The sequence below is a fragment of the Elgaria multicarinata genome, chromosome 17, assembly GCF_023053635.1.
Source record: "Elgaria multicarinata webbii isolate HBS135686 ecotype San Diego chromosome 17, rElgMul1.1.pri, whole genome shotgun sequence".
Classification (NCBI taxonomy): domain Eukaryota; kingdom Metazoa; phylum Chordata; class Lepidosauria; order Squamata; family Anguidae; genus Elgaria; species Elgaria multicarinata.
Window position 1 is genome coordinate 833,500 of NC_086187.1, and position 1,153,433 is coordinate 1,986,932.

At 42.8% G+C, this 1,153,433-nt stretch overlaps 9 protein-coding genes across 11 annotated transcripts; 2 read left to right on the forward strand and 7 right to left on the reverse strand.

Moving 5' to 3' along the window:
- Positions 1 to 389,322: 389,322 nt before the first annotated feature.
- GNPTG (N-acetylglucosamine-1-phosphate transferase subunit gamma) lies at positions 389,323 to 470,866 on the reverse strand. The gene is made up of 12 exons (XM_063143333.1): positions 470,757 to 470,866; positions 469,726 to 469,777; positions 447,902 to 447,969; positions 447,630 to 447,684; positions 447,464 to 447,547; positions 426,020 to 426,113; positions 425,047 to 425,161; positions 404,460 to 404,542; positions 397,605 to 397,730; positions 395,958 to 396,039; positions 389,532 to 389,685; positions 389,323 to 389,446 (listed from the first exon to the last, which is right to left on the reverse strand). The coding sequence occupies exons 1-11, from the start codon at positions 470,848 to 470,850 to the stop codon at positions 389,564 to 389,566; spliced, it is 975 nt and encodes a 324-aa protein (XP_062999403.1). The 5' UTR covers positions 470,851 to 470,866; the 3' UTR covers positions 389,323 to 389,446; positions 389,532 to 389,563.
- A 40-nt stretch (positions 470,867 to 470,906) lies between these two features.
- Positions 470,907 to 474,704, forward strand: TSR3 (TSR3 ribosome maturation factor). Its single transcript, XM_063143334.1, has 6 exons — positions 470,907 to 471,019; positions 471,112 to 471,364; positions 471,501 to 471,694; positions 472,486 to 472,656; positions 474,032 to 474,095; positions 474,232 to 474,704. The coding sequence occupies exons 1-6, from the start codon at positions 470,938 to 470,940 to the stop codon at positions 474,344 to 474,346; spliced, it is 879 nt and encodes a 292-aa protein (XP_062999404.1). The 5' UTR covers positions 470,907 to 470,937; the 3' UTR covers positions 474,347 to 474,704.
- An 8,146-nt stretch (positions 474,705 to 482,850) lies between these two features.
- Positions 482,851 to 494,875, reverse strand: UBE2I (ubiquitin conjugating enzyme E2 I). 2 transcript variants are annotated; one of them, XM_063143336.1, is made up of 7 exons: positions 494,622 to 494,875; positions 493,918 to 493,998; positions 491,617 to 491,700; positions 490,855 to 490,927; positions 489,842 to 489,951; positions 488,737 to 488,816; positions 482,851 to 483,483 (listed from the first exon to the last, which is right to left on the reverse strand). In XM_063143336.1, exons 2-7 carry the CDS (start codon positions 493,981 to 493,983, stop codon positions 483,420 to 483,422), a joined length of 477 nt encoding a protein of 158 aa, XP_062999406.1. In that variant the 5' UTR covers positions 493,984 to 493,998; positions 494,622 to 494,875; the 3' UTR covers positions 482,851 to 483,419. The 2 variants fall into 2 exon arrangements, with proteins under 2 accessions (XP_062999406.1, XP_062999405.1); XM_063143335.1 differs by having other exon boundaries at positions 493,918 to 494,013.
- A 10,624-nt stretch (positions 494,876 to 505,499) lies between these two features.
- Positions 505,500 to 594,939, reverse strand: LOC134410239 (BTB/POZ domain-containing protein KCTD5-like). Its single transcript, XM_063143410.1, has 7 exons — positions 594,640 to 594,939; positions 569,472 to 569,580; positions 568,820 to 568,911; positions 561,570 to 561,665; positions 558,396 to 558,521; positions 540,033 to 540,091; positions 505,500 to 507,936 (listed from the first exon to the last, which is right to left on the reverse strand). The coding sequence occupies exons 1-6, from the start codon at positions 594,937 to 594,939 to the stop codon at positions 540,047 to 540,049; spliced, it is 768 nt and encodes a 255-aa protein (XP_062999480.1). The 3' UTR covers positions 505,500 to 507,936; positions 540,033 to 540,046.
- On the reverse strand, positions 541,033 to 943,406 carry KDM8 (lysine demethylase 8). Its single transcript, XM_063143412.1, has 8 exons — positions 942,885 to 943,406; positions 942,498 to 942,664; positions 941,281 to 941,413; positions 940,835 to 940,882; positions 935,045 to 935,194; positions 934,432 to 934,524; positions 931,019 to 932,130; positions 541,033 to 541,116 (listed from the first exon to the last, which is right to left on the reverse strand). The coding sequence occupies exons 1-7, from the start codon at positions 943,404 to 943,406 to the stop codon at positions 931,966 to 931,968; spliced, it is 1,278 nt and encodes a 425-aa protein (XP_062999482.1). The 3' UTR covers positions 541,033 to 541,116; positions 931,019 to 931,965.
- On the reverse strand, positions 625,653 to 677,819 carry PDPK1 (3-phosphoinositide dependent protein kinase 1). Its single transcript, XM_063143122.1, has 14 exons — positions 677,725 to 677,819; positions 657,986 to 658,240; positions 657,773 to 657,815; positions 657,401 to 657,538; positions 656,951 to 657,095; positions 653,859 to 653,956; positions 645,799 to 645,874; positions 643,191 to 643,259; positions 633,759 to 633,855; positions 632,802 to 632,975; positions 632,045 to 632,262; positions 628,907 to 628,964; positions 627,422 to 627,574; positions 625,653 to 626,921 (listed from the first exon to the last, which is right to left on the reverse strand). Exons 1-14 carry the CDS (start codon positions 677,746 to 677,748, stop codon positions 626,814 to 626,816), a joined length of 1,656 nt encoding a protein of 551 aa, XP_062999192.1. The 5' UTR covers positions 677,749 to 677,819; the 3' UTR covers positions 625,653 to 626,813.
- On the reverse strand, positions 769,168 to 823,144 carry IL21R (interleukin 21 receptor). Its single transcript, XM_063143121.1, has 9 exons — positions 820,029 to 823,144; positions 809,319 to 809,497; positions 806,038 to 806,143; positions 804,529 to 804,722; positions 781,953 to 782,107; positions 773,156 to 773,333; positions 772,328 to 772,421; positions 771,827 to 771,911; positions 769,168 to 770,532 (listed from the first exon to the last, which is right to left on the reverse strand). Exons 2-9 carry the CDS (start codon positions 809,359 to 809,361, stop codon positions 769,675 to 769,677), a joined length of 1,713 nt encoding a protein of 570 aa, XP_062999191.1. The 5' UTR covers positions 809,362 to 809,497; positions 820,029 to 823,144; the 3' UTR covers positions 769,168 to 769,674.
- Positions 823,223 to 891,668, reverse strand: IL4R (interleukin 4 receptor). Its single transcript, XM_063143411.1, has 10 exons — positions 891,486 to 891,668; positions 890,306 to 891,005; positions 883,254 to 883,386; positions 882,167 to 882,360; positions 868,410 to 868,567; positions 834,817 to 834,967; positions 832,672 to 832,771; positions 825,858 to 825,936; positions 825,702 to 825,757; positions 823,223 to 825,392 (listed from the first exon to the last, which is right to left on the reverse strand). Exons 1-10 carry the CDS (start codon positions 891,666 to 891,668, stop codon positions 824,351 to 824,353), a joined length of 2,796 nt encoding a protein of 931 aa, XP_062999481.1. The 3' UTR covers positions 823,223 to 824,350.
- Positions 890,724 to 909,574, forward strand: NSMCE1 (NSE1 homolog, SMC5-SMC6 complex component). 2 transcript variants are annotated; one of them, XM_063143123.1, is made up of 8 exons: positions 890,724 to 890,994; positions 891,783 to 891,949; positions 899,760 to 899,881; positions 900,180 to 900,257; positions 908,291 to 908,437; positions 908,565 to 908,681; positions 909,004 to 909,124; positions 909,334 to 909,574. In XM_063143123.1, exons 2-8 carry the CDS (start codon positions 891,817 to 891,819, stop codon positions 909,417 to 909,419), a joined length of 804 nt encoding a protein of 267 aa, XP_062999193.1. In that variant the 5' UTR covers positions 890,724 to 890,994; positions 891,783 to 891,816; the 3' UTR covers positions 909,420 to 909,574. The 2 variants fall into 2 exon arrangements, with proteins under 2 accessions (XP_062999193.1, XP_062999194.1); XM_063143124.1 differs by having other exon boundaries at positions 890,724 to 890,987.
- Positions 943,407 to 1,153,433: the final 210,027 nt, after the last annotated feature.

The following is a 1,153,433-nucleotide window of genomic DNA, read 5'->3' on the forward strand; positions in this document are numbered from 1 at the left end:
GAATCCCTATGGGCAAGTATGGTTTCTCTATGGAGAATTCTTTCCTATGTTTCTCAATGGACAAGCGATTTGCAATGAATCCCTATGGGCAAGTATGGTTTCTCTATGGAGAATTCTGTCCTATGTTTCTCTATGGACAAGCGATTTGCAATGAATTTCTATGGGCAAGTACGTTTTTTTTATGGAGAATTCTTTCCTATGTTTCTCTATGTGCAAGGGATTCGCAATGAATCCTTATGGGCAAGTATGTTTTTTCTATGGAGAATGCTTTCCTATGTTTCTCTATGGACAAGCGATTTCCAAAGAATCCTTATGGGCAAGTATAGTTTCTCTATCTTCAAAAAGGGCAAAAAGGAGGAACCTGGGAACTACAGACCAGTCAGCCTGACATCCATCCCTGGGAAAATTCTGGAGCAGATTATAAAGAAGTCAATCTGTAAACACCTTGAAATCAATGCAGTGATTACTAGAAGCCAACATGGATTTGTCAGGAACAAATCCTGTCAGACTAATTTGATCTCATTTTTTGATAGGATAACCTCCCTTGTGGACTGTGGGAATGCTGTGGATGTCATATATCTTGACTTCAGCAAAGCTTTTGACAAAGTACCACATGACATTCTGATTAACAAACTAGCTAAAAGTGGGCTAGATGGAACAACTATTAGGTGGATCCACAGTTGGCTACAGAATCGGACTCAAAGAGTACTTATCAATGGAACCTTCTCAAACTGGGGAGAGGCAACGAGTGGGGTGCCGCAGGGCTCAGTCCTGGGCCCAGTGCTCTTCAACATTTTTATTAATGATTTGGACGAGGAGGTGCAGGGAACGCTGATCAAATTTGCAGATGACACCAAATTGGGTGGGATAGCTAATACCCTGGAAGACAGAAACAAACTTCAAAGTGATCTTGATAGGCTGGAGTGCTGGGCTGAAAACAACAGAATGAAATTTAATAGGGATAAATGCCAAGTTCTACATTTAGGGAATAGAAACCAAATGCACAGTTACAAGATGGGGGACACTTGGCTCAGCAATACTACAAATGAGAAAGATCTTGGAATTGTTGTAGATCACAAGCTGAATATGAGCCAACAGTGCGATATGGCTGCAAGAAAGGCAAATGCTATTTTGGGCTGCATTAATAGAAGTATAGCTTCCAAATCACGTGAGGTACTGGTTCCTCTCTATTCGGCCCTGGTTAGGCCTCATCTAGAGTATTGCGTCCAGTTCTGGGCTCCACAATTCAAGAAGGATGCAGACAAGCTGGAGCGTGTTCAGAAGAGGGCAACGAGGATGATCAGAGGTCTAGAAACAAAGCCCTATGAAGAGAGACTGAAAGAACTGGGCATGTTTAGCCTGGAGAAGAGAAGATTGAGGAGAGACATGATAGCACTCTTCAAATACTTAAAAGGTTGTCACACAGAGGAGGGCCAGGATCTCTTCTCGATTCTCCCAGAGTGCAGGACACGGAATAACGGGCTCAAGTTAAAGGAATCCAGATTCCGGCTGGACATCAGGAAAAACTTCCTGACTGTTAGAGCAGTGCGACAGTGGAATCAGCTACCTAGGGAGGTTGTGGGCTCTCCCACACTAGAGGCATTCAAGAGGCAGCTGGACAACCATCTGTCAGGGATGCTTTAGGGTGGATTCCTGCATTGAGCAGGGGGTTGGACTCGATGGCCTTGTAGACCCCTTCCAACTCTGCTATTCTATGATTCTATGATTCTATGATTCTATGGACAAGCGATTTGCAATGAATCCTTATGGGCAAGTATGGTTTCTCTATGGAGAATTCTTTCCTATATTTCTCTATGGACAAGCGATTTGCAATGATTCCCTATGGGCAAGTATGGTTTTTCTATGGAGAATTCTGTCCTATGTTTCTCTATGGGCAAGCGATTTGCAAAGAATCCCTATGGGCAAGTATGCTTTTTCTATTGAGAATTCTTTCCTATTATTATTACTATTATTTATTTATTCATTTATTTATAGAGCACCATCAATGTACATGGTGCTGTACAGAGTAAAACATGAATCCCTATGTCTAAGTATGGTTTCTCTATGGCTAATTCTGTCCCATTGTTTTCTACGTGCAAGCGATTTGCAATGAATCCCTATGGGCAAGTATCGTTTCTCCATTGCTAATTCTGTCCTATGTTTCTCTATGGACAAGCGATTTGCAATGAATCCCTATGGGCAAGTAATGGTTTCTCTATGGAGAATTCTGTCCTATGTTTCTCTACGGACAAACGATTTGAAATGAATCCCTATGGGCACGTATGGTTTCTCTATGGGGAATTCTGTCCTATGTTTCTCTATGGACAAGGGATTTGCAATGAATTCCTATGGGCAAGTATGGTTTCTCTATGGAGAATTATTTCCTATGTTTCTCTATGGACAAGCGATTTGCAATGAATCCCGATGGGCAAGTATGGTTGCTCTATGGAGAATACTGTCCTATGTTTCTCTATGGACAAGCGATTTGCAATGAACCACTATGGGCAAGTAGGGTTTCTTTATGGAGAATTCTGTCCCGTGTTTCTCTATGGACAAGCGATTTGCAATGAATCCCTATGGGCAAGTATGGTTTCTCTATGTAGAATTTTGTCCAATGGATCCCTATGGGCAAGGGATTTGCAATGAATCCCTATGGGCAAGTATGGTTTCTCTATCGAAAATTCTTTCCTATGTTTCTCTTTGGACAAGTGATTTGCAATGAATCCCTATGGGCAAGTATGGTTTCTCTATGGGGAATTCTGTCCTATGTTTCCCTATGGACATGCGATTTGCAATGAATCCCTATGGGCAAGTATGGTTTCTCTATGGAGAATTCTTTCCTATGTTTCTCTATGGACAAGCGATTTGCAATGAATTCCTATGGGCAAGTATGGTTTCTCTATGACTAATTCTGCGCCATTGTTTTCTATGGGGATGCGGTTTGCATTGGATCCCTATGGGCAAGTATGGTTTTTCTGTGGTGAATTCTGTCCAATGGATCCTTATGGGCAAGGGATTTGCAATGAATCCCTAGGGGGAAGTATGTTTTTTCTATGTAGAATTCTTTCCTATGTTTCTCTATGGACAAGCGATTTGCAATGAATCCTTATGGGCAAGTATGGTTTCTCTATGGAGAATTCTGTCCAATGGATCCCTATGGGCAAGGGATTTGCAATGAATCCCTATGGGCAAGTATGGTTTCTCTATCGAAAATTCTGTCCTATGTTTCTCTATGGACAAGTGATTTGCAATGAATCCCTATGGGCAAGTATGGTTTCTCTATGGGGAATTCTGTCCTATGTTTCCCTATGGACATGCGATTTGCAATAAATCCCTATGGGCAAGTATGGTTTTTCTATGGAGAATTCTTTCCTATGTTTCTCTATGGACAAGCGATTTGCAATGAATTCCTATGGGCAAGTATGGTTTCTCTATGGCTCATTCTGCGCCATTGTTTTCTATGGGGATGCGGTTTGCATTGGATCCCTATGGGCAAGTATGGTTTTTCTGTGGTGAATTCTTTCCTATGTTTCTCTATGGACAAGCGATTTGCAATGAATCCCTATGGGCAAGTTTGGTTTCTCTATGGGGAATTCTGTCCTATGTTTCTCTATGGACAAGTGATCTGCAATGAATCCCTATGGGCAAGTAATGGTTTCTCTATGTAGAATTCTGTCCTATGTTTCTCTATGGACAAGCGGTTTGCAATGAATCCCTATGGGCAAGTATGGTTTCTCTATCGAAAATTCTGTCCTATGTTTCTCTATGGACAAGCGATTTGCAATGAATCCCTATGGGCAAGTAATGGTTTCTCTATGGAGAATTCTGTCCTATGTTTCTCTACGGACAAACGATTTGAAATGAATCCCTATGGGCACGTATGGTTTCTCTATGGGGAATTCTGTCCTATGTTTCTCTATGGACAAGGGATTTGCAATGAATTCCTATGGGCAAGTATGGTTTCTCTATGGAGAATTATTTCCTATGTTTCTCTATGGACAAGCGATTTGCAATGAATCCCGATGGGCAAGTATGGTTGCTCTATGGAGAATTCTGTCCTATGTTTCTCTATGGACAAGCGATTTGCAATGAACCCCTATGGGCAAGTAGGGTTTCTTTATGGAGAATTCTGTCCCGTGTTTCTCTATGGACAAGTGATCTGCAATGAATCCCTACGGGCAAGTAATGGTTTCTCTATGTAGAATTCTGTCCTATGTTTCTCTATGGACAAGCGGTTTGCAATGAATCCCTATGGGCAAGTATGGTTTCTATATCGAAAATTCTGTCCTATGTTTCTCTATGGACAAGCGATTTGCAATGAATCCCTATGGGCAAGTAATGGTTTCTCTATGGAGAATTCTGTCCTATGTTTCTCTACGGACAAGCGATTTGAAATGAATCCCTATGGGCACGTATGGTTTCTCTATGGGGAATTCTGTCCTATGTTTCTCTATGGACAAGGGATTTGCAATGAATCCCGATGGGCAAGTATGGTTGCTCTATGGAGAATTCTGTCCTATGTTTCTCTATGGACAAGCGATTTGCAATGAACCCCTATGGGCAAGTAGGGTTTCTTTATGGAGAATTCTGTCCCGTGTTTCTCAGTGGACAAGCGATTTGCAATGAATCCCTAGGGACAAGTATGGTTTCTCTATGTAGAATTCTGTCCAATGGATCCCTATGGGCAAGGGATTTGCAATGAATCTCTATGGGCAAGTATGGTTTCTCTATGGAGAATTCTGTCCTATTTTTCTCTATGGACAAGCGATTTGCAATGAATCCCTATGGGCAAGTATGGTTTCTCTATGGGGAATTCTGTCCTATGTTTCCCTATGGACATGCGATTTGCAATGAATCCCTATGGGCAAGTATGGTTTTTCTATGGAGAATTCTTTCCTATGTTTCTCTATGGACAAGCGATTTGAAATAAATTCCTATGGGCAAGTATGGTTTCTCTATGACTAATTCTGCGCCATTGTTTTCTATGGGGATGCGGTTTGCATTGGATCCCTATGGGCTAGTATGGTTTTTCTGTGGTGAATTCTGTCCAATGGATCCTTATGGGCAAGGGATTTGCAATGAATCCCTAGGGGGAAGTATGTTTTTTCTATGTAGAATTCTTTCCTATGTTTCTCTATGGACAAGCGATTTGCAATGAATCCTTATGGGCAAGTATGGTTTCTCTATGGAGAATTCTGTCCAATGGATCCCTATGGGCAAGGGATTTGCAATGAATCCCTATGGGCAAGTATGGTTTCTCTATCGAAAATTCTGTCCTATGTTTCTCTATGGACAAGTGATTTGCAATGAATCCCTATGGGCAAGTATGGTTTCTCTATGGGGAATTCTGTCCTATGTTTCCCTATGGACATGCGATTTGCAATAAATCCCTATGGGCAAGTATGGTTTTTCTATGGAGAATTCTTTCCTATGTTTCTCTATGGACAAGCGATTTGCAATGAATTCCTATGGGCAAGTATGGTTTCTCTATGGCTAATTCTGCGCCATTGTTTTCTATGGGGATGCGGTTTGCATTGGATCCCTATGGGCAAGTATGGTTTTTCTGTGGTGAATTCTTTCCTATGTTTCTCTATGGACAAGCGATTTGCAATGAATCCCTATGGGCAAGTTTGGTTTCTCTATGGGGAATTCTGTCCTATGTTTCTCTATGGACAAGTGATCTGCAATGAATCCCTATGGGCAAGTAATGGTTTCTCTATGTAGAATTCTGTCCTATGTTTCTCTATGGACAAGCGGTTTGCAATGAATCCCTATGGGCAAGTATGGTTTCTCTATCGAAAATTCTGTCCTATGTTTCTCTATGGACAAGCGATTTGCAATGAATCCCTATGGGCAAGTAATGGTTTCTCTATGGAGAATTCTGTCCTATGTTTCTCTACGGACAAACGATTTGAAATGAATCCCTATGGGCACGTATGGTTTCTCTATGGGGAATTCTGTCCTATGTTTCTCTATGGACAAGGGATTTGCAATGAATTCCTATGGGCAAGTATGGTTTCTCTATGGAGAATTATTTCCTATGTTTCTCTATGGACAAGCGATTTGCAATGAATCCCGATGGGCAAGTATGGTTGCTCTATGGAGAATTCTGTCCTATGTTTCTCTATGGACAAGCGATTTGCAATGAACCCCTATGGGCAAGTAGGGTTTCTTTATGGAGAATTCTGTCCCGTGTTTCTCTATGGACAAGTGATCTGCAATGAATCCCTACGGGCAAGTAATGGTTTCTCTATGTAGAATTCTGTCCTATGTTTCTCTATGGACAAGCGGTTTGCAATGAATCCCTATGGGCAAGTATGGTTTCTATATCGAAAATTCTGTCCTATGTTTCTCTATGGACAAGCGATTTGCAATGAATCCCTATGGGCAAGTAATGGTTTCTCTATGGAGAATTCTGTCCTATGTTTCTCTACGGACAAGCGATTTGAAATGAATCCCTATGGGCACGTATGGTTTCTCTATGGGGAATTCTGTCCTATGTTTCTCTATGGACAAGGGATTTGCAATGAATCCCGATGGGCAAGTATGGTTGCTCTATGGAGAATTCTGTCCTATGTTTCTCTATGGACAAGCGATTTGCAATGAACCCCTATGGGCAAGTAGGGTTTCTTTATGGAGAATTCTGTCCCGTGTTTCTCAGTGGACAAGCGATTTGCAATGAATCCCTAGGGACAAGTATGGTTTCTCTATGTAGAATTCTGTCCAATGGATCCCTATGGGCAAGGGATTTGCAATGAATCTCTATGGGCAAGTATGGTTTCTCTATGGAGAATTCTGTCCTATTTTTCTCTATGGACAAGCGATTTGCAATGAATCCCTATGGGCAAGTATGGTTTCTCTATCGAAAATTCTGTCCTATGTTTCTCTATGGACAAGTGATTTGCAATAAATCCCTATGGGCAAGTATGGTTTCTCTATGGGGAATTCTGTCCTATGTTTCCCTATGGACATGCGATTTGCAATGAATCCCTATGGGCAAGTATGGTTTTTCTATGGAGAATTCTTTCCTATGTTTCCCTATGGACATGCGATTTGCAATGAATCCCTATGGGCAAGTATGGTTTTTCTATGGAGAATTCTTTCCTATGTTTCTCTATGGACAAGCGATTTGCAATGAATCCCTATGGGCAAGTATGGTTTCTCTATGGCTAATTCTGCGCCATTGTTTTCTATTGGGATGCGGTTTGCATTGGATCCCTATGGGCAAGTATGGTTTTTCTATGGAGAATTCTTTCCTATGTTTCACTATGGACAAGTGATTTGCAATGAATCCCTATGGGCAAGTATGTTTTCTTATGGACAATTCTGTCCTATGTTTCTCTACGGACAAGCGATTTGCAATGAATCCCTATTGGCAAGTATGGTTTCTCTATGGGGAATTCTGTCCTATGTTTCTCTATGGACAAGCGATTTGCAATGAATCCCTATGGGCAAGTGATGGTTTCTCTATGGAGAATTCTGTCCTATGTTTCTCTACGGACAAGCAATTTGAAATGAATCCCTATGGGCACGTATGGTTTCTCTATGGGGAATTCTGTCCTATGTTTCTCTATGGACAAGGGATTTGCAATGAATCCCGATGGGCAAGTATGGTTGCTCTATGGAGAATTCTGTCCTATGTTTCTCTATGGACAAGCGATTTGCAATGAACCCCTATGGGCAAGTAGGGTTTCTTTATGGAGAATTCTGTCCCGTGTTTCTCAGTGGACAAGCGATTTGCAATGAATCCCTAGGGACAAGTATGGTTTCTCTATGTAGAATTCTGTCCAATGGATCCCTATGGGCAAGGGATTTGCAATGAATCTCTATGGGCAAGTATGGTTTTTCTATGGAGAATTCTTTCCTATGTTTCTCTATGGACAAGCGATTTGCAATGAATTCCTATGGGCAAGTATGGTTTCTCTATGACTAATTCTGCGCCATTGTTTTCTATGGGGATGCGGTTTGCATTGGATCCCTATGGGCAAGTATGGTTTTTCTGTGGTGAATTCTGTCCAATGGATCCTTATGGGCAAGGGATTTGCAATGAATCCCTAGGGGGAAGTATGTTTTTTCTATGTAGAATTCTTTCCTATGTTTCTCAATGGACAAGCGATTTGCAATGAATCCTTATGGGCAAGTATGGTTTCTCTATGGAGAATTCTGTCCAATGGATCCCTATGGGCAAGGGATTTGCAATGAATCCCTATGGGCAAGTATGGTTTCTCTATCGAAAATTCTGTCCTATGTTTCTCTATGGACAAGTGATTTGCAATGAATCCCTATGGGCAAGTATGGTTTCTCTATGGGGAATTCTGTCCTATGTTTCCCTATGGACATGCGATTTGCAATAAATCCCTATGGGCAAGTATGGTTTTTCTATGGAGAATTCTTTCCTATGTTTCTCTATGGACAAGCGATTTGCAATGAATTCCTATGGGCAAGTATGGTTTCTCTATGGCTAATTCTGCGCCATTGTTTTCTATGGGGATGCGGTTTGCATTGGATCCCTATGGGCAAGTATGGTTTCTCTATCGAAAATTCTGTCCTATGTTTCTCTATGGACAAGCGATTTGCAATGAATCCCTATGGGCAAGTAATGGTTTCTCTATGGAGAATTCTGTCCTATGTTTCTCTACGGACAAACGATTTGAAATGAATCCCTATGGGCACGTATGGTTTCTCTATGGGGAATTCTGTCCTATGTTTCTCTATGGACAAGGGATTTGCAATGAATTCCTATGGGCAAGTATGGTTTCTCTATGGAGAATTATTTCCTATGTTTCTCTATGGACAAGCGATTTGCAATGAATCCCGATGGGCAAGTATGGTTGCTCTATGGAGAATTCTGTCCTATGTTTCTCTATTGACAAGCGATTTGCAATGAACCCCTATGGGCAAGTAGGGTTTCTTTATGGAGAATTCTGTCCCGTGTTTCTCTATGGACAAGTGATCTGCAATGAATCCCTACGGGCAAGTAATGGTTTCTCTATGTAGAATTCTGTCCTATGTTTCTCTATGGACAAGCGGTTTGCAATGAATCCCTATGGGCAAGTATGGTTTCTATATCGAAAATTCTGTCCTATGTTTCTCTATGGACAAGCGATTTGCAATGAATCCCTATGGGCAAGTAATGGTTTCTCTATGGAGAATTCTGTCCTATGTTTCTCTACGGACAAGCGATTTGAAATGAATCCCTATGGGCACGTATGGTTTCTCTATGGGGAATTATGTCCTATGTTTCTCTATGGACAAGGGATTTGCAATGAATCCCGATGGGCAAGTATGGTTGCTCTATGGAGAATTCTGTCCTATGTTTCTCTATGGACAAGCGATTTGCAGTGAACCCCTATGGGCAAGTAGGGTTTCTTTATGGAGAATTCTGTCCCGTGTTTCTCAGTGGACAAGCGATTTGCAATGAATCCCTAGGGACAAGTATGGTTTCTCTATGTAGAATTCTGTCCAATGGATCCCTATGGGCAAGGGATTTGCAATGAATCTCTATGGGCAAGTATGGTTTCTCTATGGAGAATTATGTCCTATTTTTCTCTATGGACAAGCGATTTGCAATGAATCCCTATGGGCAAGTATGGTTTCTCTATCGAAAATTCTGTCCTATGTTTCTCTATGGACAAGTGATTTGCAATAAATCCCTATGGGCAAGTATGGTTTCTCTATGGGGAATTCTGTCCTATGTTTCCCTATGGACATGCGATTTGCAATGAATCCCTATGGGCAAGTATGGTTTTTCTATGGAGAATTCTTTCCTATGTTTCCCTATGGACATGCGATTTGCAATGAATCCCTATGGGCAAGTATGGTTTTTCTATGGAGAATTCTTTCCTATGTTTCTCTATGGACAAGCGATTTGCAATGAATCCCTATGGGCAAGTATGGTTTCTCTATGGCTAATTCTGCGCCATTGTTTTCTATGGGGATGCGGTTTGCATTGGATCCCTATGGGCAAGTATGGTTTTTCTGTGGTGAATTCTTTCCTATGTTTCTCTATGGACAAGCGATTTGCAATGAATCCCTATGGGCAAGTTTGGTTTCTCTATGGGGAATTCTGTCCTATGTTTCTCTATGGACAAGTGATCTGCAATGAATCCCTATGGGCAAGTAATGGTTTCTCTATGTAGAATTCTGTCCTATGTTTCTCTATGGACAAGCGATTTGCAATGAATCCCGATGGGCAAGTATGGTTGCTCTATGGAGAATACTGTCCTATGTTTCTCTATGGACAAGCGATTTGCAATGAACCACTATGGGCAAGTAGGGTTTCTTTATGGAGAATTCTGTCCCGTGTTTCTCTATGGACAAGCGATTTGCAATGAATCCCTATGGGCAATTATGGTTTCTCTATGTAGAATTTTGTCCAATGGATCCCTATGGGCAAGGGATTTGCAATGAATCCCTATGGGCAAGTATGGTTTCTCTATCGAAAATTCTTTCCTATGTTTCTCTTTGGACAAGTGATTTGCAATGAATCCCTATGGGCAAGTATGGTTTCTCTATGGGGAATTCTGTCCTATGTTTCCCTATGGACATGCGATTTGCAATGAATCCCTATGGGCAAGTATGGTTTCTCTATGGAGAATTCTTTCCTATGTTTCTCTATGGACAAGCGATTTGCAATGAATTCCTATGGGCAAGTATGGTTTCTCTATGACTAATTCTGCGCCATTGTTTTCTATGGGGATGCGGTTTGCATTGGATCCCTATGGGCAAGTATGGTTTTTCTGTGGTGAATTCTGTCCAATGGATCCTTATGGGCAAGGGATTTGCAATGAATCCCTAGGGGGAAGTATGTTTTTTCTATGTAGAATTCTTTCCTATGTTTCTCTATGGACAAGCGATTTGCAATGAATCCTTATGGGCAAGTATGGTTTCTCTATGGAGAATTCTGTCCAATGGATCCCTATGGGCAAGGGATTTGCAATGAATCCCTATGGGCAAGTATGGTTTCTCTATCGAAAATTCTGTCCTATGTTTCTCTATGGACAAGTGATTTGCAATGAATCCCTATGGGCAAGTATGGTTTCTCTATGGGGAATTCTGTCCTATGTTTCCCTATGGACATGCGATTTGCAATAAATCCCTATGGGCAAGTATGGTTTTTCTATGGAGAATTCTTTCCTATGTTTCTCTATGGACAAGCGATTTGCAATGAATTCCTATGGGCAAGTATGGTTTCTCTATGGCTCATTCTGCGCCATTGTTTTCTATGGGGATGCGGTTTGCATTGGATCCCTATGGGCAAGTATGGTTTTTCTGTGGTGAATTCTTTCCTATGTTTCTCTATGGACAAGCGATTTGCAATGAATCCCTATGGGCAAGTTTGGTTTCTCTATGGGGAATTCTGTCCTATGTTTCTCTATGGACAAGTGATCTGCAATGAATCCCTATGGGCAAGTAATGGTTTCTCTATGTAGAATTCTGTCCTATGTTTCTCTATGGACAAGCGGTTTGCAATGAATCCCTATGGGCAAGTATGGTTTCTCTATCGAAAATTCTGTCCTATGTTTCTCTATGGACAAGCGATTTGCAATGAATCCCTATGGGCAAGTAATGGTTTCTCTATGGAGAATTCTGTCCTATGTTTCTCTACGGACAAACGATTTGAAATGAATCCCTATGGGCACGTATGGTTTCTCTATGGGGAATTCTGTCCTATGTTTCTCTATGGACAAGGGATTTGCAATGAATTCCTATGGGCAAGTATGGTTTCTCTATGGAGAATTATTTCCTATGTTTCTCTATGGACAAGCGATTTGCAATGAATCCCGATGGGCAAGTATGGTTGCTCTATGGAGAATTCTGTCCTATGTTTCTCTATGGACAAGCGATTTGCAATGAACCCCTATGGGCAAGTAGGGTTTCTTTATGGAGAATTCTGTCCCGTGTTTCTCTATGGACAAGTGATCTGCAATGAATCCCTACGGGCAAGTAATGGTTTCTCTATGTAGAATTCTGTCCTATGTTTCTCTATGGACAAGCGGTTTGCAATGAATCCCTATGGGCAAGTATGGTTTCTATATCGAAAATTCTGTCCTATGTTTCTCTATGGACAAGCGATTTGCAATGAATCCCTATGGGCAAGTAATGGTTTCTCTATGGAGAATTCTGTCCTATGTTTCTCTACGGACAAGCGATTTGAAATGAATCCCTATGGGCACGTATGGTTTCTCTATGGGGAATTCTGTCCTATGTTTCTCTATGGACAAGGGATTTGCAATGAATCCCGATGGGCAAGTATGGTTGCTCTATGGAGAATTCTGTCCTATGTTTCTCTATGGACAAGCGATTTGCAATGAACCCCTATGGGCAAGTAGGGTTTCTTTATGGAGAATTCTGTCCCGTGTTTCTCAGTGGACAAGCGATTTGCAATGAATCCCTAGGGACAAGTATGGTTTCTCTATGTAGAATTCTGTCCAATGGATCCCTATGGGCAAGGGATTTGCAATGAATCTCTATGGGCAAGTATGGTTTCTCTATGGAGAATTCTGTCCTATTTTTCTCTATGGACAAGCGATTTGCAATGAATCCCTATGGGCAAGTATGGTTTCTCTATGGGGAATTCTGTCCTATGTTTCCCTATGGACATGCGATTTGCAATGAATCCCTATGGGCAAGTATGGTTTTTCTATGGAGAATTCTTTCCTATGTTTCTCTATGGACAAGCGATTTGAAATAAATTCCTATGGGCAAGTATGGTTTCTCTATGACTAATTCTGCGCCATTGTTTTCTATGGGGATGCGGTTTGCATTGGATCCCTATGGGCTAGTATGGTTTTTCTGTGGTGAATTCTGTCCAATGGATCCTTATGGGCAAGGGATTTGCAATGAATCCCTAGGGGGAAGTATGTTTTTTCTATGTAGAATTCTTTCCTATGTTTCTCTATGGACAAGCGATTTGCAATGAATCCTTATGGGCAAGTATGGTTTCTCTATGGAGAATTCTGTCCAATGGATCCCTATGGGCAAGGGATTTGCAATGAATCCCTATGGGCAAGTATGGTTTCTCTATCGAAAATTCTGTCCTATGTTTCTCTATGGACAAGTGATTTGCAATGAATCCCTATGGGCAAGTATGGTTTCTCTATGGGGAATTCTGTCCTATGTTTCCCTATGGACATGCGATTTGCAATAAATCCCTATGGGCAAGTATGGTTTTTCTATGGAGAATTCTTTCCTATGTTTCTCTATGGACAAGCGATTTGCAATGAATTCCTATGGGCAAGTATGGTTTCTCTATGGCTAATTCTGCGCCATTGTTTTCTATGGGGATGCGGTTTGCATTGGATCCCTATGGGCAAGTATGGTTTTTCTGTGGTGAATTCTTTCCTATGTTTCTCTATGGACAAGCGATTTGCAATGAATCCCTATGGGCAAGTTTGGTTTCTCTATGGGGAATTCTGTCCTATGTTTCTCTATGGACAAGTGATCTGCAATGAATCCCTATGGGCAAGTAATGGTTTCTCTATGTAGAATTCTGTCCTATGTTTCTCTATGGACAAGCGGTTTGCAATGAATCCCTATGGGCAAGTATGGTTTCTCTATCGAAAATTCTGTCCTATGTTTCTCTATGGACAAGCGATTTGCAATGAATCCCTATGGGCAAGTAATGGTTTCTCTATGGAGAATTCTGTCCTATGTTTCTCTACGGACAAACGATTTGAAATGAATCCCTATGGGCACGTATGGTTTCTCTATGGGGAATTCTGTCCTATGTTTCTCTATGGACAAGGGATTTGCAATGAATTCCTATGGGCAAGTATGGTTTCTCTATGGAGAATTATTTCCTATGTTTCTCTATGGACAAGCGATTTGCAATGAATCCCGATGGGCAAGTATGGTTGCTCTATGGAGAATTCTGTCCTATGTTTCTCTATGGACAAGCGATTTGCAATGAACCCCTATGGGCAAGTAGGGTTTCTTTATGGAGAATTCTGTCCCGTGTTTCTCTATGGACAAGTGATCTGCAATGAATCCCTACGGGCAAGTAATGGTTTCTCTATGTAGAATTCTGTCCTATGTTTCTCTATGGACAAGCGGTTTGCAATGAATCCCTATGGGCAAGTATGGTTTCTATATCGAAAATTCTGTCCTATGTTTCTCTATGGACAAGCGATTTGCAATGAATCCCTATGGGCAAGTAATGGTTTCTCTATGGAGAATTCTGTCCTATGTTTCTCTACGGACAAGCGATTTGAAATGAATCCCTATGGGCACGTATGGTTTCTCTATGGGGAATTCTGTCCTATGTTTCTCTATGGACAAGGGATTTGCAATGAATCCCGATGGGCAAGTATGGTTGCTCTATGGAGAATTCTGTCCTATGTTTCTCTATGGACAAGCGATTTGCAATGAACCCCTATGGGCAAGTAGGGTTTCTTTATGGAGAATTCTGTCCCGTGTTTCTCAGTGGACAAGCGATTTGCAATGAATCCCTAGGGACAAGTATGGTTTCTCTATGTAGAATTCTGTCCAATGGATCCCTATGGGCAAGGGATTTGCAATGAATCTCTATGGGCAAGTATGGTTTCTCTATGGAGAATTCTGTCCTATTTTTCTCTATGGACAAGCGATTTGCAATGAATCCCTATGGGCAAGTATGGTTTCTCTATCGAAAATTCTGTCCTATGTTTCTCTATGGACAAGTGATTTGCAATAAATCCCTATGGGCAAGTATGGTTTCTCTATGGGGAATTCTGTCCTATGTTTCCCTATGGACATGCGATTTGCAATGAATCCCTATGGGCAAGTATGGTTTTTCTATGGAGAATTCTTTCCTATGTTTCCCTATGGACATGCGATTTGCAATGAATCCCTATGGGCAAGTATGGTTTTTCTATGGAGAATTCTTTCCTATGTTTCTCTATGGACAAGCGATTTGCAATGAATCCCTATGGGCAAGTATGGTTTCTCTATGGCTAATTCTGCGCCATTGTTTTCTATTGGGATGCGGTTTGCATTGGATCCCTATGGGCAAGTATGGTTTTTCTATGGAGAATTCTTTCCTATGTTTCACTATGGACAAGTGATTTGCAATGAATCCCTATGGGCAAGTATGTTTTCTTATGGACAATTCTGTCCTATGTTTCTCTACGGACAAGCGATTTGCAATGAATCCCTATTGGCAAGTATGGTTTCTCTATGGGGAATTCTGTCCTATGTTTCTCTATGGACAAGCGATTTGCAATGAATCCCTATGGGCAAGTGATGGTTTCTCTATGGAGAATTCTGTCCTATGTTTCTCTACGGACAAGCAATTTGAAATGAATCCCTATGGGCACGTATGGTTTCTCTATGGGGAATTCTGTCCTATGTTTCTCTATGGACAAGGGATTTGCAATGAATCCCGATGGGCAAGTATGGTTGCTCTATGGAGAATTCTGTCCTATGTTTCTCTATGGACAAGCGATTTGCAATGAACCCCTATGGGCAAGTAGGGTTTCTTTATGGAGAATTCTGTCCCGTGTTTCTCAGTGGACAAGCGATTTGCAATGAATCCCTAGGGACAAGTATGGTTTCTCTATGTAGAATTCTGTCCAATGGATCCCTATGGGCAAGGGATTTGCAATGAATCTCTATGGGCAAGTATGGTTTTTCTATGGAGAATTCTTTCCTATGTTTCTCTATGGACAAGCGATTTGCAATGAATTCCTATGGGCAAGTATGGTTTCTCTATGACTAATTCTGCGCCATTGTTTTCTATGGGGATGCGGTTTGCATTGGATCCCTATGGGCAAGTATGGTTTTTCTGTGGTGAATTCTGTCCAATGGATCCTTATGGGCAAGGGATTTGCAATGAATCCCTAGGGGGAAGTATGTTTTTTCTATGTAGAATTCTTTCCTATGTTTCTCAATGGACAAGCGATTTGCAATGAATCCTTATGGGCAAGTATGGTTTCTCTATGGAGAATTCTGTCCAATGGATCCCTATGGGCAAGGGATTTGCAATGAATCCCTATGGGCAAGTATGGTTTCTCTATCGAAAATTCTGTCCTATGTTTCTCTATGGACAAGTGATTTGCAATGAATCCCTATGGGCAAGTATGGTTTCTCTATGGGGAATTCTGTCCTATGTTTCCCTATGGACATGCGATTTGCAATAAATCCCTATGGGCAAGTATGGTTTTTCTATGGAGAATTCTTTCCTATGTTTCTCTATGGACAAGCGATTTGCAATGAATTCCTATGGGCAAGTATGGTTTCTCTATGGCTAATTCTGCGCCATTGTTTTCTATGGGGATGCGGTTTGCATTGGATCCCTATGGGCAAGTATGGTTTCTCTATCGAAAATTCTGTCCTATGTTTCTCTATGGACAAGCGATTTGCAATGAATCCCTATGGGCAAGTAATGGTTTCTCTATGGAGAATTCTGTCCTATGTTTCTCTACGGACAAACGATTTGAAATGAATCCCTATGGGCACGTATGGTTTCTCTATGGGGAATTCTGTCCTATGTTTCTCTATGGACAAGGGATTTGCAATGAATTCCTATGGGCAAGTATGGTTTCTCTATGGAGAATTATTTCCTATGTTTCTCTATGGACAAGCGATTTGCAATGAATCCCGATGGGCAAGTATGGTTGCTCTATGGAGAATTCTGTCCTATGTTTCTCTATTGACAAGCGATTTGCAATGAACCCCTATGGGCAAGTAGGGTTTCTTTATGGAGAATTCTGTCCCGTGTTTCTCTATGGACAAGTGATCTGCAATGAATCCCTACGGGCAAGTAATGGTTTCTCTATGTAGAATTCTGTCCTATGTTTCTCTATGGACAAGCGGTTTGCAATGAATCCCTATGGGCAAGTATGGTTTCTATATCGAAAATTCTGTCCTATGTTTCTCTATGGACAAGCGATTTGCAATGAATCCCTATGGGCAAGTAATGGTTTCTCTATGGAGAATTCTGTCCTATGTTTCTCTACGGACAAGCGATTTGAAATGAATCCCTATGGGCACGTATGGTTTCTCTATGGGGAATTATGTCCTATGTTTCTCTATGGACAAGGGATTTGCAATGAATCCCGATGGGCAAGTATGGTTGCTCTATGGAGAATTCTGTCCTATGTTTCTCTATGGACAAGCGATTTGCAGTGAACCCCTATGGGCAAGTAGGGTTTCTTTATGGAGAATTCTGTCCCGTGTTTCTCAGTGGACAAGCGATTTGCAATGAATCCCTAGGGACAAGTATGGTTTCTCTATGTAGAATTCTGTCCAATGGATCCCTATGGGCAAGGGATTTGCAATGAATCTCTATGGGCAAGTATGGTTTCTCTATGGAGAATTATGTCCTATTTTTCTCTATGGACAAGCGATTTGCAATGAATCCCTATGGGCAAGTATGGTTTCTCTATCGAAAATTCTGTCCTATGTTTCTCTATGGACAAGTGATTTGCAATAAATCCCTATGGGCAAGTATGGTTTCTCTATGGGGAATTCTGTCCTATGTTTCCCTATGGACATGCGATTTGCAATGAATCCCTATGGGCAAGTATGGTTTTTCTATGGAGAATTCTTTCCTATGTTTCCCTATGGACATGCGATTTGCAATGAATCCCTATGGGCAAGTATGGTTTTTCTATGGAGAATTCTTTCCTATGTTTCTCTATGGACAAGCGATTTGCAATGAATCCCTATGGGCAAGTATGGTTTCTCTATGGCTAATTCTGCGCCATTGTTTTCTATGGGGATGCGGTTTGCATTGGATCCCTATGGGCAAGTATGGTTTTTCTGTGGTGAATTCTTTCCTATGTTTCTCTATGGACAAGCGATTTGCAATGAATCCCTATGGGCAAGTTTGGTTTCTCTATGGGGAATTCTGTCCTATGTTTCTCTATGGACAAGTGATCTGCAATGAATCCCTATGGGCAAGTAATGGTTTCTCTATGTAGAATTCTGTCCTATGTTTCTCTATGGACAAGCGGTTTGCAATGAATCCCTATGGGCAAGTATGGTTTCTCTATCGAAAATTCTGTCCTATGTTTCTCTATGGACAAGCGATTTGCAATGAATCCCTATGGGCAAGTAATGGTTTCTCTATGGAGAATTCTGTCCTATGTTTCTCTACGGACAAACGATTTGAAATGAATCCCTATGGGCACGTATGGTTTCTCTATGGGGAATTCTGTCCTATGTTTCTCTATGGACAAGGGATTTGCAATGAATTCCTATGGGCAAGTATGGTTTCTCTATGGAGAATTATTTCCTATGTTTCTCTATGGACAAGCGATTTGCAATGAATCCCGATGGGCAAGTATGGTTGCTCTATGGAGAATTCTGTCCTATGTTTCTCTATGGACAAGCGATTTGCAATGAACCCCTATGGGCAAGTAGGGTTTCTTTATGGAGAATTCTGTCCCGTGTTTCTCTATGGACAAGTGATCTGCAATGAATCCCTACGGGCAAGTAATGGTTTCTCTATGTAGAATTCTGTCCTATGTTTCTCTATGGACAAGCGGTTTGCAATGAATCCCTATGGGCAAGTATGGTTTCTATATCGAAAATTCTGTCCTATGTTTCTCTATGGACAAGCGGTTTGCAATGAATCCCTATGGGCAAGTAATGGTTTCTCTATGGAGAATTCTGTCCTATGTTTCTCTACGGACAAGCGATTTGAAATGAATCCCTATGGGCACGTATGGTTTCTCTATGGGGAATTCTGTCCTATGTTTCTCTATGGACAAGGGATTTGCAATGAATCCCGATGGGCAAGTATGGTTGCTCTATGGAGAATTCTGTCCTATGTTTCTCTATGGACAAGCGATTTGCAATGAACCCCTATGGGCAAGTAGGGTTTCTTTATGGAGAATTCTGTCCCGTGTTTCTCAGTGGACAAGCGATTTGCAATGAATCCCTAGGGACAAGTATGGTTTCTCTATGTAGAATTCTGTCCAATGGATCCCTATGGGCAAGGGATTTGCAATGAATCTCTATGGGCAAGTATGGTTTCTCTATGGAGAATTCTGTCCTATTTTTCTCTATGGACAAGCGATTTGCAATGAATCCCTATGGGCAAGTATGGTTTCTCTATCGAAAATTCTGTCCTATGTTTCTCTATGGACAAGTGATTTGCAATAAATCCCTATGGGCAAGTATGGTTTCTCTATGGGGAATTCTGTCCTATGTTTCCCTATGGTCATGCGATTTGCAATGAATCCCTATGGGCAAGTATGGTTTTTCTATGGAGAATTCTTTCCTATGTTTCCCTATGGACATGCGATTTGCAATGAATCCCTATGGGCAAGTATGGTTTTTCTATGGAGAATTCTTTCCTATGTTTCTCTATGGACAAGCGATTTGCAATGAATCCCTATGGGCAAGTATGGTTTCTCTATGGCTAATTCTGCGCCATTGTTTTCTATTGGGATGCGGTTTGCATTGGATCCCTATGGGCAAGTATGGTTTTTCTATGGAGAATTCTTTCCTATGTTTCACTATGGACAAGTGATTTGCAATGAATCCCTATGGGCAAGTATGTTTTCTTATGGACAATTCTGTCCTATGTTTCTCTACGGACAAGCGATTTGCAATGAATCCCTATTGGCAAGTATGGTTTCTCTATGGGGAATTCTGTCCTATGTTTCTCTATGGACAAGCGATTTGCAATGAATTCTTATGGGCAAGTATGGTTTCTCTATTGAGAATTCTGTGCTATGTTACTCTATGGGCAAGCAATTTGCAATGAATCCCTATGGGCATGTATGGTTTTTCTATGGAGAATTCTGTCCAATGGATCCTTATGGGCAAGGGATTTGCAATGAATCCCTAGGGTGAAGTATGTTTTTTCTACGGAGAATTCTTTCCTATGTTTCTCTATGGACATGCGATTTGCAATGAATCCTTATGGGCAATATGGTTTTTCTATGGCGAATTCTTTCCAATGGATCCCTTTGGGCAAGGGATTTGCAATGAATCCTTATGGGCAAGTATGGTTTCTCTATGGAGAATTCTTTCCTATGTTTCTCTATGGACAAGCGATTTGCAATGAATCCGTATCGGCAAGTACTGTTTTTCTATGGAGAATTCTTTCCTATGTTTCTCTATGGACAAGCGATTTGCAATGAATCCCTATGGGCAAGTATTGCTTTCTATGGAGAATTCTTTCCTATGTTTCACTAAGGACAAGCGATTTGCAATGAATCCCTATGGGCAAGTATGGTTTTTCTATTGAGAATTCTGTCCAATGGATCCCTATGGGCAAGGGCTTTGCAATGTATCCCTATGGGCAAGTATGTTTTTTCTATGGAGAATTCTTTCCTATGTTTCTCTATGGACAAGCGATTTGCAATGAATCCTTATGGGCAAGTATGGTTTCTCTATGGAGAATTCTTTCCTATGTTTCTCAATGGACAAGCGATTTGCAATGAATCCCTATGGGCAAGTATGGTTTCTCTATTGAGAATTCTGTCCTATGTTTCTCTATGGACAAGCGATTTGCAATGAATTTCTATGGGCAAGTACGTTTTTTCTATGGAGAATTCTTTCCTATGTTTCTCTATGTGCAAGGGATTCGCAATGAATCCTTATGGGCAAGTATGTTTTTTCTATGGAGAATGCTTTCCTATGTTTCTCTATGGACAAGCGATTTCCAAAGAATCCTTATGGGCAAGTATAGTTTCTCTATCTTCAAAAAGGGCAAAAAGGAGGAACCTGGGAACTACAGACCAGTCAGCCTGACATCCATCCCTGGGAAAATTCTGGAGCAGATTATAAAGAAGTCAATCTGTAAACACCTTGAAATCAATGCAGTGATTACTAGAAGCCAACATGGATTTGTCAGGAACAAATCCTGTCAGACTAATTTGATCTCATTTTTTGATAGGATAACCTCCCTTGTGGACTGTGGGAATGCTGTGGATGTCATATATCTTGACTTCAGCAAAGCTTTTGACAAAGTACCACATGACATTCTGATTAACAAACTAGCTAAAAGTGGGCTAGATGGAACAACTATTAGGTGGATCCACAGTTGGCTACAGAATCGGACTCAAAGAGTACTTATCAATGGAACCTTCTCAAACTGGGGAGAGGCAACGAGTGGGGTGCCGCAGGGCTCAGTCCTGGGCCCAGTGCTCTTCAACATTTTTATTAATGATTTGGACGAGGAGGTGCAGGGAACGCTGATCAAATTTGCAGATGACACCAAATTGGGTGGGATAGCTAATACCCTGGAAGACAGAAACAAACTTCAAAGTGATCTTGATAGGCTGGAGTGCTGGGCTGAAAACAACAGAATGAAATTTAATAGGGATAAATGCCAAGTTCTACATTTAGGGAATAGAAACCAAATGCACAGTTACAAGATGGGGGAACACTTGGCTCAGCAATACTACAAATGAGAAAGATCTTGGAATTGTTGTAGATCACAAGCTGAATATGAGCCAACAGTGCGATATGGCTGCAAGAAAGGCAAATGCTATTTTGGGCTGCATTAATAGAAGTATAGCTTCCAAATCACGTGAGGTACTGGTTCCTCTCTATTCGGCCCTGGTTAGGCCTCATCTAGAGTATTGCGTCCAGTTCTGGGCTCCACAATTCAAGAAGGACGCAGACAAGCTGGAGCGTGTTCAGAAGAGGGCAACGAGGATGATCAGAGGTCTAGAAACAAAGCCCTATGAAGAGAGACTGAAAGAACTGGGCATGTTTAGCCTGGAGAAGAGAAGATTGAGGGGAGACATGATAGCACTCTTCAAATACTTAAAAGGTTGTCACACAGAGGAGGGCCAGGATCTCTTCTCGATTCTCCCAGAGTGCAGGACACGGAATAACGGGCTCAAGTTAAAGGAATCCAGATTCCGGCTGGAAATCAGGAAAAACTTCCTGACTGTTGGAGCAGTGCGACAGTGGAATCAGCTACCTAGGGAGGTTGTGGGCTCTCCCACACTAGAGGCATTCAAGAGGCAGCTGGACAACCATCTGTCAGGGATGCTTTAGGGTGGATTCCTGCATTGAGCAGGGGGTTGGACTCGATGGCCTTGTAGGCCCCTTCCAACTCTGCTATTCTATGATTCTATGATTCTATGATTCTATGGACAAGCGATTTGCAATGAATCCTTATGGGCAAGTATGGTTTCTCTATGGAGAATTCTTTCCTATGTTTCTCTATGGACAAGCGATTTGCAATGATTCCCTATGGGCAAGTATGGTTTTTCTATGGAGAATTCTGTCCTATGTTTCTCTATGGGCAAGCGATTTGCAAAGAATCCCTATGGGCAAGTATGCTTTTTCTATTGAGAATTCTTTCCTATTATTATTACTATTATTTATTTATTCATTTATTTATATAGCACCATCAATGTACATGGTGCTGTACAGAGTAAAACATGAATCCCTATGTCTAAGTATGGTTTCTCTATGGCTAATTCTGTCCCATTGTTTTCTACGTGCAAGCGATTTGCAATGAATCCCTATGGGCAAGTATCGTTTCTCCATTGCTAATTCTGTCCTATGTTTCTCTACGGGCAAGCGATTTACAATGAATCCCTTTGGGCAAGTATGGTTTCTCTATGGAGAATCCTTTCCTATATTTCTCTATGGGCAAGGGCTTTGCAATGTATCCCTATGGGCAAGTATGTTTTTTCTGTGGAGAATTCTTTCCTATGTTTCTCTATGGACAAGCGATTTGCAATGAATCCTTATAGGCAAGTATTTTTTCTCTATGGAGAATTCTCTATGGAGAATTCTCTATGGAGATTTGCAATGAATGCCTATGGGCAAGTATGGTTTCTCTATGGGGAATTCTGTCTTATGTTTCTCTATGGACAATCGATTTGCAATGAATCCCTATGGGCAAGTATGGTTTCTCTATGGGGAATTCTGTCCTATGTTTCTCTATGGACAAGTGATCTGCAATGAATCCCTTTGGGCAAGTAATGGTTTCTCTATGGAGAATTCTGTCCTATGTTTCTCTATGGACAAGCGATTTGCAATGAATCCCTATGGGCAAGTATGGTTCCTCTATGGAGATTTCTGTCCCGTGTTTCTCTATGGACAAGCGATTTGCAATGAATCCCTATGGGCAAGTATGGTTTCTCTATGAAGAATTCTGTCTAATGGATCCCTATGGGCAAGGGCTTTGCAATGTATCCCTATGGGCAAGTATGTTTTTTCTTTTTCTTTTTTTATAATAATTTTTATTCATTTTCAACACTATATAAACATAGATAAACATTTCCAAAATATAACTGAAACTAACACAATAAGAAAAAAAATACATCAAATATCTGCTGCATACATATTGAATAATTGTTGAGTACAAATATCAAAAACTATTACATATGCCTTATCACACTACAACATCTTCATTCTTAACATAAATGTGCACCCCCCACCTCGGGATCATTCTTGAGTCCAAAATCTAATCATTTCTTCTGCTGGTGGTTTCCCACTTCCCTTAGTAAACACAAACACTAGGAACTGTTTCCAGATTCCTTCGAACTCATTTATTTTAGTTACGCCTTTTCTCCACTTAATATTGCATGTCAGTTTATCATTAATGGCTATGTCCCATACTACTTTATACCATTCCTCAATAGAATATTCCCCTTGGATCTTCCAGTTCCTAGCTATCATCAATCGTGCTGCAACCAACAAACTCGATATCAGCTCTATAGTTCCTTTTCCACACTTTATATCTTCAAATAGTGACAGCAGTGCTATTTTTGGTGTTTGTTCTATTTTCATTCCCACTATTTCTTCAATTTCTGAAAACACCATCTTCCATAATCTTTGTACATATTTGCATTGCCACCACATATGTAAATACGTTCCTTTTTCCCCACATCCTCTCCAACAATTTGCTGAATGTTGATCACTTATCTTATTCAATCTAACCGGGGTTAGGTACCACCTCCATAAAATTTTAAAATAATTCTCCTTTATTCTTACTGATAAACTTCTCAACACTCTTTGTTTCCATAGTCCCTCCCAGCTCTGTCGCCCTATTTGTATCTTCAAATCTGATTCCCAAATCATTTTCTCTGTATTCTCTCTAAACTCCTTCTCTAACAATATTTTATATATTTCACTCATTAATCCTTTTGAAACTATACTACTTCCTTTTCCTTTCTCCTTACTTACTACTAATTCTTCAAACCTCGTCATCTTTCTGCACATTCTATTATCTTTAATCCACTTTTTATTCCATTGTTCTAATTGACCATATTCTAGCCAAGATAGCTTCTTCTCCTTTAACAAATTTTCCATATCTTCTCTTGTTTTAATATCTCTTACCCAATCCTTTAATTTTATTTTATTTTTCTCTTTTAATATTTTACATAATCTACCCTTTAGATCCTCTGGGAAATTCTTTAACATTATTATCGGTGCTAAGGGAGAGTTGCTCGGAAGCAGCTTCCCTTTAAATTTACTCCAAATTTCCCATTGAGTCCTCAGGAGTGGATTATCTATACTTCCAACCCACTTTCTTCCTCCATCTTTAAAAAAAACATTCTCCAGATTCATCTCTACCTTACTTATGATTTTTTCTTCCATCCAATATAAATCTCCTACTCCCATAATTGCTTCTACAACATGTCTTAATCTATTTGCTACGTAGTATAATTTTATGTTTGGGAGACCCATTCCCCCCTTTTTTTGGCTTAGGTACCAATTATTTTTATTCACTCTTGCTCTCTTTTCTCCATTACAATATTTATTAATAATATTTTGCCAACTTTTTATCTCGGTTTCTGATATTTTTATAGGTAACATCCTAAATACAAAATTAATTTTAGCTAATATCTTCATTTTTATCAAAGCTATTCTCCCAAACCAAGATAAATTTAATCTTTTATATTTTTCCAATTTCTCTAGTACCTCCTTCTTTAACCTCGTTAAATTTTCCCTTTCTAAATTCTCTAGATTTTTTGTAATTTTAATTCCCAAATATTTAATCTCGTTCTTAACTTTCAATTCCATTCCCTTAAATTCCCAATCCTTTTCTTCCTTCTTAGTATAGTTAAACAACATCATCTCTGATTTAGACCAATTTATTTTTAACCCTGTAATTTCCTCAAATTCCCTCAACTGATATTTAATTCTTTCTAATTTTCTTAATGGATTCTTAATGGTCAATAAAGTATCATCCGCAAACATGTTTAGCTTTATTTCCCTTACCTCTCCAATTCCTTCTAATTCTTTATCCTCCCTTAGTGCCTTCGCCAAAACTTCCATAACCATTACAAAAAGGACCGGCGAGAGCGGACATCCTTGTCTTGTTCCTCTGGCTAGTCGTATCTTTTCAGTAAGTCCGTCATTTACCACCACTACCGCCGTATTTTGGGAATATAGCTGTTCTATTACATTTTTAAATTTATTTCCAAATCCCAATTTATCTATAATACTCTTTAGTGCCTGCCAGCTCACACAATCAAAAGCTTTAAAAATATCTAATGCCATAATACCTGCCTTAATATTTGCTTTTTTTATTACATTTATTACATTTAAAACTCTACCCACTAAATTATGCATATGTCTTCCTACCACAAACCCACATTGATCTGCTCCTATATATTCTGCCAAAAATTTATTTAGTCGTTTGGCCATAATAGATGTAAAAATTTTAGCATCCTGATTTATTAAAGAAATAGGTCTATAAGAATCGGGATTAGTCAAATCTTTATCTGGTTTTGGGATCAGAATTATCACTGAATGTTCCCATGATTCGGGTATCTTCTCTCCTGATAATATCCTATTATAAAGTTCCATTAATTTTTGAACTAAACAATCTTTGAAGACCTTATAATATTCTGGACCCAAACCATCTGCTCCTGGTGATTTACCCACTTTTAACTTATCAATAACCTCTTCAACTTCTCTTTGAGTTATTACTGACTCCATTAACTCCTTATATTCTGATTTTATTTCCTTCTTTATAAACCTTCCAATATACTCCTCCACCTTTTCTTGTTGAATTTCTTTACCCTTGTACAATTCCTGATAAAATTCCTGAAAAATTTTTATTTTAGCTTTCATTGCATGACAATAATTCCCTCGGCTATCTTTCAACGTTTCTATCCCATTCCTCCCTTTTTCTTTTTGTTTTCTTTTTGTAGGTTTCTCAATGGACAAGCGATTTGCAATGAATCCCTATGGGCAAGTATGGTTTCTCTATGGAGAATTCTGTCCTATGTTTCTCTATTGACAAGCGATTTGCAATGAATTTCTATGGGCAAGTACGTTTTTTCTATGGAGAATTCTTTCCTATGTTTCTCTATGTGCAAGGGATTCGCAATGAATCCCTATGGGCAAGTATGTTTTTTCTATGGAGAATGCTTTCCTATGTTTCTCTATGGACAAGCGATTTCGAAAGAATCCTTATGGGCAAGTATGGTTTCTCTATGGAGAATTCTTTCCTATGTTTCTCCATGGACAAATGAGTTGCAATGAATCCCTATGGGCAAGTATGGTTTCTCTATGGAAAATTCTGTCCTATGTTTCTCTATGGACAAGCGATTTGCAATGAATCCTTATGGGCAAGTATGGTTTCTCTATGGAGAATTCTTTCCTATGTTTCTCTATGGACAAGCGATTTGCAATGAATCCCTATGGGCAAATATGGTTTTTCTATGGAGAATTCTGTCCTATGTTTCTCTATGGACAAGCGATTTGTCATGAATCCCTATGGGTAAGTATGGTTTTTCTATGGAGAATTCTGTCCTATGTTTCTCTATGGGCAAGCAATTTGCAAAGAATCCCTATGGGCAAGTATGCTTTTTCTATTGAGAATTCTTTCCTATTATTATTACTATTATTTATTTATTCATTTATTTATATAGCACCATCAATGTACATGGTGCTGTACAGAGAAAAACATGAATCCCTATGTCTAAGTATGGTTTCTCTATGGCTAATTCTGTACCATTGTTTTCTACGTGCAAGCGATTTACAATGATTCCCTATGGGCAAGTATGCTTTCTCTATGGAGAATCCTTTCCTATATTTCTCTATGGGCAAGGGCTTTGCAATGTATCCCTATGGGCAAGTATGTTTTTTCTATGGAGAATTCTTTCCTATGTTTCTCTATGGACAAGCGATTTGCAATGAATACTTACAGGCAAGTATTTTTTCTCTATGGAGATTTCTTTCCTATGTTTCTTAATGGACAAGCGATTTGCAATGAATCCCTATGGGCAAGTATGGTTTCTCTATGGAGAATTCTGTCCTATGTTTCTCTATGGACAAGCGATTTGCAATGAATCTCTTTGGGCAAGTATGGTTCTTCTATGGAGAATTCTGTCCCGTGTTTCTCTATGGACAAGCGATTTACAATGAATCCCTATGGGCAAGTATGGTTTCTCTATGGGGAATTCTGTCCTATTTTTATCTATGGACAAGTGATCTGCAATGAATCCCTTTGGGCAAGTAATGGTTTCTCTATGGAGAATTCTGTCCTATGTTTCTCTATGGACAAGCGATTTGCAATGAATCCTTATGGGCAAGTATGGTTCCTCTATGGAGAAGTCTGTCCCGTGTTTCTCTATGGACAAGCGATTTGCAATGAATCCCTATGGGAAAGTATGGTTTCTCTATGTAGAATTCTGTCTAATGGATCCCTATGGGCAAGGGATTTGCAATGAATCCCTATGGGCAGTATGGTTTCTCTATGGAAAATTCTGTCCAATAGATCCCTATGGGCAAGGGATTTGCAATGAATCCCTATGGGCAAGTATGGTTTCTCTATCGAAAATTCTGTCCTATGTTTCTCTATGGACAAGCGATTTGCAATGAATCCCTATGGGCAAGTATGGTTTCTCTATGGAGAATTCTTTCCTATGTTTCTCTAGTGACAAGCGGTTTGCAATGAATCCCTAAGGGCAAGTATGGTTTCTCTATGGAGAATTCTGTCCAAAGGATCCCTATGGGCAAGGGATTTGCAATGAATCCCTATGGGCACGTATGGTTTTTCTATGGAGAATTCTGTCCTATCTTTCTCTATGAACAAGCGATTTGCAATAAATCCCTATGGGCAAGTATGGTTTTTCTATGGAGTATTCTGTCCAATGGATCCCTACGGACAAGCGATTTGCAATTAATCCCTATGGGCAAGTATGTTTTTTCTATGGAGAATTCTGTCCTATGTTTCCCTAAGGAAGGGAATGCCTATGGGCAAGTATGGTTTCTCTATGGGGAATTCTGTCCTATGTTTCTCTATGGACAAGTGATCTGCAATGAAACCCTTTGGGCAAGTAATGGTTTCTCTATGGAGAATTCTGTCCTATGTTTCTCTATGGACAAGCGATTTGCAATGAATCCCTATGGGCAAGTATGGTTCCTTTATGGAGAATTCTGTCCCGTGTTTCTCTATGGACAAGCGATTTGCAATGAATCCCTATGGGCAAGTATGGTTTCTCTATGTAGAATCCTGTCTAATAGATCCCTATGGGCAAGGAATTTGCAATGAATCCCTATGGGCAAGTATGGTGTCTCTATCGAAAATTCTGTCCTATGTTTCTCTATGGACAAGCGATTTGCAATGAATCCCTATGGGCAAGTATGGTTTCTCAATGGAGAATTCTTTCCTATGTTTCTCTAGTGACAAGCGGTTTGCAATGAATCCCTAAGGGCAAGTTTGGTTTCTCTATGGAGAATTCTGTCCAAAGGATCCCTATGGGCAAGGGATTTGCAATGAATCCCTATGGGCACGTATGGTTTTTCTATGGAGAATTCTGTCCTATGTTTCTCTATGAACAAGCGATTTGCAATGAATCCCTATGGGCAAGTATGGTTTTTCTTTGGAGTATTCTGTCCAATGGATCCCTACGGACAAGCGATTTGCAATTAATCCCTATGGGCAAGTATGTTTTTTCTATGGAGAATTCTGTCCTATGTTTCCCTAAGGAAGGGAATGCCTATGGGCAAGTATGGTTTCTCTATGGGGAATTCTGTCCTATGTTTCTCTATGGACAAGTGATCTGCAATGAATCCCTTTGGGCAAGTAATGGTTTCTCTATGGAGAATTCTGTCCTATGTTTCTCTATGGACAAGCGATTTGCAATGAATCCCTATGGGCAAGTATGGTTCCTCTATGGAGAATTCTGTCCCGTGTTTCTCTATGGACAAGCGATTTTCAATGAATCCCTATGGGCAAGTATGGTTCCTTTATGGAGGATTCTGTCCCGTGTTTCTCTATGGACAAGCGATTTGCAATGAATCCCTATGGGCAAGTATGGTTTCTCTATGTAGAATCCTGTCTAATGGATCCCTATGGGCAAGGGATTTGCAATGAATCCCTATGGGCAAGTATGGTTTCTCTATGGCTAATTCTGCGCCATTGTTTTCTATGGGAATGTGGTTTGCATTGGATCCCTATGGGCAAGTATGGTTTATCTATGGGGAATTCTGTCCTATGTTTCTCTATGGACAAGTGATCTGCAATGAATCCCTTTGGGCAAGTATCGTTTCTCCATTGCTAATTCTGTCCTATGTTTCTCCATGGGCAAGCGATTTGCAATGAAGCCCTATGGGCAAGTAATGGTTTCTCTATGGAGAATTCTGTCCTATGTTTCTCTACGGACTAGCGATTTGAAATGAATCCCTATGGGCAAGTATGGTTTCTCTATGGGGAATTCTGTCCTATGTTTCCCTATGGACAAGCGATTTGCAATGAATCCCTATGGGCAAGTATGGTTTTTCTATGGAGAATTCTTTCCTATGTTTCTCTATGGACAAGCGATTTGCAATGAATTCCTATGGGCAAGTATGGTTTCTCTATGGCTGATTCTGCGCCATTGTTTTCTATGGGGATGCGGTTTGCATTGGATCCCTATGGGCAAGTATGGTTTTTCTGTGGTGAATTCTTTCCTATGTTTCTCTATGGACAAGCGATTTGCAATGAATCCCTAAGGGCAAGTTTGGTTTCTCTATGGGGAATTCTGTCCTATGTTTCTCTTTGGACAAGTGATCTGCAATCAATCCCTATGGGCAAGTATGGTTTCTCTAAGTAGAATTCTGTCCTATGTTTCTCTATGGACAAGCGGTTTGCAATGAATCCCTATGGGCAGTATGGTTTCTCTATGGAAAATTCTGCCCAATAGATCCCTATTGGCAAGGGATTTGCAATGAATCCCTATGGGCAAGTATGGTTTCTCTATCGAAAATTCTGTCCTATGTTTCTCTATAGACAAGCGATTTGCAATGAATCCCTATGGGCAAGTATGGTTTCTCTATGGAGAATTCTTTCCTATGTTTCTCTAGTGACAAGTGGTTTGCAATGAATCCCTAAGGGCAAGTATGGTTTCTCTATGGAGAATTCTGTCCAATGGATCCCTATGGGCAAGGGATTTGCAATGAATCCCTATGGGCACGTAATGTTTTTCTATGGAGAATTCTGTCCTACGTTTCTCTATGAACAAGCGATTTGAAATGAATCCCTATGGGCAAGTATGGTTTTTCTATGGGGAATTCTGTCCTATGTTTCCCTATGGACAAGCGGTTTGCAATGAATCCCTATGGGCAAGTATGGTTCCTCTATGGAGAATTCTGTCCCGTGTTTCTCTATGGACAAGCGATTTGCAATGAATCCCTATGGGCAAGTATGGTTTCTCTATGTAGAATTCTGTCCAATGGATCCCTATGGGCAAGGGATTTGCAATGAATCCCTAAGGGCAAGTTTGGTTTCTCTATGGAGAATTCTGTCCAAAGGATCCCTATGGGCAAGGGATTTGCAATGAATCCCTATGGGCACGTATGGTTTTTCTATGGAGAATTCTGTCCTATGTTTCTCTATGAACAAGCGATTTGCAATGAATCCCTATGGGCAAGTATGGTTTTTCTTTGGAGTATTCTGTCCAATGGATCCCTACGGACAAGCGATTTGCAATTAATCCCTATGGGCAAGTATGTTTTTTCTATGGAGAATTCTGTCCTATGTTTCCCTAAGGAAGGGAATGCCTATGGGCAAGTATGGTTTCTCTATGGGGAATTCTGTCCTATGTTTCTCTATGGACAAGTGATCTGCAATGAATCCCTTTGGGCAAGTAATGGTTTCTCTATGGAGAATTCTGTCCTATGTTTCTCTATGGACAAGCGATTTGCAATGAATCCCTATGGGCAAGTATGGTTCCTCTATGGAGAATTCTGTCCCGTGTTTCTCTATGGACAAGCGATTTTCAATGAATCCCTATGGGCAAGTATGGTTCCTTTATGGAGGATTCTGTCCCGTGTTTCTCTATGGACAAGCGATTTGCAATGAATCCCTATGGGCAAGTATGGTTTCTCTATGTAGAATCCTGTCTAATGGATCCCTATGGGCAAGGGATTTGCAATGAATCCCTATGGGCAAGTATGGTTTCTCTATGGCTAATTCTGCGCCATTGTTTTCTATGGGAATGTGGTTTGCATTGGATCCCTATGGGCAAGTATGGTTTATCTATGGGGAATTCTGTCCTATGTTTCTCTATGGACAAGTGATCTGCAATGAATCCCTTTGGGCAAGTATCGTTTCTCCATTGCTAATTCTGTCCTATGTTTCTCCATGGGCAAGCGATTTGCAATGAAGCCCTATGGGCAAGTAATGGTTTCTCTATGGAGAATTCTGTCCTATGTTTCTCTACGGACTAGCGATTTGAAATGAATCCCTATGGGCAAGTATGGTTTCTCTATGGGGAATTCTGTCCTATGTTTCCCTATGGACAAGCGATTTGCAATGAATCCCTATGGGCAAGTATGGTTTTTCTATGGAGAATTCTTTCCTATGTTTCTATATGGACAAGCGATTTGCAATGAATTCCTATGGGCAAGTATGGTTTCTCTATGGCTGATTCTGCGCCATTGTTTTCTATGGGGATGCGGTTTGCATTGGATCCCTATGGGCAAGTATGGTTTTTCTGTGGTGAATTCTTTCCTATGTTTCTCTATGGACAAGCGATTTGCAATGAATCCCTAAGGGCAAGTTTGGTTTCTCTATGGGGAATTCTGTCCTATGTTTCTCTATGGACAAGTGATCTACAATCAATCCCTATGGGCAAGTATGGTTTCTCTATGTAGAATTCTGTCCTATGTTTCTCTATGGACAAGCGGTTTGCAATGAATCCCTATGGGCAGTATGGTTTCTCTATGGAAAATTCTGCCCAATAGATCCCTATGGACAAGCGATTTGCAATGAATCCCTATGGGCAAGTATGGTTTCTCTATCGAAAATTCTGTCCTATGTTTCTCTATGGACAAGCGATTTGCAATGAATCCCTATGGGCAAGTATGGTTTCTCTATGGAGAATTCTATCCTACGTTTCTCTATGAACAAGCGATTTGAAATGAATCCCTATGGGCAAGTATGGTTTTTCTATGGAGTATTCTGTCCAATGGATCCCTACGGACAAGCGATTTGCAATGAATCCCTATGGGCAAGTATGGTTTTTCTATGGAGAATTCTTTCCTATGTTTCTCTATGGACAAGCGATTTGCAATGAATTCCTAAGGGCAAGTATGGTTTCTCTATGGCTAATTCTGCGCCATTGTTTTCTATGGGGATGCGGTTTGCATTGGATCCCTATGGGCAAGTATGGTTTTTCTGTGGTGAATTCTTTCCTATGTTTCTCTATGGACAAGCGATTTGCAATGAATCCCTATGGACAAGTTTGGTTTCTCTATGGGGAATTCTGTCCTATGTTTCTCTATGGACAAGTGATCTGCAATGAATCCCTATGGGCAAGTAATGGTTTCTCTATGTAGAATTCTGTCCTATGTTTCTCTATGGACAAGCGGTTTGCAATGAATCCCTATGGGCAAGTATGGTTTCTCTATCGAAAATTCTGTCCTATGTTTCTCTATGGACAAGCGATTTGCAATGAATCCCTATGGGCAAGTAATGGTTTCTCTATGGAGAATTCTGTCCTATGTTTCTCTACGGACAAACGATTTGAAATGAATCCCTATGGGCACGTATGGTTTCTCTATGGGGAATTCTGTCCTATGTTTCTCTATGGACAAGGGATTTGCAATGAATTCCTATGGGCAAGTATGGTTTCTCTATGGAGAATTATTTCCTATGTTTCTCTATGGACAAGCGATTTGCAATGAATCCCGATGGGCAAGTATGGTTGCTCTATGGAGAATTCTGTCCTATGTTTCTCTATGGACAAGCGATTTGCAATGAACCCCTATGGGCAAGTAGGGTTTCTTTATGGAGAATTCTGTCCCGTGTTTCTCTATGGACAAGTGATCTGCAATGAATCCCTACGGGCAAGTAATGGTTTCTCTATGTAGAATTCTGTCCTATGTTTCTCTATGGACAAGCGATTTGCAATGAATCCCTATGGGCAAGTATGGTTTCTCTATCGAAAATTCTGTCCTATGTTTCTCTATGGACAAGTGATTTGCAATAAATCCCTATGGGCAAGTATGGTTTCTCTATGGGGAATTCTGTCCTATGTTTCCCTATGGACATGCGATTTGCAATGAATCCCTATGGGCAAGTATGGTTTTTCTATGGAGAATTCTTTCCTATGTTTCCCTATGGACATGCGATTTGCAATGAATCCCTATGGGCAAGTATGGTTTTTCTATGGAGAATTCTTTCCTATGTTTCTCTATGGACAAGCGATTTGCAATGAATCCCTATGGGCAAGTATGGTTTCTCTATGGCTAATTCTGCGCCATTGTTTTCTATTGGGATGCGGTTTGCATTGGATCCCTATGGGCAAGTATGGTTTTTCTATGGAGAATTCTTTCCTATGTTTCACTATGGACAAGTGATTTGCAATGAATCCCTATGGGCAAGTATGTTTTCTTATGGACAATTCTGTCCTATGTTTCTCTACGGACAAGCGATTTGCAATGAATCCCTATTGGCAAGTATGGTTTCTCTATGGGGAATTCTGTCCTATGTTTCTCTATGGACAAGCGATTTGCAATGAATCCCTATGGGCAAGTGATGGTTTCTCTATGGAGAATTCTGTCCTATGTTTCTCTACGGACAAGCAATTTGAAATGAATCCCTATGGGCACGTATGGTTTCTCTATGGGGAATTCTGTCCTATGTTTCTCTATGGACAAGGGATTTGCAATGAATCCCGATGGGCAAGTATGGTTGCTCTATGGAGAATTCTGTCCTATGTTTCTCTATGGACAAGCGATTTGCAATGAACCCCTATGGGCAAGTAGGGTTTCTTTATGGAGAATTCTGTCCCGTGTTTCTCAGTGGACAAGCGATTTGCAATGAATCCCTAGGGACAAGTATGGTTTCTCTATGTAGAATTCTGTCCAATGGATCCCTATGGGCAAGGGATTTGCAATGAATCTCTATGGGCAAGTATGGTTTTTCTATGGAGAATTCTTTCCTATGTTTCTCTATGGACAAGCGATTTGCAATGAATTCCTATGGGCAAGTATGGTTTCTCTATGACTAATTCTGCGCCATTGTTTTCTATGGGGATGCGGTTTGCATTGGATCCCTATGGGCAAGTATGGTTTTTCTGTGGTGAATTCTGTCCAATGGATCCTTATGGGCAAGGGATTTGCAATGAATCCCTAGGGGGAAGTATGTTTTTTCTATGTAGAATTCTTTCCTATGTTTCTCAATGGACAAGCGATTTGCAATGAATCCTTATGGGCAAGTATGGTTTCTCTATGGAGAATTCTGTCCAATGGATCCCTATGGGCAAGGGATTTGCAATGAATCCCTATGGGCAAGTATGGTTTCTCTATCGAAAATTCTGTCCTATGTTTCTCTATGGACAAGTGATTTGCAATGAATCCCTATGGGCAAGTATGGTTTCTCTATGGGGAATTCTGTCCTATGTTTCCCTATGGACATGCGATTTGCAATAAATCCCTATGGGCAAGTATGGTTTTTCTATGGAGAATTCTTTCCTATGTTTCTCTATGGACAAGCGATTTGCAATGAATTCCTATGGGCAAGTATGGTTTCTCTATGGCTAATTCTGCGCCATTGTTTTCTATGGGGATGCGGTTTGCATTGGATCCCTATGGGCAAGTATGGTTTCTCTATCGAAAATTCTGTCCTATGTTTCTCTATGGACAAGCGATTTGCAATGAATCCCTATGGGCAAGTAATGGTTTCTCTATGGAGAATTCTGTCCTATGTTTCTCTACGGACAAACGATTTGAAATGAATCCCTATGGGCACGTATGGTTTCTCTATGGGGAATTCTGTCCTATGTTTCTCTATGGACAAGGGATTTGCAATGAATTCCTATGGGCAAGTATGGTTTCTCTATGGAGAATTATTTCCTATGTTTCTCTATGGACAAGCGATTTGCAATGAATCCCGATGGGCAAGTATGGTTGCTCTATGGAGAATTCTGTCCTATGTTTCTCTATTGACAAGCGATTTGCAATGAACCCCTATGGGCAAGTAGGGTTTCTTTATGGAGAATTCTGTCCCGTGTTTCTCTATGGACAAGTGATCTGCAATGAATCCCTACGGGCAAGTAATGGTTTCTCTATGTAGAATTCTGTCCTATGTTTCTCTATGGACAAGCGGTTTGCAATGAATCCCTATGGGCAAGTATGGTTTCTATATCGAAAATTCTGTCCTATGTTTCTCTATGGACAAGCGATTTGCAATGAATCCCTATGGGCAAGTAATGGTTTCTCTATGGAGAATTCTGTCCTATGTTTCTCTACGGACAAGCGATTTGAAATGAATCCCTATGGGCACGTATGGTTTCTCTATGGGGAATTATGTCCTATGTTTCTCTATGGACAAGGGATTTGCAATGAATCCCGATGGGCAAGTATGGTTGCTCTATGGAGAATTCTGTCCTATGTTTCTCTATGGACAAGCGATTTGCAGTGAACCCCTATGGGCAAGTAGGGTTTCTTTATGGAGAATTCTGTCCCGTGTTTCTCAGTGGACAAGCGATTTGCAATGAATCCCTAGGGACAAGTATGGTTTCTCTATGTAGAATTCTGTCCAATGGATCCCTATGGGCAAGGGATTTGCAATGAATCTCTATGGGCAAGTATGGTTTCTCTATGGAGAATTATGTCCTATTTTTCTCTATGGACAAGCGATTTGCAATGAATCCCTATGGGCAAGTATGGTTTCTCTATCGAAAATTCTGTCCTATGTTTCTCTATGGACAAGTGATTTGCAATAAATCCCTATGGGCAAGTATGGTTTCTCTATGGGGAATTCTGTCCTATGTTTCCCTATGGACATGCGATTTGCAATGAATCCCTATGGGCAAGTATGGTTTTTCTATGGAGAATTCTTTCCTATGTTTCCCTATGGACATGCGATTTGCAATGAATCCCTATGGGCAAGTATGGTTTTTCTATGGAGAATTCTTTCCTATGTTTCTCTATGGACAAGCGATTTGCAATGAATCCCTATGGGCAAGTATGGTTTCTCTATGGCTAATTCTGCGCCATTGTTTTCTATGGGGATGCGGTTTGCATTGGATCCCTATGGGCAAGTATGGTTTTTCTGTGGTGAATTCTTTCCTATGTTTCTCTATGGACAAGCGATTTGCAATGAATCCCTATGGGCAAGTTTGGTTTCTCTATGGGGAATTCTGTCCTATGTTTCTCTATGGACAAGTGATCTGCAATGAATCCCTATGGGCAAGTAATGGTTTCTCTATGTAGAATTCTGTCCTATGTTTCTCTATGGACAAGCGGTTTGCAATGAATCCCTATGGGCAAGTATGGTTTCTCTATCGAAAATTCTGTCCTATGTTTCTCTATGGACAAGCGATTTGCAATGAATCCCTATGGGCAAGTAATGGTTTCTCTATGGAGAATTCTGTCCTATGTTTCTCTACGGACAAACGATTTGAAATGAATCCCTATGGGCACGTATGGTTTCTCTATGGGGAATTCTGTCCTATGTTTCTCTATGGACAAGGGATTTGCAATGAATTCCTATGGGCAAGTATGGTTTCTCTATGGAGAATTATTTCCTATGTTTCTCTATGGACAAGCGATTTGCAATGAATCCCGATGGGCAAGTATGGTTGCTCTATGGAGAATTCTGTCCTATGTTTCTCTATGGACAAGCGATTTGCAATGAACCCCTATGGGCAAGTAGGGTTTCTTTATGGAGAATTCTGTCCCGTGTTTCTCTATGGACAAGTGATCTGCAATGAATCCCTACGGGCAAGTAATGGTTTCTCTATGTAGAATTCTGTCCTATGTTTCTCTATGGACAAGCGGTTTGCAATGAATCCCTATGGGCAAGTATGGTTTCTATATCGAAAATTCTGTCCTATGTTTCTCTATGGACAAGCGGTTTGCAATGAATCCCTATGGGCAAGTAATGGTTTCTCTATGGAGAATTCTGTCCTATGTTTCTCTACGGACAAGCGATTTGAAATGAATCCCTATGGGCACGTATGGTTTCTCTATGGGGAATTCTGTCCTATGTTTCTCTATGGACAAGGGATTTGCAATGAATCCCGATGGGCAAGTATGGTTGCTCTATGGAGAATTCTGTCCTATGTTTCTCTATGGACAAGCGATTTGCAATGAACCCCTATGGGCAAGTAGGGTTTCTTTATGGAGAATTCTGTCCCGTGTTTCTCAGTGGACAAGCGATTTGCAATGAATCCCTAGGGACAAGTATGGTTTCTCTATGTAGAATTCTGTCCAATGGATCCCTATGGGCAAGGGATTTGCAATGAATCTCTATGGGCAAGTATGGTTTCTCTATGGAGAATTCTGTCCTATTTTTCTCTATGGACAAGCGATTTGCAATGAATCCCTATGGGCAAGTATGGTTTCTCTATCGAAAATTCTGTCCTATGTTTCTCTATGGACAAGTGATTTGCAATAAATCCCTATGGGCAAGTATGGTTTCTCTATGGGGAATTCTGTCCTATGTTTCCCTATGGTCATGCGATTTGCAATGAATCCCTATGGGCAAGTATGGTTTTTCTATGGAGAATTCTTTCCTATGTTTCCCTATGGACATGCGATTTGCAATGAATCCCTATGGGCAAGTATGGTTTTTCTATGGAGAATTCTTTCCTATGTTTCTCTATGGACAAGCGATTTGCAATGAATCCCTATGGGCAAGTATGGTTTCTCTATGGCTAATTCTGCGCCATTGTTTTCTATTGGGATGCGGTTTGCATTGGATCCCTATGGGCAAGTATGGTTTTTCTATGGAGAATTCTTTCCTATGTTTCACTATGGACAAGTGATTTGCAATGAATCCCTATGGGCAAGTATGTTTTCTTATGGACAATTCTGTCCTATGTTTCTCTACGGACAAGCGATTTGCAATGAATCCCTATTGGCAAGTATGGTTTCTCTATGGGGAATTCTGTCCTATGTTTCTCTATGGACAAGCGATTTGCAATGAATTCTTATGGGCAAGTATGGTTTCTCTATTGAGAATTCTGTGCTATGTTACTCTATGGGCAAGCAATTTGCAATGAATCCCTATGGGCATGTATGGTTTTTCTATGGAGAATTCTGTCCAATGGATCCTTATGGGCAAGGGATTTGCAATGAATCCCTAGGGTGAAGTATGTTTTTTCTACGGAGAATTCTTTCCTATGTTTCTCTATGGACATGCGATTTGCAATGAATCCTTATGGGCAATATGGTTTTTCTATGGCGAATTCTTTCCAATGGATCCCTTTGGGCAAGGGATTTGCAATGAATCCTTATGGGCAAGTATGGTTTCTCTATGGAGAATTCTTTCCTATGTTTCTCTATGGACAAGCGATTTGCAATGAATCCGTATCGGCAAGTACTGTTTTTCTATGGAGAATTCTTTCCTATGTTTCTCTATGGACAAGCGATTTGCAATGAATCCCTATGGGCAAGTATTGCTTTCTATGGAGAATTCTTTCCTATGTTTCACTAAGGACAAGCGATTTGCAATGAATCCCTATGGGCAAGTATGGTTTTTCTATTGAGAATTCTGTCCAATGGATCCCTATGGGCAAGGGCTTTGCAATGTATCCCTATGGGCAAGTATGTTTTTTCTATGGAGAATTCTTTCCTATGTTTCTCTATGGACAAGCGATTTGCAATGAATCCTTATGGGCAAGTATGGTTTCTCTATGGAGAATTCTTTCCTATGTTTCTCAATGGACAAGCGATTTGCAATGAATCCCTATGGGCAAGTATGGTTTCTCTATTGAGAATTCTGTCCTATGTTTCTCTATGGACAAGCGATTTGCAATGAATTTCTATGGGCAAGTACGTTTTTTCTATGGAGAATTCTTTCCTATGTTTCTCTATGTGCAAGGGATTCGCAATGAATCCTTATGGGCAAGTATGTTTTTTCTATGGAGAATGCTTTCCTATGTTTCTCTATGGACAAGCGATTTCCAAAGAATCCTTATGGGCAAGTATAGTTTCTCTATCTTCAAAAAGGGCAAAAAGGAGGAACCTGGGAACTACAGACCAGTCAGCCTGACATCCATCCCTGGGAAAATTCTGGAGCAGATTATAAAGAAGTCAATCTGTAAACACCTTGAAATCAATGCAGTGATTACTAGAAGCCAACATGGATTTGTCAGGAACAAATCCTGTCAGACTAATTTGATCTCATTTTTTGATAGGATAACCTCCCTTGTGGACTGTGGGAATGCTGTGGATGTCATATATCTTGACTTCAGCAAAGCTTTTGACAAAGTACCACATGACATTCTGATTAACAAACTAGCTAAAAGTGGGCTAGATGGAACAACTATTAGGTGGATCCACAGTTGGCTACAGAATCGGACTCAAAGAGTACTTATCAATGGAACCTTCTCAAACTGGGGAGAGGCAACGAGTGGGGTGCCGCAGGGCTCAGTCCTGGGCCCAGTGCTCTTCAACATTTTTATTAATGATTTGGACGAGGAGGTGCAGGGAACGCTGATCAAATTTGCAGATGACACCAAATTGGGTGGGATAGCTAATACCCTGGAAGACAGAAACAAACTTCAAAGTGATCTTGATAGGCTGGAGTGCTGGGCTGAAAACAACAGAATGAAATTTAATAGGGATAAATGCCAAGTTCTACATTTAGGGAATAGAAACCAAATGCACAGTTACAAGATGGGGGAACACTTGGCTCAGCAATACTACAAATGAGAAAGATCTTGGAATTGTTGTAGATCACAAGCTGAATATGAGCCAACAGTGCGATATGGCTGCAAGAAAGGCAAATGCTATTTTGGGCTGCATTAATAGAAGTATAGCTTCCAAATCACGTGAGGTACTGGTTCCTCTCTATTCGGCCCTGGTTAGGCCTCATCTAGAGTATTGCGTCCAGTTCTGGGCTCCACAATTCAAGAAGGACGCAGACAAGCTGGAGCGTGTTCAGAAGAGGGCAACGAGGATGATCAGAGGTCTAGAAACAAAGCCCTATGAAGAGAGACTGAAAGAACTGGGCATGTTTAGCCTGGAGAAGAGAAGATTGAGGGGAGACATGATAGCACTCTTCAAATACTTAAAAGGTTGTCACACAGAGGAGGGCCAGGATCTCTTCTCGATTCTCCCAGAGTGCAGGACACGGAATAACGGGCTCAAGTTAAAGGAATCCAGATTCCGGCTGGAAATCAGGAAAAACTTCCTGACTGTTGGAGCAGTGCGACAGTGGAATCAGCTACCTAGGGAGGTTGTGGGCTCTCCCACACTAGAGGCATTCAAGAGGCAGCTGGACAACCATCTGTCAGGGATGCTTTAGGGTGGATTCCTGCATTGAGCAGGGGGTTGGACTCGATGGCCTTGTAGGCCCCTTCCAACTCTGCTATTCTATGATTCTATGATTCTATGATTCTATGGACAAGCGATTTGCAATGAATCCTTATGGGCAAGTATGGTTTCTCTATGGAGAATTCTTTCCTATGTTTCTCTATGGACAAGCGATTTGCAATGATTCCCTATGGGCAAGTATGGTTTTTCTATGGAGAATTCTGTCCTATGTTTCTCTATGGGCAAGCGATTTGCAAAGAATCCCTATGGGCAAGTATGCTTTTTCTATTGAGAATTCTTTCCTATTATTATTACTATTATTTATTTATTCATTTATTTATATAGCACCATCAATGTACATGGTGCTGTACAGAGTAAAACATGAATCCCTATGTCTAAGTATGGTTTCTCTATGGCTAATTCTGTCCCATTGTTTTCTACGTGCAAGCGATTTGCAATGAATCCCTATGGGCAAGTATCGTTTCTCCATTGCTAATTCTGTCCTATGTTTCTCTACGGGCAAGCGATTTACAATGAATCCCTTTGGGCAAGTATGGTTTCTCTATGGAGAATCCTTTCCTATATTTCTCTATGGGCAAGGGCTTTGCAATGTATCCCTATGGGCAAGTATGTTTTTTCTGTGGAGAATTCTTTCCTATGTTTCTCTATGGACAAGCGATTTGCAATGAATCCTTATAGGCAAGTATTTTTTCTCTATGGAGAATTCTCTATGGAGAATTCTCTATGGAGATTTGCAATGAATGCCTATGGGCAAGTATGGTTTCTCTATGGGGAATTCTGTCTTATGTTTCTCTATGGACAATCGATTTGCAATGAATCCCTATGGGCAAGTATGGTTTCTCTATGGGGAATTCTGTCCTATGTTTCTCTATGGACAAGTGATCTGCAATGAATCCCTTTGGGCAAGTAATGGTTTCTCTATGGAGAATTCTGTCCTATGTTTCTCTATGGACAAGCGATTTGCAATGAATCCCTATGGGCAAGTATGGTTCCTCTATGGAGATTTCTGTCCCGTGTTTCTCTATGGACAAGCGATTTGCAATGAATCCCTATGGGCAAGTATGGTTTCTCTATGAAGAATTCTGTCTAATGGATCCCTATGGGCAAGGGCTTTGCAATGTATCCCTATGGGCAAGTATGTTTTTTCTTTTTCTTTTTTTATAATAATTTTTATTCATTTTCAACACTATATAAACATAGATAAACATTTCCAAAATATAACTGAAACTAACACAATAAGAAAAAAAATACATCAAATATCTGCTGCATACATATTGAATAATTGTTGAGTACAAATATCAAAAACTATTACATATGCCTTATCACACTACAACATCTTCATTCTTAACATAAATGTGCACCCCCCACCTCGGGATCATTCTTGAGTCCAAAATCTAATCATTTCTTCTGCTGGTGGTTTCCCACTTCCCTTAGTAAACACAAACACTAGGAACTGTTTCCAGATTCCTTCGAACTCATTTATTTTAGTTACGCCTTTTCTCCACTTAATATTGCATGTCAGTTTATCATTAATGGCTATGTCCCATACTACTTTATACCATTCCTCAATAGAATATTCCCCTTGGATCTTCCAGTTCCTAGCTATCATCAATCGTGCTGCAACCAACAAACTCGATATCAGCTCTATAGTTCCTTTTCCACACTTTATATCTTCAAATAGTGACAGCAGTGCTATTTTTGGTGTTTGTTCTATTTTCATTCCCACTATTTCTTCAATTTCTGAAAACACCATCTTCCATAATCTTTGTACATATTTGCATTGCCACCACATATGTAAATACGTTCCTTTTTCCCCACATCCTCTCCAACAATTTGCTGAATGTTGATCACTTATCTTATTCAATCTAACCGGGGTTAGGTACCACCTCCATAAAATTTTAAAATAATTCTCCTTTATTCTTACTGATAAACTTCTCAACACTCTTTGTTTCCATAGTCCCTCCCAGCTCTGTCGCCCTATTTGTATCTTCAAATCTGATTCCCAAATCATTTTCTCTGTATTCTCTCTAAACTCCTTCTCTAACAATATTTTATATATTTCACTCATTAATCCTTTTGAAACTATACTACTTCCTTTTCCTTTCTCCTTACTTACTACTAATTCTTCAAACCTCGTCATCTTTCTGCACATTCTATTATCTTTAATCCACTTTTTATTCCATTGTTCTAATTGACCATATTCTAGCCAAGATAGCTTCTTCTCCTTTAACAAATTTTCCATATCTTCTCTTGTTTTAATATCTCTTACCCAATCCTTTAATTTTATTTTATTTTTCTCTTTTAATATTTTACATAATCTACCCTTTAGATCCTCTGGGAAATTCTTTAACATTATTATCGGTGCTAAGGGAGAGTTGCTCGGAAGCAGCTTCCCTTTAAATTTACTCCAAATTTCCCATTGAGTCCTCAGGAGTGGATTATCTATACTTCCAACCCACTTTCTTCCTCCATCTTTAAAAAAAACATTCTCCAGATTCATCTCTACCTTACTTATGATTTTTTCTTCCATCCAATATAAATCTCCTACTCCCATAATTGCTTCTACAACATGTCTTAATCTATTTGCTACGTAGTATAATTTTATGTTTGGGAGACCCATTCCCCCCTTTTTTTGGCTTAGGTACCAATTATTTTTATTCACTCTTGCTCTCTTTTCTCCATTACAATATTTATTAATAATATTTTGCCAACTTTTTATCTCGGTTTCTGATATTTTTATAGGTAACATCCTAAATACAAAATTAATTTTAGCTAATATCTTCATTTTTATCAAAGCTATTCTCCCAAACCAAGATAAATTTAATCTTTTATATTTTTCCAATTTCTCTAGTACCTCCTTCTTTAACCTCGTTAAATTTTCCCTTTCTAAATTCTCTAGATTTTTTGTAATTTTAATTCCCAAATATTTAATCTCGTTCTTAACTTTCAATTCCATTCCCTTAAATTCCCAATCCTTTTCTTCCTTCTTAGTATAGTTAAACAACATCATCTCTGATTTAGACCAATTTATTTTTAACCCTGTAATTTCCTCAAATTCCCTCAACTGATATTTAATTCTTTCTAATTTTCTTAATGGATTCTTAATGGTCAATAAAGTATCATCCGCAAACATGTTTAGCTTTATTTCCCTTACCTCTCCAATTCCTTCTAATTCTTTATCCTCCCTTAGTGCCTTCGCCAAAACTTCCATAACCATTACAAAAAGGACCGGCGAGAGCGGACATCCTTGTCTTGTTCCTCTGGCTAGTCGTATCTTTTCAGTAAGTCCGTCATTTACCACCACTACCGCCGTATTTTGGGAATATAGCTGTTCTATTACATTTTTAAATTTATTTCCAAATCCCAATTTATCTATAATACTCTTTAGTGCCTGCCAGCTCACACAATCAAAAGCTTTAAAAATATCTAATGCCATAATACCTGCCTTAATATTTGCTTTTTTTATTACATTTATTACATTTAAAACTCTACCCACTAAATTATGCATATGTCTTCCTACCACAAACCCACATTGATCTGCTCCTATATATTCTGCCAAAAATTTATTTAGTCGTTTGGCCATAATAGATGTAAAAATTTTAGCATCCTGATTTATTAAAGAAATAGGTCTATAAGAATCGGGATTAGTCAAATCTTTATCTGGTTTTGGGATCAGAATTATCACTGAATGTTCCCATGATTCGGGTATCTTCTCTCCTGATAATATCCTATTATAAAGTTCCATTAATTTTTGAACTAAACAATCTTTGAAGACCTTATAATATTCTGGACCCAAACCATCTGCTCCTGGTGATTTACCCACTTTTAACTTATCAATAACCTCTTCAACTTCTCTTTGAGTTATTACTGACTCCATTAACTCCTTATATTCTGATTTTATTTCCTTCTTTATAAACCTTCCAATATACTCCTCCACCTTTTCTTGTTGAATTTCTTTACCCTTGTACAATTCCTGATAAAATTCCTGAAAAATTTTTATTTTAGCTTTCATTGCATGACAATAATTCCCTCGGCTATCTTTCAACGTTTCTATCCCATTCCTCCCTTTTTCTTTTTGTTTTCTTTTTGTAGGTTTCTCAATGGACAAGCGATTTGCAATGAATCCCTATGGGCAAGTATGGTTTCTCTATGGAGAATTCTGTCCTATGTTTCTCTATTGACAAGCGATTTGCAATGAATTTCTATGGGCAAGTACGTTTTTTCTATGGAGAATTCTTTCCTATGTTTCTCTATGTGCAAGGGATTCGCAATGAATCCCTATGGGCAAGTATGTTTTTTCTATGGAGAATGCTTTCCTATGTTTCTCTATGGACAAGCGATTTCGAAAGAATCCTTATGGGCAAGTATGGTTTCTCTATGGAGAATTCTTTCCTATGTTTCTCCATGGACAAATGAGTTGCAATGAATCCCTATGGGCAAGTATGGTTTCTCTATGGAAAATTCTGTCCTATGTTTCTCTATGGACAAGCGATTTGCAATGAATCCTTATGGGCAAGTATGGTTTCTCTATGGAGAATTCTTTCCTATGTTTCTCTATGGACAAGCGATTTGCAATGAATCCCTATGGGCAAATATGGTTTTTCTATGGAGAATTCTGTCCTATGTTTCTCTATGGACAAGCGATTTGTCATGAATCCCTATGGGTAAGTATGGTTTTTCTATGGAGAATTCTGTCCTATGTTTCTCTATGGGCAAGCAATTTGCAAAGAATCCCTATGGGCAAGTATGCTTTTTCTATTGAGAATTCTTTCCTATTATTATTACTATTATTTATTTATTCATTTATTTATATAGCACCATCAATGTACATGGTGCTGTACAGAGAAAAACATGAATCCCTATGTCTAAGTATGGTTTCTCTATGGCTAATTCTGTACCATTGTTTTCTACGTGCAAGCGATTTACAATGATTCCCTATGGGCAAGTATGCTTTCTCTATGGAGAATCCTTTCCTATATTTCTCTATGGGCAAGGGCTTTGCAATGTATCCCTATGGGCAAGTATGTTTTTTCTATGGAGAATTCTTTCCTATGTTTCTCTATGGACAAGCGATTTGCAATGAATACTTACAGGCAAGTATTTTTTCTCTATGGAGATTTCTTTCCTATGTTTCTTAATGGACAAGCGATTTGCAATGAATCCCTATGGGCAAGTATGGTTTCTCTATGGAGAATTCTGTCCTATGTTTCTCTATGGACAAGCGATTTGCAATGAATCTCTTTGGGCAAGTATGGTTCTTCTATGGAGAATTCTGTCCCGTGTTTCTCTATGGACAAGCGATTTACAATGAATCCCTATGGGCAAGTATGGTTTCTCTATGGGGAATTCTGTCCTATTTTTATCTATGGACAAGTGATCTGCAATGAATCCCTTTGGGCAAGTAATGGTTTCTCTATGGAGAATTCTGTCCTATGTTTCTCTATGGACAAGCGATTTGCAATGAATCCTTATGGGCAAGTATGGTTCCTCTATGGAGAAGTCTGTCCCGTGTTTCTCTATGGACAAGCGATTTGCAATGAATCCCTATGGGAAAGTATGGTTTCTCTATGTAGAATTCTGTCTAATGGATCCCTATGGGCAAGGGATTTGCAATGAATCCCTATGGGCAGTATGGTTTCTCTATGGAAAATTCTGTCCAATAGATCCCTATGGGCAAGGGATTTGCAATGAATCCCTATGGGCAAGTATGGTTTCTCTATCGAAAATTCTGTCCTATGTTTCTCTATGGACAAGCGATTTGCAATGAATCCCTATGGGCAAGTATGGTTTCTCTATGGAGAATTCTTTCCTATGTTTCTCTAGTGACAAGCGGTTTGCAATGAATCCCTAAGGGCAAGTATGGTTTCTCTATGGAGAATTCTGTCCAAAGGATCCCTATGGGCAAGGGATTTGCAATGAATCCCTATGGGCACGTATGGTTTTTCTATGGAGAATTCTGTCCTATCTTTCTCTATGAACAAGCGATTTGCAATAAATCCCTATGGGCAAGTATGGTTTTTCTATGGAGTATTCTGTCCAATGGATCCCTACGGACAAGCGATTTGCAATTAATCCCTATGGGCAAGTATGTTTTTTCTATGGAGAATTCTGTCCTATGTTTCCCTAAGGAAGGGAATGCCTATGGGCAAGTATGGTTTCTCTATGGGGAATTCTGTCCTATGTTTCTCTATGGACAAGTGATCTGCAATGAAACCCTTTGGGCAAGTAATGGTTTCTCTATGGAGAATTCTGTCCTATGTTTCTCTATGGACAAGCGATTTGCAATGAATCCCTATGGGCAAGTATGGTTCCTTTATGGAGAATTCTGTCCCGTGTTTCTCTATGGACAAGCGATTTGCAATGAATCCCTATGGGCAAGTATGGTTTCTCTATGTAGAATCCTGTCTAATAGATCCCTATGGGCAAGGAATTTGCAATGAATCCCTATGGGCAAGTATGGTGTCTCTATCGAAAATTCTGTCCTATGTTTCTCTATGGACAAGCGATTTGCAATGAATCCCTATGGGCAAGTATGGTTTCTCAATGGAGAATTCTTTCCTATGTTTCTCTAGTGACAAGCGGTTTGCAATGAATCCCTAAGGGCAAGTTTGGTTTCTCTATGGAGAATTCTGTCCAAAGGATCCCTATGGGCAAGGGATTTGCAATGAATCCCTATGGGCACGTATGGTTTTTCTATGGAGAATTCTGTCCTATGTTTCTCTATGAACAAGCGATTTGCAATGAATCCCTATGGGCAAGTATGGTTTTTCTTTGGAGTATTCTGTCCAATGGATCCCTACGGACAAGCGATTTGCAATTAATCCCTATGGGCAAGTATGTTTTTTCTATGGAGAATTCTGTCCTATGTTTCCCTAAGGAAGGGAATGCCTATGGGCAAGTATGGTTTCTCTATGGGGAATTCTGTCCTATGTTTCTCTATGGACAAGTGATCTGCAATGAATCCCTTTGGGCAAGTAATGGTTTCTCTATGGAGAATTCTGTCCTATGTTTCTCTATGGACAAGCGATTTGCAATGAATCCCTATGGGCAAGTATGGTTCCTCTATGGAGAATTCTGTCCCGTGTTTCTCTATGGACAAGCGATTTTCAATGAATCCCTATGGGCAAGTATGGTTCCTTTATGGAGGATTCTGTCCCGTGTTTCTCTATGGACAAGCGATTTGCAATGAATCCCTATGGGCAAGTATGGTTTCTCTATGTAGAATCCTGTCTAATGGATCCCTATGGGCAAGGGATTTGCAATGAATCCCTATGGGCAAGTATGGTTTCTCTATGGCTAATTCTGCGCCATTGTTTTCTATGGGAATGTGGTTTGCATTGGATCCCTATGGGCAAGTATGGTTTATCTATGGGGAATTCTGTCCTATGTTTCTCTATGGACAAGTGATCTGCAATGAATCCCTTTGGGCAAGTATCGTTTCTCCATTGCTAATTCTGTCCTATGTTTCTCCATGGGCAAGCGATTTGCAATGAAGCCCTATGGGCAAGTAATGGTTTCTCTATGGAGAATTCTGTCCTATGTTTCTCTACGGACTAGCGATTTGAAATGAATCCCTATGGGCAAGTATGGTTTCTCTATGGGGAATTCTGTCCTATGTTTCCCTATGGACAAGCGATTTGCAATGAATCCCTATGGGCAAGTATGGTTTTTCTATGGAGAATTCTTTCCTATGTTTCTCTATGGACAAGCGATTTGCAATGAATTCCTATGGGCAAGTATGGTTTCTCTATGGCTGATTCTGCGCCATTGTTTTCTATGGGGATGCGGTTTGCATTGGATCCCTATGGGCAAGTATGGTTTTTCTGTGGTGAATTCTTTCCTATGTTTCTCTATGGACAAGCGATTTGCAATGAATCCCTAAGGGCAAGTTTGGTTTCTCTATGGGGAATTCTGTCCTATGTTTCTCTTTGGACAAGTGATCTGCAATCAATCCCTATGGGCAAGTATGGTTTCTCTAAGTAGAATTCTGTCCTATGTTTCTCTATGGACAAGCGGTTTGCAATGAATCCCTATGGGCAGTATGGTTTCTCTATGGAAAATTCTGCCCAATAGATCCCTATTGGCAAGGGATTTGCAATGAATCCCTATGGGCAAGTATGGTTTCTCTATCGAAAATTCTGTCCTATGTTTCTCTATAGACAAGCGATTTGCAATGAATCCCTATGGGCAAGTATGGTTTCTCTATGGAGAATTCTTTCCTATGTTTCTCTAGTGACAAGTGGTTTGCAATGAATCCCTAAGGGCAAGTATGGTTTCTCTATGGAGAATTCTGTCCAATGGATCCCTATGGGCAAGGGATTTGCAATGAATCCCTATGGGCACGTAATGTTTTTCTATGGAGAATTCTGTCCTACGTTTCTCTATGAACAAGCGATTTGAAATGAATCCCTATGGGCAAGTATGGTTTTTCTATGGGGAATTCTGTCCTATGTTTCCCTATGGACAAGCGGTTTGCAATGAATCCCTATGGGCAAGTATGGTTCCTCTATGGAGAATTCTGTCCCGTGTTTCTCTATGGACAAGCGATTTGCAATGAATCCCTATGGGCAAGTATGGTTTCTCTATGTAGAATTCTGTCCAATGGATCCCTATGGGCAAGGGATTTGCAATGAATCCCTAAGGGCAAGTTTGGTTTCTCTATGGAGAATTCTGTCCAAAGGATCCCTATGGGCAAGGGATTTGCAATGAATCCCTATGGGCACGTATGGTTTTTCTATGGAGAATTCTGTCCTATGTTTCTCTATGAACAAGCGATTTGCAATGAATCCCTATGGGCAAGTATGGTTTTTCTTTGGAGTATTCTGTCCAATGGATCCCTACGGACAAGCGATTTGCAATTAATCCCTATGGGCAAGTATGTTTTTTCTATGGAGAATTCTGTCCTATGTTTCCCTAAGGAAGGGAATGCCTATGGGCAAGTATGGTTTCTCTATGGGGAATTCTGTCCTATGTTTCTCTATGGACAAGTGATCTGCAATGAATCCCTTTGGGCAAGTAATGGTTTCTCTATGGAGAATTCTGTCCTATGTTTCTCTATGGACAAGCGATTTGCAATGAATCCCTATGGGCAAGTATGGTTCCTCTATGGAGAATTCTGTCCCGTGTTTCTCTATGGACAAGCGATTTTCAATGAATCCCTATGGGCAAGTATGGTTCCTTTATGGAGGATTCTGTCCCGTGTTTCTCTATGGACAAGCGATTTGCAATGAATCCCTATGGGCAAGTATGGTTTCTCTATGTAGAATCCTGTCTAATGGATCCCTATGGGCAAGGGATTTGCAATGAATCCCTATGGGCAAGTATGGTTTCTCTATGGCTAATTCTGCGCCATTGTTTTCTATGGGAATGTGGTTTGCATTGGATCCCTATGGGCAAGTATGGTTTATCTATGGGGAATTCTGTCCTATGTTTCTCTATGGACAAGTGATCTGCAATGAATCCCTTTGGGCAAGTATCGTTTCTCCATTGCTAATTCTGTCCTATGTTTCTCCATGGGCAAGCGATTTGCAATGAAGCCCTATGGGCAAGTAATGGTTTCTCTATGGAGAATTCTGTCCTATGTTTCTCTACGGACTAGCGATTTGAAATGAATCCCTATGGGCAAGTATGGTTTCTCTATGGGGAATTCTGTCCTATGTTTCCCTATGGACAAGCGATTTGCAATGAATCCCTATGGGCAAGTATGGTTTTTCTATGGAGAATTCTTTCCTATGTTTCTATATGGACAAGCGATTTGCAATGAATTCCTATGGGCAAGTATGGTTTCTCTATGGCTGATTCTGCGCCATTGTTTTCTATGGGGATGCGGTTTGCATTGGATCCCTATGGGCAAGTATGGTTTTTCTGTGGTGAATTCTTTCCTATGTTTCTCTATGGACAAGCGATTTGCAATGAATCCCTAAGGGCAAGTTTGGTTTCTCTATGGGGAATTCTGTCCTATGTTTCTCTATGGACAAGTGATCTACAATCAATCCCTATGGGCAAGTATGGTTTCTCTATGTAGAATTCTGTCCTATGTTTCTCTATGGACAAGCGGTTTGCAATGAATCCCTATGGGCAGTATGGTTTCTCTATGGAAAATTCTGCCCAATAGATCCCTATGGACAAGCGATTTGCAATGAATCCCTATGGGCAAGTATGGTTTCTCTATCGAAAATTCTGTCCTATGTTTCTCTATGGACAAGCGATTTGCAATGAATCCCTATGGGCAAGTATGGTTTCTCTATGGAGAATTCTATCCTACGTTTCTCTATGAACAAGCGATTTGAAATGAATCCCTATGGGCAAGTATGGTTTTTCTATGGAGTATTCTGTCCAATGGATCCCTACGGACAAGCGATTTGCAATGAATCCCTATGGGCAAGTATGGTTTTTCTATGGAGAATTCTTTCCTATGTTTCTCTATGGACAAGCGATTTGCAATGAATTCCTAAGGGCAAGTATGGTTTCTCTATGGCTAATTCTGCGCCATTGTTTTCTATGGGGATGCGGTTTGCATTGGATCCCTATGGGCAAGTATGGTTTTTCTGTGGTGAATTCTTTCCTATGTTTCTCTATGGACAAGCGATTTGCAATGAATCCCTATGGACAAGTTTGGTTTCTCTATGGGGAATTCTGTCCTATGTTTCTCTATGGACAAGTGATCTGCAATGAATCCCTATGGGCAAGTAATGGTTTCTCTATGTAGAATTCTGTCCTATGTTTCTCTATGGACAAGCGGTTTGCAATGAATCCCTATGGGCAAGTATGGTTCCTCTATGGAGAATTCTGTCCCGTGTTTCTCTATGGACAAGCGATTTGCAATGAATCCCTATGGGCAAGTATGGTTTCTCTATGTAGAATTCTGTCCAATGGATCCCTATGGGCAAGGGATTTGCAATGAATCCCTATGGGCAAGTATGGTTTCTCTATCGAAAATTCTGTCCTATGTTTCTCTATGGACAAGCGATTTGCAATGAATCCCTATGGGCAAGTATGGTTTCTCTATGTAGAATTCTGTCCTATGTTTGTCTATGGACAAGCGATTTGCAATGAATCCCTATGGGCAGTATGGTTTCTCTATGGAAAATTCTGCCCAATAGATCCCTATTGGCAAGGGATTTGCAATGAATCCCTATGGGCAAGTATGGTTTCTCTATCGAAAATTCTGTCCTATGTTTCTCTATGGACAAGCGATTTGCAATGAATCCCTATGGGCAAGTATGGTTTCTCTATGGAGAATTCTTTCCTATGTTTCTCTAGTGACAAGCGGTTTGCAATGAATCCCTAAGGGCAAGTATGGTTTCTCTATGGAGAATTCTGTCCAATGGATCCCTATGGGCAAGGGATTTGCAATGAATCCCTATGCGCACGTAATGTTTTTCTATGGAGAATTCTGTCCTACGTTTCTCTATGAACAAGCGATTTGCAATGAATCCCTATGGGCAAGTATGGTTTTTCTATGGAGTATTCTGTCCAATGGATCCCTACGGACAAGCGATTTGCAATGAATCCCTATGGGCAAGTATGGTTTTTCTATGGAGAATTCTTTCCTATGTTTCTCTATAGACAAGCGATTTGCAATGAATTCCTAAGGGCAAGTATGGTTTCTCTATGGCTAATTCTGCGCCATTGTTTTCTATGGGGATGCGGTTTGCATTGGATCCCTATGGGCAAGTATGGTTTTTCTGTGGTGAATTCTTTCCTATGTTTCTCTATGGACAAGCGATTTGCAATGAATCCCTATGGACAAGTTTGGTTTCTCTATGGGGAATTCTGTCCTATGTTTCTCTATGGACAAGTGATCTGCAATGAATCCCTACGGGCAAGTAATGGTTTCTCTATGTAGAATTCTGTCCTATGTTTCTCTATGGACAAGCAGTTTGCAATGAATCCCTATGGGCAAGTATGGTTCCTCTATGGAGAATTCTGTCCCGTGTTTCTCTATGAACAAGCGATTTGCAATGAATCCCTATGGGCAAGTATGGTTTCTCTATGTAGAATTCTGTCCAATGGATCCCTATGGGCAAGGGATTTGCAATGAATCTCTATGGGCAAGTATGGTTGCTCTATGGAGAATTCTGTCCTATTTTTCTCTATGGACAAGCGATTTGCAATGAATCCCTATGGGCAAGTATGGTTTCTCTATCGAAAATTCTGTCCTATGTTTCTCTATGGACAAGCGATTTGCAATGAATCCCTATGGGCAAGTAACGGTTTCTCTATGGAGAATTCTGTCCTATGTTTCTCTACGGACAAGCGATTTGAAATGAATCCCTATGGGCACGTATGGTTTCTCTATGGGGAATTCTGTCCTATGTTTCTCTATGGACAAGGGATTTGCAATGAATTCCAATGGGCAAGTATGGTTTCTCTATGGAGAATTATTTCCTATGTTTCTCTATGGACAAGCGATTTGCAATGAATCCTGATGGGCAAGTATGGTTGCTCTATGGAGAATTCTGTCCTATGTTTCTCTATGGATAAGCGATTTGCAATGAACCCCTATGGGCAAGTAGGGTTTCTTTATGGAGAATTCTGTCCCGTGTTTCTCTATGGACAAGCGATTTGCAATGAATCCCTATGGGCAAGTATGGTTTCTCTATGTAGAATTCTGTCCAATGGATCCCTATGGGCAAGGGATTTGCAATGAATCTCTATGGGCAAGTATGGTTTCTCTATGGAGAATTCTGTCCTATTTTTCTCAATGGACAAGCGATTTGCAATGAATCCCTATGGGCAAGTATGGTTTCTCTATCGAAAATTCTGTCCTATGTTTCTCTATGGACAAGTGATTTGCAATGAATCCCTATGGGCAAGTATGGTTTCTCTATGGAGAATTCTGTCCAATGGATCCTTATGGGCAAGGGATTTGCAATGAATCCCTAGGGGGAAGTATGTTTATTCTATATAGAATTCTTTCCTATGTTTCTCTATGGACAAGCGATTTGCAATGAATCCTTATGGGCAAGTATGGTTTTTCTATGGAGTATTCAGTCCAATGGATCCCTACGGACAAGCGATTTGCAATGAATCCCTATGGGCAAGTATGTTTTTTCTATGGAGAATTCTGTCCTATGTTTCCCTAAGGAAGGGAATGCCTATGGGCACGTTTGGTTTCTCTATGTGGAATTCTGTCTTATGTTTCTCTATGGACAATCGATTTGTAAATAAATCCCTATGGGCAAGTATGGTTTTTCTTCGGAGAATTCTGTCCAATGGATCCCTATGGGTAAGGGATTTGCAATGAATCCCTATGGGCAAGTATGGTTTCTCTATGGCTAATTCTGCGTCATTGTTTTCTATGGGAATTCGGTTTGCATTGGATCCCTATGGGCAAGTATGGTTTTTCTATGGAGAATTCTGTCCTATGTTTCTCTATGGACAAGCGATTTGCAATGAATCCCTATGGGCAAGTATGGTTCCTCTATGGAGAATTCTGTCCCGTGTTTCTCTATGGACAAGCGATTTGCAATGAATCCCTATGGGCAAGTATGGTTGCTCTATCGAAAATTCTGTCCTATGTTTCTCTATGGACAAGCGATTTGCAATGAATCCCTATGGGCAAGTATGGTTCCTCTATGGAGAATTCTGTCCCGTGTTTCTCTATGGACAAGCGATTTGCAATTAATCCCTATGGGCAAGTATGGTTTCTCTATCGAAAATTCTGTCCTATGTTTCTCTATGGACAAGCGATTTGCAATGAATCCCTATGGGCAAGTAATGGTTTCTCTATGGAGAATTCTGTCTTATGTTTCTCTACGGACTAGCGATTTGAAATGAATCCCTATGGGCAAGTATGGTTTCTCTATGGGGAATTCTGTCCTATGTTTCCCTATGGACAAGCGATTTGCAATGAATCCCTATGGGCAAGTATGGTTTTTCTATGGAGAATTCTTTCCTATGTTTCTCTATGGACAAGCGATTTGCAATGAATTCCTAAGGGCAAGTATGGTTTCTCTATGGCTAATTCTGCGCCATTGTTTTCTATGGGGATGCGGTTTGCATTGGATCCCTATGGGCAAGTATGGTTTTTCTGTGGTGAATTCTTTCCTATGTTTCTCTATGGACAAGCGATTTGCAATGAATCCCTATGGGCAAGTTTGGTTTCTCTATGGGGAATTCTGTCCTATGTTTCTCTATGGACAAGTGATCTGCAATGAATCCCTATGGGCAAGTAATGGTTTCTCTATGTAGAATTCTGTCCTATGTTTCTCTATGGACAAGCGGTTTGCTATGAATCCCTATGGGCAAGTATGGTTCCTCTATGGAGAATTCTGTCCCGTGTTTCTATATGGACAAGCGATTTGAAATGAATCCCTATGGGCAAGTATGGTTTCTCTATGTAGAATTCTTTCCAATGGATCCCTATGGGCAAGGGATTTGCAATGAATCTCTATGGGCAAGTATGGTTGCTCTATGGAGAATTCTGTCCTATTTTTCTCTATGGACAAGCGATTTGCAATGAATCCCTATGGGCAAGTATGGTTTCTCTATCGAAAATTCTGTCCTATGTTTCTCTATGGACAAGCGATTTGCAATGAATCCCTATGGGCAAGTAATGGTTTCTCTATGGAGAATTCTGTCCTATGTTTCTCTACGGACAAGCGATTTGAAATGAATCCCTATGGGCACGTATGGTTTCTCTATGGGGAATTCTGTCCTATGTTTCTCTATGGACAAGGGATTTGCAATGAATTCCTATGGGCAAGTATGGTTTCTCTATGGAGAATTCTTTCCTATGTTTTTCTATGGACAAGCGATTTGCAATGAATCCTGATGGGCAAGTATGGTTGCTCTATGGAGAATTCTGTCCTATGTTTCTCTATGGATAAGCGATTTGCAATGAACCCCTATGGGCAAGTAGGGTTTCTTTATGGAGAATTCTGTCCCGTGTTTCTCTATGGACAAGCGATTTGCAATGAATCCCTATGGGCAAGTATGGTTTCTCTATGTAGAATTCTGTCCAATGGATCCCTATGGGCAAGGGATTTGCAATGAATCTCTATGGGCAAGTATGGTTTCTCTATGGAGAATTCTGTCGTATTTTTCTCAATGGACAAGCGATTTGCAATGAATCCCTATGGGCAAGTATGGTTTCTCTATCGAAAATTCTGTCCTATGTTTCTCTATGGACAAGTGATTTGCAATGAATCCCTATGGGCAAGTATGGTTTCTCTATGGAGAATTCTGTCCAATGGATCCTTATGGGCAAGGGATTTGCAATGAATCCCTAGGGGGAAGTATGTTTATTCTATATAGAATTCTTTCCTATGTTTCTCTATGGACAAGCGATTTGCAATGAATCCTTATGGGCAAGTATGGTTTTTCTATGGAGTATTCTGTCCAATGGATCCCTACGGACAAGCGATTTGCAATGAATCCCTATGGGCAAGTATGTTTTTTCTATGGAGAATTCTGTCCTATGTTTCCCTAAGGAAGGGAATGCCTATGGGCACGTTTGGTTTCTCTATGTGGAATTCTGTCTTATGTTTCTCTATGGACAATCGATTTGTAAATAAATCCCTATGGGCAAGTACGGTTTTTCTTCGGAGAATTCTGTCGAATGGCTCCCTATGGGTAAGGGATTTGCAATGAATCCCTATGGGCAAGTATGGTTTCTCTATGGCTAATTCTGCGTCATTGTTTTCTATGGGAATTCGGTTTGCATTGGATCCCTATGGGCAAGTATGGTTTTTCTATGGAGAATTCTGTCCTATGTTTCTCTATGGACAAGCGATTTGCAATGAATCCCTATGGGCAAGTATGGTTCCTCTATAGAGAATTCTGTCCCGTGTTTCTCTATGGACAAGCGATTTGCAATGAATCCCTATGGGCAAGTATGGTTTCTCTATCGAAAATTCTGTCCTATGTTTCTCTATGGACAAGCGATTTGCCATGAATCCCTATGGGCAAGTATGGTTCCTCTATGGAGAACTCTGTCCCGTGTTTCTCTATGGACAAGCGATTTGCAATTAATCCCTATGGGCAAGTATGGTTTCTCTATCGAAAATTCTGTCCTATGTTTCTCTATGGACAAGCGATTTGCAATGAATCCCTATGGGCAAGTAATGGTTTCTCTATGGAGAATTCTGTCATATGTTTCTCTACGGACTAGCGATTTGAAATGAATCCCTATGGGCAAGTATGGTTTCTCTATGGGGAATTCTGTCCTATGTTTCCCTATGGACAAGCGATTTGCAATGAATCCCTATGGGCAAGTATGGTTTTTCTATGGAGAATTCTTTCCTATGTTTCTCTATGGACAAGCGATTTGCAATGAATTCCTAAGGGCAAGTATGGTTTGTCTATGGCTAATTCTGCGCCATTGTTTTCTATGGGGATGCGGTTTGCATTGGATCCCTATGGGCAAGTATGGTTTTTCTGTGGTGAATTCTTTCCTATGTTTCTCTATGGACAAGCGATTTGCTATGAATCCCTATGGGCAAGTTTGGTTTCTCTATGGGGAATTCTGTCCTATGTTTCTCTATGGACAAGTGATCTGCAATGAATCCCTATGGGCAAGTAATGGTTTCTCTATGTAGAATTCTGTCCTATGTTTCTCTATGGACAAGCGGTTTGCTATGAATCCCTATGGGCAAGTATGGTTCCTCTATGGAGAATTCTGTCCCGTGTTTCTATATGGACAAGCGATTTGCAATGAATCCCTATGGGCAAGTATGGTTTCTCTATGTAGAATTCTTTCCAATGGATCCCTATGGGCAAGGGATTTGCAATGAATCTCTATGGGCAAGTATGGTTGCTCTATGGAGAATTCTGTCCTATTTTTCTCTATGGACAAGCGATTTGCAATGAATCCCTATGGGCAAGTATGGTTTCTCTATGGAAAATTCTGTCCTATGTTTCTCTATGGACAAGCGATTTGCAATGAATCCCTATGGGCAAGTAATGGTTTCTCTATGGAGAATTCTGTCCTATGTTTCTCTACGGACAAGCGATTTGAAATGAATCCCTATGGGCACGTATGGTTTCTCTATGGGGAATTCTGTCCTATGTTTCTCTATGGACAAGGGATTTGCAATGAATTCCAATGGGCAAGTATGGTTTCTCTATGGAGAATTATTTCCTATGTTTCTCTATGGATAAGCGATTTGCAATGAACCCCTATGGGCAAGTAGGGTTTCTTTATGGAGAATTCTGTCCCGTGTTTCTCTATGGACAAGCGATTTGCAATGAATCCCTATGGGCAAGTATGGTTTCTCTATGTAGAATTCTGTCCAATGGATCCCTATGGGCAAGGGATTTGCAATGAATCTCTATGGGCAAGTATGGTTTCTCTATGGAGAATTCTGTCCTATTTTTCTCAATGGACAAGCGATTTGCAATGAATCCCTATGGGCAAGTATGGTTTCTCTATCGAAAATTCTGTCCTATGTTTCTCTATGGACAAGTGATTTGCAATGAATCCCTATGGGCAAGTATGGTTTCTCTATGGAGAATTCTGTCCAATGGATCCTTATGGGCAAGGGATTTGCAATGAATCCCTAGGGGGAAGTATGTTTATTCTATATAGAATTCTTTCCTATGTTTCTCTATGGACAAGCGATTTGCAATGAATCCTTATGGGCAAGTATGGTTTTTCTATGGAGTATTCTGTCCAATGGATCCCTACGGACAAGCGATTTGCAATGAATCCCTATGGGCAAGTATGTTTTTTCTATGGAGAATTCTGTCCTATGTTTCCCTAAGGAAGGGAATGCCTATGGGCACGTTTGGTTTCTCTATGTGGAATTCTGTCTTATGTTTCTCTATGGACAATCGATTTGTAAATAAATCCCTATGGGCAAGTATGGTTTTTCTTCGGAGAATTCTGTCCAATGGATCCCTATGGGTAAGGGATTTGCAATGAATCCCTATGGGCAAGTATGGTTTCTCTATGGCTAATTCTGCGTCATTGTTTTCTATGGGAATTCGGTTTGCATTGGATCCCTATGGGCAAGTATGGTTTTTCTATGGAGAATTCTGTCCTATGTTTCTCTATGGACAAGCAATTTGCAATGAATCCCTATGGGCAAGTATGGTTCCTCTATGGAGAATTCTGTCCCGTGTTTCTCTATGGACAAGCGATTTGCAATGAATCCCTATGGGCAAGTATGGTTGCTCTATCGAAAATTCTGTCCTATGTTTCTCTATGGACAAGCGATTTGCAATGAATCCCTATGGGCAAGTATGGTTTCTCTATGGGGAATTCTGTCCTATGTTTCCCTATGGACAAGCGATTTGCAATGAATCCCTATGGGCAAGTATGGTTTTTCTATGGAGAATTCTTTCCTATGTTTCTCTATGGACAAGCGATTTGCAATGAATTCCTAAGGGCAAGTATGGTTTCTCTATGGCTAATTCTGCACCATTGTTTTCTATGGGGATGCGGTTTGCATTGGATCCCTATGGGCAAGTATGGTTTTTCTGTGGTGAATTCTTTCCTATGTTTCTCTATGGACAAGCGATTTGCAATGAATCCCTATGGGCAAGTTTGGTTTCTCTATGGGGAATTCTGTCCTATGTTTCTCTATGGACAAGTGATCTGCAATGAATCCCTATGGGCAAGTAATGGTTTCTCTATGTAGAATTCTGTCCTATGTTTCTCTATGGACAAGCGGTTTGCTATGAATCCCTATGGGCAAGTATGGTTCCTCTATGGAGAATTCTGTCCCGTGTTTCTATATGGACAAGCGATTTGCAATGAATCCCTATGGGCAAGTATGGTTTCTCTATGTAGAATTCTGTCCTATGTTTCTCTACGGACAAGCGATTTGAAATGAATCCCTATGGGCACGTATGGTTTCTCTATGGGGAATTCTGTCCTATGTTTCTCTATGGACAAGCGATTTGCAATGAATCCTTATGGGCAAGTATGGTTCCTCTATGGAGAAGTCTGTCCCGTGTTTCTCTATGGACAAGCGATTTGCAATGAATCCCTATGGGAAAGTATGGTTTCTCTATGTAGAATTCTGTCTAATGGATCCCTATGGGCAAGGGATTTGCAATGAATCCCTATGGGCAGTATGGTTTCTCTATGGAAAATTCTGTCCAATAGATCCCTATGGGCAAGGGATTTGCAATGAATCCCTATGGGCAAGTATGGTTTCTCTATCGAAAATTCGTTCCTATGTTTCTCTATGGACAAGCGATTTGCAATGAATCCCTATGGGCAAGTATGGTTTCTCTATGGAGAATTCTTTCCTATGTTTCTCTAGTGACAAGCGTTTTGCAATGAATCCCTAAGGGCAAGTATGGTTTCTCTATGAAGAATTCTGTCCAAAGGATCCCTATGGGCAAGGGATTTGCAATGAATCCCTATGGGCACGTATGGTTTTTATATGGAGAATTCTGTCCTATGTTTCTCTATGAACAAGCGATTTGCAATGAATCCCTATGGGCAATTATGGTTTTTCTATGGAGTATTCTGTCCAATGGATCCCTACGGACAAGTGATTTGCAATTAATCCCTATGGGCAAGTATGTTTTTTCTATGGAGAATTCTGTCCTATGTTTCCCTAAGGAAGGGAATGCCTATGGGCAAGTATGGTTTCTCGATGGGGAATTCTGTCCTATGTTTCTCTATGGACAAGCGATCTGCGATGAATCCCTTTGGGCAAGTAATGGTTTCTCTATGGAGAATTCTGTCCTATGTTTCTCTATGGACAAGCGATTTGCAATGAATCCCTATGGGCAAGTATGGTTCTTCTATGGAGAATTCTGTCCCGTGTTTCTCTATGGACAAGCGATTTGCAATGAATCCCTATGGGCAAGTATGGTTTCTCTATGTAGAATTCTGCCTAATGGATCCCTATGGGCAAGGGATTTGCAATGAATCCCTATGGGCAAGTATGGTTTCTCTATCGAAAATTCTGTCCTATGTTTCTCTATGGACAAGCGATTTGCAATGAATCCCTATGGGCAAGTATGGTTTCTCTATGGAGAATTCATTCCTATGTTTCTCTAGTGACAAGCGGTTTGCAATGAATCCCTAAGGGCAAGTATGGTTTCTCTATGGAGAATTCTGTCCAAAGGATCCCTATGGGCAAGGGATTTGCAATGAATCCCGATGGGCACGTATGGTTTTTCTATGGAGAATTCTGTCCTATGTTTCTCTATGAACAAGCGATTTGCAATGAATCCCTATGGGCAAGTATGGTTTTTCTATGGAGTATTCTGTCCAATGGATCCTTACGGACAAGCGATTTGCAATTAATCCCTTTGGGCAGGTAATGGTTTTTCTATGGAGAATTCTGTCCTATGTTTCCCTAAGGAAGGGAATGCCTATGGGCAAGTATGGTTTCTCTATGTAGAATTCTGTCCTATGTTTCTCTACGGACAAGCGATTTGAAATGAATCCCTATGGGCACGTATGGTTTCTCTATGGGGAATTCTGTCCTATGTTTCTCTATGGACAAGCGATTTGCAATGAATCCTTATGGGCAAGTATGGTTCCTCTATGGAGAAGTCTGTCCCGTGTTTCTCTATGGACAAGCGATTTGCAATGAATCCCTATGGGAAAGTATGGTTTCTCTATGTAGAATTCTGTCTAATGGATCCCTATGGGCAAGGGATTTGCAATGAATCCCTATGGGCAGTATGGTTTCTCTATGGAAAATTCTGTCCAATAGATCCCTATGGGCAAGGGATTTGCAATGAATCTCTATGGGCAAGTATGGTTTCTCTATGGAGAATTCTGTCCTATTTTTCTCTATGGACAAGCGATTTGCAATGAATCCCTATGGGCAAGTATGGTTTCTCTATCGAAAATTCTGTCCTATGTTTCTCTATGGACAAGCGATTTGCAATGAATCCCTATGGGCAAGTAATGGTTTCTCTATGGAGAATTCTGTCCTATGTTTCTCTACGGACAAGCGATTTGAAATGAATCCCTATGGGCACGTATGGTTTCTCTATGGGGAATTCTGTCCTATGTTTCTCTATGGACAAGGGATTTGCAATGAATTCCTATGGGCAAGTATGGTTTCTCTATGGAGAATTCTTTCCTATGTTTCTCTATGGACAAGCGATTTGCAATGAATCCCGATGGGCAAGTATGGTTGCTCTATGGAGAATTCTGTCCTATGTTTCTCTATGGATAAGCGATTTGCAATGAACCCCTTTGGGCAAGTAGGGTTTCTTTATGGAGAATTCTGTCCCGTGTTTCTCTATGGTCAAGCGATTTGCAATGAATCCCTATGGGCAAGTATGGTTTCTCTATGTAGAATTCTGTCCAATGGATCCCTATGGGCAAGGGATTTGCAATGAATCTCTATGGGCAAGTATGGTTTCTCTATGGAGAATTGTGTCCTATTTTTCTCAATGGACAAGCGATTTGCAATGAATCCCTATGGGCAAGTATGGTTTCTCTATCGAAAATTCTGTCCTATGTTTCTCTATGGACAAGTGATTTGCAATGAATCCCTATGGGCAAGTATGGTTTCTCTATGGAGAATTCTGTCCAATGGATCCTTTTGGGCAAGGGATTTGCAATGAATCCCTAGGGGGAAGTATGTTTATTCTATTTAGAATTCTTTCCTATGTTTCTCTATGGACAAGCGATTTGCAATGAATCCTTATGGGCAAGTATGGTTTTTCTATGGAGTATTCTGTCCAATGGATCCCTACGGACAAGCGATTTGCAATGAATCCCTATGGGCAAGTATGTTTTTTCTATGGAGAATTCTGTCCTATGTTTCCCTGAGGAAGGGAATGCCTATGGGCACGTTTGGTTTCTCTATGTGGAATTCTGTCTTATGTTTCTCTATGGACAATCGATTTGCAATTAATCCCTATGGGCAAGTATGGTTTCTCTATGGCTAATTCTGCGTCATTGTTTTCTATGGGAATTCGGTTTGCATTGGATCCCTATGGGCAAGTATGGTTTTTCTATGGTGAATTCTGTCCTATATATCTCTATGGACAAGTGATCTGCAATGAATCCCTTTGGGCAAGTAATGGTTTCTCTATGGAGAATTCTGTCCTATGTTTCTCTATGGACAAGCGATTTGCAATGAATCCCTATGGGCAAGTATGGTTCCTCTATGGAGAATTCTGTCCCGTGTTTCTCTATGGACAAGCGATTTGCAATGAATCTCTATGGGCAAGTATGGTTTCTCTATCGAAAATTCTGTCCTATGTTTCTCTATGGACAAGCGATTTGCAATGAATTTCTATGGGCAAGTACGTTTTTTCTATGGAGAATTCTTTCCTATGTTTCTCTATGTGCAAGGGATTCGCAATGAACCTTATTGGCAAGTATGTTTTTTCTATGGAGAATGCTTTCCTATGTTTCTCTATAGACAAGCGATTTGAAAAGAATCCTTATGGGCAAGTATGGTTTCTCCATGGAGAATTCTTTCCTATGTTTCTCCATGGACAAATGAGTTGCAATGAATCCCTATGGGCAAGTATGGTTTCTCTATGGAAAATTCTGTCCTATGTTTCTCTATGGACAAGCGATTTGCAATGAATCCCTATGGGCAATTATGGTTTCTCTATGGCTAATTCTGCGCCATTTTTTTCTATGGGCATGCAGTTTGCATTGGATCCCTATGGGCAAGTATGGTTTTTCTCTGGTGAATTCTTTCCTATGTTTCTCTATGGGCAAGCGATTTGCAAGGAATCCCTATGGGCAAGTATGGTTTCTCTATGGGGAATTCTGTCCTATGTTTCTCTATGGACAAGTGACCTGCAATAAATCCCTTTCGGCAAGTAATGGTTTGTCTACGGAGAATTCTGTCCTATGTTTCTTTATGGACAAGGGATTTGCAATGAATCCCTATGGGCAAGTATGTTTCTTCTATGGAGAATTCTGTCCCGTGTTTCTCTATGGACAAGCGATTTACAATGAATCCCTATGGGCAAGTATGGTTTCTCTATGGGGAATTCTGTCCTATGTTTCTCTACGGACAAGTGATCTGCAATGAATCCCTTTGGGCAAGTAATGGTTTCTCTATGGAGAATTCTGTCCTATGTTTCTCTATGGACAAGCGATTTGCAATGAATCCTTATGGGCAAGTATGGTTCCTCTATGGAGAAGTCTGTCCCGTGTTTCTCTATGGACAAGCGATTTGCAATGAATCCCTATGGGAAAGTATGGTTTCTCTATGTAGAATTCTGTCTAATGGATCCCTATGGGCAAGGGATTTGCAATGAATCCCTATGGGCAGTATGGTTTCTCTATGGAAAATTCTGTCCAATAGATCCCTATGGGCAAGGGATTTGCAATGAATCCCTATGGGCAAGTATGGTTTCTCTATCGAAAATTCGGTCCTATGTTTCTCTATGGACAAGCGATTTGCAATGAATCCCTATGGGCAAGTATGGTTTCTCTATGGAGAATTCTTTCCTATGTTTCTCTAGTGACAAGCGTTTTGCAATGAATCCCTAAGGGCAAGTATGGTTTCTCTATGAAGAATTCTGTCCAAAGGATCCCTATGGGCAAGGGATTTGCAATGAATCCCTATGGGCACGTATGGTTTTTCTATGGAGAATTCTGTCCTATGTTTCTCTATGAACAAGCGATTTGCAATGAATCCCTATGGGCAATTATGGTTTTTCTATGGAGTATTCTGTCCAATGGATCCCTACGGACAAGTGATTTGCAATTAATCCCTATGGGCAAGTATGTTGTTTCTATGGAGAATTCTGTCCTATGTTTCCCTAAGGAAGGGAATGCCTATGGGCAAGTATGGTTTCTCGATGGGGAATTCTGTCCTATGTTTCTCTATGGACAAGCGATCTGCGATGAATCCCTTTGGGCAAGTAATGGTTTCTCTATGGAGAATTCTGTCCTATGTTTCTCTATGGACAAGCGATTTGCAATGAATCCCTATGGGCAAGTATGGTTCCTCTATGGAGAATTCTGTCCCGTGTTTCTCTATGGACAAGCGATTTGCAATGAATCCCTATGGGCAAGTATGGTTTCTCTATGTAGAATTCTGCCTAATGGATCCCTATGGGCAAGGGATTTGCAATGAATCCCTATGGGCAAGTATGTTTTCTCTATGTAGAATTCTGTCCTATGTTTCTCTATGGACAAGCGATTTGCAATGAATCCCTATGGGCAAGTATGGTTTCTCTATCGAAAATTCTGTCCTATGTTTCTCTATGGACAAGCGATTTGCAATGAATCCCTATGGGCAAGTATGGTTTCTCTATGGAGAATTCTTTCCTATGTTTCTCTAGTGACAAGCGGTTTGCAATGAATCCCTAAGGGCAAGTATGGTTTCTCTATGGAGAATTCTGTCCAAAGGATCCCTATGGGCAAGGGATTTGCAATGAATCCCTATGGGCACGTATGGTTTTTCTATGGAGAATTCTGTCCTATGTTTCTCTATGAACAAGCGATTTGCAATGAATCCCTATGGGCAAGTATGGTTTTTCTATGGAGTATTCTGTCCAATGGATCCTTACGGACAAGCGATTTGCAATTAATCCCTTTGGGCAGGTAATGGTTTTTCTATGGAGAATTCTGTCCTATGTTTCCCTAAGGAAGGGAATGCCTATGGGCAAGTATGGTTTCTCTATGGGGAATTCTGTCTTATGTTTCTCTATGGACAATCGATTTGCAATGAATCCCTATGGGCAAGTATGGTTTCTCTATGGGGAATTCTGTCCTATGTTTCTCTATGGACAAGTGATCTGCAATGAATCCCTTTGGGCAAGTAATGGTTTCTCTATGGAGAATTCTGTCCTATGTTTCTCTATGGACAAGCGATTTGCAATGAATCCTTATGGGCAAGTATGGTTCCTCTATGGAGAAGTCTGTCCCGTGTTTCTCTATGGACAAGCGATTTGCAATGAATCCCTATGGGAAAGTATGGTTTCTCTATGTAGAATTCTGTCTAATGGATCCCTATGGGCAAGGGATTTGCAATGAATCCCTATGGGCAGTATGGTTTCTCTATGGAAAATTCTGTCCAATAGATCCCTATGGGCAAGGGATTTGCAATGAATCCCTATGGGCAAGTATGGTTTCTCTATCGAAAATTCGGTCCTATGTTTCTCTATGGACAAGCGATTTGCATTGAATCCCTATGGGCAAGTATGGTTTCTCTATGGAGAATTCTTTCCTATGTTTCTCTAGTGACAAGCGTTTTGCAATGAATCCCTAAGGGCAAGTATGGTTTCTCTATGAAGAATTCTGTCCAAAGGATCCCTATGGGCAAGGGATTTGCAATGAATCCCTATGGGCACGTATGGTTTTTCTATGGAGAATTCTGTCCTATGTTTCTCTATGAACAAGCGATTTGCAATGAATCCCTATGGGCAATTATGGTTTTTCTATGGAGTATTCTGTCCAATGGATCCCTACGGACAAGTGATTTGCAATTAATCCCTATGGGCAAGTATGTTTTTTCTATGGAGAATTCTGTCCTATGTTTCCCTAAGGAAGGGAATGCCTATGGGCAAGTATGGTTTCTCGATGGGGAATTCTGTCCTATGTTTCTCTATGGACAAGCGATCTGCGATGAATCCCTTTGGGCAAGTAATGGTTTCTCTATGGAGAATTCTGTCCCGTGTTTCTCTATGGACAAGCGATTTGCAATGAATCCCTATGGGCAAGTATGGTTTCTCTATGTAGAATTCTGCCTAATGGATCCCTATGGGCAAGGGATTTGCAATGAATCCCTATGGGCAAGTATGGTTTCTCTATGTAGAATTCTGTCCTATGTTTCTCTATGGACAAGCGATTTGCAATGAATCCCTATGGGCAAGTATGGTTTCTCTATCGAAAATTCTGTCCTATGTTTCTCTATGGACAAGCGATTTGCAATGAATCCCTATGGGCAAGTATGGTTTCTCTATGGAGAATTCTTTCCTATGTTTCTCTAGTGACAAGCGGTTTGCAATGAATCCCTAAGGGCAAGTATGGTTTCTCTATGGAGAATTCTGTCCAAAGGATCCCTATGGGCAAGGGATTTGCAATGAATCCCTATGGGCACGTATGGTTTTTCTATGGAGAATTCTGTCCTATGTTTCTCTATGAACAAGCGATTTGCAATGAATCCCTATGGGCAAGTATGGTTTTTCTATGGAGTATTCTGTCCAATGGATCCTTACGGACAAGCGATTTGTAATTAATCCCTTTGGGCAGGTAATGGTTTTTCTATGGAGAATTCTGTCCTATGTTTCCCTAAGGAAGGGAATGCCTATGGGCAAGTATGGTTTCTCTGTGGGGAATTCTGTCTTATGTTTCTCTATGGACAATCGATTTGCAATGAATCCCTATGGGCAAGTATGGTTTCTCTATGGGGAATTCTGTCCTATGTTTCTCTATGGACAAGTGATCTGCAATGAATCCCTTTGGGCAGGTAATGGTTTTTCTATGGAGAATTCTGTCCTATGTTTCTCTATGGACAAGCGATTTGCAATGAATCCCTATGGGCAAGTATGGTTCCTCTATGGAGAATTCTGTCCCGTGTTTCTCTATGGACAAGCGATTTGCAATGAATCCCTATGGGCAAGTATGGTTTCTCTATGTAGAATTCTGTCTATTGGATCCCTATGGGCAAGGGATTTGCAATGAATCCCTATGGGCAAGTATGGTTTCTCTATGTAGAATTCTGTCCTATGTTTCTCTATGGACAAGCGATTTGCAATGAATCCCTATGGGCAAGTATGGTTTCTCTATCGAAAATTCTGTCCTATGTTTCTCTATGGACAAGCGATTTTCAATGAATCCCTATGGGCAAGTATGGTTTCTCTATGGAGAATTATTTCCTATGTTTCTCTAGTGACAAGCAGTTTGCAATGAATCCCTAAGGGCAAGTATGGTTTCTCTATGGAGAATTCTGTCCAAAGGATCCCTATGGGCAAGGGATTTGCAATGAATCCCTATGGGCACGTACGGTTTTTCTATGGAGAATTCTGTCCTATGTTTCTCTATGAACAAGCGATTTGCAATGAATCCCTATGGGCAAGTATGGTTTTTCTATGGAGTATTCTGTCCAATGGATCCCTACGGACAAGCGATTTGCAATGAATCCCTATGGGCAAGTATGTTTTTTCTATGGAGAATTCTGTCCTATGTTTCCCTAAGGAAGGGAATGCCTATGGGCAAGTATGGTTTCTCTATGGGGAATTCTGTCTTATGTTTCTCTATGGACAATCGATTTGCAATGAATCCCTATGGGCAAGTATGGTTTTTCTATGGAGAATTCTGTCCTATGTTTCTCTATGGACAAGCGATTTGCAATGAATCCCTATGGGCACGTATGGTTTTTCTATGGAGAATTCTGTCCTATGTTTCTCTATGAACAAGCGATTTGCAATGAATCCTCATGGGCAAGTATGTTTTTTCTATGGAGAATTCTGTCCTATGTTTCCCTAAGGAAGGGAATGCCTATGGGCAAGTATGGTTTCTCTATGGGGAATTCTTTCCTATGTTTCTCTATGGACAAGCGATTTTTATTGAATCCCTATGGGCAAGTTTGGTTTCTCTATGTGGATTTCTGTCCCGTGTTTCTCTATGGACAAGCGATTTGCAATGAATCCCTATGGGCAAGTTTGGTTTCTCTATGGGGATTTCTGTCCCGTGTTTCTCTATGGACAAGCGATTTGCAATGAATTCCTATGGGTAAGTATGGTTTCTCTATGGCTGATTCTGCGCCATTGTTTTCTATGGGGATGCGGTTTGCATTGGATCCCTATGGGCAAGTATGGTTTTTCTGTGGTGAATTCTTTCCTATGTTTCTCTATGGACAAGCGATTTGCAATGAATCCCTATGGGCAAGTTTGGTTTCTCTATGGGGAATTCTGTCCTATGTTTCTCTATGGACAAGCGATTTGCAATGTATCCCTATGGGTAAGTATGGTTTTTCTATGGAGAATTCTTTCCTATGTTTCTCAATGGACAAGCGATTTGCAATGAATCCCTATGGGCAAGTATGGTTCCTCTATGGAGAATTCTGTCCCGTGTTTCTCTATGGACAAGCGATTTGCAATGAATCCCTATGGGCAAGTATGGTTTCTCTATGTAGAATTCTGTCTAATGGATCCCTATGGGCAAGGGATTTGCAATGAATCCCTATGGGCAAGTATGGTTTCTCTATGGAGAATTCTTTCCTATGTTTCTCTAGTGACAAGCGGTTTGCAATGAATCCCTAAGCGCAAGTATGGTTTCTCTATGGAGAATTCTGTCCAAAGGATCCCTATGGGCAAGGGATTTGCAATGAATACCTATGGGCACGTATGGTTTTTCTATGGAGAATTCTGTCCTATATTTATCTATGGACAACCGATTTGCAATGAATCCCTATGGGCAATTAATGGTTTCTCTATGGAGAATTCTGTCCTATGTTTCTCTACGGACAAGCGATTTGAAATGAATCCCTATGGGCACGTATGGTTTCTCTATGTGGAATTCTGTCCTATGTTTCTCTATGGACAAGGGATTTGCAATGAATTCCTATGGGCAAGTATGGTTTCTCTATGGAGAATTATTTCCTATGTTTCTCTATGGACAAGCGATTTGCAATGAATCCCGATGGGCAAGTATGGTTGCTCTATGGAGAATTCTGTCCTATATTTCTCTATGGACAAGCGATTTGCAATGAACCCCTATGGTCAAGTATGGTTTCTTTATGGAGAATTCTTTCCTATGTTTCTCTATGGACAAGCGATTTGCAATGAATCCCTATGGGCAAGTTTGGTTTCTCTATGGGGAATTCTGTCCAATGTTTCTCTATGGACAAGTGATCTGCAATGAATACCTATGGGCAAGTAATGGTTTCTCTATGTAGAATTCTGTCCTATGTTTCTCTATGGACAAGCGGTTTGCAATGAATCCCTATGGGCAAGTATGGTTTCTCTATCGAAAATTCTGTCCTATGTTTCTCTATGGACAAGCGATTTGCAATGAATCCCTATGGGCAAGTAATGGTTTCTCTATGGAGAATTCTGTCCTATGTTTCTCTACGGACAAGCGATTTGAAATGAATCCCTATGGGAACGTATGGTTTCTCTATGGGAATTCTGTCCTATGTTTCTCTATGGACAAGGGATTTGCAATGAATTCCTATGGGCAAGTATGGTATCTCTATGGAGAATTCTTTCCTATGTTTCTCTATGGACAAGCGATTTGCAATGAATCCCGATGGGCAAGTATGGTTGCTCTATGGAGAATTCTGTCCTATGTTTCTCTATAGACAAGCGATTTGCAATTAACCCCTATGGGCAAGTAGGGTTTCTTTATGGAGAATTCTGTCCCGTGTTTCTCTATGGACAAGCGATTTGCAATGAATCCCTATGGGCAAGTATGGTTTCTCTATGTAGAATTCTGTCCAATGGATCCCTATGGGCAAGGGATTTGCAATGAATCTCTATGGGCAAGTATGGTTTCTCTATGGAGAATTCTGTCCTATTTTTCTCTATGGACAAGCGATTTGCAATGAATCCCTATGGGCAAGTATGGTTTGTCTATCGAAAATTCTGTCCTATGTTTCTCTATGGACAAGTGATTTGCAATGAATCCCTATGGGCAAGTATGGTTTCTCTATGGGGAATTCTGTCCTATGTTTCCCTATGGACATGCGATTTGCAATGAATCCCTATGGGCAAGTATGGTTTTTCTATGGAGAATTCTTTCCTATGTTTCTCTATGGACAAGCGATTTGCAATGAATTCCTAAGGGCAAGTATGGTTTCTCTATGGCTAATTCTGCGCCATTGTTTTCTATGGGGATGCGGTTTGCATTGGATCCCTATGGGCAAGTATGGTTTTTCTGTGGTGAATTCTGTCCAATGGATCCTTATGGGCAAGGGATTTGCAATGAATCCCTAGGGGGAAGTATGTTTTTTCTATGTAGAATTCTTTCCTATGTTTCTCTATGGACAAGCGATTTGCAATGAATCCTTATGGGCAAGTATGGTTTCTCTATGGAGAATTCTGTCCAATGGATCCCTATGGGCAAGGGATTTGCAATGAATCCCTATGGGCAAGTATGGTTTTTCTATGGAGAATTCGTTCCTATGTTTCTCTATGGATAAGCAATTTGCAATGAATCCCTATGGGCAAGTATGGTTTTTCTATGGAGAATTCTGTCCAATGGATCCTTATGGACAAGCGATTTGCAATTAACCCCTATGGGCAAGTAGGGTTTCTTTATGGAGAATTCTGTCCCGTGTTTCTCAATGGACAAGCGATTTGCAATGAATCCCTATGGGCAAGTATGGTTTCTCTATGTAGAATTCTGTCCAATGGATCCCTATGGGCAAGGGATTTGCAATGAATCTCTATGGGCAAGTATGGTTTCTCTATGGAGATTTCTGTCCTATTTTTCTCTATGGACAAGCGATTTGCAATGAATCCCTATGGGCAAGTATGGTTTGTCTATCGAAAATTCTGTCCTATGTTTCTCTATGGACAAGTGATTTGCAATGAATCCCTATGGGCAAGTATGGTTTCTCTATGGGGAATTCTGTCCTATGTTTCCCTATGGACATGCGATTTGCAATGAATCCCTATGGGCAAGTATGGTTTTTCTATGGAGAATTCTTTCCTATGTTTCTCTATGGACAAGCGATTTGCAATGAATTCCTATGGGCAAGTATGGTTTCTCTATGGCTAATTCTGCGCCATTGTTTTCTATGGGGATGCGGTTTGCATTGGATCCCTATGGGCAAGTATGGTTTTTCTGTGGTGAATTCTGTCCAATGGATCCTTATGGGCAAGGGATTTGCAATGAATCCCTAGGGGGCAGTATGTTTTTTCTATGTAGAATTCTTTCCTATGTTTCTCTATGGACAAGCGATTTGCAATGAATCCTTATGGGCAAGTATGGTTTCTCTATGGAGAATTCTGTCCAATGGATCCCTATGGGCAAGGGATTTGCAATGAATCCCTATGGGCAAGTATGGTTTCTCTATGGGGAATTCTTTCCTATGTTTCTCTATGGACAAGCGATTTTTATTGAATCCCTATGGGCAAGTTTGGTTTCTCTATGTGGATTTCTGTCCCGTGTTTCTCTATGGACAAGCGATTTGCAATGAATCCCTATGGGCAAGTTTGGTTTCTCTATGGGGATTTCTGTCCCGTGTTTCTCTATGGACAAGCGATTTGCAATGAATTCCTATGGGTAAGTATGGTTTCTCTATGGCTGATTCTGCGCCATTGTTTTCTATGGGGATGCGGTTTGCATTGGATCCCTATGGGCAAGTATGGTTTTTCTGTGGTGAATTCTTTCCTATGTTTCTCTATGGACAAGCGATTTGCAATGAATCCCTATGGGCAAGTTTGGTTTCTCTATGGGGAATTCTGTCCTATGTTTCTCTATGGACAAGCGATTTGCAATGTATCCCTATGGGTAAGTATGGTTTTTCTATGGAGAATTCTTTCCTATGTTTCTCAATGGACAAGCGATTTGCAATGAATCCCTATGGGCAAGTATGGTTCCTCTATGGAGAATTCTGTCCCGTGTTTCTCTATGGACAAGCGATTTGCAATGAATCCCTATGGGCAAGTATGGTTTCTCTATGTAGAATTCTGTCTAATGGATCCCTATGGGCAAGGGATTTGCAATGAATCCCTATGGGCAAGTATGGTTTCTCTATGGAGAATTCTTTCCTATGTTTCTCTAGTGACAAGCGGTTTGCAATGAATCCCTAAGCGCAAGTATGGTTTCTCTATGGAGAATTCTGTCCAAAGGATCCCTATGGGCAAGGGATTTGCAATGAATACCTATGGGCACGTATGGTTTTTCTATGGAGAATTCTGTCCTATATTTATCTATGGACAACCGATTTGCAATGAATCCCTATGGGCAATTAATGGTTTCTCTATGGAGAATTCTGTCCTATGTTTCTCTACGGACAAGCGATTTGAAATGAATCCCTATGGGCACGTATGGTTTCTCTATGTGGAATTCTGTCCTATGTTTCTCTATGGACAAGGGATTTGCAATGAATTCCTATGGGCAAGTATGGTTTCTCTATGGAGAATTATTTCCTATGTTTCTCTATGGACAAGCGATTTGCAATGAATCCCGATGGGCAAGTATGGTTGCTCTATGGAGAATTCTGTCCTATATTTCTCTATGGACAAGCGATTTGCAATGAACCCCTATGGGCAAGTATGGTTTCTTTATGGAGAATTCTTTCCTATGTTTCTCTATGGACAAGCGATTTGCAATGAATCCCTATGGGCAAGTTTGGTTTCTCTATGGGGAATTCTGTCCAATGTTTCTCTATGGACAAGTGATCTGCAATGAATACCTATGGGCAAGTAATGGTTTCTCTATGTAGAATTCTGTCCTATGTTTCTCTATGGACAAGCGGTTTGCAATGAATCCCTATGGGCAAGTATGGTTTCTCTATCGAAAATTCTGTCCTATGTTTCTCTATGGACAAGCGATTTGCAATGAATCCCTATGGGCAAGTAATGGTTTCTCTATGGAGAATTCTGTCCTATGTTTCTCTACGGACAAGCGATTTGAAATGAATCCCTATGGGAACGTATGGTTTCTCTATGGGAATTCTGTCCTATGTTTCTCTATGGACAAGGGATTTGCAATGAATTCCTATGGGCAAGTATGGTATCACTATGGAGAATTCTTTCCTATGTTTCTCTATGGACAAGCGATTTGCAATGAATCCCGATGGGCAAGTATGGTTGCTCTATGGAGAATTCTGTCCTATGTTTCTCTATAGACAAGCGATTTGCAATTAACCCCTATGGGCAAGTAGGGTTTCTTTATGGAGAATTCTGTCCCGTGTTTCTCTATGGACAAGCGATTTGCAATGAATCCCTATGGGCAAGTATGGTTTCTCTATGTAGAATTCTGTCCAATGGATCCCTATGGGCAAGGGATTTGCAATGAATCTCTATGGGCAAGTATGGTTTCTCTATGGAGAATTCTGTCCTATTTTTCTCTATGGACAAGCGATTTGCAATGAATCCCTATGGGCAAGTATGGTTTCTCTATGGGGAATTCTGTCCTATGTTTCCCTATGGACATGCGATTTGCAATGAATCCCTATGGGCAAGTATGGTTTTTCTATGGAGAATTCTTTCCTATGTTTCTCTATGGACAAGCGATTTGCAATGAATTCCTAAGGGCAAGTATGGTTTCTCTATGGCTAATTCTGCGCCATTGTTTTCTATGGGGATGCGGTTTGCATTGGATCCCTATGGGCAAGTATGGTTTCTCTGTGGTGAATTCTGTCCAAAGGATCCTTATGGGCAAGGGATTTGCAATGAATCCCTAGGGGGAAGTATGTTTTTTCTATGTAGAATTCTTTCCTATGTTTCTCTATGGACAAGCGATTTGCAATGAATCCTTATGGGCAAGTATGGTTTCTCTATGGAGAATTCTGTCCAATGGATCCCTATGGGCAAGGGATTTGCAATGAATCCCTATGGGCAAGTATGGTTTTTCTATGGAGAATTCGTTCCTATGTTTCTCTATGGATAAGCAATTTGCAATGAATCCCTATGGGCAAGTATGGTTTTTCTATGGAGAATTCTGTCCAATGGATCCTTATGGACAAGCGATTTGCAATTAACCCCTATGGGCAAGTAGGGTTTCTTTATGGAGAATTCTGTCCCGTGTTTCTCAATGGACAAGCGATTTGCAATGAATCCCTATGGGCAAGTATGGTTTCTCTATGTAGAATTCTGTCCAATGGATCCCTATGGGCAAGGGATTTGCAATGAATCTCTATGGGCAAGTATGGTTTCTCTATGGAGAATTCTGTCCTATTTTTCTCTATGGACAAGCGATTTGCAATGAATCCCTATGGGCAAGTATGGTTTGTCTATCGAAAATTCTGTCCTATGTTTCTCTATGGACAAGTGATTTGCAATGAATCCCTATGGGCAAGTATGGTTTCTCTATGGGGAATTCTGTCCTATGTTTCCCTATGGACATGCGATTTGCAATGAATCCCTATGGGCAAGTATGGTTTTTCTATGGAGAATTCTTTCCTATGTTTCTCTATGGACAAGCGATTTGCAATGAATTCCTATGGGCAAGTATGGTTTCTCTATGGCTAATTCTGCGCCATTGTTTTCTATGGGGATGCGGTTTGCATTGGATCCCTATGGGCAAGTATGGTTTTTCTGTGGTGAATTCTGTCCAATGGATCCTTATGGGCAAGGGATTTGCAATGAATCCCTAGGGGGCAGTATGTTTTTTCTATGTAGAATTCTTTCCTATGTTTCTCTATGGACAAGCGATTTGCAATGAATCCTTATGGGCAAGTATGGTTTCTCTATGGAGAATTCTGTCCAATGGATCCCTATGGGCAAGGGATTTGCAATGAATCCCTATGGGCAAGTATGGTTTTTCTATGGAGAATTCTTTCCTATGTTTCTCTATGGATAAGCAATTTGCAATGAATCCCTATGGGCAAGTATGGTTTTTCTATGGAGAATTCTGTCCAATGGATCCTTATGGGCAAGGGATTTGCAATGAATCCCTAGGGAAGTATGTTTTTTCTATGTAGAATTCTTTCCTATGTTTCTCTATGGACAAGCGATTTGCAATGAATCCTTATGGGCAACTATGGTTTCTCTATGGAGAATTCTGTCGAATGGATCCCTATGCGCAAGGGATTTGCAATGAATCCCTATGGGCAAGTATGGTTTTTCTATGGAGAATTCTTTCCTATCTTTCACTATGGACAAGCGATTTGCAATGGATCCCTATGGGCAAGTATGTTTTTTTATGGAGAATTCTGTCCTATGTTTCTCTATGGACAAGCGATTTGCAATTAATCCCTATTGGCAAGTATGGTTTCTCTATGGGGAATTCTGCCTATGTTTCTCTATGGACAAGCGATTTGCAATGAATTCTTATGGGCAAGTATGGTTTTTCTTTTGAGAATTCTGTGCTATGCTACTCTATGGGCAAGCAATTTGCAATGAATCCCTATGTGCATGTATGGTTTTTCTATGGAGAATTCTGTCCAATGGATCCTTATGGGCAAGGGATTTGCAATGAATCCCTAGGGGGAAGTATGTTTTTTCTATGGAGAATTCTTTCCTATGTTTCTCTATGGACATGCGATTTGCAATGAATCCTTATGGGCAATATGGTTTTTCTATGGCGAATTCTTTCCAATGGATCCCTTTGGGCAAGGGATTTGCAATGAATCCTTATGGGCAAGTATGGTTTTTCTATGGAGTATTCTATCCAATGGATCCCTACGGACAAGCGATTTGTAATGAATCCCTATGGGCAAGTATGTTTTTTCTATGGAGAATTCTGTCCTATGTTTCCCTAAGGAAGGGAATGCCTATGGGCACTTTTGGTTTCTCTATGGGGAATTCTGTCTTATGTTTCTCTATGGACAATCGATTTGCAATGAATCCCTATGGGCAAGTATGGTTTCTCTATGGGGAATTCTGTCCTATGTTTCTCTATGGACAAGTGATCTGCAATGAATCCCTTTGGGCAAGTAATGGTTTCTCTATGGAGAATTCTGTCCTATGTTTCTCTATGGACAAGCGATTTGCAATGAATCCCTATGGGCAAGTATGGTTTCTCTATCGAAAATTCTGTCCTATGTTTCTCTATGGACAAGCGATTTGCAATGAATCCCTATGGGCAAGTATGGTTTCTCTATGGAGAATTCTTTCCTATGTTTCTCTAGTGACAAGCGGTTTGCAATGAATCCCTAAGGGCAAGTATGGTTTCTCTATGGAGAATTCTGTCCAAAGGATCCCTATGGGCATGGGATTTGCAATGAATCCCTATGGGCACGTATGGTTTTTCTATGGAGAATTCTGTCCTATGTTTCTCTATGAACAAGCGATTTGCAATGAATCCCTATGGGCAAGTATGGTTTTTCTATGGAGTATTCTGTCCAATGGATCCCTACGGACAAGCGATTTGCAATGAATCCCTATGGGCAAGTATGTTTTTTCTATGGAGAATTCTGTCCTATGTTTCCCTAAGGAAGGGAATGCCTATGGGCAAGTATGGTTTCTCTATGGGGAATTCTGTCTTATGTTTCTCTATGGACAATCGATTTGCAATGAATCCCTATGGGCAAGTATGGTTTCTCTATGGGGAATTCTGTCCTATGTTTCTCTATGGACAAGTGATCTGCAATGAATCCCTTTGGGCAAGTAATGGTTTCTCTATGGAGAATTCTGTCCTATGTTTCTCTATGGACAAGCGATTTGCAATGAATCCCTATGGGCAAGTATGGTTCCTCTATGGAGAATTCTGTCCCGTGTTTCTCTATGGACAAGCGATTTGCAATGAATCCCTATGGGCAAGTATGGTTTCTCTATGTAGAATTCTGTCTAATTGATCCCTATGGGCAAGGGATTTGCAATGAATCCCTATGGGCAAGTATGGTTTCTCTATGTAGAATTCTGTCCTATGTTTCTCTATGGACAAGCGATTTGCAATGAATCCCTATGGGCAAGTATGGTTTTTCTATGGAGAATTCTGTCCTATGTTTCTCTATGGACAAGCGATTTGCAATGAATCCCTATGGGCAAGTATGGTTCCTCTATGGAGAATTCTGTCCCGTGTTTCTCTATGGACAAGCGATTTGCAATGAATCCCTATGGGCAAGTATGGTTTCTCTATGTAGAATTCTGTCTAATGGATCCCTATGGGCAAGGGATTTGCAATTAATCCCTATGGGCAAGTATGGTTTCTCTATGTAGAATTCTGTCCTATGTTTATCTATGGACAAGCGATTTGCAATGAATCCCTATGGGCAAGTATGGTTTCTCTATCGAAAATTCTGTCCTATGTTTCTCTATGGACAAGCGATTTGCAATGAATCCCTATGGGCAAGTATGGTTTCTCTATGGAGAATTCTTTCCTATGTTTCTCTAGTGACAAGCGGTTTGCAATGAATCCCTAAGGGCAAGTATGGTTTCTCTATGGAGAATTCTGTCCAAAGGATCCCTATGGGCAAGGGATTTGCAATGAATCCCTATGGGCACGTATGGTTTTTCTATGGAGAATTCTGTCCTATGTTTCTCTATGAACAAGCCATTTGCAATGAATCCCTATGGGCAAGTATGGTTTTTCTATGGAGTATTCTGTCCAATGGATCCCTACGGACAAGCGATTTGCAATTAATCCTCATGGGCAAGTATGTTTTTTCTATGGCGAATTCTGTCCTATGTTTCCCTAAGGAAGGGAATGCCTATGGGCAAGTATGGTTTCTCTATGGGGAATTCTTTCCTATGTTTCTCTATGGACAAGCGATTTTTATTGAATCCCTATGGGCAAGTTTGGTTTCTCTATGGGGATTTCTGTCCCGTGTTTCTCTATGGACAAGCGATTTGCAATGAATCCCTATGGGCAAGTATGCTTTGTCTATGGATAATTCTGTCCTATGTTTCCCTATGGAAGGGAATGCCTATGGGCACGTTTGGTTTCTCTATGGGGAATTCTGTCTTATGTTTCTCTATGGACAATCGATTTGCAATTAATCCCTATGGGCAAGTATGGTTTTTCTTCGGAGAATTCTGTCCAATGGATCCCTATGGGTAAGGGATTTGCAATGAATCCCTATGGGCAAGTATGGTTTCTCTATGGCTAATTCTGCGCCATTGTTTTCTATGGGAATGCGGTTTGCATTGGATCCCTATGGGCAAGTATGGTTTTTCTATGGTGAATTCTTTCCTCTGTTTCTCTATGGACAAGCGATTTGCAATGAATCCCTTTGGGCAAGTATCGTTTCTCCATTGCTAATTCTGTCCTATGTTTCTCCATGGGCAAGCGATTTGCAATTAATCCCTATGGGCAAGTATGTTTTTTCTATGGAGAATTCTTTCCTATGTTTCTCTATGGACAAGCGATTTGCACTGAATCCTTATGGGCAAGTATCGTTTCTCTATCAAAAATTCTGTCCTATGTTTCTCTATGGACAAGCGATTTGCATTGAAGCCATATGGGCAAGTAATGGTTTCTCTATGGAGAATTCTGTCCTATGTTTCTCTACTGACTAGCGATTTGAAATGAATCCCTATGGGCTAGTATGGTTTCTCTATGGGGAATTCTGTCCTATGTTTCCCTATGGACAAGCGATTTGCAATAAATCCCTATGGGCAAGTATGGTTTTTCTATGGAGAATTCTTTCCTATGTTTCTCTATGGACAAGCGATTTGCAATGAATTCCTATGGGTAAGTATGGTTTCTCTATGGCTGATTCTGCGCCATTGTTTTCTATGGGGATGCGGTTTGCATTGGATCCCTATGGGCAAGTATGGTTTTTCTGTGGTGAATTCTTTCCTATGTTTCTCTATGGACAAGCGATTTGCAATGAATCCCTATGGGCAAGTTTGGTTTCTCTATGGGGAATTCTGTCCTATGTTTCTCTATGGACAAGTGATCTGCAATGAATCCCTATGGGCAAGTATGGTTTCTCTATGTAGAATTCTGTCCTATGTTTCTCTATGGACAAGCGATTTGCAATGAATCCCTATGGGCAAGTATGGTTCCTCTATGGAGAATTCTGTCCCGTGTTTCTCTATGGACAAGCGATTTGCAATGAATCCCTATGGGCAAGTATGGTTTCTCTATGTAGAATTCTGTCTAATGGATCCCTATGGGCAAGGGATTTGCAATGAATCCCTATGGGCAAGTATGGTTTCTCTATGGAGAATTCTTTCCTATGTTTCTCTAGTGACAAGCGGTTTGCAATAAATCCCTAAGGGCAAGTATGGTTTCTCTATGGAGAATTCTGTCCAAAGGATCCCTATGGGCAAGGGATTTGCAATGAATACCTATGGGCACGTATGGTTTTTCTATGGAGAATTCTGTCCTATATTTCTCTATGGACAAGCGATTTGCAATGAATCCCTATGGGCAATTAATGGTTTCTCTATGGAGAATTCTGTCCTCTGTTTCTCTACGGACAAGCGATTTGAAATGAATCCCTATGGGCACGTATGGTTTCTCTATGGGGAATTCTGTCCTATGTTTCTCTATGGACAAGGGATTTGCAATGAATTCCTATGGGCAAGTATGGTTTCTCTATGGAGAATTATTTCCTATGTTTCTCTATGGACAAGCGATTTGCAATGAATCCCGATGGGCAAGTATGGTTGCTCTATGGAGAATTCTGTCCTATATTTCTCTATGGACAAGCGATTTGCAATGAATCCCGATGGGCAAGTATGGTTTCTTTATGGAGAATTCTTTCCTATGTTTCTCTATGGACAAGCGATTTGCAATGAATCCCTATGGGCAAGTTTGGTTTCTCTATGGGGAATTCTGTCCAATGTTTCTCTATGGACAAGTGATCTGCAATGAATACCTATGGGCAAGTAATGGTTTCTCTATGTAGAATTCTGTCCTATGTTTCTCTATGGACAAGCGGTTTGCAATGAATCCCTATGGGCAAGTATGGTTTCTCTATCGAAAATTCTGTCCTATGTTTCTCTATGGACAAGCGATTTGCAATAAATCCCTATGGGCAAGTATGGTTCCTCTAAGGAGAATTCTGTCCCGTGTTTCTCTATGGACAAGCGATTTGCAATGAATCCCTATGGGCAAGTTTGGTTTCTCTATGTAGAATTCTGTCTAATGGATCCCTATGGGCAAGGGATTTGCAATTAATCCCTATGGGCAAGTACGGTTTCTCTATGTAGAATTCTGTCCTATGTTTCTCTATGGACAAGCGATTTGCAATGAATCCCTATGGGCAAGTATGGTTTCTCTATCGAAAATTCTGTCCTATGTTTCTCTATGGACAAGCGATTTGCAATGAATCCCTATGGGCAAGTATGGTTTCTCTATGGAGAATTCTTTCCTATGTTTCTCTAGTGACAAGCGGTTTGCAATGAATCCCTAAGGGCAAGTATGGTTTCTCTATGGAGAATTCTGTCCAAAGGATCCCTATGGGCAAGGGATTTGCAATGAATCCCTATGGGCACGTATGGTTTTTCTATGGAGAATTCTGTCCTATGTTTCTCTATGAACAAGCCATTTGCAATGTATCCCTATGGGCAAGTATGGTTTTTCTATGGAGTATTCTGTCCAATGGATCCCTACGGACAAGCAATTTGCAATTAATCCTCATGGGCAAGTATGTTTTTTCTATGGAGAATTCTGTCCTATGTTTCCCTAAGGAAGGGAATGCCTATGGGCAAGTATGGTTTCTCTATGGGGAATTCTTTCCTATGTTTCTCTATGGACAAGCGATTTTTGTTGAATCCCTATGGGCAAGTTTGGTTTCTCTATGGGGATTTCTGTCCCGTGTTTCTCTATGGACAAGCGATTTGCAATGAATCCCTATGGGCAAGTATGGTTTCTCTATGGAGAATTCTGTCTAATGGATCCCTATGGGAAAGGGATTTGCAATGAATCCCTATGGGCAAGTATGGTTTCTCTATGTAGAATTCTGTCCTATGTTTCTCTATGGACAAGCGATTTGCAATGAATCCCTTTGGGCAAGTATGTTTTTTCTATGGATAATTCTGTCCTATGTTTCCCTTAAGGAAGGGAATGCCTATGGGCACGTTTGGTTTCTCTATGGGGAATTCTGTCTTATGTTTCTCTATGGACAATCGATTTGCAATTAATCCCTATGGGCAAGTATGGTTTTTCTTCGGAGAATTCTGTCCAATGGATCCCTATGGGTAAGGGATTTGCAATGAATCCCTATGGGCAAGTATGGTTTCTCTATGGCTAATTCTGCGCCATTGTTTTCTATGGGAATGCGGTTTGCATTGGATCCCTATGGGCAAGTATGGTTTTTCTATGGTGAATTCTTTCCTCTGTTTCTCTATGGACAAGCGATTTGCAATGAATCCCTTTGGGCAAGTATCATTTCTCCATTGCTAATTCTGTCCTATGTTTCTCCATGGGCAAGCGATTTGCAATTAATCCCTATGGGCAAGTATGTTTTTTCTATGAAGAATTCTTTCCTATGTTTCTCTATGGACAAGCGATTTGCACTGAATCCTTATGGGCAAGTATGGTTTCTCTATCAAAAATTCTGTCCTATGTTTCTCTATGGACAAGCGATTTGCATTGAAGCCATATGGGCAAGTAATGGTTTCTCTATGGAGAATTCTGTCCTATGTTTCTCTACTGACTAGCGATTTGAAATGAATCCCTATGGGCTAGTATGGTTTCTCTATGGGGAATTCTGTCCTATGTTTCCCTATGGACAAGCGATTTGCAATAAATCCCTATGGGCAAGTATGGTTTTTCTATGGAGAATTCTTTCCTATGTTTCTCTATGGACAAGCGATTTGCAATGAATTCCTATGGGTAAGTATGGTTTCTCTATGGCTGATTCTGCGCCATTGTTTTCTATGGGGATGCGGTTTGCATTGGATCCTATGGGCAAGTATGGTTTTTCTGTGGTGAATTCTTTCCTATGTTTCTCTATGGACAAGCGATTTGCAATGAATCCCTATGGGCAAGTTTGGTTTCTCTATGGGGAATTCTGTCCTATGTTTCTCTATGGACAAGTGATCTGCAATGAATCCCTATGGGCAAGTATGGTTTCTCTATGTAGAATTCTGTCCTATGTTTCTCTATGGACAAGCGATTTGCAATGAATCCCTATGGGCAAGTATGGTTCCTCTATGGAGAATTCTGTCCCGTGTTTCTCTATGGACAAGCGATTTGCAATGAATCCCTATGGGCAAGTATGGTTTCTCTATGTAGAATTCTGTCTAATGGATCCCTATGGGCAAGGGATTTGCAATGAATCCCTATGGGCAAGTATGGTTTCTCTATGGAGAATTCTTTCCTATGTTTCTCTAGTGACAAGCGGTTTGCAATGAATCCCTAAGGGCAAGTATGGTTTCTCTATGGAGAATTCTGTCCAAAGGATCCCTATGGGCAAGGGATTTGCAATGAATACCTATGGGCACGTATGGTTTTTCTATGGAGAATTCTGTCCTATATTTCTCTATGGACATGCGATTTGCAATGAATCCTTATGGGCAATATGGTTTTTCTATGGCGAATTCTTTCCAATGGATCCCTTTGGGCAAGGGATTTGCAATGAATCCTTATGGGCAAGTATGGTTTTTCTATGGAGTATTCTATCCAATGGATCCCTACGGACAAGCGATTTGTAATGAATCCCTATGGGCAAGTATGTTTTTTCTATGGAGAATTCTGTCCTATGTTTCCCTAAGGAAGGGAATGCCTATGGGCACTTTTGGTTTCTCTATGGGGAATTCTGTCTTATGTTTCTCTATGGACAATCGATTTGCAATGAATCCCTATGGGCAAGTATGGTTTCTCTATGGGGAATTCTGTCCTATGTTTCTCTATGGACAAGTGATCTGCAATGAATCCCTTTGGGCAAGTAATGGTTTCTCTATGGAGAATTCTGTCCTATGTTTCTCTATGGACAAGCGATTTGCAATGAATCCCTATGGGCAAGTATGGTTTCTCTATTGAAAATTCTGTCCTATGTTTCTCTATGGACAAGCGATTTGCAATGAATCCCTATGGGCAAGTATGGTTTCTCTATGGAGAATTCTTTCCTATGTTTCTCTAGTGACAAGCGGTTTGCAATGAATCCCTAAGGGCAAGTATGGTTTCTCTATGGAGAATTCTGTCCAAAGGATCCCTATGGGCAAGGGATTTGCAATGAATCCCTATGGGCACGTATGGTTTTTCTATGGAGAATTCTGTCCTATGTTTCTCTATGAACAAGCGATTTGCAATGAATCCCTATGGGCAAGTATGGTTTTTCTATGGAGTATTCTGTCCAATGGATCCCTACGGACAAGCGATTTGCAATGAATCCCTATGGGCAAGTATGTTTTTTCTATGGAGAATTCTGTCCTATGTTTCCCTAAGGAAGGGAATGCCTATGGGCAAGTATGGTTTCTCTATTGGGAATTCTGTCTTATGTTTCTCTATGGACAATCGATTTGCAATGAATCCCTAAGGGCAAGTATGGTTTCTCTATGGGGAATTCTGTCCTATGTTTCTCTATGGACAAGTGATCTGCAATGAATCCCTTTGGGCAAGTAATGGTTTCTCTATGGAGAATTCTGTCCTATGTTTCTCTATGGACAAGCGATTTGCAATGAATCCCTATGGGCAAGTATGGTTCCTCTATGGAGAATTCTGTCCCGTGTTTCTCTATGGACAAGCGATTTGCAATGAATCCCTATGGGCAAGTATGGTTTCTCTATGTAGAATTCTGTCTAATGGATCCCTATGGGCAAGGGATTTGCAATGAATCCCTATGGGCAAGTATGGTTTCTCTATGTAGAATTCTGTCCTATGTTTCTCTATGGACAAGCGATTTGCAATGAATCCCTATGGGCAAGTATGGTTTTTCTATGGAGAATTCTGTCCTATGTTTCTCTATGGACAAGCGATTTGCAATGAATCCCTATGGGCAAGTATGGTTCCTCTATGGAGAATTCTGTCCCGTGTTTCTCTATGGACAAGCGATTTGCAATGAATCCCTATGGGCAAGTATGGTTTCTCTATGTAGAATTCTGTCTAATGGATCCCTATGGGCAAGGGATTTGCAATTAATCCCTATGGGCAAGTATGGTTTCTCTATGTAGAATTCTGTCCTATGTTTATCTATGGACAAGCGATTTGCAATGAATCCCTATGGGCAAGTATGGTTTCTCTATCGAAAATTCTGTCCTATGTTTCTCTATGGACAAGCGATTTGAAATGAATCCCTATGGGCAAGTATGGTTTCTCTATGGAGAATTCTTTCCTATGTTTCTCTAGTGACAAGCGGTTTGCAATGAATCCCTAAGGGCAAGTATGGTTTCTCTATGGAGAATTCTGTCCAAAGGATCCCTATGGGCAAGGGATTTGCAATGAATCCCTATGGGCACGTATGGTTTTTCTATGGAGAATTCTGTCCTATGTTTCTCTATGAACAAGCCATTTGCAATGAATCCCTATGGGCAAGTATGGTTTTTCTATGGAGTATTCTGTCCAATGGATCCCTACGGACAAGCGATTTGCAATTAATCCTCATGGGCAAGTATGTTTTTTCTATGGCGAATTCTGTCCTATGTTTCCCTAAGGAAGGGAATGCCTATGGGCAAGTATGGTTTCTCTATGGGGAATTCTTTCCTATGTTTCTCTATGGACAAGCGATTTTTATTGAATCCCTATGGGCAAGTTTGGTTTCTCTATGGGGATTTCTGTCCCGTGTTTCTCTATGGACAAGCGATTTGCAATGAATCCCTATGGGCAAGTATGGTTTCTCTATGGAGAATTCTGTCTAATGGATCCCTATGGGAAAGGGATTTGCAATGAATCCCTATGGGCAAGTATGGTTTCTCTATGGATAATTCTGTCCTATGTTTCCCTAAGGAAGGGAATGCCTATGGGCACGTTTGGTTTCTCTATGGGGAATTCTGTCTTATGTTTCTCTATGGACAATCGATTTGCAATTAATCCCTATGGGCAAGTATGGTTTTTCTTCGGAGAATTCTGTCCAATGGATCCCTATGGGTAAGGGATTTGCAATGAATCCCTATGGGCAAGTATGGTTTCTCTATGGCTAATTCTGCGCCATTGTTTTCTATGGGAATGCGGTTTGCATTGGATCCCTATGGGCAAGTATGGTTTTTCTATGGTGAATTCTTTCCTCTGTTTCTCTATGGACAAGCGATTTGCAATGAATCCCTTTGGGCAAGTATCGTTTCTCCATTGCTAATTCTGTCCTATGTTTCTCCATGGGCAAGCGATTTGCAATTAATCCCTATGGGCAAGTATGTTTTTTCTATGGAGAATTCTTTCCTATGTTTCTCTATGGACAAGCGATTTGCACTGAATCCTTATGGGCAAGTATGGTTTCTCTATCAAAAATTCTGTCCTATGTTTCTCTATGGACAAGCGATTTGCATTGAAGCCATATGGGCAAGTAATGGTTTCTCTATGGAGAATTCTGTCCTATGTTTCTCTACTGACTAGCGATTTGAAATGAATCCCTATGGGCTAGTATGGTTTCTCTATGGGGAATTCTGTCCTATGTTTCCCTATGGACAAGCGATTTGCAATAAATCCCTATGGGCAAGTATGGTTTTTCTATGGAGAATTCTTTTCTATGTTTCTCTATGGACAAGCGATTTGCAATGAATTCCTATGGGTAAGTATGGTTTCTCTATGGCTGATTCTGCGCCATTGTTTTCTATGGGGATGCGGTTTGCATTGGATCCCTATGGACAAGTATGGTTTTTCTGTGGTGAATTCTTTCCTATGTTTCTCTATGGACAAGCGATTTGCAATGAATCCCTATGGGCAAGTTTGGTTTCTCTATGGGGAATTCTGTCCTATGTTTCTCTATGGACAAGTGATCTGCAATGAATCCCTATGGGCAAGTATGGTTTCTCTATGTAGAATTCTGTCCTATGTTTCTCTATGGACAAGCGATTTGCAATGAATCCCTATGGGCAAGTATGGTTCCTCTATGGAGAATTCTGTCCCGTGTTTCTCTATGGACAAGCGATTTGCAATGAATCCCTATGGGCAAGTATGGTTTCTCTATGTAGAATTCTGTCTAATGGATCCCTATGGGCAAGGGATTTGCAATGAATCCCTATGGGCAAGTATGGTTTCTCTATGGAGAATTCTTTCCTATGTTTCTCTAGTGACAAGCGGTTTGCAATGAATCCCTAAGGGCAAGTATGGTTTCTCTATGGAGAATTCTGTCCAAAGGATCCCTATGGGCAAGGGATTTGCAATGAATACCTATGGGCACGTATGGTTTTTCTATGGAGAATTCTGTCCTATATTTCTCTATGGACAAGCGATTTGCAATGAATCCCTATGGGCAATTAATGGTTTCTCTATGGAGAATTCTGTCCTCTGTTTCTCTACGGACAAGCGATTTGAAATGAATCCCTATGGGCACGTATGGTTTCTCTATGGGGAATTCTGTCCTATGTTTCTCTATGGACAAGGGATTTGCAATGAATTCCTATGGGCAAGTATGGTTTCTCTATGGAGAATTATTTCCTATGTTTCTCTATGGACAAGCGATTTGCAATGAATCCCGATGGGCAAGTATGGTTGCTCTATGGAGAATTCTGTCCTATATTTCTCTATGGACAAGCGATTTGCAATGAACCCCTATGGGCAAGTATGGTTTCTTTATGGAGAATTCTTTCCTATGTTTCTCTATGGACAAGCGATTTGCAATGAATCCCTATGGGCAAGTTTGGTTTCTCTATGGGGAATTCTGTCCAATGTTTCTCTATGGACAAGTGATCTGCAATGAATACCTATGGGCAAGTAATGGTTTCTCTATGTAGAATTCTGTCCTATGTTTCTCTATGAACAAGCCATTTGCAATGTATCCCTATGGGCAAGTATGGTTTTTCTATGGAGTATTCTGTCCAATGGATCCCTACGGACAAGCGATTTGCAATTAATCCTCATGGGCAAGTATGTTTTTTCTATGGAGAATTCTGTCCTATGTTTCCCTAAGGAAGGGAATGCCTATGGGCAAGTATGGTTTCTCTATGGGGAATTCTTTCCTATGTTTCTCTATGGACAAGCGATTTTTGTTGAATCCCTATGGGCAAGTTTGGTTTCTCTATGGGGATTTCTGTCCCGTGTTTCTCTATGGACAAGCGATTTGCAATGAATCCCTATGGGCAAGTATGGTTTCTCTATGGAGAATTCTGTCTAATGGATCCCTATGGGAAAGGGATTTGCAATGAATCCCTATGGGCAAGTATGGTTTCTCTATGTAGAATTCTGTCCTATGTTTCTCTATGGACAAGCGATTTGCAATGAATCCCTTTGGGCAAGTATGTTTTTTCTATGGATAATTCTGTCCTATGTTTCCCTAAGGAAGGGAATGCCTATGGGCACGTTTGGTTTCTCTATGGGGAATTCTGTCTTATGTTTCTCTATGGACAATCGATTTGCAATTAATCCCTATGGGCAAGTATGGTTTTTCTTCGGAGAATTCTGTCCAATGGATCCCTATGGGTAAGGGATTTGCAATGAATCCCTATGGGCAAGTATGGTTTCTCTATGGCTAATTCTGCGCCATTGTTTTCTATGGGAATGCGGTTTGCATTGGATCCCTATGGGCAAGTATGGTTTTTCTATGGTGAATTCTTTCCTCTGTTTCTCTATGGACAAGCGATTTGCAATGAATCCCTTTGGGCAAGTATCGTTTCTCCATTGCTAATTCTGTCCTATGTTTCTCCATGGGCAAGCGATTTGCAATTAATCCCTATGGGCAAGTATGTTTTTTCTATGAAGAATTCTTTCCTATGTTTCTCTATGGACAAGCGATTTGCACTGAATCCTTATGGGCAAGTATGGTTTCTCTATCAAAAATTCTGTCCTATGTTTCTCTATGGACAAGCGATTTGCATTGAAGCCATATGGGCAAGTAATGGTTTCTCTATGGAGAATTCTGTCCTATGTTTCTCTACTTACTAGCGATTTGAAATGAATCCCTATGGGCTAGTATGGTTTCTCTATGGGGAATTCTGTCCTATGTTTCCCTATGGACAAGCGATTTGCAATAAATCCCTATGGGCAAGTATGGTTTTTCTATGGAGAATTCTTTCCTATGTTTCTCTATGGACAAGAGATTTGCAATGAATTCCTATGGGTAAGTATGGTTTCTCTATGGCTGATTCTGCGCCATTGTTTTCTATGGGGATGCGGTTTGCATTGGATCCCTATGGGCAAGTATGGTTTTTCTGTGGTGTATTCTTTCCTATGTTTCTCTATGGACAAGCGATTTGCAATGAATCCCTATGGGCAAGTTTGGTTTCTCTATGGGGAATTCTGTCCTATGTTTCTCTATGGACAAGTGATCTGCAATGAATCCCTATGGGCAAGTATGGTTTCTCTATGTAGAATTCTGTCCTATGTTTCTCTATGGACAAGCGATTTGCAATGAATCCCTATGGGCAAGTATGGTTCCTCTATGGAGAATTCTGTCCCGTGTTTCTCTATGGACAAGCGATTTGCAATGAATCCCTATGGGCAAGTATGGTTTCTCTATGTAGAATTCTGTCTAATGGATCCCTATGGGCAAGGGATTTGCAATGAATCCCTATGGGCAAGTATGGTTTCTCTATGGAGAATTCTTTCCTATGTTTCTCTAGTGACAAGCGGTTTGCAATGAATCCCTAAGGGCAAGTATGGTTTCTCTATGGAGAATTCTGTCCAAAGGATCCCTATGGGCAAGGGATTTGCAATGAATACCTATGGGCACGTATGGTTTTTCTATGGAGAATTCTGTCCTATATTTCTCTATGGACATGCGATTTGCAATGAATCCTTATGGGCAATATGGTTTTTCTATGGCGAATTCTTTCCAATGGATCCCTTTGGGCAAGGGATTTGCAATGAATCCTTTTGGGCAAGTATGGTTTTTCTATGGAGTATTCTATCCAATGGATCCCTACGGACAAGCGATTTGTAATGAATCCCTATGGGCAAGTATGTTTTTTCTATGGAGAATTCTGTCCTATGTTTCCCTAAGGAAGGGAATGCCTATGGGCACTTTTGGTTTCTCTATGGGGAATTCTGTCTTATGTTTCTCTATGGACAATCGATTTGCAATGAATACCTATGGGCAAGTATGGTTTCTCTATGGGGAATTCTGTCCTATGTTTCTCTATGGACAAGTGATCTGCAATGAATCCCTTTGGGCAAGTAATGGTTTCTCTATGGAGAATTCTGTCCTATGTTTCTCTATGGACAAGCGATTTGCAATGAATCCCTATGGGCAAGTATGGTTTCTCTATCGAAAATTCTGTCCTATGTTTCTCTATGGACAAGCGATTTGCAATGAATCCCTATGGGCAAGTATGGTTTCTCTATGGAGAATTCTTTCCTATGTTTCTCTAGTGACAAGCGGTTTGCAATGAATCCCTAAGGGCAAGTATGGTTTCTCTATGGAGAATTCTGTCCAAAGGATCCCTATGGGCAAGGGATTTGCAATGAATCCCTATGGGCACGTATGGTTTTTCTATGGAGAATTCTGTCCTATGTTTCTCTATGAACAAGCGATTTGCAATGAATCCCTATGGGCAAGTATGGTTTTTCTATGGAGTATTCTGTCCAATGGATCCCTACGGACAAGCGATTTGCAATGAATCCCTATGGGCAAGTATGGTTCCTCTATGGAGAATTCTGTCCCGTGTTTCTCTATGGACAAGCGATTTGCAATGAATCCCTATGGGCAAGTATGGTTTCTCTATGTAGAATTCTGTCTAATGGATCCCTATGGGCAAGGGATTTGCAATGAATCCCTATGGGCAAGTATGGTTTCTCTATGTAGAATTCTGTCCTATGTTTCTCTATGGACAAGCGATTTGCAATGAATCCCTATGGGCAAGTATGGTTTTTCTATGGAGAATTCTGTCCTATGTTTCTCTATGGACAAGCGATTTGCAATGAATCCCTATGGGCAAGTATGGTTCCTCTATGGAGAATTCTGTCCCGTGTTTCTCTATGGACAAGCGATTTGCAATGAATCCCTATGGGCAAGTATGGTTTCTCTATGTAGAATTCTGTCTAATGGATCCCTATGGGCAAGGGATTTGCAATTAATCCCTATGGGCAAGTATGGTTTCTCTATGTAGAATTCTGTCCTATGTTTATCTATGGACAAGCGATTTGCAATGAATCCCTATGGGCAAGTATGGTTTCTCTATCGAAAATTCTGTCCTATGTTTCTCTATGGACAAGCGATTTGAAATGAATCCCTATGGGCAAGTATGGTTTCTCTATGGAGAATTCTTTCCTATGTTTCTCTAGTGACAAGCGGTTTGCAATGAATCCCTAAGGGCAAGTATGGTTTCTCTATGGAGAATTCTGTCCAAAGGATCCCTATGGGCAAGGGATTTGCAATGAATCCCTATGGGCACGTATGGTTTTTCTATGGAGAATTCTGTCCTATGTTTCTCTATGAACAAGCCATTTGCAATGAATCCCTATGGGCAAGTATGGTTTTTCTATGGAGTATTCTGTCCAATGGATCCCTACGGACAAGCGATTTGCAATTAATCCTCATGGGCAAGTATGTTTTTTCTATGGCGAATTCTGTCCTATGTTTCCCTAAGGAAGGGAATGCCTATGGGCAAGTATGGTTTCTCTATGGGGAATTCTTTCCTATGTTTCTCTATGGACAAGCGATTTTTATTGAATCCCTATGGGCAAGTTTGGTTTCTCTATGGGGATTTCTGTCCCGTGTTTCTCTATGGACAAGCGATTTGCAATGAATCCCTATGGGCAAGTATGGTTTCTCTATGGAGAATTCTGTCTAATGGATCCCTATGGGAAAGGGATTTGCAATGAATCCCTATGGGCAAGTATGGTTTCTCTATGGATAATTCTGTCCTATGTTTCCCTAAGGAAGGGAATGCCTATGGGCACGTTTGGTTTCTCTATGGGGAATTCTGTCTTATGTTTCTCTATGGACAATCGATTTGCAATTAATCCCTATGGGCAAGTATGGTTTTTCTTCGGAGAATTCTGTCCAATGGATCCCTATGGGTAAGGGATTTGCAATGAATCCCTTTGGGCAAGTATCGTTTCTCCATTGCTAATTCTGTCCTATGTTTCTCCATGGGCAAGCGATTTGCAATTAATCCCTATGGGCAAGTATGTTTTTTCTATGGAGAATTCTTTCCTATGTTTCTCTATGGACAAGCGATTTGCACTGAATCCTTATGGGCAAGTATGGTTTCTCTATCAAAAATTCTGTCCTATGTTTCTCTATGGACAAGCGATTTGCATTGAAGCCATATGGGCAAGTAATGGTTTCTCTATGGAGAATTCTGTCCTATGTTTCTCTACTGACTAGCGATTTGAAATGAATCCCTATGGGCTAGTATGGTTTCTCTATGGGGAATTCTGTCCTATGTTTCCCTATGGACAAGCGATTTGCAATAAATCCCTATGGGCAAGTATGGTTTTTCTATGGAGAATTCTTTTCTATGTTTCTCTATGGACAAGCGATTTGCAATGAATTCCTATGGGTAAGTATGGTTTCTCTATGGCTGATTCTGCGCCATTGTTTTCTATGGGGATGCGGTTTGCATTGGATCCCTATGGGCAAGTATGGTTTTTCTGTGGTGAATTCTTTCCTATGTTTCTCTATGGACAAGCGATTTGCAATGAATCCCTATGGGCAAGTTTGGTTTCTCTATGGGGAATTCTGTCCTATGTTTCTCTATGGACAAGTGATCTGCAATGAATCCCTATGGGCAAGTATGGTTTCTCTATGTAGAATTCTGTCCTATGTTTCTCTATGGACAAGCGATTTGCAATGAATCCCTATGGGCAAGTATGGTTCCTCTATGGAGAATTCTGTCCCGTGTTTCTCTATGGACAAGCGATTTGCAATGAATCCCTATGGGCGTATGGTTTCTCTATGTAGAATTCTGTCTAATGGATCCCTATGGGCAAGGGATTTGCAATGAATCCCTATGGGCAAGTATGGTTTCTCTATGGAGAATTCTTTCCTATGTTTCTCTAGTGACAAGCGGTTTGCAATAAATCCCTAAGGGCAAGTATGGTTTCTCTATGGAGAATTCTGTCCAAAGGATCCCTATGGGCAAGGGATTTGCAATGAATACCTATGGGCACGTATGGTTTTTCTATGGAGAATTCTGTCCTATATTTCTCTATGGACAAGCGATTTGCAATGAATCCCTATGGGCAATTAATGGTTTCTCTATGGAGAATTCTGTCCTCTGTTTCTCTACGGACAAGCGATTTGAAATGAATCCCTATGGGCACGTATGGTTTCTCTATGGGGAATTCTGTCCTATGTTTCTCTATGGACAAGGGATTTGCAATGAATTCCTATGGGCAAGTATGGTTTCTCTATGGAGAATTATTTCCTATGTTTCTCTATGGACAAGCGATTTGCAATGAATCCCGATGGGCAAGTATGGTTGCTCTATGGAGAATTCTGTCCTATATTTCTCTATGGACAAGCGATTTGCAATGAACCCCTATGGGCAAGTATGGTTTCTTTATGGAGAATTCTTTCCTATGTTTCTCTATGGACAAGCGATTTGCAATGAATCCCTATGGGCAAGTTTGGTTTCTCTATGGGGAATTCTGTCCAATGTTTCTCTATGGACAAGTGATCTGCAATGAATACCTATGGGCAAGTAATGGTTTCTCTATGTAGAATTCTGTCCTATGTTTCTCTATGGACAAGCGGTTTGCAATGAATCCCTATGGGCAAGTATGGTTTCTCTATCGAAAATTCTGTCCTATGTTTCTCTATGGACAAGCGATTTGCAATGAATCCCTATGGGCAAGTAATGGTTTCTCTATGGAGAATTCTGTCCTATGTTTCTCTACGGACAAGCGATTTGAAATGAATCCCTATGGGAACGTATGGTTTCTCTATGGGAATTCTGTCCTATGTTTCTCTATGGACAAGGGATTTGCAATGAATTCCTATGGGCAAGTATGGTATCTCTATGGAGAATTCTTTCCTATGTTTCTCTATGGACAAGCGATTTGCAATTAACCCCTATGGGCAAGTAGGGTTTCTTTATGGAGAATTCTGTCCCGTGTTTCTCTATGGACAAGCGATTTGCAATGAATCCCTATGGGCAAGTATGGTTTCTCTATGTAGAATTCTGTCCAATAGATCCCTATGGGCAAGGGATTTGCAATGAATCTCTATGGGCAGGTATGGTTTCTCTATGGAGAATTCTGTCCTATTTTTCTCTATGGACAAGCGATTTGCAATGAATCCCTATGGGCAAGTATGGTTTGTCTATCGAAAATTCTGTCCTATGTTTCTCTATGGACAAGTGATTTGCAATGAATCCCTATGGGCAAGTATGTTTTTTCTATGGAGAATTCTGTCCTATGTTTCCCTAAGGAAGGGAATGCCTATGGGCAAGTATGGTTTCTCTATGGGGAATTCTGTCTTATGTTTCTCTATGGACAATCGATTTGCAATGAATCCCTATGGGCAAGTATGGTTTCTCTATGGGGAATTCTGTCCTATGTTTCTTTATGGACAAGTGATCTGCAATGAATCCCTTTGGGCAAGTAATGGTTTCTCTATGGAGAATTCTGTCCTATGTTTCTCTATGGACAAGCGATTTGCAATGAATCCCTATGGGCAAGTATGGTTCCTCTATGGAGAATTCTGTCCCGTGTTTCTCTATGGACAAGCGATTTGCAATGAATCCCTATTGGCAAGTATGGTTTCTCTATGTAGAATTCTGTCTAATGGATCCCTATGGGCAAGGGATTTGCAATGAATCCCTATGGGCAAGTATGGTTTCTCTATGTAGAATTCTGTCCTATGTTTCTCTATGGACAAGCGATTTGCAATGAATCCCTATGGGCAAGTATGGTTTTTCTATGGAGAATTCTGTCCTATGTTTCTCTATGGACAAGCGATTTGCAATGAATCCCTATGGGCAAGTATGGTTCCTCTAAGGAGAATTCTGTCCCGTGTTTCTCTATGGACAAGCGATTTGCAATGAATCCCTATGGGCAAGTTTGGATTCTCTATGTAGAATTCTGTCTAATGGATCCCTATGGGCAAGGGATTTGCAATTAATCCCTATGGGCAAGTATGGTTTCTCTATGTAGAATTCTTTCCTATGTTTCTCTAGTGACAAGCGGTTTGCAATGAATCCCTAAGGGCAAGTATGGTTTCTCTATGGAGAATTCTGTCCAAAGGATCCCTATGGGCAAGGGATTTGCAATGAATCCCTATGGGCACGTATGGTTTTTCTATGGAGAATTCTGTCCTATGTTTCTCTATGAACAAGCCATTTGCAATGTATCCCTATGGGCAAGTATGGTTTTTCTATGGAGTATTCTGTCCAATGGATCCCTACGGACAAGCGATTTGCAATTAATCCTCATGGGCAAGTATGTTTTTTCTATGGAGAATTCTGTCCTATGTTTCCCTAAGGAAGGGAATGCCTATGGGCAAGTATGGTTTCTCTATGGGGAATTCTTTCCTATGTTTCTCTATGGACAAGCGATTTTTGTTGAATCCCTATGGGCAAGTTTGGTTTCTCTATGGGGATTTCTGTCCCGTGTTTCTCTATGGACAAGCGATTTGCAATGAATCCCTATGGGCAAGTATGGTTTCTCTATGGAGAATTCTGTCTAATGGATCCCTATGGGAAAGGGATTTGCAATGAATCCCTATGGGCAAGTATGGTTTCTCTATGTAGAATTCTGTCCTATGTTTCTCTATGGACAAGCGATTTGCAATAAATCCCTATGGGCAAGTATGTTTTTTCTATGGTTAATTCTGTCCTATGTTTCCCTAAGGAAGGGAATGCCTATGGGCACGTTTGGTTTCTCTATGGGGAATTCTGTCTTATGTTTCTCTATGGACAATCGATTTGCAATTAATCCCTATGGGCAAGTATGGTTTTTCTTCGGAGAATTCTGTCCAATGGATCCCTATGGGTAAGGGATTTGCAATGAATCCCTATGGGCAAGTATGGTTTCTCTATGGCTAATTCTGCGCCATTGTTTTCTATGGGAATGCGGTTTGCATTGGATCCCTATGGGCAAGTATGGTTTTTCTATGGTGAATTCTTTCCTCTGTTTCTCTATGGACAAGCGATTTGCAATGAATCCCTTTGGGCAAGTATCGTTTCTCCATTGCTAATTCTGTCCTATATTTCTCCATGGGCAAGCGATTTGCAATTAATCCCTATGGGCAAGTATGTTTTTTCTATGGAGAATTCTTTCCTATGTTTCTCTATGGACAAGCGATTTGCACTGAATCCTTATGGGCAAGTATGGTTTCTCTATCAAAAATTCTGTCCTATGTTTCTCTATGGACAAGCGATTTGCATTGAAGCCATATGGGCAAGTAATGGTTTCTCTATGGAGAATTCTGTCCTATGTTTCTCTACTGACTAGCGATTTGAAATGAATCCCTATGGGCTAGTATGGTTTCTCTATGGGGAATTCTGTCCTATGTTTCCCTATGGACAAGCGATTTGCAATAAATCCCTATGGGCAAGTATGGTTTTTCTATGGAGAATTCTTTCCTATGTTTCTCTATGGACAAGCGATTTGCAATGAATTCCTATGGGTAAGTATGGTTTCTCTATGGCTGATTCTGCGCCATTGTTTTCTATGGGGATGCGGTTTGCATTGGATCCCTATGGGCAAGTATGGTTTTTCTGTGGTGAATTCTTTCCTATGTTTCTCTATGGACAAGCGATTTGCAATGAATCCCTATGGGCAAGTTTGGTTTCTCTATGGGGAATTCTGTCCTATGTTTCTCTATGGACAAGTGATCTGCAATGAATCCCTATGGGCAAGTATGGTTTCTCTATGTAGAATTCTGTCCTATGTTTCTCTATGGACAAGCGATTTGCAATGAATCCCTATGGGCAAGTATGGTTCCTCTATGGAGAATTCTGTCCCGTGTTTCTCTAGTGACAAGCGGTTTGCAATGAATCCCTAAGGGCAAGTATGGTTTCTCTATGGAGAATTCTGTCCAAAGGATCCCTATGGGCAAGGGATTTGCAATGAATACCTATGGGCACGTATGGTTTTTCTATGGAGAATTCTGTCCTATATTTCTCTATGGACAAGCGATTTGCAATGAATCCCTATGGGCAATTAATGGTTTCTCTATGGAGAATTCTGTCCTATGTTTCTCTACGGACAAGCGATTTGAAATGAATCCCTATGGGCACGTATGGTTTCTCTATGGAGAATTCTGTCCTATGTTTCTCTATGGACAAGGGATTTGCAATGAATTCCTATGGGCAAGTATGGTTTCTCTATGGAGAATTATTTCCTATGTTTCTCTATGGACAAGCGATTTGCAATGAATCGCGATGGGCAAGTATGGTTGCTCTATGGAGAATTCTGTCCTATATTTCTCTATGGACAAGCGATTTGCAATGAACCCCTATGGGCAAGTATGGTTTCTTTATGGAGAATTCTTTCCTATGTTTCTCTATGGACAAGCGATTTGCAATGAATCCCTATGGGCAAGTTTGGTTTCTCTATGGGGAATTCTGTCCAATGTTTCTCTATGGACAAGTGATCTGCAATGAATACCTATGGGCAAGTAATGGTTTCTCTATGGAGAATTCTGTCCTATGTTTCTCTACGGACAAGCGATTTGAAATGAATCCCTATGGGAACGTATGGTTTCTCTATGGGAATTCTGTCCTATGTTTCTCTATGGACAAGGGATTTGCAATGAATTCCTATGGGCAAGTATGGTATCTCTATGGAGAATTCTTTCCTATGTTTCTCTATGGACAAGCGATTTGCAATGAATCCCGATGGGCAAGTATGGTTGCTCTATGGAGAATTCTGTCCTATGTTTCTCTATGGACAAGCGATTTGCAATGAATCCCGATGGGCAAGTATGGTTGCTCTATGGAGAATTCTGTCCTATATTTCTCTATGGACAAGCGATTTGCAATGAATCCCTATGGGCAATTAATGGTTTCTCTATGGAGAATTCTGTCCTATGTTTCTCTACGGACAAGCGATTTGAAATGAATCCCTATGGGCACGTATGGTTTCTCTATGGGGAATTCTGTCCTATGTTTCTCTATGGACAAGGGATTTGCAATGAATTCCTATGGGCAAGTATGGTTTCTCTATGGAGAATTATTTCCTATGTTTCTCTATGGACAAGCGATTTGCAATGAATCCCGATGGGCAAGTATGGTTGCTCTATGGAGAATTCTGTCCTATATTTCTCTATGGACAAGCGATTTGCAATGAATCCCGATGGGCAAGTATGGTTTCTTTATGGAGAATTCTTTCCTATGTTTCTCTATGGACAAGCGATTTGCAATGAATCCCTATGGGCAAGTTTGGTTTCTCTATGGGGAATTCTGTCCAATGTTTCTCTATGGACAAGTGATCTGCAATGAATACCTATGGGCAAGTAATGGTTTCTCTTTGTAGAATTCTGTCCTATGTTTCTCTATGGACAAGCGGTTTGCAATGAATCCCTATGGGCAAGTATGGTTTCTCTATCGAAAATTCTGTCCTATGTTTCTCTATGGACAAGCGATTTGCAATGAATCCCTATGGGCAAGTAATGGTTTCTCTATGGAGAATGCTGTCCTATGTTTCTCTACGGACAAGCGATTTGAAATGAATCCCTATGGGAACGTATGGTTTCTCTATGGGAATTCTGTCCTATGTTTCTCTATGGACAAGGGATTTGCAATGAATTCCTATGGGCAAGTATGGTATCTCTATGGAGAATTCTTTCCTATGTTTCTCTATGGACAAGCGATTTGCAATGAATCCCGATGGGCAAGTATGGTTGCTCTATGGAGAATTCTGTCCTATGTTTCTCTATGGACAAGCGATTTGCAATTAACCCCTATGGGCAAGTAGGGTTTCTTTATGGAGAATTCTGTCCCGTGTTTCTCTATGGACAAGCGATTTGCAATGAATCCCTATGGGCAAGTATGGTTTCTCTATGTAGAATTCTGTCCAATGGATCCCTATGGGCAAGGGATTTGCAATGAATCTCTATGGGCAAGAATGGTTTCTCTATGGAGAATTCTGTCCTATTTTTCTCTATGGACAAGCGATTTGCAATGAATCCCTATGGGCAAGTATGGTTTGTCTATCGAAAATTCTGTCCTATGTTTCTCTATGGACAAGTGATTTGCAATGAATCCCTATGGGCAAGTATGGTTTCTCTATGGGGAATTCTGTCCTATGTTTCCCTATGGACATGCGATTTGCAATGAATCCCTATGGGCAAGTATGGTTTTTCTATGGAGAATTCTTTCCTATGTTTCTCTATGGACAAGCGATTTGCAATGAATTCCTATGGGCAAGTATGGTTTCTCTATGGCTAATTCTGCGCCATTGTTTTCTATGGGGATGCGGCTTGCATTGGATCCCTATGGGCAAGTATGGTTTTTCTGTGGTGAATTCTGTCCAATGGATCCTTATGGGCAAGGGATTTGCAATGAATCCCTAGGGGGAAGTATGCTTTTTCTATGTAGAATTCTTTCCTATGTTTCTCTATGGACAAGCGATTTGCAATGAATCCTTATGGGCAAGTATGGTTTCTCTATGGAGAATTCTGTCCAATGGATCCCTAAGGGCAAGGGATTTGCAATGAATCCCTATGGGCAAGTATGGTTTTTCTATGGAGAATTCTTTCCTATGTTTCTCTATGGATAAGCAATTTGCAGTGAATCCCTATGGGCAAGTATGGTTTTTCTATGGAGAATTCTGTCCAATGGATCCTTATGGACAAGCGATTTGCAATTAACCCCTATGGGCAAGTAGGGTTTCTTTATGGAGAATTCTGTCCCGTGTTTCTCTATGGACAAGCGATTTGCAATGAATCCCTATGGGCAAGTATGGTTTCTCTATGTAGAATTCTGTCCAATGGATCCCTATGGGCAAGGGATTTGCAATGAATCTCTATGGGCAAGTATGGTTTCTCTATGGAGAATTCTGTCCTATTTTTCTCTATGGACAAGCGATTTGCAATGAATCCCTATGGGCAAGTATGGTTTGTCTATCGAAAATTCTGTCCTATGTTTCTCTATGGACAAGTGATTTGCAATGAATCCCTATGGGCAAGTATGGTTTCTCTATGGGGAATTCTGTCCTATGTTTCCCTATGGACATGCGATTTGCAATGAATCCCTATGGGCAAGTATGGTTTTTCTATGGAGAATTCTTTCCTATGTTTCTCTATGGACAAGCGATTTGCAATGAATTCCTATGGGCAAGTATGGTTTCTCTATGGCTAATTCTGCGCCATTGTTTTCTATGGGGATGCGGTTTGCATTGGATCCCTATGGGTAAGTATGGTTTTTCTGTGGTGAATTCTGTCCAATGGATCCTTATGGGCAAGGGATTTGCAATGAATCCCTAGGGGGAAGTATGTTTTTTCTATGTAGAATTCTTTCCTATGTTTCTCTATGGACAAGCGATTTGCAATGAATCCTTATGGGCAAGTATGGTTTCTCTATGGAGAATTCTGTCCAATGGATCCCTATGGGCAAGGGATTTGCAATGAATCCCTATGGGCAAGTATGGTTTTTCTATGGAGAATTCTTTCCTATGTTTCTCTATGGATAAGCAATTTGCAATGAATCCCTATGGGCAAGTATGGTTTTTCTATGGAGAATTCTGTCCAATGGATCCTTATGGGCAAGGGATTTGCAATGAATCCCTAGGGAAGTATGTTTTTTCTATGTAGAATTCTTTCCTATGTTTCTTTATGGACAAGCGATTTGCAATGAATCCTTATGGGCAAGTATGGTTTCTCTATGGAGAATTCTGTCCAATGGATCCCTATGCGCAAGGGATTTGCAATGAATCCCTATGGGCAAGTATGGTTTTTCTATGGAGAATTCTTTCCTATCTTTCACTATGGACAAGCGATTTGCAATGGATCCCTATGGGCAAGTATGTTTTTTTATGGAGAATTCTGTCCTACGTTTCTCTATGGACAAGCGATTTGCAATTAATCCCTATTGGCAAGTATGGTTTCTCTATGGGGAATTCTGCCTATGTTTCTCTATGGACAAGCGATTTGCAATGAATTCTTATGGCAAGTATGGTTTTTCTTTTGAGAATTCTGTGCTATGTTACTCTATGGGCAAGCAATTTGCAATGAATCCCTATGTGCATGTATGGTTTTTCTATGGAGAATTCTGTCCAATGGATCCTTATGGGCAAGGGATTTGCAATGAATCCCTAGGGTGAAGTATGTTTTTTCTATGGAGAATTCTTTCCTATGTTTCTCTATGGACATGCGATTTGCAATGAATCCTTATGGGCAATATGGTTTTTCTATGGCGAATTCTTTCCAATGGATCCCTTTGGGCAAGGGATTTGCAATGAATCCTTATGGGCAAGTATGGTTTTTCTATGGAGTATTCTATCCAATGGATCCCTACGGACAAGCGATTTGTAATGAATCCCTATGGGCAAGTATGTTTTTTCTATGGAGAATTCTGTCCTATGTTTCCCTAAGGAAGGGAATGCCTTTGGGCACTTTTGGTTTCTCTATGGGGAATTCTGTCTTATGTTTCTCTATGGACAATCGATTTGCAATGAATCCCTATGGGCAAGTATGGTTTCTCTATGGGGAATTCTGTCCTATGTTTCTCTATGGACAAGTGATCTGCAATGAATCCCTTTGGACAAGTAATGGTTTCTCTATGGAGAATTCTGTCCTATGTTTCTCTATGGACAAGCGATTTGCAATGAATCCCTATGGGCAAGTATGGTTCCTCTATGGAGAATTCTGTCCCGTGTTTCTCTATGGACAAGCGATTTGCAATGAATCCCTATGGGCAAGTATGGTTTCTCTATCGAAAATTCTGTCCTATGTTTCTCTATGGACAAGCGATTTGCAATGAATTCCTATGGGCAAGTATGGTTTCTCTATGGCTAATTCTGCGCCATTGTTTTCTATGGGGATGCGGTTTGCATTGGATCCCTACGGGCAAGTATGGTTTATCTGTGGTGAATTCTTTCCTATGTTTCTCTATGGACAAGCGATTTGCAATGAATCCCTATAGGCAAGTTTCGTTTCTCTATGGGGAATTCTGTCCTATGTTTCTCTATGGACAAGTGATCTGCAATGAATCCCTACGGGCAAGTATGGTTTATCTGTGGTGAATTCTTTCCTATGTTTCTCTATGGACAAGGGATTTGCAATGAATTCCTATGGGCAAGTATGGTATCTCTATGGAGAATTCTTTCCTATGTTTCTCTATGGACAAGCGATTTGCAATTAACCCCTATGGGCAAGTAGGGTTTCTTTATGGTGAATTCTGTCCCGTGTTTCTCTATGGACAAGCGATTTGCAATGAATCCCTATGGGCAAGTATGGTTTCTCTATGTAGAATTCTGTCCAATGGATCCCTATGGGCAAGGGATTTGCAATGAATCTCTATGGGCAAGTATGGTTTCTCTATGGAGAATTCTGTCCTATTTTTCTCTATGGACAAGCGATTTGCAATGAATCCCTATGGGCAAGTATGGTTTGTCTATCGAAAATTCTGTCCTATGTTTCTCTATGGACAAGTGATTTGCAATGAATCCCTATGGGCAAGTATGGTTTCTCTATGGGGAATTCTGTCCTATGTTTCCCTATGGACATGCGATTTGCAATGAATCCCTATGGGCAAGTATGGTTTTTCTATGGAGAATTCTTTCCTATGTTTCTCTATGGACAAGCGATTTGCAATGAATTCCTAAGGGCAAGTATGGTTTCTCTATGGCTAATTCTGCGCCATTGTTTTCTATGGGGATGCGGTTTGCATTGGATCCCTATGGGCAAGTATGGTTTTTCTGTGGTGAATTCTGTCCAATGGATCCTTATGGGCAAGGGATTTGCAATGAATCCCTATGGGGAAGTATGTTTTGTCTATGTAGAATTCTTTCCTATATTTCTCTATGGACAGGCGGTTTGCATTGGATCCCTATGGGCAAGTATGGTTTTTCTGTGGTGAATTCTTTCCTATGTTTCTCTATGGACAAGCGATTTGCAATGAATCCCTATGGGCAAGTTTGGTTTCTCTATGGGGAATTCTGTCCTATGTTTCTCTATGGACATGTGATCTGCAATGAATCCCTATGGGCAAGTAATGGTTTCTCTATGTAGAATTCTGTCCTATGTTTCTCTATGGACAAGCGGTTTGCAATGAATCCCTATGGGCAAGTATGGTTTCTCTATCGAAAATTCTGTCCTATGTTTCTCTATGGACAAGCGATTTGCAATGAATCCCTATGGGCAAGTAATGGTTTCTCTATGGAGAATTCTGTCCTATGTTTCTCTACGGACAAGCGATTTGAAATGAATCCCTATGGGCACGTATGGTTTCTCTATGGGAATTCTGTCCCATGTTTCTCTATGGACAAGGGATTTGCAATGAATTCCTATGGGCAAGTATGGTATCTCTATGGAGAATTCTTTCCTATGTTTCTCTATGGACAAGTGATTTGCAATGAATCCCGATTGGCAAGTATGGTTGCTCTATGGAGAATTCTGTCCTATGTTTCTCTATGGACAAGCGATTTGCAATGAACCCCTATGGGCAAGTAGGGTTTCTTTATGGAGAATTCTGTCCCGTGTTTCTCTATGGACAAGCGATTTGCAATGAATCCCTATGGGCAAGTATGGTTTCTCTATGGGGAATTCTGTCCTATGTTTCCCTATGGACATGCGATTTGCAATGAATCCCTATGGGCAAGTATGGTTTTTCTATGGAGAATTCTTTCCTATGTTTCTCTATGGACAAGCGATTTGCAATGAATTCCTATTGGCAAGTATGGTTTCTCTATGGCTAATTCTGCGCCATTGTTTTCTATGGGGATGCGGTTTGCATTGGATCCCTATGGGCAAGTATGGTTTTTCTGTGGTGAATTCTGTCCAATGGATCCTTATGGGCAAGGGATTTGCAATGAATCCCTAGGGGGAAGTATGTTTTTTCTATGTAGAATTCTTTCCTATGTTTCTCTATGGACAAGCGATTTGCAATGAATCCTTATGGGCAAGTATGGTTTCTCTATGGAGAATTCTGTCCAATGGATCCCTATGGGCAAGGGATTTGCAATGAATCCCTATGGGCAAGTATGGTTTTTCTATGGAGAATTCTTTCCTATGTTTCTCTATGGATAAGCAATTTGCAATGAATCCCTATGGGCAAGTATGGTTTTTCTATGGAGAATTCTGTCCAATGGATCCTTATGGGCAAGGGATTTGCAATGAATCCCTAGGGAAGTATGTTTTTTCTATGTAGAATTCTTTCCTATGTTTCTCTATGGACAAGCGATTTGCAATGAATCCTTATGGGCAAGTATGGTTTCTCTATGGAGAATTCTGTCCAATGGATCCCTATGCGCAAGGGATTTGCAATGAATCCCTATGGGCAAGTATGGTTTTTCTATGGAGAATTCTTTCCTATCTTTCACTATGGACAAGCGATTTGCAATGGATCCCTATGGGCAAGTATGTTTTTTTATGGAGAATTCTGTCCTATGTTTCTCTATGGACAAGCGATTTGCAATTAATCCCTATTGGCAAGTATGGTTTCTCTATGGGGAATTCTGCCTATGTTTCTCTATGGACAAGCGATTTGCAATGAATTCTTATGGGCAAGTATGGTTTTTCTTTTGAGAATTCTGTGCTATGTTACTCTATGGGCAAGCAATTTGCAATGAATCCCTATGTGCATGTATGGTTTTTCTATGGAGAATTCTGTCCAATGGATCCTTATGGGCAAGGGATTTGCAATGAATCCCTAGGGGGAAGTATGTTTTTTCTATGGAGAATTCTTTCCTATGTTTCTCTATGGACATGCGATTTGCAATGAATCCTTATGGGCAATATGGTTTTTCTATGGCGAATTCTTTCCAATGGATCCCTTTGGGCAAGGGATTTGCAATGAATCCTTATGGGCAAGTATGGTTTTTCTATGGAGTATTCTATCCAATGGATCCCTACGGACAAGCGATTTGTAATGAATCCCTATGGGCAAGTATGTTTTTTCTATGGAGAATTCTGTCCTATGTTTCCCTAAGGAAGGGAATGCCTATGGGCACTTTTGGTTTCTCTATGGGGAATTCTGTCTTATGTTTCTCTATGGACAATCGATTTGCAATGAATCCCTATGGGCAAGTATGGTTTCTCTATGGGGAATTCTGTCCTATGTTTCTCTATGGACAAGTGATCTGCAATGAATCCCTTTGGACAAGTAATGGTTTCTCTATGGAGAATTCTGTCCTATGTTTCTCTATGGACAAACGATTTGCAATGAATCCCTATGGGCAAGTATGGTTCCTCTATGGAGAATTCTGTTCCGTGTTTCTCTATGGACAAGCGATTTGCAATGAATCCCTATGGGCAAGTATGGTTTCTCTATCGAAAATTCTGTCCTATGTTTCTCTATGGACAAGCGATTTGCAATGAATTCCTATGGGCAAGTATGGTTTCTCTATGGCTAATTCTGCGCCATTGTTTTCTATGGGGATGCGGTTTGCATTGGATCCCTACGGGCAAGTATGGTTTATCTGTGGTGAATTCTTTCCTATGTTTCTCTATGGACAAGCGATTTGCAATGAATCCCTATAGGCAAGTTTCGTTTCTCTATGGGGAATTCTGTCCTATGTTTCTCTATGGACAAGTGATCTGCAATGAATCCCTATGGGCAAGTAATGGTTTCTCTATGTAGAATTCTGTCCTATGTTTCTCTATGGACAAGCGGTTTGCAATGAATCCCTATGGGCAAGTATGGTTTCTCTATCGAAAATTCTGTCCTATGTTTCTCTATGGACAAGCGATTTGCAATGAATCCCTATGGGCAAGTAATGGTTTCTCTATGGAGAATTCTGTCCTATGTTTCTCTACGGACAAGCGATTTGAAATGAATCCCTATGGGCACGTATGGTTTCTCTATGGGGAATTCTGTCCTATGTTTCTCTATGGACAAGGGATTTGCAATGAATTCCTATGGGCAAGTATGGTTTCTCTATGGAGAATTATTTCCTATGTTTCTCTATGGACAAGCGATTTGCAATGAATACCGATGGCAAGTATGGTTGCTCTATGGAGAATTCTGTCCTATGTTTCTCTATGGACAAGCGATTTGCAATGAACCCCTATGGGCAAGTACGGTTTCTTTATGGAGAATTCTGTCCCGTGTTTCTCTATGGACAAGCGATTTGCAATGAATCCCTATGGGCAAGTATGGTTTCTCTATGTAGAATTCTGTCCAATGGATCCCTATGGGCAAGGGATTTGCAATGAATCTCTATGGGCAAGTATGGTTTCTCTATGGAGAATTCTGTACTATTTTTCTCTATGGACAAGCGATTTGCAATGAATCCCTATGGGCAAGTATGGTTTGTCTATCGAAAATTCTGTCCTATGTTTCTCTATGGACAAGTGATTTGCAATGAATCCCTATGGGCAAGTATGGTTTCTCTATGGGGAATTCTGTCCTATGTTTCCCTATGGACATGCGATTTGCAATGAATCCCTATGGGCAAGTATGGTTTTTCTATGGAGAATTCTTTCCTATGTTTCTCTATGGACAAGCGATTTGCAATGAATTCCTATGGGCAAGTATGGTTTCTCTATGGCTAATTCTGCGCCATTGTTTTCTATGGGGATGCGGTTTGCATTGGATCCCTATGGGCAAGTATGGTTTTTCTGTGGTGAATTCTGTCCAATGGATCCTTATGGGCAAGGGATTTGCAATGAATCCCTAGGGGGAAGTATGTTTTTTCTATGGAGAATTCTTTCCTATGTTTCTCTATGGACATGCGATTTGCAATGAATCCTTATGGGCAATATGGTTTTTCTATGGCGAATTCTTTCCAATGTATCCCTTTGGGCAAGGGATTTGCAATGAATCCTTATGGGCAAGTATGGTTTTTCTATGGAGTATTCTATCCAATGGATCCCTACGGACAAGCGATTTGTAATGAATCCCTATGGGCAAGTATGTTTTTTCTATGGAGAATTCTGTCCTATGTTTCCCTAAGGAAGGGAATGCCTATGGGCACTTTTGGTTTCTCTATGGGGAATTCTGTCTTATGTTTCTCTATGGACAATCGATTTGCAATGAATCCCTATGGGCAAGTATGGTTTCTCTATGGGGAATTCTGTCCTATGTTTCTCTATGGACAAGTGATCTGCAATGAATCCCTTTGGACAAGTAATGGTTTCTCTATGGAGAATTCTGTCCTATGTTTCTCTATGGACAAACGATTTGCAATGAATCCCTATGGGCAAGTATGGTTCCTCTATGGAGAATTCTGTTCCGTGTTTCTCTATGGACAAGCGATTTGCAATGAATCCCTATGGGCAAGTATGGTTTCTCTATCGAAAATTCTGTCCTATGTTTCTCTATGGACAAGCGATTTGCAATGAATTCCTATGGGCAAGTATGGTTTCTCTATGGCTAATTCTGCGCCATTGTTTTCTATGGGGATGCGGTTTGCATTGGATCCCTACGGGCAAGTATGGTTTATCTGTGGTGAATTCTTTCCTATGTTTCTCTATGGACAAGCGATTTGCAATGAATCCCTATAGGCAAGTTTCGTTTCTCTATGGGGAATTCTGTCCTATGTTTCTCTATGGACAAGTGATCTGCAATGAATCCCTATGGGCAAGTAATGGTTTCTCTATGTAGAATTCTGTCCTATGTTTCTCTATGGACAAGCGGTTTGCAATGAATCCCTATGGGCAAGTATGGTTTCTCTATCGAAAATTCTGTCCTATGTTTCTCTATGGACAAGCGATTTGCAATGAATCCCTACCCTATGGGCAAGTAATGGTTTCTCTATGGAGAATTCTGTCCTATGTTTCTCTACGGACAAGCGATTTGAAATGAATCCCTATGGGCACGTATGGTTTCTCTATGGGGAATTCTGTCCTATGTTTCTCTATGGACAAGGGATTTGCAATGAATTCCTATGGGCAAGTATGGTTTCTCTATGGAGAATTATTTCCTATGTTTCTCTATGGACAAGCGATTTGCAATGAATACCGATGGCAAGTATGGTTGCTCTATGGAGAATTCTGTCCTATGTTTCTCTATGGACAAGCGATTTGCAATGAACCCCTATGGGCAAGTACGGTTTCTTTATGGAGAATTCTGTCCCATGTTTCTCTATGGACAAGCGATTTGCAATGAATCCCTATGGGCAAGTATGGTTTCTCTATGTAGAATTCTGTCCAATGGATCCCTATGGGCAAGGGATTTGCAATGAATCTCTATGGGCAAGTATGGTTTCTCTATGGAGAATTCTGTCCTATTTTTCTCTATGGACAAGCGATTTGCAATGAATCCCTATGGGCAAGTATGGTTTGTCTATCGAAAATTCTGTCCTATGTTTCTCTATGGACAAGTGATTTGCAATGAATCCCTATGGGCAAGTATGGTTTCTCTATGGGGAATTCTGTCCTATGTTTCCCTATGGACATGCGATTTGCAATGAATCCCTATGGGCAAGTATGGTTTTTCTATGGAGAATTCTTTCCTATGTTTCTCTATGGACAAGCGATTTGCAATGAATTCCTATGGGCAAGTATGGTTTCTCTATGGCTAATTCTGCGCCATTGTTTTCTATGGGGATGCGGTTTGCATTGGATCCCTATGGGCAAGTATGGTTTTTCTGTGGTGAATTCTGTCCAATGGATCCTTATGGGCAAGGGATTTGCAATGAATCCCTATGGGGAAGTATGTTTTTTCTATGTAGAATTCTTTCCTATATTTATCTATGGACAGGCGGTTTGCATTGGATCCCTATGGGCAAGTATGGTTTTTCTGTGGTGAATTCTTTCCTATGTTTCTCTATGGACAAGCGATTTGCAATGAATCCCTATGGGCAAGTTTGGTTTCTCTATGGGGAATTCTGTCCTATGTTTCTCTATGGACATGTGATCTGCAATGAATCCCTATGGGCAAGTAATGGTTTCTCTATGTAGAATTCTGTCCTATGTTTCTCTATGGACAAGCGGTTTGCAATGAATCCCTATGGGCAAGTATGGTTTCTCTATCGAAAATTCTGTCCTATGTTTCTCTATGGACAAGCGATTTGCAATGAATCCCTATGGGCAAGTAATGGTTTCTCTATGGAGAATTCTGTCCTATGTTTCTCTACGGACAAGCGATTTGAAATGAATCCCTATGGGCACGTATGGTTTCTCTATGGGAATTCTGTCCCATGTTTCTCTATGGACAAGGGATTTGCAATGAATTCCTATGGGCAAGTATGGTATCTCTATGGAGAATTCTTTCCTATGTTTCTCTATGGACAAGCGATTTGCAATGAATCCCGATTGGCAAGTATGGTTGCTCTATGGAGAATTCTGTCCTATGTTTCTCTATGGACAAGCGATTTGCAATGAACCCCTATGGGCAAGTAGGGTTTCTTTATGGAGAATTCTGTCCCGTGTTTCTCTATGGACAAGCGATTTGCAATGAATCCCTATGGGCAAGTATGGTTTCTCTATGTAGAATTCTGTCCAATGGATCGCTATGGGCAAGGGATTTGCAATGAATCTCTATGGGCAAGTATGGTTTCTCTATGGAGAATTCTGTCCTATTTTTCTCTATGGACAAGCGATTTGCAATGAATCCCTATGGGCAAGTATGGTTTGTCTATCGAAAATTCTGTCCTATGTTTCTCTATGGACAAGTGATTTGCAATGAATCCCTATGGGCAAGTATGGTTTCTCTATGGGGAATTCTGTCCTATGTTTCCCTATGGACATGCGATTTGCAATGAATCCCTATGAGCAAGTATGGTTTTTCTATGGAGAATTCTTTCCTATGTTTCTCTATGGACAAGCGATTTGCAATGAATTCCTATGGGCAAGTATGGTTTCTCTATGGCTAATTCTGCGCCATTGTTTTCTATGGGGATGCGGTTTGCATTGGATTCCTATGGGCAAGTATGGTTTTTCTGTGGTGAATTCTGTCCAATGGATCCTTATGGGCAAGGGATTTGCAATGAATCCCTAGGGGGAAGTATGGTTTTTCTATGTAGAATTCTTTCCTATGTTTCTCTATGGACAAGCGATTTGCAATGAATCCTTAGGGGCAAGTATGGTTTCTCTATGGAGAATTCTGTCCAATGGATCCCTATGGGCAAGGGATTTGCAATGAATCCCTATGGGCAAGTATGGTTTTTCTATGGAGAATTCTTTCCTATGTTTCTCTATGGATAAGCAATTTGCAATGAATCCCTATGGGGAAATATGGTTTTTCTATGGAGATTTCTGTCCAATGGATCCTTATGGGCATGGGATTTGCAATGAATCCCTAGGGAAGTATGTTTTTTCTATGTAGAATTCTTTCCTATGTTTCTCTATGGACAAGCGATTTGCAATGAATCCTTATGGGCAAGTATGGTTTCTCTATGGAGAATTCTGTCCAATGGATCCCTATGCGCAAGGGATTTGCAATGAATCCCTATGGGCAAGTATGGTTTTTCTGTGGAGAATTCTTTCCTATCTTTCACTATGGACAAGCGATTTGCAATGAATCCCTATGGGCAAGTATGTTTTTTTATGGAGAATTCTGTCCTATGTTTCTCTATGGACAAGCGATTTGCAATTAATCCCTATTGGCAAGTATGGTTTCTCTATGGGGAATTCTGCCTATGTTTCTCTATGGACAAGCGATTTGCAATGAATTCTTATGGGAAAGTATGGTTTTTCTTTTGAGAATTCTGTGCTATGTTACTCTATGGGCAAGCAATTTGCAATGAATCCCTATGTGCATGTATGGTTTTTCTATGGAGAATTCTGTCCAATGGATCCTTATGGGCAAGGGATTTGCAATGAATCCCTAGGGGAAAGTATGTTTTTTCTATGGAGAATTCTTTCCTATGTTTCTCTATGGACAAGCGATTTGCAATGAATCCCTATGGGCAAGTATGGTTTCTCTATGGAGAATTCTGTCCTATGTTTCTCTATGGACAAGCGATTTGCAATGAATTTCTATGGGCAAGTACGTTTTTTCTATGGAGAAGTCTTTCCTATGTTTCTCTATGTGCAAGTGATTCGCATTGAATCCTTATGGGCAAGTATGGTTTCTTTATGGAGGATTCTTTCCTCTGTTTCTCCATGGACAAATGAGTTGCAATGAATCCCTATGGGCAAGTATGGTTTCTCTATGGAAAATTCTGTCCTATGTTTCTCTATGGACAAGCGATTTGCAATGAAACCTTATGGGCAAGTATGGTTTCTCTATGGCTGATTCTGCGCCATTGTTTTCTATGGGGATGCGGTTTGCATTGGATCCCTATGGGCAAGTATGGTTTTTCTGTGGTGAATTCTTTCCTATGTTTCTCTATGAATGAATGAATATATTTTATTACGGTCATTGACCAATACCAACAGTACATTTAACAAACACTATATACAAAATATGTTAACACATTAAAACTACCAACATCTAGAAAGTCAGAGTTCAAAACAATTATATCAGCAAATCCATCTAAAATCACAGAGTACACTCAGGGGCTAAAAAGGTACGGCATGTTATTGCAATTGCACAAAATTTAGCTACTTTATTAGTAATATAGGGAATCTTATCAGAGAGTAATAAGGAAATATAAAATTTTGCAGTTCTACCCGGGTATTTATATAAAATAGGTAGAATAAGGTCATTCCTAAGATCCCGATAAAAAGAACAGTATAAAAGTACATGCCTCACCATTTCAACATCCCCGTTATTACAGGGGCATAGGCGGTCTTGGAATGGTATTCCCTGGAATCTCCCCTCCAAAAACTTGGAGGGCAGAACATCAAATCTGGCCAGAGTAAAAGCTTTTCTATAATTTGGGTAAGTCAGATTAGACAGATAAGCACTTGACTCAAAGGTCTTATTTCTTAAGGGACTGTCATAAGACAATGAGCTGACATGCTCTTGCAGTACAATATCCCAGATTCTCTGTTTGACAGCTGCTTTGGCATTTGAATAGCCTAAAGCTATTAAAGCGTTGGGAGAAAATCCCAATAGAGATAGAGTTTCTCTATGGACAAGCGATTTTTAATGAATCCCTATGGGCAAGTTTGGTTTCTCTATGGGGAATTCTGTCCTAAGTTTCTCTATGGACAAGTGATTTGTAATGAATCCCTATGGTTAAGTATGGTTTTTCTATGGAGAATTCTGTACTATGTTTCTCTATGGGCAAGCGATTTGCAAAGAATCCCTATGGGCAAGTATGCTTTTTCTATTGAGAATTCTTTCCTATTATTATTACTATTATTTATTTATTCATTTATTTATATAGCACCATCAATGTACATGGTGCTGCACAGAGTAAAACATGAATCCCTATGTCTAAGTATGGTTTCTCTATGGCTAATTCTGTCCCATTGTTTTCTACGTGCAAGCGATTTGCAATGAATCCCTAAGGGCAAGTATCGTTTCTCCATTGCTAATTCTGTCCTATGTTTCTCTACGGGCAAGCGATTTGCAATGAATCCCTATGGGCAAGTATGGTTTCTCTATGGGGAATTCTGTCTTATGTTTCTCTATGGACAATCGATTTGCAATGAATCCTTATAGGCAAGTATTTTTTCTCTATGGAAAATTCTTTCCTATGTTTCTCAATGGAAAAGCGATTTGCAATGAATCCCTATGGGCAAGTATGGTTTCTCTATGGAGAATTCTGTCCTATGTTTCTCTATGGACAAGCGATTTGCAATGAATTTCTATGGGCAAGTACGTTTTTTCTATGGAGAATTCTTTCCTATGTTTCTCTATGGACAAGCGATTAGAAAAGAATCCTTATGGGCAAGTATGGTTTCTCTATGGAGAATTCTTTCCTATGTTTCTCCATGGACAAACGAGTTGCAATGAATCCCTAATGGCAAGTATGGTTTCTCTATGGAAAATTCTGTCCTATGTTTCTCTATGGACAAGCTATTTGCAATGAATCCCTATGGGCAAGTATGGTTTCTCAATGGCTAATTCTGCGCCATTGTTTTCTATGGGCATGCAGTTTGCATTGGATCCCTATGGGCAAGTATGGTTTTTCTCTGGTGAATTCTTTCCTATGTTTCTCTATGGGCAAGCGATTTGCAAGGAATCCCTATGGGCAAGTATGGTTTCTCTATGGGGAATTCTGTCCTATGTTTCTCTATGGACAATCGATTTGCAATGAATCCCTATGGGCAAGTATGGTTTCTCTATGGGGAATTCTGTCCTATGTTTCTCTATGGACAAGTGATCTGCAATGAATCCCTTTGGGCAGGTAATGGTTTCTCTAAGGAGAATTCTGTCCTATGTTTCTCTATGGACAAGCGATTTGCAATGAATCCCTATGGGCAAGTATGGTTCCTTTATGGAGAATTCTGTCCCGTGTTTCTCTATGGACAAGCGATTTGCAATGAATCCTTATGGGCAAGTATGGTTTCTCTATGTAGAATTCTGTCTAATGGATCCCTATGGGCAAGGGATTTGCAATGAATCCCTATGGGCAAGTATGGTTTCTCTATGTAGAATTCTGTCCTATGTTTCTCTATGGACAAGCGATTTGCAATGAATCCCTATGGGCAAGTATGGTTTCTCTATCGAAAATTCTGTCCTATGTTTCTCTATGGACAAGCGATTTGCAATGAAGCCCTATGGGCAAGTAATGGTTTCTCTATGGAGAATTCTGTCCTATGTTTCTCTACGGACTAGCGATTTGAAATGAATCCCTTTGGGCAAGTATGGTTTCTCTATGGAGAATTCTGTCCTATGTTTCCCTAAGGAAGGGAATGCTTATGGGCACGTTTGGTTTCTCTATGGGGAATTCTGTCTTATGTTTCTCTATGGACAATCGATTTGCAATTAATCCCTATGGGCAAGTATGGTTTTTCTTCGGAGAATTCTGTCCAATGGATCCCTATGGGCAAGCGATTTCCAATGAATCCCTATGGGCAAGTATGGTTTCTCTATGGATAATTCTGCGCCATTGTTTTCTATGGGGATGCGGTTTGCATTGGATCCCTATGGGCAAGTATGGTTTTTCTGTGGTGAATTCTTTCCTATGTTTCTCTATGGACAAGCGATTTTTAATGAATCCCTATGGGCAAGTATGGTTTCTCTATTGCTAATTCTGCGCCATTGTTTTCTATGGGAATGCTGTTTGCATTGGATCGCTATGGGCAAGTATGGTTTCTCTATGGAGAATTCTTTCCTATGTTTCTCTATGGACAAGCGATTTGCAATGAATCCCTATGGGCAAGTATGGTTTCTCTATGGAGAATTCTGTCCTATGTTTCTCTATGGACAAGCGATTTGCAATGAATTTCTATGGGTAAGTACGTTTTTTCTATGGAGAATTCTTTCCTATGTTTCTCTATGGACAAGCGATTTGAAAAGAATCCTTATGGGCAAGTATGGTTTCTCTATGGAGAATTCTTTCCTATGTTTCTCCATGGACAAACGAGTTGCAATGAATCCCTAATGGCAAGTATGGTTTCTCTATGGAAAATTCTGTCCTATGTTTCTCTATGGACAAGCTATTTGCAATGAATCCCTATGGGCAAGTATGGTTTCTCAATGGCTAATTCTGCGCCATTGTTTTCTATGGGCATGCAGTTTGCATTGGATCCCTATGGGCAAGTATGGTTTTTCTCTGGTGAATTCTTTCCTATGTTTCTCTATGGGCAAGCGATTTGCAAGGAATCCCTATGGGCAAGTATGGTTTCTCTATGGGGAATTCTGTCCTATGTTTCTCTATGGACAATCGATTTGCAATGAATCCCTATGGGCAAGTATGGTTTCTCTATGGGGAATTCTGTCCTATGTTTCTCTATGGACAAGTGATCTGCAATGAATCCCTTTGGGCAGGTAATGGTTTCTCTAAGGAGAATTCTGTCCTATGTTTCTCTATGGACAAGCGATTTGCAATGAATCTCTAGGGAAGTATGTTTTTTCTATGTAGAATTCTTTCCTATGTTTCTCTATGGACAAGCGATTTGCAATGAATCCTTATGGGCAAGTATGGTTTCTCTATGGAGAATTCTGTCCAATGGATCCCTATGCGCAAGGGATTTGCAATGAATCCCTATGGGCAAGTATGGTTTTTCTATGGAGAATTCTTTCCTATCTTTCACTATGGACAAGCGATTTGCAATGGATTCCTATGGGCAAGTATGTTTTTTTATGGAGAATTCTGTCCTATGTTTCTCTATGGACAAGCGATTTGCAATTAATCCCTATTGGCAAGTATGGTTTCTCTATGGGGAATTCTGCCTATGTTTCTCTATGGACAAGCGATTTGCAATGAATTCTTATGGGCAAGTATGGTTTTTCTTTTGAGAATTCTGTGCTATGTTACTCTATGGGCAAGCAATTTGCAATGAATCCCTATGTGCATGTATGGTTTTTCTATGGAGAATTCTGTCCAATGGATCCTTATGGGCAAGGGATTTGCAATGAATCCCTAGGGGGAAGTATGTTTTTTCTATGGAGAATTCTTTCCTATGTTTCTCTATGGACATGCGATTTGCAATGAATCCTTATGGGCAATATGGTTTTTCTATGGCGAATTCTTTCCAATGGATCCCTTTGGGCAAGGGATTTGCAATGAATCCTTATGGGCAAGTATGGTTTTTCTATGGAGTATTCTATCCAATGGATCCCTACGGACAAGCGATTTGTAATGAATCCCTATGGGCAAGTATGTTTTTTCTATGGAGAATTCTGTCCTATGTTTCCCTAAGGAAGGGAATGCCTATGGGCACTTTTGGTTTCTCTATGGGGAATTCTGTCTTATGTTTCTCTATGGACAATCGATTTGCAATGAATCCCTATGGGCAAGTATGGTTTCTCTATGGGGAATTCTGTCCTATGTTTCTCTATGGACAAGTGATCTGCAATGAATCCCTTTGGACAAGTAATGGTTTCTCTATGGAGAATTCTGTCCTATGTTTCTCTATGGACAAGCGATTTGCAATGAATCACTATGGGCAAGTATGGTTCCTCTATGGAGAATTCTGTCCCGTGTTTTTCTATGGACAAGCGATTTGCAATCAATCCCTATGGGCAAGTATGGTTTCTCTATCGAAAATTCTGTCCTATGTTTCTCTATGGACAAGCGATTTGCAATGAATTCCTATGGGCAAGTATGGTTTCTCTATGGCTAATTCTGCGCCATTGTTTTCTATGGGGATGCGGTTTGCATTGGATCCCTACGGGCAAGTATGGTTTATCTGTGGTGAATTCTTTCCTATGTTTCTCTATGGACAAGGGATTTGCAATGAATTCCTATGGGCAAGTATGGTATCTCTATGGAGAATTCTTTCCTATGTTTCTCTATGGACAAGCGATTTGCAATTAACCCCTATGGGCAAGTAGGGTTTCTTTATGGTGAATTCTGTCCCGTGTTTCTCTATGGACAAGCGATTTGCAATGAATCCCTATGGGCAAGTATGGTTTCTCTATGTAGAATTCTGTCCAATGGATCCCTATGGGCAAGGGATTTGCAATGAATCTCTATGGGCAAGTATGGTTTCTCTATGGAGAATTCTGTCCTATTTTTCTCTATGGACAAGCGATTTGCAATGAATCCCTATGGGCAAGTATGGTTTGTCTATCGAAAATTCTGTCCTATGTTTCTCTATGGACAAGTGATTTGCAATGAATCCCTATGGGCAAGTATGGTTTCTCTATGGGGAATTCTGTCCTATGTTTCCCTATGGACATGCGATTTGCAATGAATCCCTATGGGCAAGTATGGTTTTTCTATGGAGAATTCTTTCCTATGTTTCTCTATGGACAAGCGATTTGCAATGAATTCCTATGGGCAAGTATGGTTTCTCTATGGCTAATTCTGCGCCATTGTTTTCTATGGGGATGCGGTTTGCATTGGATCCCTATGGGCAAGTATGGTTTTTCTGTGGTGAATTCTGTCCAATGGATCCTTATGGGCAAGGGATTTGCAATGAATCCCTATGGGGAAGTATGTTTTGTCTATGTAGAATTCTTTCCTATATTTCTCTATGGACAGGCGGTTTGCATTGGATCCCTATGGGCAAGTATGGTTTTTCTGTGGTGAATTCTTTCCTATGTTTCTCTATGGACAAGCGATTTGCAATGAATCCCTATGGGCAAGTTTGGTTTCTCTATGGGGAATTCTGTCCTATGTTTCTCTATGGACATGTGATCTGCAATGAATCCCTATGGGCAAGTAATGGTTTCTCTATGTAGAATTCTGTCCTATATTTCTCTATGGACAAGCGGTTTGCAATGAATCCCTATGGGCAAGTATGGTTTCTCTATCGAAAATTCTGTCCTATGTTTCTCTATGGACAAGCGATTTGCAATGAATCCCTATGGGCAAGTAATGGTTTCTCTATGGAGAATTCTGTCCTATGTTTCTCTACGGACAAGCGATTTGAAATGAATCCCTATGGGCACGTATGGTTTCTCTATGGGAATTCTGTCCCATGTTTCTCTATGGACAAGGGATTTGCAATGAATTCCTATGGGCAAGTATGGTATCTCTATGGAGAATTCTTTCCTATGTTTCTCTATGGACAAGTGATTTGCAATGAATCCCGATTGGCAAGTATGGTTGCTCTATGGAGAATTCTGTCCTATGTTTCTCTATGGACAAGCGATTTGCAATGAACCCCTATGGGCAAGTAGGGTTTCTTTATGGAGAATTCTGTCCCGTGTTTCTCTATGGACAAGCGATTTGCAATGAATCCCTATGGGCAAGTATGGTTTCTCTATGGGGAATTCTGTCCTATGTTTCCCTATGGACATGCGATTTGCAATGAATCCCTATGGGCAAGTATGGTTTTTCTATGGAGAATTCTTTCCTATGTTTCTCTATGGACAAGCGATTTGCAATGAATTCCTATTGGCAAGTATGGTTTCTCTATGGCTAATTCTGCGCCATTGTTTTCTATGGGGATGCGGTTTGCATTGGATCCCTATGGGCAAGTATGGTTTTTCTGTGGTGAATTCTGTCCAATGGATCCTTATGGGCAAGGGATTTGCAATGAATCCCTAGGGGGAAGTATGTTTTTTCTATGTAGAATTCTTTCCTATGTTTCTCTATGGACAAGCGATTTGCAATGAATCCTTATGGGCAAGTATGGTTTCTCTATGGAGAATTCTGTCCAATGGATCCCTATGGGCAAGGGATTTGCAATGAATCCCTATGGGCAAGTATGGTTTTTCTATGGAGAATTCTTTCCTATGTTTCTCTATGGATAAGCAATTTGCAATGAACCCCTATGGGCAAGTATGGTTTTTCTATGGAGAATTCTGTCCAATGGATCCTTATGGGCAAGGGATTTGCAATGAATCCCTAGGGAAGTATGTTTTTTCTATGTAGAATTCTTTCCTATGTTTCTCTATGGACAAGCGATTTGCAATGAATCCTTATGGGCAAGTATGGTTTCTCTATGGAGAATTCTGTCCAATGGATCCCTATGCGCAAGGGATTTGCAATGAATCCCTATGGGCAAGTATGGTTTTTCTATGGAGAATTCTTTCCTATCTTTCACTATGGACAAGCGATTTGCAATGGATCCCTATGGGCAAGTATGTTTTTTTATGGAGAATTCTGTCCTATGTTTCTCTATGGACAAGCGATTTGCAATTAATCCCTATTGGCAAGTATGGTTTCTCTATGGGGAATTCTGCCTATGTTTCTCTATGGACAAGCGATTTGCAATGAATTCTTATGGGCAAGTATGGTTTTTCTTTTGAGAATTCTGTGCTATGTTACTCTATGGGCAAGCAATTTGCAATGAATCCCTATGTGCATGTATGGTTTTTCTATGGAGAATTCTGTCCAATGGATCCTTATGGGCAAGGGATTTGCAATGAATCCCTAGGGGGAAGTATGTTTTTTCTATGGAGAATTCTTTCCTATGTTTCTCTATGGACATGCGATTTGCAATGAATCCTTATGGGCAATATGGTTTTTCTATGGCGAATTCTTTCCAATGGATCCCTTTGGGCAAGGGATTTGCAATGAATCCTTATGGGCAAGTATGGTTTTTCTATGGAGTATTCTATCCAATGGATCCCTACGGACAAGCGATTTGTAATGAATCCCTATGGGCAAGTATGTTTTTTCTATGGAGAATTCTGTCCTATGTTTCCCTAAGGAAGGGAATGCCTATGGGCACTTTTGGTTTCTCTATGGGGAATTCTGTCTTATGTTTCTCTATGGACAATCGATTTGCAATGAATCCCTATGGGCAAGTATGGTTTCTCTATGGGGAATTCTGTCCTATGTTTCTCTATGGACAAGTGATCTGCAATGAATCCCTTTGGACAAGTAATGGTTTCTCTATGGAGAATTCTGTCCTATGTTTCTCTATGGACAAACGATTTGCAATGAATCCCTATGGGCAAGTATGGTTCCTCTATGGAGAATTCTGTTCCGTGTTTCTCTATGGACAAGCGATTTGCAATGAATCCCTATGGGCAAGTATGGTTTCTCTATCGAAAATTCTGTCCTATGTTTCTCTATGGACAAGCGATTTGCAATGAATTCCTATGGGCAAGTATGGTTTCTCTATGGCTAATTCTGCGCCATTGTTTTCTATGGGGATGCGGTTTGCATTGGATCCCTACGGGCAAGTATGGTTTATCTGTGGTGAATTCTTTCCTATGTTTCTCTATGGACAAGCGATTTGCAATGAATCCCTATAGGCAAGTTTCGTTTCTCTATGGGGAATTCTGTCCTATGTTTCTCTATGGACAAGTGATCTGCAATGAATCCCTATGGGCAAGTAATGGTTTCTCTATGTAGAATTCTGTCCTATGTTTCTCTATGGACAAGCGGTTTGCAATGAATCCCTATGGGCAAGTATGGTTTCTCTATCGAAAATTCTGTCCTATGTTTCTCTATGGACAAGCGATTTGCAATGAATCCCTATGGGCAAGTAATGGTTTCTCTATGGAGAATTCTGTCCTATGTTTCTCTACGGACAAGCGATTTGAAATGAATCCCTATGGGCACGTATGGTTTCTCTATGGGGAATTCTGTCCTATGTTTCTCTATGGACAAGGGATTTGCAATGAATTCCTATGGGCAGGTATGGTTTCTCTATGGAGAATTATTTCCTATGTTTCTCTATGGACAAGCGATTTGCAATGAATACCGATGGCAAGTATGGTTGCTCTATGGAGAATTCTGTCCTATGTTTCTCTATGGACAAGCGATTTGCAATGAACCCCTATGGGCAAGTACGGTTTCTTTATGGAGAATTCTGTCCCGTGTTTCTCTATGGACAAGCGATTTGCAATGAATCCCTATGGGCAAGTATGGTTTCTCTATGTAGAATTCTGTCCAATGGATCCCTATGGGCAAGGGATTTGCAATGAATCTCTATGGGCAAGTATGGTTTCTCTATGGAGAATTCTGTCCTATTTTTCTCTATGGACAAGCGATTTGCAATGAATCCCTATGGGCAAGTATGGTTTGTCTATCGAAAATTCTGTCCTATGTTTCTCTATGGACAAGTGATTTGCAATGAATCCCTATGGGCAAGTATGGTTTCTCTATGGGGAATTCTGTCCTATGTTTCCCTATGGACATGCGATTTGCAATGAATCCCTATGGGCAAGTATGGTTTTTCTATGGAGAATTCTTTCCTATGTTTCTCTATGGACAAGCGATTTGCAATGAATTCCTATGGGCAAGTATGGTTTCTCTATGGCTAATTCTGCGCCATTGTTTTCTATGGGGATGCGTTTTGCATTGGATCCCTATGGGCAAGTATGGTTTTTCTGTGGTGAATTCTGTCCAATGGATCCTTATGGGCAAGGGATTTGCAATGAATCCCTATGGGGAAGTATGTTTTTTCTATGTAGAATTCTTTCCTATATTTATCTATGGACAGGCGGTTTGCATTGGATCCCTATGGGCAAGTATGGTTTTTCTGTGGTGAATTCTTTCCTATGTTTCTCTATGGACAAGCGATTTGCAATGAATCCCTATGGGCAAGTTTGGTTTCTCTATGGGGAATTCTGTCCTATGTTTCTCTATGGACATGTGATCTGCAATGAATCCCTATGGGCAAGTAATGGTTTCTCTATGTAGAATTCTGTCCTATGTTTCTCTATGGACAAGCGGTTTGCAATGAATCCCTATGGGCAAGTATGGTTTCTCTATCGAAAATTCTGTCCTATGTTTCTCTATGGACAAGCGATTTGCAATGAATCCCTATGGGCAAGTAATGGTTTCTCTATGGAGAATTCTGTCCTATGTTTCTCTACGGACAAGCGATTTGAAATGAATCCCTATGGGCACGTATGGTTTCTCTATGGGAATTCTGTCCCATGTTTCTCTATGGACAAGGGATTTGCAATGAATTCCTATGGGCAAGTATGGTATCTCTATGGAGAATTCTTTCCTATGTTTCTCTATGGACAAGCGATTTGCAATGAATCCCGATTGGCAAGTATGGTTGCTCTATGGAGAATTCTGTCCTATGTTTCTCTATGGACAAGCGATTTGCAATGAACCCCTATGGGCAAGTAGGGTTTCTTTATGGAGAATTCTGTCCCGTGTTTCTCTATGGACAAGCGATTTGCAATGAATCCCTATGGGCAAGTATGGTTTCTCTATGTAGAATTCTGTCCAATGGATCGCTATGGGCAAGGGATTTGCAATGAATCTCTATGGGCAAGTATGGTTTCTCTATGGAGAATTCTGTCCTATTTTTCTCTATGGACAAGCGATTTGCAATGAATCCCTATGGGCAAGTATGGTTTGTCTATCGAAAATTCTGTCCTATGTTTCTCTATGGACAAGTGATTTGCAATGAATCCCTATGGGCAAGTATGGTTTCTCTATGGGGAATTCTGTCCTATGTTTCCCTATGGACATGCGATTTGCAATGAATCCCTATGAGCAAGTATGGTTTTTCTATGGAGAATTCTTTCCTATGTTTCTCTATGGACAAGCGATTTGCAATGAATTCCTATGGGCAAGTATGGTTTCTCTATGGCTAATTCTGCGCCATTGTTTTCTATGGGGATGCGGTTTGCATTGGATTCCTATGGGCAAGTATGGTTTTTCTGTGGTGAATTCTGTCCAATGGATCCTTATGGGCAAGGGATTTGCAATGAATCCCTAGGGGGAAGTATGGTTTTTCTATGTAGAATTCTTTCCTATGTTTCTCTATGGACAAGCGATTTGCAATGAATCCTTAGGGGCAAGTATGGTTTCTCTCTGGAGAATTCTGTCCAATGGATCCCCATGGGCAAGGGATTTGCAATGAATCCCTATGGGCAAGTATGGTTTTTCTATGGAGAATTCTTTCCTATGTTTCTCTATGGATAAGCAATTTGCAATGAATCCCTATGGGCAAATATGGTTTTTCTATGGAGATTTCTGTCCAATGGATCCTTATGGGCATGGGATTTGCAATGAATCCCTAGGGAAGTATGTTTTTTCTATGTAGAATTCTTTCCTATGTTTCTCTATGGACAAGCGATTTGCAATGAATCCTTATGGGCAAGTATGGTTTCTCTATGGAGAATTCTGTCCAATGGATCCCTATGCGCAAGGGATTTGCAATGAATCCCTATGGGCAAGTATGGTTTTTCTGTGGAGAATTCTTTCCTATCTTTCACTATGGACAAGCGATTTGCAATGAATCCCTATGGGCAAGTATGTTTTTTTATGGAGAATTCTGTCCTATGTTTCTCTATGGACAAGCGATTTGCAATTAATCCCTATTGGCAAGTATGGTTTCTCTATGGGGAATTCTGCCTATGTTTCTCTATGGACAAGCGATTTGCAATGAATTCTTATGGGAAAGTATGGTTTTTCTTTTGAGAATTCTGTGCTATGTTACTCTATGGGCAAGCAATTTGCAATGAATCCCTATGTGCATGTATGGTTTTTCTATGGAGAATTCTGTCCAATGGATCCTTATGGGCAAGGGATTTGCAATGAATCCCTAGGGGAAAGTATGTTTTTTCTATGGAGAATTCTTTCCTATGTTTCTCTATGGACAAGCGATTTGCAATGAATCCCTATGGGCAAGTATGGTTTCTCTATGGAGAATTCTGTCCTATGTTTCTCTATGGACAAGCGATTTGCAATGAATTTCTATGGGCAAGTACGTTTTTTCTATGGAGAAGTCTTTCCTATGTTTCTCTATGTGCAAGTGATTCGCATTGAATCCTTATGGGCAAGTATGTTTTTTCTATGGAGAATGCTTTCCTATGTTTCTCTATGGACAAGCGATTTCCAAAGAATCCTTATGGGCAAGTATGGTTTCTTTATGGAGGATTCTTTCCTCTGTTTCTCCATGGACAAATGAGTTGCAATGAATCCCTATGGGCAAGTATGGTTTCTCTATGGAAAATTCTGTCCTATGTTTCTCTATGGACAAGCGATTTGCAATGAAACCTTATGGGCAAGTATGGTTTCTCTATGGCTGATTCTGCGCCATTGTTTTCTATGGGGATGCGGTTTGCATTGGATCCCTATGGGCAAGTATGGTTTTTCTGTGGTGAATTCTTTCCTATGTTTCTCTATGAATGAATGAATATATTTTATTACGGTCATTGACCAATACCAACAGTACATTTAACAAACACTATATACAAAATATGTTAACACATTAAAACTACCAACATCTAGAAAGTCAGAGTTCAAAACAATTATATCAGCAAATCCATCTAAAATCACAGAGTACACTCAGGGGCTAAAAAGGTACGGCATGTTATTGCAATTGCACAAAATTTAGCTACTTTATTAGTAATATAGGGAATCTTATCAGAGAGTAATAAGGAAATATAAAATTTTGCAGTTCTACCCGGGTATTTATATAAAATAGGTAGAATAAGGTCATTCCTAAGATCCCGATAAAAAGAACAGTATAAAAGTACATGCCTCACCATTTCAACATCCCCGTTATTACAGGGGCATAGGCGGTCTTGGAATGGTATTCCCTGGAATCTCCCCTCCAAAAACTTGGAGGGCAGAACATCAAATCTGGCCAGAGTAAAAGCTTTTCTATAATTTGGGTAAGTCAGATTAGACAGATAAGCACTTGACTCAAAGGTCTTATTTCTTAAGGGACTGTCATAAGACAATGAGCTGACATGCTCTTGCAGTACAATATCCCAGATTCTCTGTTTGACAGCTGCTTTGGCATTTGAATAGCCTAAAGCTATTAAAGCGTTGGGAGAAAATCCCAATAGAGATAGAGTTTCTCTATGGACAAGCGATTTTTAATGAATCCCTATGGGCAAGTTTGGTTTCTCTATGGGGAATTCTGTCCTAAGTTTCTCTATGGACAAGTGATTTGTAATGAATCCCTATGGTTAAGTATGGTTTTTCTATGGAGAATTCTGTACTATGTTTCTCTATGGGCAAGCGATTTGCAAAGAATCCCTATGGGCAAGTATGCTTTTTCTATTGAGAATTCTTTCCTATTATTATTACTATTATTTATTTATTCATTTATTTATATAGCACCATCAATGTACATGGTGCTGCACAGAGTAAAACATGAATCCCTATGTCTAAGTATGGTTTCTCTATGGCTAATTCTGTCCCATTGTTTTCTACGTGCAAGCGATTTGCAATGAATCCCTAAGGGCAAGTATCGTTTCTCCATTGCTAATTCTGTCCTATGTTTCTCTACGGGCAAGCGATTTGCAATGAATCCCTATGGGCAAGTATGGTTTCTCTATGGGGAATTCTGTCTTATGTTTCTCTATGGACAATCGATTTGCAATGAATCCTTATAGGCAAGTATTTTTTCTCTATGGAAAATTCTTTCCTATGTTTCTCAATGGAAAAGCGATTTGCAATGAATCCCTATGGGCAAGTATGGTTTCTCTATGGAGAATTCTGTCCTATGTTTCTCTATGGACAAGCGATTTGCAATGAATTTCTATGGGCAAGTACGTTTTTTCTATGGAGAATTCTTTCCTATGTTTCTCTATGGACAAGCGATTAGAAAAGAATCCTTATGGGCAAGTATGGTTTCTCTATGGAGAATTCTTTCCTATGTTTCTCCATGGACAAACGAGTTGCAATGAATCCCTAATGGCAAGTATGGTTTCTCTATGGAAAATTCTGTCCTATGTTTCTCTATGGACAAGCTATTTGCAATGAATCCCTATGGGCAAGTATGGTTTCTCAATGGCTAATTCTGCGCCATTGTTTTCTATGGGCATGCAGTTTGCATTGGATCCCTATGGGCAAGTATGGTTTTTCTCTGGTGAATTCTTTCCTATGTTTCTCTATGGGCAAGCGATTTGCAAGGAATCCCTATGGGCAAGTATGGTTTCTCTATGGGGAATTCTGTCCTATGTTTCTCTATGGACAATCGATTTGCAATGAATCCCTATGGGCAAGTATGGTTTCTCTATGGGGAATTCTGTCCTATGTTTCTCTATGGACAAGTGATCTGCAATGAATCCCTTTGGGCAGGTAATGGTTTCTCTAAGGAGAATTCTGTCCTATGTTTCTCTATGGACAAGCGATTTGCAATGAATCCCTATGGGCAAGTATGGTTCCTTTATGGAGAATTCTGTCCCGTGTTTCTCTATGGACAAGCGATTTGCAATGAATCCTTATGGGCAAGTATGGTTTCTCTATGTAGAATTCTGTCTAATGGATCCCTATGGGCAAGGGATTTGCAATGAATCCCTATGGGCAAGTATGGTTTCTCTATGTAGAATTCTGTCCTATGTTTCTCTATGGACAAGCGATTTGCAATGAATCCCTATGGGCAAGTATGGTTTCTCTATCGAAAATTCTGTCCTATGTTTCTCTATGGACAAGCGATTTGCAATGAAGCCCTATGGGCAAGTAATGGTTTCTCTATGGAGAATTCTGTCCTATGTTTCTCTACGGACTAGCGATTTGAAATGAATCCCTTTGGGCAAGTATGGTTTCTCTATGGAGAATTCTGTCCTATGTTTCCCTAAGGAAGGGAATGCTTATGGGCACGTTTGGTTTCTCTATGGGGAATTCTGTCTTATGTTTCTCTATGGACAATCGATTTGCAATTAATCCCTATGGGCAAGTATGGTTTTTCTTCGGAGAATTCTGTCCAATGGATCCCTATGGGCAAGCGATTTCCAATGAATCCCTATGGGCAAGTATGGTTTCTCTATGGATAATTCTGCGCCATTGTTTTCTATGGGGATGCGGTTTGCATTGGATCCCTATGGGCAAGTATGGTTTTTCTGTGGTGAATTCTTTCCTATGTTTCTCTATGGACAAGCGATTTTTAATGAATCCCTATGGGCAAGTATGGTTTCTCTATTGCTAATTCTGCGCCATTGTTTTCTATGGGAATGCTGTTTGCATTGGATCGCTATGGGCAAGTATGGTTTCTCTATGGAGAATTCTTTCCTATGTTTCTCTATGGACAAGCGATTTGCAATGAATCCCTATGGGCAAGTATGGTTTCTCTATGGAGAATTCTGTCCTATGTTTCTCTATGGACAAGCGATTTGCAATGAATTTCTATGGGTAAGTACGTTTTTTCTATGGAGAATTCTTTCCTATGTTTCTCTATGGACAAGCGATTTGAAAAGAATCCTTATGGGCAAGTATGGTTTCTCTATGGAGAATTCTTTCCTATGTTTCTCCATGGACAAACGAGTTGCAATGAATCCCTAATGGCAAGTATGGTTTCTCTATGGAAAATTCTGTCCTATGTTTCTCTATGGACAAGCTATTTGCAATGAATCCCTATGGGCAAGTATGGTTTCTCAATGGCTAATTCTGCGCCATTGTTTTCTATGGGCATGCAGTTTGCATTGGATCCCTATGGGCAAGTATGGTTTTTCTCTGGTGAATTCTTTCCTATGTTTCTCTATGGGCAAGCGATTTGCAAGGAATCCCTATGGGCAAGTATGGTTTCTCTATGGGGAATTCTGTCCTATGTTTCTCTATGGACAATCGATTTGCAATGAATCCCTATGGGCAAGTATGGTTTCTCTATGGGGAATTCTGTCCTATGTTTCTCTATGGACAAGTGATCTGCAATGAATCCCTTTGGGCAGGTAATGGTTTCTCTAAGGAGAATTCTGTCCTATGTTTCTCTATGGACAAGCGATTTGCAATGAATCCCTATGGGCAAGTATGGTTCCTCTATGGAGAATTCTGTCCCGTGTTTCTCTATGGACAAGCGATTTTTAATGAATCCCTATGGGCAAGTATGGTTTCTCTATTGCTAATTCTGCGCCATTGTTTTCTATGGGAATGCTGTTTGCATTGGATCGCTATGGGCAAGTATGGTTTCTCTATGGAGAATTCTTTCCTATGTTTCTCTATGGACAAGCGATTTGCAATGAATCCCTATGGGCAAGTATTGCTTTCTATGGAGAATTCTTTCCTATGTTTCACTAAGGACAAGCGATTTGCAATGAATCCCTATGGGCAAGTATGGTTTTTCTATTGAGAATTCTGTCCAATGGATCCCTATGGGCAAGGGCTTTGCAATGTATCCCTATGGGCAAGTATGTTTTTTCTATGGAGAAGTCTTTCCTATGTTTCTCTATGGACAAGCGATTTGCAATGAATCCTTATTGGCAAGTATGGTTTCCCTATGGAGAATTCTTTCCTATGTTTCTCAATGGACAAGCGATTTGCAATGAATCCCTATGGGCAAGTATGGTTTCTCTATGGAGAATTCTGTCCTATGTTTCTCTATGGACAAGCGATTTGCAATGAATTTCTATGGGCAAGTACGTTTTTTCTATGGAGAATTCTTTCCTATGTTTCTCTATGTGCAAGGGATTCGCAATGAATCCTTATGGGCAAGTATGTTTTTTCTATGGAGAATTCTTTCCTATGTTTCTCTATGTGCAAGGGATTCGCAATGAATCCTTATGGGCAAGTATTTTTTTTCTATGGAGAATGCTTTCCTATGTTTTTCTATGGACAAGCAATTTCCAAAGAATCCTTATGGGCAAGTATGGTTTCTCTATGGAGAATTCTTTCCTATGTTTCTCCATGGACTAATGAGTTGCAATGAATCCCTATGGGCAAGTATGGTTTCTCTATGGAAAATTCTGTCCTATGTTTCTCTATGGACAAGCGATTTGTAATGAATCCCTATAGGAAAGTATGGTTTTTCTATGGAGAATTCTGACCTATGTTTCTCTATGGGCAAGCGATTTGCAAAGAATCCCTATGGGCAAGTATGCTTTTTCTATTGAGAATTCTTTCCTATTATTATTACTATTATTTATTTATTCATTTATTTATATAGCACCATCAATGTACATTGTGCTGTACAGAGTAAAACATGAATCCCTATGTCTAAGTATGGTTTCTCTATGGCTAATTCTGTCCCATTGTTTTCTACGTGCAAGCGATTTGCAATGAATCCCTATGGGCAAGTATCGTTTCTCCATTGCTAATTCTGTCCTATGTTTCTCTATGGGCAAGCGATTTACAATGAATCCCTATGGGCAAGTATGGTTTCTCTATGGAGAATCCTTTCCTATATTTCTCTATGGGCAAGGGCTTTGCAATGTATCCCTATGGGCAAGTATGTTTTTTCTATGGAGAATTCTTTCCTATGTTTCTCTATGGACAAGCGATTTGCAATGAATCCTTATATGCAAGTATTTTTTCTCTATGGAGAATTCTTTCCTATGTTTCTCAATGGAAAAGCGATTTGCAATGAATCCCTATGGGCAAGTATGGTTTCTCTATGGAGAATTCTGTCCTATGTTTCTCTATGGACAAGCGATTTGCAATGAATTTCTATGGGCAAGTACGTTTTTTCTATGGAGAATTCTTTCCTATGTTTCTCTATGGACAAGCGATTTGAAAAGAATCCTTATGGGCAAGTATGGTTTCTCTATGGAGAATTCTTTCCTATGTTTCTCCATGGACAAACGAGTTGCAATGAATCCCTAATGGCAAGTATGGTTTCTCTATGGAAAATTCTGTCCAATGTTTCTCTATGGACAAGCTATTTGCAATGAATCCCTATGGGCAAGTATGGTTTCTCTATGGCTAATTCTGCGCCATTGTTTTCTATGGGCATGCAGTTTGCATTGGATCCCTATGGGCAAGTATGGTTTTTCTCTGGTGAATTCTTTCCTATGTTTCTCTATGGGCAAGCGATTTGCAAGGAATCCCTATGGGCAAGTATGGTTTCTCTATGGGGAATTCTGTCCTATGTTTCTCTATGGACAAGTGACCTGCAATGAATCCCTTTGGGCAAGTAATGGTTTGTCTACGGAGAATTCTGTCCTACGTTTCTTTATGGACAAGGGATTTGCAATGAATCCCTATGGGCAAGTATGGTTCTTCTATGGAGAATTCTGTCCCGTGTTTCTCTATGGACAAGCGATTTGCAATGAATCCCTATGGGCAAGTATGGTTTCTCTATGTAGAATTCTGTCCAATGGATCCCTATGGGCAAGGGATTTGCAATGAATCTCTATGGGCAAGTATGGTTTCTCTATGGAGAATTCTGTCCTATTTTTCTCTATGGACAAGCGATTTGCAATGAATCCCTATGGGCAAGTATGGTTTCTCTATCGAAAATTCTGTCCTATGTTTCTCTATGGACAAGTGATTTGCAATGAATCCCTATGGGCAAGTATGGTTTCTCTATGGGTGATTCTGTCCTATGTTTCCCTATGGACATGCGATTTGCAGTGAATCCCTATGGGCAAGTATGGTTTTTCTATCGAAAATTCTGTCCTATGTTTCTCTATGGACAAGCGATTTGTAATGAATCCCTATAGGTAAGTATGGTTTCTCTATGGAGAATTCTGTCCTATGTTTCTCTATGGACAAGCGATTTGCAATGAATTTCTATGGGCAAGTACGTTTTTTCTATGGAGAATTCTTTCCTATGTTTCTCTATGGACAAGCGATTTGAAAAGAATCCTTATGGGCAAGTATGGTTTCTCTATGGAGAATTCTTTCCTATGTTTCTCCATGGACAAACGAGTTGCAATGAATCCCTAATGGCAAGTATGGTTTCTCTATGGAAAATTCTGTCCTATGTTTCTCTATGGACAAGCTATTTGCAATGAATCCCTATGGGCAAGTATGGTTTCTCTATGGCTAATTCTGCGCCATTGTTTTCTATGGGCATGCAGTTTGCATTGGATCCTTATGGGCAAGTATGGTTTTTCTCTGGTGAATTCTTTCCTATGTTTCTCTATGGGCAAGCGATTTGCAAGGAATCCCTATGGGCAAGTATGGTTTCTCTATGGGGAATTCTGTCCTATGTTTCTCTATGGACAAGTGACCTGCAATGAATCCCTTTGGGAAAGTAATGGTTTGTCTACGGAGAATTCTGTCCTATGTTTCTTTATGGACAAGGGATTTGCAATGAATCCCTATGGGCAAGTATGGTTCTTCTATGGAGAATTCTGTCCCGTGTTTCTCTATGGACAAGCGATTTGCAATGAATCCCTATGGGCAAGTATGGTTTCTCTATGTAGAATTCTGTCCAATGGATCCCTATGGGCAAGGGATTTGCAATGAATCTCTATGGGCAAGTATGGTTTCTCTATGGAGAATTCTGTCCTATTTTTCTCTATGGACAAGCGATTTGCTATGAATCCCTATGGGCAAGTATGGTTTCTCTATCGAAAATTCTGTCCTATGTTTCTCTATGGACAAGTGATTTGCAATGAATCCCTATGGGCAAGTATGGTTTCTCTATGGGTGATTCTGTCCTATGTTTCCCTATGGACATGCGATTTGCAATGAATCCCTATGGGCAAGTATGGTTTTTCTATCTAAAATTCTGTCCTATGTTTCTCTATGGACAAGTGATTTGCAATGAATCCCTATGGGCAAGTATGGTTTCTCTATGGGGAATTCTGTCCTATGTTTCCCTATGGACAAGCGATTTGCAATGAATTCCTATGGGCAAGTATGGTTTCTCTATGGCTAATTCTGCGCCATTGTTTTCTATGGGGATGCGGTTTGCATTGGATCCCTATGGGCAAGTATGGTTTTTCTGTGGTGAATTCTGTCCAATGAATCCTTATGGGCAAGGGATTTGCAATGAATCCCTAGGGGGAAGTATGTTTTTTCTATGTAGAATTCTTTCCTATTTTTCTCTATGGACAAGTGGTTTGCATTGGATCCCTATGGGCAAGTATGGTTTTTCTGTGGTGAATTCTTTCCTATGTTTCTCTATGGACAAGCGATTTGCAATGAATCCCTATGGGCAAGTTTGGTTTCTCTATGGGGAATTCGGTCCTATGTTTCTCTATGGACAAGTGATCTGCAATGAATCCCTATGGGCAAGTAAAGGTTTCTCTATGTAGAATTCTGTCCTATGTTTCTCTATGGACAAGCGGTTTGCAATGAATCCCTATGGGCAAGTATGGTTTCTCAATCGAAAATTCTGTCCTATGTTTCTCTATGGACAAGCGATTTGCAATGAATCCCTATGGGCAAGTAATGGTTTCTCTATGGAGAATTCTGTCCTATGTTTCTCTACGGACAAGCGATTTGAAATGAATCCCTATGGGCACGTATTGTTTCTCTATGGGGAATTCTGTCCTATGTCTCTCTATGGACAAGGGATTTGCAATGAATTCCTATGGGCAAGTATGGTTTCTCTATGGAGAATTATTTCCTATGTTTCTCTATGGACAAGCGATTTGCAATGAATCCCTATGGGCAAGTAATGGTTTCTCTATGTAGAATTCTGTCCAATGGATCCCTATGGGCAAGGGATTTGCAATGAATCTCTATGGGCAAGTATGGTTTCTCTATGGAGAATTCTGTCCTATTTTTCTCTATGGACAAGCGATTTGCAATGAATCCCTATGGGCAAGTATGGTTTCTCTATCGAAAATTCTGTCCTATGTTTCTCTATGGACATGCGATTTGCAAGGAATCCCTATGGGCAAGTATGGTTTTTCTATGGAGAATTCTTTCCTATGTTTCTCTATGGACAAGCGATTTGCAATGAATTCCTATGGGCAAGTATGGTTTCTCTATGGCTAATTCTGCGCCATTGTTTTCTATGGGGATGCGGTTTGCATTGGATCCCTATGGGCAAGTATGGTTTTTCTGTGGTGAATTCTGTCCAATGGATCCTTAAGGGCAAGGGATTTGCAATGAATCCCTAGAGGGAAGTATGTTTTTTCTATGTAGAATTCTTTCCTATGTTTCTCTATGGACAAGCGATTTGCAATGAATCCTTATGGGCAAGTATGGTTTCTCTATGGAGAATTCTGTCCAATGGATCCCTATGGGCAAGGGATTTGCAATGAATCCCTATGGGCAAGTATGGTTTGTCTATCGAAAATTCTGTCCTATGTTTCTCTATGGACAAGTGATTTGCAATGAATCCCTATGGGCAAGTATGGTTTCTCTATGGGGAATTCTGTCCTATGTTTCCCTATGGACATGCGATTTGCAATGAATCCCGAATGGGCAAGTATGGTTTTTCTATGGAGAATTCTTTCCTATGTTTCTCTATGGACAAGCGATTTGCAATGAATTCCTATGGGCAAGTATGGTTTCTCTATGGCTAATTCTGCGCCATTGTTTTCTATGGGGATGCGGTTTGCATTGGATCCCTATGGGCAAGTATGGTTTTTCTGCGGTGAATTCTTTCCTATGTTTCTCTATGGACAAGCGATTTGCAATGAATCCCTATGGGCAAGTTTGGTTTCTCTATGGGGAATTCTGTCCTATGTTTCTCTATGGACAAGTGATCTGCAATGAATCCCTATGGGCAAGTAATGGTTTCTCTATGTAGAATTCTGTCCTATGTTTCTCTATGGACAAGCGGTTTGCAATGAATCCCTATGGGCAAGTATGGTTTCTCTATCGAAAATTCTGTCCTATGTTTCTCTATGGACAAGCGATTTGCAATGAATCCCTATGGGCAAGTAATGGTTTCTCTATGGAGAATACTGTCCTATGTTTCTCTACGAACAAGCGATTTGAAATGAATCCCTATGGGCACGTATGGTTTCTCTATGGGAATTCTGTCCTATGTTTCTCTATGGACAAGGGATTTGCAATGAATTCCTATGGGCAAGTTTGGTTTCTCTATGGAGAATTCTTTCCTATGTTTCTCTATGGACAAGCGATTTGCAATGAATCCCGATGGGCAAGTATGGTTGCTCTATGGAGAATTCTGTCCTATGTTTCTCTATGGACAAGCGATTTGCAATAAACCCCTATGGGCAAGTAGGGTTTCTTTATGGAGAATTCTGTCCCGTGTTTCTCTATGGACAAGCGATTTGCAATGAATCCCTATGGGCAAGTATGGTTTCTCTATGTAGAATTCTGTCCAATGGATCCCTATGGGCAAGGGATTTGCAATGAATCTCTATGGGCAAGTATGGTTTCTCTTTGGAGAATTCTGTCCTACTTTTCTCTATGGACATGCGATTTGCAATGAATCCCGATGGGCAAGTATGGTTTTTCTATGGAGAATTCTTTCCTATGTTTCTCTATGGACAAGCGATTTGCAATGAATTCCTATGGGCAAGTATGGTTTCTCTATGGCTAATTCTGCGCATTGTTTTCTATGGGGATGCGGATTGCATTGGATCCCTATGGGCAAGTATGGTTTTTCTGTGGTGAATTCTGTCCAATGGATCCTTATGGGCAAGGGATTTGCAATGATTCCCTAGGGGGAAGTATGTTTTTTCTATGTAGAATTCTTTCCTATGTTTCTCTATGGACAAGCGATTTGCAATGAATACTTATGGGCAAGTATGGTTTCTCTATGGAGAATTCTGTCCAATGGATCCCTATGGGCGAGAGATTTGCAATGAATCCCTATGGGCAAGTATGGTTTCTCTATGGAGAATTCTTTCCTATGTTTCTCTATGGACAAGCGATTTGCAATGAATCCCTATGGGCAAGTAATGGTTTCTCTATGTAGAATTCTGTCCAATGGATCCCTATGGGCAAGCGATTTGCAATGAATCTCTATGGGCAAGTATGGTGTCTCTATAGAAAATTCTGTCCTATGTTTCTCTATGGACATGCGATTTGCAAGGAATCCCTATGGGCAAGTATGGTTTTTCTATGGAGAATTCTTTCCTATGTTTCTCTATGGACAAGCGATTTGCAATGAATTCCTATGGGCAAGTATGGTTTCTCTATGGCTAATTCTGCGCCATTGTTTTCTATGGGGATGCGGTTTGCATTGGATCCCTAAGGGCAAGTATGGTTTTTCTGTGGTGAATTCTGTCCAATGGATCCTTATGGGCAAGGGATTTGCAATGAATCCCTAGAGGGAAGTATGTTTTTTCTATGTAGAATTCTTTCCTATGTTTCTCTATGGACAAGCGATTTGCAATGAATCCTTATGGGCAAGTATGGTTTCTCTATAGAGAATTCTGTCCAATGGATCCCTATGGGCAAGGGATTTGCAATGAATCCCTATGGGCAAGTATGGTTTGTCTATCGAAAATTCTGTCCTATGTTTCTCTATGGACAAGTGATTTGCAATGAATCCCTATGGGCAAGTATGGTTTCTCTATGGGGAATTCTGTCCTATGTTTCCCTATGGACATGCGATTTGCAATGAATCCCTATGGGCAAGTATGGTTTTTCTATGGAGAATTCTTTCCTATGTTTCTCTATGGACAAGCGATTTGCAATGAATTCCTATGGGCAAGTATGGTTTCTCTATGGCTAATTCTGCGCCATTGTTTTCTATGGGGATGCGGTTTGCATTGGATCCCTATGGGCAAGTATGGTTTTTCTGTGGTGAATTCTTTCCTATGTTTCTCTATGGACAAGCGATTTGCAATGAATCCCTATGGGCAAGTTTGGTTTCTCTATGGGGAATTCTGTCCTATGTTTCTCTATGGACAAGTGATCTGCAATGAATCCCTATGGGCAAGTAATGGTTTCTCTATGTAGAATTCTGTCCTATGTTTCTCTATGGACAAGCGGTTTGCAATGAATCCCTATGGGCAAGTATGGTTTCTCTATCGAAAATTCTGTCCTATGTTTCTCTACGGACAAGCGATTTGAAATGAATCCCTATGGGCACGTATGGTTTCTCTATGGGGAATTCTGTCCTATGTTTCTCTATGGACAAGGGATTTGCAATAAATTCCTATGGGCAAGTATGGTTTCTCTATGGAGAATTATTTCCTATGTTTCTCTATGGACAAGCGATTTGCAATGAATCCCGATGGGCAAGTATGGTTGCTCTATGGAGAATTCTGTCCTATGTTTCTCTATGGACAAGCGATTTGCAATGAACCCCTATGGGCAAGTAGGGTTTCTTTATGGAGAATTCTGTCCCGTGTTTCTCTATGGACAAGCGATTTGCAATGAATCCCTATGGGCAAGTACTGTTTCTCTATGTAGAATTCTGTCCAATGGATCCCTATGGGCAAGGGATTTGCAATGAATCTCTATGGGCAAGTATGGTTTCTCTATGGAGAATTTTGTCCTATTTTTCTCTATGGACAAGCGATTTGCAATGAATCCCTATGGGCAAGTATGGTTTCTGTATCGAAAATTCTGTCCAATGTTTCTCTATGGACAAGTGATTTGCAATGAATCCCTATGGGCAAGTATGGTTTCTCTATGGGGAATTCTGTCCTATGTTTCCCTATGGATATGCGATTTGCAATGAATCCCTATGGGCAAGTATGGTTTTTCTATGGAGAATTCTTTCCTATGTTTCTCTATGGACAAGCGATTTGCAATGAATTCCTATGGGCAAGTATGGTTTCTCTATGGCTAATTCTGCGCCATTGTTTTCTATGGGGATGCGGTTTGCATTGGATCCCTAAGGGCAAGTATGGTTTTTCTGTGGTGAATTCTGTCCAATGGATCCTTATTGGCAAGGGATTTGCAATGAATCCCTAGGGGGAAGTATGTTTTTTCTATGTAGAATTCTTTCCTATGTTTCTCTATGGACAAGCGGTTTGCATTGGATCCCTATGGGCAAGTATGGTTTTTCTGTGGTGAATTCTTTCCTATGTTTCTCTATGGACAAGCGATTTGCAATGAATCCCTATGGGCAAGTTTGGTTTCTCTACGGGGAATTCTGTCCTATGTTTCTCTATGGACAAGTGATCTGCAATGAATCCCTATGGGCAAGTAATGGTTTCTCTATGTAGAATTCTGTCCTATGTTTCTCTATGGACAAGCGGTTTGCAATGAATCCCTATGGGCAAGTATGGTTTCTCTATTCAAAATTCTGTCCTATGTTTCTCTATGGACAAGCGATTTGCAATGAATCCCTATGGGCAAGTAATGGTTTCTCTATGGAGAATTCTGTCCTATGTTTCTCCACGGACAAGCGATTTGAAATGAATCCCTATGGGCACGTATGGTTTCTCTATGGGAATTCTGTCCTATGTTTCTCTATGGACAAGGGATTTGCAATGAATTCCTATGGGCAAGTATGGTTTCTCTATGGAGAATTCTTTCCTATGTTTCTCTATGGACAAGCGATTTGCAATGAATCCCGATGGGCAAGTATGGTTGCTCTATGGAGAATTCTGTCCTTTGTTTCTCTATGGACAAGCGATTTGCAATGAATCCCTATGGGCAAGTAATGGTTTCTCTATGGAGAATTCTGTCCTATGTTTCTCTACGGACAAGCGATTTGAAATGAATCCCTATGGGCACGTATGGTTTCTCTATGGGAATTCTGTCCTATGTTTCTCTATGGACAAGGGATTTGCAATGAATTCCTATGGGCAAGTATGGTTTCTCTATGGAGAATTCTTTCCTATGTTTCTCTATGGACAAGCGATTTGCAATGAATCCTGATGGGCAAGTATGGTTGCTCTATGGAGAATTCTGTCCTATGTTTCTCTATGGACAAGCGATTTGCAATAAACCCCTATGGGCAAGTAGGGTTTCTTTATGGAGAATTCTGTCCCGTGTTTCTCTATGGACAAGCGATTTGCAATGAATCCCTATGGGCAAGTATGGTTTCTCTATGTAGAATTCTGTCCAATGGATCCCTATGGGCAAGGGATTTGCAATGAATCTCTATGGGCAAGTATGGTTTCTCTAGGGAGAATTCTGTCTTACTTTTCTCTATGGACAAGCGATTTGCAATGAATCCCTATGGGCAAGTATGGTTTCTCTATCGAAAATTCTGTCCTATGTTTCTCTATGGACAAGTGATTTGCAATGGATCCCTATGGGCAAGTATGGTTTCTCTATGGTGAATTCTGTCCTATGTTTCCCTATGGACATGCGATTTGCAATGAATCCCGATGGGCAAGTATGGTTTTTCTATGGAGAATTCTTTTCTATGTTTCTCTATGGACAAGCGATTTGCAATGAATTCCTATGGGCAAGTATGGTTTCTCTATGGCTAATTCTGCGCCATTGTTTTCTATGGGGATGCGGTTTGCATTGGATCCCTATGGGCAAGTATGGTTTTTCTGTGGTGAATTCTGTCCAATGGATCCTTATGGGCAAGGGATTTGCAATGATTCCCTAGGGGGAAGTATGTTTTTTCTATGTAGAATTCTTTCCTATGTTTCTCTATGGACAAGCGATTTGCAATGAATACTTATGGGCAAGTATGGTTTCTCTATGGAGAATTCTGTCCAGTGGATCCCTATGGGCGAGGGATTTGCAATGAATCCCTATGGGCAAGTATGGTTTTTCTATGGAGAATTCTTTCCTATGTTTCTCTATGGATAAGCAATTTGCAATGAATCCCTATGGGCAAGTATGGTTTTTCTATGGAGAATTCTGTCCAATGGATCCTTATGGGCAAGGGATTTGCAATGAATTCCTAGGGGGAAATATGTTTTTTCTATGTAGAATTCTTTCCTATGTTTCTCTATGTACAAGCGATTTGCAATAAATCCTTATGGGCAAGTATGGTTTCTCTATGGAGAATTCTGTCCAATGGATCCCTATGCGCAAGGGATTTGCAATGAATCCCTATTGGCAAGTATGGTTTCTCTATGGGGAATTCTGTCCTATGTTTCTCTATGGACAAGCGATTTTAAATGAATTCTTATGGGCAAGTATGGTTTTTCTTTTGAGAATTCTGTGCTATGTTACTCTATGGGCAAGCAATTTGCAATGAATCCCTATGTGCATGTATGGTTTTCCATGGAGAATTCTGTCCAATGGATCCTTATGGGCAAGGGATTTGCAATGAATCCCTAGGGGGAAGTATGTTTTTTCAATGGAGAATTCTTTCCTATGTTTCTCTATGGGCATGCGATTTGCAATGAATCCTTATGGGCAATATGGTTTCTCTATGGAGAATTCTTTCTTATGTTTCTCTATGGACAAGCGATTTGCAATGAATCCATATCGGCAAATACTGTTTTTCTATGGAGAATTCTTTCCTATGTTTCTCTATGGACAAGCGATTTGCAATGAATCCCTATGGGCAAGTATGGTTCCTCTATGGAGAATTCTGTCCCGTGTTTCTCTATGGACAAGCGATTTGCAATGAATCCCTATGGGCAAGTATGGTTTCTCTATGTAGAATTCTGTCAAATGGATCCCTATGGGCAAGGGATTTGCAATGAATCCCTAGGGGGAAGTATGTTTTTTCTATGGAGAATTCTTTCCTATGTTTCTCTATGGACATGCGATTTGCAATGAATCCTTATGGGCAATATGGTTTTTCTATGGCGAATTCTTTCCAATGGATCCCTTTGGGCAAGGGATTTGCAATGAATCCTTATGGGCAAGTATGGTTTGTGGAGAATTCTTTCCTATGTTTCTCTATGGACAAGCAATTTGCAATGAATTCGTATCGGCAAGTACTGTTTTTCTATGGAGAATTCTTTCCTATGTTTCTCTATGGACAAGCGATTTGCAATGAATCCCTATGGGCAAGTATTGCTTTCTATGGAGAATTCTTTCCTATGTTTCACTAAGGACAAGCGATTTGCAATGAATCCCTATGGGCAAGTATGGTTTTTCTACTGAGAATTCGGTCCAATGGATCCCTATGGGCAAGGGCTTTGCAATGTATCCCTATGGGCAAGTATGTTTTTTCTATGGAGAATTCTTTCCTATGTTTCTCTATGGACAAGCGATTTGCAATGAATCCTTTTGGGCAAGTATGGTTTCTCTAGGGAGAATTCTTTCCTATGTTTCTCAATGGACAAGCGATTTGCAATGAATCCCTATGGGCAAGTATGGTTTCTCTATGGAGAATTCTGTCCTATGTTTCTCTATGGACAAGAGATTTGCAATGAATTTCTATGGGCAAGAACGTTTTTTCTATGGAGAATTCTTTCCTATGTTTCTCTATGTGCAAGGGATTCGCAATGAATCCTTATGGGCAAGTATGTTTTTTCTATGGAGAATGCTTTCCTATGTTTCTCTATGGACAAGCGATTTCCAAAGAATCCTTATGGGCAAGTATGGTATCTCTATGGAGAATTTTTTCCTCTGTTTCTCCATGGACAAATGAGTTGCAATGAATCCCGATGGGCAAGTATGGTTTCTCTATGGAAAATTCTGTCCTATGTTTCTCTATGGACAAGCGATTTGCAATGAATCCTTATGGGCAAGTATGGTTTCTCTATGGAGAATTCTTTCCTATGTTTCTCTATGGACAAGCGATTTGCAATGAATCCCTATGGGCAAATAAGGTTTTTCTATGGAGAATTCTGTCCTATGTTTCTCTATGGACAAGCGATTTGTAATGAATCCCTATTGGTAAGTATGGTTTTTCTATGGAGAATTCTGTCCTATGTTTCTCTATGGGCAAGCGATTTGCAAAGAATCCCTATGGGCAAGAATGCTTTTTCTATTGAGAATTCTTTCCTATTATTATTACTATTATTTATTTATTAATTTATTTATATAGCACCATCAATGTACATGGTGCTGTACAAAGTAAAACATGAATCCCTATGTCTAAGTATGGTTTCTCTATGGCTAATTCTGTCCCATTGTTTTCTACGTGCAAGCGATTTGCAATGAATCCCTATGGGCAAGTATCGTTTCTCCATTGCTAATTCTGTCCTATGTTTCTCTACGAGCAAGCGATTTACAATGAATCCTTATAGGCAAGTATTTTTTCTCTATGGAGAATTCTTTCCTATGTTTCTCAATGGACAAGCGATTTGCAATGAATCCCTATGGGCAAGTATGGTTTCTCTATCGAAAATTCTGTCAAATGGATCCCTATGGGCAAGGGATTTGCAATGAATCCCTATGGGCAAGTATGGTTTCTCTATGTAGAATTCTGTCCTATGTTTCTCTATGGACAAGCGATTTCCAATGAATCCCTATGGGCAAGTATGGTTTCTCTATCGAAAATTCTGTCCTATGTTTCTCTATAGACAAGCGATTTGCAATGAATCCCTATGGGCAAGTATGGTTTCTCTATGGAGAATTCTTTCCTATGTTTCTCTATAGACAAGCGGTTTGCAATGAATCCCTAAGGGCAAGTATGGTTTCTCTATGGAGAATTCTGTCCAAAGGATCCCTATGGGCAAGGGATTTGCAATGAATCCCTATGGGCACGTATGGTTTTTCTATGGAGAATTCTGTCCTATGTTTCTCTATGAACAAGCGATTTGCAATGAATCCATATTGGCAAGTATGGTTTCTCTATGGGGAATTTTGTCCTATGTTTCTCTATGGACAAGCTATTTTAAATGAATTCTTATGGGCAAGTATGGTTTTTCTTTTGAGAGTTCTGTGCTATGTTACTCTATGGGCAAGCAATTTGCAATGAATCCCTATGTGCATGTATGGTTTTTCTATGGAGAATTCTGTCCAATGGATCCTTATGGGCAAGGGATTTGCAATGAATCCCTAGGGGGAAGTATGTTTTTTCAATGGAGAATTCTTTCCTATGTTTCTCTATGGACATGCGATTTGCAATGAATCCTTATGGGCAATATGGTTTCTCTATGGAGAATTCTGTCCTATGTTTCTCTATGGACAAGCGATTTGCAATGAATCCTTATGGGCAAGTATGGTTTCTCTATGGAGAATTCTTTCCTATGTTTCTCTATGGACAAGCGATTTGCAATGAATCCCTATGGGCAAATAAGGTTTTTCTATGGAGAATTCTGTCCTATGTTTCTCTATGGACAAGCGATTTGTAATGAATCCCTATTGGTAAGTATGGTTTTTCTATGGAGAATTCTGTCCTATGTTTCTCTATGGGCAAGCGATTTGCAAAGAATCCCTATGGGCAAGAATGCTTTTTCTATTGAGAATTCTTTCCTATTATTATTACTATTATTTATTTATTAATTTATTTATATAGCACCATCAATGTACATGGTGCTGTACAAAGTAAAACATGAATCCCTATGTCTAAGTATGGTTTCTCTATGGCTAATTCTGTCCCATTGTTTTCTACGTGCAAGCGATTTGCAATGAATCCCTATGGGCAAGTATCGTTTCTCCATTGCTAATTCTGTCCTATGTTTCTCTACGAGCAAGCGATTTACAATGAATCCTTATAGGCAAGTATTTTTTCTCTATGGAGAATTCTTTCCTATGTTTCTCAATGGACAAGCGATTTGCAATGAATCCCTATGGGCAAGTATGGTTTCTCTATCGAAAATTCTGTCAAATGGATCCCTATGGGCAAGGGATTTGCAATGAATCCCTATGGGCAAGTATGGTTTCTCTATGTAGAATTCTGTCCTATGTTTCTCTATGGACAAGCGATTTCCAATGAATCCCTATGGGCAAGTGTGGTTTCTCTATTGAAAATTCTGTCCTATGTTTCTCTATGGACACGCGATTTGCAATGAATCCCTATGGGCAAGTATGGTTTCTCTATGGAGAATTCTTTCCTATGTTTCTCTATGGACAAGCGGTTTGCAATGAATCCCTAAGGGCAAGTATGGTTTCTCTATGGAGAATTCTGTCCTATGTTTCTCTATGGACAAGCGGTTTGCAATGAATCCCTAAGGGCAAGTATGGTTTCTCTATGGAGAATTCTGTCCAAAGGATCCCTATGGGCAAGGGATTTGCAATGAATCCCTATGGGCACGTATGGTTTTTCTATGGAGAATTCTGTCCTATGTTTCTCTATGAACAAGCGATTTGCAATGAATCCCTATTGGCAAGTATGGTTTCTCTATGGGGAATTTTGTCCTATGTTTCTCTATGGACAAGCGATTTTAAATGAATTCTTATGGGCAAGTATGGTTTTTCTTTTGAGAATTCTGTGCTATGTTACTCTATGGGCAAGCAATTTGCAATGAATCCCTATGTGCATGTATGGTTTTTCTATGGAGAATTCTGTCCAATGGATCCTTATGGGCAAGGGATTTGCAATGAATCCCTAGGGGGAAGTATGTTTTTTCAATGGAGAATTCTTTCCTATGTTTCTCTATGGACATGCGATTTGCAATGAATCCTTATGGGCAATATGGTTTCTCTATGGAGAATTCTTTCCTATGTTTCTCTATGGACATGCGATTTGCAATGAATCCTTATGGGCAATATGGTTTCTCTATGGAGAATTCTTTCCTATGTTTCTCTATGGACAAGCGATTTGCAATGAATCCGTATCGGCAAGTACTGTTTTTCTATGGAGAATTCTTTCCTATGTTTCTCTATGGACAAGCGATTTGCAATGAATCCCTCTGGGCAAGTATTGCTTTCTATGGAGAATTCTTTCCTATGTTTCACTAAGGACAAGCGATTTGCAATGAATCCCTATGGGCAAGTATGGTTTTTCTATTGAGAATTCTGTCCAATGGATCCCTATGGGCAAGGGATTTGCAATGAATCCCTAGGGGGAAGTATGTTTTTTCTATGGAGAATTCTTTCCTATGTTTCTCTATGGACATGCGATTTGCAATGAATCCTTATGGGCAATATGGTTTTTCTATGGCGAATTCTTTCCAATGGATCCCTTTGGGCAAGGGATTTGCAATGAATCCCTATGGGCAAGTATTGCTTTCTATGGAGAATTCTTTCCTATGTTTCACTAAGGACAAGCGATTTGCAATGAATCCCTATGGGCAAGTATGGTTTTTCTACTGAGAATTCTGTCCAATGGATCCCTATGGGCAAGGGCTTTGCAATGTATCCCTATGGGCAAGTATGTTTTTTCTATGGAGAATTCTTTCCTATGTTTCTCTATGGACAAGCGATTTGCAATGAATCCTTTTGGGCAAGTATGGTTTCTCTAGGGAGAATTCTTTCCTATATTTCTCAATGGACAAGCGATTTGCAATGAATCCCTATGGGCAAGTATGGTTTCTCTATAGAGAATTCTGTCCTATGTTTCTCTATGGGCGAGAGATTTGCAATGAATTTCTATGGGCAAGTACGTTTTTTCTATGGAGAATTATTTCCTATGTTTCTCTATGTGCAAGGGATTCGCAATGAATCCTTATGGGCAAGTATGTTTTTTCTATGGAGAATTCTTTCCTATGTTTCTCTATGGACAAGCGATTTCCAAAGAATCCTTATGGCAAGTATGGTTTCTCTATGGAGAATTCTTTCCTATGTTTCTCTATGGACAAGCGATTTGCTAAGAATCCTTATGGGCAAGTATGGTTTCTCTATGGAGAATTCTTTCCTATGTTTCTCTATGGACAAGCGATTTGCAAGGAATCCCTATGGGCAAGTATGGTTTTTCCATGGAGAATTCTTTCCTATATTTCTCTATGGACAAGCGATTTGCAATGATTCCCTATGGGCAAGTATGGTTTTTCTATGGAGAATTCTGTCCTATGTTTCTCTATGAACAAGCGATTTGCAATGAATCCCTATTGGCAAGTATGGTTTCTCTATGGGGAATTTTGTCCTATGTTTCTCTATGGACAAGCGATTTTAAATGAATTCTTATGGGCAAGTATGGTTTTTCTTTTGAGAATTCTGTGCTATGTTACTCTATGGGCAAGCAATTTGCAATGAATCCCTATGTGCATGTATGGTTTTTCTATGGAGAATTCTGTCCAATGGATCCTTATGGGCAAGGGATTTGCAATGAATCCCTAGGGGGAAGTATGTTTTTTCAATGGAGAATTCTTTCCTATGTTTCTCTATGTACATGCGATTTGCAATGAATCCTTATGGGCAATATGGTTTCTCTATGGAGAATTCTATCCTATGTTTCTCTATGGACAAGCGATTTGCAATGAATCCTTATGGGCAGGTATGGTTTCTCTATCGAAAATTCTGTCCTATGTTTCTCTATGGACAAGCGATTTGCAATGAATCCCTATGGGAAAGTATTGTTTCTCTATGGAGAATTCTTTCCTATGTTTCTCTTGTGACAAGCGGTTTGCAATGAATCCCTAAGGGCAAGTATGGTTTCTCTATGGAGAATTCTGTCCAAAAGATCCCTATGGGCAAGGGATTTGCAATGAATCCCTATGGGCACGTATGGATTTTCAATGGAGAATTCTGTCCTATGTTTCTCTATGAACAAGCGATTTGCAATGAATCCCTATGGGCAAGTATGGTTTTTCTATGGAGTATTCTGTCCAATGGATCCCTACGGACAAGCGATTTGCAATTATTCCCTATGGGCAAGTATGTTTTTTCTATGGAGAATTCTGTCCTATGTTTCCCTAAGGAAGGGAATGCCTGAGGGCAAGTATGGTTTCTCTATGGGGAATTCTGTCCTATGTTTCCCTATGGACAAGCGATTTGCAATGAATCCCTATGGGCAAGTATGGTTTTTCTATGGAGAATTCTTTCCTATGTTTCTCTATGGACAAGCGATTTGCAATGAATTCCTATGGGCAAGTATGGTTTCTCTATGGCTGATTCTGCGCCATTGTTTTCTATGGGGATGCGGTTTGCATTGGATCCCTATGGGCAAGTATGGTTTTTCTGTGGTGAATTCTTTCCTATGTTTCTCTATGGACAAGCGATTTTTAATGAATCCCTCTGGGCAAGTTTGGTTTCTCTATGGGGAATTCTGTCCTAAGTTTCTCTATGGACAAGTGATCTGCAATGAATCCCTATGGGCAAATATGGTTTCTCTATGGAGAATTCTGTCCTATGTTTCTCTATGGACAAGCGGTTTGCAGTGAATCCCTATGGGCAGTATGGTTTCTCTATGGAGAATTCTGTCCAATGGATCCCTATGGGCAAGGGATTTGCAATGAATCCCTATGGGCACGTATGGTTTTTCTATGGAGAATTCTGTCCTATGTTTCTCTATGAACAAGCGATTTGCAATGAATCCATATGGGCAAGTATGGTTTTTCTATGGAGTATTCTGTCCAATGGATCCCTACGGACAAGCGATTTGCAATGAATCCTATGGGCAAGTATGTTTTTTCTATGGAGAATTCTGTCCTATGTTTCCCTAAGGAAGGGAATGCCTATGGGCACGTTTGGTTTCTCTATGGGGAATTCTGTCTTATATTTCTCTATGGACAATCGATTTGCAATTAATCCCTATGGGCAAGTATGGTTTTTCTTCGGAGAATTCGGTCCAATGGATCCCTATGGGTAAGGGATTTGCAATGAATCCCTATGGGCAAGTATGGTTTCTCTATGGCTATTTCTGCGCCATTGTTTTCTATGGGAATGCGTTTTGCATTGGATCCCTATGGGCAAGTATGGTTTTTCTACGGTGAATTCTTTCCTCTGTTTCTCTACGGACAAGCGATTTGCAATGAATCCCTATGGGCAAGTATGGTTTCTATATGGAGAATTCTTTCCTATGTTTCTCTATGGACAAGCGATTTGCAATGAATCCCTATGGGCAAGTATTGCCTTCTATGGAGAATTCTTTCCTATGTTTCACTAAGGACAAGCGATTTGCAATGAATCCCTATGGGCAAGTATGGTTTTTCTATTGAGAATTCTGTCCAATGGATCCCTATGGGCAAGGGCTTTGCAATGTATCCCTATGGGCAAGTATGTTTTTTCTATGGAGAATTCTGTCCTATTTTTCTCTATGGACAAGCGATTTGCAATGAATTCCTATGGGCAAGTATGGTTTCTCTATCGAAAATTCTGTCCTATGTTTCTCTACGGACAAGCGATTTGCAATGAATCCCTATGGGCAAGTATGGTTTCTCTATGGAGAATTCTTTCCTATGTTTCTCTATGGACAAGCGATTTGCAATGAATCCCTATGGGCAAGTATTGCTTTCTATGGAGAATTCTTTCCTACGTTTCACTAAGGACAAGCGATTTGCAATGAATCCCTATGGGCAAGTATGGTTTTTCTATTGAGAATGCTGTCCAATGGATCCCTATGGGCAAGGGCTTTGCAATGTATCCCTATGGGCAAGTATGTTTTTTCTATTGAGAATTCTGTCCTATTTTTCTCTATGGACAAGCGATTTGCAATGAATTCCTATGGGCAAGTATGGTTTCTCTATCGAAAATTCTGTCCTATGTTTCTCTATGGACAAGTGATTTGCAATGAATCCCTATGGGCAAGTATGGTTTCTCTTTGGGGAATTCTGTCCTATGTTTCCCGATGGACATGCGATTTGCAATGAATCCCTATGGGCAAGTATGGTTTTTCTATGGAGAATTCTTTCCTATGTTTCTCTATGGACAAGCGATTTGCAATGAATTCCTATGGGCAAGTATGGTTTCTCTATGGCTAATTCTGCGCCATTGTTTTCTATGGGGATGCGGTTTGCATTGGATCCCTATGGGCAAGTATGGTTTTTCTGTGGTGAATTCTGTCCAATGGATCCTTATGGGCAAGGGATTTGCAATGAATCCGTAGGTGGAAGTATTTTTTTTCTATGTAGAATTCTTTCCTATGTTTCTCTATGGACAAGCGATTTGCAATGAATCCTTATGGGCAAGTATGGTTTCTCTATGGAGAATTCTGTCCAATGGATCCCTATGGGCAAGGGATTTGCAATGAATCCCTATGGGCAAGTATGGTTTTTCTGTTGAGAATTCTTTCCTATGTTTCTCTATGGATAAGGAATTTGCAATGAATCCCTATGGGCAAGTATGGTTTTTCTATGGAGAATTCTGTCCAATGGATCCTTATGGGCAAGGGATTTGCAATGAATCCCTAGGGGGAAGTATGTTTTTTCTATGTAGCATTCTTTCCTATGTATCTCTATGGACAAGCGATTTGCAATGAATCCTTATGGGCAAGTATGGTTTCTCTATGGAGAATTCTGTCCAATGGATCCCTATGGGCAAGGGATTTGCAATGAATCCCTATGGGCAAGTATGGTTTCTCTATGGAGATTTCTTTCCTATGTTTCACTATGGAGAAGCGATTTGCAATGAATCCGTATCGGCAAGTACTGTTTTTCTATGGAGAATTCTTTCCTATGTTTCTCTATGGAAAAGCGATTTGCAATGAATCCCTATGGGCAGGTATAGCTTTCTGTGGAGAATTCTTTCCTATGTTTCACTAAGGACAAGCGATTTGCAATGAATCCCTATGGGCAAGTATGGTTTTTCTATTGAGAATTCTGTCCAATGGATCCCTATGGGCAAGGGCTTTGCAATGTATCCCTATGGGCAAGTATGTTTTTTCTATGGAGAATTCTTTCCTATGTTTCTCTATGTGCAAGGGATTCGCAATGAATCTTTATGGGCAAGTATGTTTTTTCTATGTAGCATTCTTTCCTATGTTTCTCTATGGACAAGCGATTTGCAATGAATCCTTATGGGCAAGTATGGTTTCTCTATGGAGAATTCTGTCCAATGGATCCCTATGGGCAAGGGATTTGCAATGAATCCCTATGGTCAAGTATGGTTTCTCTATGGAGAATTCTTTCCTATGTTTCACTATGGAGAAGCGATTTGCAATGAATCCGTATCAGCAAGTACTGTTTTTCCTAGGAGAATACTTTCCTATGTTTCTCTATGGAAAAGCGATTTGCAATGAATCCCTATGGGCAAGTATGGTTCCTCTATGGAGAATTCCTTCCCGTGTTTCTCTATGGACAAGCGATTTGCAATGAATCCCTATGGGCAAGTATGGTTTCTCTATGTAGAATTCTGTCCAATGGATCCCTATGGGCAAGGGATTTGCAATGAATCTCTATGGGCAAGTATGGTTTCTCTATGGAGAATTCTGTCCTATTTTTCTCTATGGACAAGCGATTTGCAATGAATCGCTATGGGCAAGTATGGTTTCTCTATCGAAAATTCTGTCCTATGTTTCTCTATGGACAAGCGATTTGCAATGAATCCCTATGGGCAAGTAATGGTTACTCTATGGAGAATTCTGTCCTATGTTTCTCTACGGACAAGCGATTTGAAATGAATCCCTATGGGCACGTATGGTTTCTCTATGGGGAATTCTGTCCTATGTTTCTCTATGGACAAGGGATTTGCAATGAATTCCTATGGGCAAGTATGGTTTCTCTATGGCTAATTCTGCGCCATTGTTTTCTAAGGGGATGCGGTTTGCATTGGATCCCTATGGGCAAGTATGGTTTTTCTGTGGTGAATTCTGTCCTATGTTTCTCTATGGAGAAGTGATTTGCAATTAATCCCTATGGGCAAGTATGGTTTCTCTATGTGGAATTCTGTCCTATGTTTCTCTATGGACCAGCGATTTGCAATGAATCCCTATGGGCAAGTATGTTTTTTCTATGGGGAATTCTGTCCTATATTTCCCTATGGACTATCGATTTGCAATGATTCCCTATGGGCAAGTATGGTTTCTCTATGGAGAATTCTTTCCTATGTTTCTCTAGTGACAAGCGGTTTGCAATGAATCCCTATGGGCAAGTATGGTTTCTCTATGGAGAATTCTGTCCAATGGATCCCTATGGGCAAGGGATTTGCAATAAATCCCTATGGGCACGTATGGTTTTTCTATGGAGAATTCTGTCCTATGTTTCTCTATGAACAAGCGATTTGCAATGAATCCCTATGGGCAAGTATGGTTTTTCTATGGAGAATTTGTCCAATGGATCCCTACGGACAAGCGATGTGCAACGAATCCCTATGGGCAAGTATGTTTTTTCTATGGAGTATTCTGTCCTATGTTTCCCTAAGGGAAGGGAATGCCTATGGGCAAGTATGGTTTCTCTACGGGGAATTCTGTCCTATGTTTCTCTACGGACAAGAGATTTGCAATGAATCCCTATGGGCAAGTATGGTTTTTCTACGGAGAATTCTGTCCAATGGATCCCTATGGGCAAGGGATTTGCAATGAATCCCTATGGGCACGTATGGTTTTTCTATGGCTAATTCTGTCCTATGTTTCTCTATGGACAAGCGATTTGCAATGAATCCCTATGGGCAAGTATGGTTTTTCTATGGAGAAATCTGTCCATAGGATCCCTATGGGCAAGGGGTTTGCAATGAATCCCTAAGGGCAAGTATGGTTTCTCTATGTGGAATTCTGTCCTATGTTTCTCTACGGACAAGCGATTTGCAATGAATCCCTATGGGCAAGTATGGTTTTTCTATGGAGAATTCTGTCCAATGGATCCCTATGGGCAAGCGATTTGCAATGAATCCCTATGGGCAAGTATGGTTTTGCTATGGCTAATTCTGTCCTATGTTTCTCTATGGACCAGCGATTTGCAATGAATCCCTATGAGCAAGTATGGCTTTTCTATTGAGAATTCTTTTCTATGTTTCTCTATGGACAAGCGATTTGCAATGAATCCCTATGGGCAAGTATGGTTTCTCTATGGGAAATTCTGTCCTATGTTGCTCTATGGACAAGCGATTTGCAATGAATCCCTATGGGCAAGTATGGTTCCTCTATGGAAAAGTCTGTCCCGTGTTTCTCTATGGACAAGCGATTTGCAATGAATCCCTATGGGCAAGTATGGTTTCTCTATGTAGAATTCTGTCAAATGGATCCCTATGTGCAAGGGATTTGCAATGAATCCCTATGGGCAGTATGGTTTCTCTATGGAGAATTCTGTCCAATAGATCCCTATGGGCAAGGGATTTGCAATGAATCCCTGTGGGCAAGTGTGGTTTCTCTATCGAAAATTCTGTCCTATGTTTCTCTATGGACAAGCGATTTGCAATGAATCCCTATGGGCAAGTATGGTTTCTCTATTAAGAATTCTTTCCTATGTTTCTCTAGTGACAAGCGGTTTGCAATGAATCCCTAAGGGCAAGTATGGTTTCTCTATGGAGAATTCTGTCCTATGTTTCTCTATGAACAAGCGATTTGCAATGAATCCCTATGGGCAAGTATGGTTTTTCTATGGAGTATTCTGTCCAATGGATCCCTACGGACAAGCGATTTGCAATGAATCCCTATGGGCAAGTATGTTTTTTCTATGGAGAATTCTGTCCTATGTTTCCCTAAGGGAAGAGAATGCCTATGGCAAGTATGGTTTCTTTATGGGGAATTCTGTCTTATGTTTCTCTTTGGACAAGCGATTTGCAATGAATCCCTATGGGCAAGTATGGTTTTTCTATGGAGAATTCTTTCCTATGTTTCTCTATGGGCAAGCGATTTGCAATGAATCCCTATGGGCAAGTATGGTTTCTCTATCGAAAATTCTGTCCTATGTTTCTCTATGGACAAGCGATTTGCAATGAATCCCTATGGGCAAGTATGGTTCCTCTATGGAGAATTCTGTCCCGTGTTTCTCTATGGACAAGCGAATTGCAATGAATCCCTATGGGCAAGTATGGTTCCTCTATGGAGAATTCTGTCCCGTGTTTCTCTATGGACAAGCGATTTGCAATGAATCCCTATGGGCAGGTATGGTTTCTCTATCAAAAATTCTGTCCTATGTTCCTCTATGGACAAGCGATTTGCAATGAAGCCCTATGGGCAAGTAATGGTTTCTCTATGGAGAATTCTGTCCTATGTTTCTCTACGGACAAGCGATTTGCAATGAATTCCTATAGGCAAGAATGGTTTCTCTATGGGGAATGCTGTCCTATGTTTCCCTATGTACAAGCAAGTATGGTTTTTCTATGGAGAATTCTTTCCTATGTTTCTCTATGGACAAGCGATTTGCAATGAATTCCTATGGGCAAGTATGGTTTCTCTATGGCTAATTCTGCGCCATTGTTTTCTATGGGGATGCGGTTTGCATTGGATCCCTATGGGCAAGTATGGTTTTTCTGTTGTGAATTCTTTCCTATGTTTCTCTATGGACAAGCGATTTGCAATGAATCCCTATGGGCAAGTATGGTTTCTCTATGGAGAATTCTGTCCTATGTTTCTCTATGGACAAGCGATTTACAATGAATCCCTATGGGCAAGTATGGTTTCTCTATGGAGAATTCTTTCCTATGTTTCTCGAGTGACAAGCGGTTTGCAATGAATCCCTAAGGGCAAGTATGGTTTTTCTATGGAGAATTCTGTCCAATGGATCCCTATGGGCAAGGGATTTGCAATGAATCCCTATGGGCAGGTATGGTTTTTCTATGGAGAATTCTGTCCTATGTTTCTCTATGAACAAGCGATTTGCAATGAATCCCTATGGGCAAGTATGGTTTTTCTATTTAGTATTCTGTCCAATGGATCCCTACGGACAAGCGATTTGCAATGAATCCCTATGGGCAAGTATGTTTTTTCTATAGAGAATTCTGTCCTATGTTTCCCTAAGGAAGGGAATGCCTGTGGGCACGTTTGGTTTCTCTATGGGGAATTCTGTCTTATGTTTCTCTATGGACAATCGATTTGCAATGAATCCCTATGGGCAAGTATGGTTTCTCTATGGGGAATTCTGTCCTATGTTTCTCTATGGACAAGTGTTCTGCAATGAATCCCTTTTGGCAAGTAATGGTTTCTCTATGGAGAATTCTGTCCTATGTTTCTCTATGGAAAAGCGATTTGCAATGAATCCCTATGGGCAAGTATGGTTCCTCTATGGAGAATTCTGTCCCCTGTTTCTCTATGGACAAGCGATTTGCAATGAATCCCTATGGGCAAGTATGGTTTCTCTATGGAAAATTCTGTCCTATGTTTCTCTATGGACAAGCGATTTGCAATGAATCCCTATGGGCAAGTAATGGTTTCTCTATGGAGAATTCTGTCCTATGTTTCTCTACGGACTAGCGATTTGAAATGAATCCCTATGGGCAAGTATGGTTTCTCTATGGCTAATTCTGCGCCATTGTTTTCTATGGGGATGCGGTTTGCATTGGATCCCTATGGGCAAGTATGGTTTTTCTGTGGTGAATTCTGTCCAATGGATCCTTATGGGCAAGGGATTTGCAATGAATCCCTAGGGGGAAGTATGTTTTTTCTATGTAGAATTCTTTCCTATGTTTCTCTACGGACAAGCGATTTGCAATGAATCCTTATGGGCAAGTATGGTTTCTCTATGGAGAATTCTGTCCAATGGATCCCTATGGGCAAGGGATTTGCAATGAATCCCTATGGGCAAGTATAGTTTTTCTATTGAGAATTCTTTCCTATGTTTCTCTATGGATAAGCAATTTGCAATGAATCCCTATGGGCAAGTATGGTTTTTTCTATGGAGAATTCTGTCCAATGGATCCTTATGGGCAAGGGATTTGCAATGAATCCCTAGGGGGAAGTATGTTTTTTCTATGTAGCATTCTTTCCTATGTTTCTCTATGGACAAGCGATTTGCAATGAATCCTTATGGGCAAGTATGGTTTCTCTATGGAGAATTCTGTCCAATGGATCCCTATGGGCAAGGGATTTGCAATGAATCCCTATGGGCAAGTATGGTTTCTCTATGGAGAATTCTTTCCTATGTTTCACTATGGAGAAGCGATTTGCAATGAATCCGTATCGGCAGGTACTGTTTTTCTATGGAGAATTCTTTCCTATGTTTCTCTATGGAAAAGCGATTTGCAATGAATCCCGATGGGCAGGTATTGCTTTCTATGGAGAATTCTTTCCTATGTTTCACTAAGGACAAGCGATTTGCAATGAATCCCTATGGGCAAGTATGGTTTTTCTATTGAGAATTCTGTCCAATGGATCCCTATGGGCAAGGGCTTTGCAATGTATCCCTATGGGCAAGTATGTTTTTTCTATGGAGAATTCTTTTCTATGTTTCTCTATGTGCAAGGGATTCGCAATGAATCCTTATAGGCAAGTATTTTTTCTCTATGGAGAATTCTTTCCTATGTTTCTCTATGGAAAAGTGATCTGCAATGAATCCCTATGGGCAAGTATGGTTTTTCTATTGAGAATTCTTTCCTATGTTTCTCTATGGATAAGCAATTTGCAATGAATCCCTATGGGCAAGTATGGTTTTTCTATGGAGAATTCTGTCCAATGGATCCTTATGGGCAAGGGATTTGCAATGAATCCCTAGGGGGAAGTATGTTTTTTCTATGTAGCATTCTTTCCTATGTTTCTCTATGGACAAGCGATTTGCAATGAATCCCTATTGGCAAGTATGGTTTCTCTATGGAGAATTCTTTCCTATGTTTCACTATGGAGAAGCGATTTGCAATGAATCCGTATCGGCAAGTACTGTTTTTCTATGGAGAATTCTTTCCTATGTTTCTCTATGGAAAAGCGATTTGCAATGAATTCCTATGGGCAGGTATTGCTTTCTATGGAGAATTCTTTCCTATGTTTCACTAAGGACAAGCGATTTGCAATGAATCCCTATGGGCAAGTATGGTTTTTCTATTGAGAATTCTGTCCAATGGATCCCTATGGGCAAGGGCTTTGCAATGTATCCCTAAGGGCAAGTATGTTTTTTCTATGGAGAATTCTTTCCTATGTTTCTCTATGTTCTAGGGATTCGCAATGAATCCTTATGGGCAAGTATGTTTTTTCTATGTAGCATTCTTTCCTATGTTTCTCTATGGACAAGCGATTTGCAATGAATCCTTATGGGCAAGTATGGTTTCTCTATGGAGAATTCTGTCCTATGTTTCTCTATGGACAAGTGATTTGCAATTAATCCCTATGGGCATGTATGGTTTCTCTATGTGGAATTCTGTCCTATGTTTCTCTATGGACAAGTGATTTGAAATTAATCCCTTTGGGCAAGTATGGTTTTTCTGTGGTGAATTCTTTCCTATGTTTCTCTATGGACAAGCGATTTGCAATGAATCCCTATGGGCAAGTATGGTTTCTCTATGGGGAATTCTGTCCTATGTTTCTCTATGGACAAGTGATCTGCAATAAATCCCTATGGGCAAGTAATGGTTTCTCTATGGAGAATTCTGTCCTATGTTTCTCTATGGACAAGCGATTTGCAATGAATTCCTGTGGGCAAGTATGGTTCCTCTATGGAGAATTCTGTCCCGTGTTTCTCTATGGACAAGTGATTTGCAATGAATCCCTATGGGCAAGTAATTGTTTCTCTATGGAGAATTCTGTCCTATGTTTCTCTACGGACTAGAGATTTGAAATGAATCCCTATGGGCAAGTATGGTTTCTCTATGGGGAATTCTGTCCTATGTTTCCCTATGGACAAGCGATTTGCAATGAATCCCTATGGGCAAGTATGGTTTTTCTATGGAGAATTCTGCGCCATTGTTTTCTATGGGGATGCGGTTTGCATTGGATCCCTATGGGCAATTATGGTTTTTCTGTTGTGAATTCTTTCCTATGTTTCTCTATGGACAAGCGATTTGCAATGAATCCCTATGAGCAAGTTTGGTTTCTCTATGGGGAATTCTGTCCTATGTTTCTCTATGAACAAGTGATCTGCAATGAATCCCTATGGTCAAGTAATGGTTTCTCTATGTAGAATTCTGTCCTATGTTTCTCTAGGGACAAGCGGTTTGCAATGAATCCCTATGGGCAAGTATGGTTCCTCTATGGAGAATTCCTTCCCGTGTTTCTCTATGGACAAGCGATTTCAAATGAATCCCTATGGGCAAGTATGGTTTCTCTATGTAGAATTCTGTCCAATGTTTCTCTATGGACAAGCGATTTGCAATGAATCCCTATGGGCACGTATGGTTTCTCTATGGGGAATTCTGTCCTATGTTTCTCTATGGACAAGGGATTTGCAATGAATTCCTATGGGCAAGTATGGTTTCTCTATGGCTAATTCTGCGCCATTGTTTTCTATGGGGATGCGGTTTGCATTGGATCCCTATGGGCAAGTATGGTTTTTCTGTGGTGAATTCTGTCCTATGTTTCTCTATGGACAAGTGATTTGCAATTAATCCCTATGGGCAAGTATGGTTTCTCTATGTGGAATTCTGTCCTATGTTTCTCTATGGACCAGCGATTTGCAATGAATCCCTATGGGCAAGTATGTTTTTTCTATGGGGAATTCTGTCCTATGTTTCCCTATGGACTATCGATTTGCAATGATTCCCTAAGGGCAAGTATGGTTTCTATATGGAGAATTCTTTCCTATGTTTCTCTAGTGACAAGCGGTTTGCAATGAATCCCTATGGGCAAGTATGGTTTCTCTATGGAGAATTCTGTCCAATGGATCCCTATGGGCAAGGGATTTGCAATGAATCCCTATGGGCTCGTATGGTTTTTCTATGGAGAATTCTGTCCTATGTTTCTCTATGAATAAGCGATTTGCAATGAATCCCTATGGGCAAGTATGGTTTTTCTATGGAGAATTTGTCCAATGGATCCCTACGGACAAGCGATGTGCAACGAATCCCTATGGGCAAGTATGTTTTTTCTATGGAGTATTCTGTCCTATGTTTCCCTAAGGGAAGGGAATGCCTATGGGCAAATATGGTTTCTCTACGGGGAATTCTGTCCTATGTTTCTCTACGGACAAGCGATTTGCAATGAATCCCTATGGGTAAGTATGGTTTTTCTATGGTGAATTCTTTCCTATGTTTCTCTATGGGCAAGCGATTTGCAATGAATCCCTATGGGCAAGTATGGTTTCTCTATGGGGAATTCTGTCCTATGTTTCTCTATGGACAAGCGATTTGCAATGAATCCCTATGGGCAAGTATGGTTCCTCTATGGAGAATTCTGTCCCGTTTTTCTCTATGGACAAGCGATTTGCAATGAATCCCTATGGGCAAGTATGGTTCCTCTATGGAGAATTCTGTCCCGTGTTTCTCTATGGACAAGCGATTTGCAATGAATCCCTATGGGCAGGTATGGTTTCTCTATCAAAAATTCTGTCCTATGTTTCTCTATGGACAAGCGATTTGCAATGAATCCCTATGGTCAAGTAATGGTTTCTCTATGTAGAATTCTGTCCTATGTTTCTCTAGGGACAAGCGGTTTGCAATGAATCCCTATGGGCAAGTATGGTTCCTCTATGGAGAATTCCTTCCCGTGTTTCTCTATGGACAAGCGATTTGCAATGAATCCCTATGGGCAAGTATGGTTTCTCTATGTAGAATTCTGTCCAATGGATCCCTATGGGCAAGGGATTTGCAATGAATCCCTATGGTCAAGTAATGGTTTCTCTATGTAGAATTCTGTCTTATGTTTCTCTAGGGACAAGCGGTATGCAATGAATCCCTATGGGCAAGTATGGTTTCTCTATCGAAAATTCTGTCCTATGTTTCTCTATGGACAAGCGATTTGCAATGAATCCCTATGGGCAAGTAATGGTTTCTCTATGGAGAATTCTGTCCTTTGTTTCTCTACGGACAAGCGATTCTCCATAGAGAAACCATACTTGCCCATAGAGATTTATTGCAAATCCCTTGCCCATAGGGATCCATTGGACAGAATTCTACATAGAGAAACCATACTTGCCCATAGGGATTCATTTCAAATCGCTTGTCCATAGAGAAACACGGGAAGGAATTCTCCATAGAGGAACCATACTTGCCCATAGGGATTCATTGCAAACCGCTTGTCCATAGAGAAACATAGGAAAGAATTCCCCATAGAGAAACCATACGTGCCCATAGGGATTCATTTCAAATCGCTTGTCCGTAGAGAAACATAGGACAGAATTCTCCATAGAGAACCCATTACTTGCCCATAGGGATTCATTGCAAATCGCTTGTCCATAGAGAAACATTGGACAGAATTCTACATAGAGAAACCATACTTGCCCATAGGGATTCATTTCAAATCGCTTGTCCATAGAGAAACACGGGAAGGAATTCTCCATAGAGGAACCATACTTGCCCATAGGGATTCATTGCAAACCGCTTGTCCCTAGAGAAACATAGGACAGAATTCTACATAGAGAAACCATTACTTGACCATAGGGATTCATTGCAGATCACTTGTTCATAGAGAAACATAGGACAGAATTCCCCATAGAGAAACCAAACTTGCTCATAGGGATTCATTGCAAATCGCTTGTCCATAGAGAAACATAGGAAAGAATTCACAACAGAAAAACCATAATTGCCCATAGGGATCCAATGCAAACCGCATCCCCATAGAAAACAATGGCGCAGAATTCTCCATAGAAAAACCATACTTGCCCATAGGGATTCATTGCAAATCGCTTGTCCATAGGGAAACAGAGGACAGAATTCCCCATAGAGAAACCATACTTGCCCATAGGGATTCATTTCAAATCGCTAGTCCGTAGAGAAACATAGGACAGAATTCTCCATAGAGAAACAATTACTTGCCCATAGGGATTCATTGCAAATCACTTGTCCATAGAGAAACACGGGACAGAATTCTCCATAGAGGAACCATACTTGCCCACAGGAATTCATTGCAAATCGCTTGTCCATAGAGAAACATAGGACAGAATTCTCCATAGAGAAACCATTACTTGCCCATAGGGATTCATTGCAAATCGCTTGTTCATAGAGAAACATAGGACAGAATTCTCCATAGAGAAACCATACTTGCCCTTAGGGATTCATTGCAAACCGCTTGTCACTAGAGAAACATAGGAAAGAATTCTCAATAGAGAAACCATACTTGCCCATAGGGATTCATTGCAAATCGCTTGTCCATAGAGAAACATAGGACAGAATTTTCGATAGAGAAACCACACTTGCCCATAGGGATTCATTGCAAATCCCTTGCCCATAGGGATCTATTGGACAGAATTCTCCATAGAGAAACCATACTGCCCATAGGGATTCATTGCAAATCCCTTGCCCATAGGGATCCATTTGACAGAATTCTACATAGAGAAACCATACTTGCCCATAGGGATTCATTGCAAATCGCTTGTCCATAGAGATTTGCAATGAATTCCTATGGGCAAGTATGGTTTCTCTATGGCTAATTCTGCGCCATTGTTTTCTATGGGGATGCGGTTTGCATTGGATCCCTATGGGCAAGTATGGTTTTTCTGTGGTGAATTCTGTCCTATGTTTCTCTATGGACAAGTGATTTGCAATTAATCCCTATGGGCAAGTATGGTTTCTCTATGTGGAATTCTGTCCTATGTTTCTCTATGGACAAGTGATTTGCAATTAATCCCTTTGGGCAAGTATGGTTTTTCTGTGGTGAATTCTTTCCTATGTTTCTCTATGGACAAGCGATTTGCAATGAATCCCTATGGGCAAGTATGGTTTCTCTATGGGGAATTCTGTCCTATGTTTCTCTATGGACAAGTGATCTGCAATAAATCCCTATGGGCAAGTAATGGTTTCTCTATGGAGAATTCTGTCCTATGTTTCTCTATGGACAAGCGATTTGCAATGAATTCCTGTGGGCAAGTATGGTTCCTCTATGGAGAATTCTGTCCCGTGTTTCTCTATGGACAAGTGATTTGCAATGAATCCCTATGGGCAAGTAATGGTTTCTCTATGGAGAATTCTGTCCTATGTTTCTCTACGGACTAGCGATTTGAAATGAATCCCTATGGGCAAGTATGGTTTCTCTATGGGGAATTCTGTCCTATGTTTCCCTATGGACAAGCGATTTGCAATGAATCCCTATGGGCAAGTATGGTTTTTCTATGGAGAATTCTGTGCCATTGTTTTCTATGGGGATGCGGTTTGCATTGGATCCCTATGGGCAAGTATGGTTTTTCTGTGGTGAATTCTGTCCTATGTTTCTCTATGGACAAGTGATTTGCAATTAATCCCTATGGGCAAGTATGGTTTCTCTATGTGGAATTCTGTCCTATGTTTCTCTATGGACCAGCGATTTGCAATGAATCCCTATGGGCAAGTATGTTTTTTCTATGGGGAATTCTGTCCTATGTTTCCCTATGGACTATCGATTTGCAATGATTCCCTAAGGGCAAGTATGGTTTCTATATGGAGAATTCTTTCCTATGTTTCTCTAGTGACAAGCGGTTTGCAATGAATCCCTATGGGCAAGTATGGTTCTCTATGGAGAATTCTGTCCAATGGATCCCTATGGGCAAGGGATTTGCAATGAATCCCTATGGGCACGTATGGTTTTTCTATGGAGAATTCTGTCCTATGTTTCTCTATGAATAAGCGATTTGCAATGAATCCCTATGGGCAAGTATGGTTTTTCTATGGAGAATTTGTCCAATGGATCCCTACGGACAAGCGATGTGCAACGAATCCCTATGGGCAAGTATGTTTTTTCTATGGAGTATTCTGTCCTATGTTTCCCTAAGGGAAGGGAATGCCTATGGGCAAATATGGTTTCTCTACGGGGAATTCTGTCCTATGTTTCTCTACGGACAAGCGATTTGCAATGAATCCCTATGGGCAAGTATGGTTTTTCTATGGCTAATTCTGTCCTATGTTTCTCTATGGACCAGCGATTTGCAATGAATTCCTATGAGCAAGTATGGCTTTTCTATTGAGAATTCTTTTCTATGTTTCTCTATGGACAAGCGATTTGCAATGAATTCCTATGGGCAAGTATGGTTTCTCTATGGCTAATTCTGCGCCATTGTTTTCTATGGGCATGCGGTTTGCATTGGATCCCTATGGGCAAGTATGGTTTTTCTATGGCTAATTCTGTCCTATGTTTCTCTAGGGGAAGCGATTTGCAATGAATCCCTATGGGCAAGTATGGTTTCTCTATGGGGAATTATGTCCTATGTATCTCTATGGACAAGCGATTTGCAATGAATCCCTATGGGCAAGTATGGTTCCTCTATGGAGAATTCCTTCCCGTGTTTCTCTATGGACAAGCGATTTGAAATGAATCCCTATGGGCAAGTATGGTTTCTCTATGTAGAATTCTGTCCAATGTTTCTCTATGGACAAGCGATTTGCAATGAATCCCTATGGGCAAGTAATGGGTTCTCTATGGAGAATTCTGTCCTATGTTTCTCTACGGACAAGCGATTTGAAATGAATCCCTATGGGCACGTATGGTTTCTCTATGGGGAATTCTGTCCTATGTTTCTCTATGGACAAGGGATTTGCAATGAATTCCTATGGGCAAGTATGGTTTCTCTATGGCTAATTCTGCGCCATTGTTTTCTATGGGGATGCGGTTTGCATTGGATCCCTATGGGCAAGTATGGTTTTTCTGTGGTGAATTCTGTCCTATGTTTCTCTATGGACAAGTGATTTGCAATTAATCACTATGGGCAAGTATGGTTTCTCTATGTGGAATTCTGTCCTATGTTTCTCTATGGACCAGCGATTTGCAATGAATCCCTATGGGCAAGTATGTTTTTTCTATGGGGAATTCTGTCCTATGTTTCCCTATGGACTATCAATTTGCAATGATTCCCTAAGGGCAAGTATGGTTTCTATATGGAGAATTCTTTCCTATGTTTCTCTAGTGACAAGCGGTTTGCAATGAATCCCTATGGGCAAGTATGGTTTCTCTATGGAGAATTCTGTCCAATGGATCCCTATGGGCAAGGGATTTGCAATGAATCCCTATGGGCACGTATGGTTTTTCTATGGAGAATTCTGTCCTATGTTTCTCTATGAATAAGCGATTTGCAATGAATCCCTATGGGCAAGTATGGTTTTTCTATGGAGAATTTGTCCAATGGATCCCTACGGACAAGCGATGTGCAACGAATCCCTATGGGCAAGTATGTTTTTTCTATGGAGTATTCTGTCCTATGTTTCCCTAAGGGAAGGGAATGCCTATGGGCAAATATGGTTTCTCTACGGGGAATTCTGTCCTATGTTTCTCTACGGACAAGCGATTTGCAATGAATCCCTATGGGCAAGTATGGTTTTTCTATGGTGAATTCTTTCCTATGTTTCTCTATGGGCAAGCGATTTGCAATGAATCCCTATGGGCAAGTATGGTTTCTCTATGGGGAATTCTGTCCTATGTTTCTCTATGGACAAGCGATTTGCAATGAATCCCTATGGGCAAGTATGGTTCCTCTATGGAGAATTCTGTCCCGTGTTTCTCTATGGACAAGCGATTTGCAATGAATCCCTATGGGCAAGTATGGTTCCTCTATGGAGAATTCTGTCCCGTGTTTCTCTATGGACAAGCGATTTGCAATGAATCCCTATGGGCAGGTATGGTTTCTCTATCAAAAATTCTGTCCTATGTTTCTCTATGGACAAGCGATTTGCAATGAAGCCCTGTGGGCAGGTAATGGTTTCTCTATGGAGAATTCTGTCCTATGTTTCTCTACGGACAAGCGATTTGCAATGAATTCCTATGGGCAAGTATGGTTTCTCTATGGGGAATGCTGTCCTATGTTTCCCTATGTACAAGCGATTTGCAATGAATCCCTATGGGCAAGTATGGTTTTTCTATGGAGAATTCTTTCCTATGTTTCTCTATGGGCAAGCGATTTGCAATGAATCCCTATGGGCAAGTATGGTTTCTCTATGGGGAATTCTGTCCTATGTTTCTCTATGGACAAGCGATTTGCAATGAATCCCTATGGGCAAGTATGGTTTCTCTATGGCTAATTCTGCGCCATTGTTTTCTATGGGGATGCGGTTTGCATTGGATCCCTTTGGGCAAGTATGGTTTTTCTGTGGTGAATTCTTTCCTATGTTTCTCTATGGACAAGCGATTTGCAATGAATCCCTATGGGCAAGTATGGTTTCTCTATGGGGAATTCTGTCCTATGTTTCTCTATGGACAAGTGATCTGCAATAAATCCCTATGGGCAAGTAATGGTTTCTCTATGGAGAATTCTGTCCTATGTTTCTCTATGGACAAGCGATTTGCAATGAATTCCTGTGGGCAAGTATGGTTCCTCTATGGAGAATTCTGTCCCGTGTTTCTCTATGGACAAGTGATTTGCAATGAATCCCTATGGGCAAGTAATGGTTTCTCTATGGAGAATTCTGTCCTATGTTTCTCTACGGACTAGCGATTTGAAATGAATCCCTATGGGCAAGTATGGTTTCTCTATGGGGAATTCTGTCCTATGTTTCCCTATGGACAAGCGATTTGCAATGAATCCCTATGGGCAAGTATGGTTTTTCTATGGAGAATTCTGCGCCATTGTTTTCTATGGGGATGCGGTTTGCATTGGATCCCTATGGGCAATTATGGTTTTTCTGTTGTGAATTCTTTCCTATGTTTCTCTATGGACAAGCGATTTGCAATGAATCCCTATGGGCAAGTTTGGTTTCTCTATGGGGAATTCTGTCCTATGTTTCTCTATGAACAAGTGATCTGCAATGAATCCCGATGGTCAAGTAATGGTTTCTCTATGTAGAATTCTGTCCTATGTTTCTCTAGGGACAAGCGGTTTGCAATGAATCCCTATGGGCAAGTATGGTTCCTCTATGGAGAATTCCTTCCCGTGTTTCTCTATGGACAAGCGATTTGAAATGAATCCCTATGGGCAAGTATGGTTTCTCTATGTAGAATTCTGTCCAATGGATCCCTATGGGCAAGGGATTTGCAATGAATCTCTATGGGCAAGTATGGTTTCTCTATGGAGAATCCTGTCCTATTTTTCTCTATGGACAAGCGATTTGCAATGAATCGCTATGGGCAAGTATGGTTTCTCTATCGAAAATTCTGTCCTATGTTTCTCTATGGACAAGCGATTTGCAATGAATCCCTATGGGCAAGTAATGGTTTCTCTATGGAGAATTCTGTCCTATGTTTCTCTACGGACAAGCGATTTGAAATGAATCCCTATGGGCACGTATGGTTTCTCTATGGGGAATTCTGTCCTATGTTTCTCTATGGACAAGGGATTTGCAATGAATTCCTATGGGCAAGTATGGTTTCTCTATGGCTAATTCTGCGCCATTGTTTTCTATGGGGATGCGGTTTGCATTGGATCCCTATGGGCAAGTATGGTTTTTCTGTGGTGAATTCTGTCCTATGTTTCTCTATGGACAAGTGATTTGCAATTAATCCCTATGGGCAAGTATGGTTTCTCTATGTGGAATTCTGTCCTATGTTTCTCTATGGACCAGCGATTTGCAATGAATCCCTATGGGCAAGTATGGTTTCTCTATGGAGAATTCTGTCCAATGGATCCCTATGGGCAAGGGATTTGCAATGAATCCCTATGGGCACGTATGGTTTTTCTATGGAGAATTCTGTCCTATGTTTCTCTATGAATAAGCGATTTGCAATGAATCCCTATGGGCAAGTATGGTTTTTCTATGGAGAATTTGTCCAATGGATCCCTACGGACAAGCGATGTGCACGAATCCCTATGGGCAAGTATGTTTTTTCTATGGAGTATTCTGTCCTATGTTTCCCTAAGGGAAGGGAATGCCTATGGGCAAATATGGTTTCTCTACGGGGAATTCTGTCCTATGTTTCTCTACGGACAAGCGATTTGCAATGAATCCCTATGGGCAAGTATGGTTTTTCTATGGCTAATTCTGTCCTATGTTTCTCTATGGACCAGCGATTTGCAATGAATTCCTATGAGCAAGTATGGCTTTTCTATTGAGAATTCTTTTCTATGTTTCTCTATGGACAAGCGATTTGCAATGAATTCCTATGGGCAAGTATGGTTTCTCTATGGCTAATTCTGCGCCATTGTTTTCTATGGGCATGCGGTTTGCATTGGATCCCTATGGGCAAGTATGGTTTTTCTATGGCTAATTCTGTCCTATGTTTCTCTATGGGCAAGCGATTTGCAATGAATCCCTATGGGCAAGTATGGTTTCTCTATGGGGAATTATGTCCTATGTATCTCTATGGACAAGCGATTTGCAATGAATCCCTATGGGCAAGTATGGTTCCTCTATGGAGAATTCCTTCCCGTGTTTCTCTATGGACAAGCGATTTGAAATGAATCCCTATGGGCAAGTATGGTTTCTCTATGTAGAATTCTGTCCAATGTTTCTCTATGGACAAGCGATTTGCAATGAATCCCTATGGGCAAGTAATGGGTTCTCTATGGAGAATTCTGTCCTATGTTTCTCTACGGACAAGCGATTTGAAATGAATCCCTATGGGCACGTATGGTTTCTCTATGGGGAATTCTGTCCTATGTTTCTCTATGGACAAGGGATTTGCAATGAATTCCTATGGGCAAGTATGGTTTCTCTATGGCTAATTCTGCGCCATTGTTTTCTATGGGGATGCGGTTTGCATTGGATCCCTATGGGCAAGTATGGTTTTTCTGTGGTGAATTCTGTCCTATGTTTCTCTATGGACAAGTGATTTGCAATTAATCCCTATGGGCAAGTATGGTTTCTCTATGTGGAATTCTGTCCTATGTTTCTCTATGGATCAGCGATTTGCAATGAATCCCTATGGGCAAGTATGTTTTTTCTATGGGGAATTCTGTCCTATGTTTCCCTATGGACTATCAATTTGCAATGATTCCCTAAGGGCAAGTATGGTTTCTATATGGAGAATTCTTTCCTATGTTTCTCTAGTGACAAGCGGTTTGCAATGAATCCCTATGGGCAAGTATGGTTTCTCTATGGAGAATTCTGTCCAATGGATCCCTATGGGCAAGGGATTTGCAATGAATCCCTATGGGCACGTATGGTTTTTCTATGGAGAATTCTGTCCTATGTTTCTCTATGAATAAGCGATTTGCAATGAATCCCTATGGGCAAGTATGGTTTTTCTATGGAGAATTTGTCCAATGGATCCCTACGGACAAGCGATGTGCAACGAATCCCTATGGGCAAGTATGTTTTTTCTATGGAGTATTCTGTCCTATGTTTCCCTAAGGGAAGGGAATGCCTATGGGCAAATATGGTTTCTCTACGGGGAATTCTGTCCTATGTTTCTCTACGGACAAGCGATTTGCAATGAATCCCTATGGGCAAGTATGGTTTTTCTATGGTGAATTCTTTCCTATGTTTCTCTATGGGCAAGCGATTTGCAATGAATCCCTATGGGCAAGTATGGTTTCTCTATGGGGAATTCTGTCCTATGTTTCTCTATGGACAAGCGATTTGCAATGAATCCCTATGGGCAAGTATGGTTCCTCTATGGAGAATTCTGTCCCGTGTTTCTCTATGGACAAGCGATTTGCAATGAATCCCTATGGGCAAGTATGGTTCCTCTATGGAGAATTCTGTCCCGTGTTTCTCTATGGACAAGCGATTTGCAATGAATCCCTATGGGCAGGTATGGTTTCTCTATCAAAAATTCTGTCCTATGTTTCTCTATGGACAAGCGATTTGCAATGAAGCCCTGTGGGCAAGTAATGGTTTCTCTATGGAGAATTCTGTCCTATGTTTCTCTACGGACAAGCGATTTGCAATGAATTACTATGGGCAAGTATGGTTTCTCTATGGGGAATGCTGTCCTATGTTTCCCTATGTACAAGCGATTTGCAATGAATCCCTATGGGCAAGTATGGTTTTTCTATGGAGAATTCTTTCCTATGTTTCTCTATGGGCAAGCGATTTGCAATGAATCCCTATGGGCAAGTATGGTTTCTCTATGGGGAATTCTGTCCTATGTTTCTCTATGGACAAGCGATTTGCAATGAATCCCTATGGGCAAGTATGGTTTCTCTATGGCTAATTCTGCGCCATTGTTTTCTATGGGGATGCGGTTTGCATTGGATCCCTTTGGGCAAGTATGGTTTTTCTGTGGTGAATTCTTTCCTATGTTTCTCTATGGACAAGCGATTTGCAATGAATCCCTATGGGCAAGTATGGTTTCTCTATGGGGAATTCTGTCCTATGTTTCTCTATGGACAAGTGATCTGAAATAAATCCCTATGGGCAAGTAATGGTTTCTCTATGGAGAATTCTGTCCTATGTTTCTCTATGGACAAGCGATTTGCAATGAATTCCTGTGGGCAAGTATGGTTCCTCTATGGAGAATTCTGTCCCGTGTTTCTCTATGGACAAGTGATTTGCAATGAATCCCTATGGGCAAGTAATGGTTTCTCTATGGAGAATTCTGTCCTATGTTTCTCTACGGACTAGCGATTTGAAATGAATCCCTATGGGCAAGTATGGTTTCTCTATGGGGAATTCTGTCCTATGTTTCCCTATGGACAAGCGATTTGCAATGAATCCCTATGGGCAAGTATGGTTTTTCTATGGAGAATTCTGCGCCATTGTTTTCTATGGGGATGCGGTTTGCATTGGATCCCTATGGGCAATTATGGTTTTTCTGTTGTGAATTCTTTCCTATGTTTCTCTATGGACAAGCGATTTGCAATGAATCCCTATGGGCAAGTTTGGTTTCTCTATGGGGAATTCTGTCCTATGTTTCTCTATGAACAAGTGATCTGCAATGAATCCCGATGGTCAAGTAATGGTTTCTCTATGTAGAATTCTGTCCTATGTTTCTCTAGGGACAAGCGGTTTGCAATGAATCCCTATGGGCAAGTATGGTTCCTCTATGGAGAATTCCTTCCCGTGTTTCTCTATGGACAAGCGATTTGAAATGAATCCCTATGGGCAAGTATGGTTTCTCTATGTAGAATTCTGTCCAATGGATCCCTATGGGCAAGGGATTTGCAATGAATCTCTATGGGCAAGTATGGTTTCTCTATGGAGAATCCTGTCCTATTTTTCTCTATGGACAAGCGATTTGCAATGAATCGCTATGGGCAAGTATGGTTTCTCTATCGAAAATTCTGTCCTATGTTTCTCTATGGACAAGCGATTTGCAATGAATCCCTATGGGCAAGTAATGGTTTCTCTATGGAGAATTCTGTCCTATGTTTCTCTACGGACAAGCGATTTGAAATGAATCCCTATGGGCACGTATGGTTTCTCTATGGGGAATTCTGTCCTATGTTTCTCTATGGACAAGGGATTTGCAATGAATTCCTATGGGCAAGTATGGTTTCTCTATGGCTAATTCTGCGCCATTGTTTTCTATGGGGATGCGGTTTGCATTGGATCCCTATGGGCAAGTATGGTTTTTCTGTGGTGAATTCTGTCCTATGTTTCTCTATGGACAAGTGATTTGCAATTAATCCCTATGGGCAAGTATGGTTTCTCTATGTGGAATTCTGTCCTATGTTTCTCTATGGACAAGGGATTTGCAATTAATCCCTTTGGGCAAGTATGGTTTTTCTGTGGTGAATTCTTTCCTATGTTTCTCTATGGACAAGCGATTTGCAATGAATCCCTATGGGCAAGTATGGTTTCTCTATGGGGAATTCTGTCCTATGTTTCTCTATGGACAAGTGATCTGCAATAAATCCCTATGGGCAAGTAATGGTTTCTCTATGGAGAATTCTGTCCTATGTTTCTCTATGGACAAGCGATTTGCAATGAATTCCTGTGGGCAAGTATGGTTCCTCTATGGAGAATTCTGTCCCGTGTTTCTCTATGGACAAGTGATTTGCAATGAATCCCTATGGGCAAGTAATGGTTTCTCTATGGAGAATTCTGTCCTATGTTTCTCTACGGACTAGCGATTTGAAATGAATCCCTATGGGCAAGTATGGTTTCTCTATGGGGAATTCTGTCCTATGTTTCCCTATGGACAAGCGATTTGAAATGAATCCCTATGGGCAAGTATGGTTTCTCTATGGCTAATTCTGCGCCATTGTTTTCTATGGGGATGCGGTTTGCATTGGATCCCTATGGGCAAGTATGGTTTTTCTGTGGTGAATTCTGTCCTATGTTTCTCTATGGACAAGTGATTTGCAATTAATCCCTATGGGCAAGTATGGTTTCTCTATGTGGAATTCTGTCCTATGTTTCTCTATGGACCAGCGATTTGCAATGAATCCCTATGGGCAAGTATGTTTTTTCTATGGGGAATTCTGTCCTATGTTTCCCTATGGACTATCGATTTGCAATGATTCCCTAAGGGCAAGTATGGTTTCTATATGGAGAATTCTTTCCTATGTTTCTCTAGTGACAAGCGGTTTGCAATGAATCCCTATGGGCAAGTATGGTTTCTCTATGGAGAATTCTGTCCAATGGATCCCTATGGGCAAGGGATTTGCAATGAATCCCTATGGGCACGTATGGTTTTTCTATGGAGAATTCTGTCCTATGTTTCTCTATGAATAAGCGATTTGCAATGAATCCCTATGGGCAAGTATGGTTTTTCTATGGAGAATTTGTCCAATGGATCCCTACGGACAAGCGATGTGCAACGAATCCCTATGGGCAAGTATGTTTTTTCTATGGAGTATTCTGTCCTATGTTTCCCTAAGGGAAGGGAATGCCTATGGGCAAATATGGTTTCTCTACGGGGAATTCTGTCCTATGTTTCTCTACGGACAAGCGATTTGCAATGAATCCCTATGGGCAAGTATGGCTTTTCTACGGAGAATTCTGTCCAATGGATCCCTATGGGCAAGGGATTTGCAATGAATCCCTATGGGCACGTATGGTTTTTCTATGGCCAATTCTGTCCTATGTTTCTCTATGGACAAGCGATTTGCAATGAATCCCTATGGGCAATTATGGTTTTTCTATGGAGAAATCTGTCCAATGGATCCCTATGGGCAAGGGGTTTGCAATGAATCCCTAAGGGCAAGTATTGTTTTTCTATGGTTAATTCTGTCCTATGTTTCTCTACGGACAAGCGATTTGCAATGAATCCCTATCGGCAAGTATGGTTTTTCTATGGAGAATTCTGTCCAATGGATCCCTATGGGCAAGCGATTTGCAATGAATCCCTATGGGCAAGTATGGTTTTTCTATGGCTAATTCTGTCCTATGTTTCTCTATGGACCAGCGATTTGCAATGAATCCCTATGAGCAAGTATGGCTTTTCTATTGAGAATTCTTTTCTATGTTTCTCTATGGACAAGCGATTTGCAATGAATCCCTATGGGCAAGTATGGTTTCTCTATGTAGAATTCTGTCAAATGGATCCCTATGGGCAAGGGATTTGCAATAAATCCCTATGGGCAGTATGGTTTCTCTATGGAGAATTCTGTCCAATAGATCCCTATGGGCAAGGGATTTGCAATGAATCCCTATGGGCAAGTGTGGTTTCTCTATCGAAAATTCTGTCCTATGTTTCTCTATGGACAAGCGATTTGCAATGAATCCCTATGGGCAAGTATGGTTTCTCTATTGAGAATTCTTTCCTATGTTTCTCTAGTGACAAGCGGTTTGCAATGAATCCCTAAGGGCAAGTATGGTTTCTCTATGGAGAATTGTGTCTTATGTTTCTCTATGGACAAGCGATTTGCAATGAATCCCTATGGGCAAGTATGGTTTTTCTATGGTGAATTCTTTCCTATGTTTCTCTATGGGCAAGCGATTTGCAATGAATCCCTATGGGCAAGTATGGTTTTTCTATGGAGTATTCTGTCCAATGGATCCCTACGGACAAGCGATTTGCAATGAATCCTTATGGGCAAGTATGTTTTTTCTATGGAGAATTCTGTCCTATGTTTCCCTAAGGGAAGGGAATGCCTATGGGCAAGTATGGTTTCTCTATGGGGAATTCTGTCTTATGTTTCTCTATGGACAAGCGATTTGCAATGAATCCCTATGGGCAAGTATGGTTTTTCTATGGTGAATTCTTTGCTATGTTTCTCTATGGGCAAGCGATTTGCAATGAATCCCTATGGGCAAGTATGGTTTCTCTATGGGGAATTCTGTCCTATGTTTCTCTATGGACAAGCGATTTGCAATGAATCCCTATGGGCAAGTATGGTTCCTCTATGGAGAATTCTGTCCCGTGTTTCTCTATGGACAAGCGATTTGCAATGAATCCCTATGGGCAAGTATGGTTCCTCTATGGAGAATTCTGTCCCGTGTTTCTCTATGGACAAGCGATTTGCAATGAATCCCTTTGGGCAGGTATGGTTTCTCTATCAAAAATTCTGTTCTATGTTTCTCTATGGACAAGCGATTTGCAATGAAGCCCTATGGGGAAGTAATGGTTTCTCTATGGAGAATTCTGCCCTATGTTTCTCTACGGACAAGCGATTTGCAATGAATTCCTATGGGCAAGTATGGTTTCTCTATGGGGAATTCTGTCCTATGTTTCTCTATGGACAAGCGATTTGCAATGAATTCCTATGGGCAGGTATGGTTCCTATATGGAGAATTCTGTCCCGTGTTTCTCTATGGACAAGCGATTTGCAATGAATCCCTATGGGCAAGTATGGTTTATCTATGTAGAATTCTGTCCAATGGATCCCTATGGGCAAGGGATTTGCAATGAATCTCTATGGGCAAGTATCGTTTTCTATGGGGAATTCTGTCCTATGTTTCTCTATGGACAAGCTATTTGCAATGAATCCCTATGAGCAAGTATGGTTCCTCTATGGAGAATTCTGTCCCGTGTTTCTCTATGGACAAGCGATTTGCAATGAATCCCTATGGGCAAGTATGGTTTCTCTATCGAAAATTCTGTCCTATGTTTCTCTATGGACAAGCGATTTGCAATGAAGCCCTATGGGCAAGTAATGGTTTCTCTATGCAGAATTCTGTCCTATGTTTCTCTATGGACAAGCGATTTGCAATGAATTCCTATGGGCAAGTATGGTTTCTCTATGGCTAATTCTGCGCCATTGTTTTCTATGGGGATGCGGTTTGCATTGGATCCCTATGGGCAAGTATGGTTTTTCTGTGGTGAATTCTTTCCTATGTTTCTCTATGGACAAGCGATTTGCAATGAATCCCTATGGGCAAGTATGGTTTCTCTATGGGGAATTCTGTCCTATGTTTCTCTATGGACAAGTGATCTGCAATAAATCCCTATGGGAAAGTAATGGTTTCTCTATGGAGAATTCTGTCCTATGTTTCTCTATGGACAAGCGATTTGCAATGAATTCCTATGGGCAAGTATGGTTCCTCTATGGAGAATTCTGTCCAATAGATCCCTATTGGCAAGGGATTTGCAATGAATCCCTATGGGCAAGTATGGTTTTTCTATGGTTAATTCTGTCCTATGTTTCTCTACGGACAAGCGATTTGAAATGAATCCCTATGGGCAAGTATGGTTTTTCTATGGAGAATTCTGTCCAATGGATCCCTATGGGCAAGCGATTTGCAATGAATCCCTATGGGCAAGTATGGTTTTTCTATGGCTAATTCTGTCCTATGTTTCTCTATGGACCAGCGATTTGCAATGAATCCCTATGAGCAAGTATGGCTTTTCTATTGAGAATTCTTTTCTATGTTTCTCTATGGACAAGCGATTTGCAATGAATTCCTATGGGCAAGTATGGTTTCTCTATGGCTAATTCTGCGCCATTGTTTTCTATGGACATGCGGTTTGCATTGGATCCCTATGGGCAAGTATGGTTTTTCTATGGTGAATTCTTTCCTATGTTTCTCTATGGGCAAGCGATTTGCAATGAATCCCTATGGGCAAGTATGGTTTCTCTATGGGGAATTCTGTCCTATGTATCTCTATGGACAAGCGATTTGCAATGAATCCCTATGGGCAAGTATGGTTCCTCTATGTAGAATTCTGTCCCGTGTTTCTCTATGGACAAGCGATTTGCAATGAATCCCTATGGGCAAGTATGGTTCCTCTATGGAGAATTCTGTCCCGTGTTTCTCTATGGACAAGCGATTTGCAATGAATCCCTATGGGCAAGTATGGTTTCTCTATGTAGAATTCTGTCAAATGGATCCCTATGGGCAAGGGATTTGCAATGAATCCCTATGGGCAGTATGGTTTCTCTATGGAGAATTCTGTCCAATACATCCCTATGGGCAAGGGATTTGCAATGAATCCCTATGGGCAAGTGTGGTATCTCTATCGAAAATTCTGTCCTATGTTTCTCTATGGACAAGCGATTTGCAATGAATCCCTATGGGCAAGTATGGTTTTTCTATGGTGAATTCTTTCCTATGTTTCTCTATGGGCAAGCGATTTGCAATGAATCCCTAAGGGCAAGTATGGTTTCTCTATGGGGAATTCTGTCCTATGTTTCTCTATGGACAAGCGATTTGCAATGAATCCCTATGGGCAAGTATGGTTCCTCTGTGGAGAATTCTGTCCCGTGTTTCTCTATGGACAAGCGATTTGCAATGAATCCCTATGGGCAAGTATGGTTCCTCTATGGAGAATTCTGTCCCGTGTTTCTCTATGGACAAGCGATTTGCAATGAATCCCTATGGGCAGGGATGGTTTCTCTATCAAAAATTCTGTCCTATGTTTCTCTATGGACAAGCGATTTGCAATGAAGCCCTATGGGCAAGTATGGTTTCTCTATGGGGAATGCTGTCCTATGTTTCCCTATGTACAAGCGATTTGCAATGAATCCCTATGGGCAAGTATGGTTTTTCTATGGAGAATTCTTTCCTATGTTTCTCTATGGACAAGCGATTTGCAATGAATTCCTATGGGCAAGTATGGTTTCTCTATGGCTAATTCTGCGGCATTTTTTTCTATGGGGATGCGGTTTGCATTGGATCCCTATGGGCAAGTATGGTTTTTCTGTGGTGAATTCTTTCCTCTGTTTCTCTATGGACAAGCGATTTGCAATGAATCCGTATGGGCAAGTATGGTTTCTCTATGGGGAATTCTGTCCTATGTTTCTCTCTGGACAAGTGATCTGCAATAAATCCCTATGGGCAAGTAATGGTTTCTCTATGGAGAATTCTGTCCTATGTTTCTCTACGGACAAGCGATTTGAAATGAATCCCTATGGGCACGTATGGTTTCTCTAGGGGGAATTCTGTCCTATGTTTCTCTATGGACAAGGGATTTGCAATGAATTCCTATGGGCAAGTATGGTTTCTCTATGGCTAATTCTGCGCCATTGTTTTCTATGGGGATGCGGTTTGCATTGGACCCCTATGGGCAAGTATGGTTTTTCTGTGGTGAATTCTGTCCTATGTTTCTCTATGGACAAGTGATTTGCAATTAATCCCTATGGGCAAGTATGGTTTCTCTATGTGGAATTCTGTCCTATGTTTCTCTATGGACCAGCGATTTGCAATGAATCCCTATGGGCAAGTATGTTTTTTCTATGGGGAATTCTGTCCTATGTTTCCCTATGGACTATCGATTTGCAATGATTCCCTAAGGGCAAGTATGGTTTCTCTATGGAGAATTCTTTCCTATGTTTCTCTAGTGACAAGCGGTTTGCAATGAATCCCTATGGGCAAGTACGGTTTCTCTATGGAGAATTCTGTCCAATGGATCCCTATGGGCAAGGGATTTGCAATGAATCCCTATGGGCACGTATGGTTTTTCTATGGAGATTTCTGTACTATGTTTCTCTATGAACAAGCGATTTGCAATGAATCCCTATGGGCAAGTATGGTTTTTCTATGGAGAATTTGTCCAATGGATCCCTACGGACAAGCGATGTGCAACGAATCCCTATGGGCAAGTATGTTTTTTCTATGGAGTATTCTGTCCTATGTTTCCCTAAGGGAAGGGAATGCCTATGGGCAAGTATGGCTTCTCTACGGGGAATTCTGTCCTATGTTTCTCTACGGACAAGCGATTTGCAATGAATTCTTATGGGCAAGTAATGGTTTCTCTATGGAGAATTCTGTCCTATGTTTCTCTACGGACAAGCGATTTGAAATGAATCCCTATGGGCACGTATGGTTTCTCTATGGGGAATTCTGTCCTATGTTTCTCTATGGACAAGCGATTTGCAATGAATCCCTATGGGCAAGTAATGGTTTCTCTATGTGGAATTCTGTCCTATGTTTCTCTACGGACCAGCGATTTGCAATGAATCCCTATGGGCAAGTATGTTTTTTCTATGGGGAATTCTGTCCTATGTTTCCCTATGGACTATCGATTTGCAATGATTCCCTATGGGCAAGTATGGTTTCTCTATGGAGAATTCTTTCCTATGTTTCTCTAGTGACAAGCGGTTTGCAATGAATCCCTATGGGCAAGTATGGTTTCTCTATGGAGAATTCTGTCCAATGGATCCCTATGGGCAAGGGATTTGCAATGAATCCCTATGGGCACGTATGGTTTTTCTATGGAGAATTCTGTCCTATGTTTCTCTATGAACAAGTGATTTGCAATGAATCCCTATGGGCAAGTATGGTTTTTCTATAGAGAATTTGTCCAATGGATCCCTACGGACAAGCGATGTGCAACGAATCCCTATGGGCAAGTATGTTTTTTCTATGTAGTATTCTGTCCTATGTTTCCCTAAGGGAAGGGAATGCCTATGGGCAAGTATGGTTTCTCTACGGGGAATTCTGTCCTATGTTTCTCTACGGACAAGCGATTTGCAATGAATCCCTATGGGCAAGTATGGTTTTTCTACGGAGAATTCTGTCCAATGGATCCCTATGGGCAAGGGATTTGCAATGAATCCCTATGGGCACGTATGGTTTTTCTATGGCTAATTCTGTCCTATGTTTCTCTATGGACAAGCGATTTGCAAAGAATCCCTATGGGCAAGTATGGTTTTTCAATGGAGAAATCAGTCCAATGGGCCCCTATGGGCAAGGGGTTTGCAATGAATCCCTAAGGGCAATATTGTTTTTCTATGGTTAATTCTGTCCTATGTTTCTCTACGGACAAGCGATTTGCAATGAATCCCTATGGGCAAGTATGGTTTTTCTATGGAGAATTCTGTCCAATGGATCCCTATGGGCAAGCGATTTGCAATGAATCCCTATGGGCAAGTATGGTTTTTCTATGGCTAATTCTGTCCTATGTTTCTCTATGGACCAGCGATTTGCAATGAATCCCTATGAGCAAGTATGGCTTTTCTATTGAGAATTCTTTTCTATGTTTCTCTATGGACAAGCGATTTGCAATGAATCCCTATGGGCAAGTATGGTTTCTCTATGGGAAATTCTGTCCTATGTTGCTCTATGGACAAGCGATTTGCAATGAATCCCTATGGGCAAGTATGGTTCCTCTATGGAAAAGTCTGTCCCGTGTTTCTCTATGGACAAGCGATTTGCAATGAATCCCTATGGGCAAGTATGGTTTCTCTAAGTAGAATTCTGTCAAATGGATCCCTATGGGCAAGGGATTTGCAATGAATCCCTATGGGCAGTATGGTTTCTCTATGGAGAATTCTGTCCAATAGATCCCTATGGGCAAGGGATTTGCAATGAATCCCTATGGGCAAGTGTGGTTTCTCTATCGAAAATTCTGTCCTACGTTTCTCTATGGACAAGCGATTTGCAATGAATCCCTATGGGCAAGTATGGTTTCTCTATTGAGAATTCTTTCCTATGTTTCTCTAGTGACAAGCGGTTTGCAATGAATTCCTATGGGCAAGTAATGGTTTCTCTATGGAGAATTCTGTCCTATGTTTCTCTACGGACAAGCGATTTGAAATGAATCCCTATGGGCACGTATGGTTTCTCTATGGGGAATTCTGTCCTATGTTTCTCTATGGACAAGCGATTTGCAATGAATCCCTATGGGCAAGTAATGGTTTCTCTATGTGGAATTCTGTCCTATGTTTCTCTACGGACTAGCGATTTGCAATGAATCCCTATGGGCAAGTATGTTTTTTCTATGGGGAATTCTGTCCTATGTTTCCCTATGGACTATCGATTTGCAATGATTCCCTATGGGCAAGTATGGTTTCTCTATGGAGAATTCTTTCCTATGTTTCTCTAGTGACAAGCGGTTTGCAATGAATCCCTATGGGCAAGTATGGTTTCTCTATGGAGAATTCTGTCCAATGGATCCCTATGGGCAAGGGATTTGCAATGAATCCCTATGGGCACGTATGGTTTTTCTATGGAGAATTCTGTCCTATGTTTCTCTATGAACAAGTGATTTGCAATGAATCCCTATGGGCAAGTATGGTTTTTCTATAGAGAATTTGTCCAATGGATCCCTACAGACAAGCGATGTGCAACGAATCCCTATGGGCCAGTATGTTTTTTCTATGGAGTATTCTGTCCTGTGTTTCCCTAAGGGAAGGGAATGCCTATGGGCAAGTATGGTTTCTCTACGGGGAATTCTGTCCTATGTTTCTCTACGGACAAGCGATTTGCAATGAATCCCTATGGGCAAGTATGGTTTTTCTACGGAGAATTCTGTCCAATGGATCCCTATGGGCAAGGGATTTGCAATGAATCCCTATGGGCACGTATGGTTTTTCTATGGCTAATTCTGTCCTATGTTTCTCTATGGACAAGCGATTTGCAAAGAATCCCTATGGGCAAGTATGGTTTTTCAATGGAGAAATCTGTCCAATGGGCCCCTATGGGCAAGGGGTTTGCAATGAATCCCTAAGGGCAATATTGTTTTTCTATGGTTAATTCTGTCCTATGTTTCTCTACGGACAAGCGATTTGCAATGAATCCCTATGGGCAAGTATGGTTTTTCTATGGAGAATTCTGTCCAATGGATCCCTATGGGCAAGCGATTTGCAATGAATCCCTATGGGCAAGTATGGTTTTTCTATGGCTAATTCTGTCCTATGTTTCTCTATGGACCAGCGATTTGCAATGAATCCCTATGAGCAAGTATGGCTTTTCTATTGAGAATTCTTTTCTATGTTTCTCTATGGACAAGCGATTTGCAATGAATCCCTATGGGCAAGTATGGTTTCTCTATGGGAAATTCTGTCCTATGTTGCTCTATGGACAAGCGATTTGCAATGAATCCCTATGGGCAAGTATGGTTCCTCTCTGGAAATGTCTGTCCCGTGTTTCTCTATGGACAAGCGATTTGCAATGAATCCCTATGGGCAAGTATGGTTTCTCTAAGTAGAATTCTGTCAAATGGATCCCTATGGGCAAGGGATTTGCAATGAATCCCTATGGGCAGTATGGTTTCTCTATGGAGAATTCTGTCCAATAGATCCCTATGGGCAAGGGATTTGCAATGAATCCCTATGGGCAAGTGTGGTTTCTCTATCGAAAATTCTGTCCTATGTTTCTCTATGGACAAGCGATTTGCAATGAATCCCTATGGGCAAGTATGGTTTCTCTATTGAGAATTCTTTCCTATGTTTCTCTAGTGACAAGCGGTTTGCAATGAATCCCTAAGGGCAAGTATGGTTTCTCTATGGAGAATTCTGTCCTATGTTTCTCTATGAACAAGCGATTTGCAATGAATCCCTATGGGCAAGTATGGTTTTTCTATGGAGTATTCTGTCCAATGGATCCCTACGGACAAGCGATTTGCAATGAATCCCTATGGGCAAGTATGTTTTTTCTATGGAGAATTCTGTCCTATGTTTCCCTAAGGGAAGGGAATGCCTATGTGCAAGTATGGTTTCTCTATGGGGAATTCTGTCTTATGTTTCTCTATGGACAAGCGATTTGCAATGAATCCCTATGGGCAAGTATGGTTTTTCTATGGTGAATTCTCTCCTATGTTTCTCTATGGGCAAGCGATTTGCAATGAATCCCTATGGGCAAGTATGGTTTCTCTATGGGGAATTCTGTCCTATGTTTCTCTATGGACAAGCGATTTGCAATGAATCCCTATGGGCAAGTATGGTTCCTCTATGGAAAATTCTGTCCCGTGTTTCTCTATGGACAAGCGATTTGCAATGAATCCCTATGGGCAAGTATAGTTCCTCTATGGAGAATTCTGTCCCGTGTTTCTCTATGGACAAGCGATTTGCAATGAATCCCTATTGGCAGGTATGGTTTCTCTATCAAAAATTCTGTCCTATGTTTCTCTATGGACAAGCGATTTGCAATGAAGCCCTATGGGCAAGTAATGGTTTCTCTATGGAGAATTCTGTCCTATGTTTCTCTACGGACAAGCGATTTGCAATGAATTCCTATGGGCAAGTATGGTTTCTCTATGGGGAATTCTGTCCTATGTTTCTCTATGGACAAGCGATTTGCAATGAATCCCTATGGGCAAGTAATGGTTTCTCTATGTGGAATTCTGTCCTATGTTTCTCTACGGACTAGCGATTTGCAATGAATCCCTATGGGCAAGTATGTTTTTTCTATGGGGAATTCTGTCCTATGTTTCCCTATGGACTATCGATTTGCAATGATTCCCTATGGGCAAGTATGGTTTCTCTATGGAGAATTCTTTCCTATGTTTCTCTAGTGACAAGCGGTTTGCAATGAATCCCTATGGGCAAGTATGGTTTCTCTATGGAGAATTCTGTCCAATGGATCCCTATGGGCAAGGGATTTGCAATGAATCCCTATGGGCACGTATGGTTTTTCTATGGAGAATTCTGTCCTATGTTTCTCTATGAACAAGTGATTTGCAATGAATCCCTATGGGCAAGTATGGTTTTTCTATAGAGAATTTGTCCAATGGATCCCTACAGACAAGCGATGTGCAACGAATCCCTATGGGCCAGTATGTTTTTTCTATGGAGTATTCTGTCCTATGTTTCCCTAAGGGAAGGGAATGCCTATGGGCAAGTATGGTTTCTCTACGGGGAATTCTGTCCTATGTTTCTCTACGGACAAGCGATTTGCAATGAATCCCTATGGGCAAGTATGGTTTTTCTACGGAGAATTCTGTCCAATGGATCCCTATGGGCAAGGGATTTGCAATGAATCCCTATGGGCACGTATGGTTTTTCTATGGCTAATTCTGTCCTATGTTTCTCTATGGACAAGCGATTTGCAAAGAATCCCTATGGGCAAGTATGGTTTTTCAATGGAGAAATCTGTCCAATGGGCCCCTATGGGCAAGGGGTTTGCAATGAATCCCTAAGGGCAATATTGTTTTTCTATGGTTAATTCTGTCCTATGTTTCTCTACGGACAAGCGATTTGCAATGAATCCCTATGGGCAAGTATGGTTTTTCTATGGAGAATTCTGTCCAATGGATCCCTATGGGCAAGCGATTTGCAATGAATCCCTATGGGCAAGTATGGTTTTTCTATGGCTAATTCTGTCCTATGTTTCTCTATGGACCAGCGATTTGCAATGAATCCCTATGAGCAAGTATGGCTTTTCTATTGAGAATTCTTTTCTATGTTTCTCTATGGACAAGCGATTTGCAATGAATCCCTATGGGCAAGTATGGTTTCTCTATGGGAAATTCTGTCCTATGTTGCTCTATGGACAAGCGATTTGCAATGAATCCCTATGGGCAAGTATGGTTCCTCTCTTGAAATGTCTGTCCCGTGTTTCTCTATGGACAAGCGATTTGCAATGAATCCCTATGGGCAAGTATGGTTTCTCTAAGTAGAATTCTGTCAAATGGATCCCTATGGGCAAGGGATTTGCAATGAATCCCTATGGGCAGTATGGTTTCTCTATGGAGAATTCTGTCCAATAGATCCCTATGGGCAAGGGATTTGCAATGAATCCCTATGGGCAAGTGTGGTTTCTCTATCGAAAATTCTGTCCTATGTTTCTCTATGGACAAGCGATTTGCAATGAATCCCTATGGGCAAGTATGGTTTCTCTATTGAGAATTCTTTCCTATGTTTCTCTAGTGACAAGCGGTTTGCAATGAATCCCTAAGGGCAAGTATGGTTTCTCTATGGAGAATTCTGTCCTATGTTTCTCTATGAACAAGCGATTTGCAATGAATCCCTATGGGCAAGTATGGTTTTTCTATGGAGTATTCTGTCCAATGGATCCCTACGGACAAGCGATTTGCAATGAATCCCTATGGGCAAGTATGTTTTTTCTATGGAGAATTCTGTCCTATGTTTCCCTAAGGGAAGGGAATGCCTATGTGCAAGTGTGGTTTCTCTATGGGGAATTCTGTCTTATGTTTCTCTATGGACAAGCGATTTGCAATGAATCCCTATGGGCAAGTATGGTTTTTCTATGGTGAATTCTCTCCTATGTTTCTCTATGGGCAAGCGATTTGCAATGAATCCCTATGGGCAAGTATGGTTTCTCTATGGGGAATTCTGTCCTATGTTTCTCTATGGACAAGCGATTTGCAATGAATCCCTATGGGCAAGTATGGTTCCTCTATGGAAAATTCTGTCCCGTGTTTCTCTATGGACAAGCGATTTGCAATGAATCCCTATGGGCAAGTATAGTTCCTCTATGGAGAATTCTGTCCCGTGTTTCTCTATGGACAAGCGATTTGCAATGAATCCCTATTGGCAGGTATGGTTTCTCTATCAAAAATTCTGTCCTATGTTTCTCTATGGACAAGCGATTTGCAATGAAGCCCTATGGGCAAGTAATGGTTTCTCTATGGAGAATTCTGTCCTATGTTTCTCTACGGACAAGCGATTTGCAATGAATTCCTATGGGCAAGTATGGTTTCTCTATGGGGAATTCTGTCCTATGTTTCTCTATGGACAAGCGATTTGCAATGAATCCCTATGGGCAAGTAATGGTTTCTCTATGTGGAATTCTGTCCTATGTTTCTCTACGGACTAGCGATTTGCAATGAATCCCTATGGGCAAGTATGTTTTTTCTATGGGGAATTCTGTCCTATGTTTCCCTATGGACTATCGATTTGCAATGATTCCCTATGGGCAAGTATGGTTTCTCTATGGAGAATTCTTTCCTATGTTTCTCTAGTGACAAGCGGTTTGCAATGAATCCCTATGGGCAAGTATGGTTTCTCTATGGAGAATTCTGTCCAATGGATCCCTATGGGCAAGGGATTTGCAATGAATCCCTATGGGCACGTATGGTTTTTCTATGGAGAATTCTGTCCTATGTTTCTCTATGAACAAGTGATTTGCAATGAATCCCTATGGGCAAGTATGGTTTTTCTATAGAGAATTTGTCCAATGGATCCCTACAGACAAGCGATGTGCAACGAATCCCTATGGGCAAGTATGTTTTTTCTATGGAGTATTCTGTCCTATGTTTCCCTAAGGGAAGGGAATGCCTATGGGCAAGTATGGTTTCTCTACGGGGAATTCTGTCCTATGTTTCTCTACGGACAAGCGATTTGCAATGAATCCCTATGGGCAAGTATGGTTTTTCTACGGAGAATTCTGTCCAATGGATCCCTATGGGCAAGGGATTTGCAATGAATCCCTATGGGCACGTATGGTTTTTCTATGGCTAATTCTGTCCTATGTTTCTCTATGGACAAGCGATTTGCAAAGAATCCCTATGGGCAAGTATGGTTTTTCAATGGAGAAATCTGTCCAATGGGCCCCTATGGGCAAGGGGTTTGCAATGAATCCCTAAGGGCAATATTGTTTTTCTATGGTTAATTCTGTCCTATGTTTCTCTACGGACAAGCGATTTGCAATGAATCCCTATGGGCAAGTATGGTTTTTCTATGGAGAATTCTGTCCAATGGATCCCTATGGGCAAGCGATTTGCAATGAATCCCTATGGGCAAGTATGGTTTTTCTATGGCTAATTCTGTCCTATGTTTCTCTATGGACCAGCGATTTGCAATGAATCCCTATGAGCAAGTATGGCTTTTCTATTGAGAATTCTTTTCTATGTTTCTCTATGGACAAGCGATTTGCAATGAATCCCTATGGGCAAGTATGGTTTCTCTATGGGAAATTCTGTCCTATGTTGCTCTATGGACAAGCGATTTGCAATGAATCCCTATGGGCAAGTATGGTTCCTCTCTGGAAATGTCTGTCCCGTGTTTCTCTTTGGACAAGCGATTTGCAATGAATCCCTATGGGCAAGTATGGTTTCTCTAAGTAGAATTCTGTCAAATGGATCCCTATGGGCAAGGGATTTGCAATGAATCCCTATGGGCAGTATGGTTTCTCTATGGAGAATTCTGTCCAATAGATCCCTATGGGCAAGGGATTTGCAATGAATCCCTATGGGCAAGTGTGGTTTCTCTATCGAAAATTCTGTCCTATGTTTCTCTATGGACAAGCGATTTGCAATGAATCCCTATGGGCAAGTATGGTTTCTCTATTGAGAATTCTTTCCTATGTTTCTCTAGTGACAAGCGGTTTGCAATGAATCCCTAAGGGCAAGTATGGTTTCTCTATGGAGAATTCTGTCCTATGTTTCTCTATGAACAAGCGATTTGCAATGAATCCCTATGGGCAAGTATGGTTTTTCTATGGAGTATTCTGTCCAATGGATCCCTACGGACAAGCGATTTGCAATGAATCCCTATGGGCAAGTATGTTTTTTCTATGGAGAATTCTGTCCTATGTTTCCCTAAGGGAAGGGAATGCCTATGTGCAAGTATGGTTTCTCTATGGGGAATTCTGTCTTATGTTTCTCTATGGACAAGCGATTTGCAATGAATCCCTATGGGCAAGTATGGTTTTTCTATGGTGAATTCTCTCCTATGTTTCTCTATGGGCAAGCGATTTGCAATGAATCCCTATGGGCAAGTATGGTTTCTCTATGGGGAATTCTGTCCTATGTTTCTCTATGGACAAGCGATTTGCAATGAATCCCTATGGGCAAGTATGGTTCCTCTATGGAAAATTCTGTCCCGTGTTTCTCTATGGACAAGCGATTTGCAATGAATCCCTATGGGCAAGTATAGTTCCTCTATGGAGAATTCTGTCCCGTGTTTCTCTATGGACAAGCGATTTGCAATGAATCCCTATTGGCAGGTATGGTTTCTCTATCAAAAATTCTGTCCTATGTTTCTCTATGGACAAGCGATTTGCAATGAAGCCCTATGGGCAAGTAATGGTTTCTCTATGGAGAATTCTGTCCTATGTTTCTCTACGGACAAGCGATTTGCAATGAATTCCTATGGGCAAGTATGGTTTCTCTATGGGGAATGCTGTCCTATGTTTCCCTATGTACAAGCGATTTGCAATGAATCCCTATGGGCAAGTATGGTTTTTCTATGGAGAATTCTTTCCTATGTTTCTCTACGGATAAGCGATTTGCAATGAATCCCTATGGGCAAGTATGGTTTTTCTATGGCTAATTCTGTCCTATGTTTCTCTATGGACCAGCGATTTGCAATGAATCCCTATGGGCAAGTATGGTTTCTCTATGGGAAATTCTGTCCTATGTTGCTCTATGGACAAGCGATTTGCAATGAATCCCTATGGGCAAGTATGGTTCCTATATGGAGAATTCTGTCCCGTGTTTCTCTATGGACAAGCGATTTGCAATGAATCCCTATGGGCAAGTATGGTTTCTCTATGTAGAATTCTGTCCAATGGATCCCTATGGGCAAGGGATTTGCAATGAATCTCTATGGGCAAGTATCGTTTTCTATGGGGAATTCTGTCCTATGTTTCTCTATGGACAAGCGATTTGCAATGAATCCCTATGAGCAAGTATGGTTCCTCTATGGAGAATTCTGTCCCGTGTTTCTCTATGGACAAGCGATTTGCAATGAATCCCTATGGGCAAGTATGGTTTCTCTATCGAAAATTCTGTCCTATGTTTCTCTATGGACAAGCGATTTGCAATGAAGCCCTATGGGCAAGTAATGGTTTCTCTATGCAGAATTCTGTCCTATGTTTCTCTATGGACAAGCGATTTGCAATGAATTCCTATGGGCAAGTATGGTTTCTCTATGGGGAATTCTGTCCTATGTTTCCCTATGGACAAGCGATTTGCAATGAATTCCTATGGGCAAGTATGGTTTCTCTATGGCTAATTCTGCGCCTTTGTTTTATATGGGGATGCGGTTTGCATTGGATCCCTATGGGCAAGTATGGTTTTTCTGTGGTGAATTCTTTCCTATGTTTCTCTATGGACAAGCGATTTGCAATGAATCCCTATGGGCAAGTATGGTTTCTCTATGGGGAATTCTGTCCTATGTTTCTCTATGGACAAGTGATCTGCAATAAATTCCTATGGGAAAGTAATGGTTTCTCTATGGAGAATTCTGTCCTATGTTTCTCTATGGACAAGCGATTTGCAATGAATTCCTATGGGCAAGTATGGTTCCTCTATGGAGAATTCTGTCCAATAGATCCCTATTGGCAAGGGATTTGCAATGAATCCCTATGGGCAAGTATGGTTTTTCTATGGTGAATTCTGTCCTATGTTTCTCTACGGACAAGCGATTTGCAATGAATCCCTATGGGCAAGTATGGTTTTTCTATGGAGAATTCTGTCCAATGGATCCCTATGGGCAAGCGATTTGCAATGAATCCCTATGGGCAAGTATGGTTTTTCTATGGCTAATTCTGTCCTATGTTTCTCTATGGACCAGCGATTTCCAATGAATCCCTATGAGCAAGTATGGCTTTTCTATTGAGAATTCTTTTCTATGTTTCTCTATGGACAAGCGATTTGCAATGAATTCCTATCGGCAAGTATGGTTTCTCTATGGCTAATTCTGCGCCATTGTTTTCTATGGACATGCGGTTTGCATTGGATCCCTATGGGCAAGTATGGTTTTTCTATGGTGAATTCTTTCCTATGTTTCTCTATGGGCAAGCGATTTGCAATGAATCCCTATGGGCAAGTATGGTTTCTCTATGGGGAATTCTGTCCTATGTATCTCTATGGACAAGCGATTTGCAATGAATCCCTATGGGCAAGTATGGTTCCTCTATGGAGAATTCTGTCCCGAGTTTCTCTATGGACAAGCGATTTGCAATGAATCCCTATGGGCAAGTATGGTTCCTCTATGGAGAATTCTGTCCCGTGTTTCTCTATGGACAAGCGATTTGCAATGAATCCCTATGGGCAAGTATGGCTTCTCTATGTAGAATTCTGTCAAATGGATCCCTATGGGCAAGGGATTTGCAATGAATCCCTATGGGCAGTATGGTTTCTCTATGGAGAATTCTGTCCAATAGATCCCTATGGGCAAGGGATTTGCAATGAATCCCTATGGGCAAGTGTGGTATCTCTATCGAAAATTCTGTCCTATGTTTCTCTATGGACAAGCGATTTGCAATGAATCCCTATGGGCAAGTATGGTTTTTCTATGGTGAATTCTTTCCTATGTTTCTCTATGGGCAAGCGATTTGCAATGAATCCCTATGGGCAAGTATGGTTTCTCTATGGGGAATTCTGTCCTATGTTTCTCTATGGACAAGCGATTTGCAATGAATCCCTATGGGCAAGTATGGTTCCTCTATGGAGAATTCTGTCCCGTGTTTCTCTATGGACAAGCGATTTGCAATGAATCCCTATGGGCAAGTATGGTTCCTCTATGGAGAATTCTGTCCCGTGTTTCTCTATGGACAAGCGATTTGCAATGAATCCCTATGGGCAGGTATGGTTTCTCTATCAAAAATTCTGTCCTATGTTTCTCTATGGACAAGCAATTTGCAATGAAGCCCTATAGGCAAGTAATGGTTTCTCTATGGAGAATTCTGTCCTATGTTTCTCTACGGACAAGCGATTTGCAATGAATTCCTATGGGCAAGTATGGTTTCTCTATGGGGAATGCTGTCCTATGTTTCCCTATGTACAAGCGATTTGCAATGAATCCCTATGGGCAAGTATGGTTTTTCTATGGAGAATTCTTTCCTATGTTTCTCTATGGACAAGCGATTTGCAATGAATTCCTATGGGCAAGTATGGTTTCTCTATGGCTAATTCTGCGCCATTGTTTTCTATGGGGATGCGGTTTGCATTGGATCCCTATGGGCAAGTATGGTTTTTCTGTGGTGAATTCTTTCCTATGTTTCTCTATGGACAAGCGATTTGCAATGAATCCGTATGGGCAAGTATGGTTTCTCTATGGGGAATTCTGTCCTATGTTTCTCTATGGACAAGTGATCTGCAATAAATCCCTATGGGCAAGTAATGGTTTCTCTATGGAGAATTCTGTCCTATGTTTCTCTATGGACAAGCGATTTGCAATGAATTCCTATGGGCAAGTATGGTTCCTGTATGGAGAATTCTGTCCCGTGTTTCTCTATGGACAAGCGATTTGCAATGAATCCCTATGGGCAAGTATGGTTTCTCTATGTAGAATTCTGTCAAATGGATCCCTATGGGCAAGGGATTTGCAATGAATCCCTATGGGCAAGTATGTTTTTTCTATGGAGAATTCTTTCCAATAGATCCCTATGGGCAAGGGATTTGCAATGAATCCCTATGGGCAAGTGTGGTTTCTCTATCGAAAATTCTGTCCTATGTTACTCTATGGACAAGCGATTTGCAATGAATCCCTATGGGCAAGTATGGTTTCTCTATTGAAAATTCTTTCCAATGTTTCTCTCGTGACAAGCGGTTTGCAATGAATCCCTAAGGACAAGTATGGTTTCTCTATGGAGAATTCTGTCCTATGTTTCTCTATGAACAAGCGATTTGCAATGAATCCCTATGGGCAAGTATGGTTTTTCTATGGAGTATTCTGTCCAATGGATCCCTACGGACAAGCAATTTGCAATGAATCCCTATGGGCAAGTATGTTTTTTCTATGGAGAATTCTGTCCTATGTTTCCCTAAGGGAAGGGAATGCCTATGGGCAAGTATGGTTTCTCTATGGGGAATTCTGTCTTATGTTTCTCTATGGACAAGCGATTTGCAATGAATCCCTATGGGCAAGTATGGTTTTTCTATGGTGAATTCTTTCCTATGTTTCTCTATGGGCAAGCGATTTGCAATGAATCCCTATGGGCAAGTATGGTTTCTCTATGGGGAATTCTGTCCTATGTTTCTCTATGGACAAGCGATTTGCAATGAATCCCTATGGGCAAGTATGGTTCCTCTATGGAGAATTCTGTCCCGTGTTTCTCTATGGACAAGCGATTTGCAATGAATCCCTATGGGCAAGTATGGTTCCTCTATGGAGAATTCTGTCCCGTGTTTCTCTATGGACAAGCGATTTGCAATGAATCCCTATGGGCAGGTATGGTTTCTCTATCAAAAATTCTGTCCTATGTTTCTCTATGGACAAGCGATTTGCAATGAAGCCCTATGGGCAAGTAATGGTTTCTCTATGGAGAATTCTGTCCTATGTTTCTCTATGGACAAGCGATTTGCAATGAATTCCTATGGGCAAATATGGTTTCTCTATGTAGAATTCTGTCCAATGGATCCCTATGGGCAAGGGATTTGCAATGAATCTCTATGGGCAAGTATCGTTTTCTATGGGGAATTCTGTCCTATGTTTCTCTATGGACAAGCGATTTGCAATGAATCCCTATGGGCAAGTATGGTTTTTCTATGGAGAATTCTTTCCTATGTTTCTCTACGGATAAGCGATTTGCAATGAATCCCTATGGGCAAGTATGGTTTTTCTATGGCTAATTCTGTCCTATGTTTCTCTATGGACCAGCGATTTGCAATGAATCCCTATGGGCAAGTATGGTTTCTCTATGGGAAATTCTGTCCTATGTTGCTCTATGGACAAGCGATTTGCAATGAATCCCTATGGGCAAGTATGGTTCCTATATGGAGAATTCTGTCCCGTGTTTCTCTATGGACAAGCGATTTGCAATGAATCCCTATGGGCAAGTATGGTTTCTCTATGTAGAATTCTGTCCAATGGATCCCTATGGGCAAGGGATTTGCAATGAATCTCTATGGGCAAGTATCGTTTTCTATGGGGAATTCTGTCCTATGTTTCTCTATGGACAAGCGATTTGCAATGAATCCCTATGAGCAAGTATGGTTCCTCTATGGAGAATTCTGTCCCGTGTTTCTCTATGGACAAGCGATTTGCAATGAATCCCTATGGGCAAGTATGGTTTCTCTATCGAAAATTCTGTCCTATGTTTCTCTATGGACAAGCGATTTGCAATGAAGCCCTATGGGCAAGTAATGGTTTCTCTATGCAGAATTCTGTCCTATGTTTCTCTATGGACAAGCGATTTGCAATGAATTCCTATGGGCAAGTATGGTTTCTCTATGGGGAATTCTGTCCTATGTTTCCCTATGGACAAGCGATTTGCAATGAATTCCTATGGGCAAGTATGGTTTCTCTATGGCTAATTCTGCGCCTTTGTTTTATATGGGGATGCGGTTTGCATTGGATCCCTATGGGCAAGTATGGTTTTTCTGTGGTGAATTCTTTCCTATGTTTCTCTATGGACAAGCGATTTGCAATGAATCCCTATGGGCAAGTATGGTTTCTCTATGGGGAATTCTGTCCTATGTTTCTCTATGGACAAGTGATCTGCAATAAATTCCTATGGGAAAGTAATGGTTTCTCTATGGAGAATTCTGTCCTATGTTTCTCTATGGACAAGCGATTTGCAATGAATTCCTATGGGCAAGTATGGTTCCTCTATGGAGAATTCTGTCCAATAGATCCCTATTGGCAAGGGATTTGCAATGAATCCCTATGGGCAAGTATGGTTTTTCTATGGTGAATTCTGTCCTATGTTTCTCTACGGACAAGCGATTTGCAATGAATCCCTATGGGCAAGTATGGTTTTTCTATGGAGAATTCTGTCCAATGGATCCCTATGGGCAAGCGATTTGCAATGAATCCCTATGGGCAAGTATGGTTTTTCTATGGCTAATTCTGTCCTATGTTTCTCTATGGACCAGCGATTTCCAATGAATCCCTATGAGCAAGTATGGCTTTTCTATTGAGAATTCTTTTCTATGTTTCTCTATGGACAAGCGATTTGCAATGAATTCCTATCGGCAAGTATGGTTTCTCTATGGCTAATTCTGCGCCATTGTTTTCTATGGACATGCGGTTTGCATTGGATCCCTATGGGCAAGTATGGTTTTTCTATGGTGAATTCTTTCCTATGTTTCTCTATGGGCAAGCGATTTGCAATGAATCCCTATGGGCAAGTATGGTTTCTCTATGGGGAATTCTGTCCTATGTATCTCTATGGACAAGCGATTTGCAATGAATCCCTATGGGCAAGTATGGTTCCTCTATGGAGAATTCTGTCCCGTGTTTCTCTATGGACAAGCGATTTGCAATGAATCCCTATGGGCAAGTATGGTTCCTCTATGGAGAATTCTGTCCCGTGTTTCTCTATGGACAAGCGATTTGCAATGAATCCCTATGGGCAAGTATGGCTTCTCTATGTAGAATTCTGTCAAATGGATCCCTATGGGCAAGGGATTTGCAATGAATCCCTATGGGCAGTATGGTTTCTCTATGGAGAATTCTGTCCAATAGATCCCTATGGGCAAGGGATTTGCAATGAATCCCTATGGGCAAGTGTGGTATCTCTATCGAAAATTCTGTCCTATGTTTCTCTATGGACAAGCGATTTGCAATGAATCCCTATGGGCAAGTATGGTTTTTCTATGGTGAATTCTTTCCTATGTTTCTCTATGGGCAAGCGATTTGCAATGAATCCCTATGGGCAAGTATGGTTTCTCTATGGGGAATTCTGTCCTATGTTTCTCTATGGACAAGCGATTTGCAATGAATCCCTATGGGCAAGTATGGTTCCTCTATGGAGAATTCTGTCCCGTGTTTCTCTATGGACAAGCGATTTGCAATGAATCCCTATGGGCAAGTATGGTTCCTCTATGGAGAATTCTGTCCCGTGTTTCTCTATGGACAAGCGATTTGCAATGAATCCCTATGGGCAGGTATGGTTTCTCTATCAAAAATTCTGTCCTATGTTTCTCTATGGACAAGCAATTTGCAATGAAGCCCTATAGGCAAGTAATGGTTTCTCTATGGAGAATTCTGTCCTATGTTTCTCTACGGACAAGCGATTTGCAATGAATTCCTATGGGCAAGTATGGTTTCTCTATGGGGAATGCTGTCCTATGTTTCCCTATGTACAAGCGATTTGCAATGAATCCCTATGGGCAAGTATGGTTTTTCTATGGAGAATTCTTTCCTATGTTTCTCTATGGACAAGCGATTTGCAATGAATTCCTATGGGCAAGTATGGTTTCTCTATGGCTAATTCTGCGCCATTGTTTTCTATGGGGATGCGGTTTGCATTGGATCCCTATGGGCAAGTATGGTTTTTCTGTGGTGAATTCTTTCCTTTTTTTTTTTTTTTTTTTTTTTAATTTATTTTTAAATATTTTTATTATTAAAACAACAAACACAAATCAAAATCACTTAATACAAGATATTATCATACCTTACTATCATATATTCAATATTAACCTATTAAACATAATATAATAAACATAACAGTGCTCCCCCCACCTCGGGATCTCATTCTTGTTTCCAAAAACTCATAGTTTCATCTGTTGGTGGAACCCCCCTTCCTTTAGAAAATACAAACTCCAGGAACTTTTTCCATATACTCTCAAAATCATTCGTTTTTACTATGCCTCTTTGCATTTTTATATTACATGTCAATTTATCATTTATAGCAATGTCCCACACTTCTTTATACCATTCTTCAATACAATAATCTCCTGTAATTTTCCAATTCCTAGTTACTATCAACCTCGCAGCTGTCAGTAGGTTCGTTATCAATTCTTTCATTTCTTTATTACATTTAGGATCATCATGCAGTGAGAGTAATGCAATCCTTGGTGTAACTTCTACTTTAAATCCCACAATCTGTTCAATCTCATAAAACACCATCTTCCATAACTTTTGCACATGTATACAATCCCACCACATATGTAAATACGTTCCCTTTTCTCCACAACCCCTCCAACAATCTGCTGAAAGCTGTTTATTAATCTTATTTAATCTAACCGGAGTTAAGTACCACCTCCATACAAGTTTATAATAATTCTCCTTTATTCTTACTGACATATTTCTCAACACTCTCTGTCTCCATAGTCCATCCCACCTCTGTTGTCCTATTTGTATCTTCAGATCAGTCTCCCAAACCATTTTCCCAGCACTATCCAGCCCTCCTTTCTCAATTAATATATTATATATTTGACTCACTAACCCCTTTATCCCTATGTTTTGTCCCTTATCTATTTCTTTTTGTTCAATTAATTCCTCAAATTTCGTCCTCTCTTTACATTCTCCATTTTCTCTTATCCAATTTTTAGTCCATTGTTCTAATTGAAAATAATTTAACCACGTTAATTCCAAATCTCTCAAAACTTCTTCCAACCTCTCTCTTGTATTCATCCCCCTTAACCACTCTCCTAATTTCATTTTATTTCTTTCTTTTAAAACTTTGCTTAACCTCATCTTTAAATTTTCAGGAAATTTCTTTAACATTATCACCGGTGTTAAGGGGGAATTACTTGAAAACAATTCCTTTTTATAATTATCCCAAAGTTCCCAATGGAACTTCAGAAATTGGTTATCCAAATCATTAAGCCATTTACCCTTCCCTTTTTGCTTAAAAAACACATTTTGCAGTTTCAACTCAATATTCCCTAGCGTATTTTCCTCCATCCATTTCAAATCCCCTACCCCTATAATTGCTTCAACAACATGTCTTAACCTATTAGCTAGATAGTAGTACTCAAGGTTTGGGAGACCCAGTCCGCCTCTCTTTTGGCTTAAATACCATTTACTTTTATTAATCCTTGATCTCTTCCCTTCATTGCAGTAATTATTTATAAGATTCTGCCATCTTTTTAATTCTATCACTGAAATTCTTATCGGTAACATTCTAAAGAAAAAATTAATCTTAGGTAAAATTTTCATCTTTATTAAAGCTATTCTTCCAAACCAGGAAAGATTCAGTTTCTTATACCTCTTTAACTCTTCCTCCAATTCTTTTTTCAATCCATTTAAATTCTCACTTCCCAAATCTTCTAAATTTTTTGTAATCTTAACACCCAAATATTTAATTTTCTCTTTGCTTTTCAAAACTGAAGCCTTCCCTTCCCACTCCCTTTCTTCCTTTTTAGTATAGTTGAATAACATCAAATCCGATTTTGCCCAGTTTATCCTTAACCCCGTAACTTCCTCAAAATCATTCAACTGCTGTTTAATTCTTTCCATTTTACCTAAAGGATCTCTGATAGTCATCAATGTATCATCTGCAAACATGTTCAGTTTAATTTTATTACTATTACCTATCCCCTCTATCTCTTCATCCTCTCTTATTGCATTTGCCAACAATTCCATCACCAATACAAACAGGACTGGCGAGAGTGGGCATCCTTGTCTTGTCCCTCTAGCTAGTCGTATCTTGTCCGTTATTCCATCATTTACTACCACTACAGCTGTGCTTTTAGAGTATAACTGTTCTATTATTGTTCTAAATTTAGTACCAAATCCCATTTTATTTATAACCAACTTTAAAGTTTGCCAGCTCACACAATCAAAAGCCTTAAATATATCTAACGCTAAAATACCCGCCTTAATCCTTGATTTTTTTATCCCCTGTATTACACTCAAAACTCTACCTATTAATGTGTGCATCTGTCTACCTGCTATAAAACCACATTGATCTTCCCCTACATATTTAGCTATACATTTATTTAACCTTTTAGCCAAAATGCCTGAAAAAATTTTTGCATCTTGGTTTATTAGTGAAATTGGTCTATATGAATCGGGGAGAGTTAGATCCTTATCTGGTTTCGGAATTAAAATTATTATAGAATGCTCCCATGACTCTGGGATCCTCTCCCCCTCCATTATTGCATTATATAATTTCAACAACTTTGGCACTATTAAGGTTTTAAATTTTTTGTAAAACTCTGGTCCTAAACCATCTGCCCCTGGTGATTTCCCTGCTTTAAGCTGGTCTATAACCTCCTCTATTTCACTTTGCAATATTTTATTATCCATTATTTCCTTATGTTCTTTTTCTAATCCTTTCTTCAAAAATTTATCCACATATTCCTCCGTCCTCTTCATTTGGATATCTCTTTTCTTGTATAACTCTTCAAAAAAATCCTGAAAATTTTTTATTTTATCCTTCATCAAATGACAATCATTACCCTGCTTATTTTTTACTAACCCTATCCCATTTTTGGCTTTTTCTTTCTGTGTGAGTTTGGCAAGCATCTTAGAGTTCCTGTTACTATTTTGAAAATATTCCCTTTTCATATAAATTAAATTCCTCTGTACCTCTTCTAAATTAATATTTTCTAATTCCTTTTTTTGTGCCATTAATTCTATTAATTTATGTTTGTTCTTAGTTTGCCAATATTCTTTTTCCAGCTTTATTATCTCTTTTTCTAAAGTAGCCTGCCTTGCCTCTTGTTGTCTTTTTAATTTACACGTTTCCCTAATACAGTTCCCCTTAAACACAGCCTTCATGGTATCCCAAACCACTGCTATTCTTGTTCCCCCTTTCTCATTTATTTCCCATGTTTCTGACAATTCCTTCTGCATTTTCTCAATTACTTTATCATTCTTAAATATCTTAGTATTCAATCTCCACCTTAATGCTTCTTTATATTCCTTACTAACTGCAAAAACTAAGCTTACCAGTGCATGATCCGATACCTTGATTGTCCCTAATTCCATTCTACATGTCTTAGTTACAAAATCTCTAGATACAAAAATATGATCAATTCTGGAGTATGTATGATGGACTGAAGAATAAAACGTGAATCCTGGGTCTGCCCCTCTGAGAACTCTCCAAGAATCAACAAAATCCTTCTCTTTAATTAATTTGCTTAAAATAGTAACATTGTTTCTCTTTTCTGCTTCAGAGGGATTTGACCTATCTACTCTATTGTCCATAACCATGTTAAAATCTCCCGCCATAATTACATACCCCTCCTTGAATTCTTCCATCTCTCTTAATACCTCCTCATAAAATTCTTTTTGTTTATTATTTGGTGCATACATGTTAATCAAAGTATATTTTTCCCCCTCCAGTTTACCTTTAATCATGAGATATCTCCCATTCTCATCTTTTTTAATATCCTCCATCATAAACCCAGTTCTTTTTGAAATCAAAATGGCCACTCCCTTTTTTTTTGATGTCCCCAACGATACTTCATAATAGACTGGCCATCTCAATCGAATAACGTTCTTTTTCTCCTTAATTTGATGAGTCTCTTGCAGAAATATCATATCAGAACCATCCTTGTTTAACAATTGTTCAATCCTTCTCCTTTTTACGACTGCCCCCAGACCTTTGACATTGAGCGTTGAGATCCTTAACTTCTTATCCATATTCATCTCTCTGATCTTCTATTCGATCCCGATCGTGTTGAAAACATAACATACACACATATACATACAACACCTCTAACATACCCTTCCCTCCCACCCCACTTCCCCCTTCCCTCCCATCACTTTTCCCCCCAATATATACCCGGAAGTCTAATACTTCCGCCATTTTTTTTTTACCCTTTGGGGGGGGGGAAAGAAGCCAGGAACCCAGAGCCAGCAGGAACTAATTAATATATTTCTTATCATCGCTATATTAACCATCTACACCACCCCCCCAACTGCTCCTCTTTCTTCTTCATCACCGCTTTTTGCACCGCCACCAGCATCTCTTTGAGGACCCAAACCTAAGCTCTCAAGAAGCTCCATGCCTTGCTGGGCGGAGAAAACCCTATGATTTTCCCCGTTGTATGAGAAACGCAGGAAAATCGGATATCCCCATGCATAAAGTATTTTCTTCTTTTTCAATTCCTCCGTTATGATCTTGACACTGCGTCTCCATTCCAAAGTCTGTTGGCACAGATCATTAAAGACCTGCACTGATGCTCCTTGGAACTTCAGCTCACCCAATGCTCTTAATTCTTTCATCAATTGCTCTTTCTTGTGATAGCTTAAAAATTTCACCAAAACATCTCTGGGGGGTGCACCACTTCTGAAACCCCCTACCCTGTGAGCACGCTCCACATCTTCTTCAGCTAATTGCAGGATTGGGACTAGTTCTTTAAACCAGCTTAGAATATTCTTCCTGAGGTCCTCCCCTTTCTTCTCCACCATATAACGAACGCGAACGTTTACTCTTCGTGCGTTATCTTCCATAACAATCAGTCTCTTATCTAGATCTTTAAATTTCACCTCTTGATCATTTTGAGTCTTCTTAATTTCTTTAACTTGATTTTTCACTTGATCAACCTCTGTCTTCAAAAAGCCTAGTTGATTGTCTCTTATAGCCATTTCTGCAGCCAGCTTATCCACCCTCTTATTATTTTTGTCAATTTCCGTTTCAATTTTCATAAATAGTTCAGCTTTAAGACTTCTCAACATAGCTGAAATTTGATCCACCATTTCCTCTTGCCCTGCTGGCTCTACGCCAGCTCCGGCAGCCATCTTCAACTCCTTTGTCGTTATTACAGATTCTTCTTGTTTTTCTTCCGTCTCCAGCTCTGGATCAACAACTCTTTGAGGTCTTTTAATGATATTGTTGGACGCGTATTGAACCCAGCGTGGCTTCACCACCGGGGCAGTTTTTTTGGGTGGCATAGGCTTGTAAATACTGCTGTTGCTAATTAGTTTCGCTTTCAAATCCAACAAACAGCGAGCTCAGAAGGGTTTTACTGCCGTGCTTAACGAGATTTATTACTTGCTACCGAAAAGGTGGCTATCAATCAATCTCTCCTGACGATGGCTCTGCAATTAAAATTCCTTTCAAGATAAGCTCTCCGTCTGGGAGATTCCTTATACAGCCGCTCTTAACAGTTCAAGGAGGGGCTACTTCTCCACTAGCCACCTTCCTTCCACTTCAAATACACTCGTTAAGCAGCAAAATACTTTAATCTTTTAAATCCCATTCTGTAGCTCAAAGTTTCCCATTCAATCTTCACCGTTCTTCACTATTTCCAGCCCAGATAATTAGATGATAAGGCTTAAAAACCTACCGGTCCATCGGCAGTTCTTTTTTTTCCTTATTGCTCCATTGGCACACTGGCTCCTCCCCCGTGAATTCTTTCCTATGTTTCTCTATGGACAAGCGATTTGCAATGAATCCGTATGGGCAAGTATGGTTTCTCTATGGGGAATTCTGTCCTATGTTTCTCTATGGACAAGTGATCTGCAATAAATCCCTATGGGCAAGTAATGGTTTCTCTATGGAGAATTCTGTCCTATGTTTCTCTATGGACAAGCGATTTGCAATGAATTCCTATGGGCAAGTATGGTTCCTGTATGGAGAATTCTGTCCCGTGTTTCTCTATGGACAAGCGATTTGCAATGAATCCCTATGGGCAAGTATGGTTTCTCTATGTAGAATTCTGTCAAATGGATCCCTATGGGCAAGGGATTTGCAATGAATCCCTATGGGCAAGTATGTTTTTTCTATGGAGAATTCTTTCCAATAGATCCCTATGGGCAAGGGATTTGCAATGAATCCCTATGGGCAAGTGTGGTTTCTCTATCGAAAATTCTGTCCTATGTTACTCTATGGACAAGCGATTTGCAATGAATCCCTATGGGCAAGTATGGTTTCTCTATTGAAAATTCTTTCCAATGTTTCTCTCGTGACAAGCGGTTTGCAATGAATCCCTAAGGACAAGTATGGTTTCTCTATGGAGAATTCTGTCCTATGTTTCTCTATGAACAAGCGATTTGCAATGAATCCCTATGGGCAAGTATGGTTTTTCTATGGAGTATTCTGTCCAATGGATCCCTACGGACAAGCAATTTGCAATGAATCCCTATGGGCAAGTATGTTTTTTCTATGGAGAATTCTGTCCTATGTTTCCCTAAGGGAAGGGAATGCCTATGGGCAAGTATGGTTTCTCTATGGGGAATTCTGTCTTATGTTTCTCTATGGACAAGCGATTTGCAATGAATCCCTATGGGCAAGTATGGTTTTTCTATGGTGAATTCTTTCCTATGTTTCTCTATGGGCAAGCGATTTGCAATGAATCCCTATGGGCAAGTATGGTTTCTCTATGGGGAATTCTGTCCTATGTTTCTCTATGGACAAGCGATTTGCAATGAATCCCTATGGGCAAGTATGGTTCCTCTATGGAGAATTCTGTCCCGTGTTTCTCTATGGACAAGCGATTTGCAATGAATCCCTATGGGCAAGTATGGTTCCTCTATGGAGAATTCTGTCCCGTGTTTCTCTATGGACAAGCGATTTGCAATGAATCCCTATGGGCAGGTATGGTTTCTCTATCAAAAATTCTGTCCTATGTTTCTCTATGGACAAGCGATTTGCAATGAAGCCCTATGGGCAAGTAATGGTTTCTCTATGGAGAATTCTGTCCTATGTTTCTCTATGGACAAGCGATTTGCAATGAATTCCTATGGGCAAATATGGTTTCTCTATGTAGAATTCTGTCCAATGGATCCCTATGGGCAAGGGATTTGCAATGAATCTCTATGGGCAAGTATCGTTTTCTATGGGGAATTCTGTCCTATGTTTCTCTATGGACAAGCGATTTGCAATGAATCCCTATGAGCAAGTATGGTTCCTTTATGGAGAATTCTGTCCCGTGTTTCTCTATGGACAAGCGATTTGCAATGAATCCCTAAGGGCAAGTATGGTTTCTCTATCGAAAATTCTGTCCTATGTTTCTCTATGGACAAGCGATTTGCAATGAAGCCCTATGGGCAAGTAATGGTTTCTCTATGCAGAATTCTGTCCTATGTTTCTCTATGGACAAGCGATTTGCAATGAATTCCTATGGGCAAGTATGGTTTCTCTATGGGGAATTCTGTCCTATGTTTCCCTATGGACAAGCGATTTGCAATGAATTCCTATGGGCAAGTATGGTTTCTCTATGGCTAATTCTGCGCCATTGTTTTCTATGGGGATGCGGTTTGCATTGGATCCCTATGGGCAAGTATGGTTTTTTTGTGGTGAATTCTTTCCTATGTTTCTCTATGGACAAGCGATTTGCAATGAATCCCTATGGGCAAGTATGGTTTCTCTATGGGGAATTCTGTCCTATGTTTCTCTATGGACAAGTGATCTGCAATAAATCCCAATGGGAAAGTAATGGTTTCTCTATGGAGAATTCTGTCCTATGTTTCTCTATGGACAAGCGATTTGCAATGAATTCCTATGGGCAAGTATGGTTCCTCTATGGAGAATTCTGTCCAATAGATCCCTATTGGCAAGGGATTTGCAATGAATCCCTATGGGCAAGTATGGTTTTTCTATGGTGAATTCTGTCCTATGTTTCTCTACGGACAAGCGATTTGCAATGAATCCCTATGGGCAAGTATGGTTTTTCTATGGAGAATTCTGTCCAATGGATCCCTATGGGCAAGCGATTTGCAATGAATCCCTATGGGCAAGTATGGTTTTTCTATGGCTAATTCTGTCCTATGTTTCTCTATGGACCAGCGATTTGCAATGAATCCCTATGAGCAAGTATGGCTTTTCTATTGAGAATTCTTTTCTATGTTTCTCTATGGACAAGCGATTTGCAATGAATTCCTAAGGGCAAGTATGGTTTCTCTATGGCTAATCCTGCGCCATTGTTTTCTATGGGCATGCGGTTTGCATTGGATCCCTATGGGCAAGTATGGTTTTTCTATGGCTAATTCTGTCCTATGTTTCTCTATGGGCAAGCGATTTGCAATGAATCCCTATGGGCAAGTATGGTTTCTCTATGGGGAATTATGTCCTATGTATCTCTATGGACAAGCGATTTGCAATGAATCCCTATGGGCAAGTATGGTTCCTCTATGGAGAATTCTGTCCCGTGTTTCTCTATGGACAAGCGATTTGCAATGAATCCCTATGGGCAAGTATGGTTCCTCTATGGAGAATTCTGTCCCGTGTTTCTCTATGGACAAGCGATTTGAAATGAATCCCTATGGGCAAGTATGGTTTCTCTATGTAGAATTCTGTCAAATGGATCCCTATGGGCAAGGGATTTGCAATGAATCCCTATGGGCAAGTATGTTTTTTCTATGGAGAATTCTTTCCAATAGATCCCTATGGGCAAGGGATTTGCAATGAATCCCTATGGGCAAGTGTGGTTTCTCTATCGAAAATTCTGTCCTATGTTTCTCTATGGACAAGCGATTTGCAATGAATCCCTATGGGCAAGTATGGTTTCTCTATGGAAAATTCTTTCCTATGTTTCCCTAAGTGAAGGGAATGCCTATGGGCAAGTATGGTTTCTCTATGGGGAATTCTGTCTTATGTTTCTCTATGGACAAGCGATTTGCAATGAATCCCTATGGGCAAGTATGGTTTTTCTATGGTGAATTCTTTCCTATGTTTCTCTATGGGCAAGCGATTTGCAATGAATCCCTATGGGCAAGTATGGTTTCTCTATGGGGAATTCTGTCCTATGTTTCTCTATGGACAAGCGATTTGCAATGAATCCCTATGGGCAAGTATGGTTCCTCTATGGAGAATTCTGTCCCGTGTTTCTCTATGGACAAGCGATTTGCAATGAATCCCTATGGGCAAGTATGGTTCCTCTATGGAGAATTCTGTCCCGTGTTTCTCTATGGACAAGCGATTTGCAATGAATCCCTATGGGCAGGTATGGTTTCTCTATCAAAAATTCTGTCCTATGTTTCTCTATGGACAAGCGATTTGCAATGAAGCCCTATGGGCAAGTAATGGTTTCTCTATGGAGAATTCTGTCCTATGTTTCTCTACGGACAAGCGATTTGCAATGAATTCCTATGGGCAATTATGGTTTCTCTATGGGGAATGCTGTCCTATGTTTCCCTATGTACAAGCGATTTGCAATGAATCCCTATGGGCAAGTATGGTTTTTATATGGAGAATTCTTTCCTATGTTTCTCTATGGACAAGCGATTTGCAATGAATCCCTATGGGCAAGTATGGTTTCTCTATGGCTAATTCTGCGCCATTGTTTTCTATGGGGATGCGGTTTGCATTGGATCCCTTTGGGCAAGTATGGTTTTTCTGTGGTGAATTCTTTCCTATGTTTCTCTATGGACAAGCGATTTGCAATGAATCCCTATGGGCAAGTATGGTTTCTCTATGGGGAATTCTGTCCTATGTTTCTCTATGGACAAGTGATCTGCAATAAATCCCTATGGGCAAGTAATGGTTTCTCTATGGAGAATTCTGTCCTATGTTTCTCTATGGACAAGCGATTTGCAATGAATTCCTGTGGGCAAGTAATGGTTTCTCTATGGAGAATTCTGTCCTATGTTTCTCTACGGACTAGCGATTTGAAATGAATCCCTATGGGCAAGTATGGTTTCTCTATGGGGAATTCTGTCCTATGTTTCCCTATGGACAAGCGATTTGCAATGAATCCCTATGGGCAAGTATGGTTTTTCTATGGAGAATTCTGCGCCATTGTTTTCTATGGGGATGCGGTTTGCATTGGATCCCTATGGGCAAGTATGGTTTTTCTGTTGTGAATTCTTTCCTATGTTTCTCTATGGACAAGCGATTTGCAATGAATCCCTATGGGCAAGTTTGGTTTCTCTATGGGGAATTCTGTCCTATGTTTCTCTATGAACAAGTGATCTGCAATGAATCCCTATGGTCAAGTAATGGTTTCTCTATGTAGAATTCTGTCCTATGTTTCTCTAGGGACAAGCGGTTTGCAATGAATCCCTATGGGCAAGTATGGTTCCTCTATGGAGAATTCCTTCCCGTGTTTCTCTATGGACAAGCGATTTGCAATGAATCCCTATGGGCAAGTATGGTTTCTCTATGTAGAATTCTGTCCAATGGATCCCTATGGGCAAGGGATTTGCAATGAATCTCTATGGGCAAGTATGGTTTCTCTATGGAGAATCCTGTCCTATTTTTCTCTATGGACAAGCGATTTGCAATGAATCGCTATGGGCAAGTATGGTTTCTCTATCGAAAATTCTGTCCTATGTTTCTCTATGGACAAGCGATTTGCAATGAATTCCTATGGGCAAGTATGGTTTCTCTATGGGGAATTCTGTCCTATGTTTCCCTATGGACAAGCGATTTGCAATGAATTCCTATGGGCAAGTATGGTTTCTCTATGGCTAATTCTGCGCCATTGTTTTCTATGGGGATGCGGTTTGCATTGGATCCCTATGGGCAAGTATGGTTTTTCTGTGGTGAATTCTTTCCTATGTTTCTCTATGGACAAGCGATTTGCAATGAATCCCTATGGGCAAGTATGGTTTCTCTATGGGGAATTCTGTCCTATGTTTCTCTATGGACAAGTGATCTGCAATAAATCCCTATGGGAAAGTAATGGTTTCTCTATGGAGAATTCTGTCCTATGTTTCTCTATGGACAAGCGATTTGCAATGAATTCCTATGGGCAAGTATGGTTCCTCTATGGAGAATTCTGTCCAATAGATCCCTATTGGCAAGGGATTTGCAATGAATCCCTATGGGCAAGTATGGTTTTTCTATGGTGAATTCTGTCCTATGTTTCTCTACGGACAAGCGATTTGCAATGAATCCCTATGGGCAAGTATGGTTTTTCTATGGAGAATTCTGTCCAATGGATCCCTATGGGCAAGCGATTTGCAATGAATCCCTATGGGCAAGTATGGTTTTTCTATGGCTAATTCTGTCCTATGTTTCTCTATGGACCAGCGATTTGCAATGAATCCCTATGAGCAAGTATGGCTTTTCTATTGAGAATTCTTTTCTATGTTTCTCTATGGACAAGCGATTTGCAATGAATTCCTAAGGGCAAGTATGGTTTCTCTATGGCTAATTCTGCGCCATTGTTTTCTATGGGCATGCGGTTTGCATTGGATCCCTATGGGCAAGTATGGTTTTTCTATGGCTAATTCTGTCCTATGTTTCTCTATGGGCAAGCGATTTGCAATGAATCCCTATGGGCAAGTATGGTTTCTCTATGGGGAATTATGTCCTATGTATCTCTATGGACAAGCGATTTGCAATGAATCCCTATGGGCAAGTATGGTTCCTCTATGGAGAATTCTGTCCCGTGTTTCTCTATGGACAAGCGATTTGCAATGAATCCCTATGGGCAAGTATGGTTCCTCTACGGAGAATTCTGTCCCGTGTTTCTCTATGGACAAGCGATTTGAAATGAATCGCTATGGGCAAGTATGGTTTCTCTATGTAGAATTCTGTCAAATGGATCCCTATGGGCAAGGGATTTGCAATGAATCCCTATGGGCAAGTATGTTTTTTCTATGGAGAATTCTTTCCAATAGATCCCTATGGGCAAGGGATTTGCAATGAATCCCTATGGGCAAGTGTGGTTTCTCTATCGAAAATTCTGTCCTATGTTTTTCTATGGACAAGCGATTTGCAATGAATCCCTATGGGCAAGTATGGTTTCTCTATTGAAAATTCTTTCCTATGTTTCTCTCGTGACAAGCGGTTTGCAATGAATCCCTAAGGACAAGTATGGTTTCTCTATGGAGAATTCTGTCCTATGTTTCTCTATGAACAAGCGATTTGCAATGAATCCCTATGGGCAAGTATGGTTTTTCTATGGAGTATTCTGTCCAATGGATCCCTACGGACAAGCGATTTGCAATGAATCCCTATGGGCAAGTATGTTTTTTCTATGGAGAATTCTGTCCTATGTTTCCCTAAGTGAAGGGAATGCCTATGGGCAAGTATGGTTTCTCTATGGGGAATTCTGTCTTATGTTTCTCTATGGACAAGCGATTTGCAATGAATCCCTATGGGCAAGTATGGTTTTTCTATGGTGAATTCTTTCCTATGTTTCTCTATGGGCAAGCGATTTGCAATGAATCCCTATGGGCAAGTATGGTTTCTCTATGGGGAATTCTGTCCTATGTTTCTCTATGGACAAGCGATTTGCAATGAATCCCTATGGGCAAGTATGGTTCCTCTATGGAGAATTCTGTCCCGTGTTTCTCTATGGACAAGCGATTTGCAATGAATCCCTATGGGCAGGTATGGTTTCTCTATCAAAAATTCTGTCCTATGTTTCTCTATGGACAAGCGATTTGCAATGAAGCCCTATGGGCAAGTAATGGTTTCTCTATGGAGAATTCTGTCCTATGTTTCTCTACGGACAAGCGATTTGCAATGAATTCCTATGGGCAATTATGGTTTCTCTATGGGGAATGCTGTCCTATGTTTCCCTATGTACAAGCGATTTGCAATGAATCCCTATGGGCAAGTATGGTTTTTCTATGGAGAATTCTTTCCTATGTTTCTCTATGGACAAGCGATTTGCAATGAATCCCTATGGGCAAGTATGGTTTCTCTATGGCTAATTCTGCGCCATTGTTTTCTATGGGGATGCGGTTTGCATTGGATCCCTTTGGGCAAGTATGGTTTTTCTGTGGTGAATTCTTTCCTATGTTTCTCTATGGACAAGCGATTTGCAATGAATCCCTATGGGCAAGTATGGTTTCTCTATGGGGAATTCTGTCCTATGTTTCTCTATGGACAAGTGATCTGCAATAAATCCCTATGGGCAAGTAATGGTTTCTCTATGGAGAATCCTGTCCTATGTTTCTCTATGGACAAGCGATTTGCAATGAATCGCTATGGGCAAGTATGGTTTCTCTATCGAAAATTCTGTCCTATGTTTCTCTATGGACAAGCGATTTGCAATGAATTCCTATGGGCAAGTATGGTTTCTCTATGGGGAATTCTGTCCTATGTTTCCCTATGGACAAGCGATTTGCAATGAATTCCTATGGGCAAGTATGGTTTCTCTATGGCTAATTCTGCGCCATTGTTTTCTATGGGGATGCGGTTTGCATTGGATCCCTATGGGCAAGTATGGTTTTTCTGTGGTGAATTCTTTCCTATGTTTCTCTATGGACAAGCGATTTGCAATGAATCCCTATGGGCAAGTATGGTTTCTCTATGGGGAATTCTGTCCTATGTTTCTCTATGGACAAGTGATCTGCAATAAATCCCTATGGGAAAGTAATGGTTTCTCTATGGAGAATTCTGTCCTATGTTTCTCTATGGACAAGCGATTTGCAATGAATTCCTATGGGCAAGTATGGTTCCTCTATGGAGAATTCTGTCCAATAGATCCCTATTGGCAAGGGATTTGCAATGAATCCCTATGGGCAAGTATGGTTTTTCTATGGTGAATTCTGTCCTATGTTTCTCTACGGACAAGCGATTTGCAATGAATCCCTATGGGCAAGTATGGTTTTTCTATGGAGAATTCTGTCCAATGGATCCCTATGGGCAAGCGATTTGCAATGAATCCCTATGGGCAAGTATGGTTTTTCTATGGCTAATTCTGTCCTATGTTTCTCTATGGACCAGCGATTTGCAATGAATCCCTATGAGCAAGTATGGCTTTTCTATTGAGAATTCTTTTCTATGTTTCTCTATGGACAAGCGATTTGCAATGAATTCCTAAGGGCAAGTATGGTTTCTCTATGGCTAATTCTGCGCCATTGTTTTCTATGGGCATGCGGTTTGCATTGGATCCCTATGGGCAAGTATGGTTTTTCTATGGCTAATTCTGTCCTATGTTTCTCTATGGGCAAGCGATTTGCAATGAATCCCTATGGGCAAGTATGGTTTCTCTATGGGGAATTATGTCCTATGTATCTCTATGGACAAGCGATTTGCAATGAATCCCTATGGGCAAGTATGGTTCCTCTATGGAGAATTCTGTCCCGTGTTTCTCTATGGACAAGCGATTTGCAATGAATCCCTATGGGCAAGTATGGTTCCTCTACGGAGAATTCTGTCCCGTGTTTCTCTATGGACAAGCGATTTGAAATGAATCGCTATGGGCAAGTATGGTTTCTCTATGTAGAATTCTGTCAAATGGATCCCTATGGGCAAGGGATTTGCAATGAATCCCTATGGGCAAGTATGTTTTTTCTATGGAGAATTCTTTCCAATAGATCCCTATGGGCAAGGGATTTGCAATGAATCCCTATGGGCAAGTGTGGTTTCTCTATCGAAAATTCTGTCCTATGTTTTTCTATGGACAAGCGATTTGCAATGAATCCCTATGGGCAAGTATGGTTTCTCTATTGAAAATTCTTTCCTATGTTTCTCTCGTGACAAGCGGTTTGCAATGAATCCCTAAGGACAAGTATGGTTTCTCTATGGAGAATTCTGTCCTATGTTTCTCTATGAACAAGCGATTTGCAATGAATCCCTATGGGCAAGTATGGTTTTTCTATGGAGTATTCTGTCCAATGGATCCCTACGGACAAGCGATTTGCAATGAATCCCTATGGGCAAGTATGTTTTTTCTATGGAGAATTCTGTCCTATGTTTCCCTAAGTGAAGGGAATGCCTATGGGCAAGTATGGTTTCTCTATGGGGAATTCTGTCTTATGTTTCTCTATGGACAAGCGATTTGCAATGAATCCCTATGGGCAAGTATGGTTTTTCTATGGTGAATTCTTTCCTATGTTTCTCTATGGGCAAGCGATTTGCAATGAATCCCTATGGGCAAGTATGGTTTCTCTATGGGGAATTCTGTCCTATGTTTCTCTATGGACAAGCGATTTGCAATGAATCCCTATGGGCAAGTATGGTTCCTCTATGGAGAATTCTGTCCCGTGTTTCTCTATGGACAAGCGATTTGCAATGAATCCCTATGGGCAGGTATGGTTTCTCTATCAAAAATTCTGTCCTATGTTTCTCTATGGACAAGCGATTTGCAATGAAGCCCTATGGGCAAGTAATGGTTTCTCTATGGAGAATTCTGTCCTATGTTTCTCTACGGACAAGCGATTTGCAATGAATTCCTATGGGCAATTATGGTTTCTCTATGGGGAATGCTGTCCTATGTTTCCCTATGTACAAGCGATTTGCAATGAATCCCTATGGGCAAGTATGGTTTTTCTATGGAGAATTCTTTCCTATGTTTCTCTATGGACAAGCGATTTGCAATGAATCCCTATGGGCAAGTATGGTTTCTCTATGGCTAATTCTGCGCCATTGTTTTCTATGGGGATGCGGTTTGCATTGGATCCCTTTGGGCAAGTATGGTTTTTCTGTGGTGAATTCTTTCCTATGTTTCTCTATGGACAAGCGATTTGCAATGAATCCCTATGGGCAAGTATGGTTTCTCTATGGGGAATTCTGTCCTATGTTTCTCTATGGACAAGTGATCTGCAATAAATCCCTATGGGCAAGTAATGGTTTCTCTATGGAGAATTCTGTCCTATGTTTCTCTATGGACAAGCGATTTGCAATGAATTCCTGTGGGCAAGTAATGGTTTCTCTATGGAGAATTCTGTCCTATGTTTCTCTACGGACTAGCGATTTGAAATGAATCCCTATGGGCAAGTATGGTTTCTCTATGGGGAATTCTGTCCTATGTTTCCCTATGGACAAGCGATTTGCAATGAATCCCTATGGGCAAGTATGGTTTTTCTATGGAGAATTCTGCGCCATTGTTTTCTATGGGGATGCGGTTTGCATTGGATCCCTATGGGCAAGTATGGTTTTTCTGTTGTGAATTCTTTCCTATGTTTCTCTATGGACAAGCGATTTGCAATGAATCCCTATGGGCAAGTTTGGTTTCTCTATGGGGAATTCTGTCATATGTTTCTCTATGAACAAGTGATCTGCAATGAATCCCTATGGTCAAGTAATGGTTTCTCTATGTAGAATTCTGTCCTATGTTTCTCTAGGGACAAGCGGTTTGCAATGAATCCCTATGGGCAAGTATGGTTCCTCTATGGAGAATTCCTTCCCGTGTTTCTCTATGGACAAGCGATTTGCAATGAATCCCTATGGGCAAGTATGGTTTCTCTATGTAGAATTCTGTCCAATGGATCCCTATGGGCAAGGGATTTGCAATGAATCTCTATGGGCAAGTATGGTTTCTCTATGGAGAATCCTGTCCTATTTTTCTCTATGGACAAGCGATTTGCAATGAATCGCTATGGGCAAGTATGGTTTCTCTATCGAAAATTCTGTCCTATGTTTCTCTATGGACAAGCGATTTGCAATGAATTCCAATGGGCAAGTATGGTTTCTCTATGGCTAATTCTGCGCCATTGTTTTCTATGGGGATGCGGTTTGCATTGGACCCCTATGGGCAAGTATGGTTTTTCTGTGGTGAATTCTGTCCTATGTTTCTCTATGGACAAGTGATTTGCAATTAATCCCTATGGGCAAGTATGGTTTCTCTATGTGGAATTCTGTCCTATGTTTCTCTATGGACCAGCGATTTGCAATGAATCCCTATGGGCAAGTATGTTTTTTCTATGGGGAATTCTGTCCTATGTTTCCCTATGGACTATCGATTTGCAATGATTCCCTAAGGGCAAGTATGGTTTTTCTATGGCTAATTCTGTCCTATGTTTCTCTATGGACCAGCGATTTGCAATGAATCCCTATGAGCAAGTATGGCTTTTCTATTGAGAATTCTTTTCTATGTTTCTCTATGGACAAGCGATTTGCAATGAATTCCTATGGGCAAGTATGGTTTCTCTATGGCTAATTCTGCGCCATTGTTTTCTATGGGCATGCGGTTTGCATTGGATCCCTATGGGCAAGTATGGTTTTTCTATGGCTAATTCTGTCCTATGTTTCTCTATGGGCAAGCGATTTGCAATGAATCCCTATGGGCAAGTATGGTTTCTCTATGGGGAATTATGTCCTATGTTTCTCTATGGACAAGCGATTTGCAATGAATCCCTATGGGCAAGTATGGTTTCTCTATGGGAAATTCTGTCCTATGTTGCTCTATGGACAAGCGATTTGCAATGAATCCCTATGGGCAAGTATGGTTCCTCTATGGAAAAGTCTGTCCCGTGTTTCTCTATGGACAAGCGATTTGCAATGAATCCCTATGGGCAAGTATGGTTTCTCTATGTAGAATTCTGTCTAATGGATCCCTATGGGCAAGGGATTTGCAATGAATCCCTATGGGCAGTATGGTTCCTCTATGGAGAATTCTGTCCCGTGTTTCTCTATGGACAAGCGATTTGCAATGAATCCCTATGGGCAGGTATGGTTTCTCTATCAAAAATTCTGTCCTATGTTTCTCTATGGACAAGCGATTTGCAATGAAGCCCTATGGGCAAGTAATGGTTTCTCTATGGAGAATTCTGTCCTATGTTTCTCTATGGACAAGCGATTTGCAATGAATTCCTATGGGCAAATATGGTTTCTCTATGTAGAATTCTGTCCAATGGATCCCTATGGGCAAGGGATTTGCAATGAATCTCTATGGGCAAGTATCGTTTTCTATGGGGAATTCTGTCCTATGTTTCTCTATGGACAAGCGATTTGCAATGAATCCCTATGAGCAAGTATGGTTCCTTTATGGAGAATTCTGTCCCGTGTTTCTCTATGGACAAGCGATTTGCAATGAATCCCTAAGGGCAAGTATGGTTTCTCTATCGAAAATTCTGTCCTATGTTTCTCTATGGACAAGCGATTTGCAATGAAGCCCTATGGGCAAGTAATGGTTTCTCTATGCAGAATTCTGTCCTATGTTTCTCTATGGACAAGCGATTTGCAATGAATTCCTATGGGCAAGTATGGTTTCTCTATGGGGAATTCTGTCCTATGTTTCCCTATGGACAAGCGATTTGCAATGAATTCCTATGGGCAAGTATGGTTTCTCTATGGCTAATTCTGCGCCATTGTTTTCTATGGGGATGCGGTTTGCATTGGATCCCTATGGGCAAGTATGGTTTTTCTGTGGTGAATTCTTTCCTATGTTTCTCTATGGACAAGCGATTTGCAATGAATCCCTATGGGCAAGTATGGTTCCTCTATGGAGAATTCCTTCCCGTGTTTCTCTATGGACAAGCGATTTGCAATGAATCCCTATGGGCAAGTATGGTTTCTCTATGTAGAATTCTGTCCAATGGATCCCTATGGGCAAGGGATTTGCAATGAATCTCTATGGGCAAGTATGGTTTCTCTATGGAGAATCCTGTCCTATTTTTCTCTATGGACAAGCGATTTGCAATGAATCGCTATGGGCAAGTATGGTTTCTCTATCGAAAATTCTGTCCTATGTTTCTCTATGGACAAGCGATTTGCAATGAATTCCTATGGGCAAGTATGGTTTCTCTATGGGGAATTCTGTCCTATGTTTCCCTATGGACAAGCGATTTGCAATGAATTCCTATGGGCAAGTATGGTTTCTCTATGGCTAATTCTGCGCCATTGTTTTCTATGGGGATGCGGTTTGCATTGGATCCCTATGGGCAAGTATGGTTTTTCTGTGGTGAATTCTTTCCTATGTTTCTCTATGGACAAGCGATTTGCAATGAATCCCTATGGGCAAGTATGGTTTCTCTATGGGGAATTCTGTCCTATGTTTCTCTATGGACAAGTGATCTGCAATAAATCCCTATGGGAAAGTAATGGTTTCTCTATGGAGAATTCTGTCCTATGTTTCTCTATGGACAAGCGATTTGCAATGAATTCCTATGGGCAAGTATGGTTCCTCTATGGGGAATTATGTCCTATGTTTCTCTATGGACAAGCGATTTGCAATGAATCCCTATGGGCAAGTATGGTTTCTCTATGGGAAATTCTGTCCTATGTTGCTCTATGGACAAGCGATTTGCAATGAATCCCTATGGGCAAGTATGGTTCCTCTATGGAAAAGTCTGTCCCGTGTTTCTCTATGGACAAGCGATTTGCAATGAATCCCTATGGGCAAGTATGGTTTCTCTATGTAGAATTCTGTCTAATGGATCCCTATGGGCAAGGGATTTGCAATGAATCCCTATGGGCAGTATGGTTCCTCTATGGAGAATTCTGTCCCGTGTTTCTCTATGGACAAGCGATTTGCAATGAATCCCTATGGGCAGGTATGGTTTCTCTATCAAAAATTCTGTCCTATGTTTCTCTATGGACAAGCGATTTGCAATGAAGCCCTATGGGCAAGTAATGGTTTCTCTATGGAGAATTCTGTCCTATGTTTCTCTATGGACAAGCGATTTGCAATGAATTCCTATGGGCAAATATGGTTTCTCTATGTAGAATTCTGTCCAATGGATCCCTATGGGCAAGGGATTTGCAATGAATCTCTATGGGCAAGTATCGTTTTCTATGGGGAATTCTGTCCTATGTTTCTCTATGGACAAGCGATTTGCAATGAATCCCTATGAGCAAGTATGGTTCCTTTATGGAGAATTCTGTCCCGTGTTTCTCTATGGACAAGCGATTTGCAATGAATCCCTAAGGGCAAGTATGGTTTCTCTATCGAAAATTCTGTCCTATGTTTCTCTATGGACAAGCGATTTGCAATGAAGCCCTATGGGCAAGTAATGGTTTCTCTATGCAGAATTCTGTCCTATGTTTCTCTATGGACAAGCGATTTGCAATGAATTCCTATGGGCAAGTATGGTTTCTCTATGGGGAATTCTGTCCTATGTTTCCCTATGGACAAGCGATTTGCAATGAATTCCTATGGGAAAGTATGGTTTCTCTATGGCTAATTCTGCGCCATTGTTTTCTATAGGGATGCGGTTTGCATTGGATCCCTATGGGCAAGTATGGTTTTTCTGTGGTGAATTCTTTCCTATGTTTCTCTATGGACAAGCGATTTGCAATGAATCCCTATGGGCAAGTATGGTTCCTCTATGGAGAATTCCTTCCCGTGTTTCTCTATGGACAAGCGATTTGCAATGAATCCCTATGGGCAAGTATGGTTTCTCTATGTAGAATTCTGTCCAATGGATCCCTATGGGCAAGGGATTTGCAATGAATCTCTATGGGCAAGTATGGTTTCTCTATGGAGAATCCTGTCCTATTTTTCTCTATGGACAAGCGATTTGCAATGAATCGCTATGGGCAAGTATGGTTTCTCTATCGAAAATTCTGTCCTATGTTTCTCTATGGACAAGCGATTTGCAATGAATTCCTATGGGCAAGTATGGTTTCTCTATGGGGAATTCTGTCCTATGTTTCCCTATGGACAAGCGATTTGCAATGAATTCCTATGGGCAAGTATGGTTTCTCTATGGCTAATTCTGCGCCATTGTTTTCTATGGGGATGCGGTTTGCATTGGATCCCTATGGGCAAGTATGGTTTTTCTGTGGTGAATTCTTTCCTATGTTTCTCTATGGACAAGCGATTTGCAATGAATCCCTATGGGCAAGTATGGTTTCTCTATGGGGAATTCTGTCCTATGTTTCTCTATGGACAAGTGATCTGCAATAAATCCCTATGGGAAAGTAATGGTTTCTCTATGGAGAATTCTGTCCTATGTTTCTCTATGGACAAGCGATTTGCAATGAATTCCTATGGGCAAGTATGGTTCCTCTATGGAGAATTCTGTCCAATAGATCCCTATTGGCAAGGGATTTGCAATGAATCCCTATGGGCAAGTATGGTTTTTCTATGGTGAATTCTGTCCTATGTTTCTCTACGGACAAGCGATTTGCAATGAATCCCTATGGGCAAGTATGGTTTTTCTATGGAGAATTCTGTCCAATGGATCCCTATGGGCAAGCGATTTGCAATGAATCCCTATGGGCAAGTATGGTTTTTCTATGGCTAATTCTGTCCTATGTTTCTCTATGGACCAGCGATTTGCAATGAATCCCTATGAGCAAGTATGGCTTTTCTATTGAGAATTCTTTTCTATGTTTCTCTATGGACAAGCGATTTGCAATGAATTCCTAAGGGCAAGTATGGTTTCTCTATGGCTAATTCTGCGCCATTGTTTTCTATGGGCATGCGGTTTGCATTGGATCCCTATGGGCAAGTATGGTTTTTCTATGGCTAATTCTGTCCTATGTTTCTCTATGGGCAAGCGATTTGCAATGAATCCCTATGGGCAAGTATGGTTTCTCTATGGGGAATTATGTCCTATGTATCTCTATGGACAAGCGATTTGCAATGAATCCCTATGGGCAAGTATGGTTCCTCTATGGAGAATTCTGTCCCGTGTTTCTCTATGGACAAGCGATTTGCAATGAATCCCTATGGGCAAGTATGGTTCCTCTACGGAGAATTCTGTCCCGTGTTTCTCTATGGACAAGCGATTTGAAATGAATCGCTATGGGCAAGTATGGTTTCTCTATGTAGAATTCTGTCAAATGGATCCCTATGGGCAAGGGATTTGCAATGAATCCCTATGGGCAAGTATGTTTTTTCTATGGAGAATTCTTTCCAATAGATCCCTATGGGCAAGGGATTTGCAATGAATCCCTATGGGCAAGTGTGGTTTCTCTATCAAAAATTCTGTCCTATGTTTTTCTATGGACAAGCGATTTGCAATGAATCCCTATGGGCAAGTATGGTTTCTCTATTGAAAATTCTTTCCTATGTTTCTCTCGTGACAAGCGGTTTGCAATGAATCCCTAAGGACAAGTATGGTTTCTCTATGGAGAATTCTGTCCTATGTTTCTCTATGAACAAGCGATTTGCAATGAATCCCTATGGGCAAGTATGGTTTTTCTATGGAGTATTCTGTCCAATGGATCCCTACGGACAAGCGATTTGCAATGAATCCCTATGGGCAAGTATGTTTTTTCTATGGAGAATTCTGTCCTATGTTTCCCTAAGTGAAGGGAATGCCTATGGGCAAGTATGGTTTCTCTATGGGGAATTCTGTCTTATGTTTCTCTATGGACAAGCGATTTGCAATGAATCCCTATGGGCAAGTATGGTTTTTCTATGGTGAATTCTTTCCTATGTTTCTCTATGGGCAAGCGATTTGCAATGAATCCCTATGGGCAAGTATGGTTTCTCTATGGGGAATTCTGTCCTATGTTTCTCTATGGACAAGCGATTTGCAATGAATCCCTATGGGCAAGTATGGTTCCTCTATGGAGAATTCTGTCCCGTGTTTCTCTATGGACAAGCGATTTGCAATGAATCCCTATGGGCAGGTATGGTTTCTCTATCAAAAATTCTGTCCTATGTTTCTCTATGGACAAGCGATTTGCAATGAAGCCCTATGGGCAAGTAATGGTTTCTCTATGGAGAATTCTGTCCTATGTTTCTCTACGGACAAGCGATTTGCAATGAATTCCTATGGGCAATTATGGTTTCTCTATGGGGAATGCTGTCCTATGTTTCCCTATGTACAAGCGATTTGCAATGAATCCCTATGGGCAAGTATGGTTTTTCTATGGAGAATTCTTTCCTATGTTTCTCTATGGACAAGCGATTTGCAATGAATCCCTATGGGCAAGTATGGTTTCTCTATGGCTAATTCTGCGCCATTGTTTTCTATGGGGATGCGGTTTGCATTGGATCCCTTTGGGCAAGTATGGTTTTTCTGTGGTGAATTCTTTCCTATGTTTCTCTATGGACAAGCGATTTGCAATGAATCCCTATGGGCAAGTATGGTTTCTCTATGGGGAATTCTGTCCTATGTTTCTCTATGGACAAGTGATCTGCAATAAATCCCTATGGGCAAGTAATGGTTTCTCTATGGAGAATTCTGTCCTATGTTTCTCTATGGACAAGCGATTTGCAATGAATTCCTGTGGGCAAGTAATGGTTTCTCTATGGAGAATTCTGTCCTATGTTTCTCTACGGACTAGCGATTTGAAATGAATCCCTATGGGCAAGTATGGTTTCTCTATGGGGAATTCTGTCCTATGTTTCCCTATGGACAAGCGATTTGCAATGAATCCCTATGGGCAAGTATGGTTTTTCTATGGAGAATTCTGCGCCATTGTTTTCTATGGGGATGCGGTTTGCATTGGATCCCTATGGGCAAGTATGGTTTTTCTGTTGTGAATTCTTTCCTATGTTTCTCTATGGACAAGCGATTTGCAATGAATCCCTATGGGCAAGTTTGGTTTCTCTATGGGGAATTCTGTCATATGTTTCTCTATGAACAAGTGATCTGCAATGAATCCCTATGGTCAAGTAATGGTTTCTCTATGTAGAATTCTGTCCTATGTTTCTCTAGGGACAAGCGGTTTGCAATGAATCCCTATGGGCAAGTATGGTTCCTCTATGGAGAATTCCTTCCCGTGTTTCTCTATGGACAAGCGATTTGCAATGAATCCCTATGGGCAAGTATGGTTTCTCTATGTAGAATTCTGTCCAATGGATCCCTATGGGCAAGGGATTTGCAATGAATCTCTATGGGCAAGTATGGTTTCTCTATGGAGAATCCTGTCCTATTTTTCTCTATGGACAAGCGATTTGCAATGAATCGCTATGGGCAAGTATGGTTTCTCTATCGAAAATTCTGTCCTATGTTTCTCTATGGACAAGCGATTTGCAATGAATTCCAATGGGCAAGTATGGTTTCTCTATGGCTAATTCTGCGCCATTGTTTTCTATGGGGATGCGGTTTGCATTGGACCCCTATGGGCAAGTATGGTTTTTCTGTGGTGAATTCTGTCCTATGTTTCTCTATGGACAAGTGATTTGCAATTAATCCCTATGGGCAAGTATGGTTTCTCTATGTGGAATTCTGTCCTATGTTTCTCTATGGACCAGCGATTTGCAATGAATCCCTATGGGCAAGTATGTTTTTTCTATGGGGAATTCTGTCCTATGTTTCCCTATGGACTATCGATTTGCAATGATTCCCTAAGGGCAAGTATGGTTTTTCTATGGCTAATTCTGTCCTATGTTTCTCTATGGACCAGCGATTTGCAATGAATCCCTATGAGCAAGTATGGCTTTTCTATTGAGAATTCTTTTCTATGTTTCTCTATGGACAAGCGATTTGCAATGAATTCCTATGGGCAAGTATGGTTTCTCTATGGCTAATTCTGCGCCATTGTTTTCTATGGGCATGCGGTTTGCATTGGATCCCTATGGGCAAGTATGGTTTTTCTATGGCTAATTCTGTCCTATGTTTCTCTATGGGCAAGCGATTTGCAATGAATCCCTATGGGCAAGTATGGTTTCTCTATGGGGAATTATGTCCTATGTTTCTCTATGGACAAGCGATTTGCAATGAATCCCTATGGGCAAGTATGGTTTCTCTATGGGAAATTCTGTCCTATGTTGCTCTATGGACAAGCGATTTGCAATGAATCCCTATGGGCAAGTATGGTTCCTCTATGGAAAAGTCTGTCCCGTGTTTCTCTATGGACAAGCGATTTGCAATGAATCCCTATGGGCAAGTATGGTTTCTCTATGTAGAATTCTGTCTAATGGATCCCTATGGGCAAGGGATTTGCAATGAATCCCTATGGGCAGTATGGTTCCTCTATGGAGAATTCTGTCCCGTGTTTCTCTATGGACAAGCGATTTGCAATGAATCCCTATGGGCAGGTATGGTTTCTCTATCAAAAATTCTGTCCTATGTTTCTCTATGGACAAGCGATTTGCAATGAAGCCCTATGGGCAAGTAATGGTTTCTCTATGGAGAATTCTGTCCTATGTTTCTCTATGGACAAGCGATTTGCAATGAATTCCTATGGGCAAATATGGTTTCTCTATGTAGAATTCTGTCCAATGGATCCCTATGGGCAAGGGATTTGCAATGAATCTCTATGGGCAAGTATCGTTTTCTATGGGGAATTCTGTCCTATGTTTCTCTATGGACAAGCGATTTGCAATGAATCCCTATGAGCAAGTATGGTTCCTTTATGGAGAATTCTGTCCCGTGTTTCTCTATGGACAAGCGATTTGCAATGAATCCCTAAGGGCAAGTATGGTTTCTCTATCGAAAATTCTGTCCTATGTTTCTCTATGGACAAGCGATTTGCAATGAAGCCCTATGGGCAAGTAATGGTTTCTCTATGCAGAATTCTGTCCTATGTTTCTCTATGGACAAGCGATTTGCAATGAATTCCTATGGGCAAGTATGGTTTCTCTACGGGGAATTCTGTCCTATGTTTCCCTATGGACAAGCGATTTGCAATGAATTCCTATGGGCAAGTATGGTTTCTCTATGGCTAATTCTGCGCCATTGTTTTCTATGGGGATGCGGTTTGCATTGGATCCCTATGGGCAAGTATGGTTTTCCTGTGGTGAATTCTTTCCTATGTTTCTCTATGGACAAGCGATTTGCAATGAATCCCTATGGGCAAGTATGGTTTCTCTATGGGGAATTCTGTCCTATGTTTCTCTATGGACAAGTGATCTGCAATAAATCCCTATGGGAAAGTAATGGTTTCTCTATGGAGAATTCTGTCCTATGTTTCTCTATGGACAAGCGATTTGCAATGAATTCCTATGGGCAAGTATGGTTCCTCTATGGAGAATTCTGTCCAATAGATCCCTATTGGCAAGGGATTTGCAATGAATCCCTATGGGCAAGTATGGTTTTTCTATGGTGAATTCTGTCCTATGTTTCTCTACGGACAAGCGATTTGCAATGAATCCCTATGGGCAAGTATGGTTTTTCTATGGAGAATTCTGTCCAATGGATCCCTATGGGCAAGCGATTTGCAATGAATCCCTATGGGCAAGTATGGTTTTTCTATGGCTAATTCTGTCCTATGTTTCTCTATGGACCAGCGATTTGCAATGAATCCCTATGAGCAAGTATGGCTTTTCTATTGAGAATTCTTTTCTATGTTTCTCTATGGACAAGCGATTTGCAATGAATTCCTAAGGGCAAGTATGGTTTCTCTATGGCTAATTCTGCGCCATTGTTTTCTATGGGCATGCGGTTTGCATTGGATCCCTATGGGCAAGTATGGTTTTTCTATGGCTAATTCTGTCCTATGTTTCTCTATGGGCAAGCGATTTGCAATGAATCCCTATGGGCAAGTATGGTTTCTCTATGGGGAATTATGTCCTATGTATCTCTATGGACAAGCGATTTGCAATGAATCCCTATGGGCAAGTATGGTTCCTCTATGGAGAATTCTGTCCCGTGTTTCTCTATGGACAAGCGATTTGCAATGAATCCCTATGGGCAAGTATGGTTCCTCTATGGAGAATTCTGTCCCGTGTTTCTCTATGGACAAGCGATTTGAAATGAATCCCTATGGGCAAGTATGGTTTCTCTATGTAGAATTCTGTCAAATGGATCCCTATGGGCAAGGGATTTGCAATGAATCCCTATGGGCAAGTATGTTTTTTCTATGGAGAATTCTTTCCAATAGATCCCTATGGGCAAGGGATTTGCAATGAATCCCTATGGGCAAGTGTGGTTTCTCTATCGAAAATTCTGTCCTATGTTTCTCTATGGACAAGCGATTTGCAATGAATCCCTATGGGCAAGTATGGTTTCTCTATGGAAAATTCTTTCCTATGTTTCCCTAAGTGAAGGGAATGCCTATGGGCAAGTATGGTTTCTCTATGGGGAATTCTGTCTTATGTTTCTCTATGGACAAGCGATTTGCAATGAATCCCTATGGGCAAGTATGGTTTTTCTCTGGTGAATTCTTTCCTATGTTTCTCTATGGGCAAGCGATTTGCAATGAATCCCTATGGGCAAGTATGGTTTCTCTATGGGGAATTCTGTCCTATGTTTCTCTATGGACAAGCGATTTGCAATGAATCCCTATGGGCAAGTATGGTTCCTCTATGGAGAATTCTGTCCCGTGTTTCTCTATGGACAAGCGATTTGCAATGAATCCCTATGGGCAAGTATGGTTCCTCTATGGAGAATTCTGTCCCGTGTTTCTCTATGGACAAGCGATTTGCAATGAATCCCTATGGGCAGGTATGGTTTCTCTATCAAAAATTCTGTCCTATGTTTCTCTATGGACAAGCGATTTGCAATGAATTCCTATGGGCAAGTATGGTTTCTCTATGGCTAATTCTGCGCCATTGTTTTCTATGGGCATGCGGTTTGCATTGGATCCCTATGGGCAAGTATGGTTTTTCTATGGCTAATTCTGTCCTATGTTTCTCTATGGGCAAGCGATTTGCAATGAATCCCTATGGGCAAGTATGGTTTCTCTATGGGGAATTATGTCCTATGTTTCTCTATGGACAAGCGATTTGCAATGAATCCCTATGGGCAAGTATGGTTTCTCTATGGGAAATTCTGTCCTATGTTGCTCTATGGACAAGCGATTTGCAATGAATCCCTATGGGCAAGTATGGTTCCTCTATGGAAAAGTCTGTCCCGTGTTTCTCTATGGACAAGCGATTTGCAATGAATCCCTATGGGCAAGTATGGTTTCTCTATGTAGAATTCTGTCTAATGGATCCCTATGGGCAAGGGATTTGCAATGAATCCCTATGGGCAGTATGGTTCCTCTATGGAGAATTCTGTCCCGTGTTTCTCTATGGACAAGCGATTTGCAATGAAGCCCTATGGGCAAGTAATGGTTTCTCTATGGAGAATTCTGTCCTATGTTTCTCTATGGACAAGCGATTTGCAATGAATTCCTATGGGCAAATATGGTTTCTCTATGTAGAATTCTGTCCAATGGATCCCTATGGGCAAGGGATTTGCAATGAATCTCTATGGGCAAGTATCGTTTTCTATGGGGAATTCTGTCCTATGTTTCTCTATGGACAAGCGATTTGCAATGAATCCCTATGAGCAAGTATGGTTCCTTTATGGAGAATTCTGTCCCGTTTTTCTCTATGGACAAGCGATTTGCAATGAATCCCTAAGGGCAAGTATGGTTTCTCTATCGAAAATTCTGTCCTATGTTTCTCTATGGACAAGCGATTTGCAATGAAGCCCTATGGGCAAGTAATGGTTTCTCTATGCAGAATTCTGTCCTATGTTTCTCTATGGACAAGCGATTTGCAATGAATTCCTATGGGCAAGTATGGTTTCTCTATGGGGAATTCTGTCCTATGTTTCCCTATGGACAAGCGATTTGCAATGAATTCCTATGGGCAAGTATGGTTTCTCTATGGCTAATTCTGCGCCATTGTTTTCTATGGGGATGCGGTTTGCATTGGATCCCTATGGGCAAGTATGGTTTTTCTGTGGTGAATTCTTTCCTATGTTTCTCTATGGACAAGCGATTTGCAATGAATCCCTATGGGCAAGTATGGTTTCTCTATGGGGAATTCTGTCCTATGTTTCTCTATGGACAAGTGATCTGCAATAAATCCCTATGGGAAAGTAATGGTTTCTCTATGGAGAATTCTGTCCTATGTTTCTCTATGGACAAGCGATTTGCAATGAATTCCTATGGGCAAGTATGGTTCCTCTATGGAGAATTCTGTCCAATAGATCCCTATTGGCAAGGGATTTGCAATGAATCCCTATGGGCAAGTATGGTTTTTCTATGGTGAATTCTGTCCTATGTTTCTCTACGGACAAGCGATTTGCAATGAATCCCTATGGGCAAGTATGGTTTTTCTATGGAGAATTCTGTCCAATGGATCCCTATGGGCAAGCGATTTGCAATGAATCCCTATGGGCAAGTATGGTTTTTCTATGGCTAATTCTGTCCTATGTTTCTCTATGGACCAGCGATTTGCAATGAATCCCTATGAGCAAGTATGGCTTTTCTATTGAGAATTCTTTTCTATGTTTCTCTATGGACAAGCGATTTGCAATGAATTCCTAAGGGCAAGTATGGTTTCTCTATGGCTAATTCTGCGCCATTGTTTTCTATGGGCATGCGGTTTGCATTGGATCCCTATGGGCAAGTATGGTTTTTCTATGGCTAATTCTGTCCTATGTTTCTCTATGGGCAAGCGATTTGCAATGAATCCCTATGGGCAAGTATGGTTTCTCTATGGGGAATTATGTCCTATGTATCTCTATGGACAAGCGATTTGCAATGAATCCCTATGGGCAAGTATGGTTCCTCTATGGAGAATTCTGTCCCGTGTTTCTCTATGGACAAGCGATTTGCAATGAATCCCTATGGGCAAGTATGGTTCCTCTATGGAGAATTCTGTCCCGTGTTTCTCTATGGACAAGCGATTTGAAATGAATCCCTATGGGCAAGTATGGTTTCTCTATGTAGAATTCTGTCAAATGGATCCCTATGGGCAAGGGATTTGCAATGAATCCCTATGGGCAAGTATGTTTTTTCTATGGAGAATTCTTTCCAATAGATCCCTATGGGCAAGGGATTTGCAATGAATCCCTATGGGCAAGTGTGGTTTCTCTATCGAAAATTCTGTCCTATGTTTCTCTATGGACAAGCGATTTGCAATGAATCCCTATGGGCAAGTATGGTTTCTCTATGGAAAATTCTTTCCTATGTTTCCCTAAGTGAAGGGAATGCCTATGGGCAAGTATGGTTTCTCTATGGGGAATTCTGTCTTATGTTTCTCTATGGACAAGCGATTTGCAATGAATCCCTATGGGCAAGTATGGTTTTTCTCTGGTGAATTCTTTCCTATGTTTCTCTATGGGCAAGCGATTTGCAATGAATCCCTATGGGCAAGTATGGTTTCTCTATGGGGAATTCTGTCCTATGTTTCTCTATGGACAAGCGATTTGCAATGAATCCCTATGGGCAAGTATGGTTCCTCTATGGAGAATTCTGTCCCGTGTTTCTCTATGGACAAGCGATTTGCAATGAATCCCTATGGGCAAGTATGGTTCCTCTATGGAGAATTCTGTCCCGTGTTTCTCTATGGACAAGCGATTTGCAATGAATCCCTATGGGCAGGTATGGTTTCTCTATCAAAAATTCTGTCCTATGTTTCTCTATGGACAAGCGATTTGCAATGAAGCCCTATGGGCAAGTAATGGTTTCTCTATGGAGAATTCTGTCCTATGTTTCTCTACGGACAAGCGATTTGCAATGAATTCCTATGGGCAATTATGGTTTCTCTATGGGGAATGCTGTCCTATGTTTCCCTATGTACAAGCGATTTGCAATGAATCCCTATGGGCAAGTATGGTTTTTATATGGAGAATTCTTTCCTATGTTTTTCTATGGACAAGCGATTTGCAATGAATCCCTATGGGCAAGTATGGTTTCTCTATGGCTAATTCTGCGCCATTGTTTTCTATGGGGATGCGGTTTGCATTGGATCTCTTTGGGCAAGTATGGTTTTTCTGTGGTGAATTCTTTCCTATGTTTCTCTATGGACAAGCGATTTGCAATGAATCCCTATGGGCAAGTATGGTTTCTCTATGGGGAATTCTGTCCTATGTTTCTCTATGGACAAGTGATCTGCAATAAATCCCTATGGGCAAGTAATGGTTTCTCTATGGAGAATTCTGTCCTATGTTTCTCTATGGACAAGCGATTTGCAATGAATTCCTGTGGGCAAGTAATGGTTTCTCTATGGAGAATTCTGTCCTATGTTTCTCTACGGACTAGCGATTTGAAATGAATCCCTATGGGCAAGTATGGTTTCTCTATGGGGAATTCTGTCCTATGTTTCCCTATGGACAAGCGATTTGCAATGAATCCCTATGGGCAAGTATGGTTTTTCTATGGAGAATTCTGCGCCATTGTTTTCTATGGGGATGCGGTTTGCATTGGATCCCTATGGGCAAGTATGGTTTTTCTGTTGTGAATTCTTTCCTATGTTTCTCTATGAACAAGTGATCTGCAATGAATCCCTATGGTCAAGTAATGGTTTCTCTATGTAGAATTCTGTCCTATGTTTCTCTAGGGACAAGCGGTTTGCAATGAATCCCTATGGGCAAGTATGGTTCCTCTATGGAGAATTCCTTCCCGTGTTTCTCTATGGACAAGCGATTTGCAATGAATCCCTATGGGCAAGTATGGTTTCTCTATGTAGAATTCTGTCCAATGGATCCCTATGGGCAAGGGATTTGCAATGAATCTCTATGGGCAAGTATGGTTTCTCTATGGAGAATCCTGTCCTATTTTTCTCTATGGACAAGCGATTTGCAATGAATCGCTATGGGCAAGTATGGTTTCTCTATCGAAAATTCTGTCCTATGTTTCTCTATGGACAAGCGATTTGCAATGAATTCCTATGGGCAAGTATGGTTTCTCTATGGGGAATTCTGTCCTATGTTTCCCTATGGACAAGCGATTTGCAATGAATTCCTATGGGCAAGTATGGTTTCTCTATGGCTAATTCTGCGCCATTGTTTTCTATGGGGATGCGGTTTGCATTGGATCCCTATGGGCAAGTATGGTTTTTCTGTGGTGAATTCTTTCCTATGTTTCTCTATGGACAAGCGATTTGCAATGAATCCCTATGGGCAAGTATGGTTTCTCTATGGGGAATTCTGTCCTATGTTTCTCTATGGACAAGTGATCTGCAATAAATCCCTATGGGAAAGTAATGGTTTCTCTATGGAGAATTCTGTCCTATGTTTCTCTATGGACAAGCGATTTGCAATGAATTCCTATGGGCAAGTATGGTTCCTCTATGGAGAATTCTGTCCAATAGATCCCTATTGGCAAGGGATTTGCAATGAATCCCTATGGGCAAGTATGGTTTTTCTATGGTGAATTCTGTCCTATGTTTCTCTACGGACAAGCGATTTGCAATGAATCCCTATGGGCAAGTATGGTTTTTCTATGGAGAATTCTGTCCAATGGATCCCTATGGGCAAGCGATTTGCAATGAATCCCTATGGGCAAGTATGGTTTTTCTATGGCTAATTCTGTCCTATGTTTCTCTATGGACCAGCGATTTGCAATGAATCCCTATGAGCAAGTATGGCTTTTCTATTGAGAATTCTTTTCTATGTTTCTCTATGGACAAGCGATTTGCAATGAATTCCTAAGGGCAAGTATGGTTTCTCTATGGCTAATTCTGCGCCATTGTTTTCTATGGGCATGCGGTTTGCATTGGATCCCTATGGGCAAGTATGTTTTTTCTATGGCTAATTCTGTCCTATGTTTCTCTATGGGCAAGCGATTTGCAATGAATCCCTATGGGCAAGTATGGTTTCTCTATGGGGAATTATGTCCTATGTATCTCTATGGACAAGCGATTTGTAATGAATCCCTATGGGCAAGTATGGTTCCTCTATGGAGAATTCTGTCCCGTGTTTCTCTATGGACAAGCGATTTGCAATGAATCCCTATGGGCAAGTATGGTTCCTCTATGGAGAATTCTGTCCCGTGTTTCTCTATGGACAAGCGATTTGAAATGAATCCCTATGGGCAAGTATGGTTTCTCTATGTAGAATTCTGTCAAATGGATCCCTATGGGCAAGGGATTTGCAATGAATCCCTATGGGCAAGTATGTTTTTTCTATGGAGAATTCTTTCCAATAGATCCCTATGGGCAAGGGATTTGCAATGAATCCCTATGGGCAAGTGTGGTTTCTCTATCGAAAATTCTGTCCTATGTTTCTCTATGGACAAGCGATTTGCAATGAATCCCTATGGGCAAGTATGGTTTCTCTATTGAAAATTCTTTCCTATGTTTCTCTCGTGACAAGCAGTTTGCAATGAATCCCTAAGGACAAGTATGGTTTCTCTATGGAGAATTCTGTCCTATGTTTCTCTATGAACAAGCGATTTGCAATGAATCCCTATGGGCAAGTATGGTTTTTCTATGGAGTATTCTGTCCAATGGATCCCTACGGACAAGCGATTTGCAATGAATCCCTATGGGCAAGTATGTTTTTTCTATGGAGAATTCTGTCCTATGTTTCCCTAAGTGAAGGGAATGCCTATGGGCAAGTATGGTTTCTCTATGGGGAATTCTGTCTTATGTTTCTCTATGGACAAGCGATTTGCAATGAATCCCTATGGGCAAGTATGGTTTTTCTATGGTGAATTCTTTCCTATGTTTCTCTATGGGCAAGCGATTTGCAATGAATCCCTATGGGCAAGTATGGTTTCTCTATGGGGAATTCTGTCCTATGTTTCTCTATGGACAAGCGATTTGCAATGAATCCCTATGGGCAAGTATGGTTCCTCTATGGAGAATTCTGTCCCGTGTTTCTCTATGGACAAGCGATTTGCAATGAATCCCTATGGGCAGGTATGGTTTCTCTATCAAAAATTCTGTCCTATGTTTCTCTATGGACAAGCGATTTGCAATGAAGCCCTATGGGCAAGTAATGGTTTCTCTATGGAGAATTCTGTCCTATGTTTCTCTACGGACAAGCGATTTGCAATGAATTCCTATGGGCAATTATGGTTTCTCTATGGGGAATGCTGTCCTATGTTTCCCTATGTACAAGCGATTTGCAATGAATCCCTATGGGCAAGTATGGTTTTTCTATGGAGAATTCTTTCCTATGTTTCTCTATGGACAAGCGATTTGCAATGAATCCCTATGGGCAAGTATGGTTTCTCTATGGGGAATTCTGTCCTATGTTTCTCTATGGACAAGTGATCTGCAATAAATCCCTATGGGCAAGTAATGGTTTCTCTATGGAGAATTCTGTCCTATGTTTCTCTATGGACAAGCGATTTGCAATGAATTCCTGTGGGCAAGTAATGGTTTCTCTATGGAGAATTCTGTCCTATGTTTCTCTACGGACTAGCGATTTGAAATGAATCCCTATGGGCAAGTATGGTTTCTCTATGGGGAATTCTGTCCTATGTTTCCCTATGGACAAGCGATTTGCAATGAATCCCTATGGGCAAGTATGGTTTTTCTATGGAGAATTCTGCGCCATTGTTTTCTATGGGGATGCGGTTTGCATTGGATCCCTATGGGCAAGTATGGTTTTTCTGTTGTGAATTCTTTCCTATGTTTCTCTATGGACAAGCGATTTGCAATGAATCCCTATGGGCAAGTTTGGTTTCTCTATGGGGAATTCTGTCATATGTTTCTCTATGAACAAGTGATCTGCAATGAATCCCTATGGTCAAGTAATGGTTTCTCTATGTAGAATTCTGTCCTATGTTTCTCTAGGGACAAGCGGTTTGCAATGAATCCCTATGGGCAAGTATGGTTCCTCTATGGAGAATTCCTTCCCGTGTTTCTCTATGGACAAGCGATTTGCAATGAATCCCTATGGGCAAGTATGGTTTCTCTATGTAGAATTCTGTCCAATGGATCCCTATGGGCAAGGGATTTGCAATGAATCTCTATGGGCAAGTATGGTTTCTCTATGGAGAATCCTGTCCTATTTTTCTCTATGGACAAGCGATTTGCAATGAATCGCTATGGGCAAGTATGGTTTCTCTATCGAAAATTCTGTCCTATGTTTCTCTATGGACAAGCGATTTGCAATGAATTCCAATGGGCAAGTATGGTTTCTCTATGGCTAATTCTGCGCCATTGTTTTCTATGGGGATGCGGTTTGCATTGGACCCCTATGGGCAAGTATGGTTTTTCTGTGGTGAATTCTGTCCTATGTTTCTCTATGGACAAGTGATTTGCAATTAATCCCTATGGGCAAGTATGGTTTCTCTATGTGGAATTCTGTCCTATGTTTCTCTATGGACCAGCGATTTGCAATGAATCCCTATGGGCAAGTATGTTTTTTCTATGGGGAATTCTGTCCTATGTTTCCCTATGGACTATCGATTTGCAATGATTCCCTAAGGGCAAGTATGGTTTTTCTATGGCTAATTCTGTCCTATGTTTCTCTATGGACCAGCGATTTGCAATGAATCCCTATGAGCAAGTATGGCTTTTCTATTGAGAATTCTTTTCTATGTTTCTCTATGGACAAGCGATTTGCAATGAATTCCTATGGGCAAGTATGGTTTCTCTATGGCTAATTCTGCGCCATTGTTTTCTATGGGCATGCGGTTTGCATTGGATCCCTATGGGCAAGTATGGTTTTTCTATGGCTAATTCTGTCCTATGTTTCTCTATGGGCAAGCGATTTGCAATGAATCCCTATGGGCAAGTATGGTTTCTCTATGGGGAATTATGTCCTATGTTTCTCTATGGACAAGCGATTTGCAATGAATCCCTATGGGCAAGTATGGTTTCTCTATGGGAAATTCTGTCCTATGTTGCTCTATGGACAAGCGATTTGCAATGAATCCCTATGGGCAAGTATGGTTCCTCTATGGAAAAGTCTGTCCCGTGTTTCTCTATGGACAAGCGATTTGCAATGAATCCCTATGGGCAAGTATGGTTTCTCTATGTAGAATTCTGTCTAATGGATCCCTATGGGCAAGGAATTTGCAATGAATCCCTATGGGCAGTATGGTTTCTCTATGGAGAATTCTGTCCAATAGATCCCTATGGGCAAGGGATTTGCAATGAATCCCTATGGGCAAGTGTGGTTTCTCTATCGAAAATTCTTTCCTATGTTTCTCTATGGACAAGCGATTTGCAATGAATCCCTATGGGCAAGTATGGTTTCTCTATTGAGAATTCTTTCCTATGTTTCTCTTGTGACAAGCGGTTTGCAATGAATCCCTAAGGGCAAGTATGGTTTCTCTATGGAGAATTCTGTCCTATGTTTCTCTATGAACAAGCGATTTGCAATGAATCCCTATGGGCAAGTATGGTTTTTCTATGGAGTATTCTGTCCAATGGATCCCTACGGACAAGCGATTTGCAATGAATCCCTATGGGCAAGTATGTTTTTTCTATGGAGAATTCTGTCCTATGTTTCCCTAAGGGAAGGGAATGCCTATGGGCAAGTATGGTTTCTCTATGGGGAATTCTGTCTTATGTTTCTCTATGGACAAGCAATTTGCAATGAATCCCTATGGGCAAGTATGGTTTTTCTTCGTAGAATTCTGTCCAATGGATCCCTATGGGTAAGGGATTTGCAATGAATCCATATGGGCAAGTATGGTTCCTCTATGGAGAATTCTGTCCCGTGTTTCTCTATGGACAAGCGATTTGCAATGAATCCCTATGGGCAAGTATGGTTCCTCTATGGAGAATTCTGTCCCGTGTTTCTCTATGGACAAGCGATTTGCAATGAATCCCTATGGGCAGGTATGGTTTATCAAAAATTCTGTCCTATGTTTCTCTATGGACAAGCGATTTGCAATGAAGCCCTATGGGCAAGTAATGGTTTCTCTATGGAGAATTCTGTCCTATGTTTCTCTACGGACAAGCGATTTGCAATGAATTCCTATGGGCAAGTATGGTTTCTCTATGGGGAATGCTGTCCTATGTTTCCCTATGTACAAGCGATTTGCAATGAATCCCTATGGGCAAGTATGGTTTTTCTATGGAGAATTCTTTCCTATGTTTCTCTATGGACAAGCGATTTGCAATGAATTCCTATGGGCAAGTATGGTTTCTCTATGGCTAATTCTGTGCCATTGTTTTCTATGGGGATGCGGTTTGCATTGGATCCCTATGGGCAAGTATGGTTTTTCTGTGGTGAATTCTTTCCTATGTTTCTCTATGGACAAGCGATTTGCAATGAATCCGTATGGGCAAGTATGGTTTCTCTATGGGGAATTCTGTCCTATGTTTCTCTATGGACAAGTGATCTGCAATAAATCCCTATGGGCAAGTAATGGTTTCTCTATGGAGAATTCTGTCCTATGTTTCTCTATGGACAAGCGATTTGCAATGAATTCCTATGGGCAAGTATGGTTCCTGTATGGAGAATTCTGTCCCGTGTTTCTCTATGGACAAGCGATTTGCAATGAATCCCTATGGGCAAGTATGGTTTCTCTATGTAGAATTCTGTCCAATGGATCCCTATGGGCAAGGGATTTGCAATGAATCTCTATGGGCAAGTATCGTTTTCTATGGGGAATTCTGTCCTATGTTTCTCTATGGACAAGCGATTTGCAATGAATCCCTATGAGCAAGTATGGTTCCTCTATGGAGAATTCTGTCCCGTGTTTCTCTATGGACAAGCGATTTGCAATGAATCCCTATGGGCAAGTATGGTTTCTCTATCGAAAATTCTGTCCTATGTTTCTCTATGGACAAGCGATTTGCAATGAAGCCCTATGGGCAAGTAATGGTTTCTCTATGCAGAATTCTGTCCTATGTTTCTCTATGGACAAGCGATTTGCAATGAATTCCTATGGGCAAGTATGGTTTCTCTATGGGGAATTCTGTCCTATGTTTCCCTATGGACAAGCGATTTGCAATGAATTCCTATGGGCAAGTATGGTTTCTCTATGGCTAATTCTGCGCCATTGTTTTCTATGGGGATGCGGTTTGCATTGGATCCCTATGGGCAAGTATGGTTTTTCTGTGGTGAATTCTTTCCTATGTTTCTCTATGGACAAGCGATTTGCAATGAATCCCTATGGGCAAGTATGGTTTCTCTATGGGGAATTCTGTCCTATGTTTCTCTATGGACAAGTGATCTGCAATAAATCCCTATGGGAAAGTAATGGTTTCTCTATGGAGAATTCTGTCCTATGTTTCTCTATGGACAAGCGATTTGCAATGAATTCCTATGGGCAAATATGGTTCCTCTATGGAGAATTCTGTCCAATAGATCCCTATTGGCAAGGGATTTGCAATGAATCCCTATGGGCAAGTATGGTTTTTCTATGGTGAATTCTGTCCTATGTTTCTCTACGGACAAGCGATTTGCAATGAATCCCTATGGGCAAGTATGGTTTTTCTATGGAGAATTCTGTCCAATGGATCCCTATGGGCAAGCGATTTGCAATGAATCCCTATGGGCAAGTATGGTTTTTCTATGGCTAATTCTGTCCTATGTTTCTCTATGGACCAGCGATTTGCAATGAATTCCTATGAGCAAGTATGGCTTTTCTATTGAGAATTCTTTTCTATGTTTCTCTATGGACAAGCGATTTGCAATGAATTCCTATGGGCAAGTATGGTTTCTCTATGGCTAATTCTGCGCCATTGTTTTCTATGGGCATGCGGTTTGCATTGGATCCCTATGGGCAAGTATGGTTTTTCTATGGCTAATTCTGTCCTATGTTTCTCTATGGGCAAGCGATTTGCAATGAATCCCTATGGGCAAGTATGGTTTCTCTATGGGGAATTATGTCCTATGTATCTCTATGGACAAGCGATTTGCAATGAATCCCTATGGGCAAGTATGGTTCCTCTATGGAGAATTCTGTCCCGTGTTTCTCTATGGACAAGCGATTTGCAATGAATCCCTATGGGCAAGTATGGTTCCTCTATGGAGAATTCTGTCCCGTGTTTCTCTATGGACAAGCGATTTGAAATGAATCCCTATGGGCAAGTATGGTTTCTCTATGTAGAATTCTGTCAAATGGATCCCTATGGGCAAGGGATTTGCAATGAATCCCTATGGGCAAGTATGTTTTTTCTATGGAGAATTCTTTCCAATAGATCCCTATGGGCAAGGGATTTGCAATGAATCCCTATGGGCAAGTGTGGTTTCTCTATCAAAAATTCTGTCCTATGTTTCTCTATGGACAAGCGATTTGCAATGAATCCCTATGGGCAAGTATGGTTTCTCTATTGAAAATTCTTTCCTATGTTTCTCTCGTGACAAGCGGTTTGCAATGAATCCCTAAGGACAAGTATGGTTTCTCTATGGAGAATTCTGTCCTATGTTTCTCTATGAACAAGCGATTTGCAATGAATCCCTATGGGCAAGTATGGTTTTTCTATGGAGTATTCTGTCCAATGGATCCCTACGGACAAGCGATTTGCAATGAATCCCTATGGGCAAGTATGTTTTTTCTATGGAGAATTCTGTCCTATGTTTCCCTAAGGGAAGGGAATCCCTATGGGAAAGTAATGGTTTCTCTATGGAGAATTCTGTCCTATGTTTCTCTATGGACAAGCGATTTGCAATGAATTCCTATGGGCAAGTATGGTTCCTCTATGGAGAATTCTGTCCAATAGATCCCTATTGGCAAGGGATTTGCAATGAATCCCTATGGGCAAGTATGGTTTTTCTATGGTGAATTCTGTCCTATGTTTCTCTACGGACAAGCGATTTGCAATGAATCCCTATGGGCAAGTATGGTTTTTCTATGGAGAATTCTGTCCAATGGATCCCTATGGGCAAGCGATTTGCAATGAATCCCTATGGGCAAGTATGGTTTTTCTATGGCTAATTCTGTCCTATGTTTCTCTATGGACCAGCGATTTGCAATGAATTCCTATGAGCAAGTATGGCTTTTCTATTGAGAATTCTTTTCTATGTTTCTCTATGGACAAGCGATTTGCAATGAATTCCTATGGGCAAGTATGGTTTCTCTATGGCTAATTCTGCGCCATTGTTTTCTATGGGCATGCGGTTTGCATTGGATCCCTATGGGCAAGTATGGTTTTTCTATGGCTAATTCTGTCCTATGTTTCTCTATGGGCAAGCGATTTGCAATGAATCCCTATGGGCAAGTATGGTTTCTCTATGGGGAATTATGTCCTATGTATCTCTATGGACAAGCGATTTGCAATGAATCCCTATGGGCAAGTATGGTTCCTCTATGGAGAATTCTGTCCCGTGTTTCTCTATGGACAAGCGATTTGCAATGAATCCCTATGGGCAAGTATGGTTCCTCTATGGAGAATTCTGTCCCGTGTTTCTCTATGGACAAGCGATTTGCAATGAATCCCTATGGGCAAGTATGGTTTCTCTATGTAGAATTCTGTCAAATGGATCCCTATGGGCAAGGGATTTGCAATGAATCCCTATGGGCAAGTATGTTTTTTCTATGGAGAATTCTTTCCAATAGATCCCTATGGGTAAGGGATTTGCAATGAATCCCTATGGGCAAGTGTGGTTTCTCTATCAAAAATTCTGTCCTATGTTTCTCTATGGACAAGCGATTTGCAATGAATCCCTATGGGCAAGTATGGTTTCTCTATTGAAAATTCTTTCCTATGTTTCTCTCGTGACAAGCGGTTTGCAATGAATCCCTAAGGACAAGTATGGTTTCTCTATGGAGAATTCTGTCCTATGTTTCTCTATGAACAAGCGATTTGCAATGAATCCCTATGGGCAAGTATGGTTTTTCTATGGAGTATTCTGTCCAATGGATCCCTACGGACAAGCGATTTGCAATGAATCCCTATGGGCAAGTATGTTTTTTCTATGGAGAATTCTGTCCTATGTTTCCCTAAGGGAAGGGAATGCCTATGGGCAAGTATGGTTTCTCTATGGGGAATTCTATCTTATGTTTCTCTATGGACAAGCGATTTGCAATGAATCCCTATGGGCAAGTATGGTTTTTCTATGGTGAATTCTTTCCTATGTTTCTCTATGGGCAAGCGATTTGCAATGAATCCCTATGGGCAAGTATGCTTTCTCTATTGGGAATTCTGTCCTATGTTTCTCTATGGACAAGCGATTTGCAATGAATCCCTATGGGCAAGTATGGTTCCTCTATGGAGAATTCTGTCCCGTGTTTCTCTATGGACAAGCGATTTGCAATGAATCCCTATGGGCAAGTATGGTTCCTCTATGGAGAATTCTGTCCCGTGTTTCTCTATGGACAAGCGATTTGCAATGAATCCCTATGGGCAGGTATGGTTTCTCTATCAAAAATTCTGTCCTATGTTTCTCTATGGACAAGCGATTTGCAATGAAGCCCTATGGGCAAGTAATGGTTTCTCTATGGAGAATTCTGTCCTATGTTTCTCTATGGACAAGCGATTTGCAATGAATTCCTATGGGCAATTATGGTTTCTCTATGTAGAATTCTGTCCAATGGATCCCTATGGGCAAGGGATTTGCAATGAACCTCTATGGGCAAGTATCGTTTTCTATGGGGAATTCTGTCCTATGTTTCTCTATGGACAAGCGATTTGCAATGAATCCCTATGAGCAAGTATGGTTCCTCTATGGAGAATTCTGTCCCGTGTTTCTCTATGGACAAGCGATTTGCAATGAATCCCTATGGGCAAGTATGGTTTCTCTATCGAAAATTCTGTCCTATGTTTCTCTATGGACAAGCGATTTGCAATGAAGCCCTATGGGCAAGTATGGTTTTTCTGTGGTGAATTCTTTCCTATGTTTCTCTATGGACAAGCGATTTGCAATGAATCCCTATGGGCAAGTATGGTTTCTCTATGGGGAATTCTGTCCTATGTTTCTCTATGGACAAGTGATCTGCAATAAATCCCTATGGGAAAGTAATGGTTTCTCTATGGAGAATTCTGTCCTATGTTTCTCTATGGACAAGCGATTTGCAATGAATTCCTATGGGCAAATATGGTTCCTCTATGGAGAATTCTGTCCAATAGATCCCTATTGGCAAGGGATTTGCAATGAATCCCTATGGGCAAGTATGGTTTTTCTATGGTGAATTCTGTCCTATGTTTCTCTACGGACAAGCGATTTGCAATGAATCCCTATGGGCAAGTATGGTTTTTCTATGGAGAATTCTGTCCAATGGATCCCTATGGGCAAGCGATTTGCAATGAATCCCTATGGGCAAGTATGGTTTTTCTATGGCTAATTCTGTCCTATGTTTCTCTATGGACCAGCGATTTGCAATGAATTCCTATGAGCAAGTATGGCTTTTCTATTGAGAATTCTTTTCTATGTTTCTCTATGGACAAGCGATTTGCAATGAATTCCTATGGGCAAGTATGGTTTCTCTATGGCTAATTCTGCGCCATTGTTTTCTATGGGCATGCGGTTTGCATTGGATCCCTATGGGCAAGTATGGTTTTTCTATGGCTAATTCTGTCCTATGTTTCTCTATGGGCAAGCGATTTGCAATGAATCCCTATGGGCAAGTATGGTTTCTCTATGGGGAATTATGTCCTATGTATCTCTATGGACAAGCGATTTGCAATGAATCCCTATGGGCAAGTATGGTTCCTCTATGGAGAATTCTGTCCCGTGTTTCTCTATGGACAAGCGATTTGCAATGAATCCCTATGGGCAAGTATGGTTCCTCTATGGAGAATTCTGTCCCGTGTTTCTCTATGGACAAGCGATTTGAAATGAATCCCTATGGGCAAGTATGGTTTCTCTATGTAGAATTCTGTCAAATGGATCCCTATGGGCAAGGGATTTGCAATGAATCCCTATGGGCAAGTATGTTTTTTCTATGGAGAATTCTTTCCAATAGATCCCTATGGGCAAGGGATTTGCAATGAATCCCTATGGGCAAGTGTGGTTTCTCTATCAAAAATTCTGTCCTATGTATCTCTATGGACAAGCGATTTGCAATGAATCCCTATGAGCAGGTATGGTTCCTCTATGGAGAATTCTGTCCCGTGTTTCTCTATGGACAAGCGATTTGCAATGAATCCCTATGGGCAAGTATGGTTTCTCTATCGAAAATTCTGTCCTATGTTTCTCTATGGACAAGCGATTTGCAATGAAGCCCTATGGGCAAGTATGGTTTTTCTGTGGTGAATTCTTTCCTATGTTTCTCTATGGACAAGCGATTTGCAATGAATCCCTATGGGCAAGTATGGTTTCTCTATGGGGAATTCTGTCCTATGTTTCTCTATGGACAAGTGATCTGCAATAAATCCCTATGGGAAAGTAATGGTTTCTCTATGGAGAATTCTGTCCTATGTTTCTCTATGGACAAGCGATTTGCAATGAATTCCTATGGGCAAATATGGTTCCTCTATGGAGAATTCTGTCCAATAGATCCCTATTGGCAAGGGATTTGCAATGAATCCCTATGGGCAAGTATGGTTTTTCTATGGTGAATTCTGTCCTATGTTTCTCTACGGACAAGCGATTTGCAATGAATCCCTATGGGCAAGTATGGTTTTTCTATGGAGAATTCTGTCCAATGGATCCCTATGGGCAAGCGATTTGCAATGAATCCCTATGGGCAAGTATGGTTTTTCTATGGCTAATTCTGTCCTATGTTTCTCTATGGACCAGCGATTTGCAATGAATTCCTATGAGCAAGTATGGCTTTTCTATTGAGAATTCTTTTCTATGTTTCTCTATGGACAAGCGATTTGCAATGAATTCCTATGGGCAAGTATGGTTTCTCTATGGCTAATTCTGCGCCATTGTTTTCTATGGGCATGCGGTTTGCATTGGATCCCTATGGGCAAGTATGGTTTTTCTATGGCTAATTCTGTCCTATGTTTCTCTATGGGCAAGCGATTTGCAATGAATCCCTATGGGCAAGTATGGTTTCTCTATGGGGAATTATGTCCTATGTATCTCTATGGACAAGCGATTTGCAATGAATCCCTATGGGCAAGTATGGTTCCTCTATGGAGAATTCTGTCCCGTGTTTCTCTATGGACAAGCGATTTGCAATGAATCCCTATGGGCAAGTATGGTTCCTCTATGGAGAATTCTGTCCCGTGTTTCTCTATGGACAAGCGATTTGAAATGAATCCCTATGGGCAAGTATGGTTTCTCTATGTAGAATTCTGTCAAATGGATCCCTATGGGCAAGGGATTTGCAATGAATCCCTATGGGCAAGTATGTTTTTTCTATGGAGAATTCTTTCCAATAGATCCCTATGGGCAAGGGATTTGCAATGAATCCCTATGGGCAAGTGTGGTTTCTCTATCAAAAATTCTGTCCTATGTTTCTCTATGGACAAGCGATTTGCAATGAATCCCTATGGGCAAGTATGGTTTCTCTATTGAAAATTCTTTCCTATGTTTCTCTCGTGACAAGCGGTTTGCAATGAATCCCTAAGGACAAGTATGGTTTCTCTATGGAGAATTCTGTCCTATGTTTCTCTATGAACAAGCGATTTGCAATGAATCCCTATGGGCAAGTATGGTTTTTCTATGGAGTATTCTGTCCAATGGATCCCTACGGACAAGCGATTTGCAATGAATCCCTATGGGCAAGTATGTTTTTTCTATGGAGAATTCTGTCCTATGTTTCCCTAAGGGAAGGGAATCCCTATGGGAAAGTAATGGTTTCTCTATGGAGAATTCTGTCCTATGTTTCTCTATGGACAAGCGATTTGCAATGAATTCCTATGGGCAAGTATGGTTCCTCTATGGAGAATTCTGTCCAATAGATCCCTATTGGCAAGGGATTTGCAATGAATCCCTATGGGCAAGTATGGTTTTTCTATGGTGAATTCTGTCCTATGTTTCTCTACGGACAAGCGATTTGCAATGAATCCCTATGGGCAAGTATGGTTTTTCTATGGAGAATTCTGTCCAATGGATCCCTATGGGCAAGCGATTTGCAATGAATCCCTATGGGCAAGTATGGTTTTTCTATGGCTAATTCTGTCCTATGTTTCTCTATGGACCAGCGATTTGCAATGAATTCCTATGAGCAAGTATGGCTTTTCTATTGAGAATTCTTTTCTATGTTTCTCTATGGACAAGCGATTTGCAATGAATTCCTATGGGCAAGTATGGTTTCTCTATGGCTAATTCTGCGCCATTGTTTTCTATGGGCAAGCGATTTGCAATGAATTCCTATGAGCAAGTATGGCTTTTCTATTGAGAATTCTTTTCTATGTTTCTCTATGGACAAGCGATTTGCATTGGATCCCTATGGGCAAGTATGGTTTTTCTATGGCTAATTCTGTCCTATGTTTCTCTATGGGCAAGCGATTTGCAATGAATCCCTATGGGCAAGTATGGTTTCTCTATGGGGAATTATGTCCTATGTATCTCTATGGACAAGCGATTTGCAATGAATCCCTATGGGCAAGTATGGTTCCTCTATGGAGAATTCTGTCCCGTGTTTCTCTATGGACAAGCGATTTGCAATGAATCCCTATGGGCAAGTATGGTTTCTCTATGTAGAATTCTGTCAAATGGATCCCTATGGGCAAGGGATTTGCAATGAATCCCTATGGGCAAGTATGTTTTTTCTATGGAGAATTCTTTCCAATAGATCCCTATGGGTAAGGGATTTGCAATGAATCCCTATGGGCAAGTGTGGTTTCTCTATCAAAAATTCTGTCCTATGTTTCTCTATGGACAAGCGATTTGCAATGAATCCCTATGGGCAAGTATGGTTTCTCTATTGAAAATTCTTTCCTATGTTTCTCTCGTGACAAGCGGTTTGCAATGAATCCCTAAGGACAAGTATGGTTTCTCTATGGAGAATTCTGTCCTATGTTTCTCTATGAACAAGCGATTTGCAATGAATCCCTATGGGCAAGTATGGTTTTTCTATGGAGTATTCTGTCCAATGGATCCCTACGGACAAGCGATTTGCAATGAATCCCTATGGGCAAGTATGTTTTTTCTATGGAGAATTCTGTCCTATGTTTCCCTAAGGGAAGGGAATGCCTATGGGCAAGTATGGTTTCTCTATGGGGAATTCTATCTTATGTTTCTCTATGGACAAGCGATTTGCAATGAATCCCTATGGGCAAGTATGGTTTTTCTATGGTGAATTCTTTCCTATGTTTCTCTATGGGCAAGCGATTTGCAATGAATCCCTATGGGCAAGTATGCTTTCTCTATTGGGAATTCTGTCCTATGTTTCTCTATGGACAAGCGATTTGCAATGAATCCCTATGGGCAAGTATGGTTCCTCTATGGAGAATTCTGTCCCGTGTTTCTCTATGGACAAGCGATTTGCAATGAATCCCTATGGGCAAGTATGGTTCCTCTATGGAGAATTCTGTCCCGTGTTTCTCTATGGACAAGCGATTTGCAATGAATCCCTATGGGCAGGTATGGTTTCTCTATCAAAAATTCTGTCCTATGTTTCTCTATGGACAAGCGATTTGCAATGAAGCCCTATGGGCAAGTAATGGTTTCTCTATGGAGAATTCTGTCCTATGTTTCTCTATGGACAAGCGATTTGCAATGAATTCCTATGGGCAATTATGGTTTCTCTATGTAGAATTCTGTCCAATGGATCCCTATGGGCAAGGGATTTGCAATGAACCTCTATGGGCAAGTATCGTTTTCTATGGGGAATTCTGTCCTATGTTTCTCTATGGACAAGCGATTTGCAATGAATCCCTATGAGCAAGTATGGTTCCTCTATGGAGAATTCTGTCCCGTGTTTCTCTATGGACAAGCGATTTGCAATGAATCCCTATGGGCAAGTATGGTTTCTCTATCGAAAATTCTGTCCTATGTTTCTCTATGGACAAGCGATTTGCAATGAAGCCCTATGGGCAAGTAATGGTTTCTCTATGCAGAATTCTGTCCTATGTTTCTCTATGGACAAGCGATTTGCAATGAATTCCTATGGGCAAGTATGGTTTCTCTATGGGGAATTCTGTCCTATGTTTCCCTATGGACAAGCGATTTGCAATGAATTCCTATGGGCAAGTATGGTTTCTCTATGGCTAATTCTGCGCCATTGTTTTCTATGGGGATGCGGTTTGCATTGGATCCCTATGGGCAAGTATGGTTTTTCTGTGGTGAATTCTTTCCTATGTTTCTCTATGGACAAGCGATTTGCAATGAATCCCTATGGGCAAGTATGGTTTCTCTATGGGGAATTCTGTCCTATGTTTCTCTATGGACAAGTGATCTGCAATAAATCCCTATGGGAAAGTAATGGTTTCTCTATGGAGAATTCTGTCCTATGTTTCTCTATGGACAAGCGATTTGCAATGAATTCCTATGGGCAAGTATGGTTCCTCTATGGAGAATTCTGTCCAATAGATCCCTATTGGCAAGGGATTTGCAATGAATCCCTATGGGCAAGTATGGTTTTTCTATGGTGAATTCTGTCCTATGTTTCTCTACGGACAAGCGATTTGCAATGAATCCCTATGGGCAAGTATGGTTTTTCTATGGAGAATTCTGTCCAATGGATCCCTATGGGCAAGCGATTTGCAATGAATCCCTATGGGCAAGTATGGTTTTTCTATGGCTAATTCTGTCCTATGTTTCTCTATGGACCAGCGATTTGCAATGAATCCCTATGAGCAAGTATGGCTTTTCTATTGGGAATTCTTTTCTATGTTTCTCTATGGACAAGCGATTTGCAATGAATTCCTATGGGCAAGTATGGTTTCTCTATGGCTAATTCTGCGCCATTGTTTTCTATGGGCATGCGGTTTGCATTGGATCCCTATGGGCAAGTATGGTTTTTCTATGGCTAATTCTGTCCTATGTTTCTCTATGGGCAAGCGATTTGCAATGAATCCCTATGGGCAAGTATGGTTTCTCTATGGGGAATTATGTCCTATGTATCTCTATGGACAAGCGATTTGCAATGAATCCCTATGGGCAAGTATGGTTCCTCTATGGAGAATTCTGTCCCGTGTTTCTCTATGGACAAGCGATTTGCAATGAATCCCTATGGGCAAGTATGGTTCCTCTATGGAGAATTCTGTCCCGTGTTTCTCTATGGACAAGCGATTTGAAATGAATCCCTATGGGCAAGTATGGTTTCTCTATGTAGAATTCTGTCAAATGGATCCCTATGGGCAAGGGATTTGCAATGAATCCCTATGGGCAAGTATGTTTTTTCTATGGAGAATTCTTTCCAATAGATCCCTATGGGCAAGGGATTTGCAATGAATCCCTATGGGCAAGTGTGGTTTCTCTATCGAAAATTCTGTCCTATGTTTCTCTATGGACAAGCGATTTGCAATGAATCCCTATGGGCAAGTATGGTTTCTCTATTGAGAATTCTTTCCTATGTTTCTCTTGTGACAAGCGGTTTGCAATGAATCCCTAAGGGCAAGTATGGTTTCTCTATGGAGAATTCTGTCCTATGTTTCTCTATGAACAAGCGATTTGCAATGAATCCCTATGGGCAAGTATGGTTTTTCTATGGAGTATTCTGTCCAATGGATCCCTACGGACAAGCGATTTGCAATGAATCCCTATGGGCAAGTATGTTTTTTCTATGGAGAATTCTGTCCTATGTTTCCCTAAGGGAAGGGAATGCCTATGGGCAAGTATGGTTTCTCTATGGGGAATTCTGTCTTATGTTTCTCTATGGACAAGCAATTTGCAATGAATCCCTATGGGCAAGTATGGTTTTTCTTCGTAGAATTCTGTCCAATGGATCCCTATGGGTAAGGGATTTGCAATGAATCCATATGGGCAAGTATGGTTCCTCTATGGAGAATTCTGTCCCGTGTTTCTCTATGGACAAGCGATTTGCAATGAATCCCTATGGGCAAGTATGGTTCCTCTATGGAGAATTCTGTCCCGTGTTTCTCTATGGACAAGCGATTTGCAATGAATCCCTATGGGCAGGTATGGTTTATCAAAAATTCTGTCCTATGTTTCTCTATGGACAAGCGATTTGCAATGAAGCCCTATGGGCAAGTAATGGTTTCTCTATGGAGAATTCTGTCCTATGTTTCTCTACGGACAAGCGATTTGCAATGAATTCCTATGGGCAAGTATGGTTTCTCTATGGGGAATTCTTTCCTATGTTTCTCTATGGACAAGCGATTTGCAATGAATCCCTATGGGCAAGTATGGTTTCTCTATGGGGAATTCTGTCCTATGTTTCTCTATGGACAAGTGATCTGCAATAAATCCCTATGGGCAAGTAATGGTTTCTCTATGGAGAATTCTGTCCTATGTTTCTCTACGGACAAGCGATTTGCAATGAATTCCTATGGGCAAGTATGGTTTTTCTGTGGTGAATTCTTTCCTATGTTTCTCTATGGACAAGCGATTTGCAATGAATCCCTATGGGCAAGTATGGTTTCTCTATGGGGAATTCTGTCCTATGTTTCTCTATGGACAAGTGATCTGCAATAAATCCCTATGGGCAAGTAATGGTTTCTCTATGGAGAATTCTGTCCTATGTTTCTCTATGGACAAGCGATTTGCAATGAATTCCTGTGGGCAAGTAATGGTTTCTCTATGGAGAATTCTGTCCTATGTTTCTCTACGGACTAGCGATTTGAAATGAATCCCTATGGGCAAGTATGGTTTCTCTATGGGGAATTCTGTCCTATGTTTCCCTATGGACAAGCGATTTGCAATGAATCCCTATGGGCAAGTATGGTTTTTCTATGGAGAATTCTGCGCCATTGTTTTCTATGGGGATGCGGTTTGCATTGGATCCCTATGGGCAAGTATGGTTTTTCTGTTGTGAATTCTTTCCTATGTTTCTCTATGGACAAGCGATTTGCAATGAATCCCTATGGGCAAGTTTGGTTTCTCTATGGGGAATTCTGTCATATGTTTCTCTATGAACAAGTGATCTGCAATGAATCCCTATGGTCAAGTAATGGTTTCTCTATGTAGAATTCTGTCCTATGTTTCTCTAGGGACAAGCGGTTTGCAATGAATCCCTATGGGCAAGTATGGTTCCTCTATGGAGAATTCCTTCCCGTGTTTCTCTATGGACAAGCGATTTGCAATGAATCCCTATGGGCAAGTATGGTTTCTCTATGTAGAATTCTGTCCAATGGATCCCTATGGGCAAGGGATTTGCAATGAATCTCTATGGGCAAGTATGGTTTCTCTATGGAGAATCCTGTCCTATTTTTCTCTATGGACAAGCGATTTGCAATGAATCGCTATGGGCAAGTATGGTTTCTCTATCGAAAATTCTGTCCTATGTTTCTCTATGGACAAGCGATTTGCAATGAATTCCAATGGGCAAGTATGGTTTCTCTATGGCTAATTCTGCGCCATTGTTTTCTATGGGGATGCGGTTTGCATTGGACCCGTATGGGCAAGTATGGTTTTTCTGTGGTGAATTCTGTCCTATGTTTCTCTATGGACAAGTGATTTGCAATTAATCCCTATGGGCAAGTATGGTTTCTCTATGTGGAATTCTGTCCTATGTTTCTCTATGGACCAGCGATTTGCAATGAATCCCTATGGGCAAGTATGTTTTTTCTATGGGGAATTCTGTCCTATGTTTCCCTATGGACTATCGATTTGCAATGATTCCCTAAGGGCAAGTATGGTTTTTCTATGGCTAATTCTGTCCTATGTTTCTCTATGGACCAGCGATTTGCAATGAATCCCTATGAGCAAGTATGGCTTTTCTATTGAGAATTCTTTTCTATGTTTCTCTATGGACAAGCGATTTGCAATGAATTCCTATGGGCAAGTATGGTTTCTCTATGGCTAATTCTGCGCCATTGTTTTCTATGGGCATGCGGTTTGCATTGGATCCCTATGGGCAAGTATGGTTTTTCTATGGCTAATTCTGTCCTATGTTTCTCTATGGGCAAGCGATTTGCAATGAATCCCTATGGGCAAGTATGGTTTCTCTATGGGGAATTATGTCCTATGTTTCTCTATGGACAAGCGATTTGCAATGAATCCCTATGGGCAAGTATGGTTTCTCTATGGGAAATTCTGTCCTATGTTGCTCTATGGACAAGCGATTTGCAATGAATCCCTATGGGCAAGTATGGTTCCTCTATGGAAAAGTCTGTCCCGTGTTTCTCTATGGACAAGCGATTTGCAATGAATCCCTATGGGCAAGTATGGTTTCTCTATGTAGAATTCTGTCTAATGGATCCCTATGGGCAAGGGATTTGCAATGAATCCCTATGGGCAGTATGGTTCCTCTATGGAGAATTCTGTCCCGTGTTTCTCTATGGACAAGCGATTTGCAATGAATCCCTATGGGCAGGTATGGTTTCTCTATCAAAAATTCTGTCCTATGTTTCTCTATGGACAAGCGATTTGCAATGAAGCCCTATGGGCAAGTAATGGTTTCTCTATGGAGAATTCTGTCCTATGTTTCTCTATGGACAAGCGATTTGCAATGAATTCCTATGGGCAAATATGGTTTCTCTATGTAGAATTCTGTCCAATGGATCCCTATGGGCAAGGGATTTGCAATGAATCTCTATGGGCAAGTATCGTTTTCTATGGGGAATTCTGTCCTATGTTTCTCTATGGACAAGCGATTTGCAATGAATCCCTATGAGCAAGTATGGTTCCTTTATGGAGAATTCTGTCCCGTGTTTCTCTATGGACAAGCGATTTGCAATGAATCCCTAAGGGCAAGTATGGTTTCTCTATCGAAAATTCTGTCCTATGTTTCTCTATGGACAAGCGATTTGCAATGAAGCCCTATGGGCAAGTAATGGTTTCTCTATGCAGAATTCTGTCCTATGTTTCTCTATGGACAAGCGATTTGCAATGAATTCCTATGGGCAAGTATGGTTTCTCTATGGGGAATTCTGTCCTATGTTTCCCTATGGACAAGCGATTTGCAATGAATTCCTATGGGCAAGTATGGTTTCTCTATGGCTAATTCTGCGCCATTGTTTTCTATGGGGATGCGGTTTGCATTGGATCCCTATGGGCAAGTATGGTTTTTCTGTGGTGAATTCTTTCCTATGTTTCTCTATGGACAAGCGATTTGCAATGAATCCCTATGGGCAAGTATGGTTTCTCTATGGGGAATTCTGTCCTATGTTTCTCTATGGACAAGTGATCTGCAATAAATCCCTATGGGAAAGTAATGGTTTCTCTATGGAGAATTCTGTCCTATGTTTCTCTATGGACAAGCGATTTGCAATGAATTCCTATGGGCAAGTATGGTTCCTCTATGGAGAATTCTGTCCAATAGATCCCTATTGGCAAGGGATTTGCAATGAATCCCTATGGGCAAGTATGGTTTTTCTATGGTGAATTCTGTCCTATGTTTCTCTACGGACAAGCGATTTGCAATGAATCCCTATGGGCAAGTATGGTTTTTCTATGGAGAATTCTGTCCAATGGATCCCTATGGGCAAGCGATTTGCAATGAATCCCTATGGGCAAGTATGGTTTTTCTATGGCTAATTCTGTCCTATGTTTCTCTATGGACCAGCGATTTGCAATGAATCCCTATGAGCAAGTATGGCTTTTCTATTGAGAATTCTTTTCTATGTTTCTCTATGGACAAGCGATTTGCAATGAATTCCTAAGGGCAAGTATGGTTTCTCTATGGCTAATTCTGCGCCATTGTTTTCTATGGGCATGCGGTTTGCATTGGATCCCTATGGGCAAGTATGGTTTTTCTATGGCTAATTCTGTCCTATGTTTCTCTATGGGCAAGCGATTTGCAATGAATCCCTATGGGCAAGTATGGTTTCTCTATGGGGAATTATGTCCTATGTATCTCTATGGACAAGCGATTTGCAATGAATCCCTATGGGCAAGTATGGTTCCTCTATGGAGAATTCTGTCCCGTGTTTCTCTATGGACAAGCGATTTGCAATGAATCCCTATGGGCAAGTATGGTTCCTCTATGGAGAATTCTGTCCCGTGTTTCTCTATGGACAAGCGATTTGAAATGAATCCCTATGGGCAAGTATGGTTTCTCTATGTAGAATTCTGTCAAATGGATCCCTATGGGCAAGGGATTTGCAATGAATCCCTATGGGCAAGTATGTTTTTTCTATGGAGAATTCTTTCCAATAGATCCCTATGGGCAAGGGATTTGCAATGAATCCCTATGGGCAAGTGTGGTTTCTCTATCGAAAATTCTGTCCTATGTTTCTCTATGGACAAGCGATTTGCAATGAATCCCTATGGGCAAGTATGGTTTCTCTATGGAAAATTCTTTCCTATGTTTCCCTAAGTGAAGGGAATGCCTATGGGCAAGTATGGTTTCTCTATGGGGAATTCTGTCTTATGTTTCTCTATGGACAAGCGATTTGCAATGAATCCCTATGGGCAAGTATGGTTTTTCTCTGGTGAATTCTTTCCTATGTTTCTCTATGGGCAAGCGATTTGCAATGAATCCCTATGGGCAAGTATGGTTTCTCTATGGGGAATTCTGTCCTATGTTTCTCTATGGACAAGCGATTTGCAATGAATCCCTATGGGCAAGTATGGTTCCTCTATGGAGAATTCTGTCCCGTGTTTCTCTATGGACAAGCGATTTGCAATGAATCCCTATGGGCAAGTATGGTTCCTCTATGGAGAATTCTGTCCCGTGTTTCTCTATGGACAAGCGATTTGCAATGAATCCCTATGGGCAGGTATGGTTTCTCTATCAAAAATTCTGTCCTATGTTTCTCTATGGACAAGCGATTTGCAATGAAGCCCTATGGGCAAGTAATGGTTTCTCTATGGAGAATTCTGTCCTATGTTTCTCTACGGACAAGCGATTTGCAATGAATTCCTATGGGCAATTATGGTTTCTCTATGGGGAATGCTGTCCTATGTTTCCCTATGTACAAGCGATTTGCAATGAATCCCTATGGGCAAGTATGGTTTTTATATGGAGAATTCTTTCCTATGTTTCTCTACGGACAAGCGATTTGCAATGAATCCCTATGGGCAAGTATGGTTTCTCTATGGCTAATTCTGCGCCATTGTTTTCTATGGGGATGCGGTTTGCATTGGATCTCTTTGGGCAAGTATGGTTTTTCTGTGGTGAATTCTTTCCTATGTTTCTCTATGGACAAGCGATTTGCAATGAATCCCTATGGGCAAGTATGGTTTCTCTATGGGGAATTCTGTCCTATGTTTCTCTATGGACAAGTGATCTGCAATAAATCCCTATGGGCAAGTAATGGTTTCTCTATGGAGAATTCTGTCCTATGTTTCTCTATGGACAAGCGATTTGCAATGAATTCCTGTGGGCAAGTAATGGTTTCTCTATGGAGAATTCTGTCCTATGTTTCTCTACGGACTAGCGATTTGAAATGAATCCCTATGGGCAAGTATGGTTTCTCTATGGGGAATTCTGTCCTATGTTTCCCTATGGACAAGCGATTTGCAATGAATCCCTATGGGCAAGTATGGTTTTTCTATGGAGAATTCTGCGCCATTGTTTTCTATGGGGATGCGGTTTGCATTGGATCCCTATGGGCAAGTATGGTTTTTCTGTTGTGAATTCTTTCCTATGTTTCTCTATGGACAAGCGATTTGCAATGAATCCCTATGGGCAAGTTTGGTTTCTCTATGGGGAATTCTGCCTATGTTTCTCTATGAACAAGTGATCTGCAATGAATCCCTATGGTCAAGTAATGGTTTCTCTATGTAGAATTCTGTCCTATGTTTCTCTAGGGACAAGCGGTTTGCAATGAATCCCTATGGGCAAGTATGGTTCCTCTATGGAGAATTCCTTCCCGTGTTTCTCTATGGACAAGCGATTTGCAATGAATCCCTATGGGCAAGTATGGTTTCTCTATGTAGAATTCTGTCCAATGGATCCCTATGGGCAAGGGATTTGCAATGAATCTCTATGGGCAAGTATGGTTTCTCTATGGAGAATCCTGTCCTATTTTTCTCTATGGACAAGCGATTTGCAATGAATCGCTATGGGCAAGTATGGTTTCTCTATCGAAAATTCTGTCCTATGTTTCTCTATGGACAAGCGATTTGCAATGAATTCCTATGGGCAAGTATGGTTTCTCTATGGGGAATTCTGTCCTATGTTTCCCTATGGACAAGCGATTTGCAATGAATTCCTATGGGCAAGTATGGTTTCTCTATGGCTAATTCTGCGCCATTGTTTTCTATGGGGATGCGGTTTGCATTGGATCCCTATGGGCAAGTATGGTTTTTCTGTGGTGAATTCTTTCCTATGTTTCTCTATGGACAAGCGATTTGCAATGAATCCCTATGGGCAAGTATGGTTTCTCTATGGGGAATTCTGTCCTATGTTTCTCTATGGACAAGTGATCTGCAATAAATCCCTATGGGAAAGTAATGGTTTCTCTATGGAGAATTCTGTCCTATGTTTCTCTATGGACAAGCGATTTGCAATGAATTCCTATGGGCAAGTATGGTTCCTCTATGGAGAATTCTGTCCAATAGATCCCTATTGGCAAGGGATTTGCAATGAATCCCTATGGGCAAGTATGGTTTTACTATGGTGAATTCTGTCCTATGTTTCTCTACGGACAAGCGATTTGCAATGAATCCCTATGGGCAAGTATGGTTTTTCTATGGAGAATTCTGTCCAATGGATCCCTATGGGCAAGCGATTTGCAATGAATCCCTATGGGCAAGTATGGTTTTTCTATGGCTAATTCTGTCCTATGTTTCTCTATGGACCAGCGATTTGCAATGAATCCCTATGAGCAAGTATGGCTTTTCTATTGAGAATTCTTTTCTATGTTTCTCTATGGACAAGCGATTTGCAATGAATTCCTAAGGGCAAGTATGGTTTCTCTATGGCTAATTCTGCGCCATTGTTTTCTATGGGCATGCGGTTTGCATTGGATCCCTATGGGCAAGTATGTTTTTTCTATGGCTAATTCTGTCCTATGTTTCTCTATGGGCAAGCGATTTGCAATGAATCCCTATGGGCAAGTATGGTTTCTCTATGGGGAATTATGTCCTATGTATCTCTATGGACAAGCGATTTGTAATGAATCCCTATGGGCAAGTATGGTTCCTCTATGGAGAATTCTGTCCCGTGTTTCTCTATGGACAAGTGATTTGCAATGAATCCCTATGGGCAAGTATGGTTCCTCTATGGAGAATTCTGTCCCGTGTTTCTCTATGGACAAGCGATTTGAAATGAATCCCTATGGGCAAGTATGGTTTCTCTATGTAGAATTCTGTCAAATGGATCCCTATGGGCAAGGGATTTGCAATGAATCCCTATGGGCAAGTATGTTTTTTCTATGGAGAATTCTTTCCAATAGATCCCTATGGGCAAGGGATTTGCAATGAATCCCTATGGGCAAGTGTGGTTTCTCTATCGAAAATTCTGTCCTATGTTTCTCTATGGACAAGCGATTTGCAATGAATCCCTATGGGCAAGTATGGTTTCTCTATTGAAAATTCTTTCCTATGTTTCTCTCGTGACAAGCGGTTTGCAATGAATCCCTAAGGACAAGTATGGTTTCTCTATGGAGAATTCTGTCCTATGTTTCTCTATGAACAAGCGATTTGCAATGAATCCCTATGGGCAAGTATGGTTTTTCTATGGAGTATTCTGTCCAATGGATCCCTACGGACAAGCGATTTGCAATGAATCCCTATGGGCAAGTATGTTTTTTCTATGGAGAATTCTGTCCTATGTTTCCCTAAGTGAAGGGAATGCCTATGGGCAAGTATGGTTTCTCTATGGGGAATTCTGTCTTATGTTTCTCTATGGACAAGCGATTTGCAATGAATCCCTATGGGCAAGTATGGTTTTTCTATGGTGAATTCTTTCCTATGTTTCTCTATGGGCAAGCGATTTGCAATGAATCCCTATGGGCAAGTATGGTTTCTCTATGGGGAATTCTGTCCTATGTTTCTCTATGGACAAGCGATTTGCAATGAATCCCTATGGGCAAGTATGGTTCCTCTATGGAGAATTCTGTCCCGTGTTTCTCTATGGACAAGCGATTTGCAATGAATCCCTATGGGCAGGTATGGTTTCTCTATCAAAAATTCTGTCCTATGTTTCTCTATGGACAAGCGATTTGCAATGAAGCCCTATGGGCAAGTAATGGTTTCTCTATGGAGAATTCTGTCCTATGTTTCTCTACGGACAAGCGATTTGCAATGAATTCCTATGGGCAATTATGGTTTCTCTATGGGGAATGCTGTCCTATGTTTCCCTATGTACAAGCGATTTGCAATGAATCCCTATGGGCAAGTATGGTTTTTCTATGGAGAATTCTTTCCTATGTTTCTCTATGGACAAGCGATTTGCAATGAATCCCTATGGGCAAGTATGGTTTCTCTATGGGGAATTCTGTCCTATGTTTCTCTATGGACAAGTGATCTGCAATAAATCCCTATGGGCAAGTAATGGTTTCTCTATGGAGAATTCTGTCCTATGTTTCTCTATGGACAAGCGATTTGCAATGAATTCCTGTGGGCAAGTAATGGTTTCTCTATGGAGAATTCTGTCCTATGTTTCTCTACGGACTAACGATTTGAAATGAATCCCTATGGGCAAGTATGGTTTCTCTATGGGGAATTCTGTCCTATGTTTCCCTATGGACAAGCGATTTGCAATGAATCCCTATGGGCAAGTATGGTTTTTCTATGGAGAATTCTGCGCCATTGTTTTCTATGGGGATGCGGTTTGCATTGGATCCCTATGGGCAAGTATGGTTTTTCTGTTGTGAATTCTTTCCTATGTTTCTCTATGGACAAGCGATTTGCAATGAATCCCTATGGGCAAGTTTGGTTTCTCTATGGGGAATTCTGTCATATGTTTCTCTATGAACAAGTGATCTGCAATGAATCCCTATGGTCAAGTAATGGTTTCTCTATGTAGAATTCTGTCCTATGTTTCTCTAGGGACAAGCGGTTTGCAATGAATCCCTATGGGCAAGTATGGTTCCTCTATGGAGAATTCCTTCCCGTGTTTCTCTATGGACAAGCGATTTGCAATGAATCCCTATGGGCAAGTATGGTTTCTCTATGTAGAATTCTGTCCAATGGATCCCTATGGGCAAGGGATTTGCAATGAATCTCTATGGGCAAGTATGGTTTCTCTATGGAGAATCCTGTCCTATTTTTCTCTATGGACAAGCGATTTGCAATGAATCGCTATGGGCAAGTATGGTTTCTCTATCGAAAATTCTGTCCTATGTTTCTCTATGGACAAGCGATTTGCAATGAATTCCAATGGGCAAGTATGGTTTCTCTATGGCTAATTCTGCGCCATTGTTTTCTATGGGGATGCGGTTTGCATTGGACCCCTATGGGCAAGTATGGTTTTTCTGTGGTGAATTCTGTCCTATGTTTCTCTATGGACAAGTGATTTGCAATTAATCCCTATGGGCAAGTATGGTTTCTCTATGTGGAATTCTGTCCTATGTTTCTCTATGGACCAGCGATTTGCAATGAATCCCTATGGGCAAGTATGTTTTTTCTATGGGGAATTCTGTCCTATGTTTCCCTATGGACTATCGATTTGCAATGATTCCCTAAGGGCAAGTATGGTTTTTCTATGGCTAATTCTGTCCTATGTTTCTCTATGGACCAGCGATTTGCAATGAATCCCTATGAGCAAGTATGGCTTTTCTATTGAGAATTCTTTTCTATGTTTCTCTATGGACAAGCGATTTGCAATGAATTCCTATGGGCAAGTATGGTTTCTCTATGGCTAATTCTGCGCCATTGTTTTCTATGGGCATGCGGTTTGCATTGGATCCCTATGGGCAAGTATGGTTTTTCTATGGCTAATTCTGTCCTATGTTTCTCTATGGGCAAGCGATTTGCAATGAATCCCTATGGGCAAGTATGGTTTCTCTATGGGGAATTATGTCCTATGTTTCTCTATGGACAAGCGATTTGCAATGAATCCCTATGGGCAAGTATGGTTTCTCTATGGGAAATTCTGTCCTATGTTGCTCTATGGACAAGCGATTTGCAATGAATCCCTATGGGCAAGTATGGTTCCTCTATGGAAAAGTCTGTCCCGTGTTTCTCTATGGACAAGCGATTTGCAATGAATCCCTATGGGCAAGTATGGTTTCTCTATGTAGAATTCTGTCTAATGGATCCCTATGGGCAAGGGATTTGCAATGAATCCCTATGGGCAGTATGGTTTCTCTATGGAGAATTCTGTCCAATAGATCCCTATGGGCAAGGGATTTGCAATGAATCCCTATGGGCAAGTGTGGTTTCTCTATCGAAAATTCTTTCCTATGTTTCTCTATGGACAAGCGATTTGCAATGAATCCCTATGGGCAAGTATGGTTTCTCTATTGAGAATTCTTTCCTATGTTTCTCTTGTGACAAGCGGTTTGCAATGAATCCCTAAGGGCAAGTATGGTTTCTCTATGGAGAATTCTGTCCTATGTTTCTCTATGAACAAGCGATTTGCAATGAATCCCTATGGGCAAGTATGGTTTTTCTATGGAGTATTCTGTCCAATGGATCCCTACGGACAAGCGATTTGCAATGAATCCCTATGGGCAAGTATGTTTTTTCTATGGAGAATTCTGTCCTATGTTTCCCTAAGGGAAGGGAATGCCTATGGGCAAGTATGGTTTCTCTATGGGGAATTCTGTCTTATGTTTCTCTATGGACAAGCAATTTGCAATGAATCCCTATGGGCAAGTATGGTTTTTCTTCGTAGAATTCTGTCCAATGGATCCCTATGGGTAAGGGATTTGCAATGAATCCATATGGGCAAGTATGGTTCCTCTATGGAGAATTCTGTCCCGTGTTTCTCTATGGACAAGCGATTTGCAATGAATCCCTATGGGCAAGTATGGTTCCTCTATGGAGAATTCTGTCCCGTGTTTCTCTATGGACAAGCGATTTGCAATGAATCCCTATGGGCAGGTATGGTTTATCAAAAATTCTGTCCTATGTTTCTCTATGGACAAGCGATTTGCAATGAAGCCCTATGGGCAAGTAATGGTTTCTCTATGGAGAATTCTGTCCTATGTTTCTCTACGGACAAGCGATTTGCAATGAATTCCTATGGGCAAGTATGGTTTCTCTATGGGGAATGCTGTCCTATGTTTCCCTATGTACAAGCGATTTGCAATGAATCCCTATGGGCAAGTATGGTTTTTCTATGGAGAATTCTTTCCTATGTTTCTCTATGGACAAGCGATTTGCAATGAATTCCTATGGGCAAGTATGGTTTCTCTATGGCTAATTCTGTGCCATTGTTTTCTATGGGGATGCGGTTTGCATTGGATCCCTATGGGCAAGTATGGTTTTTCTGTGGTGAATTCTTTCCTATGTTTCTCTATGGACAAGCGATTTGCAATGAATCCGTATGGGCAAGTATGGTTTCTCTATGGGGAATTCTGTCCTATGTTTCTCTATGGACAAGTGATCTGCAATAAATCCCTATGGGCAAGTAATGGTTTCTCTATGGAGAATTCTGTCCTATGTTTCTCTATGGACAAGCGATTTGCAATGAATTCCTATGGGCAAGTATGGTTCCTGTATGGAGAATTCTGTCCCGTGTTTCTCTATGGACAAGCGATTTGCAATGAATCCCTATGGGCAAGTATGGTTTCTCTATGTAGAATTCTGTCCAATGGATCCCTATGGGCAAGGGATTTGCAATGAATCTCTATGGGCAAGTATCGTTTTCTATGGGGAATTCTGTCCTATGTTTCTCTATGGACAAGCGATTTGCAATGAATCCCTATGAGCAAGTATGGTTCCTCTATGGAGAATTCTGTCCCGTGTTTCTCTATGGACAAGCGATTTGCAATGAATCCCTATGGGCAAGTATGGTTTCTCTATCGAAAATTCTGTCCTATGTTTCTCTATGGACAAGCGATTTGCAATGAAGCCCTATGGGCAAGTAATGGTTTCTCTATGCAGAATTCTGTCCTATGTTTCTCTATGGACAAGCGATTTGCAATGAATTCCTATGGGCAAGTATGGTTTCTCTATGGGGAATTCTGTCCTATGTTTCCCTATGGACAAGCGATTTGCAATGAATTCCTATGGGCAAGTATGGTTTCTCTATGGCTAATTCTGCGCCATTGTTTTCTATGGGGATGCGGTTTGCATTGGATCCCTATGGGCAAGTATGGTTTTTCTGTGGTGAATTCTTTCCTATGTTTCTCTATGGACAAGCGATTTGCAATGAATCCCTATGGGCAAGTATGGTTTCTCTATGGGGAATTCTGTCCTATGTTTCTCTATGGACAAGTGATCTGCAATAAATCCCTATGGGAAAGTAATGGTTTCTCTATGGAGAATTCTGTCCTATGTTTCTCTATGGACAAGCGATTTGCAATGAATTCCTATGGGCAAATATGGTTCCTCTATGGAGAATTCTGTCCAATAGATCCCTATTGGCAAGGGATTTGCAATGAATCCCTATGGGCAAGTATGGTTTTTCTATGGTGAATTCTGTCCTATGTTTCTCTACGGACAAGCGATTTGCAATGAATCCCTATGGGCAAGTATGGTTTTTCTATGGAGAATTCTGTCCAATGGATCCCTATGGGCAAGCGATTTGCAATGAATCCCTATGGGCAAGTATGGTTTTTCTATGGCTAATTCTGTCCTATGTTTCTCTATGGACCAGCGATTTGCAATGAATTCCTATGAGCAAGTATGGCTTTTCTATTGAGAATTCTTTTCTATGTTTCTCTATGGACAAGCGATTTGCAATGAATTCCTATGGGCAAGTATGGTTTCTCTATGGCTAATTCTGCGCCATTGTTTTCTATGGGCATGCGGTTTGCATTGGATCCCTATGGGCAAGTATGGTTTTTCTATGGCTAATTCTGTCCTATGTTTCTCTATGGGCAAGCGATTTGCAATGAATCCCTATGGGCAAGTATGGTTTCTCTATGGGGAATTATGTCCTATGTATCTCTATGGACAAGCGATTTGCAATGAATCCCTATGGGCAAGTATGGTTCCTCTATGGAGAATTCTGTCCCGTGTTTCTCTATGGACAAGCGATTTGCAATGAATCCCTATGGGCAAGTATGGTTCCTCTATGGAGAATTCTGTCCCGTGTTTCTCTATGGACAAGCGATTTGAAATGAATCCCTATGGGCAAGTATGGTTTCTCTATGTAGAATTCTGTCAAATGGATCCCTATGGGCAAGGGATTTGCAATGAATCCCTATGGGCAAGTATGTTTTTTCTATGGAGAATTCTTTCCAATAGATCCCTATGGGCAAGGGATTTGCAATGAATCCCTATGGGCAAGTGTGGTTTCTCTATCAAAAATTCTGTCCTATGTTTCTCTATGGACAAGCGATTTGCAATGAATCCCTATGGGCAAGTATGGTTTCTCTATTGAAAATTCTTTCCTATGTTTCTCTCGTGACAAGCGGTTTGCAATGAATCCCTAAGGACAAGTATGGTTTCTCTATGGAGAATTCTGTCCTATGTTTCCCTATGAACAAGCGATTTGCAATGAATCCCTATGGGCAAGTATGGTTTTTCTATGGAGTATTCTGTCCAATGGATCCCTACGGACAAGCGATTTGCAATGAATCCCTATGGGCAAGTATGTTTTTTCTATGGAGAATTCTGTCCTATGTTTCCCTAAGGGAAGGGAATCCCTATGGGAAAGTAATGGTTTCTCTATGGAGAATTCTGTCCTATGTTTCTCTATGGACAAGCGATTTGCAATGAATTCCTATGGGCAAGTATGGTTCCTCTATGGAGAATTCTGTCCAATAGATCCCTATTGGCAAGGGATTTGCAATGAATCCCTATGGGCAAGTATGGTTTTTCTATGGTGAATTCTGTCCTATGTTTCTCTACGGACAAGCGATTTGCAATGAATCCCTATGGGCAAGTATGGTTTTTCTATGGAGAATTCTGTCCAATGGATCCCTATGGGCAAGCGATTTGCAATGAATCCCTATGGGCAAGTATGGTTTTTCTATGGCTAATTCTGTCCTATGTTTCTCTATGGACCAGCGATTTGCAATGAATTCCTATGAGCAAGTATGGCTTTTCTATTGAGAATTCTTTTCTATGTTTCTCTATGGACAAGCGATTTGCAATGAATTCCTATGGGCAAGTATGGTTTCTCTATGGCTAATTCTGCGCCATTGTTTTCTATGGGCATGCGGTTTGCATTGGATCCCTATGGGCAAGTATGGTTTTTCTATGGCTAATTCTGTCCTATGTTTCTCTATGGGCAAGCGATTTGCAATGAATCCCTATGGGCAAGTATGGTTTCTCTATGGGGAATTATGTCCTATGTATCTCTATGGACAAGCGATTTGCAATGAATCCCTATGGGCAAGTATGGTTCCTCTATGGAGAATTCTGTCCCGTGTTTCTCTATGGACAAGCGATTTGCAATGAATCCCTATGGGCAAGTATGGTTCCTCTATGGAGAATTCTGTCCCGTGTTTCTCTATGGACAAGCGATTTGCAATGAATCCCTATGGGCAAGTATGGTTTCTCTATGTAGAATTCTGTCAAATGGATCCCTATGGGCAAGGGATTTGCAATGAATCCCTATGGGCAAGTATGTTTTTTCTATGGAGAATTCTTTCCAATAGATCCCTATGGGTAAGGGATTTGCAATGAATCCCTATGGGCAAGTGTGGTTTCTCTATCAAAAATTCTGTCCTATGTTTCTCTATGGACAAGCGATTTGCAATGAATCCCTATGGGCAAGTATGGTTTCTCTATTGAAAATTCTTTCCTATGTTTCTCTCGTGACAAGCGGTTTGCAATGAATCCCTAAGGACAAGTATGGTTTCTCTATGGAGAATTCTGTCCTATGTTTCTCTATGAACAAGCGATTTGCAATGAATCCCTATGGGCAAGTATGGTTTTTCTATGGAGTATTCTGTCCAATGGATCCCTACGGACAAGCGATTTGCAATGAATCCCTATGGGCAAGTATGTTTTTTCTATGGAGAATTCTGTCCTATGTTTCCCTAAGGGAAGGGAATGCCTATGGGCAAGTATGGTTTCTCTATGGGGAATTCTATCTTATGTTTCTCTATGGACAAGCGATTTGCAATGAATCCCTATGGGCAAGTATGGTTTTTCTATGGTGAATTCTTTCCTATGTTTCTCTATGGGCAAGCGATTTGCAATGAATCCCTATGGGCAAGTATGCTTTCTCTATTGGGAATTCTGTCCTATGTTTCTCTATGGACAAGCGATTTGCAATGAATCCCTATGGGCAAGTATGGTTCCTCTATGGAGAATTCTGTCCCGTGTTTCTCTATGGACAAGCGATTTGCAATGAATCCCTATGGGCAAGTATGGTTCCTCTATGGAGAATTCTGTCCCGTGTTTCTCTATGGACAAGCGATTTGCAATGAATCCCTATGGGCAGGTATGGTTTCTCTATCAAAAATTCTGTCCTATGTTTCTCTATGGACAAGCGATTTGCAATGAAGCCCTATGGGCAAGTAATGGTTTCTCTATGGAGAATTCTGTCCTATGTTTCTCTATGGACAAGCGATTTGCAATGAATTCCTATGGGCAATTATGGTTTCTCTATGTAGAATTCTGTCCAATGGATCCCTATGGGCAAGGGATTTGCAATGAACCTCTATGGGCAAGTATCGTTTTCTATGGGGAATTCTGTCCTATGTTTCTCTATGGACAAGCGATTTGCAATGAATCCCTATGAGCAAGTATGGTTCCTCTATGGAGAATTCTGTCCCGTGTTTCTCTATGGACAAGCGATTTGCAATGAATCCCTATGGGCAAGTATGGTTTCTCTATCGAAAATTCTGTCCTATGTTTCTCTATGGACAAGCGATTTGCAATGAAGCCCTATGGGCAAGTATGGTTTTTCTGTGGTGAATTCTTTCCTATGTTTCTCTATGGACAAGCGATTTGCAATGAATCCCTATGGGCAAGTATGGTTTCTCTATGGGGAATTCTGTCCTATGTTTCTCTATGGACAAGTGATCTGCAATAAATCCCTATGGGAAAGTAATGGTTTCTCTATGGAGAATTCTGTCCTATGTTTCTCTATGGACAAGCGATTTGCAATGAATTCCTATGGGCAAATATGGTTCCTCTATGGAGAATTCTGTCCAATAGATCCCTATTGGCAAGGGATTTGCAATGAATCCCTATGGGCAAGTATGGTTTTTCTATGGTGAATTCTGTCCTATGTTTCTCTACGGACAAGCGATTTGCAATGAATCCCTATGGGCAAGTATGGTTTTTCTATGGAGAATTCTGTCCAATGGATCCCTATGGGCAAGCGATTTGCAATGAATCCCTATGGGCAAGTATGGTTTTTCTATGGCTAATTCTGTCCTATGTTTCTCTATGGACCAGCGATTTGCAATGAATTCCTATGAGCAAGTATGGCTTTTCTATTGAGAATTCTTTTCTATGTTTCTCTATGGACAAGCGATTTGCAATGAATTCCTATGGGCAAGTATGGTTTCTCTATGGCTAATTCTGCGCCATTGTTTTCTATGGGCATGCGGTTTGCATTGGATCCCTATGGGCAAGTATGGTTTTTCTATGGCTAATTCTGTCCTATGTTTCTCTATGGGCAAGTGATTTGCAATGAATCCCTATGGGCAAGTATGGTTTCTCTATGGGGAATTATGTCCTATGTATCTCTATGGACAAGCGATTTGCAATGAATCCCTATGGGCAAGTATGGTTCCTCTATGGAGAATTCTGTCCCGTGTTTCTCTATGGACAAGCGATTTGCAATGAATCCCTATGGGCAAGTATGGTTCCTCTATGGAGAATTCTGTCCCGTGTTTCTCTATGGACAAGCGATTTGAAATGAATCCCTATGGGCAAGTATGGTTTCTCTATGTAGAATTCTGTCAAATGGATCCCTATGGGCAAGGGATTTGCAATGAATCCCTATGGGCAAGTATGTTTTTTCTATGGAGAATTCTTTCCAATAGATCCCTATGGGCAAGGGATTTGCAATGAATCCCTATGGGCAAGTGTGGTTTCTCTATCAAAAATTCTGTCCTATGTTTCTCTATGGACAAGCGATTTGCAATGAATCCCTATGGGCAAGTATGGTTTCTCTATTGAAAATTCTTTCCTATGTTTCTCTCGTGACAAGCGGTTTGCAATGAATCCCTAAGGACAAGTATGGTTTCTCTATGGAGAATTCTGTCCTATGTTTCTCTATGAACAAGCGATTTGCAATGAATCCCTATGGGCAAGTATGGTTTTTCTATGGAGTATTCTGTCCAATGGATCCCTACGGACAAGCGATTTGCAATGAATCCCTATGGGCAAGTATGTTTTTTCTATGGAGAATTCTGTCCTATGTTTCCCTAAGGGAAGGGAATCCCTATGGGAAAGTAATGGTTTCTCTATGGAGAATTCTGTCCTATGTTTCTCTATGGACAAGCGATTTGCAATGAATTCCTATGGGCAAGTATGGTTCCTCTATGGAGAATTCTGTCCAATAGATCCCTATTGGCAAGGGATTTGCAATGAATCCCTATGGGCAAGTATGGTTTTTCTATGGTGAATTCTGTCCTATGTTTCTCTACGGACAAGCGATTTGCAATGAATCCCTATGGGCAAGTATGGTTTTTCTATGGAGAATTCTGTCCAATGGATCCCTATGGGCAAGCGATTTGCAATGAATCCCTATGGGCAAGTATGGTTTTTCTATGGCTAATTCTGTCCTATGTTTCTCTATGGACCAGCGATTTGCAATGAATTCCTATGAGCAAGTATGGCTTTTCTATTGAGAATTCTTTTCTATGTTTCTCTATGGACAAGCGATTTGCAATGAATTCCTATGGGCAAGTATGGTTTCTCTATGGCTAATTCTGCGCCATTGTTTTCTATGGGCAAGCGATTTGCAATGAATTCCTATGAGCAAGTATGGCTTTTCTATTGAGAATTCTTTTCTATGTTTCTCTATGGACAAGCGATTTGCATTGGATCCCTATGGGCAAGTATGGTTTTTCTATGGCTAATTCTGTCCTATGTTTCTCTATGGGCAAGCGATTTGCAATGAATCCCTATGGGCAAGTATGGTTTCTCTATGGGGAATTATGTCCTATGTATCTCTATGGACAAGCGATTTGCAATGAATCCCTATGGGCAAGTATGGTTCCTCTATGGAGAATTCTGTCCCGTGTTTCTCTATGGACAAGCGATTTGCAATGAATCCCTATGGGCAAGTATGGTTCCTCTATGGAGAATTCTGTCCCGTGTTTCTCTATGGACAAGCGATTTGCAATGAATCCCTATGGGCAAGTATGGTTTCTCTATGTAGAATTCTGTCAAATGGATCCCTATGGGCAAGGGATTTGCAATGAATCCCTATGGGCAAGTATGTTTTTTCTATGGAGAATTCTTTCCAATAGATCCCTATGGGTAAGGGATTTGCAATGAATCCCTATGGGCAAGTGTGGTTTCTCTATCAAAAATTCTGTCCTATGTTTCTCTATGGACAAGCGATTTGCAATGAATCCCTATGGGCAAGTATGGTTTCTCTATTGAAAATTCTTTCCTATGTTTCTCTCGTGACAAGCGGTTTGCAATGAATCCCTAAGGACAAGTATGGTTTCTCTATGGAGAATTCTGTCCTATGTTTCTCTATGAACAAGCGATTTGCAATGAATCCCTATGGGCAAGTATGGTTTTTCTATGGAGTATTCTGTCCAATGGATCCCTACGGACAAGCGATTTGCAATGAATCCCTATGGGCAAGTATGTTTTTTCTATGGAGAATTCTGTCCTATGTTTCCCTAAGGGAAGGGAATGCCTATGGGCAAGTATGGTTTCTCTATGGGGAATTCTATCTTATGTTTCTCTATGGACAAGCGATTTGCAATGAATCCCTATGGGCAAGTATGGTTTTTCTATGGTGAATTCTTTCCTATGTTTCTCTATGGGCAAGCGATTTGCAATGAATCCCTATGGGCAAGTATGCTTTCTCTATTGGGAATTCTGTCCTATGTTTCTCTATGGACAAGCGATTTGCAATGAATCCCTATGGGCAAGTATGGTTCCTCTATGGAGAATTCTGTCCCGTGTTTCTCTATGGACAAGCGATTTGCAATGAATCCCTATGGGCAAGTATGGTTCCTCTATGGAGAATTCTGTCCCGTGTTTCTCTATGGACAAGCGATTTGCAATGAATCCCTATGAGCAAGTATGGCTTTTCTATTGAGAATTCTTTTCTATGTTTCTCTATGGACAAGCGATTTGCAATGAATCCCTATGGGCAAGTATGGTTTTTCTATGGAGTATTCTGTCCAATGGATCCCTACGGACAAGCGATTTGCAATGAATCCCTATGGGCAAGTATGTTTTTTCTATGGAGAATTCTGTCCTATGTTTCCCTAAGGGAAGGGAATGCCTATGGGCAAGTATGGTTTCTCTATGGGGAATTCTGTCTTATGTTTCTCTATGGACAAGCAATTTGCAATGAATCCCTATGGGCAAGTATGGTTTTTCTTCGTAGAATTCTGTCCAATGGATCCCTATGGGTAAGGGATTTGCAATGAATCCATATGGGCAAGTATGGTTCCTCTATGGAGAATTCTGTCCCGTGTTTCTCTATGGACAAGCGATTTGCAATGAATCCCTATGGGCAAGTATGGTTCCTCTATGGAGAATTCTGTCCCGTGTTTCTCTATGGACAAGCGATTTGCAATGAATCCCTATGGGCAGGTATGGTTTATCAAAAATTCTGTCCTATGTTTCTCTATGGACAAGCGATTTGCAATGAAGCCCTATGGGCAAGTAATGGTTTCTCTATGGAGAATTCTGTCCTATGTTTCTCTACGGACAAGCGATTTGCAATGAATTCCTATGGGCAAGTATGGTTTCTCTATGGGGAATGCTGTCCTATGTTTCCCTATGTACAAGCGATTTGCAATGAATCCCTATGGGCAAGTATGGTTTTTCTATGGAGAATTCTTTCCTATGTTTCTCTATGGACAAGCGATTTGCAATGAATTCCTATGGGCAAGTATGGTTTCTCTATGGCTAATTCTGCGCCATTGTTTTCTATGGGGATGCGGTTTGCATTGGATCCCTATGGGCAAGTATGGTTTTTCTGTGGTGAATTCTTTCCTATGTTTCTCTATGGACAAGCGATTTTGCAATGAATCCGTATGGGCAAGTATGGTTTCTCTATGGGGAATTCTGTCCTATGTTTCTCTATGGACAAGTGATCTGCAATAAATCCCTATGGGCAAGTAATGGTTTCTCTATGGAGAATTCTGTCCTATGTTTCTCTATGGACAAGCGATTTGCAATGAATTCCTATGGGCAAGTATGGTTCCTGTATGGAGAATTCTGTCCCGTGTTTCTCTATGGACAAGCGATTTGCAATGAATCCCTATGGGCAAGTATGGTTTCTCTATGTAGAATTCTGTCCAATGGATCCCTATGGGCAAGGGATTTGCAATGAATCTCTATGGGCAAGTATCGTTTTCTATGGGGAATTCTGTCCTATGTTTCTCTATGGACAAGCGATTTGCAATGAATCCCTATGAGCAAGTATGGTTCCTCTATGGAGAATTCTGTCCCGTGTTTCTCTATGGACAAGCGATTTGCAATGAATCCCTATGGGCAAGTATGGTTTCTCTATCGAAAATTCTGTCCTATGTTTCTCTATGGACAAGCGATTTGCAATGAAGCCCTATGGGCAAGTAATGGTTTCTCTATGCAGAATTCTGTCCTATGTTTCTCTATGGACAAGCGATTTGCAATGAATTCCTATGGGCAAGTATGGTTTCTCTATGGGGAATTCTGTCCTATGTTTCCCTATGGACAAGCGATTTGCAATGAATTCCTATGGGCAAGTATGGTTTCTCTATGGCTAATTCTGCGCCATTGTTTTCTATGGGGATGCGGTTTGCATTGGATCCCTATGGGCAAGTATGGTTTTTCTGTGGTGAATTCTTTCCTATGTTTCTCTATGGACAAGTGATCTGCAATAAATCCCTATGGGAAAGTAATGGTTTCTCTATGGAGAATTCTGTCCTATGTTTCTCTATGGACAAGCGATTTGCAATGAATTCCTATGGGCAAGTATGGTTCCTCTATGGAGAATTCTGTCCAATAGATCCCTATTGGCAAGGGATTTGCAATGAATCCCTATGGGCAAGTATGGTTTCTCTATGGGGAATGCTGTCCTATGTTTCCCTATGTACAAGCGATTTGCAATGAATCCCTATGGGCAAGTATGGTTTTTCTATGGAGAATTCTTTCCTATGTTTCTCTATGGACAAGCGATTTGCAATGAATTCCTATGGGCAAGTATGGTTTCTCTATGGCTGATTCTGCGCCATTGTTTTCTATGGGGATGCGGTTTGCATTGGATCCCTATGGGCAAGTATGGTTTTTCTGTGGTGAATTCTTTCCTATGTTTCTCTATGGACAAGCGATTTGCAATGAATCCGTATGGGCAAGTATGGTTTCTCTATGGGGAATTCTGTCCTATGTTTCTCTATGGACAAGTGATCTGCAATAAATCCCTATGGGCAAGTAATGGTTTCTCTATGGAGAATTCTGTCCTATGTTTCTCTATGGACAAGCGATTTGCAATGAATTCCTATGGGCAAGTATGGTTCCTGTATGGAGAATTCTGTCCCGTGTTTCTCTATGGACAAGCGATTTGCAATGAATCCCTATGGGCAAGTATGGTTTCTCTATGTAGAATTCTGTCCAATGGATCCCTATGGGCAAGGGATTTGCAATGAATCTCTATGGGCAAGTATCGTTTTCTATGGGGAATTCTGTCCTATGTTTCTCTATGGACAAGCGATTTGCAATGAATCCCTATGAGCAAGTATGGTTCCTCTATGGAGAATTCTGTCCCGTGTTTCTCTATGGACAAGCGATTTGCAATGAATCCCTATGGGCAAGTATGGTTTCTCTATCGAAAATTCTGTCCTATGTTTCTCTATGGACAAGCGATTTGCAATGAAGCCCTATGGGCAAGTAATGGTTTCTCTATGCAGAATTCTGTCCTATGTTTCTCTATGGACAAGCGATTTGCAATGAATTCCTATGGGCAAGTATGGTTTCTCTATGGGGAATTCTGTCCTATGTTTCCCTATGGACAAGCGATTTGCAATGAATTCCTATGGGCAAGTATGGTTTCTCTATGGCTAATTCTGCGCCATTGTTTTCTATGGGGATGCGGTTTGCATTGGATCCCTATGGGCAAGTATGGTTTTTCTGTGGTGAATTCTTTCCTATGTTTCTCTATGGACAAGTGATCTGCAATAAATCCCTATGGGAAAGTAATGGTTTCTCTATGGAGAATTCTGTCCTATGTTTCTCTATGGACAAGCGATTTGCAATGAATTCCTATGGGCAAGTATTGTTCCTCTATGGAGAATTCTGTCCAATAGATCCCTATTGGCAAGGGATTTGCAATGAATCCCTATGGGCAAGTATGGTTTTTCTATGGTGAATTCTGTCCTATGTTTCTCTACGGACAAGCGATTTGCAATGAATCCCTATGGGCAAGTATGGTTTTTCTATGGAGAATTCTGTCCAATGGATCCCTATGGGCAAGCGATTTGCAATGAATCCCTATGGGCAAGTATGGTTTTTCTATGGCTAATTCTGTCCTATGTTTCTCTATGGACCAGCGATTTGCAATGAATTCCTATGAGCAAGTATGGCTTTTCTATTGAGAATTCTTTTCTATGTTTCTCTATGGACAAGCGATTTGCAATGAATTCCTATGGGCAAGTATGGTTTCTCTATGGCTAATTCTGCGCCATTGTTTTCTATGGGCATGCGGTTTGCATTGGATCCCTATGGGCAAGTATGGTTTTTCTATGGCTAATTCTGTCCTATGTTTCTCTATGGGCAAGCCATTTGCAATGAATCCCTATGGGCAAGTATGGTTTCTCTATGGGGAATTATGTCCTATGTATCTCTATGGAAAAGCGATTTGCAATGAATCCCTATGGGCAAGTATGGTTCCTCTATGGAGAATTCTGTCCCGTGTTTCTCTATGGACAAGCGATTTGCAATGAATCCCTATGGGCAAGTATGGTTCCTCTATGGAGAATTCTGTCCTATGTTTCTCTATGGACAAGCGATTTGAAATGAATCCCTATGGGCAAGTATGGTTTCTCTATGTAGAATTCTGTCAAATGGATACCTATGGGCAAGGGATTTGCAATGAATCCCTATGGGCAAGTATGTTTTTTCTATGGAGAATTCTTTCCAATAGATCCCTATGGGCAAGGGATTTGCAATGAATCCCTATGGGCAAGTGTGGTTTCTCTATCAAAAATTCTGTCCTATGTTTCTCTATGGACAAGCGATTTGCAATGAATCCCTATGGGCAAGTATGGTTTCTCTATTGAAAATTCTTTCCTATGTTTCTCTCGTGACAAGCGGTTTGCAATGAATCCCTAAGGACAAGTATGGTTTCTCTATGGAGAATTCTGTCCTATGTTTCTCTATGAACAAGCGATTTGCAATGAATCCCTATGGGCAAGTATGGTTTTTCTATGGAGTATTCTGTCCAATGGATCCCTACGGACAAGCGATTTGCAATGAATCCCTATGGGCAAGTATGTTTTTTCTATGGAGAATTCTGTCCTATGTTTCCCTAAGGGAAGGGAATGCCTATGGGCAAGTATGGTTTCTCTATGGGGAATTCTGTCTTATGTTTCTCTATGGACAAGCGATTTGCAATGAATCCCTATGGGCAAGTATGGTTTTTCTATGGTGAATTCTTTCCTATGTTTCTCTAAGGGCAAGCGATTTGCAATGAATCCCTATGGGCAAGTATGGTTTCTCTATGGGGAATTCTGTCCTATGTTTCTCTATGGACAAGCGATTTGCAATGAATCCCTATGGGCAAGTATGGTTCCTCTATGGAGAATTCTGTCCCGTGTTTCTCTATGGACAAGCGATTTGCAATGAATCCCTATGGGCAAGTATGGTTCCTCTATGGAGAATTCTGTCCCGTGTTTCTCTATGGACAAGCGATTTGCAATGAATCCCTATGGGCAGGTATGGTTTCTCTATCAAAAATTCTGTCCTATGTTTCTCTATGGACAAGCGATTTGCAATGAAGCCCTATGGGCAAGTAATGGTTTCTCTATGGAGAATTCTGTCCTATGTTTCTCTATGGACAAGCGATTTGCAATGAATTCCTATGGGCAATTATGGTTTCTCTATGTAGAATTCTGTCCAATGGATCCCTATGGGCAAGGGATTTGCAATGAATCTCTATGGGCAAGTATCGTTTTCTATGGGGAATTCTGTCCTATGTTTCTCTATGGACAAGCGATTTGCAATGAATCCCTATGAGCAAGTATGGTTCCTCTATGGAGAATTCTGTCCCGTGTTTCTCTATGGACAAGCGATTTGCAATGAATCCCTATGGGCAAGTATGGTTTCTCTATCGAAAATTCTGTCCTATGTTTCTCTATGGACAAGCGATTTGCAATGAAGCCCTATGGGCAAGTAATGGTTTCTCTATGCAGAATTCTGTCCTATGTTTCTCTATGGACAAGCGATTTGCAATGAATTCCTATGGGCAAGTATGGTTTCTCTATGGGGAATTCTGTCCTATGTTTCCCTATGGACAAGCGATTTGCAATGAATTCCTATGGGCAAGTATGGTTTCTCTATGGCTAATTCTGCGCCATTGTTTTCTATGGGGATGCGGTTTGCATTGGATCCCTATGGGCAAGTATGGTTTTTCTGTGGTGAATTCTTTCCTATGTTTCTCTATTGACAAGCGATTTGCAATGAATCCCAATGGGCAAGTATGGTTTCTCTATGGGGAATTCTGTCCTATGTTTCTCTATGGACAAGTGATCTGCAATAAATCCCTATGGGAAAGTAATGGTTTCTCTATGGAGAATTCTGTCCTATGTTTCTCTATGGACAAGCGATTTGCAATGAATTCCTATGGGCAAGTATGGTTCCTCTATGGAGAATTCTGTCCAATAGATCCCTATTGGCAAGGGATTTGCAATGAATCCCTATGGGCAAGTATGGTTTTTCTATGGTGAATTCTGTCCTATGTTTCTCTACGGACAAGCGATTTGCAATGAATCCCTATGGGCAAGTATGGTTTTTCTATGGAGAATTCTGTCCAATGGATCCCTATGGGCAAGCGATTTGCAATGAATCCCTATGGGCAAGTATGGTTTTTCTATGGCTAATTCTGTCCTATGTTTCTCTATGGACCAGCGATTTGCAATGAATCCCTGTGAGCAAGTATGGCTTTTCTATTGAGAATTCTTTTCTATGTTTCTCTATGGACAAGCGATTTGCAATGAATTCATATGGGCAAGTATGGTTTCTCTATGGCTAATTCTGCGCCATTGTTTTCTATGGGCATGCGGTTTGCATTGGATCCCTATGGGCAAGTATGGTTTTTCTATGGCTAATTCTGTCCTATGTTTCTCTATGGGCAAGCGATTTGCAATGAATCCCTATGGGCAAGTATGGTTTCTCTATGGGGAATTATGTCCTATGTATCTCTATGGACAAGCGATTTGCAATGAATCCATATGGGCAAGTATGGTTCCTCTATGGAAAATTCTGTCCCGTGTTTCTCTATGGACAAGCGATTTGCAATGAATCCCTATGGGCAAGTATGGTTCCTCTATGGAGAATTCTGTCCCGTGTTTCTCTATGGACAAGCGATTTGAAATGAATCCCTATGGGCAAGTATGGTTTCTCTATGTAGAATTCTGTCAAATGGATCCCTATGGGCAAGGGATTTGCAATGAATCCCTATGGGCAAGTATGTTTTTTCTATGGAGAATTCTTTCCAATAGATCCCTATGGGCAAGGGATTTGCAATGAATCCCTATGGGCAAGTGTGGTTTCTCTATCGAAAATTCTGTCCTATGTTTCTCTATGGACAAGCGATTTGCAATGAATCCCTATGTGCAAGTATGGTTTCTCTATTGAAAATTCTTTCCTATGTTTCTCTATGGTCAAGCGATTTGCAATGAATCCCTATGGGCAAGTATGGTTTTTCTATGGTGAATTCTTTCCTATGTTTCTCTATGGGCAAGCGATTTGCAATGAATCCCTATGGGCAAGTATGGTTTCTCTATGGGGAATTCTGTCCTATGTTTCTGTATGGACAAGCGATTTGCAATGAATCCCTATGGGCAAGTATGGTTCCTCTATGGAGAATTCTGTCCCGTGTTTCTCTATGGACAAGCGATTTGCAATGAATCCCTATGGGCAAGTATGGTTCCTCTATGGAGAATTCTGTCCCGTGTTTCTCTATGGACAAGCGATTTGCAATGAATCCCTATGGGCAGGTATGGTTTCTCTATCAAAAATTCTGTCCTATGTTTCTCTATGGACAAGCGATTTGCAATGAAGCCCTATGGGCAAGTAATGGTTTCTCTATGGAGAATTCTGTCCTATGTTTCTCTACGGACAAGCGATTTGCAATGAATTCCTATGGGCAATTATGGTTTCTCTATGGGGAATGCTGTCCTATGTTTCCCTATGTACAAGCGATTTGCAATGAATCCCTATGGGCAAGTATGGTTTTTCTATGGAGAATTCTTTCCTTTGTTTCTCTATGGACAAGCGATTTGCAATGAATCCCTATGGGCAAGTATGGTTTCTCTATGGCTAATTCTGCGCCATTGTTTTCTATGGGGATGCGGTTTGCATTGGATCCCTTTGGGCAAGTATGGTTTTTCTTTGGTGAATTCTTTCCTATGTTTCTCTATGGACAAGCGATTTGCAATGAATCCCTATGGGCAAGTATGGTTTCTCTATGGGGAATTCTGTCCTATGTTTCTCTATGGACAAGTGATCTGCAATAAATCCCTATGGGCAAGTAATGGTTTCTCTATGGAGAATTCTGTCCTATGTTTCTCTATGGACAAGCGATTTGCAATGAATTCCTGTGGGCAAGTAATGGTTTCTCTATGGAGAATTCTGTCCTATGTTTCTCTACGGACTAGCGATTTGAAATGAATCCCTATGGGCAAGTATGGTTTCTCTATGGGGAATTCTGTCCTATGTTTCCCTATGGACAAGCGATTTGCAATGAATCCCTATGGGCAAGTATGGTTTTTCTATGGAGAATTCTGCGCCATTGTTTTCTATGGGGATGCGGTTTGCATTGGATCCCTATGGGCAAGTATGGTTTTTCTGTTGTGAATTCTTTCCTATGTTTCTCTATGGACAAGCGATTTGCAATGAATCCCTATGGGCAAGTTTGGTTTCTCTATGGGGAATTCTGTCATATGTTTCTCTATGAACAAGTGATCTGCAATGAATCCCTATGGTCAAGTAATGGTTTCTCTATGTAGAATTCTGTCCTATGTTTCTCTAGGGACAAGCGGTTTGCAATGAATCCCTATGGGCAAGTATGGTTCCTCTATGGAGAATTCCTTCCCGTGTTTCTCTATGGACAAGCGATTTGCAATGAATCCCTATGGGCAAGTATGGTTTCTCTATGTAGAATTCTGTCCAATGGATCCCTATGGGCAAGGGATTTGCAATGAATCTCTATGGGCAAGTATGGTTTCTCTATGGAGAATCCTGTCCTATTTTTCTCTATGGACAAGCGATTTGCAATGAATCGCTATGGGCAAGTATGGTTTCTCTATCGAAAATTCTGTCCTATGTTTCTCTATGGACAAGCGATTTGCAATGAATTCCAATGGGCAAGTATGGTTTCTCTATGGCTAATTCTGCGCCATTGTTTTCTATGGGGATGCGGTTTGCATTGGACCCCTATGGGCAAGTATGGTTTTTCTGTGGTGAATTCTGTCCTATGTTTCTCTATGGACAAGTGATTTGCAATTAATCCCTATGGGCAAGTATGGTTTCTCTATGTGGAATTCTGTCCTATGTTTCTCTATGGACCAGCGATTTGCAATGAATCCCTATGGGCAAGTATGGTTTCTCTATGGCTAATTCTGCGCCATTGTTTTCTATGGGGATGCGGTTTGCATTGGATCCCTTTGGGCAAGTATGGTTTTTCTGTGGTGAATTCTTTCCTATGTTTCTCTATGGCCAAGCGATTTGCAATGAATCCCTATGGGCAAGTATGGTTTCTCTATGGGTAATTCTGTCCTATGTTTCTCTATGGACAAGTGATCTGCAATAAATCCCTATGGGCAAGTAATGGTTTCTCTATGGAGAATTCTGTCCTATGTTTCTCTATGGACAAGCGATTTGCAATGAATTCCTGTGGGCAAGTAATGGTTTCTCTATGGAGAATTCTGTCCTATGTTTCTCTACGGACTAGCGATTTGAAATGAATCCCTATGGGCAAGTATGGTTTCTCTATGGGGAATTCTGTCCTATGTTTCCCTATGGACAAGCGATTTGCAATGAATCCCTATGGGCAAGTATGGTTTTTCTATGGAGAATTCTGCGCCATTGTTTTCTATGGGGATGCGGTTTGCATTGGATCCCTATGGGCAAGTATGGTTTTTCTGTTGTGAATTCTTTCCTATGTTTCTCTATGGACAAGCGATTTGCAATGAATCCCTATGGGCAAGTTTGGTTTCTCTATGGGGAATTCTGTCATATGTTTCTCTATGAACAAGTGATCTGCAATGAATCCCTATGGTCAAGTAATGGTTTCTCTATGTAGAATTCTGTCCTATGTTTCTCTAGGGACAAGCGGTTTGCAATGAATCCCTATGGGCAAGTATGGTTCCTCTATGGAGAATTCCTTCCCGTGTTTCTCTATGGACAAGCGATTTGCAATGAATCCCTATGGGCAAGTATGGTTTCTCTATGTAGAATTCTGTCCAATGGATCCCTATGGGCAAGGGATTTGCAATGAATCTCTATGGGCAAGTATGGTTTCTCTATGGAGAATCCTGTCCTATTTTTCTCTATGGACAAGCGATTTGCAATGAATCGCTATGGGCAAGTATGGTTTCTCTATCGAAAATTCTGTCCTATGTTTCTCTATGGACAAGCGATTTGCAATGAATTCCAATGGGCAAGTATGGTTTCTCTATGGCTAATTCTGCGCCATTGTTTTCTATGGGGATGCGGTTTGCATTGGACCCCTATGGGCAAGTATGGTTTTTCTGTGGTGAATTCTGTCCTATGTTTCTCTATGGACAAGTGATTTGCAATTAATCCCTATGGGCAAGTATGGTTTCTCTATGTGGAATTCTGTCCTATGTTTCTCTATGGACCAGCGATTTGCAATGAATCCCTATGGGCAAGTATGTTTTTTCTATGGGGAATTCTGTCCTATGTTTCCCTATGGACTATCGATTTGCAATGATTCCCTAAGGGCAAGTATGGTTTTTCTATGGCTAATTCTGTCCTATGTTTCTCTATGGACCAGCGATTTGCAATGAATCCCTATGAGCAAGTATGGCTTTTCTATTGAGAATTCTTTTCTATGTTTCTCTATGGACAAGCGATTTGCAATGAATTCCTATGGGCAAGTATGGTTTCTCTATGGCTAATTCTGCGCCATTGTTTTCTATGGGCATGCGGTTTGCATTGGATCCCTATGGGCAAGTATGGTTTTTCTATGGCTAATTCTGTCCTATGTTTCTCTATGGGCAAGCGATTTGCAATGAATCCCTATGGGCAAGTATGGTTTCTCTATGGGGAATTATGTCCTATGTATCTCTATGGACAAGCGATTTGCAATGAATCCCTATGGGCAAGTATGGTTCCTCTATGGAGAATTCTGTCCCGTGTTTCTCTATGGACAAGCGATTTGCAATGAATCCCTATGGGCAAGTATGGTTCCTCTATGGAGAATTCTGTCCCGTGTTTCTCTATGGACAAGCGATTTGAAATGAATCCCTATGGGCAAGTATGGTTTCTCTATGTAGAATTCTGTCAAATGGATCCCTATGGGCAAGGGATTTGCAATGAATCCCTATGGGCAAGTATGTTTTTTCTATGGAGAATTCTTTCCAATAGATCCCTATGGGCAAGGGATTTGCAATGAATCCCTATGGGCAAGTGTGGTTTCTCTATCGAAAATTCTGTCCTATGTTTCTCTATGGACAAGCGATTTGCAATGAATCCCTATGGGCAAGTATGGTTTCTCTATTGAAAATTCTTTCCTATGTTTCTCTCGTGACAAGCGGTTTGCAATGAATCCCTAAGGACAAGTATGGTTTCTCTATGGAGAATTCTGTCCTATGTTTCTCTATGAACAAGCGATTTGCAATGAATCCCTATGGGCAAGTATGGTTTTTCTATGGAGTATTCTGTCCAATGGATCCCTACGGACAAGCGATTTGCAATGAATCCCTATGGGCAAGTATGTTTTTTCTATGGAGAATTCTGTCCTATGTTTCCCTAAGGGAAGGGAATGCCTATGGGCAAGTATGGTTTCTCTATGGGGAATTCTGTCTTATGTTTCTCTATGGACAAGCGATTTGCAATGAATCCCTATGGGCAAGTATGGTTTTTCTATGGTGAATTCTTTCCTATGTTTCTCTATGGGCAAGCGATTTGCAATGAATCCCTATGGGCAAGTATGGTTTCTCTATGGGGAATTCTGTCCTATGTTTCTCTATGGACAAGCGATTTGCAATGAATCCCTATGGGCAAGTATGGTTCCTCTATGGAGAATTCTGTCCCGTGTTTCTCTATGGACAAGCGATTTGCAATGAATCCCTATGGGCAAGTATGGTTCTTCTATGGAGAATTCTGTCCCGTGTTTCTCTATGGACAAGCGATTTGCAATGAATCCCTATGGGCAGGTATGGTTTCTCTATCAAAAATTCTGTCCTATGTTTCTCTATGGACAAGCGATTTGCAATGAAGCCCTATGGGCAAGTAATGGTTTCTCTATGGAGAATTCTGTCCTATGTTTCTCTACGGACAAGCGATTTGCAATGAATTCCTATGGGCAATTATGGTTTCTCTATGGGGAATGCTGTCCTATGTTTCCCTATGTACAAGCGATTTGCAATGAATCCCTATGGGCAAGTATGGTTTTTCTATGGAGAATTCTTTCCTATGTTTCTCTATGGACAAGCGATTTGCAATGAATCCCTATGGGCAAGTATGGTTTCTCTATGGCTAATTCTGCGCCATTGTTTTCTATGAGGATGCGGTTTGCATTGGATCCCTTTGGGCAAGTATGGTTTTTCTGTGGTGAATTCTTTCCTATGTTTCTCTATGGACAAGCGATTTGCAATGAATCCCTATGGGCAAGTATGGTTTCTCTATGGGGAATTCTGTCCTATGTTTCTCTATGGACAAGTGATCTGCAATAAATCCCTATGGGCAAGTAATGGTTTCTCTATGGAGAATTCTGTCCTATGTTTCTCTATGGACAAGCGATTTGCAATGAATTCCTGTGGGCAAGTAATGGTTTCTCTATGGAGAATTCTGTCCTATGTTTCTCTACGGACTAGCGATTTGAAATGAATCCCTATGGGCAAGTATGGTTTCTCTATGGGGAATTCTGTCCTATGTTTCCCTATGGACAAGCGATTTGCAATGAATCCCTATGGGCAAGTATGGTTTTTCTATGGAGAATTCTGCGCCATTGTTTTCTATGGGGATGCGGTTTGCATTGGATCCCTATGGGCAAGTATGCTTTTTCTGTTGTGAATTCTTTCCTATGTTTCTCTATGGACAAGCGATTTGCAATGAATCCCTATGGGCAAGTTTGGTTTCTCTATGGGGAATTCTGTCATATGTTTCTCTATGAACAAGTGATCTGCAATGAATCCCTATGGTCAAGTAATGGTTTCTCTATGTAGAATTCTGTCCTATGTTTCTCTAGGGACAAGCGGTTTGCAATGAATCCCTATGGGCAAGTATGGTTCCTCTATGGAGAATTCCTTCCCGTGTTTCTCTATGGACAAGCGATTTGCAATGAATCCCTATGGGCAAGTATGGTTTCTCTATGTAGAATTCTGTCCAATGGATCCCTATGGGCAAGGGATTTGCAATGAATCTCTATGGGCAAGTATGGTTTCTCTATGGAGAATCCTGTCCTATTTTTCTCTATGGACAAGCGATTTGCAATGAATCGCTATGGGCAAGTATGGTTTCTCTATCGAAAATTCTGTCCTATGTTTCTCTATGGACAAGCGATTTGCAATGAATTCCAATGGGCAAGTATGGTTTCTCTATGGCTAATTCTGCGCCATTGTTTTCTATGGGGATGCGGTTTGCATTGGACCCCTATGGGCAAGTATGGTTTTTCTGTGGTGAATTCTGTCCTATGTTTCTCTATGGACAAGTGATTTGCAATTAATCCCTATGGGCAAGTATGGTTTCTCTATGTGGAATTCTGTCCTATGTTTCTCTATGGACCAGCGATTTGCAATGAATCCCTATGGGCAAGTATGTTTTTTCTATGGGGAATGCTGTCCTATGTTTCCCTATGGACTATCGATTTGCAATGATTCCCTAAGGGCAAGTATGGTTTTTCTATGGCTAATTCTGTCCTATGTTTCTCTATGGACCAGCGATTTGCAATGAATCCCTATGAGCAAGTATGGCTTTTCTATTGAGAATTCTTTTCTATGTTTCTCTATGGACAAGCGATTTGCAATGAATTCCTATGGGCAAGTATGGTTTCTCTATGGCTAATTCTGCGCCATTGTTTTCTATGGGCAAGCGATTTGCAATGAATCCCTATGGGCAAGTATGGTTTCTCTATGGGGAATTATGTCCTATGTTTCTCTATGGACAAGCGATTTGCAATGAATCCCTATGGGCAAGTATGGTTTCTCTATGGGAAATTCTGTCCTATGTTGCTCTATGGACAAGCGATTTGCAATGAATCCCTATGGGCAAGTATGGTTCCTCTATGGAAAAGTCTGTCCCGTGTTTCTCTATGGACAAGCGATTTGCAATGAATCCCTATGGGCAAGTATGGTTTCTCTATGTAGAATTCTGTCTAATGGATCCCTATGGGCAAGGGATTTGCAATGAATCCCTATGGGCAGTATGGTTTCTCTATGGAGAATTCTGTCCAATAGATCCCTATGGGCAAGGGATTTGCAATGAATCCCTATGGGCAAGTGTGGTTTCTCTATCGAAAATTCTGTCCTATGTTTCTCTATGGACAAGCGATTTGCAATGAATCCCTATGGGCAAGTATGGTTTCTCTATTGAGAATTCTTTCCTATGTTTCTCTTGTGACAAGCGGTTTGCAATGAATCCCTAAGGGCAAGTATGGTTTCTCTATGGAGAATTCTGTCCTATGTTTCTCTATGAACAAGCGATTTGCAATGAATCCCTATGGGCAAGTATGGTTTTTCTATGGAGTATTCTGTCCAATGGATCCCTACGGACAAGCGATTTGCAATGAATCCCTATGGGCAAGTATGTTTTTTCTATGGAGAATTCTGTCCTATGTTTCCCTAAGGGAAGGGAATGCCTATGGGCAAGTATGGTTTCTCTATGGGGAATTCTGTCTTATGTTTCTCTATGGACAAGCAATTTGCAATGAATCCCTATGGGCAAGTATGGTTTTTCTTCGTAGAATTCTGTCCAATGGATCCCTATGGGTAAGGGATTTGCAATGAATCCATATGGGCAAGTATGGTTCCTCTATGGAGAATTCTGTCCCGTGTTTCTCTATGGACAAGCGATTTGCAATGAATCCCTATGGGCAAGTATGGTTCCTCTATGGAGAATTCTGTCCCGTGTTTCTCTATGGACAAGCGATTTGCAATGAATCCCTATGGGCAGGTATGGTTTATCAAAAATTCTGTCCTATGTTTCTCTATGGACAAGCGATTTGCAATGAAGCCCTATGGGCAAGTAATGGTTTCTCTATGGAGAATTCTGTCCTATGTTTCTCTACGGACAAGCGATTTGCAATGAATTCCTATGGGCAAGTATGGTTTCTCTATGGGGAATGCTGTCCTATGTTTCCCTATGTACAAGCGATTGGCAATGAATCCCTATGGGCAAGTATGGTTTTTCTATGGAGAATTCTTTCCTATGTTTCTCTATGGACAAGCGATTTGCAATGAATTCCTATGGGCAAGTATGGTTTCTCTATGGCTAATTCTGCGCCATTGTTTTCTATGGGGATGCGGTTTGCATTGGATCCCTATGGGCAAGTATGGTTTTTCTGTGGTGAATTCTTTCCTATGTTTCTCTATGGACAAGCGATTTGCAATGAATCGGTATGGGCAAGTATGGTTTCTCTATGGGGAATTCTGTCCTATGTTTCTCTATGGACAAGTGATCTGCAATGAATCCCTATGGGCAAGTATGGTTTCTCTATGGGGAATTCTGTCCTATGTTTCTCTATGGACAAGTGATCTGCAATAAATCCCTATGGGAAAGTAATGGTTTCTCTATGGAGAATTCTGTCCTATGTTTCTCTATGGACAAGCGATTTGCAATGAATTCCTATGGGCAAGTATGGTTCCTCTATGGAGAATTCTGTCCAATAGATCCCTATTGGCAAGGGATTTGCAATGAATCCCTATGGGCAAGTATGGTTTTTCTATGGTGAATTCTGTCCATTGTTTCTCTACGGACAAGCGATTTGCAATGAATCCCTATGGGCAAGTATGGTTTTTCTATGGAGAATTCTGTCCAATGGATCCCTATGGGCAAGCGATTTGCAATGAATCCCTATGGGCAAGTATGGTTTTTCTATGGCTAATTCTTTCCTATGTTTCTCTATGGACCAGCGATTTGCAATGAATTCCTATGAGCAAGTATGGCTTTTCTATTGAGAATTCTTTTCTATGTTTCTCTATGGACAAGCGATTTGCAATGAATTCCTATGGGCAAGTATGGTTTCTCTATGGCTAATTCTGCGCCATTGTTTTCTATGGGCATGCGGTTTGCATTGGATCCCTATGGGCAAGTATGGTTTTTCTATGGCTAATTCTGTCCTATGTTTCTCTATGGGCAAGCGATTTGCAATGAATCCCTAAGGGCAAGTATGGTTTCTCTATGGGGAATTATGTCCTATGTATCTCTATGGACAAGCGATTTGCAATGAATCCCTATGGGCAAGTATGGTTCCTCTATGGAGAATTCTGTCCCGTGTTTCTCTATGGACAAGCGATTTGCAATGAATCCCTATGGGCAAGTATGGTTCCTCTATGGAGAATTCTGTCCCGTGTTTCTCTATGGACAAGCGATTTGAAATGAATCCCTATGGGCAAGTATGGTTTCTCTATGTAGAATTCTGTCAAATGGATCCCTATGGGCAAGGGATTTGCAATGAATCCCTATGGGCAAGTATGTTTTTTCTATGGAGAATTCTTTCCAATAGATCCCTATGGGCAAGGGATTTGCAATGAATCCCTATGGGCAAGTGTGGTTTCTCTATCGAAAATTCTGTCCTATGTTTCTCTATGGACAAGCGATTTGCAATGAATCCCTATGGGCAAGTATGGTTTCTCTATTGAAAATTCTTTCCTATGTTTCTCTCGTGACAAGCGGTTTGCAATGAATCCCTAAGGACAAGTATGGTTTCTCTATGGAGAATTCTGTCCTATGTTTCTCTATGAACAAGCGATTTGCAATGAATCCCTATGGGCAAGTATGGTTTTTCTATGGAGTATTCTGTCCAATGGATCCCTACGGGCAAGCGATTTGCAATGAATCCCTATGGGCAAGTATGTTTTTTCTATGGAGAATTCTGTCCTATGTTTCCCTAAGGGAAGGGAATGCCTATGGGCAAGTATGGTTTCTCTATGGGGAATTCTGTCTTATGTTTCTCTATGGACAAGCGATTTGCAATGAATCCCTATGGGCAAGTATGGTTTTTCTATGGTGAATTCTTTCCTATGTTTCTCTATGGGCAAGCGATTTGCAATGAATCCCTATGGGCAAGTATGGTTTCTCTATGGGGAATTCTGTCCTATGTTTCTCTATGGACAAGCGATTTGCAATGAATCCCTATGGGCAAGTATGGTTCCTCTATGGAGAATTCTGTCCCGTGTTTCTCTATGGACAAGCGATTTGCAATGAATCCCTATGGGCAAGTATGGTTCCTCTATGGAGAATTCTGTCCCGTGTTTCTCTATGGACAAGCGGTTTGCAATGAATCCCTATGGGCAGGTATGGTTTCTCTATCAAAAATTCTGTCCTATGTTTCTCTATGGACAAGCTATTTGCAATGAAGCCCTATGGGCAAGTAATGGTTTCTCTATGGAGAATTCTGTCCTATGTTTCTCTATGGACAAGCGATTTGCAATGAATTCCTATGGGCAATTATGGTTTCTCTATGTAGAATTCTGTCCAATGGATCCCTATGGGCAAGGGATTTGCAATGAATCTCTATGGGCAAGTATCGTTTTCTATGGGGAATTCTGTCCTATGTTTCTCTATGGACAAGCGATTTGCAATGAATCCCTATGAGCAAGTATGGTTCCTCTATGGAGAATTCTGTCCCGTGTTTCTCTATGGACAAGCGATTTGCAATGAATCCCTATGGGCAAGTATGGTTTCTCTATCGAAAATTCTGTCCTATGTTTCTCTATGGACAAGCGATTTGCAATGAAGCCCTATGGGCAAGTAATGGTTTCTCTATGCAGAATTCTGTCCTATGTTTCTCTATGGACAAGCGATTTGCAATGAATTCCTATGGGCAAGTATGGTTTCTCTATGGGGAATTCTGTCCTATGTTTCCCTATGGACAAGCGATTTGCAATGAATTCCTATGGGCAAGTATGGTTTCTCTATGGCTAATTCTGCGCCATTGTTTTCTATGGGGATGCGGTTTGCATTGGATCCCTATGGGCAAGTATGGTTTTTCTGTGGTGAATTCTTTCCTATGTTTCTCTATGGACAAGCGATTTGCAATGAATCCCTATGGGCAAGTATGGTTTCTCTATGGGGAATTCTGTCCTATGTTTCTCTATGGACAAGTGATCTGCAATAAATCCCTATGGGAAAGTAATGGTTTCTCTATGGAGAATTCTGTCCTATGTTTCTCTATGGACAAGCGATTTGCAATGAATTCCTATGGGCAAGTATGGTTCCTCTATGGAGAATTCTGTCCAATAGATCCCTATTGGCAAGGGATTTGCAATGAATCCCTATGGGCAAGTATGGTTTTTCTATGGTGAATTCTGTCCTATGTTTCTCTACGGACAAGCGATTTGCAATGAATCCCTATGGGCAAGTATGGTTTTTCTATGGAGAATTCTGTCCAATGGATCCCTATGGGCAAGCGATTTGCAATGAATCCCTATGGGCAAGTATGGTTTTTCTATGGCTAATTCTGTCCTATGTTTCTCTATGGACCAGCGATTTGCAATGAATCCCTATGAGCAAGTATGGCTTTTCTATTGAGAATTCTTTTCTATGTTTCTCTATGGACAAGCGATTTGCAATGAATTCCTATGGGCAAGTATGTTTTCTCTATGGCTAATTCTGCGCCATTGTTTTCTATGGGCATGCGGTTTGCATTGGATCCCTATGGGCAAGTATGGTTTTTCTATGGCTAATTCTGTCCTATGTTTCTCTATGGGCAAGCGATTTGCAATGAATCCCTATGGGCAAGTATGGTTTCTCTATGGGGAATTATGTCCTATGTATCTCTATGGACAAGCGATTTGCAATGAATCCCTATGGGCAAGTATGGTTCCTCTATGGAGAATTCTGTCCCGTGTTTCTCTATGGACAAGCGATTTGCAATGAATCCCTATGGGCAAGTATGGTTCCTCTATGGAGAATTCTGTCCCGTGTTTCTCTATGGACAAGCGATTTGAAATGAATCCCTATGGGCAAGTATGGTTTCTCTATGTAGAATTCTGTCAAATGGATCCCTATGGGCAAGGGATTTGCAATGAATCCCTATGGGCAAGTATGTTTTTTCTATGGAGAATTCTTTCCAATAGATCCCTATGGGCAAGGGATTTGCAATGAATCCCTATGGGCAAGTGTGGTTTCTCTATCGAAAATTCTGTCCTATGTTTCTCTATGGACAAGCGATTTGCAATGAATCCCTATGGGCAAGTATGGTTTCTCTATTGAAAATTCTTTCCTATGTTTCTCTCGTGACAAGCGGTTTGCAATGAATCCCTAAGGACAAGTATGGTTTCTCTATGGAGAATTCTGTCCTATGTTTCTCTATGAACAAGCGATTTGCAATAAATCCCTATGGGCAAGTATGGTTTTTCTATGGAGTATTCTGTCCAATGGATCCCTACGGACAAGCGATTTGCAATGAATCCCTATGGGCAAGTATGTTTTTTCTATGGAGAATTCTGTCCTATGTTTCCCTAAGGGAAGGGAATGCCTATGGGCAAGTATGGTTTCTCTATGGGGAATTCTGTCTTATGTTTCTCTATGGACAAGCGATTTGCAATGAATCCCTATGGGCAAGTATGGTTTTTCTATGGTGAATTCTTTCCTATGTTTCTCTATGGGCAAGCGATTTGCAATGAATCCCTATGGGCAAGTATGGTTTCTCTATGGGGAATTCTGCCCTATGTTTCTCTATGGACAAGCGATTTGCAATGAATCCCTATGGGCAAGTATGGTTCCTCTATGGAGAATTCTGTCCCGTGTTTCTCTATGGACAAGCGATTTGCAATGAATCCCTATGGGCAAGTATGGTTCCTCTATGGAGAATTCTGTCCCGTGTTTCTCTATGGACAAGCGATTTGCAATGAATCCCTATGGGCAGGTATGGTTTCTCTATCAAAAATTCTGTCCTATGTTTCTCTGTGGACAAGCGATTTGCAATGAAGCCCTATGGGCAAGTAATGGTTTCTCTATGGAGAATTCTGTCCTATGTTTCTCTACGGACAAGCGATTTGCAATGAATTCCTATGGGCAATTATGGTTTCTCTATGGGGAATGCTGTCCTATGTTTCCCTATGTACAAGCGATTTGCAATGAATCCCTATGGGCAAGTATGGTTTTTCTATGGAGAATTCTTTCCTATGTTTCTCTATGGACAAGCGATTTGCAATGAATCCCTATGGGCAAGTATGGTTTCTCTATGGCTAATTCTGCGCCATTGTTTTCTATGGGGATGCGGTTTGCATTGGATCCCTTTGGGCAAGTATGGTTTTTCTTTGGTGAATTCTTTCCTATGTTTCTCTATGGACAAGCGATTTGCAATGAATCCCTATGGGCAAGTATGGTTTCTCTATGGGGAATTCTGTCCTATGTTTCTCTACGGACTAGCGATTTGAAATGAATCCCTATGGGCAAGTATGGTTTCTCTATGGGGAATTCTGTCCTATGTTTCCCTATGGACAAGCGATTTGCAATGAATCCCTATGGGCAAGTATGGTTTTTCTATGGAGAATTCTGCGCCATTGTTTTCTATGGGGATGCGGTTTGCATTGGATCCCTATGGGCAAGTATGGTTTTTCTGTTGTGAATTCTTTCCTATGTTTCTCTATGGACAAGCGATTTGCAATGAATCCCTATGGGCAAGTTTGGTTTCTCTATGGGGAATTCTGTCATATGTTTCTCTATGAACAAGTGATCTGCAATGAATCCCTATGGTCAAGTAATGGTTTCTCTATGTAGAATTCTGTCCTATGTTTCTCTAGGGACAAGCGGTTTGCAATGAATCCCTATGGGCAAGTATGGTTTCTCTATGTAGAATTCTGTCCAATGGATCCCTATGGGCAAGGGATTTGCAATGAATCTCTATGGGCAAGTATGGTTTCTCTATGGAGAATCCTGTCCTATTTTTCTCTATGGACAAGCGATTTGCAATGAATCGCTATGGGCAAGTATGGTTTCTCTAACGAAAATTCTGTCCTATGTTTCTCTATGGACAAGCGATTTGCAATGAATTCCAATGGGCAAGTATGGTTTCTCTATGGCTAATTCTGCGCCATTGTTTTCTATGGGGATGCGGTTTGCATTGGACCCCTATGGGCAAGTATGGTTTTTCTGTGGTGAATTCTGTCCTATGTTTCTCTATGGACAAGTGATTTGCAATTAATCCCTATGGGCAAGTATGGTTTCTCTATGTGGAATTCTGTCCTATGTTTCTCTATGGACCAGCGATTTGCAATGAATCCCTATGGGCAAGTATGTTTTTTCTATGGGGAATTCTGTCCTATGTTTCCCTATGGACTATCGATTTGCAATGATTCCCTAAGGGCAAGTATGGTTTTTCTATGGCTAATTCTGTCCTATGTTTCTCTATGGACCAGCGATTTGCAATGAATCCCTATGAGCAAGTATCGCTTTTCTATTGAGAATTCTTTTCTATGTTTCTCTATGGACAAGCGATTTGCAATGAATTCCTATGGGCAAGTATGGTTTCTCTATGGCTAATTCTGCGCCATTGTTTTCTATGGGCATGCGGTTTGCATTGGATCCCTATGGGCAAGTATGGTTTTTCTATGGCTAATTCTGTCCTATGTTTCTCTATGGGCAAGCGATTTGCAATGAATCCCTATGGGCAAGTATGGTTTCTCTATGGGGAATTATGTCCTATGTATCTCTATGGACAAGCGATTTGCAATGAATCCCTATGGGCAAGTATGGTTCCTCTATGGAGAATTCTGTCCCGTGTTTCTCTATGGACAAGCGATTTGCAATGAATCCCTATGGGCAAGTATGGTTCCTCTATGGAGAATTCTGTCCCGTGTTTCTCTATGGACAAGCAATTTGAAATGAATCCCTATGGGCAAGTATGGTTTCTCTATGTAGAATTCTGTCAAATGGATCCCTATGGGCAAGGGATTTGCAATGAATCCCTATGGGCAAGTATGTTTTTTCTATATAGAATTCTTTCCAATAGATCCCTATGGGCAAGGGATTTGCAATGAATCCCTATGGGCAAGTGTGGTTTCTCTATCGAAAATTCTGTCCTATGTTTCTCTATGGACAAGCGATTTGCAATGAATCCCTATGGGCAAGTATGGTTTCTCTATTGAAAATTCTTTCCTATGTTTCTCTCGTGACAAGCGGTTTGCAATGAATCCCTAAGGACAAGTATGGTTTCTCTATGGAGAATTCTGTCCTATGTTTCTCTATGAACAAGCGATTTGCAATGAATCCCTATGGGCAAGTATGGTTTTTCTATGGAGTATTCTGTCCAATGGATCCCTACGGACAAGCGATTTGCAATGAATCCCTATGGGCAAGTATGTTTTTTCTATGGAGAATTCTGTCCTATGTTTCCCTAAGGGAAGGGAATGCCTATGGGCAAGTATGGTTTCTCTATGGGGAATTCTGTCTTATGTTTCTCTATGGACAAGCGATTTGCAATGAATCCCTATGGGCAAGTATGGTTTTTCTATGGTGAATTCTTTCCTATGTTTCTCTATGGGCAAGCGATTTGCAATGAATCCCTATGGGCAAGTATGGTTTCTCTATGGGGAATTCTGTCCTATGTTTCTCTATGGACAAGCGATTTGCAATGAATCCCTATGGGCAAGTATGGTTCCTCTATGGAGAATTCTGTCCCGTGTTTCTCTATGGACAAGCGATTTGCAATGAATCCCTATGGGCAAGTATGGTTCCTCTATGGAGAATTCTGTCCCGTGTTTCTCTATGGACAAGCGATTTGCAATGAATCCCTATGGGCAGGTATGGTTTCTCTATCAAAAATTCTGTCCTATGTTTCTCTATGGACAAGCGATTTGCAATGAAGCCCTATGGGCAAGTAATGGTTTCTCTATGGAGAATTCTGTCCTATGTTTCTCTACGGACAAGCGATTTGCAATGAATTCCTATGGGCAATTATGGTTTCTCTATGGGGAATGCTGTCCTATGTTTCCCTATGTACAAGCGATTTGCAATGAATCCCTATGGGCAAGTATGGTTTTTCTATGGAGAATTCTTTCCTATGTTTCTCTATGGACAAGCGATTTGCAATGAATCCCTATGGGCAAGTATGGTTTCTCTATGGCTAATTCTGTCCTATGTTTCTCTATGGACCAGCGATTTGCAATGAATCCCTATGAGCAAGTATGGCTTTTCTATTGAGAATTCTTTTCTATGTTTCTCTATGGACAAGCGATTTGCAATGAATTCCTATGGGCAAGTATGTTTTCTCTATGGCTAATTCTGCGCCATTGTTTTCTATGGGCATGCGGTTTGCATTGGATCCCTATGGGCAAGTATGGTTTTTCTATGGCTAATTCTGTCCTATGTTTCTCTATGGGCAAGCGATTTGCAATGAATCCCTATGGGCAAGTATGTTTTTTCCATGGAGAATTCTTTCCAATAGATCCCTATGGGCAAGGGATTTGCAATGAATCCCTATGGGCAAGTGTGGTTTCTCTATCGAAAATTCTGTCCTATGTTTCTCTATGGACAAGCGATTTGCAATGAATCCCTATGGGCAAGTATGGTTTCTCTATTGAAAATTCTTTCCTATGTTTCTCTCGTGACAAGCGTTTTGCAATGAATCCCTAAGGACAAGTATGGTTTCTCTATGGAGAATTCTGTCCTATGTTTCTCTATGAACAAGCGATTTGCAATGAATCCCTATGGGCAAGTATGGTTTTTCTATGGAGTATTCTGTCCAATGGATCCCTACGGACAAGCGATTTGCAATGAATCCCTATGGGCAAGTATGTTTTTTCTATGGAGAATTCTGTCCTATGTTTCCCTAAGGGAAGGGAATGCCTATGGGCAAGTATGGTTTCTCTATGGGGAATTCTGTCTTATGTTTCTCTATGGACAAGCGATTTGCAATGAATCCCTATGGGCAAGTATGGTTTTTCTATGGTGAATTCTTTCCTATGTTTCTCTATGGGCAAGCGATTTGCAATGAATCCCTATGTTCAAGTATGGTTTCTCTATGGGGAATTCTGTCCTATGTTTCTCTATGGACAAGCGATTTGCAATGAATCCCTATGGGCAAGTATGGTTCCTCTATGGAGAATTCTGTCCCGTGTTTCTCTATGGACAAGCGATTTGCAATGAATCCCTATGGGCAAGTATGGTTCCTCTATGGAGAATTCTGTCCCGTGTTTCTCTATGGACAAGCGATTTGCAATGAATCCCTATGGGCAGGTATGGTTTCTCTATCAAAAATTCTGTCCTATGTTTCTCTGTGGACAAGCGATTTGCAATGAAGCCCTATGGGCAAGTAATGGTTTCTCTATGGAGAATTCTGTCCTATGTTTCTCTACGGACAAGCGATTTGCAATGAATTCCTATGGGCAATTATGGTTTCTCTATGGGGAATGCTGTCCTATGTTTCCCTATGTACAAGCGATTTGCAATGAATCCCTATGGGCAAGTATGGTTTTTCTATGGAGAATTCTTTCCTATGTTTCTCTATGGACAAGCGATTTGCAATGAATCCCTATGGGCAAGTATGGTTTCTCTATGGCTAATTCTGCGCCATTGTTTTCTATGGGGATGCGGTTTGCATTGGATCCCTTTGGGCAAGTATGGTTTTTCTTTGGTGAATTCTTTCCTATGTTTCTCTATGGACAAGCGATTTGCAATGAATCCCTATGGGCAAGTATGGTTTCTCTATGGGGAATTCTGTCCTATGTTTCTCTATGGACAAGTGATCTGCAATAAATCCCTATGGGCAAGTAATGGTTTCTCTATGGAGAATTCTGTCCTATGTTTCTCTATGGACAAGCGATTTGCAATGAATTCCTGTGGGCAAGTAATGGTTTCTCTATGGAGAATTCTGTCCTATGTTTCTCTACGGACTAGCGATTTGAAATGAATCCCTATGGGCAAGTATGGTTTCTCTATGGGGAATTCTGTCCTATGTTTCCCTATGGACAAGCGATTTGCAATGAATCCCTATGGGCAAGTATGGTTTTTCTATGGAGAATTCTGCGCCATTGTTTTCTATGGGGATGCGGTTTGCATTGGATCCCTATGGGCAAGTATGGTTTTTCTGTTGTGAATTCTTTCCTATGTTTCTCTATGGACAAGCGATTTGCAATGAATCCCTATGGGCAAGTTTGGTTTCTCTATGGGGAATTCTGTCATATGTTTCTCTATGAACAAGTGATCTGCAATGAATCCCTATGGTCAAGTAATGGTTTCTCTATGTAGAATTCTGTCCTATGTTTCTCTAGGGACAAGCGGTTTGCAATGAATCCCTATGGGCAAGTATGGTTCCTCTATGGAGAATTCCTTCCCGTGTTTCTCTATGGACAAGCGATTTGCAATGAATCCCTATGGGCAAGTATGGTTTCTCTATGTAGAATTCTGTCCAATGGATCCCTATGGGCAAGGGATTTGCAATGAATCTCTATGGGCAAGTATGGTTTCTCTATGGAGAATCCTGTCCTATTTTTCTCTATGGACAAGCGATTTGCAATGAATCGCTATGGGCAAGTATGGTTTCTCTATCGAAAATTCGGTCCTATGTTTCTCTATGGACAAGCGATTTGCAATGAATTCCCATGGGCAAGTATGGTTTCTCTATGGCTAATTCTGCGCCATTGTTTTCTATGGGGATGTGGTTTGCATTGGACCCCTATGGGCAAGTATGGTTTTTCTGTGGTGAATTCTTTCCTATGTTTCTCTATGGACAAGCGATTTGCAATGAATCCCTATGGGCAAGTATGGTTTCTCTATGGCTAATTCTGTCCTATGTTTCTCTATGGACCAGCGATTTGCAATGAATCCCTATGAGCAAGTATGGCTTTTCTATTGAGAATTCTTTTCTATGTTTCTCTATGGACAAGCGATTTGCAATGAATTCCTATGGGCAAGTATGTTTTCTCTATGGCTAATTCTGCGCCATTGTTTTCTATGGGGATGCGGTTTGCATTGGACCCCTATGGGCAAGTATGGTTTTTCTGTGGTGAATTCTGTCCTATGTTTCTCTATGGACAAGTGATTTGCAATTAATCCCTATGGGCAAGTATGGTTTCTCTATGTGGAATTCTGTCCTATGTTTCTCTATGGACCAGCGATTTGCAATGAATCCCTATGGGCAAGTATGTTTTTTCTATGGGGAATTCTGTCCTATGTTTCCCTATGGACTATCGATTTGCAATGATTCCCTAAGGGCAAGTATGGTTTTTCTATGGCTAATTCTGTCCTATGTTTCTCTATGGACCAGCGATTTGCAATGAATCCCTATGAGCAAGTATCGCTTTTCTATTGAGAATTCTTTTCTATGTTTCTCTATGGACAAGCGATTTGCAATGAATTCCTATGGGCAAGTATGGTTTCTCTATGGCTAATTCTGCGCCATTGTTTTCTATGGGCATGCGGTTTGCATTGGATCCCTATGGGCAAGTATGGTTTTTCTATGGCTAATTCTGTCCTATGTTTCTCTATGGGCAAGCGATTTGCAATGAATCCCTATGGGCAAGTATGGTTTCTCTATGGGGAATTATGTCCTATGTATCTCTATGGACAAGCGATTTGCAATGAATCCCTATGGGCAAGTATGGTTCCTCTATGGAGAATTCTGTCCCGTGTTTCTCTATGGACAAGCGATTTGCAATGAATCCCTATGGGCAAGTATGGTTCCTCTATGGAGAATTCTGTCCCGTGTTTCTCTATGGACAAGCAATTTGAAATGAATCCCTATGGGCAAGTATGGTTTCTCTATGTAGAATTCTGTCAAATGGATCCCTATGGGCAAGGGATTTGCAATGAATCCCTATGGGCAAGTATGTTTTTTCTATATAGAATTCTTTCCAATAGATCCCTATGGGCAAGGGATTTGCAATGAATCCCTATGGGCAAGTGTGGTTTCTCTATCGAAAATTCTGTCCTATGTTTCTCTATGGACAAGCGATTTGCAATGAATCCCTATGGGCAAGTATGGTTTCTCTATTGAAAATTCTTTCCTATGTTTCTCTCGTGACAAGCGGTTTGCAATGAATCCCTAAGGACAAGTATGGTTTCTCTATGGAGAATTCTGTCCTATGTTTCTCTATGAACAAGCGATTTGCAATGAATCCCTATGGGCAAGTATGGTTTTTCTATGGAGTATTCTGTCCAATGGATCCCTACGGACAAGCGATTTGCAATGAATCCCTATGGGCAAGTATGTTTTTTCTATGGAGAATTCTGTCCTATGTTTCCCTAAGGGAAGGGAATGCCTATGGGCAAGTATGGTTTCTCTATGGGGAATTCTGTCTTATGTTTCTCTATGGACAAGCGATTTGCAATGAATCCCTATGGGCAAGTATGGTTTTTCTATGGTGAATTCTTTCCTATGTTTCTCTATGGGCAAGCGATTTGCAATGAATCCCTATGGGCAAGTATGGTTTCTCTATGGGGAATTCTGTCCTATGTTTCTCTATGGACAAGCGATTTGCAATGAATCCCTATGGGCAAGTATGGTTCCTCTATGGAGAATTCTGTCCCGTGTTTCTCTATGGACAAGCGATTTGCAATGAATCCCTATGGGCAAGTATGGTTCCTCTATGGAGAATTCTGTCCCGTGTTTCTCTATGGACAAGCGATTTGCAATGAATCCCTATGGGCAGGTATGGTTTCTCTATCAAAAATTCTGTCCTATGTTTCTCTATGGACAAGCGATTTGCAATGAAGCCCTATGGGCAAGTAATGGTTTCTCTATGGAGAATTCTGTCCTATGTTTCTCTACGGACAAGCGATTTGCAATGAATTCCTATGGGCAATTATGGTTTCTCTATGGGGAATGCTGTCCTATGTTTCCCTATGTACAAGCGATTTGCAATGAATCCCTATGGGCAAGTATGGTTTTTCTATGGAGAATTCTTTCCTATGTTTCTCTATGGACAAGCGATTTGCAATGAATCCCTATGGGCAAGTATGGTTTCTCTATGGCTAATTCTGTCCTATGTTTCTCTATGGACCAGCGATTTGCAATGAATCCCTATGAGCAAGTATGGCTTTTCTATTGAGAATTCTTTTCTATGTTTCTCTATGGACAAGCGATTTGCAATGAATTCCTATGGGCAAGTATGTTTTCTCTATGGCTAATTCTGCGCCATTGTTTTCTATGGGCATGCGGTTTGCATTGGATCCCTATGGGCAAGTATGGTTTTTCTATGGCTAATTCTGTCCTATGTTTCTCTATGGGCAAGCGATTTGCAATGAATCCCTATGGGCAAGTATGTTTTTTCCATGGAGAATTCTTTCCAATAGATCCCTATGGGCAAGGGATTTGCAATGAATCCCTATGGGCAAGTGTGGTTTCTCTATCGAAAATTCTGTCCTATGTTTCTCTATGGACAAGCGATTTGCAATGAATCCCTATGGGCAAGTATGGTTTCTCTATTGAAAATTCTTTCCTATGTTTCTCTCGTGACAAGCGTTTTGCAATGAATCCCTAAGGACAAGTATGGTTTCTCTATGGAGAATTCTGTCCTATGTTTCTCTATGAACAAGCGATTTGCAATGAATCCCTATGGGCAAGTATGGTTTTTCTATGGAGTATTCTGTCCAATGGATCCCTACGGACAAGCGATTTGCAATGAATCCCTATGGGCAAGTATGTTTTTTCTATGGAGAATTCTGTCCTATGTTTCCCTAAGGGAAGGGAATGCCTATGGGCAAGTATGGTTTCTCTATGGGGAATTCTGTCTTATGTTTCTCTATGGACAAGCGATTTGCAATGAATCCCTATGGGCAAGTATGGTTTTTCTATGGTGAATTCTTTCCTATGTTTCTCTATGGGCAAGCGATTTGCAATGAATCCCTATGTTCAAGTATGGTTTCTCTATGGGGAATTCTGTCCTATGTTTCTCTATGGACAAGCGATTTGCAATGAATCCCTATGGGCAAGTATGGTTCCTCTATGGAGAATTCTGTCCCGTGTTTCTCTATGGACAAGCGATTTGCAATGAATCCCTATGGGCAAGTATGGTTCCTCTATGGAGAATTCTGTCCCGTGTTTCTCTATGGACAAGCGATTTGCAATGAATCCCTATGGGCAGGTATGGTTTCTCTATCAAAAATTCTGTCCTATGTTTCTCTGTGGACAAGCGATTTGCAATGAAGCCCTATGGGCAAGTAATGGTTTCTCTATGGAGAATTCTGTCCTATGTTTCTCTACGGACAAGCGATTTGCAATGAATTCCTATGGGCAATTATGGTTTCTCTATGGGGAATGCTGTCCTATGTTTCCCTATGTACAAGCGATTTGCAATGAATCCCTATGGGCAAGTATGGTTTTTCTATGGAGAATTCTTTCCTATGTTTCTCTATGGACAAGCGATTTGCAATGAATCCCTATGGGCAAGTATGGTTTCTCTATGGCTAATTCTGCGCCATTGTTTTCTATGGGGATGCGGTTTGCATTGGATCCCTTTGGGCAAGTATGGTTTTTCTTTGGTGAATTCTTTCCTATGTTTCTCTATGGACAAGCGATTTGCAATGAATCCCTATGGGCAAGTATGGTTTCTCTATGGGGAATTCTGTCCTATGTTTCTCTATGGACAAGTGATCTGCAATAAATCCCTATGGGCAAGTAATGGTTTCTCTATGGAGAATTCTGTCCTATGTTTCTCTATGGACAAGCGATTTGCAATGAATTCCTGTGGGCAAGTAATGGTTTCTCTATGGAGAATTCTGTCCTATGTTTCTCTACGGACTAGCGATTTGAAATGAATCCCTATGGGCAAGTATGGTTTCTCTATGGGGAATTCTGTCCTATGTTTCCCTATGGACAAGCGATTTGCAATGAATCCCTATGGGCAAGTATGGTTTTTCTATGGAGAATTCTGCGCCATTGTTTTCTATGGGGATGCGGTTTGCATTGGATCCCTATGGGCAAGTATGGTTTTTCTGTTGTGAATTCTTTCCTATGTTTCTCTATGGACAAGCGATTTGCAATGAATCCCTATGGGCAAGTTTGGTTTCTCTATGGGGAATTCTGTCATATGTTTCTCTATGAACAAGTGATCTGCAATGAATCCCTATGGTCAAGTAATGGTTTCTCTATGTAGAATTCTGTCCTATGTTTCTCTAGGGACAAGCGGTTTGCAATGAATCCCTATGGGCAAGTATGGTTCCTCTATGGAGAATTCCTTCCCGTGTTTCTCTATGGACAAGCGATTTGCAATGAATCCCTATGGGCAAGTATGGTTTCTCTATGTAGAATTCTGTCCAATGGATCCCTATGGGCAAGGGATTTGCAATGAATCTCTATGGGCAAGTATGGTTTCTCTATGGAGAATCCTGTCCTATTTTTCTCTATGGACAAGCGATTTGCAATGAATCGCTATGGGCAAGTATGGTTTCTCTATCGAAAATTCGGTCCTATGTTTCTCTATGGACAAGCGATTTGCAATGAATTCCCATGGGCAAGTATGGTTTCTCTATGGCTAATTCTGCGCCATTGTTTTCTATGGGGATGTGGTTTGCATTGGACCCCTATGGGCAAGTATGGTTTTTCTGTGGTGAATTCTGTCCTATGTTTCTCTATGGACAAGTGATTTGCAATTAATCCCTATGGGCAAGTATGGTTTCTCTATGTGGAATTCTGTCCTATGTTTCTCTATGGACCAGCGATTTGCAATGAATCCCTATGGGCAAGTATGTTTTTTCTATGGGGAATTCTGTCCTATGTTTCCCTATGGACTATCGATTTGCAATGATTCCCTAAGGGCCAGTATGGTTTTTCTATGGCTAATTCTGTCCTATGTTTCTCTATGGACCAGCGATTTGCAATGAATCCCTATGAGCAAGTATGGCTTTTCTATTGAGAATTCTTTTCTATGTTTCTCTATGGACAAGCGATTTGCAATGAATTCCTATGGGCAAGTATGGTTTCTCTATGGCTAATTCTGCGCCATTGTTTTCTATGGGCGTGCGGTTTGCATTGGATCCCTATGGGCAAGTATGGTTTTTCTATGGCTAATTCTGTCCTATGTTTCTCTATGGGCAAGCGATTTGCAATGAATCCCTATGGGCAAGTATGGTTTCTCTATGGGGAATTATGTCCTATGTATCTCTATGGACAAGCGATTTGCAATGAATCCCTATGGGCAAGTATGGTTCCTCTATGGAGAATTCTGTCCCGTGTTTCTCTATGGACAAGCGATTTGCAATGAATCCCTATGGGCAAGTATGGTTCCTCTATGGAGAATTCTGTCCCGTGTTTCTCTATGGACAAGCAATTTGAAATGAATCCCTATGGGCAAGTATGGTTTCTCTATGTAGAATTCTGTCAAATGGATCCCTATGGGCAAGGGATTTGCAATGAATCCCTATGGGCAAGTATGTTTTTTCTATATAGAATTCTTTCCAATAGATCCCTATGGGCAAGGGATTTGCAATGAATCCCTATGGGCAAGTGTGGTTTCTCTATCGAAAATTCTGTCCTATGTTTCTCTATGGACAAGCGATTTGCAATGAATCCCTATGGGCAAGTATGGTTTCTCTATTGAAAATTCTTTCCTATGTTTCTCTCGTGACAAGCGGTTTGCAATGAATCCCTATGGGCAAGTATGGTTTTTCTATGGAGTATTCTGTCCAATGGATCCCTACGGACAAGCGATTTGCAATGAATCCCTATGGGCAAGTATGTTTTTTCTATGGAGAATTCTGTCCTATGTTTCCCTAAGGGAAGGGAATGCCTATGGGCAAGTATGGTTTCTCTATGGGGAATTCTGTCTTATGTTTCTCTATGGACAAGCGATTTGCAATGAATCCCTATGGGCAAGTATGGTTTTTCTATGGTGAATTCTTTCCTATGTTTCTCTATGGGCAAGCGATTTGCAATGAATCCCTATGGGCAAGTATGGTTTCTCTATGGGGAATTCTGTCCTATGTTTCTCTATGGACAAGCGATTTGCAATGAATCCCTATGGGCAAGTATGGTTCCTCTATGGAGAATTCTGTCCCGTGTTTCTCTATGGACAAGCGATTTGCAATGAATCCCTATGGGCAAGTATGGTTCCTCTATGGAGAATTCTGTCCCGTGTTTCTCTATGGACAAGCGATTTGCAATGAATCCCTATGGGCAGGTATGGTTTCTCTATCAAAAATTCTGTCCTATGTTTCTCTATGGACAAGCGATTTGCAATGAAGCCCTATGGGCAAGTAATGGTTTCTCTATGGAGAATTCTGTCCTATGTTTCTCTACGGACAAGCGATTTGCAATGAATTCCTATGGGCAATTATGGTTTCTCTATGGGGAATGCTGTCCTATGTTTCCCTATGTACAAGCGATTTGCAATGAATCCCTATGGGCAAGTATGGTTTTTCTATGGAGAATTCTTTCCTATGTTTCTCTATGGACAAGCGATTTGCAATGAATCCCTATGGGCAAGTATGGTTTCTCTATGGCTAATTCTGCGCCATTGTTTTCTATGGGGATGCGGTTTGCATTGGATCCCTTTGGGCAAGTATGGTTTTTCTGTGGTGAATTCTTTCCTATATTTCTCTATGGACAAGCGATTTGCAATGAATCCCTATGGGCAAGTATGGTTTCTCTATGGGGAATTCTGTCCTATGTTTCTCTATGGACAAGTGATCTGCAATAAATCCCTATGGGCAAGTAATGGTTTCTCTATGGAGAATTCTGTCCTATGTTTCTCTATGGACAAGCGATTTGCAATGAATTCCTGTGGGCAAGTAATGGTTTCCCTATGGAGAATTCTGTCCTATGTTTCTCTACAGACTAGCGATTTGAAATGAATCCCTATGGGCAAGTATGGTTTCTCTATGGGGAATTCTGTCCTATGTTTCCCTATGGACAAGCGATTTGCAATGAATCCCTATGGGCAAGTATGGTTTTTCTATGGAGAATTCTGCGCCATTGTTTTCTATGGGGATGAGGTTTGCATTGGATCCCTATGGGCAAGTATGGTTTTTCTGTTGTGAATTCTTTCCTATGTTTCTCTATGGACAAGCGATTTGCAATGAATCACTATGGGCAAGTTTGGTTTCTCTATGGGGAATTCTGTCATATGTTTCTCTATGAACAAGTGATCTGCAATGAATCCCTATGGTCAAGTAATGGTTTCTCTATGTAGAATTCTGTCCTATGTTTCTCTAGGGACAAGCGGTTTGCAATGAATCCCTATGGGCAAGTATGGTTCCTCTATGGAGAATTCCTTCCCGTGTTTCTCTATGGACAAGCGATTTGCAATGAATCCCTATGGGCAAGTATGGTTTCTCTATGTAGAATTCTGTCCAATGGATCCCTATGGGCAAGGGATTTGCAATGAATCTCTATGGGCAAGTATGGTTTCTCTATGGAGAATCCTGTCCTATTTTTCTCTATGGACAAGCGATTTGCAATGAATCGCTATGGGCAAGTATGGTTTCTCTATCGAAAATTCTGTCCTATATTTCTCTATGGACAAGCGATTTGCAATGAATTCCAATGGGCAAGTATGGTTTCTCTATGGCTAATTCTGCGCCATTGTTTTCTATGGGGATGCGGTTTGCATTGGACCCCTATGGGCAAGTATGGTTTTTCTGTGGTGAATTCTGTCCTATGTTTCTCTATGGACAAGTGATTTGCAATTAATCCCTATGGGCAAGTATGGTTTCTCTATGTGGAATTCTGTCCTATGTTTCTCTATGGACCAGCGATTTGCAATGAATCCCTATGGGCAAGTATGTTTTTTCTATGGGGAATTCTGTCCTATGTTTCCCTATGGACTATCGATTTGCAATGATTCCCTAAGGGCAAGTATGGTTTCTCTTTGGAGAATTCTTTCCTATGTTTCTCTAGTGACAAGCGGTTTGCAATGAATCCCTATGGGCAAGTACGGTTTCTCTATGGAGAATTCTGTCCAATGGATCCCTATGGGCAAGGGATTTGCAATGAATCCCTATGGGCACGTATGGTTTTTCTATGGAGAATTCTGTCCTATGTTTCTCTATGAACAAGCGATTTGCAATGAATCCCTATGGGCAAGTATGGTTTTTCTATGGAGAATTTGTCCAATGGATCCCTACGGACAAGCGATGTGCAACGAATCCCTATGGGCAAGTATGTTTTTTCTATGGAGTATTCTGTCCTATGTTTCCCTAAGGGAAGGGAATGCCTATGGGCAAGTATGGTTTCTCTACGGGGAATTCTGTCCTATGTTTCTCTACGGACAAGCGATTTGGAATGAATCCCTTTGGGCAAGTATGGCTTTTCTACGGAGAATTCTGTCCAATGGATCCCTATGGGCAAGGGATTTGCAATGAATCCCTATGGGCAGGTATGGTTTTTCTATGGCTAATTCTGTCCTATGTTTCTCTATGGACAAGCGATTTGCAATGAATCCCTATGGGCATGTATGGTTTTTCTATGGAGAAATCTGTCCAATGGATCCCTATGGGCAAGGGGTTTGCAATGAACCCCTAAGGGCAAGTATTGTTTTTCTATGGTTAATTCTTTCCTATGTTTCTCTACGGACAAGCGATTTGCAATGAATCCCTATGGGCAAGTATGGTTTTTCTATGGAGAATTCTGTCCAATGGATCCCTATGGGCAAGCGATTTGCAATGAATCCCTATGGGCAAGTATGGTTTTTCTATGGCTAATTCTGTCCTATGTTTCTCTATGGACCAGCGATTTGCAATGAATCCCTATGAGCAAGTATGGCTTTTCTATTGAGAATTCTTTTCTATGTTTCTCTATGGACAAGTGATTTGCAATGAATCCCTATGGGCAAGTATGGTTTCTCTATGGGAAATTCTGTCCTGTGTTGCTCTATGGACAAGCGATTTGCAATGAATCCCTATGGGCAAGTATGGTTCCTCTATGGAAAAGTGTGTCCCGTGTTTCTCTATGGACAAGCGATTTGCAATGAATCCCTATGGGCAAGTATGGTTTCTCTATGTAGAATTCTGTCAAATGGATCCCTATGGGCAAGGGATTTGCAATGAATCCCTATGGGCAATATGGTTTCTCTATGGAGAATTCTGTCCAATAGATCCCTATGGGCAAGGGATTTGCAATGAATCCCTATGGGCAAGTGTGGTTTCTCTATCGAAAATTCTGTCCTATGTTTCTCTATGGACAAGCGATTTGCAATGAATCCCTATGGGCAAGTATGGTTTCTCTATTGAGAATTCTTTCCTATGTTTCTCTATTGACAAGCGGTTTGCAATGAATCCCTAAGGGCAAGTATGGTTTCTCTATGGAGAATTCTGTCCTATGTTTCTCTATGAACAAGCGATTTGCAATGAATCCCTATGGGCAAGTATGGTTTTTCTATTGAGTATTCTGTCCAATGGATCCCTACGGACAAGCGATTTGCAATGAATCCCTATGGGCAAGTATGTTTTTTCTATGGAGAATTCTGTCCTATGTTTCCCTAAGGGAAGGGAATGCCTATGGGAAAGTATGGTTTCTCTATGGGGAATTCTGCCTTACGTTTCTCTATGGACAAGCGATTTGCAATGAATCCCTATGGGCAAGTATGGTTTCTCTATGGGGAATTCTGTCCTATGTTTCTCTATGGACAAGCGATTTGCAATGAATCCCTATGGGCAAGTATGGTTCCTCTATGGAGAATTCTGTCCCGTGTTTCTCTATGGACAAGCGATTTGCAATGAATCCCTATGGGCAAGTATGGTTCCTCTATGGAGAATTCTGTCCCGTGTTTCTCTATGGACAAGCGATTTGCAATGAATCCCTATGGGCAGGTATGGTTTCTCTATCAAAAATTCTGTCCTATGTTTCTCTATGGACAAGCGTTTTGCAATGAAGCCCTATGGGCAAGTAATGGTTTCTCTATGGAGAATTCTGTCCTATGTTTCTCTACGGACAAGCGATTTGCAATGAATTCCTATGGGCAAGTATGGTTTCTCTATGGGGAATGCTGTCCTATGTTTCCCTATGTACAAGCGATTTGCAATGAATCCCTATTGGCAAGTATGGTTTTTCTATGGAGAATTCTTTCCTATGTTTCTCTATGGACAAGCGATTTGCAATGAATTCCTATGGGCAAGTATGGTTTCTCTATGGCTAATTCTGCGCCATTGTTTTCTATGGGGATGCGGTTTGCATTGGATCCCTATGGGCAAGTATGGTTTTTCTGTGGTGAATTCTTTCCTATGTTTCTCTATGGACAAGCGATTTGCAATGAATCCGTATGGGCAAGTATGGTTTCTCTATGGGGAATTCTGTCCTATGTTTCTCTATGGACAAGCGATTTGCAATGAATCCCTATGGGCAAGTATGGTTCCTGTATGGAGAATTCTGTCCCGTGTTTCTCTACGGACAAGCGATTTGCAATGAATCCCTATGAGCAAGTATGGTTCCTCTATGGAGAATTCTGTCCCGTGTTTCTCTATGGACAAGCGATTTGCAATGAATCCCTATGGGCAGGTATGGTTTCTCTATCAAAAATTCTGTCCTATGTTTCTCTATGGACAAGCGATTTGCAATGAATTCCTATGGGCAAGTATGGTTTCTCTATGGCTAATTCTGCGCCATTGTTTTCTATGGGGATGCGGTTTGCATTGGATCCCTATGGGCAAGTATGGTTTTTCTGTGGTGAATTCTTTCCTATGTTTCTCTATGGACAAGCGATTTGCAATGAATTCCTATGGGCAAGTATGGTTCCTGTATGGAGAATTCTGTCCCGTGTTTCTCTATGGACAAGCGATTTGCAATGAATCCCTATGGGCAAGTATGGTTTCTCTATGTAGAATTCTGTCCAATGGATCCCTATGGGCAAGGGATTTGCAATGAATCTCTATGGGCAAGTATCGTTTTCTATGTGGAATTCTGTCCTATGTTTCTCTACGGACAAGCGATTTGCAATGAATCCCTATGAGCAAGTATGGTTCCTCTATGGAGAATTCTGTCCCGTGTTTCTCTATGGACAAGCGATTTGCAATGAATCCCTATGGGCAAGTATGGTTTCTCTATCGAAAATTCTGTCCTATGTTTCTCTACGGACAAGCGATTTGCAATGAAGCCCTATGGGCAAGTAATGGTTTCTCTATGCAGAATTCTGTCCTATGTTTCTCTATGGACAAGCGATTTGCAATGAATTCCTATGGGCAAGTATGGTTTCTCTATGGGGAATTCTGTCCTATGTTTCCCTATGGACAAGCGATTTGCAATGAATTCCTATGGGCAAGTATGGTTTCTCTATGGCTAATTCTGCGCCATTGTTTTCTATGGGGATGCGGTTTGCATTGGATCCCTATGGGCAAGTATGGTTTTTCTGTGGTGAATTCTTTCCTATGTTTCTCTATGGACAAGCGATTTGCAATGAATCCCTATGGGCAAGTATGGTTCCTCTATGGAGAATTCTGTCCTGTGTTTCTCTATGGACAAGCGATTTGCAATGAATCCCTATGGGCAGGTATGGTTTCTCTATCAAAAATTCTGTCCTATGTTTCTCTATGGACAAGCGATTTGCAATGAAGCCCTATGGGCAAGTAATGGTTTCTCTATGGAGAATTCTGTCCTATGTTTCTCTACGGACAAGCGATTTGCAATGAATTCCTATGGGCAAGTATGGTTTCTCTATGGGGAATGCTGTCCTATGTTTCCCTATGTACAAGCGATTTGCAATGAATCCCTATTGGCAAGTATGGTTTTTCTATGGAGAATTCTTTCCTATGTTTCTCTATGGACAAGCGATTTGCAATGAATTCCTATGGGCAAGTATGGTTTCTCTATGGCTAATTCTGCGCCATTGTTTTCTATGGGGATGCGGTTTGCATTGGATCCCTATGGGCAAGTATGGTTTTTCTGTGGTGAATTCTTTCCTATGTTTCTCTATGGACAAGCGATTTGCAATGAATCCGTATGGGCAAGTATGGTTTCTCTATGGGGAATTCTGTCCTATGTTTCTCTATGGACAAGCGATTTGCAATGAATCCCTATGGGCAAGTATGGTTCCTGTATGGAGAATTCTGTCCCGTGTTTCTCTATGGACAAGCGATTTGCAATGAATCCCTATGGGCAAGTATGGTTTCTCTATGGGGAATTCTGTCCCATGTTTCTCTATGGACAAGCGATTTGCAATGAATCCCTATGGGCAAGTATGGTTCCTCTATGGAGAATTCTGTCCCGTGTTTCTCTATGGACAAGCGATTTGCAATGAATCCCTATGGGCAAGTATGGTTCCTCTATGGAGAATTCTGTCCCGTGTTTCTCTTTGGACAAGCGATTTGCAATGAATCCCTATGGGCAGGTATGGTTTCTCTATCAAAAATTCTGTCCTATGTTTCTCTATGGACAAGCGATTTGCAATGAAGCCCTATGGGCAAGTAATGGTTTCTCTATGGAGAATTCCGTCCTATGTTTCTCTATGGACAAGCGATTTGCAATGAATTCCTATGGGCAAGTATGGTTCCTGTATGGAGAATTCTGTCCCGTGTTTCTCTATGGACAAGCGATTTGCAATGAATCCCTATGGGCAAGTATGGTTTCTCTATGTAGAATTCTGTCCAATGGATCCCTATGGGCAAGGGATTTGCAATGAATCTCTATGGGCAAGTATCGTTTTCTATGGGGAATTCTGTCCTATGTTTCTCTACGGACAAGCGATTTGCAATGAATCCCTATGAGCAAGTATGGTTCCTCTATGGAGAATTCTGTCCCGTGTTTCTCTATGGACAAGCGATTTGCAATGAATCCCTATGGGCAAGTATGGTTTCTCTATCGAAAATTCTGTCCTATGTTTCTCTACGGACAAGCGATTTGCAATGAAGCCCTATGGGCAAGTAATGGTTTCTCTATGCAGAATTCTGTCCTATGTTTCTCTATGTACAAGCGATTTGCAATGAATTCCTATGGGCAAGTATGGTTTCTCTATGGGGAATTCTGTCCTATGTTTCCCTATGGACAAGCGATTTGCAATGAATTCCTATGGGCAAGTATGGTTTCTCTATGGCTAATTCTGCGCCATTGTTTTCTATGGGGATGCGGTTTGCATTGGATCCCTATGGGCAAGTATGGTTTTTCTGTGGTGAATTCTTTCCTATGTTTCTCTATGGACAAGCGATTTGCAATGAATCCCTATGGGCAAGTATGGTTTCTCTATGGGGAATTCTGTCCTATGTTTCTCTACGGACAAGCGATTTGCAATGAATCCCTATGGGCAAGTATGATTTTTCTACGGAGAATTCTGTCCAATGGATCCCTATGGGCAAGGGATTTGCAATGAATCCCTATGGGCACGTATGGTTTTTCTATGGCTAATTCTGTCCTATGTTTCTCTATGGACAAGCGATTTGCAAAGAATCCCTATGGGCAAGTATGGTTTTTCTATGGAGAAATCTGTCCAATGGATCCCTATGGGCAAGGGGTTTGCAATGAATCCCTAAGGGCAAGTATTGTTTTTCTATGGTTAATTCTGTCCTATGTTTCTCTACGGACAAGCGATTTGCAATGAATCCCTATGGGCAAGTATGGTTTTTCTATGGAGAATTCTGTCCAATGGATCCCTATGGGCAAGCGATTTGCAATGAATCCCTATGGGCAAGTATGGTTTTTCTATGGCTAATTCTGTCCTATGTTTCTCTATGGACCAGCGATTTGCAATGAATCCCTATGAGCAAGTATGGCTTTTCTATTGAGAATTCTTTTCTATGTTTCTCTATGGACAAGCGATTTGCAATGAATCCCTATGGGCAAGTATGGTTTCTCTATGGGAAATTCTGTCCTATGTTGCTCTATAGACAAGCGATTTGCAATGAATCCCTATGGGCAAGTATGGTTCCTCTATGGAAAAGTCTGTCCCGTGTTTCTCTATGGACAAGCGATTTGCAATGAATCCCTATGGGCAAGTATGGTTTTTCTATGGAGAATTTGTCCAATGGATCCCTACGGACAAGCGATGTGCAACCAATCCCTATGGGCAAGTATGTTTTTTCTATGGAGTATTCTGTCCTATGTTTCCCTAAGGGAAGGGAATGCCTATGGGCAAGTATGGTTTCTCTACGGGGAATTCTGTCCTATGTTTCTCTACGGACAAGCGATTTGCAATGAATCCCTATGGGCAAGTATGATTTTTCTACGGAGAATTCTGTCCAATGGATCCCTATTAGCAAGGGATTTGCAATGAATCCCTATGGGCACGTATGGTTTTTCTATGGCTAATTCTGTCCTATGTTTCTCTATGGACAAGCGATTTGCAATGAATCCCTATGGGCAAGTATGGTTTTTCTATGGAGAAATCTGTCCAATGGATCCCTATGGGCAAGGGGTTTGCAATGAATCCCTAAGGGCAAGTATTGTTTTTCTATGGTTAATTCTGTCCTATGTTTCTCTACGGACAAGCGATTTGCAATGAATCCCTATGGGCAAGTATGGTTTTTCTATGGAGAATTCTGTCCAATGGATCCCTATGGGCAAGCGATTTGCAATGAATCCCTATGGGCAAGTATGGTTCCTCTATGGAGAATTCTGTCCCGTGTTTCTCTATGGACAAGCGATTTGCAATGAATCCCTATGGGCAAGTATGGTTTCTCTATGTAGAATTCTGTCCAATGGATCCCTATGGGCAAGGGATTTGCAATGAATCTCTATGGGCAAGTATCGTTTTCTATTGGGAATTCTGTCCTATGTTTCTCTATGGACAAGCAATTTTCAATGAATCCCTATGGGCAAGTATGGTTCCTCTATGGAGAATTCTGTCCCGTGTTTCTCTATGGACAAGCGATTTGCAATGAATCCCTATGGGCAAGTATGGTTTCTCTATCGAAAATTCTGTCCTATGTTTCTCTATGGACAAGCGATTTGCAATGAAGCCCTATGGGCAAGTAATGGTTTCTCTATGGAGAATTCTGTCCTATGTTTCTCTACGGACAAGCGATTTGCAATGAATCCCTATGGGCAAGTATGATTTTTCTACGGAGAATTCTGTCCAAAGGATCCCTATGGGCAAGGGATTTGCAATGAATCCCTATGGGCACGTATGGTTTTTCTATGGCTAATTCTGTCCTATGTTTCTCTATGGACAAGCGATTTGCAATGAATCCCTATGGGCAAGTATGGTTTTTCTATGGAGAAATCTGTCCAATGGATCCCTATGGGCAAGGGGTTTGCAATGAATCCCTAAGGGCAAGTATTGTTTTTCTATGGTTAATTCTGTCCTATGTTTCTCTACGGACAAGCGATTTGCAATGAATCCCTATGGGCAAGTATGGTTTTTCTATGGAGAATTCTGTCCAATGGATCCCTATGGGCAAGCGATTTGCAATGAATCCCTATGGGCAAGTATGGTTTTTCTATGGCTAATTCTGTCCTATGTTTCTCTATGGACCAGCGATTTGCAATGAATCCCTATGAGCAAGTATGGCTTTTATATTGAGAATTCTTTTCTATGTTTCTCTATGGACAAGCGATTTGCAATGAATCCCTATGGGCAAGTATGGTTTCTCTATGGGAAATTCTGTCCTATGTTGCTCTATGGACAAGCGATTTGCAATGAATCCCTATGGGCAAGTATGGTTCCTCTATGGAAAAGTCTGTCCCGTGTTTCTCTATGGACAAGCGATTTGCAATGAATCCCTATGGGCAAGTATGGTTTCTCTATGTAGAATTCTATCAAATGGATCCCTATGGGCAAGGGATTTGCAATGAATCCCTATGGGCAGTATGGTTTCTCTATGGAGAATTCTGTCCAATAGATCCCTATGGGCAAGGGATTTGCAATGAATCCCTATGGGCAAGTGTGGTTTCTCTATCGAAAATTCTGTCCTATGTTTCTCTATGGACAAGCGATTTGCAATGAATCCCTATGGGCAAGTATGGTTTCTCTATTGAGAATTCTTTCCTATGTTTCTCTAGTGACAAGCGGTTTGCAATGAATCCCTAAGGGCAAGTATGGTTTCTCTATGGAGAATTCTGTCCTATGTTTCTCTATGAACAAGCGATTTGCAATGAATCCCTACGGGCAAGTATGGTTTTTCTATGGAGTATTCTGTCCAATGGATCCCTACGGACAAGCGATTTGCAATGAATCCCTATGGGCAAGTATGTTTTTTCTATGGAGAATTCTGTCCTATGTTTCCCTAAGGGAAGGGAATGCCTATGGGCAAGTATGGTATCTCTATGGGGAATTCTGTCTTATGTTTCTCTATGGACAAGCGATTTGCAATGAATCCCTATGGGCAAGTACGGTTTTTCTATGGTGAATTCTTTCCTATGTTTCTCTATGGGCAAGCGATTTGCAATGAATCCCTATGGGCAAGTATGGTTTCTCTATGGGGAATTCTGTCCTATGTTTCTCTATGGACAAGCGATTTGCAATGAATCCCTATGGGCAAGTATGGTTCCTCTATGGAGAATTCTGTCCCGTGTTTCTCTATGGACAAGCGATTTGCAATGAATCCCTATGGGCAAGTATGGTTCCTCTATGGAGAATTCTGTCCCGTGTTTCTCTATGGACAAGCGATTTGCAATGAATCCCTATGGGCAGGTATGGTTTCTCTATCAAAAATCTGTCCTATGTTTCTCTATGGACAAGCGATTTGCAATGAAGCCCTATGGGCAAGTAATGGTTTCTCTATGGAGAATTCTGTCCTATGTTTCTCTACGGACAAGCGATTTGCAATGAATTCCTATGGGCAAGTATGGTTTCTCTATGGGGAATGCTGTCCTATGTTTCCCTATGTACAAGCGATTTGCAATGAATCCCTATGGGCAAGTATGGTTTTTCTATGGAGAATTCTTTCCAATATTTCTCTATGGACAAGCGATTTGCAATGAATTCCTATGGGCAAGTATGGTTTCTCTATGGCTAATTCTGCGCCATTGTTTTCTATGGGGATGCGGTTTGCATTGGATCCCTATGGGCAAGTATGGTTTTTCTGTGGTGAATTCTTTCCTATGTTTCTCTATGGACAAGCGATTTGCAATGAATCCCTATGGGCAAGTATGGTTTCTCTATGGGGAATTCTGTCCTATGTTTCTCTATGGACAAGTGATCTGCAGTAAATCCCTATGGGCAAGTAATGGTTTCTCTATGGAGAATTCTGTCCTATGTTTCTCTATGGACAAGCGATTTGCAATGAATTCCTATGGGCAAGTATGGTTCCTCTATGGAGAATTCTGTCCCGTGTTTCTCTATGGACAAGCGATTTGCAATGAATCCCTATGGGCAAGTATGGTTTCTCTATGTAGAATTCTGTCCAATGGATCCCTATGGGCAAGGGATTTGCAATGAATCTCTATGGGCAAGTATCGTTTTCTATGGGGAATTCTGTCCTATGTTTCTCTATGGACAAGCGATTTTCAATGAATCCCTATGGGCAAGTATGGTTCCTCTATGGAGAATTCTGTCCCGTGTTTCTCTATGGACAAGCGATTTGCAATGAATCCCTATGGGCAAGTATGGTTTCTCTATCGAAAATTCTGTCCTATGTTTCTCTATGGACAAGCGATTTGCAATGAAGCCCTATGGGCAAGTAATGGTTTCTCTATGGAGAATTCTGTCCTATGTTTCTCTACGGACAAGCGATTTGCAATGAATTCCTATGGGCAAGTATGGTTTCTCTATGGGGAATTCTGTCCTATGTTTCCCTATGGACAAGCGATTTGCAATGAATCCCTATGGGCAAGTATGGTTTTTCTATGGAGAATTCTTTCCTATGTTTCTCTATGGACAAGCGATTTGCAATGAATTCCTATGGGCAAGTATGGTTTCTCTATGGTTAATTCTGCGCCATTGTTTTCTATGGGGATGCGGTTTGCATTGGATCCCTATGGGCAAGTATGGTTTTTCTGTGGTGAATTCTTTCCTATGTTTCTCTATGGACAAGCGATTTGCAATGAATCCCTATGGGCAAGTATGGTTTCTCTATGGGGAATTCTGTCCTATGTTTCTCTATGGACAAGTGATCTGCGATAAATCCCTATGGGAAAGTAATGGTTTCTCTATGGAGAATTCTGTCCTATGTTTCTCTATGGACAAGCGATTTGCAATGAATTCCTATGGGCAAGTATGGTTCCTATATGGAGAATTCTGTCCTATGTTTCTCTATGGACAAGCGATTTGCAATGAATCCCTATGGGCAAGTATGGTTTTTCTATGGAGAAATCTGTCCAATGGATCCCTATGGGCAAGGGTTTGCAATGAATCCCTAAGGGCAAGTATTGTTTTTCTATGGTTAATTCTGTCCTATGTTTCTCTACGGACAAGCGATTTGCAATGAATCCCTATGGGCAAGTATGGTTTTTCTATGGAGAATTCTGTCCAATGGATCCCTATGGGCAAGCGATTTGCAATGAATCCCTATGGGCAAGTATGGTTTTTCTATGGCTAATTCTGTCCTATGTTTCTCTATGGACCAGCGATTTGCAATGAATCCCTATGAGCAAGTATGGCTTTTCTATTGAGAATTCTTTTCTATGTTTCTCTATGGACAAGCGATTTGCAATGAATCCCTATGGGCAAGTATGGTTTCTCTATGGGAAATTCTGTCCTATGTTGCTCTATGGACAAGCGATTTGCAATGAATCCCTATGGGCAAGTATGGTTCCTCTATGGAAAAGTCTGTCCCGTGTTTCTCTATGGACAAGCGATTTGCAATGAATCCCTATGGGCAAGTATGGTTTCTCTATGTAGAATTCTGTCAAATGGATCCCCATGGGCAAGGGATTTGCAATGAATCCCTATGGGCAGTATGGTTTCTCTATGGAGAATTCTGTCCAATAGATCCCTATGGGCAAGGGATTTGCAATGAATCCCTATGGGCAAGTGTGGTTTCTCTATCGAAAATTCTGTCCTATGTTTCTCTATGGACAAGCGATTTGCAATAAATCCCTATGGGCAAGTATGGTTTCTCTATTGAGAATTCTTTCCTATGTTTCTCTAGTGACAAGCGGTTTGCAATGAATCCCTAAGGGCAAGTATGGTTTCTCTATGGAGAATTCTGTCCTATGTTTCTCTATGAACAAGCGATTTGCAATGAATCTCTACGGGCAAGTATGGTTTTTCTATGGAGTATTCTGTCCAATGGATGCCTACGGACAAGCGATTTGCAATGAATCCCTATGGGCAAGTATGTTTTTTCTATGGAGAATTCTGTCCTATGTTTCCCTAAGGGAAGGGAATGCCTATGGGCAAGTATGGTATCTCTATGGGGAATTCTGTCTTATGTTTCTCTATGGACAAGCGATTTGCAATGAATCCCTATGGGCAAGTATGGTTTTTCTATGGTGAATTCTTTCCTATGTTTCTCTATGGGCAAGCGATTTGCAATGAATTCCTATGGGCAAGTATGGTTTCTCTATGGGGAATTCTGTCCTATGTTTCTCTATGGACAAGCGATTTGCAATGAATCCCTATGGGCAAGTATGGTTCCTCTATGGAGAATTCTGTCCCGTGTTTCTCTATGGACAAGCGATTTGCAATGAATCCCTATGGGCAAGTATGGTTCCTCTATGGAGAATTCTGTCCCGTGTTTCTCTATGGACAAGCGATTTGCAATGAATCCCTATGGGAAGGTATGGTTTCTCTATCAAAAATCTGTCCTATGTTTCTCTATGGACAAGCGATTTGCAATGAAGCCCTATGGGCAAGTAATGGTTTCTCTATGGAGAATTCTGTCCTATGTTTCTCTACGGACAAGCGATTTGCAATGAATTCCTATGGGCAAGTATGGTTTCTCTATGGGGAATGCTGTCCTATGTTTCCCTATGTACAAGCGATTTGCAATGAATCCCTATGGGCAAGTATGGTTTTTCTATGGAGAATTCTTTCCTATGTTTCTCTATGGACAAGCGATTTGCAATGAATTCCTATGGGCAAGTATGGTTTCTCTATGGCTAATTCTGCGCCATTGTTTTCTATGGGGATGCGGTTTGCATTGGATCCCTATGGGCAAGTATGGTTTTTCTGTGGTGAATTCTGTCCAATGGATCCCTACGGACAAGCGATTTGCAATGAATCCCTATGGGCAAGTATGTTTTTTCTATGGAGAATTCTGTCCTATGTTTCCCTAAGGAAGGGAATGCCTATGGGCACGTTTGGTTTCTCTATGGGGAATTCTGTCTTATGTTTCTCTATGGACAATCGATTTGCAATGAATCCCTATGGGCAAGTATGGTTTCTCTATGGGGAATTCTGTCCAATGGATCCCTATGGGCAAGGGTTTGCAATGAATCCCTAAGGGCAAGTATTGTTTTTCTATGGAGAATTCTGTCCTATGTTTCTCTATGGACCAGCGATTTGCAATGAATCCCTATGAGCAAGTATGGCTTTTCTATTGAGAATTCTTTTCTATGTTTCTCTATGGGCAAGCGATTTGAAATGAATCCCTATGGGCAAGTATGGTTTCTCTATGGGGAATTATGTCCTATGTATCTCTATGGACAAGCGATTTGCAATGAATCCCTATGGGCAAGTATGGTTCCTCTATGGAGAATTCTGTCCCGTGTTTCTCTATGGACAAGCGATTTGCAATGAATCCCTATGGGCAAGTATGGTTCCTCTATGGAGAATTCTGTCCCGTGTTTCTCTATGGACAAGCGATTTGAAATGAATCCCTATGGGCAAGTATGGTTTCTCTATGTAGAATTCTGTCAAATGGATCCCTATGGGCAAGGGATTTGCAATGAATCCCTATGGGCAAGTATGTTTTTTCTATGGAGAATTCTTTCCAATAGATCCCTATGGGCAAGGGATTTGCAATGAATCCCTATGGGCAAGTGTGGTTTCTCTATCGAAAATTCTGTCCTATGTTTCTCTATGGACAAGCGATTTGCAATGAATCCCTATGGGCAAGTATGGTTTCTCTATTGAAAATTCTTTCCTATGTTTCTCTCGTGACAAGCGGTTTGCAATGAATCCCTAAGGACAAGTATGGTTTCTCTATGTAGAATTCTGTCCTATGTTTCTCTATGAACAAGCGATTTGCAATGAATCCCTATGGGCAAGTATGGTTTTTCTATGGAGTATTCTGTCCAATGGATCCCTACGGACAAGCGATTTGCAATGAATCCCTATGGGCAAGTATGTTTTTTCTATGGAGAATTCTGTCCTATGTTTCCCTAAGGGAAGGGAATGCCTATGGGCAAGTATGGTTTCTCTATGGGGAATTCTGTCTTATGTTTCTCTATGGACAAGCGATTTGCAATGAATCCCTATGGGCAAGTATGGTTTTTCTATGGTGAATTCTTTCCTATGTTTCTCTATGGGCAAGCGATTTGCAATGAATCCCTATGGGCAAGTATGGTTTCTCTATGGGGAATTCTGTCCTATGTTTCTCTATGGACAAGCGATTTGCAATGAATCCCTATGGGCAAGTATGGTTCCTCTATGGAGAATTCTGTCCCGTGTTTCTCTATGGACAAGCGATTTGCAATGAATCCCTATGGGCAAGTATGGTTCCTCTATGGAGAATTCTGTCCCGTGTTTCTCTATGGACAAGCGATTTGCAATGAATCCCTATGGGCAGGTATGGTTTCTCTATCAAAAATTCTGTCCTATGTTTCTCTGTGGACAAGCGATTTGCAATGAAGCCCTATGGGCAAGTAATGGTTTCTCTATGGAGAATTCTGTCCTATGTTTCTCTACGGACAAGCGATTTGCAATGAATTCCTATGGGCAATTATGGTTTCTCTATGGGGAATGCTGTCCTATGTTTCCCTATGTACAAGCGATTTGCAATGAATCCCTATGGGCAAGTATGGTTTTTCTATGGAGAATTCTTTCCTATGTTTCTCTATGGACAAGCGATTTGCAATGAATCCCTATGGGCAAGTATGGTTTCTCTATGGCTAATTCTGCGCCATTGTTTTCTATGGGGATGCGGTTTGCATTGGATCCCTTTGGGCAAGTATGGTTTTTCTTTGGTGAATTCTTTCCTATGTTTCTCTATGGACAAGCGATTTGCAATGAATCCCTATGGGCAAGTATGGTTTCTCTATGGGGAATTCTGTCCTATGTTTCTCTATGGACAAGTGATCTGCAATAAATCCCTATGGGCAAGTAATGGTTTCTCTATGGAGAATTCTGTCCTATGTTTCTCTATGGACAAGCGATTTGCAATGAATTCCTGTGGGCAAGTAATGGTTTCTCTATGGAGAATTCTGTCCTATGTTTCTCTACGGACTAGCGATTTGAAATGAATCCCTATGGGCAAGTATGGTTTCTCTATGGGGAATTCTGTCCTATGTTTCCCTATGGACAAGCGATTTGCAATGAATCCCTATGGGCAAGTATGGTTTTTCTATGGAGAATTCTGCGCCATTGTTTTCTATGGGGATGCGGTTTGCATTGGTTCCCTATGGGCAAGTATGGTTTTTCTGTTGTGAATTCTTTCCTATGTTTCTCTATGGACAAGCGATTTGCAATGAATCCCTATGGGCAAGTTTGGTTTCTCTATGGGGAATTCTGTCATATGTTTCTCTATGAACAAGTGATCTGCAATGAATCCCTATGGTCAAGTAATGGTTTCTCTATGTAGAATTCTGTCCTATGTTTCTCTAGGGACAAGCGGTTTGCAATGAATCCCTATGGGCAAGTATGGTTCCTCTATGGAGAATTCCTTCCCGTGTTTCTCTATGGACAAGCGATTTGCAATGAATCCCTATGGGCAAGTATGGTTTCTCTATGTAGAATTCTGTCCAATGGATCCCTATGGGCAAGGGATTTGCAATGAATCTCTATGGGCAAGTATGGTTTCTCTATGGAGAATCCTGTCCTATTTTTCTCTATGGACAAGCGATTTGCAATGAATCGCTATGGGCAAGTATGGTTTCTCTATCGAAAATTCGGTCCTATGTTTCTCTATGGACAAGCGATTTGCAATGAATTCCAATGGGCAAGTATGGTTTCTCTATGGCTAATTCTGCGCCATTGTTTTCTATGGGGATGCGGTTTGCATTGGACCCCTATGGGCAAGTATGGTTTTTCTGTGGTGAATTCTGTCCTATGTTTCTCTATGGACAAGTGATTTGCAATTAATCCCTATGGGCAAGTATGGTTTCTCTATGTGGAATTCTGTCCTATGTTTCTCTATGGACCAGCGATTTGCAATGAATCCCTATGGGCAAGTATGTTTTTTCTATGGGGAATTCTGTCCTATGTTTCCCTATGGACTATCGATTTGCAATGATTCCCTAAGGGCAAGTATGGTTTTTCTATGGCTAATTCTGTCCTATGTTTCTCTATGGACCAGCGATTTGCAATGAATCCCTATGAGCAAGTATGGCTTTTCTATTGAGAATTCTTTTCTATGTTTCTCTATGGACAAGCGATTTGCAATGAATTCCTATGGGCAAGTATGGTTTCTCTATGGCTAATTCTGCGCCATTGTTTTCTATGGGCATGCGGTTTGCATTGGATCCCTATGGGCAAGTATGGTTTTTCTATGGCTAATTCTGTCCTATGTTTCTCTATGGGCAAGCGATTTGCAATGAATCCCTATGGGCAAGTATGGTTTCTCTATGGGGAATTATGTCCTATGTATCTCTATGGACAAGCGATTTGCAATGAATCCCTATGGGCAAGTATGGTTCCTCTATGGAGAATTCTGTCCCGTGTTTCTCTATGGACAAGCGATTTGCAATGAATCCCTATGGGCAAGTATGGTTCCTCTATGGAGAATTCTGTCCCGTGTTTCTCTATGGACAAGCAATTTGAAATGAATCCCTATGGGCAAGTATGGTTTCTCTATGTAGAATTCTGTCAAATGGATCCCTATGGGCAAGGGATTTGCAATGAATCCCTATGGGCAAGTATGTTTTTTCTATATAGAATTCTTTCCAATAGATCCCTATGGGCAAGGGATTTGCAATGAATCCCTATGGGCAAGTGTGGTTTCTCTATCGAAAATTCTGTCCTATGTTTCTCTATGGACAAGCGATTTGCAATGAATCCCTATGGGCAAGTATGGTTTCTCTATTGAAAATTCTTTCCTATGTTTCTCTCGTGACAAGCGGTTTGCAATGAATCCCTAAGGACAAGTATGGTTTCTCTATGGAGAATTCTGTCCTTTGTTTCTCTATGAACAAGCGATTTGCAATGAATCCCTATGGGCAAGTATGGTTTTTCTATGGAGTATTCTGTCCAATGGATCCCTACGGACAAGCGATTTGCAATGAATCCCTATGGGCAAGTATGTTTTTTCTATGGAGAATTCTGTCCTATGTTTCCCTAAGGGAAGGGAATGCCTATGGGCAAGTATGGTTTCTCTATGGGGAATTCTGTCTTATGTTTCTCTATGGACAAGCGATTTGCAATGAATCCCTATGGGCAAGTATGGTTTTTCTATGGTGAATTCTTTCCTATGTTTCTCTATGGGCAAGCGATTTGCAATGAATCCCTATGGGCAAGTATGGTTTCTCTATGGGGAATTCTGTCCTATGTTTCTCTATGGACAAGCGATTTGCAATGAATCCCTATGGGCAAGTATGGTTCCTCTATGGAGAATTCTGTCCCGTGTTTCTCTATGGACAAGCGATTTGCAATGAATCCCTATGGGCAAGTATGGTTCCTCTATGGAGAATTCTGTCCCGTGTTTCTCTATGGACAAGCGATTTGCAATGAATCCATATGGGCAGGTATGGTTTCTCAATCAAAAATTCTGTCCTATGTTTCTCTATGGACAAGCGATTTGCAATGAAGCCCTATGGGCAAGTAATGGTTTCTCTATGGAGAATTCTGTCCTATGTTTCTCTACGGACAAGCGATTTGCAATGAATTCCTATGGGCAATTATGGTTTCTCTATGGGGAATGCTGTCCTATGTTTCCCTATGTACAAGCGATTTGCAATGAATCCCTATGGGCAAGTATGGTTTTTCTATGGAGAATTCTTTCCTATGTTTCTCTATGGACAAGCGATTTGCAATGAATCCCTATGGGCAAGTATGGTTTCTCTATGGCTAATTCTGCGCCATTGTTTTCTATGGGGATGCGGTTTGCATTGGATCCCTTTGGGCAAGTATGGTTTTTCTGTGGTGAATTCTTTCCTATATTTCTCTATGGACAAGCGATTTGCAATGAATCCCTATGGGCAAGTATGGTTTCTCTATGGGGAATTCTGTCCTATGTTTCTCTATGGACAAGTGATCTGCAATAAATCCCTATGGGCAAGTAATGGTTTCTCTATGGAGAATTCTGTCCTATGTTTCTCTATGGACAAGCGATTTGCAATGAATTCCTGTGGGCAAGTAATGGTTTCCCTATGGAGAATTCTGTCCTATGTTTCTCTACAGACTAGCGATTTGAAATGAATCCCTATGGGCAAGTATGGTTTCTCTATGGGGAATTCTGTCCTATGTTTCCCTATGGACAAGCGATTTGCAATGAATCCCTATGGGCAAGTATGGTTTCTCTATGTGGAATTCTGTCCTATGTTTCTCTATGGACCAGCGATTTGCAATGAATCCCTATGGGCAAGTATGTTTTTTCTATGGGGAATTCTGTCCTATGTTTCCCTATGGACTATCGATTTGCAATGATTCCCTAAGGGCAAGTATGGTTTCTCTATGGAGAATTCTTTCCTATGTTTCTCTAGTGACAAGCGGTTTGCAATGAATCCCTATGGGCAAGTACGGTTTCTCTATGGAGAATTCTGTCCAATGGATCCCTATGGGCAAGGGATTTGCAATGAATCCCTATGGGCACGTATGGTTTTTCTATGGAGAATTCTGTCCTATGTTTCTCTATGAACAAGCGATTTGCAATGAATCCCTATGGGCAAGTATGGTTTTTCTATGGAGAATTTGTCCAATGGATCCCTACGGACAAGCGATGTGCAACGAATCCCTATGGGCAAGTATGTTTTTTCTATGGAGTATTCTGTCCTATGTTTCCCTAAGGGAAGGGAATGCCTATGGGCAAGTATGGTTTCTCTACGGGGAATTCTGTCCTATGTTTCTCTATGGACAAGCGATTTGGAATGAATCCCTTTGGGCAAGTATGGCTTTTCTACGGAGAATTCTGTCCAATGGATCCCTATGGGCAAGGGATTTGCAATGAATCCCTATGGGCAGGTATGGTTTTTCTATGGCTAATTCTGTCCTATGTTTCTCTATGGACAAGCGATTTGCAATGAATCCCTATGGGCATGTATGGTTTTTCTATGGAGAAATCTGTCCAATGGATCCCTATGGGCAAGGGGTTTGCAATGAATCCCTAAGGGCAAGTATTGTTTTTCTATGGTTAATTCTTTCCTATGTTTCTCTACGGACAAGCGATTTGCAATGAATCCCTATGGGCAAGTATGGTTTTTCTATGGAGAATTCTGTCCAATGGATCCCTATGGGCAAGCGATTTGCAATGAATCCCTATGGGCAAGTATGGTTTTTCTATGGCTAATTCTGTCCTATGTTTCTCTATGGACCAGCGATTTGCAATGAATCCCTATGAGCAAGTATGGCTTTTCTATTGAGAATTCTTTTCTATGTTTCTCTATGGACAAGTGATTTGCAATGAATCCCTATGGGCAAGTATGGTTTCTCTATGGGAAATTCTGTCCTATGTTGCTCTATGGACAAGCGATTTGCAATGAATCCCTATGGGCAAGTATGGTTCCTCTATGGAAAAGTGTGTCCCGTGTTTCTCTATGGACAAGCGATTTGCAATGAATCCCTATGGGCAAGTATGGTTTCTCTATGTAGAATTCTGTCAAATGGATCCCTATGGGCAAGGGATTTGCAATGAATCCCTATGGGCAATATGGTTTCTCTATGGAGAATTCTGTCCAATAGATCCCTATGGGCAAGGGATTTGCAATGAATCCCTATGGGCAAGTGTGGTTTCTCTATCGAAAATTCTGTCCTATGTTTCTCTATGGACAAGCGATTTGCAATGAATCCCTATGGGCAAGTATGGTTTCTCTATTGAGAATTCTTTCCTATGTTTCTCTAGTGACAAGCGGTTTGCAATGAATCCCTAAGGGCAAGTATGGTTTCTCTATGGAGAATTCTGTCCTATGTTTCTCTATGAACAAGCGATTTGCAATGAATCCCTATGGGCAAGTATGGTTTTTCTATGGAGTATTCTGTCCAATGGATCCCTACGGACAAGCGATTTGCAATGAATCCCTATGGGCAAGTATGTTTTTTCTATGGAGAATTCTGTCCTATGTTTCCCTAAGGGAAGGGAATGCCTATGGGCAAGTATGGTTTCTCTATGGGGAATTCTGTCTTACGTTTCTCTATGGACAAGCGATTTGCAATGAATCCCTATGGGCAAGTATGGTTTCTCTATGGGGAATTCTGTCCTATGTTTCTCTATGGACAAGCGATTTGCAATGAATCCCTATGGGCAAGTATGGTTCCTCTATGGAGAATTCTGTCCCGTGTTTCTCTATGGACAAGCGATTTGCAATGAATCCCTATGGGCAAGTATGGTTCCTCTATGGAGAATTCTGTCCCGTGTTTCTCTATGGACAAGCGATTTGCAATGAATCCCTATGGGCAGGTATGGTTTCTCTATCAAAAATTCTGTCCTATGTTTATCTATGGACAAGCGATTTGCAATGAATCCCTATGGGCAAGTAATGGTTTCTCTATGGAGAATTCTGTCCTATGTTTCTCTACGGACAAGCGATTTGCAATGAATTCCTATGGGCAAGTATGGTTTCTCTATGGGGAATGCTGTCCTATGTTTCCCTATGTACAAGCGATTTGCAATGAATCCCTATTGGCAAGTATGGTTTTTCTATGGAGAATTCTTTCCTATGTTTCTCTATGGACAAGCGATTTGCAATGAATTCCTATGGGCAAGTATGGTTTCTCTATGGCTAATTCTGCGCCATTGTTTTCTATGGGGATGCGGTTTGCATTGGATCCCTATGGGCAAGTATGGTTTTTCTGTGGTGAATTCTTTCCTATGTTTCTCTATGGACAAGCGATTTGCAATGAATCCGTATGGGCAAGTATGGTTTCTCTATGGGGAAATCTGTCCTATGTTTCTCTATGGACAAGCGATTTGCAATGAATCCCTATGGGCAAGTATGGTTCCTGTATGGAGAATTCTGTCCCGTGTTTCTCTATGGACAAGCGATTTGCAATGAATCCCTATGGGCAAGTATGGTTCCTGTATGGAGAATTCTGTCCCGTGTTTCTCTATGGACAAGCGATTTGCAATGAATCCCTATGGGCAGGTATGGTTTCTCTATCAAAAATTCTGTCCTATGTTTCTCTATGGACAAGCGATTTGCAATGAAGCCCTATGGGCAAGTAATGGTTTCTCTATGGAGAATTCCGTCCTATGTTTCTCTATGGACAAGCGATTTGCAATGAATTCCTATGGGCAAGTATGGTTCCTGTATGGAGAATTCTGTCCCGTGTTTCTCTATGGACAAGCGATTTGCAATGAATCCCTATGGGCAAGTATGGTTTCTCTATGTAGAATTCTGTCCAATGGATCCCTATGGGCAAGGGATTTGCAATGAATCTCTATGGGCAAGTATCGTTTTCTATGGGGAATTCTGTCCTATGTTTCTCTACGGACAAGCGATTTGCAATGAATCCCTATGAGCAAGTATGGTTCCTCTATGGAGAATTCTGTCCCGTGTTTCTCTATGGACAAGCGATTTGCAATGAATCCCTATGGGCAAGTATGGTTTCTCTATCGAAAATTCTGTCCTATGTTTCTCTACGGACAAGCGATTTGCAATGAAGCCCTATGGGCAAGTAATGGTTTCTCTATGCAGAATTCTGTCCTATGTTTCTCTATGGACAAGCGATTTGCAATGAATTCCTATGGGCAAGTATGGTTTCTCTATGGGGAATTCTGTCCTATGTTTCCCTATGGACAAGCGATTTGCAATGAATTCCTATGGGCAAGTATGGTTTCTCTATGGCTAATTCTGCGCCATTGTTTTCTATGGGGATGCGGTTTGCATTGGATCCCTATGGGCAAGTATGGTTTTTCTGTGGTGAATTCTTTCCTATGTTTCTCTATGGACAAGCGATTTGCAATGAATCCCTATGGGCAAGTATGGTTCCTCTATGGAGAATTCTGTCCCGTGTTTCTCTATGGACAAGCGATTTGCAATGAATCCCTATGGGCAGGTATGGTTTCTCTATCAAAAATTCTGTCCTATGTTTCTCTATGGACAAGCGATTTGCAATGAAGCCCTATGGGCAAGTAATGGTTTCTCTATGGAGAATTCTGTCCTATGTTTCTCTACGGACAAGCGATTTGCAATGAATTCCTATGGGCAAGTATGTTTTCTCTATGGGGAATGCTGTCCTATGTTTCCCTATGTACAAGCGATTTGCAATGAATCCCTATTGGCAAGTATGGTTTTTCTATGGAGAATTCTTTCCTATGTTTCTCTATGGACAAGCGATTTGCAATGAATTCCTATGGGCAAGTATGGTTTCTCTATGGCTAATTCTGCGCCATTGTTTTCTATGGGGATGCGGTTTGCATTGGATCCCTATGGGCAAGTATGGTTTTTCTGTGGTGAATTCTTTCCTATGTTTCTCTATGGACAAGCGATTTGCAATGAATCCGTATGGGCAAGTATGGTTTCTCTATGGGGAATTCTGTCCTATGTTTCTCTATGGACAAGCGATTTGCAATGAATCCCTATGGGCAAGTATGGTTCCTGTATGGAGAATTCTGTCCCGTGTTTCTCTATGGACAAGCGATTTGCAATGAATCCCTATGGGCAAGTATGGTTTCTCTATGGGGAATTCTGTCCCATGTTTCTCTATGGACAAGCGATTTGCAATGAATCCCTATGGGCAAGTATGGTTCCTCTATGGATAATTCTGTCCCGTGTTTCTCTATGGACAAGCGATTTGCAATGAATCCCTAAGGGCAAGTATGGTACCTCTATGGAGAATTCTGTCCCGTGTTTCTCTATGGACAAGCGATTTGCAATGAATCCCTATGGGCAGGTATGGTTTCTCTATCAAAAATTCTGTCCTATGTTTCTCTATGGACAAGCGATTTGCAATGAAGCCCTATGGGCAAGTAATGGTTTCTCTATGGAGAATTCCGTCCTATGTTTCTCTATGGACAAGCGATTTGCAATGAATTCCTATGGGCAAGTATGGTTCCTGTATGGAGAATTCTGTCCCGTGTTTCTCTATGGACAAGCGATTTGCAATGAATCCCTATGGGCAAGTATGGTTTCTCTATGTAGAATTCTGTCCAATGGATCCCTATGGGCAAGGGATTTGCAATGAATCTCTATGGGCAAGTATCGTTTTCTATGGGGAATTCTGTCCTATGTTTCTCTACGGACAAGCGATTTGCAATGAATCCCTATGAGCAAGTATGGTTCCTCTATGGAGAATTCTGTCCCGTGTTTCTCTATGGACAAGCGATTTGCAATGAATCCCTATGGGCAAGTATGGTTTCTCTATCGAAAATTCTGTCCTATGTTTCTCTACGGACAAGCGATTTGCAATGAAGCCCTATGGGCAAGTAATGGTTTCTCTATGCAGAATTCTGTCCTATGTTTCTCTATGGACAAGCGATTTGCAATGAATTCCTATGGGCAAGTATGGTTTCTCTATGGGGAATTCTGTCCTATGTTTCCCTATGGACAAGCGATTTGCAATGAATTCCTATGGGCAAGTATGGTTTCTCTATGGCTAATTCTGCGCCATTGTTTTCTATGGGGATGCGGTTTGCATTGGATCCATATGGGCAAGTATGGTTTTTCTGTGGTGAATTCTTTCCTATGTTTCTCTATGGACAAGCGATTTGCAATGAATCCCTATGGGCAAGTATGGTTTCTCTATGGGGAATTCTGTCCTATGTTTCTCTACGGACAAGCGATTTGCAATGAATCCCTATGGGCAAGTATGATTTTTCTACGGAGAATTCTGTCCAATGGATCCCTATGGGCAAGGGATTTGCAATGAATCCCTATGGGCACGTATGGTTTTTCTATGGCTAATTCTGTCCTATGTTTCTCTATGGACAAGCGATTTGCAATGAATCCCTATGGGCAAGTATGGTTTTTCTATGGAGAAATCTGTCCAATGGATCCCTATGGGCAAGGGGTTTGCAATGAATCCCTAAGGGCAAGTATTGTTTTTCTATGGTTAATTCTGTCCTATGTTTCTCTACGGACAAGCGATTTGCAATGAATCCCTATGGGCAAGTATGGTTTTTCTATGGAGAATTCTGTCCAATGGATCCCTATGGGCAAGCGATTTGCAATGAATCCCTATGGGCAAGTATGGTTTTTCTATGGCTAATTCTGTCCTATGTTTCTCTATGGACCAGCGATTTGCAATGAATCCCTATGAGCAAGTATGGCTTTTCTATTGAGAATTCTTTTCTATGTTTCTCTATGGACAAGCGATTTGCAATGAATCCCTATGGGCAAGTATGGTTTCTCTATGGGAAATTCTGTCCTATGTTGCTCTATGGACAAGCGATTTGCAATGAATCCCTATGGGCAAGTATGGTTCCTCTATGGAAAAGTCTGTCCCGTGTTTCTCTATGGACAAGCGATTTGCAATGAATCCCTATGGGCAAGTATGGTTTTTCTATTGAGAATTTGTCCAATGGATCCCTACGGACAAGCGATGTGCAACCAATCCCTATGGGCAAGTATGTTTTTTCTATGGAGTATTCTGTCCTATGTTTCCCTAAGGGAAGGGAATGCCTATGGGCAAGTATGGTTTCTCTACGGGGAATTCTGTCCTATGTTTCTCTACGGACAAGCGATTTGCAATGAATCCCTATGGGCAAGTATGATTTTTCTACGGAGAATTCTGTCCAATGGATCCCTATTAGCAAGGGATTTGCAATGAATCCCTATGGGCACGTATGGTTTTTCTATGGCTAATTCTGTCCTATGTTTCTCTATGGACAAGCGATTTGCAATGAATCCCTATGGGCAAGTATGGTTTTTCTATGGAGAAATCTGTCCAATGGATCCCTATGGGCAAGGGGTTTGCAATGAATCCCTAAGGGCAAGTATTGTTTTTCTATGGTTAATTCTGTCCTATGTTTCTCTACGGACAAGCGATTTGCAATGAATCCCTATGGGCAAGTATGGTTTTTCTATGGAGAATTCTGTCCAATGGATCCCTATGGGCAAGCGATTTGCAATGAATCCCTATGGGCAAGTATGGTTTTTCTATGGCTAATTCTGTCCTATGTTTCTCTATGGACCAGCGATTTGCAATGAATCCCTATGAGCAAGTATGGCTTTTCTATTGAGAATTCTTTTCTATGTTTCTCTATGGACAAGCGATTTGCAATGAATCCCTATGGGCAAGTATGGTTCCTCTATGGAAAAGTCTGTCCCGTGTTTCTCTATGGACAAGCGATTTGCAATGAATCCCTATGGGCAAGTATGGTTTCTCTATGTAGAATTCTGTCAAATGGATCCCTATGGGCAAGGGATTTGCAATGAATCCCTATGGGCAGTATGGTTTCTCTATGGAGAATTCTGTCCAATAGATCCCTATGGGCAAGGGATTTGCAATGAATCCCTATGGGCAAGTGTGGTTTCTCTATCGAAAATTCTGTCCTATGTTTCTCTATGGACAAGCGATTTGCAATGTATCCCTATGGGCAAGTATGGTTTCTCTATTGAGAATTCTTTCCTATGTTTCTCTAGTGACAAGCCGTTTGCAATGAATCCCTAAGGGCAAGTATGGTTTCTCTATGGAGAATTTTGTCCTATGTTTCTCTATGAACAAGCGATTTGCAATGAATCCCTACGGGCAAGTATGGTTTTTCTATGGAGTATTCTGTCCAATGGATCCCTACGGACAAGCGATTTGCAATGAATCCCTATGGGCAAGTATGTTTTTTCTATGGAGAATTCTGTCCTATGTTTCCCTAAGGGAAGGGAATGCCTATGGGCAAGTATGGTATCTCTATGGGGAATTCTGTCTTATGTTTCTCTATGGACAAGCGATTTGCAATGAATCCCTATGGGCAAGTATGGTTTTTCTATGGTGAATTCTTTCCTATGTTTCTCTATGGGCAAGCGATTTGCAATGAATCCCTATGGGCAAGTATGGTTTCTCTATGGGGAATTCTGTCCTATGTTTCTCTATGGACAAGCGATTTGCAATGAATCCCTATGGGCAAGTATGGTTCCTCTATGGAGAATTCTGTCCCGTGTTTCTCTATGGACAAGCGATTTGCAATGAATCCCTATGTGCAAGTATGGTTCCTCTATGGAGAATTCTGTCCCGTGTTTCTCTATGGACAAGCGATTTGCAATGAATCCCTATGGGCAGGTATGGTTTCTCTATGGAGAATTCTGTCCTATGTTTCTCTACTGACAAGCGATTCGCAATGAATTCCTATGGGCAAGTATGGTTTCTCTATGGGGAATGCTGTCCTATGTTTCCCTATGTACAAGCGATTTGCAATGAATCCCTATGGGCAAGTATGGTTTTTCTATGGAGAATTCTTTCCTATGTTTCTCTATGGACAAGCGATTTGCAATGAATTCCTATTGGCAAGTATGGTTTCTCTATGGCTAATTCTGCGCCATTGTTTTCTATGGGGATGCGGTTTGCATTGGATCCCTATGGGCAAGTATGGTTTTTCTGTGGTGAATTCTTTCCTATGTTTCTCTATGGACAAGCGATTTGCAATGAATCCCTATGGGCAAGTATGGTTTCTCTATGGGGAATTCTGTCCTATGTTTCTCTATGGACAAGTGATCTGCAATAAATCCCTATGGGCAAGTAATGGTTTCTCTATGGAGAATTCTGTCCTATGTTTCTCTATGGACAAGCGATTTGCAATGAATTCCTATGGGCAAGTATGGTTCCTCTATGGAGAATTCTGTCCCGTGTTTCTCTATGGACAAGCGATTTGCAATGAATCCCTATGGGCAAGTATGGTTTCTCTATGTAGAATTCTGTCCAATGGATCCCTATGGGCAAGGGATTTGCAATGAATCTCTATGGGCAAGTATCGTTTTCTATGGGGAATTCTGTCCTATGTTTCTCTATGGACAAGCGATTTTCAATGAATCCCTATGGGCAAGTATGGTTCCTCTATGGAGAATTCTGTCCCGTGTTTCTCTATGGACAAGCGATTTGCAATGAATCCCTATGGGCAAGTATGGTTTCTCTATCGAAAATTCTGTCCTATGTTTCTCTATGGACAAGCGATTTGCAATGAAGCCCTATGGGCAAGTAATGGTTTCTCTATGGAGAATTCTGTCCTATGTTTCTCTACGGACAAGCGATTTGCAATGAATCCCTATGGGCAAGTATGATTTTTCTACGGAGAATTCTGTCCAATGGATCCCTATGGGCAAGGGATTTGCAATGAATCCCTATGGGCACGTATGGTTTTTCTATGGCTAATTCTGTCCTATGTTTCTCTATGGACAAGCGATTTGCAATGAATCCCTATGGGCAAGTATGGTTTTTCTATGGACAAATCTGTCCAATGGATCCCTATGGGCAAGGGGTTTGCAATGAATCCCTAAGGGCAAGTATTGTTTTTCTATGGTTAATTCTGTCCTATGTTTCTCTACGGACAAGCGATTTGCAATGAATCCCTATGGGCAAGTATGGTTTTTCTATGGAGAATTCTGTCCAATGGATCCCTATGGGCAAGCGATTTGCAATGAATCCCTATGGGCAAGTATGGTTTTTCTATGGCTAATTCTGTCCTATGTTTCTCTATGGACCAGCGATTTGCAATGAATCCCTATGAGCAAGTATGGCTTTTCTATTGAGAATTCTTTTCTATGTTTCTCTATGGACAAGCGATTTGCAATGAATCCCTATGGGCAAGTATGGTTTCTCTATGGGAAATTCTGTCCTATGTTGCTCTATGGACAAGCGATTTGCAATGAATCCCTATGGGCAAGTATGGTTCCTCTATGGAAAAGTCTGTCCCGTGTTTCTCTATGGACAAGCGATTTGCAATGAATCCCTATGGGCAAGTATGGTTTCTCTATGTAGAATTCTATCAAATGGATCCCTATGGGCAAGGGATTTGCAATGAATCCCTATGGGCAGTATGGTTTCTCTATGGAGAATTCTGTCCAATAGATCCCTATGGGCAAGGGATTTGCAATGAATCCCTATGGGCAAGTGTGGTTTCTCTATCGAAAATTCTGTCCTATGTTTCTCTATGGACAAGCGATTTGCAATGAATCCCTATGGGCAAGTATGGTTTCTCTATTGAGAATTCTTTCCTATGTTTCTCTAGTGACAAGCGGTTTGCAATGAATCCCTAAGGGCAAGTATGGTTTCTCTATGGAGAATTCTGTCCTATGTTTCTCTATGAACAAGCGATTTGCAATGAATCCCTACGGGCAAGTATGGTTTTTCTATGGAGTATTCTGTCCAATGGATCCCTACGGACAAGCGATTTGCAATGAATCCCTATGGGCAAGTATGTTTTTTCTATGGAGAATTCTGTCCTATGTTTCCCTAAGGGAAGGGAATGCCTATGGGCAAGTATGGTATCTCTATGGGGAATTCTGTCTTATGTTTCTCTATGGACAAGCGATTTGCAATGAATCCCTATGGGCAAGTACGGTTTTTCTATGGTGAATTCTTTCCTATGTTTCTCTATGGGCAAGCGATTTGCAATGAATCCCTATGGGCAAGTATGGTTTCTCTATGGGGAATTCTGTCCTATGTTTCTCTATGGACAAGCGATTTGCAATGAATCCCTATGGGCAAGTATGGTTCCTCTATGGAGAATTCTGTCCCGTGTTTCTCTATGGACAAGCGATTTGCAATGAATCCCTATGGGCAAGTATGGTTCCTCTATGGAGAATTCTGTCCCGTGTTTCTCTATGGACAAGCGATTTGCAATGAATCCCTATGGGCAGGTATGGTTTCTCTATCAAAAATCTGTCCTATGTTTCTCTATGGACAAGCGATTTGCAATGAAGCCCTATGGGCAAGTAATGGTTTCTCTATGGAGAATTCTGTCCTATGTTTCTCTACGGACAAGCGATTTGCAATGAATTCCTATGGGCAAGTATGGTTTCTCTATGGGGAATGCTGTCCTATGTTTCCCTATGTACAAGCGATTTGCAATGAATCCCTATGGGCAAGTATGGTTTTTCTATGGAGAATTCTTTCCAATGTTTCTCTATGGACAAGCGATTTGCAATGAATTCCTATGGGCAAGTATGGTTTCTCTATGGCTAATTCTGCGCCATTGTTTTCTATGGGGATGCGGTTTGCATTGGATCCCTATGGGCAAGTATGGTTTTTCTGTGGTGAATTCTTTCCTATGTTTCTCTATGGACAAGCGATTTGCAATGAATCCCTATGGGCAAGTATGGTTTCTCTATGGGGAATTCTGTCCTATGTTTCTCTATGGACAAGTGATCTGCAGTAAATCCCTATGGGCAAGTAATGGTTTCTCTATGGAGAATTCTGTCCTATGTTTCTCTATGGACAAGCGATTTGCAATGAATTCCTATGGGCAAGTATGGTTCCTCTATGGAGAATTCTGTCCCGTGTTTCTCTATGGACAAGCGATTTGCAATGAATCCCTATGGGCAAGTATGGTTTCTCTATGTAGAATTCTGTCCAATGGATCCCTATGGGCAAGGGATTTGCAATGAATCTCTATGGGCAAGTATCGTTTTCTATGGGGAATTCTGTCCTATGTTTCTCTATGGACAAGCGATTTTCAATGAATCCCTATGGGCAAGTATGGTTCCTCTATGGAGAATTCTGTCCCGTGTTTCTCTATGGACAAGCGATTTGCAATGAATCCCTATGGGCAAGTATGGTTTCTCTATCGAAAATTCTGTCCTATGTTTCTCTATGGACAAGCGATTTGCAATGAATTCCTATGGGCAAGTATGGTTCCTCTATGGAGAATTCTGTCCCGTGTTTCTCTATGGACAAGCGATTTGCAATGAATCCCTATGGGCAAGTATGGTTTCTCTATGTAGAATTCTGTCCAATGGATCCCTATGGGCAAGGGATTTGCAATGAATCTCTATGGGCAAGTATCGTTTTCTATGGGGAATTCTGTCCTATGTTTCTCTATGGACAAGCGATTTTCAATGAATCCCTATGGGCAAGTATGGTTCCTCTATGGAGAATTCTGTCCCGTGTTTCTCTATGGACAAGCGATTTGCAATGAATCCCTATGGGCAAGTATGGTTTCTCTATCGAAAATTCTGTCCTATGTTTCTCTATGGACAAGCGATTTGCAATGAATTCCTATGGGCAAGTATGGTTTCTCTATGTAGAATTCTGTCCAATGGATCCCTATGGGCAAGGGATTTGCAATGAATCTCTATGGGCAAGTATCGTTTTCTATGGGGAATTCTGTCCTATGTTTCTCTATGGACAAGCGATTTTCAATGAATCCCTATGGGCAAGTATGGTTCCTCTATGGAGAATTCTGTCCCGTGTTTCTCTATGGACAAGCGATTTGCAATGAATCCCTATGGGCAAGTATGGTTTCTCTATCGAAAATTCTGTCCTATGTTTCTCTATGGACAAGCGATTTGCAATGAAGCCCTATGGGCAAGTAATGGTTTCTCTATGGAGAATTCTGTCCTATGTTTCTCTACGGACAAGCGATTTGCAATGAATTCCTATGGGCAAGTATGGTTTCTCTATGGGGAATTCTGTCCTATGTTTCCCTATGGACAAGCGATTTGCAATGAATCCCTATGGGCAAGTATGGTTTTTCTATGGAGAATTCTTTCCTATGTTTCTCTATGGACAAGCGATTTGCAATGAATTCCTATGGGCAAGTATGGTTTCTCTATGGTTAATTCTGCGCCATTGTTTTCTATGGGGATGCGGTTTGCATTGGATCCCTATGGGCAAGTATGGTTTTTCTGTGGTGAATTCTTTCCTATGTTTCTCTATGGACAAGCGATTTGCAATGAATCCCTATGGGCAAGTATGGTTTCTCTATGGGGAATTCTGTCCTATGTTTCTCTATGGACAAGTGATCTGCGATAAATCCCTATGGGAAAGTAATGGTTTCTCTATGGAGAATTCTGTCCTATGTTTCTCTATGGACAAGCGATTTGCAATGAATTCCTATGGGCAAGTATGGTTCCTATATGGAGAATTCTGTCCTATGTTTCTCTATGGACAAGCGATTTGCAATGAATCCCTATGGGCAAGTATGGTTTTTCTATGGAGAAATCTGTCCAATGGATCCCTATGGGCAAGGGTTTGCAATGAATCCCTAAGGGCAAGTATTGTTTTTCTATGGTTAATTCTGTCCTATGTTTCTCTACGGACAAGCGATTTGCAATGAATCCCTATGGGCAAGTATGGTTTTTCTATGGAGAATTCTGTCCAATGGATCCCTATGGGCAAGCGATTTGCAATGAATCCCTATGGGCAAGTATGGTTTTTCTATGGCTAATTCTGTCCTATGTTTCTCTATGGACCAGCGATTTGCAATGAATCCCTATGAGCAAGTATGGCTTTTCTATTGAGAATTCTTTTCTATGTTTCTCTATGGACAAGCGATTTGCAATGAATCCCTATGGGCAAGTATGGTTTCTCTATGGGAAATTCTGTCCTATGTTGCTCTATGGACAAGCGATTTGCAATGAATCCCTATGGGCAAGTATGGTTCCTCTATGGAAAAGTCTGTCCCGTGTTTCTCTATGGACAAGCGATTTGCAATGAATCCCTATGGGCAAGTATGGTTTCTCTATGTAGAATTCTGTCAAATGGATCCCCATGGGCAAGGGATTTGCAATGAATCCCTATGGGCAGTATGGTTTCTCTATGGAGAATTCTGTCCAATAGATCCCTATGGGCAAGGGATTTGCAATGAATCCCTATGGGCAAGTGTGGTTTCTCTATCGAAAATTCTGTCCTATGTTTCTCTATGGACAAGCGATTTGCAATGAATCCCTATGGGCAAGTATGGTTTCTCTATTGAGAATTCTTTCCTATGTTTCTCTAGTGACAAGCGGTTTGCAATGAATCCCTAAGGGCAAGTATGGTTTCTCTATGGAGAATTCTGTCCTATGTTTCTCTATGAACAAGCGATTTGCAATGAATCTCTACGGGCAAGTATGGTTTTTCTATGGAGTATTCTGTCCAATGGATGCCTACGGACAAGCGATTTGCAATGAATCCCTATGGGCAAGTATGTTTTTTCTATGGAGAATTCTGTCCTATGTTTCCCTAAGGGAAGGGAATGCCTATGGGCAAGTATGGTATCTCTATGGGGAATTCTGTCTTATGTTTCTCTATGGACAAGCGATTTGCAATGAATCCCTATGGGCAAGTACGGTTTTTCTATGGTGAATTCTTTCCTATGTTTCTCTATGGGCAAGCGATTTGCAATGAATCCCTATGGGCAAGTATGGTTTCTCTATGGGGAATTCTGTCCTATGTTTCTCTATGGACAAGCGATTCGCAATGAATCCCTATGGGCAAGTATGGTTCCTCTATGGAGAATTCTGTCCCGTGTTTCTCTATGGACAAGCGATTTGCAATGAATCCCTATGGGCAAGTATGGTTCCTCTATGGAGAATTCTGTCCCGTGTTTCTCTATGGACAAGCGATTTGCAATGAATCCCTATGGGAAGGTATGGTTTCTCTATCAAAAATCTGTCCTATGTTTCTCTATGGACAAGCGATTTGCAATGAAGCCCTATGGGCAAGTAATGGTTTCTCTATGGAGAATTCTGTCCTATGTTTCTCTACGGACAAGCGATTTGCAATGAATTCCTATGGGCAAGTATGGTTTCTCTATGGGGAATGCTGTCCTATGTTTCCCTATGTACAAGCGATTTGCAATGAATCCCTATGGGCAAGTATGGTTTTTCTATGGAGAATTCTTTCCTATGTTTCTCTATGGACAAGCGATTTGCAATGAATTCCTATGGGCAAGTATGGTTTCTCTATGGCTAATTCTGCGCCATTGTTTTCTATGGGGATGCGGTTTGCATTGGATCCCTATGGGCAAGTATGGTTTTTCTGTGGTGAATTCTGTCCAATGGATCCCTACGGACAAGCGATTTGCAATGAATCCCTATGGGCAAGTATGTTTTTTCTATGGAGAATTCTGTCCTATGTTTCCCTAAGGAAGGGAATGCCTATGGGCACGTTTGGTTTCTCTATGGGGAATTCTGTCTTATGTTTCTCTATGGACAATCGATTTGCAATGAATCCCTATGGGCAAGTATGGTTTCTCTATGGGGAATTCTGTCCAATGGATCCCTATGGGCAAGGGTTTGCAATGAATCCCTATAGGCAAGTATTGTTTTTCTATGGTTAATTCTGTCCTATGTTTCTCTACGGACAAGCGATTTGCAATGAATCCCTATGGGCAAGTATGGTTTTTCTATGGAGAATTCTGTCCAATGGATCCCTATGGGCAAGCGATTTGCAATGAATCCCTATGGGCAAGTATGGTTTTTCTATGGGGAATTCTGTCCTATGTTTCTCTATGGACCAGCGATTTGCAATGAATCCCTATGAGCAAGTATGGCTTTTCTATTGAGAATTCTTTTCTATGTTTCTCTATGGACAAGCGATTTGCAATGAATCCCTATGGGCAAGTATGGTTTCTCTATGGGAAATTCTGTCCTATGTTGCTCTATGGACAAGCGATTTGCAATGAATCCCTATGGGCAAGTATGGTTCCTCTATGGAAAAGTCTGTCCCGTGTTTCTCTATGGACAAGCGATTTGCAATGAATCACTATGGGCAAGTATGGTTTCTCTATGTAGAATTCTGTCAAATGGATCCCTATGGGCAAGGGATTTGCAATGAATCCCTATGGGCAGTATGGTTTCTCTATGGAGAATTCTGTCCAATAGATCCCTATGGGCAAGGGATTTGCAATGAATCCCTATGGGCAAGTGTGGTTTCTCTATCGAAAATTCTGTCCTATGTTTCTCTATGGACAAGCGATTTGCAATGAATCCCTATGGGCAAGTATGGTTTCTCTATTGAGAATTCTTTCCTATGTTTCTCTAGTGACAAGCGGTTTGCAATGAATCCCTAAGGGCAAGTATGGTTTCTCTATGGAGAATTCTGTCCTATGTTTCTCTATGAACAAGCGATTTGCAATGAATCTCTACGGGCAAGTATGGTTTTTCTATGGAGTATTCTGTCCAATGGATGCCTACGGACAAGCGATTTGCAATGAATCCCTATGGGCAAGTATGTTTTTTCTATGGAGAATTCTGTCCTATGTTTCCCTAAGGGAAGGGAATGCCTATGGGCAAGTATGGTATCTCTATGGGGAATTCTGTCTTATGTTTCTCTATGGACAAGCGATTTGCAATGAATCCCTATGGGCAAGTATGGTTTTTCTATGGTGAATTCTTTCCTATGTTTCTCTATGGGCAAGCGATTTGCAATGAATCCCTATGGGCAAGTATGGTTTCTCTATGGGGAATTCTGTCCTATGTTTCTCTATGGACAAGCGATTTGCAATGAATCCCTATGGGCAAGTATGGTTCCTCTATGGAGAATTCTGTCCCGTGTTTCTCTATGGACAAGCGATTTGCAATGAATCCCTATGGGCAAGTATGGTTCCTCTATGGAGAATTCTGTCCCGTGTTTCTCTATGGACAAGCGATTTGCAATGAATCCCTATGGGCAGGTATGGTTTCTCTATCAAAAATCTGTCCTATGTTTCTCTATGGACAAGCGATTTGCAATGAAGCCCTATGGGCAAGTAATGGTTTCTCTATGGAGAATTCTGTCCTATGTTTCTCTACGGACAAGCGATTTGCAATGAATTCCTATGGGCAAGTATGGTTTCTCTATGGGGAATGCTGTCCTATGTTTCCCTATGTACAAGCGATTTGCAATGAATCCCTATGGGCAAGTATGGTTTTTCTATGGAGAATTCTTTCCTATGTTTCTCTATGGACAAGCGATTTGCAATGAATTCCTATGGGCAAGTATGGTTTCTCTATGGCTAATTCTGCGCCATTGTTTTCTATGGGGATGCGGTTTGCATTGGATCCCTATGGGCAAGTATGGTTTTTCTGTGGTGAATTCTGTCCAATGGATCCCTACGGACAAGCGATTTGCAATGAATCCCTATGGGCAAGTATGTTTTTTCTATGGAGAATTCTGTCCTATGTTTCCCTAAGGAAGGGAATGCCTATGGGCACGTTTGGTTTCTCTATGGGGAATTCTGTCTTATGTTTCTCTATGGACAATCGATTTGCAATGAATCCCTATGGGCAAGTATGGTTTCTCTATGGGGAATTCTGTCCTATGTTTCTCTATGGACAAGTGATCTGCAATGAATCCCTTTGGGCAAGTAATGGTTTCTCTATGGAGAATTCTGTCCTATGTTTCTCTATGGACAAGCGATTTGCAATGAATCCCTATGGGCAAGTATGGTTCCTCTATGGAGAATTCTGTCCCGTGTTTCTCTATGGACAAGCGATTTGCAATGAATCCCTATGGGCAAGTATGGTTTCTCTATCGAAAATTCTGTCCTATGTTTCTCTATGGACAAGCGATTTGCAATGAATCCCTATGGGCAAGTAATGGTTTCTCTATGGAGAATTCTGTCCTATGTTTCTCTACGGACTAGCAATTTGAAATGAATCCCTATGGGCAAGTATGGTTTCTCTATGGGGAATTCTGTCCTATGTTTCCCTATGGACAAGCGATTTGCAATGAATCCCTATGGGCAAGTATGGTTTTTCTATGGAGAATTCTTTCCTATGTTTCTCTATGGACAAGCGATTTGCAATGAATTCCTATGGGCAAGTATGGTTTCTCTATGGCTAATTCTGCACCATTGTTTTCTATGGGGATGCGGTTTGCATTGGATCCCTATGGGCAAGTATGGTTTTTCTGTTGTGAATTCTTTCCTATGTTTCTCTATGGACAAGCGATTTGCAATGAATCCCTATGGGCAAGTTTGGTTTCTCTATGGGGAATTCTGTCCTATGTTTCTCTATGAACAAGTGATCTGCAATGAATCCCTATGGTCAAGTAATGGTTTCTCTATGTAGAATTCTGTCCTATGTTTCTCTAGGGACAAGCGGTTTGCAATGAATCCCTATGGGCAAGTATGGTTCCTCTATGGAGAATTCCTTCCCGTGTTTCTCTATGGACAAGCGATTTGCAATGAATCCCTATGGGCAAGTATGGTTTCTCAATGTAGAATTCTGTCCAATGGATCCCTATGGGCAAGGGATTTGCAATGAATCTCTATGGGCAAGTATGGTTTCTCTATGGGGAATTCTGTCCTATGTTTCTCTATGGACCAGCGATTTGCAATGAATCCCTATGGGCAAGTATGTTTTTTCTATGGGGAATTCTGTCCTATGTTTCCCTATGGACTATCGATTTGCAATGATTCCCTAAGGGCAAGTATGGTTTCTCTATGGAGAATTCTTTCCTATGTTTCTCTAGTGACAAGCGGTTTGCAATGAATCCCTATGGGCAAGTATGGTTTCTCTATGGAGAATTCTGTCCAATGGATCCCTATGGGCAAGGGATTTGCAATGAATCCGTATGGGCACGTATGGTTTTTCTATGGAGAATTCTGTCCTATGTTTCTCTATGAACAAGCGATTTGCAATGAATCCCTATGGGCAAGTATGGTTTTTCTATGGAGAATTTGTCCAATGGATCCCTACGGACAAGCGATGTGCAACCAATCCCTATGGGCAAGTATGTTTTTTCTATGGAGTATTCTGTCCTATGTTTCCCTAAGGGAAGGGAATGCCTATGGGCAAGTATGGTTTCTCTACGGGGTATTCTGTCCTATGTTTCTCTTTTTTTTTTTTTTTATTTTTTTTAATAATTTTTATTCATTTTCAACACTATATAAACATAAATGAACATTTCCAAAATATAATTGAAACAAACACAATAAGAAAAAGAAATACATCAAATATCTGCTTCATACATATTGAATAATTGTTGAGTACAAATATCAAAAACTATTACATATGCCTTATCACACTACAACATTTTCATTCTTAACATAAAAGTGCACCCCCCACCTCGGGATCATTCTTGAGTCCAAAATCTAATCGTTTCTTCTGATGGTGGTTTCCCATTTCCCTTAGTAAACACGAACACTAGGAACTGTTTCCAAATTCCTTCGAACTCATTTATTTTAGTTACGCCTTTTCTCCACTTAATATTACATGTCAGTTTATCATTAATGGCTATATCCCATACTACTTTATACCACTCCTCAATAGAATATTCCCCTTGGATCTTCCAGTTCCTAGCTATCATCAATCGTGCTGCAACCAACAAACTCGATATCAGCTCTATAGTTCCTTTTCCACACTTTATATCTTCAAATAGTGACAGCAATGCTATTTTTGGTGTTTGTTCTATTTTCATTCCCACTATTTCTTCAATTTCTGAGAACACCATCTTCCATAATCTTTGTACATATTTGCATTGCCACCACATATGTAAATACGTTCCTTTTTCCCCACATCCTCTCCAACAATTTGCTGAATGTTGATCACTTATCTTGTTCAATCTAACCGGGGTTAGGTACCACCTCCATAAAATTTTAAAATAATTCTCCTTTATTCTTACTGATAAACTTCTCAACACTCTTTGTTTCCATAGTCCCTCCCAGCTCTGTCGCCCTATTTGTATCTTCAAATCTGATTCCCAAATCACTTTCTCTGTATTCTCTCTAAACTCCTTCTCTAACAATATTTTATATATTTCACTCATTAATCCTTTTGAAACTATACTACCTCCTTTTCCTTTCTCCTTACTTACTACTAATTCTTCAAACCTCGTCATCTTTCTGCACATTCTATTATCTTTAATCCACTTTTTATTCCATTGTTCTAATTGACCATATTCTAGCCAAGATAGCTTCTTCTCCTTTAACAAATTTTCCATATCTTCTCTTGTTTTAATATCTCTTACCCAATCCTTTAATTTTATTTTATTTTTCTCTTTTAATATTTTACATAATCTACCCTTTAGATCCTCTGGGAAATTCTTTAACATTATTATCGGTGCTAAGGGAGAGTTGCTCGGAAGCAGCTTCCCTTTAAATTTGCTCCAAATTTCCCATTGAGTCCTCAGGAGTGGATTATCTATACTTCCAACCCATTTTCTTCCTCCATCTTTAAAAAAAACATTCTCCAGATTCATCTCTACCTTACTTATGATTTTTTCTTCCATCCAGTATAAATCTCCTACTCCCATAATTGCTTCTACTACATGTCTTAATCTATTTACTACGTAGTATAATTTTATGTTTGGGAGACCCATTCCCCCCTTTTTTTGGCTTAGGTACCAATTATTTTTATTCACTCTTGCTCTCTTTTCTCCATTACAATATTTATTAATAATATTTTGCCAACTTTTTATCTCGGTTTCTGATATTTTTATAGGTAGCATCCTAAATACGAAATTAATTTTAGCTAGTATCTTCATTTTTATCAAAGCTATTCTCCCAAACCAAGATAAATTTAATCTTTTATATTTCTCCAATTTCTCTAATACCTCCTTCTTTAACCTCGTTAAATTTTCCCTTTCTAAATTCTCTAGATTTTTTGTAATTTTAATTCCCAAGTATTTAATCTCATTCTTAACTTTCAATTCCATCCCCTTAAATTCCCAATCCTTTTCTTCCTTCTTAGTATAGTTAAACAACATCATCTCTGATTTAGACCAATTTATTTTTAACCCTGTAATTTCCTCAAATTCCCTCAACTGATATTTAATTCTTTCTAATTTTCTTAATGGATTCTTAATGGTCAATAAAGTATCATCCGCAAACATGTTTAGCTTTATCTCCCTTACCTCTCCAATTCCTTCTAATTCTTTATCCTCCCTTAGTGCCTTCGCCAAAACTTCCATAACCATTACAAAAAGGACCGGCGAGAGCGGACATCCTTGTCTTGTTCCTCTGGCTAGTCGTATCTTTTCAGTAAGTCCGTCATTTACCACCACTACCGCCGTATTTTGGGAATATAACTGTTCTATTACATTTTTAAATTTATTTCCAAATCCCAATTTATCTATAATACTCTTTAGTGCCTGCCAGCTCACACAATCAAAAGCTTTAAAAATATCTAATGCCATAATACCTGCCTTAATATTTGCTTTTTTTATTACATTTATTACATTTAAAACTCTACCCACTAAATTATGCATATGTCTTCCTACCACAAACCCACATTGATCTGCTCCTATATATTCTGCCAAAAATTTATTTAATCGTTTGGCCATAATAGATGTAAAAATTTTAGCATCCTGATTTATTAAAGAAATAGGTCTATAAGAATCAGGATTAGTCAAATCTTTATCTGGTTTTGGGATCAGAATTATCACTGAATGTTCCCATGATTCAGGTATCTTCTCTCCTGATAATATCCTATTATAAAGTTCCATTAATTTTGGAACTAAACAATCTTTGAAGACCTTATAATATTCTGGACCCAAACCATCTGCTCCTGGTGATTTACCCACTTTTAACTTATCAATAACTTCTTCAACTTCTCTTTGAGTTATTACTGACTCCATTAACTCCTTATATTCTGATTTTATTTCCTTCTTTATAAACCTTCCAATATACTCCTCCACCTTTTCTTGTTGAATTTCTTTACCCTTGTACAATTCCTGATAAAATTCCTGAAAAATTTTTATTTTAGCTTTCATTGCATGACAATAATTCCCTCGACTATCTTTCAACGTTTCTATCCCATTCCTCCCTTTTTCTTTTTGTGTGAGCTTGGCAAGCAACCTCGAGTTCTTATCACTGTTTTCAAAATATTCCCTTTTCATATACATTAAATTCTTTTGAATCTCTTCTATATTTAAGTTTTCTAATTGTTTCTTCTTAGCTTGTATTTCCACTAATTTATATTTATCTTTACTTCGCCAATATCTTTCCTCCAAGTTTTTAATTTCTATCTCTAACTTTTCCTGTTCTGCACGTTGTTGTCTTTTTAAACTACATGTTTCTCTAATACAGATTCCTCTTGCTACAGCCTTCATGGTGTCCCAAATGACTGACCCAGCTGTTCCTCCTTTTTCATTAATTTCCCATGCCTCCGACAGTTCCTTCCGAATTTTATCTACTATTTTATTGTATTTCAATATCTTTGTGTTCAACTTCCATCTATATGCCTCTTTATAATCTTTCTTAACTGTAAATTCTAAACTTAACAAGGCATGATCGGTTACTTTTATTACCCCCATTTCCATTTTACAAATCCTCGTTGCAAAGTCTTTTGAAACAAATATATAATCTATCCTGGAGTATGTATGATGAACTGGGGAAAAGTATGAAAATCCAGGCCTATTCCCGTAAAGTAAGCGCCACGAATCTAAATAATCATTTTCTTTTACTAATTTATTCAATATAGTCATATTGTTCCTCTTTTCAGCATTAGTGGGATTTGACCTGTCCCTTTTATTATCCATAACCATATTAAAATCCCCAGCTAATAATGCATACCCCTCCTTAAATTCTTCTATTTCTTTGAACAGCTTTATAAAAAATTCTCTATGCCTCTCATTTGGGGCATAAACATTAATCAAAGTATAAACCTTTCCCTCAATTTTACCTTTTAACATAAGATATCTACCCTTATCATCCTTTTTTACCTCTTCTAATATAAACCCACTTTTTTTTGAAATCAAAGTGGCCACTCCATTTTTTTTTGATGTCCCTAATGATTTTTCATAATAGGCTAACCACTTTAATTTTATCATATTCGAACTCTCGGAGCCTTGGTGTGTCTCTTGGATCATTATAATATCTGATCCCTCTTTATTTAGCATTTGTTCTATTCTCTTCCTTTTCACGACTGCCCCTAAACCTTTAACATTGAGTGTTGATACCTTTATCTTTTTATCCATAATCACCCTTTTGGAATCTCTTCCGATCCCTTGTGCTCAGCAATTCAAACTTGCTTACATAAAAACACAAACTCCATACATAAAACCCACACCCTCCTACCCCGATCCCTCCTCCCCTACCTTCCCCCCCTCCCCACCCCCCCACTCTAATCCCCCCCCCATATCCCCGTGAGTCTAATACTCCAGCCATCTACTTTAAAGGGGGAGGGGGGAGGCAGTGCTGTGCCTGGCCGGCAGGTCTCTATATTAGCATTTTTATTTGCAATTATCTCCAACATAATTAACAATTCTCTTACTCTCCAGATGTCCCAGCCTCATTCCCTCCCCCACCCACTCCAGCCCCATCTGCTTCCCCATCCAGACCCAGCCTCTTCAGCAAATCTTTACCTTGATCCAATGAGGTTACTCTGTATTCCCTCCTCCCATATGTAAATCTTAAGAAAACCGGGTAACCCCATGCATAAGGAATTTTATTCTTCATTAATGTTTCCGTTATTGGTTTAAGACTACGTCTCCAATTTAATGTGCGTTGAGAGAGATCATTGTAAATTTGCACTGGTTTACCTTTACACTGTATCTGAACCTTAGATCTCAATTCTTTCATAATTTGCTCTTTTTTGTAATAGTTGCCAAATTTCACCAATATGTCTCTAGTCCCTTTGTAGTTTTTCCCCCCCACACGGTGGACTCGGTCCAGATCCGATCCATCTATTGGAATGTCAGGCGTCAGCTCCTTGAACCAGTTCACGATAATTTCTCTAAGATCTTCTCCTTGCGTCTCCTTCAACTGCTTTATTCGAAGCGAAGATCTACGAGATTGATCTTCCAAGGCGATCAAACGCAATTCCCATTCTTTAAATTGTATATTAGTTGATTTTTCGAAAGCCTCTTGTTTCTTCTGGTCCAGATCCACTTTAGCCTCTATCTTTTTGATCTTATCCGAATTTTCCATCGTTTTATCCATAATAGTACGCATTTGTTTTCTGAATTCACTCATTTGCTGATCCATTTTTTTAAAAATAATCATGTTATTTTCTGCTATAATAGCCTTGATTTCCATTAAAGAGGGAGGGTTACTACCACTTTCTTTCCCCCCTTCTGCCATGTTTCCTTCTTTATTTGGTATTGTATCCAAAGAGACTGGGTCTATATCTTCCTCTTCCTGTTCAACTCCAGGGGCTGTACTTCCCAGGAAGGAGAGGTAAGCCAAATTATGATTTGAAGGTTTCTTTTTTTGTTTATTAAGCTTTTCCCAACTTTTGATCTTTTTTTTTAACGTTGGGCATGGGTCCCTTCTGGGTAGGGCATAAATCTTAGAGTCCAACTCTCTTCCTTAGCAACTTATGCTGGCTTCTCTATTATATAGCACTCACAGCTCCTTCTTCACGAGGAGGGGGGAAAAATCCAGTTCACAACAGCATTCACTAGAGGGGATCAGATTTAATCACTCAAAGTCTCTCACATCCCACATCTCCCTCACCGAATGCCAAATGCAGCTTTTTTCACCCCTTCACCCCCCTTCTCGCCACGCCAATAAATCCAGTCAACCACTTTAACCTTAGAAAGCCAGCATTCCAATCGTTCCCATGTGAGATAAAGATGAGAGGTTATATCACAGATCAATGTCCAGCAAACATAAATTCCTTCTTTTTAAACTGCGTCAGTCAATCAGTCAGCGTTTACTTTCACTTTTCATAGAGTTGCCGTTTAGACAGACATTGCATTAATCATAGTTCATCTCACCTCCCTTCTCCAAATCTCTCCACTTTCCCGGCTCCTGTTGGTTTTATAATCATTTTCTGTCAGTTGCTCAAAGATTCATGCCCATTAAAAGAGAGATAATTGCCTTTTCCGGCAAGCGCCGTTCAGAGCCTCAGAAGAAACCCGCCATCGCTCAGGCTGCCAAGCTCCGCCCTATGTTTCTCTACGGACAATCGTTTTGCAATGAATCCCTATGGGCAAGTATGATTTTTCTACGGAGAATTCTGTCCAATGGATCCCTATGGGCAAGGGATTTGCAATGAATCCCTATGGGCACGTATGGTTTTTCTATGGCTAATTCTGTCCTATGTTTCTCTATGGACAAGCGATTTGCAATGAATCCCTATGGGCAAGTATGGTTTTTCTATGGAGAAATCTGTCCAATGGATCCCTATGGGCAAGGGGTTTGCAATGAATCCCTAAGGGCAAGTATTGTTTTTCTATGGTTAATTCTGTCCTATGTTTCTCTACGGACAAGCGATTTGCAATGAATCCCTATGGGCAAGTATGGTTTTTCTATGGAGAATTCTGTCCAATGGATCCCTATGGGCAAGCGATTTGCAATGAATCCCTATGGGCAAGTATGGTTTTTCTATGGCTAATTCTGTCCTATGTTTCTCTATGGACCAGCGATTTGCAATGAATCCCTATGAGCAAGTATGGCTTTTCTATTGAGAATTCTTTTCTATGTTTCTCTATGGACAAGCGATTTGCAATGAATCCCTATGGGCAAGTATGGTTTCTCTATGGGAAATTCTGTCCAATGTTGCTCTATGGACAAGCGATTTGCAATGAATCCCTATGGGCAAGTATGGTTCCTCTATGGAAAAGTCTGTCCCGTGTTTCTCTATGGACAAGCGATTTGCAATGAATCCCTATGGGCAAGTATGGTTTTTCTATGGAGAATTTGTCCAATGGATCCCTACGGACAAGCGATGTGCAACCAATCCCTATGGGCAAGTATGTTTTTTCTATGGAGTATTCTGTCCTATGTTTCCCTAAGGGAAGGGAATGCCTATGGGCAAGTATGGTTTCTCTACGGGGAATTCTGTCCTATGTTTCTCTACGGACAAGCGATTTGCAATGAATCCCTATGGGCAAGTATGATTTTTCTACGGAGAATTCTGTCCAATGGATCCCTATGGGCAAGGGATTTGCAATGAATCCCTATGGGCACGTATGGTTTTTCTATGGCTAATTCTGTCCTATGTTTCTCTATGGACAAGCGATTTGCAATGAATCCCTATGGGCAAGTATGGTTTTTCTATGGAGAAATCTGTCCAATGGATCCCTATGGGCAAGGGGTTTGCAATGAATCCCTAAGGGCAAGTATTGTTTTTCTATGGTTAATTCTGTCCTATGTTTCTCTACGGACAAGCGATTTGCAATGAATCCCTATGGGCAAGTATGGTTTTTCTATGGAGAATTCTGTCCAATGGATCCCTATGGGCAAGCGATTTGCAATGAATCCCTATGGGCAAGTATGGTTTTTCTATGGCTAATTCTGTCCTATGTTTCTCTATGGACCAGCGATTTGCAATGAATCCCTATGAGCAAGTATGGCTTTTCTATTGAGAATTCTTTTCTATGTTTCTCTATGGACAAGCGATTTGCAATGAATCCCTATGGGCAAGTATGGTTTCTCTATGGGAAATTCTGTCCTATGTTGCTCTATGAACAAGCGATTTGCAATGAATCCCTATGGGCAAGTATGGTTCCTCTATGGAAAAGTCTGTCCCGTGTTTCTCTATGGACAAGCGATTTGCAATGAATCCCTATGGGCAAGTATGGTTTCTCTATGTAGAATTCTGTCAAATGGATCCCTATGGGCAAGGGATTTGCAATGAATCCCTATGGGCAGTATGGTTTCTCTATGGAGAATTCTGTCCAATAGATCCCTATGGGCAAGGGATTTGCATTGAATCCCTATGGGCAAGTGAAGTTTCTCTATCGAAAATTCTGTCCTATGTTTCTCTATGGACAAGCGATTTGCAATGAATCCCTATGGGCAAGTATGGTTTCTCTATTGAGAATTCTTTCCTATGTTTCTCTAGTGACAAGCGGTTTGCAATGAATCCCTAAGGGCAAGTATGGTTTCTCTATGGAGAATTCTGTCCTATGTTTCTCTATGAACAAGCGATTTGCAATGAATCCCTATGGGCAAGTATGGTTTCTCTATGGGGAATTCCGTCCTATGTTTCTCTATGGACAAGCGATTTGCAATGAATCCCTATGGGCAAGTATGGTTCCTCTATGGAGAATTCTGTCCCGTGTTTCTCTATGGACAAGCGATTTGCAATGAATCCCTATGGGCAAGTATGGTTCCTCTATAGAGAATTCTGTCCCGTGTTTCTCTATGGACAAGCGATTTGCAATGAATCCCTATGGGCAGGTATGGTTTCTCTATCAAAAATCTGTCCTATGTTTCTCTATGGACAAGCGATTTGCAATGAAGCCCTATGGGCAAGTAATGGTTTCTCTATGGAGAATTCTGTCCTATGTTTCTCTACGGACAAGCGATTTGCAATGAATTCCTATGGGCAAGTATGGTTTCTCTATGGGGAATGCTGTCCTATGTTTCCCTATGTACAAGCGATTTGCAATGAATCCCTATGGGCAAGTATTGTTTTTCTATGGAGAATTCTTTCCTATGTTTCTCTATGGACAAGCGATTTGCAATGAATTCCTATGGGCAAGTATGGTTTCTCTATGGCTAATTCTGCGCCATTGTTTTCTATGGGGATGCGGTTTGCATTGGATCCCTATGGGCAAGTATGGTTTTTCTGTGGTGAATTCTTTCCTATGTTTCTCTATGGACAAGCGATTTGCAATGAATCCCTATGGGCAAGTATGGTTTCTCTATGGGAAATTCTGTCCTATGTTGCTCTATGGACAAGCGATTTGCAATGAATCCCTATGGGCAAGTATGGTTCCTCTATGGAAAAGTCTGTCCCGTGTTTCTCTATGGACAAGCGATTTGCAATGAATCCCTATGGGCAAGTATGGTTTCTCTATGTAGAATTCTGTCAAATGGATCCCCATGGGCAAGGGATTTGCAATGAATCCCTATGGGCAGTATGGTTTCTCTATGGAGAATTCTGTCCAATAGATCCCTATGGGCAAGGGATTTGCAATGAATCCCTATGGGCAAGTGTGGTTTCTCTATCGAAAATTCTGTCCTATGTTTCTCTATGGACAAGCGATTTGCAATGAATCCCTATGGGCAAGTATGGTTTCTCTATTGAGAATTCTTTCCTATGTTTCTCTAGTGACAAGCGGTTTGCAATGAATCCCTAAGGGCAAGTATGGTTTCTCTATGGAGAATTCTGTCCTATGTTTCTCTATGAACAAGCGATTTGCAATGAATCTCTACGGGCAAGTATGGTTTTTCTATGGAGTATTCTGTCCAATGGATGCCTACGGACAAGCGATTTGCAATGAATCCCTATGGGCAAGTATGTTTTTTCTATGGAGAATTCTGTCCTATGTTTTCCTAAGGGAAGGGAATGCCTATGGGCAAGTATGGTATCTCTATGGGGAATTCTGTCTTATGTTTCTCTATGGACAAGCGATTTGCAATGAATCCCTATGGGCAAGTATGGTTTTTCTATGGTGAATTCTTTCCTATGTTTCTCTATGGGCAAGCGATTTGCAATGAATCCCTATGGGCAAGTATGGTTTCTCTATGGGGAATTCTGTCCTATGTTTCTCTATGGACAAGCGATTTGCAATGAATCCCTATGGGCAAGTATGGTTCCTCTATGGAGAATTCTGTCCCGTGTTTCTCTATGGACAAGCGATTTGCAATGAATCCCTATGGGCAAGTATGGTTCCTCTATGGAGAATTCTGTCCCGTGTTTCTCTATGGACAAGCGATTTGCAATGAATCCCTATGGGAAGGTATGGTTTCTCTATCAAAAATCTGTCCTATGTTTCTCTATGGACAAGCGATTTGCAATGAAGCCCTATGGGCAAGTAATGGTTTCTCTATGGAGAATTCTGTCCTATGTTTCTCTACGGACAAGCGATTTGCAATGAATTCCTATGGGCAAGTATGGTTTCTCTATGGGGAATGCTGTCCTATGTTTCCCTATGTACAAGCGATTTGCAATGAATCCCTATGGGCAAGTATGGTTTTTCTATGGAGAATTCTTTCCTATGTTTCTCTATGGACAAGCGATTTGCAATGAATTCCTATGGGCAAGTATGGTTTCTCTATGGCTAATTCTGCGCCATTGTTTTCTATGGGGATGCGGTTTGCATTGGATCCCTATGGGCAAGTATGGTTTTTCTGTGGTGAATTCTGTCCAATGGATCCCTTACGGACAAGCGATTTGCAATGAATCCCTATGGGCAAGTATGTTTTTTCTATGGAGAATTCTGTCCTATGTTTCCCTAAGGAAGGGAATGCCTATGGGCACGTTTGGTTTCTCTATGGGGAATTCTGTCTTATGTTTCTCTATGGACAATCGATTTGCAATGAATCCCTATGGGCAAGTATGGTTTCTCTATGGGGAATTCTGTCCAATGGATCCCTATGGGCAAGGGTTTGCAATGAATCCCTAAGGGCAAGTATTGTTTTTCTATGGTTAATTCTGTCCTATGTTTCTCTACGGACAAGCGATTTGCAATGAATCCCTATGGGCAAGTATGGTTTTTCTATGGAGAATTCTGTCCAATGGATCCCTATGGGCAAGCGATTTGCAATGAATCCCTATGGGCAAGTATGGTTTTTCTATGGGGAATTCTGTCCTATGTTTCTCTATGGACCAGCGATTTGCAATGAATCCCTATGAGCAAGTATGGCTTTTCTATTGAGAATTCTTTTCTATGTTTCTCTATGGACAAGCGATTTGCAATGAATCCCTATGGGCAAGTATGGTTTCTCTATGGGAAATTCTGTCCTATGTTGCTCTATGGACAAGCGATTTGCAATGAATCCCTATGGGCAAGTATGGTTCCTCTATGGAAAAGTCTGTCCCGTGTTTCTCTATGGACAAGCGATTTGCAATGAATCCCTATGGGCAAGTATGGTTTCTCTATGTAGAATTCTGTCAAATGGATCCCTATGGGCAAGGGATTTGCAATGAATCCCTATGGGCAGTATGGTTTCTCTATGGAGAATTCTGTCCAATAGATCCCTATGGGCAAGGGATTTGCAATGAATCCCTATGGGCAAGTGTGGTTTCTCTATCGAAAATTCTGTCCTATGTTTCTCTATGGACAAGCGATTTGCAATGAATCCCTATGGGCAAGTATGGTTTCTCTATTGAGAATTCTTTCCTATGTTTCTCTAGTGACAAGCGGTTTGCAATGAATCCCTAAGGGCAAGTATGGTTTCTCTATGGAGAATTCTGTCCTATGTTTCTCTATGAACAAGCGATTTGCAATGAATCTCTACGGGCAAGTATGGTTTTTCTATGGAGTATTCTGTCCAATGGATGCCTACGGACAAGCGATTTGCAATGAATCCCTATGGGCAAGTATGTTTTTTCTATGGAGAATTCTGTCCTATGTTTCCCTAAGGGAAGGGAATGCCTATGGGCAAGTATGGTATCTCTATGGGGAATTCTGTCTTATGTTTCTCTATGGACAAGCGATTTGCAATGAATCCCTATGGGCAAGTATGGTTTTTCTATGGTGAATTCTTTCCTATGTTTCTCTATGGGCAAGCGATTTGCAATGAATCCCTATGGGCAAGTATGGTTTCTCTATGGGGAATTCTGTCCTATGTTTCTCTATGGACAAGCGATTTGCAATGAATCCCTATGGGCAAGTATGGTTCCTCTATGGAGAATTCTGTCCCGTGTTTCTCTATGGACAAGCGATTTGCAATGAATCCCTATGGGCAAGTATGGTTCCTCTATGGAGAATTCTGTCCCGTGTTTCTCTATGGACAAGCGATTTGCAATGAATCCCTATGGGCAGGTATGGTTTCTCTATCAAAAATCTGTCCTATGTTTCTCTATGGACAAGCGATTTGCAATGAAGCCCTATGGGCAAGTAATGGTTTCTCTATGGAGAATTCTGTCCTATGTTTCTCTACGGACAAGCGATTTGCAATGAATTCCTATGGGCAAGTATGGTTTCTCTATGGGGAATGCTGTCCTATGTTTCCCTATGTACAAGCGATTTGCAATGAATCCCTATGGGCAAGTATGGTTTTTCTATGGAGAATTCTTTCCTATGTTTCTCTATGGACAAGCGATTTGCAATGAATTCCTATGGGCAAGTATGGTTTCTCTATGGCTAATTCTGCGCCATTGTTTTCTATGGGGATGCGGTTTGCATTGGATCCCTATGGGCAAGTATGGTTTTTCTGTGGTGAATTCTGTCCAATGGATCCCTACGGACAAGCGATTTGCAATGAATCCCTATGGGCAAGTATGTTTTTTCTATGGAGAATTCTGTCTTATGTTTCCCTAAGGAAGGGAATGCCTATGGGCACGTTTGGTTTCTCTATGGGGAATTCTGTCTTATGTTTCTCTATGGACAATCGATTTGCAATGAATCCCTATGGGCAAGTATGGTTTCTCTATGGGGAATTCTGTCCTATGTTTCTCTATGGACAAGTGATCTGCAATGAATCCCTTTGGGCAAGTAATGGTTTCTCTATGGAGAATTCTGTCCTATGTTTCTCTATGGACAAGCGATTTGCAATGAATCCCTATGGGCAAGTATGGTTCCTCTATGGAGAATTCTGTCCCGTGTTTCTCTATGGACAAGCGATTTGCAATGAATCCCTATGGGCAAGTATGGTTTCTCTATCGAAAATTCTGTCCTATGTTTCTCTATGGACAAGCGATTTGCAATGAATCCCTATGGGCAAGTAATGGTTTCTCTATGGAGAATTCTGTCCTATGTTTCTCTACGGACTAGCAATTTGAAATGAATCCCTATGGGCAAGTATGGTTTCTCTATGGGGAATTCTGTCCTATGTTTCCCTATGGACAAGCGATTTGCAATGAATCCCTATGGGCAAGTATGGTTTTTCTATGGAGAATTCTTTCCTATGTTTCTCTATGGACAAGCGATTTGCAATGAATTCCTATGGGCAAGTATGGTTTCTCTATGGCTAATTCTGCACCATTGTTTTCTATGGGGATGCGGTTTGCATTGGATCCCTATGGGCAAGTATGGTTTTTCTGTTGTGAATTCTTTCCTATGTTTCTCTATGGACAAGCGATTTGCAATGAATCCCTATGGGCAAGTTTGGTTTCTCTATGGGGAATTCTGTCCTATGTTTCTCTATGAACAAGTGATCTGCAATGAATCCCTATGGTCAAGTAATGGTTTCTCTATGTAGAATTCTGTCCTATGTTTCTCTAGGGACAAGCGGTTTGCAATGAATCCCTATGGGCAAGTATGGTTCCTCTATGGAGAATTCCTTCCCGTGTTTCTCTATGGACAAGCGATTTGCAATGAATCCCTATGGGCAAGTATGGTTTCTCAATGTAGAATTCTGTCCAATGGATCCCTATGGGCAAGGGATTTGCAATGAATCTCTATGGGCAAGTATGGTTTCTCTATGGAGAATTCTGTCCTATTTTTCTCTATGGACAAGAGATTTGCAATGAATCCTTATGGGCAAGTATGGTTTCTCTATCGAAAATTCTGTCCTATGTTTCTCTATGGACAAGCGATTTGCAATTAACCCCTATGGGCAAGTAATGGTTTCTCTATGGAGAATTCTGTCCTATGTTTCTCTACGGACAAGCGATTTGAAATGAATCCCTATGGGCACGTATGGTTTCTCTATGGGGAATTCTGTCCTATGTTTCTCTATGGACAAGGGATTTGCAATGAATTCCTATGGGCAAGTATGGTTTCTCTACGGCTAATTCTGCGCCACTGTTTTCTATGGGGATGCGGTTTGCATTGGATCCCTATGGGCAAGTATGGTTTTTCTGTGGTGAATTCTGTCCTATGTTTCTCTATGGACAAGTGATTTGCAATTAATCCCTATGGGCAAGTATGGTTTCTCTATGTGGAATTCTGTCCTATGTTTCTCTATGGACCAGCGATTTGCAATGAATCCCTATGGGCAAGTATGTTTTTTCTATGGGGAATTCTGTCCTATGTTTCCCTATGGACTATCGATTTGCAATGATTCCCTAAGGGCAAGTATGGTTTCTCTATGGAGAATTCTTTCCTATGTTTCTCTAGTGACAAGCGGTTTGCAATGAATCCCTATGGGCAAGTATGGTTTCTCTATGGAGAATTCTGTCCAATGGATCCCTATGGGCAAGGGATTTGCAATGAATCCGTATGGGCACGTATGGTTTTTCTATGGAGAATTCTGTCCTATGTTTCTCTATGAACAAGCGATTTGCAATGAATCCCTATGGGCAAGTATGGTTTTTCTATGGAGAATTTGTCCAATGGATCCCTACGGACAAGCGATGTGCAACCAATCCCTATGGGCAAGTATGTTTTTTCTATGGAGTATTCTGTCCTATGTTTCCCTAAGGGAAGGGAATGCCTATGGGCAAGTATGGTTTCTCTACGGGGAATTCTGTCCTATGTTTCTCTACGGACAATCGTTTTGCAATGAATCCCTATGGGCAAGTATGATTTTTCTACGGAGAATTCTGTCCAATGGATCCCTATGGGCAAGGGATTTGCAATGAATCCCTATGGGCACGTATGGTTTTTCTATGGCTAATTCTGTCCTATGTTTCTCTATGGACAAGCGATTTGCAATGAATCCCTATGGGCAAGTATGGTTTTTCTATGGAGAAATCTGTCCAATGGATCCCTATGGGCAAGGGGTTTGCAATGAATCCCTAAGGGCAAGTATTGTTTTTCTATGGTTAATTCTGTCCTATGTTTCTCTACGGACAAGCGATTTGCAATGAATCCCTATGGGCAAGTATGGTTTTTCTATGGAGAATTCTGTCCAATGGATCCCTATGGGCAAGCGATTTGCAATGAATCCCTATGGGCAAGTATGGTTTTTCTATGGCTAATTCTGTCCTATGTTTCTCTATGGACCAGCGATTTGCAATGAATCCCTATGAGCAAGTATGGCTTTTCTATTGAGAATTCTTTTCTATGTTTCTCTATGGACAAGCGATTTGCAATGAATCCCTATGGGCAAGTATGGTTTCTCTATGGGAAATTCTGTCCAATGTTGCTCTATGGACAAGCGATTTGCAATGAATCCCTATGGGCAAGTATGGTTCCTCTATGGAAAAGTCTGTCCCGTGTTTCTCTATGGACAAGCGATTTGCAATGAATCCCTATGGGCAAGTATGGTTTTTCTATGGAGAATTTGTCCAATGGATCCCTACGGACAAGCGATGTGCAACCAATCCCTATGGGCAAGTATGTTTTTTCTATGGAGTATTCTGTCCTATGTTTCCCTAAGGGAAGGGAATGCCTATGGGCAAGTATGGTTTCTCTACGGGGAATTCTGTCCTATGTTTCTCTACGGACAAGCGATTTGCAATGAATCCCTATGGGCAAGTATGATTTTTCTACGGAGAATTCTGTCCAATGGATCCCTATGGGCAAGGGATTTGCAATGAATCCCTATGGGCACGTATGGTTTTTCTATGGCTAATTCTGTCCTATGTTTCTCTATGGACAAGCGATTTGCAATGAATCCCTATGGGCAAGTATGGTTTTTCTATGGAGAAATCTGTCCAATGGATCCCTATGGGCAAGGGGTTTGCAATGAATCCCTAAGGGCAAGTATTGTTTTTCTATGGTTAATTCTGTCCTATGTTTCTCTACGGACAAGCGATTTGCAATGAATCCCTATGGGCAAGTATGGTTTTTCTATGGAGAATTCTGTCCAATGGATCCCTATGGGCAAGCGATTTGCAATGAATCCCTATGGGCAAGTATGGTTTTTCTATGGCTAATTCTGTCCTATGTTTCTCTATGGACCAGCGATTTGCAATGAATCCCTATGAGCAAGTATGGCTTTTCTATTGAGAATTCTTTTCTATGTTTCTCTATGGACAAGCGATTTGCAATGAATCCCTATGGGCAAGTATGGTTTCTCTATGGGAAATTCTGTCCTATGTTGCTCTATGGACAAGCGATTTGCAATGAATCCCTATGGGCAAGTATGGTTCCTCTATGGAAAAGTCTGTCCCGTGTTTCTCTATGGACAAGCGATTTGCAATGAATCCCTATGGGCAAGTATGGTTTCTCTATGTAGAATTCTGTCAAATGGATCCCTATGGGCAAGGGATTTGCAATGAATCCCTATGGGCAGTATGGTTTCTCTATGGAGAATTCTGTCCAATAGATCCCTATGGGCAAGGGATTTGCATTGAATCCCTATGGGCAAGTGAAGTTTCTCTATCGAAAATTCTGTCCTATGTTTCTCTAGTGACAAGCGGTTTGCAATGAATCCCTAAGGGCAAGTATGGTTTCTCTATGGAGAATTCTGTCCTATGTTTCTCTATGAACAAGCGATTTGCAATGAATCCCTACGGGCAAGTATGGTTTTTCTATGGAGTATTCTGTCCAATGGATCCCTACGGACAAGCGATTTGCAATGAATCCCTATGGGCAAGTATGTTTTTTTTATGGAGAATTCTGTCCTATGTTTCCCTAAGGGAAGGTAATGCCTATGGGCAAGTATGGTATCTCTATGGGGAATTCTGTCTTATGTTTCTCTATGGACAAGCGATTTGCAATGAATCCCTATGGGCAAGTATGGTTTTTCTATGGTGAATTCTTTCCTATGTTTCTCTATGGGCAAGCGATTTGCAATGAATCCCTATGGGCAAGTATGGTTTCTCTACAGGAATTCCGTCCTATGTTTCTCTATGGACAAGCGATTTGCAATGAATCCCTATGGGCAAGTATGGTTCCTCTATGGAGAATTCTGTCCCGTGTTTCTCTATGGACAAGCGATTTGCAATGAATCCCTATGGGCAAGTATGGTTCCTCTATGGAGAATTCTGTCCCGTGTTTCTCTATGGACAAGCGATTTGCAATGAATCCCTATGGGCAGGTATGGTTTCTCTATCAAAAATCTGTCCTATGTTTCTCTATGGACAAGCGATTTGCAATGAAGCCCTATGGGCAAGTAATGGTTTCTCTATGGAGAATTCTGTCCTATGTTTCTCTACGGACAAGCGATTTGCAATGAATTCCTATGGGCAAGTATGGTTTCTCTATGGGGAATGCTGTCCTATGTTTCCCTATGTACAAGCGATTTGCAATGAATCCCTATGGGCAAGTATTGTTTTTCTATGGAGAATTCTTTCCTATGTTTCTCTATGGACAAGCGATTTGCAATGAATTCCTATGGGCAAGTATGGTTTCTCTATGGCTAATTCTGCGCCATTGTTTTCTATGGGGATGCGGTTTGCATTGGATCCCTATGGGCAAGTATGGTTTTTCTGTGGTGAATTCTTTCCTATGTTTCTCTATGGACAAGCGATTTGCAATGAATCCCTATGGGCAAGTATGGTTTCTCTATGGGGAATTCTGTCCTATGTTTCTCTATGGACAAGTGATCTGCAATAAATCCCTATGGGCAAGTAATGGTTTCTCTATGGAGAATTCTGTCCTATGTTTCTCTATGGACAAGCGATTTGCAATGAATTCCTATGGGCAAGTATGGTTCCTCTATGGAGAATTCTGTCCCGTGTTTCTCTATGGACAAGCGATTTGCAATGAATCCCTATGGGCAAGTATGGTTTCTCTATGTAGAATTCTGTCCAATGGATCCCTATGGGCAAGGGATTTGCAATGAATCTCTATGGGCAAGTATCGTTTTCTATGGGGAATTCTGTCCTATGTTTCTCTATGGACAAGCGATTTTCAAAGAATCCCTATGGGCAAGTATGGTTCCTCTATGGAGAATTCTGTCCCGTGTTTCTCTATGGACAAGCGATTTGCAATGAATCCCTATGGGCAAGTATGGTTTCTCTATCGAAAATTCTGTCCTATGTTTCTCTATGGACAAGCAATTTGCAATGAAGCCCTATGGGCAAGTAATGGTTTCTCTATGGAGAATTCTGTCCTATGTTTCTCTACGGACAAGCGATTTGCAATGAATTCCTATGGGCAAGTATGGTTTCTCTATGGGGAATTCTGTCCTATGTTTCCCTATGGACAAGCGATTTGCAATGAATCCCTATGGGCAAGTATGGTTTTTCTATGGAGAATTCTTTCCTATGTTTCTCTATGGACAAGCGATTTGCAATGAATTCCTATGGGCAAGTATGGTTTCTCTATGGTTAATTCTGCGCCATTGTTTTCTATGGGGATGCGGTTTGCATTGGATCCCTATGGGCAAGTATGGTTTTTCTGTGGTGAATTCTTTCCTATGTTTCTCTATGGACAAGCGATTTGCAATGAATCCCTATGGGCAAGTATGGTTTCTCTATGGGGAATTCTGTCCTATGTTTCTCTATGGACAAGTGATCTGCAATAAATCCCTATGGGAAAGTAATGGTTTCTCTATGGAGAATTCTGTCCTATGTTTCTCTATGGACAAGCGATTTGCAATGAATTCCTATGGGCAAGTATGGTTCCTCTATGGAGAATTCTGTCCAATAGATCCCTATTGGCAAGGGATTTGCAATGAATCCCTATTGGCAAGTATTGTTTTTCTATGGTTAATTCTGTCCTATGTTTCTCTACGGACAAGCGATTTGCAATGAATCCCTATGGGCAAGTATGGTTTTTCTATGGAGAATTCTGTCCAATGGATCCCTATTGGCAAGCGATTTGCAATGAATCCCTATGGGCAAGTATGGTTTTTCTATGGCTAATTCTGTCCTATGTTTCTCTATGGACCAGCGATTTGCAATGAATCCCTATGAGCAAGTATGGCTTTTCTATTGAGAATTCTTTTCTATGTTTCTCTATGGACAAGCGATTTGCAATGAATTCCTATGGGCAAGTATGGTTTCTCTATGGCTAATTCTGCATCATTGTTTTCTATGGGCATGCGGTTTGCATTGGATCCCTATGGGCAACTATGGTTTTTCTATGGTGAATTCTTTCCTATGTTTCTCTATGGGCAAGCGATTTGCAATGAATCCCTATGGGCAAGTATGGTTTCTCTATGGGGAATTTTGTCCTATGTTTCTCTATGGACAAGCGATTTGCAATGAATCCCTATGGGCAAGTATGGTTCCTCTATGGAGAATTCTGTCCCGTGTTTCTCTATGGACAAGCGATTTGCAATGAATCCCTATGGGCAAGTATGGTTCCTCTATGGAGAATTCTGTCCCGTGTTTCTCTATGGACAAGCGATTTGCAATGAATCCCTATGGGCAGGTATGGTTTCGCTATCAAAAATTCTGTCCTATGTTTCTCTATGGACAAGCGATTTGCAATGAATCCCTATGGGCAAGTAATGGTTTCTCTATGGAGAATTCTGTCCTATGTTTCTCTACGGACAAGCGATTTGCAATGAATTCCTATGGGCAAGTATGGTTTCTCTATGGGGAATGCTGTCCTATGTTTCCCTATGGACAAGCGATTTGCAATGAATCCCTATGGGCAAGTATGGTTTTTCTATGGAGAATTCTTTCCTATGTTTCTCTATGGACAAGCGATTTGCAATGAATTCCTATGGGCAAGTATGGTTTCTCTATGGCTAATTCTGCGCCATTGTTTTCTATGGGGATGCGGTTTGCATTGGATCCCTATGGGCAAGTATGGTTTTTCTGTGGTGAATTCTTTCCTATGTTTCTCTATGCACAAGCGATTTGCAATGAATCCCTATGGGCAAGTATGGTTTATCTATGGGGAATTCTGTCCTATGTTTCTCTATGGACATGTGATCTGCAATAAATCCCTATGGGCAAGTAATGGTTTCTCTATGGAGAATTCTGTCCTATGTTTCTCTATGGACAAGCGATTTGCAATGAATTCCTATGGGCAAGTATGGTTCCTCTATGGAGAATTCTGTCCGGTGTTTCTCTATGGACAAGCGATTTGCAATGAATCCCTATGGGCAAGTATGGTTTCTCTATGTAGAATTCTGTCCAATGGATCCCTATGGGCAAGGGATTTGCAATGAATCTCTATGGGCAAGTATGGTTTTCTATGGGGAATTCTGTCCTATGTTTCTCTACGGACAAGCGATTTGCAATGAATCCCTATGGGCAAGTATGTTTTTTCTATGGAGAATTCTGTCCTATGTTTCCCTAAGGAAGGGAATGCCTATGGGCACGTTTGGTTTCTCTATGGGGAATTCTGTCTTATGTTTCTCTATGGACAATCGATTTGCAATGAATCCCTATGGGCAAGTATGGTTTCTCTATGGGGAATTCTGTCCTATGTTTCTCTATGGACAAGTGATCTGCAATGAATCCCTTTGGGCAAGTAATGGTTTCTCTATGGAGAATTCTGTCCTATGTTTCTCTATGGACAAGCGATTTGCAATGAATCCCTATGGGCAAGTATGGTTCCTCTATGGAGAATTCTGTCCCGTGTTTCTCTATGGACAAGCGATTTGCAATGAATCCCTATGGGCAAGTATGGTTTCTCTATCGAAAATTCTGTCCTATGTTTCTCTATGGACAAGCAATTTGCAATGAATCCCTATGGGCAAGTAATGGTTTCTCTATGGAGAATTCTGTCCTATGTTTCTCTACGGACTAGCAATTTGAAATGAATCCCTATGGGCAAGTATGGTTTCTCTATGGGGAATTCTGTCCTATGTTTCCCTATGGACAAGCGATTTGCAATGAATCCCTATGGGCAAGTATGGTTTTTCTATGGAGAATTCTTTCCTATGTTTCTCTATGGACAAGCGATTTGCAATGAATTCCTATGGGCAAGTATGGTTTCTCTATGGCTAATTCTGCACCATTGTTTTCTATGGGGATGCGGTTTGCATTGGATCCCTATGGGCAAGTATGGTTTTTCTGTTGTGAATTCTTTCCTATGTTTCTCTATGGACAAGCGATTTGCAATTAATCCCTATGGGCAAGTTTGGTTTCTCTATGGGGAATTCTGTCCTATGTTTCTCTATGAACAAGTGATCTGCAATGAATCCCTATGGTCAAGTAATGGTTTCTCTATGTAGAATTCTGTCCTATGTTTCTCTAGGGACAAGCGGTTTGCAATGAATCCCTATGGGCAAGTATGGTTCCTCTATGGAGAATTCCTTCCCGTGTTTCTCTATGGACAAGCGATTTGCAATGAATCCCTATGGGCAAGTATGGTTTCTCAATGTAGAATTCTGTCCAATGGATCCCTATGGGCAAGGGATTTGCAATGAATCTCTATGGGCAAGTATGGTTTCTCTATGGAGAATTCTGTCCTATTTTTCTCTATGGACAAGAGATTTGCAATGAATCCTTATGGGCAAGTATGGTTTCTCTATCGAAAATTCTGTCCTATGTTTCTCTATGGACAAGCGATTTGCAATGAATCCCTATGGGCAAGTAATGGTTTCTCTATGGAGAATTCTGTCCTATGTTTCTCTACGGACAAGCGATTTGCAATGAATCCCTATGGGCAAGTATGGTTTCTCTATGGGGAATTCTGTCCTATGTTTCTCTATGGACAAGTGATCTGCAATAAATCCCTATGGGAAAGTAATGGTTTCTCTATGGAGAATTCTGTCCTATGTTTCTCTATGGACAAGCGATTTGCAATGAATTCCTATGGGCAAGTATGGTTCCTCTATGGAGAATTCTGTCCAATAGATCCCTATTGGCAAGGGATTTGCAATGAATCCCTATTGGCAAGTATTGTTTTTCTATGGTTAATTCTGTCCTATGTTTCTCTACGGACAAGCGATTTGCAATGAATCCCTATGGGCAAGTATGGTTTTTCTATGGAGAATTCTGTCCAATGGATCCCTATTGGCAAGCGATTTGCAATGAATCCCTATGGGCAAGTATGGTTTTTCTATGGCTAATTCTGTCCTATGTTTCTCTATGGACCAGCGATTTGCAATGAATCCCTATGAGCAAGTATGGCTTTTCTATTGAGAATTCTTTTCTATGTTTCTCTATGGACAAGCGATTTGCAATGAATTCCTATGGGCAAGTATGGTTTCTCTATGGCTAATTCTGCATCATTGTTTTCTATGGGCATGCGGTTTGCATTGGATCCCTATGGGCAAGTATGGTTTTTCTATGGTGAATTCTTTCCTATGTTTCTCTATGGGCAAGCGATTTGCAATGAATCCCTATGGGCAAGTATGGTTTCTCTATGGGGAATTTTGTCCTATGTTTCTCTATGGACAAGCGATTTGCAATGAATCCCTATGGGCAAGTATGGTTCCTCTATGGAGAATTCTGTCCCGTGTTTCTCTATGGACAAGCGATTTGCAATGAATCCCTATGGGCAAGTATGGTTCCTCTATGGAGAATTCTGTCCCGTGTTTCTCTATGGACAAGCGATTTGCAATGAATCCCTATGGGCAGGTATGGTTTCGCTATCAAAAATTCTGTCCTATGTTTCTCTATGGACAAGCGATTTGCAATGAAGCCCTATGGGCAAGTAATGGTTTCTCTATGGAGAATTCTGTCCTATGTTTCTCTACGGACAAGCGATTTGCAATGAATTCCTATGGGCAAGTATGGTTTCTCTATGGGGAATGCTGTCCTATGTTTCCCTATGGACAAGCGATTTGCAATGAATCCCTATGGGCAAGTATGGTTTTTCTATGGAGAATTCTTTCCTATGTTTCTCTATGGACAAGCGATTTGCAATGAATTCCTATGGGCAAGTATGGTTTCTCTATGGCTAATTCTGCGCCATTGTTTTCTATGGGGATGCGGTTTGCATTGGATCCCTATGGGCAAGTATGGTTTTTCTGTGGTGAATTCTTTCCTATGTTTCTCTATGCACAAGCGATTTGCAATGAATCCCTATGGGCAAGTATGGTTTATCTATGGGGAATTCTGTCCTATGTTTCTCTATGGACATGTGATCTGCAATAAATCCCTATGGGCAAGTAATGGTTTCTCTATGGAGAATTCTGTCCTATGTTTCTCTATGGACAAGCGATTTGCAATGAATTCCTATGGGCAAGTATGGTTCCTCTATGGAGAATTCTGTCCGGTGTTTCTCTATGGACAAGCGATTTGCAATGAATCCCTATGGGCAAGTATGGTTTCTCTATGTAGAATTCTGTCCAATGGATCCCTATGGGCAAGGGATTTGCAATGAATCTCTATGGGCAAGTATGGTTTTCTATGGGGAATTCTGTCCTATGTTTCTCTACGGACAAGCGATTTGCAATGAATCCCTATGGGCAAGTATGTTTTTTCTATGGAGAATTCTGTCCTATGTTTCCCTAAGGAAGGGAATGCCTATGGGCACGTTTGGTTTCTCTATGGGGAATTCTGTCTTATGTTTCTCTATGGACAATCGATTTGCAATGAATCCCTATGGGCAAGTATGGTTTCTCTATGGGGAATTCTGTCCTATGTTTCTCTATGGACAAGTGATCTGCAATGAATCCCTTTGGGCAAGTAATGGTTTCTCTATGGAGAATTCTGTCCTATGTTTCTCTATGGACAAGCGATTTGCAATGAATCCCTATGGGCAAGTATGGTTCCTCTATGGAGAATTCTGTCCCGTGTTTCTCTATGGACAAGCGATTTGCAATGAATCCCTATGGGCAAGTATGGTTTCTCTATCGAAAATTCTGTCCTATGTTTCTCTATGGACAAGCGATTTGCAATGAATCCCTATGGGCAAGTAATGGTTTCTCTATGGAGAATTCTGTCCTATGTTTCTCTACGGACTAGCAATTTGAAATGAATCCCTATGGGCAAGTATGGTTTCTCTATGGGGAATTCTGTCCTATGTTTCCCTATGGACAAGCGATTTGCAATGAATCCCTATGGGCAAGTATGGTTTTTCTATGGAGAATTCTTTCCTATGTTTCTCTATGGACAAGCGATTTGCAATGAATTCCTATGGGCAAGTATGGTTTCTCTATGGCTAATTCTGCACCATTGTTTTCTATGGGGATGCGGTTTGCATTGGATCCCTATGGGCAAGTATGGTTTTTCTGTTGTGAATTCTTTCCTATGTTTCTCTATGGACAAGCGATTTGCAATGAATCCCTATGGGCAAGTTTGGTTTCTCTATGGGGAATTCTGTCCTATGTTTCTCTATGAACAAGTGATCTGCAATGAATCCCTATGGTCAAGTAATGGTTTCTCTATGTAGAATTCTGTCCTATGTTTCTCTAGGGACAAGCGGTTTGCAATGAATCCCTCTGGGCAAGTATGGTTCCTCTATGGAGAATTCCTTCCCGTGTTTCTCTATGGACAAGCGATTTGCAATGAATCCCTATGGGCAAGTATGGTTTCTCAATGTAGAATTCTGTCCAATGGATCCCTATGGGCAAGGGATTTGCAATGAATCTCTATGGGCAAGTATGGTTTCTCTATGGAGAATTCTGTCCTATTTTTCTCTATGGACAAGAGATTTGCAATGAATCCTTATGGGCAAGTATGGTTTCTCTATCGAAAATTCTGTCCTATGTTTCTCTATGGACAAGCGATTTGCAATGAATCCCTATGGGCAAGTAATGGTTTCTCTATGGAGAATTCTGTCCTATGTTTCTCTACGGACAAGCGATTTGAAATGAATCCCTATGGGCACGTATGGTTTCTCTATGGGGAATTCTGTCCTATGTTTCTCTATGGACAAGGGATTTGCAATGAATTCCTATGGGCAAGTATGGTTTCTCTACGGCTAATTCTGCGCCACTGTTTTCTATGGGGATGCGGTTTGCATTGGATCCCTATGGGCAAGTATGGTTTTTCTGTGGTGAATTCTGTCCTATGTTTCTCTATGGACAAGTGATTTGCAATTAATCCCTATGGGCAAGTATGGTTTCTCTATGTGGAATTCTGTCCTATGTTTCTCTATGGACCAGCGATTTGCAATGAATCCCTATGGGCAAGTATGTTTTTTCTATGGGGAATTCTGTCCTATGTTTCCCTATGGACTATCGATTTGCAATGATTCCCTAAGGGCAAGTATGGTTTCTCTATGGAGAATTCTTTCCTATGTTTCTCTAGTGACAAGCGGTTTGCAATGAATCCCTATGGGCAAGTATGGTTTCTCTATTGAGAATTCTGTCCAATGGATCCCTATGGGCAAGGGATTTGCAATGAATCCGTATGGGCACGTATGGTTTTTCTATGGAGAATTCTGTCCTATGTTTCTCTATGAACAAGCGATTTGCAATGAATCCCTATGGGCAAGTATGGTTTTTCTATGGAGAATTTGTCCAATGGATCCCTACGGACAAGCGATGTGCAACCAATCCCTATGGGCAAGTATGTTTTTTCTATGGAGTATTCTGTCCTATGTTTCCCTAAGGGAAGGGAATGCCTATGGGCAAGTATGGTTTCTCTACGGGGAATTCTGTCCTATGTTTCTCTACGGACAATCGTTTTGCAATGAATCCCTATGGGCAAGTATGATTTTTCTACGGAGAATTCTGTCCAATGGATCCCTATGGGCAAGGGATTTGCAATGAATCCCTATGGGCACGTATGGTTTTTCTATGGCTAATTCTGTCCTATGTTTCTCTATGGACAAGCGATTTGCAATGAATCCCTATGGGCAAGTATGGTTTTTCTATGGAGAAATCTGTCCAATGGATCCCTATGGGCAAGGGGTTTGCAATGAATCCCTAAGGGCAAGTATTGTTTTTCTATGGTTAATTCTGTCCTATGTTTCTCTACGGACAAGCGATTTGCAATGAATCCCTATGGGCAAGTATGGTTTTTCTATGGAGAATTCTGTCCAATGGATCCCTATGGGCAAGCGATTTGCAATGAATCCCTATGGGCAAGTATGGTTTTTCTATGGCTAATTCTGTCCTATGTTTCTCTATGGACCAGCGATTTGCAATGAATCCCTATGAGCAAGTATGGCTTTTCTATTGAGAATTCTTTTCTATGTTTCTCTATGGACAAGCGATTTGCAATGAATCCCTATGGGCAAGTATGGTTTCTCTATGGGAAATTCTGTCCAATGTTGCTCTATGGACAAGCGATTTGCAATGAATCCCTATGGGCAAGTATGGTTCCTCTATGGAAAAGTCTGTCCCGTGTTTCTCTATGGACAAGCGATTTGCAATGAATCCCTATGGGCAAGTATGGTTTTTCTATGGAGAATTTGTCCAATGGATCCCTACGGACAAGCGATTTGCAACCAATCCCTATGGGCAAGTATGTTTTTTCTATGGAGTATTCTGTCCTATGTTTCCCTAAGGGAAGGGAATGCCTATGGGCAAGTATGGTTTCTCTACGGGGAATTCTGTCCTATGTTTCTCTACGGACAAGCGATTTGCAATGAATCCCTATGGGCAAGTATGATTTTTCTACGGAGAATTCTGTCCAATGGATCCCTATGGGCAAGGGATTTGCAATGAATCCCTATGGGCACGTATGGTTTTTCTATGGCTAATTCTGTCCTATGTTTCTCTATGGACAAGCGATTTGCAATGAATCCCTATGGGCAAGTATGGTTTTTCTATGGAGAAATCTGTCCAATGGATCCCTATGGGCAAGGGGTTTTCAATGAATCCCTAAGGGCAAGTATTGTTTTTCTATGGTTAATTCTGTCCTATGTTTCTCTACGGACAAGCGATTTGCAATGAATCCCTATGGGCAAGTATGGTTTTTCTATGGAGAATTCTGTCCAATGGATCCCTATGGGCAAGCGATTTGCAATGAATCCCTATGGGCAAGTATGGTTTTTCTATGGCTAATTCTGTCCTATGTTTCTCTATGGACCAGCGATTTGCAATGAATCCCTATGAGCAAGTATGGCTTTTCTATTGAGAATTCTTTTCTATGTTTCTCTATGGACAAGCGATTTGCAATGAATCCCTATGGGCAAGTATGGTTTCTCTATGGGAAATTCTGTCCTATGTTGCTCTATGGACAAGCGATTTGCAATGAATCCCTATGGGCAAGTATGGTTCCTCTATGGAAAAGTCTGTCCCGTGTTTCTCTATGGACAAGCGATTTGCAATGAATCCCTATGGGCAAGTATGGTTTCTCTATGTAGAATTCTGTCAAATGGATCCCTATGGGCAAGGGATTTGCAATGAATCCCTATGGGCAGTATGGTTTCTCTATGGAGAATTCTGTCCAATAGATCCCTATGGGCAAGGGATTTGCATTGAATCCCTATGGGCAAGTGAAGTTTCTCTATCGAAAATTCTGTCCTATGTTTCTCTATGGACAAGCGATTTGCAATGAATCCCTATGGGCAAGTATGGTTTCTCTATTGAGAATTCTTTCCTATGTTTCTCTAGTGACAAGCGGTTTGCAATGAATCCCTAAGGGCAAGTATGGTTTCTCTATGGAGAATTCTGTCCTATGTTTCTCTATGAACAAGCGATTTGCAATGAATCCCTACGGGCAAGTATGGTTTTTCTATGGAGTATTCTGTCCAATGGATCCCTACGGACAAGCGATTTGCAATGAATCCCTATGGGCAAGTATGTTTTTTTTATGGAGAATTCTGTCCTATGTTTCCCTAAGGGAAGGGAATGCCTATGGGCAAGTATGGTATCTCTATGGGGAATTCTGTCTTATGTTTCTCTATGGACAAGCGATTTGCAATGAATCCCTATGGGCAAGTATGGTTTTTCTATGGTGAATTCTTTCCTATGTTTCTCTATGGGCAAGCGATTTGCAATGAATCCCTATGGGCAAGTATGGTTTCTCTACGGGAATTCCGTCCTATGTTTCTCTATGGACAAGCGATTTGCAATGAATCCCTATGGGCAAGTATGGTTCCTCTATGGAGAATTCTGTCCCGTGTTTCTCTATGGACAAGCGATTTGCAATGAATCCCTATGGGCAAGTATGGTTCCTCTATGGAGAATTCTGTCCCGTGTTTCTCTATGGACAAGCGATTTGCAATGAATCCCTATGGGCAGGTATGGTTTCTCTATCAAAAATCTGTCCTATGTTTCTCTATGGACAAGCGATTTGCAATGAAGCCCTATGGGCAAGTAATGGTTTCTCTATGGAGAATTCTGTCCTATGTTTCTCTACGGACAAGCGATTTGCAATGAATTCCTATGGGCAAGTATGGTTTCTCTATGGGGAAAGCTGTCCTATGTTTCCCTATGTACAAGCGATTTGCAATGAATCCCTATGGGCAAGTATTGTTTTTCTATGGAGAATTCTTTCCTATGTTTCTCTATGGACAAGCGATTTGCAATGAATTCCTATGGGCAAGTATGGTTTCTCTATGGCTAATTCTGCGCCATTGTTTTCTATGGGGATGCAGTTTGCATTGGATCCCTATGGGCAAGTATGGTTTTTCTGTGGTGAATTCTTTCCTATGTTTCTCTATGGACAAGCGATTTGCAATGAATCCCTATGGGCAAGTATGGTTTCTCTATGGGGAATTCTGTCCTATGTTTCTCTATGGACAAGTGATCTGCAATAAATCCCTATGGGCAAGTAATGGTTTCTCTATGGAGAATTCTGTCCTATGTTTCTCTATGGACAAGCGATTTGCAATGAATTCCTATGGGCAAGTATGGTTCCTCTATGGAGAATTCTGTCCCGTGTTTCTCTATGGACAAGCGATTTGCAATGAATCCCTATGGGCAAGTATGGTTTCTCTATGTAGAATTCTGTCCAATGGATTTGCAAGGGATTTGCAATGTTTTCTATGGTGAATTCTTTCCTATGTTTCTCTATGGGCAAGCGATTTGCAATGAATCCCTATGGGCAAGTATGGTTTCTCTACGGGAATTCTCTACGGGATTTGCAATGGAGAATTCTGTCCCGTGTTTCTCTATGGACAAGCGATTTGCAATGAATTCCTATGGGCAAGTATGGTTTCTCTATGGTTAATTCTGCGCCATTGTTTTCTATGGGGATGCGGTTTGCATTGGATCCCTATGGGCAAGTATGGTTTTTCTGTGGTGAATTCTTTCCTATGTTTCTCTATGGACAAGCGATTTGCAATGAATCCCTATGGGCAAGTATGGTTTCTCTATGGGGAATTCTGTCCTATGTTTCTCTATGGACAAGTGATCTGCAATAAATCCCTATGGGAAAGTAATGGTTTCTCTATGGAGAATTCTGTCCTATGTTTCTCTATGGACAAGCGATTTGCAATGAATTCCTATGGGCAAGTATGGTTCCTCTATGGAGAATTCTGTCCAATAGATCCCTATTGGCAAGGGATTTGCAATGAATCCCTATTGGCAAGTATTGTTTTTCTATGGTTAATTCTGTCCTATGTTTCTCTACGGACAAGCGATTTGCAATGAATCCCTATGGGCAAGTATGGTTTTTCTATGGAGAATTCTGTCCAATGGATCCCTATTGGCAAGCGATTTGCAATGAATCCCTATGGGCAAGTATGGTTTTTCTATGGCTAATTCTGTCCTATGTTTCTCTATGGACCAGCGATTTGCAATGAATCCCTATGAGCAAGTATGGCTTTTCTATTGAGAATTCTTTTCTATGTTTCTCTATGGACAAGCGATTTGCAATGAATTCCTATGGGCAAGTATGGTTTCTCTATGGCTAATTCTGCATCATTGTTTTCTATGGGCATGCGGTTTGCATTGGATCCCTATGGGCAAGTATGGTTTTTCTATGGTGAATTCTTTCCTATGTTTCTCTATGGGCAAGCGATTTGCAATGAATCCCTATGGGCAAGTATGGTTTCTCTATGGGGAATTTTGTCCTATGTTTCTCTATGGACAAGCGATTTGCAATGAATCCCTATGGGCAAGTATGGTTCCTCTATGGAGAATTCTGTCCCGTGTTTCTCTATGGACAAGCGATTTGCAATGAATCCCTATGGGCAAGTATGGTTCCTCTATGGAGAATTCTGTCCCGTGTTTCTCTATGGACAAGCGATTTGCAATGAATCCCTATGGGCAGGTATGGTTTCGCTATCAAAAATTCTGTCCTATGTTTCTCTATGGACAAGCGATTTGCAATGAAGCCCTATGGGCAAGTAATGGTTTCTCTATGGAGAATTCTGTCCTATGTTTCTCTACGGACAAGCGATTTGCAATGAATTCCTATGGGCAAGTATGATTTCTCTATGGGGAATGCTGTCCTATGTTTCCCTATGGACAAGCGATTTGCAATGAATCCCTATGGGCAAGTATGGTTTTTCTATGGAGAATTCTTTCCTATGTTTCTCTATGGACAAGCGATTTGCAATGAATTCCTATGGGCAAGTATGGTTTCTCTATGGCTAATTCTGCGCCATTGTTTTCTATGGGGATGCGGTTTGCATTGGATCCCTATGGGCAAGTATGGTTTTTCTGTGGTGAATTCTTTCCTATGTTTCTCTATGCACAAGCGATTTGCAATGAATCCCTATGGGCAAGTATGGTTTATCTATGGGGAATTCTGTCCTATGTTTCTCTATGGACATGTGATCTGCAATAAATCCCTATGGGCAAGTAATGGTTTCTCTATGGAGAATTCTGTCCTATGTTTCTCTATGGACAAGCGATTTGCAATGAATTCCTATGGGCAAGTATGGTTCCTCTATGGAGAATTCTGTCCGGTGTTTCTCTATGGACAAGCGATTTGCAATGAATCCCTATGGGCAAGTATGGTTTCTCTATGTAGAATTCTGTCCAATGGATCCCTATGGGCAAGGGATTTGCAATGAATCTCTATGGGCAAGTATGGTTTTCTATGGGGAATTCTGTCCTATGTTTCTCTATGGACAAGCGATTTGCAATGAATCCCTATGGGCAAGTATGGTTCCTCTATGGAGAATTCTGTCCCGTGTTTCTCTATGGACAAGCGATTTGTAATGAATCCCTATAGGCAAGTATGGTTTCTCTATCGAAAATTCTGTCCTATGTTTCTCTATGGACAAGCGATTTGCAATGAAGCCCTATGGCCAAGTAATGGTTTCTCTATGGAGAATTCTGTCCTATGTTTCTCTACGGACAAGCGATTTGCAATGAATTCCTATGGGCAAGTATGGTTTCTCTATGGGGAATTCTGTCCTATGTTTCCCTACGGACAAGCGATTTGCAATGAATCCCTATGGGCAAGTATGGTTTTTCTATGGAGAATTCTTTCCTATGTTTCTCTATGGACAAGCGATTTGCAATGAATTCCTATGGGCAAGTATGGTTTCTCTATGGCTAATTCGGCGCCATTGTTTTCTATGGGGATGCGGTTTGCATTGGATCCCTATGGGCAAGTATGGTTTTTCTGTGGTGAATTCTTTCCTATGTTTCTCTATGGACAAGCGATTTGCAATGAATCCCTATGGGCAAGTATGGTTTCTCTATAGGGAATTCTGTCCTATGTTTCTCTATGGACAAGTGATCTGCAATAAATCCCTATGGGAAAGTAATGGTTTCTCTATGGAGAATTCTGTCCTATGTTTCTCTATGGACAAGCGATTTGCAATGAATTCCTATCGGCAAGTATGGTTCCTCTATGGAGAATTCTGTCCAATAGATCCCTATTGGCAAGGGATTTGCAATGAATCCCTATGGGCAAGTATGGTTTTTCTATGGTTAATTCTGTCCTATGTTTCTCTACGGACAAGCGATTTGCAATGAATCCCTATGGGCAAGTATGGTTTTTCTATGGAGAATTCTGTCCAATGGATCCCTATGGGCAAGCGATTTGCAATGAATCCCTATCGGCAAGTATGGTTTTTCTATGGCTAATTCTGTCCTATGTTTCTCTATGGACCAGCGATTTGCAATGAATCCCTATGAGCAAGTATGGCTTTTCTATTGAGAATTCTTTTCTATGTTTCTCTATGGACAAGCGATTTGCAATGAATCCCTATGGGCAAGTATGGTTTCTCTATGGGAAATTCTGTCCTATGTTGCTCTATGGACAAGCGATTTGCAATGAATCCCTATGGGCAAGTATGGTTCCTCTATGGAAAATCTGTCCCGTGTTTCTCTATGGACAAGCGATTTGCAATGAATCCCTATGGGCAAGTATGGTTTCTCTATGTAGAATTCTGTCTAATGGATCCCTATGTGCAAGGGATTTGCAATGAATCCCTATGGGCAGTATGGTTTCTCTATGGAGAATTCTGTCCAATAGATCCCTATGGGCAAGGGATTTGCAATGAATCCCTATGGGCAAGTGTGGTTTCTCTATCGAAAATTCTGTCCTATGTTTCTCTATGGACAAGCGATTTGCAATGAATCCCTATGGGCAAGTATGGTTTCTCTATTGAGAATTCTTTCCTATGTTTCTCTAGTGACAAGCGGTTTGCAATGAATCCCTAAGGGCAAGTATGGTTTTTCTATGGAGTATTCTGTCCAATGGATCCCTACGGACAAGCGATTTGCAATGAATCCCTATGGGCAAGTATGTTTTTTCTATGGAGAATTCTGTCCTATGTTTCCCTAAGGGAAGGGAATGCCTATGGGCAAGTATGGTTTCTCTATGGGGAATTCTGTCTTATGTTTCTCTATGGACAAGCAATTTGCAATGAATCCCTATGGGCAAGTATGGTTTTTCTTCGTAGAATTCTGTCCAATGGATCCCTATGGGTAAGGGATTTGCAATGAATCCATATGGGCAAGTATGGTTCCTCTATGGAGAATTCTGTCCCGTGTTTCTCTATGGACAAGCGATTTGCAATGAATCCCTATGGGCAAGTATGGTTCCTCTATGGAGAATTCTGTCCCGTGTTTCTCTATGGACAAGCGATTTGCAATGAATCCCTATGGGCAGGTATGGTTTATCAAAAATTCTGTCCTATGTTTCTCTATGGAGAAGCGATTTGCAATGAAGCCCTATGGGGAAGTAATGGTTTCTCTATGGAGAATTCTGTCCTATGTTTCTCTACGGACAAGCGATTTGCAATGAATTCCTATGGGCAAGTATGGTTTCTCTATGGGGAATGCTGTCCTATGTTTCCCTATATACAAGCGATTTGCAATGAATCCCTATGGGCAAGTATGGTTTTTCTATGGAGAATTCTTTCCTATGTTTCTCTATGGACAAGCGATTTGCAATGAATTCCTATGGGCAAGTATGGTTTCTCTATGGCTAATTCTGCGCCATTGTTTTCTATGGGGATGCGGTTTGCATTGGATCCCTATGGGCAAGTATGGTTTTTCTGTGGTGAATTCTTTCCTATGTTTCTCTATGGACAAGCGATTTGCAATGAATCCCTATGGGCAAGTATGGTTTCTCTATGGGGAATTCTGTCCTATGTTTCTCTATGGACAAGTGATCTGCAATAAATCCCTATGGGCAAGTAATGGTTTCTCTATGGAGAATTCTGTCCTATGTTTCTCTATGGACAAGCGATTTGCAAAGAATTCCTATGGGCAAGTATGGTTCCTCTATGGAGAATTCTGTCCCGTGTTTCTCTATGGACAAGCGATTTGCAATGAATCCCTATGGGCAAGTATGGTTTCTCTATGTAGAATTCTGTCCAATGGATCCCTATGGGCAAGCGATTTGCAATGAATCTCTAGGGGCAAGTATGGTTTCTCTATGGAGAATTCTGTCCAATGGATCCCTATGGGCAAGCGATTTGCAATGAATCCCTATGGGCAAGTATGGTTTTTCTATGGCTAATTCTGTCCTATGTTTCTCTATGAACAAGCGATTTGCAATGAATCCCTATGGGCAAGTATGGTTTTTCTATGGAGTATTCTGTCCAATGGATCCCTACGGACAAGCGATTTGCAATGAATCCCTATGGGCAAGTATGTTTTTTCTATGGAGAATTCTGTCCTATGTTTCCCTAAGGGAAGGGAATGCCTATGGGCAAGTATGGTTTCTCTATGGGGAATTCTGTCTTATGTTTCTCTATGGACAAGCGATTTGCAATGAGTCCCTATGGGCAAGTATGGTTTTTCTATGGTGAATTCTTTCCTATGTTTCTCTATGGGCAAGCGATTTGCAATGAATCCCTATGGGCAAGTATGGTTTCTCTATGGGGAATTCTGTCCTATGTTTCTCTATGGACAAGCGATTTGCAATGAATCCCTATGGGCAAGTATGGTTCCTCTATGGAGAATTCTGTCCCGTGTTTCTCTATGGACAAGCGATTTGCAATGAATCCCTATGGGCAGGTATGGTTTCTCTATGGAGAATTCTGTCCTATGTTTCTCTACGGACAAGCGATTTGCAATGAATTCCTATGGGCAAGTATGGTTTCTCTATGGGGAATGCTGTCCTATGTTTCCCTATGTACAAGCGATTTGCAATGAATCCCTATGGGCAAGTATGGTTTTTCTATGGAGAATTCTTTCCTATGTTTCTCTATGGACAAGCGATTTGCAATGAATTCCTATGGGCAAGTATGGTTTCTCTATGGCTAATTCTGCGCCATTGTTTTCTATGGGGATGCGGTTTGCATTGGATCCCTATGGGCAAGTATGGTTTTTCTGTGGTGAATTCTTTCCTATGTTTCTCTATGGACAAGCGATTTGCAATGAATCCCTATGGGCAAGTATGGTTTCTCTATGGGGAATTCTGTCCTATGTTTCTCTATGGACAAGTGATCTGCAATAAATCCCTATGGGCAAGTAATGGTTTCTCTATGGAGAATTCTGTCCTATGTTTCTCTATGGACAAGCGATTTGCAATGAATTCCTATGGGCAAGTATGGTTCCTCTATGGAGAATTCTGTCCCGTGTTTCTCTATGGACAAGCGATTTGCAATGAATCCCTATGGGCAAGTATGGTTTCTCTATGTAGAATTCTGTCCAATGGATCCCTATGGGCAAGGGATTTGCAATGAATCTCTATGGGCAAGTATCGTTTTCTATGGGGAATTCTGTCCTATGTTTCTCTATGGACAAGCGATTTTCAATGAATCCCTATGGGCAAGTATGGTTCCTCTATGGAGAATTCTGTCCCGTGTTTCTCTATGGACAAGCTATTTGCAATGAATCCCTATGGGCAAGTATGGTTTCTCTATCGAAAATTCTGTCCTATGTTTCTCTATGGACAAGCGATTTGCAATGAAGCCCTATGGGCAAGTAATGGTTTCTCTATGGAGAATTCTGTCCTATGTTTCTCTACGGACAAGCGATTTGCAATGAATTCCTATGGGCAAGTATGGTTTCTCTATGGGGAATTCTGTCCTATGTTTCCCTATGTACAAGCGATTTGCAATGAATCCCTATGGGCAAGTATGGTTTTTCTATGGAGAATTCTTTCCTATGTTTCTCTATGGACAAGCGATTTGCAATGAATTCCTATGGGCAAGTATGGTTTCTCTATGGCTAATTCTGCGCCATTGTTTTCTATGGGGATGCGGTTTGCATTGGATCCCTATGGGCAAGTATGGTTTTTCTGTGGTGAATTCTTTCCTATGTTTCTCTATGGACAAGCGATTTGCAATGAATTCCTATGGGCAAGTATGGTTTCTCTATGGGGAATTCTGTCCTATGTTTCTCTATGGACAAGTGATCTGCAATGAATTCCTATGGGCAAGTATGGTTCCTCTATGGAGAATTCTGTCCAATAGATCCCTATTGGCAAGGGATTTGCAATGAATCCCTATGGGCAAGTATGGTTTTTCTATGGTTAATTCTGTCCTATGTTTCTCTACGGACAAGCAATTTGCAATGAATCCCTATGGGCAAGTATGGTTTTTCTATGGAGAATTCTGTCCAATGGATCCCTATGGGCAAGCGATTTGCAATGAATCCCTATGGGCAAGTATGGTTTTTCTATGGCTAATTCTGTCCTATGTTTCTCTATGGACCAGCGATTTGCAATGAATCCCTATGAGCAAGTATGGCTTTTCTATTGAGAATTCTTTTCTATGTTTCTCTATGGACAAGCGATTTGCAATGAATTCCTATGGGCAAGTATGGTTTCTCTATGGCTAATTCTGCGCCATTGTTTTCTATGGGCATGCGGTTTGCATTGGATCCCTATGGGCAAGTATGGTTTTTCTATAGTGAATTCTTTCCTATGTTTCTCTATGGGCAAGCGATTTGCAATGAATCCCTATGGGCAAGTATGGTTTCTCTATGTAGAATTCTGTCCAATGGATCCCTATGGGCAAGCGATTTGCAATGAATCTCTATGGGCAAGTATGGTTTCTCTATGGAGAATTCTGTCCAATGGATCCCTATGGGCAAGCGATTTGCAATGAATCCCTATGGGGAAGTATGGTTTTTCTATGGCTAATTCTGTCCTATGTTTCTCTATGAACAAGCGATTTGCAATGAATCCCTATGGGCAAGTATGGTTTTTCTATGGAGTATTCTGTCCAATGGATCCCTACGGACAAGCGATTTGCAATGAATCCCTATGGGCAAGTATGTTTTTTCTATGGAGAATTCTGTCCTATGTTTCCCTAAGGGAAGGGAATGCCTATGGGCAAGTATGGTTTCTCTATGGGGAATTCTGTCTTATGTTTCTCTATGGACAAGCGATTTGCAATGAGTCCCTATGGGCAAGTATGGTTTTTCTATGGTGAATTCTTTCCTATGTTTCTCTATGGGCAAGCGATTTGCAATGAATCCCTATGGGCAAGTATGGTTTCTCTATGGGGAATTCTGTCCTATGTTTCTCTATGGACAAGCGATTTGCAATGAATCCCTATGGGCAAGTATGGTTCCTCTATGGAGAATTCTGTCCCGTGTTTCTCTATGGACAAGCGATTTGCAATGAATCCCTATGGGCAGGTATGGTTTCTCTATGGAGAATTCTGTCCTATGTTTCTCTACGGACAAGCGATTTGCAATGAATTCCTATGGGCAAGTATGGTTTCTCTATGGGGAATGCTGTCCTATGTTTCCCTATGTACAAGCGATTTGCAATGAATTCCTATGGGCAAGTATGGTTTCTCTATGGCTAATTCTGCGCCATTGTTTTCTATGGGGATGCGGTTTGCATTGGATCCCTATGGGCAAGTATGGTTTTTCTGTGGTGAATTCTTTCCTATGTTTCTCTATGGACAAGCGATTTGCAATGAATCCCTATGGGCAAGTATGGTTTCTCTATGGGGAATTCTGTCCTATGTTTCTCTATGGACAAGTGATCTGCAATAAATCCCTATGGGCAAGTAATGGTTTCTCTATGGAGAATTCTGTCCTATGTTTCTCTATGGACAAGCGATTTGCAATGAATTCCTATGGGCAAGTATGGTTCCTCTATGGAGAATTCTGTCCCGTGTTTCTCTATGGACAAGCGATTTGCAATGAATCCCTATGGGCAAGTATGGTTTCTCTATGTAGAATTCTGTCCAATGGATCCCTATGGGCAAGGGATTTGCAATGAATCTCTATGGGCAAGTATCGTTTTCTATGGGGAATTCTGTCCTATGTTTCTCTATGGACAAGCGATTTTCAATGAATCCCTATGGGCAAGTATGGTTCCTCTATGGAGAATTCTGTCCCGTGTTTCTCTATGGACAAGCTATTTGCAATGAATCCCTATGGGCAAGTATGGTTTCTCTATCGAAAATTCTGTCCTATGTTTCTCTATGGACAAGCGATTTGCAATGAAGCCCTATGGGCAAGTAATGGTTTCTCTATGGAGAATTCTGTCCTATGTTTCTCTACGGACAAGCGATTTGCAATGAATTCCTATGGGCAAGTATGGTTTCTCTATGGGGAATTCTGTCCTATGTTTCCCTATGGACAAGCGATTTGCAATGAATCCCTATGGGCAAGTATGGTTTTTCTATGGAGAATTCTTTCCTATGTTTCTCTATGGACAAGCGATTTGCAATGAATTCCTATGGGCAAGTATGGTTTCTCTATGGCTAATTCTGCGCCATTGTTTTCTATGGGGATGCGGTTTGCATTGGATCCCTATGGGCAAGTATGGTTTTTCTGTGGTGAATTCTTTCCTATGTTTCTCTATGGACAAGCGATTTGCAATGAATTCCTATGGGCAAGTATGGTTTCTCTATGGGGAATTCTGTCCTATGTTTCTCTATGGACAAGTGATCTGCAATGAATTCCTATGGGCAAGTATGGTTCCTCTATGGAGAATTCTGTCCAATAGATCCCTATTGGCAAGGGATTTGCAATGAATCCCTATGGGCAAGTATGGTTTTTCTATGGTTAATTCTGTCCTATGTTTCTCTACGGACAAGCAATTTGCAATGAATCCCTATGGGCAAGTATGGTTTTTCTATGGAGAATTCTGTCCAATGGATCCCTATGGGCAAGCGATTTGCAATGAATCCCTATGGGCAAGTATGGTTTTTCTATGGCTAATTCTGTCCTATGTTTCTCTATGGACCAGCGATTTGCAATGAATCCCTATGAGCAAGTATGGCTTTTCTATTGAGAATTCTTTTCTATGTTTCTCTATGGACAAGCGATTTGCAATGAATTCCTATGGGCAAGTATGGTTTCTCTATGGCTAATTCTGCGCCATTGTTTTCTATGGGCATGCGGTTTGCATTGGATCCCTATGGGCAAGTATGGTTTTTCTATAGTGAATTCTTTCCTATGTTTCTCTATGGGCAAGCGATTTGCAATGAATCCCTATGGGCAAGTATGGTTTCTCTATGTAGAATTCTGTCCAATGGATCCCTATGGGCAAGCGATTTGCAATGAATCTCTATGGGCAAGTATGGTTTCTCTATGGAGAATTCTGTCCAATGGATCCCTATGGGCAAGCGATTTGCAATGAATCCCTATGGGGAAGTATGGTTTTTCTATGGCTAATTCTGTCCTATGTTTCTCTATGAACAAGCGATTTGCAATGAATCCCTATGGGCAAGTATGGTTTTTCTATGGAGTATTCTGTCCAATGGATCCCTACGGACAAGCGATTTGCAATGAATCCCTATGGGCAAGTATGTTTTTTCTATGGAGAATTCTGTCCTATGTTTCCCTAAGGGAAGGGAATGCCTATGGGCAAGTATGGTTTCTCTATGGGGAATTCTGTCTTATGTTTCTCTATGGACAAGCGATTTGCAATGAATCCCTATGGGCAAGTATGGTTTTTCTATGGTGAATTCTTTCCTATGTTTCTCTATGGGCAAGCGATTTGCAATGAATCCCTATGGGCAAGTATGGTTTCTCTATGGGGAATTCTGTCCTATGTTTCTCTATGGACAAGCGATTTGCAATGAATCCCTATGGGCAAGTATGGTTCCTCTATGGAGAATTCTGTCCCGTGTTTCTCTATGGACAAGCGATTTGCAATGAATCCCTATGGGCAGGTATGGTTTCTCTATGGAGAATTCTGTCCTATGTTTCTCTACGGACAAGCGATTTGCAATGAATTCCTATGGGCAAGTATGGTTTCTCTATGGGGAATGCTGTCCTATGTTTCCCTATGTACAAGCGATTTGCAATGAATCCCTATGGGCAAGTATGGTTTTTCTATGGAGAATTCTTTCCTATGTTTCTCTATGGACAAGCGATTTGCAATGAATTCCTATGGGCAAGTATGGTTTCTCTATGGCTAATTCTGCGCCATTGTTTTCTATGGGGATGCGGTTTGCATTGGATCCCTATGGGCAAGTATGGTTTTTCTGTGGTGAATTCTTTCCTATGTTTCTCTATGGACAAGCGATTTGCAATGAATCCCTATGGGCAAGTATGGTTTCTCTATGGGGAATTCTGTCCTATGTTTCTCTATGGACAAGTGATCTGCAATAAATCCCTATGGGCAAGTAATGGTTTCTCTATGGAGAATTCTGTCCTATGTTTCTCTATGGACAAGCGATTTGCAATGAATTCCTATGGGCAAGTATGGTTCCTCTATGGAGAATTCTGTCCCGTGTTTCTCTATGGACAAGCGATTTGCAATGAATCCCTATGGGCAAGTATGGTTTCTCTATGTAGAATTCTGTCCAATGGATCCCTATGGGCAAGGGATTTGCAATGAATCTCTATGGGCAAGTATCGTTTTCTATGGGGAATTCTGTCCTATGTTTCTCTATGGACAAGCGATTTTCAATGAATCCCTATGGGCAAGTATGGTTTTTCTATGGAGAATTCTTTCCTATGTTTCTCTATGGACAAGCGATTTGCAATGAATTCCTATGGGCAAGTATGGTTTCTCTATGGCTAATTCTGCGCCATTGTTTTCTATGGGGATGCGGTTTGCATTGGATCCCTATGGGCAAGTATGGTTTTTCTGTGGTGAATTCTTTCCTATGTTTCTCTATGGACAAGCGATTTGCAATGAATTCCTATGGGCAAGTATGGTTTCTCTATGGGGAATTCTGTCCTATGTTTCTCTATGGACAAGTGATCTGCAATGAATTCCTATGGGCAAGTATGGTTCCTCTATGGAGAATTCTGTCCAATAGATCCCTATTGGCAAGGGATTTGCAATGAATCCCTATGGGCAAGTATGGTTTTTCTATGGTTAATTCTGTCCTATATTTCTCTACGGACAAGCGATTTGCAATGAATCCCTATGGGCAAGTATGGTTTTTCTATGGAGAATTCTGTCCAATGGATCCCTATGGGCAAGCGATTTGCAATGAATCCCTATGGGCAAGTATGGTTTTTCTATGGCTAATTCTGTCCTATGTTTCTCTATGGACCAGCGATTTGCAATGAATCCCTATGAGCAAGTATGGCTTTTCTATTGAGAATTCTTTTCTATGTTTCTCTATGGACAAGCGATTTGCAATGAATTCCTATGGGCAAGTATGGTTTCTCTATGGCTAATTCTGCGCCATTGTTTTCTATGGGCATGCGGTTTGCATTGGATCCCTATGGGCAAGTATGGTTTTTCTATGGTGAATTCTTTCCTATGTTTCTCTATGGGCAAGCGATTTGCAATGAATCCCTATGGGCAAGTATGGTTTCTCTATGGGGAATTCTGTCCTATGTTTCTCTATGGACAAGCGATTTGCAATGAATCCCTATGGGCAAGTATGGTTCCTCTATGGAGAATTCTGTCCCGTGTTTCTCTATGGACAAGCGATTTGCAATGAATCCCTATGGGCAAATATGGTTCCTCTATAGAGAATTCTGTCCCGTGTTTCTCTATGGACAAGCGATTTGCAATGAATCCCTATGGGCAGGTATGGTTTCTCTATCAAAAATTCTGTCCTATGTTTCTCTATGGACAAGCGATTTGCAATGAAGCCCTATGGGCAAGTAATGGTTTCTCTATGGAGAATTCTGTCCTATGTTTCTCTACGGACAAGCGATTTGCAATGAATTCCTATGGGCAAGTATGGTTTCTCTATGGGGAATGCTGTCCTATGTTTCCCTATGGACAAGCGATTTGCAATGAATCCCTATGGGCAAGTATGGTTTTTCTATGGAGAATTCTTTCCTATGTTTCTCTATGGACAAGCGATTTGCAATGAATTCCTATGGGCAAGTATGGTTTCTCTATGGCTAATTCTGCGCCATTGTTTTCTATGGGGATGCGGTTTGCATTGGATCCCTATGGGCAAGTATGGTTTTTCTGTGGTGAATTCTTTCCTATGTTTCTCTATGGACAAGCGATTTGCAATGAATCCCTATGGGCAAGTATGGTTTCTCTATGGGGAATTCTGTCCTATGTTTCTCTATGGACAAGTGATCTGCAATAAATCCCTATTGGCAAGTAATGGTTTCTCTATGGAGAATTCTGTCCTATGTTTCTCTATGGACAAGCGATTTGCAATGAATTCCTATGGGCAAGTATGGTTCCTCTATGGAGAATTCTGTCCCGTGTTTCTCTATGGACAAGCGATTTGCAATGAATCCCTATGGGCAAGTATGGTTTCTCTATGTAGAATTCTGTCCAATGGATCCCTATGGGCAAGGGATTTGCAATGAATCTCTTTGGGCAAGTATGGTTTTCTATGGGGAATTCTGTCCTATGTTTCTCTATGGACAAGCGATTTGCAATGAATCCCTATGGGCAAGTATGGTTCCTCTATGGAGAATTCTGTCCCGTGTTTCTCTATGGACAAGCGATTTGCAATGAATCCCTATGGGCAAGTATGGTTTCTCTATCGAAAATTCTGTCCTATGTTTCTCTATGGACAAGCGATTTGCAATGAAGCCCTATGGGCAAGTAATGGTTTCTCTATGGAGAATTCTGTCCTATGTTTCTCTACGGACAAGCGATTTGCAATGAATTCCTATGGGCAAGTATGGTTTCTCTATGGGGAATTCTGTCCTATGTTTCCCTATGGACAAGCGATTTGCAATGAATCCCTATGGGCAAGTATGGTTTTTCTATGGAGAATTCTTTCCTATGTTTCTCTATGGACAAGCGATTTGCAATGAATTCCTATGGGCAAGTATGGTTTCTCTATGGCTAATTCTGCGCCATTGTTTTCTATGGGGATGCGGTTTGCATTGGATCCCTATGGGCAAGTATGGTTTTTCTGTGGTGAATTCTTTCCTATGTTTCTCTATGGACAAGCGATTTGCAATGAATCCCTATGGGCAAGTATGGTTTCTCTATGGGGAATTCTGTCCTATGTTTCTCTATGGACAAGTGATCTGCAATAAATCCCTATGGGAAAGTAATGGTTTCTCTATGGAGAATTCTGTCCTATGTTTCTCTATGGACAAGCGATTTGCAATGAATTCCTATGGGCAAGTATGGTTCCTCTATGGAGAATTCTGTCCAATAGATCCCTATTGACAAGGGATTTGCAATGAATCCCTATGGGCAAGTATGGTTTTTCTATGGTTAATTCTGTCCTATGTTTCTCTACGGACAAGCGATTTGCAATGAATCCCTATGGGCAAGTATGGTTTTTCTATGGAGAATTCTGTCCAATGGATCCCTATGGGCAAGCGATTTGCAATGAATCCCTATCGGCAAGTATGGTTTTTCTATGGCTAATTCTGTCCTATGTTTCTCTATGGACCAGCGATTTGCAATGAATCCCTATGAGCAAGTATGGCTTTTCTATTGAGAATTCTTTTCTATGTTTCTCTATGGACAAGCGATTTGCAATGAATCCCTATGGGCAAGTATGGTTTCTCTATGGGAAATTCTGTCCTATGTTGCTCTATGGACAAGCGATTTGCAATGAATCCCTATGGGCAAGTATGGTTCCTCTATGGAAAAGTCTGTCCCATGTTTCTCTATGGACAAGCGATTTGCAATGAATCCCTATGGGCAAGTATGGTTTCTCTATGTAGAATTCTGTCTAATGGATCCCTATGGGCAAGGGATTTGCAATGAATCCCTATGAGCAGTATGGTTTCTCTATGGAGAATTCTGTCCAATAGATCCCTATGGGCAAGGGATTTGCAATGAATCCCTATGGGCAAGTGTGGTTTCTCTATCGAAAATTCTGTCCTATGTTTCTCTATGGACAAGCGATTTGCAATGAATCCCTATGGGCAAGTATGGTTTCTCTATTGAGAATTCTTTCCTATGTTTCTCTTGTGACAAGCGGTTTGCAATGAATCCCTAAGGGCAAGTATGGTTTCTCTATGGAGAATTCTGTCCTATGTTTCTCTATGAACAAGCGATTTGCAATGAATCCCTATGGGCAAGTATGGTTTTTCTATGGAGTATTCTGTCCAATGGATCCCTACGGACAAGCGATTTGCAATGAATCCCTATGGGCAAGTATGTTTTTTCTATGGAGAATTCTGTCCTATGTTTCCCTAAGGGAAGGGAATGCCTATGGGCAAGTATGGTTTCTCTATGGGGAATTCTGTCTTATGTTTCTCTATGGACAAGCAATTTGCAATGAATCCCTATGGGCAGGTATGGTTTATCAAAAATTCTGTCCTATGTTTCTCTATGGACAAGCGATTTGCAATGAAGCCCTATGGGGAAGTAATGGTTTCTCTATGGAGAATTCTGTCCTATGTTTCTCTACGGACAAGCGATTTGCAATGAATTCCTATGGGCAAGTATGGTTTCTCTATGGGGAATGCTGTCCTATGTTTCCCTATGTACAAGCGATTTGCAATGAATCCCTATGGGCAAGTATGGTTTTTCTATGGAGAATTCTTTCCTATGTTTCTCTATGGACAAGCGATTTGCAATGAATTCCTATGGGCAAGTATGGTTTCTCTATGGCTAATTCTGCGCCATTGTTTTCTATGGGGATGCGGTTTGCATTGGATCCCTATGGGCAAGTATGGTTTTTCTGTGGTGAATTCTTTCCTATGTTTCTCTATGGACAAGCGATTTGCAATGAATCCCTATGGGCAAGTATGGTTTCTCTATGGGGAATTCTGTCCTATGTTTCTCTATGGACAAGTGATCTGCAATAAATCCCTATGGGCAAGTAATGGTTTCTCTATGGAGAATTCTGTCCTATGTTTCTCTATGGACAAGCGATTTGCAATGAATTCCTATGGGCAAGTATGGTTCCTCTATGGAGAATTCTGTCCCGTGTTTCTCTATGGACAAGCGATTTGCAATGAATCCCTATGGGCAAGTATGGTTTCTCTATGTAGAATTCTGTCCAATGGATCCCTATGGGCAAGCGATTTGCAATGAATCTCTATGGGCAAGTATGGTTTCTCTATGGAGAATTCTGTCCAATGGATCCCTATGGGCAAGCGATTTGCAATGAATCCCTATGGGCAAGTATGGTTTTTCTATGGCTAATTCTGTCCTATGTTTCTCTATGGACCAGCGATTTGCAATGAATCCCTATGAGCAAGTATGGCTTTTCTATTGAGAATTCTTTTCTATGTTTCTCTATGGACAAGCGATTTGCAATGAATCCCTACGGGCAAGTATGGTTTCTCTATGGGAAATTCTGTCCTATGTTGCTCTATGGACAAGCGATTTGCAATGAATCCCTATGGGCAAGTATGGTTCCTCTATGGAAAAGTCTGTCCCGTGTTTCTCTATGGACAAGCGATTTGCAATGAATCCCTATGGGCAAGTATGGTTTCTCTATGGGAAATTCTGTCCTATGTTGCTCTATGGACAAGCGATTTGCAATGAATCCCTATGGGCAAGTATGGTTCCTCTATGGAAAAGTCTGTCCCGTGTTTCTCTATGGACAAGCGATTTGCAATGAATCCCTATGGGCAAGTATGGTTTCTCTATGTAGAATTCTGTCTAATGGTTCCCTATGGGCAAGGGATTTGCAATGAATCCCTATGGGCAGTATGGTTTCTCTATGGAGAATTCTGTCCAATAGATCCCTATGGGCAAGGGATTTGCAATGAATCCCTATGGGCAAGTGTGGTTTCTCTATCGAAAATTCTGTCCTATGTTTCTCTATGGACAAGCGATTTGCAATGAATCCCTATGGGCAAGTATGGTTTCTCTATTGAGAATTCTTTCCTATGTTTCTCTAGTGACAAGCGGTTTGCAATGAATCCCTAAGGGCAAGTATGGTTTCTCTATGGAGAATTCTGTCCTATGTTTCTCTATGAACAAGCGATTTGCAATGAATCCCTATGGGCAAGTATGGTTTTTCTATGGAGTATTCTGTCCAATGGATCCCTACGGACAAGCGATTTGCAATGAATCCCTATGGGCAAGTATGTTTTTTCTATGGAGAATTCTGTCCTATGTTTCCCTAAGGGAAGGGAATGCCTATGGGCAAGTATGGTTTCTCTATGGGGAATTCTGTCTTATGTTTCTCTATGGACAAGCAATTTGCAATGAATCCCTATGGGCAAGTATGGTTTTTCTTCGGAGAATTCTGTCCAATGGATCCCTATGGGTAAGGGATTTGCAATGAATCCCTATGGGCAAGTATGGTTTCTCTATGGCTAATTCTGCGCCATTGTTTTCTATGGGCATGCGGTTTGCATTGGATCCCTATGGGCAAGTATGGTTTTTCTATGGTGAATTCTTTCCTATGTTTCTCTATGGACAAGCGATTTGCAATGAATCCCTATGGGCAAGTATGGTTTCTCTATGGGGAATTCTGTCCTATGTTTCTCTATGGACAAGTGATCTGCAATAAATCCCTATGGGCAAGTAATGGTTTCTATATGGAGAATTCTGTCCTATGTTTCTCTATGGACAAGCGATTTGCAATGAATTCCTATGGGCAAGTATGGTTCCTCTATGGAGAATTCTGTCCCGTGTTTCTCTATGGACAAGCGATTTGCAATGAATCCCTATGGGCAAGTATGGTTTCTCTATGTAGAATTCTGTCCAATGGATCCCTATGGGCAAGGGATTTGCAATGAATCTCTATGGGCAAGTATGGTTTGTCTATGTCGAATTCTGTCCAATGGATCCCTATGGGCAAGGGATTTGCAATGAATCCCTATGGGCAAGTATGGTTCCTCTATGGAGAATTCTGTCCCGTGTTTCTCTATGGACAAGCGATTTGCAATGAATCCCTATGGGCAAGTATGGTTTCTCTATCGAAAATTCTGTCCGATGTTTCTCTATGGACAAGCGATTTGCAATGAAGCCCTATGGGCAAGTAATGGTTTCTCTATGGAGAATTCTGTCCTATGTTTCTCTACGGACAAGCGATTTGCAATGAATTCCTATGGGCAAGTATGGTTTCTCTATGGGGAATTCTGTCCTATGTTTCCCTATGGACAAGCGATTTGCAATGAATCCCTATGGGCAAGTATGGTTTTTCTATGGAGAATTCTTTCCTATGTTTCTCTATGGACAAGCGATTTGCAATGAATTCCTATGGGCAAGTATGGTTTCTCTATGGCTAATTCTGCGCCATTGTTTTCTATGGGGATGCGGTTTGCATTGGATCCCTATGAGCAAGTATGGTTTTTCTGTGGTGAATTCTTTCCTATGTTTCTCTATGGACAAGCGATTTGCAATGAATCCCTATGGGCAAGTATGGTTTCTCTATGGGAAATTCTGTCCTATGTTGCTCTATGGACAAGCGATTTGCAATGAATCCCTATGGGCAAGTATGGTTCCTCTATGGAAAAGTCTGTCCCATGTTTCTCTATGGACAAGCGATTTGCAATGAATCCCTATGGGCAAGTATGGTTTCTCTATGTAGAATTCTGTCTAATGGATCCCTATGGGCAAGGGATTTGCAATGAATCCCTATGGGCAGTATGGTTTCTCTATGGAGAATTCTGTCCAATAGATCCCTATGGGCAAGGGATTTGCAATGAATCCCTATGGGCAAGTGTGGTTTCTCTATCGAAAATTCTGTCCTATGTTTCTCTATGGACAAGCGATTTGCAATGAATCCCTATGGGCAAGTATGGTTTCTCTATTGAGAATTCTTTCCTATGTTTCTCTTGTGACAAGCGGTTTGCAATGAATCCCTAAGGGCAAGTATGGTTTCTCTATGGAGAATTCTGTCCTATGTTTCTCTATGAACAAGCGATTTGCAATGAATCCCTATGGGCAAGTATGGTTTTTCTATGGAGTATTCTGTCCAATGGATCCCTACGGACAAGCGATTTGCAATGAATCCCTATGGGCAAGTATGTTTTTTCTATGGAGAATTCTGTCCTATGTTTCCCTAAGGGAAGGGAATGCCTATGGGCAAGTATGGTTTCTCTATGGGAAATTCTGTCCTATGTTGCTCTATGGACAAGCGATTTGCAATGAATCCCTATGGGCAAGTATGGTTCCTCTATGGAAAAGTCTGTCCCATGTTTCTCTATGGACAAGCGATTTGCAATGAATCCCTATGGGCAAGTATGGTTTCTCTATGTAGAATTCTGTCTAATGGATCCCTATGGGCAAGGGATTTGCAATGAATCCCTATGGGCAAGTATGGTTCCTCTATGGAGAATTCTGTCCCGTGTTTCTCTATGGACAAGCGATTTGCAATGAATCCCTATGGGCAAGTATGGTTTCTCTATCGAAAATTCTGTCCGATGTTTCTCTATGGACAAGCGATTTGCAATGAAGCCCTATGGGCAAGTAATGGTTTCTCTATGGAGAATTCTGTCCTATGTTTCTCTACGGACAAGCGATTTGCAATGAATTCCTATGGGCAAGTATGGTTTCTCTATGGGGAATTCTGTCCTATGTTTCCCTATGGACAAGCGATTTGCAATGAATCCCTATGGGCAAGTATGGTTTTTCTATGGAGAATTCTTTCCTATGTTTCTCTATGGACAAGCGATTTGCAATGAATTCCTATGGGCAATATGGTTTCTCTATGGCTAATTCTGCGCCATTGTTTTCTATGGGGATGCGGTTTGCATTGGATCCCTATGAGCAAGTATGGTTTTTCTGTGGTGAATTCTTTCCTATGTTTCTCTATGGACAATCGATTTGCAATGAATCCCTATGGGCAAGTATGGTTTCTCTATGGGGAATTCTGTCCTATGTTTCTCTATGGACAAGCGATCTGCAATAAATCCCTATGGGCAAGTAATGGTTTCTATATGGAGAATTCTGTCCTATGTTTCTCTATGGACAAGCGATTTGCAATTAATTCCTATGGGCAAGTATGGTTCCTCTATGGAGAATTCTGTCCCGTGTTTCTCTATGGACAAGCGATTTGCAATGAATCCCTATGGGCAAGTATGGTTTCTCTATGTAGAATTCTGTCCAATGGATCCCTATGGGCAAGGGATTTGCAATGAATCTCTATGGGCAAGTATGGTTTCTCTATGGAGAATTCTGTCCTATTTTTCTCTATGGACAAGCGTTTTGCAATGAATCCCTATGGGCAAGTATGGTTTCTCTATCGAAAATTCTGTCCTATGTTTCTCTAAGGACAAGCGATTTGCAATGAATCCCTATGGGCAAGTAATGGTTTCTCTATGGAGAATTCTGTCCTATGTTTCTCTACGGACAAGCGATTTGCAATGAATCCCTATGGGCACGTATGGTTTCTCTATGGGGAATTCTGTCCTATGTTTCTCTATGGACAAGTGATTTGCAATGAATCCCTATGGGCAAGTATGGTTTCTCTATTGGGAATTCTGTCCTATGTTTCTCTATGGACAAGCGATTTGCAATGAATCCCTATGAATGAATGAATGAATGAATGAATGAATACCTTTATTGAATAAATCTACTGACCATTTCAAAAAATCACATATTATTAAAAACAAACAAATACTTAAAATTTATGATTTAAAATTCTAAAACAATATACAGTTCATAATTAATACATTATATATGACTAACAGTTAATAAAACCCCACATATATTGCAACATTTGATAAAAACTTATTAATTAATCCATCTTTTCTAATTCTTTTTTCCTTATACTGGCTGCTTTAAGAGCGAAGAGAGCAACCCTCTGGGTCACAAAATAGTTAGAACCACGTAGGAGAAAGGCCAATTTATCCTTGGCTGACCAGTCTCTCATGCGTATTAAAAACATAGATAGATAATGTTCTCTACATTTTGAATATAAATAACATTCAAGTAAATAGTGGGTTAAATCTTCAATTTCAGGATTGCCACATATACATAGTCTATCTTTCGATGGAATACCTTGGAATCTACCCTGTAACATCATTGTGTCCATCAGCTCGAATCGAAGCCGTGTAAAGGCTACTCGATGGGCCCGTTTCATAACAAAAAACAAATATTTTTCTTCTTTGAAATGGAATTTTGTTTTGGCTAGCCATTTCATGGCCCTTGATTTTGACACTGTCGCTATATCAGACTGCCTTCTAATATCTGAAATCCTGAGTTTAACGGCATTTCTTATATATATATTTCTTATATTCATTGCGGTTTTCAATGAATCCCTATGGGCAAGTATGGTTTCTCTATGGAGAATTCTGTCCTATGTTTAGGGTGACCATATTTTGGAAACCAAAAAGGAGGACAAAATGGCCGCCCTCAGGAGGCGTGGCCACCCCAACATGCCCACCCCAAGGCGGAGCCAACTCAACATGTCCGGCCCCCAAGGGGGTGTGGCCTCGGTCACATTTATTTATTTATTACATTTTTATACTGCCCAATAGCCGAATCTCTCTGGGTGGTTCACAAAAAGTAAATGATAGCAACCAATGAGTGCCAAAGGCACACAACTACTATAATAATGTATTAAATACTAAAAAAAGAATTAACACTTATATAAAACTATTTCTTTATTTTTATAACGTAATAAACAACCACAACAGTCATAGAACACATTAGAATAGTGGCTCCCAATTGGTGGTCTGCGTAACCCACCCAGGAGGTCCACCATGACTTGGCATTTGAAAAACAATATACAATTGTAGAAACATATAATCACAAAATCTCAGCAATATTTTATCAATTGCCATAAACTTCTTTCAATAGGCTTTTAGCCTGTATTGCCACAAAAATTGAAACCATAAAAAAGTAATAAAACATCAAGACTAAAAACACAAATACAAAATACAATATAAAATACAATGCCTAATATGCAGTTTCAGAATTTAACATATTTTTATTTCCTGTACAAATTCTAAGACTTTTCTTCCTGACATGGCCTGGAATATTTTTCACCAGACCTTATTTTTCTTAAAAGGGGTGGAGTGTTTAACAGGAAACGGTAAAACTGCTTGCAAGTCCAATTCTTGTAATTATATTTAAGCTGTAAGTGTCCTTTCAGTGTCTCCACAGACAACTGGCTCCTTTCTTTCGTCCACTGTGTTTCCATCATTGAGAAGATACGTTCCACATTTGCATTGTGTGACGGAATTGCATAAAAGAACTGTGCGATCTTCAGCAGTTCAGAGTAGTAATCTGCAGTTTTTGAACTTTCAAAAAATTTAGTTCACTTTTGATGTGCCATCAAGTCTTTGAAGTCAACGTCATCACACATACTTTCAAAATATTTTTTCAGATTTGCAAACTGATCAAAGCAACTGACATCATTGATGACCACTCCCTTCTCTGTCAAGTACTCCATGGTAGTCTGCACATCAGCCCATTTTGGTTCCTCAGTCAGGGCAATCCATTTGAATATTGAGAACTCTTCTAGGGGTCTCATCCACTTCTGGAGATAGTCAATGCACCTCCTGTACTGCTGATTTACTTGGGCACAGAATGAGTCACACCGTGCATCAAGTCCCTCCCTGCGATTTTTCCCCAGGAGTTCCCTAACTTTAAGAGACAAAAAATTGTTGGTCTCCCGTTCACGGAGGACGTACATGACAGAGTCCAAACATTTCAACACTTCCACCACGGAGTTGTTCTCACGCTCTAGCTCCTCGATGTATTTGTGGAACATGCTCAAGAGTGCGTGCATGTGCCAGAGGTAGATCTCGCTGAAGCTGTCTTCAAAGAACTTCTGGATCTCAGCAGGTGGATCGTCTAGAGAAAGAAAGAAGGACTTCACGGCTGGAAACATCTGTAGTAGCCTTGTTATTGCAGGGAATAAGGATAGCCACTGTGTCCTGCAGTGGGAAAGCATCTGTTTATAGTCAATTTCCACAAAATGGCAATACTCCTTCAGACTCTCTGTTCTCACTGTGTAAATGTGGAAGTATTGGTATATGTTAGAAATATTAGTATCCACTTTCACATCTAGTTTCTGTGCCCCGTAATGTACACAATTGTTCAAAATGTGTGCTGAGCAACCCACACCAATCAAAGTGGTCTTCTGCAGCAGCCTTTTCAAGTTTGCAAAGACGTTATTCCCTTGCTCAGCCCGCCGTAGTCCACCAAACATGGTATTGCAGTTGTCACCTGTGAAGGCAATGCACTTCTCCAACAAGCCGTTCTTCTCCAGAGTGCCCTTCACATAGTTTGCAATTGTATCTGCTGTCTCATTTGGTGTGTTTTTCAGTTCGATGAGCTTGGACTGCAACCCACCATTCTTCCAGTCAAAATACTGAACTAGAACTGGAAATATTTTCACCGCACCATGGTTGCTTGCATCCGTTGAGACTCCACAGTATGGAATGTTGTAGTCTTTCATTGCTTGCAGGGCATATTCCACAGACTGTGGTGCAAGCACAGAGCTCACAATTGCTTCTGTCTTGGTGCGAGCACTTGCAAACTTCTGGGCTAGTTTTGAGTCAGGGAATAGTGTCTTGAACAAGTCAGAGGTGCACGTCCATTGATCTAAAGGTGTGGTGATGCATCACAGTGTGGAAGGCCATTGTACCCTCCGATGCAGTGATCTCATCCTCCGTTTTGGTTCCTGGTTTCACAAAGAAATCAGTCACTTTGCAAGAAGACTTTTCTCCTCGAACAGCCGCCCTGTGCTTCGCTGAGTCCTCATGGTTTTGCAAATCCAAAGCAGCCTTATGTGCAACAGACACGTAAGTGCCAGGCCTGCATATGGTGCACTCAGCCTCATTCTCATCACGACCCTTCTTGAAGCAGGTAAATTTGGCCATCAGCTGTGGTGTGAACTTGCACTTCGTTTTTGGCATGATAATGTATTTATGCAGTGTTGTAAACCAGAATCTAAAAGACAAGACAGTAAGAGATCACTGAGCATCTCTGAATCCTACAACAAATCTGTTACTGTCGTGAAATGCAGGAAAAAGGGACAGAACTACAACAACACTTCCCTTAACATAGATTTCAACTTTGAAAAACTGTATAACTTCTTGTCCAAGGCAAAAATAATCTGGACATACTATAATTCTTAATTTTAAAGTTCAGTTGTACTGAACACCAAAGAATCCACATTAAGTGTATGTTCAACACAATAAAACAAAACCACCTTCAAAGCAGTTAGCTACAATTCACAGGCAAGTTCCTTTTAAATGCAATCTCAAACACGTCACTTATTTCAGCTCACCCTAAAAACCGTGCCACTACACAGTATAGCATAAGTATATGGATTTAAAGCATCCATTTTTCAGAAGCAGGTAAGATTCAAGGCTCAAGTACATTTTACACAACTGTTTCACATGCTAAGGAAATTTTGCAGAACTGCATCACATGCAAGTGAAATGGCCCAAAGTTATTTCCTTGTCTGGAGAGCTATGTAGAAACAGTGAGTAGCAATGAAGATGCAGGGCAGTTGTTAGATATCAAGATGTCTATCACATGAAAACACTTTCAGACAACATGTAAAATTACTGGCAAGAAAATGATAAGGTTTAGAATATGTCTAAAGTCATGAATGGCCACCTTTATAACTTTGATCTTGCATTTGCAATGCAATGCATAGCTACTGGGTTTAAAGGCCCAGAGCAGTTTCCATTAAAGATAATGGTTTTTGCAGGTTCAATGCTAATCTATTATCTCCATGGCACAAGGAATTATATTAGGGCGTGGAAAAGTAAAGGATAACTGGCATTATTAATATCATATTATCAGCATCAACAGCAAGAGACGGAGCCTTATTAATATTAAAATCACCATGCATTACAACACCGGCAAGAGACGCAGCCTTATTAATATTAAAATCACCATGCAAGAGACGGAGCCTTATTATAGCATCACCACCCATTATCAACAGCAAGATTATTATTATTATTATTATTGTTTATTTATATAGCACCATCAATGTACATGGTGCTGTACAGAGTAAACAGTAAATAGCAAGACTCTGCCGCATAGGCTTACAATCTAACGATTGTAAGGAGCATTTTTAACATTATCACCACCCATTATCACATCACCAGCAGAAGGAGTTTTATTAGCATCACCACCCATTATCTGGACACGTAGATACTGGGAAATAAGTTTGCATGGTCTTGCAACCTGGGCTAGTTTCCCTGGACCCCAAGCCTTGGTCAAATGTACCTGTTTCCCCACACATCCAGCATGGGAGCCCAGCCATCTAGCATGGGGAAAAGTCCTGCAATAATAATAATAATAATGGAAACACACTCTGTGTACACTCAGAGGAGCTTTAATATACTTCATTGTATTTAGCACTTTAAAAATATGGACAAATGGAAGAGAAGGAGCATTTTTAGCATTACATCACCAGTTATCTGTACAGCACCATGTACATTGATGGTGCTATATAAATAAATAAATAATAATAATAATTTCCATTTTTCAGGGACAAAACTTGTAAAATAGCCATTTTAAAGTGGCTGAAGCAATGAAGCCCCTCTCTCAAGCTCTAGCCTCCCCCCCGCCTTTCCCTAGCCCTGCGTCCCAGCCTCTCCCCCCTCCACCTCACCATTATTATTATTATTATTATTATATTTTATTATTATTATATTATATTATTATTATTATTATCACCACCCCCATGCCAAATTAGGGAGGATGGTGGCCTTGCCTTGTCCTACCTTTTCCCACGTTGTCGTTGTCGTTGCAGAGTTGCCTCCTCCCTCCTCACCTCGTGTCCTGCTGCTGCCTGGTGCGTGGCTGATGGATGTCCTCCGCCTTCCTTCCGCTTCCGCTTGACCGGCCCACGCCTTGCCCTGCCAGGTTGTCCCCTTATGGCTTCCCTTGTCCTCCTGATGACCACCTTGGTCCGCCACCAGGCTGCTTCCCCCCCCACTGCTTGTTCTGCCCCCCCCGTTGCCTTGCCACAAGCGGCGGCGGGCGGGTGGCACTTGCACAGCACCAGGCTGCGCCGGGTCGGGCCGCGCCAGGCCATGCCGGGCTGCCCGCCTCGCTGCTTCTCCTCGCCGCTGCGGCCGTGCCAGTACGGGCTGCGCCAGGCCGCGCCGCCCGCCTCGATGCCTGCTTGCTTGTCGCTGCGGCCGCGCCGGGACAGGCCACGCTGTGGCACCCCGGTTGTGGAATGAGCTCTCCAGAGAGGTCCGCCTGGCGCCTACACTGTACTCCTTTCGTCGCCAGCTGAAGACCTTTTTATTCACTCAGTATTTTAACACTTAATTTTAACTTAAATTATACTGTTTTAACTCTGTATTTTAACCTTATATCAATTTTGCTGCATGGTTTTATCCTGGTTGTGCTTTTTATATTGTATTTTGTATTTGTGTTTTTTAACTTGTTGGTTGTTTTATGATGGTTTTAATTTTTGTGAACCGCCCAGAGAGCTTCAGCTATTGGGCGGTATAGAAATGTAATAAATAAATAAATAAATAAATAATAATGTCTCTGTGGATCCAGGAATATCCCTTTCAGGAAGATGATAGTTTAAAATTGTGGGGCTTTTTAGTGGCACATATAGCGTTGTCAGCAGCCCCGACAGAACACAAACTCAAAAAATATAGCCAGGATAAAATCATTGCCTTATTGGAAAATTATTTATTTATTTATTTATTGCATTTCTATACCACCCAATAGCTGAAGCTCTCTGGGCAGTTTACAAAAAGACAAGACAACCCCTTGCCAAAACGAGGTCCCTAGCGTTACAGGTCATCTAAAAAATCCTGATCATGCAAAAATCCCGCACTTCCCAAAAGAAAATGCCCTTTTGGCTACAAGAAATGGAAATGCTTAGGACGCTTCAGGAGATGTATAGGCACTGGGAAGTGCTGGAGAAAAGAGGGATCGGGCCTTTAATTTGGAAAAAGATAGAAGACCCGGATGCCCTCGTCGTAGTGGGGACCTATCGGGCATGGCTGGATGAACTAACAGTATCTCTTAAACAAAGGAAAGCTCTTCAAAAACATTAAAAAGACATCACTGCTGCTACCGTGACGAGAAATCTTCAAACTGGGCATCTGGAGGAGACGCCTACATCAGACAAAATGAGGAGAAAGGAACAATGGAGCGGATGGTATCGGAACGATGACACGGAGGATATGGAGGAGGATGCAGACGAAGGAACAGAAGGACGGGGCAGACAGGCACAATTATTCAAACAGGGTGCTATCGCTGAGGTGATGCCCCCGGAAACCAGTGAGAGCATGATAGTGGGAGGGACAGAAGGAAATGTACAAAAAGGCGAGAGGTGTGAATGGTTACCCACTGTATCCTTATGGTCGGACAGGGTGGAAAGGGAAGAGAAACAACAAGATAGAGGGGAGGGGGATAAAGAATCGATAGATAGATCTTAGGCATTAGAGGACATAGACAGTGCAGCAGTGGAAGGTTTCAACGCAGGAGCTCAGAGGAGAGAGAGGGACAGTGGACAGAGGGGAGGAAGGAGGGACGAGCATTGCACAGCTGAGGCGCCGGCTCTACGGGTGCATGCTCAGGGAAAAGGAAGAGGAGGCCAGGAAGCAAAGGGCAGGGCATAAGCAAAAGAGACAGCAGCAGCAGGAGGGGGAGGGCGTGGCTCACAGCCAACCTCAGGACCTCCAAGAGGAATGAGGGGAAGGTGGGGCCCATTGAGTATTTCTGCGACAGGCAGGTGCCCTACCCACTGTGGGAGCAGCTCTACCACAATGTGATGAATGTGTAGGGATGCCAGCTGTGGCGCAGGGGGTCGGAGGAGATGGAGGCGTGTGTGTGGCTGCGATGCCAGGACCTCGCCATATGGACAGGCATAATCCAGCAGGAGACCATCGAGCACATCGTTAGCACATGCCAGGCCTCAAGGTGGCTGTGGGAGAAGGTTGCACAATCTCTGGACTGGCCAGGCCTGCTCATGCAGTCATGGCAAAGTATTGCGTGGGAGCAGGAGCCACCAGGAGGGGTGCCTGGGCCACGAGTCAAGCAGCCGGGGGGGGGGGGGGGGCGGGGGAGGCAAGGGCAGCCGGGAAGATGCTGGGAGGTGCCCTGGGGAACGGTCCACTTGGTCAACCTGTATGTGTTGCTGGTGCTGGGCTTCCAGAGATGGTATGAGATCAGGACACGCACCCAATGTGATGCTGCAGGCATCATGCTGCAGTGGTGTGCAGCCAGCTGGAGGTGCTCAGTCGCCGGGAGAGGAAGAGGTTCCCCTCGCAAAAGTGGAGATGGCTATGGCCATGGAAGGCGGGGAACCTGGCACCGGCAATCACCTGACGGAGAGGTGGAACCGAAAGGAAACCAGCGTAGCAGCGTAGATGACAGGTGAGATGGGCACCAGAGTCTGTATTAGTCAGGGGAGGACGGGGAAAGCTGTTTTTTAATGCGACAGATTTGTTCAATAAAAACCTAACCCTAACCCCTTAACCCCTAAACCCATTTACAGGTATTTAAGGGCCTAGCTAGCAAGAGGCAGTAGAATTCCACAGTGTCTCTTGCTGCTTGCTTCTCCTACCCCCATCCTCCAACACACACCTGTTGGGAGTTACATCTGCTCATGAACTGCTGCTGATTTTATCCTGGTTGTGCTTTTCTATTATATTTTATATGTTTTTATACTGTTTGCTTGATACTTTGAATGGTTTTAATTTTTGTGAATTGCCCAGAGAGCTTCGGCTATTGGTCAGTATAAAAATGCAATAAATAAATAAATAAATTTTCTGAGACACTTATGTCATATATAAACAAAAAATATTCACAAATATTTACCAGGGTAAATACATCCTGGTCTGGCTCTGGGACTAATGTGTGGACATAGCAAGAGAGGCAGCAAACTGTGCTTCCTTCTCTGGTATTTTGATACCAGCATAGAAGTTCTCCCATTGTAAAGAGTCCCCTCCCACCACCCACCCAAAGTCTAGGATTTAGGAGAGAGCTGGAATGGTTGGATAGGATAGGTTTGGTGTAAACAGGCAAAATTTCACCGAGATTAACTGTTTGTTTAATTAGCTATTCAAGTCATCCAGTCCATTCAAGTCAAGATCTTATCACAGAAATAAATCATACCCAATGCAGTTCTCCTCTAGAGTTCTGACAGTGTGGGAGCAGCAGCAGGAAACTGACAACTATGACAAAAGTGAGGTAATGCTTAAAGCTGATTTAATTCTGTCGCTTTTATGACGCTCGCAAGGGAGGCAAAAAGGGTGCCCAGAGAAAGGTTGTTTAAAGAGACAAGCACACAACAGCCCCCCCCCCCCCCGCCAGCCTCCTGCTGGCACTACACACCCACCCCGGCTTTCCTTATCTCCCTTTGAATCTCCCATTGGGTTAGAATCTCCCATCTAACCCAAGACCCAATTGCTGCTTAGGTGGGAGCAGATGGGGGGCCATGTGTGCTGCATACTGGATGTTTGGACTTGACTTTCTCTGGGTTAAAATAAGGCAGATTAAGTTCAGCAGAGGAATTGTCAGGGGAAGGTTTCCCTTAGAAATGCTGGTGACCAACTTTAATTACTGTGCCAAAATTTAGTGGGAGAAACTTTCCCCATCCCTTCACCTGGAAAATCTCCACCTGTTGAGAGGCAATTATAGCCCTGCCAGCCATCAATGTTTATTCCCAAGCACACGGGTCCATTCCCCACTTCCTGTTGCCCCTTCCAATTCATAACCCAATGGCACAGGGGATAAGCTGGAATTCAGAACCAACTCTGATTCTCATGGGCAAGGTGGGAGGAATGTTCACCTCAGGGGGCCGATTAAGACAGAGACGAAGAAAATGGGGCAGGAACTCCTGAGTTGCAGCGTAGGAGTCCTGATCTTACAACATGGGAAAATGAAGCAAAACCATGAAAAGCATCCGCTGGATAAGAGATGACATCATTAGCTCACTCGCTCGTTCGCACATCATACAGCCAAAACAAAAGACACCAAAGCATGAGTCTTCTTTATGAGACAGATATATTTCACTTCATTTCCCCCCTGGGCTTCAAATGAAGTTTCCATACACCTCACATTTCACATTCCTCATTGGTGACAGGTAAACAGTTTTGCTCAGTGATTTCACTTTGCTCCCTCACCAATGGTGGAAAGAGGGAGCTGCATTACCTCCTAACCCTTGGTGGACAACCCTGTAAACAACACAGAATGTGTGCCCCTAATTCAGATTGCTTTGTACGGGTTAGGGTACAAAGAGGAAGAGGGATGGAGGAGGAGGTGGGGAGGGGCAGCGAGAGCAGGGGAGGGGGCAGGACAAAGAAGAGCACATCAAGTTGCTGGGGATCCACTTCTCGGTACAGTGCTACAGCTGGCAGAAGAAGTGGCTTGACTGGGTGGAGAGGGTAGGAGAGAAGGTGGCGTGGTAGAAGAAGTGGCGGCTGAACCTCTACTAGTGGGCGCTGTATGTGCGCATGTATCTGCTCCTGGCAGCAGCCAACCTGGCGGCCATCTACCCGGCCTTGGAGCAGATCATCTGGGATGTCAATGCCAGCCTTTTTATCTTCCTGTGGGGCATGAAGATGTTTCCCTTGGCCAGGGCTTTGACACATCGGCCCATGCATCATGGTGGACTGGCCTTCCCGACGGTGGGCCCGGCACTGCTGACGGCCTTCTTGGCCAACAATTTTGGGTGTTGGGTGCGGGCGGGGGAGCAGGAAAGGCACTTCTGGATGGAGGGCTTCGAGAGGGGATGGAGGAGAAGCCAGTGGCCCAAGTGCTGGTGGGAGAGTGGCCACAGGGACTATGTGGTGACACAATCCATGAAGGCGACGGGGCCCAACTATCTGGCCAGGGTGTATGTGGCAGTGCAAGATCTCAGCACAGCCGCTCAGAGGAGACAGGGTGGGAGGAAGGGGAGAGATCATGCATCTGAGGCGCCGGCTCTATGGGGACATGCTCAGGGAAAAGGAAGAGGAGGCCAGGAAGCGGACAGCTGAGCGCAAATGAATGAGGCAGCAGCAGGAGGGCGAGGGCGCAGCTGTGGGACCTGTGGGATCTCGAAGAGGAACGGGGAAGGACAAGGGGGGCCATTGAGTACTTCCGCAACAGGCAGGTGCCCTACTTGCTGTGGGAGCTGCAATGGCAGCTCTACCACCATGTGCTGAATGTGCAGGGATGCCAGCTGTGGCGCAGGGGGTCAAGGGAGTCAGAGTTGTGCATACGGCTGCAATGCGAGGACCTCACAGTGTTGACAGGCACGATGCAGTGGGAGACAACTGAGCATGTGCTCAGCATGTGCCCAGCCTCGCGGTAGCTGTGGACAAAAAATCATGGAGGCGCTGGACTGGCCAGGCCTGCTCATACAGCCCTGGCAAAGTATCACATGGGGTCAGGAGCCGCCAAGGTGGGTGCTGGGCTGTGAGTCAAGCAGCCGAGGGAGGGGGAGAGAAGGGCAGCTGGGGAGATGCTGGGAGGTGCCTTGGGCGACAGTTCACTTGGTCAACTTGTATGTCTTGCTGGCACTGGGTTTCCAGAGGGGCTTCAAGATCAAGATGCACACCGAGTGCGAGACCACCAGCTCTGTGACAGTGGTGTGCAGCCAGCTGGAGGTACTAAGTCAGCAGGAGAGGGAGAGGCTCCCATCACAGCAGCGGAGGCGACTCTGGCCATGGAAGGCAGGGAACCTGGCACCACCGATCACCTAAGGGGTGTGTGGAACCAAGAGCAAAGAACATAAAGCATAGGAGGACTATGTATTAGTAGGGCTGTGCTCTGCTCTGTTTCGGATCCCCGAATCTGAAGCAGAGCGGGCCAATCCGGACCTCTGCAGGCCAGTTCTGAAGTGGATTGGTGGAGGCCCGGATCGGTGTGGCGTGGTTCGGACCGTTCCGAAGCAATTCAGTGTTCTGAAGCTCCAGATGCAGGTAAGTGGGGGGAGCGGGGCTTACCTGGCTCCGCTGCATGCGGTGACGGCAGCGGAGCCAGGTAAGGGGGCAGGGGTCTTACCTGCGTCCATCGCGGTCTGGGTGGTGGCTTCAACTGAGGCCCAGGCCTCAAGGAGGAAACAGGCCATGGCCTGGGCCGCCTTGAGGCCTGGGCCGCAGTTGAAGCCGCCACCCGCCCGCGATGGACTCAGGTAAATTGAGGGAGGGGGGCTTACATGGCTCCGGCGCCACCACTGTCCATGCGGCGATGGAGCCAGGTAAGTGGGAAGGGGGCTTTCCTGGCTCTGCCACCCGTCGCCACCGTGGTCTGTGCAGTGGCAGACAGTGAAGCCAGGTAAGGGGGGAGGGGGAGGGGGACGTATATGGTCATTTTGTCTCCTTGTCCCCACTTACCTCCGCTGTCCACCACAGAGGCAAGTAAGTGGGGAAGTGGGGGCGAAATGAAGGCTGAATCTCGATCTGGACCTCAGAATCTTGCTCTGGATCCGTAGTGGATCAGGGAGGGTCGGATCAATCCGAAGCAGTTCGAGGTGGTGGTGCACAGCCCTATGTATTAGACGGCAAGCAAGACAGGCACCAGACTCTGTATTAGTCAGGGGAAGACGGGGAACAGCCGCTTTGTAATGCGTTTTTGCGTACGGGTGTACACTTGAAGCCAGGTGGACAGATTTGTTCAATAAAAACCTAAAAAAAAAAAACTAACCCTAAGGGCAAGTGTCTTGCAATGAATCCCCATGGGTAAGTATGGTTTCTCTACGGACAATTCTGTCCTATGTTTCCCTATGGGCAAGTGCTTTGCAATAAATCCCTATGGGCAAATATGGTTTCTCTATGGACAAGTTCTGTCCTATGTTTCCCTATGGGGAAGTGAAATTTAATAGGGATAAATGCCAAGTTCTACGTCTAGGAAAAAGAAATCAAATACACAGTTACAAGATGGGGGATCCTTGGCTTAGCAATACTAACAGTGTGATGTAGTTGCAAAAAAAGCAAATGCTATTTGGGGCTGCATTAATAGAAATATAGCTTCGAAATCACACGAGGTACTGTTTTAGGACTGGTTAGGCCTCGTGTCCAGTTCTGGGCTCCACATTTCAAGGAGGATGTGGACAAGCTGGAGTGTGTTCAAAGGAGGGCAACGAGGATGATCAGGGGTCTGGAAACAAAGCCCTATGAGGAGAGACTGAAAGAACTGGGCATGTTTAGTCTGGGGAAGATTGAGGGGAGACATGATCACAGTCTTCAAATATTTGAAAGGTTGTCACACAGAAGACGGTCAGGATCTCTTCTTGATCGTCCCAGACTGCAGTACACAGAATAATGGGCTCAAGTTACATGAAGCCAGATTCTGGTTGGACATCAGGAAAAGTTTCCTGACTATTAGAACAGTATGACAATGGAACCAATTACCTAGGGAGGTCGTGGCCCACACTAGAGCCATTCAAGAGGCAGCTGGACAGCCATCTGTCAGGGATGCTTTAAGGTAGATTCCTGCATTGAGCAGGGGATGGCCTAGTAGGCCCCTTCCAACTCTATTCTATTATTGGTTCTATAATCATTAATAGAAATGTCTGAGACTGTGTGCCAGATGGATCTATGCTACTTGGGCAAACGGAGGGAATAACAAATCGATTAAATTTGTGCACTATTGTTTTCTTATCTACAACATCAGACCTGGATCCTTTCAGCGGCTCCCTTTTAGCTGCATCATTGTGAAGCCTCCACAGCAGATTACATTGTCTTAGGTTTCACCCTTGTTTATGATTTATTTATATGCACAACTCTGATGCCCCATACTCATCTTCCAGGTGAACGATTACATCAGTAGTTGGACCCATCCTGCTCACATTTGAGATTACTGGCGGTACAATGTTTAAGTGGATCAACTATCTTCTTGGCCTTTTTTGTAGGGGAGCATATATAATTTTGGGGCAGAATTTTGGAAAGAAATAAGTGGTTGGTTTTATTTGATCAGAAACTACATTTAGATACAGGATTGCCATGGTGTCTCTCTACAGGGTGTGGCATATAGTTTTGATGATGTCATTAAGATGGACACCATCAAAATTCACTAAACCATCAGTATCTCCATAATTAGTGGACAGATTTTAATTTATATAGTCTCATATAAAAAATAAATTAGGAAGCCATAGAATAACAATAATTTCCATTGTGTAACTGGTGTGTGACATATGATATTGATATCATCAAGGTGGCCGCCCTCAATGTTCACTAAATCATCAATATCTTCATAACAAGTGGACAGATTTTAATTTATAAGGCCTCATTTTAAAGATCAAAGAGCTACTGAATAACAATCATAACACCAAAATCAGCAATTTCCACTGTACCTCTGTTATTATATTAACAATTTTTGGATTATAAGCCTATACTACTGTCATATTGATTGTGTTGTAATTTTATCTTTGTATGTTTCAGGTAGCAAATATACCTGAGCTATGGATGGATTTATTGATCAGCCTTCATCATCCAAATGCAAACGCATGACTGGTACAGACTTTGAACTGTATGTGTTGTGTCAAGAACAACAAAAGGAGGCTTTGGTTGAAAACTCAAAATCTACAAATGAACTACTGAATGCTGTAAAAATGCAACATAAACATGAAGATGGTAATTACAAACTGTTGGCAGAATTTTGTGGCAATACAACACCATAAGAACTATACCAATACAAAGCAGAGTGGCATCTGTCCTGTTACAAGTGCACCTGCATAGGTAATCTGGAAAGACTGCAGGCTACATAAAATAAAAAGTGGCAGAATGTTCAGCTGGTGAAAGCATGGTAAGCAGGAACGAGGCTCCCTGCATGAGGTCAGAAGGTACACAAGTACAAAAGAATGTCTGCTTCTCTTGTGATAGACCTGCAGCTCAGACATTCATTACACATCGCTTCCACAATGCATGCAGGTCAGATGTTCAGTTAGGTGAGAATAGCGAATGAAAACTGAAGTTGAGGGATGCACTGATCCAATGCATCACTTTACACTTGCTCACATTGAACCACATCTGCCATTTGGATGTCCACTTTCCCAGCTTGGAGAGATCATTTTGGAATTCCTCACAATTCCTTTTTGTTTTAGCCACTCTAAATAATTGGTGTCATTGGCAAAGTTGGCCACTTTATTGTTCATTCCTAATTCCATATCATTTATGAGCAGGTTGAAAAGCATTTGTTCTATTACATGTCCCCGTGGTACCCACTATTTATTTTCCTCCATTTGGGAGAATTTACCGTTGATTCCCACTCTCTGCTTTCTGTTCTTTAACCAGTTACTGATCCATAAGAGAACCTCTCCATAACTGCTAAGTTTGCTCAGGGGTTTTTGGTTAGGGACTTCTATCAAAAGCCTTTGGGAAGTCCAAGTACACAAGGTCTATCACATCACCCCTCCCTACACTCTCAAAGATCTCTAAAAGGTTAGTGAGACATTGCATTCCTCTGCAGAAGCCATGTTGATTCTTTTTCAGCAGGGATTATCCTTCTATATATGCTTATTTTTTATCTTTAATAATGTTTTCAATGAATTTACCCATAACTGTCACCCATTAGAACACTTGTTCATTTGGAGGCTTCCCTGAGTTTGGTTTCCATCTCAAGGTCACCCTGAGCATTCTGGTCTGAGAGACATAGTACGTTCCTAGCACTAAATTAGTTTTGGTGACACAAGGCCTCTTTGATGTATAGAGCAAAACCTCCCTGTAATTCCTGTAGAGTTTATATCCAGAGATGACCATTTCCCATTGATTATCTCCGTTCCACCAGGTTGCTGTAATGCCCACTATGTCTAGGTCCTCTTTTAAAACCAAGCACTCCAAAGCTCCCATTTTGGCTCAGAGGCTTCTAAGAATTGCATAGAAACGCGGCTACATGGTATCCCTCCCCAGATGCATCAAGCATGTGCACCTTTTGCTATGACACTTAGGCCTTTTTGATTGGCTATCATGTTCTACCAAGCCTATTTCCTCCTGTTCTACATTTGGGCAATAGTTTATATGTTAGATGAAAATGTGCTTCCTTTTCAGTGTCCTGAATCTCTTACCATTCAACTTCACCGGATGAGCGAGAATTCTTTTCCCACACTTGCATAATTTTATACATCCCTATGGTTTTCCTCACCCCTTTACTAGCCGTTTTTAAGGGAAGCCTTAGGGTTCCCTCAAAAACTATATATTTTGTAGTGGCAGATATTCCTCTAAAAGTTTTGGGATTCCAGAAAGGTTACAGTGTTTAGACACTGTAACCTTTCTGGAATCCCAAAACTTTTAGAGGAATATCTGCCACTACAAAATATATAGTCAGAACACCATTGCTAAGTGGCAGCCTCATAAGGATTTTCAGAAAAATGAGATAGGTAGGTAAGTTGGTGTTTGTAGGCTTCATAGCACAGGAGCAATTAGGCCTAACTGAGAGTGCCTAACAAAAGAAGCTAGTCCAAGACAGCCTTTCATATACCATTCTCTGTTATGAAGGAAGCAGACAGTGTTCCAAGATGTGTTCCTACAGGCCAAAATTCATTTTTATTCCATAGCAGTAATGAGCATCCCAGTAGTCTTCACACCAGAGTGATAATGAAAAGAATTCCAAAGTGGTAGCAGATTTGCATCAGACGTTGACCTGCAGAGAATATTTTTGGGAATGTAAGTCTGTTCCCTCTTTTAAGGTTATAGAGAATCATATAACATGAATTAAATAATCTTACCAAAGCTAAGTAAGTTGACCAAGTGAATTCCTTCATAGGGAGTCGATCCATGTTCCTGTATCACCATGTAACTGATCAGCCTTAGAAACAATGGTTAGAGATGGCTTTTCTACCATAAGTGTTTGAGTGATGTGGTTATCATCATCATTTTCAACTAGAACATAGGAAAATAGGAAGCTGCCTTAAAACCATTAGTTCATCTAGGCCAGCACTGCTTGAGAGTTTTAGGGTTTCCCAGCTCTACCCAGAGGTGCCAGAATTGAACCCTTAAACAACAACTCTTCCCCCAAATTGAGAAGTATTAATTAGCTATGATTGAACTTCCATTAATATATTGTATTCTGCATGGCTTTACTGAGGCATTGGCTGGTTCCTGTTTACAACCTTATTTTCAGCCCAAAGGGTCACACATGATGCTGGCTCAGGGGTTGGGGCTGCATGTGTGTGTAATAGGGATGTACAGATTGTGTAAAGCTGATTGTCAGGCACCTTCCATTCCATTGTCCACTCATCGATGGAATTTTTTAAAAAGTTGCTGTATTTGTGTAAATTCCCCCCCAAATTAGCATTTTCACACTGTGCGGAACTTCAATTTGGGAACCTTCCATAGTTGAGAATTTTGGTGGAAACCCTTCACCCACTATCCTACTGTGCATGCTTAGGACAGTTCCTACCCGATTCCCCAGTTCACCTGAGACCCCATTGCGGTCTTGGTACTGAGGAACTGCTAACAAACCTTGGTATCAATATAAATATACTGACATTGAAGTGAGGAATGGTGGGTGGGTTGTGTGAATGCACAGATGACCAATTGAAGAACAACAGTTACAGATAAGCAACCTGTCCTTCTTCTTTATGGTCTCTGTGCATCACACATATGGATGACTAATAAGCTCACAAATTCACTACTACAAAATGTAGTGATGGCCAACAATTTGGAAGGCTTTAAAAGGGGGTTGGATAGATTGCTGGAGAAGAAGGCTATCCACGGCTATTGGCCGTGATGGTAATGTGCTACCTCCAGTATCTGAGGCAGTAAGCCTAAGATACAGGAGTTAGCACCAGTTGCTGGGGAACACAGGTGGAAGGGTGCTGTTGCACCGTGTCCTGCTTTGATGGTCCCTGGTCAACAGCTAGTTGGCCACTGTGTGAACACAGTGCTGGACTAGATGGACCCTTGGTCTGATCCAGCATGGCACTTATGTTCTTACCGGTAGTGGGTTGGTGTATAAATGAAGAACTGAAGACAAGACTGCTCTCCCAAATAAGCAATCTGCTCGGGATAGAATGTCCAGTCTAGTCATAGATACATAGAGTTGGAAGGGGCCTACAAGGCCATCGAGTCCAACCCCCTGCTCAATCATAGAATCATAGAATAGCAGAGTTGGAAGAGGCCTACAAGGCTATCTAGTCCAACCCCCTGCTCAATGCAGGAATCCACCCTAAAGCATCCCTGACAGAGGTTGTCCAGCTGCCTCTTGAAGGCCTCTAGTGTGGGAGAGCCCACAACCTCCCTAGGTAACTGATTCCACCGTCGCACTGCTCTAACAGTCAGGAAGTTTTTCCTGATGTCCAGCTGGAATCTGGCTTCCTTTAACTTGAGCCCGTTATTCTGTGTCCTGCACTCCGGGAGGATCGAGAAGAGATCCTGGCCCTCCTCTGTGTGACAACCTTTTAAGTATTTGAAGACTGCTATCATGTCTGCCCTCAATCTTCTCTTCTCCAGGCTAAACATGCCCAGTTCTTTCAGTCTCTCTTCATAGGGCTTTGTTTCTAGACCTCTGATCATCCTGGTTGCCCTCCTCTGAACACGCTCCAGGTTGTCTGCATCCTTCTTGAATTGTGGAGCCCAGAACTGGACACAATACTCTAGATGGGACCTAACCAGGGCTGAATAGAGAGGAACCAGTACCTCACGTGATTTGGAAGCTATACTTCTATTAATGCAGCCCAAAATAGCATTTGCCTTTCTTGCAGCCATATCGCACTGTTGGCTCATATTCAGCTTGCGATCTACAAAAATTCCAAGATCTTTCTCGTTTGTAGTATTGCTGAGCCAAGTGTCCCCCTTCTTGTAACTGTGCATTTGGTTTCTATTCCCTAAATGTAGAACTTGGCATTTATCCCTATTAAATTTCATCCTGTTATTTTCAGCCCAGCACTCCAGCCTATCAAGATCACTTTGAAGTTTGTTTCTGTCTTCCAGGGTATTAGCTATCCCACCCAATTTTGTGTCATCTGCAAATTTGATCAGCGTTCCCTGCACCTCCTCGTCCAAATCATTAATAAAAATGTTGAAGAGCACTGGGCCCAGGACTGAGCCCTGCGGCACCCCACTCGTTGCCTCTCCCCAGTTTGAGAAGGTTCCATTGATAAGTACTCTTTGAGTCCGATTCTGTAGCCAACTGTGAATCCACGTAATAGTTGTTCCATCTAGCCCACTTTTAGCTCGTTTGTAAATCAGAATGTCATGTGGTACTTTGTCAAAAGCTTTGCTGAAGTCAAGATATATGACGTCCACAGCATTCCCACAGTCCACAAGGGAGGTTATCCTATCAAAAAATCAAATTAGTCTGACAGGATTTGTTCCTGACAAATCCATGTTGGCTTCTAGTAATCACTGCATTGATTTCAAGGTGTTTACAGATTGACTTCTTTATAATCTGCTCCAGAATTTTCCCAGGGATGGATGTCAGACTGACTGGTCTGTAGTTTCCAGGTTCCTCCTTTTTGCCCTTTTTGAAGATAGGGACAACGTTAGCCCTCTTCCAGTTGTCCGGCACCTCACCCATCATCCATGATTTTGCAAAGATAATAGACAAAGGTTCTGAGAGTTCTTCTGCTAGCTCCTTCATTACTCTAGGATGCAGTTCATCGGGCCCTGGAGATTTGAACTCATTCAAGGAAATTAGGTGTTCTTTGACCATTTGTTTATCAATCTCAAACTGCAATCCTGCCCCCTCAACTTCTGCTTCACTTTTTCCAGGGGGGTCATAGACCCGCCTTTGGGAGAAGACCGAGGCAAAGTAGGAATTGAGCACTTCAGCCTTTTCTTTGTCATCTGTTATCAATTTGCCATCCTCATTAAGCAGTTGAACCACCATTTCTTTCCTCTGTCTTTTACTACTCACGTATCTGAAGAAAGCCTTTTTATTGCTTTTAGCATCCCTCGCTAATCTCAGCTCATTCACAGCTTTAGCCTTCCTGACGCCATTTCGGCACTTCTGAGCCACATGTCTGTACTCTTCTTTTGTAGCCTGGCCTTCCTTCCACTTCCTATATTTATCCTTTTTTGTTTTCAGGTCATCAATAAGCTTTTTGTGGAGCCACATTGGTTTCCTCTGTTGTCTTCTATCTTTTCTCCTGGTTGGAATTGTTTGTAACTGTGCCTTTAAAATTTCCTTTTTGAAATACTCCCACCCATCCTGCACTCCTTTTCTCATTAGGCTCACTTGCCACAGGACCGTACTTATTATAGTTCTGAGTTTATTAAAAGCACCTTTCCTAAAATCCAGAGTACGTGTATGGTTACGCTCGGCTTTTGTCTCCTTTATAATCAAGAATTCAAGTATGATGTGTTCGCTTTCCCCCAGAGTTCCCGTAACTGCCACTTTATCCACTTAGTCACCCCTATTGGTCAATATCAAGTCAAGGATTGTCGATCCTCTAGTTCCTTTTCCCCACTTTCTGTAGGAGAAAGTTATCACCCACACATGTCAGGAATTTCTTGGAAGGTATTTTGGCAGTATTTGTCTCCCAACAGATATCAGGGTAATTGATGTCCCCCATCACTACTAAATCACACTTCCTTGAAACACTGGCAATTTGTTTCTCAAAAGTTTTGTCCTCGTCTTCTCCTTAATTGGGTGGTCGGTAGTAGACTCCAATTATCATGTTCTTTTTATTCCTTGCCCCATTTATTTGAATCCAGATGCTCTCAATGGGGCTCCCAGTCCATTCCGCCTGTATTTCTGGGCAGGGATAGGTATTTTTAACATATAGTGCAACTCCGCCTCCCTTTTTATTTCTTTTGTTCTTTTTGAACAAGTTATATTCTTCAATTGCTATATTCCAGTCATGGGAGTCATCCCACCAAATCGCAGTTATACCTATCAGGTCATATTTGCCTTCATGTAATAAAAGTTCAAGTTTGTTCTGTTTGTTTCCCATACTCTGGGCATTAGTATATAGACATCAAAGACCATGTGTTTTATAGTGTGGCTTTGTTCCTACACTCTTGCGGACACTATTTTGGGGCACTATTGGTGCTGTTCTCTGTACTGTGGTGCATGGGCCTTCATCCATTGTTGCCTCGAAGTTTACATCTTCCGCCCCTTTAAGATTCAGTTTAAAGCCGTCTTGATAAAGTTCTTCATGCTGTGGCCGAACGCATTCTTTCCAGCCCTTGTGAGGTGCAACTCATCTCTTGCCAGCAGTCCATCTTCCAAGTAGCGTAGCCAGTGGTCCCAGAATCCAAAACTCTCACGTCGGCACCATCTTCGTAGCCAGTCGTTCATCCGGAGTATTTTTCTTTCCCTTTCTAATCCTCTTCCAAGAACCGGAAGGATGGATTGAAAACTACCTGGGCCCCAAAGTTCTTCAGTTTCCTTCCCAGAGCTTCAAAGTCTGAAATGATTTCTTCGTAGCTCCGCTTGGCAACATCATTTGTTTCCACATGGATGAGAAGAAAGGGGTATGTGTCTGTGGGCTTTATGAGCTTCAGTAACCCTTCAGTCACATCTCTAATCTGTGCTCCAGGGAGACAGTACACCTGGCGAGTCCATGGGTCTTCACGACATACTTGGGTTTCAATCCCACACAGCAGGGAGTCTCCCACAATGACTACTCTTCTCTTCTTCTTGGTTGACCTATCTTCTGCCTCTTGTTCACTGTTGCATGGTGTCTCCTGTACTTCTTTCTCTGCAAACTGTCCTTCAGTCTCAGCCTCCAGTAGCTGAAAGCGGTTGCTTAACTCTAATAGTTCCACCGGTGTAGTGTCAAATTGAATGTTGATGGTCTTGACCACATCACCGCTCGACAGAGTTCAGGTATAGATACCCCTCTCTCAAAGGCCAAAGATGTCACCATTGCCCTTGTTGAGCATGCTTTAACTGAAGAGGGACTTTTGTGAGTTTATATGGCAATTGAATAGGTCTGTACAACCCATGACAACACCCTCTGTGTTGATACTGGGAAACCCTTATTCTCACCATAACTCACAAAGAAGTACTGTGATTGTTTGAAAGGTTCTGTGAGAGATTTGTAAAATTCAATAGCGCACTAAACATCCAATGTCTGCAAAGGAGATTCCAAGGGTAAAGATGCTGATGGGAAAAAGACAGGCAAGATAATGTCTTGGTTGACATGAAAATCAGAAATAACCTTTGTCAAAAAGCGTATGTCTGGTTAGAGGACAAGTCTGTCCCTGTGCAAGACTAAGTAGGGCTCATCAATGTAAAGTGCAGTCAACTCACTTGCCCTTCTAGGTGATGTAATTGCCACTAAGAATAAGGGCAAGTCCCTTACCTGCAGCCTAATATGATTTGAGAGATATCCCACTCTGCTAACACAAAAGCTTTTTCTTAGCTCTAGGGCAGCCTTCTTAACCTGGTGCCTTCCACAAGTTTTGGACTACAATTCCCAACTTTTCTGGCTGGGCTGATGCGAGTTAGAAGTCCAAACATTTGGAAGGCCCAGGTTGGGAAAGGCTGCTCTAGGGAAATACATTCCCTAGTTGTCATTATGTCTCAATGTGATTGAAGGCCGGCTTATTTAAACTTGTGTGCTTTGGTAAAGCTTTTGGGTTTTTTTCAGGCAATGTGTGTCTTGTTTGGATCGTGTGGTATAAGGATGTTTTGAGAGAAGGTGAAAGGATGGAAATTATCAAGGCACAGACATTTTTTGATTGAGGACAAAGGGATGTCTGACAGTCAAGCAGGGGAAGGCTTGAGGGTGCTGCAGTTGAATGCCAAAGCCAATGAATGAAAAAACAGAAGCCATCAAGGGCTGGCTTGTATCACAGATATGACACACGGGAGAGCTTGTCTGCCCTCCAGGGCTTTCTGTACCACTGCAACCCCATCTTTGTGAAGATGGGTTTGCAGTGTTCTGTTAAGATATTTCCTTGTCAGATGTCTTTTAGTTGAGTGTCTGTATCTGAAAATGGGTGTCTAGTACTGAAAAGGGATTATGTTACTGTACTATCCCATCTCCACCCTGATGCTTAATAGTCTCCCTGAGTTGGGAGTGTCCTAGACTTGTGGTTGTATCTATTCCTGAAGCTGGATAGCCAAATTTCAGCAGTAACTAGGCATGAACAGCTGAGGTTAGTGCACCAACTATGCCCATTCCTAAAAGTATTAAGTCTGGCCAATGGTGCCTTAATATTGTAAGAAGAAGAAAATAACTTTTCAAAACAAAACGTACTCAGGATTGTTTCATATGCAACTCCATGCTGAGTTAATAAGTCTGTAAGTTTCTGCACCTCTTTAGAAAGCTGCTTGTACTCCTAGAAAAGAAGAAAATTAAGAATGATTGATTTTCCATAAGAACATAAGATGAGCCACCTAGTCTAACATTCTGTTCACACAGTGGCCAACTAGCTGCTGACAAACTGGACATGCGGCAACAGAACATGTCTGCTGCCTCCTACCCATGTTCCCCAGCTACTGGTGTATATTGGCTTACTGCCTCTGATATTTGAGATAGCACATAGCCATCAAGACTAGTAGCCAGTGATAGCTTTCTCCACCCTCCTTTTAAAGCCATTCAAATTTGTGGCCATCACTACATCATGGGTAGCAAATGTAATAGATTGACAATGTGCTGTGTGAAGAAGTCCTTCTTTTTATCTGTCCTGAATCTCCCATCAATTAGCTTCATGGGATGACCCCACTGGGCTCTAGTATTTTGAGAGAGGGAGAAAAATGTCTTCCTATCCACATTCTCCACACCATGCATAATTTTGTACACTCTCTTTAGTCTTCATTTTTCTAAGGTAAACAATTTCACCTGTTGAAACCTTCCTTCATAGGGGAGATGTTCCACCCCCTTGATCATTTTTGTTGCCCCTTTCTACACTTTTTTCAGCTCTACAACATTTTTTTTTTTTAGGTGTGGTGACTAGAACTGTACAAGTATCCTCAGTGTGGTCACACCATAGAACTGTATAAGGGCAGTTTTATTTTCAATTCCTCTGCCTAACATGGAGTTTGCCTTCTTTACACCAGCTGCACACTGGATTGACATTTTCATTGCGCTGTCTCACACATGCAATGATTTTGCAAAGTTCAAAAGATACAAATGCCAAAGTTGAGAAGCCTTAGAAGAGTTTATTCCCTTTATATCAAAATAATGATTTTGTCTAGAAGTTTTAATTTGCTTTAATTCAGCCAAGTGCTGGTTTTGGCCTTTAAAGCACTAAATTGTTTTGGTCTCAGTTATTTGAAGAACCAGCTTTACCTGTATTCGGCCAGCACTGGAGGCTCTGCTTGTGTCTCTGCTTGAAAGAACAATTAGGTTGGCAGGCATGAGTTCCAGGATCATCTTCTCAGGAAGAACTGTGTTCCAACTGAGGTCCACCAGGGCCAATCATTACATGCCTTGAAGTGGGCCCTTAACAACTTAACTTTTCTCCTTGAGCTAGTTTATTAGGTGCTGTTGTGAATAAGTGATTGCTGGTTTTAACTGCTAAATTTTGATATTTTATTCTTAACACTTTTATGATTTTAATTTTGCACACCACCTTGGAGAGGGGGGTTCCCCTAAAAGGTGGCTCATAAATCATAAAAAGCAACAAACTAACTTGCAGGCTTGATACAAGAAGTCCAACTAATGAATCATTGGTTCCCAATCTTCACAAAGAATCATTACTCACAGCACTTTCAGCTCCTAGGCAACAGTCACAGAAGCCAGGTGCCAATTCATTTGGAAACCTCTAAGAACATCCTCCACCTTGCCCAACATCTATTTATTTGTTAAGAGACTATCAATTGAATCATCAGAGGAAGCAAAACACAGGCCAACAATGCCAACATGTTACCTCCAAAACAGCTCTAACACCAATTTCTGTACCTTATTGCACTTTTCCAGTGAGTCAAATTCCAGATGCTGAGGTTTTATTTTCTTCACTTTTACCTCTGTTGTTGATTTTAAAAAATTAACTTCTTCAAATATCTCTCTCAACCTTTTCTTGTATCCCTGAAAATAATAATAATAATAAAAAATCCTTATTCTTGCCTTGCAGCTATTATTTCTCTTCACATCTGTGAGCTCAGACTAACAAGTGATAGCCAGTTTTACAGGATTGGCTAGACTGACTTAAGTGATCCAGATAAAACACTGATTTTAAATCAAGTTTTGAAATCCATTTCTTTTCTTTTCTAGACAACAAACAAATTAACTTGCTTACATGCTACTATTACTATTACAACATTTTCATTTGTGTGAAGGTTTGAGGCCTACAGAAGCAAAGTAGGTCAGGCCTTAGAGGCCTGGGGTTATTCTGTTGGCAGCGAGGAAGAGTTTCATTTCCCAGTTAAGTTTCATTTCTACAAGGTTCAAGTAGTGCTTTCTGTTTTGGGGAAAACATGGTATAAAAATAAAGGAGAGAAAAGCCTAAATGCAGCTACGGTAAAAGAATGTGCATTTTTTTGCAATTTTTATTTTCTTTTAATGCCTTTGTATCAGTCAGCTCTATTGACTAAATCCCTTTACTTGTAATTTGGTTGTTTTAATATTCTAGTAAACAACCTAAACCCCATGTTATTGGGAAGGGGAAGGCAAAGGAAAGAAGGTGGGAGTCTTAAGGAGGAAAAAGAGGTCCAGGTTATATAAGGAACCTAGACATATGGTAGCAGTGGTTGGATTTTGACAAATATATTGGTTTTACCAATGGAGTTGACAAGACACTGTATTTTATTTTCGGGTTTGTGGATTAGGGAACAGATAGGCTACCAAGATGAGCCAGGATTTGTCTATGAGTAAAACTGCTCTAACTGAGCCATGCAAATAGACAATTTGCAGTGGGAAGATAAAACCAAGGAATAGCTTAAAGTAATGCTGACTACACATGCAGCAACTGGTGTAGGGAGGCCCATCACTCCTGCTAAGCCCTGAGTAAAAGAATGTGAGCTCCAAGCAGAACAACAACAGACACAAAGAAAAATCCAAGAGGAACTCAAAGCCCAAAGCCCAAGCAGAACAAGGAAAAGCTGTAAGAGGAGCAATGTAGACTTCAGGAGGAATAACACAGATTTTAGGAGGCACAACACAGAATGTGAATTCCACAACCTCATAAATCTATGGTGGAAACTGCTACTAAAATGGGTAGAGAAAGTCAAGGTTGATCCATGAGAAGAGATTCTAGATTTAATGGCTCTGGATCAGTTTTTGAGGTTATCCAGAGAAATAAAGCGAAAGGGTTAAGGATAAAAGATCCCAACAATATAACCCAAGCTGCTGAAATGGCTGACGAATTGATTGAAAACTGGGAAGGTTTGGGCCCAAGTTCGGAACTGAAAAGAAAGGGGGAAGAGAGAAAACACAGAGAAAAAGGAGTTTAAAAACCCTCCTAATGATTCTTCTTATCACAAGGTCTTGTCTTCAGTTCTTCATTTATACACCAACCCACTACTGGTAAGAACATAAATGCCACGCTGGATCAGACTGAGGGTCCATCTAGTCCAGCACTCTGTTCACACAGTGGCCAACCAGCTGTCGACCAGGGACCAACAAAGCATGACCCTCAGAGCAACAGCACTATCCCACCCATGTTCCCCAGCAACTGGTGCACACAGGCTTACTGCCTCAGATACTGGAGGTAGCTAATAGCCGTTGATACCCTTCTCCAGGAATTTATCCAACCTCCTATTAAAGCCATCCAAATTGTTGGCCATCACTAATCCTGTGGTAGTGAATTCCATAATTTAACTATGTGCTGTGTGAAGAAGTACTTCCTTTTATTTGTCCTGAATCTCCCACCAATAACCCCAAGTTCTAGTATTTTGAGAGAGGGAGAAAACCCTATCCACAAACCCTATACCATACATAATTTTGTACAACTCTATCATGTTTCCCCTTTTCTCCTTTTTTCCAAGCTAAACAATCCCAGTTGTTGTAACTTTCCCTCATACAGGAGATGCTCCAGCCCCTTAATCATTTTAGTTGCCCTTTTCTGCATTTATTCCAGCTCTATAATACCCTTTTTTAGGTGTGGTGACCAGACACAGTATTCTAAGTTGGTCACACTATAGATTTGTGTAAAGGCAATATGATACTGGTAGTTTTATTTGCAATTCCTTTTCTTATAATGTGGAGTTTGCCTTCTTTACAGTGGCCACACACTAGGATGACATTTTCATCGAGCTGTCCACCACAACCCCTCTTTCTTGTTTGGTCACTGCCAGCTCAGATCCCATCTAGCTATTATTATTTATTGCATTTTTATACTGCACAACAGCTGAAGCTTTCTGGGCGGTTCACAAAAACTAAAACCATTCAAAGTATAAAACAAACAGTATAAAAACATGATATAAAAACACATTAAAAACTTGATTAAAAACATACCATACATGATTAAAACATATTTAAAACATTAAACATTTTTAAAACATTCTAAAATTTCACTGGATAGGCCTGCTGGAATAGATCAGTCTTTATTGCTTTTTTAAATTCTAAAAGACTATCAAGTTGACGAATTTCCTCCGGCAGGCCATTCCACAGTCTGGGAGCAGCAGAAGAGAAGGTCCTCTGGGTAACAGTTGTTAATCTAGTTTGTACTAGCTGAAGTAGGTTCTTCCCAGAGGACCTGAGTGGATTGTACGGGAGAAGGCGATCCCTCAGGTAGCTTGGTAATAACCAACACTTTGTACTTCACCCAGAAACTAATGGGCAGCCAGTGAAGAAATTTTAAAACTGGTGTAATGTGGTCACCTCTAGGTGTACCAGTGACCAGCCTGGCTGCCATATTTTGAACTAATTGAAGTTTCCGGAGTAGGCACAGAGGTAGCCCCATGTAGAGTGCATTGCAGAAGTTGAGCCTCAAAGTTACCAGCGCGTGCACTACTGTCTTTAGGTCTTCCAACTCTAGGAAGGGGCGCAGCTGGCGTTATCAGCCGATGCTGATAGTAGGCACTCCTGTCCGTCGCATCTATCTGGGCTGTCATTTGGAGCGACGGATCCAGAAGCACCCCCAAGCTGCAAACACAGTTTTTCAAGGGGAGTGTAGCCCCATCCAGAACCGGTTGACACACCTCCAAACCCAGGTTGTGGCCTTTGACAGCAAGCACCTCCGCCTTGTTTGGATTCAGCTTCAGTTTGTTTTTCCTCATCCAGCCCATTACCGCTTCCAAGCATTCGTTCAGAGGAGACACACTATCCTTAGCTGACGCTGTTGTCGAAGGCATAGAGAAATATATTTGGGTATCATCAGCATACTGATAGCACCCCACCCCATGCCTCCGGATGATCTCTCCCATCCGTTTCATGTAAATATTAAATAGTATTGGGGAAAGGATAGCACCTTGTGGTACGCCACACAGCAGCTCCTTTTTGAAGAGCAGCTGTCCCCAGCATCACCATCTGGAACCTGCCCGAGAGGTAGGACTGGAACCGCTGGAGCACAGTGCCCCCAATTCCCAATCCCCTCAGGCGTTCCAGAAGGATACCAAGGTCGATGGTATTGAAAGCTGCTGAGAGGTCCAAAAGCACCAGCAGGGACACACTTCCCCTGTCAATACTTAGGCGTAGATCATCCGCTAAGGTGACCATAGCAGTCTCAACTCTGTATCCCGCTCTGAAGCCAGTTTGAAATGGGTCTAGAAAATGTGTGTCATCCAACACTGCTTGGAGTTGATGAGTAACTGCCCTCTCGATCACCTTACCCAAAAATGGTAGATTTGATATTGGTCTATAGTTATTAAGATCCAGGGGGTCCAGGAGGGCTTTTTTTAGAAGTGGCTGTACCATTGCTTCTTTTAAGCATGATGGAAAACTCCCCTCCCTGAGAAATGCATTAATAATATGTTTTAATTGTGATCTAACTGCATCTCCTCCCTGGGCGACCAACCAAGGACAGGGATCGAGAGGGCAAATCGTTTTTCTCACTCGTCCAAGCAGCTCGTCCACGTACTCAGTACTCACCAACTGGAACTGATCCAGTGTAATCCTACTTGCGGAGTTGCTGGATACTTCATGGTCAGCTTCTGCTATACTTGAAGTTGGATTTTTTTGCCCCAACGTGCATCACCTTACACTTGCTTACATTGAACCACATCTGCCATATGGATGCCCATTCTCCCAGCTTGGAGAGATTCCTTTGTGTCTTAACAACCTTAAATAATTTGGTGTCATCAGCAAACTTGGTCACTTCACTGCTCACCCCTAATTCCAGATCATTTATGAACAAGTTGAAAAGAATTGGTCCCAATACTGATCCCTGTGGGACCTCACTATTTACTTCCCTCCATTGGGAGAACTGACTCTTTTATTCCTACTCTTTGTTTTCTGTTCTTTAACCAGTTACTGATCCATAAGAGGACATCTCCTCTTATTCTACGACTGCTAAGTTTGTCAGGAGTCTTTGGTGAGGGACTTTAGCAAAAGCCTTTTGGAAGTCCAACTAAACAATGTCCACTGGATCACCTGTCTACATGTTTGTTGACACTCTCAAAGAATTCTAGAGACAGGACTTGCCTTTGCGATTGTAGATTTTGCCACAAGGTACCAAGCAGCTGTGGCAATAGCTAGATGCCCAATCTCTAGTGGAGGCTTTGCTGGGAATTTTTTGTAGAACACAATTCCCCTCAGAAATTTTGACAGATTGTGGAACAAATTTCCTCTATGAGATAATGGAATGTCTGTAGAAGTGTTGTGGAGTAAAATACTTAAAATTATTGCTTACACCTCTTGTGTAATGGGTTAATTCAGAGATTTAACACCACCCTTAAGGGAATAATTAAAGTTTATGTAAATACACATCCTAATGACCGGGATGACAAATTGCAACACCTACTCTTTGCTTATAGAGGGTTCCCCAGGAATCAACAGAATTCTCACCTTTTGAGCTATTGTATGGCAGAAGAGTGAGATCTCCTAAAAGAAAACTGGGAAGGTCAACTGCTGGAAAACAAAATGTCTATGGTACACTACTCTGACAGTTTGCAACTGAAATAGAGCCTTTATATAATGAGGGAACATGATGCAAAACATCTGGCTATATAGCCCATCTGCCTTTTGTACTACAGAATTATGTCTGCTTAGAAACTGTTTTGTTTTACTCTCTGGCCCAATTCAGACAGTCTGACTATTGATGATCAATATGTGGCTTAGGTCCTCAACTATGTTTTGGCCCATAAGCGCATTTAGAAGTTTTATAAGCTGATCAGCACCACAAACTGGCTTTCATGCAGGGGTGTGAAATTGAGTATGAGAAGGCACATTTTTCTCTCACTGATGATGACACTTAGGACCAAACTAAAAACGATGGGAGTAGGGAGGTTTTGATTAGGACAACAGTGGAGGCAAGGGGCTGAAGCACCCCTCCCCTTGTGCTGTGGTCCTAAACAACTCCTGCCACCTAGTTATGTTTTTTTTAAAACAGCCATAAGAGGGCTAAAGATAGAGTATTAATCACATCTAGTTTGGCCTGTACTGGATGATGCATCACTAAGGAATTCAATATTATGAAATTTTAGCTAAATATCCACATTTACCTCAATATGCACATCGGCTGGTACTGTGATCTGTTAGCATCCTGTCCCCCCAGTAATTTGAAAATAGGTTAATTGCTTGTAGAGTGCATACTAATCCCACCGTTGCCTCTGGTAAAGAGAACTCACAGGTTTTTGCATTTTTTCTTCTGTTACTGGATACTTCTAAGTCACAAAATACTCTTCGCTTTATTAATATGGGAACACAGGAAGCTGACTTATACTGAGTCATAGAATCATAGAATAGCAGAGTTGGAAGGGACCTACAAGGCCCAGTACTATCGACACTGGCTGGCAGTGGCTCTCCAAGGATTCAGGCAGGAGTATTTCCCAGCCCAACCTGGAGATGCTGGAGATCAAAACTGGGACCTTCTGCATGCAAAGCTGAGTCATGGTTTCTTCCTCAATGTTAATAACTTCTATTTGCAACTTTTAATTCCTTCCCTATTTTCCCAAGTGACAACAGCTAAGATATGCTCTGGTACCTTTATGCATATTAGCTTGCTGTTCCATGTCTGGGTATATTTGTAATTTAAAATAAAATAAATAACTAAGGCAATTATACTTTTAAAAGTATACCAAACTGTGCAGTTCTGTGATTTACACATAGTGTATTTTATATTCCTCAAAAACAGTAAATTAAATTTAGACCTGATAAGAAAAAAATATTGCATATACTTCATTTAATTTTCCCTCCAAAATGTAAATGAAACAAAAAAGCACCAGTAAAAAATCCAGAGTTGTACTCAATCTGATCAATCTGATCATGAGCAGCACCATGTACATTGATGGTGCTATATAAATAAATAAATAATAATAATAATAATAATAATGATTCTGTTTTAAGAGATTAGAAGTATCTATTTAAATACTATTAAATTCAAATTTCCTTTAAAACTGAGGCACTTTTGAGTGCCTTACTGTAACTTTTTAACAATATTATAAATCCAATGTTTAAAATACAATTTTGGACTGAAAAATGTTAGCAATTTTGAACCATTATGCTGTAAGTTGCAAGGCAAAACAATCTGTTCATGAAGTGTTATAATCATAACAGTACTAGGCCTTTTTTCTGTGTAACTAGAACACATTAATTGAGGGAGTTAGTAGGGCATAGTCTTGATGCTAAAGCTAAGGAGATCTGGAGTGTGCCTGGACAGGAATCCCATATAATCCTTCTTTATGGCAGATAGATATGTTACAAGTAAAACAAACAAACCTGATTCGTGATTAACTCATCATACAGCAACTGCTCCACTTCATCCCACTTTCTCTGGAGGGCATCAGGCAAAGCTGGGTACACTGCAAAGACAAGGCATCCCCAACCTTGAATTCTATTTGTTACTACAGCTGCCTTACTCAAAAGTTAAGGTCACTAATGGGCAGAGGACTGCAGCCATACAGTGGAAGCCTATCCTCAATTTATGCCTTCTGCTACCAAGTCCACTTATGCTGACAGTGCTGAGAACCTTGCACAAACATAGCTGGACACTGGTGGGGCCCAAGGAGCAGAAGTGGGTTGGGGCCGGAAGTGTGACAGGGAAAGAGTAGAACTTCAGAGGAATCCTACGCCCATGCAAATGCCAGTCCAGCCTTCAACAGCAGCATAGCATATCTGTAGAAGAAGTGACATAAGATAAAGCACTTCTACTGGAGTCAACAGACAGCCCAGATCAATTGATGGGTTTTTTTTATTTAAAATATTACTTGGCTGCCTTTCAGGGCAGAAGCACTTCCAAAGCAGTTGTACAACAATAAAACACACTAATAAGAATAGGAAAGGAACCTCTCATGCAAGCACTGAGTCATTACTGATTCTTGGAGTAATGACTCAGCTTTTGGAGTAACGTCAAAAGCTGTTACTCAGTTACTCAGTTGGAGTTACTCAGCTCTTGGAGTAACGCCAGCATTTGCTGACGTTTTCTTGGCAGGCCTTATAGTGGGGTGGTTTGCCATTGCCTTCCCTGGCCGTTATTACCTTTCCCCCAACTAACTGGGTACTCATTTTACCGACCTCAGGAGGATGGAAGGCTGAGTTGACCCGAGCCGGCTGCCTGAAACAAACTTCTGCTGGGATCGAACTCAGGCCGTGGGGAGAGTTTCAGCTGCAGAAACTGCTGCTTTACCACTCTGCGCCACACGAGGTTCTCTAATAAGAATAAGAATGTAAAAACATTGATGAATGCCTTCCACCTCCTCTCCTACAGCCCCAAGGTGCAATGGTATGTGATGGAAATGTAACAACAAAGGTGCTGATCAATGACAGTAATAAAATTCATCTATCTAACAACATTGTACTTCTCTACCAGCCGGCTGGACATCAGGAAAAACTTCCTGACTGTTAGAGCAGTACAACAATGGAACCTAGGGAGGTTGTGGGCTCTCCCACACTAGAGGTATTCAAGAGGCAGCTGGACAACCTCTGTCAAGTATGCTTTAGGGTGGATTCCTGCATTGAGCAGGGGGTTGGACTCAGTGGCCTTATAGGCCCCTTCCAACTCTACTATTCTATGATTCCATGAAAAGGATGTTTAACAGGATCCTTCTGTTAAAGGTTTCAGCCAGCCACACCCTCTTACAGAATGTTCAATCCAACTACCCACCACCCATTTTCAGAGTTCTCACCCTCCCCACTGCTACTGTATGGGGGTGAAGTTTTACAAATGTTTTACACTTTTGCAAACTTCAGGGTTCCTCCAGAGCGTACTTCTCAGTGGGCCCCATCTGAGCTCTTATCCTGTTAGTACTCATCATCTTGGTTTGATAAGTGAGTAGCAATAATGTTCTTTTATTTTCAATATTTATAACAAAATATCTCTGGGCACTTTACAAGCAAAAGAAGAAACCATATAACATGAAAATAAAATCTAAGCTTGAAAAAACTAGCAGAGAAAAACAGGTTGCTTACTTGTAACTGTAGCTCTTGGAGTGGTCATCTGTGCATTCATGCATATGGGCTCTGCACCTGTGCAGAGTCTCATTTCAGGAAGATTCTAAAGCTGTGGATCGTTTGGCGGGAATCCTCCACACCATCCTACTGTGCATGCTTGGGCGGATTCCTGCCTCTACTTCAGTTCGAGACATCCAATCACAGCTTCGATACCGAGAGAATAATTACACCACGGTATCGATATTGATATTAATATCAACACTGAAGCGGGGACGGTGGGTGGGTTGTGCGAATACACAGATGACCACTTGAAGACCCACAGTTACAGGGAAGCAACCTGTTCTTCTTCTTTGTGGTCTTTGTGCATCACCCATATGGGCAACTAACAAGCTCTGTCACTTACTGGAGGAGGGCAGGTATTTACTGTAATACAGCAGAGAGTATTGCTTGACCAAATGAAGAGACTGCTCGAGCCCAAACATCAATGTTATAATGTCTTACAAATGTTGAGGGGCTGAGACCATGTTGCAACTCCGCACACTTCAGTTAATGAAACTCCTCTGCCAGATGCCACAGATGTTGACATGCCCATTGTCGAATAAGCCCACAGTTGAATGGGAAGGTTTAACTTCGACAACAGGTAAGATGGTATTATAGCCTGTACTATCCAGGCAGCTAGCCTCTGTGACAACACTGAGAGGCCCTTTTTAGTACCTCCATATCAAACAAAGCGGCACTGGGTCAATTGGAATGCCTGAGTCCTGTCTTCATAAAATGCCAGAGCCCTGCAAAGATCTAGAGTATGCAGCCTTCTTCCTAAATCTGTTGATGGAGATCAGAAAAAGATTGGTAATGTAATCGTCTGATTAACATGAAAGTCTGATACAATCTTGGGGGCAAACGATACAATCTTGGGGGCAAAGGAGTACCACTTTATCCTTATAAAAATCAATGTATGGAGAATCAGTACGCAGCGTGCAAAGTTCACTTGCTCCCTTGCTGATGTGATAGCCACTAGGAATTCTACTTTCAAAGTTAGCAACTGAAGGTCAATTGTAGCCATTGGTTCGAAGGACTTTGTCATTAGCAATTGTAAGATTACCGAAAGGCTCCACTGAGGAACAGTGGACCTTACCGGTGGAATCAAATTCTTCACTCATAAAAACTGATGGATGAGAAGATATACCAAAAGCTATTGGGCCCCTATGGACAGCATACAAGAATGCTTGAATCCTTTATTGAAAAGATAATGCAGAAATAAAAAAACATTCGTAACTGAGCAATTGTGTGGAGTAAAGTTTTTATCTAGAGCAAATTTTCTGAAGGCAGCCCACTTGGCTGCATATGAGCTTTGAGCAGCTGGTTTTCACCCTTCCTGAACTTTAGTTGGTAACAAGTATATCGGTAGCATCAGCAAATCCTCCATATCCTGAGGTTGAATGTTTATAAGTCGGGTGTCTTATCTGTCCTTTGTCTTGAGAGAGTAAATAAGGGACTTGTAGAAGATGATACAACTGTCCCTTAGCTAGGTTGAAAGCGTCGTAAACCATGTTTACCTGGGCCACCATGGAGCAAATAATAATAATAATAATAATAATAATAATAATAATAATAATAATAAATGTATTTTTTACCCGCCTCTCCTTTTAGATCGAGGCGGGGAACAACATTAGAACAGGAATCAATACATCTTAAAAATTCATGATTTAACATTGATCTGGATAGGCCTGCCGGAAAAGGCTAGTCTTTAAAGCTGCCTTAAAATCACACATAGAGTTAATTTTACGAATCTCCTCCGGCAGGCCATTCCACAATCTGGGGGCGACAGAAGAAAAGGTCCTCTGGGAAACTGATGTCAGCCTAGTTTTAGCTGACTGAAGTAAGTTCACCCCAGAGGACCTGAGTGTGCGGGGCGGACTATATGGGAGAAGGCGATCCCGCAAGTAACCTGGACCCAAACCATTTAGGGCTTTAAAGGTAATGACTAACACTTTGTACTTTGCCCGGAAACTAATTGGCAGCCAGTGGAGTGATTTTAATGTTGGTGTAATGTGGTCATCCCTAGGTGTACCAGTGACCAACCTGGCCGCCATATTTTGAACTAGTTGAAGTTTCCGAACTAGGTACAATGGTAGCCCTATGTAGAGCGCATTGCAGAAGTCAAGCCTTGAGGTTACCAGCGCGTGCACTACTGTCTTTAGGTCTTCTGACTCTAAGAAGGGGCGCAGCTGGCGTATCAGCCGAAGCTGATAGTAGGCACTCCTGGCCGTCGCATCTATCTGGGCTGTCATTTGGAGTGACGGATCCAGGAGCACCCCCAAACTGCGAACACAGTCTTTCAGGGGGAGTGTAGCCCCATCCAGAACTGGCTGACACACCTCCAAACCTAGGTCAGAGCCCTTGACAGCAAGCACCTCTGTTTTGTCTGGATTCAGCTTCAGTTTGTTTTTCCTCATCCAGCCCATTACTGCCTCCAAGCATTCATTCAGAGGAGACACACTATCCTTAGCTGATGCTGTTACTGAAGGCATAGAGAAATATATTTGGGTGTCATCAGCATACTGATAGCACCCCGCCCCATGCCTCCGGATGATCTCTCCCAGCGGTTTCATGTAGATGTTAAACAGCATTGGGGATAGGATGGCACCTTGTGGTACGCCATACAACAGCTCCTTACAATGCAATTGGTCTCCTCTCCTCTGATCTTTGCAACTACCCTTGACAGTTGAGGGAATGATGGAAATATACAGAAGATGTTCCCAGTTCACTGTAGAAGGAAAGTATTGCCCAGAGATTGGTGACCCTTTCTTGCTCTCGAACAAAAGTTGGTGCACCTAGTATTTGCTGCGTGGCAAGTAGGTTTATCCCCACTTTTTATTAGGGTGCTGTAATCTTCTGTTCCCATTCCCTTCGACTGTTGCTGTCGAGGGAAAAGTCGGTCAGACAGGCTGGACCTGACTGGTGGAGAAGTACAATGTTGAGCAGAGCAGGAATGGGACCAACATCAAGGTGAAAGGGTTTCCATTGGTCAGCACCAAGGAGAAGCCAAATCCTGAATCTCTCCTGCAGATGTCATTGACAATAGCTCTATAGTTGGAGTCTCTGTTGGTACTGGATCATCCAACAGAGGACGTGGTGGGGGTATAGGTATTCTTATGATCTTCAAGGTAGAAGTTTTGTTTTCTTTTCTTTTCGAGATGAATTTCTGAGTAGGATTTGGACTTTTTAGCATTTTTGGCAATGTTTTTTGCCATCAACAAAGCAAGAGACCCAGCATAGGGGGATCAGGCCTGCTTATCTCAAGGGCCATTAGTAGTGACTGAGATGATGCCATAGTGACTGTGGCTGAAGGTGGGATTTTTGGACATTCCACTGGCTTCTGCTTATCAGTGGCCTCCCCTTCCACAGCATTGCATTTAATCTGTTGGACCAATTTCTCCTGGTCTGCTTGGAGAACGACTAGCAGTGTGGAGAAATCTCAACTACATGTGATTTGCCCAAACAAAAGAGACATAAAGAACATCCATCCGAAGGGGGTAACTTGCTGCCACAATGGATGCACTTTTGAAAGGGGGCCTTTAAGGCCATACGATCCTCATTGGTATACAATCCTCATTGGTATACAACAGCAATCTAATGACAGATTGCAGAAACAAATGAGAAGAAAACAACGAATAAGACATTAGATGAAGTAAAGTTAGGAACTTCAGCACAATCTCGCTAAAATATGAGAAACACTAAGAGCAACTTCCCTATGAACAACCATCACCGGTGGTCAAAAGAGAGCTGAGAGAAAGGTGGGAACCCGACAGGACATGCACAGTAGAATCATAGAATAGCAGAGTTGGAAGGGGCCTACAAGGCCATCGAGTCCAACCCCCTGCTCAATGCAGGAATCCACCCTAAAGCATCCTTGACAGATGGTTGTCCAAGTGCCTCTTGAATGCCTCTAGTGTGTGAGAGCCCACAACCTCCCTAGGTAACTGATTCCATTGTCGTACTGCTCTAACAGTCAAGAAGTTTTTCCTGATGTCCAGCCAGAATCTGGCTTCGTTTAACTTGAGCCCGTTATTCCGTGTCCTGCACTCTGGGAGGATCAAGAAAGAATCCTGGTCCTCCTCTGTGTGACAACCTTTTAAGTATTTGAAGAGTGCTATCATGTCTTCCCTCAATCTTCTCTTCTCCAGGCTAAACATGCCCCGTTCTTTCAGTCACTCCTCATAGGGCTTTGTGTCCAGACCCCGGATCATCCTTGATGCCTTCCTCTAAACACACTCCAGCTTGTCTGCGTCCTTCTTGAATTGTGGAGCCCAGAACTGGGTGCAACTGTGCATTTGGTTTCTAGGACGGTGGGGGAAGGTTCCTGCCAAAACAATCCTCAGCTTTAGAATCTTCCTGAAACGAGGCTCTGTGCAGAGCCCTATGTGTGATGCACAGAGACCACAAAGAAGAACAGTACAGATCTACAAAGATCTACTACCAGCACCAATAACAGGCTGCACCAGCAGTCTATAAAACTCAGAAATCAAGGGAGACAGAATGAGGCTCTACCACTCAGTCCTCGTAAAAGTATGGGGTGATGGGAACTCTGGTGAGAAGGATCTCCAGCATGTACCTCAACTCCACTTCTATGACTGGGGATCTAAGGTCAAGAGATCCCACAAAGATAAGCAAAGATACATGCCTCAAGGTGGGCCTCCTCCCCACCCCAGATGCAGAAAGGAGCTCACTACTGTCTGTAATCCCTCAAAGGCAGAAAAACAACAACTAGGAACAAGGGCAGACACTAGACAGCACAGCCAGTTATATTGTGCACCGAACTAGAATTGCTGGCCAAACTTCAGAATTACAGTGAGCACAGGCTACCCAGTCAATGAAGCCCAAGATACATAGATCATAGAACAGTGGAGTTGGAAGGGGCCTATAAGCCCATTGAGTCCAACCCCCTGCTCAATGCAGGAATCCACCTTAAAGCATCCCAGTCAGATGGCTGTCCAGCTGCCTCTTGAATGCCTCTAGTGTGGGAGAGCCTACAACCTCCCTAGGTAATTGGTTCCATTTTCATATTGCTCTAACAGTCAGGAGATTTTTCCTGCTGTCCAGCTGGAATAGGGTTTTCTGTAACTTGAGTCCATTATTCCACGTCCTGCACTCTGGGAGGATCAAGAAAGGATCCAGGCCCTCCTCTGACAACCTTTCAAGTATTTGAAGAGTGCTATCATGTCTCCCCTCAGTCTTCTGTTCTCCTGGCTGAACATGCCCACTTCTTTCAGTCACTCCTCATAGGGCTTTGTGTCCAGACCCCGGATCATCCTTGATGCCTTCCTCTGAAACCCCTCTAGCTTTTCTTCATCCTTCTTGAAGTGTTGTGCCTACAACTGGGTGCAAATGTCAAGATGAGGCCTAACCAGTGCTGAATAGAGGGGAACCAATACCTCATGCAATTTGGAAGCTATACTTCTATTAGTGCAGACCAAAAAAGGATTTGTTTTTGCAGCCACATCACACTTTTGGCTCATATTCAGCTTGTCATCTACAACAATTCCAAGATCCTTCTCGCTTGTAGTATTACTGAGCCAAATATCTCCCATCTTGTAGCTATGGATTTGGTTTCTTTCGTCTAGGTGAAGAATTTGGCATTTATCCCTATTAAATTTTATTCTGTTGTTTTCAACCCGGTGTTCCAGGCTATCAAGATCACTTTGAAGGATATTAGCTATCCCACCCAATTTTGTGTCATCTGCAAATACTGCTGATTACCTCCCTGCAGTTTGAGAAGGTACGATTGATTGAGCCTGATTATGTTGATCAGATAAGTCTGGCAGGATTTGTTCTCGATAAATCAATGCTGGCTTCTTGTAATCACTGCATTGTTTTCAAGGTGCTTACAGATTGACTTCTTTATAATCTGCTCCAAAATTTTCCCATGGATTGATGTCACACTAACTGGTCTATAGTTCCCAGGTTCTTCCTTTTTGCCCTTTTTGAAGATAGGGACAACAGTAGCTCATTTCCAGTCATCTGGAACTTCACCCATCTTCCATGATTTCACAAAGATAATAGACAGTGATTCTGAGTTCTTCTGCCAGCTCCTTTATTATTCTAGGATGCAGTTCATTGGGCCCTGGAGATTTGAACTCATTCAAAGAAATTAGGTGTTCCTTGACCATTTGTTTACCAATCTCAAACTGCAATCCTGACCCTTCAGCTTGTACTTTAGTTTTATCAGGGCTGTCATAGAACCCACTTTTGGGAGAAGACTGAGCCAAAGTAGGAATTGAGCACTTCAGTGTTTTCTTTGTCATTTGTTATCAATCTGCCATCCTCATTGAGTAGCTGAACCACCATTTCTTTTCTCTGTCATTTGCTATGCATGTACCTGAAGAAAGCTTTTTTGTTGCTTTTTCTCAAGCCTCAGTTTTAGCCTTCCTGACACCATTCCTGCACTTCTGTGCTACCTGTCTGTACTCTTCTTTTGTACCCTGGCCTTCCTTCCACTTCCCATATGTATCCTTTTTTGTTTTCAGGACATCTCTAAGCTTTTTGTGGCGTTACATTGGTTTATTCTGTTGTCTTCTATCTTTTCTCCTTGTTGGAATTGTTTGAACTGTGCCTTTAAAATTTCCTTTTTTAAAACTCCCATCCATCTTGGACTCCTTTTCTCATTAGGGTCACTTGCCATGGGACCTTACTTGATCATAGTTTATTAAAATTGGCTTTCCTAAAAAACAGAGTATGTAGCTTTTGCTTCCTTTAAAATCAAGAACTCAAGTATGACGTGATCTCTTTCCCCAGAGTTCCCATAACTGCCACTTTATCCACTAAGTCAATTCTATTGGTCAGAATCAAGTCAAGGATAGCCGATCCTCTAGTTTCTTCCTCCACTTTCTTGAAGCATCTTGAAGACAATGCTGTGATTGTTAATTGTCAGCATGGCTTTGTCAAAAATAGGTTATGTGAGACAAATCTTGTCTCCTTCTTTGACAGGATAACTTCTCTAGTGGACAAGGGGAATGCTGTGGACATAATCTACTTTGATTTCAGCAAAGCTTTTGACAAGGTTCCACATGACTTTCTCATTGACAAGCTGCTGAATTTTGGCTTGGATAGCATCACAGTAAGGTGGATCCACAACTGGCTGGCTAACTGCACTCAGAGAGTCAGCATTAATGTCTCTACATCTAGTTGGAGAGCAGTAACCAGTGGGGTACCACAGGGTTCTGTCTTGGGGCCAGGATTATTCGACATTTTTATTAATGACCTGAATGATGAGATTGATGGACTTCTTATCAAATCTGTGGATGACACATAACTGAGAGGTCTGGCCAACACCCATGATGACAGAATGAGATTGCAATCTGATTTGGACAGGTTGAAACACTGCGCTGAGAGGAACAGATGTCCTTTAACAGGGAGAAATGTAAGGTATTACATTTAGGGAGGAAAAATGTAGGGTACATATATAAGATGGGGAATTCATGGCTTGGGAATACTACATTGGAGAAGGATTTGGGTGTGGTTATCAACAGCAATCTGAACATGAGTCAGCAGTGTGAGATAGGTGCTAGAAGGGCTAATGCAGTTCTGGGCTGCATTAGAAGAAACATTGTATCAAAGATGTGTGAAGTCCTTATTCCTCTCTATTCAGCACTAGTTAGACCACACCTGGAGTATTGTGTAAGATTCTGGGCACCCCATTTCTAGAAGGGCATCAACAGGTTAGAACAGGTTCAGAGAAACGCAACAAAGATGATACAGGGACATGAGGGAGGAAGCAGCAGCCAGGAAGCAGGACCCACCGTGCCTGGGTCCAGCTCCAGCTGAGAGCCCCCTCCCTCCTGCTACCAACTGTCTCTGCAGAGGCCACCAGTGAGGGAGGAAGCAACAGCCAGGCAACAGCCGTGCCTGGGTCCAGCTCTGGCTGAGAGCCCCCTCCCTCCTGCTGTCAACTGTAACTGCTGAACTTTGCAACTAAGATTGTAGTGCCTGAATTTGCTTTCCTTTCCCCCCTCCTCCTCCTCCCTCCCAATCCCCTTTCCTTTTGTGTCATGTCTTTTAGATTGTAAGCCTGTGGGCAGGGACTGTCAAGAAATACTTTTGTAAGCCGCCGTGAGAGCCTTTTTTGGCTGAATGGCGGCATAAAAATCCTTAAATAAATAAAAAATAAATAAATGAGGACATGCCCTATGAGGACAGGCTAAAGGAACTTTGGATCTTCAGGCCTTTGCTAGACCAGCGTTTATCCCGAGGTGAACCCCAGGATCGTCCCTGTGCGTCCAGATGACGCACAGGGGATCCCGGGCTCAGGGAGGGATCAACCCTCCCTTGCCCCGGGAAAACGGGCACCACTTTTAGCCCAATATTTTTTGCGGTCTCGGGCTGAGCCTGAAACCGCGAGCGTGTGGTGCCTCTAACAAGCGGTTTTCCCAGCTCCTTGCAATTACTTGTGAGGAGCCGGGAGCCGCAGACTGGGTGGTGGGGGGAGGAGATCGTAGATGGGGGGGAGGGAGATTGCGGACGGGGGTTAGGGACATTTTTTTTAAAAAAAACTTACCTTTGCACAGGAGCGCTCCTGCACATCCAGCCCCTCCAGAAAACCAAAAAAATGGTGGGCACATGTAGACAAGGGCAAGATCCCGCAATATTTGCATCGCGGGCTCTCCCCTGATCAGGCCTGGATTTACAGGTAAGTCTAGCAAGGCCCTCAGTTTGGAGAAAAGGAGACTGAGGGGAGATGTGTTAGCAGTGTTCAGGTACATAAAAGGATGCAACAGGGAAGATGGTCAAGGACTATTTTCCATTGCCACAAAAAGCAGGACCTGAAATAATGGGTATAAGTTACAGCTACCTAGATTCTGATTAAATATAAGAAAAATCTTCCTGACAATAAGATCTGTATAACAGTGGAAAAGACTACCTATGGAGATTGTGGGTTCTCCATTTCTGGAGGTTTTTAAGAAGAGGCTGAATAGCCACCTCTCATGGATGGTTTAATTGGCTTTCCTGCACACTGCAGAGGGTTGGAGTAGATGATTCTTGTGGTCCTACGATTCTATGTCAGGAATTTCTTGGAGGGATCACTTTTGGCAGAATTTGTCTCCCAACAGATATCAGGGTAATTGAAGTTCCCCATTACTACTACATCACACTTCCTTGAAACACTGGCAATTTGCTTATCAAAAGTTTTATCCTCCAATGCAACTCTCTACCTTATTTACTGACAATTATGGATACTGGGAACACCAACACAGGAGAGAATACGGATGGTAGATGGGCCACTTGCTCATCAATCCTGGATGAAGAGGAACTGGCCACACATTCCGTGGTCTCGGGCTGAGCCCGAGACCACGGAAAAACCAGGCTTAAAGGGTAGGGTGAGATTCCAGGGCAAGGGAGGGATCATCTGAACGTGCAGGGATGATCCTGGAGATCACCCCAGGATTTCACCCCATCCGTTTAGTGGCTACACCTTTTGGAAGTAGTTTCAATAAATCAATTGTTAATTATGTTGGTGTTGCTATAACAGAAGGAAAGAATTCAATCATCTTTGCTGAGACACCAGCTGGCTAACCTAGCCAGCAGCCATTCCATAAAGCTATCTGAAGTGTTTCCCAATTGGTCTTGGTAAGTTATTCAGTCTTGACTACCTTGAAACTACCTAGCTGCAGTGTTGGGAGCAGTTCCACATCCTGAGGAGTATATTGCAATCAGGGAAGAACACTTCTGAGCTATTTCCACATAGGAGCTTCTGTAGTTGCCAAAGCATGTCTTAGTGATCATGCCAAATTCAATTGTCTAGGTTGTACTTGGGGTGTCTGGAGGGGAGCAATGAGATTAACACAGTGAATTTAGGACTGCAGTAAAGGAGGAGATTATTTTAAGAGTTAAATTAGTTGCCCCGAGAAGAATTAATTAACAAACCCCCAGAAGAAGTTTGGTATCCCTGTTCTTTGCTTAGTAGGACTGATCTTTGACCTCATTCCTATTGAGCTTTGGTGAACTAAACAACTAATCCTTGAGGTAATGAATCGACACTGACAAATTCCCTAATGCGTGCATTTTTGTCAGTATCATTGCTGATTAAATTTTTATCTGGTTGAGCTTTTATATTGTATCTTATATTATGGTTTTATACTGTTGTTTTATACTTTGAATGTTTTTAATTTTTGTGAACCGCCTAGAGAGCTCCGGCTATTGGGCGGTATAGAAATGTAATAAATAAATAAATAAATAAATAAACCATCTAAGCTGTGGGCGAACAACTCTTGCTGTGTTCCTTTATTGAGAACACAGCGAGGGCCTGCAATTTCCATCTATTGAACATTTGCCAGATTCGCAGGTTCCTGTCTCAGGCAACTGCGGACTTCTTGGTTCAGGCCTTGGTTGACTCACCCCTGGATTACTGTAATAATCTCCTATTTGGTCTTCCTCTTTCCTCTCTCTACTCTTTGATCCTGGTCCAGAACAGTGCTGTTAGGACTGTTCTGGACCCCGATTTGCCCATACCTCCTTCCATTGTAGGGTTTGCATTGGCTTCCATTGAAGGCCAGGACCCAATTTAAGATCTTATTCCTGGCCTTTCAGTTGCACCACCCAACTTACCTTTCCTCCCTTTTGTCCTGGTATGTTCCGGGCCAAGCCATTAGATCCATGGGGTTTATTCTTTTTTAATAAACGGGGCTGGCTGTTTGCTCCTGAGATAGAGCATGTTGATGGTTCTTGTGGTGGCCACGACACATTTTATATGGGTTTTAAAGGATTTAAAAGAATATAAGGATTTATAATTATTGTATTTATTCCATTTTTTGTGAACTCATCTATTTTATCTCATGTACAGCACTTTGTTAGAAAGTGCTATATAAATACATTTTATGATGTTGATTATGATGATGATGTTTGTTACGTCTCCTTTATTTAGGCCTTTCCTATTTAAACACTCGTACCTGTGCATTAATTGCTGTGGAAAATAAACAACATCCATGTTAGAAATTTGCTGTCAATTCTAAAAATGCAGGTTGCTTACCTGTAACTGTAGTTCTTCGAGTGGTCATCTATGCATTCACACATATGGGCTTTGCGCCTGCGCAGAGACCAGACCGGAACCTTCTCTAGCTGAGTGGAACGTTTTTGGCGGGAACCCCTCCCCCACGCTACCGCGCATGTCCATGGGGTTCCCGCCCTTACCTCAGTTTACAGGAGTCCGACGTTGTGCCCCCATAAACATGAGAGTAAATAAAATAAAGTACATTCCACAATAAAACAGTGTCATTTGTAAGTCTCACACCACCAAGTGGGGATGGTGGGTGGGTTGTGTGAATGCATAGATGACCACTCGAAGAACTACAGTTACAGGTAAGCAACCTGCATTTCTTCTTCGTGGTCTCTATGCATCACACATATGGGCGAATAGCGAGCTGACATACCTTTGGAGGTGGGTTGGTGCATCATCTGAAGATCTCTGAAAGCACTGTCCTCCCAAATGAGCAGTCCTGCCTCGCACGGGTGTCCAAACTGTAGTGCTTGACAAACGTGGATGGAGTGGACCACGTTGCGGCTCTACAGACTTCTGCCAAGGGAACACCTCTGGTGAAGGCCACCGATGTTGAAACAGCTCTGGTGGAATGAGCCGTCACAGGTTTCACTAACTCTATTTTAGAAATAGAGTAGGCCAATTCTATTGTCTCCACTATCCAGCGTGACAGTCGTTGGCAAGAGACAGGGAGTCCCTTAGAAGGCTCACCATAACAAATAAACAGTTGCTTTGTCTTTCTAAATGTCTCTGTCCTGTCTTTGTAAAAAGCAAGAGCCCTTCTTACATCGAGAGTATGCAAAGAAGACTCAAGAGGTGTAGTTGGATTAGGAAAGAAAGCAGGTAAAGAAATATGCTGGGACAGATGAAAAGTAGACACTACCTTAGGCAGGAAGGCTGGGTCTGTGCGTAGCACAACCTTGTCCTTATGAAAGATAGTGTATGGAACATCTATCCTAAGAGCTTTAAGCTCACTTGCACGTCTTGCTGATGTGATGGCTACTAAAAAGACAGTCTTTAAAGTAAGCAGCCTAAGGTCTGTCGAAGCCATGGGCTCGAAGGGCTTGCGTGTCAATGCTTGCAGCACAACTGACAGGCTCCAAGGCGGCACGATAGTCTTCACAGTCGGTATCGTGTTCTTCAGACCTTTCAGAAATTTCTTGGTTGTTGGATGGGTAAAAGGTGTAAAACCATCCACACCCCGGTGAAAAGATGTAATCGCAGCAAGGTGAACCCTGATGGATGCGAGCTTAAGTCCCTGCTGGAAAAGTGTCAATAAATAATTAAGGATGAAGGGTAAGTGGCAAGATTCTGGTGTTTGATCTTGTGCTGAAGCAAAGTTCTGAAATCTTTGCCACTTTGCTGCATAAGTTTTCCTAGTGGAAGGCTTTAGTGCTGCCAATATAATGTGATCCACAGTCAAAGTTCTAGTTGCAGAGGAGGAGTTGTTGTTATCCTCCATGCAGTCATCTTGAGGGTCGACAGATCTGCGTGTCGAACCCTGCCCTGGTGTCGAGACAGTAGCTTCGGTGTCGACGGGAGCCTGATGTAATCCCCTCTCGATAACCGAAGAGCGTGTGAGAACCACGTCTGTCGAGGCCACCACGGCGTGATCAGGATGCAATCGGAGTTGTCCATCTGGATCTTGGCTATCACTCTTGTCAACAGTGGAAAGGGAGGAAACATGTACAGGAGATTTCCTCTCCAAGTTCTGGTGAAAGCGTCTCCTAGAGAGCGCTTTCCTCTTCCTGCCCTGCTGCAAAACTTGGCGCAGACTGCGTTGTCCTCGGTAGCGAAGACATCGACAACAGGGCGGCCCCAGTACCGAAAAAGGCTTTCCCGCACTTCGACGTCGAGCTCCCACTCGTGGTCGACATGGAAGGATCTGCTGAGAGAGTCCGCAAAGACGTTCTCCTTGCCGGCTACATGAATCGCAGTCAGGTAAGTCCTTCTCTTTATGCACCAGTTCCATATCCTGAGTGCAGAACGGTTCAGGGGGTGTGATCTTGTTCCACCCTGCCTGTTGATGTATGCCACTACAGTAGTATTGTCTGTCGCGATCAAGACATTCTTGCCCTCGATCATCTGTGCAAATGCTTTTACTGCATTTTCTACTGCCAGGAGTTCGAGATGGTTGATGTGATGCTCCCTCTGTGATCGAGACCAACGACCCTGAGAGGTTAAGGAGCTGCAATGGGCTCCCCATCCTTCTAAGGATGCATCCGTGGTGATCGTTACCGAAGGCGCCTGTTGTTGGAATGGAACGCCTTCGAGAAGAGTCGACATCGAGAACCACCATTTCAGCGATGCCCTGACTTGCTTCGGTAACGAAAGGTAAGTTCGTCGAGCATTGAGCCTGAGATCGAAAGTTCTTAAAAACCAGGCCTGCAATACCCTCATTCTGAGTCTTGCAAACCTGATGACTGCCGTAGTGGCTGCCATCAGGCCTAATAGTCTCTGGACTGTCCAAGCCGATACTTTCCGCCGGCTCTCGATGTCGATGGCTAACTGCTGCAAGGTGTTTGCCCTGGTTAAAGGTAAGTATGCTCTCCCGTCTCGAGAGGATAGGGTTACCCCTATGAAGTCCAATCTCTGCTGTGGAGTCAAAATGGACTTTTCGTGGTTGACCCACAGCCCCAACGAGTCCAACAGGTTGAGGGTGGTTAGTATATCCGACTGGAGCGCCTCGCTGCTGTCCGCTACGAGAAGCCAATCGTCCAGGTACGGATAAACACAAATGCCTTTCTGCCTTAGGTGGGCGCATACCACCGCCATAACCTTCGTGAAGACCCTCGGCGCCGTGGCCAATCCGAACGGAAGAACGGTGAACTGGTACTGGGACACTCCGATCGAAAACCGAAGGTAAGCTTGATGCGACTTCCTGATGGAAATGTGGAAGTACGCATCCTTCAGATCCACCACTGCAAACCAAACTCCTTTCTGTAGAAGCTGCAGAATTGAAGTAACCGTTGTCATACGGAACTTCCTCGGGGTGATGAACTTGTTCAGCTGTCTTAAGTCCATGATCGGTCGAAGACCTCCATCTTTCTTCGGGACCGTGAAGTAACGAGAGAAAAATCCCTGATTGAGTTCCTCTGCAGGCACGGGAGAGATGGCTCCCTTCGATAGTAAGGTCTGTACCTCGAGCAGCAGAGGAGGGGATGGAGTCGTTGCTTTCACGCCGGAAAAGGGAGGGAGGGCATCGAGCTCGATGGCATAGCCCGAGTTGATGATAGTGAGCACCCAGGAGTCTGTTGTTATTAACTCCCATTGATGGTAATGGGGTGCTAGGCGGTTCGCAAAAGGGGGTGGATCTGGAGCCGAGGAGTCAAACCCGCTGCTTCTTAGAGAAGTCGGGCTGACGCTTTTCCTGTTGGAAACGGCTCTGATAAGGCCGCTTCCTTTGAAGTTGTTGCTGCTGCTGCCTTGGTTGCTGGTATTGGGGCCGTTGTTGTTGTGGAGGAGGTCTTATCCATCTCTTCTGTCGGTATTGAGTCTGTGGAGGAGGAGCAGTAAACCCCATCTTTTTGGCTGTTGTTCTCGCCTTGTAGATAGAGTCCAGCGTCTCGTCAGTCTTTGTATTAAATAGACCTTCGCCATCGAATGGCATGCTCTCTATCCTCCCTTTCGTTTCTTGAGTAAGATTGGCTGATCTGAGCCAAGCGTGCCTCCTCAAAGAAATGGCCCCCATCATCGACTTTGAGTGGCAATCCACCTGATGTCGAGCGGTAGACAATTGCTGCCTTGCTATGGCTGTCGCTTCATTCTGGAATACTCTTGCGAGCTCCTTCTTATCCTCCGGAAGATGTTCGCATAGAGAACCCATCTTTTCCCAAAGGAAAATCTGATATCTCGCCATCGTTGCCTCGTACACCGATGCTCTGATGCCCAAAGATGAGGACGAGTAAACTCTCCTGCCAGTTTGGTCCAATTTCCTCCCCTCTCTATCGACAGGTGCAGAATGAGTCTTTTGTGACTGTCCCTGTGCCGATTCCACTACAATGGAATTCGGCTTAGGATGTTGAAGCAAAAATTGTGCATCCTCTTCCTTAACTTTATAGAGTGTCTCCAATCTCTTTGATGTTGCCTGTGTTACTGCAGGGGTTTTCCATGACAGTTGAGCCGTTTGTTTCAAGGCTTGAGGAACAGGAATGGCCAAACGTTGGTTCGTTGTCGACTGAAAGACATCATAAATTGGGTCGACTACCGATTCATCTGTTTCCTGTATGTCAAGTCCCAATGCTCTGGACATCCTAAGCATATGGTCCGAAAAACGAACCATATCGTCCGAAGGAGAGGACGGGTCTGTATCATCGATTGCATCGTCAGGTGAAGGGGCAGCTGGAGCAACTGAATGTTCAGATTCAGAATCGGAAGGATAGTTATCCTCTGGTGAGGATAACGTCACCACTTGCAGACCATGTTGATCATCTTGCGGTAGCACAGTAGCGGATGCAGCAGATGGTATTGCTTGCTGTGCACGGTGTCGAGGCGTCGATACCGTCGACATTAACTGAGCGGATGGAGAAGGCAGAGGCAACTGGCAGACTCTTGTTGTTGGAGGAGGTTGTGCATAATAACCTTCCTGCTGGTAGTAACCTTGATCCCCTTGAAAATATTGTTGAGGACGGTATCTTTCCCAGTCATAATATCTAGGCTGGGAATCAGAGTACTGCGATGCTCTGTCCCAATCTGTTCTTGAGGTCCGTCTTGGGGAAGGCTGTACGAGTTCTTGCGGCCTCATAGGTTGCCGAGCGGACGTTACCGACACTGAATCCCGAATTTCACCCTCTGATAAACTTGGAGGACATGTCGGTATCATGGCCGTCGGTACTGACATAGATCTCGGTACCGAAGGTGAACTCGGTATCGAAGTGGTCGGTACGGCAGGAGGCGTGGAATGGCTCTTGGCCGATTCCCGATGTCGAGGTGACGGTACGGTGGATTTCTCCACATCCCTCTTTTTCTTCTTCTTCTTTTTCTTCTCCGGCTCAGAAGAAGATATCAGAGTTCTGGCTGTTTTAGGGATTGTCTTAGCCATAGAACTCGATAAAGACCGACCAGGCGTGAGGGGTATCTCAGCCCTATTTGCTCTGGTCTGCACTTCAGTGCTATGGTCTGACGGTTTCTCCGCAACAGTCTTTGTAACTGCCGTTTTACGGGCAACAGACTTATGAACCGCCGTTCTTTCCATCGAAGGGGCCTCTGTGGCCTTGAGAGCCTTCTCCCAAAGTACGGAGCGGAGTCGGTCTGCTCGGTGTTTTCTGGTTTGTTTGGTAAAAGACATACAATGGTGGCAGGTCTCTACCACATGTCCCTCTCCCAAACAGATAATGCACAAAGAATGGCCGTCAGACGGAGGGAGCTTAGCTCCGCACTTGACGCACTTTCTAAATGGTGCTTTGATTGCCATAAAGGCCTCACACGACCGAAGTCGCTGAGGAGAAATCTAACTACAAAAATCTTTTTTTTTTTTTTTTTTTATATAGATAAAGAGAGAAAAAGGACGAAAAAGAAGAAAGCTGAAGAAAAGGTAAGTTAGAAAAGTATTTTAAATAGATCAACAGAGAAAACGCTAGAGGTAAAGTTTTTCGGTCTAGGCACAACGGCGGACGACGAAGAACTGAGGTAAGGGCGGGAACCCCATGGACATGCGCGGTAGCGTGGGGGAGGGGTTCCCGCCAAAAACGTTCCACTCAGCTAGAGAAGGTTCCGGTCTGGTCTCTGCGCAGGCGCAAAGCCCATATGTGTGATGCATAGAGACCACGAAGAAGAACATTTCATTTTCTGTCTGTGTATCTGCCGCTCTTTTGGCTTGAGGTTCAAGTTGACATTATAATATAGAACCTCTTTTGGCTTGAGGTTCAAGTTGACATTATAATATAGAACTGATATTAATTGTCTTTAAAAGAATTATTTATCTATAAAAGTTTAGTCTTGCTTTTTATAGAAGACAGTATGAAATATAATTTTATTATTTATCTGCTTAATTTGTCTTTTTCCTCTTTATTTTGCTTGAGTAAAATTATACTGTTTTAGTGGTTCTAATTAAAAAAGTAACTGAATTAAACATTTTCTTTAATGCTCTTTAACAATAAGATATTGATAATGCTCATTCCCTCTGACTTGTCTGCTGAGAAACAGAGGAGTTTATGTACATTATTTGAAAGGAGAAGGTGGGTCAGGTAGCTAAATTGCTTGAGAAAGGTCAGCAGAAAAGTGGGGTGGCTGGGGTTATCAAGCTCCCTGGACTGACCCACTGAGCAACCGACCAAAAAGAATGCATTTGATTTAAAGGAAGCAACTGCATCACAGTACCAAGGGGGCAGGAGTGACACCAAGCCCCTAAATGCAAAAGTTGGCTTTGGCTAATGCAACAAATATCAGCCCATTGGAATCCCAGAGGATGAGCAGGCTCTACGAGCTCTTGATGTTCTAAAAGCTCAAGCTCCAGATTTTCATTTATCCTTGGTTCTGTAGATCTTTGTCTCTGAATCAGAAGCTGGGGCTTCTCTATTACAGAATGGGCCTGAGCAAAAGGTTGCTGCCATGAGAGAAAACTCTAGCCACCATAGGGGTCTGGAAACAAAGCTCTATGAAGAGAGACTGAAAGAACTGGGCATGTTTAGCCTGGAGAAGAGAAGATTGAGGATAGACATGATAGCACTCTTCAAATACTTAAAAGGTTGTCACACAGAGGAGGGCCAGGATCTCTTCTCGATCCTCCCAGAGTGCAGGACACGGAATAATGGACTCAAGTTAAAGGAAGCCAGATTCCAGCTGGACATCAGGAAAAACTTCCTGACTGTTAGAGCAGTGCGACAATGAAATCAGTTACCTAGGGAGGTTGTGGGCTCTCCCACACTAGAGGCCTTCAAGAGGCAGCTGGACAAGCATCTGTCGGAGATGCTTTAGGGTGGATTCCTGCATTGAGCAGGGGGTTGGACTCGATGGCCTTGTAGGCCCCTTCCAACTCTGCTATTCTATGATTCTACCAAATAATCGTTTGCCTGCTGCCTACACTGCAGGGAATCTAGGCAACTCTTTCGTTATAGTAATTTAATGTTTATATTGTAGATAATGTTTTTTATGTATATGATTTGCATACAAAATAAAATTTAAAATTAAAAAACCCTATAACTTCAAGATATAGCAACTGAGCTTGTTTCCCCCTAATCCCCCCACCCTCTTTCCCTAGTGTTTCATGTCTTTTATATCGGAGGGCTGAGGGATACTAAGATTTGGATGCTGTTCTGAGAACTTTTTTAACTAAAGATCAGGGGTACACCTTTTTATCTTCCCCCTTCCTCACATAAATAACATGCTTTAAACATGCACATAATGTTACTAGTACTTTGTTGCTGGGACCTATAAGGGGTCATAGGTCTTCACTGTGGGTTACAAATACATTTGCTACTGGCCAGCACACTGTGTACTGGGCAAGAGCCCTGCCCTTCTCCAGAGCTTCAGAAATGGTCCTAAAGCAGTGAGTTGTCACAGCTTTCCAAGACTCAGCACAGCAAACATAGGCCAAGTTCAAAGCTGAGTACTTGGAACAGTCCTGAAGGTCAGTAAACTGTCATTAAGATACTGTCCTCCACTTACAGAGGGAACAGATATAGTGGCCAGTCAAAAATCTATGGACCTACAAATACACTGCTGTTAGTGGCACACTGTTAGCTGAATGTAAACTATGGGCTGATTTTATGCGAATGAAGGGCTAATTTCCGCCCTTAAGAAGGGAAACATTTTGAAATTGCAAGGTAGGACTGTTCCTCCCCCTGCAGTTAACCTGGACAAATGATGGGCATTTTGAACATGTACCATGTTAAGATTATGGTACAAGATGCATCATTCCAGAGTCTGTCTCTGAGTTTTTTACCCTACCTGAGAGAGAATGCAAGTGGCAAACAAGTGGGGTTTCAAATGTCAGAGAATAAACACAAGTGCTTGGTTCAGACACATGAGCCAATCTATTTCTCCTTCCACATATAAGTAGTACCTGAAAAGCAGAGAATGAAGAACGAGTTAAAAAAGGCCAACCCAAGTCTCATTTCAATACAAATCACTTGTTTATTTATTTATTTAAGGATTTTTATGCCGCCATTCAGCCAAAAAAGGCTCTCACGGCGGCTTACAAAAGTATTTCTTGACAAAAGTATTACTTTGTTCAAAATAGGGCCATGGCTAGACCAGGCCTATATCCCGAGATCATCCCTGTGCGTCCACATGATGTACAGGGGATCCTGGGAGCAGGGAGGGATGATTCCCTCCCTTGGCCTGGGTTTTCTCCCTACCCTTTAAATGATCCCAAGACTGCGGAAAGTGTAGGCGGCCATCGCGGTTTGTCCCGGCTCCTTGCGAGTAACTGCAAGGAGTAGGGACCCGAGCTCTGTGCCCATTGGGTGTGGGGGAGGGCGAGGTTTTCTTTTTTTTAAAAAAAACACTCACCGCTTTTCTGACGAGTACTCCTGCACTCCATCTCCTTTAACAACAACAAAAAATGGCAGCTGAAATGTTGTGTGCCATGTGTAAACCAGGGCGACAATCTTGCGATCATAAAATCGCGAGATCGTCGCCCTCTGCCCCCCCTCATCTAGCCATGGCCAGAGTTATCCAGTTTCCCTGAAACATGTGTTTTTTCTTGAGCTAAGCAAAATACTCACAAGGCTGTTACAGACAGCTTTCAATATTACCTATAGAAAATGTTCAATATATATAAAAAATGAGGAATCAAATTACAATACTATGGCAAAGCTCCCCAGTTCTGAACATGATAATGAGATTTGGGAACAATTTAAAAGCTTATTGACCACAACACTGAAAAGCATTTTGGCTTCCTTCACTCATTCTTTCTTACTTTTGTCTGTCTGTTCTTGGTTTCACAAGAATCTCCATCTCTCATCCACATAGCAACAAAGGTATTGTTTTCAATTTCCCATTCATGCCAGATACTAGAAAGTAAGAAAACATCTTTAAAACATTGTTTTAACAAGCAAACATACATGAAAGGTGCAAATAACTCCATACAGAAATGAAGATGTTGAAAAAACTACAATTTGGCCTTTAAAAAAAAGTCAATAGCAATTTAAATCAATAATGCTTGGATTACTGGGATCTATGTCTACGCTTATACCTGTAACTGATGTTCTTCGAGTGGTCGTCTGTGCATTCACACAATGGGCTCTGGGCCTTCACAGAACAATGATCGGGAAACTTCTAAAGCTGAGGCGTTTTGGGCGGGAACCGCTCCCCCACGGTGTCATGCGCATGCTCAGAGGGATTCCTGCCCATTCCCCTCAGTTCATGGAGACCGACATCGCGGCCTCGGAACCGAGAGTACTATAAATACATACTATTCTATTAACATGATACCGAAGTGTCAGTAACGTAACCCTGTATACATGAACACCATAGCGGGGACAGTGGGTGGGTTGTGTGAATGCACAGATGACCACTTGAAGAACATCAGTTACAGGTAAGCAACCTGTCTTTCTTCTTCGTGGTCTCTGTGCATCACAGAATGGGCAAATAGCGAGCTGTCTTACCAGGTCGGAGGGTAGGTGTTTATGTCAATATCGATGATAGGACAGCCCTTCCGAAGGTGCAATCGGCTCGAGTTCAAACGTCCAGATGGTAGTGTCTGACGAAGGTGGAGGGATGAGATCAGGTGGCAGCCCTGATCTCATCCGGGAGCCCAATCCCTCTATCAAAGGCTGTCGTTGTAGCTACTGCCCAAGCTGAATGTGCTCTAACAGGAGGGGTGAGCAACAGACACTAACTCATGTGCTAAAGTTACTGTGTTGACGATCTATCTTGCCAAACACTGCGATGAAACTGGTGAACACTTGTTTTTGCCCGCATAGCATAGGAATAGATGCGGTGAGGATCGAAAGTCAGCAGTTCTTTGTTTGTAAAAGGCAAGCGCTCTCCTGACATCGAGAGTGTGCATAGTTGTTTCTAATGTTGACGTCGGTGTAGGAAAGGAAGTTGGCAAAGTGATTGTCTGATTCAGATGGAAATCCAAAATCACCTTAGGTAAAAAGGTAAGATACGGCCTAAGGAGGACCTTGTCCTTATGGAAGGATACAGAAGGTGGACACATGGAAATCCAAAACCACCTTAGGTAAAAAGGTAAGATACGGCCTAAGGAGGACCTTGTCCTTATGGAAGGATACAGAAGGTGGACACAGGGAGCACAGAATTCACTGGACCATCTTGCGGATGTGACTGCGACCAAAATGGCTGTCTTCCAGGAGAGTAACCAGAGATCCGACGTTGCCATAGGCTCGAAGGGAGAGGAAGTCAAAGACTTTAAATCCACTGACAGGCTCCATGCTGGGACGACAGGCCTGATTGGTGGAGCCGAGTTGTGAGTGTCCTTGAGAAATCTTTTGGAAAGGGTGTGTGAGAAAACTGAATCCCTCAATGGGAGGGTGAAAAGCAGAAATCGCTGCTAAGTAAACCCGTAAAGAAGAATAACGAAGTCCTTTATTGAAAAGAGAAAAAATAAAACACAGAATTTGTTGCAATGAAGCAGCTCCAGGCTGAAAGTTATTAGCACTGGCATAAGCCACCAACATAGTCCATTTTCTACAATATGAGAACTGAGTTTCTTGTTTCTGAGATGTCTGTAAGACTCGACGTAGAGCAGCAGGAAACACTTTGAGACCACTGTCTAAATTTTCCATGCTGTCAGTCGAAGCATCTGGAGGTCGGGGTGTCTGAGACGTCCTGGAGACTAGGTGAGGAGATTGGAGGTGTATGGAAGGTTGTGATAACTGCCCTGTGATAGTTCTAGGAGATGGGCAAACCATATCTGGCGGGGCCACAATGGAGTCAACAGGATGCAGGACATGTGGTAAGTCACGATCTTCGAGATGACTCTTGCTATGAGTGGAAATGGTGGGAAAAGTTAGTAGGATCCACAGGGGTCCTTTTTCTGTGAGCCCCTGCCGAAGGAAGTGAGGCAGGTGGCTACTAGGAAGAGGGTTTCTCTGCTGTGGCACCCCGGTTGTGGAACAAGCTCCCCAGAGAGGTTCACTTGGCACCTACATTGTTTTCTTTCCGTCGCCAGCTGAAGACCTTTTTATTTTCTAAGTATTTTAAATTTCTAAGTATTTTAAATTTCTAAGTGCTTTTAACCTGTTGGTTGTTTTAATATGGTTTTAATTCTTGTGAACCACCCAGAGAGCTTCGGCTATTGGTCGGTATAAAAATGTAATAAATAATAATAATAAAATAATAATAATAATAATAATAATAATAATAATAATAATTAACACCTAATTTAACTTAAATTTAAACTTTGCTGTTTTAATCTCATATTTTAACCTATGTTAATTTTGCTGTGTGGTTTTATTCCGGTTGTGCTTTTTATATTGATTTTTGTATTTGTGTTTTAAATTTGTTGGTTGTTTTTATGCTCTTCATGGTTTAAATTTTTATGAACCGCCCAGAGAGCTTCAGCTATTGGGCGGTATAAAAATGTAATAAAATAAATAAATAAATAGTAACCCTAGTCCATGATAGGGTGAATGCATCCCCCCATCGAGTCCATTCCCAGTCCCACTCTGCTGCAAAACCGAAGTAGGGCCGAGTTGGATGGTGTTTCAAAAAGATCTATGTCTGGTTGTCCCCATATAAAATCATAGAATAGCAGAGTTGGAAGGGGCCTACAAGGCCATCGAGTCCAACCCCCTGCTCAATGCAGGAATCCATCCTAAAGCATCCCTGACAGATGGTTGTCCAGCTGCCTCTTGAACTGCCTCTTTAACTGCTTCCAAGTTAAAGGAAACCAAATTCCAGCTGGACATCAGGAAAAATTTCCTGACTGCTAGAACAGTACGACAATGGAATCAGTTACCAAGGGAGGTTGTGGGCTCTCCCACACTAGAGGCCTTCAAGAGGCAGCTGGACAACCAACTGTCAGGGATGCTTTAGGGTGGATTCCTGTATTGAGCAGGGGGTTGGACACGATGGCCTTGTAGGCCCCTTCCGGCTCTGCTATTCTATGATTCTATGATTCTATGAAGGCCTCTAGTGTGGGAGAGCCCACAACCTCCCTAGGTAACTGATTCCATTGTCGTGGAATAGGTGGTGCAGGACTGGTCTGTGTAGCTTCCACTTGTGAGATTCTTGCATGAATCTGCTGAGTGTCCGCTACTGTGTTGTGAACACCGGCAATATTGTGAGGAACGGTGAGTTTTCTGAGGATGAGGACTCTGGGGATGAGCAGCCACAGGCGGGACCCAGTACCAGCTTGGCTGATCAACAGCCAACAGAGGCCTCATCCAGTGCAAACTTAGAAGAGGAGCAAACAGACTTGTTACACGTGCCCTCGTTCAAACAGCAAAGGGCAGAGAAGGAGGCTTTACGCCGATCCAAGCGGATTGCTAATAAACGCCAGCTGAACAAGGAACAGCTGTGAGGCTGAGCTGGTGTATTTAGGTAGCAGTGCGCAGGCTAGCAAATTGTCAGAGCTTATCTGGTTTGCCTGGGAGAAGCTCTGGACCGTGTACCCTTGACCGTGCCGTGTTCCTGTTGGATCGTTTGGACTCTGGACTGCTTGGACCCCGTGATTATCTCCTGCCCTTTGAACCTTGGACTGGCTTATCGACTCTGGTGACTTGCTCTCTTGTGCCTTTTGAACCCTGGACTGTTATATGGAATTGGCTTGGAACTTTACGTGAGCACTAAAAGACTGTTCTATTTTGTGTTTAACTTGTGTGCTCAATACACATTATTATTTATATCATTAAGTGCTGTCTGGTCTGATTCTTGGCGGGCTTCCCAGTCTGGGCACACTGCCCAAAGAGATAAACGAAAGTGGCTGGTTACAGACTACCTTATCTCAGGACAAATATGTACTGCTGTGAGCTGCAGATTTCTGTTGGTACACCACTCCAGGATCTGTAACATAAGCTCCAGGAGGTGTTGGGACCGTGTTCCCCCTTGTTTGTTCAAGTAAGCCACGGCAGTGGTGTTGTCTGTCGCAATCTGCATAAGACCTTGTTCTAAGTTTGGCTCGAAGGCTCTTAGGACTTTGTGAACTGCCATTAGCTCCAGCCAGTTGATGTGATTGAGATGTTCAACATTTGACCAATAGCCATGGGCATTGAGCCCCATGAGAGATGCATCTGCTGTTATGATGGCCTTGAATCTGGTGAGGGTGGAAAGGCATTCCCTGATTCAGAGAAGTTGGTTGCGTCCACCACGCAAGAGATGCCCGGACTAGAGGTGGCAAAGTCAACATTGTGCATCTGGAATTGGGGTTGATGTCGAATGCCCAGAGGAACCAGAACTGAAAACGTCGCATCTGGAATCTGGCTTGGTGCACGACAGCCATCGTCAAGGCCATGAGTCTGAGAAGGTGCTGGATGTCGAACGCTCTGGCTCGAGTTGACGTTATGATGTTGGATGCCAGGTGTATTATGTTGCGGGCTCGCTCCTGTGGGAGGAAAGCTCTACCGACCTTGGAGTCCAAAATCCCACCGATGAACTGGAAAAATTTGATGTGGGTAGAGATTGGATTTCTCGTAATTTATGCATAGTCCGAGGTCTTGAACTTCTGCAACTGTGACTTAGTTCTGGTGACTAGGAGGCAGTTGTCGAGGTAAGGGTATATCTCAACACCAGTGAGCCTGAGTTTCGCACAAACGACAGCCATGCACTTTGAGAATACTCTCAGTGCGGTAGACAATCCAAATGGGAGGGTGGTTTATTGGTAGGCCGATGACGAAGTGTAGGAATTTTTGATGGGATCGGTTTATGGAGACATGGAAGTAAGCATTGTGGAGGTCGATCAATGCAAACCAATTGCCTGTTTCGAAGAGAGGAAGATTGGCCAGGGAGACCATCCGAAACTTCCTGACATCGAGGTAGGTATTGAGTTCGCGCAAATCCAAAATTGGGCGAAGACCCCCATCTTTCTTTGGGACCGCAAAGTACCTCGAGTAAAAGCTGTTGCGAAGATCTTGAGGTGATATGATCTCTATGGTGCCCCTTTGTAACAAGGAGGTGATTTGGACGAGGAGGTGCAGGGAACGCTGATCAAATTTGCAGATGACACAAAATTGGGTGGGATAGCTAATACCCTGGAAGACAGAAACAAACTTCAAAGTAATCTTGATAGGCTGGAGTGCTGGGCTGAAAACACCAGAATGAAATTTAATAGGGATAAATGCCAAGTTCTACATTTAGGGAATAGAAACCAAATGCACAGTTACAAGATGGGGGACACTTGGCTCAGCAATACTACAAACGAGAAAGATCTTGGAATTGTTGTAGATCACAAGCTGAATATGAGCCAACAGTGCGATACGGCTGCAAGAAAGGCAAATGCTATTTTGGGCTGCATTAATAGAAGTATAGCTTCCAAATCACGTTAAGTACTGGTTCCTCTCTATTCGGCCCTGGTTAGGCCTCATCTAGAGTATTGCGTCCAGTTCTGGGCTCCACAATTCAAGAAGGACGCAGACAAGCTGGAGCGTGTTCAGAAGAGGGCAACCAGGATGATCAGAGGTCTAGAAACAAAGCCCTATGAAGAGAGACTGAAAGAACTGGGCATGTTTAGCCTGGAGAAGAGAAGATTGAGGGGAGACATGATAGCACTCTTCAAATACTTAAAAGGTTGTCACACAGAGGAGGGCCAGGATCTCTTCTCGATCCTCCCAGAGTGCAGGATACGGAATAACGGGCTCAAGTTAAAGGAAGCCAGATTCCGGCTGGACATCAGGAAAAACTTCCTGACTGTTAGAGCAGTGCGACGGTGGAATCAGCTACCTAGGGAGGTTGTGGGCTCTCCCACACTAGAGGCATTCAAGAGGCAGTTGGACAACCATCTGTCAGGGATGCTTTAGGGTGGATTCCTGCATTGAGCAGGGGGTTGGACTCGATGGCCTTGTAGGCCCCTTCCAACTCTGCTATTCTATGATTCTGATTCTATGAGGTTGTAAGGAAGGTGTAAATTCATACATGGAATAGCTGTTCTTAAAATATGTTAAAGTGTTCTATTGTTATGGGTTTTAGGAGTGGAGCAGATAACCGGCCAGATGTATGGGGGCGTTCTGGTACTTCCTGGAACCGCTTGGGGCCAGGCCGGCCGACCTTGAGAGAAATTAACATCTCTGGAGAGGTGTGAAAGATCATCGCAGGGAGAGCCGAAGGGAGGGGGAAAGGAGTGGAAAAAGTATCTATAAAGGGTATACTTTGAAAGGGGGCTTTTGTTCTGAGCTGGCTGACTCCATGGCTGGGTGACGTATGATATTGCAACTTAGTTTGTAGTTTGCTTGGGTCTGGGTTCAATATATATCTGCATGTATCTATAGTTTTAGTTGCTAATCCTGTTTGCTTGCCTCTTTCCTAAATAAATTGGGCTTAAACCTCCAAACTGTGAGCTGTGTGCGTTTTGTTCTGGGGATCTGTGCAAAATCCAGTGGAAGGCCAGCTTGGCTGGGTCCAGTCTCCTTTACAGAGGTCACTTCTGAGGATAGGGTGCTGTTGTTCGAGATATACTTCACAGTGCTGAGAGGATGGAAGTCTTTGAACTCTATGCAATAGCCCCTTTGTATGATGTATAGGACCCATCGGTCGCTGGTAATAGCCTGCCAAGCTGGAAGAAATTTGGACTTCAGCCAATCGGAAAGCTGTTTGCCCGTTAGTTTAGAAAACGCTGGCAAAATCTGCACTGTTCAACCAAGTGACCTTCTCCAAAACACAAAAGACACAAAGAGTCTGATGGTGGGAGTTTACTTCCACAAGCCGAGCATTTGAGAAATGGTGCCCTTTGGGTTGCCTGTATTCTTTGGACACAGCTGAGATCTGAATCAGAAGGATTTTCTAAACTCTAATAACTAATTAAAGCTGAACAAAATAATAAAACCTTTCTTTAATTTTTTTTTTTTTTACTGATTTCTCTCTCATTATCGCTGTGAGTTTTGCCATCTCTGCCAACTCCAATATCTTCTATAACCATTCATTCATTGTTGGTGTTGCTTCACTTTTCCAATTCATTCCAAACCTTGACATAGTTATTGTGGAATAATATACAGTTCATATTTGTCAGAACAATTCCCAAATATTTTACCTTCTTTTCAATTTGGAAGCCCATCTTTTCTATCAGTTTAGAATCATAGAATGGCAGAGTTGGAAGGGTCCTACAAGGCCATCAAGTCCAATCCCCTGCTCATTGCAGGAATCCACCCTGAAGCATCCCTGACAGATGCTTGTCCAGCTGCCTCTTGAAGGCCTCTAGTGTGGGAGAGCTCACAACCTCCCTAGGTAACTGATTCCATTGCCGCACTGCTCTAACAGTCAGGAAGTTTTTCCTGACGTCCAGCCAGAATCTGACTTCCTTTAACTTGAGTCCATTATTCCGTGTCCTGCACTCTGGGAGGATCGAGAAGAGATCCTGGCCCTCCTCTGTGTGACAACCTTTTAAGTATTTGAAGAGTGCTATCATGTCTCCCCTCAATCTTCTCTTCTCCAGGCTAAACATGCCCTGTTCTTTCAGTCTCTCTTCATAGGGCTTTGTTTCCAGACCCCTGATCATCCTGGTTGCCCTCCTCTCTGAACACGCTCCAGCTTGTCTGAGTCCATCTTGAATTGTGGAGCCCAGAACTGGATGCAATACTCTAGATGAGGCCTAACCAGGGCCGAATAGAGAGGAACCAGTACCTCACGTGATTTGGAAGCTATACTTCTATTAATGCAGCCCAAAATAGCATTTGCCTTTCTTGCAGCCATATCGCACTGTTGGCTCATATTCAGCTTGCGATCTACAAAAATTCCAAGATCCTTCTCGTTTGTAGTATTGCTGAGCCAAGGATCCCCCATCTTGTAACTGTGCCTTTGGTTTCTATTTCCTAAATGTAGAACTTGGCATTTATCCCTATTAAATTTCATTCTGGTGTTTTCAGCCCAGCACTCCAGCCTATCAAGATCACTTTGAAGTTTGTTTCTGTCTTCCAGGGTATTAGCTATCCCACCCAATTTTGTGTTATCTGCAAATTTGATCAGCATTCCCTGCACCTCCTCGTCCAAACCATTAATAAAAATGTTGAAGAGCACTGGGCCCAGGACTGAGCCCTGTGGTACCCCACTCGTTGCCTCTCCCCAGTTTGAGAAGGTTCCATTGATAAGTACTCTTTGAGTCCGATTCTGTAGCCAACTGTGAATCCACCTAATAGTTGTTCCATCTAGCCCACTTTTAGCTCATTTGTTAATCAGAATGTCATGTGGTACTTTGTCAAAAGCTTTGCTGAATATGACGTCCACAGCATTCCCACGGTCCACAAGGGAGTTTACCATATCAAAAAATGAGATCAAATTTGTCCGACAGGACTTGTTCTTGACAAATCCATGTTGGCTTCTAGTGATCACCGCATTGATTTCAAGGTGTTTACAGATTGACTTCTTTATAATCTGCTCCAGAATTTTCCCAGGGATGGATGTCAGACTGACTGGTCTGTAGTTCCCAGTTTCTTCCTTTTTGCCCTTTTTGAAGATAGGGACGACGTTAGCCCTCCTCCAGTCATCCGGCACCTCACCCGTCTTCCATGATTTTGCAAAGATAATAGACAAAAGTTCTGAGAGTTCTTCCACTAGCTCCTTCATTACTCTAGGATGCAGTTCATCGGGCCCTGGAGATTTGAACTCATTCAAGGAAATTAGGTGTTCTTTGACCATTTGTTTATCAATCTCAAACTGTAATCCTGCCCCCTCAACTTCTGCTTCACTTTTTCCAGGGGGGTCATAGACCCGCTTTTGGGAGAAGACTGAGGCAAAGTAGGAATTGAGCACTTCAGCCTTTTCTTTGTCATCTGTTATCAATTTGCCATCCTCATTAAGCAGTTGAACCACCATTTCTTTCCTCTGTCTTTTACTACTCACATATCTGAAGAAAGCCTTTTTATTGCTTTTAGCATCCCTCGCTAATCTCAGCTCATTCTGAGCTTTTGCCTTCCTGACGCCATTTTGGCACTTCTGCGCTACTTGTCTGTACTCTTCTTTTGTAGCCTGGCCTTCCTTCCACTTCCTATATGTATCCCTTTTTGTTTTCAGGTCATCTTTAAGCTTTTTGTGGAGCCACATTGGTTTCCTCTGTTGTCTTCTATCTTTTCTCCTTGTTGGAATTGTTTGCAACTGTGCCTTTAAAATTTCCTTTTTGAAATATTCCCACCCATCCTGCACTCCTTTTCTCATTAGGCTCATTTGCCATGGGACCTTACTTATCATAGTTCTGAGTTTATTAAAATCAGCTTTCCTAAATTCCAGAGTATGTGTATGGCTACACTCGACTTTTGTCTCCTTCATAATCAAGAATTCAAGTATGACGTGGTCACTTTCCCCCAGAGTTCCCGTAACTGCCACTTTATCCACTAAGTCATCCTTATTGGTCAATATCAAGTCAAGGATTGCCGATCCTCTAGTTCCTTCCTCCACTTTCTGTAGGAGAAAGTTATCACCCACACATGTCAGGAATTTCTTAGATTGTTTGTGGGGTTTAATATTCTTTGTTAACATCTTTATCTTCTGTTTATTAACTTTGAAACCTGCTACTGCCCTAAATTCTTTCAGTTTTCTCATCAAGGTTTTGATACCCTTTAAAGGGTCTTCAAGAGTAAAGACCAAATCATCCATGAATGCCCTCAACTTGTATGACTCTTTATTCGACTATTTTGTTCATCTTGTCTAATGTTTTAATTCAGCAATTCTAACACCAAAATAAACAATAACGGTGACAGTGGGCACTCCTGTCTTGTCCCCCTTTGTATTTCACATGGTTTGAAATACAAACGATTAGGGGTGTGCACGGACCCCCCCCCCCCCCCGATTTGGTATGGACCCCAATTCAGGCCTTCTGAATCAGGTCCGATTCGGTTCAGATTAATTCAGACATCCCCCGATCCGCTTCGGATCCAAATTTGAAGCGAGTTTTGGATGTCCGAATCATTTCCCATAGACTTGCATTGGAAAACATAAACACCTATCATTTTTCAAGATACACACATGACACTTGGTGATCTTACAGATGGCGTATAGTGTCAGGAAATGACTTAGCAGAGATTAAGCAGCAGCACAGCAGCTTCTCAGTGTTTGACTCTCCTGCATGGCTTCTGAGCACCTTCCTTCAGAAAGAAATATAGTCACACCAAGTAGAGTTTTTCTTCAGCAAAGAGTTTACTGAGGTTTACAAGTATAATGTTCCCAAAACACATCCAGCAATAACAACACCAACAACCAGCATCCACCACACCAACATAACATATGTACAGCATTATATACATTTCATACATGGCATTGCACAGCATTGCATCAGCCAATTATTCAATTAACAGATGAATCAGGAGGCCACCTCTCTTGTCCTTGACATTTACCATCCAGCACTGATGAGTAACACCTGTGGAAAAACGAGGATCCAGACACTGTGCCAAGTCCAATTTTGCCCCTCCAAGGCTTAACCCTCTGTGGATAAATTCTCCCCATGACATATAGTTCATCAAGTGTAAAAAATTTCAGACAGATCTGCACATAAGTTGTCTTGCAATGAATTTTTTAAAAAAGATATTTTTCAGGCAATACAGTCATTTCAAAGTGCTATAACTTTTTTGTTTTTCAAGATACATCCATGAAACCTGGGCAACTGCCAGACAGCATATAGCTCGTCATGTGTAAAAAATTTCAGACAGATCTGCACATGTCTTGCAATGCATTTTTAAAAATGAGATTTTTCAGGCAATCCAGTCATTTCAAAGTGCTATAACTTCCTCATTTTTCAAGTTAAAGACATGTAACTTGGCAATGTGATAGCTTCCAAAAAGGACTTTAGGCATGCCAACACTGAAGCCCATCAGTTCATCTTCTGGTATTTATGATTTTTTTAAAAAAATTGAGGTTTAATTTTTTTAAAAAATACGCTTTTATTTTTACAGTTAAAGACATGTAACTTGGCAACATGATAGAACTTAAGTAGGGCTTTATACATGCCTAGTCTGAAGCACATCGGTTCATTCGCTGATTTTTAGTATTTTAAAAAAATATTTCCCCATCAGCCCCATTTACAAAATCTCCGTTAAAGGTAAATGTGTATTGCACTGCAGGCTACTTTCCCTGATTGTTATCTAAATGGAAAGTGCCTCAGGGAAGGGAAGGGAAGAGTGTGTACTTCTGAATTACAGATACAGACCTCTTTGCTGTGAGTACATGCTGTTCCTTTCCGTAATCTCTGTGTTCTTTTGAAGTGCAAATTTCCCCTATTTGAGTCTTCTGTGTGGTTAACACCTCCCTGAAGCACTTCCCACTTTAAAAATGACAGTGTATTCTTAAAAAAATAATTTTAAAACCTCAAACTTAAAAAAAATTCTAAAAATCAGTGGATGAATCAATATGCTTCAAACTTGGCAAAGATGAAGCCCTACTGAAGCCCTATCATGGTGCCAATTTTCATATCTATACATGGTTGGAAAAGGGTCCAAATTGCCAAATTGATCCAGACCAATCCGATTCAGAGCAATTCAGACCTCCCCCAATCCACTTTGGATCTGTTTTAGGGAGGTCCGAATCACCCTGATTCGGTTTGGATTTGGGATTCGAATCCCAAATTATTAAAAGTATTAATAATTATTTGCGTTTTCTGAGAGGTGTAAATAGATTTCACCCACTTTATAAAATTTACTCCAAAGTCCAATTTTTCTAGAGTTCTAAGTAAAAAAAACCTCCATGGTTATTGAATGCTTTCTCTGCATCCAGGAAAATCAAAGCAGCCTGTTTTCTACGACATTTAAGACCGTTCTTACATTGTCTCTCAAGTGCTTCTTAGGTAAAAAGCCACTTTGATCTTCATGTATAAATTCTTGTAGGACTTTCTTAAGTCTTTCTGCCAAAATTGCTGTAAATAGCTTATGATCATTGTTTAATAATGATATTGGTCTATCATTCTTTGTCAAGGTCAGGTCCTGTCCCTCTTTCGGTATAAGCATTATGTAAGCCATCGTCCAAGTATCAGGTATCGCCCCACTGCTCAAAACAGAGTTCATTGTGGACTTAAATGGTTGTAGAAGTTCATCCTCAAGTATCTTATAATATAAACCTGACAGTCCATCCAGTCCTGGGGATTTCCTCAACTTAATCTTTCTTATCACTGCCACCATCTCAGCTGTTGTTATAGGTCCATTCATTGCTTGTTTTTGTTCCTTTATAGTTTTCAGTAATTTTTGTTTTTCAATATATTTATCCATTAGATCTGTTTATCCATTAGATCCTGTCCTTTATACAAGTTCGAGTAGTATTGGTGAAAAACTCTTTGTATGGCTGTGTCATCTGTTAGTTCTATTCTGCTCTCCTTTATTTTTAATATTGTTTTCTTTTCTCTTTCTTTTCTCTTTATAAGCCAGCCATTTTCCTGGCTTGTTTGCTGATTCAAAACTTCTTTGCTTCACATAACTCCCCCCCCCCCCGGCATATCCTGTATTGTTAAGATTGATAGCTGTTGTTGAAGCATTTTAATTTGTTGAAGAACGCTTGCCTTTCCAGGCATTTTCTTTAGGTCTTCTTCTTCCCTTTTTTTGATCTCATTTGAAATGTTTTGTATTTTCTCTTCCCTTTTCCTCTTTAGTTGACTATTTTGTTGATCAAAATGTCCTCTCATATAAGCCTTACCTGCATCCCAGACCATTCGAAGATCTGTTCAGATTCAGATTCAGTTCAAATTATTCTTTCAGTTTTCTTTTACTGCTGTCCACCATACTTTTATCTTGCAGTAAGGTTTTGTTTAATCTTTGTGTGACTCCATTTCTGTGTTTCCATGCATCTACTAACCCCAGATTGTCCATCAGGTCAAAAAGACTTTTAGGGAGTTTGCCTTGATGACTTTGGATCTTTTTCTCCAATGTCTTATCTATTTGTGGTAAAATAACTCCATTCCAGTCCCCCATCAAACACCAATTATCATAGGATAATTATCATAGGATAATTTTTGTGAACCGCCCAGAGAGCTTCGGCTATTGGGCGGTATAAAAATGTAATAAATAAATAAATAAATAAGATAAATCAGAAAGTCTGGTAATCAATTTCTTGTAAAATTCCGCTTTATGATCACTGGGGGCATAAACACCGAACACCAATGTTGACACTCCATTTAAAATAATTTTAACACCCACATATTTTCCTTGTTCATTTGTCAGTATTAATGCTTGGTTTAAATATGATTTAATATATAAGACAACTCTGTTTTTCTTTTTTTCCCTTGCTGAAATAAATTCACCTAATTTTTTTTGTCAGTTAGATTTTTAACATCCTTTTTTCTAATGTGAGTCTCTTGTAAGCAAATGATATCTTGCTTTAGTTTTTTTTTAAGTAATGAAATATTTTCTTCCTCTTTTGAGGAGCATTTGCTCCATTGATGTTCCAAGTTAAGAATTTATAATCCATCTTTTCCTTTATATTAAAAATCAAAATGGAAAAGGAGACAATCTCATCCTCTACTTGTAGCACCCCTGGTGCTTATGTCCTCTTCCAATTTTGATTGTGGCTCCTCCCATTCTTTTTTGTGAGTTTCTATAAAGTGTCTTATCTTCCGTGCAGAGTTCAGCTTGTATCTGCAATCCTCAAAAGTAAAAACAACCCCTTCTGGGAGCTCCCAATGGAAACTGATCTTTTTCTGTTTCAATATAGTCATCAGTAATGCACAGTCTTTCCTCCTGTGTAAAATTCTCACCAGTATCTCCTTCAGTACAATTATTTCTTTGCCCTCCATCTTCATTTTACTCTGGTAATGCTTCTGGAGGATCTGATCCCTTATTGTTTTTCTTACAAAGTAAACAATAATGTCCCTTGGAACCCCTCTTGTTTGTGCATATGAGGAGTTTATTCTGTAAACACATTCTACTTCCACTTCCATATTATCCTCCTCAATATCCATAAACATTGACAAGCTTTTAATCACTTCATTTCTAAGATCACTTTCAGGGTTCGGGATAGATTCAGGGACAGATCTTAATATTCTTTGTCTTTTAAAACAAATATTCTTTGTCTTTTAATTCCCTAAGTTCCAGGAGGTCTTGTTCTTTTTTCCATTTTGCGTTCATAACTTCTGCTTTGAATGCAGAATATAACCACTCTATTTGCAATGCCTGGATCTCCCCCATCACTTGTTTCAAAACATTATCCATCTTCTTGATTTCTGGCATCAATTCCTCTTTCGTTCCCCTGATCTCCTCCTTAGTTTCTTTAAGTTGCTTCTCTATACGCTGTTCTATCTTGGCTCCTATCTCATCCATCTTCTTAGGAGATCAATGATTTTCTGTGATTGATCAAGCGGAGCCATCTTTCCTGTATTTTTCTTATGTTCTATTGGGTTTTTTTTGTCTCCTAAATCAATAGATCTTCTGCTCCCAGTGCTTTTCTTGGTATATCCAGCAGGTGTCTCCAGAGATCCAGTTCTACTCTGCCAGTGTCAGCCATTAGTTATCAGCTGGGAAACTGCCAGTTCCCATAGTGATTATCTTTGTTTACATTCCAAACATTCCATCCAGCTCAAAGCGGTTTAACTCAGCACAGCAGGGAGGTAGAAAGAATTAGAGAACACAAGGGGGGGGAAAGAAACATACAGACACTCCAATTTGTAGTAGATGATTTTACAAGTGGAGAAAATAATGAAAGGAAGCAGCTATCTCGTTTAAAGAATCCTCTTCTCTCCGGTTATGCTTAACAGAATTTTTTTTTACCCAGCCTTTAGCTCTGTCTGAGATCCCCTGCTTATTTTTCCCCTTCTTGAAAGTTAATTATAGCTCCGAAAGATCTAGTTGATTAATAGGTTCCAAATTCACACTTCTGATAGGAAGAAAACCGAAAGGCAGTTGCAAGCTATAGTCCAATCTAATTTAGCAATGAGAATTGTCTGCTCTTAGTGCTTGACATCCAGGCTCCAAAAACAGCTATCAGAGAAAGTTGAAAATGCCATTATCTCACCCTCTCCCAGATCTTCTGTAATTTTTGGCAGCAAAGTCCACATCCGAGGGTTTCAGATTTCTTCTGGCATCTCTAGGCAAATTCCCCTTATTTTCTGGGGAGCTTCCCATGACCAGAGTTCCCTCACCGCAGCGTTTAAAGCTGTTTTGTCTACTCCATGCAGGAGCAGTTAGAGCGACATCTCAGGGGGTGGAGTCCTCCTTTTTTTCTTTTTTCTTTTTGAAGGGAAGACGAGAGAAAATGCCTGAAGAATAAGAGAAGCTTCTCAGCGATGTTGCCACAATGGGGGTCGACGAGAACTGAGGGGAATGGGCGGGAACACCTCTCAGCATGCGCACGGCGCCGTGGGAGATGGGTTCCCACCCAAAACGCCTCAGCTTTAGAAGTTTCCCAATGGTTGTTCCGCGCAGGTGCACAGCCCATTCTGTAAAGCACAGAGACCATGAAGAAGAACCATGGTAACCACCTGGACTGGCTGTCTCAGTTGGGCACTGATGGCTAATTCCAGAAGGTGGTGATGAATCTTCCATCAGATTCAGGTGAAGCAGTGTTTGGGAACTATAATGTTGGGACGCAGTTTGTCTGACCATGGAAGTGGGACTCATCCTGTCATATTCCTGAAAGGTCAGATTAGCTATTTGAGTATGCACATTGTCACTGGAGTCTCAAGTAGCCTCCTTGACAGCAGTGTCTTCCAGCAACTGAGGCTTTGTGCAATACCCTACCAGGAACTTTATTAAAAATTGCAGTTATTAGTTTACTAACTGGATCATATTTCTTCATTCTTAAACTAGCTACATTGGTTCCCTTTCCATTTCTGAGCACAATTCAAAGTAAAACCCTAAGCCAGGGGTTGCCAACTTGTAGCCCTCAAGATGTTGAATTACAACTCCCATGAACTCTCACCATTGATTATGCTGCCTAGGGCTATTTTATTTATTTTTATTATACCACCCAACAGCTAAAGCTCTCCGGGCATTTCACAACAATTCTGCTTCCTGACTCAGGGCTGAGCAGAAGCAGAGAAGAGCAGCAGGCCCAGCTGAACTAGAAGCTAGAAAAGGAAGCCAGCTCCCAGAGAGCGAGTGAACAGGGGCAGCAAATAGGAGTTTGACAGGGGGTGTAGGGGAATAGGAGACAAAGGCAAGGAGGAGAAGAGAGGCCTCAAGGAAATCCAGGAGGCTGTCAATTCAAAGAGGCCATGTGCTGAGTGAAGAAGTAAAGGGGGTGTGGTGAGAGTTGCTGAAGGGCTTGAAGGGTGTGTGGCCTGATTGTTGATTGTTGTTGGCCTCCCAGTGACCTCATTCTGCTTCCTGACTCAGAGCTGAGCAGAAGCAGAGAAGAGCAGCTGGCCCAGCTGAACTAGAAGTTAGAAAAGGAAGCCAGCTCCCGGAGAGCGAGCGAGCGAACAGGGCAGCAAACAGGAGTTTGACAGGGGGAGTTTGGCAGCGGAGGTCTCTAAGAATTTTTTTAAAAAAAAACACAAAAAACACAAAACAAAAACACCACCAACAAAAAAATAATAATTAAAAAAACTTTTTTTCTCTTAAGACATACTCATATAGTTGCGCACCTTCAGAGAGGACAGGACAAAGCACAGGCAATTCCACTATAATCATAAAAGAAAAACAAAACAGAAATAGACAATATGGATGGAAAGGAGTCCCTAGTGGTGGTGACCTGCAAAGTGTGTGCAATGTTCATATTCCTGCCTGAGATCAACATGGGGTACACCTGCAACAAGTGCAGACTGGTGGCACTTTTGGAAGAAAAAGTGAGAGGACTTGAGCAGCGAGTGTCCACCCTCTAAGGAATAAGAGAAGACGAGGAGTTCTTAGACAGAATGGTGGAACTGCAACAGCAACAAGAAGCACATGAGATTGAAGAGCAACAGCCAGCTGAAGCAGAAGTGGAGTATACTGAAGGGAGGAAAACCAATGAAGAGGAAACTCCCTGGAAAAGAGTGACAGTTAGGAGCATAAGAACTAGAAGGCATTCTGCACTGGTGGAACCATTAGAGTTAAGCAACTGCTTTCAGCTACTGGAGGACAGTTAGCAGAGGAAGAATTACAGAAGACACCGTGCAACAGTGAACAAGAGGCAGAAGGCTGGTCAACCAAGAAGAGAAGAGTACTCAATGTGGGAGACTCCCTGCTGCGTGGGATTCCCAGGGATAGATGTCAGACTGACTTGCCTCCTTTTCTATTTCTTCTGTTGTTTTTGAACAACTTATATTCTTCAGTTGCTATATTCCAGTCATGGGAGTCATCCCAACAAGTTTCAATTATGCCTATCAGGTCGTATTTGCCTTCATGTAATAAAAGTTCAAGTTTGTTCTGTTTGTTTCCCATACGCTGTCCCATAGACATCGAAGATCATGTGTTTTATAGTCTGGCTTTGTTCCTACATTGTTGTGGACACTATTTTTGGGCACTATTGGAGCTGTTCTCTGTACTGTGGTGCATTGGCCTTCATCCATTGTTGCCTCGAAGTTTACGCCTTCCGCCCTCGTAAGATTCAGTTTAAAGCCCCTCCTGATCAAGTTCTTCACGCTGTGGCCGAACACATTCTTTCCAGCCCTTGTGAGGTGCAACCCATCCCTTGCCAGCAGTCCATGTTCCAAGTAGCGTAGGCAGTGGTCCCAGAATCCAAAAACTCTCATGTCGGCACCACCTTTGTAGCCAGTCGTTCATCTGGAGTATTTTTCTTTCCCTTTCTAATCCTCTTCCAAGAACCGGGAGGATGGATTGAAAACTACCTGGGCCCCAAAGTTCTTCAGTTTCCTTCCCAGAGCTTCAAAGTCTGAAATGATTTCTTCGTAGCTCTGCTTGGCGACATCATTAGTTCCCACATGGATGAGAAGAAAGGGGTATGTGTCCGTGGGCTTTATGAGCTTCGGTAAACCTTCAGTCACATCTCTAATCTGTGCTCCAGGAAGACAGTACACCTGGTGAGTCCATGGGTCTTCACGACATACTTGGGTTTCAATCCCACGCAGCAGGGAGTCTCCCACAACGACTACTCTTCTCTTCTTCTGGGTTGACCTGCCTACTGCCTCTTGTTCACTGTTGCACGGTGTCTCCTGTACTTCTTCCTCTGCAAACTGTCCTTCAGTCTCATCCTCCAGAAGCTGAAAGTGGTTGCTTAACTCTAATGGTTCCACCGGTGCAGAATGTCTTCTAGTTCTTATGCTCCTAACTGTCACTCTTTTCCAGAGAGTTTCCTCTTCATTGGCTTTCCTTCCCTCAGCATACTCCACTTCTGCTTCAGCTGGCTGTTGTTCTTCAATCTCATGTGCTTCTTGTTGTGTTTCAGTTCCACCATTCGGTCTAAGAACTCCTCGTCTTCTTTATTCTTTGGAGGGTGGACACTCGCCGCTCAAGTCCTCTCACTTTTTCTTCCAAAAGTGCCACCAGCTTGCATGTTGAGCTCAGGCAGAAACACGGACATTGCACACCCTTTGCAGGTCACCACTTCTAGGGACTCCTTTCCATCCATATTGTCTATTTCTGCTTTGTTTTTTCCTTTCTGATTATAGTGGAATTGCCTTTGCTTTGTCCTGTGCTCTCTGAAGGTACACAACTATATGAATGTGTCTTAAGGGAAAATGAGATTTTTTGGTTGGTTTTTTTTTTTTTTTGGTTGGTTTTGTGGGGTTTTTTTCTCTTTATATTTCTCTTTGTTTTTTCCTCTTTTTTTTTCCTTAGAGGCCTCCCCTTGACCTCCCCTGCTGAACTCCCCCTGTCAAACTCCTGTTTGCTCTTCCTGTTCGCTCGCTCTCTGGGAACTGTCTTACTTTTCTAGCTTCTACTTGAGCTGGGCCAGCTGCTCTTCCCTGCTTCTGCTCAGCTCCAAGTCAGGAAACAGAATGAGGTCACTGGGAGGCCAACAACAATCAACAGCAATCAGGCCACTAATTGCTGAGTACAGAGTACAATCAGCAATCAGGCCACACACCCTTCAGGTCCTGCAGCAACTCTCCACACCCACCCCTTCCCTTCTTCACTCAGCACTCAGGAGCACATGGCAAGCACACGGCTTCTTTGAATTGGCAGCCTCCTGGATTTCCTTGAGGTTTCTCTTCTCCCCCTTACCTTGGTCTCCTCTTCCCCTACACTCCCCCTGTCAAACTCCTATTTGCTCTTCTCTGTTCACTCGCTCTCTGGGAACTGGCTTACTTTTCCAGCTTCTACTTGAGCTGGACCAGCTGTTCTTCCCTGCTTCTGCTCAGCTCCAAGTCAGGAAACAGGAAATCTTGTAACTGTGCATTTGGTTTCTATTTCCTAGATGTAGAACTTGGCATTTATCCATATTAAATTTCATTCTGTTGTTTTCAGCCCAGCCCTCCAGACTATCAAGATCACTTTGAAGTTTGTTTCTGTCTTCCAGGGTATAAGCTATCCCACCCAATTTTGTGTCATCTGCAAATTTGATAAGCGTTCCCTGCACCTCCTCGTCCAAATCATTAATAAAAATGTTGAAGAGCACTGGGCCCAGGACTGAGCCCTGCGGTACCCCACTCGTTGCCTCTCCCCAGTTTGAGAAGGTTCCATTGATAAGTACTCTTTGAGTCCGATTCTGTAGCCAACTGTGAATCCACCTAATAGTTGTTCCATCTAGCCCACTTTTAGCTCGTTTGTAAATCAGAATGTCATGTGGTACTTTGTCAAAAGCTTTGCTGAAGTCAAGATATATGACGTCCACAGCATTCCCACAGTCCACAAGGGAGGTTACCCGATCAAAAAATATCAAATTAGTCTGACAGGATTTGTTCCTGACAAATCCATCTTGGCTTCTAGTAATCACTGCATTGATTTCAAGGTGTTTACAGATTGACTTCTTTATAAACTGCTCCAGAATTTTCCCAGGGATGGAACTGGTCTGTAATTCCCAGGTTACTCCTTTTTGCCCTTTCTGAAGATACGGAAAACGTTAGCGTCATATATCTTGACTTCAATATATAACAGCCTCATATGATTTCAAATGGGCCAATCATCTGGAGGGCTGCAAGTTGCCCACTCCTGCCCTAACTAATTTAGGGGAGCAATCCTATGCCCCATAAAGAGCATCAGAGGACATTGGATTGTTTGGTTTCTGGGACCTGAGCTCCAACTTCAGAGTCCAGAAACTTCTCCCCCTCATAGCCAGTGTGATTCTCTTCATATTGGCTACATCTCTGTGCTTAGAAAAGGAGGCAGTCTCAGGGGTGGGGAGGGGAGATTGGGGAGTTTCCTACACAGCTTCCTATGCACTCCAGCCTCCTTCCCTCCTGCTTGGAAATGGCATTGGTAGACGGGCAAAACTGCCTGTCTAGTGCAAATGCAGGGCGGCTGGAGCACAGAGGCGAGGAACGCCTTGTGCTCCACCTGCCCGCATTGGATATTCTGCAGCCTCTGTCTTTGGAGACTGCCAACTATAGTATTGTGCCCTAGGCCTGCCTGAACTATGCAGTCATTATCTCATCCTCTCCCACAAAGACAAAAACTGATGAGGCTCAGAGACAAGTAGCTTGGCAGACACACTGAGTACAAGGCAGAGGTTGGGTCTGAGCCCACAATGCCAAATCATATTTGCCCCCACAAAACACAACAAAATACCCATTTCACAGAAGGCAAACTGGTGACGCACAGACAAACACACACAGAGACAAAACACTCCACCTTCCCCCCAAGGCACATACACAAAACCCAGGTCAAAATAAACACAAGCTAACACCACATAAAAACAAAACAAACAAGAGACGAAACACACTGCAGTCACCCATCATTTCTATTATCTAAGAATTGTCTTCCTTCACTCCACTCCCCACCCCACCCCACCCCCAGCATTCTTGGTAATAAAGACAGTGCTGGAGGCCAGAACGTCGCGGTGCAAGCATGCCAGCTTCCTAGCTTTGTAAGAAACAGTATTTTAAAAAAATCTTAGAAGTATTTATTTTTTTAGAAGCAAGGAGGGGCAGGAAGCCTGAGAGCACCAAGGGAGGGACTCCTTTTCTCTCACTCAATGCAGGGGACCACTGCGCCACAAGGGAGCCTTAGTGTACCTGAGCCTTAGTGTACTCTTAGTGTACAGAGCAAAGGTGCTGAAAAAAAACTGCAGGTGCCTCCACCCCAAGTTGGAAGCGAGCACAATACATGAAACTAAGGGAGACATGTCATACTGGTTCAAGTAGCATGCCAACTTACACAGTGCAGAAGCTAAGTGCCTTCATGTACAATTCCCATGCTTTTTACAGTATTAATAAATTTGAAAGCACAAGAGGGTTTTTGATTCTACAATACTAATTTAAGTACACAACCATGGAGAAAAGGACTCACGGTCCAGGATTTCTTACCCAAGAATTCCGCTGTAAGCGTTCCACCGAAAGGTTTGCTCATGCTGTGTGACGTTATGGAAGGGGCAGAACTCATATTTGTACCTAAATATTAAAGACACTTGAGACTTTTACATTCAGTCAAAGTTTATAGCTTTATGATCCAGCATCTGAATCAGCTACTTACATAGATTCCACATAACTGAAGCACTTGCCTGCCAGCACAAGAAGGTGTGCAGGGCCTAGAAAGCAAACAAAAGGACTTATCAAGGCAGCCCAAATGGGAGAAGGTGGAGGCAATGCGATATCACAGGCAGGCAGGGAGCTCCTGAAGACCAAAACTGTGTTTACCGCAGCTTCTTTGTCTTCAAGTGTGCATAGATTTTTACCAACATGCCAGTGAAACTCAGCGGCTCCCTCGCTTTTTGAGCATGGCCCTCACCCTCCCGCAGAACTCACCTGAAGTCAAAGAGGGGGCCACCTTAGGCTGGAGGCGATTGGATGGGGGCAGGAAAGGGTTGTTCAGCCTTATCAGGGAAACAAGAGAAAGAGAACATAAGAAGAGCCATGCTGGATCAGACCAAGAGACCATCTAGTTCAGCACTGTTCACACAGCAGCCAACCAGCTGTCAACCAATCCCGGCTGTTGAAACCTTCCCTCATAGGGGAGATGCTCCAGCCCTTTGATCATTTTAGTTGCCTTTTACTGCACCTTTCCCAGCTCTACAACATATTTTTTTAGGTGTGGTGACCAGAACTGTAAACAGTATTCTAAATGTGGTCACACTACAGATTTATATATAAATGTATTGTATATGATAGTAGCAGTTTTATTCTCAATTCCTTTTCTAATAATGCCTATCATGGAGTTTGCCTTCTTTACAGAGACAGCACACAGAGCTGACATTTTCATCGAGCTGTCCACAACAATTCTTGGTCAGTCACTGTCAGCTCAGATCCCAGCAGGCTATACTTGAAGTTGGGAGTTTTTGTCCCAAGTACATCACTTTACACTTGCTTATATTGAACCGTATCTACCATTTGGATGTCCACTCTCCCAGCTCTGGAGCTCCTCACAATCCCTTTTTGTTTCAGCCCTAAATAATTTGGTGCCATCAGCAAACTTGGCCATTTCACTGCTCACCCCTAATCCCAAATAATTTATGAACAAGCTGAAAAGTATTTGTCCCAATACCGATCCCCGTGGGACCCCTCTATAAAACTTCCTGACTGTTAGAGCAGTACGACAATGGAATCAGTTACCTAGGGAGGTTGTGGGCTCTCCCACACTAGAGGCATTCAAGAGGCAGCTGGACAAGCATCTGTCAGGGATGCTTTAGGGTGGATTCCTGCATTGAGCAGGGGGTTGGACTCGATGGCCTTGTAGGCCCCTTCCAACTCTACTATTCTATGAGTCCCTCCATCAGGAGAATTAACCATTTATTCCTACTCTCTGCTCTTTAACCAGTTACTGATCCATAAGAGGACCTGTTCCCTTATTCCATGACTGCTAAGTTTGCTCATGAGTCTTTAGTGAGAGACTTTATCAAAAGCCTTTTGATAGTCCAAGTAAACAATGTCCACCAGATCACCCCGTCTACATATTTATTGACATTATCAAAGAACTCTAAAAGATTAGTGAGATAAGACTTAACTTTGAGGAATACACATTGATTGTTTTTCAGAAGGACTTGTCCTTCTACAGGCTTACTAATTTTATCTTTAATAATGTTTTCAACCAATTTACTTGCAACACACATTAAACTAACTAGACTGTAATTTCCTGGATCCCCTCTGGGTCTCTTTTTAAACCTTAATGTTATATTGGCTATCCTTCAGTGCTCTCACCTCATACAGATGATGAACTTAGGGACATGTTGCAAATTTTGGTTAGAATATAAGCAATTTCATATTTGAGTTCTTTGAGAATTCTAGGATGGATACCATCTGGGCCTGGTGATTTATTTGCTTTTGTTAATAAGGTTGAGAACTCCATCTTTTGTCACCACTATTTGCCTCAGTTCCTCAGACTCCCTTCCTAAAAACATCAGTTCTGTATCTTCTGCAGTGAACACTGCAGCTTCTCTGCAATCCCCCTGTCCTCTTTTAGAACTTCCTTAACTGTGTTGTCATCCAACAGTCCAACTGCTTCCCTAGCTGGTTTCCTGCTTCTGATATATTTACAGAATTCTTTATTGTTGACCTTGATGTTATTAGCAATGTGCTCTTCAAAGTGTTTTTTGCATCTCTTATTGTTTGCTTGCATTGCCTTTGTGCAAGCTTGTGCTCCCTTTTATTTTCCTCACTTGGGCAAGACTTTTATTTTCTGAAGGAAGCCCTCTTTTCTGTAACAGCTTCTTTGACACTCCTGGTTATCTGAGACTTGGTGCTAACTTTCCTAATATTTTAGCTGAGCTTCTGTTATTGTGGGTTTGAGTAACTTCCAAGCTGGTGCTCACTGGCCATGCAATCCAGTCCCATTAAAAAATTGAGAACCAAAGATTTTCTCTGATGATATTCGATCTTGAGGTACTGGATTACATAATAACTTGGGTAGACATTCTGATTGTTGGGCAAAACTATTTTAGGCACTATTTTCAAAATCCCAAATAATTTTCTTTAGGTCACTAGTTTTCATCAAACATAGAAGTAACTATCTTGTGTTTGGTATCAAATTATAGGTTTCCAGGGTCAAAGAGTTCAAAGAATATCTTATTTGAATAGTTGGAGTATTCCTTCCACCATTTTCCAAGATGCTGAAATGTCTTGTTTTCTCATTTTTGATAAATTTATGTACAAAAATGATTTTGGCTTTAATTATTTTGGAATGAGGTCAATAATGGCATTAATTTTGTTGGAAAAGCAGTCATTCCACCATTTAAAAAAATGGTACCCAAACTTTCCTCCTACAATAGGCCATGTAATGTAAATGTGTAATTTGTATGGTCATATTTTCAACACTGTGGTTTAGTAACGGTTTATTACACCATTCATTTTATTTTGTATACTTGTCAGCTATGGTAGGCATGATGTGGGCAGAATTGGTACAAATCTTTTATACTCACTGACTTTCAAAAATGTTACATTTTGAGTGAGGTTTCTAGATGCATACAAGGTACTTCCCCACTTCCTCAAAATGGGAGTCTTCAAGTGTTCCCCAAATTCAGTAAGATATTTTGTTGGTTCAGAGCAGGGCTGTGCTCCGCTTCACGGAGTAGAAGCAATAGAAAGGCGGCCTGATTTGCCTCCGACAAAGGTGGAGATGAAGCAGGTCGGGGGGCTGCGGATCAAGGCGAAGAGGATCGAGACCAAGCAGATCCTTCGCCTCGATCCAGAGCTCCAAAGAAAAGGTAAGTGGGGGCTTACCTCGCACTGCTGCAATCCGTGTGGCGATGGCGGCAGAGCCAGGTAAGGGGGCAGAGGAGGAATGCAGGTAAGGGGGGAGGAGGGAGGGGGCCTTACCTGGCGGCCACCGCAATCCGTGTGGCGACAGTGGCAGAGCCAGGTAAGAGGACAGGGTCTTACCTGAGTCTGTCGCATTCCGGCAGCAGCTTCCCCTGAGCCCGAGGACTCAAACTGGAAGACCAGGCCACAACCGCAGCCTGCCCTCCAACTTTGAGCCTCGGCCTCAGGGGAAGCCGCTGCCAGAACACAATGGACGCAGGTAAGGGGGGAGGAGGGCCTTACCTGGCACTGGCACCGCCACCGCAGTCCGTGCGGCGATGGCGGCAGAGCCAGGTAAGGGGGCAGGGGCTTCACCTGAGCCCGAGGACTCAAACCGGAAGACCAGGCCGCGGCCTGGTCTTCTGGTTTGAGTCCTTGGGCTTAGTTGAAGCCACCGCCGGAATGCGACGGAGCCAGGTAAGTGGGGAGGAGGGCCTTACCTGGCACTGCTGGCGCCGCTGCAGAGCTCCGATTCAGATCTGGAGCTCCGCAGTGGAGCGGAGCAGCCCGTAGGTGGATCAACGGATCGGGGGTCCATGCACAGCCCTAGTTCAGAGCTCAAAGCTTCAACTTTCATCCCGATTTTATTAGTTTCAATATCTCCTGTTAGAATATGAGCCATTATGACCACTCTTGACATCTGTGGACCTAACGTTTTGAAGAGTTCACGAACTGGAATGAAGCAACAATTTTTCCCTGTTGCAAAATGTACCCATAATTGTACCTTTGGAAAACCAATTGGACATAAACCAAAGAAACAAGATTCACCCCGGAATTATCTGGTAACCACGAACATCTGCAGAGCATTCGATCTTCCAGAGCGGAGATTGGCCACTTCCAAACCCATCGATTAATATCAGAGCGGAGATGTGCCCAATCCGACTTTCTAATGTCTCTGAAATTATCTGACTGGTTTTCAGGCATCATTGCTGTGTGTGTGTCCATTCTTATGCTGTCCATAGCATACAAACAAGCAAGGGGACACACGTAGTGTCTCTGTGCATGCCTTATAGAAAGCTAAGGCCTGTCTGACATCTAGTGTATGCAGCGTGGATTCCAAAGGCGTAGACAGAGATGGAAGAAGGTTGGTAATATCAAGTCCTGATTTACATGAAAACTTGATACCACCTTAGGAAAGAAGCGAGAGTACCTTGTCACGGTGAATGATGAGGAACGGTTCATCAACATGAAGGGCTCCAAGCTCACTGGCCTGCCTTGCTGACATAATAGCCACAAGGAAAACTACTTTCCAAGTCAATAGCCTAAGGTCTGTTGTTGCCATGGGTTCAAATGGCTTGGTAGAGAGGGCATGCAGTACTACTGAGAGGCTCCAAGATGGGGTTGGTTGCTTAATTGGAGGTTTCAAGTTCCGCAGTCCCTTCAAGATCCGATGGACTAACCGGTGGGAGAAAACGGAATATCCTTCCACAGGGTCATGGTATGCTGATATAGCAGCCAGATAAATTTTCAGCAAAGAAAACTGGAGACCATTGTCTCCTAACATTAACAAGAAGGAAAGGACTTGCTGGATGAAGAAAATGGATTAAAATGTCTAGATAGGGCAAATTCCTTGAACTTTAACCATTTCCTTGTGGAGGAAGAGCATGTGGATGGCTTTAGAGCAGCATCAAGAACCTCCTGTATCTTAGAGGCTAAGTAATCCTCGGTTTGCGAGGGAGTAACCTCCATGCTGTTAGAAGCAGGGTGTCAATTTCTGGGTGGTGAACAAGGCCCCCTTGTTGATGCAGTAAGTCTAGAAGCGATGGGAGGTGGTAATACTGTCCTCGAGACCTGACAAGGAGTGGGGCGAACCGGGGGAGGAGCCAGCGTGCCAATGGAGCAATAAGGAAAAAAAAGAACGCCCGGGTGACCGGTAGGTTTTTAAGCCTTATCATCTAATTATCTGGGCTGGAAATAGTGAAGAACGGTGAAGATTGAATGGGAAACTCTGAGCTACAGAATGGGATTTAAAAGATTAAAGTATTTTGCTGCTTAACGAGTGTATTTAAAGTGGAAGGAAGGTGGCTAGTGGAGAAGTAGCCCCTCCTTGAACTGTTAAGAGCGGCTGCATAAGAAATCTCCCAGACGGAGAGCTTATCTTGAAAGGAATTTTAATTGCAGAGCCATCGTCAGGAGAGATTGATTGATAGCCACCTTTTCAGTAGCAAGTAATAAATCTCGTTAAGCACGGCAATAAAACCCTTCTGAGCTCGCTGTTTGTTGGACTTAAAAGTGAAACTAACTAACACCAGCCGTATTTGCAAGCCTATGCCACCCAAAAAAACTGTCCCGGTGTTGAAGCCACGGTGGGTCCAACACGCGTCTAACAATACCATTAAAAGACTTCAAAGAGTGGTTGATCCAGAGCCGGAGACGGAAGAAAAACAAGACGAATCTACAATAACAACAAAGGAGTTGAAGATGGCTGCCGAAGCTGGCGCAGAGCCAGCAGGGCAAGAGGAAATGGTGGATCAAATTTCAGCTATGTTGAAAAGTCTTAAAGCTGAGCTTTTTACGAAAATTGAAATGGAAATTGACAAAAATAATAAGAGGGTGGATAAGCTGGCTGCAGAAATGGCTATAAGAGATAATCAATTAGGCTTTTTGAAGACAGAGGTTGATCAAGTGAAAAATCAAGTTAAAGAAATTAAGAAGACTCAAAATGATCAAGAGGCGAAATTTAAAGATCAAGATAAGAGACTGACTGCTATAGAAGATAAAGCACGAAGAGTAAATTTGCGCGTTCGCAATATGGTGGAGAAGAAAGGGGAGGACCTCAGGAAGAATATTCTAAGCTGGTTCAAAGAACTAGTCCCAACCCTGCAATTAGTTGAAGAAGATGTGGACCGTGCTCACAGGGCAGGGGGTTTCAGAAGTGGTGCACCCCCCAGAGATGTTTTGGTGAAATTTTTAAGCTATTATAAGAAAGAGCAATTGATGAAGGAATTAAGAGCATTGGGTGAGCTGAAGTTCCAAGGAGCAACAGTGCAGGTCTTTAATGATCTGTGCCAACAGACTTTGGAATGGAGACGCAGTGTCAAAGTCATAACGGATGAATTGAAAAAGAAGAGAATTCTTTATGCATGGGGATATCCGATTTTTCTGCATTTCTCATACAACGGGGAAAATCACAAGGTTTTCTCCGCCCAGCAAGGCATGGAGCTTCTTGAGAGCTTAGGTTTGGGTCCTCAAAGAGATGCTGGTGGCGGCGCAAAAAGCGATGATGAAGAAGAAAGAGGAGCAGTTGGGATGGTTAATATAGCGATGATAAGAAATATATTAATTAGTTCCTGCTGGCTCTGGGTTCCTGGCTTCTTTCCCCACCCAAAGGGTAAAAAAAATGGCGAAAGTATTAGACTTCCGGGTATATATTGGGGGAAAAGTGATGGGAGGGAAGGGGGAAGTGGGGTGGGAGGGAAGGGTATGTTGGGGTGTTGTATGTATATGTGTGTATGTTATGTTTTCAACACGATCGGGATCGAATAGAAGATCAGAGAGCTGAATATGGATAAGAAGTTAAGAATCTCAACGCTCAATGTCAAAGGTCTGGGGGTAGTCGTAAAAAGGAGAAGGATTGAACAATTGTTAAATAAGGATGGTTCTGACATGATATTTCTGCAAGAGACTCATCAAATTAATGAAAAAAAGAACGCTATTCGATTGAGATGGCCAGTCTATTATGAAGTATCGTTGGGGACGTCAAAAAAAAAGGGAGTGGCCATTTTGATTTCAAAAAGAACTGGGTTTATGATGGAGGATATTAAAAAAGATGAGAATGGGAGATATCTCATGATTAAAGGTAAACTGGAGGGGGAAAAATATACTTTGATTAATATGTATGCACCAAACAATAAACAAAAAGAATTTTATGAGGAGGTATTAAGAGAGATGGAAGAATTCAAGGAGGGGTATGTAATTATGGCGGGAGACTTTAACATGGTTATGGACAATAGAGTAGATAGGTCAAATCCCTCTGAGGTAGAAAAGAGAAACAATGTTACTATTTTAAGCAAATTAATTAAAGAGAAGGATTTTGTTGATTCTTAGAAAGTTCTCAGAGGGGCAGACCCAGGATTTATGTTTTATTCTTCAGTCCATCATACATATTCCAGAATTGATCATATTTTTGTATCTAGAGATTTTGTAACCAAGACATGAAGAATGGAATTAGGGACAATCAAGGTATCGGATCATGCACTGGTAAGCTTAGTTTTTGCAGTTAGTAAGGAATACAAAGAAGCATTAAGGTGGAGATTGAATACTAAGATATTTAAGAATGACAAAGTAATTGAGAAAATGCAGAAGGAATTGTCAGAAACATGGGAAATAAATGAGAAGGGGGGAACAAGAACTGCAGTGGTTTGGGATACCATGAAGGCTGTGTTTAGGGGGAACTGTATTAGGGAAACGTGTAAATTAAAAAGACAACAAGAGGCAAGGCAGGCTACTCTAGAAAAAGAGATAATAAAGCTGGAAAAAGAATATTGGCAAACTAAGAATAAACATAAATTAATAGAATTAATGGCACAAAAAAGGAATTAGAAAATATTAATTTAGAAGAGGTTCAGAGGAATTTAATTTATATGAAAAGGGAATATTTTCAAAACAGTAACAGGAATTCGAAGATGCTTGCCAAACTCACACAGAAAGAAAAAGCCAAAAATGGGATAGGGTTAGTAAAAAATAAGCAGGGTAATGATTGTCATTTGATGAAGGATAAAATAAAAAATTTTCAGGATTTTTTTGAAGAGTTATACAAGAAAAGAGATACCCAAATGAAGAGGACGGAGGAATATGTGGATAAATTTTTGAAGAAAGGATTAGAAAAAGAGCATAAGGAAATAATGGATAATAATATATCGCAAAGTGAAATAGAGGAGGTTATAGACCAGCCTAAAGCAGGGAAATCACCAGGGGCAGATGGTTTAGGACCAGAGTTTTACAAAAAATTTAAAACTTTAATAGTGCCAAAGTTGCTGAAATTATATAACGCAATAATGGAGGGGGAGAGGATCCCAGAGTCATGGGAGCATTCTATAATAATTTTAATTCCAAAACCGGATAAGGATTTGACTCTCCCCGATTCATATAGACCAATTTCACTAATAAACCAAGATGCAAAATTTTTTTCAGGCATTTTGGCTAAAAGGCTAAATTAATGTATAGCTAAATATGTAGGGGAAGATCAATGTGGTTTTATAGCAGGTAGACAGATGCACACATTAATAGGTAGAGTTTTGAGTGTAATACAGGGGATAAAAAAATCTAGGATTTAGGCGGGTATTTTAGCATTAGATATTTTTAAGGCTTTTGATTGTGTGAGCTGGCAAACTTTAAAGTTGGTTATAAATAAAATGGGATTTGGTACTAAATTTAGAACAATAATAGAACAGTTATACTCTAAAAGCACAGCCGTAGTGGTAGTAAATGATGGAATAACGGACGAGATATGACTAGCTAGAGGGATGAGACAAGGATGCCCACTCTCGCCAGTCCTGTTTGTATTGGTGATGGAATTGTTGGCAAACGCAATAAGAGAGGATGGAGAGATAGAGGGGATAGGTAGTAGTAATAAAATAAAATTGAACATGTTTGCAGATGATACATTGATGAGTATTAGAGATCCTTTAGGTAAAATGGAAAGAATTAAACAGCAGTTGAATGATTTTGAAGAAGTTACGGGGTTAAGGATAAACTGGGCAAAATCGGATTTGATGTTATTCAACTATACTAAAAAGGAAGAAAGGGAGTGGGAAGGGAAGGCTTCAGTTTTGAAAAGCAAAGAAAAAATTAAATATTTGGGTGTTAAGATTACAAAAAATTTAGAAGATTTGGAAAGTGAGAATTTAAATGGATTGAAAAAAGAAATAGAGGAAGAGTTAAAGAAGTATAAGAAACTGAATCTTTCCTGGTTTGGAAGAATAGCTTTAATAAAGATGAAAATTTTACCTAAGATTAACTTTTTCTTTAGAATGTTACCAATAAGAATTTCAGAGATAGAATTAAAAAGATGGCAGAATCTTATAAATAATTACTGCAATGAAGGGAAGAAATCAAGGATTAATAAAAGTAAATGGTATTTAAGCCAAAAGAGAGGCGGACTGGGTCTCCCAAACCTTGAGTACTACTATCTAGCTAATAGGTTAAGACATGTTGTTGAAGCAATTATAGGGGTAGGGGACTTAAAATGGATGGAGGAAAATACGTTAGGGAATATTGAGTTGAAATTGCAAAATGTGTTTTTTAAGGAAAAAGGGAAGGGTAAATGGCTTAATGATTTAGATAACCAATTTTTGAAGTTCCATTGGGAACTTTGGAATAATTATAAAAAGGAATTGTTTTCAAGTAATTCCCCCTTAACACTGGTGATAATGTTAAAGAAATTTCCTGAAAATTTAAAGAAGAGGTTAAGCAAAGTTTTAAAAGAAATAAATAAAATGAAATTAGGAGAGTGGTTAAGGGGGATGAATACAAGAGAGAGGTTGGAAGAAGTTTTGAGAGATTTGGAATTAACGTGGTTAAATTATTTTCAATTAGAACAATGGACTAAAAATTGGGTAAGAGAAAATGGAGAATGTAAAGAGAGGATGAAATTTGAGGAATTAATTGAACAAAAAGAAATAGATAAGGGACAAAATATAGGGATAAAGGGGTTAGTGAGTCAAATATATAATATATTAGTTGAGAAAGGAGGGCTGGATAGTGCTGGGAAAATGGTTTGGGAGACTGATTTGAAGATACAAATAGGACAACAGAGGTGGGATGGAGTATGGAGACAGAGGGTGTTGAGAAATATGTCAGTAAGAATAAAGGAGAATTACTATAAACTTGTATGGAGGTGGTATTTAACTCCGGTTAAATTAAATAAGATTAATAAACAGCTTTCAGCAGATTGTTGGAGGGGTTGTGGTGAAAAGGGAACGTATTTACATATGTGGTGGGATTGTATACATGTGCAAAAGTTATGGAAGATGGTGTTTTATGAGACTGAACAGATTGTGGGATTTAAAGTAGAAGTTACACCAAGGATTGCATTACTCTCACTGCATGATGATCTTAAATGTAATAAAGAAATGAAAGAATTGATAACGAACCTGCTGACAGCTGCGAGGTTGATAGTAACTAGGAATTGGAAAATTACAGGAGATTATTGTATTGAAGAATGGTATAAAGAAGTGTGGGACATTGCTATAAATGATAAATTGACATGTAATATAAAAATGAAAAGAGGCATAGTAAAAACGAATGATTTTGAGAGTATATGGAAAAAGTTCCTGGAGTTTGTATTTTCTAAAGGAAGGGGGGATCCACCAACAGATGAAACTATGAGTTTTTGGAAACAAGAATGAGATCCCGAGGTGGGGGGAGCACTGTTATGTTTATTATATTATGTTTAATAGGTTAACATCGAATATATGATAGTAAGGTATTATAATGTCTTTGTATTAAGTGATTTTGATTTGTGTTTGTTGTTTCAATAATAAAAAAAAATAAAAAAATAAATAAAAAAAAGGAGTGGGGAGAACCAGGCTTGTCGGGGCCACCACAGTATCACCAGTATGCAGTCCTAATTGTCTATTAAGATTTTTCCCAATGCTTTGGTCAGCATTGGGAACGGAGGGAATAGGAAGAACAGTTCCTGAGACCAAGTCAGGAGGAAGGCATCCCCCCTGGAAAATCTCCCACGACCTGCTCTGCTGCAGAAGTGGTCGTATAATGAATTGTCCTGTGTTGCAAACATTTGGTGGTTGGTGTCCCCCATCGTCGAAAAATGGCTTGGACGACTTGATTGTGCAGCTGCCATTCGTGTGATGTTGGGGAAGTCCTGCTGAGTTGGTCTGCCAAGTGATTGTCCTTGCCCGCTATGTGGACAGCTGTTACAGTGATGTTTCGATGGAGGGACCATTCTAGGATTTGCACTGTCAGATTGACTAGGCAGACTGGTCTTGTTCCCCCTTGTTTGTTTAGGTGGAAAACCACTGCGGTGTTGTTGGATGTGACCTGAATATGGTTGTTTTTTAATAGTGGTGCAAAAGCCCTGAGAGCTTTCTGAACAGCCAGGAGTTCCAGGACATTGATGTGGGAGCTTTTCTGTTGGCTTGACCAAATGCCTTGGACTGTGAAGTCGTTGCAATGAGCACCCCAGCCTAAGAGTGATGTGTCCATTGTCAGCACTATTGTTGGGGAAGTTCGATGAAAAAGTGTCCCTATTAGAAGGTGATGTGGCTGGGTCCACCAAAGTAGGGATGTGGTGACCTTAGACAGGACGTGAAGCACTGTCCTCATGTGTTGGATATGGGGTCGAAGACCTTTACGAACCACAGCTGGAGGTGATGCATCTTTAGGCATGCGAAAAGAACGACTGCCATAGCGGCTGCCATTAGGCCTAAAAGTCTTTGAATGGTGAAGGTTTTCATGTTCTGTTGTTGACGAACATGTTCTGCTAGGCCGATGAGTGTTGCAGCTCTGTCCCAAGGTAAGTACGCTCGAGCAGTATCGGCATTGAGCACAACGCCTATAAACTTTATCCTGTGAGATGGTGTGAAGTTGGACTTTTTCTCATTGAGGCAGAGCAAGGCTGGCTAATAAGCTTTGGATGGTATGGATTTGACGTGCTAGGCTTTTCTGTGACATTCCCACAACCAGCCAGTCGTTGATGTATGGGTACAACTGGATCCCCATCTGTCTCAGGTATGCACACACCATTGCCATGCACTTGGTGAAGACACGTGGAACGGTAGACAGGCCGAAGGGAAGTACCCTGAACTGGTCTCCCATTGCAAACCTGAGGATTTTTTGACTGAATTTGTGAATGTTGATGTGGAAATAGGCATTTAGGAGGTTGATAGATGCAAACCATGTGTCCTTGGTCAGGAGCGGAAGAATGTGAGCTAGCGATATCATTCTGAACTTCGTAGTCCGAACAAAGAAGTTTAAGTCTCTTAGATCTAATATGGGGCGGAGACCCCCATCTCGTTTTGGCACGGTAAAATAACAGGAATAAAACTGTATTGGGCACGATTCTTGGGATGTGTACAATTGCTCCTTTTTGTAGAAGTGTTATAACTTCCTCCTGTAGTGTTGGTGAAGGTTGGGTATCTGCCCCAGTGGCAGTGTTGTCAGAAATTCTATGTGGAAACCAGTTGCTACAATTTTTAGTACCCAAGAATTGATTATTATCTGGGTCCATGACAGAAGGAAAAGGGGAAGTTTGTGTTCGAGAGGTGTCATCCTGTATTGGTGTTATAGGGAGTCAAAGTTGACGTTTATCATTGCCGTCATTCTTGCGGCATTGAACGCGGTACTTGTATTGAGGTTGACACTTGGCTTGAGGCTGGAATTGCTGGCCTTGTTTAAAAGACTTGGTTGAAATCTAGAATATTGTGATGGTTGATTGCAGTACCATCTCTTTTGTTCAAAAGGCTGAGATGGTGGAGCTATGCCCATCTTCTTCGCAGTCGTTCTGGCTTTTTGGACCAAGTCCATGGCTTTTTGGACCGAGTCCATGGCCTCATCAGTCTTTGCATTGAATAGTTCTATGCCATCAAATTGGAGATCTTCAATACGGGATCTTGCCTCCTGCGAGAGGCCTGCGGACCTTAGCCACGCATGGCGTCTGAGAGCTACAGTGCTCACCATAGATTTTGCTCCACAGTCCACTTGGTGTTTGGCAGTGTTCATTTGCTGCTTGGCTAAATGTACCACTTCAGCATGAAAAATACGAGCTAGTTCTCTGTAGTCTTCACTCAGGTGGTCCAAACAAAGAGCTCATTTTCTCCCATAAGAATCATAGAATAGCAGAGTTGGAAGGGGCCTACAAGGCCATCGAGTCCAACCCCCTGCTCAATGCAGGAATCCACCCTAAAGCATCCCTGACAGATGATTGTCCAGCTGCCTCTTGAATGCCTCTAGTGTGGGAGAGCCCACAACCTCCCTAGGTAACTGATTCCACCGTCGCACTGCTCTAACAGTCAGGAAGTTTTTCCTGATGTCCAGCCAGAATCTGGCTTCCTTTAACTTGAGCCTGTTATTCCGTGTCCTGCACTCTGGGAGGATCGAGAAGACATCCTGGCCCACCTCTGTGTGACAACCTTTTAAGTATTTGAAGAGTGCTATCAAGTTTACTGCAGACGCTGACTGCAGCCAGGAAATCAGAAGACGTTTACTTCTTGTGAGGAGAGCAATGACAAATCTTGATAAAATAGTTAAGAGCAGAGACACCACACTGACAACAAAGGTCTGCATAGTTAAAGCAATGGTACTCCCCGTAGTAACCTATGGCTGCGAGAGCTGGACCATAAGGAAGGCTGAGCGAAGGAAGATAGATGCTTTTGAACTGTGGTGTTGGAGGAAAATTCTGAGAATGCCGTGGACTGTAAGAAGATCAAACCAGTCCATACTCCAGGAAATAAAGCCAGACTGCTCACTTGAGGGAATGGTATTAAAGGCAAAACTGAAGTACTTTGGCCACATAATGAGAAGACAGGATATCCTGGAGAAGAGGCTGATGCTAGGGAAAGTGGAAGGCAAAAGGAAGAGGCGCCGACCAAGGGCAAGATGGATGGATGATATTCTGGAGGTGACAGACTTGACCTTGGGGAAGCTGGGGGTGGCGACAGCCCTCTGGCGTGGGCTGGTCCATGAAGTCACGAAGAGTCGGAAACGACTGAACGAATAAACAACAACAAATCATGTCTCCCCTCAATCTTCTCTTCTCCAGGCTAAACATGCCCAGTTCTTTCAGTCTCTCTAAAAAAGGGCTTTGTTTCTAGACGCCTGATCATCCTGGTTGCCCTCCTCTGAACACGCTCCAGCTTGTCTGCATCCTTCTTGAAATGTGGAGCCCAGAACTGGACACAATACTCTAGATGAGGCCTAACCAGGGCCGAATAGAAAGAAACCAGTACCTCACGTGATTTGGAAGCTATACTTCTATTAATGCAGCCCAAAATAGCATTTGCCTTTCTTGCAGCTATATCGCACTGTTGGCTCATATTCAGCTTGTGATCTACAACAATTCCAAGATCTTTCTCGTTTGTAGTATTGCTGAGCCAAGTGTCCCCCATCTTGTAACTGTGCATTTGGTTTCTATTCCCTAAATGTAGAACTTGGCATTTATCCCTATTAAATTTCATTCTGTTGTTTTCAGCCCAGCACTCCAGCCTATCAAGATCACTTTGAAATTTGTTTCTGTCTTCCAGGGTATTAGCTATCCCACCCAATTTGGTGTCATCTGCAAATTTGATCAGCGTTCCCTGCACCTCCTCGTCCAAATCATTAATAAAAATGTTGAAGAGCACTGGGCCCAGGACTGAGCCCTGTGGCACCCCACTCGTTGCCTCTCCCCAGTTTGAGAAGGTTCCATTGATAAGTACTCTTTGAGTCCGATTCTGTAGCCAACTGTGAATCCACCTAATAGTTGTTCCATCTAGCCCACTTTTAGCTCGTTTGTTAATCAGAATGTCATGTGGTACTTTGTCAAAAGCTTTGCTAAAGTCAAGATATATGACGTCCACAGCATTCCCACAGTCCACAAGGGAGGTTATCCTATCAAAAAATGAGATCAAATTAGTCTGACAGGATTTGTTCCTGACAAATCCATGTTGGCTTCTAGTAATCACTGCATTGATTTCAAGGTGTTTACAGATTGACTTCTTCATAACCTGCTCCAGAATTTTCCCAGAGATGGATGTCAGACTGACTGGTCTGTAGTTCCCAGGTTCCTCCTTTTTGCCCTTTTTGAAGATAGGGACGACGTTAGCCCTCCTCCAGTCTTCCAGCACCTCACCCATCATCCATGATTTTGCAAAGATAATAGACAAAGGTTCTGAGAGTTCTTCTGCTAGCTCCTTTATTACTCTAGGATGCAGTTCATCGGGCCCTGGAGATTTAAACTCATTCAAGGAAATTAGGTGTTCTTTGACCATTTGTTTATCAATCTCAAACTGCAATCCTGCCCCCTCAACTTCTGCTTCACTTTTTCCAGGGGGGTCATAGACCCGCTTTTGGAAGAAGACCGAGGCAAAGTAGGAATTGAGCACTTCAGCCTTTTCTTTGTTGTCTGTTATCAATTTGCCATCCTCATTAAGCAGTTGAACCACCATTTCTTTCCTCTGTCTTTTACTACTCACGTATCTGAAGAAAGCCTTTTTATTGCTTTTAGCATCCCTCGCTAATCTCAGCTCATTCACAGCTTTAGCCTTCCTGACGCCATTTCGGCAATTCTGCGCCACATGTCTGTACTCTTCTTTTGTAGCTTGGCCTTCCTTCCACTTCCTATATGTATCCTTTTTTGTTTTCAGGTCATCTCTAAGCTTTTTGTGGAGCCACATTGGTTTCCTCTGTTGTCTTCTATCTTTTCTCCTTGTTGGAATTGTTTGCAACTGTGCCTTTAAAATTTCCTTTTTGAAATACTCCCACCCATGCACTCCTTTTCTCATTAAGCTCACTTGCCACGGGACCGTACTTATTATAGTTCTGAGTTTATTAAAATCAGCTTTCCTAAAATCCAGAGTACGTGTATGGCTACGCTCGACTTTTGTCTCCTTCATAATCAAGAATTCAAGTATGACGTGGTCACTTTCCCCCAGAGTTCCCGTAACTGCCACTTTATCCACTAAGTCATCCCTATTGGTCAATAACAAGTCAAGGATTGCCGATCCTCTAGTTCCTTCCTCATCTTTCTGTAGGAGAAAGTTATCACCCATACATGTCAGGAATTTCTTGGAAGGGCCGCTTTTGGCAGTAATGGTCTCCCAACAGATATCAGGGTAATTGAAGTCCCCCATCACTACTACATCACACTTCCTTGAAACACTGGCAATTTGTTTCTCAAAAGTTTCGTCCTCGTCTTCTCCTTGATTGGGTGGTCGGTAGTAGACGCCGATTATCATATTCTTTTTATTCCTTGCCCCATTTAATTTAATCCGGACGCTCTCGACGGGGCTCCCAGTCTCATCCGCCAGTATTTCTGTGCAGGGATAGGTATTTTTAACATATAGTGCAACTCCATCTCGCTTTCTATTTCTTCTCTTCTTTTTGAACAAGTTATATCCTTCAATTGCTATATTCCAGTCATGGGAGTCATCCCACCAAGTTTCAGTTATACCTATCAAGTCGTATTTGCCTTCATGTAATAAGAGTTCAAGTTCATTCTGTTTGTTTCCCATGCTCTGGGCATTAGTATATAGACATCGAAGACCATGTGTTTTATAGTCTGGCTTTGTTCCTACATTGTTGCGGACACTATTGGAGCTGTTCTCTGTACTGTGGTGCATTGGCCTTCATCCATTGTTGCCTCGAAATTTACGTCTCCCGCCCCCGTAAGATTCAGAAGAGCTTATGTGGCCATTGTGGCCTGATAATTAGCCACTCTCAGGCTCAAAGACATGGAGGAATACATTGTCTGACCCATCAGGTCCAAGCGACGGCCTTCTTTATCCACTGTGGCTGTGTGAACCCATTGAGAGCGTCCCTGCGCTGACTCTACAATGATGGAGTTTGGTTGTGGGCGAACAAATAGGAATCCTGCATCTTTTTGTAAGATTTTGTGCATGTTCTCCAATCTCTTCGATGTTCTCCAATATCTTCGGTGGCAATGTTGCTGGTGATTTCCATGTCTGCTGTATTACTTGTTGTAATGTTGGAAGTATAATACAGTCACTGACCATAAGACCCCTAGGAACTTTGAGGTGGACAAGTTTTCTCTTCAAATGCTGTTAGGGCATGCCTGAAGGAAGGGTAAAATCTTGGGTAGACATTTGGCAACCCGAGCATCAATTTTGTAGGACACCATTTTGTTTTGGGCATATACGTGCAGTAGCTAATACTGAATTTCATAATATTCTGTTCTTGTCAGTATACCTATACTACCTATTTTGATTCCTTATACAATTTCCTATTAGAAAAGACTATTTTTACTCCTCAAGGACATTTGAATGTTAATATTTTGACTATTTTGACTCTATTTTGCTAGTATTAAACCATTTTTTATTTTATCTAGTTATTTCCTGACAAAAGGTATTTATATTTTGATGTACAAATATAATATAACAGCATTTGAAGAGAAAACAAGTCCACCTAAAAATTCCTACGGGTCTTATGGTCACCGTCTGTATAAATTTTCATGTACAAAATATTTAACTCACGTGAATTTTGTTTCAGACTGACTAAATGAAATGGGGGATAACAAGCAAATTGTTGGCCTACCTCTGTGCCGAGCGAGTGGAACTCCAACAGATGCGGACATTTCAAAATGTATTACATGCCAAAAACACAACGAGGGGAAGACAACAACTACAACAGGAGGAAGACAAAAAATCTTGGCTGCAGCTGAAATACGACAAGATGATTTTTTAAACGCATCAGTCTCATTGGACGTGATTGTGAGTTCATGTACCATTGTTCAAATGAGTGTTATAGATCCTACACACTAAAGGAAACATTACTGAAGAAAAAGAGAGAAAATGAAGCCAAACAACACGAACAATCAAATGTAGATGAAGTGGAAGATTCAGCACTAAAGCCATGCAAAATATTGAGAGATGATGTTATTTTTTGTAACCAAGGTGGATCCTACAAATCTTCCTGTCCGGGAAAGCCACCAAAGGCTGACAAAGATAAACGACCAACATGCTGGAAGCTAAACAGCAGTTCGGTTTTATTTATAAAACACAAGCAACTGGGGAAGGGAAGTCAGAGGCTTGAGTTTGCACTCATAGAAAGCAAGGCAGAGTAGTCAATGTCCGGTCCGAAGTCTAGGGAGTTGGCAAAGCAGGTAGTCGAGAGTCCAGTCCAGAGTCAGCGCAGCCAGCATTCAGTAAAGTCCAAACAACAGTCCAAAAGTCAGGGGCAATAACAGGCAAGCGTAGTCACAAATCAGTCAAATCAGGCGTCCAGAGAAGCAAGGCGTGGTCACGGGGTCCAGGAGTCAATGCCGGAATCAGGAACCAAGAGTCAGGGAGCAAGGCACGAGGTCACGAGATGCAGGAACCGAGGCTTTCGCCAGGAAGCTCAGATAATCTCTGACAAATCCGTCTTGGCTCACGGCTGCATATTTATCCTGAGTCAGAGTGCTGAGTCATGGTCTCTCAGCTGTTCCCTAATTGCCTGGCGTTTTTGGTAAAGGCGGTGTGACCGCCGCCTTGTTTCCTTTTCAGCCCGCAGCTGGCTGAAGCCAGGTTTGTCTGCCTCCTCCTCCGCACCCTGCAAATCATCCGTGGTCTCCGCTGGCACTGAGCCCCCTGAGCTGGCAGAGGTCCCAGCTGGCATCGGCTCTTCCCTTTGGGGCTCCGCAGCAATCTCTGCCAGTCCAGCCTCCACCAACTCCTCCTCATCTCTCGAATCCATCTCTGTGCAGGGCATGACACTTCCGTGTATTATTTGTGGAAAACAGAAACACAGGAACAACAAAGAAAAAATAGAATAAGTGAAACCAATCGTGCTCAAACATTTCTTGCAGCCACTCTGTTCTTCAAGGACGATGTATACATCAGAACTTGTGATCTTGAAGATCATTCTTTGGTGTTTGGAGCAGATTTATACTACCACAAGCTTTGTCTTGAAGCGTATCTCCAAAGATACAAAAAACAAAGTCAGCTGAAGAATGAACAACAAACGCAAACCAAAGGCCACAGAATAGAGGATATGGAAACACTTCTTCAAGACATTCTGGATCGTGGCTATGGTCTAACACTTAGTGAGATTCGTGATTATGCGAACAAACAAGCTGGAGAAGATTCACTTACAAATAAAGAAGTAAAATTGTACATGATAAAAATATTTGGAGATAACATTCAGTTTTGCAAACCACTACAAAAAAATCAGTCTCAACTTGTTTATTCATCAAAGCTCACTGTTGATCAAGTAGCAGACAAACTACATTCTGTAGACTCTATTAAGGAGGCTTGCAAACTCATTAGACAATCACTCCTGGAAACAGATTTCAGCCTTGACAATGAGTTTGGGGATGCAAACCAGTTAGAAAAATCATGGCAAAAAACACCAATCACACACCCACTAATTGATTTCTTATCTCAGATATTTAATGTGGATAAACTGAAGAAACATTGAAATCCTTGGATGATTTCACACAGGAACAAGCTAAGAATTCTGAGCAGTGCAAAGGAAGGATTCTTGCATCTGATAAGTCTTTTGAAGAACCTAATAAGAGCGGGCAGGGAGGGGAACTGGAACCTGTACCTGCACACAGTGAAGGATGTACTTCCAATTTTCCAGATTTTTGATAGAATCAACTATTTGAGATGGGTTCACTGTTCTTTGAGCAAATTCTTAATCTTGAGACTCGTTAGCCTGATGTATGACCAGTTCAAAAAAGGTCATTTTGTTGTTCGAAGAACAAATGGCAAGTTTAACGCAGTGGAAATCGACATGGCTCTCGAACAAACAATAAACCACTCTCAGAAGTCAGCCGGAGGGATCATCGGCCAAACAGGAGTCCCTCAGGGCTCTGTTTTGTCCCCCATGCTATTTAACATATACATGAAACCGTTGTGAGAGGTTATCTGGAGTTTCGGGGTGTGGTGCCACACCAACTCTACTACTCCTTTCCACCCAATTCCAAGAAAGCGGTTTCTGTCTGTTGGCTGTAATGGATTGGATGAGGGTGAACAAATTGAAGCTTAATCCAGACAAGACAGAGGTGCTCCTGGTCAGATCAGGGAATAGAGATTCAGCTTGTGCTGGATGGGGTTACATTTCCCCTGAAGACACAGGTCCGAAGCCCAGGTTTCAGTGGTGGCCAGGAGTGCATTTGCACAGTTAAAGCTACTGCGCCAGCTGCGCCTGTTCCTAGAGATGTCTGAACTGGCCAAGGTGCCACATGCCTTAGTTACATCCCAATTGGATTACTGTAATGCACTCTACGTGGACTGCCTTTAAAGAGTGTTCGGAAACTTCAGCTGGTTCAAAGAGCTGCAGCCAGATTGTTGACCGGGGCTAGTTACAGGGAGCATACAACTCCATTGTTAAAACAGCTCCACTGGCTTCCAGTCTGTTTCTGGGCACAATTCAAAGTGCTGGTTATGACCTATAAAGCCCTATATGGCTCAGGTCCAGGTTATCTGAAAGACTGTATTCTCCCTTATGAGCCTGCCCGTGCTTTGAGATCTTCTGGGGAAGCCCTTCTTTCAGTCCCATCATCTTCACAGGTGCACTTGGTGGGAACATGGGAGAGGGCCTTCTCGGTGGCTGCTCCAGTGCTTTGGAACTCTCTTCCTGGGGAAGCTAGACTGGCTCCCTCCTTGATAATAATAATAATAACAATTTATTTCTTACTCGCCTCTCCAACTGAATCGAGGCAGGGAACAACAATAAGCACAAAATACATAAAATACTGATTAAAAACACGATATACACTGTTTAAAAACATCCTAAAAGCATCCTAAAAATACTAAAATATCCTAAAATTCTACTGGATAGACCTGCCGGAAGAGATCAGTCTTGACAGCCTTCTTGAATGCTAAGACTGTCAAGCTGATGAGTCTCCTCCGGCAGGCTATTCCACAGTTTGGGAGCAGCAGAAGAGAAGGTCCTCTGGGTTGTGGTTGTCAGCCTAGTCTTTGCTGACTGAAGTAGATTCTTCCTAGAGGACCAAAGTGCACGGGGCGGATTGTACGGGAGAAGGCAATCCCGCAGGTAGCCTGGACCCAAACCATGTAGGGCTTTAAAAGTGATAACCAATACTTTATACTTCAGCCGGAAACTAATTGGCAGCCAGTGAAGAGTTTTTAGGACTGGTGTGATGTGATCACCCCTAGATGTTCCAGTGACCAACCTGGCTGCCATATTTTGAACTAGTTGAAGTTTCCGGACTAGGCACAAAGGTAGCCCTATGTAGAGCGCCTGATGTGCTTTCAGAAGCAGGCAAAAGCCTCTTTGTTCCAGCAGGCCTTTGGAGAATAATCTGGTTCTCCATTCATGTTAAGCACTTATAAAATTGTCAAGTATTTTAAACGTTTAATATTTTAATATTGTATTATTTTTTTTTAAAAAATGTACATTTCTTTTCCTAGGTTTTAAAACCTATATTGAGGCTGAGTATTGGGCAAAAGGCAGGATACAAATAAATAAATAAATAAATAAATAATACATGGCCTATTGTAGGGGGAAAAGTTTGGGCGCCATTCTTAAAAGTGGTGGAACGACTGGCTTTCCATCAAAATTAATGCCATTGTTTACCTCCTCGACTCCAAAAAATTACAGTTTAAAGACAGAATCTTGTTTGTACATTGATTTGTCAAGAAAATGAGAAAACAAGACATTTCAGTGCCATCTTAGAAAATGGTGGAAGAAATACTCTGGCAATTAAAATAAGATACTCTTTGAACTCCTTGACCCTGGAAACCTATAATTTGATACCAAACACAAGATAGTTACTTCTGTGGTTGTTGAAAACTAGTGACCTAAAGAAAATTGTCTGGGATTTTGAAAATAGTGCCTAAAATAGTTTTGTCCAAAAATCAGAATGTCTACCCAAGTTATTATGTTAAACCCAATACCTCAAGATCGAATACCATCAGAGAAAATCTCTGGTCTTCACATTTTTTCCAGGGTGTGGGGAGCTGGGCTGTTGTGACTGATTAATGTGGGAGCTGGGCTGTTGTGACTGGCGGCGCTGCACAGCACAGAGCGGTGCCTGGTGCCCAAGAGGTCTGCTGTGGACACTGCGGCTGGGCCTGCACTTTGGAGGCCTCGTGCTCTGGAAGGAAGGAAGGAATGAGCTGCCTGCCCCTGACAAATCCGCCTCTGGCAAGGAATACCATCACGGGTAGTACCTCCCCCCTCCCCTAACCCCTCCCCTAACCCCTAACTCGCCTCACCCGAAGCTGTTGGGCTCCTCAACGACTTTCATCTTCCCAGCAGCAGCCAGTCCTGAAAGAGAGAGCAGGAGTGAGCAAGAGAGGCTGGGTACAGATGACACGCTAAGCAACAGTTGCTTAATTAGGCAACTGTCCATTGCGTTGCTTATTGTGTCATGTATTGGGCAAGACACAACAGATGGTTGCCTGTTTTCCTGAAATAGTCAACTGAGGAACACAACAGGCTGCTCTGTTGACTATCAGGGCAACCGTTGCTTAACATGTCATCTGGTGCTGGCGGGCTCCACTGATTATTCTCCCCTGTCCACAGAGTCGTGAGGCAAGAGTGGCAGAAACCCAGCTGCTCTAGCTCCCATGGGCAATAGAAAACAATCCTGCTTCAGGAGCCCCCTCCTGCGGTTGAACATGAGATGTCCAGCCACGGCAGGCACCGCTCTGACGACATTGGAGTGACACGCAAGTGTTTAGCTGCTCCTGTCACGAACAGCTCTGATCTTTGCGTGGCGTCTCTCCTCCCTTTCGCCTCAGCTGAAGAGCCATCCACTTGTGTGTCACTTGTCGTCCCAATCTCCATGGCATCAGGGCAGGGGCCAAGTAGAAGATCTGTTGCTATAGAGAAGGACGCTTCTCCGGGAGGGAGTCGACTCTGCTGCGATAGCACCCTTTCCCCCGGCAGCAGCTGTTCCATCCCGATCCACCCCCTTCTCTGTTGCCATGGGCCTGATGCCGATGGACGCATCATTGCTGAACCACATACATGAAGTGGCGACGTGAGTCGGGGCTGTGACACGTGAGGAGACCGGCCCCAAGCCTCCTGCTTTTGAGGCGGAGAGGCTTGGAGCTGGTCTCCTCGCGTGTCAGGGCGCTCAACTCCTTGGTCTGGCGAAGGCCTCCTCACCAACAATAGGTTGACCATATTTTGGAAACCAAAAAGCGGCACTTCGGTGTCGCCCAAAGGTGCACAGGGATTTACCGCCCGCCGAGTGGACTATTTCTTCTCCATTGACTAAGACGTCGCGGGGGCTCATTACCTGCCACCAGCGCCGCCGCCACCAGCGCCGCCACCGCCTGGCTGCTGCCCCTCCGCCGCCTCCTGCTGCTGCCGGAGACCACCAGGGCCGCCATTTCCTTCGGCCACCAGGAAGCGGAAGCTGCTCCGGGTGCTCTTCCGGGGCGCCCGAGCCGTTGCCATTCTCCGCGGTGCGCGTAGCGATGAGGCGGCGCTGGAGGCGGCGGCCTAAGCCGAGCCAGCATGGGCCGAGTCCTCTGGAGACCTTCGCCGAGGCGCTGCGTGGTAAGAGGCCGCGGAGAGCCAGCCAGCTCGGCCCTGGGGAGGCTGAGTCTGGCTCCGGCTCGCCGCTGACGCTCCCCCGTTTCTCCCCGCAGGCTCCCTCGAGGGCGGCGGCGGCGCGGCGGAGGAGGAGGAAGGCGCGGGCGCGTCTGCGCCTGCTTCGGCCGGGGCCGGGGGGCGTCGCTGGTGCCCGCTGGCCATGTGGGAGCTGGGCCATTGCGACCCGCGGCGCTGCACAGGACGGCGCCTGGCGCGGAAGGGGCTGGTGCGGACGCTGCGGCTGGGCCAGCGCTTCGGAGGCCTCGTGCTCAGCCCGGCCGCGACGCGCTGCGTCTCCCCCGCCGACAGGTGAGCGGCCCCGCAGGCGAGGCCTCATCGGGCAGCGCTTCCCCGCCTGCCTGCCGCTTGTCCCAAGTTCGGTCCCGAAGCAGCTCAGCTGACGCAGGGAATCCGCAGGATCCGAACCTGCCTCTCGTATTTTCAGGCAGGTGGTGGCTCAGAACGGCGTGGCCGTGATCGACTGCTCCTGGGCAAAGCTGGACGAGACGCCATTTAGCAAGATGAAGGGAAGCCACCTCCGGCTGCTGCCCCACCTCGTGGCAGCCAATCCCGTGAATTATGGCCGGCCGAGCAAACTCTCCTGCGTGGAAGCTTTTGCTGCTGCTTTCTACATTGTTGGTGAGGCTGCAGGTTGTATGTCTTACTCTTTGCCTCAAATGGGTAGATAGATAGATAGATATGTATGTTTCCTTGGTTACCAGGGCAGATTTGAAAATGTTCTAGAAGCAGGGTCGTGAGAGGGTTTATTTATTTATTTATTTATTTCACTTCACTTCACTTATATACTGGCCCCATAGCCAGAGCTCTCTGGGCGGTTTACAGAAATTCTAAAATTGAGATAAACAGGAGTATACAAAATTTAAAATTCTAAAACACATAACATACACACATAAAGCATTAAAAACTGTTAAAAAGCTAAACATGTGGGTGATTAAGATGTGCCGCCATATGCCTGGGCAAAGAGGGAAGTCTTAACCTGGCCCTGGAAAGATAGCAGCCTTGGCGCCAGGCGAGCCTCGTTGGGGGTGGGGGTGGGCACACACGCCTCATGTTGGGCGAGGGAAGACTTTTGGCCTTGTTTTCCCAGGCCATCCCTTGATTTGAGGATTGTTCTGGTTTGCATCATTGTCTATTCTTGAAACAGTAAAGCAAGTTGATGACTTTTAAACTTTTAATGACTTTAACTTTTTAATAACTTTTTAACAGAGGTCAATGTTTTAGTCTGTCTCAGTCTCAACTAAATTGGACACCTCGACCTCTTTATTTTTCCTGTCTGCTTATTTAAAACTTATTTAAGGTTGCAACCAGAATCCAGCTTCTGGGATATATAGGCCTACATGGTTCCTTGGTCAGTAAGATCCCTGCAAATTATCTACTAAAAGTGTTTTTTTTTTAATTGTTGACCTTAGGATTCTCCGATCTTGGCACAATTATCTTGCAAAAATTTAAGTGGGGAAAAGTTTTCCTTGATCTGAACAAAGACCTTTTGGAAAAGTATGCAGCTTGTAACTGTGAAGAGGAGGTGTTGGGAGTTGAGAGAGAATTTCTTGCCAATACCCAGGAAAAAGAAGAAGAAATAAGTAAGAATTTGCCATGTTTTACTTCTTCATTGAGATTTCTTAAGCACATAGTCATTTTCTTTCTCTTTTTCTCATGAAGATCATATGATGCACAGTTGAATAGCTGGTTCCTACTCCCCTGTAGGGAAACATGGGGTCAGTCCATCTCATAAACTTCCTGTGGCATAGCTTTGGTGCCTTCAAGGAAAAGAGGAAACTATTTATTTACTTCTTCTATTATTATTATTATTATTATTATTATTATTATTATTATTATTATTCACACAATCAACTTCAAGATATAACAGCAAGCATACAGAATACTTTGGAAAACTGCTCTGACCACATAGACCAGGCACTGATTCAACTGAAGCAGCTTTAAACAGTGGTTGAACACGGGTCAGAGCTCATTATCAAGTTAGTGATGGTAGCAAAGAAGCATTTCTTTCACACCTCCATTGCATCTTCAGAGTTTCAACTTGTGCAGTAGAAGTTTTCAGAGAGGTAAGGGGCGCTGTTAAAAAAAACTCAGAGAGTTGGTTGCACACTTAGTGACAAATTTGCAAGATACTTTGGGTGGGCAAATGAAAACTGTATTTTCAGAGGCCCTTGGGTCAACTAAAAGGATGGGAAAGATTGGTGTTTTTTTTATTCAAGATGCACCTTCTATGCAGACACGGTGGTCTTGCAACCAGAGCCTTCATTTATTCTTAAGGTATTCTTAAGAATATCATATTTTCATAGGTCTCAGTAAGTAGTATTATCTAATTTCTGTCCTAAGCTGGTCCTTCCCAGAGAAAAGGATGACACAACCTTAATGTGTGTAGGCCCCTCAGGGTATACTGAGGAGATCAGGTGAACTCAAACTGGAGACACAAGGTAGGAAGGTCTCCAGAAGGACAATCAGTCAGTGACTCAGAGGTTTTATCGCCTTAGTGTACCAATCCTAGTGTTGCTTACAGCCAACTGCCATCACAGCTTATTCTGTTTAGGGGGCCACAGTGCTGCAGCATTTAAACTCAAGCTCCACTGGAGGATATTTGTAGAGAAACTACCTGGGCCAAGCTTTTTACTTTTATGCACCACAATAAAATGGATGAATATGGTTTGACAGATGCTTCTTTTGGATGCAAAGTCTTGCAGAGAGTACTGTAACCTGTAAACCATTATCTTGTCCATATGAATTGTTCTGTCTCAGTATATTTTATGATCTGCATTTTCCAAGATGATGATGATTATGTGATACTGTCTCGTTAGGATTTTATATTTTGATTTTATTTGTAAGCAGCCTTGGAAGGAGTTGTATCTTGAATAAGTAAATATTTGTCACTCTTTTTTTCCATACAAAAAATTAGCAATTAGAGCTTAACCTTCCTGATTTTTCTTCTCCCTCCAGATCCCTTTGATATTGACGTTGGAAAGACTTTTTCTAATCCCAATCGGCCTGCCAGAACCGTAGGGTAAGACCTTTAAGGCTGCAATCCACTTACCTGGGAATAAGCCCTGTTGAACTCAGTGGGACTTGCTTCTGAATAAGTGTCTCATTTCTATGTCTTCAGACATTATTATTGGCTTATAACTGATCTCTACTTGTAGAGTAACAACTGGAGGTGAAAGTTCAGGTGAAGAAACTTCGGGTGAAGATATTGAGGAAAGGAGCAGCAGCAGCAGCTTAGAGGACCTGAATGTATCATGTGCTGTACACAGCTAGCCAGCTGTGTCAGAAGAAGCAAATGAGAGACTTGGGTACCAATCCTACGCAGTTTTACACGGAAGGAAGTACCTTTAAATTCATTGATGGGATTTGTTTCTAAATAAGTATGTTTAGGATTGGGCTTAAGATTGTTCAGTCTGAGGTGCATGAGCACATCCTTTTATAGAAAGTCCTCTTTCACTAATGAAAAGGCTCTCTCACTTTTTTCTTGTACAATGCTTGCCAAACAGATTCTGCAGCAGATTCTCATCTTGCCTTTTTCCCCAGTTAGTGTCTCAACTTGTTTTTATTTTTAGTAAAATATATTGGGATGTTGAAAGAAAATAAACGGGGAGGGTCATCCACCCCATGACAACTCCCTGGAAGTCATGTCTTCATTTCTCAATTCAGTATGTCCTCTTTATGTCTAGGAGAGCTTGTGAGTGGGTAGCTGGCAATGAATACTCTGAACAAGAAACCCCATGGAGATGGGACATACACTCTGCCTCCTCCATACTAGGTACGTATTGGGTAACTTGTGGCGCAATAAGATGCTTTGGCTTACAACTCCCAGCACCTCTACCAAGCATAGCTGTTGGGAGTTATATGCCAAAACAACTGGAGGGCCTCAAATTGCCCACCTCTGCTTTCAAGTGTTTACATAAGGATACATTGTTGGAACAAGACCAGCCTCTTTCCAATAGTAGCTAGATAGCTACCTTTGGGATTTTTAATTCTAACGCATAGTGAAGGGGCAGTGACAGATCTCAGATACAGTAAAGCAGTGGTTCCCAAAGTGGGCAGTACTGCACCCTTGGGGGCGGTGGGATTGCATAGGGGGCATTAAGAGGCAAAGGGGTGGCGAGGGGGTGCTCGAGGTGGCCTTTTCCAGAAGATCTTAAAACTCAGGGACATTTTTATGGGAGAAGGTAGTTTGGTCCCAAACCATATATATAGGGGAAGAATCCACACATGTATTAATTCTGTTTAAGAAGAGTCCTTTTAATGGTGAATTGAAATGTTTCAAAAGCACCAAAACGCTAATAAAGAGGCATACCCTGCTTGGTGTGCCCCGCCAAGCTGCGTTCACTCTCTTTTCCTTCCCTCCCTCGGCAAGCCTGCAGCGGGTGCTTCCCATTTAAAGGGGCCGCATGCAGTACGGACCCTTTTTCATTCTCAGCTCAGTTCCTCCGCCCGGCCGCTGCTGCTGCTCATCCCTGGCGCCCAGACCAGCAGGATCCAGAGGAGTGTGGCCCCTTTAAATGAGAAGCACCCACCCCAGGCTTGCCGAGGGAGAGAGAGAACGCCTTTGTTTGCAGCTGGTGTGGTGGGGCACACCAAGCAGGGTGCTTTTGAAACATTTCAATTCAACGTTAAAAGGACTCTTCTTAAATGGTATTAATTTTGAGGAGGGTCTTGTTGGCAGCACGGCTCCGGACAACTCGGGCTGATGGAGTGCCTCTCCCGGCATGACCCCCGGCATGACCCCAAATATACTACACTCATCATCTAAGGCTCTGTGATATCTAATATTCTTGCTAAATGACTACAAATACAAATTTTATTCATGGCTACCCTGAATGGGTTTTAACCGAACACATATTATCACACATTATTACATAAAAACTTAAAATTAGCCGAACTCTGTACAGCAATTACTCCCATCAGCACACATCTTCTATAGTAAACATTTCTTAATTTCTCATTGTACTCTGTATATTTATGGTATATCTATTGTTTACAATCATCCATCTGAACGTGTTCCTTCCTAACTTTTTGCAGTTCTTACAGCAAAATAGGCCAAATTCAGTAGGGTCGATTTCTCTGCCGTTGGTAGGTAGCCTAATTTCGCTTGGTCTGTTAAATGCACCATAGGGGCCAAATACCTAGCTAAATATTTATTCCTAGGGCTATTGTATAATCTGCAGTATAATATATAGTGAACAGAGTCCTCCAGCTCTTGTTCTCCGCAACAGCAAATTCTTTGATCTCTGGGTATATTATTAAATCTTCCTTCTCTAAAATTCATCTGCATGGTCTGCATTCTCAGGCTTGTAAGTGCTTTATGCAAGACTGGATTCGTAATTTCAATTAGGTATTTTTCTTCTCTATGCTTTAATTTTATGAAAGGATAAATATTGGAGAATTTGGAAGCTTTAATTGCATTAATATCAAGCTTACCAAAATAATTCCTCAATGTTTGTCTAATCGCCATGCGTTGTTGGTCTATATTTCCTTCTAATATCGTTTTAGGATCTATTCCGAATTGTCTTAGCTTGGCTTCACACCTTTCTATCCAGTTGCCATGTGAGGGGTATTTTCTCTGATCTTTCACCACCAGCTTAACTAGGTTATTTGTTGATGTTTTCATTTCGAGGTAATAAAAAAACATGTTTCTCCAGATGGTATATTCTATTGGGAGCATCCCAACTTCTGACCTCATATAACAAATGGGTGTGTCAGGGGGAAGACCCAAAAATATCCGTAGGAATTTATTTTGGACCACCTCAAGTTGCTTTGTATTATCGTTGGCCCAAATTTCTGCCCCATAGAATAACTGCAGCAAAACCTTTGCCGCAAAAACTTTACATGCTGGGGCTATCATTTGTCTTCCTCTTATTTTGGCGAATTTTAACACTGTCTGCATTGATCTATTTGCTTTCAATTTTATTGCCTCCATATGATTCGTCCATGCACCATTTTGTTTTAAAAAATATACCTAAGTAGTTAAATTGATTTGTTTGTTCCAGACGGTGTCCATTTAATGTCCATTTATGTATTCGTGGGCTTCTCCCCAAAACCATTACTTTTGACTTCTGATAGGTTATGGTTAGTAATTCCTTCCTACAAATCTCACCAAATGCTTTGAGTGATCTTCGCATACCCACTAGGTTTTCTGATAATAATACCATATCGTCTGCATATAATAAAATGTTCAGTTTTCTTGAACCTACTTATTTACTAATTCACCAATGATATTATTTACATATATATTAAATAGAGTTGGAGCTAGCAAGCAACCTTGTCTAACCCCTAAAGATGTTTCTATTTCATTGGATAATTGTCCACCTCTACCTACTCTTACCCGCATGGAGGTATTTGAGTAGAGATTTTTTATCAGCCATAGAAGGCACCTGTCCATTCCGTGTTGCCAAAGCTTATACCCTAAACGATCCCTGTCAATACTATCAAAAGCTGATGTTAAATCTATAAATGCAGCGTATAGGTGTTTCTTCAGGTATTTACAATATTTCTCCCTGAGGTGATTCAAAACAAAGCATTGGTCAATTGTCGATCTGCCGCTTTAAAAGCCGGCTTGTTCATCACTGATTATATTATTTTGATGCACCCAATCTTCGACTTTATTAAGAAGGAACTTAGTATATATTTTTAAGGACATATCAAGCAAACTTATAGGTCGATAATTAGCTGGACCCATTTTATCACCTTTTTTATAGATTGGGATAGTTATACTTTGTGCCCAACCCTTGGGGAATTTGCCATTCTGATTTATGTAAGAGAACAGTTTGGCTAGAATCGGGGCCCACCCATTTTCATTCTCCATATACAGCTCTGAGGGCACCATGTCTTCCCCAGGTGCTTTATTTTTTTTAATGTGGATATGAGTCGTTTTACTTCACTAGGGGTCACATCTGGCCATAAATCTGTCTCCTGCATATTTAAATAAGGCAGCTAAATGACTATCAGATGATATCACTGGATCAAGTTCATCAATTATGTTTAATTGAATAAACTAAAAAAAATGTAATTGGATTTTGAATAAATATTCAATTAATTATTACTGTTTTGAATTTTATTGTTATTATCTTCCTTAGTGGGTCGTTGAAAACTGCTATTCTGAATAATGATTTATAGTGTAGGATAGGGGGCACTGGGCATGAGTTTGTGGAATCAAGGGGGTCATTACCTGAAAAAGTTTGGGAACCACTGCAGTAAAGGGTAGAACTACAAGCCCACAGGTAAATTTTTGACCCTGGGTCATCTTTCTTGAAAAATGAGGTATTGGTGCTGAGAAATGCAGTCTAGCCATGCAAGCTGCCAACCTGAATTCCCCCAGTTGAGGCAGTTGTTTTAAGGGATCTGAGCAGGGTTTGAAGCACAATCTGAAGTGTGTGTATGGATTTATTTAGGGTCTGAGTAAAAGCACTTCTTTTGCTCTGAAATTTGGCTAAAAAGACATGGAGTTATGAAGGGAGCAGAGCAGGGTACAGCATACAGAATCCTGCCATTGAAGTGGAGGGAGGGAGATAGAGGGGGAGGTTTCCCCCTCAATACTGTACCACTTGCATATACCTCCCTACTCACATACCCTTGAAATATATAGGGCAATTTCACTATAGATTACTGATGCTAAGTGAGCAAGAAGCTACTCATGAAGCTTCTTCGTTTAAGCAATATATAGATTCTCTTTTCCAGTTTGCCAAGGAGCAAAATGATGTGCTTTGGTTGTTTGCTCCATAATGCATGTTCACTAGGCAGTAGAAAACAAAAACTGAAAAACAATTAAAACATAAGCTGAGATATCCAGACTATAAGACATAACTTAATTAAAATGCCTGTGTGAATTAAGAACCCCTCATTAAGTGGAGCCTTTCAGTTGTTCCACAACTAGGGTGTCACCACTAAAATGTTATTGGCCTCATTTACCAGGGATATACAGCACATCTTAAGTACGTATGGGAGAAGGTAACCTAGGCCTAGAATAGGTTCAGGACAATAAAAAAACACTGGGCCTGTTCAGACAACATACTAAGCCATGATTGGGCCGCTAACCCTTTTGCAGCCAATAGTTAGTGTGTTTAAACCGTGGTTAGGAATGGTTCATAGGATAAGCTGGGTGCGTTTGGACAACGCAATAGTCCACCCTGTGGGCATAGTGTACACGGTTGAGTATTCGTTGCGCTGAACGTGACATGCTAATACTCAACTGTGGTGTACACTATGCCCACAGAGTTGACTATTTATCTCTCCCCACTGAATGATGGCGCTGGTTCCCACTTTCCATATTGGGGCGCTGTCATTCTGGTGGTAACTGCAGCAAGTGGCGGAGCGAGCTCTCTATCAGCTCTCCTCTGCTCCGCCTCCTCCTTTCAGCAGAGCCATAGCAACGAGTGGAGTAGAGTCAGCTATGGCTGCCCCACTCCTTGTTGCTATGTCTCTGCCCCCCACCATGGAGGGAAGTGCTGGCATCGGAGCTCTCAAGCAGCAGCAGGAGTTCCTAGTGTCCCCTGTCCCCAGCACTTCCCCTCTGGGGTGGGGGGCAAGGGATATACACGCCCCTGAGAATATGTGGGGTGCCATGATCACCAGTACCCCACCCAGGGACAGCATGATCAGTGGCTCCCCAAGCACTTCCCAGATGGGATTATTTTTTTGCCACTCTTGCCTTGTGACTCTGTAGGCATGGGAATCAACAGATCCCGCCACATAACACTGGTTGTGCAGATAATAATCAACTGCACATCGTTGGTTATTTCTTGGAAATAAGTGGTGTGGTTTTTAGGTAACAGTGAACCATTTAGTTTACCATGGACTCTTTAATCAGCTGTTAACTATTCTGTCATTCAAACCCAGTCACTAGCTCAAAATGCTTACAACTTTAAGTACTGTATCACCCAGTCTCAGTGCAGTCCTATTCTGGACCAAATGCAGTTTCTGAGCAATTTTTAAAGACAAAGCGTTGTACATAGGGCTACTGTAGTCTAAATCTGAGTTTACTAGAGCAGTATGGCCAAGCTATCTCTGCAGTGTATCAACCCAAGCTGATAAGAGGTGGTTTGAGCAACGGAGGTCCCTTAACATTTCTCATGACAATGTTGGATTAACAAGCACGTTTCGTGTACTCTGTGCTTGCACGAGAGGTTCCTTTCCTTTTTTAGTGTACAAACCTGATCATTTTGGTAACATGCAATCCCATCTAAACACCACCCGGCACTGAACCAACCATCAGTACCTCCATCTTATTTATTTATTTAGAATATTTATATACCGCTCCCCATTGAAAAATTTCGAACATCTTGAATGTTTGCCCTCACCCATTCCATTACCATACTCAACCACACACCTGTGTCTTATGAAAAACATATAGTGGGGTGTTCTCCATATACTGTTTTGTTGTTTATTCGTTCAGTTGCTTCCGACTCTTCGTGACTTCATGGACCAGCCCACGCCAGAGATTTCTGTCGGCCGTTGCCACCCCTAGCTCCCCCAAGGTCAAGTCGGTCACCTCCAGAATATCATCCATCCATCTTGCCCTTGGTCGGCCCCTCTTCCTTTTGCCTTCCACTTTCCCTAGCGTCAGCCTCTTCTCCAGGGTATCCTGTCTTCTCATTATGTGGCCAAAGTACTTCAGTTTTGCCTTTAATACCATTCCCTCAAGTGAGCAGTCTGGCTTTATTTCCTGGAGTATGGACTGGTTTGATCTTCTTGCAGTCCAAGGCACTCTCAGAATTTTCCTCCAACACCACAGTTCAAAAGCATCTATCTTCCTTCGCTCAGCTTTCCTTAAGGTCCAGCTCTCGCAGCCATAGGTTACTACAGGGAATACCATTGCTTTAACTATGCGGACCTTTTTTGTCAGTGTGGCATCTCTGCTCTTAACTATTTTATCAAGATTTGTCATTGCTCTCCTCCCAAGAAGTAAACGGCTTCTGATTTCCTGGCTGCAGTCAGCGTCTGCAGTAATCTTTGCGCCCAGGAATACAAAGTCTGTCACTGCCTCCACGTTTTCTCCCTCTGTTTGCCAGTTATCAATCGAGCTGGTTGCCATAATCTTGGTTTTTTTGAGGTTTAACTGCAACCCAGCTTTTGCACTTTCTTCTTTCACCTTTGTCATAAGGCTCCTCAGCTCCTCCTCGCTTTCAGCCATCAAAGTGGTGTTATCTGCATATCTGAGATTGTTAATGTTTCTTCCTGCGATTTTAACTCCAGCCTTGGATTCGTCAAGCCCAGCACGTCGCATGATGTGTTCTGCATACAAGTTGAATAGGTAAGGTGAGAGTATACAACCCTTAAACCGAATTTCCAGTTGACCATTGGATGCTGAACATCATTAGCTCCAGGGCATAGTCTGAAGGCACATGAGGCAACCATCTGTCTGAAGCTTAAGCCAGTTAGATCTGGTCAGTACTTGGAAAGAACACCTGAGAAACCTTTAGTTCCATGATAAAAGAAAGGTGGGATATCAGTGTAATAAATGGAATATAACGGGTGGAAAAAATAGAACTCCAAAACATGACTTCTGCAGCACCACTTTCTGGAACTGGTAATGTTGCAGATGTCCCTTTAAATTGAAATACAATGTTTGCTTTCTATCTGCCTGTAACTGACGTTTCCATCTTGTTTTCTATCCATTCCTGCATCTGATGAAGTGGGTTTAGCCCATGAAAGCTATGCTTTAATAATAAAACATGGTTAGTCTTTTAAGGTGCCACAGACTATTTTTGTTTCCACACCCATCTCCGGACAGGATGTCCAGACAGATAGTATGGTTGATAGCAATAAAAGCTCTTAAGAGGTCCAAGAGAATCAAAGGGTCACCCCAACCCATTTTAGGGCAACAAAGACGGTTTCTGGCCCCAAAACTAGGCCTGAAGCATGGCATAAATTTAGCTAACTAGTTTTATCCAGGAGTGATTGGAGTTGTCTGGGCTCCAGTTTCATACCTTGCTCAGGAAAGGAATGTTAATCTCTAGCTATGGCTAACATTCAGGAGCTGACAAATTCTTTGGGAACTGACAAACTAAGAGGCACTATAACTTCCTGGATTCACTTATTGACGATTGAATGAACAAAGCATTCTTTATTTGTGCACTATGCACAAAACACTATCTGCTACCATTCATGAGTTTATAAGAGTTTCCAAAAAAAGCTTGATGGAGGCAGTTAATGTGGTGCAAGAACAGTGTTCGGCTTGGACCAGAAGGTCGAATTCAAAGCCAGAAAGCCGGTAACTTTTATTATTACAAATAAATCTATATCATTTGCAGATGGTGCCAGTCACTCTCATAGGTTTGTTGTGAGAATAAATTAACTAATAACCATGCATACTGTCCTGAGTCCCTTTAAGAGAATTTAATATACAAAGGTATACAAATTTTAAGTATTACAATACTTCGAATTCTCCAATCATTTTTTTTCTGTTTCTAACAGCTAAGTAAAAGGTTCCGAATTTTTCCAAGACAACTTGGTGAAATTTAGCTTTCAGTCAGATATATGAAAAACATGCAGTGGATGCAGCATTCCTGATCTAGCTAGTGTTGACTGTCTGACAGCAGGTCTCCAGGCAGAAGGTCTTTCCCTACTGGGTGGTGATTGAAGCTGGGACCTTCTGCCTGCAAAGCCACTTGGCCACTAGCAAAGTATTAAATGAGACCATTGGCAGTGGCTCTTCAGGATTTCACATGGAGATCTCTAACCCCTTTTCCCTGGACTAAACACGGTGTGAAGGCTTCTATAAAACTGGCATGGCAGTCTTTATGGGAAAAAGCGAGACAGAAAGCTTTATAGAAACAGTTTATTTACTCTAAACAGCAACACAGACAAAACGCCATAAACACAAAGGAAGTGACGCAGAATCAAGATATGCTGGCTGACTTTGGATCTGAGGCTTTTAAGCAACAACCTAATTCCTTATTGGTAGAAAAGAAAAGGGTAGAGGGCATGTTTTCTTTCTTACAGCCAAGTAGAGGCAAAATATACTTCTAAACAGCTTAATGCATGCCTGCATCAGGGAGCAAAGAAACTAGAGATACTAGTGAATTTATAGAAGTATAAAAGTTTATAGTTTTACAGCAGTTGAAATACTGACATCAATATTAAAATAAAAGCAAGTTTTACATAACAATCAAAAATACAAAAGACTGAAGGAAGAGACCCTGTATGAAAAAACTGGGGGCAATTCAGCAAATTTAGAACTGTATACAAGTGGCGAATATGGAAAATGGCACACATACAACCCCCTCCCCTAAGTGACTATTAATTGTACATAGCGACATTAGATTTGCAAAAGTTTTGTAAACAAGTTCTTGCCAATTAATCCCTTCCTTTAAAGATACTGGACGATAGGAGCTTATGATGGTGCAAACTTCTTGGCTTGTGCTCGAACCCTCTTTTCATATTCCACTCTGTTTTGGCTAAATAAAGAAGAAAGAAAGGTGACTTCATATTCGAAGATCAGAGTGCACAAAATCAGATACTCCCTATCATGAAGTTTGAGAAAAATCAAAGACACACAACACTGGTATGTAAAAGTAACTCCCATCAGTTAATGTTCTGCTGGAGAAGGACCCTAACCAATAGTTCTTGGGAGGGGGGGGCAGTGTTAGTAGAGATGCTCATTCTCATCCACAAACAGCAGTAGACCCACCTTTCCAACATGAGAAACTCATCCCTAGAATATGATTAGGTGACTTTTAGGAGCGTCAGCATATCAGAAATCAAGCCACCAACATTAGACTAGGGCCAGCTGCGCACAGTTGGAATCTGATGGGGCAAAGGGAAAGGAGGACATTGGGACCTTCCAGACTGGCAAGAAGCCACTCTGTATGAAGAACAAAGATGCTCTTTTTCCAACCACTGAGATCACATACACATCATCTCCTTGGAGGCCCTTAAATCCTGGAATCTGCTCTTTTATATTATTATTATTATTATTTTATTATATTTACATTTATATGTATTGTTATTTATATTTACATTCCATAGCCGAAGCTCTCTGGCAGTTTACAAAAGTTAAAAACTCAACATTAAAAAGAAATTACAAAATTTAAAAGGATTTGTGTTGTAATAAACAGAATTTCAGCTATGGGGGGGTATCCAAATGCAATAAATAAATAACTAATCTTTGTTTGGAAGAAAACAAACTTCCAACTTTTACCAGTAGCAATAAATCACATTCTCAATTTGTATGCCATCTTTTCATAGCGAACTTTGTCCAAGCAAGATAATCCTAAGAGTTTACCAAATGAAGAATAGCAGCATTTCAAGACAATTCACTAACAATTGGACATAAGACATTTAAAACAATTCAGCAATCCAGTAGACCTGTTTGTAAAGAAGCAGTGTGTTCTTAGATCTAATGCAAATGGGAAGCAGGAAGTCCCTGGGTTACACTACTTTCCCTCACAAATTGACACTGCACCTCTTCTCTCTGCCTCACCGCCCCCACCCCCTCACCTCTGTCTGCAATGTAAAGATTACCTCACACACCCCACCTCTGTCTGCAATATAAATTTTATTGAGATGTCCTTATAATTACTGGGCGTGTATGTGGAACATTTTGAAAACTAAATACCAAATTAGATGCAACATTACATGCATCTGCAATTAATACACACATATTGGCAGTTATGGGAAATCTGGGGGAAAGTGACCACATCCTACATGAATTCTTGATTTTAAAGGAATCAAAAGCTGAGAGTAGCCATACATGTACTCTGGATTTAGGGAAAGCTGATTTTAAGGAGTGCCTACTATCAGCTTCAGCTGATACGCCAGCTGCGCCCCTTCCTAGAGCTGGAAGACCTAAAGATGTTAGTGCATGCGCTGGTAACTTCGAGGCTCGACTTCTGCAATGCGCTCTACATAGGGCTACCTTTGTACCTTGTCTGGAAACTTCAATTAGTTCAAAATATGGCAGCCTGGTTCGTCACCGGTACACCTAGGGGTGACCATATTACATCAACTTTAAAATCACTTCACTGGCTGCCAATTAGTTTCCGGTTGAAGTATAAAGTGTTGGTTATTATTACCTTTAAAGCCCTACATGGTTTGGGTCCAGGTTACCTGAGGGATTGCCTTCTCCCATATAATCCGCCACACACACTCAGGTCCTCTGGGAAGGGTTTACTCCAGTCAGCAAACTAGGCTGGCAACTGTTACCCAGAGGACCTTTTCTTCTGCCGCCCCCAGACTGTGGAATGGCCTGCTGGAGGAGATTCATCAGCTTAATGCGCTCCGAGTTTAAGACAGCTGTAAAGACTAATCTCTTCTGGCAGGCCTACCCAGATGAATTTTAAACCTAAGCTGTGATTGTTATTTTAATATTGTACTGGTTTTATATGCTCTTTTAACTAATTTTATGTATTGTATTTTATTTAGTGTTCCCGCCTCGATCCAGAGGGAGAGGCGGGTAATAAATAAAATATATTATTATTATTATTAACTTCAGTTTGTGGCTCAGCTATGCCCAATGTGCTCATCTTCTGAGGTCCTCCTTCAAGGCAGGGTCAGAAGATGAAAACAAGGGAGGGGGCCTTCTCAGTGGTTGTACCCCCATTATGGAACCATCTCCCTCATGAGGCCCAATTGGTGCCATCTTTTCAGTACAAGATTAAAATCTTCCTCTACTCTTGAGGCATATGATAAGGTTTTTAATCAGCTCCTGGGGTTTCTTACTGCTGTGTGTGGGTTTTTATATTACATACAATATTGTATTTTAAAGGTTTTTAATCTTTGTAAACCACCCAGAGAATTTTGGCTATTGGGCAGTTTAGAAATGAAATGAATGAAATGGAGGGCTTTAATCTCCTTCCCTGCTGAAGAAATGGCCAGTGATACCAATAGGAGCTTTCCTCCCAATGCAAATAGGTTTTGGAGGCCTGATAAACTACCAGTGCCTCCCCCCCACCAAGGGACTGCTACTTGCATTTTAAAGTGCACATTTATCATGTTTAGTATGACCCTAAATTATTATTATAATTGACTCAAATGACTGGCAGGAAGCACCAGACAAGTTGGAAGGGAGGACAAATATCTAACGCAGGAAGGCCTCTCTTCCTTCTGTCTTCACAGCCGTCTCCTTGGACTCAGCCGTCTCCTCCTTTAACTCCTCCTTATCTTCAACTCTTGATAATCTTGCTCCATCTACAACTCGGATAGTTCGCCCCTCTCAACCCCAACCGTGGCTCACCTCTTTCCTCCGCTACCTTCGCTCTTGTTCCCGGGCAGCCGAACGCCTGTGGCGTAAGACCAAGGACTGGGCGGACTTTGTCCATTACAAATTTGTTCCCTCCTCCTTCTCTTCTGCCATTTCACTGGCCAAACAACAGCACTACTCAACGTTGATCCAGTCAAATGCTAGGCACCCTCTTCGAGTCCTTCAATTCTCTTCTGAAGCCTAATCCACCATCTCTCCCCGCCTCTCTGTCTGCCAATGACTTTGCCTCTTTCTTCAATGCTAAAATCCAAACTATTCGCTCCGATCTGGCCAGCTCTGCTCCGCTTCCAGCTCCTGTTCCTCACCTGTCAGTTCCTCCTGCAACTCTCTCGGCGTTCCCTTCGGTCTCAGCTGATGAACTGTCTAAAATACTGCGCTCGTCGAAGCCTTCCACTTGTTCCCGTGATCCGATTCCCTCTCGCGTCTTTATTAATCTTATCCCCGCTATCCTCCCGTCCTTGCTTCACATCATTAATTCTTCTCTGTCCTCTGGTTCATTTCCTTCTGCTTTTAAACATGCTACAGTCTCTCCCATTCTCAAAAAACCCACTCTTGATCGACTATCTCTGTCTAACTACCGACCTGTCTCTCTGTTGCCTCTTGTCTCAAAGATTCTGGAACGTGTGGTCTACTCTCGTTGTCTTGACTTTCTCTCTAGTAACTCTGCTCTGGATCCCTTTCAATCTGGATTCCGTCCTTTGCATTCCACTGAAACAGCCCTTACCAAGATCACCAATGATCTTCTTACTGCCAAGTCTAAAGGCCATTATTCCGTTCTTATTCTTCTTGATCTAACTGCAGCCTTTGACACGGTTGATCACGATCTTCTCTTAGATTCCCTCCATGACCTTGGACTCTGTGGCTCTGTATATAACTGGTTCACCTCCTATCTAGAGGGTCGCTCTTTCAGCGTGTCGGCTAACGGCAGCTCGTCCTCTTTTCCCCTTTCAGTAGGGGTTCCGCAAGGCTCGGTGCTTGGCCCGTTGTTGTTTTCTTTATACATGCTGCCCTTGGGTAAGCTTATTCAATCTCATGGCCTCCAATATCACCTGTATGCCGATGATACACAATTATATCTCTCATTTCCGGAACTCTCTCCTGATGTTCACAATCGTATCTCGACATGTCTTTCAGATATCTCAGCCTGGCTGCTTCATCGTCGTCTGAAACTTAATATGGCAAAAACTGAAATGCTTGTTTTTCCTCCTAAACCTTCTCCTCACCTCTCATTCTCTCTTACTGTCAACGATGTCACGCTCTCTCCGGTCAAGGAAGCTCGTAGTCTTGGCTTTATATTTGATTCCTCGCTCTCCTTTATTCCTCATATCGAGGCAGTAGCTAAATCCTGTCGTTTCTTCCTGTATAATATTGCCAGGATTCGACCATTTTTGTCTGTCTCTTCTGCCAAGACTCTCGTTCACGCACTGGTTATCTGTCGGTTGGACTACTGCAACCTTCTTCTCTCTGGCCTTCCTTCATCTCACATCAATCCGCTGGTCTCTGTCCACCACTCTGCCGCTAAGATCATCTTCTTGGCCCGCCGCTCTGACCATGTCACTCCACTTCTGAAATCTCTTCATTGGCTCCCAATTCACTCCAGAATCCACTATAAACTTCTCCTGTTGACCTTCAAAGCTTTTCACGGTCTAGCTCCTGCCTATCTCTCCTCTCTCATCTCACACTATTGCCCCGCTCGTGCTCTCCGCTCCTCTGATGCCATGCTTCTCGCCTGCCCAAGGACCTCCACTTCCCTTACTCGGCTTCGTCCTTTTTCTTCTGCTGCCCCTTACGCCTGGAACGCTCTTCCAGAACACTTGAGAACTACCAACTCAATCACAGCTTTTAAAACTCAGCTAAAAACTTTTCTTTTCCCTATAGCTTTTAAATATTGAGTTTGTTCTGACTCTATACTGTTAGCTTCACCCTACCCGGTGCCTGTTTACACTTCCCTGTGCCTGTTTGCATTCTCTTTCCCTCCTTATTGTTTACTGCAACTTTATTAGATTGTAAGCCTATGCGGCAGGGTCTTGCTATTTACTGTGTATAATCTGTACAGCACCATGTACATTGATGGTGCTATATAAATAATAATAATAATAATAATAATAATAATAATAATGATACAGAATCCATGATAGGCAGTCTAGTTCCAACTTCTGCTAAAAATCCTCAACTGAAGGAGATTTAACCATTTTGAGACGAAACCTAATATTTAGTAAAAAACCCAAAAAAACCTCTCTCATCATTTGAACCCACTAGTTCAAGCCTTACACAAATTGGCTCCAACATCTCTGACAGACCTTCAAATATTTGAAGATGGTTATCGTATTGACTCTTATCCTCTATTCTTTAGAATCTTTGGTACAAAAATTGATGAAGCTGCTTTCAATACCCATAGCTGCTTTTGCTAGGAAAAAGTCACAAAACCCATGTTTAACAGGCTACTCACCAGTAGATTGTGTAAGCCTCTGCTTGAGCTGGGTCTTGAATATTTGGTTCATTTAGGAGTTCTTGAATTCCTAACAAGATCTAGGAATACAAAAGAAAAGAAGTATTACTATAAAGCACATGGGCAAAGGTTTTTGAATGGCCCTTATATTACCCAGGCACATAATCCAAAACCTCTGGTCATATAGCCCATGTGCTTTTTACTCTACAGAATGTATATTTGTTTATATTTTACTCTACATAATTTTTATTTGCAATTAAGTTTCTATTTTGCTCTCTACATATTTTCTGTGATGGCCCTATGTTTATGGAATGTACTCCCCAAGGAAGCTCATATGGTGCTGACATTATTATTATTTTTTATTATTATTATTTATTTATATAGCACCATCATGCCATACTTATTTGGACATTAGTTATGGCTCAACTGTTGTGGGTTATTTTTCTAGGCTGTGAGTAGAGATGGATTTTGTGTATCCACAATACTTTTCGTATTGTATTGTTTTCTGATTATGTTTTTATGGTATTTATTTGTATTATTGTACTGATTGTTTTGTTTCTTCTCCCCTATTTTATTAATCATGGATTTTTGTATTGTGTGTGTGTGTTGCTTCAAGACTGCTTTTTGCAATGGAAAGCAATGCATAAATTGAATAATAATAAAATAATAATAATAATAATAGTAGTAGTAGTAGTAGTAGTAATAATAATAATAATAACAATAATAATAATAATACATATGTAAAGAAGACCAAACCTGCAGCAGGAACTTCTGAATTGCAACCAGATGTGTTTTAATTGTTATATAGGAACTAAGTATGCTCATCTAGTAGGGCACTTGTATTCCAGGTTCAATCTCTCAGATAAAAGCATCAGATAAACAGCTTTGTTCCAAGATCCTGGAAAACCATCACTAGCCAATACTGGATTAGCTAGACAAATAGTCTGACATAGTAAAAGGAACCTCCTTATTATTTTAGTCAGTGAAAAATTGCCAAGAAAAAGGTGTGTTAAACCCATCCAAATTATCTAAGCCTCACATAGCCCACAGGATTCTTTAACAAGATCAGGTATTGTAGAGCACATTATGATACAAAAACACATACCTGTTTAATTGTGATTGCAGGCCTCCAGTCCTTATCCTCTTCTAGGATAGACAGACACACTGTGCCTGAAGGGTACACATTTGGATGGAATAAGGGTGGCTCAAATTTGCCTGCATAAGAGGAGATTTAGGTTCAATATCAGTGAATATATTTCAGTCATACATTTACCGTGCTGTTCCTTTTTTACAGAATGCTATATTAATCCCTTTGAGAGTGAAATGGATTTTGAATAAATTTACTTGGGATATCCTGCTTGGCTCCTGCAAGCAATGTGCTGTTCTTCCTAAATTGAAGAGCAGCAGCAACTAGCTTTCTGAAGAACTGCTTGGGAGAAAGAAACACACATACACTCACACACGGTAAACGCCTCCTTTAAAGTGGTGGAGAGATCAAAAGGAAAAGCATTTCAGTTTGAACTATTTCAGAAATCTGTAATAATATTTCATAGCTAAAACAAAAGAAAGGGTTGTTGCTTGTCAGATGACTAGTTTAAAAGTATGTGTTTTACTGAAGCTGTGCCCGAAAAACAATAGACAGCATCTATGCAACTCTTCAAAACACGGTTCTCAGGATAGGGACCTGACAACATCTTAAAAAATGCATGCAACTTGATCCTTTAAATAAATATCCACAAGGGAAGCTCACAATCAAGGGTAAAATGCAAAGTAAGATGGCTCTCGTCACATTTCAGAACATGTAATCACAATATGCCAACAGTTAGCCATTTTCACAATACAAAATGAAGCAAGGAAGAATTCCAGAGCTTCAGGGAATATTCCCTCATGTTCTGGGGTTTCCTAGTAAGGAATTCTGCAGAGGAAGGAACAGGGAAGAAGAAATCTTGTTTGATACTACACTTCTCCAAAAACATCCAGATCTTGTCACTATTGGAGGCATGGTGGTATCAGCCTACAAAATGAATGGATTTCACAATACATGAGAGATAATTTTGTTGCTATGGATGCTGTCATTTAGCAACCTTTATCTGGAAACTTTAAACTCGCTAGACTTACATTTTGGAGGTGAGGAGGGATAATCATCCTTGAAAAGCATCCGTAATTTAAATAAGCCTCCTTCCCATGGTGTCTGTAAGAAAAGCACGAGGAAAAGGACATACAGGGGAATTAATTTGTCAGTGCTATTTTATCTTCAAGGGCTGAGCAGCCTAGCCAACTTATTCGCCAGAGAAAAGTAAAACCGGCATGCAATATAGGTTATGGTACATGTGTATATTGTATATAGCAGCCAAGAATTCCAAAACCACTTTAAGATTACATCAAGCCTTGATTGCTTGCCTCAGGTGCTACTTTAATGTGTTTTTTTACTTTTCTTTTGAGGACATGCTACTTTTCTTTCTGTGCAAGCCAATTAGCCTATTCTACTAATAATGACCAAGCTCTAGTCTTGGTAATGCAAACTTTCTCATTAAGAGCAGCAGAACTACAGCAAGAATACCAAAAAGCACTGTCCTCTGGGTATATTTTCTTGGGAGAAGACTGCTGGCAAACAGCTTCAGAATGGCCACCAAAAGGTCTACTTCAGTTTATAAACATCAAAATAAATAATGATTTAATTTGGGCATCTAGATGAATGATTGCTATACTTACAAGAACTGGTGTTAATATTCAAGTAATTCAGGCATTTAACTGTCACTTGAGTATTATTATGTATAGATAAAAACGTTCTGATACAGTGGTATGTTCTACACATAGGATAGAGCTAGCACAAATCACAGTCTACCGGGAACGTAGGAAAGTAGGCATCCAAAACCTTACCCCTTTCTTCCCTGGAATAGCACATTCCCAATTCATGAGGTTCATTGTGCCATCTGGATTTTTTGTTGGTACTGCTACAAAGCCCTAAAACAATTAAAATATTAGCTGAACAATATTAGCTGAACAACATCAACACACAGGAAGAGGGAGAGCCTAGTAAAAGTGTTCACAGAAGAACACTGCCATTAAAAAAAGAAACTACATAATACAGAACTCAACCATACACTTATATTGAGCTGTCACATCTACAATAGGGGTGATGGTATTATTGCATTTGTATACCATCCCATAGGATACCATCACCCCATCCAATAGGGGTGATGGTATTATTGCATTTGTATACCATCTCATATGAGCCTCATGTGGCGCAGAGCGGTAAAGCAGCAGTTTCTGCAGCTGAAACTCCCCATGGCCTGACTTCGATCCCAGCAGAAGCTGGTTTCAGGCAGCTGGCTCGGGTCGACTCAGCCTTCCATCCTCCCGAGGTCGGTAAAATGAGTACCCAGTTAGCTGGGGGAAAGGTAATAACGGCAGGGGAAGGCAACGGCAAACCACCCCGCTATAAGGCCTGCCAAGAAAAAGTCAGCGAAAGCTGGTGTCCCTCCAAGAGTCAGCAATGACTCAGTGCTTGCAAGAGAGGTTCCTTTCCTTTCCTATACCATCCCATGGCTGAAGCTCTCTAGACAGTTTACATAGGATAAAACACTTAAAAACAATATACAAAAACTTTAAACCACAAAAACATACCATTTTAAACCACACACACACACACAAAAATCCAGGCTAATTACATATTGCTAAATGCCTGGGAGAAAAGTCTTAACCTGGCGCTGAAAAGACAACAATGTCAGCGCCAGGCAGTCCTCGTCAGGGAGATTGTTCCACAATTGGGGGTCCACCACAGAAAAGGCCCTCTCTCTTGTTGCCGTCCTGAGCTTCCCTTGGAGTAGGCACCCAGAGGAGGACCTTAGTTGTTGAGCGTAGTTTACAGATAGGTTCACGTCGGGTATTGTAGTCGCAAGCTGTGTAAGGCTTTATAGGTTAAAACCAGCACCTTAAATCAGGCTTGGAAACATACAGGCAGCCAATGCAAGCAGGCCAGAGTGGGTCTTATATGTTTGAAACTTCTGGTCCTTGTTATTACTCTGGCCACTGCATTTTGCACAAGCTGCAGCTTCCGAACCATCTTCAAAGGCAGCCCCACGTAGAGTACATTGCAGTAATCTAACTTGGAGGTTACCAGAGCGTAGACAACTGAAAGGGAAAAAAGGCCAAAGGCAAGGGGTGGAACCAAAGATATTTCTTAGAAAATATTATTTTTGCCAATGCGTTTCGGACTTGTTTAAAGTCCTTCTTCAGGGCAATCTAAAAGAAATAATATAGTATAGTATAATATTTACAGGAGTAAGAAATTGTGAAATCATATATGGTCATGCAATATACTTTAGAAACTTTAGAATACATTGCAACAAGACATCAAAGATTTCCTTTCTTTTTTGCGGCTTCCATGGACAACTGATGCCAGGTTATCCCTGTCCAGATAGGAGCATAACTGGGCCACCAACCAAAGCTAATAGAAGGCACTCCGTGCCACTGAGGCCACCTGAGTGACAGAGATGGTTCTAGGAGAACCCCCAAGGTATGATCTTCAGATGTTTGGGACATCAGCTCCCAGAAGACCTTGCCAGTATGGCCAATTATCAGGAATGCTGGGAGCTGAAGTCCAAAGCCTCTGGAGGTGTACCTTCTGCCCAACCGATCTACAACATGCTTACTCAGAAGTCTCAATGAGGTTAGTAAATGTTTTAAGGACTATAGTTTAATTTCAGAGCAGAATTAAGGAGTCAGATGTACTTATATGTAACCATTCACTGATCATCTTTGTGAAAATATCAAATTCTTTGCAGTAGAACAGGGATGAACAGAAAGTTGACCACAGTTGCTTCGAGCAGACCACCTCGTGTCTGTGGTTTGCTGGAATTGTTGAAAAGAATACTGGCCCTACATCATATCCAGTAAGACAATTCTTATTTTGTGAAACAATTCAGACTCAGAATCAATTAACACAAATCATCTCTTTTGAAGAATCAAATAATCACAGCTCCAATTGTGTGACGTTTGGAATATCAGTGTCACTTCCTTTGTTTTCAGTTATTACAAACAAAACAAGCCTTCCTTGCTCAGCTAGTATTTCGTATGTGCACAAACAGTTTACAGGAGCTACATCCCAACCCGACTTCGTAGCTAGGAAGGGCATAGGGCAGACCATTCCCTTTAGAATAAGTGCCTGCTACTACTTACAAAGGGGTGGTCCTTTCTCCAGGCTTTTCTCTCCTGTGCAAGTCTGCTGAGCGCAATCCCAGACATCCTCAGGGTGTCCTTCTGCAAGACAAATGGCTGCCCATCAGGGCAGAGAAAGTTCTCCTATTGCCTACAGCAAGGGGCACGCCTGGCGCACCCGCGCACCCTCTCCCCCTCCAGCCCCCGGGGGCAGGGGCAGGGGCGTCGCATCTGGCAAGAGGCAGCAGGCGCTGGCCCGGCCACGGGAACCGAGACGCGGAGTCCCCGCAAGGAGGCTCCCAGACGGGGCCCTCTGCTCCTCGCATTGTGTCTCCCGCTCTTCGCAGAAGTTTGACCAGGCTGAAAAGCGGCTGCCGGCCGAGCACCATGGGCCGCCGCAGAGCGCAAGGCGCTGCCGTTGCTGCTGCCAGGCCGCTGGCGGAGGTGAGCAGAGGCGGGGTGGTGGAGCAGCAGCAGCCGCCGCCGCCGCCGCCGCCGCCGCGCCTCCCCCCCCCCCCAATCGCCGGCAGCCACCGGGCGCTTCGGAACCGGCCCTGCGCGCGCAGCCGCCGGGCCCGGGAGCCCGGTACGTGAAGCGCCCGGGAGACCACAGGCGGCGCGAGAGGCGAGGCCCGGTGCCGTCGGGCCTGACCTTGACAGGCGAGCAAGGCGGCGGGCCTTCCCGCCCCTCGCCGGTTTGGGGCTGGCCGTGGTAGCGGCCTCACCGTGTAGCAGCGGTGGTGGCGGCGGCGGCGGCCTCCTCAGCAGTCGCGCGTGTCCCGGATTGAGGCGGCGGCGAATGACCCGGATGTTCCCCACTCGCCTCCCCCCTTTTGTCTCAAGCCTGGACTTTCCCTCGCAGGAAGCGGAGCGTGTCGGCACGATCTGTCCCTCGACGCGATCCGTCTGCCTGACGACGCCTGCGCAGTACGTGCCTCACCGCCACTGCCCACCTGGGGAGCCCAAAGCGCGCCGATGCTGCGCGGGACTCCCCGAGGCCACGCCTCTCACTGAGCCAGGTGGGGCGGAATCGCCGCCAATCAGCAGCATCGGGTGGACAACAGATACCGGAGGAGAGCTGGTTACCATGGGAACCGCTCGGAACACCCGGATGGAGTTCGACTGCCACTCCTCATTGGAGGACAGAACGGAAGCCCCGCTCACACGGAGTTCGGGCGGGGCGCTCTCTGCACCTGCTCAGAGGCATGATCAGCTGATTGCTGGCTGGCTGCTGTTGCGTGAAACCGGCTTGTCGAACGACAACGGCCAGCCGTTGTCTAGCCAGTCACGAGAGCACTGGCGGAGCGGGCCGGGCGAGGAAGAAGCCCGCGAAGGGGGACGGTCCTTCACTGCACATTCATAGTATTTATTCACTTTATTTATAGTATTTTTTATCCTGCACCTCAGCCAAAAAGGCCCCTGGAGTGGCTTCCAATCAATCAGTAAAGAGGACAGTCCCTGCCCTCAAGTCTAAAATCTAAAAAAAGTCACAGGAGGAAAAGGGGGAGAGAAGAGAGGAGAAAGAAAATTAAGGAGACTGTTCAGCTGGGCTCGTGGGAAGGCCGGTGATGTCCGGCCTCATCTCCCAGTGGAGGAGCAGAGCAACAGCTCCTTCTTCCTCACAGGGCCAAGGTGACCGGTAGCCCGGGGTCGAGGAGTCCAACTGCAGCAGGCCCTGAGGGTCTCCGCCTGCTCCTGTCTCCCTCGCTCGCTTCGTCTTCCCCACAGGGCCAAATACCCCAGCCCTGGGCACGAAGGGGGCGACCCAGCGGAGCATTTGCTCTGGAAGTGCAGAGCCACCTTGAGCGCAACCGGGGAGATCTCCGAAGGGGCGCTCCACAACACTGCTGCCCCTCGCCGCATCAGAAATGCTGGGGCTTGTTAAATGTGAGAGCCAGTGTGGTGTAGTGGCTAAAGTCTTGGGCTGGGAGTCGGGAGATCTGGGTTCTAGTCTAGGGTGACCATATGAAAAGGAGGACAGGGCTCCTGTATCTTTAACAGTTGCATAGAAAAGAGAATTTTAGCAGGTGTCATTTGTATATATGGGGAACCTGGTGAAATTCCCTCTTCATCACCACAGTTAAAGCTGCAGGAGCTATACTAGAGTGACCAGATTTAAAAGAGGGCAGGGCTCCTGCAGCTTTAACTGTTGTGATGAAGAGGAAATTTCACCAGGTTCTCCGTATATACAAATGACACCTGCTGAAATTCCCTTTTCAATACAACTGTTAAAGATACAAGAGCCCTGTCCTCCTTTTCATATGGTCACCCTATTCTATGGAAACCCACTAGGTGACTTTGGGCCAGTCACACACTCAGCCCAACCCACCTCACAGGCTTGTTGTGAGGATAAAATGGAGAGGATGAGGAGGATTATGTATGCCTCCTTGGAGGAAAAAAGGCAGGATATAAATGCAATAATAAATAAATAATAAATACATCTGGAGGACCCCAAATTGGAGAGACTGCAAGTGAATGTACACAAATCTCTTTCCAAAACCTTAAGCCCAGCCCTAAGGATCTAGTCAAAATAACAAACTTTCAGGCTCTGGGCTTCTTTACCAGCAAATATGCAGTTGTGAAAGATATTCCAGTTAAGTAAGAGCCTTAAAAATATAATTCAAAGAAAGTTCCAGGAAGTGGATAAAAATTACATTGGGTTCAAAGGTATTCCACATTGATAGTACTTCATCGTTCTAACGTTGTCTGCATCACAGTGCTCCTGCTCAAAGAGGTAGAGCCAGTATAATCACCTGAACCAGTACAATCACATAATAGGGAAGGAGCTCCTGCTCATTTTAAATGCTGCTCCATACCAGGTAGGATTAGCCCATTTTTTCACTTGAGAGGACAGGGCTGCCTGTCCTCTGCCACTGCCCTTCAGACACACGTCCAGCTGGAGAAACACAAAGGGGAACAAAAGTGGAAGTTGAGATGTCCACTATTCATGGCAGCCAGAAGAGGTAGGCTGCAGGAGAGAAAGGAGCGCCTCACACTCACGGCCAGCTGGTGCCACCAGCCCACAAGCCTGTAACACTGATTTTAGTGTTAGCTCTTCAAACTGCTTCTTCACAGGGATGAGGCTTTCTCCAGCAGTGAGCTCAGTTCTGTTAGTCATGCATCTGGTCCAAGACACCCACCCCCATCTCCCTACTTTGGAAAATTTGGTTTCTTCTGGTGCAGATGATCTGTGCACTCACATACCCCAGTATGGTGCATCTCTGCCTTGCATCCACCTATGTCGTTGCTGAACTGGGCCTGGGGCTGGTGGTAGAGGTGATCCTAGACAACATGCACTGAGTCAGTACCTGAAGAATCTTACTTTGCTGCTAAAACTTTAGAACAGAACTTGTCTAGTCTTTTTCCTTTGGGGAGGGATGATGAGAGAGACCAAGCTGAAGGGGGGGAATCTCCACTTGACCCCCTAAACACAGTTGGCATCTCAACATCTCACCAGTGTCTCATCTACCTGTACTGATTTCACTGAGTACATACACTCTCTCTCCCTAAAGGATAAGAGCTACCTATTCCAGGCAATAGCATTGCTATTCAACAAATTTCTTCCCCAGTTCAAGTACCCTGCCTTGCAGAAGCTGACAGCTGTTCACTATTTCCCCTTCCCCAGCCCCTAATTAAGGGAAAGATTCACATCATGTTTGAATGTTTCAGGAATCATACTGAACTATAGGAACAGCTCCCTAGAACTAAGTTAGGCCTCATTATTTATTACATTTTTATACTGACCATCAGCTGAAGCTCTCCTTCACTTTAGGCTTAACAAGGATTTCCAAGCCCAGGAGAGAAAGGAAGAGAATCTCTGGGACAGATGCTTGCAGTGGCTCATCCTACCCTGACACAGAGTCAGTCTAAAGGTGGAGACATTCAACGTCAAGCAGACCATCTTTTTAGAGCTTTCCAAGTATGTCTATTCCAAGGAGCTGCCCAAGGCCTAGGAAATTGGTTGAGTCCACAACCAGATTCAGGGTTTAAGCAACAGAATGGAGGGAAAAGACTGATGCTCAACAATTGCCAAGAAGAGACTGGATCCCATTCCACGCTCACTGCTTGTGTAATGAGGTGTTTGCTGTGGCAACAGAACTTGCCTAAGACCATCACTGTGGGAGGGAGATCAGCAGAGCTTGCCTCAAGGACTTGGGAGGATCTGCTTGCTACAGGGGACCACAGACTCATGTTTCCATTGTTAGGTGGGATCTAACCTTCCCACATGGAAGCACATGAGTGCCTGTGGGTTGTACTGCATAGTGGTGTGCTGGGACTGAAGAGACTCAGGTTCAAGTCCTCACTTGGCCATGAACCTCACTTGGAGCAGTCACTGACTCAGCCTAATTTATCTCACAGGGTTGTTCTGATGATCAAATAGAGAGGAATATGCTGCTTTGGGGTCCTTGGAGGAAAATGCAGAATATAAATGTAACAAATATAAATAAGCACAAGTAGGTGCTGTTTTTTGTTGCCCTGTTCTGGTATCAAAAGTTGGTTCTTCTTCGTGGTCTCTATGCATCACACATATGGGCTTTGCGCCTGCGCAGAGACCAGACCGGAACCTACTATAGCTGAGTGGAACGTTTTTGGCGGGAACCCCTCCCCCACGCTACCGCGCATGTCCAACGGGGTTCCCGCCCTTACCTCAGTTCTTCGTCGTCCGCCGTGCATAGACATAGAACCAACCTGCTTAGCGTTTTCTCTATTAAAAACCTTTTTTTTTCTTCATTCTTCTTCTTACCTTCGCTCCTCACTTTAACTTGCCTTTCTCAGCCTCTATACTATCTAAAAAAAAATAAAAAAAAATTTTGTAGTTAGATTTTTCCTCAGCGACTTCGGTCGCGTGAGGCCTTTATGGCAATCAAAGCACCATTTAGAAAGTGCGTCAAGTGTGGAGCAAAGCTTCCTCCGTCGGACGGACATTCTTTGTGTATTATTTGTTTGGGAGAGGGGCATGTGGTAGAGACCTGCCACCATTGTATGTCCTTTACCAAACAGACCAGAAAGAACCGGGCAGACCGACTCCGTTCGATACTCTGGGAAAATGCTCTTAAGGCCACGGAGGCCCCTTCGATGGAAAGAGCTGCGGTTCACAAGTCCGTTGCTCATAAAACGGCAGTTACAAAGACTGTTACGGGAAAACCGCCAGACCGCAGCACTGAAGTGCAGGCCAGAGCAAATAGGGCTGAGATACCCCTCACGCCTGGTCGGTCTTTATCGAGTTCGATGGCTAAAGAGGTTTCTAAGAAAGCCAGAACTCTGATACCTTCTTCTGAAATGGAGAAGAAAAAGAAGAAGAAGAAAAAGAGGGACGCGGAGAAATCCACCATAGCGTCACCTTGACAGCGGGAATCGGCCAGGAGCCATTCCACCCCTCCTGCCGCGCCGACTACTTCGATACCGAGGTCACCTTCGGTATCGAGATCGATGTCGGTACCGACGGCCACGGTACCGACATGCCCTCCAAGTTTGTCCGAGGGTGAAATTCGAGATTCCGTGTCGGTAGCCTCCGCTCGGCAACCTATGAGGCCGCAAGAACTGGTACAGCCTTCTCCAAGACGGACCTCAAGAAGCGATTGGGACAGAGTATCGCAGTATTCTGATTCCCAGCCTAGATACAGCACTTATGACTGGGAAAGATACCGTCCTCAACAATATTTTCAAGGGGATCAAGGATACTACCAGCAGGAAGGTTATTATGCACAACCTCCTCCAACAACAAGAGTCTGCCAGTTGCCTCTGCCTTCTCCTTCGGCTCAGTTAATGTCGACGGTATCGACGCCTCGACACCGTGTACAGCACGCAATACCATCTGCTGCATCCGCTACTGTGCTGCCGCAAGACGAACAACATGATTTGCAAGTGGTGACGTTATCATCACCAGAGGATAACTATCCTTCTGATTCTGAATCTCAACATTCAGTTGCCCCAGCTGCTCCTTCACCAGACGATGCAATCGAAGATGCCGATCCGTCCTCGCCTTCGGACGATATGGTACGTTTTTCGGACCATATGCTTAGGATGTCCAAAGCATTGGGACTTGACATACAGGAAACAGATGAATCGGTAGTCGACCCAATCTATGATGTGTTTCAGTCGACAACGAACCAACGTTTGGCCATTCCTGTTCCTCAAGCCTTGAAACAAACGGCTCAACTGTCATGGAAAACCCCTGCAGTGACACAGGCAACATCAAAGAGATTGGAGACACTCTATAAAGTTAAGGAAGAGGATGCACAATTTTTGCTTCAGCATCCTAAGCCGAATTCCATTGTAGTGGAATCGGCACAGGGACAGTCACAAAAGACTCATTCCGCACCTGTCGACAGGGAGGGGAGAAAATTGGACCAAACTGGCAGAAGAGTTTACTCGTCCTCATCCTTGGGCATCAGAGCGTCGGCGTATGAGGCAACTATGGCGAGATACCAGATTTTCCTTTGGGAAAAGATGGGTTCCCTATGCGAGCATCTTCCTGAGAATAAAAAGGAGCTCGCAAGAGTCTTTCAAAACGAAGCGACGGCCATAGCAAGGCAGCAATTGTCTACCGCTCGACATCAGGTGGATTGCCACTCAAAATCAATGATGGGGGCCATTTCTTTGAGGAGGCACGCTTGGCTCAGATCAGCCAATCTTACTCAGGAAACAAAGTGGAGGATAGAAAGTATGCCTTTCGATGGCGAAGGTCTATTTAATACAAAGACCGACGAGACGCTGGACTCTATCTACAAGGCGAGAACAACAGCCAAAAAGATGGGGTTTACTGCTCCTCCTCCGCAGACTCAATACCGGCAGAAAAGATGGACAAGGCCCCCGATGCAGCAACAGCATCGACCACAATATCAGCCTCAACCTCGGCAGCAGCAACAACAGCTGCAGAGGAAGAGGCCTTACCAAAGCCGATTCCAGCTGGACAAGAGGCAACCTGACTTCAGTAAGAAGCAGTGTGTTTGACTCTTTGGCCCCAGATCCACTCCCTTTTGCGAACCGCCTAGCACCCCATTACCATCAATGGGAGTCAATAACAACAGACTCCTGGGTGCTCACTATCATCAACTCGGGCTATGCCATCGAGCTCGATGCCCTTCCTCCTTTTTCCGGCGTGAAAGTAACGACTCCATCCCTTCCTCTGCTGCTCGAGGTACAGACCTTACTATCAAAGGGAGCCATCTCTCCCGTACCTGCAGAGGAAATCAACCAGGGATTTTTCTCCCGATACTTCACGGTCCCGAAGAAAGATGGAGGTCTTCGACCGATCATGGACTTAAGACAATTGAACAAGTTCATCACCCCGAGGAAGTTCCGTATGATAATGGTTACTTCAATTCTGCAACTTCTACAGAAAGGAGTTTGGTTCGCAGTGGTGGATCTGAAGGATGCGTACTTCCATATCTCCATCAGGAAGTCGCATCAAGCTTACCTTCGGTTTTCGATCGGTACATCCCAGTACCAATTCACCGTTCTTCCGTTTGGGTTGGCCACGGCACCGAGGGTCTTCACGAAGGTCATGGCGGTGGTGTGCGCCCACCTAAGGCAGAAAGGCATTTACGTTTATCCATACCTGGACGATTGGCTCCTCGTAGCGGACAACTGCGAAGCGCTCCAGTTAGACATATTAACCACCCTCAACCTGTTGGACTCGTTGGGGCTGTGGGTCAACCACGAAAAGTCCATTTTGACTCCACAGCAGAGACTGGATTTCATAGGGGTAACCCTATCCTCTCGAGACGGGAGGGCATACTTACCGTCAACCAGGGCGAACACCTTACAGCAGTTAGCCATCGATACCGAGAGCCGCCGAAAAGTTTTGGCATGGACAGTCCAGAGACTATTGGGCCTGATGGCAGCTACTACGGCAGTCATCAGATTTGCAAGACTCAGAATGAGGATACTGCAAGCCTGGTTTTTGAGGACTTTCGATCTCCGGCACGATGCTCGACGAACTTACCTTTCGATACCGAAACAAGTGAGGGCATCTCTGAAATGGTGGTTCTCGATGTCGACTCTTCTCGAGGGCGTTCCATTCCAGCAGCAGGCGCCCTCGGTAACGATCACAACGGATGCATCCCTAGAAGGATGGGGAGCTCATTGCAACTCCCTTACCGCTCAAGGTCGCTGGCCTCTATACCAGAGAGAACATCACATCAACCATCTCGAACTCCTGGCAGTAGAAAATGCATTAAAAGCATTTGCACAGATGATCGAGGGCAAGAATGTCTTGATCGCGACGGACAATACCACCGTAGTGGCATACATCAACAGGCAGGGTGGAACAAGATCACACCCTCTGAACCGTTCTGCACTCAGGGTATGGAACTGGTGCATAAAGAGAAGGACTTACCTGACTGCGATCCATGTAGCCGGCAAGGAGAACGTCTTTGCGGACTCTCTCAGCAGGTCCTTCCATGTCGACCACGAGTGGGAGCTCGATGTCGAAGTGCGAGAAAGTCTTTTTCGGTACTGGGGCCGTCCTGTTGTCGATGTCTTCGCTACCGAAGACAACGCAATTTGCGCCAAGTATTGCAGCAGGGCAGGAAGAGGAAAGCGCTCTCTAGGAGACGCCTTTACCAGGACTTGGAGAGGAAATCTCCTGTACATGTTTCCTCCCTTCCCACTGTTGACAAGGGTGTTAGCCAAGATCCGAATAGACAACTCCAACTGCATCCTCATCACACCGTGGTGGCCTCGACAGACGTGGTTCTCTCATGCCCTTCGGTTATCGAGAGGGGATTACATCAGGCTCCCGTCGACACCGAAGCTACTGTCCCGACACCAAGGCAAGGTTCGACACGCAGATCTGTCGACCCTCAAGATGACTGCATGGAGAATACCAACCATTCCTCTGCTAGAACCGGAGTTTTAACTGTGGACCATATTATGTTGGCAGCACTAAAGCCTTCCACGAGGAAGGCTTATGCAGCAAAGTGGCAAAGATTTCAGAACTTTGCATCGGAAAACGACCAAACACCAGAGTCTTGCCATTTATTATTAATCCTCAATTATTTATTGACACTTTTCCAGCAGGGACTTAAGCTCGCATCTATCAGGGTTCACCTTGCTGCGATTACATCTTTTCATCGGGGTGTGGATGGTTTTACACCTTTTACCCATCCAACAACCAAGAAATTTCTGAAAGGTTTGAAGAACACGATACCGACTGTGAAGAGTATCGTGCCGCCATGGAGCCTGTCAGTTGTGCTGCAAGTACTGACACGCAAACCTTTCGAGCCCATGGCTTCGACAGACCTTAGGCTTCTTACTTTAAAGACTGTCTTTTTAGTAGCCATCACATCGGCAAGACGAGCAAGTGAGCTTAAAGCTCTTAGAATAGATGTCCCGTACACTATTTTTCATAAGAATAAGGTTGTGCTACGCACAGATCCAGCCTTCCTGCCTAAGGTAGTGTCAACTTTTCATCTGTCCCAGCATATTACTTTGCCTGCTTTCTTTCCCAATCCGACTACACCTCTTGAGTCTTCCTTGCACACTCTCGATGTAAGAAGGGCTCTTGCTTTTTATAAAGACAGGACAGAGACATTTAGAAAAACAAAGCAATTGTTTATTTGTTATGGTGAGCCTTCTAAGGGACTCCCTGTCTCTTGCCAGCGGTTGTCACGCTGGATAGTGGAGACGATTGAATTGGCCTACTCTATCTCTAAATTAGAGTTAGTGAAACCTGTGACAGCTCATTCCACCAGAGCTGTTTCAACTTCGGTGGCCTTCACCAGAGGTGTCCCACTGGCAGAAGTCTGTAGAGCCGCAACGTGGTCCACTCCATCCACGTTTGTCAAGCACTACAGTTTGGACACCCGTGCGAGGCAGGACTGCTCGTTTGGGAGGACAGTGCTCTCGGAGATCTTCAGATGATGCACCAACCCACCTCCAAAGGTATGTCAGCTTGCTACTCGCCCATATGTGTGATGCATAGAGACCACGAAGAAGAAATGCAGGTTGCTTACCTGTAACTGTAGTTCTTCGAGTGGTCATCTATGCATTCACACAACCCACCCACCATCCCCACTTGGTGGTGTGAGACTTATAAATGACACTGTTATACTGTGGAATGTACTTTATTTATTTACACTCATGTTTATGGGGGGCACAATGTCGGACTCCTGTAAACTGAGGTAAGGGCGGGAACCCCGTTGGACATGCGCGGTAGCGTGGGGGAGGGGTTCCCGCCAAAAACGTTCCACTCAGCTATAGTAGGTTCTGGTCTGGTCTCTGCGCAGGCGCAAAGCCCATATGTGTGAATGCATAGATGACCACTCGAAGAACTACAGTTACAGGTAAGCAACCTGCATTTCTTTAGGCCAAGTTCCAAGGTGATATGAACCTTAGAGCTTATCAAAATCTCAGATCGATTGTACACCAGTTGACATGAGCATGCCGCAGTAAACATGGTTGGTCCAGTTGTTTGGTGAGGGTTGTATGAAACTCCCTGGAGGCCTTCCACCTTCCTAATAGCTTCTGCCCTGGCAGAAGGCCTTGCAGGCCTGTCTTGACATGTTGGTGACAGGAAGAAAAGATAAAAGGGGAAGCTAAACTAAAACAATAAAGAAGAGAAACAATACTTTAAACACATATTCAGCTGGCTTTTGTGGAGGGTGGACATGTCAGGGGAAGTTCAGCAACTGGCTCTGCCTACTAAACTCTACAGGAGGAATAGGCTAAAGGATGAGGATGGTTCTCTCTCTCTCTCCTACAAAGACACGGACAAATCCCTGCTCTCACAATGAAAGCAATTTCCCTATCCATAGATATTCTACCCACCTTTTATTAAAATATTCTGGACTGTAGGGCAGGGATGGGGATTGTGTGGCCCTCCAGATGTTGGACTGTAACTCCCATCAGCCCCAGCCAGCATATCCAATGAGGGATGATGGAGTTGCAGTCCAATATTTGGAGGGCCACATGTTCCCCATTTCTGCTGTAGGGGAATAAGGAGAGGTATATTCTGAGTGTCAAGAGAGCACTGCAGCCATTCCAGGGTATTGTATGTGTGTCCCTCCCTAAGTTCATATGTTCTGGAAGAAAACCATCTTCTAGAGTTTGTTGACAGTTTGTTGGGAGGCAGAGAATAACCTCCATGGCTCATTGGGATCAGAAATATCCTCATTGTATGCAAGGAAATTTAGGCATCTCTGCAGGGATTCCGGTGCCTTAGCCAAAGCACCTTCTGGATGCAGAAGTGTAGAGTCTCGAGACCTGACTTTAGCTGAGAAATATACAAATCTGAGGAAAACAGGCAAAACAAAGGGCAACAGGTTGCAAGTGTATATAATAGTATTTCAGAGTCCAGAAACAGTGTTATGGTCTCCATTAGCAATGTAAGTAAGTCCCTGAAATCTATCCAGTTCCCTGGGACAAACCATATAATATGCCTCCTGCATGTCTGCAGGAAAACATCGAAACAAGAAGATGCCTGCACAGGAGGGAGGGGTTTCCACAAAAGAGTGACAGCTGAAGGCACATTGTTCTCTCTCAGGGAACATGAACAAAGATCATGGTAACCGTGGTTGCACCAATATATGGTAGTATAGATGGGGATGATTTTGCAATCTACATTTTGCATCAATGAAACCCACATTGTGTAGTTCAAATTTGCACAGTTTTCCATATTTATTTATTTATTTATTTATTTATTACTCTTCTTCCAGTTTTGGGACCTTGCTGGCAATGAGTGAATTACAAAGGGAAACAGAGCGAATGAAAGGCATGGAGGTGACAAGAAACAGCAGGGTTGGAAGGGGGTATCTTTCATCAAACACTGCCCATATTGACCAACTCTGAGAACCGGAAACTTGCTTTTTAAAACAATGAAAACTGACATTCTCAAGATGCTACGCTACATGCCACAGACCATGTTCCAGTTATGGAGAATATAACAAAGCATTTCACACCTCCAAACTTAAATCCTAGATTACAACTGAAATTTCATGGTATAAATTCAAAGACAGGTCTCATTGTTTAACATGCTAGACTTTTTACAAATTCAATAAGAAGCCAAACCAAATCAATGCAAAGGGAAAATCTTGCCTGCAGCTAAAAACCCCATATAATAAGACCACCTCAAGAGCTACAGCCTCTTCCAAAATGTCTCCTGACACCAGAGGTGAATAGGTGCTGGATTAAAATCTCCAACCTCAAACACACACACACATGAGCTACAGGAAGGGGATTATGGCAGCAAAGTGAAAGTCATCCCAACCCAAAGCAGCAAACGCGTTGAAGATAAACTTTAGTGGTCACAAAAGCTGTTCCCTTGTCCCCTTCTTTCACACAGTGGACTTTGCTCCTGTCCCATTTCTAACAATCAGATTCCTTGCTACTCACACGAATGTGCTTAAAGGAAGGTTCTGGACAGGATGTTTTGGTGTGGAATTTTTTCAAACACTCCATTCCCTCTCCAGAATGCTTAACAGAACAGTGGAACCTGAAGGAATTCAATGGCAATCCTTGCAACAGGCACCTATCTACGCACACAGTGTTATATTTCTCTCTATAGGCATAAGATAAAATATTATCTCTCAGGGAAAATGGTGGCATTGGCCTGAAAGTAATCAAACATGTATGCCTTAAAAAGTATAAAAGTAGAAATAGTTCACCTTCCAGAATATTACATTTTAGAAAATTCAGTTCAGTTCTAACATCTTAAAAAAAGACAAAGACTACTCAGTATTGAGAAGGGCCTCATAACCTTCTGTGCAGACCAGCCTAAATGACAATTTACAAGACAGTGGGTGGGAGAGGCACCCACTTGCTGATCTGGGCAGAAATGGTTTTTCAAAATCAATAATGCAGGCAGGCAAGATATGCTCAAGACAGTGAGGATGCTGCACACCTGAATGGTAAAGAAAGCGGTGTATACACACAACATTTGTTGAATGAAACAGTGTAAAATATGGGTAGAGTGTTAGAAAGCCTCAGACAAGCATTGGTTGCTCTCTATGAAGCAGAAACTTGAAATATATACTTCTTTAAACCTATTTCAAGAAACATGCTCATGGTTTCATTTAAACACAGTGCACTAAAAAACTCCAGTTGTGTTTCTTCACATTTACCACAAGCCTCTTAATGAAACCACAAGTGTTTTTGACAGTACATGCCAAAACATCAGAGGAACTGCATAGATAAGAGAATGTAGAAATGACTGTAAACATCTGTTAAAGAATCACAAGAATTCCTGCTTTCAGTTGCACAAGCTCTTAAGCTTAGGGCACACAGGCCCTCATTCCCAACCATCAGGATTGAGCACCCATTAAGATTTAAGCCCAGGCCTATCTTCAGCTCCCACATTTCACAAGGGCATCAATACTTGCAGACATTTCTAAAAACAATGCAACTTTGGGTTGGGTATTTGAAAGGCAAGATGCTGCCCCATTTTTAAAAATTGGATCTTCAATCCTAAATTGTAGCTCAAACTGAAGATTAACTTCATAATAGGGAGAAAAAGGCCATCCCCAGAGATACAGGCAAGAAAAGAAAAAACTTCTTCTAGAGTAGGAATTCCTTTGGGTATTGAGGGAAGCAAGGAAAGAGATGCACATCCTTTCTTGAGCCTGGGCCAGTGCCTCTCGTTTCCTATCATATTCTTACATTAGGGCCCCAAGGAGCAGCAGTCAACTGGGCTGCCCAATGGTGTAGGCCCATATATGGACTGCCATTTATACGTAGCACCAAATATGTTGTCCTTGAACTGTCTGCAATGATTAAAACCCAAATCACTTCCCAGCAATCAGCAAAGCTTCATATAGAACGCTCTGGACAGAGTGCTACATTTCTTGGGTGGGAAAGCATACAGACGTCGATTCTTTCCATAGGATTAAGATCAGCACAACCCCTCTCACAGTAGGAACAGGCACACATCTGCAAGCATCTTGCTCCAGCTGCACCACTTTAAAGAGTTCAAAATCTAGATCAACATAAATTCTCTGAACTTCTTGGTGCCAAGCCTCTTCATGTGGCAATTAAGAAGAAAGCTCTTCAGCATTCAATACTGGGGCACAGTTACATCCTTGAACCTCGCTCTTGCAAGATCTGAAAATAAAACAAAAATGGCAAGGGATTAGAAACGGCGACATTCTCCAGCAAGACTTGCATGCTGGAAAGACATTATCTAATTCAGCTCTGCCTCAACAAAAATCCCAAGATTTTGCTGAAAGCAAAGACTTAATATAGACGAATTAGCATTCTGTTACTCTGATGCAAGAAGCCTCCTCAGAATGCAGTGAAGAAAACCCATTCATTTAATAGAGAATTAGCCAGAATCAGTTGCTACTAAAACACAGGAAGCAAGCAGGACACTGCCATGGAGATTCTACTTTGGACAGCAATGAGTCCAGACCAATACATCCCTACAAAAACAACAGGAGCAAATTTTACCAGCAAAGCGTGGAGATCCAATTATTTGCAATTTATGAATAATATAATAGTAGAGTTGGAAGGGGCCTATAAGGCCATCAAGTCCAACCCCCTGCTCAGTGCAGAAATCCACCTTAAAGCATACCTGACAGCTGGTTGTCCAGCTGCCTCTTAAACACCTCTAGTGGGAGAGCCCACAACCTCCCTAGGTAACTGGTTCCATTGTCATAATGCTCTAACATGAAGCTTTTCCTGTAACTTCAGCCCATTATCCCTCCATTCTGGGATGATCAAGAAAAGACCCTGGCCCTCCTCTTATGTGACAACCTTTCAAGTATTTGAAGAGTGCTGTCATGTCTCCCCTCAATCTTCTCTTCCCTAGGCTAAACATGCCCAGTTCTTTCAGTCTCTCCTCATAGGACTTTGTTTCCAGACTCCTGATCATCTTTGTTGCCCTCCTCTGAATGCGCTCCAGCTTGTCTGCATCTTTCTTGAAGTGTGGTGCCCAGAACTGGATGCAACACTCTAGATGAGGCCTAACCAGGGCCAAATAGAGGGGAACCAGTACCTCATGCTATTTGGAAGCTATACTTCTATTAATGAAGCCAAAAATAGCATTTGCTTTTTTTGCAGTCACATCACACTGTGGGCTCATATTCAGCTTGTGATCTGCAACAATTCCAAGATACTTCTCGCTTGCTGAGCCAAGTATCCCCCATCTGGTAACCCTGCATTTGGTTTCTTTTTCCTAGGTGTAGAACTTGGCATTTATCCCTATTAAATTTCATACTGTTGTTTTCAGCACAGCACTCTAGCCTATCATTCTGGTTCCTGACTTGGAGCAGAGCAGAAGCAGGGAAGAGCAGCTGGCCCAGCTCAAGTAGAAGCTAGAAAAGCAAGCCAGTTCCCAGAGAGCAAGCGAGCAGGGAGCGAGCTAACAGGAGTTTGACAGGGGGAGTTCGGCAGGGGAGGCCAAGGGGGAGGCCTCTAAAAAAAATAAAAAAAAATAAAAAATAAAAAAAGAGGTGGGGGAAAAAAAGAAAAGCATAAAGAGGAAAAAACCCCACAAAACCACCACCAAACAAAAGCAAAAAACACCCCCCAAAAGATTACTTTCCCTTAAGACATACTCATATAGTTGTGTACCTTCAGAGAGGACACAACAAAGCAAAGGCAATTCCACTATAATCAAAAAAGAAAAAACCAAAGCAGAAATCGACAATATGGATGGAAAGGAGTCCCTAGAGATAGTGACCTGCAAAGGGTGTGCAATGTTTGTGTTTCTGCCTGAGCTCAACATGGCGTATACCTGCAACAAGTGCAAGCTGGTGGCACTTTTGGAAGAAAAAGTGAGAGGACTTGAGCAGCGAGTGTCCACCCTCCAAGGAATAAGAGAAGCCGAGGAGTTCTTAGACCGAACGGTGGAACTGCAACAGCAACAAGAAGCACATGAGATTGAAGAACAACAGCCAGCTGAAGCAGAAGTGGAGTATGCTGAGGGGAGGAAAGCCAATGAAGAGGAAACTCCCTGGAAAAGAGTGACAGTTAGGAGAGGAGGAATTAGAGGGCGTTCTGCACCGGTGGAGCCATTGCAGTTAAGCAACCGCTTTCAGCTTCTGGAGAATGAGACTGAAGGACAGTTTGCAGAGGAAGAAGTACAGGAGACACCATGCAACAGTGACCAAAAGACAGAAGGTAGGTCAACCAAGAAGAAGCGAAGAGTAGTCGTTGTGGGAGACTCCCTGCTGCGTGGGATTGAAACCCAAGTATGTCGTGAAGACCCATGGACTCGCCAGGTGTGCTGTCTCCCTGGAGCACAGATTAGAGATGTGACTGAAGGGTTACCGAAGCTCATAAAGCCCACGGACACATACCCCTTTCTTCTCATCCATGTGGGAACAAATGATGTCGCCAAGCAGAGCTACGAAGAAATCATTTCAGACTTTGAAGTTCTGGGAAGGAAACTGAAGAACCTTGGGGCCCAGGTAGTTTTCTCATCCATCCTCCCGGTTCTTGGAAGAGGATTAGAAAGGGAAAGAAAAATACTCCGGATGAACGACTGGCTTCGAAGGTGGTGCCGTCGTGAGAGTTTTGGATTCTGGGACCACGGGCTACGCTACTTGGAACATGGACTGCTGGCAAGGGATAGGTTGCACCTCACAAGGGCTGGAAAGAATGAGTTCGGCCACAGCATGAAGAACTTCATCAGGAGGGCTTTAAACTGAATCTTGCAGGGGTGGGAGATGTAAATTTTGAGGCAACAATGGATGAAGGTCAATGCACCACAGTACAGAGAACAGCTCCAACAGAGTCCCAAAATAGTGTCTGCAACAAGGTAGGAACAAAGCCAGGCTATAAAACACATGGTCTTCGATGTCTATATACTAATGCCCAGAGCATGGGAAACAAACAGAATGAACTTGAACTCTTATTACATGAAGGCAAATACAACTTGATAGGTATAACTGAAACTTGGTGGGATGACTCCCAGGACTGGAATATAGCAATTGAAGGATATAACTTGTTCAAAAAGAAGAGAAGAAATAGAAAGGGAGGTGGAGTTGCACTATACGTTAAAAATACCTATCCCTGCACAGAAATACAGGCGGATGAGATTGGGAGCCCCGTCGAGAGCGTCCGGATTAAAATAAATGGGGCTAGGAATAAAAAGAATATGATAATCGGAGTCTACTACCGACCACCCAATCAAGGAGAAGACGAGGACGAAACTTTTGAGAAACAAATTACCAGTGTTTCAAGGAAGTGTGATGTAGTAGTGATGGGGGACTTCAATTACCCTGATATCTGTTGGGAGACCATTACTGCCAAAAGCAGCCCTTCCAAGAAATTCCTGACATGTATGGGTGATAACTTTCTCCTACAGAAAGTGGTGGAAGGAACTAGAGGATCAGCAATCCTTGACTTGTTATTGACCAATAGGGATGACTTAGTGGATAAAGTGGCAGTTACGGGAACTCTGGGGGAAAGTGACCACGTCATACTTGAATTCTTGATTATGAAGGAGACAAAAGTCGAGCGTAGCCATACACGTACTCTGGATTTTAGGAAAGCTGATTTTAATAAACTCAGAACTATAATAAGTAAGGTCCCGTGGCAAGGGAGCCTAATGAGAAAAGGAGTGCAGGATGGGTGGGAGTATTTAAAAAATGAAATTTTAAAGGCACAGTTACAAACAATTCCAACAAGGAGAAAAGATAGAAGACAACAGAGGAAACAAATGTGGCTCCACAAAAAGCTTATTGATGAACTGAAAACAAAAAAGGATAAATATAGGAAGTGGAAGGAAGGCCAGGCTACAAAAGAAGAGTACAGACAAGTGGCGCAGAAGTGCCGAAATGGCGTCAGGAAGGCTAAAGCTGTGAATGAGCTGAGATTAGCGAGGGATGCTAAAAGCAATAAAAAGGCTTTCTTCAGATACGTGAGTAGTAAAAGACAGAGGAAAGAAATGGAGGTTCAACTGCTTAATGAGGATGGCAAATTGATAACAGACGACAAACAAAAGGCTGAAGTGCTCAATTCCTACTTTGCCTCGGTCTTCTCCCAAAAGCGGGTCTATGACCCCCCTGGAAAAAGTGAAGCAGAAGTTGAGGGGGCAGGATTGCAGTTTGAGATTGATAAACAAATGGTCAAAGAACACCTAATTTCCTTGAATGAGTTCAAATCCCCAGGGCCCGATGAACTGCATCCAAGAGTAATGAATGAGCTAGCGGAAGAACTCTCAGAACCTTTGTCTATTATCTTTGCAAAATCATGGAAGACGGGTGAGGTGCCGGACGACTGGAGGAGGGCTAACGTTGTCCCTATCTTCAAGAAGGGCAAAAAGGAGGAACCTGGGAACTACAGACCAGTCAGTCTGACATCCATCCCTGGGAAAATTCTGGAGCAGATTATAAAGAAGTCAATCTGTAAACACCTTGAAATCAATGCAGTGATTACTAGAAGCCAACATGGATTTGTCAGGAACAAATCCTGTCAGACTAATTTGATCTCATTTTTTGATAGGATAACCTCCCTTGTGGACTGTGGGAATGCTGTGGATGTCATATATCTTGACTTCAGCAAAGCTTTTGACAAAGTACCACATGACATTCTGATTAACAAACGAGCTAAAAGTGGGCTAGATGGAACAACTATTAGGTGGATCCACAGTTGGCTACAGAATCGGACTCAAAGAGTACTTATCAATGGAACCTTCTCAAACTGGGGAGAGGCAACGAGTGGGGTGCCGCAGGGCTCAGTCCTGGGCCCAGTGCTCTTCAACATTTTTATTAATGATTTGGACAAGGAGGTGCAGGGAACGCTGATCAAATTTGCAGATGACACAAAATTGGGTGGGATAGCTAATACCCTGGAAGACAGAAACAAACTTCAAAGTGATCTTGATAGGCTGGAGTGCTGGGCTGAAAACAACAGAATGAAATTTAATAGGGATAAATGCCAAGTTCTACATTTAGGGAATAGAAACCAAATGCACAGTTACAAGATGGGGGACACTTGGCTCAGCAATACTACAAACGAGAAAGATCTTGGAATTGTTGTAGATCACAAGCTGAATATGAGCCAACAGTGCGATATGGCTGCAAGAAAGGCAAATGCTATTTTGGGCTGCATTAATAGAAGTATAGCTTCGAAATCACGTGACGTACTGGTTCCTCTCTATTCGGCCCTGGTTAGGCCTCATCTAGAGTATTGCGTCCAGTTCTGGGCTCCACAATTCAAGGACGCAGACAAGCTGGAGCGTGTTCAGAAGAGGGCAACCAGGATGATCAGAGGTCTAGAAACAAAGCCCTATGAAGAGAGACTGAAAGAACTGGGCATGTTTAGCCTGGAGAAGAGAAGATTGAGGGGAGACATGATAGCACTCTTCAAATACTTAAAAGGTTGTCACACAGAGGAGGGCCAGGATCTCTTCTCGTTCCTCCCAGAGTGCAGGACACGGAATAACGGGCTCAAGTTAAAGGAAGCCAGATTCCGGCTGGACATCAGGAAAAACTTCCTGACTGTTAGAGCAGTGCGACGGTGGAATCAGCTACCTAGGGAGGTTGTGGGCTCTCCCACACTAGAGGCCTTCAAGAGGCAGCTGGACAACCATCTGTCAGGGATGCTTTAGGGTGGATTCCTGCATTGAGCAGGGGGTTGGACTCGATGGCCTTGTAGGCCCCTTCCAACTCTGCTATTCTATGATTCTAAGATTACTTTGAAGTTTATTTCAGTCTTCCAGGGTATTAACTATCACACCCAATTTTGTATCATCTGCATTCCCTGCACCTCCTCATCCAAATCAATAAAAATGTTGAAGAGCATTGGGCCCAGAACTGAGAGGTACCCCACTCGTTACCTCCCCACAGTTTGAGAAGGTACCATTGATATGTGCCCTCTTTGAATCCAATTCTGTAGCCAACTGTGGATCCACCTAATAGTTGTTCCATCTAGCCCACTTTTAGCTAGTTTGTTAATCAGAATATCATGGGGCACTTTGTCAAAAGCTTTGCTGAAGTCAAGATGTATTATGTCCACAGCATTTCCATAGTCCACAAAGAAGGGTACCCGATCAAAAAATGAGATCAAGTTAGTCTGACGAGATTTGTTCTTCAAATCCATGCCGGCTTCTAGTGATCCCTGCATTATTTGATCACCAACAGTTTGTTTTACTGAACTCCATTTACTAGTGTGAAGTTCACATTCTACAAACAAAGATACATGTTCCTGACAGCTAATGGAAATCACACTCTCTAAAAGGCTCATTCAAGTATATGAAGAAATAACAAAAGTTGCACACTACAACATGAGCATTGCTTACTTTTGAACTGAACTTTTAATTCCTATTCTATTATTACTCATTTTGTCCTTCGTAAACCATGTAATTATTTCATAGAAAGGTAAAATAGAAATGCTAAACATTCTGTTCTGTAACTAGTCGTGTTGTGCCAAAAAACAAAAAAAACAAAACAAAAAAAAAAACAAATGCTATTTTGGGATGCATTAATAGAAGTATAGCTTCCAAATTGCACGAGCATGGTAGGGGTGTGCACGGACCCCCCGCTCCGCTTCACTTCCAGATCTGCGATTTGCGGATCGGGCCGCTCTGCCACGCCCCCGCTCCACCTATGTCCGCTCCGCTTCGCTGCAGAGCTCCAGATCCCCCCATAGGCTTGCATTAAGCTAAATAAGTATACAACATTTTTTTTTGTTAGTTAGAAACCTCAAGTTTGGCACCATGACACCTCATGGATGTATACACACGCACGCCAAGACTCAAGGCAGTCCCATCATCCCCTGATTTTGGGGGAATTTATGAAAATCCAACACCCCATTCACACCCCTTTTGATAGCTCCGTCAATTTGCACGTTAAAAACCTCAAACTCGCCACCATGATAGCTTATCCAGGGATACACATGCACGCCCAGACTCAAGGCAGTCCCATCATCCCCTGATTTTTGGGGAATTTATGAAAATCGGGCACCCCATTCACACCCCTTTTGATAGCTCCGTCAATTTGCACTTTAGAAACCTCATACTCGCCACCATGATAGCTTATCCAGGGATACACATGCACGCCAAGGTACAAGCCGATCGCGACGGCGGCAGAGCCCAGTAAGGGACCAAGGGGGAGGGAGGCCTTACCTGCGTCCGTCCGCAGGTAAGGGAGAGGAGGGCGGGGGGGGGTTACCGGGCCCTGCCGCCGTCGCCACATGGGCGACAGCGGCAGCAGCAGGGCCCGGTAAACCCCACTTACCTTTCCGGTGGAGCTCCGGATCGTGGCGAAGGATCTGCCTTCACCTCGATCCTCTTCGTCACGCTCCGCCGGCCCCCCAATCCTCTTCACCTCCGCCTTAAGGGCAGGTGAAGCCCCCCGCTCTGCTTCTAATTCGCCGGTCCGATTAGAAGCGGAGCACATCCCTAATGGTATCCTTCTATGTTGTTTACCTGGGTTAGACTTAGGAAACACAGTATTAAAGTAGTTCAAATCCTTCCTGGTGATGCTGTGGTACTTTTATGGTGCTACCAGGTCCTGTCCCCCATGCTTTTTAACATCAACCTAAAACTGTTGGGGGAAATCATCTGGAGCTTTGAACTGAAGTGTTAATCAGGTTCTATCTAAACATCCCAGGAGGCTGTCAAATGCGTGAACTAATTTCTGGGGATTGTTTTGGGGTAGATGATAGTGAACAAGCTGACACTTAATCCAGGCACTGCATGTTGGGAAACCAGTTGAACTCCCTCTAGAAGACCAAGTGTTTAGTCTGGGAATACTCTTAGACTCTGCTAACTGGGAAAGCTCAGGTGGCTGTGGTTTCTAGGGGTGCATTGCACCAGATTAGTCTGGTATACCAGCTGCAACCCTATCTGGAGAGAACGGACATTATCCATGCACTGGTGATGTTACAGGATAGACTGCTGTAATATGCTGTATGTGGGGCTGTCTTTGAACATGGCTCAGAAACTTCAGCTGGTGTTGCCTGAGTATTGATGGGGTTGTCGTGTCCCTCCCAAGCCCTTGTACTTTCAATGGGAGGCAAATGATGTGGCTTTTATTTCAATGGGAGGCAAATGATTAAGCTTTTATTTATTAATTTAATTTTATTAAATTAATTTTATTAAATTAAATTAAATTTTATTAAATTAATCCACAAAGCTTTTGTTAAGCAACAAACGTCTCTTTAGCCTGAATAGAGTCTACCTCTTTGCCCTAAGCAATTACTATGCAAACTAAGCAAGATAATTGTCCCTTCAAGAAGAGAGAGAGAGAAGTTACTGCTGAATGTGTAAACTTAAGATGATAAATGCCAAACAGACACGTGGGATTTTTGTGGTAGTTTTAAAATAAACAATCAAAACTTATTTTTAAAAGTTCATAAGCTTTGTTTCAAATAACAACATTTAAAACCCTTTTTGAAACCATCCATCTAATCCTGTCACCCTCACATTCGCGCTTTCCTTTCTCTCACACAATCACTCTTGAACTTTCTTTATTATCAGTATTGAATAATATACTTCCACTACGTGCACACCACACTCTAAAGACACCACTCACTACACTGACTCTCAAATTTCCCAAAACTTAAGTACCATACATACAGAGAGCAGTACAGACTCTAAGAGTCCCTAACAAGTCTCCCTGGAAAGAAAAGAACAGAACAGAACAAGACTCACAATCCCCCCCCCCCGTCCTTCCCTTATATATCACACCTCCCCCTCCCAAGACATTCTAACTCCGCCCACTCAGGCCAACATTCTAAAAACCACAGACTTACACACTGCAGACATACCTTTGGGAACTGACTTGTGGGGTGTAACGCCACATATTCCCCCCCTTTTTTTTAAAAAAAAACCGAGTATGGGGCTGGTTTAATACCTGGACCTGTACATAGGGTTTGGGGAAATAAAATGGTTAAACATTTATATATACAATTAATAGCAATCACAATATATATACACATACAAACCTTTTGGAACATCAACATTAAACGAACTACATTTTTATTAGTCCATTTCTTTTTGGCTCCAATTTTAAAAGTCCAGGAGCATCACAATGTCCACAACAAAGTCTCACGTTATTGGTGAATTGGACGATTCTTGGCGAGACAGTCCATTTGCGATGTTCTTCTGACCTGCCACATGCTGGATCTCCGCGTTGAAGCTCCGGATCCGCCACGACCACTGCTGCAAAAGTTGGTAGTGGCCCTCCATGGGTTGCAGCCACAACAGCGCTCGAAGATAGGCTCGCATGATGAACCGCTGTCCCTCCGCGCAAGCCCCGACTCTGTCCATAGCCCAAACGATGGCCAGACACCTCTCTTGGACAGCAAAACAGCCTCTCTCTCTCTCCGCCAACTCTCCGCTGGAACAGGCTACGAGATGCTCCACACCGTCCACTGTCCACCACAGCTCCGCTCCATCTCTGACCTCTGAAGCGTCTGAGGCCAGAACAAACTTTCCTCTGACTGCCTCCAACATTGCTTCATTCACTCCATCAGCAGACGATTTAATAGGGGAATGGGCTCCAGTCTTATTTTGAATAATATAAGGTCTCTCCCAAACAGCTTCAAACTGATTATTCTTCTTGGGAAAGAAGACCACGACTTCAACTCCTATTCTAAAGTTCCGGTCTTTAGCCTCTTCATCACACCAAGTTTTCTGCCTGGTTTGGGCTCCAGCCAAACCTGTGTGTGCCAGCTCTATAACTTCTTTCTTGTCATCGAATTTTTCAACTAGCCCATTTGTTTGGGGGTGGAAACCAGTGGATGTTATATATTTGATACCGCAACACCTCCACAAACATCTCATTATATCCCAGAGAAAAGCTGAGCTTTGATCACTCCAAATTTTATAGAGGAAACTCCAGCAACAAAAGATTTTTAATAGGGCTTCTGCCACGGACAAGACATCAACTTTTTGAAGGGCTTCAGCATTCGGGAACTTTGTGGCAAAATCTATTATGGTCAATAGGAACCTTTTCCCCGTCCGTGTAGGTCTAGGGAAAGGTCCTACTAGGTCCAGTCCTATCCTAAAAAAGGGTTGGTTGATAAGTGGTAGGGGATTTAGGGGAGCCTTGACCCTACTTTTCCCCACCCTCTGGCAACTCTCACAGGACTTGCAAAACTCTGTGACTTCCCTGGAAATATTTGGCCAGTAATAATTAGCCATCAACCTTTTCCGGGTTTTTCCTATCCCCATGTGGCCTGCCAAAAAGGAATCGTGAGCTAATTTTAGCAGCTAGTCCCTATATGGTTTTGGTACCACAAGCTGCTTTTCAGCCCCCCAACTCCCTTGTTTTTTCTTGGGCAACCACTTTTGGTATAGGAGTCCCCGATCCCAGAAAACCTGTTCTTTCTGAGTGTCACTAAAAGAGGTTTCTTGTCCCTCAGCTTTGGATCTTAAAACTTCCAAGCTGGGATCATTTCCTGTGTGTAAAGCAAACGTGGTATCAGTTTTTGCAACTATGTTTCTTGGTTCAGCCATTCCTTCAGCTGGGTTGCTGGGCAACTGCAGAGGCATGCCCTCAGCATCCCCAGACTCGCTACAATTCTCTGACAAGCCTTCCACTGCTGCTTGTGAGCGTGTAATAATAAACACTTTCCTACCTTCTAACCCTATGATATCAGTACCTAGGATTAGAGGTTCTTCCTGAGAGAAATTAACACCTAAAATACATTTCCCTGTGACTCCCCTCCATGTCACCTCCATCTCGGCTACAGGAATTTCAATTATGGGCCCCGTCACAGGTTTGATGTTAATTTTTCTGTGAGGAATAATCTCCTCACTCATCACTAGATCTGCTCTAATCAGAGATAAACGAGCTCCTGTATCTAGAATAGCTTTATGCTTTCTTCCATTTATTAAAACATCTTCCCACAAAGACTGATCTGATTCTTTCATTTCTCCCCACACTAATGTGTAACACTGGGAACTTTGGGGACGCTCAGCATCTTTATTAATATCCACTCTCCTTACTGAGGTAGTTTTCTCTTTCTCCTCTCTCAGCCTGGGACATTGTGGTCTAATATGCCCCACCAACCCACAATGATGGCATGTGAGGTCTGTTTTTCCAAACATAGGTTTGGTGGTGTTTCCCGCCTTTTCTGTTGGCATCTGATTTTTATTTACCTCAGCTTCCTTTTTACCCCCATTAGGTTTATACCCTGGTTTAATATTATTTTCTTTAGTAGACTTGCTGGTCATATGATAGCCCCGGTTTAAGGAAAATTGATCAGCCAGGGAAGCTGCATCTTGATATGTTTTTGGGTCTCTATCTCTCACCAGCAATCTTATATCTTGAGGGATTTGAAAAATTAATTCATCTTTAATCATCAGATCAACTAAATCTTGTTTGGTTTTCACCTCAGCGCAGGTGATCCATTTCTCAAAATGATCCGCTAATTTGTGTCCCAACTCCACAAAAGATTTGGATGACACAGCATTAAGGCTTCTAAATTTCTTCCGGAAATACTCAGGCCCATAGCGAAATCTTTTATAAACTGCTGTTTTAAATGAGGCGAAATCTAAAGCTTCCCCCACAGGAAAACTGTTATAAATTTCAGCCAGGTCTCCCTTGATCAAGTTAGGGATAAACTTCATATAATCTTGTGGCTTTACTTCCCACATCATGGCTGCCTTTTCAAAGGTATTGAAGAAAATTTGGGGATCTTGCCCCTCAACATAAGGGGTAAAGTCTTTAGGAGATAATTTGGGAGGTCTAGCCCCTTCCTCAATTCTCCTCTGATCTTCCCGCTCAAATTTTCTCTTTTCCAAAGCAAGACGTTCTAGCTCCAGCTCCCTATCTTTTTCTCTTAATCTTGTTTCTGCCTCACGATCTTTTTCCCTCAGCCTTTCTTGCTGTTCTAATTCTCTATCTCTTTGCTTTATTCTTTCCAATTCAAGTTGTCTATTAGCTTCTTGTTGTTCCAACTCTCTATCTCTTTGCTTTATTTTCTCCATTTCTAGCTGAATGTACTGAGGAGACATTTCTACCGGCCTCAGAGGATTTACCTCAGTTTCAACTGCAGCATGAACTCTGTAATATTCTATAAGAGCCCATTTCATCTCATCAACCGACTTTCCCTCAGTTGGCAAATTTAAACTTTTACATCTGTCTGATAGGGCATCTTTCTTCAACCCTAAGATCTCCATCGTTATTAGACAAAGACTTAACCTTAATAAATAAAATGGTACTGGGAGTTTTCAATTGAGATCAGGAGTGGTAAACTTGATATTTTATAATATGTATCTCACCACAGACAAAAATATTCTGTCAGAGAATTGTATCAGCGCAACCTCTGACTTAGGTAATATGTAACTTTCACAGCTAAGGACTTCAGAGGTGCTTTACAGTAACCACCTCTGTCCTGTTCACAAATAAAATCCTTTTTGACTTCTGTCACTATAAATGAACAGAGTCTACTTCGGATCCCACCGCTGCCACCACCTTTTATGCCACGACACAGGCTCTGAACACCAGACCTCACGGCTGCCACCACTTCTCATGGGGCGACACAGGCTCTGAACACCAGACCTCACGGCTGCCACCACTTCTCATGGGGCGACACAGGCTCTGAACACCAGACCTGGCCGAGGCTGCTCCCTGCTCAAGCCAAGCACCACCGCTTGATACGCCTGAGGCAAGGGATAAAGCCCACCTTCCTCCAAACTATGTGGAGAAAAGGGTTTAAAATGGAGAAGGATTTTAATATAAATAATAATGCGCTGTGAGTTATATCTGCTTAGGTGAATGATTGTCAGAGTGGGTGCTGAATGTGTAAACTTAAGATGATAAATGCCAAACAGACATGTGGGATTTTTGTGGTAGTTTTAAAACAAAACAATCAAAATTTATTTTTAAAAGTTCATAAGCTTTGTTTCAAATAACATTTAAAACCCTTTTTGAAACCATCCATCTAATCCTGTCACCCTCACATTCGCGCTTTCTCTCACACAATCACTCTTGAACTTTATTATCAGTATTGAATAATATACTTCCACTACGTGCACACCACACTCTAAAGACACCACTCACTACACTGACTCTCAAATTTCCCAAAACTTAAGTACCATAAATACAGAGAGCACTACAGACTCTAAGAGTCCCTAACAAGTCTCCCTGGAAAGAAAAGAACAGAACAGAACAAGAACTCTCAATCCCCTCCGTCATTCCCTTGTATATCACTCCTCCCCCCTCCCAAGACATTCTAACTCCGCCCACTCAGGCCAACGTTCTAAAAACCACAGACTTACACACTGCAGACATACCTTTGGGAACTGACTTGTGGGGTGTAACGCCACAGTTACTTCTCAAATGCCCGTACTTAAAAGGGCCTGTTGCGGTGGTAGGTTCTGGCGCAATCTCTCAGACTTTCTCACGGCCGCTTTATGCGCTGTGCGTTTGAGCTTCCGGCAGATTCTAGCATCAGTTAGTGTTTCAGAATGCTCACCTCCGGAAGCTCCCTTGTTTCCCTCTGAGGGTGTAGGATTTGGCCTTAAGGAGATAAGCTCTGGAGTGGGCTGATTCCCAGGGCTGGCGCTACCATAGAGGCCACTAAGGTGGCTGCCTAGAGCGCCAACCTGAGGGGCGCGCAGCGCAGCACTTATGTGAATTGGCTGAGCCAGCCCGGCTGGCTCTAGGATTCAGCTGGGCCTGGGCGACCAAGATGGCATCCCATGCCCACTGAGCCAGAGCAAAGCCAGGGATGCTGGGGTGGTGGTGGGGGGCGGCACATTCAGACTTCCGGAATGCGCCCTGGAGCCACCCTCCCAGAGCCGCTCTAGCCTAGCGTCGGAGGGCAGCTCTATGGCGCACACATTCATGTCAGGTTTTTAACCTGTGTAAGTTTTTGCTGGAACTAGAGACCTAAGAAGAAGTCATCTCAAGACTTTGGAAAGAGGCCAGATACACAGGTGGAGGGTATCTGGGCAGAACAGCAAAATTAGCTGATGCAATCCAGTGTTCACATTACATGAGAACACTGTGATTGGTGTTCATTTGTATAAATATGTTACTGATGGGGAATCAGTGTGGAGAGTTTGGAGAAAGAATATTGGAGAGTTTGCTGGAGTGTCATTCTGTATTTTACTCTGTATATACTTGTAAAGTAAACTTAGATTAGTAGTTAAAGCTACTGTGTCTGAGTGCTTCCTTCTTCATTGGACTGTTTCATCTGCTACCTGGATCCTCTGGTTCTGCTTGCATTATTTGCACTCTGTGCATGCTCTGCTGGTGTGAAACACATCACCCTCCTGACAGGTTATGGGCCCAGATTGCTCAGCCTGACTAGAGGTGTTCCAGTGTGGTGGCAAATTGCTGTTGGAGTCCTGGAAGTGAAGAAGAGTCTTCTCAATCTGCAGCCTGGTGAATGTCGTTGCTGTTTGCCTAGGAGGGGCTAGAAGAAAGCAAGTAAGACATCTGTGTGCAGTTTTTTGAGATGGCGTCAAGTATGGCGTTGGGAGGTTTGTCCCTGAGCCGTTTGAATGAGCACAACTATCTGGCGTGGAGCGTCAAGATGGAGCAATATCTCCGGAGGGAGAATTTATGGACAGTTGTCAGTAATCCCCCTGCTCAGCCAGATGAAGGTGAACAGAGAAGTATAGAGAAAGCTCTAGCCAGCATTATTTTGTGTCTGGAAGATAATCAACTTGTACATGTTCGTGGGTTGGTGTCAGCACAAGAATGCTGGAGGAATCTCCGAGAGATTTATGTGAGAGATTCAGCCGTGAGCAAGGTCACGCTAACGCGGAAGCTGTACAGAGCTCAACTGCAGCCGAATTCCAGTGTGTCTGAACATCTCAACATGATGAGGCAATTGTTTGCAGACCTGGAAGAGCGAGGCATGACTTTTACTGAATGTCATAAAGTCTACGTTGTTCTCAGTTCGCTAGATGATTCATGGGATAGCCTTGTCATGAGTTTGGAGGCTATGCGTGAAAGTGAGCTGACGTTACGATTTCTGACCGGCCGGCTGTTAGAAGAAGAGCAAAAGAAGCTTGAGAAGCAAACTGCTAAGCCAAGAGAAACTCCCACCAAACAAGCAGCTTGTGAAGATAAGGAGCGAGTGTTTGCAGTGAGGCGCTGTTTTCGTTGTGGTTCCACAGAGCATCTGCGAAAGAATTGCCCTAGCCAGACGGAGAAGCATGCTTATTCAGGCAAGAAAAAGAAAACTGCAAAACCGAAAGTCTCCGTGGTCAAGGCTGTTGAAAATGACCCAAAAAGCACATGGCTGATGGACAGTGGTTCCAGTCAACATATTGTGAACAATAAGGGGTTGTTTAAAAAATTGCATCCTACCAACCGGGACTATGTTACGTTGGCAGATGGCAAAGTGTCAGTTGTTGCTGGAGAAGGACCTGTATTCATTCCAAGTTTGGGTGAGACTGTGAACAAAGTATTATGTGTGCCAAGTCTTGAGCATAATTTGTTAAGTGTGTCTTGTTTAGACCATGCAGGATACAGTGTAATGTTTTCAAACAAAGAATGTAAAGTGCTCAAAGAAAATGAGGTTTTGGCTCTAGGTGTACTGAAAAACAATCTTTATGAAATGTTGCCCAAGGGAGAAGGAGGTTCTAAAGATGTATGTTCTGTATTTAGCAACACACCTGTACATGACAATTGTATACACCTGTTGCATAGACGTTTGGGACATGCAGGGTTCAAAGTACTGCAGAAAATGCCTGATATGTGTGAAGGACTTAATTTAAAATCTTGTGAAAAGTATTTAGACTGCAGCACATGCAAATTGGCAAAGTCAAAGGTTGCTCCAATATGTAAAAAGAGTGACAGAGTCACCAAGCAGATTTTTGAGCTGGTGCATGCTGACTTGATTGGTCCCATGTCTAAAACACTAGGAGGGGCGAGGTATGCTTTAATCCTGGTGGATGACTATAGCAGATATGGTTTTTGCTATGTTATGAAGAACAAAAGTGAAACGTTTGAAATTTTCAAAAATTGGCAAAGTTGGGTGGAGAGAAAATTCTCTACTAAGGTAAAACAACTTCAAAGTGATTTTGGATGGGAATTTATGTCTACTGATTTTCAGAAATGGCTAAGGAACAAAGGAATCTCAGCCAGACGTAGTGCCCCATATTCCCCATGGCAAAATGGTGTCGCAGAAAGGCGAAATGGCGTTCTGCAAACCATGAAGGATGCCATGTTGGCTGATTCTGGACTAAAAGCACATTTTTGGGGTGAAGCACTGCTTACAGCAAATTACATTGTAAATAGACTGTGGAGTACAGCAGTTAACAGTAGTCCATATTTCCTAATGTTTGGAAAAAAGCCATCACTGTCTCATTTGAGAGTGTTTGGTAGCACTGCTTGGGTACATGTTCCAAAGGCTATTAGGAGGAAAGGACAGTTTAAAGCCAGGAAAATGACGTTCTTGGGGTATGCTCCAGGTTCAAAGGCATACAGGTTTTATGCAGACAATGGAGAGGTAATTATTTCCAGGTCTGCTGAATTCCAAGAGCAATGTAATTGGGAACGTTTGCATGGCAGTCAAGTGTTTTTGCCAGAGAGTAAAAATTCTGAAAAAACACCACAACTAGCGGAAGAGCAAGCAGCTAGGTTAGATAGCCAAACTTCTTTAAGTCCAAAGAAGGAGGAGGAGGAGGCAGCTACAAGTTCTTTTGTCCCCAGAAGGTCAGAAAGAAGTAACAAAGGCATTCCACCTGATCGTTTCACAGCAAGTGAAGTCAGGGTTTGCCAAGTGAGCTATGAGCCTGAAAGTTTTGAAAATGTACTGAAGCTCTCAAAGCCAGAGAAAGAAAAATGGTTTGAGGCCATGGATGAAGAAATGAAGTCTATGGCGAAGTACAATGTTTTTACCCCTACAATGCTACCTAAAGGTGAAAAAGCAGTAGGTTGTAGGTGGGTTTTTAAGAAAAAATTTTTGCAAACAGGAGAAACGAAATACAAGGCAAGACTTGTTGCTCAAGGGTTCACACAAAGAAAAAATGTAAATTTTGATGAAGTTTTTGCACCCACAGTAAGAGCTGAATCTATGAGAATTGCATTAGCTCTGGCTGCAAAATATGATTGTGAAGTTTTTCATTTTGATGTGAAAACTGCTTATCTGAATGCAGAACTAAAAGAAACTGTTTTCATGGCCCAAATTCCAGGGTATGAATCTCAAGTGCCAGGTTCTGTATACAAATTAAACAGGGCAATTTATGGTTTGAAACAGTCTGCAAGAAATTGGAACCAATGTTTGCATGAAGCACTTGAATCATTGGGTTTCAGTAATGGAATAGCAGATCCATGTTTTTATACAAAAAATGTAAAAGGTGAACAAATGTGGCTACTGACATTTGTTGATGACATCTGTTTGATTGCCAGAACAAAAGCCCAGGTTGAAAAGTTTGAAAAACAATTAGGTAAATTCTTTGAACTAAAAAATTTGGGTCAGATACATGATTATCTGGGAGTAGAAATCACAAAGAAACAAGGGGTTTATGAATTAAGCCAGAAATCAAAGATCAGGAATCTGCTTACAAAGTTCAACATGGAGGAGTGTAATGGTGCCAAAACCCCCATGGTGGCAGGATTTCAATGTAATGATCAAGATGCAGAATTTTGTGATAAGGAGATATACCAATCTGCAATTGGAAGTCTACTATATCTGGCACAGTGGTCTAGGCCAGATATAGCAAATGCAGTTGGCATTCTAAGTAGATTTGTTTCAAAACCCACAAATAGTGCTTGGCAAGCAGTAAAAAGAGTATTTAAATACCTGAAAAGCACTATAGATGTGTCATTAAAGTTAAAACCGTCAGACACATTATTTTTAGAGTGCTATGTGGACAGTGATTGGGCTGGCGATACCCAAAACAGAAAATCCACTTCAGGAATTGTGATAAAGTTTGGAAACAATTTAATTGGGTGGAAATCCAGGAAACAAAGTCTGGTAGCACTGTCAACTTCAGAAGCTGAGTTTGCTGCTTTATCTGAAGTCTGCACTGAAGTAATTTGGTTTGTACAATTACTAAAAGATATAAAAGTGCAGGTAGAAACACCAATTAAAGTGTTTGAGGACAATCAGACTTGCATTCACATGGCAAAGTCTGAAAGAATGCATACAAGAAGCAAACATGTGGACATTCGTTACTGCAATGTAAGACAAGCTGTGCAAGAAGGATTAATTGATCTTATTTACTGTAACACAAATGAGAATGTTGCTGATGTACTAACGAAGCCTCTAAGTGTACATAAGCATATGGAATTAATCAAACAGCTTGGAATGATAAGTTAAATGTATATGTATAAATTCTAGTTTCAGAAAAAAGGAGGGGTGTCAGGTTTTTAACCTGTGTAAGTTTTTGCTGGAACTAGAGACCTAAGAAGAAGTCATCTCAAGACTTTGGAAAGAGGCCAGATACACAGGTGGAGGGTATCTGGGCAGAACAGCAAAATTAGCTGATGCAATCCAGTGTTCACATTACATGAGAACACTGTGATTGGTGTTCATTTGTATAAATATGTTACTGATGGGGAATCAGTGTGGAGAGTTTGGAGAAAGAATATTGGAGAGTTTGCTGGAGTGTCATTCTGTATTTTACTCTGTATATACTTGTAAAGTAAACTTAGATTAGTAGTTAAAGCTACTGTGTCTGAGTGCTTCCTTCTTCATTGGACTGTTTCATCTGCTACCTGGATCCTCTGGTTCTGCTTGCATTATTTGCACTCTGTGCATGCTCTGCTGGTGTGAAACACATCACCCTCCTGACAATTCAGACTTCCGGAACGCGCTGGAGCCGCCCTCCCAGAGCCACTCTAGCCCAGTGTCGGAGGGCGGCTCCATGACACACACGTTCGGACTCGCCTCGTGTGTGTCGTACTTCTGGGATACATCATGCAAGGTGACAGGCGGGGAAGCTGACTCCAGCCCCACCCATCGCCTTGTGTCGCACAAGCCGAGTGGCTGGGCGATGCCTGCATCAGATCAGAGACGAGTTGCTGGGGACTGCAAGAACTCTTCAACACAGCCTCCAGCACACACACCCCAGCACTGAAGAAGGGGAGGAAGAAAAGGAAGAAGCAGCAGGCAGCAGCAAAAAGCAAGCAGCAGGAAGAAGAGAAGAAGCGAGTAAGGTAAGACTGAGTGTGTGTGTGTATGTGTGAGAAAGAGCGAGAGAGCGAGAGAGAGAATGTATGGGTGAATGCATGGGATCTTTGAGTGAATGCATGTGTGCATGCATGCATGTGTTTGTTTGGAGTGAGTGATGCTGAGTGTGTGTCTGCGTGCGTGGATTGTGGAGCAGCTCGGGCAGCTCTATGGCTGTGAGGTACCCGTGCTCGGCGCCGCTCGCCTCCCTCCTCCCAGGAGGGGCGCAGGAAGACAGAGAGCCCGGTTCTGCTGCCTCTCTGATGGGGGTCAGATTGTTGCACGGCCACATGCAGGCTGTAAGGAAAGCTGCGCTGTCGAGGCGAACCCCGCCTGGTACCCTGCATGCACGCAGTTGGTCAGAGAGAGCTAAGCAAAGAGAGAGCAGAAGTAGTTGAATTTGCCTTCCCTGGATTTTCAGCATCTAGAGTACAGGCAGCGCTGCTCCTAGCAACCTCTTTGGTATCTTAGCTGATGCTTTCTACTACTTGGAGTGAGTGATGCTGAGTGTGTGCATGCGTGCACGTGTGCTGGCAGTGTAAGAGTGTATTGATGTCTGAATGTTTGCAGTGTGTGTGGGGGAGGGCTGTAGCTTTCTGTGTGTGAGTTGGGGGGATGATTTGGAGGAGATATTCCTATTAAATAATGCATTTCCTTTCCAATTTGTTTGCTACAATTGGCATGACGTATATGGGTGATAATTTTCATCCTTCTTAAAAGCCTTTTAAAAAACTAACAGGGTTGCTATCATCATCATCTATCTTTTCTTGCTTGTGGTGGTTTTTCTAGATCAACATGATGGGCTTTGCCAAGTCTTTTACTGATTCAGAAATGTCCGAACTATTGAACATGTTTTAAGTATGACTGCTTTCTGGATGGTTATTTATTTATTTATTTATTTAAGGATTTTTATGCCGCCATTCAGCCAAAAAAGGCTCTCACGGCGGCTTACAAAAGTATTTTTGACAGTCCCTGCCCACAGGCTTACAATCTAAAAGACATGACACAAAAGGAAAGGGGATTGGGAGGGAGGAGGAGATATAAGACTGTGCACATAGGCCACCATTAGGTGGGAACAACTCTTCTTGCCAAAGTATTATTTCTTGATTCCACTCAAAATTTATCTCGGCCAGGTTATATAGCAGGGAGGGGAATCATTGAAGACTACATGGAAACTAATTTAAAATATTGTTACTTCATTTTGATACCTACTCTGACTCACACAATCCATTAATGTGTAGTATCCCACCACACTGCTCCAGTGTCAGACTCCTGGCCAATCCAAACTCAGGGGAGACTTCTTCAGAGAAGGAGGATTGGGATTACACCAATCCATACTCCCACAGAGGACATGGGGCAGCCTGAGGAGTCCCTTCACAGGGATGCCTAGCCTAGGACTCCAAGGAACTTCTTCGACCTCATCCCAAGCCCTGCCTTAGTTCCTGACTCCCCTCCGTTGTCCTGCAATCCAGAGCACAGGTAGTGGTGGTTAAAGCTCCAGCTGCAACCACTGAAACAGGAAGAGAGGTGGTGGACAATATGTGTAAAAGCCCTCAGTCTTCTCCCAGGCCTTTGCTGGGCTAATAGCTCCCATTGAGTTCCAAACTGATGGTCATTAGGGAGCCCTCTTTACCCAATCAAAAGCTTCCATAACTAAAAATTACAGTGGCATTGAGCAAAGTCCCCAGTCCAATCTCTACTTTTTAGGATGGTAAGAAATTCCATAGGACGTACCACAGAGTTTTGTTTCCTTTGGTTGTGAGAGCATGAAAGACTGATGGTAATTTTGTAATAACTCTATTATTACAAATATATATGCAATGTGTAAGTGGATTAGTGAAAGAAATTCTCCAATGCAGCTCTTGTATCTTATGCCAGATCAGGCCATATCTGATCTTCACCTTACAAGAGAACCATAGAGGGGCTCCATTCTTATCTAACTCAGCTCTCTCTGCTTCTGTGCCTTTAAAATGTCTAAATGCTGCTGCTCCATCCCTTCAGCTGGAGGGTGTGTCAACTTATACAAACTCTGATGGGTATGGGTATCTCATTTAAAAACATGAAGAGATCCCCAGTGTAACAAGAAACCATCTCCTAGCCATTAGCTCCCACTGATCAAACATCAACTGGGCATTCTGGACTATTAAACAGTGATCTGCCTAACAAAAAAATAGGCTGCCAGCTGCTATAACAATACTGCCATATGGCTTGCCACATGGAGATAGCTGCCATGAGGAGTAATTTAATGTGGCTTCCACATGGGCGTAATTTGATGTTCACTAACTCTGACAGATCTCCTAACATCCAGACCCTGGTTGCATACAATGAGCTTGATCCCTGGGAATCCTTGGAATGAAGCATAGAGATTCCTACATTGAGCAGGGGGTTGGACTCAGTGGCCTCGTAGCACCTTACAACTCTACTATGATTTTATGAAAAGTGAAAACTTGGGAAATAATACAATACATCAAAACCTCCAATTTGGGCTGCTCTGCATCTGTCCATCTAAGGATAGCAGATTTAAATCCACAAATGCCCATTATTTAAGCACAAGTGCTGACTTTAATATCAGTAATGATATTAGTACATGATGGCATGCATGTATAATGGTAGCCTAATTTCTGAAGGTTTTCTGTAAAAACACACACGATGTCATGCTGGTGACTGGTGCGACTAATGAATAATTGTAAGTTTTTCCTGTTGCCATAGTTCTTTAACTTCCATGATGGGCTGGTTACGCCAAGTTACCTTAAATAGTATAAGTCAAAGTTTTTAATGTTGTATTGCCAATGGGAGAGATATACTTTTTACCGAGTGCACTCAAAATTATTTGTTTGCCAAAATATGTTCTTTTAATTTGTGAAAAATAATCAAAATTTGATTATTACTTAATCTTGCACTGCTTCTGGGGGAGAAATCAAGGGTGAGCTAGTCCACCTGCTTCCCCCCACTTTAAAGCAAGGCTGGAGCTGAAGGCTTCCCCCCCCTTAATCTGGTTTGTTTTGCTGTACACGTGTATTTAGTATATTTTGAATATTATTGTGATATTGTTGATTCTAGATTGTTAAACCAGATTGTTAAACAACATTGTTAAATATTGTTGTAGTTTTTCATTTTTGTAAACCGCCCAGAGAGCTTCGGCTATTGGGCGGTATAAAAATGCAATAAATGAAATGAAAATGAAATGAAATGAAATTTAGCAGTTTCAAGTTTTGTGCTTCTTATTTTTTCTACAAAACATCTGTTCTTAAAAATCAAAGTTGGCAATTTTTCTTGGGGTGTGTGAAAGTAGCTCACCTTGCCTAGGGTGCAAAATAGTCTGGCACCGGCCCTGCTGATTCCCAGCTGAGGAATCTCCCGTGAGAGCTTCCTCCCCCACTGGTACGGTCTGGCTGGTGTCTGGCACTGTGTCTTCTAGTTCTGAATCTGATTCTGATTGATTACCTGAAACCCCTTCTCCCAAAGCAGGGGCAGTAGGGTTAGACATGACAGAGGGTGAGGCAGTCAGATCATATATTGCCTATACTGGGCCAGTTGCACTTGATACCTGTGGGTTTCCAAGTCCAACTTAAAATGCTAGTTTTGAACTTTAAAGCCCTTTTTTAAAATCAATTTTTAATTGTAAGTTTCAACAAAACACACACACACAAATTCTGTTGGACATTTAAAGCCTTAAATAGTTTGGGACCAAATTACTTGAAGGAGTGCCTTTACCCACATCACTGTGCCTACACTTTAAGAAGAGCAGCAGAGGCCCTTCACACTTGCCCACCTTTGAGGGCAGTTAGGTGGACAAGTATATGAGAGTGAGCCTTCCACAGAGGCCCTACACCATTGTCAGGCCTCACCATTGCAGGCTTTTAGGAAGACCCTGAAAAGTTTTTTGTTTACTCTGGTCTCCTCCTGATTATGTGTGTTTTTATTGTATTTTAGATGGTTGTTTTTATGAAATTGTATAGATCTATTTTATTTTGTAATACGCCTTGGGAAGGTTCCTGCATTAAAGGCTAGGGTTGTGCACGGACCCCCTGATTCACTTCAGATCCCGATTCGGACCTTCTGAATTGAGCCTGATTTGCTTCGGATCAATTGGGACCCAGTCCGCCTCACCTTGGATCCAAGTCAAGATTCAGATGTCCACATCATTCATGTTTTTTTTCATTTCCCCATAGACTTCCATTGGAAAAATAAACATCTATAACTATTTTTCAACACAGAAATATAAAAGTTGGTGACCTTGGAGATGCTCAGGTGTACCAAATTTCAGACACATCTGTGCAATGGTTTTCCTGTAATCCACTGCTCAAAATGTGATTTTTCAGGCAAACCAGTCAAAGCAAAGTGCTTTAACTTCCTCATTTTTCATGAGACAAACAAAAGTTGGTGACCTTACAGATGCCCTGGAACTGCTTAGGTATACCAAATTTCAGACACATCTATGCAGTGCCAGACTCTTATATTTAATTCAAAATCTCTATCACCAAACTGAAATTCAAATTAGAAGCAGGTCCTCTGGCAGTTTGTCTAAACCAATGATGTCAACTAGAGGTATAAGACAAGGTTGTGTTTTAGCCCCATTTTTATTCAATATATTTTTAGCAATTTACCAACCGTTTTGAATATTATTGATTCTCACCCTCAAATTGGCTAATTCAAGGATTCCCATTTTACTTTATGCAGGCGATGCTGCACTACTCTCACAAACCAGGGTTGGCCTCTTGCGTCTATTGGCAGCGTTTACCAGCTCCTGTGAAATCAACCAATTAACAATTAACAATTAATTTTTATAAATCTAAAGTGCTAATCTTCTCAAGACGCAAGAGGATCTATAGGTGGTCCATGAATGGTAATCATATAGAACAAGGGTTGAACTCATCTGCTTCAGACTTGGAATGGCTGAACCCTGGCCAATCCAGGGTTAACAAACTAGCTAAAGTTTGTTTCTAAAGTTTGTTAGTTTCTGATTAACAAACTAGCTAAAAGTGGGGTAGATGGTGTAAGGAAAGGGTTAAGTGTACTCAGAATTACTGTTTTTAGCAATTTATTCTTGTCCATTGTCTGTTATAGAAATGCAGAAGTACCGCTTATCTCTCCACCTGGCTGTAGGCGGGAAGCCATCTCCTGGCTCCGTTGAGGCGAGAGCAGTGACCTTGGGGCAATTTGCAACTGTGAAAGAGAAATTGGCCCATCTGGAGGGAGGGGGAGGAGTTGAATAGCAAGGCCTTAAAAAGTCTACCAACTCTGAGGCCAGGGCCTGAGCTGAAGGACACCTGGCTGCGGGAAGTATATTCTGTAACAAATGTTTTAGTTTGCTGGTATGGGGTTCGGGGTTTATGTATCTATTTTAGTAGCTAATCTGATGTATATGCTTGCCTCTTACCCTTCCTATTTCAATAAAGGATTGGGCTTAACCCTTTCAAATTGAGAGCTGTGTGCTTTATTCCGAGATCTGTGCAAAAATCCAGTGGGCAGCCGGTTTGGCTGAGTGTGGTTTCCTTTACAGATGGAACAACTATTAGGTGGATTCACACTTGGCTACAAAATTGGACTCAAAGAGTACTTATCAATGGTACGTTCTCAAACTGGGGGGAGGAAATGAGTGGGGTACTGCAGGGCTCAGTCCTGGGCCCAGTGCTCTTCAACATTTTTATTAATGATTTGTATGCGGTGCAGGAAACGCTTATCAAATTTGCAGATGACACAAAATTGGGTGGGATAGCTAATTTGTCAGGTATGCTTTAGGGTGGATTCCTGCACTGAGTGAGGGGTTGGACTCGATGGCCTTATAGGCCCCTTCCAACTCTACTATTCTATGATTCTATGATCAGAAGGTCCCATAATTTTTCTGGACAGTAAGGAAAAAGGACAAAGGAGCAAATTCTCGAAAGTTCTAACAAACCACCCAAAGAGAGCTAGTCCAACCTCGGATCATACGTTGGTAACTCAAAGGCAACATGGTAAAGGCTTAAATAAGATCACAGGGAAAGGTGAACCCTCAGACACAAGGAGTTCTATTCCAATGCTGTCACATGGCCAACTCTTCGCTGCATGAATCAAGGCAGAGGAAAGAAGGCCCACAATCGCCAATCAAGCCCAGTCTGCTGGTGCACTGAGCTAACGACACACAATCCACAACAATCCACAGCCTCACAGTACTTTCCATAGCAAGTTCTTGGTAATACAAAGTTCCACTTAGGAAGGAGCATGTGTAGAGTGCCCCCCAGAGTCTCAGACATAGGGCTATTGCCCCTACCATAGCCTTCATATTGCAATCTGTTAGATGGCATGTCATATTGAGTTGCTGACAGGAAAGGTGAAGAGCCTCAGTTTGGAAAACTCTGGTGAGTTCCCTTTATTCTTCTGGGAGCTGATTACATAATGCATCCATCTTTTCCCATAAAAAAGGTTGGTATCGGGACATCATTGTGAGATAGTCCTCTCAGTCCCAGAACCATTGAGGAATAGATTCGACGACCTAGGAGATCTAGCCGTCATCCCTCTTTATCAGTGGGAGAAGCATGAATCTTTTGACTTTTCCTAGAGATGTGAAGGCATAGAAAAAAAAACTGGAAAAATTTGGGAAAAAACCATTTCCCCCTGTTTTTTTCCAAAGACTTTTTTGTTTTTTTCCAAAAAATTGGAAAAATTGAAAAAAAGAAGAAAAAACAGATTATGGGATGTTTTATTTTAGCATGATGAATAAAATGTTTAAGACAAGGTGTTCAGATATTTACTTCTCCAAATGATTTCTAAAAACTGTACAGTATCAGATTATTACAATGTCTGTGCACCAAGGACAAGCAAGTCCTAGGTTGCAAACTGAGACTACAAGTCTCAAATGCAAGAGCAAGATGCATTTCTGCCTCTAGAGGGCACTTCCATGTAAGCAGAGACTGAAACTTATACTGATAGCTATAGGTCAGAAAATGAGTCTGATTAAATTTCATGCATATTCATTGAATCTTGGTCCCTCCTCCCCATTTTTCTCAATTCTTTTTATGGGAATGGGGGGCTTTATGTCTTGACACTGGAGGACTAGCGGAGACATAAATAATTTTCTTTGTTACTAATATTGGTGGTTTCTTCAGTTGTTGTTTTTTAAAATTGTTTTTTGCCTGCTCATAAACTGGCAGAACCAAAGAGGTTCCTTACAGTTCAGGTGTTCCTAACAGTTCAGGAGCTTGTAGCTCCATTTGTTACCCCAAAAAAGTAAAAAAAAGTAAATTAAATTTGTAATAATTGTTTGAATACATTAGTTTTAATATACCAAATGTAATAATTTTATGCCAAACCAACTTGGACAAAATTACATTTTATGCTCCTAAAGTAACGAAGTGACTTGCAATCTGTAAAAAGTGCTAATATTGCATTATTTCAATTTTTCCAGAAATTCCCATTTTTTCCAGAAAAAAATTGGGGAAAACCGGGTTTTTCCCATGACTTCAAAATTTCCAGAAATTTTACATCTCTACTTTTCCCTTGGGACAACTCTACTATTATTGAATTGGGTCTGGGCTGTGTAGAAAGAAACCCCACATCCTTCTCTTTCACTTTATAGAGTGATTCCAACCATCTCGACATTGGGCCCATGGTTGCTGGGGCTTTCCAAGATTGCTTCACTGTATGAAGTAAAGTTGGGAGAAAAGGAATTGCTAATTGAGCCACTGCTTCTGTAAAGATGGCATCAAAGACAGGGTTGTTTATCTTTTCCAATGGTTGCTGGGTTTCAATACCCAAGGTCTGGGCCATGCGCAGAATTTGGTCAGTAAAATGGTAAGTATCCTCCAAAGGAAAAGCACCCTCTTGATATTGAGTGGTTGCAACATTGTCTGGGGATGGTATCGACGGAGCCACCATTGAATCAGAGGAGGTATCAGATTGGTAATCTTCTCCTGAATACAGAGATGTCGGCCTAGTGGGTCAATCAGTATCTTTATCCTCTGCTTGTGGTACTATGCCTCTACAAGCAGTAGAATCTATGTGATCTCGTAAAGAAGCCAGTGGTGGTACTTGGATCACTCTCAACTGGGATATGGTATTCGCCTCCATCCCGTCCAGAGATGAAGGCTCTTGGTGCCGATGATGAGATCTAGTGGGTTCACCCAATAATGGTGTCGGTGTCAGTACCGAAGTCAACAATGGGTCGGTATGGTGAATGCTCTCGTCTACAGGAGGTCATCACAGTGATTCAGAAGGAGTTGATTGGTATCGAGATGAGTTTGGTGGATATTGAAACAAGCGTTCAGCAAAATAGTAAGATCGTTTATCATATTGATTTGGTCCACGGTGCCAGTCAGGATATTGATACAAGATCCGAGGAGGCCCTGACCAATTTGAATATGTGTCCCATTCCCTATCAGGAGATCTGGGATGGCGGGTCCAGGTTGACAGCATATAAAGCCCTCGATCCCAAGAGTCATAAAAAACTGAGATGAGCGAATGTGTTGAGCAACTCCTCCTTCGGTCTCAACGGTCATAGTCCTGATGCTCTTGGGCTTCTTGAGTCGTTCCCATTCTAGAAGGGGATGTATCCCTTATTTCCCCTTTGGACACTGATGCCATGGGCGCTCTCTCCATCTGCGGTACCGATGGAGCATTTTGTGCTGTTGGTACCGAAGGAGTCAGTTGTCTGATAGGAGATCCCAACACTGGAGGGGGGGTTCGGAATCCATAATGGCGTAGTCTTTGTAGGAAGAGTTTTAGTAGATTTGTCTTTCTTCTTTTTATGTCCTTCCTCTGATGGTTTGACCGTTCTGGCCTTTTTTGATATCTTTTTTGCCATTGCGAGTGTTAGAGTTCAGCCCGATGCTGGAGATTCGGGGTGACTCATGGCTAGGGTTGACACCCGAGAATGTGGAGGAGGTACACAAAGGGTAGAATCAGTCATAGTGGTTTTTGAAAAAAAAATTGACTGATCTGCAGCCTCTGACACTTTTTGTCAAAGAAGCGCTCTGAGACGATCCGCTCTATGGAGTTTTGTCTGTTTTGTGAATCTCATACAAAACCGACAAGTCTCAACAATATGCGCCTCCCCCAAACAGAGTAACCAAAGAGAATGTCCGTTGGTTGGGGGAGCTTGGGGAGGGGTTCCCACCAAAACATTTGCTTCAGCTTTAGAAGTTTCCCGATATGAGCTCAGTGCAGGCTCAGAGCCCATATGTGTTATACACAGAGACCACGATGAAGGATAACTACAACAGTCAGAGATCAGCCAAACTTACAAGATAAGGTTTAAAGTCATGATAAATTCAGGCAAGATAACATTCCAGGCAATTTAAAATGTGGTTCAAGATTAGTCCAACAATAGTCTACATCAAGATTCAAAGATCAAAGGTCAGGATAAGTCCAACCTAGAGAAAGTGAGGGCACCAGGCAGTGGACATGTTCCTTTTCAGGGCCTCTTCAATTCATGGTCTCTGAAAGACTAAGTCCAGGTTCCAAATTAATAGCAGAAAGATGGTTGTCCTCTTGGGGGCTCTACTACACTAGATCCCAGGTGGGCTAAAATCCCAGGTGTTAGGATGATCCAGGCATTAAAGAAGGGTCAAATCCAAACAAGGAAGTGGTCCAGGCACTAGAGACATTGATTCCAGCATTATATTTCATGGCAGGATCTTAATGATACAAGGTTCAAACAGTCAAGGGTCCAGAGTTGATGGAGAGTTCAGGTGAAAGATGCTTCAGGCCATTCAGACAGTGGTAAGTCCAAGCAATAATAATATGGGGCAATAAAGATGAGATATTCCCAGCAGAGGCCCCAGCACCTTGTCAATGGTTTAAATACAAGGGAGGGGGCACAAGAGCCCTCCTTTTTACAATCTGATAGGGGATTCTAACCCACAAGCTAGAATTATGCCTAGTAGGGAATTATTATTATTTCTTACCCGCCTCTCCATTTTGATTGAGGCGGGGAACAGCAGTAAGTATCAAATACATAAAATACTGATTAAAACATAGTATAATTTGTTAAAATTTCCTAAAAACATCCTAAAAGCTTCCTAAAGAAAAGCATGCCTTGTCTGCTTGCTTTAGACAGCCTCTGTTCCCGAAACAGGTCTGAAACACCTCCTTCTTCAGCTAAGTCTCTCCTCTGCTAGATTCTTGTAGAGAGGCTGTCAACCTCCTGAGCTGCAGGCATTACATTTAAGGTCAAAATCTACAGCTGCTTAGGAGTGTTCATCACTTCCTCCCTTTGCAAAGTCAGGCAGAGTTAGGCTCCCACCATTTTGATTTTCTACAGCCTTAGTGGGCCTTAATTCAACCCCTCCCTCAGTTTGTAACCAGATGGGAAGCCAAGCCAAGGTAAACTCTCATGGCCTAGGGCTTTCTACGACTGGTCTGGATCCCCAATTACCCTGCTCTAAACCTGAATCAGAGTTTCGCTCCGAACCCATAGACATTACAGTGGCACTGGGGTTAATTCCAATGGGTACCAAGATGATCAGTTCCATGACTAGAGTCTGCAGTACCAAAGTGACTGGTTCTGAGACTGGTGGGCAGGGCTGTGCAGCTGACACCGTGTGCATGCTGTGAGCAGCTGGTCTAGGCTCTGATGACCTCCTGTAGTTGCAGGGACCCCTCCAGGACCAAGAGGGGTATTTACTTATTTATTGCATTTCTATACCGCCCAATACCAGAACCTCTCTGGGCGGTTTAGAAAATTAAGACAATCCAAAGTGTAAAACAACAGTATAAAAACATAATATAAAATACAGTATAAAAGCACAACCAAGATAAAAACAGCAGCAATGCAAAAATACAAATTTAAAATACAATTTTAAAACAGCAAAGTTAAAATTAATTTATAGACTGTTAAAATACTGGGAGAATAAAAAGGTCTTCACCTGGCATCTAAAAGAATATAATGTAGGTGCCAAGTGAACCTCCTTAGGGAGCTCATTCCACAGCCGGGGTGCCACAGCAGAGAAGGCCCTATGGTTTGAAGTATTATGTACAGTCCCTGTAGTGACTTGGAGTCCCTTCTCTGAGGGGACCTTCTATCCTACCCAGATGAATTTTATGATATTTGACTGTTATTTTAATATTGTATCAGTTTTATGATTTTAATCAGTTTTATGTATTTTATGGTATTTGTATCTAATGTTGTTCCCCACCTCAATCCAGAGGGAAAGGCAGGTAATAAATAAATAAATAAATAAATATTATTATCATCATCAACCCAAGATCACAATGGAAAGTAAGAACATTGATCCATATGAGGTTCTTGTCAAGATGAACCCCATCCTCTCCTGTCTGTGTAAAAACAGTCAGAATACCTGGAATAGTACAAGTCCAGCAAACCCTTCCTGGATGTTGGAGAATGATGGTATCAGGAAGACCATCTTATATTTCAGCATCTCCTATACTGTTGGAGGAATTAATTGGCTCATTAAATAAAACTAAGCCTACAATAGTTGTTTATAAATGTCTTTTGGAAAGTAATAAAGTGGATGTTTAGTATGTTAGAGTGGAATGGAATAGGTTAGTGGAAAGCTCTATACAGTCAATGTAAAGTTGCCTTAGCTTCCCTATGTACTTTTAAAATGGAGGCTGATTCAATAAAAATGATGTTTCATATATACTGGACATCACAGAGATTGGTTAAAAAAAATCCTGGCTAGCTCTGCTAAATGCTGGTGATGTAATGCGGATAATGTGTTGCTGAGGCATATAAGAGAAGAGGAGCTGCCTCAGCTGGACAAGGAGCTACAAAAGGAAGCTAGCCCCCAGAGAAAGAGTGAACAGGGAGAGCTAACAGGAGTTTGACAAGGGGAGTGTAGGGGAAGAGGAGACCAAGGCAAGGAGGAGAGAGGCCTCAAGTAAATCCAGGAGGCTGCCAATTCAAAGAAGCCATGTGCTTGCCATGTGCTCCTGAGTCATGGGGCATGTCCTGAGAGTTGCTGCAGGGCCTGAAGGGGTATGGCCTGATTGCTATCAGAAGGGGTGTGGCCTGATTGCTATCAGCAGCTGAGTGGGCAGGGAGTCTCATTCTGATACCTGACTCCAAGCTGAGCAGAAGCAAAAAAGAGGAGCTGCCTCAGCTGGACTAGGAGCTACCCTGTATCTTGCAAGCATGTATCAGAAAGTTGGACCTGATAACCAATCAGTTCCCTCCAGCTAGTTTGAATTAGCCATGAAGGGCATGGGTCAAGAATACACAGCCTCAAACATTTTGTTTACATCATTAGTTCTAAAAGCTGAAACCAATCCCAAAGAACTGGACTGGATGAAGCACTGGACACCTTCTTTGGATTTGAGTCAACTGTGGCATCCAAGTCAGAAGGCAAACAAGCAATTTTATCCCCAAATGTATCACAAATGTATCACAGTAGGTGTCGATGGGCTTCAATATTGGAACCAAGGATGCCATGGAGGTTGTCCTCATTGACACATGGTAGGCACAGAGTTCGCTCTAGCCAGAGTTCGATCATCTTCATGGAGAGTTTTCCACCACTTGCACTCTAGCCACCTTGCTTCATCGCCTGTACTTCGCTGAGAACCAGGGAGCTACCTAGGCTCCACAGTGATGGAGAGGATGCTTAAGGGTAATCGTGTTGATGGCTACACACTTAGGGCCTCAGCTATGAAGCTCACTTGGTGACTCGATCATCCTGACCCCAACTACTAAAATCCTGGCAGCCTTCTCTCTCCCCCCCTCCTTTCATCTTGCCAAAACTTGAGTCTTTATACAAGAGATGGGGAACCTTAGACCCATGGGCCAAATCCAGCCCTCCCAGGAGCCACTCCTGAAGACAAAATCTGGCCCTCCAGAACTTCCCGATGACCATAACTCATCTGTGATGATCACAAAAAATCTATTGTATTGTAGCCCATACAACTTTGTACCTTTTCTTTTATCTTGCTCAGGAGGTCCCTGACTTTCCACAAGCACAGAGCAGATCAGTCCAGTGTTGCCCTCTGGGTCAAATTGCTTTCAAACACTTGCTAATGGAATTTTGCTTCCCCTCTTTGCAAAACATAAGGCCAACTGCAGCGAGACAGACAGGAGCCAAGACACAACTGGACTACTAGGCAGTCAAAGGATACTTCTACTGATGCATTTTCACCTGGTATTAGGGATAAAGGCAACTACAAACACAAAAACAAGATGCACCACCAGGATAGGAAAGAGGGAAGCAGGTAGGTGAATTCCTAGTGCTCACCATTGCATACACACTTAATCTGAGTCATTCATATCGTAATCCGTCTCCTCGTCTTCACTCTGAGTTTCATGCAGCAAGTGTAAAGAAAGGAAGGAAAGGAAAAGAAAAAAGTGCAAGTTGAGTAAAGCCAAAGAAAGTACAAATGTTTCTACTATAGGTCCTCAAGCTGTTTGGTGTCTGAGGGAGGTGGCAGAAGGTGCCAGGCTTCTGCTAGGTTACCTTTAGATGACTGCAACAGTCAAGTACAATCTGTGCAGTCCTATGAAGAGAAAATTGGACTTGGATTTGGAAAGCCTGGCCTGGATCTGGCTTAACAAGTAAGAGTCACAGGAGCTTTACAAGATGATAGGATGACCCAGAAGCACCAGGCCAGCATCTCAAGTGCATGATCCAGAAGAGCCAGTGTGTGTGCATGTGCAGCTTTGGGAGTTGATCTAAAGGGAAATCTCGAACCAAAAAACCTAGCAGCTAAGCCAGACAATTATGACACAGTTATGACACAGCAGTATGAAAGCCACTAGAGTTGTGAAGAGGGTGAGCAGGAATTAAAAGTAACATACAAAGCTGCCAAAGGAGTAGGTAATCTGTTACCTGCAGAATGTGCAGAGGACAACAAACGATGCCCGTGCAAAATCCCAAAGGTTCTCCAGTGCTGCCTATTTAAGTGACTGTGCTATTATTTATTTATTCATTTATTAAATTTATATAACGCCCCATAGCTGAAGCTCTCTGGGCAGTTTACAAAAGTTAAAAACAGTGAACATTAAAAAGTATACAAAACTTAAAACCATCAAAAATGGAGAGCTCCGGCTATTGGGCGCTATAGAAATGTAATAAATAAATAAATAAATAAATATATAAAAACAATAGTATAAAACAACAGTATCCATTTAAACAAAAACAGTTTTGGAGTCCATTAAAAAAAAAACTTAGCATATGTTGTTAAATGCTGTTAAATGCCTGGGAGAAAAGTCTTGACCTGGTGCCGAAAAGAGCCAGGTGAGCCTCATCGGGGAGATCATTCCATAATCGGGGGGCCACCACTGAAAAGGCCCTCTCCCTTGTTGCCATCCTCTGAGCTTCCCTCGGAGTAAGCACTTGGAGGAGGACCTTAGATGTTGAGCGCAGTGTACGGGTAGGTTCATGTCGGGAGAGGTGTTCCATCAGTATTGTGGTCCCAAGCCATATAAGGCTTTATGGGTTAAAACCAGCACCTTGAATTGGGCTCAGAAATCTATGGGCAGCCAATGCAAGCAGGCCAGAATCAGTGTTATATGTTCGAACCTTCTGGTTCTATTAACCAATCTGGCCACTGCATTTTGCACAACCTGCAGCTTCTGAACCGTCTTCAAAGGCTGCCCCATGACCAGAGCATGGACAACTGAAGCTAGGTTATCCTTGTCCAGATACGGGCGTAGCCCGGCCACCAAATGGGAGTTGGTAGAAGGCACTTCATGCCATCGAGGCCACCTCAGCCTCAAGTGACAGATATGGTTCTAGGAGAACCCCCAAGCTACGAACCTGCTTCTTCAGGGGGAGTGCAACCCCATCCAGAACAGGTTGAACAGCCACCATCCAGCCAGAAGAACCACCCACCAGCAACATCTCAGTCTTGTCTGGACTGAGTTTCAGTTTATTAGCCCTCATCCAGTCCATTGTCGCTGCCGGGCACAGGTTCAGCACATTCACAGCCTCACCTGATGAAGATGAAAAGGAGGAGTTGCGTGTCTTCAGCGTACTGATGACAAAGCACTCCAAAACTCCGGATGACCGCACCCAACAGTCTCATGTACATGTTAAACAGCATGGGAGACAAGACTGACCCCTGCGGAACCCCATACTGGAGAATCCATGAGGCCGAGCAATGTTCCCCAAGCACCACCTTCTGAAGCCGGCCCACCAAGTAGGAGCGGAACCCACTGCAATGCAGTGCCTCCCACTCCTAACTCAGCCAGACGTTCCAGAAGGATACCATGGTCAACGGTATCGAAAGCCACTGAGAGATCAAGGAGAATCAACAGTCACACTCCCCCTGTCTTTCTCCCGACATAGGTCATCATACAGGGCAACCAAGGCTGTTTCCGTGCCAAAACCAGGCCTGAAAACTGACTGAAATGGATCCAGATAATCAGTGTCATCCAAGAGTGTCTGGAGCTTGCCCACAACCACCCGCTCAAGGACCTTGCCCAGGAATGGAACATTTGCCACCAGCCTATAGTTGTTAAGATTTTCTGGGTCCAAGGAAGGTTTCTTCAGGAGTGGTCTCATTGCCGCCTCTTTCAGATGGCCCAGGACCATTCCCTATGGCAGCATTGTTGTAATAAGAGGACTGTTCACACTGTAATATCATGCTGAGTTCTGATTATACTTCTGAAGTATTTCCTGGGTCTAGAAATATTATGGTTAAATCACACCTTTCAAGTACCTAAAAATTACTAGCTTTGAAATGTTAGAAATCTATGCAATGGCAGCCAGAAGCTAAGGGTAAATCTCCAGCTGAGCTGCAATTGTAAACCGCCCAGAAACTTCAGCTATAGGGGGGTATATAAATTAATTAATTAAACAAATAAATAATAAAATAGACCAGCAAAGGGGTTCCAACTCCCAGTAGTTGAACAAGATAGACAGCCTTTTCTTTCCTCCCAAATTAGACAACTGAAATCAAGGGGGGAAACAGGAGTACCAAAGGGTTTGCGTGTGAGCTTCCAGAAACATCATCAGGTCCAAAACTGGGTGCAAGATAGTGAACATGGATTGGCCAATGTGATCATAACATGTCAGCACTTTATGATCTGCACTGGCTGCCAGTCTGTTTCCAGGCCAAATTCAAATTGCTGGTATTAAATTACAAAGCTCTAAACAGCTTAACAGCCTCGTGTGGCACAGAGCGGTAAAGCAGCAGTTTCTGCAGCCAAAACTCTCCCCACGGCCTGAGTTCGATCCCAGCGGAAGCTGGTTTCAGGCAGCCGGTTCGGGTCGACTCAGCCTTCCATCCTCCCGAGGTCGGTAAAATGAGTACCCAGCTAGCTGGGGGAAAGGTAATAATGGCTGGGGAAGGCAACGGCAAACCACCCCGCTATAAGGCCTGCCAAGAAAACGTCAGTGAAACCTGGCGTCCCTCCAAGAGTCAGCAATGACTCAGTGCTTGCACGAGAGGTTCCTTTCCTTCCAAACAGCTTGGGGCCAGGTTACCTCATGAATAATCTCCTTCCATATACAGTGCCTTGCATAAATATTCATCCCCCTTTGACTTGTACACATTTTGTTATATTACAACCTGGAATTAAAATGGAGTTAATTAGGATTTCTTCTTACTGATCTACGCAAAATAGTCCATATGTCAAAATGGGGAAAGAATCTACATATTTTACAAAATGATTTACAAATACAAAACTGAGAGGTCTTGATTGCGTAAATATTCACCGAAAAATAAGCTCTGGAGCAACCAACTGCCTTCACAAGTCACATAATTAGTTGAACGGAGTCCACTTGTGTGCAATTCAAGTACTACATGATCTCAGATAAAATACACCTGTTTCTGGAACGCCTCAGAGCCGTTGGAGTGCATATCTAAACAAATAGCATTATGAAGACCAAGGAGCTATCAAAACATGTCCAGGATAAAGTTCTGGAGAAGCACCAATCAGGATTGAGTTATAAAAAAAATCCCAAACTATAAAGATCCTTCCAGAGCACTGTTAAATCCATTATTACAAAATGGAAAGAATATGGCACAACCGAAACTCTGCCTAGAGAAGGCCGCCCAGGTAACTCAGTGACCAGGTAAGGAGGACATTAGTCAGAGAAGCAACAAGAGGCCAATGGTCACTCTGAAGGACTGGAGAGATCCATAGCTGAGATGGGAGAAACCATCCATGGGACATCTATCCCGCAGAAACTCCACAAAGCTGGGTTTTATGGAAGAGTGGTGAGAAAAAAATCATTGCTGGAAAAAAAACCCGTTTAAAATTCCATTTAGATTTTGCCAAAAGGTATGTGGGAGTCACAGCAAACATATGGAAAAGGGTTCTCTAGTCTGATGAGACCAAAATTGAACTTTTTGGCCTTACTGCAAAACGCTATGTGTGATGCAAAGCCAACAGTGCTCATCGCCCTGAGGCCCAGTATTGGGCAAAAGGCGCGATACAAATAAATATAACAACAACAACAACAACACCATCCCCACAGTGAAGCATGGTGAGCAGCAGCATGTTGTGGGGATGCATTTCCTCGGCAGAGCTGGTCAGGATTGAGGGCAAGATGGATGGAGCCAAATACAAGGGAATTCTAGAGGAAAACTTGCAATGGACCTGGGACTGGCCAAGGTTCACTTTCTAGCAGGACAATGGCCCTAAACACATAGCCAAAGTTACACTGGAGTGGTTTGAAAATAAGAACCTGGATGTCTTAGAATGGCCCAGGCAAAGTCCAACCTCAATCTGATTGAGAATCTTTGGCAAGACTTGAAAATCCAACCTGACAGAGCTTGAGCAATTTTGCTAAAAATTTTGCCAAGAAGTATTGCAAAGCTGGTAGAGATTTATCCAAAAAGACTCACAACTGTAAGTCCTGCCAAAGGTGCTTTTATTGACTCAGGAGGGCATTCATTTATACAACCAACAAAGGTCAGCTTGTGTTTAATTAACTTCTATGCCACAATAAAAAATATTTCATACCTTCAAAGTGTTAAGTAAATTGTGTAAATCAAATGATAAACATGCCAATTAATTCCATTTTAATTCCAAGCTGTAATACTACAAAATGTAGATAAGTCAAAGGGTGTGTGTGTGTATACTTATGCAAGGCACTGTAAATCTGACCCAACCCAGGTGCACCCACCAAATGATGTGAGACAGGTGGCTACTAAGGAGAAGGCCTTTTCAGTAGTGGCTCACCTGGCACTAAATTGTGGTATTTTCAATGCTAGGTGAAGACCATTTTATTTTCCCAGGCTTTTTAGCCGTTCAAGATTAAAAATTGCATTAGTGCATTTTAGATCTTTGCACTGCTGCAGGCTTTTACTCTGTTTTTTTACTTTGGTTTTATTCTGTTTTAAATGTTTTACTATGAATTTTATGGTTTTAAGTTTTGTTTACTGACCAGAGTTCCAGTACAGAAAACAAATTCCTGGGTTCAGAGGCACCTTGTTCTGTAATTCTACCTCCACTTCCTTGAGCCACCAGTTTGGCTCCAGTTGGAAGACCTCAGGATTCCATTGAAAAATAAAAATCCCCCAAAGCCTGAAGTTTTTGCATGTACCTCCAAATATAGAAAACCGGATCTCTAATGAATGGGTATTTGCAGAGGAAGCTGGGAATACAGTTTTAAAAGCTTTGGAATACTCACTTAGACTACTATTCTGAATAATTCTTTATTCCTTTCCCTTCCTTCTCCATTTGTACAACTTCCCCTAATTCATTTCTTTTTGTTAAGAGGTTAACTTTTAATAATGTGTGGGAATCTTAGGCTGCAATTCTATATCCACTTTCTTGGGAGTAAATCCCATTGAACTCAATAGCAGTTACTTCTGCGTAGACATGTACAGGTTTGTGCTCTTAAGATTAAATTTGTATACTTGATAGCGATACTTTTAAAAAATACTTAAGATGTGGTTGCAGCCTTTAAAAAAAAACCCTACCTAAATGCCACATATATGCCGACACCTTTGTCCTATTGTACCTTTTCTATGTCCACCCTCCTTTCTTCCCTTGTATTGAACATTCTCTGTCCTTTCCTCCATATCGCAAACACTATGGCTGCTCTGCAGGATGTTGGCTGATGAGCATTCATGCCTACAAGGACTACTGGATTCCACATTGTGTGTCTGAGGTCTTTTTTTTTCTTTTCTTTTTTTAAACTTTTTATTAAACATCAATACAAATCAATACATCAGTACAAATAAAACAATACTACATAATACACAATAATAGAAAATAAACATTTGATAACATATATCCTAACAATTCTATTAACATAATCATAATTAACATAAAAGTGCTCCCCCCACCCATGGGATCTTATTCATGTTTCCAAAATCTCATTGCTTCCTCTGGAGGTGTTTTCCCTCTCCCCTTTGATAAAACAAATTCTAGAAATTGTTTCCATATTCCCTCAAAATCATTCGTTTTAATCATTCCTCTTCTAACTTTGATATTACATGTTAATTTATCGTTAATAGCAATATCCCATATTTCTTTATACCAATCTTCTATATGATAATCCCATTGAACCTTCCAGTTTCTAGATATCATTAATCTTGCTGCTGTTAACAAATTTGTTATCAATTCTTTTGTCTCTTTATTACAATTCAGTTCTCCATATAATGATAACAATGCCACTATTGGTGTCTCTTCAATCTCCATTCCTAAAATTTCTTTTATCTCATTAAACACCATTTTCCATATTTTTTGTACAAATTCACATTCCCACCTCATATGTAAATATGTTCCTTTCTTTTGACAACCTCTCCAGCAGCTTGCTGAATTAATCTTATTTATTTTATTTAATCTTACCGGGGTTAGGTACCACCTCCATACAATCTTATAATAATTTTCTTTTATCCTCACAGACATATTTCTCAACACTCTTTGTTTCCATATCCCTTCCCAGCTCTGTTGCCCTATTTGTTCCTTCAAATCAGTTTCCCAAACCACCTTGCCTACACTTTCCGTCTCCCCCTTTTCCATTAATATTCTATATATTTCACTCGTTAACCATTTTATTAATTTATTTTCCCTTTTCTCAGTTTCTTTTTTTAAGATCAGCTCCTCAAATTTCGTAGTCGCTCTACACTCTCCATTGTCCTTTAGCCATTTCTTCGTACATTGTTCTAATTGAAGATAGTTTAAATTTCCCTCTTTTAATCTCTCCTTTAATTCTTCTCGAGTTCTCATCTTTTCTAGCCAATCTTTTAACTTTCTCTCTATTAAACTTTTCCCCAACTTGTCTTTCAAATTTCCCGGAAAGTTCCGCATCTTTATCACTGGTGATATTGGGGAAATACTCAGAAGTAAATCCTTTTTGTATACTCGCCATATTTCCCAGTGATTTTTTAAGAGGGGGTTCTCTATTTCTTCCCCCAATTTGTTTGCATAATCACTGAAAAAGATATTTTCTAATTTCCAATCTGTATCCTCTCTCTTTCTATCCTCCAACCAACTTAAATCTCCTAATCCTATCATACTTTTGACTACATGTCTCAACCTATTAGCTACGTAATATAATTTTAAGTCTGGGAGCCCTAGCCCTTTTTTTTGCATTACATACCAACTTTTTAAATTTAATCTCGCTTTTCTATCACCATTACAAAAATGATTTACTATACTTTGCCAGATTTTTAATTCTTTTTCTGATATTCTTATTGGCATAATTCTAAATAAGAAATTTACCTTTGGTAAAATCCTCATTTTTTTTAGGGCTATTCTTCCAAACCAAGATAAATTTATCCTTTTATATTTTTTCTAGTTTGCTCATAACTTCTTTTTTCAAACTATTTAAATTTTCCTTTTTAAAATCTTCTAAATTCTTAGTAAGCTTAGTTCCCAAATATTTTATTATTTCTTTAACTTTCATATTCTTCTCTTTACTCTCCCAATCTCTCTCCTCCTTTTTACTATAATTAAACATCATCTTGATTTTGTCCAATTTATTCTTAATCCCGTCACTTCCTCAAACTCCCTCAGATGATGTTTTATTCTATCCATTTTCTCTAATGGATTTTTAATTGTCAATACTGTGTCATCTGCTAACATATTTATTTTTATTTCCTCATTCCATCCTGCTCCCTCAATATCATCATCCTCTCTTATCACGTTCGCCAATAGTTCTATAACCAGTACAAATAAGACCGGTGAAAGCGGGCAAATGCAGGTTGCTTACCTGTAACTGTAGTTCTTCGAGTGGTCATCTATGCATTCACACATATGGGCTCTGCGCCAGTGCGGAGACCTAAACCGGAACCTCAAATAGCTTGGTATAACATTTTAGGCGGGAACCATCCCCCAGAGCTACTGCGCATGTGCACTCGGTTCCCGCCTATACCTCAGTTTACAGGAGTCCGACATTGTAGTCCCTTAAACATGTACATATATATATATATATATATATATATAAATACTTCTAAAGAGAAACACATTAAAGATATACCACCAAGAGGGGATGGTGGGCGGGTTGTGTGAATGCATAGATGACCACTCGAAGAACTACAGTTACAGGTAAGCAACCTGCATTTCTTCTTCGTGGTCTCTATGCATCACACATATGGGTGAATAACAAGCTGACATACCTGGAAGTGGGTTGGTGTGTCATCTTAGCACTTCGGAAAGGACGGCTCTACTAAACGAACAGTCCTGCCGTGCACGGGTGTCGAGGTTATAATGCTTGACAAACGTGGATGGAGTCGACCACGTTGCTGCCTTGCATACATCTCTTAGAGGGATTCCCCTGCTAAAAGCTACTGAAGTCACCATAGCTCTAGTTGAATGAGCTGTCACAGGTTCTGATAACTGTAGGCTTGACAGAGAATACGCCATTTCAATAGTTAAGGTTAACTATTAACCCTTACGGGGCTCCCCATAGCAAACAAAGAGCTGCTCAGTTTTCCTGAAGTTCTCAGTCCGGGCTTTGTAGAAAGCAAGAGCCCTTCTCACATCCAGCATGTGTAGCGTAGAGTCTACTGGTGTTGTAGGATTGGGGGAAAACGCAGGTAAGATGATGTCCTGTGTGGTATGAAACGTCGAGACCACCTTAGGAAGGAAGGCTATGTCCGTGCGGAGAACAACCTTATGAAAAATTGTGTAGGGAGGGTCGACCCTAAGTGCCCTGAGTTCACTTGCACGCCGTGCTGACGTTATCGCTATCAAAAAGGCAACTTTGAAGGATAGTAGTCTGAGGTCTATTGTAGCCATTGGCTCAAAAGGCTTCTTTGTTAGGGCATGTAGCACCACCGATAAGCTCCAGGAAGGAACTACATGTTTGGCTATCGGTGCTATATTCTTTAGTCCTCTCAAGAATTTTGTTGTCACAGGGTGAGAGAAAGGTGAGAAACCATCGATGCCTCGATGTGAAGCCGCAATCGCTGCTAGATGTTCTCTGATCGATGATAACTTCAGTCCTTGTTGGTGTAGCGATAGTAGGTATTGCAATATACTGACGAGCGTACAGGAATCCAGTTGAAAATTCTTGCCCATGGCAAAAATAGAAAATCTTTCCCATTTACTAGCATAGGACTTCCTGGTTGACAATTTACGCGACACTAACAGTATCTTGTCGACCGTTAGGGTTTCGGTATGGAGGAAGTGTGTGGGGTTATCCTCCACGCTGTTATCTTCAGTGTCGAGAGGTCTGGGTGATGAACTCTGCCTTCATCCCGGGTTAACAGCGTCGGTATCGATGGAAGTCTTATGTAGTTGTGGTTCGACATTCATAGAGCATGGGAGAACCACAGTTGTCAAGGCCACCAAGGAGCTATTAGAATTCAGTTCGACTTGTCCATCTGAATCTTGGCTAGCACCCTTGTTAGGAGTGGAAAGGGGGGAAACATGTAAAGTAAATTCCCCTTCTATGTTCTGGTGAACGCATCTCCTAGTGAGTCTTTTCCTTTGCCTGCTCTGCATACCGAGCATACCGAGTTGGCTTCTGTAGCGAAGACGTCGACCGCCGGCAGCCCCCAATATTGGAAGAGATCTTCCCTGGTCTTGGGATCGAGTTCCCACTCGTGGTCGGTATGGAAAGACCTGCTCAGGAAGTCCGCAACGGTGTTCTCCTTTCCTGCCACATGGACTGCGGCGATCAGCACACTTCGTCCTTCCACGATCGAGGTGAAGGCTTTCAGTGCCTTCTCTACTGCGAGTAGTTCGAGATGGTTGATATGTTCTCTTTCCTGACAATGTGCCTATCGGCCTTGAACAAGAAGGGAGTCGCAGTGGGCTCCCCATCCTATCAGGGAGGCATCGGTTGTAATTGTTCTTGATGGTGTCGAGGGATGGAAAGGCATCCCTTTGAGGAGATTCCTGTTTGATAGCCACCAGCTCAGGGATGATCGAACCGAAGGAGGTAGAGAGAGACGGGTTCGATGGGTGTCGGTACGGAGGTCGAAGGACCTGAGAAACCAATTTTGGAGGATTCTCATCAGTAACCTTGCAAATCTGATGACCGCGGTAGTCGCTGACATAAGTCCTAGTAACCTTTGGATCGTCCAGGCAGAGACCGACGGTCGACCCTTGACGTCGAGGATTAGCTTGCGTAAGGCTGCTGCTCTGGTTTTCGGGAGGCACGCTCTCCCGTCTAGGGATGATAAGGTGACTCCTATGAAGTCTATCTTTCGTTGTGGCGTCAAAATAGATTTCTCGAGGTTGACCCAGAGCCCTAGTATATCGAGGAGCTGTAGGGTCGTGGATATGTTCTCTTGGAGCGTGGTGTTGTCCTCTGCTACCAGCAGCTAATCGTCGATGTAAGGGTAGATGTAAATGCCTTGTTGTCTTAGGTGCGCGCAGACCACTGCCATGACCTTCGTGAATACTCGAGGAGCTGTCGCGAGGCTGAAGGAGAGAACAGTGAACTGGAATGGTTGATCTGTGACTGAAAGGTTACCGAAGCTCATAAAGACAACGGACACATACCCCTTTCTTCTCATCCATGTGGGAACAAATGATGTCGCCAAGCAGAGCTACGAAGAAATCATTTCAGACTTTGAAGTTCTGGGAAGGAAACTGAAGAACTTTGGGGCACAGGTAGTTTTCTCATCCATCCTCCCAGTTCTTGGAAGAGGATTAGAAAGGGAAAGAAAAATACTCCGGATGAACGACTGGCTTCGAAGGTGGTGCCGTCGGGAGAGTTTTGGATTCTGGGACCACGGGCTACGCTACTTGGAACATGGACTGCTGGCAAGAGATGGGTTGCACCTCACAAGGGCTGGAAAGAATGACTTCGGCCACAGCATGAAGAACTTCATCAGGAGGGCTTTAAACTGAATCTTACGGGGGTGGGAGACGTAAATTTTGAGGCAACAATGGATGAAGGCCAATGCACCACAGTACAGAGAACAGCTCCAACAGTGTCCCAAAATAGTGTCTGCAACAAGGTAGGAACAAAGCCAGACTATAAAACACATGGTCTTCGATGTCTATATACTAATGCCCAGAGCATGGGAAACAAACAGAATGAACTTGAACTCTTATTACATGAAGGCAAATACGACTTGATAGGTATAACTGAATCTTGGTGGGATGACTCCCATGACTGGAATATAGCAATTGAAGGATATAACTTGTTCAAAAAGAACAGAAGAAATAGAAAGGGAGGTGGAGTTGCACTATATGTTAAAAATACCTATCCCTGCACAGAAATACAGGCGGATGAGATTGGGAGCCCTGTCGAGAGCGTCTGGATTAAAATAAATGGGGCTAGGAATAAAAAGAATATGATAATCGGAGTCTACTACCGACCACCCAATCAAGGAGAAGACGAGGACAAAACTTTTGAGAAACAAATTACCAGTGTTTCAAGGAAGTGTGATGTAGTAGTGATGGGGGACTTCAATTACCCTGATATCTGTTGGGAGACCATTACTGCCAAAAGCGGCCCTTCCAAGAAATTCCTGACATGTATGGGTGATAACTTTCTCCTACAGAAAGTGGTGGAAGGAACTAGAGGATCGGCAATCCTTGACTTGTTATTGACCAATAGGGATGACTTAGTGGATAAAGTGGCAGTTACGGGAACTCTGGGGGAAAGTGACCACGTCATACTTGAATTCTTGATTATGAAGGAAACAAAAGTCGAGCGTAGCCATACACGTACTCTGGATTTTAGGAAAGCTGATTTTAATAAACTCAGAACTATAATAAGTAAGGTCCCGTGGAAAATGAGCCTAAAGAGAAAAGGAGTGCAGGATGGGTGGGAGTATCTAAAAAATGAAAATTTAAAGGCACAGTTACAAACAATTCCAACAAGGAGAAAAGATAGAAGACAACAGAGGAAACCAATTTGGCTCCACAAAAAGCTTACTGATGAACTGAAAACAAAAAGGGATACATATAGGAAGTGGAAGGAAGGCCAGGCTACAAAAGAAGAGTACAGACAAGTGGCGCAGAAGTGCCGAAATGGCGTCAGGAAGGCTAAAGCTGTGAATGAGCTGAGATTAGCGAGGGATGCTAAAAGCAATAAAAAGGCTTTCTTCAGATACGTGAGTAGTAAAAGACAGAGGAAAGAAATGGTGGTTCAACTGCTTAATGAGGATGGCAAATTGATAACAGATGACAAAGAAAAGGCTGAAGTGCTCAATTCCTACTTTGCCTCGGTCTTCTCCCAAAAGCGGGTCTATGACCCCCCTGGAAAAAGTGAAGCAGAAGTTGAGGGGGCAGGATTGCAGTTTGAGATTGATAAACAAATGGTCAAAGAACACCTAATTTCCTTGAATGAGTTCAAATCTTGGAACTGCATCCAAGAGTAATGAAGGAGCTGGCGGAAGAACTCTCAGAACCTTTGTCTATTATCTTTGCAAAATCATGGAAGACGGGTGAGGTGCCGGATGACTGGAGGAGGGCTAACGTTGTCCCTATCTTCAAAAAGGGCAAAAAGGAGGAACCTGGGAACTACAGACCAGTCAGTCTGACATCCATCCCTGGGAAAATTCTGGAGCAGATTATAAAGAAGTCAATCTGTAAACACCTTGAAATCTATGCAGTGATTACTAGAAGCCAACATGGATTTGTCAGGAACAAATCCTGTCAGACTAATTTGATCTCATTTTTTGATAGGATAACCTCCCTTGTGGACTGTGGGAATGCTGTGGACGTCATATATCTTGACTTCAGCAAAGCTTTTGACAAAGTACCACATGACAATCTGATTAACAAACTAGCTAAAAGTGGGCTAGATGGAACAACTATTAGGTGGATCCACAGTTGGCTACAGAATCGGACTCAAAGAGTACTTATCAATGGAACCTTCTCAAACTGGGGAGAGGCAACGAGTGGGGTGCCGCAGGGCTCAGTCCTGGGCCCAGTGCTCTTCAACATTTTTATTAATGATTTGGACGAGGAGGTGCAGGGAACGCTGATCAAATTTGCAGATGACACCAAATTGGGTGGGATAGCTAATACCCTGGAAGACAGAAACAAACTTCAAAGTGATCTTGATAGGCTGGAGTGCTGGGCTGAAAACAACAGAATGAAATTTAATAGGGATAAATGCCAAGTTCTACATTTAGGGAATAGAAACCAAATGCACAGTTACAAGATGGGGGACACTTGGCTCAGCAATACTACAAACGAGAAAGATCTTGGAATTGTTGTAGATCACAAGCTGAATATGAGCCAACAGTGCGATATGGCTGCAAGAAAGGCAAATGCTATTTTGGGCTGCATTAATAGAAGTATAGCTTCCAAATCACGTGAGGTACTGGTTCCTCTCTATTCGGCCCTGGTTAGGCCTCATCTAGAGTATTGCGTCCAGTTCTGGGCTCCACAATTCAAGAAGGACGCAGACAAGCTGGAGCGTGTTCAGAAGAGGGCAACCAGGATGATCAGAGGTCTAGAAACAAAGCCCTATGAAGAGAGACTGAAAGAACTGGGCATGTTTAGCCTGGAGAAGAGAAGATTGAGGGGAGACATGATAGCAGTCTTCAAATACTTAAAAGGTTGTCACACAGAGGAGGGCCAGGATCTCTTCTCGATCCTCCCAGAGTGCAGGACACGGAATAACGGGCTCAAGTTAAAGGAAGCCAGATTCCGGCTGGACATCAGGAAAAACTTCCTGACTGTTAGAGCAGTGCGACAATGGAATCAGCTACCTAGGGAGGTTGTGGGCTCTCCCACACTAGAGGCCTTCAAGAGGCAGCTGGACAACCATCTGTCAGGGATGCTTTAGGGTGGATTCCTGCATTGAGCAGGGGGTTGGACTCGATGGCCTTGTAGGCCCCTTCCAACTCTGCTATTCTATGATTCTATGATCTCCCACTGAAAAGCGGAGGAAGGGTTGATCTGACTTCCTGATGGAGATGTGGAAACAGGCATCTTTCAGATCTATAACTGCGAACCAAACCCCTTGTGCAACAGCTGGAGAATAGATGCAACCGTAGTCATACGGAATTTCTTGGGGGTGATAAAGGTGTTTACTTGCCTCAAGTCCAATATTGGTCGAAGACCCCCATCCTTTTTGGGGACTGTAAAATAACGGGAAAAGAATCCTTGATTGATCTGGGTTGTTGGTACACAGGAGATAGCTCCCTTTTGCATAAGGGTCTGTTCTTCATGAAGAAGCTGGATCGATGGTTTTTCACTCCCGAAAAAGGAGGAGGGGTATCAAACTCAATGTGGTATCCATTGCGGATGATGGTAAGTACCCAAGAGTCCGTCGTTATATTTTCCCATTGTTGGATAAAGGGGTAAAGTCGGTTCCCAAATGGTGGTGGGTATGGGGGAGAGGAGTCAAAGACGCTGTTTCTTCCCGAAAACAGGCTGGCGTCTGGCGGATTGGTAGTGAGATGGGTATGTCCGTTTCTTCTGCAGTTGTTGTTGTTGCTGTCTAGGTTGTCTGTCATATTGAAAATGTTGCTGTTGCATAAATGGTTGTTTTATCCAGCGCCTTGGTTTATATTGAGTGACTGGGGCCGAGAAACCCATTCTCTTTGCTGTCGTGCGAGCCTTATGAATGGAGTCCATGGCCTCATCAGTCTTTGCATTGAAGAGTCCCTCGCCGTCGAAAGGCAGGTTCTCAATGCGAGATTTAGTTTCGTGGCTTAGTCCTGCAGATCTTAGCCAAGCATGTCTGCGTAGTGCTATGGCTCCCATCATTGCTTTAGAGTGGCAGTCAGTCTGGTGTCTAGCGGTGCTAAGCTGTTGTTTGGCAATGGCTGATGCCTCTGCTTGGAAAACTCTGGCAAGTTCTCTTTTATCCTCAGGTAGGTAATCGCATAGGGAGCCGATTTTGTCCCATAAAAATACCTGGTACCGTGCCATCGTGGCTTGGTATGTGGCAGCGCGTACACCGAGCAAGGTAGAAGTGTAAATTTTTCTGCCCAAAAAGTCTAATTTTCTGCCTTCTTTATCTACAGGTGCTGAGTGGATTTTTTGAGATTTCCCCTATGAAGATTCCACGATAATGGAATTAGGTTTAGGGTGTTGGAAGAGGAACTCGGCATCCTTTTCCTGGATTCTATACATCGCCTCGAGGCGCTTGGACGTCGGTTGCGTCGACAATGGGGTTTTCCATGACAGCTGGGCAGTTCGATGCAAGATAGGTGGGAAAGGAATGGCCACTGGGGCATTCGCCTCGGTGTGGAGGACATCGTATATTGGGTCGTCTAGTGCCTCCAAGGGTTGTTGTGTCTCGAGTCCCAGTGATTGCGCCGTTCTTAGAATGTGCTCAGCAAAACGGCTCATGTCTTCGGATGGAGATGCAGGGTCTTGTCAGTTAACCGCAGCGTCAGGTGATGGAGTGGAAGGGGCTGGAGACACCACAGAGTCTGAATCTGACTGGTAGCCCTCTTCTGGGGATAGCGAACGAGGTGCTTGTTGGGGCGATGCTGGTCGAGGTTGGATCGCTTGCTCGGGTTGAGTCAGTAGCAGCGCAGGGATAGTTGCGGTATTCAGTACCATGGCGATGTGCTCTCGTATCGACGGCTCGTCGATGGCGATGGCGCGTACGTTGTAGGCGGCGCCATAGGGCCAGGAAACATTCTGGAGGTCGGTGGAGGTTGTGCAAAACACGTCTCCGCAGGGTACCGATGTTGGTACCGATAATCTTCTTGGAGGTAAGTGCGTGGCCTGTAATACTCCCAATCGCACCAATCATGTTGTCTGGGTGAATCAGAATAGGTGGAGGCTCTGTCCCAGTCTGAACGCGGCGAGTGTGATCGTTCCCTCTGGGTTACAGGTCTTGGTGACCTAAACCTATCTGGGGGTGCTGGAGCAGGGGGCGATCTTTGGTGCCTGTCGTATTCCATGGGATCTAGGTCCCTAGGAGCTGTTACATGTTGCACAGACCTTGTTGGTGTCGAGTCCCTGATTTCTCCTTCAGATATAGAGTCTAGGGTCCTCGGTATCGAGGTCGGTACTGACGGTCGGCTCTGTACTGCAGCAGTCAGTACCATGGATGGTATCGAAGGTCCGCATGGAGAGGAGGATTTCTGAGAGTCCTTCCTCTTTTTCTGCATTTCAGCAGACTTTGGCATCCGGGCTTTTTTTGATATTTTCTTAGCCACGGAAATAGCCAGAGAGCGACCAGGCGTGAGGGGTATCCCAACCCTATTTTCTGCCATGGTAGTTTCAGAGATAACAAACGACTGTATGTCAGAGCTCTGTTCTTCTTCGATGATAGGTTGTGTCGTCGCCTTCTTCGAAGTGGGTGGTTTATCCATGTCTTTATGTCTCAGGGTGTCAGTAGCCTTGAGGGCTTTTTCCCACAGTATGGCCCGATTTTTGCAGGTTTGTTTAGTGAAAGACATGCTTTACATTGAGCTAAGAAGAGCCAAAAAGGAGGAAGTTGGAAAAACGCTAAGAGGTCGGTTCCTACAGTCTTACCACAATGGCGGACGACGAAGAACTGAGGTATAGGCGGGAACCGAGTGTACATGCGCAGTAGCACTGGGGGATGGTTCCCGCCTAAAATGTTATACCAAGCTATTTGAGGTTCCGGTTTAGGTCTCCGTGCAGGCGCAGAGCCCATATGTGTGATGCATAGAGACCACGAAGAAGAACCTTGTCTTGTTCCTCGGGCAAGTTGTATTTTTTCTGTAATTCCATCATTTACAACTACTGAAGCTGAATTTTGTGAATATAATTGTTCTATTAGACCTTTAAATCTTTCCCCAAATCCCATCTTTTCTATTATCATCTTTAGTGCTGGCCAACTCACACAATCAAACGCTTTGAATATGTCTAAAGCTATTATTCCTGCTTTTTTCTTTCTCTTTTTTATCTCCTGTGTTAAATTTAGAACTCTTCGAACCAAATTATGCATTTGTCTTCCCGCTACAAAGCCACACTGATCCTTCCTAATATAATTACCTACAAATGTGTTCATTCGCTTCGCCATTATAGCTGATAAAAATTTTGCATCTTGATTTATTAATGAAATAGCTCTGTAGGAATCTGGGACTGTTAAGTCCTTATCCGGCTGTGTGTCTGAGGTCTGAACTGATGCAAAAGTCTGGACTTGTAAGTCTCCTCTTGTTTCGCCTTGTATATTTGCTAATTAACAAGGCCCTGATAGTATCCTATTCTGTGTACTGCTTAACAGACACAAATCACAGCTTTGGTACTTCTCTACAGTACAAAGGCCACATACTGCAAGAACACCACACACACACCAAATCTAATTGTCTCCACGGCAAGGCTACAAGATTGCTATGAATTTTCATCAATTCAAGAGTTTATCCAAGGATCTTTACCTAAGATATTGAAGCTTGGATCTGTTTAATAATCAATTAAGCCTTTCAGGATACAAGGCAGACCTCAACTGCTCATTTTTGCTTTCACATTGCTCAACACACTGTTTGCAATCTTCTTAAACAAGCAGATATTGAGACATTAACAAATGCAACCACCTGCTTCATGGGAAAAATGTGCATGTTAGGCTGAGATCTAACGTCCATGGATTGATCCCCTGCATGTTAAATGACTGCCAATTTGTAAATTAAGAAATGAGCAATTCTTTTGAGGGTCTTCATACAGTTGAGTTTAACTGCCCAGTTCTCCAGCAATGAAATGGATACAAGTCTAAGAGCCCAGAAGGATTTCTGCTGGCATCTCAATCACACCCAATCTCAATCACACATCTCAATCACACACTTATGAGGCTCCCACACAAGCAGCAAGCTGTGACAGACACTCAAATGAGACCTTTATTTATTTTATTTGGACTCCACTTTTCTACCAAAAAAATGGCATTCAAGGCCACTTACAATCATAAATAAAACTGGATTAGAACAATAAAACAAATATATTTGAACACAATTAAAAACATAATAATAACAGAACAAAAACATCCAACCCAATAGACCCACTTTGTTGAGGACACACCCAGCTAGGACACAGTTACTGTTCACACACCTCTGCTAGATTCTTGAGGGTGATTTCAGTACTCAATTAAAAAAACTCAGATCTCAGATCAAAATACCTAAAAGGCTTGCCTCAGGCACAGAGGCATCCCAAGTCAAAATTCATGCCTGGAAGTGGGAAGATGTCAGCAGATGACAGTTTTCCACAATGGGGGAGGGGGGCAGTGACACTCAAAACGGTGTGGGCAGAAGAACTCCAGGCAAGCTTCTTTCTTAGCAGTGGTTGACCAATAAACTTTAAAGGTATAGGAATGCAGAGGCTGAGCTTTGAAGCACTTTCTTCCAGCCTTAAGATGACTCACCTTCGCCTTCTCACTTGGCTCACTGGCTGTTCCGTAAGAGGTGTTGTGCAGCTCCTTGGAGACGACACACAGAAATTCAGCCTGGTCTTCATTCCCATAGTTATAGGAGGATCCAATGCTGACTAGCTGGAACAGAAAAGAGAGGCTCAGGATGGTTGAACTGCATGGGGCCCAAAGCTCTTGTCACAACTTGAAAAAGGGCTTAATCCAAACCCCGAGAGACAACATTGTGAGTTGCTAAATAAAGGTGGAATTCTCTTTCTAGTTGCCCAGAGGTAACTAGGGAAGAACAACCTGTCACTACTTTTATTCATGTTCAGGCAAGAGAGTAGCTTTGTTACTCTATGAATATTGAAGACCTTGGTGTTCCACATATAAATCTACATAAATGCTCAATGGAACCATTAAGTCCTGACCACCTGTGAAGTCCCCAAAAACCAAGCCTTCTAGCAATACTGCAAGGAAGCCTATAGCAATCAACATGGTCTTTACAAAATATTGGCCGAGAAAAGAGAGTTGTGGGGAAAACACACTTTTCTTTGCCCCTGGTGAGCTATTCCTCATTGCAGGGACAGTTTTGATAGATCCCAGAGATCTTGCTTGTTTCAATCAATATCCTCAAGATCTCTATCACCTTCCCCACCACCAGCAACACACTCTCGGTGCTCACAGAGAATGACACATCTTCAGCCCCCACAGCCAACTGTGGTGTTTGCCTAAACAAATGCTCATTATTAGACTCCTGTTTGCTACTTCAATATTGACCACATGTATTGCTGATGGAGCATTTTGACTAACAAACATCACAAAATGGCTACAGCTTAAAGCCTATTTTCTGCACCACCGCACATACCCAAGCCGTTAACAGTTCTTATTGCAACTTGCTGAGACATGCCTGAGCATTCCCAGATGACTGCCATGCAAACCCAAGAGTTCTCCATTGTGCAAAAGGAAAAAAAGGGAAAAAAAGAATGTAGAACAAGTGGGTTGCCTAGATTTCAAGAATGAGCTTGGCCCCTCACTGGAGGAAAGGAAGGGGCATGTACTGGATTCTTCTCCACAAGAAAGCCCAGAACTGGTGAAACACAGTGGTTATGAATTCCAAGTGTGGAAGACCCTGCTTCAAATGTCATTCAGGTACAAATTCACTGGGTGCATCAGATGAAGTGGAGAAGTGCAGGCACTCTTGGAGGATACTGATTATCTAGACCCATTCCAGTCTGGGTTCCGATCTGGTTACGGGACTGAATCAGCCTTGGTCGCCCTGATGTTTTTGCTTCTTTTAAAATTTTGTTTTAACTGTTTTATTCTGTTTTCATTTTCATTTTATCTTGTACACCGCTCCGAAATTTTTCAATGGGGAGCGGTATATAAATATTCTAAATAAATAAATAATAAATAATAAATAAATGTCTATGAAAACTTTTACAAGAAAAATTTGTTGGGCAAATTTGTTGTTGTGTTACATTTGGTAGCCTTAGATAAGCTTAAGCACCTTCCCCAACCCTCAATATGGAAATAATGTCGTAAGGATGGCAGATATCATATGTGAAGCACTTTGAGGATTTTTAAAAAACTGTTGTATGAATGTTATATATTATTATTATTACTCCTCCTTCTCTATACTACTACTACTACTACTACATTTATTTGTTACCTGCCTCTCCCTTTGGATCGAGTCGGGGCACAACACAAATGCAACATCATACAACTAATTAAAACATTTAAAACCAATACATCACTAAAAGCAGCACATCATTAAAAGGCAGATTTAAAATTCAAGTGGGTAGGCCTGCTGGAAGAGATCAGTCTTTATGTCTTTCTTAAATTCTGGAAGTTGACGAATCTCTCCCAGCAACCCATTCCACAAACTGGGAGTGGCAGAAGAAAAGGTCCTCTGGGTAATAGTTGTCAGCCTTATTTTTGTTGGCTGGAGTAAATTCTTCCCAGACGACCTGAGTGTGCAGAGCGGATTGTACAGGAGAAGGCGATCCCGCAGGTAGCCTGAACCCAAACCATGTAGGGCTTTAAAGGTGATAACCAATACTTTATACTTTGCCTGGAAACTAATTGGCAGCCAGTGAAGAAATTTTAAAACTGGTGTAATGTGGTCACCTCTAGGTGTACCAGTGACCAGCCTGGCTGCCATATTTTGGACTAATTGAAGTTTCCGGAGTAGGCACAAAGGTAGCCCTATGTAGAGCGCATTGCAGAAGTCGAGCCTCGAAGTTACCAGTGCGTACACTACCGTCTTTAGGCCTTCCGACTCTAGGAAGGGGCGCAGCTGGTGTATCAGCAGAAGCTGATAGTAGGCACTCCTGGCCGTCGTATCTATCTGGGCTGTCATTTGGAGGACGGCTCCAGAAGCACCCCCAAGCTGCGGACACAATCTTTCAGGGGGAGTGTAACCCCATCCAGAACTGGCTGACACACCTCCAAACCCAGGTTAGATAATAGTAAGCTATGTCTGAATTTCCTAGCAGTTCTAGGAGCAGGGTCCACAAAGAAGTTTGTATTGACCCCTTGTCAAGGTTCTTCCTTTATCTGGACCCTTTGATCTGCTCCTTAAAGATGTTTTGCCTCTTTAAGAGCCCTTCTCATCTGATGTCAAGTTTCTACCTTCCCCTCTTAGTAACGTGGGGTTTAGGCTTTAGGCATAGTGCAAATGACGCTCCTGAAGTCACTAGGTTTTAACAACGAATATTTACTAGATTATATGACATAAGGCAAAGACAGATGAACTTAAGGTATTTACTTAAACAGAGCTGTAAGACTTTAAAAGGCATAAAAGGAATAAAAACGCAGATTCCTCTAGCCTAGCTACTCTTTCACTTGTAGGCTTTGGCTTAAAGTCCCTTCCAGCTTTCTCCTGGCTGTTCTTCTTCAGAGTCTCTCTCTCTGTAGTTCTTCCTCTCTCTCCTCCTGAACAGTTAACTCTACCCCTTTTTATACCCTCCCCCAGAACTAAAACCAAACGATTAGGTAACCTAAAACTGGGGAAATGAAACTTAACTCCTTTAGGGGGAAAATGAAACTCAAGAATGCCCCCTCCCATCAAGAGATTTTTTGAGCCTTCAGGCTTAAACCAAACTCAAGCCTGTGTAGGCCTCAAACCTTCACACCCCTTCAAGCAACTTCCACAACACCTGAACCATTCACTTATTGTTCTCTTACCTGTTCAAATTTCCAGCCATCGGACATGGTGGAAACCATCTGGGTCAGCTCCTCTTCCTGGCATTGCAGCACTCTGTAAACATGCTTGACTGGCACCTATGGTGAGACACACAAAAGACTGGAGGGACAGGAGGCAGGAAACTAACAGCCAATTGATTCCGTCTTGCCAATTGATTCCTGGTCTTCTAAAGCAGCTCTCCTGACTCCTTCCCCATTCCCACTGGGATTGAGAATGCAAGAAAGTCTACTGGAATCTGCCCAGGCAGCTACACTCTACAAAGGACATAGCTACTGCTCTCCTTTTGGTACTGACCTAAATGTTTGTCACAAGCACATAAACATTTCACTTATGGGTTGAAGGCAAATCACATTTTCCCAGCATCCAAAACCACAGTACTTCACTGCTGGAAAATAGGAGCCGGGAGCGGAGCCGGTTGGGTTTGAGTGAGCTCCGTGATTGTGCTTACTTAAATTCCTTTTGTGCACGTATTTTCTTTTTCTTCCCACCTTATGTACTTTCAACTACCTTATCTTAATTACTTTATCTCAGGGACTTGTTACCCTGAGCAACTCCCACTGAAAACTGAGATAACCGTTGTTGTTTTTAACGTGTATAAATAATTTTTATTTTGGTGCCTCTGGTGGAAAGGAATTTGAAGGGCTAGCTGCTGCTGACCCTGGAGGTTTTTTGCCTTTTGCTTTTAATACTTTGCTTTTTAATTCTTGGTTCTCTATTTTTTTTAAAAAAAAAACTTTTTAACTTTTTTAAATTTGTAACTTTTTAACTTGAATTTTTACCTTTGATTTTAACTAGCAAGTTTGCTATTCATTTAATGCGCTGCACTCAATTGTTTAATTGCTTAATTGCTAAATTGCTTTACATTGAGCCTAAATACCTCGCAGCTGTTTTTGATCTCCTCAAACTAATCAAGCACTGAACAATTGCGGCTGTTTTGACAAAGCCTGTGGTTGATTTCGCATTCCAAAGGATAATGAAGTGGCTATCTTCTTTGCTTTGACCTACTGTCTTCTATTCCCTCCTCTTGATTGTTATAGAGGAGGCTGAAATTATCCACCAGCTTCACAATAAGTCTCCTGTTCAGAATATTTGGGGGACTAATGTAGAAAATATCAATCTCTGGTAGCAAAAGAAGTGAGCCCCCCTGTTTTTAGAATTACATGAGGAACTGTGTGCTGGGTATTTCCTCTTTATTAAAATGGTTTCTACAAGAAGTATCTATAGAAGCCAGGGGATGGTGCCAGTCTCTCCCCTTGTCCAAAGGGTATGTAAACGTACCAAACAAACACAAATCACACAGTTTTGTATCCCTAGTGGGACGAAGGAAAAATATAAGGAGACAAGAGAAGAAATGACTGAAGCTTTGAACTCTTTATCCGATTGTACAGCAGAAATAAACGGATTAGAGGGAGAACGGGAAACACCCATTATGGAGCCGCTGCCTAAAGGCCTTGCTCAAGAGCACCTAAGGTTCGAAAATTGGACCCTGCAAAATCCAACACATTCCCCTGAGATCGCTGAGTTAGAAGACCTAGAGTCAAAGGAAATAAATGAGTCAATGAAAGATCAAATGGAGAAGTTAAAAACTGAAATGAAATCAATGACTTTAGAGGGGAAAATAAATAAGTTGGTTGCTGCACAAGAACAGATAAGAAAAGAAAGCCTAACAATAGAAGGTGGGCTTTATATAATAATGAGAGAGATAGAATTAATTAAAAATTTCATATCTGAATGCAACAATCTTCTAACCACCATTGTGGGAACGTACATAAAAACAGACCCTAAACTAGAAGATGTGGGTTTAGGGAAAGTCTGTAATAAAAACTTAGCACCGAAAAGTAACTCCACATTGAAGAAGGGTGAGAAACAGAAGAAAGTAGAAAAGAAGAAAAATGTAGTTCAAGTAAAGAAAAGTAAAAATAAAAAGACCCCAAAGATACAACGTTATAAAAAAAAGGATCTTGAAAGGTTATGCAAACTACTGGTCTCTCCACCAAGTAACAAAATGAAGATAAAGACCAAGAAGCAAACTAAACAGGGATCATCATCAATGGAATCAAACAATACTAAGGACGAATCTCTCTCGAAAGAGGCAGCTGTTTCGCCTCTAGTTACTGCCCAAACACAAGTTGAGGCATCAGAACAATTGGACCCATGGGACAGCGTACGTATGCAATCTAAACAAAAATCAAAGAACTCCCCAAATAATAAAAAAGTGGTCGTTAGTATTAAACCGCCAAAAATTGGTGATGTTAAATTATCCTAAACCTACTGGTCTTCTTACACAAACTGAACACAAACTACATCTTCTAGAAATTCTGAATGTGACTTCTCCAGACTTACTTACTATAGACAAAATAGCTCAGGTGGAATATCTATTCTACAACTATATTTCTGCTTGTGCTGTTATCACTTTTAGAGATTGGAACAGTGTTAAATTAGTTCTCAAATGTAAAAATGCACTTAAATCTAGAGAGATTTTAATGTCAAGATTCTTTGAGAACCAAGCCCCACCACAGGATTTAATATTGGGTTCATATTTACATCCAAAAAATAACTCAATCAGTATAGAGATCCCTGTGGGGAATCTAATTGATCTTGACTCCGGGGAAGTGCCCACTCTAAGGCATAAAAGCAGTGTGTTGCCTGTATACAAAAAGGAGAAACAAACAGATCCTAAAGCACAAACGTTAACCCCAGGGGATAAGACTGTTCTAATCGAAGAAGAGAAAATGTTATTGGACTCCTTCTCCGCACTCCCTCTAGTAGAACAAAATGAAATTATACTAAGGCTGGAAGGTCTTAAAGGGCATTTAACAACTCTACAAGCGAAGGCAAAAGGCTGTAACCACACCAAACGGGGAGACCACATGGAAACTGAACTTGACACAGCACATATGACTGATTTGGATACTGTGAAGGCAAGTCGAATAACAAAGGAGGATTCATGTCAAACAAAGAAAAGGTCCCCCAAGTTCCAGTTACGCGTAGAAATACACCAACCTCCCAAAAACACAGGGTCAAGTAAAAATGAGAAGGAAGTACACCCAGTCCAAGCTGTTGTAGCACCTGGGACATCAAAGCCTCTGACCTGGTTAGACATGAGATGTCTAGACAAGGAGGAAAACGGCTTACCAGAGAAGGAATCTAAAGAAATCAATCCACCAAATAAGAAATCTGGCATACTTTGCCCAGTGATCTCAAGTGTGAGCACTCTGAAAGCACCTTTGGATGTTATAGAACACCAACACCCAAAGGATACTCGGCAGAAACTTTCAAACGCTGTGAACAATGGAGAGCTCTGCCAAAAGCGACCAGAGCCAGTAAGATCCCCTGCTGACACACAAAACTACTGACTAAGAAGAGAGCCAGTGGAAACAACTTCTCCGACACTAAAAATAGTCTCCTGGAACGTATCGGGTTGGATGGGAAAATTAGTTGACAAGGATTTCGTTGAAATTTTACAACAGTTTTCCATAATCTTCCTACAAGAAACATGGGTGGAAGACAGCTCTCAACCTCAGCTCCAAGGATATAAATCCTTTACAAAGGCGGCAACAAGGCAAAACAAATTTGGCCGTGCCAGTGGGGGTTTGGCAACCCTCATTTCAGTAGATTTGGACTACGTTTCAGTAACAGTGGCTCCTCAGAGCTATGAGGGGATTCTTATTGTCCGTGTATCCTTCAAAAATGGCTCCTCCTTACATTGTATAAACGTCTATGTGCCCCCAGCAACTATGGAGGTGTCTCCCATTTGGTCATCACTGAAGTTGGCAATAAGCGAAATAGAACTACACTTTGAAAATCCCCATTTTATCATAGGAGGTGATTTAAACGCCCGTCTGGGGCAATCGAATACAGAGTTACTGAAACAGTTGCCTGTCCCGTTGGACGATGGTTTCTTTTTAGAAAGGCACTCTCATGACAAAAGAATAAATAAGTATGGCAAAAATCTAATAATGCTTGCATACCTACATTCTCTGTTAATTTTGAACGGTAGTGTAGTTGACAACTCTAATGGTCACTACACATACCTCTCTCATAGGGGGGGGGGCAGTGTAGTGGACTATTTTATAATTTCCCCTGACCTGTTCCACAACATTAAAAAAATTTCTGTGGAAGACCGGCCTGAAAGCGACCATTTTCCTATTAAACTAGTGATGCAAGCCTTGGACACGCGAACTAGCGTCAAAAAAACCTACTCCATTGAGCTGGGTCCCACAGGTAGCAGAAGAATCAAATGGTCAGGATCTTTGAGTTCCAAAGTAGTAAATCTGCTACACGGTCCAATCCTCATGGGTTTTAAAGAGCAGATTGAAAAAGGGGAGCTAGGTTGTTTGGAGGGCTACCAACAGATTGTGGATTACTTGAAACCCCTTTTTGTCCAGTCAGGACCATATGGCAGCGCTAAATCCCGAAACACTGGCTGGTTTGATAAAGAATGCAGAAACATGAAAAAAGAATTAATGGGGTTAAGCAGAAAGGTCAGAAAGGCCAACTCGAATACGCTTCTAAAAACTCTGATAGAGAAAAGATCGGCATACAAGGCCTTACTGAGAAGGAAAAAGTCAGTCTATATCAGCCGTAAGTGGGAAGAGCTTGCCCAGGCAGTAAAACAGAAAGATGATGGCAAATTTTGGGAAACAGTGCATGAGGGCCTACGTGCCTCCAAACCATATTTGGAAATGCAAATCCCGGCGATAAAATGGCAACAGCATTTTGAGAGTATCTTCGCTAGCTATGATATTCATGAACCAACCGAGGAGGGACTAACCATCTCCGACCTCCCATTTTGGCCCAACATGACAGTAAATGAGGTCAGCCGCATATTGGGCAAGCTGGCAGCAGATAAAGCACCAGGAGAAGATATGCTTCCCCCGGAACTTTTTAAATACAATATCAACTGGTGGGCCCCAATCCTGGCAAATCTCTTTTCAAACATCAACCAAACAGGAAATATTCCAGCCGGATGGCAGTCAAGCATTATAGTCCCTTTATATAAAAAAAGTGAAAAAAACGACCCCAAAAGCTACAGGCCCATAAGTCTATTGGATATTGTTTCGAAAGTTTATGGCAGATTCTTGTTGGATAAACTTCAAGCGTGGGCGAATGAAAATGACATCCTGGCGGAGGAACAGGCCGGTTTCCGCCAAGGGAGGAGCACTATTGACCAATGCTTTGTGCTCAACCACTTGATCCACAAATATCGGAGCCAACCCAGAGGAAGCCTGTACGTGGCCTTTGTGGACTTCACCTCCGCCTTTGACCTCGTTGACAGAGATCGCCTCTGGGACAAACTTTCACGGTCAAGCATAGAGAGAGACGACTCCTTTTTTGCTGCAAAAACTGCACTCACAAACGGACTCAAGAGTGAGGATTGGCCCATCTGGGACCCTCTCTGACAAAATTATCATCAGAAGAGGAGTCAAACAGGGCTGTCTACTCGCCCCTTTTTTGTTTAACTATTATGTGAACAACCTGGTGTCCGAGCTAACAGCTCTGGACTGTTTTCCTCCCTCTATTGGCCCTAAGAAGGTTCAGGCGCTCCTTTTCGCAGATGATATGGCCCTTTTATCTATCACTCAGGTTGGCCTGAGGAGACTGTTGAATAGATTAGGCAAGATCTGTAAAAAGGAAAAATTAGTAATCAACTATTCTAAAACCAAGGTGGTAGTCTTCTCTAGGAGAAATCGCGTGCACAGATGGGTCTTAGATGGCCAGCAGATAGAACAATGCATGAGTTTTAAATATCTGGGAATATACTTCTCCTATAATGGGGGTTGGAAAACCCAAGTGGAGGCAGCCAAATATTCAGCTATAAGATCAGCCAAAGCAATATTATCATATGGAAGACACAAAGGTGGCTCCTTGGTTGCCCCTACCCTGAAGCTTTTTGTAGCCAAAGTTCTCCCGCAACTATTGTATGGGGTAGAATTATGGGGTCAAGACTCTATTTCATCAGTAGAGACCATACAGAACATGGTGTTGAAGGAATTGTTAGCTCTTCCAGTAGGGGTTCCCGCCGCCTTATTAAGAATGGAGGTGGATTTGCCCTCCTTTAAGTCAAGAATCCACAAGAGTATCATACTTTATGGGAAAAAGTTAATGACCCTAGATGAAAACAACTTAGCTAAACAATGCTTCAATGAACAGTTGGCGAAGGGTGGATGGGCACATAACTGGTTAACTTTGTCCCAGCTCTATGCCAAGGAGCTGCAGGAGTTGCTAGCTAATAACAAAAGGAGCATTGGAGATAGAATCTATGAGGCTGATGCCCAAGGAAACGAAATAGCTAGCCAATTACAGGCCTTCTCTCCATGGTTTAGTCTTATTAAGAAAGAACAGTACTTTGCACAATATTTGCTTGACCTATCATTTCCTGCCCTAAGAAAGGCCTTTACTGCCCTTCGTTTCCAGACAATGCCCTCTGCTTTCTTGGAGGGGAAGTATAAAAAAGTCCCCCATGCCCAGCGGATCTGTATCTGTGGCTCGGGGGAGATTGAAGACCTAGCACATTATCTTCTGCGTTGCCCTCTGTACAAAGAAATCAGGGAGCGTTTTCTAAAGGAACTATTGTTAGCAAGAGCAGGTTGGCACACCAGAGACATTATCTGCGATCTGCTGGCAGACCATAGTAAAGCAATCACAATCAAGGTAGCAAAGTTTGCTGCTGCAGCCCAAAAAATCAGAAATAACTTTCTTAACACAGTCTGCGTAGATTGTAAGGCGGACCATTTGATTTAATAACCTTGTATAAACTATCATCAGAGATCCCACCTATCTGATAGTGCCAGTTATTGACTGTTAGCACTTCAGGTTATAATGTAATCACTGAAATTATTCTTGTGACTTTGACATGCATGTCACCAGTGTGATAGCAAAGGGCGGGCGCTGCAGACAAACGGAACATCCCTAGAAAGATCTACAGATTGTCTCCGTGGATAATAAAGGATTGTACCCTAAAGATTATGAATATTGTAAATAATGTGTGTTGCGATGTTAGCAACTTTGTATTTTGTAATGGTCTTTGTGCCACAAACAAATAAACTATTCATTCATTCATTCATTTCACTTATGGACAGAGAAATATTTCTAGAACTGGAAGGAAAGGGGTATACCAGGAACCACTCCCCATTTTGCTGCCAAACACAGTCACATGTGCTGAAACAAACGCATGACAAAAGATCTACCCACATAGCAAAGCTAAAGTTTAAAGTGAAGAGAGTCCCACCTGTGAGATTTTGCTGTCTCTTTCCCTTATTTTGTCCTTCACAAGTTTTATTAAGGATATGATGTTGTAGAATTCAGCTTCTTCAAGCACACCTGATAGGAGGGAGAAACAAACATTCAAAAAAGTCCTCTCAAAACTCCAGTCTCTTGAGAGAAAGTCTTTGTCACCAGCAGGCCTCAAGAGGTGTTGTGTGGCCAACCCAAAGACTCCTCCTCCATCTCTGACTTTCCCCTGAATAGCTGGCCTGGAACTAGTCCAGTTGCCAAAGCAAGATGTCTGCTCCACACCCAAAATGGAAAGAGATCAGCAAGAGCCAAGGGCTCCTTGGGCCAACATGGAAGTGCTCAGGAGAGACTACGCCAACAAATATTTAAGCTGTACAATGCTACAAAAAATTGACTTTATAGCAGTTTAATTGCCAGGACCTTGTTCCTAAAGAACCATTCAAGTCTAGGAAATTTAGATCTGAAGACCATCACAAGTTACAGAGTAATGCCAAGCTCAAACAGGCTGCCTTGCTTTACATCTGAGGCGATGGTAGAAATGGGAAACTAATTAAAAAACTCCACCTAAACCATTTTCTCACAGCAGTTAGAATACTGAGCATACAACTATAAAGAAATATTAGAACAGTTTAAACAACAACACATACCTTCCTCTGCAAGGTCTTTATTGATAACCAGTTTCCCATGCCGGAGATAGTTCAATATTGGTCCAAAGTAGGTTGGATCTCTGTCTATTAAGTAGGCACCTGTTTCATCCTAATTTAAAGTAGATATACATTTACTTAAATGCCTTACTTACTTCACTCTATCAACTCCCAGAGCAGTTGTATATCAACTATCAGGCTCCCAGAGCAGTTATATATCAGTTAAAACAATAAAATCATCCTTTGGAGAACACCCGCCCTCCTCAGCCTGGCACCCTAAAGGTAACTGCATTTCTGCAGTCTCCCATGCAAGAAACTAGCCACTCCACCACATCATGGAGCTATATAATCTAAAACCACAAACAAAGCAATTTTTAAAAAAAGGTTCCTTGATAGAACAAAGCAGTTTATTTATATTTATTTATTTATTTATTTATTTATTGCATTTATATACCACCCCATAGCTGAAGCTCTCTGAGCGGTTTACAAAAGTTAAAAACAATAAACATTAAAAACTAATATACAAAGTTTAAAAACATAAAAAGCATAAAAACAACAGTATCCTTATCAAAACAGTATCCTTATCAATCCTTATAATTTGGAACAAGAAGAGAAAAATTGGTTAGTCATGTTCTGTGAATTCTTTTTTTTTTTTAAATACTATTTTTATTGATTTTCAAGTAAGGACAAATACAATAAATACACAGAGTAAAAGAAAACACTCAACAACAATATAAATGTTCCCATAGCACCACTATAAAAAAACATGGGTGTTCATTCCTTCAATAAGCACTTGGTACAGAAAAAGATGCAGGTTAAGTTAGAACCTCTGACCAAAAGGATTCCTGAGTCATTGGGGGTCTAGGTTCGCCAGGATTCATATTAATAAATGTGAAAAAGTCCAACCAGCTTTCCACAAATGTGTCTGATGTTATTTCTCCTCTTGCTAACCTGCTATGTTGTGTCAATTTATCATTTAAAGCTGGTTTCCAAATCTTACCAAATCTTATCTGTCTACAATACTGCGCTCTTCGAAGCCTTCCACTTGTTCTCGTGATCCGATTCCTTCTCGCGTCTTTATTAATCTTATCCCTGCTATCCTCCCTTCCTTGCTTCATATTATTAATTTTTCTCTGTCCACTGGTTCATTTCCTTCTGCTTTTAAACATGCTACAGTCTCTCCTATTCTCAAGAAACCTACTCTTGATAGGCTATCTCTGTCTAACTACCGACCTGTCTCTTTGTTGCCTTTTGTTTCAAAGATCCTGGAGCGTGTGGTCTACTCTCGTTGTCTTGATTTTCTTTCTAGTAACTCTGCTCTGGATCCTTTTCAATCTGGATTCCGTCCTTTGCATTCCACTGAAACAGCCCTTACTAAGATTACCAATGATCTTCTTATTGCTAAGTCCGTTCTTATTCTCCTTGATCTAACTGCAGCCTTTGACACGGTTGATCATGATCTTCTTTTAGATTCCCTTCATGACCTCGGATTTTGTGGCTCTGTCTATAACTGGTTTGCCTCCTATCTAGCGGGTCGCTCTTTCAGCGTGTTGGCTAATGGCAGCTCGTCTTCCTCCTTTCCCCTTTCAGTAGGGGTTCCGCAAGGCTTGGTGCTTGGCCCGTTGTTGTTTTCTTTATACATGTTGCCCTTGGGTAATCATATTCAATCTCATGGCCTCCAATATCACCTGTATGCCGATGATACACAATTATATCTTTCATCTCCGGATCTTTCTCCTGATGTTCACGATCGTATCTCAGCATGTCTTTCAGATATCTCAGCTTGGTTGCTTCATCGTCGTTTGAAACTTAATATGTGTTAGGATTGCACTCGAGGAAGCCTCCTCAGATGAAGAGGAGGCAAACTTACAAGTAGTAGAGGGTGTCTCCTCCCCCACAGCCAGACCAGAGACCGGTGCACAGTTGGAAGGGAGTCGTGCAATGGAGGAGGATGCAGGCCCCGTGGAGGAGCCACGGGTCAGTCAGTCACTCCCTCTGCCTGCCTCTCCTGAGGCTGAGTCAGAGACGGAGGTGGTTCGACCACCCAGCCCCCGCGAAAGGAGACGTAGGAAAAGGGCAGAACAAAGGCAGGGGATCAGGCGAAGTACGCGCCTGCAGAACAGGCACGGAGAAAACGCTGAGCTGTAGTAAGGGGAATGAGGCACAGCTGGGAGCTGGGTGGGGTCATGCTGGCAGGGCTTGAAAAGGGGAAATCTGACCGCTGGTCCACTGTAGCAAACACCTTTCGTTCCTCCGGTTGCTACTGTGCCCCACGCCTTACCGTTTGTCTGTGACTTTGGTTTCCTGACCTGGACTGGCTTGATTGACTCTGCTTGAACGTTTATCCCTGGCATTTTGGACGACTGACTTGGCTCTTGATATCGGACTGGACTTGACCTTCGCTTGCTCTTGGCTCCTTGACCCCAGCACCCTCTGTTTGGTTCTTCGACCCGGATCGGTAGGCTTGCACTTCAGAACTTGTCTCTGGCTAGAACTATTGGACTTTACTTAAAGGACTGTGTTTTTCTTAAACTGCAGCAGTTCCCTCCTGCATTCTTGGCCAGAGATTTATGGCTGGGTAATTGGCAATAAAACACTAAAGCAATAAAGCATTCAGCAGAACGCCTTGACTCGTGGCTGGTCATTGAAAATATGGCAAAGACTGAATTGCTTGTTTTTCCTCCTAAACCTTCTTCTCACCTCCCGTTCTCTCTTACTGTCAATAACGTTACACTTATTCCAGTCAAGGAAGCTCGTAGTCTTAGCTTTATATTTGATTCCTCGCTCTCCTTTATTCCTCATATTGAGACAGTAGCTAAATCCTGTCGTTTCTTCCTGTATAATATTGCCAGGATTCGATCATTTTTGTCTGTCTCTTCTACCAAGACGCTTGTTCATGCATTGGTTATTTCTCGGTTGGACTACTGCAACCTTCTTCTCACTGGCCTTCCTTCTCCTCACATCAGTCCGTTGGTTTCTGTTCACCACTCTGCTGCTAAGATCATCTTCTTGGCTCGCCGCTCTGACCATGTTACTCCACTTCTGAAATCTCTTCATTGGCTTCCAATTCACTTCAGAATCCAATATAAACTTCTCCTGTTGACCTACAAAGCTTTTCAGTCTAGCTCCTTCCTATCTCTCCTCTCTCATCTCACACTATTGCCCCGCTCATGCTCTTCGCTCCTCTGATGCCATGTTTCTCACCTGCCCAAGGGTCTCTACTTTTCCCTTGCTCGGCTTCGTCCATTTTCTTCCGCTGCCCCTTACGCCTGGAACGTTCTTCCAGAACATTTGAGAACGACAAGTTCAATCGCAGCTTTTAAAGCTCAGCTAAAAACCTTTCTTTTTCCTAAAGCTTTTAAAACTTGATTTTGCTCTGACTTTATACTGTTAGTTTTACCCTACCCTGTGCCTGTTTGGTGCATTCTCTTCCCCTCCTTATTGTTTTATTATGATTTTATTAGAATGTAAGCCTATGTGGCAGGGTCTTGCTATTTACTGTTTTACTCTGTACAGCACCATGTACATTGATGGTGCTATATAAATAAATAAATAATAATAAACCAACGTTGATGGTCAAAAGGTCTGTCGCTTTTCCAGAATTGGGCAATTTCCCACCTAGTTGCAGCCAGCAAATGGGTGACCAAGGCTTTGGGAATAATGTTTCTATTGGCATTCCTAAAAATAGAAAGTAGAGCCAGTGCTGGGTCAGTTTCTACTTCAACATTAATAATGTTTGTAATGGTTTGGAAAACCCTTGACCAAAAAGTTTTGACCTGTTGACATTCCCACCAAAGATGAATATAAGTGCCAGGAACGGAGCAACCATGCCAACAGTGCGGGGATATATTAGCACTAATATGGTGCAGTTGATCTCTGAATCGGGGGTGGTCTAAAATCGGGGTTAGGGGGGAAGGGGATGGTGCAAACCATTTTGCCCACTTTGCCCATACCTTTAAATTTGCTTTCAAAAACGGGTTATTAATTGTTTGAATATGTTTTTTCAGTGTTGGAAGGAATGGGATCGCCCTGATCGTAGGGATGCAGGGGGCGCTTTCAATTGACACCCACGGGATTGCTGTCTCATTTCTAATTATTTTGAGTAGTTGCCTCAATTGAAAAGCATCATGGTACAGCCTAAGATTTGGGACACCAAACCCCCCTAGTTTAGTTGGTCGGAATAGTGTCGCTTGATTGACCCGGATGCGTTTGCCCCCTCCACTGAATGTGGATAGAGCTTGTTGCCAACGTTTGAACTCATTTCCAGGAATCTCTACTGGCAGGGTATGAAATAAAAAAGACAGTTTAGGCAACAAAGTCATTTTCAGGGCTGCATTCCTCCCTAGCCAAGATAAATTAAGTTTCTTCCACAGTGTCATATCTTTTCTTAGTGCATTCCATAAAGGATCAAAATTGCATATACGCAGTTGTTTGATTTCCTTAGTGATCTGAATGCCTAAGTATTTTAAAATGTTCTGTGAATTCTTGTTTAAAATGAGGGATTTCTTGCAACCTTTCCTACAACTCAGGGGGTGTATTACAGTATAGGAAACAGTGAATAAGGAAAATACAGGGTGTGGTGTGCAGAAACTGCAGTGAACCATACAGGTAAAAAGCCTTGGAAATGAGTTTGTATACACAAGGGTTTGTACAAACTCCTTTGGATTAGGGCTACTCTCTCATACAATGCTCTTTCACAAAGTTGGACGCAGCCTTTTGCTAGTGAAAGGACACCTTTAGATCCATGTATACAGTATGACTTACTTCAAGAAAATCATGAAATTTCTCCAAAGAGCCTGTTGGCTGGCCTAAGCAAGTATTTGGTGCCTGGTTTGTTGATTTCAGAAATAAGTTTCTTATATTCCTTGTGAATCTCTTCACCTTCAGCCAAAGACAATTGCACTGCCATGTGGCCTTTTGCACCCAAAGAGATCATCGACAGAGCAGAAGAATACTCAAAGGAGAAAAAAAAAACGTTCTTATGATCATTGGCACTTAGCTTCTTGAAAAGGTTGAGGGTAAAGGCAGAGATTGCTATAGAGAGGCTATCCATGTTTCAGAACCTCCTTGGAGTCAGTAAGGGAGAAAAAGTACACAGAGTGATCGTTTGCAGAAGTGTGTTAGGATGCCAGCACTAGACACAGCCTTCTTTTACTATTTAACACCCCACCCCTTAGCTTAGTTCATTATGGGCATGGATATTATTTTGTTGTTATTGTATTATTTTACAAGATTAATATACTGCTCTACATCCAATAAAATATCCAAGTGATGAACAATAAAAAGAGAAAGGAGGAATATTAACAAGAACAAAAAATTAAAATATGGAATTAAAGCCTTGAAAATCAGATTATGCCAGAAAAGATGTGACTGGTTAGTCAGGGAAGGCTTGTTTAAATAAAAATGTTTTCGGCAAGCGCAGAAAACAAAACAAAAGGTGCATGCCTAACATCAACAGGCAGAGATCCATAAAGAGAGAGCCAATACACTAAAGGCTCTACTCTAAGTGGACTCCAAATGGACTGCAGGTCCATTCAGAACCACCAGGAGTGCCTCATCTGGTGATCTAAGTGATCAAACAGGCTAGAAACAGAGATTGCACTCTCTCAAATATCTTGGTCCCAAGTCGTTTAGGACTTCATACTTAACAAAACCTTAAGCCTGTCCTGGTAGCAAATAGGAAGCCACTGCCGTTCCCACAGCAATGGTGTTACATGCTGAAAAAGAAAAGCCTGAGACAACAGCCAAGCTACTACACTCTGCACTAGCTGCTACTTCCACTAATCCAGTTTTGAGCGTACTAGTGCCTATATTGCTGCGGCCAAGCTATCCCTGTCCTTGACATACCAGTTAAAGTTGGTAGAAGGCACTTTGAGTTGTCAAGTTTGGGTTTGTGTGTAGGTGAATTGCCTGCCTGGTGTGAAGGTATCACGCAGCGCCTAGATAGCATAGTAGAAAGTGGTGGGGTAGAGTCAGTTGTCATGGTCCATGTTGGTGTAAAAAGAAAGGGTGTTGTCCTTAACAAAATATACAACTATCCAAATTCAAAGGGTTAAGGAAAAAGACAATTTTACAAGATTTTATCACATAAATACAATTCAACAGCTGTATTAAACAATTAAAGTGCACTGGCATCTACTGTACACATCTGATTGCATCCATGTTATACAGAAAAACCAAAAGAGAAATTAAAAAGCAGGTCAAATGCATTTCGACAACGGGGTGTCTTCTTCAGTGACCCCTGCAAAGATTGAAACATACAAAAACACTCTAAAATACTAAGAGTGAAGAGAATAGCAGAAAGATATGTAACCCAAATTGAGCCAAATATTTTAATGTATTGCATAGTGCCTTGACCTACCAGGCTTCACAGAGCTCCTGTAAAATGTACTTATACGGGCTGACTTAATAGAAAAGCCCTGAATTGGGTAGCCAATGTCACTCCCGTCTATCCAATAGAGCAAGCCTCCTGTGGGTTACAAAAAAATTATATTCCAAATGGTGTATATTACTAAAAAAAACCTTCTACTAAAGCTGTTAAAAAAGTAAAAGGACAGAGGCACATCAAAGTTACTTACAGTCTATCTGCTGCTGACTGCGTTATTATCTTAGAGCAGCTGGTTTGAGGGTTAGCGGATTCCTGTCTCTGTTAAGTAGCCACTAAACCAGCCAATTATATTATGGCAGCAGCCCATCTAATTAGATTGGTCAGGTTACCTCAATGCTACTCTTCACCCTCCCTATATCATACTTACAGTATATCATTAGACCAATACAAAAGGATGCAAAAAATACAATATACAACAAACTGGAGAAATGGAGCATTAGAGCGCATTTACAACTTCATTACAGAAGGGACGACCAATTGCAGTCTTCATTCAGGCCAATTGGATTTAAGGTATGCAAAGTATAAATCCAGTTTAGATTAGGCAGGATTGAAAGTATGTTTTTATTTAATGCTTTTAAATAACAATAAATTTTGTTAGCTACCAAATACCACGTGTCAGCTTGGAATTATTTACCTGCCTTACAGTTATTAAACACCTACACCAGATTATACCCACAGTATATTTTGAGCAGAGGAAAGGTTTCACTTGCAGATCCGCCATTTTCCGGAGCGGGTCGCTCCGCTCCGCCCCCGCTCCGCCCACTTCCGCTCCGCTCCGCTCGGAGCTCCGGATCCGGATCCGGAGCTCCATTTTTGCCCCCCCATAGGGTTGCATTGAAAGCTAAAAAAGTAAACAACTTTTTTTCCGTTGAAGTTAGAAACCTCACGTTTGGCACCATGACACCTCATGGGCGTATACACACACACGCCAAGTTTCAAGGCAATCCCATCATCCCCTGATTTTTGGCGAATTTTTGAAAATCGGGCACCCCATTCACACCCCTTGGGATAGCTCCGTCAATTTGCATGTTAGAAACCTCAAACTCGGCACCAGGGCAGCTTATCCATGTGTCCACATGCACGCCAAGTTGCAAGCAAATCCCATCATCCCCTGATTTTTGGCGCGGCTCTACCCTCTAACGCACCACCCATAACCCTAATTCACACCCCTTTAGATAGCTCCGTCAATTTGCACGTTAGAAACCTCAAACTCAGCACCATGATAGCTTATCCACGTGTCCACATGCACACCAAGTTTCAAGGCAATCCCATCATCCCCTGATTTTTGGCGAATTTATGAAAATCGGGCACCCCATTCACACCCCTTGGGATAGCTCCGTCAATTTGCATGTTAGAAACCTCAAACTCGGCACCATGAGAGCTTATCCATCTGTCCACATGCACGCCAAGTTGCAAGCAAATCCCATCATCCCCTGATTTTTGGCATGGCTTAACTCACCCCAAATTGTCCCATTCTACAACTACGTCAATTTGCATGTTTGAAACCCCAAAGTCGGCACCATGATAGCTTATCCACGTGTCCACATGGACGCCAAGTTTCAAGGCAATCCCATCATCCCCTGATTTTTGGGGAATTTATGAAAATCGGGCACCCCATTCACACCCCTTGGGATAGCTCCGTCAATTTGCATGTTAGAAACCTCAAACTCGGCACCATGAGAGCTTATCCATGTGTCCACATGCACGCCAAGTTGCAAGCAAATCCCATCATCCCCTGATTTTTGGCGCGGCTTAAACTTTTTAACTCACCCCAAATCAAGTCCCATTCTACAACTACGTCAATTTGCACGTTAGAAACCTATCCTTTGGTCCCATGACAGCTTACCCATGTGTCCCCATGGACACCAAGTTTCAAGGCAATCCCATCATCCCCTGATGTTAGGGGAACTTTTGAAATTTGAACACTCCAGTATGTCAGGGATTTAAAGTTGCAATTGCAGACAGCTCAATGGGGCCAGTTCCAAGGCAATCCCAACATGCCACGAGATAACCCTAAATCTTCTTGCACATTTGAAAAAGGGATTATTGAATTTGATAAAGTCTAAGTGAGCGCAGGAAGGACTTCTCCCCTTAGTCAAAGCAAGACACATACACCATCGCTGCAAGGCGGGAAGGGGAGAAGGGAGGGAAAGCAGGCAGGCAGCATGCATTGTAGTGCCGCAAGGATGGCTTGAGCACTAACGCATAGCAAACCAACCCATAAGCGGGCGCAAAGTGAGGCAAAGATGGCTGGTTCTTTCTTTCTAAGCCAGCAGTTACGCCTTGAGGGGCACAGAGGAGGACGATTGGGAGCAAACCAGGCACCAGGCGGGCAGAGAGGCAGGCAGAGTAGGCGAGGAGTCAGTCCTGGCAGATGCCCCACCACAGCAGCACCCCGGGGGAGGCGGGCAGGCGGGCAGGCAGGCAGGCAGGCTGCGGGCATTTCTGGGGGCACAAGGAAGTGATGGCTGGTTTCTAAGCCAGCATTGCAGTTAGTCACGCATTGCAAACGCAAACCATCCCAGCGAGTCGGTCACCGAGGAGGACAGGCTAGCAGAGGGGCAGGCAGAGTGACATGTCATAGATCTAGTATTGGGGAGGAGTCAGTCCCGGCAGATGCCCCAACACAGTAGCACCCTGGGTGGGCATTGGAAAACGCCATCTTGTGGGTCAATACTTCCCCCACCCCATGTCCTGCAGGGTTGCCTGCCTAACCCTTGTGGGGATGGGAGATGGAGAGCTTAGAGTGGCAGTGCCAGCAGCAGCCTTCGGCTTTCCCCTGGAACCAGTCGCCTTGCCCGCCTCTTTCCCCAGCAAGATCGCCTGGTGCTGCCTATGAAGATGCATCTTCATGCTGCTGGTTCCATAATGCCCTGTCGATGAACCCCTGCTTAGGCTGAGTTTGCAGTGGCGACAGACAGCAAAGCGGGGATCCGCTCCCAACTCAAAGTGGTCCCACACGATGCTTGTCTTTCGTTTCCGTGGTGACACCACCAATTGCCCGCCTGAGCTCTCTGGTGTTGCCACAGAAACAGGGGTGTGGGATGAGACTGGGGAGAGAGCCTCGGCCTGCTGCTGCTCCTCCTCAGCCCCCACATCCTGGAGGCCCACCGCCTCCTCCTCCTCCTCCCCCCCCTCCACTGTGCTGAGGACCTCGTCTAGGTCCATCATCGGGCTCGTGGGCTGAAAGGAGAATGAAGGAGTTGGGGATACTCCTCCTCCTCTAATGGCACTGCTGCCACGTGCCTCTTGCAAACAGGCACTTTTCCCATTCCCACCCTCAAAAAGAGAACGCCGGGCACAAGTTGCAGAAGAGAGTGGCTCTGCCTGCTGCTTGTCCTGCTTCTGTTTTGGAGCAGTCAGCCAAGGAGTTGCCCGTTTGAGTTTCACAGGAGGAGAGGAAGCCTGCTTACTGCTGGCAGACTGAGCCTTGCTGCTTTCAGCACGCCTGCTTCCTCTTTTCATGATGACTAACAAAATATTAATACTACTAATACTATGTATAAGGTACTACTAAGAATATGTATAAGAAGAATATAATATGTTTAAATGTAGGGAAATGGGACAAGAACAATAAAATATACTACTACTAATATGTATGAGAATATACTAATATATATATATATACTACTAAGAATATCTACAAGAATATAATAATATGTTTAAGAATATTACTAATAAATGTAGGGAAATGGGACAAGAAATGGGACAACCACTACTATAAGAAGAACAAAATATGAATACTACTACTAATATGTATGAGAATGTATACTAATAGACTACTAAGACTATGTAAAAGAATATAATATAATATGTTTAAGAATAGGGAAATGGTGTGCGTATGCTTTCCCCAAAATGCTCAATCTGTGGCTGCCTGTTGAACTTGACAAAAGCAGCCCACTCTGTCCAAGTTACACAGAGAAGAAAAAGATAATCCAATTTTTTTGGTATATTTGGTATATAGAAGATAGAAGGAAACACAATCAGGATTTAAGAGAGGGGAGGGGGGAAAAGAACCAACCACTACTATAAGAAGAACAAAATATGAATACTACTACTAATATGTATGAGAATGTATACTAATAGACTACTAAGACTATGTAAAAGAATATAATATAATATGTTTAAGAATAGGGAAATGGTGTGCGTATGCTTTCCCCAAAATGCTCAATCTGTGGCTGCCTGTTGAACTTGACAAAAGCAGCCCACTCTGTCCAAGTTACACAGAGAAGAAAAAGAGAATCCAATTTTTTTGGTATATTTGGTATATAGAAGATAGAAGGAAACACAATCAGGATTTAAGAGAGGGGAGGGGGAAAAAGAACCAACCACTACTATAAGAAGAACAAAATATGAATACTACTAATATAATATGTATGAGAATATATACTAATGGACTATGTGAAAGAATATAATAAAATATGTTTAAGAATATAAATGTAGGGAAATGGGACAAAAAGTGTGTGTATGCTTTCAAAAGAAAGCTTTCACAAAAGCAGAACAGTCAGGCTTTAATACAGGGAAGGGGGGGGCAACCAACCCAACCACACACTCCAAAATTCAAAAATAAAGTTTATATTAAATCAAAGTAAGGGGAAAACACAGGGCAAACTAAGCTACAAGTCAGAAAGAAGCAAACAAACACACACACGCGCCAAACTAAACCTATCCTAATCTATCTCCAAAGTCCAAAGCAGGAGCACTAACTAACTAAGTGTTCCCTCCACGAACGCCAACCCACAAAGAGACACAAAACAGAAAGTTCTCAGGGTGGGTCTGCCTTAGTTCCCCCTCCAACGCTGGGATTGGAGGAGGATGCTTTCTGAGGAGATCAATTCTCATCAGGATTGGGAGTTGAATGTGCCTGTCATCGCTTCCAAAAAAATAAATAAATAAATAAAAAAAACCCAAACCCCGATTTTTTAAAAAATATTGCACGTGAACCACAGCACGCAGAAAGTTGAGAGTGGTCTCAAAATGACCCCCATCCACGACTCTCTGTGCACAAGAATTTTCAGAACTATAGCTTAACCCCCCCCCCAGTTATCCCCGATTCTTTCCCTCAATGCAATCCTATGGGTGAAAAGCCGAAACGCAGTTTGAGCCGCGCGGTTGACCCGATTTTTAAAAAAATATTGCACGTGAACCACAGCACGCAGAAAGTTGAGAGTGGTCTCAAAATGACCCCCATCCACGACTCTCTGTGCACAAGAATTTTCAGAACGATAGCTTAACCCCCCCCCCCAGTTATCCCCGATTCTTTCCCTCAATGCAATCCTATGGGCGAAAAGCCGAAACGCAGTTTGAGCCGCGCGGTTGACCCGATTTTTAAAAAAATATTGCACGTGAACCACAGCACGCAGAAAGTTGAGAGTGGTCTCAAAATGACCCCCATCCACGACTCTCTGTGCACAAGAATTTCCAGAATGATAGCTTCAAAAACAACGTAGTTATGCGCGATTATTTCCCGCAATGCAATCCTATGGCGAAATGTTTTCAAGATGGCGACCGGAGCGCTCCGCCTGAACTCGGAGCTCCGAAAAATGGTCGCTTCTCTTCGCCTTGCTTCTAGGGGGTCCGCGGTCCGCTCCTACTCCGCCTCTGGGTAAGGCGGAGCAGGCCAATCCGCTACTGCTTCTACGCTCCTAATCGGAGCGGAGCACATCCCTAGTTTTAATTAACCTCCCTCAGGTTTTCAAGTGGTGGTGCTTGGCCTGGGAAGGGTTTATGTGACTGGCCTAGTGTAAGGGTCTGTTACGTCGCAAGTGTTGTTCCACTCTTGTCCTACTTGTGGTTCTCCCATGGGCAGCCAGTTGGTCACTGTGTGAACAGAATGCTGTACTAGATGGATCTTTGGTCTGATTGAGCATGGTTCTTAGGGTTCTCCAGGGTTCAAGAGGCATGGGATTTCCCAAAAAAGGACAACTCACCTAAACAATCAGAAACAATCCAAAGGAGGAAAACAAATGGAACATTACAGAAGAAGCCAATGTGGCTGCACAAAAAGCTTAGTGATGATCTGAAAATCAAAAAGGAGGTGAAATGAGAGACAGGTCATTGGAATTTCAGAGCTTGGAATTTCAGAGATGGTGTCAAGAAGGCTAAAGCTCAGAATGAACTGAGGTTGGTATGGGACATTAACAACAACAAAAAGGGCTTCTTCAGACATGTTCAGAGTAAAAGAAAAATGAAGTAATGGTAGACCAGCTGTTCACCTAAGATCGTAAAACACTGATAGGTGACAAAGAAATGATGGAACTGCTCAACTTCAACTTTGGCTGTTTTCTCCCAAAAGAAGCCCTTTCTCCCGAAAGAAAATCTGTGTTCTATCTGGCATATACGATCATAGAATGATAAAATAGGGATTCCTGGATGAGATGGATTATCTAGATGCATTTCAATCTGGTTTCAGGCCTGGTTATGGGACAGAAACAGATTTGGTTGCCTTGGTGGATGACCTACGCTGGGAACTGGACTGGGGGAGTGTGTCGCTGTTGGTTCTGCTGGACTTCTCAGCGGCGTTTGATACCATCGACCATGGTATCCTTCTGGGCTGCCTTGCTGGGATGGGATTTGGAGGCAGTTTTTCAGTGGCTTCATTCCTTCCTGGAGGGGCAGACCCAGAAAGTGGTGCTGGGGGACTCCTGTTCAACTCCTTAGCCATTGGCCTGTGGAGTCCCTCAGGGCTCTGTTTTGTCCCCAACATATACAAGAAACCGTTGGGAGAGGTTATCTGGTGTTTTGGGGTGTGGTGCCACCAGTATGCTGATAACACCCAACTCTACTACTCCTTTCTATCCAATTCCAAGGAAGTGGTTTCTGTGCTAAACCGGTGCCTGTTGGCAGTAATGGGTTGGATGAGGGCGAACAAATTGAAGCTTAATCCAGATAAGACAGAGGTGCTCCTGGTCAGTCGAAAGGCAGATCAGGGAATAGGGATTCAGCTTGCGCTGGATGGAGTTACACTCCCCCTGAAGACACAGGTCCGCAGCTTGGGTGTACTTCTGGATTCAGCCCTGAGCCTGGATGCCCAGGTTTTGGCGGTGGCCAGGAGTGCATTTGCACAGTTAAAGCTAGTGTGCCAGCTGCACCCGTTCCTAGAGATGTCTGAACTGGCCAAGGTGCCACATGCCTTAGTTATATCCCGACTGGATTACTGTAACGTGCTCTACGTGGGGCTGCCTTTAAAGAGTGTTCGGAAACTTCAGCTGGTTCAAAGAGCTGCAGCCAGATTGTTGACCGGGTCTAGTTACAGAGAGCATACAACTCCCCTGTTAAAACAGCTCCACTGGCTTCCAGCTCTCCCACACTAGAGGCATTCAAGCTAGACTGGCCTTCTCATTGATGTACATTTGGAAGCAGGCAAAAACTTCTTCGTTCCGGCAGGCCTTTGGTGTATAATCTGGGCCTCTGTCTATGCTAAGGACTTTAAAATTTTCATGTATTTTAAACGTTTAATGTTTAAATATTGTAACATATTTAATATATTTTAAACTTTTGTATATTTTTTTTCGTAGGTTTTAAAATGTGTATGTTTTAAATTTTGTAAGGCTGCTTTGAGGCCCAGTATTGGGCAAAAGGTGGGATAATAATAACAATAACAACAACAACCTTTCAAGTATTTGAAAAAAGCTAACATGTCTCTCTTCAGCCTATCATGTCTGCCCAGTTCTTTCAGGCTCGCCTCTTAGGGCTTTGTTTCCAGACCCCTGACCATCCTCGTTGCCCTCCTCTGAACCTCCTCCAGCTTGTCTGCATCCTTAGAATCATAGAATAGTGGAGTTGGAAGGAGCCTATAAGGACCAACCCCCTGCTTCAATGCAGGCCTGCACCCTAAAGCATCCCTGACAGATGGTTGTCCAGCTGCCTCTTGAATGCCTCTAGTGCCCACAACCTGCCTAGGTCATTGGTTCCATTGTCGTACTGATCTAACAGGAAGTTTTTCTTGATGTCCGGCTGGAATCTGGCTTCCTGTAACTTGAGCCCATTATTCTGTGTCCTGCACTCTGGGATGATTGAGAAGAGATCCTGGCCCTCCTCTGTGTGACACTTTTTTTTCCAATTAATACTTTTATTTATTTTCCACAAAAAACAGACACATAAGGAAAGGTACAAAAAATAAACAAAAAAGAAACACTACAAACTATACAGACTACTACAACACCTACATCTAGTAAAATAAACACAATACATAAGGCTATATTTCATTTAAAGCGATCTTCATGTCAGATGGCAAACATCTGTTGCTTCTAGATTACCAGGTACGAATTTCATAACAACAAGCTAATGTTTATATATATATCAAAGGCAAAGGTACAAGTTACATGGAAAACCCACAAACAAATAAATCCTCCTTTTGCTGTTCTTGTATATACTCGATAAAAGGTTTCCAGTCCAATACATATGAGGCTATTGTTCTTTCATGTATTAGCACTGTTAATTTCGCCATCTCCGCCAATTCCATCACCTTGAGGAGCCATTCTTCCATTGTTGATACTTGTATTTTTTTCCAATATTGTGCATAGTCTATTGCGTAGTCTTGCTGCTGTCACCATATGTTGAAATAACAACCTTTTTTCTTTAAATTGATCATCCCCGAGTCCAAGCAAAAACAATTCTGGTTTCATTTCTATGTTTATCTTTTTTTAAAATTGCATTAATACATGTATTTTAACCCAGTATGCTTTTGCTCTTTTACAAGACCACCACATATGATAAAAGGTTCAGTGTGACAACCTTTTAAGTATTTGAAGAGTGCTATCAATCTTATCTTCTCAAGGCTAAACATGCCCAGTTCTTTCAGTCATTCCTCATAGGGCTTTGCTTCCAAACCCATGATCATCCTTGTTGCCCTCCTCTGAATGGACTCTAGCTTGTCTTCATCTTTCTTGAAATGTGGTGCCCAGAACTGGACGCAATACTCTGTAGATCCACCTAATAGTTGTTCCATCTAGCCCACTTTTACCTAGTTTATTAATCAAAATATCATGGGGGCACTTTGTCAAAAGCTTTGCTGAAGTCAAGATATATTATGTCCACAGCATTCCCATAGTCCACAAGGGAAGCTACCTGAACAAAAAAGATCAGATTAGTCTGACAGGATTTGTTCTTGACAAATCCATGCTGGCTTCTTTTAGTCACTGCATTGTTTTCAAGGTGCTCACAGATTGACTTCTTTATACTCTGCTCCAAATTTTTCCCCAAGGATGGTCTGTAGTTCCCAGGTTCCTTCTTTTTGCCCTTTTTGGAGATAGGGACAATGTTGGCCCTCCTCCAGCCATCCAGCACCTCACCTGTCTTCTATGATTTCGCAAAGATAACAGACAGTGGTTCTGAGAGTTCTGATGGCTCCAGTTCATTGGGCCCTGGAGATTTGAACTCCTTCAAAGAAATTAGGTGTTCCTTGACCATTTGTTTATCTATCTCAAACTGCAATCCTGCCCCTTCAGCTTGTACTTCACTTTTTCCAGGGAGGGCATAGACCCACTTTTGGGAGAAGATTAAGCCAAAGTAGGAATTGAGCACTTCAGCCTTTTCTTTGTCATCTGTTATCAATTTGCCATCCTCATTAAGCAGTTAAACCACCATTTCTTTCCTTAGTTCTACTATTCACTTATTTCAAGAAAGCCTTTTTATTGCCTTTAGCATCCCTCGCTAAACTCAGCTCATTCTCAGCTTTAGCCTTCCTGATGCCATTTCGGCATTTCTGTGTTACTGTACTCTTCTTTTGTAGCCTGTCCTTCCTTGTACTTCCTATATGTATCCTCTTTTGTTTTCAGGTCCTCTCTAAGCTTTTTGTGGAGCCACATTGGTTTCTTCTGTTGTCTTCTGTCTTTTTTCCTTGTTCGAATTGTTTGTAATTGTGCCTTTAAATTTTTCTTTTTAAAAAACTCCCACCCATCTTGGATTCCTTTTCTCATTAGGGCCACTTGCCATGGGACCTTACATATCATAGTTATGAATTTATTAAAATCAGCTTTCCTAAAATCCAGAGTACATGTGTACTCTGAGTACTTTCTGAGTACTCAGAATACTTTCCTAAAATCCAGAATACACTCAGCTTTTGCTTCCTTTAAAATCAAGAACTCAAGTATGACGTGGTCACTTTCCCCCAGAGCTGCTACTTTATCCACTAAGTCATCCCTATCGGTCAGCATCAAGGCAAGGATTGCTGATCCTCTAGTTCCTTCCTCCACTTTTTGTAGGTGAAAGCCTCACATATGTCAGGAATTTCTTGGAAGGGCCGCTTTTGGCAGTATTTGTCTCCCAACAAATATTGGGTTAATTGAAGTCCCCCACTACTTCGCACTTTCTTGAAACACTGACAATTTGCTTTTCAAAACTTACATCCTCGTTTTCTCCTTGATTGGGTGGTCGGTAGTAGACTCCAACTATAATGCTCTTTTTATTCCTTGCCCCATTCATTTTAATGCAGATGCTCTTGATGGAGCTCCACTATTTCTGTGCAAGGTTAAGTATTTTTAACTTATAGTGCAACTCCACCTCCCTTTCTATTTCTTCTTTCTTTCTGAACAAAGTATACCCTTCAATTTCTATATTCCAGTGATAGCAGTCATCCCACCAAGATTCAGTTATACCTATCAAAATTTATTTGCCTTCATGTATTAAGAGTTCAAGTTCGTTCTGTTTGTTTCCTGTACTCTGGGCTTAGTATATAGACATCGAAGATCATATGCTTCATAGTCTGGGTTCTTTCCTACATTATTGTGGACACTATTTTGGGGCACTATCAGAGCTGATCTCTGTATTGTTTATGTATAAGTTAAACAGCATAGGTGCGAGGATACAGCCCTGTCTTACTCTTCTAGACATAAGAATTTCATTTGAAAGCTGTCCCTGTGTGCCACATCTAACTCGCATCTTGCTGTCACTGTATAGAACCATTATAAGATTAAGAAGTCTTTTGTCCACCAAGATCTTATATAATTTCTCCCACAGTTTAGTTCGAGGGATGGAGTCGAAAGCGGACTTCACATCCATGAAGGCGACAAACAGTTTGTTACGTAGAAATTTAAGATGTTTCTCCGCTAAGTGAAAAAGAATCAGACCATGATCAGAGGTGGAGTGATTCTTTCAAGTTCAAGTTCATTCTGTTTGTTTCCCATGCTCTGGGCATTGGTATATAGACATCGAAGACCATGTGTTTTATAGTCTGGCTTTGTTCCTACATTGTTGCGGACACTGTTTTGGGGCGCTATTGGAGCTGTTCTCTGTACTGTGGTGCATGGGCTCCCATCCATTGTTGACTTGAAGTTTATGTCTCCAGCCCCCATAAGATTCAGTTTAAAGCCTCCTGATCAAGTTCTTCATGCTGTGGCCAAACACATTCTTTCCAGCCCTTGTGAGGTGCAACCATCCCTTGTCAGCAGTCCATCTTCCAAGTAGCGTAGCCTGTGGTCCCAGAATCCAAAATTCTCACGTCGGCACCACCTTTGCAGACAGTCATTCACCTGGAGTATTTTTCTTTCCCTTTCTAACCTTCTTCCAAGAAGTGGGAGGATGGAAGAGAAAACTACTTGGTCCCCAAGGTTCTTCAGTTTCCTTCCCAGAGCTTTAAAGTCTGACATGATTTCTTGGCTCCACTTGGAGAATCATAGAATCATAGAATAGCAGTTCCCAGAGAGCGAGTGAACAGGGGCAGCAAACAGGAGTTTGACAGGGGGTGTAGGGGAAGAGGAGACCAAGGCAAGGGGGAGAAGAGAGGCCTCAAGGAAATCCAGGAGGCTGTCAATTCAAAGAGGCCATGTGCTCCTGAGTGCTGAGTGAAAAAGTGAAGGGGGTGTGGTGAGAGTTGCTGAAGGGCTTGAAGGGTGTGTGGCCTGATTGTTGATTGTTGTAGGCCTCCAAGTGACCTCATTCTGCTTCCTGATTCAGAGCTGAGCAGAAGCAGAGAAGAGCAGCTGGCCCAGCTGAACTAGAAGTTAGAAAAGAAAGCCAGCTCCCAGAGACCGAGCGAGCGAACAGGGGCAGCAAACAGGAGTTTGACAGGGGGAGTTTGGCAGTGGAGGTCTCTAAGGAAAAAAAAAACAAAGGAAAAAAACAAACAAAAACCCCCACAAAAAACACAAAACAAAAACACCACCAACAAAAAAATAATTTAAAAAATCTTTTTTCCCCCTTAAGACAAACTCATATAGTTGTGCAGCTGTGACGGATGGCAGATATCAGCGCACCCCTTTGGCCCTCCGTCTGTGTATTTGTGGGGCCCCAGAAATTGAGGACTTGCCTCATTATTTGTTCTTCTGTTCTTTATACTCCGAACCAAGAACCATTTTTTTGGAATCTATTCTATATCAACTACACTTCAATACCACTTCAGAAAAGATTTTCTATCTCCTGTCTGACACTGACTCTAGGGTAACGCACAAAGTAGCTCTTTTTGCCCTGGCAGCAATGAAAATTCGGGCAAGATTTATTACTGAGATTGCAGTTGACTGTGCTGGAGATGCTCTTATTTAACTACAAATTTTATATTCAAATTATGCTTTTTAATTGTACTGAATTTTATCCTTTTATTATGTATGATAATACATAAGGCTGTAAATTGCGAGGTTGTTAGTTCTCTTTGTTTAATGTCATATATTTTTTAAAAAATTATGCTTTTAATTGTACTGAATTTTATCCTTTTATTATGTATGATCTGTTTGTGATTATATGTAGTATTTTTATATTGTTGATTCTACATAGTGTATTTATTCTGTATGCGAATGGCCTATGGCCTAAGCATTAATAAACTACTACTACTACCACATATAGTTTTTCCCCTCAGAGAGCACAGGACAAAGCACAGGCAATTCCAATATAATCAGAAAGGAAAAACAAAACAGAAATAGACAATATGGATGGAAAGGAGTCCCTAGAGATAGTGACCTGCAAAGGGTGTGCAATGTTTGTGTTTCTGCCTGAGCTCAACATGGCGTATACCTGCAACAAGTGCAAGCTGGTGGCACTTTTGGACACTTGAGCAGCGAGTGTCCACCCTCCAAGGAATAAGAGAAGCCGAGGAGTTCTTAGACCGAACGGTGGAACTGCAACAGCAACAAGAAGCACATGAGATTGAAGAGCAACAGCCAGCTGAAGCAGAAGTGGAATATGCTGGGGGGAGGAAAGCCAATGAAGAGGAAACTCTCTGGAAAAGAGTGACAGTTAGGAGCAGAAGAACTAGAAGGCATTCTGCACCGGTGGAACCATTAGAGTTAAGCAACCACTTTCAGCTTCTGGAGGATGAGACTGAAGGACAGTTTGCAGAGGAAGAAGTACAGGAGACACCGTGCAACAGTGAACAAGAGGCAGTAGGTAGGTCAACCAAGAAGAAGAGAAGAGTAGTCGTTGTGGGAGACTCCCAGCCGCGTGGGATTGAAACCCAAGTATGTCATGAAGACCCATGGACTCGCCAGGTGTACTGTCTTCCTGGAGCACAGATTAGAGATGTGACTGAAGAGTTACCGAAGCTCATAAAGCCCACGGACACATACCCCTTTCTTCTCATCCATGTGGGAACAAATGATGTCGCCAAGCAGAGCTACAAAGAAATCATTTCAGACTTTGAAGCTCTGGGAAGGAAACTGAAGAACTTTGGGGCCCAGGTAGTTTTCGCATCCATCCTCCCGGTTCTTGAAAGAGGATTAGAAAGGGAAAGAAAAATACTCCAGATGAACGACTGGCTACAAAGGTGATGCCGACGTGAGAGTTTTACATTCTGGGACCACGGGCTACGCTACTTGGAACATGGACTGCTGGCAAGAGATGGGTTGCACCTCACAAGGGCTGGAAAGAATGTCTTCGGCCACAGCGTGAAGAACTTGATCAGGAGGGCTTTAAACTGAATCTTACGGGGGCGGGAGACGTAAACTTCGAGGCAACAATGGATGAAGGCCAATGCACCACAGTACAGAGAACAGCTCCCCGCAACAATGTAGGAACAAAGCCAGACTATAAAACACATGGTCTTCGATGTCTATATACTAATGCCCAGAGCATGGGAATGACTCCCATGACTGGAATATAGCAATTGAAGGATACAACTTGTTCAAAAAGAACAGAAGAAATAGAAAGGGAGGTGGAGTTGCACTATATGTTAAAAATACCTATCTCTGCACAGAAATACAGGCGGATGAGATTGGGAGCCCCGTCGAGAGCGTCTGGATTAAAATAAATGGGGCAAGGAATAAAAAGAACATGATAATCGGAGTCTACTACCGACCACCCAATCAAAGAGAAGACGAGGACGAAACTTTTGAGAAACAAATTGCCAGTGTTTCAAGGAAGTGTGATGTAGTAGTAATGGGGGACTTCAATTACCCTGATATCTGTTGGGAGACAAATACTGCCAAAAGCGGCCCTTCCAAGAAATTCCTGACATGTGTGGGTGATAACTTTCTCCTACAGAAAGTGGAGGAAGGAACAAGAGGATCAGCAATCCTTGACTTAATATAGACCAACAGGGATGACTTAGTGGATAAAGTGGCAGTTATGGGAACTCTGGGGGAAAGTGAACACGTCATACTTGAATTCTTGATTATAAAGGAGACAAAAGCTGAGTGTAGCCATACACGTACTCTGGATTTTAGGAAAGCTGATTTTAATAAACTCAGAACTATGATAAGTAAGGTCCCATGGCAAGTGAGCCTAATGAGAAAAGGAGTGCAGGAGGGGTGGGAGTATTTCAAAAAGGAAATTTTAAAGGCACAATTACAAACAATTCCAACAAGGAGAAAAGATAGAAGACAACAGAGGAAACCAATATGGCTCTACGAAAAGCTTAGGGAGGTCCTGAAAACAAAAATGATACATATAGGAAGTGGAAGGAAGGCCAGGCTACAAAGGAAGAGTACAGACAGGTGGCGCAGAAGTGCCGAAATGGCGTCAGGAATGCTAAAGCTGAGAATGAGCTGAAGTTAGCGAGGGATGCTAAAAGCAATAAAAAGGCTTTCTTCAGATATGTGAGTAGTAAAAGACAGAGGAAAGAAATGGTGGTTCAACTGCTTAATGAGGATGGCAAATTGATAACAGATGTCAAAGAAAAGGCTGAAGAGCTCAATTCCTACTTTGGCTAAGTCTTCTCCCAAAATGACCCGCCTGGAAAAAGTGAAGCAGAAGTTGAGGGGGCAGGATTGCAGTTTGAGATTGATAAACAAATGGTCAAGGAACACCTAATTTCCTTGAATGAGTTCAAATCTCCAGCCCTGATAAACTGCATCCTAGAGTAATGAAGGAGCCAGCAGAAGAGCTTTCAGAACCGCTGCCTACTATCTTTGCAAAATCATGGAAGACGGGTGAAGTCCCAGACGACTGGAGGAGGGCTAACGTTGTCCCTATCTTCAAAAAAGGCAAAGAAGAAGAACCTGGGAACTACAGACCAGTCAGTCTGACATCCATCCCTGGGAAAATTCTGGAGCAGGTGATGAAGAAGTCAATCTGTAAGCACCTTGAAAACAATGCAGTGATTTCTAGACACCAACATGGATTTGTCAGGAACAAATCCTGTTAGACTAATTTGATCTCATTTTTTGATCAGGTAACCTCCCTTATCATAGAATCATAGAATAGCGGAGTTGGAAGGGGCCTACAAGGCCATCGAGTCCAACTACCTGCTCAATGCAGGAATCCACCCTAAAGCATCCCTGACAGATGCTTGTCCAGCTGCCTCTTGAATGCCTCTAGTGTGGGAGAGCCCACAACCTCCCTAGGTAACTGATTCCATTGTTGTACTGCTCTAACAGAGAAAGTTTTTCCTGATGTCCAGCTGGAATCTGGCTTTCTTTAACTGTAGCCCGTTATTCTGTGTCCTGCACTCTGGGACGATCGAGAAGAGATCCTGGCCCTCCTCTGTGTGACAACCTTTTAAGTATTTGAAGAGTGCTATCTTCTCTTCTCCAGGCTAAACATGCCCAGTTCTTTCAGTCTCTCTTCATAGGGCTTTGTTTCCAGACAAAGCCCTATGAATCATCCTGGTTGCCCTCCTCTGAACACGCTCCAGCTTGTCTGCGTCCTTCTTGAATTGCGGTGCCCAGAACTGGACGCAATACTCTAGATGAGGCCTAACCAGGGGCGAATAGAGAGGAACCAGTACCTCACGTGATTTGGAAGCTATACTTCTATTAATGCAGCCCAAAATAGCATTTGCCTTTCTTGCAGCCATATCGCACTGTTGGCTCATATTCAGCTTGTGATCTACAACAATTCACCAATACACCTTATTGGCCAGTGACGAAGACCCTCTGTCGAAACGCGTTTGGCCTCTTTCTAGGTGGTTTTAGCTACACATTGGTCTGTGCAATATGTTATTGCACTTTTAATGCAATATCGTTGTTAATTTTTATTTTATATTTTTGTATATTAAACATTATGGTTTCATTGTATATATATCCTTATCTTTTTGTTGAGCATTTTATTCTTGTTTGTTAAGGATTTCACCTTTCCTTGCATTTGACACAACACCCCATGATATTGTGATTAACAAACTAATTAAGTGTGGGTTGGATGGCACTACTATTAGGTGGATCCACAGCTGACAGGCAAACCATATTCAAAGAGTGCTCATCAATGGTTCATCAAACTGAAGAGAGGTATTGACAAGGCTAGGTCCTGGGCCTTATACACTTCAACATTTTTATTAATGATTCGAAAGAAGAGGTGGGGGAATGTTTAAAAATTCTGATGACACAAAATTGGGTGGGACAGCTAATAGCTTAAAAGATAGAAACAAAATTCAAAATTCAAAAGATTAGAAAACTGGGCAGAAAACAGAATAAAATTCAGAGATAACTGAAGTTTTTCATTTAGGAGGAAAAAATCAAATGCACCAGGTATAAAATAGCAGATACTTGGCTTTACAATAATACGTGAGAAAAGGATTTTCGAATTGTAGGCAATCACAAGCTGAGTATGCATCAGCACTGTGATGTGGCTGCAAAAAAGGCAAATACAATTTTAGGTTTCATCAATATCAGTATAGTTTCAAAATCATGGAAAGTAATAGTTCTACTCTATTCTGCATTGGTCAGAAATCATTTTGATTACTGGATACAGATAAATTGGAATGAGTTCAGACAAGTACAACAAAGATGAACAGAGGACTAGAAACTAAGTCCTACAAAGAAAGATTAAAGGAACTGGGTTTGTTTAGCCTTCAGAAGGGCAGGTGTGGGGTGGCTGAGGAGATATGATAGCACTTGTAAAACAACTAAAGTCTTGTCATACCAAAGAAGGGCTTAAGTATATGGAATAATGAGCTTAAATTACAAGAAGGCAGATTTTGGATGAACATCAGGAAAAACTTCCTCAGCAGTCAGACAATAAAACAACTGCCTAGAGAGGTGGTGGGCACTCTGTCACAGGAGGTTTCAAGCAGAGAATGGACAGCTACTTGTCAGGGATGCTTTAAACGGGATTCCTGAAGTGAGTAGAGGGTTGGACTCAATGGCTTAAATGACCCCTACCAACTCTATGATTCTAAGCAACCCATACGCAATTGGTAACTTTCATTTAATGGAATTCCTGTATCAAACTCCATTGTGGCAGTACTATTCTAGAGAAAGTGGATTTCACCTTTGCTACCTGAAGAGCACAACATGAGAAAGAAGCTGCAGTTCTTGCGAGTACCCAAATAAACAGAACAGCCAAAGAGCTTGCCGTGTTAGGACACACAACACAAAATGTGGGTTGTATTGTCTGGAAGGACAGACATGCTGTAGAAGCCAACTGATCTACTGCACATTTATCCATCACATTCATTGGTTGTGTGAGCCAGGAAAGGCTGAAATACTGTACTTGTGGGAATCAAGAGCACCAAAACACCCTGATCTTTGCTCTCCAGCCAGTCAGGTACCTGTTCTGGCTTTCCTGCACTTCCACGTCTTAATTTATCATGCAAAGAACAGTGGGAAGATGGAAGTATAGATGCTGGGATGAAGCAGCCACAGTAACAAACATGAACCACTGCATTTCTGCCTGCCTTACTCGCTCATCCAACCTACATGGTGGCAACCCACCCTTACATGCAGTGGTTCATGTTTGCGTGGAAGAACTATGAGCTTAGGATGGATCTGAAAACAAATTCTTGGCAAGACAAATGCTCAAAGCCACCCAATTCCTTAAATCTACACTTTGCCTATAACAATGTGAATGACAAAATAAAGCAGTTATTTTGCAAGTACTGCCCTGACAACCAGTCAAGGCTCAGGCTGTGTTGGAACTCTGGGTGAGAGTGTGCAAGTGGTAGTAGCACAGCTGAAGGTTTATTTATTTATTTATTTATTTATTACATTTTTATACCGCCCAATAGCCGAAGCTCTCTGGGCGGTTCACAAAAATTAAGGTTATGCCTGTGTTACCACCAAACCTGGCAGCAGTACACGACATGAGGAGAGGAGGCAGCAACAGCAGCTGTGTTGAATGCGCGGTGGGCTGGTCCAATGGGGTGCTTGCCTTAGTTCTGCTCCCACCAGATACTCTGTGTTGCATGTTTCCTTGGAAGTAAGTCCCACTGTATTCAATAGAGCTTATTCCATTTTAAGTGTTCAAATTTTATGCAGCTTCTCTTGGTGCAGGAGGGCCAACCTGCTCCTCCCCAGGAGCGCCGGAGCTGGTGGGAGGCGAGTACCTGCCTTGCTTCAGTGCCTTCTCAGGATGCCCCCCTTGCCCAGAGTCAAGGGCCGCCCCCCGCCCCTCCCCCCGGAAATGCGGCGCGGATACTCGAGAGAGGCGGCGGCGAAGGCGGAGAGAGCGAGGGGCGGGTGACGGGCGGCGCTGCTCGCCTACCTTGTCGGAGTCGAGGTCCGGGTCGGCTTGGCAGAGGCGGAAAAGGAAGCTTTTGGGGTCCCTGCAGAGCGTCTGCCGGGTGGTGAGGAAGCAGGTGCCGCCCACGTTGAGCCGGACCCATTTCCCGGGGACGCCGCCCGGGGCCGGACGGGCTAGCACTGTCCCCACGCACCACGACGAAGACGAGCTGGAGTTGCTGCTGCTGCTGCTGCAGCGGCGGCAAGTGGCGGCGAGAGGCCCGCTTAGCCCGGCCCCGACCGGCGGTACCACCGGCAGCTCACTGGAGCTCTCTGCCGCCATCCTGGCTACGCGCCGGAAGGTCCGTCACGAAATGCGTCCCCCGGCCCCCAATGCTTGGTGCTAGGGCGCATGCGCAGCGTCCATACCTTCCCAGAGCGACGAAAATAGACTAGCCTCACGCGCCTCTTGCTCGCGGGTCACGGCGCAGCCTCCTAGCGCCGCTCTACACGGCGGCATCAGAGACTCACCGGCGTCGGACCCGCACGCGGCGCGCTGGACTTCGGGGCCGTGCGGGATCGGCGGCCGTCGCGCCAGAGTAGGCTCGCGAGGAGGATGCGACCTCCCTTGAACGGCCCCAAGGCCAGGCTCTTCCCGGGCGTCCAAGGGGTGGCTGCAGCGGGCCGGGTCCTGGCTCATGGCAAGCCGGAGGCCCCGAAGCCGTGAAGAACGCGCCGCGTGCCGTGCAGGCACGGGTCATAGGGGCGTGTCTGTAGGTGGCGGCTCGGAGCTTAGCCTGTGGGTGACACGCGTTTCATTCAGACACGCCCTTCTACACGCGTCCTTCAGCCGCCTCAACGAGAACAGAGCGGCCTGGAGCGCCTTGCGGCCGGGCAGAGCCCCCGAGGGAGCGCCGGGTCGTGGCGCGGGGGCCTGAGCAGCGGCCTCGCGTTGGGGGAAGCCCGCAATTTAAATGTGCGTGGGGAAGGGAGACAAGAAGCCCCGCGAGCGGAGGGAGGCTTCGTTCTCCGGGCTCCGGCGCAGCACGAGCGCCGTCATCTGGAGGCCGTTCAGTAGCCACGCGGTTCAAAGGAATTTGCGCCCGAGAGCCGCCGCCGCCCGATCAGCGCAATGTCTGGCGCCACAGGCAACAGCTGTCTGTTCATCCGCAGCGAGTACACAGCGGGCAGCCCCTCCGGCGGGGCAAGGCCGCCGCCGCCAAACTCCGCGAACCAAAGAGAAAGTGACCTGATGACAGCACAAGTCACTGTCAAGCATGTGGCTGATAATAGTCAACGTATATAGGAATGGATAAGGAACTTGGGTAGGACATTCCAAATCCTATAGTAGTGGGCGCTGCTCGCATAAAAAGACATTAATATCAGCAATTTGTGGTAGAAGGTGTTACTTTGCTCACGTTTACTTTAGGCCTATATAAGGGACACCCCACCCACCCCCCAAAATTAGATTTTTATGACCGCCATCTTTCAAAATGGTGGATTCTATCTTAAAAATGGCATAGATAAGCAGTTGAGGTGTCTTTTATAACGTTTTAGTCAAAAATCCAATGGTACTATTTTAAAGTAGATATTTTAATAAATTTGCTTTAAAAAATATTTTTGATTGCACTAATTAAAAAACAATTTTATTAATTTTATTCTTTAAAAACTCTTCACTAATCAAATATTTTAGTCCTCTTCTGCTGTTTAAGATAGCTTAAATTTGTCAAGATATAATAGAATGCTCCAAGGAGGAGGGAGTCTTCTGTCCTGCAAATTTCAAGGAAGGGCTATTCACAATAATATTTATTTGTTTATTTATTTTATTTATTTAGAGTATTTTTATCCCGCACCTCAGCCAAAGGCTCTCGGAGCGGCTTACAATGTATCAATAAAGAAGACAGTCCCTACCCTCAGGCTTACATTCTAAAAAAAAAAAAAAGACATGATACACAAGGAAAAGTGGATGGGGAGGGAAGGGGGAGATAATAATATTGACCACAACTTGTCATCTTCTACATCTGAAACCACATTCCATGGCACTAGCATTTCAATGTACCAGCTACCAACTCCAACTAATGCTCCAACTAATTTGTATTGTTGGACAATACAAAAGGGATCTTTCAAGTATCCCAAAAGATGGGCATGCATTTCCTGATCTAGGGTTTTACAGCCTCATAAAAACTGTTCTTCCTAGTAAAACGCCTCAAATAACCAGTCCTCTTTTGGAAGCATCGGAGAAGTTAATAGCTGTTGAAGGCGAGCTCCTTCTCCGTAAGCCCCTGCTGAAGGAAGTGAGGCAGGTGGCTACTAGGAGGAGGGCTTTCTCTGCTGTGGCACCCCGGTTGTGGAACAAGCTTCCCAGAGAGGTTTGCTTGGTACCTACATTGTTTTCCTCCCGTCGCCAGCTGAAGACCTTTTTATTTTCTCAGTATTTTAACACCTAATTTAACTTAAATTTAAACTTTGCTGTTTTAATCTCAATTTTTGCTGTGTGGTTTTTTCCTGGTTGTGCTTTTTATATTGTATTTTGTATTTGTGTCTTTAAATTGTTGGTTGTTTTTATGCTCTTCATGGTTTTAATTTTTGTGAACCACCCAGAGAGCTTCAGCTATTGGGCAGTATAAAAATGTAATAAATAAATAAATAAATAAATAAATAAAGTGTAACACAACAATGGTTGAGAGAAAATGAATGGCTAAGCCACATCACAAATTTCACATTACCAGAAAGTGGTGTTGTTCCTCTGAATCTATCTTATTATTATTATTATTATTATTATTTATTTATTTATATAGCACCATCAATGTACATGGTGCTGTACAGATTACACAGTAAATAGCAAGACCCTGCCGCATAGGCTTACAATTCGCATTGATTTCAAGGTGTTTACTTGTGGGACAAACAGTAGTTAAAACATTTCAGTGGAGTTCACGCAGAATGGAAGCTCTTTACTGATGTCCTACCCATCCTTAAAGAGCTCTGATCCATCTGACTTAAAGAACTGCATAATTCTCTGCAAAGCAACATACATGTCTCACCTTTTGCAGGCAGACTTCTCTGTTAATAGCTCTGGAGATACATACTGTGCTGTTCCAACAAAGGAGTTCGCCCGTGCATGCCACCAAATCCTCAAGTCAAACTGTTACTCCTGCAGTTCAAAGTCTTCTCCCATTATTTGCTGAGAGCTCTAGCACTGTATCAATGCTTAGACATGGCCTTAACATCACTATGAATATCACTAGACATGTTAATCCCAGTCAAGTCCCTGTGATTACAATGGACTCTACTCTTTGGCTAAATCATTACAGGATTTATATGGAGAACGCAAACTTATCCTTTTTGGGCAATTCCACATTGAGCAGGCCTTCCTCAAACTTACTGGACATTGCTTGGAAGGATCGGGATGGTCCCTTATCACTGCCAACTCGGGGATAATGTCTGAAACATCTGCACTTGCGTGTATGAAAGTAACACACGTAAAAATGAATCAACAACTTTTCTTTACTGGGTGACAGTAATTCTTTTGTTGACATTTGTGTATTCAATCCGCATGGGAGATTACAGTTGCTTCAAAGAAACTCTGAAGAAAAAGATACCATGGTTCTTTGTTTTTTATCATTTCAACTATGCGTGCTGGTTGAGTATTTATATTAAAGATTTAAAAGAACTTCCTGAAAGAGCAGGGACAGTGCATGAAGAATTTTTGAAAGGGAACTTTGTAATCCGAAAGACAAAAAGGCCTTTTTCAGCCATTGCAGTGGATCAAGCACATGAGCAACAAAATGCTTGTATTAAAGATGAAGGAGGAGCTGTTGGGTTGTTTCAAGACACAAAAGCACTCATGTGGTGGGCTTTGACTGATCCAGAGATAACCAGGTTAGTTGATGATGCATTCTGGATGCTAAAATCCATCCATCTCTCCACCATGAACAATACGAATTATACCAAAAGAAATTTCTCAATAAGACAAAAATGCAGGTTGCTTACCTGTAACTGTAGTTCTTCGAATGGTCATCTATGCATTCACACATATGGGCTTTGCGCCTGCGCAGAGACCAGACCGGAACCTTCTATAGCTGAGTGGAACGTTTTTGGCGGGAACCCCTCCCCCACGCTACCGCATATGTCCATGGGGTTCCCGCCCTTACCTCAGTTTACAGGAGTCCGACATTGTGCCCCCATAAACATGAGTGTAAATAAAATAAAGTACGTTCCACATATAACTGTGTTATTTGTAAGTCTCACATCACCAAGTGGGGATGGTGGGTGGGTTGTGTGAATGCATAGATGACCACTCGAAGAACTACAGTTACAGGTAAGCAACCTGCATTTCTTCTTCGTGGTCTCTATGCATCACACATATGGGCGAGTAGCAAGCTGACATACTCTTGGGGGGCGGAGCTTGGCAGCCATGGAGTCGGCGAGTTTTTTCTGATGCTCTAACCGGCTTTGCCGGGAAAAACAATTATCTCCTTTTTAATGGGCATAAATCTCTAACCAAATGATGGAAAAGGACTATCAATTCTCTTCTGAAGCCTAATCCACCATCTCTCCCCGCCTCTCTGTCTGCCAATGACTTTGCCTCTTTCTTCAATGCTAAAATCCAAACTATACGCTCCGAACTAGCCAGCTCTGCTCCGCTTCCAGCTCCTGTGCCTCACCTGTCAGTTCCTCCTGCAACTCTCTCGGCGTTCCCTTCGGTCTCAGCTGATGAACTGTCTAAAATACTGCGCTCGTCGAAGCCTTCCACTTGTTCCCGTGATCCGATTCCCTCTCGCGTCTTTATTAATCTTATCCCCGCTATCCTCCCGTCCTTGCTTCACATCATTAATTCTTCTCTGTCCTCTGGCTCATTTCCTTCTGCTTTTAAACATGCTACAGTCTCTCCCATTCTCAAAAAACCCACTCTTGATCGACTATCCCTGTCTAACTACCGACCTGTCTCTCTCCTGCCCTTTGTCTCAAAGATCCTGGAACGTCTGGTCTACTCTCGTTGTCTTGACTTTCTCTCTAATAACTCTGCTCTGGATCCCTTTCAATCTGGCTTCCGTCCTTTGCATTCCACTGAAACAGCCCTTACCAAGATCACCAATGATCTTCTTACTGCCAAGTCTAAAGGCCATTATTCCATTCTTATTCTCCTCGATCTAACCGCAGCCTTTGACACGGTTGATCACGATCTTCTCTTAGATTCCCTCCATGACCTTGGACTCTGTGGCTCTGTCTATAACTGGTTCGCCTCCTATCTAGAGGGTCGCTCTTTCAGCGTGTCGGCTAACGGCAGCTCGTCCTCCTCTTTTCCCCTTTCAGTTGGGGTTCCGCAAGGCTCGGTGCTTGGCCCGTTGTTGTTCTCTCTATACATGCTGCCCTTGGGTAAGCTTATTCAATCTCACGGCCTCCAATATCACCTGTATGCCAACGATACACAATTATATCTCTCATCTCCGGAACTTTCTCCTGATGTTCACGATCGTATCTCGGCATGTCTTTCAGATATCTCAGCCTGGCTGCTTCATCGTCGTTTGAAACTTAACATGGCAAAGACTGAATTGCTTGTTTTTCCTCCTAAACCCTCTCCTCACCTCTCATTCTCTCTTACTGTCAACGATGTCACGCTTACTCCGGTCAATGAAGCTTGTAGTCTTGGCTTTATATTTGACTCCTCGCTCTCCTTTACTCCTCACATCGAGGCAGTAGCTAAATCCTGTCGTTTCTTCCTGTATAATATTGCCAGGATTCGACCATTTTTGTCTGTCTCTTCTGCCAAGACTCTCGTTCACGCACTGGTTATCTCTCGGTTGGACTACTGCAACCTTCTTCTCTCTGGCCTTCCTTCGTCTCACATCAGTCCGCTGGTCTCTGTCCACCACTCTGCCGCTAAGATCGTCTTCTTGGCCCGCCGCTCTGACCATGTCACTCCACTTCTGAAATCTCTTCATTGGCTTCCAATTCACTCCAGAATCCAATATAAACTTCTCCTGCTGACCTTCAAAGCTCTTCACGGTCTAGCTCCTGCCTATCTCTCCTCTCTCATCTCACACTATCGCCCTGCTCGTGCTCTCCGCTCCTCTGATGCCATGCTTCTCGCCTGCCCTAGGACCTCCACTTCCCTTACTCGGCTTCGTCCTTTTTCTTCTGCTGCCCCTTACGCCTGGAACGCTCTTCCAGAACACCTGAGAACTACAAACTCAATCACTGCTTTTAAAACTCAGCTAAAAACTTTTCTTTTCCCTATAGCCTTCAAATATTGAGTTTGTTCTGACTCTATACTGTTAGCTTCTCCCTACCCGGTGCCTGTTTACACTTCCCTGTGCCTGTTTGCATTCTCCTTCCCTCTTTATTGTTTACTACAACTTATTAGATTGTAAGCCTATGCGGCAGGGTCCTGCTATTTACTGTGTTATCTGTACAGCACCATGTACATTGATGGTGCTATATAAATAAATAATAATAATAATAATAATAATAACTGTTTAACTTGCCGGTGTTGGAAAAAGCTGGAAGAGATAAGGTGAGATTTTATGGAATGTTTCTATAAGCATCTGTGAAAAGTGAAACTAAATGCTGCCGGCTGCTGTGGCGCAGTTGGAGCAGAGAAGGTTTGTTTTTGTTAGATGCTGACTTGATTTATAGCGAATCTCACCTCTTATCTTCTACTACAAAGTGGAAAAGACTGAAATACTGGCTTCATAAAAAGGAAAGCAGTTTGTTGTAGTTGTCGTCGGCTGGTGAGAAGGGGGGTGAGCGGTGGTGGAGAGATAGCAGCGTTCGGTGAGGGGGCGAAGTGTGGCATTTATGGACTGTGTATGGCTTGTTTTGGTCCCCTCTAGTGAATGCTGCTTTGATATTTGATGTATTCCCCCCCCTGAGAAGAAGAAAGAGCGATTAACATACAGAAGACAAGCTAATAAATAAATTGCCAAGAAAGGGAGCTGGACTTGGAGGTTTATGCCCTGACCAGAAGTGTCCTATGTCGAACATTAAAAGGCGAATTAAGAAGGAGTGGAAAAGGTTAAATACACAGAAAAAAAAACCCAAGTAACCATAATCTTCCCCATTTGGATATTCCAGTCTCTGAAGGAGAGCAGGAGGATGAAGATACAGGCCCAGTTTTCTTAGATACAGAACCAAAAAAAGAAAAAAAAACATGGCTGAAGGGGGAAATCCAACTGGCAGTCAGCCACCCTCTTTAGTGGAGATTAAGGCTGCAATTGCAGAGAACAATAAAGTCATTTTTAAAAAAATGGATCAGCAAATGGATATTTTTAGGCAGCAGATGCGTGTGCTTGCGGATAAGACGGCGGAGAATTCAAAAGCCATTAAGAATCTTGAGACAAAAGCTGATTTGAACCAAAAGAAGCAAGAGGCTCTTGAAAAATCAACAAATATTCGATTTAATGATTATGAATTAAGACTGATAGCCTTGGAGGATCAATCTCGTCGATCATCGATTCGAATAAAACAGCTAAAGCAAACACAAGGAGAAGATCTAAGAGAAATCATTCTGAATTGGTTCAAAGAGCTGATGCCTGACCTACAAATAGATGGATCGGATATAGATCGAGTTCACCATGTGGGGGAGCAAAACTACAAAGGGACTAGAGACATTTTGGTGAAATTTGGTAATTATTATAAAAAAGAGCAAGTTATGAAAGAATTGAGATCTATGGCCCAGTTGCAGTATAAAGGCAAAGCAGTGCATATTTATAATGATCTTTCTCAACACACATTAAATTGGAGACGTAGTATTAAACCAATAACTGAAATACTAATGAAGAACAAAATCACATATTCGTGGGGTTATCCTGTTTTTCTAAGATTTACACATGGAGGGGGAGAACACAGAGTAACCTCACTGGATCAAGGTAAAGAGTTGCTGAAGAGGCTGGGTCTGTATGGGGAAGCAAGTGGGACTGGAATGGATGGGGGGGGAATGAGGCTGGGACATCTGGGGTGTAATAGAATTGTTAATCATATTTTGAGATAATTGCAGATAGAAATGTTAAACATAGAAACTTTGCCGGCCAGGCACAGCACTGCCTCCCCCCACTCCCTTTAAAGTAGATGGCTGGAGTACTAGACTCACGGGGATGTGGGGGGGATCAGAGGGGGGGTGGGGAGGGGAGGAAGGTAGGAGGGAAGGGGTTGGGGTAAGGGGGTGGGGGTTTGTTGTATGGAGTTTGTGTTTTTATGTAAGTAAATTTGAGTTGCAGAGCACAAGGGATCGGAAGAGACTTCAAAAGGGTGAATATGGATAAAAAGATAAAAGTATCAACACTCAATGTTAAAGGTTTGGGGGCAGTCGTGAAAAAGAGGAGAATAGAACAAATGTTTAATAAAGAAGGATCGGATATTATAATGGTGCAAGAAACGCACCAAGGCTCCGAGAATTCGAATGATAAAATTAAAGTGGTTAGCTTATTATGAAAAGTCATTAGGGACGTCAAAAAAAAATGGAGTGGCCACTTTGATCTCAAAAAAAAGTGGGTTTATATTAGAAGAAACAAAAAAGGATGATAGTGGCAGATATCATGTTAAAAGGTAAAATTGAAGGAAAGGTATATACGCTAATTAATGTGTATGCCCCAAATGAGAGACATAGAGAGTTTTTTATAAAGTTATTTAAAGAAATAGAAGAATTCAAGGAGGGGTATGTTATATTAGCTGGGGACTTTAATATGGTTATGGATAATAGATGGGACAGGTCAAATCCCACTAATGTTGAAAAGAGGAATAATATAACTATATTGAATAAATTAGTAAAAGAAAATGATTATTCATATTCTTGGCGTTTACTCAATGGGATTAAGCCTGGGTTTTCATATTTTTCCCCAGTTCATCATACATACTCCAGGATAGATTATATATTTGTCTCAAAAGATTTTGCAACGAAGATTTGTAAAATGGAAATGGGGGTAATAAAAGTAACTGATCATGCCTTGTTAAGTTTAGAATTTGCAGTCAAGAAGAACTATAAAGAGGCATATAGATGGAAGTTGAATACAAAAATATTGAAATATAATAAAGTGGTAGAGAAAATTCAGAAGGAATTGTCGGAGTCATGGGAAATTAATGAAAAGGGAGGAACAGCTGGGTCAGTCGTTTGGGACACCATGAAGGCTGTAGTAAGAGGAATTTGTATTAGAGAGACGTGTAGCTTAAAAAGACAACAACGTGCAGACCAGGAAAAGTTAGAGATAGAAATTAGAAATCTGGAGGAAGAATATTGGCGAGGTAAAAATAAATATAAATTAGTAGAGAATTAGTGAGAATAAAGGAGAACTATTATAAAATTTTGTGGAGGTGGTACCTAACCCCGATTAGATTGAATAAGATAAATGATCAGCATTCAGCAAATTGTTGGAGAGGTTGTGGGGAAAAAGGAACGTATTTACATATGTGGTGGCAATGCAAATATATACAAAGATTATGGAAGATGGTGTTTTCAGAAATTGAAGAAATAGTGGGAATGAAAATAGAACAAACACCAAAGATTGCATTGCTGTCACTATTTGAAGATATAAAGTGTGGAAAAGAAAATATACAGCTGATATCGAGTTTGCTGGTTGCAGCACGATTGATGGTAGCTAGGAACTGGAAGATTCAAGGGGAATATTCTATTGAAGAATGGTATAAAGAAGTATGGGATATAGCCATTAATGATAAACTGACATGTAATATTAAGTGGAGAAAAGGCGTAACTAAAATAAATGAGTTTGAAGGAATCTGGAAACAGTTCCTAATATTTGTGTTTACTAAGGGAAGTGGGAAACCGCCAGCGGAAGAAACGATAAGATTTTGGACTCAGGAATAGATCCCGAGGTGGGGGGTGCACTTGTATGTTAAGAATGATTATGTTGTAGTATGATAATGTATAGGTAATACTTATTCAATATATATGTACTCAACATTTATTCAATATGTATGTAGCAGTTGTTTGATGTGTTTTTTTATTATTATTACTATTGTAATGTTGTATGTTTATATAGTGTAGAAAACAAATAAAAATTATTATTTTTTTTAAAAAAGCTGACATACTCTTGGAGGTGGGTTGGTGCATCATCTGAAGATCTCCGAGAGCACTGTCCTTCCAAACGAGCAGTCCTGCCTCGCACGGGTGTCCAAACTAGTGCCTAACAAACGTGGATGGAGTGGACCACGTTGCAGCTCTACAGACTTCTGTCAAAGGAACACCTCTGCCGAAAGCAACAGATGTTGCAACGGCTCTGGTAGAATGAGCTGTCACAGGTTTCACCAGCTCTAGTTTAGAGATAGAGTAGGCAAGTTCAATTGTCTCTACAATCCAGCTTGACAGACGCTGGCATGAAACAGGGAGTCCCTTAGAAGGCTCCCCATAACAAATAAACAATTGCTTTGTTTTTCTAAAATTCTCTGTCCTAGCCTTGTAAAAGGCAAGAGCTCTCCTTACATCAAGTGTATGGAAAGCAGACTCGACAGGTGATGTAGGATTCGGAAAGAAAGCTGGTAGAGTGATATATTGGGACAGATGAAAGGTTGACACTACCTTAGGCAAGAAGGCAGGGTCTGTGCGTAACACAACCTTATCTTTGTGAAAGATAGTGTAAGGAGCATCTATCCTGAGAGCCCTAAGCTCACTTGCACGTCTAGCAGAAGTGATGGCTACTAAAAAGACAGTCTTGAATGTTAGAAACCTAAGGTCAGATAAGGCCATGGGCTCGAAGGGCTTCTTTGTCAATGCCTGTAGCACCACTGACAGGCTCCATGGTGGAATGATACACTTTACTGTTGGTATCGTATTTTTAAGTCCTTTTAGAAATTTCCTCGATGTTGGATGTGTGAAGGTGTAAAACCATCCATGCCTCGATGAAAAGACGTAATAGCCGCTAGGTGAACTCTGATGGAAGTGAGTTTGAGTCCCTGCTGATAAAGGTATTTGAGAATCAATGACAAAGGGCAAGATTCAGGTGCTTGATCATTTCCCAAGGCAAAAGTTTGAAATCTCTGCCACTTTGCCGCGTAAGATTTTCTTGTTGAAGGCTTTAGTGATGCCAACAATATATGGTCTACAGTTAAATCCTTGGTACGAGAGGAGGAATGGATGATATTCTCCATGCCGTCATCTTGAGGGTCGACAGGTTTGCGTGTTGAACCCTGCCCTGGTGTCGAGACAACAGTGTCAGTATCGGCGGGAGTCTGATGTAATTCCCGTCCGACAGTCGAAGGGCGTGGGAGAACCACGTCTGTCGAGGCCACCACGGTGTGATAAGGATGCAGTCTGACCTGTCCAACTGGATTTTGGCCAGCACCTTCGTCAACAGTGGAAACAGAGGAAAGATGTAAAGAAGATTTCCTTTCCAGGTTCTGGTGAAAGCATCTCCTAGCGAGTGCTTTCCTCTTCCTGCTCTGCTGCAGAACCTGGAACAAGCTGCGTTTTCTTCGGTAGCGAAGACATCGACAGCAGGGAGGCTCCAGTACCGAAAGAGAACGTCTCTTACTTCGGTATCGAGCTCCCATTCGTGGTCGACGTGGAAAGCCTGCTGAGGGCGTCCGTGATGATGTTTTCCTTGCCCGCTACATGGATCGCCGTCAGGTGAGTATTTCTCTTTATGCACCAGTTCCAAATCCTGAGTGCCGATCGATTCAGAGGATGAGACCTTGTCCCACCTTGTCTGTTGATGTACGCCACTACCGTGGTGTTGTCCATCGCGATCAGGACGTTTCGGCCCTCGATCATTTGTGAAAAAGTTTTTATTGCATTCTCCACCGCTAGTAGTTCTAGGTGGTTGATATGATGTTCCCTCTGGGAAGGAGGCCAACGGTCTTGAGCTGTAAGGGAGTCGCAGTGTGCTCCCCATCCGATCAACGATGCATCCGTCGTGATCGTTACCGAAGGAGTTTCTTGCTGGAAGGGAACTCCTTCTAGGAGCGTCGACATCGAAAACCACCATTTCAGAGATGCCCTTACTTGTGTCGGGATCGACAGGTAAGTTCGCCGGGCATCGTGTCGAAGATTGAAAGTTCTTAAAAACCAGGCCTGCAATATTCTCATTCTGAGTCTTGCAAACCTGATGACTGCAGTTGTAGCTGCCATCAAGCCTAATAGCCTCTGAATTGTCCATGCCGAGACCTTTCGGCGGCTCTCGGTAGTGATGGCTAAATCTTGAAGGGTGCTTGCTCTGGTCGAGGGCAGGTATGCTCTCCCATCCCGAGACGATAGGGTTACCCCTATGAAGTCCAGCTTCTGCTGTGGGGTCAAGATGGATTTCTCCTCGTTGACCCACAGACCCAACCCAGGTGGATCTGGGATAAAGGTGGATCTGCTTCTTAGAGAAGTCGGGCTGACGTTTGCTTTGGAGCTGTTGTTGCTGCTGCCTCTGCTGACCTTTCGCTGTCGACAATTGTTGCCTGGCTATGGCTGAGGACTCGTTCTGAAAAACTCATGCCAGCTCTTTTTTGTCCTCTGAGAGATGTTCACATAGGGATCCTATTTTCTCCCAGAGGAAGAGCTGGTATCGTGCCATGGTAGCCTCGTAGGCTGATGCCCTGATGCCCAAAGAGGCAGAGGAGTAAATCCTCCTGCCCGTATGGTCCAACTTTCTGCCTTCTCTGTCCACGGGTGCAGAATGTGCCTTCTGTGAGTGGCCTTGAGCCGACTCCACTACGATCGAATTAGGTTTGGGATGTTGGACCAGAAACTGTACATCTTCCTCTTGGACTCGATAGAGGGTCTCTAGCCTTTTCGATGTGGCTTGAGTCATAGCCGGTGTTTTCCAAGATAATTGAGCTGTTTGCTTTAAAGCATGTGGAATAGGGATGGCAAGTCGTTGGTTGGTTGTGGACTGGAAAACGTCGTAGATTGGATCGATGACAGATTCATCCATTTGCTGGATCTCCAGTCCTAATGCCTGAGCCATTCTAAGCATATGGTCAAAAAATCTGACCATATCGTCGGAAGGGGAAGAAGGGTCCTTGTCATGAACCTCATCTTCTGGTGAAGGCATCGATGGAGTAGCCGACAAACCCGACTCAGAATCCGATGGGTAATTATCCTCAGGCAAGGATACTGTAACCACCTGGAGGTCTACATGCTCCGTCGGTACCGTGGTAACCGCGGCAGTTGATGCCGATGGCTGCGTACGGTGTCGAGGCGTCGACACCGTGGATGTTTGGTGGGCAGGCGGTGGAGGCAGCGGTAGATGACACATCCTCGTAGGCGGAGGGTGCGCATAATATTCTTCTTGAGGGTACTGGTGGTCACCCTGGAAGTATCGTTCTGGGCGATATCGATCCCATACATAGTTGCCACATACTGATTGGGGATAAGAGTATTGAAAAGTTCCTTCCCATTGACGCCTTAGAGTATGCCTTGGCGAAGGCGGTAGAGGGATTAGTCCCTGAACTTCTTGCAGCCTGGCAGGCTCTCGGAAAGAGGCCGCTGAAGCCGAATCCTGCAACTCGCCCTCCGATAGACAGGGAGGATGTGTCGGTACCGTAGCCATCGGTACCGACTGGGATCTCGATACCGAGGGAGGCCTCAGTATCGAAGCGGTCGGTATGGCAGGAGGAGTAGAGTGACTCCTAGCCAGTTCCGCCGTGCGGGATGACCCTAACGAGGGTTTTTCCGCGTCTCGCTTCTTCTTTTTTTTCTCCATTTCAGAAGAAGATTTGGGAGTCCGGGCCTTTTTGGAGATTTTCTTGGCCGCGGAACTCGCCAGTGACTGTCCAGGCGTTAGGGGTATCTGAGCCCTATTAGCCGCTCTGGAATGTTCAGGCACCTCAGTGCAACGGTCATCAACGGACTTACTGGCTGCCGTTTTGTGCATCCTCGAAGATTCAGCCAAGACTCAACTTTATGGCCTTCACCTAGGCACAGGACGCACAGGGAGTGCCCGTCAGTTGGAGGGAGCTTAGCTCCACATTTCACACACTTGCGAAATGGGGCCTTAACTGCCATACAGCTAAGTGCCGCGATCGAAATCGCTGAGGAAAATCTAACTACTAAAAAAAAAATTTTTTTTTTTAGATAGAATAGAAGAAAAGACGTTAAGTGAGAAATAAGCGAAAAGAGGAAAGATTTGAAGTAAAAAAGGATTTTAAAGAGAAAACGCTAAGAGGTTTGGTTCTATGGTCTAAGCACAATGGCGGACGACGAAGAACTGAGGTAAGGGCGGGAACCCCATGGACATACGCGGTAGCGTGGGGGAGGGGTTCCCGCCAAAAACGTTCCACTCAGCTATAGAAGGTTCCGGTCTGGTCTCTGCGCAGGCGCAAAGCCCATATGTGTGATGCATAGAGACAACGAAGAATTGTTGACAGATTCTTTTAGATGTGTGTAATCCCTTTGAAGAACCGAGCAGTGATATTTTTCTCTTTTCATACATGTCTTGTTGCAAGCTCTGATAAGCTCTGGTTGCTGACTTGGAGCTAAGCAGAAGCAGGGAAGAGCAGCTGGCCCAGCTCAAGTAGGAGCTATAAAAGTAAGCCAGATTCCCAGGGAGCGAGCGAACAGGGAGCGAGCTAACAGGAAGAGCAAACAGGAGTTTGACAGGGGGAGTGTAGGGGAAGAGGAGACCAAGGACAGGGGAAGAAGAGAAGCCTCAAGGAAACCCAGGAGGCTGCCAATTCAAAGAGGCCGTGTGCTTGCCATGTGCTCCTGAGTGCTGAGTGAGAGGTCGGTGTGGATAGTTGCTGCAGGAGCTGAAGGGGGAGTGGCCTGATTGTCAGTTGGACTCAGCAATCAGTGCCTAATTGCTGTTGATTGTTGTTGGCATTTCAGTGACCTCATTCTGGTTCCTGACTTGGAGCTAAGCAGAAGCAGGGAAGAGCAGCTGGCCCAGCTCAAGTAGGAGCTATAAAAGTAAGCCAGATTCCCAGGGAGCGAGCGAACAGGAGTTTGACAGGGGGAGTTCGGCAGGGGAGGCCAAGGGGGAGGCCTCTTAAAAAATAAAAATAATAATAATAAAAAATAATAAAAAATAAAAAAGAGGTGGGGAAAAAAAAAAAGAAAAACATAAAGAGAAAAAAAACCCACAAAACCACCACCAAACAAAAGCAAAAAAAACCCCAAAAGATTACTTTCCCTTAAGACATCCTCATATAGTTGCGTACCTTCAGAGAGGACACAATAAAGCAAAGGCAATTCTACTATAATCAAAAAGGAAAAAAACCAAAGCAGAAATCGACAATATGGATGGAAAGGAGTCCCTAGAGGTGGTGACCTGCAAAGGGTGTGCAATGTTCGTGTTTCTGCCTGAGCTCAACATGGCGTATACCTGCAACAAGTGCAAGCTGGTGGCACTTTTGGAAGAAAAAGTGAGGGGACTTGAGCAGCGAGTGTCCACCCTCCAAGGAATAAGAGAAGTCGAGGAGTTCTTAGACCGAACGGTGGAACTGCAACAGCAACAAGAAGCACATGAGATTGAAGAACAACAGCCAGCTGAAGCCGAAGTGGAGTATGCTGAGGGGAGGAAAGCCAATGAAGAGGAAACTCCTTGGAAAAGAGTGACAGTTAGGAGAGGAGGAATTAGAGGGCGTTCTGCACCGGTGGGGCCATTGGAGTTAAGCAACCGCTTTCAGCTTCTGGAGAATGAGACTGAAGGACAGTTTGCAGAGGAGGAAGTACAGGAGACACCATGCAACAGTGACCAAGGGACAGAAGGTAGGTCAACCAAGAAGAAGAGAAGAGTAGTCGTTGTGGGAGACTCCCTGCTGCGTGGGATTGAAACCCAAGTATGTCGTGAAGACCCATGGACTCGCCAGGTGTGCTGTCTCCCTGGAGCACAGATTAGAGATGTGACTGAAAGGTTACCGAAGCTCATAAAGACAACGGACACATACCCCTTTCTTCTCATCCATGTGGGAACAAATGATGTCGCCAAGCAGAGCTACGAAGAAATCATTTCAGACTTTGAAGCTCTGGGTAGGAAACTGAAGAACTTTGGGGCCCAGGTAGTTTTCTCATCCATCCTCCCGGTTCTTGGAAGAGGATTAGAAAGGGAAAGAAAAATACTCCGGATGAACGACTGGCTTCAAAGGTGGTGCCGTCGTGAGAGTTTTGGATTCTGGGACCACGGGCTACGCTACTTGGAACATGGACTGCTGGCAAGGGATGGGTTGCACCTCACAAGGGCTGGAAAGAATGACTTCGGCCACAGCATGAAGAACTTCATCAGGAGGGCTTTAAACTGAATCTTACAGGGGTGGGAGACGTAAATTTTGAGGCAACAATGGATGAAGGCCAATGCACCACAGTACAGAGAACAGCTCCAACAGTGTCCCAAAATAGTGTCTGCAACAAGGTAGGAACAAAGCCAGACTATAAAACACATGGTCTTCGATGTCTATATACTAATGCCCAGAGCATGGGAAACAAACAGAATGAACTTGAACTCTTATTACATGAAGGCAAATACGACTTGATAGGTATAACTGAAACTTGGTGGGATGACTCCCATGACTGGAATATAGCAATTGAAGGATATAACTTGTTCAAAAAGAACAGAAGAAATAGAAAGGGAGGTGGAGTTGCACTATATGTTAAAAATACCTATCCCTGCACAGAAATACAGGCGGATGAGATTGGGAGCCCCGTCGAGAGCGTCTGGATTAAAATAAATGGGGCTAGGAATAAAAAGAATATGATAATCGGAGTCTACTACCGACCACCCAATCAAGGAGAAGACGAGGATGAAACTTTTGAGAAACAAATTACCAGTGTTTCAAGGAAGTGTGATGTAGTAGTGATGGGGGACTTCAATTACCCTGATATCTGTTGGGAGACCATTACTGCCAAAAGCGGCCCTTCCAAGAAATTCCTGACATGTATGGGTGATAACTTTCTCCTACAGAAAGTGGTGGAAGGAACTAGAGGATCGGCAATCCTTGACTTGTTATTGACCAATAGGGATGACTTAGTGGATAAAGTGGCAGTTACGGGAACTCTGGGGGAAAGTGACCATGTCATACTTGAATTCTTGATTATGAAGGAGACAAAAGTCGAGCGTAGCCATACACGTACTCTGGATTTTAGGAAAGCTGATTTTAATAAACTCAGAACTATAATAAGTAAGGTCCCGTGGAAAATGAGCCTAATGAGAAAAGGAGTGCAGGATGGGTGGGAGTATCTAAAAAATGAAATTTTAAAGGCACAGTTACAAACAATTCCAACAAGGAGAAAAGATAGAAGACAACAGAGGAAACCAATGTGGCTCCACAAAAAGCTTAGAGATGACCTGAAAACAAAAAGGGATACATATAGGAAGTGGAAGGAAGGCCAGGCTACAAAAGAAGAGTACAGACAAGTGGCGCAGAAGTGCCGAAATGGCGTCAGGAAGGCTAAAGTTGTGAATGAGCTGAGATTAGCGAGGGATGCTAAAAGCAATAAAAAGGCTTTCTTCAGATACGTGAGTAGTAAAAGACAGAGGAAAGAAATGGTGGTTCAACTGCTTAATGAGGATGGCAAATTGATAACAGATGACAAAGAAAAGGCTGAAGTGCTCAATTCCTACTTTGCCTCGGTCTTCTCCCAAAAGCGGGTCTATGACCCCCCTGGAAAAAGTGAAGCAGAAGTTGAGGGGGCAGGATTGCAGTTTGAGATTGATAAACAAATGGTCAAAGAACACCTAATTTCCTTGAATGAGTTCAAATCTCCAGGGCCCGATGAACTGCATCCAAGAGTAATGAAGGAGCTAGCGGAAGAACTCTCAGAACCTTTGTCTATTATCTTTGCAAAATCATGGAAGACGGGTGAGGTGCCGGATGACTGGAGGAGGGCTAACGTTGTCCCTATCTTCAAAAAGGGCAAAAAGGAGGAACCTGGGAACTACAGACCAGTCAGTCTGACAACCATCCCTGGGAAAATTCTGGAGCAGATTATAAAGAAGTCAATCTGTAAACACCTTGAAATCAATGCAGTGATTACTAGAAGCCAACATGGATTTGTCAGGAACAAATCCTGTCAGACTAATTTGATCTCATTTTTTGATAGGATAACCTCCCTTGTGGACTGTGGGAATGCTGTGGACGTCATATATCTTGACTTCAGCAAAGCTTTTGACAAAGTACCACATGACATTCTGATTAACAAACGAGCTAAAAGTGGGCTAGATGGAACAACTATTAGGTGGATCCACAGTTGGCTACGGAATCGGACTCAAAGAGTATTTATCAATGGAACCTTCTCAAACTGGGGAGAGGCAACGAGTGGGGTGCCGCAGGGCTCAGTCCTGGGCCCAGTGCTCTTCAACATTTTTATTAATGATTTGGACGAGGAGGTGCAGGGAACGCTGATCAAATTTGCAGATGACACCAAATTGGGTGGGATAGCTAATACCCTGGAAGACAGAAACAAACTTCAAAGTGATCTTGATAGGCTGGAGTGCTGGGCTGAAAACAACAGAATGAAATTTAATAGGGATAAATGCCAAGTTCTACATTTAGGGAATAGAAACCAAATGCACAGTTACAAGATGGGGGACACTTGGCTCAGCAATACTACAAACGAGAAAGATCTTGGAATTGTTGTAGATCACAAGCTGAATATGAGCCAACAGTGCGATATGGCTGCAAGAAAGGCAAATGCTATTTTGGGCTGCATTAATAGAAGTATAGCTTCCAAATCACGTGAGGTACTGGTTCCTCTCTATTCGGCCCTGGTTAGGCCTCATCTAGAGTATTGCGTCCAGTTCTGGGCTACACAATTCAAGAAGGACGCAGACAAGCTGGAGCGTGTTCAGAAGAGGGCAGCCAGGATGATCAGAGGTCTAGAAACAAAGCCCTATGAAGAGAGACTGAAAGAACTGGGCATGTTTAGCCTGGAGAAGAGAAGATTGAGGGGAGACATGATAGCACTCTTCAAATACTTAAAAGGTTGTCACACAGAGGAGGGCCAGGATCTCTTCTTGTTCCTCCCAGAGTGCAGGACACGGAATAACGGACTCAAGTTAAAGGAAGCCAGATTCCGGCTGGACATCAGGAAAAACTTCCTGACTGTTCGAGCAGTGCGACAATGGAATCAGCTACCTAGGGAGGTTGTGGGCTCTCCCACACTAGAGGCGTTCAAGAGGCAGCTGGACAACCATCTGTCAGGGATGCTTTAGGGTGGATTCCTGCATTGAGCAGGGGGTTGGACTCGATGGCCTTGTAGGCCCCTTCCAACTCTGCTATTCTATGATTCTATGATAAGAGTGGAAGCTCTTCAAAACCTTGAAGAAGATGGAAGAACCCTCTATTGTACATTCATCAAACAACGACTTTCAAAAAACCCAAGTGTGTTTTCCAACCCTCTTAAGATGAACATCAGGAAGTTATTAGCAGATCTAGAGGCAAGATCCCTAGGCATATTAAAGTCGTAAAAGCTCTGAAAAATGACGTCCAACTATTTTCAAAGCTTTTCATTGCTGCCCAATACCGAGTTGGATCTAGACACATTTTTCCGACATGAGAATCAGCCATTTCCCCCTTCTCTTTCTTTGGATGGAGGAATTCGGTCAAGTGTAAAATCAGACCTAGCTTCCATTCTTGAAAACATAGCAGATGGAAGTGATGATTTCACAGGTCAATGCGATGCGATTGTGTTTGATGGTGCAACTCTTATCAACATGCTCTGTCTAAGAACATCAAAAACATTTGGAGAATACTGCACTTGTGAGTTTCAACAGTACACTGCAAAATTGACAACTGGGCTGTAAAAAGGGCTGATTTTGTCTGGGACACTTACTCTCGAGATAGCATCAAGAAGCCTACACAGGAGAAAAGAGGACTTAAGAGTTCGCCAACATGTGACTGAAGGAAGGCTTGTTCCAAAAAACTGGGCTAGCTTCCTTAGAAATTATAAAAACAAAAGAACTTTTTGGTTTGTTAGCTAGAGTAATAATAATATTAACAACAACAACAACCCGCCTTTCCCTCTGGATTGAGGCAGGGTACAACACAAATGCAAATGCCATAAAATACATATAGTTGATTAAAACACTTAAAACTAATACATTATTAAAAGCAGCACTTTTTTAAAAGGCATCTTAAAATTCAACTGGGTAGGCCTGCTGGAAGAGATCAATCTTTATAGTAAAGAACAAGATGAGTTTTGAGGTTGTAACAAATGATGGCAGAACATTTTTATCATCATGCTCAAACACTTCTTTCCATGGGACATTTTTGATACTAGAAGCTGATGGTCGCATAATACTTCAAACTGCAGATATTGTTTCTCATGGTGCAGTCAATATCATGATCAGAACTGTAGATACGGATGTGCTATCGCTACCTAAAAAGCCTTGGCCTTAAGAGACTGTGGATTTTGTTTGGTGTTGGCAACTGGAAGTGCCATATATCTGTGCACATCATCGCAAAGGTTCTAGGGGAATCAAACACTACATTGTCACTTTCTGCTAATGGAAAATGAATTGCTGGATAAAATTTGAAGATGCTACAAGCTCATTTCTTGCACTTTTAAGCCCTATGCCATATCTAAGCCCAGAACTTCAGAAACTTCAAACTTACATTGTTCTGCTTTACAGTACAGAATGTGCTGGCATGTCCATCACTGAAGCCAAGAAACTGCTGTTTACATCAAAAGGTAGACTGCTAGAAAGTGTGCCTCCTACTGCAGCTGCCTTGCAAAAGCACATTCTAAGGGCTGCTTATCAGGGTGGACATATGGGGGGGGGGGCAATCTCATATTGCAAATCCAGTCTTACCTTCAGAGGGGTTGGATAAAAACTGATGGTATTTGGACACCATAGTGGACATCTCTTCCAGCAATATGGGAAAGTTGCAGAGAGTTGTTCTGCTGCAACTGTAAATCAGGATGCCAATCACGCTGCAGTTGCAAAAATGCTGGCATCCCATGTACATTGCTGTGTAAGAACTGTAAGGCAAAGTGCTTGGGTCTTCTACTGTTTGTGCTTCTAGAAGAACCATTTGAGGACACTGATGTTGCATTGTAATATTTAAGTGCCTAAACGTCAAAGACAATGATTTCATTTAATTATTTCTTAAATGTAGTTTAATTTACATATACTTCAATATATACCAATGTTACACATTAAATTTAGAAATGAGGAATACTGTAATAACAGTTAATAGTTCATATTTTTGGTTGTTTTCCCCCTATATAAATAAAAAAATTGATATATTTTAAACATTGGATGGGGCTGTTAAATATTTGATTACTGAAGAAATTTTACAATAAAAAAGTATTTTTTTCATTTTATCATTTTTAAGCAAATTTATTAAAATACCTTTAAAATAGTACCATTGAATTTTTTGACCAAAAACAAACAAAAAAACAGTATAAAGGACACCTCAACTTCTATCTACACCATTTTTTAAGATAAGAGTCTGCCATTTTGAAAGATGGCCACCATATTGATTTCTAATTGATTTTTTGGGGGGTGTCCCTATCTTAAATGACTTATATAGGCTTAAAGTAAATGTGAGCAAAGTAGCACCTTTACCACAAATTGCCAGCTACTTACATGAACAGATCCAACTATAGCCAGACATCCAGGGGAGTCTCCTCCCCAAGATGGCCAAGAATCCAAACCAATTCTTCTCCAGGGCACAAGACACCATCAAGCATTTGGGATGGCCCAATGTGTATTATGACACACACACTTGTTTCCCATGCATTTCAACCAAGCTTTACCGTGTCTTGCACCCAAGCAAAGTATCGGGCTGGACAGAATTATTGTATGAGTCATCCAAGTGGATTTTGGAACAGCAATAGACAATTTTCTTTGGGACAAGTGTTTTATTTCTGGCCTGATGAAGGCAATAAAGACAAGAGAATTGACTGTCAAAGTACCTTCTCGGGGGCACTGAACCCCCATGAAGGCACAAAAGATCTTCAAAACACTTTCAAAAAAATGTTGGAGGGGATGTCACAAGACTGATACATTTATCTACATGAAGTAGTCATGTCCTCTGGTATAAGCATTTTGGGACAGTCTTCAAAGAAATTAACAATATGACCAAACAAAACATCACCAAGACTGCAATACTTACAATTCTAGATATCTTTCCAAAGACTTACAGTCAACTCTGCATAAAGACTTTATTTTACACTCTTTAGCAGGACCAAGAGCAACAATTGCAAGCCAGTGAAAAAGTTCAGTGGACTTTTCTATCAAGATTTGGTTTCAGAGGCTTTGGAAGCACTTATATTTGGACATATGGTGTCTATTATTGTGGGTAATCACTTACCCACCATATAAATGTTATCAAAAGCCATGCAAAACCTGAAACATTGTATGCAATATGGTGCCCTTTTTGTGGTATATTGAGCATATATCCCAGACCCAAGTATTTCCAAATCATAAGATTTTGCTTACCTACTAAAACGAAATAATTTCAGTTTAAAGGTTTTGCAATTCTGTACTGTATACATCTTAACTGAATTGGTTGTGTTTGTTTTAAGTTTTCAGGCTATGTATGGCTCATCTTCATGGTACTAAAAATTAAGTGAAAAGGGCTGCCTATATTAGGGCTTAGCAGAGAAAGTTCCTATCTCCCATCTACTGCGGGATGTTTCAGTCCTGCTTATTTTTGAGTAGAAAAGGTCCACTCCACCAGTGGCAGCTGAAAAACTATACATCCTGCTAGTTGGGGTGGTGTGTGTGTGTGTGTGCACAATGCATACACGTGCCCCTCCATACCCAAGCACACACTGGATGTGGCCCTCAAGACTGAAAAGGTAGTGCTCCCCTAAACAGGATGAATATGCTATCTCTTGTGCTATTCTGATTATTCGCTCAAAACAAATTTCTTTTGCAGGGATATTAAAGTTTGCCTGTATTTTTCATGACCTTTATTGTCTTGAATTTTGTTTTAATTTGTACATCATCCTATGAATGTTGCCTATTAGGCTGTTTAACAATGAAATAAATAAATAAAAATATACTGGACTACCCCACTAAGTGGGATTTGCTGTGCCCTTTTCTAGAGTTGGAAGACTTAAAGACAGTAATGCACACGCTGGTAACTTCAAGGCTCGACTTCTGCAATGTGCTGTACATAGGGATACCATTGTACCTAGTTTGGAAACTTAAATTAGTTCAAAATATGGCAGCCAGGTTGGTCACCAGTACATCTAGGGGTGAGCATATTAACCTAACATTAAAATCACTCGGCACACTCAGGTCCTCTGGGGAGAACTTACTCTACTCAGCCAAAACTAGGCTGACAACTGTTACCCAGAGGACCTTTTCTTCTGTTGCCCCCAGACTGTGGAATGGCCTGCTGGAGGAGATTCGTAAACTTAACTCTCTCTTTAAATTTAAGACAGCTTTAAAGAGTACCCTTTTCCGGCAGGCCTACCCAGATGAATGTGAAACCAAGAATTTTTAAGATGTGTTGATTTGTTGTACTAATGTTCCCCACCTCGATCCAAAGGGAGTGGCGGGTAAGAAATAAATATATTATTATTGCTTATAATAAATGTGAAGAATTAGCGCTCTCATTCTATCCCATAAATATTTCCTCCCTGCACATACTTTACTATATAGGTCACATTTATTTCTCCAACCAGATTTAGCAACTGAAAGATGCAGTTTCCAATACTGAACTTTTACTTTGGGCTTCATGGGTTTCAGAAGTTTACATTAACTGAAACAAGCCTCTTCCATGTTACTTTGCTACTTAATCACGTACATATTTTCAAACATTCATCAACTTTCACTTGATGCAGAATATAGAGAACTTGAAGCAAATCTATTACAATCATATTGTGCCTTTCCTCCAAGGAGCTCAAAGTGGCATACAACGTTCTCCCCAACATTTTAATCCTCACAATAGCCCTAGGATAGGTTAGGCTGTGAGAATATGACTGGCCCAAGATTGGCTGACTGGGGATTTGAATACTTCAATCACTGGGTAAATTGTGCAGAATTATCCCCATTCATTAGGAAGGTTGGTCTTGAACTTGTCATTTCCCAGAGAAGAGTTCCCCAACATGCCTCTTACTGGATTTAACAGGACAGAGAGGTGCAACCAGCATCAGGGACAGCTGCAATGGAGGTGTTTCTCTCACTGTCAAAAGCACTTTTTTTAAAAATAACCCATCACATTTATATGGTGCTTTGAATGTTCAAAATGTTTCATACGCATTAGGTCCGTAATCTACACAACAACCCTGTTGCATGGAGCCTGCAACAAAATGTTGCAGAATGTGACAGGTTGAAGAAATGCAGGTTGCTTACCTGTAACTGTAGTTCTTCGAGTGGTCATCTATGCATTCACACATATGGGCTTTGCGCCTGCGCAGAGACCAGACCGGAACCTTCTATAGCTAAGTGGAACGTTTTTGGCGGGAACCCCTCCCCCACGCTACTGCGCATGTCCATGGGGTTCCCGCCCTACCCTCAGTTTACAGGAGTCCGACATCGTGCCCCCATAAACCTGAGTGTAATTTTAATAAAGTACATTTCACATATAACTGTGTCATTTGTAAGTCTCACACCACCAAGTGGGGATGGTGGGTGGGTTGTGTGAATGCATAGATGACCACTCGAAGAACTACAGTTACAGGTAAGCAACCTGCATTTCTTCTTCGTGGTCTCTATGCATCACACATATGGGCGAGTAGCAAGCTGACATACCTTTGGAGGTGGGTTGGTGCATCATCTGAAGATCTCTGAAAGCACTGTCCTCCCAAACGAGCAGTCCTGCCTCGCACGGGTGTCCAAACTGTAGTGCTTGACAAACGTGGAGGGAGTGGACCACGTTGCGGCTCTACAGACTTCAGTCAGTGGAACACCTCTGGTGAAGGCCACCGAAGTTGAAACAGCTCTGGTGGAATGAGCTGTCACAGGTTTCACTAACTCTATTTTAGAAATAGAGTAGGCCAATTCAATTGCCTCCACTATCCAACGAGACAGTCGTTGGCAGGAGACAGGGAGTCCCTTAAAAGGCTCCCCATAACAAATAAACAATTGCTTTGTTTTTCTAAAATTGTCTGTTCTGTCTTTGTAAAAAGCAAGAGCCCTTCTTACATCGAGAGTATGCAAAGAAGACTCAAGAGGTGTAGATGGATTAGGAAAGAAGGCAGGCAAAGTAATATGCTGGGACAGATGAAACGACGACACTACCTTAGGCAGGAAGGCTGGGTCAGTGCGTAGCACAACTTTATCCTTATGAAAGATAGTGTAAGGGACATCTATCCTAAGAGCTTTAAGCTCACTTGCACGTCTTGCCGATGTAATGGCTACTAAAAAGACAGTCTTTAAAGTTAGAAGCCTAAGGTCTGTCGAAGCCATGGGCTCGAAGGGCTTGCGTGTCAGTGCTTGCAGCACAACTGATAGGCTCCATGGCGGCACGATACTTTTCACAGTTGGTATCGTATTCTTCAGACCTTTCAAAAATTTCTTGGTTGTTGGATGGGTAAAAGGTGTAAAACCATCTATGCCCCGATGAAAAGATGTAATCGCAGCTAGGTGAACCCTGATGGATGTAAGTTTAAGTCCTTGCTGGAAAAGTGTCAATAAATAATTGAGGATCAAGGATAAGTGGCAAGATTCTGGTGTTTGGTCCTTTTCCAATGCGAAGTTCTGGAATCTCCGCCACTTTGCTGCATAAGATTTCCTTGTTGAAGGCTTTAGAGCTGCCAATATAATGTGGTCCACAGTCAAAACTCTGGCTCTAGAGGAGGAGTGGTTGCTATCCTCCATGCAGTCATCTTGAGGGTCGACAGATCTGCGTGTCGAACCCTGCCCTGGTGTCGAGACAGTAGCTTCGGTGTCGACGGGAGCCTGATGTAATCCCCTCTCGATAGCCGAAGGGCGTGAGAGAACCACGTCTGTCGAGGCCACCACGGGGTGATGAGGATGCAATTGGAGTTGTCTATCTGGATCTTGGCTATCACTCTTGCCAACAGTGGAAAGGGAGGAAACATGTACAGGAGATTTCCTCTCCAAGTCCTGGTGAAGGCGTCTCCTAAAGATTGCTCTCCTCTTCCTGCCCTGCTGCAATACTTGGCGCAGATTGCGTTGTCTTCGGTAGCGAAGACATCGACAACAGGACAGCCCCAGTATCGAAAAAGGCTTTCCCGCACTTCGACATCGAGCTCCCATTCGTGGTCGACATGGAAGGATCTGCTGAGAGAGTCCGCAACGACGTTTTCCTTGCCGGCTACATGGATCGCAGTCAGGTAAGTCCTTCTCTTTATGCACCAGTTCCATATTCTGAGTGCAGAACGGTTCAGGGGGTGTGATCTTGTTCCACCCTGTCTGTTGATGTACGCCACCACGGTAGTATTGTCCGTTGCGATCAAGACATTTCGGCCCTCGATCATCTGTGCAAATGCTTTTACTGCATTTTCTACTGCCAGGAGTTCGAGATGGTTGATGTGATGCTCCCTCTGTGATCGAGGCCAACGACCCTGAGAAGTTAAAGAGCTGCAATGGGCTCCCCATCCTTCTAAGGATGCATCCGTCGTGATCGTTACCGAAGGCGCGTCTTGTTGGAATGGAACGCCTTCGAGAAGAGTCGACATCGAGAACCACCAATTCAGAGATGCCCTCACCTGCCTCGGTATCGAAAGGTAAGTTCGTCGAGCATTGAGCCTGAGATTGAAAGTCCTCAAAAACCAAGCTTGCAATATCCTCATTCTGAGTCTCGCAAATCTGATGACTGCCGTAGTAGCTGCCATCAGACCTAACAGTCTCTGAACTGTCCATGCCGAAACTTTTCGGCGGCTCTCGGTATCGATGGCTAACTGTTGAAGGGTTTTTGCCCTGGTAGAAGGTAAGTATGCCCTCCCGTCTCGAGAGGATAGGGTTACCCCTATGAAGTCCAATCTCTGCTGCGGAGTCAAAATGGACTTTTCGAGGTTGATCCACAGCCCCAACGAGTCCAACAGGTTGAGGGTGGTTAGTATGTCTGACTGGAGCGCCTCGCTGCTGTCCGCTACGAGGAGCCAATCGTCCAGGTATGGATAAATATAAATGCCTTTCTGCCTTAGGTGGGCGCATACCACCGCCATGACCTTCGTGAAAACCCTCGGTGCCGTGGCCAACCCGAACGGAAGAACGGTGAACTGGTACTGGGATGCACCGATCGAAAACCGCAGGTAAGCTTGATGCGACTTCCTGATGGAAATATGGAAGTACGCATCCTTCAGATCCACCACTGCGAACCAAACTCCTTTTTGTAGAAGCTGCAAAATTGAAGTAACCGTTGTCATACGGAACTTCTTCGGGGTGATGAACTTGTTCAGTTGTCTTAAGTCCATGACCGGTCGAAGACCTCCATCTTTCTTCGGGACCGTGAAGTAACGGGAGAAAAAACCTTGGTTGATTTCCTCTGTAGGTACGGGAGAAATGGCTCCCTTCGCCAGCAAGGTCTGTACCTCGAGCAGCAGAGGAGGGGATGGAGTCGTTACTTTCACGCCGGAAAAAGGAGGAAGGGCATCGAGCTCGATGGCATAGCCCGAATTGATGATAGTGAGCACCCAGGAGTCCGATGTTATTGACTCCCATTGATGGTAATGGGGTGCTAGGCGGTTCGCAAAAGGGAGTGGATCTGGGGCCGAAGAGTCAAACCCGCTGCTTCTTAGAGAAGTCGGGTTGCCTCTTGTCCTGCTGGTATCTGCCCTGGTAAGGCCTCTTCCTCTGCAGCTGTTGTTGTTGCTGTCTCTGTTGGCCTTGGTAATGAGGCCGCTGCTGATATTGTTGTTGCATAAGTGGCCTTGACCATCTTTTAGGTCTGTACTGCGCTGGAGGAGCAGAAAAACCCATCTTCTTCGCAGTCGACCGAGCCTTATAGATGTTATCTAGGGTCTCGTCGGTCTTGCTATTAAACAAGCCTTCGCCATCGAAAGGCATGTTTTCGATCCTAGATTTAGTTTCGGTAGCGAGATTGGCAGATCTTAGCCATGCGTGTCTCCTCAAAGATATGGCCCCCATCATGCTCTTTGAGTGACAATCAACTTGATGTCTTGCAGTCGATAGTTGTTGTCTTGCAATCGCTGATGCCTCCGATTGAAAAACTCTCGCCAAGTCTCTTTTATCCTCTGGGAGGTAGTCACATAGTGACCCCACTTTCTCCCAGAGGAAGAGCTGGTATCGCGCCATCGTTGCTTCGTAAGTTGAGGCCTTGATACCGAGAGATGCCGCGGAGTAGATCTTTCTACCTGCCAAATCCAACTTTCTACCCTCCTTATCTACGGGAGCGGAATGGGCTCTTTGTGACTGACCCTGAGCTGACTCCACCACGATCGAATTTGGTTTTGGGTGCTTGATTAAAAATCCAGCATCCCGCTCTTGAATCCGATAAAGAGTCTCTAATCTCTTCGAGGTGGGTTGTGTCACAGACGGTGTCTCCCAAGAGAGTTGCGCTGCTTGTTTGAGAGCCGGCGGAAACGGGATAGCAATTGTTGAGGTCGTTTTTGTTTGAAACACATCGTAGATGGGATCGATTACAGGTTCGTCTGCTTGCTCAAGGTCTAAACCGAGTGCACGGGCCATTCTTAACATGTGATCTGAGAACCTCACCATATCATCCGATGGCGATGAGGGATCCTCTCCATGTACAGCATCATTTGGTGATGGTACCGATGCTACTACGGAATGAACTGAATCGGAATCAGATGGGTAGTTACCCTCTGGTGACGAAACAGTAACCAGCTGCATCTGATGTTGTGCTGGATCAACTAATACCTGCTGCGTCGGTAGCGTAGCCGCTGCAGTGATTGGTGTCGACGAACGGCTATGGCGTCGAGCAGGAGATTGGTGGATAGAAGAAGGAGGCAGTGGCAATTGGCAAATTCTGGATGTGGGTGGAGGCTGGGCGAAATATTCCTCCGGTGGATATTGATCATAATATCTCTGAGGTCGGTAGCGATCCCAGTCATAATAACCTTGTCTGGTTTGGGGCTCAGAATATTGAGAGATTCTGTCCCAATCACGCCTCGGTGTTCGTCTAGGCGAAGGTTGTAGTGGAATTATATCTTGAGGTACTTGAGGTCTGATAGGCTCTCTCAATGAGGCTGCCGATGCCGAATCACGTAATTCACCCTCCAATAAACTGGGAGGGTGCGTCGGTACCGTCTTCTTCGGTATCGACTGGGGTCTCGGCGTCGAGACATGCCTCGATACCGAAACAGCCGTTACGGTAGGAGGGGTTGTTTGTCTCCGAGAAGACTCGGATAGTCGAGGAGAACCATGAGAGGTTTTCTCAGTATCCTTTTTCTTCTTTTTCTTTTTCTTCTCCATTTCGGAGGAAGATTTTGGCGTTCTGGCCTTTTTTGAAATTTTCTTGGCTGCAGAACTTGCCAATGACCGGCCAGGCGTCAGGGGTATCTGTGCCCTATCAATTGCTCTGGCTTGCACACTCGTCCCTGTGCCTCGGTCAGAAACGGGCTTATCAGTTGCCGTTTTATCCATTGGAGCCTCCGTAGCTCTGAGGGCTTTCTCCCAAAGTATTGAGCGAAGACGGTCTGCCCTGTTCTTTCTGGTCTGTTTTGTAAAGGACATGCAATGGTGGCACGCCTCTACAATATGACCTTCGCCTAAACAAAGGACACAAAGGGAGTGTCCGTCCGTAGGAGGTAGTTTGGCTCCGCACTTGACACACTTGCGGAACGGGGCCTTTATTGCCATGCGGCAGTCGCGACCGTAGTCGCTAAGATAAACTATCTACAAGAATATAATAATTTTTTTTTTTTTTTTTTTTATAGATAACAAGAGAAAAAGGACGAAAAAGGACGAAAAAGAAGAAAGCTGAAGAAAAAGGTAGCTAGAAAATATTTTAAACAGATTTAACAGAGAAACGCTAGAGGTTTGGTCTTTCGGTCTAGGCACGATGGCGGACGACGAAGAACTGAGGGTAGGGCGGGAACCCCATGGACATGCGCAGTAGCGTGGGGGAGGGGTTCCCGCCAAAAACGTTCCACTTAGCTATAGAAGGTTCCGGTCTGGTCTCTGCGCAGGCGCAAAGCCCATATGTGTGATGCATAGAGACCACGAAGAAGAACCATGCTCTCCTCACCAATACTTCATCCCATTTCTCCTCCCAATTAGTCTGACTAATTGGTCAAAAGCATTTTTGAGGAGTCTTCTTAGAGATATAGCAGCACTACCCATCCTACAGTTCATTACAAGTTGCCAAGTCCAGTGCCTGATGCCCTACCTATGACACCCATGTTAACAGCTACATGCCATCGAGGCTTTGAGCAGGGTGAATGCACATGCATGCAAACACAAACACACAAGCAAGCTCTACAGGTAAAATGGTTCTGTTAGTATATTGAACTTGAGCAGGGAGGGGTACAAAACATCTAGGTTCTGAGCGTCACACTGAAAGACTGCTGTGGTGGAGGGACCACACATGCATACACACCCCACCACACACACCGGTTGCTGGGGGAGGGAGGAGGCTGCAGCATGTTCCCCAACCTAACCAAACATTTCCAAAATCTTTTAGGCAAGGGAAAAAACACTCTAGGAACAGGCTCAATGGTTCTTGCCATAAAAACGCCATTGCTAGACGATCCTAGGACTTGAGCAGAAGTCTTCAAGTAATGCTTACTAGGAAACCTCAGGATGCTCTAAAAATAACTTCTATTGCAGGACCCATAGGCGTGTTCTCCATTTTCTGACCGCTGTCACTGATATTTTCACTGGCAGCAGATGCAGGAAGTTGGGGTGTCCACTTGAGGCTGCATTTTTTGTATCCCTGAACCAGAGATATTAGCAGGATCAGCTGGAGGATATACACTATTAGCTTAGCCTCTAATATACTAATATCCAATTCCTTACTAGCTGAGATCACATGACTTCCCATCGGACATTGTTCTTGCAAGTCTACCTCTAGCTTCCTTGAAGGCATTGAAAACCCCATACCTATCACATGAAGAATATTCTGGCTGACAACCAGAATATAAGATTGTTTGCTCTTACGGTACAAATGAGGAGTGAATTGGAGTAGTATCTTTTTTTGAGGGGGGGAAGAGGGACAAACTAGTGCCCAGAAAAAAAACTTCCCCTCAAGAAACTTCAGTTACTCAGTAATCAGTACATACAATGGAGAAGGGGTACTTACATTGAGACAGCAATATTTTTGCTATATTACAAGAAGTGTTTGACCATGACAGTTTAATTGGAAAAAGACAAAAGAACGATATGAAACATTTGATAGATATGACTCAAGTACCATACATTTTTCCCCTCCTTTGTATCAACATTTTTACATGAACACAACAATTAGTCTGATTAGTGGAGGGTCTTAAATATAATTAAATCATGAAAAATATTTTCAAAGTTGCTAAAAGGTACGCTTCGCCAATGAACAATACAGGAATATTTGTACACCTCATTATACAAAGAGACAACAAATCAAGTCATCAGTTGTACAACAGCATTTCCCTCACTTGGCCTTCTCTCCCCACAAATAGGCCAGCCCCCTGCAATGCTCCGCTCGCTCCCCTCTTCTGAAAAGATGAAGAGTCTATTTATTACATCAATACAGTTTTGTACTAACTAGTTAACCTCTTAGTTAGTCTTAGTTAAAAGCATGCTGGTAACTTTAATGCCTTTTAACTAAACATGTAAATGTGTCAAATTAAAAATTCATGTTTAAAATTTTATGAAACTAGAATGGCCAAAATTTCAAGTGCTGTATTCAATATTACCCTCTCTTACCACTGTGCCGGAGTGTATCTGCAAGACATGCGATTAAAAGAAAGTACCATCCATGAGAATCCTGCAACTGGACATAACCTGGAGAGTTTTGTAAGGGCATACGCCCACAGCAGTTACAAGTGCTGGATACCAATGAACCAACTAGAAGGAAGGAAGGAAAGTGGTGGCAGCAGCAACAATGGCGACCTCACATGGAAACCTTTCAGAGCTCCCTGACAAAACAGTTGCATGATAAATTGGAAAGTCACAGTAATAATCCAGCCCCCAACATGATCTGGGCTGTGCAAGTGGGATTGGATTGGCTTTGCTTAACTGATCTACAGCAAAGCCAGCAATGCAAGGTCCACTAGTTTACAGCAGAAGCCAAGGTAGAAACTCACGGCAGCAGAGAATATGTGCATGTGTGTGTGTAAGCCTCAACAGAAGCACAAAAGCAAGCAAAGCGACCCTGAATTCCATTGGTTGGGCATTTCCTTAGAAAAGGAACTAGTTTTGGCCCTGGAGATGGATGTTTAAGCTGGGCTAGGAAGAGTCCTCTGGCTGGGAGCATGTGGCGCTCTAGCAGCAAGGAGTGAAACGGCGCGATTTAGGGGAAGCCTCATTTCGCAGCATTCTGGTGGTATCTGTGTCGCCAAACCTCCTGTATCTTTTTGCACCATTTATGAGCATTCCCACTCGGGTCCATCAGGTAGTATGTCCTGTTAGGCTATAAGTAAAAAAACATTTTAGTTCCCATTCATTCCATCAGCCAGCAAGAACACAACTACATTAATTGGAGTCAGCAAACAATGCTAGACTTCGGCCTGGCAGACTCTAATAAAGTCTCAGCTCATTAGCAAAATAGGAACCTCCCTCCCCTAAACATGAAGATTGTACAGCATCTTATACATGAAAAGTATCCCAAGGTAAATTCTAACAGTGTCATCTGCTCTGTAGATAATAAACTACAGATGTAGCTGCATGACCTAGCTCTGGCCAGAGAAGGCACAGTCCAGCCTGTCACCAGCAGGGCCACTGCAGAGCTACTGCTGTGAAGATTTTTGTTCCCATGGCCAACTTCGAGCACTCAGATGTCTCTCGGCTCTTGTTCCTCTTAGTGAGTATTGGCAGCAATATGGGCCCTGCTAACACATCTTCAAGAGCACCACTGCACTGGGCTAGCAGTCAAGTCAGAAGTTTAGGTAAGCTGGCTTAAGAGTCACTTACTGTGTGAACAAAAAAGGTCTTGAAGTTCTTGGCTTCTGGCCGAAGTTCCAGTGACCACGGAATCTCCCCTTTCAGAACCTTGTTGACAGGATCCACATAGTACAGGTGTGGCCCTTCAGTGAGCAACAACTGGCGCCGGCGAGCAAATAGCCCCTGTGGAGAAGCAAGCCAGATTCAGAGCTGTTTTCTAGCAATATCCCATGGTATCACTTGGGGATCCAACACTCGTACTAGATGGACTAGATGTTCTTATGAGAACAAGTGGGTGAACCAACACTTCAGGGAGGGGATCTTGCCTGGGAATAGTTTCTCAAACCAACTGTTCTATAGCTGACTAAAGGGGAAAAATATCTTTAGAGCTCACTTGTTCCCCACTGAAAGTTTCTTAGCTTCTGATGTTTCAGAATATTAATTTTAGCTTGACTAGTTCACATCCTCCTCTATGCAGCCTACAGTCCCATCCAAAATGCTTAACTAACCCTGTGTGGCCAGTGGACTTGCTACGTGCAGTGGAGTAATTTTAAGATTCCAGCGCAATCATCTGTGTTAGCAAACACTTATGAGACTAACAAAAGTATTGTAACAAGCTTTAGTAGCCAAAGCACACCTCAATTCACATGCATGAAGGCGTCACTGGGGTGCATGCACCCCCAAAAGAGAGAGAAGGACAAAAATCTAAGAGAATGCAAAGGGAGGCCAAACAATCAAGTAGTGCAAGTGACAGCAGTCAGTGTGTTGTACTGCAATGAAAAACACAAATGAATTCAAGAACTGACGGGCTGCCACTTGCAACGAGACAGCATTGCCAGTAAACAAAACACCTAACCAGGGACAAATAGAATTTGAGACTCCTGTTTGCATCAAGGCAAGGTGATGCATGGTCTAAATGTCTCTCAGCCTCACCAACTAATGGGTACTGTGGAACTCACTTGAGGGAGCGATCATCCAAGAATCTGAGCTTTCTCCCCCTTGCAGTCGTTACTTAAGAGAACCATACCAGCTGCCCCTCCGAGGTTGAAAGGAAGGTTAAGGGGGCATTCACGTGGGGTTGGGGACTGGAGAGGCTGGCTTACAGCGTGTCCAGAGGGCTCCCCAGCCTACTTCCCTCCCTCTCCATCACACCTCACCTAGACGAGTTTGGAGGCTTACAAGTATCAAGGGTGGATCTCATAGGATTGTGCCCTAAGATACCGAAATGTGGATTCCCCACTTTTTAAATATTTCCATTAAGGTTCTCTTGAGGTATTTATTCCCCTTTCCCTCCTTTTTCTCTTAAAAATGCTTTAAAATATAGTTTTGCTTTTATTTATTAATTTTATTTATTTATTACATTTATATACCGCCCCATAGCCAAAGCTCTCTGGGCGGTTTTTATTATTTCATGTATCAAAGCATCAAGTTGTATGAATGTTATAGAAATAGCAAGAGACAGGACAACCTTCCTTGAATTAAACAAATAAGAACAATTAGACAACAGCCACTTACCTTCCTCTTGTCTACTGGCCCCATTTTCAGTATTAAGTTATTTTCTACAAACTGGTGCCTGAGAAGAAAACATCACCTCATGTTATTTCCATCAATTCATAATCACTGTCAAGCTAAGCCAGGAGTCAACCTGCAGAATGGTGGGCTTCCCAATCGAGCAGAGGACAACTCCACTGATGGACAGTCAATAAATAAGGGGAGGAGCAGCAAGAGCATTTGGGACAACTGCTAGCAGTCAGAAAGGGGCTAACAGCTGTGGAAAGAGTGGCCCAAGTCTTCTACTCAGTGTCAGCTTTACCAACAAAACAGCCAAGAGTTGTGTTGAACTCAGAAAACGCATGCCTGCCAGCACCCAAACAGAACTGCTAGTTCAGGGTCAGACCCCATGACAGAAATCGGCTGGATTTCTTTTTTGCTTGGCTCAATTTGCCCCAGTCCACTATTTCTCAACCCCTCACACTATCATTATGTTAGAAATTCACAGAATCAGAGCCAGAAGGGACAATGGAGGTCATCTAGTTCAAAGCCCTACTCAGTACAGGCTCTGCAATGCACCTACAGCATCCCTGACAGGTGGCCATCCAGTCTCTAGCAAAGGACCTCTAGCAAAGGAGAACCTACCACCTCCCAGGCAATCTATCCCACTGCCAAACAACCCTCACTGTTAGGAAGTTTCTCATCATGTTTAGCCAAAATATACTTCTTTGCTGTTTCCAGCCGTTGGTTCCAGTCTTCCCCTCTGGAAAAATAGAGAACAAGTCTGTTCCATCTTCTGCATGCCAGCCTTTAGATATTGAAGACAGCTAGTAGGCCTCCTCTTAATCTCCTTCTTACAATGTGCACAGAACTAGACATGGTACTCCAAATGCAGCCCGACTAACACAGAACTATTACTTCCCATCACATGGACACTCCACTTCTGCTAATGAAGCCCAAGATTGTATTTGCATTTTAAACAGCCATATCACACTGCTGACTCATATTTAGCTTTTGATCCACAAATTGAATACACAAGCTTTTCAAACATACTGTTGCCAAGTCAGGTTTTCCCCATCCTATACTTATGCCTTTGTTGTGCCTCAGTGAGGTATAACACGATAAGGGTGAATCATTAGCGGAAGAGGTCAGGCAGGCACCAACACTGTATTCCTTCCGGTGTCTCCTTAAAACGCTGTTTCAAGAAGCAATCCCAGCCATCGTAACCTTTCCTTATAGAGGAGTCGTTACAGCCCCTCCTTCATTTGGGTTGCCCTTTCCTGCACCTTTTCCAGCTCTACAATATCCTCTTTAGATGCCATGACCAGAACCATACACAGTATTTACTCTACAGATTTGTATAAGGGCAATATAATATTGACAGTTTCATCTTTGACTCCTTTCCTAATTTACCTGATACGGATTTTTTTTTCCACAGCAGTTATTTATTATTATTATTATTATTATTTATTTATATAGCACCATCAATGTACATGGTGCTGTACAGATTGCACAGTAAATAGCAAGACCCTGCTGCATAGGCTTACAATTCACATTGATTTCAAGGTGTTTACTTGTGGGACAAACAGTAGTTAAAACATTTCAGTGGAGTTCACGCAGAATGAAAGCTCTTTACTGATGTCCTACCCATCCTTAAAGAGCTCTGATCCATCTGACTTAAAGAACTGCATAATTCTCTGCAAAGCAACATACAGTTGTACACTATCCACAAGAACCTCAAAATCCCCTCCTCGGTAAGTGACTGCCAACTCAGATCCCATCACCTTATATGAGGAGTTAGGATTTTCTGCCCTAATTTTCTGCATCACTTTACACTTGCTTACATTGAACACTGGCAGCCTATTGATGAAGGGAAAGTTTAATTTCTTTTGTGGAACAGTGAGTCACTCAGCAGAAATGAGTGATGCCAAAATAGTTTTGGGTGTCTCATGAATACTTTAGAGCAGGATGAGAATCTATGGACCTCCAGATGCTGTTGGACTCCAACTCCCATCAACCCCAGCCTGCATGGCCAGGGATGTTTTATTTATTTATTTAATTTCTATACCACCCTCCTGCCCATTCTTGTGTTGCTCTTTCATGGCTCAATTCATGGCTCAATTCCCAAGACCTCTTAGTTTAATTTCCCCTTCTCTTTATATGACAAGCAGAAACTTCAAGAGCAGCAGCAACTTCTTTAATTGGCCAAAGTTCCCTCTCTACCAGAACTCATTGGATAACCTTTAGAGCTGGAGGTGGGGCGGGGGGGGGGAGCCTACAAGATTAAAGGCTCTTCCAGTTGGCTATTGCTTCCTGCTTAATTGTGGGGTCAGTTCTTCTCTGGATGCCTCCTTTATACTGTCCAGGAAACATTTTGTAAAGCATGAAAGTTTTGGAGAGCTTGCTGGGCATAACATCTCTAGGAAGGGTTTTTTGGCTGCATTAATTTTTCTACTGTCTGCCATTATTAAACATTTTTCTTCCTTTTAAGTTGAAATGCCATATAAACTATCCACGTCACCACTCTGCCTTCATGTGCCAAACTAAATGCCAGATATTAAGTTCTTTTCATAAGGCATTCCAGGCACCTGAATAATTTCTAGATGGCAGTCAACTATGTTTTTTTTTAAAAAAATAACCTTTTCAGAATCAGATACAAAGGCAGGGTGCAAGACAGAAAGTTAAGGAATCACTCTGTAAGGCCCCAACTCATCATCGATCCAAGGTCAACCCAGTCCAGCACCATCTCCAGAGTCCAGACAGATGGCTCAGGAGGAAATCCAACAAGCTGGGCAAACTGGATATAGCCTGCACCTGTATATTTCCAAGACCAGGAATTAAAGGTGAATGGACTCTTTGAAGATGGAATGTTCCATCACAGCTCTTGACAGACTAGTTCAGTACTAAACAGTCAAAGCCTTCCATGAAGTGGCCATCACACCAAACTTTGGCAATGAATCCCTATAAGTTAGTGATGTGCTGCATGATGAAGCCCTCTTTCCTTTGGTTTGAACCTAGTGCCAATGTCATTTGATTGTGACAGAACACCTCCTCTGTGACTCTTGCCAACAGCCCCCCACCCTTCTTCCGCAGCCTCTTCTAAGCAAAAGAAAACAATTGTTTAAATTGTAGTATGGAAAAACTATGAACCAAATGACTTACCAAGGGTTTCCGCTAGCCTGTTTTGCCAACAGTAACCTTTTCTCCTCTTCAGAGAACTGCAGATCCAGCTCAAATGAATTATTGTCAAGGTCATGGATGTATTGCTCTATGTTATTGCCTGAGGTCTGCAGGGGACATGTCTCTGGGGAAGACAGCGACTGAGAAGACGCCGAGCTGGAAACTTGCATGCAGCCAAACTGACTCAGGAGATTGTCATACTACAAAACACACAGTCCTTATTTCATTTACACAGCAAACCATTTAACTTCTTGCCTTTTAGTCCTCCACTTATACAGAGAGATTCTAAGAGAGATGCGACTTACAGGGACAATTGGAAGAATGTGGGTCAAACTAAACACCCCAGCCAGTCCACCACCCAGATGCACATTACCTGCACAGGCAAACTGTGGAACCCTCTAAACTGGGAGTGGAGATAGGCCTTTTTCCCTCTTGAGGGATGCAAGGACATTGCAGAGCCCTCTTCTGCAGAGTGATGGACCAAGGTAAGTACTCCTATTGCAAAGAAGCAGCCTCCTTGGTTGAGACTTCGGGGCAAATGAGAACACCCAGTTCCCACATCACAGCCAATTCCTGGGTTGCTTAACCCAGGAATTAGCAGGGGCGCATCGAAGCAAACATGCTGTCTCCCACCTGCCGGCCACTTCTGCTTTCATTTAACAACCCCAGAACATCCTTCAGGAGCCTTTGATCCCTTCTGAAGTCAAAGATTATCATCTACATCAACATTGGCACTTACGTTTCCATAGCAATCTTCATCATCTTCTGACATGGCTGGCAAATACGCTGTGAGCTTGGGTGGCGTTTGATGATGCAGATTCTCCCAGGTAATGGATTCAAAAAAGGGGTGGGCCTTCAGGGGTTGATATGCACCCATTTCATCACAGCCTAACCGTTTGGTAGCATCTAGAACCTGATTAAGTTAGACACAGTTACATTTCCTCCTACAATCCTGAGAAACCATTTCAAGGCAACATTTAAACTAGGAATGGCAACCAGAAGCTAGCTTCAGTTCATAAGTTGTTTTCCAGGTGGCTCACATCTGGAAAATGAACTAAGGCACCGTTTTCTTACAAACTGGACTTAGCTTCAGGGCATATAGAATGCTACTGCTATGGCATACACGCATCTGAACAGTCTTCAGAGGGCTGGGGAGGTCCTCCCCCCACGCCCAGCCCTCCATTCCCTCAGCCCACTGTGACTGCAGGGGGGGGAACAGTTTAAGATTATTTCTTCATTTGAAATTTTTCTAAATATGTGTAAGATTGGGGTAATAAAAGTTTGTTGGAATAGCATAGAGAAAGAAACTTTTGGGGGCATAGAATGGGCTTAAATGGGTGTACAAGTGATAGGGTAATGCTTTACTATTAAGAGGACAAGTAGGTATACACACATAGAACACTGTATCAAGGGTTAGATGATTTGGTTTGGATAAAGCCTGATAGAAAATGATTTGGAAATATTGATATTGTTCAATGGCGTTACTCATGGGGACTTGCAACTTGATATTGCTCAAAAGACATTAGTCATAAGAACTTGTGACATGTACTAACTGTAACTAGGGGAAGCGTCCAAGGTGAAGGACAGGTGAGATTGTGGTTGGAAAAATAAGACCCAGACAATCACAAGAACAGGGAACTTGACCTTTCGTTGTCATAAACAACTAATTGAGAAAGGGGAGGAGCTTTTCATTTACCAAAAGCTTTTCTACAAGATCTTTTGCCTTAGGAAAGAACTTCTCTGGGAATTCGTATTCCAATTTGATTATCTTTTGAAATATGAGATATTCATTTCTGAAAAGAAAAAAAGAGAGAGTCACATCTATGCAAACATCCACAAATGTACCCTGCGGTTAGAATCATAGAATTATAGCATTACAAGGGGCAATTTAGGTCGCTGACTCCACCCCCACCACTTCCACTCAGTGCAGGAATCCAGTTTAAAGCATCACTGGCAGATAGCTGTCCAGCATCTTCTTGATTCCTGCATTGAGTAGGGGGGTGGACTCGATGGCCTTATAGGCCCCTTCCAACTCTACTATTCTATGATTCTATGAATACCTCCAGGACAGTCTTTCTTCTTGAAACATAAGCCTTCCTTGTCCTATGGTCTTTGGCAGGTTCCAGACCTCTTCTGTATGGCAATTGTTTAGGTACTTGGAAAGCACTATCATATCCCCCCTCAGTCTTCTCTTCTCAAGGCTAAGCATATCCAGATCATTTAAACTTTCCTCATAGTCCCAATAATCTTTGTTCCCCTTCTCTGAAGTCATTCCAATTTATCCAAATCCTTCCTAAAATGTGTCCAGAATTGGACAAAGTATTCAAGATGAGATCTGACCACTGCAGAATAGAATAGAACTATTACTTCCCATGATTTTGAAACTATATTTCTATTGATGCATCCTAAAATTGCATTTGCCTCTTTTGCAGCTACACCGCACTGCTAACTCATATTCAGCTTTTGATTAACTACAACTCCAAGATCCTTTTCACACGTACTACTGTCAAACCAGGTATTCCCCCATCTTATACCTGTGCATTTGATTCCCCCCCACGCCAATGAAGAACTTTGCACTTGTATCTATTAAATGCCATTCTGTAATTTTCTGCCCAGTGTTCTAAACTATCATGATTATTTTGAATTTTGTTTGTTTCCTAAGATATTAGCTATCCCACCCAATTTTGTGTCATCTGCAGATTTTATAAGCATTCTCCCCCCCCCCTTTGTTCCAAGTCACTGATAAAAATCTTGGAAGAATATAAGGCCCAGGATCGAGCCTTGTGGCACCCGACTCAATACCTCCCTCTCCAGTTTAAGGAACGACTGACGAGCACTCTGAGTACGGTTCTCCAGCCAAGTGTAGATCCACCTAGTAGTAGTGCCCCCCAGCCCACACTTAATTAGCTTATTAATTGGAATATTATGGAGCACTTTGTCAAATGTCTTCCTCAAATCAAGATACGTTATGTCCACAGCATTTCCATGATGAACCTTGGAAGTTACCCAATCGAAAAATGAACTAAGATTAGTCTGGCAGGACTTGTTCTTGACAAATCCATGCTGGTTATTAGTGATCACTGCATTACTGTCAAAGTGCCTACAGACTGAGCACTTTATAATCTGCTATAGTATCTTTCCAGATACTGACGTCAGACAGACTGGTCTATAATCCCCCCAAATCTTGTTTTTTTGCCCTTTTTAAAAATAGGGATAACATTTGCCCTTCTCAGCTACTTCACCTGTTCTCATAGAGAATAGCTAGAGGTTCCAAAAGTCCATCCGCTAGCTCCTTCAACTCTCTTGGATGCAATTCATTTGGACATGGGGACTTGAATTCACCTAAGGTGTTTAAATATTCTCTGGCAATCTGAAGCCGTAGACCTACCCCGTCAGCCTGTTTGTCACATAGGCCTGATGGAACACAGATCCTCTTCTGGGAGAAAACTGAACCAAAGTAGAAGTTGAGTAGTCCCACCTTTTCGTCATCACCTGTCAGCATTTTGCCTTCCTCATTGAGCAGCTAATCTACCATTACTTTTGTCCTCCTTTGATTCTGATTTTATTAAATACTCTAAGGACAATGGCATAAATTCCTCAGAGCTTACTTGATGCATCTTTCTAGATGAATAGGCCTGAGGATCTTAAATGTCAGCATACCTATGGATAAATTGGGTGAATTTAAATTATCTCCTCCTGTGGGAAACAAGTGTAACATTATATATTAGTGTCTGAAACATTCTTCTACTTATTATTTAGGTATTGTTGACTGTACAGATAGAGATCATCTTTCACTGTTTTCTTTTTTCCACATTGCTAGGAAGTGAGAACACACTTAAATCTCAAGTTCTTATTAAGGATATTTCCTCAATTAACAGAACTGGAATTATTGCAGACTTGTTGAAGAGAGCCTTTGAATTATCACCTAATTCATTTATTATCAGATGTTGGGAATATCTATACAGCCTATATGTGTGTTTTTAAAAAACAAACAAAAAACAAAACCAAGTTGGCTGAATTTATTATACTGGGCATAAAGCAGACTGGTTTTAGATTTGGTCGGTTTGTTCTTGACCATTGCATGGTGTTATCGCACCTAGTTGTAAAGTAATCTCAGCCTGGTCAGAAACTTTTTGTTGCCTTTATATGTCTTAGAGCAGCTTTTGATCTTATCCTTACAAACTTGTTAAGAAAGAAGTTGAGAATTTTTTCAAATGATGAAGCAACCTTTTCTGATTAACCAACTACAATCACCCACATCTCTACAGCTTAGATGTGGCCCAAATGAAGTATTAACTATGGCTATCTCCTCTATTTTAGGTGTGAGACAAGGAACTCACTTCATTTAATCTATTTCTGAATGACCTGAATGGCTCCTTTATTAAAACTAATTTATCCTCATGCCCCCAAACTAGCTGCCACACAGATATCATTGCTGCTGATTGTCACAATCAAGGCTGGGACTATACTGTTGCCTTTATAGGTTTGCCCATTTTTGTGACATTAATCTTAAATCTTTTCAAAACATAGAAAAGTATATAGGGCTCACAATGAAATCCAATTGAACAAGTATATTATTTGGTATCTATTTTCATTAGAAAGATCTTTGAAGCCACCTCCCTACAGAAAGTGGAGGAAGGAACTATTGGATTGGCAATCCTTGACTTGATATTGACCAATAGGGATGACTTAGTGGATAAAGTGGCAGTTATGGGAACTCTGGGGGAAAGTGACCATGTCATACTTGAATTCTTGATTATGAAGGAGACAAAAGTTGAGTGTAGCCATACACGTACTCTGGATTTTAGGAAAGCTGATTTTAATAAACTCAGAACTATGATAAGTAAAGTCCCATGGCAAGTGAGCCTAATGAGAAAAGGAGTGCAGGATGGCTGGGAGTATTTAAAAAAGGAAATTTTAAAGGCACAATTACAAACAATTGCAACAAGGAGAAAAGATAGAAGACAACAGAGGAAACCAATGTGGCTCCACAAAAAGCTTAGAGATGACCTGAAAACAAAAAAGGATACATATAGACAGTGGAAGGAAGGCCAGGCTACAAAAGAAGAGTACAGACAGGTGGCACAGAAGTGCCGAAATGGCGTCAGGAAGGCTAAAGCTGTGAATGAGCTGAGATTAGCGGGGGATGTTAAAGCAATAAAAAGGCTTTCTTTAGATACGTGAGTAGTAAAAGACAGAGGAAAGAAATGGTGGTACAACTGCTTAATGAGGATGGCAAATTGATAACAGATGACAAAGAAAAGGCTGAAGTGCTCAATTCCTACTTTGCCTCAGTCTTCTCCCAAAAGCGGGTCTATGACCCCCCTGGAAAAAGTGAAGCAGAAGTTGAGGGGGCAGGATAGCAGTTTGAGATTGATAAACAAATGGTCAAAGAACACCTAATTTCCTTGAATGAGTTCAAATCTCCAGGACCCGACGGACTGCATCCAAGAGTAATGAAGGAGCTAGCGGAAGAACTCTCAGAACCTTTGTCTATTATCTTTGCAAAATCATGGAAGACGGGTGAGGTGCCGGACGACTGGAGGAGGGCTAACGTTGTCCCTATCTTCAAAAAGGGCAAAAAGAAGGAACCTGGGAACTATAGACCAGTCAGTCTGACTTCCATCCCTGGGAAAGTTCTGGAGCAGATTATAAAGAAGTCAATCTGTAAACACCTTGAAATCAATGTAGTGATTACTAGAAGCCAACATGGATTTGTTAGGAACAAATCCTGTCAGACTAATTTGATCTCATTTTTTGATCGGGTAACCTCCCTTGTGGACTGTGGGAATGCTGTGGACGTCATATATCTTGACTTCAGCAAAGCTTTTGACAAAGTGCCCCATGATATTCTGATTAACAAACTAGCTAAAAGTGGACTAGATTAGGTGGATTCACAGTTGGCTACAGAATCGGACTCAAAGAGTAATTATCAATGGAACCTTCTCAAACTGGGGAGAGGCAACGAGTGGGGTATCACAGGGCTCAGACCTGGGCCCAGGGCTCTTCAACATTTTTATTAATGATTTGGATGAGGAGGTGCAGGGAACGCTTATCAAATTTGCAGATGCCACAAAATTGGGTGGGATAGCTAATACCCTGGAAGAGAGAAACAAACTTCAAAGTGATCTTGGGGGATACTTGACTCAGCAATACTACAAACGAGAAGGATCTTGGAATTGTTGTAGATCGCAAGCTCAATATGAGCCAACAGTGCGATATGGCTGCAAGAAAGGCAAATGCTATTTTGGGCTGCAATAATAGAAGTATAGCTTCCAAATCACGTGAGGTACTGGTTCCTCTCTATTCAGCCCGGGTTAGGCCTCATCTAGAGTATTGCGTCCAGTTCTGGGCTCCACAATTCAAGAAGGAAGCAGACAAGCTGGAGTGTGTTCAGAGGAGGGCAACCAGGATGATCAGGGGTCTGGAAACAAAGCCCTATGAAGAGAGACTGAAAGAACTGGGCATGTGTAGCCTGGAGAAGAGAAGATTGAGGGGAGACATGATAGCACTCTTCAAATACTTAAAAGGTTGTCACACAGAGGAGGGCCAGGATCTTTTTTCGATCCTCCCAGAGTGCAGGACACGGAATAATGGGCTCAAGTTAAAGGAAGCCAGATTCCGGCTGGACATCAGGAAAAACTTCCTGACTGTTAGAGCAGTGCGACGGTGGAATCAGTTACCTAGGGAGGTTGTGAGCAATCCCACACTAGAGGCATTCAAGAGGCAGCTGGACAACCATCTGTCAGGGATACTTTAGGGCGGATTCCTGCATTGAGCAGGGGGTTGGACTCAATGGCCTTGTAGGCCCCTTCCAACTCTGTTATTCTATGATTCTATGATCTCCTGCACTCTTGTTGGCAACTCTCCAAAGATTCGGTTTTTCAAAGGATGTTCAATTAATATGTATGGCTAATCTTCACTGATGTACATGCTGTTTAAAATTATTTATTTGCTTTATGGAAATTAAGAAATGGTCAGCATAAAGGGATTTTCAGTGCCCCTTTAACAGCTAAAACACTGATATTACAACACTGGTAATACATGATAAATACATCTCCTATAATGCAATGAACTGTGGAACAATGTTTCAATATTTGAATATACTTTCAAACGGATACTTATTTGGATATTTAGTACGCTTTTGTTGAAGCCTCATGAACTCCTCTCCCCGTTAAGTAGGATTTCATGGCAGGACAACCTATAGTTGTTCTGAGTTAATTGAAATCCACTTTCCTGAATCTAATGGTACATGTTTGGCTACACTCAGCTTTAGTTTTCATTAAAATAACAGAATCATAGAATAGTTGAGTTGGAAGGGGCCTATAAGGCCATTGAGTTCAACCCTCTGCTCAATGTAGAAATCCACCATAAAGCATAAGAACATAAGAAGTGCCCTGATGCTGGATCAGACGAAGGTTCCATCTAGTCCAGCACTCTGTTCACACAGGGGCCAACCAGCCATTGGCCAAGAATGAACTAGCAGGACATGGTGCAACAGCACCCTCCCACCCATGATCCCCAGCAATTGGTGCACACAGGCTTACTGCCTCGAATACTGGAGATAGCACCCAACCATCAGGGCTAGTAGCTATTGATAGCTTTTGCCTCTGGGAATTTAACCAACACCCTTTTAAAGCCATCCAAACTGGTGGCCATCACTACCATCCTGCGGTAGTGAGTTCCATAATTTAATTATGCACTGTGTGAAGAAGTCCTTCCTTTTATTTGTCCTGGATCTCCCACCAATCAGCTTCATGGGAGAGGGAGAAAAATGTCTCCCTATCCACATTCTCCATACCATGTACACCTCTATCACGTCTCCCCTTAGCCACCATTTTTCAAAGCTAAACAATCCCAGTTGATGTAACCTTCCCTCATAGGGGAGATGCTCCAGCCCCGTAATCATTTTTGTTGCCATTTTCTGCCCTTTTTCCAGCTCTATAATATATATATTTTAGGTGTGGTGACCAGAACTGTACACAGTATTGTAAGTGTGGTCGCACCATAGATTTGTATAAGGGCAGTATGATGCTGGCCGGTTTATTTATTTATTAAATTTATGTACTGCCCCATAGCCAAAGCTCTCTGGGCAGTTTACAAAAGAACTCAAATATTAAATTTTCAATTCCTTTAATGCCTAATATGGAGTTTGCCTTCTTTACAGCGGCTGCACACTGGGTGGACATTTTCATCGAGCTCTTCCACCACAATCCCAAGATCTCTTTCTTGTTCGGTCACCGCCAGCTCGGATCCCATTAGGTTATACTTGAAGTTGGGTTTTTTTGCCCCAATGTGTAACACCTTACACTTGCTAACATTGAACTGCATCTGCCATTTGGATGCCCAGCTTGGAGAGATCCCTTTGGAGCTCTTCACAATCCCTTTGGGTTTTAACAACCTTAAATAATTTGGTGTCATCAGCAAACTTGGCCACTTCACTGCTCACTCCTAATTCCAGATCATTTATGAATAAGTTGAAAAGGATTGGTCCCAATACCGATCACTGTGGAATCCCGCTATTTACTTCCCTCCATCGGGAGAATTGACCATTAATTCCTACTCTCTGCTTTCGGTTCTTTAACCAGTTACTTATCCATAAGAGGACCTCTCCCCTTATTCCATGACTACTAAGTTTATTCAGGAGTCTTTGGTGGGGGACTTTATCAAAAGCCTTTTGGAAGTCCAATTAAACAATGTCCATTGGATCACCCTTGTCTACATGTTTGTTGACACTCTCAAAGAATTCTAGCAGATTAGTAAGACAGGACTTGCCTTTGTGGAAGCCATGTTGATTCTTCTTCAGCACGACCTGCGCTTCTATATGTATACTAATTTTGTCTTTAATAATGCTTTCAACCAATTTATCTGGAACAGATGTCAAGCTAACCAGCCTGTAATTTACTGGATCCCCCCGGATCACTTTTTGAAAATTGGTGTTATTAGAATGTATACTTTAAAACATTTTTTACATCTCTTATTGTTTGCTTGCATCTCCTTTGTGCTAGCTTTTATTTTCCTCACTTGGCCATGACTTCAGTTTTTTTGAAGGAAGGCCTCTTTTCTAGGCACTGTTGGTTAGCCATGCTGGTGACCTCTTGGACTTGGTGCTACCTTTCCTAACCTGTGGAATACATTTTAGTTGAGCTTCTATTAGTTGAACTTCCTTTGTGCTTTTGAGTAAGCTCCATGCATTTTCCAAGGATTTAACCCTCTTGGTTCCCCCTGGTGGATGGCTATCCAGCTGCCTCTTGAAGGCCTCTAGTGTGGGAGAGCCCACAACCTCCCTAGGTCATTGGTTCCATTCTCATACTGCTCTAACAGTCAGGAATTTTTCCTGATCTCCATTCAGAATGTGGCTTCCTGTAACTTCCTTGTCCTGCACTCTGGGATGATTGAGAAGAGATCCTCTGTGTGACAACCTTTCAAGTATTTGAAGACTGCTATCATGTCTCCCCTCAATCTTCCCTTCTCCAGGCTAAACATGCCCACTTATTTCGGTCTCTCCTCATAGGGCTTTGTTTCCAGACCCCGATCATCTTTGTTGCCCTCTTCTGAACACGCTCCAGCTTGTTTGCATCCTTTTTGAAGAGTGGTGCCCAGAACTGGATGCAATACTCAAGATGAGGCCTAACCAGGGCTGAATTGAGGGGAAGCAGTACATCACACTATTTGTTTATTTATTTATTACATTTTTATACCTCCCAATAGCCGAAGCTCTCTGGGCGGTTCACAGCATTTGCTTTTTTTGCAGCCACATCACTGTTGGTTCATATTCAGCTTGTGATCTAGAACAATTCCAAGATCCTTCTTGTTTGTAGTATAGCTAAGCCAAGTATCCCCCATCTCGTAACTGTGCATTTGGTAACTTTTTCCTAAATGCAGAACTTGGCATTTATCCTTATTAAATTTCATTCTGTTGTTTTCAGCCCAGTGCTTCAGCCTATCAAATTTCAATTTGAAGTCTGCTTCTGTCTTCCAGGGTATTAGCTATCCCACCCAATTCTGTGTCATCTGCAAATCAGATAAGCATTCCTTGTACCTTCTCAACTAAGTCATTAATGTTGAAGCACACTGAGCCCCTCATTCTTTCCTCCCCCCTCTGAAGGAGAAAGTTGTCCTTAAGAGAAGGCAGGAATTTCCTGTAGAGACCATGCTTGGCTGAGTTTGCCCCCTACCATATGTAAGGGAAACTGAAGTCTGCCATTGCTACTACTACATATTTCCCTGATGTATCTGCAATTTGCTTTTAGAAAGCATCATTCACATCTACTCCTTGGTTGAGTGGTTGATAGTAGACTCCAATCACAGCATAATTTGTATTTCTTCCCCCATTTATTTTAACCCATGTGCTTTCAACAGGGCCACCATATTCAATCTTTTGAATGATTGTGCATGTGTGTAGATTTCTAACATATTGTTGAACTCCTCCCCACTTTCTGTGGCTTCTTTTCTTTTTGAACAAGAAAAGAAGCCACTGCCATGTTCCACTCATAGGAGTCATCCCACCAAGCCTCTATTCAAGAGTTCAAACTCATCCTGTTTATTTCCCATATTCTGGGCATTAGTATAAAGTCATCAAAATCCTGTTTATCTGGCCCCACTAGAGGTTCTTTGCCAGTTAAAATGCTATACAAACATGAGGCACCAAAGAAACAGAATAGTACCCTCTTAACCATGCTTTACATTGAGTTGGGAACCTTCCCCCCACCCATCCCCATGCCCTGGTTGTCATTTCTTCAGGGTAAAGCAGACAGGGTTGGCATACCAGCAGTGTGTAGGGCTAAAGCATGCATGCATCTACATCTCTTCCCCTCTCGGGAATGGCAATTGAGCAGCATGACCACAGAGAACAGCAGCCACAGCATCTTTAGGTGCTGGAGGTGCCACTCTCCATGGTCAGCTTTGCACGTTTGCCTGCTTCCTGCTCAGCATCCCTCCTCAGCATTACTGTCTCTATCAAGGGAATGAGACAAAGGAAAGCCAACCATGGAGTGTCATCAGGTGGCTTCAGGGGACTGGAGACCTCAAGGTTCCCTCCACCCTACTCTGTATCATGCAATTGACTGACTTACTAACTGTTCACAACAGTAAATAACTAGAAACTTGGTTTACTGCAAAGTCTTACCCGGCTCTGAATGGTGGTAATCCTGCTACGAGCTGATATACGATACAGCCAAGAGCCCACAGATCAGAACTTCGTCATCAAGCAGGCAAAAGGAAGAGACAAAGCACAACAGTTAGCATGATATAAGTCCCCTTTTGGCATATCCAACATCAACCTCAGCTAGTGCTGGCACCAGCAACAAAAGCCACATGCAGAGAATGGTGCATTTCAGCAGAGCTGCAAACTTTTAAAGAGTGTCAGACTCCAATGCACTTGTCATGCCTGGCAAAGCACTCTCAAGGAAGGCGAGGGGCAATTATGGCTTCCAGAGGATCAAAGAGAGAAGCTGCTGTTGCACATGCTTCCTGAACCAGATTCACCTCTTTTCGCATCACGCAAGGCTTCCAAAAGAAGAATGAAAACAGCACAGACCCTAACAAAGCCAGAAAATCCCAAGATATTATTTAAAAAACAGAGAGCTATGCAATTGCAGTTTGTGCCATTTTGAAATTAGTGAGATGCAGTGACCTTTCAATTTTCGTTAGCGTATAGGCCAACTAAATTAGTAAGAGACCAAAACAAATGTTTAGCTGTAATATTCATATTTTATTTTTATCTGGCTATTTACTTTGTGTTTTGAACTTTTATATTATTGATGCTTTATTGATTACTGAAAGCCACTTGGGAGAGAATTTTAACCTTAGAGACACCCGATAAAATTATTATTATTTTTTTTAAAAAGAAAAGTAACAGGACCAACCTTCAGGGGATATATATGCCCATGCTTATACTCTCTTGCCTGGGCACAACTTAAGGTCCTGCTGGTATTCAACAAGAAAAGCCCGACTCCAATAAGTTCTCAATGACCCTGTTCAGATGACATGCTGAGCCATGGTGGTTAAGCATTTTGAGCTCTACATGATGGCTTAGCATGTCCTGTAAACCACTCCTAACCATGGTGGCTACATAGCCACAGATTAAACACGCTCACTAACCATTTGCTGCGAAGGCGTTAGGGGCCTAACCATGGCTTAGCGTGTTGTCTGAACAGACCCAATATTTCAGATAAGCTAAAGGAGAAAAAAAATCCCAAGCACTGTTTGCACTTAGAATCATAGAATAGCAGAGTTGGAAGGGGCCTACAAGGCCATCGAGTCCAACCCCCTGCTCAATGCAGGAATCCACCCTAAAGCATCCCTGACAGATGCTTATCCAGTTGCCTCTTGAAGGTGGGAGAGCCCACAACCTCCCTAGGTAACTGATTCCATTGTCGCACTGCTCTAACAGTCAGGAATTTTTTCCTGATGTCCAGCTGGAATCTGGCTTCCTTTAACTTGAGTCCATTATTCCGTGTCCTGCACTCTGGGAGGATCGAGAAGAGATCCTGGCCCTCCTCTGTGTGACAACCTTTTAAGTATTTGAAGATTGCTATCATGTCTCCCCTCCATCTTCTCTTCTCCAGGCTAAACATGCCCAGTTCTTTCAGGCTTTCTTCATAGGGCTTTGTTTCCAGACCCCTGATCATCCTGGTTGCCCTCCTCTGAACACGCTCCAGCTTGTCTGTGTCCTTCTTGAATTGTGGAGCCCAGAACTGGACGCAATACTCTAGATGAGGCCTAACCCGGGCCGAATAGAGAGGAACCTCACGTGATTTGGAAGCTATACTTCTATTAATGCAGCCCAAAATACCATTTGCCTTTCTTGCAGCCATATCGCAATGTTGGCTCATATTCAGCTTGCGATCTACAACAATTCCAAGATCCTTCTCGTTTGTAGTATTGCTGAGCCTAGTATCCCCCATCTTGTAACTGTGCCTTTGGTTTCTATTTCCTAAATGTAGAACTTGGCATTTATCCCTATTAAATTTCATCCTGTTGTTTTCAGCCCAGCACTCCAGCCTATCAAGATCACTTTGAAGTTTGTTTCTGTCTTCCAAGGTATTAGCTATCCCACCCAATTTTGTGGCATCTGCAAATTTGATCAGCTTTCCCTGCACCTCCTCATCCAAATCATTAATAAAAATGTTGAAGAGCACTGGGCCCAGGACTGAGCCCTGCGGTACCCCACTCGTTGCCTCTCCCCAGTTTGAGAAGGTTCCATTGATAAGTACTCTTTGAGTCCGATTCTGTAGCCAACTGTGAATCCACCGAATAGTTGTTCCATCTAGCCCATTTTTAGCTAGTTTGTTAATCAGAATGTCATGTGGTACTTTGTCAAAAGCTTTGCTGAAGTCAAGATATATGACATCCACAGCGTTCCCACGGTCCACAAGGGAGGTTACCTTATCAAAAAATGAGATCAAATTTGTATGACAGGACTTGTTCTTGACAAATCCATGTTGGCTTCTAGTGATCATTATTATTATTATTATTATTTATTTATATAGCACCATCAATGTACATGGTGCTGTACAGATTACACAGTAAATAGCAAGACCCTGCCGCATAGGCTTACAATTCGCATTGATTTCAAGGTGTTTACTTGTGGGACAAACAGTAGTTAAAACATTTCAGTGGAGTTCACGCAGAATGGAAGCTCTTTACTGATGTCCTACCCATCCTTAAAGAGCTCTGATCCATCTGACTTAAAGAACTGCATAATTCTCTGCAAAGCAACATACATGTCTCACCTTTTGCAGGCAGACTTCTCTGTTAATAGCTCTGGAGATACATACTGTGCTGTTCCAACAAAGGAGTTCGCCCGTGCTGAAAGAAGGAATTAAGAGTCAACTAAGCCTTTGGGGTCATTGAAAATATGGTTTCAATGTTTTCATGTGTCTGTTTTTTTAAAAAAAGTACACTGCTTTTCATTCCACAATTCCATCAGCTTTTATTAGCCATTTTTGCAGACATCAGATGTGCAAGTACTCCTTCCCCAATTGAAAGCGAGATTTAAAATTTCCAGAAAAAAAATGTAACTCCAGAAATTTCAAGAAATTTTTTGAAGCCATGGGAAAAAAAGCTTTTCCCCCCAGAAAAAAATGGCAATTTGGGGGGGGGGGGGAATTGGAAAATAAGCAATATTTATTTTTAAGCATTCTTTCCAGATCCAAAGTCACTTTGTTGCTTTAAGACAGCCTTCCTCAACTTGGTGCCCTCACATATTGAGAAAATGCAGGTTGCTTACCTGTAGCTGTAGTTCTTCGAGTGGTCACCTACGCATTTACACATATGGGCTCTGCACCTACGCAGTGCCAACTTCAGGAAACTTCGATAGCGGAGGAACGCTTTGTTGGCAGGAACCCTCCCCCACCACCGTGCTGCGCATGTGTCAGCCAGTTCCTGCCTGTTCCCTCAGTTCCTTGAGACTGCAAGTGAGCCTTGAAACCGAGAGAAAGACATCCACTTGATGCCAACACCAATACCAACACTGACACCGAGTGGGAACGTGTGTGTGAAAATGCAGAGATGACTGCTCGAAGAACTACAGTTACAAGAAAGCAACCTGCATTTCTTCTTTGTGGTGTCTGTGCATCACACATATGGGTGATTAATAAGCTGTACTTACTGGTGGATGGATATTGTCTTACTGTAGAACTGATAGGACAGCTCTCCCAAAAGCAGCAACGATCTCACTTGGACATCAAGCTCATAGTGTCTTACAAATGTAGAGGGTCTAGACCATGCAGCTGCCCTATATAAGTCAGATAGTGGTACACCCCTGCCAAAAGCTGTAGACTCCTCTTGCAGAATGTGCCCAAACTTGCAGTGGCTGTGTCAACCCTGCCAATTCATAGGCCAACTTACTGATCTGTACCAACCAGGACGCTAGTCTTTGAGAGGACACTGGTTGGCTTTTACAAGGTCCTTGGTAACAAACAAAAAGTTGTGTGGACCAAAAATATGAAGTCTGAGCTTTATAAAACGCTAGTGCCCTCTGTACATCGAGCGCATGTAATTTTCCCACCAGCTCTGATGTGGGCGAAGTGAAGAAAGTAGGCAGTGAGATATACTGATTTATATAAAAATCTGATAGCACCTTCAGTAAGAAGGTTAGATCTGGCCAAAGATCTACCCTCTCCTTATGAAATAAGAGATAAGGAGGGTCTACTCATAAAGCACAAATTTCACTGGCACGTCTGGAGGATTTGATGTGACTTTCCAAGTTAGCAAACTTAAGTCTGTTGTGGCTAATGGCGCAAACACCTTGTTTAAAAGAGCATTCAACATCACTGATAATCTCTATTGTGGAACAAGAGGACGGGCTGGTGGGGCCAGATTCCTCAAACCCCTCAAAAATTGTCGAACTAATGGGCAAGAGAATAATGAATGACCTTGGTCTTTGGCCCTTGAAGCAAAGATTAGGCCAAGCACACCCTAATTGATGGATTTTAGGAAAGCTGATTTTAATAAACTCAGAACTATAATAAGTAAGGTCCCGTGGCAAGGGAGCCTAATGAGAAAAGGAGTACAGGATGGGTGGGGGTATTTAAAAAAGGAAATTTTAAAGGCACAGTTACAAACAATTCCAACAAGGAGAAAAGATAGAAGACAACAGAGGAAACCAATGTGGCTCCACAAAAAGCTTAGAGATGACCTGAAAACAAAAAGGGATACATATAGGAAGTGGAAGGAAGGCCAAGCTATAACAGAAGAATACAGACAAGTGGCGCAGAAGTGCCGAAATGGCGTCAGGAAGGCTAAAGCTCAGAATGAGCTGAGATTAGCGAGGGATGCTAAAAGCAATAAAAAGGCTTTCTTCAGATACGTGAGTAGTAAAAGACAGAGGAAAGAAATGGTGGTTCAACTGCTTAATGAGGATGGCAAATTGATAACAGACGACAAAGAAAAGGCTGAAGTGCTCAATTCCTACTTTGCCTCGGTCTTCTCCAAAAAGCGGGTCTATGACCCCCCCTGGAAAAAGTGAAGCAGAAGTTGAGGGGGCAGGATTGCAGTTTGAGATTGATAAACAAATGGTCAAAGAACACCTAATTTCCTTGAATGAGTTCAAATCTCCAGGGCCCGACGGACTGCATCCTAGAGTAATGAAGGAGCTAGTGGAAGAACTCTCAGAACCTTTGTCTATTATATTTGCAAAATCATGGAAGACGGGTGGGGTGCCGGACGACTGGAGGAGGGCTAACGTTGTCCCTATCTTCAAAAAGGGCAAAAAGGAGGAACCTGGGAACTACAGACCAGTCAGTCTGACATCCATCCCTGGGAAAATTCTGGAGCAGATTATAAAGAAGTAAATCTGTAAACACCTTGAAATCAAACCAATCTAGTGATTACTAGAAGCCAACATGGATTTGTCAGGAACAAATCCTGTCAGACTAATTTGATCTCATTTTTTGATAGGATAACCTCCCTTGTGGACTGTGGGAATGCTGTGGACGTCATATATCTTGACTTCAGCAAAGCTTTTGACAAAGTACCACATGACATTCTGATTAACAAACTAGCTAAAAGTGGGCTAGATGGAACAACTATTAGGTGGATTCACAGTTGGCTACAGAATCGGACTCAAAAAGTACGTATCAATAGAACCTTCTCAAACTGGGGAGAGGCAACGAGGGGGGTGCTGCAGGGCTCAGTCCTGGGCCCAGTGCTCTTCAACATTTTTATTAATGACTTGGACGAGGAGGTGCAGGAAACGCTGATCAAATCTGCAGATGACACCAAATTGGGTGGGATAGCTAATACCCGGGAAGACAGAAACAAACTTCAAAGTGATCTTGATAGGCTGGAGTGCTGGGCTGAAAACAATAAAAAGAAATTTAATAGGGATAAATGCCAAGTTCTACATTTAGGGAATAGAAACCAAATGCACAGTTACACTTGGCTCAGCAATACTACAAACGAGAAAGATCTTGGAATTGTTGTAGATCGCAAGCTGAATATGAGCCAACAGTGCGATATGGCTGCAAGAAAGGCAAATGCTATTTTGGGCTGCATTAATAGAAGTATAGCTTCCAAATCACGTGAGGTACTGGTTCCTCTCTATTCGGCCCTGGTTAGGCCTCATCTAGAGTATTGTGTCCAGTTCTGGGCTCCACAATTCAAGAAGGAAGCAGACAAGCTGGAGCGTGTTCAGAAGAGGGCAACCAGGATGATCAGGGGTCTAGAAACAAAGCCCTATGAAGAGAGACTGAAAGAACTGGGCATGTTTAGCCTGGAGAAGAGAAGATGGAGGGGAGACATGATAGCACTCTTCAAATACTTAAAAGGTTGTCACACAGAGGAGGGCCAGGATCTCTTCTCGATCCTCCCAGAGTGCAGGACAAGGAATAACGGGCTCAAGTTAAAGGAAGCCAGATTCCGGCTGGACATCAGGAAAAACATCCTGACTGTTAGAGCAGTGCGATGGTGGAATCAGTTACCTAGGGAGGTTGTGAGCGCTCCCATACTAGAGGCATTCAAGAGGCAGCTGGACAACCATCTGTCAGGGATGCTTTAGGGTGGATTCCTGCATTGAGCAGGGGGTTGGACTAGATGGCCTTGTAGGCCCCTTCCAACTCTGCTATTCTATGATTCTATGATGAGAGTCTCAGGCCTCTGTCAAATAAATGATGGAGAAACAGTAGTATGTTCTGTGTCGATGCTGACACTGTTTCAAAGTTATTATTCCACAGCAAATTTGCTAAATGCAGCCCATTTAACCTCGTACGATCTCCTGCTTCCGAGCAGCAACAAAACAAACTAGACTCCTTCTGGTAAGTCTGCCCAGTCACATATTAGTGGATTCTCCACACTGTCAGTCTCAGGATTTTTAGGTCTGGGTGCTGTATCCTGCCACAGTCCCAAGAGATGAGATTCAGCATCACAGGTAACTGTAGGTATTCCCTGTTGGAGAGGCGAAACCATGGTTGCCTGGGCCACCAAGGGGTGATGAAAATGCAACCTATGCTGTCTCCCACTATCTTCACCAGTGCTCACGGAATTAGTGGAAATGGGGGGGAAAGATAAAAGAGCCCCCTGCTCCAATGGAATTAGAAGGCATCCCCTAGGGACATTCGACCTATTCCGCCCCTCGAGCAGGACCTCCTATATACGGTATTTGCCAGTGTCACAAACAAATCAATCTCTGGATATTCCCATTTGCGCAAGAGATGACGGAGGACCAACAGTGACATCTGTCATTCGTGCAATGTTTTTTGTACACAACTGAGGGCATCCGCTAGTGTATTGTTGGTACCAGCTATGTGTAAAGCTGAGAGGGTGATCTGTCCTGGTATTGTCCAATCGAACAAGTCAATTGTTAAGGCCACTAGACTGGAGGAATGCTCAGAACCCCCGTTTGTTTGTATGACAAAGGATGGTAGTGTTGTCCGTCAGAAGTTGAATGTAGCGTCCTCGGAGCTCGAATTTGAATGCCCGAAGCACTTCTCAAACTGCTAGTAGCTCCAGCCAATTTATATGATGACAACTCTCTCCTGGGCCCCAAGTCGCTTGAATCTGAAGGGAACCACAATGAGCCCCCTATCCCCTTAGTGAGGCATCGGTTATCAAGAATTCATGCAGGTGGAGGAGTGGAGAATGGTGCTCCTTGAGACCAATTGGTTGGGTCCATCCACCACTGCAGTGACTGGGAAATCCCATCTGGGACATCCATGAAAAGATTGTGAGGGTTGGCACCGGGAGGGTACGCTTGTAAAAACCAGTTCTGTAATGGTCTCATTTGAAGATGAGCCCAGAGCACTATGGACACAGTCACAGTGATGGGACCGGGAAGGGTTTATATAGTGTAAGCATTGGTATGACGGTGTATGTACAACCGCCAAGCCAGCATAACCAGCGCATCCTGTCAATCCCAAGGTAGGCATGCATGAGATTTGACAGAATCCAGGACTGCCAAATGCATGAAGAAGGTTGAGCACAGTCTGGATGGACAGGTTCAACGATGCTTCGGTCATTCCCACCAACAGGCAGTCATCTAAATAAGAGTATACTTCCACTCCTATTAAGCTAAGAAACGTGCCCACCACCGCCATACGTTTTGTAAAAACTCTTGGTGCCATTGGCAATCCAAACGGGAGGACCTGGAATTGAAACCTCTCACTCCTGATAGCAAAGCATAAAAAATGATGGAACGCACTATGAAAATATGTGTCCTTTAAATCCAAGGCCACGACCCAATACCCTACGGTATTGCCATTCGTCAATGACATGAGAACAATGGCATGGTAAGGACCATTGTGCGCCACGATCCCACTCCCTCACTGGAGATCTAGATTGGCTTCTGTAATAGGCATCTCGCCCTTCAGGTTGTCTGCCACTTTGCAGGGAGAACACCAAGTCCGGAGATCAGCTTCTGTAGTGTCGATGTTCCTCCTGTAACAACTGATCATGGTCCCAAGGGGATATTCTTCCTCAATCACAAGAACCTACTATCGACAGCAAGGGGTCTCAGATCTCACCCTCCAATGCCGTAGAGATTGGCATGATCACCGGTGTCGGTAATGGATCATCAACGACCACTGGAATTGGTGAATTTAGCAGTGGTGGTGGAATAGAAATCATAACTGTCATGGTTGACTGAGGTTTCTTAGGGTGCTTATCTTTCTTAAGTTGGTTGATGGAATGTTTAGAATTTTTAGCTGTCTTTGAAATCTTTTTAGCAGTTGCTATAGCAAGAGAGCATCCTGTTATTGGTGGGTTTGGTGCAGAAGAGAGGTCCTTAGAAGCCATAGCCCCATTGAAACCGTACCATGATCTCCCCGAGAATCCACCGCTTCCAAGCTTTTCTCCAAAACTCAGCCTTGGGACTATCAGTGCGGTGTTTCCTAGTCTGCTTGGTAAATGAAAGGGAGAGAGATCAGGTCTTGGTGATGTGAGACTCTCCCAAGCAGAATAAACATAGAGAGTGGCGATCTGTTGGGAGAAGCTTACTCCCACACCATGAACATTTGCGGAAGGGAGACTTTAGGGCCACATGCCCACCGAAGGAAAAGAAATTTAGGCACAATGGCGAAGCCCCAAAAAGTAAAAAAATCCAACAAGGCTTTTTTAAAAAAAATAGTTTTAGAAGGAGAGGATAAACAACACTACAGGAAGAAATATATGTTCAACTCTGCTACGTTGTTCTGAAAAATTCCCAAAAAATACAGACAAAGTTCCAGTTGAGGAGACTCACTTGGAGGTTGAAAGAGAACTGAAGGGATGAGTAGGAACCGGCTGACGTGTGTACAGTACAGTGGAGGGGGAGGGTTCCTGCCCAAAAAGCATTCTTCAACTATCGAAGTTTCTCGAAGTTGGCACTACACAGGCACAGAACCCATATGTGTGAATGTACAGAGACCACAAAGAAGAATTGAGCATCTTGGAGCTTCCGAAAACGTCTATCGGTAAAACATACAGACTGGGTTTGGATGCCACAACAGTTGATTAACTAGTCCATGGTAGACTCAATAGTCCACTGTTGACTATTGTGTCATCTGCCAGGGAAAAACAATGCCATGGTTCGTTATTTCCCTGAAATAACCAACGATGTGCAGAGTTGATTATCTGCACATCCATTGAGTATTGTGTCGTGTGGCAGGCCCATTGATTATTTCCCATGCCTACAGAGTTGCAAGACAAGAGCAGCAGAAACCCCTACCGCTCTTGCCCAGTGGGGCTCCATAGGCATGGGAAATAATCCTGTCCCAGGAAGTGCTTGGGAAGCTGCCAATCGTGCCATCCCTCTTTGTTGCTATGGCCCCACCAAAATGAGTCGGTGGAGTGGAGCAATCTCCTCTCCTGAGAGGAGAGGAGATTGCTCCGCCGCTTGTTGCTGCGGTGACGGCCATGGCGAAAGACACACTGTGTCCATCGCCATAGCGAGGAGGCGCACTGCACCTCTCCCTCCCCCCACTCCTGGAATGGCAACGCCCCAATATGGAAAGTGGGAACCAGCACCATATTCGGAGGTGTATGTGAAGGCTGGAGAGACAAATAGTCAGCCCCGTGTCACTAGGAGTGGGCTATGCCCACAGGGATTACTATTGTGTCACCCGAACATGCTTACATTGGAGCAATAATTTTAATGAGAAATAGAAAAAATAACTACACTAAGAATCTCAGCGAAGTTTACAAAAATATTTTCCCTACTGCATTTTTATTTATTTACAATATTTGTATACCACTCCACTGGAGTGGGGCACATAGAAATAAAACAGTAAAAAGAACATTAGAAATAACAAATTAAAATTGTTCAATTTAAAGAAAGGAGCAATAAAATCTTACATTGCTAGTCTTTCTATAAAAGTCTTATTACATAGTTTTTATAAATCACTCGGTAGGGAGTAAAGGCTTGATAACAATTATATAAACAATATATAAACACCATTCTAAAAGAAATATTTAATAATTCAAAACTATTCAATTTTTCCAATTATTTAGAAAAAAGCAAAATCAGTCCTTGGGGAAAAAATAAGGGAAAATGCCCCCCGTCCCCAGGCGTTTACATCTCTAAATCCAAAGTACAGCTCCTATTTTGACCCATCTATACTCCTTCCAGGCCTCATTCTACCCAGCCTGGCTGATTTGGGCTGCCCCATTTTAGTAAACCCCACAGTCTAGAAAAGTCTTCCATGGTACTGTACTGGATGTCATCTCCAGCAGTTGAGTATAATGCTTTTGCCTTTACTCAGTTAGGATTTAAAAGACAGTTGACAAATGCAAGTGAGATTTATCTGATACTGTAACCAACTTGAAATAATTTGACACTGCACAAAGCTAATCATTCACAAAATGAAATATGAAATTGCACCTTGTTTGGTATCTGCAGACAATACTTTTGCTGTTCCAAAGTCTGTAATCTGAATATGCATATCTCCATTTAGCAAGATGTTCTCTGGCTTAAGGTCCCTGTAAAAGGTACAGTTAATATAGACCAGGCCTGCACAACATAAATTATTATTATTATTATTATTATTATTATTATTATTATTATTATTATTATTATATTTATTTGTATCCCGCCTTTTGCCCAATGCTGGGCCTCAAGGCAGCCTTACAAAGTTTAAAATATACATGGGGGGGGGGGAGGGAAACAAAACCATAAACAATTAAAAAATACACAACAAAATTATAAAACATTAACATAGATGGAGGGCTGGATTATTCTCCAAAGGCCTGCTTGAACAAAAAAGTTTTAGCCTGCTTCCGAAAGCCCATCAAGGAGGGAGCCAGCCTAGCTTCCCCAGGAAGAGAGTTCCAGAGCACCGGAGCAGCCAGCGAGAAGGCCCTCTGCCATGTTCCCACCAAGCGTGCCTGTGAAGAAGGTGGGACTAAAAGAAGGGCCTCTCCAGAAGATCTCAAAGCACGGGCAGGCTCATAAGGGAGAATACGATCTTTCAAATAACCTGGACCCGAACCATATAGAGCTTTATAGGTCATAACCAGCACTTTGAATTGTGCCCGGAAACAGACTGGAAGCCAGTGGAGCTGTTTTAACAGGGGAGTTGTCTGCTGGAAAGTCTGTGGAACAGATGCATCGCACCCTCCCGTTTATGCTCCACTGGAAAACTCCACATTATCACTATAGTGCCTCTGGAAGGTTGGCGGAGGGCCTGCTTCAGAGTGACAGCAGCATTTTAGGCAATGAAAATGCATTAGCTTTAGGGACAGTGAATGAGATACAGTGAAAGAATGTTGAGAGAGTTAGACTGAGTGAGGGTGAGTGAAGAAAATTAGAATCTGTGAAAAGGAAGGAATTAGTAATTAATGTTTAATTACTAATCTGTTTAATTTGTTTTTATAATAATCCCCATGTACATTGAAAATTATTGCCTCTGACTCTTCTGGCAAGTATGAAGTAAATTTCTGCCAGTTCTTCTACCTCTCAGTCCTTTCCCTCTTTCTTATGTCACACTCGCCGTTGGGGAGCCACTAAGCTTGGTCTTTCCAGAAACTGGAGCAATACTAATGTGGGGGAAAGCTGCAGTATGGGCTCCTCCCAATTTCCTTGCACTTCTTGTGTTATTCGAGTGGCGTGGGAAGGAGTTGTGCTGCGCACCTAGCCTCACATCAGAAATGGGAATGTGAGAATGGCTGAATTGCTCTGTCTGCATTGCATCTCTTCTTCTTGGATTCAGAGGCAAAGAATTCCAGCCACACTGTGCATCTGAGACTCCCTTGCTATGGGAATTGCTGGGAGACTGAAAACCTTTTGTGCTGCTATGCACAGGGAGGACACACAAAAGGAACAGAGCAAAAGATGTCTGAAGGAAGAAAAGGAGAACTTAGAAGGAGGAAAATAGAAAGAAGGTAACAGAGGAGAGCGCTCTAAGGAAAGGGAGAAAAAGGCAGAGAGCATGCTGTGGAGTAAAGAGAGTGGGAGAATTAACAGTGGACGTTGAGAGGGACCTGTGGTGGGCACAAAGAGAAAGAGGGAATTCACAGGGAATGGATTAAGAGATAAAACTGTTAATATTAAAAGTGGGAACTGAGAACACTTTTTTTGCTAGAATGTAGTGCAGTGGGCCTCTCATTTTACTCGAATTGTGAACTTTATGCAATCTCAAATGATAATCTAGTGTAGTTCAGGCCAACACTATACAAACTCCGTTTTCCCAGCTGTCACTCACGCAGTCCAAAACACCAACAATATATGCATATAGGTGGGCAAAAAAATGAAAGCCAGATCTTGCTGGGGATTTTTCCTGTTCTGTCTTCTGCTGTGGGAAAACACATGAGGGGGAAGAGGAAATAAATACACTCTGCTGGCACACCAACAAGATGGCACTCTTCCTCCTGCAGAAAGCAAGAGCAAAGGTGGAAAAGACAAGCCCCACTATTTTTGATCCACTCTGCTAAGAACATAAGAAGTGTCATGCTGGCATGCAGTGGCCAACCAGCTGTTGACCAGGGACCAACGAAGCAGGACATGGTGCAACAGCACCCTCCCACCCATGTTCCCCTGGAACTGGTGATATTTGAGGTAGCACACAACCATCAGTGCTAGTAGCCATCAACAGCCTTCTCCTTCAGGAATTTATCCAACTCCCTTTTGAAAGTCATCCATATTGGTAGCCATCACTACATCTTGTGGTAGTGAGTTCCATAATTTAACTATGTGCTGTGTGAAGTACTTCCTTTTATTTGTCCTGAATCTCCCACCAATCAGCTTCAAGGGATGACCTCAGCTTCTCGTATTTTGAGAGGGAGAAAAATGTCTCCCTATCCTCATTCTCTACACCATGCATAATTTTGTACACCTCTAGCATGTCTCGCCTTAGCCTCCTTTTTCCCAAGCTAAACAAACCCAGTTGTAGTAACCTTTGCTCATAGGGGAGATGCTCCAGCCCTGAAATAATTTTAGTTGCCCTTTTCTGCACTTTTTCCAGCTCTATAATATCCCTTTTTAGGTGTGGTGACCAGAACTGTACACAATATTCTGTGTGGTCACACGATAGAAATGCTAGTTGCATTTGTACTCCAGGACAGCCAATGCTCTTGTGCCAAAGGGAATTTGACTTGTGTAGCCAATGTTCAGGTTAAGTGTGACCAACAAACAGAGGCAAAGAAGCCAATGCACATTTACAGTCTTTTACAAGATGATTGAGAACTTAGGCCCGCACTTTAACAAAACCCACCTCAAAAGTGCTGATTACAAAACTAAAATATCACAAGTTCTAGTGAAGAACGGGGATATGTGCAACTTTGCATCAGAGGAGGAGGTTAGCAATTCTCAGTGCTCACCATAATGAAAACCTCAAAACTGCGCGTAAGGGCTTCTGGTGATCTTTCCCAAGCACTGCTTGCTGGAGAACCTTTTGAGCTTTGAGTCACCTGAAATCCATTAGGGGACCAGCAAATGGTTACTGACAGAAATAAATTAATTCCAATTCATTACATTACCTGTGAATAATTCCCTTTCCATGCAAGTACTCTAATGCAGCCACAATTTCAGCAGTATAAAACCTCGTGCAAGTCTCATCAAATGAGCCAATCTTGCGGATGTATTTTAGAAGCTCTCCATTTTTGGCATAGCTAAGGCCAAAATCTGAATACTAAAGTTAAGAATTATTTCTACATGGTGTAGCACAAACACACATTTGGAATAATGCTAAAGGGATGGCTATGCTGTTGAAATGCAACAGCACTCTGCATCTAACCACAGATGAATAAAAGTTAGCTAAGACACCAATAGCATTTACAAGATCCAGCATTTTGCAAACTTATGCCATAATTACGAATTTCAATGATTATGAATATTAATTGTTAGCACATTAAAGAGCAACTCTGGTTTTGCCCACATTTCTTATTCCAGCAAGTGTTAGAATGAAACATTTTCACCCAAAAGGATACAGAGCTTTTCATCATCCTGAAACGTGAAGTAGAGTTTGACAAAGAAAGGGTGATCCAGACGGGACATGACGTCTCTCTCTCTGGTCACATAGGGAACTTTGTTCTCCTTTATGATGTGACGCTTTTCGAGAATTTTAACTTTTAAAAGGACAAATAAGTTAAAACATACTTGGAAGTTAACCAAAGAAGTTGCAAACCTGCCTGCTTGGCCAAGAAGCTGCCTAGAGTTCAGACATGTTCAGCAGCTTCCCAGCAGTTCTAAACTCACACTTCCTTTGGAAGTTCTAAACCCACACTTCCTTTGGAAGTTGTCAGGAGGACAACAGGAGATCTATCTAAAATCCACACCCTAACAAACGAAGTGTTACTCACCGGCATATTCTCTGGAGGTAGTCAATTCTCTGGCCAAGACGACCTGTTTAAGGGGAAGGTTACATTTTGAGCATGACAGCCACTAAGCTCCATCAAAGGGCTTTATCCTACTCAGAGACTAACATCCTCTCAACCCCGAAGAAAGCACACACACAGGCCACTTGATGGGCTTACAACATTCTCAGAAACTAGGCAGTTGCTGCAGATACTCACGGTTGAGAAAGATCCTTCACCCAGAATCTTCCCAAACTTAAAGTCCTCAGGACGTTTCTTTCGAGGTTGTGCAGGTTGCTGCAAAGAGTTTGCATTTGCCCTTGACTCAGCTGTGGTGCTCTCCATGTTCAGTCCCTGCCTGCTGCCACACGTGGAAGCAACAAGTGGAGGACTGGAATCCGCCTGGTTCCTCACCATGGATGGAGATGGACAGGAACATAAAACCACGCTGGACTGGATTGGAACGGCATCATACTGCAAGGAAAAGGAAATGTGCACAGTAATGCAGCTTTCAATGAGTCTCTAACTCGCCCCTGTGCAAGACTGGAATACTGTCATTTGCATGTAAGCCATATTGCACCCGCCTATGCTGTCTACGCAGCATAAACACAAATGGCAGATCACACAATTTCTCACATCTGGCTGACAAGGGCTTGAATCAGGGTTCCGCTGATTGCTCCACACCAAATTTTAGAACGTGTAAAACTGGGAGCTACAATTAAATGTTGCCATATGTGCTCCCTTTTCACAGGATTGCTTCTGTTCAGGCACCCTCAGCACTCAGCCCCATTTTATTTCTTTTATTTTCTTCTCCAAGAGACACTCAACGTTCTGCAATTACTTAGAATGCCAAGTTTGCATTGAGTTTTTGGGGGCAGGGTGGGGAAAATACCTGGTTTCTTTAAAAAAAAATTAAACTTCCGCTAACCTCTGGCTTCTCCCAATGCCTTCATCTTCTTTCTCAGCAGCCCCATTTTGGCTCCATTCCTGTTAGCATTCACCATTTGCATTTACAAGAACTTTTCCGCATCCTCAGCAGTTGACTAAATCTTAGTGTGCTATGCAGGACTGTGTCCAAGACACTGAGTTGCTATCCCCAACTGGAGCACATGGAAAGATATAAGTGGAACACTGCAAGGCCAGAAAATGTATGGCTCAGATACAGCTCAGTGGTGGGTCAAACTCAGCAATAGAGAATGGGAAGCATCAAAATCCAGCTGCCAGTTCTACTCTCACTTCGTATTCAAGTGTTGACTTGGGCCACAGCTAGACCTAAGGTTTATCCTGGGATCATCCAGGGTTCGCCCCTGCCTGAGCACTGGATCCCCTGTGTGACACCTAGATGAACAGGTTTGAACCCTGGACGATCCAGGGATAAACCTTAGGTCTAGCTGTGGCCAAGGTGTCACCAGACATGGAATTGTCAAATGTGCCACAGGGAAGTAAAGTGGAAAACTTGCAGGACAACTATCCTTCGCCATGAATTCAATGACTAATCTAGTAGTTTGGCTCAGATTGCTCTACCTCTATGAAGCAGGCCAGTTAAATTAAAAGAGGATAAAGACTCAGAACAGTTGGCAGGGAGAGCACTCACACAGTTTAGAGTCATACCTACAAACTATATAAAAATCAGCTGCAAATGCATTACATATGGATAATGAGAGAGAAAAGGGAATAGTCAAAGAGCATGCAAGAGGCAAGATTTCCTTTTTCAACTGTGGAAGTCTTGTACACATTAGGGGGTGAAAACAAATACCACAAAGAAATGTACATTTACAATAAAGCAAATGAACAGCTATTAAACAAACATAAAAAGCTAATTAATATTTCTCTAAGAACGTAAGAAGCATCATGCTGGATCAGACCAAAGGCCCAATTTGTTCAGGACTCTGTTCACACAGTGCTCAACCAGGGTCCAAGAAAGCAGGACACAGTGCAACAACATCCTCACACTCATGCTCCCCAGCAACTAGTGCACACAGGCTTACTGCCTTGGATACTGAAGGTAGCACATAGCCATCAGGGCTAGTAGCAGGGTGGATTTGATTTAAATCAAATGATTTAAATAAATTTAAATTTGATTTAAATCATGATTTAAATCACTACTCAGAAAGACTCGATGTAATCATGTGACTTCCCTCCCCCCGCAAAAAAGTGCACTCTTCCTCACTATATTTTACACAACTCAGAGTTACCAAAGACTCATTCTTGCTGGTATAATCTTAATATTTACAACCAGATGAAGGTTTCATTTTTAGAATAGCAACTTTTCAGATTAGTTATATCAAAAATACTGATTTGGTTATACTATTAGAAACACATCATAGATAGATAATTATGAAATTATTGCGACATGAACTATCTCCAGCTTAATAGGTTAATCATTCATATTTGGGCAACTTTTCTGCTGCACTTCTCCAGGAATTTATCCAACTCCCTTTTAAAGCCATCCAAACTGGTAGCCATTGCCACGACACAGGCTCTGAACAACAGACCTTACCACTACCACCACTTCTTATGGGGTGATACAGGCTCTGAACACCAGACCTGGCCGAGGCTACTCTCTGCTCAAGCCAAGCACCACCACTTGATACGCCTGAGGCAAGGGATAAAACCCACCTTCCTCCAAACTAAGTGGAGAAAGGGGTTTAAAATGGAGAATGGATTTTAATATATATAATAATGTGCTGTGAGTTATATCTGCTTAGGTGAATGATTGTCAGAGTGGGTGCTGAATGTGTAAACTTAAGATGATAAATGCCAAACAGACACGTGGGATTTTTGTGGTAATTTTAAAACAAAACAATCTAAAAGTTCATAAGCTTTGTTTCAAATAACAACATTTAAAAACCTTTTTGAAACCTTCCATACAATCCTGTCACTCTCACATTCGCGCTTTCCTTTTTCTCACACAATCACTCTTGAACTTTCTTTATTCTCAGTATTGATTAATATACTTCCACTACGTGCACACCACACTCTAAAGACACCACTCACTACACTGACTCTCAAATTTCCCAGAACTTAAGTACCATAAATACAGAGAGCACTACAGACTCTAAGAGTACCTAACAAGTCTCCCTGAAAGGTTCTCTCCTAAAAAGAACAAGAACAAGAACTCACAATCCCCTCAGTCATTCCCTTATATATCACTCCTCCCCCTCCCAAGACATTCTAACTCCGCCCACTCAGGCCAACGTTCTAAAAACCACAGACTTACAAACTGCAGACATATATTTGGAATTGACTTGTGGGTGTAACGCCACATATTCCCCCCCTTTTTTAAAAAACCCGAGTATGGGGCTGGTTTAATACCTGGACCTATACATAGGGTTTGGGGAAATAAAATGGTTAAACATTTATATATACAATTAATAGCAATCACAATATATATACACATACAAACCTTTTGGAACATCAACAAGTTAAATGAACCACATTTTTATTAGTCCACTTTTTGGCTCCAATTTTTAAAGTCCAGGAGCATCACAATGTCCACAACAAAGTCTCACTTTACTGGTGAACTGGACGATTCCTGGCGAGACAGTCCATCCGCGATGATGTTCTCCCGACCTGCCACATGCTGGATCTCCGCGTTGAAATCTTGGATCCGCCACGACCACCGCTGCAAAAGTTGGTTGTGGCTTTTCATGGATTGCAGCCACAACAGCGCTCGATGATCTGTTTGCAGGACAAACCACTGTCCCCACACGTATGGCTTGACTTTGTCCATAGCCCAAACAATGGCTAAACACTCTTTTTGGACCGTAGAATAGTTTCTTTCTCTGTTAACTTCCGGCTGAAATAGGCCACGGGATGGTTCACACTGTCTAAGGTCTGCAACAGTACCGCTCCTACTCCGACTTCCGAAGCGTCAGTGGCTAGAATAAACTCTTTTTCAAAGTTGGGTGCCACTAATATTGGTGCACTGCATAATGCCTGTTTGAGCAGATCAAACGACTTCTGGCATTGCTCTGTCCACACGACCTTCTCTGGTTTCTGTTTTTGGGTTAGTTTATGCAGGGGTGCAGCCATTTCTCCAAAGCCTTGGATAAATCGGCGGTAGTACCCTGCCGTTCCCAGGAAGGCACGCACTTGCTTCTTAGTAGTGGGAATGGGCCAGCCATTAATTGCCTCCACTTTGCTGATTATCGGGGCAAGGGTCCCACTCCCCACTCGATGACCTAGGTTAGTCACCTGAGGTTTCCCAAACTGGCACTTGGTAGCTTTTAAAGTAAGACCTGCTACCTCTATAGCATCCAGCACCTTCCTTAGATGGAGTAAATGGTCGGGAAGGGATTGGCTAAAAATGGCTATATCATCTATGTAAGCCAGCGAAAACTCTGACATCCCTTTTAAAACTTCATTGATTAGCCTCTGAAAGGAGGAGAGGCTATTTTTTAGCCCAAAAGGGAGTACTACAAATTCAAACAAGCCTTCTGAGGTGATGAAAGCTGTTTTCTCCCGAGATCCCTCTTCTAGACCCATCTGCCAAAAGCCTTTGCACAGGTCTAGGGTGGATATGACCTGTGCAGAACTTAATTGGTCTAGAAGGGTGTCCATTCTTGGCATGGGGTAGGGATCAAGGGTAGTAATTTTATTTATTTTCTAAAGTCAATACAAAACCTAATAGACCCATCAGGTTTGGTGACCAGGACAATAGGAGATGCCCAGGGGCTACGAGATGGCTGAATAACTCCCAGTTCTAACATATCCTGGATCTCCTTTTTGACAGCTTCCAAAACTCTCCCATTCACCCTGTAAGCCGATGACCGAATAGGGGGGTGGGTCCCAGTCTGGATCTCATGCTTTATAATGTTTGTTCGCCCCGGCTTGGAGCTGAACAGGTGGGAATACTGTTGTAAAACTCCCCAAATGGCCTCCCTCACTACTGGAGAGGTGTCACTGTCCCACTTAATGCTTTCAATGCCACCCTCCTCTTTACTCTCCCTCAATAAATCGGGTTCACTTAGATTTTCATCTGGGGAGGTGCATGAAATTTGATAAATTGGGATGGTGCGCTCATAATAAGGTTTCAACATGTTAATATGCACAACCTTCAATTTTTCCACACCTGGTACTTCTAGTCGATAAGTAGTGGGATCAGTTTTATCCCGAATAATGTAAGGTCCCTCCCAACTAGCCTCAAACTGATTATTCTTTTTGAGTAAGAAGACCATGACCTTATCTCCTATTTCAAAGTTCCTGGCTCTAGCTTTTTTGTCATACCAAGTTTTCTGCTTGGTTTGGTCTTTAGCCAAATTTGTGTGTGCCAGCTCCATAACTTCCCTCATGTCATTCTGAAGGTTCAAAACATAATTTACTACGGATTCTTTCTCTTCTTCTAATTCTCCCTCCCAGCTTTTCCTCATGATACTTAAGGGACCACGTACATTCCTCCCCATCATCAGTTCAAATGGTGAGAATCCAGTGGAGTCTTGGGTAATTTCCCTAAATGCGAAGAGAAAGTAGGGCAATTTTTTGTCCCAGTCAAAGGGATGGTCTGCCACATAGGTCTTAATCATCTGCTTAATGGTGCCATTGAATTTTTCAACTAGCCCATTTGTTTGGGGGTGGAAAGCAGTGGATGTTATATGTTTGACCCCACAACACCTCCACAAACATCTCATTACATCTGAGAGAAAAGCTGAGCCTTGATCACTTAAAATTTCATGGGGGAAACCCAAGCGACAAAAGATTTTTAATAGGGCTTCTGCTACTGACAAGGCATCAACATTTCTAAGGGCTTCAGCATCCGGGAACCTTGTGGCAAAATCTATAATGGTCAATAGGAACCTTTTTCCCGTCCGTGTAGGTCTAGGGAAGGGTCCTACTAGGTCCAGTCCTATCCTAAAAAAGGGTTGGTTGATAAGTGGTAGGGGATTTAGGGGTGCCTTGACCCTGTCCCTACTTTTCCCCACCCTCTGGCAACTCTCACAGGACTTGCAAAACTCTGTGACTTCCCTGGAAATATTCGGCCAGTAATAATTAGCCATCAACCTTTTCCGGGTTTTTCCTATCCCCATGTGGCCTGCCAAAAAGGAGTCGTGAGCTAATTTCAGCAGCTGGTCCCTATATGGTTTTGGTACCACAAGCTGCTTTTCGGGCCCCCAACTTCCTTGTTTTTTCTTGGGCAACCACTTTTGGTATAGGAGTCCCCGATCCCAGAAAACCTGGTCTTTCTGAGTGTCACTAAAAGAGGTTTCTTGTGCCTCAGCTTTGGATCTTAAAACTTCCAAGCTGGGATCATTTCCTGTGTGTAAAGCAAACATGGTATCAATTTTTGCAACGATGTTTCTTGGAACAGCAGTTCCTTCAGCTGGGTTGCTAGGCAACTGCAGAGGCATGCCCTCAGCCTCTCCAGACTCGCTACAATTGTCTGACAAGCCTTCCACTGCTGCTTGTGAGCATGTAATAATAAAAACTTTTCTACCTTCTAACCCCATGATATCAGTACCTAGGATTAGAGGTTCTTCCTGACAGGAATTAACACTTAAAATACATTTCCCTGTGACTCCCCTCCACGTAACTTCCATCTCGGCTACAGGAATTTCAATTATGGGCCCCGTCACAGGTTTGATGTTAATTTTTCTGTGAGGAATAATCTCCTCCCTCATCACCAGATCTGCTCTAATCAGAGATAAACGAGCTCCAGTATCTAGAATAGCTTGATGCTTTCTTCCATTTATTAAAACATCTTCCCACAAAGATTGATCTGATTCTTTCATTTCTTCCCACACTAATGTGTAACACTGGGAACTTTGGGGATGTTTAGCATCTTTATTAATATACACTCTCCTTACTGAGGTACTTTTCTCTTTCTCTTCTCTCAGCCTGGGACATTGTGGTCTAATATGCCCCACCAACCCACAATGATGACATGTGTTTTTCCAAACATAGGTTTGGTGGTGTTTACTGCCTTTTCTGTTGGCAACTGATTTTTATTTACCTCAGCTTCCTTTTACCCCCATTAGGTTTATACCCTGGTTTAATATTATTTTCTTTAGTAGACTTGCTGGTCATATGATAGCCCCGGTTTAAGGAAAATTGATCAGCCAAGGAAGCTGCATCTTGATAAGTTTTTGGGTCTCTCTCTCTCACCAGCAATCTTATATCTTGAGGGATTTGAAAAATTAATTGATCTTTAATCATCAGATCAACTAAATCTTGTTTGGTTTTCACCTCAGCACAGGTGATCCATTTCTCAAAATGATCCGCTAATTTGTGTCCCAACTCCACAAAAGATTTGGATGACACAGCATTAAGGCTTCTAAATTTCTTCCGGAAATACTCAGGCCCATAGCGAAATCTTTTATAAACTGCTGTTTTAAATGAGGCAAAATCTAAAGCTTCCCCCACAGGAAAACTGTTATAAATTTCAGCCAGGTCTCCCTTGATCAAGTTAGGGATAAACTTCATATAATCTTGTGGCTTTACTTCCCACATCATGGCTGCCTTTTCAAAGGTATTGAAGAAAATTTGGGGATCTTGCCCCTCAACATAAGGGGTAAAGTCTTTAGGAGATAATTTGGGAGGTCTAGCCCCTTCCTCAATTCTCCTCTGATCTTCCCGCTCAAATTTTCTCTTTTCCAAAGCAATTCGTTCTAGCTCTAGCTCTCGATCTTTTTCCCTCAGCCTTTCTTGTTGTTCTATCTCAGCTCTCTTCAATTCTCTATCAGCCTCTTGCTGTTCCAACTCAGCTCTCTTCAATTCTCTATCAGCCTCTTGCTGTTCTAATTCTCTATCTCTTTGTTTTATTCTTTCGAATTCAAGTTGTCTATCAGCTTTTCGTTGTTCTAATTTCTCCCTTTCTAGCTGAATGTATTGAGGAGACATTTCTACAGGCACTTGCCTCAGAGGATTTACCTCAGTTTCAACTGCAGCATGAACTCTGTAATGTTCTATAAGAGCCCATTTCATTTCATCAACTGACTTTGCTTCAGTTGGCAAATTTAAACACTTACATCTGTTTGAAAGGGCATCTTTCTTCAACCCCAAGATCTCCATCGTTATTAGACAGAGACTTAACCTTAATAAATAAAATGGTACTGGGAGTTTTCAATTGAGATCAGGAGCGGTAAACTTGATATTTTATAATATGTATCTCACCACAGACAAATATCCTGTCAGAGAATTGTATCAGCGCAACTTCTGACTTACGTAATATGTAACTTTCACAGCTAAGGATGTCAGAGGTGCTTTACAGTAACCACCCTCTGTCCTGTTCACAAATAAAATCCTTTTTGACTTCTGTCACTATAAATGAACAGAGTCTACTTCGGATCCCGACGCTGCCACCACTTCTTATGCCACGACACAGGCTCTGAACAACAGACCACTACCACCACTTCTTATGGGGCGACACAGGCTCTGAACACCAGACCCGGCCGAGGCTACTCTCTGCTCAAGCCAAGCACCACCACTTGATACGCCTGAGGCAAGGGATAAAACCCACCTTCCTCCAAACTAAGTGAAGAAAGGGGTTTAAAATGGAGAATGGATTTTAAAATATATAATAATGTGCTGTGAGTTGTATCTGCTTAGGTGAATGATTGTCAGAGTGGGTGCTGAATGTGTAAACCTAAGATGATAAATGCCAAACAGACACGTGGGATTTTTGTGGTAATTTTAAAACCAAAGAATCAAAATTTATTTTTAAAAGTTCATAAGCTTTGTTTCAAATAACATTTAAAAACCTTTTTGAAACCTTCCATACAATCCTGTCACTCTCACATTCGCACTTTCCTTTTTCTCACACAATCACTCTTGAACTTTCTTTATTATCAGTATTGATTAATATACTTCCACTACGTGCACACCACACTCTAAAGACACCACTCACTACACTGACTCTCAAATTTCCCAGAACTTAAGTACCATAAATACAGAGAGCATAAGAGTACCTAACAAGTCTCCCTGAAAGGTTCTCTCCTGAAAAGAACAAGAACAAGAACTCACAATCCCCTCAGTCATTCCCTTATATATCACTCCTCTCCCCTCCCAAGACATTCTAACTCCGCCCACTCAGGCCAACATTCTAAAAACCACAGACTTACAAACTGCAGACATATATTTGGAATTGACTTGTGGGGTGTAAATATTGTGGTACAGAAATCCAGAGTTTAACTCTGCGCTGTGTGAAGAAGTACTTCCTTTTATTCCTCAGGGGTCCTTCTCCGCGAGCCCCTGCCAAAGGAAGTGAGGCAGGTGGCTACCAGGAGCAGGGCCTTCTCTGCTGTGGCAACTTGGCTGTGGAATGAGCTCCCTAAGGAGGTTCGCTTGGCACCTACATTATATGCTTTTAAACGCCAGGTGAAGACCTTTTTATTCTCCCAGTATTTTAACAGTCTATAAATAAATTTTAACTTTGTGTTTTAAATTTGTAATTTTGCATTGCTGCTGTTTTTATCTGGTTGAGCTTTTATATTGTATTTTATATTATGGTTTTATACTGTTGTTTTATACTTCGAATGTTTTTAATTTTTGTGAACCACTCAGAGAGCTCCGGCTATTGGGCGGTATAGAAATGTAATAAATAAATAAATATTTGCCCTGCATCTCCCACCAATCAGCTCCATGGGATGACCCCATTGGGTTCTAGTAGTATGGGAGAAGGAAAAAAAATGTCTCCCTATTCACATTCACCACACCATGCATAATTTTGTACACCTTTCTCATGTCTACCCTTAGCCTCCTTTTTTCCAAGCTAAATAACTGCAGGTATTGTAACCTTCTCTCATAGGGGAGATACTCCAGCCCCTTGATCATTTTAATTGCCCTTTTCTGCACTTTTCCCAGCTCTATATCTTTTTTTAGGTGTGGTCACCAGAACTGTATTCTAAGTGTACTTGCACCACAGATTTGTATCAAGGCAATATGATACTGGCAGTTTTATTCTCAATTCCTCTTCTAATAATGGCTAACATGGAGTTTGCCTTCTTTACAGAGGCTGCACGCTGGGTTGACATTTTCATCGGGCTGTCCAGCACAATCCCAAAATACCTTTCTTGTTCAGTCACTGCCACCTCAGATCCCACTTGCTTACATTGAACCCATCTGCTGTTTTGATGCCCACTCTCCCAGCTTGGAGAGATCCTTTTGGAGCACCTCACAATCCCTTTGTGTTTTAACAACCTTAAATAATTTGGTGTCATCAGCAAACTTGGCCACTTCACTGATCACTCCTAATTCCAGTTCATTTATGAATAAGTTGAAAATAATCCCTGTGGGACCCCACTATTTACTCCCCGCCATTGGGAGAATTTACCAGAGTTTCAAATAATGGCTGATGTCAATATTTTCAAAGGGAGAGTGATCATTTGTACATAGTATGTTCGAACGAAATTAAGACTACCTAGTACCTCCTTCACTCCAATTTAAGGCATTCCAAATTGCAGACTGGCATTTTCATCTCTCACCAACTATGTAAAGTGATGCAAATTGGGAGGAGGTTCATAGATAAGTGGGGTGGAAACATTTCAGTTTTAAAAATTTTCCTGGATTTTTCTCAGGGACAAGTGGGCTTTTTTAGAAATGTATTTTTTCATAAAATTAATTAATGACTGAGTTCGGACAACACAATAGCCAACTGTTGATTAAATAGTACACTGTTGTGTCGTCTGGCGGGGGGAAACCAGCTGCCGGAACTTTGTGGTGGAGTGCATCCCCCTGCACCCTGTCCTCCATTCGTGATTTGTTGTTATGTCAAGGGGGGGGGAGTTGTCAGGAGAGACTCTCCTGACATCATCGTTCCCCGGCCTCGGCACAGCAACTAATGGGGAAGGACGCATTGTGAAGGAATACCATCCCCAGTCCAAGGATGGTATTCCTACGCAACCTGTCCTTCCCCATTTGTTTTGTGGCTGAGGGTGGAGAGAGTTGACGATAACAGATGCTAGAGCCACCCCTTCTTTGTTTCTATGGCCCTAGCAGACGGATCTCCTCCCGACAGGAAAGGTGATCCATCCACCAGTTCTTTCTGTGGCTGCACTGCATCTTCCTCCGCAGTCACCAAAGAAAAAATTTACGGACGGATCGCCTCCCCTGTCAGTGGAGACCCATCCGTAGCTCCCTGCTTTGGTAGCAGGCCCGCACAGAGGAAGATACACTGTGCTTGCTTCAGAAGCTGTAGACAGGTCTCCTCAGGCGAGGAGACCTGTCTACAGCTTCTTGCTTCAGCAGCGGGCACGGTGCGTCTTCCTCCACGGCCACCACTATTGCAAGAAGTGGCAAACTCATCCCCTCCACTGACAGGGGAGGAGATCTGCCTGCCAGTTCTTGCTGTGGTGGCAGCCACAGGACAGAAGACCAGTCCGCTGCTTCTTGCTTCTGCAGCAGCCAGAGTGCATCTTACTCTGCGGCCGCTGCAGCAAGAAGGAGGTAGGGGACCATTTCCCCCCTCCCCCCATTGATGGAATTGCAATGCCCTGATAAGGTAAGGGGGAACCATTTGGTGGGGAGGGCAGTGAGAGCAATATCCAAATCTGCCCTTAAAGCCCACTTCATAGATGACTTATTAGCATGTTGCCCAAGTTATGGTGTCATCCGAACATGCCCAATAAAACAATGAATGAGTAGAATACTGGGCAACCACAATGGCTACAATGCCCACTAAATCTAAATCAAATGCTGTAAATTAAGCCTTCTCAGGTTATTCTTTATAAAGCATACATATTTATGTCCACAGATTATGTCCACGCTAAAATTAGTAAGTTTTCAGTACCTCCATTTATTTCCTTAATCAGATAGTACCCTGAAATCCTGATAGAATTTATTATGCAAATATCACATCTAAACTATACTCAATATACTCTATGGGGCAGGCGGGCGAGTGGAGTTCCTGGGCAATTATATCAGTTGAACAATTTTTTGGCTACCGAGAAAACTTTTGAGATTTATATCACATGGAAAATTTACAAAGCATTTTCTTTCCTTTTTTTAGTTTTGTTTAGTAAATTTACTCAGAACATGTAAAATCAGATCTCAATCAATGTAGGGCAGCAGAAAATGCTCCAGAAACTTACATCTCTAATAATAATAAAATGTATGTATATAGCGCTTTGTTACAAAGTGCTCTACATGAGTTAAAATAGGTCAGCAGTTTACAAAAGTGCAATACAGTAATTCTGATAAAAAGAACTTAGCTGGATGTAAAAGAACATAACAATAAAACCTTAAACTAAAACCCATATAAAGTGTGTAGTGGCCACAAGGACCATCAGTATGCTCTATCTCAGGAACAACTACCATCTCCCCCAATTCCAAAAGAAAGGTTTTCAAACTTTTCTTGAACACCTCCAAACTCCCAGTTAACAGCAGTGGCAGGGGGAGTGAATTCCACAGTTGAGGAACAAGGTCCTGGAATGCACAATACTAAGAGGCATTGTTCAGAGGAGGGCAACCAGGATGTGTTCAGAGGAGGGCAACCAGGATGATCAGGGGTCTGGAAACAAAGCCCTATGAAGAGAGACTGAAAGAACTGGGCATGTTTAGCCTGGAGATGAGAAGATTGAGGGGAGACATGATAGCACTCTTCAAATACTTAAAAGGTTGTCACACAGAGGAGGGCCAGGATCTCTTCTCGATCCTCCCAGAGTGCAGGACACGGAATAATGGGCTCAAGTTAAAGGAAGCCAGATTCCAGCGGAACATCAGGAAAAACTTCCTGACTGTTAGAGAAATACGACAATGGAATCAGTTACCTAGGGAGGTTGTGGGCTCTCCCACACTAGAGGCCTTCAAGAGGCAGCTGGACAACCATCTGTCGGGGATGCTTTAGGGTGGATTCCTGCATTGAGCAGGGGGTTGGACTCGATGGCCTTGTAGGCCTCTTCCAACTCTGCTATTCTATGATTCTAAGACACCACGATCTGTGAGGTAGAACGGGTCAGGATGGATCTGGTGGCCTGGCCCGTTACATACCAGGACAAAAGAGAGAAAAGTTAAATTAGGTGGTGCAACCATAGAACCCTGAAGACCAGGACCAGTATCTTAAATTGGTGCCTAGCCTTCAATGGACGCCAATGCAGGGCCCTACAATGACAGGAGTTATGAGCAAATTGGGGGAGATCAGAACAGTCCTAACAGCACTGTTCCGGACCAGGGTCAAAAGACAGAGAGGAAAGAGGAAGACAATTACAGTAATCCAGGCATGAGACAACTAAGGCCTAAATCAAGAGGTCCGCAGTTGCCTGAACAGTTACAGGAACCTGCAAATCCAGCAGACGTTCAATAGATGGAAATTGCAAGCCCTCGTTATGTTCTCATTAAAGGAACACAGCGAGAAATGGTCACCCACTGCTCTAACAGTCAGGAAGTTTTTCCCGATGTCCAGCCAGAATTTGGCTTCCTGTAACTTGAGCCCATTATTCTGTGTCCTGCACTCTTGGATGATCGAGAAAAGATCCTGGCCCTCCTGTGTGTGACAACCTTTCAAGTATTTGAAGAGTGCTATCTTGCCTCCACTCAATCTTCTCTTCTCAGGAAAAGGGGACACAGGGTAGTATAAAGGGATGAAGGGAAGGGATCAAGAGGACAAGTAGTGAGTGGGGAGGAAGAAATCATTTGGGAGACTTGGGCCTCAGTAACCTCATTAAAATCAAAGCCACTGGGGGATGGGGATTAGAAAATGGAGGGGGAGAGGGAAGAGGAGCAACAGCAGGGAAGGTGGCAGATATTATTGCCACCTAGTTCACAAAAAACTCCCCCAGCTGCACTGCTGAGAAAGCTGGAGAACCAGGAGGATCAGAAGGGGTGGCTGTGCCTAATAGGCCTCTGATAGTGGGCATGAGCCTGAGCAGCTTTGATGGCCTGATAAAATTGTTTCACCACCTCCACATGACCAAGGTAGGCCTTAGATGCTACAGTGTACTCAGTGGCACCAAGTTCCTCTCCTTTCCTGTACCTCCACTCCAAGTGGCAAACCTAAGCCTGCTCCAACCTCAGCTTTAAAGAAAGCCAGGGCCTGGGATCATGTGCTGAAAGCCCTCAGGATTTAGGTGGGGCACAATGGTTAAGAGCTGAACATGTGGCAGACAAGAACATCTCTTCCATTTTGTCAACTGTCATAGAATCGCTCTTCCCAGCAAAGACCTCGTCCCAATGATAGGGTGACCATATGAAAAGGGGGACAGGGCTCCTGTATCTTTAACAGTTGTATTGAAAGAGGAATTTCAGCATGTGTCATTTGTATATATGGGGAACATGATGAAATTTCCTCTTCACCACAACAGTTAAAGCTGCAGGTGCCCTGCCCTCTTTTAAATCTGGTCACTCGAGTATAGCTCCTGCAGCTTTAACTGGTCACCCTACCCAATGGGCATCTCGTATAAGTGAGCCTTAGGTCACTGGTGTAATCTTTGGGAGGTCCCTACAAATGAAGGAGCCAGTGTGGTGTAGTGGCTAAAGTGTCGGAGTCTGGAGATTCGGAATCTAGTCCCCACTCGGCCATGAAAGCTTATTGGGTGACTTTGGGCCAGTCACAGACTCTCAACCCAACCTATCTCACAGGGTTGTTGTTGTGAGGATAAAATGGGGCGGAGGAGGATTATGTATGCCACCTTGGGTTTCTTGGAGGAAAAAAGGCTGGATATAAATGCAATAAATAATAAATAAATAAGGAGAAATGCACCAAGAAGTGGTCTGAATGACCCGAATCTAGTCCCGAAAATGGGGATAGGGGTCAACTCCTGAACAATAAGAGCCAAAACCCCACCAGATGAATGTGTAGGAGAGGAAAGAATCTTAAGGCCAAAGGAGAATATAATAGACTGAAAGCTGGCTCCAATGGCATTGGAGTCCAAGTGGATGTTAAAGACGCCTGCAATACAATTCCCAAAGGGAAGGGAGGAAAGCCAGGCAGTGAATTCCTCAAGAAATTCTTCATAACTTCCCCCACGATACACACAACCTGTAATCTCTGGCTTCACATATTCAGTTTTTAGATTTTTATCCCACCTTTCTTCCTGGGAGTTCAGGATATCACGTGTCCTCCCCCTCCCCCCAAATATATTTGTGAAGCAGGTCGCACTCAAGAACATGTGCCTGACCAAAATCATCCAGGGACCTTCATGGCCTGAGCAGTCTGAACCCAATACTCTTAATAACAGCACTCTGGGATTATTATTAATATTTATTTATATAGTGCCATCAATTTTTATGGTGCTGTAAAGAACAAAATGTAGTTAGTCAGGTTGTTTCCTAACTAACCAAGAAACCTCTCAGAGTCATGGTAGGACATCACCATTTATGACAGCCAAGGCAAAACCAATGACAGAAACAAATGAAGGTATTATGACACTGTTACATACATCAATGGTGTGATTACATTTGGAATAACATATATTTTGGGTCACCCCATCTCAAAACAGTACATCATAGTTGGAGATGTAAAATTTCCGGAAATTTTGAAGTCATGAAGAAAACTGGGGTTTTTCCAGGTTTTTTGGGAAAATTGAAATAATGCAATATTAGCATTTTTTACAGATTGAAAGTCACTTTGTTACTTTAGGAACATAAAATGTAATTATGTCCAAGTTGGTGTGGCATAAAATTATTACATTTGGTATATTAAAAGTACAGTGTATTCAAACAATTATTACAAATTAAATTTACATTTTTAAAAACAACCTTTTGGTAACAAATGGAGCTACAAGCTCCTGAACTGTAAGGAACCTCTTTGGTTTTGCCAGTTTACAAGAAACAGGCAAAAAATAATTTAAAACAACAACAGAGGAAACCATCAACATTAGTAACAGGTATGTCTCCGCTTGTCCACAGTGTCAAGCTGACATAAAGCACCCATTCCCATAAAAAGAATTGAGAAAAAGAGGGGACCAAGATTCAATGAATATGCATGAAATTTATTCAGACTTATTTTCAGAGCTATAGCTATCACTATCAGTTTAAGTCTCTGCTTCAGTGGCAGTGCCCCCTAGAGACAGAAATGCATCTTACTCTTGCATTTGAGAGTTGTAGTCTCAATTTGCAACCTAGGACTTGCTTGTCCTCGGTGCACAGAAATTGTCATAAGAAATCATTTGGAAAAATAAGTATCTGAACACCTTTTCTTAAACATTTTACTCATCATGCTAAAATAAAACATCCCGTAATCCATTTTTCTTCATTTTTTCCATTTTTCAGAAAAAAACTAAAAAATGCCTCAGGAAAAAAAAGGGGGGAAACATTTTTTTCTGAATTTTTCAGGTGTTTATCCTGGCCTTCACATCTCTAACCATAGTTCTGAAAAGTTGCAGAGAAGAACAACTGAAATGATCAAGGGCTTATTTTTTTATATATACTTTTTATCCAAAGGTGAAGGGGGAAGATGACATAAATGGGGTAGGAGGACATGATAGAATTTCGTAACATTATGGAATTACCATGAACAGAAGGGAGCACACCTCCAAGTGCCCAACCATGGGCCCACTGGAGTTAATATGCAATTACAGTTCAAGATCCCATGGTCTATGAAAGATGGAATCACTCTTGAGGGTATACCTCTGGAAAAACAAGGAGGACACCATTCCCTTGAAGATGCCACTGAAAAAGACACAAGAGGGAGCCACTGGAATGAGAAAGATCTGACAGGTTCAAAAGGTTCTTACTCAAGGCCTACTCCTGCTGAGGTATGAATATTCAGAAGGGACTTGTAGCAGAGCGGTAGGGCACACACTTTGCATGCACAATGCCTCAGGTTCAACCCCAATATCAACAGGTAGTGCTAGAAAAACTCCTGCCTGAAACACCAGAGAACTGCTACCAGCCAGTGTTGACAATACTGTACTAGATTAACCAATCTAGCTGCATTAATAGAAGTATAGCTTCCAAATCATGCGAGGTACTGGTTCCCGGCAATAGTTAGGCCTCATCTTGAGTATTGCATCCAGTTCTGGGCTCCACAATTCAAGAAGGATGCAGACAAGCTGGAGCGTGTTCAGAGGAGGGCAACCAGGATGACCTGGAAACAAAGCCCTATGAAGAGAGACTGAAAGAACTGGGCATGTTTAGCCTGGAGAAGAGAAGATTGAGGGGAGACACGATAGCACTCTTCAAATACTTAAAAGGTTGTCACACAGAGGAGGGCCAGGATCTCTTCTTGATCATCCCAGAGTGCAGGACACGGAATAATGGGGTCAAGTTGCAGGAAGCCAGATTCTGGCTGGACATCAGGAAAAACTTCCTGTTACAGCAGTGCGACAATGGAACCAATGACCTAGGGAGGTCGTTGGCTCTCCCACGGTAGAGGCATTCAAGAAGCAGCTAGACAGCCACCTGTCAGGAATGCTTTAAGGTGGATTCCCACATTGAGCAGGGGGTTGGACTCGATGGTTTTATGGGACCCTTCCAGCTCTACTAGCCTTTGACTCTATTCCTCTGACTCAATGGCTCTGTTCAGAAGACACCTTAAACCATGGCTTTAGCCATGGTGAATAAGGCAAAAAGCCTTATTCACCCTGGTTAAAGCCGTGGTATAAGGTGTCTCCTGAATGAGGCCAAAATGTACCTCAATAACTATCAAAGCTAAGTCATCAGGACAGACAAATGTTGGGTTTAAGTACTTTAACAACACATTCAGGACTTAAGAATGTTTCTCCCTCTGAAAGTAGTTCAGAAGCTTCAACCAGTGCAACTGTCTGGATACTGGTAACAACCAGAAAATCTGAATATATTACACCAATTTTGCTCCAATTTCACTAGCTGCCTATACACTTTGAAGCCCAATTCAAAGGACTGTTAAGCTTCAAGGCCCTAAACATTTTGAGTGCAGAGTATATAAAGTATCACCTTCACCCATGCAACCCTGCCCACATAGTAAGATCTGTTTCAGAGGGCTTACATTCATGCCAATCTGTGAGGTGCTAGATTATTGAGCACATGGGACAGGGCCTCCTCAGCTTTGAACAACCATGGAATGACCCCTCTGTTCCACCACTTAATCATTGAAATAGGCCTTAAAAACCTTGCTTTTCAAGAAACATACACTTAGTTACTTAGTAGTTGAAATTTTACACTGTATTTCAACTTCAATCTGATTTGAGATTAAGAAATGTCAAAGCCTCTACATCAGCATCAGTTTACAAATAACAATTATCAATATAGCATGAAGCAGGCTTTCCATCTCACTCAAAAGTCTGGACATGTGATTGATTCATCCAAGTACAGGCCTCTGAAGCCAGAGAGATGGTTTATAATTCAGCTGCTGACACTGACACTGCAGCCAGCTTTGAGAAGACTGGGAGTGACCAATGAAGTGCAACTTCTTAGCAGTACAGGACAGTGGGGGAAAGGGGTTATTACTTGAAAGAATAATATAATTAATGTCTTGATGATGTACAATAGGCTCCATCACCTAACCAGAAGCCCCATCACCTAACCAGAAGCCCCAACAGTCAGTTGATAGGATTTTGAGGACATAACCCACCTCTCACTTAAAAGAACCACCACATGGGATATTAAAAATCCAGGATATTGAGGAAGATGCTATAGGAGGAAGACCCATCTGTACATCTCTGGTGAACACAGGTATACATTCATTGCAAATATGATTGCATGACATCTAACAGATGCAGACAAAACCAGCAGAAAATAAAACTGCATGAGACCTGGAATAAAGGTCAATTCAGAGGTAGCCTGAACAGGGGTAGGCAGAAGGTAGATCACAATCTACTGATAGATTGGCAAGCAGTTCTGGCTCACAACTGTTTAACTATAGCAACAAAACCTTCCCCTCAAGCCAACCCCAAATAGGTGATTGAAAAAGAACGCTTCAGATGTGGATTTTTATGTGAAACAGCTCATAAACTTGGTTCTGCTTACTGATCACAAATTCTTGGGGTGACCATCTGTCTCTAACCCTTATCTTCCATTTCCCTCTCCACTGCAAGCCCTAAGGGAAAAATGTATTTCTCATCCTGCTGATGAGGTCATATAGAAACAACAACAATCCTTCTTTTTCAAGCTCATGAGATGTAAGATGAGGACTGGGCCAATTCCCTACACTGTGTCAATTTTCATCAAAAGGCAAATTGATATGCATTTGTGAAGTAAGTGGGGGAAAGCAGGACTTGACATGAAATACACTCAGGTAGCTGCAATAAAATGAGAATCTTTCATTGATTGATAATGGTTATCAATTTTGCTAATAGAAGAAGCCATAACAACCGAACTGATAATTTTTAATTGGGACAGAAAACCAAAAAGGTTGTGGAAAACAAGCAGCAAGTACTACTTGTCAATACTAAGAAAAGGGGGAAACATACTGTACAGCAGCACTTCTGGTAATATAGGGTTAAGAGAATTAATTGAGCCAAGATGTGCCATATCGAAATCTCCCCGCCCCACTCCGATATACGAACATGTTTTGTATGACACCCCCCTTCGAAGAAGCAATTCTTAGCTAAAGTACAAAAAAATTGTGGAGCACGTGGGAAATGAGTTTTTAAGTTACAACAGTATGCCACCGCCCACAAAAGGCAGGCAGGCAGGCGGGGGGGGGGGGCACATCACGCTGCTCCATCGTCAAAGCTAAGTAGCCTAGTATGGTCGGCCCAGGCCAACCCATGTATGGGGCGCTTCCGGCAGTCTCCACTCACACACCGCAGCGAAAATGAAGCACGCCGCAAACAATCTCTCAGCTTCTGGGAAGGACCTGGGCTGCGACGCAGCCCCACCTCCGGAGTCTCCGGCGCGGGGCTGCCTTCCACCGACTCCAGGTGCGCGAGGCCTCCGCCACCGCGCCCAGTTGTTCGCCGCGCCAAGGGCGCTTTCGTTCCCAGCCTCCTGGCTCACGTCCCCGCGGGCGACGCCAAAGCGCACGGGGGAGCCTGCCAGGCGCCGGAAAGAGGCTGTGTCGCCTCACCTCGCCCGCCCTCCGCTGGTGCCCCACTCGCACCGCGACTCAGCCCAGCCTCCCGGAAGACGACGGGGACGGGCCACCACGTCCTCGCCACTGGACCTACCAGGGGGCTGCCGGTGCTGGCCATGGGCCCTGCCTGCCTGGACGTCCTCCAAGCGCCTCCGCCGCGCTCCAAACAGAGAGTGCGACCCAATGGGACGCCCGCGTCCTCCGTGAGTGACGTCACCACAACAATGCCCTCTTCCGCTCGGGGCAGGCGGGATTTCCGCCAGGCGCGCTTCGGCACTGGCTCGGCAGCCAGTCTCTCTTTCCCTGCTTCTGGTCTCGCGAGACTAGGGTGCGCGTGCGCCGGGGGGGCGGGGCGGGGAGAGGAAAAAGGGAGGCGGGGCCGTAGCTCAGCCATCTCCTGAGGGGAAGAGGGAAGGGGACGCGAAGCAGTGCGCAGGCGCCGCGCCTCTCCGGAAAAGGAGGAGTCAGTCTTTCCGCCCACCGCGTATCCCGTGATGCGTGGCGCGCTCCGTTACCTGCTCTTAGCTCAGTACTTCCGGCGCTGAGTCTTCCCTATAAATTCATACGCTCGGCCTCTCACGAAGAGTACAGCCTCCGGGTTGTTTGGGGTGCGGATGTTTTCCCCGCGGCGGAAGTGAGCTATAGAAATCGCAGCGGCGGCGGCGGCCCTGTCATCATCTCCCCCGCTCGCAGCCGAAATGTAGCAGCGGCCTGGTCCTTGGGCGGGGACGATGCAGCCACGCAACGCCTGGATCCTCCCGCCGTTCAGAGCCCCACCCTGTAGCTTTTCTGCCCCCACGTGTATGTGGTGGTGTGCTGGCAGTAGCCTATAGAAGTAGTTTCCTGCAGTCTGGTTTTGTTCTATCTGACTAGCTGTGAGTTGCAAGACAAAAGGGGTCGTGTGGTTAAGACTGAAATGCCTTGGCTTTCATCAGAGAGTTTTTATTTACTTTTTATTTAAAAGGGTTTTTGCACCACTTTTCAGGGCACACTGCCCCCACAATGCAGTTCACAAAATTGCAAAAAGCATGAACATGCAAGCTACAGTTAAAATGCAGACATATATGGCAGCTGTTAATAGTTTTTAACCACCAAATGCAGGCTGGAATAAATGTGTCTTCAGTGTTGTTTTTTAAAGAGCCAGCTGTGATGAAGCCATAATGTGCCCCCTCCCCACTGAGAAAGCCCTACCGTAGTACCCACCAGTCTAATGGCTCTTGCTGGTAGGCCAGAGAGTGGTGCCTCCAGCACTGATCTTAATGCATGGGCAGGGTCATACAGGTGTAGGTAATCCTTTAGATAACATGGTCCCAGCCTTTTAAAGATTTACAGGCCAAAGTCAGCACCTTGATTTGGGTCCAGAAACTCTGACAGCCAATGTAAAAAATATAGAATAGGAATAATATGATCTGAATGCCTTAGCATTCTAGCTGCTACTACATTCTGTACCAGCTGAAGTTTCCAAATCATCTTCAAAGGCAGCCCCACATAGAATGCATTACAGTCATCAAATCTGGATGTAGCCAAGGCATGTACCACTGTGCTTAAATGTCCTACTATGACTGGGTCAGGCTCAACCCTGGGGCCCAACTATGGGGCAAATCCAGTAGTGGGTCAGGAACAGGCAAAAGGTCAAGCACAGTTGTATCAGTACAGCTGCTGGAACAACGCCTTTCTAGCAGCTCCAGTGCCTTGATGTGTCCTTCCTTAACCTTGCCTTGTGACTGCTCCTCTGTGCTGCTGACCTTTGGATTACTGCAAGACTCTGCCCTGGACTATGTTTGATAGTCCAAAAATGCAAAAGCAAGCAGTTCTTGGCTTGATGGGCATCCCCGCCGAGCTCTGTAGTATCTCAAAAAACTCTCCTTCCTTTAGGTTTTATTGTTTTAACATTATGCTAAGGTTTGTGAAATCACAGTCAGCCCCTGATGGATGTGTTTCTGAAACATGTAGAGCAGATTAAAGAAATCATTAAAAATTAAAGAAAAAGATTGTTTCATAGCACCAGAGCTTGGCTATTTTTCCCCCTCCACAGAAATAATTCCTTCTTAACAGCCCTGAGTTTTTAGCCTTTCAGCAAGAGTAATGGCAGGCTGAGATGAAACAAAAAGAAAAGGAACTGGAACTTGAAAAAATCAAAAAGGAAAGGAAATGGAACTTAAAAGTAATAAGAATTAAAGAGAAAAGGATAGAGAAATAGAGCTTTTAAAATTACAATAAGCTGACAGAAAGAAAAGGTTAAAGAACTCCAACAAATTTTAGAAATAGACAAAGAAAGAGATTGAGTTTTGGAATTAGAATGTAAACAGGAAATTCTAAACAAGCAGCTGAACACAAAGGAAAAGATGGGGAGGAAAATAAACCTCTGAAAGTTACTCCAAAAGATTTCTCAACCTATGAAGTGAAAAACTTTTGAAAAATCAGCTCAGTTATTTTTTTTATATATTTTTTTTATTTGCAATACTTAAACATACACCATTACAATTAAAAGAAAAACAACATACTACATAAATGTTGAATAACATTAATAACATATCTATATAACATAGTCATACTTAACATATAAGTGCACCCCCCACCTCGGGATCTTATTCCTGATTCCAAAATCTCATACTTTCTTCTACTGGTGGTTTCCCACTTCCCTTAGAAAACACAAATATTAGGAACTGTTTCCAGATTCCTTCAAAATCATTCGTTTTTGCTATACCTCTTCTCACTTTAATATTACATGTCAATTTGTCATTAATAGCTATATCCCATACTTCTTTATACCATTCTTCAATACAATAATCCCCTTGAATCTTCCAGTTCCTAGCTACAATCAGCCTTGCTGCAGTCAGCAAATTCGTTATCAATTCCATAACTTCATTTTTACATTTTAAGTCTTCAAATAGTGACAGTAATGCAACTCTTGGTGTTGATTCTATCTTCATTCCCACAATTTCTTCAATCTCCAAAAACGCCATCTTCCACAATTTTTGTACATATTTGAATTCCCACCACATATGTAAATACGTTCCTTTCCCCCACAACCTCTCCAACAGTTTGCTGAATGTTGATTATTTATCTTGTTTAATCTAACGGGTTAGGTACCACCTCCATATAATTTTATAATAATTCTCTTTTATTCTCACTGACATATTTCTCAACACTCTTTGTCTCCATAATCCATCCCAACTCTGTTGTCCTATCTGTACCTTCAAATCTGTCTCCCAAACCACTTTCCCTGAACTATCCATCAACCCTTTCTCAAGCAATGTTCTATATATTTCGCTCATTAATCCTTTTGTCACTATATTTTTTCCTTTTTCAGTTTCTTTTTTAACAATTAACTCCTCAAACTTCGACAACTCTCTACAGTCTCCATTTTCTCTTACCCAATTTTTAGTCCATTGTTCTAGTTGCCAATAATTTAACCAAGTTAATTTTTTATCTTTTAAAACCTCTTCCAAGTCCTCTCTTGTAATCATCCCTCTTAACTATTCCCTTAATTTCATTTTATTTTTCTCTATTAAAACTTTACTTAATCTACTCTTTAAGTCCTCAGGGAAATTCTTTAACATTATTACCGGTGATAAAGGGGAGCTGCTCGAAAGCAACTCCCTTTTATATTTACTCCAAATTTCCCAGTGAAACTTCAAGAGCGGATTACCTATACTTTCAACCCATTTTTTTCCTCCTTCCCTAAAAAATACATTTTCCAACTTCACCTCTATATTACTTGAAGTTTTATCCTCCATCCAATCTAAATCTCCTACTCCTATAATTGCTTCCACAATATGTCTTAACCTATTAGCTACATAATATAGGTTAATATTTGGGAGACCCAATCCTCCCTTTTTTTGGCTTAAATACCATTTATTCTTATTTACCCTCACTTTCTTATCCCCATTACAATAATTACTTATGATGTTTTGCCAACTTTTTAACTCTAATTCTGAATTTTTTATTGGTAGCATCCTAAACACAAAATTGATCTTTGCTAAAATCTTCATTTTTATTAATGCTATTCTTCCAAACCATGATAAATTTAATCTTTTATATTTTTCCATTTTTACTAAAATCTCTTTTTTTTAAACTATTTAAATTCTCCTTCTCTAAACTCTCTAATTGTTTTGTAATTCTAATTCCCAAATATCTAATCTGTTCTTTAACTCTCATTTCTATTCCCTTTCCTTCCCACTCCTTCTCTTCCTTTTTAGTATAATTAAATAACATCATCTCTGATTTGGACCAATTTATTCTTAGCCCAGTAATTTCCTCAAACTCTCTCAATTGCTCTTTAATTCTTTCCATCTTTCTTACTGGATTTTTAATAGTTAGAAAAGTATCATCCGCAAACATATTCAATTTTTTTTAAAATACCACCTATTCCTTCTATCTCCCCATCATCTCTTATTGCATTTGCCAATAATTCCATAACCATTACAAACAGGACAGGCGAGAGTGGACATCCTTGTCTTGTCCCTCTGGCTAGTCGTATCTTATCCGTAACTCCATCATTCACTACCACTACGGCTGTATTTTGAGAGTATAAGTGTTCTATTATAGCTTTAAATTTATTTCCAAATCCCATTTTATTTAAAACCATCTTTAATGCCTGCCAGCTCACACAATCGAAAGCCTTAAAACTATCCAATGCCAAAATTCCCGCTTTAGTCTTAGACTTTTTTATCACCTGTATTACATTTAAAACTCTTCCCACTAAATTATGCATTTGTCTACCTGCTACAAATCCACATTGGTCTTCCCCTATATATTCAGCTATAAATTTATTTAACCATTTTGCTAAAATAGTTGAGAAAATTTTAGCATCTTGATTTATTAACGAGATAGGTATATATGAATCAGGGACAGTCAAATCCTTATCTGGTTTTGGAATTAAAATTATCAACGAATGTTCCCATGATTCTGGTATCCTCTCTCCTTCCAATATGGCGTTATATAACTTCAATAATTTTGGTACTAAAAACGTTTTAAAAACTTTATAATATTCCGGTCCTAAACCGTCTACCCCAGGTGATTTACCCACTTTCAAATTCTCAATAACCTCTTCAATTTCTCTTTGAGATATTATCCTCTCCATTAGCTCTTTATCTTCTATTTCCATTCCCTTCTTTATATACTTTTCTATATAAACTTCCATCTTCTTTTTTTGAGTATCCTTTTCCTTATATAATTCTTGATAAAATTCTTGAAATTTTTTTATTTTACCCTTCATTATATGACAATAATTCCCTTGTTTATCTTTCAATATTCCTATCCCATTCCTAGCTTTTTCCTTTTGTGTGATTCTAGCTAGCAATCTAACTAGAATCCACCTCATAGGCTCCGGCAGTGACTGAGGAGGGCGTGAAGACCAGGCACCACCAACACTTTTTGTTGGAGGTCTGATCGTCTCCTGCTCTTTAACAGAGCCTTGAGGGGCTCAACAGCGCAATGCTGGGAGGACCAACTTAATTAAATGGGATGAGGGAGGTCTTCACGGACTGGTAAGTGGGTCTTTACTTTAAGGAAAGGAAAAAGGGGGGGCGACTTTAAAAGTTCCAACCTGCGTAGACGCCATAGGGAGTAAGAACAGGTAAAAGCCCCATGAACTTGCCTTTAATCAGAGAGGGTCTGATTAAAGCGGCAGTCATCGTCCAATGGTTAAAAATGGGAACTAGCCTTGCAGTCCTTTGGTGTGTATTTTGAAAAAATTGTCTAAGTTTGGGGGGGACGGGACCCGATGACGAAAAAGAACATGATTCAATGTTGTAATCGATAGTGGCTGCAGTATAAACTTGAATGTGGGGAAGTTTGGCCAGAAAATCGGTTGTTGAGCTACAATGTTATTTTGCAATTGGTGTTGTTTTGCTGGCAGGAAGGCAAATGGGATGTTGTATGTGGATGTGTCTTTGTTTTAAGATGAGCCGACTCAAAGGGCTTGTGGTATATCAGGGGGTAGTTGGGCTATGGCTATACAGACAAAGGGAGGGGCGAGATGACAGATGGAAGAACAGGAGGAAGACGTACAGTTGTTTGTTCCTCCCTGTGCAATTTCTCCCTCCGTGACCCCGCCCTGTGATGTGAACCGTGCATCACCAAAGGCGACAACTAGTGAAGGGCAGGGGGGGCTCGCCCAGTCTTCCCCTTACCAGACGTCATTGTACTGTAAAAAGTTTGCCAGGGGCCTAAAGAGGACCCCTCCTGTTTTTATGAGAGGTTCAACAGGCAGAGATTTTCAGAACAGAGTCTCCCAGAAAGAAAAATAGATCCATACAGAGTTTTCCTATTAGTGCAGTGGCTTAGCAAAAAAATCGTGCACATTGTGATACAAGTGTGAAATTTGGTATGGTGGTATTTATGACCATGTAGATTAAAATGAGATCTAGGGGCAACTTGGGAAATTATCATAGTGGCCGCCATCTTGGGAAATGGCGGCCAAAATCCAGTTTTCGCACAATAACTCTATTATTTGTAATCTCACAGAAAAGATGTCTGAATACAAAATTAAGAGCGTAAAATTTGCTACAAAAAAGTCATTAACAATCTTTTCATAGGAGCAACCCTCGTTGAGATATAAAGGTTTTATTCCTACCCATTTGTCTGAGGAGTCAACAAGATGCACTATCTCACCCTCATTCCAATCTTGCACGTTGTGTTGCAAGCCTGAAACTTTCAGAGGTCACATTTTACACATTGTTCAACAAGAATACGTACTGAGGCATCAATTTGGGGTGGTTGGGAAGAGAGTTACCCTATTTCTTCGATTCTAAGACGCACTTTTCCCCCCATATAAACATCTCTAAAAACAGGGTGCGTCTTACAATCGCAGGTGTGTCTTAGGGTTTTTTTTCCTGTTGGCGGTACTGAAATTAGTGTGTGTCTTACAATCGATGGCGTCTTACAATCAAAGAAATACGGTAATAGAAATAATGCAAAATTTCCATAAGAGGCTCATTGATTCTTTCTGGATCTGGGTTTCAGATAATTATAGAAATCTGTTTACTGAATAGCAAATGTATTAAATTAACTTGTAACACACATAAAAATTACATTTAACTATTTTTGTTTTTTAAAATAACAGAGCTTAAAACTTTTGTTTTTAGTGATTTTTTTTAGTCTCGACTACATCCTCCATCACACTGACACATCACAGTACAAGGTAGTCCAGCAGCACTGTATTTGCATCTGTTATTAGTGTCACATTTTGTTTTACAGCCACAAGAAAGCAACTCGAGGTAGGATTTTGAAACAGGAGGAAGTGTAGTCCACGTAGGTAGCCAACCAGATTTAGCATCTTTCTCCCATCCCCAGTTGCTGGGATCAGGGTATGATGGTATTGGCTGTAAAGAGGTTCCCCCCACACATGACCTGCTTCAAAGATAGCACAGGGAAGTTTATTTATTTATTAAATTTATATACTGCCCAATAGCTGAAGCTCTCTGGGCGGTTTACAAAAGTTAAAAACAGTGAACATTAAAAAGTATACAAAATTTAAAACCATCAAAAATATAAAAAACAACAGTATAAAACAACAGTATTCATTCATTCATTGTTTATTGTTTGTAGCCAATGGCCATCACAACATCATAAAACATTAAAACATTTAAACATTAAAAGCATTAAAACATTAAAACATTAATGTGATTTAAACTGTTGAAACGGTAGGACAAGTTAACACATTAAACAAAATAGAGCAGCAATAAAAAATGTTATCTTAAATCAATGCCATACTCTTTGTGTTATTGTCTGCCTTACCCAAGGTCAGAATCCAGACCTGCCACAAAAGCTCTCCTTAACTTTAATGCTGCTAGGGCAAATAGGGCCACCCTGTAGCTTACAAAGTTGTCTGTGTCTGCCAGCAACCACCTGATTTTGAACTCTTCCGTGTGGCCTTCAAGGAAGTTTAGAAAGGGGAGGATGCATTTGGTCCGTGGTGATTTATAAAGGTGGCAGTGAAGAACATAATGAGCCAAGTCCTCAACTTGGCCTGCTCCATGTATGCATAAACGCTCATTTACGGGACAGTTACCATATCTCCCCTTCAGGAGTTCCGTAGGCATCTGTTGAAATCTTAATTGCGTGAACGCTCGCCTGACAGGGAAAAAGGTTAATTCCTTGAGATATGAAGCCATTTTGTGGTCCTGCTTGAACTTAGGATACCAAATGGCCAACTTACATTTCCTAACCTGTTCAAGGTCGATCCCAATATCATTACTGAATATTATATCACGGATTTGGCGAACAGGTAGGGCGTGTAAGGTTGTGACTGAGAGAGGTGAATAGGATGACATCAATCTTCTAATAGTACGCACCCATCCCTCCCTATCCTGTAGGTCCAAAAAGCACATTTTTGCTAGGTGTTGCCCAGGCATCAGGCAGAGCTTTTTCATATAAAGAATGACAGATTTATGTACACGAGCTCTCAGGGAGGGGATGCCTATTTCTGTTCTTAATAGTGCTCCAGGCATATTATGTGCCACTGCCAAGAGAGTGCATAGAAAGTTATTCTGAATAGGTTCTAATTCATTTTTGTAATAGGCACCCCATATGGGTGCACCGTACAAAAGATGTGCTATTATTTTGGCAACATAGACCTTTACTGTGGGTTCGACTAAGTGGTGTCCCTTTGTATAATACAGCTTTTTAATAGGGCCCAAGAGGCGACTGCTAGAGGTTGAAATTGCTTTAATGTGGGCATGCCACAGGGTGTTCTCCGAGAAGTGAAGACCCAGGTATTTGAAGGAATGTGTCTGCTCGATAACTTGTCCATCTAAGATCCATCTATGATGAACGTGGCTCTTAGCAAATACCACCACCTTAGTCTTGTTGTAATTGACAGTTAGGCCCTCCTGCTTGCAATACCCTCCAAGTTGTGTAAGTAATCTCCTCATACCCACTTGAGTTAGTGAAATGAGGGCCATGTCATCGGCATAAAGCAAGGCTGGAACCTTCATCTTTCCAATTGTGGGAGGGAAAAAAGTAGGGGCATAGAGTTTTTGAGTTATGTCATTAATATAAAGATTAAATAATAGCGGGGCCAGAATACAGCCTTGCTTGACTCCTTTTGATGTCAAGATGGGATCAGAGAGGGAGCCTGCTATACCATACCGGATTTCAATGTCTGTATTGGAGTATAGGCGCTGTATAAGGGAGAGGAGGCACTTCTCGATTGATAAAGCCTGCAGCTTACTCCACAGCCTCTGTCGGTCTATGGAATCAAAAGCAGAGGAGAGGTCTACAAAGGCAACATACAACTTCCTTGGTGGATTATTTGTGTACTTTTGTATTAGGTAATTCAGAACATAGCACTGGTCGATTGTACTATGACCCTTACGGAAGCCAGCCTGTAACGGGGAGAGGATGTGAAACTCCTCAACCCATTGTTCTAATTTCTCCAATAGGTGCCTTGCGTACAATTTGGCGGGAACATCGAGCAAACTTATCGGGCGGTAATTGTTAGGGTCCTGAGTGTTACCTTTCTTATGTATTGGGACCACCACACTAGATGTCCAACCTCTTGGGAGAGCACCTGTTAAGTCGATTGATGTGAAGAGTGCTGCCAAAATTGGGCACCACCAGGATGGATTTAGGCGGAAAATTTCGGGTGGCAACATGTCCCCTCCCGGGGCCCTTCCGCTAGTTAGTTGGCCAATGAGACTCATAATTTCCCTTTCTGTAACTGTGGGCCAAGTATTCTGTGCATCTAAGGGCAGACCATCCTCCAGTTCGCTTTGAGCCAACTGGGTTGTATCTGAGGATGAGAACAGATTGCCAAAGTGTTCCACCCACCTTTCCACAGGGATCTGTCCTGCTACCGCAGGTTTAAAAATTTTTTAGACTCCTGGCCACCATGTGCCAGAATAGTTTTCCATTGCGTTCTGTAGCAGCTTGTCCTAAATCCTTCCAGAAGGTGGTTGCAAAGCTCACTTTTTTCCGCCTCAATAACATCTTATATTCACCCCTCTGCATCAAATGCCTTCTGGTGTTATCCTCTGATTTGTCTCTCCTCAAGGACCTAGCCGATTTTACCAGAGCTTGTTTGGCTTTCCTGGTTTTCCTGGCTTTCCTGGCTTCTGCGTCAAACCATGAATATACTATACTATTTCCTAAAGCTTTTAAAACTTAATGTTGTGCAGACTTTATACTGTTAGTTTTACCCTACCCTGTGCCTGCTTACCCTACCCTGTGCCTGTTTGCATTCTCTTCCCCTCCTTATTGTTTCATTATGATTTTATTAGAATGTAAGCCTATGCGGCAGAGTCTTGCTATTTACTGTTTTACTCTGTACAGCACCATGTACATTGATGGTGCTATATAAATAAATAATAATAATAATAATACATGTTGGTTCGTTCTTAAATGTCCGGACCTTACCAAGAAGGGCCGCATATTGTCCACTAGGGCCTGGTATAGGCCCAGGGAGTTATCAGGATTATTTATGATCAAGTCCCTAGCCTCCATCATATTCATGCTGTCTAATAATTGCTTTATTTCTTCCATCAGCATTGGGGTCCATCTGAGACGTCTCTCACCTATACATGTAGCCTGTAGGGGATGTTGAGCAGTAGGCTGTTTCCCACTCCCTGGGCATTCCACCTCGGCTGTCAATGCTAGGTGGTCACTATCTGCACGATCATCTAGGCGGAGGGCATAAGTTTTCACATAGAGGCCCGCTGACATAAAAATATAATCCACCACACTGCCCCCCTCCCAGTTAAATAAGTAAAATGGCCCCCTGTCTTATCTAGAGGCCCTCCGTTCAAACAGTACCTGCTCCTTCAGAGGGAGTGCCACCTCATCCAGTACAGGTCACTTACCCAATTCCCGGACTCAAGAACCACCAATCCACAGAGCTTCCATCTTATCAGGATTCAGCTTCAGTTTATTGGCCCTCATCCAGCCCATTACAGCCTCCAGGCACTGGTCCAGCACCTTCACAGCCCCAGCTGACTCCGACAACAAGGAGAAGTAGAGCTGAGTAACATCAGCATACTGATGGCACCCAAACCCCTAATGACCTCACCCAACGGCTTCATATAGATGTTGAACAGCATGGGGGATAGAATAGAACCCTGTGGCACCCCACAGCTTAATTGCCATAGGTGTGGAAGAGGAATCCCCCAATACCACTATCTGGAATCAGTCCTGCAAGTAGGAGTGGAACCACTGTAACACAGTGCCTCCTACTCCCATCTCGCAGAGCCGATCCAGTAATATACCATGATCAATGATATCAAAAGCTGCTGAGAGATCCAGGAAGATCAACAGGGTAGCACTCCCGCTGTATTTCACCCAGAGTAGGTCGTCAGTCAGAGCCACCAAGGCTGTTTCAGTGCCTTGCCCTGGGCTGAAACCAGACTGAAATGGGTCCAGATTTCTTCCAAGAACATCTGAAGTTGCCCGGCCACCACACGCTCAAACACCTTGCCCCAAAAGGAGATATTAGCGATGGGGCGGTAGTTCTCACATAACTCTGGGTCTACGGAGGGCCTCTTCAGGAGAGGGCGCACTACAGCCTCTTTCAAGGCATCAGGCACCACTCCCTGACAGAGGGAGGCATTTACCACCCCCTGGACCCATCCAACCAATCCACCTCTGCTAGATCGAATTAGCCAGGATGGGCAAGGGTCAAGCTTACATGTAGTGGGATGGACTGATTCAAGCGTCTTTTCCACATCATCAGGCTGCAACAACTGGAACTGATCCCAAGAAACATGATTAGATGTGGCACTGGACACCTCCCCAGGCTCTGCGATAACTGTGGCATCAAGTTCTGAGCGAGTACAAGCAACGTTCTCTTCAAAGTGCCTAGCAAATTTATTACAGCAGGTTACCGAGGGTTCCAATTCTGGTTTGCCAGAGCCTGAGCCTCCTCCCAACAAGCTCCTCACCACTCAGAATAATTCTGCTGGGTGGCATTTTGATGATAAAATTGAGGAAGCATAATAAGATATTTTTGCCATCCTCACTTCCACGTAATAGGCACAATGAAGAGTCTTTGCTGATCTTCAATCGCACTCACTCCGAGACCTATGCCACCTGCACTCTAGCTGTCATACAGCTTGCTTCATTACCCGTAGATCTTCTGTAAACCAAGGTGAATTACAGGCTCCACAGCACCAGAGTAGGCACTTGGGAGCAATTGTATCGATGGTCTTTCCCATCTCACCATTCCATAGTGAGACCATGGCCTCAACCGAATTGCCAGCCCTATCAGCTGGAAAATCCCGGGGGCAGACCATCTTAATGGGATGACAGTTTGTTGATGGAAGGGGGATGCAGAGTATGCATGCGGGGTGGGGTGTTTGGGCCTTTGGTGTTGTAGGGCCCTGGAACTCCTTTCAACTAAAAATTAGAGAGGAGCGAACCCTTCTTGGGTTTCAGCGCCTCCTGAAAGCATATTTTGTCCAACACTCATTCTCAGGAAGGTAATCTTTATATAGTAATATTATACAGTATTTAATTATGAACTTATATTGTTTTGTTTTGTACATCACTTAGAAATTTCTATTAATGGCAAATAATGTTGAATACTTTCTGCAATGGGGATAAAAGAGGGTTTGGTATAAACAACAGAAGATAGGAGGATTAGGTCTCCCAAATCTAAAAGGATATTATATAGCTAACCAAATAAGATACGTGGTGGAGGGTATTCTGGGAATCCTTTACTAAAGAATATTGTGGAGATTTGGGCTAAAAATAAAACAAAATACCTGCCATTTCCCCATTAACTCCAGTGTTAATGATGGAGAATTTTCCAGTAAATTTTAAAAAGGTGGTAGGGAAGGTATTAAAGGAATGGAATATAAACAGGTTGGAAAGGATGGTTAAAATAGAGGAGTTAGATCAAATAAAAGAAATATTGATGGGGGAAAGGATGTCATGGTTTAACTATATGCAGTTAGAACAATGGGTAAAGAAATGGATAAAAGAAAATAAACAACCTAGAGCGTATACGAGTTTTGAAAAAATGATAGTACAAAGACAAGAGAAAAAAGGGAATTTGATTACAAAGGGAATAACGAGTGAAATATATAGAATATTGGTGGCAAGAGAGGATCAGGAAGATGGTTATAAATTGGTATGGGAAAATGATATTAAATTTCAAATAAGTAACCAAAGTTGGGATAAGATAGCACGGAATTTGAAAACCTTATCAGTAAGGATAATTTATTTTTTTTATAAATTGGTATGGCGGTGGTACCTAACACCAGTTAAATTAAATCAAATTGAGAAGAAATATTCAATATTACGTTGGAGAGGATGTCAGGAGATTGGCACTTATGTTCATATGTAGTGGGCATGTAAACGTGTACAAAAATTCTGGCAATTGGTGTATAAAGAGATAAAAGAGATAATTGGAATAAGTTTAGAGTTATCCCCAAGTGTAGCACTGTTGTCCATATATGATGGGGTGAACTGCACACAACCTATTAAGGATTTGATTACGAACTTATTAACAGCAGCAAGATTAATAATAGCTAGGAAATGGAAGATATGAAGTGAATATCAGATTGAGGAATGGTATAAAGAAGTATGGGATATAGCTATCAATGATAAATTAACATGTAATATTAAAATAGAAAAAGGAAGGTGTAATTATAATGAATTTGAGATTATATGGAAACCGTTTTTGGAATTTGTTTTGTTAAGAGGGAAAGGATGTATACCTGTACAAGAAATATTACAATTTTGGGGAAAGGGATGAAGGTGTAGTTGGTCCTGGTGATGGGTGCACTGTTGTTTTATCTTAATGTAATGTAACTAATAAAATAATAATAATAATAATAATAATAATAATAATAATAATAATAATAATAATAAAAGAAATTTCTATTAATGTAAGTGATTTCTAAATAATATTAAATGAGATAGATAGATAGATAGATAGATAGATAGCAAATTGAAGCTAGGAATATTTGGATTTTTGTGGATTTTTGTTTCATGGATTGTGCAGTGTCGTTTCTTCTAGCATCCATTCATAGGTGGATTCTGTAATGGAATTGCTCCGCTTGACTCTGTGATTACCCAGGCAGAGAAGGGGGGTCTGACTCCACCAGCCCAGGCACACGCCCCTTCACTGCAGCTTATTAACCCTTTACAGTCTAGGTTCTCAAGGAAACACGCCACACTCCAGAAATAGGGACCAAATGCTTTTATTCTTTACACCACACACTCCCACAAGGGTCCACACATAAAGGTAAACATGTAAGAGGTTTTGGGGAAAAACACAGACAAAGGAATGACACACTTAGGACAGCAGGGACTAATACTTCCCCCTCCCCCTCCCCCTTTAACACGCTCAAGCCCAATAGAATTCACACTCACTCCCCACTCTCGCCTCCCCCAGCCGTGACTCCTTGCCAAATTGTACCCAAACCTATTTTAAAACAAACAAACAAACATTTAATTTTGCGACTCAACCTCTTGTTGCTCACCCCGACTTGGCTTTACACCACTCGAGCTAAACTCTTTCTCTCAGCAGCCGTGCGGGGCTTCAGTCATCCAGCCTGTCCAGCCTGGATACTTAGCTCACCACGCACACACCGGACTCCCAACACCCATAGAAAAGAGGCCGGACCCTTAGGTGCCTAAGCCTTTTATTCCTTTCTGGGACCCCCTTGTCACCAGATCCACCCTGACCAATAGAAACCCCATAGCCACCCACACCTCCCCGAAGGGAGGGGGAATGCTCCCAGACATTGCAAAGCTGCAACTTGTTACTCCCCCCCCCCCCCGGTACCAGCCTGGGGAGGCGTTATCAGATGCCAGGCTCTTCTCGCCCAGCGCGGCCTTGGCATTTCACTTGCTACTCCCTTTTCTGACACAAAGAAACCCCTCTCCCTGGGGTGAAGCAAAAGATGTTCCCTTAAAGGGACCATAGGCTGCGCCCATGACAGATTCGAATACACAAATAGTTCCATAAGAAAAAGAAAAAAGATAAGATGTTTCTCATGGCATCACCACTGATGCCACACTAAGAGCTTGTTGGCTTGCACCTCTGCCAAGGTGCAGCCCTTAAATGCCTGGAGGCAAACAACAGACATCACAATCTATGAAAGGGAGAAAAATATCTTCCTATACACCTGTATCATGTCTCCCCTCATATTTTTCCTAAGCTAAACAGACTCAAACATTGTGACCTTTCCTCACAGGTGTCAAATCAGGCCTGTTCTCCCTAGTGTTGGGGAAGGGGTTTCAGGGGGTTAATTGAACTCAGAACCAGGACGAGGACAACACAGAAAGTGGGGGAGGAGATTCTCCAACAAGGGTACATAAGAACATAAGAAGTGCCCTGATGTTGGATCAGAATAAGGGTCCATCTAGTCCAGCACTCTGTTTACAAAGTAGCCAACCAGCCATTGGCCAGGGAACGACAAGCAGGACATGGTACAACAGCACCCTCCCACCCATGTTCCCCAGCAACTGGTGCACACAGGCTTGCTGCATCGAATACTGGAGGTAGCACACAACCACCAGGGCTAGTAGCCACTGATAGCCTTTGCCTGCAGAAATTTATCCAACCCCTCCTTTAAAGCCATCCAAATTGGTGGCCATCACTACATTTTGTGGTAGAGAATTCCAGAGTTTAACTCTGCGCTGTGTGAAGAAGTCCTTCCTTTTATTTGTCCTGAATCTCCCACCAATCAGCTTCCCTTGGTTCTAGTATTTTCAGAGATGGAGAAAAATGTCTCCCTGTCCACATTCTCCATACCATGTACACCTCTAACATGTCTCCTGTTAGCCTCCTATTTCCAAGCTAAACAATCCCAGCTGATGTAACCTTCCCTCATAGGGGAGATGCTCCAGCCCCTTAATCGTTTTAGTTTCAATTTCCTGCACTCTCTCCAGCTCCATAATATCCTTTTTTAGGTGTGGTGACCAGAACTGTATACAGTATTCTAAGTGTGGTCGCACCATAGATTTGTATAAAGGCAGTATGATACTGGCCAATTTATTATCAATTCCTTTTCTTATAGTGCCTAACATGGAGTTTGCCTTCTTTACAGCGGCAGCACACTGGGTGGACATTTTCATCGAGCTGTCCACCACAATCCCAAGATCTTTTTCTTGTTTGGGATCCCATTAGGTTATACTTGAAGTTTTTTTTTGTTTGTTTTTTTGCCCCAACGTGCATCACCTTACACTTGCTTACATTGAACCGCATCTGCCATTTGGATGCCCACTCTCCCAGCTTGGAGAGATCCTTTTGGAGCTCTTCACAATCCCTTTGGGTTTTAACAACCTTAAATAATTTGGTGTCATCAGCAAACTTGGCCACTTCACTGCTCACTCCTAATTCCAGATCATTTATGAATAAGTTGAAAAGAATTGGTCCTAATACCAATCCCTGTGGAACCCCACTATTTACTTCCCTCTATCGGGAGAATTGACCATTTGTTCCTACTCTCTGTTTTCTGTTCTCCAACCAGTTACTGATTCATAAGAGGACCTCTCCTCTTATTCCACGACTGCTAAGTTTGTTCAGGAGTCTTTGGTGAGGGACTTTATCAAAGGCCTTTTGGAAGTCTAGGTAAACAATGTCCACCAAATCACCCCTGTATACATGTTTGTTGACACTCTCAAAGAATTCTAGCAGATTAGTGAGACAGGCCTTTGTGGAAGCCATGTTGATTCTTTTTCAGCATGACCTGCCCTTCTATATGTTTACTAATTTTGTCTTTAATAATGCTTTCAACCAATTTACCTGGACCAGATGTCAAGCTAACCAGCCTGTAATTTACGGATCCCCCCTGGATCCCTTTTTGAAAATTGGTGTTATATTGGCCATCTTCCAGTCCTCTTGTACAGAGGCTGAGCTTAGGGACATGTTCAGGCAAAGGCATCTGTCCTGTATCTTCTGCAGTGAACACCGATGCAAAGAATTCATTCAGCTTCTCTGCAATCACCCTGTCCTCCTTTAGTACTCCCTTAACTCCATTGTCATCCAATGGTCCAACTGCTTCCCTTGCTGTTTTCCTGCTTCTGATATATTTAAATAATTATTTATTGTTGGCCTTGATATTATTAGTGATGTGCTCCTCAAAATTCTTTTTTGCATCTCTTATTGTTTGCTTGCATCTCTTTTGTGCCAGCTTGTGCTCCCTTTTATTTTCCTCACTTGGCCAAGACTTCCATTTTTTGGAGGAGGCCCTCTTTTCTACAATAGCTTCTTTGACACTGCTTATTAACCATGCTGGTGACCTCTTGCACTTGGTGCTACCTTTCCTAACCTGTTGAATACTTTTTAGTTGACCTATTATTGTACTTTTGACTGAGTAAGCTCAATGCATTTTCCAAGGATTTAACCCTCTTGATTCCCCCTTTCAACTTTCTTTTCACTAGTTCCATCATTTTAGAGAAGTTTCCTCTTTTGAAGTCAAGTGTGAGTGTTGGATTTCCTGGGCAATTTCGCACTTAAGTATATATTGAATCTGATAGCACTGTGTTCACTGTTAATGATTGGTTCAACGATATTTACATCTCATGTTAGGTCCTGGGCAGCACCACTTAGGATTAAGTCCAGGGTTGCCTCCCCTCTGGTCAGTTCCATGACCAACTGTTCCAGGGCACAATCATTTAGGACAATGACTGGAATATGAATTTATCCAGTCAATGTGAGGATAATTGAAGTCACCCATTATTACAACACTTCCTCGTTTGGAGGCCTCCCTGATTTCATTCATCATCTCAAGGTCACTCTGAGCATTTTGGTCTGGGGGACGATAGCACGTTCCTAGCACTACATTAGTTTTGGGGCCCTGCATTTTCACCCACAGCACTTCTGTGGAAGAGTCTTCCCCGTTTAGGTGCTCTAGTCTACTTGATCAACGTCCTCTTTGACGTACAGAGCAACACCGCCCTCACTACACCCTTCCCTGTCCTTCTTGTAACGTTTGTATCCAGGGATGGCCGTATCCCACTGGTTCTCTCCATTCCACCAGGTTTCTGTAATTCCCACTATGTCCAGGTTCTCCTTTGAAACCAAGCACTCCAATTCTCCCATTTTGGCTCAGAGGCTTCTAGCATTTGCATAGAAACACCTATACACAGTATCTCTCCCCAGATGTCTCTGTCGTGTCTCTTTTTTCCTGTTGCACTTTAGTCTCTTTGATTGACTATCATGTTCTATCCTGTATTCATGGCCTATTTGCTCCCCTTTTACATTAGGACAATCAAAACCATGTTCAGATTCATCTCCTTCAGATGATTTAACCCAAACCAGATGCTTCCCAGCTCCTGTCGGCTTTCCTCCCCTGATTCAGAGGGGACGGGGCACAGACATAGAGCTGGATGTCATCAGCCTATTGATGGCTCCTTGCTCCAAATCCTCTCAATGGCTTCATATGTTCAGGATGTAGAACATTTTTCAGCCTGAGGGCTGATTTCAATTTTGGACAACATCTTGGGGGCCACATTCCAGTGGTGGGTTGGGCCAAAGGCCAAACAGGGTGGGGCAAAAAAGTTAGCATGATTTTGCTTAAAGCTCTCACTGCCAAGAACTGAGCCTTGGGAAAGGCGTTTCAACCTTTCAGAATGGGGGGAAATACACAAAAGCTGGGAAGCCACCAAGGCAGTGACTTGCTTCTTCATCCCCACATCATCACAGCTGCAGGGTGGGGACAGTTAATCCCCATGGTAGGAGGAAGCGTGGGCTTTCTGCCAGCCCTTCAGCTCATCGGGCCTGCCCCCTGCCCAGCCTTCCTGCTCTTCTGGCGATTAATCAGTAGTCACAATCCACCCCCAGAACACCCCCGGCTTGAAGCCAAAGTGATGTCACCACTGACAGATGATGGATAGATGGTGGTGACCTCATAGTAAAGCAAAAAATCACGATAAGCCGACAGCTTTGGGGGAAAGCCCCGTGATGGCTGCGAGTTGGCAGCCACCACAGGTTAAATAGGGTGCATAGACAGCCCCTAAATGATCAGCAATCAGGGGAAGGAGGGCACAGAAAGTGGGTGTATGCATCTGGGGAACTGAAGAGGGCCAGATTTGGATCCTAAGTGGGCTGGATTTGGCGCACAGGCCTGAAGGTTCTCCACCTGATAAATAGCACTGGGGACAGAATAGAGCCCTGTGGCACCTCATAGCCTAAATGGCAGAAAGAGGGAATGAGCACTCCACAAAATGCATGCTCATTGTGGCATACAACACATCACAAACGCCACATTATTCTCCTTCAATATTTATAAAATCTTCACTCATTCAGATTTCAGTAAATGTTGCTTAAAATAAAATTTGAGCACCAAATTGTTGAATGTTGTTTGTTTTCTTTTCTTTTCTTTTCTTCCCCTCCCCCTACTTATCATAGAATCATAGAATCATAGAATAGCAGAGTTGGAAGGGGCCTACAAGGCCATCGAGTCCAACCCCCTGCTCAATGCAGGAATCCACCCTAAAGCATCCCTGACAGATGGTTGTCCAGCTGCTTCTTGAATGCCTCTAGTGTGGGAGAGCCCACAACCTCCCTAGGTAGCTGATTCCATTGTCGCACTGCTCTAACAGTCAGGAAGTTTTTCCTGATGTCCAGCCGGAATCTGGCTTCCTTTAACTTGAGCCTGTTATTCCGTGTCCTGCACTCTGGGAGGATCGAGAAGAGATCCTGGCCCTCCTCTGTGTGACAACCTTTTAAGTATTTGAAGAGTGCTATCATGTCTCCCCTCAATCTTCTCTTCTCCAGGCTAAACATGCCCAGTTCTTTCAGTCTCTCTTCATAGGGCTTTGTTTCTAGACCTCTGATCATCCTGGTTGCCCTCTTCTGAACACGCTCCAGCTTGTCTGCGTCCTTCTTGAATTGTGGAGCCCAGAACTGGACGCAATACTCTAGATGAGGCCTAACCAGGGCCGAATAGAGAGGAACCAGTACCTCACGTGATTTGGAAGCTATACTTCTATTAATGCAGCCCAAAATAGCATTTGCCTTTCTTGCAGCCATATCGCACTGTTGGCTCATATTCAGCTTGTGATCTACAACAATTCCAAGATCTTTCTCGTTTGTAGTATTGCTGAGCCAAGTGTCCCCCATCTTGTAACTGTGCATTTGGTTTCTATTCCCTAAATGTAGAACTTGGCATTTATCCCTATTAAATTTCATTCTGTTGTTTTCAGCCCAGCACTCCAGCCTATCAAGATCACTTTGAAGTTTGTTTCTGTCTTCCAGGGTATTAGCTATCCCACCCAATTTTGTGTCATCTGCAAATTTGATCAGCGTTCCCTGCACCTCCTCGTCCAAATCATTAATAAAAATGTTGAAGAGCACTGGGCCCAGGACTGAGTCCTGCGGCACCCCACTCGTTGCCTCTCCCCAGTTTGAGAAGGTTCCATTGATTAGTACTCTTTGAGTCCGATTCTGTAGCCAACTGTGGATCCACCTAATAGTTGTTCCATCTAGCCCACTTTTAGCTAGTTTGTTAATCAGAATGTCATGTGGTACTTTGTCAAAAGCTTTGCTGAAGTCAAGATATATGACGTCCACAGCATTCCCACAGTCCACAAGGGAGGTTATCCTATCAAAAAATGAGATCAAATTAGTCTGACAGGATTTGTTCCTGACAAATCCATGTTGGCTTCTAGTAATCACTAGATTGGTTTGATTTCAAGGTGTTTCATTGATTTCAAGGTGTTTACAGATTGACTTCTTTATAATCTGCTCCAGAATTTTCCCAGGGATGGATGTCAGACTGACTGGTCTGTAGTTCCCAGGTTCCTCCTTTTTGCCCTTTTTGAAGATAGGGACAACGTTAGCCCTCCTCCAGTCATCCGGCACCTCACCCGTCTTCCATGATTTTGCAAAGATAATAGACAAAGGTTCTGAGAGTTCTTCCGCTAGCTCCTTCATTACTCTTGGATGCAGTTCATCGGGCCCTGGAGATTTGAACTCATTCAAGGAAATTAGGTGTTCTTTGACCATTTGTTTATCAATCTCAAACTGCAATCCTGCCCCCTCAACTTCTGCTTCACTTTTTCCAGGGGGGGTCATAGACCCGCTTTTGGGAGAAGACCGAGGCAAAGTAGGAATTGAGCACTTCAGCCTTTTCTTTGTCATCTGTTATCAATTTGCCATCCTCATTAAGCAGTTGAACCACCATTTCTTTCCTCTGTCTTTTACTACTCACGTATCTGAAGAAAGCCTTTTTATTGCTTTTAGCATCCCTCGCTAATCTCAGCTCATTCACAGCTTTAGCCTTCCTGACGCCATTTTGGCACTTCTGCGCCACTTGTCTGTACTCTTCTTTTGTAGCCTGGCCTTCCTTCCACTTCCTATATGTATCCCTTTTTGTTTTCAGTTCATCAATAAGCTTTTTGTGGAGCCACATTGGTTTCCTCTGTTGTCTTCTATCTTTTCTCCTTGTTGGAATTGTTTGTAACTGTGCCTTTAAAATTTCATTTTTTAGATACTCCCAGCCATCCTGCACTCCTTTTCTCTTTAGGATCCCTTGCCACGGGACCTTACTTATTATAGTTCTGAGTTTATTAAAATCAGCTTTCCTAAAATCCAGAGTACGTGTATGGCTACGCTCGACTTTTGTCTCCTTCATAATCAAGAATTCAAGTATGACGTGGTCACTTTCCCCCAGAGTTCCCGTAACTGCCACTTTATCCACTAAGTCATCCCTATTGGTCAATAACAAGTCAAGGATTGCCGATCCTCTAGTTCCTTCCACCACTTTCTGTAGGAGAAAGTTATCACCCATACATGTCAGGAATTTCTTGGAAGGGCCGCTTTTGGCAGTAATGGTCTCCCAACAGATATCAGGGTAATTGAAGTCCCCCATCACTACTACATCACACTTCCTTGAAACACTGGTAATTTGTTTCTCAAAAGTTTCATCCTCGTCTTCTCCTTGATTGGGTGGTCGGTAGTAGAGTCCGATTATCATATTCTTTTTATTCCTAGCCCCATTTATTTTAATCCGACGCTCTCGACGGGGCTCCCAATCTCATCCGCCTGTATTTCTGTGCAGGGATAGGTATTTTTAACATATAGTGCAACTCCACCTCCCTTTCTATTTCTTCTCTTCTTTTTGAACAAGTTATATCCTTCAATTGCTATATTCCAGTCATGGGAGTCATCCCACCAAGTTTCAGTTATACCTATCAAGTCGTATTTGCCTTCATGTAATAAGAGTTCAAGTTCATTCTGTTTGTTTCCCATGCTCTGGGCATTAGTATATAGACATCGAAGACCATGTGTTTTATAGTCTGGCTTTGTTCCTACCTTGTTGCAGACACTATTTTGGGACACTGTTGGAGCTGTTCTCTGTACTGTGGTGCATTGGCCTTCATCCATTGTTGCCTCAAAATTTACGTCTCCCACCCCCGTAAGATTCAGTTTAAAGCCCTCCTGATGAAGTTCTTCATGCTGTGGCCGAAGTCATTCTTTCCAGCCCTTGTGAGGTGCAACCCATCTCTTGCCAGCAGTCCATGTTCCAAGTAGCGTAGCCCGTGGTCCCAGAATCCAAAACTCTCCCGACGGCACCACCTTCGAAGCCAGTCGTTCATCCGGAGTATTTTTCTTTCCCTTTCTAATCCTCTTCCAAGAACCGGGAGGAGGGATGAGAAAACTACCTGGGCCCCAAAGTTCTTCAGTTTCCTTCCCAGAACTTCAAAGTCTGAAATGAAATGACTTTCGGCCTGCTGGACTGCCTCCTTTTTATTGTGTGAGGGTTCTGCCAGCCTGTCATGAATATATGCTTTCCTGGGAGTGGAGGAGGTGATGGGAATCCAGGAGCAGCCATAACAGTTATACAGGGCAGAGGGAGATACAGGGTGGGGAGACAGTTGCACTGTAATAAGAGAGGGTGCAACAAAAGGGTGTTGGTTGTCCCCAAACTTCCCCCCAATTCAAATAACCTTGATGGCCCTGGCAATAACTTTCTGGGTTGAAATTGCTGCTGGTGAATGCCAGGTCGGTTAATGGGAAAACAACGGCTATCCAGGACTTGGATGAGCATGCCGACCTGGCCTGTATCACAGGGACCTGGTTGGATGAAGCTGGGGGAGTTAATCTTTCTCAGCTTTGCCCACCAGGGTTCTCTGTCTAGCAGCAAGCAAGGCCTGGAGGGTCGGAAGGTGGAGTGGCAGTGGAGGTGGAGTAGTACCCTGACCAGGTGCCCTGTCCCTCAGTTTGCAGGGTTCAAATGTGTGTATCTGAAGGTGGGTGCCCGGGATAGAATAGGGATTCTGTTGGTGTACCGTCCACCCCACTGCTCAACAGTCTCCCTTCCTGAGCTAGCTGGGGTAGTCTTGGGGTTGGTGTTGGAGTCCCCACAGCTTGTTGTTCTGGGGGATTTCAATATCCATTCTGAGGCTGCCCTGTCAGGAGCAACTCAGGACTTCATGTCCGTCATGACAACTATGGGTCTGTCCCAAATAGTATCTGGCCCCACCCATGTTGCTGGGCACACTTTGGACCTTGTTTTGTGTGCTGGATGGGGTGACAGGGATCTGAGAGTGGAGGAACTTTCTATAGTTCCGTTGTCATGGACAGATCACTACCTGATGGGGTTTAGGCTTACTGGCACTCAGAATCTCTGCAGGGGTGGAGGACTGATTAAGATGGTCCGCCCCAGGAGGCTGATGGATCTGAATAGTTTCCTGATGGCTCTTGGGGATTTTCCTGTTGCCTCAGCAGGTGATTCTGTCAAAGCTCTGGTTGATCTCTGGAATGGAGAAATGGCCAGGGCGGTGGACACGATTGCTCCTGAGTTTCCTCTCTCACGTTGTGGGGCCACACCAGCCCCCTGGTTTTCCAGTAAACTGGCAGTAATGAAACAAGTGAGATGGAGGCTAGATCGAACACGGGCTAGAGCCTATTTGAAGGCCTACTCCATGGCAATTCGGGCAGCAAAAAAACCTTCTTTCTCTGCCACTATTGTGTCTGCAAAGAGCCATCCAGCAGAGCTGTTTCGGGTGGTCAGGGGCCTTCTACACTCTGGATCTACCAAAAACAGATTTCTACCCAAAACAGAAATCTACCAAAAACAGATTTCAGACCTTTCAACAGCCTGCTGTGACCAATTTGCCCAGCACTTTGCAGACAAAATCGCTCGGATCCGCTCTGACTTGGATGCTATTGTTGATACAGACCCAGTGAATGTAACTTTGGCACCTGCTTGTCCAGTATTATTGGATACCTTTCAATTTGCACAGTCCAATGATGTGGACAGGGTCACCACGTGTATACTAGATCCTTGCCCTTCCTGGCTTATAAAAGCTGCCAAAGGGGGACTGGCCGAGTGGGTAAGTGGAGTGGTCAATGCTCTCTTCACCAAGGTAGGGTGCCAGCCTGCTTGAAGGAGGCAGTGGTAAGACCCACACTGAAAAAGCCCTCCTTGGCCCCCACTGTATTGGATAACTACTGGCCAGTCTCCAGCATCCCATTTTTGGGCAAGGTATTGGAGTGTGCGGTGGCCTCCCAACTCCAGGGATTCCTGGATGAGACAGATTATCTAGATCCATTTCAATCTGGCTTCAGGCCTGGTTTTGGGATAGAAACTGCTTTAGTTGCCTTGGTGGATGATCTTCGTCGGGAACTGGACAGGGGGAGTGTGTCCTTGCTGGTTCTGCCGGACCTCTCAGTGGCGTTTGATACCATTGATCATGGTATCCTTCTGAGCTGCTTTGCTGGGATGGGACTTGGAGGCACTGTTTTACAGTGGCTCCATTTTTTCCTGGTTGGGTGGACCCAGAAGGTGGTACTGGGGGACTCCTGTTTGACTCCTTGGCTGTTGACCTGTGGAGTCCCTCAGGGCTCTGTTTTGTCCCCATGCTATTTAACATATACATGAAACAGTTGGGAGAGATTATCCGGAGTTGTGGGGTGCAGTTCCATCAGTATGCTGATGACACCCAACTCTACTACTCCTTTCCACCCAATTCCAAGGAAATGGTTTCTGTGCTAAACTGGTGTCTGTTGGCAGTAATGGATTGGATGAGGGCGAACAAATTGAAGCTTAATCCAGATAAGATAGAGGTGTTCCTGGTCAGTCGAAAGGCAGATCAGGGAATAGGGATTAGGCTTGTGCTGGATGGGGTTACACTCCCCCTGAAGACACAGGACCACAGCTTGGGTGTACTTCTGGACTCAGCCCTGAGCCTAGATGCCCGGTGGTGGCCAGGAGTGCATTTGCACAGTTAAAGCTAGTGCGCCAGCTGCGCCCGTTCCTAGAGATGTCAGTCCTGGCCACGGTGACACATGCCTTAGTTACATCCCAATTGGATTACTGTAACACGCTCTACGTGGGGCTGCCTTTGAAGAGTGTTCAGAAACTCCAGCTGGTTCAAAGAGCTGCAGCCAGATTGTTGACCGGGGCTGGTTACAGGGAGCATTAAAACAGCTCCACTGGCTTCCAGTCTGTTTCCGGGCACAATTCAAAGTGCTGGTTATGACCTATAAAGCCCTACATGGCTCGGGTCCAGGTTATTTGAAAGACCGTATTCTCCCTTATGAGCCTGCCTGTGCTTTGAGATCTTCTGGAGAAGCCCTTCTTTCAGTCCCACCATCTTAACAGGCGCGCTTGGTGGGAACACTGAGGGCCTTCTCAGTGGCTGCTCCAGTGCTTTGGAACTCTATTCCTGGGAAGCTAGGCTGGCTCCCTCCTTGATGGGCTTTTGAAAGCAGGCTAAAACTTGTTTGTTCCAGCAGGCCTTTGGAGAATAATCTGGCCCTCCATCTATGTTAATGACTTATAATTTTGTTGTGTATTTTAAACTTTTTTTTCTTCAATGTATGTTTTAAACTTTGTGAGGCCACCTTGAGGCCCATTATTGGGCAAAAGGCGGGATACAAATAAATATAATAATAATAATAATAATGTTCAATGATAATGATGATGATGATAATAATAATAATTCATTTCTTACGCACCTCTCCATTCTGATTTGAGGCAGGGGACAACAGCAAATATGAAATACATAAAACTGAATTAAAACATAATATACATTGTTAAAACATCCTAAAGTCATTTTAAAACCATCTTGAAATCATTTTAAAACATCCTAAAATTACACTGATAGGCCTGCCAGAAGAGATCAGTCTTAATAGCTTTCCTAAAAGCTGATAGACTGTTAAGTTGACGAGTCTCCTCCAGCAGGCCATTCCACAGTCTGTGAGCAGCAGAAGGGAAGGTCCTCTGGGTAATACCTGTCAGCCTAATTTTGGCTGACTAAAGTAGATTCTTCCCAGAGGACCTGAGTGTGCGGGGCGGATTGTACAGGAGAAAGCGATCCCGCAGGTAGCCTGGACCCAAACCATGTGGGCTTTAAACACTTTATACTTCTCCCAGAAACTAATTGGCAGCCAGTGAAGAGATTTTAAAATCTCTTTTTCATAGAGGGAGGCGGTGCATAGCCTGCGGGTATTGGTGTTGGGAGATGGCAAATAGGCTCATGTTCTTAATCCTCATCCCTAAAGACTTGGATACAGAGAATGCCTATGTTTGCTCCATCCCACTCCTGCCATGCCAATGAACATCTTGCACTTCTCTGCTTTGCTGGCTTCATGGGTTTAGGGACTGCAAGCCAGCTGTAGATGTCTGTGCTTGTCAGATATCCTGGGTTGTCATTTCTTTTCATGAGATTTGAGCATATCTGGGTTGGAAATGCTGAGAAGAACAGATATGATCTTCAGATCACAGTAACAAAGCTAAGATTGCAACTGATTAACATCTGTGACTGCATCACATATGTTGAGGGAATGACACTGAGTATGTAAAGAGCCAGCCAAAGACAAGAGCAAGAAAACTGGCCTTCATTAGTCTGGAAAAGTTTGAAGATATCTCCTTCTCCTCTTCCTGAACTTGGGATGAATTATGGAGCAGGATGGAGGAGATCTTGAGGAGAAATTGAGTGCTGTTGCCAAGGTCAGTCTCCACCACTTCCATCTGCACATGTGGTGGATGGGTGGCTGATGCTGCCAGTGTTCGCCTGACACAGGAAGTCCCAGCTCCTTCCTGTTCTTAGTACTGATGCCAATCTTCTCTTTGCTGCTCTCTTTTACAGGAGATGCACCCTGCCCCACACAGATAAGAGGAGGGCGATATGAACAGTTCCAACACAGCTCATCTTGATTCTGCAGTTGGCTGGCCTCATGCTGGATTCAGATAATGATTCCCAGTGCAAAGCAGAAGGCCTATTTTATCTATTTATTTATTTATTTTAAACATTTACATCTTATGGTACCAGGGTGGTTTATAAAATGTAAAGAATCCTAATAAAATTATAGAAGACACATAAAATAGGCAGCTACACTACCCAGCTTCATAAACCAATTTAAAATGCCTGGACAACCAAATAGGTTTTGCACTGGTTCTGAAAAGATGATAACATTGGCACCAGTCACACCAGTTGGAAGACCCACATGGATAATTTAGTCCAACCCTCTGCAGTGTGCAGGAAAACGAATTAAACCATCCATGAGAGGTCCAGCATCTTTTAAAAAACCTACAGAGAAGGAGAACAAAGAAAAGGCTGAAGTGCTCAATTCCTACTTTGCCTCAGTCTTCTCCCAAAAGCGGGTCTATGACCCCCCTGGAAAAAGTGAATCACAAGTTGAGGGGGCAGGATTGCAGTTTGAGATTGATGAACAAATGGTCAAAGAACACCTAATTTCATTGAATGAGTTCAAATGTCTAGGGCCCGATGAACTGCATCGTAGAGTAATGAAGGAGCTAGCGGAAGAAATCTCAGAACCTTTGTCTATTATTGTTGCAAAATCATGGAAGACGGGTGAGGTGCCGGATGATTGGAGGAGGGCTAACGTTGTCCGTATCTTCAAAAAGGGCAAAAAGGAGGCACCTGGGAACTACAGTCTGACATCCATCCATCCCTGGGAAAATTCTGGAGCAGATTATAAAGAAGTCAATCTGTAAACACCTTGAAATCAATGCAGTGATTACTAGAGGCCAACATGGATTTGTCAGGAACAAATCCTATCAGACTAATTTGATCTCATTTTTTGATCGGGTAACTTCCCTTGTGGACTGTGGGAATGCTGTGGACGTCATATATCTTGACTTCAGCAAAGCTTTTTGACAAAGTGCCCCATGATAGTCTGATTAACAAACTAGCTAAAAGTGAGCTACATGGAACAACTATATTAGGTGGATTCACAGTTGGCTACAGAATCAGACTCAAAGAGTCTTTATCAATGGAACTTTCTCAAACTGGGCTCAGTGCTCTTCAACATTTTTATTAATGATTTGGACGAGGAGGTGCAGGAAATGCTTATCAAATTTGCAGATGACACAAAATTGGGTGGGATAGCTAATACCCTAGAAGACAGAAACAAACTTCAAAGTGATCTTGATAGGCTGGAATGCTGGGCTGAAAACAACAGAATGAAATTTAATAGGGATAAATGCCAAGTTCTACATCTAGGAAATAGAAACCGAATGCACAGTTACAAGATGGGGGATCCTTGGCTCAGCAATACTACAAACAAGAAGGATCTTGAAATTGTTGTAGATCACAATCTGAATATGAGCCAACAGTGTGATATGGCTGCAGGAAAGGCAAATGGTCAGGGGTCTGGAAACAAAGCCCTATGAAGAGAGACTAAAAGAACTGGGCATGTTTAGCCTGGAGAAGAGAAGGTTGAGGGGAGACATGATAGCACTCTTCAAATACTAAAAGGTTGTCACAAAGAGGAGGGCCAGGATCTCTTCTCGATCATCCTAGAGTGCAGGACACGGAATAATGGGTTCAAGTTACAGGAAGTATGGAACCAGTTACCTAGGGAGGTTGTGGGCTCTCTCACACTAGAGGCATTCAAGAGGCAGCTAGACAACCATCTGTCAGGTATGCTTTAGGGTGGGGATTGAGCAGGTGGTTATTATTTTTATTTATTTATTTATTTATTTATTTATTTATTTATTTATTTATTTAGCACCATCAATCTACATGGTGCTGTACAGAGTAAATGGCCTTATAGGCCCTTCCAATTCAACTATGACAGCCAGTTTGCAATCAGCATGTGTCACACTGGCCCTGAAATATCTACAGGTGCAGGCCAAAAGAGCAAGAGGCTCACTTGTCTGTTGGGGAGCATCAGAGCCAGGACTTCCCCTGTGGGAGATGGGTTGGTGTGGAGTCAGGGTTAGCTTGTGGTGCTCTAACTTTCCAGGGTGAGCCTTTAGGAGCAGCTTGGCTTAGCCTCCCTGCTGAGCTCAGTGGAGTTGGAGCCTCGTTGGCTGTTGCTGCCTCCCAAAGTGCAATAGTCATTGCAGCAGAAGAGGAGAATCTCTGTCTCCTGGGGGTCCTGCATGGGAAAAGAGGAGTCCTTGTGTAGCAAAGAAGGGGGGCTCCCCTTTTTCCTGGCATCCTGGCCTTTGAACTGGATAGAACTGCTTCCAGAGAGAAGTGAGGGCTCATGCCTGCAGCTACTCTGGCACATATTCTGCTCCATCTTGAGGGTCACATGTTTGCTTGCTACATACTGACAGCATGGAGCGCCTTGCAGGGGACTGACCCTCTCTTGGAATGCAACCTCTGCCTCAGGAGAGCCCCCGAAGAAGGAGATCTGTGAGAGGACCACTGTTGCATTCTCATCAATGCCCTTGCTGCTGCCACCACCATTGCAGCCACGGATGCCAGGGTTCTCAGTGTCCGGTCTCAGCCAAGCCCCCTTGTCCATGTGGCCAACCCAGCACTGCAAGAGATCAGAAACCACCTCAGGGTCATGAGGAGAAGGCTATCAATTGCTACTATCAATTTTTATCTTGGTTTTGCTTTTATATTATGGTTGTATACTGTTGTTTTGTTTTTGAATTGTCTTAATTTTGTAAACCGCCCAGAGAGCTTCGGCTATTGGGCAGTAGGTATATCAATGTAATACATACATACATACATACATACATACATACATACATACTAGTCCTGATGGCTAAGTGCAACCTCTAGTATCAGAGGCAGTATGCCTGTATACACTGGTCACTGGAGAACATGGGTGGTAGGATGCTGTGGCACCATGTCCTGCTTGTGGGTCCCTGGTTGATGGCTAGTTGGCCACTGTGTGAACAGAGGGCTGGTCTAGATGCAGCCTTGGTGTGATGCAGCCTCAGGGCTCTTCCTATGTTTTTATGCCCCTCTCTCTTAGGCCATTTCAAAAATGATTTGTATCTCATGCAGCCTGCAGTCACTTTGAGTGTGTGAGTGGATTGCTCCTTTTCTGGTGTGAGGCATGAAAAGGCGCTTTGGCAGCTGGCACTTGCAAGTAGGGCTATGCACAGCCCCCCTTCTCATTCACACCAGAGGCTGATTCAGATCTTCTGACTTGGTCTTGATTTAGCTCGGGGCACCTTGGAACCACCCTGGTCCACTTCAGATTCAGATCTGAAGCAGCCCACCCCCATCCTATTTGCCCCCCAAACCCAGCAAGCCACTGCCCCCACCGCCCTTTAGTTTCCACTGTAGTTTGCAACAGTAGATCTGTGGCAGGCAGAGCCGCCATCTTCCTTAAAGATGGCAGCTCTCCTGGAGGACAGCCAGCTTGCCAGCATGAGCAGATGGGTCAGGTAAGTCCCACATCAGCTCTCCCAGTGACTGCAGCTCTGGAGAAAACAGGCAGGGCAAAGGCAAGGTGAAGCTTGCTGCTGTGAGATCATGTGACGTTCTGTATAGACTGGCCCTGCATAGCAGCAGCAGCAGAACATAGGGTGGTTATTATTACTTGCTTTTCTCAAAACAAAACGACTCAAAGAAATTTCTAACAAAATTAAAACATCCAAAGTTAAAAATAGCTAAAACAATTATCCACTAAAATTCAACCATGCCATACATGACTCTTCATTGCTTTATATATACATACATACATACATACATATATATATATATATATATATATATATATATATATATATTTCATTAACTGATTTTTTTTTAAATTGTAGGCTGCCTTGAGTACACTTCAGCGTAAAAAGGCAGGATAAAAATTGTTTAAATATGTATGTAAATTTAGTAGTAGGAATAGGAGAGCAGGCAGTCTATATTTACATGTGCTAATTAATTTAAGCTGTTGCTGTTTTATTTTTTATGTTTTCCATTCTGGGAAGAGAGGAAGGACACAGACCAGCAAAATAATTTCTCATGCAGGAGGAGGAGGAGGAAGGGGTGAGGGTGGGAGAAAGCAGGCAAGCAAAAGTCCGAGGTGGGTGAGAGTGCAAATGGGAATTTTGCCAGCTCTTAATCCCTGCACAGGAAATGACTTTGGAAGGCCTGCAACCAGATCCCTCTGTCCGAATCTCATGCTTATGGCCCATCTATTGTAGCCCTGTCCACCTCCTCAAAACATATGTCCAGATCATCGCAGTTACCTTGAAATCCCCATTGTGAGAGGCATAAAGAGGCTGGAAGAATGCTGCAGGGGAGGGGATCTTGGCCCCGTTGAGCCTGTGGATAGAGAGAATGGCATCTTCACTGTTAGCACAGGGGCCTCCAATTGGCAATGCAGTTCATGGAAATACTGTCACCCCATCTTGCTGATCAGAGTGTCAGACTAGGACTGGGGAGATGAATTCAAATGCCCCATTGACCACGAAGCTCACTTGGTGATCTTGGGCCAGCCATTGTCTCCTAGCCTAACCTAAGTCTCAAGGTTATTGTTGTGAGGATAAATGGAGAGAGAGAGGAATAATGACTTGCTTTGCACGCCAGACAAGCTGGCTAACATTTTTAAAATACATTTATGAAGCAGAGTGCACAACCCATTGGCCGCTTTAGGGTTGTGGGTGACTTGTTAACCACGTCAACAACCCATCCAGCTTCACACAACATGGCAGGTTGTAGCATGCCCCCACCATGGCATTTGAAACATGTTGGCTGGTAGGCAGCAACAAGCCCCATGGGAAAAGTAACTCACAGGGGTTGTCATGACATGGGAACAGGGCCAATGTGTGCCACCTTGAGCACCTTCAGCTCCTTGGGGTGGCTGTGTCTGCAATAAGACCACATTCGTCCACAATTTAATCATGGATGAAAACACTGACCTGTTGTGTACTACTGAGACTTGGGTGGGTGAGCTGGGTGGGATTGACCTGACCCAGCTCTACCCATCTTCTTACTCAGTGCAACACCAACATAGGCTGGAGGGACGGGGGATGGGAGTCACTGTAGTTTACAGAACTTCCATCTCCCTCACCAGGGGTGCATCTTGAGGAGCAGTTTGCCCCGGGGTGGATCCGGAGTGGTGGAAGGTCATCTATGGGCTCCATCACACCTATTTTTCCCCCTCTGGTTTGTCACCAAGTTTTTTTACCTCTGTTTCGTAAGTGCTGCAAGGGCTCCCTCACACACGGTCCCTTTCAGGTGGGTTTCCATAGAATCATAGAATCGCAGAGTTGGAAGGGGCCTATAAGGCCTTCGAGTCCAACCCCCTGCTCAATGCAGGAATCCACCTTAAAGCATCCCTGACAGGTGGTTGTCCAGCTGCCTCTTGAATGCCTCGAGTGCGGGACAGCCCACAACCTCCCTAGGTAACTGATTCCATTGTTGTACTGCTCTAACAGTCGGGAAGTTTTTCCTGATGTCCAGCTGGAATCTGGCTTCCTTTAACTTGAGCCCCTTATTCCGTGTCCTGCACTCTGGGAGGGTCGAGAAGAGATCCTGGCCCTCCTCTGTGTGACAACCTTTTAGTATTTGAAGACTGCGATCATGCCTCCCCTCAATCTTCTCTTCTCCAGGCTAAACATGCCCAGTTCTTTCAGTCTCTCTTTATAGGGCTTTGTTTCCAGACCACTGAACATCCTGGTTGCCCTCCTCTGAACACGCTTCAGCTTGTTTGTGTCCTTCTTGAATTGTGGAGCCCAGAATTGGACACAATACTCTAGATGAGGCCTAACCCGGGCCGAATAGAGAGGAACCAGTACCTCACGTGATTTGGAAACTATACTTCTATTAATGCAGCCCAAAATAGCATTTGCCTTTCTTGCAGCCATATCACACTGTTGGCTCATATTCAGCTTGTGAATATTCAACAATTCCAAGATCCTTCTTGTTTCTAGTATTGCTGAGCCAAGGATCCCCCATCTTGTAACTCTGCATTTGGTTTCTATTTCCTAGATGTAGAACTTGGCATTTATCCCTATTAAATTTCATTCTGTTGTTTTCAGCGCAGCATTCCAGCCTATCAGCCTATCAAGATCACTTTGAAGTTTGTTTCTATCTTCCAGGGTATTAGCTATCCCACCCAATTTCGTGTCATCTGCAAATTTTATAAGCGTTTCTTGCACCTCCTTGTCCAAATCATTAATAAAAATGTTGAAGAGCACTGGGCCCAGGACTGAGCCCTGCGGTACCCCACTTGTTGCCTCTCCCCAGTTTGAGAAGGTTCCATTGATAAATACTCTTTGAGTCCGATTCTGTAGCCAACTGTGAATCCACCTAATAGTTGTTCCATCTAGCCCACTTTTAGCTAGTTTGTTAATCAGAATGTCATGTGGTACTTTGTCAAAAGCTTTGCTGAAGTCAAGATATATGAAAATCGGCTTTCCTAAAATCCAGAGTACGTGTATAGCTACACTCAGCTTTTGTCTCCTTTATAATCAAGAATTCAAGTGTGACGTGGTCACTTTCCCACAGAGTTCCCGTAACTGCCACTTTATCCACTAAGTCATCCCTATTGGTCAATATCAAGTCAAGGATTGCTGATCCTCTAGTTCCGTCCTCCACTTTCTATAGGAGAAAGTTATTACCCACACATGTCAGGAATTTCTTGGAAGGGCAGCTTTTGGCAATATTTGTCTCCCAAAAGATATCAAAGTAATTGAAGTCCCCCATCACTACTACATAAGACTTCCTTGAAATGCTGGCAATTTGTTTCTCAAAAGTTTTGTCCTTGTCTTCTCCTTGATTGGGTGGTCGGTAGTAGACTCTGATTATCATCTTATTTTGATTCCTTGCCCCATTTATTTTAATCCAGATGCTCTCGATGGGGCTCCCAGTCTGATCCGCCTGTATTTCTGTGCAGGGATAGGTATTTTTAACATATAGTGCAACTCCACCTCCCTTTCTATTTCTTCTGTTCTTTTTGAACAAGTTCTATCCTTCAATTGCTATATTCGGAGCTCCGTTCCCCCCCCCCCATAGGCTTGCATTAAGCTTAAAAAGTATACAACTTTTTTTCTGTGAAAGTTAGAAACCTCACATTTGGCACCATGACACCTCATGGAGGTATACACACGCACGCCAAGACTCAAGGCAATCCCATAATCCCCTGAATTTTGGGGAATTTATGAAAATCCAACACCCCATTCACACCCCTTTCGATAGCTCCGTCAATTTGCACGTTAAAAACCTCAAACTCGCCACCATGATAGCTTATCCAGGGACACACACAGACTTAAGGCAGTCCCATCATCCCCTGATTTTTGGGGAATTTATGAAAATCGGGCACCCCATTCACACCCCTTTTGATAGCGCCGTCAATTTGCATGTTAAAAACCTCAAACTCACCACCATGATAGCTTATCCAGGGATACACACGCACACCCAGACTCAAGGCAGTCCCATCATCCCCTGTTTTTTGGCGGGGCTTAAACCTGCAGACATCTCAATGGGGCCATTTCAAAGGAAATCCCAAGATGCCATGAATTGGGGAGTAGAGATAAACCTATATGAATCTTCTTCCACATTTGAAAAATGGATTTGGAACTTCCAAAACTCCAAGTGAGCGCAGGAAGGACTTCTCCCCTGAGTCAAAGCCAGAAACACACAACATCCCTGCGAGGCGGGCAGGGGAGGAGAGAGGGAAGGCAGGCAGGTAGCAGACATTTCTGGGGGCATAAGGAAGTGGGCCAAGGATAAGCCAGTAATGCATATAAAATGGAATAAATAAATAAATAAATAAACAAAGGAGGGGTGGAATTAAAAGCAGCAGTGTTGCTGAATAAACAACAAGAAGAACTTTTTTAAAAAGGCTATATCTGTCTTTTACCAGCAATAGGGGGACGTGCCCAGGGGAGAGGGAAGCAGCTGCCAGTTCAACTTATGAAACCCATTGCTTCCTCATGAAAGCTCATGAATGCCATTGCCAGTTCAACTCATGAAAGCCATTGTAAACCACCCAGAGAGCTTCGGCTGGGGGGCGGTATATAAATGTAATAAAATAAATAAATAAATAAATTCAGCACGAGAGCTCTGAGGAGTAGAACTCTCACTTCAACTCATGATAGGCATTGCTTCCCCGGGTTACTCTCTTTGGAGGGCTCTGATTGCCCTCCAAGTACAGGAGAGAGTGGGGGCATGTCCACATGGGATGCCCTAGGGGAGCTCATCCCCTTGCACCACATCTTTTCAGTTGTTTCCCAAAGTTAGGGTGGGTAGCAGTGCTGTGTTTCTATCTCTTATTATTGGCTTAGTATACGATTTCAGGTTGTGTTTGTGCATTTGGTGGGGCTACTGTTTTAAAAAACACTGGGAAAAGTCCATTCAGACTAAGAAAGAGAAGTTCCCAGAATCCCAAGTTACCCATTTTGCCTATCCCCTCCTCCAACTTTGGGATCATGTGATCATGACCGGGAGTTGACTCTGCCCCTCAGCCCTTCGGAAAAGGTATTTTCCTGCCGGTTTTTTAAAAAATTCTAGCACATGAACCGCAGCACACAGAGAGCTGAGAGTAGGCTCAAAATGACCCCTATCCACGACTCTCCAAGCACAAGAATTTTCAGAAAGATAGCTTCAAAAACAACACAGTTATCCCCCTTTCTTTTCCGCAATGCAATCCTATGGGCGAAATGTTTCAAGATGGCGATTGGATCGGACCGCGGAAACCGGAGTGCTCCGAAAATAAGCGCTTCTCTTCGCCTTGCTTCTAGGGGTCCGCAGTCCGCTTCTACTCCGCCTCTGGGCAAGGCGGAGCAGGCCAATTCGCTCCTGCTTCTGCGCTTCTAATTGGAGCGGAGCACATGCCTACTATCAAGTCATATTTGCCTTCATGTAATAAAAGTTCAAGTTCGTTCTGTTTGTTTCCCATATAGACATCGAAGACCATGTGTTTTATAGTCTGGCTTTGTTCCTACATTCTTGTGGACACTATTTGGGGGCACTATTGGAGCTGTTCTGTACTGTGGTGCATGGGCCTCGAAGGTTAGGTCTCCCACCCCTATAAGATTCAGTTTAAAGCCCTCCTGATCAAGTTCTTCATGCTGTGGCCGAACACATTCTTTCCAGCCCTTGTGAGGTGCAACCCATCCCTTGTAGTCTCAGCAATACTACAAATTAGAAGGATCTTGGAATTGTTGTAGATCGCAAGCTCAATATGAGCCAACAGTGTGATATGGCTGCAAGAAAGGCAAATGCTATTTTGGGCTGCATTAATAGAAGTATAGCTTCCAAATCACGGGAGGTACTGGTTCCTCTCTATTTGGCCCTGGTTAGGTCCCATCTAGAGTATTGTGTCCAGTTCTGGGCTCCACAATTCAAGAAGGATGCAGACAAGCTGGAGCGTGTTCGGAGGAGGGCAACCAGGATGATCAGGCGTCTAGAAACAAAGCCCTATGAAGAGAGACTGAAAGAATTGGTCATGTTTAGCCTGTAGAAGAAACGATTGAGGCTAGACATGATAGCACTCTTCAAACACTTAAAAGGTTGTCACACAGAGGAGGGCCAGGATCTCTTCTCGATCTTCCCAGAGTGCTGGACACAGAATAACGGGCTCAAGTTAAAGGAAGCCAGATTCCAGCTGGACATCAGGAAAAACTTCCTGACTGTTAGAGCAGTACAACAATGGAATCAGTTACCTAGGAAGGTTGTGGGCTCTCCCACACTAGAGGCATTCAAGAGGCAACTGGACAACCATCTGTCAGGGATGCTTTAGGGTGGATTCCTGCATTGAGCAGAGAGTTGGACTCAATGGCCTTGTAGGCCCCTTCCAACTCTGCTATTCTATGATTCTAACTATCGCCTAGTTGCAAATACCCCTTTCTTAGGGAAGGTATTGGAGAAGGTTGTGGCAGAACAACTGCAGGCACTCTTGAGGATACTGATTATCTGGGCGTATTTTAATTTGGGTTTCATTTATTTATTTATTTATTTATTTATTTATTTCACTTATATACCGATCCCATAGCCAGGGCTCTCTGGGCGGTTTACAGAAATTCTAAAATTGAGGTAAAAACAAGTATACAACATTTTAAACTCTAAAACACAGAACGTACACACATAAAGCATTAAAAACCGATTAAAAACTAAACATGTGGGTAATTAGGATGTGCCGCCATATGCCTGGGCAAAGAGGAAAGTCTTAACCTGGTGCCGGAAAGATAGCAGCGTTGGTGCCAGGCAAGTCTCATCAGGGCGATCAATCCACAGTCTGTTGTTCCTCGCCTCAATCCAGAGGTAGAGGCAGGTAAGAAGTAACAACAACAACAACAACAATAATAATTCATCCTGGTTACATAATTCATCATGGTTTTTATTCTGGTTGTGCTTTTTATATTGTATTTTGTATTTGTGCTTTTAACCTGTTGGTTGTCTTACTTTGGTTTTAATTTTTGTGAACCGCCCAGAGAGCTTCAGCTATTGGGCGGTATAGAAATGTAATAAATAAATAATAAATAAGGAATGAATCAGCCTTGGTTACCCTGATGGATGAACTTTATCGAGAGAGGGACAGGGGGAGTGCAACTTGTTAATTGTGCTCCATCTCTCATTAGCTTTTGATACCATCAAACCATGGTATCCTCCTGGCTTGGGATGGGTATCAGAGGCACTGTGTTATAGTGGTTCCAGTCCTACCTATGGGGCCAATTTCAGAAAGTAAGATTGGGTGACTATTCCTTGGCAATTGAGCTATGGGGTACCATAGGCACCTGGTCCCCAATGTTGTTTAACTTCTATTTGAAGCCACTGGGAGTGGTCATACGGGGATTTGGAGCCAAGCACCACCAGTATGCTGATGACACACAGCTCTATCTATGAGTGACATCAGAATCAGGAGAGGCTGTGCAGATCCTGGATCAATGCCTAAACTCAGTAATGGGCTGGATGAGGAGCCAATAAACTGAAGCTGAATCCTGGCAAGATGGAAGCCCTGTCAGAGAGTGGTTCCTGAGTCCGGGAGAGGCTCACTGTCAGTTCTAAATGGGGTTGCCCTCCCTCTGAAAGTTCACAGCCATGATTTGGGGCACTCCTAGATCCATCATTGTTACTGGAAGCCCAAGTGCCATGACAACTCAGAGTGCCTTTTACCAGCTTGGACTAGCTCACCAACTATGGCCTCTCCTGGGCAGGGATAGCTTGGCCACAGTGGTACAGGCCAAGTAACCTGGATTACTGCAATGTGTTCTATTTGGGGCTGCCCTTAAGGTTGATCCATAAAGTGGAGCTAGTGCAGAATGTAGCAGCTTGGCTGTTGTCAGAAGCTGCCCCTTTTCAGCATGCAACTCCTTTGTTGAGGGAACTGCACTAGTTGCTGCTGGGCTAGGTTTAAGGTTTTGGTACTAGTATACAAAGCCCTAAACAACTTGGGACCAGGATACCTGAGGGAGTGTGTTCTCCCTTACCAACCTGCCTGATCAATGACATCATCAGAGGACATGCTCCTGATGGTTCCACATTGACCTATGGTCCAATTGGACTCCACTAGAAGAAGAGCCTTCAGCGTGATGGGGGGCCCTTTTTGGAACTCCCTGCCCCTGGAGGCCAGGCAGGTGCAACACTGTGTTGCTTCCAGCGCCTCCTGAAAACAGTTCTATTCCAGGGAGCATTCCTTGACTGACCAGCCACTGCTTTTATTGGCATTCTGTTTTTTAAGAAATATACTTTTAACTGTGTTTTAATCTTTGTTTCTTTTACTGATTTACTTCTTATGTTCACCGCTCTGGAATCTATTTCATATATGGAGTGGAATAGAATTTTTGTAAATAAATAATAAAGAAACACACCCCTGAGCCATACCTTCCCTCCTCTCCCCTGCTAAAAAGCACATCTCTCCCATCACACACTCTTGATGCCTGCCAGCTCCAGGGCTCAAAAGAGAGCTTGGAAGCAACATGCATACTTAGGAAACATCCTTCCCACTCAGGCCAACAGTGTGGAAGAGCTGGCATGACATTCTGGGGTGTTCATGTGGGCACAGACATATCCTCCATGTGCTGAAGGGTGGAACAGAGTAAATGACTGAGCACAGAGAAGTGCAAAAGATAGAGGATTCTGCCAGCCTGCCTGAAGCATTTCTACATGAGCGATTTGTTGCACATTTGTGAAAAAACACAACTGTAATAAGCTTTTTTTAAAAAAAAAAATGCACAAAATTGCCCTTCTGTAAGAATGGCATTGCACTATAATTCCACCACTAGATGGTGCTGTTTCATTAAAGTAAATGGAGCACACAGAGAGAGGAAGTATTCAATTCAAACCACGGGTGACCACCCGTGTAATGGCACCGACTGTAATCCCGGAAAGAAAGCAGAAACGGTAGCTCCTTTCCCTGTCCCCAATTTCTGCACACTGGGAGCAGGGCATGCTAGGCATGTGCCCTGGGGCAACTTGGGGCAGCCTGGCCCTGGCTCCTTCAAGCTCTAGCTATGGAAAACTGAAAGTAAAGCACAGAGTAGCCACGAGGTGGCTTATGTCTGTAAATGTTTTATGCAACAGTTCCAGGAGATGCCTTGTTACTACCAGGCTCGTCTGAGGTACTTCTTTCCTGACAAGGGCATCCCATCAAGGCAAATATAGCATTCTGGCTACCACCCTTCCCTCAGGGCCACACTTCCAAGTACAGCAACCTTACCCAGAAAGCTGAGAGTGATGTAGATCACCCAGTTGAGGTGTATGTGTGTGCGTGTGTGTGTGTGTGTGTGTGAGTGAGAGAGAGAGAGAGAGAGAGAGACGTACCTCCAGAAGAACCTGAGAGCCAGGAGTAGGAACAGCAGAGGACCCAGGAAGAGAGGGAGAGAGATGAGCACAGCCTTTGGTAGAGGAGAATGAAGCTGCTGCTGCCAATCACCTGTGGATGGAATTATCAGCCTATCAATATAGAAGAGCAGGGATGGGTAACATGGGGCCTGCAGGCACCAATGTGCCCTGGACACTTTTCTTGGCACCTGCCAAGGTGCTCCATCCCCCCTTAAATAACAACAACAACAACAACAACATTTTTTTTAACCAGCAGCCAGGATTGCTATGAGACAGCTTTCTGTTGGTGCTAAAAACTGTTGGTCAAAAGAGTTGTTTAGTGTGTTTGGGGCTCACTTTTGCCTTGTACTCAGTCTTTTGGGTAGATGACTTGTTCTTTGCCTCCCATGGCAGCCCCTTTGTGGTGGTGCCCAGAACAGTTTTTCAAATTGCCAAATGTGTCCATGGCCCCAAAGGTTGCCTACCACTGCAGTAGAGGATTGCCCTTGATTTGAAGCTGGCCCTGAAAATAACCAGCCAGATTAAGCTTGGCCTTGGAACCTGCACTTTTGCCTCTGGTGTGCTTGGAGCTGGAGGGCTTCATTCGGTTTTGTGCCAATAAAAGCCAGGTAGGCATGGGTGCTGCAGAGTGTAGGCCCAGGTGCCAGTTTTTCTAGCACCTTGTGCAATGAGCTTTTAAAATACCCCATCAGTGATGGGTAAGGGACCCACAGGAAACATCCTATGGTCAGAGCAATCAGACAACTGCCTGGGGAGGTGCTGGGCTCTCCATCACTGGAGGTCTTCAAGCAGAGATTGGACAGCGGTCTGACAGGGATGCTTTACTGCCCTAAGCAGGGGGGTAGGTACAATGGCCTCAATGGCCCGTTCCAGCTCTAGAATTGTGATTCCAGCTGTGCAAAACTGTGCAGAGCTTGGCATGGACTATGGGGATGCATTTGAAACTATGCAGTAATGAGTGATGAAGACTGAGAGAATCGGCTCCAAACCTATTCTTATGGTTGGTGGAGAGGGCCCCCTGGTTGTACAATGTCTTTTCCAGAAAGCCTCATCAAATGCCTCCCTTATGGTATATTTTATTGCCAGTTATTTTATGCTCCAGAGTATTTTATTACATTTATTTACTTACTTATTTTAAAGTATTTTACACCAGCTTTGAGAGAACAGTGTTATTTGGCACCTTCATATAAACGTAAATTTCAGCAAGATTGTTGAAACATTTTCCATTTTATGAATGTTAGAATGACCCACCCCCCATTACTGCTTTATAATGGCGGAATGCAGACTCTACAGTGTCCATGTAATATAGTAAGTAAAATCAATCAATCAATCAATAATAAAGACTTGCAATGGGGATGAGGCTTTGACCTTTCTGTGGCAGCTTCTGCTCTCTCCCAGGATGCAGGCGCTCTTGATGCCTTCTGAGAAAGAGCAAAAGCCTTTCTTTTTTCTCAGGGACGTGATGCTATTTTAAATGTGAGGCATTCAGTCTCAATGTTGAGAACATTGCGTGGATGGCTTTATTGCTGTTTTTATTTGTTTTACAACTGAAAAGAGATATACGAAACAGGAGGTGTGCTACAAAAACATGCAGCTCTATGTGCTTCGGTGGGCCTATGTACAAGAGGCCCGTGGCTCCCAGAGGAGCAAAGCACCATGCACAGCACGGCACTAGCAAGGACCACTCGGCGTTCTCTAGCTCAGCAGCATACCTGGGGGAGGCTTCCATTCAGTGGTGGCACTCCACTGGCTCCACTGGCTTCTATAGTGATGATTCACATCAGGGGTTTTGCAGCGAATTCTTGCAATGTAATCTGTGCCAGACTTGAATTCAGAACCTTCTATTTCCATCCACGTTTCTTTGCTGACCAAGATCCTTGTTTGTGCTTGCTGTGAAGGGTTGGAGCACAGGGTTGGAGTCAATCAGACAGAATGTATTTAGACAGAGCCCAAGATCATTAAAAAAAAAAGTCAGAAGTATTAATCCTCAAAAGTCAAGGATTAATAAAAGTAAATGGTATTTAAGCCAAAAGAGAGGCGGACTGGGTCTCCCAAACCTTGAGTACTACTATCTAGCTAATAGGTTAAGACATGTTGTTGAAGCAATTATAAGGGTAGGGGACTTAAAATGGATGGAGGAAAATACGTTAGGGAATATTGAGTTGAAATTGCAAAATGTGTTTTTTAAGGAAAAAGGGAAGGGTAAATGGCTTAATGATTTAGATAACCAATTTTTGAAGTTCCATTGGGAACTTTGGAATAATTATAAAAAGGAATTGTTTTCAAGTAATTCCCCCTTAACACCGGTGATAATGTTAAAGAAATTTCCTGAAAATTTAAAGAAGAGGTTAAGCAAAGTTTTAAAATAAATAAATAAAATGAAATTAGGAGAGTGGTTAAGGGGGATGGATACAAGAGAGAGGTTGGAAGAAGTTTTGAGAGATTTGGAATTAACGTGGTTAAATTATTTTCAATTAGAACAATGGACTAAAAATTGGGTAAGAGAAAATGGAGAATGTAAAGAGAGGACGAAATTTGAGGAATTAATTGAACAAAAAGAAATAGATAAGGGACAAAATATAGGGATAAAGGGGTTAGTGAGTCAAATATATAATATATTAGTTGAGAAAGGAGGGCTGGATAGTGCTGGGAAAATGGTTTGGGAGACTGATTTGAAGACACAAATAGGACAACAGAGGTGGGACAGAGAGTGTTGAGAAATATGAGAGACAGAGAGTGTTGAGAAATATGTCAGTAAGAATAAAGGAGAATTACTATAAACTTGTATGGAGGTGGTATTTAACTCCGGTTAGATTAAATAAGATTAATAAACAGCTTTCAGCAGATTGTTGCAGGGGTTGTGGTGAAAAGGGAACGTATTTACATATGTGGTGGGATTGTATACATGTGCAAAAGTTATGGAAGATGGTGTTTTATGAGATTGAACAGATTGTGGGATTTAAAGTAGAAGTTACACCAAGGATTGCATTACTCTCACTGCATGATGATCTTAAATGTAATAAAGAAATGAAAGAATTGATAACGAACCTGCTGACAGCTGCGAGGTTGATAGTAACTAGGAATTGGAAAATTACAGGAGATTATTGTATTGAAGAATGGTATAAAGAAGTGTGGGACATTGCTATAAACGATAAATTGACATGTAATATAAAAATGAAAAGAGGCATAGTAAAAACGAATGATTTTGAGAGTATATGGAAAAAGTTCCTGGAGTTTGTATTTTCTAAAGGAAGGGGGGATCCACCAACAGATGAAACTATGAGTTTTTGGAAACAAGAATGAGATCCCGAGGTGGGGGGAGCACTGTTATGTTTATTATATTATGTTTAATAGGTTAACATCGAATATATGATAGTAAGGTATTATAATGTCTTTGCATTAAGTGATTTTGATTTGTGTTTGTTGTTTCAATAATATATATATATATATATATATATATATATATATATATATATATGTTGATATACCTCACTAACCATTCAGACAATCTCTACTAATATAGTGGCTAGAAACAGAAACTCTGTTGCAAAAGCATGTACCATCATAGTTATTGACCTGGTTCCCCAAGGTACAGGAGGAGTGAGTGAGTTCACTGCCTCCCACATACTCGTTGCTTCTGGTTTACATCTGGCTTTGTAAACATGGTGATTGTTGTGTTAAAACTCTGAGTTGTTTAACCCTAATCTTTGTGAACCACACAGAGAGCTTCAGTTATGGGGCAGTACAGAAATATAATAAACAAAATGAATGAAAGAACCTTAATCCAGAGTGCCAAGTTTGCACATCACAACAACAATCTGGGAATAGGGCATTCTTAGATTGTTTACAAAGCCAGATGCAAAGTGCAAGCAATGAGCACATGGGAAACAGCTTGCTCACATGCTCCAGTGCAGCCACAACTAACTAATGTGTGCAAACCAGGTCATTGTGTTTATTGCTATTGCAAAGGAATAGATAATGGGAACTATGATACATGAGTGCCCCCCAACCCAGCATGGCTGACGGGTTAATGCCTGGGCCAGCTCTGCCTCTGTGCTGACTGCAAATGTGCCTGTGACTGCAGACCCATCACCTTGTTGGCTTGGCCCTGTGACTTGGTGGCCACAGTGCATCTCAGAGTTCAGCTTTGGACAGCTACTGACTCTTCAGGGCAACATTTATTTTTTACTCAAATTTATATACTGCTTTCCACAGAGTTACCAAACAGTGGACATTATTGGCACTAAAATGCAAACAATAAAATACAGCAAAAATAATAAAATAAATAAGTTCATAACTGTTAATTATCAATAAAACTACCCACTCTGCTATGTGCTGCAGACCATGGCTGACTAGATGACACTTCAGGGAAAGCCTGTGGGTGTTAAAAGCGGGATGGTGTAAAAGCCGGAACGGAACAGAACAGGCTGGAATGATCCCTTTATATTTAAAAAAAAGTGCCAAAACCAGCGACGTGTTAGAAACACTTGAGAACAATATTTTAGGACTAAAATCATTGCAATATTATATCACTATTAACCCCATAGCTCCCAGAATTACCTCTGGAACAGAATGAATGGCCCGGAACGGCCACTTCCAAATGACTGAAATCAACCAAACCAAACCCACCAGTCACACGTAACTTCATGGCAGGGATGCAATAAGCACCAAAACTTCTGCAAAAACTACCTTCCAATACCTGTTCTGGGCCATTATCCATTTGGCACAAAACAGGCCGGAACAGCAGCTTCCAAGTGAGACAACTCAACCAAAGTCACCACTCACACATGAATAGGTAGGACAGATATGTTGTTGTTTATTTGTTCAGTCATTTCCGACTCTTCGTGACTTCATGGACCAGCCCACGCCAGAGATTTCTGTCAGCTGTCGCCACCCCTAGCTCCCCCAAGGTCAAGTCGGTCACCTCCAGAATATCATCCATCCATCTTGCCCTTGGTCGGCCCCTCTTCCTTTTGCCTTCTACTTTCCCTAGCATCAGCCTCTTCTCCAGGGTATCCTGTCTTCTCATTATGTGGCCAAAGTACTTCAGTTTTGCCTTTAATACCATTCCCTCAAGTGAGCAGTCTGGCTTTATTTCCTGGAGTATGGACTGGTTTGATCTTCTTGCAGTCCAAGGCACTCTCAGAATTTTCCTCCAACACCACAGTTCAAAAGCATCTATCTTCCTTCGCTCAGCTTTCCTTATGGTCCAGCTCTCGCAGCCATAGGTTACTATGGGGAATACCATTGCTTTAACTATGTGGACCTTTGTTGTCAGTGTGGTGTCTCTGCTCTTAACTATTTTATCAAGATTTGTCATTGCTCTCCTCCCAAGACGTCTTCTGATTTCCTGGCTGCAGTCAGCGTCTGCAGTAATCTTTGCGCCCAGGAAGTCATATATCTTGACTTCAGCAAAGCTTTTGACAAAGTACCACATGACATTCTGATTAACAAACTAGCTAAAAGTGGGCTAGATGGAACAACTATTAGGTGGATTCACAACTATTAGGTGGCTACAGAATCGGACTCAAAGAGTACTTATCAATGGAACCTTCTCAAACTGGGGAGAGGCAACGAGTGGGGTGCCGCAGGGCTCAGTCCTGGGCCCAGTGCTCTTCAACATTTTTATTAATGATTTGGACGAGGAGGTGCAGGGAACGCTGATCAAATTTGCAGATGACCCAAAATTGGGTGGGATAGCTAATACCCTGGAAGACAGAAACAAACTTCAAAGTGATCTTGATAGGCTGGAGTGCTGGGCTGAAAACAACAGGATGAAATTTAATAGGGATAAATGCCAAGTTCTACATTTAGGGAATAGAAACCAAATGCACAGTTACAAGATGGGGGACACTTGGCTCAGCAATACTACAAACGAGAAAGATCTTGGAATTGTTGTAGATCGCAAGCTGAATATGAGCCAACAGTGCAATATGGCTGCAAGAAAGGCAAATGCTATTTTGGGCTGCATTAATAGAAGTATAGCTTCCAAATCACGTGAGGTACTGGTTCCTCTCTATTCGGCCCTGGTTAGGCCTCATCTAGAGTATTGTGTCCAGTTCTGGGCTCCACATTTCAAGAAGGATGCAGACAAGCTGGAGCGTGTTCAGAAGAGGGCAACCAGGATGATCAGGGGTCTGGAAACAAAGCCCTATGAAGAGAGACTGAAAGAACTGGGCATGTTTAGCCTGGAGAAGAGAAGATTGAGGGGAAACATGATAGCACTCTTCAAATACTTAAAAGGTTGTCACACAGAGGAGGGCCAGGATCTCTTCTCGATCCTCCCAGAGTGCAGGACACGGAATAACGGGCTCAAGTTAAAGGAAGCCAGATTCCAGCTGGACATCAGGAAAAACTTCCTGATTGTTAGAGCAGTGCGATGGTGGAATCAGTTACCTAGGGAGGTTGTCAACTAGAGGCATTCAAGAGGCAGCTGGACAACCATCTGTCAGGGATGCTTTAGGGTGGATTCCTGCATTGAGCAGGGGGTTGGACTCGATGGCCTTGTAGGCCCCTTCCAACTCTGCTATTCTATGAATACAAAGTCTGTCACTGCCTCCACGTTTTCTCCCTCTATTTGCCAGTTATCAATCGAGCTGGTTGCCATAATCTTAGTTTTTTTGAGGTTTAACTGCAACCCAGCTTTTGCACTTTCTTCTTTCACCTTTGTCATAAGGCTCCTCAGCTCCTCCTTGCTTTCAGCCATCAAAGTGGTGTCATCTGCATATCTGAGATTGTTAATGTTTCTTCCTGCAATTTTAACTCCAGCCTTGGATTCGTCAAGCCCAGCACATCGCATGATGTGTTCTGCATACAAGTTGAATAGGTAAGGTGAGAGTATACAGCCCTGCCATACTCCTTTCCCAATCTTAAACCAGTCCGTTGTTCCATGGTCTGTTCTTACCGTTGCTACTTGTTCGTTATACAGATTCCTCAGGAGGCAGACAAGATGACTTGGTATCCCCATACCACCAAGAACTTGCCACAGTTTGTTATGATCCACACAGTCAAAGGCTTTAGAATAGTCAATAAAACAGAAATATATGTTTTTCTGGAACTCCCCGGCTTTCTCCATTATTCAGTGGATATTGGCAATTTGGTCTCTAGTTCCTCTGCCTTTTCTAAACCCTGCTTGTACATCTGGCAATTCTCGCTCCATGAATTGCTGGAGTCTACCTTGCAGGATCTTGAGCATTACCTTGCTGGCATGTGAAATAAGTGCCACTGTCCGATAGTTTGAACATTCTTTAGTGTTTCCCTTTTTTGGTATGGGGATATAAGTTGATTTTTTCCAGTCTGATGGCCATTCTTGTGTTTTCCAAATTCGCTGGCATATGGCATGCATCACCTTGACAGCATCATCTTGCAATATTTTAAACAGTTCAGCTGGGATACCGTCTCCTGCTGCCTTGTTATTAGCAATGCTTCTTAAGGCCCATTCAACCTCACTCTTCAGGATGTCTGGCTCTAACTCACTGACCACACTGTCTGAGCTATCCCCGATATTATTATCCTTCCTATACAGATCTTCCGTATATTCTTGCCACCTTTTCTTGATCTCTTCTGTTTCTGTTAGGTCCTTGCCATCTTTGTTTTTGATCATACCCATTTTTGCCTGGAATTTACCTCCAATGTTTCTAATTTTCTGGAAGAGGTCTCTATTCTATTGTCTTCTTCCACTTCCGCACATTGCTTGTTTAAAAATAATTCCTTCTGTCTTCTGGCTAATCTCTGGAATTTTGCATTTAATTGGGCATATCTCCCCCTATCACTGTTGCCTTTTGCTTTCCTTCTTTCTTTCCTTCTTTCCTTCTTGCTTTCCTTCTTTCTACTTCCAGTGTCTCAGCAGACAGCCATCTTGCCTTCTTGGTTTTCTTTTTCTTTGGGACGTTTTTGTTGCCACCTTTTGGACAATGTTGCGAACTTCTGTCCGTAGTTCTTCCGGGACCCTATCTACTAAATCTAGTCCCTTAAATCTATTCTTCACTTCCACTGCATATTCATTAGGAATATTAGTGAGCTTATATCTAACTGATCTGTGGGTCTTTCCCATTCTCTTTAGGTTGATTCTAAATTGTGCAATAAGAAGTTCGTGATCTGAACTACAGTCAGCTCCAGGTCTTGTTTTTACCGTCTGTATAGATGTCCGCCACCTTTGGCTGCAAAGGACGTAGTCAATCTGATTTCGGTGTCGGCCATCTGGTGAAGTCCATGTATAAAGCCGTCTTTTCGGTTGTTGGAAGAGAGTGTTTGTTATGCACAGTGAGTTGTCCTGGCAGAATTCTATCAGCCTATGTCCCGCTTCATTTTGTTCCGATACCCGTTCCACACATAGTCCATATTGAGCAAAATGGGCTGGAACTGCAGCTTCCAAGTGAGGTAAGTCAACCAAACTCACCAGTCACACATTACTAGGTGAGCCTGATATAGTAAACTCCAAATATTGCTCAAACTTACTCATGTACACTATACTCATGTACAAGTCTGTTCCACTATTCCTGCTGTGGGCAACAAAGACAATACATAATTTCAGCTCACAGGTAATGTTGCCTCTTTGTTCTGAAACAAGAAGGGGACATCCTGTCTCTTTTGAAACCAGCAAACTTTTTAACACCCCTAAGCAAACTGCAGCCATCCTCAAATTAAAGTTGTCTATTATTAAACCAGCCAAAGTTATTTTTGTCCAGCTGAAAGCAATCTTCCCGTGTGGGTGTAAGTCAGATAGTAGAAAGTTAAATTGTATGGAGGATTTTAAACTGGAATACTTCAGTCTATTTATTTTGATTTGATTCAATATAGTATGTCAATTTCTTGACAAGGATGCATAGGAAACAGGCATTCTGACATTCTAAATTGCAAATTGCACAGAATGACTGTATTTAAAATCATAATTTTCAGTCAGTTGCAAGGTTTCGTTGATTTCACCATTTTGGAAATTGGTACTCCAAGGCTCTGAGTAGAAGGAGTAGCAAACAAGCAACAAACTCTGCTAGAAATTGTCTCTGCAGATCTGGCTAGATGGGACTATTTCCCAAAAGAGTTGGGAGCTGATTTGGTTCACCTGGAAGTTGCCATTCTGGGCAATTTGTGGAATATGGACTATGGCCCAGAATGAGTATTAGAACATGATTTTGGAGCTTATTATATCAGTCTCAGCTAGTACTTTGTGTCTGGTAAGTTTGGGTAACTGACCTCATTTGGAAGTTGCCGTTCTGGCCCATTTTGCGCAATACGGACTATGGCCCAGAACGGGTATTGGAACATGGTTTTTGTGCAATATTTGGAACTTTTTATATCTGTACCACCTAATAATATGTATCTAGTGCGTTTGGTTGACTTACCTCATTTGGAAACTGCTGTTCCGGCCCATTTTGTTCAATATGGACTACGGCCCAGAATAGGTATTGGAACATAGTTTTGGTGCCAGATTTGGAGCTTATTATATCAGGCTCACCTAGTAATGTGTGTTTGGTGAGTTTGGTTGAAGTTGCTGTTCTGGTCCATTTTGCGCAATATGGACTATACGTGGAACAGGTATCGGAACGCAGTTTCTTTGGATGTTTTGTGGCTTATTGCATCCCTGCCATGGAGTTATGTGTGACTTGTGACTTTGGTTGATATCACTCATTCAGAAGTGGCTGTTCCGGCCATCCCATTCTGTTTTGGGTTGTTTTGGGAGTTCTGGGGTTAATAGTGATATAATATTGCAATGGTTTTAGTCCTAAAATATCATTCCCAAGTGCTGCTAACACATGACACTGTTTTGGTATGGGGTTGTTCTGGCTTGTTCCATTCCAGCTTTTACACCATCCCCTTAAAAGACATCTAATATGCCAAAACTGGTGTGAAAGAGAGAGAGGGAGAGAGAGAGAGAGATGAAATGTTGTATTTTGTTTTTTATATTTACACTAACACTGTAGTGTCCATGTAGTTAAGAGCGGAGAGTAGATTCTACATTCCGCCATCATAAAGCAGTAATGGGGGGTCATTCTAATGTGCATAAAATCGAAAATGTTTCACCAATCATGCTGAAATTTACATGTGCCAGAAAGAAATGTTGGTTTTACGTACCCTGAAAATTTCAAGCAGATTGGTGAAAGATTGAGGGAAGGAAGGCAGTGTAAAGTACCAAAGGGAAAAAAACCCCTCTGAATCAAATTGATTCTGATAACAGAGGCTGGCGAGATTTGTGCCATAAAATTTGGGGAATTGAACCCCTTACCCATCAATCCAGTATTGGGGTCTTCTTCCTCCTTCCTTCTAGTTGGTAGAATGGATTTTGGTTTTTTTTTAAATCCCTTTGGTTGATTTTAATGAATATTTCTTTGCCCCATTAGAGTGAATACTGAGGCCTTTTTCATCTTTAGCGCATGTGCGCTCAGTAGTGTAGCTCTCCCCCTCCCTCCTGCCCAAGATAGATGTATGCAGAAGATAAAATGGCCGCCTGGCTCCTCTAGCAGTCATTTCCTTAGTGGAATCATTCCTTACGATTGTTGGGGTTTGCTTTAACCACTTCCTACCACAAGGAAAGTATGGAATTGAATGGGATTGAGCAGCCCTGGCTTTCTGAGAAACATAGAGTCATAGAACAGTAGAGTCCAACCCCCTGCTCAATGCAGGAATTCACCTTAAATAGGGTGACCAACCTGATCCGAGGGGAAATCCCCATTTTCCCTGTTATGTCTGGGCAAAATGCGGGGGCTGGGGCTGCTGTACGCATTCCCGGACTTCCAGAAATGCGTGCGGCAGCCCTCCCACGGCTGCCCTAGGGTTCAGCTGGGTGAGCATGGTTGTGCCCGCCCAGCCGAAGCTTACAGCGTCACCAGGGGCTGCCGAATGTGTTCCCAGACTTCTGAGAATGTGTGTGGCAGCCCTCCCAGACCTGCCCTAGATTGGCGCTGGGGGAGGGGGCTGGGGGCAGAAGTCCGGAACGTGTCTTCCAGCTCTTCCTCCCAGCACCGATATAGCCTTCTCCTGCACACTGGAGCCATCACGCCAGCTCGCAGAAGAAGGCCTGTGTCAGCGCTGGGGGGAGGAGCTAGAAGAGGTGTTCTGGACTTCTGGGAACACGTCTCTCAGCCCCCACCCCCAGCGCTGATCTATGTGGTCTCAGCCCAGCTGCCAAGACAGGGAGTAAAAGTGGAGCCCCTCCCGTTGCCTGTTGTCACCCTGATGCTTGTCGGCATCAGGGCGATGAGAGGCAAGGGGCGGGGCTCAGTTGAACTGTTCTAACAGTAAGAAAGTTTTTCCTGATGTCCAGCTGGAATCTGGCTTCCTATAACTTGGACCCATTATTCCATGTCCTGCACTCTGAGAGGATCGAGAAGAGATCCTGGCCCTCCTCTGTGTGACAACCTTTTAAGTATTTGAAGAGTGCTATCATGTCTCCCCTCAATCTTCTCTTCTCCAGGCTAAATATGCCCAGTTCTTTCAGTCTCTCTTCATAGGGCTTTGTTTCCAGGTCATCCTGGTTGCCCTCCTCTGAACACGCTCCAGCTTGACTGCATCCTTCTTGAATTGTGGAGCCCAGAACTGGATGCAATACTCAAGATGAGGCCTAACCAGGGCTGAATAGAGGGGAACCAGTACCTCATGTGATTTGGAAGCTATACTTCTATTAATGCAGCCCAAAATAGCATTTGCTTTTTTTGCAGCCACATCACACTGTTGGCTCCTATTCAGCTTGTGATTTACAACAATTCCAAGATCCTTCTCATTTGTAGTATTGTTGAGCCAAGGATCCCCCATCTTGTAACTGTGCATTTCGTTTCTTTTTCCTAGGTGTAGAACTTGGCATTTATCCCTATTAAATTTCATTCTGTTGTTTTCAGCCCAGCACTCCAGCCTATCAAGATCACTTTGAAGTTTGTTTCTGTCTTCCAGGGTATTAGCTATCCCACCCAATTATGTATCATCTGCAAATTTGATAAACGTTCCCTGCACCTGCTCATCCAAATCATTATACTGTTCATGTATCTGAAGAAAGACTTTTTGTTGCTTTTAGCATCCCTCGCTAATCTCAGCTCATTCTCAGCTTTAGCCTTCCTGACGCCATTTCGGCATTTCTGTGCTACCTATCTGTACTCTTCTTTTGTAGCCTGGCCTTCCTTCCACTTCCTATATGTATCCTTTTTTTATATTCAGGTCATCTCTAAGATTTGTGTGGAGCCACATTGGTTTCTTCTGTTGTCTTCTACATTGTTTCCTTGTTGGAATTGTTTGTAATTGTGCCTTTAAAATTTCCTTTTTTAAATGCTTCCACCAATCTTGGACTCCTTTTCTCATTAGGGTCACTTGCCATGGGACTTTACTTATCATAGTTCTGAGTTTATTAAAATCAGCTTTCCTAAAATCTAGAGTACGTGTATGGCTGCACTCAGCTTTTTCTTCCTTTAAAAGCAAGGATTCAAGTATGACGTGGTCACTTTCCCCCAGAGTTCCTGTAACTGCCACTTTATCCACTATTGTTCGATATCAAGTCAAGGATATAAATTCTTAATTTTGTGAACTGCCCAGAGAGCTTCAGCTGTTGGGCAGTACAGAAATGCAATAAATAAATAAATAAATAAATAAATAAGGATTGCCGATCCTCTAGCTCCTTCCTCCACTTTCTGTAGGAGAAAGTTATCACCCACACATGTCAGGAATTTCTTGGGAGGGACGCGTTTGGCAGTATTTGTCTCCCAACAAATATCGGGGTTATCGAAGTCCCCCATTGCTACTACATCAGACTTCCTTGAAACACTGGCAATGTGTTTCTCAAAAGTTTCTCAAAGTCTTCTCCTTGATTGGGTGGTCGGCAGTAGACTCCGATTATCATGTTCTTTTTATTCCTTGCCCCATTTATTTTAATCCAGATGCTCTCGATGGGGCTCCCAGTCTCATCTGCCTGTATTTCTTTGCAGGGATAGGTATTTTTAACATATAGTGCAACTCCGCCTCCCTTTCTATTTCTTCTGTTCTTTTTGAACAAGTTCTATCCTTCAATTACTATATTCCAGTCATGGGATTCATCCCACCAAATTTCAGTTACGTATACCTATCAAGTCGTATTTGCCTTCATGTAATAAGAGTTCAAATTCGTTCCATTTGTTTCCCATACCCTGGGCATTAGTATATAGACATCGAAGACCATGTGCTTTATAGTCTGGCTTTGTTCCTACATTGTTGTGGACACTATTTTGGGGCACTATTGGAGCTGTACTGTGTATTGTGGTGTATGGGCCTTCATCCTTTGTTGTCTTGAAGTTTATGTCTCCCACCCTTGTAAGATTCAGTTTAAAACTAGGGATGTGCTCCGCTTCTAATCGGACCAGCGAATTAGAAGTGGAGCGGGGGGCTTCGGCTGCCCTTAAGGCGGAGGCGAAGAGGATTGGGGGGCCGGCGGAGCGTGGCGAAGAGGTTCGAGGTGAAGGCGGATCCTTCACCACGATCCAGAGCTCCGCCAGAAAGGTAAGTGGGGTTTACCGGGCCCTACTGCTGTCGCTGTCGCCCATGCGGCGATGGCGGCAGGGCCCGGTAACCCCCCCGCCCTCCTCTCCCTTACCTGCATCCGTCCGCGGTCCATCGGCTTCTTCAATTGAACCGCGGGCTCAATTGAAGAAGCCGACGGACCGTGGACAGACGCAGGTAAGGCCCCCCTCACCCTTGGTCCCTTACCGGGCTCTGCCGCCGTCGGCTTGTACCTTGGCGTGCAAATTGACGGAGCTATCGAAGGGGTGTGAATGGGGTGCCCGGTTTTCATAAATTCCCCAAAAATCAGGGGATGATGGGACTGCCTTGAGTCTGGGCGTGCTTGTGTATCCCTGGATAAGCTACCATGGTGGCGAGTTTGAGATTTTTAACGTGCAAATTGATGGAGCTATCGAAAGGGGTGTGAATGGGGTGTTGGATTTTCATAAATTCCCCAAAAATCAGGGGATGATGGGACTGCCTTGAGTCTGGGCCTGCGTGTGTATCCCTGGATAAGCTACCATGGTGGCGAGTTTGAGATTTTTAACGTGCAAATTGATGGAGCTATCGAAAGGGGTGTGAATGGGGTGCCCGATTTTCATAAATTCTCCAAAAATCAGGGGATGATGGGACTGCCTTGAGTCTTGGCGTGCGTGTGTATCCCTGGATAAGCTATCATAGTGGTGAGTTTGAGGTTTTTAACGTGCAAATTGACGGAGCTATCGAAAGGGGTGTGAATGGGGTGTTGGATTTTCATAAATTCCTCAAAAATCAGGAGATGATGGGATTGCCTTGAGTCTTGGCATGCATGTGTACATATCCATGAGGTGTCATGGTGCCAAACTTGAGGTTTCTAACTTTAACAGAAAAGAAGTTGTATACTTATTTAGTTTAATGCAAGCCTATGGGGGGGAACGGAGCTCCGATCTGGATCCGGAGCTCCGATCTGGATCCGGAGCTCCGCCCCGGAGCGGAGCGGACATAGGCGGAGCTGGGGCGGGGCAGAGTGGCCCGATCCTCAAATCGTGGATCTGGAAGAGAAGCGGAGCGGGGGGGTCCGTGCACACCCCTATTTAAAACTCTCCTGATGAAGTTCTTCATGCTGTGGCCGAACACATTCTTTCCAGCCCTTGTGGGGTGCAACCCATCCCTTGCCAGCAGTCCATCTTCCAAGTAGAGTATCCCGTGGTCTCAGAATCCAAAACTCTCGCGTTGGCACCACCTTCATAGCCAGTCGTTCACCCGGAGTATTTTTCTTTCCCTTTCCAATCCTCTTCTAAGAACTGGGAGGATGGATGAGAACTGACTCAGCCTGGTTCTTGCCTCCCTTTTGAGAGAAGAAGAGCTCTCTTTTCTCTTTTGGAACATGTTTTTCTTTGGCTTTTTGAGAGTATTTTGGGCTCTCTTTCCCCAAGGCCAGTTTGCTTTTTTTGCTCACTGGTGAAGCAGGGTGTAGAATTCAGTAGAGATCTCTTTCAGCCTTCCTCTGGATCCATGATCACCTGGTCTTCAGATCTCTCCTTGGAATACCTTTTAATACATTCCTTTTAGCCCCCCTCCCTGTCCGGGTTTTTATTTTTAGATATCTGTATTTTCTGTTCAGCCCAGCTAGAGGCAAGAATTGCCTGGAGTTGCATCAGTCACTCTAAAGGTCAAAGTGATAATTGTTTAATTGGTTAACGACCTGTCAAGAGTGATTGATTGTCAATCATGTTGTAAATTGATAGAGACAGATAGCGCTGTGTATATAAGTCTTGTGTAGAAGCATATCTGCTCTCTCCTGTGTGACAAGTGACGTTCTGTGAGTATATCTGTATGATACTGTAAATAAGATCTCTAAGTCTATGCCTCAGTAAAAGTGTTGCTGAAGAACTATTTGTTGCTGTCGTTTGTGTTCCTGGCTGTATTCCGTTTCTCTGAAATCTATCAGAAACCGCTGTATGCTCTGCTAATCTCTCTTTGCTTGGAGAGGAATTTTATCACAGACCCAACAGGGTTATGGGCCCAGTTCGGACCAGAACCGGAGCAGAACCAGAACCAGCCAAGTGCTAAGGAGGTTCTGGAGTGGCATTTCCAGGAAGCCCAGGAGTGCTCGGTTTGTGGAGAGGAGAAATCTATCTCTTGTGAGCAGAAAAGCCTGTGGCTGAGATTGTCGGAGAACGGAAGCCTGGAAAGAGATTTCACAGCAGGAAAACAGTGAGTTTTTCTCAGCAGGAATCAGCTAAGACGTGCCGGGGAAGCCGACTTACTGGAGAGGCGGTCTGCCTTGAGTAGTTGGTACGGAGGTCTGGAATGCTGAGCGGTGAGGAAAGAGACGCTGACTCAAAAGCCGAGGTGTCTGGAAGACAGAGCCGGTCGGAGAAAGGAGAGTCAAGCGGAAAGGAGATCAAAGAGATGGCTCAAACCGTGGGTACTAATGTTCCTATGGAGCTGTTAACAGATGTCAATTATTTAGCATGGTCCTTTAAAATGGAAATGGCTTTGAAGAAGGACGGTTTATGGTTTGTAGTAGCTAATCCACGTCCGGGAATGTTGGAGAGAGAAGAACAAGCCGAATGGCAGAGCGTGCGAAAGCAATGATTGTTTTATGTCTCCGTAATGATCAGTTGTCTTATATAGATTGCTCTGATACTCCTAATGTGATTTGGACTAAATTATGTGCAGTATACGTGAGGGAAACTGCAGGGAGTCGAATAACGCTGACCAGACAGATTTACCGGGCAAGGCTGGAGGAAGGCGGAAGCATGACTAAGCATTTACAGTCACTGAGAGAATGCTTTAACCAGCTAAGTGCCAGCGGAATGCGGTTGTCTGATGAAAACATGTGTTATATTATTCTGTCAAGTTTGCCTAAGTCATATGATGTATTAGTAACAACTCTTGAAAATGTTCCAGTACAAAATTTGACATTGAATTATGTCTATGGAAGATTGATTGGAGAAGAGCAGAGGAGGCAAGAAAGGAGCGCTGCTGATGTCCAAGATCGTAAATTGGCTGGAAAGGAAAGAGTTAATACGTTGCCAAGAGGAGAAATGGCTGAGAATGTGACTATCGGTGGCAAAAGGAGAGAAAAAAGGTTTAAGCTGAAGTGTTTTCGATGTGGCAAACCAGGGCATATGAAAAAGGAATGCCGTGTGAATCTGGAGTCTGGAATTTCCTGTGTAGAAGCCAAAGAAGGGAAAGTTTGTTTTCTTTCAGGTGCAGAATCCAGTAAACGTGATGGGATATGGTTGATTGATTCAGCTTGCAGTCGAACCATAAGTAACAGAAGAGATTTATTTGATGATGTGGAAGGAACAACTTTAAAGGAAGTCAGTTTGGCGGACGGGCGCGTTGCCAAGGTCGTTGGCAAGGGAGTCTGCGCTGTAAATTCCTTAAGGATGAAGTTGAAGGAGGTTCTTTCGTGCCGGAGTTGAAATATTGCCTGCTCGGGGTGTCAACGCTGACGGAGCTCGGTTTTTCGGTGAAGTTCGAAGGAGACAGATGCTGCGTGGAGCGAGACGGAGTGGTGCAAGGAACGGCGATAAAGAAGAATGGTCTTTTCCACATGGAGCCAGGAGATGAAGGGGAGATGCCATGCGTGGCACAGATGAATCGTGTGGCCGGCAACAAATCACCTCATGATGGCTGTGTCCATTTGATGCATCGGAGAATGGGACACATTGGGTTCAAAGCACTTAATAAAACTATTGACTGTGCTGGAGGACTCAAAATGAAGAATTGTAAAAATTATCTAGACTGTAAGATATGCGGCTTGGCAAAATCTAAAATAGCCAATATTCCAAAGTCCAGGGATTGGAGGGCTAAAGAAAAATTAGATTTGGTGCACATTGACTTGTGTGGACCTTTTCCTACCAGTCTGGGAGGGGCCAAGTATGCGTTTGTACTAGTTGATGATTTTTCAAGATATTCTTGGGTTTATTTTCTCAAGAAGAAGAGTGATTGTTTAAAAACACTGAAATCTTGGATCAGATATGTAGAAAGATTTTTTAAATCGCAAGTACATATTCTGAAAAGTGACCAGGGAGGAGAGTTTATGTCTTCTGAATTCAAAAAGTTCTGTGATAAACTTGGAATTAAACATAAACTGATAAATGTTAAAAATCCTTGGGAAAATGGCACTGTTGAAAGAAGAATTGGTGTCTTGAAAAGCAAAATGAATTGTTTAATGCAGGACAGCGGTGTACAAAAAAGTTTGTGGGCTGAAGCATTTAGAGCTGCGAATGATTTGTGCAATTTGTCTTGGAGTAGCTCTATAAATAATATTCCCTATTATTTGATGCATGGCAGGAAGCCAAGGCTGGATCATTTAAGAGTTTGGGGAAGTTATGCAGCTGTCAATGTTCCTTTAAGTGAAAGGCACAAGAAAGGAGCAAATGCATTGAATCTTAGATTTGTGGGTTATCAGGGAACAAGTTGGAGGTTTTTGCAGAACAATGGCAAGGTCCTGATAACAAAGTTTGCTAAGTTTTTTGAGCAGGGTTGGGGGAGAATTCATTCAAACCCAAGTGTATTGTTGGAGTTAAAAAACAATGCAAAAGAGCCAGCAGCAGAGGAGCAGTTAACGAAGTCGGTCAAACCAGCAGAAAAAGAGTTAACTGAATCTGCTAAGCCAGCTGAGTTGCCAGAAGAAATTAGCGAGCAGCAAGAAATTCCGGAACCTCAGGGGTTAACTAAGCCTGAAGGGGAAAAAGAGAATGCTGAAGCTAAAATAATAGATAGCAGCCAACAGCAAGAGGCTGAGGGGGAAGGGCAACAAGAACAGACAGTTAGAAGGTCAAGTCATTCTAACAAGGGAATTCCTCCAGAGCGTTTCTCAGATAAAACTTTTCTTGTCAAAAATAAGCCCCAGTCAAAGAAAGAAAAGGTTACAAAAGTAAAAAAGGAAGAGGAACCATGGTGGAAAAAGTATTATGATGATGAAAGTGAATTAAATCCATATGCGCATGTAATGTGTTGATTTATGGTGGCAGAGAGTTCCAATGGTTATTGACTTTGATGTACTGTGGAAAAAAAAGTAATGTGGCAAGTTTTGGAATCTCTGGAAATTGCAAGGCATGCAGAGCTATGTGAAATGTTAAATTTCAAAGGAAAGTAGCTGGGTGGTGCAAATTGATTTTTGCTGTATTTGTGTAAAAACAGAAAATATCAGATAAGTAAAAATTGAAGGGGTGTCCGGGCTTTTATTTTTAGATATCTGTATTTTCTGTTCAGCCCAGCTAGAGGCAAGAATTGCCTGGAGTTGCATCAGTCACTCTAAAGGTCAAAGTGATAATTGTTTAATTGGTTAATGACCTGTCAAGAGTGATTGATTGTCAATCATGTTGTAAATTGATAGAGACAGATAGTGCTGTGTATATAAGTCTTGTGTAGAAGCATATCTGCTCTCTCCTGTGTGACAAGTGACGTTCTGTGAGTATATCTGTATGATACTGTAAATAAGATCTCTAAGTCTATGCCTCAGTAAAAGTGTTGCTGAAGAACTATCTGTTGCTGTCGTTTGTGTTCCTGGCTGTATTCCGTTTCTCTGAAATCTATCAGAAACCGCTGTATGCTCTGCTAATCTCTCTTTGCTTGGAGAGGAATTTTATCACAGACCCAACACTCCCCCCCCCCCCCCCGGTACACACACAGTGCTCCTTTCCTTTTATTTCTAAGAGTTTGGTCCATATTACAATAAAGTTGAAAGCTTCAAATGCTTCATTTAATTTGTCTGGGCTGGTGTAAGTTTTTAAGTACAATTTTGAAACCTTTCAAAATACTTCTGGGCTTACAACATTGGTTAAACTGCCATGTATTTTGCATAGTGTACACATGTATTTTCTTTCTAGTCATTGCAGTCTCAAATGGCTCTTGATATGTTTTTGGAGGCAGGCAAAACCCTTTTTGTTCTGGCAGGCCTTTGGCAAATAATCTGGACCTCTGTCTATACCTTGGACTTTTAAATAGTTATATATTTTAAAAGTTTTAAAGCTTTACTATTGAAATGTATTTAATTATGTTATACTTTTGTATATTTCTATTTATAGGGTTAGGGTTGGGTGTATATGTTTTCATTTTTATTTATTTTATTACATTTATATGCCGCCCCACAGCCGAAGCTCTCTGGGTGGTTCATGAAAGCTAAAAACAGTAAACATTAAAAGTATACAAAATTTAAAAACCATCAGAGACATAAAAACAACAGTATAAAAACAGCAGCATCCATTTAAAACAACAATTCTGGCGTCCATTAAAAAACAAACTTAGCATTCAATGCTGTTAAATGCCTGGGAGAAGACAAAAGTCTTGACCTGGTGCCAGAAAGATAACAATGTTGGCACCAGGCAAGCCTCAGCAGGGAGATCATTCCACATCGGGGGGCCACACCAAAAAGGCCCTCTCCCTTGTTGCCATCCTCCGAGCTTCCCTCGGAATAGGCACTCAGAGGAGGACCTTAGATGTTGAGCGCAGTGTACGGGTAGGTTCATGTCAAGAGAGGCGTTCCATCAGGTGTTGCGGTCCCCAGCCATGTAGGGCTTTATAGGTTAAAACCAGCACCTTGAATTGGGCTTGGAAAAGTATAGGCAGCCAATGAAAGAGGGCCAGAATCGGTGTTATATGCTCAGACCTCCCTGCACCAGCTATCAATCTGGCCACCGCATTTTGCACAAGCTGCAGCTTCCGAACTGTCTTCAAAGGCTACCCCATGTAGAGAGCATTGCAGTAATCTAATTTGAAGGTTACCAGAATATGGACAACTGAAGCTAGGTTATCCCTGTCCAGATAGGGGCGTAGCTGGGCCACCAAACGGAGTTGGTAGAAAGCACTCCATGCCACCGAGGCCACCTGAGCCTCAAGAGACAGAGATGGTTCTAGACGAACCCCCAAGCTACGAACCTGCTCCTTCAGGGGGAGTGCAACCCCATCCAGAACTGGTTGAACACCCCCCATCCGGTCAGAGGAACCACCCACCAGCAGCATCTCAGTCTTGTTTGGATTGAGTTTCAGTTTATTAGCCCTCATCCAGTCCATTGTTGCAGCCAGGCACCAGTTCAGCACATTCACAGCCTCACCTGATGAAAAGGAGAAGTAGAGCTGCGTGTCATCAGCGTACTGATGACAACACACTCCAAAACTCCAGATGACCACATCCAACGGTTTCATGTATATGTTAAACAGCATGGGGGACAAGACCGACCCCTGCAGAACCCGATACTGGATAATCCATGGGGCCAAGCAATGCTCCCCAATCACCACGTTCTGGTGCCAACCCACCAAGTAGGAGCGGAACCCACTGCAATGCAGTACCTCATTCCCCACCCAACTCAGCCAGATGCTCCAGAAGGATACCATGGTCGATGGTATCGAAAGCCGCTGAGAGATCAAGGAGAATCAACAGAGTCACACTCCCCCTGTCTTTCTCCCGACATAGGTCATCATACAGGGTGACCAAGGCTGTTTCTGTGCCAAAACCAGGCCTGAAATCCAACTGAAATGGATCCAGATAATCAGTCTCATCCAAGAGTGTCTGGAACTGGCCCGCAACCACCCGCTCAAGGACCTTGCCCAGGAATGGAACATTTGCCACCAGCCTATAGTTACTAAGATTTTCCGGGTCCAAGGAAGTTTTCCTCAGGAGTGGTCTCACTACTGCCTCTTTTAGAAGGCCTGGGACTACTCCCTCTCACAGAGAGGCATTAATCACTTCTTTGGCCCAGCTGGCTGTTCCATCTCTGCTAGCTTTCATTAGCCAAGACGGGCAAGGGTCCAATACAGAGGTGGTTGCACGGACCTGTCCAAGCACCTTGTCGACATCCTCGAGCTGTACCAACTGAAACTTATCCAAGAAAACTGGACAAGCCTCTACTCTGGATACCTCACTAGATTCACCTGCTATAACACCGGAGACTAAGGGCCTTGCTAGACCTACCTTTGAATCTGGCCTTCAGGCGCGGTGAGCACAGGCCGTCGTGCCTGTCCAGACATCAGACGCGACGGGTAAAGGAAAGCCCCATCACGTCCTCCATTTTTTTAAAAAAATTAAAGGGGCCATGTGCGCAGGAGCACACCAACGAAAAGGTAGGTCTTTTTTTTTTAAAGGGTTCCCCGCTCCCCCTGCCCACCGATTTCCCCCAATGTCTGATGCCCCCGCTCGCCCGCTTGCTCACCCCCGCTTGCCCGCTCGCTCGACCCCCCCACTTGCCCGCTCGCTCAACCCCCCCGCTTGCCCGCTCGCTCGACCCCTTCTTGCCCCCCGCTTGCTCGCTCACCCCCCCCGCTCACCCGCTTGCTCGCGCACTCTCCCGTCCGCTTGCCACCCCCGCTCGCCATGTCCGATGCCTCCTCCACCACCACCCCGGCCGCGATCTCCCTACCCTGGCTCCACTCTTCCCCCCCATCTCTCCTGCCTAGTCTGCTCTTTCCCCCGGCCCCATCACTCCCCCCCGCGATTCCCTCACCCCTGGCCCGATGGGCACAGCGCTCCTATGCAGCGCTCCCAGTGCGCAGCTTCTCCTGGCTACTCGCGAGTAAGCGAGCCGCCGGGAAAAGCCGTGGAACCAGCTAGACTTTCCGCAGCCCCGGGCTGAGCCCAGGGCTGCGGGAAGATCCAGGCCACAAGTGGATCCGGTTATCCTGGGTCAAGGGAGGGTTTAGCCCAGCCTGACCCCGGGATCCCCTGTGCATCATCTGCACGCACAGCAGGGAGCCTGGGCCTCGCACTGGATTAAACCCTCGTCTAGGAAGGCCCTGAGTCCTGGCGGATGCGAAAGATTTTATTTTGGAAGTACCTAGCAAATTCATTACAGTGGGCCACAGATGGTTCTACCTTGTCCTTGGGGCCAGCATGAAATAGCCCCCGGACAACTCTGAAAAGCTCCACTGGGCGGCAAGTTGAAGATTTAATAGTGGCAGCAAAGTATTGGTTTTTTGCTGCCCTCAGTGCCCCTGAATATGTCTTACTCTAGGCACTTAGCAGTGTTTGATTGCTTCCACTAGGAGTTCGTCTCCATCTGCCCTCAAGCTGTCTCATATTTTGTTTCATCGCTCTCAGCAATGGGGTATACCATGGAGCCGTACGAGCTCTACTCAGGAGAGGGCGCTCAGGAGCAATCGTGTCAGGGCCTCTTCTTCCCTTGCTCGGCTTCGTCCATTTTCTTCTGCTGCCCCTTACACCTGGAACGCTCTTCCAGAACATTTGAGAACTACAAGTTCAATCGCAGCTTTTAAAGCTCAACTAAAAACTTTTCTTTTTCCTAAAGCTTTTAAAACTTGATGTTGTGCGGACTTTATACTGTTAGTTTTACCCTACCCTGTGCCTGCTTACCCTACCCTGTGCCTGTTTGCATTCTCTTCCCCTCCTTATTGTTTTACTATGATTTTATTAGATTGTAAGCCTATGCGGCAGGGTCTTGCTATTTACTGTTTTACTCTGTACAGCACCATGTACATTGATGGTGCTATATAAATAAATAAATAAATAATAATAATAATAGTGTCAACCGCCCGGGTCATTTCTGCATTCCGCAGATCAACCAGGGTTTCGACAGGAGAGACAGCCCTATCAGCCGGAAAACTCCCCAGAGCCCTTTGGAAACCATCCGGATCCATTAGCCTGCCATTTGTAAGGCTGCCTTGAGGCCCAGCATTGGGCAAAAGTCAGGATACAAAATAACAACAACAACAATAACAACAACAATAATGTAATGTTTCTCATTTCACTTCTGTATTTGATGTTCTTTTGCATTTGCATTTACTTTTCTTTATAAACCATTCATATCTTCAGAATTCTTGTGTGGCATGCTTTCAGTGTTTATCAAGTTAAAAGGGGTATTTATTTTTTCCTGCTTATGTTATAAAATCTATTTTCAACTTCAAGAGTAACGGAGTTGGTGGGAAATCCTCAATCTTTTTGCGATGAGAGGCACTGAATAAGGGACCCCTGCAGACCACACGGGGGTGGTTGGTGGTTGGGTGTCTAATGAGCATTCCAGAGGGTGGGTGCTGCTCTAACCCTGAAGGAGACAGAGAAGGTGACGCTCCCAAAAACTCACCACCTTGTGGGACAGCCAACACATCCATCTCAAGCTGGATCACAAAGGAAATTGACAGCAGTCTGTAGCCCGCCCCCCGCCCTGAAGTTGGCTCCCTTTTTCCCCAATTCCACTTCCCCCTTTACCTCCCAGGGTACGTTAGTGGCCTTGAATGCCAGCTCCCATTGCCAGTCCTCAAAGACAATGTCTTCAAATGCCTCTGGCTTCTTCCACTGGATCCGGCACTTGCTGGTGCTCATTTTGTTCTGCAGGCCAAAGGGGGGATCACATTCAACTGGAAAAACAAGAATAGTTGAGTAGAGGTGCTGATGTGATCCAAGAGGACCCCCTCCACCCAGTTTGCTTCTGGGACTTCCAGGAAGCTGGGGCATCATCCTTTTGTAAATGTTCCTTCTACTCAAGGAGAATAAAACAGTGCTCAGGACATCACTAGGAGATGCAAGGCTGGACAGACCCCAGAAATGTAGAGGTGGAGGGAAGGTACCCAGGAAAATGCTGCATATAGATATTCCCAGCCAGTGGTGGACACAAGCACACCCTCCCTCACCAGCAAGGCTTGCTGCCAACCTTTAAATAAAGCTCCCCAACATACCATGACACAAGACTCACTGTGCAGCCTGGGCTTATACGTCATGAAGACTGTGTAAACGAGGTCCTTCCCCAAGGAGGCAGTGTGCAGGGAGACGATATAGTCATCATTCTCTGTGAACTCGCCCTCTTCGCTATACACAGAACAGCTGAAATGATCCTGTGCTTCCGGGGAGGCAGACAGATTGCAGATGAGATCACTGTAGTCATTGAGGGGGCTGCAAAAGTGGAAAGGAGGATCTTTTTCCAAAACTGAAGCCTGGACTTTGCTTGTGCTACTTGAAGACTGTTACTATTGCCTGGAAGTGCAGATGATGCGTTTATCGTAAAAACCTTTGAAGCTTAGTACAAACAAGGCCAGACTACCAGTCCATCTAGCTCATATTGATTAGCACTCAATTGCCCTAGGCAGAGTGTTGTCTTTCCCAGCCCTGAATGCAGGAGAGACTGAACACAGTGGCTTGCGTAAGCAACACATGTGCTCCACTACAGGCCTACGGCTATGTGTGGTTCTTCCTTCCCTGGGACAGTCGAATTTTGCAGTGCTGAGACACGGTCATGGGTGGCAGAGGACCCACACCCACTGGGAATGGAAGGGAACGGGTGCCTAATGTGGGTAGTAAATGGGATCTGTGTTTCTGTTGAACATACTGTGTGCCTGGCAAGCAGCCTTGGGCTATCTGGCTATGGTCCTCTTGGGGCAAGCTCCCTTAAGATGCAACATGTCAGTGCAGGGTGGTCTGATGATTACAGAAACCAGTGCATTCCACCTTCTGGCTCTGAAACTCATGATCGACATCAGCTAGAATGTGCAGCCACTTTCGTTCCCTTATTAACTACCACCCAAGTCACAAATATGTTGAGAGGCTCCCAGCAAGCTGCCAGCCTGGCTGCCGCCCCCACGGCCAGTGCTTGGTGCCGGCACACATTGCCTTACTCAGAAAAATTGAGGTAGAACGGTGCCTCTCCCAGGGTCCGATTACGGTGCCACGTGCAGTCCACTCTGCGGCCCTGAGATCCGTAATTGTTCAGGCATTGCACAATATTGGAGGTCCCTGCTAGGAGAGAGATAGTGGTTAGGGGTTTTCTTCTGTCAGAAGCCAAGTGCGATGTATTCTCCCCCTTCCCCTTTGCATCCATATTACTTTGGCTTTTATTAGTATTTTTATGTAACCCTCCTATGGATGTTATTATCACAAATAAAATATTTAAATAAGTCCACTTGCAGAGGTGACTATTGCTCTGTTCAGGCTGGGGAATGAAAAGGGCAGCTTGCAGTGGGCTCGAGTTGCTCAGAGGTTTCTGGACAGAGCTGTTTTGGGGTTGCAGTGGGCTGAAGTTGCTGCTGCCCCTTCCTGCTGCCTGCTCACTAGGAGCCTTTGCAAATGAAGAAATGATAGTGCAGACAACAGAAGCCTCCAGTGCAGACTCTCTTCTGCAAAGGGGGTGGAGTCCAGATATGTGCCTCCCCCATCCAAAGTGTCCACATCTTGTATCTTAACCACAACTCTGCATGCAAACAGCTAAAGGGGGAAATATTGGATGCCTCACAAACATGGGAGAGAAGTGCTGCTCAAAGTGCCTCACAGAATTATTATTCTGCCCAACGCATTTTGGAAGCACGATCCCTTCCCCCTTCTTCCCACAACTCTGCAGCAGTGACCCCTTCTGCTTCTTCCGCTACTGAAACAAACTAGTTTAAGAATCACATCTCCCTTATTTTTGTGCCTGACCCTGCATGCATGTGTGCAGTGCACAAGAGGGATTGTGCTGATGGGCTCCCTCCCCATACCTGCTTGCTGCCTTTCCTTAGCCATGAAGAGAGGGAAGAAGAGCATCGGTAGCAGGCAGGCTGGTCTGCAGCTCTTTCCCATTGTAGCCTACAACACAAAAGGCAGACGGAAGTGGTGTCATTGTCATCATCACATTGCACTGTTTGGGGCCACTCTGCTCTGGACTGAGCCAGGCTACCCAGCCTGTACAATGGCACATTGCTTCAGACTTCTGTGATCCATGACCAGGATTATTCTGCGCACATGGCATGACAAGCTCCTAGGATGGAGACAAGATAGTTCCTCTGGCTTCTTCCCACTCATGATTACAGTGACAATCTCAAGAGGTGCCACCATCTAGCGGTCTGCTGTGTGATAATTGATTCTTGAAAAGATTTGGGGTGAAAGTGAGGGCACACAGTAGCCTGCCTCGGCCCGAATACAGGGCAGTGACAGGTCAGCCCGAGGCATCCCAAGGCAAAGCAGTCGGTGTGGTGTTACACCCCACAAGTCAGTTCCCTAATGCGTGTCTGTATTGGTAAGTCTGTGGTGCTTAGAATGTTGACCTGAGTGAGTGGAGTTAGAATGTCTTAGGAAGTGGGCGGAGTGCTATATAAGGGAATGACTGAGGGGGATTGAGGAGTGCTATATAAGGGAATGACTGAGGGGGATTGAGGAGTGATATATAAGGGAATGACAGGGGAGACTTTTAGGTAGTCTTAGCCTTTAGTGCTTTAGCTCTCTCTGTGTAGAGTACTTAGGTTCTGGAGAGTTTGAGGTTCAGTATAGAGAGTGGTGTCTTTTGAGTGGGGTGTACAGATAGACAGTTTGTGTAAAATAAACAATACTGGTAATAAAATTCAAGAGTGAATGTGTGTGTGACAGAAAAGTGTGTATGTGAATGGGTGAAAGGATTGGATGAGAGGTTTCAAAAAGGGTTTTAAATGTTTATTTTGAAACAAAGCTTGTGAACTTTTAAAATAAATTTTAATTATTTTGTTTTAACTACCACAAAAATCCCACATGTCTGTTTGGCATTTATCATTTAACACCCACTCTGACAATAATTCACCTCAGCACATATAATTCACAGTGCATTATTTTATTATTGAAATCCTTCACCATTTAACCACTTTCTCCACATAGTTTGGAGAACGGCGGTGTTTGACCCTCGCCTCAGGCGTATCAAGCGGTGGTGCTTGGCTTGAGCAGGGAGTGTCCGCAGCTGGGCCTGTTGTTCAGAGCCTGTGTCATGGCAGTCGGTACCAAAACCATTGGGGTGCCTTGGGCCGAAAAAACACACGAACCAAAAACATCTTATTTTCCCTTAAGACATACTCATATAGTTGTGTACCTTCAGAGAGGAATTGCAAAGGCAATTCCACTATAATCAGAAAGGAAAAAACAAAGCAGAAATAGACAATATGGATGGAAAGGAGTCCCTAGAGGTGGTGACCTGCAAAGGGTGTGCAATGTTCATGTTTCTGCCTGAGCCCAACGTGGCGTATACCTGCAACAAGTTCAAGCTGGTGGCACTTTTGGAAGAAAAAGTGAGAGGACTTGAGCGGCAAGTGTCCACCTTCCAAAGAATAAGAGAAGACGAGGAGTTCTTAGACCGAACGGTGGAACTGCAACAGCAACAAGAAGCACATGAGATTGAAGAGCAACAGCCAGCTGAAGCAGAAGTGGAGTATGCTGAGGGGAGGAAAGCCAATGAAGAGGAAACTCTCTGGAAAAGAGTGACAGTTAGGAGCAGAAGAACTAGAAGGCATTCTGCACCGGTGGAGCCATTGCAGTTAAGCAACCGCTTTCAGCTTCTGGAGAATGAGACTGAAGGACAGTTTGCAGAGGAAGAAGTACAGGAGACACCGTGCAATAGTGAACAAGAGGCAGTAGGCAGGTCAACCAAGAAGAAGAGAAGAGTAGTCGTTGTGGGAGACTCCCTGCTGCGTGGGATTGAAACCCAAGTATGTTGTGAAGACCCATGGACTCGCCAGGTGTGCTGTCTTCCTGGAGCACAGATTAGAGATGTGACTGAAGGGTTACCAAAGCTCATAAAGCCCACGGACACATACCCCTTTCTTCTCATCCATGTGGGAACAAATGATGTCACCAAGCAGAGCTACAAAGAAATCATTTCAGACTTTGAAGCTCTGGGAAGGAAACTGAAGAACTTTGGGGCCCAGGTAGTTTTCTCATCCATCCTCCCAGTTCTTGGAAAAGGATTAGAAAGGGAAAGAAAAATGCAAAGGTGGTGCCAAAGTGAGAGTTTTGGATTCTGGGACCATGGGCTACGCTACTTGGAACATGGACTGCTGGCAAGGGATGGGTTGCACCTCACAAGGGCTGGAAAGAATGTGTTCGGCCACAGCGTTAAGAACTTGATCAGGAGGGCTTTAAACAGAATCTTACGGGGGCAGGAGGCGTAAACTTCGAGGCAACAATGGATGAAGGCCAAGGCACCACAGTACAGAGAACAGCTCCAATAGTGCCCCAAAATAGTGTCCGCAACAATGTAGGAACAAAGCCAGACTATAAAACACATGGTCTTCGATGTCTATATACTAATGCCCAGAGCATGGGAAACAAACTGAATGAACTTGAACTCTTATTACATGAAGGCAAATACGACTTGATAGGTATAACTGAAACTTGGTGGGATGACTCCCATGACTGGAATATAGCAGTTGAAGGATATAACTTGTTCAAAAAGAACAGAAGAAATAGAAAGGGAGGTGGAGTTGCACTATATGTTAAAAATACTTATCCCTGCACAGAAATACAGGCGGATCAAGCTGGAAGCCTCGTTGAGAGCGTCTGGATTAAAATAAATGGGGAAAAGAATAAAAAGAATATGATAATCGGAGTCTACTACCGACCACCCAATCAAGGAGAAGACGAGGACGAAACTTTTGAGAAACAAATTGCCCGTGTTTCGAGGAAGTCTGATGTAGTAGTAATGGGGGACTTCAATTACCCTGATATCTGTTGGGAGACCAATACTGCCAAAAGTGGCCCTTCCAAGAAATTCCTGACATGTATGGGTGATAACTTTCTCCTACAGAAAGTGGAGGAAGGAACTAGAGGATCGGCAATCCTTGACTTGATATTGACCAATAGGGATGACTTAGTGGATAAAGTGGCAGTTACGGGAACTCTGGGGGGAAGTGACCATGTCATACTTGAATTCTTGATTATGAAGGAGACAAAAGTTGAGTGTAGCCATACACGTACCCTGGATTTTAGGAAAGCTGATTTTAAAAAACTCAGAACTATAATAAGTAAGGTGCCATAGCAAGTGAGCCTAATGACAAAAGGAGTGCAGGATGGGTGGGAGTATTTAAAAAAGGAAATTTTAAAGCCACAGTTACAAACAATTCCAACAAGGAGAAAAGATAGAAGACAACAGAGGAAACCAATGTGGCTCCACAAAAAGCTTAGAGATGACCTGAAAACAAAAAGGGATACATATAGGAAGTGGAAGGAAGGCCAGGCTACAAAAGAAGAGTTCAGACAGTTGGCGCAGAAGTGCCGAAATGGCATTAGGAAGGCTAAAGCTGAGAATGAGCTGAAGTTAGCGAAGGATGCTAAAAGCAATAAAAAGGCTTTCTTCAGATATGTGAGTAGTAAAAGACAGAGGAAAGAAATGGTGGTTCAACTGCTTAATGAGGATGGCAAATTGATAACAGATGACAAAGAAAAGGCTGAAGTGCTCAATTCCTACTTTGCCTCAGTCTTCTCCCAAAAATGGGTCTATGACCCCCCTGGAGAAAGTGAAGCACAAGTTGAGGGGGCAGGATTGCAGTTTGAGATTGATAAAGAAATGGTCAAAGAACACCTAATTTCCTTGAATGAGTTCAAATCTCCAGGGCCCGATGAACTGCATCCTAGAGTAATGAAGGAGCTAGCAGAAGAACTCTCAGAACCTTTGTCTATTATCTTTGCAAAATCATGGAAGATGGGTGAGGTGCCGGACAACTGGAGGAGGGCTAACGTTGTCCCTATCTTCAAAAAGGGCAAAAAGGAGGAACCTGGGAACTACAGACCAGTCAGTCTGACATCCATCCCTGGGAAAATTCTGGAGTAGATTATAAAGAAGTCAATCTGTAAACACCTTGAAATTAATGCAGTGACCACTAGAAGCCAACATGGATTTGTCAGGAACAAGTCCTGTCAGACTAATTTGATCTCATTTTTTGATCGGGTAACATCCCTTGTGGCCTGTGGGAATGCTGTGGATGTCATATATCTTGACTTCAACATAGCTTTTGACCAAGTGCCCCATGATATTCTGATTAACAAACTAGCTAAAAGTGGGCTAGATGGAACAACTATTAGGTGGATTCACAGTTGGCTACAGAATCAGACTCAAAGAGTACTTATCAACGGAACCTTCTCAAACTGGGGAGAGGCAACGAGTGGGGTACCGCAGGGCTCAGTCCTGGGCCCAGGGCTCTTCAACATTTTTATTAATGATTTGGAAGAGGAGGTGCAAGGAAAGCTTATCAAATTTGCAGATGACACAAAATTGGGTGGGATAGCTAATACCCTGGAAGACAGAAACAAACTTCAAAGTGATCTTGATAGGCTGGAGTGCTGGGCTAAAAACAACAGAATGAAATTTAATAGGGATAAATGCCAAGTTCTACATTTAGGGAATAGAAACCAAATGCACAGTTACAAGATGGGGGACACTTGGCTCAGCAATACTACAAACGAAAAAGATCTTGGAATTGTTGTAGATCACAAGCTGAATATGAGCCAACAGTGCGATATGGCTGCAAGAAAGGCAAATGCTATTTTGGGCTGCATTAATAGAAGTATAGCTTCCAAATCACGTGAGGTACTGGTTCCTCTCTATTCGGCCCTGGTTAGGCCTCATCTAGAGTATTGCATCCAGTTCTGGGCTCCACAATTCAATAACGATGCAGACAAGCTGTAGCGTGTTCAGAAGAGGGCAACCAGGATGATCAGGGGTCTGGAAACAAAGCCCTAAGAAGAGAGACTGAAAGAACTGGGCATGTTTAGCCTGGAGAAGATAAGATTGAGGGGAGACATGATAGCGCTCTTCAAATACTTAAAAGGTTGTCACACAGAGGAGGGGCAGGATCTCTTCTCGATCCTCCCAGTGTGCAGGACACAGAATAACAGGCTCAAGTTAAAGGAAGCCAGATTCCAGCTGGACATCAGGAAAAACTTCCTGACTGTTAGAGCAGTATGGCAATGGAATCAGTTGCCTGGTGAGGTTGTGGCCTCTCCCACACTAGAGGCCTTCAAGAGGCAGCTGGACAACCATCTGTCAGGGATGCTTTAGGGTGGATTCCTGCATTAAGCAGGGGGTTGGACTTGATGGCCTTGTAGGCCCCTTCTAACTCTGCTATTCTATGATTCTATGATTCCCTCCTTGGACACCACTGCAACTTACCTTACCTTGTGTCCTCCTCCCTTAGAGCTGCAATTTAAAGATAAGATCATGGTCTCTCTCTCTCTCTCTCTCTCTCTCTCTCTCTCTCTCTCTCTCTCTCTCTCTCTCTCTCTCCCCCCCTCTCTCTTCAATAGATCTATGGCCGGAAATTATGGTGGCCACAAAGGGATGGTGGCCACAAACTTTCCCCTAGTTTGCAAACATGGATCTATTAAAAAGAGTGAGCCTCATGATCTTACTTTTAAATCATAGCTGTAAGTTAAGAGGACGCACAGCAAGGTAAGTCCCGGTGGCACCAGCTGCTCTGAGTTTGGAAGCAAGGAGGGTGGGTGGGGAGTCCAATGGAGTCCCTGGTCAACCTTGTGCCCCAGGAAACTACAAAACTGACCCACTTTAGGGGGGCTGAATCTTGCTTTGGCGTCAGTCCCGAAGCAAGGTGGCCAAGCCCTGAAGCACCCCGAGCCAAATTAGGGTTGTTTTGGAGGTTCCAAAGTGGCCTCTGAGGTGAGTTGGGGGTGGGGGAGAAAGGCTATGCATAGCCCTAGTACTCAGACACCCTCCTAACTTAATAAACAGCTGCCACTACCATCTCACTTGCTGACATAGGCTTAAGATCATGAGAACATAAGAAGTGCCCTGATGCTGGATCCATCCAGTCCAGCACTCTGTTCACACAGGGGCCAACCAGCTGTCGACCAGGGACCAACAAAGCAGGATGTGGTGCAACAGCACCCTCCTATCCATGTTCCCCAGCAACTGGCTGGGGAACTGCCTCAGATACTGGAAGTAGCACATAGCCATCAAGGCTAGTAGCCATTGATAGCCTTCTCCTCCAGGAATTTATCAAACTCCCTTTTAAAGCCATCCAAATTGGTGGCCATACTACATTTTGTGGTAGAGAATTCCAGAGTTTAACTCTGCGCTGTGTGGAGAAGTACTTCCTCTTATTTGTCCTGGATCTTCCACCAATCAGCTTCATGGGATATGACCCCATTGGGTTCTAGTATTTTGAGAGAGGGAGAAAAATGTCTCCCTAGCCACATTCTCCATACCATGCATCATTTTGTACAACTCTATCATGTCTCCCCTTAGCCTCTTTTTTTCCAAGCTAAACATTCCCAGTTGTTGTAACTTTCCTTCATAGGGGAGATGCTCCAGAGGACCCAGAGGACCTTTTCTTCTGCCGCTCCCAGACTGTGGAATGGCCTGCCAGGACAGATCCACCAGCTTAATAGTCTTTCTGAATTTAAAAATCTATAAAGATGGATTCTTCCGGCAGGCCTACCCAGTCAAATTTTAAGATGTCTTAAAAGATTTTAAGATTTTAACAACATATTGGTTTTATGTTTTTAATCAATTTTATGTTTTATATTTTTAATACTATTTTTATTGATTTTCAAGTAAGGACAAATACAATAAACACACAGAGAGTAAAAGAAAACACTCAACAACAATATAAATGTTCCCACAGCACCACTATAAAAAGCATGGGTGTTCATTCCTTCAATAAGCACTTGGTACAGAAAAAGATGCAGGTTAGGTTAGAACCTCTGACCAAAAGGATTCCTGAGTCATTGGGGGTCTAGGTTCGCTAGGATTCACATTAATAAATGTGAAAAAGTCCAACCAGTTTCCCAAAAATGTGTCTGATGTTGTTTCCCCTTTTGCTAACCTGCTATGTTGTGTCAATTTATCATTTAAAGCTAGTTTCCAAATCTTATCAAACCAGCGTTGATGGTCAAAAGCTCTGTCGCTTTTCCAGAATTGGGCAATTTCCCACCTGGCTGCAACCAGCAAATGGGTGACCAAGGCTTTGGGAATAATGTTTCTATTGGCATTCCTAAAAATAGAAAGTAGAGCCAGTGCTGGGTCAGTTTCTACTTCAGCATGAATAATGTTTGTAATGGTTTGGAAAACCCTTGACCAAAAAGTTTTGACCTGTTGACATTCCCACCAAAGATGAATATAAGTGCCAGGAACTGAGCAACCACGCCAACAGAGCGGGGATATATTACCACTAATATGGTGCAGTCTAACAGGGGTGATATACCACCTGTGAGTGATTTTCAGAGTGAACTCTTTAACTTTTGCTGATATTGTTTTATAGGGTGATGATTGCCACAAGCTTTTCCATTCACCTTCAGTGAAACTGGTGCACAGATCATGTTCCCAAATAATTTTTAACCTTCCCTTATCTGGGAATTGACAATCCAACATCATGTGATATATATCAGAAGCTCCCCCTTTAACCTTTCTAGAATAAGTCAGGCAAGATTTCTCAAATATAGTAAGCGAGCGTGGAATGTTATGGAATTGATATAGAGCATTTGCAAAAGAGACAATTTGCATTTTTTGGAGCCAGGTATAAGGGAGTGGGCTCAGTTTTGCCTCTAATTGTTGCATTGATATGATTTTTCCTTGTATAAAGAGAGCACGAATATGGAAAAAACCTTTTTCTTCCCAACCTGCAAATTGTCTATACTTAAATTGATCTCTGAATCGGGGGTGGTCTAAAATCGGGGTTAGGGGGGAAGGGGATGGTGCAAACCATTTTGCCCACTTTGCCCATACCTTTAAATTTGCTTTCAAAAATGGGTTATTAATTGTTTGAATATGTTTTTTCAGTGTTGGAAGGAATGGGATCGCCCTGATCGTAGGGATGCAGGGGGCGCTTTCAATTGACACCCACGGGGTTGCTGTCTCATTTCTAATTATTTTGTGTAGTTGCCTCAATTGAAAAGCATCATGGTACAGCCTAAGATTTGGGACACCAAACCCCCTAGTTTAGTTGGTCGGAATAGTGTCGCCTGATTGACCCGGATGCGTTTGCCCCCTCCACTGAATGTGGATAGAGCTTGTTGCCAACATTTGAACTCATTTCCAGGAATCTCTACTGGCAGGGTATGAAATAAAAAAGACAGTTTAGGCAACAAAGTCATTTTCAGGGCTGCATTCCTCCCTAGCCAAGATAATTTAAGTTTCTTCCACAGTGTCATATCTTTTCTTAGCGCATTCCATAAAGGATCAAAATTGCGTATACGTAGTTGTTTGATTTCCTTAGTGATCTGAATGCCTAAGTATTTTAAACTGCCAAATCTTAAAGTGACTTTAAAAATTCGTTGAATATTTTTCTGTTCTGCCAAAGGGATATTAACACAGAGCAAATCAGATTTGTCATAATTGACCTCCAGACCAGCAACTTCCTTGAAGGTATCCAGATGTGTGCGAAGAGCAGGAAGAGCAACCTTAGGTTCTGTTAACATAAGCAATATATCATCAGCAAAAAGTTTGATGCAATGATGTCTCCCATTTATTCTAGGCCCCGATATAGCTGGGTCTGCCCGAATTGAGGTTGCTAGGGCTTCTATTGCAATGGCAAAGATAAGTGGGGAGAGTGGGCAGCCCTGACGTGTGCCTCTAGTTATTTGAAACCTTTTTGATTTCCGAGAGTTAACACATACTGTTGCCTTAGCATCAGAGTACAATTGCTTCAATACCTTAAGAAATTGATTACCAAACGCCATTTTATGAAATAAGCGGAAAATAAAAGGCCACTCCAAGTGGTCAAATGCCTTGAAAACATCAAGAGAAAACAGTGCCAAAGGAGACTTTTGGCTTTCGCTGTGGTGAATTAAGTTAAGTATCCTGTGCACTGAATCTGCTAAGTGTCGACCTGGCATAAAACCTGTTTGATCTTCATCTACATATTCTGTTATAAACTGGTTCAGACGATGAGCAAGCAAGGATGTGAAGAGTTTAGCATCCTGATTAAGAAGTGCTATTGGGCGAAAAGAGTTCACTAGGTGGGGATCTTGTCCTGGCTTAGGAATGGTTATCAAGTGCGTGCGTTTCCAGGATTCTGGAATCTCCCCACCTTCTAAAATAAAATTAAATAATCTCACTAAATAGGGAGTAAGGGTGACTTTAAAAGCTTTATAAAATTCCCCCCCAAGACCATCTATGCCTGGTGATTTCCCATTTTTTAAACGTTTTATGGTCTCTTCTATCTCCTCAGCTCTTATGGGACTATTAAGAAGAGTTCTATGTTCTACTTTTAATTTAGGGATAATCAGCCTGTCTAAGAATGCGTCTATCTTGGTCACAACAGGGCTGTCTGTAGTATATAATTTTTGGTAGAAATTTTCAAATGCCTTACAAATTTCCTCATTCTTATAAAGAAGGTCCCCCTGAGGTGACTTGATATGTGAGACCCGAGATTTAGCCATTTTTCTGCGTAAGGCTTTGGCTAAAAGCCTAGAGCTTTTGTTGCCAAATTCGTGATAATAACGATTAAGAAATGCCAAGGATCTATGTACAGTACGTGTGTCTAAAGCAATAAGTTCACCACGTTTGCCCATTAGTTGTCTGTATGTCCTTTGACTGCCAGTGTGTTTATGAAGCGCTTCGAGATGAGAAATGTCGTACAGTAGCCTGGTGCGTGCTGCCTCTCTCTTCTTCTTTATCTGTGAAGCCTCTTTGATGCACGATCCTCAAAGAACTGCTTTCATAGAATCCCATAAAATATCAGTTGAGATTTCTGGCAGGTAATTGAATTGGAAGTATTCAGAGAGATCTTTTTGCAGTTGTTCTCGAACTGATTGTTTAGTTAAAAGATGAGGGTCCAAGCGCCAGAAATAAGAGTTGGTGCGATCTTCTGAAAGTGTCAAGTCAATCCAAATTGGGGCATGATCTGACATTGAGATGTTGCCTATGTCAGCTGTAGTCACTTTGTCCTTTAAGGGCTCAGATAAGAGGAGGAGATCTATACAGGAGTAGGAGCGATGTCTTGCAGAAAAACAGGAAAAGTCTCTATCCTGCGGATGTAGAACTCTCCAAATATCACACAAGCCCTGTTCCTGAAGAAGGTCCATGAGAAAAGTTGAGGATTGGGGTCGACCAGACTTAGCCTTAGAGCGATCCATTTCATCATTGGGTACAGTGTTGAAGTCACCTCCAAGGATTACCTGACCCTTTTTGAAAGTGTCTAGGGTAGAAAACATACCCTGAAGGAATGAGCATTGATTAACATTAGGGGCGTAGATAGATCCAATTGTGAGTTGCTCAGAGCCCAAGAGTCCCGAAATGAAAATGTAACGGCCTTGTGTATCACAGCATGTGTCCAAGATCTGAAATGGGCATTGGTTAGCCACAATTATGGCTACTCCTCTTGATCTGGAAGAACCAGGGGAGCATACGTAGTGTTGAATCCATCTGGCCTTAATTTTGTTTTTCAATTGAGATTTCTGATGGGTCTCTTGTAGCAGAACGATGTCGGGTTGCTCTTTCCTGAGCAGCAGTTCCACTTTGGCATGTTTTATTATGGAACCCAGGCCCTTTACATTAAATGATAGAATTTCCAGTTTGTCAGCCATCAGAGTCCAGAAAAAACAAAGCTATTGGTAAGTAGTGCTTAGATGATATGAACCACTGCATAGAAAGCAAAGTAGAGGATATAGGACACCCAGTGAAAGCATGCGCGTGGAGGGAACTACCAGGTTGAACAACATTAATAGAACAAAACAACATAACAAACAAGCGCCACCGACTGGCTGAGGCCTGAACAAGCGAGACCTCCACGAAGTCACTAGAAGTGATCGTCACCTGTGGGCGTTTCCAGGGGGCAGCAGGAGGGGAAATAATTCTAAACATCTGATATGAAAATCATGAAGTTCTTTTGAACCGTGGGCATTGCTGAAAGCCCACATAGATGGGGTTATAGGTATTCAAGGAAAGCCTGTTAAATATGTGTGTAGGAGGTGCAGTACAGGGGATTGGGTGAAATCCAAGCCTCCCTAGTAAGCCGTACAAATCAATGAGTATCCATATTCAATCTGGGTGAGGGGAGCGACTGTGGTCTGGAGAACCATCTGCCCTTGTTAGAGGACGTTGAATTCCAGCCCTTCTATTGTGCCCTCGAGCAGTTGACCAATCTGGAGAGTGGCCATGTGAGCCCATGGGGGTGTCACCTGTAGCAAAGTCTGGAGGATCCAAGTGCAGGCTTTTCAATAAGGCAATCGCCTGGGTTCCAGATGAGGCTGTGTAGAAACGACCATCTTGCTGAACCACTAGTTTAAAGGGGAAGCCCCACCGGTAACGAATGTTGGCCATACGGAGAACATCTGTGAAAGGTTTAAAATGCTTATGACGTGCTAGGGTGTCTGGGCATAAGTCCTGATAAATCTGAAGATCTACGCCCTCATATTTGATTGTACGGAGATTGCGCAAAGCTTTGTATATTTGCTCTTTCTTTGTATACCGTTCAAAGCATATAATAATGTCTCTCGGGGGACCGCCATTGTTGTTTGCCCTTCCCAAGGATCGATGTGCCCTCTCTATGTCTTCTCCTGAAATCTGGGTTCCTAAGTTTAAGCCAGAAAGCCAGGTTGTTATGAACTTGATCATGTCTCCCCCCTCTTCTTTTTCTGGGATCCCACGTACCCTAAAATTTTGACGTCTGCTGTGATCTTGATGTTCCTCCAGCTGAATGTGCAAATCTCTCACTGCATCTGTCATTTTCTTAATTTGGGATTGTGATTTCATTCCCATTTCCAGGGCTGTATTTGCAGATACGGCCGTTTCAGCTTGTTTGTTGGCTAATTCTTTTACTGTGACTTCTAGCACTTTAAAGGCTACAGTCCAGCTTTCTGTTAAATCATGTTTTAATTGCTTGATGTATTGAAGGAGATCATGATTGCTAACAGTCTCCTCTAATTCCCTGCTATTTTTTCCGGCCTTAGGCTTTGTTGCTGCCATTGCGGCCTTCTCGGTTTTATCTGCACTGTCAAATAGGCAGTCAGTGTCAAGGCCTCTGAGACTTGGTTTTTTTTTTTTTTCAGCTTCTCTCTTTGGCTGCAGTCTCTGTTGCATCCCCTCACTATTCCCCCCACTTTTAAGAAAAAACTAGTGCTTAAAGCCAGTTTCCAAATGCTTACTGTGCCCACGGTTCAGAGCAGCAAGAGATTAGGCCTCCATCTTGAGCAGAGCCATGCCACGCCATGTTTTATATTTTTGTATTCTTTTTTTTTAATAGATTTTTATTGCTTTTCTACATAATTAAACATACACCATTACAATAAAGAAACAACAACCACAACATACTACATACATGTTGAGTAAGTTGAATACATATATATTGATTAGATATTAGCTATAACATAACATATCGTAACATAATAATAATCGTTCTTAACATATAAGTGCACCCCCCACCTCGGGATCTATTCCTGCTTCCAAAATCTCATACTGTCTTCTGCTGGCGGTTTCCCACTTCCCTTAGAAAACACAAATATTAGGAACTGTTTCCAAATTCCTTCATACTCGTTTATTTTAGTTATACCTTTCCTCCACTTAATATTACAAGTCAATTTATCATTAATAGCTATATCCCATACTTCTTTATACCATTCTTCAATAGAATATTCCCCTTGAATCTTCCAGTTCCTAGCTACCATCAATCGTGCTGCAGTCAGCAAACTCGAAATTAGTTCTTTAATTTCTTTTCCACATTTTAAATCTTCATATAGTGACAGTAATGCAATTTTTGGTGTTTGTTCTATCTTCATTCCCACTATTTCCTCAATTTCCAAAAACACCATCTTCCATAATCTTTGTACATATTTGCATTCCCACCACATATGTAAATACGTTCCTTTTCCCCCACATCCTCTCCAACAGTTTGCTGAATGCTGATTATTTATCTTATTCAATCTAATCGGGGTTAGGTACCACCTCCACAAAATTTTAAAATAGTTCTCTTTTATTCTCACTGACATACTTCTCAACATTCTTTGTTTCCAGAGTCCCTCCCAGCTCTGTCGTCCTATTTGTACCTTCAAATCTGTCTCCCATACCATTTTCCCTGCACTATCCGTTAGCCCTTTCTCTAGCAATATTTTGTATATTTCACTCATTAAACCTTTTAATGTTAAACTTCCTCCCTTACATTTTTCCCTTTTAGCTATTAATTCCTCAAACTTCGTCATTTCTCTACAAACTCTATTTTCTCTTATCCACTTTTTATTCCACTGTTCTAATTGCCTATACTCTAGCCAAGTTAATTTTTTCTCCTTTAAAAGCTCTTCCATATCTTCTCTTGTATTTATTTCTCTTAACCAATCCTTTAATTTCATTTTATTTTTCTCTTTTAATATTTTACTTAATCTACCCTTCAGTTCCTCCGGGAAATTCTTTAACATTATTACCGGTGACAAAGGAGAGTTGCTCGGAAGCAGCTCCCCTTTAAATTTACTCCAAATTTCCCATTGAGACCTCAGGAGTGGATTATCTGTACTTTCCACCCATTTTCTCCCTCCTTCCTTAAAAAAAACGTTTTCCAGTCTCATCTCTACATTACTTATAGTTTTATCCTCCATCCAATCTAAATCTCCTATTCCTATAATTGCTTCTACGATGTGTCTTCACCTATTCGCTACATAATATAATTTTATATTTGGGAGACCCATTCCTCCCTTTTTTTGGCTTAAATACCAGTTGTTTTTATTTACCCTCGCTTTCTTATCTCCGTTACAATATTTATTTATAATATTTTGCCAACTTTTTATCTCTAATTCTGACATTTTTATTGGTAACATCCTAAACACAAAATTATCTTTGATAAAATCTTCATTTTTACTAATGCTATTCTTCCAAACCAGGATAAATTTAATCTTTTATATTTTTCCAATTTTGCTAAAACCTCTTTTTTTAACCTCATTAAATTCTCCTTTTCTAAATTATCTAATTTTTTTGTAATTTTAATTCCCAAATATCTAATCTGTTCCTTAACTCTCATTTCTATTCCCTTTCGTTCCCATTCCTTTTCTTCCTTCTTAGTATGATTAAACAAAATCATCTCTGATTTGGACCAATTTATTCTTAATCCGGTAACCTCTTCAAATTCTCTCAATTGTTGTTTAATTCTACCTTTTTTTCTTATTGGATTCTTAATAGTCAATAGGGTATCGTCTGCAAACATATTCAATTTTATTTTTCTTACATCACCAATTCCTTCTATCTCTCCATCATCTCTTATTGCGTTCGCCAATACTTCCATAACCATCACAAACAGAACCGGCGAGAGTGGACATCCTTGTCTTGTACCTCTGGCTAGTCGTACCTTATCGGTGAGTCCGTCGTTTACCACCACTACAGCTGTATTTTGGGAATATAACTGTTCTATTATGATTTTAAATTTATTTCCAAATCCCATTTTATCTAAAATAATCTTTAATGCCTGCCAGCTCACACAATCAAAAGCCTTAAAAATATCCAATGCCAAAATTCCTGCCTTGATGTTAGATTTTTTTATCACATGTATTGCATTTAAAACTCTTCCCACTAAGCTATGCATCTGCCTCCCTGCCACAAATCCACATTGGTCTTCTCCTATATATTCAGATATAAATTTATTTAACCGTTTCGCCAAAATAGATGAAATTTTTTTAGCATCTTGATTTATTAATGAAATAGGTCTATATGAATCAGGGATAGTCAAATCTTTATCTGGTTTTGGAATTAATATTATCAATGAATGTTCCCATGATTCTGGTATCTTCTCTCCTTGTAATATAGCGTTATAAAGTTTCAATAATTTCGGTACTAAAAACCCTTTAAAGACCTTATAATATTCTGATCCTAAACCATCTGCTCCCGGTGATTTACCCACTTTCAGATTATCGATTACATCTTCAACTTCTCTTTGAGTTATTACCTTCTCCATTAACTCTTTATGTTCTATTTTTATTCCCTTCTTTATATACCTTCCTATATAATCCTCCACCTTCTTTTTTTGAATATCTCTACCCTTATATAATTCCTGATAAATTTTTTGAATTTTTTTTATTTTATCCTTCATTGTATGACAATAATTCCCTTGATTATCCTTCAATGCTCCTATCCCATTTCTCGCTTTTTCCTTTTGTGTGAGTCTGGCAAGCAATCTAGAATTTCTATTGTTATTTTCAAAATACTCCCTTTTCATATATATTAAAATTTTTTGAACTTCCTCTAAATTTAAATTTTCTAATTGTTTTTCCTTAGCTTGTATTTCTATTAATTTATATTTATTTTTACCCTGCCAATATTCTTCCTCCAAACTCCTAATCTCTATCTCTAACTTCTCCTGCTCTGCATACTGTTGTCTTCTTAAGTTACAGTTTTCTCTAATACAAATTCCTCTTGTTACAGCCTTCATGGTGTCCCAAACCACTGACCCTGCTGTTCCTCCCTTTTCATTAATTTCCCAGGACTCTGACAATTCCCACTGAATTTTTTCTACCACTTTATTATATTTCAATATTTTTATATTCATTTTCCACCTATACGCTTCTTTGTAATTCTTCTTAACTGTAAATTCTAAACTTAACAATGCGTGATCTGTTACCTTTATTACCCCCATTTCCATTTTACAAATCTTAGTTGCAAAGTCTTTTGAGACAAATATATGATCTATCCTGGAGTATGTATGATGAACTGGGGAGTAATATGAGAACCCAGGCTTAGCCCCATTAAGTAAACGCCAACAATCCACATAATCATTTTCTTTTACCAATTTATTTATAGTGACATTATTTCTCTTTTCAACGTTAGTGGGGTTTGACCTGTCCCATCTATTGTCCATAACCATATTAAAATTCCCAGCCAAGATAACATACCCCTCCTTGAATTCTTCTATTTCTTTAAATAATTTATAAAAAACTCTCTATGTCTCTCATTTGGGGCGTAAACATTGACTAATGTATATACTTTACCTTCAATTTGACCTTTTATCATAAGAAATCTACCATTGTCATCCTTTTTTATAGTTTCTAATATAAATCCACTTTTTTTTGAGATCAAAGTAGCCACTCCATTTTTTTTGAAGTCCCCAATAACTTTTCATAATAAACTGACCACTTTGTTTTTATCTGATTTACGTTATCGAACCCCTGATGTGTTTCTTGCAACATAATTATGTCAGAGCCTTCTTTGTTTAACATTTGTTCTATTCTCCTCCTTTTCACGACTGCCCCCAAACCTTTAACATTGAGTGTTGATACTTTTATTTTTTTATCCATAATCACCCTTTTGCAGCCTCTTCCGATCCCTTGTGCTCTGTAACTCAAAATCACATATATAAAAACACAAACACCATAATAAAAAAACACCTTCAATTCCCTTACTCCAACCCACTCCCCCCCTTCCCCCCCACCCCCCACTTCTTCCCCCCCCCCATATCCCCGCAAGTCTATCACTCCGGCCATCTACTTAGGGGAAGGGGGGGAGGCAGTGCTTCGCCTGGCCGGCAAGGTCTCTATACTTTAACAATTCCATCAACAATTACCTCATTATGCAATTATCAGTTCTATTATATCCCAGATGCCCCAGCCTCACTTCCCGCCCGCCTGTTCCAGCCAAAGTTGCATCATCATACAGACCCAAGCTCTTCAGCAGCTCTTTACCCTGATCCAAAGAGGTTACTCTGTGCTCCCCCCCACCATATGTAAATCTTAAAAATACAGGATAACCCCATGAATATTTTATTGTTTTTTTCACTAGTATTTCCGTTATCTGCTTGACACTGCGTCTCCATTTAAGTGTGTGCTGAGAAAGATCATTGTAAATTTGCACTGGTTTACCCTTATATTGTAGCAGGGCCATGGATCTCAATTTCTTCATAACTTGCTCTTTCTTATAATAGTTGCCAAATTTCACCAAAATATCTCTAGTGGCTCCTTTATAATTTTGCCCCCCCACTCTATGGATTCTGTCCAAATCGCAGTCCTCTATTTCCAAATCAGGCATCATGTCTTTAAACCATTGCAGGATTATATCCCTTAAGTTTTCTCCTGGTACTTGAATAAGATGTTTGACGCGTAGTGATGAACGACGATTCTGATCTTCTAATTGAATAAGCCTTAATTCATGATCCTGGAATTGCACATTAGAAGTATTTTCAAAAAGGTCCTGTCTTCTCTGCAGCAAGTTTGCTCCTGCCTCCAATTCTTTTATGCTTTTAACATGCTGGGCAATCTTATCAGCCAGCACAGCCATGCGCTTATCTGATCTGTCTGCCTGTTGATCAATTTTCTTAAAGATGCTTTCATTATTTTCTAATATGAAGCTTTTGATTTCAGCCATGGTGGTTGGCTCCTTGCCAACTGGTGCCTTGCCACCTTCCGCCATTTTAAGATCAGCCACTGCTATCTCTGTCTTTCCCTGCAGTTCTTCCGAAGCCAAGTTCTCCAGGCGTGGGAGATTGTGATTACTGGGGTTTTTCCTTGACCAGAAAACTTTTGCACATTCAGTTTTAATTTTTTTCTTTGTATTCGACATAGGGCATAAATCTCTTTCTTAGCGTGCCGGATCTCCTCCTTGCCTGGGCTATTTTTAGCTCTTTATAGTCAACACAGTCAATCAGTCCTGCCCAGGGTGCTTTTAACTCTTTATAATTCCAGTAATTAACAACTTATTTTTTTTCCCCAGCAAGGAGTGAGCTTCACCAAAAATCAGTCAACATTCGCTGTAAAGTCTCATTACAATAACAAGCAGTTTACACAGTCCCGGCACACAGACAGATTACTTTCGATTTCACTCCGTGAAACTGTCCCACCGCCAAGACTGCCAATTTTCTCTTTCCTTATCTTATTTTTGCTTTCGCGAATGTCAGCAACACCAACAGTTAGTATTCATAGTCTTTTTCCAACATACTCATTTAAGATTTATGCCCTTTTCAAAGAGATAATCGACTTTTCCGGCATAGCCGGTGAGAACTCTAAGAAACCCTTACCAGCTTCATGGCTGCCAAGCTCAGCCCCCCTTATATTTTTGAATTCAATGTTGTTCCCCACCTTGATTCAGAGGGAGAGGTGGGTAAGAAATAATAATAATAATAATAATAATAATAATAATAATAATAATTTAATTGCCGTTTTCTGCACCTTTCCCAGCTCTATAATATCTTTTTTTTTTAGGTGTACAGAGTACTGTACAGAATACTGTACAGAGTATTCTATGTTTGGTCACACCATAGATTTGTATAAAAGCAGGCTTATTTATTTATTTATTTATTATTTAGAATATTTATATACTGCTCCCCATTGAAAAATTTCGGAGCGGTGTACAAGGTAAAATGAAAATAAAACCAGAATAAAACAGTTAAAACAAAATTTAAAAGAAGCAAAAACAGAAATCCAAGGCTGCATGTTAAAGAAAGGCTTCTTGGAATAAAGATGTTTTCAGGAGGTGCCGAAAGGAGTACAAGTTTGGCGCCTGCCTGACCTCCAGAGGCAGGGAATTCCACAGGAGGGGCGCCACCACGCTGAAGGCTCTTCCCCTGGTGGATTCCAATCGGAGGATGGATCTATGTGGAAACACCAGGAACAGGCCCTCGGATGACCTCAGTGACCGGGCAGGTTGGTGAGGGAGAAGGCGCTCTCTCAGATATCCTGGTCCCAAGTTGTTTAGGGCTTTGTACACAAGTACAAGAACCTTAAACCTGGCTTCTTGGAATAGTTATATCTAATGCAGCCCCAAAAGAAACCTCAATCATTTTGGGGGGGGCTCTTTTATCCTCTCCCACATAGGGATGGTGCAAATATCTCAGGCTATAATCATATACACATTTGTCTGTGAGTAGATCCGCTCACAGATGTTTTTTTCAAAACAAAATTGTTGCTTGGGAGGCATGTTACTCAATTCAGCACAGTATCTGCTGTATTTATAGCATAAGCCATGGTATAGTGCGGCAATTGTGTGAGGTCATGCTGTCATTCCATGGTTTTTTGGGGTAACTTTTTTTTTAAAAAAAACTGCACGTGCACTTCCACAGCTATGAAGAGGTGGACATGCTGTTGTTATTCACCGCTACATAGCTATGTAGGTGTGCAATGAAAAATAGTGAGGAAGAGGCGTAAGGGAAGAGGTCAAGCTGCCATTTAAGGTTGCTCCCCCACTGTGGTTATTTGCAGCTGTGCAGCTGTATAAGTGTGCAGTAGGGGAGGGGAACTGTCTAAGTCCCTCCCCCCATGGATGTCCTGCCCAGTGGCACTGCTAGGTTTGGGGGGCTTTGGGAAAGATGGGGTGGGGGAGAGGCAGGTCTCCTTTAATTTGTTGTACTAAAAGAAAGAAAAGGGGACCTGATTGTTCCATCGCTGCGCCTTACCAAATGGCAGGATTGAGGGTCCCTTCCCTCCTTTAAAAACGTTTTCCATGAGTAAAGCCAGCACACCTGTTAATCCATCCACCTCATTTACTGGGACACTTGCAAGGGTGGCAGCAGAAGCAGGAGCAGCTCTTTCTTCTATATTTTTAAAATAAAAAATAAAGTTCAGGGTGGGCATGCTGCTGTGGAGTGAAACTCAGTGGCTCTCTGGGATTCTGCAGCGGCATGGCCATTTTGGAAAAAGTTGTTTTTAAAAGACAGAAGTAAAGAGAAGACATTGCAGTGTCATTTGAGGCCACGGACCTGTGTTCAGGGATCCAGCCACGGTGACACCACTGTTCCTGCCCACAAATCCAATCAAAATCCATGCAAGGGCAGAGCCAGGAAAAAGGAAGAGGAGGAAGAATGGGGGGGGGGGGGGAGAGAGACATGGGGCTCATCTACACCAAGCAGGATATTGCACTATTAAAGTGGTATGAAAGCGGTTTATAAAAGGCAAGAGCCACACTACTGCTTTATAGTGGTACTGAAGTGCACTGATTGAAGAAATAGTGGGAATGAAAATAGAACAAACACCAAAGATTGCATTACTGTCACTATTTGAAGATATAAAGTGTGGAAAAGAAACTATAGAGTTGATATCGAGTTTGCTGGTTGCAGCACGATTGATGGTAGCTAGGAACTGGAAGATTCAAGGGGAATATTCTATTGAAGAATGGTATAAAGAAGTATGGGATATAGCCATTAATGATAAATTGACATGTAATATTAAGTGGAGAAAAGGCATAACTAAAATAAATGAGTTTGAAGGAATCTGGAAACAGTTCCTAATATTTGTGTTTACTAAGGGAAGTGGGAAACCGCCAGCAGAAGAAATGATAAGATTTTGGATTCAGGAATAGATCCCGAGGTGGGTCTATTCTTAACACTTTTATGTTAAGAATGATTATGTTGTAGTATGATAATGTATAGGTAATACTTATTCAACATATATGTACTCAACATTTATTCAATATGTATGTAGCAGTTGTTTGATGTTTTTTTTATTATCATTATTATTGTAATGTTGTATGTTTATATAGTGTAGAAAATAAAAAATATTAAAAAAAAAAATGAAGTGCACTGATAATAGTTGGGGCCCATGATACATCTACACCAAGCAGGATATAACACTACGAAAGTAGCATGGAAGCACTACATGGGCCCCAACAGTTGTCAGTGCATCTCAATACCGCTATAAAGTAGTAGTGTGGCTCTTGCCTTTTATATAACACTTTCATACTGCTTTCATAGTGCAATATCCTGTCTGGTGTAGATGAGCCCATGGAGGGTGAGAAGGAGGGGGAAGTGTTGCAAATAGGTTCTACAGTTTTGAAGCTACTCTGACTGGTAAGAGTTTTAATACCACTAGATCAGAGCACAAACAACTGGTAGTCCATGGAAATTGTGTGTGGGGAGGGTGACGACGACGACAACGACAACGACAACAACAACAACAACAACAACAACAAAGTAGTCACAAAAGTACGCTGGGAAAACCAGAAGATTGAGGGGAAAACAGGAACGAGACACAGTAAAGTAGATAGTGTAGATTAGCCTGGAAGAAATTCTTCTAAGTCCCTCCAAATTAAATTGGCACAAGAGGGTAACAAAGGGGGAGGGAAGGTTTCTACAAGATGACAGACCCCCAGATACTTTCAGACAGAGGGAGGGCTCCTAGTGCTATCAAACAAAAGCCCCTGCATTTTCCTCCTTAATGGTTTTTTTCTGTAAGAAAAAAGATAGATGAAGCTGTTTGAAAATATGTGACAATTACACACTGAAGACATCATCTAGAACTCCTTGTAAAATGCCATGAATGAGGCAGGGCAATTGCACAATAACATAGAATCATAGAATAGTAGAGTTGGAAGGGGCCTATAAGGCCATCAAGTCCAACCACTTGCTCAATGCAGGAATCCACCTTAAAGCATCCTTGACAGATGGTTGTCCAGCTGCCTCTTGAAGGCTTCTCGTGTGGGAGACCCCACCCTCCCTAGGTAACTGAATCAGGGAACGCTTATCAAATTTGCAGATGACACAAAATTGGGTGGGATAGCTAATATCCTGGAAGACAGAGAGCTTTATCACAGCAGCGTTATACTGTGCAATCACTGCGAATTGCATGCAAACGATTCAGAAGTTTTCCACCTTATAATCTGCTCTGATTGTGAAGTACTCCTATGCATCCTGCCTTAATTGCTATAAAGCCAAAAGATTCACCTTATTTAGCCCCTACTTTTTGAGTGTATCTTCCAAGCCACCGCTGGAGTGCAGGAGCAGGATTTTAAAGAAATGCTTACATCGACGTAAGCTTTAAAGATAAAGACACCAAAATTGGCACAGTAATAAATATTAGGGAGAGATTTAAGCATACCAAATTTGAATTGAATTGGGTCATACGTTGATTTTTTAATGATTTTTTTTTACATTTCCCCCCTTAAACTCACTTCCTGGCATGCAAAGGATCACTGTCGCCCAATAGCAAAAACAACATCAACTGCGAAATCTTAGCGCTACAGGGATAATCTGAAGGAAGCAGGTATGGGGGATGAAGCTCAGAAACAAAGTTCAAAGTGACCGATAGGCTAGAGTACTGTGCTGAAAACAACAGAATGAAATTTAATAGGGATAAATGCAAAGTTCTACATCTAGGAAATAGAAACAAAATGCACAGTTACAAGATGGGGGACACTTGGCTCAGCAATACTACACACAAGAAGGATCTTGGAATTGTTGTAGATCAAAGCTGAATATGAGCTAACAGTACGGTATGGCTGCAAGAAAGGCAAATGCCATTTTGGGCTGCATTAATAGTATAGCTTCCAAATTGCGTGAGGTACTGGCTCCTCTCTATTTGGCCCTGGTTAGGCCTCATCAAGAGTATTGCGTCCAGTTCTGGGCTCCACAATTCAAGAAGGACGCAGACAAACTGGAGCGTGTTCAGAGGAGGGCAACCAGGATGACCAGGGGTCTGGAAACAAAGCCCTATGAAGAGAGACTGAAAGAATTGGGAATGTTTAGCTTGGAGAAGAGAAGTTTGAGGGCAACATGATAGCACTCTCCAAATACTTAAAAGGTTGTCACATAGAGGAGGGCCAGGATTCTTTTCGATCATCCCAGAGTGCAGGACACAGAATAATGGGCTGAAGTTACAGGAAGCCAGATTCCGGCTGGACATCAGGAAAAACTTCCTGACTGTTAGAGCAGTACGACAGTGGAACCAGTTACCTAGGGAGGTTGTGGGCTCTCCCACACTAGAGGCATTTAAGAGGCAGCTGGACAACCATCCAGTATGGTTGGTTGTCTAGTATGCTGTAGAGTAACTGTCTAGTATGCTGTAGAGTGGTTTTCTGCATTGAACTTGATGGCCTTATAGGCTCCTTCCAACTCTACTATTCTATGATTCTATGATTCTGTTGACAAAAGACTCCTGGTTTTGATCCAATCCAACACCATTGCTCAGGTCCGTTGCAGCCCAAAAGGTCTTTGCACAAAGGAGATCGCTGCATCCTGTGGGGTAAGACAAGGTAGTGTGTTCGCTCCTGTTCTATTTAACTTGTATCTGGCAGACCTCCCCCACACATTGGAGACATTACCATCCCATCTACCTAAGACAGAGCACACCAAAGTCTTTCTTCTTCTATATGCATTGCAGACGATGCTGTTCTGATTTCCCAGACTAGGGTGGGCCTTAAGAGTTTGCTGTGTGACTTTGCCAACTATTGTACAGAAAATCTTCTTTCAATCAATTACACAAAATCTAAGGTATTGGTGTTTTCCAAACACAAGGTCAGATTCTCCTAGCTCATCGGGAACTCCAGGATTGAGCAAGTAAGCTCTTATAAATAACTGGGCATTTGATTTCATGAAACCATTTCTTGGAGAGAGCAGGGGAAACATTCTAAGATTAAAGCTGAACAACATGCAGGTGCAATTACTCGCTTCTTTTTTTACAAGGGGTGGGAAATTCCTCCCAGCAGCTGTCCAGGTCTTCAAGGTCAAAATCATCCCGCAGATTCTCCACAGAGCACCAATGTGGTTCCCATGTTCCAAATGCTCCTATGAGAGCATTCAGTCATCTTTCCTTAGGGTGTTATTTGGCATTCCCAAGTGTGTCTCTGGAGCTGTCCTTAAGTTAGAGGCTGGTCTGAATTCTGTAAACTGTCTGGCTTGGATCCATGTTATCCATTTCTGGCTTCACTGCAAATTGGCACTTCCAACAAATTCCCTGGTATCCAAGATCCTGTCAGACCATTTTGAATCTCCCTGGTCAAAGGCCATGACAAGCAAAATCAACTCAGTAGGGCTTTTATCTCCTATGTTACTATCAAGGGATCTAGCTAGTGCCAAATCAATTGTGAAACAGAGGCTGCTCGTTATAGACATGCAAGACCTTCAAAGTGCTGCTTGGGGTCCATGCTCCCCCCACCCCAGTCCCTTGGCCTACCAGTCTCCTTTTGCAAAGACAGGATGCCCTACTTGCACTGGTTAACACAGTTTTTTTAATGGACCCAAGAACTTCGGCTATGGGGCAATATATAAATTTAATAAATAAATAAATAAACAAACAATCCCCAAATATAGGAGAGCATTCTCACTAGCCAGACTTAACATCCTTCCCTCTAAACTTTTAGATGGCAGATACAACAAAATCCTACTGGTCAACAGATGCTGTCCCTGTAAAAATACTGAGGTGGAAACCGTATCACACATGTTACAGTCCTGTAGATTTTCTCAAGGGGCTAGGAATGATCTTCTGAACCCCATTTTACAACCTTTTCCTGGTCACCCAACTGAATTCTTAATGTCGCTATTACTTTGGAACACAGAAAATCAATCACCGAGCAAGTGGCCCAGTTTTTGAACTTGGCCATTTCTATTAGATCCTCTATGATTACTTGTCTTTTTAATAGCTAACTGTACGCTAAGCCTATGTAACTTGTAAGCCTATACGGCAGGGTCTTGCTATTTTATTGTTTTACTCTGTACAGCACCATGTACATTGATGGCGCTATATAAATAAATAAATAAATAAATAAATAATAATACGGTAAGTGATTTGCTACCTTGAAACAATAAATATCTAAACCAAACAGTAGGTGCCTCTCCTGGGCTTTGACGGATATGCTTGTAATGATCTGCCCCTTCCTGAATCTTGCCCAGAGCAGCCCACTGTTGCGCTCTCTCTGTGGGTGGATTTTATGGGGTGCAGGAAAGCAGCCTTGCTCTTCAATGCCCATGGAACAAGAGTTGGAGATGTTTTCTTACCGTGTTGATGTTCTATAGCTGCTCCAATGTAACTCTGTACCTTCTCAGTCCTTTGACTCATTAGAAAGTGCACTTTCTTCACCAGGCGGAAGGAGGTCTCTTCTAATAATGCTGAGCTCACATGTTATTCTGCCTGATTTTAATGATAGTTTTGGTAGGCTACGGAAATTGTCTCTAAGATTGTCTGACTGATCTGAGGGGCCCCACACAGATGAATTAAGGAGTTAACACGGTGGATATGCAAGCACAAACCAACAGCCTGAAAGTCTGTTGAGCATTTTTGACCCGCAAAGATTCCTTCTGCTTTGCTAACTCTGTTCAAGAGCAGAGCCCCAATATTCAGAACCTCTATTACCGGCCCCTCATTTGAATGACTTCATATGGAGAGTAAACCCCAAGCTCCACTGGGCTCTTTTAAGACTCCAAATAGTATAAACAACAGTCACGTTATGTGCAAATGAAGCAAGACTCAGGATAGGGCATTGTTAGATCAATGTTCTTTTCACCCAAGGACGAAATCCAAACAGCCCTTAAGCACGACTCCACCATTCCAGCGACAGAGGGTTCACTTTATTGATTAGTAATCTAAGGTCTGGTCTCTTCAAAGGGAGCAATCAGACAAAGACATTGGGAATTCAGCACAGCATTTGAGCCTGCAAGGGGCAGGGCCCAGTAACAGCATTAACCAATCAGAACATAACACTGGGGCATAGCTAATTATGCTAAACAGTTCTGTAAACAATACCTTTGGCCTGACAGTAAGTTACAGAAGTTAACTTCGACACAGCAGCACTGGAGATAAAGCTAGAGAGATAAGAGCATTGATGGCTGCCAGCTTAAGTGTGAGCTCCAACCCCCAAGGTCTGGTCTAATACCCATGGACTGAGCCCCATGTCACAGCCCCACTCTCCCTTTCAGCCCCCTCTGCAGTCCAGGTCCCCCCCAGCACTGGTCAATCACCCAGGAATTGGTAAAGGGTTTATTGTATCTTCTTTATTAAGCACCCAACAAACAACTATGTAAAAGATGCAAGAGCAAGCTGACCCCATCTGAGGCTTACAATCTAAACGGTAAAGTTACCTAAGAGGAGGAGGAAAGCAGGGAGAACTGGAGATGTCATGAAGGCTTGGGCAGTTGTGTTGCAGGGTGGCGGCTGCATGATGTCCTGCTCCGGAGTTGTCCCTCTGATGTCAGACTTGGAGAAAATGAATCTCTCTCCACTTTGGTGACAAAGAGATGCAACTATCACGCTGCATGTGTGTGTGTGTGTGTTTCTGCCCACAGTCAATGAACCATTTCTGCTGGTGCCCCGCAGGCCCTGTCAACTGAAACTTGTTCTGTTGCGGCTGATGCCCTCAACTTCTCAGAGGGATTCATTCTAAGATCACTTTATTAAAATGTGACCTTTCTCAAGCAGAAAGAAAAATTGTCAGGGAGGAAATTTAGCATCCAGGTTCTGAGCAGTGCCCTGCTCTGCTCTTTAACTTGACTGAGTCTCATTGTGGCATGAGACCCATTGCTTGACGTAACATGGCAGGAAAGCCTCCCTTTCCTCTTCACCTCCCACAGTGGTTGGCTCGGAACCACAACTGGCTCGTCTCCTTTCAGACTCACAGTCCACAGAGCTCCCACAGTCACAGTCTGCAAAGCCACTGTCAATGGTATCGAGATCCAGGCTATTTGTGGGGTCACCATCAGCATCGAAATCAGGAGAGAGCAGGCTGCTGTAGAAATGTGTTTCCTCCTGTAGAGATGAGATGCTAACAGGATTTCCCAAGGCACAGGGCTCCAGAAGGAGGCCAAAGAATTGTGCATTGTTCCCAAATTTTCTGCCCAGGGAGCCGCCTGCTGGAAAGAAAGCCGGGGGAGTGTTGCTTGCCCATGACTGTGAGCCAGTGGGGAAGGAGCTCCTCTGTCGCATCTCGTGCACTGGGAGGCTGTCACAGCTGCTGCTGCTGCCGCCAACAAAAGGTATGCTGCGGTAGGCAGCATCTCCCTCACCTTTCTCTTCCTCTTTCTCCTGCAGTTGCTCAGGAGCACAGCATGGACTGGCCTGATCACAGTGTGTACAGCAGGTTGCAAATTCACCAGCCACTGTGACTGTGTCAATGGACAGATGGCCATAGGCTTGCTCTTGTGTGCTGTCAGGGCCATCAGCAGAGGCCTGGAGGTGCGGGCTGGAAGCTGCAGGGGGAGAGATAGGTGGGCTGTCTCTCCACTTCCCCTTGGTGGGGCGTGGCGGAAGGTGCTTATGGCCAATCCCAAACACTTCAGGCATGACTGCCCCCCACTCAAAGACATCCAGCGTTGCTCCAGAGTGGGAGGTGCCAGCCCACATCTGTACAGAGGGGGAAGAGAGGTCAGTGCAATTGCTGTGGCTAGAGGAACAGCAGGTGGCTAGCCAGGGAAAACATGGGGGTGGGATCTAGAAGGATGTGAAGATTTATGGTTGTTCAGAGGGATCGATTCTAGAAGAGAAACTCTGATAGTCCTGTCTTGCTAAAACAACAAGGAGCCCCACAAAGGTATCTTCAAAGTTTGTTGCAGCCTGAATTTTTGCACACTTAAAAGCCCACTTTGTCAGCTGCATGTCCCTTCTGGAATTTGTCCATCTGAAGAGAAAAGCCTTCTACAACGCATCTGATTTTGACACAACTTTAAATATGTAATTCTGGAGACTTTATGACCTTTGTTTTTCAAATAGGATCCTATATTAAGGAGACATTTCACCATTTGGGCAAGAGGTGCAGAGGCAGGGTGGGTTTCAAGGAAACCTTGCTATTGTCATTAAAAAGACCCCACACACACACATGCCCAAACGTCTCTCTCTCACCAGAATGCGTTGGCTCAAACTCCCCCCCTTCAAAACTGACTCCACCTTAGAAAACAATCTCAGTGCTCCAGATATTTCTGGATGCTGTAGAAAAATTTATTGTACAAAAGCCCAACATGTTTCAGCCTCCTATTTTTTTAAAGGCCTTCTTCAGGGGAGGGCTGGCCCAGAGGTACTGTTGCCACAAGCCTGCCTGCGCTCTCCCTCAGGGTTTGGGGAGGGGTGCTGTTGTGTGAGTGGGGCCCAAGAACCCCGCCTTCCCTACCACGCCACCCAGTGAGAAAGGTTGAGTGACCAGGCGGGGAGGGAGCTGCTGACCTTTCAGCAGGGGTTGCCTCCATGTTTCCCTTGCTTCCTCCCTCCCTCTGGATGGCTCTGCTGGCCCAAACCTTCCTACAGCACCACCCAAAGAAAGAAGACACGCCATTCCCTCAGTCCTGGCTGGCAAGAGAAGGAAGGGCTAAGCCTGTTCCTGCTCTGAGGCCATGGGGCTGCGGCTGCAGGGCCAAGGAAGGGAGGAGTGAGGGCTGTTGATGGCTTCCCATTGACCCTTGCCAGTGGTGGAGAGAGGGCTGCTCTGCTGCCCTTGGAATAAACGTGGCTGCGTTCAGCAGCCCTTGGATCCAATGTGGTCAGGCCCTTGGGATGGCCTGCCTGCAGCCATGGAGCCTCCGCAGACTGCCTGGTGTAGGTGGCACCTGTGTCTTGGGTGGGCTTCTTTGGGGACTTTGCCTGCCAATCAAATGCCCCTCCCTCCCTCCTTCCCTCCCCCTGCCAATTCTGCCCGTCCAGTTTGTACCTTGAAGTCTCCATTGTGGCTCAGATAGAGGGGCTGGAAGAAGGGAGCTGGGCTGGGGATGAACAGGTTCAGCTTCTTCCACAACCTGCAAGGGGTAAAGAGGCCTTTTGCCCAGCCATCTGCTAGCCCGAGAGGGGGACCAGGGTCATGGCAAAACCTTGAAAGGGCTCCTCCTCCTGAGGTGACTCCCTTTCCCTAAGTTCCCTTACCAGGAGGCGCCATGATCCAGCAACACTTTTTCACAAGTGCTCCAGAGGACTCATGCAAGGGTTACTCAGGATCCTTGGGAGGAGGCCCAAGCAGGAATCCAGATCCCCTTGCCTGCCTGGAACATCAGCAGTGATGGCTGAGCTGCCATAAGCAAGACTCCTAGGAAGCTATTCCTCTGCCCTCCTCCCCCACCTCCTGCCACTACAGCCAAGAGGGTCTCAGCCCCCACCCCTGTCCCTGTTGGCCACCTCTGCCTCTGCTGCTGCGTTCGTCCCCCACAGACTCACTCACCTCTGGCGCCAGCCCAGGAAGGACATGAGGGCAGCAAACAGGCTGAGCGGTAGCAAGAGCAGCACCAGCCATCTGGTTTCTCTGCTCTCTGGGGCTGAGGAAGCAAAGTGAAAGGGTCAGTCTCTTGGCTGTTCCACCTGTCCTGTGCCAGCTGTCACAGAGGGCTGGGCTGGGTGCCTGAGCTTGATCCAGGATGGATTTCTCACAGATGAGTAGCAGCCTCTCCTCGGGTGGCACCCAGGCATCAACCATCAGGTAGACAGAGAACTGGCTGGGGAGCTGCCTACCTGTCGCCCGTGAGTTGCAGCTGCCTCTGCCTGCGGTGGCTCCCTTGGCCCAAATCATCTGCTAAGGGGACAGTTCAATGTTCAACATGCAAAAGGTGCACTAGGACTGGCTGGGTGTGTGTGTGTGGAGCATTGCAACCAGAGAACATTGATGAGGGTGAGGCGAGGGAGTGCAACTGCCACAGGGCTCTTTCTGCCAAGGTGTGCTTGGGAGCAGGGTGCAGAGCCCCAGGTCAAATCCAGCCCACCTTGGCTGTGGATCTGGCCTTCTGGGGATCCCCAGAAGTCCACGGCCCCTTCCCCTGGCCCTCTACCCCCAATTCCCCATCATTTGGTGGCCTCCTGGCTTTTGTGCAGTGCCCCTCCCCCCTTCTAAAAGATGGAGATGCCTTTCCAATGGCTCAGAGACTGGCAGGAAATGCTTCCACCTAAAGCAGGCCGCCCCTGGAACGTGGCCTCTGAGGGCTTGTCTGAAACTGAATTCGGCCCTTGGCTGAAAGAGGTTCTCCAGCCCTGGTCTGAAGGCTGGTGACTGACTGACCTCTGGGCAGAGTTACTAGTGTGGCTGGCAGGCTCCAGTCACTCCAGGTTCCCAGGTAAGATGAGTGCTTTGCTGGCCTCGCTCGCACCTGGAACTCGTATTCTGTGTTCCCCTCCAACTCCTGGGGCAAGAGCCACAAGGCTCGTGTGTCCTGCAAAAGGTGTTTCTGGCGCCATCCCTGCAAGAAGGAAAAAGCCAAAAAGTGGAGCTGGGGGTGGGGTGCTTTTAGCATGGAAAACAGTGTTCTACTTGGGAGCCAGGGCTGGGGTCTGAAAAGCCAGCCCAGCTCAGGCTCTGCCCAGGCACCTCCCACTCTGGCTCTGCCCCTCCTCAGTCAGGCCCTGCTCTGCCTCCTACCAGCTGCCACCATCTAGGTAGCCAAACGAAGGGTTCTCGCCATCCCATCCTAGCCTATGTCCTGAGTTTCATTGACACATCAAGGAAGACCGGCTTTGGGGGTGGGTCATCTCAAGGGCCAAGGAAACACAATCAGCAGAAATGGGTCAGCTGTTGAAAATGGTGGAGTGGGAGGGCGACACCTCAGAGGATGCTTGCAACTCAGGCTTCCAAGCTGGTGCCAGCTCTTTGGCAGATTGGCTTCTGCAACCTTCTGGGAAGGAAGCCCCCCCCCCCTGAGGCATCCCAATTAAAGCCCTTTAGAAGGGCTGCAGCTCAGTGGCAGAGCCTGTGCTTAGCGTGCAGAAGGTCCCAGGTTCAATCCCTGTGAGCACCTCCAGGCAGGGCTCAGAAAAGATCCTGCCTGAAGCCTCGGCAAGCCACTGTGGCCAGTCAGTGTCAGGAATCCTGGGTTGGATGGACCAGTGGTCTGACTCAGCTTCCAATGTCCTAAGGGATCTCAAGCAAACCCCAACAGTGCCTCTTGCTTCTCCTGGCTGTTCTTGTGCTAAGTGCTTTCATCTGTAGCTGCCCACCCTTCCAGACTTGCATAACCAACCCTTTAAAGAACAACACTGTACTCTACCTTTCCCTGGTTGTACAAGCTGCCTGTTATCTGGTTAAAAGCAAGCCCTCCTCTCTTCCAGGGGACAAGGTCTGGTGAGCCCTTCTCTCACTAATGTTAATCTGAAAGGATTAAATAACTTTGCTAACAAATGACTGAAGAGACTACTCTGCACTGCAGGTGTTTAATTTGCTCTGGAATAGTTGGATGCTCTAAATGGGTTTTTTGGGGAGACCTACAAGAAGACCCCCCCCAAAAAAGATCCAAGACTCATTTTTAAGAAGACTCCATACTTATACTGCAGACCCCTGACCCATGGGCAAGAAGACCCTGCAATTGTAATTCTATGCTAATTTATCTGATGGCATTATAATACGTCTAACTGTGTCTGAATAGTATTACTATTAGGAGCCTAGGTACTCCAAATAAATGAAAACAAGTGCTTTCCAAACTTAAGAAATTCAAAACAGATGTTCCTCTCTTACAGGAAACTCATCTTTTGGTGGAGGCAGACTTTGCAATGATTATGCTAGTGGTAATTCTAAGAAGATTAAAAGAGTGGTCATACACATAAACAAGCAAGAACTGATTCAGAGGGATGCTTTCTGATTTTGGTGGTTAAATATGTTGTTGTTGTTTATTCGTTCAGTCGTTTCTGACTCTTCGTGACTTCATGGACCAGCCCAAGCCAGAGCTTTCTGTCGGCTGTCGCCACCCCTAGCTCCCCCAAGGTCAAGTCGGTCACCTCCAGAATATCATCCATCCATCTTGCCCTTGGTCGGCCCCTCTTCCTTTTGCCTTCCACTTTCCCTAGCATCAGCCTCTTCTCCAGGGTATCCTGTCTTCTCATTATGTGGCCAAAGTACTTCAGTTTTGCCTTTAATACCATTCCCTCAAGTGAGCAGTCTGGCTTTATTTCCTGGAATATGGACTGGTTTGATCTTCTTGCAGTCCAAGGCACTCTCAGAATATTCTTCCAACACCACAGTTCAAAAGCATCTATCTTCCTTCGCTCAGCCTTTCTTATGGTCCAGCTCTCGCAGCCATAGGTTACTACGGGGAATACCATTGCTTTAACTATGCAGACCTTTGTTGTCAGTGTGGTGTCTCTGCTCTTAACTATTTTATCGAGATTTGTCATTGCTCTCCTCCCAAGAAGTAAACGTCTTCTGATTTCCTGGCTGCAATCAGAGTCTGCAGTAATCTTTGCGCCCAGAAATACGAAGTCTGTCACTGCCTCCATGTTTTCTCCATCTATTTGCCAGTTATCAATCAAGCTGGTTGCCATATAAGTAGTACTACTCATATACAGTTAAATATACAAATATAGTAATTGCCATGGTTAATGTTTATGGCCCTAATTTGGATTCAGCTACTATGTTTCATGAGTTTCATTGCCTACTATTACTTGTGATCATTTGATAATTGGTGGGGATTTTAATGAGATAAAAATGGATATTTTGCATATATTGGACATGATGGGGCTTGTCAAGAAGAAGCCAGCTAGCTCTGTCTGATGCAGGCGATATAATGAGAACAACGTCTCACTGGGACATATGATGAAGACATATTCTGTAGTGGCTTTTTTCGGTTGTTAAGCTGTCAATTTCATGTGGATGCTTATTTAGACCTATGGACTGCTTATATTAATGTATATATTTGAATTGGAAATGTTAATCCTCCACCTATCCCACTCCTTGTGTGTGTTTTTCTTTTCCCTATATCAAAGGAGTTGTTAACAATTATTGTAAATTGATATATTTCATGATTTGCATCCCCCCCCCCCCCATTTTTTGGCTTTTTTGTCTGGCTGTTTTCATTACTGTTGTGTTGCAGGTCTTGACAGTGGCCAGGAGTGCATTTGCACAGTTAAAGCTAGTGCGCCAACTGCGTCTGTTCGTAGAGATGTCTGACCTGGCCACGGTGACACATGCCTTAGTTACATCCTGTTTGGATTACTGTAACATGCTGTATGTGGGACTGCCTTTGAAGAGTGTTTGGAAACTTCAGCTGGTTCAAAGAGCTGCAGTCAAATTGTTGACTGAGGCTGGTTACAGGGAGCAGACGATTCCCTTGTTAAAACAGCTTCACTGGCTCCCAGTCTGTTTCCAGGCACAATTCAAAGTGCTGGTTATGACCTATAAAGCCCTATATAGTTTGGGTCCAGGTTATCTGAAAGACCGTATTCTCCCATATGAGCCTGCCCGTGCTCTAAGATCTTCTGGGGATGCCTTTTTCTCAGTCCCACCAACATACCAGGCATGCCTGATGGGTACACAGGAGAGGGCCTTCTCGGTAGCTGCTCCAAAGCTTCCCATTTATATGTTTTAATTGTATGTGTTTTAATCTTGTAAACCACCTTGAGTCCCAGTACTGGAAAAAAGGCAAGGTATAAATAACAACAACAACAACAACAACAATAACTAAAAAAACTTTAAAAATTATAATGGCTCTAACTAAAGACTTTATAGGACTGGCCTTGAAAGAATAAAAAATTGCAGCTGCCTTCTGCAGAGCAATGGCAAGGTCACTGTGTTGGTAAAGATGCTGATATAAAGTGGAAGAACAGGAAACCTGACACATGCTCAGATGTCAACTAGAAGAAAAAAAATAGTGATTAAGCATCTCGTGTTGTGCACCTGCAGAGACAGGGACTGGGTTCAGATGACATAATCAACAGTAGGCTAAATAAATGGTTGATAATTGTGTCGTCTGTCAGGACTTTTTAACACCATGGTTGGTTATTTGGCTGAATAACCAACGTTAATAACCAACACTATCCAGAGTTGACTATTTGAACAACCATTTGTTATCATGTTGTGTGGCGGGCACCATTGACTATTTCGTTGCACACCGTTATTTTTGGTGACCACAGAGTCCCCTGGCAAGACTGACCAAAGCAGCGGCTGCCACTCTAGGCCAGCCAGCAGAACCTGCAATGGTTGATGGGAAGTTTGTGGGGGAGAGATGGTGGGCTTTGTTTCAATCAATCACACTGTTGACTAATAGTCAACTTGACGCTGGCCTTAATCCACTCCACAGTTGATTATAATAATGTCTTGTGGCGAGTACGCCCTTGATAATCAACTGTAGAGTTGACTATTCTGTTGTTCAAACACAGTCAAGGTGAGGGAGCCATAACACTAAGCATGAGCCATGATTGGGAGGAGGTGTTAACATAAATATGACCAAAGATGATGGAAGATGACTGTGGGTTCAAGGGAGATGTACTGGGAGAAAGACATCAATAAAGATAATGTGCCCAGATGGTAGACCTTTAAGGAGCAATCCTTTGCATATTTAGACCGAAAAAGGGCCTACAACTTCCAGTATGCCCCAAACAGCATGGATTGTGTCCTTTTAGGAAGTCTCAGATTAACTAGATATACATATTTTTTTTAAAATTTTGAAGCCATGGAAAAAAAAACCGGTGGGTTTCTGGGAGTTTTTCTGGGGGAGGGGACTGGCAATTTGGGGGGAAATAGAAAAAGAAACAATATTTATTTTTTAGTCGTCTTTGCAGATGTAAAGTCACTTTGTGTCTTTAGGATAGCCTTCTGTTGCTCTCCATATAATTTGGACTTCAGCTACCATCAGCCTCAGGTAACATAGAATCATAGAATCATAGAATAGCAGAGTTGGAAGGGGCCTACAAGGCCATCGAGTCCAACCCCCTGCTCAATGCAGGAATCCACCCTAAAGCATCCGTGACAGATGGTTGTCCAGCTGCCTCTTGAATTCCTCTAGGATGGGAAAGCCCACAACCTCCCTAGGTAACTGATTCCATTGTCGTACTGCTCTAACAGTCAGGAAGTTTTTCCTGATGTCCAGCTGGAATCTGGCTTCCTTTAACTTGAGCCCGTTATTCCGTGTCCTGCATGAAAGGTCTTCCACTAGCTCCTTCATTACTCTAGGATGCAGTTCATCGGGCCCTGCAGATTTGAACTCATTCAAGGAAATTAGGTGTTCCTTGACCATTTGTTTATCAATCTCAAACTGTAATCCTGCCCCCTCAACTTCTGCTTCACTTTTTCCAGGGGGGTCATAGACCCGCTTTTGGGAGAAGACTGAGGCAAAGTAGGAATTGAGCACTTCAGCCTTTTCTTTGTCATCTGTTATCAATTTGCCATCCTCATTAAGCAGATGAACCACCATTTCTTTCCTCTGTCTTTTACTACTCGCATATCTGAAGAAAGCCTTTTTATTGCTTTTAGCATTCCTCGCTAATCTCAGCTCATTCACAGCTTTAGCCTTCCTGACGCCATTTCGGCACTTCTGTGTCACTTGTCTGTACTCTTCTTTTGTAGCCTGGCCTTCCTTCCACTTCCTATATGTAAGCTTTTTTTGTTTTCAGGTCATCTCTAAGCTTTTTGTGGAGCCACATGACTTTTTCATTTTTCTGATGTCACCACGGTTATCTATCAGTGGTGGCTTCTGTTTGGATTAAGAGAGTGGGGAGTAGTTAGGGTCAAATCCCAGTGCAGGGTAGATGTGGGAATCCAGGGCAGGGGGTGGGCTAGACAACCCTCATAATGGCTGCCATGGCAATATTAAAGCCTCAGGAATGAAAGGGCAGTTATGATGAATATCACATAAATTCAATGAACTGTATCAGTGCAGTTGCGCTGCTACAAAGTTTCAAAGTTGCAGCAGAATTTCCAGAAAACAACAATGACAAAAGATTTTCGTGGTTTTCAGTCCCTCAATATTTGCTGCCCATTCCCACTATCAACGGTGCTACGATTTCTCCTGGCTGGATAGCCTGCGCTCTCTCCTGCCATGTAACCATTTTACTGGTTGGCCCCTGTGTGAACAGAGTGCTGGACTAGATGGACCCTCAGTCTGATCCAGCATCAGGGCACTTCTTATGTTCTCATTGATGCCAATTTACAGCAATGCTGTTGCAGGCTTTTGGAGAAATTAGTAGGCAAAGCGTCGTCGTACAGATGCTTCTGCGGTGACTCTACTCACATGTTGGGAAATGAAGCATGACTCGGAGCATTCCTAAATGTCTATCAATAAAATATACATTAGATCAACAATTTGATTAAGGAGTGGAAGAAATAACTATGCTAGGCATCTTACAGAGAGGATTAAAAAACATTTCCTATCTGTACGCCACCCTGAGATCTTAGTGATATAGGGCAGGATATAAATATCTTAAATAAATAAATGAATAAACAAATATTTCCAGACATTTTACATCTCTAGACTTCCTAGAAAAGTCCTCTTATTACATAGTTCTCAGAAATCATAATCCAAAGCTGTTCAGTTTTTCAGAAAAAAACAGAAGTGGTCTTTGGGGGGAAAACATTCTTCTGATTTTTTCTGTTTTCCCCTCTGGGCCTTCACATCTCTAAGGTTAAGCCATTATTGTTCCCAAAACACATGGGCATCCCCCAACATTAGATTGTTGGGGAATAGACACCTCATTTCCAATTGGTGAATGAATGATCTAACTACCCACACATCCTATTTTTGATTGGAAGATTGTTGTCGTATCACTCATTGGGGCCCAACCTCTGGCCAGAACAACTATATAAAAGCAAAGGTACTAAGAGCTCTGGGCTTCTTTTTCTTTACTTCATTGTCTTGCTGCTTTGCCTTTGATTTTTATTCAATTATTCAAGGATTTGGGTAAATATGGATCTCATAGACTTTAGAACTTACAATAATTTTAACCCTTTACTTTCTGAATTAGAATATTTTCTGAACTTCAGACTTTGTCTAAGTTTAGGAACTGAGATTTGGAATGATTTCTAGATGCAGACAAGCTGGAGCATGTTCAGAGGAGGGCAACCAGGATGATCAGGGGTCTGGAGCCCTATGAGGAGAGACTGAAAGAACTGGGCATCTTTAGTCTGGAGAAGAGAAGTTTGAGGGCAGACACGATAGCACTCTTCAAATCCTTGAAAGGTTGTCACACAGATGAGGGCCAGGATCTCTTCTTAATCCTCCCAGAGTGCAGGACACGGCCTAATGGGCTCAAGTTACGGGAAGCCAGATTCCGGCTGGACATCAGGAAAACAAACCACACTGTTAGAGCAGTATGGCAATGGAACCAATTACCCAGGGAGGTGGTGGGCTCTCCCACACTAGAGGCATTCAAGAGGCATCTGGACAGCCATCTGTCAGGGATGCTTTAAGGTGGATTCCTGCATTGTGCAGGGGTTTGGACTCGATGGCCTTAGAGGCCCTTTCTAACTCTGCTATTCTATGATTCTATGACTTGGCTATCTTAGACCCAAACTTGGTTAACTCTTTAAATCTCAAATTTGGCTAACTCCTCAAGCACCATTATGATTTAGCTTCTAGAACTGGGTGCAAAATTTGGATTTAAGATTTTATACTTGATGCAATGTTTTGTAACTGATGCAACCAGAATAAACCCTTTAAATCACAGAAGCATTTGTATTTCCCCAGAAACCTGAGCATGGAAATAGAGAAAATGGGGTGGTACCAGGTGTAATGGCTGCCACAGGCATATTTTAGCATAAGAGAAGCCACGTTGGCACTGGAGGTGAACTGTTCATAAAAAAAATCTTGTACAGGTGCAGAAATAATATTCACTCTGGGTGAAATTTCAAGTGGCTGATTGATGAGCATGTTAGCAGTGCCTCCTCGTGGCCTCCTCGTGGTTACTCACGAGGATCTGGGGAAACCCGCAAAGCCTGTCCACATGTTCCATGGTCTCGGGATCATCCTGAGACCATGGAAAAACCGCAACAAAAGGGTAGGGCGATATCCTGCCAAGGGAGGGATCATCCCTTCCTGCTCTCGGGATGCCCTGTGCATCATGTGGATGCACAGGGACGATCCCGAGGCGATTCCTGGGATTTCGCCCCATCTATCTGTGCCTTTAGCCATAGAAATTACAGGAAACAGCTGTTAGCTAAGTTTCCTATTTCATCAACAATACTTTGCACATGCTCCATATTTTATGCTTACGTGACCAAAAATTGCTAATAAAACAGCTGACACTCAGCAACAGTCAGAGAGGGGTATTCTTTGGCAGAGGTACATCTCTCCATTGCAATGTGAATTCCTTTCTATCAATAAAGATGTGTTGGACCATAAGAAGCTTCTTTGTAATGTTTGGTCCACAACAGAGGGGAGGGTAGGAGACAGACAAACTGCCTTACACAGCTTCCTATGCTCACTCCAGTCTCCTTCCCTCCTGCTCTGAAGTGCTGTAGCAAAAATGCAGGGCAGCAGGAGCACGTGTTGCATCTGATTATCAACAGGACTGCACACTTAGTAATGCTTTAGTTTAGCTTTTTACATTCAAGTAGTGTGCAGGAGGAAGCCAAGGGAAGTTAGAAATTTTAGCGTGTTTTCGTTTTAGCTTTGAGATGCAAGTCGAGTGCAGGAGGCTGACGAGGAGGACTCATACTACCGAAACAACAGTGCTAGAAGCTCAATTTACTATTTTGCTCTCTGCATTTGTAGTAGCAGCTTTGTCAACAGCAATCCTTTTAGTTAATCTTAAACTGATGTTATTCTCTTTCACTGCCAATAATAGAGAAAGCTTCTAATACTTATATAACCACCACAGTATTTTCCCTAATTTTCCTAAATTTTGGAGTTTTCTTAAAGAATTTAATGGATTTCAATTTATTTTTTAGCTTGTGGTGATGTTTGCCTTTTTGGACTTAGTTGGTTATGCATCGAGGTGTCTAGAATCCAACCTGTGTAGGGTTCTGAAGCTAAACAGAACCAAATTAATAATGAAGACTCTCTTTCTGTCCCTGCTTCTTGTGGCAGACCCTATCTGCCCCTTGGGCAGCAGCACATAGTCCTTTGGGCCCAAAAGCCCCCCTCCGGCTGCCAACTTACCTGCCAGGGGTGGCCCCTTTCCCTATAGCACAACTGGTACTGCAGCTTGTCATTCAGGTAGTTATATGGATGGTGCTGGTATTTGGTCTTCCAGGAAATGTTGTAGCCAGTGGGAGATGCAGCCACTGTCAAGTTGAAAGGTGGATGAGGCTTGACTGAGAGGGGGATAAACAGAGAGCAAAGAGAAAATGTGTCCTCAAAGGTGCTTATAGTAGTACTTTTTAATGCAATTTATGTTGTTCCTTCCTCTTGCCCTTATCTTTGTATCTTTACTTCTTTTACAAAATACTGTTGTCGTTGTTGTTTTTAAAGAATGCTTTTATTCTCTTATAGCATTTCATTTCATTTATTACATTTCTATACTGCCTTATAGCTAAAGCTCTCTGGGCAGTTTACAATTCTTAAAAATACATTATAAAAACCCTTTACATACAAACATATAAACAGGGGACACACACATATATATAAAACAATTTTTAAACGATCAAAGTAAGAAAAATTATTACGTTTATATACCATCCCATAGCTGAAGCTCTCTGGGAGGTTTACAAAGATTAAAATGTTGAACATTAAAAATTGATATATAAAATTAAAACCATAAAAACAGACAACATACAACGACAATATATATTTAAAACAATTGTGAACTCTCACTGAGGCCTAAATATAGATCTGGGGTCAATTAAAAACTCAGCATATGCTCTTAAATGCCTGGGAGAAAGGAAAAGTCTTGACCTGGTGCTGAAAAGATAATAATGTTGGTGCCAGGTGGGCCTCATTGGGGAGATGGTTCCATAACTGGGGGGCCACCACTGAGAAGGCCCTCTCCCTTATTGCCATCCTCCAAGCTTCTTATATATTCAAATCTCTTGGTCCTCATTATTAATCTGGCTGCTGCATTTTGCACAAGCTGCAGCTTCTGAACCGTCTTCAAAAGCAGCCCCACACAGAATGCATTGCAGTAATCTAACTTGGAGGTTACCAGAGCATAGACAACTGAAGCCAGGTTATCCCTGTCCAGATAGGGGCGTAGCTGGGCCACCAACTGAAGCTGGTAGAAGGCACTCCATGCCATCAAGGCCACCTGAGCCTCAAGTGACAGAGATGGTTCTAGGAGTCAGAAGAACCACCCAGAAGCCCTCATCCAGTCTATTGTCACGGCCAGGCACCAGTTTAGCACATCCACAGCTTCACCTGATGAAGATGAGAAGTAGAAGTGGAGCTGCATGTCATCAGCATACTGCTGATAACACACTCCAAAACTCCAAATGACTGCACTCAATGGTTTCATGTAGATGTTGAACAGCATGGGGGACAAAACTGCCCCCTGCAGGACCCCATACTGGAGAATCCACAAGACCAAGCAATGTTCCCCAAGCACCACCTTCTGGAGCCAACCCACCAAGTAGGAATGGAACCACTGCAATGCAGTACCTCCCACTCCCCACTCCATTCAGACAGTCGTCCCAGAAGGGTGCCATGGTCAATGGTATCGAAAGCCACTGAGAAATCGAGAATCAACAGACCCATACTCCCTCTGTCTTTCTCCTGACATAGGTCATCATACAGGGCATCCAAGGCTGTTTCTGTGCCAAAGCCAGGCATGAAACCCGACTGAAATGGATCCAGATAATCAGTCTCATCCATGAGTGCCTGGAGCTGGCTTTCAACCATCTGCTCAAGGATCTTGCCCAGGAATGGAACATTTCTTTAGGAGTTGTCTTTTCAGGAGGCCTGGGACCACTCCCTCTCACAGGGGGGCATTAATCATTTCCCTGGCCTAGCTAAGAGGGGCAAGGATCCAATATGTAGGTGGTTGCACGAACCTCCTTGTCAACGTCCTTGAGTTGTATCAACTGAAACTCATCCAAGAAAACTGGACAAGGCTGTACTCTGGATACCTCACTTGATTCACCTGCTATAACATTGGATTTTAAGTCCTGGCGGATGCCAAAGATTTTATTCTGGAAGTGTCTAGCGAATTTATTATCAGAAGGTTCTACAATATCTTTGGGGCCAACATGTAGTAGTCCCCAGACAACTCTGGAAAAGCTCCACTGGGTGGCAGATTGATGGTTTGATAGTGGCAGCAAGTTGTTTTAGTTTTTGCTGCCCTCACTGCCCTTGAATATACCTTACTATAAGCATTTACCAGTGTTTGATTGCATCTACTAGGAGTTCTTCTTCATCTGCACTCAAGCCATCTCCTATTTTGTTTCATCACTCCCAGCTCTGAAATACACCATGGAGCTGTACAAGCTCTACTCAGGAGAGGGCACTCAGGAGCAATCCTGTCAACCACCCAGGTGATTTCTGCATTCCACAGATCAACCAGGGTTTCGACAGGAGGGCCAGCCCTATCAGCTGGAAAACTTCCCAGAGCCCCCTGGAAACCATCTGGATCCATTCATTTATTATTATGGCAATCCTGAATGGGTTTTAGCCAATTATAAGTCATATATAAAATCAAATACAACAAATACAACAAATACATCAATACTTATATTACATTATATTACATAGTATTATTCCACATATGGCTTCCGATAGGACGCCATTTGAATTATCATAGTTCTTAGAGTACATCCTTATTCAAAAAGGCTTTCCTGATTTTTGCCGCATTCACCACAAAATAGGCTAGATTCAATGATATAGAATTCATTGTGAGAAGATGGACGATTTTGTCCCAGTCTGTGCTATGGGCCATTTGATCCAAATACCTTGCAAAATATCTATTCCTGGGGGTCTCATATAATCTGCAATATAGAACGTAGTGGGCTGTGTCCTCCACCACCTGGGCACCGCAAATACATAATCTCTGTTCCCTTGGGATATTTTTGTGCCTTACTTCTCTAAAGTTGGACGGCATAGACTGAAATCACAGATTGGCAAGGGCTCTACAGAGCTCAGGGGTGGTAATTTCAGTTAAATATTTTTCTTCCCTATGTTTTACTTTTATATAAGGGTAACTTTTATATAAGCCTAGCTACAGTTATCCATGCTCTGATAACCTCTGTTTGGATTACTGCAATGCGTTATACGTGGGGCTGCCTTTGAAAACGGTCCGGAAACTTCAACTGGTACAAAACAGGGCAGCACGGTTACTAACAGGGACTGGCCGACGAGACCACATTATGCCAGTCCTTTTCCAGCTTCATTGGCTGCCAGTCCAGGTCTGGGCCCGATTCAAAGTGCTGGTATTAATATTTAAAGCCCTAAACGGCTTGGGGCCAGGTTATCTGAAGGAACGCCTCCTCCCATATGTACATGCCCAGACCCTAAGGTCATCCTCAGGGGTCCTTCTCTGCGAGCCCCTGCCAAAGGAAGTGAGGCAGGTGGCTACCAGGAGGAGGGCCTTCTCTGCTTTGGCACCCCGGCTGTGGAATGAGCTCCCTAAGGAGGTTCGCTTGGCACCTACATTATATGCTTTTAGATGCCAGGTGAAGACATTTTTATTCTCCCAGCATTTTAACAGTCTATAAATAAATTTTAACTTGGTGTTTTAAATTTGTAATTGCTGCTGTTTTTATCTGGTTGAGCTTTTATATTGTATTTTATACTATGGTTTTATACTGTTGTTTTATACTTTGAATGTTTTTAATTTTTGTGAACCGCCCAGAGAGCTCCGGCTATTGGGCGGTATAGAAATAAATAAATAAATAAATAAATAAACTGTTGGAATATCTGGAAGCCTTAATTGCATCCATATCGATTGTACTGAAATGACACTGTAGAGTTTGTCTTATTAGTTCCTGCTGTGTTGTATATCTCCACCCAATATTACTTTGGGGTCAAGTCCAAAGTATCTCATTTTGGTTTTGCAGTGATGTAGCCAGTTATTTGTTGAGCAGGAAGATCTCTGCTCATCTATGATAAACTAACCAGCTTATTTATTGTATATTTTGTTTTAAGATAATAGAAGAGCATGGGCTTCCAGATGGAGTACTCTAGGGGAAGCACCCCTACCTCTGCCCTTATATAACATGTGGGTGTGTCAATGGGAAGGCCTATCAAGGTTCTCAAAAATTTGTTTTGGACCACATCGAGTTCTTTTACCTTTGTACTTTTACCTTTGTACTGCCCCAAATTTCAGCCCCATACGTTATTTGCAATAACACTTTTGCCCTGAAGACTTTACAGGCTGGGACTACCAATTGTCCCCCTCTGACTCTAGCGAACTTCAGCACCATTTGCGTAGATTTGTACGCTTTCAGGTTTGTTGCCTCCAAGTGAGTAGACCACGAGCTGTTTTGCTTGTAATATATACCTAAATAATTAAATGAGTTTGTCTGTTCCAATGGGTGGCCATTTAGAGTCCACCTGTGACTGGGGGTGGATGGATTGTAAACCGAAAACCATTACTTTAGTTTTGGAGTAGTTTATATTCAATAGCTCCTTTCTACACGCTTCCCCAAAGGCTTTGAGCGATCTTCTCATGCCCACTTGGTTTTGTGATAAAATCACCATATCGTCCGTGTACAGCAGTAGGTTTACTTTCCTTGAACCCACAGCCACCGGGAAGTTTGCATTATTTGCCAGGTCCCCAATAAAGTTATTTACATAGATGTTAAATAAAATGGGGGCTAGTAGACATCCTTGTCTGACCCCTGTATAAGTTTTGACTTTGTCAGACAATTGGTCACCTCTTCCAGATCTGATTTGAGTGGAGGTATTTCAATATAGTTTTTTTTACCAATATAAGTAGGCAGGTGTCCATCCAAGATACCACAACTTTTGCCACAATCTTTCCCTATTAATCCCATCAAAAGCTGATGAAAGATCTACAAATGTGGCATATAGATGTCCTCTTGGATGCCTGGCATACTTCTCAACAAGATGATTTAAGATGAAGCACTGGTCTATTGTCAATTTACTGCTACAAAATCCAGCTTGTTTGTCACCAATCATATTATTTTGATTGACCCAGGCCGTTGCTAGACGGGGCTGTAGCATGTGTTACATACCAGCGTAGTCCTTACAGGTCCACATGACGTTCACCATGATCCGTGTTCATCCTGTGGTGAAACCTCTGTTATGCCGTATTTTATGAAACGGCTTTAAGCCCGCTTTTTCCTGTCGGCGCACGCTAATTTGGATACGGGCGGCGGAGGTGTGGGATGAAATGAGGTCAGCACGGTTTCCGGTAAGGTCAGCACTGGTCAGGAAGAAGGCGCGCTAAGGGGAGTGGCCAGCGGTTTCGGCCAAACCTCATCCTCCATTTGCGCCCTGTGTGCAGCTGTGGCAGCGGCACGGTGCCTTTTTTTTTTTTTACTAAATGGGTCTGCTTTGTGCATGAATGGACGACCAAAAAACTGTCTGGTGAGTTGTTGGGTGTGTGTTGTGGATGTGTGGGATATGTGGAGCTTGTTACCTCTGTGTGGGTAACTTTTCGGGAAGGCGGGCATCCAACTGTAATGGGAAGTTGGTGGCCTGTCGCGGTGGGCAGCTGCAGGTCCTGTCCTAATGCCGGTGGTTTAGGCTGCGCGGTTGATGGGCACGGTAGAGGCAGGCAGAGCTGTGTGCCTATTGGTGTGGGTATGTGGCAGCTGGGTGTAAGGGGGCAACAGGCGAGGGTGGGTGGCCATCTTCCATCGACCACGCGGCGGCAGGCGGAAGGACAGGGAAGCATCAGCCCAGGGGGTGGGCATGTGCCCCTTTGCGCTGTGTCAATGCACTCCCCTATCCTTCTGACTGCATTTGCTGGGGGGGTGGAGTGACGGTGGCAGGCTGCTGACACCGGTTTCGCACCTCCGCTGGTGTGGAAACTGACGAGCCCCCCTTCTTTCTGCTTGGCCCGTGTGTAGGTATCAGGAATGGCTCCGAAGGGGAGGGGGTCACTTGGTGGCACCAGGAGATTCTAGATCTGTTGGACATTTGGGGAGAACAGAGGATACAAGAGCAGCTGAGGGCTAGCCACCGCAACTTTAATGTGTTCCAACAAGTGGCACGGGAGATGCACTTGTTGGAACACTTAGTTCCACAAGTGGCACTAAAACCAAGGGACAGAGTGAGGAATGGAGTGAGGAATAGGAGCATGTGAGGAACCATAATGTGGGTTGGCTCCGTGGGATGGGGGGGAAGGGTGCAGGGCCGGTCATCGCCGGAAAAACTCAGAGGCCAGATGGGAGATGTAGGCGCAGAGTGCACATGCAGACGACTGTCCTCGGATCACAATACATCTGTCATCACCCCCGAAAGCAAATGACAGCATCTCTGCCTTGTCAATGTTGCCGCTCAACAATGCCACTCTTTCCCATCCTCCTTCCACCACTGGCCATGCCCCCTGTGGGTCATTCCCTAATGCCAACTGGCTCCCCTGTACCCAGCCCGGGGGAGAATGCAACAAGAGCAGCAGCAGCACTTCAGCTGCCGCCACTGCCAACCACCGCGGATTGCACTCTTTCGCACTTGCGCAAATCGTGCCGCGGACGGAAAACTCCCCCGAAAATCAGGCCAGTGTGGCTGCCCATCCTGTGCTCGACCCGGCAGCACCACAACCGGAGCAAACTCCCACAACCACCACCACCAACCTCAACACCGGGATAACCCACACAACGTGTGGACCATGAGGCATCACACCTATACAGGAAAACTCGCTTTCACCCCTCCTCAACCATGGAACACCCAGTAGGTCTAGCAAGGCCCCCAGTCTTCCACTTTAGTGAGAAGAAGCTTGGCATACAGTTTAGAGGACACATCTAACAGGCTGATGGGTCGATAGTCAGCTGGGCATGATCTATCCCCCCTCTTATAGATTGGAACAGTTACACTTTGGGCCCATCCCATGGGAAATTTGCCATTTTGATTTATAAATGTGAACATTTTGGCCAAGATCGGAGCCCACCACTGTGCATTTTCTAGATATAGCTCAGGTGGGAGCATATCCTCCCCTGGGGCCTTCCCTCCTTTTAAACTAGATATAAGCCTTTTTACGTTGTTGGTGGTTACATCTGGCCAGGGTTCTGTCTCTTGTATATTGGGGAGTAATAATAACTGGGGCATATTAGTAATTCCTTCTGAGTTATAAATTTTCCTAAAATATTCCTCCCATTGCCGGATCATTATTGGGGTTGTTGTATCGTATATAGGTTCCCTAAGTTTACATGCAACCAGTTGCCAGAACTTGGTTGTGTTTTGATCCTTAGAAGCTTGTTCAATATCTGCCCATAATTGAGTAATATAGGCAGTTTATTTTTAATAGTTTCCTATATTTGCGTCTTTGTACCTCCAGAGTGCAGAGATCACGTCTAGTGCCCCTGCACTCTTGGTCAAACCAGTCCTCCAGGTGGGGCCGTTGCTTAATAGGGGCGGTGGTTGAGCACAGTAAACCTAGCCGTCGAGTCAAATTCTGGAATAAAGGTATACAATCTATGGGAGCTGCACTAAGAAAGGTAGTTCTTAGAGATATCCACTCCCAACTATATAGTGTGTCTCGAACCTGTTCTTGCAATTTATTATCCCATCTTAGTTTTCGTTTACTGTGTTGGATATAAGGCAGTTCTGAAGTTCTTTCATTCCTTAGCTCCCATGCTCCTTGTAGCTCCAGGATCGTTGGTTGATGATTGCTTGCAGGTTGATTTCCTATCGCAAAGTTCTTTATTACTAAAAAGTAATCAATTACACTGTCCCCATTTCTGTTGGTAAATGTAAAATTTGCCATTATATCATCTAGACCCGTGCCATTCAGAATAAGCATGTTAGATTTATATATTAGTCTAAAAAGGCATGCTCCTGCTTCATTAAATATCTTGTCCTTAGATTTCCTTGATGGTAGGTGTTCAATTTCTTCATTAGTTAATGCTCATTTCTGCTGTGCATTAATGTACCCATCACCAATCCTAGCATTAAAATTCCCCATAATTAAAATTCCACTTGGTGGATTTTGTGAATTTATTGTGTCCATGAGGGATTCTAACTTCTCCCACATATCAGGGTCATAGATAACTGATCCTTTAGGAGGTCTATAGATGTTAATACACACAAGTCTTATATCTTTATATTTAAGGGGGCGGAGCTTGGCAGCCATGAAGCTGGTAAGAATTTTCTAATTTTCTAACCGGCCTTGCTGGGAAAATCAATTATCTCCTTTTAAAAGGGTATAAATCTCTGAGCAACATGATGGAAAAGGACTATGAATATTAAATGTTTAAGTTGCTGATAACAGAGTAAAGCTAAAAAGAGATACAGTGGGATTTTGGAACGTTTCTGTGCTGCGTCTGTGGAAAGCGAAACTAACTGCCAGGGCTGCAGTTACAGCAGTTACAGCAGTTAATGGTTTGTTTTTGTTAGAGACGTGGACTTGATTTATGGCGAATCTCACTGTTTATTGCAAAGCGGAGAAGAATTAAAAACTGAAGAGAAAAGCAACTCAGCCGCAGTTTCATAGAATCTTAGAATCATAGAATAGCAGAGTTGGAAGGGGCCTACAAGGCCATCGAGTCCAACCCCCTGCTCAATGCAGGAATCCACCCTAAAGCATCCCTGACAGATGGTTGTCCAGCTGCCTCTTGAATGCCTCTAGTGTGGGAGAGCCCATAACCTCCCTAGGTAGCTGATTCCATTGTCGCACTGCTCTAACAGTCAGGAAGTTTTTCCTGATGTCCAGCCGGAATCTGGCTTCCTTTAACTTGAGCCCGTTATTCCGTGTCCTGCACTCTGGGAGGATCGAGAAGAGATTCTAGTTTGTTGCAGTTTGTCGCTGGTTGGTGTGCAAGGGGGGGAGGATCGGCAGTTTGCAGCGTTCGGTGGGGAGACAAAGTGTTGACGGGACTTTGGACTGTGTTTATGGCTTGTTTTGGTCTCCCTTAGTGAATGCTGTCTTGTACGTGGTGTAATTCCCCCCCCCCCTGAGAAGAAGGAGTGATTAAGTGTTGGAAAGCACACAGAAAGATAAATAAACTGCCAAGAAAGGGAGCTGGAACTAAGGAGGAGATTAATGCCCTTAGATTAATTATTTTGATGTCGAATATCAAAAGAAGGATAAAAAAAGAAATTGCAAAAGTTAAGTGGCCAAAAAAAATGACCCAGTAATCATAATCAATCCCATTTGGAAGAATCAGTTTCAGAAGAAGAGCAGGAAAACACAGTCCCTGCCACACCAGTTATAGAAGAAAAAATGGCTGAAGGAGGAAAAGAAACTGGCAGTCAGCCAGCCACCATAGCTGAAATCAAAGCTGTTATTGCAGAAAACAACACAATCATTTTTTAAAAAATGGCTCAGCAAACGGATAAATTAAATCAACAGATGCGTGTCCTGGCTGATAAGATCTCACAGAACGTTAAGGCGATACAGGATTTGGAGGCTGGAGCAGACCTGACCCAGAAGAAACAAGAGGCTTTTGAAAAATCGACTAATGTGCACTTTCAAGACCACGAATTAAGGCTGATAGGCTTAGAGGATCAAAGTCGCCGTTCATCGATTCGAATAAAACATTTAATTCAAATACAAGGAGAGAACTTGAGAGAAATAATCTTGAATTGGTTTAAAGAGTTGATGCCTGATTTGCAAATTGAACAATCAGAAATTGATCGAGTTCATAGAGTGGGGGGCCAAAATTATAAAGGGGCTACTAGAGATATTTTGGTAAAATTTGGTAATTATTATAAAAAAGAGCAAGTCATGAAGAAATTGAGATCTACAGTATAAAGGCAAATCAGTGCAAATTTATAATGATCTTTCTCAGCACACATTGAATTGGAGGCGCAGTGTCAAGCCAATAACTGAAATTTTAGTGAAGAAAAAAATCACATATTCGTGGGGTTATCCTGTTTTTCTAAGATTTACATATGGAGGGGGGAGCACAAAGTAACCTCTCTGGAGCAGGGCAAGGAGCTGTTGAAGAGCTTGGGTCTGTATGAGGAAGCAAGCGTGATTGGAACAAGTGGGGGGGAGATGAGGCTGGGACATCTGGGGTGTAATAGAATTGTTATATGTACTATGAGATAATTGTAGATAGAAATGTTAAGCATAGAAATCTTGCCGGCCAGGCGCAGCACCGCCTCCCCCTCCCCCTAAAGTAGATGGCTGGAGTATTAGACTTACGGGGATTTGGGGGGGGAAAGAGGGGGGGAGGGGAGTGGGGGAAGGGGGGATGATAGGGGTTAGAGTAAGGGGAGTGAGGGTTATATTATGGTGTTTGTGTTTTTATGTATGTGAATTTGAGTTTCAGAGCACAAGGGATCGAAAGAGACTCCAAAAGGGTGAATATGGATAAAAAAATAAAAGTATCAACACTCAATGTTAAAGGTTTGGGCGCAGTCGTGAAAAGGAGGAGAATAGAACAAATGTTTAATAAAGAAGGATCTGACATTATAATGATGCAAGAAACACATCAGGGCTTCGATAACGTAAATATGATAAAATTAAAGTGGCTAGCTTACTATGAAAAGTCATTGGGGACCTCAAAAAAAAAATGGAGTGGCCATTTTGATTAAAAAAAAAAAGTGGATTCACATTAGAAGCCATAAAAAAGGATGATAGTGGTAGATATCTTATGATAAAAGGTAAAATTGAAGGAAAGGTATATACATTAATTAATGTTTATGCCCCAAATGAGAGACATAGAGAGTTTTTTATAAAAGTGTTTAAAGAAATAGAAGAATTTAAGGAGGGGTATGTTATCTTAGCTGGGGATTTTAATATGGTTATGGATAATAGATGGGACAGGTCGAACCCCACTAATGTGAAAAAGAGGAATAATATCACTATATTGAATAAATTAATAAAAGAAAATGATTATGTGGATTCTTGGCGTTTACTTAATGGGGTTAAGCCTGGGTTTTCATATTACTCCCCAGTTCATCATACATACTCCAGGATAGATCATATATTTGTCTCTAAAGACTTTGCAACTAAGATTTGTAAAATGGAAATGGGGGTAATAAAGGTAACTGATCACGCATTGTTAAGTTTGGAATTTGCAATTAAGAAGAATTACAAAGAGGCGTATAGATGGAAATTGAATACAAAAATATTGAAATATAATAAAGTGGTAGAAAAAATTCAGAAGGAATTGTCAGAGTCATGGGAAATTAATGAAAAGGGAGGAACAGCTGGGTCAGTCGTTTGGGACACCATGAAGGCTGTAGTTAGAGGAATTTGTATTAGAGAAATGTGCAGTTTAAAAAGACAACAACATGCAGAGCAGGAGAAGCTAGAGATAGAAATTAGAAGTCTGGAGGAAGAATATTGGCAGGGTAAAAATAAATATAAATTAGTAGAAATACAAGCTAAGAAGAAACAATTAGAAAATTTAAATTTAGAGGAGGTCCAAAAAAATTTAATATATATGAAAAGGGAGTATTTTGAAAATAGCAATAGGAATTCCAGATTGCTGGCCAGGCTCACACAAAAGGAAAAAGGGAGAAATGGGATAGAAGCATTGAAGGATAATCAAGAGAATTATTGCTATACAATGAAGGACAAAATAAAATTTTTTCAGAAATTCTATCAGGAATTGTATAAGGGTAAAGAAGTTCAAAAAGAGAAGTTGGAGGAATATATTGGAAAGGGAATAAAAATAGAAGGGAATAAAAATAGTACATAAAGAGCAAATGGAGAAGGTAATAACTCAAAGAGAAGTTGAAGATGTAATTGATAGTTTGAAAGTGGGTAAATCACCGGGAGCAGATGGTTTAGGATCAGAATATTATAAAGTTTTTAAAGAGTTTTTAGTTCCGAAATTAGTGAAACTTTATAACGCTATATTATTAGGAGAGAAGATACCAGAATCTTGGGAACATTCACTGATAATATTAATTCCAAAACCAGATAAAGACTTGACTATCCCCGATTCATATAGACCTATCTCATTAATAAATCAGGATGCTAAAAAAATTTCATCTATTTTGGCTAAACGGTTAAATAAATTTATATCAGAATATATAGGAGAAGATCAATGTGGATTTGTGGCAGGAAGGCAGATGCATAGTTTAGTGGGAAGAGTTTTAAACGCAATATATGCAATAAAAAAATCAAATATCAAGGCAGGAATTTTGGCATTGGATATTTTTAAGGCTTTTGATTGTGTGAGCTGGCAAGCACTAAAGATTATTGTAGATAAAATGGGATTTGGAAATAAATTTAAAACTATAATAGAACAGTTATATTCCCAAAATACAGCAGTAGTGGTGGTAAATGATGGACTCACTGATAAGATACGACTAGCCAGAGGTACAAGACAAGGATGTCCGCTCTCGCCGGTCCTGTTTGTAATGGTTATGGAAGTACTGGCGAATGCATTAAGGGATGATGGAGAAATAGAAGGAATTGGAGAGGTAAGGGAAATAAAATTGAATATGTTTGCGGACGATACCTTACTGACTATTAAGAACCCAATAAGAAAAATAGATAGAATTAAATATCAATTGAGAGAATTTGAAGAAGCTACAGGGCTAAGAATAAATTGGTCCAAATCAGAGATGATTTTGTTTAATTATACTAAGAAGGAAGAAAAGGAATGGGAATATAAGGGAATAGAAATGAGAGTTAAGGAGGAGATTAAATATTTGGGAATTAAAATTACAAAAAATCTAGATAATTTAGAAAAGGAGAATTTAACGAGGTTAAAGAAAGAGATATTAGGAAAATTGGAAAAGTATAAAAGATTAAATCTCTCTTGGTTTGGAAGAATAGCATTAATAAAAATGAAGATTTTAGCTAAAATTAATTTTGTGTTTAGGATGTTACCAATAAAAATATCAGAAACTGAGATAAAAAGTTGGCAAAATATTATTAATAAATATTGTAATGGAGAAAAGAAAGCGAGGGTAAATAAGAATAATTGGTATTTAAGCCAAAAACAGGAAGGATTGGGTCACCCAATTATAAAATTATACTATGTAGCAAATAGACTAAGACATATTGTAGAAGCAATTATAGGAGTAGGAGATTTATATTGGATGGAGGATAAAACTACAAGTAATGTAGAGATGAGTTTGGAAAATGTCTTTTTTAAGGAAGGAGGGAGAAAGTGGGTTGAAAGTATAGATAATCCACTCCTGAGGTCTCAATGGGAAATTTGGAGTAAATTTAAAAGGAAGCTGCTTCCAAGCAACTCTCCCTTATCACCGGTAATAATGCTAAAGAATTTCCCAGGGGAGCTGAAGGGTAGATTAAGTAAAATATTAAAAGAGAAAAATAAAATGAAATTAAAGGATTGGTTAAGAGATATAAATACAAGAGAAGATATGGAAGATTTGTCAAAGGAGAAAAAATTATCTTGGTTAGAGTATGCGCAATTAGAACAATAGAATAAAAAGTGGATTAAAGATAATAGAATTTGTAGAGAAATGACGAAGTTTGAAGAGTTAATAGTAAATAAGGAAAAAGGTAAAGGTGGTAGTATAGTCTTAAAAGGGTTAATGAGCGAAATATATAAAATATTGATAGAAAAGGAGTTAAGGGATAGCTCAGGGAAAATGGTATGGGAGACAGATTTGAAGGTACAAATAGGGCGACAGAGCTGGGAGGGACTGTGGAAACAAAGAGTGTTGAGAAGTATGTCAGTAAGAATAAAAGAAAATTATTTTAAAATTTTGTGGAGGTGGTACCTAACCCCGATAATATTGAATAAGATAAATGAGCAGCATTCAGCAAATTGTTGGAGAGGTTGTGGGGAGAAAGGAACGTATTTACACATGTGGTGGGAATGCAAATATGTGCAAAGATTATGGAAGATGGTGTTTTTAGAAATTGAAGAAATAGTGGGAATGAAAATAGAACAAACACCAAAGATTGCATTACTGTCACTATTTGAAGATTTAAAATGTGGAAAAGAAACTAAAGAGCTGATATCGAGTTTGCTGACTGTAGCACGATTGATGGTAGCTAGGAACTGGAAGATTCAAGGGGATTACTCTATTGGAGAATGGTATAAAGAAGTATGGGATATAGCTATTAATGATAAACTGACTTGTAATATTAAGTGGAGAAAAGGTATAACCAAAATAAATGAGTTTGAAGGAATCTGGAAACAGTTCCTAATATTTGTGTTTACCAGGGGAAGTGGGAAACCACCAGCAGAAGAAATGATAAGATTTTGGAATCAGGAATAGATCCCGAGGTGGGGGGTGCACTTTTATGTTAAAAATGATTATGTATGGTATGATATTTTACAGTTAATATCTATTCAACATATATGTATTCAACATTTATTCAACATGTATGTAGTGGTGGTTTTGATGTTTTCTTTTATTGTAATGTTTTATTGTATGTTTAATTAATGTGGAAAAGCAATAAAAAAATTAATTATTTAAAAATATCTTTATATTTAATCAGTTGGAGTGCCTGTAGGTTGTATGATTGAGTCTTTATTTCTTTAATTTCAATGTTCAGATTCACCGATATTCCCATAGGTAATCCACCACAGTCTCTCCCTTTCTTGTTGGACTAAGGGCGTTGCTAGACGTACCGGGTGTTCCGTCGTTGAGGAGCGGTGAAAGCGGCTTTTCCCGTTCAGCCGTGACGCCTCATGATCCACACCTGCCTTCGATTTATGGCGGAAGTTTGCGCCGGTTGTGCTGCTGCCGCCGCGAGAACGGTTGCGCAGCCACACCGGCCTGATTGCCGCGGTTTTTTTTTTCGCTCGCTGCACGGTTTGCGCACGTCCGAAAGACCGCAAACTTGCGCAGCCGTCAGCGATGCCGCCGCCGGCCCTGGCGGCGGCAGCGGCGGCAGTGCCAGTGCCAGCTGAAGTGCTGCTGGTGCTGTTGAGGGTCAACATTGATGCGCTCACTTCCTGATGGGGGTCGTGGCGGGTGTCATATGACCCGAGGTCAATCGTCTGCATGGCCACTGTGCCTACATCTCCCATCATGCCTCTGAGGTGTCGGCGGCGATGACCGCCTCTGTGCCCTGTGCCCCATCCCAAGGAGCCAACCCACATCTGGCCGTAGCCATGGCAGCAGCCCACAAACAGCTCTGCCCTCTGCCAGCCTGGTACCCACACTAACAGGCAGCGTACAGCACCGCCATTATGCGGCCACGGTAGCTGCCCACCGCAAGGAGTCACCAGCCACTTTTGCGGTCCTCCGTTCCTGCGCAAACTGTCACTGGGGAAATAAAAAAAAAAAGCCGCTCCGCCGCGCTGCCCCAGCTGCCGGACTGCGCGCAAATGGCGGAGGCGGCTTGACCGAAGCCGCTGACCACTCCCCCTTAGCACGCCTTTTCCTGACCAGTGCCGACCGCAGTGACCTCACATCCTCCCACACGTACTCCAAATTACCGCGGGACAGCAGGAAAAGGCGCACTACAACTCACTTTTTTAAAGTCGGGAGAAAGAGGCTTCACCGCAGGATAACGGCGGATCCTCGTGAACGTCATCTGGAAGCCTCGACGTGGCTGCGGAAGGTAACGCGCGCTAGAGCCCCGTCTAGTAACGCCCTAAGGCAGGCTTTATATAAAGTTGGTATCCTGGGAGCTCTATCTTTTTTTGTGTCCATGTTTCTTGTAACGCTATTATATCGCACTTGGCTAGATATTCTTTAAAGCCTATGTCCATCAGTTTGTTGTCCCATCCTGAGATATTCCAGGACACTATTCTTATGGGGGTTTGTGTTTGGTCTGTACTAGCTATGTACACTTTCCCTGGTGTTTGAGACAGACATTTTTCCATCTCCGGGATAAATCTTGCAGATCTTTGTCATTCCTCATTAATCTTTGTCTTTTCTCTGGCTTTTATGGTTTGTGTTTCGTTTATTGGGCTCAATGATAATTTCCCTGCATAGACTGCTGGGTTTTTCATAGTTATAGTACAAAACGCCTCTGGTTCCTTATTGAGATTTGTCAGCCTATTATTAACTCTTATTTCCTCTTCCTTTGCTGAAGTTATATTTTCCAAGGGCTTTGGCTGATAACCATATGGGGCTTTCTTGATCACAATGATGTTTGGGTAAAGTGAGCCTGTTTTATCTGATTTGTCCCTAGGATTTAATTGCTTATCCAACTGAGACTCAATCCAGACAAGACGGAGGTACTGTTAGCGGGTGGTTCATTTGTCCGGCGAGGTGATGTTTGCCCTGTCCTGGACGGGGTTGCACTCTCCCTAAAGGATCGGGTCCATAGTTTGGGGGTGCTCTTGGATCCAGAACTGTCACTTGAGGCACAGGTGAACTCAGTGGCAAAGAGCACCTTTTATCAGCTTAGGCTGATATACCAACTGCGCCCTTATCTGGACAGTGATAGCCTAGCTACAGTTATCCATGCTCTGATAACCTCTCGTTTGGATTACTGCAATGCGTTATACGTGGGGCTGCCTTTGAAAACGGTCCGGAAGCTTCAGCTGGTACAAAACAGGGCAGCCCGTTTACTAACAGGGACTGGCTGGCGAGATCACATTACGCCAGTCCTTTTACAACTTCATTGGCTGCCAGTCCAGGTCCGGGCCCGATTCAAAGTGCTGGTATTGACATTTAAAGCCCTAAACGGTTTGGGGCCAGGTTATTTGAAGGAATGCCTCCTCCCATATGTACCTACCCGGACCATAAGATCATCTACAGGGGCCCTTCTCCGTGAGCCCCTGCCAAAGGAAGTGAGGCAGGTGGCTACTAGGAGGAGGGCTTTCTCCGCTGTGGCACCCCGGTTGTGGAATGAGCTCCCCAGAGAGGTCCGCCTGGCTCCTACACTGTACTCCTTTCATCGCCAGCTGAAGACCTTTTTATTCACTCAGTATTTTAACACTTAATTTTAACTCAAATTTAAATTATACTGTTTTAACTCTGTATTTTAACCTTATATCAATTGTGCTGCGTGGTTTTATCCTGGTTGTGCTTTTTATATTGTATTTTGTATTTGTATTTTTAACTTGTTGGTTGTTTTATGATAGTTTTAATTTTTGTGAACCGCCCAGAGAGCTTCAGCTATTGGGCGGTATAAAAATGCAATAAATAAATTAATAATAATAAATAAATTATCCCACAGGTGGGCGGATAGATCTTTATTTGTCCTCTGGCAATTGTAAATTTGATCGTTCATAGGACCACCAGGAGATATGGTTTTTCTTTTATCAGCCTCCTCACCATTAGTTTTTAAATGCTGGCATTTTCGGTTCTTTGGCATCTTTTCCTTATTACATATGGTTTCGTCCCATACTACCACAGTATCTTGGGATTGTATGCTTTTTGTTTTTTGATCAAGTAATTCCAGCAGCGTTCTTAATCTGGTGATTAACCACTGTTGATTAATACTGTTTAGGGCCTCAAAGCTCTCTATGAGCTTTGTTTCTTCAGGACAAAATTGCTCCGCTATGTCAATCATCTCTTCCAATTCCATGAATCCCAGACTTGCCTCATCGTCGAAATCAGACAAGGTTGAAAGATTTTTTGGTTGTTTTGTAACTTCTTGGGGTAATTTTGGTAGCTCACTCAAGACATTCAGCAATGTGTGTTGTTTTCCATTACTGTAGATATTATCTTCTGATATCCCCACAGTTGTTAGCCGGTAATCTGCTGGGCCACTTTGGATTGAATCTTGCAGGTTGATAAGATTCCCTATTCTAGGTTCCCTCTCTGTCGTATTGCTTATGCTGTCCTGCTTTTCACTCATAAAGGGCAATAGGGGTGTTATTAAACTATTTTTAAAATATCTTTTAACTATCAATCCATTTCTTAATAGATCTTCTTTCATTCTATTTATCCTGCTTGTCAGATTTGGAGATGCAAAGGTGACCACAGCCCGTGCTTTTTTGTAATTATAAAACAGGTAGTCGATGTTTTGAATTATCTCAACATTGTTTCCCAGTGGGTTCTCTTTCCAAGTTGTTGATAACTTTAAAAAGTGCATCTTACGCTCTAATTGCATGAGTGAACCCCTTGGCTTTGGATAGTTAGCAAATACCAAGATGCATTTATTTAGTTGCAAGTTCCATGTTCCTTTCCTCATAGGTATGGACGTTGTTCCATTAATTTCCCCTTTCCCTTTCTCAGCTACAATTATGTCCTGTTTTATCTGAGCAGCTTGGGATGCAGATGCCCATGGATCTTGTATTTCATCTGTGTCTGCTACTTTAATGAAAGTATCCTGTTTAGTAGATTCCAATTTCATCGCAGCCAAGGGACATGTCTTCCCATTACTTTGTTTCTTTTTAGCAGTGAATTGCTTTTCTCTTTCCTGATCTTCAATGTCTAGAATGCGGAATAATCTATTAAAATTCATATTTGATTTAATTCGGTTATTCAATACTCGTTTTATATTTTTTTGTTTTCTTTTCCCCTTTTTGTTTTTATTCTTTAAACACTTTAATTTCAGAGCCTTGTCGTTGATGGGCGGGTTGTTATTATCAACATTTTTCTTACTCCTGTTGCTGTGTGAAATGACAACTTTGCTTTGATGTGTTGACTTCAGGGCCTCTATTAAGTTGGTGTTGGAGATTTTCTCATTAGAAGTACCATTAGGCCTTATGTTCTCTGGTTTTTTCGTGCTAACTTGGCCAATTGATCCCCCTCCTTGATGTTAGCCATTGCAAAGTTGGTAAAGGTAAGTCTTTACTTTTCGATAAGTATTTTTTTTATCAATGCAATATCCTCTGCCTGACTTTCAAGGAGGGTTCTAATTGTTTCATATTGATAGGTAGGCAAGCTTTGTAACATTTCAGCCCCCTTCTGTTTTAACAAGGGGTTTGTATACTCTTCTAATTGCTGGAGTGACATATCTTCCTGCAAGGTGGGAGTATTGAGCAGGGGGTTGGACTCGATGGCCTTGTAGGCCCCTTCCAACTCTGCTATTCTATGATTCTACTACAACACCAAAGTTTTTGTTTGTTTGAAGCAAAAATCGGCATTAACTCAGAATTACTGCCATTTGATATAACAGAATTACTGCCATTTGATATATCCTTAGGGTGTATTATTCTCATCAAATCTTCCCCTGACGACAAAAAATCCATTGCTGCGCTACATCTTTTAGTGGTATTGGTGTCTGGTGCACTCATTATGAGATGTGGCCCCAGAGACCAGTCCAAGGGCTCATTCATTGGCGTAATGGGTGTTGGCAGGATACTATTCGTGTTCTCATTTGTTACTTGTTGCTTGTTTATTCGTTTAACCTCTACTGCATTGACTTGGGAAAAAAATAGTTATTTTAGGTTGTTTATGTTTCCTCCCATGTGGGACCAATTCTACTAGGAGAGTGGTATTATTATTATTATTATTATTTATTTATTTATTTATATAGCACCATCAATGTACATGTCTTTTATATTCCCCTCTGGTCAAGACTATTGTTTTATCTGAACGCCTTCTCCTAACTCGAGAAGATGTTTTACACTGTATTACACCACTTGGCACCCATTTCACAGGACTATCTACTCTTTTAAACTACTCCCTTGCAATTACGATTACAATTGCAGCTTGCAAGTTACAGTGGTTACGATGTTTGCGTTAATTGCAATGTAGAGTTCAGTTGCGGCATCTGGATAATTGCTGGATAATAGCATCTAGCAGATTTACAGCCCCTGGTGTAAATGGCTTGCATACAGTTTGATGACTGATGATTTGTAATTATAATTTGTTTAATAGTTATAGACTGGTAAGTTGATAGTTGAAGACCAGCGATTAAATTTTAAAATCAGAAATTAAAAGTTAAAAGAAGTTTTTTTTAAAAAAGTTAAAAGTTAAAAAGTTAAAAGAAGATAAAAATAAGAGCTCAGAAGTTCAGATGCTCATTAAATTCTTGCCGTTAAATTCTGAGATGGAGAAGTCTGGAGAGGTGTTTACAATCCGTAATGCGTAGATAATAATAATAACTGCTAAGCAGGGCAAAATTAAGTGGGAGTAAGTAACACAGACCGTCCTTCTTCCTCCAGTCATAAAAATATAAAAGTCCAGTAAGAATACAGCAATTTCAGATGGATTAATCCAAAGAGGTATACAACCTTTTCCTCTTCGCCAATAACTAACTATCCGACAAAACAAATTGCAAAACCAAAGGTAGAGAAATACGAGAGAGAAGCAAAGAAGCTGATAAAACTGAAACTAAAATCCTAATCTAACGAACAGTTTCTAGACTCTGATCTCACTAATAGAAGGAGGAGAGCTTACCTTCATCAGATCTTATTATGCACCCATCTGGATCCATTAGTCTCTGGGGATGGACCATCTTAATAAGCCCCCCACCCTTGCGGAGGAGAGAAGCCACTGTAAGTCTAAACCCAGCATGCAGTGATCTGACCATGATAAAGGAAGTGATGTGTCATCCCCCATTTTCAGATCACCACTTTCTCCATGTCCAGTTGCGAGAACCAGGTAGAGTATGCCCTGCTACATACGTTGGGCTGGTGGCATGTTGGGACAGACTGATGGTTGTCATGGAGACCATAAAATCCTGAACTGCCCTGGATAAGGTACCCTCGGTGTGAATATTGGGGGATCTCAGCACTGCACCCAAGACCACCTCCGTCAGCTCATCTAGGGAGTCCATTGAGCAGCGGGGCAGGTGGTTCACCAACAGTATCTGTTCCTCTGACCCAGCACAAAGTGCAAACACTCCAGACACTTCCTGTCCCAAGGTGCCAACACTCCCTGTCCCACTAGTCACGTGGACAGGGAGCCTGCAGAGGGAGATGGAGTTCCTATAGACCACAGCAACCCCTCCTCCCTGGCCCTCAGATCTACCCTGATGCTGAACCAAGTACCCTGGTGGGCATAGCTGGGAGAGACTGACTCCTCCCTGCTCACGCACCCAAGTCTCGATTATACATGCCAGATCAGCAGCCTCATCCACAATTAAGTTGTGGATGAGGGAGGACTTCTTATGGTGTTTAAGAGCAGCATCCGGAGGCCTGAGGGTTGGCTGATAGGGCAACCAACAAACCTGCAGTTGTAGGGAGGACTGGAACACGGCACAGCCATTAACTGTCAGGCCATGTTCCCCTTACCTGGCAAGTCCTCGTCACAACACCATATCACCCTCTACCCATCACTACACTGATTGGAGCCCCCTCAAGTCCCCCAACTTGGTTCTGTATCCTCCCTCCCGGGCACATAGCTCAAGACCCACAGAAAGCTAAGAAGTGAAACAAAAGCAGGCAGGCTTCCCTAGGTGGTGATGGCGATCCCTCCTTTTCCTGCAGGCACTGGCTCCCCTAGGACACCTCAGCCAGCCAGCTCATGTGTCCCCTTCCAGGGAGGGGAACAGGCGGAAGCTGTCAGCAATGACTGGCTCAGTCCTTGGCAGCCTGGTCCTGCAGGGAGTAGTAATCTGCTGCACATAAGTCCACAGGGAGAGGGCGGTGGAGGTGGTCCTTCTTTCTCCTGCAGGCACTGCCTGCACATCCTCACCATATGCTGCCAACTGCCTGAGAGAAAAAGGTTTTAATCTGGCACCCAAAAGATAACCGTGTTGGTGCCAGGAGGGTCTTGTCAGGTAGATCATTCCATGATTGGGGGTCTGCCATTGAGAAGAGCCTCTGCCTTGTTGCTGCCCTGTGAGCTTCCCTCAGAGGTTTTTAGATGAGGAACATAGAGGATGGAGAGATGGATGCTGGGAGAGGTGCGCCATCAGGTTTTGTTCATTTATTTATCTTAAATATTTGTTGGATGCCTTTCAGGGCAGAAGCCCTTCCAAGGAGGCTTACATCATTAGTCAAAACCAGCACCTTGAATTGGGCTTGGAAACATACAGGCAAGCAGGCCAGAATCTGTATTATATGTTGTCAATCTGGCTGCCACATTTTACGCAACTGCTGCTTCTGAATCATCTTCTAAGGGACATAGAGCACATTGCAGTAATTTAACCTGGAGTTTACCATACTGAAGCCCTGGCAAGATAGAGGTGTATCTGGACCACCAACCTAAGCTTGGTCCTCCATGTCATTGATGCTGCCTGAGCCTCAAGTAACAGAGATGGCTCCAGGAGAACCTCCAGCCTATGAACCTGCTCCTTCAAGGGGAGTGCAACCCCATTCTGAGCAGGTTGAGAAGAATCCATCTGTTCAGTCAGAGTCACAGCAACTTGGTCTTGTCTGGATTGAGTTTCAATTTATTAACCCTCATCTATTCAATTGTCATAGCCTGGCATCAATCTTTACAGTATTTTATTATTTGAAATTTCTGAGTGAATTATTCATTTTGTATAATTACTACCTTCTCCAGATCACCTTTGAGGAAGGACCTTTTGTCTCTGAAATATAATGGCCTTAAATTTCCCTTTGGCCCCTTTGGGAACAAGTCCTCTTTTTGCTTTTCATTCATCCTGGGTGCTCCCCTTTTGTTTTTGTTTTTTTGTTAACTGGGAAGGGGGGGTCACAGATTAGAGGAAAAGGCCCACATTCCTGTGCCCATTGCTCAGATTTGACCGACAACCAGGAGGACTTGGTTTCCTTGGAGCAAGGAGGTGGAACTGCTCCATGTTCCTCACCTTGGAGTGGCTCCTGATTAAGGCCCGGTGCAACTACTTCTCTGGCTGCTTCCTTTGGCCACCTCAAGCTTCTCCCCAAAGGATGAGGAGGTTTTTTGCATTTAGACTCAACTGCTTTCCAATTGCACTTATCGCTGCCATTGGCTTCAATCCCTCGCACACCGAGATGAGCACAGAGGCTCACAGACGTTGTTGTTTCGGTGCCAGGCCCCTCCTCATACTTACTATTTTCTTGGAACATGAAGGTCTTGCTACATCCACTGAAAGTGTTGAGCGGTGCATCCACAAACTTTGTTACCTTCACATAAAAATTGTTGTTGCTAAAGCACAGCTTCTGCTCCGAAAAACAGGTATATTGTATCTGGGTAGCATTCCTGGAGCGAGGGAGGAAGTAGCAGGTGCCTCCATTCCCACAGTTCCTTCAAAAGTCAAACAGATCTCTTAGTGTGGAATCATCATTGGTCAGCAGAGACTGTTATGTGCACAAGGCAGTATGCAAAATGGAAACATTGCAAACATTGGAGAGCAGCAGGCCAAGTTGTGAACATGGGTCATGGGAACATCAGAAGCTGAGTTCATCTAGCCCAGCAGTGTCGACACCAACTGGCAGCAGTGGCTCTCCTGGGTTTCAAGCAGGAGTTTTTCCAGCCCTACCTGGATGTGCTGGAGATTGGACCTGGGACCTTCTGCATGCACAGCTGGGGCTTCAGCACTGAGCCGTGGCCTCTTGCCTAACGGATCCCAGTTGGCTAGGCCAATCCCAGGTGGCTAGGGATCCTAAGGAGGTTCGCTTGGCACCTACATTATATGCTTTTAGACGCCAGGTGAAGACGTTTTATTCTCCCAGCATTTTAACAGACTATAAATAAATTTTAACCTGGTGTTTTAAATTTGTAATTTTGCATTGCTGCTGTTTTTATCTGGTTGAGCTTTTATATTGTATTTTATATTATGGTTTTATACTGTTGTTTTATACTTTGAATGGTAATTAATTTTTGTGAACCGCCCAGAGAGCTCCGGCTATTGGGCGGTATAGAAATGTAATTAAATAATAAATAAATAATAAATAAATAAACTGAATCCTGACTGAATTTTATTTATTTAAGAATTTTATCCCACCATTCAGCCAAAAAAGGCTCTCACGGCGGCTTACAAATTTTTACCCATTCAGTGGACAAGTGATGAGGTAAACCCATCAAAGCACCCTCTTTGCCACATGGATAAGAATCCACTGACTGAACCTGCATATCGGAACATGCCTTGGCCCTGACAGCCTTCCCCTCACCTCAGGAAAGAATGCCCTGGTCTGTATTCCACGGAAGGTGCACAGGGAAGGGGACGGGGTGCTTGAAGGAAAGTCCTTGGTGAAGGAGGGTGGCTGTCAGTGGGAGGTGGCATCGGGCAGTTCTGTGATTCAGCTACTTGGCACCAACTAGCCTGGCATCTCCCCCACCCCCACCCCTAAAGGGTGTTATAGCTCATGTGCTAAACACAGCAGGTAGGTGGGTTTAGGGGCCCTACACACACAGAGCAGATTCACACACAGGCAAACCAACTAAAAGTCAAATCATGTATGTGCATGGACCCTCCCTCTGGAGAAGAGCAGTATTTGGTAAGACATGCCACTGACTTCTAAGAAACGCCAGGACTTTGCAGTTGAGAGCTGCATTCTGCCTGCAGTGCTTGCCCAGAGACATGGGGGCCTGTGTCATCTGTGCTTCTCCTCTTACTTACCAACTTGCTGTGAGATTGTACAGAGCCCCACCAGAGATGTTTCTCCACACACACATCAGCATCTGGATGTAGTCAGCAAAACAGGTAAGATGCTCACAAGCTGAGGCTGAATGGATGGGAACCAGAAAAGAAAGCAAAGCAAGAGCATGCTGAGACACTTTGAATGACAGACCAACAACTGGTACAATGCGATCTGTGATCAGGTCTCCTCGTCAGGGCCGGCCATACCATTAAGTGGCCTGATGCAGTTGCCTGCATGGACGGTCAGCTGGCTGGCCATGCAGGCAGCCAGCAGGACCAAGTAGTGTCCATTCGCTCGCTCGCCTCCTGTACACTGGACCTGCTTGGCAGGGCAACTCAGCTGGCCCTGCCCACCAGCTTACTTTTTTGGTAGCACATATGCGCATCACCTTGCCAGCATACCACCCATCAGGGAGTTCTACTTTCAGGATCTGCACAGAGCCTACGCAAGGTTGGCCAAAGTATTGCAAGAGGTCCTGGAACTCCTGAAGGTAGAAATCCCTGATGGGAAGAATGTGGCGAGGTGGGAGTTCATATCTGTGCCCCAAAAAGTAAGCCAGTGGGCGGGGGGGTAGGGGTGGCATCAGCATCAGCAGCTTCAAGCAGAGACCTGCCTTGTACCAGGCCTGCTCCTTATCTTCCCTTTAAAGCAGGGTGGGGCAGGAAGGCCAATTTTGTTATTTCCAGGGTCCTGAAGTAAGGTCCTTGGAAGTAAGAATCTGATTCTACATAAAATGTAGGAGATGAGCAGTTTATTTTATTGCTCCTTCCTTGCAGATAGCCACAGGCAGACTGGCCCTTGCCTTGCACTGCGAGTCCTGGGCTGGATTCCCTGTCTAATTGAGGGCATTCAGAAACCCTGTCCTGGTTCAAGGAATGTGCTTCTAGCCTACAGATATCAGACTGAGCAATGGGGTTGGGGATGCGGGTGGCTCAACATTTCCTTTCCTGTGTGTTTCCCTGGTTGGAGTGAGCTGTATTGGACTTATGGTTTCCTCTTGGCAATTCTGATTGGGAAACTGATTGGGGCAATTCTGATTGGGAAACTAGTGCTGAGGTCAAAGATCAGCCTCTCCCACAGTGCCCCTGCTGCAACAATCATTGGAACCTTCCCCGCCCCCAGCCCAGCTATTTTAAAGGTGGAGGGACCCCCTGACCTGGTCTCCCCCTCCCATGCTATGTTTGTTTGGCTCTTTGTGGTGCTTCTGGGGTGTGTGTGTGTGTGAGGATCCACTGGTGCTTGCGGCTCCAAGCGGTGAGATCAGCCTACTCAAAGGGTCTGTAGATGGTGACAAGAAAAGCAGAGAGGGGCTGGTGGGGTGGGGGTAAGATGGGGGTGGGGGAGAGAGCCAGAGGGATAAGTGGGTGTGTATGAGGTGAGTGGAGAACATGGAGGAGAAGCCAAGGGGGGAGGGGGAGGGGGAGGAGGAGGAGGAGGAGGAGGAGGAGGAGAGAAGTGAATTGTTCTGGGGCATGGCCCGGGGTGGATTCGCAGTAGCAGCAGGTCATCTACATAACTCAGCCGCCATTGCTAAGCCATCCAGGGGCAAACCCTGGAAACACCGCTCCAAAATAGTCGGGAACTTTTTTGGCAGCGGGGGCTTGTCACAGCCCATGGCACCCCCAGGCCCGGCGCTGCTATAGAGGCAACTCAGGCGGCAGCCTAGAGCTCCAAGCAAACGAGGGCGCCAAACAGCGCTGTTCCAAAGCCAGGATGCTGGGGTTGGAGGTGGAGGCTTCAGTACAGCGTGCCAGGAAGCCACTTCCAGGCCTGCTGCTTCAAAGTCTCCGCCCCGCCCCCCAACCCCAGCATCCTGGCTTCAAAGCCGGGAGCGGGAGGAAGCTGGCGTGAGCGGGAGGTGAGTGGGCGAGCGAGGGGGGAGCGGTGAGCGAGCCAGTGAGCGGGGGCGGTGAGCGGGCATGCAAGCGAGGGGGGCGGGGAGTGGGCGAGCGAGGGGGGCGGGGGCAAGGGAGTGGGCGAGTGAGCGGGGGGGCAGGGCGGAGGCTTCAGAATGCGCCTGCCTAGGGCGCAATATAGTCTGGCGCCGGCCCTGGGCACCCCGATTGGTTGGCATGGGCTGGACAGGGAAGCGGGCGGTCCCAGGAGCTCAGGAGAGCCCTGTGCCCCTTGGTATATAATAATAATAATAATAATAATAATAATAATAATAATAATAATAATAATAATAGGGGAGGAGAGGAAGGGGCTCTGCACCTCTGTAAAAACAAAAAAACAAAAAATGGAGGTGGGCAGAGACGAGGAACGGGGCCCATTCCTCCCCCCTTTAAAAAAAACATTATCTGTATCTGCATAGCTGCGCAGATACAGATAATAAAAATAAAAAACAGGGGGATGGAACGGGCAGCTAGAGAGAGGTCAGAGGGAGCAGAGGTGGTTTGGGCACCCGGTGTCCCTCTTCTCGTCCTCCTCTGGCTGCCTTGTTCTTGCCCCATCCCTCCCGGTGCTAAGCGCCACTGGGAAAGTTCGCAGATGCTGGGAAGTAACGCAAGTGCGGGAGCCAGGTGCCTTATGATGCCAAAGCACCACCATCAAGACTGGGGCCTGGTGGCAAAGCTATTTCCCCTCTGACTGTTGGCAGTAGGGCAAGGGAACTCCGGGCTTTGTCAATCCCACCCAAGCAGGAGGAGAGGTCGGCCTGCAGGGAAAGGCCTTGCCCAGAAACCCCAATCCACTATAGCAGGGAGAGGGAACCTCTAGAAGTGCCCCCCCCTTACTGTAAGTTTCTTTTGCTGATAGCTGTAATCAGAGAGAGGACAGTATTTAAAAGCAAGTAAGCTTCAAACACCCTGCAAAGAATCAACTTCTTGCAAAGATCTGGAGCTGTGCATTTTTCAAGCAGAAAAGCTGCTTCTTTGTGAGAAGAATGCAGCAGCCTGGCATTTAGGATGCTATTGGAAAGAGCCACAGAGTGGTTCAGTCCTAAGCAGGTTTAAAATGGCCATAATCCCATTTGGCTCCACCCACTCTGCCTTTGGCCCTGCCCACAGCCTGACCTTGGCATTTTGCTTCCTGTGTGGCCAGCTGCACTTGGTGTGCCCATCACTCATTTCCGTTTCCTCTCCTGTCTTCTGTGTCTGCCATCAGGTTGAAGGGCCATGTGGTGCTGAGATCTCATTGGGAACACTGGCTCTGGGAGCTGCATAAGCTGCCAGAATTGTGGGAACAGATTCACAAAGTGCCTGGGAAATATGGCTGCACCCTTGCCTAGGAAAGCCCACAGAGACATGTCTGGACTTACAGTGCTGAAGAAAAAGCAGCAGCAGCAGTGCCGGGTGCCACATCCTCTTCCTCTTGCTGCTCCCTCACTTTCCTGCAACACAAAGGGGAACTGGGCTTGCTTCTGGATGTGTCCAGGAAGTGGCAGAGATTATTGGTGGCACATCTGTGGCAGGGTATTCCAGTGTGGGACCCCAGAATCTATCACAGAATCATAGAATCATAGAATCATAGAATAGCAGAGTTGGAAGGGGCCTACAAGGCCATCGAGTCCAACCCCCTGCTCAATGCAGGAATCCACCCTAAAGCATCCCTGACAGATGGTTGTCCAGCTGCCTCTTGAATGCCTCTAGTGTGGGAGAGCCCACAACCTCCCTAGGTAGCTGATTCCACTGTCGCACTGCTCTAACAGTCAGGAAGTTTTTCCTGATGTCCAGCCGGAATCTGGCTTCCTTTAACTTGAGCCCGTTATTCCGTGTCCTGCACTCTGGGAGGATCGAGAAGAGATCCTGGCCCTCCTCTGTGTGACAACCTTTTAAGTATTTGAAGAGTGCTATCATGTCTCCCCTCAATCTTCTCTTCTCCAGGCTAAACATGCCCAGTTCTTTCAGTCTCTCTTCATAGGGCTTTGTTTCTAGACCTCTGATCATCCTCGTTGCCCTCTTCTGAACACGCTCCAGCTTGTCTGCGTCCTTTTGAATTGTGGAGCCCAGAACTGGACACAATACTCTAGATGAGGCCTAACCAGGGCCGAATAGAGAGGAACCAGTACCTCACGTGATTTGGAAGCTATACTTCTATTAATGCAGCCCAAAATAGCATTTGCCTTTCTTGCAGCCATATCGCACTGTTGGCTCATATTCAGCTTGTAATCTACAACAATTCCAAGATCTTTCTCATTTGTAGTATTGCTGAGCCAAGTGTCCCCCATCTTGTAACTGTGCATTTGGTTTCTATTCCCTAAATGTAGAACTTGGCATTTATCCCTATTAAATTTCATTCTGTTGTTTTCAGCCCAGCACTCCAGCCTATCAAGATCACTTTGAAGTTTGTTTCTGTCTTCCAGGGTATTAGCTATCCCACCCAATTTGGTGTCATCTGCAAATTTGATCAGCGTTCCCTGCACCTCCTCGTCCAAATCATTAATAAAAATGTTGAAGAGCACTGGGCCCAGGACTGAGCCCTGCGGCACCCCACTCGTTGCCTCTCCCCAGTTTGAGAAGGTTCCATTGATAAGTACTCTTTGAGTCCGATTCTGTAGCCAACTGTGGATCCACCTAATAGTTGTTCCATCTAGCCCACTTTTAGCTAGTTTGTTAATCAGAATGTCATGTGGTACTTTGTCAGAAGCTTTGCTGAAGTCAAGATATATGACATCCACAGCATTCCCACAGTCCACAAGGGAGGTTATCCTATCAAAAAATGAGATCAAATTAGTCTGACAGAATTTGTTCCTGACAAATCCATGTTGGCTTCTAGTAATCACTGCATTGATTTCAAGGTGTTTACAGATTGACTTCTTTATAATCTGCTCCAGAATTTTCCCAGGGATGGATGTCAGGCTGACTGGTCTGTAGTTCCCAGGTTCCTCCTTTTTGCCCTTTTTGAAGATAGGGACAACGTTAGCCCTCCTCCAGTCATCCGGCACCTCACCCGTCTTCCATGATTTTGCAAAGATAATAGACAAAGGTTCTGAGAGTTCTTCCGCTAGCTCCTTCATTACTCTTGGATGCAGTTCATCGGGCCCTGGGGATTTAAACTCATTCAAGGAAATTAGGTGTTCTTTGACCATTTGTTTATCAATCTCAAACTGCAATCCTGCCCCCTCAACTTCTGCTTCACTTTTTAGAGGGGGGTCATAGATCCGCTTTTGGGAGAAGACCGAGGCAAAGTAGGAATTGAGCACTTCAGCCTTTTGTTTGTCGTCTGTTATCAATTTGCCATCCTCATTAAGCAGTTGAACCACCATTTCTTTCCTCTGTCTTTTACTACTCACGTATCTGAAGAAAGCCTTTTTATTGCTTTTAGCATCCTTCGCTAATCTCAGCTCATTCACAGCTTTAGCCTTCCTGACGCCATTTCGGCACTTCTGCGCCACTTGTCTGTACTCTTCTTTTGTAGCCTGGCCTTCCTTCCACTTCCTATATGTATCCCTTTTTGTTTTCAGTTCATCAATAAGCTTTTTGTGGAGCCACATTGGTTTCCTCTGTTGTCTTCTATCTTTTCTCCTTGTTGGAATTGTTTGTAACTGTGCCTTTAAAATTTCATTTTTTAGATACTCCCAGCCATCCTGCACTCCTTTTCTTTTTAGGCTCCCTTGCCACGGGACCTTACTTATTATAGTTCTGAGTTTATTAAAATCAGCTTTCCTAAAATCCAGAGTACGTGTATGGCTACGCTCGACTTTTGTCTCCTTCATAATCAAGAATTCAAGTATGACGTGGTCACTTTCCCCCAGAGTTCCCGTAACTGCCACTTTATCCACTAAGTCATCCCTATTGGTCAATAACAAGTCAAGGATTGCTGACCCTCTAGTTCCTTCCACCACTTTCTGTAGGAGAAAGTTATCACCCATACATGTCAGGAATTTCTTGGAAGGGCCGCTTTTGGCAGTATTGGTCTCCCAACAGATATCAGGGTAATTGAAGTCCCCCATCACTACTACATCACACTTCCTTGAAACACTGGCAATTTGTTTCTCAAAAGTTTCGTCCTCGTCTTCTCCTTGATTGGGTGGTCGGTAGTAGACTCCGATTATCATATTCTTTTTATTCCTAGCCCCATTTATTTTAATCCAGACGCTCTCGACGGGGCTCCCAATCTCATCCGCCTGTATTTCTGTGCAGGGATAGGTATTTTTAACATATAGTGCAACTCCACCTCCCTTTCTATTTCTTCTGTTCTTTTTGAACAAGTTATATCCTTCAATTGCTATATTCCAGTCATGGGAGTCATCCCACCAAGTTTCAGTTATACCTATCAAGTCGTATTTGCCTTCATGTAATAAGAGTTCAAGTTCATTCTGTTTGTTTCCCATGCTCTGGGCATTAGTATATAGACATCGAAGACCATGTGTTTTATAGTCTGGCTTTGTTCCTACCTTGTTGCAGACACTATTTTGGGACTCTGTTGGAGCTGTTCTCTGTACTGTGATGCATTGGCCTTCATCCATTGTTGCCTCAAAATTTACGTCTCCCACCCCCGCAAGATTCAGTTTAAAGCCCTCCTGATGAAGTTCTTCATGCTGTGGCCGAAGTCATTCTTTCCAGCCCTTGTGAGGTGCAACCCATCCCTTGCCAGCAGTCCATGTTCCAAGTAGCGTAGCCCGTGGTCCCAGAATCCAAAACTCTCACGACGGCACCACTTTCGAAGCCAGTCGTTCATCCGGAGTATTTTTCTTTCCCTTTCTAATCCTCTTCCAAGAACCGGGAGGATGGATGAGAAAACTACCTGGGCCCCAAAGTTCTTCAGTTTCCTTCCCAGAACTTCAAAGTCTGAAATGATTTCTTTGTAGCTCTGCTTGGCGACATCATTTGTTCCCACATGGATGAGAAGAAAGGGGTATGTGTCCGTGGGCTTTATGAGCTTCGGTAACCCTTCAGTCACATCTCTAATCTGTGCTCCAGGGAGACAGCACACCTGGCGAGTCCATGGGTCTTCACGACATACTTGGGTTTCAATCCCACGCAGCAGGGAGTCTCCCACAACGACTACTCTTCGCTTCTTCTTGGTTGACCTACCTTCTGTCTCTTGGTCACTGTTGCATGGTGCCTCCTGTACTTCTTCCTCTGCAAACTGTCCTTCAGTCTCATTCTCCAGAAGCTGAAAGCGGTTGCTTAACTGCAATGGCTCCACCAGTGCAGAACGCCCTCTAATTCCTCTTCTAACTGTCACTCTTTTCCAGGGAGTTTCCTCTTCATTGGCTTTCCTCCCCTCAGCATACTCCACTTCTGCTTCAGCTGGCTGTTGTTCTTCAATCTCATGTGCTTCTTGTTGCTGTTGCAGTTCCACCGTTCGGTCTAAGAACTCCTCGACTTCTCTTATTCCTTGGAGGGTGGACACTCGCTGCTCAAGTCCTCTCACTTTTTCTTCCAAAAGTGCCACGAGCTTGCACTTGTTGCAGGTGTACGCCATGTTGAGCTCAGGCAGAAACACGAACATTGCACACCCTTTGCAGGTCACTACCTCTAGGGACTCCTTTCCATCCATAATGTCGATTTCTGCTTTTGTTTTTTTCCTTTTTGATTATAGTAGAATTGCCTTTGCTTTGTTGTGTCCTCTCTGAAGGTACACAACTATATGAGGATGTCTTAAGGGAAAGTAATCTTTTGGGGTTTTTTTTTTGCTTTTGTTTGGTGGTGGTTTTGTGGGTTTTTTTTTCTCTTTATGCTTTTCTTTTTTCCCCCACCTCTTTTTTATTTTTATTTTATTTATTTATTTTTATTATTATTATTATTATTTTTTAGAGGCCTCCCCCTTGGCCTCCCCTGCCGAACTCCTGTTTGCACTTCCTGTTCGCTCGCTCCCTGGGAATCTGGCTTACTTTTTTAGCTCCTCCTTGAGCTGGGCCAGCTGCTTTTCCCTGCTTCTGCTCAGCTCCAAGTCAGCAACCAGAATGAGGTCACTGAAAGGCCAACAACAATCAACAGCAATTAGGCACTGATTGCTGAGACCAACTGACAATCAGGCCACTCCCCCTTCAGCTCCTGCAGCAACTATCCACACCGACCTCTCACTCAGCACTCAGGAGCACTTGGCAAGCACACGGCCTCTTTGAATTGGCAGCCTCCTGGGTTTCCTTGAGGCTTCTCTTCTTCCCCTGTCCTTGGTCTCCTCTTCCCCTACACTCCCCCTGCCAAACTCCTGTTTGCTCTTCCTGTTCGCTCGCTCCCTGTTCGCTCGCTCCCTGGGAATCTGGCTTACTTTTCTAGCTCCTCCTTGAGCTGGGCCAGCTGCTTTTCCCTGCTTCTGCTATTTCGGGGGCTGAAAAGGCATTGGCTCAAAAATGTTTTTTTGAAAAACAACAACTAGTTTTGATGTCCCTAGAGCAGTGGTTCCCAAACTTTTTCAGGTCACCGCCCCCTTGGTTCCCCAACATCATGCCCAGCGCTCCTTACCCTACCCTATAAAAATCATTATTCAGAATAAAGGTTTTCAACGACCCACTAAGGAAGATAATAACAATAAAATTCAAAACAGTAACAATTAATTGAACACTTTATTCAAAATTCCATTGGTGTGCCCCACCATGCTGGCTGCAAACAGAGGTGTTCGCTCTCTTTCCCTCCCTCCCTCCACAAGCTTGGGGCGGTTGCTTCCCATTTAGAGGGGATTCTAGGAGTTGAAGGACTTTTTTCTGTCTAAACATGCATAAAATTGTGCCTTTAACTTATCATGCCACACTAGCATGAATACAGGAATCAAATAGGATTTCCTTCTTACTTAGAGTAAGCACCATTTTGTTATAGGAAAAGATAATTTATTTTAATTCATAGACTCATACTCATAGAATAGCAGAGTTGGAAGAGGCGTACAAGGCCATCGAGTCCAACCCCCTGCTCAATGCAGGAATCCACCCTAAAGCATCCCTGACAGATGGTTGTCCAGCTGCCTCTTGAAGGCCTCTAGTGTGGGAGAGGCCACAACCTCACCAGGCAACTGATTCCATTGTTGTACTGCTCTAACAATCAGGAAGTTTTTCCTGATGTCCAGCTGGAATCTGGCTTCCTTTAACTTGAGCCCGTTATTCCGTGTCCTGCACTCTGGGAGGATCGAGAAGAGATCCTGTCCCTCCTCTGTGTGACAACCTTTTAAGTATTTGAAGAGTGCTATCATGTCTCTCCTCAATCTTTTCTTAAATTAAAATGTTAAAATAATTATCTGCCACCTGGTACAGAGTTTTCCTATGGAACACTTGGCTGGGACTGAAGTAGAGGGGCACTAACTTTACTGTACTTACTGTCTTTAAATATGGTTAAATATCCCACAGTTACCTTGCTATTCTATTTCTACAATTCATTTTCTCCTGTCTTTTCTTCAGGCTGAATCCTATGCACATTTACCTCAGAGTAAGTTCTATTGATCTCAGTGGGGCTTACTTCTGAGTAGACATACTTAGGATTGTGCTGCAGCTCTGTTTTTATGGTGACACAAGATACACACATACCATGTTTACCAAAAGAACGCTTGAAAAAAGGGGGTTGGATACCCTGAAATAAGCAAGGGCAGATAGGAATTGTTTCAGCAAGCATTCTGCAAAAAGGTGCTGCTGAATCTTCTTTAGCCAGGAAGGACCTGGGGAATTGCAATTCTCTCCCCTTCTCCCTTTTCTTTTCTCTCCCAATCCTGTTGTACTCCAGATTTTTTTGGGGGTGAGAGCACACACAGAGACACACAACATCTCTCTCTCTCTCTCTAACTCTCCCTCCCTCCAAGCCTCACGATAGCTGCCGGGCTGATTAGGACAGGAGGACAGCTGCTCAGAGGGGAAATGGCCCCAATCTGCAACTCCTGATGGGGGAAGGAAGCCTGGTGATACCTTGCAGGCAGCAGCACAAGCAGTCCTGCTCCCCAGCCAGCCGGCCGCTGTTTTTGGCAGCCGCCCACCGTCCTCCACGTGCTCCTTCCTCTCTGCTGCAGGGCTGCTGCTCCCGCCTTGTACAGCAACTATCGCGAGAGGTCTGCTGGGGCAGCTTGTAGGAGGGAGCAGCTCTGGCCGAGGGAGGGAGCAAGCAAGCGGGCAGCGGTGGCTTCAGCAGGAAAGAAGCCCTGGGCCCTCCTAGGCAGGAGAAGAGTGGGCAGAGCAGTTGAACTTGCCGCTGTTTCCTGCTCTGCTGCCTCCTGTGGGCACTTTCCCCACCCCTTACTTCTGGTGGGGCTGCTGTGAGCTTGAGATAGGAGGAGAGAGCGGCTGCATGAGTGAGAAAGTCCTTCCTGAGCAGGAAGGTGTGGGGAGAGCAGCTGACTCTGCCGCTCTTTCCTGCTCGGTCCCTGGGTTTTAGGACCATCTGGAGAGACCACTTTGAGCGCCCCCTGCTGCCTCTTAACAACCCCCTATGCAATCCCACTGCCCCCAAGGGGGCGGTACCGCCCACTTTGGGAACCACTGCCCTAGAGGAACAAGGCAGGCTGCCCTATGTCTCCATTATTATTATTTTCGTTTTGTGTAGGGGACCTCTAGCACAGCAGTGCACAACCTGCAGCCCTCCACCACACTGACTTGGTTTGCACACCATGGAAACGCAAGGTGGGTTGTTTTTATACAGTTTGTTTTATACTTTGAATGGTTTTAATTTTTGTGAACCACCCAGGGTGCTTTGGCTATTAGGAGGTACAAAAATGCAATAAATGCAATAAAAATAAAAATGAAGACAAGTTTGTGAAGAGCTGAGGCTTATTTATTACATTCTGGAACAAGTCTAGGGATGATATACATCCATATTCTTTTGTTTACTGTGATTTTCCATCTTAAATTTAATTACACTAAAGTGTACATATTCTTCCCCCCTATTTGTTGTTGCTTGTTTTTCCCTCTTCCAATTCTTCTTATGAAAATTGGATTATATATTATAATTTTATAATATCTCTATGCCTATTAATACTGTTGTGTTATAATACTGTTGTATAAACAAGACCATTTTGTTGGTAGATGTAATCTTTCTTTTGTGATACAGGAGTTCTGTAATTAGTGGGTATTTTTATACATAATCTATTATTTATTTATTTATTTATTACATTTCTATACCGCCCAGTAGCCGGAGCTCTCTGGGTGGTTCACAAAAAATAATCTATGTTCCTTTTCTCTTTGAGATAAAATAAGTAGCTCCCTGAGACCTGGAGACCACCACTGGTCAGAATTAAACAAAACATTATATGATCTGACCCATATTTCAATACGTTGTTCTCCACAGTAGCCATGAGAACGAAGGTAGTTTTTCACATGTTGTTCTTAGCATATCAGATGGTCTGAAGAATATTCTCCCAAATGGATTACTGCAATGTGTTATACATGGGGTTGCCCTTGAAGATGACTCAGAACTGTCTGCTAGTTCTGAGGCCATGATTAGAACTAGTATTACCCCTGAAAGAATAGGTGCATTGCTTGGGGGTACGCATTGATCCAAGCTTGTCACTTGAGATCCAGGTGGCCTCAGTGGTCAGGAGTGCTTTTTTCAGCTTTGTCTGGTTCACCAACTACAAGCTTTTTTTATTTGTATGTGTGTTTGTTCTTTACATTTATATCCTGTCTTTTCCTCCAAGGAGTTCAAGTCGAGGCAAATGATCCTCCTCCTCCTCCTCCTCTCCATTTTATTTTCCCATCAACCCTGTGAGGTAGATTAGGCTGAGAGTAAGGGACCTGCCAAAGTCACTCAGTAACTTGAACTCAGGTCTCTTGAGTCAAAGCCCAACACTCTATGAACTACAGCACACTGGCTCTCACACTCATCTATCCCATAACAGAGATCGCCTGGCTGCAGTAGTTCCCTCCAAATTGTATTACTGCAATGTGTTGTATGCAGGTTGCCCTTGAACAGGACTCGGCAGCTTCAGAATGTGGCGTCTAGGACAGTTACCAGTGCAGGGAGATGAATTCCTATTACACCACTTCTAAAAGAGTTTCTCTAGCTGCTTATTTGCTTCCAAGTCAAATTCAAAGTGCTGATGCTTACTTTCAAAGCTTAAATGACTTGAGTCCCCAAATATCTGAAGGAGTTCCACCCCTGCCTGCCAGTGCTTTAATATCTTCAGGGGAGGCTCTTCTTCAAGTACCCCAGTACACTGTGTGGCAAATGGGAGAAAGCACTCCCATTATGAAATGTCCTCCCCATGGAGGTGGTGTCCTTTTTGGTGCTAGGTCAAAAAAACTGGGTGGTATAGCTGTCTATTTTACATATCTTGTCTTTTTTGGTAGTAGTTTGTTGTGGTTTTATTTCTTTAAAAGGCTACTCAGGATAAAAATGAAGACCTTCACAAGATTTCTAAATGTACATATATTTGCATACAGTGCAGAAACAGTTTTTGGAACTTTGCATCCAAATATAATAATTTAAAAACCCACAAATCCAAGGAAGATGATGTTTCTCTCGAGTGCTGGAAAGGGATTTTGGTGTGCCAGATTTGGCCAAGTACAACCAGGCTACAGGGCTAAATTATCTGAAGATTTAGATTGACACCATGTGGAAATAAAAAGAAAGTATCCAAAAAATTTAAATTATTTTGTTATTAAAATATAAATCATTTGTCTAGAAAAACTGGTGGTTTTATAGACTCACCCTGAAACTGTAGGATTTCAGATACCTCTCCTATTTCATATGTTGCAGGGAATCCTAAACATATTTATTCAAAAGTAATTCCCATTGAGATAAATGCGGGCTTACTTCCTAGTAAGTATGTTTAGGATCACAGCTTTAAAAATGTATTGCTTGGTAAAATCTAGTGGATGGTACCTTGACAACTTTGCCTTTCATAGTCATTTTTGAATACCAAGTTGCCAAGTTACCACCCACCAGGTTTTACTATTATCCCCCAATAGAGATGTAAAATTTCCAGAAATTTTGAAGCCATGGGGTGGGGGTGGGGGTGGGGAATTACCAGGAAAAAATAGGGGGTTTTTTGGAAATTTTTTTGGGGAAAGCATTATTAGCACTTTTTATAGATTGAAAGCCACTTTGTTACTTTAGGAACATAAAATGTAATTATGTACAAGTTGGTTTGGCATAAATTTATCACATTTGGTATATTAAAAATACATTAGTAACAAAGAAAATTATTTATGTCTTAAACATTTTATTTATCATGCCATAATAAAACATTCCATAATCCATAAAATTAATTCCATAATCTGAAAGAAACCAAAAGAGGCTTTGGAAAAATACAAGGGGGGGGGGAGAGAAATGCAGTGTTTCACCCCAAATTTTTGTGTTGTTTTTTCCAGGCCTTCATATCTCTATCCCCAAAGCAATACTTTTTTAAAAAAAGCTGCAATCTTAAACATATTTACTCAGAAGTAAGCCCCCAATTATCTCAGTGGGATTTACAACAGTACTCTGCCTTTCTTAGAAACGTTGCCCGAGTCATTTCTGAATACTGAGTACTAAATTCAGTAGCAGTGGCTGGGTGAGTTTATTACTAGACGTAGAAAACATTTTGTTTATTACTAGACGTAGAAAACATGAAAAAAAGGTAAGAGAGAATCAGGAACATAATGGAAGGAAGAGCTAAACCCCATCTCCCTCAGTAACCTGAATCTCTCCCATCTGCTATTAGGTTCTTTAAAATCTGCAGAAGATGCTATTCACAGAACTCCCACATCACGTTTTGTTTGGCTCATTAACTAAAGCAGGAATATTCTAAATATTCTAAAAATACACCTCCAAAGAAAGTAAAGCCACTAGCTCAACATGGGAGCCACTTCTAATGTGGCTTGCCTGGTGCTCTGCAGAGCCTGCCCAATCCAGACCAGGACCTCATGGCACCCTGATCCTCGTCTTTGGACAGGCAGAGATGGTCCCCACTACCCCACTGGCAGCAAGGGTGGCCAGAGGATGTCCAGGTACATCGTGCCCAGAGCTCTTCCCTTCAGCTCCTTACCAGACGAGAAGAGCCAAGGCGGAGTAGGGTCAGGCCTGCAGCTGCCTGCTTGGTACCCCTCCCCAGCCCTTCCTGTGGCCAAGCAGAGGCCGTGGGCACAGGAGGGGCACCGCCCGCCCACACGTGCCGGCATTATCAGTACCTTCGTCCTCCTCAGTTGACCATTGCATCCAGCAGGCTCTTGCTCAACCTCTGTGACTGCGCTTCCTGAAGAGTATGGACCCGACAAGTCATAACTAGACTCTGCTCTCAGCCCTGGTGCAGGCAGCATGCAGACCTGACGTCAGGTTCTGTACAGGCAGAAGGATGTGGCGAGGACAGGAGGGGCAACGAGTCCTCAGCTAGCACCTCTCCCCTCCTTGTTCGGTGGCTCCTGGGCCTATGGCCTTAGAAAAAACACTGCATACAGGCTGGCCCTGGGGGACTCGCTCACATCATGATTGGCTACCCTCAATTTTGCTACTATATGCTGTCTTGTATCCGATACAAACTCTGCTAGGGATTTATTCTGCAAGCTGAAGGTAAAATGGTGGCTACAGCACCAGTAGCCAGGTTTCGTATTTAAAAGTGCAGGAAACTGAAAGTGGTAATATTCTTTGTGCCATTCGTAGTTATTTTACCCATAACCAAAGTCACTCCCATGGCCACACAAAATTCGCCACAGATCTCCAGCCTATAGCCAAAATAGTTCTCTTTCTATGCCTTAATTATGGCATCAGAGCTTCCATCAAAAGTGTTGTTATCCTAACCAATACTGGATTTGTGTCAGCTCCTCTCTGGAATTGCTGTGCTTTCCTTAGAAATCCAAGAATGGTCTCCCAGTTGAGTTGTTTCTTTTTGTTTTGGAACTATGAGTTTGTGTTATTATCCATCCTCAAATTGGGAGGGCATGAAAGTCAACAGAACTGAAATGCTACTGCAAAGCATCCCTATGTCAGAGAACTTCCTGCATGGGTTGCCCTTCTCATCCCCCTCTGTTGTGCAGCTGAGGCGGGGGGGGGGAGGGAGAGGCACCCCAGCTGACCTACCCAGAGGATCCTCAGTGGTAAGGATGCTGATGAAAAGGGAGCAAGTCAGCACGAAATACTTTTCTGACACTGAATGCCAGTGTTTAAAGGGCTGCAAGGATGCGTCATTCATCACCTTCCAGCTTTGCACAAAGCAAGCTTCCTGTGGTAAAGCTATCTTCTCAGAAGCAGCTTGGGGTTTTCCACAACTGCTGATGTATGCAGTGTTCGCAGTCATGCACAGCCCAGTTACCCAACCCAATTAAGAGAGGGAGATCTTTCAAGTGCCCTGGCTGAGCCAAGCATGAAGAAGGCATACCCTCCATACATGGCCACTTGTGCTTCTTTCAGACTGAAGACCACACTCAAGGGGGTCATGCTCGTGATTGGCCACCCACAGAAGTTTGTGGGTCCATTATACATTGTCATCAACCTCCAGGACCTCTTCCACACTTCTCCCCACCTTTCAAAAGCATTGGAAGTTAATGGCACCATCTTGGCAGTGCGTACTGCTGGTGTTACACTATAATGCGCTATGAACTTGCTGAGAAAGGACAGCTATGTAAATGCTTGAGCATATTTCTTGATTGCAGGTGTAGGGGCTTTATAGCAGCTCTGACAACTTGCCCACCCTGGAACAAGCCCTGGAGTCAGTGTATCCATGAGAGCGAGCAAGCAAGCAGCTTTGCTTTCTCGTAGCAAATGCTGTTGCCCACCTGCCTGGTCAGCTGCTTTTGCTTCCTTCAATATCTGAGGGAATGCAATGGCTTGGACAGAACTTCTAACTTGCTCACCTACATTTGGGGCACAGAATGGAGTGTTGTAGATTTCCAGGGCACTGCGAGGAAAAAAACTGGCACAAGTTGAGCAACACAAACAAGACTCTCCTCCCGTCCTTTGCAAACTTGCCAAGGAGGGAGTCAAGTGCTCCCTCCATTCATGCCACATGTCCACCATGTAAAGAAGCCCATTGTAATCCTGCAAAAAAAAAAAACCAAACCAAAAGCAGAAAGCCCTTGTAGGATGCGGGGTTTTTTGGCTTAATGTACAGAAAGTTAAATGTAGGGGAATGACGACCCCTCAGTATTTTGGGGTTCATCCAAGGTTAAGAACATGAGAAATCAACAAAGAGGAAGTCAAGCCATGTGTTCTCAGTGTTCTGGAAGCCTCTGCCATTTAGCTCTGTTGCCTCTACTCATGAGTGAGGCAGGGACTCTGAATCATCCAGCCCTGGGAGTTTCCCAGCAATGGGTGAGTAAAACTTGCCAGAGCACATAGCAAACTGCCAAGTGGAGAGGGCAAAAGTGAACATGAACAGTACACAAGGATTCAGTCTCTGTACCCAGTTGAGAAACAGAACCTACCTCAGATAGTCAAGCTCAGTAAGAGCTGCCCACCTCCTCTGAAATGGCCAGGTCCTGCCCTTCAGGAGTGGCACCATGCCCACCCTCCCCAGCTGTGCACTCCCAGAGAAGCCCCACTCCTCAAACCATCCAGAAAAGAAGGCCCACCTGTTAGGCAGCCAAAATAGATTACACTATTTCTGCGAATAACACTTCATCAGTCTCCGAGACATTGGGGAGTAGATTGGGAGGGAGGGCTGCCTTGCCTGTATATTCTAATTACGGTAGATACATTGTGTAGCTGAATCTTCGCAAACCTTAAACCACTGAACTTATCTGGTTCAGCCACACAGATATCTTGTGAGGAGCAGCCTGCCTTGTTTTCCAAGTAGCCCACAATCTAAAGCAGAAGAGGGGACATTTCTTAGCCTGAGCCACATTCCCCATGGCTAGCCCCATGGTAGCTGAAGGTTAGCATTGGTCAACCCCCCTCAAAAATGTCCCCTACCTGCACAGTAATTTGGCTTCATACATCTTCAAAATAGCCAGTGTGGCATATTAACCCTTTGCTTTCCAACTGCAGCACCTGCATGGCAGGGGGGGGGGGAAAACTTGTGAAAACTTAGATTGTGTGTTTGTGTGTGTTCAAGGAAGAGAGGCCCCATCTGGTCCACAGTTGGCCTCCCCACCCCCACCCCATCTATAGACTAACCTGATCAGGCAGCTGCTTCTTCTCTTCCACCCACAACTCCTAGATTGACGGGGAGCTGCTATGCACAAGAGGTCTGCCCAGCCGGCCCTTCCTGGCAACAGCTTTGTAGAGCCTCTCTGTTCCTTTGTACCAGGGAAAGCCAGAGACCAACAGCGAGACCTTCTACATGTGCTCTGCCACTGAGCTACAGGCTGTTCCCTCTTCTCTTGCCTTCCTTTTTGGAAGCACAGTGCAGATGCTACTGTTTATGAGTGGAATAAATGCCAGAGCCAGATTACTTGGATAAAAATCTCTAATGCTTAAATGAAGGGCAATATTTTTCAACCAATCAGCAACACATGACACATGAGCAGGGTGGGAGCTGACAAGGTGCCCTGATCCAGCTGCCTTGCAGGTAACAGTGGCAGCAGCTCTCCCTGTCCCCTCCTGGCTGTGGAGCTGCTCTTGGCACACCCTGGCCTAGTCAGGGGGCAGGTGAGGGAGGAGAGCAGCAGCAGACGCAGCTGCCATGTGTGTGCCTGCAGGCCTATTTGCCTGTTGTGAATGGCTGCTGCAGCTCCTTGGATCACCAGCTGCTTGCAGGACTCTTGGAGTAGGGGAGCGAGTTGTGTGGGCCCGCCTTCCCCAACCTGGTTCCTTCCAGATGTGTTGGACTTCAGTTTCCATCAGCTCTAGCCAGCATGGCCAATGGTTAGGAATTCTGGGAGATGGTGCTCAAAGCACCAGGTTGGAGGAGTGTGGCAACCAGCAGGTGATACTGAGTGGAGATGGCTGACAGGGCCCCCTGCCTCAGCACTTTGGGAGGAGCTGCTCTACAATATCCTTTTTTAGGTGTTGTGACCAGAACTGTACAGAATATTCAGAGTATTCCAACTATGATTGCACCATAGATTTGTATAAAGGCAGTATCATCAGGCCTCCTCTTAATGCATCCCTTCAAGGTGTGTGTGTGTGTGTGTGTGTGTGTGTGAGAGAGAGAGAGAGAGAGAGAGAGAGAGAGAGAGAGATTGAAAACTGGTCACTCCCTGAGGCAAGTTCATTCTCTTCAGCCTTGTACCATCACCTTTCTGGGAAGAGATTGCATCTATGTTCTTTGGTATGTTATCTAGTGCTCTGCTGTGCTAACTGGACATGAAACAGCAGCAAGTATCCCCTAGTACAAGCATGGCAGCAGGGCTGTAGCCTCATGCAGGCCATGGAAGGGAGGGTGGAACAGAGGTTTTCCCCATCCCTTCACCTAGCTGGCTTCTTCAAATGCCCCAGGCTCACAAAAGCCCATGGTCCCCTGCCACATCTCCCCTTCCTTTCTTCCCTAAGTGTTCACCAGTAGAATCCCCTCCCTTGCTGAGACTGAGCGCAAGGCCTTGTCCAGGCCAGGCTCACTACTGGCAACGTCCCCAGGCTAGAGCCAAGTGGGAGTTTTGCCTTCAGGGGTTTCTGTGGGGCTGTTCCTTAACACGCTGAGTAAAGGCTTATACGCGGACTCCAGGTCTAGACTGCAGGGATCTTGGGATGCTGTGCTGTTTTGAAGAGCAGAGTTGAAGGATCGGTACCCAGATAAGAGAGACACAGCTGGGCAAGGAATGTGACCTGGTTTTCCAGGGACATCTTGAGAGGTCTCTTCTGGGCTTGCTTCTCGCTCTGATGATAAAACCAGAGCTGCTGTTGAGCCTTGGGCTCCTGGGAAATCAGGCTGTAGGCCACTGAACCTGGGGTCAAGGCAGGGCCTTTCATCTACCTGAGGAGCAAAAGGCCAGGGCTTCCAAACTGGACTGAAACTAGTAACGGGCTGTGATACTAAGCTGCTGAAACACTTGTAGCCAGAAGGGTGGGATGTGGCGATGCTGTCACTGCCATCCTGGCCCTCTGCCAAAGGAGGGATGCTGCCAAGAATCCCGGTGCCCGTTGGGGTATTGATGGACTTCTGAGGCAATAGCCTGGGCTGAGCTCCAGAAGAGGAAAGGCTGGGGCCTGGTTGCTGCTCAGGCATACGACACACTGGCTGGGGAGAAGCAGCACGCTCTGTGCTGGAGCTCTGGTAGCCAGGTCCAGAACATGCCTCCAGATCCCCGCTGGCTACTCGACAGTTGTGCTTGTCCAAAGATGCTTCTGGAGGAAAGCAAAGAGCAGCTAGAATGTGCTCTGGCGCCTCTTCCTTGGCAGGAGGCCCTTGGATTCCAGGGTCTCCTGGGCTCCAGTCCCCACTCAGAAGGTCCCCAAAGAGGCTTGCCACAGCATCTTCATGAGGGATTGGATTGGCCTCTTCCCCGTCTGAGGTCCGAGGAGTGACGTGTGATCTACTGCTGCATATCACCAGAGGGCTTTCAACCAAAGCAACCTCAGGCGTTAGGAACACCTCTGGCTTCCCTCCAAAGTTGTTGCCAGGATCCTTTTCCCTTGTACTTTGGCCAGAGGGAGGAACATAAAGTTTGCTCCGAGATTCCCTGTAGTTTCCATTTTAAAGAGAAAAAAAGGTTTGTTATTATTTTGCACATTAGTGAAAGAGAGATACAAAACAAAGCTCGAAGCGGTGAGAGCGGCTTCCAATTATATCCATCGTTTGTATGCTGTCCCATCCCCCCTTGTCTTCCCATGCTACCTAATTTAACACTGTAAGTTCCTTTGGTCAGGGAACCATCCTTGGGGGTGGCTGCTTCTATTGCAGTGCAAATCAGCACGGACACTGCCTCAACAAAAATAACCCTAGACATTTTTGCAGTGTGAATGAGCAAACTGATCTTTGACATACGTACAGCTTGCGTCTGTCATGGAAAACTGTCTTGCCATCATCCTTCTGTACAACTGAAAACTGAAAGAAGCATAAAGTGGTGTTAGGATGCAGCTGCATGCAAAATGCCAGGGCATGGACATGGGCCACCCAAGAGGGAACCACCCCTGAGGTTTCTTACCACTCTTGTTGTGGCTGTCATCTCGACCATCTTGCTCTTGGCTGGGCTTGGGATCTGGTCCCACCATTCCCTCTTCACTCTGTAAAGCAAGGAAGGTCACTCTTCAAATCCCAAGGACAGCAGGAAAGCAGCGCCACAACTGCCAGGCTGGATTCATGTGTACTCTGGCCTTGCCCGTGCGGACTCCAGGCTTTGGAGAGCTGTTGGGCAGGGCACCCTCCATGGACCCCCTTCCCCAGGGAGTCTATCTTCTTGCTATCAGTGCCACCAGCTGCTCCTGCTCCTGGCAACCTCTTGCTTGCTTGTTAGGCAGAGAGCAAGAGAGCATGTTGCCCATGACATCTTCTGCTGCTGGTGGTCCTCTTCCTCCTCCTCACCACCACCAGTCTGGGCCAGAGCGAGAGGAAGGCAAACAAAAGGGTTGCAAAACGGAAGGCGAGAAGAGCAACTCCAGGGGGCTCTTGTCAGAGGATCCCTGCTGGGTGTGGGCCCTCGGCAGGTGTCCAATCCTTGACTCTGCTGCGGATCCCAGCACAAGAGCTCACTGCAGCAAAGGTGGAGCAAGAGAGACACAGAGCCATCTTGTGGCCATTGTCTGCATACAGACATCGAAGCCTTCACAGAAGAAATGGCAGGAACGGTCTAGGCACTGACACACCAGAGGAGACCCTGGATCTGCTTTCAAGACCACTATTGCTATAGGAAGCCCCCAGCCTCATGTCTGCCTGCAGATCTTTGGGAGCCTCTGTCCCACCCACATTACTAGTAGCCAGACAGTAAAGGGTCCCCCTCTTTCAATTTAGTTTGGTACTACAGCTTGAAGAGGGGACGGAAAGTCAGGTTGCTTACCTGTAACTGAAGTTCTTCGAGTGGTCATCTATGCATTCACACATATGGGCTCTGCGCCAGCGCAGGTCTCGTATCGGATACTTCTAAAGCTAAAGGAAACGTTTTTGGGTGGGAATCTAGTCCCCTCCTACTGCGCAAGCGCTAGCTATTCCCGCCCAAACCTCAGTTAAATTATAAAACCAGAGACCGACATGTGGCCTCCATGAATAAAATTTGTAAACAGTACACACATAAACACTGTCGCGGGGACAGGAGGGTGGGTTGTGTGAATGCATAGATGACCACTCGAAGAACTTCAATTACAGGTAAGCAACCTGACTTTCTTCTTCGTGGTCTCTATGCATCACACATATGGGCGAGTAACAAGCTCACGTACCTGGAGGAGGGGAAGTGTTCCTTATCGTAGTACTTCTGAAAGAACTGTCCTCCCAAAGGAGCAGTCGGTCCTTGCTTGAGCATCGAGTCTATAATGTTGCACAAACGTGGAGGGGGTAGCCCAAGTCGCTGCTTTGCAAATGTCTTGCATGGCGACCCCTCTGCCAAATGCTACCTATGTAGCCGTTGCTCTTGTAGAGTGGGCTTTGACAGGTTTTGCGAGCGGCAGTCCTGCTATGGAATATGCTAGCTCTACTGTTTGTGCTATCCAGCGAGACAACCTCTCTGTTGAGACTGCTTTCCCTTTGTTGGGTTTTCCGTAACAAACAAATAAAGTCTGAGTCTTTCTAAAATGTTGTGTCCTGTCTTTGTAAAAGGAGAGGGCTCTCCTAACATCCAAGGTGTGTAAGGTTGACTCGAGTACTGTGCTCGGTACTGGGAAGAAGGCAGGAAGAACGATCTCCTGTGTTTTGTGGAAGTCTGAGAGAACCTTAGGTCGAAAGGTTATGTCCAGGCGCAAGACCACCTTGTCTCTGTGGAATATAGTGTAAGGTGGGTCCACTCGTAATGCCTGTAGCTCACTCGATCGCCTTGCCGAAGTTATCACCACCAAAAAGGCTACCTTTAAGGACAGAAACATAAGCTGCACTGTGGCTAGCGGTTCAAATGGCTTTTTTTTTAATGCATGGAGAACTACTGAAAGGCTCCAGGGGGGGACCATTGCTGGTGATATGTTCTTGAGGCCCTTTAAAAACTTTTGTGCTAATGGATGGGAAAATATGGGTCTCCCGTTCTCATGGTGTAGGTGAGCCGATATCGCTATGAGGTAAACTTTAATAGATGAATGACCTAAGCCCTGCTCGTGTAAGCTGAGGAGGTAGTCTAGTATCATTCCAAGTTTTGCCTCACTTGGTTGAAATGTACGCATTTTGGCGTACTTTAGGAATTTATTCCACTTATACTTGTATGTCGTCTTGTGGACTGTCTCCTCGCCTCTAGAATGATGTTCTTTACTCCCGTGCTTAGATTGTTTTGATATGATGGCGACGCTACTGTACTACCCTCCATGCCGTGAGGTGTAGCTTGTCAATGTAGGGGTGGTTCAGTTTGCCATTCTGCCTGGACAGAAGCGTCGGTACGGAGCGGAGACGTTTGTATTGCCTTCTCGATAACCAAAGGAGGTGAGCGAACCACGGTTGCTGTGGCCACCACGGGGCGATAATAATGCAGTTGGTTCTGTCTATTTTCGCCTTCGATACCACCTTGGTTAGAAGCGGAATGGTGGGAAAATGTAATGTAGTTCCCCGTTCCAGGTCCTCGCAAAAGCATCGCCTAGAGATGCACGTCCTGTCCCTGCCCTGCTGCAAAACCTCTCGCATACGGTATTGTGTTCCGTCGCGAACAGATCGATAGACGGGTAGCCCCACTGACGAAAGATGGTTCTCCTCGCTCCGGGGTTCAGTTGCCACTCATGGGAAGTTCTGGATGATCTGCTTAGGGCGTCTGCAAGCGTGTTCTGTTTGCCTGCGACGTGAATCGCCGTTAGCCATATTCTGTGGTGAACGCACCAATACCATATTTGCATAGCTAGCCGAAGTAGTGATGTGGACCTTGTCCCTCCTTGCTTGTTTAGATAATATACAGCAGTGGTGTTGTCCGTGGCTAGTTGGACATGGTGTCCCTGAATCGTTCCGGCAAAGGCCTTCAGAGCCTTCTGGACTGCTGTTAGTTCCAACACGTTGATGTGCTGCATGCACTGCTGTCTTGTCCACGTACCCTGTACGGTGAGTTGGCCACAGTGTGCCCTCCAGCCTGTTAGAGATGTGTCTGTCGTTACCGACTTCAATGGCGTGGAGTGGACGAAAGGAACACCGGCCTCGAGATTTTTTATTTCGGACCACCATTTCAGGGAGAGGCTTACCCAACGTGGTAGTCTTAGAAATGTTCTTTTGGCGTCCTTCCTGAGATCGAAGGACCTCAGGAACCAATTTTGCAGAACTCGCATGTGTAGACGGGCGAGCTGGATCACTGCCGTGGTAGCCGCCATGAGGCCGAGGAGCTTTTGAATGGAGTGCGCCCGTACGGTACCGAGAGTCCTGGTGTGCTTTGCTAGGTTGACCAGTGCCTGCGCTCTGTTTGCAGGGAGAAAGGCTCTTGCTTGCATGAAGTCTAGGGTTACTCCGATGAATTCCATTCTCTGGCTCGGTTGAAGTTTGGATTTTTGTGAGTTTACGCACAGACCTAAGTCGTGCAGTAGCTGCAAGGTAATCACCACGTCTTCTTAAAGGTCACTGTATGAGTGGGATACCAAGAGCCAGCCGTCTATGTAAGGGAAAATACGAATCCCTTGCTTTCTTAGGCGGGCACACACCACTGACATACATTTGGTGAATACCCTCGGGGCTGTAGTAAGACCAAATGGGAGGACTGTAAATTGGAATGGTTGGTCCCCGATCATGAACCATAGGAACTTTTGGCTGGACTGGGCTATTGACACGTGGAAATACGCGTCCTTTAGATTGATTACGACGAACCAGTCGTTTCGGTCCAGTAGATGGAGGATGGACGCTATAGTGGTCATCCTGAATCTTGTGGTGATGATGTATCGGTTGATCCCCCTCAAGTCTAAAATGGGGCGAAGCCCCCCATCCTTCTTGGGGACGGCAAAGTATCAGGAGTAGAATCCTTTTTTTAGGTTTGAGAGTGGAACCCTCTGGATGGCTCCCTTGAGCAGAAGGGATTCTACTTCCTCCAGAAGTGGTACCGATAGGGCCGTTACTTTGATTCCCGAAAAAGGAGGGAGGGTTTTGAACTCTACCCTGTACCCATTCCGCACGATATTGAGGACCCATGCGTCTGTGGTTATCTTTTCCCACTCGTGAAGAAAGGGTTGTAGCCTGTTGTAGAAGAGTGGGATGTGTGTATGAATTGGCTGGGTAGTCAAAGGTGCTGCTTTTTTCCGTATTCCGCCTGTCGGCGTGTCTGTTGGTATCTCGGCAGAAAGGGATATTGCCTCTTCTTCTGCAGCTGTTGTTGCTGTCTAGGTTGGCGATCGGTCTGGAATCTTGGTTGTTGCAGGTAGTAGCTTCTATTCCAGCGTCTCGGCCTGTAGGGTTGAATTTGTTGTTGTTGGGTGGCGAAACCCATCTTTTTTGCTGTGGTTCTAGCCTTATGTATGGTGTCCATAGCTTCGTCCGTTTTAGAATTAAATAAACCTTCCCCATCGAAGGGAAGGTCCTGTATTCTTGTTCTTGTTTCTTGGCTGAGGCCTGCCGATCTCAGCCACGAGTGTCTTCTTATGGCTATTGCGCCCATCATCGCCTTAGAATGGCAGTCAGCCTGGTGCCTTGCCGAGGTAAGTTCTTGCCTCGCAATTGCAGTCGCCTCTGCCTGAAACACCCTCGCTAACTCTCTTCTGTCATCAGGGAGGTAGTCACACAGGGAGCCTATTTTCTCCCACAAAAACAGTTGATACCGCGCCATCGTCGCTTGATAGCTTGTGACGCGCAAGCCCAGAGATGTCGAGGAATATATCCTCCTAGCAAGGAGGTCTAACCTTCTCCCTTCTTTATCCACTGGCGCTGAGTGGATTCTTTGAGATTTTCCCTGTACCAACTCCACTATAATGGAATTCGGTTTGGGGTGCTGTAATAGGAATTGTGCGTCTTTCTCTTGGATTCTATACATCGATTCTAGTCGTTTAGATGACGGTGCTGTTGATGATGGTGTTTTCCACGATTGCTGGGCGGTCTCTAAGATCGTGGGGAGGAAGGGAATTGCCACTGGTGCGTTAGCGTCTGAGGTGAATACATCATAAACTGGATCTTTTGCTTTTTCCACAGGCTGTTGGGTCTCAAGTCCTAGGGATTGTGCCATTCGCAGTATATGCTCAGAAAATCTTCCCATATGATCCGACGGAGAAGGTGGTTCTTGGTTTCCTACCGCTGCATCTGGGGATGGAGTTGACAGGGCTATGGACGATACCGAGGGTGAGTCAGATTGATAATCTTCATCTGGTAACGGTGATCGAGACGCACGGTTGAGCTGCGTTTGGGTTGGTTCCCTCTGTATGGAGAGTTCGCCCTGCACCGAGAGTTGCTGTTCGTTGACGTCCGTTCTTGCTGGTGACGGTGGTATGGATAGTGTCCTCGGTCCCGAGGCTGCAAAAACTCTCAATGCCGGTGGAGGAGGAAGACTTCTCGACACCGGTGGAGGAGGTGGTGGACAAAAATAGTCTGGTGGTGGAGGATATCGATACGGACATTCTCCCTGGTAATCATAATGAGTAGCATAATCCCAATCGCCCCAGCCGTAGTGACGTCGTGGGGGGTTAGCCCAGCTATGTGCTCTGTCCCACTCCGTACGCGGAGAGTGGAAATAGGCATTAGGGTCCATTTGTTCTGCACCTCCATCTACGGCATGGTGCTCCCTCGGTCCCGAGGCTCTGGACGGATTTGGGGATGTTTCCCCCTGTTCTGGTCTCTGAGAGTGTTGTGAGCACGGTCTCGTAAAGTGCTGTAGTGCTACTTGTTGCGATCCCGCTCTAGATGGGGTAGAGTCTCTTATTTCCCCCTCGGATATCGACTCAAGGAGTCTTGAGGGTGCCCTCGGTACCGATGGGGATTTCTTCGGTACGGGGGACTTTGGCGGCAAAACGGCGGTTGCGGTTGCCTGCATATCGGAAGTTGGTGCTTTTTTGAGATTCTTGGACAAAGTTATAGATCGGCCCAGTGTAACCGGGACCGTCATGGGCTCGAGCTCCCCTATCTCCTTAGGGGGCGAGTCTCCAATGCAGACTTCTTGAATGGGAAAAAGGGCTTCATCCTGGCTGGATGTGCCTGCATGGGTGATAGTCTTTCACTTTGCAGCATGTGTCGCCATTGCGGCACTAGGCGAGGCCAATCTTTTGGGCGCGTCCGCCGCTTGGAGAGCCTTTTCCCAGAGGGCCGATCTAAGATGATCCGCCCTGTGTCTGCGCGTCTGTTTGGTGAATGCCATACAATGATGGCAAGTCTCCGTTTTATGGCCTTCACCGAGGCAGATTAGGCATAGGGAATGCCCATCGGTTGGTGGAAGTTTCGCCCTGCACTTCACACACTTTCTAAACGGTGCCTTGAGGGCCATGCGCCTCTATGGTAAGACGCTATTCTCCTTCTTCTTTCCTCTTTTTTTTTTTTTTTACGATGGAACAAAATAAACTAACACAAGAAAATAAAACAACAACTTCTGAGTTTTCCGAGGACTATTCTCTAGAGAAGTTCCTACGTACGAGTTGCCACACTGGCAGTCGAAGAAAAACTGAGGTTTGGGCAGGAATAGCTAGCGCTTGCGCAGCAGGAGGGGACTAGATTCCCGCCCAAAAATGTTTCCTTTAGCTTTAGAAGTATCCGATACGAGACCTGCGCAGGCACAGAGCCCATATGTGTGATGCATAGAGACCACGAAGAAGAAAGGAACCTTTCTTTTCCTGGTGGGTGCCCTGGTTGCAGGGAAATGCCTCTGCAACCCAGATTTCAGGAACTCAGGTTTACATCCTCCTAGGGAAAGGGAGCTTCATTATGAGCAAAACTTTGCAACACATGACACCCACCTGACAAAGCAGAGGTAGCAGGTTAAAATTAGGGCTACGATTGGCACCCACAACCAGGAAATGGACTTCCAGAGTTCATCTCCAGGTTCCGGCTCAAAATCTAGAAAGGAAGCATTCTTGTTATGCAAAGGGAAGCCATATAGCTTACACCGTGGGCCTAAAATAAAGCAAGGCATGAAACAAGCTACTGACTGACACCAACCCACCAAAGGTGTCTGCAGGCTCTACATGGACACACAATCAGGCTCAAACTCTAGCACTTTAATTTAATCAAGAAGTTTGAATAGCACAGCTGCAGAGAATTCTGCCCAAGACCCTGAGCAGTTGCTGCCAGTTGGTTGGATCTAGATCACAAGGAAGCAGCTCCTTATAGCCAGGCTGAGCGTCAGGGGTTGGCAGGATGGTGCATCTGCCGAGGGCCCAAGGGCTCAGTATGCCCCTTCCCAGCCATGACAGGCACAAAGTGGAGCCAAACACCACCTCAACTCCTCTTCCAAAGTGCTGCAGCAACAGCCTCTCACCACCATGAAACATTTCCCAGGGGGGCAGTGGTGCTTTTGAATAGGAGCAGAGTTGGCACTTGGCTCCATTTCACATCTATCCACTTAGAGGTTCACATGGTCAGGGATGGGCCGCCTGAGCCCATGGGCAACGGCCCTGCCCTGCCAACCCCTAATGCCAGGCTGGGGCACAGGGGCCATTGGCAGCACAGTTCTTGAAGATGCCCTGACCTCTGCCACAGGCCCTGCTCATAGCCTTCTAAGGTGTTGCCTTATGTTTCTAAACAGGAATGTGGGAGCACCAGCAGGCATATAAGTTGCCTCTCATCTGCCTCACCTTCCCTGCATATGCCCTGCCACTAGCTCAGCTCCAAGCTGGCTTCCCTTAGCCAGGCTTCTTTTTGAACTGGAAAAAACATTTCAGTTAAATGCATCTTTGTCTCATCCAGGACAGGATAGGAACCCAGGATTCCCATGGGGTGCTTTGGGTATGATTTTCGTATTCATGTAGCAATGAGTGCCATGTACAGAGTAAGAGAAAACAGGTCCCTGCTACAAGGAGCTTCTATAGAGGAGAAGGCAACAGTAGGAAAGATGTGCAGATACAGCCACAGGTCCTGCAGTTTAATTTGATTTACAATGAGGTATTGTAACTGCTGAGAAAATCAGCGAACACAGAAGCAGGTGACAGAAACAGATGGGCAGATGCCAGTTTTGCTTGAGTTCTTCAAGGCATCTGGGGACTGTAGCACAGCTGCTTCGAGAGGGACTGTCCAGAACAATCCCTTGATGTCACTGTACACAGTCAGTGCTCTGGGATGATTTCTTATCCCACAAAAGCTGCTGGTATAGTAGACATCTCATCTTGTATTCTGTCATCAAATGTTCTTGTCTAGTGCCCCTCTATTTCCTATGTTTTCATGCACAATATATCACCATCTTATTCTACTATTACAAACCTCATGATATGCTTGGAGTATTACATTTTCATAACCTAATGGTCCGCTTTCATTATCAGAGTTTTAAAAGTATTCTTTGGTAAGCTACTTTTCGCCCAATTAATTAAGGGGTAATATATCAATAAATACCAAACTGTGTCAAACAACAAGCAATAACAGGCGCAAAAACACAAGCAAGAAGCTACTAATTAACATTGGCCCTGTTCAGAGGACACCTTAAACCATGGCTTTAACCATACTGAATATCTACAAAAAGCCTTATTTACTGTGGTTAAAGCCATAGTTTAAAGTGTCTTCTGAAGAGGGCCATTGGAAGGTATCTCCGCTGAACAGGAATTATTTCTGAATATACATTATAGAAACATCTTAGTTATGGAAAAGGGCGTTGCTAGATAATGTTGCACCATGCATAGTACTATGTGAAACCTCAATTTTAATTCCACTTCCAGCCATACAATGCCCCAGAAACGCAAAAGGGCCCTTGTGCGGAAGTAACCAGTATCCCTCCTCCACTTTGGGGGCATGCTGAACAAAAGGGATTGGTGGATGCACAAATTTTAAAAAAATAAAAAACCAGAAAAAACACATCATGTCATCTAGAGACCAGACCTTGCAGCTCTTTACCACTGGGATAAAGAGAGGCAAATAAAATGAAGAGCTGATGGCACCCTTATCCAAACACTCACCATTATGCCATTCACATGGGACACTCCATTCACTCCACTTTGGTCCCCAGTTTCTTAATTGATACCGCACTCTTGCAACATAACTGGCTCCTGGCTTGAGGCGGTCAGCAAAGATATTATAGCTTGATTGTGATGTTGAATATGTCATCTTCTTGGAAGAAAGAAACAGGTCATATAAATTATATTGCCACTTCTACAACCATGCACACACAAGGAGCAGAGGTCCCTCTCTTATGACCTAAATTTATCTCTTTTCCAACTTTTTAGATCCTGCTCAAAATCCTTCCCAGAATCATGAATATTCTAAGTAAAGCAGGCCACACATGGCAACCATTTCAAAGCCTGCTCTGCTGATATTGCCTTAAAGCAGATGGGGGTGGGAGCTGCCGCCCTCGGCTGAATTCCAGATGCCCTCTGCAAGGGGCCACTTCAGACCTCAGGCAGGGGCAATCTGCACCTTCCCAGGAAGGAAGGAAGGAAGGAAGGAAGGAAGGAAGGAAGGAAGGAGAGAAAAGGAAGTGGAAGGGAGAATGCACTGGCCCCCTCCACCAGCAACATGTGCCCCCCCAACAGATGACCCCCAAAGCAATGTGGCCCTCAACAGAGAAAAGGTTTCCCCATCCCTGCCTCAAAGGGAGGAAGGGGGTTTGGCTATGCCTAGTTACTCAGGGTGTGGCAAGAGGAAGGTGGGGGGAGGGCTTGTTTGGGCCTAATTAGTCTGTGGGATGTCAGAATAGAGGTGGGCTTCTCTCTTTCCGTTTTCTCAAAGGAAAGCAGTAGGGAGCGGGGAGTCTCTCCTGTCGAGCTGCTAGTAGCCAGCCTTGATTATCATATGCTTGTAGCAATCTCCATGAGAAGGCAGCAGAAAGGGTGTGGGTTTCCAGAGGTGTCACACAGGTTGATATGTCATGGAATTTGGGAATGACCATTTACTACTCTGCTTTCAAAGAGGATAGAGCCTCGTGTGGCACAGAGCGGTAAAGCAGCAGTTTCTGCAGCCAAAACTCTCCCCACGGCCTGAGTTTGATCCCAGCAGAAGCTGGTTTCAGGCAGCCGGCTCGGGACGACTCAGACTTCCATCCTCCCGAGGTTGGTAAAATTAGTACCCAGTTAGCTGGGGGAAAGGTAATAATGGCTGGGGAAGGCAACAGCAAACCACCCCGCTATAAGGCCTGCCAAGAAAACGTCAGTGAAAGCTGGCATCCCTCCAAGAGTCAGTGCTTGCACGAGAGGTTCTTTTCCTTTTTTTTCAGAGGATAATTAACTTTCCTGCATGAGAGCAACTCCTATCTGCCTAAAACCCTAAAATAAAAGAAAAATTTTTAGTAGCTGCTGTACAGTGAGTCAGCTTTCGTTCTCTCTCTTCTCTATATGTACCCTTATCATAACTTCTTGTCCATTAAGCACAAATATATATAAATATATATATATATATATATATATATATATATATATATATATCTTAGTTAAGCTGTGCAGTGGGCGGTGGACTGAGAAGAGCAGGGTCGAATGCGGAGAATATGGTGTTTACCAGAAAGATATACAAAGGCCTAGGGATTACACTCAACCTACATAGCCTCCCTTGGAAAAGGCAAAATAAAATCACACAGTACTTTCAGCTGAAGGAGAGTGAAAATGTGCTGTGTGAGTCATTGCAGGATGGATCACCCTCTACACATTCTGTATTGGACTGGTCAGTGTATCTTAAAGGGACTATACAAGAGCCCAGGACTTCAAGATCTTCAATGGACCTGGCCTCAGAGATGACCTTTGCAGAGTACATGTCCACTATAAAGGAACTGCAGCAGGTGGATAAAGTTGAGTCAAGGGATAAAGTGGGACCAATAGAAGAACTCATGCAGAGACAGATTCTTGAGCTTTCTGATAATGTTCCAATCCTGAAATATAAACCCATTTCCACTCAAACAGAAGAAAGTGATTTTCAAATCCAGGGTCAGTTTCTTATGGTTTGTAGGGAATTAGCCCTTATCAAAAAATTCCTCTCAGAAGGTAATGGACTATTAACAACACTGGTTGAGAACTATATAACTCAAGAGAGCGGACCAGGGCCAAAAGGAACTGACAAAAGTACTACACAAGTTCAGTTGGCAACTAAGAACAATGCAAAGATTCATACTAAAGATGTTAACAAAGGAGCCCATAAGGGAGAACACAAAAAGCAGAAGAAAAGTAAAAATATTAAGAATATAAAGAAGCAGGAGAAAAAAGCACATTGTTATCGAATAAAGGATCTAGAGAGGCTGTTCAAACTGCTAGATCCAAATTCAAATTTGGATCCGAACAAGTCTACCCAAAAGGCCTGTAAGAAAAAAAGGAAAAAGAAGAAAGGATTAGTCAATGTCATTAACTTGCAGCAGACAGCCGAGGAAGAAGAAGCCCTGACAGAGAGAAATGCAGCAAATGCTCTCAATGAGGTAGAAATGCAGGACCCATGGGCAAAAGTACTTAGCAATATGGGAAGGATGGAGGACAATGTCTGCAATATTAATTCAAGCCCAGTACTTATGACCCACACAGAGTCGCAGCTGGATTCTAATCCGGGAAATAGCTGGAATTTGGTGATGATCCCACAAAAATTAGTTTTTGCCAACTATCCCAAACCAAAAGGTTTTCTTGCACAGACAGAGCGTATAGCACACTTCTTGCATATTCTAAATGTTTTTTCCCCCAGGATCAATGAGGTTTAATGATATTGTTTTTATAGAATATCTGTACTTTGATGGAATTAGGGCTCGGGCTGTGGTTACATTTAAGGATTGAGACATAGCTAGCTTTATTTACAAAGCCAGGGAGATATTTTTAGAAGATAGGTTAATAATTATAAGATTTTTCGAGAACCAGGCCCCACTGGTCTCTTTATTTGGTGCTTTAGCTGTTGATCTCAAGGACAATGATCTTGCAATAACGAATAGTACTGAAAAATGTATAGATTTAAATTGGATTCAAAATCCAGCCCCCTTCCACTCTCAGTCGGAGACATTGAGGTCAAACCTGATAGAACCAGTCCTTACTTATAACCCACCACAATCCATCACTGAAAGTGCTGGAATTTTTATGCCAGAGGAGAAAGCTCTATTGAGTTCATTTTGGACATTGACAAATATTGTTCAGGCAGAGATCTTGGGAAGATTAGATCTATTGAGAAATTGTTTAATAGGAAAACAGCCATGTGTGACGGAAGAAACAGTGGAGCCAAACACAAGAACTAAGGAATGTAAGCTGCCAGTGATAGATGAAATGGGAGCTGGGAGAGAAGAAAAAAATCCACTGGGAGAGGAATCTATGGATGGGGCTTTTATTGTCAAAGTGAAAGGAGAGACCCACACTGAAAATGGATATTGGGCAGCAGAGGAGCCTGGCTTAATACAGGATGAACATTTGGAAAACATGATGGACAAAGAGAAAAGGAACTACGAATATTCTGGAACAAAGAGATGCACCTCTAAACGCCAGGTCACTGCAGAAGTTAATTTGATATTAAATAACATTGAGCAGAGTAAAAATGCGAAGTATTTACCCCCTATTTCAACTGAAGCAAATCCTGGAGTGTCTAAGCCTTTGTGCTGGATGAACATGAGATATTTAGGTGAAGAGGAAAATGGATCACCGCAGAAGGAAACAAATCCTGTGGGTAATTTAACTGGCATGAGAGGCCCAGTGGTCTCAAATGTTAGCAGACTGTGCCCATCCATAGAGACTATTGAATACCTGGACCTGTGGAATCCAATTAAGCCATCCAATACTAAAGAGCCATTTCACAATCAGGCAAACCCCCAAATTCCATCTACTAGGGCTTGACAAGGACTAAATTACTCAAGTGCCCAGTTGAGACTTCTTTCATGGAATATCTCAGGGTGGAAGAGGAAACTGGTAGATCTATCCTTCTTGGACCTTATTAATAAGCATGATATAATCCTGCTACAAGAGACATGGGCTAGGGAAGATTTAGTCCTAAATGGCTTCGCAGCCTATTCGCTGGAAGCAAATCCAAGCTATTAGGGAGGACGTCCAAAAGGTGGTTTGACTTTGTTCGTCTCCACAAGCATTCAAGCTATTAATATTAGACTCGACCCTTTGGCTGGTCTTGCAAATGCTTTGCTTATTAAATTAAAGCAGGCACGGCTACTTGTTATAAATGTTTATCTCCCTCCTCAACGTCAAAAGAAATTGGTGAAGGATACCTGACTTAGACTAGAAGAATATATTGGCAATCTAACAGCCCTATACCCAGAAGCCTCTGTAATAATGGCAGGGGACTTTAATGCTAGAACAGGGCAAAATGAGGAAGATTTATACTCGCATTTCCACATACTCCAGCCTGTAATAGATGTGGCCCTGAAATTTCCAGTTAGACAATCTAAAGATAAGGGTTACAATTATGCTGGGCTATGTCTCATGCAAACGTTAAACAGGCTCAATTTGGTAATTGTCAATGGGAGTGTGGATGGTGATAGAAATGGTGAATTCACCTTCCTGTCCAGCCTAGGGGCATCCACAATTGATTACTTTATAGTCTCCCAGGAATTGCTAAATGTGGTATCCAGGTGTATTATAGAAAAATGTACTGATAGTGATCATCTACCCCTGGTTCTATTCTTAAATTGTGGTTTTCAAACGACTCATGCAGAACAAAAACCAATGTTAAATGGAGAGATTGAAATAAGAGCCTCTTGGTATTAGATGGTCATCAAAGCTGTAAAAGAGCTGATGTAAAAGAGCTACTGTATTCAGATAGATGTCTTCACAAATGCAACATCGTGCTGTCAGCAAATTCCATAGAAACTGTTTTTGAAACATTTCAAGAGTTGAGCCTAGCTTTACAAAGTTTTTTGAAGCAAAAGAGCTTGGTTAGAAAATGCACCCCTCCCAGTAAATCCAAACATTAGTTTGACAAGGAATGCATTGTCATGAAACAAGCTTTGGTTGAAAAATATAGAACATATAGGGGGGAAACTTATTAACAATACCTTCAGAACGGTTTGAGTTGAAGAGGAGATATTAAAAAATTAATCAAGGTGAAAAAGAGCCAAGCTCAGAGAGCGTCATAGAATCATAGAATCATAGAATAGCAGAGTTGGAAGGGGCCTACAAGGCCATCGAGTCCAACCCCCTGCTCAATGCAGGAATCCACCCTAAAGCATCCCCGACAGATGGTTGTCCAGCTGCCTCTTGAAGGCCTCTAGTGTGGGAGAGCCCACAACCTCCCTAGGTAACTGATTCCATTGTCGCACTGCACTAACAGTCAGGAAGTTTTTCCTGATGTCCAGCTGGAATCTGGCTTCCTTTAACTTGAGTCCATTATTCCGTGTCCTGCACTCTGGGAGGATCGAGAAGAGATCCTGGCCCTCCTCTGTGTGACAACCTTTTAAGTATTTGAAGAGTGCTATCATGTCTCCCCTCAATCTTCTCTTCTCCAGGCTAAACATGCCCAGTTCTTTCAGTCTTTCTTCATAGGGCTTTGTTTCCAGACCCCTGATCATCCTGGTTGCCCTCCTCTGAACACGCTCCAGCTTGTCTGCGTCCTTCTTGAATTGTGGAGCCCAGAACTGGACGCAATACTCTAGATAAGGCCTAACCAGGGCCGAATAGAGAGGAACCAGTACCTCACGTGATTTGGAAGCTATACTTCTATTAATGCAGCCCAAAATAGCATTTGCCTTTCTTGCAGCCATATCGCACTGTTGGCTCATATTCAGTTTGCAATCTACAACAATTCCAAGATCTCGTTTGTAGTATTGCTGAGCCAAGTATCCCCCATCTTGTAACTGTGCCTTTGGTTTCTATTTCCTAAATGTAGAACTTGGCATTTATCCCTATTAAATTTCATCCTGTTGTTTTCAGCCCAGCACTCCAGCCTATCAAGATCACTTTGAAGTTTGTTTCTATCTTCCAGGGTATTAGCTATCCCACCCAATTTTGTGTCATCTGCAAATTTGATCAGCGTTCCCTGCACCTCCTCGTCCAAATCATTAATAAAAATGTTGAAGAGCACTGGGCCAAGGACTGAGCCCTGCAGTACCCCACTCGTTGCCTCTCCTACCTAGGGAGGTTGTGGGCTCTCCCACACTAGAGGCCTTCAAGAGGCTGCTGGACAAGCATCTGTCGGAGATGCTTTAGGGTGGATTCCTGCATTGAGCGGGGGGTTGGACTCGATGGCCTTATAGGCCCCTTCCAACTCTGCTATTCTGTGATTCCCCAGGTTGAGAAAGTTCCATTGATAAGTACTCTTTGAGTCCAATTCTGTAGCCAACTGTGAATCCACCTAACAGTTGTTCCATCTAGCCCACTTTTAGCTTGTTTGTTAATCAGAATGTCATGGGGTACTTTGTCGAAAGCTTTGCTGAAGTCAAGATATATGACGTCCACAGCGTTCCCATGGTCCACAAGGGAGGTTACCTTATCAAAAAATGAGATCAAATTTGTCTGACAGGACTTGTTCTTGGCTTCTAGTGATCACTTCATTGATTTCAAGGTGTTTACAGACTGACTTCTTTATAATCTTCTCCAGAATTTTCCCAGGGATGGATGTCAGACTGACTGGTCTGTAGTTCCCAGGTTCCTCCTTTTTGCCCTTTTTGAAGATAGGGACAACGTTAGCCTCCTCCAGTCGTCAGGCACCTCACCCGTCTTCCATGATTTTGCAAAGATAATAGACAAAGGTTCTGAGAGTTCTTCCGCTAGCTCCTTCATTACTCTAGGATGCAGTTCATCAGGCCCTGGAGATTTGAACTCATTCAAGGAAATTAGGTGTTCTTTGACCATTTGTTTATCAATTTTAAACTGCAATCCTGCCCCCTCAACTTCTGCTTCACTTTTTCCAGGGGGGTCATAGACCCGCTTTTGGGAGAAGACTGTGGCAAAGTAGGAATTGAGCACTTCAGCCTTTTCTTTGTCATCTGTTATCAATTTGCCATCCTCATTAAGCAGTTGAACCACCATTTCTTTCCTCTACTACTCACATATCTGAAGAAAGCCTTTTTATTGCCTTTAGCATCCCTCGCTAATCTCAGCTCATTCTGAGCTTTAGCCTTCCTGACGCCATTTCGGCACTTCTGCGCCAACTGTCTGTACTCTTCTTTTGTAGCCTGGCCTTCCTTCTACTTCCTATATGTATCCCTTTTTGTTTTCAGGTCATCAATAAGCTTTTTGTGAAGCAACATTGGTTTCCTCTGTTGTCTTCTATCTTTTCTCCTTGTTGGAATTGTTTGTAACTGTGCCTTTAAAATTTCCTTTTTTAAATACTCCCACCCATCCTGCACTCCTTTTCTCATTAGGCTCATTTGCCATGGGACCTTACTTATCATAGTTCTGAGTTTATTAAAATCAGCTTTCCTAAAATCCAGAGTACGTGTATGGCTACACTCAACTTTTGTCTCCTTCATAATCAAGAATTCAAGTATGGTGTGGTCACTTTCCCCCAGAGTTCCCGTAACTGCCACTTTATCCACTAAGTCATCTCTATTGGTCAATATCAAGTCAAGGACTGCCGATCCTCTAGTTCCTTCCACCACTTTCTGTAGGAGAAAGTTATCACCCACACATGTCAGGAATTTCTTGAAAGGGGTGCTTTTGGCAGTATTGGTCTCCCAACAGATATCAGGACAATTGAGTCCTGGAGGGATTTAATAAAAGCATCCAGGGAAAAGGATGAAGTTACTTTTTGGAGGATGGTTGCTAGGGGGTGGCCAAACTCTTCAGTCAGTATGGAGTATCATATTCCTGAAAGCTCCTGGGAACCCCACTTTAGCAGCATATATGCAATAGGGCAAAATGGCCACCAGATTAAATGGAGTAATATATTCCCTGAATGGCTTCCCTGAATGACTTCCTGTAACTGCCTTGGAAATCAACAACCTTATTTCCAAACTTAAAAGCGGCAAGGCACCAGGAAATGATAATATTCCACCTGAAATATTAAAATCCAATATAGACGGGTGGGCTCCCGTGCTGGCAGCATTATTTACAAGTATCGACCACTCAGCAAGTATTCCAGAAGACTGGGGACTTGCCATCATTATTCCAATCTATAAAAAAGGAAAAAGATCAGATCCTGCAAACTATAGACCCATTATTATTATTATTATTATTTGCATTTTTCTACCGCCCAATAGCCGAAGCTCCCTATTAATAAATATTATCAGTAAGCTGTATGCTAGCCATTTATTGGAAAAACTGCAGAATTGGCTGGAGCAGGAAAATATTATTAATGATGAGCAGGCCGGATTCAGGGGAGAGTGTTCTACAGTGGACCATGGGCTAGTCTTACACCATCTTGTTGAAAAGTACACAGCTCCATCTGGAGGGCTCTTTATGCTGCCTTCATTGATTTTAAATCAGCTTTTGACCTCGTATCAAGAGACAGACGGTGGGAAAAGTTTGAGGACACTAAACATTGATCATCGTTTACTGACTCTCATCCACAGTCTATATGAAAATACTCGACTGCGGGTGAGATGTAGCAGTGCAGGCCATCTGTCTGGGCCTGTTCCCATTTTTAACGGAGTGAAACAGGGTTGTGTTTTAGACCCTACTCTGTTTAATTTCTACATTAACTCCTTGGTTAAAAGCTTAGCGGAGGTACGCTCTCACCACCCCAGTTTGTCCAACAGGCCTTTGTCAATTCTGCTTTATGCAGATGACGCAGTACTTTTATCACTGACAAGTGTTGGACTGAGGCGCTTGTTGAGGGCCCTGGATAGTTACTGTAAAAATGAATTAATGCAAATTAATTATGATAAAACTAAGGTTGTTGTGTTTTCCAGGAAAAGGACAAAGCATAAATGGCAAATAAATGATCACAAAATTGAGCAGGTGATTACTCAAGGAATAATATTATTTAGGAATAATATTCCACTCATTAGGAACATGGAGGGTACAATCAAAAAATGCCAATGCAAATGTGCAGAGAAGTACAAAGGCACTCCTCTCCTTCTTTAACAACAATGGAGGGCAGCACGTCCCTTCTGTTATCCAGGTATTTGTTGCCAAGGTTTTAGCCCAGATGTTGTATGGCTCAGAAATGCAGGTTGCTTACCTGTAACCGTAGTTCTTCGAGTGGTCATCTGTGCAGTCACACAAAATGGGCTCTGCGCCTGCGCGGAGTCTCGATCGGGAAAAAACTTCTATAGCTGAGGCATTTTTGGCGGGAACCCCTCCTCCACGCTCGGAGTGCGCATGCGCAAGTTGAGGGGTTCCCGCCCAGAAGCTCAGTTCATGGAGACCGACATTGTGGCCTCGAAACCGAGCAAAAATAAAAGCTGCCGGCATCGATGGAGACATCGATGCCGAACCCAGTGTCCTTACAGTAGTATTAAATGTTAGTATCGATGAAGGTGTCGATACCGAAATAAAGTTTTGTCAAAACAATGTTACTATATCCCTAGGGTAACTACCCGTATATATATATATATATATATATATATATATATATATGTTATTAAGAAAGACATAAGTTACTATACCTATTACACTGAAGTGGGGACGGTGGGTGGGTTGTGTGACTGCACAGATGACCACTCGAAGAACTACGGTTACAGGTAAGCAACCTGCATTTCTTCTTCGTGGTCTCTGTGCATCACACAAAATGGGAGATTAGCGAGCTGACTTTCAGGAGGTGGGTCGGTGTCCTTATGTCAATATCGATGAAAGAACAGCCCTCCCGAAAGAGCAGTCGGCTCTCGCTCTCGTGTCCAAGCGATAGTGCTTCACGAAAGTCGATGGCTTCGACCAAGTTGCAGCGCGGCAAAGTTCAGGGATGGAGATGCCCTTGCCGAAGGCTGTCGAGGTGGCCATCGCCCTTGTAGAATGGGCTTGGACATTTGTGTCCAGAGGGAGTTTGGCAAGTTGGTATGCCAGCTTGATAGTCTCAACGATCCATCGTGCAAGTCTTTGAGATGAAATAGGCATACCCTTATGTTGTCCCGAGTAGGTGACAAACAAACGGGGTGACTTGCGAAAAGGTTCTGTACGCTGCTTATAAAAAGCTAACGTCCTTCGTACGTCCAGTGTATGGAGGGTAATTTCCATCTGTGATGATGGAGAAGGAAAAAACGCAGGAAGAACAATGTCCTGATTCAGATGGAATTCTGAAACCACCATGGGCAGAAAGGCTATGTCAGGCCTTAATATGGCTTTATCCCTATGGAAAGTTAGATGAGGGGGATCTATACGGAGAGCTGCAAGCTCACTCGATCTCCGAGCCGTAGTAATGGCTATTAAAAAGGCCGTTTTAAAGGAGAGTAACCTGAGGTCTGTTGCGGCTAGTGGTTCGAACGGTTTTGAAGTTAATGAATTTAATACAACTGAGATGCTCCAGGATGGTATACGTGCACGGATTGGTGGAGTTAAATTATTGAGTCCCTTCAAAAAGCGTTTTGACAGAGGATGTGAAAACACAGTTGAATTTTCTATATTGGACCGGATTGATGATATTGCTGATAGATATACGCATATGGAAGACGTTGATAAGCCCTTTTCTGGGAGGGATAACAGAAATGTGAGAATTTGGTCCATGGTGAAAGAGAAAGGGTTGAAATTGTTATCTTTGGCAAATTTCTCAAAGGTAGTCCACTTTTGTGTATACGACTTCCGAGTGGATGGTTTCCTAGCTGCTTCTAGGATGTCTTGCAATCGAGTGGAAGTTACATCAGATTGGAGAACTGAATGTTCCATGCTGTTAACCTCAGGGATTGTAGATTGGGGTGTCTGATTATGCCTTGTTGTTGTGTCAGCAGTGTTGGTAACAGTGGAAGCTGTCTGTATCGACTGTTCGACAACCATAGAAGTGCGGCAAACCACGTTTGCCTCGGCCACCAGGGAGTGATCAAGATACAATTGGTCTTGTTGGCTATTATCTTGGCAATCACTCTGGGTATGATGAGAAAAGGAGGAAACGCATAAAAGAGGGCGTTCGTCCATTGCAGTGTGAAGGCGTTGCCCAAGGAGTTCTTGCCTAGACCTGTTCGGCTGCAAAAATTGCAAATGATTTTGTTTGTCTCTGTGGCAAAAAGGTCGATGTCTGTCGTGTTCCATGTTTGGAATATTGATTTGGCTACAGTCTTGCTGAGTTGCCACTCGTGTGCCAGATGATGGGAACGACTTAAGAAATCGGCTAGTGTGTTTTCGGTGCTGGCAATATGGATGGCAGTGAAAGTGACATGTCTTGGGATGCACCAGTCAAAGATTTTCATTGTCAACTTTAGAAGACGTTCCGATTTGGTGCCACCCTCCTTGTTCCGATACGAAAACACTGTGGTATTGTCTGTGGCTATCTGTATAAAAAGTCCTGTAATCTGGGATTCGAACGCAACGAGAGCTCTTTGAACTGCTCGCAGTTCGAGAAGATTTATATGCTGTCTGGCTTCCTTCTTGGACCATAAGCCCTGGACAGTTAGGGAGCTTAAATGTGCGCCCCAACCATTCATTGACGCATCCGTTGTCAGTATCTTTGTTGGTTGTTCTTGACTGAACGGGATTCCCTGTGTTAGATGGTCGATTACCGTCCACAATACAAGAGAGTCTTTTACTCTTGTCGGAGGGTACAGTAAGAGATTTTTTGAGTCTTTTTGAGGATTGAAGTGTTTCAGAAATCAAGATTGAAGTGGTCGCATCTTTAGGCGGGCATATTGAACCACTGCCATGGTGGAGGCCATAAGGCCTAATAACTGCTGTACTTTGAACGCCGATATGTGGGTTCGACGTCGAAAAGTCTGAGCAAGATGGATGATGCGTGTGCATCGAGAGGCCGGTAGGAAGGCTCGGGCGGATACGGAATCGAGAATCCCCCCGATGAACTGAATGACCTGTGAGGGGTTTAATTGGGATTTTTCATAGTTGATATAGAGGCCTAATTTACATAATAGACTGCAAGTAATTTGTATCGAATTTTGAAGTTGTTGTTTTGTTGGTGTTACAATAAGCCAATCATCAAGATAGGGAAAAACTTCTACACCGTTGAGACGAAGGTGGGCACAGATGGTAGACATACATTTTGAAAAGACCCTTGGGGCTGTGGATAAGCCGAAAGGGAGAGTTCTGTATTGAAAGATGTTATGGCCAATTATAAAACGTAAATATCTTCGGTATGTGCCCTCCATCGCGATGTGGAAGTAGGCATCGCAAAGATCAATGGATGCAAACCATTGCCCTTTAAGTAATAGTGGGATAATGGAAGCCAAAGAAACCATTCTAAACTTTTTGGTTGTGATATGTAAATTTAACAAACGCAAATCCAAAATAGGGCGAATTCCTCCATCTCTTTTTGGTACGGTAAAGTACCTAGAGTAGAAACCCTTTTTAAAGTGACTCCATGGAACGGGTTCAATGGCGCCTTTGCTAAGGAGCATGTCGACCTCCTGGAGTAGAGGTACCGTAGGCGGTGTAACCCTTACATTACTGAGAAGAGGGAGGGTTTAAAATTCTATGAGGTATCCTCTTCGTATTATAGAGAGGACCCATGTGTCGGTAGTGATAGTCTCCCATTGATGGTAATAGTGGGAGAATCTATCATTAAAGAAAGTAATGGGATTATTTACAGGTGTAGGCAGGGAATCAAAGACGCCGTTTAAAACCTGCGTCACTCCTGCGAGAGGTTGCCTATTAGGGTAATATGAAGAACGTGGTCGGACCCAGCGTCGTTGGAATTGTTGTTGGGGTTGGTTGAATGCCATACGGCGGGCTGTTCTCGCCTTTTGTACGGTATCGAGGGAATTGTTGGTGTCGGCACTGAAAAGCCCGATACCGTTGAATGGTAAGTCCTCTATTCTAGAGCGAGCCTCTTGAGAAAGGCCCGCCAAGCGGAGCCAAGCATGTCGACGGAGTGCTATGGTTCCTGTCAGAGTCTTTGCGATACAATCAACCTGGTGTTTGGAGGTATGTATCTGCTGACGGGATAGCTGTGAAGCTTCGGAATAGAAGAGTCTAGCCAAATGCTTCTTGTCGTCAGGTAAGTGTTCCATCAATTTCTCCATCTTGTCCCATAGCAGTAATTGGTAACTCGACATTGCTGCTTGGTAATTTGTAATTTTTAAGCCTAAGGATGAGGAAGCGTATAACCTGCGTGCTAGGAGGTCTAAACGACGTCCCTCTTTATCGACAGGTGATGAATGCTGATGCCTGCTTTTTCCCTGAGCGGCCTCGACGACGATGGAGTTCGGAGGCGGATGCTCAAACCGGAACTGGACATCTGCGTTCTGGACCTTGTACATCCCTTCTAGTCTCTTAGATGTTGGCGGGGCAGTCGAAGGTGACTTCCAAGATTGTTTAATAGTTTCCAGTAAGGCTGGTAACATAGGGATGGCCACTGGTTTTGAGGTATCGGAGGGGATGGAGTCGAAGACCGGATCCTGTATCGAGGATGTGGATTGTTCGACTTGTAGACCTAATGCTTGAGCCATTCTAATAATCTGGTCGGAAAAATGACCCAAATCCTCTGATGGAGAGGTGCCCCCTTGTGGAGCGACCTCTATATCTGGGGACGCAATGGATGGTCGTGCCGACAACGAAGATGAAGAATCAGACTCATAATCGTCGTGAGGAGACGATGGAGAATTGACTCTAGGAACCGGCATGTGAATGAGTGGTTCCGGTTGTTGTGGTTGGGATGCCTGTATACTGGGAGGTAGAGTTGAAGGCGGTTGCATTGGCTGTGTACTGGCATCGATGAGACTGGATTGAGGGTTAGGCATTGTAGCGGACGGTCTAGCTACAGGTTCAGCCCGTGGATGTCCCCCATAGTATGGTAGTCGGGCGTGATAGGCTTGGGGAGAATATCCCCACTGTCCTTCATAAGGTCTTTGATAATACATGTCTCAACCGTAATATTGGTCACTGCAAGGATACCGTTCCCATCTCTCATGGTGTGGTGAATGGGACCTGTCTCACGACAGCGGTGGTCTGTCATAGTAATATGGACTCTGGGGAGTCGTGTCTATAGCGCCTGTCCTCAGGTCGCATCTGACCAGGGGGTATAGGAGTGGGAGAAATGTCTCTGATTTCCCCTTCAGACGTTGAAGTCAATCTCGGACCGTGTGCCGACTGCGGTCTTAGTGTCGGTATAGGCGACAACAGAAGTGGCGGCGGAGGTGGCAGAGGTTGTGCCGGTATCGACATCGATGCTGAAGCCTCGGCCGCCGAAGTTTGCGGCAAAGGATTATTCCTTGATGTCGATGGGGATTTGTACGGTATCGACCGTCGACATCGGTATATTAGTCATCAGAGGAGGAGAAGACGGCCGAGTAGGGTTCGGCACACTCTTTTTAAGAGATTTTTTATTTCTCTTTTTCCTGCACTCCTCTGGTTTTCATCAGAGGAGGAGAAGACGGCCGAGTAGGGTTCGGCACACTCTTTTTAAGAGATTTTTTTATATCTCTTTTTCCTGCACTCCTCTGGTTATGAGGCAGTATGCTTTGCCCTTTTTTGCTTTCTTTGCTAATTGTTTGGCAATGGAAAGCGTAACACTTCTCCCAGGCGTCACAGGTATCTCCGGCTGTTGTTCCTGAGCCAATAAAGGAGATTTTGGGGGAGGTTCAACAGGCTCCATAGTGCTGGAAGTCGATGTCAAGGGTTTTTCGACTGATTGTAAGACTTTGCTCCAAAGCAGGGCTTTCAGCCTATCTGACCTGTGTCGTCGTGTTTGCTTGGAAAAAGCTTGGCAAAAACGACAGGTCTCGACAATATGGGCTTCACCCAAACACAAAAGGCACAAGGAGTGTCCGTCTGAGGGGGGAAGTTTACTTCCACACTTCGTACACTTCCTGAACGGGGCCTTGAGGGCCATGCGCCCTTTCGGGCGTTTTCGCCTTTCGCGAAAAAATAGGAAAAGAAAATTGTAAAATAACAATAATAATAATAAAGTAGAAATATGAGAAGGATAGAACAAAGAAGAAGAATAAAACGCCTCTTACAATTTTATTTTCTACAGAGAATTTTCCCAACGAGGTCACCACAATGGCAGTCGAAAGAGAACTGAGCTTCTGGGCGGGAACCCCTCAGCTTGCGCATGCGCACTCCGAGCATGGAGGAGGGGTTCCCGCCAAAAACGCCTCAGCTATAGAAGTTTTTTCCCGATCGAGACTCCGCGCAGGCGCAGAGCCCATTTTGTATGATGCACAGAGACCACGAAGAAGAAGTATGTGTATTTGAAAACCTTGTTTCATTGAAGGCTATGCAAACTACATTTCTGAGAGCAATATTTGGTATTCCAAGCTGTGTTCCAAATGCAATTATACAGTTAGAGGCAGGGCAAATTTCAATAGAGGCCTGCATATGGTTGCGCAAATTCCATTTTTGTTTAAAAATTATGTTTGCGCCTGTTGGATTGGCTCCACTTACACTAATTGACTCCTTTAAATCAAAGTGGAAAAAGCTACTAAATATGGAATTATTAACTTTAGGCTTCTCTACAATTGCCATCCTAACCCAAGGGTACGCTAAAGCAAAAATAGGTATTTCACAGCGAATTCGAGATATTGAATTCCAAACTCATTTAAGCCAAGCAGCATTATACCCTGCTTTTAGGGATAATAGAGCGTCATTTGCACCTTCTAACTATTTGATAAATCTGACCATCCCCAAACTTAGAAAGGCATTTATGCTAGCCAAATTCAATGTTTTACCGTCCGCACTGTTGGAAGGTAGATTCAAAAAAATCCCTTATAGCAAGCGGATTTGCCCGTGTGAGATAGGAGAAGTAGACTTTATCTATTTTATCTATTTTAACTGTATTTTAACTGTATTCCGACATGCTGGCTGTTAGCCATAATAAATTTGATTGATTGATTGATATGTCTGGAATAGAAATCCTCTACCTGGCGTCAGTTTTGCTTATGGGCTAAGACCCCGTGTCCAGTTCGGAGAGGTGTTATTGCAACCCCACCCTTGCTTTTAAGCTGATGCCCAAGCTGAAAGCCTTGGCTGGGAACACTGTCTTTAAGGTCAATCTTTCATTGTCAGTCATACACTGCCTGTAACCCTTCATGTTTGGGTCTTTCCTCTGTCTGAGCTGCGAGAAAGACAGGTTGCTTACCTGTAACTGTAGTTCTTCGAGTGGTCATCTGTGCAGTCACACAAATGGGCTCTGCTGCGCCTGCGCAGGGCTAGGTCGGAAACTTCTCAAGCTGAAAACTTTTTAGGCGGGAACCCCTCCCCCACCATCCACTGAGCATGCTCAGAGGTTCCCGCCTAATCCCCTCAGTTCCTGAAACCGCCTAGACAGTCTCATTGAGGAGAACCACCAGGTGATCAAAAACTTAATGACACCATAATGGGGATGGTGGGAGGGTTGTGTGACTGCACAGATGACCACTCGAATAACTACAGTTACAGGTAAGCAACCTGTCTTTCTTCTTCGTGGTCTCTGTGCATCACACATATGGGCGATTAACAAGCTGACTTACTGGAGGTGGGTGGTGTCAGTTGATGAAAGAGTAGTCATAAAATCGCCGATAAGACGGCGCGCCCAAAAGCACAGTCTCTGCGCACCCTGATGTCCAGGCGGTAGTGACTGGCGAATGTCAAAGATGTCGACCAGGTAGCCGCTTTGCATAGGTCTGGTAACGCGATCCCCTTTTCAAAGGCTGTAGAAGTGGCCACTCCTCTTGTGGAGTGAGAGCGCACTTTTCCCTCCAACGGGAGCCAGCGAGTTCATAAGCTAATTTAATAGTTTGAACAACCCAAGCAGATATTCTCTGCGGAGATGCTTGGAGTCCCTTTTGTTTGCCCCCATAACAAACAAAGAGTCTTTGGGATCTCTGGAGAGTTGCTGTTCTGGACTGGTAGAAAGCGAGAGCGCGTCTCACGTCCAGGGTGTGCAGAGTCGACTCGAGGGGAGAAGACGGTGACGGAAAAAAACTTGGCAAAGTAATATCCTGGCTAAGGTGAAAAGAGGACACCACCTTTGGAAGAAAGGCTGGGTCTGGTCTAAGGACCACTTTGTCAGCTTGAAACACCGTATAAGGTGAGTCCATACGTAGTGCTGCTAACTCTGATGCACGTCTAGCAGACGTGATGGCAACGAGGAATGCCACTTTAAAAGTCAATAGATGTAAGTCCGTCTTTGCTAATGGATCAAAGGGTTTTGCAGCTAGTGCTTTGAGCACCACGGAAAGGCTCCATTGAGGAACAAAGGAACGAATAGGTGGGATGGTATTCTTCATACCCTTCATGAAACGTTTTGTTAAAGGGTGGGTGAAGACTGAACAGCCCTGAACCCAACGGTGGGAGGCAGAAATAGCTGCCAAATAAACTCTAAGTGACGAGAACTTGAGTCCTTTTTTAAATAAAGAAAAAAGAAATGAAAGTACAATGGGTAAAGGTGCCGTAATTGGGTTTTCATTCCTGCTAAAGGCAAAAGCAGAAAAAACTTCCCACTTTTTAGCGTATGATATTCTAGTGGCTGGTTTCCTGGCCGCTAGAATAATGTCCCATACGTCAGCAGGCAGGGATAGATTATCTATTGCTGTCTGATTCTCCAAGCAGTTAGGTTCAGGGACCGGACATCTGGATGGAGAATGAGTCCTTTCTCCTTGGAGATCAAGTCGTTGCATTGGGGCAGTCTGATAAACTCCGCTGAGGACAGTTTGAGTAGCGGAGTGAACCACGGCTGCCTTGGCCACCAAGGTGTTACTAATATGGCGTTGGCGTTGTCTGTGCGCAACTTCAGGATCACCTTGGATAGGAGTGGTATGGGGGGGGAACAGGTACAGGAGCTGTCCTGTCCACGTCCTCTCGAAGGCGTCTCCTAGGGATCCTGTCCCGTGACCCGCCCATGTGCAGAATTGGTTGCAGATGGCGTTCTCCGGTGACGCGAATAAGTCTATCACAGGCTGCCCCCATGCCTGAAAGATCGTGTCAAGAACTGAGTCTTTCATCTGCCACTCGTGCGTGTCCACGAAGGTGCGGCTGAGGTTGTCCGCGAGAATATTGTCCTGGCCTGCGATATGAATGGCCGATAAGGTCATGTCGTGGGCGATAGCCCAGTGCCAAATGTCCAACGTTAGGGTAATCAGGTCCATAGACCGTGTTCCACCTTGTTTGTTTATATGCCAAACAGCAGCCACGTTGTCTGTATGGATTTGGATATGTCCTGACAAGGCCTGCTGAAAGGCATACAGTGCTTTTTGAATGGCCATCAGTTCTAGGATGTTTATATGCCTCTTCCTGTCGGAGGGGCTCCAACGTTCCTGGATAGTAAGGTTCCCACAATGGGCTCCCCAGCCCAAGAGGGAGGCATCTGTCATCAGATGATGCGATGGCAGTGGAGGTCTGAAGTCCAGGCCCTGCATAATATTGGACAGATCCGTCCACCAAAGGAGGGTGTCCTTCACGTTCGTAGGGAGCGACAATTTCACTCGATGAGCGTCCATTGTATTGTTGTATTCCCGCAGAAGGCACAACTGAAGAGGTCTCATGTGCAAGCGCGCCCAAGGGATGACGCTGACAGTAGCTGCCATGAGACCTAGTAGTCTTTGCACCTGGAAAGCAAATGTTGTCTTGGAGTGAAAGAGTTTGAGCGCAAGCCTAATTAATGCTGTAGCTCTGTCCTCCGGAAGGAAAGCCCTGGAGCGGGTTGAGTCCAGAATTGCTCCATGGAATTTAATTTTTTGAGTTGGCTGAAAATTTTATTTTTCTTTGTTGATGCACAGGCCTAATTTGTTAAGAAGGTTGATGGTGAAGTGGGTGTTACGGGTAGCTTCCTGCTCTGTACTAGCCACTATCAGCCAGTCATCTAGGTAAGGGTAAATCTCTCCTCCTCGAGTCCTCAGAAAGGCGCAAACTGATGCCATACACTTAGTGAAGACTCGGGGGGCAGTAGAAAGACCAAAAGGAAGCACCTTAAAATCGAAGATGTCTTCCCCTATTATAAAGCGGAGGAATTGGCGATGGTCAGGGTAAATTGAGACATGAAAGTAAGCATCTTTAAGGTCAATGGAAGCAAACCAGTCCCCTTGGGAGAGGAAAGGTAGGATGCTTGCTAAGGAGTTCATCCGGAATTTTTTAGGATTGATGAACTTGTTCAGGTTTCTAAGGTCCAAAATAGGTCTTAGCCCCCCATCCCGTTTAGGAACCGTAAAGTAGCGGGAGTAGAACCCGCACCTTAGGGTATGAGTTGGTAATCGCTCTATGGCGCCCTTCTCCAAAAGAGACATGGTCTCTTGCAATAGGGTGTCTGTAGGTGGAGAGAACCTTAAGGTTCCTAAGGGAGGGAGGGTGGTAAACTCAATTTTATAGCCATGGGAGATGATGTTAAGGACCCACCTGTCTGTGGTAATGGTGGTCCAACTATTATAAAAGGGGGCAAGGATGTCGCCAAATTTAGGTGTAGAACTTAATGTTATAGGGCAGTCAAAGACGCCGTCTTTGACTCTGGTCGGGTTTGCCTCTATTTTGCTTGAAGCGTCCCGGGAATTGTTGCCTCTTGTACTGACCTTGGGGTTGGTACAGAGGAGGTCTGTCTTGAAATTGCTGTTGCTGTCTGGGCTGGAACTGCTGTTGAGCCCTAGGCCAGCGTCTTGGGCGGAATGCCCTTTGGATCTGTTGTTGCTGCTGCCCAATTCCCATCTTTTTAGCCGTATTCTTGGCCTTTTGGATGTTCTCCATCAATTAGTCGGTGGAAGAATGGAATAGACCGTTACCATCAAATGGCAGATCCTCGATACAGGAGCGTGCCTCCTGAGACAAACCTGCTGACCTTAGCCATGCATGTCTTCGTAGGGCGATGGACCCTACCATGGCCTTTGAGGCGCAGTCTGTTGCGTGGCAAGCTGTATTAAGCTGCTGCCTCGATAGTGCCATGGCCTCAGTGTAAAAGACGGTCGCCAGTTCCCTTTGGTCATTTGGCAGATAACCAGACAGGGATGCCATCTTCTCCCATAAGAAGAGTTGATATTTTGCCATGGAGGCTTGGCAATTATGCACTCGTAATGACAGTGCAGTTGAAGAATAAATTCTTCGACCTATGCCATCGAGCCGACGACCTTCCTTATCTACCGGCGCATTGTGCCTCTTATGAGTGTGTCCCTGAGACGCCTCTACAATTATGGAGTTAGGCTTGGGATGGGTAAAAAGAAAAGGAACAGACTTTTCTTGTATCTTGTAAGCATTATCTAGCCTCCTGGACGTTGGTGGCATAAGAGGCGGGCAGCTTCCACAACTGTTGTGCTGTGCGTAATAGCACGGGCAAATAGGGAGTAGCTGCTGGAGTCGCTGACTCACAGTATGCGTCGTCATGAACTGGGTCGTTTAATTTTTCAATGGGTTGAGACATATCAATCCCCAATGATCTTGCCATCCTTTGCACTTGATCAGCAAAGTGCGATAGGTCTTCCGCAGGGGAAACCACATCCGAAGTCCCTACAATGTCATCAGGGGAGGGAATGGATGGTACTGGTGAAGCCTCTTGGGAAGAATCAGACTGGTAGTCCTCCTCCGATAAGACGTCCAAAACGTGGGGCATCAGCTCCAAGCTCGGACGCGGTTGTGATGTTTGGGTCGGTACCGAAGTAATCGGTACCGTCGCTTGCGTCGGTCGTGGTGTGTGCCTCGGTACCGCTGTGGAGGCATGTCTGTGACATCCTCCGGAGGCAGTGGACGGGAAACCGTCTCGGAAGGAAGCTGGCGGAAACGTGGGTACAGGTCGTAGTGGCGTTCTGGATAGTAGTATTCTTGGTGCCCTCTATGTCTCCAATCCTCATAGTAACGTGGAGGAAATTGTGGAGGGTACCAATCGGCGTAATGGTCCCGACCCCTCGGTGGGGACCTTGATCTTTCATTATGTGCGACGTATTGTCGACTTGAATGAACTGAAGCCGGTGAACCATCACGGCTGTAACCATACGGAGGCGTGTGTCGGTATCGAAAGCCTTCGGTATCGACGTATGGTTGCTGTCGGTACCGATGTCCATCAGTATCGATGGGTTCTTCTCGGTACCGAGGGGAAACAGGTTTCTGATCCGCCACAGTGTTATCCACCGAGGAACTTCTGATTTCACCTTCAGAAATTGATGCCTTCACGCCGGGTTCTTCTGTCGGGACCGTAACAATATGGAGCGGCGACGGGACTGGTAAATCAGCAACTGGTGGTGGAGGGTTCGGTACCGACGGTGAGGATGGGGTCGTCCATCTCGGTATCGAGAAAGGCGTCGGTAGCGAAAGCCTCGGTATCGTGCTTACAGCATGCAAGGAAGGTCTCTGTAATGAGAGACTCTGTAATGAGAGCCCCGTCTCGCGCCTCGGTATCGAAGTACTCGGTACCGGGCTCCTCGGTACCGACAAGATCGGTTTCGATGGTTTTTTCTTTCCATCTTTGCCCTTCAATTTGCTCTTTTTTCTCTGAGGATTTTCAGCCTCAGAGTGCTCTCTCACTCTCTTAGAGATCTTCTTTGCCGCCTTTCCTGCGGACTGAGAGGAGGAGGGGGGAACTGCTAAGGTTTCACTCCTTGCCGGAGGATTTTGGGGCATAGACTCCATCTTGTGTGGAGATGCAGAAACGTGAGCCATTCTCGGTTTATCTACTGCCTCCAAAGCCTTTTCCCAGAGAATAGCCCGAAGGCGATCTGCGCGGTTTTTACGTGCTTGCCTTGAGAACTTCAGGCAAAAAGCACAGGACTCCACAACATGAGTCTCCCCCAAGCAGAGCAGGCATAAAGAATGTCCATCTGTTTGTGAAATGTTCTGTCCGCAGTTGGAACACTTCTTGAACAGACCTTGGTGTGCCATAGGCACCAAGACAAGACAAACAACACGAATCCTTTTTTTTTTTTTTTTGATAGGAAAGAATAGAAAACTGTAGAAGCAAGAAAAAGAAGGAAAAATAGACAGATTTTTCAGCTCTGGTATAATAAGAACACACTATACCACAGAGAAGTCTCCAAATGCTGTTAGCCCACAGGCGGTTGAAGAGAACTGAGGGGATTAGGCGGGAACCCCTGAGCATGCTCAGTGGATGGTGGGGGAGGGGTTCCCGCCTAAAAAGTTTTCAGCTTGAGAAGTTTCTGACCTGGCCCTGCGCAGGCGCAGAGCCCATATGTGTGATGCACAGAGACCATGAAGAAGAAACATTTCTCACCGGGGCTTTAATTACTTTTATCTGAATTGCTATACTTTTCATAGACCCTGAACTCTTGTTCACTATGGATTGGGTATCTTCATCTTCAACAGCCCAGAGTGCTCGCTGATTATGAGCCGATGATGCCTCTTGGATTTGACCATGTAGCATGGAGATACTAAAATGAAAGCTATGGACATAGAAATCTAGGTGGGGGAGTGGGGGGTTACTTTGGAATTACCCTTGAACCTATGATTTATTATTTATTTATTTATTTTTATTATTATTTATTTATATAGCACCATCAATGTACATGGTGCTGTACAGAGTAAAACAGTAAATAGCAAGACTCTGCCGCATAGGCTTACAATCCAATTTGACTCTTGGATTTGATAGACCTTGACCCATGTAGCACAGAGGTACCAACAAAGATCCGTGCATATGGATTTACTTACAGCTTTTCTAGAACCCTTGTCTTTGATTGGATGGGATGGTTTACTCTAAAAAGGCAATATTTAATGTTTGTACACTCTCATGTCCAATATATAATATTTATATAAATGCACAGAGTATCCTAAGGAAGGACCTGGGGAAGGGTCTGAAACGTGTTGGAGTTCTTTCATTACATTCAACACCCTTTTTTCTACCCCTCTGTGCTTGGCTCTTTGAAGGCAGGGAGAAGAGCCTATTAGCCAGTTTGTGGGTCTGCTATTTCCCCCAGCGTAGCCCAATCCCCATGCCTGAGAAAGAATCCAGAAAAGGTACCATCAAAGGGAAACCATTTTGCTACAGCAGAAGGATTCCTGCATTGAGCAGGGGGACTAGATGGCCTTGTAGGCCCCTTCCAACTCTGCTATTCTATGATTCTATGATTCTAAGGAGTGGGGCAAACACTGTGTCTTCTGGTTTAGATGTGTCTTCTTTAATTGGAAAGATTCTGCTTGCTTTGGCTAACAGAGCTAAGAAAGATTCCACTGAAAAAAAAATGTTTGGGGGTCAGGAGAACCCAATTCTTCCTCTGACAGGTCACCTTCCTCCCCATTGCTGGAACCAGAGGCATCCTTATCTTTGTCTGAAGAGAGGGGGAATGGATCTCCGTGGCATTTCTTGCAGAGTTTGGGCAATTTAGGTGCCTTGGGGGAGGAGGCTGACATCGGTGGGCTGGAAGACCGGGAATCATATAAGGATTCCCAAAGCCTCTAGTGCTCTCTTTAATTTGTGTGTTTAGAAAGGCCTTTACAGCCATGCCTGCTTTTCCTACTTTTCCGCTTGTGCTTTCTACAGGGGGAAGAACTGAGTCAGACCATGGGTCCCACTAGCCCAGTATTGTCGACACTGACCAGCAGCAACAACTCTCCAGGGTTTCAGGAAGGATTCTTTCCTTGCCCTACCTGGAGATGCTGCTGGGGATCAAACCTGGTACCTCCTGCCTGCAAAGCAGGTGCTCTGAGCTCTGCATGCTCCCACTGAGCTATGGACCCTCCCTACACAGAGCTATGGATTTACCCTAACCTGATACTTCCTGAGCCATCCTTTGGCAAAATTGCACCTCCGCCCAGGGAAGCTCTGCATTAGGGGATTGTATTTCTGCATGACTCACCCCCACCTGGCTCTGGCGCTCTTGTTTCATACCAAAACCCTTTGATACTGGCGAGACGGGCTGGGCTGGGAGCTTGAAACTTCTTCCTCCGGTCTCCCCCTGCACTGTCTGAAAGGGAAGGGGGTTGGACCTGAGTGTGGAGGCTGTTGGAATCCTGGAATGGATTCAGATTTTTCTTTTTCCATATTTCTGGACTGATCTGCAAATCCTGGATAAAGTGTGGAGTCAGCAAAAGACTATCACTGAAAAGGTCAACTTTGCAGATGTGCTTAATTGAATAATTGGACTATGACATAGTGTGAATTTTCTATTAGTGCAAATAATGTGTAGCATCATTTGTACTGTAAAGTGTATATAAAGAGTGTTTTGGAATCACTTTAACCATTTTAAATGATCACTCTTGTTCCTGTGAAAGCTGTTGTTAACTGTATATCTTATGACCATATGTGAGTATTGATTGTCCATTGTTTTTGCCATAACGAAGTTATTTTGTGCCAGTAAAGTATTTATTTTTGTACACTACAAACAAAAATTCTCTGCCTTACAATTCTTGAGTCTTTGCTGTATTTCATAGTTAAGATCCGCTGTTACTCTGCTATCACTGTGAGTCTGTTTAAACAGCAAGTTTATGTTCAGTGATTACCCTGACAGGTTATGGGCCCAGTAACCCAGACTGGACATAACTCTAAATCTTAACAGAGAAACAGTAAGACTTGATAAGGAGAGTGAAACTGTGTGTTGACTGAAAACCCTGGAAGCATTACTTGTTGAAAGAACGTTTGGGATTTAGACAAAGGAAAAGGCTACTTCAAATAGTCTATTGTCTTGTAAAGAGTCACAGGGAATCTGGCAAAAGTTGTTTTTGAATTTGAAAAGGGTTACTGAGGTTTTAAGCCGGTCAGTCCCTAAAAAGTAATTCAAACAACTGTAAAACTGCAAATTGCCATCTTGGCCCTGTGGGGAAGAAGAAGGACCGAGGGGATAGGAGCAGGCAGAAGTAACATCGGGGCCTGCTCCTGCTGGACTCTTCCCCCCCCCCAGGGCAAACTGCCATCTTGGCCCTGTGGGGAAGAAGAAGGACCGAGGGGACAGGAGCAGGCAGAAGTAACATCGGGGCCTGCTCCTGCTGGACTCTTCCCCCCCCCCAGGGCAAACTGCCATCTTGGCCCTGTGGGGAAGAAGAAGGACCGAGGGGACAGGAGCAGGCAGAAGTAACATCGGGGACTGCTCCTGCTGGACTCTTCCCCCCCCCCACAGGGCAAACTGCCATCTTGGCCCTGTGGGGAAGAAGAAGGACTGAGGGGACAGGAGCAGGCAGAAGTAACATCGGGGCCTGCTCCTGCTGGACTCTTCCCCCCCCCCCACAGGGCAAACTGCCATCTTGGCCCTGTGGGGAAGAAGAAGGACCGAGGGGACAGGAGCAGGCAGAAGTAACATCGGGGCCTGCTCCTGCTGGACTCTTCCCCCCCCCACAGGGCAAACTGCCATCTTGGCCCTGTGGGGAAGAAGAAGGACCGAGGGGACAGGAGCAGGCAGAAGTAACATCGGGGCCTGCTCCTGCTGGACTCTCTCTCTCTCTCTCTCTCTCTCTCTCTCTCTCTTTCTCCTCCCTCCCTCCCTCCTTGACTCCTTTTCCTTGTGTGTCATGTCTTTATTAGATTGTAAGCGTGAGGGCAGGGACTGTCTTTTTTGCTAAGTGTAAGCCGCTCTGAGAGCCTTTTTTGGCTGAGGAGTGGGGTATAAGTATGATAAATAAATAAATAAAAAATAAAAGGGTTGAGAGAAAATCCAACCAAAGTTAAAGTTATGGCAATTCAATTGGGAAGCAATGTATCAATGGAACTACTCACTGATGTAAATTTTCTTACATGGTCTTTCAAGACTGAAATGAGCTTGAGAAATCAAGGGCTTTGGGAAGTGGTAGTTAATCTACCCGATGAAGGCTTGAATGCAGCGGAACGATTAGAGTGGGCTCGTCTTTCAGAGCGGGCTAAGGCTCATATAATTCTTTGTATGAGGAATGATCAGCTATTCTATGTAAATAGAGAGGATGCTGTTCATGAAATTTGGACAAAGTTGCGCCAGGCATATGTAAGAGAATCAGCTGGATCTCGAATCAGCCTAACGCGCAGAATGTACAGGACATTGTTGAAAAAAAATGGCGATGTGGGAAAACATTTGCAGGAGCTGCGAGAGTGTTTTCAAAGTTTGGCATCGGCCGGTTTAATTATCTCAGAAGAGATGAAAGTGTACATTGTATTGTCCAGCTTGCCTCCGTCCTGGGACGTGTTGGTAACAACATTAGAAGGAATGCTTGTAAACCAATTAACCCTGAATTATGCGTGTGGAAAGTTGATTGAGGAACAACAGAGGAGACGCATAAGATCTGAAGCTGCGAGCTCAAGCAGCAAGGCAGACGCATTAATACAATAGTCTGGGAACGAAGGGGCTAAGACTGTTAATGTAAAAAGAGAGGAAAGTGAATTGGCATATTCAATCTCTAAAAAGCCCAAGCTGCAAAAGACAGTTGTTTGTTGGAGATGCGGATTAAAGGGGCATACCAGGAAGGATTGTAAGGTTAAACTGCAATCTGAGCAAGTTAAAGAACCAAAGTGGAAGAACGCTTCTTACCAGGGGAAGAAGACGGTTCAGCTGGTTACAGCCGGTGTGAGCGAGTTTTCGAGGGAGAGGAAGACAGGAAGGAGTGTCTGGGTCGTAGATTCAGCGTGTTCAGCTGTGATATCTACAAGAAGGGACAGCTTCCTAAACTTCCGAGAATCTTCAAAGAAAAGGATAGCTCTGACGGCTCGTGTCTCGAAACAAGTGGTGAAGGAACGTGTCAAGTTGAATCCTTGAATGAAAGCTTTACTAATGCTCTTTTTGTCCCCAATTTGAGTTATTCTCTTTTAGGAGTTTCTAATCTGACGGAGAAAGGCTTCTCTGTATTTTTTGAGAAGGGGAAGTGTCTTATTTCTAAGCACGGAGAGCTGAAGGGGACGGCTAGTCTGAGAAATGGTTTATTTTTTCTGGACGGAAGCCAACAAGCAGAAGAGGAAAAGAAAATTTCTTCAGGTTGTATACTTAATTTACCTCCTCACGAAAGTTGTATCCACTTATTTCACCGGAGACTGGGACACATTAATTTTAAGTCTCTTAATAAAACTCTCAGTTTATCTGGAGGAGTGAAAGTCAAGAGCTGCCAGAAATTTCTGGACTGTGCTGTTTGCAAGGTTGCCAAATCCTGAATTGCCAATATTCCAAAAGTGAGACACTGGAGACATGAAGACGTTCTTGGAATGATTTATATGGCTATCACTGGGCCGTTTCCAGAAAGTTATGGGAAGGCTAAATATGCTCTGGTCATGCTAGATGACAAAACGCGTTACTCTTGGGTTTATTTGTTGAAACGTAAATCTCAAGTGTTAGACACGGTGAAGGGATGGGTTAAGAAAACCGAAAGAGGCTTGCTAAAGCAAATTCAGAGCTTTTTCACGGATAGGGGTGGAGAGTTTAGAAGCCAGCAGTTTGATGATTTTTGCAGGAAGTCTGGAATATCTCATAAATTTTCAGATGCAAGATCGGCTTGGCAAAATGGAAATATTGAGCAAAGGATCGGAGTCCTCAAGTCAAAAATGGAATGCCTTATGAAGGATGCCAGTGCAGAACCCCAACTCTGGGGAGAAGAGTTTGTTGCTGCCAATTATTTGTGCAACAGGACCTGGACTTCATCAATTAACAATATTCCTTTCTCCTTGATTTTTGGAAAAACTCCTAGTTTGAAGCATATCAGAATCTGGGGATCTTTTGCCACGGTTAATGTTCCTTTAGCTCAAAGGAGACAGTTAGGTCCAAAGGCAATTAGGATGAGATTCATTGGTTATGAAAATGGGAGTTGGAGGTTTTTGCTGAAAGGAGGAAGAGTTTTTGTTACAAAAAGTGCAAATTTTGCTGAACAAAATTGGGAAGCTATCCATGATATTCCTGGAATTTAAATAGCAAACAAACTTTTGATCCTGTGCCTGTTGAAGCAGAAAAAGAAAAAGAGCAGACAGAGCAAGAAGAAGAAAGAGAAATTCCTCGCTGGTCTCAAAGAGTTAACAAAGGCGTACCTCCCAATAGGTTTCAGGCTTGTAATGTGAGCTTTGAGCCTAATTTGTATGCAGAGGTTAGAAGCTTAGGTTCTTTTGAAAGGAAACAATGGGAGTGTGCCATGGAGAGTGAGCTGCAAAGTCTGAAAGATAACAAAGTTTTTGAAGAAGTTGTCTTGCCTCCAGGGCAAAAGTCTTTGACTTGCCGGTGGATTTTTAAGAGCAAGCAACTTGAAAACGGGGCTCGTCTCGTCGCCAAGTGATTTAGTTAGGATAGGGAGGGACTTTAACATCAATTTTCTCTATTGTGAAATCAGAAACTTTACTCTTTGTGCTTATTCTATGTAGTAAAACAAAATCAGCCTGGAATGTCTAAAAAGAATCTTAAGGTATCTCGAAGGAACCTTGGAGCACTGGTTAAATTTTTCTGCAGAGTCAGATGAGATTTTTTTGTGCTATTTTTGATTCAAGTTGGATTGGCTGTACTGAAGATAGAAAAGCAATGTTTGGATGTTGATGTTTGGAAGTAAGCCAAAATCATGGAAATCCAAGAAGCAAGAGTTTTGTGGCGAATTACTAAAAGGCTAAGTATTGTGCTGGTGAGTGGTAAAGTTACTTGACTGATCCAGCAAATAAAGGACTTTAAGGTCCCAGTGGTGAAGCCAGTGACTGTTAAAGTTTAAAACACATAGTCTTCTGTGAGTCCCAGAATAATTTGGCTGACGTCTTTACAAAACTGTTAGGAGCCATCAAACACTGGGAGATTTGTGAAACGTTAGGTTTCAGGCAGGGCTGAAAAGTGATTGATTGTACAAATGATTTTTGTTATGAAATATATGCAAAAGTAAAATGAAGGGGTGTTGGAATCCTGGAATGGATTCAGATTTTTCTTTTTCCATATTTCTGGACTGATCTGCAAATCCTGGATAAAGTGTGGAGTCAGCAAAAGACTATCACTGAAAAGGTCAACTTTGCAGATGTGCTTAATTGAATAATTGGACTATGACATAGTGTGAATTTTCTATTCGTGCCAATTATGTGTTGCATCATTTGTACTGTAAAGTGTATATAAAGAGTGTTTTGGAATCACTGTAACCAGATTAAATGATCACTCTTGTTCCTGTGAAAGCTGTTGTTAGCTGTATATCTTATGACCATATGTGAGTATTGATTGTCCATTGTTTTTGCCATAATGAAGTTATTTTGTGCCAGTAAAGTATTTATTTTTGTACACTACAAACAAAAATTCTCTGCCTTACAATTCTTGAGTCTTTGCTGTATTTCATAGTTAAGATCCGCTGTTACTCTGCTATCACTGTGAGTCTGTTTAAACAGCAAGTTTATGTTCAGTGATTACCCTGACAGAGGCAGCTTGGGCCTTCTCCAGCCTTGTGATGAAGAGTGTGCTGACTTCTGAGGTTTCTGCCCACCCCTAGCCTTGTGATGGAGGTATGCCATGTTGGGCTCTGGAGCTGCACCAGAAAAGGCTGCTGCTCACTCACCAGTGCAACGGAGCTGTTGCGTCCTTTCTCCTAGCACAACGAACTGCGGAGAGTCCCTGGTCCTCTGAAATCTGCAGGAAAGAGGCGGGGGTGGGGGTCCTGCAGGGGAAGGAATGTGTTTCTCACTGTCCCTGGCTGAGGAAGGGGAAGGAGGAGAGAGGATAGGCTAGACAGAAGGATACAGATAAAAAAAGGGGGAAAGGAGAGACCCCTATAAACAAAATATATGCTGAGCTCTTAGAAGCACTAGCCAGATCCAACAGCTCTGTTCACTAGGCTCCTCACCCCAGGACCTGCCTGCAAGCTCCAGGAGGAGACGCCATGCCAAGGTGAAGAATGCCCTTCATGAGACTCAGGACAATATGTCATCTGCATATTGGTGACAACACACCCCAAATCCCCAGATGATCTCTCCCAGCGGTTCAATATAGATGCCAGGGAGGACAATACCAAACCCTGAGGATCAATGTCCAAGGATTTGAACAAAAGTCCTCCAACATCACCTTCTGAAACTCAAGGAAGGCCTGAAACCCTTTTAAGGTGGTTCCTCCCAAACTCATCCCCACTGAACAGATACTGAATGCTACCAAGAGATCCATGAGGACCAACAGGGATCCACTCCCTCCCACACCACAGGGTAGATCATTTACCAGGATGACCAAAACTTTGACCAAAGCCGCCCTGCCATATTTTGGTAGAAAGGTGGGGTACTAATCAAATAAATAAATAAATAAATCTGTTTCAGTCCCAAACGGTCATTTCACACTAGGATGGATACTGAACAAGAGTAAACAACAGTATCATTGTACTAGAGTCAGGAGTAAACAATGGGATAGCCAGGTTTGCAAGGGCAAATGATTCAGAATTATTAAATCCAAAGCTCAAGAAGGATCTCTCCTAATTGGGCAAACACGCAACAAAATGGCGAAGTTGATCAGCAAAAAGTTCAGAACAAACAAATGGAAAGACTTTTTCACACAAAGTTATGAATGCATTACCATAAATTGGGGCGGTGTAACATGTAATCATGTTTTCAAGCTAAGAGAGCTTGAAAACGTGATTACATCATTGAATGGAGAGGTCACCGGCACGGTTAACTAGCGATGTCAAGGAAACTATTGTAGAAAAGAGGGCTTCCTTTAGAAAATGGAAGTCTTGCCCAAGTGAGGAAAATAAAAGGGAGCACAACCTTGCACAAAGGCATATCTCTAACAACAGCAAGGCCAACAATTAAAAATTCTTTAAATATATCAGAAGCAGGAAACCAGCTAGGGAAGCAGCTGGAGTGCTGGATGACAATGGAGTTAAGGGGAGATTGCAAAGAAGCTGAATGGATTCTTTGCATCGGTGTTCACAGCAGAGGATACAGGACAGATGCCTGTGCATGAACTGATGTTTTCAGGAAGGGAGTCTGAGGAAATGAGGCAAATAGTGGTGACAAAAGATGAAGTTCTCAACCTTACTGACAAATTAAAAGCAAATAAAATTACCAGGTCCGGATGGTATCCATCCTAGACTTCTCAAAGAACTCAAATATGAAATTGCTGATCTTCCAGCCAAAATATGCAACATGTCCCTAAGCTCAGCCTCTGTACCACAGGACTGGAAGATGGCCAATGTAACACCAAATTTTAAAAAGGAATCCAGGGCGGATCTGGGAGATTAGAGACTAGTTAATTTAAGGTCTGTTCAAGATAAATTGCTTGAAAGTATTATTAAAGACAAAATTAGTAAACATATAGAAAGACACGTTCTTCTAAAAACGAATCAGCATGGCTTCGGCAAAGCCAGTCTAATCTTTAAGAGTTCATTAGACAGGCTTTGCAGAATAAACATGTAGACAGGGGTGATCCAGTGGACATTGTTTACTTGGACTTCCAAAAGGTTTTTGATAAAGTCCCTCATCAAAGACTCCTGAGCAAACTTAGTGGTTATGGAATAAGAGGAGAGGTTCTCTTATGGATCAATAACTGGTTAGAGAACAGAAAGCTGAGAGTAGGAATAAATGGTAAATTTTCCCAATGAAAGGAAGTAAATAGGTCCCACATAGATCGGTATTGGGACCAATTCTTTCAAATTGTTCATAAATGATCTGGAATTAGGAGTGAGTAATGAAGTGGCCAAGTTTGCCTATGGCAGCACATTATTCAAGGTGGTTAAAACATAAAGGAATTGTGAGGAGCTCCAAAGGGATCTTTCCAAGCTGGGAGAGTGGGCATCCAAATGGTAGATGTGGTTCAATGTAAGCAAGTAAACAAGAAAGAGATCTTAGGGTTGTGGTGGACACCTTGATGAAAATGTCAACCCAGTGTGCGGCTGCTGTAAAGAAGGCAAACTCCATGTTAGGCATTATTATTATTATTATTATTATTATTATTATTATTATTATTATTATTATTATTTATTTATATAGCACCATCAATGTACATGGTGCTGTACAGAGTAAAACAGTAAATAGCGAGACCCTGCCACATAGGCTTACATTCTAATAAAACCATGATAAAACATTAAGGAGGGGAAGAGAAAGCAAACAGGCACAGGGTAGGGTAAACAGGCACTGGGTAGGGTAAAACTAACAGTATAAAGTCAGAACAAAATCAAGTTTTAAAAGCTTTAGGAAAAAGAAAAGTTTTTAGCTGAGCTTTAAAAGCTGCGGTTGAACTTGTAGTTCTCAAATGTTCTGGAAGAGCGTTCCAGGCATAAGGGCAGCAGAAGAAAATGGACAAAGCCGAGCAAGGGAAGTAGAGACCCTTGGGCAGGTGAGAAACATGGCATCAGAGGAGCGAAGAGCACAAGCAGGACAATAGTGTGAGATGAGAGAGGAGAGATAGGAAGGAGCTAGACAGTGAAAAGCTTTGTAGGTCAACAGGAGAAGTTTATATTGGATTCTGAAGTGAATTGGAAGCCAATGAAGAGATTTCAGAAGTGGAGTTACATGGTCAGAGCGGCGAGCCAAGAAGATGATCTTAGCAGCAGAGTGGTGAACAGAAACCAACGGACTGATGTGAGAAGAAGGAAGGCCAGTGAGAAGAAGTACAGTTTTGGTCACCACCCCGAAAAAAGATATTATAGAGCTGGAAAAAGTGTAGAAAGGGGCAATTAAAATGGGCAATTAAAATGATCAAGGGACGGGAACATTTCCCCTATGAGGGAAGTTTACGACAGCTGGGATTGTTTAGATTGGAAAAAAGGAGGCTAAGGGTAGACATGATAGAGGTGTACAAAATTTGTGAACTGCCCAGAGAGCTTCGGCTATTGGGCGGTATAAAAATGTAATAAATAAATAAATAAATAAATAAAATTTTGCATGGTGTGCAGAACATAGATAGAGAGACATTTTTCTCCCTGTCTCATAATATTAGAGCCCCATTGGGGTCATCCCATGAAGCTGATTGGTAGGAGATTCAAGACAAATAAAAGGAAGTACTTCTTCACACAGTGCATAATGAAACTATGGAATTCACTATGACAAGATGTGATGGCCACAATTTGGATGGCTTTAAAATGGGGTTGGATAAATTCCTGGAAAAGAATGGCTACTAGTCCTGATGGCTATGTGCTATCTCCGGTATTTGAGGCAGTAAGCCTGTGTGCACCAGTTGCTGGGGAACATGGGTGCAAGAGTGCAGTAGCATCCGTGTCCTGCTTGTTGGTCCCTGGTCAACAGCTGGTTGGCCACTGTGTGAACAGAATGCTGGACTAGATGAACTCTCGGTCTGATCTAGCATCAGAACATGAAATCTCTGTGTTGAGGAGCACTCTATCTCTCAATACAAAACACTGGGGACAACAGTCTCCTAATAGAATCTTATAATAGTAGAATTGGAACGGGCCTATAAGGCCATCGAGTCCAACCCCCTGCTCAATACAGGTATCCACCTCAAAGCATACCTGACAAATGGCTGTCCAATTGCCTCTTGAATGCCTCTAGTGTGGGAGAGCCCATGACTTCCCGAGGTCATTGGTTCCATTGTCATATTGCTCTAACAGTCCTTTGTCCTCTGGGCATCTGATTTACCACTGCTGGAGACAAAGTGCTGGACTGGATAGATGGATCTTGGGGTGATCAGCAAGACACTTCTGGCATCCTCCTCCACCTTATTTTTTAGCTGAAGTGAATATTTTTTAACTGAAGTATTTGTGGATTTCCTACTATGTTCAGCATTATTTGAGCAGTTTTCCTTTCACAGGAGATTTGGAGCAAGTCAGATTGTTTCATTACGGCTGTTGAGTGAACAGCTGAAAGTTCCGAGAGACTCTATTTATAACCAGCAGCCAACTTCATGGGGCAATTCCAGACAAATGGAGAGAAGGAAAGGGTACATGTGAGGGCGGCCTACCTCATTCCTTTGGTCTTTGGGCCAATAGGCAACTTCATGTTTGGCCTCCACACCGGAAAGCTTGCTCACTTGTTTGTAGTCCCTTTTCCAGGTGAGGATGAAGGAGCGCCTTTCCTTCTTTTTCTCCACAGTAAGGTTTACAAGGGGCCTGGGCTTCACTGCATTTGTGAAGAAGCAACAGGACAACATCAAGAAATGAGGAGAGATAGGAAATGGGGGGGGGTCCTGCAGGGGAAGGAACAGTCGAATCCAGAAACTCCACCAACAATTTAGGATTACAACCCCACCCTACTCCCACAACCCTTCTCATCTCCATTAGACATCTGGTGATATCTTAAAGATTATAAATGTGAAGGCCAGGAAACCCCTCGGAGGGGGGGGGGACAGAAAAGGAAAAAATCTTTCCCCCTGCTTCTATTCCCTCCCCCTGAAAAATTCCCCCCTGAGGCATGGCTGCCTGAAGGTTTTTTCGGGAGCTGCACAGGCTTTCGGCGAACCACATCAACCTACTACAGTATGTCTGTGGGAGAATCTCCAGACTTTTTCCTCTCGGAAATTAAGAGGGTAGATCGGGGAGGAATTCCTTATAGAATTCAATATAAACTTCTTTTGCTGACATTTAAAGCATGCGGCTTCTTATCTCTCTTCTATCATTTCACTCTACCATCCCCCTCGTATCCTCTGTTCTTCAAATGCTATGTTGCTCTCCTGCCCAAGAATTTCTATCTCTCTTGCCTGGCTTTGCCTGTTCTCTTTGGCTGCCCCATTTGCTTGGAATGCTCTTCCAGAGAATCTACGAACTACGAGTTCCATCTTAGATTTTAAAATGTGTTTGAAAACTCATCTGTTTTCCATAGCTTTTGGTATTTTAGCCTGTTTTACTGTTCTCATTGCTATGATTATTCCTTTATTTCTGTTTTGTGTAATCCCTTCCCCCCTTCATATGTTTTAATGTGATTTTAGACTAAACCTCTAGGTAGGGTATTGCTGTTTTATTTGTATATTCTGTACAGCACCAAGTACATTGTTGGTGCTATATAAATAAATAAATAATTGTGCCAGTTCCAGCCTGAAAGCCCGTGTGCGTGTGTCTTTTGAGGGACTGCAGACTACAGGCGGATAAAGGCTCAAGATAAAACCCCTCGAGAGGTTGATTGCAACTTGTTTCTCAAGGTAAAGGGCAGCATACCTCTAATTCTTTATTAGGCATAATTAGTAATTAACCTCGCAGAGCATTTGGAGCAGCTGTCATGACAGATGGCGATATATGACTTATAGAAGACCAGACAGAATACTTTGAATACTTTGAATTATAACTAGAAAACTATATAACAACTGAATTTGAAACTCAGATAAATTAAAATAATGGAAGATTTTTTTACCTTTAAAGCAGTGGAGGTGGTTAAATACAAACTCCAGATAAGGCAATTTATCTAAAGGGCATTCGAATTCTATGAAGACAAATGGCACTGAGAGCCTGTTTAAAACATTCCACAGATTCCCGGAGCTAACCACAGACTGAAACACTAACAGTACAACAGCGCCATCTGCTGGATTAAGTGGGAAACACTTTGTTCAATGAATGACTTTTATTAGCCTATTATTACAATAGTGCCAGCTGTTTGACGAATGCAGAACTGTAAGAAATGAAATGAAAAGAAACCCCTTAACAGATGCTGGAGATTTTGTAGAGGAAATGCACTATGTCTGGACGCAAGGGTCCAAAATCTAAAAAAGAAGCGGCAGCACCAATTCCAGGTGTAGAGAGTGACCAGACTACTGAAAGAGACTTTTCCACCCAAAAAGAAAATAGAGGAACAGCTGCCTAGCTCCTCAATGCAAGCGGCAGGAACAAGGAGAGGGCCCTTGGACTCTCCTGTCTCGAAGTTGTCAACTGCTGAGCAATTTCAAAAGATAACTGATCTGCTAGAACAGAAGATGGATGGGATCGCTGATAAAATACAAGCTTCGGAAGATAGACTGGAAAAGATAGAAGAAGTCAAAGAGGAACTCAAGGAGGAAGTCCGGGGAACGAAAGAGGAGTTAACACAAGAAATTAGAAAAATGGACAGCGCTCTAAAGAAAGTGACGGAGGAGGTGCAGGCAGTTACAAACAGAGTGGATACATTGGAGACAAAGACGGATGCAACAACTTTAGCCCTGGAACATGAACAGGATTGATGGGTTTTGACGGAACTTCAACTTAAAGAGAGGTTTCTGAGATTTCGTGCAGTTAGTTAGGCGATCAAAGATGGCAAACTCAGAGAGGTGATTGTAAAAACCGTAGCAGAGGCATTGGGTGAATCGGACGATTACGTGGATGATGGTCTACAGAGTGAATTCGGCTTATGCAAAAACAAGAGGATGGCCAGGAGATGTATTGGTCCACTTTGTCAGGAAGACGGTAAGAGATAAAATCCTCCAGATTCATTATGAAAAAAAATGAAAAGCCTTGGCAAAGAAGTTATTATATTGAAGGAGATCCCAATGACAATTCTTCGTAAACGGAAAGATTATTTGTTCTTAACAAATGTTCTTAATGAGAAGATAAGATTCAGATGGGAACTCCCAGAAGGAGTTGTATTTACCTACAAGGGGGAGAGATTCAAGCTAAACTCCTTACAAAAAGCGAGAAACTTCGTGGAAAAATTCAAAGAGGACTCGAAGCGTACCAAATCAGATGGAGAGGAAGGAACGAGCAGAGACAAATAGAAAGATGGATCATAAATTCTTAACGTGTAATGTGAATGGCTCGAATGCCGTTCAAAAGAGGAACAAAGTATTCCACCATCTAAGAAAAAGAAAGTATGATATTATACGTCTACCAAAGACTCATATTAGAAAAAGAGATGTTAAATACTTAACCAATAAAAATCTGGGACTGCAATTTATCTTGGCAAGCTCAAATAAGAAAAATGGTGTAGTTATGTATACAAAGCCACATCTCCATCCAGAACTGATACTGGCAGATGATCAGGGATGATTTTTAGGGGTAAGAATCACTCTTGATGGAGTGTCAATGATGGCCTTGGGAGTATATGCCCCAATGATCGCAAAGCAGAATTTTATGAAGGACTCCTGTCCAAATTGAGAGATTTACACTTCAAGAGTTGGTGTTTGATGGAAGACTGGAATGGAGTTATTCTACCACAGATGGATAGAACATCAGAAAAAATGATAAAATGTAGCCAAGGAAAACTTCCAAAATGTCTTTTTGACCTGATGGACAATTTGGGGCTGGTGGATGTGTGGAGATTACGAAATGGCTCATCTAAAGAATATACCTTTTTCTCAGAAAGGCATAAGTCCCACTCAAGAATTGATAAGATTTTGACAACCAGAGAATTTTTCACCAATGTCAAGAAAATAGAGATACTACCTAAATCTTTTTCAGATCATAACCCGATATCAATGAACTGTAGAAGAGAAAGAAACACATTCAGACGGAGAATTAATGAAATGTTATTACATGATAATAATATAGTTCATAAAATAAAGAAGAAATTAAAATAATACTTTGAACTGAATATGGATAAAGGAATGGAGATGAGAATGGTTTTGGATGTCAGTAAAGAATTTGTGAGGAGACAATTTATCCAACAGAATCGCCAACTCAAAAAGAAAAGAGAGGAAAGACACAGAAGATATTGGAGGAGATTAAAAAAAGAGAACAATTAAAGCAGGATCCAGGAAAGAAGAATACTTTGCAACAAATTAAAATGCTACAGCAACAACTATCTATGTTAGTAACAAGAGAAATGCAAATAAAGCTAAACTATGTGAAACAGAGAGAATTTGAGTTAGCAAATAAACCAGGAAAATGGTTAGCCTACAAGTTGAGAAAAGAAAATGACAGCTAAAATAAAAGATAGTGGAGTAGAACTTACACAGGCCAAGGCCATCCAGAAAGCTTTCCATAACTATTATACAAGTCTTTATAAAAGACAGGAGAGTTCAACAGAGTTGATGGATAAATATTTAAGAAAACAAAATCTACCAAGAATAATGACAGAACAAAAAAAAAGATTGAACGAACCTATAACGATATGTGAAATAGTGGAGAAAATAAAAAAGATCAAACTTGGTAAATCTCCGGGACCAGATGGGCTCTCTGGCCTCTACTATAAGAAATGTGAGGAGGAATTGCTGCAACCATTACAAGCGACAATGGAATTCTATACTGATGAGGGGGAAGATCCCAGACTGCATATATAATGCTTATACCAAAAAAAGGACAAGACACAACCATGACTAAGAATTACAGACCAATATAGTTACTTAACAATGATTATAAACGAAGGTACTACAAGGCTTTATTCATTATTATTATTATTATTATTATTATTATTATTATTATTATTTATTTATATAGCACCATCAATGTACATGGTGCTGTACAGAGTAAAACAGTAAATAGCAAGACCCTGCCGCATAGGCTTACATTCTAATAAAATCATAATAAAACAATAAGGAGGGGAAGAGAATGCAAACAGGCACAGGGTAGGGTAAACAGGCACAGGGTAGGGTAAAACTAACAGTATAAAGTCAGAACAAAATCAAGATTTAAAAGCTTTAGGAAAAAGAAAAGTTTTTAGCTGAGCTTTAAAAGCTGAGGTTGAACTTGTAGTTCTCAAATGTTCTGGAAGAGCGTTCCAGGCATAAGGGGCAGCAGAAGAAAATGGACGAAGCCGAGCAAGGGAAGTAGAGACCCTTGGGCAGGCGAGAAACATGGCATCAGAGGAGCGAAGAGCACGAGCTGGGCAATAGTGTGAGATGAGAGAGGAGAGATAGGAAGGAGCTAGACAGTGAAAAGCTTTGATCATGAAGATCAAAGTAGCTTTTTACCAAAAAGCCATATGAGAGATAATGTCAGAGTGGTGCTTAATATAGTGGAATATCTGGAAAAGCATCCTGAAAAACAAGCAGCACTGATATTTGTAGATGCAGAAAAAGCCTCTTAATTGGAACTTCCTGTTTAAGATTTTGGAATAAGCTGACTTTGGAGAGAATTTCATCAAATGGGTGAAGTCAATCTATAACCTCCAGAAAGCGCATATTATTGTTAATGGAGACCTTACAAGTTCATGTGACGTACAAAGAGGGACAAGACAGGGCTGCCCTTTGTCACCTTTATTATTTATTTTGGTGTTGGAAGTCCTGAATCGAGATATAAGACGAGCGAATTAGTGGAATAAAGATTAAAAAAGAGACCTATAAACTGAGGGCTTTTGCAGATGATCTGGTTATTACACTGGAAGACCCTCTAAAAGGAATTGAGACTCTGATGAGTAAGTTGAAAGAGTTTGGAATAGTAGCAGGCTTCAGGGTCAACAAGCAGAAAACGAAAATACTAACTAAGAACATGGAAATACAAGAACAAAGAAAACTGACATAGAAGATAGGTTTTAAAATTGAGGAAAAGGTAAAATATTTAGGAGTTGTACTGACAAATACGAATTGTATGTTATTTGCTAATAATTATGTCAAGGTTTGGAATGATGTTAAAAATGACCTAGCTAAATGGGATAAAGTGTGATTGTCTCTTTTGGGAAGAATTGCCATGATAAAAATGAATGTATTGCCAAGAATGTTATTTCTGTTCCAAACAGTGCTTATTGTAAAAGGGGATGCACCATTCAAGCAATGGCAGAGAGATAAATCTAGATTTATTTGGCAAGGGAAAAAGCCGAGGGTAAAAATTAAAGTTTTACAAGATGCCAAAGAAAGGAGGTCTGGGATTACCAGGTCTGAAATTGTATTGCTCTGCCTGTTGCTTGGTGTGGATGAAAGAGTGGGTCGTGTTGGTGAATAGACGAGTATTAGAGTTGGAGGGACATGATATAAGATTTGGGTGGCATGGATATTTGTGGTATGAGAAAGCTAAGGTCAATGTGGATTTTAATAGTCATTTTGTCAGACGTACAATTTTGAATGTATGGAAGAAATATACATTGACATTATGTCAGAAAATACCAATGTGGGTTTTGGCCCAGGACCTTTTACAGAAGAGAGTTGTCTAGTGGACATAAATGGTTTAAGTACAGGGATGTCTCGGAGATGTCCCAAGGAGATTTTAAATAAAAACAAGAGAAGTGTTGTTAAAAGAGGGCCATATATGCCAATGGTTTTCTTACTTACAGATTATGGAAAAGTGACATAAAAGAAGGGGCATTTGAGCAAACAAAGTCATTGTTTGAATAAGCACTATGTACTAACGAAGAACATGTTATTTCCAAGGTATATAAACCTGGAGACAGAGAAGGAACAAACAAAAGATCGTTTGGTAAAATGGGGAAATAATTTTGGGTATACGATCCCAATGGAACTATGGAAAAACATGTGGACAAAAGGTTTAAAATATACATTAAGTACTAGACTTAAGGAGAATTTTTATAAGATGATGTATAGATGGTATATGTCTCCTTCAAAGCTAGCGAAAATGTATAGGGGTTGTTTGGGAGACTGTTGGAAATGTGAAGAACAAGAAGGAACCTTTTACCACATGTGGTGGTCGTGTAAAAAAGCAAAAACTTTTTGGGTTAAAATCCACTCATTAATGCAATTTTTTTAAAGATAAATATAAAAATGAAACCAGAAGTATTTTTGCTTGGACTTATCGATGATCAACTAAAAGAAAAAGAAGTTATTTCAACGTACGACAACAGCGCTCAGACTATTATATGCACGATACTGAAAAAAAACACCCAAGTACCACCAAAAGAAGAATGGCTTCTGAAGGTGTTGGAGTTGGCGGAGATGGTGAAATTCACAGAATCATAGAATAGTAGAGTTGGAAGGGGCCTATCCAACCCCTTGCTCAGTGCAGGAATCCACCCTAAAGCATCCCCGACAGATGCTTGTCCAGCTACCTCTTGAATGCCTCTAGTGTGGGAGAGTCCACAACCTCCCTAGGTAACTGGTTCCATTGTCGCACTTCTCTAACATTCCTCTTTTGAACGGCATTCAACAATTAGCGGCGTTAGTAAGAGAAAAATGAACAACTTCATTTGCAATGGACTGGAAACTTTTATAGAGTATATACAAGAATTGCAAAAGAACGATTTGTTTGTATGTGGATTCTATACATAATTTGTGATTGCTTTTTGAGGTTTTTTCTTTTTTATGTAATTCTGAGCTGGCTAAAAAGTAATAATTGATAGTCTACGTCTGACATGAAGATCGCTTCAAATGGAGTATAGCCTTATGTATATGTGTTTTTATCAGATGTATTGTATGTGATGTATTGTATGTGATGTTATGTATTCTGTATTTTGTATTGTTTCCCTCTTTCCCTTTTCCTCATGTGTTTTGCTTTTGTAGAAACTAATAAAAGTATTGAAATTCGAAAAAAAATTGGAAGAATTGAACAACTTTGGGTTATGAAATATTTTCTTTTACAATGATGAACACAACATTTAAGAGAAGGTATTTATACATTGCTACTGAGCCATTACTCCCCCAAATGATTTCTAAAAAAACATGTAATAAAACTTTCTATAGAAAGATTCGAGATGTAAAATTTCTGTACGTACTTACAAACAGTAAAACAATATTAGATCTAAAGAGTTCGTAGGGCACATTGCAAGTAAGGCCTGTGCGTATATTTAATATAAAACAGTTAAAATATTAGATACTTGTACCAATGTCTGCAGAAATTATTTACAACAGGTTGTCCTGTGTCTATACATTGGCGACTAGATTGGATGAGCTGAAGGCCATGTTTTTTTAATGTGGTGGTGTTAGATTTGTATTTGCAACAGCTACAATGTCCACATGGGTGATGGCCCCTAGGCATGGCTGCACCTGCTAAAATGTTAGGTGGGCATTCCCTGTGCTCACTGAAATCACTCCTGACCAGCATACAGTCGTGTGAAAAAGAAAGTACACCCTCTTGGAATTGTATGATTTTACATATCAAGACATAATAACAATCATCTGTTCCTTAGCAGGTCTAAAAATTAGGTAAATACAACCTCAGATGAACAACAACACATGACATATTACACCGTGTCATGATTTATTTAACAGAAATAAATTTTTCTGTTCTCTCAAAAGATCAGCTTGTGGTTGTTTTTTTATCTGCCTTGGTAAATTATTCTTGCCGTGTAGCCTGTCTCTCAGTTGTTTGGACAATGTGCAAGATTCCTGTCTGAACACAGGTATCATTGGGTTAGTTACTCCTGAGTCTTACAAACTGCCCGTATGGGAGGTTTTCCCCTAACAATCTCCACAGGGGCTAAATAAGGAGTTAGAATTTTTAGCAGTCCTGTAACTGCCTGGAAGTTTTGAGACATTCCCTGGTGTTTGTAGATTAGTCCAGATACGAGAAGACCTTGAGTAAATTGCCCCGCCATGGCAACACTTGTAAGAAACTCAAAGAAAAAACGTGTCCAATGGTATCTCTACCTATAAAGTGGAAAATATGTGTGTGTCATGTATGTCCTGAAATGTTTACCCACTTCCACATATGGTACTCCCTTAATGCTGTTCGAGAGTCTTGTGTGGCGGAGAGTGGTAAGCGGCAGTTACTGTAGCCGAAACTCTCCCCATGGCCTAAGTTCAATCCCAGCAGAAGCTGGTTCTCAGGCAGCTGGCTCAGGTTGACTCAGCCTTCCATCCTTCTGAAGTCGGTAAAATAAGTACCCAGCTAGCTAGGGGAAAGGTAACTGCGACTGGGGAAGGCAATGGCAAACCACCCCGTTACAAAGTCTGCCAAGAAAACGTCAGCGAAAGCAGGCGTACCTCTAGGAGTCAGCAATGACTCAAGTGCTTACATGAGAGGTTCCTTTCCTTTCCTTTCCTTTCCTTTCCTAATGCTGTTCACCCAGACAGGTCTTTGTGTACATGAATCAGAAAAAATCTAAAAATATGAATTTTTGGGTTTTAAGTATTTTTAAAGAATTTAATAAAAAACCTAGGTTTACGCCTACAATTCCCAGCATGCCTTGGATGGAACTCCCAGCATGCCTGTGGTGGGAGGCCAGACTTACTGGCCTTTGGAGGCCACTGTGATTCCTAAGGTCAGTCTCAAGCAGTCAACCCAATTCTACATAAAAGGAAACAACCCACATAAATGGGCTGCATCCATTTGCGGTGCCTCCTCCCACCTGCCATGTGTGGTTTTAAAACCGTAACTACATACAACAGCATGTCTTTGAGAGGCCGAACTCTGGACATTCTCCAAGGCACCCCATCCTGATATCGGTTTTCTCAGAAGCACACGTGCAGCGTTCACCCTTAAGAGGGAGGGAGGGAAGGAGAAAAGGGAAGCACTCTGCGCATGCCCAGAAACAGGCTTGATGAAGTGGGACAAGTGCCCGGCCCAGTCCTGGCCATTCAGTACAGGATCCTGATGGAGCACTTTGTGGGTGAGAAGTAAGGGCTGAGGCAGTCCCAGCAGGACTTGGCTGGAGTTGTGCGCGTCCAGTGACAGCCGCTTATCTCCACTTCTTGGCGATGTTAGTTCTCATTGCTGTGTCAAGGAGCAGCATCAGCCACAAGAGGGGGAAACCACTCTCAGAGGACATGGGCACCTGAGGAATGCCAAAGGCATACTGGGAGGTGTAATATTGGTATCACTATCTCTCAGTCCTAACTCGGCCCCCGCTAACTGACTTTCCCCAATTGCCACTAACTCCGCCCACCATTCCATTCTAGCCTCAGCTGTCAGTCATTCCTCCATTCACTCTTCTACTTCAATATACTTGGGCGGGGGTGAAGATTTATCAGGCTGTGGGAGCCGTCATAGAATCATAGAATAGCAGAGTTGGAAGGGGCCTATAAGGCCATCGAGTCCAACCCCCTGCTCAATGCAGGAATCCACCCTAAAGCATCCCTGACAGATGGTTGTCCAGCTTCCTCTTGAATGCCTCCAGTGTGGGAGAGCCAACAACCTCCCTAGGTAACTGATTCCATTGTCGTACTGCTCTAATAGTCAGGAAGTTTTTCCTGATGTCCAGCAGCACTCTGGGAGGATCGAGAATAGATCCTGGCCCTCCTCTGTGTGACAACCTTTTAAGTATTTGAAGAGTGCTATCATGTGTCCCCTCAATCTTCTCTTCTCCAGGCTAAACATGCCCAGTTCTTTCAGTCTCTCTTCATAGGGCTTTGTTTCCAGACCCCTGATCATCCTGGTTGCCCTCCTCTGAACACCCTCCAGCTTGTCTGCGTCCTTCTTGAATTGTGGAGCCCAGAACTGGATGCAATACTCTAGATGAGGCCTAACAAGGGCTGAATATAGAGGAACCAGTACCTCACGTGATTTGGAAGCTATACTTCTATTAATGCAGCCCAAAATAGCATTTGCCTTTCTTGCAGCCATATCGCACTGTTGGCTCCTATTCAGCTTGCGATCTACAACAATTCCAAGATCCTTCTCGTTTGTAGTATTGCTGAGCCAAGGATCCCCCATCTTGTAACTGTGCATTTGGTTTCTATTTAATGAATGTAGAACTTGGCATTTATCACTATTAAATTTCATTCTGTTGTTTTCAGCCCAGCACTCCAGCCTATCAAAATCGCTTTGAAGTTTGTTTCTGTCTTCCAGGGTATTAGCTATCCCACGCAATTTGGTGTCATCTGCAAATTTGATAAGCGTTCCATGCACCTCCTCGTCCAAATCATTAATAAAAATGTTGAAGAGCACTGGGCCCAGGACTGAGCCCTGCGGTACCCCACTCGTTGCCTCTCCCCAGTTTGAGAAGGTTCCATTTATAAGTACTCTTTGAGTCCGATAGTGTAGCCAACTGTGAATCCACCTAATAGTTGTTCCATCTAGCCCATTTTTAGGTAGTTTGTTAATCAGAATACTATGGGGCACTTTGTCAAAAGCTTTGCTGAAGTCAAGATATATGACGTCCACAGTATTCCCACAGTCCACAAGGGAGGTTACCTGAACCCTTAACTATTTGTTTAACAATCTCAAACTGCAATCCTGCCCCCTCAACTTCTACTTCACTTTTTCCAGGGGGGTCATAGACCCACTTTTGGGAGAAGACTGAGTCAAAGTAGGAATTGAGCACTTTAGCCTTTTCTTTGTCATCTGTTATCAATTTGCCATCCTTATTAAGCAGTTGAACCACCATTTCTTTCCTCTGTCTTTTACTACTCACGTATCTGAAGAAAGCCTTTTTATTGCTTTTAGCATCCCTCGCTAATCTCAGCTCATTCTCAGCTTTAGCCTTCCTGACGCCATTTCGGCACTTCTGCTCCACCTGTCTGTACTCTTCTTTTGTAGCCCTGCCTCTGGGCAGAAGGCATGCTGCGAGTTGTAGTTTTTGTTTTCTGTGGGGTCAAGGAAAATCATAGAATCATAGAATAGTAGAGTTGGAAGGGGCCTATACGGCCATCGAGTCCAACCCCCTGGACAACACCTGCAAGACGGCCCTGGCTAGGTGTTGGGGGAGAGAGAGAGAGAGAGAGAGAAGAAACTAATTTAATTTGTTTTAAAGTTACCTCACCTTGCAAGGTTGTTATGAGGGTAAGGGGGGGCGAATGAATTTAAGTTGTTTAAAGGTTAACTCACAGACCTAGCACCAGCCTACTACTTTAAGATGGTGGATCTGGGCAATGCTGGGTATATTTTTAGGATTGCATCTTTTTTAGCTGGTAGAAAGGGTGTTGTGTGTCCTGATTGTTTTTGAAGTTTAGACGGCTGCTCCGCCAAGGCATGTTGGGAGGTATAGGCTTTTCAGGTAAAACAAAAAATGTGGTTATCACAAAGCTCTAATTTAAAATACTGTTCTTATTAACACAATTTTCCATTTATTCTAATGAAACAATTTACTAACTCAACCAAACTAAAAAAGCCAAACTAAATAAGTTGCATAGAAATTTATTATATATCAAACAATTGTTATAAATATTATTCACGGACCTGAGCTAATACAAAATATAGCCTTCAGCTCATCCCATCTAGTTACCAGTGTATAGACATAAGACAACCTGTTGTAAATAATTTCTGCACATAGGTACAAGTACCTAATATTTTAATTGTTTTATACTAAATATATGCACAGGCCTTACTTGCAATGTGCCCTATGAACTCATTAGATGTAATATTGTTTTATTGTTTATAAGTATGGACAGTCCGTGCTTGCAATGGGCTTTTTCAATGGAAATGATTTTAGTTCTGTGTTGTCTCATTTGTTTGTTCAGGCCTAACAGAAAACAAGAGGCCGAAATGTGTTGAGCTTTTTTACAATAAATTTGTCTATAGCATTCTGAGACGTTTCTCCCTTTTTCTTGTAGATGCTGTAGCAGTCAATTAATGTAGTTCTAATCTAAAACCCACATGTGAAAGTAACAGTGCAGGTTATGCCACCAGATACAACAGAGCAGCAGGTGGGTTATCACACCAATATTCCTAAAAAAACCCAAAAAACCTTTGAGAATTGGGTCTATGGAACTCACGGAACAGTTTTTAATAAAGTTCCTGTGAGAGAATGCTGTTTGTATTATGAAACTTTTAAATGCTGCCATTAGTATAAAAGTAACTCAGGAGCCTGGTTGCTATGGCATAGGCATGGGATTGACACCATAACAATCTTCAACACTGAGCAAAAATTAAGATGCTTATTAATGGACATTATTTGCAATGTATAATAAAATGACATAGGTTCAGATTACTTAAAGGTTCTTAAATTAAATACTGTTGCTTCCCATTCCTAATAGGTGAGAGTCTTTCCCAGCTAAATAAAATCTCAATAGCTTTTCCTTCAGACCAGATTTCTCTAAACTTCAGCCCACAAACAGGAAGAGGCTTAGGAATTTCCCTAAACTTCCCACACTCAGACTTCCCACACCAGACTTCCTGTTTTCCCTGCATCTTCTAGCTTCTAGGATGACACAGATGTTGCAGTTACTATTCATGTTAGATAGAACTTGCTTAGCTCATAAAACCTTCATATTTATTATAATAACTGTAAAACTAGAGTTTGCAATAATTACAAGTTTTCTTTTAGAATTTTTTAATTTTAATGATAATTTTATGAACAAATCTAAAGGAGCCTTCCCCAAGCTGGTGACCCTAGTTATTTTGGACTACAACTCTTAGCATTCCTGACCATTGGTCATGCTGCCTAGGGTTGATAGGAGCTGAAGGCACCAGCTTGGGCTGTTCCACTGCATATTTTTCCATTTCCCCCCAAGTTTTCAGTTTTTTTCCCAAGGCTTCAAAATTTCTGAACATCTTGATTGGTGGCAGATGCTTTCATGGACTAGAGACCACTTCCTCTGGTGGGTGCAGCAAAAGATGGGTCTACCGGGGGGAGGGGAGGAAGAGTGCAAGCAGCGGGGCCAAAACACCATAAAATGCAAGAACAGTCTGTCATCATTAGTTCCCAAAGTGGCTCCATTTGGCTCTGCTGTTTGCAATTCTCCCTTTCTATATCCATCCTGTCAAAATGAGGATAACACTCCATGTAGCTGAAGCAGGCTTTACTCAGTAAAAGCTTCTGTCACAATAAATCTTTGTCCTTCAACAAAGGACTCTTCGTTGTTTTTCGGCAAGGAACTACTACAGAAGTAGGCCCAGTGAATGGACTGAGGGATGTTTCTTACTAATGCACCTATTGGTGTCAATGAGTCCAATGCTCTCCCCCTTCTTCTATGGAATATGTTAATTATGCAGAAACACCTCCCCTCTCAGCTCCTGTTTCCTTCTACCTGAAATCAATGCTGAGGAGACAACTCATTGCTCTTCAGAGGTGCCCCACAGTTGGATTAAAGATTCCCAGGAAGACCAAAGGATGACTCACCAATATCGTCTGCTTCCACTGTTTTGTTCCACATCACTGTCCTGTTCCGGATCTCTGTCCTGTTCCGGATCTGTATCCTTTCCAGTACTAACTTATATGTGGTGGATTCAAACACCTCTCCTACAATGATGCAAGTACACCTGGAGGCAGCACCTGGGCCACTCTCATTCTCAGGAATACACTCCAAAGATAGCCTAGAACAAGGACAAGACATAGGCCTTAGCTAGACCTAAGAATTATCCCAGGCAAATGGATGGGTCTTCCCTGCCTGCTCCCAGGATCCCCTGTGTGGCATTTGGATGCACAGGGAAGATCCCGGGACAATCCTAGGATATAGGCCTGGTCTAGTCATGGTCTTAGAAGGTATGTTTGTAGAATGCAACACTCAGCTGAGTTCTGCATTGTATCAGCTCAGATGAAGATGGGTCTCCACACTGGTTCCAAGTACACTCTGCCCTGGACCCTCATGATGCTGGGAAAGTGGCCAGCATCATGAGGATCCAGAGCAGGAAGGAATCTGTGCACTTTCAAAACTCACTGACCACCATAATTGGCCCAAACAAGAGCCAGAACCATTTTGAATTCTGCATTTCTTACTGTCAGTGTGGAAAGCTCAACATAATCTTCAAGAGCAACAGTCCACCAATGGTTATACTTGCAAATTCCTGGAAATCTGCACGACAAATTTGAGCTTTGCTTCCTGACCTTGATGTTGCCATATTGTTGACCTCCTCTATTGGTAAGTTCAGGAGCTGAGGGCGGGGAGAGCATCACCAGTGCAAGATGCTCAGGGACAAGTCTCATTCCCTTCCTGGGAAAGGTCTGGACTGACTACTCCTTCCAGGAAAATTCATTTTTCCAGGGTGTAAGAGAAATGAGGAGACTGTATGGCCACCTCAGAAGCATTCTGCAGGTCTTCTGTTAGCAGACTGAAAGGCTGGCTCCCAGCCCTAGTCCACTGTCCCCAGGATGGAGAGGTTTTCTATTTATACCTGTTCCCCCACATGCTTCACCCCAATGCAGAAGAGGACAGATATAGATGCAGTAACACACTTCAGCATGACACACAGCCTTGCTGGGCACTTACGGTAAAACATCTGTGCTGTAACGGATCCGGTATTCCGTGGTGCAGTTGGTGAAAGAGTCCACATCCCAATGACAAACTAACATAGTGGCTAGGTCTGTGCAGCAGTTTGGCTGAATATCCTTTGAAGACACAACTAGAAAAACAGAGAGCCGCTTGGTCAAGAGCCAGGCCAATGCCAACTTATTTAGTTAGTTAGATAATCTGGCACATGCTCAGGAAGGCTTTCACAGAGATCCCACTTGGGCCCTCTGATCTCCCATTTACAAAGGGCTAAAAGTTCAGCTGTCTACCCTTTCATTGTTCCACTTGCTCCAGCCATCTCCTTTTGCCCCAATGCAACATTACTCGATGTAAGGCCACGTCCCACCATTCGCTGCCTGCGATGTGATCCCACTGTAAATGGCCGTGCCCAGGCCAGCTGACACAGGAAAATGGCCATGGCTGAGGAAGAACTGCCAGTCCTCACTGCAAGTGGTACTGAATGGGAGAGGAAAGAGCCTGGCATGTGGCATCCAAGCACATACCTGGAATCACTGTAAATCAGAGACAATGAGAAATCTGCAGACTACCGTAATAGCGCTATGGAGGAGGTGGAATTAAAAGGGAGTTTCTCACAGTATTTTATATGGTGCTATGTTATCCAGCAATTCCCTTCCTCATGGCCAAAAATTTTAATTTTCTTCATTATTATTATTATTATTATTATTATTATTATTATTATTATTATTATTATTATTATTATTATTATTATCATCCTCCTCCTATCTTTCTGGTCTCCATGAGAGCTACAATAGAAGAAATTGACACACAATAAATACATTTAAGCATAAATAAATAAGGTGGCAGCTGTGGTGACTGAAGCAGCTCTTGTGCGCCCTCTGCTGCTCTTTAAAGGTTCTTCAGTGACCAGAGGAGAACACAGTTCACCGCCCCTCCCCCCCATGATTTTGCAGCACCTCCCACTGGGCAGTAAGGTCGTCTGTGTCTCCTGGCTCTTCCCAGCAGCAGTGGTGGCCGAAGTGGGTGAGGATGGTCGGGGACCATTCTGTTAACAGCCCATTTCCCAGGACTTAGAGGTTCAGTTCCTGCTAACTGCTGCTACTCTTCCAAAGTGCACTCAGAATTAAGCCCTCTCCAAGAAAGGCCCCTTCTACTTGCAGCTTCTTTTGCTTTCATTGCCTCCTGTTGATCACTGCTGGGGGGTTACTTATTGCCCCTTGAATAGTCTCTCTCAATTGCTCCTATCCTGAAATAGCAATATTTTGCTATAAAAAAAAGATGAAGAAATCAATATCAATTGTCCCTACTGGAACAAACACTTGACAATGGTGCAACTGAAAGAAGCTATTCAAGGTGCAATCAAATAGTGATCAATAGGAAGCAATAAAATGGGTATAATCTGCAAAGAGGAAGGGCTGAATCCAATTTGCGTTCCAGTGGTGGGCCAGCAGGGCCGAAGGCAAAAGGGGGAAGGGGGGAGATACCAAAAATACCAGCCTGTTTTGCAAGGCTTTCAACCTTTGAGAATGGGGGGAAACATTCACAAAAGCCAGGAAACCACCAACCACCACTAGAAAGGGGAGTGGGGCCAGAGGAAGATGACGTGGGCAGCTGGGGAACCCCAGAGTGGCAGATGGATTTGGCCCTGGGCCTAATTTAAAGACAAAAGGTCTTGAAAGCCTCCATTGTACTTTGCCTGCCCACACCAGACTAGTGCTGCAATTGCATTTCACTGTTAAACAGTTTTCAGAGATCAGGTGTGAAGAAACATGAGAGGTAATAGAGAAAAGACTGGACTGCAACAGTTTGACAATGCCATTGTCTGGATGCTCCAGAAAAGCTGAGCGGAGAGCGGACGGCAATTCTTGTGTTTTGAGGGTAAATCACAGGCATTAGCCAACTGTGCAAGATTCGGGCACCTCCCAAGCAGTAGCCCTTGTGCCCAAAGCATTTTGGAACAAAGATGTAGATGAAAGACAATTTGAAGTTTAACACATGGGAGAACAGAATAGTGCAATTTTTTTTTAATAATCTCAAATTATTCTGTCTGGCCAGTAATATCCTTTTAAAAACAACTCATAGGTCATTTTTCATGTTGTTTGTCAGTATTGCCTCTCTCTCTCTTTTTAAAATGATATTCTTGGGGTGGGGAAAGAAGTTAGCACTGCCTGGCCTGAAAAGTGGTCCTGCATGGGACCTTCCTTCCTGCTTTCTGGAGTGAGCCTTAATTTGTACATTTCTTCTTCCAGGTACTTTGAGGCTGCACACCAGTTTCTAAATGCTCTCCTTGTACGATGCTTACTCATTGCTATTTCATCATTGCCTGTTTTCTTCTCTTGAATTCAAACCACTGTCGTGCCTCTGAAAAAACTTTAAAAACAAACCCTGCCAACCTGTTTATTTCCTTCCCGGAGTATTTTCACTGGGATCCCTTCTCACTTGAGTTAACTGAAAGAGACCTGCCTTCCTACCCAAAATGTCTCCCCTCTGTACTGTACTATTTCTCTAGATCATTTTTCCTGCCCTTGATACATAGAAGACTCTCTCAAGCTTTCTTTTGAAGCCAACGACAGGGCAACCTTACATTATGGCCTTAGCTAGACCTACGGTTTATCCCAGGATCATCCCAGGGTCGTCCCTGCCTGTTCACGGGATCCCCTGTGTGTCATTTACATGAACAATCCTGAGATAAACCATAGGTCTAGCTCAGTTTCTGTGACTGAAAGAGAGAACTGAGATACTGAACTTCTCTTTTCATCTTTAGCAGAAGTGTAAGAAATACACTTACATGGGCCTGTGGGTATTCACCACAGGGGAGAACCAGTAGCACTCCGCTCCCTTGTATTTTGCTGAAGCCTCTCCTCTTTGTTTCAATTTTTATCCCACTTTATCCTGAAGACTCAAGGCAGATTAAGCCTTGACTACAACTGAACATCTTGTGTATGCTGCCTGTACTTGGTATTCAGATGGATGAGACCCAATAAACTGAAGCTGAGTCCTGAACGAGGCGAGGCCTGGGAAGTTGGCATTCAGCCTGTTCTCAATAGGGCTGTATTCCCCCCACCCAACCCGAAGGAGTAAAAACGAAGCTGGTGTGTGTGTTGTGTGTTGTACTCCAATATTACCACTAGAAGCCTAAGTATGCTTGGAGCACTTTTTACCAGCTTTGGCTGGTTCGCCACCTGCAACCTTTCCTGGCTAGGGATAGCCTAGCTATGGTGATCCATGCTCTGATAACCTCCAGGATGAACAACTGTAAAGCACTGTGTTGAAAATGGTTCAGAAGCTGCAACTGGTACAGAATCCATCTGCTAGAATTCTTACTGATTTACCTACATGGAGCCACTGAGTACCACTATGGGGAGAAGTAGGTTATGAATTTGACCAAGGAGAGAGCCTTTTCTGGGGTGGCATCCTGACCTTGGAATGGCCTCCCCGAAGAGCTACGATGGGCACCGCCTTTGTTTCCTTTTTGGCTCAAAATCAAATTTGTTCCTGTGACCAGGCATTTCAAAATGTTAAATTTTAAGCTCACTCTCAACTGATTTTAGATGTGATTATTGTTGCTTGCTGCCTTAACAATGTTTATGCCTCTGTAGTGAGTTTCTGCAATAGGGAAGTTGTTGTTGTTTATTCATTCAGTCGCTTCCGGCTCTTCGTGACTTCATGGACCAGCCCACGCCAGAGCTTTCTGTCGGCCGTTGCCACCCCTAGCTCCCCCAAGGTCAAGTCCATCACCTCCAGAATATCATCCATCCATCTTGCCCTTGGTCGGCCCCTCTTCCTTTTGCCTTCCACTTTCCCTAGCATCAGCCTCTTCTCCAGGATATCCTGTCTTCTCATTATGTGGCCAAAGTACTTCAGTTTTGCCTTTAATACCATTCCCTCAAGTGAGCAGTCTGGCTTTATTTCCTGGAGTATGGACTGGTTTGATCTTCTTGCAGTCCAAGGCACTCTCAGAATTTTCCTCCAACACCACAGTTCAAAAGCATCTATCTTCCTTCGCTCAGCTTTCCTTAAGGTCCAGCTCTCGCAGCCATAGGTTACTATGGGGAATACCATTGCTTTAACTATGCGGACCTTTGTTGTCAGTGTGGTGTCTCTGCTCTTAACTATTTTATCAAGATTTGTCATTGCTCTCCTCCCAAGAAGTAAACGTCTTCTGATTTCTTGGCTGCAGTCAGCATCTGCAGTAATCTTTGTGCCCAGAAATACAAAGTCTGTCACTGCCTCCACGTTTCCTCCCTCTATTAGCCAGTTATCAATCAAGCTGGTTGCCATAATCTTGGTTTTTTTGAGGTTTAACTGCAACCCAGCTTTTGCACTTTCTTCTTTCACCTTTGTCATAAGGCTCCTCAGCTCCTCCTCGCTTTCAGCCATCAAAGTGGTGTCATCTACATATCTGAGATTGTTAATGTTTCTTCCTGCAATTTTAACTCCAGCCTTGGATTCATCAAGCCCAGCACGTCGCATGATGTGTTCTGCATACAAGTTGAATAGGTAAGGTGAGAGTATACAGCCCTGCCATACTCCTTTCCCAATCTTAAACCAGTCCATTGTTCCGTGGTCTGTTCTTACCGTTGCTACTTGTTCGTTATACAGATTCCTCAGGAGGCAGACAAGATGACTTGGTATCCCCATACCACCAAGAACTTGCCTCAGTTTGTTATGATCCACACAGTCAAAGGCTTTAGAATAGTCAATAAAACAGAAATAGATGTTTTTCTGGAACTCCCTGGCTTTCTCCATTATCCAGCGGATATTGGCAATTTGGTCTCTAGTTCCTCTGCCTTTTCTAAACCCAGCGTGTACATCTGGCATCTCGCTCCATGAATTGCTGGTGTCTACCTTGCAGGATCTTGAGCATTACCTTGCTGGCATGTGAAATAAGTGCCACTGTCCGATAGTTTGAACATTCTTTAGTGTTTCCCTTTTTTGGTATGGGGATATAAGTTGATTTTTTCCAGTCTGATGGCCATTCTTGTGTTTTCCAAATTTGCTGGCATATGGCATGCATCATCTTGACAGCATCATCTCACAATATTTTAAACAGTTCAGCTGGGATACCGTCGTCTCCTGCTGCCTTGTTATTAGGGAAGTATATAAATGTAATAATACAATGTAATGTTTGACAACAATTAATGTAATGTTTGACAACAGAAAACTAGCAAGGAGTCTGGTGAGTTTCTACAGCCGTCATAAAATGTATAACAGCCTGTCAAGAGTAGAATAAAGGGCAGTTTCCTTGTTTCTTAGAGTAGATTCCAAATATAGTAGGGGGCAGCTTCTGTAGGCTTCTCACACAGGGAGATTGGTATCAAGCAGGCACCAATCCACATGTTAACAATTGCTGATGCTGATAATGGTGTAATTCTCATGTCAACGGTTATGCAGCTGCCTAACTTCCTTTTTTTGCTTCACCTTTCTAAGCAGATAAGGATGTGATATTTTATCTCACTGGAGAGATGAAGGTTTCTTCCTCCCCCAGTGTTGAAATATTGATATTTTCTAGTAATAGGGAAGATAACTCATTTACCTTCCTGTGATGTCTCCTGCATGTTTTAAAATATCAGGAAAGGGTATAAATAATTAGGCTAAGGCCCAATCAACTTGGGCTTTAGCTAGACCTAAGGTTTATCCCGGGGTCGTCTCTGCCTGCTCCCGGGATCCTGTGTGTCATTTACATGAACAGGGATGATCCCAGGATGATCCCAGAATAAACCTTAGGCCTTGGTTTCACTCCATGTGGGAAAATGTACACAACTAGCCTGGAGAACTTTGGTCCTAGGAATGATGTCTCATACAGTGTTGATGTGGGGCTCAGTGCATATTCTGCTGTGACAAAGGTGCCAGCTTCATTGGTTGAAAAGATGTGTGAGCTTTCTTTGTACTTTTTAAAATTAAGTACATTTTAAAATTACTGCATCCATTTTCTATCAATAAACTGTCATTCCTTTCACAAGTGGTCTAGTTGGTAATCCAAAGAACCTATTTTGACTGGGCCCTGAGTAGACAAGCCTCCAAATACAGCCTCTTATAGTTGTTATTTGTTATTGTTTTATATATACATACATATATAAAATTTTATGTGTCCTACCCCGGGATTGTTTGTTGATGGTTTAGAAACTGTTAAAATAAATCACTTATGCCCTTGATGACCGGATGCCTCCGAACTTGGACGATTCTGATCATACACTGGAGGGTGGGAGTGGCGAGGGATATGTTTGCCTCCCTGTCCTCCCACCCTGCATTTTCAGCTAGGCAGGTTTTTTAGTCTGTCTTGTGATGGCACCTCAGAGCAAGAGGGAAAGAGGCTGGAGAGGCCTCAGTACAGCTTGTATCCTGTCCTCTCTGGTTCCCTCCCCTCCCCCTGAAATGCCCCCTTTTCGCCTGTTATTTTATATCAAACTTAAGCAAAACAAACAACTTTCTGCTGATACAACTGACTGGAAAAGAAGGCCTAACTACTTGTAGCGTTTGTGACAGGCCCATTTCTTGAGCCAGGCCAGAAGTAGCACAGCTCATCTATCCCAGGATTTGCATTACACTGGCAGGGAAGGCAGCCTAAAGCAAACGCTGAAGTGCCGTGTGGGCTCCGTGAAGTGCTCCTTCCACGGGTCCAGGGAAGCAAGGCCGCCAGAGAGAAGGCCTCGCCAGTCACGACCGCCACAGGCACCGCGCGGCGTCGGCTCACACGCCGAAGTAAACACGGGCCCTTTGCAGGCTCAGCACGGCCCCCAGTCGCTGTGGAGGCTACCGGGACCCTCCTCCGCACAGGAATGCTTGAGAGGGGGCGCCGGCCCCGGCTCGGCCAGGCGTCCTGTTCCCGAGCCCGGCCTGCCGGCCGCCGCCTCTCTCCTACGCAGCGGCTGGGTGGAGACGCACTTCACTGCCCGCCAGCCCCGCCGGGACCCATCCCTCCATTCCATCCCAACCGGGGAGCTGAGCTGCGGCGGCCCTCGAGTCCCGCTTCGTCGCCACGGGAGGGGAGTCACCCAGGAAGAGGCCCGCGGCTCTTGCGCCCTGGCTCCGCCCGCCGCCGAGATACTCACCGTGGCCCAGCAGCGGCAGCAGCAGGCGCAGCATCCGGGCCCGCCAGAGACCTGTGGCGCCAGCGAGGCCCATCGAGCGAGCGGGGCGCGAAGTCCGCCGAGGGTCGCGCGCGTCACTCGGCCCGCAGCGCGCACGAAGAGCGTCTGGGCCAGGCCGGGCCGAGCCGCCGCGTCCGTCCTTGATTTCCTCCTGGGCGGCGCGGCTCGCCGCAGAAGCCCCGGCCTGCCTGCCAGCGCCAGCCTCCGCCCCGCCAGCCGACGGGACCGCCCGCTTCCCCCCCCCCCCCCACGCCCGTGGCGGCGCCTTCAGCACCCGGCCTCGGAACCCGGCGGCTGTCCCGTGGCGGCCTTGCCGTGGAGGGGCGCGCCTGCCCTCCCGCAGAAGCCGCGTCCGGCCTCTGGCAGCGGAGGGGCTAGAGCCGGCGGGACCAGCGGCCGCTTTGGAAGCCCCGGCCTGCCTGCCTCGCGTAGAAGTGGCTGGCGTCGCTCCAGTCTGTGCTGCGAGCGGAAGCCCTGAAGCCTGCCTGCCTGCCTGCCTGCCTTCGACCGGCTCTGAGCCTGCCACAGCGTCGCTCTCCTTCCCAGCGCGGGAGCTTGCCGGGGCCTGGCAGTCCGCCTGCCCCGGCGGCTGCTCTGCTACTCTTTCCGCGGGGAGGGCGAGGCGTTCCGCTCCTTCTGCCAGGTGAAACGTACGAAGGGGCTTGCGGTGGGGTGGGCGCAGGCCAGCAACAGCCTCCCTCCCTCGGCTGCACTCTGCCCATGCTTAGAGGATGCTCGGCAGTTCCTCGACACTGCCCCCCGCCAGCTGTGCTTCACATCAGCCGCGGTTCGCTTCCACATTGCGCTGCGTGTCTCAGATTCGGGTTTCGACGCACAATTTAAGTGTCAGAGAGCTCTGAAACACCTGTGGTATGACACACGTGTCAACACCCATTGCTTAAGTTCACGACATGTTACAAGAATGTGTGAAACTGCAGCCAGGTCCATGAGATAATGACTAACACACGTGTGGGGCTTCTTCACATGAGCCTCAGGACACACAAAAGATAGTGCTGGCCCGAGATGCATTTTGCCTCGTCTGGACTTCTTCCAGACACCTCCCCTTCAGGCTTGGAAAAGCAAATGGCTGATATCTGCAGAGCTGGCCTCCTCTGCACTGCCTGAGTGGCCTGGGCTGTACCGCTGCACTCTCCACTGGATCCCCACTCAGGCCATGCAGGGTACAGCCCAGTGGGTTTGCCACATGAGCTGGTGCTTGGGCAGGCCTTCTCCACTGGCTGGGGAAATAAGCCCGCTGGTGGGCCACATGCCTCAGGCATTCCACATGTGATGCTGCATTGGGGCAAAGCTGGCAGCCCAGCATCGTCCCCACCCCACCCCCCGCCCAGCTTGCCAGGTGTGTGGCTCTGCCAGAAGTCCAGCCAAGGAGCTCTCTTTGCTTTGCCCCTGACTCCTTACGTCTCTCTCTCCTTTGTAGCTAAGTGTGGCTGCTGACACCGTCTGTGCATCCCATGCCCAGAGCAACGATGACTGTCCCAATGAGCGATGCCCACCGGCACTTCCTGCAAGCCCTCCTGGCCCTTGGCATAGTGGAAAGATCAGAAGCCCGGAAGTTGCACCAGCAGTGTTGTGAGCTACACAAGGGTTAGTCTGAGCAGAAGGGGAGGGCATGAAATCCTCCTCTTGCTCATCCTCCACTGTGAATGTCCTTATGGCAGGAGTGGATGGGCAGAAGATAGATCCCCAGTGTGTTGGATTCCAGTGCCCAGAAGCCCCTGCCACCATGGCCAGCGGTCAGGAATGGTGGGAGATGAAATGCAAAGCAACTGGAGAGCTATCTTATGCTCAGCCCTGCTTAAGGCACTTTTCCAGGAAATAATCTTCAGAGAAGAATGCAAATATTTGGATGGCGGCAAGTCCACATTAGAAAAAGGGTGTGGGGTGGGATTGTTCAGCCCATAAATTAATAACAGGAGGCTCAACAAGGCTGTTGGATCAAGTCTGGCAGGACACAATCCTCGCTTTCTGCATAACCACCCTGAGTGAATAGGAAAAGAGTTTAAAATGCAGTGAGCCATGTGATGTCCTCTTGGGAAGATGTCACAGTGCATTATGCCACAATGAATATGTTGTGTGCCCTATGCGAAGTAGAGCAGGGATTGTAGTGTGTGTGCACTCCTTCGAAGCAGGGGTTGGTCCAAGGGCAGGGTCCTTTCTCACCTTTTCTTCCTTCATTGTATTGTCTCAGGCACTTTTTGCTCAGCTCCAATACCAGAAGTGAGTTGAGGTGGTGAGAAAGAGATTTAGGGGTGCTTGCAGATTAGGCTTTTAGCCTGCAATCACCCTGCACCATTCATGGAATTTTATGGGGGGTCCAGGTGACCTTTATAATCCTCCAGTGTTTTCCCAGTGCTCCTTTGGTCTTTCTCTTTGCCAGAAAAAATCCATGGAGGAGAAAATGACAGAAGAGCCTAGAAGCACCCAAAGGTCAGGCGAGGAGGCTCTCGTCCTGCAATCTTAATGTTAAAAGGGCAGGCATGGATACATTGGGAAATGGCATGTCGCTAGTGGCCCTCCCACCCATTGTTATCTTTGTTAGGACCTGTCCTGAAGGAAGGAGGCTGGAGGCCTCTAAGAGAGTTTTAAATAATAAAACAAATAATGCAAAAAGTTGGGATTGGGTGAGGGGGTGCTTTGTTTCCAGGTTGTTGCCATTTCAATGAGACACTTGCTGGGAGGAGAAGGCAACTTGTGCCTGGCTCATGGTGGCCAGCCTCAATGGTCCTGCCCTGCATGTCCCTCTCAGGCCCCCATCTGCTACAATGCCCCTTCTGTGCCATCTTCACACTCCCCACATGCCAACTCAGCAGATGTTCTTCACTTTTCTGTTGGAGCCCAGACTTGACTGACTGGGGCAGAGGGAGGGCCAAGTGTGCTTTTCATTGTGGTGTAAGAAGGTTGGCCAAGCACAGGTGTGAAGTGGAGGTCTTTATGACTGTGAAGTACCCTGAGGGCATTTGCCCATTGGGCAACAAATACATGAAATAACTATATGTTAAAAATACTTATCCCTGCACAGAAATACAGGAGGATGAGCCTGGGAGCCTCATCGAGAGTACCTGGATTAAAATAAGCGGGGCAAAGAACAAAAGTAACATGACAGTTGGAGTTTACTACCGACTACCCAATCAAGGAGAAGATGAAGACTAAACTTTTGAAAAGCAAATTGCCAGTATTTCAAGGAAATGCGATATAGTAGTGATGGGGGACTTCATAGAATCATAGAATAGCAGAGTTGGAAGGGGCCTACAAGGCCATCGAGTCCAACCCCCTGCTCAATGCAGGAATCCACCCTAAAGCATCCCTGACAGATGCTTGTCCAGCTGCCTCTTGAAGGCCTCTAGTGTGGGAGAGCCCACCACCTCCCTAGGTAACTGGTTCCATTGCCATCCTGCTCTAACTGTCAGGAAGGTTTTTCTGATGTCCAGCCGGAATCTGGTTTCCTGTAACTTGAGCCCGTTATTCCGTGTCCTGCACTCTGGGATGATCAAGAAGAGATCCTGGCCTCCTCTGTGTGACAACCTTTTAAGTATTTGAAGAGTGCTATCATGTCTCTTCTCAATCTTCTCTTCTCCAGGCTAAACATGCCCAGTTCTTTCAGTCTCTCTTCATAGGACTTTGTTTCCATTTATTTATTTATTTATTTAAGGATTTTTATGCCGCCATTCAGCAAAAAAAGGCTCTCATGGCGGCTTACAAAAGTATACCCCTGATAATCTTGGTTGCCCTCCTCAATTACCCCGATATCAGTTGGGAGACAAATATTGCCAAAAGTGGCCCTTCCCAGAAATTCCTGACATGTGGGGGTGATAAATTTCTCCTACACAAAGTGGAGGAAGGAACTAGAGGATTGGCTATCCTTGACTTGATACTGACCAATAGGGACGACTTAGTGGATAAAGTGACAGTTACAGGAACTCTGGGGGAAAGTGACCACGTCATACTTGAATACTTGCTTTTAAAGGAAGCAAAAGCTGAGTGTAGCCATACACATTCTCTGGATTTTAGGAAAGCTAATTTGAATAAACTCAGAACTATGATAAGTAAGGCCCCATGGCAAGTGACCCTAATGAGAAAAAGAGTCCAAGATGGGTGGGAGTTTTTTAAAAAGGAAATTTTAAAGGCACAATTACAAACAATTCCAACAAGGAAAAAAGATAGAAGACAACAGAAGAAACAAAGGCTTCTAGCATGGGAGAGCCCACAAAAAAATTAGAGATGACCTGAAAACAAGGATACATATAGGAAGTGGAAGGATGGCCAGGCTACAAAAGAAGAGTACAGACAGGTAGCACAGAAGTGCTGAAATGGGGGCAGTAAGGCTAAAGCTGAGAATAAACTGTGACTAGCAAGGAATGCTAAAAGCAATAAAAAGGCTTTCTTCAAATACGTGAATAGTAAAAGACAGGAAGGAAATGGTGGTTCAACTGCTTTATGAGGATGGTAAATTGATAACAAAAGACAAAGAAAAGGCCAAAGTGCTAAATTCCTACTTTAGCTCAGTCTTCTCCCAAAAACGGGTCTTGTACTATAGTCAAGTACAAGCTGAAGGGGCAAGATTGCAGTTTGAGATTGTTAAACAAATAGTTAAGGAACAGCTAATTTCTTTGAACAAGTTTAAATCTCCAGGGACCGATGAGCTGTATCCTAGTTTTTCAATAGTTTTATCCTCATCTTCTTGATTGGGTGGTGGGTAGTAGACTCCGACTAGCATGCTCCTTTTATTCGTTGCCCCATTTATTTTAATCCAGGTGGTCTTGATGGGGCTCCCACGTTCATCCGCTTGTATTTCTGTGCAGGGATAAGTATTTTTAACATATAGTGCATCTCTGCCTCCCTTTTTATTTCTTCTGTCCTTTTTGAACAAGTTATATCCTTCAATTGCTGTATTCCAGTCATGGGAGTCATCCCACCAAGTTTCAGTTATACCTATCAAGTATTTGCCTATATTTATTAAGAGTTCAAGTTCGTTCTGTTTGTTTCCCATAGTCAGGGCATTAGTATATAGACATCGAAGACCATGAGCTTTATATCCAAAAGAGATGTCTACTGAAGATGGGTATGAGGGGTAGCCCCTATGTTTGTTTCTGTTCTGCTTTGAGGAAGCCCTCTTAACCAAGAGGACTGCTTGGGCTCTTATGGGGAGGCCAAAAGTGGATTCATTAGGGAGACTTAAGGCCTGGTCTTCCTTTTCCTGTGCCCAGGAATAAAACTGCTCTTATGGATCAGTAACTGCTTAAAGAACAGAAAGCAGAGAGAAGGAATAAATGGTAATTTCTCCCTATTCAGGGAAAGTGGGGCAAAAAAACCCCCAACTAAGTATAACCTAGAAACACATGGTCTTCGATGTCTATATACTAATGCCCAGAGCATGGGAAACAAACAGAATGAACTTGAACTCTTATTACATGAAGGCAAATACGACTTGATAGGTATAACTGAAACTTGGTGGGATGACTCCCAGGACTGGAATATAGCAATTGAAGGATATAACTTGTTCAAAAAGAACAGAAGAAATAGAAAGGGAGGTGGAGTTGCACTATATGTTAAAAATACCTATCCCTGCACAGAAATACAGGCGGATGAGATTGGGAGCCCCGTCGAGAGCGTCTGGATTAAAATAAATGGGGCTAGGAATAAAAAGAATATGATAATCGGAGTCTACTACCGACCACCCAATCAAGGAGAAGACGAGGACGAAACTTTTGAGAAACAAATTACCAGTGTTTCAAGGAAGTGTGATGTAGTAGTGATGGGGGACTTCAATTACCCTGATATCTGTTGGGAGACCATTACTGCCAAAAGCGGCCCTTCCAAGAAATTCCTGACATGTATGGGTGATAACTTTCTCCTACAGAAAGTGGTGGAAGGAACTAGAGGATCGGCAATCCTTGACTTGTTATTGACCAAAAGGGATGACTTAGTGGATAAAGTGGCAGTTACGGGAACTCTGGGGGAAAGTGACCACGTCATACTTGAATTCTTGATTATGAAGGAGACAAAAGTCGAGCGTAGCCATACACGTACTCTGGATTTTAGGAAAGCTGATTTTAATAAACTCAGAACTATAATAAGTAAGGTCCCGTGGCAAGGGAGCCTAAAAAGAAAAGGAGTGCAGGATGGGTGGGAGTATCTAAAAAATGAAATTTTAAAGGCACAGTTACAAACAATTCCAACAAGGAGAAAAGATAGAAGACAACAGAGGAAACCAATGTGGCTCCACAAAAAGTTTATTGATGAACTGAAAACAAAAAGGGATACATATAGGAAGTGGAAGGAAGGCCAGGCTACAAAAGAAGAGTACAGACAAGTGGCGCAGAAGTGCCGAAATGGCGTCAGGAAGGCTAAAGCTGTGAATGAGCTGAGATTAGCGAGGGATGCTAAAAGCAATAAAAAGGCTTTCTTCAGATACGTGAGTAGTAAAAGACAGAGGAAAGAAATGGTGGTTCAACTGCTTAATGAGGATGGCAAATTGATAACAGATGACAAAGAAAAGGCTGAAGTGCTCAATTCCTACTTTGCCTCGGTCTTCTCCCAAAAGCGGGTCTATGACCCCCCTGGAAAATGTGAAGCAGAAGTTGAGGGGGCAGGATTGCAGTTTGAGATTGATAAACAAATGGTCAAAGAACACCTAATTTCCTTGAATGAGTTCAAATCTCCAGGGCCCGATGAACTGCATCCAAGAGTAATGAAGGAGCTAGCGGAAGAACTCTCGGAACCTTTGTCTATTATCTTTGCAAAATCATGGAAGACGGGTAAGGTGCCGGATGACTGGAGGAGGGCTAACGTTGTCCCTATCTTCAAAAAGGGCAAAAAGGAGGAACCTGGGAACTACAGACCAGTCAGTCTGACATCCATCCCTGGGAAAATTCTGGAGCAGATTATAAAGAAGTCAATCTGTAAACACCTTGAAATCAATGCAGTGATTACTAGAAGCCAACATGGATTTGTCAGGAACAAATCCTGTCAGACTAATTTGATCTCATTTTTTGATAGGATAACCTCCCTTGTGGACTGTGGGAATGCTGTGGACGTCATATATCTTGACTTCAGCAAAGCTTTTGACAAAGTACCACATGACATTCTGATTAACAAACTAGCTAAAAGTGGGCTAGATGGAACAACTATTAGGTGGATCCACAGTTGGCTACAGAATCGGACTCAAAGAGTACTTATCAATGGAACCTTCTCAAACTGGGGAGAGGCAACGAGTGGGGTGCCGCAGGGCTCAGTCCTGGGCCCAGTGCTCTTCAACATTTTTATTAATGATTTGGACGAGGAGGTGCAGGGAACGCTGATCAAATTTGCAGATGACACCAAATTGGGTGGGATAGCTAATACCCTGGAAGACAGAAACAAACTTCAAAGTGATCTTGATAGGCTGGAGTGCTGGGCTGAAAACAACAGAATGAAATTTAATAGGGATAAATGCCAAGTTCTACATTTAGGGAATAGAAACCAAATGCACAGTTACAAGATGGGGGACACTTGGCTCAGCAATACTACAAACGAGAAAGATCTTGGAATTGTTGTAGATCACAAGCTGAATATGAGCCAACAGTGCGATATGGCTGCAAGAAAGGCAAATGCTATTTTGGGCTGCATTAATAGAAGTATAGCTTCCAAATCACGTGAGGTACTGGTTCCTCTCTCTTCGGCCCTGGTTAGGCCTCATCTAGAGTATTGCGTCCAGTTCTGGGCTCCACAATTCAAGAAGGACGCAGACAAGCTGGAGCGTGTTCAGAAGAGGGCAACGAGGATGATCAGAGGTCTAGAAACAAAGCCCTATGAAGAGAGACTGAAAGAACTGGGCATGTTTAGCCTGGAGAAGAGAAGATTGAGGGGAGACATGATAGCAGTCTTCAAATACTTAATAGGTTGTCACACAGAGGAGGGCCAGGATCTCTTCTCGATCCTCCCAGAGTGCAGGACACGGAATAACGGGCTCAAGTTAAAGGAAGCCAGATTCCGGCTGGACATCAGGAAAAACTTCCTGACTGTTAGAGCAGTGCGACAATGGAATCAGCTACCTAGGGAGGTTGTGGGCTCTCCCACACTAGAGGCATTCAAGAGGCAGCTGGACAACCATCTGTCAGGGATGCTTTAGGGTGGATTCCTGCATTGAGCAGGGGGTTGGACTCGATGGCCTTGTAGGCCGCTCCAACTCTGCTATTCTATGATTCTCCCTTCTCCCTTAAGCCATATCTCCCTATGCCTGTGGTCACAGAGATGAAAACAGTATCCCCAATTCCCTCCATAATAACCTTTCCCAAGCACATCCACATCACTCACCTCAAAGTCCACCAACCATGTACAACAAACAGTTGGCCCACAGCCAGCACTCATCACAAAATAACATCTGGTCTGTTTTTTGTCTCTCCCCATCCCCCTTATCTATTGAGACCACAACATCATAAAGATAATTTTCAAACATTACCCACCTCCATCTATGGCCATATGACATCATGTACATACACTAGCCACACTATCTCCCCAAAGAGCAAATAACATACAGCAATGGAAAGACTAAGTGCATTTCCCTTGTACAAAAGCCCACCTTTCACTCTTACTCCCTGTTTTGGCCCCTACCCTGCATTCATTTGGAGCAGTAAAATAGCTTAGCCACAACCCTGAGATATCACACACTGCAGAACTCCATACCATGATCTTACCAAATTCACCCAACGATATTTTATGAATTGCAACTGTTAAGGTAATTATCACTGTCTATCATTTTTGCATTTCAATTCCCTGTGACCTAACTGTTTACAATACACCCTGCCAAGCCTGAGTATATAAATCTGCCAATGTGAAGTTAACACTTCATGCATCTGATGAAGTGGACAGTGTCCAAAAAAGTTTATGCCTTAATACATTTTGTAAACAAAATCTTTTAGATGTCACAAGACACCTTGTTTCTGTTGCAACAGACTAAGATGGCTGCTCCTCTGAAAATTGATGATTTTGATTGCCCCTTTCTGCATTTTCCAACTTTACAATATCCTTTTTATTTTAATTATTTGTTTAATTTATTTTCTACCTTCCTGCCAAAAAATGACGCTCAGATTAAAAATGAAGTCTTAATTAAAATATACCATAAAATAAATAAATTAAAAACACAATTAAAAACAGTAAAAGAAATAAAGAGCACTCAGCCAATCAAATCTCCCTTCAGCAACAGATCTGCTTATGTGCCAAAGGTGTAGCGACTTGGAATATTGTGCAAGTTTTGTCTCACTGTAGAGTAGTACAGAGTCATTTAGCAGTATTTTCCAAATATCTCTGCTTGCTGTAAGCCCGTTCCTGGGTATATGTGCTCTTGAATGCCAGCTGTGTCTTTACCCAAAAGGCTGTATGGCAAGGTGATGGTTTTTCCATTGTATGTCCTCTCCAGTCTACTATGTGCAAGATAAACTGGACGATTTCATCAATTTTGTGAATGTTCAACTACAGCATTTGTTTATGGAGATCCGGAAAGGCCTGTCGGAAGAAAATGGGAGAACATACTATGCTTTGGTAAGGTGAGACGCGGTGCTACCACGTGGCTTTACCTTGTAATTTGAAAGCAATAGCAAGCCAGGTAAAGCTTTTCCAGAGATTGTGCCAGGTTGTTTTGTGTGTGTGTGTGTGTGTGTTATGGGGAGGCATTTCCCTTGCTCGCATCCTGCTGATTATCAGGGACCTTTCATCTCTTGTGGTGGCTTCATCTAGAGGGACTAGCCACTTCTATGCTGTGGTAACCAGTAAGACTGTTGCATAGCTTCCTCTTGGCTTAAGGGCTTTTTGCAGTCTCTTGTTATATTTGTTTTCCTAGGTGAACCTGGCAGAAACTGAATTCACCAAAATGGCAAGCAACTATTCTGAAAATGAACTAGAGTTGTTCAAAAAGACAGTGAGTATGGCAGCATTCAAACATCAGACCTGCGCAGGGGGCAGTCTCTTTCCGCAGGTCTGGGCTCTTAGTTGGAAAATCGCAGGGGGGAGATGGGGGCTGGGAGGAAAGAGCGGATCCAGCGGGAGAGATGGGGGGGGAAGAGCAGAGCCAGGTTGGGGAGATCGCGGCCGGGGGGGGGGAATGGAGGGGGCGTCGGACATGGCGGGCGGGTGATTGGATGGGCATGGCGGGTGGGGGCAATTGGGCGGGGGGGCATCAGGCTTGGCGGACGGGGGGTGGGGAAGGAGAACAGGGCCAGGGCAGGGAGATCGCGGATGTGGGGGAAGGAGTTTTTTTTTAAACCCACTTACCATTTCTGGCTCCTGCGCTGCTGCTGCTGCTGCTTTAAAAGAAAAAAAATGATGGCCGCGACGGCTCTCCTCCAGAGCTCATCGCGGCTCACGTGTGAATAAGGGCAAGATCTTGCGTTATTCATAACGCGAGGTTTCCCCTCCTTTCACCCGGATTTTCCACCAGGTCTAGCAAGGCCCTAAGTCTCCCTGCACTACTTTCAGGAACTGACTTGCCTGGTAAGAATTGAACCACCAGAACCCAATACCCCTCATTCCCATTCCAGCAAGATGGCTCAGAAGGTCAATGGTATCAAAAGCTGCTGAGAAGTCCAGGAGAATTAGCAGGTCTTTGTTCCCCCTGCCTCTCTCCCAGTATTGCTCATCCACCAGGGTGACCAAAGTGGTTTCCATGCTAAACTTGGGCCTGAAAGTCAGATTTAAGTTTACGCAGATAATTGTTGTCATCCAAGAATGTCTGGAGTTGCCTGGCTGCCCCCACCTGAGCACCTTACCCAAAAGGGGGATATCGTAGTCTGCAAATAATTAGAACAGACTTCCAGGTCTAAGAAGGATTTCTTTCTTTAAGGCAGCTGAGTCTTTAGTAGACCATGAGCCAGGACCTCAAATTTAGGCCATTGGTACCAGTCGGGGGGATGGATTCTAATATGATTTTTTTGCAAGGTATGGATGCCTAGAGATGGAAAAGATGTGATAGGAAGTCATAACTCTTTGCCTTTTGTCTGATATTATTGGATTAGCAACTATAGGCGAAAAAAATGGTTTTCATATTTTTGATAAATAGCATACAAATTCATCATAATATTTTGAAAAATAAATCTAATTCCACCATATTGATTAAATTCAATAGTATTTATAAAATAATTATGATTATAATAATAATAATAATATAGTCATAATAATAACAATAGAACTTTATTGTATTCCTTATATATTGATATAGATTATATGCATAATTTTCACTGACAATTTCTAATAGTAGTAGTAGTAATAAGCAATGCATGTTATAATTGAACATAAACACAATTTTATCATTCACATTCGTCATAATCATCTTCTTCTGAATAGGCATCATCACTCTCTGCGTCTGTTTGATTTTCACAGCCGGGAAGTCTGCACATGTCAGTGCACTTGAGGTCATTTAGACAGCAGACACATGTTGGCAGTTGGCAGTTCCTAATGGTTTATGGTTTAATTTGTTTTTAGCTGTGTATATTTACTGTTTTTATACTGTATGCTTTTATCTGTATGCTGCCCTGAGATCTTATTGATATAGGGCGGGATATAAATGTTTTAAATAAATAAATAATAACTAGCCGTACCTGGCGTAACAAACGCAGTTCTAGCATATTTTAAAGGTTATTAATTTAAAATATCATCGCATTTTATTTATTTATTCATTCATATATTTCATTGTAAACACAATGAACAATCTCGTTCTTCTCAGATACAACACTTAATGAGCCCAATGATCGAACTCTTGAGAGAGCAACATATAGTTGTCCGTGAGTGAATACAGGTTTTGGAAGGTATAGGCAGATTCTGTCAAAAGTCTGTCCCTGTGACTTATTAATGGTCATTGAAAAGGCTAAACGTATAGGAAACTGTCTTCTTTTGAATTTGAAAGGCATATTTGTATCAGATGGAATGAGAGGTATGTGCGGTATAAGAATAGTATCTAAGTTCAATCCATTGACTACATGGGCCTCTATGATGTGTCTTTGTAGACGTGTAATTGTTAATCTTGTTCCATTGCAGAGTCCCTGTGATGGCATAAGATTTCGTAGTAGCATAATGACAGCACCAACTTTCAGTTTTAGCTTGTGAGGAGGCATTCCTGTTGGTGTTCAGCTGTTGAGAAACTCTTCAGGGTATGCTAGATGATCACTTGGTGCATCGCTTGCTACAGTATCCACACTTTTGTAAACAACCTCTTCTCCTGGCATATGGTTTAACACTTCGTTGTTCAGTTCCAAAGAATGGTCATTTGTTACAGTTAGTATTGCTCTGTGTTTGAGTTGCTGAGCTGTAACAGTGTTGAAGTTAATGTCACTATAGAGTTATTCTACAGGGTATTGTGTGTTTAAAAAACAGGCTGGAGGCAACTTTATAGTTGCACCACTTCTTCCATCATCTACTTACGTGTAAGTTTTAGTACATGGAATTCGGACCATAGCCTATGTTTCTTTATACAACTGGCAACAGTTAGAGATCTTGAGCCTCGTAGTAGGACTTGCCTGAAGTCTCCGCCTAGTAGTATAACTTTCCCTCCAAAAGACTGGTCTAATCCTGTCAGATCGCGCAGTAGAGTAGTCTGTCTACTGCTTGAAAAGTGTAAATGTGCGTCATTGGTGCTTCATCCCAAGTTATCAGTTTTGTTTGGAGAAGTGCCTTAGCTTCATCTGTGTTTGGCTTTAAATTGCATGTTGAAGTTGCATTCAGCAGCAAAGGTATCTTGAACGTAGAGTGAGCAGTTTTGCTTTTTGCTAATAGAGTTGCTGCAAGACGCAAGAGGAGTAACACTATCTCCATTGCCTCGTATGGCGTGTAGTAGAGTTGAGTAAAGAAATGTCTTTCCAGTTCCAGCTGGACCATCAAGAAAAGAACAGTGTTGATTCGAGTTATTGTAAATATCTTGCATTGCAGTACCCACAGTTGTAAGACATATTTCCCAGGTAATGCTCTTCCACGTTGATAACAGCTTGTTGATTATTCACATCCGGTACTTCTATTTGATTAGTCCTACGATGTTTTGCTGTTCTTCACATTTCCAATCGTTTTCCCTTCCTTCAGTGTTCCCTGTCTGTCTTCATCGTCGTAAAGTTTCATTTCGGTCTCTAAGTCTATTTGATCAGTCCTCTAATGTTTCATTAGCATTTCTTCTACGATTTCTCACAGTTGTTTCACACGGTTCAGCCATTTTTAATTCATGAAAGATGACGTGGGATATGCCCCCCAGAGACTTCTGCCCCTTCACCCCCACTCGGCCACCTTCATCCTCTCTCTCCCAAACACACTGGGGCACATCACCGCCCCCCTCAGCTTTCGCATTTCCCTCAGCCCCATGCTGATTCCTCTCAAGAACGGAGGATAAACCTCTCTTCTGCTAGCCTTCCTTCAGAAACCGAGCTCTCTACACTGGGGATGAATCATATTGTGGTGTGGAGTTTTGTTGTTGTTGTTTAATCTATATATATAAAAGCCCAGACTGCTCCTCCAAGGTAGTTATAGTTTTTGCCCTCTGGCGCCATCTAGCAACGTTTCTTGGAACTGTGGCCTTCTATGGAAGTTCTAAGTTCTGAGAAAGTTAACTGCCAGGAGCTTCCGACCTAGCAGAGGGGCCAAACCCCACTAACCTCTTCACCAGACTGCTTCTCTACATCTGTCGTGTGACGGGCATTTTTGCTAGTAATGTTGGGGGTCGTAGTCTCGTTTCGGATCCAAGACAGCAGTTAAAGCCGAAGGCGTAAGTTGGTGGATTTGATGAACGGAGGGGAGCCCCACCCCCCTCAAGGCAGCGAGCGAGTCAGGAAGGAGCGCAGCCGTGGGGGCGTAGCTGAAGCCATTCTAGAATTCCTGAAGGCAAAGTGGGCATGGCAAAACGGTAACATACCTAAGCGTTTTAGATAGATAGATAGATAGATAGATAGATAGATAGATAGATGCAGCTGCAAGCTAGTAGATCTAACACAGCCTGCGGTGCTGGCTGCCCCTCCATCCAGTCCACTACCAGTTGCTCTGCTCCATCTTGTTTTTCCAACTTCTACCCTCTCCCAATTGGACTAGGTGTCTGTGGATCATTCAGAAGACATCTCTTGCTTATAGTGGCTTGATAATTTGCATGTTCGGCATGTTTCTTCAGACAGTTCCTGCAAGGTGGAAGTTGGTGACTGTCTATCTAACCCTTCTTTGTGCAAAATAGGTGATATCTCAAGTCATTCACATGATGTACCGAAGATTTTGGTGCATACACTAAGCACGAGAATTGTTCCAATTTGTCCATTAGTTCTTCAGAGAGATCCCATTTGTCTCCGAGCTGCGAAAATGTTTCCTGTGTATGTCTGTTGGCAGACAGGATTTTGAATGCACTTACTTTTACTTTTCCTGCAAATGCGCTTACTGTGTCACATCCGGTAAATGTATGGAGACCTGTCATAGCTCGACAAACATTTTCACCAAGAGTTGAAGCTATTTTCCCAATGTCAAGGAATCACATACGTATTTTAGTACCACATTTCAGATTTTTTTTTAGCCATGATTCTGTCATGGAATCCCAAACACATAATAAACACATCAGTGTCATCTGAGCTTATCATTACTGCCTCATAACTGATAATTCTCTTTTCAAACTCTGGTTTTCTCTTACAACATCCTGTAGCGTGACACTATCAGGTTGCGGCAATAATTTTCCTTGGTTGTCTGGGAATATATGGAGGCTGTCACCGAACTCAAATTCCAATTTTCTTTTAATATGCTTCTTGGTTGATTCGTCTATTCCCTGTATTCCTCTGTGTGTCATGAGGGTTTCAAACCTTTCAGTGAGAGTCGTCACACGTATTACTTCTTTTTTAGGAATAATCACAGTTCTAATGTATTGAAATAGTTCATCATATGCTTCATCTTTCATATTTTTGTAGTGATCATCGGTTTAAATGCTAGATGCATGATCCTCCTTTGCTTTAACCCTTGTATCGTTCTTACAACAAGATGCATGATAATGGGCTTCTGCAGCCACTATGTCCCTACTACAAACTGCTAAGATCTTTGAATCCCAATTAATGGTTGTGCACTTTCGAAGCCTTTTTTCAACTCTAAGCTCCGTGGCCTTGATAAATTTCTCACGCGTTGATGTTCCCTTGTAGCATTTTATCTTTCCACAAAACATACATTCTTCAGCATATACATTTGACTTTAATTATGTTCTTCTGTTTAAGCCTTTACTCGTGCACTCACTCGTTCCAGCATCATCACTGACACTTGCTTCAGCTTTTCGCTTAATACTCTATACATCTCTCTTCATAGTAAACAGGCTCCTGCACTTCCTGTGGTAAAATACTTTGGGAACCATGTTGCTTTCCACATTTCTTGCAATGTCTAACAGTGGAATGTGATTCCTTACTTGAGCTGCCCCTAACAGAGTTTTCCACGATGAGTTGTCCTGTGGGCTTGTCAGCGTATCTCCAGGTTGGGCATTTGACCATAAATGAATTATACACTGGGGATCAGAGGAACAGGATGTGCTTGTTTCAGTCTTCTTCATGATGCTGCACGGTCATTCACCACCAGCTCTGAACAACCCCCCCCAATACTTAAAACATTTATATATTTTAATTGGTGTAATTATTATAATCATTATTATTATTATTATTAATTTATATAATCAGAATTACTATAATTGTTATGTTTAATAATAAAAGTCACAATATTAAACATTATAAAAAAATTCCATTTACATCAAGGTATCTTGGGAGTGGAGTGGTAACACAAAAGGCAAATAGTTATGACTTGCTATCACATATTTTCCATCTCTAGGCATCCATACCTTGCCAAAAAATCATATTCGAACCCATCCCCCAAGTGGTACCGATAACATGGTCAGCTCAAGGCCTATAGAGAGGGATTAATCACCTCCAGGGCTCTCAGCTATTCTCTCTCTCTCTCTCTCTCCCCCACACACACACACACCTTTCAAGTGTAGTTAAGTGGGCAAGGATCAGGCCTCTTAGAGTAGCTTGTCCACATCCTCAAGATGGCAACAACTGAAACTCACCCATATCAAAAAGGCCAGATTATTTCCTCCACACATTGTGTGACTGAACTGCTATGAGCAATGTTGTCCTGAAAGTACTTAGAAAACACATTGCAGTGGACTTTTGAGAGTTGGCTCAGATCACCCTGGGGACCAGTCAGAAAAAGATGAGGCTGTAAAATGGGCTCTGAAATGTGTTTGGTCAGACTCAACTGGAGTTTTCCTCTACCTGCTGCTTAATTTCTGTAAGTTCTTCAGTATATCAAAGAACTGCACCATGTTTTCTGGAGATTTCCCCACTGCATTTCAAAGAACTCTGGAAAGGGAGGACTCCCTGTGGATCTTGATCCCTAAAAAACACGTCTTGTACCCACTTGGGTCTGGATCCCCTTGGGGTTTCTGCACCTCCTCTATGAGTTCCTGGGCTCTTAAGTTCATTGGTGAGGAGAAAGTCTTGGCTCAAAGTCTTCTGAAGAGAATAGAAGCAGCATGGACCCTAGTTCTATAGCTTCCTTGCCCAAGAGTTCCCCATCCTCCCTTCCTTAGAATTAGTTTGATCTCTGCCATTGTGCTTGGGATGTAACAGAAAACCTCAGAAAACCTCTCCTGTCAAGGCAGTGCATTCTGTTTGAGAGGTGGCCTTTGGGCCACAATGACAGGGGTGAAGTCTAGCTGGTGTAGGCGCTTTGCTGGCTGCCTTCCTTCCGGAGGCTATGATAAAAGAGGAGCTGAGCCCATTATTTGTGCCTGCATTTTGGAATTTCCTTTGTACATTCCAAAGGCCTGTCTAGGTCAGCATCCTGCCCAAAGGGGCCAAGTAGCTGCCTATGGGAAGCCCACAACCAGGACAGTAGTGCAAGAGCCCCCTCCTGCCCCATCAACTGTCATACAAAGACTTATCCTCCATGAATTTGTCGAACCCCCTTTTAAATGGTGAGTAATTAACCATTGTGCACCCTGCCTTCCTAACCAGAGACCTGGCTTGGCTTGGGTTTACCTGGGGAGTCACTCCCTCAGTGACTGGCTGTGAAACAGGAAGTGGCATTGCTGCTCCTCTCTCTGCCTCCCTGCCACTCAGTCCGGGGGTCCTGAACGCTGTTCCTACACACACCACCATTGCTGCCTGCCTGCAAGTCCCCCACCCCCAACTTTGCTATCTTTAGAGTTTTTAAAATAAATAAATAAATGAGGCGGCAAAGCACAAGCTGTAAAGTGAAGCACATGCCTTCAAGGCCACCTCTCTTTCCAAGAATGTTTCAGAGCTTCCAAGAAATAAGAAGGCAAGGGACATTCTGGGGTCCTAGAAGGGAATGTGTGTTGCCTGGGGTTTTCGTGTATTCTGTTTTGCCAATTTATTTATTTATTTATTTATTTATTGCATTTCCCTACCACGTTATGGGTAGTTCATGTGTGTGCTTCTCTCAACTTCACCAGTTTTGTCTTTTGTGAAATTGGCATTTATTGTGTGTTGTGGGGGCAAATATGCGATTTGGCATTTGAGGCTCAGCAGTTTGCCTTCTGTGAATTGGGTGTTGGACCAGAAAACTGTGGGTTCAAAAGAGTGGCTTTTGTGTTTGGGGGCTCAGACTGTGTGGGCTTGGGGTAGTTGTTCTCTGAATTCTACCAGTCTGTGTATTAATTGAGAATAACTGAATTGTTGGGAGGCCAAAGGCATTATAAATTATGCAGCTTTGTATGCAGAGTGCTACACATCAGGTGGGGACCCTCTGCCCGGCAGATGATGGACTACAACTCTCATCATCCTCACCCAGTGACCATGTTAGCTGGGGCTAACGGGATTTAGAGTCTAATATCTTCTGGAGGGCTACTTGGTCCCCATCCTGGCTTTATTTTTAATTAAAGAACACTGCTTCTCGCTCCTTAGCCAGAAGGTGCTAAACACACACACTTTTTAAAAAAACCTTTTGCAGATGGACCTGATTGTATTGTCTGGAAGTGGCTTTGCATCCTCCACAGATATTCTCAACTCAGCTGACCGGCTGAAACCAAAGAAGATGAAGAAAAGAGAGGCAGAACAATTACTACAGAATCTGGTGCAGAACAAGTGGCTTCGTGAGGTCAGGGCTTTTGGTGCCTCAAGGGGCTGGCAGGTGGAGCCATCTGAGGGCTTTCCTGGTCCTCAAGGAGGGGGTGCTTCAAATAATGAAGGAAAGGTGTAGAACAGTGTGTATTCTTCTTTTACAGAAAGAGGGGGAGTACACACTGCACACGCGCTGCGTCCTGGAGCTGGAGCAGTACATCCTCTGCCATTACCAAGGCTCTGCCCGGAAGTGCCACATATGCCATAGCCTCTCCATTCAGGTCTGCATCATACCTCTGCTACTGAGGGAGGAACTCCACTCAAGGAGCCTTTTAGTGCCATGGCTTGGGAGTGTTAGCTTACTTAGTAGTTTTGTGTCACTGCCTGCCCAGTTCCCCCCAACGTAAAAATGCGCCCCCCCCCCCCGCATGCCAGTTCCCTTTCTTCTCTAGGATTTAAACACAAGCCACTAGCCTTCCTGCCGTTTGGCCGTGCCTCGAATTCCCCAGGGCACATGCTGTGAGATCGCTATAAGGCTTTGGATGGAGTCCCGTAAGGGCAGGGCATGCAGCCTCCCATTCATGAGAATCTTTCCCATTTCAGAGCCAAATGTGTGAGGATTGTGGGATTGCAATGCACTTGCCTTGCCTTGCCAAATACTTTGGAGCACAAACAGAACCCCGTTGCCCTCATTGCAAACAGTTTTGGCCTCACCGGATTCCAGGTAAAGCTCTTGCACAAAGCCATTTACAAACCAGCCGTGGCCTGTCTGGGGGAAGTGGTGGGGGGGCAGGGAGATTATCTGGCTTTCTCATGGCCAACTGTCTGCCTATTGGGCATTGTAAAAAATGGGGGATAGAGAGCTGTGAAATGTAATTTTAAGGTCATCCGGCACTTGTCGAGCCAGTGTTGCATTTTCTATTAATGCCACAGAGATCAACCCAGGAGGTCCTCATCTGTCATCAAGCACCCCAAAGGAGACCAGAAAGGCTCCCTCAATGGGCACAAGGCAACGCTAGAAGCATCTGCATCTTCATGGCATGCCTGGAGCAGCAGCTTCTTTCTAGAGGAGTGAAGGTGCAGCTGGGACACCGGCCTGGCGGTGACAAGAGTCACTGTTCTGTTCCTTAATTTTAAAGTTTGAAATACAAGTCTTTTACTCGTTTTCTCAATAGCCATTTTTCCTCATTCTCTTCAATCTTTCATAGAGCTTGTAAAGGCCTCTTAGGGTGCCTCAGTTGCAACTTTGCTTTCTACTCACTGCCTTTCTCCTGTCTTTCTTGCCGAAAAAGTGACTCATTTGGGAGTTTGCAAAATTGCAAAAATTACATTAGGACGGGAGGGATGGGGAGGTGGGGTTTTTTTTTGGTCCTAGGGGCTCGATTCCATTTTGGAGATGCTCTTGCTCATTCCAGTGATGGGCGTGGGCAAAGGCAAGAGTGAGTGGGGCTGGGAAATAATAAAAAAATGCATTCCATCTTAACGTTTTATACTAGGAGGCATGTCTACTCATAAGTAAGCACATGAGACTGAAGCATTTTAAAATAGCACCTCTGCAGGCCAAGAATCAGAAGGAAGGAAGACAATTTCAGCAGGGCAAAAACTGCTGGTCTGGATGGGAAACCCCACCCCCACCCCATACTTTATCAGGCCCCATGGGCCGAAGGTTCCCCCTCCCTGCTGTATTAGGTCCCCCACAAGGAAAATGAAGTAGCTGATTTTATTCCTTCATTAAACAAAAATGTTTTCTTAGATCAGCAAAGGAAAAGACAAAAGAGGGGATCAGCCACCCATGACTTGATTCTGACCAATAGGGAAGAGTTAATTGATAAGGTAAAAGCAGCAGGAACGTTTGAGGAAAGTTATGATGTAGTGCTCAAATTCTAGATTTTAAGGAAAACTGAGCTGAGTGTAGCCAAAACTTGGACTTAAGGAAAGCTGTCTTTAATAAACTCCACAATGATAAATAGGGTTCCATAGCAGGAAAACCTAATAGGAGGAGGAGTTCAAGAGGGATAGAAGTTCCTAAAAAAGGAGATACTAAAGGTGCAATTAGAAACAATTCCAATGTGGCTGCACAAAAAGCTTAGCATTAATCTGAAAATCAAAAGTCATACATCAGAGGTGAAAGGAGGGACAGGTCAGTAAGGAGCAGTACAAGCAGATTGTCCAGAATTGCAGACATGGTTTCAGGAAAGCTAAAGCTCAGACTGAGCTGAGGTTGGTGAGGGATGCTATGAATAATAAAAAGGGCTTCTTCAGACATGTTCAAAGTAAAAGGAAGATATACATAATGGTAGACGAGCTGCATAGCAAAGAGACAAACAAAAGCTGAAAGTGCTTAACTCTAGGTCTTCTCCCAAAAGAAGATCTGTGCCCAATTGGGTGTGACAAACAGGCCTGTGACAAACAGGCTGAAGGGTTAAGAGTGCACATTGAGGTTGACAGAGAGACAGGGAATATCGCAGCACCTTAAATGAGTTCAAGTCCCCGGGTCCAGATGAATTGCATCCTAGGGCATTGAAAGAGCTAGTGGATGGACTCTCAGAACCTCTATTATCTTTGAGAAATCCTGGAGAATTGGTGAAGCACTGGAAGGGAAATGTCCCTATCTGTAGAAAGGAAAATCCGGGGAATTATAGACTGTTCAGTTTGACATCAATACTTGGGAAGAGTCTAGAGCAGTTTATAAAACACTTGATCTATAAGCACCTTGACAGTAATGCAGTGATCCCCACCCAGAGAGCTTCGGCTATGGGGTGGTATATAAATGTAATAAAATAAATAAAATCACTAGAAGGCAGCATGGATTTGCAAAGACCCAGTCCTGCCAGACTAAATATGTTTCATTTTCTATTGAATAACTTCCTTAGTAGATTGTACAAATGCTGTGGACATAACTCAAAAGAGTGCTCATCAATGGCTCCTCAGAAGACTGGGAGGTATTGAATGGGGTTCCACAAGGCTCACTCTTATACTCTTCATTTTATTTATTAATGACTTGGAGAAAGAAGCAGGGGGAATCCTTACCAAACTTGTAGATGCATAAAACTGGATGGGATAGCTAATACCTTAGATGATACAAAGAAAATTCAAAATGATCTAGATAGATTAGAAAACAGACAAGTACAAAGTTATTTATGAAATCAAATGCACAGGTATAAAATGGGAGGATATGTGGCTTGGCATTAGTGTGTGTGAAAAGCATCTTCCAGTTGTAGTAGGTCAGAAGCTGAATATGAGTCAGCAGTTTGATGCAGCTGCAAAAAATGGCAAATGCAATTTTAGGTTGCATCAATGGAAGTCTAGTTTCTAAATTACAGGCAGGAATTGATCCACTCTACTCTGCACTGATCAGGCCTTATCTCGAATACTGTGCCCAGTTCTGGCACCACACTTTAAGAAGGATTTAGAGCAACTTGGAACAAGTTCAGAGAAAGGCAACAAAGATGTTCAGGGACAAGAAACAAAGTTCTACGAGGAAAGATGGAAGGAACTGGGTATGTTTAACCGTGAGAAGAGTGAGGGGAGAGAGGATAGCATTTTTCAAATACCTAAAGGGTTGTTACACAGCAGAGGGCCACAACCTATTCTCTCTCATCCAAGCCTGCAGGATGCAAAATAATGGACTATCATTTGAAAATCAGGGGAAATGTCTGAATGATGAGAGCAGTAAGACAATGACCTGGTTAGCACAGCAGGACAGCCTACTGTAGAGAAGAGCCATGCTGTCTATCTAGTTCTGCATTCTGTTCATACAATGGGCAACCGTCAACCAGGAACACAAAAACAGATGAATGTAACAGCACCCTCAAGCCCATGTTCCCCAGGACTGGTATACATAACTTTACTGCCTCATACTGGAGGTAGCACATAGTCATCAAGACTACTAGCCATTGTTAACCTTCTTCTCCATGGTTTTATCTAACCTTTTAAAGCCATCCCAATTTGTGGTTGTGACAAAATCGCTTGTTGTGTTAATCTATTTTGTTGTATTAATATTAATGTATTTAGTTTTGCAAGAAATGTATGTCCAGATAAGAAAGGGTTAGATGTGTATAAAATTATGAATCATAGAATCATAGAATAGCAGGGTTGGAAGGGGCCTACAAGGCCATCTAGTCCAACCCCTGCTCAATGCAGGAATCCACCCTAAAGCATCCCCGACAGATGCTTGTCCAGCTGCCTCTTGAAGGCCTCTAGTGTGGGAGAGCCCACAACCTCCCTAGGGAACTGATTCCACCGTCGCACTGCTCTAACAGTCAGGACGTTTTTCCTGATGCCCAGCCGGAATCTGGCTTCCTTTAACTTGAGCCCGTTATTCCGTGTCCTGCACTCTGGGAGGATCGAGAAGAGATCCTGGCCCTCCTCTGTGTGACAACCTTTTAAGTATTTGAAGAGTGCTATCATGTCTCCCCTCAATCTTCTCTTCTCCAGGCTAAACATGCCCAGTTCTTTCAATCTCTCTTCATAAGGCTTTGTTTCCAGGCCCCTGATCATCCTGGTTGCCCTCCTCTGAACACGCTCCAGCTTGTCTGCATCCTTCTTGAATTGTGGGGCCCAGAACTGGATACAATACTCTAGATGAGGCCTAACCAGGGCCAAATAGAGAAGAACCAGTACCTCACGTGATTTGGAAGCTATACTTCTATTAATGCAGCCCAAAATAGCATTTGCCTTTCTTGCAGCCATATCGCACTGTTGGCTCCTATTCAGCTTGCGATCTACAACAATTCCAAGATCCTTCTCGTTTGTAGTATTGCTGAGCCACGTATCCCCCATCTTGTAACTGTGCATTTGGTTTCTATTTCCTAAATGTAGAACTTGGCATTTATCCCTATTAAATTTCATTCTGTTGTTCATTCCACCTCCCTTTCTATTTCTTCTGTTCTTTTTGAACAAGTTATATCCTTCAATTGCTATATTCCAGTCATGGGAGTCATCCCACCAAGTTTCAGTTATACCTATCAAGTCGTATTTGCCTTCATGTAATAAGAGTTCAAGTTCATTCTGTTTGTTTCCCATGCTCTGGGCATTAGTATATAGACATCGAAGACCATGTGTTTTATAGTCTGGCTTTGTTCCTACATTGTTGCGGACACTATTTTGGGGCGCTTTTGGAGCTGTTCTCTGTACTGTGGTGCATTGGCCTTCATCCATTGTTGCCTCGAAATTTACGTCTCCCGCCCCCGTAAGATTCAGTTTAAAGCCCTCCTGTATGGTGTGGAGAACATGGCTAGGGAGTAAAAGCTCTACCGGAAGAATGAGTCATGCTGTGAAGCTAAACTGTGGGAGATTCTTCATACAGCACATAAGCTATGGAACTGGCTACCACAAAATGTAGTAATAGCCATGAATGTGGATGGCCTTAGACAAATCCATGTAGGATAAGGCTATCAGTAGCTACTAGTCACTACCTGCCTTAGGGAAAGGGAGCAGCATCCCTTGGCATCTATGACCCCCCTGGAAAAAGTGAAGTACAAGCTGAAGGGGAAGGATTGCAGTTTGAGATGGATAAACAAATGGTCAAGGAACACCTAATTTCTTTGAATGAGTTCAAATGTCCAGGGCCCAATGAACTGCATCCTAGATTAATAAAGGAGCTGGCATAAGAACTCTCAGAACCACTGTCTATTATCTTTGCGAAATTATGGAAGATGGATGAAGTGCCGGACAACTGGAGAAGGGTTAATGTCCCTATCTTCAAAAAGGGCAATAATAATTATAATAATTTTAATAATATATTTATTTATTTGTTACCCGCCTCTCCCTCTGGATCTAATACATTATTAAAAGCAGCACACCATTAAAAAGGCATCTTAAAATTCAACTTGGTAGTCCTGCCGGAAGAGATCAGTCTTTATGGCTTTCTTAAATTCTGTAAGACTGTTAAGTTGACAAATCTCTCCTGGCACGTCATTCCATAATCTAGGAATGGCAGAAGAAAAGGTCCTCTGGGTAATAGTTGTCAGCCTTGGTTTTATTGACTGGAGTAAATTCTTCCCAGAGGACCTGAGTGTGCGGGGCGGATTGTACGAGACAAAGCGATCCAGCAGGTAGCCTGGACCCAAACCATGTAGGGCTATAAAGGTGATAACCAACACTTTATTATTTTTAGTAGGGATGTGCTCCGCTTCTCCTCGGAGCGGAGAATCAGGAGCGAATTGGCCTGCTCCGCCTTGCCCAGAGGCGGAGTAGAAGCGAACCGGGGTCCTGGAGAAACATGGCGAAGAGAAGCGGCCATAGGCGAAGCGCTTCTCTTTTCGCGGAGTGATCTGCCCGCCATTTTGGATAATTTCGCCCATAGGATTGCATTGCGGAAAAGATTAGGGGATAACTGTGTTGTTTTTAAAGCTATCTTTCTGAAATTTCGTGTGCTTAGAGAGTCGTGGCTGGGGGTCATTTTGAGCCTACTCTCAGCACTCTGCGTGGTGCGGTTCGCTTGCTATAATTTTTTTAAAAATAGGGTAAAAAAAGCGGGAGAGGTACCTTTTTGAAGTGCTGAGAGGCAGATTCAACTCCCAGTCATGATCACATGATGAAGCATCCTCCAATCCCAAAGTTGGAGGAGGGGATAGGCAAAACGGGATACTTAGTAACTTGGGATACTGGGAAACTTCTCTTTCTTAGTCTGAACTGACTTTTCCCAGTGTTTTTTAAAACAGTAGCCCCACCAAATGCACAAACACAACCTGAAATCATATACTAAGCAAGTAAATAACAGATAGGAAACACAGCACTGCTACCCACCCTAACCTTGGTGAACAACTGAATAGATGTGGTACAAGGGGATGAGGTCCCCTAGGGCATGTGGATGTGCCCAGTGCACTCCTGCCCTTGGAGGGTCATCAGAGCCCTCCAAAGAGTAACCCAGTGGAGAGATTGGAGAAGCTAATGCCTGTCATGAGTTGAAGTGACAGGTAGCTTCTTAAAGACTGGTACTTACTTAGGGCCAGTCAAAAATTGGCATATCCCCCTCCCCCTGGGAACATCCACTTTCCTCTTACTGGTAAAAGACAGACATAGCCTTTTTTAAAAAAATTCTTCTTGTTGTTTGTTCAGCAACACTGCTGCTTTTAATTCCACCCCTCCTTTGTTTGTTTTTTTATTTATTCCATTATATATATATACACTCCATAGCCCAAGCTCTCCTGGTTTTTCCTCTTCAGTGAAGTCAGGCAGGCTTTCATTGTGGTTCAACTCCTTATTGTTGTTGTTGTTGTTATTATTATTGCTATTAATATTAATTAGTACTGCTATTATTAATGTTACTATTGTTGTTGTTGTTTAATAATGGCTGTGATCACAGTGCAGTCAATCAACTCTGAAGCAAGGATCACAAAGCTTTACTCTTATCCTCCTAGCCTCCTAGTTATGGGATGCAAAAGAAAAGGCATCTCTCTGTGCTGCTCCCGCCTCACAGGGATGGTTTGCATTACTGGCTTTGAAACTATCCTTGGCTCACTTCCTTGTGCCCCCAGAAATGTCTGCTGCCTGCCTGCCTTCCCCCCGGGGTGCTGCTGTGGTGGGGCATCTGCCGGGACTGACTCCCCCATACTAGATCTATGGCATATCTCTGCCTGGCTCTCTGCCCGCCTGTCCTCCTCCTCTGTGACCGCCTCGCAAGGATGGTTTGCAATGCGTTACTGCTGGCTTGGATTACTCCTTGCGCCCGCCTCGCAGGGTTGGTTTGCAATGTGTTACTGCTGGCTTAGAAAGAAACAACAAGCCATCCTGGTCTCACTTCCTTGCGCCCGCCTCGAAGGGTTGGTTTGCAATGCGTTACTGCTGGCTTAGAAAGAAACAAGCCATCCTTGGCTCACTCCTTGCGCCCGCCTTGCAGGGTTGGTTTGCAATGCGTTACTGCTGGCTTAGAAAGAAACAAGCCATCCTTGCCACACTTCCTTGTGCCCCCAGAAATGTCTGCTGTCTGCCTGCCTTCCCTCCCTCCTCCCCTGCCTGCATTGCAGGGATGGTTTGTGTGTGTCTTGCTTTGACTCAGGGGATAAGTCCTTCCTGTGCTCACTTAGACTTTTTGAAGTTCCAAATAAATTTTTCAAGTGTGGAAGAAGATTCATATTTAGGTTTATCTACTCCCCAATTCATGGCATGTTGGGATTTCCTTTGAAATGGCCCCATTGAGCTGTCTGCAGCTTTAAATCCCTGAGATACTGGGGTGTCTGATTTTCAAAAATTCCCCAAAAATCAGGGGAGGCTTGGATTGGCTTGAATCATAGAATCATAGAATAGCAGAGTTGGAAGGGGCCTACAAGGCCATCGAGTCCAACCCCCTAAAGCATCCCCGACAGATGCTTGTCCAGCTGCCTCTTGAAGGCCTCTAGTGTGGGAGAGCCGACAACCTCCCTAGGTAACTGATTCCATTGTCGCACTGCTCTAACAGGAAGTTTTTCCTGATGTCCAGCCAGAATCTGGCTTCCTTTAACTTGAGCCCATTATTCCGTGTCCTGCACTCTGGGAGGATCGAGAAGAGATCCTGGCCCTCCTCTGTGTGACAACCTTTTAAGTATTTGAAGAGTGCTATCATGTCTCCCCTCCATCATCTCTTCTCCAGGCTAAACATGCCCAGTTCTTTCAGTCTCTCTTCATAGGGCTTTGTTTCCAGACCCCTGATCATCCTGGTTGCCCTCCTCTGAACACGCTCCAGCTTGTCTGTGTCCTTCTTGAATTGTGGAGCCCAGAACTGGACGCAATACTCTAGATGAGGCCTAACCAGGGCTGAATAGAGAGGAACCAGTACCTCACGTGATTTGGAAGCTATACTTCTATTAATGCAGCCCAAAATAGCATTTGCCTTTCTTGCAGCCATATCACACTGTTGGCTCCTATTCAGCTTGCGATCTACAACAATTCCAAGATCCTTCTCGTTTGTAGTGTTGCTGAGCCAAGTATCCTCCATCTTGTAACTGTGTCTTTGGTTTCTATTTCCCAAATGTAGAACTTGGCATTTATCCCTATTAAATTTCATCCTGTTGTTTTCAGCCCAGCACTCCAGCCTGTCAAGATCACTTTGAAGTTTGTTTCTGTCTTCCAGGGTATTAGCTATCCCACCCAATTTGGTGTCATCTGCAAATTTGATCAGCGTTCCCTGCACCTCCTCGTCCAAATCATTAATAAAAATGTTAAAGAGCACTGGGCCCAGGACTGAGCCCTGCGGTACCCCACTCGTTGCCTCTCCCCAGTTTGAGAAGGTTCCATTGATAAGTACTCTTTGAGTCCGATTCTGTAGCCAACTGTGAATCCACCTAATAGTTGTTACATCTAGCCCTTGAGTCTTGGCATGCATGTGTATAAGTGCATCAGGTGTCATGGTGCCTAACTTGAGGTTTCTAACGTGAAAATTGACGGAGATATAGAAAGGGGTGTTTGAATTGGGGTTAGGGGTGCTACGTTGGAGGTTAAAGCCCCCCCCCCCCAAGTCAGGGGATGATGGAATTTGCTTGAAACTTGCCATGAATGCGGATGTGCCTGCTTCCAAGTTTTTATCTGTCAAAATGTTGGAGAACAGTCCGTGTCTGAAAATGGGGTGTCTGATTTTCAAAAATTCCCCCAAAATCAGGGGAGGCTTGCATTGGCTTGAGTCTTGGCATGCATGTGTATATGTGCATGAGGTGTCATGGTGCCAAATTTGAGGTTTCTAACCTTAACAGAAAAAAAAGTTGTAGGCTTTTTTGGATTTCAATGCAAGCCTATGGGGGGGTGGAGCGGAGCTCCGACCCGGATCCGGAGCTTCGCAGCGAACTGGAGCGGACTATAGGTGGATCTGAGCGGAGCGGACCCGATCCGGAAGTTGCGGATCTGGAAGAGAAGCAGATTGGGGGGGGTCACACCCCTTATTATTTATTTATTTATTTATTTATATAGTGCCATCAAGTTTTCATGGTGCTGTACAGAACAAAATAAAACACAATACAAAACACCCTGCCATATGGTTTACATTCTAAAATCACAGTAACAAACAAGCAGGGAGGGGAAAGGCCAACTAGCATGAGGGACAATAAAATAAATAAAAACTACTATTGTCACACTACAGATTATAAGCTTTTGAGAAAAGAAATGTTTTCAAATAAGATTTAAAAACTGATCGATGTCACGGTTCGCAAATGCGCTGGAAGAGAATTCCAGGCATAGGGGGCAGCGAGCAAAAACGGGCGAAGATGAGCGAGAGAAGTAGAAACTCTTGGGCGAGTAAGAGACATAGGCCACAGCTAGACCTAAGGTTTATCCTGGGATCATCCAGGGTTCGCCCCTGCCTGAGCACTGGATCCCCTGTGTGTCACCTAGATGAACAGGTTTGACCCCTGTACGATCCAGGGATAAACCTTAGGTCTAGCTATGGCCATAGTGTTATTAGAGCGAAAGGTGCGAGCAGGACAGTAAGGTGAAATAAGAGATGAAAGATAGGGAGGAGCCAGACCATGACAAGCTTTAAAAGTCAAAAGGAGAAGCTTGTATTGAATTCCGTAGGAGATAGGGAGCCAGTGAAGGGATTTTAGAAGCAGGGTGACGTGATGAAAATGACGAGCCAGAAAAATAATCTTAGCCGCAGAATGATGAATGGAAACCAATGGGGAAAGATGAGAAGAAGGAAGACCAGTCAGCAGGAGATTACAATAGTCCAAGCGGGAAATAACCAAGGCATGAATGAGAGTCTTGGCGGAAGAGACCGATAAGAACAGGCGAATTCTAGAGATGTTATACAAGAAGAAACGACAAGACTTAGCTAGAGCCTCAATATGGGAAGAAAAAGAAAGTGAAGAGTTAAAAATAAAACCAAGACTACGAGCTTCCTCAACAGGATAGAGTATAACATTATTAACAGTGATAGAAAATGGGAGAAGAGGAGAGGGTTTAGGAGGGAAAACTAGCAGTTCTGTTTTTGCCATGTTTAGTTTCAGATGACGCTGAAGCATCCAGGCTGAGACATTGGTGAGACAGGCCAAGACACGATCCTGAGCATCGGAAGACAAATCAGAAGATGAAAGGTATAGTTGGGTATTATCGGCATACAGATGTTAATGAAGACTATGAGAATGAATAAGATTACCCAAAGATAATGTATAAAGAGAAAACAACAATGGACCAAGCACAGAGCCCTGTGGAACCCCGACTGAAAGGGGAAAGGAAGCAGATGAGAGGCCATTAGCCAACACGTTAAATGACCGGCCTGATAAATAAGAGATGAACCAGCCATAGACTGAATCTCGAAAACCAAGGTCGCAAAGGGAGTCCAACAGACGATCGTGATCGACCGTATCAAAGGTCAAGAAGAATAAGGACAGAGTAGAGGCCTTTAGACTTGGCAAGGAGATCTTTGCCCAGAAACTAATTGGCAGCAAGTGAACAGATTTTAAAAGTGGTGTAATGTGGTCATCCCTAGGTGTACTGGTGACTAGGGGTGTGCATGGACCCCCCGCTCCGCTTCTCTTCCAGATCCGCGATTTGCGAATTGGGCCACTCTGCCCTGCCTCGGCTCCGCCTATGTCCGCTCCGCTCCGCTGCGGAGCTCCGGATCCGGATCGGAGCTCCGGTTCCCCCCCCCCCCATAAGCTTGCATTAAGCTAAATAAGTATACAACTTTTTTTCTGTTAAAGTTGGAAACCTCAAGTTTGGCACCATGACACCTCATGGATGTGTACACACGCATGCCAAGACTCAAGGCAATCCCATCATCCCCTGATTTTTGAGGAATTTATGAAAATCGGGCACCCCATTCACACCCCTTTCGATAGCTCCATCAATGTGCACGTTAAAAACCTCAAACTCGCCACCATGATAGCTTATCCAGGGATACACATGCACGCCAAGACTCAAGGCAGTCCCATCATCCCCTGATTTTTGGGGAATTTATGAAAATCAGGCACCCCATTCACACCCCTTTCGATAGCTCCGTCAATTTGCACGTTAAAAACCTCAAACTCGCCACCATGATAGCTTATCCAAGGATACACACGCACGCGGAGACTCAAGGCAGTCCCATCATCCCCTGATTTTTGGGGAATTTATGAAAATCGGGCTCCCCATTCACACCCCTTTCGATAGCTCCGTCAATTTACACTTTAGAAACCTCAAACTCGCCACCATGATAGCTTATCCAGGGATACACACGCACGCCCAGACTCAAGGCAGTCCCATCATCCCCTGATTTTTGGGGAATTTATGAAAATCGGGCACCCCATTCACACCCCTTTCGATAGCTCCGTCAATTTGCACTTTAGAAACCTCAAATTCGCCGCCATGATAGCTTATCCAGGGATACACATGCACGCCAAGGTACAAGCCGATGGCGGCAGAGCCCGGTAAGGGACCAAGGGGGAGGGGGGCCTTACCTGCGTCTGTCCACGGTCCGTCGGCTTCTTCAATTGAGCCTGCGGTTCAACCAGGAAGTCTGGGCCGCAAGCAGGTAAAGGACGCAGGTAAGGGAGAGGAGGGTGGGGGGGGTTACCGGGCCCTGCCGCCGTCGCCGCATGGGCGACAGCGACAGCAGCAGGGCCCGGTAAACCCCACTTACCTTTCTGGCGGAGCTCTGGATCGTGGCGAAGGATCTGCCTTCACCTCGATCCTCTTCGCCACGCTCCGCCGGCCCCCCAATCCTCTTCGCCTCCGCCTTAAGGGCAGGCGAAGCCCCCTGCTCTGCTTCTAATTCGCCGGTCCGATTAGAAGCGGAGCACATCCCTACTGGTGACCAGCCTGGCTGCCATATTTTGAACTAGTTGAAGTTTCCAGACAAGGCACAAAGGTAGCCCTATGTAGAGCACATTGCAGTAGTTGAGCCTCGAAGTTACCAGCGCATGCACTACCATCTTTAGGTCTTCCGACTCTAGGAAGGGGCACAGCTGGCGTAACAGCCGAAGCTGATAGTAGGCACTCCTGGCCATCGCATCTGAGCTGTCGTTTGGAGCGACGGATCCAGAAGCACCCCCAAGCTGCAAACACAGTGTTTCAGAGGGAGTGTAACCCCATCCAGAACTGGTTGACACACTTCCAAACCCAGGTTATGGCCTTTGACAGCAAGCACCTCCATTTTGTCTGGATTCAGCTTCAGTTTGTTTTTCCTCATCCAGCCCATTCTAAGCATTCATTCAGAGGAGACACACTATCCTTAGATGACGCTGTTTTCGAAGGCATAGAGAAATATATTTGGGTGTCATCAGCATACTGATAGCACCCCACCCCATGCCTGGGAGGCAGCTGGGAACTATACAACAGTCTGACATCCCTGGAAATTTTTTGGATTAGATTATAAAGAAGTCAATCTGTAAGCACCTTGAAAACAATGCTGTGATTACAAGAAGCCAGCATGGATTTGTCAAGAACAAATGCTGCCAGACTAATCTGATCTCATTCTTTGATCTAGTAAGCTCCCTTGTGGACTGGGAATGCTGTGGACATAATATAACTTAACTTCAGCAAAGCTTTTGCCAAAGCACCACATGATATTCTGATCAGTAAACTAGTTATAAGTGGGCTAGATGTTCTATTAGCTATTAGGTGGATCCACAGTTGGCTACTGTCATGTGCCTGCCTGTTCCTTCTGGCATTCACACGTTCTGGCAAGCTGACACTAAACACTCAGTGAGACATCTTTTACTGAGGAAATCACACAGTAGACAAGCTACTGTGTTCAGAGTATCCGAAACACACTTAAAGCTGAACGATGGTTAGAAAGTTTTAGGCTCTTAAGGTAAACACTTGGAGGGTGGTGGTGAATAGGGTATGCCAATAACAGCTTTGAGCTTCTCCAGATGCCGCATACGCTGGCACCTCAAAGGGACATGGCCAATTTCCTAAAACAAAGTCCCAGGAAAGGTTGCTCTGAGCCACCAGAGCTGGGCAGAGAGATCCGTCACGCACTTGTCAATCTCAGCCTACCACTACTGAGCTGACCCCGGTACCATGACTTCAGGAAAGGTTAAGCCTCAGGCCCAGGAGTCCCATCCTTCTGCGAAGGACTGGGAACTCCTTGCCACCTAAGTCTGGGCATGAACACAGAATCCACAGCATATGCAAGTTCAAGTCTATGAAAAGCCTCACTACTTTTCATGGCACAGTTCTTAGATATCCAAAGTCCAAATAGCAAAGCATCCATGTGCAGAGTGCTTTCAAAGTCCCAAGCAGAGATGGAATCCAAAGCAGGAGGGAGGTCAGGTGTTGCGTCGAGAGATGAAACCTAGCAAAGCTTTGTCAGCTTTTCACCAGCATATAAGGCCTATTCAAAGCCACTTGACAGTCAAGTCCTCCGATCTGTAAACCAAACCCACGTGCCAAGAGGGTGGGATGTCACAACCCATGCCGAAGAATGGCCCCCACCTTTTCTAAAACACTCTGAAGTTCCCAGAGAACCAGCTGCTTCAAGGCTGAGGCAAAGGAGTGAACCAGCTACTCCCAGGAGAACTGCTTACAGAGATAAGCTTGCAGAGAACATTTGACATTCTCAAACCATTTCCTAATAAATCTAACCATTAGGTAAAAGGCCAGCCTTGTACCCATACCTGACAGCTACAGAATAGGACTCAAAGAGTGCTTATCAATTGTACTTTCTCAAACCGGGGGGAAGTAACAAGTGGGGACCACAGGGCTCAGTCCTGGCCTAGTGCTCTTCAACATTTTTATTAATGACTTGGATGAGGAGGTGCAGAGAATGCTTATCAAATTTGCAGACGACACAAAATTGGGTGGGATAGCTAATACCCTGGAAGGCAGAAGCAAACTTCAAAGTGATCTTGATGTGCTGGACTGAAAGCAACAGAATGAAATTTAATAGGGATAAATGCCAAGTTCTACACCTAGGAAAAAGAAACCAAATGCACAGTTACAAGATGGGGGATACTTGGCTCAGCAATACTACAAACAAGAAGGATCTTGGAATTGTTATGGATCGCAAGCTGAATACAAGCCAACAGCGTGATGTGGCTGCAAGGCCCGGACATCTTCTCAATCCTCCCAGAGTGCAGGACACAGCCTAACTGGCTCAAATTACAGGAAGCCAGATTCTGGCTTGACAGCAAGAAAAACGTCCTGACTTTAAGAGCAGTAGAACAATGGAACCAATGACCTAGGGAGGCTGTGGGCTCTCCCCGCCCCTAGAGGCATTCAAGAGGTAGCTGGACAGCCATTTGCCAGGAATGCTTTAAGGCAGATTCCTGCATTGAGCAGGGGGTTGGACTCAATTAGGGTGACCATATGACAGGAAAAACCTGGATTTGTTAGGATTTTTGGTAGCAAATTTGGGAAGGGGGGAATTATGAAATTTGAAGAAAAATCTATATTTCCCCCATCCTCCCCACCCAAAGGGCAGCTCTACTTTAATGGGAATTAACAAAAATGCTTCAGTCTCCGTCATTTTTAAAGATAAAGAGATAAAACTTGGCACCATGATAGCTCTTAGATAGGGCTTTAGCTGTGCCCAGTTTGAAGCAGATCCATTTCTTCATCCTTTGATTTTTAGGATTTTTTTTAACATTTGAGGTTTTAATTTTTTAAAAAACAACATAATTTTTAAAGGTAAAGAGATTGGTAGTGTGATAGCTCATAAGCAGGGCTTTAGTCATGCCAAGTTTGAAACAGATCTGTTTAGCCGTTGATTCTTAGGAATATTTTAAAGTTTGAGGGTTTAAAGTTGTTGTTTTTTAAACCCACTGGAGCCATATTCTTCAAACTCAGATCATCAAACCTCCTCCTTGGGGTCTTGCACCTTGAGCAGTTTCAGCCCTTGGCATCAAGGGGATCGCCAGTTTTTACCTAAGAAGTCCTGGGCAAACAGGGCACCTTTCCTGTTGCAGATTTGGTGGGCAGACAAGCACCTAGAGCTCAGCAGAGGTGAGGCATCCTCAGATCAAAATGTGGGAAAGGAGAGGTCAGTCAGAGCAGCGCACAGAGCAAAACAGAATGGGCCAGAGGCCTTTTTCTGAGTTCCACATCATGGGTAATGAAGGGTCATCCTTAGAGAAAAACTCTCATGACCCACAGTGAGGTGCCAGTCAAGAGAGAGTCTCTCAATTTTGTGGATGTCCTGTTGCTGCGGATGTTGGAACCTGGCATGTCATTGCTTTGCTACCCCTTCCCTTCCACTTCCCTTTGTTCACTTGTGAGCTAGGCTCTATCTGCACTGCTGGCATGCAATGCAGAATATTTTAAGTGTGTGCCAGAGAAAAATAGATTCACAGCTTTGGCTGTCTCTGTCTTAGAATTAGACTGAACACAACTCAAGAGATAGCTGTAGCTTAGCCCCGAGAGGCTGGCATGCCATAAAGAACCTTTTAAGAGTGTCTCCGTGTCTAGTGTTGGGTGCAGGCAGAGGTGGCTGGCAGTGTTTTTTTTTTTTAAAAAAAAACAAGTCACCAGATGCAACCAAGCTATAAGCAGTCACCCTACCCCACAGCCACTGGCAGGGGGAGGGGGACTGTTTGAGGCTGGAGACATTGGCTGGTTGGCATAAGGCAGAGAGAGGCTGAAGGCAACCCAGATGCTCCTGTAGTTTTGCGCTGAGAGGCTGGCTTGCCGCCTAGAGTGTTTTAAGAGTGCATCAGTCAAGTGTTTTTGTGGGAGGAGGTGGAGGAGTTTTTTAAAGTAAGAGCCACTGGACATGACCAAGCAATAAGTTACAATAAGCAACACCCCCAGCCACAAGTGTGCAGCTCGGCTTGAACATTGGGAGACTTTGGCAAAGAGAGAGGTTGTTTGAGGCTGGAGGCGTTGGTTTGGCTGCAATGACCTAGGCAACAGAGGCTGCACAGGCAACCCAGAGACACTTGTTGTAACTTAGTCCCACGGTGCTGGCATGCAACGCAGGGCATTAGAAAGAGGGTCTCAGAGTTGCATGTTTGTGCAGGAAGTAGTCAGTTCAAATGCCTGGATGTGCAAAGTGATGCCAATGCACAAACCTTGAGAAGTATGAATGGGTGAAGTAGTGTCCACCGCCCACATCACCCACCCTAATGTTAGAGTAGAAAAACTTGTGACAATCATACACACGTGGTGTTGTTTTTAAAATGAAATTTAAAAATAAAAAAGCCAGCCAACGAGTTGGCCTGCAGCAAGCCCCATTAACAGCAGCAGCAGCAGCTTGCAGCAGAGTAAGGATACAGTCAGAAAAGATATTTGAGGGAAAAGGAGGATGTATCAGAGTATAGCAAAAGCTACAAAAGTAGGAAGTGAAGTTAATTTCAGATACATTGAATGTCTTACTTAATTTCAGTGATTGTTAACATTAAGATGTTATGATTTGTCTTAATTGTGTGCTGTAAAATCAGATATGTGACAAAGGCTATGCTTGGGTGGGCACACCTGCTTGGTGCTGGACATGCCCCCTGGGGCTGGACATGTTGGTGGGCACGCCCCCTTGGGGGCTGACCATGTTGTCCTCCATTTTGGTTTCCAAAATATGGTCACCCTAGTCTTGATGACCTTACAGGTCCCTTCCAACTCTACTATTCTGATTCTATGAGAGCACCATCTTGGATGGGGAGGAAGGATTAGAGGGGTAGTGAAGCAGGCTTAAGCTAATTAACATCTGGTAAATAATAAACTTTTATTTTTCTGAATTAAATCTATGTACCATCTTGGTCTTTGTTTACACTACCTGATACATGAACACATAATAACCAGCACCCACTTCCCAAATTAGAAGGAATAGTGATAAATATGATGCACTTGGTGTTAATTGTCCTTCAATTCTCTTCTGAAGCCTAATCCGCCATCTCTCCCCGCCTCTCTGTCTGCTAACAACTTTGCCTCTTTTTTCAATGCTAAAATCCAAACTATCCGCTCTGATCTGGCCAGCTCTGCTCCTCTTCCAGTTCCTGTTCCTCATCTGTCAGCTCCTCCTGCAAATTTCTCTGCGTTTCCTTCGGTCTCTGCGGATGAACTGTCTACAATACTGCGCTCTTCGAAGCCTTCCACTTGTTCTCGTGATCCGATTCCTTCTCGCGTCTTTATTAATCTTATTCCTGCTATCCTCCCTTCCTTGCTACATATTATTAATCTTTCTCTGTCCTCTGGTTCATTTCCTTCTGCTTTTAAACATGCTACAGTCTCTCCCATTCTCAAGAAACCTACTCTCGATAGGCTATCACTGTCTAACTACCGACCTGTCTCTTTGTTGCCGTTTGTTTCAAAGATCCTGGAGCGTGCGGTCTACTCTCGCTGTCTTGACTTTCTTTCTAGTAACTCTGCTTTGGATCCATTTCAATCTGGATTCCGTCCTCTGCATTCCACCGAAACAGCCCTTACTAAGATCACCAATGATCTCCTTACTGCCAAGTCTAAAGGCCATTATTCCGTTCTTATTCTCCTTGATCTAACTGCAGCCTTTGACACGGTTGATCATGATCTTCTCTTAGATTCCCTTCATGACCTTGGATTTTGTGGCTCTGTCTATAACTGGTTTGCCTCCTATCTAGCAGGTCGCTCTTTCAGCGTGTTGACTAATGGCAGCTCGTCTTCCTCCTTTCCCCTTTCAGTAGGGGTTCCGCAAGGCTCGGTGCTTGGCCCGTTGTTGTTTTCCTTATACATGTTGCCCTTGGGCAAGCTTATTCAATCTCATGGTCTCCAATATCATCTGTACGCCGATGATACACAACTATATCTGTCATCTCCGGAACTTTCTCCTGATGTTCACGATCGTATCTCGGCATGTCTTTCAGATATCTCAGCTTGGCTGCTTCATCGTCGCTTGAAGCTTAACATGGCAAAGACTGAATTGCTTGTTTTTCCTCCTAAACCTTCTCCTCATCTCTCATTCTCTCTTACTGTCAATGATGTTACGCTTACTCCGGTCAAGGAAGCTCGTAGCCTTGGCTTTATCTTCGACTCCTCGCTCTCCTTTATTCCTCATATTGAGGCAGTAGCTAAATCTTGTCGATTTTTCCTGTATAATATTGCCAGGATTCGATCACTTTTGTCTGTCTCTTCTGCCAAGACGCTTGTTCATGCACTGGTTATTTCACGGTTGGACTACTGCAACCTTCTTCTCTCTGGCCTTCCTTCTTCTCACATCAGCCCGTTGGTTTCTGTTCACCACTCTGCTGCAAAGATCATTTTCTTAGCACGCCGCTCCGACCATGTTACTCCGCTTCTGAAATCTCTTCATTGGCTTCCAATTCACTTCAGAATCCAATATAAACTTCTCCTGTTAACCTTCAAAGCTTTTCACGGTCTAGCTCCTTCCTATCTCTCCTCTCTCATCTCACACTATTGCCCCGCTCGTGCTCTTCGCTCCTCTGATGCCATGTTTCTCGCCTGCCCAAGGGCCTCTACTTCCCTTGCTCGGCTTCGTCCATTTTCGTCTGCTGCCCCTTACGCCTGGAACGCTCTTCCAGAACATTTGAGAACTACAAGTTCAACCACAGCTTTTAAAGCTCAACTAAAAACTTTTCTTTTTCCTAAAGCTTTTAAAACTTGATGTTGTGCAGACTTCTACTGTTACTTTCTACTGTTAGTTTTTCCCTACCCTGTGCCTGCTTACCCTTCCCTGTACCTGTTGGCATTCTCTTCCCCTCCTTATTGTTTTACTATGATTTTATTAGATTGTAAGCCTATGCGGCAGAGTCTTGCTATTTACTGTTTTACTCTGTACAGCACCATGTACATTGATGGTGCTATATAAATAAATAATAATAATAATAATAATAATAATAATAATAATAATAATAATAATAATTGTGGCAGGGCAAAAGTTTGGCTAGTCAATGGGTACAGCTGATTTGGCAGTGGCATCCCACTCCTTTGGATTTATTATCCTCGGCATGAAGGGATAATAGGGAAAAGCCTAGGGAAAAGGAAGGGCAGGCATCACAGTGTCCACAATTACATCCTTTGTTAGCAAATTCCATAATTTAACTATGCACTGTGTAAAGTAGTACTTTCTTTTATCTGTCCTGAATCTCCCACCAATCACCTTCATGCGATGACCCGATTCTAATATTTTGGAAGAGGGAGAAAAATGCTAGCCTATCCACTTTCTCCACACGATGCATAATTTTGTACACCTCTATGAGGTCTCCCCCTTAGCCTCCTTTTCCCCAAGCTAAACAATCCCAGCTGTTGTAACCTTAACTCAGAGGGAAATGCTCCAGCCCTTTGATCATTTTAGTTGCCCCTTTTCAAGCTCTACATTATTGTCTTTTGAATTCTGGAGACCAGAACTGTACACAGTAGTCCAAATGTGGTCACAACCATAGATTTGCATAAAGGCAGTATGATATTGGCAGTTTTAACTCCAGCACCTTTTCTAGTGATTTCAAATCTCCAGGGCCCGATGAACTGCATCCTAGAGTAATGAAGGAGCTAGCGGAAGAACTCTCAGAACCTTTGTCTATTATCTTTGCAAAATCATGGAAGACGGGTGAGGTGCCGGAGGACTGGAGGAGGGCTAACGTTGTCCCTATCTTCAAAAAGGGCAAAAAGGAGGAACCTGGGAACTACAGACCAGTCAGTCTGACATCCATCCCTGGGAAAATTCTGGAGCAGATTATAAAGAAGTCAATCTGTAAACACCTTGAAATCAATGCAGTGATTACTAGAAGCCAACATGGATTTGTCAGGAACAAATCCTGTCAGACTAATTTGATCTCATTTTTTGATCGGGTAACCTCCCTTGTGGATTGTGGGAATGCTGTGGACGTCGTATATCTTGACTTCAGCAAAGCTTTTGACAAAGTATCACATGACATTCTGATTAATAAACTAGCTAAAAGTGAGCTAGATGGAACAACTATTAGGTGGGGTCACAGTTGGCTGCAGAATCGGACTCAAAGAGTACTTATCAATGGAACTTCTCAAACTGGAGAGAGGCAACGAGTGGGGTACCGCAGGGCTCAGTCCTGGGCCCAGAGCTCTTCAACATTTTTATTAATGATTTGGACGAGGAGGTGCAGGGAACGCTGATCAAATTTGCAGATGACACCAAATTGGGTGGGATAGCTAATACCCTGGAAGACAGAAACAAACTTTAAAGTGATCTTGATAGGCTGGAGTCTTGGAATATGAGCCAACAGTGTGATATGGCTGCAAGAAAGGCAAATGCTATTTTGGGCTGCATTAATAGAAGTATAGCTTTCAAATCGTGCGCGGTACTGGTTCCTCTCTATTCGGCCCTGGTTAGGCCTCATCTTGAGTATTGCGTCCAGTTCTGGGCTCCACAATTCAAGGACAAAGACAAGCTGGAGTGTGTTCAGAGGAGGGCAACCAGGATGATCAGGGGTCTGGAAACAAAGCCCTATGAAGAGAGACTGAAAGAACTGGGCATGTTTAGCCTGGAGAAGATTGAGGGGAGACATGATAGCACTCTTCAAATACTTAAAAGGTTGTCCTGCAGAGGAGGGCCAGGACCTTTCTTTTTATTCCATGACAGCTAAGTTTGCTCAAAAGATTTTGGTGAAGAATTCTTTGTAAAAGGTGTCTACTTTATTGACACTCTCAAAGAACTCTAAAACATTGGTGAGACAGGACTTATCTTTGGGGAAGCTGTGTTAATTATTTCAAAGCAGAGCTTGTGCTTCTATAAGTTTACTAATTTTATCTTTAGTAAGGCTTTAAGCCAATTTACCTGGAACAGTCATTAAGTTAACCTGCCTATAATTTCCCAGATCCCCCTGGATCCCTTTTTAAAAGCAGGAGTTAGATTAGCCATTCTCCAGTCTTAGGGACATGTTGCATATTTTGGTTAGAAGATCAGCAATTTCATATTTGAGTTCTTTGGGAACAATAAAACGGATATCTGGGCCCAGTGATTTATTTGCTTTCAATTCACCATTAAAGTTGAGAACTTCATCTTTTGTCACCACTCTTTGCCTCAGTTCCTCAGATTCTCTTCCTGAAAACATCAGTTCTGTTACAGGTATCTGTCCTATATCCTCTGCAGTGAAGACAAATGTGAAGAATTCATTCAGCTCCTCTGCAATCTCCTTGACCTCCTTCAGTACTCCTTTAACTCCATTGTTATCCAACAGTCTCGTTTTTTGCTTCTGATATTTTTAAGGAATCCTTTATTGTTGGCCTTGATATTGTTAGCAATATACCCTTCAAAATGCTTTTATTTTATGCATCTCTTATTGTCTGCTTGCATCGCCTGCTCCTCCTTTTTGTTTTCCTCACTTGGGCAAGACTTATATTTTTTGAAGGAATCCTTTCCTCTAAGGGCTCGTTGACGCTGCTCAACAACCATGCCCTTGACCTCTTAGAGTTGGTGCTGCCTTTCTTAACTTGTGGTATACATTTTAGCTGAGTTTCTACTATTGTGGTTTTGAGTAACATCCACACATTTTGAAGAGATTTGACCCTCTTGACTCCCCATTTCAACTTCCTTTCCACCAGTTCTCTTAACTGAGGGAGTTTCCTCTTACTGTGATAGTGTTGGGAGTTCCTGGGCAATTTTCCACTTAAATATATATTAAATCTGACAGCACTATGGTCATTGTTTCCAACTGGTTCAACATTCATTTTGTAGTAGGTCCTTCCAACACCATTAAGGATTAAATCTAGGGTTGCCTGCCCTCTTGTTGGTTCCATGACCAACAGTTCTAGGGCATAGTCGTTTAGGGCATCAAGAAATTTAACCTCTTTGTCATGGGTGGGGGTAATTGAAGTCACCCAGGATTACAACACTTCCTCATTTGCAGGCCTCCTTGATTTTGTTTTCCATCCCAAGGTCACCCTGAGCATTTTGGTCTGGGGGACAATAGCATGTTCCTAGCACTAAAATAGTTTTAGGGCCCTGTATTGTCACCCACAGCACTTCTGTGGAAGAGTCTGCCCTGTTTAGGTGCTCTAGTCCACTTGACTTTATGCCCTCTTTGTGATGTACAGAGCAACACCGCCCCTAGTATGGCCTTCCCATAGAATTTATATCAAGGGATGACCATATTCCACTGGTTCTCTCCGTTCCACCAGGTTTCTGTAATGCCCACTATGTCCAGGTTCTCTTTTGAAACCAAGCACTCCAATTTTCCCATTTTGGCTCGGAAGCTTCGAACATTTGCATAGAAACATAATTCACCCATGGGGCTTGGGTGCCCAGCTTGCCATGTTTTCTGAACCCGGTGGCATGAGCTAACTAGACAACGCTGGAATAACTTACGGCTTATTGTAGGGTTATTTGAGGATTGTCTAACCTCAAACAATTCCTGCTGCCTCGCTTCGCAAGATATGACAACCCATAGCATGCAGGGCCTGCATGGGCGCCATGCAAAAATGCCACCTGCAGGCACCCAGCACAATGTAGCTAGAGGTATTCAAGCAGATACTTTTAACTGAATTTTTGAACTGAGTAGGGGGTTGGACTTGATGGTCTAAATAGTCTCTTCCAACTCTAAGGTTCTATGATTCTAGTACAGAACAATACGACTGAAATGTTACTATATACGTCGTCTTATTCTGATACAAATTTTAAGAGATCCATTTAATAACGCCCAAAGAGGGACAGGTCTGTGCTACTGCCTTTGGTCTTAATCACATTACTTTAAGTCCTTAACAAATCCCACTGGTTGACACCTTTATTTGCCTTACTTGAGATGACTGAGCAGAAGAGTTATCTGCTCCCAAGTAAAACTATGACCACCAAAAACTAACAGAGAAGCTAGTGTTCATGGCCCGTACATAGTGCCAGTAGCTAGCTGGGATAAACAGAACCTGACCAGGGCTCAATACACAGGCTTGAAATGCAGTTGCTTTAAACTTGGGAAATTTCACTAAGTCGGGATCTTCCACATCCACCTGGAAAGGAAACAGAGGACTTTGTTATTATTTATCTATGTACTTGGTGTTTTACAAAGAATAAGAATACTAGTCTAAAGAAGCTTAGAATTTAGAAGGTAACAGAAAGATGCAGAAGATGCAGAGGGTAATGGGTAAATTCATAGAATCATAGAATAGCAGAGTTGGAAGGGGCCTACAAGGCCATCGAGTCCAACCCCCTGCTCAATGCAGGAATCCACCTTAAAGCATCCCTGACAGATGGTTGTCCAGCTGCCTCTTGAATGCCTCTAGCGTGGGAGAGCCCACAACCACCCTAGGTAGCTGATTCCATTGTCGCATTGCTCTAACAGTCAGGAAGTTTTTCCTGATGTCCAGCCGGAATCTGGCTTCCTTTAACTTGAGCCCGTTATTCCGTGTCCTGCACTCTGGGAGGATCGAGAAGAGATCCTGGCCCTCCTCTGTGTGACAACCTTTTAAGTATTTGAAGAGTGCTATCATGTGTCCCCTCCATCTTCTCTTCTCCAGGCTAAACATGCCCAGTTCTTTCAGTCTCTCTTCATAGGGCTTTGTTTCTAGACCTCTGATCATCCTGGTTGCCCTCTTCTGAACACGCTCCAGCTTGTCTGCATCCTTCTTGAATTGTGGAGCCCAGAACTGGACGCAATACTCTAGATGAGGCCTAACCAGGGCCGAATAGAGAGGAACCAGTACCTCACGTGATTTGGAAGCTATACTTCTATTAATGCAGCCCAAAATAGCATTTGCCTTTCTTGCAGCCATATCGCACTGTTGGCTCATATTCAGCTTGTGATCTACAACAATTCCAAGATCTTTCTCGTTTGTAGTATTGCTGAGCCAAGTGTCCCCCATCTTGTAACTGTGCATTTGGTTTCTATTTCCTAAATGTAGAACTTGGCATTTATCCCTATTAAATTTCATTCTGTTGTTTTCAGCCCAGCACTCCAGCCTATCAAGATCACTTTGAAGTTTGTTTCTGTCTTCCAGGGTATTAGCTATCCCACCCAATTTGGTGTCATCTGCAAATTTGATCAGCGTTCCCTGCACCTCCTCGTCCAAATCATTAATAAAAATGTTGAAGAGCACTGGGCCCAGGACTGAGCCCTGCGGCACCCCACTCGTTGCCTCTCCCCAGTTTGAGAAGGTTCCATTGATAAGTACTCTTTGAGTCCGATTCTGTAGCCAACTGTGGATCCACCTAATAGTTGTTCCATCTAGCCCACTTTTAGCTAGTTTGTTAATCAGAATGTCATGTGGTACTTTGTCAAAAGCTTTGCTGAAGTCAAGATATATGACGTCCACAGCATTCCCACAGTCCACAAGGGAGGTTATCCTATCAAAAAATAAGATCAAATTAGTCTGACAGGATTTGTTCCTGACAAATCCATGTTGGCTTCTAGTAATCACTGCATTGATTTCAAGGTGTTTACAGATTGACTTCTTTATAATCTGCTCCAGAATTTTCCCAGGGATGGATGTCAGACTGACTGGTCTGTAGTTCCCAGGTTCCTCCTTTTTGCCCTTTTTGAAGATAGGGACAACGTTAGCCCTCCTCCAGTCATCCAGCACCTCACCCGTCTTCCATGATTTTGCAAAGATAATAGACAAAGGTTCTGAGAGTTCTTCTGCTAGCTCCTTCATTACTCTTGGATGCAGTTCATCGGGCCCTGGAGATTTGAACTCATTCAAGGAAATTAGGTGTTCTTTGACCATTTGTTTATCAATCTCAAACTGCAATCCTGCCCCCTCAACTTCTGCTTTACTTTTTCCAGGGGGGTCATAGACCCGCTTTTGGGGGAAGACCGAGGCAAAGTAGGAATTGAGCACTTCAGCCTTTTCTTTGTCATCTGTTATCAATTGGGGAAGAATATACATCTGTTGCAGTTACACATACTTAAACTGCAATGTCATCGCCCCTGGCTTTCTCTCCTGCAGATGCTGGAGACAGAGCGCCAACTTTGGGGGAGATCCGCTCTTAAATGCCCCCTCCATTCCAGCTTCCACTGTTCTTTCTGAAGCAGGGTGGTGGTGGTTGAAAGGCCAAAGCATGGACAGAGCATGGTAGGCTACACAGTATCCAAAGCAGGGAAATGAAAATCTGGGAGGAAAGGAGCAGCACACCGAGCTTAGGAAATGCCAGAGCATGCTGAACATACCATAGGATGGCCCTGTTAGGCTTGGTCATGGGGAAATGGGCACAAGGGAATCATGCCAAGATTTCATGGGGAATTTTGTTTATTTTCAAAGCTATGGTAGAATAACTGAGCAGCTTTTCTGAAGCACTCAGCATGAGTCACGCACCTGGCTGGTGTTGTGAAGGATGTGGCCTTCATATGGATACAGCTTTTCAGATTGCTCGGGAGAATACAAGCGGATGTATTTCTGTCCCATGACCTGGAGGTGGGAAAGATAAAGATCTCCTTGCCTATCATCCAAAAAGCTCAACTTTGCTGTTGATCATCAGGCTAACATGCCATCCCCTGATGTTCCAGTGTTGTCTCTGCTGGTGAGTACAGAAATGGAGCTAGATGGGTTAGCGCTTTGCCACTCTGTTTTGCAGATGAGAGTTACACAACACAAGACTAAACAAACATCCCTCTCTTCTCACAAGCTTGTAGGCCAGCGATAGGAATCCATGTCATCAGAGGGGCCTGGGGTGGGTGGGGAACAGGCTTATTGTTTCATGACTCCAAGCACCCCATCACTGCTTCAGTCGAGCAATATGCTCTTATGATCAGCACCTTTAGCCAGATCTCTGGATGTGGAGATCTCCCCTTTGATGACTTCAGGAGGCACATTTCCTGCCTGCAGACCAAGACATTCTCCCCCCACCCCACGAATTACACAGAACCACTGTTGTGTGTCCCACCCCCCCATTTTTTTGCAGTCTGATAAGAAGATTAGGAGGACAAACCTGAACCAAGAAATTCTGCTGTGGGTCCTGATGAAGAGGTGAGATCGTCCCAGCTGGGCCAAACCAGGCATTAATGGCAATGTCATCTTCATCTTCTTTTCCCAGGCAGCAATAGTCAGGGATGCCAATATCCTCCTTCAGTTCTGGGATCTGGAAGCAGATTGGTTAGAAATCTGCTTTCTCAATTCTCCCAGAGTGCAGGACATGGAATAATGGACTCAAGTTAAAGGAAGCCAGATTCCAGCTGGACATCAGGAAAAAAATCCTGACTGTTAGAGCAGTGCGACAATGGAATCAGTTACCTAGGGAGGTTGTGGGCTCTCCCACACTAGAGGCATTCAAGAGGCAGCTGGACAACCATCTGTCGGGGATGCTTTAGGGTGGGTTCCTGCTTTGAGCAGGGGGTTGGACTCGATGGCCTTGTAGGCCCCTTCCAACTCTGCTATTCTATGATTGATTCTATGATTGATTGAAAGCCAGGAGTGTTCTGTTTAGCCAACATAGAGCAGATGTATGAAGAGTCCACACATACATACCCAGCAAATCTTCCCTGCCAAGTGCAAGGGGCATCTGCCTGCACTAACTAGACATTTATTTATGATATCTGCTCTGCCTTTCCTAAAAACTGCCCAAGACGACTTACAACAGAAATCCCACTATAGAACAAAATGTCAGTAACAATATAGAAACTTCCTGACTGTTAGAGCAGTACAACAATGGAACCAGTTACCTAGGGAGGTGGTGGGCTCTCTCACTCTAGAGGCCTTCAAGAGGCAGCTGAACAGCCATCTGTCAGGGATGCTTGAAGGTGGATTCCTGCATTGAGCAGGGGGTTGGACTTGATGGCCTTATAGGCCCCTTCCAACTTTACTATTCTATGATTCTAGAACAGATCTATCGATCGATCGAACAGGGATAGCAGACGATACCCCCCCAAAAGGAGGGTGATTTAAATCAGGTTCTTTTGTATGACTCTAGGAACAAGTTCATACAAAATAGGATCCATGTTATTTGTGGCAGTCTCTTTACTGGGTGGGAGCACAATTCCCTCCCATCTCCAAATAGAAGGAATATTCGCAGCAAGTTTAACGTTCCTTGGGCTGGGAGGACATCCTCTGAAGAGGTGTATAAAAGCAGCGTCTCCTCATCCAAGGTGGGAAGCTGCCTCTTGATGAGATTGTTGCAAAACCAACTTTCTGAAGTGGGTGGGATCAACTGATGCAAAAAGAATCATAGAAGAGTTGGAAGGGGCCTACAAGGCCATCGAGTCCAACCCCATGCTCAATGCAGGAAGCCACCCTAAAGCATCCCTGACAGATGGTTGTCCAGCTGCCTCTTGAAGGCCTCTAATGTGGGAGAGACTGATCTTGCAATGTCTCCCTAAGGTAGGCAAGATCCAGGTGTTTTTATAAAAGGCTGTTGAACTTGCAGCACCTGTTACTGGATGAAATGCCTTTTGGAACTGACGAGCACTGAGCTTGGTAGGCTCATAAAAGCCACTGGGGCGGGGGTGGGGGTACTGGCTTCGAGGGTAAGGATAGTGCTGAACACCTTTTTATGGCAAGGTGTCATTCCATTTGGCCTAAAGCGGAAATGGTAAGACCTTTGTTAAAAAGAACCCCTCTAAGCCCCACTGGCAAGAATGGCCCTTGCCCATTCTTAGACAAGGAGCTGGAGCAAGTGGAAGCTTCGCAACTCCAGGGATTTCTGGATATCTGGATCTGTTTCAATCTGGCTTCAGGCCTAGTTATGGGACAGAGTGCTTTGGCAGATGATCTACTCCAGGAACCGGAACCGGGGAGTGTGTCCCTATTGGTTCTCTCAGCACTTTCGATACCATTAACCATTGTATCCTTCTGAGGAATGTGTCTGAGGTGGTACTGGGAGCCCTGGTTATACAGCGCCTGGGGTCTCAGAAGGTGGCCCTGGGGGAATTCCTGTTCGACACCATGCCTGTTGGCCTGTAGTGTCCCTCAGGATTCCGTATCATCCATGTTATTTATACATGAAACTGCTGAGAGATTGTCCAGAGTTTTTGGGGGGTCAGTGCTACCAGTATGCTGATGGCACCCAATTTTATCATGTTTCCACCTAGATCCAAGAAAGCTTTTCTGTTTCTAAACTGGTGTCATAATGGACTGGATGAGGGCAAAAAGAGTTGATGCTTAATCCAGACAAGACAGAGGTGCTCCTGGTTAGTCAAAAGGCAGATCAGAATAGGGATCCAGCCTGTGCTGGGCAGGGTTACACCCCCCCTGGAGACTCAGGCTCACAGTTTGGGTGTACTTCTAAATTTGGCCTTGAATCTGGATGCTTAGGTTTCAGCAGTGGCCAGGAGTTTATTTGAACAACTAAGGGCTCATCTACACCAAGCAGGATATTCCAATATGAAAGCGGTATATAAAAGGCAGGAGCCACAGTACTGCTTTATAGTGATATTTAAGTGTGCTGCAAGATCTACACTACTGCTTTATAGTGGTAATGAAGTGCACTGACAACTGTTGGGGGCCATGACACATCTACACCAAGCAGGATATAACACTATGAAAGTGGTATGAAAGCAGTATATGGTATGTGTCACGGGTCCCAACAGTTGTCAGTGCACTTCAATACCACCATAAAGCAGTAGTGTGGCTCCTGACTTTTATATACCACTTTCAGTGGAATATCTGCTTGGTGTAGATGAGCCCTAAGACTACTGTACCAAGTGCCTCTGTTTCTAGAGATGTTTGATATAGCCATGGTTACACATGCTTTACTTACATCCCGTTTGGACTACTCTAATGTGCTCTACATGGGGCTACCTTTGAAAACTGTTCATAAACTTTAGCTGGTCCAGAATGCTGTGGTGAGACTGTTGAACAGGGCTAGTTACAGGGAGCATGTGACTCCCTGTTACAACTGCTTTACTGGGTACCAGTCTGGTTTCCGGGCACAATTCAAAGTGCTAGTTATAATCTCTAAAGCCCGATATGCTTGGGATCAGGCTACCTTCCAGATCTTCTCTGATACAACACTGCCTGGGTCTTAAGATCTTCGGGAGAGGCCTTTCTTTCGGTACCTGTTTCTGACATTCTCCTAACTGTGTTCACAACCACCAAAAACAGAGCCTTATAAGAAAGGACCTTGAACAAAACAGTTTGCAGATTCAAACTGAGCCTCAGTTAAAGCTGTGAGCGCTGTGTGACTAACCTATGACCCATCTGAAAGCCACATGGGACCCTGTGTAAATTCTGGTCAATCTAGGCATCCTTGAGAAAACCCTTCCTGTGATAAAGTGATGAAAAGGGGAATTCCCTTGCGGGGGGCTCAAAAGTAATGGTGCAAAACTGCTGCCCACTCTCTGTGGGGACTGAGACTAGCCTGTCCCTTAGGCTGGGCAGGGAGCATCTGCCTCTCATGTTGCCCCTGCGCAGCCTTCTCCTTTGCTGAAAAAACTGCCTGGGTGTCCGAGAGGCTACGGGTTCCACATGGCAAAGGATCTTTGAACAACTAAAGCAGTTGCTCAGTGGAACATGAGGCAGATGTGCTTGAGCTCTGATGCTGTGCCACTCCTCCTTTGCCTTCCTGCTCAGCCTCTCTTTTTGGTGAAAATGGAGAAGGGAAGAGACAGGACAACTTTCATAGAAAGAAATAAGTGCTGGCTCATGGGAGCACTCAAAAGATCCTGAAGGGTGGGAGGCCTGTGAAAGCCCTGCTCTTTTGACCAAGGCAAGGAGAAAACTGTGAGGGGTCAGGAGGTGTAGTTTGGCTTGTCTCCAGAGACCAAAGGGTGGATTAACCCTTTGCAGAAAGTCATCCCATTAAAAGGGACAAGAGTGTTTGCAAGCCAGTGGGAGAGCACAGAACAGGCTACCCTCTCTAAGAGAGTTCCATAGCCTTGGCCCAGAGAAGGCTCCTCTTGAGTTTCAGCCAAATGCAACTCAGATATTGGTGGGACATGAAGGAAAGCCTCTCTAGCAGAAGGTAGAAGATGGACTTTAGATTAGACATCAGAAGCAATAACTGTGTTTCCTTAATACCTGTGCCAGTGAATTTCCACAGGCATTCTCTACTGGGGTGGAGAAAGACATCTACACCAATTAGGAAGGCCATACTATGGCTTCTTATTTATTTATTTATTACATTTCTATACCGCCCAATAGCCGGAGCTCTCTGGGCGGTTCACAAAAATTCTCTGTTGCCACAGGAGGGGGGTTCCATCCCCCCACTTCCTCTGCCATAACTGGAAACAGCAGCCTTTCCCAACTTAATGTCCTTGAGATATAATGGACTACAACTCTCATCAGCCCCAGGCAGCATGGCCATTGGTCAGAGAAGATCATGATGAAGTCCAAAACATCTGGAGGGCACCACATTGGGGAAAGCTGGGCAACAAGATGTTAGGTGGCATGAAGCAGTTCATGATTACACTTAGAATCATAGAATAGCAGAGTTGGAAGGGGCCTACAAGGCCATCGAGTCCAACCCCCTGCTCAATGCAGAAATCCACCCTAAAGCATCCCTGACAGATGGTTGTCCAGCTGCCTCTTGAATGCCTCTAGTGTGGGAGAGCCCACAACCTCCCTAGGTAACTAATTCCATTGTCGTACTGCTCTAACAGTCAGGACGTTTTTCCTGATGTCCAGCTGGAATCTGGCTTCCTTTAACTTGAGCCCGTTATTCCGTGTCCTGCACTCTGGGAGGATCAAGAAGAGATCCTGTCCCTCCTCTGTGTGACAACCTTTTAAGTATTTGAAGAGTGCTCTCATGTCTCCCCTCAATCTTCTCTTCTCCAGGCTAAACATGCCCAGTTCTTTCAATCTCTCTTCATAGGGCTTTGTTTCCAGGCCCCTGATCATCCTGGTTGCCCTCCTCTGAACATGCTCCAGCTTGTCTGTGTCCTTCTTGAATTGTGGAGCCCAGAACTGGACGCAATACTCTAGATGAGGCCTAATCAGGGCTGAACAGAGAGGAACCAGTACCTCACGTGATTTGGAAGCTATACTTCTCTTAATGCAGCCCAAAATAGCATTTGCCTTTCTTGCAGCCATATCGCTCTGTTGGCTCATATTCAGCTTGCAATCTACAACAATTCCAAGATCCTTCTCGTTTGTAGTATTGCTGAGCCAAGTATCCCCCATCTTGTAACTATGCCTTTGGTTTCTATTTCCTAAATGTAGAACTTGGCATTTATCCCTATTAAATTTCATCCTGTTGTTTTCAGCCCAGCACTCCAACCTATCAAGATCACTTTGAAGTTTGTTTCTGTCTTCCAGGGTATTAGCTATCCCACCCAATTTTGTGTCATCTGCAAATTTGATAAGCGTTCCCTGCACCTCCTCATCCAAATCATTAATAAAAATGTTGAAGAACACTGGGCCCAGGACTGAGCCCTGCGGTACCCCACTCGTTGCCTCTCCCGTTTGAGAAGGAAGTGACTCGGAGTTTTGGCAGACACCATATTTCGAGTCAGGAAAGAGTTCTCTCTTCCTTAAGATTGGACAATTATGATCCAGGGCAGGACGAAAGGCATGAGTCACTGAAGCCCATTCAGTTCATATGCATCTTTGGTTCCTATACAGAGAAAGACTAGGGGAACTGCCAGATAAACAGCCCTGCCTCTCAGGAAGGGGTTCATGTTTTTTTCTGGAACTTTTCCAAATGTCTGATTCTGGAGTGGAAATCCCAAAATGTTCCAGTGCACACAGGGTATTCATTTTATTTATTACATGTTTATACCGCCCAATAGCCAAAGCTCTCTGGCAGTTTAAAGATGAATAAGGAATTAAGAGTCATTTCCAGGTTTACCTGGTCAAATAGTTGGTGCTGAGCAAGGTATCCAGTCTGGGTCTGGAACTGAAAGGAAGAAAGAAAAGGAATTAATGGGAATTCTTGTACAAAATAAGCTGAGCTACAGCAAAGAACTTGGTAGGACAGTCTCCCTCATGTAGCAGGCTCCTAAACCCCACCACTCTGATCTGTAAGCCACCCGCTGCCCCAATGAACTCTACCAAAGGCAGCCAGGACTGCCCTGCCTTCCCATTCTCCCTGATGAAACGTTCTGTGCAACTTGAAAGCTTGCATATGCCTCATCAAGAGAATTTCACCCTATTTTATTTCTATTTTAAATGTCATGCCCCCCTCCCTCCCCCCGGCAATGTGGCTTTCAGTTTAAAACACAAAACCACATTAAGAACAAATAAAACAAATCATTATTTGTTCCCCTTTTCCCAGCCACTGTTTTGTGGCCAGACCTCATTCTTGATGTACTGCCTGATGAAATCGTCGACAGTCATGAGGCTTTGGGTCCATTCTTCATCAGTATAGCGACAGCCCAGCTCCACAGGGACAGTGCGGCTGCCAGCCACCTGGTGAAGGTAATCCACGCTGCAAAGAAGCAAGAGACATCCACAGCAGGGATCTTTTCCAAAGGAAACCTTCAGAGGCATCTTTCCTACGATATCAAGTCCCATTATTAGAAGGGCTTGCAAGAGTGCCTGTGGTGGGAAGACCTATGCAGTCAAGGCATAACAGTAAGATTTTCTCCATCTTTTGTTTGCTTCTGACACAGACGTTTATAGAATATCAGCAAGCAGAATGTAATACCTCACCGCTGTTTAAGGAAGAAACCAAAGAGAAGTCCATGGCCATGGGCCAACAGCTCAGGGCTGAGGACATGCTGTTTCCCACAGTTTAGGCATACCAGACCATCGACATGCTGCTCACAACAGCTAAGGAACCTGCTAACAGTTGGCAAAGAGAACAGAGCTGCCTCAATCCCTCATTGCAAAGGCCTCATTGTGCAGGCAGCTCATGCAGACGACCGACAGACTGTCTAACCCAGGCTATGGCTCTCCCTCAAGCAGAGCCTTTTACAACCTGGAGTTAACGGAAGCTGTTCTTTCTGCTCTTTGTTGTTTTTTCAGACACACAGTGTGGGGGGAAGCAAGTTCTCCCTGCACGGAGAAGTATATTCTGAGTGTGCGTGCTCAGGGTGCATTCTAGTAATTCTTGCATAGAGCAATACCCTTTGGCACCGTCTGCTGTGATTTCTATACTGTGGGGCACTCAGCGCTGTCCCTTACTGTAATTGGGACCTTAATGATGAGCAACCAGAGGAGCAGACTGTTGTTCTGAGTGTTTCCTAATCCTTCCTATGTGGAAACAAAACACCCTCAATTCTGGCCAGTGCTTCTATACACCACCTGGGAGATTCACTGCTAGGCCTGCCAGTCGTATTTCAGACAGAACTAAGCACAGGCAAGGTCAAGGAGGCCAAGAGGTTCTTCCCATGTCTGGCTTAAGAGCAGAGAACATCCTGCTTCAGAAACCATGCTAGGGAAAATAGGCTGGAGGGCATGATGAGTGGCAGCAACTTGGCTGCAAGGCTGCAAGAGCAGCACCTCTTGCAGAAAGGTAGGTGAAAACCCCTTGCTGGGGGCGACCACCCCCACAGCCGTTTTGTCCCCACCTCCACTTCCTCATGCACGGCCAGTGGTCGACGACCCCCTCCAAAATCAGTGGCCTTTGAGGGCTCAGGTAGTTGTCGCGGAAATGTTCCAGCGATGGGCACCGAAGCCGCGGTATCGCGGCTTCTGTTTTCACAGCAGGGACCAGAGGGGCGTCCTGCCGGGTTTTCTGCAACAAAAAGCATTTCAACAGAATTAGCCCACATTTCATTCTACGCGCTCTGCGTGTTTTCGTCACACGCAAGCGGGATTTGATCCACGCCGCCGCCGGCTGCGCCCCTCGCGTGTATCTCCGTCCGTCCTCCCAGCCAGCGAGGGCGCGTGCGGGGCAGAAAGGGCCCGGCGGCGAAGACCGGCCTTTCCGGGGCCCGTGGGAACGCCGCCGGTACCTTCTGGGCGGGCTCTTCCGCCGCCGCCGCTCTGGGGCGCGGCAGGTGCTCCCGGAGGACGTCCGCCATCCTGCCCAGGACGTTGTCCAAGACGGGCGCGCCCAGCAGCAGCCCCAGGTCACAGGCGCGCAACGCCGCCCGCGCCGCCTTCTCCTCCGCGCCTTCGCTTTCGCCGCCGCCCGCGCACAGCCCGAGCGCTCGCAGGAGGCAGCCGTAGGCGTAGGCCTGGCGCCAGCCGCGGCCCACCGCACGCCACGGGCCCGTGTTCAGCTTCTCCCAGGTGTAGTCGCAGAGGCCGTCGCCCAGCTGCAGCAGGCGCACGGCCCGCGCCGGCCCCACGCAGCTCTCCGGCGAGCGGTACAGCAGCTCGGCCGCCTGCCCCAGCAGCGACGACACGGCCCGCTCCGCCGCCGCCGCGCCCTCCCAGCCCCGCGCGAACGCCTCCCGCGTGCCGGGAAGAAGGCGCCGGGCGGCGGCCCACGGGCACGCATCGGGCTGCCTCAGCGGCTCCGCGCCGCTCATCCCGCGGGCTGCCTGCCTGGCCGCTTCCGGCTCCGGAAGACAAGGTCGGAGCGGCACGCGCCAGCCAGCCGAGGAAGCGCTGCCCGGCTGGGACCGGCCAAGACCGACACGTGCACGCGCCGGTACGCCCCATTCGTTCACATAGAGCTAGGCAAGCGTAGAGCGGCAGTACCACTGTCTGGAAAGGAAGCTTCCTGGTTGCCCTTACGGTGTTTTTCTTCTCTATTTTGGTCGGCCCGGGGTTGGAAGTTGGTTATAAAGAAGGGCAGAATTTTGGCCAGCCGTGATTGGGCATTTGTGTGTCCTTCCCTCCCTAACCTCACCCTCCCCCCCCCCCCCAAGATAGCTTCGAAGCGAGGATTCTCCATTATATCTTTGCGGGATGGGGGAATGCTTTGTTTTTTTGTTTTTCGTTTCTAAACACTTTAAATATTTATTTATTTATTTATTTAAGCCTTCCCCCCCGCCATTCAGCCCAAAAAAGCTCTCATGGTGGCTTACAAAAATATTTCTTGACATATTGACCTGCAAATTCCAGTGGCAGGTTGGCGGAGGCCATGGCTGGGGAGAAGGGCTGTAAGGACTGTTAATCTTTCATAGAATGGTAGAGTTGGAAGAGGCCTACAAGACCATCGAGTCCAACCCCCTGCTCATTGCAGGAATCTACTTTCAAGCATCCTTGACAGATGGCTGTCCAGCTGCCTCTTGAAGCCCTCTAGAGTGAGAGGGCCCACTACCGTCACATTGTCGTACTGCTCTAACAGTCAGGAAGTTTTTCCTAATGTCCAGCCGGAATCTGGCTTGCTGTAACTTCAGTCCGTTATTCCATGTCCTGCACTCTAGGATGATCGAGAAGAGATCCTGGCCCTCCTCTGTGTGACAACCTTTCAAGGATTTGCAGAGTGCTATCATGTCTCCCCTCAATCTTCCTTTCTCCAGGCTAAACATGCCCAGTTCTTTCAGTCTCTCTTCATAGGGCTTTGTTTCCAGACCCCTGATCATCCTGGTTGCCCTCCTCTGAATACGCTCCAGCTTCTTTGTATCCTTGAAAACCCAGAACTGGATGTAATACTCTAGATGAGGCCTAACCAGGGCCGAATAGAGAGGAACCAGTACCTCACATGATTTCGAAGCTATATTTTTATTAATGCAGCCGAAAATAGCATTTGCTTTTTCTGCAGCTACATCACACTGTTGGCTCATATTCAGCTTGTGATTTACAACAATTCCAAGATCTTTCTCATTTGTGGTATTGCTGAGCCAAGGATCCCCCATCTTGTAACTGTATTTGGTTTCTTTTTCCTAGGTCTTGGCCTTTATCCCTATTAAATTTCATTGTGTTGTTTTCAACCCAGCGCTCCAGCCTATCAAGATCACTTTGAAGTTTGTTTCTGTCCTCCAGATTAGACTGAGATGGGTTTGGGTTTCCAGCCCCCCCCCCCCACTCCTTGGGTTGCACATTTACCTGGAAGTAAGTTCCATTGAACTCGATGGGGCTTACTTCTGAGTAGACACGTGCAGCCCTAATGAAGCCAAATTGCCCCCTTCCAGTTTAGTGTGCCACTGACTCATGTGCAGCCCTGTGGCTCTTTGAAACCCTCAAACCAAAAACAACCCCAAGCAAGACTTGAGTTAGGATAAGTGGGGAGCTGCTGCTCTTTCAAAGGCCTTCAAAGAAGGACATATGGCAGGTGTCTCTATGTACTGTGTTGGCATCTCATTCCATCAAAACCCCGTAGCATCGTGGTTGCGAGGTGGAAGCGATCAGTGGTTAAGTTGTTGGACTGAGAGTTGGGAGTTCTGAGTTCTAGTCCCCACTCAGCCATGGAAACCCACTGGGTGACTTTGGGCCAGTCACAGACTCTCAGCCCAACCTACCTCACAGGGTTGTTGTTGTTGTTGTTGTTGTGAGGATAAAATGGCGAGGAGGATTATGTACACCACCTTGGGTTCCTTGGAGGAAAAAAGGTGGGATATAAACGAAATAAATAAATAAATCATGCTAGATGGCAGGAGGGAATGCAGGCTATAAGCTGTAGCGCTGACAGCCATGTGGCTTGTTAAACCTGCCCCCCCAGCCTGATGACAAAATGCTTACTTATCCGCCCACTTGAATAACCCAAACTGACACATGAAAAAACAATTAGTGACCTCGGAGCAAAGAAAAAAGTCGCCGTAAATCAACACTTTTAAAAAGCGCAGCTTTGGAGGAAAAGGCCACCATGGCTGCAAGTTGGCCATGATGTCATATAAACAACACAGCATATAGACCCACCTCTGTTCAAGTGAGCCCATCTGTTCTTCCTGTGTCTCTGTAATGACACACTCACAACCCAGTCCACGCATGGGTAACACAACTTCACATTTCTGGAGTCACTGCAGCCACACACCCCCACACCCCCATGATGCCTTTGGATGCCAATGTTCCCCCTTCTCCAATGTGACAAAAGGAACATTACTTGTGCAACGCCATGGAGAAATCGGGAGTTAGGCAGCCGGCTCTTTCTCTGCCTCTCCCAACATGACCTACTCTGAATTCGTGTGGAAAATACAGGAAGAAATTAAAAGAAGGATCCATGAAATGAAAAAAGGATCCTCATGATTTCAAATAATTTTTAGAGGCAGCATCCACAAAATCACCTTCCAATCACAGAGCATATCTGCCTCCAAAGACAGAACAAGAAAAATCATGCATCCAACCATCATGGGTGCAGCCATAGTGCAAAAACATGGATAAATTAAAAAGTGCAGAAAAGTACAACTAAAATAATCAAGTTCTTCTTCGTGGTCTCTATGCATCACACATATGGGCTTTGCGCCCATATGTGTGAATGCATAGATGACCACTCGAAGAACTACAGTTACAGGTAAGCAACCTGCATTTCTTCTTCGTGGTCTCTATGCATCACACATATGGGCTTTGCGCCCATATGTGTGGATGCATAGATGACCACTCGAAGAACTACAGTTACAGGTAAGCAACCTGCATTTCTCAGTTCTCCTTTCCGCTGCCACCATTAACTGTACCCTCCACAGACCACACCAGTAGTTCAAATTAGTTGGAATTTATTAGCAGAAGTAATTGTGTGTAAAAAAGCTTAATGATTTCCTCAGTTGCAGTGCATATGGTTACAAGGTCTCAATGCATATTGGTTTCGGTACATTCTCTCTTAAAAGGTTTCACTGTGGAATTCCACTGTTCCTTATCATAAATATCTATGTTCCCAACACAATATCTCACATAAATCTTTCCTATCCAGTATCTGCCTATCAATTTCTTCACACCATATAATCCAACACTCTCTCTCCCTTATCATATACTCTCATATATTCATCTACTACTCTTATCCTGTCAGCCAAGACCATCTATGAGCTTCATCCCACATACCTGTTTCCCTCGAATTATCCCCTACAGCACTAAGCTTGTTGTTGTTGCTATTGGGTGGCTAGATCCTTTGCATACCAGGAAATGGGTTTAAGGGGGGAAATGTAAAAAAATCATTAAAAAATCAACGGATGACCCAATCCGATTCAAATTTGGTATGCTTAAAGCGCTCCTTATATCTATTACTGTGCCAATTTTGATGTCTTTATCTTTAAAGCTTACGCAGATGTAAGCATTTGTTTAATTTTTCTTCAAATCCTGCGCAATTAAAGCAGGATGTGTGGAAGTACTTCACAATAAAAGCAGATTATAAGCTGGAAAACTTCGTTGTCCTTTGCACACGCTGGTGTGATAAAGCTATCTCTATATATTAGATTGTAAGCCTATGCGGCAGAGTCTTGCTATTTACTGTTTTACTCTGTACAGCACCATGTACATTGATGGTGCTATATAAATAAATAATAATAATAATAATAATAATAATAATAATATCTCCCTCTTCATCTCCTCCCACTCTCACATATCCAGCCAATCCAGGCACTCTCTTGCCACCATCCAATCAGCACTCGGACATTCACACCATCCTCCTCCTTACCGGACCTGTAAACATAAACTGTAAGTACATTTAGGCCTACTTACTTCCTGGAACTGTATGCATTTTAAACTCTTTTAAAGACATATATTAAAACCTGCATAATATAAACAATAACTTTGCAAATATAATGGCATATAAGGCAGCTGAACATCACAGCCACCAATTTGGATGGCTTTTAAAAAGGGTTAGATGTATTCCTGGAGGAGAAGGCTATCAGTGGCTACTAGCCCTGATGGTTATGTGCTACCTCAAGTAACCGAGGCAGTAAGCCTGTGTGCAGCAGTTGCTGGAGAACATGGGTAGGGGGTGCTGTTGTACCATATCCTGCTTTGTTGGTTCCTGGTTGACAGCTGGTTGGCCACTGTGTAAACAGAGTGCTGGACTAGATGGGCCTTCAGTCTGATCCAGCATCAGGGCACTTCTTATGTTCTTATGATCCTTGAGGATCCCAGCCCTGGATCCCTGTTTTTGCACCATGACCACACCCACAATTCTCATGATTTTTTTAAAATGAAAAATACCCACGAACAGCAGCATATCAGAGAGCATATCTGCCTCCACAGAAAATTATGAAATCATGCGTCCACCACTCTTTCGTGCCTCCATAACATAAAAACATGGATTTGAGGCACGGATCCTCAGGGATCCTCATGATTTTTATAGAGAAAATCTCCCAAACCACAATCTAATCACAGAGCAGATCTGTCTCCATGGACTGAACCATGAAAATCCCAGATCCACCATTTGTGGTGCAAAACATGGATTCAAAGGATCCTCGTGATTTTCACAATAAAAATATCCCTAAACACCATCGTATCACAGAGAAAATCTGCCTCCATAGACTGAACCACAAAAACCATGGGACTGCCACTTGTTGGTGCCACGACAGTGCAAAAACATGGATCTGAGGCAGGGATCCTCTTGGGGCTTGTCTATGCATCCTATAGACCTCATGGTGGCCACACAGTGGTGTATTGTTTATACAACACAGCCACCATGGGCTTTCCCCCCAAAATTATCAGGATCAGGCCTGTTCTCCGTAGTGTAGGGAAAGGGGTTTTGGGGGTCAATCAGACTCAGAATGAGAATAAAAACCAGGACCAGAAATTTACCAGCCAACAGAGGAAGCGGGGGAGGAAATTCTCCAAGACTCTTCAGGAGTCAACTATGAATCTTCCCAGGAGCTTATAGACGAGAATGCTGATGGCTCAGAGGCCATTACCCACTCCAGCGAACTCAGCCTCTGTCAGAGGGGGAGGGGACATCAGAGGACAGATCTCAGAGTCCACTGCAAGGTCAAGCAGGCGGAGTAGAGTGGTGGTGAGAGGTGGTCCCTTAGGGCAGCAACTTGTGAGAGGCTTCTCCCAAAAGACCCTCTATCAGATAGTGCCTGTGGGACCCTGCTTTAGTTGAAGGCAATTGCCTAGGTTTGTTAGCCAAATTAAACTTAGAGGATAGCTCCTAGCATTCACACTCCCTTCAGATATGAAGATATATTTATTTGTTGAATAAATCTTGGTAAATTACACAGCAGCTGTCTTTATTGTCTTGCATCGATGAAAAAAGCTGTGCTTTTAAAAAGTTGCTGCCTTACTGAAACTTTTTCATTTACTCCAGCAAAGCAACATTGTCAAGACACCCCCTTGATTTCATATGATTTTTACAGAGCAAATACCCCAAACCACAATCTAATCACAGAGCACACCTGCCTCCATGGACTGAACCTGAAAATTCACAGATATGCCACTTGTGTGTGCCCCATTGTGCATATCATAAGAACATAAGAAATGCCCTGATGCTGGATCAGACTGAGGGTCTATCTAGTCCAGCACTCTGTTCACACAGTGGCCAACCAGCTATCGACTAAGGACCAACAAAGCAGGACATGGTGCAACACACGCTCCCACCTAAGTTCCCCAGCAACTGGTGCACATCTGCTTACTATGTCAGATACTTGAAGTAGCACATAACCATCAAGGCTACTAGCCATTGATACCCTTCTCTAGGAATATATCCACCCACCTTTATATGATTTTTAGGATGTTTTTAACAATGTACATTATGTACATTTTAAATTTTAACAATGTACATTCAGTTTTATGTATTTTATCGTTTTTTGTTGTTCCCCGCCTTGATCAGAGCGGAGAGGCAGGTAAGAAATAAATTTATTATTATTATTTTAAAGCCATCACTACATCTTGTGGTAGTGAATTTCATAATTTAACTATGCATTGCGCTGTGTGAAGAAGTACTTCCTTTTATTTATCCTAAACCTCCCACCAATCAGCTTCATGGGATGACCTTGCTACCATCCCCCAGATCTTGAGATGGAAAATGAAATCAGGGAGGTCTCCAAATGAGGAATTGTTGTAATAGTGGGTGACTTCAATTATCCTCACATTGATTGGATGAATGCATATTCCGGTCATGACAAAGACGATGGGGATGATGCAACTTCCGGTGGCTGAGTAACATCTGGAGTCCCGAGCTCCCAGTCGTTGAAGTGTTTTTAAGAAAATACCTCACTTCTGAGAGCAATTGAGTAAATTTTGACAGAGTGAAGCGAAAGCCTCTGGCACTGAAAGCGAAAGGAGCTGGAGTTTTAAGAGGGAGATAAGGGGAGAATAAATTTGTTTTGTTACCAGTCTGAAACTGGCGTTTGGCGTGTGGCCGAAAGCTGATGTTTGGAGACCCTAAATCTTATTATTATTATTATTATGTATTTATTTATTTATATAGTACCATCAATGTACATGGTGCTGTACAGAGAAGCTCGGAAATTATATAAACAACTTGATCTGCCGCGCTGGGGTAGACATCCCTCAGATAGGAATTTGGCACGTTTAGAAAGGATCGGCGATAAGGAGCAAGATAAGAGTGACACGGAAGCGGATGCTGCTATGGCTACTGGGAATCAGGAATCAAGGCAGCTCCTGTTGCTAAGAAGCCAGATATGACTCCAGAACAGATGCTGGGGAGTGTCAGAGAGCTGATAAGGGATGAGCTACAAACATTCTGTAAGGAAGAAGAAGCAGCTAGAGAAAAACTGCTGCAAAGAGTGGAAGAGAAGATGAGAGAAGCTATTAAAGAGGTTAAGAAAGACAAACAAGTTTTGCAGACAAAAGTGGCAGAAATGCAAAGAAAGTCTTTGATTCAAGGTCAGAAGCTGGAAGAACATGAGGTCAGATTTGAACAATGGGAGCAAAGAAATTTTTTTTACAGGATCGGGACTGCCGTTGGAATCTTTGCATCAGACGGGTCCCTGAGGTTTCAGGTGAGAACCCTAAAGTTCTGAAAGGCATGGTCCTGGAATGGTTGGGGACTGTGACCAAAGAGCTGGGATGGGAAGAAGCTGATTTGGAACATGTTTACAGAATGGGCCCCAGAAGGAGTATGTACCCAAGAGACATTATCATAAGATTTGCAAGCTCTTTCAAAAAAGACCAACTGATGAAAGCAATAAGGTTGGTTCCTGGGATGCTGATGTTCAAATCAAATTCAATTCAAGTTTTCAATGATTTTTGCCTGGAAACCATTAGTTGGAGGAGGAGTGTGAAACCATGCACGGTGGTTTTGAAGAGAGCTAGACTAAGCTACAGCTGGGGGTACCCAGTATTTTTGAAGTTTGTATATGGGGGACGCCATCACATAATAACATAGGCTTCACAAGAATGCACATTGTTGCGGGAGTTGGGGCTGATCCAAGGTGACAAAGAGATGGAAACAAGGAGGTGGAATCTGAAACAGAAGAAGGAGCAGTTGGAGGTGTCGCTGTAGGAAATGCAGAGAAGAGAGAAGAAGATTGACTGGGAGGGGGGCCTGGAGGTTGCCAGTGTTGGTGCTGTTCAATAAAATTCCTCTCCAGGCAAAGAGAGATTAGCAAAGTATACAGCGGATTCAGGTAGATTTCAGAGAAACGCAATACAGCCAGGAACACAAACGACAGGAACAAGTATTTCTTCAGCAGCACTTTTACTGAGGCATAGATTTAGAGATCTTATTTACAGTAATATACATATATACTCACAGAACGTCACTTCATCACACAGGAGAGTGTAGATATGCTCCAATACTAGACATTTATACACAGCACTATCTGCCTCTTTCAATTTACAACATGATTGGCAATCAATCACTCTTGACAGGTCGTTAACCAATTAAGCAATAATCACTTTGACCTTTTAGAGCAACTGATGCAATTCCAGGCAATACTTGCTTCAAGCTGGGCTAAACAGAAAATACGGATATTTAAAAATAAATACCCGGACACTCCTTCAATTTTTACTTATCTGTCATTTTCTGTTTTTACACAAATACAGCAAAAAACAATTTGCACCACCCAGCTATTTTCCTTTGAAATTTAACATTTCACATAGCTCTGTATGCCTTGCAATTTTCCAGAGATTCCAAAACTTGCCACATTTTTTTATTTCACAGTACATGCAAAGTCAATAACCATTGGAACTCTCTGCCACCATAAATCAACACATTACATGCGCATATGGATTTAATTCACTTTCATCATCATAATACTTCTTCCACCATGGTTCCTTTTCCTTTTTTACTTTTGAAACCTTTTCTTTCTTTGACTGGGGCTTATTTTTGACAAGAAAAGTTTGATCTGAGAAACGCTCTGGAGGAATTCCCTTGTTAGAACGACTAGACCTTCTAACTGCCTGTTCTTGTTGCCCTTCCCCCGCAGCCTGCTTTTGGCTGCTATCTATTGTTTTAGCTTCAGCACACTCCTTTTCCCCTTCAGGCTTGTTTAACCCCTGAGGTTCCGAAATTTCCTGCTGCTCGCTAACTTCTTCTGGCAACTCAGCTGGCTTAGCAGATTCAGTTAACTCTTTTTCTTCTGCAGGTTTAACAGACTTCGTTAACTGCTCCTCTGCTGCTGGCTCTTTTGCATTGCTTTTTAATTTCAACAATACACTTGGGCTTGATTCAATTCTACCCCAATCCTGCTCAAAAAACTTAGCAGATTTTGTTATCAGGACCTTGCCATTGTTCTGCAAAAACCTCCAACTTGTCCCCTGATAACCCACAAATCTAAGATTCAATGCATTTGCTCCTTTCTTGTGCCTTTCACTTAAAGGAACATTGACAGCTGCATAACTTCCCCAAACTCTTAAATGATCCAGCCTTGGCTTCCTGCCATGCATCAAATAATAGGGAATATTATTTATAGAGCTACTCCATGATAAATTGCACAAATCATTTGCAGCTCTGAATGCTTCAGCCCACAAACTTTTCTGTACACCGCTGTCCTGCATTAAACAATTCATTTTGCTTTTCAAAACACCAATTCTTCTTTCAACAGTGCCATTTTCCCAAGGATTTTTCACATTTATCAGTTTATGTTTAATTCCAAGTTTATCACAGAATTTTCTAAATTCAGAAGACATAAACTCTCCTCCCTGGTCACTTTTCAGAATACGTATTTGTGATTTAAAAAATCTTTCTACATATCTGACCCAAGATTTCAGTGTTTTTAAACAATCACTCTTCTTCTTGAGAAAATAAACCCAAGAATATCTTGAAAAATCGTCCACTAACACAAACGCATACTTGGCCCCTCCCAGACTGGTAGGAAAAGGTCCACACAAATCAATGTGCACCAAATCTAATTTTTCTTTAGCCCTCCAATCCCTGGACTTTGGAATATTGGCTATTTTAGATTTTGCCAAGCCACATATCTTACAGTCTAGATAGTTTTTACAATTTTTCATTTTGAGTCCTCCAGCACAGTCAATAGTTTTATTAAGTGCTTTAAACCCAATGTGTCCCATTCTCCGATGCATCAAATGGACACAGCCATCATGAGGTGATTTGTTGCCGGCCACACGATTCATCTGTGCCACGCACGGCATCTCCCCTTCATCTCCTGGCTCCATGTGGAAAAGACCATTCTTCTTTATCGCCGTCCCTTGCACCACTCCGTCTCGCTCCACGTAGCATCTGTCTCCTTCGAACTTCACCGAAAAACCGAGCTCCGTCAGCGTTGACACCCCGAGCAGGCAATATTTCAACTCCGGCACGAAAAGAACCTCCTTCAACTTCATCCTTAAGGAATTTACAGCGCAGACTCCCTTGCCAACGACCTTGGCAACGCGCCCGTCCGCCAAACTGACTTCCTTTAAAGTTGTTCCTTCCACATCATCAAATAAATCTCTTCTGTTACTTATGGTTCGACTGCACGCTGAATCAATCAACCATATCCCATCACGTTTACTGGATTCTGCACCTGAAAGAAAACAAACTTTCCCTTCTTTGACTTCCACACAGGAAGATTCAGACTTCAGATCCACACGGCACTCCTTTTTCATATGCCCTGGTTTGCCACATCGATAACACTTCGGCTTAAACCTTTTTTCTCTCCTTTTGCCACCGATAGACACATTCTCAGCCATTTCTCCTCTGGGCAATGTATTAACTCTTTCCTTTCCAGCCAATTTACGATCTTGGACATCAGCAGCGCTCCTTTCAAGCCTCCTCTGCTCTTCTCCAATCAATCTTCCATAGACATAATTCAATGTCAAATTTTGTACTGGAACATTTTCAAGAGTTGTTACTAATACATCATATGTCTCAGGCAAACTTGACAGAACAATATAACACATGTTTTCATCAGACAACCGCATTCCGCTGGCACTTAGCTGGTTAAAGCATTCTCTGAGCTACTGTAAATGCTTAGTCATGCTTCTGCCTTCCTCCAGCCTTGCCCGGTAAATCTGTCTGGTCAGCGTAGTTCGACTCCCTGCAGTTTCCCTGACGTATACTGCACATAATTTATTCCAAATCACATTAGGAGTATCAGAGCGATCTATATAAGACAATTGATCATTACGGAGATATAAAACAATCATTGCTTTTGCACGCTCTGCAATTCTGTCCCATTCAGCTTGTTCTTCTCTCTCCAACATTCCAGGACGTGGATTAGCTACTGCATACCACAAACCGTCCTTCTTCAAAGCCATTTCCATTTTAAAGGACCATGCTAAGTAATTGACGTCTGTTAACAGCTCCATAGGAACATTAGTACCCACGGTTTGAGCCATCTCTTTGATCTCCTTTCCGCTTGACTCTCCTTTCTCCGACCGGCTCTGTCTTCCAGACACCTCGGCTTTTGAGTCAGTGTCTCTTTCCTCACCGCTCAGCATTCCAGACCTCCGTACCAACTTACTCAAGACAGACAGCCTCTCCAGTAAGTCAGCTTCCCCGGCACGTCTTAGCTGATTCCTGCTGAGAAAAACTCACTGTTTTCCTGCTGTGCAATCTCTTTCCAGGCTTCCGTTCTCTGACAATCTCAGCCACAGGCTTTCCTGCTCACAAGAGATAGATTTCTCCTCTCCACAAACCGAGCACTCCTGGGCTTCCTGAAAACGCCACTCTAGAACCTCCTTAGCACTTGGCTGGTTCTGGTTCTGGTCCAATTGGGGCGACTGGGCCCATAACCCTGTTGGTGCTGTTCAATAAAATTCCTCTCCAGGCAAAGAGAGATTAGCAAAGTATACAGCGGATTCAGGTAGATTTCAGAGAAACGCAATACAGCCAGGAACACAAACGACAGGAACAAGTATTTCTTCAGCAGCACTTTTACTGAGGCATAGATTTAGAGATCTTATTTACAGTAATATACATATATACTCACAGAACGTCACTTCATCACACAGGAGAGTGCAGATATGCTCCAATACCAGACATTTATACACAGCACTATCTGCCTCTTTCAATTTACAACATGATTGGCAATCAATCACTCTTGACAGGTCGTTAACCAATTAAGCAATAATCACTTTGACCTTTTAGAGCAACTGATGCAATTCCAGGCAATACTTGCTTCAAGCTGGGCTAAACAGAAAATACGGATATTTAAAAATAAATACCGGGACAGCCAGATACCGGGAGTTGTCATCCCCCCCTCAAGGGTAGAATTGCCATGCAGGAGGTTGGACACCTCCAGAGAAGAAAGGGGGGAAAGGCTTAAACGTGAGGATGGGTGGGGGTGGGTGGGAGAAGAGGGGGGAATGTATGTATATGTATGTTATTTTTTCACTAGAGGACCATTTGAAAGAAAAGACAATAATTATATGGAGAATCAAATGAGAATTACTACGTTAAATGTCAAAGGGTTAGGAACAGTGTTAAAAAGACGGAGAATAGAAGCTTTACTGAACAGAGATAAAGCGGATATTATATTCTTACAAGAAACGCATCAAGTTAAAGAAGGAGTTAATGAACTTAAATTGAGGTGGGCAACCACATATGAAAAAGCATATGGATCGTCAAAGTCTAGGGGTGTAGCGGTTATAATCTCGAAGAAATGTGTTTTTAATGTGTTACAAGTAAAGAAGGATACAAGGGGGAGATTTATAATAATTCAAGAAGTGGGCTGAGAAAAGTACACGTTGGTGAATATATACACCCCGAATGAGAATCAGGTGGAGTTTTACGAACAAGTGTTTAGAGAAATGGGGGGCCTGCAAAATGGATCAATGATAATGGCTGGAGATTTTAATATGGTTTTAGATAAAAAGAAAGATAAGTTGAAGCCTACAGCACAAGAAAAACGTAAAAAATATTACATGGTTATATAAAATTATGGAAAGAAATGAGATGCAAGACGTGTGGAGGTGGATTAAGGGGCATGAACCAAAGTACACATACTTTTCCTGAGGTCATAATAATTATTCTAGAATAGATTACATTTTTGTATCAAAGAGTTTAGCGTCGAAATTAATAAATACAGAAATAGGGATAATCAAAGTTACGGATCATGCTTTAGTTAATGTAGATATCGAAATACAGAAGGATTACAGGGATGCTAGAAGATGGAGATTAGATAACAGATTACTTAATAGGGGGGAAATTGTGAAGAAAATTGAGAAAGAAATGGAGGATATTTGGGCAATCAATGACACAGAACAATGTACCCAAGCAATATTATGGGATTCGATGAAAGCGGTTGCTAGAGGGATTTGTATTAGGGGGACATGTAGGATGAGGAGACAACAAGAAGAGAAAGCAAAGGAATTACAGAAGGAGATTAAAAAATTGGAGGGGGAATATATTAAAAATAGAGATAAGCATTCATATGTGCAACTGCAGGCAAAGAGGAAGGAATGGGAGGAAATGAACACTGAGGAAATTCAAAAGAACTTGCCATATTTAAAAAGAGAATTTTTTGAACATAGTAATAAGAGTTCTAAATGGCTGGCCAGATCCTTGCAATCAAAGAAGAGTAGGAATTTAATTGGAGTAATTAAGGATAAAGCGGGGAAGAATTGTAATTTGATGAAAGAAAAGTTAGAAATTTTTCAAAATTTTTATCAGGAATTGTATACATCGGAAAGTAAATCGGGGAAAAATAGAGGAATATATAAAGGAACACTGGAAAATAAAGCTACAGGATGAAGATAGAAAGGAGATGGATTGAATAGTGACGGACAAGGAAATAGAGGAGGTTATTGATGGACTAAAAGGGGGGAAGTCACCAGGATTAGATGTATTGGGACCAGAATATTATAAAATATTTAAAAGAATGTTGATACCTAAGTTAGTAGTGTTATATAATAGGGTACAATGTATTGGGACCAGAATATTATAAAATATTTAAAAGAATGTTGATACCTAAGTTAGTAGTGTTATATAATAGGGTACAAGAAGGGGAAGCGATCCCACCATCGTGGGAACAATCATTGATAGTGTTAATACCAAAACCAGAGAAAGACCGGATAGATCCTGGGTTGTATAGGCCCATCTCATTATTGAATCAAGATGCAAAAATATTGACAGCAATTATGGCTAAAAGGATGAATAAGTTTATAGCTAATTATATCGAAAGGGACCAGTGCAGGTTTGTAGCAGGAAGACAGATGTCTAATTTAATTGGAAGGGTACTTAATACAATAGATATAATTGGGAGAATTTTTTTTAAAGCGGGGTTGATAGCCTTAGATATTTTCAAAGCCTTTGATTGCGTGGAATGGCCAGCGCTAAAAATGATAATAGATTGGGATTTGGTGAGATATTTAAAGGTATGATAAACAAGTTATATCAAAAAATAGTGCATGGATACAGGTAAATGATGGGTTGACAGAACGAATTTTCCTAACCCGAGGTACACGCCAAGAATGTCCCCTTTCCCTCATTTTATTTGCATTAGTAATAGAAACATTGGCAATAATAATTAGAAAATATGAAAGTATCAAAGGGATAGGAAGTAGAAAGAAAATCAAAATAAGTTTGTTTGTGGATGATACTTTATTAACTATAGAGGAGCCTTTGGAGAGAATGGAAAGGGTTAAACAACATCTGAAGGAGTTTGGAGGAATGACAGGGCTACAGATTAATTGGCCTAAATCAGAAATGATGTTATTTAACTATAATAAGGAACAGATACAGGAGGGGATAAGTAGAAATGTAATGATTAAAGTGAGGAGGTCTATTAAATATCTGTGAGTATATATAACTGAGGATTTAAAGGATTTGGGAGAGAAAATTTTTGAAGGGCTGAAACAGGAGATCAAGAAAAAGATGGAGGAACTTAGGAAAATAAGATTATCATTAGGGGGTGCACGGACCCCCCGCTCCGCTTCACTTGCAGATCCGCCATTTTTCGGATCGGGCCGCTCCGCCCCGCCCCCGCTCCGCCCACTTCCGCTCCGCTCCGCTCGGAGCTCCGGATCCGGATCGGAGCTCCGTTTCCCCCCCCCATAGGCTTGCATTGAAAGCTAAAAAATTATACAACTTTTTTTTTGTTCAAGTTAGAAACCTCACGTTTGGCACCATGACACCTCATGGGGGTATACACACGCACGCCAAGTTTCAAAGCAATCCCATCATCCCCTGATTTTTGGGGAATTTTTGAAAATCGGGCACCCCATTCACACCCCTTTCCATAGCTCCGTCAATTTGCACGTTAGAAACCTCAAACACGCCACCATGAAAGCTTATCCAGGGATACATACGCACGCCAAGACTCAAGGCAGTCCCATCATCCCCTGATTTTTGGGGAATTTATGAAAATCCAACACCCCTTTCCATAGCTCCGTCAATTTTGCACGTTAAAAAAAAACCTCAAACTCACCACCATGACAGCTTATCCAGGGATACATACGCCGCACGCCGAGACTCAAGGCAGTCCCATCATCCCCTGTTTTTTGGCGGGGCTTAAACCTGCAAAATTTGGAACTTCCAAAACTCCAAGTGAGCGCAGGAAGGACTTCTCCCCTGAGTCAAAGCCACACACACACAACATCCCTGCGAGGTGGGCAGGGGAGGAGGGAGGGAAGGCAGGCAGGCAGGCATGCAGCTGGCATTTCTGGGGGCATAAGGAAGTGAGCCAAGGATAAGCCAGTAATGCATATAAAATGGAATAAATAAATAAATAAACAAAGGAGGGGTGGAATTAAAAGCAGCAGTGTTGCTCAATAAACAGCAAGAAGAATTTTTTTAAAAAGGCTATATCTGTCTTTTATTTATTTATTTATTTATTTATTACATTTTTATACCGCCCAATAGCCGAAGCTCTCTGGGCGGTTCACAAAAATTAAAATCATCATAAAACAACCAACAAGTTAAAAATACAAATACAAAATACAATATAAAAAGCACAACCAGGATAAAACCACGCAGCAAAATTGATATAAGGTTAAAATACAGAGTTAAAACAGTATAATTTAAATTTAAGTTAAAATTAAGTGTTAAAATACTGAGTGAATAAAAAGGTCTTCAGCTGGCGACGAAAGGAGTACAGTGTAGGCGCCAGGCGGACCTCTCTGGGGAGCTCATTCCACAACCGGGGTGCCACAGCAGAGAAAGCCCTCCTCCTAGTAGCCACCTGCCTCACTTCCTTTGGCAGGGGCTCACGGAGAAGGGCCCCTGTAGATGATCTTAAGGTCCGGGTAGGTACATATGGGAGGAGGGGCACGTAGCTGCTAGTTCAACTCAAGACAGCCATTGCTTCACCAACAGCTCTGAGCTTGAGAAGTAAACGCTCACTTCAACTCATAATAGGCATCGCTCCACCACTAAGAAGTAAACGCTCACTTCGACTCATGATAGGCATTGCTCCACCGTTATACTCTCTTTGGAAGGCTCTAATGGCCTTCCAGTGCAGGAGAGAGTGGGGGCACGTCCACGATGAGATGCCCTAGGGGAGCTCATCCCCTTGCACCACGTCTTTTCAGTTGTTCCCCAAAGTTAGGGTGGGTAGCAGTGCTGTGTTTCTATCTCTTATTCTTGGCTTAGTATATGATTTCAGGTTGTGTTTGTGCATTTGGTGGGGCTACTGTGTTAAAAAACACTGGGAAAAGTCTGTTCAGATGAAGAAAGAGAAGTTTCCCAGAATCCCAAGTTACCCGTTTTGCCTATGCCCTCCTCTAACTTTGGGGTCATGTGATCATGACCGGGAGCTGACTCTGCCCCTCAGCCCTTTGAAAAAGGTATTTTTCCCGCCGATTTTTAAAAAAATTCTTGCGCGCGACCCGCACGACGCAGAGAGGTGAGAGTAGTCTCAAAATGACCCCCATCCACGACTCTCTGTGCACAAGAATTTTCAGAAGGATAGCTTAAAAACCAACCCAGTTATGCCCGAGTCTTTCCCGCAATGCAATCCTATGGGCGAAAAGCCGAAAACGCCGTTTGAGCCGCGCGGTTGACCCGATTTTCAAAAAAATATAGCACGCGACCCGCACGACGCAGAGAGGTGAGAGTGGCCTCAAAATGACCCCCATCCACGACTCTCTGAGCACAAGAATTTCCAGAACGATAGCTTCAAAAAGAACGTAGTTATCCGCGATTATTTGCCGCAATGCAATCCTATGGCGAAATGTTTTCAAGATGGCGATCGGAGCGCTCCGCGGAAAGAGAAGCGCTCCGAAAATGGCCGCTTCTCTTCGCCTTGCTTCTAGGGGTCCGCGGTCCGCTCCTACTCCGCCTCTGGGTAAGGCGGAGCAGGCCAATCCGCTACTGCTTCTATGCTCCTAATCGGAGCGGATCACACCCCTAATTATCATAGTTTGGAAGAATAGCAATTATAAAAATGATGATCATACCAAAGATTAATTTTTTGTTTAGAATGTTACCAATTAAAGTGTCGGAGGCAGAAGTGAAATATTGGCAAACGGTAGTTAATAATTATTGTAATGGGGATAAGAAAGCAAGGATCAATAAGAAGATATGGTATGAATCTCCAAAAGTGGGAGGATTGGGTCCCCCTAATATAAAGTGGTATTACATTGCAAATCAATTAAGGTATATGATAGAGGGGATGATAGGAAATAAAGATTTGGAATGGTTAGAATGGGAGACGCAAGAGAAGTATAGGTTGGAGAACATTTTTTTTATATAATTAAAAAAAAAAAGGAATTGGGGGGGGGAATAGAGAACCCCCTGATGAAAAATATAATAGAGATTTGGGCCAAATATAAAGAAAAATTAATGCCAAAGATATCACCCCCAACGCCAGTGGTGATGATGGGGAATTTCCCAGAGAATTTGAAGAAAGAATTGGAGAAAGATTTAAGGGAAAAGAGAATAAATAAATGAAAAGATTGGATGAAGGAAATGGATAAAGACAAAATAAAAGAGTTAGTAAGAGAGAGGTGAAATGCTTGGATGGAGGCACCACAACTAGAACAATGGACAAAAAAGTGGAAAGAGGAAAATATAGAGTGTAGAGAGTGTACAGAAATGGAAAGGTTGATTTTACAATGATAAAACAAAAATGGAAAGTTAGTTGGTAGGGGTATAATGTAGGGGTGTGCACGGACCGCCCGATCTGCTTCTCTTCCAGATTTGCAACTTCCGGATCGGGTCCACTCCGCTCCGCCGATGGTCCACTCCGCTTCGCTGTGGAGCTCCGGATCCGGATCAGAGCTCCGCTTTCCCGCCCCATAGACTTGCATTGAAATCCAAAAATGCCTACAACTTTTTTTCTGTTAAAGTTAGAAACCTCAAACTCAGCACCATGATAGCTTATCTATGTATAACACATGCATGCCAAGCCTCAAGCAAATCCAAGCATCCCCTGATTTTGGGGGGATTTTTGAAAATCGGACACCCCATTTTCAGAAATGGGATTTACTCTGACATTTTTACAGATAAAAACTTTGAAGTGGGCACCCTCACAGATGCCATCTAGATCCACATTCATGGCAAGTTTCAAGCAAATCCCATCATCCCCTGATTTTTGGCGGGGTTTTTAACCTTTAAAGCATCACCCCTAACCCCAATTCACACCCCTTTCTATATCTCTGTCAATTTTTATGTTAGAAATGTCAAATTAGGCACCATGACAGCTGATCCATGTATACACACACATGCCAAGCCTCAAGCAAATCCAAGCATCCCCTGATTTTGGGGGGATTTTTGAAAATCTGACACCCCATTTTCAGAAATGGGATTTACTCTGACATTTTTACAGATAAAAACTTTGAAGCGCGCACCCTCACAGATGCCATCTAGATCCACATTCATGGCAAGTTTCAAGCAAATCCATCATCCCCTGATTTTTGGTGGGGTTTTTCCCTTTTAACTCACCCCAATTCAAGTCCCATGCTAGAACTCTGTCAATTTTCATGTTAGAAACCTCAAATTAGGCACCATGACACCTGATCCATGTATACACATGCATGCCAAGCCTCAAGCAAATCCAAGCCTCCCCTGATTATTGGGGGATTTTTGAAAATCTGACACCCCATTTTCAGAAATGGGATTTACTCTGACATTTTGACAGATAAAAACTTGGAAGCATGCACCCTCACAGATGCTATCTAGATCCACATTCATGGCAAGTTTCAAGCAAATCCCATCATCCCCTGATTTTTGGCGGTTTTTTCCCCTTTTAACTCACCCCAATTCAAGTCCCATGCTAGAACTCTGTCAATTTTCACGTTAGAAACCTCAAATTAGGCACCATGACACCTGATCCATGTATACACATGCATGCCAAGCCTCAAGCAAATCCAAGCCTCCCCTGATTATTGGGGGATTTTTGAAAATTTGACACCCCAGTATCTCAGGGATTTTTAAAGCTGCAGACAGCTCAATGGGCTTTATTCATGGCCATTTCAAAGGAAATCCCAACATGCCATGAATTGGGGAGTAGATAAACCTAAATATGAATCTTCTTCCACACTTGAAAAATTTATTTGGAACTTCAAAAAGTCTAAGTGAGCGCAGGAAGGACTTATCCCCTGAGTCAAAGCAAGACACACATAAACCATCCCTGCGAGGCGGGCGCAGAGGAGGACAGGCAGCACTGGGAGCAAGCATGCCAGAGGCTTGTGGGGTTTAACCACAAAGCCCATCATGTAGTACAGCTCCCAGGCACCAGGCGGGCAGAGAGGCAGGCAGAGATGTACAACTATGCCAAAGATCTATGGGGAAATCAGTCCCAGCAGATGCCCCACCACAACAGCAACCAGGCAGAGGAGGGAAGGCATGCATGCAGCAGACATTTCTGGGGACACAAGGAAGTGAGCCAAGGATTGTTTCAAAGCCAGTAATGCAAACCATCCCTGCGAGGCGGGAGCAGCACAGAGAGAGACTCTGTGTGGTGCGGTTTGCTTGCTATAATTTTTGGAAAAATAGGGTAAAAAAAGCAGGAGAGGTACCTTTTTGAAGTGCTGAGAGGCAGATTCAACACCCAGTCATGATCACCTGATGTAGCATCCTCCAATCCCAAAGTTGGAGGGGGGGATAAGCAAAATGGGATACTTAGTAACTTGGGATACTGGGAAACTTTTCTTTCTTAGTCTCTGAACGGACTTTTCCCAGTGTTTTTTTTTAAACAGTAGCCCCACCAAATGCACAAACACAATCTGAAATCATATACTAAGCAAATAAATAACAGATAGGAAACACAGCACTGCTACCCACCCTAAACTTGGTGAACAACTGAATAGATGTGGTGCAAAGGGATGAGGTCCCCTAAGGCATGTGGACGTGCCCAGTGCACACACTCCTGTCCTTCGAGGGTCATCAGAACCCTCCAAAGATTAACCAGTGGAGAAGCTATGCCTGTCATGAGTTGAAGTGTCAGGTAGCTTCTTAAAGACTGGTACTTGCTTAGGGCCAGTCAAATTGGTATAGTTCTTGTAACTGTATATATATATATACAGTTATATATTGGTATATATCTTGTAACTGTGCCTTTGGTTTCTATTTCCCAAATGTAGAACTTGGCATTTATCCCTATTAAATTTTATCCTGTTGTTTTCAGCCCAGCATTCCAGCCTATCAAGATCACTTTAAGTTTGTTTCTGTCTTCCAGGGTATTAGCTATCCCACCCAATTTTGTGTCATCTGCAAAATTGATAAGCGTTCCCTGCACCTCCTCGTCCAAATGATTAATAAAAATGTTGAAGAACACTGGGCCCAAAAGTGAAAGAAAGAAACAGAGAGACTGAAAGAACTGGGCATGTTTAGCCTGGAGAAGAGAAGATTGAGGATAGACATGATAGCACTCTTCAAATACTTGAAAGGTTGTCACACACAGGATGGCCAGGATCTATTCTCGATCCTCCCAGAGTGCAGGACATGGAATAATGGGCTCAAGTTAAAGGAATCCAGATTCCAGCTGGACATCAGTAAAAACTTCCTGACTGTTAGAGCAGTACCACAATGGAATCAGTTGCCTAGGGAGGTTGTGGGCTCTCCCACACTAGAGGCATTCAAGGGGCAGCTGGACAAGCATCTGTCAGGGATGCTTTAGGGTTGATTCCTGCATTGAGCAGAGGGTTGGACTCGATGGCCTTGTAGGCCCCTTCCAATTCTATGATTCTATGATTCTATGAAGGAGACAAAAGTTGAGTGTAGCCATACATGTACTCTGGATTTTTTTAGGAAAGCTGATTTTAATAAACTCAGAGCTATGATAAGTAAGGTCCTGTGGCAAGTGAGCCTAATGAGAAAAGGAATGCAGGATGGGTAGAAGTATTTAAAAAAGGAGTTGCCATCATCCATAAGGATTCCATCTTTCTCACAAGGAAGCCCATACGTCCTAGTGCCAGCTTCGAGGGTTTGTACCTTGTGCTGGGCCAAAGAGACAGAACAGGTATTTATTTATATATTTATTTAAACATTTTTATCCCACCATTCCGCCAAAAAAGGCTCTCATGGCAGTTTACAAAAATATTTCTTGACAGTCCCTGCCCACAGGCTTACAATCTAAAAAACATGACACAAAAGGAAAGGGGATTGGGAGGGAGAAGGAGGAGGTATGCTGCCCACTCCGCTGCCCAGCAGTCTCCCTGCCCGAGCTGGCGGGGGTGATCTCAGAGGTGCTGTTGGAGAACCCTAGGACTGTAGTTTTGGGGGACTTCAATATCCATGCCGAGGCTGTCCTGACAGGGCCCTCTCGAGATTTCATGGCTACCATGACAACCATGGGGCTGTCTCAGTACATCATTGGCCTGACACATGTGGCAGGACATACCCTTGATCTGGTTTTTAATGTTGGTCGGATGGAGGATGATCTGGTTTTGGGTTTTTTTTCAACAATCCCGTTGTCATGGACAGATCATTTCCTTGTGAAATTTGGTTTGCTGGTAGCAGATCCTCCCTGCGGGGGTGGGGGACCCATTAAGATGGTCCGCCCCCGGAGACTTATGGAATCTGAAGGACTCCTGAACGCTTGTTGCCTCAAAGTTTACGTCTCCCGCCCCCGTAAGATTCAGTTTAAAGCCCTCCTGATCAAGTTACCCCCTTTCACGGAGCGCTCTGCCCGCCATTTTGGATTTTTCATTTTTTGATGTGTAGAGACACTACTACCGACCACCCAATCAAGGAGAGGATGAGGATGAAACTTTTCGGAAACAAATTGCCAGTGTTTCAAGGAGTTGTGTTGTAGTAGTGATGGGGGACTTCAATTACCCTGATATCTTTCTCCTGATGTTCACGATCGTATCTCGGCATGTCTTTCAGATATCTCAGCCTGGCTGCTTCATCGTCGTTTGAAACTTAACATGGCAAAGACTGAATTGCTTGTTTTCCCTCCTAAACCTTCTCCTCACCTCTCATTCTCTCTTACTGTCAACGATGTCACGCTTACTCCGGTCAAGGAAGCTCGTAGTCTTGGCTTTATATTTGACTCCTCGCTCTCCTTTACTCCTCACATCGAGGCAGTAGCTAAATCCTGTCGTTTCTTCCTGTATAATATTGCCAGGATTCGACCATTTTTGTCTGTCTCTTCTGCCAAGACTCTCGTTCACGCACTGGTTATCTCTCGGTTGGACTACTGCAACCTTCTTCTCTCTGGCCTTCCTTCGTCTCACATCAGTCCGCTGGTCTCTGTCCACCACTCTGCCGCTAAGATCATCTTCTTGGCCCGCCGCTCTGACCATGTCACTCCACTTCTGAAATCTCTTCATTGGCTTCCAATTCACTCCAGAATCCAATATAAACTTCTCCTGCTGACCTTCAAAGCTCTTCACGGTCTAGCTCCTGCCTATCTCTCCTCTCTCATCTCACACTATCGCCCCACCCGTGCTCTCCGCTCCTCTGATGCCATGCTTCTCGCCTGCCCAAGGGCCTCTACTTCCCTTGCTCGGCTTCGTCCATTTTCTTCTGCTGCCCCTTATGCCTAGAACGCTCTTCCAGAACACTTGAGAACTACAAACTCAATCACTGCTTTTAAAACTCAGCTAAAAAACTTTTCTTTTCCCTATAGCCTTCAAATATTGAGATTGTTCTGACTCTATACTGTTAGCTTCACCCTACCCGGTGCCTGTTTACACTTCCCTGTGCCTGTTTGCATTCTCCTTCCCTCTTTATTGTTTACTACAACTTATTAGATTGTAAGCCTATGCGGCAGGGTCTTGCTATTTACTGTGTTATCTGTACAGCACCATGTACATTGATGGTGCTATATAAATAATAATAATAATAATAATAATAATAATAATAATAATAATAATATCTGTTGGGAGACAAATACTGCCAAAAGTGGCCCTTCCAAGAAATTCCTGACATGTGTGGGTGATAACTTTCTCTTACAGAAAGTGGAGGAAGGAACTAGAGGATCGGCAATCCTTGACTTGACATTGACCAATAGGGATAACTTAGTGGATAAAGTGCCAGTTACGGGAACTCTGGGGGAAAGTGACCACGTCATACTTGAATTCTTGATTATTGATAAACAATAGGTCAAAGAACACCTAATTTTCTTGAATGAGTTCAAATCTCCAGGGCCCGATGAACTGCATCCTAGAGTAATGAAGGAGCTAGCGGAAGAACTCTCAGAACCTTTGTCTATTATCTTTGCAAAATCATGGAAGACGGGTGAGGTGCCGGATGACTGGAGGAGGGCTAACGTTGTCCCTATCTTCAAAAAGGGCAAAAAGGAGGAACCTGGGAACTACAGACCAGTCAGTGTGACATCCATCCCTGGGAAAATTCTGGAACAGATTATAAAGAAGTCAATCTGTAAATACCTTGAAATCAATGCGGTTTAGAAATTTCCTTGAAATGGGTGGATGTATTTCCAATTGCATTGTTAAAGTCAGAAAAAGTCTTAAATTGTTTCATTTTGAGCTAATGTTTGGCTTTTCCTCTCAGGTTTTAGTGGGGGAACAAGAAAATAAATAAATAGGAATTGGGAAATGTTTTATTCCAAGAATATGTAATTGCCCTGCAGTTTTCTCTTTTCCAGCTCCATCGTTACCTGCACCTTTCCAGAGATTGTCGTTAGAAGAACCCTGCTTGTTCCAGCCTACCTGCTTAAAAGTAGGACCCCAGGATTGAGAAAGCCCTTGCTGCTTTGTACTTGTAAGTGAAATTATTATAGACACATAAATGGACACATTGTTCTAGAATAAAACATTTCCATCAACCTCTGCCTCCTCTGAGTAGCCGGAGCTCAGAGGACACAGGCAACGATCATCTGCCTTCTGGTGCACCGGAAGCCACCAGCAACATAGGCGAAGAAACCAGCACGGAGCAACCTAGGTACTCAACCCAACATTTAAAGGACACTAAAGTTATCTTACATGTGTGTGAAGATTATGTAGCTGTAATTTTGATAATTGTTACTTTAGTAGTTCCAAGTGTTTCTTTAATTGCCATAGCAAACGTTTTTAAGAAAGGATTTGTGCCTTTTACCACTCATAAGTAACTTGGCTTCGTTCCACAATTGCCAAATGATCTTTGCAAACGCTTATCTTCCTTGCAAAAGCTTGTGATCACCACACAAGCCAAAATATAAGATAATTAAAGGTTCAGAATCATAGACACATATTATGATTCTACCCAAGGACTTTTAGAGCCCTACGTTAGTTGTAAATGAAAGTTAACAAAGAATCATAGAATAGCAGAGTTGGAAGGGGCCTACAAGGCCATCGAGTCCAACCCCCTGCTTAATGCAGGAATCCACCCTGAAGCATCTCTGACAGATAGTTGTCCAGCTGCCTCTTGAATGCCTCTAGTGTAGGAGAGCCCACAACCTCTCTAGGTAACTGATTCCACTGTTGCACTGCTCTAACAGTTAGGAAGTTTTTCCTGATGTCCAGCCGGAATCTGGCTTCTTTTAACTTGAGCCCGTTATTCCGTGTCTTGCATTCTGAGAAGAGATCCTGGCCCTCCTCTGTGTGACAACCTTTTAAGTATTTGAAGAGTGCTATCATGTCTCCCCTCAATCTTCTCTTCTCCAGGCTAAACATGCCCAGTTCTTTCAGTCTCTCTTCATAGGACTTTGTTTCTAGACCTCTGATCATCCTGGTTGCCCTCTTCTGAACACGCTCCAGCTTGTCTGTGTCCTTCTTGAATTGTGGAGCCCAGAACTGGACACAATACTCTAGGTGAGGCCTAACCAGGACTGAATAGAGAGGAACCAGTACCTCACGTGATTTGGAAGCTATACTTCTCTTAATGCAGCCCAAAATAGCATTTGCCTTTCTTGCAGCCATATCGCACTATTGGCTCATATTCAGCTTGTGATCTACAACAATTCTCGTTTGTAGTATTGCTGAGCCAAGTGTCCCCCATCTTGTAACTGTGCATTTAGTTTCTATTCCCTAGGTGTAGAACTTGGTATTTATCCCTATTAAGTTTCATTCTGTTGTTTTCAGCCCAGCACTCCAGCCTCTCAAGATCACTTTGAAGTTTGTTTCTGTCTTCCAGAGTATTAGCTATCCTACCCAATTTTGTGTCATCTGCAAATTTGATCAGCGTTCCCTACACCTCCTGACAAATCCATGTTGGCTTCTAGTAATCACTGCATTGATTTCAAAGTGTTTACAGATTGACTTCTTTATAATCTGCTCCAGAATTTTCCCAGACTGACTGGTCTGTTGTTCCCAGGTTCCTTTTTGCCCTTTTTGAAGATAAGGACAACGTTAGCCCTCCTCCAGTCGTCCGGCACCTCACCCGTCTTCCATGATTTTGCAAAGATAATAGACAAGGGTTCTGAGAGTTCTTCTGCTAGCTCCTTCATTACTCTTAGATACAGTTCATCGGGCCCTAGAGATTTAAACTCATTCAGGGAAATTAGGTGTTCTTTGACCATTTCTTTATCAATCTCAAACTTCAATCCTGCCTTCTCAACTTCTGCTTCACTTTTTCCAGGAAGGAGTCATAGACCCGCTTTTAGGAGAAGACCGAGGCAAAGTAGGAATTAAGCACTTCAGCCTTTTCTTTGTTGTCTGTTATCAATTTGCCTTCCTCATTAAGCAGTTGAACCACCTACTGATGATCTATTTAGATGGCTCACTAGTTATCCAATATGGAGTAGTTAAAAGAGGGATTTCTTGCATTGTATTTTGTTCCATTGTAATGATTTTTGTTTATCCTTGCTTTTTGCCTTCCCTGTATTTTGTCTTTTGTGAAAAGTCTTGCAAAGTCTGTAATCCACCAGCAAATGTATTTGTATTGTGAAGCCTTAGCCACAGATGATCTAAAAGAAGCTTAGCAAGCTTAAATTTTGAATTGCTTTAAAAGGGGGGGAATGTTAGCAGAACCACCTCCATTTTTAACAGGAAACTGTAAAATCTCCATGGCACACCAAGCAAAATGTCATAATGCCCTGTATGAGAATGTCTCCTTGTGTGCGTCCTTGCATCCTTGATTACTAATATAAACAAGAGTCCTGGCTCCAGCTGTCTGTGTCGAAGTTAACTCTCTGTAACTTACTGTCAGGCCAAAGGTATTGTTTACAGGACTGTTTAGCATAATTAGCTATGCCCCAGTGTTATGTTCTGCTTGGTTAATGCTGCTACTGGGCCCTGCCCCTTGAAAGCTTTAATACTGTACCATATTCCCTATGTCTTTTGTCTGATTGCTCCCTTTGAAGAGACCAGGCCTTGATTACTAATCAATAAAGCGCTTTTGAACCCTCTGTCGCTGGAATGGTGGAGTCGTGCTTAAGGGCTGTTTGGATCTCGTCCTTGGGTGAAAAGAACATTGATCTAACACGGTGATCACTAGAAGCCAACATGGATTTGTCAAGAACAAGTCCTGTCAGACAAATTTGATCTCATTTTTTGATAAGGTAACCTCCCTTGTGGACCGTGGGAACGCTGTGGACGTCATATATCTTGACTTCAGCAAAGCTTTTGACAAAGTACCACATGACATTCTGATTAACAAACTAGTTAAAAGTGGGCTAGATGGAACAACTATTAGGTGGATTCACAGTTGGCTACAGAATTGGACTCAAAGAGTACTTATCATTGGAACCTTCTCAAACTGGGGAGAGGCAACGAGTGGGGTACCGCAGGGCTCAGTCCTGGGCCCAGTGCTCTTCAACATTTTTATTAATGATTTGGACGAGGAGGTGCAGGGAACGCTTATCAAATTTGCAGATGACACAAATTGGGTGGGATAGCTAATACCCTGGAAGACAGAAACAAACTTCAAAGTGATCTTGATAGGCTGGAGTGCTGGGCTGAAAACAACAGAATGAAATTTAATAGGGATAAATGCCAAGTTCTGAAGGACACCTGAACGCTCTGGGGGATTTTCCAGCTGATAGGGCTGGCGATTCGGTCGAGGCCTTGGTCTAGACTGCTGGTGGGTACATCTTACAGAGACCACATAACACCAGTCTTAAAGGAACTGCACTGGCTGCCTATACACTTCCGGTCCGAATTCAAGGTGTTGGTAATGATGTTCAAAGCCCTAAATAGCTTGGGACCTCGATACCTGAGGGAGTGCCTCTCCTTATATATGCCTGCCCGAGACTTGAGATCTGTTGGAGGAGCCCTTCTCTGCATCCCGCCAGCACAACACATTCGCTATGTTGGGACAAGGGAGAGGTCTTTCTCTGTTGTGGCACCCCGACTGTGGAATGCCCTCCCCTTGGAGGCCCGACTGGCGCCAACGTTTATTTTATTCTGGCGCCAAGTGAAAACATGGCTTTTTAACAAAGCTTTTAATGGTTGAATTCACTAGGCACATTGTTTTAACTGTTTTAATTGTTCTTACTGCTTTTAAATTATATATCATTTTAACTTGGTTTATGGTTTAATTTGTTTTTAGCTGTGTATGTGTACTGTTTTATACTGTATGCTTTTATCTGTACGCCGCCCTGAGATCTTATTGATATAGGGCAGGATATAAATGTTTTAAATAAATAAATAAATAAAACTTCTGCTTTGTTTTCTAATATATCCACTCTATTTGTGACTGCCTGGATCTCCCCCATCATTTGTTTCAAGGCATTGTCCATCTTTTTAATTTCTTGCATTAGTTCCTCTTTTGTTCCTCTGATCTCTTGCTTGGTTTCTTTCATACACTGTTCCATCTTGGCTCCTATCTCATCCATCTTCTTACTCAGCTGTTCAATGATTTTCTGTGATTGATCAGGCGGGGCCATCTTCACTGTATATGTATCTTTCTTGTATTCCACTGGATCCACCGGTTTCTTTCGTTCTAAATCAGTAGAGAGTTTTCTTGTCCCAGTGCCTTTCTTAGAAAACCCAGCAGGTGGCTCTAGGTCAGTAGAAAGTTTCCTTGTCCGAATGCCTTTCTTAGAATATCCAGCAGGTGTCTCTAGAGATCCAGTTCTGCTCCTAGTTACCCTGCCCCTGCCCCCCCGTCTGCCATCTATTATTATTATTATTATTATTATTATTATTATTATTATTATTATTAATTTATATAGCACCATCAATGTACATGGTGCTGTACAGATAACACAGTAAATAGCAAGACCCTGCCGCATAGGCTTACAATCTAATAAGTTGTAATAAACAATAAAGAGGGAAGGAGAATGCAAACGCACAGGGAAGTGTAAACAGGCGCCGGGTAGAGTGAAGCTAACAGTATAGAGTCAGAACAAACTCAATATTTGAAGGCTATAGGGAAAAGAAAAGTTTTTAGCTGAGTTTTAAAAGCAGTGATTGAGTTTGTAGTTCTCAAGTGTTCTGGAAGAGCGTTCCAGGCGTAAGGGGCAGCAGAAGAAAAAGGACGAAGCCGAGTAAGGGAAGTGGAGGTCCTTGGGCAGGCGAGAAGCATGGCATCAGAGGAGCGGAGAGCACGAGCCGGGCGATAGTGTGAGATGAGAGAGGAGAGATAGGCAGGAGCTAGACCGTGAAGAGCTTTGAAGGTCAGCAGGAGAAGTTTATATTGGATTCTGGAGTGAATTGGAAGCCAATGAAGAGATTTCAGAAGTGGAGTGACATGGTCAGAGCGGCGGGCCAAGAAGATGATCTTAGCGGCAGAGTGGTGGACAGAGACCAGCGGACTGATGTGAGACGAAGGAAGGCCAGAGAGAAGAAGGTTGCAGTAGTCCAACCGAGAGATAACCAGTGCGTGAACGAGAGTCTTGGCAGAAGAGACAGACAAAAATCGTCGAATCCTGGCAATATTATACAGGAAGAAGCGGCAGGATTTAGCTACTGCCTCGATGTGAGGAGTAAAGGAGAACGAGGAGTCAAATATAAAGCCAAGACTACGAGCTTCCTTGACCGGAGTAAGCGTGACATCGTTGACAGTAAGAGAGAATGAGAGGTGAGGAGAAGGTTTAGGAGGAAAAACAAGCAGTTCAGTTTTTGCCATATTAAGTTTCAAACGACGATGAAGCAGCCAGGCTGAGATATCTGAAAGACATGCCGAGATACGATCGTGAACATCAGGAGAAAGTTCCGGAGATGAGAGATATAATTGTGTATCGTCGGCATACAGGTGATATTGGAGGCCGTGAGATTGAATAAGCTTACCCAAGGGCAGCATGTATAGAGGTTGGCATTGACACTCTCTGGTTTTGTAGTGGTTATCAGTTGTTTATACTCCAAACATACCATTCTCCTTAGAGCCCAGCAAAATGGCAGACAGGGCAGAAAAAAGAAAGAAAGAAAAGAGAAATGGAGAAGTCTTACAAGCACTGCAGTGAATAGAAGAAAAATAGATACGGGCAGCTGTCTCCTTTAAAAATATCTCTCTGCTAGACACATAACAGAGAATGCTTTTCTTTTCCTTTTTTACACCAGTCTGGGATTCCTTGCTGTGCTTTCCATTCTTAATAATTAATTACAGTTCTGAAAGAGCTGGTTGCTTAATAGGTTTCAAATTCAGAGATCTGATAATGCGACAGCCGAAAATCTGTTACTAATTAAAGACCAACCTAAATTAGGAGTGGGAATTGTCTGCTCTTTGTTCCTGGCATTCAGGCTCCATAAACAGCTATCAGAAAAAGTTGGGGGGAAAGCCTGATCTCACCCTCTTGTAGATCTTCTGGCTTTTTTTGGCAGCAAAATCCATATCCGAGGATTTTAGATCACATCTAGCATCTCTGGACGAATTTCCCTTATCTTCAGGGGAATTTTCCCCCACCGGAGTTCCCCCACAGCAGTGTTTTGAAGTTGTTTTGTTACGACATTTTCCCAGGGGGCCGACAGCATGTTTTGTTCAGTTTTTGAATAATAAGTATGGGAATCAGAGACTTGAAATGTTCTTGTTTCAATAATTATCTGTATCATAATTACTATTCTTTTCCCTTTATTAAGAGTTGTAAAATGTTTATTATGTATGGATATGCTTGATGACATGTTCTTACTCCCTCCCTTTCTTCTTTTTTCCGGCTTCTATATTAGATGTTTCCACTTCTGTCTTGTTTTCCTTGTGCTTGTTATTGTTATATATTAAAAATAAAATTTTTTAAATTTTTAAAAAGGGGAAAAAAGAAAAAAGAAAAGAAAAACCAGGTAGACTGTTGTTATATCCACTTGCAGCCAGACTGTGAAACCACACATGCATTTGGCTATTAAGAGGTGTGTGTCTAGGGGCCTTGCTAGACCTACCTGAAAATCCAGCAGGGAGTCGGGGCGACGGCGCACTACAGCTAGCGCGTGCCGTCGCCTTTTTTCACACATAAGACGCGATGGGGCAAGGGGAAGCCCCGTTGCGTCCGCCATTTTTTTTAGCAGTTAAAGGGCCATGTGCGCAGGAGTGCACCGCCGGAGCAGGTAAGTGATTTTTTTAAAAAAAATAAAGGGCCCCCTGCTCCCCCTACCCCTGATCGCCCCCCAATTCCTGATGCCCCCATGCCCGCTCGCTTGCCCGTCCTCCCCCCATCCCGATGCCTTGTACCCCGTCCTGCTTTCCCCCCGTCCGCCAGGCCTGTGCCCGATGCCCGCTCTTCTCCCCCCGCCCCCCGTCCACCATGCCCAATGCCCGCTCTTCTCCCCCACCCTCTCTCCTGCCGGGTCCGGCCTTCCCCCCGGCCCCTATCTGCCCCCCCATGATCCCTGCCCCGGCCCGATGGGCACAGCACTCCTATGAGCGCTGTGCCCAGTCCATGGCTTCTTCCGACTACTCACAAGTAAGCGAGCAGCCGGGAAAAGCCACAGACCCTGCTAGACCTTCCCCACCCCAAGCCTCATGCCGGGGCTGCAGAAAAACCGGGCCATATGTGAATCCGCTTATGCCGGGTTAAGGGAGGCTTTAGCCCAGCCTGACCCCGGAATCCCCTGTGTGTCATCTGGATGCACAGGAGGGAGACCAGGCCTCACACCAGGCTAACGCTTGGTCTAGCAATGGCCCCAGTCTTTAGAATTAATGTTTGTTAGCCTGATTGTTGACTTGTTGGCATCTAATAAGTCACATCTCCATGTGGGGAGAGAAAATAACTTTACTCCAGGAATAAAGTCAGCTGACACTACTCCACCCTTTGCTTCCCAAGCATATCAAGACTTTTCTCTGGAAGAAAGTGGAAGCTGGATCCATAAAATCACAAATGGATCTTCATGATTTCATATGATTTTTAAAGGGGAAATCCCCCAAACAAAAATCAAATCTCAGATCACATCTGCCTCCATGTATTGAACCATGAAAATCACAGATCTGCTAATTGTGGGTGCAGCCCCAGCACAAGAATATGTATCTGAAGCATGGATCCTCATGATTTATACAGGGATGAGCTCTGTGACTTGATTTTGGTTTGGCGTCCAGTTCTGGGCTCCACAATTCAAGAAGGACGCAGACAAGCTGGAGCGTGTTCAGAGGAGGGCAACCAGGATGATCAGGGGTTTGGAAACAAAGCCCTATGAAGAGAGACTGAAAGAACTGGGCTTGTTTAGCCTGGAGAAGAGAAGATTGAGGGGAGACATGATCGCAGTCTTCAAATACTTAAAAGGTTGTCACACAGAGGAGGGCCAGGATCTCTTCTCGATCCTCCCAGAGTGCAGGACACGGAATAACGGGCTCAAGTTAAAGGAAGCCAGATTCCAGCTGGACATCAGGAAAAACTTCCTGACTGTTAGAGCTGTGCGACAATGGAATCAGTTACCTAGGGAGGTTGTGGGCTCTCCCACACTAGAGGCCTTCAAGAGGCAGCTGGACAAGCATCTGTCGGGGATGCTTTAGGGTGGATTCCTGCATTGAGCAGGGGGTTGGACTCGATGGCCTTGTAGGCCCCTTCCAACTCTGCTATTCTATGATTCTATGATGTTCCTTATACAAATCATGAGGATCCATGTTTAAGATCCACATTATTGCTTTGTAGTGGCACCAGAAATTGGCCAATACATGGTTTCCATGTTTAAGTCCATGGAGGCTAATGTGATGGTAGATTTTTTCCTGTAAAAATCTGTGCTTCAGATCCATGATTTTTCTAGTTAAGTACATGGAGGTAGATGTGATCTGTGATTTGATTGTGGTTTGGGTGTGTGTATGTCCCCTTTAAACATCGTATAAAATCATGGGAATCCATTTTTCATTTCATAGTTCTGACATTTACCAAGTCCCCTTTTCTCCTAATGAGTTGTGTGAAGCTGCCACTTTTGCTGATTTATTTATGCTTCATATCTTAAGTAAGAACTTGTATTGTCTGTTGTCCTACCTCAGCACTTGGGAAAGTCTGTTTATTACAGGTAGATTTTTCTTTTCCCCCCATAAAAATCTTTTTAGCTGTTTTGTGTAGTTTTAGAATAAATTGAATGGGTGAAGGTTTAATGCTATTTTAGTAGGATCTTAGTATTTTAAATGTGTTTTTTTTTTAAATTTTTATTATTATTAAAACAACAAACACAAATCAAAATCACTTAATACAAGATATTATCATACCTTACTATCATATATTCAATATTAACCTATTAAACATAATATAATAAACATAACAGTGCTCCCCCCACCTCGGGATCTCATTCTTGTTTCCAAAAACTCATAGTTTCATCTGTTGGTGGAACCCCCCTTCCTTTAGAAAATACAAACTCCAGGAACTTTTTCCATATACTCTCAAAATCATTCGTTTTTACTATGCCTCTTTGCATTTTTATATTACATGTCAATTTATCGTTTATAGCAATGTCCCACACTTCTTTATACCATTCTTCAATACAATAATCTCCTGTAATTTTCCAATTCCTAGTTACTATCAACCTCGCAGCTGTCAGTAGGTTCGTTATCAATTCTTTCATTTCTTTATTACATTTAGGATCATCATGCAGTGAGAGTAATGCAATCCTTGGTGTAACTTCTACTTTAAATCCCACAATCTGTTCAATCTCATAAAACACCATCTTCCATAACTTTTGCACATGTATACAATCCCACCACATATGTAAATACGTTCCCTTTTCTCCACAACCCCTCCAACAATCTGCTGAAAGCTGTTTATTAATCTTATTTAATCTAACCGGAGTTAAGTACCACCTCCATACAAGTTTATAATAATTCTCCTTTATTCTTACTGACATATTTCTCAACACTCTCTGTCTCCATAGTCCATCCCACCTCTGTTGTCCTATTTGTATCTTCAAATCAGTCTCCCAAACCATTTTCCCAGCACTATCCAGCCCTCCTTTCTCAACTAATATATTATATATTTGACTCACTAACCCCTTTATCCCTATGTTTTGTCCCTTATCTATTTCTTTTTGTTCAATTAATTCCTCAAATTTCGTCCTCTCTTTACATTCTCCATTTTCTCTTACCCAATTTTTAGTCCATTGTTCTAATTGAAAATAATTTAACCACGTTAATTCCAAATCTCTCAAAACTTCTTCCAACCTCTCTCTTGTATTCATCCCCCTTAACCACTCTCCTAATTTCATTTTATTTCTTTCTTTTAAAACTTTGCTTAACCTCATCTTTAAATTTTCAGGAAATTTCTTTAACATTATCACCGGTGTTAAGGGGGAATTACTTGAAAACAATTCCTTTTTATAATTATCCCAAAGTTCCCAATGGAACTTCAGAAATTGGTTATCTAAATCATTAAGCCATTTACCCTTCCCTTTTTGCTTAAAAAACACATTTTGCAATTTCAACTCAATATTCCCTAGCGTATTTTCCTCCATCCATTTCAAATCCCCTACCCTTATAATTGCTTCAACAACATGTCTTAACCTATTAGCTAGATAGTAGTACTCAAGGTTTGGGAGACCCAGTCCGCCTCTCTTTTGGCTTAAATACCATTTGCTTTTATTAATCCTTGATCTCTTCCCTTCATTGCAGTAATTATTTATAAGATTCTGCCATCTTTTTAATTCTATCACTGAAATTCTTATTGGTAACATTCTAAAGAAAAAATTAATCTTAGGTAAAATTTTCATCTTTATTAAAGCTATTCTTCCAAACCAGGAAAGATTCAGTTTCTTATACCTCTTTAACTCTTCCTCTAATTCTTTTTTCAATCCATTTAAATTCTCACTTCCCAAATCTTCTAAATTTTTTGTAATCTTAACACCCAAATATTTAATTTTCTCTTTGCTTTTCAAAACTGAAGCCTTCCCTTCCCACTCCCTTTCTTCCTTTTTAGTATAGTTGAATAACATCAAATCCGATTTTGCCCAGTTTATCTTTAACCCCGTAACTTCCTCAAAATCATTCAACTGCTGTTTAATTCTTTCCATTTTACCTAAAGGATCTCTGATAGTCATCAATGTATCATCTGCAAACATGTTCAGTTTAATTTTATTACTACTGCCTATCCCCTCTATCTCTTCATCCTCTCTTATTGCGTTTGCCAACAATTCCATCACCAATACAAACAGGACTGGCGAGAGTGGGCATCCTTGTCTTGTCCCTCTAGCTAGTCGTATCTTGTCCGTTATTCCATCATTTACTACCACTACAGCTGTGCTTTTAGAGTATAACTGTTCTATTATTGTTCTAAATTTAGTACCAAATCCCATTTTATTTATAACCAACTTTAAAGTTTGCCAGCTCACACAATCAAAAGCCTTAAATATATCTAACGCTAAAATACCCGCCTTAATCCTTGATTTTTTTTATCCCCTGTATTACACTCAACACTCTACCTATTAATGTGTGCATCTGTCTACCTGCTATAAAACCACATTGATCTTCCCCTACATATTTAGCTATACATTTATTTAACCTTTTAGCCAAAATGCCTGAAAAATTTTTTGCATCTTGGTTTATTAGTGAAATTGGTCTATATGAATCGGGGAGAGTTAGATCCTTATCTGGTTTCGGAATTAAAATTATTATAGAATGCTCCCATGACTCTGGGATCCTCTCCCCCTCCATTATTGCATTATATAATTTCAGCAACTTTGGCACTATTAAGGTTTTAAATTTTTTGTAAAACTCTGGTCCTAAACCATCTGCCCCTGGTGATTTCCCTACTTTAAGCTGGTCTATAACCTCCTCTATTTCACTTTGCGATATTTTATTATCCATTATTTCCTTATGTTCTTTTTCTAATCCTTTCTTCAAAAATTTATCCACATATTCCTCCGTCCTCTTCATTTGGATATCTCTTTTCTTGTATAACTCTTCAAAAAAATCCTGAAAAATTTTTATTTTATCCTTCATCAAATGACAATCATTACCCTGCTTATTTTTTACTAACCCTATCCCATTTTTGGCTTTTTCTTTCTGTGTGAGTTTGGCAAGCATCTTAGAGTTCCTGTTACTATTTTGAAAATATTCCCTTTTCATATAAATTAAATTCCTCTGTACCTCTTCTAAATTAATATTTTCTAATTCCTTTTTTTGTGCCATTAATTCTATTAATTTATGTTTATTCTTAGTTTGCCAATATTCTTTTTCCAGCTTTATTATCTCTTTTTCTAGAGTAGCCTGCCTTGCCTCTTGTTGTCTTTTTAATTTACACGTTTCCCTAATACAGTTCCCCCTAAACACAGCCTTCATGGTATCCCAAACCACTGCTATTCTTGTTCCCCCTTTCTCATTTATTTCCCATGTTTCTGACAATTCCTTCTGCATTTTCTCAATTACTTTATCATTCTTAAATATCTTAGTATTCAATCTCCACCTTAATGCTTCTTTATATTCCTTACTAACTGCAAAAACTAAGCTTACCAGTGCATGATCCGATACCTTGATTGTCCCTAATTCCATTCTACATGTCTTGGTTACAAAATCTCTAGATACAAAAATATGATCAATTCTGGAGTATGTATGATGGACTGAAGAATAAAACGTGAATCCTGGGTCTGCCCCTCTGAGAACTCTCCAAGAATCAACAAAATCCTTCTCTTTAATTAATTTGCTTAAAATAGTAACATTATTTCTCTTTTCTGCTTCAGAGGGATTTGACCTATCTACTCTATTGTCCATAACCATGTTAAAGTCTCCCGCCATAATTACATACCCCTCCTTGAATTCTTCCATCTCTCTTAATACCTCCTCATAAAATTCTTTTTGTTTATTATTTGGTGCATACATGTTAATCAAAGTATATTTTCCCCCCTCCAGTTTACCTTTAATCATGAGATATCTCCCATTCTCATCTTTTTTAATATCCTCCATCATAAACCCAGTTCTTTTTGAAATCAAAATGGCCACTCCCTTTTTTTTTGATGTCCCCAACGATACTTCATAATAGACTGGCCATCTCAATCGAATAACGTTCTTTTTCTCCTTAATTTGATGAGTCTCTTGCAGAAATATCATATCAGAACCATCCTTGTTTAACAATTGTTCAATCCTTCTCCTTTTTACGACTGCCCCCAGACCTTTGACATTGAGCGTTGAGATCCTTAACTTCTTATCCATATTCATCTCTCTGATCTTCTATTCGATCCCGATCGTGTTGAAAACATAACATACACACATATACATACAACACCTCTAACATACCCTTCCCTCCCACCCCACTTCCCCCTTCCCTCCCATCACTTTTCCCCCCAATATATACCCGGAAGTCTAATACTTCCGCCATTTTTTTTTTACCCTTTGGGGGGGGAAAGAAGCCAGGAACCCAGAGCCAGCAGGAACTAATTAATATATTTCTTATCATCGCTATATTAACCATCTACACCCCCCCCCAACTGCTCCTCTTTCTTCTTCATCACCGCTTTTTGCACCGCCACCAGCATCTCTTTGAGGACCCAAACCTAAGCTCTCAAGAAGCTCCATGCCTTGCTGGGCGGAGAAAACCCTATGATTTTCCCCGTTGTATGAGAAACGCAGGAAAATCGGATATCCCCATGCATAAAGAATTTTCTTCTTTTTCAATTCCTCCGTTATGATCTTGACACTGCGTCTCCATTCCAAAGTCTGTTGGCACAGATCATTAAAGACCTGCACTGATGCTCCTTGGAACTTCAGCTCACCCAATGCTCTTAATTCTTTCATCAATTGCTCTTTCTTGTGATAGCTTAAAAATTTCACCAAAACATCTCTGGGGGGTGCACCACTTCTGAAACCCCCTACCCTGTGAGCACGCTCCACATCTTCTTCAGCTAATTGCAGGGTTGGGACTAGTTCTTTAAACCAGCTTAGAATATTCTTCCTGAGGTCCTCCCCTTTCTTCTCCACCATATAACGAACGCGTACGTTTACTCTTCGTGCGTTATCTTCCATAACAATCAGTCTCTTATCTAGATCTTTAAATTTCACCTCTTGATCATTTTGAGTCTTCTTAATTTCTTTAACTTGATTTTTCACTTGATCAACCTCTGTCTTCAAAAAGCCTAGTTGATTGTCTCTTATAGCCATTTCTGCAGCCAGCTTATCCACCCTCTTATTATTTTTGTCAATTTCCGTTTCAATTTTCATAAATAGTTCAGCTTTAAGACTTCTCAACATAGCTGAAATTTGATCCACCATTTCCTCTTGCCCTGCTGGCTCTACGCCAGCTCCGGCAGCCATCTTCAACTCCTTTGTCGTTATTACAGATTCTTCTTGTTTTTCTTCCGTCTCCAGCTCTGGATCAACAACTCTTTGAGGTCTTTTAATGGTATTGTTGGACGCGTATTGAACCCAGCGTGGCTTCACCACCGGGGCAGTTTTTTTGGGTGGCATAGGCTTGTAAATACTGCTGCTGCTAATTAGTTTCGCTTTCAAATCCAACAAACAGCGAGCTCAGAAGGGTTTTACTGCCGTGCTTAACGAGATTTATTACTTGCTACTGAAAAGGTGGCTATCAATCAATCTCTCCTGACGATGGCTCTGCAATTAAAATTCCTTTCAAGATAAGCTCTCCGTCTGGGAGATTCCTTATACAGCCGCTCTTAACAGTTCAAGGAGGGGCTACTTCTCCACTAGCCACCTTCCTTCCACTTCAAATACACTCGTTAAGCAGCAAAATACTTTAATCTTTTAAATCCCATTCTGTAGCTCAAAGTTTCCCATTCAATCTTCACCGTTCTTCACTATTTCCAGCCCAGATAATTAGATGATAAGGCTTAAAAACCTACCGGTCCATCGGCAGTTCTTTTTTTTCCTTATTGCTCCATTGGCACGCTGGCTCCTCCCCCCTATTTTAAATGTGTTTTAAGTCTAATCTATTCCCCTTTTTACTGTTTTAGTCTTTTGTGTGCCATAAAATAATCCATTCTTGTTTGAAATTTGAGAGCTATTCAAGGGTGTAAATTTAGAGTAATTTCATTTATTTAAAGGGAAGGATGTCAAGAATCCATTTTTCTTTTGGGATTTAGCTGCTTCTAACAAGCTCATTTTATGAGGTGCAGCCTGCATTCAGTCATTAAAACCACATGTGTGCATTATCATAGGCTTTTCTAGCCTCCAGGCCTTCAAGAGAGCTTCAGCTATTGGGTGGTATAAAAATGTAATAAATAAATAAATAAATAAGGTTGAAGCTGAATTTTTGACAAAATCATGCTGTTTTCAGCTGGGCTGCAGTGAGAGCATTTCATTCCCTCCTCTCTTCCTGGTGTACTGGAATATGCATTGAAGTGGGTTGAACTGATAAGAATTTATTGTATTTTGTTGGTTTGACTAGTTCTGTATGTATGCATTTTTAGATAACTGTGAGTGATGGAATGTGTTCTTGGAAATGAAGAGAGACTGCCATGAATGGGTCGGTCAAGTGCCAGAAACAACACATAACATTTTTATTCATGACTTGGATGACGAGGTGCAGGGAATGCTAATCAAAACTGCAGATGACACAAAATTGGGTGGGATAGCTACTACCCAGGAAGACAGAAGCAAACTTCAAAGTGATCTTGATAGACTGGAGTGCTGGGATGAAAACAACAGAATGAAATTTAATAGAGATAAATGCCAAGTTCTAAACCTAGGAAAAGGAAACCAAATGCACAGTTACACTTGGGAGCTAAGATTATTTGCTCACACCTTAGTGTTTTGTGGCTATCCAAAACCAAGAGGTATGCTCCCGCAGAATGATCGCAAATTGCATCTAATTAAAATCTTAAAAGCCATTTCTACTGATTTGCTTACTCCAACTAAAATTGTGAAGGTGGAATATTTGTTTTATAACTACACCCATGCGCGTGCCGTGGTGACCTTCAAGGATAGTATTATAGCTAAAAAGATATATGATAAGAGACTGGAAATATTGTCTCTGGGCATAACAGTAGCTAGATATTTTAAAAACCTGTCACATCCCCTATCCCTGCTAGGTCTCTGCAAAGGTGGGACGTGTAAGTCCAACACAGCTCCCACCAGTGAAATAGTGAGTGAAGATGATCTCATTAATTTGGTGAAATTGCCAGAACCATTACCACCTCCAAGCCAGGATGAAGATTGGCAGGTAAATTTGAAAGAGCTGGATGTAGATACAGATAGTTGGGAAAGAAATCAGGTAACTTTAGATAATCCCAATTTAAACTACAGGAATATGTGTGAAAATGCCGATACTGAATCCCAACAAACTGAAGTTGCCAGATCAGATAGAGCCAAGATTGAAATAAACACACCATTTTTCAATCTTGGGGGAAATGTAGCAGGTGGGTTGGCTCAGGAATGGACTGTAAACTTAGTTAGAGGAGGAAATATAGCTGAAACAGAGGACATCTACCATGAGGAGAGGGGAAGTTTGAGCGACCCTATTCAGCCCGCAAGAAGTGGTTGCCAAATAGCGGTTTTGGCGGAAATAAACTCACTAAAGGAAGCTGTAGAACGGGATACCCATCCATTAGGATCAGTCATTCATCCCTCCCAACTTCCAATAAACAATCAAGCATGTTCTACTCCCGCTTGGGTGGCAATGAGATACTTAGATCCAGATGAGTTAGCGCCCATGGACCCATGCCCTTTGAGCCCGGCGCAACCAGCTAAGTTGGTACAGGAAGGTTGGAATCCAAATATCAGGTGCCACCCTGAAATGGATGATATCATAATAGAAGTAGATAGCGATCACCTGCCTGGTGTAGATGTTGATGTTGGGTGCGGAGTAAATAACTCTATATGACAGTTCAAGGAAACAGGAAATAATTATCCTTCTCAGGATAATTCAGGATAATTGCTGAATTTTTATTATCCATAGAATCATTATTCTATGATTCTATCATTTTTATTAATGATTTGGACGAGGAGGTGCAGGGAACGCTGATCAAATTTGCAGATGACACAAAATTGGGTGGGATAGCTAATACCCTGGAAGACAGAAACAAACTTCAAAGTGATCTTGATAGGCTGGAGTGCTGGGCTGAAAACAACAGAATGAAATTTAATAGGGATAAATGCCAAGTTCTACATTTAGGGAATAGAAACCAAATGCACAGTTACAAGATGGGGGACACTTGGCTCAGCAATACTACAAACGAGAAAGATCTTGGAATTGTTGTAGATCACAAGCTGAATATGAGCCAACAGTGCGATATGGCTGCAAGAAAGGCAAATGCTATTTTGGGCTGCATTAATAGAAGTATAGCTTCCAAATCACGTGAGGTACTGGTTCCTCTCTCTTCGGCCCTGGTTAGGCCTCATCTAGAGTATTGCGTCCAGTTCTGGGCTCCACAATTCAAGAAGGACGCAGACAAGCTGGAGCGTGTTCAGAAGAGGGCAACGAGGATGATCAGAGGTCTAGAAACAAAGCCCTATGAAGAGAGACTGAAAGAACTGGGCATGTTTAGCCTGGAGAAGAGAAGATTGAGGGGAGACATGATCGCAGTCTTCAAATACTTAAAAGGTTGTCACACAGAGGAGGGCCAGGATCTCTTCTCGATTCTCCCAGAGTGCAGGACACAGAATAACGGGCTCAAGTTAAAGGAAGCCAGATTCCGGCTGGACATCAGGAAAAACTTCCTGACTGTTAGAGCAGTGCGACAGTGGAATCAGCTACCTAGGGAGGTTGTGGGCTCTCCCACACTAGAGGCATTCAAGAGGCAGCTGGACAACCATCTGTCAGGGATGCTTTAAGGTGGATTCCTGCATTGAGCAGGGGGTTGGACTCGATGGCCTTGTAGGCCCCTTCCAACTCTGCTATTCTATGATTCTATGATTCTATGATTCAATTACATAACCAGCTTGAATCAACTGAAGAGGTTGTAGTATCGGCCAAAAGCCTACAGCAATCTACTATATTCAATCCAGCTACCTATGTTGACCTGCACTATGGAATGCTCTCATGGAATGTGGCTGGATGGGCAAATAAGATTCATGATAAGAAGATAGCCAGCTTTTTAAAGAAATACGCTATTATCAGTTTACAGGAAACTTGGATCTGTTCCAAATATACTAACGTTTGCCTTGATGGATTCAACCATTGGTTGAAACCTGCATGTAAGATGGCAAAATATGGCAGGCCAAGTGGAGGTTTAATTACTTATGTAGCAGCTAATTACAATATCAAATGTGCTGAGATAAGCGGAGCTAATCCCAATTTTCAATGTATTAATATAGCCAACTTGATCACCAAAACTAATTTTTACCTGATAAACATTTATATTCCACCTAAGAATTCTAAATATAAATCTGAAAATATATGGGGGGATTTGGAGACATTTATTGAACAACTGGATTTTATAAATCAAGGAGCATCTATAATTCTGATGGGAGATTTAAATGCCCGTATAGGGTCAAATGACGATTGCCTTATGAGCAACCTCAATATGGATAACCTACAGTCTCAAATTTCTCCCTTAAATGCAGGTAGAGAATCAAAGGATAGTGTGATCAATGAATATGGGAAAGCCTTCTACAGCATAATTTTGAAATTTAACTTGTATATTCTTAATGGCAACCATCCTAATGACAGACCCGGCAAAATAACTTTTTTTGCTGGTTGGGGAGGAAGTGTTATAGATTACGTTGTTGTCTCCCCCGATTTAATTCCACACATAAAAGGATTTGAAGTAATTTGCCATCCAGAGAGCGACCATTTTCCAATGTATTTATCACTTCTAATGACTTCTAAGATATGCCCAACACAGGAAGAAAGTTCTAAGAACATCTCTAACTGTATTCTTCCTAAAAGAATCAGATGGTCTGTGCAAACGGAACACCAATTGCTGGGGATACTCTATGATGAGAAATGTCTACAACTACGTAGTAAAATTACCCATATGTCAGAACATAAAGATTTAATTTCACAGTTCTCTGAAATCTTACAGGCATTAGAACCCTTATTCCCTAAAGAAGCTTTTTCAGAATCACAGAAATCCAACTTTCCTGAGTGGTATGACAGGGAGTGCAAAATGGTCAAATCCAAATTACAAGCAGCGGCAAGAATAGCCTGCAAGACATAAGCTCCCAGATTAATTTATTCTTATTGTCAACTACGAAGTAATTACAAGAAATTATTAAATTATAAAAAGTCAATTTATATTAGTTCGCAATGGAATGATCTCCTGGTGGCAGCCCAAAGTAGAGACTCCCAGCAATTCTGGAAGCTTATTAATAAATCGAGGTCAAATGGGCAATTATTGACTGAACCAAAAATTCCCTCACAGGTATGGGAAGACCATTTTAGAGATTTATTTAACGAACCCTCTAATAATAATTTCTTGGTGACTTCAACAAAGATTAATAGACTTACTCCCAAGTTGGGAGAGGATTTGCCAGCATGGGAGCCTGTCTCCCCTAGTGAGATACGTGAAATAATTGCCACCCTAAAGAATGGGAAGGCTCCTGGCGCCGATGGAATTGTGGGTGAAGTCTACAAAGCGGCACCAAACTGGTGGGCCTCTATCCTCTCAGTCTTATTTACATCAATTAACGATAGTGGTTACTTCCCTCCTCAATGGAATATCAGCATAGTAGTTCCTATATTTAAAAAAGGTGATCCTAGCAAACCAACTAATTTTCGCCCTATCAGCCTGTTAGATATAGTGTCAAAAATTTATACTATCTATCCAAAAAACTAAATCATTGGCTTGAGTCCAGTGAGATGATAGCAGAAGAACAGGCGGGTTTCCGATACAATCGTTCAACTGTAGATCACTGCTTTGTTTTGTCTCACTTGAGGTACAAGTATGTCAAATTGAAACGAAGACGTTTATATGCGGCATTTATTGATTTCTCAGCAGCTTTTGACTCCATTAACAGGGATCGTCTCTGGGATAAATTGAGTAAAACATCTATAGACAAAAGACTGCTGATGCTAATGCGAGAGCTTCACTCTGATACTAAGATCCAAGTTAGGTTGAACCGCTCTGGATCGTTATCAGATATGATAACAACCACTCGAGGTGTTCGCCAAGGTTGTTTGCTAGCCCCAGCACTGTTTAATATTTATGTAAACTCACTAATAACAGATTTAAGCTACAATGATAATTATGTGCCTCCTAAATTGGGTACTAGGAAAATAACAGTACTCATGTATGCTGATGATACCATTTTACTGTCACAAACGCAACAAGGTTTGAGGAGATTATTGAAAGCCTTTAACCAATTGGCTGTACAAGATAAACTAAAAATCAACTATGATAAGACAAAAATATTAGTATTTGCCAATAGATATAAAAAACATGTTTGGCAGATTGATGGACATCCTATAGAACAAGTGAAGTCCTTCAAATATTTAGGTCTAAATTTCTCCTCAACTGGCTCGTGGAAAAATCATTTTGATAATACTAAAAAAATTTCCATCAATACTGTTAATTCCTTAATAAGATTCTATTGGGGCAGAGGTGGCAAACAGATCCCTCCTGCTCTAAAAATTTACGAGGCTAAAGTTGTTGCACAGATTTGTTATGGCGCCAAACTTTGGGGGTCTTCTCTGAAAATAGACTTAGAAATAGCCCAAAACAATTACCTACGGGCGATTTTAGGTTTACCCAAAGGATTTGAAACTTCTATCCTTTGGCTGGAAGCCGGTCTACGTTCAGTGAAATCTAGAGTTCATATACATGCCATTAAATACTGGCTGAAGTTGAGAAAAGGAATAGGCTCAGCTTTAGTTTTGGCTGCCTTTGAAGAAATGTCAAGATACAACTGTAAGACAAATCTGCCTTGGAATCAGGAAATTCTGCTTCTTATTGATTTGTATGGTCTTTCACTGGATTCTTTAGGTGCTCTAAGTTTTGAGAGAGCAGTACATTACTTGAAGTCTCATATCTTAAAATATGATTTCCAAGCTGATCGCACTTCTGCCTGCCTGTCAAAACTTGCCCCCTGGTATGCTAAATTGCCTATTCATACGCCTTACCCTCAATATTTAAACAGTATAACTAATTCTAAGTGGAGATATGCATTTACAGCTCTTCAGTCAGTCAATGAACTCAGCAGTGATTCAGGGATGCTACCAATGGATCCCCTTGGAGGAAAGAGTTTGCCCATGTGGATCTAATATAGTTGAAGATTTAACTCACTATCTGCTTGTCTGCCCAATTTATGAAGATGTAAGAATAGCTTTGTTTAAAGACCTAGGTCTTATACCTAATAGGTCTCATTCTTACTTGATTAAATTTTTATTGGGGGATACCACTCCATCCATTTCTGAAAAAGTAGCCTGTTTTGCTTTTAAAGCATCAATTTTAAGGAGGAAGTTTTCTAATGATGATGATCAGGTTTTAAGTTGCAACTGAATAGAGTCTAGTGAATGATGCCTTTGGTCGATTTTAGTTTTGTAATGTAATCCTATATATTTGTTATATATTTGATTATTCTGTTTTATTTGATTATATATATGTTTGTAATGGCTTCGGCTACACAAATAAACTTTCTTTACTTAATTACTTACTTGGCTCAGCAATACTACAAGTGAGAAGGATCTTGGAACTGTTGTAGATCACAAGCTGAATATAAGGCAACAGTATGATGTGGCTTTAAAAAAAGGCAAATGCTATTTTGGGCTGCATTAATACTAGGGTTGTGCACGGTCCCCCCAATCCCCTTCGGATCCTGATTCAGACCCTCCGAATCAGGCCTGATCTGGTTCAGGTCAATTCGGACCTCCCCTGAACTGCTTTGGGTCCGAATCCAAAGCGAGATTTGGAAGTCTAAATTTCCCCCCATACAATTGCATTGGAAAAGAAAAATGCCTATAACTTTTTTTATTTTTCAAGATACACATGTGTAATTGGGCACCCTGATAGCTTCTAAATAGATCCTTAGTCATGCTAATTTTGAAGCAAATCAGATCATCCCCTGATTTTTAGAAATGTTTTAAAGTTTCCCCATTTACAAAACTGCATCTATCTCTGTCATTTTTCAAGATACACACATGTAACTGGGCATCATGATAGCTTCTACATAGGATCTTATGCAGGCCAACTTTGAAGCAAATTGGATCAGCCCCTGATTTTTAGGGAATTTTTAAAGATTTAACCCTCAACCATTCTCCCAATTTACAAAAATGCATTTATCTCCGTCATTTTTCAAGATACACACATGTAACTGGGCACCCTGATAGCTTCCAAATAGATCCTTAGTCATGCCAATTTTGAAGCAAATTGGACCATCCCCTGATTTTTAGAGAATTTTTAAATCCCCCCTCCATTTACAAAACTGCATTCATCTCTGTCATTTTTCAAGATACACACATGTAACTGGGTACCATGATAGCTTCTGCATAGGAACTTAAGCATGGCCACTTTGAAGGAAATCGAATCATGCCCTGATTTTTAGCTATTTTTTAAAGTTAAACCTCAACCACAATATCCATCAGAAATAAAATGTGTATTGGAAGGAGATAATGAAAGTGCATCTTAGGATAATATTAGCACTTCAAAAGGAACACATTGCAAAGGGAACACTATGTTCCCTTTGAAGTGCTAATATTGTCCTGAGATGCACTTTCATTAGGTCTGAAAGGCTAAAAATCAGGGCATGATCCAATTTCCTTCAAAGTGGCCATGCCTAAGGTCCTATGTGGAAGCTGTCAGGGTGCCTAGCTACATGTGTGTATCTTGAAAAATGATGGAGATGAATGCATTGTTGTAAATCGCAACCCACTTCAGATTTGGAATCCACTTCGGATTCAGAATTCAGATCCGAAGCAGTACACAGCCCTAATTAGTAGAAGTATAGCTTCCAAACCATGTGAGGTACTGGTTCCCCTCTGTTCTGGCCCTGGTTAGGCCCAATCTTGAGTATTGCCTCCAGTTCTGGGCACCACACTTCAAGAAGGATGCAGATAAGCTGGAGGGGGTTTGGAGGATGGCAACGAGGATGATCAGGGGTCTGGAAACATAGCCCTATGAAGAGAGACTGAAAGAACTGGGCATGTTTAGCCTTGAGAAGAGAAGGCTGAGGGGGAGATATGATCGCACGCTTCAAATACTTGTAAGATTGTCAGACAGAGGGCCAGGGTCTTTCAATCATCCCAGAGTGCAGAACACGGAATAATGGTCTCAAGTTGCAGGAAGCCAGATTCCAGCTAGACATCAGGAAAAACTTCCTGACTGTTAGAGCAATATGACAATGGAACAAATTATCTAGGGAGGTTGTGGGCTCTCCCGCACTAGAGGCCTTCAAGATGCAGCTTTGAGGTGGATTTCTGCCTTGAGCAGGGGGTTGGACCTGATCATAGAATCATAGAATAACAGAGTTGGAAGGGGCCTACAAGGCCATCGAGTCCAACCCCCTGCTCAATGCAGGTTGTTTGTTGTTTATTCGTTCAGTTGTTTCCGACTCTTCGTGACTTCATGGACCAGCCCACGTCAGAGATTTCTGTCAGCTGTCACCACCCCTAGCTTCCCCAAGGTCAAGTCTGTCACCTCCAGAATATCATCCATCCATCTTGCCCTTGGTCGGCCCCTCTTCCTTTTGCCTTCCACTTTCCCTAGCATCAGCCTCTTCTCCAGGGTGTCCTGTCTTCTCATTATGTGGCCAAAGTACTTCAGTTTTGCCTTTAATACCATTCCCTCAAGTGAGCAGTCTGGCTTTATTTCCTGGAGTATGGAATGGTTTGATCTTCTTGCAGTCCAAGGCACTCTCAGAATTTTCCTCCAACACCACAGTTCAAAAGCATCTATCTTCCTTCGCTCAGCTTTCCTTATGGTCCAGCTCTTGGAGCAAAAGGTTACTACGGGGAATACCATTGGTTTAACTATGCGGACCTTTGTGGTCAGTGTGGTGTCTCTGCTCTTAACTATTTTATCAAGATTTGTCATTGCTCTCCTCCCAAGAAGTAAACGTCTTCTGATTTCCTGGCTGCAGTCAGCGTCTGCAGTAATCTTTGCGCCCAGAAATACAAAGTCTGTCACTGCCTCCACGTTTTCTCCGTCTATTTGCCAGTTATCAATCAAGCTGGTTGACATAATCTTGGTTTTTTTGAGGTTTAACTGCAACCCAGCTTTTGCACTTTCTTCTTTCGTCCTTGTCATAAGGCTCCTCAGCTCCTCCTCGCTTTCAGCCATCAAAGTGGTGTCATCTGCATATCTGAGATTGTTAATGTTTCTTCCTGCAATTTTAACTCCAGCCTTGGATTCGTCAAGCCCAGCGCGTCACATTACGTGTTCTGCATACAAGTTGAATAGGTAAGGTGAGAGTATACAACCGTGCCGTACTCCTTTCCCAATCTTAAACCAGTCCGTTGTTCTGTGGTCTGTTCTTACCGTTGCTACTTGTTCGTTATACAGATTCCTCAGGAGGCAGACAAGATGACTTGGTATCCCCATACCATCAAGAACTTGCCACAGTTTGTTATGATCCACACAGTCAAAGGCTTTAGAATAGTCAATAAAACACAAATAGATGTTTTTCTGGAACTCCCTGGTTTTCTCCATTATCCAGCGGATATTGGCAATTTGGTCTCTAGTTCCTCTGCCTTTTCTAAACCCAGCTTGTACATCTGGCAATTCTCGCTCCATGAATTGCTGGAGTCTACCTTGCAGGATCTTGAGCATTACCTTGCTGGCATGTGAAATAAGTGCCACTGTCCGATAGTTTGAACATTCTTTAGTGTTTCCCTTTTTTGGTATGGGGATATAAGTTGATTTTTTCCAGTCTGATGGCCATTCTTGTGTTTTCCAAATTTGCTGGCATATGGCATGCATCACCTTGACAGCATCATTTTGCAATATTTTAAACAGTTCAGCTGGGATACCGTCGTCTCTTGCTGCCTTGTTATTAGCAATGCTTCTTAAGGCCCATTCAACCTCACTCTTCAGGATGTCTGGCTCTAACTCACTGACCACACCGTCTGAGCTATCCCCGATATTATTATCCTTCCTATACAAATCTTCCGTATATTCTTGCCACCTTTTCTTGATCTCTTCTGTTTCTGTTAGGTTCTTGCCATCTTTGTTTTTGATCATACCCATTTTTGCCTGGGATTTACCTCCGATGTTTCTAATTTTCTGGAAGAGGTCTCTTGTCCTTCCTATTCTATTGTCTTCTTCCACTTCCGCACATTGCTTGTTTAAAAATAATTCCTTATCTCTTCTGGTTAACCTCTGGAATTTTGCATTTAATTGGGGATATCTCCCCCTATCACTGTTGCCTTTTGCTTTCCTTCTTTCTTTGGCTACTTCCAGTGTCTGAGCAGACAGCCATCTTGCCTTCTTGGTTTTCTTTTTCTTTGGGACGTTTTTTGTTGCCACCTCTTGGACAATGTTGCAAACTTCTGTCCATAGTTCTTCCGGGACCCTATCTACTAAATCTAGTCCCTTAAATCTATTCTTCACTTCCACTGCATATTCATTAGGAATATTAGTGAGCTCATATCTAACTTATCTGTGGGTCTTCCCTATTTTCTTTAGTTTGATTCTAAATTGTGCAATAAGAAGTTCGTGATCTGAACTACAGTCAGCTCCAGGTCTTATTTTTACCGTCTGTATAGATGTCCGCCACCTTTGGCTGCAGAGGATGTAGTCAATCTGATTTCGGTGTCGGCCATCTGGTGAAGTCCATGTATAAAGCCGTCTTTTCGGTTGTTGGAAGAGAGTGTTTGTTATGCACAGTGAGTTGTCCTGGCAGAATTCTATCAGCCTATGTCCTGCTTCATTTTGTTCTCCTAGACCATGCTTACCTGTAATTCCAGATGTCATTTGACTGCCCACCTTAGCTTTCCAGTCTCCTGTAAAGAAAATAACATCTCTTTTTGGTGTATTATCCAGTAGGTGCTGCAGATCCTCATAGAACTGATCTACTTCTGCTTCTTCAGCATCTGTGGTTGGGGCATATATTTGGATCACTGTGATGTTAAATGGCTTACCCTGAATTCGAATTGAGATCATTCTATCATTTTTTGGATTGTATCCAAGCACTGCTTTAGCCACTTTATTATTAATTATGAAGGCTACTCCATTTCTTCTGTGATCCTCTTGTCCACAGTAGTAGATCTGGTGGTGATCTGATGTGAAGTGGCCCATTCCAGTCCATTTCAGTTCACTGACACCCATATATTTATAATGAATCTTGACATCTCACCAATAACCACATCCAATTTGCCCTGGCTCATAGATCTTGCATTCCAGGTTCCTATGGTGTGTTGATCTTTAGAACATCGGATTCGTCGTTCACCACCAGCACCGTCGGCCGCTAGCCGTCCTTTCAGCTTTGAGCTAGCTGCGTCATCACATCTGGGGCTAGTTGAACTTATCCTCTGTTCCTCCCCAGTAGCATTTTGACCATTTATTTATTTTATTTATTTTTATTTATTACATTTTTATACCGCCCAATAGCCGAAGCTCTCTGGGCGGTTCACAAAAATTAAAACCATCATAAAACAACCAACAAGTTAAAAATACAAATACAAAATACAATATAAAAAGCACAACCAGGATAAAACCACGCAGCAAAATTGATATAAGGTTAAAATACAGAGTTAAAACAGTATAATTTAAATTTAAGTTAAAATTAAGTGTTAAAATACTGAGTGAATAAAAAGGTCTTCAGCTGGCGACGAAAGGAGTACAGTGTAGGCACCAGGCGGACCTCTCTGGGGAGCTCATTCCACAACCGGGGTGCCACAGCGGAGAAAGCCCTCCTCCTAGTAGCCACCTGCCTCACTTCCTTTGGCAGGGGCTCACGGAGAAGGGCCCCTGTAGATGATCTTATGGTCCGGGTAGGTACATATGGGAGGAGGCGTTCCTTCAAATAACATGGCCCCAAACCATTTAGGGCTTTAAATGTCAATACCAGCACTTTGAATCGGGCCCGGACCTGGACTGGCAGCCAATGAAGTTGTAAAAGGACTGGCGTAATGTGATCTCGCCAGCCAGTCCCTGTTAGTAAACGGGCTGCCCTGTTTTGTACCAGCTGAAGCTTCCGGACCGTTTTCAAAGGCAGCCCCACGTATAACGCATTGCAGTAATCCAAACGAGAGGTTATCAGAGCATGGATAACTGTAGCTAGGTTATCACTGTCCAGATAAGGGCGCAGTTGGTATATCAGCCTAAGCTGATAAAAGGTGCTCTTTGCCCTGAGTTCACCTGTGACTCAAGTGACAGTTCTGGATCGAAGAGCACCCCCAAACTACGGACCCGATCCTTTAGGGAGAGTGCAACCCCGTCCAGGACAGGGCAAACATCACCTCGCCGGACAAATGAACCACCCGCTAACAGTACCTCCGTCTTGTCTGGATTGAGTCTCAGTTTGTTAGCCCTCATCCAGTCCATTACCGTGCCCAGGCACTGGTTCAGAACAGACCATCTTCTGACCTGGGGGTCCCATCTTCCGATGGTATACCGACATATCTCTGGTTGTACTGATCCACCCTAAAGCATCCCTTTGCTTGTCCAGCTGCATCCCTTTGGTTGTCCAGCTGCCTCTTGAATGCCTCTAGTGTGGGAGAGCCCATAACCTCCCTAGGTAACTGATTCCATTGTTGTACTGCTCTAACAGTCAAGATGTTTTTATGATGTCCAGCTGGAATCTGGCTTCCTTTAACTTGAGCCCGTTATTCCGTGTCCTGCACTCTGGGAGGATCGAGAAGAGATCCTGGCCCTCCTCTGTGTGACAACCTTTTAAGTATTTGAAGAGTGCTATCATGTTTCTCCTCAATCTTCTCTTCTCCAAGCTAAACATGCCCAGTTCTTTCAGTCTCTCTTCATAGGGCTTTGTTTCCAGACCCCTGATCATCCTGGTTGCCCTCCTCTGAACACGCTCCAGCTTGTCTGTGTCCTTCTTGAATTGTGGAGCCCAGAACTGGACACAATAGTCTAGATGAGGTCTAACCAGGGCCAAATAGAGAGGAACTAGTACCTCACGTGATTTGGAAGCTATACTTTTATTAATGCAGCCCAAAATAGCATTTGCCTTTCTTGCAGCCATATTGCACTGTTGGCTCATATTCAGCTTGCGATCTACAACAATTCCAAGATCCTTCTCGTTTGTAGTATTGTTGAGCCAAGTATCCCCCACCTTGTAACTCTGCATTTGGTTTCTATTTCCTAGATGTAGAACTTGGCATTTATCCCTATTAAATTTCATTCTGTTGTTTTCAGCCCAGCACTCCAGCCTATCAAGATCACTTTGAAGTGATCTTCCAGGGAATTAGCTATCCCACCCAATTTTGTGTCACCTGCAAAATTTGATAAGCGTTCCCTGCACCTCCTCGTCCAAATCATTAATAAAAATGTTGAAGAGCACTGGGCCCAGGACTGAGCTCTGCAGTACTCCACTCGTTGCCTCTCCCCAGTTTGAGAAGGTTCCATTGATAAGTACTCTTTGAGTCCGATTCTGTAGCCAACTGTGAATCCACCTAATAGTTGTTCCATCCAGCCCACATTCAGCTAGTTTGTTAATCAGAATGTCATGTGGTACTTTGTCAAAAGCTTTGCTGAAGTCAAGATATATGACGTCCACAGCATTCCCACAGTCCACAAGGGAGGTTATCCTATCAAAAAATGAGATCAAATTTGATTTGTTCCTGACAAATCCATGTTGGCTTCTAGTAATCACTGCATTGATTTCAAGGTGTTTACAGATTGACTTCTTTATAATCTGCTCCAGAATTTTCCCATGGATGGATGTCGGACTGACTGGTCTGTAGTTCCCAGGTTCCTCCTTTTTGCCCTTTTTGAAGATAGGGACAACGTTAGCCCCCCTCCAGTCGTCTGGCACCTCACCCGTCTTCCACGATTTTGCAAAGATAATAGACAAAGGTTCTGAGAGTTCTTCCGCTAGCTCCTTCATTACTCTAGGATGCAATTCATTGGGCCCTGGAGATTTGAACTCATTCAAGGAAATTAGGTGTTCCTTGACCATTTGTTTATCAATCTCAAACTGCAATCCTGCCCCCTCAACTTCTGCTTCACTTTTTCGAGGGGGGTCATAGACCCGCTTTTGGGAGAAGACTGAGCCAAAGTTGGAACTGAGCACTTCAGCCTTTTCTTTGTCATCTGTTATCAATTTGCCATCCTCATTAAGCAATTGAACCACCATTTCTTTCCTCTTTCTTTTACTACTCACGTATCTGAAGAAAGCCTTTTTATTGCTTTTAGCATCCCTCGCTAATCTTATAGGCCCCTTCCAACTCTACTGTTCTATGAGTCTATGAACTTAACATAGCAGGGTTACCTTCATCTGGGTGTTACTGGCATCAGTGGGGTGTATAATGGGAATCTTTGTTCTTATTCAAAGACAGTTGACCTTGACTACTAATATTTTTGGCAGAGAACGTGAAACCAGTTAAAGACTAAATTATGATTATACTCCAAGAGACTGACTTGTCAAAGAAACTGATATGTGATGTTGTCGACTGATGGGAAAATCCTGCTTGTTGCTCTTGCATGTGTTGTGTGAACAAAGCATCTTTTATTTTGCAGCACTACCTTTTCTCCCCTGTACTGGCATTTCTGGAAAAAGGACCCCTTTCTCTGGGAGCTGCAGGCACTAAGCCCTTTGATGGCTTTGCTATTTCTCTGCAACTCTCCCTTTTTCTAACTTATTTGAATTAATTACTATGGCTCTGCCACTGTTTTGGAGTTTTGTGAAAATGGCACAAATACATGCTCAGGAATTCACCACTTAAGTCCTAAGTGGGGCATTTTTACTAGATGGATTGGTTTTTAAAATGACAGCATCTGTTTGCTTATACACTTATTTATAGTTCTTCCCCTGGTGATTGTATCAGCAGCTTGGTGAGTAATAACCAGCTGTGTGAATTAGCAAGGAGAGGAATCTGTTATTTGATCTGTGAAGGAAGGCGTAAGCCAAGGCCAGAGGTAATAAAAATGCAACAGATGCCCATCAATACAGTCCCAGAGAGGGACTTGTAAATTACCAGAAATGTTGACTAGCAAACCCCAATCAGCTATGAATTTCTATTATTTATGTAGTTATGTATTTATTTATTAAATTTATATATCGCCCCATAGCCAAAGCTCTCTGGGCGGTTTACAAAAGTTAAAAACAGTGATCATTTAAAAGTATACAAAAATTTAAACCATCAGTATAAAAACAACAGTACAAAACAACAGTATAAAACAACAACAATAACAACAACATCCATTTAGAAAGGAACCCTACCCACTCTAACATCTTACATGCCCCCTCTGGTGAGCATAGCCTTGTCCAGCTTTCTTGGATGAGTTTCAGTTGGTACAGCTTATGGACATTGACAAGGTGCTTGGACATGTTCGTGCAACCACCACTGTCCTTCTTAGCTAATAAAAGCTAGCAGGGATGGAACAGCCAGTTGAGCCAGGGAAGTGATAAATGCCTCTCTGCAAGAGGGAGTGGTCCTGAGCTGTCTGAAAGAGACTGTGGTGAGATCACTCCTGAAGAAATCTTCCCTGGACCTGAAAAATCTTAATAACTATAGGCCTGTGGCAAATGTTCCATTCCTGGGCAAGATCATTGAGCAGGTGGTTGCAGGCCAGCTCCAGACACTCTTGGATGAGACTGATTATCTGGATCCATTTCAGTCAGGTTTCAGACCTGGTTTTGGCACGGAAACAGCCTTGGTCACCCTGTATGATGACCTATGTCAGGAGAAAGACAGAGGGAGTGTGACTCTGTTGATACTCCTTGAACTCTCAGTGGTTTTCAATACCATTGAGCATGGTATCCTTCAGGAGCGACTGGCTCAGGTGGGAGTGGGAGGCACTGCATTGCAGTGGTTCCGCTCCTACTTGGCTGGTCGGCTCCAGAAGGTGGTGCTTGGGGAACATTGCTCAGGCTCGTGGATTCTCCAGTATTGGGTCCTGCAGGGGTCAGTTTTGTTCTCCATGCTGTTCAACATCTACATGAAAGCATTGAGTACGGTCATCCAGAGTTTCAGAGTGCATTGTCATCAGTATGCTGATGACACACAGCTCTACTTCTCCTTTTTATCTTCATCAGGTGAGGCTGTGGATTTGTTGAACCGGTGCCTGGCTGCAAAAATGGACTGGATGAGGGCTAAAAACTGAAACTCTATCCAGACAAGACTGAGATGCTGTTAGTAGGCAGTTCTTCTGACTGGATAGTGGGTGTTCAACCTGTTCTGAATGGGGTTGTACTCCCTCTGAAGGAGCAGGTTCGTAGCTTGGGGGTTCTCCTAGAATCATCACTGTCACTTGAGGCTCAGGTGGCCTTGGTGGCATGGAGTGCCTTCTACCAACTTTGGTTGGTGGCCCAGCTATGCCCCTGTCTGGACAGGGATAACTTGGCTTCAGTTGTCTATGCTCTGGTAACCTCCAAGTTAGATTACTGCAATGTGCTCTACATGGGGCTGCCTTTGAAGACAGTTTGGAACCTGCAGCTTGTGCAAAATGCAGCGGCCAGATTGATAATGGGAACCAGAAGGTTCAGAAATATAAGACTGACTCTGGCCCACTTGCATTGGCTGCCTGTACTTTTCCGAGCCTGATTCAAGGTGCTGGTTTTAACCTATAAAGCCTTACATGACTTGGGACCACAATACCTAACGGAACGCCTCTTTTGACATGAACCGACCCATACACAACACCCAACATCTAAGGTCCTCCTCCAGGTGCCTACTCCAAGGGAAGCTCAGAGGATGTCAACAAAGGAGAGGGCCTTGTCAGTGTTGCTCCCCCAATTATGGAACAATCTCCCCAACGAGGCTCGGTGTCAGGTCAGCATTTTTCTCTTTTCCCAGGCATTTAACAGCATATGCTGAGTTTTTAACTGACCCCAGAATAATTGTTTTAAATAGATATTGTCTGTTTTTATGCTTTTTTATGGGTTTAAATTTTGTATATTTGTTTTTAATGTTCACTTTTTAAATTTTTGTAAACCACACAGGCAGCTTCGGCTATGGGGTGGTATATAAATAAAATAAAATAAATAAATAAATAAAATACGTAAAATTTGAAATTGGGAGTTGGTCTTCCCTTTTTGACTACCTTCTTGTTGACCAGTTCTCGTGAAACACACACTTCATTGGAAAGCTCTTGACATGCAGATCCCGGAAATAACAATGTTTTTCACTATAAGTCAAAGTCAGGAGTTTATGTCATAAAGTGTTTTTTTTAGCAATTTACTATAAAGTTTTATTTTTAATATTAAAAATGTCAAGCATAATTAAACAAACACAATTAATGGAAAATTAGAGCAAAATTGATTGTAAGCCTCTCCAAGAGCCTTTTTTGGCTGAGGAGCGGGGTAAAAATACGATAAATAAATTATAAATAAAATGAAATATTGTTGTCCCCCAAAAGGACAGGAGGGCCTGTGCCCGGCGTGCTTAAGTCCAATAAAACACGTAGGGGTGGAGGATCCAACTTAACTTTATTTTCTCAATCTGCACAGAAAGGGGCATTTGGTGATAATTCACAATGCAAGCACACACACCTCAGCATGTATCAGGCTTATATAGTCTCCAAATTTAAAAATATATTTACTTTTCCATTGGTTAGCTCTGCCAGTTTACTTGCATCTCATTGGTTACAGCCTACACATAAAAACTCCAGGTTTTAACCCTTCATGTGACTCCTCTCATTTCAATAGGAATCCACCCTATTGCCCCGCTCGTGCTCTTTGCTCCTCTGATGCCATGTTTCTTACCTGCCCAAGGGTCTCTACTTCCCTTGCTCGGCTTCGTCCATTTTCTTCCGCTGCCCCTTACGCCTGGAACGATCTTCCAGAACATTTGCGAACTACAAGTTCAATCGCAGTTTTTAAAGCTCAGCTAAAAACTTTTCTTTTTTCTAAAGCTTTTAAAACTTGATTTTGATCTGACTTTTATACTGTTAATTTTACTCTACCCTGTGCCTGTGTGGTGCGTTCTCTTCCCTTTTTTATTGTTTTATTATGATTTTACTAGAATGTAAGCCTATGCGGCAGGGTTTTGCTATTTTATTGTTTTACTCTGTACAGAACCATGCACACTGATGGTGCTATATAAATAATAATAATAATAATAATAATAATAATAATAATAATAATTGTTGATTTACTTTTCTGGCCCCTGCTCCAGATTCCATGGGGACCCTTTCACTTTGCACATAACAAACATCAACTGCAGGACACGTCAGCAAGTTAAGAATTTCCCCAATACTCATCAACACACACCCCTCGAGGCTATGACCTGTATGAATAGGCTCATAGCTCTCGCCTGCCCACATTCCTCATGTCTAGAATGTTTTCCGCATCTTCACAATTCTTCTGGATTGGGTCTAGCGCAGCTGGTTTCATCAACATTATGCAGTTGGGTGAGGCAGGTAACACATTCTGAATGGTATTACAACACATAGGTACACACTGTACTCCGCAGCAAACTATCAGAAAGACACATACAATAGCTATGATAAAAAGGAAAAGTTGTCTTAACCTGGATAAATTCAGAAGCCAGGAAGTGAGCCAGGAAAAGTCCAGTCCCTCATCTTGCTTAATATGAGCTATGATGTCCTGTAGCTTCTGTACCTTTGAGTCTACCAACTCTGAGTTATCAGATTAAACCAACACATCTGTTCAAACTCTTCACACCTGTGGCTATGTCTCAGTTAAAGGTAATCTATGCTGCTCTGTTCTGCAAAGTGGCATCTTGTAAAGTTTTTACTTCACTGTTAAGAGCAGCCAAAGCTTGTGAGGTATAATTTAGGCCTTTGGCCAAGGCACAGGCCACTCTGCTTATCTGCATGCTGTTAGCTACAGCTAAACCAGGGACACCCACTAGAGATACAGCTAAAGACACTGCCTCTGCTTTACTCAAAAGACTTATATCACTGTTCCAGGTTTCATCTAGAATAACACCTCATTTCTGTTGGGTAAACTTAGAGCCAAATGCGTTATGGGGCTTAGGCTGACCTCCTGGCCGGGGCCTTTCTTGTAGCCAAATAGTGAGTCTACCCAGCGTGCAAGGGCCGCTGGTGGCATTGGCTAGGATATAAAAATAGGCTTATCTCCCAAATAGTAAAAACCATCCTGTTGTCAACACCGTGTGAGAGTAGACATATGTTTCTTGTGTCTGATTGAAATATTGTAAAGGGGGATCCCCTTTGCTTGTTACAGTTGCACACTTCTGAGTACAGTTTACAAAGTTTACACACTGGGTATGGTTGGGATTCTGAGCCACCTTTAACACTTGAAAATGGAACATTTCTTTGCTCAAAATAGTTGTGTTTTTCCCTCCAGGTCCCCAGCTAAAATAATTTCCCTAAGTGACAGGGACACTGTTTCACCCAAACCAGGTGAAATTCTTCAGGAACTTGAGGGTGGTTGGTCACTCTTATCATGCATGAAGTAAAGACCTCTTGGGCTGATGTCCCCCCAGCTAAACAAAAGTGACTGGCATTCATAATCTGCTGAGCTACATACACCCACACATTTTGGTCTGTCTCAAACTTTGTGTTCAGTAATCCTCCCCCCCACCCCAGTTAGACACAGGAAGAAAATGATTTTCAACATAGTTACTGCTTTTTGAACAGAAACTTAAGTCCTTCTATGGGTTCAGCACGCCAACATTGTCCTGTTGTGTGGGCTTCTGGTGCGACACTATCGCTGGTTTCGTCTTCAGGCAACACGTCCAGAGTTGCTTTCACTCGAGTGTAGTGAATCCATGGTTTCACTCCTTGGACCTTTACTGCTGCATGGGTGGTGAGGATCACAAGGTGAGGTCCTTTCCACTTGGGTTGCAGGGGCTCATCCATCCACGACCAGATCAGGACCTTATCTCCTATCTGGAACTTATGGACAGGCATATCCAATGACAAAGGGAGTCACTCTTGAATATACCTGTGGAGAGAAGACAACACGCCAGATAGAGATTGCAAATAACGTTTTACCCAGGTTTCCCTCCTTACGAAGTATAAACTAGAGTGTCCATTTCCCTTAACATGCAGACACATGTCCAGACATGCATTTGCACATGCAAGCACATGTGTACACGCAAGCACACACACCCCTTTAAGACACCCCACCAGAAGCCCACCTGGGGGCACCTAGAAAAAGCAAATGAGCACAACAAGGAAGAGAAGAGGAGTAGCCAGATGCCCCAGTAAAAGACTCCATTTTCCCCAAGTAAGTGGCACGTAGGTGACTTCCAAGCCCCTTTCTTGCCAGACAAAGTTAATCCTGCTGAATCTACATTGCTGGTTAACTGCCAGAATAACACCATAGGTCAGTTAGAAATAACACCAACCAGTTAAACTCGAGGCTTCCTGTTCCGGTCTGAGGAGGGAGGACACCTTGCTCCGAGCTCTTGGAACTACCAACAATTATTTTAGTATTCTTTTTTTAACTCGACCGATTTTAGCTCTCTTTTTTCTTACAAGCCTTGAACATTTTATCTTGTATTTTAAAACCAAAGCAAAACAAAAAAAAACTGGCAGCCTCTCAGAAGGAGGAAGGCTGTGCGGTATTTTGACCTCCTCTGTTTCTATATTGCAGAGTTGTTGTTTTTAACTTTTTAACTTTTTTAATGTTTTACTTGCTGCTGTGGAGCCGTGGAATTTTAATCTTCTGTACCTGAAGCTGGGCTGTTCTCTAACAAGTAAGGAGCGGCAAGTAGAGGGTTCCCTGGCTGTTTTGACTCCCTTGGATATCTCTAGAGAAGCTCCCCCGCATACCAAACCTCTCAGGCTGCATCGAGGAGGTAGAAGAACCAAACAAGAATCAAAGAATTAAACATGAAATAAGAGAGACAGGAACTTGGAATTAAAAGAAGTAAGACGTCAAAGAACCAAAGAATTAAGAAATTAAGAAACAAAGAAGAAGGAAGGAAACGGATAAAAAGGCAGAAGCAAAACAAACAAACAAAACAAAATATATGATTACCAGTAACTACGCTATGCATAAATCCTTGTCGTAAGTGATCCCACTCTCTAGATGCTGATTCCCCCAGGTGTGTTTAATGGCAGGACGTCAAGTCCAATTAGGAGCTAAGTATTGGGAGGTTCCGAAGCATTAAAGTTGTTAATCATCATCTAATCACTAACTCTTAAAGTTAGTGAACTGCCCTCATCTGCTTACAGGGAGACTGCTTTGTCTGTTAGTAAGCCAGCTTATCTGCAACTTGGACTGTTTCTTCCTGCTGCCCTTAGAGCTACCGCCATTCAGACGTAACAAAAAGGAATCGCCGAAATTACATTGACCACCAGTTACTGGATATCACTTCTTGTGCCTCATTGGGCTCTTTCCAGCTCCCTGACTGTGTGCAACACGATAAGGAGCACAATGGTCCTCACCAGGGACGGATATAAACAACTAGGTCTGGTCCCAGTGACTGAAGATGTGATCTCCTATACTAAAGCCCATAAACAATTAAAAATTACTAACTTCTTTGCCACCAACTCTGAGGAAAATCCCAATCCAACGCCTGAGACAAAGACTCCTGATTTGGAGGTCTTAGACTGGTCCCTGGGTCCTCAGAGTATAATGAGGGTTATGGAGTGGGAAAACCCAGAGGAACGTAGATGCAGTTTAGCCGCAGAACTTGCATCTGTGGGGGCTCCCCTTGAAGAGACTAGACCTACGTCTCACGCATCTGAAACTCCTCAAGGCAGTTCTACAAGTCCTGTCATACCAATCGGCCGGGATGCATTCTCGGACAAGAAACTCGATTCTTCATCTTCATATCGAAACACTCACTCTATCTCTTCTGAAAACAAAGACCTCCACGCAGCAGTCAATTTGCTTAACAGCCAACATGAGCTGACCAAGAAACTGTTTCTGAATTGGGCTGACGATATATCTTTGATAAAGAAGTTTCTATCAGAATGCAAGGAGCTTCTGACTACTTTAACAGTCTTTGCGCTTGGCAGATCTAAAGAAGGAATCCAGGGCAAGTCAAGTGAAACTGAAATAAGGACTTCTGGAAAAAAATCGACACCAACCTCCAACGTCATATATGTCAGCGGGCTCTCTGCCAAAGATCATCCAAATAGGGAGGTTAATAAAAACACTCACGATATGAAGAGTGATGATGAAGCTGATGTTGATGAAAGTAAAGATAATAACAAAACAGTCAAGCTCAGCAGCAAACGTAAACTCAAAACTTCAAAGGTCCCAATTTGTAACACAAAGAAATCAAAAAATATAAAAACCCTTCCTAGTTCGAGAAGCATACCCAAAATGCAATTTGATAGATTATTTAAGCTATTGGAAGAAAACGAGAATGGAAGGGACAGGAACCCACAGGGAAGCCCCTCGAGACCATGCAAAAAAATTAAAAAAGCAAATAAGGACTCTGCTAATAGGGCCTGCCTGGAACAGAAACCAAATGCTCTTTGCCTTCAAACCCCTGTTTCCATCAAAGATGTGACCCAGGACCCCTGGTCAATCTCACATCTCCCAAAAAAGGTAATACCTATTACCTCAGCGGTATTGGAGTTCAATCCAAACTCGAACTATAACTTAGCTAACAAACCATGGCAGCTTCAGCTTCTGAAACAGAATCTAGTTTTTTCCAATTACCCGAAGCCCAAGGGGTGCTTAGCACAATCGGAACGTATAATACACCTTATACAGGTTATAACAGCTTGCACCTCACTACAGCTTAACTCAGACTCGGTCCTTAAAGTAGAATATATCTTTTATAACTACCACTCAGCTCGAGCCATTGTAACATTTGTGTCACCCAATATAGCTTCCAGAATCTACAAGGCTAAAGAAACATTCCAAAGGATTGGCATGAGGGTGAGCAGACATTTTGAGGACGTATCCCCAGTTTTCTCTTTAAGAACCCATTGCTTCCCCAGACTTGCTAACAATGTTCCACCGGTAGGGGAACTGATTGATCTAAATATGTCTGATGATTATCCCCCTACTCTCTACCAATCATTCGAAATTAACCATAGTGTAGGCTTCTCAAATGACAATAACAAAATCGACTGCTTTAAGAAAATTACACCAGACAGTACCAACTCTGTCAACAAGGACCTCTCACCCGAAGAAATTCAGCTAATTGACAGCTATGACGCAAGAACAACATAAGATTTTACTGAGACTTTCCAACCTTAGGAAGCTCCTTATGCACAATAACCAACACAATACAAAGTGCCTAACGACAATCAGCCCAAAATCCCCTGACCGCTATTCTGTCGTGGAAGCAATTCCAGCAGAGGATCACTGTGATACGTATGAGGGTGCGCATCGAACATGCGATCTGCAGCAACCATATTCCAAGGGAGGCGTGGCTTTGAGCCCCAAGATTGTGATATCAAAATCCTGCAATCTACACCAAAACACAGCACCTGGCAGTGTGGGCAATAGGGAGCCCTTAGCTGATCCACACAGGTGTACTAAAAACGACCCTAAAAGTAAAATCTTAAGTTCAAATCACATATCTTGGTCTAACTCGAAACAGCCAGAACCCCATGAAGGTGTTTCCTCAGATCCTATCAAATCATGCAAGCTAACCAGGGATCTACCCAGCCCCCAAGTAAACTTTTCCAACGGCTGTATCCTGGAAAACCGGGAAGGAATCCTCGACACAATCACTGAGCAAGATTGACAAGGAAAGGGGAAAATAACTCCTCCCCTAAAACTCCTCTCCTGGAATATTGCTGGGTGGAATTCTAAAAGTGGGAACCAAAGTTTTCTCGACTATCTGACAGACTTTGATATTGTCCTGCTACAAGAGACTTGGTGTTGCGAGCACATACATGTGAATGGATTTGTATCCTTTTGTCTTCCTGCACTTCCCAATAAAGGCAAGGGTAGAGCAAGCAAGGGGCTGAGTCTCCTGATTTCATCCTCCCTCGATGCCAAAACAACAGAGCTGCCTAGCTGTGACTCCTCTGTGCTGGCCCTGATCCTGGAACTGAGGGCCTTTAATTTGACCCTACTTTTATTTAATGTCTATTTTGCTCCAGCAACTTGCAAGGAGGAGGCAATGGCTTCCTGGCTTAAAGCCGATTGCTTCTATCTGGAAACGATAGCCAAATATCCGCACGCCTACCCCATCATTGCAGGAGATTTAAATGCAAGAACAGGAACTTACCTAGTGGACCCTGCCAACCGCGGTGATAGCTTGATCGCAAGCAAGGAGCAACTTAGAGCCAATGTACGTCATTCTAAGGACTCATTTGTAAACCCTGCTGGGCAATGTTTGCTCCAATTTGTCTCAAAAAACGCCCTGCTTATCTTGAACGGCTGCTGCACAGATGATAACTGGGGTGAATTCACATTCATCTCCTCCAGGGGGGCCAGTGTGGTCGACTACATTTTAGTCCATAAGGACCTGAAAACCCTGGGGTGTAACCTCCGAGTTGCGGAACATTTTGACAGTGACCATCTGCCCCTAGAGCTTTCTCTCCATATTCCAGGGCCTATTAGGATGGAAGCGAAACATTTTCCACTCTCCAGCCCACCCTTTGCTGTGTGTGCTAAAAAGCTCAAATGGACAGACAAAACGGCACAGGCTTTTGATCGGCTAGTCCTCTCTCCCAGCTATAGGAACACTATCGCACGGATTTTAGTAGACGCGCCCCCTGAGTTGGGAATCTTAGCCTACGAGGAGCTAATGCAGGACTTGTACTCCTCCCTCCTAAACAACCTCAGCAACCCCAAATGCAAGAGAGCTCGTACTAATAAATGGTTTGATTGGGACTGTGTAAACCTTAAAAGAAAAATTCAGCTCACCTACCGCTCCTACCGTGAGAACAATGAACGCCAACTACCACGCACATACTATGAGTTAAAGAAAAAATACAAGAAGCTCCTGCAACACAAAAAAAGAGAGGCAGACAGGGAAACCTGGCAACTACTGATAGGGGCTTCCATTTCCAACAATTGTAAAACCTTTTGGCAGATAGTATCAGGTGCCCTAGGTAACAGCAATGGCAGCATGGAATGCCATATACCGGCTGAAATCTGGGAGAATCATCTCCATATCACCTTTAATGACAGCCACATATCAAATTCTGATCCGAGACTGCCACCTGACTCCCCTAATTGGCCCAATGTCAATATCAGCACTGTAGAGGACTTAATACTACAGTTAAAGTCAGGTAAGGCTCCTGGACCAGATGGCATCCCCTCAGAGATGCTGAAAAGCAACATCAGCTGGTGGACTGCCCTGTTAGCACCTCTTTTCTCCTTAATAAATAAAACTGGGTTAATTCCCGCAACCTGGCTAAAAGCCATTGTCATTCCAATATATAAAAAAGGACCCAAAAATGACCCATCCAACTATTGACCCATTAGCCTCTTATCTGTAGTTGGTAAGGTCTATGCCAGTTTCTTGGCCTTGAAACTAAAAACATGGATCCTTGATAACAATATATTGGGAGAAGAACAGATTGGCTTTAAAGCAGGCTGCTCTACTCTTGACCATTGCCTGGTACTGGCTCACCTGGTTCATAAATATTCTACACCCAGTGGAGGCAAATTATTCACCGCTTTTATTGATCTCAAATCTGCCTTCGATTCAATATGCCGAGCCCATCTTTGGAGCAAACTGGAACAGCTTTCTATCGAAAGCAGGCTTCTGTTCCTGATTCAATCTCTGCATCATAAAACATCTGCCCAGGTTCGTTGCAGTAGAGAAGGACATCTCACAAATGAGATTGTCACTTCACTTGGTGTCAGACAAGGATGTGTTCTCGCCCCCATCTTGTTCAACCTTTATCTGGCAGACCTCCCTGTCTGGTTGGCTTCATTACCATCGCATGCACCCAAGATTGGTTCAACAAAAGTTTTCGTTCTTCTCTATGCTGACGATGCCGTTTTGATCTCCCAGACTCGACTGGGCCTCAAGAGACTACTAAATGGTTTTGCCAAATACTGCGAGAAAAACCTGCTGACAATTAACTATTCAAAAACCAAAGTGGTAGTTTTTGCCAGGAGGAAGGTAAGATTCCCCTTGTCCATGGGGGGAAACAGAATCAGCCAAATTGACGCATATAAATACCTGGGCATATGGTTTCATGAAGCTCAAAACTGGAGGGCACATGGCAAACACACCAAGAGTAAAGCTGAACAAACTATTGGTGCGTTATCCCGATTCTTCTATGCGAAAGGTGGGAAATATCTACCGGCAGCCATCCAGGTTTACAAAGCTAAAATAGTGTCTCAGACTCTATTTGGAGCTCCAATATGGTTCCCACACTTCAAAAGTTCTCTTGAAGGAGTGCAACATCTCTACCTCAGGCTTATATTTGAAGTCCCTAGATGTGTTTCTGGTGCTGCCCTCAACTTGGAGGCTGGACTAAGTACACTTAAATGCCAAGCTTGGATATTCACCATACACTACTGGCTCCGCTGTCACCTAACGCTCACTCCCAACTCCTTGGTTACCAAAGTCCTGTTAGAACCCTCCGAATCTCACTGGTCTAGGGCAGTGGTGCAAAAAGTAACCTCAATAGGGCTATCCCCTTTTTTCCTGCTATCTCTGGACTTGGACAGCGCTAAACAGATCACCAAACAGAGACTACTGGATATAGACCACCAAGAGCTCCGGGGAACTGCCTGGGGACCATGTTCCCCCCAATCATTGGGTCTCCCAGTCCCTTCTTGCAAAGACAGAATGCCATACCTGGGTTGGTTAACCATTCCCAAATACAGGAAAGCATTCACCCTAGCAAGATTTAACGTCCTCCCCTCCAAGTTGCTGGAGGGCAGATATAAGAAAATTCCATCCAAAAACAGATACTGCCCATGTAATAACATCGAGGTGGAATCCATTTTGCATGTGCTCTTCCATTGCAATTTTTACCAACAGGCAAGAAAAGACCTATTATGTCCTATTATGCAACGTCTCCCTGGACGATCCCCTGAGTCACTCCTGATTAGTCTACTTCAGGGCTCCAGTAAATCTACCACTGAGCAGGTGGCCAAATTCCTGAATTTGGCCATCCGCACCAGATCGCTTATGGATGTTGATTGCGTTTAAATCCACAGATTAGCAATTTTATTATCTATATATCCCTCCCTTTTTCACTATGCTAGGCCCCAATAACCCAATTCTGTTCCCTTTTCAGAAACCAACAAATAACCATCTAGTATCTTTAGTGATTTTGTAACACTCCTTCTTTTTATCCCTACTCTGTATTGTTTTATATAATGGTGTATCTTCTTGTTTTATATTGGTCTGTTGACTGTAAATAAAGAAATACAAAACCAGTTAAACTCAGCCAGGTCCTCAGGACTGCCCCCTCGCCACATCACCAATAAGAGAAAAGCTACAAGCGCAAAGCACTACTGGGAAAACACATGGCAATGGTGGCGGCCAGGCATCTCCCCCTTGCAGTTCCTTCCTGTGGCTGCTGCTCGAGAGCAACTGAGCATGCCCAAGTGATGTAACAGATGAAGTAGACCAATTAGATGGGGGCAAATGATGTGTAACATCTGAACTATATCATCTTCCACGTCCTCTTCCCCTCTGATCAACTATTGTTGCTGTCAGAAATGCTGCCTGCATTCTCACTTATCTTCCTTCTTCTCTTTAACTTGATCACAGTTGGAATATACTTTATAGGCAATTTCTATTAGCTGGCTGATGTTCATCCCTGCTACCCCTTCTACTTTCTGTAACCTTTTCCTAATGTTCTGGGCTGACTGCCCAATAAACAGCATATTAAACATTCTAGCATTTTCTGCCTGATCTGGATCTAATTCAGTCCATTGCTTAGCGGCTGCACATGATTGCCCCCCAAAACTGGAGGAGTCTCCTTCGGGCCTCTGGCGAACTTCATACAGTCTGGACAAGTTCTTTTGCTTGGGAATAGCTTCCTGAAGCACAGCAAACACCAGCTCCCGATAATGTGCTAAATTCAAGTCATCTCCCTTGTCATGATGAATCTAAGGCTGGAGTTAAAATCGCAGGAAGAAACATTAACAATCTCAGATATGCAGATGACACCACTTTGATGGCTGAAAGCGAGGAGGAGCTGAGGAGCCTTATGACAAAGGTGAAAGAAGAAAGTGCAAAAGCTGGGTTGCAGTTAAACCTCAAAAAAACCAAGATTATGTCAACCAGCTTGATTGATAACTGGCAAATAGACGGAGAAAACGTGGAGGCAGTGACAGACTTTGTATTTCTGGGCGCAAAGATTACTGCAGACGCTGACTGCAGCCAGGAAATCAGAAGACGTTTACTTCTTGGGAGGAGAGCAATGACAAATCTTGATAAAATAGTTAAGAGCAGAGACACCACACTGACAACAAAGGTCTGCATAGTTAAAGAAATGGTATTCCCCGTAGTAACCTATGGCTGTGAGAGCTGGACCATAAGGAAAGCTGAGCGAAGGAAGATAGATGCTTTTGAACTGTGGTGTTGGAGGAAAATTCTGAGAGTGCCTTGGACTGCAAGAAGATCAAACCAGTCCATACTCCAGGAAATAAAGCCAGACTGCTCACTTGAGGGAATGGTATTAAAGGCAAAACTGAAGTACTTTGGCCACATAATGAGAAGACAGGACACCCTGGAGAAGAGGCTGATGCTAGGGAAAGTGGAAGGCAAAAGGAAGAGGGGCCGACCAAGGGCAAGATGGATGGATGATATTCTGGAGGTGACAGACTTGACCTTGGGGAAGCTAGGGGTGGTGACAGCCGACAGAAATCTCTGGTGTGGGCTGGTCCATGAAGTCACGAAGAGTCGGAAACGACTGAACGAATAAACAACAACAACCCTTGTCATTGGCATCCCACCCAGGATTTACTTTAGGACATAACTCATCCTGATTTCCATTGGGGTGGCGCTGTTGGTTTATCGCTCAAGCTTTCTCCAAAACCAATCGTTTCTCCTTGGGGGTTAACAAAGTGTCTAATAAGGCCTGGACGTCTGGCCATGTGGGCTCTTGAGTGAGAAAGATGGTGGTAATTGTTCCATGCCCTGGGGATTTTGGTGGTACGGACCCACAGATTGCTTCCAGTTAAGCAAATCCAAAGTGGTAAAGGGCACATGCACAAAGACAGCCCCCCCTTAGGTCCCACCACTTGGCACAGGGGAGCTTGCAAAATCGGTCAATCCCTAAGTCTACCAGCGATGGGGTTATCAGTGGTGGTGGTGGTGCTTGCATTTCCAACAACCGAATTTTCTCTTCCCACATCTGTTAAACCCAGGAAACATAAAGAGGGGCTACTCAAAGGAGTGAGGGACAGTGATGATCGAAAGGAATGAGACGGGGTGGGCCCCGCCTGCCCCCTTGTGGTGGTCCCTTGTGGTGACGCATGTTTTTCACCATTATAGTGAAAGGGAGGAAGCATGCAGGGAGGAACCAACAACTGTATGTCTTCCTCCCTCTCCTCCATCTGTCCTACCACTCCCCACCCACCGTTGTCTGTATGGCTATAACCTGACTACCCCCTGATATACCACAACATATACCACAACATAATTCTGCTATACCACAACATAATTCACCACAGATTCTTTCTCTTCTTCCAATTCTCCCTCCCAGCTTTTCCTCATAATACTTAGGGGTCCACGTACATTCCTCCCCAGCATTAGTTCAAAGGGTGAGAATCCAGTGGAGTCCTGGGGAACTTCACAAAAAGCGAAGAGAAAGTAGGGCATTTTTTTGTCCCAATCAAAGGGATGATCTGCCACATAGGTCTTAATCGTCTGCTTAATGGTGCCATTAAACTTTTCAACTAGCCCATTTGTTTGGGGGTGGAAAGCAGTAGATGTTATATGTTTGACACCACAACACCTCCACAAACATCTCATCATGTCAGAGAGAAAAGCTGAGCCTTGATCACTCAAAATTTCATGAGGGAAACCCAAGCGACAAAAGATTTTTAATAGGGCTTCTGCTACTGGCAAGGCATCAACATTTCGAAGGGCTTCAGCATCTGGGAACCTTGTGGCAAAGTCTATAATGGACAATAGAAACCTTTTTCCTGACCATGTAGGTCTAGGGAAGGGTCCTACTAGGTCTAGTCCTATCCTAAAAAAGGGTTGGTTGATACGTGGTAGGGGATTTAGGGGAGCCTTGACCTTGTCCCCACTTTTCCCCACCCTCTGGCAACTTTCACAGGACTTGGAAAACTCTGTGACCTCCCTTTAAATGTTTCGCCAGTAATAATTAGCCATCAACCTTTTCCGGGTTTTACCTATCCCCATATGGCCTGCCAAAAAGGAGTTGTGAGCTAATTTCAGCAGCTGGTCCCTATATGGTTTTGGTACCACAAGCTGCTTTTCGGCCCCCCAACTTCCTGTTTTCTTCCTGGCCAACCACTTTCAGTATAGGAGTCCCTGGTCCCAGAAAACCTGCTCTTTCTGAGTGTCACTTAAAGAGGTTTCTTGTGCTTCAGCCTTGGATCTTAAAGCCTCCAAGCTGGGATCATTTCCTGTGTATAAGGCAAACGTGGTATCAGTGTTGGCAACTATGTGTCCTAGCTCAGCAGTCCCTTCAGCTGGGTTGCTAGGCAACGGCACAGACATGCCCTCAGTGTCTCTAGATTCGCAACAATTGCCTGACAGGCTCTCAGCTGCTGCTTGTGAGCGTGTAATAATAAAAACTTTTCAACCTTCTAAACCCGTGATATCAGTACCTAGGATTAAAGGTTCTTCCTGGCATGAATTAATGCCCCAAATACATTTCCCTGAGACTCCCCTCCATGTAACTTCCATCTCGGCTACAGGAATTTCAATTATGGGCCCTGTCACAGGTTTGATGTTAATTTTTCTGTGAGGAATAATTTCCTCACTATTTACAAGATCCTCTCTAATTAGAGATAAATGAGCTCCACTATCTAGAATAGCTTTATGCTTTCTTCCATTTACTAGAACATCTTCCCACAAAGATGGATCTGATTCTTTCATTTCCCCCCACATCAATGTGTAACACTAACTTTGGGTATGTTCAGCATCCTTATTTATATCTACTCTCCTCACTGAGGCATTTTTTTCTTTCTCTTCTCTCAGCCGGGGACATTGAGGTCTTATATGCCCCACTAGCCCACAATGATGACATATGAGGTCTGTTTTGCCACGCAAAGTTTTGATAGTGTTTCCCGCCTTTTCCATTGGCAACTGACTTTTATTTACTGCAGCTTCCTTTTTTACCCCATTAGGCTTATACCCTGATTTAATATTATTCTCTTTAGTAGACTTGCTGGACATATAATAGCCCCGATTTAAGGAAAATTGATCAGCCAGGGAAGCTTGATAAGCTTAAGGGTCTCTATCTCTCACCAGCAATCTTATATCTTGAGGGATTGGAAAAATTAATTGATCTTTCATCACCAGATCGACTAAATCTTGTTTGGTTTTCACCTCAGTGCAGATGACCCATTTCTCAAAATGATCCACTAACTTGTGTCCCAACTCCACAAACGATTTGGATGACACAGCATTAAGGCTTCTAAATTTCTTCCAGAAATATTCAGGCCCATAGCAAAATCTTTTATAAACTGCTGCTTTAAATGAGGCAAAATCTAAAGCTTCCCCCACAGGAAAACTATTATAAATTTCAGCCAGGTCTCCCTTGATCAAGTTAGGGATAAACTTCAAGTTATCTTGTGGCTTTACTTCCCACATAATGACTGCCTTTTCAAAGGTATTAAAATAAAATTTGGGGATCTTGTCCCTCAATATAAGGGGAAAAGTCTTTAGGAGATAATTTGGGCGGTCTAGCCCCTTCCTCAATTCTCCTCTGATCGTCTCACTCAAATTTTCTCTTTTCCAAACCAATTCGTTCTAGCTCTAGCTCTTGATCTTTCGCTCTTAATCTTATTTTCACCTCATAGAATCATAGAATCATAGAATAGCAGAGTTGGAAGGGGCCTACAAGGCCATCGAGTCCAACCCCCTGCTCAATGCAGGAATCCACCCTAAAGCATCCCTGACAGATGGTTGTCCAGCTGCCTCTTGAAGGCCTCTAGTGTGGGAGAGCCCACAACCTCCCTAGGTAACTGATTCCATTATCGTACTGCTCTAACAGTCAGGAAGTTTTTCCTGATGTCCAGCTGGAATCTGGCTTCCTTTAACTTGAGTCCATTATTCCGTGTCCTGCACTCTGGGAGGATCAAGAAGAGATCTTGGCCCTCCTCTGTGTGACAACCTTTTAAGTATTTGAAGAGTGCTATCATGTCTCCTCAAGGCTTCTTCTCTTCTCAAGGCTAAACATGCCCAGTTCTTTCAGTCTCTCTTCATAGGGCTTTGTTTCCAGACCCCTGATCATCCTGGTTGCCCTCCAGCTTGTCTGCGTCCTTCTTGAATTGTGGAGCCCAGAACTGGACGCAATACCCTAGATGAGGCCTAACCAGGGCCAAATAGAGAGGAACCAGTACCGCACATGATTTGGAAGCTATACTTCTATTAATGCAGCCCAAAATAGCATTTGCCTTTCTTGCAACAGTCCATATTGCACTGTTGGCTCATATTCAACTTGTGAGCTATAATTCCAAGATCTTTTTCCTGACTTGGAGCTGAGCAGAAGCAGAGATGAGCAGCTGGCCCAGCTAAAGTAGAAGTTAGAAAAGAGCCAGTTCCCATAGAGCGAGCGAACAGGAAGAACAAACAGGAGTTTGATGGGGGGGGGTTGGCAGGGGAGGTCAAGGGGGAGGCCTCTAAGAAAAAAAGGGGGGGAAACAAAGAAAAACTTAAAGAGAAAAAAACCCCACAAAACCCCACAAAATAGAGAGGAACCAGTACCGCACATGATTTGGAAGCTATACTTCTATTAATGCAGCCCAAAATAGCATTTGCCTTTCTTGCAACAGTCCATATTGCACTGTTGGCTCATATTCAACTTGTGAGCTATAATTCCAAGATCTTTTTCCTGACTTGGAGCTGAGCAGAAGCAGAGATGAGCAGCTGGCCCAGCTAAAGTAGAAGTTAGAAAAGAGCCAGTTCCCAGAGAGCGAGCGAACAGGAAGAACAAACAGGAGTTTGATGGGGGGGGGGGTTGGCAGGGGAGGTCAAGGGGGAGGCCTCTAAGAAAAAAAAGGGGGGAAACAAAGAAAAACTTAAAGAGAAAACCCCCCCACAAAACCACCAAAAAAACAAAAAACAAACCCTCAACCAAAAAATCTTATTTTCCCTTGAGACATACTCATATAGTTGTGTACCTTCAGAGGGGACACAACAAAGCAAAGGCAATTCCACTATAATCAAAAAGGAAAAAACAAAGCACAAATCGACAATATGGATGGAAAGGAGTCCCTAGAGGTGGTGACCTGCAAAGGGTGTGCAATGTTTTTGTTCCTGCCTGAGCTCAACATGGCTTATACCTGCAACAAGTGCAAGCTGGTGGCACTTTTGGAAGAAAAAGTGAGAGGACTTGAGCGGCGAGTGTCCACCCTCCAAAGAATAAGAGAAGATGAGGAGTTCTTAGACCGAATGGTGGAAATGCAACAGCAACAAGAAGCACATGAGATTGAAGAGCAACAGCCAGCTGAAGCAGAAGTGGAGTATGCTGAGGGGAGGAAAGCCAATGAAGAGGAAACTCTCTGGAAAAGAGTGACAGTTAGGAGCAGAAGAACTAGAAGGCATTCTGCACCGGTAGAACCATTAGAGTTAAGCAACCGCTTTCAGCTTCTGGAGGATGAGACTGAAGGACAGTTTGCAGAGGAAGAAGTACAGGAGACACTGTGCAACAATGAACAAGAGGCAGTAGGTAGGTCAACCAGAAGAAGAGAAGAGTATTCATTGTGGGAGACTCCCTGCTGCGTGGGATTGAAACCCAAGTATGTCGTGAAGACCCATGGACTTGCCAGGTGTGCTGTCTTCCTGGAGCACAGATTAGAGATGTGACTGAAGGGTTACCGAAGCTCATAAAGCCCACGGACACATACCCCTTTCTTCTCATCCATGTGGGAACAAATGATGTCGCCAAGCAGAGCTACGAAGAAATCATTTCAGACTTTGAAGCTCTGGGAAGGAAACTGAAGAACTTTGGGGCCCAGGTAGTTTTCTCATCCATCCTCCCGGTTCTTGGAAGAGGATTAGAAAGGGAAAGAAAAATACTCTGGATGAGCGACTGGCTTCAAAGGTGGTGCTGACATGAGAACTTTGGATTCTGGGACCACGGGCTACGCTACTTGGAACATGGACTGCTGGCAAGGGATGGGTTGCACCTCACAAGGGCTGGAAAGAATGAGTTCGGCCACAGCATGAAGAACTTGATCAGGAGGGCTTTAAACTGAATCTTACGGGGGCGGGAGACGTAAACCTCGAGGCAACAAAGGATGAAGGTCAATGCACCACAGTACAGAGAATAACTCCAATAGTGTCCCAAAATAGTGTCTGCAACAATGTAGGAACAAAGCCAGACTATAAAACACATGGTCTTCGATGTCTATATACTAGAGCATATACCAGAGCATGGGAAACAAACAGAATGAACTTGAACTCTTATTACATGAAGGCAAATACGACTTGATAGGTATAACTGAAACTTAGTGGGATGACTCCCATGACTGGAATATAGCAATTGAAGGATATAACTTGTTCAAAAAGAACAGAAGAAATAGAAAGGGAGGTGGAGTTGCACTATATGTTAAAAATACCTATTCCTGCACAGAAATACAGGTGGCTCAGACTGGGAGCCCCATCGAGAGCATATGGATTAAAATAAATGAGGCAAGGAATAAAAAGAACATGATAATCGGAGTCTGCTACCGACCACCCAATCAAGGAGAAGACGAGGATGAAACTTTTGAGAAACAAATTGCCAGTGTTTCAAGGAAGTGTGATGTAGTAGTGATGGGGGACTTCAATTACCCTGATATCTGTTGAGAGACCAATACTGCCAAAAGCATCCATTCCAAGAAATTCCTGCCATGTGTGGGTGATAACTTTCTCCTACAGAAAGTGGTGGAAGGAACTAGAGGATCGGCAATCCTTGACTTGATATTGACCAATAGGGATGATTTAGTGGATAAAGTGGCAGTTACGGGAACTCTGGGAGAAAGTGACCACGTCATACTTGAATTCTTGATTAAGAGGAGAAAAACGTTGAGTGTAGCCATACACGTACTCTGGATTTTAGGAAAGCTGATTTTAATAAACTCAGAACTATGATAAGTAAGGTCCCATGGCAAATGAGCCTAATGAGAAAAGGAGTGCAGGATGGGTGGGAGTATTTAAAAAAGGAAATTTTAAAGGCACAGTTACAAACAATTCCAACAAGGAGAAAAGATTGAAGACAATGGAGGAAACCAATGTGGCTCCACAAAAAGCTTAGAGATGACCTGAAAACAAAAATGGATTCATATAGGAAATGGAAGGAAGACTAGGCTACAAAAGAAGAGTACAGACAGGTGGCGCAGAAGTGCCGAAATGGCATCAGGAAGGCTAAAGCTCAGAATGAGCTGAGATTAGCGAGGGATGCTAAAAGCAATAAAAGGGCTTTCTTCAGATACATGAGTAGTAAAAGACAGAGGAAAGAAATGGTGGTTCAACTGTTTAATGAGGATGGCAAATTGATAACAGATGACAAAGAAAAGGCTGAAGTGCTCAATTCCTACGATTTCCCCCCTGGAAAAAGTGAAACAGAAGTTGAGGGGGCAGGATTGCAGTTTGAGATTGATAAAGTCAAAGAACACCTAATTTCCTTGAATGAGTTCAAATCCCGATGAACTGCATCCTAGAATAATGAAGGAGCTAGCGGAAGAACTCTCAGAACCTTTGTCTATTATCTTTGCAAAATCATGGAAGGCGGGTGAGGTGCCAGACAACTGGAGAAGGGCTAACGTTGTCCCTATCTTCAAAAAATGGCAAAAAGGAGGAACCTGGGAACTACAGACCAGTCAGTCTGACATCCATCCCTGGGAAAATTCTGGAGCAGATTATAAAGAAGTCAATCTTTAAACACCTTGAAATCAATGCGGTGATCATAGAATCATAGAATCATAGAATAGCAGAGTTGGAAGGGGCCTACAAGGCCATCGAGTCCAGCTCCCTGCTCAATGCAGGAATCTGCCCTAAAGCATCCCTGACAGATGGTTGTCCAGCTGCCTCTTGAAGGCCTCTAGTGTGGGAGAGCCCACAACCTCCCTAGGTAGCTGATTCCATTGTCGCACTGCTCTAACAGTCAGGAAGTTTTTCCTGATGTCCAGCCGGAATCTGGCTTCCTTTAACTTGAGCCCGTTATTCCGTGTCCTGCACTCTGGGAGGATCGAGAAGAGATCCTGGCCCTCCTCAGTGTGACAACCTTTTAAGTATTTGAAGAGTGCTATCATGTCTCCCCTCAATCTTCTCTTCTCCAGGCTAAACATGCTCAGTTCTTTCAGTCTCTCTTCATAGGGCTTTGTTTCTAGACCTCTGATCATCCTGGCTGCCCTCTTCTGAACACGCTCCAGCTTGTCTGCGTCCTTCTAGAATTGTGGAGCCCAGAACTGGACGCAATACTCTAGATGAGGCCTAACCAGGGCCGAATAGAGAGGAACCAGTACCTCATGTGATTTGGAAGCTATACTTCTCTTAATGCAGCCCAAAATAGCATTTGCCTTTCTTGCAGCCATATCACACTGTTGGCTCCTATTCAGCTTGTGATCTACAACAATTCCAAGATCTTTCTCGTGTGTAGTATTGCTGAGCCAAGTGTCCCCCATCTTGTAACTGTGCATTTGGTTTCTATTCCCTAAATGTAGAACTTGGCATTTATCCCTATTAAATTTCATTCTGTTGTTTTCAGCCCAGCAGCCTATCAAGATCACTTTGAAGTTTGTTTCTGTCTTCCAGGGTATTAGCTATCCCACCCAATTTTGTGTCATCTGCAAATTTGATCAGCGTTCCCTGCACCTCCTCGTCCAAATCATTAATAAAAATGTTGAAGAGCACTGGGCCCAGGACTGAGCCCTGCGGTATCCCACTCGTTGCCTCTCCCGTTTGAGAAGGAAGTGACTCAGAGTTTTGGCAGACACCATATTTCGAGTCAGGAAAGAGTTCTCTCTTCCTTAAGATTGGACAATTATGATCCAGGGCAGGACGAAAGGCATGAGTCACTGAAGCCCATTCGGTTCATATGCATCTTTGGTTCCTATACAGAGAAAGACTAGGGGAACTGCCAGATAAACAGCCCTGCCTCTCAGGAAGGGGTTCATGTTTTTTTCTGGAACTTTTCCAAATGTCTGATTCTGGAGTGGAAATCCCAAAATGTTCCAGTGCACACAGGGTATTCATTTTATTTATTACATGTTTATACCGCCCAATAGCCAAAGCTCTCTGGCGGTTTAAAGATGAATAAGGAATTAAGAGTCATTTCCAGGTTTACCTGGTCAAACAGTTGGTGCTGAGCAAGGGACTGAGCCCTGCGGTACCCCACTCGTTGCCTCTCCCCAGTTTGAGAAGGTTCCATTGATAAGTACTCTTTGAGTCCGATTCTGTAGCCAACTGTGGATCCACCTAATAGTTGTTCCATCTAGCCCACTTTTAGCTAGTTTGTTAATCAGAATGTCATGTGGTACTTTGTCAAAAGCTTTGCTGAAGTCAAGATATATGACATCCACATCATTCCCACAGTCCACAAGGGAGGTTATCCTATCAAAAAATGAGATCAAATTAGTCTGACAGGATTTGTTCCTGACAAATCCATGTTGGCTTCTGGTAATCACTGCATTGATTTCAAGGTGTTTACAGATTGACTTCTTTATAATCTGCTCCAGAATTTTCCCAGGGATGGATGTCAGACTGACTGGTCTGTAGTTCCCAGGTTCCTCCTTTTTGCCCTTTTTGAAGATAGGGACAACGTTAGCCCTCCTCCAGTCATCCGGCACCTCACCCGTCTTCCATGATTTTGCAAAGATAATAGACAAAGCTTCTGAGAGTTCTTCCGCTAGCTCCTTCATTACTCTAGGATGCAGTGCATCGGGCCCTGGAAATTTGTACTCATTCAAGGAAATTAGGTGTTCTTTGACCATTTGTTTATCAATCTCAAACTGCAATCCTGCCCCCTCAACTTCTGCTTCACTTTTTCCAGGGTGGTCATAGACCTGCTTTTGGGAGAAGACCGAGGCAAAGTAGGAATTGAGCACTTCAGCCTTTTCTTTGTCGTCTGTTATCAATTTGCCATCCTCATTAAGCAGTTGAACCACCATTTCTTTCCTCTGTCTTTTACTACTCACGTATCTGAAGAAAGCCTTTTTATTGCTTTTAGCATCCCTCGCTAATCTCAGCTCATTCACAGCTTTAGCCTTCCTGACGCCATTTCGGCACTTCTGCGCCACTTGTCTGTACTCTTCTTTTGTAGCCTGGCCTTCCTTCCACTTCCTATATGTATCCCTTTTTGTTTTCAGTTCATCAATAAGCTTTTTGTGGAGCCACATTGGTTTCCTCTGTTGTCTTCTATCTTTTCTCCTTGTTGGAATTGTTTGTAACTGTGTCTTTAAAATTTCCTTTTTTAGATACTCCCACCCATCCTGCACTCCTTTTCTCTTTAGGCTCCCTTGCCACGGGACCTTACTTATTATAGTTCTGAGTTTATTAAAATCAGCTTTCCTAAAATCCAGAGTACGTGTATGGCTACGCTCGACTTTTGTCTCCTTCATAATCAAGAATTCAAGTATGACATGGTCACTTTCCCCCAGAGTTCCTGTAACTGCCACTTTATCCACTAAATCATCCCTATTGGTCAATATCAAGTCAAGGATTGCCGATCCTCTAGTTCCTTCCACCACTTTCTGTAGGAGAAAGTTATCCCCCATACATGTCAGGAATTTCTTGGAATGGCCGCTTTTGGCAGTATTGGTCTCCCAACAGATATCAGGGTAATTGATAGGGATGTGCTCCGCTCCGATTAGGAGTGTAGAAGCAGTAGCGGATTGGCCTGCTCCGCCTTACCCAGAGGCGGAGTAGGAGCGGACCGCGGACCCCCTAGAAGCAAGGCGAAGAGAAGCGCCCATTTTTCGGAGCTCCGAGTTCAGGCGGAGCGCTCCGGTCGCCATCTTGAAAACATTTCGCCATAGGATTGCATTGCGGCAAATAATTGCGCATAACTACGTTGTTTTTGAAGCTATCGTTCTGGAAATTCTTGTGCACAGAGAGTCGTGGATGGGGGTCATTTTGAGACCACTCTCAACTTTCTGCGTTGTCTGGGTCGCGGGCTATATTTTTGTGAAAATCGGGTCAACCGCGCGGCTCAAACTGCGTTTTCGGCTTTTCGCCCATAGGATTGCATTGAGGGAAAGAATCGGGGATAACTGGGGGGGGGTTTAAGCTATCGTTCTGGAAATTCTTGTGCACAGAGAGTCGTGGATGGGGGTCATTTTGAGACCACTCTCAACTTTCTGCATCGTACGGGTCGCGGGCTATATTTTTGTGAAAATCGGGTCAACCGCGCGGCTGAAACTGCGTTTTCGGCTTTTCGCCCATAGGATTGCATTGAGGGAAAGAATCAGGGATAACTGGGGGGGGTTTAAGCTATCGTTCTGAAAATTCTTGTGCACAGAGAGTCGTGGATGGGGGTCATTTTGAGACTACTCTCAACTTTCTGCATCGTACGGGTTGCGGGCTAGACATTTTTAAAAAATCGGCGGGAAAAATACCTTTTTTAAAGGGCTGAGGGGCAGAGTCAGCTCCCGGTCATGATGATCCCAAAGTTGGAGGAGGGCATAGGCAAAACAGGTAACTTGGGATTCTGGGAAACTTCTCTTTCTTCATCTGAACGGGCTTTTCCCCGTGTTTTTTAACACAGTAGCCCCACCAAATGCACAAACACAACCTGAAATCATATACTAAGCCAAGAATAAGAGATAGAAACACAGCACTGCTCCCCACCCTAACCTTGGGGAACAAGTGAATCGATGTGGTGCAAGGGGATGAGCTCCCCTAGGGCATCTCATCGTGGACGTGCCCCCACTCTCTCCTGCACTGGAAGGCCATTAGAGCCTTCCAAAGAGAGTAAAACGGTGGAGCAATGCCTATCATGAGTTGAAGTGAATGGTCACTTTTCAGTGGTGGAGCAATGCCTGTTCTGAGTCGAAGTGAGCGTTTTACTTCTTCTCAGAGCTGTGGCTGTCAGTGTCTTGAACTGGCAGCTACTTCCCCCTCCCCCGGGCACGTCCCCCTATTGCTGGTAAAAGACAGATATAGCCTTTTAAAAAAAGTTCTTCTTGTTGTTTATTGAGCAACACTGCTGCTTTTAATTCCACCCCTCCTTTGTTTATTGATTGATTTATTCCATTTTATATGCATTACTGGCTTATCCTTGGCTCACTTCCTTATGCCCCCAGAAATGCCAGCTGCATGCCTGCCTGCCTTCCCTCCCTCCTCCCCTGCCCACCTCGCAGGGATGTTGTGTGTGGGGTGCCCGATTTTCAAAAATTCGCCAAAAATCAGGGGATGATGGGATTGCTTTGAAACTTGGCATGCGTGTGTATATCCCCATGAGGTGTCATGGTGCCAAACATGAGGTTTCTAACTTGAACAGAAAAAAAGTTGTATAATTTTTTAGCTTTCAATGCAAGCCTATGGGGGGGGGGAAACGGAGCTCCGGATCCGGATCCGGAGCTCCGGGCGGAGCGGAGCGGAAGTGGGCGGAGCGGGGGCGGGGCGGAGCGGCCCGATCTGGAAAATGGCGGATCTGCAAGTGAAGCGGAGCGGGGGGTCTGTGCACACCCCTAGTAATTGAAGTCCCCCATCACTACTACATCACACTTCCTTGAAACACTGGCAATTTGTTTCTCAAAAGTTTCGTCCTCGTCTTCTCCTTGATTGGGTGGTCGGTAGTAGACTCCGATTATCATATTCTTTTTATTCCTAGCCCCATTTGTTTTAATCCAGACGCTCTCGACGGGGCTCCCAATCTCATCCGCCTGTATTTCTGTGCAGGGATAGGTATTTTTAACATATAGTGCAACTCCACCTCCCTTTCTATTTCTTCTGTTCTTTTTGAACAAGTTATATCCTTCAATTGCTATATTCCAGTCATGGGAATCATCCCACCAAGTTTCAGTTATACCTATCAAGTCGTATTTGCCTTCATGTAATAAGAGTTCAAGTTCATTCTGTTTGTTTCCCATGCTCTGGGCATTAGTATATAGACACCGATTAGTATATAGACATCACTAGAAGCCAACATGGAATTGTCAAGAACAAGTCCTTTCATAAATTCCTTCTTTTTAAACTGCGTCAGTGTTTGCTCTTTACTTTCGGTTTCGATAGTGTGATGATAAGGGTAGAATTTATGCTTGCTGGACATTGATTTGTGTTATAACCTTTCATTCTTATCTCACATGGGAACGATTGAAATGCTGGCTTTGTAAGGTGGAAGTTGTTGATTGGATTTATTGGCGTGGTGAGAAGGGGGGGAGAGAAGGTGGAAGAAGCTGCATTCGGCATTCGGTGAGGGAGATGTGGGAAGCTGAGAGGCTGCGAATGATTAAACTGATCCCCTCTAGTGAATGCTGTTGTGAACTGGATATTCCCCCCCCTCATGAAGAAGGAAAAAGTGTTTGATATATAACAGAGAAGCCAGCATAAGTTGCTAAGGAAGTGAGTTACACTCTAAGATTTATGCCCTACCCAGAAGAGTCCCATGCCTAACGTTAAAAGAAAGATCAAAAGTTGGGCAAAGCTTAATATACAAAAAAAGAAAAAAAAAGAAAGAAAAAAAATAAGAAACCTTCAAATCATAAAAAAAGGAACTTTCAAATCATAATTTGGCATACCTCTCCCTCCTGGAAAGGACAGCCCCTGGAGTTGAGCAAGAGGAGGAAGATAAAGACCCAGTCCCTTTGGATACAATACCAAATAAAGAAAAAAATATGACTGAAGGAGGAGAAAGTGGTAGTAACCCTCCCTCGTTGATGGAGATCAGGGCCATTATAGCTGAAAATAACATTGTTATATTTTAAAAAAATGGATCAGCATATGAGTGAATTTAGACATCAATTGTGTATTTAGCGGATAAAAAGGCGGAAAATTCGGATAAGATCAAAAAGATAGAGGCTAAAGCGGATTTGGACCAGAAGAAATAAGAGGCTTTTGAGAAATCAACTAATATACAATTTAAAGAATGGGTACTGTGATCGATTGCCTTGGAAGATTAATCTAGTAGATCTACTTTTTGAATAAAGCAGCTAAAGGAGTCACAGGGAGAAGATCTTAGAGAAATCATCGTGAACTGGTTCAAGGAGCTGATGCCTGATATATCAATAGACGGATTGGATCCGGATCGAGTCCATCGTGTGGGGGGGCAAAACCACAAAGGGGCAAGAGACATTTTGGTGAAATTTGGTAATTATTATAAAAAAGAGCAAATTATGAAAGAATTGAGATTTAAGAATCAGATATAATATAAAGGCAAAACAGTGCAAATTTACAATGACCTTTCTCAACGCACATTAAATTGGAGACGTAGTCTTAAACCAATAACGGAAACATTAATGAAGAATAAAATTCCTTATGCATGGGGTTACCCGGTTTTTTTAAGATTTACATATGGGAGGAGGGAACACAGAGTAACCTCATTGGATCAAGGTAAAGATTTGCTGAAGAGGCTGGGTCTGGATGGGGAAGCAGATGGGGCTGGAGTGGGTGGGGGAGGGAATGAGGCTGGGACATCTGGAGAGTAAGAGAATTGTTAATTATGTTTGGAGATAATTGCAAATAAAAATGCTAATATAGAAACCTGCCGGCCAGGCACAGCACTGCCTCCCCCCTCCCCCTTTAAAGTAGATGGCTGGAGTACTAGACTCACGGGGATATGGGGGGGGATTAGAGTGGGGGGGTGGGGAGGGGGGGAAGGTAGGGGAGGAGGGATTGGGGTAGGAGGGTGGGGGTTTTATGTATGGAGTTTGTGTTTTTATGTAAGCAAGTTTGAACTGCTGAGCACAAGGGATCGGAAGAGATTTCAAAAGGGTGATTATGGATAAAAAGATAAAGGTATCAACACTCAATGTTAAAGGTTTAGGGGCAGTCGTAAAAAGGAAGAGAATAGAACAAATGCTTAATAAAGAGGGATCAGATATTATAATGATCCAAGAGACACACCAAGGCTCCGAGAATTCGAATATGATAAAATTAAAGTGGTTAGCCTATTATGAAAAGTCATTAGGGACATAAAAAAAAAATGGAGTGGCCACTTTGATTTCAAAAAAAAGTGGGTTTACATTAGAAGAGGTAAAAAAGGATGATAAGGGTAGATATCTTATGTTAAAAGGTAAAATTGAGGGAAAGGTCTATACTTTGATTAATGTTTATGCCCCAAATGAGAGGCATAGAGAGTTTTTTATAAAGTTGTTTAAAGAAATAGAAGAATTTAAGGAGGGGTATGCTATATTAGCTGGGGATTTTAATATGGTTATGGATAATAAAAGGGACAGGTCAAATCCCACTAATGCTGAAAAGAGGAACAATATGACTATATTGAATAAATTAGTAAAAGAAAATGATTATTTAGATTCGTGGCGCTTACTTAACGGGAATAGGCCTGGATTCTCATACTTTTCCCCAGTTCATCATACATACTCCAGGATAGATCATATATTTGTTTCAAAAGACTTTGCAACGAGGATTTGTAAAATGGAAATGGGGGTAATAAAAGTAACTGATCATGCCTTGTTAAGTTTAGAATTTACAGTTAAGAAAGATTATAAAGAGGCATATAGATGGAAGTTGAACACAAAGATATTGAAATACAATAAAATAGTAGATAAAATTCGGAAGGAACTGTCGGAGTCATGGGAAATTAATGAAAAAGGAGGAACAGCTGGGTCAGTCATTTGGGACACCATGAAGGCTGTAGCAAGAGGAATCTGTATTAGAGAAACATGTAGTTTAAAAAGACAACAACATGCAGAACAGGAAAAGTTAGAGATAGAAATTAAAAACTTGGAGGAAAGATATTGGCGAAGTAAAGATAAATATAAATTAGTGGAAATACAAGCTAAGAAGAAACAATTAGAAAACTTAAATATAGAAGAGATTCAAAAGAATTTAATGTATATGAAAAGGGAATATTTTGAAAACAGTGATAAGAACTCGAGGTTGCTTGCCAAGCTCACACAAAAAGAAAAAGGGAGGAATGGGATAGAAACGTTGAAAGATAGCCGAGGGAATTATTGTCATGCAATGAAAGCTAAAATAAAAATTTTTCAGGAATTTTATCAGGAATTGTACAAGGGTAAAGAAATTCAACAAGAAAAGGTGGAGGAGTATATTGGAAGGTTTATAAAGAAGGAAATAAAATCAGAATATAAGGAGTTAATGGAGTCAGTAATAACTCAAAGAGAAGTTGAAGAGGTTATTGATAAGTTAAAAGTGGGTAAATCACCAGGAGCAGATGGTTTGGGTCCAGAATATTATAAGGTCTTCAAAGATTGTTTAGTTCCAAAATTAATGGAACTTTATAATAGGATATTATCAGGAGAGAAGATACCTGAATCATGGGAACATTCAGTGATAATTCTGATCCCAAAACCAGATAAAGATTTGACTAATCCCGATTCTTATAGACCTATTTCTTTAATAAATCAGGATGCTAAAATTTTTACATCTATTATGGCCAAACGACTAAATAAATTTTTGGCAGAATATATAGGAGCAGATCAATGTGGGTTTGTGGTAGGAAGACATATGCATAATTTAGTGGGTAGAGTCTTAAATGTAATAAATGTAATAAAAAAAGCAAATATTAAGGCAGGTATTATGGCATTAGATATTTTTAAAGCTTTTGATTGTGTGAGCTGGCAGGCACTAAAGAGTATTATAGATAAATTGGGATTTGGAAATAAATTTAAAAATGTAATAGAACAGCTATATTCCCAAAATACGGCGGTAGTGGTGGTAAATGACGGACTTACTGAAAAGATACGACTAGCCAGAGGAACAAGACAAGGATGTCCGCTCTCGCCGGTCCTTTTTGTAATGGTTATGGAAGTTTTGGCGAAGGCACTAAGGGAGGATAAAGAATTAGAAGGAATTGGAGAGGTAAGGGAAATAAAGCTAAACATGTTTGCGGATGATACTTTATTGACCATTAAGAATCCATTAAGAAAATTAGAAAGAATTAAATATCAGTTGAGGGAATTTGAGGAAATTACAGGGTTAAAAATAAATTGGTCTAAATCAGAGATGATGTTGTTTAACTATACTAAGAAGGAAGAAAAGGATTGGGAATTTAAGGGAATGGAATTGAAAGTTAAGAACGAGATTAAATATTTGGGAATTAAAATTACAAAAAATCTAGAGAATTTAGAAAGGGAAAATTTAACGAGGTTAAAGAAGGAGGTACTAGAGAAATTGGAAAAATATAAAAGATTAAATTTATCTTGGTTTGGGAGAATAGCTTTGATAAAAATGAAGATATTAGCTAAAATTAATTTTGTATTTAGGATGCTACCTATAAAAATATCAGAAACCGAGATAAAAAGTTGGCAAAATATTATTAATAAATATTGTAATGGAGAAAAGAGAGCAAGAGTGAATAAAAATAATTGGTACCTAAGCCAAAAAAAGGGGGGAATGGGTCTCCCAAACATAAAATTATACTACGTAGCAAATAGATTAAGACATGTTGTAGAAGCAATTATGGGAGTAGGAGATTTATATTGGATGGAAGAAAAAATCATAAGTAAGGTAGAGATGAATCTGGAGAATGTTTTTTTTAAAGATGGAGGAAGAAAGTGGGTTGGAAGTATAGATAATCCACTCCTGAGGACTCAATGGGAAATTTGGAGTAAATTTAAAGGGAAGCTGCTTCCGAGCAACTCTCCCTTAGCACCGATAATAATGTTAAAGAATTTCCCAGAGGATCTAAAGGGCAGATTATGTAAAATATTAAAAGAGAAAAATAAAATAAAATTAAAGGATTGGGTAAGAGATATTAAAACAAGAGAAGATATGGAAAATTTGTTAAAGGAGAAGAAGCTATCTTGGCTAGAATATGGTCAATTAGAACAATGGAATAAAAAGTGGATTAAAGATAATAGAATGTGCAGAAAGATGACGAGGTTTGAAGAATTAGTAGTAAGTAAGGAGAAAGGAAAAGGAGGTAGTATAGTTTCAAAAGGATTAATGAGTGAAATATATAAAATATTGTTAGAGAAGGAGTTTAGAGAGAATACAGAGAAAATGATTTGGGAATCAGATTTGAAGATACAAATAGGGCGACAGAGCTGGGAGGGACTATGGAAACAAAGAGTGTTGAGAAGTTTATCAGTAAGAATAAAGGAGAATTATTTTAAAATTTTATGGAGGTGGTACCTAACCCCGGTTAGATTGAATAAGATAAGTGATCAACATTCAGCAAATTGTTGGAGAGGATGTGGGGAAAAAGGAACGTATTTACATATGTGGTGGCAATGCAAATATGTACAAAGATTATGGAAGATGGTGTTTTTAGAAATTGAAGAAATAGTGGGAATGAAAATAGAACAAACACCAAAAATAGCATTGCTGTCACTATTTGAAGATATAAAGTGTGGAAAAGGAACTATAGAGCTGATATCGAGTTTGTTGGTTGCAGCACGATTGATGATAGCTAGGAACTGGAAGATCCAAGGGGAATATTCTATTGAGGAATGGTATAAAGTAGTATGGGACATAGCCATTAATGATAAACTGACATGCAATATTAAGTGGAGAAAAGGCGTAACTAAAATAAATGAGTTCGAAGGAATCTGGAAACAGTTCCTAGTGTTCGTGTTTACTAAGGGAAGTGGGAAACCACCAGCAGAAGAAATGATTAGATTTTGGACTCAAGAATGATCCCGAGGTGGGGGGTGCACTTTTATGTTAAGAATGAAGATGTTGTAGTGTGATAAGGCATATGTAATAGTTTTTGATATTTGTACTCAACAATTATTCAATATGTATGCAGCAGATATTTGATGTATTTTTTTTTCTTATTGTGTTTGTTTCAGTTATATTTTGGAAATGTTTATCTATGTTTATATAGTGTTGAAAATGAATAAAAATTATTATAAAAAAAAAAAAAAGAACAAGTCCTTTCAGACTAATTTGTTCTCATTTTTTGATTAGGTAACCTCCCTTGTGGACTGTGGGAATGCTGTGGACGTCATATATCTTGACTTCAGCAAAGCTTTTGACAAAGTACTACATGACATTCTGATTAACAAACTAACTAAAAGTGGGCTAGATGGAAGAACTATTAGGTGGATTCACAGTTGGTTACAGAATCGGACTCAAAGAGTACATATCAATGGAACTTTCTAAAACTGGGGAGAGGCAACAAGTGGGGTACCGCAGGGCTCAGTCCTGGGCCCAATGCTCTTCAACATTTTTATGAATGATTTGGATGAGGAGGTGCAGGGAATGCTTCTTAAATTTGCAGATGACACAAAATTGGGCGGGATAGGTAATACCCTGGAAGACAGAAACAAACTTCAAAGTGATCTTGATTGGCTGGAGTGCTGGGCTGAAAACAACAGGATGAAATTTAATAGGGATAAATGCCAAGTTCTACATTTGGGAAATAGAAACCAAATGCACAGTTACAAGATGGGGGATATTTGGCTCAGCAATACTACAAACGAGAAGGAGCTTGGAATTGTTGTAGATCGCAAGCTGAATAGGAGCCAACAATGCGATATAGCTGCAAGGAAGGCAAATGCTATTTTGGGCTGCATTAATAGAAGTATAGCTTCCAAATCGTGAGGTACTGGTTCCTCTCTATTCGGCCCTGGTTAGGCCTCATCTAGAGTATTGCGTCCAGTTCTGGGCTCCACACTTCAAGAAGGATGCAGACAAGCTGGAGCGTGTTCAGAGGAGGGCGACCAAGATGATCAGGGGTCTGGAAACAAAGCCCTATGAAGAGAGACTGAAAGAACTGGGCATGTTTAGCCTGGAGAAGAGAAGATTGAGGGGAGACATGATAGCACTCTTCAAATACTTAAAAGGTTGTCACACTGAGGAGGGACAGGATCTCTTCTCGATCCTCCCAGAGTGCAGGACACGGAATAACGGGCTCAAGTTAAAGGAAGCCAGATTCCGGCTGGACATCAGGAAAAACTTCCTGACTGTTAGAGCAGTGCGACAGTGGAATCAGTTACCTAGGGAGGTTGTGGGCTCTCCCACACTAGAGGCATTCAAGAGGCAGCTGGACAACCATCTGTCAGGGATGCTTTAGGGTGGATTCCTGCATTGAGCAGGGGGTTGGACTCGATGGCCTTGTAGGCCCCTTCCAACTCTGCTATTCTATGATTCTACGAAGCTGGCAAGGTATCCAGAGCACAGCCTTGTCCAGTTTTCTTGGATGAATTTCAGCTGGTAAAGCTTGAGGATATCGACAAGGTGCTTGGACAGGTTTGTGCAATCACTTTCATATTGGATCCTTGCCCCTCTTGATTAATAAAAACTATCAGGGAGGGCCAGCAAAGTGATTAATGCCTCTTTACAAGAGGGAGTGGTCCCAGGCTGCCTGAAAGAGGTGTGAGTGAAACTACTCCTGAAAAAATCTTCCCTGATGGCAAATGTTCCATTCCTGGGCAAAGTCCTGTGAGCCAGCTCCAGACATTCTTGGATGAGACTGATTTGTCTGGATCAATTTCAGTTGGATTTTAGGCCTGGCATCATCATCATCATCATCATCATCATCATCATCATCATCATCATCATCACTACTACTATTATATTTATTTGTATATCGCCTTTTGCCCAATACTGGCTTTGGCATGGAAGCAGCCTTGGTCGCCCTGTATGATGACCTATGTTGAGAGAAAGACAGGGGGAGTATGACTCTGCTGATTCTCCTTGATCTTGCAGCAGGTTTCAGTACCATCGAGCATGGTATCCTTCTGGAGCGACTTGCTGAGGTGGGAGTAGGAGGGACTGCATTGCAATGGTTCCGCTCCTACTTGGCTGGTTGGCTCCAGAAGGTGGCAGTTGGGGAACATTGCTCAGCCCCATGGATTCTCCATTATGGAGTTCTATAAAGGTCAGTTTTATACCCCATGTTGTTCAACAGCTACATGAAACCACTGAATGCGGTCATCCAGAGTTTAGGAATGTGTTGTCATCATAGAAGCATAGGATAGTAGAGCTGGAAGGGGCCTATAAGGCCATCGAGTCCAACCTCCCACTCAATGCAGGAATCCACCCTAAAGCATACCTGACAGATGGTTGTCCAGATGACACACGGCTCTCCTTCTCATGTACGTTAGGTGAAGCTTTGGATGTGTTAAACCAGTGTCTGGCTGCAACAATGGACTGGATGAGGGCTAATGAACTGAAACTCAATGCAGACAAGACTGAGATGTTGAGCTCCATCACATGGGGGGGGGGGAACATGCTCCCTACTGTCGCTTCTCCACCCGTGTTTTCATTCCTCAGTTACTTCCTCTTTCAAAAGAGGAAGTACACAATGAGCACGAGGCCAATTTAGTCCACTGTTCTATAATGGTGCTGTTTCTCCTACACACAGCAGAGAGAGCAGCAACCTCCGGGTTTAAAATATATTGGACTTTGTGGAGAGGTTTTTTTTGTCTTACAAGGAAGGCAAGAAGACAACTGGCTTCAGTTGTCTATGCTGTGGTAACCTCCCAGTTAGATTACTGCAACGTGCTCTACATGGGGCTGCTTTTGAAGATGGTTCAGAAGCTGCAGCTTGTGCAAAATGTGTTGGCCAGATTGATAATGGGGGCCAGGAAGTTTGAACCTATAAGACCAACTCTGGGCTGCTAGCATTGGCTGGCTGTATGTTTCTGAGCCCAATTCAAGGTGCTGGTTTTAACCTATAAAGCCTTACATGGTTCAGGACAGCAATACCTGACAGAATGACTCTTCTGACACCAACCTACTCATACACTATGCTTAGCATCTAAGGTCCTCATTGTGGTGCCTGCTCAGAGGGAGGCTGTGAAGACAGCAAGAAGACAGAGGGCCTTTTCAGTGATGCCCCCCCCCCAATTATGGAATGATCTCCCCAAAGAGACCTGCCTGACACCAATATTGGTATCCTTTTGGCACCAGATCTAGACTTTACTCTTTTATTTTTTATTTATTTTATTTATTACATTTATGTTCTGCCTTTTTTCCTCCAAGGAACTCAAGGCGGTGTACATAATTCTCCTCCTCCCATGTTATCCTCACAACAACAACCCTGTGAGGTAGGTTGGTCTGAGGGTATGTGACTGGCTCAAAGTCACCCAGTGGCTTTCCATGGCTGTGTGGGGACTAGAACCCGAATCTCCTGACACCCAGTCCAACACCTTAGCCACTACACCACACTGGCTTTCCCCAGGCATTTAGCAGCATGTGATGACTTTTAATTGATCCCAGAACTGTTTTTTTTTTTTTTGGGTTTGGCTGATTGCCAAACTTATTTTTCGATGTTTGTTGTATTTGTGTAATCTGGCTGTCATTTGGTTTTTATGGTTTTAAATTTTGTATATAGTTTTAATGTTTTAATTCTTTATCAACCACCCAGAGAGATTCGGCTATGGGGTGGTATAGAAATGATGATGATGATGATGATAATAATAATAATAATAATAATAATAATAATAATAATAATAAGAAGAAGAAGAAGAAGAAGAAGAAGAAGAAGAAGAAGAAGAAGTGTGCAAGTAACCATCTCTGCTGCCCCCTGACATCATGTGCATGTACATGTCCTTTCCAGAGTAATAAAAGGAGCCCTGGTAAATCTGCATCAGCCTTCAATCAATGTGCAAGTCCTGAAGAGGATCCTCCCTGCACCTGATTAAAGGGCAGTGTGTGCTTGTGAAGGGTGCTCCCCACCATTAGGTGCACATGACTCCATGACATGCCTGTTCCCAATTCCGGTCTAAAGAGGATAAGTTATTATCCTCCCCCAAAGTTGCAGATTGCACCTTTCACTTAGGATATGCTGCATGCTTTTGGTTGCTGCAGTTGTTCCAAGTTCCCCTGGACAGGCACTAAATGATACTGATGAATAATGTGTGGGAAATTAATAGTTGCACTAGAATGATTTTCTACTCATAAGCAGGTTGATCCTGCTAGAGATGACAGAACCATGATTTTCAATTGTGAATCTTGCAGCTGAGTGTCGTTATGGAGTGAGAAGTGTGTAATGTCTGAGATGTCTTTCTCAACCTGTTCTCTGTATTGTGTTTTTATCACAGCCATCTGCTCTGCGGAGAATGGTAGCTGCCAGGTCATACAAATAGCTCTGTTGTGTACTTTCATGTAGAACAACATATTGTTGTAATTTCTCTGATATTACTGGATGGAATAACATTAACCAAGATAAGGTGACATTATTCCTGTGGTGCTTTGTGATGAGTAGGCTGGAGATGGGGTGTTCTTGTACTGGTGGGGAAGATTTCTTACACAGCCAGGTAGCAAGTGCCTATTTCCTAAAAGCCCAGGAAATGAGACTCAACATCTTCTCATCTTGCTCCAAGGCTGTCATACATTCTGCCTGGCTTTAAACTGGGAGGTAAACAATTATATGGCGCTGTAGACACCAGTGTCTATTCAGGGAATATCCAGTTCCACTTGTTGCAGCCTGATGATGTGGACAAGATACTTGAATCAGTCTGTCCCACCACAAGTAAGCTTGACCCTTGTCCATCTTGGCTAATTCGATCCAGCAGAGGTGGATTGATTGGGTGGGTCAAGGGGGTGGTAAATGCCTCACTTTGTCAAGAGGTGGTGATAAAACTCCTATCAAATCACAGAAGGAGTGCAGAAGCACAGAACCTCATATAAACAAGCAAACAACTGATATGTCAACAGCATATTAATGCAAACTTTACTTATATTTATATAAGTGTATTCCAGACTACTTCTAATTAAAACATAACTATAAACTACAATGCCCACTGCAGTGCTGAAACTAGGCCCTGACAAAATCAGTATTATTAATTCTGAGAAGGAAGTTAAAAGTTATAGTCTATTACCATCATAGAATCATAGAATAGCAGAGTTGGAAGGGGCCTACAAGGCCATCGAGTCCAACCCCCTGCTCAATGCAGGAATCCACCCTAAAGCATCCCTGACAGATGGTTGTCCAGCTGCCTCTTGAAGGCCTCTAGTGTGGGAGAGGCCACAACCTCACCAGGCAACTGATTCCATTGTCGTACTGCTTTAACAATCAGGAAGTTTTTCCTGATGTCCAGCTGGAATCTGGCTTCCTTTAACTTGAGCCCATTATTCCGTGTCCTGCACTCTGGGAGGATGGAGAAGAGATCCTGGCCCTCCTCTGTGTGACAACCTTTTAAGTATTTGAAGAGTGCTATCATGTCTCCCCTCAATCTTCTCTTCTCCAGGCTAAACATGCCCAGTTCTTTCAGTCTCTCTTCATAGGGCTTTGTTTCTAGACCCCTGATCATCCTGGTTGCCCTCCTCTGAACACGCTCCAGCTTGTCTGCGGCTCAGGGAGTCCCGTCTGGAATGTGCTGCCATCTCTCGACATGAAGTGTGGAGCCCAGAACTGGATGCAATACGCTAGATGAGGCCTAACCAGGGCCGAATAGAGAGGAAACAGTACCTCATGTGATATGGAAGCTATACTTCTATTAATGCAGCCCAAAATAGCATTTATTTATTTATTTATTACATTTCTATACCGCCCAATAGCCGGAGCTCTCTGGGCGGTTCACAAAATTGCCTTTCTTGCAGCCATATCGCACTGTTGGCTCATATTCAGCTTGCGATCTACAACAATTCCAAGATCCTTCTCGTTTGTAGTATTGCTGAGCCAAGTATCCCCCATCTTGTAACTGTGCATTTGGTTTCTATTTCCTAAATGTAGAACTTGGCATTTATCCCTATTAAATTTCATTCTGTTGTTTTCAGCCCAGCACTCCAGCCTATCAAGATCACTTTGAAGTTTGTTTCTGTCTTCCAGGGTATTAGCTATCCCACCCAATTTTGTGTCATCAGCCAATTTGATAAGCGTTCCCTGCACCTCCTTGTCCAAATCAGGAATAAAAATGTTGAAAAGCACTGGGCCCAGGACTGAGCCTTGTGGTACCCCACTCGTTGCCTCTCCCCAGTTTGAGAAGGTTCCATTGATAAGTACTCTTTGAGTCTGATTCTGTAGCCAACTGTGAATCCACCTAATAGTTGTTCCATCTAGCCCACTTTTAGCTAGTTTGTTAATCAGAATATCATGGGGCACTTTGTCGAAAGCTTTGCTGAAGTCAAGGTAAATGACATCCACAGCATTCCCACAGTCCACAAGGGAGGTTATCCTATCAAAAAATGAGGTCAAATTAGTCTGACAGGATTTGTTCCTGACAAATCCATGTTGGCTTCTAGTGATCACTGCATTGATTTCAAGGTGTTTACAGATTGACTTCTTTATAATCTGCTCCAGAATTTTCCCAGGGATGGATGGGGAATTACTACAACTACTGCTCTGTAGTTCCCAGGTTCCTCTGTTTTGCCCTTTTTGCCCCTCCTTTTTGCCCATCCACCTGGTAAGTATCTCTGAGACCTGGTTGGGTGAACTGGGGAGGGCTTACTCTCACCCAGCTTTGCCCTCCTGGGTACTCGGTGCAGCCAGGGCCGGCACTAGCTATAGGCAAATTAGGCAGTGGCCCAGGGCACAGCCCTCAGAGGAACACAGATGGCCAGGATCCGGCCGAGATGTTACGCGATTTCAAGGGGGGACATATTAAAGAAGAAGAAAAGCCTTAAAAACAGCAAAAGAGAAAAAATAAAAGGAAGAAAATCATTACCATAACCAGGAATAAGGAGGAGGGTGTGGGGGTTATTGTTGTTCCTGTCTGGCACACATTCAGTATTGGCAGACCATACTGAGATGTGCTGAGGACAATGATAAGATAGGCCTTGCTAAAGAACTTCTTAACACTGGCTAACCATGTTAGGAATGTACTGATGCAAGAGCCACGGAGAACAGTAGGGGTGTGCACGGACCCCCGCTCCGCTTCACTTGCAGATCCGCGATTTTTGGAGCGGGCCGCTTCGCCCCACCCCTGCTCCGCCCACTTCCGCTCCGCTCCGCTCGGAGCTCCGGATCCGGATCGGAGCTCCGTTTCCCCCCCCATAGGCTTGCATTGAAAGCTAAAAAATTATACAACTTTTTTTCTGTTCAAGTTAGAAACCTCACGTTTGGCACCATGACACCTCATGGGGGTATACATACGCACGCCAAGTTTCAAAGCAATCCCATCATCCCCTGATTTTTGGGGAATTTTTGAAAATTGGGCACCCCATTCACACCCCTTTCGATAGCTCCGTCAATTTGCACTTTAGGAACCTCAAACTTGGCACCATGATAGCTTATCCATGTGTCCCCATGGACGCCAAGTTTCAAGGCAATCCCATCATCCCCTGATTTTTGGGGAATTTTTGAAAATCGGGCACCCCATTCACACCCCTTTCCATAGCTCTGTCAATTTGCACGTTAGAAACCTCAAACTCGCCACCAGGATAGCTTATCCATGTGTCCACACGCATGCCAAGTTTCAAGCAAATCCCATCATCCCCTGATTTTTGGGGAATTTATGAAAACCCAACACCCCTTTCCATAGCTCCGTCAATTTTGCACGTTAAAAAAAAACCTCAAACTCACCACCATGACAGCTTATCCAGGGATACATACGCCGCACGCCGAGACTCAAGGCAGTCCCATCATCCCCTGTTTTTTGGCGGGGCTTAAACCTGCAAAATTTGGAACTTCCAAAACTCCAATTGAGCGCAGGAAGGACTTCTCCCCTGAGTCAAAGCCACACACACACAACATCCCTGCGAGGTGGGCAGGGGAGGAGGGAGGAAAGGCAGGCAGGCAGGCATGCAGCTGGCATTTCTGGGGGCATAAGGAAGTGAGCCAAGGATAAGCCAGTAATGCATATAAAATGGAATAAATAAACAAATAAATAAACGAAGGAGGGGTGGAATTAAAAGCAGCAGTGTTGCTGAATAAACAGCAAGAAGAACTTTTTTAAAAAGGCTATATCTGTCTTTTACCAGCAATAGGGGGACGTGCCCGGGGGAGAGGGAAGCAGCTGCCAGTTCAGCTCAAGAAAGCCATTGCTTCACCATGAGAGCTCTAAGAAGTAAATGCTCACTTCAACTCATAATAGGCATCGCTCCACCACTAAGAAGTAAACGCTCACTTCGACTCATGATAGGCATTGCTCCACCGTTTTACTCTCTTTGGAAGGCTCTAATGGCCTTCCAGTGCAGGAGAGAGTGGGGGCACGTCCACGATGAGATGCCCTAGGGGAGCTCATCCCCTTGCACCACATCTTTTCAGTTGTTCCCCAAAGTTAGGGTGGGTAGCAGTGCTGTGTTTCTATCTCTTATTCTTGGCTTAGTATATGATTTCAGGTTGTGTTTGTGCATTTGGTGGGGCTACTGTGTTAAAAAACACTGGGAAAAGTCCGTTCAGATGAAGAAAGAGAAGTTTCCCAGAATCCCAAGTTACCCGTTTTGCCTATGCCCTCCTCTAACTTTGGGATCATGTGATCATGACCGGGAGCTGACTCTGCCCCTCAGCCCTTTGAAAAAGGTATTTTTCCCGCCGATTTTTTAAAAAATTCTAGCGTGCGACCCGCACAACGCAGAGAGGTGAGAGTAGTCTCAAAATGACCCCCATCCACGACTCTCTGTGCACAAGAATTTTCAGAACGATAGCTTAAAAATCAACCCAGTTATCCCCGATTGTTTTCCGCAATGCAATCCTATGGGCGAAATGTTTCAAGATGGTGATCGGAGCGCTCCGCCTGAACTAGGAGCTCCGAAAAAAGGCCGCTTCTCTTCGCCTTGCTTCTAGGGGTCCGCGGTCCGCTTCTACTCCGCCTCTGGGTAAGGCGGAGCAGGCCAATCCGCTACTGCTTCTCCACTCCTAATCGGAGCGGAGCACATGCCTACAATACAGTACTGAAGGCACCATGATCACGTGTTTCCTTAACCCTTATATGGTATATTCATGCTGAACAAACACTAACAAGCACCTTCTGTGCACGAGGTAGTCATGTATTCAACAACCAATCATAGCTTGTGAACAAGGAATGTAACCATTTAGCTCTTAATAAAATCAGGATGGGGCGACCTGTTTGGGATGCCTCATCTTCATGCAGTTGGACTCCTTGCCAGTTATTTACCACAGGAGGGTAATTAACGATAATAACAACGTGGGAGGAATCGGAGCCGCTTTCCTGTCTGTCTCTGCGTAGCAAGTGTACTGTCCCTCCCCCTCGCCGCCTCCAGTTTCCCCAAACCCTCTCATTCTCTCTGTTGCTCTGCTTGGTTTGTCCTTTCCCCTCCCCCACACTCCGTATGTGTGTGTTTTGTCCCTTGAAAATCTCTCCTTAGTGACCCTCCCCACCATGTCCTTTTTATTTAATCACACACACTCCTGCCTCGTGTGCGTTCCTCTCACCCACGCCCGCCTCTCCGTGCCTTTTCTGGCTTTTTTTTGCCCCCCCAAGGGAAAATCCATCTCTTTCCTTTTGCCCGCCCCACTGCCCTTTCTCAAAGTCAGAGTTCAGCTTTCTCTGACCCTCTCACCAATTTACTTCCCCATCTTGGGCCCCCAAATCTTTCAAGTCTTGCCTGCAATGTTCTTTTATTCACTCTCTTTTCCTCTGATCACCTTCATTTTTCCCTGCCTCCCCTCTAGCCTTGTTTTGGTCAGTTTGCCTCATGTGGAGATGGCAGTGGCCGGAAGGCTGCGCTGGTCCGGGCGGCGAGCACATGGCTTTATTTTGGTGCCCAAGCCTCATGCGAAGGGGGGTGGCGGCGGTGGCAGCTGGAAGGCCGCACTGGTGGTCTGGGTAGCATACACACAGCTTGATTTTGCTGCCCAGGTCTCATGCGAAGGTGGTGGTGGTGGTGGCTGGAGGGCCGCACTGGTCCAGGTGGCGCGCACACAGCTTGATTTTGCTGCCCAGGCCTCATATGGAGGCGGAGGTGGCTGCAGGCGGCTTGATTTTGCTTCCTGGACCTGCCTGAGCTGCACGTGATGGTGCCAAAGAAGGGGGGCAGCAGCAGCAGCAATGCGCAGGTGCGCAGGTGAGGCAGCAGCAGCAGTAGATCAGGTACCACAGCAGCCTTTCTGTCAACCCGGTGAAGTGAGGTGGTGGGCAGGAAAGGGGTCTAGTATCTCCCTTTCCCAGAGCTTTGGACTATTGAATGGTGATCTATAATTGGTTTGTGTTGCACAGCGGCCTGTTGACTTCTGTAAAAAGCATCATCCAGCCTTCAAGGGGTTATTCTTCAATGCTGTTAAAATTATTACTTATTCTTGCAATTTGAAATAAATTTAGCAGTTTCAAGTTTTGTGCTTTTTATTTTTTCTACAAAACATGTTCTTAAAAATTGAAGTTGGCAATTTGGGGGTGGTGGTGCAAGTAGCTCGCCTTGCCTAGGGCACAAAATAGTCTGGCACTGGCCCTGGGTGCAGCATCAGCACCGACTTGAGGGGGAAGGGGGGGTTCTGTGGTTTATAGAAACATAATCTCCCTCTCTAGGCTTCCTGTTTAATCGAGTGCTGGTCTAGAGTGTCTTTATTTTGTGTTGGGTACTCATGACAGATTAGGGATTCTGCTGGTGTACCACCCACCCCGCTGCCCAACAGTCTCCCTGCCTGAGCTGATGGAGGTTGTCTTGGATCTGGTGTTGAGGACCCCCAAGATGAAGGTTCTGGGGGATCTCAACTTCCATGCTGAGGCTCCTGTATCCGGGGCGGTTCAGGACTTCATGTCCGCCATGACAACCATGGGGCTGTCTCAACATGTCATCAGCCCAATGCATGCAAAAGGACACTCACTTGATTTGGTTTTCTCGACTGGGCAGTAGGATGGTGATCTGAAAGTGGCGGTCAGATCACTTTCTATTGAGGTTTAGACTTTCGGCAGCCTTTTCCCTCTGCAAGGGTGGGGGGCCTATTAAAATGGTCTGCCCCTGGAGGCTAATGGACTCCGATGGATTCCAGAGGGCTCTGGGGGATTTTCCCGCTGGTATGGCTGGTGCTCCTGTTGAAGTCCAGGTTGCTCTGTGGAATGCAGAGATGACTCGGGTGGTTGACATGATTGTGCCCAAGCGCCCTCTACCTCTGAGCAGAACCTGGCCAGCTCCTTGGTATACACCTGAGCTGAGGGCAATGAAGCAAGAGGGGAGACGGCTAGAACGCAGGTGGAGGAAAACTCGCCTGGCACCAACACTGTTATCTTTTAGGCGCCAGGTCAAGACTTTTCTCTTTTCCCAGGCATTTAACACCATTTAACAATGCTAAGTTTATTTTTTAATGGACCCCCAGAACTGTTGTTTTTAAATGGATACTGTTGTTTTTATACTGCTGTTTTTATGTTTTAAATTTTTGTATACATTTAATGTTCACTGTTTTTAACGGCTCCTGGGTGCTGGGCTGCTGTGGACCTAAGGGACCTGGTGGAGCTGAGTGTTTGTCTGCCCCGCCCCCTGCAGGTATTAAAGACTTCTGGCTGCTGGAGGCGCGAGCCTACGGCGCGAGCCGAAGGACGAGAGCCAAAGCGCGAAGCCAATCGAGTGGAACATTTACTCTGGAGGAAGAAACCCAGCCTTGGACCGATTCCTGAAGCCTAGCAAGTAGGGTGCTCAGGCATACTCCCTCTGATACAAATGCTCAAATAACCTATAGGACTGAACAAGAAGGAAAGAGGATTTTGTTGGCAGAGACGAAGCTCCAAACATAACCTCCCAAAGATAAGAGTTTTTAACTTCAATTTTATATGGACATTTTAACTTACTTTTTTCTCATTTATTCAATTTTAATGGTTCATCAAACAGGGAATCTGCTTGGCACTTAAGTGTGTTTTTACTATAATTTTTAAACAATTTTTAACAATTTTTTACAACAAATTGGAGGAGGTGAAGGGGAGGGTGAGGGAGCGAACAAACGAAGGGGAGTAAATAAGTTCTCCACCTTAGACTGGGTGAAAATTGGAATCATGGTGTTTACAAGAAGGATTTATAAAGATTTGGGTCTTACCCCTTGCCAACAATATCGTTCTCCAGAGCCACGGAAGAGACAAATTAAAATCACTCAGTTTTTTAAGCATGAGGAGGAAGGGGGAAAATCAGGAGAACTGTTTAAGTCCATGCAGGATGATTCCTCGCCAGAACTTAAAATGCTGGATTGGTCAGTAGATCTTAAAGGGGCCTTACAAGAACCTAAATCTACGATGTCTATATTAGATCTAGCATCACAGCTGGCCCTGGCTGAGATCCATGACTCCCTACTTGAAGCACAGCGGGTCGTCGAGGGAGAGGGAGAAGAAGTAATTAATGTAGAAGCTGAGGAAGAACCTGTGCAGAATCAATCATTTAATTGCGTAGCTAATATCTCAAGAAAGAATTACAACACAATCTCCTTGCAAACAGAGGATACAGGAAAGGAATTTCTTCAGATGGAAGGGCAGTTACTTATGATATCTAAAGAACTAGCCCTCATTAAAAACTTTTTGGCAGAAAGTAACAGGTTGTTAACAACTCTGACTGAATGCTTTAATTCGCAGGAGAGGAACCAGCTGGTAAAAGGTAATGATGATAGCAAAACTCAAATAGAGTCGTCAAACAAGAAGTTATGCAACTCCAGAAAGAACCAGTCTAAAGGAAATAAAAAAGTGGCTCAAAATGGGGAGCATAAGAAACAAAAGAAAAGCAAAAACATGAAATCATCTAAAAAGCAGGAGAAAAAAGTACGGTGTTGCCGGAGAAAGGATTTTCAGAGGTTGTTTGATTTGCTGGATGTATCTAAAAAGGCCAACCCTATCAAGCCTCGACAGAAAGAGCAGGAGGAAAGGGGAAAAAGGACAAAGAGCAAAGGATCACTTAAAGCCCTTACTAAACAATGTAGTGGTGAAGTAGATCTTGCTTTGAGTAATGTGTCCAGTGATCAGGATTTGGAACTGTTGCGAGATCCCTGGGAAGACGTTCTTTGTAAGGCTCAGGTAAAGTTGGAGGATGATATTCAAGGTATTAAGCAGGGTGCTGCTATTTTTCAGCCCGAACCAGTGCTGGTCTCTACTGTAAGAGCCAATTGGAATTTGGTGATGATCCCTTATAAGCTGGTGTTTGTGAACTATCCCAAACCGTGGGGCAATCTTGCCCAGTCAGCTCGTGTCTCACATTTTTTGCATATGGTAAACAGTATTATGCCAGGTGCATTGCACTTTAACAACATTGTGAATATAGAATACTTATATTATGATGGAATAAGAGCACGTGCTGTTGTTACATTTAGTGACCAGGGCATAGCAAGTTGTATTTATAGAGCAAAAAGGGAATTTTTAGTAAGTAATATAGTTTTAGCAAGATTTTTTGAAAATCAGGCCCCTTTGGCCCCTTTATTTGATGCTCTAGACAGGAAACCCAGTGAGAACATAATGGGAGTTAGGAATCACACTGAAAATCTAATTGATCTAAATTGGTCCTGTGACATCAATCAAGCTCCTACTCAGTTAGAGAAACAGGATAAATTGAGGATTAAAGTAAACCCAACAATGGGATCACAGCATTTTGATAATGGAAAGTTAGGTTTAGACATTGCAGAGGAGACTGCTCTCCTGAATTCTTTTCAGGTCTTGCCAGATTTTGCACAGGAAGAGATTTTGGAAAGGTTAGAATCATTGAAAAACCATCTAAGGGAAATAAATCTAGGGAAACCTAAGCCTTATGATGGAGGAGGACTTCAAAAAGAAGAAGAGCTAAAAATAGTGGTGGATGCAGGAGATAGTAGGATGGCTCAGATTTCAACAAGTAATTCAATAAAAATGAGCCCAGTTAATCTTTCAGGTTTGATCCAAAATAGAAATGAATGCATTGCTTCTAAACCCAAGAAAGGTGTCGACTCAAACAGCATAAACTGGCAAGCTATGAGGTTCCTGGAGGAAGGGGAGTTGGGATGTATTAATCAGCCCATTGTGACCACACATTCTAAGACAGACATCATTCATCCTTTGAGTTCTAATGTGAGTGTATTAAGTCCCTTTATGGAGGAATTGACGTGTCTGGATACGGAGTATATTCAACCCACTAATCAATTAGAAAAGGCAGTCAAAATTAGTTGATTAGGAGAGCTAATTGATTTAGGGAGGGAGGATTCATTGTCAGCTAGATTTTCATCTCATGCATATCTTAGTCCCCACAATCACACTAGCAGGCCAGTTAAATTTCTCTCATGGAATGTATCGGGCTGGAGGTCTTGTCAGCAGGGAGTTGACCTGAAGGAATTCCTTTTTGACTTTGATGTGATTGCCCTCCAAGAAACTTGGCTCATAAATAATGAGAATATCCTCCCAGGTTATATTGTTTGGAATGATCCTGCTCGGAAAATGAAGAATAAGGGCAGAGCAGTTGGAGGATTAGCAATTCTTGTCAAGGAAGATTTAGGTTGGGTTGGTGAGCTGGTGTGTAATAGTTTTGCTCCACAAAATAGTTTAGTAATTAGGTTAAAAACCCCAGGTTTATCATTATTATTAGTAAATATTTATATACCACCACTCAACTCACAGTATTATTTTCAGGATGTCTGGCTTCTTTTGGAACATTTGGTGGAGGATTTAGGTACGAGATTCCCGAATGATTTAATTATCATGTTGGGTGATTTTAATGCCAGAATTGGCTCCAATCCTTCACAATCTGCTGAGCGTTGGGGTCTTCATGAAGACCTCCAGGAGATCTATTACTGGTCCTCCAGAGATAGGAAAGTAAATAAGGCGGGTCGGAATTTGTTGGAGTTAACCTATAAATTAGGGCTTCAAATTTTAGGTCCCAGTGATACCGGGCTTCTTTATCCATATACATATTTTACACATTCAGCTGGCAGTGTTATAGATTACATTTGTGTCCCTAGACAGAATGTTCATCTGTTCCCAGGAATTAGGGTAACAACAAGAGAAGAGAGTGACCATCAACCCATTTCAACTCACTTAATTTTAGAATCAGATTGTAGATTAGTGACCCAGTTAGACAAGTATGTGTCAAGTAGGCTAGACATTGTTAGTGAGAAAAGAATAAGATGGGAGCATGTGAATACCCAGAATCTCAAATCCTGTCTGAAATCAAATGAGGGAATAGCCCTGGGAAATCTGATATGTGCTCTGGATACAAACATTGAGTCTGTGCTGTCTGCATACCAAACAATTTGTTCACAAATTAAACCCTGGTTACTAAAAAGGGACAGTAGAAATGGTCTGAGGAATATAAAAAGTACTTGGTTTGATGCAGATTGTAGAGTTTCAAGGAATAGACTGAGAAAACAAATGAGGATTGCTCGTGATACCTTGGACAATGAAGCACATGTACTTATGCTTAAACTTAGGCGAAATTATAAGAAATTACTCATAGATAAGAAAATTAATTATTATGCAAAAAGTTGGTTAGAGTTGGAACAGGCGGCCAGAAACAAAAATTCAGCAAGTTTTTGGCGTATGGTATCTGCCAGATTTAGAACAGACAATTATAGTGTAGAGATTCCTGTATCTGCTAAAGTATGGGAAGACTTTTATTTCGAACTATTTAGGGATAAGGCAAACGGGGAAGGAATAAATGTTGCAGAAGACATTGATGCCATTCCCAAATGGCCTCCAATTTTAAAACAAGAAATAAAGCCTCTCATTCTCATGTTAAAGAATAACAAGGCTCCTGGAGAAGATTTTTTGCCGCCAGAACTTTTTAAAGACAATGTTGACTGGTGGGCTTCTGTTCTTGCAGGCCTCTACACTCATATAAGTAATACTGGTCGTATACCTAATGGATGGAAACTTAGCATAGTAATTCCCTTATTTAAAAAAGGTGATCGCAGAGACCCCAGTAACTATAGACCTATCAGTTTAATAGATATCCCTGCAAAAATCTATGCCAGATTCTTATACCAAAAATTAGAGGAGTGGGCGGAACAAAATGCTATTTTGGTAGAAGAGCAGGCAGGTTTTAGGCAGGGAAGGTCTGTTATTGATAATTGTTTCACACTATCTCATTTGATATCTAAATACACCTCAAAGGGTGGACAGCTCTTCACAGCATTCATCGATTTAACTGCAGCCTTTGATTCAATTAATAGAAGTCTTCTCTGGGATAAGTTGGCTAAAACAAACATTGATCAGAGACTCCTTTTTCTTATAAAGATCCTCTATACAGATACCCGTTTAAAGGTTAGAACAGGGGTAAACCAAGCTTTAACAAACGACATTCCCACAAGTAAAGGAGTTCGTCAGGGTTGTATTCTTGCGCCATTCCTCTTCAATTTCTATGTTAATGATGTAGTTTCCGCACTACATAGTCAAGAGCTTCATATGCCAAGGATACTGGATAAATCGTTGAATATCCTCCTTTATGCGGATGATATGATTTTGTTTTCTACCACACAGGTTGGTTTGCGGAGGCTTCTGAGAAAATTTAGTTTATATTGCAGAGAAAATGATTTAACGATTAATGGTAAGAAATCAAAAGTGTTAGTCTTTGGAAAGAAAAAGAAGCGATATAAGTGGGTTTTGGATTCTAATGAAATTGACCAGGTGGATTCATTTATCTATCTTGGCTTAGAGTTTACTTCCTCAGGTTCTTGGGCACTGCAGTTAAAAAGAAACGAACTAAAGGCAACGGTGTGTGCAAAATCCTTGAACAAACTCTTGAATTATAGACATCCTGGTTCTCTTTTGCCAGTAATTAATGTGTACAAGGCTAAAGTGTTGCCGATAATAATTTATGGGGCTGAAATCTGGGGCTTTTCTAAAAGTAGGGAAATAGAAAGGGTCCAAAACCGTTTCTTTCGTATGATTCTAGGGGTTGCATTTGCCTGTCCAGCATACGTGCTTAGATCGGAATTAGGTATCTTGGCTGTTTTAGACCAAATACATTGTAGGCTATTTAATTATTGGTTCAAGCTAGTGTCGATGAATGAAGCCAGGCTTCCAAAGATGTGTCTTCTCGAGCAGATGGCCAAACCTTTAAAAACTTCCTGGCTTTATAAATTTAGTAAGATGCTACCAAACTATGGCTTTAGTCTGCAGGCACTTAGCATTTCAAACACCAATATAAGAAATGCCATTAAACTCAGGATTTCAGATATTAGAAGGCAGTCTGATATAGCGGCAGTGTCAAAATCAAGGGCCATGAAATGGCTAGCCAAAACAAAATTCCATTTCAAAGAAGAAAAATATTTGTTTTTTGTTATGAAACGGGCCCATCGAGTAGCCTTTACCCGGCTTCGATTCGAGCTGATGGACACAATGATGTTACAGGGTAGATTCCAAGGTATTCCATCGAAAGATAGGCTATGTATATGTGGCAACCCTGAAATTGAAGATTTAACTCACTATTTACTTGAATGTTGTTTATATTCAAAATGTAGAGAACATTATCTATCTATGTTTTTAATACGCATGAGAGACTGGTCAGCCAAGGATAAATTGGCCTTTCTCCTACGCGGTTCTAACTATTTTGTGACCCAGAGGGTTGCTCTCTTCGCTCTTAAAGCAGCCAGTATAAGGAAAAAAGAATTAGAAAAAATGGATTAATTAATAAGTTTTTATCAAATGTTGCAATATATGTGGGGTTTTATTAACTGTTAGTCATATATAATGTATTAATTATGAACTGTATATTGTTTTAGAATTTTAAATCATAAATTTTAAGTATTTGTTTGTTTTTAATAATATGTGATTTTTTTGAAATGGTCAGTAGACTTATTCAATAAAGGTATTCATTCATTCATTCATTCATTCATTCATTCATTCACTGTTTTTAACTTTTGTAAACTGCCCAGAGAGCTTCGGCTATGGGGTGGTATATAAATGTAACAAATAAATAAATAAATAAAATAAATGCTGAGTCTGATCGAACACAGATTAAAGCTCACCATCGAGCCTACTCTGTGGCAGTGAGGGTGGCAAAGAGATAGTTCTTTTCCACCAGCATTGCATCTTCTCAGCATTGCATCTGTCTTGCGGAGCTTTTCCGTGTGGTTCATGGCCTGTTACACTCTGGGCCAGGGTGAGAGATGGTGGAACCCTCGGTAGCATGCTGTGACAAATTTGCATGGCACTTTGAAGATAAAGTCGCTCAGATTCGTCATGAATTGGACACCACACTTAATGCAGCTCTACTAATAGAGGTGTTCAGAGCGCAGTCTGGTCCAGTTTTATTGGATGAGTTTCAGTTACTGAGGCCCGAGGATGTGGACAAGGTGCTTGGCCAAGTTCGGTCGACCACCTGTGTTCTTGCCCCTTGCCCCTCATGGCTCATTACATCCAATAAGGAGGGGATTGCTGGCTGAGTCCAGGAGGTTGTAAATGCCTCCTTGAGAGAGGGAGTGGTGCCAGCCTCTTTAAAAGAGGTGGTAATTAGACCACTCCTGAAGAAGCCTAACTTGGACCCAGAGGCTGTTAACAATTATAGGTTGGTGGCTAATATCCCTTTCCTGGGCAAGGTGCTTGAGTGAGTGGTTTCAGGACAACTCCAGACACTCTTGAATGAAACAGATTATCTAAATCCATTTCAATCGGCCTTCAGGGCCAGATCTACACGTCGTTGCGAAGGCGCTTGCATGCGTCTGGAGTGCGCCCTGAAGCTCATCGAGACACATAGGCTTACTTTCAAAGCGCATTTTCCTGGCTTTTGGGCGCTGTTATTTAGTCCGTCTTAAGTGAATTTAAGGCGTCCCTTCTTCCAACGTGTGTAACAATTATTCGCTCTTTCCTCCCCGCCCCGCTCTGCCCAGACTTATTTTGTTGCCTTTTGACTTCCAATACCATTTCCGGTGCGAACAGCAGCATCCATCTTTAATCATCACCTTTCCCGCGTGCGAGGACAGGTGAGGTCGGTTCCATTTTCCTCATTGCTTTCCTCTGTTGCCTTTCCCATTTTTTTAAATTTTTTTAGTAGTTAATAGGGATGCACATATGTGCTTGTTCAGTTAGGGTTAATCTGCTTTTTACAGAGCGGCGGCTATTGTGCTTTAAAGTCTATAGCCAACCCACGAATCCGGTGCGAAAAGCATCGATCTTTACTCTTCACCTTTCCCGCGAGCGAGGAGAGGGAAGGTGGGTGGATTCCATTTTCCTCATTCCTTTCTCCTTTTGCCTTTCCCATTTGTAATTTTTTTTTAGCTCTTAATAGGGATGCGCATATGTGCATATTCGGTTAATCTGCTCTTTACAGAGCGGCGGCTATTGTGTGTATAGTCTATAGGCAACCCACAAATCCGGCGCAAAAAGCAGCATCCATTTTTACTCCCGCCAGAGGGGAAGGGGGAGGGGGAGGTTTCCATTTTCCTCAGTCCTTTCCTCCGTTGCCTTTCCCATTTTTAATATTTTTTTAGCTCTTAATAGGGATGCACATAAGTGCTTGTTCGGTTAGGGTTAATCTGCTCTTTACAGAGCGGCGGCTATTGTGCTTTAAAGTCTATAGGCAACCCACAAATCCGGCGCGAAAAGCATCCATCTTTACTCTTCACCTTTCCCGCGAGCGAGGAGAGGGAAGCTGTGTTCTCATTAACTTCTTTCTTTAGAAGAAAATGCCGATGTTTTTATGTCTGCTGATGAATGCATGTTCTCTTTTTAATGTATTCTTCCCCCTGCCTCATGGCATATTTTTTTTAACTCTAATGTTGAATGCAATGCTTGCTTATAAAGCTTTTGCATGCCTTTCTTCTAAGTAGAACAGCTTGTGTACACTGAGGTCATTTTCAATTTCATTTCTTAAAGTAAGAACAGATACTTTCGTCATCCACACACACACCTTTCCCAGCCCATTCCACCCCACCCCAACCCTCCTAACATTACCCTTTATCAACCATGAAGTCCTTTTCTTCACTGGTCAATTTCCTTTTTCTTTAAATCACAGTGTTCCTTTTTGGCTGCTGAAGTTTACATTTATCTCTTAGAAGTGATATTTCAGTTCAGGACTTTACCTATTTTGTTTAGTCTCCCACCCACCCCCACTCCTCTCCCCTCAACCTTCCTTGCATTTCCCTCATGCTTGTAATTGTTCTTCATATTTCAGGTAACGGTTGTATGTGGAGAGTTATTCCAAGTACAATAATTTTAAAAGTGAGTGTGTTTTTATTTTTTGTGACATATTAAAAAATTACATTCTGTTAGCAATTCTGCTAAGTTATCATTGACCTAACATTAAAACCAAATAAAGGAATTAATGAGTTTCAGCACGAGATATATTAATAAATTAATAATATTATAAATATTTTTATTCTTCGTAATTCCTAGATTTGAGAATGGCAAGTGGCAGTAAGGGGCGAGGCATCTCATGGCGTCACCCAGAAATTCTGGATTTGCTTGACGTATGTGGGGAAGAAAAAATTTAGGAGCAACTGAGGGCAAGCCATCGGAACATTGATTCATTTGAAGTGATAGCACAGGAACTACAAAAGAGGGGGCACGACCGAACAGCTGTAGAGTGCAGGAGGAAAAGCCAAGCTATGAGACTTGACTATCGTAGAGTGATCATGCACAATGCAAAGTCAGGTAACAATGCAACCACCTGTCCCTACTTCTCACAGCTACACAGCATTCTCAGGGGTGATGCTACAATTAGACCGAAGCGTGTAGTATCAAGTTTAGAAATTACAAGGACCATCAGGCAGCAGCAGCTCATCCAGAAGTTCCTCGAACATGAGTTATAGTTCCTCACAGGAAGAAGATCATGTCCCTCTTGAAACTCTGAATACTGAGGACCTTTACAATGGTGAGTAATGTTCTTTTTATTCGTATATTTCTCCCTTAACAAAAGGAAAACTGTGTATTAAGTATTGGTTGTTTTTACTACTCACAGATGAACAGGTCAGCATGGATTCAGATCCAAATATTAGCTCTACATTTACAGATCAAGAGCAAGCACCAATTACTGTGGATCAAGGTTTGCTTTTGTTAAAGATGGGCTGGCAATGTTTTGGGTTTTCAACCTGTTATGACCTGGGTAGCATTGGCTGCAAGTAATCATATGTTTGCCAATGCAATAATGATATATATTAATCTTGTTACTTTTTAGATTTGTGATTTTTAAAACATTAATAATGATATATATTAATAGTGTAACTTTTTATATTTCTAATTTTAAAAACATGGACCATTTTGACAATGTTAACTATTGAAAGAGAAGCTGAGTTAATCTTTTTCAACTTATATTCACAGAAACAGCATCAACCAGCAGCACTGCAGCTGATGCACAACAGCAAGCATGCAGCACTGATTAAACGGCCGTTAGTGTTTTCACCATAACTGTCAAAGTAGTGTGGAAATAACATAAAACTAGTTAAATGTTAATGTAGTTGTTTAACCTGTTGTAAAAGGGTTGTTCTAGTTTCAATGTTTTTTTTAGTATTTACCACATTTACCTTTAGTGGTTTAATGGAGGTGTAGCAGATGCTGTACGTCCCCAGAATGCTGATTAAACCTCCTATTGTGTTTTCACCATCACTGTGATATTAGTTTTTTTTAATTTTTTATTTTAAAACTCAAAATAAACATCTTACAAAAGAACAACAACACAACATACTACATACATTTAAATAAATGTTGAATACATATATATTGAGTAAATATTATCTATTACCTATCCTATCATACAATATAACCATTCTTAACATATAAGTGCCCCCCCCCCACCTCGGGATCTATTCCTGCTTCCAAAATCTCATGCTTTCTTCCGCTGGCGGTTTCCCACTTCCCCTAGAAAACACAAATATTAGGAACTGTTTCCAAATTCCTTCAAACTCATTTATTTTGGTTATACCTTTCCTCGATTTAATATTACAAGTCAACTTATCATTAATAGCTATATCCCATATTTCTTTGTACCATTCTTCAATAGAATATTCCCCTTGGATCTTCCAGTTCCTAGCTACAATCAATCTTGCTGCAGTCAGCAAATTCGTTATCAGTTCCTTAATTTCCTTTTTACATTTAAAATCTTCTTCAAATAGTGACAGCAATGCAACTTTTGGTGTTCGTTCTATCTTCATTTCCACAATTTCTTCAATCTCCAAAAACACCATCTTCCACAATTTTTGAACATAGTTACATTCCCACCACATATGCAAATACGTTCCTTTAACCCCACAACCTCTCCAACAATTTTCTGATTGCTGATTGTTTATCTTATTCAATCTAACCGGAGTTAGGTACCACCTCCATACAATTTTAAAATAATTCTCTTTTATTCTTACTGACATATTTCTCAACGCTCTTTGTTTCCATAATCCCTCCCAACCCTGTTGTCCTATTTGTACCTTCAAATCTGTCTCCCAAACCATTTTACCCGAATTATCCACCATCCCTTTCTCCACCAATATTCTATATATTTCACTCATCAACCCTTTTAACACTGTTCTTTTCTCCCTTTCATTTTCTTTCTTAACTATTAGTTCCTCAAACTTCGTTAATTCTCTACAATCTCCATTATCTCTTTAGTCCACTGTTCTAATTGCCTATAATTTAACCAAGTTAATTTTTTATCCTTAAGAACCTCTTCCATATCCTCTCTTGTGTTCATTCCTCTTAACCATTCCCTTAATTTCATTTTATTTTTTTCTATTAAAACTTTACTTAATCTACTCTTTAATTCCTCCGGGAAATTCTTCAACATTATTACCGGTGACAAAGGAGAGCTGCTTGGAAGCAGCTCCCCTTTATATTTACTCCAAATTTCCCAGTGAGACCTCAGAAGCGGGTTATTTATACTTTCCACCAATTTTTTTTCCTTCCATAAAAAATACATTTTCCAAATTAGTCTCTATATTACTTGTAGTTTTATCTTCCATCCAATCTAATTCCCCTAATCCTATAATTGCCTCCACAATATGTCTTAGTCTATTAGCTACATAGTATAATTTAATATTCGGGAGACCCAATCCTCCCTTTTTTTGGCTTAAATACCATTTACTTTTATTTACCCTCGCTTTCTTATCACCATTACAATAATTATTTATAATCCTTTGCCAACTTTTTAGCTCTAATTCTGAAATTTTTATTGGTAGCATCCTAAACACAAAATTAATCTTTGCTAAAATCTTCATTTTTATTAATGCTATTCTTCCAAACCACGATAAATTTAACCTTTTATATTTCTCCAATTTTGCTAAAATCTCTTTTTTTAACACATTTAAATTCTCTTTCTCTAAACTTTCTAACTTCTGCGTAATTTTTATTCCCAAATATCTAATCTGATTCTTAACTCTCAATTTTCTTCCCTTTTCTTCCCAATCCTTCTCTTCCTTTTTAGTATAATTAAACAACATCATTTCTGATTTAGACCAATTTATTCTTAACCCCGTGATATCCTCAAATTCTCTCAATTGCTGTTTAATTCTCCCCATCTTCTCTATTGGATTTTTTACCGTCAACAACATGTCATCTGCAAACATATTCAATTTAATTTCTTTCATACTACCTATTCCTTCAATCTCCTCATCTTCTCGTATTGCATTCGCCAATAATTCCATTACCATTACAAATAGGACTGGTGAGAGCGGACATCCTTGCCTTGTCCCTCTGGCTAGTCGTATCTTATCTGTCACACCATCATTCACTACCACTACGGCTGTATTTTGAGAGTATAACTGTTCTATTATCGCTTTAAATTTATTTCCAAACCCCATTTTATTTAAAACCATCTTTAAAGCTTGCCAGCTCAAACAATCAAAAGCCTTAAAAATATCCAGTGCCAGAATTCCCGCTTTAACCCTAGACTTATTTATCACCTGTATTACATTTAATACTCTTCCCACTAAATTAGACATCTGTCTACCTGCTACAAATCCACATTGGTCCTCCCCTATATATTCCTCTATAAATTTATTCAACCGCCTTGCTAAAATAGTTGAAAGAATCTTAGCATCTTGGTTTATTAATGAAATAGTTCTATATGAATCAGGGACAGTCAAATCTTTATCTGGTTTTGGTATTAAAATTATTAATGAATGTTCCCATGATTCTGGTGTTCTTTCCCCTTCCAATATGGAATTATACAAATTCAATAATTTTGGTACTAAAATTCTTTTAAAAACCTTATAATATTCTGGGCCTAGACCATCTACCCCTGGTGATTTACCCAGCTTCAAATTCTCAATTACTTCTTCTACTTCTCCTTGAGTTATTACCTTTTCCATTAACTCCTTATGCTCTATTTTTATTCTTTTCTTTATATACTTTTCTATATAAGCTTCCAACTTTTGTTTTTGAATATCCTTTCCCTTATACAATTCTTGATAAAACTCCTGAAAAATCTTTACTTTATCCTTCATTGTATGACAATACTTCCCTTGTTTATCCTTCAAAATCCCTATCCCATTCCTGGCTTTTTCTTTTTGTGTGAGTCTGGCAAGCAATCTAGAATTTCTATTACTGTTTTCAAAATACTCCCTTTTCATATATATTAAATTTTTTTGAACCTCCTCTAAATTTAAATTTTCTAATTGTTTTTTCTTTGCTTGTATTTCTATTAATTTATATTTATTTTTAAATTGCCAATAATCTTTCTCCATTTTCTTAATCTCTTCCTCCAATTGTTCCTGCTCTGCTACTTGTTGCCTCCTTAAATTACACATTTCTCTAATACATATCCCTCTTGATACTGCCTTCATGGTATCCCAAACTACTGCCCTTGACGTTCCTCCCTTCTCATTAATTTCCCAAGACTCTGTCAATTCTCTTTGCATTTTTTCTACCACCTTATTATACTTCAAAAGTTTTGTGTTTAGTTTCCACCTAAATGCTTCTTTATAATTCTTTTTAACTCTAAACTCTAAACTTAGCAATGCATGGTCTGTTACCTTTATTACCCCCATTTCCATTTTACATACCTTACTTGCAAACTCTTTTGAAACCATTATATAATCTATTCTAGAGTATGTCTGATGAACTGAGGAGTAGTAAGAAAATCCCGAATTCGATCCATTCAGTAAACGCCAACAATCTACATAATCTTTTTCTTTTACTAGTTTATTTAATATAGTAATATTATTTCTTTTTTCCACATTTGTGGGGTTTGATCTATCCACTCTATTATCCATTACCATATTAAAATCCCCAGCTAAAATAAGATATCCTTCCCTAAACTCCTCTATTTCATTAAATAAATCCATAAAAAACTCTCTGTGTCTCTCATTAGGGGCATAAACATTAACTAATGTATATTGTTCACTTTCAATTTGCCCCTTTATCATAAGATATCTACCATTATCATCCTTTTTTACAGTTTTCAATATGAATCCACTTTTTTTTGAAATCAAAATTGCTACTCCATTTTTTTTTTGACGTCCCTAATGACTTTTCATAATAGACTGACCACTTTGTCCGAATTTCATTTACGCCGTCAAGTTTTTGGTGTGTTTCTTGCATCATAATTATATCAGATCTTTCTTTATTTAACATTTGTTCTATTCTCTTCCTTTTCACGACTGCCCCCAGACCTTTAACATTAAGCATTGATACTTTAATTTTCTTATTCATATTCACCCTTTTGATTTTCCTTCTGATCCCGTGTGCTCTGCAACTCATAAACATACACAACAACAACAAAAATAAACCCTGAACCCCCCTTCAACTCCCTCCCTCCCACCCTATTAATCCCCCCAACCCCCCTTCCCCCCCACTACCTTCCCCCCCATATCCCCGTGAGTCTACCACTCTGGCCATTATCTAACTTAGGGGAGGGGGGAGGCGGAGACCCGCCCTAACGGCAAGATCTCTACACTTAACTGCTTAACATATTATTATTTCATAAACCATTCCCCATTTTACCCCGTCCCAGATGCCCCCGGTTTGGCTCCATTCCCAGCTCCAGCTGCAAGACTTGCATCCTTAAATAACCCCAAACTCTTCAGCAGCTCCTTGCCCTGCTCCAAAGAGGTTACTCTGTGTTGGCCCCCAGCATAGGAAAACTTTAGAAAAACAGGGTAACCCCAAACATATCTCACTGTATTTCTTGTTAGCGTTTCAGTTATTTGCTTAACGCTGCGTCTCCATTGGAGTGTTTGCTGACAAAGATCGTTGAATACTTGCACTGCTTTGCCTTTATATTTAATCATGACCATAGACCTCAATTTCTTCATCACTTGCTCTTTTTTGTAGTAACTGCCACATCTCACAAGAATGTCTCTGGTTGATCCTCTATAATTTGCTCCTCCCACTCTATGGATCCTTTCGATATCACAATCTTTTATATCCAAATCTGGCATCATATCGTTGAACCACTTCAAAACTATTTTTCTCAACTCCTCTGCTGGTTCTTCAACAAATTGTTTAATTAGTACATTACAATGACGATCCTGATCTTGGAGCTGGATCAACTTTAATTCTTGATCTTGAAATTTCACCTCACAACTTTTTTCAAAGACATCCTGTTTTTTCACAAGTGCTTTTACTTCCACATCCAGCTTCTTTATATCTCTGTCATTCTGCGCGATCTTATCTGCAAGCACCCCCATCCTTGTTGCTGCGTTTTTTTCATTATCATCCATCTTCTTACTCAATGCTGCAGTGCTATCCAGAATCAGCTTCTTCAATTCTTCCAATACAGTTGAAATTGGCACCGTGCCAGATCCCTCAGCCATCTCGACAGATCCGTTACTTTCGCTTCCACTACTTTGTGAGACTTTTTCTGCAGACACTTTCTCAAGATGGGCCAAATTATGATTAGAAGGATGAACTCTTTGCCAAGAAGCCTTCCCCGGTTTTTTTTTTTTTCCAATTTTCTAACGTTCGGCATGGATCTATTTTTAACTCTCAGTCAATGTCCCATTTACAGTCCACACCGTCTCTCTTCCTACGCAGATAAACACTTTCTTCTTCGGTGCTTTTTAAAGGGTGAATTTACTGCCAATTAAACCTTTCTCTCAGATTAGGAGTATAAATCACTGCTTATCAGACTAGGAGATGGGAGAGCTCTAGCATTCCAAAGTTAGTTTCGTTTTCTTGCTCCCCCCTCCTTCCGTCTGTTTACAGCCAAAGAACGGGCTGCTTTCCTCCCTCCTTATTCTGAGTCTGCTTCCGAAAACAGGATTTTCACCCTCTCTTAGCAATCATAATCATCTTCCTGCATTTTCATTAACGACCCATGCCTTTTAAAATGAGATAATTAGCTTTTCAGATCCCCCCAATCGGGAGCTCTTAAGGAGAAATCTTACCCGTCATGGCATCCGGCTCTGCCCTCCCACTGTGATATTAGTGAGCAAATCACTTTAAATGTGTAAAATGTTTATGGAGTTGGTTAATGCTTTGGTTAAACTGTTGTTCTACTGTAAATGTTCTAATTTTTTTAAAAAAAGTTTAAAGTTAGGGTTTTAATGGCTAGAAGTCACAAGTGCTATTATTACTCTTTACAACTTATCCATAATGAGATTGTAAGTATTAATACTTCAAAAAAGGAGAAAACAAATGTATGTTTTGTTTGCAAAAATATCTTTTTTACTACATGGAAATATTTTTTTTTAAATGGAAGTTTGATTCATTTCTTTATAACCAGATAATAAAGTTATTTTTAAAATAAAAAATGTTTTTTTTTAACAAATAAAATATAATACATAAATCATTTTGGAGGGGCTTGTGCTGGTCCACCCGCTTGCAAGCCAATGGTCCGTCTCACCTCCAGCATCTCCTCTAATATTGATACTCTCCTTTCCAAGCGACACACTATGAATAGAGTAAGTATAATTGTTACTATTCCAAGCATGAAATATGTTATTCGCAATTTACACTTTAAAATAGTTTTTTAAAAAACATATTTACTTGTTCTGTGAAAGGAAGCCTCCAGCCAGAGGACAGCCCGCAACACTTCCTGACTTTGAGTCCCAGAGGAGTCCCCAGACTGCTCAGCTGCAGGAGGTTAGTGGGTTGAGGATGTGCCTGAAAGGGGAAGCATGTACTTTTAGCAATGAAATCAAGTGATCATCAGTCATTACCTTGGTGTGTTAAATTATTCTATAGTTTATTGGATTCAGTGATAGACCTGGGTCATCAGGAACTGGTGGTGACAGAGGATCTTCAGCCTCCTCTGTATCTGCAGTGGCTTGCTGCTGGTGGCGAGCTGGCTGCATGTCTGAAAAGTAAACAAAGTAGTAGTACATTTTAGTGCAGGATATTTAAGAATTTTTATGTTTTCAACTAGCAAGTAATAGTTAAGTTATTTTAATTTTTTTTAATAATATAGTGAAATATTTTTATATGCTGTTTACTGTTTTACTCTGTACAGCACCATGTACATTGATGGTGCTATATAAATAAATAATAATAATAATAAAAAAAAATCAAATGCACTATCATAACTAAAGAGGAAGCACATAACTTTAAACTACATTTTTTTTTTAAAAAAATGTATTACTTTATCAAATTTACACTGCTGTTTTTTAAGGTACTTTTAGTGAATATATTTAATATAATGACACAACTCTATAAATATAGAATTATCAATGGCTGTAACATTACACTACCTAGTTTGTTAGTGTTATGCTGTAACAGCTGCTGATACAGTCAGGTTCATAGACATATCTGAAATATTTATTTAACAGAATTAAACTGCAATGAAAGTAGTGTATGGAATCAAACTAGTTTTATGAATAAACTTGGAAGTAATTTAAAATTCAAAATGGGTTTATATTCCTAAACAATCAAAACTTACTTGCTGGTTTCCTTTCCATCCAGCCTGGCTGCCCTGCTTCCAGCCATAGCTGGTGCAGGGCATCATAATGGGATGTGTGTCTCTGCTGCCTTGGGGGTGCCCCTTGATGCAGCTCCATGGCCTCAAAAAATTTGGCCTTCAAAACTTTAAATTTTGTTCTGGCCTGTAGGGCACTACGCTGTACCCCTCTGTGGTCAGTGTTGCCACGACATTTCTAAAAATGGAGGTAGTCTCCAGATTCGAGCTCCTCATAAGGTGCTCAGCCTTCCCTGATTTTCGGAGCTCTTCGAGTAAGAGCTCCACCTCATCCCCTTGCCAGAAGGCCACTCTGCGAGGAGCAGCCATGTTTGTTTTTTCCCCTAACAGAGAAGTATAAGGTTTACTTCCTGAATTGCGCCCCCTATAATCCCTAAAAATTAATTGCACATAATTGGACATGCACATTGATATTAATTGAAAAGGGAAGTACACATGCCAATACCAAAGGATTTTATTCAATATGAAATAACGTAACACAAAACATGAAGTCGCGAAGAGAGTGAAGGAATATACAGCAACAACATTGCAATTATAGTACACTTTAATTTTACCGACGCAACTCGCTATTGCGCCACAAGTATGTGCAAATAGCATCCCTAACCTCGGTTCCCTCAGCTAGACGCTCGTTTTCATTATTAACATAGGCTTGTCCTAGGGTCGCAAGTGTTACACAGTTTAGAGGTCCATCTCTGTTAATGATTGCGTAACCTCTGGCTTCACAGATGTTGTGCATAATTACGCAAGCAGTAATAACTGAGGAAAATTTTCCTCCACCACTTCCAGCCGACCACTGAGGCACCACCATCTGCTCTTCAGCCTCCCAAAGGCACGTTCGACAACGTTCCGGGCACGGCTAAGGCAGTAATTGAAGTGAGCTTGCGGTGGCTCAACGTTACCCCCATAGGGCTTCATAAGCCATTTCTGCAACGGATAAGCCCCATCAGCAACAATGAAAGGTGGCAATTCGATGTCCCCAATTCTCCAGACCTCATCGGAGGGGCAAAAAACTCTTCATGCCTCAAAGAGGGATGAATTTCTGAATACATGGGCATCGTGGTTCCTGCCACTCCACCCCACCTCAATATAGGTGAAGTGGCCAGTGTGGTCCGTAGTCCCCTGCAGAATCATAGAATCATAGTTTTTCCGATTTATGAAATCGTTGCCTTGCCTAATGGGACAAACAATTTCAATATGTGTTCCATCTGTGGCTCTGCAGGCTCCACGAAATCCCAAAGCTGCAAAGCCATCCATTACCTGTATTAAAAAGTGAAAGACAATGTTTAAACCAACAGGAATGTTTACATTGAAACACATAGCAGTTCGTCTCACATGTGCATGTGTACCAGCAACTTGGGGCCGCCGCTGTGTAAAGAGCAGATTAACCGAACATGCACATATGTTGATCCCTATTAAGAGCTAAAAAAATATTAAAAATGGGAAAGGCAACAGAGGAAAGGACCGAGGAAAATGGAAACCTCCCCCCTCCCCTCTCCTCGCTGGCGGGAAAGGTGAAGAGTAAAGATGGATGCTTTTCCCGCCGGATTTGTGGGTTGCCTATAGACTTTAAAGCACAATAGCCGCCACTCTGTAAAGAGCAGATTAACCGAACATGCACATATGCGCATCCCTATTAAGAGCTAAAAAAAAAATTACAAATGGGAAAGGCAACAGAGAAAAGGACCGAGGAAAATGGAAACCTCCCCCCTCCCCTCTCCTCGCTGTCTGGCCGTCTGGTTCCTCTGGAGTGCTGGAGTCAGCTCAGCAACGATTTCAAACAGTGTGGCTCGACTCATCCTGAAGCTCTCGATCCACCTTTCATCATTCCATACTTTCAAAACTAAATTCTCCCACCAGTCCTTGCTACTGGGATGGACCCAGTAGCATCTGAAAACAGCAGGGAGACGAATGAACTCAGTGCCTAACACCAAAAAGTTGCTGTCCTGCTCAAGCTGCTGCAAGAACAGCATCCTCCGTCTGCGGTGCATTTTGATGATTTTACGGAGTTGCGACTGTGCTCATCCTTGAGCACAGACAGTGCTTGAAGAGCACATAGAAGTAAATTGATCGAAACAGCCATGGTGCTGACTAATTCCATTTGGCTATCCATGGACTCCATCTTCTCCACAACAAGCACCACGACCCAAACAGGGAATTCTGGGATTTGATGAATTATTTAAAAAAGGGGGGGAGCAAGGGAGAACATCACAAGTATCCACCAAAGCCAACCTCTAAGAAACGCCCACTTGGGATGGAAGGGACGGAAGGGACAGAAATGTGAACCGCTCCGATGAAACGAAACGAAAGAAAAGGCACATGAGGCAATGAAGAAAGAGGCGGGTGGCTACCAGGAGGAGGGCCTTCTCTGCTGTGGCACCCCGGCTGTGGAATGATCTCCCTAAGGAGGTTCGCTTGGCACCTACATTATATGCTTTTAGACGCCAGGTGAAGACCTTTTTATTCTCCCAACATTTTAACAATCTATAAATACATTTTAACATGGTGTTTTAAATTTGTAATTTTGCATTGCTGCTGTTTTTATCTGGTTGAGCTTTTATATTGTATTTTATATTATGGTTTTATACTGTTGTTTTATACTTTGAATGGTTTTAATTTTTGTGAACCTCCCAGAGAGCTCCGGCTATTGGGCGGTATAGAAATGAAATAAATAAATAAATAAATAAATAAATTTAGGTACGTACTTAAAAAAGGTGCACTGAAGCGCCTTCACAACGATGTGTAGATCTGGCCATGGCCTGGTTTTGGAACAGAAACTGCCTTGGTCACCCTGTGGGATGACCTTTGCCAGGAAAGAGACAGGGGGAGTGCGACCCTGTTGATTCTCTTGGACCTCTGTGGCATTTGATATCATTGGCCATGGTATCCTTCTGGATAGGTTGTCTGGGCTGGGAGTTGGAGGCACTGTGTTGCAATGGTTCCACTCCTACTTGGATGGCTGATTCCAGAAGGTGGTGCTGGGGGATTATTGCTCTGTGCCATGGCATTTAGGCCAGGGGGTTCCAGAGGGCTCTATTTTATCCCCTATGCGGTTTAACATTCACATGAAACCACTGGGAGAGGTTATCCGGAGATGTGGGTTGAGGTGCCATCAATATATGGATGACACCCAGCTCTACCTTTCCTTTTCATCAAACCCAGGTGAGGCAGTGGCTGTTCTGAATCAGTGCCTGAGCACATTAATGGACTGGATGAGGGCCAATAAACTGAGACTCAATCCAGACAAGACAGAAGTACTGTTAGCAGGTGGTTCGCCTGTCTGGCTAGGTGATGTTCACCCTGTTCTGGAGGGGGTTGCACTCCCCCTAAAGGATCGGGTTCGTACTTTGGGGCTGCCACTTGAGGCACAGGTGAACTCAGTGGTAAAGAGCACTGAAGCTTAGGCTGATATACCAACTGCACCTTTATCTGGGTGGAGATAGCCTAGCTACAGTTATTCATGCTCTGATAACCTCTCATTTGGATTAATGCAATCCGTTATATGTGGGGCTGCCTTTGAAAACGGTCCGGAAACTTCAACTGGTACAAAACAGGGCAGCACGGTTATTAACAGGGACTGGCCGACGAGACCACATCACGCCAGTCCTTTTCCAGCTTCATTGGCTGCCAGTCCAAGTCTGGGCCCAATTCAAAGTGCTGGTATTAACATTTAAAGCCCTAAACAGCTTGGGGCCAGGCTATCTGAAGGAACGCCTCCTCCCATATGTACTTGCCTGGACCCTAAGGTCATCCTCAGGGGTCCTTCTCCATGAGCCCCTTCCAAAAGAAGTGAGGCAGGTGGCTACCAGGAGGGGGGCCTTCTCTGCTGTGGCACCCTGTCTGTGGAATGAGCTCCCTATGGAGGTTTGCTTGGCACCTACATTATATTTTTTAGACACCAGGTGAAGACCTTTTTATTCTCCCAGTATTTTATCAGTCTATTAATTAATTTTAACTTTGCTGTTTTAAATTTGTATTTTTGCATTGCTTCTGTTTTTATCTTGGTTGTGCTTTTATATTGTATTTAATATTATGGTTTTGTACTGTTGTTTTATACTTTGAATTGACTTAATTTTATAAACCGCTCAGAGAGCTTTGGCTATTGGGCGGTATAGAATTGCAATAAATAAATAAATCCAGTTTGAGAAAGGTAGCTCTCAAATGGTGGTTTCAGTAGAAATTAATCTGCCAGTTTTTATCAAATGTATCTAGCTCAATCCCCTCTCTCATTTCCAAAGGGCCACCACATGTGTTCCATCCCTTCTTGGGTGGTGATGAGATAATTGGATGTGGATGAAATTGGGCCTACTGATCCATGCCCCCTGAGCCAGTTCAAATCAGCTAACATCTTACAGCTAATCCAGAATTTAAACACTACTGGGTGACTTTGGGCCAGTTACAGACTCTCAGCCCAACCTACATCACAGGGTTGTTGTTGTAAGGAAAAAAATGGAAAGAAGAGGGATTATGTACACCACCTTGGGTTCCTTGGAGGAAAAAAGGCAGGATATAAATGTAATTTCATGTAATTAATTAATAATAGCTAAATTGCTCACCTGGACTTATGATATCCAGAAATATACATTGTCCCCCAAAAGGACTAGAGGATCCGTGCCAGGTGCACTTTTACCCAATTAAGCACAAGAGGACAGAGGATGCAACTTAATCTTTATTTCCTGAGATGCAGCAAAGGGGTGCCAGATGACAAACTGCAAATCAAGCACACCTTTCAATACGTTTCACACACATATATAGTCTTTGGTTTCAAAAAGTGAGTTAGTATTTCCATTGGTCAGTTTCACTAGCTTCTATCAATGGATTAGCCTTCTATTGGTCAGTGTCACTGATGAGCTAAGGAGTATACACTTTATTGGTCATGGCTTACACATGTGGGCATTGAATCTTTTACTCTTTCTCCATCGAGGAATTTGCATTTGCCTTCACTCCATTGACAAATTTGTATTTGGCATGTAGCAGGCATAGGCAAAGGAGAGGGGCACTTCCTCAAGTTAAAGGTTAGAAATTCCCTTTGCAGGCATCAAATCCCCCCTTCAGGCAGGACTGTGCTTATATTGTGGACAGGGCGGGCACTTTGCCAGTACCTGCCCAGCAAAACATCCACAACCCATGGTTTCAGGAAACATGCAGACCCAGTCCCAGATGGAGGTGTAGGACTGGATTGGGGATTCTGTATACCACCCCAGACTCCCACTAGACCTCCTTGTCAACCGCTGTCCCTGGTTGTGTCCTTGCAATGCCCTGACCAGACCACGATCCAGACCATGGCCATGATAGACTCTGGAGTGTCCAGTACCTTCATGGACATTGGCTTTGCTCGTAGGCATGGAATTCAGCTGAGCCCTCCAGAGACTTCTCTTGCTATTGAAACCATTGTTGGGAGGCCCTTGACTTCAGGACTTGTGACTCATGAGACTGAGACATTGACTATAGAGATCCAGGGACATCAGGAGAAACTCTATTTTCTGCTGGCTGCAGTTACCCATTTCCCCATAGTACTTGGAATGACATAGCTGACCCTCCATGACCACTGCATCACATGGCCCCAGGGAGAGGTAGTTACCTCGGACTACTGTGGCTCCCATTGGTGGCCCAAAAGGGTGAATGCAGCCATGGAGGTGCCTCAAGACCCTCCTCCCTCCTGACCAAGTACCAGGACTTTCATGATGTCTTTGACAAGAAAGGAGCCGACCAATTGCCACCTAACAGACCCTACGACTGTGTCATTGACTTGCTTCCAGGGGCCCGGATCCCTGTGGGGTGAATTTATTCTCTATTGGAACCAGAGCTGGCAGCTTTGCGGGAATTCCTGGAGAAGAATCTAAAGTGTGGATTCATCCGACCTTCTACTTTGCCAATGGCTGCTCCAGTGCTGTTTGTAGAGAAGAAGTGGGGTGAGTTGCATCTGTGCAATGACTATAGAGCCCTCAACCAAGTTACATGCTGCAATCGCTATCCCCTGCCTCTCATCCTGGAACTTCTGGAGCGCCTTCACCATGCAGTTATCTATACCAAGTTAGATCTGTGGGGAGCCTACAACTTAGTGCGCATCTGGGCTGGGGATGAATGAAAACCGCATTCCAGATGACCATTTTGAATACACAGTAATGTCATTCGGGATGTTGAATGAGCTTGCCATATTTCAGCATTTTATGAATGACATTTTTCAGGACTACCTAGACTGTTTTGTAATTGTTTATGTGGATGACATTCTGATCTACTTGTCCACATGCAAGGCACATGAGTCCCATGTTCGAGCAGTGTTGCAACATTTACATGAACACTATCTGTATGCAAAGCTGGAAAAATGTGCCTTTGATCTGGAGTCTGTGGAATTTTCAGGGTACTGTATATCTCCCATAGGCCTAAAAATGGACCCAGCAAAAGTGTCAGCAATCATATCCTGGCAACACCCAGGAATATGAAGGAAGTCCAATGATTTTTGGGCTTTGCGAATTACTATCATCGCTTCATTCCAAACTTTGCACAGTTTACTGCTTCCCTCACTGATCTCCTTCATGCTCGCAAGTAATTCCAGTGGGGGCCTGAAGCTCAGCAAGCCTTTCAGAGGTTGAAAGAACTGTTTGTCTCAAAGCCCGTTCTCCAACACCCAAACCAGCAGACTCCATTTGTAGTCGAGATGGATGCCTCAGATGTGGCCATTGGAGCAGTTCTACTACAACCCACTGACTCCAGCAGGACCCTCCTACCATGTACATTTCACTCCTGTAAGCTCACCCCTGCTGAGCAAAACTATACTATCTGGGAGAAAGAATTGTTGGCTATCAAAGTAGCTTTCAAGACATGGCGGCACCTATTGGAAGGTGCAAGTCACCCCATAGACGTGCAGATGGCTCAACAGAATCTGGGGTTCCTGCAGACCGCCTGGAAGCTTAATCAGGGACCTATTCTTCTCATGGTTCCATTTCAGTGTCACCTATATCCCATGTTCCCGCAACCGGCAAGCAGATGCCCTTTCTCGTAAGACTGAATATAATTACCCCAAGATGGAGGAGCCCCTAGCTACAGTCTTGCACCCTGAGAATTTTGCTGCAGCCCTGAGACCCCCACCATGCTCACACAACTACGAGAGCAGCAAGCTCAAGACCCTTTTGCACAAGCTTGGCTACAAGAGTTAGCCAAGAGTTGTAAACCGCCCTGGGAGCTTCAGCTATGGAGCGGTATATAAATTTAATAAATTATATATCTATCTATATCTATATCTATATCTATATCTATATCTTTATTGCTTGTTAGCCAACTAGGCCATTCACAACCAAATAAAATAGTAGCAAAATAACATATTAACATAATAACATAATAGCATGTCCATACACCATCTCACCACAATCAGAACAATAATACAAGATAATAATATAAAACTGATAGTAGGCTCAATTGCAGTACCAGTACTGGCCCGTATGTAATCTCAGATTAGTAAAATTTGATCCTATATGGCAAACAAAAGCTTCCGTACCTCCAGCGCCTGCTGTACAAATTTTTCAGTCCTGAACGATATATAATGATCAGAGCCTAACAATAATATCTGAGTTACATTTTTAGGTGACATGTGGTTGAACTCGGGAATCAGGGGCACAAGGTATTGCTTCCTCAGCTCAACATACACTTTACACTCAACTAGAAAGTGTGTCATGTCCTCAGTTTTGGGGCAGCTGGCTGGGCAGTCAGCTTTAGCACATGGATGGGTCCCTGTAACACACTTTCACCTCCATTAACTGGAGTGAATTTAACCTGCACCGGGTAAATAACCATCTCAACTCATATGAGGTAACAGAAGTTAAATATAAAGGAGCTTTTCCCAGGGCAGTAATTATACTTTTGTATATCGTATTTGAATGGCTTGCTTTGATGACAGCCAATGATGATTGTATTTCACAATCATACAGTCTTCTTGAGATCTCCTCTTTAGCCCCATCAAACCCTCTTGTAAGGAGATAAACTTGTGAGCAGCCCAATTTTGATACAGAATGGCTAATCTTTTCTGCCTATGAATCTTCCCCCATATCCTCATGTGTGGCCATAACCAGTGGAGAAACCAACTGGAACAGTATCTTTAGCCAGAAGGAGATTGCTGCTTTTAGAGCTAACGTTTGAATTGAGTGACACCCTGTTTCCAGCCGGACAATATCTTTGGATATTGATCTGGGGACCCCAAGCGCTCTGGTTAGAAATTTATGTTGCTCAATCGCTAATGGTGTAATATCTGCATGGGCCCATACAGGTGCCCCATACAGGATCTGTGGGAGTAATTTAGCTTTAAACAGTTCTATTAGGGGAGCTGTCATCTTCCCCCCAGGCCCAGCTGCAAAACAGAAGATAGCATTTGCAGTTACATTGGCTGATAAAGCTGTTACTTTTAAGTGCTCAGACCAAGATCCCGAACTCTGGACTGTTATTCCTAAGTATTTGTGTTTATTCACCTGATCAATCAACTATTGATATAGTGGCAGATCAGAGTCTGCTGACTTCCAAAACATTAATTAACATCTTTGGGACTCTAAGAGATATTAATGACAAATTATCTCCTATTGCTGATGGGGTAAAACAGCTTGAAGAGATTCCCCAGCTTCTTAAAGACCTGCGGGCCAGAACAAAACAAAAAGCAAATATAAATCAAGAACTCAGTCAAAAGGGGGGAAAACCATGAGACCTGCAGCTTTTGGCTCCATCAACTACACCCAATTACCAGAAACAGGAACATCCGAGTACAGCAGAAGGTGGAGACATACTAATAGCAAAAGATTCAAACCACAAGGGAAATCTAATTTTAGTGCCAAACCAAGTGGCCTTGGAAATCTCCCCACTACCAAATGGCATGGTTCCCAGCTGGCAGGGGAAAACTAGAGTGCCGAATAACTTAAATGTACTGTTAAACATGGAAATCCAGCCAAGGTGTATAAGTGTGCTAAATATACTCCCAAGTCCTCCCTACCTCAAGAGATGTATAGTCTCCTTCAGCTCTCTAGCGACAGTCAGAGAAATCATGGTGTCTAATTCTACCTGGCCAAACATGGAGTAAGGGTGAGAAGAGTCTTCAAAACTACTCAATTAACACCGCTGTCCAGGAAAGCTGCCAATAGACCAGCTAATTAGAGAGATATACAAACGTGGGCAGCATGCCCAGACAAACTCCAAGAATTCGGCCACAAACGCAGCAAACAAACGGTGGAGTTTGTCTTTATCTGTGCTAGGAAATAACACAGTTAATTCTTTAATGTCAGAGTACAAGAAGTTTTAAACATAAGCAAAGTCCAGTTCCATTCCAAAAGTCAAGGGCTTACGAGAGGTAGAGAGAGTCCAAGAAACAGTCCAGAGGTCCAGGGATAGGAGCAGGTCACGAATTCCAAGCCGGTCCAAAGTTCAATCAGGATACAAGGTCACCACGATCCGAAGCAGGAATCAAGAGCTTTCGCCAGGATGCTCAGTTAATCTCTGGCGAAGTTCCTGTTGCTTCCCAGCTCTCTAAATACCCCTCCCTGGCAGCTACAGGTGTTCCCTATTGAGTTGGCGTCTAGTATAAATATGCAGAGACCTGCGCCGGGCCTCCTTTTCCGCCCTATGCTGTCTAAACAATTGCGCAGGTAAGTTTGTTGCTTCTGTCTCTGTGTCTTCTGAATTGGCCAAGCTCCCTGCTGGTTTAATCTGCTAATTTGGCTCTGCTTCCACTTCATTCTCTGAGTTGGCCCCACTCCCAGCTGGCACCAGTTCAGCAGCCATGATACTAGCCTCTGCCTGTAAAGGTTCTGTTTCCTCCTCCTCTGAGTTCATCCCCAACAACTCTTCAGAGGGCCTAACAACCGCTGCTGTAGCAGACCATTAGAAGGAAACCTGTGGTACAGCCCCATACAATACAAAATAGAAAATGTGCAATCCCCTAAATAAATAAATAAATAAATAAAGAGTTAGCAGGCCCTGGAATGACAGAGCCTTCTCCCTTTTCTGTACTTAATGGGTTCCTGTGTCACCGTAACTGTCCCAGGACCGGTTCAAATGGGGATACTGCAGCAATGCCATGACAGCTTCCCTGCAGGACATTTTGGGCTATATAAGACCCTTCACCTGGTGACTCGAGAGTTCTGGTGGCCTCGGGTTCATGCTGATATAGAACAATATGTGGGGTCCTGTGAAACCTGCTGCAGAGCCAAGCATCAGGCAGGAAAGCCCCCCGGGCTATTACACCCCTTACCCACACCCGCTGGACCCTGGAAAGTTGTCTCATTGGACTTTATAGTAGACCTCCCTCCATCAAAGGGGCATACTACCATTTTGCTGGTGGTGGATCTGTTCTCAAAAATGGCACATTTCATACCTTGCTCAGGAACCCTCTCCACTAAAAATGCTGCTGATCTCTTCATTCAGCCCATCTTCCGTTTGCACGGACTGCCAAATGGGATAGTCTCAGATTGAGGACCCCAGTTTACTTCTTGTTTTTGGCAAAACCTATTCTGTCTTTTGGATGTAAAAGTGCATCTCTCATCAGCATACCACCCGCAGTCGGATGGCCAAACGGAATGCACCAATGCCACTTTGGTGCAATACCTCCGTAGCTATGTTAATTTTCAGCAAGATAATTGGTGTGAAGCTCTGGCCAAGTTCGCCTATAATAACTCCCTTCATTCCCCCACTCACAAGACACCATTTCCTGTCAATTATGGATACCACCCTCAATTCTTTCCATCTCCGACCCTCTCTTCCACTGTTCCTGCTGCAGATAAGCTCATACAGGAACTTCAGGAAGTTCACTCATTACTGCAAGAGCAGTTGGCCCTAGCTAAGCAAGCCTACAAACACGGGACGGACAATAGATGACAGCAAGGACCCGTGTTGAAAGTGGGAGATCAAGTATGGCTGTCTACTAGGCATCTCCCATTACAATGACCCAGCCAGAAGTTAACTGCTCGATTTATTGCACACAGATCAACCCGGTGGCCTTTCACTTGCAGCTCCCTCTTGTACTGTGCATCCACCCAGTTTCTTGACAGCTAATATGGGGGTGTTAAATGGAGATTGGCATTTGCGGAGCAGTCCAAACAACAAAAACTGCTCAATAAGAGGCTCTAGTCCTTTTCTGGCTTCTAGTTTGATGGGGTACTGGGGTAACCTATGCAGGGTGATTCCTGGCTTGAGATCCACTTTGACTGGGGTGCCCCACCTTGCTTTCCCAAGTTTTTCTCCAGTCTAGACCCATGGGCTGCATTCTCAATTTCAGGTGGCGCCTCCTGCTGGCATCGACTGAGGTTCCCCCTGTAAGGGATGGGTGAATGTTACTGGGAATGGTCTGTCTTTTAATATGTTAAATTTTATTATGGTTCCTAGGAACTGGGCGATAAGCGGCCAGCTGCATGGGGGTGTACTGGCACATCCAGGAACCGCTTGGGGCAAGGCCGGCCTTGAGAAAAAAATTAACATCTCAGGCGGAGGTGTGAAGGATCTTCGTATGGAAGCCGAGGGGAGGGGGGAAGGAGCAAGGAAAAGAAAACTATAACGGCTATTCTTGGGAAGGGGGGTTGGTCTGAGCTGGCTGACTCAAGTTTGGGTGATGTATGAGTTGCAACTTAGTTTCTAGCTTGCTTTTTCTGGGTTCTTATATATATGCATGTTTTATAGTTTTTAGTATGCTAATCCCATGTAACCTACCACTTATCCTGAAATAAAATTTGGTCTTAAACCTCTAAATTGAGAGCTGTGTGCGTATGTTCTGGGGATCTGTGCAAAATCCAGTGGAAAGGCCAGCTTTGCTGGGGAGTGCTTCCTTTACATGGAGGCAGCGGTGGGATTCGACACAGATCCAGAGGAACGAAACACTGGTAGGAAAGGGAGAGTGGTGAAGCATAGGTTCGAACCCAGACTAAGCAAGGTCAAGCAGGCCAGCCGAGGATGGCTCAGAATCAGGGAGCAGTAGCTCCAGGAGCAGAATTGGGGGGGGACCTCTCAGGAGGGAGCGGAAGGGGAGTCCAGTCCGGCTACTTTCGAGTGGGGGCTGCAGGGGACACCCGGCTCCGAAGGGGGCCCCCGGAGGCAACATGCTGCGAGGCTCTGGATGCCGGCCGAAGAGCAGGAGAAGGTGTGGTTCGAGGTTGAGCCGAAGATGTCGTTCCCGGCGGTGATGCTGGAAGGGGACACTTCGAAAGTACTGGTCTCGCAGCTGCAAGGAACATCGCTGCCAGCGGCGAGGCTGGAAGGGGACACTCCGAAAATGCAGGTCCTGAGGCCACAGGGGATGCCGATACAACAACCCCCTCGCCCGCCAGGAGTGATGGACGGAAATGGCCCAGGCATGAAGGCTGAAGGAGAAAGTGAGGAAAGGAAAGCTGATGTCCCGCCATTTGAGAATCGTGGAGAGAGAGAAAGGGGGAGCTCTGGGACAACGGTTTGACCGACGGGCTTTTGCCATGTATCACGAGGGGGACGATGTGGGAGCTTTTCTGGCACTCTTTGAAGATATGTGTGAGGAGTTGGGGTTTTTGCCAACCCAGAGGATGAGTCTGCTGCGACCGCAGGTTACCGGGACTCTGAGAGAGATGATAGCAACCATCATGCGGGAGTTGCGCCATGACTATGCATACTTCAAGACTTTAGCCAAGGAGCAGTTTGCCCTCACGGCCGAGCACTGTCGGCAGAAGTTTCGGCAGTTGACCCGAAACCCGAAAGAGACTTTTGCCGCATTTGCCACTTGAATGATGACAGCCATGGAAGCTTGGATGGATGCAGAAGGAGTTCGGGACCTGAAAGGAGCCAAGGATTTGGTGGCCAAGGAGCAGCTCTACCGGCAGTTCCTCGAGAAATATGATGCTTGGGTAGGGGAAAAGAACCCCGCGACTCTGATGGAGGCGGCGAAGATGGCAGACCGGCTGCAGGCGTTCGAGCGGAAGGGAGCCGGAGGGGTGCCGAGGTCTATAGAGAAAGTTCAGGAGCGGCGTCCCGGAGGAGTGGTGGGGGAGAAGAAGTCAGCGTGGCCGGGAAAGGAGCGCCGGGAGAAAGGGAACACCATGAGCGGCGCGGCGACGGCAGGACCCCAGGCGAGTGGGGGGTGCTTCTACTGCAAGGAGCCAGGGCATATGAAGAGAGATGGGGGAGATAGGGATTAGCTCCTCTTGGGGCCCCATAATTGCAAATCCAAATCTGCCAACATCATCATTCTCTCTTCTCTTTCCTGCTTCCCACCTTTTCTCTTTGGGCACTTGTTTTTCCATTGGCTGTCCTGTCTACAGATGGCGCACTGGTCATGTCCCAACCTGAACCCTTGTTCTCACCCCCCTTGGGTCGGGCTTCCTCCCTGGCCCCTTCAATGTGCTCCTCTTCCTCTTCCACGTCCTCTCCCTTTCTGCTCAACAATAGCAGCTGCCAAAAGTGACACCTGCATTTTCATTCTTTTATCTTCTTTCTTTTCCTTAGCCTGATCAGAATTTGAATATACCTTATAAGCAATCTCTACCAACTGGCTGATGTTCATTCCTGTTGCCCCTTCCACCCTTTATAATTTCTTTCTCATATCCTAAGCTGACTGTCCAACGAACAACATATTAAACATCTTAGCATTTTCTTGCAGGTCTGGATCTAAATCAGTCCATTGTCTGGCAGTGGTGCACAATTGCCCATAAAAGCTAGAGTGATCCTCTTTGGGTCCCTGACAAACCTCATACAAATTGGACATTTTTTTCTGCTTTGGGATGGCCTCCCAGAGTGCAGCTAACATCATCTCCCAATAATGTGTTAAATTCAAGCAGTCTGCATTGTCATTGGCATCCCACCCAGGATTTACTTTAGGACATAACTCGTCCTGATTTCCATTGGGGTGGCGCTGTTGGCTTATCGCACAAGCTTTCCCCAAAACCAATATTTTCTCCTCAGGGGTTAACAAAGCACCTAACAAGGCTTGAACATCTGGTCATGTAGGCTAATAAGTAAGGAAAATGGTTGAGAACAATTGTTCCACGCCCTGGGGGTTCTGGTGGTATGAACCCATGGACTGCTTCCAGTTAAACAAATCTGAGGTGGTGAAGGGCACATGGGCCCTTTCTACAACTAAGGATTATCCCAGGAAAATGAAGAGATCGTCCCAGACTGCTCTTGGGATCCCCAGTGTTTCACATGGATACACAGGGATGATCCTGGAACGATCCTGAGATGTAGGGCTAGTGTAGACATGCCCATGGACATAAACGGGCATTCCTTCAGGTCCCACTGCCTGACATAAGGGAGCTTGCAATGCCACATCTTTACGCCTTATCCTGCTAGCAATTGGACTAGTGGGGGTGTCTTTTCCCTGCCTCCCAGCCAATTTTTACTTAAACAATTCCATCAAATCCAGAGATCATTCAGAGACACTCGATGGTGTGGCTGATACTGGGGGCTTGTAGGAGGCAAGTGGGCTTGCCTGCTCCCCAGTTATGCTGTCCTATGGCAATGCATGGTTGGATCTGCTATTCAAACACCAAAAACATCTGGAAGAGGGCAAAGCAAAGGCTTGGCTCTGGGCTGTTCGTACCATTTTAGCCACAAAGCCTATTACATATTTTTTTAAAATCCATCTCATTTCCTGTTTTTCAATATATGGAATGTCTAAATTGGATTGTTATTTACAATGTTATGATCGCAACTAGAAGACACAGCCAAACCCCTTAAAGCAGGTACAAGTCAAAAAGCAAATCCTACATACAATCTAGATAAAAATGGACAAACAGAAACACAAGTTGTGTACAGACAATCATTTTCAATGCTGTGAAGATGCAAGAATGTCAGCATCTGCTTATCAAATGTATAAATAAATCATTAAGTAACATCACAGGTAGAGGCAGCTGTACATTTCAAACCATTTTTGAAACATGTGGCATCATGCTGTGTTGCATTTTGTTTTGCACCCACTTGTCACTAATGCCAAACAAACAATGGATCACGATAAAACATCAGACTCCATCAAGGCAGAGGTACATTCAGGAGTGATGGAGTCTATCTGCTTGCATGAATAACTTTGAGCTCAAGAGAATTGTTAATTGGAAATAGCATATGCATACCCCTTTTGCCTTTGGCATGATCAATGTTTTTGACATCTAGGATAACATACACATGGTACACAAATCTCATTCAATATAATTGATAAAGTTGGCTTGCTTTTTTTAAAAAAATCTTCCAGCAGGACTTCGTTCCAGGGCCATTGAGGAGTGATGCATGGAAAGGGTTGAGTTCAAGTCAGTTCATCTTTACAGGTTTTAAAAGCCTCATGATAATTGACATGTAATGGGTAGAATCTTTGTTTTGTAGCTGTTATGGAGACGGAGCATGTTTTGTGGTCAGGAAGTGCAGCAGTTGAAACAAAATATTTGTTCATTCCTCTTTCAACCCCCTCACAAGCATGTAGGATCAATCTTATGTCAGCCTCCTCATGGTTTTCCTGAAGATGGTTACCGTTTCCCCTAGCTGATCATTCTCCATTGGGTTCATTGATGCCACTAGCAGTCACCAACTCATTGCTATTGCACTATGTCATGAGGCCATCAGAGAGAGAGGCCTCAGCTAGACCTACCAGTCTAGCACGACAGAGGGGTGAAGATCTCGCAATATTTATATCGCGAGATTTCCCGCTCTGTTTACACACGGCGTGCAATGACCTCAGAGGGAGAGGTCACCATTTTGTTTTTGTTTTTTAAAGAAGAAGGAGCGCAGGTGTACTTGTGCGCAAAAGGTAAGTGTTTTTTTAATATAATTTTTCCCACTCCCCCCACCCACTCTGCACCCCGTGCACAGGTCCCAGCTCCTTGCGAGTAATCGCAAGGAGCCAGGACAAACTGTGATGGTGGGCCACACTTTCCACGGTCTTGGGATCATCCCAAGACCACAGAAAAAGTGGGCCTAAAGTGCTGGGCCATATCCCGGGGCAAGGGAGGGATGATTCCTCCCTGATCCCGGGATCCCCTGTGTGTTATGTGAATGTACAGGGACAATCCCGTGGATAGGCCTGGGATAAAGGCCCATCTAGCTATGGCCAGAGTGAGTGAGCAGGTGAGATCAGCTTAATTTTCATCCATAGCAATGAATGGTTTCCACACTTGCAGTAGCTGCACATGAAGTCATCAGTGAGCTTTTGCATTGGCCTCTTCAGGCCCATTCACTTGGATTGCATGGCAGCCTCTGCATATTAAACTCCAATGTAACACACACACACACACACACACACACACACACACACACACACACACACACTGCATTGGTCCATGAGAAAAAAGTACAACACCCCCCAAATTCACAGTGGAGTAATATTTTAACTAGGACCAACCAAAATGGCACAAACAATTATGTAAGCTTGCAAGTTCTCCAGAACTCTTCATTAGGTTATGGTGGAAGAATAGAAAAGTCCCCCCCCAAAATTAGCCCAGATATTCTGGCCATGAATTCTGGAGTTTACTGAAATGGGCACTGAGTGTGCCAGAATGCTTCATGTGCCAATATATGTTTGGAGAGGGACTCTGGAAATTGCCTGCAGCACCCTGTGAGCACTTGCCTGTTCTATTTGTCTGCCTGCCTACCTCTCAATATATGTTAATCCATGGCAGGTTGAATGTATTGCCTTTGATCATAGTGTGCATACTGTTGAGTGCATGTAGGCATCCACTTTGGGCAGGCAAAGCTGTGTTTTCACCACAGTTTTGGGTGTTCTTATACAACTTCTCCTATAAAAAATAGACCAGTTGCTGTCATATGTTTGATAGCAGAGTTCCTTATCTTCTTTTTGGTATATAGAATGTCCATGTTGGTTCATTACTTTTAGAGCAGTTAAAGCTTTCCTGAAAGCAGCTGAAGCCATACTGAGAATCATAGAGTTGGAAGGGACCTCAGAGATCATCTAGTTCAATGCAGGCTCTATACTGCAGAGTGCATCTACAGCATCCTTGACAGGTGGGTGGCATCGCAGTCACTGGCATCGCATCAATTATTTTTACAGAAAACCTTCAGAAACTGGGCCTACCAAAATTTATCCACACCAACATCCAGAAAGCAGTCATACATAAAAAATGTTCAATAGTCAGGAAATTTCTGAATCAGTAAAAGACAGCATCTACAAAAACTACCACAAGTGAGAAAAAAGCGATAATATTATTAATAATAAAAATGTTGAACAGTGCAGGGCCTAGGATGGAGCTCTGCGGGACTCCACTCAAGACCTTCCTCCAGGAGAATGTTGGGTAAAGGTGTTCAACCACCTGTGGATCCACCTAACTGTAGTATTGTCCAATCCACATTTAACATTTTATCTAGGGCTGTGCACCTCCTTGGATCTGAACCCCAAATCTGAAGTGGATCAGGGTGGTTCGGACCCTTCCGAACCAGATCTGAGGTGGTTTGGGTGAAGGCTGAGGCAGGTCGAAGCCAATTGGCTCTGAAGCTTCAGGCCGCTTCGGTGCTTCGGAGCCACCCTCGCCACTAGCCTCCTTACCTGCTGCCTCCGTCGCCGCTGCCATCTTTCTTCTGGCAGCTTCCAGTGCTGCCACTGGAAATGAAAGGGAGTTATTGTGTGGCCTACTCCCTTTCATTTCCAGCAGCACCGGAAGCTGCCAGAAGAAAGATGGAGGTGGTGACAGAGGCAGCAGGTAAAACCCCCTCCCCCCGTTCCCCACTTACCTGCATCCACTGCCGCCAGCACTGGACGCAAGCCAGCGGTGGTGGCGGTGGACCCAGGTAACCCCCTCCCCCTTCCCCACTACCTGGGGCTGCCACTGCTGGCTTGCATCTGGAGGCTTCCACTGCGATGACACTGAAGCCCGGAAGTAGGCTGTGGCGTACTTCCAGGTTTCAGCGTCGTAGGAGTGGAAACCGCCGGATGCAAGCCGGTGGCGTTGGTGGAGGATGACAGACACATGTAACTGGGGAAGGGGGGTTTACCTGGTGCCTCCGTTGTCCGCAGCAGCGGACGTCAGAGGCACCAGGTAAGTGGGGAGAGTTTTCTGGGTGCTGGCTGCACAGCCCAGCTGCTCAGCCGGTGCCCAGAAAATTCAGAGTCACCTCAGAGGGTCCGAATTTCACTCTTGGCTTCAGCTCCTTGGCAGATTGGGAACCCCCGAGGCAGCGCCGAGGTGGATCGGGGCTGCTTCGGGGGCTCTGGATCGGCCTCCGAGGCAGATCAGGGGGTCCTTGCACAGCCCTAGTTTTATCAGCAATGACATCATGGAAAACCTTTTCAAATGCATTTCTGAAATTAAGATATACCATTTCTACAGCATTCCCATGATCTATCAAACTAGTAATTTATCAAAAAAAGGAGGTAATCTTGCTCCGGCATGACCTTTTCCTGACTTCTAGTTATTAATGCTTCATTTTCTAGATGCTCACAGACTGACTGCTTAGTCATCTGTTTGAGAATTTTGCCTGGCAGACTGTCCTGCAATTTACTGGATCTACCTTTTCCTCTACTTGAAGATGAGGGCAACATTTACTCATCTCCAGTCTTCTGGCACCTTACCTGCAGAAGTTCTCAAAGATTACAGACAGAGGCTCTGAAATAATGTCCCCAAGCTCCTTCAGCACCTGGGGATGTAATTCATTTGGATACCTAAACTCATTAAAAGTAGTTAAATGCTCTCTGAGCGTATCCTTAATTGTATTTATTTATTTATTTATTACATTTCTATACCGCCCAATAGCTGGAGCTCTCTGGGCAGTTCACAAAAATTAAAAACATTCAAAGTATAAAACAACTAGGGGTGTGCACGGACCCCCCCGCTCCGCTTCACTTGCAGATCCGCCATTTTTCGGATCAGGCCGCTCCGCCCCGCCCCCGCTCCGCCCACTTCCGCTCCGCTCCGCTCGGAGCTCCGGATCCGGATCGGAGCTCCGTTTTCCCCCCCCATAGGCTTGCATTGAAAGCTAAAAAATTATACAACTTTTTCTGTTCAAGTTAGAAACCTCACATTTGGCACCATGACACCTCATGGGGGTATACACACGCACGCCAAGTTTCAAAGCAATCCCATCATCCCCTGATTTTTGGGGAATTTTTGAAAATCGGGCACCCCATTCACACCCCTTTCCATAGCTCCGTCAATTTGCACGTTAGAAACCTCAAACACGCCACCATGAAAGCTTATCCAGGGATACATAAGCACGCCAAGACTCAAGGCAGTCCCATCATCCCCTGATTTTTGGGGAATTTATGAAAATCCAACACCCCTTTCCATAGCTCCGTCAATTTTGCACGTTAAAAAAAAACCTCAAACTCACCACCATGACAGCTTATCCAGGGATACATACGCCGCACGCCGAGACTCAAGGCAGCCCCATCATCCTGTTTTTTGGCGGGGCTTAAACCTGCAAAATTTGGAACTTCCAAAACTCCAAGTGAGCGCAGGAAGGACTTCTCCCCTGAGTCAAAGCCACACACACACAACATCCCCGCGAGGTGGGCAGGGGAGGAGGGAGGGAAGGCAGGCAGGCAGGCATGCAGCTGGCATTTCTGGGGGCATAAGGAAGTGAGCCAAGGATAAGCCAGTAATGCATATAAAATGGAATAAATAAATAAATAAACAAAGGAGGGGTGGAATTAAAAGCAGCGGTGTTGCTCAATAAACAGCAAGAAGAATTTTTTAAAAAAAGGCTATATCTGTCTTTTACCAGCAATAGGGGGACGTGCCCGGGGGAGGGGGAAGTAGCTGCCAGTTCAACTCAAGACAGCCATTGCTTCACCAACAGCTCTGAGCTTGAGAAGTAAACGCTCACTTCAACTCATAATAGGCATCGCTCCACCACTAAGAAATGAACGCTCACTTCGACTCATGATAGGCATTGCTCCACCGTTTTACTCTCTTTGGAAGGCTCTAATGGCCTTCCAGTGCAGGAGAGAGTGGGGGCACGTCCACGATGAGATGCCCTAGGGGAGCTCATCCCCTTGCACCACATCTTTTCAGTTGTTCCCCAAAGTTAGGGTGGGTAGCAGTGCTGTGTTTCTATCTCTTATTCTTGGCTTAGTATATGATTTCAGGTTGTGTTTGTGCATTTGGTGGGGCTACTGTGTTAAAAAACACTGGGAAAAGTCCGTTCAGATGAAGAAAGAGAAGTTTCCCAGAATCCCAAGTTACCCGTTTTGCCTATGCCCTCCTCTAACTTTGGGATCATGTGATCATGACCGGGAGCTGACTCTGCCCCTCAGCCCTTTGAAAAAGGTATTTTTCCCGCTGATTTTTAAAAAAATTCTAGCGCGCGACCCGCACGACGCAGAGAGGTGAGAGTAGTCTCAAAATGACCCCCATCCACGACTCTCTGTGCACAAGAATTTTCAGAACGATAGCTTAAAAACCAACCCAGTTATGCCCGAGTCTTTCCCGCAATGCAATCCTATGGGCGAAAAGCCAAAAACGCCATTTGAGCCGCGCGGTTGACCCGATTTTCAAAAAAATATAGCACGCGACCCGCACGACGCAGAGAGGTGAGAGTGGTCTCAAAATGACCCCCATCCACGACTCTCTGAGCACAAGAATTTCCAGAACGATAGCTTCAAAAAGAATGTAGTTATCCGTGATTATTTGCCGCAATGCAATCCTATGGCGAAATGTTTTCAAGATGGCGATCGGAGCGCTCCGCGGAAACCGGAGCGCTCCGAAAATGGCCGCTTCTCTTCGCCTTGCTTCTAGGGGTCCGCGGTCCGCTCCTACTCTGCCTCTGGGTAAGGCGGAGCAGGCCAATCCGCTACTGCTTCTACGCCCCTAATCGGAGCTGATCACACCCCTATGAATTAGGATGGATTAAAAAGTGGTGGCCCTGTTGTCACTGTATTGAACCAGATGAAAGCCCAGGAGGGCTATGCAATGGTCTACGGAGAGTCCTGAGTTCAGATCTAGAGAACTTAGTAATGCCAGTCCTTTGGTCTGCAGTGCAAAGTAGAAAGTGGGCACTAATGTGGACAGGCAACCTTGCGCTAGTGATGTGCAAAATCTTTGTTATGATTTCTGTGGATATTTCTGGCTCACCCAAAAGCCACATCCCATCTTGAGAATGTTGATCTGCAGATGTTAGAATAGGAAAAGGTGCAGAAAAGAACATCCAAAATGATGGAGTGGCTGGAGCAACTCCTTCATGAGGAAAGGTTACAATATCTATGACTGTTCAGCTTAGGGAAAAAAGTGAATGAGAGGAGACATGGCAGAGGTGTACGAAAAGGAAGTATTTTTTCATGCAGCATATAGTTAAACTATGTGGTAGTTAAACTACCAATGGACGCTGGTCATGGTGGCCACATATTCTCTCCATTTTCAGAGGCAGTATGCCTCTGTATACCACTCTCTGGGAAAGCAAAGCAGGACAGTACTGTTGCACTCATGCACTCTTTGTGGGTTTCTCAGTGGCCCGTTGGCCCATGTGTAAACAGGATGCTGGACTAGAAAGGCCTTTGCACTGATCCAATATGGCTCTTCTTATGTTTTTAAGTGTGTATATATGATTTGTCTACAGATAGAAATACCCTGATGGTTTGTTTACATATTTGTTTATATCCTGGGTGTACATCATTCACCCTATCTAACGCTGACTAGAAGCTTTTCTGGATGAACCTTTTATTGTACACTCACCATTCCTCATTCATGGTTATTTATGGGTGTTTTCAATACTGTCATCTTCCTCCAGATTTGCTTTTATTTATTCATTACATTGATATCCCACCATTTTTTCCTCCTTAAGTTATCCAAGGTGGCATACATAAGCCTCCTTCTCTCCATTCTATCCTCATAACAACAACCCCGTGATGTAGGTCGGGCTGAGAATCTGTGAGTGGCACAAAGTCACCCAGTGCACTTGGCTGTGGGCATGTCTAGACCAGGGCCTGGACGTGAGAGGATCCCGCAATATGGTGATCGTGAGATCCTCCCCCTCAATCTACATACAATGTGAAATGTGCCAGGAGGAAGAGGACATCACGCCCACCATTTTGTTTTTTTTTTTATCAAAAATGAGCACTCCATCGCTTATGTACATGTGTTTTTTAAAAGATCCTGCTCCCCACCCTCAATGGGCACGGAGCTCCTGAAGAGCTCTGTGCCCCATGCCCGGTTCCTGGCTCCTTGTGTTTACTTGCAAGGAGCCGGGAAGAAACTGGGATGTCTGCCCACATGTCTCATGGTCTCGGAACAATCCCAAGAGCCCTGCAAAAGTTGGGATTAAAGCTGATAGGAATACACCAGGAGAAGAGCCTTCAGCGTGGTGGCGCCCCTCCTGTGGAACTCCCTGCCTCTGGAGGTCAGGCAGGCACCAACCTTATACTCCTTTCGGCGCCTCCTGAAAACATCTTTATTCCAAGAAGCCTTTCTTTAACATGCAGCCTTGGATTTCTCTTTTTGCTTCTTTTTAAATTTTGTTTTAACTGTTTTATTCTGTTTTTATTTTCATTTTACCTTGTACACCGCTCTGAAATTTTTCAATGGGGAGCGGTATATAAATATTCTAAATGAATGAATGAATAAATAAATAAATAAATAAATAAATCATCCCTCCCTGCCCCTGTATCTCCTGTGCATCATGTGGATGCACAGGGATGATCCCGGGGCGATCCCCGGGATATCTCCTTGTCTAGACATGCCCTGAGTGAGGACTCAAACCTGAACACTATACCACACTGGCTCTCTGTGTTTTCCAAGCATGTTTGTTTATTTGCTTTGCTTTGCTTTGCTTTGCTTTGCTTTGCTTCGGGGGTTGGGAGCGGTGGTGGGAACCCAATATTTTGCGTCATCATGAAAAAAAGGACAACTCTCCACCAGTGTTGTTGTGTTATTCTGCTTTCTTACACTATACCACAGCTCCACCTACCCAATATGTAGTATAAAGTATGGAAAGGCAGGGAAGTGTGTGTGTGTGCGGGGTGGGGGTGGGGGGAAGCCGCCTTTGTGGAGACTTGCAATCTTAACCCTGCAAAGAAATCAGAAGCAGATGCTACAGGTTAAACAGCCTCAGCTAGGAAAGCTCAAAGGTGGTGTTTTGCTTGGTTCTGGACTTCCACTAAAATGGCCAGGCTATTGTGCATTCCACACACACACCACCTTGGATCTATATGCTTGGCTTAAGGCACGATATCTCTTGCAGAAGTGTAAACAGTTCTTTCATAGATTCTCAATAACTTTATCCCAGAAATATGCCTGTAGTTGCAAATTAGGGATGGACAGGTCAGTTAATTTCCAGTCCATGCCCAGTTTGCATATGTTCAGGCATAAATCCATTCTGTCCCATTTTCTGCTGTATATTAAAAAAAAAAAAAACCTAACAATTGCACGCATTTTCCTTTAAATTATGCATTTTTGTATGCACCCCAGCTGAGACCAGTATAGCAAAACTTGAAGAAATGTACAGTCTGAAGGATGTCTGCCTTCTGATCCACATATTAGTAGAAGTAGTTCAGATTAGGTTGCTTTATTTTAAAATGTGGATTGAATGAAATTTTCCAGCAATCCTACTGGAAATATGTAAATTCTATTTCAATAATATTTGTGTGGGTGCACACAATCTTGCACCCACACTGTCATAGGTAATGGTCTGAAAGAAGAAAGGAAAAATGAACAGGAAATCAAAGAAGGAGACAGCAAGCAGTTTTCTCTGTGGATCATCACCAATTATGGTACTGACAATTATAATGATGATGCATCTATCTAAGAGGGTTTAAATAGAGAAGTCTTGGACAGCTGGTAAACTCCCAGATCCTGGATAGTACTCAGGTGTTTACCATTCCCACCTCCCATAGCAAAGGCTCTGTAAAATTGGGGGGCAGGGGAGTGTCTCTATCTCATTAAGATTGTCTGGCCAGTCATAATTTTTGCTCAAGATGAGAAGTTTCACTTCATACTTCCTTCAGAGCATGAACGGATGCGCCGGAGTAAGTTGATGGTGTTGGGGAACTTGTATTCACCAGTACTGGTAGAGTAGTGAATTCTGCCACTACCAATTACTTCTGTCTCTCTCCCTCTCTCTCACACACACAGGCCATAGCTAGATGGGGTGAAATCCCAGGGCGATCCCCAGGATTGTCCCTGTGCGTCCACATGACACAAAGGGGATCCCAGGATCAGGGAGTGATGATCCCTTCCTTGCCCTGGGATCTCACCCTACCCTTTAGACCCAGTTTTTCCACAGTCTTGGGATGATCCCGAGACCGCAGAATGTGTGTCTGGTCGACATGGTTTGTCCTGGCTCCTCATGGCTCCTTGCGAGGATGCAGGACCCGCACACAGGGCACAGAGCTCCTCAGGAGCTCTGCTCCGATAGGGGGTGGGGTGGGGGGAGCGGGGAAAATTATATATATATATATATATATATATATATATATATATATATATATATCCTACCTTCTATGCACGAGCGCTTGTGCGCTGCTGCCTCTTTAAAAATAAAAAATGGCGGGTGCGATGCCTCTCCCTCTGAGATTGTCATGCACCACGTGTAAACAGAGGGGGGATCTTGTGATAAAAACACCACGAGATCTCCCCCCCCTCCATTGTGCAATAACAGGTAGGTCTACCTAAAGCCTCACTCTCACTCTCTGCATGTTTGAATGCCCACCACCCCTCCATAACAGGGAAACAAAGCCAACCCTCGGTAAACAAGCACATCTGGAGAAATGAAGATTCTGTTTAGCCACTGACTGACTTGTAAGAAGAACAATGTTTATATTGCTATGTCATTTAAATAAAATTGAGCATTTAAATACTTACTTCAATATGAATATTTACACGGCGTTAATATAATAAAACAGTGTTACTTTACAATATTGAACATATCAAATCCTTGTGGATGTATGATGATTCAGTCATATTTGCATTACACTCTTCCACAGTTATTCTCCCATGCACTATCTACCTTTACCGATATCAATAAAGGCAGACTCATCTATATTTCAAGAGGCTCCTCCATTGATGTTTCTCTACGCTCTGCATAGCATATAAATGGCATACAAGTAAATAAACAGATTTGAGACATTTTGTTCAGGGGATTTATTTCACGTGGAAGCATTTGAAGATGGGGGAAAACAAACCCACCTTAAGGTGGAGTGGTACAGTCCAGGACAAGGTTCGCCATTTATATAAACTAGGGATGTGCAATATATATAAACTAGGGATGTGCAAACTGAGACCTCTGAGTTCCACCTTGAAGCTTTGCTTGACTTGGCTGCATTCCAGATTACATGCCCCCCTCCTTTTTGCAGGGGAGGAGGGAGGGAAGGCAGGCAGGCATGCAGCTGGCATTTCTGGGGGCATAAGGAAGTGAGCCAAGGATAAGCCAGTAATGCATATAAAATGGAATAAATAAATAAATAAACAAAGGAGGGGTGGAATTAAAAGCAGCAGTGTTGCTCAATAAACAGCAAGAAGAATTTTTTTAAAAAGGCTATATCTGTCTTTTGCCAGCAATAGGGGGACGTGCCCGGGGGAGGGAGAAGTAGCTGCCAGTTCAACTCAAGACAGCCATTGCTTCACCAACAGCTCTGAGCTTGAGAAGTAAACGCTCACTTCAACTCATAATAGGCATCGCTCCACCACTAAGAAGTAAACGCTCACTTCGACTCATGATAGGCATTGCTCCACCGTTTTACTCTCTTTGGAAGGCTCTAATGGCCTTCCAGTGCAGGAGAGAGTGGGGGCACGTCCACGATGAGATGCCCTAGGGGAGCTCATCCCCTTGCACCACATCTTTTCAGTTGTTCCCCAAAGTTATGGTGGGGAGTAGTGCTGTGTTTCTATCTCTTATTCTTGGCTTAGTATATGATTTCAGGTTGTGTTTGTGCATTTGGTGGGGCTACTGTGTTAAAAAACACTGGGAAAAGTCCGTTCAGATGAAGAAAGAGAAGTTTCCCAGAATCCCAAGTTACCCGTTTTGCCTATGCCCTCCTCTAACTTTGGGATCATGTGATCATGACCGGGAGCTGACTCTGCCCCTCAGCCTTTTGAAAAAGGTATTTTTCCCGCCGATTTTTAAAAAAATTCTAGCGCGCGACCCGCACGACGCAGAGAGGTGAGAGTAGTCTCAAAATGACCCCCATCCACGACTCTCTGAGCACAAGAATTTCCAGAACGATAGCTTCAAAAAGAATGTAGTTATCCGTGATTATTTGCCGCAATGCAATCCTATGGCGAAATGTTTTAAAGATGGCGATCGGAGCGCTCCGCGGAAAGAGAAGCGCTCCGAAAATGGCCGCTTCTCTTCGCCTTGCTTCTAGGGGTCCGCGGTCCGCTCCTACTCCGCCTCTGGGTAAGGCGGAGCAGGCCAATCCGCTACTGCTTCTACGCTCCTAATCGGAGCGGATCACACCCCTAAAAACAACAGTATAAAACCATAATATAAAATACAATATAAAAGCTCAACCAGATAAAAACAGCAGCAATGCAAAATTATAAATTTAAAACACCAAGTTAAAATTTATTTATAGACTGTTAAAATGCTGGGAGAATAAAAAGGTCTTCACCTGGCGTCTAAAAGCATATAATGTAGGTGCCAAGCGAACCTCCTTAGGGAGCTCATTCTATAGCCGGAGTGCCACAGCAGAGAAGGCCCTCCTCCTGGTAGCCACCTGCCTAATAAGGGGTTATTCTTACAAATCCCTCCATATATAATTTGTTCTATTTGCCCCAGGTTGAACACAACTCTTTGCGAGAAGACTGAGGCAAAATAGGAGTTGAGTAGTTCCAATTTCTCTTGGCCTGCTGTTAAGAGAGCTTTGGCTATGGGGTGGTATATAAATGTAATAAATAAATAATAAGAATTCACCATATTTCCTAACCAGTAGATCTACACCTGGCTTGATGTTCTTCTTACTCCTACATATCCAAAGAAGCCTTTTTTGTTGTTTGTAGCCTCAGCTCATTCTGGGCCTTCACATTCTGACACCTTAGTCTTGGTGGCTGTATACTACCTCCATTATCAGAGGCAGTATGCCTATATATTAGGGCTGTGCACTGCTTCGACTCCAGATCCGAATTCTGAATCAAGTGGGCTGATTACAACCAGATCAGTTGGGTCCTGAAGGGATTGGACTGAAGCAGGCTGAAGCAGATCAGTCACAGGAGCCCTCTGCTTCCTGACCTGGACCTGGCAGGAGTGCCTGCAACCATTACCATTCTGCCCCTGGAAATGAAATGTTGTGCGAATGGTGCAATGTTGTGCGGATTGCAATGGTGATGGCTGTGACTGTAGGCACTCCCAATGGGTTCAAGTAAGGAGCAGGGGTCTCATGCAGCTGGGCCAGGCCGCCCTGATACAAATGCCTGAATCTTGCTTTGGATACAGAGTCTGAAGTGGGTTGGACCAAGTCACAAGGCAGGTCAGGGTTGATTTGGAACCTCCAAATCGGCCTCCAAAGTGGGTTGGGGGGGGGGCGGTCCTGTGCACAGCCCTACTCTGTATATCAGTTGCTGGGGAACATGAGTGAGTTGGTCATAATTGTCATAATTGTGAGCTTCCCACACTTGCTGGGAAGCCTCTGTGTGAACAGAATGCCAGACTAGGTGGACCCTTGGTCTAATTCAGCTTTAGGACTGAAATATAAACAGGCTACATGCTGTATTTGCATAGCAGAGAATTCCACTCTAAGCCCTCTGCTGCTGGCACCCCAAACTCATGAGCTTCCGACTGCCTCCTTTGGAAAAAGCTCTTCATTGGTCCCCTCTGTGTTAATCTGGTGTTGAAAGAGTTAATAGTTTTGCTAACAAAAGATTGAAGGGTATCTCTTTTCTTTCAGCTTTGTGACTGAACATCACCTCTACAATTAGATTGTAAGCCTATGCGGCAGGGTCTTGCGATTTACTGTTTTTACTCTGTACAGCACCATGTACATTGATGGTGCTATATAAATAAATAAATAAATATAATAATAATAATAATAATAATAATAATAATAATAATAATAATAATAATAATGAACACCATAGTTCTTGGGTGTGTTGACTTTGGAATCTTTTGCTGTATTTTAAAACTGTTGCCACCATCTGCATGCACCACAAATTAAATTAGCCTTCAATTTTATCACCCCTTTTATTTAATTTATCTTTGATGCTTTCAGGCTGTGAAACAGCTGCTGCCTGTGAAAAAAGAATTTTAATCGGAAAGGAGCATTTTAAAGCTTCCTGTAATGGATGTAAGTAATCACTATGGCAATTATTCACTGGGGCTTTGTTGCTGTTCTGTTGTCATGAGTTGGCCTGAGTCAGCAAGTAGCCAACATGGCATCCTTGGGAGAGGATGGGGCACCACAAAGCCATGACCAGAGATTGCCACAGGGGAGCGGCAGGCACTTAGCAACTATGAAGGTGTCTGCAACTGTTTCGAGTCAGTGAGCACATTTGGAATTTTGTCATAGTGTAAGCACTCTCAGACAATCTCTGCCATGGGCATGCTTGCCTGTTCATAAAATAGCGGACATGTGGGGGTGTCTTCACGGCGCTGAATTGGCGCCGTGTCCCTCGGAAATCCCGTGGCTTCTCTCTCCCAGGGGGGCATCAGGTAATCCCAATAGCAAGGAGGGAGTGTGGGGCTTTGTGATGGCCATCTGGGGACCAGAGCCACCCCCGCCCTCTTCCTGGTGGAAAGCGACCAATCACAGGTTGCCTTCAACCAGGCACCGCCCGATGATGCCTCCGCTGCAACTCCAGAGCGAGGTGAGGGGCTGTCTTGATGTTGTCTTGCATGTGCTTCGCCTCAATCCAGAGAAAAAAGTCAGGGCAAGACTCTGACTTTTGTTCTCCACAGCTTTGGTGGAAAGACACAGGGTGGGTGCATGATTGCAGCTGCATCATATAATCAATGCTGTGCCACTGTGCACCTGCTCTGGGGCTTTCCGAGCATTTAGACAGCCCCATGGTGGGAGTGACCACTCACAAACATTCATTTCCCTGAAGCAAACTGGTAACTTGCCCCAAGAACCTAAGTACAAGGCAGAGGTGGTGTCTGAAAGCTCCATCACATCTAGTCAAATGCGCAGCCCCTGTCGCTTCTTCTGTCGCCACATCGCTTCCTGTAGGAGAGAGCAGCAACCGGATTTAATGAGTTTTTTTTTTTTTGCAACGCAATAATGGCCAGAAGGGGCGGAAGATGTGCAAGAGGCAGACGACGTCATGTGAGTAATTTGCGAGTGCCCAGTAACAAGCATTCAGTAAAACACTCGTTGGATGGAGCTTTGAATTTGAAAATACAAAACCACTCTATTGAACCCACAGTTTCTGGCTCCATCATCTGTTTCACAGAAGACAAACTGATGGCTCTTAGATAAGTAACTTGGCTGAAGAACAGCATTCAAGGCAGAGCTGGGATCAGATCTCCAAATGCCTAATCACATATTTGGTCCAATGAAGCACAACAAAATACCAATTTCACAGAAGGTAAACTCATGATAGAAAATCACACACAGACTCTCTCTCTCTCTCTCTCTCTTTCTCTCTCTCTCTCTCTCTCTCTCTCTCTCACACACACACACACACACACAGGCGCAAAATATGACTACCCAGTATCTCCCCCCCCCAGGAATGTCATGCCAAGCCATGGTTAGGCCATTAACCCTTTTGCAGAAAATGTTTAGTGAGCATATGTTTAAATTGTTGGTTATGCAGCCAAATGGTTAGAAATGGTTCACACGATATGCTACGCCAAAATGTTTAGCTCAAAATGCTTAACCACCATGGCTAAGCATATCTTCTGTATTAATTGTGTTATCACAACTATTACAGGAATTGAAATTTGTCAGTCTTTAAAGTGCCACAAGACTCTTTGTTTTTGCTCCAACAGACTAACATGGTAACCCCTCTAGAAACTCAGGTCTCTGTAACTGAACTCATATGAATTAAGATCTATTAAGATGGACTTTATAGAACTATTTAAACATGTCTTTCACTAAATTTGAAAAAATAATAGCAATGGTTCTCAAAAGGGGTTGCTATCAAAAATATAGAATATGAATATATTGGCCAAACAATGGAGAGGTCCAACCAATATATGGATGTTGCTGCAAGAGATTTTTTTTTAAAAAAAGATCATTTATATGTGGTATTTTAACATCTCATAGGTTATAGAAGATGTATAAATCAATTTATGAAATTTATTGGAGGTGTGAACAAGATTGTGCAGACTTTAAACCTATAGAGATAGAAGTAGTGATAGAAGTTTAATGTGATTTTGGTAGGGTGACCAGATGACCTCCGGAAAAACAGGGATCTCTGTGGCAACCGGGACTGACCCCCAATTTACTGGGGAAAATGACTTCTGGGAATGTGTCCTCCAGCCCCCGTCCCCAGCGCCGACTAAGGTGTGTGTGTGTGTGAGAGAGTGTATGGGTGAATGGGATGCCTGGTTGTTTGAGTAAAAGGATGTGTGTGCGTGTGTGTGAGTGTATTGATGTGATGTCTGTGTGTGTGTGTGCTGGCAGTGTGTGAGTGTATTGATGTGATGATGTCTGAATGGGATGCCTGGTTGTTTGACTATGAATGGATGCATGTGCATGTTTGCAGTGTGTGTGTGTGGGGAGGGCTGTAGTTTTCTGTGTGAGTTGTGGGGATGATTTGGAGGTGATATTCCTATTAAATAATGCATTTTGACTCATAGACCTTTCTCTCCAATTTGTTTGATATAATTGGCATGACATAAATTTTGTAAAAATTGCTGATAATTGTTCATCCTTCTTAAACATCTTAAAATAATTAACAGGGTTGCCTGTTAATTAACATCATCATCATCATCATCATCATCATCATCATCATCATCATCATCTATCTCTCTTTTCTTGCTTGTGTTGGTTTTTTCTAGATGAACATGATGGGCTTTGCCAAGTCATGCTGTCTTTTACTGATAAGTTAACTTCTCACTACTTATTGATACCAAGAATTTAGAAAAAAGCTAAGTAGGACTGTCCTTAAGAGAATGAAAGAACAACATCTGGCATTGAGTACTAATGTATAAGTTTTAACTTTATAAGAAAATTTGAGAACAATGGGATAAATTTATTCAAAATGGGAAACTATGGAAACCTTAGAGATGGTGCGGGCTGTATCTAATTATGTAAGTAGTTTGGACTTGTTTGGCTCTTATGAATGTGCATTGTGTAGGAAAATATTTGTTCATATACCTTTGGAAATTGAATTGTTGTATATTTACCTATTTAACTTTTTTTAAAAAAGGAAGCTCTTCTGATAGTAGGTGAGTATTTAAAATTTTGTGGCAGTTTTCGTAAGGAAAAGGTGGGACTTGTTTAATCTCATCAGAAATTACCATAGATGAATAATTTCAATGGTGTCACTCTCTGGTGCATGGTATGTAGTATTGATGATCTCATCAAGATGGCCATCAACAAAATCCGTAAAATTGTTGATATTGGGGCTGTGCACGGACCCCCCGCTCTGCTCCAGATCCTGATCCACTCCTTTCAGATTGGGTCTGCTCTGCATTGATCCGCCTCCACTCTGCTCCGCTCCACTGCTGAGCTCTGTTTCCAGAGCTCTGTTTCCCCCCATAGACTTGCATTGCAAAGGAAAAATGGCTATAACTTTTTTAGTTTTCAAGTTAGAAACATCAAAATGGGCATCATGATAGCTTCTAAATAGATCCTTACTCATGGCCACTTTGAAGGAAATCAGATCATGCCCTAATGTACATTGATGGTGCTATATAAATAAATAAATAATAATAATAATAATAATAATAATAATAATAATAATAATAATAATAATAATTTTTGGGGAATATTTAAAAGATTTTCCCCATTTACAGAAATGCAGTTATCTTTATTATTTTTTAAGATACACAAATGGAACTGGACACCATGATAGCTTCCACATAGGACCTTGGGCATGGCCACTTTGAAGGAAATCAGATCATGCCCTGATTTTTAGTGATTTTTAAAACATTTTAACCCTCAACCATTCCCCAATTTACAAAACTGCACTCATCTCCATTATTTTTCAAGATACAGACATGTAACTGCGCACCATGATAGCTTCCAAATAGATCCTTATTCATGCCAATTTTGAAGGAAATTAGATCATGCCCTGATTTTTGGGGAATAAAATTTCCCCCCATTTACAGAAGTGCAGTTATCTCCATTATTTTTAAAGATACACACATGGAAATGGGCACCATGATAGATCCTTAGGAATGGCCACATAGATCCTTAGGAATGGCCACTTTGAAGGAAATCAGATCATTCCCTGATTTTTGGGGAATTGTTAAAGTTAAACCTAAATCAGAATCTTCCTCTCAGGTTAACCACTTCAAAAATGAACACAAGGAACTTCAAGATAGAAATATTAAACAGGGTGAGCATACAGCACATAGTTGGTCATGTGAGAAACAACTCAGACTTTGCATTGCCATGCTTGTGTGTCAATACTTTCTAAAAAACTTACTTTTTTCATGCCATCCACTCATTTCAAAGTGCTATAACATGTTGGTTTTTCAAGATGCACTCACATCAAACAGAGATGGCGTTGAATAGACAATCCTTTCAGGGTCTATTAGAGTTCACACACTCCAGGGTATGCCCAGCCAATAATTGTAATAATAATAATAATAATAATAATAATAATAATAATAATAATAATAATGTTGATGATGAGCCTACATTGTCACAGAGGATTCAGTCATCATGGCAGCAGCACATACAAAATGCAGCTGCCTTTTCATGATGAAGAAGGACTAACGCCCTGAGTCAAAGCAAGACATGCACAAATTGGCCCTCTGAGGTGGGCACAGAGGAGGAGAGGCAGCAGGAGGCTATGCCCCTGAAGCACTGGAAGCAAGTATGCCATAGGCTTGTGGGGTTGACCCACCCAGCCTATCTACATCTCCCTGGCACCAGGAGGGCAGAGAGGCAGCCAGCGAGGAGCTACATTATTATTATTATTATTATTATTATTATTATTTATTTATTTATTTATTTATTTATGTATGTATATAGCACCATCAAGATACATGATGTATTAGTAAGGCATTGATCTCTGGGAATCTCTCAGAAGATCCCGCTACCCCACAATGAGTGCACCCAGGCAAAGGCAGGCAGCGAGGTGGAGGAGGCTTGCAGGTAGGTGTTATGCAATGCACAAGTAAGCAATACATCTGTGGGTAAATCCCACCAGATGTGGCTAATCCACAACGCGGGAACCCAGGGAGGCTGGTAGGCGGGCAGGCAGCAGACAGCTCTGCAGGCACAAGTCAGTGAGCCAAGGATTGTTTCCAGGCCATTCAAAGCCAGAAAAAACAAAACAGCCCTGTGATGCCTTTGCATCCATAAATAATAGGAGGCTAGCAGGACAACAGTAAAACTTTGTGTTCCTTGCTTCAGAGTTGATTGACTACACTATAAACACAGCCATTATATAATAATAGTAATCATCATCATCATCATCATCATCATCATCACAACAACAACAAGAATTAGAACAAAAAGGCTGTCTGATTTTATTTACAGTATTGGAAAGTAGATGTGCCCAGTGCCCTTGAGGAAACAGTGGACTGTGCCACTGTAGTCTACCTCCCAGTCCTTTGGCTGCTTCTGTCTAGGTTCCTGGCTTTGAGAATCCACCTCACACATCAACTCTGGCAACTCATGGATGAGGTAGACTACAGTGGCACAATCCACTGTTTCCCCTTTTGAGGGTTCTGATGTGTCCTCAAGAGCAGTGGGCACTGGGCACATCCAATTTCCAACATTGGACATGCCGTACAGGACATCATCCACTTCCACCACTGCTATCCAGTTGTCCACCAAGGCTACTGTGGTTACCTTGCAGTGCTGTGTTGCCTATCTTTTATTTTACTTTGTATATTATTTAAAACATTGGTAGTGGAGCAACATAAGGTTGTGTGAGTTTGCTCGGGCTACTGCTTCGCCAATCCACTCCTCAATGACCGAAGTCCTACCCAAAGACAAAGAAAGAAAAGTGTCTCTGGCTTAGTCCCCCCATCCAACATTGGGATAGGATGATGATTTACATGGGGTGATCACTCAGCACGATTGGGAGATGAAGCTGTCTATCAAAGCTGAAAAAAGCTTATTTCCCCCTCCCGTTTACCCATTAAAAAAAATTCATTGCAACCCAACCGCTGAATGGTTTTTCTGAAAATCTACACAAATGACCCCCAATCATCAATCTCTAAGCACAGTAATTTTCAGGGATCTAGATTTAAAAACAAAGAAGTTATGGACATTTTTTTGCCCAATACTATCCTATGTAAAAAAATGTCCAAAATGGCGATCGGAGCTCCGGATCGAGGCGAAGCGCTCTGCAACTGAGCGAACCGCTTTGCCTTGATCTGCTTCCCCCTGACCTGATTCGGATCCACCTTTGGCAGAGGCGGATCGGGTCGCTCCGCTCCTGCTTCGATGATCCGAAACAATGTGGAGCACAGCCCTAGTTGATATCTCCATTATTTATGGATGGATTTTATATATTAAGGTCACACTTTAATGATATTTTCTAGGCCTAAAAAGTGGTATGTACAATATTTACTGTAAAATCAATGGTTTCTCAGATATTTGCATATTTAGGTATGCAATTACATCACTAGTGTTAACTCTTTGTATATATTCAGTTGTATTATTATTATTATTATTATTATTATTATTATTATTATTATTAGGAAGAGGTGGGAATGCCACAGCCACCAATTTGGATGGCTTTAAAAGGAGGTTGGATAAATTTCTGGTGGAGAAGGCAATCAATGCTGTTAGTCCTGATGGCTATGTGCTACCTCCTGTATCTGAGGCAGCATGCCTATGTACATCAGTTGCTGGGGAAAATGGGTGCAAGGGTGCTGTTGCATTCATGCCCTGCTTGTTGGTCCTTGGTCGGCCACTTTGTGTGAAGGGAACACTAGACTGGATCAACACTCGGCTCTTGTTATGTTCTTATATTCTTAGTTCAGAGCTTAGCTTACCTTAGTGCAACATTATTTGCACTCGCAGAATGACGTGTTGGATACTCTCCTTTGTGTTTTCATTTTACTGCTGCTTTTAGCTTCTTGTAAATATGTTTGTATGTATTGTTTTTATGCTTTTTATATTTTGCAAGCTGCTTTGAGCAACTCCTTGTTTGGAAGGGTAAAGCAGGAAGATAAATTTCTTGAATAAATCAATAATAAACATCAGCAGGTTTACAAAACTGTTCACTCACCAAGTGACTTATATATACAAAGGTTGAATGTTTAAGTGTAAACACAGAACTTCACATAGAAAGTTTTCACACAGATGTTGTGTGTCAGTGAGAAATGCAACTGCCAAATCATCTTCAAGGGCAGCCCCATGTAGAGTGCATTACAGTAATCTAACTTGGAGATTACCAGAGCGTAGACTACTGAGGCCAGTTATCTCTATTCAGATCAGGTCATAGCTGAGCCACCAATTGAAGTTTGTAGAAGGCACTCCATGTCACTGAGGCCACCTGAGCTTCCAGTCACAAAGATGACTCCAGAGAAATCTCCAGACTATGGACCTGCTCCTTCAGGGAAAGTGCAACCCATCTCGAACAGGCTGACCACCCCCCATTTGGTCAGAAGAACACTAACAGAATCTTGGACTTGTCTGGTCTGAACTTCATCCAGTCTATTGTCACAAGCCAGGCACCTTATTAACACAGCAACTTCACCTGATGAAGATGAAAAGGAGAAATAGAGCTGCGTGTCATCAGCATACAACCCACTCCTGGGGGCTACCTAGATGGTCTGAAAACCCCGCAGTGTCTGCAAGGTGCTGCTGCATTGATTATACAATGCAGTAGCCACTTTGCACCCATCATAGGGCTTTTCTATGAAACAGTGACTTTAAAAACTCGGGGACTTAACTTGACTTTTTATCCTGGAGCAAGGTGAGTATGGTGCATTCACTCTCTATCTTTGCTCCACAGACATGGTGGAGGCATTCCCAGGCAGATGGTGACCTGTGATTGGTCACCATTTGCCTGGGCAGAGGGCAGGGGGCATGTCTGGCATGCCAATGGCCATCGGAAATCCAGAGCCCTCTTTCTGTGTTGGCATTAGCCACCACCACTCTGCTGCAGAGAAAGTGCAGAGTTTTGCTTAAGGTGACAGCAACCCGGTACCATACATGCAGCTCCCCAAATTCATGATGACTCTGATGACCCCACTCAACAGTTTCATGTAGATGTTAAATAGCATGGGGGACAGAACCAACCTGTGCTGAATGCCATATTGGAGACTCCACAGAGCTGGGCAACTACCACCTTTTCTAGCAGACCATCCAAGAAGTAAAACCACTGAAATGCAGTACTACCCACTCCCAACTCTGACAATTGCCCCAGAAGGATACTATGGTTGATGGTATCAAAAGCTACCAAGACAAAAGCTACCAAAACATCCCCCCTCCCAAATATAGATCATCACATAGGGAAACTATGTGATGATCCCTATCTTCAAAAAGGGCAAAAAGGAGGAACCTGGAAACTACAGACCAGTCAGTCTGACATCCATCCCTGGGAAAATTCTGGAGCAGATTATAAAGAAGTCAATCTGTAAACACCTTGAAACCAATGCAGTGATTACTAGAAGCCAACACGGATTTGTCAGGAACAAATCCTGTCAGACTAATTTGATCTCATTTTTTGATAGGATAACCTCCCTTGTGGACTGTGGGAATGCTGTGGAAGTCATATATCTTGACTTCAGCAAAGCTTTTGACAAAGTACCACATGACATTCTGATTAACAAACTAGCTAAAAGTGGGCTAGATGGAACAACTATTAGGTGGATCCACAGTTGGCTACAGAATCGGACTCAAAGAGTACTTATCAATGGAACCTTCTCAAACTGGGGAGAGGCAACGAGTGGGGTGCCGCAGGGCTCAGTCCTGGGCCCAGTGCTCTTCAACATTTTTATTAATGATTTGGACAAGGAGGTGCAGGGAACGCTGATCAAATTTGCAGATGACACCAAATTGGGTGGGATAGCTAATACCCTGGAAGACAGAAACAAACTTCAAAGTGATCTTGATAGGCTGGAGTGCTGGGCTGAAAACAACAGAATGAAATTTAATAGGGATAAATGCCAAGTTCTACATTTAGGGAATAGAAACCAAATGCACAGTTACAAGATGGGGGACACTTGGCTCAGCAATACTACAAACGAGAAAGATCTTGGAATTGTTGTAGATCACAAGCTGAATATGAGCCAACAGTGCGATATGGCTGCAAGAAAGGCAAATGCTATTTTGGGCTGCATTAATAGAAGTATAGCTTCCAAATCACGTGAGGTACTGGTTCCTCTCTATTCGGCCCTGGTTAGGCCTCATCTAGAGTATTGCGTCCAGTTCTGGGCTCCACAATTCAAGAAGGATGCAGACAAGCTGGAGCGTGTTCAGAAGAGGGCAACCAGGATGATCAGAGGTCTAGAAACAAAGCCCTATGAAGAGAGACTGAAAGAACTGGGCATGTTTAGCCTGGAGAAGAGAAGATTGAGGGGAGACATGATAGCACTCTTCAAATACTTAAAAGGTTGTCACACAGAGGAGGGCCAGGATCTCTTCTCCATCCTCCCAGAGTGCAGGACACGGAATAACGGGCTCAAGTTAAAGGAAGCCAGATTCCGGCTGGACATCAGGAAAAACTTCCTGACTGTTAGAGCAGTGCGACAATGGAATCAGCTACCTAGGGAGGTTGTGGGCTCTCCCACACTAGAGGCATTCAAGAGGCAGCTGGACAACCATCTGTCAGGGATGCTTTAGGGTGGATTCCTGCATTGAGCAGGGGGTTGGACTCGATGGCCTTGTAGGCCCCTTCCAACTCTGCTATTCTATGATTCTATGATTCTATGAAACCAAGACTGTTTCTATGCCTGAATCCAGCCTGAGCCCCAACTGAAATGGATCCAGATAATCGGTCTAATCCAAGAGTGTCTGGAGCTCATCCAAGAGTGTCAACAACTACCCACTCAAGGAGCTTGCCCAGGAAAGGAACATTTGCCACCAGTCTAAAGTTGTTGAGATCTTCAGGGTCTATGAAGGATTCTCACTGCAGTCTTTTTCAGGCACCCCAGGATCACTCCGTCTTCGTGATCCCCTCCGTGCCCCAGTTAGCTGTTCCCTCCCTGCCAGTTTTATAAGCCAAGAGGGGCAAGAATCCAACATGGAAGTGGTTGCATGAACCTGTCCAAGCACTTTGTCTATGCCCTCAAGTTCTACCAACTAAACCTTATCCAACAAAACTGGACAAGTCCTGGTTGAAGTAAGGTGTTCTATCTTGGAAGTGCTTTGCAAACATACCACAGCAGGACTCTGGTGGATCCACACATCCTTAGGACCAGCATGCAATGAGCTCTAGACAACCCTGAAAAGCTCTGCTGGAGCTTTCGCCAATGAACTCTTGCCATTTCGAAACTTGCCATTTTGAAACCCTAACATTTGGAAAAGAATTCTTGATCTGTGGAATTCTCTCTGAGGAATTCAAGGTTGGTTTGAATTTGGTGTCTGCTAAAGACATTTTATTTAAAGAAGCTTTGCTTTCTTTAAATAAACACCCATTGTATTCGTATAACTTGATTTAAAATATTTTTATCTGTTTATTTTTATTCTTTTCTACTTTACTATACACCACCCAGGAATTGCTGGCAAGGGAGGGGTTGCACCTCACAAGGGCTGGAAAGAATGGATTTGGCCACAGCATGAAGAACTTGATCAGGAGGGCTTTCAACTGAATCTTATGGGGGCAGGAGACGTAAACTTCAAGGCAGAAATGGATGAAGGCCCATGCACCATAACAGAAAGAACAGCTCCAATAGTGTTAGATCAATGTTCTTCACCCAGGGACGAAATCCAAACAGCCCCTAAGCACGACTCCACACTTCCAGCGACAGAGGGTTCAAAAGCGCTTTATTGATTAGTAATCAAGGTCTGGTCTCTTCAAAGGGAGAAATCAGACAGGGACATTGGGAATTCAGCACAGCATTTGAGCCTGCAAGGGGCAGGGCCCAGTAGCAGCATAAACCAATCAGAACATAACACTGGAGCATAGCTAATTTTGCTAAACAATCCCCTTTGTTCTATAAACAATCCCTTTGCCTTACAGTAAGTTACAGAAAGTTAACTTTGACACAGGAGCCCTGAAGCCGAGGCTCTTGTTTATGTTAGATAAGACAGATGCAAGGATCCACTCAAGGAGATATTCTCGCATACGTGACATTTTGCCTGCTGTATAATGGCTACTTCACAGCTTCCTTTAGAAAATGGAGGCACTTATGCTAACAATAGTGCCCAAAAATAGTGTCCACAACAGTGTAGACTATAAAGTCAGACTACAAAGCACATGGTCTTCAATGTCTATATACTAATGCCCAGAGTATGAGAAACAAACAGAATGAACTTGAACTCTTAAGACATGAAGGCAATTACAACTAGCTCCTTCCTATCTCTCCTCTCTCATCTCACCCTATTGCCCCGCTCGTGCTCTTCGCTCCTCTGATGCCATGTTTCTCGCCTGCCCAAGGGTCTCTACTTCCCTTGCTCGGCTTCGTCCATTTTCTTCTGCTGCCCCTTACGCCTGGAACGCTCTTCCAGAACATTTGAGAACTACAAGTTCAACCGCAGCTTTTAAAGCTCAGCTAAAAACTTTTCTTTTTCCTAAAGCTTTTAAAACTTGATTTTGTTCTGACTTTATACTGTTAGTTTTACCCTACCCAGTGCCTGTTTACCCTACCCTGTGCCTGTTTGCTTTCTCTTCCCCTCCTTATTGTTTTATTATGGTTTTATTAGAATGTAAGCCTATGCGGCAGGGTCTTGCTATTTACTGTTTTACTCTGTACAGCACCATGTACATTGATGGTGCTATATAAATAAATAAATAATAATAATAATAATAATAATAATAAGGTATAACTGAAACTTGGTGCGTTGACTCCAATGACTGGAATATAGCAATTGAAGGATATAACTTGTTCAAAAACAACAGAAGAAATAGAAATGGAGGTGGAGTTGCAATATATGTTAAAAATACCTATCCTTGCACAGAAATACAAGCAGATGAGACTGGGAGCCCCATTGAGAGCATCTGGATTAAAATTAATGGAATAAAAAGAACATGATAATCCAGTGTGTCACCTAGATGAACAGGTTTGACCCCTGGACGTTCCAGGGATAAACTTTAGGTCTAGCTATGGCCCTAGTCTTTGCTCTGCCCAAAAGCTGAAGCTCTCTGGGTTGTTCACAAAAATTAAAACCACTCAAAGTATAAAACAAACAGTATAAAAGCATGATATAAAATACAATATAAAAGCACAACCAGGATAAAATCAGCAGCTGTTCAGAAATACAAATTTAAAATACAAATTTTAAACAGCAAAGTTAAAATTAAATTTATAGATATGTTGAGATGCAAAGGGCCACTGACGCAATTACTCCTGAGGGTCCTTTCTAGCACTGTAGAATTGCAGACAATGAAGCAGGCTGGATAACGACTGGAGTACAAGTGGCAGACGTCTTGCTCTGAAGCTTAGAGCACATTGTCGTACCTCCCATGTGTAGCGTGGGCTGCTAAAAAGGCTTATTTTGCAGTTGCCATCACATCCTCAAGAAGCCACTCAGTGGAGCTCTTCAGAGTGATTCAGAGGTTGCTAAGCCCAGAGGCAGCTTCTATAATGACTCAGTGGCCGGCTGTTGCATCTTTTCATCACACTTTGAAGTTGAAGTCATTCAGCTCCAAAGCAACTGAGATGCCACCGTTAAAGCAGATCCAAGTGCCCCCATCTAGCTACATATTGTGGGATCACTTTCAGTTAATGTGGCCTGATGATGTAGACAAGGTGCTTGCAGTCATGCAAACAACCACATGCCCTCTCAATCCCTATCCTTCATGGCTAACTGAGGCTAGCTGGCACGACTGGGTGGGTCCAGGGTGTGGTTAATGCCTTGATTTGTGTAGGACATGCTTTGAAGGAGGCAGCAGTGTGACTGCTCCTAAGTCGGCCCACCCTGGTCCAAGGATTTGTGACAACTATCACCCAGTCGTGAACACGCCATGTTTAGGTACGGGGATTGAGAGGGTTGCAGGTGGGGCAAATGCAGGCATTTTTGGATGAAACCAACTCTCTAGACCCTTTCTAGTCTAGATTCAGACCTGCTTTAGGGACCCAATTAGGTGACCCATATTGGGTGACCATATTTTGGAAACCAAAAAGGAGGACAACATGCCGGGCCCCCAAGGGGACGTGCCCACCAACATGTCTGGCCCCAGAGGGCATGTCCAGTACCAAGGGGGCGTGCCCACCCAAACGTAGCCTTGGTCAGATGTCTGATTTTACAGCACACATTTAAGAAAAACCTGTTTTACATAACATCTTAATGTTAAAATCACTGAAATAAAGAACAAGTGAAGCATTCAATGTATCTGAAATTAACTTCACTCACTTCTACTTTTGAAGCTTTTGCTGTACTTTGAAGCTTTTCCTTTACTTTGTGTGATACATTTTCCCCTTTCCTCAAATATTTTATTCTGACTGTATCCTCACTCATTGCAAGCTGCTGCTGCTGCTAATAGGGTTTGCTGCCGGCTGGCTTGTTAATTTTTAAATTTCAATTTTTAAAAAACTTGTGTACTATTGTCACAACTTTCTCTACTCGAACATTATGGTGGGTGTTGTGGGCGGTGGACACTACTTGGCCCATTCACACTTCTCACTTATATACATTAGCTTCTCAAGGCTTGTGCATTGGCACCACTTTGCACATCCAGAATTTGAACTCCTGTCTATTTCGTGCACAAATACACGACTGAGACCCTCTTTCTAATGCCCTGTGTTGCATGCCAGTACTGTGGGGCTAAGTTACAACAGGGCTATCTGGGTTGTCTGTGCAGCCTCTGTTGTGTGCATTTATAACTGCACTATAAAAAAAAATCAGGAAATAAATCACTGTTGCTGCTTTATCCTAAAGATTGATTCAAATCTTTAGCTAGATTCGAATAAATGAAAATTAGGGTTTATATTTAATGAGGAGCAATCTCAGTGTCGTATAGACAGGGGCCCTGGTTCTAACTGCTTTCTCTGTGACATGTTTTCTGTTTCTCTGAATCAGTGCTTGGGACACAGTGGTGGCATAGACAGTGTCCACCTGGCCATGGGGCCCAGGTCTTCTGAGCTGTACCCCAGATCTTTAGAGCTGCCCCAATTGTCATAATCTGCTTTAAAATAAGCCTGTTTCTTCCCTCTGAACTCAGTAGCCTTGTAGTTGCTTAGAGACCTTAGGATTCACTCCCTTATCAGCCTAATAGGGAGTGCAGCATAATGGTATCAGCCTTTTAAAATGGAAGGGAGACTCCCACCTTTCCTTTCACAGTCTGCTAGTTATTCTCATTAAGTCCAGAGTCCAAAGATTGCCTAAAAGTACCACTATTCATCTTACTTTCGTGGAGCATGCCTGCCTCTGCAGTGACCTCAGCCAATTACTACTGGGCAATTGCACTTGTGTCCTGGGCAAGGGGAAGAGTAGGCACATGGAATGCCAGAAGCCTTCCTCATCTGTAGCTTCCTCTAAGCTGCCTCAGGCCCTTGGGTTGAAACGGAGGTGGGGTGGCTTGCAAAAAGGGTTTGAATGGTCAGCAATGTCTGAATTTAGGACAAAGTAATGTGGAATGCTGTTATTCTGGAGGCTTGGTCTATAAAGGACCCAATCAAAGTAGATTTTTTTGGATTACCAAGATGAAACTAGACCACTTAAAAAAGTACAAAGAAAGCTCACACATCTCTTTAGCACAATTCCCAAAGAACTGGCCTGTGCTGGGCCCCCAAATCAAGAGCAAATAGAGATTGTCCTTCGAACGCAAGTTCTTCAGGTTGGCATGCACATTCCCCCTGGAGTGAAGTCAAATTGGTTAAGCCTCAGCTTCATCTGTTATACCATTTCTGATATTTTAGTACATGCCCAGAAGCATCGCAGGCAGGTAATGAATTACCTGTCCTATGACTAATACGGATGGTGGTGGTGGTGAGAAATCCTCCCCATTTCCTTAGCAAGATAGAACAGTAAAGCAAACAGAGGAAATAAAGCAGCTGCTGAACTTGAGGATGACACCTTCATCAGCGTGAGATGGATAGCAATTATTAAGCATGTGAAGAGAGGCCTGCTTGCTTAATACCTGTCTCTCTCTATGAGAAGCCTGCAGTAGCTGGTCTGCTCTAAGAAACAGGAGAACTGCCTTATACAAGCCTTTATATATTTAATACACAGCATATAGGACAACTGTGTAGGTTCAATGCTAGAACCGACAGCTACCCATTTCTAACTCACTACAGGATTGTATGGCTTGCCCTGGCTTGCTTGAGTGTGTCTGGAGCGCCTTGGCTCTGCAATCATGTATGATTTATGTAGCCAGAAGCTGGTGGGTATCCTTAAAGATGTACACATGCACTCAATTTAGAGCCTAAGGCAGCTGCCCCAGACTGCTTATTTGGGACATCATGAAAAAGCAGCAAATTACTCATTATTTAATGTATTAATTATTATTCCAGAACTTGCTAATAAAACAGTGGACAAACCCAGCAAGCCTCAGAGAAGGGTGCTCCTTGGCAGAGGTACATCTTCCTTTCATTGCAATGTGAATTCTTTTCGTCAATAAAAGTGTGTTGGACCATAAGAAGCATCTTCGTAATGTTTGGGCCACAACAGACTTGGTGCCTTGGCCAGGAAAGGAGTGATCTGCACTGCTAATTGAGCAAGGTGAGCAAAGCCGGCTACTTGGGGTGGGACCCTTGCTTTGCTAAAATCCCCACCTGCTCCTCGGTGTGTTTGCTGTTTCTCACCTCCTTCCCAAGAAACCAGATGCTTCCTTGATAGTAAGGAAAAGGGAATGGGACAGGCGCCCGACATCAAGCCAGGAGGGCAGAGAACCTCCAGGAAGGTATTGTCCCAAGGTAAGACCAGTCAAGGCTAGAAAATGGGAACTAGTCAAGGTATGGGAACTGGACTAAGCAAAACGATGCAAAGCCCAGTGGCAGGGACACCTGCCAGACCTCAGAATGTTGCATAAATTATGCCTAATCTGAGTGTATCCAAGTCCAATATCGAAACACTCACGAAAGATCACAGACAAAGCATGGGGCTCCAAATGTTTATTCTCAAGAATAAGGTGATCTTGGTGCTCATGCTGCTAAATCAGAGTCACATGGCATTGAGGCAAGACAGTAGCTTATATACTTCCATGCAGTGGTCAGAAGGAGAATTGCAGCTGAAAATGCCATGTGCTTTACTTCCTTGCTCCCAGGTGTGCTTTGCGCCTGTAGCTCCTCCCCTATTGGTGACGTGGCTAGGGGTCGGTCATAAGGACTTGGCTGGGTTTAACTGGTCAGTGTAATTTGAAACTGACCTATGGTGTTAAAATGCACCTAAGCGATGTCTGGGCAGTTAGTCAGTGAAGTGGATTCGGCAGAATTAACTTAATCAGTGTCCCCTGGAGCTGACAAGGCTAAGGGACTTGATGTGTGCCTACGTACTGCTTGCATGTGGGTAAATGGAATTCTAATTGGGGGCATCTGGCCACTCCCCTTCCCTGCCTTGTGTGCCCATTCACCCTTTCCTGGTGTCCCTATGTGTGTGTGTGTGCGCACGTGGTGGGTGCTTGCATGTACACCATTGGCGTGCAGACAGGGGGTTCAGGGGGTTCAGCTGAACCCCCTAATATGCTGCCGCCACCATGTTTGCCCCGTCCCTGCCAAAATACCGGGGTTGTGGTTACTGGGCCTGCAGCAACCACAACTCCAACTTACCGGGCCTAAATTTCTCCCGTGAGTGGCGGCGGCCATCTTGAATCTCGCCCGAACTCACGCAAGATCTCGGCAGCTGGCTGGGAACTCTGTGAGACCCAGCCAACACCCGAGATCTCACGTGAGTTCGGGCGAGATTCAAGATGGCCGCCGCGTGGGGTGGGCAATGAGAGCAAGGTGAGGGGTTGGGGGCTGCGTGCAACAACGCAGCCTCCAGCACCCCACCCCCCAGCTCAGAAGCAGCAGAAGCAGCAGCAAGAAGAAGCAAGCAGGAGGAGGAGAAGATAGAGGAGGAGGCAAGACAGGTTTGTGTGTGAGAGAGACTGTGAGGGTGCATGGGGTCTTGGAGTGAATGCACGTGTGCATGCATGTGTGTTTTTGGAGTGAGTGATACAGAGTGTGTGTATGTGTGTGCATGCACACGTGTGCTGACAGTGTGAGTGTATTGATGTCTGAATGGGATGCCTGGTTGTTTGACTGAATGAATGTATGTTTGTAGTGGGGGTGGCTGTAGTTTTCTGTGACTTGGGGGGATGATTTGGAGACAGAAAAAGTCCTACAGCTCCCAGCATGTCTCAGCCAGCATGTTTACTTCTGAGTAGACATGCATGGGGTTGCACAGGGCTCTTTTTAGGGTTAATGTTAGAACTAGGTCCGAGAGAAGTCAGCTTGAGTTAGGGTGCAATCCGATAGACAGAAAAAGTCCTACAGCTCCCAGCATGTCCCAGCCAGCATGTTTACTTCTGAGTAGACATGCATGGGGTTGCACAGGGCTCTTTTTAGGGTTAAGGTTAGAACTAGGTCCGAGAGAAGTCAGCTTGAGTTAGGGTGCAATCCTATAGACAGAAAAAGTCCTACAGCTCCCAGCATGTCCCAGCCAGCATGTTTACTTCTGAGTAGACATGCATGGGGTTGCACAGGGCTCTTTTTAGGGTTAAGGTTAGAACTAGGTCCGAGAGAAGTCAGCTTGAGTTAGGGTGCAATCCTATAGACAGAAAAAGTCCTACAGCTCCCAGCATGTCCCAGCCAGCATGTTTACTTCTGAGTAGACATGCATGGGGTTGCACAGGGCTCTTTTTAGGGTTAAGGTTAGAACTAGGTCCAGGAGCTTGTGCTTTTGCAAAGTTAGGTTGAGTTAGGGTGCATTCCTATAGACAGAAAAAGTCCTACAGCTCCCAGCATGTCCCAGCCAGCATAGATGGCTTGGGCATTCTGGAAGTTGTAGGACTTTTTTCTGTCTGAACAGGCAGAGAATTGAGCCTAAGGATGGTAACAATATATCATTGAATCATAGAATAGCAGAGTTGGAAGGGGCCTACAAGGCCATCGAGTCCAACCCCCTTCTCAATGCAGGAATCCACCCTAAAGCATCCCCCACAGGTACTTGTCCAGCTGCCTCTTGAAGTCCTCTAGTGTGTTAAGGTTCCTATGGACAAATAAAAGAGGACGTATTAAAAAATGGAAGAGTGGCATGAAGATTGCAACCCTAGTTGATTTTATATATGTATATGGCCTGTATAGGTTGGTCTCAAGGTGGCTTACGTCTGCACAAAAGCAAAACATAGAATATCAGAGTGTAATTGGCACTAAAGTTACCCCCCAAAAAGCACCAAAATACAGAGTCCAGTCAGGGGATAGTCTCATTGAAATTGGTTGGGCTTTCTTCTGAGGAAGCAGGTGTAGGATCACTCTATAAGTCTTTGCAGTGCAATCCTGGAGTTGTCTAGTAATCATTGATTTCAGTGAGACTTAATCCCAGGTAAATGCGTATAGGGTGTTCCATGTTGCCGTCATGACTAGTAGCTGTTCACAGATTCCTTCTCTTCCATAACTATATTGAATTCCTTTTTAAAGCCATCTAAGCTACTGTACTTATCACTCACTCCCAATATCTAACTATTTTTGCCTTTTTCATACTCTTTCTCTTCGTTGTCATCTTTCACTTAACCCCCCCACCTAAATAATTAACCAGTTGTGGGGGGGATGACCCATCAATTGAAGATGAGTGGAGGCAAAGGACTATTCCGCTTTGGACAGCAAAATGTCTTGGGCCAGCCCTGGCAAGAGCTGGCTATAATTTAGATACTGAACAACATGCATTGGGTTTCCTAGGTGTACAGGGCCCAGGTGTCTCAGGCAGGATCTACACTACTGTTTTCATAGAATCATAGAATAATAGAGTTGGAAGAGGTCTATAAGGCCATCAAGTCGAACCCCCTGCTCAATGTAGGAATCCACCTTAAAGCATCTCTGACAGGTGGTTGTCCAGCTGCTTCTTGAATGTCTCTAGTGTGGGAGAGCCCACAACCTTCCTAGGTAACTGGTTCTACTGTCATACTGCTCTAACAGTCAGGAGGTTTTTCCTGATGTCCAGCTGGAATCTGACTTCCTGTAACTTGAGCCCATTATTCCGTGTCCTGCACTCTGGGATGATCGAGAAGAGATCCTGGCCCTCCTGTGTGTGTCAATCTTTCAAGTATTTGAGGAGTGTTATCATGTCTCCCCTCAGGCTTCTCCTCAAGGCTAAACATTACCTCTGTTTCCTTTCCCCTCCGGGACACTCATACCTCTCCTGTCTGCACCCTCTCTCCCTCTTCTACCCCACACATAGGGGCATTTCTCTCTCTTCTTTCCCCAGGGCTCCCCCTACGCCAATCCTCTTCTTCTGCCCTTATTTTATTTAGAGTATTTTTATTTAGAGTATTTTTATCCCGCACCTCAGCCTAAAAGTCTCCCGGAGCGGCTTACAATTGATCAGTAAAGAAGACTGATGTGCCCTTGTGACGGTTTCCCATTCTCTCTTTTCTCCTTCATCTCCTGTCTTCTGCCAATAGCCCCTTCGCGGCCTTCCAGAGATGCCCCTAGTTCCAGATCTCCTACACTCCCCCAAGTTTTCCAAATCTTGCCAGCCAGCCCTCTCTTACGCTAGGCTCGCAGCCACCACTCGTCCTCACTATATTCACCCCAGAAGTCTCTCTCCTGGATCTCATTCCAAATTCTTTGCTCAGCAGCACACAGGGCAATCTTTTAAAATCATTATTAGGGCATTTGATATATGGTGTATTCTCTGTATGGTGCTGGAACTTATGATGACACTCATTGTTGTTAATGTGATAGAATCTGTTTTAAATGTGAATCTGTTTTAGTAAGTTTGGATTAGGTCATTATCTGATTAAATTTAAAGATGGTGAAAATTGACTGTATCTTTATATATGCCTGGTTATCACTACAGCAAAAAATAGTATTCAGAGTCTCCAATTTAAAATGTGTATTTTTAAAGTACAGATTACTTGTTAATTAAAAAAAATACAGTTTACTTCAGTTTTCGTTTATTTTGTTTGTTTGATGAATGAAAAAAAAGTCCTTTATTACTATATATTTAATCAATGTTTACCTTAAAAAAAATCCCTGGCTGAACCCCCTAATGAAATGTGCTGCGCACGCCTATGATGTACACATGTGCGGGTGTGGGTGTACACACATGTCTCAATGCATGTCTGCATGTCAGGGGAAATGGACATTCTAGATTTTACATTAAGGAAGCCAGACCAGAGGTTTGAGTCCCCAAAGTGCAGCGGTGCTCTCCCTGCAAGGGAAGACCATCTGATATTGGTCTGGTGACAAGGTCAAAAGGAATAAAAGTCAATTGAGTAAAGAAAAATCAGAGGTTACAGTTCCTAATTGAAAACTCTTTCAATAGGGACAAGATTGTGCACCTTTGGGAAACCTAAGGGCAGTGAGATACATTTGCCTTTAATTGGTATAAGAAATTAACCAAACACATGAATGAGGGGAAAATGAAGTCTTTGCAAATGAATGTAAGAGTGGGTGAACAACTGGGGGAAAAATGTATGAAAGCAGGAGAGTTGTTTCCTACACAAGCAGACTGGAAGAAAATTTATGACACTAAATGGATGGAATGAGAGAGGCAGTGGGGTATTTTGTTGTTGGATTGGTAGAAGCTTTTAGAGTGGCATTTGTTTGGGTTTACTAGCAAAAGATTTTGAAGCAGTTTAAAGCAATGGTCTTACTCTGAAAAGAAAAAAAGCAATTGAGGAAGTTATGCAAAGAAAAGGGAGGTAGGGGTACTGTGTTCTTCGACCCTTAATTGTTTAAATTAACAAATGTATGAGAGAACAAGAGAATCTTGTAAGTGCAAATAAATATTCAGATTCCACTTGTGTGTTACACATATATGTCTTTTAAGATAGAAGTACAGGCAGATTGCTGAGAAGGCAAATGCCAGAAAATTCACTTGTTGTATTTGGATTTGAAGTCCAGCTGATGTTTGAGTTTCAAAAAAAGAATTCTTTGTATGTGTTGGTGGAACTTGTGTCTTTGTTGAGAGTGTAAGAAATTCAGGTTCTGTTGGAATAAGCTGGAAGAAAATTTTTGAAAAGGTTTGTAATCTGGTTTGCAAGTAGATAAGCAGAAGAAGAGTTGATAGAGAGAAGGTTCTGTGCAGGCTGGCAAGGGTTTTTAAACCCTGAGCAGTGGAGGCAAGAGAGGGAGAGAGAAAGTGAAAAGAGTTAGGAGGTCTAGAAGGTGGAAAAAGAAGGTTAAAGAACAAGGCACTGTGTGTGTGTGTGTGTGTGTGTGTGCGCGCGCGCACACGCCTTCAGCAAGGCCCACTTTCAGTGTCCAGAAGACAGGAGCAGAGAAAGGAAGGGAGAGGGATATTTTTCCCAGAGAAAGAAAGGTTTGCATTGTTACATTTCACTGGCATTGTATTTTAAAAAGAGTAGAGTTTTGATGTAACTTTTCTCCTTTGAATCCTGTTTAAATTCCAAATGCTTATGGATCCAGGATTTCAGCCTGTATACTGGGTTTATGGTTCAAATCAAAGTAATGGACAAAACGAGGCTTCAGAAAGTTACAGAAGTTGCAGTAGAACAAGCTGCCAAAACAGAGAAGCTGCTGTGCCAGGAAAGCCACATTCGTAGGTTCAAGGCTTTCAGCCAGCACAGCCAAGAAGGGGGGAAAAGTGTTCTTCAGTGGGAGCAAACAAGGCACTAAAGTGATAGTGCCCTATTTAGAGAGAAAAAATGTAGCCACAGAGACATGAGAAGAGGGTGTGCAAGTCGGTTTGAGTGTGGACAAGGAAAAAGCAAGACAGAAGGCATTCTGCTGAGAAAAATTTAGAAAAAGAGAATTCTGAGTAGACATGGTTAAAGGCAGAATTTGATTAATCATCAAGTGAAGCAGCTTGTGTGCTTGCAATTCTCTGTTGTCATCATGGGCTCACATGTCTCCTCCAGAGAGAGCCCACAACAAGTGTGCATTATAAGACTTGAGGGGAAACCCCTTGCTGAATCAGTGTGTGTGTGAAAGTGCCAGGGAAAAGAAAGTTCCCTGATACATGAGTTTTTGTTTAGAAGCAGTACTCCAGAAAATTGGTTGGGTATGGATTTGCTTTGTGCTGCTTTGTATCTTTCCTCAGAAGCAATTGAGAGCATTTTGGATTTGACGGGATACTGCAGGCAGTGGAGTTTGGCTTTGCTGAATTGAGCAAGCCACTGCAAGAACTATTAAAGAAAACACCCACATGTCATTGAGAAGAAGAAACACTGATGGCGCTACAAATAAATAAATAAATAAATAAATAAAAAGTGCTTTTGCAGGCTCCCGTTTTAGCATTGCCTAAATAGTGAGAAACGATCTGTCTTGTGCTTTGTGCAGGGAAAGCAGCTCAAGTGGCAAAATTGTTTGTACGTCTAGACATGGTTGTTGCATCAGAAAAGTCAGTGCATGATTTTATTTATTTATTTATTTATTACATTTTTATATCACCCAATAGCCGAAGCTCTCTGGGTGGTTCACATGATTTTGGCATGTTGTGGGAAATGAGAGGGTTCCTTAAAGTAACAGGAACACCTATAAGGAATACAAAGTTTAAAGAAACAATTGCTAAATGCCTTGCAGAAAAGCAGCACAGGTAGTTGTGGTTAAGTGTACAGGTCACCAGAGAATGCAAGGTGACCAAAAGCAGCCAAGAAAGCAGCAATGTCCTTCATAAGAGCAGTCTATATTTGACCCTGTCTTTCTCCCTAGCACCAGACAGTGCTTGGCTGAATTGCGTAAGCAAGCAAACAGTCAAGAAAAGCAAGGGTAGGGGATGGTTGGCTGTTTTCAGGATGTGAATGGTGTGTGGAGACAGAATGAATTGCAAAAACTGGTAGCAACTAAGGCAAAGTTTTTGCCCCTACCCAGGGCAACTTAGAGCTTCATTACACCAGTGTTATACTGTACATTCACTGCGAATTACATGCAAAGGACATTGATGTTTTCTACTTTATAATCTGCTTTTATTGTGAATTACTCTGATGCATCCTGCTTTGATTGAGCTCCTTCCCCAAAAGAAGTGACATATTTTGGGCCCCTTTAAGAGTGAATCTTTTGACATTCTCCGAGTGGCCACTGGGGGTGCAGGAGGAAGATGAGAGCAAAGTTGCACAGCCGAAGAGTTCGGGCACTCAGGAAGGCACTTACTTTCAAGGCACTTACTAACAGCTCAATTCTATCCCTGCCAAACACAGAAATAGTAAGCTCTTTTGAAGTTGCTTTTGCGTGTGTGTGTGTGTGTGTGTGTGTGTGTGTGTGTGTGTGTGTGTGTGTGTGCTTACTCTTGAGTAAAAACACACACAGAAAAAGCGGAGGGGCCCCAAGGTAGTGTCTCTCCCTTGTCACCCACCCTCCCCATAGTAGGGTGACCATATGACTGGATTCGCCTGGATTTGTCCGGGTTTTTGATGGCAAATCCGGGTGGTGGAGGGGAAATCCGGATTTTTTTCAAAGAGCAGCTCTAATGGGAATTAACAAAAATGCTTATAATTCCATCATTTTTTAAGATAAAGACATGAAACTTGGCATAATGGTAGCTCTTAGGAAGGGCTTTAGTCATACCAAATTTGAAACAGATCTGTTCATCCATTGATTTTTTAGGATTTTTTTTTAAATTGAAGTTTTAAAATTATTATTTTTTAAATCATCATTTTTAAAGATAAAGAGATGAAACTTTGTACCATGATAGGATTTAGGTAGCGCTTTAGCCACACCAAATTTGAAACAGATCTGTTCATCCATTGATTTTTTAGGAATTTTTTTTAAAAATGAGGTTTTAAAATTATTATTTTTTAAGCTGTCATTTTTAAAGATAAAGAGCTGAAAGTTGGCACCGTGATAGCTTTTAGGTAGAGCTTTAGCCATACCAAATTTGAAACAGATCTGGGGCCAGTAGCAAACCCTGTTAACAACATCAGCAGCTTGCAATGAGTGAAGATACAGTCAGAAAAGATATTTGAGGGAAGGGGAGAATGTAACACACAGAGTATAGCAAAAGCTTCAAAGTACAGCAAAACCTACAAAAGTAGGAGTGAGTGAAGTTAATTTCAGATACATTGAATCTCTCACTTGTTCTTTATTTCAGTGATTTTAACATTAAGATGTTATGTAGAACAGATTTGTCTTAAATGTGTGCTGTAAAATCAGACATGTGACCAAGGCTATGTTCAGGTGGGCATGCCCCCTTGGTACTGGACACCCCCCCTTGGGGGTGACCATGTTGTCCTCCTTTTTGGTTTCCAAAATATGGTCACCCTACCATAAAGAGATCCTCTCGCCCATGCGAAGTTTCCTTCCTCTCCCTCCCCCACTGCCTGGGGAAATGGCTGCTCCTGGGGCACACATAGGAGCAGGGTGGAGGTGGTGTGATGGGGCTAACAAAACAACAACAGCTTTCATGCACCTATGGAATAATTCGAGGGAAATGGGTAGGTGCAATGAAGCTTGCAGAGAACGAGGGGACGGCAGCCAAAACAAAAAAGTGCATAGTTAACCCACAGAACATGACATGGCAAAAACACAAAGTGGAAGTTAGTATGTAGGACAAAAGCATGTGTAATTATGTGTCCTTTACAGAAGATAGCATACACTCGAGTTGCTAGTCTTTTGCAAGTTTCATTCAGCGTGTAGCTAATACCTTGGAAGACAGAAACGAACTTCAAAGTGATCTGGATAGGCTGGAGTACTGGGCTGAAAACAACAGAATGAAATTTAATAGAGGTAAGTGCCAAGTTCTACACCTAGGAAAAAGAAGCCAAATGCACAGTTACAAGATGGGGGATACTTGGCTCAGCAATACTACAAACGCGAAGTATCTTGGAATTATTGTAGATCACAAGCTGAATATGAGCCAATAGTGTGATATGGCTGCAAGAAAAGCAAATGCTGTTTTGGTATTCATTAATAGAGCTTCCAAATCACATGAGGTATTGCTTCCACTCTATTTGGCACTGGTTAGGCCACATCTTGAATAATTACTAATCTTGAGTAATTACCTAGGGAGGTCGTGGGCTCTCCCACACTAGAGGCATTTAACAGGCAGCTTGACAGCCATATATCAGTGATGCTTTAAAGTGGATTCCTGCACTGAGCAGGGAGTTGGACTAAATGGCTTTATAGGCTCCTTCCAACTCTACTATTCTATGATTCTATTCTATGATTCTGTACTATAGAATAAAATAATGTGCAAAATAATTCTATCTTGGTGCGTGACTTTCGGAGTGTCACACACCTTGACTCTTTTTTGTCCCAGAAGTCTGGCTAAGCAAGAGTAAAGCCTTAGTTAGGGCTTAAGAGCTTTCATGTATTCTTCTTAACAAATAATTCAATTGGGGCCCAAATACCTCATGTTCAGCAGGTCAGGCTGCGACAATGGACTGGATGAGGGCTAATAAACTGAAACTCAATCCAGACAAGACTGAAATGCTGTTAGTAGGTGATTCCGCTGACAGGATGGGGGGTGTTCTACCAGTTCTGGATGGGATTGCACTCATCCTGAAGGAGCAGGTTCATAGCTTGGGGGTTCTTTTAGATCCATCATTGTCACTTGAGGCTCAGGTGACCTCAGTGGCACGGAGTGCCTTTTACAAACTCCGGTTGGTGGCCCAGCTATGCCCCTAGCTGGACAGGGATAACCTGGCTTCAGTTGTCCATGCTCTGGTAACCTCCAAGTTAGATTACTGCAATGCATTCTATGTAGGGCTGCCTTTGAAGATGGTTCGGAAACTGCAGCTCGTGCAAAATTGATTTCAGGAGCCAGAAGGTTCGACCATATAACACCTGCTCTGGTTCGCTTGCACTGGCTGCCTGTATGTTTCCGAGCTCAATTCAAGGTGCTGGCTTTGACCTATAAAGCCTTACACGGCTTGGGACCACAATACCTGATGGAACGCCTCTCCCAACATGAATATACCTGGTCACTGCATGCAACATCTAAGGTCCTCCTCTGGGTGCCTACTCCGAGAGAAGCTTGGAGTGTGGCAACGAGGGACAGGGCCTTTAAGGTGGTGGCCCCCAGACTATGGACTGATCTCCCTGACAAGGCTCGCCTGGCGCCAACACTGCTATCTTTCCAGCGCCAGGTTAAGACTTTCCTCTTTGCCCAGGCATATGGCAGCACATCTTAATCACCCACATGTTTATTTTGAATGGTTTTTAATGCTTTATGTATGTATGTTCTGCGTTTTAGAATTTTAAATTTTGTATACTAGTTTTTATCTCAATTTTAGAATTTCTGTAAACCACCCAGAGAGCTCTAGCTATGGGGGTGGTATATAAGTGTAAGTGTAATAAATAAAATGAAGTGCCTCTCTCTGTATGAACCTACCCATACACAGCTGGACAACCATCTATCAGGTATGCTTTAGGGTGGATTCCTGCATTTACAGGGGTTTGGACTTGATGGCCTTAGAGGCCCCTTCCAACTCTATTATTCTATGAGTCTATTAACAATATTTGAGGCCTCCTTCCAAATGTCTCCCCTGCAGGAAGTTTGGAGGATGGCAAAAAGGGAGAGCCCACCCACCCCGGTCTCCCCAGCAAGTCTGGCTGATGCCAAAATTGTCATCTTCAGTGACAGGTTTTCCTCTATTCCCAGGTGTTTGAAGTGGTTCCCAAACTTTTTCAGATTCTCAGTGGTTCCACAAATTCATGCCAAGTGCCCCCTACCCTACACTATAAAAATCATTATTCAGAATAGCGGTTTTCAATGACCCACTAAGGAAGATAATAACAATAAAATTCAAAATAGTAACAATTAATTGAATATTTATTCAAAATCCAATTACATTTTTTTGTTTATTCAATTAAACATAATTGATGAACTTGATCCAGTGATACCATCTATTCAAAGTCTGATAGTCATTTAGCAAGAATATTAGATATCACATTTAGTAACTAGGGTAGAGCACCTCATCATTCTGTAAATTCTTAATGTGATGGATGGGCTTGATGAAGTGATACCAGTTTCCCAATATCTGGTTTAAAGTCACTTAACATGAGTCTTAAATCACCACGTTTAGTAATCTGGAGTCAATTTCTTTGCTTGGAGAGAAGTAGGCAGACAACACTAAAACCACATTCCACCAAATATGATGTTGGAAATGCAACCAGGAGCTTCTGAACCACTCTCCATAGTGCAGGATAGCGATCAGAAATTTCCTTCTGTAACCAAAACTCCTGGTACAATTTCTTAAACTTTGGCTTCAGCTCAATGTCATTTTGTAGCTCAATTGGGCCCTTTAAATGGGAAGCACCCGCTGCAGGCTTGCCGAGGGAGGGAAAAGAGAGTGAACGCCTCTGTTTTACAGCTGACGTGGCGGGGTACACCAAGCAAGGTATGTCTCTTCATTAGCTTTTTGGTGCTTTTGAAACATTTCAATTCACTGTTAAAAGGACTGTTCTTAAATGGTATTGATACATGTGTGGATTCTTCCCCTATATGGCTTGGGACCAAACTACCTTCTTCCATAAAAATGTCCCTGGATTTCAAGACCTTCTGGAGAGGCGCTTTTTGGAAAAGACCACCTCGAGCACCCCCTCTGCTGCCCCTTTGCCTCTTAGTGCCCCCCTGCTGCCCCCTTAACTCTTAACTCCCCTATGCAATGCCACCGCCCTTAAGGCGGCGGTACCACCCACTTTGGGAACCACTGTTCTAACTCTTCCTCAACCACCCCACCCCAACTTCCCTGCTGCTCTAGTTCTCTTGTCTGTTTCCTAGTTATATCCTCCAATGATCCAAGCTAAATTAACTAAATTCTCAATTCTGTATTAAAGTGATACATTTGGTCAATGTATCATTTGTAATAAGCTTTATATTCTTTGATTCAAGCCTTCGTGTGTTTAATAGCTAATATCCCTGTATTGTACAAAGCACATTCAACCAATGGCACACCTTATTTTGGGGCCCAGTATCAATACTTTCATTATACTTATTTCATTTCTGTACCACCCCAATAGCCAAAGCTCTTTGAAAAAGTGCCCCCCCCAACCTGACACTTCCATGTGTCACTGGAGTCTAAGTCCTGGCAGGTGCAAGAGATTTAGAAGCTGAGGTCTCCTCCTGCTTTGGCGGAGAAGTCACAGCTGTTGCAGCTGAAGCAGTTTGGGCTTCATATAAACCAATTGCTTGCATTGGAATGGCTGCATCTGTTACAAAAAGGCCTCTACCACTTCTTTTGCAGCCACTTGGTGATGGGCACTTAGAGAAGAATTTAACCACCACCACCACATTTCTCCACAAAATGATTGTGATCATTCTAATGCTGTCAGATGTAGCAAGTGAGGAGGAATTTGTTGAAGCAGAACTGATTTGCCCCTTGAATTGTTTCCAAAACCTGGGCTAGGAATGGTGGTGATGATGGTGGTTGCAGCAGGAGCCACTCAAGCCTCTTCCTTGGTCAATCTGAAATGAATGTGGCAAGTTTACAATCACTCTGCAGCAGGTGAGCCCCTGCAGAGGGCAGCATTGCTTAATGGATGCTGTCTCCAATGGGAATGGTGGTACTTGCTATTCTAGCCATGTCAGAAGCAGAACTACTGAAATGTAAAATAGCATGGAAGGAGCCGGTACTAAAACTCTTGGCTCCACGATAAGGTGCCTGGCTTGGGCAAACAGAGTTATCCACCATTTCTCCTCCGAGTCCAGAGAAGAATCTCTCTTCCCCCTCCCTGTTGCTTTTCTGCCTTGGCAAGGCTATGGCTGTCTGACATGGATGTAGAGGCTGCTGCCTAACTCATGGCATTCCTGTTCATTTGCTTGCTTTGCTTTTTCTCGCTAGCAAACTGGGCAAGGAAGAAGGGAGCTGTCTATTCCAGCACCAAACAGGTTCTTTATGAAAATGATCACAGCACTAGAAGGATCTTTTATTCTTGTCAGATTTCACTGAGGCTCATCTGCCTGCATAGCAGAAAACCAGATGTCTTAGATGGGGGTGTGAGTGTTTTTTAGGGGAGTGAATGCATGACTTCCATTTGGCCTTCTTGGGTAAAATATGGGTGAAGGATGTGGGAGATAATCATAGAATAGTAGAGCTGGAAGGGTCCAACCACCAGCCATGGAGTCCAACCCCCTGCTCAATGCAGGAATCCACCTTAACGCATACCTGACAGGTGGTTGTCCAGCTGCCTCTTGAAGGCCTCTAGTATGGGAGAGCTCACAACCTCCCTAGGTAACTGGTTCCATTGTCATACTGCTCTAACAGTCAGGAAGTTTTTCCTGATGTCCAGCTGGAATCTGGCTTCCTTTAACTTGAGCCCATTATTCCGTGTCCTGCACTCTGGGATGATCGAGAAGAGATCCTGGCCCTCCTCTGTGTGACAACCGTTTAAGTATTTGAAGAGTGCTATCATGTCTCCCCTCAATCTTCTCTTCTCCAGGCTAAACATGCCCAGTTCTTTCAGTTTCTCCTCATAGGGCTTTGTTTCCAGACCCCTGATCATCCTCGTTGCCCTCCTCTGAATGTGCTCCAGCTTGTCTGCATCCTTCTTGAAGTGTGGTGGCCAGAACCTGATGTAATACTCAAAATGAGGCCTAACCAGTGTTGAATAGAGAGGAACCAGTACTTCATGTGATTTGGAAGCTATACCTCTATTAATGCATCCTAAAATAACATTAGCTTTTTTGCAGCCACATCACTCTGTTGGGTCATATTCAGCTTGTGATCTACAACAATTCCAAGATCCTTCTCGTTTGTAGTATTGCTGAGCCAAGTATCCCCCATCTTGTAACTGAGCATTTGATTTCTATTTCCTAAATATAGAACTTGGCATTTATCCCTATTAAATTTCATCCTGTTGTTTTCAGCCCAGCACTCCAGCCTATCAAGATCACTTTGAAGTTTGTTTCTGTCTTCCAGGTATTAGCTATCCCACCCAATTTTATGTAATCTGTAAATTTGATAAGCGTTCCCTGCACCTCCTCATCCAAATCATTAATAAAAATGTTGAAGAGCACTGGGCCCAGGACTGAGCCCTGTGATACCCCACTCGTTATCTCCCCCCAGTTTGAGAAGGTACCCTTGGTAAGCACTCTTTGTAGCCAACTGTGAATCCACCTAATAGTTGTTCCATATAGCCCTCTTTTAGCTGTTTGCTGATCAGAATGTCATGTGGTTCTTTGTCAAAAGCTTTGCTGAAATCAAGTTATATTATGTCCACAGCATTTCCACCGTCCACAAGGGAGGTTGCCTGATCAAAGAATCAGATCAAAATAGTCTGGTAGGATTTGTTCTTGACAAATCCATGTTGGCTTCTAGTGATCACTGCATTGTTTTCAAGGTGCTTACAGATTGACCTCTTTATAATCTGCTCCAGAATTTTCCCAGGGACGGATGTCAAACTGACTGGTCTGTAGTTCCCAGGTTCCTCCGTTTTTGTCCTTTTTGAAGATAGGGACAACATTAGCCCTTCTTCTGTCTGTCATCCGGCACTTCACCCGTCTTCCAGCAAGTTGCAAAGAAAATGGACAGTAGTTCTGAGAGTTCTTCTGCCAGCTCCTTCATTACTCTAGGATGCAGCTCCTTGGGCTCTAGAGATTTGAAGTTATTCAAAGAAATTAGGTGTTCCTTGACCATTTGTTTATCAGTCTCAAACTGCAATCCTTCCCCTTCAGGGGGTACTTCACTTTTTATAGGTAGGTGTGGGGTCATAGACCCAGTTTTGGGAGAAGACTGTGCCAAAGTAGGAATTCAGTATTTCAGCCTTTTCTTTGTCATTTGTTATCAATTTTCCATCCTCATTAAGCAGTTGAACCACCATTTCTTTCCTGTCTTTTACTGTGCACATACCTGAAGAAATCTTTTTTGTTGCTTTTAGTATTCCTCGTTAGCCTCAGCTCATTCTCAGCTTTAGCCTTTCCTGATGTCATTCTTGCACTTCTGTGCTAACTGTCTGTACTCTTCTTTTGTAGCCTGGCCTTCCTTCCACTTCCTATATGTGTCCTGAGTTTATTAAAATCAGCTTTCCTAAAATCCAGAGTACATATGGGGAGGAGGGCTCCCAGTCTCATCCTCCTGTATTTCTGTGCAGGGAGAAGTATTTTTAACATATAGACCTTAGCTAGATGGGGCTTTATCCCGGGGCGAACCCTGGGATAGCCCCTGTTCATCCACATGACACACAGGGGATCCCAGGATCAGGGAGGGATGATTTAAAAACACTCACCTTTCAGCATTCGAGCCCTCCTCCTGCTTTAAAAAAAATGGTGGGCATGACCCCTCTCTCCTCCTGAGGTTGTCACCCCTCACATATAAGGAGAAGGGATCTTGCATTAACACAATCCCTGTTATCGTGTGCAGGGACAGAGTTTTCAGGGAATCTTTCAATCCCAGCATGAAACTTGGTTTGAGCTACCTGAATCCTCTTCTCATTAGAACTGGCCTCACACTCATATCTTAAATATGTTGCAGTGATATCAGTAATAACACTAATGAATTTTGGATGCATCAAAGAGTTTGAGATTAGCTACAAAGCATGAATCTCAATGTCAGGCAGCTATAATGGTTCCCCTGCATGTGAAACATCAAAGTCTGAAGAAACCTAGTTCTCTTATAAAAAATAGATCACAATGATCATCTCACACATCTTGCACAAAGGCTACAAGACAGAGATACTGAATAAATACAGCACATTTCAGGCTCATTTGGTTGGCTCATTTGGTGTGTGCGTGTGCATGTGTGTGTGTGTGAGAGAGAGGGAGTGAGAGGGATACACACATGGAAACTGGTTTGCATGACTGCAGGGTGGATAATAAGCCACAGAGGCTTGGTACATACCCTGTGTATGCTGTTCGTGTGGCTCCCCATGTAATGTGAACCCAACCAGGATTGCTTGTTGCTGTGGATATCAAGCCACCAAGGCCAGCACTAGCTATAGGCAAATTAGGCAGCAGCCTAGGGCGCAGCCCTCAGAGGGGCGCAGCCGGCCAGGACCCGGCCGAGATCTCATGTGATTTCAAGGGGGGAAATACTAAAGAAGAAAAAAAGCCTTAAAAACAGCAAAAGAGAAAAAAATAAAAGGAAAAAAATCATTACCATAACCAGGAATAAGGAGGAGGGTAATTAACGACAATAATAACAACGCGGGAGGAATCGGAGCCGCTTTCCTGTCTGTCTCTGCGTAGCAAGTGTACCGTCCCTCCCCCTCGCCGCCTCCAGTTTCCCCAAACCCTCTCACTCTCTCTGTTGCTCTGCCTGGTTTGTCCTTCCCCCTCCCCTGCACTCCGTATGTGTGTGTTTTGTCCCTTGAAAATCTCTCCTTAGTGACCCTCCCCACCAAGTCCTTTTTATTTAATCACACACACCCCTGCCTCGTGTGCGTTCCTCTCCCCCACGCCCACCTCTCCGTGCCTTTTCTGGCTTTTTTTGTCCCCCACCCCTGCTTTGATTCCTATTTATTTTTATTTCTCCCAAGTCAAAATCTGTCTCTTTCCCTTTGCCCGCCCCACTGCCCTTTCTCAAAGTCAGAGTTCAGCTTTCTCTGACCCTCTCACCAATTTACTTCCCCATCTTGGGTCCCCAAATCTTTCAAGTCTTGCCTGCAATGTTCTTTTATTCTCTCTCTTTTCTTCTGATCACCTTCGTTTTCCCCTGCCTCCCCTCTAGCCTCGTCTTGGTCAGTTTGCCTCATGTGGAGGGGGCGGCGGCTGGAAGGCCGCGCTGGTCCAGGCGGCGAGCACATGGCTTTATTTTGGTGCCTAGGCCTCATGTGGAGGTGGAGGCGGCCGCAGGTGGCTTGATTTTGCTTCCTGGGCCTGCCCGAGCCGCACGTCATGGTGCCAAAGAAGGGGGCAGCAGCAGCAGCAATGCGAAGGTGCGCAGGCGAGGCAGCAGCACCAGTAGATCAGGTACCACAGCAGCCTTTCTGTCAACCGGGGAAATGAGGTGGTGATGGTGGTGGGTGTAAAGGAAGTCAGGATCCACCTGACAACCCTGCAGGGTAGGTTCCTGGACCAAACATCCTGAACTCCCAAATTAACCACCTCCCTGTCCGGTTCACAACCGGGATGAGCCAGATATTCATGGGAATAAACCACAGACACACATTTAGGGACCAAAGCAACTTTATTGCAATCACTAAAACTAACATGTAAGGCCTTGGTTGTAAAATAGCCCCTTAAAAGAATAAGAAAGAGAAGGATAAGGGAAGGGGGAGGGGAATGTGGACAAAAGGAGTGAGGAAAGAAGGTGAGGAAAAGCTCTAATACTTAGCCATTACCCCAAGAAGCATTCATACGACCCCACACCCAGGCAACATCCAGCTGGCCTTCTCCAGAATACCCACATGCATTAAAACATAAAAAACCCCTTTCTAACTCCGGGCAACTAGCATAGTTGCGACAGACCTGATCTTCCCACTTGTCATCCACATGCACCAGCAAAGAAGATGGCAGAGCTTCATCATAAAGCTTTTTATCTATTTTTGGGACCCCTGGTCCCAGGACCAGAATAAACCAACCCATGCCCTTCCTGGGCTATAGCCCACCCCCCTCCCATAGGGGCCAAGCCACCTCTTTTTCCCACAGCTGAGTCCTGTTTAGTGTGTTGAATGCCCTGATAATCTCCAGGTGCCAGTGGGAGTTGGCAGACAAGAATGACCTTGGCTGGCAGCCATGAAAGCCTGGCACAGCCAGTTTGAACAGTAGACCATAGATCCCACCTAGGGGCAGATCATCCACCCTCATAGCAACAGCAGGTTAAAGGTACAGACTTGCACCCCTATCCTTCACAGTGGGCAGGAAAGGGGTCTAGCATCTCCCTTTCCCAGAGCTTTGGACTATTGAATGGTGATCTATAATTGGTTTGTGTTGCACAGTGGCCTGTTGACTTCTGTACAAAGCATCATCCAGCCTTCAAGGGGTTATTCTTCAATGCTGTTAAAATTATTACTTATTCTTGCAATTTAAAATAAATTTAGCAGTTTCAAGTTTTGTGCTTTTTATTTTTTCTACAAAACATGTTCTTAAAAATCAAAGTTGGCAATTTGGTGTGTGTGTGTGTGTGTGTGTGTGTGTGTGTATGTGTGTGCAAGCAGCTCGCCTTGCCTAGGGCACAAAATAGTCTGGCACCGGCCCTGCAAGCCACCCAGAACCCCTGGGCTCCTGTAGGCTTCTGGAGTGGCTTCCTAAGCATGGCAACAAGCCACTGTGGCTAGGTTCACAAGATACAGGAAACTGTGTTGCTGAGGGTAATTATGCTAACTCCACTGGAGTTTCTCAGTGGGAGAAATAAGGCAACAAGCAACAGGGTTTGCATGATCAGAGTGGGGGAAAGAAGCCATGGTGGCTTATTTCCCTTGCCCAGCGGAAGCCAGCAGAATTTGCTTAATTGCCTTTGTCAGCAAGGTTGCTGTATCATGCAAACCCAGGTGGCATGGCTTGTTAGAGTGTCCAGCAACCCTCAAAAAGCCATGGGGGTGTTGTTGGGTGTGGCCAGTAACCTTATGATAAGCTGCACAGAAAACAAGCCATGGTGAGTTGGTTAATAACTTGCTAAGCCATGCTGCTACCAACAGATAATCAGGCACTTGCTGGCTTGCCATGAGCTCCCCCCCAGCCTGTCATCCTCGCTCCCACCATGTATCGCTCCCAGTGGTCTCCCACTTGCCTATATTCCTGCTGTGATGAGATTCTGTCCACCCCCACCTTTTTTCTTGTAAAACATCTGCATTGATATACTATATCTTTTGGAGTGGAGGGCTGCTCCTTCCTGGGCTGCTCCTCGCAGGCAGGAGTGAGCAACCTTCCTCTTCCTAGCATAGCTATGCATGATTGTATGATTGACTTATCCCTGGGACCAAATTTGGGTCATGTTGATTTGGGAGGGCAGGATTTAAAGCTTTTTCTAGGGTGACCATATGAAAAGCAGGACAGGGCTCCTGTATCTTTAATACTTGCATAGAAAGGGGAATTTCAGGAGGTGTCATTTGAATTTTGTATATATGGAGAACCTGGTGAAATTCCCTCTTCATCACAGCAGTTAAACCTGTAGGAGCTATACTAGAGTGACCAGATTTAAAGAGGGCAGGGCATCTGTAGCTTTAACTGGTGTGATGAAGAGGAAATTTCACCAGGTTCTCCATATATACAAATGACACCTGCTGAAAGTCCCTTTTCAATACAACTGTTAAAGATACAGGAGCCCTGTCCTCCTTTTCATATGGTCACCCTACTTTTCCCCTTACTGTTTTCATGCTGAATTCACCCTCCCCCTGCCACTTGGGGAATGGTTAAAAATGGTTATTTAAACACTGCCCCCACCGCATGGGGGAGAATTTTGGTGGAGACCCTGGTTTGCATGATTACAGGGTAGTTAATAAGCTGCAGTGGCTTGTTCACTGGCACCGTGCGTGCTCCAGTTGTGTGCCAGAGTATAAGCAGTGCAGCAGCATGGCTTGTTGTGTCCTGGGGCCAATCTACACTAGTCTTATAACGTTGCTAGTGTCCCTTTCTAACGTGGTTCTCTGTATCGGTTCTCTGAATCACGAGGCATACTAGCGTGTGTTACGTTTAGCTGTAACGTTACTGCAGGGCACATGGTTAAATCCTTTCCGTTGTTCTGGGTTGCTCTGAGCTGCTGGGTTTGCTCTGCCCACTGCCTGCCTCATTCCTAGCCAACAGAGCAGAGCAATAGTCATAAGCACACACACAAACCTCCTCCAAAACCATCTTAATACAGGTCCCAGGGAATACCCTAAGTGCATAAGAGCCAGCCGCTTTGCTGATGCTAAGCAGGGTTGGGTCTGGTCAGGGTTGGGATGGGAGACCAAATTGAAAAGTTTTAGCAGCAGCCCTATTTAAGCCCCGCTGGTCATGAGTTTTGGACTGGGAGCAAGAGACCCTTGTTAATTTTCCTACAGGGAGCTACAGCAATCCTTTGAGCACTCCTCAGCTCCTTTGCAAAGAGGGGGGAAATGTTAAAAAAATATCATAAAAAATCAACCGATGACCCAATTTGATTCAAATTTTAAGGCAGAATGCTTGGGAGTACTTTACAATAAAAGCAGATTCTAAGGTGGAAAACTTCTGAGTCCTTTGCATGCAATTGTCAGTGATTGCACAGTATAAGGCTGTTGTGATTTATCTGGAAGTGGGCGGAGCAAACCCAGCAGCTCTGAGAAACGGAGAGGAGAATTACCTGTAGGACAAGGCACATGAATCTGTAGCCACGCTGGAACTAAGAAATAGAACCGGTAAGTAGAACTCATTTACAACGTTGGAGACCCAGGGTCACGTGACGCAGTAACCCATTCAAAACGTTAGAATAACACCAGTGTAGATTCCCACCTGCATATCCAGCCAGAGTAGCTTGCTGCTGTGGTTATCACGCCACCCAGAATCCATGGGCTGCTGTATGGTTTTGAGGTGATGTCTTAACCATGCTAGCAAGGCACCCTGGTTAAGGGTGGCACAACAAGCTGAATGGCTTAGGGTAATTATGTAAATAAGTCATGATCATGTGAATTGGGCCCCTGAGAGAATATAAGGGCTCAACAGGCTAACTTCCCAATGTGAATTCAGTAGGGGCTATTGAGATGATGGGTTCACACAATATTAGATGTGGAAATAGTTTTGCATAGAGCTAGGGCATAAAATGCAAGAAATTCATGTTCAAGGTTTGCATTTTTATGTCCTTCCTGGAAGAAGAAAAGAAAAGCTTGGTATTATAGGAGGCATGAACGGGAATTGTGGGATGAAAGCAAATGATCCTGTATCCTGCCTTGTTTCTTTGAAGGCTGGAAATAGAATTGAACGCTCCACCCATTTCTCCACAGGGAGCTCACATGATTCTTCCACTTCAGCAGAAGAGATACAAAAACGGATATTTTGCACAGCATAGTATTTGATGTGTACATTCTCTTCCTTTTGTATTCTCCATCAAATAGTGGTAAGAATTTAACAATCCATAACCCACTAGAGATTTTCATTTTCCTTGTCATGGTTGCTGGAGTTTTAGGCTCTCAGTCCACAGAAAGTTGTAGCACAATCCAATATGTGTGTGTGCTCAGAAATAAGTCACACTGAGTTCAGTGTGTTTTCTCCCACATGAGTGTTACTGGGTCATTGACCTGGACATCATTAGGAAGGGCACCTCAAAACCTCCATACCTAATGAAGGTTCTAGAAAGCTTTAGGCTCCTCTCTCATGCTTCTTGGGGATTTTCACATAGGTGTTAATGTTTGGATCACCTTCTTCACCTGGACCAACTTCCCACCCTTGTAAGTGCCTGCGCAAAGGCCTCTGGATAGAGAGGTTTGGCTAGCCAGGGGGGGATCCGCACATCGCTCCCAGAGCGCTTCTATGTGACTCCAGTGCACCCTGAAAACGATAGTCTGACTTCCCTGTAAAAGAAAGGACGAAGAGCCGTCCATGCTGCCGCCGCCGCCGCCAAGGAGAGCTCTCCGCTGGCGAGGAGAGCTCGGCAAAAGAAGGCGGGGTGAAGAGCGGAAGAAGCTCTCTACCCCGCCTTCTTTTGCCAAGCTCCCCTCGCTGGCGGAGAGCTCTCCTCGTCGTCGTTGGTGGCGGCATGGACGGCTCTTCGTCGTTTCTTTTACAGGGAAGTCAGACTATCGTTTTTGGGGTGCACTGGAGTCGCATAGAAGCGCTCTGGGAGCGACGTGCGGATCCCCTCCTGGTGGAAAGGGAAACCTTCTGGGAGAAGAATTCATCTTCTTCCCCTTGGTGCTCCTTGTCTTGTTTACTTCTTTCTGACCCCTCCTTGCTCCATGTCCCAACTACCCTGATGACTTACTCAGCTTCTTCCCTATTGTTCCACTCAGCTTCTCCCTCTTTTTCAGGCTTTCCAGCTCCTATCGCTTCTGCCTGGGTCTTTCCCAGTCCTTTCTGTAAGAGATGGGTGAATGATACTGGGGCTGGTCTGTCTTTTAACATGTTAATTTTATTATTATGGTTCATAGGAAGAGGGAGATAAGAGGCCCAGCTGCATGGGGGAGAATGACCAGGAACCGCCTGAGGCATGTCCGCTTGGCCTTGAGAGACATTAACATCTCAGGCAGAGGTGTGAAAGATCTACGTATGAAAAGCCAAGGGGAGGGGGGAAGGAGTTGGAGAAAAGAAACTATAAAGTATACTTTGTGGAGGGAGTTGAGGGCAGCTGACTGGGTGATGTATGAACTGTAGTTTTAGTTTTCTGGCTTGCTTTTTCTGGGTTCTTATATATATGCATGTTTTAATAGTTTTTAGTATGCTAATCCCATGTAACCTACCCTTATCCTGAAATAAAGGTCTTAAACCTCCAGATTCGTGAGCTGTGTGTGTCCGTTCTGGGGATCTGTGCTAAATCCAGTCTAAAGGCCAGCTTGGCTGGTGCGTGCTTCCTTTACACTTTCTTCCCATGTTCTACCTCTTCCAGCTTTTCCTTCCCCTTCCTGCTGACTGGGTTTCCTTCCTCTTGTACTTTCCTCTCCCCTCTTGTACTACCTCTCCCTCCATTTAGTGCATCTTGTTGCTTTGTGTCATATTTCCAGAGTTTAAACAGTTGCAAGTTCAAGGGCATCACACCAGTGATTTATCGCACACTCCCCCTGCCTGATATGCAGTTTTGCAGCCTGGTACCCACATGATGTTGTCCATATCCTGCACTCATTTTGGCTATTATACTCCATGTTTCATTTCTTTTTGGAGCAGGGAAAGTCTGGATTATGTTCCCTCCCAGCGAAATAAATGCTCTCCTCCCTTCTGTGTATTTCTGTGGTTGTGTTCTATTGACCATCCCATTCTTTGTTGGGGAAGTATGTGTCTAAGAGCGATCTAACTAACAAAAAAGGAGGGTGGTGCAATTCTCCACTCAACTGTGAAGGGGAGGGAGAGAGGTTGCATTTAACTCTATGATCTTACTTCTGAGTAGGCATGACCAGGGGGTACATTTTCACCTTAAAAGAATGTGGATGCCCCCTCCTTGCCTGTAGCTCCCCCATTTTTAAAGATAAAGAGATCAAAATTGGCACAGTGATAGCTCTTAAGGCTTTAGCCACCACAAGCTTGAATCAGATTGGTTCATCCCTTGATTTAAGGAAGTTTTTAAATGGAATTTTAAAAATGGTTACATCTGCGTAAGTTTTAAAGATAAATAGATCAAAATTGGCACTGTGATAGCTCTTAAGGAGGGCTTTTGGCTTGCCAAGTTTGAATCATATTGGTTCATCCCTTGATTTGTTAATGAATTTTTTAAATTCCCCCCCTTAAAGCCATTTTCCTGGTAGTTCTCACGTACGAAGGATCAATCTTCCATTCATTTGAAGCTGTACATCTTCAAGTTCATAACTACAGATCTGCTGATTCCTTTACTCAAGAGTAAGTAAAAGACAGTAAAAGACAGAGGAAAGAAATGGTGGTTCAACTGCTTAATGAGGATGGCAAATTGATAACAGACGACAAACAAAAGGCTGAAGTGCTCAATTCCTACTTTGCCTCGGTCTTCTCCCAAAAGTGGGTCTATGACCCCCCTGGAAAAAGTGAAGCAGAAGTTGAGGGGGCAGGATTGCAGTTTGAGATTGATAAACAAATGGTCAAAGAACACTTAATTTCCTTGAATGAGTTCAAATCCCCAGGGCCCGATGAACTGCATCCAAGAGTAATGAAGGAGCTAGCGGAAGAACTCTCAGAACCTTTGTCTATTATCTTTGCAAAATCATGGAAGACGGGTGAGGTGCCGGACGACTGGAGAAGGGCTAACGTTGTCCCTATCTTCAAAAAGGGCAAAAAGGAGGAACCTGGGAACTACAGACCAGTCAGTCTGACCTCCATCCCTGGGAAAATTCTGGAGCAGATTATAAAGAAGTCAATCTGTAAACACCTTGAAATCAATGCAGTGATTACTGGAAGCCAACATGGATTTGTCAGGAACAAATCCTGTCAGACTAATTTGATCTCATTTTTTGATAGGATAACCTCCCTTGTGGACTGTGGGAATGCTGTGGATGTCATATATCTTGACTTCAGCAAAGCTTTTGACAAAGTACCACATGGCATTCTGATTAACAAACTAGCTAAAAGTGGGCTAGATGGAACAACTATTAGGTGGATTCACAGTTGGCTACAGAATCGGACTCAAAGAGTACTTATCAATGGAACCTTCTCAAACTGGGGAGAGGCAATGAGTGGGGTGCCGCAGGGCTCAGTCCTGGGCCCAGTGCTCTTCAACATTTTTATTAATGATTTGGATGAGGAGGTGCAGGGAACGCTGATCAAATTTGCAGATGACACAAAATTGGGTGGGATAGCTAATACCCTGGAAGACAGAAACAAACTTCAAAGTGATCTTGATAGGCTGGAGTGCTGGGCTGAAAACAACAGAATGAAATTTAATAGGGATAAATGCCAAGTTCTACATTTATGGAATAGAAACCAAATGCATAGTTACAAGATGGGGGACACTTGGCTCAGCAATACTACAAACGAGAAAGATCTTGGAATTGTTGTAGATCATAAGCTGAATAGGGGCCAACAGTGCAATATGGCTGCAAGAAAGGCAAATGCTATTTTGGGCTGCATTAATAGAAGTATAGCTTCGAAATCACGTGAAGTACTGGTTCCTCTCTATTCGGCCCTGGTTAGGCCTCATCTAGAGTATTGCGTCCAGTTCTGGGCTCCATAATTCAAGAAGGACGCAGACAAGCTGGAGTGTGTTCAGAAGAGGGCAACCAGGATGATCAGAGGTCTAGAAACAAAGCCCTATGAAGAGAGACTGAAAGAACTGGGCATGTTTAGCCTGGAGAAGAGAAGATTGAGGGGAGACATGATAGCACTCTTCAAATACTTAAAAGGTTGTCACACAGAGGAGGGCCAGGATCTCTTCTCGATCCTCCCAGAGTGCAGGACACGGAATAACGGGCTCAAGTTAAAGGAAGCCAGATTCCGGCTGGACATCAGGAAAAACTTCCTGACTGTTAGAGCAGTGCGACGGTGGAATCAGCTACCTAGGGAGGTTGTGGGCTCTCCCACACTAGAGGCCTTCAAGAGGCAGCTGGACAACCATCTGTCAGGGATGCTTTAGGGTGGATTCCTGCATTGAGCAGGGGGTTGGACTCGATGGCCTTGTAGGCCCCTTCCAACTCTGCTATTCTATGATTCTATGATTCTATGAAATCCCACTGATTTCAACTGCATTTACATCCAATTCATACTAAAAGCCCATGCATGCTTACCTTTGAGTAAACTACATTTTAGTAAGTCTGTGTCTGTTCAATGGGGTTTACTCAAAGGTAAGCATGCACAGATTTTAGTATGAATTGGATGTAAATGCAGTTGAAATCAATGGGATTTACACAACCCTCTCCAGCTCGAGGTGTCCAACTACCACTAACCAATGAACTGTAGGGAGGGGTACAAAGGAGATCTGAGAGTGCATCTCAATGGGACAACATCAATATGCTTGTTTGCAGGAGAGGAGAGGTGTAAAGATGAATGAAATGTAAAAGTGCAAAGGTGTAGTGATCAGGCATTCACATGCTATGGAAATGAAGGTGGATAATTTGAGGGCAAATGTGTAGGTATGATGGATCCCCAAGAGTCTCAGGAGATCCCATACTCTTCTCATGTCCATGACAATAGAGAGTGGCAGTGGGAAACTTACAGCTTGGTTTATCCTGGTTAGCTACATCTCTGCAATCTCACCTTCCCAGGCAAAACTGAACCTTTTAAAACAAGTGCCATAAGGGGATACATACGACGGCAGCAGAATCCCTATATCTGGGAACACACTGCTGGGTGACACAATAAAAATCCCTTTCCAGTACTTAGTATCAGACGCAGGTGGTCTCAAAATAGGGGAAAGTTTCAGCAAGGGGCCTCTCATGGTCATTTTGGAACACAGATGACAGAGGCTGATAATGTAGGATGATGATACTCCAGATAGCTGATTGTATACTTACTCATTGACTTTAACCATCATTAAAGCACCCCCTTCCCCACTTTCCCTACAGCTACAGCATTCTTTTTTACACAGAAGAGGAATGTATAATTGCTGGCAAGCACTTTAATTTAACCATCTTCACAAAAAGCATCCACAACTCTGCCAATTTTCTTTTAAATAACTGCAACGTATTTCTTGCTTTCATATTGAGATTGATGAAATTCATAAACAGCCTTTATTTACCAAAGTGGTAAATAATTAAGGAGGCAGACTATTTCTGAAAGCTGCTGTGGAAGCCCCATAATTCCCAGCAGGATGTTGGGAGCACATGAGTGATCAACAGTGTGAGTGTGAGAGATCAGTTTCTGCAGAAACCTCCTTACCTTTCTGGCCCTGCAGAAAACCCTTGAGGCAAAGCCAAGGGCAGGTCACTGTGTGTTAATGTGGTGCCTTTCTTCATGATCCCCAAAGCAAGGTTACTGTGGGGCTTCCAGCCACTATGGGCCCCCCAGTGAGCTGTGCAGCTGATGGGGACAGATAAAGGATGGGCAGACTGCTCCTGCTGCGTGTGGGGCAAGCCAGAGGAAATGGGCTCTTCCTCCCTGCAATCCTAGTTGAGTCGGTGTTTCTGAACTCCATTCTATTCTGACCTGAAACTTCCTGTTCTTGCAGGCTGTTCTCACTTGCATTGTTTGTTTTTCTGTGGTTTCTTTCTTTTTTTGCTTTCAAAAGCATTTTCCCCACTAGTAGATGCACACTGTCCTTGGCCAGAAAGACTCACTATTGTTTAAACTAAGGCATTGATTCTATTCTGTCAGGGATGCTTTAGGGTGCACCCTAGTTGGTTAATCAGAATATCATGGGGCACTGTGGCGTTACACCCCACAAGTCAGTTCCAAATATATGTCTGCAGTTTATAAGTCTGTGGTTTTTAGAATGTTGGCCTGAGTGGGCGGAGCTAGAATGTCTTGGGAGGGGGGAGGAGTGATATATAAGGGAATGACTGAGGGGATTGAGAGATCTTTTCAGAAAAACTTTTCAGGGGGACTTGTTAGGTACTCTTAGAGTCTGTAGTGCTCTCTGTGTTTATGGTACTTAAGTTCTGGGAAATTTGAGAGTCAGTGTAGTGAGTGGTGTCTTTAGAGTGTGGTGTGCACGTAGTGGATGTATATTAATCAATACTGATAATAAAGAAAGTTCAAGAGTGATTGTGTGAGAAAAAGGAAAGCGCGTATGTGGATGAGTGACAGGATTGTATGAAAAGTTTCAAAAAGGTTTTTAAATGTTGTTATTTGAAACAAAGCTTATGAACTTTTAAAAATAAATTTTGATTGTTTTGTTTTTAAACTACCACAAAAAGCCCACGTGTCTGTTTGGCATTTATCATCTTAAGTTTACACATTTAACACCCACTCTGACAATCATTCACCTAAGCAGATATAACTCACAGTGCATTATTATATATATTAAAATCCATTCTCCAATTTAAACCCCTTTCTCCACATAGTTTGGAGGAAGGTGGTTTTTATCCCTTGCCTCAGGCGTATCAAGCGGTGGTGCTTGGCTTGAGCAGGGAGTAGCTATGGCCGGGTCTGGTGTTCAGAGCCTGTGTCGCCCCATAATAAGTGGTGGCAGCCGTGAGGTCTGGTGTTCAGAGCCTGTGTCGTGGCAGGCACTTTGTCAAAAGCTTTGCTGAAGTCAAGATATATGATGTCCACAGCATTCCCACAGTCCACAAGGAAGGTTACATTATCAAAATTTTCAAGGTGCTTACAGATTGACTTCTTTATAATCTGCTCCAGAATTTTTCCCAGGTTCCTCCTTTTTGCCCTTTTTGAAGATAGGAACAACGTTAGCCCTCCTCCAGTCATCCGGCACCTCACCTGTCTTCCATGATTTTGCAAAGATAATAGACAAAGGTTCTGAGAGTTCTTCCGCTAGCTCCTTCATTACTCTAGGATGCAGTTTTTCGGGCCCTGGAGATTTGAACTCATTCAAGGAAATTAGGTGTTCTTTGACCATTTGTTTATCAATCTCAAACTGCAATCCTGCCCCCTCAACTTCTGCTTCATTTTCTCCAGTGGGGTTCATAGACCGCTTTTGGGAGAAGACTGAGGCAATGTCTTTACCTTTAAAAATGACAGAGAGGAATGCATTTTTGTAAATTCCTATGTGCAGTCCTTGAAAAAAATGTCCAAATCACTGAAGTAGTCCGAATCAATTCAGACCAAGCCAATGATTAACTTTGGATCTGCAATTGGGCTTGGCAGGGAAGCTGAATTGGGAACATTGATTGGTCGCTTTAAATTGAGCCTGTGCTACGCCTCTTTCAGGTACTTAAGCCTCCAGTTTGCAACTCAGCAGGTTACAGGGGAGCTGCAATTGGGCTTGGCAGGGAAGCTGAATTGGGAACATTGATTGGTCGCTTTGAATTGAGCCTGTGCTACACCTCTTTCAGGTACTTAAGCCTCCAGATTTATTTATTTATTTATTTATTTATTTATTTATTTATTTATTTATTACATTTTTATACCGCCCAATAGCCGAAGCTCTCTGGGCGGTTCACAAAAATTAAAACCATCATAAAACAACCAACAAGTTAAAAATACAAATACAAAATACAATATAAAAAACACAACCAGGATAAAACCACGCAGCACAATTGATATAAGGTTAAAATACTGAGTTAAAACAGTATAATTTAAATTTGAGTTAAAATTAAGTGTTAAAATACTGAGTGAATAAAAAGGTCTTCAGCTGGCGATGAAAGGAGTACAGTGTAGGCGCCAGGCGGACCTCTCTGGGGAGCTCATTCCACAACCGGGGTGCCACAGCGGAGAAAGCCCTCCTCCTAGTAGCCACCTGCCTCACTTCCTTTGGCAGGGGCTCACGGAGAAGGGCCCCTGTAGATGATCTTAATGTCCGGGTAGGTACATATGGGAGGAGGCGTTCCTTCAAATAACCTGGCCCCAAACCGTTTAGGGCTTTAAATGTCAATACCAGCACTTTGAATCGGGCCCGGACCTGGACTGGCAGCCAGTGAAGTTGTAAAAGGACTGGCGTAATGTGATCTCGCCAGCCAGTCCCTGTTAGTAAACGGGCTGCCCTGTTTTGTACCAGCTGAAGCTTCTGGACCATTTTCAAAGGCAGCCCCACGTATAACGCATTGCAGTAATCCAAACGAGAGGTTATCAGAGCATGGATAACTGTAGCTAGGCTATCACTGTCCAGATAAGGGCGCAGTTGGTATATCAGCCTAAGCTGATAAAAGGTGCTCTTTGCCACTTTCACCTGTGCCTCAAGTGACAGTTCTGGATCGAAGAGCATCCCCAAACTACGGACCCGATCCTTTAGGGAGAGTGCAACCCCGTCCAGGACAGGGCAAACATCACCTCGCCGGACAAATGAACCACCCGCTAACAGTACCTCTGTCTTGTCTGGATTGAGTCTCAGTTTGTTGGAGGCGCGAGCCTTCGGCGGGAGCCGAAGGGCGAGAGCACAAGGGCTCTTGGCCTGAGGCTCTCTGCCGTGGGTGCGAAGCCGTCAAGCGGAACTGTTACCTCGGAGGAAGAACCCCAGCCTCGGTCCGGTCTTCGCTACTTCTGTTTCAGGACATGATCTCCTTCATTGTTGGGTTATTATTTGGCGATGTGACTGCTTTCACATATCCTATCTGTATGCTTTTCTCTGTGCCTGCCTTCTTGCTGCTTGCTTGCTACTGGTCTTGGCTGGGCTAGTTCTGGTTAATCCTGTCCTGCGCTTGTTTTACTTCTCTGCCTACTTGCTATCGCTCTCCTCATTTCTTCTCTTAATTCCTTTCCCCTTATATCTGTTCCTTATGGCTCGTTCCAATTTCATCTCTCCCAACTTAGTTCCTATTCGGTGTCTCCCCTCTTCTCAGCTGCCTTTTTCGTGTTCCTTATGGAACTGTCGCTCTGTTGCTTCTAAGGCCCCTGTCATTCAGGACTTGTTTATCTCTAGGTCTCTCCACCTCCTTGCTCTTACTGAAACCTGGCTTCCGGCCCATGATACCGCCATCTCTGCTGCCCTCTCTCTTGGAGGACTCTCTTTCTCTCACTCGAGTCGCCCAGAGGGTCGGGGTGGTGGTGTGGGTCTTTTATTATCTAGTTTGTGCCAGTTCCAGCCTCTCTCCATTCCACCATCACATTGTTTCTCCTCCTTTGAGGTACATGTGGTGAGGCTCTTCGCTCCACTGCGACTGCGGATTGCAGTTTTGTACCGCCCCCCAGGCTCATCCTCAAAATTTCTCTCTGATTTTGATTCGTGGCTATCCTTTTTCCTCTCTGATAACTGTCCTACTCTTATCTTGGGTGACTTCAATATCCATGTGGATGACCCTCAAGATGCTGCAGCTCTACGATTTCGCTCCTTATCTTCCTCCTATGATCTTAAGCTTTGGTCTGATGGACCCACACATTCCCTTGGGCACTGTCTGGATCTTGTTCTCACTCGGAATTGCTCTGTTTTGGACTTTTCTACTGCTGACTTTCCTTTGTCAGATCATCATCTAGTTTCTTTCAATATTACTCACAATACTCCTCCTTCATGTCCCACTTCTCGCTCTTGTCGTGACTTGCAATCTATCAACTATGAGGCTTTTTCTCAGTCTCTAGCCTCCTCTCTTCCTTCTGTCTTTTCAGCTGTCTCCTTGGACTCAGCTGTTTCCTCCTTTAATTCCTCCTTATCTTCAACTGTTGATAATCTTGCTCCATCTACAACTCGGATAGTTCGCCCTTCTCAACCCCAACCGTGGCTCACCTCTTTCCTCCGCTACCTTCGCTCTTGTTCCCGGGCAGCTGAACGCCTTTGGCGTAAGACCATGGACTGGGCAGACTTTGTCCATTACAAATTTGTACTCTCCTCTTTCTCTTCTGCCATTTCACTGGCCAAACAGCAGTACTACTCAACGCTGATCCAGTCAAATGCTAGGCATCCTCAGCGGCTCTTTGCGTCCTTCAATTCTCTTCTGAAGCCTAATCCACCATCTCTCCCCGCCTCTCTGTCTGCTAATAACTTTGCCTCTTTTTTCAATGCTAAAATCCAAACTTCGCTCTGAGCTGGCCAGCTCTGCTCCTCTTCCAGTTCCTGTTCCTCATCTGTCAGCTCCTCATGCAAATTTCCCTGCATTTCCTTCGTCTCAGCTGATGAACTGTCTACAGTACTGCGCTCTTCGAGGCCTTCCACTTGTTCTCGTGATCCGATTCCTTCTCGCGTCTTTATAAATCTTATTCCCGCTATCCTCCCTTCCTTGCTTCATATTATTAATTTTTCTCTGTCCTCTGGTTCATTTCCTTCTGCTTTTAAACATGCCATTCTCAAGAAACCTACTCTTGATAGGCTATCTCTGTCTAACTACCGACCTGTCTCTTTGTTGCCTTTTGTTTCAAAGATCCTGGAGCGTGTGGTCTACTCTCGTTGTCTTGACTTTCTGTCTAGTAACTCTCCTCTGGATCCTTTTCAATCTGGATTCCGTCCTTTGCATTCCACTGAAACAGCCCTTACTAAGATCACCAATGATCTTCTTACTGCCAAGTCTAAAGGCCTTTATTCCGTTCTTATTCTCCTTGATCTAACTGCAGCCTTTGACACGGTTGATCATGATCTTCTCTTAGATTCTCTTCATGACCTTGGACTTTGTGGCTCTGTTTATAACTGGTTTGCCTCCTATCTAGCGGGTCGCTCTTTCAGTGTGTTGGCTAATGGCAGCTCGTCTTCCTCTTTTCCCCTTTCAGTAGGGTCCCGCAAGGCTCGGTGCTTGACCCGTTGTTGTTTTCCTTATACATGTTGCCCTTGGGTAATCTCATTCAATCTCATGGCCTCCAATATCACCTGCATGCCGATGATACACAATTATATCCCTCATCTCCAGAACTTTCTCTTGATGTTCACGATCGTATCTCAGCATGTCTTTCAGATATCTCAGCTTGGTTGCTTCATCGTCGTTTGAAACTTAATATGGCAAAGACTGAATTGCTTGTTTTTCCTCCTAAACCTTCCCCTCATCTCTCATTCTCTCTTACTGTCAATGATGTTACGCTTACTCCGGTCAAGGAAGCTCGTAGTCTTGGCTTTATATTTGATTCCTCGCTCTCCTTTACTCCTCATATTGAGGCAGTAGCTAAATCCTGTCGTTTTTTCCTGTATAATATTGCCAGGATTCGATCATTTCTGTCTGTCTCTTCTGCCAAGACGCTTGTTCATGCACTGGTTATTTCTCAGTTGGACTACTGCAACCTTCTTCTCACTGGCCTTCCTTCTTCTCACTTCAGTCCATTGGTTTGGTCCACCACTCTGCCGCTAAGATCATCTTCTTGGCTCGCCGCTCTGATCATGTTACTCCACTTCTGAAATCTCTTCATTGGCTTCCAATTCACTTCAGAATCCAATATAAACTTCTTCTGTTGACCTTCAAAGCTTTTCACGGTCTAGCTCCTTCCTATCTCTCCTCTCTCCTCTCACACTATTGCCCCGCTCGTGCTCTTCGTTCCTCTGATGCCATGTTTCTCACCTGCCCAAGGGTCTCTACTTCCCTTGCTCGGCTTTGTCCATTTTCTTCTGCTGACCCTTACACCTGGAACGCTCTTCCAAAACATCTGAGATCCACAAGTTCAATCGCAGCTTTTAAAGCTCAGCTAAAAACTTTTCTTTTTCCTAAAGCTTTTAAAACCTGATGTTGTTTGGACTCTATACTGTTAGTTTTACCCTACCCTGTGCCTGTTTACCCTACCCAGTGCCTGTTTGCATTCTCTTCCCCTCCTTATTGCTTTACTATGATTTTATTAGAATGTAAGCCTATGCGGCAGGGTCCTGCTATTTACTGTTTTACTCTGTACAGCACCATGTACATTGATGGTGCTATATAAATAAATAATAATAATAAATAATAATCTGTTTTAGAGAGGACTAAATCACGCCAATTCACTTCGGCCCTACTAGAAGCCGGCATGGATTTGTCAGGAACAAATCCTGCCAGACTAATATAACTTGATTTAAGCAAAGCTTTTGACAAAGTACCACATGACAGTCTGAGCAGCAAACTAGCTAAAAGTGGGTAGATAGAACAGCTATTAGGCAGATCCACAGTTGACTACAAAATCAGACTCAGAGGGCATGTCTAGACCATGCCTTATCCCAGGGATCACCTCGGGATCATCCCTGTGTATCCATATAACAAACATTTGAACCTGGGGGCAGGGAGGGAAGACGGCTTTTAGCCAGATTTTTGCCACGAGGCCGCGGGAGGTGTGGGCAGCCATCCCAGCTTCATCTTGCCTCCTCACAAGTAAATGTGAGGAGGCAGGAACCAGGCATGGGGCACGGAGCTCTTCTGGTGCTCTGTGCCAATTGGGGGTGGGTGGTGGGGTACTGACCTTTTTGTTGGAGCGCACATGTGCTTATCTTCAATAAAAGAAATGATGGGCGTGACATCCTCCTTCCTCCCTGGACACCGCACGCCGCTTGTGGACAAAGGGGAGGATGTCACGATCAGCATATCGGGAGATCCTCCCCCTCAACTCCCATTATAAACATGCCAAAGAGTACCTTCTCAAACTGGGGGGAGGTAATGAATGGGGAACTGCAGGGCTCAGTCCTGGGCCCAGTGCTCTTCAACATTTTTATTAATAACTTGGATGAGGAGGTACAGGGAACATTTATCAGATTTGCAGATGACAGCAAGTTGGGTGGGATAGCAAATACCCTGGAAGACAGAAACAAACTTCAAAGTGATCTTGATAGGCTGGAGTGCTGGGATGAAAACAACAGAATGAAATTTAATAGGGATAAATGTCAAGTTCTATACCTAGGAAAAAGAAACCAAATTCACAGTTACAAGATGGGGGATACTTGGCTCAGCAATACTACAAGAGAGAAGGACCTTGGCATTGTTGTAGATCATAAACTGAATATGAGCCAACAGTGTGATGTGGCTGCAAAAAAAAAAAAAAAAAAAAAGCAAAAAAAAAAAAAAAAAGAAAAAGAAAAAAGCAAAAAAAAGCAAATGCTAATTTGGTCTGCATTAATAGAAGTATAAGTTCCAAATTGAATGAAGTACTGGTTCCCCTCTATTTGGCACTGGTTAGGCCTGATCTTGAGTTTTGTGTCCAGTTTTGGGCTCCTCACTTCAAAAAGGATGCAGACAAGCTTGATGGGGGTCAGAGGATGGCAATGAGGATGATCAGGGGTCTGGAAACAAAGCCCTCTCAGGAGAAATGGAAAGAACTGGGCATGTTTAGCCTGGAGAAGAGAAGACTGAGGGGAGACAGCACTCCTGAAATACTTGAAAGGTTGTCACACAGAGGAAGAGTCAGCATCTCTTTTTGATCATCCTAGAGTGCAGCACACAGAGTATTGGACTCAAGTTACAGGAAGCCAGATTCTGGCTGGACATCAGCAAAAACGTCCTGACTTTTAGAGCAGTATGGCAATGGAACCAATGACCTAGGGAGGTTATGGGCAATCCCACACTAGAGGCCTTCAAGAGGCAGATGGACAACCATCTGTCAGTAATGTATTGAGCACAGGTTGGACTCGATGGCCTTATAGGCCCCTTTCCACTCTAATGTTCTATGATTTTATGAAGTTGCTTCCTGGTTCATATTTAAGTCTTAGGTTGGAGAGATATTCCGTTCAGATTTGATTGTCGCCTGAAATAAGCAATTAGGAATTCCAGGAGTTTAGTATATAGTATAGATGAGCATGGCCAGTACTGTGTCTATCCAAAAACAAAAGGTAGCATCAAAGACAGTTCACAATATTTCTAATTCAGGTGTTCTTAATATTTTCTTTTAATGGAAAGCCCTCTGTATTGTCCGAGACAGGCCTGTGGAGTGGGAAGGAATAGTCAGGAAGCGCAAGGGGAAGAATACTTGGGAGTATTTCTTGCACAGCTGCTTTGGCCATATTCATCATATTATTCCTTTTCCACTTTTGATGACAGAGAAATATTCAAGCTGACAAGGAGAAATGCCTTGACAGAATTTAGCCCTTTACAAGCAAGGATTTGGATAGTATCCAACAGGCTCATTTTAGAAAATATATGACATGAGTTCATTGGTTTAATTCAAACTGGGCAGAATATGTTTCATTTGACTTATTACCAGCAGAGCCATTGTCAGATGGAATCATTTGGAGGGAGAGCAGGGCATTTGTTATTCTAAATTGTCTCTCTGTGTGACAGACGGAAGATTTTCAAGTGGTTGTCACTCTCATGCAGGTCGCCTAACACATTAAATAGTGAAAATTTGTTCTTTTCTCCCCAGTGGAATAAGCAGTCAAGCAGGAATCTCTTCCACCCACACATCAAGCCCTCTGGGAAGCAGGAAAAGTGTGATCCATTGATCCTATTTTGATCCAGAAAGAGGGAAGCTTTCTACTCCATCAACATTATTTCCTCAGCCATGCAACCTCCTGGTACTTCCTCTCCAGTCACCCACTGTATTTATTCATTTAATCAGTGTTCTACAAGGCCAAGACCCATTTAGCAAGGCTTGCAAGTCAAAGGTGGCTAAATGACAGAACTTCATAGTCTTTACATGAAACAGAGGAGGGCTGTGTGGGAGGCCATTACAGCACTTGTCCTTTCTCCAGGAGAAACCATTTCCTGATAACTTAGTAACTCCAACAATTAATTACAGGCAGAGGGGATGCTGTCGTGGCAGATCATGTTAAGCTAATTGGTGGTTTTTATTTGTTTATTTTATTTATTTATTACATTTTTATACCGCCCAATAGCCAAAGCTCTCTGGGTGGTTCACAAAATTTGCCCCATTTTGCAAGTGATGCAAATATGCCCCATTTGAATCACCATAAACTAATATACTACTAAAGGGCAAAAAGGAGGAACCTGGGAACTACAGACCAGTCAGTCTGACATCCATCCCTGGGAAAATTCTGGAGCAGATTATAAAGAAGTCAATCTGTAAACACCTTGAAATCAATGCAGTGATTACTAGAAGCCAACATGGATTTGTCAGGAACAAATCCTGTCAGACTAATTTGATCTCATTTTTTGATAGGATAACCTCCCTTGTGGACTGTGGGAATGCTGTGGACATCATATATCTTGACATCAGCAAAGCTTTTGACAAAGTACCACATGACATTCTGATTAACAAACTAGCTAAAAGTGGGCTAGATGGAACAACTATTAGGTGGATTCACAGTTGGCTACAGAATCGGACTCAAAGAGTACTTATCAATGGAACCTTCTCAAACTGGGGAGAGGCAACGAGTGGGGGGGGGGGGTCTGGAAACAAAGCCCTATGAAGAGAGACTGAAAGAGAAGAGAAGATTGAGGGGAGACATGATAGCACTCTTCAAATACTTAAAAGGTTGTCACACAGAGGAGGGCCAGGATCTCTTCTCGATCCTCCCAGAGTGCAGGACACGGAATAACGGGCTCAAGTTAAAGGAAGCCAGATTCCGGCTGGACATCAGGAAAAACTTCCTGACTGTTAGAGCAGTGCGACGGTGGAATCAGTTACCTAGGGAGGTTGTGGGCTCTCCCACACTAGAGGCCTTCAAGAGGCAGCTGGACAACCATCTGTCAGGGATGCTTTAGGGTGGATTCCTGCATTGAGCAGGGGGTTGGACTAGATGACCTTGTAGGCCCCTTCCAACTCTGCTAGTCTATGAATTGTGCAATCCTATGACTGTCTACCCAGTAAATCCCATTGAATTCAACAAGACTCTCCACACTGCTAGGATTTCAGCCTTATAATGAACCACATTTGACTTTTTGTTGCCTATTTGCCCAGTTTGAAGAAGTCTTTTTGTAGTCGGCTTGACCATCCTGCATAATTTTGCCAATTTCTGATCACCCCTAATTCTTGATCATTTATGAGCAAGTCATTTATGAACAAGCATCAGTCCTAATACGAGGGTGACCATATGAAAAGGAGGACAGGGCTCCTGTATCTTTAATAGTCCATAGAAAAGGGAATTTCAACAGGTATCATTTGTATATATGGAGAACCAGGTGGAATTCCCTCTTCATCACATCATTTAAAGCTGCAGGAGCTATACTAGAGTGACCAGATTTAAAAGAGGGCAGGGCACCTGTAGTTTTAACTGGTGTGATGAAGAGGAAATTTCACCAGGTTCCCCATATATACAAATGACACCTGCTGAAATTTCCTTTTCAATACAACTGTTAAAGATCTTAAACAGGTCTTTGGGATGGGGTGGAGGCACTGTGAGAACTGCCCATTTACTCCTACTTTCCTCTTGATTTTTAAATAGTTACTGATACAGAATCATATACCACCACATGATTACAAAGTTTACATTTAGTGAGGGACTTTATCAAAAGCTGTTCTAAGGGGTATACAATAGTATGTAATATGTATATACCACCTACTCAATAGATTCTCCCACACTAGGGGCATTCAAGAGGCAGCTGGGCAACCATCTGTCAGGTATGTTTTAGGGTGGATTCTTGCACTGAGCGGGGGGTTGGACTTGATGGCCTTATAGGCCCCTTTCAACTTTACTGTTCTATGAGTTGATGTTTTTTGACAGTTTATAACAGTATTGACAACTGTTGGGGGCTGTGACACATTCCTTACACTGTTTAAAAAACGCTTTCAAAGTGTTGTATCCTGCTTGGTATAGATCTGGCCCGAGTTCACCAAAAAGGCAAAAAGACTAATCTAGGCAATGTTAGCATCTGAGAAGAATTTAATGTAGTGGAAGCCTTCTTGTCTAGCACAGCTTGAGTACCTAAACTACTTGTGGAAGTACCCCATTCTCTTGTTCGCTTTCCTCTAATCCCTCCAGTCTTGCAGCTACAGCCTCCTTCCTTAGTCACATCTTGTTCTCCCTCCTGCCCAGTCTCTGTTCTCTCTAGAAGGAGAATTTGCTCTCTCAACTCCACTAGAGAGATGATGCCTCATCTTGTGTTTGCAAGCCTGTCATCTCACTTTTAGACAGTGAGGCTGGACTGAATAGCATGTTATTCATAAAGAAACCCTCTCAGAGTTGTGCAAGGAGGACAGTTAGGCAACATGTGCAAAGCATGTAGTTGGGCCACACTGGGGTTTTTTGGTTATCTCTGCCATAACTTTCAGGAGATTTTGTTTTTCTAAATATTTATCCATCAGCTATGTTGAAACCACCTGTCTCTTAAATAGGTTGGTATAGTAAGAGTAAAAAACTTTCTGAATAGCCTTGGCCTTCGTAAATTCTACTCCACTCTCTTTTATTTTAATTATTTTCTTTTCTTTCTTTTCTCAACTTATATGCCAACCATTTTCCTGGTTTGTTTGCCGATTCAAATTCTCTCTGTTTCATATAATTTAATTTAATTTAATTTGCATTTTTTTTGTCATCAACAATGATAATTGCTGTTGTAACATTTTAATTTGTTGCACAACGTTCTCCCTTCCTGGATGTCGGCTTAGTTCTTGTTCTCTCTCTTTTTTTTTTTTATCTCATCCATTATTTTTTGCATCTTCTCTTTTTTCCTTTTCAATTGATTCTGTTGGATAAATTGACTCCGCATAAATGCCTTACTGGTGTTCCAAACCATATTCAACTCTGTCCCTTCATTCATATTCAGTTCAAAATATTCTTTTAGTTTCTTCTTTATTTTTTCAGCTGTCTGATTGTCATGCTATTTAACATTTAATTAAGTCTCCATCTAATTGCAGCACTGTCCTTTCTACAGTTCATCATTATTGGATTGTGATTTGAGAAAACTTTAGGTAAAATCTCTATTTTCTTTACTTTCATAAACAATCCTTTAGTTGTCAAAATCATATCTATTCTTGAGTGGGATTTATGCCTTTCTGGAAAAAAAGTGTATTCTTTGGATGAGCCGTTTCGTAATCTCCATACATCCACCAACCCTAAATTGCCCATCAAATCAAAGAAACTTTTGGGCAGTTTTCCTTGGTTGCGTTTTATATTCTTCTCTGATGCTCTGTCCATCTGTGGTAAAATTACTCCATTCCAATCTCCCATCAAACACCAGTTCTCAAAATGTAACTCTGTCAACTTGGGCAACAGTCCTCCATAAAATTCCGCTTTACCATCATTAGGGGCGTATATTCCAAAGATCAGTGTTGACACCCATCTAACACAATTTTTACCCCTAAATAATGTCCTTGTTCATCAACTAAAATCAGTTCTGGTTGTAACTGTGGCTGTATATACAATACTAGACCATTTTTCTTATTTGTACTCGCCACAGTAAATTCCAGTCCCAAATTCTTATTGGTCAAATATTTGATATCTCCTTTTTTAATATGTGTTTCTTGTAGGCATACAATATCATATTTAAATTTTCTTAGATAGTGAAAGATTTTGTTTCTCTTTGAAGCGGCATTTAAGCCATTGACATTACATGAGAAGAGCTTAAGATCCATTGTTTTGTTTGTCTTTGCTTGGTCCTTCCCCAACATCACTGTCATTATCCTGCTCTCCTTTAAGCATTTCCACAAAATTTCTTGCTTTTTGTACAGAGTTCAACTTAAATCTCTCCTCCTTGTAGGTAAGTATAACTCCTTCCAGAAATTCCTATCTGAATCTTATCTTTTTCTCATTAAGAACCTTAGTCAGAAAAGCATAGTCTTTACATTTACAAAGGATTGTCACTGGTATTTCCTTCAGTAGAATAACTTCTTTTCCGTGGATTTTTATTTTATTTTTACAGTGGCACTGGAGGATTTTATCTCTCATCGTCTTTCTGACGAAGTGGATCAAAACATTTCCTGGCCATCCTCTTGTTTTTGCATATGCCGAGTTCACTCTATAAACTCTATCTATTTCATCTTCAACGTAGTCTTCATCTTCCTGTACTGCTTCAGCAATAGTTTTCACTATCACCCTTCTTAGTTCCACATCCTGAATTTACTGAGTTACTGCATGAAATCACAGAGTTTTGTCTTTTGATTGGAGCTTCACCCAGGCCCAGCGGTCCTGCTTGCACTCCAAGGCTGAAGTTGTTGCGTTTGTCTTCATCTCCAATGTTTCCACTCTTGCTGTAACCATCTTGACCTCTTCTTGTACCTTTTTCATGGCACTGTCTATGTTTCTGATTTCCTATGTTAGTTCCACTTTCATAGTCTGAGTTTGAACCTTCAGTTAATCTATAACACACTCTATTTTCAATTCCAATTACACTTCAGAAGCCTGTATCTTGTCACCAATCTCATTCATCTTCCATTATAGCAGATCATATATCTTCTGATACTGGTCTTCTTTCATTGCCCTCGGAGAATCCAAAGAGCCTCTCCGAGCGCCCTGCAAAACATCGCTGGGTAGCTGTTCCTCCATTTTCTTTTTGCCTGCAGATGCCATAGTGTCACTTCCAGCCTCTTGTACTGGAACTGGTGTATCTTTTTTGGCTCTTGCATCTTTACACATTTTACACTTCCTCCAAAAAAATTTGAACATCAATATAAGCGTTTCTTTGCACCAACAACAGCAGGAAAAGCATATATATGGTAAAGTACTGATCAAAAGTTAGTTAGTCATTTCTCAAATGGACAGCAGATGGCACTGTTAGATCAAAAATCAACACAAACAGAAAAACATATTTGCTTCCCCGCCCTCTTGATTTTAAACTTTTAACTTTGTTTTTTTTTAATCCAATCCTTTTTTCCCTTAAAATGCCTGGACTGGAGCTTTCAACAAATCAGCTTCACTGCAAAGGTATCAAATCTTCAATTTAGTTAACTTTTATACAGTTTGTACAGTTCAAATTAGCTTGTAAATCTACTTTCGGTTTCTTTCTCTGCTCTCCGTTCGTTCTCTTATCAGGCTATTAATCACCATCTGAAATGAACCGCTTCAAATGTCACTATTATTTTTCAATTAAGCCTAAACTAAAATTTATAGGCTTGCTGCCTTGTACCTTTAGAAGTTCCAGTAGATTACTTGAGGGATGTTTCTCTTGCGCGCTGGCAACCCGAAGCCTGTCATCCGCCTTCTGACAGATAAACTGAATTAGGTCGTCCTTCCGCACACAAAAATTCCTCTTGCTCAACCCTTTTATATTCTGAGGGGATAAAAGTCTGGAAATATCTTCCCAGACTCAGTAAATCACTGTGTTATGCCAAAAGCTCCAAAGAGCCCTCGGACCAAACGTCAGGCAGCCATGCCTCAGGCGGGCAGGATCAAAGCTCATCCCCTTTTGAAGGCGGCCAACAGTAGGCAGGGGGTTGGACTTGATGGCCTTTTAGGACTCTTCCAACTCTACTATTCTATGATATCTGAAAAAGTCTGTGAATAGATAGTTGAATGCTTCGAAAGACAAAATAATTAAACTTTGATTTGCTGCTTTCAAATTGGAAACACTGTTGTTACTTTGAAAATAATGATTGGTTCCCTGCAAAGTGAAAAGAGGTGGGTATGCTGTTTGATTCAGATTTGGCAGGCTTTGTAATGATGGGAGTGCATTCTGCACATGCTTACTTGCCACAGCTATTTGAAAACTTGCTGATAAATTGTTTGAAAATAGTCCCGGCTTCAGCACTTGCCTGCCAGTAAAACAACAACAACATTATTGCTTTGTCTTCTTGCCGTATGTGGGTTTTGTTTTGTTTTTGATGAATGTGTGATCATCTTGTTTTAAAGTTTGCAAAAGAGCTTATATTGAGGCCTTCCCCACTCATACAGGTAGAAATAGGACATCTCAGTGGGCTGCCTTTAAAAGTGGATGCTAGTGGCTTTTGAAGTTACGCATTGCTAGTGTACTGTGAAGTGGTCTTTTTTTGCATCCTCAGTTAAGAAGTCTAAAAGGTAGGACTAAAGTATCCACAAGACACTGTATGTGACTGTGATACAATAACTGCTGAATGCAAACTCATGCCACAACTAGTGAGGCTACACTGTAGAAGTCATACAGAAACATCCCCTCTGTAGGAAGAAACTGCAACAAGATTTTTATATAAGCAATTGAAATTGGTCAACACTTGTGATTGGGGCCCAGGCTACATGTGAATGCTTCAAACAGTGCTACTGCATTATTGCGAATGGGGGAAAAGAGGTTAGTTATTGCGAATGAAAGAGCAGGCTACTGTGCAATTCTGAATGCTTGTGAATAGGAAGTAGTGAATAGGGAGTCTGTGTCCAAAAGCACCCTACTACCAATGGGGGAATGGGGCGGGGCAACACCCCTAAGGATGCCTAGGATTTAATGTGGGAGGACAGGGCATACTGCAGCAGAACCACTCAGGTGTCACATTTAAGGAAAAACAATGTACTAAAACTACTGCAAAAATGCTCCTTTTCCAGAGGGAAGCTGAAAAGTTGCTGCAAATTACCGACAGAATCATCTGTCAGGAATGACCCTGATGTGCTCTCCTTCTGCATTAAATCAGCTGTGGGGCATTTTGATTATTAGTCGTTAACTTTCATCCAGTTGTTTTATTTTAAGGCAATCATATTATCAGCTTGCAATATTCTCTAAAACCAAATGTATTTACAATTGATAATGCTGAACTAAAATTAATTCAAACTTTTCTAAACAAATTAGGTCTAGTAAAATTTGCTTGCAAATCCTGACCCCACCTCCATGGATTAAGTCCTCCTGTGGAATGCTGAGACATGGTCAAGGATGGGGCAGGTGGAGTGGAACTGCCAGAGCAAACTGTGCCAGCACTTGCTGAAGTGGTTTAAACTTATGGAGGAACCAGAAATATAGTGGAGGGTGGGCACAAAAGGAGCCGTGCATTTCAGAAGGAGGAGAGTTTTATCTCATGTGCTAGATTTCTGAAAAAAGAAGAAGGGAACATTGGGTGGATGGGGCAAAGCTCCTTGTCTCAGGAAGCCCTTGGCCCATTGCTCCCTGCCCTAGCGCTGCTTAGGTTTAGTCCAGAACCCAAACTGGGCTTCTTTTTTCACATTGAAAGCTCCATCTGATGAGCATTTTATTGGACGCTCATTACCAGGCACTCAAAGAGTTTGCTCAGGTCCCTCACATGATGTTCTCTGCCTCCTGTGTGCCTTCCACCCGTTCTGTCCCTCCCACCCATTAAGTCCGGTGTTTTTTTTAAACTTGGGGCTTTGCTGGACCTGCCGGGATAAGCCGGCAGGGAGGCGGGGCTACGGTGCGCTAAGTTTAATGCGCGCCACCCAGCCTCCTAGACGGCCGACCCGCAGGGACGACGGAAGCCCTGCAGCGTCGGCCATGTTTTTTTTTTTAAAGGGGCCATGTGGGGCCCGAAGCCGCCGGAGAAGGTAAGTTTTTTTTAATTTAATCCCCCCCATCCGCCCCCCTCGCCATCTCCTTCGTCGCCCTCCGCCATCCCCTCACTATCTCCTTCGTCGCCCTCCGCCCCCCTCACCATCTCCTTCGTCGCCCTCCGCCCCCTCACCATCTCCTTCATCGCCCTCCACCATCCCCTCACCATCTCCTTCATCGCCCTCCACCATCCCCTCACCATCTCCTTCGTCGCCCTCCGCCCCCTCACCATCTCCTTCATCGCCCTCCGCCATCCCCTCACCATCTCCTTCATCGCCCTCCGCCATCCCCTCACCATCTCCTTCATCGCCCTCCGCCATCCCCTTGCCGTCTCCTTCGTCGCCCTCCGCCATCCCCTCACCATCTCCTTCATCGCCCTCCGCACCCCCTCACCATCTCCTTCGTCGCCCTCCACCATCCCCTCACCATCTCCTTCGTCACCCTCTGCCATCCCCTCACCATCTCCTTCGGCGCCCTCCGCCATCCCCTCACCATCTCCTTCGGCGCCCTCCACCATCTCCCCCCCCGGATCACCCACCCCCTGGCACGATGGGCACAGCGCTCGTATGAGCGCTGTGCCAGGTCCGTGGCTTTTCACGGCTACTCGCGAGTAAGCGAGTAGCCGCAAAAAGCCGCAGACCTTCCCACACGTTTCGCAGCTCCGGCCTGAGGCTGGGGCTGCGAAAAAGGCGCGCCATAAGCGACTTTGCTTATGGTGCGTTGGAGGAGGCCTCACTGCGGCCTGGGCCCGGATTCCCCTGTGCGTCATCTGGATGCACAGCAGGGAAACCGGGTCTCAAGGCACACTAAGGCCTCGTCTAGGAAGGCCCTTGGAATCGCTGCTCTCTCCTGCTGTGTGCAGGAGAAGCAGTGACATTAGAACAGCAGACTCAATAGGCCTCATGCTCATTGTGTTCTTCCTCTTTTGAAAGAGGAAGTAACTGAGGAATGAAAACACTGGTGGAGAAGTGAAGGTAGAGAGTGTGTTAACCCCCAGTGTGATGGAGCTTTGATTGTGCCACCCAAACTAATCCACATTGAACAGAAATGCCCTTGTTAGAGCAGCAATTCTTAAACGAATTAGCACAAACCCCCAGCAAGTCCCAGGAGTGGCACTTAAGCTAATATTTGCACAGTCTGTTCTACATCTGCTCAGCCCTTTCAAAATAATTATTGGTACATGGTTACCTTCACTTACTGGTATCAAAGTCATGTTGTAACAGGGAAGCTGCCCAATTCAGAATGGGGATGTTGAAAAAGGCCAAGGCTGTAGCAATCCAAACTTTAAGAACACAAGAGCCGTGCTGACCCAAACATAGTCAAGCATAGTCTGTTCACAAATTGGCCAGCCAGATGCTGGTGGGAAGCCCAGAACAGGACAGGGACGCAATAGCACCCTACTGCTCATGTTCCCCAGCAAATAGTATGGGGCTACATCAGAAACCTGGCACCTGTGGTTTTCCCCAATTACACTAAGAGGATGACTTGTAATGTACACCCTTTTCATTGCCCAGATGCTTGTCTCTCACAGCATGGGAGTGTTGTTTTTATTTGTGAGGCGCTGCAGATCCATTAAGAACAACAGAGTGTCAAGACAGACTGAAAAATCAGTGCATATGCCTTTCAATATCCCTAAACCCACCATGAACTTGCTAGTCCATTTCCCAGTCACAATCCTGATATGTCACTCCTGCTCTTTTTGCCAAATCCTAGTATGAATTTTCCTCTTGATAAAACTGTCACTTAATGACAGTGGGAAACTGTCTCTCAACTACAGCATCCCTGACAGATGACCATCCAGCCTCTGTTTGTCCTCACTAGAGGAATCCTCTTCAGAGGAAGTAGCAGAGTCTCCAGAAACCAGGATGGGGGACTACATCATTTGCTGGCACCGGATTAGGAGGGCCCTCATTTTTAAAGTGATCAAAATTGGCACAGTGATAGCTCTTAAGCAGGGCTTTCAGCATGCCAAGTTTGAATCATATTGGTTCAACTCTTGACTTTTTATGAATTTTTAAATCCCCCCTTAAACTTATTTTCCTGGTAGTCCACAAATACGAAGGATTGATCTCCCATTACTTTTATCATGCGACGCTGTGCATCTTCAAGTTCATAAACTACAGATCTGCTGATTCCCTTACTAAAGAGTAAATCCTATTGATTTCAAATGCATTTACATCCAAGTCATACTAAAATCGGATGCATGCTTCCCTTTGAGTAAACCCCATTGAACAGAGAGATACTTACTTCTGAGTAAATAGAAGTGAGACCTCAGAAGTAAGTATAGCATTGCAGAATACATCTTTCCAGTTTGCTGTTTTAGACTTAAAAAAAAAGCTTCTGAGTGAACACACTATTAAAGGTCAGTTCTATACGATATCTATCTTTAAAACTTAGGCAGATCTAAGCATTTCGGTTACCTTGGAGTAAAGGGGGGACCTGACCAAAAGAAATTAAAATAATTGTTCTCCTTTGAAACTAGCAAAACAAACCTTCACTCCTCCCCCCCCCGCCCTGTAAACCTTTCCCAAGGGGCAGGGTTTGAGATTTCATGGGCATAGTAGTGCTCCAGGTGAAAAGATACATGAGCTGAAAGAGTGCAACAATGCACAGACATGAAAGTGCCCCAGCGCTCGACTCGCTAAGGAAACGTAGGGGGAAACGTGAGTTTCCCCCACCCCCCACCCAAAGCAAACGCAGCTACAACTAACCCTCCAGAGAAAGGAAACTATCTCTGGCTCCCTCTGGCTTAGTCCCACCCACCTCCAGCATTGGGATTGGAGGGTGCTTCACGATAGGGACTTGAATCTGTCAATCAAGGGAGAAAACAAGAGCTTCCCTTCTCTCACTTGTAGCCATTCTAAAGAAATTAATAGCAAGCAAACCCTATGACGATAAATTCTGAAAATCGACACAAATGACCCCCAATCATCACTCTCTAAGCACAGTAAATTGTTTTTTAAGTAGCTTAAAAAACAAAGTTATAGGCATATTTTTGCCCAATGCAATCCTATGGGAAAAATCCAAGATGGCGGACTGAGCGCTGAAAAGACGCAGAGCTCCGCATAATGGTCGATCCGCTCCATGATGCTCTGCTGCCCCCAATCCACTCTGCCCCCAGCTTAAACGGAGGTGAAGCACCCTGATCCGCTACCGCTTCTCTGACCCGAAACGGAGTGGAGCATAGCCCTAATTTTTGCATTGCTGCTGTTTTTATCTTGGTTGTGCTTTTATATTGTGTTTTATACTGTTGTTTTGTTTTGAATTGTCTTAATTTTGTAAACCTCTCAGACAGCTTCAGCTATTGGGCGTTATAGAAATGCAATAAATAAATAAATAAATAAATTTACACTGGGTGGACATTTTCATCGAGCTGTCTACCACAATCCCAAGATCTCTTTCTTGTTTGGTCACCGCCAGCTCAGATCCCATCAGGTTATACTTGAAGTTTTTTTTTTGCTCCAATGTGTATCACCTTACAGTTGCTTACATTGAACCGCATCTGCCATTTGGATGCCCAGCTTGGAGAGATCCCTTTGGAGCTCTTCACAATCCCTTTTGATTTAACCACCTTAAATAATTTGGTGTCATCGGCAAACTTGGCCACTTCTCTGCTCACTCCTAATTCCAGATCATTTATGAAAAAGTTGAAAAGAAATGGTCCTAATAGAGGACCCTGTGGGACCCCACTATTTACTTCCCTCCATTGGGAGAACTGACCATTTATTCCTACTCTCTGCTTTCTGTTATTTAACAGTTATTGATCCATAAGAGGACCTCTCCTCTTATTCCATGCCTATTAAGCTTGTTCAAGAGTTTTTGGTGAGGAACTTTATCAAAAGCCTTTTGGAAGTCCAAGTAAACAATGTCCACTGAATCACCCCGTCTACATGTTTGTTGACACTCTCAAAGAATTCTAGTAGATTAGTGAGACAGGACTTGCCTTGCAGAAGCCAAGTTGATTCTTCTTCAGCAGGACCTGCCCTTATAAATGCTTACTAATTTTTTCTTTAATAATGCTTTCAACCAATTTACCTGGAACAGATGTCAAGGTAACTGTCCTGTAATTTCCTGGATCCCTTTTTGAAAATTTGTTTTACATTTGCCATCTTCCAGTCTCTGGTACAGAGGCTGAGCTTAGGGACATGTTGCATATTTTTGTTAGACAGTCCGCAATTTCATATTTGAGTTCTTTGAGAACTCTAGGATGGATACCATCTGGGCCTGGTGATTTATTTGGTTTCAGTTTGTCAAAAAAGTTGAGAACTTCATCTTCTGTCACCACTATTTGCCTCAGTTCCTCAGACTCCCCTCCTGAAAACATCAGTTCAGGCACAGGCATCTGCCCTGTATCTTCTGCAGTGGACACTGATGCAAAGAATTCATTCATAGAATCATAGAATAGCAGAGTTGGAAGGGGCCTACAAGGCCATCGAGTCCAACCCCCTGCTCAATGCAGGACTACACCCTAAAGCATCCCTGACAGATGGTTGTCCAGCTGCCTCTTGAAGGCCTCTAGTGTGGGAGAGGCCACAACCTCACCAGGCAACTGATTCCATTGTCGTACTGCTCTGTCAGGAAGTTTTTCCTGACGTCCAGCTGGAATCTGGCTTCCTTTAACTTGAGCCCGTTATTCCGTGTCCTGCACTCTGGGAGGATCAAGAAGAGATCCTGGCCCTCCTCTGTGTGACAACCTTTTAAGTATTTGAAGAGTGCTATCATGTCTCCCCTCAATCTTCTCTTCTCCGGGCTAAACATGCCCAGTTCTTTCAGTCTCTCCTCACAGGGCTTTGTTTCCAGACTCCAGATCATCCTCGTTGCACTCCTCTGGACATCCTCCAGTTTGTCTGCTTCCTTCTTGAAGTGTGGAGCCCAGAACTGGACTTAATACTCTAGATGAGGCCTGACCAGGGCTGAATAGAGAGGAACCAGTACCTCACGTGATTGGAAGCTATACTTCTATTAATGCAGCCCAAAATAGCATTTGCCTTTCTTGCAGCCATATCACACTGTTGGCTCATATTCAGCTTGCGATCTACAACAATTCCAAGATACTTCTCGTTTGTAGTATTGCTGAGCCAAGTATCCCCCATCTTGTAACTGTGCCTTTGGTTTCTATTTCCTAAATGTAGAACTTGGCATTAATCCCTATTAAATTTCATCCTGTTGTCTTCAGCCCAGCACTCCAGCCTATCAAGATCACTTCTGTTTGTTTCCCATGCTCTGGGCATTAGTATATAGACATCGAAGACCATGTGTTTTATTGTGTGGCTTTGTTCCTGCATTGTTGCGGACACTATTTTGGGGCATTATTGGAGCTGTTCTCTGTACTGTGGTGCCTTGGCCTTCATCCATTGTTGCCTCGAAGTTTACGACTCCCGCCCCCGTAAGCTTCAGTTTAAAGCCCTCCTGATCAAGTTCTTCACGCTGTGGCCGAACACATTCTTTCCAGCCCTTGTGAGGTGCAACCCTTCCCTTGCCATCAGTCCATGTTCCAAGTAGCGTAGCCCGTGGTCCCTGAATCCAAAACTCTCACGTTGGCACCACCTTCGTAGCCAGTTGTTCATCCGGAGTATTTTTCTTTCCCTTTCTAATTCAGATTCTCTGCAATTTCTGTGTCCTCTTGTAGTACTCCTTCCTGCTTCTGATATATTTAAAGAATTCTTTATTGTTGGCTTTTATATTATTAGTGATGTGCTCGTCAAAATGCTTTTTACATCTCTTATTGTTTGCTTGCACCTCCTTTATGCAAGCTTGTCTTCCCTTTTATTTTCCTCACTTGGGCAAGACGTCCATTTCTTGAAGGAAGCCCTCTTTTCTACAATAGCTTCTTTGACACTGCTTGTTAACCATGCTGGTGACCTCTTGCACTTGGTGCTACCTTTTATTATTATTATTATTATTATTATTATTATTATTATTATTTATATAGCACCATCAATGTACATGGTGCTGTACAGAGTAAAACAGTAAATAGCAAGACTCTGCCGCATAGGCTTACAATCTAATAAAATCATAGTAAAACAATAAGGAGGGGAAGAGAATGCAAACAGGCACAGGGTAGGATAAGCAGGCACAGGGTAGGGTAAAACTAACAGTATAAAGTCTGCACAACATCAAGTTTTAAAAGCTTTAGGAAAAAGAAAAGTTTTTAGTTGAGCTTTAAAAGCTGCGATTGAAGTTGTAGTTCTCAAATGTTCTGGAAGAGCGTTCCAGGCGTAAGGGGCAGCAGAAGAAAATGGACGGAGCCGAGCAAGGGAAGTAGAGGCCCTTGGGCAGGCGAGAAACATGGCATCAGAGGAGCGAAGAGCACGAGCGGGGCAATAGTGTGAGATGAGACAGGAGAGATAGGAAGGAGCTAGACCATGAAAAGCTTTGAAGGTTAACAGAAGTTTATATTGGATTCTGAAGTGAATTGGAAGCCAATGAAGAGATTTCAGAAGCGGAGTAACATGGTCAGAGCGGCGAGCCATGTTCTGGAAGAGGGTTCCAGGCATAAGGGGCAGCAGAAAAAAATGGACGAAGCCGAGCAAGGGAAGTAGAGCCCCTTGGGCAGGCGAGAAACAGGCGCCCCCCTGCCCTGCCCCCCCTTGCCCCGGTTCTGGTATCAAAGAACAGGTGCCAGATTGCTCTCTTCATCTGCCTTTTTGGTCACACTCCATGAAATGCTTCTGCAGCAATGAAAGGAAGTTTTCAATTTGTGTGGAAGCATTTCTGCTTGGGGGGAGGGATTGTGGTGCAACCCCCTTGTGTGCCAAACACATGTTCTTGAGATTATGGCACAGTGGTAATTCACATGAAGAAACATCCTAGCAGAGAAGGGGAGAGCAAACAAGCCAGTTACCTGTTAGCAGGGTGTAGTAATTCCAGGAAGATGTCCAAGGTTCAGCCCTGGAAATATCAAATCAGAAAAGAAAGCATGTACGAAGGGCCAGATTCACAGAGAGAAAGCGTTATTATTATTATTATTATTATTATTATTATTATTATTATTATTATTTATTTATTTATTTATATAGCACCATCAATGTACATGGTGCTGTACAGAGTAAAACAGTAAATAGCGAGACCCTGCCGCATAGGTTTACATTCTAATAAAACCATAATAAAACGATAAGGAGGGGAAGAGAAAGCAAACAGGCACTGGGTAGGGTAAAACTAACAGTATAAAGGCAGAACAAACTCAAGTTTTAAAAGCTTTAGGAAAAAGAAAAGTTTTTAGCTGAGCTTTAAAAGCTGCGGTTGAACTTGTAGTTCTCAAATGTTCTGGAAGAGGGTTCCAGGCATAAGGAGCAGCAGAAAAAAATGGACGAAGCCGAGCAAGGGAAGTAGAGCCCCTTGGGCAGGCGAGAAACATGGCATCAGAGGAGCGAAGAGCACGAGCGGGGCAATAGTGTGAGATGAGAGAGGAGAGATAGGAAGGAGCTAGACCGTGAAAAGCTTTGTAGGTCAACAGGAGAAGTTTATATTGGATTCTGAAGTGAATTGGAAGCCAATGAAGAGATTTCAGAAGTGGAGTTACATGGTCAGAGCAGCGAGCCAAGAAGATGATCTTAGCAGCAGAGTGGTGAACAGAAACCAACGGACTGATGTGAGAAGAAGGAAGGCCAGAGAGAAGAAGGTTGCAGTAGTCCAACCGTGAAATAACCAGTGCATGAACAAGCGTCTTGGCGGAAGAGACAGACAAAAATGATCGAATCCTGGCAATATTATACAGGAAAAATCGACAAGATTTAGCTACTGCCTCAATATGAGGAATAAAGGAGAGCGAGGAGTCAAATATAAAGCCAAGGCTACGAGCTTCCTTGACCGGAGTAAGCGTAACATCACTGACAGTAAGAGAGAATGAGAGATGAGGAGAAGGTTTAGGAGGAAAAACGAGCAATTCAGTCTTTGCCATGTTAAGTTTCAAACGACGATGAAGCAACCAAGCTGAGATATCTGAAAGACATGCCGAGATACGATCGTGAACATCAGGAGAAAGTTCCGGAAAACCTGTGGAATACAGTTTAGTTGAGCTTCTATTATTGTGCTTTTGAGTAAGCTCCATGCATATTGCAAGGATTTAACCCTCTTGATTCCCCCTTTCAACTCTCTTTTCATCAGTTCCCTCATTTTAGAGAAGTTTCCTCTTTTGAAGTCAAATGTGACTGTGTTGGACTTCCTGGGCAGTTTCCCACTTAAGTATATATTGAATTTGATAGCACTGTGGTCACTGTTACCAATTGGTTCAACAATATTTATATCTTGTATTAGGTCCTGAACAACACCACTTAGGATTAAGTCCAAGTTTGCCTCCCCTCTGGTTGGTTCCATGACCAACTGTTCCAGGGCACAGTCATTTAGGACATCAAAAAATTTCACCTCTTTGTCATGACTGGAATATGAATTTATCCAGTCAATGTGAGGATAGTTGAAGTCACCCATCCTTTCGCTTTCACTAAGTTTTTCTAACCACTCTCTCTGATGACAGTTACGTTTTTCTGTTGAAAGTTGATAAGTAGTCTCCAAGAGATCTGTTTTGTTTATCTCTCCACCACTCCTAGTTTATTAATGTTTCAATATTTTTTATAAGAATAAAGTAATTCACAATTTTATTGTTCTCTACCATTAAAGAATTGTCTCTAATATTGTTCATACAGCTGGACAACCATCTGTCAGGGATGCTTTAGGGTGGATTCCTGCATTGAGCAGGGGGTTGGACTCCATGGCCTTGTAGGCCCCTTCCAACTCTGCTATTCCATGATTCTATGATTCTTTAAGAACACATGACTTTAGACTTCCACCAATAGTTTTCTATCTCAGGGTCACCCTGAGCATTTTGGTCTGGGGATGATAGCACATTCCTAGCACTTAATTAATTTTTGGGCCATGTATTGTTACCCACAGTACTTCTATGGAAGATTCTGCCCCATTTAGGTGACCTCTTTGTGACATACAGAACAATGTATTAAAACTGCTTCTTCTCCATCTTAGCCTTCCGACATCTACTCCCCACCCCACCCCACCCCAAAATGGCCAATTTCTACTAGAAAACATAGAATCATAGAATAGCAGAGTTGGAAGGGGCCTACAAGGCCATCGAGTCCAACCCCCTGCTCAATGCAGGAATCCACCCTAAAGCATCCCTGACAGATGCTTGTC

Bases quoted from the DNA above. Each gene is read 5' to 3' on its own strand.
- IL21R (XM_063143121.1), bottom strand. From the start codon at position 809,361: ATGTGGCACCCGGCACTGCTGCTGCTGCTTTTTCTTCAGCACT. The intron at 773,334-781,952 runs GTAAGTTGGCAG...TCCTTCTTGCAG, and splicing joins AAAGGGGCCACCCCTGGCAG to GGATGGCGCCAGAAACACCT. The intron at 771,912-772,327 runs GTGAGTGAGTCT...TACCCCTTGCAG, and splicing joins TTCCTGGGCTGGCGCCAGAG to GTTGTGGAAGAAGCTGAACC.
- IL4R (XM_063143411.1), bottom strand. From the start codon at position 891,668: ATGCTGGGCTGCCAGCTTTGCCCCAATGCAGCATCACATGTGGAATGC. The intron at 883,387-890,305 runs GTGAGTATCTCG...CTGTTTTTCTAG, and splicing joins GCTGCCGCTGCTGGGCCACG to TTGTGTCTTCAAAGGATATT. The intron at 825,758-825,857 runs GTAAGAAACCTC...TGCTTCTTTCAG, and splicing joins TGACAGCCACAACAAGAGTG to TTTTCAGTTGTACAGAAGGA.
- TSR3 (XM_063143334.1), top strand. From the start codon at position 470,938: ATGAGGCGGCGCTGGAGGCGGCGGCCTAAGCCGAGCCAGCATGGGCCG. The intron at 471,020-471,111 runs GTAAGAGGCCGC...TTCTCCCCGCAG, and splicing joins CTTCGCCGAGGCGCTGCGTG to GCTCCCTCGAGGGCGGCGGC. The intron at 472,657-474,031 runs GTAAGAATTTGC...TTCTCCCTCCAG, and splicing joins GGAAAAAGAAGAAGAAATAA to ATCCCTTTGATATTGACGTT.
- NSMCE1 (XM_063143123.1), top strand. From the start codon at position 891,817: ATGCCCAGAGCAACGATGACTGTCCCAATGAGCGATGCCCACCGGCAC. The intron at 891,950-899,759 runs GTTAGTCTGAGC...TGTCCTCTCCAG, and splicing joins GTGTTGTGAGCTACACAAGG to TCTACTATGTGCAAGATAAA. The intron at 908,682-909,003 runs GTCTGCATCATA...TTCCCATTTCAG, and splicing joins GCCATAGCCTCTCCATTCAG to AGCCAAATGTGTGAGGATTG.
- LOC134410239 (XM_063143410.1), bottom strand. From the start codon at position 594,939: ATGGCGGCAGAGAGCTCCAGTGAGCTGCCGGTGGTACCGCCGGTCGGG. The intron at 569,581-594,639 runs GTAGGCGAGCAG...ACTTTAAATTAG, and splicing joins CGGACCTCGACTCCGACAAG to GATGAAACAGGTGCCTACTT. The intron at 561,666-568,819 runs GTGGGACTCTCT...GTCTCACCATAG, and splicing joins GAGACAGCAAAATCTCACAG to GTGCCAGTCAAGCATGTTTA.
- KDM8 (XM_063143412.1), bottom strand. From the start codon at position 943,406: ATGAGCGGCGCGGAGCCGCTGAGGCAGCCCGATGCGTGCCCGTGGGCC. The intron at 941,414-942,497 runs GTGGGGACAAAA...GCTTCTTTGCAG, and splicing joins CCGTGCATGAGGAAGTGGAG to CGTGGATTACCTTCACCAGG. The intron at 932,131-934,431 runs GTGCGTGACTCA...TTTCCTTTCCAG, and splicing joins TCCTTCACAACACCAGCCAG to GTGGATGTGGAAGATCCCGA.
- PDPK1 (XM_063143122.1), bottom strand. From the start codon at position 677,748: ATGGCCAGCACCGGCAGCCCCCTG. The intron at 657,096-657,400 runs GTATCCTTTTGG...TTTAGTATTCAG, and splicing joins TCAGGATGATGAAAAGCTCT to ATTTTGGCCTTAGCTATGCC. The intron at 632,263-632,801 runs GTAAGTGCCAAT...TGTGTTTTGTAG, and splicing joins ATGAAGATTGCTATGGAAAC to TATGACAATCTCCTGAGTCA.
- GNPTG (XM_063143333.1), bottom strand. From the start codon at position 470,850: ATGGCGGCCCTGGTGGTCTCCGGCAGCAGCAGGAGGCGGCGGAGGGGC. The intron at 447,685-447,901 runs GTGAGTTCTGCG...TTTGCTTTCTAG, and splicing joins GGCCCCCTCTTTGACTTCAG to GCCCTGCACACCTTCTTGTG. The intron at 447,548-447,629 runs GTAAGTAGCTGA...TTTAATATTTAG, and splicing joins TTCAGTTATGTGGAATCTAT to GTACAAATATGAGTTCTGCC.
- UBE2I (XM_063143336.1), bottom strand. From the start codon at position 493,983: ATGTCTGGGATTGCGCTCAGCAGACTTGCACAGGAGAGAAAAGCCTGG. The intron at 491,701-493,917 runs GTAAGTAGTAGC...TAATTGTTTTAG, and splicing joins GGAGAAAGGACCACCCCTTT to GGCTTTGTAGCAGTACCAAC. The intron at 490,928-491,616 runs GTAAGGTTTTGG...CTTTTCTTACAG, and splicing joins CTATTCCAGGGAAGAAAGGG to ACACCATGGGAAGGAGGCTT.